This window comes from Ambystoma mexicanum, chromosome 4q, assembly GCF_040938575.1.
Source record: "Ambystoma mexicanum isolate Mex_15411 chromosome 4q, UKY_AmexF1_1, whole genome shotgun sequence".
NCBI classification, from domain to species: Eukaryota; Metazoa; Chordata; class Amphibia; order Caudata; family Ambystomatidae; genus Ambystoma; species Ambystoma mexicanum.
In genome coordinates this window covers 535,608,295-536,563,351 of record NC_090928.1, presented here as the reverse complement: position 1 = coordinate 536,563,351, position 955,057 = coordinate 535,608,295, and the positions used below count along the sequence as shown (strand labels likewise).

Sequence of the window (955,057 nt, the reverse complement as noted above, 5' to 3'; positions counted from 1 at the left end):
CTCACAGATATACTCTGACACTCCAGAGGCTTATGCTAAGACGACATCGGATCCGTGGCCTTATCCCAATAAAGATTATGTTCTAGAAAGACCAGCTAAGTCCCTCCAGGATGTCTTTGATTGGTGAAGTATCCAGAAACAGCTATTTGCTCTAAAGAGGCAATCCATGGATTTAAATTATGACTATGTCATCGAGTATTGACTAAACGTAAGACATTTAATCTTCAGATAACCCATGTCATCCTGCACCAGACATTCTCCAAATTTTGGAAAGCTACGTCCCCTGCACACTTTCCATAAGGCAGTAAGCCTAAAATATATAATGGCAGGTCTGTCTGGTTTAGGAAAGACTTTTTTAAAAACACATTCAGTGTTTCGACTTTAAAGTGACAGTGTTCTGTAATCCAATACATTCAAAAAATGACATACAATAATTCAGTTAGTTAAGGGGAAAAGATGTCTTCTCCTTTTTATTGTTTTCAGATTGGCCCAACGCGTTTCGAGATTCATATTCTCTTCATCAGGGGCATATATTTTCAAAACTTCTTTCACATTGATCTACAAGAAATTAATCAGACATTTATTCATGTTTTGAAGGTCAGAAAAGAATTAAATAACAAAGTTAAATCACTTTTTTATAACCAAAAATCAAAAAGAATTTATATAGAAGGGCATCCTATTGCAAGTTCCTCTATGAACCCGACTTTGCTAGGGTACAATTGTTAAAAAAAGGGTAACTTAATGCATGTTGTACATTGGTTACTTGTTAATATGTCACACTGCATGATGTATGACCAAGAACGAAAACTTAAGAGATTTCAACACATTAAAAACTTTTGATTTGATGGATATAATGTCTTGAGACACAACAATGCCTAAATTTGACATAGCGAAAAGGAGGGGAGAAAAGGAACTCACCCTTCTTCCAGTTCGATAGTGGAATGGGATTCAAAGTGAGGGCAGCGGTTTCTGGTGGTGGTGTGGGTAGGTAGCTCCGTTTTCCTATGGGAGAATAAGAGCATAAGTACCTGTAACGTGTGTAGGCTAAGAGGTAGCCCAATAGTGTAAAGGGAAACTTACTTGCAAAGAAATAACAGAAGATACAACAGTCCACGGCAGGGATGCGGTCAGGAAGCACTGCTCTCTGACCGCATCCGCCAATAGACTCCACAAGATGCACCCCTTCACCCCCATTCTTGTGTCCCACTACCATTGTCCCCCCACACTACTTCCGGGACTTCTTCCTGTCCAGAGGCGGCATTTCAGTGTGCCTTGCACTCCTACGTGTGTGGCGCACTGGGCTGGTGGGGACAGATGAAGCTGGTGTGGAGGTAGTAGGTGATTCTCTGGCAGGTTCCACACCTCCTGCAAGCCGTGGCCACTGCATATGAAGCAGCATTGAGGTCAGCACCTGTGTCACCGCCCCCAGGCAGTCCCTCATTAGCCGAGCCGATGCATTGACAGCGGCTGTGTTTGCTTCGATGGCCGCTGTGGTCCCTGCAATTGCTTTGGCAATACCCCACCTGGTTTCCTCCCCGTCCGCTATGTACTGGCGGAGTAGGTTTAACATGGCCTCCTGTTGGGCCTCCACCATCGACAATCTGGAGGGAGCTGGAGTGGTGGGTTGTGCAGTCACGTGGATGGCATTTTCGGGACTGGACTCCTCAGAGGTGGGTAGGTCACAGTCACGGGGGCAGGGATCAACTTCACTGCAGGTTTTGGGGCGAGGGGGTGGGCACGGGGCTCGGGGTAGCCCTGCATGTCACCTCAGTGTCTCCCTCAGGCTCCACACTGGCATCAAGTTCTTCCCCAGTGGAGGCGGGTGCTTCCAGGGACTCCCCTTGGACAGGTGTGGGTGTGGCCTGCTTGTCTCCAGCGCAGGTGGTGGTGGTGGTTGCCCTCTTCCCCCCGATTGGTGGCCATGATATTGCGTACCCTCAACCGGAGGTCATCCCACCGCTTCCTGCAGACCCTCACACTGCGCGGGGTGGGACCTACGGCTGATACCTTGCAGGCTACCTTCTGCCAGATTTGCCTTTTTTGTTGCTGCACCTCCCACTTCTTGTCGTGGGATTGTATTGTGTCTGCATGTGTAGCTAGAGTGTCCGCTAATATGGTGAGCTCTGCGTCGGAGTAACGCTGTTTACGCAGCCGGGGGTGGTCTTCCTGGTAGCCTTTGACATCCTCTATGGATTTCCACTGTGCTCTCCGAGTATCTACTGGTGGTTATGGAGGATGGGAATGTATTGTGTTTTTAAAGATGGCTGCCGACCCATTTCCCGTTCCTGTGCGATGATGTAATTTTTTGGTCTGTTTTTTTGCGAACATCGTATTACCATGCCGGTATTACCATGCCGGTATTTAGGGGTTGGTATGAGGTGGTACCACTATGGGCGGGTCCCGCAATGCCGGTGTAGGGGAGTTGGAGGCCCTTTAGTGGCATGGCGGTATTGCCACTACCGAAATGGGGGGACGCGCGTGCTCGGGCACTCGTAATCACCCGCTATTAGCGGGTTCATACGAACACGGACCCGCTCATCCCGGCATGCCGGTAATGAACCCGGTTTTACCGGGCAACTCGTAATGAGGCCCTGTGACTCACTTTGATACAGGTCACAGCTGCAGGAAAAGCAAACTGTAACTTCCTTTGGTGTCCCCATGCAAGGGATCACAAGAGGAAGTTACAGTCCTCAGCCACGACCCGGTTTATTTATTTATGCAATGTTTGTCAGTTAAATGGACCTGGATTATTTATGTATTTATGCAATGTTTGTCGGATACCTGTATCCAACAAACATTGCATAAATAAATAAACATACAGGTATCCGACAAACATTGCAAGAATAAATAAATACCCCTGTTAACATTGAAACTATTGCACACAATGCAGTCACCCAACTGCTTTCAGAGGGGAGCTGCAGGAGCTCTGCCGGGAGTGGTTCAAGTAAAAGAAATGGTGAACAGAAAAGAATGAGGTTGCAGGACAATCCCTCGGTTTAAACCAGGATTTCCCCACAGATTATGTTCTCTTTCACCATTAGCTAGAGTAATTGCTCTTCTTAATGATTCTTTCACAGTCTATTAAACTACTCCTCTTGCATGAGCTCAGATCACAGTGCATACTAACATTGCTATTCGTAGTTTAGGTTCCCAGATGGCTGGTACGGTTTGCTCACGTGTACATGTGCCGATCATCCTGTGTATACATGTACTGAGCAGGGTCGGACTGGGCCATAAAATTGTCTGAGGCACCAATGAGAAAGTGGTCCATAGTTGTAAATGGAAATTCATTCCTTTTCTGACCTTGTTTGAATAGTACCCAAGGTTTTTTTTTAATAAAATGGGATGCAAATGGTGTATTTTAAAGAATATTTACTCAGCAACACTGGTCAAAAGTATTATCCACATAGTGAAGTAACTCATCACCAGTATTGTGGAAGCGGTTTAAAGTGGAATTGATATATAGTTTTCAAAAGAAGCAGCATGAAAGAAATTGCTGTGTTTTAAACTATTATTTTGGACATTTACTTTGATCGGAGGTCACCTGCCAGCTTGGCCGCCCCTAAACCCTCAGGCACTGCTCCCCCAAACTCCACCCCCACCCCGGCCCTTGTGGGATCCCCCACCACATTTTTCCATTTCCACCACTGCCTATTGCCCATCTTTAACATCTATATATTATTTGCTTGAAGCACTATTATTTGGGGCATTCTCCAGCCTAGTGCATAGAACTATGTGGCTATCAACGAAGCTTCCTCCAATCTTAATGGGTTAATCCTGAAGCTGATAAGTTTGCGCCTTTTTACTGCATTGAATATGCATTTTTACAACAAGTTCCCAACCCCCGCAGCCCTCAGCATCGCTGGTGGGATCCCACAGTTACAAATGTCCATTTCCAGCAGTGATTATAACAATATGGAAAAACAAATATGTTGCACATTACATGCAAATGTTATACAGCACACTGTGAAGTCCCTCGTGGACCGCCTTATGCTCTGGGCATGCAACCGCTCTTCATTCACACAAGAATGGGCGGACCAGGGAGCTGGGGTGCAACACGTCTTTATTCTTACACATGAATACTGGAACTGCCTTTCCTTCCTCTCCTTACTCCTTCCCTTACTGCTGCCCCGTGGCCCCTCCCACATGACAAGAGACTGTGACGACACCACACCCCCCCAGTACTAAACATGAAGTCCTATGATCAGTTAATTTCCTCTATGAGCCTGTGAGGTTTCTTCCAGACTCTCTGAGGCCGTAACTCTGTCTTTTTGGGTAGACTTGGAGACATCCCGAATGGCATCTCATTGTCTGTATCTTCTCGGTCCCCTTCATGTGGCGTGTCCCAAATGTGGCTGGCATTTGGTGAAAAGGTTTCTGCCACAGGTATGATGCCCAGCATCCGCCTAAATTGGGATGAGTTCCTTGTTGTGGATTTGTGGTCTCCCTCTGCAGTGACAAGTGAACCTTGTGTCTTGACAATTGTGAGAGGTTCCTCATTGAAGGCGGCCATGTTCTTGCGCCCTTGTGGCTGCTTGACTATGGTGCAAGATCACTTTCCTTTGCCCGTTTTCTTGTGTCAGCGGTTCTTTTCATGTCTTCTTTCATGAGATCATCTCTTTTGCACATTTCGGGGTTGCCTTGGTATCTGTCTTCGTCTGGGATGAGATGTGGGAGTCTTGTTCTGATTTATCTTCCAAACATCACTTCTGAGGGTGCTTTTCCAGTGGTGCTGTGTGGGGTATTTCTATAGTCTCTCATTAGCTGGCATAGCAGTTTTTCTACAGGTTCCCCTGTGAGCCACGCTGAGTGGTGCGCCTGATGTTGCTCATAAATCTTTCTAATGTGCCATTGACTTGGGGCCATAGGGGTGTTATTTAGCGATGTCGAAATCCCATGTATTCTGCAAATGTTTTAAAATATTGCCCTGTGAATGGTGGTCCATTATCTGTCTTTACAATTTTGGGGACGCCATATGTGGCGAACATTCTGTCAAGAGCAGGAATGGCAGGTCTGGGTATCTCGAGTACTCGTTGACTGCCACCAATATGTGCTCCCCCCCTTCCAGTGGTCCAAAGTAGTCTACCGCTATTTCTTCCCACGTCCCCTCTGGAAGTGCAGTCATGCACTGTGGTTCTGGTGCGGTGTGGGGGTTTATGACTGTGCAGGTGGGGCAGTTCTTCAGTAGCTCCTCCACTGGTGAGTCGAGGTGTGGAAACCATAGCTTTTGTCTCAACATTCTTTTTGTGGACACTATGTCCCTGTGTCCTTCGTGTGCCAGTCAAGCACCTTTTGTCACAGGTTTCGTGGTATCACTAGTTTGGTGCCCTTTAGTAACAGTCCCTCGTCTGATTTCGCAAGTTCCTCCTTGACGACCAGGAAGCACGTGATGTCTTGCCTTACTTATTCACCGACGGTTTCATTGATTTGTTTTGCTTGCTTTCAGTGGCCTGTCTCAAGGCATCTTAATACTATCTGCAAACCTTGGTCAGCGTTGAATTCCCAAATTATTTGCTCCGTGTCGATGCCCTGGGGACTGTTGCCTTGAATGACGTATTGGATGTACTGGTCTGCAATGGAGAATTAAGGTTTGCATTCATTCCGTGGGTGTCGTGAGAGAAAGTCCGCTGAGTTTTGTTCTTTCCTGGCCTATGTATTATGTTGAACTTGTAGTCCTGTAGGCGCAGAGCCCACGTCGCTATTCTGGGTGGCATTTTGACTTGTGGGTTGCCGTAGATGAGGATTAGTGCTTGGTGGTCCGTGACAACGGTGAATGGCTTTCCGTAGAGAAATAAGTGGAAATGTTTGCAGGCCCAAACTACTGCTAGGCCTTCCTTTTCCGCTTGGGAGTGCGCCTGCTCGGTCTTTGATAAGATTCTGCTCGCATATGATACTATGTGTTTGTCATGTACTTCTTTTTCATCTAGTTGGGTAAGTATGGCCCGAGGCCTACGGGACTCACATCCACCATGAGTTCTCTGGTCTTTCTGGGATCAAAGTAGGCCATGTTTTTGGCGTCTGCGATTTGGTCTTTTATGGTCTGAAACGCTTCCTGACACCTGGTGGACCAAATCAATACAGTGTTGAGTTTGGTGAGGGTCCTGAGGGGCTCACTGACGGATGCGAAGTCCTTAATATAGCGCGTTCAATAGCTCGCTAATCCCAGGAATGACCTGAGGTCGGTCGTGGAGTTAGGTGGTTCTGCGCCTGTGAGTGCACCGACTTTCACTGGGTCCGGTGTCATGCCCCTCTCAGAGAAAATGTGGCCGAACAAACATAGTGTCCTTTTCTTCGGGATTGACATGCCGCCCTTAATTCACTAGAGCAAAAACAATAGTGTATTATACCAACAAAGGATACAGGTGGAATATTAACATAACAGGATACAATATGGATCCGAATTCTTTCTTCTTAACCTTCACTGAAGTATCCTCAAGGAAGACTCCTTTCCATTGATTACACCCACTGCCCGATGTATTAACTGTTACGTTCACCTGGATTCCACAGGGGCGTCGAACGAAGCTGGAATGCTGCGGTCTCCCAAATGTGACTCGTAGCGAAGTGATGGTCGACTGCACTTGCCCGCTCAGTTTCGTCTGCCTGGCCCGCAAGAATATTTTCCTAAAAGCAGTAAAGGGGATTAGCCACCCGTGGTAGAGAGGTTACACTAACACTATTTTCCCTGAAAACTTCCAGTATTCCCCTTCATAAAGTCTCACCTTATTGTTTGGAAGGATAAACTCTCCATCCTGCGTGGAGTGCAGGGGCGCGTAGAAGTTCAGTTACTTCACTGGTTCCCCGACTATTAGGGTGGTGTTAGGTGGTTTAGTTAGCCTTGTCCCTGGTTGTACTAGCTTTAGAAGTGAAACATGAAAGACTGGGTGAATTCGCATATTTGACAGTAACTCCAATTTGACGGCCACGGGATCAATAATGGCTTTAATAGTGTAAGGTCCCAAATACTTGGGGTTAAAGGTTCGAGTCCCCTTTAAAGGTATGTGTCTTGAAGCCAGCCAAACTTGGTCTCCTATCTGATATTTAGGAGCTTCGCTTCTATGTTGATCTGCGGTTTTATTGTATCTCTCTTTAGCCTGTTTCAAATGTTCAGTTGCCTTTTTTAAAAGCTTGTGTAATAGCGGCATGTAGATGGTTCTCGGCAGGCATTTCTAAGTGTTGGTGCGAATCGAGTTCAGAGGTTCGAGGATGTCGCCCATATATAGTATAAAATGGGCTTTGTCCTGTTCCTGAGTGCAATGAGTTGTTGTATGCATATTTGGATATCTACAAAATGTCTTTCCAATTGCCTTCGGTTTGGTGTAACATGCACCGTAGGTATTGCTCTAGTGTCTGATTGGTCCTCTCAGTTTGACCATCGGTTTGAGGATGGTGGCTGGTTGATAATCTAACGTCGATTTGGGCCAATTGACAGCATTTCCTCCAAAACTGAGAAATGAATTGACTTCCCCGGTCGGAACCCAATACGGAGGGGAATCCATGTATTCAGATGATATGTTCTAGAAATTCCTTGGCCAAGGTCGAGGCTGAAGGTAGACCCTTTAATGGAATGAAATGAGCCATTTTGGAAAAAAGATCCACTATAACTAGGATGGTGTTATACCCATTACATGGGGGAAGGTCAGTAATAAAGTTAAGGGATAAGGGATGCCAAGGCGTAGGCGGAATGTCCAAAGGTTGTAATAGGCTGCTGGTTTCCTTTTCTGAGTCTTATTTTGGGCGCAAATACCACAAGACAATACAAATGACTTAATGTCTTTCCGCCAAGTAGGCCACCAGAATTGTCTTTTGATCTTGGCCTCGGTTTTAGCGATCAAAGACTCATGGTAATTGGAGATAACATGTTCTTGTAGTTCTTTATTTGGTAGGTAAAGATGTCCTTGATAGTATGGTAGGTGATCGGTGACTGAATAATCTTTGCCTTTGTTCAACCAGCTTTGTAAGGCTGAAGGGTCGAAAAGCTGTTGAATCTTTTTATGGATGTCGTCCAGAGTCTGTAGAGTGGTTATACCAAGAATTTATCTCTCTGAAATTATGGGTACTGGTTCTGGATTTGAATATGCTTCTCCCATTCCAATACGAGGTAAGGCATCTGCTTTGCCATTTCGACAACCTGGTTGGTAAGTAATCACGAAATCATATTCCGCAAAGAATAAGGCCCATCTAAGTTGGCGTGACGATTGAGCCTTGGCTGTCTTTAAATATTGTAAGTTCATGTGATCCGTGATTGCTGTGATGGTGTGTCGAGCACCGAGAAGATAATGCCGCCAGGCTTTGAACGCCGACATGATGGCCAGTAGTTCCTTGTCGGCAACTGCACAGTTTAACTTTGGTGCTGAAAATTTCCGTGACCAGAACGCCACCAGGTGAAGTTGACCAGTTTCAGGATCCTTTTGGGAAAGGACAGCTCCCATGGCTAAGCTGGATGCATCAGTTTCAACCACATACGGAAGTTCTGGACATGGGTGCTTTAAAACAGGAGCTGAAGTAAATTTCTGTTTTAGGTCTTGGAAGGCCTTTTCAGCTTCTTCTGTCCACTGGAGGCGTTTATTTTTCCGCAAAAGAGCCGTGATGGGGTGTACAAGATGTGAAAAATCAGGAATGAATCTGTGGTAAAAGTTCACAAATCCAAGCATACTCTGTACCCCTTTAATTGAGGTAGGTGAGGGCCACTTGAGGATTCGTGAATCCATTCGAACTCCATTTGGGGTCAGGATAAATCCAAGGAATTCAACTTCCGAAGTATGAAAAACGCACTTTTCCAATTTCGCATACAATTTATGTGCCCAGGATAGAGTTGTGGTGGAAAGACTTGCAAAAATGGGCAGAAGCCGAAACCACGGCATGGCAAGTAGCGTGTAGCAATGGGGGGGAGGAGGAGAATGAGTCCCTGATGGCCTGGAAATCACTGATAGCCGGACTGTTTGGGTCATTAGACGACCCGACTGAGCCTGTGGAGGAGGTGACCGAACCACAGGGTGTGGAAACTGAAGGTTCAATGCAATAGACTCACAAGGGGGGTGGGGTAGTGGGAGTAGTGGTTAGGAAGTTTAAAAAAGTGTATTGAAACTGTTGGAACATGCACTGTTTGTTTGGTTTATTGTTTGTTTGTAAAATTTAATAAAAACCTTTAAAAAAAAATAATAATTTATGCTGGCGTAGTTTTTCTAGTACAGCACGAACGTGCTTCACATGATCTGATTCAGATGAAGAGTAAACTAAGATGTCGCCTATGTATACAACAACACAGACGTCTATGAGTTCGCGAAGGACATCGTTCATAAAATACTGGAAGGCTGCCGGTTCGTTGCAAAGCCCGAAAGGCATCACCTGGTATTCGAACAATCCGTATTTGGTACGGAAGGCAGTCTTCCATTCGTCGCCTTTGTTCACTTGTACCAGATGATACGCCCCTCGGAGGTCCAACTTAGTGTAGATACGAGCATCCTTTACTTGGTCCAGTAGTTCTGGGATCAGGGGCAACGGGTATCGGTTTTTTACCGTTATTTGGTTCAATGCGCGATAGTCAATACAAGTCCTAAGGTCACCTTCCTTTTTAGGGACGAAGAATAAAGACGATGCTGCCGGAGACTTGGACGGGCGAATGAAGCCATTAGCGAGGTATTGATCCAAATATTGCCGTAAATGAAGATTTCCGGGTTCAGTGAGGGCGTAGATTCTGCTGCATGGAATTTGGGTAGGAGGTCGATCTGGCAATCATATGATCTGTGGGGTGGTAACGTGTTTGCTTGTTCTTTCTGGAAAACATCCTGAAATTCCTGCTATTCCTGGGGTAACTGAGTTATCGGATTCGTGACCGTAGCCAGTCTTTTGATCAAAGTTCTTTCAGGGTAACAAGTGTGTGCACAATCTGAGAAGGTCACTCTCTTTTCTCACCAGTCAATACAAGGATTATGAGTTTCCAACCATGGCATTCCCAGAATTATTTGCAACTGTGGGGCCTTGATTAAGTCAAACACAATGCTCTCTCGATGCCCATCTTGACCCAACAGTGTCATCTCCATAGTTGAATGAGTTACTGGACCGGAAGCTATTTCGGTCCCATCGACGGTGATGATTACATCAGTTGTGGGTTTTTTGCAAAGAGGCAGGTTAATCCTTGTAGCCAATTCTTGATCCATGTAGTTTCCTATGGCTCCGCTATCTATGTATGCTCTCACTGCGTGCATACGAGATGGTTGCCTTTGATCTATAAGGACCATTGGTATAATTAGGTGCGAGGTCTGAGATTCCTTCTTCATGCTCGGCAAGTGGACCTCTACGCTTGTCGGGCGTGGTCGTTTCCCTGCTCTGATTCCATAGTGACTTTGTTGGCGACTCCTACCACCTTCTTAGGTGGTTTCACTTGGCAATCCTGTAAAAAATGCCCCGAGGTTCCACAATACAAACACAATTGTAACTGCCGCCTCTTGTCCCTTTCTTTTTGAGTCAAAGGTCCTTTAACCCCCCCCCCAATTTGCATGGGTTCCGATACATCATTTCTTTTGGGGGTGACGTTGTCCTTGGGTCTTACCAATACTCGATTCTCGAATCTAGCCCGATCAGCCTTCCGATTTTGAAGTCTGTGATCTAACTGGACAACCAGGTCTATGTATTCAGCACAATCTTGAGGTGGGTTCACTACTTGTGCCAAAACGTCTTTTAGTTCACCTCGTAGCCCACGATGAAATATCGTAATCCTCTTGACCTCTGGCCATCCGGTTTCTACCACCAAACTATTGAAGGTTGCGATGTAGGTCAGCAGATCCTGGTTACCCTGACGCAAGGACAAATGTTTGTTATCCAAAGCTTGGCCTTAGGAATGTCGGGCAAATAGTCTTTCCATGCTTAGTTGAAAACCCTGAAAATCCCGAAAAAGAGGGTCATCCTGGTTGACTAGTGGAATAGACCAATCGGCTGCACTGCCGCTGAGATACGATAGTACAAAGGCTACCTTTGCTTGTTCATTCGGAAAGGCTCCAGGTCTACATAGAAAATGCAGGCGGCACTGGTTCATAAACAAGGCAAACCTTTTGGGGTCCCCCGCAAAACGTTCTGGCGGTGCTAAAGAAATTGTCACTGGTAAAATTACTTGCACTGTATTACTTGATTGAGCTTGGGCAGAAGCTCCCCCGAGTCCAGGTAAAGGTGTGTGCCCAGCTTGAGCTTGAAGTCATTGCCTGGCGAGATCATCCGTACGTTCTTGTGCCACAATCAGTTCTCTCCTGAGAGTATTAGTCTCTTGACAGGCGGAATGCACTTCAGCCCTTAGTTCTCCCAGTAGTTGGACTAATTGGCCAGTCTCTGAGGTCTCCATAACGCTCGGGTGGAGATTTGTAGTAAGGCTTCGCATTCTGTTACGTTCACCTGGATTCCACAGGGACGTCGAACGAAGCTGGACTGCTGCGGTCTCCACCAGTGTGACTCGTTGCGAAGTGATGATCGACTGCACTTGCCCACTCAGTTTCGTCTGCCTGGCCCGCAAGAATATTTTCCTAAAAGCAGTAAAGGGGATTAGCCACCCGTGGTAGAGAGGTTACACTAACACTATTTTCCCTGAAAACTTCCAGTATTATCCTTCATAAAGTCTCACCTTATTGTTTGGAAGGATGAACTCTCCATCCTGCGTGGAGTGCAGGGGCGCGTAGAAGTTCAGTTACTTCACTGATCCGAAGGTATTTGGCAGAGTTCCAGACAACAATGACTCCGAGGTAAGTAGTGTGTAAACCGAATGTATAGTTCTTTTAGAGTTCAAGTGCATGTTAACTCACTCTTGCTCCTTTCATACCTTGTCCCTTGAAGCATGATCCAAGGAGTGAGTTTGCCTCGATGGATGAAGATAGCGCTTAGGTAAGAGTCAGTTTGTACCAAGCACTGTCTGACAAGTAATATTGTTCCAAATGTAATTAACCAATAGTTCTCTATCTTCTTTGCAGGTATCGGCGCCTTGCCGAAAATTTCTAACGTAGGATGGTGACCAACGCTGCCTTGAGCGGTAAAATTCCGAGTAAGTATCTTGCGGTAAGTAAAAGAATGTCTTTGGCGGAACCCCGCTCACCTTTTGTTTCGGGCGGCGATTCAACGGGTGCTGCACCGGGTCGTGGAGATGCTCCGAAGACAGGTGAGTATAGCGCGGCGCTGCAGCTGGCAATGCGACGCGGTTTATTTGAATGTCTTTTTCCTGTATCCACAGGTGCAGCTGCTCCAGGAAAAGATGATGACCAAATGGAAATCTCCTTGTTCTAACCTTCTCTTCTTCTTTCCTTTTCTCTAGGATCGGCGCCGGACACAAGACGGGTGTGGCTGTAGACTGGATGCTGGACTGCAGACAGGGTGAGCGTTACGCTTTTAAGATGCAGAATAACGTGAAGCGTGTGCTGCTCTTCGGGCGTGGTTTAAATAGCATCAAAAAAGTAGTTCCCAGGTAAGAGGTTCTAGTACCACATCCAAGCAGCAAAATAGTTCCTAAGGGAAAATAGTCCCTTCATGGCCTGTACATGAGTTCTTTGCAGGATGACCTGCACAGTTTAAAGTTTGCAATATGAGCCTGGGCCTATGGAGCCAGGACTGAACCCATATAGCCCCTAGGTGGGGTTTTGGGAATTCCTGTGTCTTCTTGGGTGCCTGTTCCCTGGACAGATGGACCTGTTCCGGATGTCTGGGGCCAGGCATTGTGACAATAACACGGCCAGAGCGAGGAATCAATTGAAAGGATGAATAACTACGCACACTCTCCAATCTGTATACAAGAAAATATGAGGTAAGTAATGACCTTCAGCTGACCTCACTTAATCCCACTATTTCCACACTAACCTTGTAGGAGTAGTTTGCTGAATTGACGAGGTGAACTGTGATGCTCCACATGAATCCAACCACAAACACAACGACAAGGAAGGGGGGAGTTAGTAGGGAAACGGAACGAGGGCCGAGCTAGTGTCGGGTAGGTCCACCCTGGATAGCGTTCTTTAGTTCTGTGCACAAAGCATAACACAGCATAATCCTGGCATCTCCAGAAGGGTGTATATAGAAGTTCTTCCTCTGGTTTGCAGTATGTTATTCACCCTTGATTAATATTGGAAAACAAATAATCCTGGCATCTCCAGAAGTGTTCAAACAGAAATTTCTTCCTCTATTGTGTAGTGCGTTATTCACCCTTGCCTGAAATGGAAAACAAATATAATTCCATCTGGGATGCAGTACTGATGGGGCTCAGCGACTGTATGTTTTTGGACAATAAATAACTGAACAATGTACTGTAAAATCAACTCCCGCAACTCGGAGAGTATCCTGGAATGTTATTTTGCATTTGGAAACACACATCAGCGGACAGGCGCAAAGAGGTTTCCAACACGCGGCAGCGGACAGGCGTTAAGAAGTTTACCTTACTTCTGATAAGGGCAGGACACCTCCGTGAGTGGTATTGAAGAAATCGGATGATGAAGCAGTAAGGCGGCAAACTACACGAGGTGCAGCAACTTGCTTCATTTCTCCAAATAGTGCCTCCAAGCACCGAAATGTATGCGTGGAGAAAGGTCCGGAACCCAAACCTTGTGAAACACTAAATACTCAGAAGAAGTCTGAGAACAGTAGAAGCCTAAGAAATCAGGGCTGAAGGACGCGGTCCAAGAAATGGCAGACCGCAAACAGGAAACAAAGTAGCAACAATCAGAGGCGCAGGGCGCTTAGAGGAAAGGATCTAAATACGTACCAAAAGCATGTGACAGATGTGCCCCAAACGCGATCATGTGACTTTAGGTGCTGGAATGCAATGCCGTTTAGCGGTGAGTTTGGAAAATAGACTCCACCTGTTATAGAACAGTCTTGCTGCCGTTCCAAAAGCATACAGATTCCTGCTACCATATGCAACAGGTGAGTGAGGCATGACAGTACCATCCCCCAAAGGCATCTCCACACCCCTCCTTGCATGCACCTGCGAAGCAACACAGTGCATTTATGTTAGCAAGCGGTTTTCATGTCCGGTCTTCAGGGCCGTAGCCCTTCCAGTCAATCAAATAATAAGGTTTGCCAGTATGTATCTTCATGTCCAATATGGCCTTTATCTCGTATTCATCAGAACCTCTGACTTTTACTGCTAAAGGTCTAACAGACAAACGAGTATTCGGATTACATGGTTTGATCAAGGAGACATGCAACACAGGATGTACTCTCCAACGAGCAGGCAATTCCAGACAGACAGCTGCAGGATTTATAAGTCTGGTAAAGGCAAAAGGACCGATAAACCGTGGAAGGCGTTTCTTTTTGCGTGGTATCTTCAGATTCTTAGCTGACAACCATACTTTCATCCCTACCTGATATACTGGTGCAGATGTTCTCTTGGCATCTGCGTTTTGTTTGGTATTCAGTTGGGCATGGTGCAGTTGTTGTCAGATTTGTGTATGCAATACTGACATGTCTCCCAACGTGTAGTTTGACACTGGATTGTCCATAGACAGGTCAGGATCCAATTGAATGGATCTAGGATGTTGGCCATACAAATCAAAAAACAGAGTAGTACCAATAGAAGAATGAAGAGAATTATTATACACAAACTCCGCTGATGGCAACATGGACAACCAGTTAGACTGATACTGCAAGCATAGACACCTTAAGTACTGCTCGTTAGTACTATTTGTTCTTTTCGTTTGGGGATGGAACGAGCTAGACATTCTGTCATCTATTAAGAGAGCAGAAGTAAGTGCCTTCCAGAAATGGGAGGAAAACTGAGATCCTCTGTCTGTAATGATGATAGTCGGTAGCCCAAAGAAACGAAAAACATGTCGCAGAAAAAGGTCTGCTAATACAGGAGCAGTGGGTAGACCCTTACAGGGTATGAATAGTGCAAGTTTGGTAAAATAATCCACCACCACCCATATTGTGTTAAAGCCTTGTTCTAACGGTAACTCAACCACAAATTCCATGGAAATCATATACCAAGGTTTATGTGGTACCGGTAGTTGTTGCATTAATCCCATGGGTTTACCGGGTTGATTTTTGCACTGGGCGCATACAGAACATGAGTTGACATAGTCGATCACGTCTCTGGACATGGAAGGCCACCAACACCATCGTCTTAATAGTTCTACAGTCTTCTTTTGACCTGGATGAGCCGCCATTATTGAATCGTGTCCCCAACGCATGGCTCTGGAGCAGGTGTCTTCAGTAGGTAGATACAAGACCCCTTGCATAAACGGCAGACCCTTCTGGATATCCAAGTTCAATGTATTTACATACTGAGGATGCTGAGATACCTACTCCTGTAGTTTGTGTTTTAATGAAGATTGAGCAGAACAACTGCAAAAGACATGCTTTCCCACAAAAGGATGTGGTTCTGATCTGGATTTGTCATTCCCGAGACGTGATAAGGCGTCCGCTTTGAGTACTTCACATGAAGGGCGGTAAGTAATCTGGAAGTCAGACTGAGTAAAGAACGCATGCCATTTGGCTTGGCGTGCGGTTAGACATTTCATCATTTTGAAGGCTTCTAGATTACGATGATCTGAATATACAGTCACAGGATGTTTGGCTCCTAATAGGTGGTGACGCCACTCCTGTAGGGCGTCTTTGATTGCTAGGAGTTCTCGTTCTGTGACTGTATAATTGCGTTCGTATGGATTAAGCTTACGGGGAAAAAAAAGCACACGGTGCTCCTCATTACTGTCTGGACAGATTTGAGAAGGAATGGCCCAAACTGCAACATTAGAAGCATCCACCTCTACGTAAAATGGTAGATTTACGTCCGGATGTTGTAACACAGGAGCGGTAGTAAAAGCCTCTTTTGGTGCATCGAATGATCTCTGTGCTTCCTTGTTGCAGCCAAAAGACAATTTGGAACTGGTGAGAGCTGTCAATGGAGCTACCGTCTGAGAGAAAGACTTAATAAAGCGACGGTAGAAATTGGTGAATCCTAAAAAGGATTGCAATGCTTTTGTGTTGTTGCGAATCGGCCAGTTCAGAATGGCCTTGACTTTGGAGCTACTCATACCTACTCCCGTAATCTTTGTAGCACTTGAGTGACATGAAGTATATGCTCCTGATATGAAGAGGAGTATATGAGTATATCGTCCAAATAAATGACAACAAACTGGTGCAGGATGTCTCGAAATATGTCATTCATAAAAAACTGAAAGGTCGCAGGGGCGTTACATAAGCCGAACGGCATAACAAGATACTCACAGAGTCCATATCGAGTCTTGAAGGCAGTCTTCCATTCATCACCTTCGCGAATGCGTACCAAAATTATATGCCCCTCGGAAATAAAATTTTGTATAAATGACTGATGAGCCCAATTGATCTAACAATACACTGATTAACGGTAAAGGGCACTGGTTTTTTACCGTTATATCATTGATGGCTCTGTAGTCAATACCAGGCCTAAGATCTCCCTCCTTTTTAGGGACAAAAAACAATGGAGAGGCCGCTGGGGACTGCGAAGGATGAATGAAACCCATCTTAAGCGCCTTATCAATGTATTCCTTGAGGACTGCATCTTCCTCTTGAGTTAAGGAATAAACCCTTCCTGTTGGTACTTTAGATCCAGGTAGCAGTTCTATTGGACAATCGTAGGGGCGATGAGGTGGTAGATGTTCAGCCATACCTTTGTCAAATACATCAGCAAAAGCATTGTATTCCTGTGGTACTTGGATGTCAGGTGAAGACACTATAGTAAGTGAATCCCTGACCACTTCTGATTCTTTGAAGCAGTTTTCATTGCAATATGATGAAGGATATTGTATTTGACCTGTTGTCCAATCAATTAAAGGATTGTGTAGGGTCAGCCAGAAAATACCCAGAATCAATTTGTACTGAGGTGCTGCAATAACATCAAAAACCACTTCCTCAGTATGTCTGTTGTATTGAACCACTGCAATCGGAATAGTTTCTTTAGTAACCAAACCAGATGCGAGAATAGAACCATTGACAGTATTGAATGTTTCTGGGACTTTCTTAGTCACCGTAGATATAGCAGCAGTTTGCAAGAATGAAAGATCAATGTAATTGTTTGTAGCCCCTGAATCAATCATCGCCTGAGTCTGAATGTTAGAACCGTGGAAGCGTAATTCCACTGAGATGGCGATGGGAGCAGAAGAAGTAGTTTTACTGGAGCCCAATTTGAAACTCGACACAGGGACTCATACTGATGCCGAGTCTTGGCGTTTCCCGGACGCCTATTTGGCTTTTTTGGGCAAGAAACCAAAAAATGGTCTGCAGACCTACAATACATGCAGAGATTGTTTTTGCTCCTGTTTTCCCTTTCTGCACTTGAAAGACGACCACGTATGGCCGCTATCTGCATGGGCTCGGGATCGCTGGGAGCCACCACTGGAGGCTCGGAACGTCCCATTGGTGGTAGAAATGGCTTCTTTTCTCTTTACGGGCTTTTCTGCAAGCATCTATTTGTAAAATAAGATCCAGGAGTTCTGTAAATCCTGCAGGTACCACTGGAACAGTAGAAAGGGCATCTTTAAGATCCTCAGACAGCCCTTTGTTAAAGACTGCAGCTTTCTTTTTCTCAGGCCAACTCGTTTCAGCTGTTAACTGATTGAATCTGCCCAAATAGGACAACAGGGGTTGGTTCCCTTGCTGAAGACTCAACAACTCCAAGTCATTGGCTTGTGTAGCATATCGCATGTCAAAAACCTTGCTCATAGCTTCTAATAAAGCATCACAGTCGTATAATAATGGACTTTTTCTTCTAACAGCGGATTGGCCCACGCCGCAGCTGTGCCACCCAAGTATGATAGAACAAATGCTGCTTTGGTAGTTAAGTCTGGGAATGAATTAGGCCGACACAAAAAATGTAAGCAGCACTTATTAACGAACGTACAATATGCTTTAGGTTCGCCAGTGAACCTCTCGGGAGGAGCCAGGGGAAACTGAGTAGGCATCAGCACTTGTACTGATTCCCGTGGAGGTAGTAACAACCCTGAACTAGAAGCGCTGGCTGCCAGGATATCACCTCCCTGATTTGGAGGAGAACCCATTGCGTCTTGTAGGACATCCATGCGATGACGCAATGCATCCTGGGCAGGTATCATCCTAGGCAGTTATCATTTCGTAGATCCGCTATCAACCGTGTTAGGGCTTCCAAGGGATCTACTACCTCCATTGCTATGGCTTCTGATTCTGACATGCCGCCCTTAATTCACTAGAGCTAAAACAATAGTGCATTATACCAACAAAGGATACAGGTGGAATATTAACATAAAAGGATACAATATGGATCTGAATTCTTTCTTCTTAACCTTCACTGAAGTATCCTCAAGGAAAAATCATTTCCATTGATTACACCCACTGCCCGATGTAATAAAACGGCCAGAGCGAGGAATCAATTGAAAGGATGAATAACTACGCACACTCTCCAATCTGTATACCAGAAAATATGAGGTAAGTAATAATAACCTTTAGCTGACCTCACTTAATCCCACTATTTCCACACTAACCATGCAGGAGTAGTTTGCTGAATTGGCGAGGTGAATTGTGATGCTCCAGATGAATCCAACCACAAACACAACGACAAGGAAGGGGGGAGTTAGTAGGGAAACTAATCCCGAACGGAACGAGGGCCGAGCTAGTGTCGGGTAGGTGCACTCTGGATAGCGTTCTTTAGTTCTGTGCACAAAGCATAACACAACATAATCCTGGCATCTCCAGAAGGGTGTATATGTCATGATCCACAGAACACTCCCCTTTTGGACCTCATGGTCCTTGTCACAACGGGGCTTGCACTCCTTGATACTCCCAACATGGCCGTCTATCGTGCAACATCTTCCTTGTCTTTACGTCATATGTAGCGTATTTACAAATATGCCGCGCACCCGCGGGCCCGCGCGTCTCATTGATACTGCAAGCAGTGACTAGACGTGTGCTCCGTAGTTCGCTACACTGTTATCCTTGTTCCTGAACCTCCTAATTCCATTCCCATTACCCTCTTCCTTCTTCCTTGTTTCCCGGACTCGTGTGCTGTGTACTCACCTTCTTCGTTCCTGGATCCCGGAGTGTCTGAATCCTGGAGCTCTGAATGCACGCTGGACCCAGAAGAGGATCGCGGGGGCTTATACAAGATCAGGTCTGTGCGTAAGAAGACACCGCCCAAGAAATCCTGCAATGATCGCTCCCAGGTTAGATAGGGGGAATTCCGTGACAGTATATAGAAGTTCTTTCTCTGGTTTGCAGTACATTATTCACCCTTGATTAATATTGGAAAACAAATAATCCTGACATCTCCAGAAGTGTTCAAACAGAAATGTCTTCCTCTATTTTGTAGTGCGTTATTCACCCTTGCTTCAAATGGAAAACACATATAATCCCATCTGGGATGCAGTACTAATAGGGCTCAGCGACTTTATGTTTTTGGACAAAAAATAGCTGAACAATGTACTGTAAATTCAACTCCCGCAACTCGGAGAGTATCCTGGAATGTTATTTTGCGTTTGGAAACACACGGCAGCGGACAGGCACAAAGAGGTTTCCAACACGCAGCAACGAACAGGTGTTAAGAAGTTTACCTTACTTCTGATAAGGGTAGAACACCTCCGTGAGTGATATTGAAGAAATTGGATGATGAAGTAGTAAGGCGGCAACCTCCGCGAGGTGCAGCAACCGGCTTCGTTTCTCCAAATAGTGCCTCCAAGCACCGAAATGTATGCATGGCGAAAGGTCCGGAACCCGAACCTTGTGAAACACGAAATACTCAGAAGAAGTCTGAGAACAGTAGAAGCCCAAGAAATCAGGGCAGAAGGACACAGTCCAAGAAATGGCAGACTGCTAACAGGAAACAAAGTAGCAACAATCAGAAGCGCGGGGCGCTTAGAAGAAAAGACCTAAACACGTGCCAAAAGCACGTGACTGATGTGTCCCAAACGCGATCATGTGACTTTAGGTGCTGTGCAATGCAATGCCGTTTAGCGGGGAGTTTGGAAAATAGACTCCACCTGTTATAGAACGGTCTTGCTGCCGTTCTAAAAGCATACGGATTCCTGCTACCATATGCAACAGGTGAGTGAGGCATGACAGGAACTCACATTTCTCTTTGTTCAGTGTGAGTTGGGCTTCCTCTAAGGCCATGCACACTCGCATGAGAGTGTCGTCATGCTGTTCTTCTGTCTGACCAAATACCAGTATGTCATCACTGTAATTTAGACAGTTTGGCACATGTTTGATTTACGTTGTGGATCTCTCCCTGGAAAATTTCTACCGCAGACGACACGCAAAAACTCAGTCGTTTGTATCTATGTAATCAAAGGTGAGTGACAAAAGTTGTTATATCTGGACCTTTTGCTGAGTTCTAGTTGGTGATAACCTTTGTTAAGGTCCAATTTTTAAAAGACTGTGGCCCCATTTAGAAAATGCACCATGTTGGTGATGCAGGGGACCTGGTGGCGTTCTCTCATGATGGCTTTGTTGGGTCTTCTCATGTCCACACATATGCGGATGTCGGATGAGTCTCTTTTGGGCACAGGCACTATGGGGGAAACCCACGTTGTGGGACCTTCTGCTGGTTCGATAATGTCTGCCTCCAGTAGCTTCATTAGTTGGTTTTCTACTTGCTTCTAGATATTGATCAGGATTCCCCTGTAAGGTTGAGCTACTAGTGGGATGCTGGTGTTGATGTGTAATTCAATTTGTTGATCCTTCAATTTTCCTAAACCTTTGAACAGCGCGGGAAAAACTTGCTCGGTGCTTTGCGGTGGGGTCCAGGTATTTGTGCACCATGAGTTGATATAATATGTGGACTAGTCCCATTTCAATGGCTGCTTGGTAGCTAAGAATGCATCCGCTGTCGGTGGCAGCTTCTAGGACGTGCATGGGAAATGTCTTTTGCATGATCTTTGTAACGGCATGAGGCCATGAAGAATCCTTTGCAGGCTAAAGGTGTCTTCGAGCCATAGGGGAATATGAGCGCTTGGGCTGGTTGTAAGCGAGGGGCATGAGGTATGCTCTTGTACACCTCCTCGCTGATCACGTTTACGGTGGCCCCAGTGTCTATTATAAATTCTGCCGCTGTTTGGTTGACCTGGATTATCAGTAGCGGGCTTTGTTCTTTTGCAACAGTGTTTCCTAGTGCATATAGGTAACCCTTTTTCCGTGGTTCCTCCTTGTGCTTCTCGCTTCTTCAGGCATTGTCCTCCGAGGACGTGCTTGATGCACTGTCGGACTGAGATTGTTCCACGAGGTACCTGATGTACTGTCGGGGTCTCCTACTCTGTCTGGATGCTGGGCTCTTGTTGTCCATCCATTTGTTTCTGTCTTGCCTTCTCTCTGGCTATGTGTCACAGTGTCGGTGACGTGCGGGGGTGTGGAAGTGCTGTGTTGTTCGACTTGGGGTCGATTGCCCTTGCTCTGGGGTTGGCCGTTCATTTCTTTCTGCTTCCTGCATTTTGCTGCGCAAAATGAGGCAGACCGCTTTGTAGTGATTCTCCCCTCCGCAGGCGGACCATGTTTGGCGCATGGTCGGGCATTGGCCCTGATGAGGGTATTCGTGACCACACCTGTAGCAAAATGGGTCGCTGTTGTTTCTCATGGTCCTTCTAGCTTGTTGATGTTTTCATGTTTTCTGTGTGTGATTTTTATGTCATCAAGCCCTTCTACCTGCGCTGTCAGTGCAGCGTCCGATCGAGCCAGGCGCAGTATTTCCTCTAAGTTTTGTGGTTTTTGTAGTAGCTGTTTCCTGAAGTCTGCACTTTCACACCCAGCTATGACCTGTGAGCGAAGCGCTTCTTCGTTGGAGTATTTGTTGAACTCACAGTGTTTCATTCTTAGTCTTAGCCTCATTGCAAAAGCGTCCATGGTCTCGCCTTTGTTTTGTTTTGTGGTGTGGAAGATATATCTTTCAGAGTCCACATTTGTGTGGGGCGTGAAATAGTCAGTGAGGGTTGTTTTTAGGATGGTGTAGGTTTCTATGTCGCTTTCCAGTATTTCATCCAGTATGTCTCGCACGTTTGAGCCCACAGTGTGGTTGAGCAGGCTGTGCTTCTGTTCATCTTCTATGCGTCTGACTGCCTTGAGGCACACTTCGAAATCCCTCAGCCACCTCTTCCACCGTGATCCTAGCGTGCAGGTGTCAGTCAGATCAAAATTTGAAAGAAGTTGGGACAGTATGCTGTCTGACATTTTCTTTGGAAATGTGCTTGCTGGTGTCACTGGAACAGTTAGTGAGTCCTCCTCTATCATGCTCTCTTGAAGTGCTGGGTGTGCTGGTTGAGTGTAACCTCCAAGCTGGGATCTACCTCTCAGGCCTTGAGGGCGACTTGTATTCGGCTTGGTTCTTGCTTAAGCTCTCTTCTCATGTGGCCCTGGTATGATTGGTATGCTCTTACTGTGACAGGGGGGGCCCTGCTGTTATTTCTGTACTCCTTGGTTACTGTGCAGGCCCAGGTGGGGGTGCTGTGTTGGGCGGGTGTTTTCCCGCTCTGTTCTTTCAAGTGATTTGTGGGCCCAGGAGGGGGCACCCTGCTGGCGCTGTTGAGCGGGCGATTTCTCGCTCTGTTTACTGGCTGTTTATGTGCCAGAAAGTCTGTGACTTTCTTTCTCCTTTGCCAGCGGGGAGCGTTTTGCTCCCACCCGCTGGTGTGCTCTGAACCGTGGGTGAGCGGGCGCCTTCCCGCTTTCACAGCCTCCGACGGCCGCCTCTACCTGCTGTGGGCGGGAGATGACCTCTCCCACCGCCCGGATGCTGGTAACGGGGAGCCTGCGCGCTCACTGTTAGGAAAGATTTCATAATTGTATGTAATTTTCCCTCCATGTGGCAACCCCCAAACTTTTTGCTGTTGTTTTACACCCTGATCTAGACTTTGCCAGAGAAGCGCAGCCTTCCGCCGCACTCCTCTGGCCTTTCGCTCAATTCTTATGGGGAAACTGACATGACCTTTGTCAGTACTGTCAGTCAGTACTGGGAGACTATGTTTCCCTTAGTCCTTTCCTCATGTTGCAGCTTTTGTGCAACATGAAACAAGAGTGCACTGTAATTTACTTTACCGTGCTCTTGGGTCTCTAGTCACTCCAAAGACCCTAGAAACTCTCGCTGGACTTATGAACTGTGCAAGTGTGTCACGGACAGGACTGGTGGCAGCTATCGTTTCTCTTGTGTTTTGAACCCTTTTTCGCCATGTTATCTGCGCTTACCACGTTTGGCACAAATAAGTGCCCTGGTCTTACGCTCACCTGGCTCCCACAGGGGCGTCGGTCGGACCCGGACAGCTGCGGTCTCCTCCCACGTGATGTGTAGTGCAGCGATGACTGACTGGATCTGTCCTCCTAATCTTGTCTGCTTAACCCGTAGAAATATTCTCCTGCAAGTGGAGAGATGGATTTAGCCACTTGTGGATTCAACTGATGGCACCTCCACAGTCCTCCCCAACTAATCACCTCCGAAATGCCCTCACAGCAATCTCACCTTATATTCTTGAAAGATGAGCTCTCCATCCTGCGTGGATTTGCAGGGGCGCGTCGATTCCAGTTACTTCACTGGTTTAAAGGCTCAGGAGAGTTCCGGAGAGTATTGACTCTGAGGTTCCTGGTGAGGACCAGTAAGTATTAAGTTCATAGAGTTCAATATGTCCGATGTGCACTCTTGTTCCCCCCTTCCTTTCTTGTCTTGCAGCTGGCTCGTGAAAAGATGCTCTTGTGGCAGCTGGTGTCGCTCAGGTGAGTGTCTGTATTACCCGGCGCTGTCCGGTAAATGTTGCACGAGGAAAACGTGCTGTTTTGTCTCTCTTTACAGATGCGGCACGTGAAAATATGGAGAGTCACAAAAGGATGCCTCCGGTGGTAAATCAGGTAAGTCTATGGTGGTAAGAATTATATTTGTTGGTTCCCTCGGCTCACCTTGTGGTTTTCTTTTGTCTCCTAGGTGCCGAAGTTCGGCGAAGAAATGATGGAGGCAGCGCCGACCCGAAGGATGCTGTGAAGACTGGTGAGTATGGCGCGGCGCTGCAGCTGGAGGTGCGGCGGGTGCAGAAATGATGTTCTTTCCAGGTCCGGAGACATGATGGATCCAGAATCAGGCGTGGAATAGAAATAAGTTCGTTTTCTAACCTTGTCCCTTTCTTTCCTCTTTGTTTTAGGAGCTCCGGATTTGAGGCGGGCGTGGCAGAAGACTGGATGCAGGCTGCAGGCACGGTGAGTGTTACGCTGCTGGATGCAGAATAACGCGAAGCATGTGTTGCTGGTCGGGTGTGGTTTAAATAGCCTCAAAAGTAGTCCCAGGTAAAAAGTCCCTAGAACCACACCCGAGTAAAAAATAGTCCCTGTAGAAAAATAGTCCCTTTCAGGCTTCATGTTGAATTGGAGTCATTTGCAGCATGGTCTGCCTTAGGCGCCAGGACTGATTCCTACTATGAGCCTGGCGCCTAAGGCACCAGGACTGAACCCAGATAGCCCCTAGCCGGGGCTGCTGAGGTTTCACTAAATGTCTAGATGCCTGCGTCCGGGGCTGATGGGCTTGGTCCGGATGCCTGGGGGTAGGCATCATGACACCTGGCTCCAAAATGGCCATGCCACAAGGTTCTTTGACCTGTCCTTTGGCCATCTTGCCCCTTCACATTCCCCAGGTCGGGCCGATCCGGGTTTAATCCTTATTTGGTCATGCACTTTCCTGCAAAACCCAACGCTTTTGCGGGCTTCTGCATGCCTTGTGTGTATGCCTCCAGGATGTGGGCTGGGATGTCTGTTCCCAATACACATCCTGGGTGCCAGAAAGTCTGGAGTGTCCTGAATGCCTGGGACCACTGTGGTCCGTGATAGGTCCACGTATGGTGTGAGTGAGAAGATCTCCCATTGGGTCCTCTCCGTTTTGGCGCGAAGGGAACTTTGGATAAGAGGAGGCTGAAAACACCACTACCATGTCGATCTCCTGAGTTCACACCGAACAAGTGATAAGGAGCCAAGTATCCTGCAACAAGAAGCTGATTCGAGGAACTGCTGGTGACCTGCTGAAGGTTTGGCCCCCTGAACTGCTGTAGTCCTGCGAGACTCCTCTGCATCTGATCGTCCTAGATGGTCTGCAAAGGCACTTCAACCCATTGGAATAGTGGGATCAACTATTCCCGGCACCTTCATCAAACCCTGCAAGTAAGCCTCTTCGGAAGTGTCCCTGGGCCAACCAGTGGGCTGACCAGCTTACGCAGGAAGCTTTGCTCTGTCACCGCCGCCCTTTCGGGGGAAGCCCTCGAAACTTGGTCTACTTCTTGCTCTGTGTCGAGACGTCCTGATCATTGCAGCTGAACCTGCCAGCAACGTGAACAGAACTGGAGAAGTCTGGGCTGCCTGTGTCTGGGACCGGTGAGTAGTCCATACCCCAACCGGTGGCCCCTGGAGCAGCACCCCTTTTCTTTTCTACCGCTGTTGCGAAATAGCGACTCTATCCAGCACTCTCGCCCTGGCTCTGCCCACAAGTGGAGGCCGTGCTTGAGTAGTGGGGACTTGTTCTACATCGCTTCATTCACCTTCCTGAGCTGCCCAAGACCCTTGAAGAGACCCTACTTTATCCATTGGCACCAGCGCGTGCAGGTACTTTTGAGCATAAGGCTCCTCTCTTCGTAGGGCTCGGACTTCCTCCTAGTTAGGTGTATTTCTGATGTTGAACTGGGTCTAATGATTACTTGCACTGCCTGTTTTCCTCCCCATCTAGCTGGTCTACATATTACGTGCTCCTAACTCCTTAGACCCCTCGGTCTTGTATATATATTGTATTGATTGTGATGTGTTGCTTTACTTTAGTATTATTGTGATTCTTTGTTATGGTCGATGTTTTAAAGGCCTTGTAATAAATGTGTCTATATTTTTATTGTAACACCTGTTTGGAGTAATTTGTAAGTGTCCTTGCTTTGTGTGCTCATTGAGGTCTTTCAGTCACCCTCACCCCTCTTGAGACTTAGTCTTGACCGCCGCCACCGCTACCCTGATTGGTCTGGCTTGTCCAGAGGTTACCCTGTTCCAAGAACCCTCCAGGTCCGAGTTCAGAAATCCATCTTAACATTCATTTACCCGTTGTCTGGTTCTGTTGAGCTGAGCAGGAGGTCAGTGCCTCCACCGCTCGAAGCGTATGATGCCCTGTGGGACCTCCTGCCCTCGCTGCTGTCTCCAGCGTGATGGTGTGCTGGGGCCTGCAACAAGGATGCGAGCGCGGACGCTCCAGCTAAGCAGAGCGGGCAGCGCGGGGTCCGCTTACCGCCTCGTCACCACTGTGAAGTCCCTCACGGACCGCCTTACGTTCTGGGCATGCAACCGCTCTCCATTCACACAAGAATGGGCGGACAACGGAGCTGGGGTGCAACACATCTTTATTCGTACACATCAATACTGGAACTGCCTTTCCTTCCTCTCCTTACTCCTCCCCTTCCTGCTGCCCCGTGGCCCTCCCCATGTGACAAGAGATTGTGACGACACCACACACACAGTCTGGCCACTGGCCAAAGGTTCTGATCTTGTTTCCAGGTGTTGTGAATCATGGTGGAATCCAACAGAGAGAACGTTAATTTAAAGAAGACAAACACCACCTTCCGCTTGGGCACAGTTCTTTCTTTTACCAGACTGACATCCTCCCGCCGTTACCCATGCGTGATGCATGCGTGTTTAACAGCCCTCTTTCCACCTGCTTCCCATTCATTCACTTGCATCAACTGTGGGAATGGCGTGAAAGGTGTTGGGGTGTCAGGGGGGCAAGGCTCTTATAAAAGGATTATTGTGACTACTTTTAATAAAAATATAAGCAGTTATTCCTGGGGGTGGGGGTCAGAAACAATATTTTTCTGAAGAAGGGCTCCGTTTTAATACCACTGACTTACACACTCAAAATCTGTGGCTTAGCTATAGAAGAAATCGCAGTTAATTTTAGAGGTTGTTTTTTCCAGTAGTCAAGCAGGAAAGCGAAGCATGCCTGGCAGGAAAGTTTGATCATTTAAACATATATACAAGTCCTAAAATAATGCCCAAATATAGACAGGTAAAAACCATTAAGGAAGACTCATCAGTCTGGTGCACATGGATGCCTTCCATCATTTTTGCAGCGCTGCAAGTTGACGTTTCTCTCCTCTCTGCTGCAAATGGCGGGCGAACGCGCCAGCGAAGGTGGCATGGTGGGCGCCGCCCCTTAGTGGGGGTTGCCCAGCCGACCACCTCCCCCCACTCCTCATACAGGTCAAGGGGGGCAGGGATGGGGAGGGAACACGAGAACCCGCCCCCGGAAGCGGACGAGAGCCCGCAAAACGTGGGGGGCGGGGCAGGAAGCCGAGGGAGGGACCGCCCCCTTAAAGGGATAGGTTACAAGTACCGGCACATTCTCCCTCGGTTTCCTGCCTCGCCTGTTCGTGGATTTCGGATTTCGTTTCCTGCCTCGCCTGTTCGTGGATTTCGTTTGTGATGTGATGTGCTGTGTGGAGACTGTTCCAGTTACTGAAGTGTTCCGGCGAAGGTGAGGTCGTGGTTCCAGGAGGAAGGGCATCAAGGGCAGGAAGAAATGCGCGGTCGGAGGTAAGTGTGGGGGAAGGGCAAAGAAAAAGGCTGTTCTTTGTGGGGTAGTGCCCAGATGGCCTTGTTTAGCTCCCACCTTCTCGCCGCTGACCTCGCCTGGGGTGGGTGTTCGGGAAGATCATGCTTGGAGGCCAATAAGTGACGGATGCGAGGTCACTCTCTACTCTCGAGCTGTGGCCCAGCCCTTTCCTTGTGTTCACCTCGCTATTCCGTGTCTGCCGGGGCTGTGGACCCCAGCCTGAATTTTGTGGCACGGCTTCCCTGGGCTCTCAGGGTTCCCCTGGCCAAAGCGTGGGAGGCCCGCTCAGTCCCGATTTTCCGTCGACCGTTCTCGGATTTGTGGTTCTAAACTTGGAATGGAGAAGCCAAATGTAGAAGTCCCAGTTTTCTGGGAGAGACTCGGGACTGGATGACGTCCTCGCGTGTGGAACGGGGAGGGTTCAGAGTTTCAGCTTTCCAGTCTGTTCTCTCGATGTGGAGTTGTGGGACCTGTAGTCCGGAATTCAAGACGGAAAGGTAATGTGTGTGGGGGCTCAGAGGGGCAGACTATTAGACAGGACTGGTTGGCGTACACGTCGTGCAGATGGGTCGCATATTGCTGTGTCTCTTTGTTTTGGTTTGCCTTTCTGTGCAGGGCTTTCGGACAGGAGCCACGGCAGTGCACTGTGCACACTTCCAACTTGAAACATTTGAATAGGCAAATTATTGGATGGTTCGATTTGGAATGGAAATTGGGTTGTCGAAATTGGGGGGAAAAAAAAAAGGCTATGGGGGATGCGGTCATGGTGGGAGCCTGCAAGGATTTGACACCGAGTGGTTGTCGTGCACCTGGGTGGTGCACTTTTTCCGGGTGCTGTTGGGATTGTGATGTGGATCCCTCCCCGCCTGGGACGGGAGGTTGTTCCCGGACCTTCCCCCACCTTGTACTTTCGCCACCTCAGAAGGAGTTTCGGGTCTGTCCGAAGAGCCGCGGTGGCGTCGCTGGCGGGTGGGGGGCTGCCATGTAGGCCCTCGAGGCGGGTTGAGAGGGAGGGTATTCTCTCTCGGACTGTGATTTCAGAGCTTGTGGGGGCGGCTGCAGGTGGACTCGCGCTGAATTGGGCGAGGGCGGGGAGAAGGTGTTTGTGTTGTCTCCCCTAGCGCCTGTGTGTGTGTGTAGAGGGTTTTGGTTGCTTGTGTGGGCTGGGGGGTTGGGCTTGCTTTCAAGGACACCTGTTGGGCTGTGTTTTGTGTAGCCTGGGGCGGCTAGGGGAGGCGTGGGGTTCTAACGTTACAAGGCGCCGGCTACAACAAGCTTTCTGGCGGGCGAACGCGGGAAGGGCAAGGAACAAGGCTGTTCTTTGTGGGGTAGCGCCCATATGGCCATGTTTAGCTCCCACCTTCTCGCCGCTTACCTCGCCTAGGAGTGGGGGTCGGAGTGCGGTAGAGGTGCGTTCTTGATAGTGGTAGGTAAATCATCAGAGGGAGAGGTGCGCGGGGGGTTTTCTGGGTATAGAGGTTTGGAATTGTATGGCTGGACGGGTGGGGAATTTGGTGGGCATGGCATTTTCTGATAGCGTCGGGTCGCGGTAACGGAGTTCAGGAGAGGGTACAATTGCGGGGAGAACACCGAAGCCCAGGGTCGCGGCGGGCAAAGGGTGCAGGGCGTAATGAGGTTGGAAAGGTTGGGCAATTTTGGGCAGCACAATGTGCCCCCTTTGTCCTCACATCTGCGCCGCCGGTCATCCTGGGGGCTCTGCCAGTGGGAGATTGGGAGGAGGCTCTGGTGTTACAGCAAGGGGGGCTGCGGTTCCTGTCGGTCAAGGAGTGTTCGGGTATTCGTGGGTGATGGGAGTACAACCAGAGGTTTGCCGGTATGCGGGGATCACCAGTTGGGGGATTGCCACCCCTCTGTAAGGATCTGCACCGCATGAATGAGTAAAGGGAAGGGGGGTTGGCAAGCAGCATGAATGGGCCGTTGAAGGTGCACCGGTGAAAACTCGGGGGCGGGCGTGTGGAATCGCAGCAAAAGAGGCCAAGCTTGAATCAGATACAGGGTATGGGGAAGGTAGCCATTGCAGGGCACCCCAATTAGTGGGGTGGGGAGTGCTGACCCAGTCCATTCTTAGCCTTGTGGGTAATGGCGGCCGCAAACAAGGGGCGAGGCGCAGGGGGGGAATGGTGTGCACGCAAGGATCTTTAGGGATGCATCAGAAAAGTGGCATCATCTGTAGCATACGGGGGGTTGAAGAAGCTAGTGCAGCTGGGTCATATGGGAAACGGTGTAGCAAACAGGGTCCTCCTAACTCGTGGCCACGCGCCCGTACATAAGGGTACAAGACTGTCATGCGGGTGCTAGCGCTATGACGCCGGAGGTGCGGTGAGAAGTGCAGGCAACACATGCTCTGTAAAGCACCTAGGTTTTAAGGCACTATACAACAACACATCGCATTATGGTTAACCGCGCTCCGAACAAAGAGCAGCGTTTCAGTTTTAGCAAGTACATTCTGCCCCGATCAATTAATCATTTAATGCTTTCGGCGTTCACTGCGGTATATATAGTTGTGCGTTGCTTGCAGCCCAACTCCGTGAGCATTCTTTCCTTCCTGCGGCAACTATGTTCTTCATGGCCAATAGCCAAATGTGAAATATTTCGGCAATTGAGTGTCTCAGTGGGTTTTATACACGCTGGTAAATGACAATTTCACAAGCCAGTGCTTTGTAATTACGTAAAGTTTCAAAACACTCAAGACCAACCCGGATTGAATCTGTTAAATCACACTGATTGGTATGCTGGTACTTATATACGTGCGTGATGATGGAGAGAATGTAGCCAGATTCATTCCGTTACACCCTGCTATAACATTTTGTTTAAAAAAAAAAAAAATGGTCAGGTTGGGTAAGGTGGCATACTTTCCAAGTCAGTTTATTAAATTGGATTAAGTTAGTTCATGGTAAGAACGGGGAATGAATGTGTGCAAGTGCAGAAATTACACAGTGGGTGTTAGGAAAGATTTCGTAATTGTAGGGAATTTTCCTTCCATGTGGCAACCCCTAAACTTTTTGCTATTGTTTTTAACCTTGTTCTTGACTTTGCCAGAGAAGTGCAGCCTTCTGCCGCACTCCTCTGGGCTTTCGCTCCTTTTCTTACGGGGAAACTGACATGCCCTTAAGACAGTCAGTACCGGGGAACGCTGTTTCCCGTAGTTTCTTTTATCGTGTTGCGGCTTTAGTGCAACATGACACAAGAGGGCACTGTAAGCTAAGTTACAGCTCTCTTGGGTCTCTAGCCTTCTACAGACCCTAGATACTCTTTTTGGATGGTATTTGATCGGTGCAAGTCATTCAGGGACTGGAATGCAGGCAGCGATCGTTTTGTTTATTTTGAGCTCCTTTTGGCGTTCTGAGCACGTTTTTCGCACTGAACCCAAAATGGTGGCCTGGCTCCCAAAATGGCCAGACCACGAGGCTCCTTTGTCCTGTCCACTGACCGTCTTGCTCCCTTCACCTTCCCCAGGTCGGGCGACCCGGGGCCTTCCTTATTTGGGCATGTACTTTCCCGCGAAACGTGGTTGCTTTCGCGGGCTTCTACATGTCGTTTGTGTGCCTCCAGGGTGTGGGCTGGGATGTCTGGTCCCAATACACATCCTGGGTGCCAGAGAGTCTGGGGTGGTGTGAATGCCTGGGACCACTGTGGTCCGTGATTGGTCCACGTATGGTATGTGTGTTGATGAGCGGATCTCCCATTGGCTCCCCTCCGTTTTGGCGCGAAGGGAACCGTGGATAAGAGGGAGCTGGAAACACCACTACCATGTCGATCTCCTGAGTTCTCACGAACGAAGGAATACAGGAGCCAAGTATCCTGCAACCAAGAGGCTGGACCGAGGAATCGCTGGTGACCCGCTGAAGGAATCCTCCTTTGCACTGCTGTCGTCCTGTGAAACCCTTTCCTCCTTGGATCGAACCAGAAGGCCTGTACTGGTGCTTCGACCTTTGGAATAGCAGGAACAGCTATTCCCGGCGACTTCATCATCTCCTGCCAAGTAAGCCTTCGGAAGTGTCTCTGGGCCATCCAGTTGACTGACCAGCTTACAAGGGAGTCCTGCTCTGCAACTGCCGCCAGGTTGTGTTGTATTTCGAGTCCTTGTCACTCTCCCACGCTTCGTACGCTTGGCGTCCCCAGGTCTGAAGGGAGGAGTGTACATTTGGCTTGAATACACACGGCCGCTCCGTTGTCCTGCTGCGGCAACAAAACTGTGCTGGGTTCGTCGATTGGGACGTCTTTTTGCTCTACACGACTACGAGGCGTTCCCTGCTCTTCTGAACCTGCCAGCTGCTGAAACTAACGTGGAGAAGCCTGGGTCTGCTTGCTTCGGGGACCGGTGAGTAGTTTAGCTAGGATCTGGTCGCCCTCCTGCAGTATCCCATTGCTTTTCCCTGCTGTGTAAAAACAGCACCCTTTTGGCCGTACTCGCGCTCTGCTTCTGCCCGCTGTGGAGGCTGCGCTTGAGTTGCGGAACCTGTTCTCCTTCTGCTGTGCACTAACCCGAACTGCCTGACTTCCTCCGAAGAGCTTCCCCTTTTGCCCGTTGGCACCGGCGTGGCAGGTACTTTGAGCACAAGGCTCCACTCTTCGCAGGGCTCGGACTTCCATCTAGTTAGGTGCCTCTGAAGGCGAACTGAGTCTAAAGCGTTATCGCACTGCCTGTTTTCCTTTCCTTTCAGGTGGACTACATATTTCGTGCTTTAAACGCTTGCGACTGTGTATTTGTATATATATTGTGTTGATATGGTATGTGTTGGTTTAATATTGTGATATTGTGATTTTCTCGCTACGGTCATTGTTTTAAAGGCCTTAAAATAAATGTGTATCTATTTTTGATATAACAACTGTTTGGAGTAGTTTGTAAGCGCTCTTGCTTTGTGTGCTCATTGCGGGCTTTCAGTCACCCTCACCCCTCTTGAGACCTAGTCTTGACCGCCGCGATCGCTACCTTGATTGGTCTGGCTTGTCCAGAGGTTACCCTGTTCCAAGTAATTAGGTTGGCCTTCTGAACTTCTGCGCCACCAGGACAGAGTTCAGAAATCCGTCTTAACAAATTGGTGTACAGCGGTGGGATACGACTGAAGGTATCCAGTGTTGCGCTCGAACTAAGGCATTTCAGGTTATTCCAAACAGTACACGTAGTGAATTGTTGTAATATAACTTTAAAAAGGCCATAGTCCTATCAAACAGCATGGAAACAAATACCTTGTTAACTTTAAATGCTTCCAAATCAGAAACGCTGAAAAAGATGTGTGCGGAGAGAGGTGTTTCCTCTCAAGGCACAAAATTGGAAATGATCCAGAGAATCGTGGCGTGGCAAGAAGCGCAGCTTGACGCTATAACTTCCGAGGACAGTGCAGAAGGTGGTGGGGCTGCTCTCACTGGCAGAACCGACGGTTCTGCCGCTGCACTGATCCATCGCGACCACGAGGACAGGGAGGATGTGATGTCTAATGTTTCCTCTGCCAGTGTTGATGGGGAGGCTATGCTTGAATTCAAGAAGCAAGAGCTGCGGTTTAGGCAGCAGGAGCTTGAATTCAGCATAGCCAAACTAAAAATCGAACAGGCAGAAAGACAGGGATCACCAGTTGGAACTGGCCAAGCTTCAGGTTGCAAATGGATCCAAGGGTCCTAGACATGGGTCTGGGGCTTCCTCTCATCCACGGTTTCCAAAAGATCTGCTCAGTGTGTATGAAGAAAGGAATGACATTATGGACTGGCTGAATGCGTTTGAGTATGCATGCGAGGTCCAGGAAGTTGACAATGCTGATAAGATTGCGTGGTTGCTCAGTAGACTGCCCCATTCTGGCTGCAGTGCCATTATGGAAATGTCGAAGGCTGAGCGGGCTGATTTCGCAATGTTAAAGCAAACTCTCATTTTAAAGTTTGGGAAGACTCCGGCCCAATATTTAAAGCGTTTTCGAGAGTATAAGAAAAAGGAAGGTGGTACTTGGGTATCTTATGTCGCTGAATCTTTGAAAAACTTAACTGGCTGGGTCGAAGGTTATAAGGTTTCTACCTTCGAAGGCATGATAAATCTTGTCATGCTGGAACACATTTTTGCTTCTTCTTCCCCGGAGCTTAAGCAGCATTTGGCCGATTCGAAGGAGATAGATCCTAAGAAGCTGGCCATTGCAGCAGACTTATGGGTGTCACATCGAGTGTCCCATAAGGACAAAACTCATCCTGGTAAGCAGGAGGAAGGGAAAAAGTCCAAAGATATGGAGGGTGGGGAATCTGCTAACTCTTCTTCCCATAAGGGCCACAAAAAGAAAAACAAGGGTAAGACACAAGAGAACTCACAGGGTAGTGGAGGTTCGCCTCCGAAACAGAACTCTGGTTACAATAAGCCTCCCTACGTAAACAGACCCACTGGGGCTTGTTTTTCTTGTGGAGCAACTGACCATGTGAAGGGGGATCCCCGTTGTAAGGTTAGACCTTTGGGGGTCCACTCCGCTAATCTGGCCTTCTCCTCCTACGAGGAAGAAGAGATTACAGGAGCATCCTTCTCCTCAGACTCATTTCCCAGCGGAATAGAGGCTGAGGTAGTTTTAGTGTCCCTGGGTTCCTGGGAGCCTAAAGTCGCAGAGGCTTATGCTAGGATTCCGGATAATACCAAGCACTACTTTAAAGACAGTGTGCTGATCAATGGAGTGGATACTCCAGCTCTTAGGGATAGTGGGTGCAGTCGCACTGTAGTGGATTCTACCTTGGTAGACTCAGAGGAAGTTGCCAGAGCTACTCTGATGCCCACTAAGTTGGCTGACGGCCCCCTCCGTATGTTTCCCGTGATCCCTGTAAATCTTACTTTAAATGGTACAGCAGTCAGGATTCCAGTGAGCATTCAGAGAAACGTCCCGGGAAAGGTCTTGTTGGGTAATGATCTCAGAGCTTTGGGGCTCGTAGGAGACACTGCCGAAAGACCCTACACACGGTCTCAAGCACGGGCAGCATTGGCCAAGTCCAATACGCCGCCCCAGCCGAAGGGGAAACCCAAGGCGAAAGGAGTCTACAAGTCAAGAAGAGGGAAAGAGAATATTCCCCCTAGCTCGCCTACCACTGCGGTGGAGGAAGTTGGTCAATCGCCCGGGCCTGACGAGGAGGTGGCGATGCCTGAAGTATTCGACCCCAACGATCATCCTGAACTAAAAGACTTGTTAGTTGAAGGAGGTCCTGATAGGGACGAATTCAGTAAAGGCCAACGTGAGTGCCCATCTCTGGAAGGCCTAAGGAGACAGGCCTGCTCCCAGCTTGAGGGTGAACCTCCTGGGAAGCATAGGATTTATTGGGAAGGTGGACTCCTGTATAGTGAGCCCACAGAGTCTACAGAAGGAGACCATAGGAGGTTGGTGGTTCCCCTTGCTGTTAGGCCCTTCCTCCTGCAGTTGGCGCATGAAGTTCCCCTTGCTGGTCACCTTGGTATGAAGAGGACCAAGCAAAGGTTATCCATGCACTTCTACTGGCCCAAGATGGGGGTGCAAGTAGAAAGTCACTGCAGGAGTTGTGCCTCCTGCCAGTTGTCTGGTAAGGTTGGCACGACAATCCAAGCTCCGTTGGTACCGCTCCCAGTTGTGGGGGTACCATTTGAAAGGGTAGGGATCGACATCGTTGGTCCCCTTGACCCGCAAACATCCTCGGGCAATAGGTTTATCCTGGTGCTGGTCGACCATGCAACCAGGTATCCTGAGGCCATCCCATTGAAGACTGTAACTGCCAAGTCAGTTGCAAAAGCTTTACTCGGCATATTTACTAGGGTTGGCTTCCCTAAAGAAGTTGTGTCAGATCGTGGCAGCAACTTTATGTCGAAGTATATGCAGGCTATGTGGAAAGAATGTGGGGTCACCTACAAGTTCTCTTCTGCATACCACCCCCAGACCAATGGTCTGGTGGAACGTTTCAACAGAACGTTAAAGAGCATGATTGGGGCTCTGGAGGAGCCCCAGAGAAGAAAATGGGATCTTCTTTTACCATGCCTACTGTTTGCCTACCGAGAGGTACCACAGGAGGGTGTTGGCTTCAGCCCCTTCGAACTTCTGTTCGGTCATCCCGTACGGGGACCCTTAGCCATCGTCAAAGAGGGATGGGAGATGCCCACTCCCCCTGTTACTACCAAAGTAGTTGACTATGTGCTAGGGCTCAGAAAACGGATGGTACTTCTGATGGGCTTGGCTAGTGATAAATTGAAGGCAGGGCAAGCGCTGGTGAAACATTGGTACGACCAGAAAGCTTCCCTCATCAACTTTACACCTGGTCAGCAAGTCCTGATCATGAATCCAATAAGGCCTCGAGCTTTACAGGACAAATGGTCAGGCCCTTACACAGTGGTGGAGCCCCTGGGTGAGGTGAACTATTTAGTGGACCTTGGAAGGCCTGGACAGGCTCCAAAAGTGTTCCACGTGAATAGGCTGAAGGCTTTCGTCCCAAGAGTCGAAATCGCAGCACTGCTACTGGCTTCAGATGTTGAGGAAGAGGAGTCAGAACCTCTCCCCGACCTGTTCCAAAGCGGTCCTTCAGATAGCTCCGTTGAGGGTGTCCGAGTGGCCCCTCACCTGACTTCTGATCAGCAGGCTGAGGTGAAAAGTTTGCTTAGGCAGTTTTCCCCCCTGTTTTCACAGTCCCCTGGTTTGACACCTTGGTGCAAACATAACATTGACACAGGAGACAGTGTACCTACCAAAAGTAGGGGATACAGGATGTCAGATAAAGTACGGTCTTATATTAAGACCGAGGTCAACAAGATGTTAGACCTTGGGGTGATTGAACCCTCTAGTAGTCCTTGGTCCAGTCCTGTGGTTTTGGTTCCAAAAGCAGGCACTTCTGAATTGAGGTTCTGCGTGGATTACAGGGCTCTGAATGCTGTCACCAAGACAGATGCACACCCCTTGCCTCGAACAGATGAGCTGGTGGATACTTTGGGTGCCTCCAAGTACCTCAGCACGTTTGACCTCACTGCTGGCTATTGGCAAATAGCTTTAGCAGAACATGCCAAGGAGAAGACAGCATTTTCTACTCCAGACGGCCTTTACCAATTCCGGGTAATGCCGTTCGGGTTGAAGAATGCACCTGCCACTTTCCAGAGGCTTGTGAATCATGTGTTGAATGGGTTGGACGAATTCTGTCTTGCATATCTAGACGATATAGCAGTTTTCAGTGCCACCTGGGAAGACCATGTGAAACACCTCAGGATTGTGCTCCAGGCTCTTCAGAAAGCCCACTTGACCATAAAGGCTAGTAAATGCCAGATTGGACAAGGCTCAGTGGTTTACCTTGGACATGAAGTAGGTGGAGGGAGGATACAGCCTCTACCCAGTAAAGTACAAGCAGTACAAGACTGGCCTACTCCCACTACGCAAACCCAAGTGAGAGCCTTTTTAGGACTCACGGGGTATTACCGCAATTTTGTGGCAGACTATGGCACCATAGCTGCTCCTCTGACTGCCCTCACAACTCCGAAGAAACCCAAGAAGGTAACTTGGACCGACGAGTGTGAGAAGGCCTTCAATGGCTTAAAAGACTCCTTGTGCCAGGCCCCTGTCCTAAGGGCCCCTGATTATCAAAGACCTTTTATCGTGCAGACGGATGCCTCTGACACTGGGATAGGAGCTGTACTATCACAAGTAGATGAGAAGGGTAAGGAACACCCTATCGGTTTTATTAGTCGCCAGCTTAAGGACAGAGAGCTCAGATGGTCCACGGTAGAGAAAGAATGTTTCTCTGTTGTGTGGGCCCTAAGGAAGCTGAGGCCCTACCTCTATGGGACCCACTTCACTGTGCAGACTGACCATAAGCCGTTAAAGTGGCTAATGAACATGAAGGGGGAGAATCCAAAGTTGCTTAGGTGGTCCATAAGTCTACAAGGCTTCGACTTCACTATTGAGCATAGGCCAGGTGTCCAACATAGCAATGCTGATGGGTTGTCCAGAATGTTTAACCGACCTGAACAAGAGACTCATCCAGGGGTGGATTAGTTCCCCCTGTCCATAGTCTGGGAGGGGCGAGTGTTAGGAAAGATTTCGTAATTGTAGGGAATTTTCCTTCCATGTGGCAACCCCTAAACTTTTTGCTATTGTTTTTAACCTTGTTCTTGACTTTGCCAGAGAAGTGCAGCCTTCTGCCGCACTCCTCTGGGCTTTCGCTCCTTTTCTTACGGGGAAACTGACATGCCCTTAAGACAGTCAGTACCGGGGAACGCTGTTTCCCGTAGTTTCTTTTATCGTGTTGCGGCTTTAGTGCAACATGACACAAGAGGGCACTGTAAGCTAAGTTACAGCTCTCTTGGGTCTCTAGCCTTCTACAGACCCTAGATACTCTTTTTGGATGGTATTTGATCGGTGCAAGTCATTCAGGGACTGGAATGGTGGCAGCGATCGTTTTGTTTATTTTGAGCTCCTTTTGGCGTTCTGAGCACGTTTTTCGCACTGAACCCAAAATGGTGGCCTGGCTCCCAAAATGGCCAGACCACGAGGCTCCTTTGTCCTGTCCACTGACCGTCTTGCTCCCTTCACCTTCCCCAGGTCGGGCGACCCGGGGCCTTCCTTATTTGGGCATGTACTTTCCCGCGAAACGTGGTTGCTTTCGCGGGCTTCTACATGTCGTTTGTGTGCCTCCAGGGTGTGGGCTGGGATGTCTGGTCCCAATACACATCCTGGGTGCCAGAGAGTCTGGGGTGGTGTGAATGCCTGGGACCACTGTGGTCCGTGATTGGTCCACGTATGGTATGTGTGTTGATGAGCGGATCTCCCATTGGCTCCCCTCCTTTTTGGCGCGAAGGGAACCGTGGATAAGAGGGAGCTGGAAACACCACTACCATGTCGATCTCCTGAGTTCTCACGAACGAAGGAATACAGGAGCCAAGTATCCTGCAACCAAGAGGCTGGACCGAGGAATCGCTGGTGACCCGCTGAAGGAATCCTCCTTTGCACTGCTATCGTCCTGTGAAACCCTTTCCTCCTTGGATCGAACCAGAAGGCCTGTACTGGTGCTTCGACCTTTGGAATAGCAGGAACAGCTATTCCCGGCGACTTCATCATCTCCTGCCAAGTAAGCCTTCGGAAGTGTCTCTGGGCCATCCAGTTGACTGACCAGCTTACAAGGGAGTCCTGCTCTGCAACTGCCGCCAGGTTGTGTTGTATTTCGAGTCCTTGTCACTCTCCCACGCTTCGTACGCTTGGCGTCCCCAGGTCTGAAGGGAGGAGTGTACATTTGGCTTGAATACACACGGCCGCTCCGTTGTCCTGCTGCGGCAACAAAACTGTGCTGGGTTCGTCGATTGGGACGTCTTTTTGCTCTACACGACTACGAGGCGTTCCCTGCTCTTCTGAACCTGCCAGCTGCTGAAACTAACGTGGAGAAGCCTGGGTCTGCTTGCTTCGGGGACCGGTGAGTAGTTTAGCTAGGATCTGGTCGCCCTCCTGCAGTATCCCATTGCTTTTCCCTGCTGTGTAAAAACAGCACCCTTTTGGCCGTACTCGCGCTCTGCTTCTGCCCGCTGTGGAGGCTGCGCTTGAGTTGCGGAACCTGTTCTCCTTCTGCTGTGCACTAACCCGAACTGCCTGACTTCCTCCGAAGAGCTTCCCCTTTTGCCGGTTGGCACCGGCGTGGCAGGTACTTTGAGCACAAGGCTCCACTCTTCGCAGGGCTCGGACTTCCATCTAGTTAGGTGCCTCTGAAGGCGAACTGAGTCTAAAGCGTTATCGCACTGCCTGTTTTCCTTTCCTTTCAGGTGGACTACATATTTCGTGCTTTAAACGCTTGCGACTGTGTATTTGTATATATATTGTGTTGATATGGTATGTGTTGGTTTAATATTGTGATATTGTGATTTTCTCGCTACGGTCATTGTTTTAAAGGCCTTAAAATAAATGTGTATCTATTTTTGATATAACAACTGTTTGGAGTAGTTTGTAAGCGCTCTTGCTTTGTGTGCTCATTGCGGGCTTTCAGTCACCCTCACCCCTCTTGAGACCTAGTCTTGACCGCCGCGATCGCTACCTTGATTGGTCTGGCTTGTCCAGAGGTTACCCTGTTCCAAGTAATTAGGTTGGCCTTCTGAACTTCTGCGCCACCAGGACAGAGTTCAGAAATCCGTCTTAACAGTGGGCACACATCCGAGATGCACCCCTTAACCAGTGTGGTAAGGCTGAGCATATAATTTAATCTTGTATTGCCTGGCATCTCGAAATTGCCTGTCCCTAACCCTTTCAAAAATTAGCAGCCCTGCTGAAAGATCTCCCTCTCATGGTATGACATTCAAAACAGCCTGACTCATGGTTTCACTAGTTATTGTGTTGCTTCCACTAAATTAATGAGCATTGATATATTCCACACCACAAGCACTTTAATCTCTTGATCTCTAATGACAACACTATTTGAAAACCATGTCCCAGTTACAATCTTAGACTGTCTGATACAGATACCTGCATGGTAGCTTCTAACCTACATCCACTATCCACGCTAGGGTATGTGTAGCTTTCTCCTTCCTACCAATCGGTCTCCACTATCCATGCTTAAACATGTCTGCATTCTGTGAGACAGCAAACATGAGTTCCCTGGCTAGTATGGGCTACATGTAGCGGTTACATACAGTCCTGCATTAATACTACAGGTCGCATACCTTCCCAGATTCCATTATAAAAGGTCTCCCGAATCTATGCTAGAACAGATGTAAGCTCTTCGAGACAGATAATGTATGCCTTCAAAGGGTACTTGTTTATCATCCTGATTGGTGCACGAGTGAAGAGGGTAAGGGGACTTAAAGGGGGTAAACATCATTGCCGGAAGCTAGACCGCACGGAGCACCTCACATTTGTCTGGAGCCCCCTCACCCCAGGCAGAGAGTGCTGGGGAGTGGGGTGCTCGGTCTGCTGCAGCAGGGGGCGAAGTGAGGTAGAATATTAAAGGGTACAGAACTGGGCACCACAAATTGGGGTTGCAAGGGTCAGGGCACAGATAAGGTGCGTCCGTATGGCACGCGCTGTTCGAATACACCAACAAATTAATTACTTATCACAAAGCAACGCTACCGCACGTGGAAGTGCGGTTCAATAGCTAATAAAACTACAAGTTAAGTATCATAAGGTACCGCTGCTGCAGGCACAAAGTGCAGATCCAGGAAATATGGCACGATGCCAGCTAAAGTCACCAGGGTATGGGTCGGGGGTCACTCCTTCGTGGTCAGGGCAGCTGCCAGAGCACGGATGGCGTTTTGGTACAGTAACTTGGGCCCCCAGGATTACACAGATCAGTTGGAGCACCAAGGGAGGTTTTGGCATGCTAGAGCAAAACGAATACTAAGAGTGGAGTGCCCTGTGCAGGCTGGGGGGAACTCTCCGCCGCCGGCAGCCAGCAGAGAGTCTTGGAGGTGTCACAGGTCAATCCCTTTAGCGAAGCACTGGCAGACCCATAGGGGAATGATCAGCCAACAAGATTAGATTTACGCGCCCCAGGAGTACTAGGCTCGGGGGAGGCCCTGGGAAAAAGGGGAGGGATGCAGGGGACTTGGGAGCCAATTCCAAGCGCAAAATTGCGGGGGGGGGGGGTAAACGAATAACAAACTCACAAACAAAACCATCAAGGGAAGTCGGTCGGGGGGAGCAAGAGGAGAATACGGGAAGCTCAGGTAACAGTGACAAAATAACAGCAAGGGGAAGTCTTCATGGAAGGAGGGGGGCATGAGGGGAGGGAGGTGGGGGATCCAAGATGGGGCGGCAAGGGAATAGAGGGAACAGGGGGAGGAAGCCAGCCCCAAGGAATAAGGGTGGGGGGCAAGGACCAAAAGCTGGGGGACAGGAGACGGGGTATGGAAGAATAGGGCTGGGAAGCCTGCCCCTGTGGGGAAATGGAGCTAGGATAGGGAGGGGCAGAAACGGCAATGAGGGGAGGTCTGGCGGGACCCGGAAAACGGGGTACCTGGTGAGTGGAGGAGCAAGCGAGGGAAGGAAGGAAGGAGAAGGGAGAGGGTACACGCTGGCAGGGGGGCACCGGGCCACACTCCACAGGGAGGCCTGGGGAGGAGAGGGAACTGGGAGGATTTAGGGGCTCGGCAAGACGGAAGGGAGACCTGGGGGGCGGCATAGATAGGATAGGGCTTCCGGTACAAGCGGCACTTGGAGGACGGAGGGGGGGACAGAGTAGAGTAGAAAGGACTCAAACTAGACGGGCATCGCAAAGCGATGACCATATAGGCAGGCAGAAAGTTGTGGGCCGGCACCGGAGGGCGGTGTCGGCCTTAAATGTACGGATGTGGGATGTGTAACGTTGGGGCACTTGTGGTGGTGCCGGTATAGGAACCTGAACACTAGCGAGGCACCGCGTGGCTGCCGGTTTTTACCTAGACCCAAAACCAGGAGACGGTGCAAGTGTCAGGGGAGGGGGGGGCAGGGGATTCCCAACAAAGACCTAGAGCAAAAGGGGGGGCCTGGGGCAAAAAATGTCGGTCATGGGAAATCTACAAACGGCCAGGGGTAGAGAGGGGTGAATAGCAAGGGCCGGGCTCAACCTGAGGCGTCCACCGGACGAGGACGGTAAGGGGGGGGGGGGGGGCAAGGGATACCTAGGTAGCCGCACACAGAGTAGAATACCTGTGGTGGTGAATTACGGATCGTCTGTAAGATAACTCCAAGACTTTATGCAAAATAAAGCTGCTGAGGCATTTCACTCTTCCAACTTTACAAGGTGTCTGTGTTGTTTCTTTTCAACATGTAATGTATGACATATGCCGGTTTGCGTGGGGGTGGGGGGGGAGAGGGGCCATGGGCCCAGGTCATGGAGGAGGGGGGAGGACGAGGCACTGGGGTGCCCACGCTAAGCAAATCCTGGCGCTGGTGCTATGTCGGGCCTGTGTCTGCCCGAGGGTAGGCTTCCCCGAGCCTGCCCTGCCTGGACTTGTGATCATGGACACGTTCCATCCAGTTCATAGATGTGGCAGGTAGGTGGCGACTTGAATACGTTTTCCTCTCTTTTCCCAGTCTGTTTTTCTCTCACAGAGAGCGCGCCGCCCGGCCGCCCGGGGCATCCACAGGTGGTTGGCTGAGTCGGCTTGTGTTAGTCTTTCTGGTCCCAAGATTTCCCCAGCGTGGCTGTCAGCAGTCTTCAGCCCTCCCCCTTTAGGGCACTGTGTGTTTTTCTTTCTTTTTTTGGAGAGGACTGTCTGAACTGTGCTCCCGGGGCAGGGGGTGGGGGGAGGCGAGAGGCGGCAGGCTTTCTCCCTTTCCTGTTTGAATTTGAGCACACAAGGTAGCAGCATCAGAGCTGAGCAGAGCAGAGGGAACCTGCCAGCAACTTCCCCGGAGCATGGCTCGTTCCTTGGCGCACGGCGCGCACTGGATTTTCATTTTGCGAGCGTGGCCTTTCTCTGTTTGGATTACAAACCCGCATTTTTAAGAAGCGATGTCCTTGTGTCCCTGACTGGATCCGCCGCATGGCACTGGCGACCAGCCCGGCCCCAAACACATGCAAAGTGTCAACAAACGCCAGGCTCCGCTTCCTGCCTGCCTGCCTGTGAGGAAAACAACCCAGCAGGAAATCAGCCGGGGCCCGGAAGATTGGAGAAGTTCAGGGGCCGGGGCAAGAGAGCCCGCGAAGAACCGAGGTTTTATTTTATTCACATTTTTTTTTGTATCTTTCGCGGGCGGAAATGTGTGCCGGGCTCTGAAGGAGTGGAAGGGAGCCTGCCGCCGGGATGCCCTTTCACAAGCGAGCGGTGGGGCCCGGCAGCCCCGGGCCGGAGGCGCCCGGAGTGGCAGTGGGCTCGCTGCGAGAGGTGAGCGCCCGCTCCCTGCTGCTGGTCCTGCGGCAGCTGGCTGAGCTGTCCCGCCAGGCGGGGAGCATCTTCGAGGAGCTCGAGGCGGAGGCGGGCGTGGTGTGCCGGCGGGGGGCCCGTCTGGAGGGTCGCCTGGGAGCCCTGCAGCACTGCATTCGCCGCCTGGACCACAGGAAGGTCCCCGTCCGTAAGTGCTCTGCCGATCGGCTGCCCGCCTCCTGGGCTACTCCTCTTGGAATGTATGTGAATACTATTGGTGGCGGCGTCCGATTGCCGATAGAGGAATGGGAGATGAGCAGTAGACCTAAATCGATAGAATAGTCGCCGTGGCAACGCTGCTGTGCTGCTAAGGAGAGTAGGACCACTGCAAAACTTTTACTTTAGGGAGAGTACATTAGATTATCAGGAAGCTGCTTTCCCTTGAGTAGAAGCAGGACGGTACTGGGATTTTTGGGTTGCAGTGTTAGTACATTTTGGCCTGTATTTTAATTGAGAATACTGGCACTTCATAGCATGCCTTTATCACGCTTAGTGTGGCTCTGTTGACACTTCACACTATATCGCCTGGTGACTGCCCCTGGGTGGTAGCGGTGCGCAGCATAGGTCAACACTAACATAACATATATATGCTGTTCTTTTGATAGTCCAGAAACTGGTTGAAATACCGTGTTAGCCAGAACAAAAACAACCAACTGGCTGTGGGAGGAGATCCATTTGGGCTTGAAAGCTAGGCTACCTCTCTAGATTCTGTTCTTCAAACAGAAAGCTGTATTTTCATTAGGGCAGACTTGGAACGGATTAGAAGCAATACAACCGTTTTAGTAGCTGGGCGCAGGTACTCAGCAGACTTCTGATCATGTATCAGGATGGTAAAAACAATTGTTCGGTGTTAGCACCCCGCAGCTGGACTGCTATACCAGTAATGCATAGTATCAGCACTTTCTCTGGCACTACATACGCTTAGCACGGTTGATTTACGCGAAATGTAGCTGCACCTTTCGAAAGATCTGATATATACATATAGTTAATGGGCCTATAATGGCACTTCTCGGTTGGCCTGCCCTACTTTGAATGCTACGCCTTTACGAGACAGTGCCATCTCTTCGCAGCCAGTCGCTACACTTCAGTTGGTCCGCAGCGGGACCTACTGGCAAGGCTTTTATACTTTCAATGGACATTGCTGATACTTTTCTGCAGGGCTGCCCTATCTTTTAATTAGGAGTACTGTAACTTTATAGCGACGCTGTCACATCTTCAGCTTTTTTAAAGGACACTATTGGCACGTGGCTGTCGTCAACTGTAGTGGAAACAATAGTTGCTTCTCATTAAGGCCACTATGGGGCAAGATCAAAGGTCTAAAGTACGGCAACTGTACATTTAATGGCACTTTCTCATTGGCATAAGCATATCTTTAATGGCATCACACCCATTTCTCAGCACCACGTCACCTGGTCCTTACTGGAACTTCTCAGCGAGCCCCCAGTGTCTACAACGTGTCAGTGCCTACCTGTCTCATCAACGCTACTGTAATTTTATTGTACAGTGCTGTAACTTCTCAAGGGGGTTGCTTTACTTTAGCAAAGGTATAGAAGTTGCACCACAGTATATAGGACAACAACCTTTTCTTAGTTTTACGTGTTTGTGTGTGTGTGTGGGGGGGTGGGGTAAGGGGGATGAGGGGGTGTTACTTACTGCATTTGTCAACAGGATTGCGGTGTGTTTAAAAGGACCTACTGACCCCGCTTACCTGAACGCAGACGACCGAATTCAATGCATAAACCGCCTGTACAAGTAATAGGAATGCCTTTTGTATGCTGAAGCTTAATAGATCAAAATTCCACAAATGCATGCACACTTCACTCTGGCTGCAGCTGTCATTTAGCATCAGGGTGCTTTTGAATTTGTGCCAATCCACTTTGTGTTGCATTACAATTCAACACAGCATCCAGAATTTAAGCAGCAAATAATTTGTATTCAAATGTAATTCTGTGCATTTGTTTAGTTATTTGCTGAAAAGTACCCACAGATAATAGGCCGCAGCTCATACCTTATCTTTACCCAAATCTTGAGCAATTCCTGTGGCAAAGGAGGCGATCCTGTCCTTCCAGTAAAAACACCACAGCAGTCCTACTCCCCCTGGATCAAGGGTTATTTAAATCAGGGAGGAAAACACATCTTCACTACATTTTTTTCCTATTGGCTAGACTTCTGTTCTACTTCAATGCTTTGCTTCATTTGTTGTTTACTTAAGTTATGCCAGTGTTTGGTAGGGTCATTACGCAATTTATTTTGTATTTCCATTTGCGGTTGATCCCTGTACAGACAGTTAAGACGAACAAGCTGACACATGCTATGGTTAATGTTATGTTATTGGGCATTTGTATAGCGCCTTTTGCCCATTGGTTTGATTTCACAGCGCTGTGGGTTGAATGCCTTCGGGGTCCGTAATGTAGTAAATAGTGCGTGTGTGTACTCGGTATGTGTGCAGCGCAGCCAGGGCAGATTAAGTGGTGTATAGCTGCATTCTAGTACTAGGTGTGGTAGTTGTGTGAGATTAGTAGAATGTGTGTAGTACCAATTGGACTTGGGTAGCTGCATTCTGGTGGCGGTGGAGTTTGTGAAAGGGATTATGTGTGCAGCTAGGCTGATATTTCATGGAGTATTGCAGCGTTCTAAAGACTGCTGAGGTGTTCATGGAGGTTTATAAGTATGTGTGCAGCTAGGCCAAATTAATCGAGGGGTATAGCTGCATTCTATTGTTTGTTGGTGCAGAGGAGAGAGTTAGCATATTGGTGTGTTTTAGTGTCTGTGTGGATAGGCCACAGACCCAGTTCCTAATGACCTTCCAGTGCCTGTTGAGGTGACAGTATCTCCCTTTGGGGATCAAGCTATTAGGCTATGGTCATCCCTGTGTCCTGTTGGGACTGCAATTGCTTATTGGAGTACAGCTGCATCCAGTTTAGTTCTATCAGTCCGACAACTTCATCTTAAAAATAATGGCTGGTGCTTGTGAGCCCGGTCCAGCATTAGCGTCTACGATCATCCTTGTGTCAAGCCGAGTCAGCGATTGTTGCTGGCACCTTCTCAGTGTGCAGTTGCATCCAGTTCTGTCACAACAGACGTACGAGTACATCCTAGATACGAAGACTGGTGTACTCGGTGTACCCGAAGATCCAGCCTCCGGCCAGGCCTTGTTGTTAGTGCTGTGTCTGACAGTCATTGCTCTTGGTCCGGTGTCAGGTTTGATTATTGATAGTCTTCACCGGCTTTCAGTTTATCATATTCTTCCTCTCTCTATTCAGCTTTGGTTTAAAGGTGACCACACATCGATGTCCCTTGCTGGTGCTTGCCTCGCCACTTATGTTGCTTTGATGAGTGATGGGACCCACCTGCAAATATTTAGAATTAGTATTATGAGTGGCTAGAAGTCCAAAATAAAAGTGATGACACAGATACTGGTAGAACTTTTCAAGACCCATTAAATCATGTATGAATAGGGAATAGTGATATATAAAATAGATTGGGTTAAATGGTTAATCCTGACTGGAAATATAGTTAAGATTCCATCTGATAAGGAAGATACAATCTAATTTTGAGAACGAAAACTGAGTACTAGGGTGCATTATCGAAAACGTGAAAAGAATATGTTTCTAAATTAGAGCAGCAGCATAGAGGAGCAGCATACATTTTGCAAAGCGAGCATAACTGCTAGATGTTTAAGTGCATACTTGCCCTGATGAAGGCCCGGAGGTAATTTGCAGCTGTAAATGTAGATGGTCGGCTGAAACGTTATTTCAACGATTTTATATGAAGGGGAGCTGGTTAAGTCATGGGGTGTGTCTAAATCCAGGGAGGATCCTATTACCTCTTTGGTTATTTCTGCAATTTATTTGAATGTGAAATTTAAAAAACTGATATGCAATTTTGTATTTATATACAAGAACCCACTGCTCCCCAGCAAAGCCTACTTGAAGGTGTAACGGTTAGTAATTATGATGCAGAATTCTTTTTCCTGCCTTTTATAATTATTTGTGCATTTGTACTGGTTGTAATAAAGATGGGTATATTTGTAAAGATGTTAGGTGTTCACACAAGGGGAGCTCAGATTAGGAAATTTAGTCAAATTCTTTATTGACCGAGTCTCAAAGCTGAACATTTGCCACATACAAAGTCTAGTTTATAACAAAAAGCGTTTTTTTTTCTCCTGATTGCCTGTTCTTTTGCATGACCCTGCAATTCTGATTTTTTTTTTTGGGGGGTTGAGCCTCATCCTTGTTACAAGCGCATGTTCAACAAACAATTTTTAATTTTTCCCCGACTGCACAAAATTCCATTCATTAAATTATTAGACTTTAAAATGTCATCTTTTTTTGTTGACTTTCTTTCCTGCTATTTTAACAAGAAACCCTAGCTGCTTCTTTGATTTAGGAAGCACCTGCAACCTACACTTCTTCGAAGTACTTTGTTTAATTTCACACCATTCTCTAAGTTTGGGTACATGCGGCAACACAATTCTGCAAGTGCAATATTCTGTTTTACTGTGTGAACTTAACTTTATGGGGGACATTTTACAATGGAAAGAAGTGTGTGGCAGAAAAGGACAAAAGTGGAATTGGCGCACTTGACAAGGGGGATTTAAGGTTTGGTTCATGGGCAGCAATAGGGGGCAATGTGTGAACACCCTGCCTTCAGTGTGCACATATATTAACTATGATACGGATTGGTTTGCTCCCAGAAATTGCGCACACAACCAATTTTAATTGCTTAGTTGCAGATGATTTCATGTGAATCAAACAGCCGACACGTGTTTCGAGCAAAGCTCTTCTTCCAAGGCTGAGGAGGCTTGGTACTAGAACTACTGATTAAGGTAGATAAGTATCCGACAATTATAAGTTGCGGCTCCGCTATATAGACTCATATGCGTATTCATTTGTGGCTGTCGGATGGAGCTCCATTCAAATGGAGCTCCATTTCATCAGTTCGGGTGGAAACGCCGGTCCTTATTGCTTTGGCTGACAGCCACAATTAAATACGCATATGCGTCTATATAGCGGAGCCGCAACTTATAATTGTCGGATACTTATCTACCTTAATCGGTAGTTCTAGTACCAAGCCTCCTCAGCCTTGGAAGAAGAGCTTTGCTCGAAACACGTGTCGGCTGTTGTATGATTCACATGAAATCATCAGCAACTAAGCAATTAAAATTGGTTGTGTGCGCAATTTCTGGGAGAAAACCAATCCGTATCGACATTTTACAACGGATTACTTTGCCACACAACTCGGACTCCTAAAAGGTGTGTACCCCTGTTCAGTCCAGAGTGGTTCCTTGCTTCTGGTCATCTTATTGACTTTTTGGGTTTGCTGCATTTGCCACCAAATTTCCCAAACCATTGCTACAATAAGAAGGAGTGGGGAGTGGCGTTGGGAACCAGAATACTTGTCATGGCAACTGGCAATGTTAGGGGAATTAAAAGGCTGGTTGTTACTTTTTTATGTTCGGCAGCCATCTGAACCAATGAGGGTTGGCTAAACGTTATGTGGTACAATCAAGAGTTGAATAAGTGGTCGATCTTCCGTGGATGTTACTGAGCACCAGGCTCACTGTTTTCCAAGCAGCCACTCTCCCATGCTAAACACGGTCTCTCTGGGAAACTTTCCATTTATTTGAAAAATGTACATCCTGCCCCATTAATTAATCCCTTTTAGGATACCCAAATTAGCAACAAGGTACTGGCGCAAGGATCTGTAGTACAGCCGTCCCTTTTCGTAATACTAACGTTATGTGGTGATGAGGAAATGGCAATTTCTTTATCCCCTTTTTATTAGCAATGTTTTAATTTCCCCACTGTATTCAATGTATTGCACAACTTCATTTTCCAAAGTATTGGGTGACTTTTATTTTTCCCAAATGTATTTTCCTCTGTGTCCCCTGCACTGTGTGGGTGGGAGGTTGTGGACCCAAGCCATGATGCTTCCAAAGAACCAGTTCTATCTGTTGCTCTGCTGCAGCCTGGAACCCCTTTCAACTCTTCCTCCCACTCAGCCTACCCTATAATCAATCTCCTCCTTGTCTTGGCATGAAGCCTCTCTGAACCCCGCAAAACCAGTTCCACTTATTGTGTACACTATGGGAGGGAGCTCTGGAAAGCCACCCCCCAACAATTAGTCTGCCCTTTAGCCCCAACTGTCCTGCACTGGATAATTTAATCTCCCCATACCCTACAATTGACATCCCCTCTTGGATCAAACTGCCAACCCCCCTGATCTGGTAATCACCCAGAATACCTGATAGTGTGTGTCCCAGTCTGCATCGCATCTTCCCAGGAAACAACCCTGGCAACACTTGCCTGAGTGAGATGCCAGCCCTGCAGTTGGCGGGAACAACAGCCTTATATAAGCCTGCAGAGAAAGGACTGGAGGCTCTCTCTTTTTTCCTTGGCTGCTGGTGGTGTGTTCTGACCGTAGGGTTGAGGGCAGAGAGGCCTCCTATCTAAGCTCCCCTTGCCCACAGTCTACCCTTCATTTTCTCCCTCTTCCCCAAACTGTTCTATGTATCCTCTCTGCCCTGCTTTTTTTTTCCTTTTTTTCTCTTTCTCTCTTTTTCTCTTTCTCTTTTCTCCCTCACCATCTCTTCCAGCCTCCCTTTCCAACCCTCCCCTTTCTCCCTTGGGTGTGCCTAGGTAGTCCAGTGTGTCTAATTTATCCTACTGGCAATGAGTTTCCTGTAATAAATATGTTCCTGGTTTCAACATAGACATTGGTGCCTTCATTGTGTTCCCACTTTTCAGTGCAGCCTGCCTATTATTGCCAGAGGGGTGACCCAGTGTGTATGCGAACGCAACACCCCTCCACCGGCTCTGTTGACTCCCTGGTCCAAAAGTGTGGCTCTGACTGGGGACCCCCATACGGTCTCACCCATTTTGGCCTGCTTCCCACTTCCACAGTGACATTCACGCACTGGTGCTTTTGTTTACCGCAACCATCAGAACGGACTCTTCAGTTTGCTTGGGTAAGTATGAAATGAAGCTTTCACGGCCATAGTCCAATCATTTCTTTATTTCTGTCCACGCTGGAGCCTCATCTCTCCCTTGCCCTACGAACCGTCCCATTCTTACAATCTCTGTTTGTCCGCGTGAGGGCTGAGGAGCGAATGGCATTCCCTTTGCTCTCTCCGGCCATGAGTTCATGTCCTACCCCTCCCGTTCAGGGCTGTGCCTGCTGCCCAGACCCCCCACGATGCCGGCACAGAGTCTTGCAATTGTCAAGTCCCAAAAAGGCATTCTAAGCTGTTCACAAGATATATATATATATATATATATATATTTTTTTTTTTTTTTATTTTTTTTATTTTTAAAGTACTTTTTTGTCACTTGGGATACCGCACAGCTCGACTTGCAAGGTTAAAGGTCCCACAGCACATATAGTTCCAGACTTTTTGCCTAAGTGCTCACGGTTCTGTTCGGCCTTGCCTTTTCATCCTGTACGATGAGGAGGATGGAGCAGAACCACTAGAATCATGAAGTAGTAGCAGTGTCCGGAGGTTGGCATATTTTAAAACGTGTGCAAGTATATTGTCGCACAGAGAAGAACGCAGCAGAGTCTTTTAAAACAAGAGAGTACATGAATGAGGAATCGTCCTTTTACCAAGTACTTGAATAGGTCCAAATGTTTATAATGATACTGGAAGGAGTGGTTTAAGGATTCCACACGCCCAGTAGGTTCTTCAAAATGTAGTGTACAATGCTGATGATGCACATCATACTTATTTCAGAAGGTTTCTTTGAGTCCTGTGCAGCATCATCAGTTTCCACCCACACCCATCTTTAATGAAGGAGAAAATGTTAGAAGGCTTTGCATGGTGAAATACTGAAATCACCAAAAAGGCCTTGGCACTGGGGGGAAAACCCATGGCAGTTAAAATGAAGGGACTGTTGCTTTTTAGTTCTAGTGGAAGGAGATAATTCACGCAATTCCCTGTATGTGTTGTTTTATACCTATTCCCATATTCTCTATGCACCGATATGGACTTATTTCCTATGTTCCATTCACTATTACACGTGGGAAGTAATTCAGTTGTTGACTCTGTCTGCTTGTGCAAGCCCAGTAGACATTTTCCAGCTCCATACTAGATGGCGGGGGGGGGGGGGGAAGGTGGTACAATGCATCAGCAGTGTGATCATCTCCTTCAATGGACCATAAACTCCTGATTCATCTAAGTCAAAATGTTGATTTTCTTTTTTACCCACCATCATAAACGCTCCTGTAGTGAACACTACCTCAGCCAACTTGAATTATGTAGGACGGAAATGGCAGTTGTGTACTTTGCAAAGGTCGGGTAGCAGCAAGTTGTGCGACAGTGCCCGAGACAGCACCCGTAACTGCTTTTAGAATGGTAGATCTGTACAGTTTTGTGACCGAGGGGTACTGAGTACATAGAATCATTTTAGGGTAATAGAGATTTAGTAGCGATCCCACGAGCGCTAGAAAAGAAAGCAGATTCAATGATTCGAACCTCCGATGGTGAATGGAGAAGAATGAAGAAAATATCACTCCTCGTTACCGGGGCGCAGCACACCTCTGTCTCGGTGTTCCTCCGACTCTCTGTTCCTCTCTCTCCCTGTCTGTCTGCCTCTCTCTGTCTCTTTCCATCTCTCTCTATATTCCTGTCTCGCTGTGTCCATCATGCTCTCCCTTTCTCTGCTCTCTCCGCCCGTGCTCCCTGTTCTCTCTGCCTTTTGTCTTTCTCTGCCTGTCTCTCTGTAGCTGTATCTCTCTGCTTCAATCTGTCTCTTTGTCCCTCTCTCTGCAGAGCGGACGAGTGCCGAGTGGGGACGAGTGCCTGGAGCGGATGAGTGCCTGGAGCGGATGAGTGCCTGGAGCGGATGAGTGCCTAGAGCAGATGTGTGCCTGGAGCGGACGAGTATATTGAGCGGATGACTGTGTACTGCAGATAAGTGTGTAGTCCGGATGAGCGCGTAGTGCGAACGGCTTTGAGCGCCTGAAACGGTCGTAAACGCGTAGAACAACCTGAGTACATGGAACGGGTGGCATACATGGAACCTTTTGGAGTGAGCGCGACTGCAACCACCTTGGATAAACCACCTTTCACATCTCCACGCTTACTCTCTTCCTTACACCACCACTCATCTAGAACACAGCGATACTATGACACCATTCGGTATAGCTGTTCTCATACCATCATTCTGCCTCACACTTCCCATCACCCTATCTAATCACTGCTGGTTATACACCTTCTGGCCTAGGCGTTCACCTCAGGCCTAACGCAGCCAGTATCGGCCTGGATAACCTGCCAGAACGAACACATACTATTGATCTCTCAACCACAACACCTACCGCTAAGAAGCAGCTATCACACGAATACCACACCAGCTGCACACATAACTGGTGCTCACACGTTCCTTTTGACTCCCTCTACTTCTCTCCACTGACTTGAACTTCGCTTCCCGAGGGCGTTCAACCTACCAGTGCCTTGAGACCATACCAATGGTACATAAGGCGCTATATAAATGCAAAATACCATAACTTAACATATACATATATCTGTCAATGCCTCTTGGACCCTGGCTCTTTTGTTCCCTGCAGACACCCTCTCAGGTCTCCCCTAGTTTTTACACCTTACTTGACCTCAGAGCCACCTACCTATACAGCATGACATTACATTGAGCATTTTGAAAGCCAAAATCAATAGAGATATTAAAGACTTCATACACCACTGTGAATGTGTTTTTACCATGTTTATTACTATTTGTGTGTGTCATCAAAAGCTAACCTGCTGATGCGTGTTTAAATTAATTACTGGATTTGTAAGGCTAAAGTATTAACTACATTCAATAATAAATCATGCCTATAAATGTAAAATGCAAAACAAAAACACAAACGCCAAATCTATTGGCTTTGACAATGCTTGTTTTGTTTATGTGAGCATCTCTGTCTTTTAGTCTTTGCTGTCCAAAGCGCTGCAGGGGCAATGTTTGCCCACATTCCGGGGACAGGGTGACTTTTTGAAGACATCAAAAGATCGAGCTACACTGTGTTAGGTATATGACAGGCTCTGAGTTGCAGAACACTTGGTCACAAAGCTATGGGTGGAGATGCAGGTGAAAGTAAAAACAACAAATAGCATAGTTAAAAATTAGTTGTGTAGGAGAATGAGCAGTAATGGGGAGACCAAGTAAAAGGGCGGAGGAATAATCCAGACAAGAGAATATCGTGGTGAGAATATGCTTTTTGGTAGCCTGAAACGGACTGATTTGCCAAATATTTTAGTTGTAACTGACACCTGCAAATGACAAGAAAAAGGCAATAAAGCCTCGGGAATAGCAGCAAGTTTGCACGTATAGAAAGAAAGAGGATGGTAAGAAAATCTGCTAAAGAGGGGACATGAATAGGGAGAGGGTGCAGTGAAGAATGCAATTTCTGATTTGGAGGAACGTAAAATGTAATGATTGTGACTGCATCCAACACTTACGAAAGACAATGTGAATATGGTCAGAGAGGGAAGGAAAAGTGCAGGTCATTATGAGTAATCCACATGAAAGGGTTAACTTAAACCACAGCAAGAAATAATATAAGAGAGAGGAATAGTATGGAGAGAAACAAGTAGAGAACCCAGTGCTGAACCATGTGGAACACCATAAGCTAGTGGGAGCGGGGAACAGGAACTGTCCCACCCGGCATGTAGAATAAGAGCTATCCCAGAAAGGTAGGAAGCCAGCCAAGAAAAGTGTAGCCAGGGGAGGTCAGAGGAGAGGAAAGCATTGAATGATCCGCGATGTCTAAGGCTGCATATAAATCCAAAAGAATAAGAAAAGATTAACGTTTGTGTTGTAATGAAGGAAAGTAGGACAATTAGTAGCATGGAGCGAGAAGAGCGGAAACCTGACTAAATGGTGAAAGAAAGAATTACCATTATGAATTCAGGAAGTGGAGGAAGCAAATGGTGTATGTCAGAAATGAAAGAAGAGGTGTCTGTTACTCAAGTCAGAATTCATGAATGAGCAACCAGGATGGTAAGGAGGAGTAATTGGCCAAACATCTCCAAAGGTCAGGGGCAAGTAATCCATAGACCGAACAGGAAAAGCAGAAATGGGAGGTAGAAGAAAAATGAGAAGTTGAGCTCAAGTGACGAGACATATGTATATATGAGATATTTCTATTTTTTTTTTTTTTTTTTTTTTAGTGAAAACCAGAGTTTTTTTTATTATTTGATTTAGTTGACAATTCAACTTTACAAATACATTAATAAAAATTAGTAAAATTTGTGAAACGTATGCTTCTCAATTGCATTCACAGTAAAACACAAGCAATATGTTATCCTTTATCTACATTATGCATCATATTAATTATGTAGATGCTTCCTTTAAAACAAAAAAAAAAATCAAAAAAGGGAGAGAACAAGTTTACAAACATGTGATACCTTTTAACAATTGATTTCATGTTGATTTTATACTTAACGCGCACAATCTGATTGCTAATTGCTATCAGGATTCACTACCTTGTTTCAGATTTGTGGGACATGAAACTTTTCTGCTCGTATGGAAAGGCAGCATCCTAAATGCAAATCATTGCAATTCTAACAGATATTTTGGCAGAGCCAAAAATGTCAGCCCAAATATCAGTATCGGAGCGATCGCAGTATTTTGAAGTCATACATTTGGCAAGTGTGGTACGCTGAGACACAAAAGCTTTACAATTCAGAATAATATGAGGTAAGGTTTCTATAACAGATATATCGTTGCAAAATCGACAATAGCTTAGTTCTTTAACAATGCTTCGTCTTATCAAACCTTCCTTAACCGGCCACAAATTCAGACGTAATCTTAAGATTTTTGTTCTCAAACTTGGGGATGGGCTTTTGACAAGATAATCAGCCATTGTACGTTATTGCTTATGTCGAAAAAGATCCCTATTGAAATCTTTAAGCCTCAGACATTTTTCTTGAGTCATTAGCCAATCCAGTTGGTAAATTTTGACCGTGGCACGATTCGGATTTGTTAACAGCAACTCAATTGAAATGTCTGCATCTGCAAGGGCATTTATAATGTGTGTTCTCCATTTCAAAGGGAATGAGTGATTAGAAGTTAACAAATAGCTTAGCTATTTTAGCTGAGTATCTCTTTTAGAGATACCCATAATACATTTTCTGAATAAGGTGCACATTTTCCAGGTCACTTGTACTTGAATTGATAAAAGACCAAGTTCATATCTTGATAACATGTTGGGTGTGCTTTTGGGCAGATTTAAAACCATTTTCCAAAATTTAGCTTCGAGTTGATTCCAAAATAGCTCAGATTTAGGTAACACAGATTCCAACCCATATGTGATAACTGGTACTACCTTTTGCTGGTAGAAAGACATTATGGGCACACACGTAAATTTGCCGAATTTGGCGTGAACAATTTTAGCCGGCGATGTCAACATCAATAGTTTGGTTGTTATTGCTATTTCGAGGGATTTTTCAGACGTTTAATTGTTAAAATTCATCCCCAGATATTTATAGTCTGAGACCACTTGTAGTTTGTGGTTGCATATTGTCCACTGAAATCTATTTTGGGAAGTTTATTTAGATCTACCCAAGATAACAATTTGTGTTTCATTTTGATTTACAATTAGCTCGTTTTCCGAAACATATTGGTCAAGTACGTCAAGCAATTTTAGTAGCCCAGTTGGAGTTTGGGAAATCAAAACAAGATCATCTGCATAGAGTAGCGATGCTAGACATTGTTTCCCTAACTTTGGAGGATCAGAATGAGCTGAGGCAAATGCGTCGGCTATGTCCAGTAGAAACAAGTTAAACATATGAGATTGTGTTACAGTGCAAAGTGAAAAGCATCCATAATGGGAAGAAAAAGCCCAAGAAGAATGAGTGATATATCTTTTGAAATACTTATAGATGATCTATGTGTTGGTACCAGTGAAGCAATATGGAGATCTATCCCATGGCGCAGTGATCATAGGGTCCAAACCAAAAGATGATTTTCTAACAAACCTCTCTGGTCCTCTCTCGTGCACTCCAACATCACAATCCTACCACTCTGACCCATGCTTTGCATCCCTAAATACTCTACGTACCATCCTCCCTCTAGATAGTACTTGCATAGAGACCCTTTCTCCCCGATAGGGCCTTTTTTTCAAACACTGCGGGTCCCAGAGAAACTGTACAGAATGTATACTGTCATTATGGAATGTTTAATTTGCATCTATGTATTCCTGTAGAGTAATTTGGGGTATTTGTACACTGCCTGCTGTAAGATTAGCCAGGTTACATGCAAGAGGCACCTATGTGGACTGACCAGAAAACACTATTCAGTGTTCAAAAAGTTGAAGAATTTCACATGCCCTTATTTTGTTATCTGGCCAGGAGTTAGCACGCAATGGTACGATTGATGTGTTCACTGTGGATTATCCCTGCAATCGATACTCTGTTATGACATATGACCTTTTTGATTTGTTGTATAAACATGTGATTCACACTTTGTAAATATGAACCCTCCTGATTGGGGGCATATGACATTCACGGCCACTCGGATGTTACATATGGATGTATAGACACATTATGAACGTAAGATGAGTTTTAAAATTGTGACAGATTCTAATTTTACCGCTATTTCGATGGTTTGCTAGCCTCGATTGAGGCATTTTACCCCTTTGCCAGACTAGTCACGTTTTCCACCAGCGACGGAGCAGTTCTCGTTGAGCCCACTGCCCCCCCGTTTAATCATCCTAATTACTATCTTTTAATTGTATGCAAGATGGGGGCGCCCAGCGTACCTCCCCTTTTGGGGAATTTCGCTTAGGGCCCTCACTTGCATTTTATGTACTCTAATTACTTTGGTTTAGGATATAAGTGGGTTATTGGTGACCCTCTCTTTAAATTGTTTTCAATTTTCCCGTGTTTGATGTGAGAAGGGGGCGCTCAGCGCACCACCCCTGGCGGGTGTTTTCCTTGTGGGCTCTCACTCGCACCACTTACACCTTTAATTAATCTGCCACAGTCCGTGGACTTGAAGATCTCTTTTCATATTTATCCGTAAATCACCCTCAGACTCGCTGCGTATATGTTTGCTTAAGCTTTGACAAGTAGCGTCTGCGGTTACCATGTTAACACCACGACGCACGTAATGCCCATAATAAGATAGCCGACCTCTCCTCGGCCCACGTGCGCATGCGCAGGGCTTCCTTGACAACAGGGAACGCCGCCCGCAGTCGAGCTTTGTTCGCTGCTGGTGGCTGACGCTGTCCATGTATCCCCGTCCTCCGGGTAAGGATCCTTAACTGTGAATACAGTTCTGATAGATTATCTCCCTTTGAGGCACTAACATAAATATGACTTTTTAGTCACGCTACCAATTGGCATGGTATTGACATTCGTATCCCTTTCTAGGGTCTCTCCAGCCGCTTTTTGCCGCGTCCCAGTCCTATGTACCTTCCAGTTCGGGACTGGGTGAGTGATTGGTTCTGGCATCTATTGTAAATTTGGCATTCCTGTTTTGAATACTTTTATGTAAGTTAAATATTGACATTTTCCACATCTTTTGTCTTCTGACTAGGCCAGAATTGTGACACTGCTTCCCTCTGTTTGAGGTTAGTACCATTTACCTCGCCCGGCTTTTCAGCCATTATTATTCAGCTCTTCTTCTTTACCACCCAAGTGGTCTTGTGATGCCAGCACATTTGCGCCTGAAATGATTTGAATACCTCTTGAATGAGGCCTTTAATAATTTACGTTTTTGTTATTTGAATTTATATTACTTTTTTGATAAAAAAGCTGTGCACTCTCATCTCCAATTCTCTTACTGTATAGAGACATTCATCCGTTTGAAGTTTGTACAGGTACCATACATTTCTAGACCTTAATGTATTCTAATACGTGGCAAACGGGGTGAATAATATATCATATAACTTTCAGGGAGTGTCAGTGGACCTATAATAACCATGATTAGGGATGCATCGGATGCTGTCTTAAATTTCAAGGAGGAATCCTGTTTAATTACATGCACAGTGATAAACGGGCACATAAAAGAGGGAAGATCATAATACCTCAATAGTTAAGTGGATCGAAGTACTGATAGGTAGGATCCGTGTCATGCGGGGGATCAACAATCACAGTCCCGGTTGGATCTGATGGATAGTGTTAGGGCACTACAACAAAAAAGTGACCAAAAACAATGTATGTTACAAACATGTGAAACTCATGTCAAGGTTCAAGGAGAGTCTGTGTTTAATTCAATGGTTAAATGCGAGCCTGATCAAAAGGCCCTCACTCACCCCTCCCTGTTCTGACCAATTACAGACCCATCTCAAACGACCAATTCAGAGCTAACCTAATATACCGAACAGCCTACTCTGTTATGCCATTACGCAGAAGCCAACTAACTATTCGACTGTGCCCAATCCAGCTTCAGACCCCTAAATGCAACTGAATTGTACCTATTCTCCAAAATTATACAGAGACTATTTGTTATTCCAAAAAAAGAAATTTTTAATAATAAAAATGTATTTTTGTGTATTAAAACTACTATTATTGACATTTTTCTGTATAAGAGACCCTGGGTATGTTCCTGCAGGAAATTAATGGTTTGAATGGATTGAGACTGGGGTAAAACAGAGGGCGAGAGGTGAATGGTCTGAGCCACAGAAATTACACACATCTTCCAGAGGTGTTCTTTCTTTGAGATTTCACCCTCTACATCTGTCATAATATTTGTCTACTCTGTTCCATGCAACCACTACTGCAGTAGCCCCCTAATCGTTATATTCCCTGACCTACCCTGGGCGTCCTCGCATTCTCCCTCCTTGCCCTGTGACACTGAAACTCTTTTCCTCTGCAAGTTAAAAACTCTACCACCCACACTTTTTTAATCTGCACTATAGCTCCACCCCCTTAACCTAGAAGTAGCACCCTCAACGTACTCTCAAATTACTCTCTTCCACCCCCTTCCTTTATTATCCGGCACGTAAGCACACTGTATATACCGCACTGTACATACGGTTATGTTAAAGGGTCGAAATACAAAGGATCGAATGGCATTTTTTCGAGTCAAAAGGACTGAAAAAAAGGGTTGAATGCATTTTGTGAGTGAATGCCTCCTAATCGCAAATGTTTTAGCATTCAACATTTCAACTCCTAAGCGGTAGATGCAGTGCTCCAGATAAGATTTTGAAGTTCCAACCTTTCTCGGGTGCTACTATGAGGTAAATAAATCCGTAATTCTGATGTTGTGCAGGCACCATTGTTCCATATAGTCGTAGATATTCCAGAACACCCCCCCATTCTTTCCTGAATGACCCAGTCGAGCCCTGTAGGTGGTGTGTGATCTTTTCCATTGTCATTTGCGACCAGACCTTATGCAACCATGTGAAAATGAATGGTGGGTCGTGCTTTTTCCAGTTTTGGGCGATAGTGGACCAAGCCGCTATGACCAGGCCCATGAAACTTCTCCATTGTGCCTTGCTGTATTTCTTGGACTGATGCCCCATCATCCCGCAAAGCCACACTTTCTCCCCCAGTTGATCCGCATCCGGGAACATCTTATTCATTTCTATTATCAGTTCCGACCAGAAGCCCTTGACCCCTTGACAGTCTCACCAGATATGCCTCCACGTGCCGGCTTCTGGGCAGCCCCTCCAGCAGCGATCGGATGTTCCCGGGTACATATTGTTAAGCATCTCCGGTGTTTAGTGCCATTGGGTGACTATTTTTGTCCACATTTCCCTGGTCTGCACTGCTCGTGTTAGTTTGGGACTGCCTGCCCACAGCTTCTGCCACTGCTGAATTGGGATTTCTTCCCCTAGTGTTCTTTCCCATCTTTTCATGTAAATCCATTTCATTTCTTCGTCCTGTGTATTGATAAAATTATAGAGTGTGGAGATCAGTTTCTTGGATCCTGAGTTGGACAGGATGTATTTTTCGAATGGGGTTAACTCCCTTGTGGCCGCCTGAGTAATCTCTGGTGTTGCCAGCCAATGTCTGAGCTGTTCGTACTTGTATCTATCCGCCTTTGTCAAGTTCCCTATGATTTTACAGTCTGCAAAAGATCTTACCTTCTTATTGAGGAACATTTCTCCTATTTTCCTACACCCTGCTTCTTCCCAATTCTCAAAGGCCCCGGGTTCTTGTCCTGGTGGAAATTGCGGGTTCCTGCAAATGGGCGTGAATGGTGATGTCGCCGTGGTCATGGTGCCCTTACGTGTATGTTCGTCCCATGCATTCAGTGTAGTTTTCATGATTTCACTAATGCTGAGATTCGGGTGTCTATGGTGTTTTTGCTTCCAGAGGATATCTTCCAGCGGTCTTGGGTTACCCAGATCGTCCCCCAGCCATTCTTTCAGTACCCATAATTGAGCTGCTTGGTAGTATTTCCTGAAGTGTGGCAATGACGATCCCCCCTCTTTAACATGTGTCGTGAGGACCGATCTTGCAACCCTTGGGGGTTTCTTATTCCAAATATATGATGAAATTGTCTTTGACAGCGTTTTGAAGAAAGAGTTTGGAAGTGAGATCGGGAGGGCGTGGAAGTGATACAGCAGCTTAGGTAGAATGTTCATTTTTATCGATTGGATTCTACCCCACCATGACATCCTTAGCGGGCACCATCGCTCCAAGTCCTTTTTCACTCTGGCCAGTAGTGAGGGGTAATTCCCTTTGTACAGTAGGTCCACCCTGTGCGTGAGTGTTATACCCAAGTACCTGATTACTTCTTTCGCAATTTTTAGGCCTAGTGATCCCGCCACCCTCTCCTGTGCCTCTTTATCCCCCGCTAATAATAGTATTTCGGATTTGTTCCTATTGATTTTTAGCCTTGATATCTCCCCAAATACCTCCAGTTCCTGCAGCGTATGTAATAATGACTTCCCGGGGTTCTCCAGGGCTAGTAGCATATCATCTGCATATGCTATGACCTTGTGCTGCCTGCCTGCCATCTCAACCCCTTTTATTTTGCCAGTTTCCCTAATCTTAATCGGCATCGGCTCCAGGAATATGGCATATAGGAGGGGAGATAATGTCCCCCTGGTAATCTCTACCCTGTCAGTGACTATCCCGTTGATCGCTACTCTTATTGATGGGGAGACATAGTTGGCTTTGACCATCTTTATATATTGCTCACCAAACCCCATTCGCTCTAATGTTTTGAAAAGCATGGACCATTCCACCCGGTCAAAAGCCTTTTCGGCGTCGAGTGAGAGTAGTATGGCTGGCGTGTGTGTGATGCCTACTTTTTCTATTAAGTGTGTCAGTCTTCTAATATTGTCATGGGTTTGCCTGCCAGGGATAAAGCCTGATTGATCTGGGCTTATTAAAGAGGACATTAGCGGAGACAGCCTGGCGGCTAAGATCTTTGTATACATTTTTGAGTCTAAGTTTATCAATGCTCTCGGGCGGTAGGAGCCAGGGAGGGGAGGGATCTTTGCCTGGTTTGTGGAATACTAAAACTTTGGCCTCATCCATGGAAGGGGTTACGTTTCCGCTTTCTTTGAAGGTGTTTAATAATTTTGTTAGGAATGGGGTAAGAATATCCGCATATTTTTTTATAGAAGGGGGCCGTGAAACCATCTGGACCTGGAGCCTTGTTATATGGGAGTCCTGCTATTGCCTTCTTCACCTCTTCCTCCGTGATTTGGGTTTTCAAAGCTATTTTCTGTTCTTCCGAAATCTTTGGGATGGGCAGAGATTGGAGGAATTTGTTTTGATCGCCCTCGTCTGGGTGCTCTGTCGCGTATACATTTTGATAGAATGATTTGAAAACCTCCCCTATGTCCTTAGTGCGTGTATGCGTCTCACTCTGTGTGTCTTTGATGTTTAGAATGGCTAATGATTTTGTTTAGCGGAGAGTTGTCTTGCTAAGAACCGATCTGCCTTATTAGCTTTAATAAAGTATCTCTGCTTGAGATAGAGGAGGGATGTCTCTGCTTTTTTATTGCGAAGCATTTCCAGTTGCCCCTGCGCGTGTCTCAGTGCTTTCCTAAGGCTTCTGGTAGGGTGTATCAATAGCTCCTCTCGTATATCGGTAAGTTTCTTTTCAAGTTCTCTTTCCCACCCGTGCCTTTGTTTGTCCTTGGTGACCTTCAGAGCTATCATGTGTCCCCGGGTAACTGCTTTGAACACTTCCCAAACCGTACCCAAAGGGACCTCCCCAGTGTCGTTTTGTTCTAAGTATTCTGCTATCTTGTCCCTGATTGCTTCTCCAGTCACCGGGTCTAACAGCAGATCATGTGGGAGTCTCCATCGCCACAGCCCCCCACTCTTCCCCGGGGTCTGTACGTCCAACCAGATTGGGGCATGGTCCGAGAGTGCAATTGGGCCTAATTCCATCCCCTGAACATTGCCCAGCACTCTCACCGACACCCAGAAATAATCTATTCGCGACATCGTATTGTGGACATGCGAATAGTATGTGTAGCCTTTGTTTAGACCCTTCAGTTCCCTCCATGCATCACATAGCGCCATCTGATCCATTTGTTGCTTTAGATGCTTTGAGGCGGCCACTTGGTTTTGTGGTCCCCATGCGCTCCTGCGGCTGCCATGCCATGTTAAAGTCAACCCCCAGTATTATCTCTCCCTTCGCGAACCCCTCCAACTTCCCCATCGTATCGCGCAAGAATCCATCTTGGCCCGTGTTTTGCGCGTATATTGATGCCAGGGTGAGCCTAGAGCCTTCTAGCAAAACATTGGCGAACATGACCCACCCCTCCCTGTCTGTCTGCTTATCTATTAGTGTTGCATCTCTTCCCTCCGTGTGGCTATTAGAACCCCCGCTCTTTTTCCAGTTGCGTTTGATTGTGCCACTACGGTGTACCCCCTGAGATAAACCTTACTTTTATCTTGTGCTCTTATGTGTTTCCTGGAGTAGCAGAATGTCCGCCTTCTCCCTCTTAAGCATATTCTCTATTTTCTTCCTCTTCACTGGGGAGTTCAGGCCCCTAACGTTTAATGTTAAAATTCTGATTTTCCCCATACCAAAGGACCCTGATTTGATGTCACAAGAGCCCGAGTGTTGTGATCCTCGCTGTCTTCCAGAGTAACCCTCCCTTCCTCTCCCCCCAACTTCACCCCCCCATTATAAACAACCCAACCAACTTTGATCCCGAGGAGGGCCCGGGTACCTATGGATGCTAGGGCGTTGCGCCTATCGCTCCCTGCCCTCTGTTGACTCGGGTTAAACTGTGCGGGGAGTCCTAAACCCAGCATATTCCTCTGATCTACTACCTGATACCCAGCCGGGCCGCTGGAAATTACTTTTTCCGAGTTCCTTCAAAGATTACCTCTCCAGATTCCATAGGCTGGGGACGCTGCCAGTCTTCACCTTGTATGGGTCCTCCCCTCCTCCACAGATGCCGGTTAGGAGTTCCCCTTACCAGATGGTTTCTTTTTCTGCCGAACCACCTCCCAACCTCTTGGCATTTTTTGCCGGTCCCCTATTGCTTTGATGCCCCTGTTTCCTTCCTCCTCTGTTTGTATGTCCATTATATGCAGCCCTTCTTCCCAAGTTGTCACTCTCCTTTGTTTCGCTTCCCACTCGAATAGTAGGCCGAACGGGAAAGTCCATTTGTACCTTATTTCTTTTGCGTTCAGCTCTTTTATCAGTGGTGCCATTTCTCTCCTTTTTGAAGTGCAGGTATTTTACTTCCTATTTTTTATATTGGGAGTAAAATGTTATCCTATTCCCAATGGGAGTATTTTATAAGAGAGTAGAAGTAGGTTTTAAATATAAAACCGAAATGTCTTTGTAATAAATATTTATTTGCACCTAGCTATTCATGCACATTAAAAGATAAATGTTCACCTCTTCGGATCAGGCAGTGACAATAGTAGTTTCTTACTGTGGCACTACTGGCTTCAAGAAACCTGTAGGTCTCTCCCTTACTAGTGCCTGGGGGTCTGTCATCCAGGTGGTCAGGACATGGCCATCGCTATTGGATCCAGTGCCTGGGGGTGGAGCAGCAAGGGTGGATCACCTGCATAGGGGGTACTCGGGAGTGGAAGTGGGACACTGATGGGTGAGAGACAGTATCCCCGTTCTTATGATAACTTTACCCCAACCTTCCACTTAGGATAGACAAACATTTTACCCCCTCTTTTCCGATGCGAACACTTTCACATATTGCAAAGGATGACGGACTAACACTCGAGCCATTTACCTGACATGTCCCAACACCAGGATCAGGCAATTGAACAGAACCGCACACACCTGATGGCCCTTTCCCTTTCCCACGGGGATAAAAGGTGGAGCACAAGAGTGCAAGACGAGCAAGGCAGATCGCACAACTTGAGAGCTAACGCAGCACGGCAGTTCAAGAGGAGGAGGAGAAAGGCGGCGCATACCGAGAGGGTGACCAGGAGAGAAGGGACCATGCCCTTTCCAAGAACGGCCTGTGAAACCTCTGCAGAAGGAATCATAGGACCGCAAACAGCCAGCGTGTGTTGCTGCAGATGTCAACAGTACACAAGACCCTCTTCCGCTGATAACCAAGCCGGGGAGAGACATTGGTCTCTCTGGTACCAACTTTGACTCCAAAGAGAGAGAAAGCCAAGCGGTTCATCGAGGGGAGAGTCGATTGGAAACCGAACTAAGTTGAATGAAATGTAGCAAACATCTAATTGAACTGTGAAAAGTTAAAAAGAACTATTGATACGAAAAGGGGGAAAACCAGCAACCGACGAGTTCGGCACCACGTGGGTGCTCACTCAGGAAACTCTGCACTATTACCCGATTGTTGAAACTACCATAATCGGAAGGCCTTGGGGAAAGGCGAGAAGGGGCTCAAAGTGGTCATACAGTAGTCTTGTAAAATCCTCTGTACAGTTGAAAGTCATTGACGGACAAATGATTGTGAAGCTAAGGGAAGTGAATCCAGCATCGTAAACGTTTAAAAAGAAAGACACAATTAACAGGAGTGAACCCGAACGAGGGATGCCAACAAAGTACAAGAGAGGAAGCCCTTTGAATACATACCATGCGAGAGTGACACCAGACAAAGAAAGGCTGATATTCGAGAGGAGGGGTCTGAACCCGGAAGAGGCAGAACCCAGGGGTGAAGAGATACCACCCACACAAAGCAGCGAGACGAACCTTAGAACTTTTTGTTTAATATTTTCCTTTGAACCTGTCAGGCCCTAGAAAGCAGGAATATATAGCTATCAGAGGTCCTGGTATCATTAAGAATCTTTCTAGGGATCTATGCCAGGAAGAGGGGGATCCAAGGGTGAAAAGCAGAGAAGAACTTTTTGTTTATAATTTCAAATACATCAAGCCCACGGCGGCAAGAGACTTTTTGTAGTAAAGAGACTTAACCACCGAAGGCCCTGATTGCTGAGAGCGGAACTATTAGCTCGTGCAGGGAAAGCTCGAGCGTATGCTGTGCTCCAAAGTCCTACCTTGTCCCGTGCTGAAAACGTGGGGAAAAGAGACCTCAAGTACTGCATCCTGACTTATCATTTTTAAACACTTCCTTCTTTCTTAAGAATATTATCCTACACTTTTTTGTATTTGGCGTAAGGATTGGCAATAGGTTTTTCTTAGAATAGGCCCTTTTATTTGATAAGGCTTACCTTACTATTATTTGATGGTCGAAGCTTGCTCCCATCTTAGATTTATGTTTAGATTAGGCATTTTTCCTACCTACCTTTGCAGTTTAATAAAAACCCTTGGTGATCACTTTGAAGACCCATTATAATTTTGTGGCACACCCATGTGCATATTTGCCTCCATTTTGAAAAGGGCTACTCGTAGTTCTTGGTCGTACCTGAACAGACTTGCCCCCTTGCAGTTATTAATTGCTACTAATATTGAGAAGTTAAAGTTACACATATATGTTGTGGAAAATGATAGCAAAATCGAAATAGCTTTATCAGAAATGTATTGGATATTTTTGTTTTACTTGAAGTTTTAAAATAGACTGGTACATTGCTAAAGTTGAATTGTGAACATTTAGTGCTTTCAAGGTCCACCAAGTATTCTGTCCTGTAAGATATATTTTGATTAAATATGGCTACTTTCATTAGGCTGGGCAGGCAACACTGATCTAATGCCCCCTAATTTTACAATCCTGCCTCACAATTCTGGGCAAGAAACAGGTGGTTTGCTGAAACTCGAATTTATTTAAATAATTGAATCAAAGGTGAAATCCCATTAAGGGTGGTCTTTGGCTTTATGCAGGGGGACAACCTAATGTAACACAATCACAGATAACTGATCTAAAACATTAAAAGTGTGTGTGTGTGTGTGTGTGTTAGTTATATATTACACGGCCCATGGTAGTGTAGTTATGGTTAAGTTGCTCATCTCATACAAAGAGCACTTTTTGGGCGGCTTGGTGAAGAGCGTGAAGTGCATCAGATTTTTGGAAATGCCCGCCATCGGATTCGTGGACATCTACCGGTGTCCGTGAACATCGCAGTAAAAACATATTAAAAAACACAACATTGCACTTGTCAAACTTATCAAATAATATCTGGGGAGGATGGGATGGGATATGGCTGCAAGAAGCAAAAAAAACAGGTGTTTTTTGCCACGAAAGTCAGCGAACAGTTCAGATGTTCGCGAACAGTCCTGAAAAGTTCGCGGACATCTCTGCATTACAGGGGTGGTGAAATGCAGTTCTTGAATGGCTTATAACTTTGGCACCACTTAATAGAACTGTGTCTGACCTGATTCCGAATGAGTTTACAAAGTTTGGTGGGATTCTGTCATGAGGGGATAAAATTAGAGGGGGGTCCCCAAAATAATGTAATGGCTTATAAATGAGGTGCCATTTGACGAATCTACTCTTAATTTAGCAAACTGATAATAGATCTAGATATAAATGTTTTTGCGAAGTATGGTGGGATTCTGTAAAGAGGGGGCAAAATTAGAGGCGTGTCCCAAAATATTGTGAAGGCTTATAAATGTGGTGCCATTTGACAAATCTACACAAAGGTTTGTAGAAAGATTATAGATCTAGATATAAATGTTTTCGTAAATTCTGAATGGATTTTGTCAAGTGGGGGCTAGGTTATATCACAATTGTATGTGCATACATTTGACACTTTTGAAAAAATAAAACATGGGTGGATTTCCAGCAAAAATGCGTAAGGAGCATTGGCAAGGACCCACAAGCATGGTTTTGGAAATGTGCCATTGTTTTATTTTTTGACAAGTGTCATAATGTAGCTACAAAAAATAGCGGTATACCTTTAGTGACTGAGGGGGTAGCCTGTGGCCATGGGCAGGGCCAGATTGTCTGGGTCATGGAATAAGGTCATGATCCGGACAATCTGGCTACCTGCCATGACCACAAGGGACAAAACATAGGATTAAAGTGGCCATGTCCACCTGGGACTGGCTTTGTGGCAAAGTTATTCGAAATTAGGATAGATTTCAAAGGGAAGAAAAATGTGCTCGTGGTAATATGGTCATTGGGTTCTCTTTTTGCCTTCTGCAGGCTGCCATGGCAAGAGAAGAGGGGCCCTGTATGGAACCCCCGCCTTCCCTTTCCATAGTGGCCATCTTGGAAAAGTATTTTCCTTACTACGCCGGTGTAAGAAGAAAGATTCTCTTTTTTAGTACCCCGGGTTCCCGATTTGGGAACCGAGGCTGTTAATGGCCTTCATCCCCCATTTCAGGGGCTGGAATGGGGGGGATAATGGTCCAGAGACCTCGTTAACCACCCTCGCTTCGCTTGGGCTGATAACTTGGGCTGCTGGGCCGGTATCCACTGTTCCAGTCCCTGGAACAGAGAATGAACGCCACAATATTCCCATTAGGATAACAGAAAAAAATGGAAATGTTAGAAAATCTTATTGAGTCTATGTACTTTACTGAGAAATATAAAGTAGATGGAGTCTATACGTTTTTTTTTTTTTTCTATTTTTTTAACTGTGAAAGGTGGTTTCTAAAGGAACATTTATTTTGTTTTTGGATGCATTTGTTTTTTGGCAGGAGAGCTTAGAACGAAAGGTGGGGAGGGAAATGTGGGCAGAGGCACCAAACACTAATATGGAGGGGCAGGTGGACAGGGGAAAATGTTGCGTGTGTGTTATTTCTAAGGTAGGGGGCAGTGTTTCTCATGTGCCTTGATTACAGCAGTGGTGGTGTCTCTTGGGGTGGAGGGATGGCATTAGCTGATTCTATTATAAGATATATAGAAGTTTTGCTAAAAGTATGTATTGTGTACTAGATTGTTAATGGATGAATAGGAATAGGTGTTGGAGCTGTGCAAGGGAAATTTTGAAGTTGAAAGTTCCTAGATCAGTAGAAAATGCAGTTCCAAACTGTCCGCGAAGCACAGACCTTATTGTGAAGTGCGTACGGGTTCTCGGACACATCATCATGCCGCGCGCCAGCATATGGTCATGTGGCACTCTCCGGAAGGTCTGCAATGAAGTCAGATGTTCGTAGACATTATGGTTAAATTGCGCTACTAAAAGCCTATGAAATTCAGTGAAGAAACGTTGTTAAAGGGACGTTCTGGTTCCAAGTAAAACCGAAAACCCCCTGAAATTCGCCAGTTATAGTAAGCTAAGCAACCATAACTCGCGCCACCACCATGCACTGCTAAGACTAACACTGAGGAAATCAAAGATGACATCACAAATGTCATTGATGACATCGATGATGACATCTCATGCCTGGCTCACTTTTTTTTCCTTTACTGATATATCTAGGCTAGGAACTAAAAAATCACTATACTATAGTACAAAGTACTATATTTGTAGACTTTTATGTTCTTACAGTAATTCACTTGGGGTCCACTCAAAGCATATGAAACATACAAAGGGGAAAACACAGACTTGGAAGACAGCAATGCTTTCTGTGTATGAAGATGATTAGTAAGGTTATCAACACTGTCTTATAGTACTCCTTTTTTTTTATTACTGTACTTTCCCTGGATATGCTCATATTTGTACACATTGCACTTACACTACTTTCTTAGGATCTAGTCACAATATGTGATAGTTATACATAGGGAAGTAGTAGCTTTGAAGCAGAGCAATCATTTCTGTGCATGGGGATAAACAGTTAGGTTATGAAGATTGTCGGGTAATACTGCTGTTTTTTGTTTACTTCACTCTCCCTGTATATGCTCCATTTGTATGTGTTGTTGTCTGTTTGTGTTTTGTGTGCAGTAATGCAATAATGTACTAAGTAGGTTTTATTAGGTACTTATTAAATGTTTGACAGTATGCAAGACTCTATTGATAATGATGATGATGTGTTATTTATATAGCGCCTTAATCCAAGGCGCTTTACAGCGCACATATTTACATACAATATCGCCCAAGCGTAATTGGTACTCATTTATCGACCTCGGAAGGATGAAAGTCTGAGTTGGCCTTACCGGGATTCGAACCTGCGACCTGCAGATCACGCTCAGATCGCAGCAGCGAGCGCTCAACCCGCTGAGCTATCTTACCGGCATAATAAGAAAGCATTTATAATTTTAGTATTTTACATGGCAAGATTATTAATATTGCATTTCCATGTCTGCTGCACACTATGCCTATGTTACTACATGTGTACATTAGTATATTGGAAAAAACGTCATAATACCATGCTATTTGGATTAATGCATTACTTAATGCACTACGTACCTCATGATATTTATTCCAATGATCCTTGACACTTTTTATTAACATTACAATAAGAATCCCTTGTACAGACATTTCCCGAAAGGTAAATGCACATGTGATGTCATCAATGACATTTGTGATGTCATCTTTGCCCTGGGTGTTAGTCTTAGCAGTGCACGGTGGTGGCGCGAGTTATGGTTGCTTAGCTTACCATAACTGGCGATTTTCGGGGTTTTTTCGGTTTTACTTGGAACCATAACGTCACTTTAACAAAGTTTTTTCATTATATATATATATATATATATATATATATATATATATATATATATATATATATATACCCACACACACACAACCCGCCTCCGAATTTGGTATCAACATTGAGGTCTGAATAGCTCAAACATTCTAATTGTAACTTAGCGGCCTACCTGCCATCGGTTTCAAAGGTGCCAAATAGAAATCAAGATGGCAGATGGATCATAACAAAACCAGGATTCTTGAAAACCGTTTTGCTTTCTCTAATATGATTTTAAACTGCACATAATGTTACATTTGCACATAATACATTGGACTATTGCTTTCCCCAATATTACCAACAAATGCTGTTATCATGCTGTTGCATGCCCCCATCTTTTCCCATGTAATGATTGTGTTGAGGTTGGCTATATATGTGTCATTTAAAATAAGCTCCTAATAATCACATCAAATGCCTGCAGGTTTCAGTTTAGGGAAGCAGAGTCGCCAATTTAGAACACACAACACTTCAGCTCACCAACCCCAACCTGAGAGAATTATTTTCAGATTGTATTGAACAGGTATAAATACTTCTCTTCTTTCAGATCACACGTGAATCTCACTGTGCAGTTTCAGAATGAGGGGCTGTTGGGATTTACATTTGCACTTTCTTTTTTTAAAGGATGAGAAATGACTCCTTTTTAAACATCCTCTCATCTGCCATTCCTTATGAAATAGCCATGACCTATGACCTTCACAGAATACATATTCCCAAACATACCTTCATTTTGCAAAGAAGGGACGTGGGGCATTGATTATAGGGGTTTATATGATTTCATTTCGGGAGATTTTATATTCACTTTTAGTTGATCTTTAATGGCAAGAAGCCAGGAGCGACTCTCTCGGATTGGAAATCTCCCAGTCAGCAGACCCCGCCCCCCCCCCCCCCCCGAGTATATTCCCCTCTATTTCAGAAAAGAAAGTTTGCCTTTAGGTTCAGTTGGTCCAGAATCCCTCATGAACAAGGCCCAATTCTCCAGATGGCATCTACATTCAGCACTCATCTAATGGACAGGTCTTCTTTCCTACTAATTTCCAAAATAAGAATGCTGAAACCTCTGTGCTCACACTATTTTTAAAGTGTCTGAAATTCCTATGTGTTTGTCATAATTATGTCACACTATGTGATTGGCCTGATAGTTTCATTGGCCTTCCTCATAGAAACTCCTATTATTCATTGAAGTCTTATAATTTCTATATTTTGGACATAAGCTAAGGAGGGGACCCCTTTCATTCCTATGCTACTGAATGCCATTTCGTTTTTCTTCCATAGTTCATGGCAGTAATATGCTTATTTAATGAAATAAGGATTTCTAGAATCTGTTTGCAGACACACACCTGGGTATGACACATAACTATATTGCTTTATAAAGTTATGCATTTTCTCGGTTTATCTGGATTAATGCATATTAAATTGAAGGGGAGCCATTGATCTTTGAAACACACCCATTCTCGATATTCTAAGTCTTATAGTTCCAGACATATGAGTAATATTCACTTTAGTATAAAAGGTCTATGGTGAATGACATGTTATTCAACCCCAGAGAAATACATGTCCTGTAATTCAACTTGTAGCCTCGTGCTCAGAACATGTAAACATCTCTCTGTGAGGCCTTTATTAAATAATTAATGATTGATCGACCATTTTTGACAAGCCCCATTGTCCTGTTAGTATTAGTCCCAGCAAATGGCGAGCAATGGCGAATTTTTTATGAGAGCAGGATCAAAAGGTGCCATCTAATGGATGCATTTGCTTTTAAAATTGTATAAACAGGCCATCTGGCCACTCTAGCTTTTAATCTTCTGTGAAGGCTACAGATTTCATATTCCTGGTATGTCAGTTCGTTTTTATAAGTATATCCCCTGGAAAACTCCCAAAGGTCGGGGGTGCCAACTTGCTCTGAATTGCATCCCTGGCCAACTTGAATTCAGTACAATATAGGGCTGATGAACACAAGCGTTACTAAAACCAATAGGACCATTGTCTTTTTCTTTTTCTATATATATATATATATATATATATATATATATATATATATTTCTACATTCAACATTATGGTACACAATTTTAAATGGAATGCACCTCAGGGTACAATCCGCTTATCAATGAGCTACGCTGCATTTAAGAGCAAATGGGTTCGTTGAGAAAATACACAGGTGACTATATTGGCTTTATGTATTGTTTGACATAAATATTTCTATGGTTTATGCTAGATTTATTTTCTTGTTGATTTGTATTGCACACTTAGGGCTTTCGCTTTTCCAGTGTGGCAGGCACAGTTCTCCATGTTTCCAGTGCTGTCTCTTAAGGATGCAAGTGACTGGTGAACGTGTTTATTTATTTAAAACAATGTATTCTTTTGGTGCCTCCAGTGTAACATTGATGCAGTCCACATGTCTTGCATTAGGTGCTATCCATTACAAAAGGCGGCACCATATCTCCTGCTTTGTCAGCTTTCTTCAAACAGTTGAATCATGGGTGTCACTCTTGAAAAAGCAGTGCAAGCTTTTAGGGCCTCTCACTTTGACTTCAGGCAGTCTTCATTTGCCTTTAATTCTCCCAACACTACTCTTCAGAGAAAGTAGGTCTATTGAAATTTCCTCAGGTATTGCAGAGGGATTGCAAATCCAATTGTAACAAGCAGTAGTAGCTTCCTTAAAATGATGCAAACATGTTCCTGGATCATGATTAAAATGTTACTCAGCCACTTGTAAAAGCTTTCGTTTGTCTTATTTTTTCCATCTTCTATACTTGCTCAAAAATCTCGAGTGATCCACTTCCTCATACCAGAACTGCAACTTTCCATACAGTTTTCATGGAGTTGTTTGTAATCCTCTGCCATACAAACGTGTTTAGCCAACCATGAAACTATTTTCTATAATTTGCTTAATTTAAAATGTTCGAATTCTGTTTTTCATTAACAAATTCGAATAATTTTGCTAAATGTTTTCCTTGAACATCCAGAGCACTTCAGTATGCAGTACAAGACAATGATGTTTAGCTCTTGTTTCTTCACAAAGAATAGTAAATAAGCCAGAATTATGACATTTTGATGTTACAATGTCTTAGATTCTGATGCATTGCCAAAGGAACTTTGTACTGAGTCACTCTTGCCAGAGGCGCTTTACACGCAATAGAACAATGGGACACATTGACAGTTTAATTTTGTATTTTGACACATGAGATGAAACCTTTGATACTGCCAGTGTGGAAACGGCTGAGTGTGACAGTCCTGTTTCTCAAATGTATTTTCTATCTTGCACTGCATATAACTGTATATTTGCTCCAGACTACATTTTCTGCTCTGTTTATGCTTTTTTTTATTTCTGTCAAGTGCTTGTATGTTCCCAACATTGCCTGATCACTGTTTTGTACATTAATAATTCCTATAGTTGCTTGTGTCTGGCACACTGGACATTGCCCTCCGTGCAGACTCCACTAAAACAAGTTTTCCCTCTCCCCAGCCTAGGCAACCAGCTTATAGCCAGTAAAAGAGGGATCACCTTCCTCCCAAAGGCCTGGCCAACTCCCCTTGTCGGTAAACCTGTTCAGCCCCCGCCCCACCCCCTTGAGCCAGATACTAGCTCCTAGGGCTGATTCTTTACACCCTGGAATTATCCTGCCCTCTGCAAGTCACCAAGCTAGCTCCCGACCTCTTGCACCCTCTCTGGGACTGTCTTCCATTCATTCCCCAGTCCAGCAATTAATCTCCCCTTTGGCTCAACTGCCATGGACTCTATAATTTCAACTCGCCTGATCTGGGAATCACACAGAATACCTGAACGTGTGTTGTGTCCAGCCCTGCATTCCACCCCCGCCCCCTAGAAACTAAACGCAACGTGTCCTGGTGACAGCCAAACACTTGACTGGATGAGAGGCCAGCCCTGGAATGGGTGTGAGCAACAGCCTTGTATATGCCTGTGGAGAAAGGGCTCTGGGGGCTCTTTGTCTGGTTGCTGGCGGGGTTGTGTTGATGGGGGAGGCAGCAGAGCTCAGGAGGCCCCTTCATCGGGCACCCTTGTCTTCCCTCCCTATCCTTCCCCTTTCTCCTCAACCTGCTCTACTTTTCCACCAGTAGGACTCCCTCTCTTGCCTCCCTTGTGTCTCACCTTGTCTCTGTGTGTGTGTGTCTCTCCCTGTGTGTGTCTGTGTGTCTCTCTCCCCATCTTTCTCTCTTTTCCCCCCTTACCATCTCTAGCAGCTCCCTCTCCAACCCCTCCCTTTCTCCCTTTCCCTCTGCATCCAAGAGTACTCCCCATGCCCCGAGTTCTATGCCAGTGGGTGGGCCTAGCTAGCCCAGTGTGTCTAATTTATCCTTCTGGCAGTGAGTTTACTCCTCTTCCTGCGATAAATCTGTTCTGGTTTCTACAAAGACTTTGGTGTCTTCATTGTGTTCCCACTTTTCAGTGCAGCCTGCCTGTGGGTGAGGGGGGGGGGTCCAGTTCGTCTGCGTACATAACACACCCTCAGCGGGTCTGTTGACTCCCTGTTCCAAAACCGTGGACCTGTAGGGGGTCTCCCTCATTTTGACCTGCCTCCCAATTCCACTTCCACACCAGTCATTTCACAAGCCCCAGAGTATGCACATTTGCAGTTTTTCCATGAAAATTCCTTGATTTTGAATGAATTAATTTCCACTGTGTAACATTTCTTTGTTAATTGGCTCCTCAGCTAAGTAATTCTTTACAAAAAAGAAAATGTACTTTTATGCATCCCCTCAACAAAATACCCAGTAGCTATTCGTTCGGGTTGGTTTGTGATGTCCATTGATTTTATTTGTTAGAGAAAAAAAACTCTAGGTTATTTTCAGGCCATGGGCAGCATGTCACAACTAGCACCACTTTGAGGCACATCAATGTGCCATGTCACACAGGAGGACTGTACTTTTTTCACTACCCAGTAATGCTACACATTGTTATTTAGTGTTCCTGTGAGTGGGGCCAGTCTATACCATTCCCCCATTACCAATTAGAGTTGCAGCCCTCAATTCCTCCGATCATTTCCTGTAGGATGTCAAGAGGGTTTGGTTCCAGGGCGTGTTACCTTTTCATGGCCCGTTGTTGAGCCTTGCCACCTCTGCATTTACCTGCATCAAACAAAAACTCTTGGCTCGGCTGAGATTCACAGCAGACGCCATTGCAGTCCCAAGCTTTAACAGCATGTTTCTTGACTCTTGGCTCGTATAAACTAGTGCACATCATAAATGGCCACCACATTTTGAGGGTCCGTGTTGAGCGCATCATGAGCCCATCAAGCGACCACTCGCTCACTATTCACTTGCACCTTTTTAATGAGGTGCATTGACCCGCCTAAAACACAGACTACCTTCTCATTATTATTATTTATTTTACTAATTTCTATTGCGCCGGTAACTCGCATGTCTAGGCTCACCCTATTTTCTCATCAGCTGTGAGATCGTACACATCGAATCCGAAATAACCACCTGACATTTTCCTGAACTACCCAGATGGCCCTCCTTCAACGCTACTTGCTGCCTCTTCCTTTCTTCAATGACCGGCATGTTTCAGCTCCATGCATGGTGCTGTCACAAAGGGGCAGCTGTTTGAGGCCTCGTGGTTTGAAAGGGGCCTTGCTGGCATACCTTTGTTTTGGTGGCCACGTATGGAGCGTCTGGAGCTGTTTGAACTCTCTCTGGGCTGCCTCCCCTTGTTTGTTGATTTCCTTCCATGTTTGCAGGCCCATAACCAAGGCCCTGAACATCAAACTGGACAAGTACCAGTATAACCAGGGAGCCTGCCTTTACACGAGTGGCCTCGTTTTCTAATTAAAACTACAGTAGCCAGTGCTCCAGATAAGATTTTGATGTGGGAGTATTTTACTCCCGATTTTTTTAAAGTTAGGAGTAAAATTATTTCTTGGGGAGTAAAAATGTAAGTCCAATTCCCAATGGGGGTATTTCATAAGCAAATAAAAATGTTTAACTGGGAAACGGAAATGTTCTTGGAATAATTCTTTCTTTGCACCTAGTTATGCATGCACAATAAAAGATGCATGTTTCCCCCACTTCCGATAGCGCAGTAATAATAGCAGTTTCTTCATGTGGTACTACGTGCACTGCTGGTCCAAACACATCCATGGAACTATGTGAATGGAATCGGGGGCATGAAGTGTAATCTGCCATTTTTTGTTAGGAGTGTTTTTACTCACTATTTACATTTTTGGGAATATTTGCTTATTTTTAAGCAGTAAAAGTGGCCGATAAACCCCTTATCGGTAGGGCTGACAGTAGCCCATCATCTCTTTCTGAAATCTGGAAGTATGTATTGTTTCATGGCAACTTCTTAAATCTTCATTCGCAGCGTGCGTCCGTCCTTGTTCTTAGCATCACATTTTATAGAATATCACAAATGCATTTCTAATGGTTTATACCACTGGTTTATACCACCTGTTTTACTGTATTGACTGTTCATGCTATGCATTCACTGGTGAGTTTTTTTTCTCTAAAAGTGAACCATGGTTGTTTCTACCATCATGTTTTTATAACCTTTTTATATACTGTCAGTTTCACTTATGAGCCCGGTTGCTTCACAGAAAAGTTAACCAAATGGTAGGCTACAACATTTGGTGGGTGGGAATATTCGCTGAGAGATGGGTCACCGATTGGCACACGCATGGATAGTTATTTTGTGCTTGCTTTAGAGTTTGACTAACCTCAGGCCATTTATGAAGCGCCTCGTATTACCAACATCTGGTCTTGCTTGTCAAAATTACTTAAAATAAATTGTCTCTTGAGGCGGGAGAGTGTTTGTTCAAGTGTTTGTTCGGGTTTCATAGGTGTTCCCCCGTAAATCCCATTTTCAGCCTGCAATGGAATTTACATTAACAGGCATTTGAGAAACCCTGACAAGGTGGCTTCGATTGATTTCCCAAAGTGCCTTGAAAGCAGTTAAGCTTGTTTCTGCAGCGATTTCCACGTTGTTTTCCTGAGTCGTCACTCGTTAGGTGTCCAGAGCGATCAGCATTCTAGTGTACGCTTTTTTTTTTCCATTTTAATCTCGCGCCGCCAAACGTCCGATTTTGCTATTGTGGCACCATATGGGACCCATTCTGTTTTGCCAATGTAGAACCCAGGGCCGTCCTTGGGGCAGGGCATGGTGGGCCGGGCGACCGCCTGGGGTGCCATGCCCCCCAGGGTGCCAATAACCCCCCCAGCCCCTGCCACGCCAGCTCGGGGGAGTCTTTCAAGGGCTCCCTTGAGCTGGCCTAGTGGAAGAAGGCGCAGCAGGTGCCCTTTTGTTATTAAATTTGACTGCGGAGTAGTGGCGCATTTAATAACAGAAGGATGCTGATGCTTTGTATCAGCACCCTATTCACATGTTCACCTCCTCGCTCTGACGAGCGAGTAAGGCAGTTTTCATTGGAATAGGGCGCTCATGCATAAGCATGAGCGCCCTATTCCAGCGATTCACTCCCTGCGAGGCGCCGGAGCGAGGAGGTATTAAAAAATGTGGCGCATCCTCTCCCCTGTCCTGTTGGCCAGGGGCACGTGGGGAGGTGGCAATTTGCACAGGGCACTGCTGCCGCTAAGGCTGGCCCTGGTAGAGCCCCTCAAAGCGTCCATCTCCTGCATATGGTGGACTGGACTAGAAGACCTCGAGATTTCCCCGTAGGACTCTGCACCCTCTGACTCTAGAAAAAGTACCTTGTTTTTCTGATCCTCTTATCCCCTCTCCCATCCACGCCGCCCCTTCCTTCCAACTCTCATCCTCTCCAACTTACATGTGAAGTAAAACATTTCTTACAAAGCTTCCAGTATGCTATTCCTCACTTTTATCTAATCTTAGATGTTCTTTTTTTTTGTTATGTTTAACTACTTTAAAATTTGTGTGTAGGTACAGATGTGCTTCAAAATTCCCCATTTAGACCCGTTTTTAGTTTGGGCTATTAGGTGGTGCTTTCTTCCTGCCCCTTCCCGCCCAAAACACCTCCTTATGGGAACTCTTTGAGCTCACTTTATTCGTGCTTTATCATCAAACCTGGCACTCTAAGTGCCTGCCAGAGTTTTTTCAAAGCGGTCTTCTTAAAGTTAAATGACCTAATTGGAGTTGTAAACGCGTAACTGGTGTAATAAAAATGTCTTAACCAGGTCTGCCTTCAGCCACACGATTTATAAGCACTATACGTGTCCTTCACTGAAGTCCTGTTAAAAACAAGCATTGGGAAAGCCAACAGTTTTGGCTTGGGTAGAAGTATTAGGCATTTGTCAGGCACTGCTATTAGATGCCCTGGTACTCGCACCTGCTACCATCAATAGCTAGTTAATACCACTATGGAAGTGCCTTTCCCATGCCTACACAAAAGTCCAAACTGTTGGCATTGCCAGTGCTTGTTTCAAGTTTGTCCTGGGTGTAGAGCTCCCCACCAGACCTTACATGGAAGTGTTGGTCTTGATCACTGCATTATCTTGCACCGTATTATATGGGATCCCGCATTTGATTCCCAGTCATCCCCTGCCCCCCAAACATGTGTGGGATCAGCCATTTGACACTGCGACCTGTTTTATTGAACCAGCTGTGGTTTTAGAGCTTTAATAATCCGTTCTGCTAGGCCTTGTGTGTATTTTGCACACTGTCATTAGTACATCTTTCATTGCGTGTATTCTTTTTTTAAACTTCCTGCACCCCACGCCCTTTAGACTGGTCGACACCTCCAGGAATCCACACCCCTTTCTTCTAATCAGCACCTGTACCTCCCACCCCTTCTGCCCACAACTACAGGAGACACCCTGGGAACCCATGCTACTTCAATCGACCCCCTCTTACGCTTTTCCCTCTACTCCCGATTCGGCTTCCCATCCAGTCCTAGCCCATTTTATCCCACTCTCTTCACCTTCTCAGCCTGTCCAAGCCCCTATCAGCCCAGCTGTCGCCACTGAATCTCTACATCCTTGCGCAAGGGATGCATGTGGAATGGACTTTTGTCACTCCATTTACGTGCTGCATCCTTTGTTTCCGCATTCATCACCAGGGATGATTCTGCTGTGACTGGTCCCTGATTGAGGGCTTGGCTTGGTTGTTGATGCTCCTTTAATCATGTGGGGATCAGAGAGATTTGTTTCTGGTTTTGCTCACCCATGAATTAATGTTGATGTGTTTGGGCCTTTCCTGGGTAGTTTGTGTCCCGCCTTACACATGGCAGGTATACCCCAGTTGAAGGCAATGGTTCACTAAGGGTTACGATGCAAATGTACTCATATTGATGTGGGTTTATGTCAGCATTGGGCCCTTTTATGTGTGCCTGCAAGGTTGGAATATGGGTGAATTTAGAAAGAGATAATTGTAGTAATTTGCCTCCAATTCCCATTGTGGTCAGATGGTGAGAAATGAGCCGCCCATGTTTTCGGACCACACTAAGCAACTAAACTACTAACCCACATCTGCTTCTGAAACCGTTTTTTGTTGCTTTTTAAAGCTTGTGGCAAAGTATAAATTGAATCATATTTTGACTACAGAAGAAGGATTTCACCCGAAATGTAGTTGTGTGCCACACACTCCTCTTCCATAGAGGTGAAAACAAAGTCTTCTAAGAAAGAAGAACTACCTTTCCCTCAACCATCCTACAAGAACATGTCAGGTGATTTGTTGGTTGGACAAGGCCTTTTGCAAGATGAGACCACTGGTACACAGGAACCTGATCATGGCAGGTGACTGCCCCTGCAAGTGCTTTCTGAGAACGTTCCTTGTTGGGAAGTGCATAACAAGCATACACCTTGCCCCTGGAGACCTTCGATGGGGTCCCACAACAACCGGAAGTCAAGAACCAGCTATGGGCACCGTTTGCCTACTGATCTATTTTCAAGCTGGCTGGACTTCTTCACGACACTTTCCGAGCTGCTAACCCAACCCATATGCTGCCTCTACTTCAGGTATTTTTGAAACAATTGATACTAAGAACCACATTGCATCGTTGGACCTCTTTGAGCCAACTCAACCAATTTGAGACACTGATTATACCATTGCTTGCCTTTTTATTCACCTGATTCGAGATGATCACTGGTACCAGACTGCACTTCTTCACTGGACTACCACGAGCCGACTTGATTGTCTTGATGCTGGCGATACATTAGTAACAAGTGACTGTATTCTCAACGCCAACTTGACCCATTGTAAGGCACTTGGATCTGTCTCAACACTGTATGGAACCAAGATCAAGCCTGAAGGGTACCCCACGTATTATCTTTTAAAGACCTTCTACATTGAACTTGACATTGCTGCTCCAAGTATTGCCTGTGAACTCATGTCTTCAGACTCATAGGATCCCCTTTCGTTCTAAAGTCTGCATATTTTGGGGCTTCTCTTACAGGGTGGGTTATAGTTTTCTTTAAATTGTGTGTTTGTATTTATAGTTTAAATTACTTTTTTTTTTATAGAACTTTGGATGTACATTTGATTTTGCTACCATGATACTTATGTTGTTTGGACTGCCTCTATGCAAGCTCAAAGCCCTCCTGAAGAGTATAGCCCCCCGCCCCCCGAGCCCATATAACCAAAAGAGACACATGAGGTACACCTGTCAGGCTGAGCCCCTTTTACCTTTAACGGTGGGATCATTGCTGGTTTAGTAGTATTGTGGGGCTCAGTAGGCGTTCTAGCCACTTCTCCTCCCTGTGCTTCTGCAGAGCAGTATTCATTTAGTTGCAATATGTGTTTCCTTCTTGCATTCAAAGTTTGGCATTACAAAACAATGAATGCACACAACCAAACTGCACAAATTTATCATATTCCCAGTTTGCAAATCCCTATGTACCACTAGTTTGCAAAATCCCAGTATAATCCCCTCGGGCATTCACAGGTTGCACAGTGCCAATGCAGGGTTCAACACCGAGGAGAGTTGGGACCAATTTAGCTCCTGCATGTGAAGAGCCTGGTTAGCTTGACACCAACAGCTATCGGGGGCGACCTTTGGGTCTTGTGAGGGATCGGTAACGTGAGGCTCACGACTTGATTTAGATTTCTCGAAACATTTTATTGTGTACAAATTTATAAAATAAACCCTAACTAAACCTACTCTACCAGGGGATTCCCTGCCTAGTCTAGAATCTATGGGAAAACCTCCTAGCATTCACAAAACGAACCCTCACACTATACAACATAAACATTCAAAAACTCATGAAACAACATAAATAAAAGGTTACGAAAACAACCAGTCCCTTGGATGACTTCCAGTGATGCTGGGCAGGTCCAGCTCCCCCTGGAATGTCCCAAACTCAATTTCTTCTAAGGAACAAAAAAGTCTTAGCCACAGTCTTGAAAGGTTCCAAAGAAATAAAATCCACTGGCAAAAGTCTCTTTTTTGCTTGGTGAAAGGATTCTGCTTTAACAGTTCCACAAAGAAAATAATAGTACCAATGGGGTTTCCTGGACGAATTCCTTTCCAGGAAAGTTAGATAAAGTTGAAGACAAATGTACCACTTCGACAACAACTTCTCTGCTTTTAACTTCTGCAGCGTCTTATTTACACAGTTTGCCAGGATGCTTTAAGGTTTGCTCTCTTCTCAGCAACTTCCTTCTTAATATTATAGTACTGTGGCAGCCGACTCCCTTGATCCACAGTTAGTTCCAAATTCTACTTCGTCCAGCTTTCATACTAAAGACAATAATATGGACGACCACAGCATTACTACTGTTACTACAACTGCTGAGACTATGCTAAAGTTCTGCTGCTGCTACTACAATGTCTGAAATTAAGTAGTTTTGCTGCTACAAATGCAACTTCAGAGATAGGCAACTTAACAAGACTTCTTCGACCTCTACAGGCTGCCAAGGGACTATTCTTTCTATACCATAAGAAATGGCAGCCTTGTTGCCTGTCTTGCAGTTACCATAAAATCTGCCATTTGCTTTTAGACCACTTCTTCCTTCATGTAGTCTTCACCTTGCAGATTTGAAAACAACTTCTGTTAACAAGTACCTAGCTCCCTTCCCCAGCTTCACACACACACCCTTCCTTCAATAGTTACCCCAAAGCTATTGTGCCACTCTTCTAGCTTTGGATGTTCTTGTCCATTCAATTTAGAGGAATCTTGGGTTTCAATATCTTTAACAACTTCAGAACATGGTGTATGGTTCTTGAAAGAGAATGTTTCACTTTTATGGAGTGTTTGCTCTATATGCTCGTGTAAAACTTGTTCGGACTTCGACTTCTTCTACAAGTGCTGCTTCAGTCTTTAATGTATTGCAAGATATATATTTTCTACTGTAAACAAAATAAGGCACATGTGATTTTGTTTCCCTCTCAAACTGCCACTTCAAGAGGAGACGCGTTCCCACCTTTCGGCCAGCACTCCGCCTCCAATGTATCGGGAAACATTCTCACGCACAGGCTTTGAAAACGTTGCTTGCAACACTTCAGGAAAGTCAGTTGTATTTCAGTTAGGCTGCCAGTAACGTTCTCTGCATTAACTGATGACATGTGACCGTTAGGCTACAAAGTAATACTGAGGTTAGGAAAAGAAAGACTTTCACTACACACAAGCGTTTTATATCAGCGTGTGTTGCTTTCCCCTTAACGGGAAGACGTCCCACTTCTGCGGTTCACTTTTACTCGCTTAGATGACAGCGCAAGGGTAATTAAAGCTGGTTACAGTTCCCGGCCAGGAAATTCTGCTGTTAAGGAGTATAAACTTTCTCTTTCCGACTCCTAACTACAATGAATGAGGGCTGCTGCTGCTTCCAGACTGTTTCTTCTCCTGCTATTTGTGCGGAAACTCTTGGGATCCAAACCCCTCTGCTGCACGGGTGTCTCTGATCTGGCCTCATCAAGGGAGAGACTCCTACTCTCCAGTTTACCTCAGCTTGCTTCTGCACAAAGGCCTTGGGAACAGCGGCAACTTCAGCTCTGCATTCACAGCAATGAGGCACACCTGTAAAGACTGCCTGTTGCTTATAATCCCTTCCAAGGCTGTCACATCTATACAGGCTATGTGAGCACAGGACCAACTCAATCTGCAGGCGAAATCTGCCTCCTCTCTACTCCGCGTCCCTGTTGTGGTCACAATTCCTTGTGAACTTCTGGCAACGTGCGCTGCTTCTTCTAATTCTGCTGACCTCCGAGCTCCTGCCCCAGCTTCTTTCTACTTCTCCTCCCTGCTGCATCCTTTTATGCCCATCAGGTGGGCTAATTGGTTTCAGGTACAGGCCCTTGAAACCAATTGCCTGACCTTGTTCAAAACCATTAGGCTTGCCTGCCTGACCTGGACTCTCCTGACTGCCTCTTCAGCCATCTTCTTCACAGTCCCAGAGGGATTTCCTAGACTTGTAGTTTATCTTGGGGAAAATTCGATTTTTCTAATTCTTTAACAAGGTTGTACAATGGATTTTCTTCCGAAGATATTATTAAGATTAGAATTATACGATTTAGCCCTTTTTGGAACAGAAGGGGCGGAAAATGTAACATTTTCTCAGTTCCTGTTGGAATACCTTGGATATTGTGGGAGACATGGGAGTGTAGGGATACAAAAGATTGGTTTCTGGGGTTCAACACGAAGTGGAGTCACTGCTTCAGGTGTTATCCTTTCATTCTTAATAGAGGATCGAGATATATAAAAATGGCAATAGGCCAATTCTTTCTCTATGTCTGTATCAACAGTATTACTTTCAAAGGAAAAACATCTATACCACATTTAAAGCATAATGGGTGACAAATAATAGACAAAGTAACATGTTTGTGTCTTTTATTATTATTATTTGGTATTTGTATTGTCTCAGTGCGCACATAAGGGAGAAGTGAAAACCGAGGGAGGATGGGAGGGTAAAAAAAAACAAAATCGGTCAGGTAGGTAAAAGATCCTAATCATTCGAGTTAAAAAGCGTGTGTTCAGTGCTTTCTTAAAGCTGATGAGACTGGGGATGTCACTGATGGAGGAGGGAAGGGAGTTCCCCAATGTGGGGGCGCAAACTTGAAAACTGGTGCCTCCGAAGTTTCTTAACTTGTGCATGAGTATGGTTAATTTACTGGTGCAGAGGATGGGCCGAACAGGGACCTTTTTCTATTCTATTAGTTAGATGCTCTGGTGCCTTATGTGGAAGCTAAATTTGCGGAAAGCCGAGTCCTCCGTGTTAGCCCCTGGTCACTGGTTAATGCCGGATACCCTGAAGCTGTTTTTAGCTCCTGCTTATCCAATCTTAATTTCAAACCTTGCCAATGTATTCCAAGTTTGACTCTTCAGAATATTTATCTAAAACTAGTATTTTCCCAGTTTGTGCAACCCAAGTATGTCGGCTTGACAACCCGAGTAAATTCACAGTTTGAACAATCTCAGCACATTCTTAATTTCGCCAGTACATTGCTAGTTGGCACCATCCCAGTTTATTTAAAGGTTGCCAATTCTAATATAATACAGGGCACACCTATAGTTAAATAAAGATAAAGTAGTAATGAAATCTAAGGTTTTTATAGGAATTTGAGGTGCAGGGGGAGATATCAACCTTCACATCTAGGTTGGAAATGAGAAGAGAAAAATGGTGGTTATTCCCAAAATTTGGGAACTCCTGTCCCCTGCACACTGTCTGTATCTGTAAAAACAGATCAATAGTTTATAGAAGTGGTGTGTGGTTGTGGAGTGCTAAGATAGGAACTCGCAACCAATCCATTCCAAAAGGTTTAGACATATTCTAAAACAAAATTTAGACCGTAAGCAAGTTCAAACATTTTGTAGTTAAGTCAAATGACCATTTCACAAACAATATTTTATCACAAGAATAAATTGCGCGTAGTGACCGCTGCATTGATTGCTGTCTTCAGAGTAAAGCAAGCATCAAAGCAAATTGGCTGAGTTTTTAGTCTTTTGTGCTTGAAAATCAGATGAATAATCGTGCCTGGGTAAGGTTGCGATAAGGATGGTAAATGAGCGAGATTTTTGATGTTGCAATCTTTAAGTCTGTGTCCATTTCTGCTCGATCAAAGCCTTCAACACCCTTATGGCACAGTCTGTGTGAGCACGATGCTATGCGAGTGCGGAGTGCGATTGCAGGCAGTGTTTGGAAAGGATCAAGTTGATATGAATTATATGCGCGATCCTCTTGCTTGGGTTGGCTCTCACAGTAACTTTGCTATCACTACCTTACAATCCATACCTTCTAGTGCTACTGAACAGGTCATCCAAGAAATCTTGTCACCAAGTACAGGCAGTACCCCTGCAAAATGTTGACTGCAGTACATGCCCCGCAGTCCTTTATTTGGGACTGGGGGGATTGAGGGGTCCAATAGGCTGAACCACCCACCCTGTAATGAGTTTCGCTTGCCTGAAGGATCCTAGAGCTCTGGCCGGTGGGAAAATATCCTAAACACTGCGCTTATTGGACACATGTATGTGAAAATTACTAAAATGCTTGGTCTACAGAGAATGGCAATAGATTATTTTTGCAGACCTGAAGTCTGATTATCCGAACCTTTTTCTCCATCAGCATGTGCAGTGCACAGAAAAGACACAAACCACCTGGTTTTGAATCTTAAATCAATGCATTTGGTACTTGGTACATTTACTTGCCACTACTGCACGGGAGGGAGGGAGGAACGAACAGGCCTATTGTCCACTGCGTTCACTTTTGTTGCAGCCAAACTTATGGCTCCACTTGGTTTCAGAATGTTCAGATATGCCCAATCTCCAAATATTCGTTTTGCATCCTTCTAAATTAACTGCGATTTCAGATAAAAATATGACATGCTCCACTCCCCAACTCCTCTAAAAGCAGCTCCCATTCCCCAGTCATCCCCCTGTCTGTATAGCCAGAGACAGTAGGACAGCCCTTCTGTTTGTGGAAGGGCCTGTTGGGTTTTAGCATCTGGCCCAGGGTGGCAGGAGGCAGTCCAGTGATTGGCTGTTGGCACCCTAGTGTTGTATTCCTTCTGTATCCTTCGCCCATGATCTTTTGTAAGGCAGCATTTGGCGGAGTGTAACCACTGCCTGCTGTGTTTAACAAACTGTTGAGTAGTGTTCGCAAAAAGGGTCTGAATTCATGTCCAGATTCAGTACTCTTTCAGAAGGCCATTCTATGCTATGTCGACTCCCGTGGTACTCATGGCCAGTGCTCCAGATAAGTTTTTGAGAGTAAATGTGATTTTTGAGAGGGTAAGAATGACCTTTCTCCTTTGCAAGAGAATAACATGTATGCGACAGCCAGCCGACGCATGCACAAACTGTATGGAAATCATTACCGTACGGCAGCTTTCTGCATTGTGACAGAATATACCTTTAATTATTTCTCTATGGTCTGGCCATTTGATCTCTCCTGTATATATTTAAATGTTGAAATCACAAAAACCTAGCCAATTACATAGTAAAGCAAACATGAATTGTATTGTGTGTTTTGAGGTTCGATGGCAGAATTGTCATTTGATGTTGAATGAGTGCTCATTTTCTGGAGCTATTACTACCTAATGGTATGCCAATCTTATGATACAACAGTGCAGAGAGGCAATGACTCCGTGCTAAATTCTACATCTAATCTAATGGTCAAATTGTTATTTATATAGCACTTTTGGCCAAGTGCTGTACATAGAACATATTTATCACCAAACCAAAGTCGGTACTCCTTTATCGACCTTGAAAGGATGAAAGGCTGTGTTGGACTCGCTGGGATGCGAGCCTGCAACCTACAGATCACGCACAGATTGCAGCAATGAGTGCTCAACCGGCTGAGCTATCTTCTTGGCTAACATCCTTCAGAGGTCGGTTAACTGAGTATCGACTGAGGTATAACAATCACAGTACCTAGATGTTGGACGAACCATTTATGAACCACTACATGAAGTTGAATACCGAACTGGATTATCACAGGGACAGGTTTTAAATGTAACTTTCATTTGTCTGTTTTTGAACAGTGCTTGCACTTCCTGGAGAGTCAGGTTTTGGATGTTTTAATTGTAGCCTTGAAGATTTGAGAGGAACAAACACCTGTAATTGGTGTAATGACAATCACTCACCCTTGAGCAAAGACTCTGGTGCCACTGACCATTTATAGTAATGTACCCCATTGACTGCAAGGTTGAATGCATGTAATCTAGACTGCATAGTCATCATTTTACACACTTATAATTACAATGTAAATTAAATTCTCCAGCATTGGATCTTTCATGGATTCACATGCTTAGAATATTCCCCGTCGTCAGGCTGGGAATCCCCGGTACATTATATAGACCCTTTCCCGTAGGAAAACTTTTTTGACGCTTATGCGTCCTATCCACCTCGTTTTGTATCATGCGTGCCCGCAATGTCAGGACGTCATGATATAAATACAGGACCCACCCCCGCGCTCCCTCAGATTTCAACCGTCTTTCAAAGTAGTGGGATCCTCGTGTTTACTACTAGTGAAAACTAGGTTGTTTTTTCTGTTTCGCTTCGGCGAAGTTCAAATTCTGGAGAATTATGTCTGGAAAAGCGTTATTTCGCCCGTGTGCAACATGTGGCCTCAAAAAAGTTTATGAAGGAGACGGCCACATGGACTGTATCTACTGTCTCCACCCGCACCACACGGCGGATACATGTGAGATATGCCAGGGTTTCTCCCAAAAAACCCTTAAGGACCGTAAAAGAAGGCTGGTCAACTGGCTTAATGACGGAGCGGGTGCCTACCCGGCTTCGGAAGTTGGCTCCACGGCCTCCAGGAGCAAGTCGGAGCCTCCATCAAAAAAGGTGCGGCCAGCGGAAATTCGCACTGAGGACAAGCATAAGGGGAAACATGCTGGATCTTCCTCACATAAAAAGCCCTCCTCCTCATCATCTAAGACGGAGAGGCTAGCGCTGTCAAAATCCTCCTCAGGGGACCGTCCCAGGTCTTCCATGAGTCGAGATGCTTCAGCCGGGAAATCGGCATCGAAATCGACGACGAAGTCTAAGGGCTCGACGACGACGACTTGCTTGTCGACCTCGGTGTCATTGACTATGCCTATTACCGTTCAGGCAGCAGCGGTTGGGATTCCTTCGTCGACGGAGACTCAGTCTATGGCTTGGCTGCCAGAGGTCTATGACCCGATCCCCCCCGGAGGTCTTACTGCAGCCAGACACGGCCTGCTCGGCGGAAGGAGAAGGTGACACGGTTCTGCAGCCATCGGATTTAGGCTTACGGCCTTCCACGTCGGCTACGACGACGAGTGCGAGCGGGGGTATGGTACCTATATCATCCACGTTACTGACCCCCCAGACGGTTTTGTCTCTGGATGTGCTTAATACTCTTCAGAAGCTCCTGCAACGGCTGGATACGCAGTTCCCTCAACCTGGGACGTCATCGTCACTTTTTTCTGTACCTTCCGTCGACGAGCAAACTTGTACGGCTCGCTCGACGACTAAACACCCATCGGCTCCCCAGGTGGTAAAAGATCGTCCTCCAGCTCAGGAGGAGGGTGAGTTGTCGGAGTCCGACTCTATACTGGGTGACTCGGGTTCAGACATCTCCCTGTCACCGTCGAGGGACCCAACATGGAATTCGGATGTAGAGTTAGAGTCTACGAGGAGTCAGACACAGCCATCTCCCCCGGATGATGTGGGAGCCTTCCATGCAATGATGGGAAAAGCTTGTTCCGAGTTCGGCTTGATTCCTGAGGAGCAGAAGAAAGACTGTTTCCTTTTTGACCACATGGGTCAAAGGAGAAAATCGGTATTTGCCATCCCAATCCTGGACCACGTGTGGCAAGAAGGTCTCAAGACGATGCGCCATCCGTTCTCGGAGCCAGCCATAAAAGGACGGATCGAGAAAAAGTTTAAAGCTCCGGAGTCCACTCCAAAATGTCTAACATCACAGCCTCTGTCTGACTCGGTGGTGTCGGCGGCAGCAGCTAGGAAGGCCAGGGTGCAGCAAAAATGTTCAACGCCACCGGAAAGCGAGGCTAGGAGGCAGGACGCCTTTGGAAAAAAGGTGCTCTCGGTCGGAGCGACGACAGTAAGAGCAGCCAATTCCTTAGCGATCGTGTCACGATATGAAAGAGAAATGTGGCACAAACTAGCCCCTATCCTAGAACACCTGCCAGACGAACACCGGAAAGCAGCTATGTTACTGGTGCGGGATGGTGAAGAGGCCTCGAACCACGCTATTAATATCGCAGTTGACCTAGCAGAGTCTGGCTTCAAACAAATCAACCATGGAGTAGTGCTTCTTCGACAAGCGTGGCTCAAATGTACTACTTTCCGTCCTGAAGTCCAGTACAAAGTCCTTGACATGCCATGCGAAGGGGAACACCTGTTTGGCGAAAAGGTTGATGAAGCGCTGAAAGGGATGAAAGAAGACACGGATACTGCTAGGTCCCTCGGCGCCCTTCAAACGGGTAGAAACTTTCGCTCTTTTCGCCCCTTCAGGGGTGCTTCTGGAAACTCCCGCTTTGGAGCCTCGAGGGACCGTGGATTTAACAGGCCCTCGTACTCTTCACAAGGGTTCAGACGAGCGTCCCAGTCGGCACGTAGAAGCAGGGACTATCAAGCCTCCAGGCGGCGAGGCTCGGGTCCGTCGTCAACGAAGAACAAGCAAACCAGCAACCAATGACGGCCTTTGGAACGTCCTGGGGGGTCGAGTCTCTCATCACTTCGACCGATGGAAATGCATCACCACAGATCGATGGGTTCTAGACACGATTCGCATGGGTCATGCGCTACAATTCAAAGACAAGCCTCCGCGTCTTCCTCCTTTATTCTCGACACAGCCCCACCTCCGAATCCTACGACAAGAGGCGGCGCTTATGTTGCGAAAAGGGGCGGTAGAGAGAGTTCCTGTGGCACAGGAAGGACAAGGAGTTTATTCCAGGTTCTTCGTCGTCAAGAAGCCAAACGGCAAATGGAGGCCCATTCTCGACCTGAGGGTACTCAACAAGTGGCTAAAGAGCCTAAAATTCAAAATGCTAAAGCTCCAAGAGGTTATCAGGTCGGTGCAACCCATGGATTATCTATCATCACTAGACCTTCAAGATGCTTATTTTCACATCCCAATACGCCCACGACACAGGAGATATTTAAGGTTCGTCGTCGGGAGAAAGCATTTTCAGTTCAAGGTCCTCCCGTTCGGGCTCAAGTCCTCCCCCAGGACGTTCACCAAGTGCTTGGCCCCTATAGCGGCCCATTTAAGAAAGGATGGTCACCATGTCTATCCATATCTAGACGACTGGCTGGTCAGAGGTTCGTCCAAGGAACAAACACGAGACAGTCTAAGGGCCACAATGTCCCTCTTACAGGAACTGGGCTTCGCAATAAACTTCAACAAGTCCTCCGTAGAGCCTTCGAGGACCTTGGTCTTTCTAGGAGCGGAGTTTCATACACACACAAGCCTGGTGAGACCATCCAGCGAAAGAATTCAGAAACTTCAAAGCAAGGCGTCGGAATGGAGAGGCGGTACCAAGGTTTCAGTGCGCAAGTACATGTCCCTGCTAGGGACCATGTCGTCCTGCATTCCGTTGATAAACAACTGCCGTCTGTTTATGAGACCTTGCCAGGAATTTCTAGCGGACCGTTGGGCGCAGAGCCGAGGTCGCTGGTCCGACAGACTGGTCGTCGACGAACAACTAGTTCAAGCACTCTGCTGGTGGAGAGTGTCTACTCATCTAACAAAAGGAATGCCTCTACTGGAACCAGAGTTCCAAAAGACGGTGGTGACGGATGCATCGCTAAGCGGATGGGGAGCTCATCTGGATACGTTACAGGTACAAGGCCAGTGGTCGTTGCAGGAGTCCTCCCTGCATATCAACCTGCTAGAACTGAGAGCAGTGCGATGGGCTCTGAAATCTTTTCTTCCTCAACTGAGGGACTCGGTGGTGCGTGTCATGACGGATAACACCACTACGATGTTCTACTTGAGGAAACAAGGAGGGACACGTTCCAGGTCCCTATCGACGGAGGCACAGAAAATCTGGCATTGGGCCCTGCAACACAACATGCAAATCTTAGCGTTCCACCTACCAGGCGTGAGAAACGTGGAAGCCGATGCCCTCAGCAGAGAAATGAACGAAGTTCACGAATGGGTGCTGAACGACCAACAACTACAACAAGTATTCAAGAAATGGGGACACCCTTCCATAGACTTGTTTGCGACGAAGAACAACAGGAAATGCCATCAGTACGCAAGCAGATGGCCTCAGCAGGGCTCACTGGGGGATGCGTTCTCCTTCCCATGGACGAACAAATTCCTATACGCATTCCCTCCATTTCCCCTTGTACGGAGGACGTTGCAATGGATCCTCAGGTACCCATGTCGGGTAATTCTGGTGGCCCCGTACTGGGCCAGACAGGTGTGGTTTTCAGACCTGCTACACTTAGCGGTGGCGGAACCGATGAGATTCCAGAAGACCCCCGACCTTCTGTCTCGACAGGAGGGTGTCGTTTGGCATCACGACCCGGACAGCCTCAAGTTGACGGCCTGGCTCCTGACTTCGCCGAATTTGGTCGGCTAATGATTCCGGAGGACTGTCGGCGTATCCTGCAAGCGGCAAGAGCACCTTCCACAAACGCCTCATACGCGTACAAATGGAGAAGTTTCTGTCAATGGTGTGAGGATCAACCAGGTTTGGCCCCGCAATCGATTAAGCCGGAACAGCTCCTTCCATACTTGCTGTTCTTAGCTCAAAAGGGCCTGTCGGTATCGTCAATAAAAGTACACCTAGCAGCCATTTCCAGGTTTACTCGTCAACGGCATTCGGCACCATTGTTCAGCGACCGCCTGATTAAGCACTTCCTTAAAGGCCTCTTTCGGAGTTTCCCTCCAGAGAAGAAATTTCCGCCGGAGTGGAGCCTCAATCTGGTCTTAACGTCTCTTATGAAGCCTCCTTTTGAGCCAATGTCATCATCGTCTCTAAAGTTTTTGTCGTGGAAATTGGCCTTCCTGGTGGCCATCACTTCAGCCCGACGTATTTCAGAAGTTCAAGCTCTAATGGTAGACCCACCATACTTACGATTTTTCAAGAACAAGGTAGTCCTAGCCACTAACCCGCAGTTCATACCAAAAGCTCCTTCGGTGTTCCATAAACACTCATCTATTGTGTTGCCTACGTTTTTTCCGGAGCCATGCTCGGGAGCGGAGCGCATGCTACACACATTGGATGTAAAAAGGGCTCTCAAGTTCTATCTTCATCGTACGCAACCGTTCAGAGAAACGAGACAGCTGTTCGTGGCCTATGGTTTGGGGGCTAAAGGAAAAGCCATTTCGAAGCAAGGACTGTCAAGATGGGTGTCATCTACCATTTCGTACTGCCATTCCAGGGCAGGGAAGCCTCTTCTACGACGGCCAAGAGCTCATTCAACTAGAGCAGCGGCATCGTCGACGGCACTGTTGGCCGGAGTCCCTCTGGGGGACATCTGCATGGCGGCTACCTGGGCGGCTACACACACCTTTACCCGCCATTACTGCCTGTCGCAGCAACATGCCGAAGATACCCGGATGGGACAGGCGGTGCTTCGACACCTATTCCAATAAGGTAAGCCCCAGCTGAGGGGTTGCATCCTATGGAATTTATGACTGTATGTGGTTCGTTTTCCTATGTTAATGATTACTGATGTATACATGATCATAGGGAACGGCCTTGGCGAAGAAAGTATATGGGTTTGCATGCATGCCTCCTCTTTGGGGGTGGTACTGCTATGTAATCTATTCTAAGCATGTGAATCCATGAAAGATCCAATGCTGGAGAAGGGAATAGTTTCTTACCTGTAACTCCATTTCTCCAGCATTGGTATCTTTCATGGATTCACATGCGCCCACCTGCCTCCCCTGAATATGCAAACCGGTTACCCCACTACTTTGGGGGCCGAAATCTGAGGGAGCGCGGGGGCGGGTCCTGTATTTATATCATGACGTCCTGACGTTGCGGGCACGCATGATACAAAACGAGGTGGATAGGACGCAAAAGCGTCGAAAAAGTTTTCCTACGGGAAAGGGTCTATATAATGTACCGGGGATTCCCAGCCCGACGACGGGGAATATTCTAAGCATGTGAATCCATGAAAGATACCAATGCTGGAGAAATGGAGTTACAGGTAAGAAACTATTCCCTTATCAGTGTAAAAATGATCTGCCTTCGCATGATTGTGCACACAGCACCAGAACTTGGAAAAATACAATTGTGCAATACTGGTTTGCTTTCACTGGGGGAAAAAAAGCATAATTTGTTACAAAATATTAATTCTCAATTGCAACTTAGTTTTCCATCTTTTAATTATACAATCCTAAAATTCTAGGAAATAATAAACAGTGCTTCTACAGCTGAATGGAAAGAAACCATTCCTTTTATCACAGTGTGCAGTTTCTTTTTTTGAAAGGCTGCAGAGAAATACATTCTGTTTCAGAGGTGGCTTGCATGTAGATAAAAAATAAAAAGAAGCCTCCTAGTTTCTATCAAGTAACCCGACCTTGGCACTGCCCTATACTCTAAACATGTGTGTAAATGTACCCTGAAAAATAATAAAGCTGTCGTATTGGCAAGATTTTCATGCGTAAAAAGGCCTAGTACCCACCTTATCTGGAGGCCTGCAGTGGTGGCACTCTATTTTTGCAAATATTTAGTGGAAGCATTACATCGACATGTTTCCAACCAAGTGTTTTATTGGCACACACTCCTGCTAAGGAGGCATCCTTTAAATTCAAAAGCAGCACCTGTTTTAAGCATTCGTTTTCCCTCGATGTTGGTTTGTGTATATTTCATTTTTGCTCGATAGCGCACAGCGTGTGTTGGAACTAATGCTGTGGGGAGGGGAGCAGGGCATTTGCTCAGGATACATCGGTGTGTCGTCGGCTGATCGATCCTCCGGCTCTCGTGCCCTGACTCTCATGGCCTGCTGAGGTCTGTTGAAGGAAGTGCATGCTGCTTATGCTCTGGACACTTGTCCTTTTCAGATGGTCTCTCTTGGATGGAGAGGCAGCTGTAACCAGAGGTTAAAGTGGGCGGGGAACTATAAGGTACGACGTTCCTCTACTTAAAAAATAAAAAAATTAAAAAAAAAGTAGACCCTACCGCGATGGCCTGATTTGACTAAGCGCTTTTCTATGGGTTTTACCCATTTAAAAAAGCTTTTGTAAGTCAGACCCTGAGCCTGCTGTGAGAGGTCAGAAATGAGAAGCAGACACAAAGTTGTAATGTTTTCAACATCAGACATCTTTTATTAAACAAAAAGGGTTGGATGAAAGAAAGCCTTTCTGCCTCTATCCTAAAGAGTTTCCCTACCTAGGTAACTAAAACTAAAGCTCAGTCTGTGTCTTGTCGTTAAAACATATAAACTGCCCTTGTGTCCAAAACATACTATGCCCTTACACTAAAATTGAACACTAAAAGTGCAAGGAAATGTATGTGACTTCTTTTTGGCAAAATCTTTTCTCAATTTAAGGCAAGTAGAAAAATCCAACAGAAATAGTATTTTCTAAGGAGTCATCCTTGGATCCGGAGGAAGATATCCCTTCCCCTGAATTATTTGAGTATGATGGAAAAAATGTCTCTTTAAACCAGTAGTTTCTTAAAGGTGGCAAAAATATTCTCTGGGGTACTTCTTTACCATATACTAAACAAATGTTTCTTTATACAACTTTAATGGACCTCCTGGTATACTCTTGTGCCAGGAAGCACTTTTCTGGGTCTTGCAGATCTCCTGGTGTACTCTCCTGACAGGTATCTTGCCTCCCAATGTTCACTGTCTGGTGTATTCCTTTCACCAGGATTATGTTCACCGTCTTTTAATTCAACACAGTTGTTACTTCACTGTATTTTCTACTTCATTGGCTTGCAGTACTACTTGTTCCATCTTTCCCCACACTGAAGTCTCATGTATGGGGACTTGTTCAAGTTCTGTCTTTGTATTTCTCTGGGTCGGTATTCAAATATCTTTACCTGTTCATACGAAAATATCTCTGGGGAGACTGACCACTATATTGAAGCGCTTCCGACCTGTGGCACGTTGCTGCGGTAAAGCGCCTGCTCTGGGATGTCCTCCCTTGCAGTGCAGACCTCCTTCCAGCTCTCTCAGCCTCTTGGCTTCCAGCATGACCACTGCTCCTCTGCACAACCACGCTCCCGGTAGCTCCGCTGTTGCTGCCGGCTCTTCGATGGTTCTCTCTCAGTGTCTGAAGGGGCTTTTCTGGCCTCGCGCCACACAGGTATGTAATGCTTGCGAGTGGTGGATTGGAAGTACTCGCTTCCGCCAGCACAATCCTTACCCGTACTGCTGTCTGCTTCGGTTCTGCTTCTTTCATCTCTGGCTTTGCTTCCTTCTTCTCTGGCTCTTCTGTTTTGAACGCGGTCACCATTTTTAAATGTCCCGCTCTCTCAGACCTATCCAAAACAACTAGTCTGCATGTTTAACTTTGTGTCTCCCTTGATCTGCATTGATTTCTTCTACCTTATCTCAGTACCTGAGGCTTACTGGGAGTTAGGATTTTCTGTGACCTCCAGTGTGATATTGTTCAGAACTTCTGTTTAGGTAATCATTAGAGACAGGAGATGTTATAGGTGCAACAAATGTGTCTTGACTGAAATGGCAGCATGCCATCAGAAATGTTAGGTATTGTAGAGCTTTCTTCAGAAGGGGGTGGAAATACAGCGTCCCTCCCATTGGCACCACCACCACCTCCTCACAGTAGTCTTCCCCTCTGACATGATCCTCCCTCATTGTACCACCCCATGGTCAGGATCAGGTTGCCGTTCCCTGGCCATGTGGGAGGAGATCATCACCGGGGCATCGGTGACACTGCTTACTGTGTTTTTTTTTTTTTTTGCTCCATGAGCCACCAGTTGAGCACAATCTGCGACTGCTGCTCTGGGGATCCTGCTGCTGCCTGACTACATCTTCCAACCAAAGCTGCCTAAAGTAAGCACACAAGTGACTAGGCAGGTGGTTTAATGGAGTTTAAAGCGTTAATATAAACAATGCCTTGTAGGAGGGTGCTGTAATGGTGCCATATTTTGATATTAGTGAAGATTTATTGTTATCTATCGTGGAGGAGCAATTCACGTGCACTCCCCTCAAAGTAAGCAACACAAGCTTGGTGGGCTGTGCGGAGGCCTGCAGGTTATATAGGCTGGTTCCTCGGAAGGGATGGGCAGAGGTCTTCTCTTTGGAGGACGATGAATCGGGTACCCCAAATGGCGCATTTTAGGTGCATGGAATTTAAACTTTCTGCGTGCGCTGTCTTATCTAAACAGTTGTGATTATGGTCGGATTTTTTTTGTTCTATTGGGCAATCCCAGGGCGCTATATAACTCCACTATATATATACCACCCGTAAATGCAGCCTTAATGCACTTTGGGGAGCATCTTGCAAGGGGCGGCCTTCTTTACATAAAACGGACATTGCTGCGGCTCTATGACAATACTGGGAGCACAGGGGAGCAGCTCCTCCCTGCTGCGACCACTAACGCTGTGCAAGTCAGCCTTGGATCCACACCCTCAACGCTGCAGAAACTGCTTATAAATGGAACAAGACGTTTGAAGACCTCGATACACGAAGTATTCAAAACAGAATAAAAGTACGCAAGCTGCACTTTGAAATATTAGTAAAATTAAAGAAACGGTCTACTGCACCTCGCCACCATTCCAATGGTGTTTGGGCGGTCTGTTGCCGAATCAGCCTTTCATCATTATGACGTTGGTTAATCGACTGACATTATATTTGGTAGTAATAACACCTATTGTTACAGTGCTTAGAAGTCCGAGAGATTTGGCATGATGTGCTGCACATAAAAAATGCGATATACTAGTCACTAATGTAGTTGGATATGGAAAATCCAAGTCATAGTAACATCAACACATACACTTTTTAAATTTTGCACATAATGAATTAATATTTTTATAATAATAATGATGCGGTCATAAAACAAGGTTAATATACATATTGGCTGGGGCACCCAATTTGCTTGTCCTAGATTGACGAATCCTATTCTCCAGGTGTACCTTCATCAATATAGCACAGTACAGCAATCCGAAACACACATGAGAAGACGGCTTCTGGTCTGGGGATATAAGAGACCAAGTCTATACAGACACTTCTCTTTCCCTCCACATCATTTACACTATGCCTCTTATACAGGAGCAGGCATGCACAAGCCCCTAAGTGGTAAGAATAATTGATGACGCACCGTTGCTGTGTAGGAATTCTGTAGGACTTAAGATCTCGCTTAACATGGCTCCGTAAATTAAGTGCCCTCCTGTATGTCTCGGTGCAACCTGTGGTCATTTTTGATAACTCATGGGGCCGACTCAGCCCTTCGTTCTGCAGAGGCTAATGAACTTAAACAACTTTGGAAAATGGATGCCTTCATAGTTTTCACCTAAAGTGTTAAGCACTCGCCTCAAACAACCATTCTTTTACAACCAACAGACATCGTTGTACAACCTGCAGCCGCCACCTCCAGTCCTGACAGGGACGGCTCAAGCTTTCATCCTCCCACAGTTTATAACTTGAGTCACATCATGCATTTGGATAATAATGTACATCACAGTTTTACATTTGCGAGCATTACCTGGCATAGGATGAGAGCATCGACGCTTCAGTGCCAAGAACCAGTTTTTCTAGTGACTCCTGAATAGAAAGGCAAATAACAGATTTGTATACAGGGCGTCATGTCGGAATCCTCCCGCTTCTAAGCACTCTAATAATAGGTGTTATTACCACATTTAATTGTGCTTAATTTATCGACTTTGGAAGAATGAAGGGCAGAGCCAGGCCTGTGACTGCGATTTTCACAGAGGTCTGTAAAGTGAGCGCTGAACCCGTTGAGCTAGTAGAACCTTTGCACCACTTGCCACACTACCTCCACGACATAACTACAAGTGACGAGCTCAGGCCCTGATGCCGGCCTAATAGTTGTGGATAATATTTACTATGTGTCCATACCTTTCTGAACCTACTTTTCAAATTTCTGTATGGTGGTGGGACACTGCCCATTTGCTAAGATGTGTAGAAACCAAATATATTCATGTATATGCGGCCCGTGATGGCTGGTGCGCTTTTATGGTCCAAAGTTTCTGAAGGTTGTCAGTGCTTCTACCCCTTTACTCATAGGTCGGTTTCATATTTCTTGAAAGCAGCCCTTGAATTGAGGGGCTAAATGATATGCAAAGGCCTTGTTTCTCAGGCTAGCAGGGTTGTACAAGGAGTGTGTCTTTACTGGAGAGGACGGATGCCCCCCGAGTGTTTCCATTAGATACTGTTAATGCTCTAAGGGCAAGATAGTTCTTCTAAGGTTGGAATCGGTTCTGATCACATTTGCTGTCATATTGACACTGTTCCGCCCCAGCCAAAAGAATATATGCTGCATTGTAATTGAATAAATTAAAAAAACCTTAGTTATTACTGAAAAATAGAATTTGGTTCTGCACCCAGTGCATGGGCCTTCAGCAATGTCAGTCTTGAGTGGCATATTGAACCTCTTACCCTTTTATCCCAGCAGCATGGGGGTGGTGGGGTTTCTCCCGACTCATCCATAAAGATTTGCCTCTCCGAAGTTTATTCTTGGAAAATAACCCAAGAGAGGAGTATTTCCTATAATGTTGCTGGCAAAGTAAAGAAGCTGTATTTAAATAGTTCATGCAGAGTACAAACCCAATGATCGATTTCATGGGCATATTGATCAAACGTTCACTCAGTCTAGTGGGTAAGTTCTTGCCCCTTATCCTATGTCAAATGCCGGCTTTAACACTATTAGAAACAGCCAGAACGCAGTAAATATTGGGGGGTCCAAGGTTACTGCCATCTGGGGAAAGAGGATTTTCCTGGACGATTATTTCCCCTTACAACCCATCTGCTCTCCACTATCCGTCCTCTGCACTGCTCTCCTTCTTCCCTCCCAGAACCTACCTTGCCAATTTTAGCTAGTACCACACCTGTAGGGAACTGAACTTTAGCTTGCGCCGCATCTAGATAGAAATGTGATTGTTAGCAGGTGCCACACTCGGAATTCTTAATTTTAGCTTGCGTCGCATCTAGATAGAAATGTGATTGTTAGCATGTACTGCACCTAGATAGAATCCCATAATTGCAAGGACAGCAATGCCACCTAACCAACCAACCAACTAACAATTTCATCCCTCTGCATACACCTCTCAAACTCTTACCAAACACAACCACAAACCTAAAATGCAGCAATCTGCACAAACTTCACAACATCGCAACAACAAAACAAACCACACATAGACTTGCACAACAGCACACGACGACTACCGACCGTAAAACACCCCAAGCCCAGCCAATGGACCCACCGGGCTGAGGCTGCCAACAGCACATCACTGCTCTCTTGCACTTTTCCAGCTTATTCCCACTAATCCACCCCCTCCTCTTTTTCAGAGCCGCCAGAGCGCCAGGGGACCACTCCGGTGGTGATAGTGCGCGGTACAAATATCCTTTAACATTAACATTCCCTAACCGCTTCCCAGTACATCACTTCCTACAGGCCTTCTAGGTTGCTTTTTCTATTTGGTGATTAGGGGCCCAATTCATAGATTCCAATAGAGAAGCAGCACAAGCGCCACGCGCAGAGAAGGAGCGTGCGCCAGACGTGGCGCAAACTAGCAATTGCGCGGCATGCGTAATCATGGATTTCCTGAGGCATCAATAGCCGTCGCGCACTGAACGGCAAGCAGCGCCCGTAACGCCCCAACTACGCCCCATGCCCAGGAAAAAGCCAGTGAGATGTCCAATACGGCGCAAGGCCCCGTGCCCTCCGTGGCCCAGCACACAGCCCCCCTCCATCGTAATCGCATGAAAAACCCGAGCGTACCCCGCTGGAACCAGCCAAATCGTTTGGAAAGGGCCACGCGTACGCCCGCAAATTCCGATTGTATTGTGTTTCCCTTGCCTTGCATTGTGACATGATGTTAAGCCATTCTTGAAAGTGGGGGTCCTATTTGCCCCCCATGTTTTAGCTATGAGTGATCTCTCCACCACTGAGGCCATTCCAATGAGGCGTTTCTCGCTCTGGGTACCGTCCTCTACCAGTGCCAAGAGCCATGTTTCTAGGGATTGCAACTTCTGCGTGCCACGCATCCTGGATACCGCCTCCATTATTTTTTTCCAGAGTGGCTGTATCGAGGGGCAGGACCACGCCATATGGTGTAAGTCTGCTGGGCCTTGATCACACCTCTTACAGTTCGGGGACCTGTCTGGGTAATACCTGTGAAGACGCTGCAGGGAGTAGTACATTTGGTGCAGAAAATGTTAAATGTGTCAAGCGAAACCTTATTATTTACAGAGATGGTTTTTGTTTGTGTACATATTATATCCGACTGAGCATCGGACAGTATCATCCCTAAATTGTCCTCCCATTTATCCCTGTAGGGGTTGGCCTGAGTGCTTCTATGTGATAGAACTATTTTGTATAACGAGGAGACCAATCTGCCTGTGGATGGGGGAGCAGTGAGATACGCCATTATAGGGGGAGACTGTGGTGGCATTTGGAAAATCTGGCCATTTGGATCGGATTACTTCCCGGAGTCAATAGTACAAGAGCATTGTTATAGAATGCCACTCTCCCCTTTCCTTTAGTTCCACCCAAGAGATAAACTTGCTGCCTGGTGCAATGTCTCCCAGAGTGTTCATATGTAGTTTAGTGAAATGTTGCCGGAAGATTTCCTCGTGGGTGAGCATTATGCCCCTAACGCGGTAGATAGCCATGAGGGGGGAATAGCACTGCGCCAGGCTGACCTGCTGTGCAAAGTGTTCCCATGCTCTAAGCGTGACCTTCAGTGGCTGCATCTCATTCCTAGCCTGCGTCTCTCGGGTGCCCCACATCAGTCCCCTCAAGTCGTTGAGTTGTAGTGTCTCCTTTTCTAAGAGGGTGTGTGTTAGGTTTCCCGTAGGGGTCCACCACCAAACTGCATATTGCCCTTGTACTACCCTGAAATACAGTGGGAGGCCCGGAATATCTAGACCTCCCTGTGAGCATGGGTGGCACATCATATCGATTGATATCCAGGGTTGTTTGCCAGCCAATATCAGCCTGTTCACCATGCTCCAGAGTCGAGCCCAGAATCCAGAGGGCGGCTATATCAGGACATTGTTAAATATATATAATAGTTTAGGTAGAACCACCATCTTCCGCAGCGAGATCCTGGCCGCCTGGGAGATGGGTAGGGGAATCCATCCATCTAGCTACTTTATGGTCCAGGCATTCCAATGCTTACATGTAATTGTCCTTATATAGTGTCTCTGGGGATGTGGACACCCGAATGCCAAGATATTGAATCCCCTGTGGGCGCCAAGCGAAGGCGCCCCCTATGTCTTGTTGGGACAGACAGGCAGTAAATGAAAGAACCTCCGATTTGGAACAATTGATCCATAGGCCTGAGAGATCTCCGAAATCGGTGATTTCCTGCACCATAGGGTACAGGTTCGTTTTTGGGCGTTTCACGTATATCAACATGTCATCCACGTATAAGGCGACTATGGAGTTATGGGGAATGTATTCTCACTACCCTGTGTGCATGGTACTCGTGTAGTGCACATGCCAAGGGTTTGATTGCCAGAGCGAATAATATAGGAGAAAAAGGGCAGCCCTGGCTGGTGCCACGTGTGGGGAAGATTGCAGCAGATTGCATCTGGTTGGTATATACCATGGCCTTAGGAGCCGTATATGGGAGGCGTGTCTATTGTAAGAAGGTGGTACCCAGACCCACTCGACAGAGTCGAACGCCTTTTCGGCATCCAAGGTAGCCACCGCGATCGGGACCTCCGGACTCCCATTTTGCATCAAAGTGAACAGTCTCTGTGGGTTATTTTGAGTAGAGCGGCCAGGTAGGAAGCCTGCCTTCTCTGCGAGGACCAGGCTAGGCCTGTGCGGAAGGAGCCTGTTTGCCAAGAGCTTGGAAAGTATTTTACTGTCAGTGTTTATCAGGGAGAGGGGCCTATATGAGTAGCACCTACTGGGGTCTTTTTTGGGTTTTAGTAACACTGTCACTGGGGCTGTCCTGATGGAGTCTGGGAGTGAGCCCGCGGAGTTGGCCGCCTCGAACATGTCACGCAGATCGGGGATGAGCAGGTCTGTATAGGCCTTAAACAGCTTTGCTGTGATACCATCGGTGCCGGCGACCTTAACATTAGGTAGAGAGCGGATAACCCTCAGGAACTCTTCGTCCGAGGGGGGGGGTTGTGCAGCAGGGCTCCATGCTCAGGCTCCAGCCATACCAATGCAATTCTATCCAGGTACTGAGTGATTGCAGCATGGCCTGTGGTGTTCTGGGTAGTGTATAGTTGTGCATAAAATTCCCAGAAGGTCTTTATTCTCCCATTATCCCTACTGGGGATCGTAAATGGAGCCATTACCGGGGAGTGGTCGGATAGGGTCTGAGGGAGAATCTGGGCTTTTTGAGCTGCATGGGCCAGTTGAGGGGATATTTGGATGTAATCAATTGTAGAAGAGCTGCCGTGGACCCCGGAGTAAAGGGTGTATTCCCGGCGGTGGGATGGAGGAGTCGCCAGGAGTCAACAAGACCGTGGTGTGTCGCGATGGACGTCCACCTCTGGGCAGTGGGTGTGAGGGCGATCTGGGAGGAAGAGGATCTGTCCATGTCGAGTGAGAGGGCCATATTGAAGTCTCTCGCCCACACCACCTCATAGTTCAGGAAGGTTCGCAGATGATCTGTGCAGTTTTGAAAGAAGTCCGGGCTGTCGAAGTTGCGCCATATATATATTGATGAAGAAAACGTGCCATCCCGCCACCTCCCCCACAACCGGGAGAAACCGACCCTCCCATCTGCAATCTGTTTGTGAAGTTTAAATTCATGGGAGCGATGTATGTATATTGCCACCCCGCGGGAGTGTGTAGTGTAAGATGATCGATATCTACGTATACCCCGAAGCTTGTATTTTTCCCCAGATGAGTCTCATGGAGGCATAAGACATTTACCTTGTGGTTTCTACCGCAATTCGTGAGTAGGCATGCTTTTTTTCCCCGTTTGTGAACCCATGTATATTACATGTCAACACTGTGATGTCCCCACCTGCCCGTTTCCCATCCTCTTGGATGCCCATCATGTTACGTCTGGGCTGAATTTTGCCACAAGGGGACCCAGCTCTGGTGCCCTTGGTGTCCGACTATGTGGACCATGCTTGGTTATTCTCGACCTTCCAAAGTTCTGTTTACCTTTTGAAAATTGCATTCCATCTACCCACCCTCCCATACCCCGTAACTGAACTGAATATAAACAACTTTGCGTCATCCCGCCCCCCTCCCACGCCAGAAACTCCAACCTACTTGCCATTCGGTCCCACCCCACCCCTCCCAGAACCCTTCTGCTCAACTTCCCCAAACACTATGCCACTGGGTGCGGGCGGTGCCAGCGGCTGATGCGTCTCCTTTTGTCAGGAGGCTCACTACCACATTTGTTACAAATTGCACAACATCCGGCAGTAAGCGTGCCATGGATCTAACAGTATGAGGACATTTCAGACGGCAATGGTCTGCTTTTTGGTATTGTGAGCAAAAACAAAATCACTGGGTGGATATTACGGGGGCCTGCGAGGGGAGGCCCCTGTGTCCGAGATGTCTGTGGCGAAACGCTCAGCTGCCTCTGGTGATGTGAAAAATGAGACCCCTACCATTGTGTACCACCCTGAGCTTGGCAGGGTACATCATTTGAAAACCGGACCTCCTCCTTTCTGAGGATGTTTGACATTTTGGAAGGTCTTTCTCTGATCTTGCACTTGTTGACTGAAGTCCGGGAATAAAAGTATAGTTGCTGATTCCCATTGTAGGTTATTTTTTTTTCCTTACCGCACGGAGTAGAATGTCCCCGTCTCTGTAATTGAAAATCTGTGCGATGATTGCCCTCTCAGGGGCTCCTGGGGGAGGCCTGGTCGCCAATGAGCGATGTGCCCGCTCCACCATGAACATACTCCTGACTGGGGGGTTGTCGAGGACCTTCTTGAGCAAGTTTTCCAAGAATTGCTCCATGTTGTCTATGGGCATGCTATCTGCCACTCCTGTAATCCTGATGTTCTTTCTAGATCTCCCCTCAAGATCATCATTTTTTGCCACAAATTTCTTAATAGCCTCTTGCAGGGTGGCCACTTCACGTTGGAGTACTGCGACTTTGTCCTCCCCGTCCCCGATCCTCTGTTCTGCCTCTGCCATTCTGCCACATAGATTATCAATTTGAATCGCGGAATCCTCGACTTTGCATGTCAGGGCGTCTATTTTGGCCCCTAGATTATCCGTGCTGCTCTTTAGTGCTAGCAGCGTCTGATTCAGGACTGAGACATCGAGGTGGGAAGGTCCAGGAGTTTCTCCTGGGGCGGTTGGGGAGGAGTTGGGGGAGGGGGGGCGGGGGTTATCCCGCTCTGTTCTGGCGAATTGTTCCATCTTCGATTGTTTATTAGGGTCTCCCATTCTGTAGTTGTTGGCACCAACGGCCTCCCTGACGCCCGGCTCCCTCTCGTCACCTCTTCTTAGGGTTGAATGCAGGTGGTAGCTGGATGTTTATCTCGGGCGCCCAGGTGTGGCCAGCTGAAACACGAGTGAGTCAGGGAGGTCCAGGCTGGGGGCGCCGGTCGAGGAGAGGGCACTCCGCACATAGGCTAAGGGCTCCAGAGAGGACTTTTATGAGAACCGGGGTTCCCTCCAGTAGGTACCCAGTTCAGTGCAGTACATAAGTGGTGCGGCCATGGGGCACCGGAAGGGCTGGGTGCTAGGGCCTCCGGGCTGAGTGGGGCCCCAGGAGTGGGCGCCAGGTTCGCACCACCAGGCAAGGGGTTCTCTTCAGAGCGCTGTGCCAAGTGCCTTGCATCTGGGACTCAGGTCTGGGTGCTGGTGGTATGTCGTGCTACAGTATTATGCAAACGGATCTGGTGGAGACTGGTATGGAGGTCGCCGCCGTGCCTGTACAGAGGATGATGTAGCTCGCTGTCACAGGATGTTGTCCAACCCGGGTTCGGGAGACGCCGGTCGGGGTGATGGGCGAGCCTGCGCCTCAGCAGGGCCGCACCACACCAGGCCTCCAATTTACATTCGTCTCCGGGCTTGTGATTATCCACAAGTGGTTGTGTCCAGTGCACCGCTGTTGAGCCAATTTAGTGCACGCTGTGCCGGATAGTTTTACAGGATCTCTGAGCCTCCGGAGCGCTCTCAGGCAGCGGCCATTGCTACAGCTGCGCAACAGCGCCTGTGTCATTGTCCTACTTGTGATTCCATGCCTTCCCTACACATGTCTCTGACGAGGCTCTTCACTCCCCATCACTTGATGTGGGGAGAGGGACTAAACTCGGGGTTTGAAAGCCAATAGACATCATTCAGAAAGGCACTAGGGATGTACGTGGGCTGGAGATCTGCTGGAGCTCCCTTAGCAAACGTCCCTGACCAGATTTCCTAGTACACTAAAGTAAATGAAGACATAATGTGTGACAATACTGCTCTTCCCCAGTATACCTGGTCTCTGGAGGATAGCTTGGGGGCAACGCGCTCTCCTTGGAAGCAAGACGACGCGGAGCAACACAGGTTCAATCCCCGGGTCCACGCTTAGAAAACTTTGGCTATTAAGCACGTTATAAATAACCAATTGAAATAAACAACCAATTAGTATAGATGCCACTATTGCCCATGTTTGGAATCACATCTTCAGTTGCAGACATTTAGAATTAAATGCATTTCTTTTCGAATACTAAAGGGAAGGAAAAGCATATAACATAATATGGAGAATATAGTGTTTGATTTTTACAACAAATTATATTAAAGTCTTCACATTTGAATGATCTAACAAAATGAATACAGGAGAATCACATATTTTGATCAAGAGGGACTGGAACCATTGACCTATTTTGATTTTTTCCTTCAAGATGTTTATTTAGTCTTTTTTTATTGCACATTAATTATATTTAACACACATTTTAAAATAGACTGTACTCACTTTAATTTCAGGAGTGAATATTGCTATGGGCATGTTAGGTGACCGCTGATTGATTTCTTATTCCACTTAAAGCACTGGACAGCTCTCTGCATCTGTGTGGAGCATGTGCACAAACTACCCAAGATGAGCACGGCCTCTAAGGAGAGCAGTTGATGGCTAGGGTGGGGTGCAGAACTCAAATGAAGTATAAAATGTCATTTCTCATGGACTGTTGAAGCGTGGGCTGTATTTAGACATTCACAGCTGAGCTCCTTCACAAGAAGAACCTTCATGATGCAGATTGTGTGGGGGTCAACATTGACACAGAGAAAAGTAGAACAGTTTGTGGTTCGGCATCAGAGAATATTTCGGATAGGCTACACAGAGAAATGGCACCACAGTCAAAGGTCATTTGTTCCAGATGTCATTGGTCTAGGACAGTTGAGAATAAATCAGACAGACATGGACCAAAAGGGAGTGTTGCCACAAGAGTGTACTTGGCAGAGGAGAATGCACTTATGAGGGAGAACTAGACAGATTGGATAGATGGTTTCAGGCATGTGCTTTTGGGAGCAAGGGATGTTACCAGCAACCAATTTACAGTTCAAAGTAGGCCATTTGAGTAATGGGGAGTGGAGTTCGACATTATCAGATAACATGCCATACCTTGGAGGGAACACATCGAAGAGATTTATGCTAAATGATCACCATATAGGAGATACCTTCTATGGAGGAGTGTTGTGTTTAATGGTGAAACTGAATGTGTTCTATGTAGAATTGGTTCTTTGTATTTTGAGGTCGCAAGGAGATCATGTTTTATCGAGAAGAGATTTATTGAAAGAAAAGGGGTTGGGAGAAATACATCTCTTTCCCTATGCTAAAGAGGCGTTTCCTGCCTGTGAACTAAAAACTAAGGCTCTGTCTGTGTCAGGAAGTTGATAACAAAAACTGTCCTTGTGTCCAAAACGTCCTAACCTGACCCTTGCACTACAAACAAAAATCAAAAGTGTGCAAGGAAATATCTGTAACTTGATGTTGGAAAAAAGTGTTCAAAACCAAAAGTATAGGAAGGATTCCAACGAAAATCCTTCAATCCAGATGTTGGTCCCTTTCCCCTGGATTTTTAGATAGGATGGCACAAATGTCTCTTCAGATAACAGTTCTTTTGGGTCTTCATTGGACTCACAAAGTTCTGTAACAGACTTTCTGTAGCGTTTCTAATCTTTCCAGATCACCTGGTATACTCCCCTTCCAGGAATCGTTACATTTTTGCTGCCCGGTATACTCGCCTGCCAGGACTTCGTATGCATTTCACAGTTCTTTAGTTATGCCACAATAGCATATACCATGTGGTGCTGGGTATATCTGTCTGTGGCAGCACTTGCTTATACTTCTCCCCCAGATTAGCATCTCGTACATCTGTACTTGATTGGGGTTTGCCTTTGTACTTTGCCTTGTCTGCATTCAAACAAACTTTTCTCTGTATCGGCAATCTTGTTGCAATCAAACACTTTTTGGCGTGCCTCTCGCCAGCTGCTTAGGGTAGACTCACCGGTTCCTTCTTGCGTATCCGATCCTGCTTGCGCTGCTTCAGGGTGATTTCTTCTGTGGAGTGTGGAGACATTCTTTCAGCATCCTGCGCGGCTCCGCAGTCATACATCAGCTTTCCTTCTCGGCCTGGATGGGAGAACTCTGCCTCTTCGAGGGGTCGCACCTCCAGGAGTTTCTGGGCAGTTAACAGCTTCTCCATGACCCCCCTAGCTCATACGCGGCATCTCTCCAACTGTCCTAGCGGTCCTCTCTGCTCCAGTAGCCCAGTATTTGTGCCCCACGTCCATGAGCCTCTGTACGTGGTTTAATGTCCTCTCCTGCACTGCTCATTCCCATCGTGTGGTTGGCATCTTTAAATGTCTTGTGCTCTGAAGGCTTGGAAAAATAACTAGCCTGCATTGTGTACTTTGTTAGTTTGCACAAAATCCCTTCTCCTCCTCCTTGTCTCAGATCCTGAATAGTTATGGGAGTTGAGTCCATGAGTGTCATTGGACCTTTAACTCTTATGTGGTCTTTCTCAGAGGTTTCAAATAAAGGCCCATAAGAAACAAAAATGACCATCACAACACATACCCAAACTAACACTTTCCTCGGTGAGGGGCTGTCCCTGCAGTGAATGGAGCAACAGCCTTATATAAGCCTGTGGAGAAAGGACTGCGGACTCACTCTTTTTTTCTTGGCTGCTGGTGGTGTGGTGTGTGGATGTGGGTTGGGGGCAGAGGCCCTTCTGGCAGGTACCCTTTCCCTGTCTGGCCTTCTCTCCTGGTTCCCTTCCTCCCCAACCCTGCTCTATTTTTTCACCAGTGGGTCTTCTCACCTCTCTGTCCCTTCTTCCCCTGCTTCTCTCTCTTGGCCTCAGCCTGTGCCCCCCCTGCTTGCCTCCCTGTGCCTCTCTGCTTTAATATCCCCCTGTTGGTCCCCTGTTCCCATCTCTGTGCCTCTCTGCGCCAGTCTCTTCTTTCCCCCCCTGACCATCTCTACCAGCCCTCCTTCTCCAACCCTTCCCTTTCACCCTTGGCGTCCCCTCACCCCCCCTTTGTATCCAAGGGTACTCCCCAGGTCACGGATTGCATGTCAGTGGTTGTGCCTAGCTAGTCCAGTGTATCTCATTTATCCTGCTGGCAATGAGTTTACTCCTCTTCCTGTAATAAATCTGTTCCTGGCTTCTACAAAGACTTTGGTGCTTTCATTGTGTTCCACTTTTCTGTGTAACCTGCCTGTTATTACCGGAGGGGGTACCCAGTCTGTCTGCGTACACAACACACCCCCAGCTGGTCTGTAGACTCCCTGGTCCAAAACTGTCTCTGACTGGGGTCTCCCACATGGTCTCCCCCATGTTGGCCTGCCTCCCACTTCCACAGACCAGTGTGATGCCCAGGGAGCATTTTTCGTTTTGTTTTTGTTTAGGTTGATTGGTGGAGGGAGATGTTCAGCGGCGAGTGTTGGTGTTTTGTGTTGAAGTCTGCCTTGTGGACGGTGGTAAGGAGAATAGCAAAGGGAATTGCTTTATAACCAGGCGTTGGCTGGTTGGTCTCCATTTGCTGTTTATGTCCCGAGGATTCGGATCTGGTGATAATGGTGAGGTGCCGGTTTGCAGGGCTCGGAGGTGCTTGTTAAGGTATGTGGCTCTGGGGGATTCTGGCAGGATTCTGGGGTGTTAAGTCTTGCTCCTTCGAGATGCTCCTGAGATAATGTCTGCAGGGCGAGAAGAGGTGCTGGCAGAAGACCGTGCCGATATGAGGCTAAATTTGGCGTAGGAGTGGGCTATGGCTGGGCAGAAGCGTACGTGAGGGGAGGAGGTCTGTGTTGCCAGTTATTTGAACACGTGCATCCATCAGGCTGGTGGGGACAGATGGACTCTGCTTGTTAGGGGAGCCCATCGGTTTAGGAGGGGGTGGGCTGGGAGACGCATCGGCATCAGCTTTTTGTTACACTACCGTGCAGTTGAAAAGGACCAATAATGAGTACCCGCTGCCTTAATTTCGCACAAATCTGTGCGCTGTGCGTTCAGGTTTCGGCGACTGATGAGAGAGAGCAGGACTGGGTGGAACAGAGAGGGGGTGGGCGGGAATGGAGCAGATTGACCAAATGCTTGCAACCGGATGTGCCGAGTCCTGAAATTGCATGTCCAGCATTCGCCGGCCTTCTACTCTTTCCCGACACCGGGTAGCACAGTAGCTCTCAATGGTGCATCCAAAAGATACGTCACCCCTTGGCTTTTTTTCCTTGGGAATGTGCTCGCTCTGCTCGCGTCTAGAAATCTGATGTGCTTATATGGGAAATGTGCATGTTTGTTAAGCTATTTATTTCAGAAAATGAATTGGGCGCTCATTGTGAAATCGTTTTCCACGACGTTTCGAACAAAAATCTCCGGCTCGCTCAAAAAAAAAAGTGAGCTCGGCTGTACAATTTGTGTAGCATATTAAACGAAACGTACGTGGCTGTCTTGGAGAAAGTGCATCGATTTAGTGAATGTAGAACAGGCCGAGATAGTTATTTTTCTAAACGTGTGTACTTGGTACTCTAATTGTACCCGTGCTAAAAAATCGGGAGAAATTACTCATTGAGCGGCTTCCCACTGAAGTGCTGTGGGGGGGAAGGGGCTGAGGGCGAGGGCGAGGACGGGGACGCGGGTGGAGTTTGCAGGCGGCCACTTTCATTTTGTAAACAAAATAACTGAGTTTGATTGAAAGTGGATGTGTGCCTGTGTGTAAGTATGTGTGAAGGGACCATAGTCTTCATTGAAGTCAAAATAAAGCTGAATTTAGAGATCACCGCCCCTCTCCTATCCTCAACATAACATAACCACTGTACGTTTACATCCAGTGGGTGGCCACTGCTAGCCAACTAATTCTATGGTAATCAATGGGATGCCACTCCTCCCCCACACCCCTGGAAAAACACCTAGAGAACACATACCTTGCTGCTTTGCCACTGCAGTACTAGAGTGTAAAACCCTTACAAACTGTTATCTGCAACACCTTTGCAACATGCAGTTGTGTCTTTCCTTTGGCACCTTGTAGAGTGATGGGAGTCCTCAGAAGTTGGGTTGAATACATCATGAGAAGCTCAAACCAGGAGGTGCTTCGAAATGGCAGAATTGCAATCTTAAAGGTGATGACACAGCTCAAGGGACAAATACGTTTACTACATGTGTCTATTGGAAACCTGCAGGTTACAGGTGTAGTAGGGTGCAGTTCATCTGTCGCACTTGGTGGGGGACCGGTGTAGGCACTCATCCCACCAACCCCCTGCTTAGCCGAGTTTCAGAATCACCCTGGGTGTGTAAGAAAAGCCCTTGGTCAGGAAAGGCAATAGGTATAATGATTCCCCGATCTCCCTTGGATCAAACTCCAGGTTAGTAGAAATATATACCACACAAGGGAAGGCAAACCAAGGAACGCTGGCGTGCAGTTTTTAAAGTTGTTGAATGGAATATATACATCGCTCTTAGATTCAACCCCATTACACTAGCAGTTTTCTATTTTTATATAAAAAAGGGGTGGGTGATGCATTTATTTTTTTTTATTGTAATTTGGGTAAAACAAGTAACCTTTAACAATTAAAATCCTAAACAAACATTTATCAGTACAAAAAGGAACATCCAGATAGCTTAAAATCTTCTACAATACAAACGTGTGTGATAAGAAAAAATAAATGGATATCCGCAAAAATCTACCTGTTTATCATCAAAACCACAAACTCCCCTCAAATTGCAAACGAGATGAAACATTTTCCTTGGCCAAGAAGACAGTCAATTACAGTTCATACCCCACTTCTGATGGATTCACAGCCCTCAGAAATCCTACCACTGCATTCATGTCAGAAGTTACATCCGCTCCCAAGCATCTACCCCACAGATATTTCAAATCAACTCGATCCAAACTATGGAACAAGTTTATAAAATATTTTGCTCGATTTGAATAGAAGCGTGGGACTGGCAATCACCAGATGCTTAGTTGTTTCCAACATATTCTCCATTTTACAGAATCTACAGTCTTCTTTTCGGTATCTATTTTATTATACCTAAGGAGGATTTCTTTTGTTGAGATTAAATTCCAACGAAATCTCCAAAAATCACTATTCACAGATAGGCTTGGGTAGATAGGGTGCCACGGTTCCCAGTTTCTTAAGTAGTCTTGCAAGGTGACACATTTCACACTTTGCAGCTGCTTTAAAAAACTAAAAAACGCCCTTTAACTATGTAAAAACAAAAGTCCTTATAAAGTGCATTATGTTACAAAAAAGATATAAAAAAATCCTTACTTGTGGGACAGTTGGGCCAGGGCTGTCTCGGGGTCCATTGTGCTGCACATGATCATCTCAGGTGCTCTTTTATGGGGCAGACTGGGCAGCAGCAGTTTGTAGGGGGCCCAAAGTTCTTTTAAGCCGGGCTGCGTATGCCAGGGGCAGCCCGGCATGAAAACAGCAGCTTTGGGGGGGGGGGGTCCCTTTAGGGTGCCCTGGCTGGGCTTTGTGTACCAGCGTTGGGTGAGGAGGCCACAGTCACTCCCTTTCACCCAGGCCACATCTGCCAACAGCTGCCCAGAGAGTTACACCGGACCCGGCAACAGTCATGCGGCGCTCCCCTCCTTCTCACCGGTAGTGCTGCTTACTCTGGCACCTGGGAGGCAGCAGTGATGTTAAGCGCTCCCCATCCCCACTGGGAGCGCCAAGCAGTGATCTCGGGCCTGCAAGGTTGAAGGCGGTGCGGCTCCTCTCCTGGCAAATTGGCACCCCCGATGAACGAAACTCGGCTGCTATGGTGTTTCAGTTAGCGGTGGCCCTTTTGGCAATGAGTCGCCGCTTCAAACCAGGCAGGATCAACCCTTTTTTTATGGCGAAGGGCAGAGTGCCATGCTTGACTCTCCTGTATGAGGGTCAGGGTTTCCACCGCTGCCTGTATGAGGGTCAGGGTTTCCACCGCTGCTTCCCAATGGTGCTCCGCTCATGCTGATGAGAGCGTTGCCTGTTTTTGTGTCAAGGGTCCCCCATGCAGTACATGCTCAGGGGGACACTTCTATTATTTTTTTCACTGGGGACCTTTTTTCCACACGGGGTTACACAGGTCTAACTCCTGCTGGATGGACTCTGTCCTTTACCCCTTCCAAAGCTTATCAAATGTGTACCAATGGGCCGGGGAACATCCTCTGCTATTTACAGCATAAAGAAGCTGCTAGGTTGGAGTATGCCAACAAGCACTACCGAAAGACAAGATTGTTTTTTAAATCGCCATTAATTTGTTAAAAGGACAAACACATACTCTTAAACGTTTTAAAAACATCTCACCACACCACATTAAATCTTCATTTGCCCATTTGTAACATATAACAGTTCAGTTTTACAGAATAAATCAACTTTATGGCAAATCATATTCGCCTGGCCATGAAACAACAATAAAATGGCTTCCTAAGAGTGTGAATGTAATACTGTAGGAAGGTGCAAGTTCTGCTGATTCGCACGGGCAAGCTTGGTATGGCAGAGTGTGTCGTCCGGAATAGCGTCCGGGCGGAAGTGAGGGGGCTTCTGGGGTGGAGTAGGGGAGGGCTGATGGATGCAGGCAGTCTGGAAATCTGAACAGCGCCACACTTCACACCAGCATTGTCTCTCCCTTCTGATCTGAGCTTTGGAGGGGCCTCTTTTGTCCCGCACATGCCCTGCAGACAAAAGGGTTGGAAGTGAAGACAGACGCCATCTGCAAAATATATTATGCCTTTCACTCCCACACTGCCTTCAATATTGTAATTTGGTAAGCCTAGCCGCAGCCTCCTTGAATTGCAAGGGCTGTGATGTGGTCTGGGATCTCTTTCTGGTAATGATGCGTTTGGTGTAATTCTGTCTACCCCACCACAACCACACGCATCCCTTCCCCCCCTTCGCTTCTTGGCTCTGCGCAGGCATGGTGGCCGAGGTGCAGGTCTACACTGTAATTTTACTCTAAAGATCTAGGCTTCAGTGAAACCATATGGCTAGCGCTGAAGGCAGAGAGACTGCTGAAAAGCAGTGTGCAACCTGGCCAGAATGTTCAATTGCACTAAATGTAACTTCTAGAACACTCGCCTAATTTAGCACAGCCATCATTTTTACCATTGAAGCGAATTACGTTTCAGAATGTTGGCAAAAATAAAAGAGAACCGGTCTAAGGCAGCGGTCTTTACATTTTTTGGTCTGGGCCCCCCTGAGTAAAATGTGGGCAGGCCGGGGCCCCCCAAAAATGCCAAATGGACAGTAAGTCCAAATGACTATGAACTATCACGCGCTGTCGCTCTCTGCTCCCAGTATAGTCCCTGGGCTCCCCACCTGCTCCCATCACAGTCTCTGCACTCTCTCATCCAACTCCCCACCCCACCACAGACCCTAGGCTCTCCCCATCCTACTCCCACCACGGTCCCACGGCTCTCCCATCCTGCTCCCACCACAGTCCCTGGGCTCCCCCCACCCTACTCCCAGCACAGTCCTAAGGCCAGCGGCGTTTGGTGAATTCAAGTGGAGGGGCATAAATATTTCCCTCGGATGTGCCATAGCGTAGTGAGGGAGCCTGAACCTATCAAGAGGGTGAGAGGTGTTCTTCTCCCAGGGGATTATTTAAAAATAATGGGTTAAAATACTGCATTTTAGAGCAGACTTTTTTTTATTTTTTATTAACCCTGTTTGCAACTCTCGCCTCCCATCCCTAAAGCTTATTAACAAGTCTTTCTAGAACAAGTGTTATCATGTGAAGTAGTAGAAGGAAAGAAGAAGCAACATGTGTACACATCTCTTTGTAGGTGACAGGTTGGATGATGCCTTATTTAGGCTCACTTGTTTTGGACCTGCAATGACAGTACTCTTTCAGTATCTGCACACTCACCATTGGACTGTCAAGCATCTACCATTAGACAAGTCTCTACCATTTCAATAACGAAAGGGTACCTTTACTGTAAGGCTAATACAAATGTGTTTCTTGTGTCAGGCACACTTGTGTAACTCTTGCAATGACAGACATAGTTCATTATTTCAGTGATGATGCCCTGTCCCGAGTGAGGTGCTTTTTTCACACCATACACACAGCCATCATCACTATTATTTATTGCATCTCTCATTTGATGGAGCTTGTTTTAGTAATATCGCACTGGTCACCTTGCAGTAGTTGTTTTATATATAAGTTGGACTTGTGTCAGTCCTACTGAGGAGTACCTTTCCATATTGCAATGGCGGTGTCCTGGGTGAGGTGTGTTTGCACCATTCTTGCACTGAAGGACGCATTTCAATATTTTAATACCGGTGGTTTGTCCTGCAGTGGAGTCACCTTTTAGTATTGCAGTGCTGGTGTTTATTCCTGTGCAATTTAGGCGTGCTTCAGTCCTTCAGAGGATGGTCGCTATTCAGCATTTTATTGTTAATTTCATGTTCTGGCTGAGGTATCTGTGGGCCACTTTTACCTATGCCCTCTCCTCTATTGAGGTGCACTTGTTTTAGTCTTGCATCCATTGTCACCTTTCAATTTTGCAATGCCGGTGTCCTGTGTTCGGTGAATTGAAGTCCTGTAGATGGTGTCGCCATCAAGCATTGCAGTGATGGTGTACTGTCGGGTACAAGGCACACTTGTTTCAGGCCCTCCAGTGGAGATGTCCTCCCCGGTGTGAGTTGAAATCATTTGTCTTCAGCAAAAGCCACTGTGTCTGAGCAGATTTCCCCTTTGAAATCTCTGTTTGAGAAATTAAAGTTGCACTTAATTGTGAGCAACAGTGCTTCATGATTTCTTTTTTTTGAAAACTCTTTTTATTGAATTTTACTACATGGTACAACAAAACCAAAACAATAACACCCTTCCCTCCCTCCCTCCCTCCCCCAAAGTGACGAGCATTCATTCAAAACCCACCTCTTCGTTCTTCGAACAGTTCCTCCACCCTATTGTAGCTCCAATAGCCTCAAGCGCTGCGGACACCACATCACCCTATAATCTTCCTTGAGGAAAGTCATAATCTCCCCCCAGTCCGCTGCAAATCCTTGCACTTTATTCTCCATGGCGTAAATTGCCCACTCCAAGGCCACTATGTCCCACACCTTTCTCAGCCAATCGTGTTCCATGGGGATCTCGGGGCTCTTCCATCTCTGGGCTACTACCAACAGTGCAGCCAGCGTCCGGATCACTTTCGCTTTCTCCCTACCTCCGATTCTCCCCCCCCCCCCCTGGAGTCCCACGTTTATCCCCTGGGCCAAAGGCCTGTTCCTGTGCCCTTTGCACATCTCCCCAGAACGATGCAATCCTGGGGCACTCCCACCAGATATGTTCTACCGTGCCCGTTAAACCACATCCCCTCCAACAACTGCTCGGCCTCGTAGGGAACATCTTGTGAAGAGGGGCCGGAGTGTAGTGCCACCCGAATAGAAGCTTATACCATGTTTCCTGGAGCTGAGACGCTCTAGCCAGTTTGGGTATCTTCCTCCATAAACTCTACCACTCAGCCCTACTGATTTCTTTCCCCAGCACCTTTTCCCATTTCTGCATGTAGGCCCATTGAGGGTCAGGACTCGAGGTATGCAAGATTTTATAAATATTGGAAATGAGGCCCTTCGATCCGTCATTGGTTAGTAGGAATCTTTCAAACTGTGTTGGTTCCCTAGTCGCCGCCTTTCTGACTCCCGGATGAAGTACCCAATGTCTTATCTGAGCATACCTCAGTCTTTCTCTTTCTTGGACAGCAAATATTTGTTTACATTCCTCAAATGTCAGGATTTCTCCCCCTTGAAACATATCACATAACTTCCTACATCCTCCCTCCTGCCACTTCTCAAATGCCCTTTTCTCCATACCCGGGGAGAAGTCCTCATTACCGAAAAGAGGAGTAAATGGAGATGGGTATGTAGTGATACCTTTAGCGCCCACCAAGTTGTCCCATATATCTGCCATTAATGTAGTTATGGTGCTTGCGTATAGATGTCAAGGCCTGTGTTCCTTAGGGAGCCAGAGCACCTCTGAGAGACTACGGTGGGCCACCGCCCTGCCCATCCTTACCCACAGCTTTTCGTGCTGGCTCTCCTCCTCCTTCAGCCACTCTCCTAACGATACGTAACTGAGTAGCCTCGTAATACCGCTGAAAGTTAGGTAAGGCCAGACCACCTTCACTCCTAGGGGCCATCAGTAGATTGCCACTTACTCTTGGTCTCTTCCCTTGCCACACAAAGTCTTTGGTCAGAGTCCCCAGCTCCCTAAAGATGAGGGAACAGGCTGCGGGATCGCTTGGAATAAATACAGCAGCCGTGGGAGTGTAACCATCTTTACCGCAGCGATCCACCCCAACCATGACACTCTGAGACCTCTCCATCCTTGGTAGTGCCTCTTGATTGCCTTAAGGAGCGGGGGAAAATTCGCTGAATACCACCCTCTTAGCGTTGCCGTAAGTATCAAATCTCTCCCGGGCTCCATAGCAGATGGGTACAGACCCTCAGCTCCTCGCGTTCCGTTCCCCTAAGCGTTAGGTTTAGAATTTCCGATTTGTTGGCGTTAACCTTAAGCCCCGAGGCCTCACCAAATTCGTCCAAAAGTGACAGGCTAACTTGGATCGATTCTTTTGGTGCCGTCAGCATCAAGAGCATGTCATCAGCAAAGGCTGCGACTTTCTGATGCTCCCCCCCCCCCAAACTGTATGCCCCTTATGTCCGGCCTTTCCCTAATCGCTTGCAACAGTGGTTTGAGGTAAATCACATAAAGGAAAGGATATAGTGGGCAACCTTGTTTGGTCCCCTGGTGTAGGTCAACCCTCCTGGTGGCCGTCCCATTTACCATTATTCTAATTGATGGAGTCCAGTAATTGGCCTGGACCGTTGTGAGGAATTCCCCCCTAATGCCAATTTTTTCCATTACCCGGAACAGAAAGGTCCACTCCACGCGGTCGAACGCTTTTTCCGCATCAAGAGCCACCAAGACCGCGGGAGTGGACGTTCTCTGGACCTTCTCTACTAGATGGGCCACCCGCCTGATATTGTCTGCAGTTTGCCGGCCTTTGATGAACCCTGCTTGGTCGGGGTGGATTAAGAAGGGGAGAATAACGTCCAATCTGTTAGCCAAAATCTTAGTATAAATCTTGGCATCCAAATTGATCAAAGCTATGGGGCGACAAGCTGATCTTTCTTCCAGGTCTTTGTGTGGTTTGAGAACGAGAGTTACTTTTGCTTCCTCCATTGAAGGGGCAATTCTACCGATCTGCCGAAACGAGTTGAATAGAGATGTCAGTTGTGTGGCTAACTGTGTGACAAACATCTTATAAAAGGCTGCGGTAAACTCGTCCGGGCCTGGGGCCTTATTCACACAGAGGGCTCTAATCACCTCCCGTACCTCTTCCTCCGTGATTTCGCGATTTAAGGCTTCCCTCATTTCACTATAAATTTCTCAAAAGTTCATTGATTGTAAAAACTTACCATGCGCCTCGCCTGGGGGGTGTTGGGATGCATAAAGGGACTCATAAAAACTTGCTATAGCCTTTTGCACCTCTTCCCGTTTTGTGATCCTTTCTCCACTACCTACCTTTAACGCCGTAATGGCATTGCGAGCCCTTTTTCCCCCTAAGCAGCCGTGCCAAAAGCATGTCGGCCTTATTTGCCTTCGCATAGTATTTTTGCCGCACAGCAAGGAGTGCGCTCTCCGCTTTCTTAGTGCGTAAAAGTTCTAACTGACCCAGTGCCTTCCTATATGCCCGGATGGCTACCCGGGAAGGCGACCCCCCGTTGCGATACTAGCCGCTTCCACCTCGGACTCCAATTGAGCCTCTAGAGCCTTCAGTTGTTTGACGCGATACGCAGCCACCGCGATTAGGTCCCCCTAATAGTAGCCTTGAATGCGTCCCATTGTACCCCCTCTCCCGTGTCTTCCTTTCTATTAATTGCGAAGAAGACCCTGATCCTCTCCTCAATGTCCCCCCGAACCTCCGGATCTCGCAATATCGCACCCGGATACTTCCAGCCCCATATTCCCCTCCCCCCTCTTACCCAGGTCCAAATCCACCAAAACAGTCTTATGGTCTGCTATACCAATCGGACCCGTTTGCACCTCCCAGATATCGCCCACTAATTTTACCGAGACCCATATATAATCTATTTGGGATTGTGACCCATGCACCCCAGATAGAATGGTGAACGCCTCCTCTTCTCCCTTTACTTCCCTCCACACATCCCTCTGCCCCAACCCGGCAATCTTTTCCTTCAAGTCAGCCAACATAACCGTCCCACCACCTCTTAAACTTTTGCCATTTCTGTCCCTCTCCGTGTTCCACGAGATATTTAGGTCTCCCATCAGGACAATCTGCCCCCAGGCCTGTTCTTGTATTACTTTAAGTACTTGCAGCAAAAACTGTTCTTGACCTGAGTTTGGGCCATATACCACCGCAATCGTATAAGGTGCATCCTGAAACGTCCCTCTGACTACCAAAAATCTCCCCTCCTTATCGCTTATTACTCCTTCCACTCTGAAATCAGCCGTGTTTCTAATGGCCAGTGCTACCCCTTTTGTTTTACTAGGACCCGAGGCGTGCAGAATTTGATCAAAGCCTCTCACCCTTAATCTACCTTGGTCCTTCGATAGCAGGTGTGTCTCCAGGAGCCCCATAATATCAGGTTTTTCCTTTCTCACAAAGAGCTCCAGCTTTTTCCTCTTTAGCTGGGAGTTCAGCCCCCGCACATTATGTGTTGACCACTTAAGGAGTTAATATGTAGAGCCAGGGCCTGTCTGTCCGCAGCAACTGCCCGTACCCCTTCCTCCTCTTGGAAAGCCTCGTCCCCCCCCTCACCGCCCCCGTGCTCCCCCTCTCTCCTCCCTCCCCAGAAGGATATACCCTTCCCGCTTGCTCACCACTCCCATCTCGGGCATCCCTGCCCTTTCCGTACTCAAAATGGTTGCTTCTCCTAACCCCTTAGCCACATTTTTCCTGTTTGAGGCTTCGCGCCACTTTAATTACCATCCTAAATCGGGGGCTAACGCGAGTCCCATTAGTTCCTTCACTTGGAGGTTCTTCTGCTGCTTCGTGCCATCTTTGCCTCCCTTTCTCCTCTTCTCTCCCACTGTCGTCCAGCTCCAGGATTTCAGTTCAGTGCGTCCCGCGGCGCCTCGTGCTTCTGGGCTTGGCCGAGGTTCCTCCAGCTCCATATGAAGGATATCGGCCCCTTCCTGCAAGGTCGTGAGGCGCCTCTGGGCTCCCTCCCATTCACAGAGTAGGCCAAACGGGAAAATCCACTTGTAACGTATGTCCTTTTCATTTAATACTTTTAAGAGTGGGCCCATCTGCTTCCTTTTGATTAGCGTACTACTCGCCAAGTCCTGAAATAAAACGATCTGCTGCTCTTTGAACAATATAGGCTCCCACTTCCGAGCCGCCCTCAGCACTGCTTCCTTCTGGGCGTATCTAGCAAAAGCTGCCAGAACATCCCTGGGTCTTGTCTTCTGGACTTTGATCATCCGTCCAGTTCTATGCACTCGGTCCAGCTCAATCCGCTCAGGATTCACTTCCCCCAGGATATCGGCAAAGATGCCCTGGAGCACTGCCTTTAGATCCCTATCCAGGACTGACTCTGGCAACGATTTCACTCTGATGTTGACCCTGCGGGATCTGTTTTCTAAATCCTCCATTTGAACTTCAAGATTCCTAGTGGCAACGTCCAGCCGTTCTATAGCTTTGCTATTAGCTGTAGTTTCGTCCTCTAACTCCTGAAGGCCTCTTTCCAGGGTGTCTGTCCTTCCCCCCAATTGCTGCGTCTCTTGTCTAATCTCCCCCAGGGCCTTGTTCAGGCCCGCTCTCATTAGCTGAAATTGGTCCTGGAAGGTCTTCGTCAAGTTCGCCTGCAGGGCATGCTACTCCCCCAGAAATTCCTGTCTAGACATTACAGTCTGCTCCTCCTCCATTCCCTGAACCGAAGGCTCCTCTCCCGACTGCTCACGAGCTGGACCGGGGCCCTCCCTTGGGGTGTGCGTTGGCCAGATTGCAGGGAGTGTGCCAACCGTGCCCCCCCGCGGCTTTGCTCCCTTTCCTCCTTTGCTCTTGGATTTGGTGGTCATGCTGCTCATGTTCCTATTGCTTATTCTTGCAGAACTGTTGGCCAGCTCCTGTCCGTCACCGTCCCCACTCCACCTAACGGGGCCAAGGAATTACAGGCAACAGGAGTCCAAGAACTATCCCCTCGCAGTTCTTTCTACTTCTTGAGGTCGCTGAATTTTGCCACACACTCTTGCCTCCCTTAGCCAGGGCTTCCTGGGATTCACCAGACCTTACTGTATCCCTCCAGATCTCAGCTCAGGGTCATTGGGGGAGGGCCCTCTCAAGGATCTCCGAGGGTTTCCCGCTCCCCTGCAGAGTCCTTGTCGAAACCTTCACTTCTCCGTGGAGCCGCTGCATGCCGCTCAGACCTGTCCCACAGACACCCTCCAGGCAGCGCTGTGCAATTCCCCGTAGTCTACTGACTCCTCGGTCGGCACTCACTCCCCCCTCCAAAAGTTGCAATGTACCCCGAAGCTCCTGCTTCCCCGATGGCTGAATAGCTGTGTGGGGGAAGCAACTCTCTCCCCTTCCTAGGGCTCCTTATCCCGCTCTCCAGGCCCTCCCTCTGGGCTCTCGCCGGCAATTTCTCCCCCTTCTTCAGTTTGTCCAACGCTGCCCCCACTCACTTGCAATACCGCTGCCGTGGGGGTAACGCCAGACGCTCGGCTCCCCAAGTGCGGCGTTCCGCAGATCCGGAGAGGTGGACGCCTCTCAGAGGCCCCTTCGCCGGTCTTCCCGCTCCCGCCTGCTTCTCGCAGTGCTCCGGTGCTCTGGAGTCTCACTAGCACTTCTTCGCTCTCCTTACACCCTGGGCGGCTGCAGCACCGCTCCTAAACGCCGCGGCGCTCCCCCGGGGCTCCTTCTCCCTCGTCCGACAGCGGACAGTCCCAGCGCTGCTCTCCGCTGCAGCAGCCCTTCCTGGCGTCCCTCTTCTTACTGTATGGGACTGGAGCGAGCCACGCAATCAGCCCCGCGGGGGACCAGCCGCAGCTTCCCACTTCCCCGCTTTGCTTCCTGAGCCCCGTGGGTGGGGGGGCCCGCAACTCGCTCAATGCCAATGCCTCGACGTTAGGAGCTTTCCGGCCCCCAGCGGCTTCGATCCTCGCTGCCGCTGCTCCTTCGCCTGCCAACTATCCGCTGGCTGAAATTGCGGCCCCTGGCGCTATACCCTGCGACGCCGGGCTTGAAACACTGCCCCGGTCACCATCCCGCTCTAGCTGGTTTCCCCCTCCTTCCGCACTCGCTGGGGGGCCTTGCTCACTCAGTTCTGGCTCCTGTTAAGGGGCGGTGGACACCTCTCAACAATAGGGACCGGAGACCGCCATCGGCACGACTACTCCGTGCCGGCGGCCATCTTGGAACCCGTGCTTCATGATTTCTAATGGAAAAAGCCCCACTAAATCTATCGTGCACATATGACACCTAGAGAGCAAGTGCCCCGTGCTATGAAATGAACGCTTGGCACCATATGGCTCCTTATAAAACGCCTATATAAAAGAACATTATCAAGCAGCTGCTGGCGACATCAAGGTACAATATAAAACTCACAAATATTTACACTGAATGAATAATTTAATAAATGTCTTGCTTTCCTTTACAATGCACTAACATGCAGTCTTTACAAACCGGAGCTTACATGATTAAACAAGTAGTGATAAAGCCCACAGTTTTGGTTTTTGCGTGGAAAGGAGATGGGCCTTTGCAGGCACTACCTTAACAGTGGTATCTGTCCTTAAGATGGTGCCAGCTGGCGAATCGTGTGACTACCTGAGCATATGCATCGCAGTGGTTGGAAAACAATCTAATGGCTTTAAAGGAGCCAACAGTGGCTTCACCAAAGCTTGTTTTTTTGCCATTTTCTGTGACAAAAAATGTATCGAAGCAGATTTCCATTTTTTTAAAAAATCTTTGAAAATAAGTGAGACCGAGAATTTAAAAAAATAAAAAAACACAGAAAACGGGAAGCTCTAAATATATTTGATCAAGCATATGAAGGTGTGTATCCTGTCGAAACACCTATCACAGGTGCAAAACCCTTAGCTTGGTCAACAATTGCCCTCTTTCATGGTGCTGCTTAAACCGTCTGCATCTTAAATATCACACTTAATGTCATAGTTTAACAGAATATGAAAGATCCAATGCCCAACGGTGTAGAGAGCAACAATACAATACTGTATGTTGTGGCCATTATACTATATACTAAATCTGGTCTTCCGCAAGCAATGAATATTGTGTGTAATGGTACAATTTACCTGCGTAATTTTCATTGATAGGAGGGAGCTCTCGTTCTAGAGAAGGCTAGAGACCGTAGTTTGACTACTATTGTTGCCTGTCTTCATTCCGATTGTGATTTTACCACTTGTGCTGGAAATCGAGTGGAGTAAGATACACAGATGTTTGTCACTGTAGGCAAAGTGACTTTTTGCTGCTCCCTGTTGCTGGAAATGGGACCACATTTGCCTTTTGTAGTGGTATGGTCTATTATTATTTTGCTGATGGTGCCCTAGACGGCCACCTAGTGTTGCAATCTCGTAGAACCTGTGGCGATTTTTTTTTTTTTTTTAAAAACCCACCTCGAAAAGATGTATTTGCTTTACTTTTGATCTATTGTCAAACCTCTACTTTCCTCCTAATGAGACAAATACATCACCGTCTCCCACAGTCTTATGTCCTTGTAGACTTGGACACCAGGTGAAGAGGCAGCGTCTAGCCTAGCTGCCCTTTCCCTGCACCTGTTAACCCTTTACCTCCCAGCCCCCTCAGGGGCCCAGACTGCCAGCAATATAATGATTCACAGCGGCAGTTAGGACATGAACTGCAATTGGCTTACTCGGCTATGTCCATGTCGAAAAACCATTAAAAAAAAGCAAGAGGATTGAAAAAGGAATCCAGTGGGTTCAGAAAGATTGCTGGCTGATGGTAGAGTGGGGATCAGACCTCGGAGTTCTGCAGGTGCTGTCTGTTTTTTTCCATCCTGCTATCCTAGATGTGTAGGTTGAATCAAGAAGTTAAGCTCAACATTTTCCCTGGCTTGGGCACCCAACCCTGGCTCCAACTATCCTTTGGGTCCAGAACCGTTGACCAAAGTGATGTGCTTGCCGGACACAACCTGCTTAACAAAGTTCCAAAGACTGTGTAAACTGTCACACGAGGGAGGCACAGAACAACCAGAGTTTCAAGTTCTTATACAGTGTTGTTAAGCTCACACATGGAGGCATGCCTCAAAGGTTGCCCTTGCCATTGGCCCGTGACTAGTTATAATTTTTCCTTCTGGTTGAGTAAGAAATGGCATGCTGTGTTTGTATATGGGGAATGGAGGGGGCAGGGGCGTTTTATGCCTGGCTAGTACCTTGCTACTTGAATGTTACCCTGGTCTCTAGGAATAACTAAACTGATGTACTCCTCTGGGTAATAATCGAAAAAATGATTGAGGCTCCTTACTACCCCATACCCCAAGCCTCCCTGCCAAGATCCTTTCTGCTGCAAGTCCACCAGCCTGGACACCAAGACTGTATGGACCTCAGGTATTGCTTAGGAGAATTCTTGTGGGACCTTGGATTTCAAACAAACAACAAAAGAGGGAGTTTTCAATCAAACCAGTGTCTGGATTGGTGAAACAATCTCTGTATTCCATCTTCTAAGAGGACATAGTGTCCCGAGTCCAAGAAGTCCATGCCCTACTAGACATTAGGATTAATTAGCGATCACTTCAGTGTAGTGTTTGCAGAAGGGAAACACAGCCCTTGGGAGTTGTAGGGCCCTGCCTGGAGCTCCTATTTACTGTTGGTGGGGCTTGGTTCTCTCAAATCTTGGCTGTAGTTTGGTATATGTGTCTTGGACGCTTGACCTCCCAAGATGATTGAGGCAACAAAGGCACTGATTGTTTGGCCCATGCCCTCCTGACTGGGTATCTCCTCCTCTCTTTAATTCTAGGCGAGGGAAGTCTTCTACTGGTTTAGTTTATGTGCCCACCATGTTAAGGTCAGGCCAGAGTGTCATGGCTGCCTTCTGACGTATTTCTCTGCCAGGGAAGTTTGTGGGAACCTGCCTCTCCAGTCTGATTGTGCGTTTTACCTGAATACTGCAGATCTGGTACACCTACCGGATCTTTGTCTTTGCTGTAGGTTTTGCTTAGTGGCATGTACGCGATCCATGTTGGGTTTTGTTCCTCACTCCTGCTCGCACATGGACTGGCACACCTTAAGTGGTGCATGTTTTGGTTTCTACTCAGCTGCCTGGGTGTGCCTTTGTCTGCTTTCTCGTCTACGGATTCTCTGCTGGTTATCCGAAGAAGAGTGATATCTGTGCTCTAGGTATCTCTGGCCTGCTTTGGCTGAACAGGGGAGGTCGTTGGATTCCCCACTTACAGTATCCCATGGGGTGCAACACAGAGCGGGTTGCTTCCCTTTGCTTCCACGGAACCCCAGAGTCTATTAGCTGGTGTGTGCACACTGACTTGGTCACCAACTAACTCCAAGGATTGATCCTATTATTCCCACACAAGAAACTGTTTTCCCCATCTCTCTCTCTCTCTCTCTCTCTCTCTCTACTCTCGTTCCATAACCAAGCGTTCCTGTATCTGAAATGGGTGTGTGCTGCTGCCCAAGGATCGGTCATCACAGGAGAGCACATACAGCAGGGAGTATTGAAGTGGATGTGGGTGGAGCAAGGCTCGCCCCACATTGTCTGCTGTGGTTTGGAGCCCATAGTCACAGTGGCATGTGCGAAGGTTGGATTGCAGCAGCAGGCTGGCGCATACTGCATGCTGTGTTAATGTCGGCTGCCAAAGCACACACCCCTACCCCCACACCCCGAACATTGCATCAGAAGATATTCCAAAGTGGTAGGCCTTGCGAGCTCAGTTGGCTACGGGCATTTGCTGGCAGGACATGTCGCCCATGAACTTAACTGTATCTTTATTGATTCTGAAATTTACTTAGCCTTGTGGTCGCTTCCGAACATATTGGCAAATAGCACCGGAGCCTAAAACCCGCATGCGTGCCAAGGCATGATAAGAGGTAGTTACTGGCATTCTGTTTGCTCGTGCTCTCTCTGGTGAGCGCCCGTTCCTGGTTTGGTTAGACTAAATACCTTGGGCGTGGTGCGTGTGTGCAGTTGCCTCGCAGACTCTCGGGTTGCAAAGAGGCTGGGCTTTTTGTGCAGACAATCGTTCTTTGTTGTGATGAGCCCGGAACGGGATGCTTGGAAGTCTTCAGCCTGCAACATTTTAGGTTCATTTTGTGTTGATTACGTAACGTTACCTTGAATTTTCACAACGCCAGCCGCCTTTCTTTGTCATTTCCCACCGTTTTTCCGAAATAAAAACTACACTGTATAAATAAAAAGAAACTTCTGAAGAGTGAAGTACAACCGAATAACAGAATCAACAAAAATAGCCGGCAAGATCTGCAAGGATGTGGACGTTCATGTAGTTTTTAACCCACCTTGGGACTAAGTAAATAGCCTTCCTAAAAAAAGGGACGTTATCTGCGATTTTCTTAGGGCGTTGCATCTCTTTGGAGTCTGCGCGCGCTTTATCAGTCTGGTATGTTTGGGTGCAAGGCCTGTGCCTCAGTTCTGTCTGTATCTGCAAAAGCTGCGAGCACTTAACTTAGACCTGGGAGAGACAGTGAATTCATGGGGGAAGGGCTGAGCCTGGGGGTCTGGCCTGGCTCTTGGGACCAAATAGGAGCCAAGCTGGGGAAATGGCCGTGTGAACTGGGGGAGGAGCCTACAGGCAAGAAAAGGGGCTATAGGGGTTGGGGTCAAGAAAAGGGACTAAAGGTTCAGCGGCAACAACGAGGGCTTAAGATGTTGGGGCAAAAAAAGGGGCTCAAGGGCGTTGGAGGCAAGTAAGGGGCTAGAGGGCAACCAAAAAGGCTAAAGGGACTGAGAGTAACAAAAAGGGCTACATGGGACTGGGTGTCAAAAAGGGCAAAACGGCACTGGGGCAGCTAAAGGGGTCGTGGTAACAAAAGGTGTTAAAGGTTACGGATACTGGGGGGCAACAAAACGAGCTAGCACTACCAGGAAGTGTTTCTGTCCTGCCCCAGCCAATCATTGTGGCTTGAGGCCGGAAAGAAAAAAAAAGGTCTCCTGGTGTAAACTTACAGGTGTGCGCCTGCCTGACTCCAGGACTACTGACTTCCTGTCCTGTCTCAGCCAATCAATGAGGTACCGGGGTGGGACTTGAAATCAGGTTGCTGGGACCGGAAGCCTGGCAGGCGATTGCCTGCAAGTGCTGTCGGCACAGTGGTCGAAGTGTACAAAGTAGTGGAGCTATGTTCCCTGCCGGTGTGCCCCGCTCTCCACAAACCATATCGCTGCGCCCCTCCCACACACAATCCAAACCCCCAAACAAACACATCTGTTATTTAAGGGACTGTTCTGTGCAGTGCACTGAAGTGCAAGCTTCAACTTCTTCCTACACTTTTATTTTAAAACGAAACCTTTCCAGAACGGTTTCTTCTTAAAATAAAAGTATAGGAACAGTGAAACTTAAAAATAAACACCTCTCCCGCCCACTTCGCCAGGAGAGTGTCTTTTTCATTTTGGTAGAGGAGAGGGCAGGCAGATGGTGGAGCTCATGGCCGGCCTGTGCTTTGCGCAGAACTGCCCAAGCCCCGCCAGGATCGCCCAGCTCTAACTTAAATACAGGCAAAGGGCCCATATAAGCGCTCTTTTACAAACAGATGTTTACATCCTTTACATGGGCAGAAAGAAGCAACCTAGCGTTGGCAGGTTAACAATATTGTTTCACAGGACACTTAAGCAGCAGAGGCGCATCGGAAGTAGTCTTAAGGGGGGGGGTGGGTGGGTATGTGTGTGTGTGTGATTCTGTATAGCATAACTTGCCTCCCTCTTCCACCTGTACCCACATTTTTGGTAATATTAGCAGCTAAAGGCATTTTAACACATACATAGCACAAAAAAATAAACTGTAGGACCACTAAGCATATAGATAGAGCACAGTGACCTGTTAGTTTTCACTCCCGGACCAGTCCCTTGATTATCGAGGCGTTGTGCAGCAAAAGACATGCAAACGTCCGAATTTGCATATTTATTGACATCATCAGAACTGACATCCCAGAAAGGGACGTACAAGGAGTGTTTTCGGTCTTTCACACTAAAGACATTGAGACCTGACATTAGAAGACATTCCCATGAGTAAGACAAGAGACTAATAACTTTGTTGTGTGCAGTATATGAGTGGTCAATATTATATATGTGAAGCCCCTCTTTTCTGGCCCTAACCCGTGCCATAGAGTGCTCCTTCTTTTCCTAGGTCAGACACCGTCCCCATGCGAACCACCAACCTTACCCCCATGCCAGGTGGATAAGGAAAATAAAATAGCTGCTAACAGCAGATGGGATACTTCGTGAGTTCTTACTTTATTAACCCGAAACATGCACCAAAGTCAATTTTATAGGGATCCCAACGGGGACCGCTCTTTATTAAAAAAAAAAAAAAATGTATTCCCTTATTAAACTTTTCTAGTCCTTTGTTCCTAATTCTCTTCCTAAAATCCCCCATGCGTGAGTTCCCTCTGAATGGGGATCTCCTTTGTCAGCCCACCCTTCCTTGGAGAGGTCTCGGGGAGAGCCCTAGAGACTGACTAGAGTGAGACTAACATGATAGACCCCCTTCCATGGGTGGTCCCACCTCCCTAAGCATCCTCGGGCAGTCCACCACTTCCTTCCTACCTCATGCCAGGGTACCTCCCCTCTACTCCCTTTCTTTTCAACTTTACACCTACTTAACATTTTTTACTTAACCGTTCCCCTGAATAATTACCCCCACTCTACCATCCTCCTGCTTAAAATTTCTAATGATTCAAAATGTATACACTACCCTACGTAACACTTTCTATACACTTAACACTTATATATATATACGAACAATGACATACATATAAAACATTGTTACAATGGGGGTGATTGCTGTAGTCAGTTACCCTCTTTCAGGAACTTCATTTGTCTTGCTGGGTGTGGTCTGGTCTCCCGAAGGACACTGTCATTTCCTCTGGGTGGCTCCATCCCACCCAAAACCACCATGCATGGCCTGCACCATTTAAATGTCCCTGAGTGGCACCATGCCCGTGTGGGGGTCCGCCCATCACCAACGCGACCAGCTGCTTTTTATAGCTTCAAGGCGGGCCTCATAGGCTGAGGGCCCACCGGCTTTCCCAACCATGGCCACTTCTGCCTCTTCTGGGTAGCCCTGTTGCCGTGGGGGCAGCCTACATCATCGCTGCACCCACACCGCCATAGGGAAGCTGCCATCTTCACTCCAGCGCGCACTGGCGGGCCCGCCCCCTCTCATTGCTGCATCTAGGGGACGGACTGCACAGTCTTCACCCACGCTGCAATGACTGAGCGTTCCAAGACTTTTTCTCTAAACCCGGGCGTTTGTTTTTCACCTGGGCCGCCCAGCGTCCCAGGGCCCAGGGCATTCTTTGGTAAGGGCAGACTTACTCCACACTTCACTTCTCCGTCCACCTGGCAGGTTCGGCCCGGGGGCCTTTTCTGCTGGGCCCACCTCGCTGGCCATGAGGTTAGCCGACACAGGGGCACAGTCGGGCTGGGTTGCCTGGTTCGGAACACCCCACTACATGGCCCATATAGGGGAGCTCTATCTTTGGCCCGGCCAACCCCGAGCATGCTGGCCTGGCCTTTTGATCTTAATGGGCTTGTTTGGTCTGGTCCCCGGGGCGCACTGTGGGCATCACTGCACATGGGTACCCAGGCTGAACCTGGCATGCAGCCTGAGCCCACGGTCAGGGAGCTGGGTCACCCCCTGATGTGGTCTGGTACAGAAAAGGTCTGTGCCCCAAGGGGGATAGCGATGGGGGGAGGCTGCTTAAGGCCACAGCCTCTCATGGGGTTATTTTCTATTTTCCTCCTTGCTGTTTTGTTTCTTCTCCCTTTCTATTACTTCTCCTTACTGCTCTTCAACTGACTGGAACTATATTTTCTATTCAAATCTCCTCTAGATTCTTTTGTCCCTTGCCCAGTCCATTCTTCGGCGGAGGAGTTTTGTCTTACTTTTTTTAGTCTCTTTTCAACATTCCATCCAGCCACATGATGGCTGGGTGGATTAGTCACACAGAGACAACGTTTTAATACACTATTTTATTAGCACCTGGTGTCTGTGTCTTTATTGCTAGGCTTTCCCTTAGGGCACAAGCATGCAGCAGCTTCTAGTCAGGCCCCATTTGGTTCACGGGCTGCACATGGACTACCTGTATAGTCTATTAAACCATGAGTGAGATTTTGTTTTTATAGCAAACAATGCAGACTGAACCACTTCCAGAGACTCATTTAAGACAAAGATTTAAGGATGTGCCCAGGATCACATATGGTGCCCATTCTGCAGTTTAAGCACTTGACCACATGTCTTCCCAGCTTTAGTTCATATCAATATTTGTTATTGAGTTTCATGAGCTTTTATAGCATGCATTGAAAAATACACAATTACATGTAAACTAACCTGAAAACCTATAATTAATTATAGAAACCTATGTATGGGAGTAACCTTTATTTTCCCCATTATAAATGAAATATTTCAGTATAATCATTTAAAGTATTGTGAGCCTAAACAAATCCTTTGGGTTTTAAACTATAGTAGTCATTATTTCACCAATTTCTTATCCCCACCAGTCGCATCTCTTAAGGGACAACAGCCTCCTTGGCCTGTGGTCAACTCACTGCTTTGACTGGGCTATCAACCTCTAATCACTCCTTTTGTAATGCTCTGCTGACGCAGAGCAAGGTGTGAAGAAGTGGTTTCACAGAATGCAGGGGGAAATATCAAGGTCCTAGGAATGTGACTGCTTTGATCCTGTGGACGGACAAGCACATTATGGGCTTTTCCCTGCCGTGGACATAGGTTGTGCAGGATGTAGGAAACTACCCAACAAATTGGGACAGTCCCACAAAAAAAGTACGGTTAGCCACTCTAAAAATAAAAAAAAACATAACTGAATCTGCTCCTGACCACACACTGCTGCTTCAATTCTGTGAATCTATGGTCCGGGTTTTCAACTTAATTAGTGCTAGACATCTGGCAGCACACAGGAGCAGGCAACTGATTGCCAACATGATGCAAAAAGCAAAATCGGAATACTTGGCAGCTCCTTCTTGACTTCAATGACCTTAAAGGCAAAATTTCATCCTAAAATAATGCTCTTTGCAGATTAGATATTGCCATACTGCCATTCTTGTGGTGCATCTTTGAAGAAAAGGATTCTCATCCTTTTGGGTTTTTGTTTACCTTAGTTTGAAGGCATCCTGAAGTAAGACGCAGACAACGGATTACATTTTCTGAATAAAATTGTTTATTTTTCTTAAAGGTCAGGCTGGAGTAAGGCCCAACTTGCCCTATACTAAGGTTGGATTTCCCTACCTAAAGAAAACTAAGAATAGTCTGTGTCAGTCAGCTCAACTTCAAAAGTCTGTCTGCGTCCAAAATCTATACTTGCCCTCCACTAAAGATATACAATGAGCAGGAATGTCAGCAACCAAAAGAAACAGCGTTCCAAATAAAGTTCCGAGCTTCTTCCAACTCCTGGCTTGCTTTCCAGCTTCCCCTTCCCTAAGTCCAAAACCGTCCCAAAAGGCCTCAGGGTTTCCCTTCACCAAGAGGTAAACACAGTTCTCAAAGTCTCTGTGTTCCCTTCCCCAAGAAGTCAGCTTTTCAGCTTCAAAACTGCAATCTCTTGACTCTCAAAAAACAGTTTCAGTTCAACTTTGTAATCATTCAGGCTTTCTCGTGCACTTTAGCAATCTGTTATTCAATATTGCTTCTTTATCATGGCCTTCCTTGACTGTCCAAGCAGGGGTGACTCGGTCTAGGCGCAGTTGTTGGACCACGCGGTCCACCCATTACAGGTCACGCAACCGATAACCCTTGGCACTTTGTGCTTTCTTGCCACTGCAGGTTTTCTCTGTCGATGGTTAACACTCGAATTCTCCTTGTCAGTCTCTTGGATTTGCCACAATATGTTTTCACACAAGTCACTCTGTGGTGTTTTACCCTTTTCCAACACTTTGCTTTTACATTATTCAAAAGTGAATGAGAGAGAGAAGATTCTACCTAGGAATCCTCCCATCCCCTGCACACTTTCAATTGTAAAAATCCACTACTGTAATTATTCATAAGTGCTCATCACTTGCTCTTCACTTGCTTTCCACTACTGCCGTGTTTTCATATGCCCATTATATTTTTTCTTCAGTTTGGTATTCCATAATACTTGTTGCACTCTTTAAAAGTATGAATGGAAGTGTGCATAACTCCCAGTTGCCTCCTTGTCCCAGTTTACAAGTTAAATTGTTGTGGGACATTTGGTGTATAAGACCGAGGGATAGAATGACAATAACCTACGAAGGCAGGGGGAGGGGAGCGTTAATTCTGACAAGGGAAAGGGGATAACATGTTTCACCCAGCGACATCCTCTCCCCAATGTCCCTCCACCCAGGTGATCCTCCCATGTATAGCCACCCCCAGGGTCGGGATCCAAGAGCGATGGCCTTCCCTGGCCACCTGAGAGGCGGATGCAGGGGGAGTAGAAGTGAGGATGCCCTCGGGTTCCTCACATTTCTGAAAAGTACAGTGGAGGGGGCAATTTCATAAATCTTGCAATGCATTCTGAGTAAGGTGACCAGGCATCCCGGTTTTGCTGGGACTGTCCCGATATGTTCCCAGACTTTCAAGAGTTTTTAAGTTTTTAATCCCCATCCCGGGATTTGAGAGACTGTTGGCTATCATCTGGTTCTTGACGGGAACTGAATACAAATCCCGAAATTCGACATGGCACCTCTCTGCTTGCTTTTCATGGCCTTATAGCCTCCCCCTTCCTCCATGATTTCCCTCCTCCAGTGAGAGTTCTGTGCTTGCAATACACACCGTACTTTGTGCCGGAACAGGCCACAACATAGAAATAGAACTACAGTTCATTGGAGCCATATTTGTGTTTTAGTGCAATTTGTCTTTATGTCCGCTGAAACTTTAGTCCTACTTGTATGTCGATAACCGGTCCCTTTTTTTTATATTGAAAATCTGGTCGCCCTACTTCTGTGAAACTCTTTCCAGGATTAGGGCCCCATAGAGATGACACAGAGCTGTGAGGCACATAGGAAAGCCCAGCAGAATGGTGTCTGGCATCCTCTGGCTTCAGCACATACTCCTCTTTAGTTTTGCCTCGGAGGTGGCGGCTGGTAACAGTACACCAGCTTGAGACGCAAAATATTGATGTAGTGTGTTTTTGGAGAAGAGGCATGGCATTGTGAAGGATCATGCTCGTCCTTATGTTGGTTCATTGAGGCTTATACTGAAGGTGCATAGTTTTGTCTCTGAGATGTGTATTAGTGCAGCAATTTGTTTTGTCTTGTGTATCACAGTTTACCACCACAATTAGCTGTGGCTCATAGATGCCGCATTATCGCTACAGTTGTTTTTGTCTCACATGTGATCATTTAGCACTAACAATTTGTTTTGACTCAAAAAACGTTTTGCTCATAATAAGAGTATATAACTTGCACTAGTAGATGGTGCTTTCCTGACAAAATTTGTTTCATCTCTCATGCCGAACAGGCAGGGGTGTTTCTAGGTCTGGAAAAGACCCGGGGCTACGCTGATGTCAGAGCTGTTAGGACTGGGGGCTAGCCAGCCTTTTGGCTGTAGCGCCTGAGATTCTATCCGGGGCTACAACCAAAAGACCAGGGGCTATAGCCTCCTTAGCCCCCCCCTAGCAACGCCTCTGCGAACAGGAATGGGGGGGGCGGCTTATACGTTGTGAGGAGCAGTAGAGCAGAGAATTCTAGAGGTAGAGAGTACACTGAGATGTTTTCAGTGCGGTAGTGGGGTTACGACCATGGATGGATTGATAGACGAGTAGCAGGAAATTAAAGAGAGCGTTTCTGTATGGTGGGCGATCCAGCCTCGGGATGGTAGGTGGAAGAGGATCTGGGTACATTGTTAAGGGTGCAGGTCAATAAGCGGTGGGACTTAGTTGAGATGAGCTCACGTTTTGTGAATCTAGTTACTCAACTTAAAAAACACAAAAAAAACCACAAACAACCGCTTAACACATGCTTTTCAGCTCCAGTGTGATGTTCAGCCAGTGGGCCTTGGGACCTTGGGATTGTGGGTAAATCCCTGCACTCTGGGAGGGAGGTGTAGTGTTCCCTTAGATTGGGCGGAAGCATGAAAAACAGATTCTCCCGTCAACTCAAGCCAGCAGTACCGGTCGGATGGGGCGGGGTGCACTGAGGACAGACATTCAGCTGGGCATACCATGGCCATGAGTTCTGTCAGGGGGCGGAAGTATCCGCGGAAATGGTGGGGGACCTGCAGCTTCTTCAGAAATAGTAAAGGATGAAAGCTGCGCAAAGTCTCACTTTATTGTTTATCGAGATAAAAATAAATGCGGTGATTCCCGGTAGGATCTGTTTTGTAGGGAACACCAGACATGGAGTCGTCTGTGAGACCAGGACTGGGCCAGAGTCAGTCACATTAGGTGGCAAACCGTCCGGTATTTTGCGTGATGCCAAAGTCACAAAATTTGCTTCGGCCAGGCCTGATCAAAGCCCTTCCAGCCCTGAGCCATACTTCCATGTGATAGCTGGAGCTCTGGGCAGCAGAGCGGCTCTCCTCTCCCCGGATCCATGATATGATATGATATAGCATTTATAATGCGCCTATACAGAAGTGTTTCAAGGTGCTTGAAACGGAGGGAAGACAGACAACGAGCCTACTAGGCCAGGTGACATTGAGATTAGGATGCAGCACCTTAAGTATTTGCATTACAATGGGAGCAATTAGGCACTTATGGGAGGAAGGGGGGCTATTAACAGGGACTTGGGCACTAAGGAATGTCAATGAAGGGGATGAGAAATGGGAAGGGTGCATAATGCAGCATCCTGTGTGAAATGACTTTAAAAAAAATGAGTTTATTGTGTTTGCATGCTACCATGCAGGATGGGGAAAATAAACCTAAATCCATACTCATTTTTTTAATGAAGCGGTTTCTATGATTTATGGTGTAAGGTTAGTTTATTATGAGCTTACTATGTTGTGTGCATTATTTTAAGGCATTTCTTTAAACAAGGCTTGATCAACTGAACCTGCAAAGATATGTTGTCAACTGATTAAATGACCTACATTCAGTTTTTACTCCCTAACCAACGTGTGTGATCCTGGGCAAACAATTTTATCTCGCTGCGTCTTATCTGGAGTCATGTAAGGGATTCAGTTCAAAGCTTCTGTTACTATATTATTATGTTATTATAAGATATTATTAAAAGCTGCTATTAAAAAAATCCTCTCACGATTTAATAACTGTAGAGTTGCTTCATATATAATGCTATTTAGGTATTTCACACCACAAACTTATTTGCCACTTAACATATTCTTGACAACTTATTCTAAAGCCACTTCCCATGGTGCCTCTAAGTATCAAAGACTGGCGATGCTACTTGCAGTGCCCTTTCTGTGTAACTTATATTGTTGTTAGCGTGCATGCACATTGGGATGTTTGCATATATTTTGGCGCACAGTGCCTGGGCAGCGCTCTAACAGATCAGTGTCTTGCATCTCTAGTGGCCCTACAGTTTTGTTAGTGCTTTGTGCTGTGATGTTTAAATGCCACCTGCTACTAATGTACCAAAAAAGTGGATGGGAGAGGAGGGGGACGCGAATGACACTGTATGGAACTGCGCGCACTGCAGGCTGCTTCTGTTGCACGACCACATCTAAAGTGTCCTGCAAAACCGTTTTGTAAAGTTGGCCAACCTACCTGTAACTTCCTCTGCCAAAGCCATGCCGGCCGTTGAAAGGGCCTAAAAGCATGCAGTTTCCGGTTCCACAGTTTTCACGCGCTATATGTTTGTAACCGTGTGTATGATTTTTCTGAGCTAGAAGTGAGCTAATGTGAAGCAACTGCAGCCATCAGGAGATGCCCCAGGGCCCAGTCGCAGCAGTGGTGATGGTCGGGGGAGCTCCTGACTTTGCCACTCGTCTTAAGTAATGCTGTGTGTTAAGATGTATTTATTACTGAGTGAAAGTAGAGGTGGGCGAACCAAGTGGGGCTCAGGCCAAGTAGCTGGCGTCAGCAAAATCCAAGTTTCAAGCCACTGGTCTTGAAAACCCAAGCAGAGCCATACCTAATCAATACAGAAAAGCAACATTCATACAAAATAAATCTTTCCCTGCTGCTGCTGAGGGGCACCTACACCACCATGCCACCACACCGTGAAAACGAGGCTGCCATGCTCAAGCACATACCAGTCCAATCCACCACAACAATCTGGAGACCATGCCTTGCATTATAAGACAATAACAGAGATGAAAGAAGAGAAGTGACCCTACACCTAGACAAAAGAACATATATAGCACAAACATGGCTGTGAAGGTGCAGCACATCCGTAGGCGCTCCATCAATAGAGTTACAAGAACCTAAAGTAAGTGCGTGGATTTAATTAAGAAATAGAATTCCTTATTCATGCACACCATCTCATCTTCCCTTTTTGTACAAAAGTGTATTCTTTTTTTTTAGTTCTTTTTTTTACTGTGCCTACATATTTGCACTTTAGTGCCAAATAGTATGGGATCAACGCTCGCACGCAGTGCTTAAAATCACTGTGTCCCAAACGCTAGAGAACACTCCTCCATTTTACATTTCAACTTAACACACGCTCTCAACTTCGTGATACAATAGTAGTATCCAGGCACATGCGATAAACCATACATGAAACAGGAGCAGTCTGGAGCCAGGTAGGTGCAGATTAGAACTGCTTCATTGATTACACGAGTGACAAGTTACAGGGCAAGTTAGAAAGATAGTGCAGGAGAGCTGTACAGAGGCATTTTTCCAGTTATGGCTCCCATCCTGTGTCCCAACTGTCCCACCTGCAATACCCGGGCCACTGGATTCCATATTCCATGATGCATCCCATCCATTTAAACCATCCTCCCAGCCACATACTACTGTATATTTCCCCGCACTGTTAGTTTGACCTTGTACTTTATGATGCAGTAACAAAAACAAGGACTTGGCTGGGCGCTTTATTCCTAGGACTGACAAGGAGGCTAGTGGGGTTCTGAATCCCTGTGTGGATGGAGGTGGATACAAGCTCTGTTACGTTCCCTAGTTACCTATATGTTGGAGCCATAACTTTGAGAGAAGGGTCATTCATGTTGCTTTGTGGCTTTCCTCCATTTCCTGCGGACAGCGAGCCTTCCTGATTACAACATTAAATGCTGATAGAACATTTTTATTTTTTTTAATTTTTATTTGGTTGGCTAATTAAATTAACCTTTCAAACAGAATTAATTTTATACAAAAACACATACGATAAAATTAGACAGATATATCAAATAAACAAATAAAGCATCCTACAGTGTCACATGTAATTAACATAATTCATTTTTCAAATTAAAAATTGAAAGTTAAAAATTGAAAGTTGAAGGTTGAAAATTAAGAATTGAAAGTTAAAAAGCACCACAATTAGTATAGATATGAACGCATTTTCAATATATTAAAAATACCCTATTCTGTTCCAATTCTTCCATTTATCAGACCAGTTGCTTACTTGGACATATTGGACATAGAAGCTTATTTAGGAATTGAATAGTGGCTATTCTTACTGTAATCTTTGGGGTCGCAAATAGCTCATTCCATAGTTCATCATTTGTACGTCTTATGCAGTGGTGCCTTGTTAATTTATCAATAATGTCTTTTCTCTGCATTTTTAAAGCCACGCATTCTATTAATGTTTCAAACTTTCTTTAGCTAGTCCATCATTCCAGAATCGACAAAATGAAGCATCTAGCTTAATAATGCCCCTCCTTACCAAAATTTGTTTGGTCGGCCATAAATTCAGGCGGAACCTCAATATTTGATTTCTGAGTTTATGAGAGGGACATTTTAGTAAATAATCAGCGGTTTGGCGGAATTTTTTATGCCCAAACAGAGCTCTATCAAAATCTTTTAATTTTAAACAGTCCTGTTGGGTTATATGCCAATCAAGTTGGTATAATTTAGTTTTGGCTTTAATAGGATTGGTTAATAAAATATCTAATGAGATATTTGCTTCCGTCAAATCAGACATGACAGCCGCTCTCCAACTGGATGGAAATAAATGTACCGAGCGTAGTAGATAATCTGCTAGAATCTTAAGTATACCATTACTCGCCATGCCCAGCACACATTTCCTAAATAAACAGCATCTCTTCCACGATGCATGTATATTTACTGATAGAATTCCTAACTCAAAGCGGAGCAGTGCTGTTGGACTAGAATTTGGAAGATTCAAAACTTTCTTCCAGAATTTTGCCTCAAGTTTATTCCAATAACAAGCCTCAACGGGCAACCAAGCCTCACACCCATACGTAATAATGGGAAGTACCTTTTGCTGGTAAAAGATAAGAATATGCTTACATGAAAACTTACCATATTTATGTTGCAAAATTCTCGCTTGAGATATTAATGTGGACAGTTTACCCTTTAGACTGTCTCTTTGAGGCATGTTTGTGGGAGAATTACTGAACAGAACACCCAGATATTTATATTCATTCACTACGTTCAACTTTTGTTTATTCAGAAACCAACAATACTGTTTCCTTAGTCTTGACTTATATCTCCCCAATTCCATCACTTGTGTTTTCTCCAGGTTTAGAATAAGATTATTCCTGGTGACATACTGATCCAATTTATCAAGCATGTTTTGTAGGCCACTCGGCGTTTGCGAGATGAGAACTAAATCGTCCGCATACAAAAGCCATGCAATAATCTGGTTCCCAAGTTTAGGAGCATCGTTCACTACATTACTGAATTCATTGCCTAAATCAAGTATAAACAGATTAAACAGTGTGGCGGCAAGAATACATCCTTGTTTCAGGCCTCGTTGAGTTAAAATCTCTTCAGATAGTAGCCCTTCTAGGTTCAATTTAACCTTCATTGAGGTATTAGAGTGGAGTAAATATATTAAATATACAAGCGAAGGTGGACACCCAAATTTTAACAATTTCTCAAATAGCAGGCTCCGATCGACGGAGTCAAACGCTACTCGAAAATCAACATAAGCTAAATAAATTGGTTGATTTCTTGTTGCATACAGCTCTTTAATTGCATTAAGAGTCGTTATGTTAATACTGGTGCCAAGGCCTGCCACAAATCCAGTTTGAAATGGATCTCGCCGATTCTCTTCTGACGCCCAGTTGTTGAGATCTCTCAAAATAATTCTACTAAAGATCTTACCCGGGGCGTCAAGAAGAGAGATCGGACGGTAACTCGCAGGGTTCGCTCGATCTCCCTTCTTATAAACTGGTACCGTTATGGCCTTACACCATAATGGAGGAATTACTTGTTTAATTTGCACAGCTTGAAAGACATCATACAGAATAGATGCCCATAATTCCGGATTCTGTTTTAGTACAAAATTTGACAGACCATCTGGCCCTGGGGCTCTTGATGAGCTGGCTTTATTTATATAAAATAAAACATCTTCTCGATCGAAATTAATCTGAAAGGATGGATTAATTAATTCCAATTTTGGTTGTGAGATTTTTATATTTGGAAGATCGTATATGTCAGAGAAATAAGTCACCCACTTCTTCTCCGACACACCGTTAAGTTGAACTATTAATTGAGTACCAACTACTCCATTATTTAACAACTTCCAAATTTGCGATGTGTTTTTAGTTTTAGCCACCTGTAACCACTTTTCAGCATCATGTTGGAACATTACTGCCTTATTGCCCCGGACCCAATTCCTATAGTTAGTCTTCAATTTGCGTAGCGCAGGCTCTCGATAATATACCGGTAAAAGGGCTATCTACCTTTTCTGTTTCCGGTAATGCGCTTTTCTCTCTCTGATGCCCTGATCAAATACATGAGTATGACACCTATTACCCTTTTTAATACCTGGAGACGAAACAGAGGCAAAAAGATGCATTTTATCATGATAATTAGGTGAGTCCATGCCTCTCAACAGGTAGTGATGGTCATTTGTTACGCTGGACGCAAGAGCGTGTAGTGCATCCCTTGACCATTGTAGCCTGTTCCGTTGGGGATTTATAACCAGACCATTCAGTTGACACTGACAGTATCGAGGTTCAATCTTAACCTGGATTAAAAACTCAGCCCTCAGCATCCAATGATCACTTGCTGTGGTTGGAATTACCTTAAACTCAGATATTTTCTCAAATAACCTTCTATCAACATACATATAATCAATTGTAGCATTTTGTGCCCCACAAGTCCAAGTATAAGATGGCGGATTGTCAGTGTCGACTGCTCCATTTAGCATTATTAAATCCCAGGTGTCAATAAACACCATCCATTGGGAGATCCGATCCATATTTCTTTTCTTAGTTGGTGCCAACAAATGTAAATTCAGGTCCCCAGCTAATATTACATGCACAATCTCTGTAGTGGTTATAGTATCTTCCATCAGTGCATTCAAATCATTAAAAAAAGTGGAAGTTAAAATTGCAATTGGGTTCCAATATACATTTATAACTAAGAATTTCAATGTATGGAACATTATTATTGAGCATTGCAAATAAGGATTTGGGTTAGGCCCATCTGAAATTGTACTAATCGTAGTCATTTTAGAGATAATTGTCAACCCTGACATAGGTCTACCTTTTTGTCCCTTGATAGCTGGGACCAAATGGACATAATGGTTGTCCCACGATAGTGGGACAGTTAGCCAAGTTTCTTGCATAATAACTAAATCGCACTCTTCAAGCAACCACTCACATTATTTAGCAGGTGTTTATGTCCCCTGGTGTTCCAGCTCATGACCACAAATTTCTGGGTTCGCGCAACAGATTCATCTATTCTTAGTTATGCTTTCCCACAACTACATCCCCTAACTGCATTTCCATCATCACTAGTCACCTGACTAGTAGATTTGAAACCAATCTCAGCCACCAGGGGCTCTTTTGTGGTTGGAATCAAATTAAAGCCCAGATCAAAAAGGTCAGATCTAGCAGACCAAACGATGTTATAAATGATGCGAGATCCTATCCACAAGCAGGACACCGTTGGATCATTGTCATCAGGAAACTCTACTTGTACTACGTCTCCAGAAGAGATGTCCTCTAAACTCGGAACATCCGAGAATATTTGCATTATGCTTCGTCTATTCATGGTGTACTTTGGGAAGGAGCCCCCACGACAGCTAAGAAACAAAGCAAATAACTGGGGGGGCATTTTGCTCTTAGATATTACCTTGGATCCAGGGCGACTCTGCTTACTAGATGTTTCTATATGCAGACAGCGTTTGGCCTCTTCAACTGGAGATTTAAACGAAACATTCTTAGGAGTGTTTCTTCCATTGAAGGATTTTACCAGATCAGATTGACTACTGCTCATTGCTTTCAGAGATGATTTAAGAGTTTTTTGTTCTGAAGTCAGAGCAACTAGACAGTCTTTAATTGTAATTAAAATATTACTTTGTAGATTGCCTTGGACATCAGATGTTAGATATGTTACTGGTAAATCATTTCGGGAGGATATTATTAGTTGATTATCAGAGGCCCTCCCAGTGTTTATCTTCCCATCAGCCTCTGATTCGGGCTTTTTTACTGCTGGGATAACGACCCGGGTCAGTGGATAAGTCAGAGATGGCTTAGGATGAAATTGAGTCATATACTCATCCACTGCTTTTCTAAGATCCTGGGTGTTAATTATTGAGTTGGATACTCCATCAACATTCACTTGCTTATTCTTCGGGGCCGTTGAAGCTGAATTCTGAGCCGTCATATTTATAGATTCGCTCTCAAGATCCTCCGCAATTTGCACCAACTCGTCTAGAGGAGCATGAGGGGGAACCACATAATGGGGGACCGTACCCTCACTCTTCAATCTTTGTCGCTCTTGTGATAGGTTCTGATATTTTTTTGAGATTGCATTAGAAGCTATCAATGAGCACTTATCTGATTTAGACAAGGATTTAAAAAATTGTTTTGTTTTCCCACTCGAGGATATTGTCCTAGACTTCTGATTTTTTGATTTCTTCACACTTTCCTTCAGTTGATGGCTCAAACTTTAAGAATTTTTAGCAAATATTGTGTATGCCCCTTTTAACTGTTGCTCATCTCTTATTTTTGAGGCATCTGCACTAGGGACCTCAGGTTCCTCTTCACTCAACACTAACTGATCAGACATAGGTGCCAATTTAGTCATCTTCACAGAACCTTCACCCCTCGCATCCTCAACAACCACTTTGGCTGTTCTTACATAAGCGCTTGGCTGTAACACCACAGGTACCTTCCCCACCTCTTCTGCTGTTATTTCTCTTATAACACCCTCAACGAAAGGCACCATAATCTTAGACTTTTGCATGTTTTTCTCGGCTATAATTGAACTCCGCTTCCTGTCCAATTGGTCATCAATGTTATTACATGATGACAACAACTCACCCAATTGTTTAGAAAAGAGTTCTACCTGATCGACATCATACTCTTGTTTCTGGGCCAAAGATAAACCAAAAGCCTTCTGTGATCTCGAGATAATTTCAACATTGTTTTGTATTGAGTTAATCTTTGAGTCTAAAACTTCAAATAATTTGGCAAGGGACATCAAAGCCATATTCATTGCTTCTAATGTTACAGGAGCTACTTTTCTTATCACAAAAGCCGGACTTACAGCTGAGCTGTCTCTATTTGGTCTCCTCGGGGTCGGCGGAATAAATGAGATGGAACTTTCCGATTCAGAAATGTCTCCAGCTTTAAATAAAACTGGGGACTTGGAGAGATCGGATTCGTCCTCTTTGGCCACAAAACAAGAGTCCGATGACTCCAACTCTATAATTGCATTATCTTCAGCAACATCAACATCTTGCTCCCGCTTAGACAGGGGTGCCAAACTAACAGCCCCTGAACGAGCATTCAACAACATCATTGAGTCTGACAGAGAAATAGTACAAGGCTGCTCTGCCACCTCATTACCACCATTTGTGGCCTGAGCCAGCCGAGGGCTCAAAACAAGTTGCTTGGCAGGCAAACCCTCTTGTTCGTTATGGAAGGGCTGCGCCTCTACATTTGATATACTTAGATTATTAAATTCAGTAATTCGAGCCACAGAACATGGAGAGCGTCCAACGTCAAACCCATAGTCTCTCAGGTCACCTACGACAGAATCAAGTCGTGATCTTTTCTTCTTTATTCGCCTATCCAAAGGCGCACTTTTAACAAAAGGACGCATCGTTTTTGGGGTAGGCGCTGGGCTATCTCTTGAGGTGGACTCCAATAAGGCACGCACTCGTTCTACGCATGGCATGCCAGATCTAAGAGTGAACATAGTTGGCACTTTCTTGCTTCACTATAGTGCCTCTCTTTGGACTCCACAATATTTATAGTACATTAAACTTTAAAATACGATATTGATATTTAATCACAAAATGCTTAAAACCTAGCTCTCCCACGATAACCGCGTCACCGCGGCGAAGCGGCAAAGCGGGACTTAACGGGATGTACACGGGTGCGCGCGCGCAGTGCGCGCGCCCCTGAGCTTATATAGCTCCACCCATCCCTTAGTGCAGTAGAGCCTAAACAAAGAAAAAATATATTAGAATCCGTTTCGTGGTTTCGTAGCTATTGTTCCTTCACACAGTCAATAGTTCTCCCTTTGTTTTCACCTGCTGGGGCTTGTAGTTACACCAATAGAAAAATCCACAGATCCGCAGGAGGAACGCTGGAAACAGAGTCCGCGGCAAAGCGGGACTTAACGGGACTTACACGGGTGCGATAGAACATTAACATTGGAGGTCACGTGCTTATTCTTGATCGCCACATTCATTTTTTTACTTTTGTGTTGGTTATTTGAATGTTTGCCACAACAAGCAAACAACTGCATGCCACCACCTGGGCTTTTTTTCTGTTAGTCATATTCATGTTCTGCTAAATAAAATGTAGTTCAAATTAAAACCTTCCCAACCTTCACAAACAGGCACTCTACATATATCAACCTTCAAGCAAAGCAGCCTCACCTTTCTAGTTCAGCCTCTCGAGATGTGTACGGACGAAGCAATCTCTTTACCCCTTGGAGTTTCTTCAAATACCAATGGGCTAACGTGGGGTTATTTGAATTTGGCCTATCCACAGCCATAAGCCTAAGCCACGGATGAAGTCTGTAAGACACATTCCTCACTGCGGATATTCACATATCCAAATATGACCACATGAAGTAGAAAGGCCCAACTTGTAACACCACACTCTTTGATAGAGGTGGGGGAGTGAAGGAGTTAATCACTATAGCTGAGCCAGGCAATCCAGTTTAGCTCTAGGAGCTAAACATCAGCAGAGCCGGAAAAAACGCCCACATCTGACATCCTCCCGCAACACAAGACTCGTGCCTTTCACTCTGCCTCCCCACGTCTAAACAGCCCATACCTGGCACCCTAATCTTGCAAGTTTAGTCAAAATGAGAGAGAGTGATTTCCCCAGGTTATCCGATACACACATTTTAGGTGAAGAAGGATATTGAGCCATATCTAAACTGAAGACACATCACCATGTATCTTCTCATCTCTATCACATACACATTTGTGGTTCCAAAGAGCTAAAATAATAGTGTTTTAGAGGTCATATGAAGAGTAGACAGATCAATTCGAATCCAACCTGAACAATGGATACATCTTCATACTGAGCACACACATTCTGATTGTAGCTTTGTTTTCCCTTTCCTGAGGGAAGACTGCCTGTACCAGAATGCAAAATGTGTCTAAAAATATCATTTGTGTTTTGCAAATGTACTTTCAAGACGCACAACAAAACTGCATGGCAGGGTCATCTGTTTGTAGTCATTGCTCGAAACAGCCCTGCAGCTTGTCCATGATCCAGGATATGAAGAAAATGTGAAGCTATACAAAAAAAGTAAACCTTTTTATGTGTGCCAGCAGCAGACGCCAAAGAACTAAACTAGACAGTAATATTTTGTAACTCAGTTTATTTGTCTTGGAAGAAGGTTAAGATTGGGGAGTTAAATTGAGTTTTTGAGTAGAGCTCCCAAGCACAAATCCACCCACTTTGTTCTTATCACCCTTCTTTCGCTTATTTTAGGATGTTTGTCGCAGACATGACAATTCACGCTCGTCACTGTGTGTGCTGCCTTAGATCTAAAGAGCTTCTCGTTTAAATGCTCTGTCATAACAAGGAAATGTGTAAAACAGTATTTGGGAGCTGGAGATTGAGGATCTCGGGGAGCAGGGCTCTGTATTGGGGAGGAGACCGAATGACAGAAGGGACGTCTCCATTGTTGTTCTCATCGGCCAGTGCCTTGAAACTCCAGTCGAGCCTGCCACTTGGCCTGAGCCGACCCAAGCCCTACCTAACATTCCCACTCGCAGATGAAACGGGCTACTATGATTAATGTATGCGACGCATTATTTTAAGCATTTTTTTAAATTGACATTTCAAGAATACAGTAACAACAACTGTCCCCAACCCCCCACCTCTCCCACCCGCACCTGCTGAGATACAGAAAATGGTTAGTTTTAATATTGGTGCCACAGCCTTATGTTTTCATAAATTGGTTAATCATACAATACCCATAATGCATAGTTTATTAGGGCAATATCGAACATTGAAGTCTTCATGTAAAAATGTCAGTACTTATTTCCAGTCTTCCGTAAACGCAGAAAGTTCCCCCTGCAGGGAATATGTCATCCACTCTAGCACCAAAAAGTTAAAGACGTTAGCAAACCATTCCGAAATGTGGGGCGGATCACATTTCTTCCAGTTCTGAGCTACCACTGAAAGTGCCGATAATTGTAAAATTGCATAAGATTTCTGGGTGGATTTCGAACATTGTTGGAAAACTTTGTCTATTGTAATCATCCAACATGATCGTAGAGAGCGAGGCATTTGAATAGCGAACATTTCACACACATGTTTGTTCACCTCACCACAATACATTGCCAGTTCCAGACAATTCAACCATATATGCATCCAGTTCCCCACCGACCACATCTCCTCCAACATTCATTAGATATAGTAGGCTTCATCTGATTTAAACGGGTTGGGGTGTAGTGCCATTGCACCATGAATGTATACCAAAGCTCTCTGATTTGAATCGCTCTGGAGAGTGTGGGTATTATTTTCCATAAAACTTCCCAATCCTGGTCAAATATCTCTTCCCCCAATGTTTCCAACCAGCGTTTTTTGTAGCTAAACTGCCCTTTTCGGGTCCTCTTCCCCCATTATTTTATATAAATTAGAAATGATAGCTTTGCTCCCTGGATTGGTTGACACATAGTTCTCAAATTCTGTTAATTACCTCACTGCGGCTGCTTTGATTGGAGGGGCTAGAATCCAGTGGAAATATTGGACCCTACATTTTTCATGTAACCCAAACTCTTGTTTACATTGAATTAATGTTTTAGGCTCTGCTCCCAGGAACATATCTCTCAGCTTTTTGCACCTGACCTTCCATTTCTTGAATGCTTTTGGTTCTAAGCCAGGATTGTGCTGGGGGTTAAAAAACATAGGAGTCAAAGGGGAGGGTAACTTTGTGAGTTCATATTTTTTTAACCACCACAGCCCATGTTTCTTCTACCAAATTCATGATTTTGCTTGTGTTTATATTGGCGGGGTGATCCTGCTTTGGTAACCATATTACACCACTGAGTCTATGTCCCCCAATGCTTGTTCCATTTGCACGCATCCTTTCACGGGTGCTCCCGTGGACTATTCTCTTATAACCCTAATTTGAGCAGCGCAATAGTATGTCAGAAAGTTGGGAAGGCCCATACCTCCTTTTGCTGTTGGGAGCATTAGCGTAGTTAAAGGTACCCGGGGGGGGGGGGGGGGTTTGGAGCATTAGCGTAGTTAAAGGTATCCGGGGGGGGGGTTTGGAGCATTAGCGTAGTTAAAGGTATCCGGGGGGGGGGGGTTTGGAGCATTAGCGTAGTTAAAGGTATCCGGGGGGGGGGGTTTGGAGCATTAGCGTAGTTAAAGGTATCGGGGGGGGGGGGGTTTGGAGCATTAGCGTAGTTAAAGGTATCCGGGGGGGGTTTGGAGCATTAGCGTAGTTAAAGGTATCCGGGGGGGGGGGTTTGGAGCATTAGCGTAGTTAAAGGTATCCGGGGGGGGTTTGGAGCATTAGCGTAGTTAAAGGTATCCGGGGGGGGGGGTTTGGAGCATTAGCGTAGTTAAAGGTATCCGGGTGGGGGGTTTGGAGCATTAGCGTAGTTAAAGGTATCCGGGGGGGGTTTGGAGCATTAGCGTAGTTAAAGGTATCCGGGGGGGGTTTGGAGCATTAGCGTAGTTAAAGGTATCCGGGGGGGGGGGGGTTTGGAGCATTAGCGTAGTTAAAGGTATCCGGGTGGGGGGTTTGGAGCATTAGCGTAGTTAAAGGTATCCGGGGGGGGTTTGGAGCATTAGCGTAGTTAAAGGTATCCGGGGGGTTTTGTTGTGCCACACAAAAGACGAAACAGCCCTATGTATTTTATGGAAGAACGAGAGGGGACCTTTTGATAGGTAATGCTTGAAAAAGATAGTGCCTTAGGGAGGGTTATCATTTTTACGGAATGAATTCTACCCAGCCAGGAAATCATCTGAAGGTCCCATTTTTCAAATTGATATTCAATTTCTTTCAATAGGTGGGGGGTAGTGGCCAGCATATCAACCTTGTAATGTCCGATAAATTTTTGCACTCAGTAAATTAATCTCCTCCTGCACCCATCCAAGTTGAGTGTGTGCTCGAAGTTGTAAGATTTCCAGAGCCAAAAGTGATACATTTAATATTTTTTATTTTCTTGCATTTATTTTTAGTCCTGCCACCCCCCCGCCCCGAATTTTTTAAAGGCACGTGCAGCTAGTTGTAATGTATTTGACTGTTCTGCTGCAGTAAGCAGCATGTCATCAGCATAAGCCATAATTTTGTGATTGGAGCCTCCAAACGGGGATGCCTTTTATCTCATCTGTTTGTCGAATTTTAGCTAAAAGGGGTTCCAGATGTAATGCATACAACATAGGCGAAAGCGGGCACCTTTGCTTAGTTCTTCGCTGAATGGAAATGAGAGAGGAAGCTGACCGTTTATAAAGAGTCTCGCAGAAGGATTTTTATAATTCGCCTTAACCCACATTATGTAGTTTGGACCGAATCCCAGTTTATCTAGTGTCAGAAAAAGAAACGACCACTACACTCGATCGAATGCTTTTCCCACGTCTATGGAAACAAGGACCGCTGGAATCTTTCTTGTCGACTTTCTCCAAAATGTGTCAGACTCTGCGTATGTCATCGTGCGTTTGCCTTGACTTAATAAAACCTGATTGGTCTGTATGTACTAGTAAGGGTAAAAGGTCAACTATCCGATTGGCTAATACTTTGGTGAAAATGTTGACATCTAAATTAATTAGTGCAATTGGGCGATAGGATCCACATATAGTTGGGTCTTTGCCAGGCTTGGGAAATATGATTATTTTTGACTCTTCCATAGTGGGGGAAATCTGTTCTGTGTGTAGAAAGGAGTTGTATAATTTGGTTAAGATAGGAGTTCGTATGCGACCGTATGTCTTATAGAACCTGGCCGGATACTCATCCGGCCCAGGTGATTTGTTTAGCACGAGTTCTTGAATAACCCTGGACACCTCATCCAGCGTGATAGGTACTTCAAGGGTCTGACTATCTGCTGACGGGAGCCGGGGCAGATTGACCAATTTTAAATATGGTATCGGGAGATGAGGATCTGAGGTATCCGATTTGTATAAATCAGTGTAAAATGATTGAAATTGTTTAAGGATATGATTGGTTTCTTAAGTCACTTCCCCCGAGGGTAGTTTAATTTGGCGTATAACCCTGAATGGGACTCTTTGCCGAAGCTTGGATGCCAGAAGGTGATCCATTTTATTGGCTTTTTTATTGGCTTTCACATAACATTTCTGTTTGAGAAATGGAAGGGATTTTTCGGCTTTCTTGGTTAGGTGAAGATTTAGTCTGCCTGCTGCAGCTCTGAAAGCTTTTTGCATCAGTGGCCCGTGTCCGTTTCCATTTCTTTCAAAATGTGGGACAATTCCTCCTCTAATTCTTCTTCCAATAATGTTTGTTGTATGCACCTATTCTCTTCTGCAGCTATGAAGAGACCCCTTAAGGTGGCTTTAAACGCATTCCAGGGGACATTCAGTGAGGTCTCCCCATCTAGGTTTAAGTCAAAGAATTCTCTAATTTGTCCAACTAATTGCTCCCTGATAACTTGGTCTTGCAGTAAGGTTGACGGGAATCTCCAGGACCAAATGTTTGGTTAATCTTTTTTCAGCTTTAGCGTTACTGTGATAGGGGGGTGATCAGATAGTAATTGTATGTGTCATGATTTGCGTAATAGTTCCCAATAGTGGAGTAGCGATCCAGGCGTAATCTATACGGGAAAATGATCTGTGTGCATGTGAATAAAAGGTGTATCCTTTTTTGTCATCTATGAGAGTGAGCCAGATATCTACTAGGGAAAGGTCTGTAAATATTTGCTGTAATCCATCGAAGGGGGGAGGCGGTGCCCAACGAGTTACCCCATTTCTGTCCCATGTTGGATCCCATACCAAATTGAAGTCACCTAGTATTAACAATTTGCGTTCCAAAAAAGAGGCCAAAAGGCTGATCATGTGTTTCAGGAAGCCATCTTGGCCTATGTTCGGGGCGTAAATTGAGGCCACTGTCAAATTGGCGGAACCCATCTTTAGATTTGCAAATACATATCTGCCTTCCGTATTTGTTTTTGTGCAAATGACTTGGATACCGCACCATTCCCTGATTGCGATTAGTGCACCTGCAGTTTTTCTCGCTGCACATGTTTCAGGGATTGACGTAGGTGAAGTTTCCCCTTGTCAACTCTGCGGATATGTGTTTCTTGGAGCGCCACCAAAGCCGGTTCATGCTGCCTCAAGACTGAGTCCATCTTCCTACTTTTCTGCGATGTATTAAGCCCCCTGACGTTCCATGACAAAAAGCTGAACTTTATTCTGTCCCGTACGCTATGGGATTGATAAAAGTTGGCACAATACTAACAGAATATTGAAACCTTCCAGTGCACTGCAGGTTTACTCCCCCTCCCCACTAATCTACCCCCCCCTTGTTGCTACAAACATGCTTACACAACAGTTATTCATAGTCGCCCCCTCACACCCAAAATGTTTCGTTGTGCAAATCGCAGTTCCTAACCGGTTCCGGGAAGAACTGTGATCCATCTTTAGTCCCTGCTTGTCAAAGATACTCCATATTAGTGTTCTCTGTCAGAGGAAGTTCACTGTTACACAGGATCGACTATAATGTTATGATGATGCCTTAGAGGTCGGGCCTCTTAGTCTGGATCACCAGTCTTCCTTTTGCTCATGTCTATGGTTCTTTCTTTGTCGAGTGCCACTTTGCCATTTCCCAGTCTTGGATTATTTGCTATACTTTGCCACTTGTAGTCTGGTGTCTACTGATGTGTCCCCCGTAGGGTCCTCTTCTATTTGTAAGAGCCATTCCTGACTCGCACGCAGTGATTCTTTGTTGTCTGCCTTTTAGGTTGAATGATAGTACCAAAGAAAATGTCCATCTATATTTTATGCCCCTAACTTGGATGGTGCGCATGATAACTTGCATGGCGCTGTATTTCTGGAGGGTTATCCTGGAGAGATCTTGATATAATTGAATCTCCGCCCCATTGTATGTGATCGTCGCAGTCGCCCTAGCCTCCTTAAGAATGTTATTTTTGCAGGTATAGGGCACATGCAGGAAGAACATCTCCGGGTCGGGCGCCAGGTTCCAGTCTTTTGGGACCAACCCTATGAACTCTGTCCAACGGAATTTCAATAGGTTCCTCACCGACGATAAGATTTGCAAATATACGGCCAATTAATTCTTTCAGTTCTGAATCTTGTATCATTTCCGGAAGGTTCCTCATCGGAATATTAGATTGTCGCGATCGGTTCTCGAGATGCTCATATTATAATGCAAGATTGTGTTTTGTCCTGGACAGCTCTTCCAATGCAACATCTGTCTGTTTACGATCTTCTCAAAAAACAAGCAGACTGCTATATTCATACTATATCTTTCTCTCGTTCTGTTTTCTCACACACACCCCCACACCCACACCCTATGAGGAAATGTCATATGGTTGGATGTACAAGCCTGAACTTTTTAAATGTGTATTCTATAACATGATTCTGGCTTTTCTCTCTCAGAAAGTGAACTCTGCTAATCAGACCTCACTTTCTGAAGGATGCATGCTGAAAAAATATACCACACATGTGTTCTCTTGCCTGGCCCCTATCTACTGACATACCATAAGCGTGCATGTAGTTGGGCACCCTTTCAAACACAGAATAACATGTCCATTCCTGACAGTCGATTTGAATCGAAATTAATTACAGCAGCAATGGGCTGGTTTTAAAAGTGGGCACACATAATTTAAATGACATAGAACTCTATATCCTCAAGGAGAACTCTGTATCCTCAAGGCCTGGTGACAGTTATTTAAAATAACTATAATGCTATACCTGGTTTGATATAGTGGCCCGTGAAGAAAGACTGATGTACATTGTCATAACCCTCTCATGTCATTTTTATTAACTTGTTTCCTGTGAGTCATACCGTTATTAGAGCGTTTGTATATTCTTTCACCGTCGTGGAAATGTATAGGCCCCATGCCTTCCTGTCTCCACTCCCAACTTCCTACAGACAAGGTCCTCTGGCAGAAGACAAAACTCTTGTATTAGCAGTTGAGATGAGTCCATTTCAAGACTTCTTTAAGGGGCCTACCTACCTTGGCAAAATTACTTTGTAAAAGGGTTATTAATTGAATCCTCTTTGGACACAAGAAGGAGGATTTCACTGGGACCTTATTGGGATATCCGTCTGCCCAAAGTCCCTTGACATTGGGGGTAAAGATTCCCAACGAAGGAGCAACACCTTTTGTGATGAAATGACTGCTCTGCAGGAGTATACAGAAGAATAGTGAATAAAACACCTTCTCAGACCCACACTACTACAAACCCACAGTGATCCGAATAATAAATGTGAAACCAGGCCCAGCCGACAAGTACCTTTCTTTGCCTTTTCTGGTAACGTGAGTCAAAGGCAGGTTATATCTTTCAGGAGTGATGTGAGGGAGAACACAGAAGCGGGCCAAACAATAGTAATTTGGTACCAAAATAATAAGAATGTCCAATCCAGGTTCTAAGAAAATAGGATACTTTTAAATTCAACTGGAGATACAAACACACTAATCAAAAACACTAACACCTATCCCTCTAAGAAAACATGCAGAATAATATGCAGATTATTTTACCGCATGGTGTGCTTTGGGTCTAAAGACTGGGTGCACAGATAATTTTAGCATCAACACATGTTCAATGCAGAATGCCTCTAAAAGGTAGGATTGGGGCCTTAAATGTCACTAGGGTCTTCAGGCCAGGGGGACATAACCACTTCAAATACCGTTTACACTTGTTCTTGGGTCTTAATGTTGAGACAGACTACTAGGTTTTTTTCTACCATTCAAATTCCAATCGGTTAAGCCAATGGCTTCCAGCAAGTTGAGTCAGCATCAAGAGGGATCGAGATGATTGCTTCTAGCTGGTCAAATTTGTGACGAGACTGACGACTCAGTGGTTTACACTGGGTCAAGTTGGCGCTGAGACAGATTTGACGATTGCTTTCAGTTGTTTGAGTCACTGTGAAGATGGATCGATTATTTGTTGAAGGCAGTGAGTGCTTTGGGTGCTTTCAGTTGCTCAAAAAGCTAGTCGAAGCACTTGAGCAGGCTCAAAAGCTTATCAAAGCGGGAAAACTATGCCCAGTGTTGGTTCCTGCCTTCTGGTTTGTGGGGGGACCCCGTCCAGAGTCTTCAGGGGAAAAGATTTCTTTTCAAATTATTTTGATTCAATTTTGAAAATGGAAAACACCTGAACCAATCAATACAAATGATCTCATAGGCCCCAACAGATCTTGAAACCTAACCAACCCTCCCGCAACAATACACATACATGAACATCCCACCATGGGCACTCTCCCACTTCTGCCTATAATCTTTCACCCGTCTTCCAAAATTATGAAGTTGCGATTGCTTCTCTCCGATTACTTGCTTCCTCCTGCCCCCACACAGAGAGGCCTCTTTTCGTCTCCCGTCATTCACATATTGTCCAGTTTTGTGTACCCCAATGTGCATTCCCCTAAGGGTGGCTTTAGGTCTGGGGAGACCAGTTTGTTCAATAATTGTCCCCATTCCACTTCAGCGCCTCCTTCCCCCTCAGGATCCTTTTTGTTTCTTAAAATATTCTACTTCTGCCAAGCCCCATCGCTGCACATCTTGAAGCCACTGCCTTATCGATGGGCCACTAGAGCACTTCCATGATATCGCAATTCGACGCTTATCTAAAACCAGCAAATCTTGTGCTATTCTATTGTTTTATGTCTTTTTTTCCTCCCGAAAGTAGTCCCCCCGCCCCCCATAAGCAACTGCAGGAGTACGCGTGTAATTACTACCCAATAAAGCGTTAAGGTGCCTCACCACCTTCTCCTCCCAGTAGCCAGTAATCACAGGGCATTCCCAAATCCTAAGCCAGAAACATGAGGAATCTGTATTACACCGTGGGCATTCATGTGATATTGAGGGGTTTATCATGCGCAATTTCGCTGGCATTATATATGCTCTGTGCAGGTTGTTAAATTGAATCAATTTAAACAATACATTTCGTGACACTTTCTGAACCTACTCCCATATCCGAAGTGACTTTTGCTCAGGGATCGAAAAACCCACATTTTTCCCTTTTGCCCTTAACCACCAATTCTTCCTGCAATCTAGTATTTTGTAATGCCATATAGAACCTGGAAATAATTTTCCTCCCATCCCCTAATGTCAGTAATGTTTGCACGACTGAGCATACTTCCGGCTCCTCTGGAATACAATCCCATAATCCTGCCAATCTCTGAACTGCCTTAGCATAGGTGAGAAAATTGCCTCTTGATACATTGTACATCAGCCTCCACTCCTCAAACGTCATAACCCCCCGCCCCCCACGAAGAGGTCCTCCTTCACCTTGCAATTTTGCTGCCCCTGAGTAACTAAACCTATGCTCCTCAAAGCTGCCGTAATCTTCATGTCAAATCCTATCAGCACATCTTCCCCATAAAGCTCTTTAACTTTAAGGTTCACCAGAAACATCCTCCAAATTTCCCACACTACCCGGAAGACATTGCTGTCAACTTTACCTCCTATGGGGGTTGTAAGGGTGCCTAAATAAGGCTCAGACACAATGGTGGCTTATTTTGGGGTACATACTTTTATTACCCAAAGAAAGGGTTGGAAAAAAGGCCTCTCTATCCCTAAAGCTAAAAGGACTACAGAAGAAATACTACTCCGATTTATACTCCCCAGATGCTATTATCACAGACGCCAATGTTTCTAACTTTTTTAGTGGTAGTAACAGAAGCTCCTACCCTACAACTGATTTTACGGACCTTGAAGGAGAATGTATAACTAATTAAATTAACCAAGCCATCAAAGGGCTGAGTAGAGGTAAAGCCCCAGGGCCAGACGGCCTATCTACAGAATTTTTCTGTCAATTCTCGTGTCCGCCTACCCGCAGACTTGAAACCTTATTTTCCTCTTTCATGTCCAAAGGATTTTCATCAGGTACTTTTTCTGAAGCCCTTCTTATTCTATTTACTAAACCAGGAAAAGATCTTGATGTCCCTAAAAAAATTATAGGCCCATCTCCCTTTTAATGTAGAAAGTTAAATCTTCGCCAAAATATTAGATAATAGAATAGAATCTCACCTTTCCAAATTGATCAAACCCGATCAAGTAGGATATGTTAAGGGCAGAAACATTTCAGCCAACGCCAGACTTTTACTGAACGCCTTGCACATTACTGCTAGAGATAAACTTAACAAACAGGGCTAAGCCACCATTGCGCTAGACGCCGAAAAGGCCTTTGATAGAGTAACCTGGGATTTTATGTTCCATGCCCTACAATGGCATGGGTGTGGCAAAGGATTCATCTCCCTAGTCAAGCTTCTTTACTCAAACCCAAAATCCTCCATATTCATCAATGGTAAAACCTCATCATTTTTCTCGTTACAAAGAGGTAGAAGACAGGGATGCACCTTTTCCCCTATTCTATATGTATTATCTCTTGAACCTCTCTTAGAACTCATTAGGCAAAACAAAAATATCCCTGGGATTTCTTTTGGTAATTGTGAAACTAAGGTCACTGCATATGCTGACGATATTCTTATCCTGTTAAGGGATCCTAAACAACACCTTCCACACTTGTTAGCCGTACTACAGGAATTCTCGGCAGTATCATTTTATAAACTCAACAGAGACAAATCCAAGTTACTACCCCTAAATTGCTTTTTTTAAAAACATGAATTAGACATTTTGGTTTCAAATGGTGTACCAACTCCTTTAAATATTTAGGTATACAGTTTGCTTCCATTATTAACCGTACTATTAAAATCAATGCAGACATTTTACTCAACAGGCTCTCCAAACTTACCTCCACCTGGCCCCCCCTTTTTCTTTCCTGTTGGGGACGTCTCAACACCATCAGGGTGATGCTTTCCCCCCATCATATTTTATATGCTACAAATGCTTCCCGTTCCACTTCCTACCACTTTCTTCAAATCCATCCACTCCATCCTACTCAATTTTCAGTGGGGCAAAGGTAAATCTAAAAGAATTGCAATTAACAAACTCAAAACCCCCGTTGAACGGGGAGGAGTCAACTTTCCTACTTAAGCAGACTAGCATCTGGTACACCCCGTTAGACTCCCATCCTGGTGTGAACTTGAAAAACAAATAGCCCATCCTCACAACATTGTTGACATTATTTTTCTCTTTCTTAATCAGATTTGACTTTCTACAACAAATTGGTCAATGCATGCCTGGACGGCCTTCAGGCTCATGATAATAATGTTATCTCCCGACACCCCGAAATTACAGCTAGTCTCCACCGCTTCTTATGTCGAAGCTAAGCTGCCAAACTTTATAAACTGTTGGAACCGGTAGAATCATCGGTTGTGCATTTCCTCCTCCACCACAAGGACTTCTGGGCTCTGTAGTCCTAGGGGGAAAAAAAAAAGAAAATATGGGCCGGAACTAGCCACTGCAGGTATGGGGCAAGCAAAAGTGGCACTTGCCTATTGCATCCAGGCACACGTAGAAGGGACAAAGACTGTGGCTGTACCAACTCTCTCCCTCTGCCACTGGGGCAGGCCTGGCTGTAGCAAACACCCTGGTAGGTCTCCTGCCCCAGTTTGAACGTCCTGTCACAAGTAGTATGTGAGTAGGAGTCCAGAAAACACTATTCGGCCCTGTAGTCTTGCAGAGCAGTAGTCCTTTCGTCTCTCTCGCTCTTTCTGTCTCATAAATTATCTGCAAATATCACAGTGCAAGTCTACATAATTTAAAACCATGCGATTTTTCAAATTGGTACTAGCGTGCAATGACGAATTCCATTTCAATAGTGGACAGATAATAAAAAAAGAATAGTTCCTTTGTAAATGCGGCAGATTTGCCAGAGGCATACTATATCATTGTATGTATGCCTCTTTGGCAGTATGGTTCCAATAGGAGGGAGATTTAACCTGAAGCGTGTTAACCATTGTGTACCTTCACGATAGGTTAACCATAAAAGATGACCTTCAGTCCAACTGGCAGATTTTATCATAAAATACTCTGCTTTGTGCAATTCTAGATTCTGCCTATTATCATTTGTACACGGTTTCGAAGTCCTAAAACGTGTAACTGTTCGAAGTACAAAACGAGGGAAAATGCTACCATTATCACAGTGCATTTCACAAAGTTCAGTTTTAAAGTAAGTCAACCCAGGTATTTTTGAGGAGGAGTCGGATGTATAAATATCAGTAACTTCCGTGGCTCTGACCCTGTCCAGGTGACCCCATGCACTTGGACAAAACGTTGCGGTGTAGGCTTTTGTTTATCATGCCAATGTGTTTTAGGGATCGTCATTGTGATATACCTCAATAGAAAACAAGCATTGGCAATGCCAACATTTAGTCTGTTTGTGTAGGCATTGGAAAGGCACTTGCCAGACACTTCAGTGGTGGTATTAACTGCCGATTGATGGTAGCAGGTGCAAAATGGTGCGAGTACCTGGGCATAAATTAGCGTTGTGTTGGCAAATGCCCAATACCTATATGCATGCCAAAACGGTGGGCTTTTCCAATGCTTGTTTTTAACAGGACTTCAGTGAAGGATATGCATAGTGCTTATAAATCAGGTGGGTGAAGGCAGACCTGGTGGCAGACCTGGTTAATACATTTTTATTACACGAACAGTAGGTTTACAGCTCCAATTAAGGTCTTAGCTCTCAAAAACACTGCTTTCAAAAACCACTTGCAGGCACTCTGAGTGCAAAGTCTGATGGTAAGACTTGATAAAGCTAGCTCATAGCTCCAAGGAGGATGTATTTTGAGAGGGGCAGTAAGGTGGTGGGAATGATCGTTCGGAGTAGGATGGCCATTGGCAGTCAATGGGTGGGTAAATAACCAACGCCACCTCCACGCGTTGTGTCCCTCTGCCTAGGACAGTGCCACCTAATAGCCCAAACTAAAAATTGGACTTCAGCACCCGATGGCAATAATTTTCCAAAAGACAAGGTGCGTAATGAATGGATTGAACTCTCCTGGTCTCTCTGGGCGCACGGCTCCCTTTCATGTTGCACTACTGACTGAGTTCTGTTTCTGCGCCTTTCTGTCTCGCCAGGCGCAGCCATGACGCAGTAGCTTTATCGCCTGCCTGTAGCATGAGCCGAGCGCCGTGTGGTTAATAATGCAGCAGTCTGCCAGGCGAGGCGTGTGCTTGCGTGTGAGGCCTTGCTCGAGCTTTTGCCTGCAGCGCCCATTCTACTTTTTGTAGGTGAGAATTTTTTTTTCAAGAATTATTTATTAATGTATTATGACTGTCTGCTTTTTGTGTTGGTGAGAACATCTCCCCATTGTTTTTATGGGACTCGACAAGCTTGGGAATTAAATGCAACATGCGACCTTTTAGTGCATCTGAGTGGGTTTCAGAGTGCGCATTGCACGGCGCAGAGCAGTGCCCTTAGCTACTATACTCGGGACTAAATAAGGATGGTCTGGAATGAAGCGTTAGGGACCCTAGTCTTGCATCGCTACTGGTCATGTAAGTGTTGACCTGTACAGACGGCATGCAACTAGGGATGCCTGTGTGAAGAAAACAGGCTCCAGCTTGCCGTGTCACGTCCCTCTCCCTGTCTCCAGAAAGTGCAAACGGCGTTCTTATTGTGTTTTCGACCTTTTGTCGAGAGTATGAAGGAGGACATGGGTTGCAGAACTGATTAAAGGGGGCATGTCTACGTCTCAATGATGGTTCATTAGTTTCCCCCTGGAGGTTAGTAGAACAATGAAACCATGTATCACTATGAAGAATTAGATGTGCTGATTTAAAAACTAAAAAGTCATTGTAAATAATGAGCGAATGCGATGGTCGGCAGATGAGATGATCGGCTTAGCATGTCCTTTATGTGGAACAGCTTGCATGAAGTATTGCAGCCAGTGCGCATGGTGACCGCTAATGTGACCCGGATGTATCAAGCTCTCCCTGCCCACCCTGTTGGACCTCTTTGCATTTAGAATCCATTACTTTGGGTATATTAAGCCTAAGAGAACTACGGCTGAATATTCCTGGAGCCAGGGTCGTGCAATGGAGGCAAGTCTGGATTGAGGTTGCCCGTCTTGTATAAAGTAGCATTTTGGACTGCTGGTCGTCCTTGAAAATGTACATAACAATTTACCTTTTTAAATACATGTGACAAATTGCGTTGTCCTCTCCAGGAGTACAGGGACAAGTAGTGGCTTACCAGCCTTCTCAGCTCCGCACTACTACTAAACCAGCAGTGATCCCAATGATAAAGGTGAAACCGGCCGTCCAGTAGCATAGGTATACTCTCGTTTGGCAGCACAGGCCGAGTGCAGGCTATAACTTCAGGTTGCGGGGGAGGGGGTTGAGCTGGTACTAGTAGCAACCCAAGCAGCGTTAGTTCAATGGTTACAAAAATACTGTCCAATCAAGGTTCTATTAAAAAAGGATCTCTTTAATAAAATAATAATTGCAAACAAACTAGCTAAAAACAGTCCCTACCCAACCCTGTAAAAGAAACTGAGAATGCAGCAATTTTATGTGAAAGGAAACTGGGTGAACATCAATATCAGTAGTTTAACAAGGGAATGTCACATCATCACATCCTGACATGGGACTAGCTCAAGAAAATTCAACCTCTTGCCTCTGCTCTTCAGAATTTTGACCCTGCATCTGGGTCTCCTGAACAACTCCATCCTCACATGCTTCAACTATGCAGACGCCATACAAATCATATACAAACTCGCAAGTGACACATTGCACACACCAGACCTCAGCACATGCCTTACACCCGAAAGCTCTTGCATTACCTCAAAAAGACTTCAGCTCAACTCAACCCAAAGAGATCTCATGATATGTGACGCCACCTAACCCCACGTTCACCTCCTAGGTGGACGCAATGGGAACCTGCCCACTTCAACTGTGGGGAACCTTGGAATTGCAATTGTCAGCACCCTTACACTAGAACCATAGGTTACAGCCATTGTAAGGAGCTGCTGCTTCCAACTCTGTATCATACGATGCATCATGCCCTACCTGACCTTCAGGCAAAGACGATGGCAGTTATCATACTGTTACTATCAAGACTTTATTACACCCGCATCCTTTTCTTCGGACTCTCAGAATATGGACTGTACCGACTACACAGAGTTCAAAACTCAGAAGCCAGTTTACTGAAAAGATTTGAATACATTACCTCAGCACTTAGCCCATTCTTCTGGCTCCCTATCAGAGGGAAGATTCACTTCAAAACCTTATGCATCGCTCACCGTACCTACCTTGGTAGAGGACCTGAATCAATCACAAAGAAATTCTCGCCCTACATACCATCAAAGACACTCTGAGCCAGCAACTGTGCTCTAGTAATGGTGCCAAACTTCAACTGGAAACTGCATGGAGGGTCAATCCTTCTACCTATTAAGGAAACTATGGTACTCTGCCTGAACATCTCAGCCTAGACAAAGACGACCTGACCATCAGAAAGCAGCATGCATCTGGCTAGTCAACTAACTCGAACACGAGGCCAGGACTACAAATACATGCACCCCACCACCAAACATTATTGGAAAACTGACTTGCATGGGCCGGAAGGTGCTTGTATTAAATTATAGAAAATAACACATACCCGCACACAACTCGCCAACAATGGCTACTGGAAAACTCATTTGGTACCATGCCACACAAATCCATAATAGTTTACCCTAATAGCGCCCAACATTTCCCCCGCCCCACAGCTTGTACTCCACGTTTTGTCGACTATCATCTAAAATCTACTACTACCATATTTCAATGCAAAAATCACCACATGTGGTCAGCACAGGCCTCTCCGTTACCACATGAACATTAATCAAGCAATGTCAGAGCTCTCCCATGTAGTCTGATAACCCCCCCCCCATCCCAACATTAACACCTAACCAGACCTAAAGTACTTTAGTCTAGCAAATCTTGGGCTCTGCCCTTCAGTACTGTGAGAAACCCATGGCAATACTCACATATAACCCCTTAGTGTCCTCTATTCAGGTGGCCAGGGGAGGGCCATTGCTCTTGGATCCCAACCCTGGGGGTGGACGAGCGAGGAAGGATCACCTGGGTTCGGGAATCCGGGGCTGTGATCATGGGGAGACTCAGTATCCAAGGGGACAATAGGCGAGGAGGAAGACGTCCCTGAAGCCTTAATGGGATTTGCAGGCCCCATTGTCCCTGGCCCAAGAGCGAGGCGGGAATACTGTATCGCAGCAAAAGCAGACCAGGAGATGGGTCAGAGGAAACGACAATATGACTTTAAACCCAACACCTATTTATCTCCTCACATTACAGACCCAGGGGGGGGCATCCAGATCAGTGCCTTTATGACAGGATGTCTGGGGTAGGCCGTGATCTATCCAAGAGGGGAATAACCACATTGTACAAAAACGAGGCTAGGGTATCCCCTTCTTTTCCCTGTCAATCACCTAATAATATTTCAATGGTTAGAAATGGTTTTCAATCCCAAACCATCTCCCCCTCTCCATTTCCAACAAACACTGAGACGAGGAAGATGTAACTAAGACCAATGAGGATTACCCATAGGAAAAGCAAGACAGGTCTTACTACTATATCGTACCACTAGGCTGTCCCACAAATAGTCAGGCAAGGTCAGGCACTTCATCCCAACTGTGCACACCTGACTCCACTTGACACTTCCCTACACTATAAAAGGTGGAGTTCTGCCAGAAGCGGTGAGCGAGCTGGGGATGCCGTCTGGACCAGAGAAGCCAAGGAGCAGAAGGCTGGAGAACAGTGTGCGGATATGCTGGCCTGGTGTCTGTGAGGGGCTGCAGCGTGGTGATAGAGCCGTATCTCTAAGGAGCTGAGGAGACCCATTTCCTGCTGGTGGCGTTCAGCGGAGTGCTCATTCCTTCGGGACCTGTGCAAAGGGCGCTGAAATAAGAGGAAAGTGAACTGTAAGTAATAAAAGAGAAACAAGGGTGCGAGTGACCCGAAGCAGGAAAGAGAATGCGAGTGACCCGACAGATTTGAAAAGAGAAAGTAAAAGTGGGAGGAAGTGAAAAGAGGGTGCGTGTGACCAAAAGTTGAAAACAAGAAAGTTCGAGCAGCATCAGAACATGACAAGAAGGAGCAAGAGTTCACAACCAAAGCAACAGAGTGTGCCAGGGTACGACAAAGGCAAGAGAAGGGTGAAAGAGGCACGACAAGATAAAAAAAGGGTGCAAGTGTGCACAATAGAAAAGGAGGCGTGCAGGAGGCATGATGAAGTGGAAAAGAACAGATTGAAAGATGCGCAGAAGAGAAAAGGGGCCAGAAAAAAGGTACAGAGCAAGGCGAGGGGTTGCAGGTCAGGGTGGTTGTGCTTGGAAGGAGCAAAGAGCCCAACATTCTCAAAGGTCTCTGATACTACCCTGTGTAAGAAATGTACAGTCAAAGGTATATCCTAAGAGAACTTTGTTTAAAGATGAAAGGGGCCGAATCTTTGGGGAAAGGAACTGTGAGAGGCCTAACAAGAGTTGTGCAAGAGACATTGTTGAACTGTGTAAAGAGAGGTCTACACTTGGGGAAGGGAACCCTGGGAGGCCTGACCAGAGCTGTGTATTCTTTTTGTTTTGAACTGGAAGAGTCCGGGCTTGGGGAAGGGAACCCCAAGAGACCACAGGATATTGTGAACTTAGTTGATCTGCTGCAAGAGCCCTGCGGGGAAGGTTCTAAGGGCTCCCCTCTAGAATTGAACTATCTTGCACTGGCAGAAAACTGTCTGAAACCAGCTGTGTTTTACATCTCCTTTTCTTTGAAGCACTATTTTTGACTTTTTAAAGACTTCCCAACACATTTTGTAAAGAGTGAGGGCAAGCATAGGTTTAGACACAGGCAGAATATTGTTTTGGACTTTCAGACATTGACGGCCTTTAGAAACATCAGTTAAAGGAACCACCCCTTTAGAGTTGGGGCCAGTTAGGCATTACACCAACCCAGGAACCTTAGTAAATAAAGGTTTTGAAACTAACATCTTTGAGTCTGTGTCTCTCATGATACCATGCCGGTCTCGCAGTACTCTTGTGTCTCTGCCAAATCCATAGAAGCAGAACAGTCTTTAGTACTTCCAACCTGCACCCATCAACATCCTAGGTTTTGCATCACCCTCCCCAGGCTAGAAAAATGCCAGATGGGTGCTATACAAGACTACAGTACATTACGTACCATCTTGAGTTTTTATCCACACTAACCATTTGGCTTCCTTGATAAAGGTTAAAGCCACCCAGTGCTTTGTTGCGTCACCCTTTCATTGGGTATGCTAGGGTTTCACTGTGCATTCGAGGATGTCTACCTGAAGATGTCTACCTGAAGCTGCCATTCTGACTGCCTCATCAACATTTACCCATGCGTAGAGCAGGTAGGAAATGTATGGCAAATGTGGACCCTTACTTCAGAATGTAGGGATTCGATATATACCGTATCAGAACCACTGTCTCATTTGGGATTTCACTTCCACAACAGGTATCACACAGCTGTGATACCAGTTGGTCATGAGCGCTATGTAAATGAAAAATCAAATCAAAGTTGGACAGTCTTCAACCTTCTGACATATCAGTCACCTATATGTATGTTTAAGTCCTCTTTTCTGACACCCTCTACAAGACTAACGACCAACTAAGGTACATTTTATCTTGCTCTGTAGCCGGCACACACTTGCTTCTTCCGTGACACTAGTGGTGATGCGCTTCTTGTTACACATAACACCTCAGCATAGTGGCGTCAATGTGTGCCGGATCTGATGGTTAATTTCCTTTTGGCTCCTACAGCCAGACTGAATTATTATTAGTATTATTAGGGTATTTATTGAGCGCGGGCGTAGCACCAGGAATCGATGGAGTACTTTACAATCATAGTGGGGAATAATAAGGTTAGGGAGCATAGAAACAACGGAGTAGGGATCTAACAGGGGGGCGGGCAATAGTCAGCATTGGATCTACAAGTTACCAGGGGAGGAAACAGTGGGGACCAGATTACCCAGTCTCAGGTAAGATGGGAAGTGGACAGTTTCTAGACCCATGTGTTTGGGAGAAGCCTTTGCTTGAAGAGGAGGGGTTTGAGCTCCTTCCTGAACTGTAGAAGCGAGGGGGAGAGTTGCATGTTGATGGGGAGGAGGTTCCAGAGTCTTGGGGCATAAACAAAGAAGATATATCTTCTGTTTTTCTTTTCTTCCTGCACCGGCAGAGTTCAAGTCTGCACATGTCTTTAATTCTGGTCGATCTTAGGCCTCCAGAGATACTGAATTTCTCAATGAGGTAGCTTGGGGACTTCAGGGTGACAGCCTTGTATATGATGCAACAGGATTTCAAAATGATATGGGCTTGCAGCGGGAGGTAGTGCAGTTTGATGAGTCGGTGTTCTGTGGTCAAATGTCCTTTGATGGGTCATGCTGCAGCATGCACGATACATCTCAGGGGTGCCAGGGCAGTTGCCGGAAGGCCTTCCAAAAGGCCACTGCCACCATCCAGGTGCGAGAGGACTAAGGCTTGGACAGCAGATCTGAAGTTTTTTTCGGAGATGAAGGACTTGATTTTTCACAAGAATGAAGGTTGGTACCAAGCCGTTTGTCTTCCTTGCTATGTGCTGCTTGAAAGATAGGTGTCTAACGACGACTGAATATGCAGTTAGCACAATAGCACCTGCTGTTAAAGTGGAATCCACCACCTCAGCGCCAGAACTTGCTAAATATCACCTGACAAATGTCACAGTAGTTTCACTCAGGAGTGAGATACACCTCTGGCCCCTTGCTGGGACTGAGTTCTGTCTGCTTCTGTCCCGACGGTCACCTCCAGATGGTTTGGGGAGAATCTCTTGCAGGATTGGAGGGGTGAAGCTGTGCGGCCAACTTCTTTAGGTGATGTGAGTGTGATAGGCTCACCCACTTCTGGGATCTTAAGGCTCCATTTCTGAACGTCAAACCCTCCATACCTATGAACATAGGCAACACCTAGCTTTAGGGCCAATACCATAGCCTTTTTCAAGCACACACACTGTGCAGCACGAAGTCCACTGCTCTGCGTTTTCATGTTAAGCTGTGGAAGCGGCCACCCCAGCAGGACAGTTGCATTCACACCCCTCACCTGGTGGCTGCACGGTGGACTTGTCAGAACTGTTTGCAGATCTACTACTAGGAGAAGCATCTCTAAATGGAGCACAACCTTCTTTGAATGTGGGGACAATGGGCAACTATCTCAGGGATCGGACATGGCTCTGTGCTGGAACGTTGCTAAAGCATAGTACTTTCCTCCACTGACCATGCCCCTTAAGGTGTGGCAGATGGAACATTCAGCCCTACAGATAAGCAGTCTACTTCTGCTACATAGTACCAGGCAAACATTACCAATATAAAGTAATCATAAAGTAATCGAACGAAAAAAATACTCGTCACACAGCAATGGACAGAAAGGATGTTGCCTTCTGCTTCCACCCACACAGCTCTGTAGACATGTTGGGTTCCATGACTCTATCAGAGAGGTGTTGCAGGAAATAGATATAATACTATTACTGCCTGATCTGAAGAACTGCAAGGTAAAATGCATCTCAGGTTGCATGACCTCCTAGGTACAAAGAAGTCTGGATCACAAAAAGATACATGTTTAGAGTTCAAATGTATTTTTATTCTCCTGAAAGATACGTCCATTTGGAATGGAAATTGTTTTTTTTCCTAATAATGTAATTGTACCCCCCCCCCTTCAAAAAATGTGTAAAATGCTCCCATTTCAAAATCTTATCTGGAGTCCTGGGAATGCTGCTCTTGGGGTCCCATACCACCTCAGCCTCATTAAACTCTACCATTACGAATGGTTTTCTTACGTCAGCTGAACCCTTCACTCCCCTTAAGCCATTCAGCTTGGCACCCCGTTATCTGTGGAGGGTCAGAAGGAGGACACAGATGCAGTAAAGGCGTGTACGTACTGTGAAGTTTATTTAAAGTAAAATTAGGCCTATCTCTCCCTATAACTATGGGGTGTTCTCTGCCTATCTTACTAAGGTGCTAGCCAGTCAGGATGAATGTCCAAAAACAAATCCGTCCACTGTCCAAATCTAAGCGATCTGACCCTACCACTATTATAACTAAGGCCAGGAGAATGAGTCCCTTCTCCTGGAGCTTGTGTTTGGCCACAAGTTTCTTCTCACTTCTTTCAGTAGACCATATGCAAATAGTTTCTTGTCATCCACTTTATCAAGTTTTGCAGTTCTTTTTAGGGGACTGGTAGTTCCCTGGTCCTTATTCTTCCTTGTCAGCGTACGTCTAGTTAGGTTCCTTTTCTCCCTATTGTTAGGTTCCAGAATCTCTGTTGAACTCTTCTCCACTCTTTTCTATGGTAGCTCAAGTTTCAATTACAATTCCCCCATTCCCAGGGTGCAGTTTCATATATGATTTTGGCCTTCCTGGCCTCACAGGTTTGTTCTCCCCATATGTCTCTTTTCTATCCTCCTTATCTTCGAGATATGGATGGGCCTCCCATATTCCCCCAAAGTGATAAATCTCCAATTCTATTTTTTTCCCACCCTATGGTTTTTGTGTTTCTTGTCATCTCATTCAAACAGTTCTGTTTCACTGGCTTATTTCCAATAGTTTTCCCATTAGTAGTGGGATGAGGTTTGCTTAAATTGAGTCCCGCTTGGCTTGTCGGTATTCCCATTCCCTGTTTTACCTTCTGAGTTCTGGGGCAACATTGGCAGTACCTGCAGGCCCTTGGATTCTCTTTCCTTCTCGTTGCCGCTTCCAGAGCGTCTGTCTCTTGTATTTGGGACGCCATGGGAATCGTGACTTGGACTGGGAGATGCTTCCTCCGCTGGAAGGTTGGGTTCCGTATAAAATTTTGGGGAAAAAAGCATGTTCTAATTGTTCAACTTTCAGCTGTCCCGAAATTTCATACAGCCAAATATTTCAAACAATTATTCCATACGATCCCATTATAGCAAAGAAGAGGAGCCGGGGTTGCATGTGGGGTGCGGGGGGGTTCCCAGAACCCTTGTTTGCTATACTGGGATCGGGGTTTGCAGGGTTGTCCCCCGATTTCTATGCAACAAAGTTTAGTTAACAAAATAAGAAAAAAAGGCCCCTCCGCCGCAGGGTCAAGTCCACATTAGTGGAAGGAACTAGTGCTGCAGGCAGACAGGGGAGGTGGTGGCACACAAAAAAGTTTGCTGGCGAAAGGTATGGGGGGGCTATTTATTGACAAAGAAAGGAGATATGTGAAAATGTCAACAGGGAAATGCTTTTAAATATATTTCGGTTTTTCCTCCCGCTGACTTTTCGCTTTCGACATTGTCACGTATATCCTGGATGGTCTCAGTGGTGTTGTACGGGCAGACTGCCCAACACTCTGACTCTCTGGTCACACCACCACTGCTCTTTCTCCTCTGCCTTGCTTGGCTTGCTTCCCCTCTCACACGCCGTTTGCTCAGCGTTTCTGGTTCAGTGCTATGTCACATGTTGGCTCTGCGTTCTGCCAGAGTTCCACCACTTCCTGCTCTGTTACGCACGGGGAGCTTTCCCTGTGTCTCTCGGGTTTTCGCTCTCTCTTGGCCCTCTCTCTGCTCTTGGCCGCCTCTTTCTCACTTGATCTTGCATCACTTTTCAGCTTCCTCGTCGCAGTCCATTGGAGACTTGAATTTAAAGGGATATCTTCCATTTCTTGTTGTTCATAATATAACTTCACGCTATCTTCGTGGGTTTGATAACATTTTGGTATTTTGTATAAGTTCATATAAGCCATCATTTGGAGGCCATCATGGAGTTCCTCACGGGAACGGGAGTCCTTGCCCCCAAAGGGGGAGCCTCTCACGGAGAGGTCCCGCTTGCCTTGACCCCTAGGAATGGTGTGGAGCAGGCTCACCTCTCTAGGCTCACAGGGGGCTCCCCCCTTGGAGAGAAGGGACAGATTCCCTCAATTTGTCACATACCTGTGCAATTGATGGTAAACTGGGCTATTCTTTTGTGAAAAGCTGTCACATGCACATCCAAAAAGGAAGGGCATGTGACCACAGTAGCCAAGATGCTCAACTAGATACCAGTACCCTAGAAATTGGCTCTTTTGCGTGGTCAGTCATCTGATCAAGGGGACTGACTTCAGGTGTTTCTGTCTGTGGTCAATGAAGCCTGATGGGGATATTCATGATGGGTCAGTCCCTATAGCTAACACAGTAGTTTATAAATTCATAGAGGATTCTGGGCCAGACTTAAACATGGTATTCTGCTTTTGCCAAAAAATCACTTTAGGAGATGGCCACTTTAGACATGGCTAGAGACCTTTTTAGTGGCAGTCACTTCCACTAGATGCAACAGTGAATTACAGGCCTTGTCAGCTTCTGAACCACAGTCTTGGTTTCTCAAAGACTAAGTGGGGCTAAGCTGTCATTTGTCGTTTTACTGTACTCTGATGCTCATATAAAGCAGGAAATAGGTTTATCAGTCCTCTGGCTCCCTGACTACCTTTAAGTCTTGGGATGTTGGTGGCGTACCCTAGCTTTTGTCCTGATGGAGAGAATGTATGTCAGCTGTAGGGGCGGAGATCCAGGCAGAGTGGCGATGAATACCTCTACAGCTAGATGGGTGGCTTCCTGAATGCAAGGGACCAGCCCTCTTAAGTACTAAGGGCATCTATGTTCATCCTGAATTCCCATAAGGAATCATTTTAGCCTCTGCCCACTCTAGCAGTTTTAAAGGGTGGCTTGGATCCAACCATAATGGACACTGATGCTTTGAAATCTCCCACAAGTGTGAAGGGAAGGTGAAGGGACTAGGAGTAAGAATACATTATTCTCCATAGTGACCACTGCACACCTTGTCCCCTTTACTTGTTGCGGCTCACCCTCTGTCGCTACTAAAACTTGGGTTTGCCTTTAGACCTTGTGTGAACTGCTGGAAAAGGAGTGGCAGGCAAAGCTGGAGGGGGCATGAGGGTGGGGCATGGCCACTGACTTTGCTTAATAATTTTCCGTATTTTTCCCGTCCTGTTAAGACCGAATGGCCCACAAATGTACAGCTGAATGTCATCCTCCTTGACCTTTCCTCTGCTTTTGACACGGTCAATCACACCATCCTCCCGCACTGTTCCACCCCCATGAACTAGCAGTACAGAAATCTTTACGACAAGCACTTGATTTGCTTGAGGCCCTCTTACTGTGGTTTCCTTTTCACTGTGAATATCTGGGCTCATGTAGCCCCTTTATTCCTTATCCCCTCTTAAGCATACTGCTCTCCTCCCCTGATTTTGTATTTCTCTTCACATGTAGACGCCCAAACAACCCCCTCCCTTTTTTTTAACACACGTGGCAAAGTATATGGCCAAAGCAACGCTGCGGTAAGCTGACCCAGGACACACAACATGAAATGTCAAAAATCCCATTAAATAACCTAGCATACATGCCAACATTTTGCCGCACATGGGAGGGAAAATTTCGTAATAGAAATTGGGAGAATTCGATTTTTCAATTGGATTAAATAAGGGATAGAAATATTTTAGGAGTGCGAAAGTAAAAAATAGCACATTTTTTGAAGAAAAAAATTAGCGTCTACCACCCAAATCAGGAGGGTTGCTGTGTGTTAACCACCCACCCAAATTGCTACAGAAAATAAGGGGAAGGCGCTAGAATTGCTTGTGTGCTGCCACTCTAGGACGACCAGACGTCCCGGTTTTTGGTGCTCTGTCCCCCTTTCTCCAGATTATGTTCCCATTCATTCTGGCAGCGGTAGATACAGTTTCTCATACCGAGTGAAGGCAGTTTCACCCCACACCACAAGGAGCAGTAGCCGTGGGTCCCCGGTATTACCAGTGTCGAACCTGCTTGCATTCCCAAAGAATATGAAAAAAGTTGACCTTCAATTTTGGCAAAACCAGGACGTCTGGCCTCCCTATTCATACCCATCTGCATGGTTGTACCGACCAGTATCCGTGTCGGTAGCCCTTGTTAAACACTTGCCAGGCATGGCCCTTTAATTCAGGCTCTATTCCGTTGGCTGGCACAGCTCAGGAGGCATGCCCTTATCGCAAAAATGGAGGCTTTGCAGGGTCTGTGTAATGCTCTCTTCGCCCAAAAGGTAGATGCAAAAATAGAGCTTGACATCATTGCGAATTCAAACCATGCTGCTAAACAAAGCCTGTTTCCATGCGGATTTATTTCGCTTTTGTTTTCCTCCGTCAGTGGTAATCCATTTTAAGCTTTTCACTTCCTCTTCTGGGCCTTTTGTGTACCTGAAAATGACATTTCCATTAATATAGCCCTACCTGCCTTGACAGTGCGCGTGCGATTCCTTGCTTGCAGATGTGTGTGGATTTGCGTTTTCTTGGAAGGAGTTGCTAGTAGGAAGGGAAAGTGGTGCAGGAGGTGTGGGGGACGGGGGGCACGGCCTTGTCTGTGGCTCTAATCCAGGCTCTGAGTGATTGTTTCTCCTGGGACAGCAGGCTTTGGTTGCAGCCTTGCAGGAGTGTGGCAAGCAAGGCCTCGCAGTTGAATGTTGAGGCTAGTACGACGGAGGGAGGGAGAGAGCACTTGGTAGCGTTTAGTAAACTGCAAGTACGAAAATAAACGATTGAAGAACGTTGATCATGGGAAGAGAGACTACCATAGGGAAATCAGAACCACAAGGGCTGGGGACAGAACCAGAGAGAAAATCGGGATCAGCAGGGAAAGTCGGGATCAGCAGGGAAAGTCGGGATCAGCAGGGAAAGTGAGAGGATGGGAGAAAAAGACAAGAACATTGGCCAAAGGCAGAGGACCAGAGAGAAGAGCAGGACTGCAGAAGAAGGTGAGCGTCCCAGAGGCAAAGGTGAGGGAATCCGAGAGGAAACTGCCACCAGGAAGAGGGGTAGCTGAGATGCAGGGGGTTGTAGGCCATAGCAGGGATAGAAGTAAAGCAGTGATAATCGGGAGCTAAAAGCAGCTTTCAGTATTAGGCCTCATGGAGTAAAGCTGAGGTACTTCTTGGGAATAAAAAGCTAGCACATAGAATGCTGAACTGAGCATTATATGTAACCTACTATGCCTTAAATGTCACCTAGGTATATTCGTTTGGCAACAGTTTCTCTCTTTGAGATGATAGCAATTTCGATCTCGTTAATAGGAAGAGTGATGGATGCAACCGAATCCACAGAACCACATGGGACTTCTGGCTGCAATGTATGGGCTAGAGTGAAATGGGCTGAGGTCAACGTGTACCCTACAGGACCATGGAGAATGCCATCATACTTGAAGAAAAGCGGGTTGCTTGGGAAACTAGACTCCAGTTCACCTGAAAATGTCAAAACAGGTGATCCACGATGGCCACGGACCATTGTAGTGTTCTATGTTGTATGGAGTTTTTAGAATGATGCTTGCATACACATTCACTGCTTTGAGAAGTAGCTCCCGGAGGCAACAGTTGTGGGTCCTAGCCTGGTACACGGTCATGAATTCAGAGTGCGTTCGGTGGATCATGGTGACCCGGGGATGTCTGGATCAGTGGAGATAATTGAATAATGAGCATTAAGCGTTGAAAAAATCACAATACTGGCACTTGCATTAACAAATGCCTTTTTAGGATCGTAGAGGGAAATTGCAGTACTGGAGAGGCGATTGTGGCATGGAGGGTGGGCATGTGTGAGCTGCAAGAGATCTAAAGGGCAATTGCCTCCCAAGGCAAACCATTTTAGGAACCAAATGAAATCAAATTCTTTGGCGCCACATTTTTCAAATTATCACACAGTCTAAGTGGCACTGTAAGAATACAAGCAAAATGTCCTAAATCCTTCAATTCACAGGAACTGCAGAAACGTTTTATTATTCTCTTGTTTGCCTTTCTTCCTGGTCTAACTGGGCGTAGATGTTAGCAACACGTACTACCAGCAAGGCCATAGCATTTCTGGCTAGCTGTCACTCTGCACACCCCTTATGCCATATAGTAAACCGCACAGTAGGGCCAAGGTGAAGACATTAAAATAATTGACTGCATCCCAGGTTTCCACCCCGAGCCATCGCCCCCTGTGCTAACCAGTGATTTCCCCTACCCGCCCCCTTCCTTTACCGGGGTGACCAGATGGGGCTGGCGACGAGGGACACAGGCAGGCTGCTGTTCCTCACTGCAGTTATCCTGTTGAAGTAAGAACAGAACACGTTTTAGTGTGTTCTGCGGAGTTGCTGGAATTAAGTGTGCTGTTCATTTTAAAGGGGAACAAATAAAACAATGAGTCGGTTGGCAAAGACTTTCACGCACATTTTGCTATCAAAGTTGGGAAGCAAATCAAGGCCCCCCGATGAGTCTTTGTAGCAATCTTTTCGAAATACAGTATGTTAGTTCGCCTGGTTTCAAGGTTGAGGGAATAATGGTCTCCTTTATTTCTTGCACTAATAAGAGGGCTAATACATCAATATACTTCTTAAATAAGTATTCTGGGCTTACATCCTCTCTTGGTGCCATATTACGGGATATTGTCTTTGCAACTTGCAGGTCCCGTACTGAAATCTTTGCTAAACATTCTTTACCAGCGCTTGCAAGTTGAGGTTGTAAAGTGTTCCCCAGATAATTCTCAATGTTGAAGTCCCCATCTTCGTTCTCGTTGTATAATTCCATAAAAAATATAAGAACAGAGTCTCAGTATTTGTGGCTATTGGGTGGCATGTAAGCACTGTCTATAAACCAACATTAATGTTGAGTGAAGATAATAGAGAGATGGAATGCAAGCATGCATACACAATAGCCATGCTAGTCCCAAGCACTAATTGCCCCTTCCCACCCAAAACACAGCCCCATTGGATCTCTTTAAACTAGCTCTGCTCTTTCTGAGCTCTCTTCTGAAAGGCAATGGCTTATTCACAGCTATAAACCAGCTTCTGATGTAATGAAAATGTCTTAACCAAGTATGTTTTCAGCCGCTTGATTTATAAGCAGTATGCGTAGTGCCCTGGCATCTGCTTCATGCACTGAATTCCTGTTAAAACCCATCTTTGCAAAGGCCACATGTATGGCTCTTGTATAGGTATTAGATAGGCATTTGCAAGCACTGTAATAATATGCCCATGAACTATCACCGATTGTCAGCTGTTGCCATCTTATGGAAAGGTAGTGACATTATGGAATTGCTTGGAAAATGATAGTCATGTGCCTACACAAAAGTCAAAACTGTTAATGCTTGTTTCACTTTTGCTGGGCCTGTGAACCTATGTGTTGTCCAGCATACAGACTATGATCATATGTCTAACTTTCATTTGGATGACAATTGGTTAAGCTATTTCCTTATCCTCTTCCATAAGGCTGTTAATTGCAATCTATAGCTGGCTGATATAGGTTTTGTTGTATTGTGTATTGGTTATAAAATAAACCTCAACATATATTACACATAAACATTTACACATACTTTATCACAATTAAAACAGCATAAAAAGGCTACACCAGTGCTCTATGTAAGATTTTGAGTTTTAAGCATTTTATTCCCTATTTTTTAACTGTGAGAGTAAATGCAATCAAAGGGAGTAAAAATGTGTTTTCTCATTCACATAAGAGTAAAAACTATTTGTCTTCCAGACGAAGTGTGCAAAAAGATAATAGTTTGGAAACATTTTCACACAATAGCGGTCCACAATGTGACAAGAAAAGCAGGTTTCACTCACAATTAATAGATAAAGCACAGAGTGCAGTAGCACAAGGACCCTCTCACCAGTGGTAAAGATGAGCACTAACACTGAGCTTCCCTTGCATGTAACAAATCTCATGACCAAATGCTGGCTGGGCAGTTGGCCTTGCACCCTTCGGGGGTTGGTAAATTGATTGAGGTAATATTAATCACATTGCTTAGAAGTTGAAGGAAGACTGTATGAACCAGTAAATACAGTTCAATACCTGTCTGGATTACCTTTACTGGGACATACCTTGCTTAGTTTTATTTTAGTTTCAAATGTAACCATGTTTGTCAGAAGAAATTGCATAGGTTGGGGGAGTCAGTGTTTGAATGTTTGCATTGCAGACTTGAAGTTCTGAAGGAGGCTGTGAAACCTGTGATTGGTGTAATGGCAATCACTCAAACTTGAGCAAGGGCCCTGCATTCGCTGACAGTTTACCACATTGGCTCCAGGTTAAGGTTTGTGGATGTTTAAACTAAACATTCCATACTCACGCATGCCTCAGATAAGGTTTTGAGGTGGGGGTATTTTACACACCTTTTATAATTAGAGTGTTCATTAACTTCTAAGAGTAAAAGTGATGTGCCTGCAAAAGAGTGCAAAATGTATGCGACGGGCAACCAAAACATGAATAAACTTGAAAGTGAATAGGACACACTAGAAAGAAAACAGCTGTGTAGGAAAGATGTTTGGCTTCAAACAATGCATTATATTTCTGGAAAGCCTTATTCTACACAATAATGTGTATGAGAACACCATATAGATGCAGCCTGATGATAAATACACACAATGCAGGAACTCAGAAAAAACACTTAGTGCAAAGCAAGCATGGAGTAATCACTAAAAAAAATAATTTCTTTGTTACAAAGGATATTTCCCAATTGGTATTACGTTTTCAATGTTATTACTGGCGGGACCCTAACATGCAAGCAAAATAAATATGCATGCATCTTTCTGTCTATGGGCATCTAGATAGAAAACACAGCAGAACTGTGTGGAAAAGGTCCTTGCCCACAGTTAAGGGAGCTTATGCCATGTTTTAAGACTGCTTCCCTACAGCGATTTCATCTAGGCAGATAACAATTAAGATGCTCTGGTTTCTGTCAGGTCACCTGCCCTCTGTCTCCAATAGTGCATACATAAATATACACAGAAAGATAAAATGGCCATATTTGCAAGATTTTAATGTGTAAAAAGGCATGGTACTACGCTTATCTGGAGGCCTGGGCTACACCATACATTATTGCAATTAATCGCGCTCAAGATCTTAAAACATTCATATTTCAAGTAAAATCAATTTAGATCAACTAGAAAGAAAAAAACTGCAGAAAAGAAAAGAAAAAGATGAAGCTTTCGACTCTTTACCACTCCAATACATTTAAATGTTGCAACAACTTTAAGACCCTGATGGTTAATGAAACTGATTTTCCTGAGAAACACCAATACCAAAAAAGGTGCAAATGTAGCAGGTACGTAGTGGTAAAATACTCCCCAAGGAAACAAGTACGAACATAGGCGAATATAGAACACATCGACAGCTGGTGATTCGAGGTTTCCCATGTAAACTATTCTTTACAGATTCTGCAAGCAGGACTAGAGTAAACCGTGGGATTCCTACTATGCAAAATATCACCCATTAGTATTAAGTAAATCGTACTCACAAAAATAATGATCTTAATGTTGTGTTTGGGAACTTTACTAGATAGTGAGGTAGAACACCTTGCTTTTTATGTTTACTGGCCAAATCGGTTCCATGTGATGTTAACAAAAAATGTTATAACGAAAACATTTTTACTATAACTTAAATACTGAAAAAATAGCTAATGTTTAAATTGTATTTAATTTGGGGAGGTCTGCCCCAAACCCTCTCTTCTGCAATGATTATAACCCCACAACAACCCACTCCCCACCCTTTTTAATCCCTTAACCCCCCATCCCCCATATATATACTTAATACAAAATTCAGTGATTTGGAGCATTTATGTTTTGTTAAAAATATTATTCGTTATTTTTTATTTGTTAACATCACTGGATATCGCCAGATGATGCTATAATTTGTACCTGGACACTTCACCAAATGTTTTAATCCAGTCCAGCTCCCAAAGCCGTTTATTAACTAGCTGAGGTGTTTCAACAGGGTAGGCCTGGGTACAACGCAATTCGTCTAGTAACTCGTTACACCTCAAAACCCAGACTGACACATATGCATCCTTTTCATTCATTAGTTTGCCCGATACTGCTTGGCTAAGCAGACAGTTTATGGGCCAACTGCAGCTCTTTTATCTGCTTCAATCCTGACATCATTTGTTTTGCTTGCTGAATGTGAGCAGCAGAGCCAGTTACTAAACCACAATTAAACCCACACTACACTAAACTCAAATGATCCTGCTGATTGTAGGCCTAACAAACGTTCCATACTTGCTGAAACTTATAGACAAGGTCGCCTGGACTCAATATGACACATTAGTTGAACAGAAGGGAATTTTGGCAAAGGGTCAATCGGGTTACAGGAAAAAGCACGGGACTGAAACTGCACTCGTGTAGGTGAAATCATGCATAGCCGACATTGCAGATAACGGTTGCTTGGCCATGCTGTTACTGCTTGACCTGTCTGCTGCCTTTGATCTGGTGAATCATGCGATGTTGGCGGATAGGCTGGCTACTGCAGGCAGTTGCTCAGGGCTAGCTGTGAATTGGTTCAAATCCTTTCTGGGACCAAGGAGAGCTGGTACTCCCAGCAGGTCCAACTCAGCTGTGGCGTCACGCAGGATTCCTGCCTGTCGCCATTGTTGTATAATATTTACTCTAAACCTCTGTTCGATCTCCTTGATGGTCTGGGTGTAAAATTTGCAAACCATGCGGGTGGCACCCAGATCATCCTGGAGTTATCTGGATCATATGATAAAGATCTAGCAAGAGTAATTCAGGTTTTTAGTGAAATTAAAATATGGATGGGGGAGAATTTCCTTCCTCTAAATGATAAAAAACAGATTTGGATTTTGGGTACAGATATTAAGTTCAAAAAACCATGATTCACAATACGAGGCTTTTCTGATTGGAGCAATATGATATAGGTTTTTGATCATGTAAATCATTGGGTGTCTTTTTTTTACTACAAATTAACTCTTAAAAAACATGTCTCCTAGTTGAGCTCCAGCTGTGCCTACATGACCCAGCTCCTCTGGCAAATACATCTGTATCTATCGGAAAAGAACAGCGTTAATCGCAACTGCTACAATCAATACAAGGTTGGATTATTGTAATGAGTTGTTGGTTGAGACAACACAAGCAAATGTAAAAAAGCTCCAGAGCATCCAGAATGGTGCGGTGAGGGCGGTATGTGGCCTGAAGCGCAGAGAACATATCACCCCGGCCTGCAGGGAGCTTCATTAGCTCCCTGTCCGTGAGAGAATTGTGTTTAAAGCATTGAGTCAGGTCTACAAATATCTGGCTGGTGATGCACCGACCTATCTTAGCTCACGGATTAAGAAGCTTTCACTCAGGTGCACTTTGCGAGATCGAATAAGGAGGATTTACTGATGCAGCCGCGCTTTCTGCTAAAAAGGATTGGAGGCTCCAGCTTTAATTCGTAGGCTCCTAATGTTTGGAATTCACTTCCCCAGTCACTCAGACAGCAGCTTCCCTCAGTTGCACAGTTCAAGAAGGCTCTGAAGGCCTACCTGTTCGATGGGGGAGGAGATTGCGAACTCTTGGGTAACCCCCTCCGCTATGTTCCAAGTGTTGTAATGTTCTGTGAGGCCTACAGGCGTGTTGGCGCAATACAAAAACCAATAGAATAGTAATAACATTAAGGGTATTCTAAATGATAGGAATTAGGGCAGAGTCTCTATTGGATCTATGTGATTTTTCTGCAGCGGAATAACCCGCAACGGAAATGTTTGCATGGGAAATGTACGCACTACAAAATGTTTTTGCATTTCCCATGCAAACATCCATTACAAAACCATACACACATACACCCCCACTCCCCACACCACCCACCCACAGCCCCAACATACCCCCAGCACCCCACTTACCTTTCATTCGCGCTGTGTCCCTGCGGCACCGGTTCCCTTTCACTTCCGTGATGGGGAACCGGCGCTGCAGGGTCCTTTACTAATTTTAATTTTAATTTTTTTTCGGGCAGCTGTAGGGGTGTCCCCTGCAACCCCCACTCACTATACTGTGTAGTATAGTGAGCGGGGTGTTGTGGGGAATACCCCTGGAGCCTTTTTTTGTTTTACATTTTCTTTTCAGACCAACCCCACCAATAGACCTAAACACATACACAAAGTTCAAACTTTTGGTAGCTGGAACTTTTCGTGTTGTGTGTTTTAGGTCTTTTGGTGAGGCCGTCATTTCGGGTTAGGTAATTTCGTCATAACCCGTCTCTATTATTGTTGAACTAATTTCAAATGTGTACCGTGTAAATGGTACGATGTCCTTTCATCGCTGGATGGTTTTTCGCTGCGTTTTTTACTGCACATTTTTTTGAAAAAAACCATCAAATGTTTTCGGAAATGGCTGGGTTTGGGGGCAGGGGGACCCTCCCATAAATAAGAATTTAAAAAAATGTGATGGGTTTTTTCGTAAACAAAATCACGGTAAAAAACCCCGTGAAAAAACATCACGCGATGAAATGACATGGAACCCGTATACTGTACATAATATTGGTCAAAAGCCCAGTAACATGAGAGAAGTGGAATTTTGGAATCCAATATATTAATTGCTATAGCAGTGTGGCCAGAATTGCTGGTTGGCAGAAAACCTGCGGTACAATTTGGTGCCAAATGAGGCTAAGATTTAGTCTCCGCTGGAGCACTGCGCATGGGGATGTGAGTAAAACATGTGCTTGAATAGTCGGATGGTCTCTTCTCCTACTATCCACTCTGAGTGTTGGGTGCATTTTACATCTTAAAGTTTTTACGTGGTTTTCGGTCTCCTTTGCTCGTCTCCGTGCAATTTGTGATTCATCCCCCGAGGTTGCAGAACAACAGTTTTTATCCAAAGAAATAATTAATTTTATTTGTAGTGCTCAGAATTCTTTCACGGTATGTAAATCGGTTCAGACCGCCTTTGAAATGCACCATGTGCTGCCCTGCACTTACAATGCATACACATACCATTAAAGAGGGCACAGTAGAGGGTACCATGGGAGCTACAGTAAGTTTGCACATTGACCAGACCACTATATCTACCTTTAGGGTTCTGCATCCAGACTGTCCGGGTGAGAATTGCCCTTCAGTCCAGTGCACCTCATAGCGGCCACTTTCTGCGCAGAGGATAGTGGTGTTAATATTAATCATCAGTGTGGTCGGTTGTGCCCCAAGTAAAAGACAATACCTACTGGAAACATGCAAATGTATTTACAGTAGCTTTTCCACCTTGCATAATATTCAGCAAAGTGCAACTCAGTTAACGTGTGTTTCTAAATCTGCTATAATTTGGGGCTTTAAAAAAATCTCTAGTAGTTTGTTTATTGATGTGGGTAAGGGTGAGGCCGCAGCACTCGGACATGCAGCAGTTTTTGTTGGGTGGGATGGTTTTCCCAGTAGCGGTGTCTCCTAGGCTCTTGTTCCCAGTTTGATCAGTGCAGGCCTAGGCCTCTCCGTGTACATTGCTCTTGGCATCCAGATCTGCAGTGGCTGTGCTAGACTGTTGTACTATCTGCCTTAGTCAGTGTGTCTGTGTGTCAGCCTCACAGTCGTGTGCTTGCCTCATGTCTGCAAGTTCCGTCATCATTCATACGCCCTATTGAGTTTCTGGCCACACCTGCATTGCTTTGCTATCCTTTAAAACTTAGCATGTTCTGGGGGGATGTATTTCATGTTTCTCTTGAAGATAAATGGGAGGTGACACTTGAGAAGCTGCAAAAGCTGTGACTTGTGGTGAAAGCTCCAAGCATTCTGGAGTGGCGGTTTTGGTGCACCTTCCTTCTCATCGTGCTGCAGGTTGTCACAGCCCTTCCAGTTAATGGGCGATGCCTCCTCAGCCCCACGGTTACCTTGCCACAAGCTGTTGCAGAAATGCATATTTCGCAGACTGGTGGGAAAACATCTGGGTTCAATGTGGAATTAAGCTAAATGGAAATGGGTAACACTTGTTTTGAGCCTTTTGGCTGCTCAAGAGTCTAATTAGCCCTCCTGCCCCCGGCTCCCCCACTACACCTATGTCTTTCCAAAGTGCCTGTGCTTAGTGCAGCTGCAAGCCTGTGCCCTTGTCCTAGCCAGCCAGACGAAACAAAAGGGATTTGTGTAAGGAGTGTTTCCCAGGAAAATAACAGGATATCGCCCTATAACACCAAATGCCTGTCCGTGGTTTACTGCGGATTGGCTTGCTGGCTAGCTCCATTTTCTCGACTTTATTTGCAAATTTCATAAATGCGTGATGCGATTTTCTATGGGATTTCTTAGCTGTTTTTTCTGGGATTTTTAGATTCACGTCTAAATAGAAGAATTGAATTGCAAAGTGGTCTGGCTGTCTATGCCATGGGATTCCATAATTGGCTCAATGTATGTTCCATGAAGATTCCATTATTTCTACAGCCCATGGAATTATAAAGGTGTCTGTTAGTATGGTTAATGGGATTCTCTTCGTGTGTGACTGCATACTGCGCGGCTTTGCGTGGCTGTATGTAGACTCCATGGCGCGTTGTAGCTCTAAGCCCATTCTGTCGGGTATTGTGGCTTGGTTGTGTATCCCGTACAGTTACATTGCTTTATGAAGAGCCAATGGAATTCCATAAGAAGGTGATTGGATGCACCCTGGTAACCAGTACCTGGTCTCTGCATGTTACTTGGTCGGTCTGGTTGTGCTGTCCACCGTAGTCTACAAATGTCTGATTGCATACCGCATTTGAATCCATAGCGGAGTGATGCACAATAGGTAGCATCCAGTAGCTGCCTGGTTGCTAGCTGCTTTGAATATGTAATCATCCCCACATACAATGGCATGGAGTACACTTCCTGCTAGCTGTGGCTGTATCGATGCTTACAAAATATCATTGCTCTGTAGCATCAGCAGGTGCTTGCGCGTGTCCTCCTATGGAAAAGAGTGTGCATCTCTTCCTGAAGGCAGTCACGCCACCGCAACCTGATCACAGGTGCAGTGCGGGGAGAAGGCGCGTGGCACCCCCAAGCAGCGGAGAAATCCCTCATCCCGCCACAATGCAAATGAGCCAGTGGGGAACATCTGGCAGCGTGTATAAGGTTACACCAAGGACTGCAGACGTCACATTCACGTCTATATTATGGTTTGGTGTGGTGTGAGGAAATCGGCATCCGTAGCCCTTTTTAGCCTCTTGATTGTGGGTTCCCCTGAGTGTTCCTCTCGCGTTCCGCAGAACAGCCGTTTACTTTTTAATATTTGATCCACACGGGACGTAGTCGGTTCTCATTTCTCTGAAATGCTTAAATTGTATGTAAAGCCTGGCCTGCATATTCACGGGCGGGACTCTCTTGCCATCTCGGGCATGACTCCCGGGGGCCTCGCTCGGAAGCGTCTGTGCGTCCTCCCTGTGGGAGAAGTGACCCCGGCTGCCGGGGGCAGCAGCTGAAAGCAAGCACGGGTCGCCATTGTTCGTGGGCACATTATGGCGACTTTTGAGGAGTGAGAGGTCACGGCAGTTGTCGACCTTCAAGATTGAGTCTGCAGTGAACCGAGGATAACTGGCGACGTGCAATCTGCATGGATTGTCCTAAATCCAGAGAGCCTGGACTGCGGCAGCGGCAGCAGAGTGAGCCCCATCTCTTAGCCAAGGCGCTGGCCAAAAAGTGAGCCCCAAATACCTGACTCATGTTAACTTGGGGAAACTACATGTTTTTACGCTTAAAAGTAAGTGGGATATCAATTGTTATTTTTGCAAAGCACCAAGACTCTACATATGGCCTTTTTTTTAGGCCCTCCTGATTTATGTCTAGCAAAAGGTACCGAGGCTCAGAAAGTGAGCGCCTTGGCCATAATTGCACCATTTTATTAGGCGAGTAATAAGGTTAAAGCCGAGAGTCAATGATGTAACACCCAAACCACCTGCCATGATTCACTGTTTCGGTCGACCTGTATGCTCTCTCGCCACTCCCCCTCTGCCGCTCCACTCCTCCCCTCTGCCGCGACACTTTTCCCCTCTGACGCGACACTATTCCCTCTGTCACTTCTCTCGCTCTCCCCTTCTTACGCCCTACGGGATCATCTGTAAAATGTACTGGATAAGGGTGTACCTCACATTGCGGTCAGAGCAAGGCGTGTGCATATTCAAGGGGCTGCCTGCAAGTTTTCATGCTACAATTACTGTACATGAATACCGAATGGAGCGTGCAGAAAGCAAGGACTTTAACATCATACATGGCCCTTACAGTGCGCAACTGAAGAGCCGTGTTTCTGCAAGCAGCAGTGGGTTAGTGTCTGACTATTGGGATACTTCTGCAACTAAAAAGGGGCTGAAAAAATATCTTGCTGGCATGTAGTTATCCCGTCACTCTCTTCGACCACTCCTGCCGACACACAACTACTAATATGTTCTAACAATCAAAAAAGCAAGCTCAGTCTTTACAACGTAACTGGGAGTGACCAGCGCCTACAATGAGTCCATATGGGAATTCAGGACACACATACCTGCCCTTAGCATTTAAGGGGTTAAGCGTAGTACAGTGAGGGAACCGCTAACAAAAGATAATGTCCTTTGCTTCATAGGCAGGATTATTGGAAGTAGCCCCTTGCCCCGGCAGAAAACAATGAGGTTTAGTGCAGCACTGGGCATTATCAGGGCATGGGGGCATCAGAAAGGAAAGCTTCTCTTGAGCAGAATAGATATAGAAATTGCAAGACACACCTTTTCCTTTGCTCGCTCTCTTTCCCCCACGTCCCCCACTGACTTCACTCACCTCAACCCCCTCTGTTGTAATGTCAGTGTTTGGAAACGTTTTTTCTTCCATGCAGCTTATCCACCTATAACCAAGACTTGGCCTCCTAAATGTCACTGTTTGAATGTCGTAGGGTGTCATTTTTCCTACCCAAGAGGCCCTGAGATTCTGAGGCAGGTGGTAGTTTCCAAGGAAATTTGGGGCTTTAATCCCAGTATTTCTTTTGAGTTAGAAAAGCCCAAAGTTTGAAAGATGACCCTTGTTCGCTCTGTGCATCAGGAGCTGTTTTAGGGATTCCAGTGTGGGAGTAGGGTCTGCAGGTAGGTGGGTTTATAAAGCCCAACAAACCTCCTCAAAGAGGCATCAAGGTGTTCTGATGAAGTACCCAGGATCTTACAGGCGTATTTATCTTGCGGATGACAGTCTTCAAATGTCGTCTGACCTCAAGATGATTCTCTAGAGCCCGTAGATGTAACAAAAGTCTGTTCCACAACCTTAGCGCCAATATGCTAAAGGAGTGACCTGCCCAGTGTTGCTATTTGTATTTCCGTATTACCAAAAGATTGGAAGATGCTGATCGAAGCTGTCTGCCTGGCATATTCTGTGAAAGGGGGCTGCAGTGAAATATAGTGCCTGCCTGTATGATAAAAAGCTCTGTGCACCATGCAGGTTTTTAATTCAATACGCTAGTCACACGCAACCAGTGTAAATCTTGATGGGTGGGGCACATAGGATCATGCTTATGTAGATAAAATTAGTCTGTCAGCCTCATTGTTAATTATTTGGAGTTTGGTGAGATTTTTCTTAGAAACACCAATATACATAGAATTACACTCGTCTAGGCAGCGAGATATAAACGCATTCATAAGTTGACTCTGTGCTGGAAATGTAAAATAGTTCAAGAACCTCCTTAATGTGTTTAGTTGAAAAAAGCAGCCGTTAGTGAGTTTATTTATTTGAATATCCATGACTAACAGTGGAGCCAGATACCTAGTTTCCGAACCAATTTTTGAAAGTGTAGTGCAAGGCCAAAGGGATGCTAGCCAAAAACTCTTACTCTCTACTAAACTAGAGGCGAAATGAGTTGGCTGAGTAACATGTTGGGGCTGGTTATTTGTACAAAATATGTTCGTTATTTGTGCATTGAGTTGTAGCTGGTTTGACAACATAGTTTCTCCATTCATTGTTTGAAACAATAGTTTGAAATATTATCACCTTTTCCAAGCCAAAGGATGATCTGTGGATCGTGTGTAATACATGAAAAATCGCATCCCGAAACCATCAAATGGATCTGCCAGATGTTTCCTGGGTACGTTATAAGAGTGTGCTCAGGGAAGACCACTGCAGTACTCCACAGATAATGGGCCTTTGATATGAATGAAAAGGAGGGAGAAGCATTGATTGGGTTAGATTAGTTAAGTAAGTTGTAAACCAATTCCACACCATGCCTCTTAAGCCCATCATCATCCACAGTGTTGAAGGATGAAAACGCGAATTCCACCTGAATCGATGCAGACTCTTAAGTCAGCTTGTTCATTGTGGAGCCAACCGTTAGATTCCACAAAAGCATGGAGCTGTGATGAAACCTCCACCTACATTTGTATTGCAACATAAGGAAGTTGAGAGAGAGGTCGATAATTTACTAGAAAGGACATTGAGGGTTTCTAATCAATGGTCTAACCACTACCCTTTTTAGAAGAGTAGATGCCACTCCTGACAACCAGGGGTAGACTGGGAGCCAAAAGAAGCCCTGGAAATCATTTTCAAAGTGGCCAAATATAACACATTTTCAGCAAGCACAATCCTTTTGCTATGAGAAAATTTGAAAATAAAAAAGGTTATCACACAAAAGAGGCACAGTGTGTAGAGACCTACCGGGAAATCTCCAGAGTTCCCTAAGGGCCAGTCCACCCCTGCTAACAACAATGATTGGTTGATATTACAGAGATCTACTGCAATACAGGAGCGCACAGACTTAAAAGGACTAGATGGACAAGGGTCCTGCAAGCACTCCAGATGGTCTTCCTTCGGCCATGAGTTTTAAAAGAGATGTCTCGGAGAATTCACCAAAAGAAACTAAGACGCTTGCTGCCCCAATGCAGCTAAGCTCAATTGTAAGCTTACAGTCAAGCTCTCCTAATGGGGATGCAGTTAAAAGTTGCACTCTCTTTATTTTCTCTTCAAAAAGAGTGCCACCTCATCATAAAAGGATTGAGCAGGCGTAAAACAAAGATTTAAAGCTTGCGGGGTACTGAGCTCATTCAAGATCTTAAACCGTTCCTTACTACTGCTGGTGCTATTCTGAGAATAGTTTTTTTTAGTTTAATCATTGATTTGTACCCAAGGACATGTCTCGAGGAGGGATCTCGGTTTTTCCTCTATTGGCATTTGTAAGGGTGGAGAAGGAGGAGGCTAGCACACGGGTGGCATGATGATTGCTGTAGACTTCAGGAAAATAAAGAGAAAACCTAAATTTCTCTATCTCTGAGGGGTTTCCCTTCCTCAACTAAAACACTAACTGGGTTGTCTGTGTAAATCAATACTCCACCGTCCTGTGTCAAAAACCCTGCTTTCTGTCCCTTACACTTAAACCTAACCTAGAGTTAAAGTAGACCTTCTTGGTCCAGAAGAATGACTCCCTTCTTCTGGACTGGAGACAAAAGTTAACTTCCAACTTTTGGGTTCTTCTTGGAGGAATGGCTCCCTTCCCCGGGTCAAAATTGTCTTCCAAAATAAAAGGCACAGTTCAAGCACTTTTACTCGGCAGACACACTGCCTGTTTAACACTTTGTGTCTGAAAGTCTTTATCTTTGGTTACCAGGGGAATTACTCAATTTTCCTGGTATCTCGAGTTTCCAGTTCCACACAGCCAGGGGGAATGACTCTCTTCACCTGGTCTTTCTTGGTCACTAGGAGAATGCCTCCCTTCTCCTGGTATCTTGGTTTCAGGGTTTAACAACGCCAGGTGGAATGCCTCCCTTCCCTTGGCCTTTCTTCCACTTGCTTTACCACAGTTGACAACACCAGCAGGATGGACTCACTTCCCCAGGCTTCTTGTATTCTTTAGTTTCACAGTTCACAACACCTTGGGGACTGGCTCTTTTCCCTTGTCTTCTCTTATACTTGGTTTCACAGTCCACAACACCAGGGGGAATGTCTCCCTTCCCCTGGCTTCTCTTATACTTTAGTTTTGGCAGACCTGGTTCACTATCTTGCCAGATACTGCCATGAAGATGATGATTTTGGATGAATCTTCTTTTGTGGGTGAAGGTCCCAGACCCGTGGGCATACAGTTTTCCCAGGGTTTCCCTCCTCAACCCTGCTCATTGTGTTTGGAGTCCTCCATGACTCCCACACACCCTCACCATCTGTCCTAGCAATCCTGGTAACTTTTGCGTTCTTGCTGGCTTCTTCCAGTAGGTCTGGGCTTCTCCGGCCTTCAGCTTCGCTCTTCCCTCGGTTTCTCTTGCTATCTGGTGGGCTATGGCAGCTCTGCGGCATATGGTTTCTATTGGCATCCGTGTCTGCACTTGCATGCACCATCCAGGCTCCTCACACGCCTGGACCTTTGGCTTGCCAGTTTTCCGTGTGGTCCTTCCTTGTCGGAGCAAATAGGGATTTCATGGCTCCCTTGTTCGCGTCCCGATCAGCGGTCTCTGCTCTGTTCTCCGCCAAACCACTTCCTCCAGGGAGGGCTGGACGCACAAGTCCTTCCTTCCTCTTTATTCCGAATGGGCACAGACAACAAGAATGCCCATTCAAGTTCTCTTTATGGCTCTTCATTGTTCTGCACCTCCTCCTCTTCTCAGTCCTTGTCAAGGGAGTCGTCCCTAGGTAGTCTCTACTCTTCCTCATCTCAGTGGCTCGTATGTCACTGACCACAGACAGGTATATAGGGTGGTTGGGTATATTTTTGGGGTCTACCACAAATGAAGGTTGAGGAGGGGTAATTGGGAGGGTGGCATACCGTGTTCTCCCTAGATTTGATTTGAGGGGCATTTATTAAGTGCTGCGTTCGCTTGAGGGCATTTTGGCGCTCCCAGCAGGAAAATAGGAAAGGGACTTAGAAAAGGAAAGCTTTCAAGGTCTTACGGAAAGCAAAATGGTTGACTGTAGCTTCAAGAGGGAGTGGGAGAGCGTTCAAAGGCCCACAGCAACCACAGATAAGGAGCAACCTCCGAAGCAGCTATATTTCACCCTAGGGATGGACAAAAGGCAAGCGGCGGAAGAACGCAGAGCCCGTCCAGGGACATAGGGACAGAATTTCACCTGTAGATATTCTGCCCCTTGTCCGTGGAAGGTACAGTGAACCAGGCACACACCTTTGAAGCCAAATACGCGTAGCCACTGGGAGCCAATGCAGCTTGAGCAGAATAGGAGAAATATGAGAGCAACCGGCCGGGTGTGGAGGTGGCCAGTCGTGCAGCATAATTTTGAAGGATCTGTAAGCACTGTATAACGTAGGCGGTTTGTGCAAGAAAGAGTGAGTTGCAATTATTGAATGAAGAAGAGACGAGAGGAGATGCCACCGGGGTGAGAAGCTTGAGCTGGAAATAGCCCGCTGACTGTGCTGATTTGGGGTTCCATAGAGCGTGGGGAAGAACGTTTCACTCCCAGGTCTTTGACTATAGGGATGTTCGAAGGAAAAGGGCCTAAAGTCAGTGGTCCAGAAAGAGGAAGCCAAGGGGGGGGCAACCATCAATACCTCAGTCTTTTCACTGTTCAACTTGAGCCAGTTGTTCTGCATCCATTCCCCTATGGCCTCTTAACAGACACGGAACCTGGCCACCTACTCGCAGATGGACCGGTCAAGACGGGCCAAGATCTGCGTGTCCTCTGCATAGGAATAGCAGAGGAAGGTATGGGAGAAGACCAGCTTGGTCAGGGGCTGAATGTAGGTGTTAAATAATAACAGGGAAACAGTAGATCCTTGAGGAACACCAGAGGTGAGGACCGCCACCCGAGAGAGGGAAGGAGGAAGAGGAAGGATTTGCAGACAGTCCGTGAGAAAGGAGGCGAACCAGGCCAGGATGGTATCCGAGAGGCAGGCCCCCGCTAGGCGATCCAGCAGGACCCCATGATCGATGGTGTCAACAGCGGCACATAGATCAAGCAGCAACAAAGAGCTGATGCTGCCCTTGCCACGGGTCCGGGCCAGATTGTCTGCAACAGAGACCAGGACACTCTCTGTGCCACGCCTCGGATGGAAACCAAACTGAGAAGAGTGAAAGAAGGGAGATTCTTCAAGAAAAGACAGACTAAAGATTCTAGAATCTTCATACAGATGGGAAGAAGGGAAATTAGCTTGGGTTAGAGGGTTCAGCAAGTTTTTTTCTTTCTTTAGCAAAGGAATACAGTAGCGTGCTTAAGAGGCAGGCGTCACCACTGTGGAGAGGTATTTGTTAATAGCTTTTGTCAAACGATGAAGGAGGTGAGGCGCAATGGCTTTCATGATGCTAAGTGGAATAGGGTCCAGAGGAGAGGAGGAATTTAATTTAGAAACTTCAGCAGAGACATCGAGGGTAGAAGGAGGTAAAAGCAGACCAAGAAGCTGTGGTAAGAGGTGCAATAGGGGGCACAGGAAGAGCAGGCGCAATAGGGAGCGTGGAATTAATATTAGACCTAATGGTATTCATTTTGTCCATGAAAAAGAGTGATGGGGACTCGCACAGGTCCTGGGAAGAAGGGGCGGGGGTACGGTATCATAGAGGAAAGACCACTGGCAACTTTAAATAGTTCTTTGGCATGTTTGATCGAGTTCTCAATAAGTGATGCATAATAGGATTGTTTTTCCCTGTTCCCAGAGGGGGTGACTTTCCCCATGAGATCCTCCTGCTGAATACTACTTCCAGGGATACTAACGGGTAGCAGTCTCCCCTCCCTGGCCTCATGGGGAGCGGTTCCACCTCTGGGAAAAGTGATGAAATCTAGGGATTCGTCACACATTCAATTGCCTGGAGATCTTTTTCGCTTCTCTAATTTTTTGATTAGACCAAGGATTCCTCGGCTTCTGGTGCAGTTTGTATTTGCGTCAAGATTCTCCTTCACTTTCCCTATCAAGCAAACTATAGAACACAAAAAGACAAGCGACTGAACAGACTAAGGCTACCTAGTTTTTGGAAAATCTCTCAAAACCTAGCTTTTAAGTAGACCCCCAACAGACAAATGAGTGGGACACCATCTAAAGAACGGAGCAAGCCACCGTAGGCTAGGACTCGGGACTCGCCAGATCCACTGAGATGAACCAGCATTGCCCTGCCACTCCCAAGGGATGGAGCACTCGTATTTGATCAATGTAATAGCCATCACAAATTTGGACACAAAGATCAATCAGTTCACCAATCTGGCAAATCAGGACGAAATCGAGACTAACCCATTTGAAATGAATCGCTGTCTTCTGCCATGTGCATGCATGTGCAAAACTTGAATCAAGAACTCTCTGGAGATCAGAGCCCAGTTGAGCCAGTCTGTGCAACCTTTGCTCCCCATCAGACACAGAAGACGGACACCTTGCCATAATCATCATAAAATGGAGCATAGAACAGTAAAAATGCGTCATCTTGATGGATACTAACACAAACATTACTGCTGCAGCCTAGTCTTCACATTCTAATAGTATCCCTAGGAGCCTCAAGCCATACCAAATGACTCCCCTTTCAATATACAGGCCATACAACAGAGGTATGCCTGCTACCCCACCCACTGGAACTTTAGGGGAGCAGCTCTGAGCTCCTTGAACGGACTGCTATATCTTTAGCTCTGTCACGTACTGGGCCTTGCCGGGGGCTCTCCCAGTGTCTCAGCATTGTCGCCCAATAGATCTTGAATTGTTTTCCTCTGGTAGAGCACATACCCATGTGTCAATGCCACAAACCACCATAGAACCATACCGTCAGTGGGGGGGGGGGGGGGCTCCAGTACTTTTTGTTTGCACTGATCAATGCCACATGTTTCCCACCCCTCTTCTTTTTTGTTTGGCAGAACCACATGCCACAAGGCCACCACACGTTTTAGAGATGCACTATACAAGACCACTTCACATTACCATGAAATTGGGTGTTCATAACACTTATAAGAGAACTTGCACGAGGGGGTATTCGCCATGAAGTGCTATATAAAAAAGTGGTATTATTATTACACTTGAGATGATGGAGTAGGGCTAAATGGACCATTGGTGTAGGTTATCTGTTTAAAGCACTGAGCGGGCATTTTAAGAAAGACTTGTAATTTCAGGGTGGAATTCTAATATGCAAGTTTGGCTAGTGTGCAATTCAGGCTGCTGTAGGTTGGACATGGACATTACACGATGAAGGGGCAGAGTGGGGGGTGACGGCAGACGGTTCATTTCTTTTGCTTAGTGTTTTGCATTACTTGATTTCTCCCTGCGCTTCTCGTTCTCACACTTGCACGATCTGAATGACACAAGGCCTAGTAAGATCGTTTGTTTTGTCCTCCCTCTGTCTTTTCTCCCTTGTCGCGCCTAGAAACACTTGTGTACAGGTGCTTTATAAATGACTTATCAGATCATAAACGGAATATGTGTGTTTTTCACTGAGCACATTTTACCATCATTTGTTGCTGTAGTCTAATACATCTGTACTTTTTAGGGCCTTTTTGCAAACATTGAACATAAGTTACCTTTTTAGGGTGTATATTAACGTGATGATTTAATAAATACAAACAGCTTCGTAAAATGCAGTTTTAATAGATCTGTTGACGCTTATTAATGTGCCCCTCCCGCCCACCCCCTAGTTTTATTTGTACTTCATAGCCCTTCAGAGTAGAATATTGATTGCTGGAGACGCCACTCTGGCGGGGGCTGCACCCGAGTTGGGGAGTCGGTGAAAAGCCGGGGTCTGCCACAGGTCTTGAGTTGGTCTAAAAAGGTTCTGGCGTCACCGGCCTGCTGCCAAAAACAATGTTTTGATGAAAGATGGTGCAATTACTTTGCACCAGAGCGATGACTGCACCCTTCCTTGTAACTTCATAAATCAGTGTAAATGGTGTGATAAGAGCACTAGTGAGTGGGAAGGTGAGCCTTATCAGTGTGTTGAGCTTTTTGCAGCCGAGATTGTGTAAACAGCAGTGTCTGCGTTGCTTTTCATTGAGGGCCGTGCCGCTTCCCCGCGGCCTAGCGCCTGGGCCCGGAGTCTCGCCTGGCATAGGATGCGCGCTGCCTGACGGGCCTCAGACAGACCGCGTGCTTCTTTCAGCACATGGCCAGGACTGGCTTCACATTGCTCGTTCAAGCCGTTTGTTTAGGTTTAATTTCAAGATCCCTTATTTCTGCCCAAGTGCACGGGAAAAGGTATGGCCTGGCCTGGTCACATGAAAACGTGGTAGATCCTGCTCTACTTTGCGCTTAGCCAAGGGACCTGTTATTTCCCCACGACTAGTGGTGGGAATGGAAAACGTTGTGGGGATCCCACAAGACAAGGGGGGGGTGGGGTAGAGTGCCCGAGGGGGCGTGGTCTACAGGGGGTAGGGCTTGTAGTGGACATCCTGCAATTGTGGAATACTTTAAAAAGACAAAACAAAAAGAAAAAAAAATCACCTATCACTTGTTCATGTAGCCTGCATTGTACATTACACACCAGTGCCAAAATCGCGGTAAAAGGCGATGCTGCCGTCACGGGCGCTTTTTTTCTTCTTTTTTTGTTTTTTTAAGTATTACAGCGTGGTTCATGGGCTTAGGCGGCTGACTCTCTGGCCAGATCCCGAGATCCGGCTCCATATCTGGTGCCGGATCTGCCGAGAGCCGGCCCAATGACCAGCACTGCCCACGACCCCTTTTGCTTCGATCGTGCGCTTCCGAATATGGCCTTTTCCGCTGTTCATCGATATGCTCTTTTTTTGTCTTTTTTTCCTTTTCTTCAACCTTTTCGGATCTTTGCCTTCTCTGTTCCCTGCACTCTCCTTGTGTTTCAAACCTTTCCAACTTGCCTATGGCCCACCACAATCCCACTTTCCTGTTCTCAGCCTGTCCAGCAGGGGAGCCTACTTTTGAGTTTCATGGGGGTGCCGGTGGCCAGCTTTTAGGGGTGTTTCATTGAAAGGATAACGACATTTAGGCACATTGATTTGCCCTCCGGTTGCCCGACCGCCCCCGTTAAAAAAAAAGTTAAGAAAACATTTAAAAAAAAAAATAATAATAATAAAGCCCCATTTCTCACCTCCGAGCCCCATGTCGCACCTTTTCTCGGCCCTTCAACCCCTTTTCTCGGCCGAGCCTCCACATACTGCTTTTTTGGCCCCAGCCCCAACACCGCTCTTTCCTCGATTCCCTAGCTCCACCCCCCACGCACCTATTTTCAGCTCCCAAACCCCCTCATATTTTTCTCAGCCCCTAGCTCCCACACCCCTTTGCTCCCTCAAGCCCCCTCATACCACGCTCATTTTCTGGCTCTCCCCTCACCCTAGCCCCTGACATAGACCCCTTCTGTTTCGCACATCCATTTCTCTTGATTGGCTCTCTTTTGGCCCCAAGAGCTGGGCCAGAACCTCTGGCTAGGTCTTACCCAAGAGTTCCTGGGCTTTATCATCTCTGCCAAAGTCCCTCTTGCACCTACTGACGCCTTCTTTCAGCACATCTTCGGGGGCAACTACTTCCTCCCTTAACCCTTTCCCCCACTCCCTCGCCCCTTGGACTTGACCCTTTCTGCAATCCTGGTCAAAGTGAAAGGCCTTTCTTAAGTATTGACTAAGCAAGCAAACTTGTTACAGATTTCCTAAGTTAACCATTAACTGAGCCCTGCCCTAGCATTTATAGGACACAACGTATTTTAATTACACAATGCTTGTATGCTGACTTGAAAATGTCAATGAAGTGCTTAAAGCTGCATTTCAGCTGTTTTTTTTTTTTTTTGGAAATGTCACGCAAGTAAAAATCTATTAAGACCATATCATTTTAAAATGTAATAAACATTTTGGTAACTGTCTAATCGATGCTAATAAATACACAGCCAGTGAACATTTTAGCTTACTCAGTGCTTTAAGAATACATGTAATGTTTTCCAATATTTATGCTGAAGCCTGTAGGAGCTGCTTGTAGGAGAGAGTTGCTTCCCAATGCCTGAGAACTGTTAAACATTTCCACCTGCTTGATAAGGGCTTGGGAAATGTTAAGCAAGCATTTATCTTGATCTAGATATGTTCTTCAGCACGCCTCACATGCCGCAGCACTTCATGGTTCTTTGCCTGACTTCCTGCCCGTACCTGCTTTCTAAGTGCCCCCTTTCGGTCCAGCCAGTGCATTCAGTACGACTACCCTCATTTGGTAATCTCTAAATGTCCTAGTGAGGGTAATCGCAATTCATTCTGTAGCCAGAGAGCCCACTGGGACCTTGACCTTTTGGCAGGATGAGATCATGGTTTTTGGACGAACTTGGGAGTGTTTGTGCCAATATTGAAAGCCTTTATCTGTGTTGTGTTTTTCTTGTTATTTATACATTTCCATTTGTGGACCAGTGCAAGTGGTGATGCGGACATCGTATTGACTGAAGTTAGATTTCTAATTATTTTTCATCGTCATTTTTTCAAGCGCATTCCTTTACAGTAAAGCTTTTAATGCACATGTGCATTTCACGCCATATTCTGTTCCTCTACATCAAGAGGACAGATGCCTGGTCCCACCACTGTAATCTCTGCCCTCGGAGTTCCCAGCCACTTTCATGTGAGAGTTCCACATCCTGCCTCCATACCTGGAGTGGACAAAAAGGCCCTCTGAGCAGTGGAGGGAACCGTCACTTCTTGGGAGGGGTGGGGCTTTGGGAAGGAGGGGACGGGGCTAAGGGTCGGGGCCCCAGCCAGGTTTCACAGCACAGTATCTGTAAATAGAACCCAATCCTGGCGATTTGCATAAACGCAAAGAGCATTATGGGAAGATCATAATGTCCAAAATGTTAAACTTGTAGTGATTCAGTGAGAAAACCTTTTAAGCGAATAATGGAGTCTTCTGTTTTGATTGGTCACAATATTCACCCTAATAAAGAGATGTTGGTACATAGCAGGGCATATATACCAGTTTGGACAGCTACAAAACTGTATGTGTGGCTTTGGCAGTTTCTGTATGCAGTCTCCAGTACTGGCTGACTGAAGCGCTCCTTGAAGCGCAGATTGTGCAGCGGAGCCACCTGCGCTTCAACAAGCAGACTGCTTTCAGGAGACCAGGCATTGCTTTGTGCTGAGTCTTCTGAAAGCGTTCTGCTCGATGAGGCACAGGATCTCGGAGAGTCGGAGAATCGTGCCTGGGAGCCTCTGGGTCTGGAGGACGGGTCGGTGCTCTGGCAGGACGTTTTTTGCCAGAGCGCCAGCACCGTCTTGTTACGGCCCCTTCCCTGCGTTTCCTCTGAGCCTAAAGCATCCATTTTCTTACATTTGGGGTATTGATAGTTTCACTTTTTCATGCTGATCTCCTGGCTGACATCAAGGGATGTATATCCAAAGTCTAGGACACCTTACTGAGAGGTGGCCAGTGCACACTTCTGCCGGTTGAAAGAGCAGGGCACCTGGAACCGAATTGTATGCCTCGATATCTGGAAAATGTATTGAGTGTGTTGCCCCAAAATCTGCTGGGTCTCTGTGTTTGCTTTTAATTGCCCCAGCCTGAGAGGCCGGATGAGCTTTCATCTGAACATTACATAGTTGCAGTGGCAGAGGACACCAGGGAGTACATATGCAGTGATCGATTTAGCTAAATCCCGTTTGGGTGATGTTAGTGCACTGCAGCACCTAACCCTCAAGCAGTGGATCAGTGAATCAGTCCACACCTCCAACAAGGGCTACTACTGCTTCAGTTCCATCCAACCTGCCACACAAGGCTCTTTACTCTGGGCCATGGCTATGGCACCTAGTTTAAACATTGTGGGTCTCAAAATGACGCAAAACAAACACACGCTGAAGCAAGGCATAAATTAGTATTCAAAAATTGATTAATAGAATTTGCTAGTTAAAATGTTCTTGCTTTGCAAACCAACTTATTTGATTAGCAATTATGTAGTCATATTTTAAATGTCACCAGAAGTTATTTGTACCCAAGACATACAATTAGCAACAATACAGCATTTTTGTGTACCGTTGAATTAAGAAACTAATGAGAGGAGTGTCTGTAAAATGTTAGCTGCATGAATAGACAAAAACATGTGATAAGAAGGCTGTGGGATTGTTTTCATTGCAGGCCCTGTGCAGCTTGGTGCAGTCAGCGTTGTACAGGGCAGTGTCCCGTATAATGTATGCTTGACCCATCATTTGCTGCATAAGAAGTTGTTCAAAATGTTTCATAAAACCAAAAAGTTCACTATCTTAAAGGAAATTCCTAGCCTGAGACTACGTACGTAGTATGGATTTGCGACTGGCAGGGTAATTGTCAACTTAAGGTGGACAAGATGGTTCTTGACTGTAAGTGAGATATACGCTTTTCAATATAGTGTTAATTTTGACTTTCAGGGAAGGGCAGGGCCACTAATGGTCCTGAAGCCCGAGTCAGGTAAGCACAAGTGCAGTATTCCAGCCCTGCACATCCATCCTCACTATTAACACTCAGAGGTACCATCTGGGGTGATACTTTTTTTGTTTGTTTTTTAAGGGAACCAAGCTTTGCGCAATTCATGCTTCCCTTAAAAAGAAATAACCCATATATACGGGATTGGAAATAAGTATTTTCAGGAACAGCATGTGAGCAAGGAGGTGGGCAGGGGGACGAGGTGTGGCGCTACAGTGGAAACTTGAGTCCAAGGACAGGGTGAAGACTGGCTAGCGGCGCAGAGGCCCGGCATAAAAGGCAGGCAGCTACTTGCAGATTCCGCTTGTGTTTGCACACTCCAGATTGGCCCACTCTCTTCGCCAGGTGCTAATGTACAATGCAATTGTGATCATAGAGCAAAGCGAGCTCTAGAGGCCAACTACATTTTATTATATTTCAGCAGGTCTGTAGATGTACAGACTGTAAGGAACTATCGATCACTACTTTGCGTAAACATCTAGTTAGTGTTGCATATTAGTTATGAAAGAGGAAATAATGTAAGAGACTATGTTGAGTGGATGGTATCGCAGGCAGAGAACTGGGCAAACTTGGTGAAATATTATGGTTTTGCAGCCACCTCATTTTCAGGGTAGCTGGTATAAACTATCAAGGTGATGAGGTAGAATAGCAATAACTTGGGGATCAGCTCCTGGGTTGAGCACCAGTTGCACAGATATATGAAACCAGCAGGTCTCAGTACTTGGTTTGCCATCAAAAGCATTGGGCCTTGTGATCATGTACATTTTCGTAAGTGTTCACTCCTCAATATAATGCACTTTCCCTATCAAAATGAAATCTAGCTTATACTATGAAATTTAGATACAATAACTTAAACTTCACTGAAAAACATTGCGACAATGCAGTGTTTTACAGTAGCAATACTGTCTAAGGTATGGCTTATTGTACGATTATTGGTTTGGAGATACAAAAATTACCAATAAACTACAGAAAAACAACTATCTGCACAAAGAAATTGCGCTAAAATGCAGTCATCTATAAAAACCAACAGTAGGCTTTGGACCATAACCCGACAGAGGACAGGGTACTCCTCTATATGATTAGAGCTTCTGAAAAAGGTCATCATATGATGGCATTTACAATTAGCTTCAATTTGGATGGCGCATTGACAAAGTTATACCAGTTGGCCAGAAACCGTGGAATATTACTATGCCCACAGCAAACTAGTGTGCAGTCCCTATCCTCATGTGAGCACCAGTGATCAATCTTGATTCTCCGTAGGACCTTAAAATCCATAGTTCTCATAACCCTTGGTCCAATCCTTGGTCCAAGCCAGGCCATAGCTTTGTTGCAGAGTGCTTCCTTCGGTTCAAACCCTACTGGAGGCATGACATTAGCAATAATGAAATGTCTTTGATCTAACACAGTTTCTCTTATAAACTTATCAGAGATGGGGGCATCTGTGTTCTCTTCAATCGTAGCCTCATTGAGGCTCTATGTTGAATTTTACTTTTATCACACTGACCACCCCTTGACGATGTCCATCTTTGGTCTTCTGCTGCTATGGAGAGGCAAGCTGTACAGGCTTGTTCTTGCCCTTCACCTACGACACTCGTGGCTGGAGAGAAGGAGTCGAGATGCTGCTGTTTTCCTCTTTATCCTTAAAGTATCACCATGTTCAAGGCATCCAACTTAGTCTAACCGGATTCATCATCCGATTCTAAGCGATGCCTAACCATGTTCACTAACTGGGATTGTGTGCCGATTCTCCATAATCCAGCCGAGAGGTTTGACAGTTTATATTAACCGAATTGACATGCAGCATCTATACATCATCTATTTTAGCTGGAAGCACATATTGTGCGGATTTATCTATTAAATCAAGCCAGATACCGAAGTCATGGAAGTTTGTGCATTTATAAAAATCCGCAATTATTCTATCTTTCTCTAGATTCCACATTAGTTCAATGTTATCAGAGTTGTCAAATTGCTCATTGTTAGACGTGCCCAATTCCAGACAGGAGTCTAAAGGGGATTTTGGGGGCATATCTGATTCTTTATCCCCATTGGCTTGTGGGGGGCATGGTCAGTGCCAGGTCCAGAAAATTAATGCTTCAAGACTGCATTTCCGTGTCCCTATAGCTTTGGGATTGTGGGGGTGTTTATTCTTCTTTGTCCCCATCCAACTGTAAAGGCATAATAGATGCATCGTCTGGAACTTGAATGCTTCCTTATTGCAAATCAGTATCCCTATAGCTGAGGGGTTGGAGATTTTTACAGAGTTGGCGCTGTACAAAAAGTTCACATATTACAAAAGATTTGAATTGCGTTTGTCATGTTTCTCTTTCAAAAAATCACGAGAACTTATATCTTGCATTGTGCCATTGTTCTTTAATGTTACCAAAGGGCCCGACACGTGTTTCGACCACTTGGGGGTCTTTATCAAGGCGGGTGGATTATTTTTATATACACTGATCTGGGGTAGCTGTAATGCTTGGCTACCTGGGGCACTGGGTAGTGCTTCTGTTAGCAGCGGATGGACAAGCAGAAGCTATTCAGAGCATCCGCTGCTAACAGAAGCACTACCCAGTGCCCCAGGTAGCCAAGCATTACAGCTACCCCAGATCAGTGTATATGAAAATAATCCACCCGTCTTGAAAAAGACCCCCAAGTGGTCGAAACACGTGTTGGCACCTTAGTAACATTAAAGAACAATGGCACAATGCAAGATACAAGTTCTCGAGATTTTTTTAAAGAGAAACATGACAAATGCAATTGAAGTCTTCTGTAATATGTGAACTTTGTGTACAGCACCAACTCTGTAAGAATCTCCAACCCCTCAGCAACGTTTCGTCAGGGGCTTCGTGCACTGCCCTACTGGGTTCTTACAACAGGCTGCAAGTATGCGTCATCCTCAAAGAAGTAATCCCCAGCGCGGTAGCCACACCTTCCCGGTGCTCACAACCCCCCTCTCGAGTGTCCCTACAGCTATGGTCTCCTTGTTTGGCCTGGCCCTTTGATATTATTTCATCATCATCATTGCAAAGGCCATTTATTTTTTTCCAAAGTCGCATTCTTCTACGGGCGCTCACGGCCAACACCAACGATTTTTAAGTCAGTCTCAGGCACCTCTAAACACTCGCCTTTATAATGGACCCTTAACAGTCTCCGTGCTGAGGTGGACTCAAAGAAGCCCCACTATGTATATGAGGCAAACACCCCACGACAAAATGACAGCCAGGGGGGAGGGGAAGGGGTGAAGGTGAGACAAATGGAGAAATGCTGTATTGGGGGCAGAGCAAACAATTGCTGCACGTTAGATTCAGTGGCTTAGCGCCATGCACCACAAACCCAACAACCGCTCACTTTAGGGCTGCATTCGCACCCAGGAGCACTCCCATTCGCGTCGGCAGCCTGCGCAATCCGGTCAGCCCTCCTCACACGGCCTAGTTGGTCGCTGCCCACTGGGTGCCTGCTGCATGCACCAAGTAATACCGAATCAGTGATTAACTCGCAGCTGGGGCCATACTCCGTACAGCAAGCCGCAGGAGTAAACACACGCTGGCTGCCCCAGAAAGGGCCGCTTCCGACGATGCTGCTTGCCTGCTAGCTCCACCGTCTACTTACGCTCGGACTCTACCACTGACGGCAGCGAGGGACCCAGTGTTTGCAGATGCCTAGCAGTGTCCACTGGGCCATGATGCGTAACTGAATACCCCAGGAAAGCAACACTATAAATCTAAGTAACGTGGACATGCTGATGCACTGATCGTGTTTGTCTACTGTGCCTAAGAAAATGTTTTGGTGCCGTGTTAATGTGCCTTTTAAGTGGCACCTGTCTCCATCGGAATCAAAGAATGCATGTGGCTTGGCGGCCTCAATGGGCACACCCTCTGATCATCCAGCTATGTACAGCAGAACTATGTTTAAACAATCATCACCTAACGCATAAACCACACGTTGAAAATGCAGGTTTAATGAGACAGTGTGTGTCATCTCGCCTTAATGTGTGAAGACTCTCATGCCTGGTTATATGGCGGTGTACGGCGTGTCCTTAACCTGTGACACAACCCCAAAGGTGTGGCAGGGAGACCGAATTCATGCTCTGGAGAGAACATTGCAGTCAAGTTTTTTTTTTTTTTAAAGTATCATTTAAAAAAAAAAAACAAGTTTCACCAGTGTCCAGTGTCAGTAACAGATCCATGCTCAGTGGTGCTACCCTTGTGACATTGATGGCAGGCTACTCCATAGAGTACTAAAAGTTGCTAAAAAACAACAACTTTAACACATTATACAATCACTCGGCACCAGCAAGTTCTGGTGAGGGATGCATTCTGATGGCTCAGGTTAGGGAGGAGCTAAGAGGCTGTCACTCCTCCATCAAGACCATCATCCTCCATGTAAGGCTACCCTTCACTGCAAACCTAAGCCTTCCTGCGCACCCTTTTTGATTACTCCTCAGGAGCGGGCGAAAAGCTCACGTGTGTGATTGCTGTTTGCTGACAATGCGCTCCTGTAGGTACTTCTCATCATGGTTTCCCGGTGCACCAGAAAGTGGATGCAAACAGAGTAGGGAATACGCGGGTGGCGCCACTCGCGTAACAGCGCTGCCTTCCTGTTCGAGCAGGTTCAGTGACCCAAGGTGCTGATTGGCCTCCTGGAGGTTTTGAGTGGCTGGATGGAACCTCCTCTCCGTCTCTTGTTGACTTTGAAATCGGAGGTGTTCTAATCTGCACACAGCATTAGTATTGTGTCAATTTATATTGAGTAGTTAACAGAGTATTTAGTGAATTTGAATACAGATTTGTATAGTTGATTTGCATTAGTAAAGTTTCAATCTTAGTAGAGTATATAAAAGCAATTGGATACCCTTGTAAGCAGTGTTCTTCCTACATTTCTTTTATTCCTTTTATTATCATCTGTACAATGTATTAGTTTAAAACATTAGGGCTTTTTTTTAATTATAAAAAAACGGTTTGATGTTGGTTTGTAAAATGCCATTTTCTTAACTTATTTTTTTGTTTTACATCTGCATTTGAGGCATGCCTGCCTTTTTAAATTATTCTCAGTCAAATCAGTAATTCTTAAAGGATTTGTCGAACTTGAATTTCTGATTCCTTTTAGCCATATTGCTTTTGGAGTCGATTTTGATTTTGAAGCTTGCCTTGGTAATGACATTTATAACAATGAGTTTTAGAGGTTTGGGAAATGTTACACCAAGTATAATATATATATATATATATATATATTTTAGCGGCAGGTCAGAAGAACACAAACACTGGTTTTCCATCTCACTGTTGTAGTTTATTAAAATGATAGATGAAAACACCCAACTTTCCTTCTACTAAGGATGTTCCTAACAAAGATAAAGTGCTGGCCAGTCGTCAGTGAGAGTCCCAGGCCAACTTATGTCCAAACTAACCTATCCTGATCCTACCACTATAAGAAGAACTAAGGCAGGGGAGAATGACTCCCTTCTCCTGTGAGCTGAGGCTGAGTTTTCACCAAGCTCACTTCAATAAAGTATTCTTAGATAGTTCTTAGTAACTACTTTTATCAAATCATACAGTTCAGTTACTGGTTTCTTCAAGGTCTCAAAATTCTCTTTCACTCGCTTATTATTTCTTTCCTTTCTGTTCTTTTCCTGTTTGGTCCTATTTGGGATTATCCCTGTCCTTCCACGGGACAATTCTGTTCCTTTAACTTTATTGAACATCCACTCTTTATCTTGACTGGAACAAGTTTGCAGATTCAAATAATGATTCTCTTGTCTTTTGTTCACTCTCAATAATACATCTCAACTGGGACAAGTATGAATGTTCCAGTGATGATTTGCACGCTCCTCAGATACTCTTCTCAGTTTATTGCGACTGGAAAGAGTATGTGCGTTCCAATAATGATTTTCACCTTCCTCGTATATTCTTGACACTTTGTCTCGACTGGGACAAGTATGCACATTGCAGTAGTTATCTTTGGTCTCCCATCCTCTCCCCATTACCTGTATTGTTCAGGGATAACATCACTGGGATTTCTGGCAGGCTGGTGCCCTCTTCCTCGGATGTCATGTTGTTGACTTCTCGTTCCTTCATTCCTCCTTCAATCGGCTGGCTCCGTGATGCCTTTATGGAAGTGGTATCAGCGTCATGATGGACTTCCAGGTCAACCGTGGTATGGTGACGCCACCACTTTTCCGTTCTCTCTCAGGACACCTTGCATTCCCTTCGGTCTCTCGTGTCTCACCCCTCCTCCAGTGCAACGTGTTAGAAGCTGCCTTCGGGCTTCTTTCAACAATCGGACGCTGTGCGTCCAAGTTTCTCTCAGCGTCTCTCTCCCAGCTGATTTGATACTCGCAGGTTCTCCTCTCACCAAGGTCTCTGCCGCCAAGATTTATGACGCTGCCATGAGACTTCCTCAGCGTAGTGTCAAAGTCATTCTTCTCTGTTTTATTTTTACTCTGTATTCTTCCAGAGGTTTTCTTCGTCTCAGTACCATATAAGTGCTTCTTCAAAGGTACAATCTGAGTGTTTTGTTGGCAATAACACTTTTTTAGTTTGTTCTTCATGTTTTCTTCGACTGGGTGTTCTTGAAGATGGGTTAGGGATATGTTGCTTAGGGAGTTTCTCATAAAAACATGAGTCCTCGTCCCCAGAAGGGCAGTCTCTCCCGGGAAGGTCCTGCTTGCCACTACCGCTAGGGAGGGTAATGCATAGAGGGCTCAGCTTCCTAGCCTCACAGGGAAAGGCTCCCCCTCTGAGGATAAGTGATGGAATACTGCTTCAGCATTTTAAAATAATATATTAGTCCATAAAAACGTAGTAACAATAAACTGAACACCCCCACCGCATCAAAAATGTCCCCTGAGTCAGAATACCCAGCTCATCGTAGTACGCTCAGCGTGCTTTTAAAACCTTCACATTTTTTTAATCAACATCTGCTTATTCTTTATTCACTTGCAACATCGGTCCTGTCTTACCGGTACTAAATCATCTAAGAAAGGGAGACTGCTTTTTAAGTTCTGCTCGACTTTGGATTTTGACAACGAGTGCTCTCACTTTTTCATTTGCAGTTACTGAAGTACTCACTGCAACCTTTAGGCTGTCACAAAGAGGCCTTCATTTCTTCTTAGAGTCCAAGTACCTTCGTCTAAAAGGGCTTTCAGTACCTGCCCCTGGCCTGACTGAAAGAGGTGGTCAGTGGGACATACTTTCAGAGGCTGAAATGAGAGGTGGTGATTGGGCACATCTGAAGTTCTGCATGCTTGTATAGATCAAGGATGCCTTTCACATCACACTCGTCAGGTTTTCCAATCTTCTCAAAAACCCATTGATAAATATAATTCCCCATGAAGACTGTGTACATACGGTAGCTTACAAGAATCTTGCAATAGAGAAGTCGGAAGATGTTAAGCATCGGGCTTGGGCAGAGTAAATTGGGGAAGGAAAAGGGGAGTTGTAGGAGGAGGGGATGTCATGGACATTAAGCAGCTGCGGTTGGGAGGTACTTGTGCAGTGTTGTTAGAGATTGGTTTGGGAAAATTGTGTTTTTATTTTTTGTCCCTAACCGCCATGGTGTGCATGGCATCAGGAGTGAGGCACATTAAGGCTTTAGAGATCTAAATGACCCCACTATTCCCAGATTCCAAAAGCTATACCATGTACTCACAGTTTGGCCAGCCAGTTTACCAAGTGACTATCCGTTTTATTTGCATCACACCAGTGGTCGAAGTGGGCGGGAGCGGTGCTCCTGTACTTTTTTCTATTGAGTTTTACTGTTACTATACTATTTATTTTAAAAAGAAACAGTTATGGAACGGTTTAGCTTGAAAATAAAAGTGTAGGAAGAAGTTGAAACGTGCACTTTAGTGCGCTGCACTGAACATTCCCTTAAACAGCAGGCGCATGTGTTTAGGGGTTTGTATTGTGAGTGGCTGTGGGGTTGATGGGGAGCGGGGACACGCAAGCAGGAAATATAGTTCCACTACTTATTTTCGTACACTGCATCACACTTTTATAAACATATGGCTAGCTGCCTAGTAGTCTGCCGAACTACTGGATAGAATCCTCGCACCACAAGTCCAGGCTGCATCCTCCTAGTACTGCCTCCAGCAGGAGAGCGTGCATGTGGGTACGTAGCACAACTCTTCACCACTGCAAATGATCCCTGGGCTACAATATAGAGATGTGTTTGATCGCACGTGGCTTTATCAAGCTAGCTCCTTTTATCTGCACCAGGGACCTTCCCTAGAGTTGTCAGAGCTTTGACTGAGTTGTTGTTGCTGTTGGGCCCTGTGAGTGTTTTCTGTTGTGTTCTTCAGTGCTTTGTTTGGCAAGGGTTTATTGGAGCAGATGTGCGATATCAGTGTTGGCTGAGACTGTGCCAATTACTGTAAAGTGGCAGACCTCCCAGCTTGTAAGATATCTAAAGATGTAACGTTGGCACACTACTTATTTACCCTGTGGGTGAAGCTTTTTTTTTCCGTGTAGGAGGGGTCCTCGGGCAAATCTGCATTTTCTCATGGGGAAAGGTAGTGGTTGAGGCAGGCACCGGTTGATATTGTGGCTCACACATTTAGTTCCAGAACATTCTCCCGCAGACGCAGGGTATTTTCTTGGGCAGGGCACTTTGTAACCTTCTGTCTCTATACCCCACTGTAAGTTGGGAGGTGGTGTTTACTGTATATGGTTTTGTATGATTCGATAGAATCGACGAAGCGCTTTCCCGCATATCCTTTAGTGTGCATGTGCATTTACACTGCATGTCTCTTTCGTGCAGAAGTCATTCACTTGTTATATGTGAATTGACAGTGAATAACACATATGGCCTAGTTCTGATCAATTCCATTAATTCCCTTCAGAATTGGGCTCCTGTTGCATCGGCAGGAATTGTGAACGGAGGCTCCTGCTATTTGCTCAGGACCTTGTCCTTCAAGCTAAGCTCATGTTATCACTGCCACCTCTTCCTCATCTTGGCGTTTTTGGGCCCTGAGGTGATGTTTTTTGGACTTTACAGTAGGGCTTACAATTTACACGTGCCATTGTCTAGTAGTTATTGATTTTTGGCGAGTAAGAAATGGTGTGTTGTGTGCATGTTGTAAGGGAGGCATGGTTTCACAAGTATGACTCTGACACAAGAGCTACAAGTTTCAAAACCTTTATTAAATTCTTGGGGTTTGGAACACTCCTACTTTGCCCAATAGCTACGATGGGAGAGGTCTCTACCATCAAATAATAAAGAAAACACAGTCCTAGTCAGTCTGTCAAATCAAAACGGCCTATGCTAAAAAAAAAATAAAAAAATAAAAAAAAAGAATGCCTGCCCCATCGCTTATACAGAAATTGTATAAAGGGGAACGTGTACGTGTGAAGAATTCGACCATCCGTACGGGGAGAGTGTGCTCAGCACGGCTTTTTGATTTTTTTAATAATGAGAATGAATGATGGGATATCAATCTCCGAGGACTGTGTGAGGCCATTCCGCACACAGTCCCTCTGCTTCCCGCACAAAATACATAGTCCCATTTACTCTGGGAAGATGCAGCCTACAGGTGCCGTCTTCCCCTGTCATATTCAGCTGGAATGTGACAGCACAGGGACATCAAAGCATCTCCAAAAGGGGGAAGGCACACCTTCTTCCAGCCATGAGCAGCCTAATTTAAATATCAAAGGCTCCATGGATCTGCATTCCTTTTGGCTACTGCGGCTGGTGGCAGTGCATACTAACGAGATAATTGAAGCAAGCCTAGAGGAGAGGCTTGGTTGCCGGAAGAGACAACAGGAAGGCTGGAGTAACACCCCTTTGGTATGCAATGTGTCAACTTGAAGCTAGTTCCCATTTCTCTGTATGAAAGGCAGTGAATGGCATGCCTGGGTCCAGCAGTTACCGCAGGTGTCCCTGCAGAGCAGACCCCTTTCAGAGGGACGAAGAATGTGATTTGGGAGGGACAGGAAGTCTGCTCCCAGCACATACTTCAAGGGAAGCCTGTGCTTTAACCAAGAGTCACAGAGGGCTCAGTTAACCAGAGAGTCCTTTTGATCTACAACAGACAGGAAGATGGGTGGGACTTATGTATATGTTGTCACCCTTGTCTGTCCTGTTGCAGAGCACCCTGGCCCCTCATGCATAGCAGAAGATTGTTGGTGGGGACCCAGGATTGGTTAATTAAGGTAGGCCTAGCCTGCACCAATTACTGGAGCCCATTGGGCTTTACAAGAGGGCTGAACCCCTCACTTCACTGATCATCTGATGACTTGAATAAGGACTCATTTGGACCTGGGCTGAAGGTACAGTCTACCTTACATTTTCCGCCAGTGAAGAAAGGCCAGGAGCTCCAAGAGGGGGAAGCAAGATCCCTTCCTAAACGTCTCTTCAGGGAACATAGGGCGATACCAGACTCAAAGGACCGGTCCAGCAGCTCCAGAACAGGTACCCAGCCAGCAAACAGCGTGCCCTGCTAGCTTCAGCCAGCAAGCCTCCTAGGTGGGAAGTGCCGGAGAGTTTCTGGACAAAGGACAAGGCCGTTGCCTGCAATCACTCTGCTGAGCTTTGGGCCGCCCACCTTGAAAAGACACAAGCCCTGCGAACAAGCTAGGAGGAGTGTCACACAAGCATCATCCAGCGTCCATCTTTTAAGGACATTTTCGAGACAGTCGAATCCTCGAACCGCATACGGCTGCACAACTGACTGTTCAGCAGCAGGTACATTGTGTTTCTACCCCCCTGGTCCTTCTCCGAAGGCCCCCTAGAGACAGTTACGACCCTTTGCCCCCTTGGTGCTGGAACCAAATAACCTTGAACTATAAGACTGATTACTTTACCAACTACCCTCCTATCAGTATCCGGAGTGCATCCCTTTCCTTCGTGAAACCGTCTGTCCTCTGTGTTCCCTTACAGGGTGGGTCGTATTTGTAGTGTGCTAGAACTGTCTTTTGTAGTAATAATAAAGTAGATATTCGTATACAACCTTGACTGGACAGTCCCTATTATCATTGGGTAATAACTGTAATAACTGTATTTTTGCTGTCTTGCAACTAACCACCGATCCACGACCTTGCGGCAATAAGCCTGCTGTGGCGTCCATGTTACCAGAATTGGACAAGGAGGTCTTATAATTCACTGTATGGAACACTTCTGGTGTACTCGAGGTGTGGGGTTGATTGATGGTTTAGAAACCGATATTCATCCCTGGACCACTGGTGTCCCGGAAGTTGATTCGTCACAGCATGCCAAGGAAAGTCAGTGTTCTAACAAAGGATCAAGGTGGCTGAGTCCGCTCCCCTTCCCACAATGGACAGCGCAGAGTAAGGCAGCTCCCGTAGACAGGATGACACACTCTGACTTAGGTTATAAAAAAAGGCAGTCCGAAACGTGGGTCGAGGTCTCCTTGGCCTTCCATCTTAAAGTCACATTCCATCAGTTCACCAAAAGTTCTTTCACAGTTCAATAAAAGTTCACATAGGTCTCCCTCAGTCTGACTCAAACCTCACAATCACAGCACTTGCAGGGGTTCCCTTCTCCAAGCTTCATTCACATTTGTTAGGGGTTCTCTTCCCCTAACTTATTTCACATTCCAGTTCTCCCTCAGTCGGGTTTGGACCTTTCACTGATGTCGAAGACTTTATAGTGTGCAACGTTTTTTCATAGACCTCCGCAGGACCATTTTGACTTTCACTTCAGCTCTCCCTTATGTTATTTGCCCCAGTGTCTCTTGGTCTCGGTAGTTCCAGAACACAATCAGAAAAGTTCAAAGACATTTTTCTCTTAAAGCATTCACCTTTTAACTTCCCCTTTTGACTGGATTAATCTTGAACATTGTGCATTTCAGAGTTTGTTCACTTTGTCACTTTATAATAAACATCAAATATTTTGCGGAGACTTTCGAGTGAGCGATTTCCTTTCGCCGGACCACTCTGCTACTCACTGGCTTCACAGTTATCAGTAAGTTTAAAGTTGACTGCTGGTTTGCTTTCTTTCACGACTCATCAGCACACGCTCAACCTTCATTTGTAAGATACAATGTTGCTGCTTCAATCTTTCCTTGACACATACCGACATTTCATGTATTTTGCGAACTCACCGGTTGTTTGCATTCCTTTCTTTTCTCTGCAGCTTTGATTCACGAGTCATGGTTGATACCACAGGCTTGGCCTCGCCTCCCCAACTCTGCCGTTCACCCGGGAGGGTCGCTGGCATCCTTGAAACACAACACATGCTTCTTTTTGTCTGGAATTTGGCTTTCTCTGCGTATCCTTCACGGTTTCCCAGAGGCAACAACCTCCTGCATGGATCTTTAGGGTTTTCCTACCCCTCGCTCTGGTCCCTCGATCGGTCATCCTGCTCCAGTGGATTCCCATTTCGCCCCGGAAGATCTGCTCCTTCTCGTGTTTCACCTTGTTCAGAGTGTGTCTCAATGTTCCATCTTTTATCCGTGTGGTGGGAGCTAATGTGTATTAGTTGTATGTAATTAAGGTCAAGTCCCTTACTTTGCCTGACCTTATTAACAGGATATGTCCAAGGAGATAGGCAAGTGTATCCTTTTTACTCCAGTCCTCCTCTTCATCGGTCCAGTGTTTGTGTAGAAGAGGGTCAGGGGGATTGGAACATTGGAGAATCCTATACAATAGGATGGGGTATGGGCACGGGATAGGGGGGATACTGCGTCTCACCATTGGTTACTCCACCCCACTCCCTGAAGATCCCTCACCCAGGTGATACTCCCTCACTGTTCAACACCCAGTGTCTGGATCCAAAGGCGATGGCCGTTCCCTGGCCACCTGAGACAGAGAGATCCCCGGGGACTGGCAAGTGAGACACCCTTTGGTTTCTCACAATGTGTAGAATTGAGATGGCAAGTGACAGTTTATGCCTTGCTAATAGCTTGCAGCTTGAAATGTTGCCCTCTGTTTCAAGTTTTGATGCTAGTTGTGCACTTTTTATGATGCCTAATACGAGTACGCCTTAAGCTTGGCTCTAATTACGAAAGGGAGGTCAGTATACAATTGGGGTCTGTTGTTTTGCCCATCAAGTACTCTGTCCCCCGCCACCCCCAAATGGCCATTTCTTGTACCATGGTTTCCATTAAACCCTGCAGTTAGCTAGATTGCTTTGGAAACAAAAGGGTGGCCCGGTACTGGCAAGGACTATGGGCAATGTAATAGCAATATAACAAATGGTGTCCTGCCAATGTTGGACACTATTTGTGTCGCCACAGAGGTTGCTGAGGCGACACGGTTGGTGTTGCTATTCCGCGCGTGCGTGGTGTGTCAACACTAACAATAGTGATGTTGCAACGCCGCAGAAGCGGCCAGGCCAATGAGAGCCAACCAATCCAAGGCCCAGATGAAGGCATTGACCTCATCAGCTGAAACATCTAATGGTCTAAGATAAACCACAAACACCCTTAGCATCCAGCTATGTTTAACACTAACAATAGTGACGTCGAACCAGGATTGGTCAGGATTTGCTTTTGATAACCTGGATAATGAATCATTGAGTGTTAAAAAATATCCATAGAAAATGTGTTCTCTGAATCACGACCCATGATTGGGGACAATATGGTACGGGCATTCCGAAAAATGAACGGTTGACTGTAAAAAAAAACGTTCACCAGAAATTCTTTTTGTTCCACAATTGCTATTTGTGTTTCATAATTAACTGCACTAATGTTTCTGTTTTTGGTATATATTATGCCTTGGCACAAATGTTAACTCACTCACGGTCTTATGTTCTGAAAATATAGCATTCCTAATTAATACTCAAGGCAATGCTGTATAGATATACAAAATAAGCACAAAAAAGGTAATAAAACCAGACCACTTGAACGGCCACAACAAGGATCAAAATTGTTTTGTACTCCTAAAAAACGTATCCTGCCATGTTCTTTCTGGAGCGGAGCGCCTACTAGCTTTTTTTAAATATTTGCAAGGATCTTGGGCTTGGTCACCCTGAGTTACCTGGGGGCAACCAGGCGTGGACTCCCTACTCACTGTGCTCAGAGAAGCACAGCTTCACCTCACTGATGAGGCCCAATAAGGCTGAAACACGTGCATGGGGTTGCTGTTGGTACTCTTGTTCAGAGAGGAATTGCCATAGCATTTCGGTGCTGGACTGCCCATGTGGGCGGGACAAAGACCGATGTGCAAATGGATATTTCCCATCTGTGAAAGGTACAGTGAGCAAAAAGCGTGTGCTGCAAACTCTCATCTCAGAACAGGTTATCATGCCATGTTCTTTCTGGAGAGGAGCGCCTGCTAGCTTTTTAAAAATTGTTTTTTACTCATTTAGCAAAAAAACGAATCACAGGTTCAAGAACCAAATTTGTAAACATGGCAATTTGACGCATGTAAAAATGTGACATTGGCAGGACACCATTTGTTATTTTGTTAGCTAGATTTCGCCCATGTTTGCTGTTTGTACCCTTAGGGCTGGGTCTAGTTCCAGGCCGGATAAGCAATGGCACTGCATTTCAAGGACAAATAACTGAGCGGTTTCCATTTCCATCCTATTCTAGGCAATACAGAGCAGATTAACCAGCTATACAATTAATCGCATGCCCTGAATTTTATATTGCTTGGAAATCGGATGTTCCCTTCTTCTTGGCCAGATACCTTTACTGGTCACCACAAGCTCTAGTAGGGCAGCTTTCACAGCAGGCTACAGTAGTGAGGTGTGTGCCATGATAACCCAGGACTACTACATGTGAGCTGCTTGAGATTCACCAATAATGGCACATGGGGGTGGCCAGGGTGTTCTTATTTAGTCAAAATACCATGGAGAAGTATTCTCGGTCTGCTATGGGTGCATTAATGTACCGTTGTACCAATGACCTGGATAGACTATCTGGAGTGGAACTAAAAAAGTGTTAGACGAGATTGACGGGTCAGTGAACTGTGACACCTTCTTTGTGAAAGGATCAGAAGTGATGGGTAATATTTGTGGTAGCATAGCCCTCTTTAAAGCCTGTAGGTGAAAAAAAAAACATCCACACCCTGGCTTTCGCATGGTTTAAGCCTACTCCGTAAAACACGGATAACCCAGTAACAGAAATGGAGAAAAAATCGTTCCCCCTCGAGAGCTGTTAAAGGTAAAACTGCTCTGGCAATTTTTGGAGCTAAAGCTGATTTTCTGCATACAAACATTTGTAGTGCATGTAATCAGTTAAGATAATTATTCTCTGTTAACTCTAACTTTTGTCACCCAACATGTCCTCCTATTCCCTCAGAGGCGTCTTTAGTACAGGCTAATGCTTTAAATGCATTTTTTTTAAAAGAAAAATTGCCGATATCCAGGAACAAATACGTACCAATCAAGTGTGGATTCTGGGAGATAGAAAGGATATTCACTCCGCCACTACCCTACCCTCCACCCCCGTATGGGGTAGTGAATAACACTGACCATGCATCTCAATTGGACTTTTTACTGGTTTCGGGGGAAGACTATTCAAGCTATGCTGGATGGGTTGAAACCTACGAATTACACCCTTATTTCCCCTACAAGCACGTGTGTCCCAGAAACTGGCAGTGGAGATTGCACATTACATGAGACAGTTTGTGAACAAATCCTTGTTCTCCCGGTCAGTACCGCCAGAGCTAAATAAATCCATGGTCACACCGCTCCTAAAGAAACCTAATCTGGATCCAGATGATTTTTATAACTGCCGGCCTCTAGCAGGACTTCTCTGGCCGGGTAAAATACCTGAGATTACAGTTTCAGGAGTACGTAGAAAAGGAGCGGCTCATAGATCCCATACAATCTGGCTTCTGCCCACTATTTGGTACAGAGACGGGTCTGCTGTTGATCTCTCAGCCGGTTTGGATATGGTGGACCACCTTATCTTGATTAATTGACTGAGTATGATCGGAAGAGTGTCAACTCAGGCTATTGATTGGTTTGAGTCATTTCTAGCAGGAAGGAAACAGGTTAAACTGGGGGGGGTGCCTGACCCTCTGTTACAGACCTGTGGAGTGCCGCAGGGATCCTCCCTTTCCCCCCTGTTGTTTAACTTCTACTTACATCCATTGTTGGACATTTTGTGAAAACATTGGGTGAACTTTGTCTTATGCTGATGATACACAAATCTGTCAACATAGGCAATATGGAAGAGTCCTTCCTTGGAGGGAGGGATTCTTCAGAGGAGGTTAGTGGCTGGATGTCACCTAATTGGCTTCAGCTTAATACCAAGAAAACTGAGGTGGCCTTGTTTGGCCCGAAACATTTCTTGGAAGCAGGTAATTGCCCTCAGACAGCCCACTTCTGGGAGCGGATCTTCCACTAGCCACCAAGATTAAGTATCTGGGCTGCATATGAGCAGGAAATTTGAGCAGCGAGGCTCAGGTGAGTGCCAAGGTGCAATCCGTTTTCTATGATCTTCGGCTTCTGTGTCAATCCCTACCTTATGTACCATCGGACAAGCAGGCTGCAGTGGTCTGAATATTAGTAAATGCCCAATTAGACTATTGCAATAGCCTGCTTGTGCGAATCGCAGGTAAGCAGACCCAACAACTGCAAAGAGCCCAGAATGCTGCAGTGAGATTGATGGTGGGGGTAAAAAGAAAAGTGTGGCCATATTTCAGGATTCCATCGTTATGACATTGATATAATTTATTTATATCACGCCTATACACAAGTGTTTCAAGGCGCAACAAGGCGAGGGAGGGTAACAAGACGGAACAAGGCAACAATCTTACTAGGCTCAGTGACATTGAGATCGCTCAAAACACGTTCCCTGCATTGGCTATCTGTGAGGGACAGAATTGACTTTAAAGTTCTCCGTCTTATTTTTAAATGCCTAAAGAATCTGGCTCCGGCCTATATGGCAGATAAAATCTACAGATACTGTCCAACTCGCTCGCTCAGGTCCGAGGATAGATTGCGAAGTATTCCATCATCATCTTGTGTGTCCAGGGGCGAAAAAAGTTTTGCGGTCTACGTAACAAGAATCTGGAACAGATTACCCATAGAGATTCGAGCAGTTAAATCACTGAGTCTCTTTCGAAAATTGTTAGTCATTTATTTAAATGAATTTCAATGTGCATTGGGGATGCATAGACCAATCACTGAATTTTATTTACTGTATATGGGCTAAAAACTGATGGTTATCTGTTGTCCGGTTATGACTTTTTTGATGAGCCATCTGCACCCAAATACGATTGAGTTCGTCAGGTAGGCACGTTACAAAGAAATCAAATCAAGCAAGTCTTCTTACCCAAAATGGCTGGTGTCTTTCTCCCTGTACGCTGCGACTAAGGAGCACGTCTTCCCATTGTTTACAGACTCATTTTGAAAACCACTCTCCGTCCAAAGTGGCGCTAGTTCCCCCAACCGCTAAAAATCTTTTGGCAATATCTGTGTTTAATTTCCAGTTCAAATCACTAGCAACGGAAACAAAACCACTATCTAGCGGGAACTGAACTCCAAGCACAATGTTACTGAGTGGTAAGAAATATTTTTAAGTAATGAACAATGATAAATGAGTCGAAAAAGCGAATACATCTTTAATTTCTTTTTTTTTTACAAAGCTAAAACTAGCACTTGCTCTTTATCCATTTAAGACCTTACCGATAATGTGAGTTTCGTTTCAATTATATATCCACATTATGGTATGGAATTTAACTAACGTAATTCTACATTATATACATGGTTTGTCACAATAAGCTGAGTTGAGAAAACCCACCTTACTTTGTGTGATCTTGAGTTCACAGTTAATGCATGTACAACCAACGAGAAATTACGAAGGTGCAAGAACAAAAGCTGCCCTCTTTTTTTTTTGTTTTTTCTTTGTTTTGTCTAATGACATCATTCTTTAACATGATGCCTGATAGCGTCACCTTGCTTTTAAATTGAAAATGTAACTTATTTCTTTAGGATATTCGAACTCCAGTGACTTGATGCTGCCTGTTTATGAACATTCCACTCCCCACTCACCTTTGCACTACGCATAATATGCTCAGAATTGATCGAAACTATTTGAGTAACGATGACCTCTTCATAATTCATCACATTTCTGCTCTTTTAGTTTAAGAAAAATGGTTTATTGACTTGGCCTACTTTATGAAATAATTGTGGCACATACTCACTGGACATATCTGTCAATAATGTTGACTTTAGGCAGTCTATTGTGTCCTAGTCTGCCTGTGTAGTGAATTGGTGTGTCTTCCATCTGTAGTAGAATACCTTAGAATGTGGTGAGTGCTGGAGTTTTGTGTGCTGGAGATTCTGAGGTTGTCAGTTGGTGAGAGACTGGACATGTAATGAGGGGGCTGGTGGATGTTTCTCTTATGTACATTACCTACCAAGCCTTAACCCATATATGTATCCTGCAGCTTAGTAAAGAGCTTACCCTCACCTGTGGCTCCTGGCTCATCATTCCTAGAAGGCTGCCTCTCAATATTGGCGACGAGGTGACTTAAGGACTCAAGGACCAGGTCTAAAGAGAAGGAAAAGAAAAGAAGGCTAAGAGCAGAGCAGAGGACAGCAGAAGGAACAGTGCTTGAACAATGAGAACATCTGGGGAACAACCACCGCCCCCAGCCACTTAAGGGGAGCTGACCCCTGGCAGAAGACGGGCTGTCAGACTGGGGGCAGCTCGGGGCGAGTACAAGGCTGCAGAGGGGTAGCAAGAAGGACCTGTAAGCTAATTTGGGCTGTGGTGGCTGATTTAAGTCTGGGAGAGAGAGACTTGCAAGTGGCAGCTGTGAGGGCCTGGGAGAGTCGAGGTGGCTTTGCAAGCCTGGGTGTGTTCTACACTGGCAGTGAGGTCAGCAAGAGTATGGGGACCCAGAGGAAGCTTCTGTCCTGATACCTGTTGTGGATCACTGGAGGCCTGTGGGGGTCATGTGACACATCGACACCTAGTGGTGCCTTCAGCAATTTAAGTGAGGCAACACATTGAATCAGAGGTGCAGTTCAAAGGATCTCACCGGAGCTCTTGGAGAAGAGAAGTATGGCGCTGCAGTGAGGACCAAGCGGTCCAGGGATCCCTGCTGTCAGAGATCTGTTACTCCCAGAACGTTTGAACCAGGAGGTTTGCCGTGCTCGATGTCTCACCTTGTTCTGGTGACATCACATAAGGGCCGTGTGGAGATGGTGATTCCCGGAACGTTCTGAGTTCGGAGGCTGCTTCGGAGGCAGAAGTTATTGGTTCTCTGCAAGCACTTCTCAGTGTTTAGAAAAAAAACCCTACAACGTGCTGCCCATGTTCTTGCATCAGTGAGGGATTTTGTTTCCCTTCCTGCAACAAGGTCTTCGGCAGCGTATATTGTAGTGGCTGTTTGCCGTGCAGGAGAGTGGAACAGCGGGGATGAGGTGCAACAAGGCCGAGCACTGTTGGTGTTGGGTTGTCAGGGGAAAGAAAGGAGTGGAATTGAAGGAAACATTTGTAGCTGCATTTCGTACGTTGGGTGACCATCCTTGAAATGCTGTAGTGCTGTGTTTCCATCAAGGTACTTTGGCATCCTGGCAATGTACTGTGGCAAACGTTGAGGACAAGGAAAGGTACCGTGACATGCTTTCTGCAGGCGTTGGTGGCAAATGAGAGACAGTTTCTTTGGCTTGCTTGAAGTGGGCCACCGTTGTTCCTTGTCATTGTGGCCATGTTTGTGACAGTATTATGCAGAATCATATGCAGTACCCTTTGGGAAGACCACACACAATTAAGACTACAAGTGACAGTACAAATTCACCTTTGGTACAAGCCTGTACTACATAGTTAAGTGGTAGCGATGGCAAAGCAGCCAGACTTATCTCAAGAGTAAAGTGAGCAGTATCAGAAGTTACACAAAGAGCAGCAATTTACTATGGTTCAAGCAAACACTCACTGAAGGTTTCTGAGTAAAAGAATATACATTGATTTACACATCATTTGTAAAACAATTCACCAAAGAAAAGCAGCAGAAAATCACAATTTTAATACACTAAACCACACCCAATAGATTCTGGACAAGTTAAGCTCAAAATGAAGTGTGAGCAAAGTGGCACTCCAGCAATTTAAAATAGAGGGAAAGGCAAGGTTATTCACAATTAAGCAGCACCAACAAGTAAGTAAGCAGGGCAATCTAGAAAAGGCTACTATGGTGAGGAAATCAAATCAAGAGGCTTGAGCCAAAGTCAATGGACCAGAGTCTTTGCAGAGGATCACACAGTTCAGAATAGTTTGCGGTTAAGTCTTTGCCAAGAGTTCGAAACAAAGTTGGTTGGAAGAAAAGTTACTTTAAAGAATAGAGAAGGACAAGCCCTCGGATTGGCAAAAGATTTCAAACCCTTTCACCACGGTTGGACGGAACGAACAACCGTGTTAGCACAGTACCTTTAGAGCAGAAGAATGCTGTAGCTAAGGCAGATGTTCCCGGCAGGTCCTGCAGGTTCACGGTTCCTGAAGCGACTGTCGGACTGACTGGAGGGTCCTGCATTGCCCAAGGAAGAATCCAGCAGGGGAGCAAAGCAACTAATAAAAGGTGCGCTCCTTAAAACCCAAGCAGGGTCCGATCCTCCTGGCTACCTGGTTCACTGTAGCTGTGCACAACAAATTCGACCAGAGGAGAGAGGCTTGGCTTGCAGTTTGGCGCGCTGGTTGGTTCCACCAGCTCAAGGGGAGAAGATTCCTTGCAGATCTTCCCTGTGGTCGAAGTTTGGAAATTCGGACCCGCAGCAGGGCTTCACCCGGAGGTTCAGTCGTGGTAGAGGTCCTCTTCTGTCGGCTTCTCTTCGGTTCTCTTGATTCAGTGGTGACTCTACCTTCATAGTCCCGGAGACCGGCTTTTTATGCAGTTTTCACCCATTCACACAGCTTGGCTGTCGATCACACAGCTGGGTGGCTGTCCTGGCAGGAAAGTCACCACAGCCAATCATACAGAGTGCGACATGAGTCTCCAAGGAGACCCTGTGAAGGGAGTTTCAAACCCCTCCCTCACATCCTGTCCCACTCAGACATTCAGGCGCCTAAGGAGGGCTTCTGTGCAGAAGCCCACCAAAGGACGGCGAACAAAGGATCCAAACCTGGTTTGGCGCGCAGAGTAAGACACGAGAAAGACCTTTACAAAAAGAAATGGTGAATAAACCCAGCCGGAACCGAAATAAAATAAAAGGGGTCCAGCGGGTTTAAGTTCGAGGCTAGTAACTTAGCCTAAAACAGTACCAAGGCTATTTAAATAAACCGCGTTAGGAAAAATATGGTAGATACCACTGCCACCAGCCAAATCTTAAAGGAAGGGGAACAAAATAATGTTCCATGAGAGACCGACAAAAAGAAATAACTGTTAACCCTTTACAGAACTCTATGTAAGATAGTTTGTACTGGGTCTGTGAATTTAAAAAGACTAATAAAGTCAATGGCAACTTTACATGTTCTGGGAGACCGTAGTCAGTCCCAGAAAATGGAGTTTGAAGTAGGAAGTCTGAAAAAGACAGCCCTGTGTCACTGCACATAGGGTGCTGTGTAACACACAGTAAAAAATGATGCCTATGGAGAAGGTGAAGCTCCACAGTCCATGAACACACACAATGTTAAACACAAACAGCAAAATACATGTAAGAGTGGGGAAAAAAGGCTCACACTCTTACCAGGTGAAAAAAATAAATCCTAGAAATCCAGCAAAGCTGCTGAGGGACTCAGTAGGTAAGGGAAATTAGCCATGCTGGAGAATTCTCCCTACCAGACAGGAGTTTGTCTAAACAGAACCTTTTTTTTTTAACATTTCTGATGGTGGCTTTAATTGTTTAGGGAAATGTTTTGCTCTGGCACCATTTGGCTGAAATATATTTTTGTTTTTGTTGGAATCGGCATATTTTCCTCATAAGCATATGTCATGCGAGGCCTGTTAATGGTGTTTGGTTTGTTCTGTATTAAAGCTTTGGTTTGCCTGTATGGAGTTGGCCAGGGTGTGATAGTGAGATTTGTCTGATGATAGTATGGTTTGGCTTTGGATGTGAGTTACAGCATATGTGACGTGGCCTCTATTTTCAAAGGTAGGATTAACCATTAGTGACAACAATGTTAATTATTAGTTGTGTTAAGTATTATTCATTTTTGCCTCCACAGGACCACCATCTCTTTGGACCTGGAAGCATAGGGCTTGGACTGGATAAGAGCAGAGGCCTCTCCCTTACCATTGCCTTTCTATGCTCTTATACCTTGATTTGTGTGATGAGATTATGTGTTGTGTCCTGTGTTTGTAAAACTCTGCCTGTGCTGTAGCAACCCACTTTTTGTGGCGGCCCACTCCTTTGTGTGTGTTGACCATTGAAGTGTGGGCCTGACCTCATGGTTCTGTGTTGGTGATGCAGTGTCCGCAAGTGTGCCTGACCTTGCCACGAGCTGCCCGGGATGTGGGACACCCGGCACTTCGGAGGGGGTCTAGGTCCTGTGCATGTTTATTCTATTTTGGGTGTTGGACACCTGGAGGTCTGACTGGGAGGATTACCTGTTTGTGAATTTGGTTATGCTGTTTGGGACACCCGGCACCTTTGGGGGGAGGGGGCAGTCTTTGGTCTCATTGGTGCTTGGTTATGGGTTTCTGTGCCTTGTGGTTTTGGAGGTTATGATGTTGATGTGTAGCTGTTTTGGTGACTCTTGTTAGGAGAAGTGACTGTTCTTGCAGTGCCCTGTAGCTGGTTGGTGGGGTGATGAGGAGAGAGTCGACGTCTGAGTTTTGGTTGGTTTGGTGTGAGAGATGGAGTTTAGGCTGGTTCCCTTGCTTAGTGTGTCCAGCTGCAGGGCCTGCATGCGTGGACTGGAATTGTTTTGGTTTGGGTGCATGTTCTTGTTGCACGTTTGAGGGGATGTTGGTTAGCAGGAGCGTGGCTCCTTGTCCGTATGGCGAAATGGAGTGCAAGGGTTTGGGAGCTTTACCCCTAGACCATATATATGGCGACATTATTGGTGGGGATAATATTACCTGATACCGTTTTCTTAGCATGTCCAGTGTTATGAATTGGGATCAGGCCCCTAGCGACCCTTAGCACTTTTATACCAAAAACGTTCTAGTAGTGCTTTGTAAATGATATACTACTAAACCTTAACACCGTTTAGGTGCAACTGCGTATCCACGCTTCGAAGTGCAAGGTTATGCTGTATTTTTGGTGTCACCCCTGCAATGTGTTATTTCATAAGTGGTGAAACTGAACATTATTTGATTACATGTGTTCTTAATAGGTAAAGTGGATGGACAGATGGTAAATTCCCCCAGCTTTGATAGTGGAAAGGACCACATTTTGTTTTCTTCTTCTAAAGAATTCTTCTTTGCAGAATAGTGCCTTAAGATTAAAAAAAAAGGTGTCCCTGTGCAAAGGATCAGCGAGCTTGCTGGATACCAGAAACCTAGTTCATTTCACAGTCTTGTAGAAAAAGAATATGTAATTTATTTATTAACCGCACCCCACTCATAATCTGCCTTGTCAACGGATCCACACTGTTGAGTCTGATGTTTTCAATGGTTGGCAAGGGAATATGTTTTGTGATAAAAGGTAAGGACTTGAGCAGTACCACGAATTCCCAAAAAGACTTCCACTCGCCTTCACGTTGTGCCACATGGTACCACAGCATCTTTCCGAATTATCTTCGCAGTGAAAGCCATCCTGAATCTGAGAACACAGATTGTCTCTGGTGCTTACTGGAAGCAGGGAACGCGGTACACTGAAAAGGGCTGGCAGGAAGAAGCGCGATAAATGACTACACCTCTCGTTTGGCCTCCAGGCGTGTCTCCTCACATAGGCTGGATTATACCCTGGAAAAGTTGTTTTATGTATTAACGTGGGGAATTCTTCAGCACTTTGCTTTTACAATAGTGTGTTTGCAATTTTGTCTGTTAATCTTTTGACTGGGAGAAAAGCATATGGAGTTCATGGCAAGCCTTTTTTTCTATCTGGCGTAATGGCAGAATTTGACATAAGCACTCCCTTTTGGGTAGGGGGATAACGCTGCGAACCTCTCTCGTAATGGGAGGGGGGCACACACGTCTTACCAAAGATTTTCTGATTTCATATAAAAGGTATAGCAAGCTTGTACAGCAGGGTGGTGTAATGGCAGTTTACATGGGAAACTAGATCTAAAACAGGCTACCACTTACATCCCTCTGCTTCACAAAATGTAAACAGGGCTGATAGGTGCCCCCTTAAATCTTTGTCAGGAAATTAAAAATACACAGTTAAAAATACTTTCAATCATGAGGTACTCCAATCCACCTTTCAGTATTTCAATGTATTTAATAACAATGCTGGCACAATCTTTAGCCATATCTTTTCGTTCAGCATACAGCAATAAGAGAGTAAGGGGGTGGTTACTCTTTTATTCTTATTTTAAGGGCCGTGGCTTTATACGGCTGGTGACTTTATGCAGAGAGGAATCCCTTACCTGCAATCTGTAATTGTTTGAGTGGGCTTTCTTGGAGTTTTGGCAGCAAAGTGACATTTTTCGTACCCAATTTCCTCCTCGGAGCACCATTGAAGCACTTGAGACACAACACTAGGGTAACGCTTCAGCTTCAAATGCCCTTATTACAGCAGAGTGCCTGCAGGGTTGGACTGAACTATAGGGCATTGCCCAAATTTCCAGCACACGATTCTAGGATGGGCCAGTCTTGTTAGAATGGACCACTTTTTAGGTCGTATTGGGCCAGTTTCATAAGTTACTAGACTGGTTTTAACCAAAGTTAATAAGCAAGTATGTTTTAAAATGTATTATTTGAAATATATTTTCCAAAAACATCCCCTTGGCTAGTACACAAGTCTGCTTTGGATATTAATTCATTGTAAGGTGTTATTGTGGGCAACCTTCTCCTTGGTGCCTGGCTGGATTGTAATGCCCCGGCCGGACCCTGAGCAATATACCTCATTCGCTTTTTGTGATCATGTGGGCTGAGGTAAGGCTATGCTCTTAAGGGGGGAGGGTGGAAATGCAATTCAGTAGCGACCCACACAGCAAAGCATAACACTGAATGTCCCATGATGGTTTTATACAAACTAATTTACTGTGATAAAACACACCATCTGTAAAATAGCTAAATAGAAAAACACAAAACCCTGCTCTGAGGAAGGAACAGAGAATAGGCAAAGATAGCATGATGCAACACTCTAATGAATCAAGGGCGTAAGGCAAGTAAAAAACATTTTCTTTCAAAGGTGGATGTTTCTTGGATGCTAAAAGGGATTCATGACCTAACCAGTGTTAGGGTAATTCCTGGTGGGTGGCAGAGCCGTACCCAGCTCTCGGAAGGCCCTAACTCCTTCCGCGTCCCAAAGAAGTAGGAAGCCCACACAAGAGCAATAGTTACTGCTGTTTTATTACATGAAAACAGACTGGGAGAGGTACATGGTGCGTAGGTTCCAAGCAACTTCTCATCGTAATCGGACTCGCAGGCCCCTTTTTGTATCTGAGTGACGTAACAATGTGCGTCATCTGTGAAAGCTCATCCCCAAACCTACTGCCACCCCGGGTAGGTTCCCCGAGTGGTAGGTTCAGTATAGGACAGTATAGTGAAAAGTTTTATTGGTAGAGTAGAGGTCAGGTGGTACGCATGGGTCGTCCCTAAAAATTGCTACTTCTAAAAGCTTACATGGAGTGAGTTAGTGATTGGTAGTGTTGTAATGTCGTCAGTGGTTAGCCCCCCGTGCCCTGATTGGTCCATCAGCGGGCCCCCAAGCCTGCGACCATCGTCATTCCCAGCTTGCGATGTACTTGGTGTTGGCAACAATATGTGACTATGTGTCAGTGAAAGACAGTGGACAGGTCCTGCTACTTGCCATTAGAGCGCTCCTTTCCCATCGCTGCCAGTGTCTGAGTTGTTACAACTTTGTTGCAAGCTGGGTCCCAGACGCGGGACCCCAGTGCTTCTTCAGTTCTCGGGGCTTGGCATCGTATCGGGTCGGCCTGGTCACGTGTTGAGAGACCATGGCTGAGGCAGAATTACGGGGATTTGATTTGTATTTCTGCTCTGGGGAGTCGCAGCAGTGGCAGGTGTAACCTTGGCTTGGAGAGCGCGGAATGTGGATTGCAACATCGCAACCTTGGCTGCGTAGCTCTAGTGAGGGGCTGTTCTGCATGCTCAGCACCTTGTAGCTCTGTATGAACTGCTCTGATGTCTGTCGACTCTGGTTTCTCGCCTACTTCGGCTTGGTTGCATGTTGTGGCATAAGGTCCATAAGGCAGGTGGTGTGGGGGTGCGGTGTGGTTCTTTGCACATCGGTCCAGTTATATGGTCTTGTCTCCAGGGTTAGTAGCATGAAGCCTCTGTAAGCATATACACAAACTCTTCTGGCATCTTGCGTTTCTGTTAAGCGATTGCTGGCCTATGTGAAAAATAACAATGTACGTCTGTGAGTGTACACGGTCCGCTATGCCATAGCACTGAGCGTGTTCTTCGTGTGGTTTGGTGTGTGTCTGATCCAGGTGCGTGGCAGCACATGTGTTTCTGTCTGTCTGCAGCTATTTCGTCAAGTCATCTCTAACGATGGCGGCTTAGGTTGTGAGACGTTTTAGTCAAGCTGATCCATGCAGTCGGTCTCAGCTCCGTCTTGGTTTCCACCTTGTGCTCTGGGTGGGATACGGCCACGTTTTGCAGGTGGGGCGTGGTCACGGTGTATGTTGACATCCGAGGCAGTGGACAGAGGTGCGAACTCATCCCGCTGAGGGTACTTTTCTCGTGATGTTGCCACTGGTAGAGTAGGTGCTGCAGATCAGGCTACTGATGCCACCGGGCACAAGTAAACACTATGCTTTTGGCATGGGGTTTATGAAAGCGGAATCTGATCAGCAGCTTACCCTTTCAGAGATTTGAATTACCTGCATAATTTTATAAAATTAATGTATCGCTCTATCGGGATGTGTGGTGCATTGTCCAATGGGTCATACCAGTGCTTGGCTAACTGGTCTTGTGCCACCAGGTAATAAAGTTCAAAGTCTGGCGCCGCGATAACCCCCATACTGTACGGTTCAACCAGTTTAGCTCATTTTATCCTTGGGGGCCCCCGGGACGATGTGGCCGCGGATTGGATGTCTAGCAAAAAAAACGCCCTGCCTGGCCAGATCGGAATATTTCCAAAGAGAGGAGTTTGGGGAGAACCACCATCTTCAGAACTGCAATCCGTCCATATAGGGAGATGGGGAGCGTAGCCCATATTTGCAGTTTAACAATAAAGTGATTGCAAGAGTTGGTCATGGTTGTCCGTGTATAAGGACTTTTCTGTCCCTGGACACAATTATACCCAGATAACGTATCTGTGCAGGAGACCATTTCAGGTCGTAAGTATTGGCTGGGCTTTCTGTAGCAGGTGTAAGAGGGAATATTTTGGATTTGGAGCTGTTGGTTTTATAGCCCGAGTATTCAGCGAACTTACGTATGTCTGTCATGATGGGACCTAGGCTCGTTACGGAAATACAGGAGCGTGTCACCAGCATATAGTGATATAGACTGGTTGGGCCTGTCATTCTAATTCCCCTATGCCCGTGATTCTCCCGCACAAATGCCGCCATTGGTTTGATTATCAAAGTGAACAATATGGAGGAAAACGGACAACCCTGTCTGGTACCCCTATCTAATAAGAACATTTTGGAGAGGGTTTGATTAGTAAGGACCTTGGCTCCGGGTTTGGTATATTGCAAGCGGACACATTTAAGAAAATAGGGCCCATCCCGAAGCTCTTAAGCACTGAAAACAAATATTCCCATGATATGGAGTCAAGACTGCCCGTGCTCCAGGATCAATCTGTGCCATAACCCCAAACAATCTTCGGAGATTCAAAGCGGTGGAGGCGTTGGAACAAAGCCACATTGGTCCGGGTGGACCAGTTGGGGCATGCTAGGGAGGAGCCTAGTGGCTAGGACCTTAGCCAATATTTTTGCGTCTGAATTGATTAGTGCAAGAGGTCTATACGAGGACATGTCATGGGGTGGACGCCTAGGCTTTAATAGCACTGTTATTACTGTCTCCCTCATAGACTCTGGTAGGATGTCTCGGTACATTGTTTTTTCCCATACTTTTAACAGGGAGCCAGTTCGGCATGATATTCCTTATATAGCTCCACATCAAGGCCATCTAAGCCCAGCGCTTTCACTGGTGTTAGGGATTTTATAGCTTCTATTATTTTAGAAAGTATGCCTAATAGCATCACTGTGTTAAAGTTGAACTTGGAAGGTATTCCCAACATCTTTTTTTTTTTTTTTTTTTAATTGTTTTAGCTGAAACATCATTGAGCGTGCCCTATTAGTGTCACTTGGTTAAAGTTGAATTTAGAAGGTATTCCCAACATCATTGAGTGTGCCCGAATAGCGTCACTGTGTTAAAGATGAATCTAGAAAGTATGCCCAATAGTATCATCTATGATGCAGATAGAGACAACACCTGTTCAACATGTGGATGGGATGGATGGAACGGATGGTACGGATGGAAAGGATAGCGTGTATGGAAAGGATGGAGAACGGATAGAACGGATAGAGTGGATGGAGAACGGATAGAGTGGATGGAGAACGGATAGAGTGGATGGAGAACGGATAGAGTGGCTGTGGAACAGATGGAACAGATGGGAGTGGATGCGGAACGGATGGAGTGGATGCGGAACGGATGGAGTGGATGCGGAACGGATGGAGTGGATGGAACGGATGGAGTGGAGGGAGCGCATGGAAAGGAGGGAGCGCATGGAAAGGAGGGAGCGCATGGAACGGATGGATACCACCATATCACACCACCACGCTTACTCTCTCCTATACACCACCTCTCAACTAGAACACAGCGATACTATGACACATTCGGTATAGCTGTTCTTGTACTAACACCCTCCACATACTCCTCATCATCCTAATTAAACACAGCTAGCTGAGCACACACCGCTAGCCTAAGCGTCTCCTCGGGCCTAACGCAGCCAGAAATCAGTCTGGGTATCAAGCGACCAGAATGAACACATATTCCTGGCTCCCAACCACCACACCTATCGCTAAGAAGCAGCTATCGTACAAGTGCTACACCAGGTGCACACATAGCCGGTGCACCCACGCACCTTATGACTCTCTCTCCCTCTCTCTACTGACTTGAACTGCGGTTTCCGAGGGCGTTCAACCTACCAGCACTTTGAGATCATACCAATGATACATAAGGCGCTATTAAATGCAAAGTAACATAACATAAATCAAAAAAGCTAGGGCTCCTACACCCTTGCCAAATGGCAATCCGTCAAAGGTACGCATTGTGAATTGGTAGTATAGTAATCAGAGGAATGTTTTCTCGGTTTGTGAAAATCCCCACCCTTGAAGAGCACACACTTGAACCTTCTGTGACTGATGCAGAATACTGGCTCCTATGTCATTATGCCCACCCTGTAAACTCGCTCCTAGTATGTCATTTCACCACAGTATCAGCAGCTGGCAAAGCAAAAAATCTCACTGCTCAAAATTGGAAGAAAGATACTTAACCATCTGCTCTCCACCAGCAGCTAGCAGGGGAAATTGCTCATTAAATACTGGACAGGCTACTACTAACCCCAATTTGAGAGGTTACATCACTGAGTCTCTGGCAAGATTTGCGTTGTGGTGACCGACCCTGCAGTATGTTGACTGCCTCGCCAAAAAAAGTTAGGATTAGCTTCACCGGGTCTCTTGCAGAGCGATGGTAACCTGGAGGCGGATGCCAATCCCTCTTCCTTGGAACAAGTGCCAGTGTCCACTGCATTATTGAACACACTTCAAAGAGAAACGGGACTATATGGGCAGGTATGCAGGGTCAAGAGGTCACTCCGTGCCTCATCAGAAGCAGACAAAGCGTGATCGTTTGAAATCTAAGGCGTAATGAAGCATGAAGAGCAGCTAATGAGTTCCCAAAAGCAGATCTTTTTCCCTCATGAGTACAGATTGTCGAAAACTGAACAATGATCGTTTGTTTTGGCTTCAAGGGCTGCCGATCACAGAAGCCCAGGTTAAATTATCATTGTAGGCGGATACGTCTCTAATCTGCCACTGCTTTTACATGTGACTGTTTCCCGGATAATGCTGGCGCATTATTTTAGACTCAAATGGTTGCTGTCTGCATGCGTTTCCACTTCATGGAAAGCGCGTTCCTGCTGGCTGCAGTCGAGGCCTGGTCCTGCATCCTACGATTTCTGCCGCACCGATCAAAGGGAGATTTGTTTGTCCAGATAAGGTTGTTTTTTGCAGCGGATTTCGTTTTAATCTGAAAGCCAAGATATAAGGCGTAGTTACATTGCACATAGCACCTGTGTCTACAACCGCCAACAGACGAAGGACTCGAAGCACTTAGCACTGAAAAGAAATAATACTTCTAGTAATCAATACCCAATCAAATAGCATGTAACGTATCGACTGGTGAAGGAGAAAGCGCCGAGTCGGCCCAGCAGCGTTTGAATCCATCTATGCACACAGATGTCAGGAGTTGACTTTTAAGTCACTGGGCTATTTTACCAGCTTAACTGTTTCTGCATTCTCTGCTAAAACTGTGATCAAATGCCCAATATTCTATGGCTGACTTGGTGAGATCAGGATGCCCTGCATGCAAGGCTCTGGCAGGGGAGTGAGTTCAGGGGCACCTGCATTCTGTTCGGGATTGGGCGACGGTGGCCCCAGTTGTTGAGCCTAGTATTCAATTCAGTATTTAATTCAGGTGCCCCAACATACAGCTCTGCCTTGGGAAAAGCATTCAACCCCCCCATCCCTTGACTTACAGGGTGGGAAAATAAAGCAAACCGCAGCGCCGATCTTCCTGTATACCAAGAACAGAGACTAACTTGTTAAGTGTACCATAGGCACCCATTTAAGAGTAGCAGTAAGACTGTTCCCCCTCTATTGTATTCTGGCCCAAGACCTCATGTGCAGGAAAGGTCAGCGCTGCTGCTCGCTTTATTTGATCACTCTCCCACCCACCATGGGGGTGTTGAATGTCTTTCCCAGGGTAGAGCGGTTATTGAAGATCTTAAAACCATTAGGAAGTTTAACAAAGTACAGAATAGAGACAATCTTTCCCGAAAAAACAAATACTCTGAATGAGCTCTGTGACCTCTCGGAATGTATAATAAAACCTTCTGACAAAGGACGTAACATCGTTATCATGAAAAAAGCTGATTACATTTGAGAGGCCAATAGACAATTTAATGATAAGAAATGTTATGAGAGACTTACCTCTAGCCCGATGAGGGAATAAGAAAATAAGGTATGGGCATTTCTGTCAAAATGGGAAACTAAAGGAATGCTTGAGGAGGATGACTGTAAATTTTCTTTTTTTTTTTATTTGTATATGGTTTTATTAAACCTTTACAAAAAAGTATACAAGATAATAGAATTTTTTTTACAATGCATAGAAATACTTCATACGCAATAAAAAGTACAACGGAGCGATAAAAATATCAGTCTTATAACAAACGTCATATAGAGTTAAGATAGATATAGAGTATTGGCAACTAATAACAAGAATGACCTGTGTATATGCATCATCAAACAATTCATCTGGAGTAATCCAATTGAAGGTTACATATAAAGCCAGACCGTGCCAATCCCTCACGCGTAATTTGGATTCATAGGCAACGTTGCAATACCAACTCAGTAGGTAAACCCAAATTCAAAACCTTCAATGCACCCAAGCAAGAATCTCTAAGGGTATTAAGTTGCGTACAAAACAAAGTAAGGTGTTTAGCCATCTCAGGAACTGACTAGGAGAATCTGCAAAGGCTGTCTTCCACCGTAGTTTGTTTCCGACGCAGTACAATGTCCAATGTTGGAAGAATATTCCAGCGTAGTCTTAAAAATATGGCGATGTTTTCAATTCGGAAAAATAGTAAATATTGGAGAGAGAGAGAGACCCTCTTTTCTTATATTCATGTGCTAGATTGCGCATAGATTTGTATGAGTCAAGGCAATCAATGGTAAGGCACCAATCATAGTCCTGCAATTTCTTTTTTGTTTTTATTGGGTTAGTTGTTAACTGTTCTAAATCAGAGCCAATGTTACATAGAATTGTCTCACATGAATTGCAGAAATTAGTTAGGAAACCAGAAAGTTCGATATTATTTCCTACAAGTTCGTATAAAGTATTAGATAGTGGGACCTTAAGTTTGGCATAAAGCATGAGCATCCTCCAATTAACCCGAGATTTTAAAGAGACATAGCCGAGTTTGTATCGAATTGCAGCCAAAAGGACCGCATTTGATAAGAGAAGAACCCGTCTCCAAATGGCGCCTTCGATCAAATCGAGTTTAGAGATGGTAGACCCCGTACATGGCTCCAAGCCATATTATGTCAGTTTAGGGGCTATTTTCCCTTCAAAGAAGAGGAGGGCTGGTTTAATAGAGAATCAGCCTTATTTACAGTTGATTTTAAGAATTTGGTTTTCCAATGCCTTAGCTTTATTCAAAAGCATATTTATCTGCCCTCTCGAGCCCCTACAGGCCCCAACATAATAGCTAAGATAGATAAATAGATAAAGCTATTGGAGGTAGTTACTCTTACCCCCCCCCAAATTCCAGAAATTGAATTCTTTCCTATAAACTCCTTTTACATAAGCAAGGATTTTAGTTTTGGCAGGGTTGATGGTCAAACCATTTATACTGGGCATAGTTGGCAAAGACATTCAAAAGGCGCTGAAGCCCCACCTTAGTTAAATCAAATAAGAGGAAGTCGTCCGCATAGGCCAACCATATAATCTTCGCTGAGCCGAGTCTTGGTGCTAGTAGACCCTCCTTAGCTAGATGTTCAGCTGCATCAGATACATACTGGTTGAACACCCATTGGTCTAAGACACACCCCTGTCTAACCCCACAGAATGTATGGACAACAGCTGACATATCTCCCTTTTGGTTTAGGCGTATTCTTACACCAGAGTTATTGTAAACCCCCTTCAAGAGACAAGGTAGACCCCAGAATGCAAGCTTGCGCCACTGCCTGTCTCGGTCGACACAGTCAAAGGCAGCCGAGAGGTTCACAGAGGCCATAAAGGTCGGGCCCCTGTCACATCTACAGGCTGCATCCTGAATGCACTTGACCTGACCACAATTCCATTAATATTTGTAGAATTAAATTTACGGAAGCCAGTTTGGAACAGACTCAAAGGGTGACAGGTTTACTCCTACGTCCCGTCCCCTTTCCTCCATACTTGTGGGACATCCCTACGTCCTGTGGGACAGGACCGGAGCACTTTGTAAAAAGCATCCAAACATTTTGCAAACATTTTTAGTCCTTCCTCTCTTTCTGCGCGGGGCCCGGCATGCAGCCGTATCCCTGCCCATCTCGGCTCCGCCCCGCCCCTCGCCCATCAGTCCTTTTCTCCGCTCGTTCGGGACTGGGCGCACTTGCATCCTCTGAAGATTTTCTTCCCTTTTTTATTCTCTGGCTCTCGCTAGCGATCGTGTACTAGTTTGTCTATGTCGTTCAAACTAGACTTTCCAGATTGTTCATCGTGTCACTGACTCTTCGCGAGGGCGGACCCCCATCCTCTTTGTCTCGAGAGTTTGGGTCCAGACCTCCGTTGGGACTCCTGTTTTTACTGTGGATCCCTTTCGGTCTGGGAACTTCAACGTCGGTTGGAGCGCTGGGAGGAGGTGTTTCGACGTACTCCTCCTTTGCATTTTCAAGCTTTTATCGACGAAAAGAAGAAACGCCCAGTAAGTTCTTTACTTTTCAGAGTACCCCGGCCGGGAGATAACGCTCCTCCCGGCTCAGGAAGAACCCGGAAAGTTAGCTGCTCTGTCACCAGGGATTGCCCCGAGGTGCCTTCTGGGCCTAATAATTGTACCAGAGTTTTCTCTGAGGGTCTCCGTAAGGGGCCTGTGGATACCGGAGTACACTCCGAGGCCCCTCCTGTGGGGGCTGCTTGTAGAGCCAGTTCTACGGAGTCGTGGGGTACCGGGGCTCGCTCTGAGGCCTCTTTATCGGCTTCCCTCAAAAGTACCAGGGTGCGCCGCAAGGCCTTGGTTGGGCCCGTGTTTGTAAGGCTGCTACCGGACCTGGGTCTGAGGTCCCTCGTACAGAGACTAAAGTTACCGACATTTCTGAGAGGCCTGGCAAGGCCTTATCGGTGAAAGTTGTTTCTCACTGTTCCCGCTCTTGTGGCGACACCAGAACTGTTGAGGGGGCAAAGAAGGAAAGTTCTTCCTTTACCGGCAGTGCCGAGGTCCTTCCTGAGAAGGCTAATTTGGCTATTGGTATGTCGCAGAAACATTCCAGGCCTCATAGTACTGGCTCGGCCAAGGTTCCTTACGTAAAGGCTAAAATTAAGACCCCTGACCCACCGACGGCGACGCCTGCCTCACTTCCACATGTGCTGCAGTTCCCCTCAGGTGATAGCAAAATGGCGGCCGTTCCTGCCACGACCACGGTGGCCATTTTGGGTGCTTCCCCTACAACTACGCCATCGGCCTGATGTGTAGGGCTTGGTTCTATGGGTGAACATAAAATTCCTTGTGCGCATCCGTTTCGCCCAGTCTACGACTGGAACACTTGGATGCCCCTTCTGCATAAAGTCTCGTTGCCTGTGGGGTCGTCTCCCTTGATTTTTGTGGACACTTCGGGGGAAGGGCCTGTGTGGCAACCCTCCCCTCTGCGTCCCTGGAATTATCCTCCTCATGAGAGGCCTCCTCCGGCAGCTCCAAAACCATCTCCGAAGGACGTTTTTTTTCAGCAAATTTTAGACGCTCATGCGTACCGAACCCATGATAGAGTATTTCAAGTGTCTTTTTAGGGAGATATGCCCGCTTGCACCTCCGGTTCCACCCGCTCCCATGGTGGCTCCGCCGCCGCTGCCCTTGCCTACGGTGCCTCCCCCAACCCTTCCGCCCTTGCCTCCATTGTCCCCCGTGGACAAGCCAGTGCCTGACACGGTTCAGCAGTATCCTGACCTGTCAGATGATGCGCAGGGCAATCAGGACAGCGAAGAACAGCCCCGCTCTATTCGAGCTTTACATGACCGGGTACTGGACATGATGTGCCTATTGGATATTCCAGTGCCCGAGGCACCCGCTTTGCAGGAGGGTGTGCTTTTGGGGGTGTTCTCCCCCCTGTCGCCTTCAGAGCATACCGGCCTGTTCTTGCAGAAGGACGTTTTGGCCGAGGTCCGTAGAGTCTGGGAAAAGCCACACTCTAGACTTTTCGTCAATAAGGTAATAGATGCGTGATACAGGCTACATTCTTCAGAAGAGGTGGCCTTCTTATCTTGTCCGCCCCCCTCCTCCACGGTGGTGGCTGCGGCCACTTTACAGTCCAGGCCTGCAGCATCCTCTTCTACGATGGCTACTCGGGTTCTGGGGAAGGAGGACAAGCTCCTGGACTCCCTTGGGAGGAAGATTTTCGCTAACTCGGCCTTGCAGCTCCGGCAGGCTAATGCAGAACTGGTGTTAGCAGGGGCGAATATGAAGATGTGGAAAGGTCTGTCGGAGTTCGAGGAATTCATTCCGGTTGAGAAGCTGGAAGATTTTAAGGCGGGTTTATCCGATGCCAGGGTCTTGGCCCAGCATCTGCTTGAGGCCGCGGCTTATCACGTCGACACTTCGGCTCGGGGCCTTATGCTGGGAGTTGATACCTCTCGACAGGCGTGGTTACATGCCACCAAGTTCTCAAAGGAGGTGCAGGACAAGGTGTTGGACCTGCCGTTTGACGGTAAGGAGCTTTTCCATTCCACAATGGATGTGGAGCTCACCAAAACGAAGGACAGCACCCAGACAGCTAAGTCCTTGTCCGTCCTGGTTAAAACTCCTTCTAGGACACAGAGACCGTTGTCACAAAGCCGGCCCTCCTCTGGTTTCAGGGGCTTTCTAGACCGGAAATCCCGCAGAGTGGTACCCCTTCGGGTAATTCCCGCAGGAGGCAGCAACGGACTCTGTTTTTCTCGCGCTCCTCAGCCTCCTCCTCAGATTCAGGTTGTAACACCACCGAAAAGCCTGCCAAATGAGGGTTCTCCGCGCTCGCATGAGACCCCGGTGGGAGGACGCATTGCGTCTCATTGGGAGGCGTGGCAGACCATCACCGAGTACAGGTGGGTCTTGTCAGTCGCTCGGGCGGGCTTCCGCTTACCCTTACCCCACCCTTCAACCCTCCTTTCCAGCAGTCGGGGTCGCCCTCCCTAAAAGCAGAGATTCAGAAACTCCTGGATCTCAGAGCTGTGGAACCCGATCCCCCTTGGGGAACGAGGGGAGGGCTTCTACTCCCGACTGTTTACGGTGCCCAAACCCAACCAGGCTGGCCTGTGCACCATCCTAGACCTTTCCCAGTTCAATCTTTTCCTACCCCAAGAGAAATTCAAGATGATCACGCCCGGCCAGATACGGCCCTCCTTGCAGATGGGCGATTGGCTCAGCGTGGTGGACCTTCAGGATGCGTACATGCATATTCTGATTTGAAATCCACACAGGAGATATCTCCGCTTCTCTGTGGGAGAGGAGCACTTCCAGTTTCAAGTGCTTCCTTTTGACCTAAGCTCGGCGCCGCGTGTCTTCACGAAGATGATGTCGGTGATCACGGCCCATCTTTGTATCCTACTTGGCAGAGTTGGGTGTTCACGTTCTGTCATGCAGAACTTATCTTTCAGCGGTTTCCGCTTACCTATCTACGGACCAATGCTCTTACTCTCTGTCTAACCCAGTGGTTAAGAGGCATTTTGCAGGCTTGTCGCATCTTTATCCTCCAATTCGTAGTCAGCACCCGGCGTGGGATCTAAATGTGGTCCTGACGGTGTTGTGCCATAAACCTTTTGAACCAATGGCCACGGTGGACCTGAAACACCTGTCGTGGAAGGTGTCCTTTTTGGTCGCCGTTACTTCAGCAAGGCGTGTGAGTGAGCTCCAGGCTTTGTCGGTGGAGCATCCCTTCTTGGTCTTTCACAAGGATAAGGTGGTCCTACGGACAAATCCTACTTTCCTGCTGAAGGTGGTCTCTGAGTTCCATCTGAACCAGTCAATCTCCCTGCCGGTCTTTTTTCCGAACCCCGCCTCAGAGGCAGAAAGGGTTCTGCATTGCCCCGATGTTAGAAGGGCTCTTAAGTTCTATCTGGACAGAACATCCGAGCTTAGGAGTTCAACTGTGTGTGACCTTTGGTAATCCACAAGGAAAGCAGGCATCTAAGGCGACTATCTCTCGATGGATCGCTGCCTGCGTTACAGAGTCTTACACCATTCACGGGCTAAAGCCTCCTACCCGATCTCTAAAACAGGCTGGCACAGTGGTGAGAGTTGTGCTCCAGGACACCACCAGAGAGCATTAAGGAGCACATACACAGGAAGACCAAGAAGGTAAGCATACTCTTCTCAAAAACACCGTGCAGGGGCGACTCCTTCCCAGGGAAGCATTCTGACGGGAGGGGTCAGTCAGACCCTTGCACCGGCAGGAGGACACAGAGGCTCTGGTAGCCACCGGCCTCACAGCCGAGGGGTCTAAGGGCCCTACTGGTTCCACTGCAGAGGGGCCTACGGCTCTGGTACCGGGACACGTCCTGAGGGGGCGCCTACATGCAGCGCAGACAGCAGTACTGGCCTCATGGCCGTGGGCCAATTGCCTACCAGGCCCATGCCTGAGGTGCAGGGTGGGTCAGCGCTGAGGCATGCAGGCTGTGCCCAAGCCCACGTCATCCACAGCACCTGCGGAAGGCACAGACAAAATGGTGGCACACACAGACAAGATGGCACCCGGGACAGAAGCCCGCCAACATGGTGATGCGCAAAGGCGAGAGCCTCCGGCCAGGGAAGATTAGAGTCCTATGACTCCGGTCATTTGTTCCACGTCCTACACAACATTCTCAGGTCAGCCAAGGTACCATGAGGGCATGTATTTGCAAGGAGGGAGCAGACAGCAGGCCTTTACGCCACCTCATCCAGTGCCGGTTCACACTTTGCCACGTGCGAGGATAGTTTTCTTGACAAATTCTTGACACTCATGAGGTCCCCACAGATGGGGAACATCCTCATGGGCATAATCCAGGAGATGCTACCTTCCACGCTGCCTCCTCAGCCGGTGCCTGCACAGCCTTTACCACCCCCCACTCCCGGTTGTCCGTGTCTCCGGTAATTCCAGTAGCGGCACCTACACCCCCAGTACCAGGACACGTCTTCCCCTGCAAGGGCATTCCATGAAAGGATTTCCAGGTTATCCAAATACCTGGGCATTCCTTAGCCACAGAGGGTGCCGTTGGAGTCGGTAGTGGCAGAAGTGCTCACTATCAAAGCAGAATCCAGACACGTTGCTCCTGTCAGTGCACCCCCAGCTACTGTCTTAAGCCTTTGTGGTGGCATCAATGAATGCCAAGCCCCAAGACCTCCACCATGAGCACTGCAACTTCAGCTTTGCTGGACAAGGAAGAGAAAATGCTCGAGGCCTACCGGAAGGAGGTTTACTCAAAAGCAGGACTTCACCTCAGGCAAGCCAATGCTGGTGCCATCCTGGCAACGGCTAACCAATGGCTGTGGAGAGAGATAGCAGACTTCTTGCTGAATATCCCGGCTGATAAACAAGCCTCCCTCCAGGCGGGACTTGCAGAAGGAAAACTTGTGGCACAGGACATCATGGAGTTCACAGTGGTGCACATAGATACTCTTAGCAGGGTTATCTGTGTGGCAACGGACATGAGAAGGACGGCATGGCTCAAGGCAACCAGATTCAATCCTGATGTCTAGGACAGGATCCTACACCTACCCTTCGAGGGTAGTGACTTGTTACACTCCTCCACTGACGAGGAACTCGATAAAAAGAAGAGCAGCTCACAGACAGTCAAGTCCCTGGCCATTCTCATCAAGCCATGGGCCAAGACCTTCTCAAAGGGCCGCTCTTGGTCAGATAGAGGCTGATCTTTTGGTGGTTTCCCGGGCTTCCAGGACCGCCGGTCCAGGCAACCGGACAGGTCACCAGCCACCACAGGCGAAAACACCAGAAGTCTTTGCACACGGGTTTCTTTCAGTCCCCCTCTCAATCATCTGCCTCAGACCCATAAAAGCAATGATGACTCTTCTCAGGTCCACAGCACCCCAGTTGGGGGCAGGCTGGCCCTGCACAGTCAAGCTTGGCGCTCACGGTTCGTGGACTCATGGGTGATTTCGGTGGTCTCCTCAGACTTCCGACTGCCCCTGCAAATACCCCCTTCTGTTCCCCCCCACCCTCCTCCCACAGATTGGGACTCCTTCACTCTTGGCAGATATTCGTTCCCTGGTGGAGAGAGAGGCGGTGGAGGGAAGTTACTCTCCCTCAACTGGGGCAGTGCTTTTACTCCTGCATCTTTGCCATTCAAAAGAAGAACCAGGCGGGCCTGCGAGTGGTTCTAGATCTTTCCTGCATTGATCTATACCTACCTCTGCAGAAGTTCAAAATGATGACGCCAGTGTTTATAGCGGAAATTCTGTGATGTGAAAGAGGGGACTGGACGTGCTCCCTGGATCTGAAAGATGCACGTTTGCATGTCCCTATAGTGCAGCACCATCGATCCTCCCTCATGTTTTAGTTCAGGGGGTTGCACTTTCAGTACAAGGTGCTACCGTTCGGCTTGAACTCGGCGCCAAGGGTATTCACAAGACTGATGAACACGGTGGCGGCCCTGCTCAGGTCGGAAGGCCTCCATGTGTATCCTTACCTCGATGACTGGTTGGTCAGAGGGGAGTCCTCGGAGCAGGTTAGGTACTCAACAACAAGACTCATGACTACACTCTACGAGCTGGGGTTCTCAATCAACTTCAAGAAGTCGCAGCTCCACCCTACACAAACTTTGGTGTTTCTGGGGCCGCTGTGGGACACTCAGAAGCAGAGGGTGTTCCCCATGGGGGAGGAGGTGATGGCCATCAAGGCTTCTGTCGCTCACTTCCTCATTAGAACAGTAAATATGGCCTGGTGGTAACAGCACCTGCTAGGAGTACTGGTGACATGCCTCCTAGCTATCTGTTACAGCAGGCTGCAAATTAGGAGGCTGCAGCTTCATTTCTCTGCATTCTGGGATCAGGAGTCAGGCCATCAGGGAGCGCCGGTCCCTATACCTGCACCCCTACAACAGGACCTCATGTGGTGGGGGCAGGATGCGATCCTCATGGTAGGCAGACCATTCAGACTGCCTCCGACAGATTATACTATGACTACGGACTCCTCACTCCAGGGGTTGGGTGCTATTCTAGGGGTTCATTCAGTACATGGTCTCTGGTCCAGGACCGAACAGCAAAACCACATCAATTGGCTCGAAATGATGGCCATTTGGCTCGTACTCGAGACATTCCTGCCCTTAATCGGGAGCAGTACGGTTTGCATTCGGACGTACAACTCTATCTGCATGTATTACATAAAAAAGCAGGGGGGCACCAGATCCTCCCTCCTATGCAGACTGCCCCTCAGCATCTGCGAGTGGGCGATCGAGCAGGACATCTAGATCTCAGCGGTCCATCTGCCCTGGAGAATCGAACCTTGAGGCAGACGGACTCCGTCAGCTGGGCTCTGACAATTACGAGTGGCAGCTGACTACGAGAGTGCTTAGAGATTTTCAGCAGGTAGGGTCACCCGATTCCAGACCTGTTTGCAACAGAGAAACCGCAATTATCAGCAGTTCACCTTCTGAGGGGAGTGGGGCGCGGCTCCCTCTGGGACGCACTCCAGATCCTCTGGTACGGGATGTGAGCGTACGCTTTTCCTCCTACCCCGCTCATCCACAAGGTTGTTTGCAAGATACGACAATCCCGGCGGCTGTGTCTCATCCTCATAGCGCCGCAGTGGCTGGGCAGGCCTTGGTTCTCAGACCTATTGCAGCTGTCAGCCCAACCACAAGTTGCTCTCCCGCTCGGGGAGGGCCTGCTCCTGGTGCAGCAGGTGGGGGCGTGGTGATTCACCCTTGCCCGGAGAGGCTAGCCCTAGCAGCCTGGTTCCTGAGCAGGTGACTCTGTAACATCTCCAGCTGTCACAAGACAACCTCGGAGCCAGGAATCTGGCTTCTCGAAAGCAGTACAAGTGCAAACGGACCAGGTTCTGCTTCTGGTCCAAGGAAAACAGAGGGGACCCGCTATCCTGCACTCTGGACCATGTGTTATTTTTTTTGGCATACTTGGCCAGATCAGAGGTCCAGGTTGACGCCTGGCGAATATAACCTAGCGGCCATTGGCGCATGCAGGAACTCTGACACCCGCCTGTCGGACGCTCGCACTCAGTCTGGGATCTTATCGTGGTTCTTAGCGCACTTACGCACAAACTATTCGAGCCCGTGGCCACAGTGGACATCAAATTGGTCATGCTCAAAACAGTGCTAATAGTGGGACTTAATTCAGCTCGCAGAGCTAGCGAGATTCAGGCTCTGGTGGCTTCCGAGCTCTACACTATCTTTCATCTGGACAAGGTTGTGCTCTGCACGCTCCCCAGATTCCTACCAAAAGCGGTCTCCTCTTTCTACATTAACGAAGAAATTGTGCTTCCCACTTTCTTTCCAAATCCCAAGGAAGATGCCGAAAAGGGTCTCCACTCTTTAGATGTCCGAAGGACTTTAAAATTCTATCTCGACAGGACCAAGGCCTTTTGCAAGACCAACATCTTATTTGTCACATTTGGAGCCACAAGGCCTGGACAAATAGCGTCTTGCACTTGAGCATGCATGTGTTACCACATCAGCAGTGGCGTGATTTGTGTGTGTGTGAAACTTCCCGCCATATTGCTTCCTTAACACGTCATCGCGCCTCCCAGAATGCTGCCCAGGCATACTGGCAGTAAGGCCAAGGAGTGAGACACAACACCTAATTATGTTGGATGACATTTGGTCGTCTACTAGCTAATAGAGATTTGTTCTGGTGCAGGACCGCAAGAGGATGGTGGTGGTGGGAGAATAAATGCTTATGGCGAGAGGCTCTGCTTGAGGTGGAATGCACCTGATTTAGCTAGAGACTCAACCTTCTGAGTCAACCCTCTTTTGGTTCGGGCAGGCCTTAGTGGCGTGAAGTGGGGAGGTGGGGCTTAGCTGGCTGGGGCACCACGTCTGGTTCGCTGTGCAATCCCTTGGTGTGGCAGAGATTGGAGGGGGATGGTACCTATCCTTTCACCTCTCCCCTTCTTTCTAACGGCTCCATGTATTTACCTCATAAGCAACACATATACTTATTTTCCTCGGCCTTGAGCAGTCTATTTAACTAAACGTTTTAAAAGACAAAGCCCATCTATTGGGATGACCAGGTCAACCATGCCTGCAATATATTTAGGATAGCCCAAGCACATCTCGAGCCCCTGACGCTCCCACCCTTTACATTCATATTTACAATACACCATATCTCCAAATATCACCTGCTCCCATACATTCTTATGCTCGGAAACAGATTTTACTGAAGCACATCGCTCTTCCTTTTTTTACACCTTCTTCTGGTGAATGCATCCTAAGCAGACAAAAGGTCCTACGGACCCTGTGCAGGCCTTAATTCACCTGAACTCTGACAAGGTTTACACACTGTAAGACTACTACGTTGTTGAGCTGGCGCAATATTAAAATAAAAAGTATCTAACATAGTTTTGCTGTGTTTTATCATCAGGATGGGGTCCTGACCCTTGAGTGGTGGTAGTACTTTAGATCGTTTTCTTGGCAGGCATTTGGATTCCTTGCAACTGTGTGCTTGGGAGCCTTCACCAACACCAAGAAGCCAACAATAGTCCAGGATTGAAAAATGAGCCCAGATCCTTCTGCCAATGTTTTACTCTTTTCCTCCACATCCTAATCTGCAGTCCCTTTTCAGACCTTGAAACCTTGGAGGACAGAAGAGAAATAAAACGTGTCCCTTCAACTTTGCTGCTCTTTATCAGTGTGGAGAAAAAAAGCGGATTGACACTCCCTCGTGGATGACTCTATCCCCCACTGCTCTCCATTTTACTGTCATAGGATCTGTGTCTTTCTCAACTTTATTGCTGCATGTCTCCAGTTTCCCCTCCTACCTCCAAGCTGAAGGACATCCCCACCCACACTGGCAGACTTCAAACCCACACTCAAGAGGTACCTGCTGTCTTTTGAAGTGGCAACCTGTACCTGCAGTGCCACCCCCAACCCTCCACCATAACTGACCACCCCCAGCTTTGCTTGTATGTTAATCTGTTAAATATTGTTCATGTTCTCTGTTGTTGGATTTGTGCGCGTCTGTGTGGTGTTACGACTCACTGTTTCAAGACCCTTCTATTTCAGTGTGACATCCAGCAGTGTTGCTGTTAGAAATACTTTGCTCACTCCCTACTAAATACACTTTTGCATCTCCCCTGTCACACAAAATCCATGGAACAATGCAAAGTCTGGTGAGCAGGACACGGTCACACAAATACTGAACTGAGCCTGAGAACGGGCAGCAGTGGGCTGAGTGTCATTTATTTTATTCATTTATTCATTTATAACGGGCCGGTAGCCCGCAGGGCATCAGAGCGCACACAGACACAATGACTGTAACACGAGGCAAAGGGAAAAGTTGGGTCAAAGATAGATTAGGTGGATTATTCAAGGAACGTTGTCTTTAAAATTTCCCTGAAACGTAGAAGGTTTACTTCCTACCTTGGGTTCTCGAGGAGGGAATTCCACAACTGGGCTGCACGGACTGGGAAGGATCTGCCCATGCCCCTAGAACGTTTGAAAGCGGGGCATGAGATCAAGGCAATGTCGGCTGAATGCAGTTGTCTACCTGGAGAGTAGCGAGTTATCACAGTTTTAAGGTAGGCGGGAACGTTGCATAGAGGCAGCGGTGAAAAATGGTGCACACATTGAAATTGATGTGGCTTCGGAGCATGTTCTTTCCAGGGCACCCTTTTAATGATTCGTACATTATCGTTTTGAATTAGCTGGCATCTTTTTATACTTATGCCAGAGTTCTGCATCATATTATTATTTTTTTGTCAGGCTACAGTGTTTACAGCACAAAATAAATAACCAGCAATGATGGCCGACTTTCATCCAAGCTGCATGTATTGGCGAGTAGCGGAACTGTAGAGGGGGGAGCCCACTCTGCAGCAAGTGTCTGCTGGTGGGTTTGTTTTGCTATTGGAAACCCTTGTAAAGAGCGGTGCAGGGAGCTTACCACCTTAGCGTGCACAGCTTTCTTTCTGGGCGTCTGATTTAATTCACCCATTGCAGACAGCAGTTTTGAGGGACTGCCAAAGTGGAGAGGGGTCGTGTTGCCTTGAAAATATTCAATTAAGCTGGGTTTCGATATGGAGGCCGAGTAGAATGGAATCTTCCAACTGGAAGAAAAATCAACCGGTCGATCAAACTCTAAAAGCATTCCTGAACTGCCTGTATTTTACCTCCTCGCTCTGCCCTTCCTAGCCCCCCTCTGTGCCCGTCTTTAGGCTTTCTGTGGACTTTTTCCTGGGAGAGGGCGATGAAACGCGCCCACAGCTGCTTCCGCCTCTTGATGCTTGAGCCGTTGTTTATTCTGCCAGCAGGAGGGAAATACTTCTTTGCACTTTGTGTTTTAAAGCCAACATCGTTTTCATGTTACGGAAAGTAAAAAAAAATACAAATAGAATATACGGCGGACAAGCATCCACTGAATTGTGCAGTAAAAAAGAAAAGTTCCCCGTGGCTACAAACCATAAAACCTGCAGGCCTTTCTCAAGCGTGTTCCCCACAGGCTCGGGTAACCAGAAGAAGGTGAGCGTGCGAACATTTTAGCTTCAAGATTTTAACCACATGCTCAAAATGATGTCCCAATGTATGGCTTTGTCCCTTTTAGTTTTGAGCCAAACTGCTGCTGGCTGTTCACCTGCCATTGTTGCGATGTAGCTGGTATGCTGGTGGTTCTCATCATTGATTTATGGCGGCGGGGAGTGGTGGGAAGAAGTGCAGTTGCAACACCAATCTAGGTTTTAAGTTGGCTGGGGTTCAGATCCAGTAAGGTGCAAAAATTGCTCTCGTGCCGGGGCCTGGCTGGGCCTCCTTGCCCAGTTCTATAAAATTCACCCTGTCACCCCGCCCAGTTATGTAGTTCTCGATTTGTCTCACTTTCTGCACGTCTTTCTCGTTGTCTCACTCCCCACTTAACCCCAGTCTAAGCATATTTTCACGCTCTTTCTCTCTGTGTAAGTCACTTGTATAAACTCAGAATAATGGTGTACCTTAAAGTAATTTGCTTTAAATTTGATTCTTTCGGCCTAATGCAGTCGCCTTTCAAAGATTCCCATCAATCAAAGACTGAATTTGGCACCAATATTGTGATGTATAAAAGTTGGCAGCCTTTGATGGAAAGGAGGGGTCAGAAAGAGAACGAATACAATATCAATATTATGATCTATGGCTAAACTAGGGTGCTTAAAGAGCAAAGTCACTGATAAACTCTCACAATGCCCATTGAAATCTTCTGAGGGACACTGAGTGACTGCATACATGAAATGATGAGCAGATAGGTGTCCTACTTAGCTTCAGACCTGATCATCTCAAGGAGGAGTTCTGCAACCTTTTAGATGTGCAACTTGGCTTCAAGCCTCATCATCTAAAAGGAGCTCTGCAGATTGTACTAAGGGCAGCATACCACGCCTACTCCTTGGTTGGAGAGGGGGCATTTTTCTTCTCTATGCCTATTGCAGAGAGGACGGCTCTTCTAACACTTGTGTGTTAGCGGTCCACCCCTGCAATTTTAATTGCTTGTACCATGAAACTCAAATGCATGGAAATTCAGGCGAACCCACGAACTTCGTAGTGCAGTCGTAAAGGTTGCCTGCCACATATGTGCATGACATGAGGCATTTCCATTGATTACTATGGAATCAGCCAACTTTTGGAAGTTGCAAAAAAAATTGACGGATTTCTTAGGAAGCTAATGCATATCTACCATCATCGGAATCCGATGCTAACCGATAGTTTTTGAAAGGTGGAGTAGATTGTGTGGTGGTAAAGGCCATGTAACTTTTGTTCTGGGTACTGAGAGAAACCGGACAGTATTCTCCCACCTACTCTCCTGGGATCTTCCATTCAGGTGGCCAGGGAAGGACCATCGCTTTTGGATCCTGCCCCTGGGGTTGGACAATGCGAGGGAGGATCACTTGAGTGCATGGTCATGGGGTATTGGTAAGAGAATGCCCAAGGGCGAGACATGGTATTCCCATTTTCATAATTGTACCCCAACCCACTCTCTCACATCCATAATGGGGTATTTTCAATCACACCCCATCTCCCCCTCCCCATTTCCAAGAAGTACTGAGACGAGGAAGAGACGATCAGGAGCAATGAGGATTGCCTATGGAAAAACCATTAGGAAACAGGGGAAAGACTACTACCGACTACCATTGAATTGTCCCAATAATAGTCTGGCAGAGTCAGGTACTCTACTATAATCATTCACACCTGACTCCAATGAGGACTATAAAACGTGTGGTTCTGCACAGGTGAAAGAGCGAGCTGTGGATGCTGACTGGACCAGAGGAGCCTAGGATCAGGGAGCTGCAGTAAGAGAAGCCTGGAGGATCCGGAGGAGAATGGCGTGCCAAGACGCTGGTCCGGTGTTCGTGAGGGGCTGCAGTGTGGCTAGGGAGCCGTGTCTTCAGGTAGCCAGAACGAGGCAGCCTGCATCCTGCTGGCAGTATTCAGGACTGTGCTTGTTCCCTTTGGATGTGTGCCGGTCCCAATGGTGTCTGATGGGTAGGTGGTGAGAGCCCGACCTCAACCCAATGCATTCAGGAAAGACCGCTCGCTAGCGCTACGCTACCCGGTGAGTTTCGAACAAGTGAGAGAGAAACTCAGGAGCGTGCGGTTGGCTGAAGCGGAAACGGAGAAAGACCAGATTTTGTAAAGCGGCATGGAGCGGAAAGTGAGAGTAAAAGCATAAAAGGGCAGAAAGTAAGTAAGAAGGGACAAGGAAAGTGGAAGGAAGAAGATAGCGCGTTAGTGGCAAAGATATAAAGTAGAGTCCAGAGTAAAGACATTTAAATGCACTAGCGGTGTAGAAATAAAGCGAAGTCCAGAGTAAAGATATTTAAAGAGATATACAAGTAAGAAAAGAGTGCGAACGACCCGAAAGGAGGAAACCAGTAAACAGAAGAGTGAAAGAAGTGTGCAAGAGGCACGGTAAAAGGAAAAGGACAAGTGCAAGTGTGCATGATAGAAAGAGGGAAGTGTGCAAAAGGCACAACACAGAGAAAGTAAAGCAAAAGAAGGTGCAAGTGTGCACGACAAAGTGAAAGAAAGACAGAGATACGAGGTGCTAGAAGCACCTGAAGATAAAAGGTTGAAAGGAAAACAAGTACAAGAAATAGAGAGGGGCTAAAGATCAAAGTGGTCGCGCTTAGGAGGAGCAAAGTGTTTGGCGTTTTCGAAAGTCTCTGAATCTACCCCATGAAAGGATTGTATGTGATAGAAACTGTATGTAAGGAAAAAGTACATCCTGACCAGCTGAACTTGTGTTTGAAACTAGAGGGGCCTAGACTTGGGGAAGGTAAACCTGAGAGGCCTAACAGGAACTGTCTTTTTGTTTGGAACTGGAAAAATTGAAGCTTGGGGAAGGGAACCCCAAGAGACCCAAAGACAGTGTAAACTCCATTGACTTACTGCAAGAGCCCTATGTGGAAGGTTCCAAAGGCAACCCTTTTGAGTTGAACTATTTTGAACTGGCAGAACTACACCTATTGGTAAGACTACCCGAAAACAGCTGTGGTTTACACACCCTTTTTTTTAACCACTGTTTTTTCTTTAAGAAGACTTCCTATCACATTTTGTCAAAGAGTGAGGGCAAGCATAGGTTTAGACACAGACGGATTTTGGTTTTTGGACTTTCAGACATCGACTGCTCTTAGAAACATCAGTTGAGGGAACAATCCATTTAGAGTTAGGGCCAGGTAGGCATTACACCAATCCCACTGTCACCTTTGAGTGAGTCTGTGTCTCTCTTGATACTATGCCTGTCCCCCAGTACCCACCCGAACCAGTTGAAACCGTACAAATCTCCTGGAGTGACAAATGAGGTAAAATAAAAGTGTACATCTTTTACACATGGTTTTTACCTTTCATTTACCGCTCTGGGAGATTAGAGAATGACCCCCAAAACCTGTCCCATTGTTAGGGAGGATTTAATTTCTTAGGACTCCCAATCTTTGCAGATAAGTCACAATGAGAATAAATGATTGCCCAGGATCACACACTTTGCTTCATTGATGAAAACAGCATTTGAGCCCAGTCAGAGAATTAAGCACTTGGTGGTGTCCAGTAAAAGGGTCGAATGAAAAGGACCATAATACAATTGGTTTGAGTCAAAAGGACCTAAAACAAAAAAAATCGAATGCTTTTTAAAAAAATGTATATATTTTTTTTTGGTTGGTGTAGATAAAATGTGTTGTTTTTGGCCAAAAAACATGGGTTTGGGGGTAAAAATGTACATTCGATTTTTATTTTTGTTTTAGGTCCTTTTGATTCGACCCTTTCACCTATAACCGCACTTGGTCACATATGTCATCTATTGTTAATATAGGTATTTGTTAAGGTTTGGGTTTGAAAAGATTAAATCATATTTTAATAGCAATGAATCTAAAAGTACACACATTGCATAAAACACTAAAGTGACATTATATACATTGTTTAAGAAACATGGTGAGCAAAAATAGGATTATAGTTTTATTTTACCCATGCTGACTAGAAGATCCAGTATAAACCTGCAAGTGTGCATGTTTTTAAAACTATTTTCACAGTCAAAGAAAACACAACTGAATGTCACTGTGGGGTAAAATATAGCCCCTGAATGTCAGAAATGAAGAGGCCATGCCAGGCCAGTAGTTAAGAGTGAATCTGGCTGGTGCTATCCATTGGAAAATGCAGGCCAGTCCAAAACACGTCTTTTTCCGATTTAAGGCCTAATTACATGGAAAGAAATGGGCCTAGTTTAATTCTACTAAAATAGACTAGTGCGCAAGTGGAGAAAGACATTTACTGTTCACAAATGAACTGATGTTTAAATAGAAAGGCCTACTTGGAGTATTAAGGGGACATCGGTTTACCATGGTAAATAATGGCCTATGCGTGGACAATAACAAAGGGATACTAAGACATTACACATATACAGATTCAAAAACTGCAGCGGTGCACATGGGGTGAAAAGAAATATTTGTGCATTTGGAAGCTTAAAAGGAGGAATAATGCATTTTTAATTCAGAAATAAAGTCGTATGGCAGACTGCTTTTATACAATAATAAGAGACTTGATTTCAGCACATTAAAAAGACATTTGTAAGAGGGGCCTGTTTCGTTTGGTGTAGATTGGAATGCTGCTCCCTTATGTAACTATGGCTTATCTGTGTGGATAGAGTTAACTTTTTTCTGTTTATACAGTATGTAAAGAAGAGATTATATTGCGGACAACAGGCCCTGGTGCGGCATTGAAAGTAACAGATACACAGTTGGTAAATGTAATATGCTAACCTTTCAGAATGGTACACTGAAACTTGTTCTCTATGAGCTGAAATCCCCCACCCAACTGTGAACTGGATAGTGTATCTGGATTCTGACCTCGCAGCCCATTGGTTTGATGCATACCAGGGATGCAGGGCTGGTCTCAAGTTAATGCTTAAATATACAGAGAAATCACAATTCTGGTGAATTGCTGATAACATGACCAACAGAAATTACCTTAAGGTCAGGTTTCACATAAAAAGGTTCTGCTCTCAACAAAGACCCTTTGAAAAACTGAACTCAAGACCTTTGGCTGGGCCCAACAGGGAAACGGGTCTGGCTGTCAAACTAAATGCTAAAATACACAACAAGTATATTGAAATTATAGTTGCTGATAACATATCCTGCAGAAGTGACCTTAGGGTCAGGCCTTCTCATAAACAGTGCTTTGAAGCCAAGGAGGGAAAAGGTTACGATGAACATGGATCAACCAGGTGGCTGGTCACATGCTTTAAGGGCAACGGGAACTGTTTGTGGCTGATCTGAATGTGAAACTAGGGGCCATGTCATGCCCTGCCATCGATTAAACATTGAAAATGGGTTTTTCCTAAATAAATAAAAGGAGCATCGTGTGTCCTGTCGGGCGCGCCGAAATAAAATTAGTATTGCCCGACTCACTGTAAAATATAGAACTCAAAAATATCTATATTCATGTGGTTATCTGAAAGATTAAGGGGGTTGTCACCTGATGAGATTTTTCAGAACACAAAATGTAAAAATCCCTGTCAATTTGAAATGAGGTATTTTTTCTCCTCCCTCAGCCTACATCATACACTCCTCTCAATTCCTGGTCTTATCATCAGGCAGGGGGGGTGTGTAGGGGGTAGTGAGCGAGCTAGCCAATCCTGATGGTGGGAATTATGACTGTGTTAGGGTGTCAATAGCCCTATAAGAGGGCAGGTGTGCATCAGAACAGGGCTTTTTGGCTTTTTTACTTCATTCCGGGAGATAGCCTGCTGCTGGACTCTTGCGAGAAACAACTAGTAGAGAGGCAAGGAGAGTTACCAAGGCCTGGAAACCTGAGAGCCCTATCTGAGAGAGGCCTATCCAGAGGGACATTGCTGTGGGAGAGGACTGGTGTGAGCTGCCTACTAAAAGAGGATCCTAAAAGTCTGTCTGGCTTCCTGAGCAACGAGCAGAGTGCTCCCAGGTAAGTAGATATCTCAAAGCCATCAATTGCGTGGGGAGCCACTTGCCTTTATTCCTTTCCATTAGCGGGTAAAAGGGGGGTTGGGTGAAACTGGGTAGGCCCTTCACACAATGTATTCTCATTCAGAGAAAATCAGCATCTCTGTTGAAAGCGAATTGTGCTGGCAACAGCCCGCCTTCATCCTTTTCATTAAATTGTGGGGGAAGGGGGAGAAACCGCATAGACCCATAGCACATTTGATTAAAGTAAATCAATGTATTCCCATATAGAAAATCACAGGATGAGTGTTGTTAGAATTCGAATCTAACAAAGCTGATGCCCAGAGCTGGTCTTATGGAGGGGGCGCGCCGGGTGACCACCCGGGGCGCCACGCCCCCCCAGGGCACCATTAGCCCCCACCACGCCAGCTCAGGGGAGTCTTTTAAGGGCTCCCCCAAGCTGGCATAATGGGAGAAGGCGCGGCAGCCGGGCTTTTGCTAGTAAATGGGCCCGCAGCAGCAGGTGAATTTAATGACAATAGGGTGCTGTCATCAGCACCCTATTGTCATTAAATGCACCCTTCCACCGCAGGTGCTAAAAATAAAAAAAGGTGCCATTAGCCCCCCACCACGCCAGCTTGGTGGAATCTTTCAATGGCTGCCCGAGCTGGCGTAGTGCGGAGAAGGCGCGGCAGGTGCATCATGGTTATTCAATGCGGCAGCGGAGCGCATCTAATAACAATAGGGTGCTGATGTAGGATAAAAAAAAGAGAGGGGGGAAAAAAGTGGCACATTCTAGCTCCGCCCCCCCCCTCTGCCCTGCCCCAGTTGACCAGGGGCGTGCAGAGGGTGAATGGGGGCACCAATTCGCCCAGGGCGCTGCTGCCCCTAAGGCCGGCCCTGCTGATGCCCAGTGTGTTAGAGCCGGTATAGACCATAAAGACTTGGTTGACTGTTTTCTGAAACCCTCGACTTCTGTACAGAAGGGGGGCGTCCTGTATCCCAAAAGAAGTAACCCATAAAACACTGCCTTTTACGTCAGTGTGGAGGGTGCAAAACGAAATTTCCCATTCATCCCCATTCATTTAAAAAAGAATTGCAAAGCACTGCAGCTCATTTGTATAGGTGTTTGCAATACGAAATTTCCCCTTTGTTCTAATTTTCTCTGACCAAAATTTTCAGCCATTGCTTCTCATTTCATGTGTTGAAAAACGATTTCCCAAGTTCCTTTTCTCAACTGTCCCTTTCGAATGAAAGCCTAAAAACGAATTTTGTCAAACCTTAAATATATATTCTTAGTATACACCAGCCTTGTTCCTAGTCCATTGGTGACACAGGGTATTTATTGGGGTTGGGTGCGAGACGGGTTGGAGGCCTCACCAAAGTGAACTAGAAATAAAAAGCGTTTTATTGTGCGCCACCTTGCTTGGGGGCGGGGGACAGGAACTCCCTGAGTTGAGTGTGACCATCTAATAAACTGCGACATCACTTACTAGAGTCTTTTGTTTTTACACCGAATCATGTTATGCTTTCCTCCCATTTATTATCGCCCCTATTCAGTTCCTAAAAGACTAGTGCTTACCCAGGCACCCCTTTGCCTAGTCAATCAACATAGAAGTACCCGTGTTGCGATGCTTTGTAGACACGAAGCGAAACTTCAGGGGAAGCCGCTATATTTTCTGGCTTTGATGTTTCACACGAGAAAGTGTGAAGACCGAATTGGGAGAAGGGAATATGGGACAGTGGCAACGTTGGTGAGTACTGGTACTCTCCTCAAACTTAAGTCCCAGCCCTCACTATGGCCAAAAACAAGTTGATGATAGAACCGGCCAGTTTAAAGCACTGGTTCTCATACCCTCGTTAGTGCTGATGCAGCTTAACGTATGCGATCAGGAGACTGATGCAGGCAAAAAGGCATATCCACTGCGTTGTCTCTCACCCTGCATCACCCTCACAGGCATAATGATTTGCCCTAATAGTGCTAACAAAGCATCATGGGATGCAAAATATATTTGTGTTGTTTGTGTGACTAGGCCAGTAGCATGTCAAGAGGGGTCGACATGCCACAAAGTAATCCAGAGCCAGTCATGGCTCTGAGGGAGAAAATGGCAGTTGGGAGGGTCCCAGCAACTACCCGCTTCCCCATGTGCCTGCTTTCTTTACAGCAAAAGCAGTAGACCTTTTTCCCGTCCCATGTCTCTCTCCAATAATGTTCATCAGTGTTTTTTCTGTTCCTTACAGAGCATCTGCAGCATAGAATCTGCTGAATGCAAGAGACCAATTGGCACCCCACCACTGTGCCAGACTATTCAAGGCTGAGATGCCTGTAAAGAAAAAGATCCCTCCAGGATGCAGCAAACCCAGGATCCCACGTCAGCCGCAAGAGGAGCCCAACCACGATGCAGCAACCCCAGTTGGATGCCTTCAGAGACTTAGGGTCAGCTCTAGACCACCCGGGACAAGGACAAGAGGCGGGGCATTGCCAGCCCAGAGACTTATCTGGAACGGCCACCGAAGCTGGCCCCCACATACAACCTTGGACTCTAGCTTGTTAGGGCCGTTATTGCAGTTCGGCAATGTGCTGAATAAGTAGACGTGTCTTAGCCCCCGCTTCCTGCTTTTCTCTCGCACATACCCCCTTGGAAAAATACAGGGAAGGATTGGACCTGGCCAGACGACCAATCACTACAGAGGAGGGAGAATATTAGGCGTGAAATGGAAGTGGGATTTGTGTGTTTGTGTAAGGTCAGATAAGGAGGAGGAGGAGGAAGAAACAACCAGGAGGAAGGAGGAGGTGGGGGAGTGCATAGGTTATTTGATCAAAAGGTGCGGTATTGGATTAGTGTGTGCAAGGGTAATGGAGTGCGAGTGCATGTGAAGCAAGTGAAGTTAATTTATTTAGTGTAAGGAGCCCTTGGGAAGCGATTGTGTGACTGAAAGGCGATTAGTGTTGTTGAAAGTGGTTGTACTGGTGGGACTATAGTAGTGTGGAAGTAATAGTGTGAGAGGAGGAGGAGTAGCAAGCAGAGGAGGGGAATGTAGTGGGTGGAGGTGGGGACTATTAGTGGGTGGAGGTGGGGACTATTAGTGGGTGGAGGTGGGAGTATTGGTGGACGAGGAGGGGAGTAGTAGTGGGCTGAGGAGGAGGAGGAGGAGGAGGAGGAGGAGGAGGAGGAGGAGGAGGAGGAGGAGGACGAGAATAGTAGTGGAAGGATTGGATTATTAGTGTGTAGGAGGACTAGTGAGTGGTGTGAGAGGAAAAGTTACATCAAAGGGGTAGAGGTGAGCAGCATGAGGAGTCCTAGTAGTAAGGAGGGATGAACCATCAGAGAGCCAGAGGCCTGGAGGGAAGAGTAAGAGATGGGGTAGGTAGAGGGGGTCGAAGAGAATTGGTAAATGTGTGGGCGTGAGTGAATTTAGCTGAATAAAACTGGGCCAAGTGCAAGGCACTATCCCTATTCCCCAGTAGAGCACCAAGAACTGGATAGTGTAGGGAGAGTTAGGAAGTCCTGGAGGGGAGTTAGTGAGCCTGCGTTTAGGGAATCCCCATTAGTCTAATACAGACCTTACGGACAGTAGGGCAGTAGGGGTTAATGTTTGGCTGCACTACCCAGGCTTATGGATGCCTGGGTTAGGGAGGAAATTCCATGGCGGAGGTGGGTATGGGGGGGGGAAGAGAGAGAGGGATAGAGACAGAGACACACGGGACCCTCAATGACCGTTTATAAAACCCCTTGAACCTTCCTCGACACTGAGTGTTTTCTGTGACAGTTGGGAAATACCAGACTCCCCCCCCCCCAATAATGACAAAGCTATACCTGTCTGGTGCGGCCTGCAAGCAAACTGGCTCTTAGAAGCTGACATCTTGTCCCTGCATTTACAGACATAGATCAGTAGGGACCTGTTATAGTTCTGATGGTGGGTCACCACATCATCACCCAAGCCTCATGGCTTATTATCAAAGGCAGTTGGCGCTTTGTAAACATCTTGGAGTTCAATGTATCCCAATGCCTCTGAGATAATGTCTTCTCTTGCAGAAAGCTCCCAGACTGCACCGCCTCAGTGCTTTTTTTTGAACAAGCAGTGTGAAGCCAGTCTGCTTGCTGGCCACCAAATCAATGAACGTCCTGCTCGCGTGACAAACTTCTCAATCCATTTAACAAGAACAGGGAGGCGGGCACAGCTTGAAATTAGCAGGGCCAGTAGCGTTAATGCAGGGGTTTTAAAGACAAATGGTAATATTGTTTTCTTTAACTCTACACCTTTGGTTAGAGACTGATGTGCTCCTGGATGGCTTGAGTAGTAGGCGATGATTTGATGCCATTAGCACTGGAGAGAGAAGGTTCCTTCGAGAGATTGAGGCTCTTAAGGCATCTGTCAGCATGGTACAATTCACAACTCGGCTAAGGAGTTTGCGCACAGTTCAGATGCAAATAGTAGGAAAGCCACAAACTTGCACCATCGGTTTGAATTGAAGCTTGGCTTCTGACATTTCAGGTGACACCCAGGAAGCGTTTTGGATGCCTTCTTGAAGGAGAAGCAACCTTAAGGGGCTATATACTTGCACCTCGGAGCTTAGAGTCGGATGTTTGACTCCTGGTAGTGAAACGTTAGCCGCTATTAGTCCCGGCATGCCTTAACCATGCAGGGCTAGCAGCCTATTAAAGCCAGTTATGCAATCTTGCTTCATTTATGACTCGCACTCAAATTCACATGCGCGCTATCGTTCCCTCTCACACGCGCCCCTCAACACGCTTCCCATCAGTCTTTTCTGCCCACCCCATGGACCGGGGCCAAAAGTCCGCCCCATCCACCCACCCCACCAGTCCGCCTTTGGTCTGAAGCAGAGGGTCGTAGTTTTAGGGTAGATTGGTGGATACCTGCAGACACCACCATACCGGTAACCTTGCATTTATGAATTATAATCGCAAATAGTTAATTTTGTTGCATTAGTCTGAGATTTACCCGTTTTAATCCAGTTTACTTTCATCTCATTTTGCTATTTTATGGCATTTTTTGCGGATTTTTCAAGTCTTGTATGGCATGTCCACGTGTGCGATTACAGTGAATCACAGCAATATTTAAGGACCCATGTTACCAGCTCTACTGAGCTTGTGTACCGTGTAAGGATCTGTCTTCTCCTGCATCCTAGTGGAATCTGGAGTGAGTGTTATGAGTGACATTGGAATGTTACTGGATGGAATGTTTGTGTATGACTGGTGTTCTCTGGAGGGGAGTTGAAGATGTAAGCCTGAGAGAGAGGATGCCGGTGCTTGCCTGTGTGAACTGGAATCTACTATCTGATTAATATGACTCTAGAAACTGGATGTTACACTTGGAAACATAATAAAGAAGTCACTCATCCATACCATGATGTCAGAGTCATGTTGCCCTGAACCCAGATTTCCACATTGGCGACGAGGATGCTGGCTGTGCTTGGGGGACATCACAGAAGAAGAGACAAGCACCGCCCCCCAAACCAAGGAAGACCCTCTCTCTCAGGTAAGGCGAGCGCTAAATGCAGTAGGCGCAGAAGGGCCTAGCGTCAAGGGCACAGGCGAAGGCAATAAGGAGCTGCGCCAGGGCCAGATTCCAGATGGCCTGTCAACAGTTGGACAGGTCAAGCACAGAGAAAGTCGAGAGACGTTGGCAGGGCTGAGGGCCCAGAAACAGTTTTAAGGGGTTTGGAAATCCAAGCTGCGGCATGGAGGGCTTGGAGCCCAGGGCAGTAGCAAGTGAAGAGCCCTGGGGTCTAAGTTACGCCTGGAAATATGGGAAGCCATGCTGCGCAGCTGGGGGCTTGGAGCCCAGGGCAGCAGTATTAGAAGAGGTTGGGAACCTAAGCTGCGCCTAGAAGTGACAGAGAAGTTGGATGAAGAAGCTAAAGAACTTGTGGCTCATGTGCAAGGCGCCTGGAGCAGAGGAGGGTCCTGATGGCCATTCCAGCGCTTGGAGGGGTGTGGAGCCTGTGACTGGGCTTATAAAGGGGCTCGGAGCCCATTTGCAGCAACACCATAATGAGTTGGAGCCCACAACAGTAGCGTCTTGTGGGGCTGGGAGCCTGTGCAAGTGGGTTTGCTACCTTCTGCTGGCATTGTGAATTCATGGTTCAGCTCCTGCAAGCTTTGACTGGACTTGAAGAGAGCTTGGAGTTTGTGATGTGCCTAGGAGGGGCATGGTGTCTCTTGCCGGATAGCAGAGGGGCAGTGTCTTTGCCTATGGTTTGGAGAACTGTGTGCTTATTGTTTTGGGAACTGCATTATACAAGAATCCCCAGAGGTACTTTTGACTTTAAAAGATGCTGCCACGAGGAACAGTAAAAGAAGAAAATTGAGTTTTGCTTTTGATGATTTTGGTTTAAGCAGTCAATTTTAGTTGTTGACTTATTTGTCATTGTCATGTGAGGCTTGTTGATTAATTGGTCATTTCTGTGTGAATGAATTGGAGTAAATGGAGTGAAGGTAGAGTGCATGTAGTAGCCGCTGTGCTGTTAATCGGTATTTAGCAAAATGATGATTCTAGGTCATTGGTGTGTATAACAAATTGTTTTTCACACAGATGGTCTCAAAAGTGAATTACAGTGTTGATTGACCAGGATGGTAGAGATACCTGGCTCAAGTTGATATGACACGTGTTTGCTGCACTAATAATTTTCTTTTCCAGGATGGACATTTTAGTTGAGAGTGGAAAACACTGATGTTTTAAATTCAAATGCTATGACTTGACTAATATTTTAATTTTTCAGGTGGATCGGTTTATACATGCTAGAGTTTTAAGAGTTTAAAGTAGTGTGTACAATGTTGTTATTAAGTGCAATGTTAGGAACTTTATATGTGAAGATTAGGTAATGAGTATAACGTGAGTGATTCTAGTGATATGTGATACACTAGTGGTATGTATGTAGTGTAGTACTCCCGGAGTTAGGTTTTTGTGTGAAGGGAACTTTCAACACGGGCAAATGAGGGGTAGTGGGGTCACTGAGTTTGTGAAGTAGTTACCCGAGTATTAGATATACTCAGCCTGGTTGGAAGTGGTGTGTATTTAGGCACACCTGGGTCTTGTGATTGTAGGGTGTAAGGGAGTTAAGTGTGTGTTCTATTGTGGGATGTTGGAGTTAGGATTGGTATGAGAGGTCTGGGTGCCTCTATGTGTGGAAAGTTTAGTTATGGTATTTCAGTAGTCAGAGGTGCCTCTTCTTCACTTAGCAGAAAGGGGAAGGGGCATTGTTTTAAAGTGTGTCCCACGGCTGTGAGGACGTTCATTGGTGTTGGGAAGTTGTTAGCAGAATGTCTTTGTTTGGTGAGATGATGCATGTGCATTAAACGTTTAGGTGTCTGTGTGTGTGCGGGTGTTTTCTGGTCGGTTTTTGATATCTCTTAGGAGGGGAGATATGTAAGGATCTGTCTTCTCCTGCATCCTAGTGGAATCTGGAGTGAGTGTTATGAGTGACATTGGAATGTTACTGGATGGAATGTTTGTGTATGACTGGTGTTCTCTGGAGGGGAGTTGAAGATGTAAGCCTGAGAGAGAGGATGCCGGTGCTTGCCTGTGTGAACTGGAATCTACTATCTGATTAATATGACTCTAGAAACTGGATGTTACACTTGGAAACATAATAAAGAAGTCACTCATCCATACCATGATGTCAGAGTCATTTTACCTGAACCCAGATTTCCACATACCGCTTTCTATTTTTTCCAAAATAGATGTTCCTATTTCGTTTCTTTTGTAATAAGGTTATGAAATAGATTACGGTTTCAAAAGGAATATAATATGAGAACCTCCCAGCCCATTTTGTCAGGAGGAAAGGTTTGCGTTTAATGGGGCTTTCTGTGCTCTCCTGGAGTGCAGGGCTGAGGCTTCGGCACTGTAAGTGGAATTTAATAAGCCTGAAAACGACTTAAAACCCCCGGGAGCAACAGCCAAACCCTTGATGTAATGCTTTGTACTTCAGGCACTGCTATACATTTCCACTAGAAAGGGGAGCATGCTTGTTTGCTCAGTGACACAGGTCCAGTTTTTGTGTGTCTCTGTCTAGCCCATCCATCTCTCTCTACCCACGTGACTTCACTTTACAGCAGATGAGAAGCATTTACAAGTCACTTGACTTTTTACAGTTGAATCGCCATTGGAACATAATGCACAGTTACCAGATATTCCTCTTTCACTCGCATTTCTTTCAGGCGCCCATAATCTCCCCTTTACTTCTCATTCTCGCAAAAGATGTTTTCCTTTGATTCCACCTCTTCCCTTTACTTCCTTTTTTTCACTCTCCCTCTCTTCGACTTCCTCTATTTGGTGACCTATTCCTCCCCTTTTTACTCCTCTTTCCATCTTCTCCTTTACCATCTATTCTTACTTTTGTCACTCTGTCAGGGCAGATTACTAACAGTTGGTCAGAGTTGACTGCTATGATAGTTCAGAATGCGTACGAGTGGCTCTGTGTTGTATCTAGTCGATCTTTGCTTCTTGGGGTACGCCGTCCTTTTTGTGGTCTGTTTTAGTTTCAAGACACCCATTGTGAATTCTCCTTTTTCAGATGTCTGTACTCCACCTGCCCGACCAACTTCTCCTTGCTAAAGTCTGATAAGCGGTTGAAGTGGGCAGGTTTTGGTGGTGGCCCTGGAACGTTGCACTTGGCTCTTGCATCAAATTCACCCACCATGCCAGTGTACGGCAGAGACGCACCCCTGACGTCTATGCCGTACACTCCACCATCTCCTAAGGCCTTTGCCTGAAAGTGGAACTGGAGAGACGCGTGGTGTGGGCACAAGGATGCTGCATAGAGCCTGCTTCCCTGGCCTTATTGCCAAAAGCAGAGGTCTGTGAAGAAGGTGCTACAGGGGCTTTACAAGGGCTCTTTTACCATGTTTTCCTACTCCTGTCCAACCATATGTAGGGAGTACCTCAGCTTTTTGGCAGTACTTGGCAATTATGTGAGCGCCAGTTCTTTTGATGGCCGGGAGGATAGTTCAGGGGCAACACGTTTGTCTTGGAAGCAAGACAACGCAGAGCAACACAGGTTCAAATCTTGGCCCCATGCTTAGAGACTTGTCTCCGGTATTAATGCTGGAAATGGAAAAACATTTACTGGGGGAACCATCTCATCCTTGGAGGTGCAGGCCGAGGAACTGGGCCGCACGCCAGGTCATGCAATACAGTATCTCTGTATAGACCCCAATCCTGTCGATTAATAATGTCCACAATTTAAAATTTTAAATACGTCTTATAGTTTCAGTAAGAAACACTTTTGAGCGAATAGTGGAAGTTGGGCTCTGCAGTTTTGATTGGCCGTACTGCTCACTTTAAGAAAAAAAATCTCTATACATTTCATTACATATATATCATTTTGGACATCTGCAATAAGTATGCGAGGCTTTGGCTGTTTCTGTATTCAGTTCCCTGTGCAATCTCTACTGAAAGTGTCTGCTTGTTGAAACCTGGGTTGCTCGTGCATGTGATAACTCGGCTTCAGGACAGATTTTGCTGGGAGTTTCCTGTTCTAAAGCTGAGTTATCACACGCACAAGCAACATGTGCTTCAACAAGAAGACTGCTTTCTGAAGACTTGGCACCGCTGCAGTCTCCTGAAAGCTGTTTGCTCTTTGAAGTGCGGGTTGCACATCCGTGGGACCACGCGGCGTCACAGCAAATCCGTCAGTGTCTGCGTAAGCCCCTGGTTTTTTGGGACAGGGCAGCGCTCCGGCAAGACAGGTCTTGCTGGAGTGCTTCTCTGTCTTGTTCCTGCCATTTCCTGCGCTGGTTATAGAAGATTAATTAATTCATGGCAATATTTGTCATTTTTCAGGGCCACACCCGGGCACATGATGGCAATATAAAAAAGCGTATGATGCGAGTATCTGGGGAATGCCCTACATAGCTATTTGATGGTAAGACCAGGTATATGATAGTAATACCTGCTAAATGATTGTTATACCTGGTATACAGTGGTAATAACAGAAATGTCGACGGTGAATATAAACTCTAGTCAAGAGAGAGTAAGGTGAACCAATTTATTGCAACAAAATCTATGAAATTCTGCGGGTATGGGACGTGATGACAATATACACTCTGAATCAACCCCTGTAGATATCATTCATAATGTCATTTTTGTTCACATTTTTGATCCCTGAAGTGATGTCATATATGTTCTTATAGGCACGACAATGGGGGCGATTGTGAGCGAAGATTGTGGTTATCCCCCATACATGTTGTCATACATTGGTTCATCTTAATCTTTTTCACTGAAATTCAAGTATTTTTTAATGCTATATGTTTTTCATTGCCCACTTGCCATGGTCTTTGGCTATCACCTGTGGTCATAGCCTTTGGCCTTGGCCACTGTCCACTCTGCAACAATTAGTATAACAGATTTTGAACCACTGGGCATGGCCTTTGGCTGTAAAACGGAAATATAATGGGGTTATAGAAGCAAGCAGAGTATCCTATATTGGTGGAGCTGTCAATATTCTGGGATTTAAAAACTGGGAAATGGCAAACTAGGAATACAGAGATTGTGGATAAGCGAGCATGCTGTGATTGCGCAGAATGGACCTTTATTGGGTTTATGTGACAGTAATCTGGGATTTTGCTAGAAATGAGTATACTGGATTTAACCAACTGGGAGAGTTTACTCTGTTTATCAAACTAGGAACAAATGAGAATGGTATGTTAGGTCTTCCAGTCATTTAACTGTTGAGCAGGCTGAAACGAGGAGGTCTGGACACAAAACCAGAGTTTGCTGTACTTCAAGTTCCAAGCTACACCTTACTGATGATGCTTAAACATGTCTGAGATTGCTTGTGGCATAGTATATGAAAACCTCACACCTATTGAACATCGCACATGTGAGGGGTGTTGTGACATCACTAGTGACCTGTAATAATGAAAGGCCAACACTATTGCACTGTAATCAGTATCACACTTTAGTTGTGCTGTCACAATGACTGCTGCTTGAGCCAGCACGGAGCAGAATTCCAGCTGCCACTACAGCATTTAATTAAAGGCATGACAAGCTTTACAAATATTTCTTGTAAAATAGCTTTTTGTGGCACTTTACAGACATTAATTGAAAAGGAACTGTTTATGGTAGTATGTTCATTTTGTGCACTGCTGAAGTTCAACACATGGAAACAAGAATCTGACTACACGTTATCTCATGTGGAAGCACAAAATGTTTTTAGATACATTTTGTTCAACTGTTTTTCTGAAACACGTTAGAATCTGTTTGAAATGGGAAAGAAAAACGAATATGGACCTTCTAAATGAATCACCATTATACAAATCACTTACATCAAAATGAGCAAGCACCAAGGTATTCAAGGGGAGGACTACTGTGTGGTCTTGTATTAGAATTACCCTCCGTAAAAGGGATATTACAAGTCAACTCTGTGTTCCGTCACCACCTCCGTGAGTTTGCCGTAAACTGGCAATGATTTCCTAAAACTAGTTACTTATTATGCAAAATGGCAATGAAGGAGGAAAAATTGGAAGTAGTAGATCACGTAGCTGGGATTTTCCATTTTTAGTTGTCCGAGGAAGGAGTGTGTACCTTGAGGGTCTGAAGAAGGAACGTGGGTTTTGTATTGCCCAGATGAAGAGAATGATGTCAACATATGGTGAATGTAAGTGTATTGCCAGTAATGAATTAATATAGAGCCAAAGTAACACCAGCTCTACTTATAATACTGGCATTTTTTCTTATAATCAGAGTCTGACAAAGCACAGAGGGCCTAATTTGGCGGATGGTATTGCGTCAACTGGACTGTGTTCCGGCTACAATTAATACACCAATATCTTGGGTTGTTATGCCTGGCTGTACAGTTGAAATGGAAGACACTGTCCTTTTTTTGAAAATTAGACTGCCCCCGAAAATTATTTATTTGCTCCGTCTGCTTTTCAAATTGGATTGAAGTCCTTATTGAATAATGTGGTGAGGTCTTTAGAGACATTACGTTCGAATACCCCCAAAAAAATGGGGTTTGGGAAACGGATTGGTGCCTTACATGAATGGCAAATGAGAAATATGTATTATTCCAAAATGTCCAATCACCGCATAAACCGCTGTTTGAATGTGTGCCTTACTTAAATTGATTACCATGTCCTAAATGGAGGGGAAAGTTCCAAAGATTTTGTTTTAACCCACTTGCTTCTAGTGAAGTTGTAGAGGCACGTAATGGGGGTGGCAGGAGGGGAAAGGATAGCAGATATTGTGAAGGGGAAGGCTTACTGGAGACTCTGGGGCATTTTGTAACTGCTTGTCCTCAAACATCTGTAAGGTATAACCATTTAAACAAGTTTTTAAGTAGTGTTTTAGATTGTATAATCGGGAACACTCCTGGCACCAAATCTTACATGGCAATTAGGTTGCTTTGTCCTTAGCAACACTTAGACGTATTGATGAAATGTTTGAATATATATGAATTCAAGGGATTATGGATGTTTTAATGAGTGATAATAATTAGATGCTGTGCTGCGTTTTTCGTACCTTTTTTTAATTGTTAATGTTTGAGGTTTCTTTTATAAACCATGAGCACATAATTGCCATTTCTTAAATTATTTTTTATTATGTGCTTGCTACCTGGTTAAAATATACACTGTAAGGGTGTGGAAGGAGAAGACTGCCACACAGGTGGATGGGTGTGGCTCACAAAGTAGGGGTAGTGTCTCCCTTCCCCTGCCCTTTTTTAGGCTTCTCTTGGCAGTTCAATATGGTTGGGGTAATGTCTCCCTTCCCCTGCATTTTCTCAGGCATTGCACAGCAGTCTATTGTAATTGTGGGAATGTCTCCCTTCCCCAGGCCTTCTCAGGCTTATCGCAAGCGTTGGCTATGGTTGGCTATAGTTGGAGGAATGTCCCCCTTCCCCAGGCTTACTGTGACAGTACAACAGGCAGCCTGGTTTACTGCCTTTCTCAAGTGTGGGTCCCAGACCCCTTTGTACTGGTCTCTTTCGTTTGGGTCCCAGACCCCTTCACACTGGTTTATAAGTGGGTTCCAGGCCCCTGCACACTGTTTTTTCATGTGTGGGGCCCAGACCCCTTCACAATGGTTTCTTATATGCGTGTCCCAGACCTCTTCACAATGGCTTCTCCTAAGTCCCAGAGATCCACAGATAGCCCCTGTACCTTCTCTCTCTCAGGGCTCCTGGTTGTTGGCCTCCTCCACGGGTCTCTGTGCATCATCCTATGACTCTCCTTTGCTCCTTCCTGCTTTTGCGCTGGGTCACGTGGCTGACACCCTTTTGTGGAGCCGCTCATTGTGTTCCTGCTTGACTGCGTCATGCAGCCCTCTCCTGTGCATGGGCCTTCTACCTGGTCCGCTTCCAGCAATTCGGTCTTTGGTGGAACAGTTAGGGACTCTGGAACTCTCCCTGTTATGTCCTGGACAGCAGCTACAGGCTCAGCTCTTCCTGGTGTGGGAAAGGACCTCTGCTTGCAGGGTCTCTGAGGAGGGATTGCCAGCAATGTTAGTCCATCTTCCATCTTTAAGCTACTTGAGGTTTGACCACTAGAATGTTCAATCCGGTTCTCTGAGAGGTTGCTCAGGGCTCTGCGCATTTTCCTTGTCACAGTTGGTAAACATGGGTATTTGGTATAGACAATCATGTTCTCCCTCGTCTCGGTACTACAAGTACTAAAGGCTTAACTCCAGTATATAGGAAGGCTGATGGGGGTAGAGGGAGGCAAGGAAGTAGGCATGAAAGAGGTGGATGAGTGGTGGGGATATCGTGTTAACCCATGATGACTTCCCTGTTTCCGAGAAGGGGAATCCCTCCCCATGAGATCCTCTTGGTGAGTACTGTGGAAGTGGTAGGCAGGCCAAAACGGGGAGGCCGTGTAGAGTGAGGATGCGTTGTGTTTGCAGACAGACTGGCTCCCAGCTCTGCTACACTGAAAAGTGGGAACACAATGAAGGCACCAAGGTCTTCATAGAAATTAGGATCAGATTTATTACAGGAAGAGGAGTAGGATACATTTGACATACTAGACTAGCTAGGCACAACCACTGACATGGAAAACGGGGCCTGGGGAGTACCCTTGGATGCAAAGGGGGGAAAGGACATCAGTGGAGAAAGGGAAGGGTTGGAGAAGGGGGCTGGTAGAGATGGTGAGGGGGAAAAGAGAGGGACAGGTGCAGAGATACAAGGGGGACAGAGAAGCAGAGAGGGACAGGGAGCACAGAGAGGCTAGCAGGGGAGGCAAGGCTGAGAGGCCAGGAGAGAGAAGCCGGGGAAGAAGAGACAGAGAGGCAAGGAGACCCACCGGTGGAGAACTAGAGCAGGGCTGGGGAGAAAGGGAACCAGGGGAGAAGGATAAGGCCAGAAAGGGGAAGAGTACCTGCCAGACTGGCCTCTGCAGCCTCAGCCCCCAACCCACTTCAGCAGCCAAGAAAAGGAGTTTGTCCCCAGTCCTTTCTCCACAGGCTTATATAAGGCTGTTGCTCCACCTACTGCAGGGACAGCCTTTCATCCAGGAAAGTGTTTGTTTGGGCAAGTGTTGCCAGGGTCGTTTCCAGGGGAGATGGGATGCAGAGTGGGGACACACACTTTCAAGTATTCTGTGTGATTCCCAAATCAGTGGAGTTGGCAGTTTGAGGCCAGAGGGGATGTTAATTGTAGGGTATGGGGAGATGACATTTTACAGTGCAGGGCAGTTGGGCCAAAAGGGAGGTTGCTTGTTGGACACAACAAGTGGAACTGATTTGCAGGGTTCAGAGAGGCTTCATGGCAAGACAAAAGGGAGGATGAATTATAGGGTGGGATGAGTGGGAGGAAGAGTTGAAAGAGGTTCCAGGCTGCAGCTGAGCAACAGATAGAACTGGTTCTTTGTTGACGGATCATGGCTTAGGTCCACAAACCGCCACCCACACAGTACAGGGGACACAGAGGAAAATGCATTTGGGATAAATAAGTCACCCAATACTTCAGAAAAATATGTTGTGCAATAAATACAATAAATACAGCGGGGAAATTAGAAGGCATGTACTACATTGGAAATAAAAGGGTACATAGAAATTGCCATTTCCACAGTACCACCCCCAGGGGGACGATCTGGTAGCGACCGCACCTCCATGGCCTCACGAGAAAGGACAACATCATATGATTCATCACAACACACTTAAGAGGATTATGTTCATTCATAAAAATGTAGTGTTATTGCCACTTTGAATATATCTCTAGCTCTTGGGTTTGATGTGGTGTTTTGTAGTTTTCCTGAATGAACTTTAATAATCAACATTGCTTCTCTTTTGTGTGAGCTCTGAGAAGCATCGGTTCTCCTTGCGCGTCTGCCTTAGAGCTGCACCACAGTGGAAAAGTCATGCAATCTTCAAAAGAAGGGCTTTTACTGACATGAAAGTAGACCTTCACTTTGAAAGACTGAGTTATTGGACAACCTAGGAGCTGACTGCTTTCTGTCTCAAGCATCAGCCTGTTACTTTTTAAAATCCCGCCACTTTTAGTGACTCGCCCAATGTGTGTATATAGTGTAACCTCTACGAACCACCTAGTCTTATTCAAATTACTTCTTGCTCCATTTGGATGACGAACCTTAAGATACCACTAGGCAAATTCCCTAATTCAGAACTAATTTTAGGCCTTGATCCGACGTTCATACTGCAAGCATCATTAGTGTATGTGACAGCGATATGGGATGAAGAAATGCCACACGATTGTGTGTTCAGATGCTTTGTATGTGTTAGGAAATTCCAAGTAAGTGGTGCTCATTACTTGACCAGCACTGAACATTATTTAGACACAATCTTTGTTACAAGCATTGCATACATGTGATGGATGAATTGTTAATCTGAAAAAAAAAGAAAAACTCTTTTCATATTTCAACATTAAAAAGTGACAAAGGTATCTGCATCAGAAACGTGTCTACATTTAATCAATTTCCTAACAAGGAATTCTATTTTAGAAATAGATGAGTGTGCAATCAAGTAAGCGGGCACGACTTACAAATGTTGTTCAAGCACTGCATGTCGGAGACCACACCACAGTTTTCTTCCTACAAGTAGCTAATTTTCGATTTTATTACGGCAAACTACAACGGTTGTAATTTGACGCAGTATAAACGAAAATGCATACTAGCATGCATAACAGGTTAAGAGTTCGATTTATAAATTATTTGAAAGGGGCTGTTTGCCTCGGAATTAACCACAAGTCTTTCATTTAACTATTTTTTTAACACCTAAATATGATTAATCTGTTTTGAAAGATGGTAATTGCATGTGCACGCGCAATGGATTCGGTGTTCGTGCATTATGGCAAAAGGGTAGCATAAAATACAAATAATTATTTGGGTGTTACTGGCACAGCACTCTTCTGGATTTACAAGAGCCTACCTCTCAAATGCCACTCGTTCACAGACAGCAGAATTGTTAAATACATGTTTTTGAATTGTCATTTCTTAAAAGTTAATGTTGCACATTGCCAAAGTTAAAATATTGGCCTAGATGCTGGTCCCTGATGTCCTGGTTTTCAATGTTCTGATTTTAGAAGCCACGCAGACGCCCAACAATGTGGTATAGAGATTTTAAATTCATTCGTTGTGAAATCTCTAATCAAATAAACCTCATAGAGAGTAAGTATAGTGCATCCTTGGCAATTTAAAGCGTGAAAACAGTAGAGGTTCCTTTGTGGAATTGGGCGTTTTGTCACTAGAGCCTGCTTCCACAGTGGGCGTCGCAGGTGGCAGGGCCAGTGAGGGACCCCAAACACCAATATTCTTTGAAAGGCATTAGGCAGCATTTATTATATATCTTACATCACCAAAAAATGTGACAAAGCCATACATGAATAATATCCTCAAACTGTTTCATCAATTACATCACCAATTACGTAATTACGTGCTAGAGCTTGGGGGAGGTGTCAACGGTCATCGCCCCTCACGCTCTGGGATAGGCCTGAGGGAAATATGAGACCCCCCCCAAACCGACCAGACCCGCTCTACCTTTGCACAGGCCGATGAGTACCGCTCTGAGCCTCTGGCATGACACCTCACTGTTCTGTGCCAAACCTAGGACCCCAATGTAAATCGGCAATAAATCTCCCTTCCAGTGACCCAAATGGTTGAGCCCATAGCTCAATTCAATGAAATGTATTTCAACCTACCGCAACACATGCTCGTAACCCTTGATCTAAGGGGGTGGGCGGGTGGGAAAATGAAAAGTGCCCCCTCTCTTTTTATACCCTCCCGGGACCTCTTGTCTCTATACTTCTGGCGCCGAGCGACGTCACCATGCCACCCAGCACCGGGGTGGTACCACCCCCCCTACATTTTTGGCCCACCACCACGCCTCCCAATCCGCTGGGCTGGCTAAACACCAGGGCTGCTATTGCGTGCCTCTCAGGAGCTAGGACTGCTGGCGCAAGGAAGGCCTTGACACTAAGCTTGGTGTCAGTGGAGACAGTGTGCACATGACATTGTTTTGCAGCCGATGTATCTGCGGTAGCATCTTGCTCACTTGACTCAGCTGAGTAGCAAACACTCCTTCGACGTGACAGACCAATTACATGAGCATTATTCGTTTAATGCCGGCTGTTTGGAAGCTTGTATTGCACTGGGCGTTGATGAGCTCGTGCAGATATAGACGGACGCGTTAGAGCCTGGGTTGGGCTTTTGCGTAGCCTGTCAGTCACATACCTAACTCGTTTCTCGTCTTTATTTTGTCGTGAGTGATGACAAGTAGGTATTGGGCACCAAGCGTAATGCTGGAAACGGCAAGACCGGTTATGTTTATTTTGAAAACGTTTTTTGCACACTAAATGGCAGGATATAAACGTACGGATCACCTAAACAGAATGTACCATGCTGAAGCCCACACTTGTGCAGAAAGTGTTTCTTGCAGGTAACTTGACATTGTTAATTGAAAACCCTTTAGCCAATGAACCTTCCGTTTTTTTGGGCCTAAAATGTGAACAATCGTTAATGTTTTTTGGCAGAAAATGTCAGTGTCAATGTTTTGTAAAAATGCTGTAAAATGGACAGAAAGTCAGTCCAGATGATGATTGGTTGCACTACCATAACAAGTTTGCCAACCACGGAGTTTATGTCAGAATGCAGAATTGCAATGGGACTGTTTTGAAATCCCCCACTGGTTCATCCGCAAATCATGTGCGCTCTTTGCCATCCATCGCTCTACAGCTGATCACTTCGGTGCACAGCTCCTTCTGGAGACGACGACCAGGACTCCGCCCCCAGACAGCAGATCCAGATGTCTTGACACCCCCTTTGAGGCAGGGAGTGTTTAGTTCTCAGTGCCCCTGTCCTGCACCTGTTGGCCATTTGCCCTTTCAATGCAAGCCCTTCAGTAAGTCACTCCAGTGCCTTTGTGACCATCTGCTCGTAGCGCTATGTAAGAACTCCAAATAGGAGTCATCTAGTCCGGTATTCTCGGAAATAATGGTCAGAAAAAGAGTCAAAACTCCCTTACACCGAAAATTGCACTTGGTTGGGAGATTAAGACGGCAGTTCTAGATGGCTATTGGGGTAGTTATCGATAGTTGAGTGTGGAAAAAGATGGGTGCAATAAAAAAGAAAGTGAACAATGGGAATGGGAATAATACACAAAAATCTCACAAATCGAATCATTCTGATGCAAACCGGGTGGAAAGATGGTGAAACCATGTTTGCAAGGTGTCTCCTTAATCAGTGCACAATCTTTCTTTGTTCTCGGAGCGTTTTCTAAAATAAAGGCGAGCTTGGTGAACATTCATTTAGAGCTCATTATCAAGGAATTAGCCATTTAACTAATCAAGTTAAATGCATTTGGAAATATACTTGGTGTTTTACGTTAATCTTGCCTTCCAATGAATAAGTTGGTTTGAATTCTTTTTGGAACGTTCCAGAGTACGAATAAAACATTTACTTGATTTTAATGACATTGTTGTTTTCAATTCTCCTTTTTTTTTAAAAAAAACAAAACGTTTTATTACGTTTTTAAGTTAATATGGGTTCAGAAAGAAAAACGAAGTGTGCACCTTATCATTTCCAGCAATCGCCACCTTCAGCTCCCCACGCTCTGCCCCCAATCCCGTTCTCTTCCTTAATGTCCGCACTCCCCTCTGTCCAGAGTCCACGTTCTCCCCTCTCCCCGCTCACTGTTACCCTACCCTTCCTTCCTCACTTCCAGTGTACACATGTTGTCATATTTTCGTATACAGCCTCTATTCGTGTACACCACCTGGTCCCACCTTTTCACCTCATCCATTCCTGACTTACATGCTGTGATCGTCAGGGGGTTTGGACTCATCCGCCTTTCCTCTGCCGCCCTTTTAGCCATGATGCACGCAGCATTTAGAAAGGTTATTTATCTGTCAGCCTCCTCCTCCTAGAGTCCCAGTTTACTGACCTGTCCCAGCCTTCTTCGACCTCCTGCTGCACCTCCCCCACTCCCTCCCCCACTCCATACCTCTGCAACTTCGGGCAGTGCCTTATTATGTGCATGATGGCCCCTCTCTGGGTCCTGCACTTTGGGCAGGCCTTGTCTTCCCCCGGCCATCTTTTTTAAACGCTGGTTAAAGTAATACACCCTATGCAGATAATTACAATGTACCAGCCTAGGGCGGGCTGCGATAGTGACTTCCCTTGGGTACTGTAAAGCTGCCCTCCAGTCTTCTTCGACTATCTTCCCCCAGATCCTTCACCCATCTCTCCCACAGGTAATTTAACTGCTCCATCGAGTGAGTGCTTAAAACCCTATAAAGGGTGGAAATCTGTTTCTCCTCAGTCTCCCAGTCAAGCACATTCAATTGAGAGGCTTGGGGGATTTCATTGGGTCTGAGCAGGTGTGACTGTAAGGCATGTTAAAGCTGCAAATATTGATAATGATCCTGCCTGTGCAATCCCCAGTTGTCCTTTTATTTCTTTGAATTATCTAATACCCCACCCCCCGAACGAGACCACATCCCCCACCGTCCTAATTCCCCACCATCTTGATCCCCCTATCCTTCCACTCCCTTCCCCAGTGCAGGTTTTGAATGCCTTCGATGTGTGTCTTTCCCAAAATTGTGGCAGCTAGTGGGAGCTTTGTCTCCCACCCCACATGTTTGTGGGATTGCTTCCAAGCTCCATCCACCACTTCTATGAGGGGGAGGTCCCCTTTTGGGCCGGTGGATCCATATGAGCCCCTTCCTTCCTCCCCCCCCCCCCATCAATTTTAGTTCTGTGTCCACCAGGGTATCCCTCCCCAGTATGTCCAACCATTTACTATGGCCAGCTTTGTCACCCAGTAGTAGAGTCTCAAATTAGGTAGCCCCAGTGAACTGGATAGTCCAGCCCCTTTGATGAGGAGCAATTGCCCTGGAGATGCAGACTTTACTCATACATCAATAATAGAGCCGACTCAGGAAGCTGACTAAAGGAAGACTGTTTTAATATAAATTTTCTAAAACAGGGAGCATAACTAACATCAACGCAATCGCTCGATCTTCTTACTCAATGCATTTAAGAAAAAAGCGGAACTTTTATAAGCAATATTCATCATCAATGACATCTAACCTACGTGTGTACTATTATAATCCTACATGGCAAACTACAAAAACGTATAAACCTGGGTGATTGGCTCTGAGTGAACATCTAAGTATATGATCCATACTTGTCTAAAAAAGTGTAACTATGTGATTGGTTACTTAACATCAGATGGGGCAACTAAGCCCTCCCCTAAAAATGACCACTATGAACGTCACTAAATACACAACGTCCCATTGGTCTACATACTATAGGACCCCTGCATATGCAGGTCCTCTACAATTGGTTGGCACTCTATCCTCCTTCAGTACTTTTCCACCTACGTTAGCAGCCTGACCATCCAGGTGCTGGTGGGGTCGCCTTAACTTTAGCTTCCCACCAATTAACATATCAATCTATCATCACCTCAGTGGTCTAATGTCAATTAGGCTTTTGAAGCTTGTCCTTGAGAGTGTTCTTAGCTCTGAGAAAATTAGGGAGTGAGAAGCACTGTCTGCCTCCGTGCGTAGGTGTGACCATCTTGTTCATCCAACTTCTTGCTCCCATGTGACTGGAGACCATGGAATCAAGCCTTTTCGTGCATTTAATATTATTTTCTAATTGTCCTCTGACTTCTTTTGTTTCGATCAAGCCTTCTGGAGAGGAGTTTGTTCTTTCACATGAATTGAATTCAATGTCAGTTCATTCCAGTTTGATAAGACCTTGGCTACTTTGCTCGTCCAGCCTTGCCTTCACTTGTAATTGAACTTACTTTTTGAATGTGACACACTAAAAGGAGGCCTTCTTTGCTGCTGTCCAACCTGGTATAATACGTTTAGTGGAAATATCCATAGTTCTCTTATTCCTATATATTTATACGTTGGCGCTTGCCGCAATCTATTCACTATAAGCTTAAAGCTAGCTTCACAATTACTTTACTGCATACGTTTCTTTTGCATCTGTACACATGTAAAATAACTTGATATCTTCATCTGTTTCTGTGGCATAAGCTTCTTTACCTTGATCCCAAGATGTCACTTACCCTTATTACTTTCTTGATGCCTTATAGAATATTTGCATTCTCTGGTCACTGCATCTCTTCTCTGTACGTCATTTTCAGCTCCATGTAACATATACTGGCAATGGTTAGTGATATTTACCATTCATCCTTGCCGCTTATTGGCTTTGCTTCTTCAGGGATTTCATTCAGATGGCTATCATTTCCTTGTATACAGATATGGTTTCTCAATGGGTACCTTGGCTCCCAGATTCTCTTAGGTACTGGCACTTTTACTGGTACTGGACTCAGTCCATACTCTGCTTTGTCGATTCAACTGTTCTGTTTATGTCGCATACTCTGGTTTCCAGCATACAGGTAAAAGGGGTGGGTCGGTTGAGGTGGGGGTACTTGGCTCCTCCTCTACACCAGGTCCCCTTCCCAAGTAGAATTTTATATAAGGTTTCCATTTTCGCCCTGGGTGTTTTCCATTCCCACTGGAATCCCCTCAATATCTTATTCTGTTGAATTCTCTCGTCTGCAGTCCAACCGGAGTATACTGAATGAGATCTAGAAATCTAGGCAAGGTCACCATCTTGCATAATGCTACCCTTCCCATGAGAGAGAGATTGGGAGAGTCATCCAGTGTTCGGTGTTCTGCTCAAATCTTTTAATTGCTGGGGTGAGATTCAGCACCACGAAACATGATTCCTCCTTCTGGACTTGTATCCCTAGATACCGAAATCCTCCCACCTTGGTTCTCAATGGTGAGTATCGCATTCGGATTTGCTCCCCCCATTCCACCTGTTCTTGGTTGGATTTGTCCCAGTTGATGGCCAACCCAGAATATGAGCCAAACTCCTTCAGGATGGCCATAAATCTTGGGACAGAGGGCTCTGGGTTAGTGACATAAAGCAGGATATCGCCTGCGTAAAGCAATATCCGCTCCTCCCTATCCCCCAGCCACACAAATTCTGACACCTCTGGATCCCCCTGATCCAGTCTGCCAAGGGTTCCAATGCTAGGACGAACAACATGGGTGAAGTGGACATCCCTGTCTGGTGTCGCGGCCCAGTGTGAACCTCTTGGAGATCCTTTCATTAACCCTCACCTGGGCTGTTAAGCCGTTTGTATAACATCTGGACCCATCCTACACAGCCCTCTCAAAACCCATCCCCTGTAGTACCGCAATAAGATGCGCCCATTCGATGGAATCAAATGCTTTTTGGCCATCGAGTGCAAGAATGTCCAGTGGAAATGCAACTTTTTTGCCCCTCCCAGAATCAGTTGGAGGCGTCTGATGTTCAGTCTGGTCGATCTATTTGGGATGAAACTGCATTGGTCCTCCTTCACAATGTCTGGTATAATATTATTCAGCCTATTGGCTAAGGTCTTGGCAAGGATCTTGTTTTCTATATTTGTTAGGGATATTGGTCTGTAGGACCGGCATTTCTCCCTTGGTTTCCCCTCTTTCGGTATAACTATGATTGTGGCATCCCTGAGATCTGCTGGGAGCATACCCCTCTGCCTGCTCTCCCTAAACATTTCCCACATTGGCCCCGCAACCTGCTCTTTCTTTCAATTCTTTTTTTGGTCTAGTGCAGGAGCTTCTGCGGTTGGAGTGCCACTTTCCTATCCACTTTGGAGACAAATTGACAAATACAGGTATTGACTAAAAGCAAAAGACAGTAACATTCAGTTTACAAACCTTGTCTAAACAATAAAAAAAAATCGAATTAGTGCCACTGTAGACTGCCTCAGACAAACACATTCTGGCTATCGCTCCAAAACTATACATTAACCCTATAGTAGCTCAGCAAACCACAAATACATCTGTATTGTCGCGTTCTCTCTTGTCTCGGGTGTATAATGATTACCCCTGCTTGCAACACAGGGAGCCTTGATTCTGTTAAAGACAGGGAAACGAGCATTATGCTTCAACTTCTTCATCTTCAGCAGTTTCAACAAATAAAACAGAAAACAAACCACATTTCCCTTCTTCTGATTCCCTTCTGTAGTCCATCTTACTTCCTGTCTCAGATCCTGCTAAACCACTTCCCGTCTTTGGCTCCACCTCTTCTTTGGATGCTCTGAACTGATCCTCAAACTTGTAACTGTAACCAAGTCACACGAAAAGTCAATAATGTCCTAGATAACTCCCCAGGCACGAACTTCTTCAACCAAAACAATTCCCAGACACCCAAAAAGGACACGCACAACTCTCATCCATCCTCCAAGGTCGTCAGCTGTTCTTCTGGTCATCTCCTGCGAACCCAGGACAAAATTAGAGAGGGAGAGTGCATTACCCTGTGTCATCAATAGGGTAAAAATACAGTTAGCACAATCTACTAATACAGCGCTTTGAAGCACTTCACTTGTATATAAGCGCTTTACAAATAAACAATTACAGTGCATGCTCCGGGTGGGAAAGTAATGCTTGCCTCTGAGTCTTTAATAGAATCAATACTCCCTGCCCTGTAGGCAGGGGTAATCTTCATTCTATGTCAAGACCTGAGGTGAGCATTATGCTTGTGCTTCTGCCCCAGACGAGAAAGGTTTAAAGTAGAAAGTCAAAGGAACTGTCACTAGATCAATCCGCTGCTCTCAAAATGTCTTCCAGCGCTTCGCCTGCTGTATACGCCTTGGAGCCATGCTCACCGAGTGTGCCCCGAACTGGGCTAGATTGACGCCCGCTAGCTGCATCCCCTCACAAACCCACCTGGCTATGGTAGCAGTCGCCAACGCCTGAAATGGTTTCCTGCGTGCTATCAAAAGCTGCAATACTCCTGTTGGACGGAGTTCCGCTGTTCTGATCTTGTACTCCCAGATACAGGCAGCTAGTTGTAGCTGCGGCTGTCCGGGCAGATACATATACGAGATAGAAACGGAGTTTGTTTTCAGCCTTTTCGCCAGCGTGAGAGTAACGCCCTCCGGTCCGTAGGGTTCCTATCTATCGCTAAAGCTCTGATGTCTGAAACTCACCTGCAAGATACTAGGCCGAGTAGAATCGCTAGTTTCCCCAACAGCTGTGTCATTGACAGGTACTTGTCCGCTGGCCAGCTCGCTAGAAATCGTAACATTACGTTCACGTCCTGCAGATATGCATATCTCGGGGTCGGCGGATCCTGAAACCTTACCCCCTTCATCAGCCTAGCCACTGCTGGGTGGTCTCCTAAGGGTGTTCTGGCCACTGTTGCATGTCCAGCTGATATTGCTGATCTGTAGACCCCTACCGTCCTGATGGCATTGCCCTCTTCCAGTAGGGATGCCAGAAAATCAGGACTGCTACTACAGGGGCAGAAATGAAAGGAATACCCCTCTGCTTGCACAAGATCTCCCACTTGCCCTATGCTGTGTTGTAGCTCCTATGAGTGGAAGGGGCCCACGAGTCTGAGATGAGCTGTGCAGCATGGCATGAGATTCCTGGCATTGCCAATCAGCTCCTGACAACTTGCAAACCACTAGGGGAAGCATGCCTTTCACTCTCAGAGGAGGAAATGCTCCAGTTTGGTCAGTGAGCAGGTGTACTCCTGACAGGAGAATCCACGGGAAACCCAAGGAAAGTTCCATCAGACCTGGAACCCATACTCGGGACTTCCATTAAGGCGCTACGATCACTATTGTTGCTCTCTCTGCAGACTTTTGCAGGGACCCTGCTAAGCATCACGAAAGGCGGGAACGCATAATGCACTCTCCCACCCCAGTCCTGTAGAAGCGCATCCGTCCCCGACATGCTCATGTCTGGTCTACAGCTGATGAATTTATTAATCTGCGCATTCATTCTGGTTGTAAACTGATCTGTGTGCATCCACTCCATAAATACTCCAACTCCAGGAAAACTCCCCTGTCGAGTTTCCAGTCGCCCGTGTCCATCAGCTAGCGCACGTTGCTGTCTGCCACTATGTTGATAGCCCTGGGGAGGTACTCTGCTGTCATTGAGATTCCCGACTGCAGGCTGTAATGCTAGTAATCTTTCGCTAACTCTGCTAGGAGCCTGGATCTTGTCCCCCATAGATGGTTTATGTAGCTGAATGCCGGTATGTTGTCCATCTTTAGTTGATTGCAGCAATTTGCTTTGTCTTTTTCGTAAAAGCTGTGATCGCTAATGACCCTGCTAATAGTTCTAGACAATTTATATGTAGCCGCAACTCTTCGGGTCCCATCTTCCACCCATCTCCAGAGCGCCGCATCGGGTTGTCCAGCTTGTTCTGCTGGCGTCTGACTCGATAAACAGCTCTGGCCTGTTTCCGAAGATGACACGCCTGTTCCACAAGTCCATGTTCTGTAGCCACCTTCCCAATTCTATGCTTGCTTCCTTAACTAAAGGAATTGTTTGATGGTACCTCAACCCTTGCTAGAGATGCTTTATTTTCTGTCTCTGGTGGGCTTTTTAGTGCAGAGGCCCTGGAAATATTGCTTGTATAGTGGATGCTAATAGCCCTACAACTCTTGCCAACGTGCGCAAGGACACAACCTCTTTGTCGGGGCAGGCTTTTATTTCCTTTTTGATATCCCATATCTTCCTGGCTGGAAGCTCTAGCGTCGCCTTTCTTGTGCCTACCACGAAACCTAAGAAATCTAGTCTCTTTGACAGGCACATATCTGGAATGCCTACTGAAAGGAGATCTTTCACCCATCCTTTCTGATACAGTAAGGTCTCTTTGCTGTCTGCCAGCAGGAAAATATCATTGAGGTATATGATTTTGTATGCCCTTCTCTTTGAGGGCGGCCGCTACCGGCCTCATGAGCTTCGTAAATGGCCACAATGCCAATCCGAGACCGAATGGCATTAGCTTGAATCGCCAGAATTGCTCTTCCCAGCAGAACGCTCCAAAGGGGCGGACCTCTACTGTTACCAGGACCGTGAGGTATGCATCCTTCAAATCTATTATGGCTAGCCAGTCGTCTTTCCTTAGAATGTCTCTCAGCTGGTGAATGCCCTCCATCTTGAAGTGCCTGTATACCGCCTAGCTGTTTAATTCCTTCAGATGTATCACTGGCTGGACTTCCTCTTTCCTGTGCACCAGGAACATATTGCTCACAAATTTGGGGAGATGCGCACATCGTTCGATCGCCCCTTTCCTGTGGAGCTATGTAAGCTTGTCGTGGAGGAGCTCTCTTTCTGTCTGCACCATAAATATAGGGCCCCGCCACTCTACTTGGAGGCGGGGCTGTATGAACTCTACATGTAGCCCTCAGGCTGTCTGACGGAGATGCATCACTGGACAGCACGTGCCAATTGTGCCAAAACTGAAAGTTCCTCCCCCCTACTTGTGCTATGCTATGGGTGCACCGCTCATCACCTGTGCTTGTTCTTTGTGTTCTTACTGCTCCTCTTCCTCTGCGACCCCTGGGGTATCGTCCTCTGCTGGGGAAGGAGGAGTCCTGTTGCCTTGACTCCCAGTAGTGGGCTCTGGCGCCCTGAGGTCTGTGAGCTGATAAGTGACTCGACGCCCAACCTCTATAGCGGCCAGTCCCGGCAAAAACCTCTGCTTGAAAGACTTTTCTTATGCAGGCCTGTGCTTTCTCTAGGAAGGTATAGGTTCCCACGAACCTCCCTATCTCCTTGACAAATGCCTCTCCGAACAGGAGCCCCTGTGCTGCTTCACCGGCCTCATATGTGGCTAGATCACTCAGCTTTGAGTCGATCCTTAGGAGAAGCCCTCTCCGTCGCTCTGAGGAGATGGCGCAATTAGCATTACCCCAAAAGCAAACTGCTCACTGGGCCCAGCTAGGTAGCGTATCTACGTTTCTCCAGCATGGGGTCTGGCATGGATTCACATGCTCATGAATATTCCCCGTAGTGAGGCTGGGAATCATGGGTAAAGAAAAAATCAGCTTCAGTTTCGTTTCTGAACTGTCTTTCTACTAGTAACCAATCACTGGTCTCTGGGTCATATTGCCCCCAGCCAATGACTGCCCTCTACCTTAGCCCCTCCTCTGGCAGCCATCTGCAGATTTTTACTGCACGTTCAAGTGTTGGGAGTCCTCGTGCTTTAGCTCTCGAGCTTTTACTGTGTTTTGCGTTTTTTCGAAGAGTTTACTCTTACATTTTCAGTCAATCGAGCCTCAAGCTCCACCAATTCTACTTCCGATCGACGGGGACCGGTTTTCGGAACTTTCTTCGACCCCTCAAGGGCATTTTTTAATCGAGTTTCCACTTCTCTGAGGATTCCAGAAGAACTTGAGGCCTACCCCGCGTGGTCCTGGCCCAGGACAAAGGAAGCGTGATGCCTGTTGGACCCAAGCTGTTCAGGAGCTGACCTGGATGTGGGCTACAGAATGTCTTTGAGGATGAGCACTCTCGGTGCCTCTCCTGTCTTCACGACGACAAATCGCACGTGGAGAAGGACTGTGCATTTTGTAAGAACATGTCCGAATGGACAATGAGGGATTGTCGTACTCGACTCGCCAACTGGCTGGAGGGGAAGAGCCCGGCGGCAGGTGAGAAGAGGAAGAAGCCTGAGCAGTCTTCTAAAACCTTTGAGGGCACTCTGGCGACGGGGGCCCAACAAAAGGCAAAGCACTGCGAGTCCGTGGCCACGGGGAGTGCCGAACGGTCAGGCTCCTCGGCTGCCAGGCAGGGCGCATTATCACCGACACCATCAACCACGAGCTAACGCTCTGGCTCGGGGAAGAGGAAATCTGAGAACCTGGGTAAGCTTCGGGTGAAGTCCCGCTCGATCCTGACGGAGACAGCGAGGGGGAGCGAGCCGGTGACCGACCCTCCAAGGTGAAGGCCTCAGGCGCGCCCAAAGTTGCGAAGGCCCAGATTCACCCAGCTAAGGCCTCGATCAAGGGAGTCGTGGCGGCCCTGGCAAAGCCTGCAGAGGCTACCCCAGTGGAGACGACCTCAGGGCCTAGAGTTTCCCTGCCACCGCGGAGGGAATCCTCTTTTCAACCTATCGATAAGACCCCTGTTAAACCCCAGGCAGAGAAAGAGCGGGGGCCGGTGGCCATTATGGACACAGATACCCCCTCTGAAGAGGAGCTGGCTGGTGTTGCAAAGATCCTGAACAATAATTTCGAGGAGGTCCGGTCCCACGGGAGGGATCCCGATGAGGCGGACGAAGAAAGTGGCGGCGGTGCTGACGAGGAACCGCGGGGCCATGGAGGGAACAGAGGATCCTACTCCCCAACCGTCACTCCCGTCGCAACCAGTGCCTATGCCACAAGACAACTCAGGAGCGATCTTGATGTCTATTCAGGCCTTGTGTACGGAGATAAGGACAAGGTTGCCCTTACCCCCGACGGACGATCCAGCGGAGCCTGGACTGTCGGGAAGCCCACCAAGCAAGCAGAGGAGAACTCATCCCCCTCATTCCCTCCAGCCTTTCCAGCCTTTCCAGCCTTTCCAGCCTTTCCAGCCTTCACCTCCTTCCCCTCCTCCGAGGGATGAGACGGGAACAGAGACGGCAACCACGGGGACCGATGACGACGGGGGTGACGACGGAATGGACCTTCCATCACCACCCGCTCGGGCCTCCCCTCCCGATGAAATTGGCTCCTTCCACGCCATGATCGCCAGGGCATCTGAGCTCTTCCAGCTCTGCCCGAAGAGCAGAAGAAGGAAGGTTTCTTCTACCAACGGCGGGATGCCAAGAGGAAGACTATCCCCTCAGTTCCATTACTGGACGACATCTGGGACGAGGGGCTGGTGCTCCTGAAGAACCCGTCCACAGCTCCTGCTAAGAGGGACCAATATGAGAAGTAGTACCGGGTCCCGGACTCAGCCCCTATGTGCCTTAGGGCACAGCCGTCCCCGGATTCAGTCATCTCCGCGGCAGGCAAGAAGAAGGCGGCGGGGTTGACGGCTTCTATTTCAACTTCCTCGCCGGACGGCGAGGGGTTGAAACTGGACGCCATGAGACGGCGGGTCATCTCATCTGTGGGGACGACTAATAAAGCGGTCAACGCCCTCACGATTGTGGCACGCCACGACAGGGAGCTATGGTTTAAGATCGCTCCCCTGCTGGACTTCCTCCCCAACGACAAGAGGGCTGAGGCCCTGGAAATCCTACAGGAAGGTGAGGTGGCTTCGGACCATACCATTACGGTGGCCACGGACATCGCTGACACCGGCTTTCGCCAGATGGGCAACGGCATTTGCCTTCGTCAGCACGTCTGGCTCAAGGCCACCGACTTTCGCCAGGACGTGCAGACCTGGGTTCTGGACATGCCCTTCGACGGGAACAACCTGTTCGGCAAGACAGTGGACAAGTTACTGCAGGCCATCAAGGCGGACACCGAGACGGCGTGGGCCTTGGGTGTTCTTCAACAGCGATGGCTGTCCTTTCAGAACTCCGGAGGCAAGCAAGGTGCCTCCAAAGTATTCAGCGGCGGTTCCTCGTCGTACCGCCAAGCGGCCCGCTCCTAGTCGCAGGAAGCCTACAGAGGACACGGCAAGACAGGAGGATCTCGTTGTCGTTGCCAAGGCGGCAAGACCGCAGCCAAGCAGGACTGAACCGGCCGTGGAGTCGGGCCCCCACCCAAGCACCCCGGTGTGGGGGGGCCGCCTGGTGAAATTCGTCAGCGTGTGGGAGTCCATCGCCTCCAACTGTTGGGTGTTAGATGCCCTGGCCCGCGGGCACACCCTGGAATTTCAGAGAAAGTGACCCCGTATACCACCCATGGCCAAGAAGGAAAACCACATCCCACAACTACTTCTGGAGGTACGAGCGATGCTAAGGAAGGGAGCCATAGAACCTGTTCCAAAAAAGGCTCCGGGGCTCCGGAGTGTACTCGCAGTACTTCCTCGTCCGGAAGAAGACCGGCGGTTGGCGACCCATCTTGGACCTTCGTCGTCTAAACAAGTACATCAAGTCTCTGAAATTCCGGAAGGTCACCCTCCAGTACGTGCTGGGACACCTGGAGGGAAGGGATTTCCTATCGTCGCTGGACTTGGAGGATGCCTACTTCCACATCCCCATTCTAAAGGGACATCGCAAATTCCTACGATTGCTTGTCCAGGGACGGCACTACCAGTTCAAAGCCCTTCCCTTCGGATTGAAGATGGTGCCCAGGGTATTCACCAAGTGCCTGGCACCAGTGGCGGCGCGGCTGTGCCTGAAGGGGATTCACGTCTACCCCTACCTGGACGACTGGCTCATTCAAGCAAAGTCAAGAGAACTCTCCGTCGATCACACAGCAAAGACCGTCCAATTGCTCACGGATCTGGGATTCTCGATCAACTTCGCGAAATCCTACTTGGTATCGTTGCAAGTCGCCCTGTTCCTGGGAGCCAGACTCGACACAGCGGCGCGATTGGCCTCCCCATCGGAGAAAAAGATGAAGGCCATCCTGGTCAGGGTGCAACGGCTGTCTAACATGGAGGTGGCCAGAGTGAGGTCCATCAAGTCCCTACTCGGCATGATGTCATCGTGCATCTACCTCGTGCGCTTATGCAGGCTGCGGTTGCGACCACTGCAGGAGTTCCTCGATGCCCGTTGGATGCAAGCAGCGGACAGTTTCGAGGACAGGATCGCACTCCACAAGACTTTCCACCGAGCGATCCGGTGGTGGGACACCCGCGCGCACCTAGCGGCGGGCATGGACTTCCAGACCCCGCGCATCAGGAAACGGTGACGACGGATGCCTCCTTGGAAGGATGGGGAGCGCACACCAGAGATCACCACGCAAGAAGCCTTTGGCTCCCGGAGGAGAGGTCTCTGCACATCAATGTCCTGGAGCTCCGAGCCGTGTTCTGGACCCTCTGGTCGTTCCTTCCATCCCTCAAGGGCAAGGTGATAAGGATCTTGACCGACAACACCACCATAATGTTTTACATCCGGAAGCAGGGGGGCACCAGATCCCCAGCCCTATCCAAGGAAGCGCAGGATCTGTGGCACTGGCCCGTCGCCTAAGGGATGTTTCTGGTACCCTTCCATCGGGCAGGAATAAAGAACACCATTGCCGACTCGCTCAGCAGGGTGCTGCGCTCATGCCACGAGTGGGAGCTGCGGCAGGATCAGGTGGATCTCCTGTTCCGACGATGGGGCAATCCCCAGATCGACCTATTTGCGACGACGATGAACGCCAAGTGCCGGAGGTTTGCCAGCAGGTTTCCCCAGCCGGGGAGCATGGGCGATGCCTTCTCATTCCCCTGGGACGGCCTATTCCTGTATGTGTTCCCGCTGTTGCCATTGCTGCTGCGACTCATCAGTCGACTCAGACGGTCCCGGTGCAGGATGATCCTCGTCGCACCGGTGTGGCCGAGGCAGATTTGGTTCCCGGACCATCTGGACATGTCAGCGTCCCCCCAGTCAAACTGCCGACGGACGCGGATCTTCTCGCCAGAGAAGGAGGCACCTTCCTCCACCCCGACCCGGGTCGCTGAACCTGCAGGCCTGGCTCCTGCAGCACTAGAGTTCGGAGGGTATGATATCCCGGTGGACTGCAAGGAGGTGCTTGCAAAGGCCAGGGCATCCTCGACTCTCAAGTGCTATGGACACAAATGGAAGAGGTTCCCTGTCTGGTGCCGTGCACAGAAGATTAACCTTCTGCGGATTATGGTCCCTCAAGTGCTGCCGTACTTGCTATCGCTGGCCAAGGCGGGGCTGGCACATGCCTCCATCAAGATCCATCTGGCGGCTATCTCCCGCTACGCCAGAACTCCGGGGCGCTCGTCGCTATGGTCCCATCTCCTGGTGAAGGAGTTCATGAAAGGACTGTTCCGATCGTTCCCGCCGGTGAAGGCTCTGGCCCCGGCGTGGGAGCTTAACGTGGTGCTGACCAGGCTCATGGGGCCGCCATTCGAGCCACTGAATGTGGCACCGTTGAAGTTCCTGTCGTGGAAGACAGCGTTTCTTGTGGCCATCACCTCCGAACGACGAGTGGGAGAGATCCAGGCCCTCTCCTGTAAACCTCCATACCTGACATTCCACGAGACGAGGGTGGAATGAGGACGCACCCCTCCTTCATGCCCAAGGTGCCCTCGTACTTCCATCTCAACGAGCCCTTGGTGTTACCTGTTTTCTTTCCGTCGCTGGGTGAGAGGACTTTGCACTCGCTGGATGTAGCTAGAGTGCTGAAGTTCTATGTGGACCACACAAAGAGCCTTCGGAAGACATCACAACTTTGTGAACTTTGGACCTGTGAACCAAGCGAAGGGCCTCTCGAAGGCTTCCATTTCCAGATGGCTCTCAGGCTGCATCATGCACTGTCATCGGCTGGCAAACAGACCGTTGCCCGGCCGTCCGAGAGCCCATTCGACCAGAGCGATCGCTGCTACCACAGCGTTCTTGTCTGGTGTACCCCTGCTGGACATCTGCAGGGCTGCTACGTGGAGGTCGACGCACACCTTCACGAGATTCTACTGCGTCGACCGGGATTCCACGGAGGAATCCAGGGTCGGCCAGGCAGTGCTGCGCAACCTGTTCGCCTGAAGGTGGGCCTGGTGGGCCTGAAGTTACTTACCTGTAACTGTTGTTCTCCAGCATGGGTCTGGCATGGATTCACATGTGAACCCTCCCTCTTACCCCTCTGCAGCTCTTCACTTGGTCCTACTGCCACTTGCGTGCTACCAAATCTGAAGATGGCAGCCAGAGGAGGGGCTTAGGTAGAGGGCAGTCATTGGCTGGGGGCAGTATGACCCAGAGACCAGTGATTGGTTACTAGTAGAAAGACAGTTCAGAAACAAAACTGAAACTGATTTTTTCTTTACCGAGGATTCCCAGCCTGACGACGGGGAACATTCATGAGCATGTCCTTACTTCCTCTCTGGTATCCCTTGCTCACTTGGCAAGGTCCATGTTCTTATCCAGCAAGCTGGTAAGATCTAATAGTTTCTCCTGGCAGTTCCTCCAGGATCTAGCCATGCCTTTCCACAGATCTTTCGTCATCTTTGTGACAAAGGTGATAATTTTAGGGTTGAGTCCAGGCACTTCGGCTACTCTGCCCGCTAGATCTGGACGAGAACACTGCGCCCTTATGCGTGCTCTGGTGTCTTTATCCAGCGCTTTCCTTACTCTCTATATTTTGCTACTCTAGGCGAGGGCTGCCAGTCTGAAGATTTACAGTTCCTGATGCCCTCCGGATCAAACATGTCCAACATCTCTGTGTCCGGGCTCTCTAGGTGTTTTTCTTTCCTGGCTCTCTTGCCGCCTCTGGGGTCCGGCTTTTCCACTCTCTGCTTCCTGTCCCCCTCTTGCGAGTATGTGGAAGCCTCTGGTGACGCATCGTCCAAGTACTCGTCTGTATCACCTATATTTTCTTTCCTGGGGTGGGGTTCAGGAGGTGTGGCACTGCTGTCCTTTAGAGGAAAGCTTCCTTGAGCTTACCAAAGGCGTCAGCCACCTCTGCGGCCTGTTGTTTGACCTCATACTGTGGATACAGGGGAGTTGAAGAGATTTCTCTTCCAGGTCTTGCTACTCTCCTGAAGGCTCACTTCGGCAGTGGCCTTTTGTGGACATGTCAATCATCTTCTGGGTGCTCTTACTACTTTGTTTCAGGAGAGACTCTAGGGAGGCTAGCCTCTCTTGAATAGGTCTGACCCCTTCTGCTGCTGCTTCAACCAATGAGTTCCCCAGCTCCTGCTTGAAGCTGTGTGCCACCGCTTGGTCCTCGTCACTCCATTCATAATCTGCCATGACTGGCAATTGTGGGCCTCTTGCAGTGTGCCACTGCCTGAACTATGCAGGCTGAATCGCATGTCTGCAGCTGCTCTATTGGTGTTCTCCCAGCGACTTATCTACACGCACCCCACAGTATGCAAACTGGTTCCACTGCACCCTAGTATGCTGCTGCTTTATTACCTTTGAGATCATGTAATCAACGTTCAAATCGGGGGTGCTCCCTGGCGTGCTTGCTGAGTTACTGGATGCCTCTACTGTAACCAGCTGGCTCGTCGAGTAGGCCTGTATGTTTTTATTGCCCAGCGCGCATAGCGTGAGTCTCTTTATGGAGCTCTGTGATGTGTTCACAGTAATCTTATTAGAGTTCCTACGCGAGCCCTCTGGGCACAATGTATGTCCACAAGGCCTTCTGGGGCCTTGGGCCAAAATACCTTCAACTCTCTCTTCCTAAATATCTTCCTTCTCAAGCTCTTCGCTCATCCGCCTCCAACTACCACAGGGTCAGCCGCTTCTCCAAGCAACGAGCTGGGGGTAGATCTCTCTCCGCAGCAGGGGCCTCCCTCTGGAGCAGCCTTCCTGCCTCCCTGAAACTTGAGAACCATCTCCGGTTCCGGAAGCACCACAAAACCTTCCTCTTTGCCTCCGCTTTCTCTCCCTCTCTCCCCTGCTAAAACCACTGAATCTGCAACTGGGCCACTCACCGATCTCGGTCCTTGGCCCAGCCACTCTTCCCTGCACTGCCTACCTACACTACGGGACTGTCTCTGTATCCTACAGCCCCTTCTCCCAGCACTTACCCTGCACTTGCCACCAGCTGGCCCCATTATTTATCTTGTATTCTACTAACCATGTACTGCACTTTCCTTGCACTTGCCACCAGCAGGCCCTATTATTTATCTTGTATTCTACTAACCATGTACTGCACTTGCCACCAGCTGGCCCTATTATTTATCTTGTATTCTACTAACCATGTACTGCACTTTGCCCTCTCCCCTTCCCCTTGCACTTTTCCCAGCCCCCTCTGCCCTTGCACTTGCGCGATCTGAATGATACCTGGCCTAGTAGGATCGTTGTCTGTCTCTCCTTGTTTTCCCTCCCCTGCCTCGTCGCGCCTTGAAACACTTGTGTGTAGGCATGATACAAATGCCATATTATATCATATGCCATGCGCAATGTGAAATCAAGAGCTGCACGGCAAACTCCGGGGCAGCCTCTTCACATCCGAGCTGGATCACTTATACGATGCGGCCGACTTCTCCGCGAGGGAGGGGGCTCTGCTCCCTGAAGCGGTAGCTGATTGTGCCGGTTCTGCGGAGCGGGTACCTGGGCATGACTGAAATAACGCACGGGACCCGCTCTTTTCTTACAACCGGCAGCAGATAGTGAGGCCCCACTGGTGGCAGGCTTGTGAAACCAAGCTGCACGCGTGCCACTGATAGCTCTAGGAGCTGAAAAATCATTTGCACACTTCACGGCCAACTCTACAACAGCACGCTTTATGCATTCATACGACTTTGCACGCTCACATTAACTTAAAAGGCATTACTAAAACCACATTATAACTCGCTAATCATTATAATCAGAAATATGCTCTGCAGTAAAAGAGAAAACATATCTTGCTGAAGAGTAGGAAAAGAAGAGGTGGAGTCAAAGACAGGAAGTGGCTTGATGGGATCTGAGACAGGAAGTCAGATGGACTACAGAAGGGAGGCAGAGAAGATGGGAAATGTAGTTTTAAAAGTAAAAAAAAAATGAAAGTTGATTGTTTTCTGTTTTATTAGAGTAGAGAAGTTGGAGCATAATGCTTGCCTCCGGTCTTGACATAGAATCACTCCTTTATTGATTTTTTTCAAATATATTAAACAGTACATGAGTAGAAAAAGGGAAGTCATACCGTAAAATAGGGCAACAGTGAGAAGGGGCAAGGGTTGTGGGATTGAAGGAAGGCATTCTTATCCTATTTGCAAGGCACACATTAAAGATATTAAGAAAACTTGACATCTTGCAGATTCATCAACAATGGGTGATATTGCTGTTTGCAAAGAACCCTGTGATACGCCTAATAAAATAACCAAGTAGGAAAGTGTTGAAGGAATTTATCTTATGGTTGGAGGCAACAACTAATGTATACATTGTAAATAGTTAAAAGAAAATTAACACACTGAAATGCTCTCAAATAGATAATGTGTGTGACGGTTAACATTTGGTGAGGGTGAAATAGCCTAAGCTTTTTTGATTTTATTAAATAAATAAAACAATGCAGGTAATTCTGTCACTGAATGGGGGGCTGTGCTAATCACCCACCCCCACATCAATAAAGCTCCATACAAAAAGAATACTGCGTTCATGTGCCCTTGCTGCACAAGTCTCTTGACAACTACAGCACCTTCTCTTCAGTGGCACAGAGCAGGTTCAGAGGTTCATTCCTCACAGCTTCTGTGGCCCAAACTCACTGCAAACCAATGCTGCGTTTGACTTCTGCAACTCTGATCCAAATTATAATAATTGTTGCCCCTATCCATCTGGTGGCAGAACAAACTCTAAAAATAAGCTATATGTGGTTATTTAGGGATTAGAGCACACAATTATTAAAGCTGCACCAATTTGATATCCCGCAAGTATCAACTCTGTGAGCCCAAACCAGCTATATGAGGGAAATGAGTATTCATGGCAACCCAGATGTGTGTTCTGCTCCCAGTGAGCCAATAGCCAGAATGCTTCCCTCCTTCGATCCCCTGGGAGGGAGATCATCTGGGAACCTTGCTTTCAAATGGGCACATGCATAACAAAGGTGAAACTCCTCCAGGGTGCTGCACACAAAAGGGTCTTTGAGGTTTCAAGTGTGGGAAGGCAAAGTTGGATTAGCCAAAGAGGGAGCTTGGCCTGCGGAAATGGTTCCACCCTCTTGTTTCTCTGTGGGGCTCACTGCTTTCTGCACCCTCCATTTCCTGTGCATGTTGCAAGAGGACAAGGGTCACTTTTCACAGCGACCAGGATTGGAACCCATACAGTATCCTGGTTTTGGCCAGTCTTGTGACCTTTTACCTTTAAGGAAGTGGTACCTCCCACTCATTCTTTGATTCTTTCCTAGACACCAAGTTGACATCTCTGGGACACTGTTGGGAGTGCAGTCCATTCCATGGAAGTGAAGACAGGTGCATACAAGGCAGAGGAGAGCTCTGTCCCATTACCATCCCCTGGGACCAGTGGGGGTAAGCTGCTGTGGACTAAGGCCTCAACTGCTGGCTGCACTGGATCCAGGCTTTGGCTCATTGGAACAGTGGCGGAGCCAGGGGGCGGCAGCCCAGTGCACCCTCAGCCTCAAGCTGGTGCCCTATTATCCACCCCCAACCCCTGGCACCAAAAGCTGTCTCTGCTACTTCACTGGAGGCGAAGGATACTGCCCTATAGGTGCCAGCCAAACCTCCTAGAGTGGGAGTACAAAGTCCTTAGATCAGGCCGTCCATCGACCCAGACGTTGGGGAGCAGCTCTGGGCCCCGATTCCTGCATTGACCACTTGTGAACTAAACTACACTGACCCAGACATCACCTGCCTGTTCCAAGCTTCTTCATGCCACATGCCATTGCTGTGTGGACTGCACTGCGTGCTGGACCCAGTCGTCCCGCTCACCAGCTCACAAAGCCAAAGCTGAATCACAGCCTCAGGAAACTCCTAGCAGCCAGGCTCAACGCTGTTGAGCTTCGAAAGACCAGAAAAAGGTACTGTGAGGAGAAACTATATTTATAGACCCTGGATTGCACTTGCCTTTATTTTGGACTCTTGGTACTATTGCTGTTTGGGTTGCTACTGTAATTATTTGGTAGTGAAGCCTGCCCTGTGCACACATTTCCAAAAAAGGAGGAGGTTTATATCGTGGCTGTGCCCATTTCAGTTTTATGATTTGGATCACTGCACGTTTTGTAGTAGTTTGGGACTAAGTAGGCGATTTAGCCATTACTTATCTCTGTACTTCTGTGGAGCAGTAGAGTAGTTTAGTCCCAAACAGTTAAAAAACCCAAACCCCATGTTTCTACTGGTGTCTGTAGAGTCCGTCGGGTGCTCTCCATGCCCTGGCCACAGCAATTAGAACTAGTATCCACCTCAAAGCTTGCATTCTTACAAAAAAAGACGATTTGTTTCGCATCGCTTTTTGTTGATGTTTTTCAATATTGACAAAATCTAATTAAGTTAGAGTAAACCATGTAAGGTTTTCATTTGGAGTTGTTCTGTAATCCACAGGATTGGGCAGGAAAGGACTGTGTGCAGTGCCTTTCTGTGCCCAATGAGACGACGCTAAGGAGCATCGGTGCCTGACATGCAACTCTTTGCCACAGAGCTTTCCAGACAAGTCCTACTTGCTTTCAAGTTAAGGCGTTGCTCCTACATATTCCAATAACAAGCGTAATTGTTAGTCTTTGCTACCTCGCCTGTTTGGCTAAACGTGGAGATGTTGCTCAGTGAACGTCATGGATTTGAATGTTTTATTCCACGTAACGTATGGTACGCAAAAATGCAAGGCTTTTAAGATTTTTTTTTTAATAAAACTGTACTAACGTATACGGTGTCTACAGTGTAGGGGTGAGGGCAACTGGCATTGTATATTCCTCAAAACCAGGTTTAGCTTCATGGAAAGTGCAGGGAGGTCTGTCTATAGGTAGTAACGCTGCCATGATATGTTGAGATCTCCGTTTCAGCCTGCCTAAGCAGCGCTGCATGCCGGAGCAGAAGGCCTCATGGCGCGCTGGTTGATAGATCCCATGGCCATCGGGCAGGACTCAGGATAAGAGTTTGGGGATGTAGTATTTTACTTTCTACTTGGAAGTTAGGCAGGTAAAAATATATCTGAATTTTAAAAGCCTAGGTATTTTCCTGATAGCACATCGCCTCTAATAACAATAAATTAATTGTATTTTGGTAAACTTCTAGGTTCTCCTCCTATCACAGAGTAAATGTGCTGCTGATGCTGTTGGTCTGGACACATAAACAGAGGCAGACACACTGCTTACCAATAGGGATGCGGTCAGGTTATAAGGTGAGAAAACCTTGCCTAAATAAATGGGTTTTTAGTGCCTTCCTGAAGCCACTGTGTCCCTAAAATCAGCAGAAATGGTCGATGCAGATAATTCCAGATTATTGGGGAAAACAGCTGAGCCCATCTACTTTTTTACAAAACAGGGGAACTTAACTTTTGACTGATACTGGAGGGATTTAACATGTTCTGCGTTAGCACATTTTCCCTTGACCATCGAGTCATAAGTCTAATTCCCGCTCAAAGCTTACAAAAGCTTGTATCCCATGTTGCCTACGGTATGCATGTTTTTGTACCATTTTGTCTACAGGTAAATAAAATCAGATAAATTAAATTAAAAACGAGGTAAATTCAGAAAGGCATTGGAGGAGGTGAAGATCCAAACATCACTCGAAGGACTCCTCCATATTCAGAGTCGAGCGTCCAAACCACTTCACAACAGGCGGAGTAATCATGGAGCCTGTAGAAGCATAGATGAGCACTCACATCCCCATAAGCCACCTGGTTTAGATAAAGCCTTGCACAATGTTGAAGAGGTGTGATTCGTTTCCCTCTAGGCAATGGGGAAAACATACATCAAGGAGTATGTGGTTACTTGCTGAAACAAAAGTATTGTTTTTACCCCTGCCCTATTCTTAGCCTTCAAAAATTCCCTTGGTGTCCTCACTTCTACACTGGACTCTGGCACATTCTCAGAATTGACATACCTAACCTCCTCCCTTCACAATCACCTCTGAAAATGTTCATTTACCCTCCAACCCTTACTCCAACCTCCCAAGGCACAATCCATCCCCTTCTCCCTTATCATTGCTTTTCATTTTAAATTCTCTTAACATTTGTGACACACAGCCCTCCTCTCTCCCTCCCAATCTGTCCTCCTGTCCAGCTCCTCCCGCAACATTGTATACTCTTGTCTACATCTCCCCTACCCCTCTTATTGAATTAGCACCCATCCTTCACGACACAGACCCATCTTACGCAACTATCAACTTTATTTGCTCCCTAAATGGTCAAAGTCATCTCTTGCCCTTGTCCCTCTCTCTGCTGGACTCTTCCCTTCCTCCTTCAAATCAGCAACTGTCTTAAGCTTATTGAAGAAACCCTCTGCTGACCCAAATGATCCAGCAAACTATTGCACAGCTCCTTCCCCCATTATTCAAAGATCGAGTGTGTGGTCTTCAACCGGATCACTAAGTACCTTGAGCACAATGGCCTTGGAGATCCATTTCAATCTGGCATCTGTAGTAAACACTCCACTGAGACTGCACTCATGCATGTCTCCAACTTTCTCACTGATGGGATGAATATCGGTTTCGAAACCATCAATCAGCCCCACACCTCTAGTCCCACACCTCTAGTACATCAAAGGGGATCTGAACAGATTGGAAACACAAGCAAATTATAAACCTCCTTGTCCTAGTTTGGTAATGTGGACGGAATGGCAAGCTTATCTCTGCAAGGTTGTGGATCGTTGGTTAGTTACAACACAGCGAAAATACAATTACCCAATGATTAAAGGGACTGTCCAGTCAAGGTTGTATAAAAATATCTACTTTAAAGACAGTTCTACCACACTACAAAGTACAACCTATCTTATAGAGGAGTGCAGTAGTCACAGTTTCAAGAAGGAAAGGGGACACACTCTGGATGCTGACAGGAGGGTAGTCGGTAAATTAATTAAACACAATAGTTCAAGGATACTTGGTTTCAGCACAAAGGGAGTACTGGGTCACAAAATGTCACTAGGGTCCTTCAGAGAAGGACCAGGAGGAAAGAATCACAATGTACCGTGTGCTTGTAGAAGATCTTGTTGCTCGACGGGGTCGAGCCTGTTTCAGGGCTCTTTGCAGTTTCTGTGAAAGAGTTCAAGACGGTAGACAACTGCGTGTATCAGACAGCAGGCAGTTGGGCAAGCAAGGCCGGACGGATGGCTGCAGACTGGCCTACACGGTGGCTCGGGGTCAGGAATCGTCTGAGTGCTGGTCGGTGGGTCTGAAGCACTGGTAGAGGTGTCTCGGACAACATTAGCGACTGCGGCGTGACAACAGTCAGCTGTGCAGTTGGTTGCAAAATGTCCTTTAAGGAGGACGCTGGTTGATGCTTGTCGATTCTCTCCTCCTAGCTTCTTCACTGGGCTTGTTATCCTTTAAGGTGGACAGCCCAAAGCTGAGGAGAGTGTTGCAGCCACCGGCTTTGTCCTTGGTTTGGTTCTGAGGGTCTCTGGCACTTCCCATCTTGGATGCTTGCTTGCAGAGCCTAGCAGGGCACTGTGCGTGCTGGCTGGGTACCGGTTCTGGAGCTGTTGGAGGATCCTCTGGATTCAGTATCTCCCTCTGTTCCCTGGGAGATGTTTTGGGGAGTGATAATGCTTCCCTTTTTGGAAATCCTGGCCTTCCTTCACTGGCCGAAGCTGTAAGGCAGAATGTACCTTCATCCAGTGTCCAAACAGGTTATTCTTGTTACTCCTTGCAAAGTATTCAGATGATCTGCCAAAAGGGGGGCACACCCCTCTTTTAAAGCCAAATGGGCCACAGTGATTGGTGAAGGCTAAGCCTACCTTAGTTAACCAATCCTGGGTCCCCACCAACAATCTTATGTTATGCGTGAGGGTGTGAGGTCATAACCAGAGTGCTTTGCAACAGGAAAGGTAAAGAGGTGAAAACATGTACTACAAGGCTCCACCCATCTTCCTGTCTGTTGTGGGAATCAAAGGGTCTCTCTGGTTAATTGAGCTCCCTGTGGTACCTGATTAAAGGCAGGTCTTTCTTGATGTTGTGGCTAGAACAGACTTTCTGTCTCCATCAAATCACATACTCCTGCCCTCTAATTGGGGTCCCTCTGTGGGGATGACTACTGTAAACGGCTGTCCCAGACATGACATTTCACTGCCCTTCATACTAAGAGGACGGTAGCTGGCTTCAGGTTGACACAGATGCATATCAAAGGTGTAGGGGTTGCCTGGCTTTTGTTAGACCTGTGGTCAGGCCTCTCATGGGCCTGCTTAAATAACTCTGATCGGTATGTGTCACCGCCACCAGCAGGGCAAACAAAGTATAGGGCGGATCCATGGAGCCTTTGTTATTTAATTAGGTTGGCCAGGGCAGGAGGAAGGATTTGGCCTCCCCCTGTTGAGATGCCTTGATGTACCAACTAAAATGTGACCGGGAGGACTGTGCCTGTAGGCTGTGTCCACCAAGAATACACAGATATGTGTGTATGTCGTGCACTGAGCATAGGAAATTGTGTGTAGATTAGCCCCATACATTTTCCAGAGATTTATCTACCATCATTCAATTTCATATAAAATTTCAAAAAAGCCCAGATGAGCGCACACCCACTTTGCAGATGGTCGAATTCCTCACACATTCCTTTCAAATCCCTTGTAACTGACAAACCTCTGAACCAACCCCTCTCCCTGTTGGCATACCCCAAGGATCAGTCATTTGACCTCTGCTCTTCTCCCTCTGTACCTGTGCTCTAGGAGGACTAATATTGTTCTTTGGCTTTCACTTCCCCTTTTTGCTGATGACACTCAAATATTTTTCTCTTTTGCCTCTTTCACCTCAGCCATTTTGGAATGGATTTCGAACTGTCTTACTGCAATTCGTCACTGAATGGCTCTCTTGTCTCATGCTGAACTCTTCAAAAAATGTAAGTCATCCTTCTCCTGGCTCCCAATGCCATCCCTACCCTCCGGTCTTCTATTTTCTTCCCACCTAACCTTCTTGCTCTCTCTCCCAAGGCTCGCAATCTTGGGGTCCACTTTGATAGCGACGTCCGACTGCAACAATTTGTCATTACCACTGCCTCTACTGTATTAGCCTCCTCAACATTCTGAAAATTCACCCTTTCTGTTACTAACCACTCTAAACTAATTTCCACCCTCATGCTCAGCAAACTTAACTACTACTCAAGCCTACTTCTGGCCTTCCTCTCTACTCCTTCCCTGCTTCTAGAGAAAGTCCTCAACCTTGCTATCCGCACTCTGTACAACCTACCCAGATCCTTCCCCATGTTTACCTGTCGACAGCCTGCTTATTGGCTCCCCATGCACAACAGCTCCCTTTTGAAGTTGCACCTCCTGGTCTGAAAGCGATCAATGGTCTTGCTCCTCAGTACCGTCTATGCACTCAACCTTCCTGTCCCGTGCCCCCATACCAACTCTAGCTTCCACTCTCTCCATCACAATCAATTCCAGCCCAACTGTGAATCTCTTCAAAATTCTGCTTAAACTTCACTTACTTGCTACAGAGGGTGATCCCTCTTCCCCCCCTAGCTACTTGACCCCACCACTCCCCCAGAGACGAACTATAAGGTAATTTAATTTTGTATATTCATATAGTACTCTTTAGTTTGAAACCCTTGCCCCCTTAGGTTAATGTTAGCTTCATAAGTCACAAGTTTTCTTCCATAAGGCAGAAGGGCGGGCCCCAGGCCAGGTCACATCTCTTCATGGAACCCAAGCATGATGAATTTGCATTAAAGCAAAGAGCATTTTTAAGAGCATACAAATGCCCACAATTTTAATTGTGAAACATGTATGTGATAGTGATTCATTAAAAAACACTTTTGAGTGAGTAATTGAAGTGAAACTCTGCTCTTTTTATTGGGCACAGTAATCGCCCTAACAAAAAAAGATTAGTAAATTGCAGGACATAAATACCAATTGGAGCAGAGTGTAAGGCTTTGGCTGTGTCTGCATTCATTATTCCGTGCCAAGTCCTCTGAAGCATGGGTTGCTCATGTGTTCGAGCTTGACTTGGGATCAGATATGGGAGTTTCCTGTGCTAGCCCCTGAGCCTCAGAACAAAGTAGAGTTCTAGCAAGACAAACTCTGCTCTGTCATGTGCTGGCCCATTTTCTAACTGGAGAGTCCCGTCAGGGTTTTGGAAGCAAGTCTTGACCTCTGGCTTGGCTTCCTTCATTGAAAAGTCCATGGCATGCTCAATGGAAGCCCTGTTGCCTGCGATGTTGGGAGACGGATACCGGGTTGCACTGTGGCCCTTAGCAGCCAAACACAGATGACTTGGTAAGGGATGGAATAGACTCTCTACCCTGGCTACTAATTTTTGAGGTGATAACTGTTCATGGGAGGGGCCACTTCAGAAACTGGGTGGGGCAAACTTGGATGCTCCACCCTCTGTTCTACCCCAAGGGTTGTCTGGCGTGGGGCCCCAAGTATCAAATGGCCCAGCATTACACATAATCGCACGTGCACATATACAATTGCACATTTACTCACACGCTGAAAAATCCCATTCACCATACACCTGCTCATTGACATGCACACCCAGCCCACCATACGTCATACACACACTCATTCACACATACATTACATACACAGATCACTCCGTGCACACATGCATAATGAGCTAACATGCAACCCCCCTTTAACAGCGCGCCGTTCTCACAGCTGGGAGGCGCCCTTGTGATGGATGCTTTAGCTGCAGGTCCTGCAGTGCTATTATTTGCATTCACAGGCCTGATGTGCAAAGATGAAATGTATACGCACATCTCTCCAACTCGCGTAAACCCGTATGGCGACTCCAGCTCGAGCTCATTAACACAGAGGAAGGGCCTTCCGCTGAAGTTTATTTTTCATGTAACAACCCTTCCACCCACAATACCCCGGATAACTTCGCCAAAGCATGAGATGGTGCAGCCCAACAAAGGGAGCCTTTGTGCGACCGTCAGCAGCGACACAGAGCGCCCTTGTGCCCGTGTAACCCAAGCGCTGGTAGTTGTGCTCACTGGAGCCCAGCGTGAATGGGGCCGCCTTGGGACAAAGGGCCGGAATGCTGGTGGCAGTGACCGGCCGAACCCGAGCTGCTACAACCGCGGGCAGCAGGGCAAGGCCTCCAAGGCCACGGCCGCTTGCTCAAGGGCAGTCGGAAGCCTTGTCCTCGAGCCCATTGTCAGGCGTCTCTCACACATGTGGGCTGTGCTTTCCTGCTGTAGCTCAACCGACCCCCACTCTCCTGTATAGAGTGAGCGTCATGTTTACTTTTTCCTCTCACTGGTTCATCCGTTTAGAAGAATGCTTGGAAACGAAAGGCTTGCCCACCTTGAAACATTGTGTGCCATTACTGTTATTCAGGGCAGGTACAAGCAGACACGGCGTCGGGGCCTTCCAAATGTTTAAATTGAAATGGGCCTCGGGGCTTTGATGGGCACCGAGCAGCTTCCCCCCTGTTGGCAGTCTTATTCCACAGAAACGTACTACCTTAATTCGGGCCATCAAATGTGCGTTACGCCCTCAGGCCGTCACCTCCCTCTTGCAGTCTCTGCGTGCGTTCTCAGCACCCCATTGACTTTTTATTCAGATTTCCAAAACATTTGCACCCTACTGTCGAAATGTCGATTGAAAAGCTATTGATTGCACTTTGTTTTTCAGTCCCTGGCTAGCTAGCTGGCTGGCTGCACTGTGGTAATCCGCAGCTATTCAAATCCTTGCTGCATTCTTTTGACTTTATTTTAATGTAAACATTCTAAGGACGCCCCTGTTTCACCAGGTTGTGAGGCAAGAGGGGGCACCTCAAGCATCATGCTGAAATGGGCTCCCAGCAGCCCTGGCACATCTCCAGCCGGCCCTTGGTGCACGGGTCCATGTTGCTGCTAGTCAGGTGCTATTTTATACTCCGCCACCTTCACCCATTGCAATGGTGCAGTTTTATAAAGTTTAGGAAGACTGGCACCACATGGAGTCGCCTGGTAGTGACGTCCTATGCGAGAATTACATTGAAGCAGGATCTGCACTTCTTGAAAGCGTTTAATCGTTTGCTAAATGGTCTGTTATACAGAAAAGGCCTCGTTGTAAGGATAGTGCATTCCTTTTCAGCTATGCCCTTATTAGCCCTTATGTTTTAACCTATTAAAGATTTTTTTTCTTTACAAAACATCTCGTTGCTTGTTATTTTGCTTTAAAAATAAAGATGCTTGATTTTTTTGGTTTGCAGATTGCTCAACAATGTTTCAAAAATCTAAAACAAAGTACTTAATTATTGAAGTCCTAATGTGGTGGCCTGCACAGTATGAAGCACAGGGTTTGTTCAGGTGTGTGTGTGTGGGGGGGGGGGTCAGGTGCCCGCTCTTTACTGGGAGTGGGCGCAGGGGGATGAAGGGGGTACTCATGAAATTCGTATGGCTTTTTAAGCAGGATGATAAGCAACCTGTAACCAAGCTTTGAATAACCATGCTGCTCATGCGCCCTCATACCCTTGGGTCTGGTGCGCAATACAAATGAATAAACAAAACTAAACTAAGTAAAACATTAGTTATGGATGGATGGACCATTCTGAACACATAATCCGTTCCATTGCTCTGGGCAAGCCTCCTAGCACGGTTTTTCCATCATGCCCTGCCATCCTGTCGCCGTTTGCCCTCTTCCTTTCCTCCATCTCTCGTAGTCTGGTTAACCCGTGTGGGGGCACCATATGCCACTCTCAGGACAACCCCCAGCAGCGTAACACTATGGCGCAGACGGCACAGCACAAAGGGTGATTGGCCGTTAAAGAAGGTAGAAGGCCATGTGCAGATCTAGCCTGGTCTCCCCAGTTCAGAACATGGGAAAATGTCACTTGGATTCCACTTGGAGAGAGGGGCACTGCAATGGGGGCAGGGCAAAGGGTGGAGTCATGGCAGGCAAGTTACAGTCTTGTAAAAGGTGAAAATAAAAGATAGGGCTGAAATAATACTCCGTTTTATAGAGGTTACTTGAATCATGCACACATTGGATATTGTAGCATCTGCTTGTTTTGTGTGCACTAGTGCGGGCAGTGGAATGCTATGATGTCAGCTGGAACCTTATGGGTCTTCTGGGTTCCAAGACTGACAGTTGGGACTCCAGGATGGGAGAACTGATCTGAGAGGATGCTTGTCACTTAGCTCCTGCCTCCTTTCACCGAACTAGCCCTGGAGCATAAATAATGCAACTTACTTTTATATACATGCGTCTCCAGCATCATCTCTACTTCCTGGTGACTCTTCGAGTATCCCCAATATTACAGATATGAAACCAACGTAACAATTTCTAAAAAGTTACATGTTGAGCATAAAGGGTATATGTCGTTTTATTTCCCCTTCCTGAAGTGGAGTTGACAGCAGTTAACAAAATCTGTTTCGCAACTATGCCATCAATACCGAAAGAAACGCAATTAAAGGAAGTGCATCATGCGATCAACCTGCTTGCATCCATTGCCCGCCCCCAAGATGCAAGTGATTTCAATCCGACACACACCCAAGTCAACGCCTAGCATGTAGTGCACAACTGAAATCCTTATTTATTTTTGTCTAAAAGTTCTTTATTCTGAACGATATACCACTCATATCACGCCCTTCTCCTGGAAACCCCCGCAGTCACACTGAACCAGGAATCAGACTGGTTTGCAACGGTAAATATTTATTTATGTATTTAAAGGTTAATCACAACATGTTTTAATGGGTGCACAACAATCACCATGGGGTTGATGTAACACTGAATGATCTCTTTAATACACGAGGAGTAAGTAGTGAGCAAAACAATTCAGCACAGAAAATAATACTTTTGTGTGGATTCAGATCAGATAGCACTGATTCCCCCTGCACACCCGACAACCCCCAAAAGGTAATGTAAAGAGATAGGAGGAGAGAGCAGGCATTCAGGAATGGCAGAATTCAAACAGAATATCAATCCCACTTTCCCCCAGCAAATACAAGAGAAAAACGGAATTGACTATCAAGCAGTCAGAATGGCTTTTCAGATTGTCTTTAGAATGGACTGGGCAAAAACCCCAAATATGGTCAAAATTGCTGAAATTGTTATACATTCTTATGGGAGCCGCTTTGGATAGTTGCACACAAACACAAGCAATGATTTAAACCAAAGAAAACATTTGAAATCTTAAAATTCAAGTTGGAAGCAATTAAAAGCTGTTTTTACACGTGTAAAAATTTCCCAAAATGAAAAATCGCGGCAAACTTTTCACTGCGCGATATTCGTGATAACGGGAGAATTGCATTGATTTGGTTTTAGTAGAGGTCGTTTTTTCGAGATAGGCGCAAGAATGGAAAACATGAATGCACTTTTAAAAATGACAAATGGGTTGCTTACACTAGAGACTATGAACAAAATGAATACCACACAGGAACAAAGTCACTTGATCAAGGTGACTGCCTGCTAAGGAAACTCGCCTTCTTCAGATGAGAGAAGGTTCAGCGCAAAGATAGTTTTAACAATACTAGTTCTGGAGGAAGATAGAATGGGTTAGAGAGAGGGTTCAGACAATGCAAAGATACTCCTAACAATACAGGTTCTGAATACAAGAGAGGATGGGTTTAAGATAGGGATAAGACTATGCAAAGTACATATGCTAGTGACACAATTCTTCCTATTTATACTCGCTGGATAGGTTTTTAACTGGGACTGTCGATTCGGGTCAGGGGATGGGATCTGGTTGAAAGACGTCTTGGCATATCGGACTGGGCAGGTTCAGCAAGACGCTCTGGTCACAGCACTGCACAGGGCTGGACAGGGTCAGCAAGGCACTCTGGTCACACCATGGCCCAGGACTGGATCGGATCTGCCCTTCTTGGTTCTGAGGAGATTTATTTTCAGCAGGCAAGCAGTAACCGCACAGCCCGGCTGTATTATGATGCTTCCCCTTAGGCTTGTGGGGTTCTGTTCTGGAATTTGAGGCCTAGCTGAGAATAGTTCCGCTATGCAATAAGCCTTTTAATGTGCCAAGTTTCTGGAGTCTGGAGCAAGGAAGATGTAGAGTTCAGCAGCAGGGTGCTCCGCCAGCATCAGGATAGTGAGTGAATCTGTCTGTCCTAATGTGTGGTGAGCTGTCTCTATTTCTGCTATGAAATGACACCATATAAGGGGGTGTGTGGGCCAGTTTAGGCTACGCTGGCCCCTTTAAAAGGTGATTGGGTCAGAGTCTACTCTCTGCCTTGATAGGAGGAGAGAAACAGAGTGTCATCTTTATGGTGCAAGTTTATGAGGCTGAGAATCCACCCATAGCCCCTGGAACACAACATCTACTTTTGGCAAAATACATATTTACACATGTGCAACCTCTATAAGAATCACATATACAGATTACATATTTTACATAGCAGCTCTTCCTCAAAACCCCGTAGCTGTGGGATCTTGCCACCGCTTTTCACAGAATTTCGCCCTTTTCACTAGGAACACAATGTCCAATTTTTAAGCCAATTTCTGCAAGTGTGCGTGTTTAACATGGGAGTAAGTGTATAAAGTTTCACAATTCTAGCGGAAATACATTTGGCGTAAAATCACATTTCTTGCCATTGCTGTCCAGAACAGATCACACAGTTCTGGTGCCTCTTCACTCGTGCAGCCCGAATTTAAATTAACAACTGTTATTTTTTATATTTTTCACAATTTTAAATAGAAAGTTATCATTCTTTTTAAAATATGTTCTTTGTCCATGTTAAGCAACAAATGGTTGTTTGGCTCCACCCCTTGGTCTCTCCCTGGAAGGACAGGAGCCATTCCCCATGTTTGTTCCTTGCAGAGGCCATTTACGACTGTATTCACACTTCGAATTTCCTGAGCTGGAGCTTGTCATTGTTCCTTTTGCCTCTGTAGACCAGGTTCTTTCCTACCCTGTAATTAACACTTTTCTGTGATTTCCTGCCTGGGGGAAAGACCTTCCTTCTGTGACAAAAAGCTGTTATTCAAGTTCTGCAGCTTCAGCCAGGTTTAATTTAATTGTTAAATTATGTGGCCTTTTCCGTAGCACAAAACAAACTTGTTATCAAATAACAGCTAGAATTCTCATTCAAGATTTTAAAGCATGGGATCAAAACAATTACAATATGGGTTACTATCAGTAACAGGCCTCTTAGATTGCAAACATTTGATTTTCAGTTTATACATGTTAAAGTTTAATCAGGCAGGCCACTGACAGCTGTCATCATAGCAGCCTTCTGCTGCACAGACATTTTTGACAGATCCACAGGCAGGCCACTTTTGCGGTGGAAATCTCTTTATGCTCTCAGCCTTTCAGGACATTGTAAGTTCACAATGATTTCTTAAACTAAGTGAATTGCAGCACCCAGCATGAATGTTGAATATTTGAATGTGTTCTGTACCGGCATTCTGAAGTTTCAGCAACAAAGAAAAGGGGATTTCAAGCAAGATTTGGAGTTTCATTTAGCAAAGCACTGCTTTTTCCTTCTGCACTCCACTTTCAATTGTTGTGGAGCCTAGTGACACATTCCAGTAGTGAGAGCTCTGTTCCACCACGTACAACATGCATGGCAGATTGGGCAGTCATCTTTTTGTGCATTGAAAACCACGATTTTCAGGGGTTTTGGCACGCACAAGGGTTTTGAAGCCATTTTGCTATTTCTGGCACCATCTTAACAGAGTGATGCAGCATGGCAGAGCAAAAGTGGGTCAATACATCCCACAAACAGCAGTCACCCCTCTGTTCTAATAGCTGATCTTTTGCACATTTTACGTTGCATGCCACATAATGCCTACTCACCATTACTCATGTGCTGTCAAAATAAACACAACTTGGCGCAGTGCTTGGAAGTTAAACTGGTGAGCGCCGGGGATGGCTGATCACTGTACGAGCAGAGTTGTGTCCCGTCTCGGGATTCTGGCTTTGCAGAATTCACGAATCCAGGGAGAGACTTTTTCCCGGATTCAGAACCTGAGGACATCCGCCCCAATCCCAGCACTGGGTTCCCCCAAAAGGGTCCGTCCAGTGCAACTGCTAGGTCATATCCATTCTGCACGAGACCACAAACAACCTCAGACATGTTTCTGCCTATTTTCGGTGTCTAGACACAGCAAGCTTGGGACCCACGTCTGGTCACACCTGGCCTTGGCAGGTCAAGCCTTTGAGGTGCAGGGTTATGGCCATACATTCTGGACTGGGTTATGCTGGGCAGATCAGCAGTTTCTTTAAGCACACGTGTAGAGAGGCAATGCAATATATCTTTACAGCTTTTGATGCAAATGGAGTCTTTTCACCAGGACCAAACTTTTTTCTTCTCTTGAGAAAATGGGTCTTTTGAGAATTTGGCAACCTTCAGCAGGTTTACTTAAAGACACAATTTAGTGTCTAGAAATTCACTTTTGGGTGCAAATATCCTGGATCCATTTTCTGGTCATGTCCACTGCTCATCACCTTTATGACGTTATGAACCTGTCCCTCTCCAGACTTTTCTATACATGTTAACGTAACAGGCTGGGTTGAACCAGTTCAGACAATCCCTTCTGCAGCAGTGCTTTGTGCGTCCGGTTAGATTTGGATCTGTTTTCTACCTGTCTTGCATGCTGGTGGAGTGGAGGAAAAGAAGGTGAAAGACAGCAGCCTTTGACCTCGACTGACTGACTGATGGAACATAGGCATGTCGAAAATGTGACCTGTTGTGCAAGGCCACAATTCTGTGTATCTGGTAATACAATAACGTGTACTTCTTACTATTGTACTCGAATAGTTGAACGAGGCCAGTATATGGGCCTGACGACACAATATTATGTAACACACAGACAAAAAAAGCTCACTTTTTCCATCAATAACTCCTTTTGAGTGCAAATCCGAACAGGCCCCAAGTTTTGTTTCCATCGGATCTGCGTATCTGCACTCCCAACCCAACCATGGAAGCAACATGCACACAACCCCCCCCCCCCCCCCCTTGTTTGATAAGAGATGCCTACTTTGAATATACAGGCCAACTCCAGGGAGTAGGGTAAATACATAGAACACAAACATGAAATCACACTGAATACCTGCTTCACACTTTTGCCCCGTTGTCTCACTTATTTCCAGACCTTCCTGACACCTAGCCACCCTATGCATGCCCTTGAATTCTACAGGGATTCATTTGATCTTCACCAACATGCTCTGATTTTATCCACATTCACATAAAGCTCCCAACCAGAGTACACATGAATACCTTTTTTCACTCCTGTTCCATCAATGTCCTGCTAATTTTCATTACACCCCACGTTCCTCTCTGTTGCCCAAATTCATCCTGTGTGCCCCCACCCTACATACATGCTCTGCAATTTTCACACTCCTTGTATGATCCACAGTTCCAAACAGTCCAAACCAGAAGGCTTTGCTGCTAAAGAAATCTGAACAAGGCAGTCATAACTTGCCCCCTTGTTACATTCAGAAATAGTAATATGCACTGGGTGTGATAAACCACTTAACTGATGATGATGATGATGAGACTGAAGATGAACCGGCATTGACCGCTGGAGGTCGTGCCACCAGCTACTGCTGAGTACCCAACTCTAGTTTCACGCTCTGCAATCACTGCTGTGGAACAGGAACAAAATCAGTGTCCCCCGCTGTTCATTCAAGTGGCAGTGCGTAATCACCGCAGTGGCCCAGGAGCCTGAATGTTCACCGCTGCTGCTTAGGCCCTCTGCTGTGGTCGAGATGAATGCCAGCTCAGCGTTCTAAAGTTGCAAAATCCTTGTGGCGGCTGATAGCATGGCATGCGTGCTTCCAGGTGCAAGCACCAGCTGAAGCACGCCGCTTGCTTATCAACGTTGAGCCACCCATGACCTTAGCCCTTAGGCAGCTGGGCAATGTAGTCCTCCGCCAGAGACTCAATTTCCCTAAACTCCAAACCACTCCAGCGCGGGTTACAGAGCCTCCTTTCCTTTTCATAACAGTTTCATTGGTGAATTGTCTGCTTGCTTTCTTAGTTTCCTCCTGTTAAGCTGTTGCCACCAATTCACAAACTCCATAAAACACTGTACGACTGCTGACCTGTGTCTTAAACTGTGTTGAAGAAATTGGCAGTTAAAAGCTGATAGATCCTGGGTATGGAGAACACCTCGATAGTGTTTTACAAAACACCTGGGGTGATTTTGAAATCTGAAGGTATGTTCTAGACTCCAGTATGACCTTCATTTTCCCTCAAAAATATAGCACAGACAGTAAATAATAATTAAAAATGACAAGATGGGGGAAGTAGGGCCTGGTTATCCGCTTTGTCCATTTGCAACCAAACACCCCTTTCCTCATTAAGTTTATGTATTAATTGTAGAGATTTTTTGTGAAGCTCAGATAGAGCAACTGTTTGCACCAATAACGGTAACCACCAGCAGGGTTTTTGATAGCAAGTTTTATCCTCCAGTTGATGGCCTAATGTATAACAATTAGATGCTGCAAGCGAACCTTCCCTTCACCCACTACATTCCTGGAACTTCCAGAGATGTGACAGGGCAGATGCTCCGTCAAGATAACTGCTGGAAACTGCCATGTATGGTTCTACTCTTTGTGTGCAGTCGTGGTGTAAAATGCTAAAAGGTTGCTCTGAAGCACCAGAGTGTGGACATCCAAAGGTGGTTACTGCCACTAGGAAGTGAAACTTGAATCTGGGGTCCAGAAACATGTTTCAACCTTTGAGGTCTTTCTCAAAGCAATTGTAGGGTTAGCGTTTTCCCAGATGGTTGAAAGGGAATCTCATATAGTCAGCAATGGTAAAGGATAGTACCTCCCGCCCTCGGTTGAGGGTCCGTGTAGTCTCTCGGCCTCGCGGTGATCTGATTCATCGCTTACTGTTACTAAAGTAATAGAAGTATATCACATGCTCTGTACCGCATGTAAATCTTGAACAAAGAATATGTTTGTCACAAGAGTGACAACCCATGTTTAAATTAATGGAGAAACAATAAAATCAGCAAGTGTTGCAAACACCTAACGTGAGTGGAAATTGACCCTCATTGGATACCAAGGAACCACTGTCCAGCGCCTAATTAAAAATTATTGGATCTCAGTCACCCAGAACAACATTTGCAAACACTGGGGCATCAGGAGCTTTGTCCCCCTGAGATCCCCCAACAGGCGGCAGGCAACGAAAAGAGGAATCAACGCATACACTAGCGCAAGACCCACAGTTCCAACTAGCTCTAAAAACCACTTCAACTTTCATACGTTAAGCATGTTGAGTGCACATTTGGTTTAACTGCAACAGGTTTAACATGAGCATGCATTAGGTGTAAAGTAAAAGTACACAGTTTCTGTAAAAGAAAGTGAAGGCCGTATCCCATGCTATAGCTTTCTCTTTGGTGCATTTAAGTGGATGTTGTAGTGAAATAAAGATCCTGGCAGAAATGGAGTCTCTTGTTGAAAGAAATCTTGCCCTGAAATTGCTTTGCTGTTTCCCTGTCTGCTTTTGAAGTGAGAACGTTCACAATGAAGACAGTACCAGTAGTTATTGACTGCACTGCGAACATTATAATTGGCAGAGAAGTCCATGTGCTATTAACTGTTAAACTTTTCACAGCAGCGCTTTTGAATAGGGCTAGAGCGCTCTTTGTACCAGTACTAAACGTGTCTGAGCTTAACAAATACAAGTCTTACATTAGAAACAAAACGTTAAGAGGGAACAAAAGTATCCAAGAACATTCTACAGTTGTCTAAAGCACACCCTGCATCAACGGCAAAGCAAAGTGCCAGCTTGACCAGGTTAAACAAGACTGCATGGGAATGTGTTCCCATTCTTGTTAAAGAACAGTGTTCAAGTCTAAAAAAAAAACAGTGGGGGACTCGTTAACGTGCCAAATGGGGAGTGACGTCAACATAAATTAGCATATCAGTGAAATATGCAAATTGGCTTTGGATAACCAAAAGCACACTGGGTGACTAGGCATTTGTCCTTCAGAAAACCAACACACAAAATATAACTCAAGAGAGGATATTTTTTTCTAATATTGTTGGAACATTATAAAAGATCTGAACTTTAAAACCTAAGAATCAAGGGCCATGTTTTCTCTGGTACGCACAGTTCACGTTTGTGACCTTGCACCATCAGTCGTTTTGGCTCCATCATCTGGTCCTCTGGTGTAGTGGGGAAGTGCCCAACTTGGGAACCAGGCGATCACTGTTCAAATCCCCACTGTGGTTCGAATGAGTAAATTCTTAAATTTCCCAAAATATAGTGCAAACCTTTTAAAATACCGAGGGGGGGGATTGCGTCAGCCTTCTGAAAAAAGTGTCCAGAGACCGTCCACCCGGGTGTACCCTTGACGTGTGCCCTGTTTAAGAACCAGCGCTAGTGCATAAAAGACAAGGCTATTTTTAAAAGTTGACTACTGTGAGGTTGGGTGATATGATCTCGCTTAAAATTGAGGAAAGTGGATGCTTTGGTGTGATTGCAGCAGGGCGCTATGAATGATCACCTTCTAAGCTGAAAAGTCTTTTTTCAGTAGTGATGAATGTGTGAACCATTAAGTAAAGTTGTCTGGGCATTTTGGTTCTGATGACCTTAATAGCATGATTTGCTGAAATGGACTGCTGACAGATGCGGGATGATCGCCCAGGGGCAACGACTTGGAAGCAAGGCAACACAGGTTAGAATCCTGGGCTCCTCACGCTTAGAAACTGGTCTCTGATATTAAGCATGTTTATAAAAGAACAATTTTAAATTATATTATAAATGATGCGGGTACAGCTGCCAGAGTTCAGCGTGCAGTAGGGACGAGTGGCTTTTGCCTAAGGCTTTGGCTGCCTCTTTGTTCACTGCTTGTCGAGCCGCAGGCTTCCTCCGGTCCCTACCCAGAGGCTGAATAAGCAGTTAGCCAGCCACCCTGCTCCCATGGCAGACCCGTGATGATGCTAACGCAACAAGAACGTTGTCTGCCGGCATTCAAGGCCGCCTCGGATGCACGGCTTTGTGCAAACGTCGGGGGCAGCGAAGTGATCAAGTGTTCCCTTCATTCCGGAGTGATAGGCTGAGAAGTGTGGGCCCCCCTTTGCTCCTGTCCCCCCAACATTCCCTGGTACCTGCTACTAGGCAAAAATAGCACAGACACTTTTGTATGTGGAAAATTATTGGCCGTAGGCTTGCTTTTATTTTCTACAGAAAATAACAACCACTCACTCATCATAACAAACCAAAATGACATAATTCGCTTTTGGGCACCTCGTGTCCAGGGTTTGTGGATGCCCAGCCTGGTCCTAGGCTGTTCTTCGTTACCCAGGGGCATCCGTTCCTGGACACGTGCCGCCTCCTACGACTTTCTTCTACCGTGTACCGAAGAAAGTACTCGGCGTTCTTGCTCCTTGTTCTTGCTTTTTTCTTTGCTTTGTTTTTGCCGGGTGGGCGGGTGGCAAAAACGTTTCCTTATCCTTCTTCGCCAGGTCTTTGGAGCCTACCCGAGTGAGGTGAGCTCCTTGGCCTGGTTGTGCTTACCTGCCTAGCGTTGGGGTCTCTTATACCCCCCTGCCTCTTTGTTGTGCCTTGGGGTGGCCGGATTTCCTGCTGCCCCCCTGCTGCTACCACCTCACACCTATCCTCCGCAAAGCGGTCGGGCCTTTAAGAAGGTCTTCAGGGACCATACCATCGCTTACGGCCTGAGAGCGTGGGCTATAAAGATATTGTTTAACTAAAATGTGAAAAGTTTCCGTGGAGTGGTTTCTGGGAACTGGCTACTTCCCAGCAACCACGTCCAAAGGTGATGAGGAAGGGGCGTGGCTTAATTAGCAGCTGGGCTGCATCTGCCCAGTGTGGCCCAGTGAAGACGGCAGACATCATGGGAGGTGGTGGGGGCATCTGCCTCCCACCCTAACAAGGTAATTGGCCAATGGGAGAGTGCCATGTCACTCTCCCGGGACATAACTTATTTTATGACATTTCTTACCATATTTGTTAGCATTTCTCACCTGTAAAATAACAGGATGCTTGCAAATGATTATTTTCAGAAGAATTTACAGTGGCGCATGTTGTTGCCTTTGGAGAGTTCAGTTTTGAGGAATGATGGTGATCACATGGCAGACTATACGAGTACCCAGCTTGTGTGTTGTGGCACTGATATGTGATGGAACCGGGAGGTATTGGGTGCGATTGTTAGTAGTGGGTGTGTAATGTGGGTGCTTGTGCGGGGAAATGGGAGGGTGTCATTACAGAAATGGTGGTGATATTCATTGTGTCCGGGAGGAGAGGGAACATTAATCTGGAGATCGGAGAGAGTTTGCTCACCATTCTTTAGTTATACAGGCCTGCTGTGAAGGTGCATATGGATGGCGGGAATATGTGTGAGCTAATAGGAGGGTTGGTGTTTCTTAGTATGTGTGCGTTATGTGATGCTGGTGTGCTCTGTATGGATGTAATCAGTGTTTCTGAGATCGTCTCTCAGAAGGAATCTTTTGGTATCCTGACCCATTGAGATAGAGCCTGGGGTGCCACGGACAGTCCTGTCCAGTGAGGTTGTGGTTCAGTGTGAATGGGCAGAGACGTGGAAGAATGCAAGGAGGAGCACGGGTGTGGAATTCCTTTAGCCACACTCCCAGGACAAGTAGACTTCATACACACATTGTCCACTAGGTAAGTAAACAGTAGGTAATATTTTTTTATTTTTTAAATACTCCATTTAAACTATTGTGTCCCTGGGAGCATCATGGCTACCAAATGTATGTTGGTGGCTCTTGCATGGTTCCAGCAACTGCGTTTCTTGCATTGTGGGGGGAAAATTCTATTGCCAGAGTAGGTGGGATTGTCAAAGGACTTCGCCTTTCAACATTGCAATCAGTCTCCTTAAACATTGGAATGCTGGTCCAACTACAGCTGCCCTTTCGCATGCATTGGACTGAAATCCAATTTTGGATGGCCACAGCATGAAAAAGCATATCTTTAGAGTAAGAAGTGATTTGTCTTCGGGACCCATAACTCCCACTACGGCCCTCTGGCTAAGTCTATGAACCTTAATTCTTTATTTTATTCAAATGAACACAGCAGGATCCACCCTCCGAACGCATCCTTGTGATCAGTGCAAAATACTTTAATTGGTGGCGTTTTTAATGCTGGGAGAAGTGGCTTTAGCTCAGAGAGCCAATGAGGAAGGATGAAAGTAGGTTTGGCTTAGCGTGACAAAACCCTAGTGAAGGTAGACTTGGCACAACTTGTTGGCAGTGAGTAGATTATTCAGGTGGCCTCATTAACTCAATTATAATATTTTGACTGTGCTGCTGTTGATTAGAGAATTCATGCACCACCCCAGTTTTTCAATTCACTGCGCATCATCTGAAGTGGTGGTCATGCTAAAACATATGATATGATAGGTTATTTAATACCCAGAGGTTTCTAAGCATGGAGCCAGGGATCGAACATGTGTTGCTCTGTGTCGGCGAGCACGTGACCCCTGAGCTATCCTCCTACGGAGTTCCACGTTCTCAGTTTTAACCCTACAGTTCAAACCTACCATCTGGACCTTGAAGCTCAATGCTCCTCTTCCTCATTCCTTCCACAATCAAAAGGTGAAGTGGGGATGCAGATGATTATCCCCCAACTGCAGGCGACTACATTCATGGATGTGCTAGAAAGGGTGACCCAGAAACTTCATTTTGTTATTTTGGTTAAAAAAAGACATTTTTTTTCTATTTTCCTCAGTATAGCTTCATCACTTGCTGGTGTGTCTAAGCCACAGGTACCTTTGTTTTGCCTTTGGTAGGTCCTACTTTTTTTTTTTTTTTAAATCTAAAGCCACACACTTCACTCAACCAAGTTTTAGTAGCAGCTGAACATGCTGTGTTGCACTGATTTCTTAGCATCTATCTGTCCGGTATATTTGACAGTAAATCTAGGCCACAGAGTGACAAGTAGATTTTGACTAACATCTTGTCCGTTTCATAAGTACATTTTGTAAACCCCCCACTCCCTCCTCCTGATGAGTGTGGTGACATTATGGAATTAGTATTTTGATGGTTCTTTCTGCCACCATCCTGCATCTTTGCTAGTAGTTAGTTTCCCAGGGGCAACGAACATTGTCTTAGATGCTTTCCTAAAATGTAGGTTGTTTTTGCCTGGCATAGGCTAGGAGCAGCAAGCTATTCTTACTGCTATAGCCAGGGTGCATGAGCGTTTGCTGTCAGTATACTTTTTTTCCGGAATGAGTCTGTTATGAGCTGTGCTCTTCTAGCTTTCCGTAGAAGAGACCCAAACTCTACTGGAAATTGCTGTGTGTGCATGACGGGAAAGAGGTTTCTGGTCTTTGTTGTTGCACTTGATCTGTTTTGGCATCCATACACCGCCCCCTCACATAGCCACGGTATCAGCAGGTTCCCAAATCATTGGCTTGTGCCCCCGTGGACTGTCGCTTTGGGGGTCTCCGAGGCCGGAAAGTATGATAGTCACTGGGAGGGCATGAAACTTTGTCATGTGGGATGTAAACTAACTCATGATGCCATGTTTATGGAGAGGCCCCATCGCTCCCCGCCCTCACTACAGAGCTACTTTTCAGTGAAAGAGAAAAGTCACCCCATGTGTCCTGACTGATGATCCTTTTCTCATTTCCAAATGTTGTTTATAGTTTGAGTGCAGATAAGTAGGGTGCAGGTTTTCCTGCAGTGCACATATAGTTGTAACATTATTTGTGTAAATGCCACATTCTGAGCTGAGTTCGTTTGTTTGACTCCTTTGTGACACACTTTTCAGGATCCAGTTCTTGTTACATAGTGGCTGGACCGGGCTACTTATTTTGGCAGGTTTTACAGGGAGGATACAGTACCTCAGAGTATGGATTCCAAACTCTCCCTGCCTCCACGGGGCGTGTTTGAGGAGCCCTGACTAGCAGAGTGATGAAACTTGACCTGTTTTAGTTGCATCCTGTACTTTTAACAGGATGCCTTTCCTGGACCCCATTTTTGGCCAAGTAAACTACTTGTGTTTCATTTCAATGCGATGGGCGGGGGAATGGTTGGGCATTCAAAAATCGACTCCCTCAATCCTTTGGACAACGCAGAGTCATTGCTTTGTGTTCACGATGGCTGTAAAGAAATTTTGTGTTACACAGAGATACACATGTAAAGTTGCAATCTCCCCTCAGTTCTCCACATACACAGAACACACAATTACTAACCAAGAGTCAATTATCATGGACTGATGGCTAATGGCAAGTACAAGTTTTGGGCCCTGGTTTACACAACATTTGCAGATATTAAAATCGTGGATGCAATATTTAGCGTCTTTCACTACCATTGCAACTATTCATCTTGTATACATTACTGACACCTTTTGGGCCTTTCCAGTCCAGGGCCTTGCTCCCTGAGAAGGAACAGATCAAAACCCACACTCATTTATAAGTGCCCGTAATTCCACCCAGCTTTGCTGCCTATACACCTGTCCAGGGAGTCAGTAGAAGAGTGTGCATATCCTGTGCCCTTGTGTGTTGACAGAACACGCACACTGTACAGAAAGGAAGGGCTCAAAGTCGGTGCTTAGTGTGCTACACTCTCTCTGCATTCAGGCCTCATAATGGACAGTTGCTTTCCTAGAGCAGTGTTTTTAGTTTGAATGTATTTTTTTACTTCTCCCTATTTGTTTTTCCCCTAGTGCTGGAAATGGAAATCATGAACTGGGATCCTACCAGCCAAGGGTGGTGGGTGGGGGTGCTGGAGGGGAGTTGGGTAAGTAATGTAGGGGGGGAGAACTCCCCCAATAATTAAACATTGACATTTCAGGAGATTAATTAATACATTATTAAAGAAAAGGGGGTTTCCTATAATGTTGCAAGCAAGTTAGAAAAGGTGCATATCTTTACAAAGCTGTACTTTAATATTCCTGCAGAGTACAATCCAACCTGGAATATTCACAGGTGTTCCAACCAGACCAAGCGCTTTCAGGTCATACCAATGATATATAGAGCGTTATTTACATGCCAAATAACATAACAAAACAGACGGTCCAGTAGTCATTTGGTCCTGATGACCGGAGTTGAATACCAGTCTCTTCAATAAAAGCATTAATGGGCACAAATGGATTTTCCGGATCTGAGTACCGGGGAGACATTTTTTGCTGGATCTCAGATTGGTGAATACAGTCTGTAATATTCTGTGTTAGGCGTGCCTCATCTCTGATACCTCTTAAAGGTACTCTCGCCTTTCTGCACAGTTTGTTCACGTTCCGGGGCTTTTGGAATATTATGCACCAAAACCTTCAAAAACCTTACTCATCTTTATTTCACCTAGTAGTTAGTCCCCCTCTGTCCTTTATTACCCCTTTTTCTGTTGTGGGGGTCCAATACGACACTTTTGAGACAATCCTATCCTTTCAGGGTGGGGGCTTTGTGCAGTATAACACATTTGTAACATTACAATTGAAGACGAAGACAGTAACCCAGACATAATTTACAGAATATCACATGTGGTTGGCAATATTTCATTTTCAAAAATTACTTTTGACCTTCATGTTTGCCATACGCATATGAAAGAAGGTTTAGTCCACACACGCCTTTGCCTGGCAGACGTGGCGCAGCAGCTGCTGGAGGACAAGGCGGCCTAACTGGGGGGTGCTGTAGATAGTTTGGGATTTCTGTTCAGATTGTTTAAACACATGACTAGAAGTGAATCTCACCATAAATATGTCTAATAACAGTAAATGGTGTATGTGTGCCGCGCGCGACTTTCAACACACTTTTTTTTTTTTAGACCATCGTCTCTAATGTTTCAAACCCGCAGGCTTGGCTTTCTGAATATATTCCAGGCATCTCTGCAGCAAGCCCTCCAGTTTGAGCCTGTGTCCCTGTAACCCTTGGAGGATGCGGTCCGCCCCACTTTGTTGAGTTTGCACTGTTTTGAGGTGTCCAGTATGTGAACAATGCCAGGTCACTTGGCCTGGGGATAGTGACTGTGTCCCGGAGGTGAACTTGCTTCAGCCTGTTCTACTGGTGCAAGGTTAAGCGGTGCCGTTCTCTTGCAAGGTTTGCGCACGCGCAGTGGAGACATGCACAGACGGCAGGACGTTTGTCTTATCTGCCAGTTTGACATTTCAAACAAGTCTACCTGTACGCTTCTTTGTTGCCAGCTAAAGTGTTTATTTGGGGATTTATGTAGACCTGAGCATGCTAATTTACCACATAGTTACTTCTAATCGGGCCACCTCGCCCAACACTGGTTTCCTTTCACAAATCAACGCTATAAAAGGTTTATATCCAGTTTGTTCCATTGATTTGAACCGAGAGTTATACTCGTAGAGTGCTTTTTGTTGTTTACCTGGGTTTGGCAAAGTCGTGTCCAGGTTGCAAGCGTTCTTGTGTTGCTGGAGTAACGGCTCCAATATGTGCTTCACAATCATTCGTGCATGTCGTCACACACACCTTCCCAATCACACGTGCTTGAAGATTAGAATGTCGGCTCAGGTGTGCACAGCTGCTGATTGTTCGAATTGACTGTTGGTTGCTTATTGCTTCCTGGGTTTCCCAGAAGGTCCTCTTAAGCATAGGTTTCATCCAACTGAATTCCAGACAGACACAACCGTATTTGGCCAGCGACCACTGAAACAGAGTTCGCAAAATGCCTCCAAACCTGCCCTCAGTGGGACAAGAGGGAAGAGCTTGCCAGAGAAGATGCTTTTTTGGTGTAAGGTGGCCACAAACTCTCTATTTCTTAAAATCTATACCCTACCAGTGAGAAACCTACAATACGAGGAACTGTCACGTTGGTTGATTACACGCTAGTTTCTTCAACAGCTAGACCGGTTCTTTAGTTCTCATGGGGAGAAAAGCTTTCGTGAGGTCTAATCCACCATGAAAACCACCCCAGTCAGCAGCCCTACCCGCAGCAGCTTATAGCTGACTCACCTGGTTTCAGCCGCCGAGATCATGTTTAGGCTTCCTCTGCCCTGCTGCAATCACGGGGTGAAAGAAGTCCACTCCTTGACTCCAGCCAAGCTGTTCGTATATATATAATGGGGTTTTAGAATGCACCAAATACTGGACTGTTTGAGTCCCAAAATGTTACTGTCTGGGGCTACGAAGACACGAAGGCCGTCGGTTCTTTAGCCACTTGCTGTCTGGCACCAACCCCAGTCATTATCACCGATTGCCAGAACAGGCTTATCCTGACCATGCATCTAGTACTATATTGCTATATGATACGTGATGTGCTGCTTAAGTAAATAGGCTCCCAACTATATATATATATTTTATATATGTATATAAAATCTCCTCTCTATATTAAAGGTAAAGGTCGGGTTTGATCCTGGCATTCAAGTTATTTTGCATTCATTTTCTTGGCATAGTCTGGCGCTAAACAAAGCATTGTGTCATATTTCTTTTTTTTTCTCACACTGTTTTGCCAAAAGCAACCTGTTTTAGTCCAAGAATCATAATTTCCCCTCTAAATGCCTGTCCGCATTCTGTCTTGTAACGTAACAGTGTCAGTCGCCGCCTCCTTTCTCTCTCTCTCTCCCTCCCTCCCTCCCTCCTTCTCCACCACTCTCTATGGGGGCTATCTCAGCTTTGTCTTGCTTGGCTGCTTATGAAGAGGGATCAGCTCTGCGACCTGGCGTGCCTGGCGTGGAGTCGCCTTCTGCTAGCCGGGCACAGGTCCACACCATGCCCCTCAGAGGACTGCACTTATGGAGCTCCCGGAGGAGGAAAGGCCCGTACTCTGGTACATGTCTTGCTTGTTCTGCTGTTAGTTGCGCTTGCGGAAGGTTGTTTTACTGCTCTGCGCTTGTTGATGTCATGAGCTCACGGATGGTTAGAAAGCCCACTCTCTCGGTGCATATCGGAGTCTACCAGTGTACGGGTTCAACTATTAAATGACTGGGTTCAGATCAAGTTGGGTGGGTTTCTAGTTGGTCAAGGCAATTTCTTGAGAAGACACGGACCCAGTGTTGTTGTATTGGTGCACGCCAGCAAGTATCGTATGTGCTCATTCCTTACCTCTACCCAAGCAGATGGAGGAGCTTTGTGTGATTAGTTTAAGGGAAGACACCAAAGCAGAACAAGTAGATCAGGAGACCTTTAAATTCCCAATATCCCTTTTCCAAGTGTTGTAGCGGCGGGCAAAGCCATGCATTCATCCAGCAATAATACTCTGAATACGGGGACATTGATCTTAGGGAGTTTGTTGTCCTTACTTGCTTATTTTTGGTCTCCCTGGGATCAAAGCCTTTTCTTTGTCTAGCTTAAGCGCTTTATCTTTTAATTGTGTGCTTGCGCCTCTCGGTGCCAGCTCACGGCGCTAAAGAGAAACGTGTTGCATAAGATGCTACCACATCCATCTACTTCTCTAAGCATATCTGGCACCGAAAAGTAACCTCCTTAGATTCACTTTTAAAAAAGTAAAACTTTCCAAGATTCACGGTGTGGAGAAACTTTATTTTGCTAATGCGGTTTTGTGATAGTGAGTAGTCTGATTGGTTGCGTTTTTCTTTGCTTGTGCTTCTTTAGGAATGTTACATCTCGGAGAAAGGCGATTTGGTTTTTCCAGAAAATGTAGTGAGTAGTCTGATTGGTTGCGTTTTTCTTTGCTTGTGCTTCTTTAGGAATGTTACATCTCGGAGAAAGGCGATTTGGTTTTTCCAGAAAATGTAGTGAGTAGTCTGATTGGTTGCGTTTTTCTTTGCTTGTGCTTCTTTAGGAATGTTACATCTCGGAGAAAGGCGATTTGGTTTTTCCAGAAAATGTAGTGAGTAGTCTGATTGGTTGCGTTTTTCTTTGCTTGTGCTTCTTTAGGAATGTTACATCTCGGAGAAAGGCGATTTGGTTTTTCCAGAAAATGTTAGTTGTGCGCCTGTGGATTGTCTGCACCTGTAATGGCTTGGCGAATGCTAGCCTGTATTTGTACATAGGATGTTTTTCGTGCTGTTCCGTGCCCCCAATTTGACACATGGTGCAGCTATAAAGCGCAGCAGATAGACGCTGAATTATGAAATTGTTCGCTACACATCTAGTTTTTACCAAAAAAAACATGCATGGTGGTCATTCTGTATCTCCCTGGAGTATCTACACCGCTGCCCTTGCACGTACTGGGGAATTATACCTTCCATGTGGCATTGTGCATGTAATTCAGTGAACACAGGTTAATGTATGTGCGGGCCCCTGGCTGCTGGCCCTCCAAGCGTTCAGTAGATCGTCTCTAACCCCAAAGTGTGTAGTTTACTCAACTCTGCTTCATGCAGAGTGCATAGGTGCCGCACTTTTGGTAATCTGTGCCGAGATTGGCCCCTAATAGCAGCTAAGAACTAAGTTTTACTTACAGCCTGGCCTGTTACCAATAAAGGTGCGCCTCTGAACTGAGTGACGAGGCTGGATTCCCTTGAACAAAAGTAGATGGTGATTTTAGTGTAAAGTGAATATAATGCAGTAGTTTGCTTTGCAAGTTGTGTGTGGACTGATGTGGTCCGTTCCACACCACTGCACCACCTCTGTTCGCTTGCTCATATGCTCTTTGGGCATTGCGCACTGAGCGAAAAAAACGTATGGATGCTCACACCTGTGGCATTGAGCACATGCCTGGTACCAGCCACAGGACCCCGTGCATGATTCAGGTTTGGATTGAGTTCAGTGGAATTAATCGCGCCTTCAAACGATGTATAGGCGCGTTATAAATGCCATATGATATATCATATATCAACGAGCTGCGAGCTCACAATGGTAAGTGAACTAATTGTATGCTGTAGGTCCACACCAAATGCTTCTGCAAAATGACAAGGCTGTCGCTATATGGGATCCGTATGGCACAGAGAGGCAACGGGCAAACATGGCTTCTTCATTTTTTTGTGTTACTTTTGTGCATTTCTCGTGGAGAGTCCTTGTACCAAATGAACTATATGAGTTGAATTGCTGAAGCAATCCTCCTACTCTGCATCTTAATGGCGTTGGTTTACCTAACACTACCGTTGCAATGTCTTTTGTGTCAGCAAGGGCAAGGAGCTTTTGCATTCTGTAGCAGAGTTCCTGGAGGAGTGGCCCATGGGAGACCCGAAGCTCTGGGGTGAAGTGCGGATTGGAGTGCCTCTAGAGACCCCAGAGGGTTGGGGTTTGTATCATTCCTTGAAGATGGGGGCAGTGCTGGGTTTAGTTATTGGCATGAGTTGTCTAATCTGATGGTTGGCGCTCGAGACCTGCCGATAGCTGGCTGCGTTTGATAGTGGGGCATGTATGCTAAATGCGAGCTCAGCATTCATCTGCTCTTTGAAACGAGGCTCCCTTTTCGGTTGTCCACTGCCTGTGCCTTGCTGTTCTGAGAATTTGCAAGAAACATATTTGCAGTCTGACCCGGCAGGGCACGGTCCCACTTTCAATGTGGGATATCCAAGCTTCACCCACGGCATTAACAAACCACAGACTATTTGTGAACCCTCCATGTAAGGGCAAAACGGCCAAACATAATTTTGAATCACAAAGAAAACATTTTGGTGACATTTTTACAATGCTGTGGTTTTTAGGATGTGCACCCAATGTCATTACTAGCCTGGAGGTTTTTATTTGTTTAAACATTATTTGATTTACATTAGTTTTCAACTTCCAACAAATTACCATTTTAATTGGAAACGCTTCAATGTAAGCCATGTTGTTCCCAAAGGCGGCTTTCAAGGCAGACGGCTGAATGGCTGAGGGGGTGTTAGTTACTGTGTGTACAGGGACTTCTCTTTTGTCTTTCTTTCATCTACGGAGTACTCTTTAAAAAAACAAAACTGAATATGTATATTCCTCAGAACGTCAAAATATGTTAAAAGCTAGGTACAGCCTCACCAAATACTAGCGTTCTGATAATTAAACTGCATTAAAAATTATAGTAATCTTGAAAAAATATTTGCAAAATAACGTGCTGGGTTTTATACTGGGCAAACCTAGCTGGGAAGCAATGGAGCACTGTACAGTAGTAAGGGACAGTAATACGGATGCTCTTAGGATAGACCTTAAGGGAACCCTTCAGGAGGTCATGGACAGAGGCGATGCATAGGATTCCAGGCAAATGTTTCAAGGTATTTGATTTGTATATTGTTCTGACACACTTAATTTTCCCCACGCCTCCCTTCCTCAGATTGTGAACCTTATTCATTGCACTGATGTGACTGAACAGCATCACTTGCCAAACAAGCTTTCCCATTGAGTATCAGTATAACAAATGACTGCTATTGTTCGTGGGGGTGGGGGGGCTTCTTTTCTCCGAGGTACTTTTTCTGTTTTCGTGCATTCTGAAGATTGCCCCTCACAGCTGCCCACCGCGATCTTTAGTCCACCACAGTTGCTAGCCACAAATCTCTGCATTGGCCACTACGTCATGAGGTTAGCATTGGCACACAAGATTCCTATTTTCCTTGCCTAAAGGGTGTCCTCTGAACCTTGTCTGCTTCTTATAGTGGTGTTCTCTTCCTTGATGTCCCTTTTTTTTGCCATCTTTATCTGGTTTGGAGCCCATGTGCATCCCTTTCGGGATGCTTCAAAACACTTATTTTTTCAACTTTGTGATGGACTTTTTCCTGTCGTTATAAACCATGTCCTGCTCATTTTAGGAAGTCCATTGATAATTATTTTCAAAGCAAAGTAGGGATGACGTTCTCTTGCAGATCTGCAAATTTGTTTGCTTATTAGGTGCAGAACATCTTGAGAATGTGTAGTCATTTGAAAAATGTTTCAAAACTCGCAGACTGACTGATATGATTGGACTGACCCTCACCCCCCATTCCCCGCTTCCCACAGTGTGGTGCAAGAGGTTTAGTGGACAGCACTGTGGTGTTTGAGTTTCTTCTTTGGAACAGGTTGAGTGCAGCCGTATGTTCTGCTGTTGGAAGGTCTCTGGTCCTCTAGTCTTGCTGCATTTAGTTCCAGTATGCCCATTTGAGCATGTTTGACTTTTCTGCCGCCAGTTGTATGAAGCGCTTGCTATATTGAATTCCTGGTGTGCTGCTGAAATCTCCATCTTCATCTCTTGCAATAAAGCCTCCTTGTCAGCGTTTAATTTGATTCTTCCAGAAGACCTCTGGCCAGGCCCAGTTTTTGGCCTCGTCCAAACATCAAAACTCTATTGTTTAGTACTAAATTCGAGAACCTCTAGTTTCTATATAATTCTTCTTTTCTTGTGTGTCCAGATCCTAGCCAAAATCTGTGCAGATAGGATGATTTTACTAATTAAAAAATGGTAACAAGTTTGATGGGAATACTGGGTGGTAAAGATCCACCACCTAAGTTAATAGGTCCTGTCGAAGTGGGCGTCACAATAGCTCTTCTTTAATGAAGGAAGGACTATGCAAAGCATGTGACCTGTATTTTTTCACAAAGAAAAAACCTCAAAGAAGGCCACCATGAGAATGGATGGATGCTTCATGTGGGACTCGTCTTCAGTTTCTTGGACGGCAGATGTGAGGATGGCAGCACCCTATTGAGAAAAGCAGGCAGAGTAGGCCTTAGATGGGTGTGCGTGTGGTGGGTGGGAGGCATTAGCAGTACAATGCAGGCAAAGGGGTGAGATTGGGAGAGCTGGGAGCAGCCAATAACTGCTCAGAATGCAGGCACCTGCCAGGTGAGCTCTGAGCCACCTGATTGGCTACATGGCAAACCAGCACGCTAATGAATCATATTTTAATGACTCATCTTCTAGCTTCAGCTTCATTTTTAGAAGTTCCAACCGTAAAGGTATCCATTGTCATTCCTTTGGTAATAAGGGCGAGGTTTACTCATGAAAGGCATGAGAAGTACAAAAAGCTCAAAACGAAAGCCCACTAAAAGATATTGCTTCCCAAACCAAGCTAGATCTAAATAGGCAGTTTTATGATCTAATTACCATAAAGGGACTACAGGGAAAAACACAATAAAAAGAGGACCCATGTGAAATGGCCTCCACTGTCCCAGAGAAGCTATCGTGATTACAGTTAGACGGGTCCTTATGAGTGAAGCAAGGCTAACCAGAAAAATTATTCTCAAATCATGAAAAATCAACCAGTCTCTGCAGTGGCGCAGATAGCTCACCAAAAGGGCAAGTGCACAGGCTGGGTTCCCTCAGGACAGCCCTGCAGCTTTTCCAGTCAGTATTTTCTTCCATGATGGAAAAGTTCACACCATCCTTAAGCCACCAGGTCATAGTCCAGTGAATGCTCCACTTCACAAGGCAGTGCCCATCACTGGCACTGTTCCACTGTTTAAGGGCTCCGCAGGTGGTAAATGAGTGGCATGCCATCCAAAAGTTGACCACTTCTGTAGTACCCCTTCTAGGCACTGACTTGGGCCTACTCAACCTAAATCTTCTAGGTGCTGAAGACTGGTCTTGAACCCCCTTTGGCTGAAGCTGTGGGATTTCAGTGCATAGTAGGCAAGTTCCTATACAGTACTTTATTATGCCACTGCCTGATAGATAAGTTGGTAGGGGTCATCCACTCCACCATCCTCCGTTCTTGTAAGCAGACTTGTCCAACCAGGAAGGCCATCTTTCCCAGAGCTAGCAGTCTTTGTTGGTTACTGCACGCAGGCTAAACATCCATACGAATCCAGTTGATAAGGCAACTTTAAATTCCAGAATCTTCCAGTGAGTTGTTCCACTAACACTTAAAATTATACTCTTTGTTTGAGGCTGTTAATATAATCAATTTCCATCCCATTCCTAGCTAACGCATCCATCCATCATTCAACATGGCTGGGGATTCATAAATTGAAATGATTCTCCCTCTGGGTCTGAGGAAGCCATCCCAACCATTCAGCAAGGCTGGGGGTCCATATCATGGATTCTGATTCTGTCCCGATAGAGCCAAATCCCCTTACTATTCTAAGCTCTATCTCTATTAGGTGGTCGCTTCTGTTCTCTTTGGCCTGGCAAAGCCTTGCCCGCGCAGTGCTGAGAATGTCACTCGTGGCCTTACTTCCAAAGCCTCCAATGGCAAGCTGTGTCGGGCGTAGCATATTGAAGGCTAGCTGAGCCCACCCCCACTAACCCTCAGTCTTCTATCTACAAGCCCTATGGAAGGATCTAGTAAGGCTACATGGTTGCATGCGCAAACTGTATGTTAGAATCACGGTAACGTAAGGGGACTCAAAATCTAAATAGATCTTTGTGACAAAGTGCAATCTGCTGCCGCCGGGAAAACCGCAAATTCATCAGTATAGTTTCAATGATGAAAGTGGGACCATAGCCTTTAAAGCACCTCCGGAGCAGCGGGAGTGGTCTTGCACCACAGGACCAAACGTGAGACAGAAACCATAAGATATTTTTCTGACCCCTTTCCCACAGGACTCCTTACAGCGGAAAATGAAACCATTTCCTTCCGAGCAGACACAGTGTGTAAAATAACGTGACCAGAGTCGGGATAGTCGTTCATCAGCATGTGGTCCGTTAGTCAGTGTCACTCGAAAGTTCGATGTTTCTAAGTGAAAGTTCTTCAATTTTTGTCAAGGCCAGGTCTCCACCGACAGCTTAACACTTCAGATTGTAAGTAGGGTCTAGTTATCGGGTATCCAGAATAAAATGCAAATAAATCCCAAAAAGTGTGTTGCAATGTTGCTCTTCATTTCTCTGGTTTCTTTCCTGTCTCTTGCTGACTATAAACAAAATCTCACTTTCTGGTATTCAGTTTCCTCGCCGTTATTCTTGAGTTGCTAGAGTATGGTGGGGGAGACCCGTGAGAAACCTAAGGTCCTTCTCACTCCTGCTCCTCATTGGTCCTCTGCACCAGTGCCAGGGAAAGGCCATCACTTTTTGATCCCGACCTGGGGGGTGGACAAGCAAAGGAGGATCACCTGGGTGGAGGGTCTGTGAGGACGGGGATTAGGATGCCTTTAGAAGAGACATCATATCCCCCTTTTTCTACGACTGATCAACCCAACCCTTCCCCTGCCTTTGTGGGGTATTTTGACTCAACTCCCCGGACTTCCTACTGGATGACTGTTAGAAGTACTGGGACGAACAAGAGGCAACTAGGAGCATTAAGGACTAGGTGCTTTTACCACTCTGCTACTGAGACGAGGAAGAGGCCTGCTGACAGTAGAGGTCAGGCATGTCACCTTGATGATGTTCAGGCACGGCTACTTGTACAACACCACCTGCAGCCTGTTAAGGGGCTGAAGGTGTATAAAAGGCCCAATCTAGTTGCAGGAAGAGGCGGAGCAGGAGACAGTTAACCAGGTGAAGCTGTGGCATTGAGGGAGCAGCTGGGCCAGAGAAAGCAGCAGGCAGCTGTGTGCATTCAGCACGTTAACGGTTCATGGGAGTACAGTCCGGATGCTGGGGTTCAGCGGGACCGAGCGAACAATCGAAGGGGAGAGCTGTGCCTGGAAGCTGCCCCTTTTCGTGGCATTCGCATGCTGGTTTTCCTGGAATCGGAAGGTGATCCAGGAGTGTCTGAGGGGCAGAAGGAGTCCTGAAGCCGAGGACCAAAGGCCGAGAAGTCTGCACTACGGAAACGCTGAATGAAGCAATCGGTGTATTTCTGTGCGAAAGGAAACCCGGTGTTCAAGTGTTTGAAGTTCCGTAGGGGATTACTATGTATCGGACTGGTCGCGTGCAGAAGTCACGTTGTCAAAGGTTTCTGAATGAAATCATCATTAATTTGTGAAGAAGTATACCTTGTATCAGAGTGGTTGCGTGCATGAGAAGGCACATTATTGAAAGCCTCTGAGTGCTGGACACGTTACAGAGGCAACTTTCACAAGCTTCTAACAAGGAAACTAAATGAATGACACCGTCTTTAATTGTAACAAAGGTCTTTGAATACTGGGCGCATTACAAAAGCACCATAAAGAGACTTGTAACACCAAGATGAAATAAATGAAAACTTTGCTAATTACTATGAACATCTGTGAGAGCTGGGCACATTGTTTAAAGCATTATAGAATGAAACATAACACCGGTGTGAACTGAATGACGATGAAATTCAGACATAGATGAATACCATTCCAAAATAAGTTTAACTATCGCAAAAGGTAATTTAATACAAGTGAACCAATAATACTTTGGGCTTCTGAGTTAATGGAACTTTGGAGATGAACTTTAATAAATGTTTGAACAAGAACTTTCAGCCAAATAATATTGTTATACCAAGACCAATCACAGCGAGACGGTGCAAGTTTGGCGTGGACCTATAAGAAAGCTAGAAAATATCTTTTTATATTGGAAGCAAATTTTGGGGAAGGGGACCCTGAGGTTTAATGTGCTTTTGCGGTTGGAACTGTGTTTTGGAACTTGGGGAAGGGAACCCCGAGTATTGGTTAACCTTATATATGAATTTAAGGCAATCCTGAGACATTTATTTGAACTATCTTGTACTTGGGTAAGGGGAGCTGAAGGAAAGCTTTGAGCAGGATAGAGCGCCAAACTTTGTTGTTTTGTTGGTTGCTGACATTCCTATACATTGTATAGATTAAATGCAAGGGCAAGTATAGGTTTTGAATACAGACAGATTCCGAAGTTGAACTTTTGGTCTTTGACTTTCCTTAGTTTTGGCTTGGTAGGGAAATCCCACCATAGGATAGGGCAAGGTAGGTGTTTTTCCAACCTGACTTTTAAGTTAATAAACTTGAATTGTTCATTCAGGATCAGTTGTCTGTGTCTTACTCCAAGATAACTTCACACACCTCACGTTGAGTGTGAAGTCTGAGGTGGAGTATGTTGGCTGGTTCTGTATTCCGCAATGCATTGCAGCGTGCGTTGCACCAATACCTTGCACCTTAGGAAAATAGGAGGCCACTGTAAGGTGTATGTGGGGCTCTTACTACGTCTCTCACCACCTTCCTACCTCGTGGTTCTGGTTCTATTGCCCACCAACCCCATCTCCCACTTTCCTTGCCACAATCTTGTACTTGGGGGACCTGCTCCCATTCACTTCTTTCTCCTCCCTTTCCTCGTACTTTGCCTGCACCGTGATGCTTCACCATTTGCCTTTCCTCCACAGAATACAGGCTCCCTCCTTTTAAACTTTGGGTTCACATGTCTCCATAAAACTGCCTGATCTCTTTCAGAGTCGCACCTTCTCTCCTCCTGCTGACGGTCACATGCTGTCCTCATTTTGCACTCCCCTAGTCTTCCTCTATTCACCACCTGATCCTCCTCCTCTCCTCCTTTCCATCTCACCCTCCTCTCTCCAGCTCCTGTTTTTTTTCTTCCATCCTCCCCTTGCTCTCTCCAACTCTGGTATTTCTCCTCTCTGGTCACCTTCCTCTTTGATCGCCCCCTCACAGTTTGAAACCTGTTACATGATCACCTCTTTATTTTTCACCAACTCCTCCTCATGTATAAGCAGTTTGGGGTTGAGATCAAAGATTGGCAGCTCTTTGTGCTTGCTTGGTCCCCTTCCTCCCTTAGCTTAACAGTGGGTGGTGGAGAGGTGTGTGTGCGGACACTTTTGCACGTTTGCGGTCTCAGTTCGGGTCCCATGTTACGAGCTGTTAAAAGCTTGTACCACAATTTTAGATTTGATTGTCACACCTGTGTGAGGAGAGCCCATGTCACAGGAGCTGCACCAAGCGCGACCACCCGCTTTCCTCTTGCCGTGCACGCAAACTGATAACCAAGGCCCTTCTCTGACGCACTCCAGTACTGCCTAGAGCAGGGGTCTCCAACCTTTACCTTAGCTAGAGCTACTTGTAGTGGAGGCCAACAGTGGAGAGCTACTACTGGGCGATATCGGGGTGGGGATATTTATAAACCTCGGAATTTTTACCAATATTTTTTTGGCTCGATTATTTCCCCTCTATAAACAGATGGAATAACATATGCCCTCACAAATATATTAAGAACTTCAAAAACCTCTTTGTTGCATTATTATTTATTAGTAGCTGTCTCAAAAAGACAGATATTTGTTGGGCTACCACACAAATATCCTGTTATTTTTTTTGCCCCTTCCTTTGCGTTTTATGCAGGCTTTCTACATGCTAGGCTCACTATTGTTTTCCAAATGTGCATTTCACACTTTCATAAAAAAAACAAAAGTAATTTCCAAATTGAAAAATGCTGCTTGCATTCACGAGTTTTCTTTGAAATGTTTTTTTTGTCAGACACCACACATACTCCATTATTTGCCAGTAAGATAGCTCGGCGGGTTGAGCGCTCGCTGCTGCTATCTGAGCGTGATCTGTAGGTCGCAGGTTTGAATCCCGGCAAGGCCAACTCAGCCTTTCATCCTTCTGAGGTCGATAAATGAGTACCAATTTCGGTTGGGTGATATTGCATGTAAATATGTGCTCTGTAAAGCGCTTTGCTTTAAGGCGCTATATAAATAACACATCATTATCATTATTTGTGTGCCCCTCTGTGTTTCAGCACAAGTTATATTTATAAAGATGTTATATGCTTGTCAAACTGGTTAATCACAAATAAATGCTTCTGTTATGCTGACAGCAGTTTTTAGGAAATTAAACTGTGGGTTCATGGGTGCCAACTTTTGATTTTCTCTACAGGGGGCGAAATATCCCCAGCTCAGCCCTGAATATAAGCAAGCAACCAGCCCAACCCATGCCCTGGCCAAACACATTTTATAGCACTTTTTTTTATAAGGCATTGCAAAAAGTCATGATTAACAACCTGCAGTTTTGAATATATTACATCTCAGCATCGGTTTGTCAACCTGCTGAGCCACCCTGGTAGGCTTTGTGTCATGGAAGTGATTTAAAGTGGAAATGTACAGTGTGGAATTTGGAAAGAAGCCACATGAAAGAAATTGCACAATTTCTTAAATATTATTTTGAACATTTCCAGGCGAGCAGCAGTGCTACTGTGATATTTTCAGGTCATACTCTTGGGCGACTTCAACCTGGGGCTCAATGACCCTAAGGACCCCCATGCCAAAACCCTCAAGAACGCCCTATCCACCCTGGGCTTTGTGCAATCTATTTCTGACTCCACCCACATCAAAGGGCGCACCCTCGACTGGATCAGTCAACATAGCTGCTCACTACTTGTCACGGAAAACACGCCCATCCCATGGTCTGACCACCATTACATCCAATTCAACCTTCGTACCAAAAAAGAGACCAACTCACCTCCCGCCCCGTGCCAAGCTACTCTCGCCAGGAGCTCCCGCCAGCTCACAGTCGAGAATTTAGCACCCTACCTCCGCAACCCGGCCTTGCAGGCCCCATTCTCCAACAACCCAGAAACCCTAGCCAACACATTCAAAGAAGTCATCACCCAAGCAGTTGACGCTGTTGCGCCACTGACCCTCAAAAAAGCCAAGAAAACCAAACACGCTAATTCATGGTTTTCCAAAGAACTCCTTGAACAACGTGCGCAGAAGAGGACTGCCCTCTCCACCTGGAAAGCTAACGCATCTGAAACCACCAAAAATGCGCTCAAAGCCATCTCTAAATCCTACAAAACCAACATCACCCTAGCTAAAGCTGCCTCCTTCAACGCTAGGATCTATGACGCCAAATCGGGATCACAGGAAATCTTTACCATATTCAGGGAACTGGAAAAACCATCCTCTCCTCCTCCCGCTCTCATCAAAGATGACAACTGGTGCAATAGCATTCGATCCGCAATGCTAGACAAGCTTAACACTCTTCAAACTAAAATTTGTGGCCACCAAAAAGCCCTTTCCCGCCTCATAGCTAACCTGCATAGCCAACCCACCATACCCTCCACCACTAATCCCTCTCCATCTTTTGACTTCAAAGATATTATTGAGCACAAGGTCATCGCCCTGCTCAAGTCCATCAAACCTTCCAACTGTAAGGGAGATGCTTGTCCAGCTAGTCTCATTACAGACTCAGCACCGATCCTAGCTCCATTCCTTACAGCATTCATTAATTCATCCTTCCAGTCTGGCCACGTTCCAACTGGACTTAAGGAGGCCTGCAAGTCCAAAAGTTCCTTGAATAAAACCGTCTCCTCGGCCTCCGGCAATCTGGCTTCCGCCCACGACACGGTACAGAAACAGCTCTCTTGGACTTAAAGAACCAAATGGACGATCTAAGAGACGCAGGGAAACCTGCTCTCCTTCTGCTCCTGGATCTATCCGCCGCCTTTGACCTGGTGGACCACAACACCTTGTGCCACCATCTAGCTACCCAAGCTAACTTTTCCCCCAAAGCTTGCGAATGGATTGCCTCCTTCCTCCAAGAAAGGGCCATGAAAGTCTTCTCTGACTCAGCCTTTGCCACCCCTAGCCACATCACCTGCGGCGTGCCTCAGGGCTCATGTATCGCACCCACGCTATACAACCTCTTCACAAGGCCCCTGTTCTGCATCCTTGACTCCCTGGGCATCTCGTATACAAACTATGCTGATGACACCCAGGTCCTCATCCCACTCACAGGCGATTACCTGGCGGATACTAAAACACTTACCACCATCTACTCCACTATCCAATCATGGATGGCAGATAACTGGCTATGCCTTAATAGTGAAAAAACCAAACTCCTCCTTATAGGAGCACCTTCCACGCTGGGAAACCTCGGTGAACAGTACGCTTCCTTCACTATTGACAACATTCCCATCAAGGTCTCCAATCACGTGAAGACACTCGGAGTCTACCTCGACTCCGACCTGTCAATGGATAGACAGGTCAATGCCATTGCCTCCTCCTCAGCCTATTACTCTAAAGTCCTCAACGCTGCCAGACCTTTCCTGTCACGCCAGAATTGCCTCACCATTGCTAGGGCAATAATTGGATCTAGGCTGGACTACTGTAATGCCCTACTCGTTGGGACCTCCAATAAGAACCTGGCCAAACTTCAGCTAGTTCAAAATAATGCACTGAGGGCGGCCACAGGTACCGCGAGAAAAGACCACATCTCCGATGGCAGAAGACAGGCACACTGGCTTCCGGTGAAAGAGAGGATTGTTTTCAAAATGCTCGCCCTCACCCACAAATGCCTCCATGAACTTGCTCCACCCTACTTGACCCAAAGAATCACCAAGCACTCTGCCACCAGACCATTAAGAATGTGCTATTCCAACACGACTGTCACGCCCAAATCACGCAAGGTGCGCGCCGGTGGTGCCAGCTTTCCCACACGGGCCGCCACCCACTGGAACGCACTGCCACCTCACATAAGAATGATTGAATCCCACCAAGCCTTCCGCAAAGCTGTTAAAACCAAGCTCTTTGTATGAAACGTACCTGACTGCATTCTGTTACTGTACTACGAATATCATGCCTCACCTGCAACTATGCTTGTAATTGTGTATCCATAAGACCTCTGGTCTCATGCATAACTGCTGAATTAAGAATCCAACGCTTACTTGTAAAAGCGCCTCGATGTCCATGGGCTGCAAGTGCGCTATACAAATGCGAATAAATAAAATAAAATAAATATTTTCATTGCGTGGTCACAATGATCCTGCCCCAGCCCCTCCAACATCTCTGGAAAACAAGAGCAGCGTGTTGTGGGGGTGCACAAGGCCAACTGTGGTACTACAGGCGGCCTGCAGAAGCAGAACGTGATACTGACATCTGTCAGTGGATTTACAAGCAGCTCCAAGTGGCACAGCAGCCAAGCTCTCCCCCTGTAATTGGGACGACCAGGGTTCGGATCCTGAACACGGAAAATGCACCATTAAATAATATAAGTTAGGAAAATGTTCATTTTTCGGTATTTTCAGCGCGGGCGACTGAAAAGGCTCAGGCGAGCTACTAGTCGCCCGCGATCGACTGTTTGGCTACCTCTGGCCTGGAGTGTGGCTCCCTGGGATCTGCTTCACCACTATTGATTTCTCGCCTTGCTGGTAATTTCCTGCCGTTTTGGGGAATGGAATGTTACAGGTGCGTGACACTAAATCAGGATTCATTCATAACTAGTCCCCTTAAAGGGACTGTTGGTTTTGATGTGCCTATCCTCTTCCATTCAGTTCATAGCATTCTGGGGGTAGCCAGGGAATCCTCCCCATACTGCCCCTGTTCCCAGCATCACACAGTTTGTGGCAGTACCCTGTCGCCTTGAGGACTCCACCCTTAAAGTCAGGAAGCGGACTTTGTCCCAAGGAACAGTATCACTTCAGGTCAATCACTTCAGGAGCCTGGAAGCATAGTCCCACATATAAAATAAAATCAGGCTTAGGAAGCACATTCTACAGGGGGTCTAAAAGCAGGAAAGGGCATTTTTACAGAAACGGATAACGAAGGCCAGTCTTGTGAGGCCTAACCGTTGTAGTGGAATCCCGCAAACGTCGTGTGGAAAATCACCAAAACCCCGGGAAACACAGAGGGCAGATGGAATCCCTCTCGCCCCTGCTTTCTGCCCCTCAGTGAAAACCTGATAGTTTTCTTATAACGCTTCAGACATGTGGGTTTAGGTTTTGCTTGTTAGGCTAAAATCAACCTGCTCATAGGTTAAGAAGTCACCAGCTTTGACGAGGTAGTTTGCCTAGGCAATCCCATTCCTTCTAGTCACGCTTAATTAGTGGTGTGAGGGCTTGTAGGTTTTCCTGTGCTAATGTTAGAAAATAATTTTAGGCCTCCAGATTCCCCAAGTACTACACATCTTCACATCTGCTAGACGTGTGAGCTACACTATTTGCATTCTTTTGAATCTTGGCTCAGATTTCACAAAATAAGTGATCCTCTTTCTGCATGTTTGCCTTGTGGCTGGCATGGTGTCAGGTTTTAAGTATTGTGGATACTCCTATTTGGTTTGTCACGTGTGAGGAACATGACCCAGATTCTAGAATAGCTTTTTTTAGCCTTGGGGTTTTGTGTTGGCACATGTGCTGCTGCGTGATGATGTCAGACGTGGCTACCGATGATGGATTTGTCGCTCTTTCGGTAGGGGGGGACTTGTGTTTTTCTTGGGGGCGTGCCTGCTGTGGAGATCTGCAGAGCTTCTGCCTGGAGTAAGCGACCTCTTCTGTGACCAGGAATTGCCTAACACTAGTTCCTCAGCGTAAGCCTAGCCTGATCAGGTTGCAGGACAGTCTTTATCGGCTATTGAATCGTTTGCCGAGCTGTGTGGTTGCGTACGGTGCGTTTGATATGCTTTGCTCACAATGAGAATGCAGGAAGAGAAATACTCTATACCTCTTACTCTTACAGGCACTGTGACCATATCCTCCTGTGGGTAGTTCAAGTTGTTTTCCTTGATCCAAAATTCCAGGGGTCTGCAGCCTGCGGATCTCCAGATCTTTTGGTCTGCGGCTCCTATGTTCGCCAACCATTGGCTGTTCTCGCTAGAGCTGATGATAGTTGTGGTCCAGAACATCTAGAGCACCCATGGTTGCAGACCCTGAACAGTATTCCTCTAATATGTTGTGTAGTACTAATAGGAGGATTACAAATGTCTTTTTTGTTCAACTTAAGAACTATTTCTAGGTCTGTTTTTTAAAATTATGTGAGTGCTTTAGTTGCAGTCATTAATTAAGTTGCCAAAACACGTTTTGTTTGTTTCCTTATCCGGTTTGCAGCTATATTGTCATGAACGACAACAACTTGTTACACATGATAGCATGTGCTTCTGGATAAATATTGTTGCTCTCAAGTCGATATCTTACTTCACATGTCTTGCGTGTTTCAGAGGTGCTGCGTGCTGTCCTCTGAGGCTGCGGTCGGCGTATGTTTCAGAAACTCATGACTCTGACTGTTCATTATCGCTTGCTCAAAATATTGTAATGAAGATCATTCTAGTCAATGCCGCTGGTGTTCCATGCATCAGGAGCTCCAACCAAGATCAGCATTTAGAAGGGCGCCACTGGTAGTCGTTACATTGGTCCCAGGGCGACTGCTCCTTTTTCCAGGCAAAGCTCAGACTAGTGAGTATTCCCATTGAACACGAGATCTCCAGGAATGTTGGCCCGGCGGGGAATGAGGACTTTCGTGTGGCCTGGGTTCAGATACTTCTGGACTTTTGCAGCTTAACCCTGGAGTCGTGATGCATCCAGGCCTTTCCTCGCCTCTTTGCTTCCCGTGAAGGCTGCCATCTCTATTTAGTCTTGGCCTTATTTTTTCCGCACAGGCTTAATGCAATCTCCAAAGGGCTTCCTTGCCTGGCGGAGGGAAACCAGCCTTGCTACCTTTCTGAACTGGCCATTTCACTTACCAGCCCCAGGTCTGCTTGTGGGGATTTGGAGCTCTGACTCCCTTCCAATGTCACGTAGACCTTGGTTGTGCTCAGTAATGTCGGCAAGCAGACACAAATACCACTTGCATGTTCTAGTAAAACTTCCAACTACAGTTTTATTAAAGATTACAAATACCAATATTAAAAACGCATATCCCTCCAAACCACTGAACAATTTTCATTAATATTTACAAATTGGAGGTGCCTTTTCGGTCTGGCTACCCCAAGCTTATACCCTAGTATTCACAACTTTTGGAGTGGCAGGTTTTCGGTCCAATAGCCACACCCAACCAATAATATGGGAATGGCTCCTTACCCTAGTCGGATCCAGGGGACGTGAACTTAAGATGCAGTATTAAACTGTACTCTTAAAAAGAGTGATCCACAGGGAACTCCACCATCGTGAGAAGAGAGCGACTGTTATACGCCCTACTCCCTGCAAAATAAGTAATCTCGCGAACCAACAGTTGTCAATGTGAATCTTTCTGTAGCTTTACTTCACAGATGTATCTCAAGAATGTGGCTTATGTAACATAGAGGCTCATGGGTGTCAGCTTCGGAATAAATCATAACCACTAGCATTGCTCCGGCTATCTTCTAAACCATTGTTTTTCATCCTGCTGTGCCATTACAGAAGGTGTAAAACAGTATGCAAATGAGGCTTAGTCCCACTCAAAATGGACTCTCCAGCCTGAACTTTTGGGTCACATTCCTGCTGTATGAGACCACAAGCAACCCCAAGCATGTTCCGGCATCAAAAGTGAGATGCAGCTTGGTACTTGATGCACAGCTAGCTCTGGACCTGTGTCATGGCATACGCGCCCAAATTGTGGTGATTTATTCTACACTGAAGAGAGATGAATGGTTTTGAATCAATATTAGTCATACTCTGGTAGTCTTCTGGACAACCCTGCAAACCAGCATTATTCGTTTTTGCTACTAGGTGGCGTTTAAGCACTACCTATAAGCCAAAACGACTGCATTTGAGTACAGCTAGGAGACAGATAGGCTATATGAGGAGGGATAAACAGTCTGTGGGTATTGTTTGGCTATTTACCTACTCATTGACTGCCCAAGGTATTTCTAATCCCTATGGCCATTCCCACCCAGTACATGCCCCTCTCTGCTGCAAAAAAACAAATTTTACTGGGATATCTCTAAGCTAGATCTATCAAGCTGTAAGTCAGACTTTAGCCTGCCAGTGTTATTTCCAAGTGCTCTGTGTGAGTTAATGGCTTAATTACAGCAGTAAATGCACTACTGGTATAATAAAAATATCTTATCCAAGTGTGCCTTCAGCAACTTGATTTATATCTGTTACTTGCACAGAGATCCTGTAGAAACATTAATCGACATAGGCAACAGTTTTGGCTTGTGCATAGGCACTTTTAATTTACCAAAATGCCTAGGCCATGGCTACACAAAAGTCAAAATAGTTGCCTTTGCAAGTGCTTGTTTAGCTTTCTGTGCCAATAAAAAAAAAAGTAACATCATATGAAAATCAGGCTTTGTTTGTCGAAAAGAGGCAGTTTAGCCCAAACTGCTAGGCCACAGGCCTTCTGCACGGAATCACAAGAGATGGAAGCTACCTGAGAAAATCCCCGTTTTTACATTTATTTTAAAATGTTCCCTTCTCCGTTTTTGCTGTCTATTCTGAGTCTTCCCGAGTAGGACGTGGTAGATTTCCCCAGGGAATCAAGCTGCACCTGACTGGTGATGCCCAACAAGGCTGAAGCATGCGTAGGTTTGCTTGTAGGCCTGGGCAGAACGGGCCTGGCCTAGCAGAGAGGACAGGACCGCTCCTATTGGTGGCAGGGCCACAACTTATTTGCATAGGAACAGATGCACTTCTATAGTGTCTCAGGCGAGATAACATAATTATGAAATGGAGGCTGACCAGAACAATGCCTGTGGTTATTTAATGCAGAGCTTTCCGTTCATCAGGTAGCTCCATTCGTGTGTAACTCGCCAACTAGGATAACCGGCCTAGGTGGACATACCCAGCCTCGCTGCTCAGGTAGGTGTGCATTACATTTTATTTCTGCCACGTTGAAATTCTCAGAGGTGCACGCCTCATCTCTCCAAACATGCACTAGAATCATTGCGGCCGCAGGTAATTGGGCATGCCAGCCTGAAAACCTATTTCATCAACCCGTTGCAGGCTCTTCACTGGCCACGGTTGCCATGTTTCCACCGTTAAGTAGCCTCTTCTTCAGGCGATGCCACATTTACTCCCATATATCAATCCAGACAAAAACGGCCTTGTCGTATGCAGTCTGGTCTGTGAACTATGATCTAGGTGCTCACCAGCTCCTTTCATGAACGAGTGGCTGATGACCCATGCAGTGCAGGCATCTGTCAGTGCCTGTAGATTGGCAACTAGAAGAGAGACATTGCCATCAGTGTTCTGCAATCTATCACTTCTCTACACATGCTGGTCTTAAAGGCCCTAAACGCAGGGGCAGCTTCTATCCTAAACAAATTGACGTCAAATCCCTGTAGTCCTACACCTGCACTGCCTCCCAGGCAACCCCTGCACTTGGGGTCTGTTTCTGTATCCCTACAGTCCCCACCAGCTCTTGACACTTGATGTCTGCACTTACCCCTGCACTTGCCACAAGCTGGCTGCACTTTTCACCTATTGTTTTTTTTCTCTTTTTTTAATGTATTTACTGTTTATTTATTTATTTATACAGCGCCTGTTGATCCTATGTATTGCACTGCCCCCTCTCCCCCCTCCGCTGCACTTGCGTGATCTCAATGTCACCTGGCCTAGTAAGATCATTGTCTGTCTTCCCTCTGTTCCCCTTCCCCTTCCCTTGTCTCGTCATGCCTTGAAACACTTATTTATTGGCGCGTTATAAATGCCATATCATATATATCCCAGCTACCGACTAACCAGCGGAATGAATGTTGCTGTCCTTATGCGTCTCGCTGGGTGCCACTGAAGAACTTTAAAATGTGGCAATCACCCCCTCGCCCCCAAACATACCAGCCGCAGAGTATAGGGCGTTGCTTACATGTGCTATCGTGGTGGACATTATTAACGCAAATGGGTGCCACGCGGGCTAATCGAGAACACCCCACTATGCGTTGCACTTGGCATGGATGCTGCAGGAAGTCATCTCAAGACTGCGTGCCTTGGGTAGCAGGTGGTTTGGCTGCGCACATGCCATCTGGGTGTTGGAGAAATGGCCTAAAGGATTGGACGCATTGAGAGAGTCTTGGCTCCATATTGGACTTTCCCGAAGGTTCTACCTCGGGTTAGCTCATCTGTTTAGGAGGAGAAAGATGGGAACATTAAAGACAAAGTGACATGGCTGCATGAACATTGCAGAGGTCGACCAGCCTGTTATGAATTGCAATAACGTGAGATTCATAAAGAGGGTCAAAAAGAGCCGGCCACAAAATGCTTACTGTACACTTTCAGAACTAAATTCTATTCTGACCACCCTCCACAGGGAGCCAATCACTGTGATGTGACTAAACCTGGGCTACCTGATTTTCAAAATAATGCTAAATAATAATAATAATTAATAATAAATCGAACGCACGTGTATAGTGAGGGTGCCATCTTCAGCAAACAGTGCCTACTTTTTAACTGCTCGTGGCAAAGTTCATCAGCGTTGCTCCAGGCCACCATTTTCTTCAGGGCTCCGGATAAGATTTTGAAGTGGGAAGTGTATTGCTCCCTATTTTTTTAAATTTGAGAATGAGAGTAAAAATGTGAATTTAATTCACATGGGGGTATTTTTAAGAGAGTAACAATATATTTTAACTCTAAAACCGATATCTTTTTGTAATCTATACCTCTTTCCACCTAGTAATTCATGTAAATTAAAATATGTTGTTTTACCTTAAAGGCCCCTGAGAACAGGCAGTAATAAGAGTAGAGCTCCTTCATGTGGCACTGCCATGCTGCTACCACTGATTTGAACGTGTCCGTGGAGCTCTGTGGGTGGACACGGGCATCATTTTATGGTGGGAAAGGGGTGTTTGCCCCCACCACACTCCACTTTAGTGGCACAGCATTTTGTCGCACTCATTTGGCAGGGGCCCCTTTAAGTTAGATGTCATGTCCACCCCATCCCCCCACCCCCAACATTTTCGGGCAAAGTTACTCCACTGAGTGCAAGTAGGGGGCGTGATTTGATGTGTTCGGGAACGTGTGCATGGGACTTTGTGGGTGATCTGATGTGTTCTTTTTCTCACATTTTTGTTGAGCATATCTTAACTCACAATTATACTTTATTTGGAGCATGTGCCTATTTTTTCACAGTGCTTACCTGTAGGGCTGAGTTTGGTAGCCTTTAGTCTCATGGGCACTGGGGTTTTGGACAGATCAGTCCCATCATTTTCTCCTTTACATGCCCCATGTGTGTTATTGGTTCCTGCCATAAACATATAATGCACTGATTGACTGTGCCCTCCGCTAGATCCATTTCACTCTCCCCCACTGGACCCCATCTCATGTCATATTTTTGGCTGAACATTGTTCTCATCGTATAAAGCGCCAGGGTCGAAAGCTCCCCTCCCCCGCCAGGTTGTAAATATTACGAGTTGTACAGTGGTTTGAGCGAACTTACATTTGAAAGGACTTGTTTATCATTGTTTAATTAAACTGGTTGAAAGGTTTCCCAAAGGAAAACTGTTTCATGTGTCTCCTTTCTGTCGTTACACTGCGCTACCGAGACTGACGGCGCCACTACCCAACTCTTCTGCCCACCCCAAGAAGAGTTGGGAATGGTTGCCCAGTGCCCAGAGGTTTCTAAGCGCGGACCCGGGGATCGAACCTGTGTTGCTCTGCATGGTCTTGCTTCCAAGGCGAGCGCGTTACGCCTAAACTATCCTCCCGAGACTGTAAGTAATAAGATGTTCACAGACCAATAACTCTCACAGTATAGGCCTTCAGTTCTCCTTGTTTACTTGCACTCAGTTACAGCTGTAGCTACAATTAAGTCTGCAATCATATCTGCATCATCAATCTCTCTCTCTCGCTATAAATATATATATATATATATATATATATATAAATATATATATATATATACATATATCAGAACATCGGTTCCTTATACAATTCCACACCGTTACACCAATCTGCACCAAATTTAGCATAGGTACCTGTTGAGACCGTCCGGACATTACCTGTTATATGACATGTAGACACCCCACAACCTTTCGCCAGATTTTTGCCCCATCACACATGAGACGGTTGCCTGAAATCAGCGAAAAAACCAACGTGGTTGTAGAAGGACCGGATCTGGATAAAACAAATTTTAAGCGTCTCGAAGCAAAAAACAAAACTCAAAGGTTGCTTTGGGATCTTGAAAACTATGTTTCAAAGTCCTAGGATGCACAGTTTTCGAGATATTTGCACCACAACGTATACATTTTAATTTTGTGTAATTTCTGTGCTTTTCTCTTTCCAGATGCCTCCCAAAAAACAAAAACCTATTGGACAAATGAATCTAAAATCAAAGAAAGTGAGGTTATTAAGGGCCTGTCTAAAGAACCCATGCAGAGTACTGGTAAAGTTGGCTAGTGACAAATATTAGCTTCCAGGTTAATATTGCCAGACAGTAGTTGTTTCCAGGGAAGGCGTGTATTATCTTCAAATCAAAGGCTTCGTTCAAATGCTACTTGCCAGCTCCTTGTCTCCAACTCCTCCTCTGCTTCCTCTTGCCTTCTGAGCCAAAGTCCACTCTCTCTCCTTTGCACGACCTTCACGTTCTCCTGGCCCTTTCACCCTTGTATGGTTACCATCCTACTCACTTGTACCTCCCATCAGATTCTCATGAGCTCTGCGTTCTATTTCCATGGCAGCAATCTTTTACATTTTTTCGATGTATTAAGTTACCACTCCTCGGGTGTGTGCCTCCCACAACCTGTGCAATCGTTCCTTTAACAGCATACCTGGAGGTAATGACTCGGGTCGCTTGTTAAAAGCCATTGTTGCTTGCGTACCTGCCCAACAACAAAAAACGACAAGAAAGGATTCCATAATGTCCCTTTAGTCGTTTGTCTGGTAGGGCCTACTGTGACATCATTTGCTATACCGGCCCCTTTAATGTTAAAATTGTGGTCTACCAAAGTTCTTGTTTGTTGATTAACTGCTCTGTGAACAATGCAAAGTGTTTTGAAATGTATCCTTTCCTCGACTGGTAGCCAGTGTAGGGATCTTAGTGCTGTGGGGTGTGTTCTCTCTTGCTGAGTTGTAGGGGTAGACTTGTTGCTGCGTTCTGGATCAGTTCGTTTTTTGGTGAGGTTGTCGGGCATCCCAGGGTAGGTAATGTTCGCATAGTCTAGTCTTGACATGACGAGAGACTTGATGGCAAGTGCTCTGTGTGGGAAGGTGAGAAAGGGTCATATCTGCTTGATAGTATGGAGGTGGAAGAAGTTTTTTACTAATGCATTGATTTGAGGTTCTAGTGCGTTGTCCATCAACATTTCATAATTTTTAACAATTTTGGATGCTTCCGGTCAGTAGGCCATGGTATATGTGGATTTATAGAAAGGTTGTTGGGCATGATTTTGGTTTTGTATGGGTTGAGTTTAAGGCTGTTGTTGCTCACCCATGCATTTAATTGTGAGAGGCAGTTGACAAAGATTTAGTCTATGTCCTTGCTGGTATTGATTTTGTATATCATCTGCATAGTTGTAGCATGCAAGTACATGTCCCTTGAGTTTCATGAGTGGGTCATTTAAATGTTGAAGAGTAGTGGTGAGAGTAATGAGCCTCGTGAAGCCCCACAGGTGAGTGTGTGTGATGCTGAGCTGAAGGGCGGTAGCCAGTTGGTTTCCATTCTTTCTGTGAGGAACTTCATCATCTGCTGTAGTGCAGTGTTGCTTATACTTGCTTTTCATATCCTTTTGATGAGGGCTGCATGGTTGACTGTGTCAAAAGCTGCTGAAGGTTTAGTACTTTCAGGGCTGATGTGATGTTGGGAGTCTGATTACATTTTGAGGTTCTCCCACTTGGAGAGTAGTGCTGATTCAGTTCCTCTCACAAGCCTGAAGCTAACTTGTGCCAGATCCAGTAGGTTTTTGGTTTCCACTTGTGTCTGGATTTGTACATACACGTAGGTTTCTAGCAGTTTGGCCAGGTATGGGATGCTTAATACAGGCAGGTAATTGGTGGGGTTGTTTGTGTTTCCTCAGGGATTTTGAGAAGGGCTTTAGTGTAAGCAGCTTCAGAAACTTCTGGTTAGGGTTCCTGTTAACAGCGAATGGTTCATGAGGTTGCAGAAGTATTCTGCAGGTGTCTTTTGTGTGAGGATGTTCTTGGAGATGTCTGGTGGGCAAGTGTGTACTGGTGATCCTGCTTTGTTGCTTTCCTTCGCTAGTTTAGTGAGATCTTCTGTCAAGATTGGTATGAAGCAGTTCAGTATTTTGGGTTACTATTGGGTTGGGTCATTGGTGATATTGTCGCTTATGTTCTTGGGTGTAGTGTTTGTAACTTGTTAGACTTTGGTTTTAAAGCGGGTTACAAGGTCAGAGATTCTGCAAGGGAGTGGGCACTGTATTGCTAGATATCTGCTTTGTCATTAATGGTGAAACACCTTTCTATGAACTGCTTGGTTTTCAGATGCATTCGGCATAGTGCAGTTTCTTTGCTATTGGAATTTCTGCTTTATGGGGAGGTCTCTGTTTTTGGTATGTGATTTTTGTCCTGTCGGTTGTAACGTTTCCTGCAATAAATTCTGGGTACGTACTTCCCGTTTTTTTTTAATCTCATGGGCCGGTTTCAAAAGAGGTAAGGGACTGTTTGAATAACAACGCAGTCTCTGATATGTCTGCTTTAACCCTCTAGTCCCTCCTTGATGGAAGAGGCAGTCTGTTATACATGGTGAAATTGATTGTTTTGTTTGATGTGTAGGTCAAGCAACAGTGTTTTTAGTGTTGCTGTCCTAGTGTTGATGAGGTTTACATATTTTTAAATGTACGAGTGTAAATTGTATTGTACAATGTGCATTGCTGGGTCGTAACCAAATACCAATTGCTTTCACTTTGGATATAATATATTAAACCGTTATTCTATATTTCTCTATGTGTATTGATGACTGCATTTTTCAGTCTTTCCGTAGTGCTTGTTCACGATTTCACGTGAGTAAGGGTGGGGAAGCCTATTTCCATGTCTGGTCTTGGTTGTAATGTTTCCTAAAAACTTGTTTGAGTTTCCTTTTTGTTTTCTTCAGGGTTCTGAGGTGGATAGTAAACCATCTGGCAGCTATTTTGTTTTGGGAGGGGGGTGGGGCAAAGCTCCTTTGTTGCTGCAGCATCCACGGCTTCTGTGATCAATTTACCTGAATACCTCCTTGTCCGATGCGAACTCCTTAGTGCAAGGCTGCAGGAGCCCAGGTTGGCGTTGCTGTGATGAAGCGGCGGTGTGTGCTCAGCCGAGTGGCTTTCGCTGGGTTATGATGGGGGGCCAGCGTGCAAACCTGCGCCTGCCCGAACCTTTCTCCTGAGTCACCTGCTTTGCGTGCGGGAGGGTAACACGGTAGCACCTTGCAGAGAGCCTCGTCCCTGCCGGCTATAGCTCGTATTTCAGAATGTTATGACAACCTGCAAATTATGAATCCGTCCACACGTAATGCAAACTCAGTATCGGGTTTAATATAAAGGTTGTAAAATGCTCTCACAGCGTATGTGGAAACTTGCAGCATTTTGGCTGTGGGGGAAGGTGTGGGCCTCTTTGGAAAATGTGCGGCGTAGGACCTTTATACTCGCACTGTGTGCGCTTTGTTTTAAATGCACTTTAGATTCACGTGTGAACGAAGGTTATCTTTAAAATACATCATCGTGCAGCAGGGTATTGCGGTATAAAGGGTATTAGTATACTTGATGGAAAAATATTTCACCTTTTCGATTTGACCGAATTTTTTTGATCGTTTTGTTGGTCAAATAAAATAAATATATGGGGAGGGGTAAGGGAATAGGTTAAGGTGGGAGGAGGGTTGCAAGGGTCCCCCCTGCATTTTCAACGCAACTCCCCCCCAAAAAAATAGGTCAAATTAGATAAGGTCAAGTGTTTTCGCCCAAGTAGACCTAAACCGGTACAAAGCAGGTGCTCTCTGTCCTGAGAGAATCTTGCCTCCCTTAGCCATTTGCTCCAACGTAAGCAGGCAAGGCTAGCACAAGGGTGCATAATGTTCAAAGCAAAGTCACCTGCTGGCACCCCCGCTACCTTACAGTGAGGCAGAAGAACCACACACATTTGAGGAAGAGCCTTTGGGATCAAAAGGGCATGTCTAGTATGTAGCTAAAGTGGGACAGTCACAAAACAACACATATATCACAGTGTAAATCTGCATTTATTTACAAAATATTCTCCAGGGAAACGCTATCGATGCATTCCATTAATGCCAGAGACATGCGGCCAGCATGACCCAGTTTGCTGCTGGTGGCAGAATGGGGTCATATGGAAAATCTTCTTGCAAGTGGCTGCCTTTGATGAGCCATTATCAGTGTGAATGTTGTAGGGAATCTTCGCATATGTAGCTCCTTACTAAGCCACACTCTCAGGCAAGGATTTGCCAATGTTTGAAACATGTTGTTTGCGTCTATGTGATAAGCCACCAGGGAGCGGGCCACACTCTTGATTCCTTCCCCTTGCATTCTGGTGCACAGGGCTCCTTTTCTCAGCGTCCTCCACACCTGTAGATGGAGAACTATGTACAGAGAAAGGTGGAATATGTTGAGACTGAATTTCCCAAGACACAACAGAACTATCCTTGTGGCAGTCCTTTCCCTACAAAGGGATGCTATCCGGACCCTACATGCCCGCCAAGCCAATTGGCTGCCTCAAAAAGGCCTTTGGGAAACTTTTGGGTCTGGGCCGCTGGCTACATACCAGATGCTTCCCAGCATAAGTTGCATCCTTCCTCATCAGTGTGATGGGACAGATTATAAGAACGAAAGGACTTCGGATTTCTCTGCATTAACTCCTCATTTATGGACAAGATGCAGCAACAGCATAACATAGCTTGTGCGTTTGTAGAGCGTACAGTCACCTGGGGGTCTCTTGGTGCCGAGTAGTAGATATTTGTTAACCAACTCAAATAATGCTCATTTAATCGACCTCTGAAGGATGGAGTGCGGAGTGGACTCCAGGGATTTGAACCATGAGATAAAAAACAAATCCCTGCAGTGTTTGCATTAGATCACTGAGCCACAGACCCGCTTCCATACAGCGCCCTTGCACCCTGGACACAAGCAGAACCTGATCTGGGCTCTTCACTTTCTTCTACTATGGTCCTGTAAATGATTTCTTCACTACCGTCATATTCCAGTAGAAGGCCCGCTCCATTTTAGGGACTGCCACTCTTGCATCATTCTACCAAAGGAGCTTTGGAGCTGAGGGACGGTGGGGTAGTGGGAAATGGTCACTTCAATGTAATTTCTCCCGTCTGCTTTATCTCTCTTTCCCTGAAAGCGCTGGGGATGACTCCTCATCCAGGCTTGGGATCTGCTTTGTGTACATTTCTCCCATCAGACCCTATAGAGCACAAATGAAACCCGAGTGTTAAGAGTTGTGACATCTCTTGTTGCCAATCAGTGAGTGGGTACATCCTATAGAAAATCTCACATCCGCTGACGAGGCTGGTTACTGCCGCTCTAAGGGGCGACAACATGAGCGATCCTCCTGCATGCTATATATATATTTGCCCTTTGGAGTTTGCTCTCATTTTAACCTTTTAAGTGTCCATTGCCACTGGGCCTATAGTGTCTGACCTAAAAACAAGTTTAGCCCTTTGGTGAAGAAATTGCAGGGTCTTGTCTGGCTTGTCTGCTCCTTGGCTAGCACATGCCTTTATCTGAAATGTTTAGTGCACAGTCCGTTCAAATGGCGCCTTAAGCCTTCATAGTGGTCTCAGATCCTTTGAGCAAACGCCATGTTGCTTCACCCCAAGTATAGCGTTTTTGCCTCATTCTCAACGTCTTGCAGTTGTAAGAGTTCTTTTTAAGGCAGGCTCATTTGCACAATGTAAATTCAATCTAGTTATGGCAGCACCAGTGATCTGAAGCGCACCCCACGAGTAGATGAGGATTGACACCTCTGACTGTTCAGCCATTGCATTGACATAGGGGTTACTGTGAGGAATTCGGCCACCCGCACAGTGGGTGTGTGCTCGGCTGGGCTTTTTCAAAACATTTTTAAATGAAATCAACCACCAGAAAATGTGTGGGGATAATCATCCGCACACATTCTCCTATGCTCACCGCACAACATACACATAGAACTGTGTACTCTGGGTGGACACAGCCTACAGGTGCTGTCCCCCCTGTCATATTTAGTTGGAATATGACAGGCGAGAGTACATCAAGGCATCTAACAAGGGGGAAGGGAAAACTTAACTAACAAAGGCTCCATGGATCCACCCTGCCTTTTGTTAGATGCTGGTGGCAGCTTCACATACTATTCAGAGTTAATTCAAACAGGCCCACAGGGGGCCTGGTCACAGGACTAACAAAGAACAGGGAAACCCCAACAATCTTTGATATGCACTGTTAACCTGAAGGCAGTTCCCACCCCTCAATATCAAGGGCAGTGACCTGATATGTCTGGGACAGCTGTTTACAGTAGTCATTCCTGCAGAGGACCCGATTCAGAAGGTACGAGTATGTGGTTTGACGGCGACCGAAAGTCTGGTCTCGCTGCAGCTTCAAGAGAGACCTGCTGCTTTGATCAGGAACCACAGGGAGCTCAATTAACCTGAGAGACCCTTTGATCTACAACAGACAGGAAGATGTGTGGGACTTAGTATTACATATTTTCACCCCTTTACCTTTTCTGTTACAAAGCACCCTGGTTATGTCCTCATGCATACAGGAGATTGTTGGTGGGGACCCAGGATTGGTACATTAAGGTAGACTTAGGCTACACCAATCACTGTGGCCCATTTGGCTTTAAAAGAGAGTTGAGCCCCTCTTTTGGGGAGATCATCTGAAGACTTTTCAAGGAGTAACAATAGGAACTCTGCATTGGACCATCGCTGAAGGTACAGTCTGCCTTATAGCTTCTGCCAGTGAAGGAAGGCCAGAATTTCCAAAGAGGGAAGCAGGATCCTGCCCCTAAAAATCTCCCAGGGAACAGAGGGAGATACTGAATCTAGAGGACCCTTCAGCAGTTTAGAACCAATACCCAGCCAGCACACAGCGTGCCCTCCTAGGCTCTGCAAGCAAGCTTCCTAGATGGAAAGTGCCAGAGAGTCTCTGAAACAAACCAAGGACAAGGCCGCTGCCTGCAACATTCTCCTCAGCTTTGGGCCGTTTGCCTTAAAGGACGAAACAAGCCCAGTGAAGAAGCTAGGGGGAGTGCATCGATGAGCATCAACCAGAGTCCCCCTTAAAGGACATTTTTGAGCCATTTGTCCCCCTTGACCGGCAACCAACTGCACAGCTGACTGTTATGCCATAGTCGCTCACACCGTCCGAGATGCCCTGCCCAGTGCTTCAGACCTGCCAACAAGCCCTGAGACGATTCCTGACCACGAGCGGCCATGTAGGCCAGCCTGCAGCTGTCCGTCCAGCCTCGCACGCCGAACTGCCTGCTGCCCGATACCCGCAGCTGTCTCATCTAGAACTCTGTGTGGCTTAAGCTGCAAAGCGCCCTGAAACCGATTCTACACTGTTGGGCACCAAGAACTTCTACAAGCACAGGGTACATTGTGGTTCTATCCCCCTGGTCCTTCTCTGATGGCCCCTAGTGACATTTTATGACCCATTGCTCCCTTTGTTTTGAAACCAAGTACCCTCCAACTATTGCGATTAATTACTTTACTGACTACCCTCCTGTCAGTATGCAGAGTGCATCCCTTTTCCTTCTATGAGACTGTCTGTTCTCTGCATTCCTTTACAGGGTGGGTTGTATTTAGAAGTGTGCTAGAACTGTCTGTTGGATAATAATAAAGTAGATACTTTACTCCTACGTCCTGTCCCCTTTCCTCCATACTGTATGGGAGTCCCTCTCTCGGAACGGGAAACAGAACCTTTTTCACCAGAAAAATGTGTCTTCCCCTTTAAGTTTAGATGCGTGCGGGGGCGCGGCCCCAGGAGCATGTGCTCCCCTGAGCCCGCCCACCAGCCCCACTCCCCAGCCCTCTTTTCTGCATTGACGGGAGCGTACCGATTTCAAAAGCGCTCCTGGGTGAGGCCTCAAGCCTTATAATTCCACACGCACTTCCCCAGGATATTATTTTCATTTTTTTTCACATAGTCAATTCTTCAGAGTCAAAAGTACTCTGTCCTCTGTTGCCACGCTCCTCCCCGGCGCATGTCGACAGCGGCGGGATTCAGCAGGTGTCCGACGTGCGAGGGTTCTTTTCCCCACGTCGAATCCACACGCGCTCTGCCTCGGGTGCCTTGGCCCAGACCATGGGTGGGACGGCTGCTTGGCGTGCGATGTGCTCACCCCGTGTTAGTTGAAGAACCGCTTGGCCAGATGAAGGGAGCTTTTCTCAAGATCACCACCGGAGAACCTCAAGGAGTACGTCTGGAAGAAGACCAGGCCGAAGGTAGGTGCCCTGTTCTCCTTTGCACCCCACAGAGAGACTTCTTCCCGAAGAAGCGTCCAAGTGGGAGGGGCCTTCCAGGTCCTAAGACCAGCAAGGGGACAGAGGTTCTAGGAGCTACGGACAACAGGCTGAGGGACCCTCCTGGTTGTGCTGCTGAGCAGCCGCAAGGCTCTAGTACCGGGGATCTCCCTGAGCGGCTCTGCTCTGATACCGGGCTCAATCCCGAGGGGGCACCTAAGCACAGTACCAGCACTACTAATGTCATGGCCGAGGGCACACCACCTTCCAGGCCCCTCCCTGATGTGCAGGGAAGGTCTGAGCCTCCGCAATCAAGCGTGCAGGTGGAGACTGGTCCTAGTACAATAGTCATCACGAAGCATGCACGTGGTGAAGTAAAGGATAAAATGGCCACCCGGCCAGACAAAATGGCGCCGCTTCCAGGGCCTTCCCATTCCAGCGCGCAGGCATCGGATTGCACATCAAGGTGTGAATGGTCAGCGCCAGTTACCTGGTACACCTCATACCCAACTGCATCCATGCAGGGGCGATACACAGACACTAGCTACATGAGGCAAGGGGCGGGGAGAGCACAGCAACCGGTATAGGTCCAAGAACCCACTCCCACACAAGTAAGCTCCTCACCAGTATGCAAGGACAGATTCTTCAAGAAGTTCCTCACCCTCATGAGGTCGCCTCAAACAGGCACCATACTCGGGGTCATCCAAGACATACTTCCTCCTGTGCCACTTCAACCTCCTGTCTTGGTCCAGACCCCGGTACTCGTGCAGGCCCAGGTTCCCGCACCACCCCAGGTGCATATCATCAGAGCGGCTCCGCCCTCGGCGCAGCCCCCTCCGCAACTAATGACACTGCCAGTCAGCACGCTACAGCTACCCACAGCACTCTCAAGCACTCAACCAGCAGCACCTGACCTGCAGGACCCAGCAGGGGGACACAGACGACGATGAGGACCAGGACACTTCCGTCTCAGCTAGAGCCTGCCATGAGAGGCTGGCTGGCGTCACTGAGAATCTGGGAATCCCACAGCTTGAGGTTGAACAACCAGAGGTGGGTGCATTGGCAGAGGCGCTGAATATCCGCTCAACCACAAGAACCCGCATCCCTTTGCAGAAGGATGCCAAAGCCTTGGCCAAGGAAGGCTGGGTAAAGCCACATTCGACACAACCTACGAATAAGCGCCTGAATGCCAAATATAGGCAGGCGGAGGGGGATGCTCTCGTGCTGTCAGTGCACCTTGAGCCTCATTCCTCAGTCATGGTGGCGGCCGCTATATATTCTAAGCCACAATCTTCCAGAACTGACCCAACATCAGCCCTCTTAGGAATGGAAGAAAAGCTCCTGGAGGCCTATGGGGAAAAAGATCCATTCCAATGCTACACTCCACTGGCAACAGGCCAATGCTGATGCCCTGCTTGCCACAGTGAACCAAAGACATTGGCGCTAGATAGCAGACTACCTTCCTGAGCTTCCGGCACACAGTGTGGCAAGATTCAAGGCAGGTCTGGCAGAGGCAAAGGTAGTGGCCAAGGATATCATGGAGTTGATAGTGGCACATATAGACATCGCAGGCGGGGCCATTTTTGTTGCCACCGACATGAGGAGGACAGCTTGGCTTAAGGCAACTACGTTTTTAAGCCTGACATGCAGGAATGCATTCTTGACCTGCCATTCGAGGGGGGAGGGGGAGTTGTTTAATTCAACTACAGATGAGGAGCTTGATAAAAAGAAAAACGGCTCCCAAACGGCTAATTCCCTGTCAATTTTAACTAAGTCTGTGCCCAAGACCTATAGCCAGAGTCACCCATGCTCTGACAGAGGTCATACTTTCGGTGTCTTCAGGAGTTTTCAGGAGCGCCGCTTAAGGCAGCCAGACAGGTTGCCCAGCCAGCACTGACGCAAGCAGCACAAATAGTTGCACAAGGGGTTCTTCCAGCCCCCCTCCCAGGCACCAGCCTCAGAAGGAAAGAAACAATAATGGTGCCATCCACATCCAGAGGCCTCCAGTGAGAGGGCTAGGCTTGCCCTTCACATTCATGCCTGGTGAGCAAGGTTTTTGGACCCATGCATTCTCTCTGTGGTTTCCTCGGGCTTCCGCCTGCCCATACTTCTAAATCCACTCCCGCCCCCCACCCCCTTTCTCCCACAGATTGGGATGGCAACTCTATTGGCAGAGATCCGCTCGCTCATGGCGAGTCAGGTGGTGTCATATATCGCCCATGGAAAGTATGGAGCCGATGGGCGATGTGGAAGAAGGACTAAAACTCAGTCACTGCAAGGTGCAGTCTAGTCTTTCTGTTGTTACACCTACAAGTACCTGGGGAATGAGAACACCTGTGCGTTGCAACTTTGGTGGTACCTACGTGAGTTTCACAACACTCGTTCTCTACCTCCCGCTGTTCCTCTGTGATCCCTTGCCTTCATTCCTTCCTTGTTTGTCAGCCCGTCTTTTTCTTTTACTGCTTCCCACAGTGTTCCTCCCATTCTAATTGCTTACCTGTGTGTTCTGCTTCCTCTGTTGTGCCGCTCTCGGCGCTGCCTTCATGCACGCATTCCTCCCTCGCCGTCTCACCTGCCATCAGACGCTCTAGGCAGGAAGCGCTACTTTGTTTCAGTACACCAGAGTTCTGTACTGCCTGTGCAGTTCCGCACTGGATCTCTATTCATTAATCCATTCCGAAGACTTACCAGTGCATGCTGGTTATTGTGGTTGCATACTCTGAACTCGAGCACCTCGGCGCTGGACATTGCGGCTCTGCTTCCCAGTGGTTTACATTCTGAAACTGAGTACGTTGGAACTATGTATTTCTACTCGTGTATTCTGGGTATTGGAGTCTGAATACCAGCGCACACCTACAACTGTCTATCTGGATAACTACAACCACCACTGCTTACTTCAGCTACAAGATCTTTCAGGGTTTTTCAGCAAAGCTTTTCCCTGGTTTGGAGTGGGCTCCCCCGCTGCCGGGCTCATAGCTTTATAGGCAAGGTGGCCTCTGGGGGAGCTCGCCCCTATTCAGTCAAACGAAAGAACAAGGCCATCAAGACCAAGACAACGACTGCCTGGAGGGAAAAGCTGGAAAGCTCGTCTGATTAATCAGTAAAGACACACACAGAATCATCAGGTGAGGAGTGGGCTAGTAGTAAGGAAAGTGTGAGTGAAAAACCTGCGGATTCTGAGAGACGGTGGATGAGGTTCCTACCTCACAGCGAGGCATTGCCTTCTATTCATGTTTCTTTGCCATACAGAAAAAGAACCAGGCTGGCCTGAGAGTTGTACTGGACCCGTCACCCTTGAACCTTTCCCTACCCCTTCAAATGTTGAAGATGGTTACGCCAGTACTGATAGCGGAGACACTGTGTGCGGGAGACTGGATGTGCTCCCTGGATCTGAAAGATGCTTACCTGTGCGTCCCAATTTGGGAGCCCCATTGTTCCTTCCTCCGGTTCAGGATCCATGGACTTTCATATCCAATACAAGGTTCTCCCATTTGGCCTCAATTTGGCCCGAAGGTCTTTACAAGGTTAATGAATGCTGTGGCAGTCCTTCTCAGAGCAGAATGCCACCACCTGTATCCATACCCCAAAGACTGGCTAGTACGAGCGGAGTCTCCTGAGGGAGTCCAGCGCACTGCGACCAGTCTCATGCACACACTATACGAGTTGGGGTTCTCCATCGACCTCAAGAAATCACAATTAGTTCCCACTTAGTCCCTAACATTCTTGGGCCTAATTTGGGATACAAGGGCGGAGAGGATCCTTCCCTCCCAGAACAAGATAAATGCAATCAGGTCTGCCACAGGGAATTTCCTCAGCAGGTTAGTGAGTTCGGCATGGTGGAATCAACACCTGGTTGGGATAATGGCGGCATGCCTCCCTGCGGTGCCTCACACAAGGCTCAAAATGAGGAGGCTGCAGCTACACTTCTCAGCCTCTTGGAATTGGGGGACAGGCTTCCAGGCAGCCCTTGTCAGCATACCACAGCACCTTCGCCAGGCTCTCTGGTGGTGTAAAACAGACGCCAACCTGTTGGTGGGCAGGTCTTTCCGGCGGCCTTTACCAGCGGTCACCATTACCACAGACCCGTCGCTGGAAGGATGGGGAGCTACTCTGGACAGTCAGTGTTCATGGACTTTGGTCGAAGCAGGAATAGCTAGAGCACATCAATTGGCTTGAGATGATGGCCATCTGGCTGGCCCTCAAAGCTTTCCTCCCTATTACCAGCACCAAATCAGTCTGCATTCAGACAGACCGCTCCACCTGCATGTATTACATCACCAAACGGGGGATCCAGGTCTTCTCCTCTGTGCAGGTTGTCCATTGACATATGGGAGTGGGCACTGTCGCACAACATTTATCTTTTGGCCGTCCACCTACCGGAGAGTCCAACCTGGAGGCAGACAGACTCAGCAGGGTGGGGGTTCGACATATACAAATGGCAGTTGAGTGAGCATGTCCTGAGGGAGATCTTCAACAGGTGGGCCCATCCTAAGGTGGACCTATTCACCACCTGGAGCAAAAGGAGATGTTACCAGTATGCTTCCTGGAAGGGGCAGAGACTCACTGGGGGGCGAGTTGCAGATTCAGTGGAACGACATGTGGGCATACACTTTTCCTTTGACCCCATTGATACACATGGTCATCTGCAAGGTCAGGGAGTCGCAGCAGCTTTGCCTCATCTTCATTGCGCCACGGTGGCCCGGCCAGACCTTGGTTCTCCGAGCTCCTCCTGCTGTTGTCCGCCTCCAATCCTCCTCCCAGTGGGATCAGCCCCACTCTTATCCCAGCAGAGTGGCACAGTGATACCTCCAGCACCAGAGAAGTTAGCCCTAGCAGCTTGGCTCCTGAGCATGTCACCTTAAGACATCTACAGTTGTCACAGGACAACTTGAACATCATTCAAAGGGCCAGAAGCAGCTCCATAAGGAGTCAATACAAAAGCAAATGGACCAGGTTCTGTCATTGGACCCAGGCAAATGAGATAGACCCTCTGGCATGCACAATAGAAAATGTGTTTTCTTTTTCAGCGCACTTAGCTCATTCAGGTGTCGGGTTGACAACTGACGTACTTATCTGGCGGCCATTGGGGCTTATAGAAACTCTGGATATAACTTCTCCTCCTCCAATGCTTTGGTCAAAAAACACCTAGCGGGCCTGACCAGATTGTATCCTCCAGTTAAGCGATCACACCCGGTCTGGGACCTCAAAATGGGGCTGGCCGCCCTGGCCCACAAGCCTTTTCAGCCCATGGCTTCAGTGGACATCAGGCTTGTCACCATTAAGACTGTGCTTCTGGTCGGCCTCACCTCAGCGCGCAGGAGTAGTGAGATCCAGGCCGTGGTGGCATCGGAGCCATATAACACATTCCATCAGGACAAGGTGGTGCTTAGGATGCACCCTTCATTCCTCTCAAAGGTTGTCATCCTTTGACCTTAACGAGGAGATAGTACTTCCAACCTTCTTCCCAAATCCGAAGGATGAGGCAGAGAAGGTGTTGCACTGTCTGGATATCAGACGTGCCCTGAGATTCTACCTAGATAGGACTAAGACCTTCCGTAACTCGGATGCCCTGTTTGTCACTTTTGGTGGGTCAAAACCTGGCGACCCCCCCCCAAGGCACCAATTGCAAGGTGGATGCTGATGGCCGTCAAAGAAGCTTATGAGGGGCAGCACACGACCTTCCCGGCAAACATGCATGCCCATGCGATCAGAGCCAAGGCCACGGCCGTGGCTTTCCAAAGGCACGCACCCTAGCAGACAATTAGCAAGGTGGCTACTTGGGCCTCTCCATCAGCCTTTTGCAAGCACTATTGCTTGGATGCCAGTGCCAGATAAGACACAGCATTTGGCCAGGCAGTTTTAAGAAACCTGATTTCCTAGTGGGGCAACTCTCCTCCCAAGGGCTTCAATCTGTTGTAATCGCCCATACAGTATGGAGGAAATGGCACGTTATGTATGAGTAATTATATGTTTCTCACTTTAGTAACTAACCTACTCCTAGTCCATAGCCCCCTTTTCTCCATACGTCCAACCATCCTCCTTAAAAAAACCTGTCTCTTTAGGTATTGTAGCATAGCCTATGCATGAAAGGGGACTGAGGAGTGGCGCCGGTGGGCAGAGTCAGAGTCAGGGGGAGACCATTTTTTTCTGGTGAAAAAGGTTCAGTTTCCTGCCTCTAGCGAGGGACGCCCATACAGTATGGAGGATAGGGGGCTATGGACTGGGAGTATGTTAGTCACTACAGTGATTAACTTATAATTTACACAACCTTGACTGGACAGTCCCTTTTATCATTGGGTAATAATTGTATTTTCGCTGTGTTGCAACTAACCAATGATCCACAACCTTACGGAGATAAGCCTGCCATTCCGTCCACGTTACCAAAATTGGACAAGGAGGTTTATAATTTGCGTGTGTTTCCAATCTGTTCGCATCCCTTCTGGTGTACTAGGGGTGTGGGGCTGACTGATGGTTTAGAAACCGATATTCATCCCTGGACCACTGGTGCCCCAGAAGTTGATTTGTCACCGTTACCTACAGGTCAGAGTTGAAAGCGAGGTGTATACTTTACTGTTATTACCATTATTGGAACTGCACCAAGAGATGGAGGTCAAATCAATACCATTCCAGCCTGGAACGTTGGCAAGTCAGAACCCGCCAGGCAGTGATCCAGTCCGAACATGAACTCCTGGCTCACTGTGGTCAAACGCAACTTCATGTCCCCGGGGAGAGGGGGGGTTGGGCCGTCCGTCTCTGCTTACTCACACAGCTCCCCACACCAACCGGCATGTGGTGGGGCAGGAGTGCTATCAAGTGACTGACGGCTTTATACTTCTGAAGCGTTCGAACACATACCATATAAAAACACGCGACTGTCGACGGCAAAATGAAAACCTTTGGAGAGAGAATGGACGTTGTCTATTTACTCCTCTTTCCCCACACATGAGTTTGTCTGACTGCCTTCTGTGTAAATACCATTAGCACCTGGGAGGTGCGTGCTGGTCGATTTGGTTGTGCTTTCAAATGTCCACTTGGCGCACCCACTACCACAGGAACACGTGCTTTAAAATTGAAAAGCGCATATAACTAAAGCCAGAAAAGTAAATCTAAAGAGGTTGGGGCTAGGCAACTTTTTTCTCCCCTAATACTCTAGGAGAGGATAATTTACTTCTCTAACGCTAACGCTCACCCTAATTTCTGCGGCACCCCGGTTCCGCGTGGCTTTTAAGTGAGGGGCGATATATTTGCACTCCTAGCACGTTGCATTTCAGAGCAAGGCCCCTATTTAGGACTGGCGAGACGTTAGTTGCAAGTTCAACATCTGCTTTTGCTGGATAGGCTGCAGGTAGTTGGGCTGCCCCTATTGGCTCCTGAGTGGGCCAGATTCAGGAATTGGATGCAGACCGCCAGCACAGCACGCAGACTTTTGATATATAATGTAATATTATGCAAGTGGTCTTGTATAGTGCCCTTTCATCACTATTGAGGATGAGCAGTGAGTTGGGGACCGTGGGCTGTGGCTAGCATGAGGCTAGCTGTCCACTTCCAGGTGAATGGGCTGGGGGTGCTGGTGTGTGGGACAAGGCATGGAGGAAGGGTGGTGGTAAAGGACAGTGCAGGAGGTGTGGGGGACTACTGACAACAAAACTTCATTTAGATCACTTACTTTTAAAATTACTTATGAAAATATTGTTGGATGTGTGTTAACTTAAATAGTAAACCAGTGTGCTACCCAGATATAAATCGATGCATCCAAATCCTGAATCTGAGTCAGCCTTGCCGAAAGAGGCTATGATGAATTGACTTCTGCCTTGCCGGAGTACACTGGTGAGAAGAGGCTAAAGCACCTACCCAGCCCTCAGACATCTACAAATCAAGAGCCAATACAATCATAATGGTAAAACTGTTGCAGTTAAGAGGTACACTTCCTTCGCCTTTTCTTTTCACCTGGGCCAAGGCAAGGCTACACTCTAAGAGTGTGTGAATGTGGTTTGGTAGCAACCCAAAGAGCGAAGGATAAGTCCAAAATAGAGGACTGTCTAATCAAGGTTCTATAAAAATAGAATTACTTTAATCAAACACACCATGTACAATAATAACTAATTAGAAAAACACTGCACAAAACCCATCATTGAGGAAAAACACAGAGTAAACAAAGATGGCAAAATCAGCCCTCTGAGTAATATATGATGGGTGTAAAGGCAAGTTATCTCCTTTCCAATAACATATCCTTTAGAAGAACATTATGGTTATTAATGTGTCCTAACCAGTCTCTAGGGCCCAACAATGGACCATTCGAGACAGTTTACAGTGAATAGTACCCTTATGTGCTTCATTGTGGTCCGGCAGTGTTCAATAAGATTTATTGGCGCTGTGCGAGCAGTTCGAAGATCGGGAGAGTGCAAAAGACAGCACTGGGGGGAGGGGGGTCTTGGTGGTTTGAATGTGTCAAACTGATCTTGAAAACTGCTGCAAGCAGTTCAAGGGCAAAAACACTAGGATCTCGGCTGTCAGGGTGCTTTGAGTTCCAATCCAGAAGCTCAGGGACAAGAGGAAACCTTTTCTTGTGCTCCAAACACAGGGAAGGCTGGCACACAACTGCAGGGCTCCTTCAAAATGTTGAGGTCCTGGGTACCGCTGTGCCTGGCAGAGAGGCAGCATATTCACCCCAGTGGTCCAGGGGGATGGTTAGGGGACTTTTATTATTATTGTTATTATTATGCTATTTATTGAGTGTGGACCTAGCTTCAAGAAGCAACGGAGCACTTTACAAAGGTATACACCAATACAGATACATAATGGACCGCTTTTCAGAGGTAACAGAACAGATATACAGCGGGGGGTAGGATACAGAGGGGCACAGAGGAGGGGTAACGCTGTACCAGGTGGTGGGGCGATGATGGGCGGGCCGCATCTACCGACTCAGGTGGTGAGAGGGGCAACATGATGGTCTAGGGGTTGAGGAGAGACTCCTTGAAGAGGTGGATCTTGAGTTCTTTTATGAATTGTAGGAGTGTTGGGGCGAGTCTCAAGCTGACCGGGAGGAGATTCCATAGTTTTGGGGCATAGGCAGAGAAGGCTTGTTTTGTGATCCTTTCTTTTGCAGAGGTGCATTTCAAGTCTGCACGTGTTCTGGCTTCTGGCCGTGCGGTGTCCGCCGGATATGCTGAGTTTCACCACAAGGTAGCTCGGTGACTTGAGGGCGACTACTTTATAGATTATGCAGGAAGACTTGAAGGTGATTTGTGCATGCAGTGGGAGCCAGTTAAGGTCGATGAGGGCCGGGGTGATGTGTTTGTATCTGCGTAGACCCTTGATGAGGCGTGCAGCCACGTGTAGGTCACTTCTCAGACACAAGGCTGGACGACAGGAGGCATTTGAGGAGTGCATTGCCCCCATCCAGGTGGGATAGGACCAGTGCTTTAACAGTGGATCTAAAGCTGTCTGGAGGGAGGAAGTGTTTGACGTTTCGCAGGAGGGGGAGCTGATACCAAGCTGTCTGAATTTTCCTAGCTATGTGTGTCTTGAAGGAGAGGTGTTTATCGATGTGGAACCCAAGGGACTTGGTGTAGGAGGTGAGCTTGTGTTTGAAGCCCTCAGAGTTCTTGGTTGGTAGCCAGGTTGATGCTTTTTACATTGTCACAACCTCCACATTTGAGCTATTTAGTATTTTTGTGAATAGTCAAATCTAGGTGTGCTTCTTAACTACTCACTACCCCTGGCTGGTAGGCCGCCTTGTGAGCTGTCTCATGCCTGTGCACTATCTATTCCTGTCCCACTCCCCCTCTACATCTCTATCTACTCTAGCTGCTATACTGTCAGCTATCCTCCCTCTCTCAGTAAGTCTGGAAGGAAAAAGTTCAGAAAAGATCTCCTTTCTTGTAATCCTGGATTGCCTATCGCTGACACCTATATCAGTGCCACGTCCAGACAAATTGTCACTGAAATCCTCTTTTCTGTCCCCTCTCCAGACCTACGGACTCTGCTTTGGATTTCCACGCTCTGCCTTTTCTCTTCCTCACCCATAAATGGCGGCACTGGATGGGAAGTTCTCTTGGCTGGCTTCTCATCCTCAAGGTGCATCATTAATGGCTATCACAATGGCACTATCGTGGCACAGGGTCCTCAACCCAATCGCCTCCTCTTTGACTGGCGCCTGCCATCTCTCATCAACTTCTTTCCTGCTACTCCACCTTCCTCTCTCTCAGCACCGCGTTCACCACCTCTGACGGGTGTACCACCCCCTGTGCCCCTCCTCGGAAATCCTTTAAGGCTGGTGACCAGCTTCACTTAGCCACATTTAATGCTCGCTCTGCTGTCAAACATTCTTTTGACAATTGCCTCCTCCTTTGAAGCCTTTGATCTCAATGTCTTTGCCCTTACTGAGCTGTGGTTCAATGCCAGCTCAGTAACTCCTTTTGACTCTTTTCTCCCTGATGGCTACAAGATCATCTCAAAGCCTCGTCTCAACCGCAGTGGCGGTGGTGTAGCCGTGATCTTCCCTGAGTCAGTCCCTAATTCCCCATACCCACCAAGCCCTACTCCTCCTTTGAAAGCCTGCTCTGCAAGCTTGGCATCTCTCCCACTTCCTCTTTGACCATTGCTACTATCTACAGGCCCTCAGGCCTAGCTTCTTTTTTCTTTCTGAATTGGCCAATTTCTCCTCCTCTCTCCTGACCTCCACCTCCAATCTCCTCCTTCTGGTGATTTCAACATCCACTTAGACTCTTCAATCAGTGCCTCCACTCTCTTCCGTGACCTCTGCACCTCTCTCTCCCTCCCCTCCACCCCTACCCACTCGTCTGGACACACTCCACCCCATTATCCTGGTCTGACCACACTCCTCTCCTGCCACCTGGGACCTCTCGGCCCTCTTACCGAACCTCCCCAAGCTCTGCCAACCCCGTTTGCGGACATCTGTTCAATGAAGTGAGTGTCAGTTGCTGGTTTTGCCTCCACCTTCACCCCATCCCCAACTTCTCATTCAACTACTGACTCTGCTCTCAACAATCTAGTTCTTGCTATCGCTTACACTCTTGATAGTCTTTCCCCTGTCGTGAGGATGCACCTGAAACCTGCCTCCAAGCGTTAAATGTGGTATTACGCTGATCTAGCAGCCCTGAAACAAAAGTGCAGAGCTACTGAATGGAAGTGGCAGACCTCGCGCTCATCCTCTGATAAACTGGTCTGTCACTTTCTCCAAAGGCAATATCGTCTCTCCATTTGCTCCAAGATGAGAGCTCACATTCAGGCCTGCATCTCTGGAGCTTCTATTAATATGGCTGAACTCTTCAAAATCTGCAAGGAACTAGCCAATCCATCTGCAGTCTCTACCTCGCCTCTTCCTTCCCAGGCCCTCTGCACTGCACTGGCCACCCACTTCACTGCTAAAACTCAGGACATCCTGAGTTCTCTCTCTTCCTCCTCGTCCCCTATCCATCTGCCACGCTTGGTCCTTCCTCCTCCCTCATCCACTCTCTACTCCTTTTCTCCTACTGCACCGGACAACGTCACTAGAGTTGTCCGCTCTATGAAGGCCTCTCCCAAACAGGTCTTCCCTGGTTCTTCCAGAACTATTAAGGACAATATTGGCTCCCTTTCTCCTATACTTGTGGACTTTTGCAGTTGCTCTCTTGCCACTGGGTCTTTCCCATCTTCCCTCAAGCACCCTCTTGTGCTCCCCCTCCTAAAAAAGCCTTCTACCGACCCCTCATGTCTGGGTAACTACCGCCTCATCTCTCTCACTCCCTTCCTTGGGAAACTTCTGGAGAAGTTTGTCTTCCCCCAACTGACCCAACATACTGAACTTGTTGGTTGCATGCACAATCTTCAATCTGGATTCCGAGCATCCAGAGGCACAGAACCTGCACACCCGTGAAGAATTGCTCGCATCTCTTGACTCCCAACACACCTCCTGTTCTCATTCTATTCAATCTCTCCTTTTGACATGGTTAACAACTGCTTCCTCATGAAATGGCTCCATGATACCCTCGGTATCACGGCGCGGGCACTGGCCTGGCTGACATCCTTCCTCACTGACTGTCCCTTCCAGGTTATCCTGGGTTCTTTCTAATCAAACACCTCCATCTCCACCTGTGGCGTTCCCCGAGGCTCTATCCTTTCGCCCTGGCTCTTTGACATCTATCTTGCTTCTCTTGCCCACCTTATCTTCACCTTTTCATCTCACTTCCAATGTTACGTAGATAACACCCAATGTCACAACCCTCAGCCCTGATCCCCACTGGCAAGCCCATTGGCCAGGTGGAATCAAGGCTCGGATCACTAATAAGGCCTGGCATCCACTTCTCAGGCCCTCTTGGGGCCAGTCCTGGCGCCTTTGTCGCCAGGCTCATCAGTAAGGAAAGACATCTGCTTGAGGAACTACTTTATTTAGGCTTTCAGCCAACATGGAGGCATCCACATAGCTTGATTCCTAGAACCAAGCTATGCAGTCTAGTGTTTTGGGTGTGGTGGCCTAGGGACTACTTTACCTGGACTACTTTACAGTGGCTATTTAAACCATACCCGAACAAGCAACACGCTTTGCGTTACTTTGCTTCTGGCAACGTGACGCTCACCGTGTCCAGCTTTCTCACGAGCCTGGTGAATTCCGAACAGAACATCGTTAGCAGCAGAATCTTACCTGCATTCATCATCCTTCACTGCTCGCAGCTCTGTTGGTGGAGTTCTCCGTCCGGATCGAAGGACCTGAGAAAAGGAGAAAGACATCATTAAAGGAGGTAGTGGAGACATTACAACCACAAAGCACTTAAAGACTTACCTGGTTGGTTGCTTTTCGGCCGGCATAGCTCCGGAACTCCATCTGCGCTGGGAACTCACTGCGACCTACGAAAAGAGAAAAGCACAGGTCAGTGAGGACAAGACATCTCTGCGCTACGCAAAGCACCTCCTTACCGCATCATAGCGCTATAGCGCGTCACCATCTCCTGGTGAGAACTAGCATATCCAGTCCTCCAAGCGGACACTCCGCACTCCTAGGGAGATAAAAACGAGACATTTAGAACAGAGAAAAGGCATGCAAGAGTAACAACGCCCTCAATCGCAATAAGACCTACCTGAAAGACACTACAAGGGCAGCAGTCAGTGAAGTAACTGGACCGCCCGCGCCCACAAAAGACAACGCGCCCCTGCCCAGAGAGCAGGACAGAGAGCCCACCGATTCCGAAAACCAGGTGAGAAGAGAACCTGGAGGGGCTGGAAACACAAGGGAGGTGGGGGAAAAACTTACCTTGGTCGCCCAGTCCTGATATAGTCTTCATTTCCAGGCGGAATCCCATCGACACCGAGACCACACCAGGGAATCATTGGGAAGGGCACCAACGACCAACTGGCTGGGTGGCATCCCCGTGGATACCAGGTGAGCGTAACACCCAACTCTTCTTCAAACTACCCTCTGCGTCTCTTCTGACCTCCTGTGTCATTCCCGACGATCTGTCCGCTATCCAGTCTTGGTGTACCTCCAAAGACCTCTGTCTCAATGCCAGCAAGACTGAGATCCTTCCTATTGGGACTTGTGCTCCCTCTTTTCTCCCCCCTCTGGCCACCCTCAATAGGCTCTCCCCCCCTCTCCTTCCTCTGAGACCAGAAACCTGGGAGTTAACTTTAACTCCTCTCTCTTTCATTCCACACATCTTGGACCTTGCCAAGAAGGCCCATTTCTAACTACACCTCCTTGTGGGCATCCTCCCTTTTATCACTCTCCCCCAGAAGCTCAATGTCTCCAGAGCTCTGGTACTCAACCCAATCGCCTTAATCTACCTTCTTCTACCCCCCTACACCCTCTCTCCAGCTAATCCAGAATAGGGCTGCCAGACTAATCCTTGACCTTAAACCCAGGGACTGTATCTCTCCAGCCCTAAAATCTCTCCACCGGCTCCCGGTTGCTGCAATGATCAAATTTAAATCCCTCTGCATCATCCATAAGGCTGTCTGGAGTCGGGGACCACTCGATCTACAACTTGCTCTCACCAAATACTCTCCTTCCATATCCCTCCGCTCCACCGGCTCCAACTCTTTGCTTGTCAGGCGCGTCTCTAAGCGGAGAGCATGTGGTTGTTCCCTTTCCTCAGCTGGCTCCCTCCTCTGGAACACTCTCCCCCTTTCTCTCTCGCTTGAGCCGGATATCCTCAAGTTCTGCAAACGCCTCAAGTCTCTCCTCTTCTCCTCCTCCTTCCCTCTCTCCCACTAGTAGCTGTGATTGGTGGCCTGGGCCCTTATGTGTCCTTCTGGGCCCTGGCCTTCTGTCTGGTCGCCCACACCATCCTCCCACCCCGCTGCACTTGCCTTTGGGCACCACTTGGCCTGTGCTGCCTCATAGGCCTGCACTTATTGCATGGGCTGGTGACCACTCTTCCATCTATTGGTCACAGCCTGGCACTTACCTGTTGCTTTTGCAACTGGCTCTTGCACTTACCTGTTGCTGTGCAACTGTCTCCCAGGCACTTCACCCATCTGTGGACTCCCTAGCACTTACCCCCTTCTCCTGTCCCATCTCTCTCTCTCTGCACTTGCACGATCCAAATTTCACAAGGCCTAGTAGGACTGCTTCTTCGTATTTTGCACTTTCCATTGCCTTCTGCTTAGTGTTCCCTTCCCTTTGCCTTGTGGGCGCTTTGAAACACAATTTTCTTGATGTATAAGGGCCTTACAAATGCCCAATAAATACAAATACAGGTCTGTATGTCTCGGTGTTCAGTGTTATTGGTGAGAGGAGGAATTTGATCTTGTAGGGGTTGAGCTTCAAGTATGTTGCCTCTGCCATGGAATACCTGCCTTTACCTCACAATTGGAGGACTCCTCTCCCAGTTAGGTCAAAACGAAATCTTTAAGGGTTGGAGTGTAAAAGGATGATTCAAAGAAGTGGTGTGAGACCCCTTCTTTTAAAGGTAAATGTCCACAGGTGGTCGGACTAAATCTAGCCTGCTTTAGGGGTATAATCCATGTTCTTGAAAGAAGTGGACTTTGCCCTTCTAACAGCACACCCAACATGCTTTGTGCTAGAGGAAGTGAAGAGAGAAACAAGATGGTGAACCCTCCCTCAACTTTACAGAGCTCTCCCTGTCTACACTAACCTGCTCCCTTCCCTTCTCAATATGATCAAAAACCTTTACATATCCAGCACCCTGGTGTGATGCCAACCTTTTGTGAATGGGTGTGCCATTTGATTCCTTTTCACCGTACCAGCTTCCTGTGGGGAGTGGCTGTCCCTGGGAAAGGGTGTCACCCGCCCTTACAAATGAACAAAGAGTGGCAATCCACTCGGGCTACATTCCTGCCAGTAATGCAAGGTTCCGCCTGTCTGGGGAGGATACACATAATTCTTCCATAGCTGAATTTGGTGTACAAGGCCGACACATGTGATATCAAATTGAATGTGGCTGCAATGATTAATAGCAGTGCCATGCACCATGCCCTGTCTCATGCATAGCTTAAATTTAGAATTTACCATGTTACCAGCATGGGCTCCTCATAATTATGATCTTTTGAAACGGGTGTGCATATCTAAAATGTCATCACTGTGCTGCAATTATTTTATCTGCCACTTCAGCTGTCAAGAGGGCATCTGTGACCTGAACCTGCTCTGTTCCGCCCTATGGCAGGCACAGCAATCAGGCTACTGATGCAGCAGTGCAGAGGTGTGCACTTTGCTTTTAGCATGGAGCTTATCAAAGGGAAATCTGATCAGCAGAGTACCCTTTCAGAGATGGAATTACTCTTCATTTTATCAAATAATAAAAATCAAAAAGCCAGAGCTTCCACACGCTTGCCAGGTGGCAATTCATCACAGAGACACTAGAGTAATCTGCCACAAAAAACGAGATATGGTTCCTTGTGTTCCCATGCAGAGGGAACATTGGGCTGGTTTGTTCCCTTTAAGGGCATGGCTAGGGCTGATTTGCATATGGTTGGTCCCTGTTTGATATCACATGCAAGCTAAAACGACTGAATGAACTGATTATTACCCTCTGTGTACGATTTATTCCATGCTTTCTGTTCATCGCTTCCTAGGGCACATAACACAGGTCCGTATGGAGGAGAATTTAGTTATATGGGCACTTGATATGCTGTATTCTTGGATCTCTGTGTAAGAAATCAATGTTCTTAATCCTGATAGTTATGACACACACTAAAGCCAAAATACAAAGAAAAATGACAACCTTCAGTCCATTTATGGCACCATTAAGCAGTGGATGTCAGACAACTGGATGTGTCTTAATAGCAACAAAAGCGAGCTATACTTATTCGGCTCAATCCAGATCAAAACTCTTCAGCAAACTATTATTCTACCTTCTCGATCGACAATAGTGTGATCCTGGTTCTTAGCAAAGTGAAAACCTTGGGTGTAACCCTGGAAGCATCACTAGGTGCTGATGCCCAAATCAACGACATTTTGATAAATTCACATCACCATTTAAAACTGCTGAGACAAATAAGACCTTTTCTCTCCGAAAAAAAATGGTCTCTGCATTGCTCAGGCCACCATTCTCCCCAGAAATGATTATTGTAATGCTTTGTTGGGGGCGCAAACAAGAGCAGTCGAGGAATATTTAACCCTCCACATATTTTCCGTGTATCCTTTCATTGTTTAAGTATCCTATTTTATTTCAACTTTATTATGTGCACTATTTAATCACGTTTATAGTTAAGGCGAAGACAAATTAGAATGCATAGGAGCCATAAACGCCTCTTTATATTTTCTGTATGAGCAGAATAAGCCCAGTAGGTGGAAACGTGATGAAAAGAACCAGACAAAGACCAAGGAGGATAGCAGCCGATAAGGGGAGGGGGCGGGGGATCACATTTCTTAAATAATTTATATAGGGTTTCTGTGTGGTGAGCTGCGAAAGGTCACATCGGGCAGTGGTGGAGCCAGAGGTAATCGCCCCGAGTCTTCTTTTCTCTGACCTCTGCCCTACTCATGTCACCCACAAAATGGGGATTTTTCAGCTGTTTAAAGGCCCTCGCTAGGGCTGCGCCCGATGCAAAAGAGCAGGCCAGGGCTTGCTTTTTCATTATGGGGCTCGTAAATGAACAGTGCTCATATACTCCGTCACAGTTTCTTGTAGAATTGGAGGGAAATTAATGCGAGTAAAAGTAATCAGTAGGGCCTGGGTGCGGAGAGCGTCTGGATGCAGAATTATTGTGAAGCGAGTAGGGCAAGCTTTATGCTAGTTGGGAGGGTCAAGTGTAGGAATTGACTGCACAGGCAGTCGTGCTGGGAGCTTTCGTGAAACGGATGGTTGTACGTGTGCCAGAGGGGCTGCAACCACCTGCTAGATGGCTCTATGCAGAAAACCTTACCTCGCACAACTATGACTTCAAACTCAAAATTCTGCCGCATATTATACTGGCGAACATTGTGTGCTATGCCCACAATCGTGTGCTTTTTTAAAGGTACAGAATACTATCTTTATTCGGACATATCTGTATTCTTTTCTGTTAGCTTGCAATTCTCTCCTCTTTTCAGATTCGCGGATTTTGGGCATGTAATCCTGTGAAATGTGCCCTCCCCTCCTCCCCCCCACCCCCTTCCCACACCTCCTGTCGTTCACACTCATTAGGCATCAGGGCCGGTAGATTTGCAGGAGCCCATTTTCATATGTTGGGAGGCCCTGTGGCTACAGCTGGGAGAACCCACCTGTATATATTGATAAAACATACATTTCATATTTTAAAAGGCAAAAAGGCAATGGACACTGGTACATGTTTTTAGCTGAAGGCAAGTTCACTTGGTGCAGGATTCTACCTCGGGAGCACGTATGTTATCTTAGAAACAATATATAACATAAAGGATGATGAGACTGAATTCAATGCAACACAGTTGAAGGTCTTTAGTTGGGGAGGGGGCATAATGGAGACTAGGTCTCCTAATGCAAGTTCCAATGGGTGAATTCCTTGGTTTTGTTGGTAAGGTTCCACCATGAACTTCATTAATCTCCAGCCGTTTTTGCTGCCCCACACCAAAAAGCAGAAAGTAGGGCAAAACATGTCTGTGATTACTGGACGCCATTTGGAGAGGCTTGTCTTTGGCCAGCAAATGCACGCTTGTAGTGACACAGCCTTTATAAGTTTGTGAACACCAATGCCTCCTTTGGGAATATGCACTTACCATGTTGCTCCACCTTGTGACTTCATTATCTGACAAAATCTTAGCTAAAGGAATGAGGTTAGGGGCTGAGTGGCTGCAGATTGTTTTGGGGGCAGATTTTTTGCCCTCTGCACAGCATAACAAAAAGGCAGCCAGCGAGGATGTTCAAACCCTTCATGACCACTTAAGAAAAGCTATAATGCTTTCATCGTCTAGGATCCAGGGGGTGGGCTTATTAGGGTTCTGCACATCACCAATATTGTGAAGTATTAACATGTATCTAGAGTGCTTCCAATCCATGAGTGTTTCTGTACGTAGACACTGCATTGAACAGTGCATAGTTTCTGTACTTTGGTGATTGGAGTATTTTACTGCCCATTTTTTGAAGTTGGGAGTAAAATGATATTTTAGGGAGTAAAAATGTAAGTGCAATTCCCAATGGAAGTATTTTAGAAGTGGCTAAAAATAGGATTTAACTGGAAAGCGAAAATGTTTTTGTAATTATTTCTTTGCACCTAGCTATTCATATACTTTAAAATATACATGTATACTTCTTTTGATCAGGAAGTAAGAAGTAATAATAGTATTTTTTTTCCAGTCGTGCTACGTGCACTACTGGGCCAATCATAGCCATGGAGCTGTGTGCGTGAGAGCAGGGTGACAAGGATTTATATGACCGTTTCCTATTTTTTGTTCAGAGTATTTTTACTCCCTATTTTAACTTTTTGGGAGGATTTGCCAATATTTAGGGAGTAAAAGGGGCTGATGCAATCCTTAGCTGTAGGGCTTCTTATAGGAGATATGTAGTATGTAAGCAATACCTCTCTGTGGCCTCCTTCCAAAGGATGAAGTGTGAGTTGGCCATTGGGTGCGAACTTCAGAGGAAAGCGCTTAACCCCAGAGCTCTCTTGTTCACACGATTGCCACAAAACCTTAACGATCCAAACGAGCGGTCCCCATAGCGGGGCCAACCCCTACTTTTGCCCCTCACCCCACATCCTAGACATAGATGCCATGATTACCTTCCCAGTCAAAATATCCACCACAATCTATATTTTTGGAAACACAAGATCACATTTATTGGAGTTGAGCAACAAATCAGGGGGCAGTCCCAGCCTCCTAAGCAGCGCAATGCTCTAAAGCACCTTTTGAATTTTGTGGGCTTGCAACGAGATCTATTGTTCTCAGGTGACACCTGCCACTTCCGGGTTTGCAAGGTAGCAGACTTCCGCCTCTTCCTCAGGTGTCACTTGTCACATCCGGTTTGCAACGTAGTGGACTTCCGCCTCTGGCTAGCAACTGCCAGCCAGTAAGAAACCTGGGACCACTGCATTCAGTTCACTAAGAGTCTCAACTGCCCGTAAGGGAGCCAGTGCCCACCGAATCCCAAACATGGCTGAAGTGTGGCCCTCTGGTCCGGCGAGCAGCCGAAAGTAAACTCCATCTTCAAAACTCCCCCCTGGCTGGGACCGCCCCGTAACTCCACCTGTGACAGAAAAAGAAAAATTGGCAACAAAACTGCACAATTTATGAACAGAAGGAATTTTAAAAACCGTGCAACTTCATCTGCGACCGCAAAGAAATGTTAGCACAAAATTACAAGATCTATGAACAGATGCAATTGTTAACACGTCACAAAATGAACTCAATTTCACAACCACCCCCTTTATCAGGTGGGACTTAACCGTAGAGTACTCCTCCAGGCCCAACCTGTTACCAGGTCTAATAGCTGCTGGGTGCATGAACCAAGGAAGAGGGTGGGAGGGACTTCGAGTGCGGTCTGCAAAAAAGTGAGTTGGGCACAGCAGCCCCCAGCCTTATGAGTGCTCCCTGAGTACGGGGCCAGATACGGCCGGTACCATGAATGCCCCTTCCGCCGCCCCCAGGAGAAGCGATGTATTGTACACGTACGGGGAGAGGAGGGCAGAGGGACGGTAAGCCCCCTGAGTGTTTCCATCCAGCTGTAGGGCGTCTCTGGTGTCTTGAGTGTTTGTCTGGCTGACTGGCTTGCTTTCTCCATTGTGCCACACCTCCTCCTTGTGTTCTCATGTGGTGCCATCATTCCGCGCGCTATCTTTTTGTCTGGGTTAATCATTGCATAGTCTGCAACGAGTCATTGCCCAGTTTGTCTAGCGTCGATGCTTGCTTCATTGATCTGTTTGTGGGGGACTTCCTTCTTCGGGAGTTGGCTAGTACTTTTTAGAGATGTGCTCAGAATTCAGGAATTTGTTTAATAGAGGACTCTTTATCGAGTGTATTATTCTTGGTGCAGTTGCCAGAGGAATCGTCCGGAGGTTATTTAGTGTGTGTGTGTGTTTTTTTGTTTTTGTTTAAATGTTGTGGCAAGAATAATATGCAAAGCAGGAGGCACACCGGAAGTTGAGGGGGGGGAGGGGAGTTGGTTTATCAGTGAAATGCTGTGTCAGTAATGCAGGTTGTTGCATAGATATAGGGGGCCTGTGGCAGTGATAGTGGCAGGTTGTGGTTGCAAACTGCGCGTGTAACCTACCATTAGCTGTATAAATGTTTGCAGTGGAAGCAAGTTTCAAAGTAAAACAAACATTGGCAAAGCCAACAGTTTTTGCTTTGGTAAAGGAACTTCTTCCGTCGTGCTGGCCTGATTCCAGGCAGACGCAGAGAGGAGTGCCATGCCCCGGTCCCCCAACCTTTGTCCGTGCACTGCCTGTTGCATGCTACGCCTCATATATATATATAGTGTAATATACTCGGCTCCCTCTGGTTGGTCTAATGTGTCACCAAGGAGTGAAAACGGAGGGTCTTGCAAGTGCCAGCTTTTAGCCAAAAATAGACAGACTCACTAGGTGAGGCTAAGGCACCAGCTGTGAAGCATAAGTGAGCGGCCTAGGAACATGTTCTGCCAGAATACACTATAACAGTGGTTTGGCGTCTGCTACATGGCAACAAAGCACCATTTGCGAGCCCAACTAACAGGGCATTAACACACCGTTGCAAACACTTGGCTGCAAAAACGTAAAATTGGATATGATTCACTTGACCGTCTGCAACAACAGGGCCGGCTGCAAGTGCCTTGATGGGGCAGGCAGCCAAGTTATGGAAGGAGCCTCAAACCGAGTGTAGTCCAAACCAAAGTCTACTCCGTTTTCAAGAAGGGTAGCAGCTGCGCGAGTGAGCATGCAGGAGCCATGGCGGGTTAGATTTGTGCAGGGTGTTCTGCATTCAGCCCGCTTCCCTCACGGTCCCTGTTGACCTGGCCTTCCTCCTCTGTCATCTTCGCTCTGGGTCTGCATCCACTGCACTTTAGTGCATGGTTCCTGACCAGCCATATAGGAACTCATTCCTTTTCGTGCTCGCTCATCTCCCTGGGAAGCTTCACCTTTCAGAGTGTTTTTTGTTTTTTAATCTTTATTTGCACAATCTGCTTCTCTGTAAAGCCTAGTCATGTTGCTTCGAGAGAATGGACTCTCGCACTGTTCTCATGCCGCCTTCCTGGTGGCTCAGTAGGTCGCTGATTGCCCTATCGCACCCATCCTCCGACCCATCTGTACATACGCCACGGTTCATTGGCACTTTCTCCATGGCGCCCTCTGCCTCCAACGATGCTCAGTGTGGCTCCTAGGAGCCCCCTGGCCCCAAACGCCTTCCTTCCAGATTTCTCATGGAGCTCTCAAGTTTCATAACTCCATTTGTAGCCCTTAATTGAAAATAGAGAAGACAGTAGTACAAGTCCCGGAATTCCAAGGAAAACTGGGTTGCTTTCTCATGCATGACATTGGTCACGTTGAGAGCTCGGTTTTCCACAACTTTCACGCACAGTCAGTTGTTCAGGCCTGTGTTGTGGTCTGCAGGGATCGAAATGAAGGTTAAATAAGGAGGAGCTAAAAGCAGCTCCTGCGTATCCAGCATTAACCAGTGACCAGGAGCTACCACTGGGGAACCAGGAGCTAGTACATAGCGTTCCACAAATCTAACTTCAATGTCATGTAGCTGTGTCCCAGTGCTTATTTATAGTGTCCCAAATGCATCGAGTGAAACTCCTGTAGATGTGCGTGTTTGGGATCAGTTGGCCTGGGGAGCCAGTGGTTGATGTCAAGCTAGCCAGACTCTTCCAAACTACAAGCAGGAGCTAAATATCTCCCCTCAATTTGGCACCCTGGGTCTATATTGGCCCCCTTTGTCTGCAAAGCCTTGGCTCCTTTTGGCCTCTCTTCCAGCCTCCATGGTGCACTCTGGCAGTATCCGCACGACTTGCCGCAACCGTTTCAGGGAATTTGGTGAAGGGACATTTGACCACATCACATTTTTTGCAACTTTTTTTAGGTGTGCAGGGTCAGGTGTTCGGTAAAAAGGGAATTTTATGCTTGGAGGGCAGTAGGAGGGATGAGTATTAAATGCAGCCAAAAGATAAAGTGGAATGGCCACCGCGGTGAGCCGCCCCAGATCCCATCGTGGCATTAGCCAAGACCGCTCTTAACAGGATGACATTGCATAAGGACGGCAGTCCTGCCTGGTTTAATGTTTCAAATAAGTGAGGCTACGCGAGAATATGTGTACCCCCTTTGTCAGATGCGCACCTTTTTTTAAAGAAACATGCATGTTTGCACTTGGATGTAGGAGCAGTCAAGCCAGCTGTAGCATGCCCAGCTCGTCTGCCTTCTCACGCAGTGTTACATTTTCCCATCGGTGCTAAAGTGCCGGCTTTTCATTATTTTCGCATATTATTATATTTTTTTCTTTAGGTGGGCTGCTGCTTGCAAGGTGGCACAGGGCTCCATAGGCTGCCCTGGGTTTCTATTCAGTGCCAGCTGATCGGTGATCACGTAAGACTGTTGTGTATTTGACGGCCTGTGTGTGCATAGGGGTGTATACACATCATTGCGGTGTTATGTTCAACCCTAAAGCGTGTGCTTGAGCCATTCCCACTGGGAGACAGTAGCACCTAAGGCCGCAGTAAAAGAAAAGTTTGCCGAATGTGCTGCGTCATTGCCATGCCTTTACAGTGGCTCTGGTGGCTTGCCCAATTCCTGTTGGTTTTGAATGTGTCTCTTGGCATCGAACTGACACTTAAGAAGCTCCTTAACCTACTTTTAGAAGTGCTGCGCCCTCTCCTTTGTTGTGTACAAAGCACCACCCTTTTTGCCTTCACCTGAGCGGATGTTTTTCCGGTACCTGCCAGTATTAATTAAGCATTATGTACCCTATTTCTGCCATCGGCCCATGTCGGGACATCTTACTCTATAATGTGGTGCTATAGGTGCCCGCTGAGGTATGCCGGTCCTACTAGCTTGCTGAATGCAGTGGCCTTTGCAGTCAGTTAAAAAACCCCGCCGTTAAATACCAAGCCAATCTTGCTGGACTAACCTTGCCCACTAGGCCAACACCCGCATTTGGGGCACAGTTGTGATTGTACGTGGTCTGTGGTGGTGGTGCGGTGCATAGATGACTCACTAGCACATGACCCCGAGATTTCCTGTGCTCGGTTTTCCTTCCTCAAATCATTGGTATCAGGAGGTTGAGTCAAAAGGATGTGTTCTTGCGCTGAGGTGGACCAAGACTACAACTCCCAGAATGCATTTCTTGTTAAATGAAAGGCAAAGACTGGAAAATAGTGTCCAGGTGACATGGAGTGATCTTGCCACCCCAGACGTGGAAAAAATCTGATGTTTCAGAAGCTTCGAATGCATTGGCTTTATAAAATTGCAAGCTATTACTGCTGAAAATCATTCTGCATTGTGGCCCAAGCTGGACATTGGCACTGTCTAAATAGTTAAACACAAAGGTGATTACGCAGGAAGCCTTTTGTTTGGTGGCATGGGGGAATGGTAGGGGGTACAGCGCCCCAGAGAATCCAGTGACGGCCTGTACTTCATTGCTATGCAAAGTCTTGCATAGGACCCATGTGACGAATCAATTTCCGGGCCACCAGTGGTCCAGGATGAATACCGGTTTCTAAACAATCAGTCAGCCCACACCTCTAGTACACCAGAAGGGATCCGGACAGTTTGGAAACGCAAGCAAATTATAAACCTCCTTGTCCAATTTTGGTAACGTGGATGGAATGGCAGGTCCTCAATGGGTTGTGGATCGTTGGTTAGTTGCAACACAGCAAGAATACAATTATTACCCAGTGATAAAAGGGACTGTCCAGTCAAGGCTGTATCACAAATATCTAATTTATTATTATCACAACAGACAGTTCTAGCAACACTACGAAATACAACCCACCTTGATAGGGAATGCAGAGGACAGACCGTTTCAAAGAAGGAAAAGAGATGCACTCTGGATACTGACAGGAGAGTAATTGTTATGGTTAATAACAACAACAGTTTAAGGTTTCTTAGCTTTAGCACAAAGGGAGCAATGGGCCTTAAAATGTCTCCATGGGCCTTCGGAGAAAGATCAGTGGGACAAAACCACAATGCACCGTGTACTTGTAGGTGTTCTTAGTGCTTGACAGGGTTGAGTCGGTTTCAGGCTGCTGTGCAGGCTTCTGTGACAGAGTTCAAGACGGGAGACTGCTGCGGGTATCAGGTGGCAAACAGTTCGGCGAGCGAAGCTGTATGGGCAACTGCATGCTGTCCTACATGGCGGCTCGGGGTCAGGAATCGTATTCTTAGTGCTGGTCGATGGTTCTGAAGCACTGGTCGAGTGTTATCGGATGGCTTTAATCGACTGCAGCCTAACAGAGTTGCAGTCGATTGCTGCTCAAGGGAGTTGACTGCCTCGAAAACGCCCTTTAAGGCGGATGTCGGTAGATGCTCGTGGATGCACTCCTATCTTCTTCACTGGGCTCACGTCAACCTTTAAGGCAGACGTCCCAAAGCTGAGGAGAGTGTTGCAGGCAGCTGCCTTGTCCTTGGTTTGGTTCAGAGACTATCTGGCACTTCGCGCCTAGGAAGCTTGCTGCAGAGCCTAGCAGGGCACACTGTGTGCTGGCTTGGTACCGGTTCTGGAGTTGCTGAAGGGTCCTCTTGGTTTGGTGTCTCCCTCTGTTCCCTGGGAGATGTTAAGGGGAGGGATCTTGCTTCCCTCTTGGAGGTCCTGGCCTTCCTTCACTGGTGGAAGATGTAAGGCAGACTGTACATTCAGCCAAGGTACAATGAGGAGTTATTCCTTCTGCCTCTGGTGAAGTCTTCAGATGATCTGCCAAAAGAGGGACTCAGCCCTCTTTTAAAGCCAAATGGACCACAGGGATTGGTGTTTGCTAGGCCTACTTTAGTGAACCAATCCTGGGTCCCCACCAACAATCTCCTGTATGCCTGAGGTTATAACAAGAGTGCTTTACATCATAAAAGGTAAAGGGTTGAAAATATGTAATACTAAGTCCCACCCTCCTTCTTGTCTGTTGTGGATTAAAGGGTTTCTCTGGTTAATGGAGGTCTCTGGTTCCTGATTAAAGCGGCAGGTCTCCCTTGAAGCTACTGCGAGACCAGACTTTCTGGCTCTGCCAAACCACATACTCGTACCTTCTGAAGGCCCCCCCCCCATGGATGACTACTGTAAACACGCAGTCCCAGACACAACCTTTCACTGCCAATTGGTACTGAGGACGGGAGCTGGCTTCAGGTTGACACAGTACATATGAAAGGGTTTGGGGGTTTCCTGTCTCCTTTGTTAGCCTCTGCAGCCAGCCCCCAAGTGGGCCTGTTTGAATTACTACATGGCTCAACAAAAGGACAAGGCGGATCCATGGAGGCTTGGCTAGTATTAGGGAGGCCATGGCAGATTTGGCCCCCCCCTTTCTGGAGATGCATCGTGTACTCAACCTGTCAGATTCCAACTAAATATGAGAGGAGGGGATGGCGCCTGTAGGCTTTGCCTACCCAGAGTACACATGTCTTTATGTATGTCGTGCGGTGAGCATAGGAAAATGTGTGCAGATTAGTTCCTCCTATTTTCCGGAGGTTGATCTACCATTATTGAATTTCATTTAAAATTTCAAAAAAGCCAAGGCGAGTACACACCCACCATGCTCTGGTCGAATTCTTAACAGAGGAGTTGGAGGTCAGTTCTGGCAATGGTGGTCAGTCTCAGTGGCAGACCGGGGATTACAGAAAAGTGCCGGTCGACTCCCCACCCCTACTGCCCCCCAGAAAAGTACAATACAAACAGGAGATTGGCTGTGCTCCCTATAACAATTAAGATGCCTTGCAACAAAATAAAGTTAAAGCTGATAAATGCCCAGAGAACATCCTTTCAAGCGATTGGAAACTGTTTTTTAAAGTTTCATGGTCGTGTTTCTAATCTCTACCTTGTTATTAGGTGTACCAAAAGTTGCTAGCTATTGAGCGGTGCCCCCTCATTCTCCATCATATCATTTTGTAAGGCCATATAGAAAAGTTAGCCCTAATCAATGTAGATTTAAATTTGGGAATATGTTTAAGATTTCTTTGTATACCTATTTCTGCACCCATTGTAAAATATCATATAATAATAATAAACTCTCTTTTGTTGATACTAACAAATAATGATTCACCCAAACAGAGAGTTTATGCTAATCGAGCAAGAGTTTATTTCAGCAGCGGCAGCTATTGAGTCAGTCCGGTGTAAAGATCCCCTCTGAGCTGAACTCTCGTCCAGTCTGTCCATTTACAAAGCATTTAAATACAAGTTGGAACACAGATTTCATTTCAGTAGCTATTCACTGTGCTATAATTAAACTGAAGCCAGGGTCTCACATTCCAAGCTGCAGCTGCTCCTAGCTATTTTGACATTATCCTGTACATGCTCTAAAACACCCAAGCCGAACAGCTGGGACATGGCAAGCACATGCTGTGTGTTTGCAGGCAGAAGCTATTTAAAACATGTTTGCAGTTAACGGTTTCACAAGAGAATGCATGTTAAATACTGGCAAAAACTTCAAATATAATGCTTATTGCTAACAATCTATCCTTTTTTTAACATAGTTCTCTATTAACTTAACCTTCCACATCTGTAACTAACATCTCCCGAAACACATCATTTGAGGTGGGTCTTTGAGTTGCTTGTGATCTGTGACATGAGGCTAATGCATGGCACAAGGCAGGCTCACAATTAGTACATAAACATATACAAAGAAACATAGCTAATAGAACAAAAATAACAGATATTAGTTTCCACCCAAATGTAGTTATTAAGTACCATAAAGATCCACCGATATCTAATGTACCAGTGGGGCAATGTGCCCGAGCTGTAATGCTCTTGAGATTATTAATGGCATACCACACTGAGACAGAAGAGTCGGGTATAAATGAACAATACCTTTCTTCAAAAATCGGAGAAACGCTCCTTTCTATGCCAAAAACATATCAAGGGCTGCCCTGTTCTGTAATGCTACAAGGCGTACAGCTTTTAACGCAATAGGGCATCTGATGATTCATTTATAGTGGCTTCTAGCAGTCGTGACAATCTGCGTACATCCTTGGAATTAACAGACGGGCCAAACCATGAAACGATTGCTTTAAGGATGTTTGACATCACCTGTGGTCCAGTATCATCCTGTACTACTTAACGCTTTTGCCGTGGGAGAGAAGATCAATGTCTATCTTTCACTGTCACAGCAGGCAGCACAACCCCCATATGACATCGGCCTGCCCAGTTAGCAGGTAACCAAGAATATGCATTAGTAGCGCAAACAAAACGGACTGATTCCCCTATATAGAGAGAGGGACTTGGAACACTTTAGCAGGCAGGTGCAATGTATAGTTACAATTCAAGGCAAATCCCATATCCCTTGTACCATCGCTGGAGATGCACATTCTGCCTAAAACGGTATTGTTTCTAATATGGAGAGTAGGCGCATGGGAAGGTAGTTGAGAGGGTTAATTGCTGTATGATGACACATTCATGAGAAAATACCATTGGTGCCATTCCGTTGGAAATAGGTCCATTAATCGGAAAACTCCATTAGGAATAGTGACACCCTCACAATCTTCTTTTTTTAAGAAGATTCTCATTAAGATACTGATATGGGATTTCTGGCATGTAATGTTTGCTGCCACCTATTTTTGCATATCTGCTAGCAAAAGGGGGTCCTTCCTGGCCACAGCTATATGCAGCGCATAACATGAGGTGGAGAATGGTAGTGGGAGCTGCTGTAATGGTAGGCCTTCACCAGCATAGGCTGGGTAATTTAGACAGATATAACAATTACTTCTGTTGATTATTTCATGTGTGTTATGTAGAAGTGAAACAAAAGTATTTTTCTCCATGTGATATTGTTGCACAGTGGATAAGGAAGGCACAGCAATAGTGGTATTGGAGACAGCTGGACACAATATATTCTACCAATAACCACCGCCCAATGACAGTGTGATAAAAATCAACATCACATAAATAAACGTTTTGGTTTTGTACCATTTTGTTTCCTCTTTGGATGAACTGTTATGGAGTTGTATAACGGCATTCTCTTGACATGGCATATTGCCAGCCACGTGATGGGTAAGGCAAAGGAACAGGCTGCAAGAATACTGCAATTTTATGGAGTGTCTCTTTTTTTCTTTTCTATCTCACCCCTTAGATAGTCCAAAAGATGGTGGGTTTGCCACCTGGCCGCTATTCTTGGGGAACAAAATTATTTTTTTTGCAGTTTGTAGTTCCGCTTACAGCTTCCTGGGTCTCAAGTTGTATCTTCATTCTTCAGTTGGTCCACTAATGTCCTCAGGCACACTGGTTTTATAATAATGGTCACTAGTCTCAGGCTTTTGGGTTTCCTTACTGGGCATGTAATATCCACAAGGGCAGGTATCAATGCACAGGGAGCACACTTCACCAAAATTCAGTCTCATGGTTGAATACTGTGGCCTGGCCCCTCCAGTGGTTTTGGCAATTTGTCAGTGACCTGTTTTCGAAGAACAGATCCTGTTTTAGTCAACTACTTACAGTAATCTATCAACAAAGGGTAAGGTACACTACTTAAACGCTTTGGATTTGGTACACCCCACACATTAGCTGGCCGGCACATGACTACTTCGTAAGTAGTTAATCCAACACCTGAATGTACAATATTTTTCATTGAGAACAATGTCAGCAGAAGTGCATCCACCCATCCTAGGGTGCTACTGGCGCAGGGTTTTGCCTGTTTTTTAAGGTGGAATTTATCCTCTTCACCAACCCAGTTGCTTGTGGATGGTATATGGTATGAAATGTCTGCCTGATTTTGAATGCCTTACATACCAAGTCCATAGTGGTATTAACAAAATGAACACTGTTATCAATACAAACTGTGTGTAGCAACCTAAATCGGGATAAATATTCCTTAATTAACACATTTGCAGGCAATTCAATAAAGTCCACTTGCAGGGCTTCAAATGGGAACTCTGGAGTTATAAAATGTCCCTTTGGGGCACTTTCCCCCTTACTAATATTGTGGACAGCACAAACCTGAAAGTTTCTACAATACGTAATTGCTGCTTGCCTTAATTTAGTGTTAGTCCATACTGTGGTCAGCAGACTAAACATACCATCTGCCCCTACATGAGATAGACCTTGGGCGTGAGACATTTATTCAGTAACTTATTCCGCGAATCCACCCAACACCCATCAATACATGTCCCATGCAGTTTCCAATCATGTAACTCTTGCTTATTGGCCTCAGCCTGTCTGTTTCGCACTGTCTCCAGGGTATTATCAAATACAATATTCTCTATCTGCATCATGTGTGTAATATACACAGGTGATACAGGGGACTGTGAAGTTGCCTTTGCAATTTGGTCAGCAAAAGCATTACCTCTCCCTATATCATTTACAATGGCCTTATGGGCGTTACATTTAATGACAGCGAATTTCTTTGGCAGAGTCAGTGCATACAATAAATTTGAAATCAAGGTACCATGCTGTATCTTTGGCCATGAAGTTAAAAAATCCTCTCTCTGCACATAAGCAGCCAAAGTTGTGAGCCACTCCAAATGCATACTGTCAGTAAAGATGTTCACTACAAGACCTGAGATTAACTCGCAAGCCCTAGTAAGGGCAATAATTTCAGCTGCCTGGGCAGAATGCTGAGAGATTTTACAAGCCTCAACAATGGTTTTCAATCTTTTAATGGCATATGCTGCTGTGGTAGTACCAATTGGTAATTTATAACACCACCCATCTACAATGTACGATCAGGTTTATCAATTGGAGTATCCATCAAGTCTACCCGTCCATTTGTCTCAGCATCCTTTATTAATATACAATCATGCATTACGTTTGATTTATCTGATGGGAGGGGTAGCAATGTGGCAGGATTTAAAGTGTTACATCATTGTATGACAATATTTGGGGCCAATAAGGTCCGCTCATAGCTTGTCAACCTGGCATTTGTCTGGTGCTGTGTTTTAATTCTATCCAATGAAATATCAATTGCATGTGGCACAGACAATGTAACTTGGTGTCCCAATATTATGGCATTGGCTTGTTTCATAGAAATGGCTGCAGCCGCAACAACCCTTAAACAGTTTGGAAGTGCTTTTGCCACTGGGTCCAATGTGGAAGAAACATATGCACATGGTCTGTTCCCCCCCCCCCCCTTGTTAGTATAGATGACGCACAGCTTTGCTTTTCATGCACAAACAACAAAAAGGTTTTAGTATAATCAGGGGTGCCCAATGCAGGTGAGTCACAAAGTGCAGATTTTAGAACATCAAAACTCTCTTGCTAAGCAGCAGACCATGGCAAGGGAACCATGGTGCTGCTCAGTGTTAGTTCTAACAGTGGGGTTGCTAAAAGTGAAACATTGGGAATCCATTGCCGACAAAATGAAATCATCCCCCAAATAACCTCTGACATCTTTCTGTGTGATAGGAACAGGTATTTTCATCATGACCTCTATGCACTATGGGTGTAATCTACGCTTCCCTTTTGACAACAAATGCCCTAAATAGGTGACCTGAGTTTTGAAAAACTACAATTTCTTTAAAGACACTATGTCCCAGTGGTGCTAAAAACTGAACTGTAACAACTGTACAGTGCAATCCATGCACTACTCTAGGGTATCTGCAGCTGTCAACTAATCATCAACATATTGGAGCAGTGTAGTATTTGTAGTTGGTGTGAACATGTCTAGCTGTGTTTTCAGTGCTTGGTTGTAAATACTTAAGCTTTCAGTGTAACTATGGGGGGGGCAGTCCCTACGGAAGGTGTAGGACCGCCCCTCCACATTGAAGGCAAATACTGTCTTCATGGATCGGAATGTTAAAGAAGGCATTTTAAAGGTATATTAGCGTGAAATACTGAGCTGAAGGTGGTATGGTAAACGAGGAAGTCATGTCTGGTACCACTGGACACTGTGGTTCTATAATTGTATTTATTGCTTGGAGATCCATTATTAGTCTCCATTGTGCTGGTACACAGGGCGTCCCATCAATTCGTTTTTGTACCACAAGAATTGGGCTGTTGCATGGATTACCCACAATTTATTTTAAAATCCCTTTAACTAAGAAATCCTGTATTACAGACTTTATTCCTTCCAGTCCCTCCTTGGGTATTTTATACTGCGGAATCCGCGGTAATATGGCACCGGGCTTGACTCTTATTTTCACTGGATCAACTACAATACAGCCTAGGTCATTAGATCCAGTAGCCCGTATTACAGGGTCAATTCCCTTAAGTTCCGGTGGCAGTTCATTAGTAACAGTGACACAACATTTTGAAAAAGACTCTGCATTACATGTTTGGTATACCCCATCAGGCGAACAATAAATGTTAGCATGCAAATGTTTTAACAAATCTATTCCCAACAAATTTAAAGCACATTTATCAGTGACAAGAAACTGTGCCATGCAAGATATAGGACCTATGCTAAAATGTACAGGGTCAGATATTGGACTTTGGACCGGATTATTAGAGAATCCCAATGATGTTTTTACTTTCCCAGAGAGGGGAATATGGGGCACTAATTTGTGGGAAATTGATGTATTAAACGCACATGTATCAAGGAGGAATGTTGCCTGCGTGCCTTGCACTGTAGCTTTTACAAATGGCCCTTTTGAATCTACAGGACTACTTATGTAGCCTCTTCCATCTCCAGAACAGCTCTGTGCTGTGTAATTCATGGTACTGTATTAATCCTCATAATAATACCTAGCTGAATATTGCTGACCTTGCCTAGGGTCAAAATAATTATGCTGCTGTTTATTATTCTCTTCTAATGTCCCAGTTTTTATTACTTTGCTGTTCCCAGCCTCAGTTCTTAAAAATGTTCCTCTTGTCATTCCTCGCCCATAAGAACGCCTGCGCCCTCTCCGGCGCAAAGGACACTCCTTATGCAGCGATCTTCTGCCTTACAAAAATGACACCCAGTGTCTATCATACATGCTCCCATATTTGTCAGAGCAATACCACTTCTTCCACCTCTATACATTATTTTTCCCCTTGGTATGCACATATTACCTCTGCCTCTTTCTGGAAAAGCCTGTTGCATTAGCGCCCTTGCTTTTAATTCCTTCATTTGTTTTGTCTTTCTCTCCTTTATCTTTAGCATGGTGATTTGCATAATATCTAGCCATAGTCAAAATCTGGGCAGCAATTTGAGTTGGCTAGGTAGACTCATAGGTTTGTATGTCATGTTTGAAATAAGGCAACTATGCTTCTACAAAATGGGAACAAACGGCTTTCTGTCCATCTGGCATAGCCATGTCCATTATGCTAAATGAAGTAAAAGCTTCTTCTTTTCCTGCAAAATATTTTCCCACTGACTCCCCTGCTTCCTGTCTGCAAGCAGTCAGTTTATCCCAATTCATTTGCTTGGGGGGAACCACTTGCTAGATACGTGTTATCAATAGTGCTGGGAGATCTATTATTTCTTTTGCCAATTCCCCAGTAGTCTGCCTCCTTCACCTCTTCCCACCTTGACACGATCTAAACTGTCCTGCATTCTGCATTGGCACCATAATCTGCTGGTAGAATGCATGAAAACAACTGATCTATATCTCCCAATGTGAGCGAACCTGTTTTAAGCACCTGGTCTGTCGCAGTGTGCCACTTTTCTGGATTGTGTCTAATATCTGGATAATCTTTAGTAAAGGACAGTCATTCCATACAGTACGAAGGGACAGGAACCTGGTGTCGGATTATCAGTGTCAAACCCAGGCACTTTTCTTATTGGGAACACTTGAGTTACCATAGCCTATGATGGGGCTTTTATAAGCCAAAATAAAAATGTTGACACTATTGCAGGACAGAACTTAGGCTATACTCCTTGACTGCTTGGTCTATTTCCTCATAATCATCTGGCAGGGGATATACTGCACCCCTCGCGTTTATCTTTTTATGAAATTCCCACATTTGTTTGCACAGCCTCTGTACTATTGCAAATATAAGAATATCTGGTTCGTGGAGCACATATACTTTAGCTTGCTGCACTCCTTCTACCCCATTTCTATCTATGCTCCTACTACATTTTTCACAGATTCCATGTCATGGGTTGTAATCCTGCGAGAATGAGGTGGCTCTATCTGTAAATCAGAAAGGTTTTTGCAATAAACTTTTCTCTGCACCTAGTTATTCATGCACATTAAATGATAGATTTTTACCTGTACAGATCAGGCAGTAATAATACCAGTTTCTTTCTCTGGCATTATGTGTACCACTGGTCCAAACACCCCAATTGAGCTAGCGGTGTGAGTGAAAGCAAAGGCACAAGCTCCTGGTCTCGGGAGGATAGCTCAGGGGCAAAACTGCTCACCTTGAAAGCAAGATGATGCGGAGCATCACAGGTTCGATCCCCGGGTCCGCGCTTAGAAATCTCTGGGTATTAAGCTCATTATAAATAACCTATCAATAACCCATCATGTGTCAGTTTCCTGTTTTTTGCAGGGAATATTTGTACTCCTTATTTTTATTTTTAGAGAGTATTTGATTGTTTTCGGGGAGTAAAAGTGACCGATACGCCCCTTATCTGTAGGGCTGTATACACCTTGTGTGGCGTGCCAAGGACATTAAAGCTCCTTACCTGAAAGCACAGGTTCAGCGTCTTCCTTTACCTCAACAGAACAGTTTACGACCCAATGCCAACAGTTTGGGGTTTTGTGTAGGCATGGGAAGGCACTTGCCAGGCACAGCGGTAGTGGTATTAACTGGTCATTAATGGTAGCAGGTGCAAAATGGTGCTAGTACCTGGGCTACTAGTAGCAGTGCCTGGCAAATGCGTCATACTTGTATGCAAGCCAAAACTGTTTGCTTTGCCAATGTTTGTTTTTAACAGGATTTCAGTGGAGGCAGGCAGAGTGTTTAGAAATAGAGTGGCTGAATGCCAGTAGCAGGTTTACAACTCCAGTTAGCACCCTGCAAGGGGGACGCCAGCCAATCAGGTGGCTTGGAACGCTGGCTGTACTGGTTGGAACAAGCATGCGTTCCGAGCTGCCTTGGCAGCCAGTGCTCCATTCCCTTCCCCGCTTCCTCACCCCTCATTCCCCCTCATCTCTTAGCACCCACATAGTTTCCATGCGTGTACTAAGAGCAAGTTTTTTTGTGTCATATTGTTAAGCACCATTGAAACACATAGGCCCCTCCATGCGAAAACCCATATCAAGAAATCCTCTTATCTGTTAACTGGCGAAAACTGCTGTGAGGGTCTAGGAGTAAGAGACGGACACAAGGGTGGCATGTAGATTGGCAAAGTCTTGTATTAATAGCAAAAATGGGGGGGAAGTGGGAGGAAACCCTTACTGAGCCTGTCTCTAAGAGGGGTTTTCCTGCCTCAACAAAACTGCATATTGAAAAAAAACGGTCTATTTCAGAATGTCCAGTTTGCCGCCCTGTGTCCAAATCATAACCTATTCCTCACAAGCTAACCTCAATATAATGTGCAAGGGTAAATGTCTTTTGGCTGCCGACGTACAACCTGACCTTGTAGCTCAAACATAAAAGTTGCAAAAGGTGTAGGGAAATAAAGCAAAAGTTCTACAAAACTCAAGGAGTTGACTACCTTTCCCCAGAGTCTTTGAAAACAAGTGAAAGTTCAACAAAACACAAGGGCTTGGTTCTTTTTCTCAGTACCCACTCTTTGGTCTACTCTCCTGCCAAGTAGGGTACAAAACCTTCTCATTCATCCACAGCCATGGTTTAATCTCCTGCCAAGGCCAGTGAATGCTGATTAAATATGCAAAGTTAATATTTCTCATTGTTCGGTGTTTATCTTTCCACCATGGGTCCCTGACCTCTGGAACTCCCCAACCTTGGGATCAGCCACCCTGGTACCTGTAGGGTCTTGGCCGTCCCCCTCTGGTTTCTTACTGCTCTCCCAGGGGCTTTGGAGACTTGCTGGGCTTTCTAGCATCCCCACTGACATTCTGCATGCTTCTTCTGCTGTTCATCATCTGTCTCACTGGACTCTAGCGGCTCTGGTTACTGGCAAGTGGCTTTCCTTCGCTCCGGTCTGGCTTCCCGTGCTGTGAGTTTTCTGCAAGTGTGGTTTTCTCCGGAACACATTATTCTTCTCCCTCTGGCAAGCCTCCTCATACCTGGAGCCTCTTGTGGTATGCGCCGACCAAGAACAAAGAAGCCATCCTGCAGTTCCCTCTTTGCCTTTGAATGACAGCTGGCCGATCGGGTCCTTGCAAAGGCTATAGTGCGTGCTGTCCTTGGTGTTGGAAATCCCCATTACTCGCAGCCTCTTCCTCGTCCCAGTAGTTATTACCGGTGATGTATTACAACAACCCAACCCAACAAGAGAGACACCAGGGAGTACAGTCTGGCCCCGGACTCACAATGCCCTATAACATCAACAACAGAACAGGATATGTGTTGCTGTGTGCTGAGGGAACACTTCTACTCAACTCTCATATCACTGTATAATATATTTATTGAATCATTTAAAATCGCTACAGCAATCTAAAACTGGTGATGGAAAATAATAATTCAACAAATCTCACCACATTAATTCCTTCAAACATTCCTATGCTCACATGAGATATAACATGTCATGTTTCAGTTTGTGGTGCTTTAAATGCTGAACATTTGTCAGGTGCTGGGAAGAAATGCTCAACTCGGTATATGAAGGAAAAACACTGTCATATGTTTCACAAGAGATTAACATTGTAATCCTGTTCCCAGCTGCAACACAAACAATACATGCAATTAATGCCAAAACTTCCAATTAATGTTTCCATATATGCGCCAACCCTTGTTCTGAGTACCTTATTAATAGAGGGCGATGAAGGAGCATACAAACAGTGCTCGACACAATGCGGTAAAATGAAACTGCATCTGCAAAACAAAGCAGAACCTAAGCTGCTTACTTCTGTGACTGTTAACAACACACCTCCACCAATGTGTCCAAACACACCTCACCGGTTTTGCCCAGTAGTAGTACCACTGACTGACTGACTGTCTGGGCCATCAGAATTCCCAGTCTTAATCTTAGTCCAAAGTCGTCATGCGTTTTAGTCAAGAAAAGACTCTGAACAATTGGAAGTGAACCACCTACTAGTTGGAACCCTAGTCCAAGCGGGTCTGCTACGCATCTTTGGCTCAGCACTCCACAAATGTAATCACTTACCCTGTATGCACGTGACGCCTTTTATTTAGCAGGTGAATCTCCACCAATAACTTAGACAATCTACGGCATTCGCAGCATAGGTCCCAAGTAGGCGTGGAGCTACAAACACAAATTCAAACAATTCCTCACTGGTACATATTGCATTACACACAATCCTATCTGGATCGTGCTAACCTCAGCTGATCCAAAACGCTCATGAAATGGGTACTTACCATAAATGCTGCGTTCGCTCTTGCAACTACGAATCCTGGCTGGTTTTCTCACTCATGCTGCAACTTTACGTGTACTATAACTGGCGCAGCAACAGGACCCTTTTACCCTTTCTCCACACAAACGCCAACGAATTCCCAAACATTAGTATAGCGGCCATCATGAACTGCTCTGTTTCTTAGAGGACGCCAGAGTAACTTGCTGCCTACAGGCCACCAAATACTACTTGCTCTACTCTGCTGGAGTTAACCAAAAAAGGGGGCATGAATATCTCAACCCCATATTCCATATTGTAAATGTGTAAAATTACTTACATCTTCATAACATTAGCGTGCTATTCGCTAGACTGAGCAGAGAGTTAATGTTAAGTATAAAAACTCCACTGCAATCAGCCCACCTATACTCCTTGTAAACTCGAAAGGGCAAGAATGAATTTACAATATTAAATTGTCAAAAATGTATTGGGATAGCTGCAGAGACTGGTGTACCTAGCCTATGCCCCCGACTATCATTAATTTAATATTGATTAAATACTGCGCATCAGTAATAATGCGCATTATTGCTGGTGCACACCTGTACTCCTTGTCAGGTCTGGTCTTGAAACCCTCTAGAGCTTACTGGGTTGAACTATGGTATCTGGACAAGGGGACTACTAGCCCTGGTACCTACAACTAGGATGACGACAGAGGGCACGCAATCAACGCCGATTAATGTCTCAGGTGATGCCATTCAACCTCCTCATTCAAACCCTTTGTGTTGCCGTCTGTGAGAAAGATCAGCTTCTGCTCGGCTTTAATCGGCTTATTCTCCCTCTCCTTCTTATGATCCCCAGTAATTCTCAGTAACACCGTCCACTGAAAATGTTCAAAGCTGTGATGCATTTCCATAAAATGTTTTACAAGCCGAGCCTTCTCCAGCTTGTTTTTTAACAACTTCTATACTCAATAATGCAGGTTTGGATCCTCCGAATCCTTTTGCCAATGTATTGCCGCTTACAGGGCATGCAAAATCCGGTACACCACACACTGAGTATTACAGTTGGTGAACTGCGATTGGGACCATAGTTTAATCAGTCCTAGATCTATCCCTGTGCACCTCGCTGTAAGTTTTACAGACACTGCAGGTACCACAAGGGTGGTTTCCTTTGATTGAGGATACGCCCCATAAATGGGGCAAATATTGATTATCAACTTTCTGCTTTCTCATTTTGTTCTTACTCACCATATCATGAATAGATGTGCTTCTCTTAGAAGCACAAATTGGCCTTGGTGTAACTGCTCCATCCTTATGAAAGTGTCTCCAAATCATATTAATGATGTTTTTAATCTGCCAACTTAAATCAGTGAAAGTAGTCACACACACCAATTGGGACTTGTTTTTTTTTGTCTGGGCTCCAACAGTCCTTCCCTGTTGTTATTATAGGCCCTTTTCATTGACCTCCGCACAAGACGTGTAGGGTACCCCTCTTAAGTAACTTCTCTGTCAACACATTTGCTTCATTATCAAAAGACTCTTTCGTGCTGCTATTTCTCTTCAATCTTAAAAACTGTCCAATGGTGAGGTTGTCACGAAGATGTTTCCTGGGATGGCTGGAATAATGGAGTAGCAAATTTCTATCCGTACTTTTATGGAATGGTTTCACCAGCAAATGACTATTGTCATGGTAAATAGTGATATCAAGGAAGTTCAGTTCCCTATTGCTGAAAACATGTGTACATTTTGCAAATCTCTTTTGTCTATTGCGCCAATGTATAAAATCTTCAGCCTCCGCAATGGACCCTTACACAACAATACACAGGGGGTTCGGGTAATGTGGAGAAGGATGGGTTGTGAGGGAAGGTTGGAGGTGGGTAAGAGGTATTGTGTTCAACCAAGCTGGGCACTACTCGTAATGGGGGTCCTCCCTCCCCATCCTCCTGCTGTGCACCATGCCCAGACAGAATAGAGGTTATCGGCCTCACCTCCCTGCCCTCTTGGAAAGGGGCTCCCCATCTAAAGCAGTGACTACACTTGGAGATTTGTCACACTGCCAACAAAAGAACAATGAGATCTTTTCTAGCACCCCCAACTCCACCCACCCACCACACACCCCCTCCACCAGCCAGGGTCAGTGACGTCACTAGAAATCAGTATTAGAGGGCAGACCAGGGGCACACATATAACAAGGGGGGGGTGACACATCAACAAAGGGTCAACAAGTCAAACTGGTTTAAATATACCTATATGCTACCAAGCTGGTTAAAAATGCGACATTACGCATGTTCAGAGTATATTTAAGACAATACGTTTTCCATCAAGTTAATATACATCCTAAAAAGTGTACTCGAGTTCAACAGTTGCAAAAATGCACTAGGCACTCAAGAGGGGACTGCATTCTTTAAACACAACCAGAAATCACTCCCAGCACAGCTTCAAATAATGTGTAGTTAGAGGTGGTACTTGGCAGAAGAGGCGCCCCTTCCAGCTGTGCATTAAATAATCACCATTAAAAAGAGTAATTTTAACAGAAGAGCTATCACTCCTACCTCCGTTTCAAATGATAGTCAAGGACAGTCTGTTTAACAGATAAAATATCACTTACAGGTGCAGAGTACTGGGGGAAAGGAGGCAAGTGCTCCCTTGGTTCTTTAGCAATGGTTTCAGGAATCTTAGGTAGCCCCTATATAACTGTTTACAGTTTTCAGTTTATGCTTGTACATCCCAATGGTGGCTGGTGAATTTAATTGGAGGGCCATAAATATTTCCCCCAAATTTGCCAGTGACCAAGTGAAGCGAGGGAGCCCGAACCAATCAAGAGCGATTGGGTGCTGGGGGGGCAGTGGAGGGTCTGTCCCTCCCCTAGAATTTTATTTAAATAATGGCTTAAAATGGTGCATTTCACAGCATTCTTTTTGAAAAATTGGGTAACAAGCCAAACTGTTTTTCATGCTGGCTGTGTCCATACATTTCCCTGCTGGCTGCACCAATACATGCCATTATTGCCATAAAAGAACATACTCATGTTTGCTTTGCACATAATGCCAGTAAGGACACTATAAGAAAACATGTTTACGCTTGTTCTGCCAATATATGGCTGTACACCATGTAAGAACACACTCCAGTTGGCTTTTCTATTAAAAATGCCATGTCACAGTAGGAAAACGTGTCCAAACTGGTTGCATCAAAATGCCAGGCTAGACACATAACACTGATCATGAATCCTTTATCAAAGATGCCCAATACAAAATGTCATTCCACAGTAAGAAATGGCTAGACTGCCTGCACCAAAATGCCAGTCTAGCTACATAAGAACACTCGTCATGCTTGCTTTATCGAAAATGGCCAATACAAAACTGCATACCACAGTAGGAAATTGATAGACTGGCTGTATTAAAATGCCGGTCTAACTAGATAATAACACTCATCATGCTTGCTTTATTATAGATGCCCAGTAAAAATTGCCATGCTTGCCCCTTAGCCCCCAAGCGACTCGCACACACACAATCAATGTGAGTCATGGTATTTCTTTCTAGGCATCTATCATAATGCCTGGTAGAAAAATGCTGTGCCTGGCCCTGGCCCCGCCAGCGCCTCGGATGCGCACAATGTGAATGTGTGCATGCAAGGCTCTGGGGTGCCCAGGGGTCAGGCATGGCATTTTTAACTAGGCATCTATCAGGACCCCTGTGACCCCCAGCACCTCGCACAGGGAGCTGATTTTGGCCAGTGGGGAGGGGGTTGTGCAACAATAGCATTTTATAAATGTTGTTGTTGTACAATCCCTCTCCCCCACACCTGCCAAAATCCTCTCCCTGACCCAGAACAAACACACTTGCACTTTCTCATTCACACGCAAACTCATCATCATACACTCACTCATTGCGCACAACACAAGCATATACGCGTGCATACACATTTAAATGAACATACCTTCTGCCCTGATCCTGAAGTTTTCTCCCAGCGCTCCAACCACCGCGTAGCACAAATACAAATCAGTAAGCAATGAATGCTTCCCACACATGTGCACAAGAGCCGGAGCGCAGATGACTGAGTGCCCCGCCCCGCCCCGCTCTGCTTGTATGTGGGGGTAGGCACGGGAGCGCCCCCTCGAACATACAAACATGCAGTTCCCCAGCCAGCATCTCCAATGGGCCACGCAAGGCTGGGGAAGCAAAACGCTCACTGCTTTGCATGGCCCGTAGGACATGCGCCTTTGGTAGGGTGACCAGATTTAAAAAGTAAAAAAACGGGACAGGGCAACTAACATAAATGTAGGACTAACTCTTGAAAGTGGCCATCAAGGCACTACACTTCAGTAGCGATTGCAGGAGAAGGGGGGGGGTTTAAGTGTTACTGTTGAAATAAACACATTTAATTAATCACAAACTAACACCATCAAGTTGTAAGATGCAGCATTTCTTCTGCCAGCTATGAAGACCTACTACAAAAAACTGGGACCACTGCAGTTTCCAATGGGAACATAATCTGGAGAAAGGGGGACAGAGCACCAAATACCGGGACAGTCCTGGCAAAACTGGGATGTCTGGTTACCCTAGCCTCTGGGGAACAGAGCTGTCAAATGGAAACCGTGCTTCCCTTTGACAGTTCAAGACAGCTGAGGAGTGCTCACTCAGCTGCAAAAAGCAGCCACGGGAACGCTCAGAATTTACACTGGGCTGGCTCTTCCGCTCGTCCATAATGGGTGAGGGTGCCGATGGGTCGGCACCAGCGCGCCCATTATGGATGAGCCATCACTGGTACATGCTCAATGAATCTATGCACAGTATCAGTGTAGGTGAAGAAGAAATACTGTTGACTCTGAAGTCATGTACATAAACTGCACTGTTGGTAATTCAGTGATTTTGAGCACATTAAGGGATCCATAGACACGCCCTACAGTATAAGGCTACCAGGGTAGCTCATCAGGTTGTGTGGCTGTTGCTGAGATGTTATATATTTAAAACTGTCTGTTCATTTTATGATTTTTTGCAGCACTTAATAAAAAATAAGAGCTATAAAATGTGTTTGACCAGGTGATGGGTTGGGGTACTCACTTGCTTATATTCAGGGCGGGGGTGCTGTGGTTTCTGCCCCTGTAGTGAAAATCCGAAGTTGACACCTATGAGCCCACAGTTTCGTTTTCCGTTAACTACAGTTTCGTTTCCCCTTAACTACTGTCAGCACAATAGAAGCATGTATTTGTGATTAAGCAGTTTGGCACGCATATAACCTCTTTAGCACTATATCCTGTGATAAAACCAAAAGGAAGGGGCACAGAAATCACAGGATACTTGTGTTATAGTCAAAAAGAAAACTAAACAGTTTAAAGAAAAGGAGTGGATATGAGTTTAAGAAGTATGTTTCAGTTTGGAAATGTGTTTTTTGTTTTTTTCTATGAAAGTGTAAGTTGCACATTTGGAACACAATAGTGTGTCCAGCATGTTGGAAGCCTGCTTTTATCAGTGAGGGCCCCCACCCCAGTGATATTCATGGCTCATTGAGTCCTGTGGTGCCCATTTCAGGCCAGAAGAAAGAACGCTGAGCAAATAGAGCCTGCCAATGCACAAATGACGCTGGGTGAAGGAGCATTTTTATAACTCCCAGAGCAGGAAATGGTCCAGAACAAGATGGAGCAGCTGCCCTGTCCCCAGACCCAGGGACAGGGATTTGCCCACCGTACTCGGGAATCTGCTCCGAAGCCGCGTTATTGCATGGACGTGCAACGAGCAAGCGGCTTTCAGAAGGCTCTACAGCGCTGCTGAGTCTGAGTCTTCTGAACGCGGTCTACTCGTGCGTGTGATGACTCGGGTCCAGAACAGGATATTCTCAGTGAGATATGTCCTGCAGCTGAGTTATCACATGCACGAGCAACCCATGTTTCAACAAGCAGACAGTGGACCCGGCACAGGAAACGGGATACAGAAATTGCCAAAGCCTCACATTCTTGTTGCAGCTGTTCAAACTGATATATATATATATATATGCCCTGCAAAGTACAGACATTTTTTTCTTATGGTGAGTGGTGTGACCAATCAAAACTGCAGAGCCCAACTCCCATTACTTGCTGAATCACTGTAAGACATTTTTCAAATTTAAATGTGGACATTCTTATGTTTGCATAATGCTTTTTGCTTTTGTGCAAATCGACAGGATTGGGTTCTAAGAAGAGTGACTATATTGAGCCACCTGGCCTTGTACCACGCCCCACGGTCCTGCCCCCTACTTTCCACACCCCCACCCCTCTAAGGGTGAGAGAGGTTCCCCCAGTAAATTGTTTTAATTTCCAGCGCTGATACTTGTGGAAAGAGCTCTTTTATAAAGAGGGGCAGGCCACCGATTAGGAGCGTGCAAATAGGGACGCCTATGGCAAGAGTACAAATAATCCTTTTTGACACTTAGACTCAGAGTTTAAGGGGTGGGTGTCAAGGGGTACCTTAGAGAAAGGATTGTGTTTACTCTTTATTCGAACCTACACGTTGCACAACAACGTGAGTTACTCTACTTGCAAAAAGATGGAGATACATTTGTGAAGTGATGTGTGGAGCTAGACTCATTTAAGAGTATTCCTTCTCATTTGTCAATAGACCCTTTAGAATAACAGACCGCCGCCCCCAGACCGCCCCCCCCCCCCACACACACACACACTCGCCGCATTCTTTGGAGCTCAGGGCAGGCACTGGGCCGTGTGTCATCGGTTATTGCCTTTGCTAGGCAGTACTTAGCAGACGCATGTTGGGCCTGACCTGTGATGATAACCCAGGGATGCCCCCAGGCTCCTACTTTAGGCCGCAGCCAGTGATGGGGCATGACTGGGGCTGTGAAAGTCTCGCAAATGGCAGGCCTCGCCCCGTGTGAAGCCTGGGGGGCTGTCAGTCGACTCCTGCACTAGAGAGGGCTTTTTTTTTTTTTTTTTTAAATGTTTTGTTTGACTTATCAAACTTTTCATTTTTTCCTTTTTCCTTATTCTTACCACTACATTTCATTCTACTTTTTGTTTTACAATTCTTTGTTGATTTTGTTCCAGAACTTGATTACTGTTATGATCAACCACTGGTTGTTTCCTTGGAGCAGCATTGCCCATCGGTCTTCTGTTGTCATATGTTGGTTTGAGATTTTAAAGAAGTCTCTAAATAAGTCACGTTTACTTTTTAGCTCTGGGCACACCATGATTAGATGGAATAATGTTTCTTGCTCCATCGGATCTTTGCAGTATCGACAGATTGACGAAATACTATGTGTTTGATCAATTAATGACAAGTATTCACGCGTAGGTAGGATGTTCAAGCGAAAGCGCAGAAACAAGTCACGAATTTTCTCACTAGGGAATTGGTTTAAATATGAAGGCATCTCGTTAATAGCTCTTACTTCCATGTCGGCATATAGGTGTCTTTTAAATTTTTTCTGATCTTCTATTGTTCTTATCCAGTCATTTTTCTGAATTTTTTGTTTAGCACATTGAGGTCTGTTTCTCAACATTTCCTCGGTAATTTCTTCTTGTTGCATTTTGTGTTTGATTTCGGTTGTCCACTTCGTTAAAGCTGTGACTTGGAATGCATGTTTTTTAGCTTTCAGGATTTCCAGTGTAGGGATTTTTTCCTCCGAGATAATTTTTCTATATAGGTCCATTTGTTTCCACATTACAATGGATTGAAAAGATTTAAGGGCAAGTTCATATCGAATTCTAGAGATTGGGAAGGATTGCCATTTCAATAGATGTTGATTTATCAAAGCTTCGCTCGCATAAGTCAGAATTGGAATGACTTTCTGTTTATAGAGTAGAGTTGTAGGTTTTACCGTATATGCACCATATTTGCAGTGAAAGAAACGACCTTGTCTTGACAACGATATTGCTTTTTCTTCGATATTTTCTTGCCATTCTTTTTCGTTCTTAGATGGGTTAATTATTACCCCTAAATATTTTATGGATTTGGTTGCCACGATGTTTTTTTGTTCCAGATAGAATTTTGGCGATCCTTGCTTCTTCGAGTTAACAGTTGTAAGTTTCATCATTCTGGTTTTGTCTATGTTAATTTGTAAATCATTTTCCTTCATGAAAGTTTGCGTTTTGTTCAGTGTTCTTTGTAAACCTTTCACCGTTTTGTCCATGATAATAATGTCATCAGCGTAAATTAGGGTTTGAACAGATTCGCTATTTATCTTCGGTGGGTTCGCCATGGTATGTTTAATTTTTTGTTCAAACTCGTGGGTGAAAAGATTGTAAAGGCAAGCAGCTAAGGGACAGCCCTGTTTAAGCCCATTCCATGTAAGAATTGGTGCTGTTGCCTTTCCGTCATTTGAAAGTCGGACTCTGATTGACGTATTCGAATATAGCTGTTGGATTGGATTCAGAATGGTCGATGGGCAGCCCCAGGCGGCCAATTTGGACCAGAGAAGTTGTCGGTTGACTGAGTCGAAGGCCATTTTTAAATCTATAAAGATTGCGTAAACCTGCTGTACTTTTGTGAACGCTTCGTATTTTATCATATTCATCAACAGAAGATTAACGTTCGTACTTATTTTTGTCACAAAACCAGTCTGTCTTTTTGCTTGTTTACCATGGTGTATAGCCCATATAGTTAATTTTTTTTCAAGGTAGCCTGCAAAAAGTTTACCCAACGGATCCAATAAGGCTATTGGTCTGTAATTGGCTGGGTTTTTTCTGTCTCCTGCCTTATAGATTGGTATCAACACGGCTACTGACCATGTACGAGGGATCTCTTTCGTCTTTTCTATCAGATGTAAGAGATGTGAGAAGAAATTGGCCCAGTGTTCTGGATTTGCTTTGAGGTTGCTGTTGGCCAGTCCATCTGGTCCAGGGGCCCTAGATGAATTCAGACTCCTCATAGTGTTGGTAATATCATCTATGTCCCATTTTAGGGTCCATGGATCCGTATCTTCTTGCAGCACTGATGTTGGTTCGAATATCGGTTTCTTATATAGGTTTTGGAAATGTTTAACCCATATATGTGATTCCACTTCTTGAATCAGAGTTTGGTTTTTCGATGTTTTATTCATTAGAGACCACAACTGCCGCGTGTTTTTTCCATTTAGCGCTTTCAAAAGTTCTTCAGCATCATGTTGTTTCATTGTCATTTTATATGATTTCATTATATTGGAGAATTTTTGTTTTTCCTTTTTTATATCAATTTGATGATCTCCTTTATTTTTCTTTATTTGTCGCAGTCGTTTGTAATGTTTCTTTTTTTCTAGAAAGATTTGTAGATTGAAATAATGAGTATGCGGCTGTTTGACTCTTTGTTGATTTCTAATTGTGGATTGTTGGTACTTCTCCAAGATCCAGCCATAATTTAATTTAACTTGGTCCTTCAGCGATGTGTCTTTAAATAGGGTAGGTAAATCTTGTATTTGGTGATCTTTGATTCGCAGCCAGTTCAACGCATTGTTTATTTCAAGATCAGGAAGATTCAAACATTGTTCGCTTGAAGGTTCAGCTGGCCAGGAGATAAAAATGTGACGATGATCACTATCTGGATTAGGAGAACTCGCAGTGGAAGTTGTGATTTTCCGAATACCTTCTGTTGCGAAGATATAATCAATTATTGTGTTGGAGTTCTCTCGTGACCAGGTCGGCAATGGGATGCCTTTATCGTTCGTGGGTTGGACGCTTAGGGAAATGTTGCGTAGCGTTGTTTCCTTAATCCATGTTCTCGCTCTAGATGACATTTCATTAAGTGCCAATTTGTTTCCTCCTTTGTCAAAAAGATGGAAGTTGAAATCTCCTGCCAAGATGATTTCGTTTGTACTGTTACTAATGTTCAATAGGTCGATTTCATGACATATAGAATCGATGAATTTATTATCGGACATAGCTGTAGGGTTCCAATATATGTTAAAGATTGATAAACATGTATATTTGGCAGGGTACGATGGGTTGGATTTCTGTAATGACGGAATGCTGATGGATAGGAGTTGTGCCCACGGGTGGATTATTTTACTTTCCATTATTCGCCAAGTAGGGTTAATTTTTATTAGTAAGAGCATTCCTGATGCTGGTCTCCCTTGTTGTGAAAGTATAGCTGGATTCATAAATGAACTATAGCCATGACACACTACTTCCTCTTTCAACCAGGTTTCTTGGAGGCAGATGATATCGACTTGTTCGAGTATAGATGTCTCATTTTCAAAAAGATGTCTATGTCCCCTTGTGTTCCAAGAGCATAAGGTTGTGTGAGGTTTCAATGAGTCTTTTCGTTGTTATAGATATGTTTTCTTTGTTTTCTGGTTCACGTCTATATTAGAGATGTTTCTTAATATTTCACGTGATATTTTATTTTGGTCGTGTGATCTTAGACTTAATTCATGGAATTTTTTTCCAGATTCTTGGATTTTATTTTGTCTGGTTCGATTCTTGGTTATATTTTTGCTAAAAATGTCTAATGTTCTTAATTTTTTTTCCGCCATCAAACGAGATACCATTATTTCTTCTGTTTGAAATCCCAGAGTCAATAGATGATGTTTGTTGTCAATGACACATTGCATTGTGTCATAGTTGGAAAAATCAACATGGGCTTCTTCCATATATTTCTTATTTGGAAATATAATTAACTCAATGTCTTCCGTTTTTATGTGAGACAATTGTGGGATTGCCTTGAACAGTCGTAGAGTGTTGGATCTGTTTAAGATGACGGGATCTTCAGTGCTCGAGTTCTTCGGATATATGGCTAGTCGGTATGCGCACGAGGTTTTTAGTGGATTTTTGAAAATTGGTGTAAGGAGTTTAGGGGTTACATGAATTGCAGTGTTATCATTGGTTTCAATGGGTCTTTCTGATTCATCAGCTGGCCATATTTCTTCAATGGAGACTGCTGAATATGCCAAAGAGATGTTAATTTGGTGCGCATTTTCGATGATCTCGGTCTGAGTGTAGTCGAAAAACGAGTCTTCATATTCGTCTATTACAATGTGGGATTCGTCTTGAGAGTTTATGGAAATGGAATTATAGGCGCTTACATCATCTTCTGTAGAGGTGTATGTCGGGATAGTTGGATTTGCAGCTTTGATTCGCGTTTCCTGATTGGTTGCCTCTTTAGGTATACCTTGTAGATCGACTGTTATCTGGTTGTCTTGTACCGGAAGATTTGGAGCTCTATCTCTTTTTCCGGAGTTCGAAGAAGTTTGTTGATTGATAGCATCTATAAGTATATCTAGTGGTTCTGGCATTGACCGATTGCCTTGTGATGTAAGATTTGTAGCTCTATTTACTTTTCCAGTGTTCAAAGTAGTTTGCGGAGAAGTAGGCTGGTTATTAACGAGAGATTTTCTGTTAATCTTTGTCTTTTCGTTAATCGTTTTCTGAGCATTTAGTACCTTTCGCAGGAATGCACGTGACCCATTTTTTGTGATTTTTTTGTGCTTTGGTTTATGCGATGTATCCTGCCCCACTAATCCTCTTTTTGAAAGGTCAAATATATCAAAAGGGGTGCACACGGGTGGTTCAGTGGTGTCTTCCCACGCAGAAATCATGGTTTGTGGAACTGGAACTGGATATGGTTGATGGTCGCATTGGGTTGTTTGATCTATTTTCCTCATATTTGGATTAGATTGATTTTCTGTCTGAGTTTGTTGAGTTGTACAATGTAAGGTCGTTGTTACTTGTGCAGATTTTTTTACTTTGTCATGCACCATTTTTTTGGTGATTGTTGAGAAAGTGTCCATTAAGTTTAGTTTATCAGCTCTATCAGCTCTCGCCACTTCCGCTAGTCTGTTTTGCCATGTTCTTGACGATTCAGCCTCGTATTTTAGTCTTTCTTGAATAGAGCTTATTAGAGATTCAAACTGTGTTTGCTTGGTCAGGAGCATTGCCAACAATGTCGCTTGGTCTTTGATGGAATCAACCATTGCTTCTTCGATTTTTAGAAATGGTATCATAGCTGTTGATAACACTGCTACCAAAGTATTTTGTAGATCTAGCATCGTCGTAGGTAGCCTTTGTTGGTATTCTGGAGAATTACTTATATTCCCGGGGTTCACACAGATGGAGGAATTCGTGTCATCCGGATTGCTTTTCGACGGTACCTTCACAGGCGAGGTGGTTCTTAACAAGCCTATTGGGGTAGATGACTCACTTTTTCCGATTTGTTTTGGCGTAGATAGACCGCCAAAAACCTCATTTTTTTTCCCTTGTGAATCCATAATTGTGTCAATTTCTGTAATGTCCAGTGATAGACGAGCAATTCGTGCCATGAGTGGGGTTGTGGGATCTTCATTTCTCGTAGCAGTCGGCAGATGTGTTGCTTGCCATTGCTGTTTGGCTGCCCTCGCGCGCTCCTGAAGAGGCGTTTGGTAGGAATCTTCGAGTCTCAGATTATGTTCTAGCATAGCTGGAAGTGTAAAAGACTTGGTAGCATCGTGTATAAGACATACGTAATCAAGATGAGATATGGAAGCTGTGACAGGACATCTGGTTTCTGTATCTAAGTTGTCATGATCAAGGGGATGTGTTACAAGGTCAGCATTGACCAAGCAAACCTGATCCTCAGTTTTCGCTTTGTTTATGTTATGTGTGTTTGGTGTTTTTAGATTAATCGGTATGGATCCATCGAGGTCTCGTTTGCTGTTCGTAGTTTGTGTAGGCGCTAACGATTCCTCTCGTTTGCCCTGGAGCCTTGTACGAGGTTTAGTGGGTTCCATATAGCCTTCCGACTCCTATAGCCGATCCAGCCGCAAACAGCACAAAACAGCCTCGCCCTTTTCTTCACCACGGGCTTCTCGCCACAAGGGTGATGGAGTGCTGGTAATGAAGGCACTTCCTGTGGGCGTGTCACACGGACGTCAGGTGACGCGTGTCACGTGATGCGGAAGCGATGGGGAAGCACACCGCTCGCTTCAACTGCTATCGGCTCCTGCCAATAGACTGACGCGAGTTGGAGCGGCGCTTCGCCTTTCCTTGTTTCCAAAGGTAAGATTGGGAATCAGATAGTCTCTCAGCCGCACAGCACAAAACAGCCTCGCCCTTTTCTCCACCACGGGCTTCTCGCCACAAGGGTGATGGAGTGCTGGTAATGAAGGCACTTCCTGTGGGCGTGTCACACGGACGTCAGGTGACGCGTGTCACGTGATGCGGAAGCGATGGGGAAGCACACCGCTCGCTTCAACTGCTATCGGCTCCTGCCAATAGACTGACGCGAGTTGGAGCGGCGCTTCGCCTTTCCTTGTTTCCAAAGGTAAGATTGGGAATCAGATAGTCTCTCAGCCGCACAGCACAAAACAGCCTCGCCCTTTTCTCCACCACGAGAGGGCTTTTAAGTATGCCGAAAATGCTGGTGAATTATTTCCTACGCTTTGTCGATTAATGTATAGTATTAATGTGTGTTGATTTGTATTGCTAATATATACACACGAGGTTGCCATGGTGTACACCACTTAGATTACAAATGCATTGAAAAGGTGCTAAAAAAAAAGTACACGTCTCCTGCGTGAGGGATACTTGTGTGCTCCGGGAAATATTCTCGGGCACAATCTGCTTGCTTATTATGCAGGGTAGCTTGAGGGTAACAGGGTAGCATGGGGGTAAGCCCCTCTCTGATAAGAGGCCATTGCAGGGCTTGCTAAATAGGATAAACATTGCTCAAATCCAAAACCTTGCAGCCCTTTTGTGGAGCGATGCTGGCAGAGGCTGAAATAGCCGGGAAGTAAAGGGTATTTGTATTTTTTTGTATTTTGTTTATTTGTAAAGCGCACCCTGCCCAGGGGCATCTGGGCGCATTTCTTTACATGTTTACAGGTTAAACTTTACAATTTAACCATCAAAAGTTGCAAGTATAAATGTACAGTACAGAGTATTAGCATAGGAGTGGGATAGCTACAAATATAAATTAGTACGTAGTCCAGCTATACAAGTCTGATCAGTGAGGCAATAAGATGAAGTGGTATTTACAAGCGGTCAAGGGATGTGGAGAGGTCTTGCTCCGTTAGCCAAGATTTGGCTCCATTCTTAAATGAAGAGAAACGGGTTTCAGTTCTGAGAGGATTTGGGAGTGTTTTCCAAAGTTTAGAAGCAAGAACTGGGAAGCTCGTCCCTCCTGCAGTTTGTAATTTGACTCTCGAGGATAAGTAACTCAGTCTTATCATCGTTTAAACATAAGCCATGAAGTGCCATCCAGGCTTGGATGACTGAATAGATCTCGTTAAGCACCTTTGTCAGTTGTGTAAACACTGGTGATTGGAATGAGTACCTGGGTGTCGTCCGTGTAGTTAGTATAGGTGATACCCAGATAATCGGGAATATTAAATAGAGGTTTGGTGAACACGTTGTATAACGTAGGGGATACACATGATCCCTGTGGGACTCCACAGGTGTTTGAGAGGGCTCAGAGGAGGCCGATGGCGAGAAGACACGCATTGTTCTGTTAGCAAGGAAAGATTTGATCCAAGCGGTGGCCTCGTCTGAAAAATGAACAGAGGTTTTTAGATGGTGGCAGAGTATTTGATGATCAACCAGGTCGAACGCTGCCGAGAGGTCTAGTAATGGTAGTAGAGCTAACTTGCCTTTGTCTTTAATATCCTGAATTTGTGTAGTTAGGTCAATTAGGGCGCTCTCAGTGCCATGTTTCGAACGGAAGCCCGATTGTCGGAGGCCAAAGAGTTGGTTAGATTCAAGGTATGCTTGAATTTGTAAATGGGCTGCTCGGTCTAAGATTTTCAGGAGGAAAGGCACTGTAGTAATCGGTCTGTAGTTTGATGGGTTGCTGGGGTCTTGGCTCGTTTTTTTTGATGAGTGGGATGACCCAAGTACGACGTCCCTCTACTTTTTGGGGAAATCCTCCATCGTAACACGATCCTGGACGCAGGGAAAGAAACCTTTTTTTTTTTTTGCTTTCATCCATTTGCCTTTCGATGTCCTTGATCTGTGGTTCACAACCGGGTGACTAATTTCGGTAGTTCATTAGATTTCCGTCCAGCGCATTTACGGACACATCTGCTAGGCTCAACCTTCGAAACATGATCTGTAATATTCACCTCCACATATGACTCAACTAAGACTCTGATCTCCATGCTCGTCCTCAAAAGGCTGGATTAGTGCTATGGCCTCCCTATGGGACCCCTCTACCCTTTTCTTTGCCCCTCCCCTTAACTTAAGGGGACTTGGCCTGGGTGTACCCTGAGGTGAATGCATATGCAGTGCAGAGAATGGACCGGAACAAGACAGAGCTGTTCTCCGGAAAGATGGAGCGCTGCTCTATCCCACAGACCCAGGGGCCAACAGATCACTCTCCCAGGTCCCTGCATAGTCTTCTTCTGAAAGCAGTATGTTGCTTTCAGGAGACTCAGCACTGCAGGCAGAAACTGCCAAAGCCTCTCATACAGTGTAGCAGTTGCCCAAACTACTATATATGTCCTGCAATTTACAAACATCACTTTATTAGATTGAATATTATGGCCAATCAAAACAGAAGAGTGCATTATTCACTTTATATGGTTTCTTACTGAAGCACTAAAAGACATGTTTAACATTTAAAATTGTGAACTTTATGATGTTCCCATAATGCTCTTTACTTTTATGCAAATGTCCAGGATCGGGTTCTATGAAAAAATACTGTGTGTGCAGCCTGGCCGGGGGCCATGCCCCATGTCCCCGCCCCTCCTTCCCACAGCTCTAAAGAGGTGACAGTCCCCCCCCCAATACATTTTTTCCATTTCCAGTACCGCGTTCATGATGCACATCTGGTCAATGTCTGTTGGTGTAGAGCACCAACTGCTGTGCTAACATATAATGAGAGCTAAAGTACGAGGTGAAGAAGGTTTGCAGTTTTCAGATTAGGTACCAAACATGTAACCGGAACATATCATCAAAGGTTGCAATGAAAGAACAGACACTAACAAGGGTGCATGGGAGGGGTAGCACGTGACATATTCCAGTCATAGAGAAATACCTCAATTAGAACAGAATAATCTGGGCAGTAACAACGCAGCCCCACACAGCAAGGTATTTATTGCAGGCCTAGCAATTCCAAACAAGGCAAAAGAAAGCATTCAAAGCCATAGCGAGGTACATTGTGATCACCCCACACTCCTGCCTCTCTCTGTCCGCTACGGTAAAGTCCTACTGTTAAACCATGTAAACTAGGATCAGTGGCGGGGGCTAATGAGCAGAGGAGGTTGACTGAGGACTCCACTTATTTCCCTTCGAGTTCGGGAGGCATTAATATTTTGGGTCAGAGAAAGAGTTGTCAGACTGACACCTTTCTTAGTATGCTGGTTGGCAGACTCAGAGCCATCACAAACCTGACTTAAATGTATTCACGTGCTGTGCCCAGCTGATGGGGCTTTTGCCAATTAGGCAAAACAGCGTTTATCAGGCGATAGGGCAGGTGCTAGAATTCCTGAAAACCTGCAGGGGGGTTTCATGGAAAGGTCAATGAGAGGAGGAGCTGAAACGATCAAATGCAGAGTGTAGGTTCCTGAGTGTCCTTTGAAGTAGGGCGCCGTACTCTCGATGCTTTGCCCTACATGTGGTAATGTGGCAGCGGGAGGGCAAAGCGAAGGATGGTGACAGTGAAAGGAGAGGGGTGGATGAGAGCGTGTCTGCTGTTGTGGTAAAACGTGCAATCTAAAAAAACTGCCCTCTCCTATTTGTGGACGCTCCCACCCTGGGTTGGCAGGGGTTTTTTCTAGAGCTTAAAAGGGCACAAGAATGGGCTCTGGCGCAAGTTGCAGGGGGAATCGTCTCTCTGCTTGGGGACCGGGGTTCGCCAGTTCTCGAATGAGAGATCTGGACCTGAGTTTCAGGAGCCCACATTTGTGGTTTTTAGTCACACATGCATTGAGTGAGTGGCGGCAAGGCAACACAAGTTGTGTCAAGTGTCCTTTTCACTTATAGATTGGGGTAAGTAGATTCATACATTCTGCCCTGTCTATATATTTGGTAAAGAGACTACTATTACGGTGAAGGCTTGTGCCCCTCAGTTGGTACCTCTTATAATCAAATTTGTCAATGCATCTTTTTGGAAGAACTTTGTTCCCAGTGACATAAAACAAACCTGGATTTCGCCATTAATAAAAATAAACTTCCCTTGACCCCGTCATACCAGGAACCTATCGACCCTTTACGAATGTGCCCTATATACTTAAAATCTTGGCTAAAGTGGCACATTTACAGATTGAGACCTTTCTATTTAAACATGATATCGTGGGGCCTAAACAATCTGGTTTTAGATGAGCTCTTAGCAGAGTCTATCTTACTCAAAATAAATATATTGCAGTTCATGGCGAAGGAAATACCGCCATGCTTATGCTCCTAGATCTCTCTGCCGCTTTCGACCCGGTGGATCACACCATCGTGGCAGAGAGACTACGGAATAAAGTGCATTTCTCCATTTCTGCCACCGAATGGGTGAAATCTTTCCCGGTAGATCGTAGAGCAAGGGTGTTCTCTGAAGATGCCCGGGCTGAGATGTTTGTCACCTCCAGGGTTCCACAGGGCTTGTGCGTGTCACCCACCCTTTTTGACATCTTTACGCCCCCGTTTGAGCAACTTGATAAACTGGTCATTTTATACGTCAATTATGCAGATGACACGCAATGCCTTGTTCCCCTATGGGGGACTATGTCTCGGACTCTGCTACTCTGAGCTCCACCTACAAGTACTTCCAAACCTGGATGCAAGCCAATAAGCTTGCCCTTAACAGCTAAGACAGAACTCATGATGCTGGGTACCGCCACGCAGTTGCAGAAGCTTAGCTCAGATTATCTTTCTTTTTAAATTGCAGATTGTAATATTCCTACACAGTCCAAGGTTAAAACTCTTGGGGTTATTTTTTGTCGAGAATTGTCCATGAAAGGACAGGTTAATAGCCTTGTGCCTAGTACTTGCTATCATCTTAAATGACTGGCCCAGTTACAGCCCTTCCTCTCATCTGCAAACCGTGCCACAGTCGCGAATATAGGAGCTAAATTGGATTATTGTTCCAGCCTTCTGCTTGGCATTTCCAAACATGACTGTACTCGTTTACAGGTGGTACACAAAAACGCTGTACGTATTGTTGCAGGCCTGCAAAGGAGAGAACATGTTACAGCAGCAAGGATAGCGCGCTACATTGGCTCCCTGTCCGTAGTAGAATTTCCTACGGCGTGATGTGCATCACACACAAATGCATTTTTAGGCAGGCTCCTAAGTACCTATCTAACCTCATCTCACGACTATCTGCTTGCAGAGTATTGAGATCTAACAATAACTGCCTTTTGGAGACTCCAAGAACTAGGCTTTCCTACGTGGAACAGTAGTTCTTCCCTTATGCTGCACCTCGGATCTGGAATGCCATTCTTCTGGACCTTAGATCTTGTCCTAGTTTCTCTCTCTTTAAGCACAGGCTAAAGATGATCCTATTTGACTGAACCTTCTGTCCCTCTACCCCTGATCTGCTTTGTTTCTGACTTCTTCTTGGATCTTTTTGTTTTTTGTTGTCCTGTCTTGTCTTGCTGCCCCTTTGACTCCAGGCTTTTGTCTTTCATTCGGTATAAATAAAATAATAAATAGATCTTCACACTCTCCTTTAATTTTCCAGGTGTAACACAGAGGGTTACTAAATATTGGAAAGTTGTGCATTAAATCAGTATTCGGGATCTAAAAGCACTAAACATTAATGAAGGTATCAATATATGGACTCTCTCTTTAAGCTCAGCAGTTTTGTGATATTTCCCTTAAAATACATTAAATTGGAAATTGTGTCAATCTTATGGTCTTGCCCCAAAAATGGTTGTTGCAGAATATTTTGAAATTGGAACCTGCTTCTCTTAAATTTATGGTGATAATTTGAGATTGAAGTGGGAAAGTGATGTCGATATAGCACACTTTGTGCGAAAACAGCAGAGAATACAGGAACTTCCAAGTTTGAGTGGTCAAATAATGTATGTTTCATATCTGGCAGTTTCTATATGAAATGCATTGTATGCCTGCTCAATTACATAATGCTTTCTACCACACCTGTCCAAAATGAGACCAATGTTAGGTATTTATTTTCGAATTGTGTAATCGAATTTTGTGTGTCAAGTTAAATTATCCCTTTGTATATATTCGTCTTTTCCCGTCTTCAAAGTTGGCAAACCCATTCATTATGCTTCTCGACCAATTTTTCATGGTACACAGCAAACGTATGTGGGAACCTGAAAAACTCGATTGCACCTACACTGAAGGAGGTTGATCATGAATTACATACATCTGCTCATTATGAACATAAAAATAAATGTATTTATTTATTATTTGCTTGTTAGGCGCTTATTCAGCAAATACATTCTGTTTCAAAGCGCCCACAGGGCAACAGGGAGGGGACATGGGAATGAGACACATTTAAAATAAATACAGATATTAAATACAGTGGAGGGCGAAAAAAAGGACTCACCTAATATGCCTTGTGAGTATTCAGAACGTGCAAGTGCAGGAGGGAAGGGGCAGTGAGGTTAGGTGATGGGGTGCCCGTGCTCATGGGTGAGCAACAGATGAAGTGGAAAGTATGGTAAGTGCGAGCCTCCAGGACGGAGGGAGTGCTGAGGCAAGTGCTGAGGATAGACGGAAGCTGGAGGCGATTCGGTGTGGGAGGTCAGGGCCCCAATGTTGCATAACTGCCCTGGACACCAATCAAGCAACTGTGAGATTAGCAGAGGAGAGAAGGGGGGAAGGAGGAGGTAAAAAGGAAGGTCTCAAGGAGCTTCCAGTATTTAAGTAAGTCCTGGTCAAGACACAGAGGGAGGGGGAGCCTGCTGAGGAAAGTGATCAACCTCCTGCCATCTGTTTAGCGAAACGCTATACACACAAGGTTGGTGTGACAAACCTCCGGGGCACCAGTGGTCCAGGGATGAATATCAGTTTCTAAACCATCAATCAACCCCACACCTCTAGTACACCAGAAGGCATCCGAACAGATTGGAATACAAGTGAATTATAAGACCCCCCTTTCCAATTCTGGTAACTTGGACAGAACAGCAGGCTTATCTCTGCAAGGTTGTGGATCGTTGGTTAGATGCAACACAGCAAAAATACAATTATTACCCAATGATAAAAGGGACTGTCCAGTCAAGGTTGTATAGATCTATCAACTTTGTTATTACTACAACAGACAGTTCTAGCACCCTACAAATACAACCCCCCTGTAAAGGAAGAGTATAGAGACTTTCACGGAGGAAAGGGATGCACTCTGGATACTGACATGAGGGTAGTTGGCAAAATAATCAGTCTTACTGTTCAAGGTTATTCGGTTCCGGCACCAAGGGGGCAAAGGGTTGCAACTGACTCTAGGGGCCTTGGGAGAAGGACCACAGGGGCAGAGCCACAATGTACTTGGTGCTGAAGACGTTCTTGGTGCTCGACAGCATTGAGGCGGTTCCAGGGCGCTTTGCAGCCCCTGAGACAGAGTTAGTGGCGGGAGACAGCTGCAGGTACCAGGCGTCAGGCAGTTCGGCAAGTGTGGCTGGATGGATGTCTGCAGGCAGACTAGTGCGGCGGCTCGGGGGGGGGGGGGGCAAGAATCTTTGTCTATGTGCTGGTTGGCAGATCTGGAATGCTGGTCGAGGCGGCTTGAATGGCTCTTGCGACTGCGGTCACCGGTGCAGCCGGATGTGGTTTAGAGGACTCGACCGTCTCGAAAAAATGTTCTTTAAAGATGGACGCTTGAGGATGCTTGTGTGGCACTATTCCTAGCTTCTTCGCAGGTCTCTTATCGTCCTTTCAAGGCGGACGGGCCAAAGCTCAGGAAAGTGATTGCAGGTAATGGCCCTGTCCTTAGTTCAGATACTCTCTGGCACTTTCCACCTAAGAATCTTGCTGGCAGAACCTAGCAGATCATGCTACGTGTTGACGGGGTACCGGTTCTGGAGCTGCTGGATGGGTCCTCTGAATCCAGTGTCTCCCTCTGTTCCCTGGGAGATGTTTAGGGGAGGCATCTAGCTTCTCTCTTGGAACCATCTGGCCTTCCTTCACTGGTGGAAGGTGGAAGGTGGAAGGTAGACTGTAGCTGCAGCCCAGGTCAAAATGAGTCCTTCTTACTCTTTAGTCGTCGGGTGATCTGTCAGGTGAGGGGTTTAGCCCTCTCTTAAAGCCAAATGGGCCCCAGTGATTGGTGCAGGCTAAGCCTACTTTAATGAACCAATCCTGGGTCCCCACCAACAATCTTCTTTTATGCAGGAGGTTAGGACCAGGATGCTCTGCTACAGGACAGACCATTCCCACCCATCTTCCGGTCTGTTGTAGATCGAAGTGTCTCTCTCTGGTTAACTGAGCCCTCTGTGAAGGGGCCCCTGAGGGACCCTCGAATGTGGAAACAAGGCAAAGTCACCACACACAAACAGATACGCCAAACACGAGGTTCCTTTCCCAAAATCTAGGGTTTTTTGCAATACAAAATAGTCCCAATTGGTCAAGTGGTCTCACGCCCTGCGACGTGTCTCTAAACAGACCTCCGGGGACGCAAGCAAGCAAACGACGTACATCAGTTACATATATACAAAAGGAGCACCTTACAATCAGCAATGACACAGTATGACACATTTGATACCGGCCCCCAATTAATTTCCCTTTGAATTAGAGGCGATGATTGACCAGTGTGACAAATATGACACCTTAGACCACCATATTTAGTAACAGGTTGCAATCTCTAGTTTTACAGATATTCTTTGTTTGCGAGAACACAGCGTTTCTGTTTCTCATAGGCAAGCTGTGCATAGGAGACTGGCGCATACCAGACCTCCCAATCTCTAAGTTTCGATTCTCGCTCTGGAGGTCAGCCCGCTCTCCGGGGCCTCACTGGGCTCAGAAAGGGGGGCCGTAAAGAAGAACATAATTCAACTCTTTAAATGCTAGTTTCGTACATTGCTATTCTTTCAAGAGACTCGCTGGCATTTATGTACTGATTAAATTCCTTGCTCCCTGTCTTCAAGGATATATGAGGGAGGGAATCGGGCATTTCTGTCTGGCTCTCCAGTGTAAAGTTTCAACATGTTTTTGTAGCCTTGGACCATTGAAGCGAAATAATATCTACAGCAATGCAGTTTTACATGAGGCAAAGAGGCAACGTTAAAGAGAACAGAGAGAAAACAAAATGGCGATTCTAGTCATCTTAAAATGGCCGCACTCTAGCTGGGCCAATAGCTACGTAATAACTAATGAGCATGTATTCTTAACACTTTAAATGAGGCGATTGGTCTTCGGCCAACCAATTATCCTACATCTCCTTCCACTCAAGGGGTGTCCAGTTTTCCTGGACTGAGAAACCCTCCTCTTGGCCGTATGCCGAACGCCTCATCCATACATTTCATCCTCCTCCGACCAAGTACCTAGATCAGATTCGGAATCTGATTCGAATGCTGACTCATATATGCTTGTTGTCTCCTCCTTATTATTATCAATGTCGATTGCCATGAACTCTTTGATCGTTCTAGATTCATCACCTGTGTGGGTGTCTGGCCTGATTATATTCTTGTGTGTTATCATCTGCATACATTTTTCACTGATTGCAGCGCACACTATGGGAAGACAGTGTATGCAACAACAGCATGTCACGAATATTCCCAAATTGCTTCTAAGATTGCAAACAGTTTCCATCCCCAGGACCGCAACACTCCCCAGAACCAGGAGCTTATGTTCAATTCCCAACCTCCTTCAGGGGGGTAGAGATCCGAGCTTAACACATGCAATTTTCTTATTGCCTCGAAAATCGTGGGGGAGGAATCACTTATGAATACGCAACACGCTGACCCCACGATTTTGCAAACACTGCCGCGATCAACTAAGATCATATCAAGGGCCATTCTATTTTGCAGTGACATTAATCTAATTCCCTTTTCCTCGAGAGTCCTATTATATAATATGTCAGTTGTTCAATTTATTGTTTCTTCTAATATTCTAGACAATCGTCTTCTGTTATAAGAGTTTATCGCCTGGCCCCAAAATGGTACAAATGATTTCGCTATGTCTTCTGCAATGAACCCATCCACATTATTCCGGCGAGGTCGTGACCTAGCCAGCTTGGCAATATCTGCTGTGTTTGAAAGGAACACCACAGGAAATAGGAATCCAAATAACAAGTACCTCCCCAGTTCCTTGGTAACCAGGGATAGGCTTTTTCTCCACATATAAAATAGACCGGATCTCCCACATAAATTGGTTCAACTTCTTTATCAAGGAATGCTATATTATTACATCTAGTGAATATCCCTACCTGAAAGGAGCCCTTCTTTCTTAAACAAAAAGGGACAGAACGTGGATTATAATTTACTGTATAGGAAGGGGGTTCCGCATCCTTATTCCCCTGTGGGTTCATGTGGAACGTGATCACAGAAGTTTTATAAGGTACAGACAATCTGTCCTGTGGCATTATTGCTGGTGTAATTAATCGTCTTTTATGGAATATGGAGCAACCCACCGGTTTTATAATCACTTCCTTCAAATTCATTCATATTTGTTTTATCTAGTTGACCAGTTTCACTTTTGTTCAATTTCCCATAATATAGGGCACTTAGAGAGGCATAGCATGCATAGGTTAATGGCAGGGGTTGTACATACCATCCTATTCCTTTGCCACCATGTTGCGGCAAATGGGCACAAACCCAACAATTATTTGTTCCTAGGATGGAATGTGTCATATTCATTATTAATAACAATGTATTGTTCCCATATCCTTCCCTATGTCTCTCTTCCATTAGGGACAATGTATATGAAATCACATGGACTGGGCTTTCTGTTGTCGAAATGTTCATAACTGGCAAAAGTACTTCAAGAGGGTGCATTTCCTCTAGGTACCATAACACTGTTATGGTCAACACTGGGGCTATTATACTCATTATGCACATTACTATAGTTAGACCCAGCATACAATTTGTTTTACCATGTCCTTTTTTCGTTTTCTTATGCACTACATTTAACTCTCCATCGGTATCGGTGCAGGAGGGGACATTCGCTGATTTCAACATTCTTCTCTCGTTCTTCTTCTTCCGCTGTGGTCGTTGTGAATATATATATATATATTTTTTTCTCCTGTTTTCTCCGGACATTGAAACAGTTCAATTAATGTCTACAGTCTTTTATGCCAGTTGCAATATGCCTTGATTACTTTTTCATTTGGCATAGCCTCCGTGCATTTTGCACATTGCTCTATAGTTTCAGAGCAACAACCTTTGTGCCACGTGTGCCCCGCTTGTTCGCTCGGGTTCCTGACACATGGACTTAACACCGAGGAGTTGAGTTTCGTGAGCTGTCTAACTTGCACAACTCTTACGCCACCCTCCTCTAGGCCTCCGGTTCCCACTTCATCCGAAAATAGGAAACAGAGGCAGGAAATTCACAAAGAGATGAAAATGTGATCACTCCTTCTTTCTGCTCCGCAGGTTGTACCGATTTGCTCCTGGTACCGGGTGATCAACAAAATAGTGTGGATGCACTTCCAGTTTCAAGCTCCGAGTCAGCCTGGGGCACAATGGCAGATGATGAGTGCCCAGGCGACAATGCAGGCTGTGGCACAACAGGAGATTGTGGGTGCCACAGATGTATGCGCTCGATGTTCGCAAGCAGTGATGCGCAATCTGCTGGATAACGTTGAGGCACTTTGTCCTTCCGCTCTTATGGCAATCTCATCAGGCTCTGTGCTTCGATCAGGCAGATTTCGTGGCACAGGACTGGCAATGGCATTTTTCGTTTCTGGAACCGTTGCTGTCTCTTTCTTGTCTTTGTCTCGATGAGTTGACGTGCCGAATGGCGATGGCACTTTTTTGGCGCCTTGCGTACATACACGCGTAGTGCTGTCTGCGTGGTTAAGAGAACTTCATAGGGCCCACGCCACCTAGCTTTAATGCATGTCCTGGGCCCATATCGCATCGGTAATGCCTCCTGCACCTACCATCGGTAATGCCTCCTGCACCTGCTGATGAATCAAGCATAGTTTTATTTTTTTTACTAACAAATTACAATAAATGCTGAGTACAAGGTCTTTAACCTTCGTCTTTCTCCTTGACTGAGGTGCGTGCCACACGTTCATTTGTTTCCCCACTTTTAACATTGGGCTTCTGGGGGAAGGTGAGAAAAGGTAGATTTCCTCTGAGACGGAAGAGCTGAAAGTGGGACTTTTTGGCATTGTCCTGAGTGTGTGGGAGGAAGGAGAGAGAAGAGTCGAAGATGACGCCAAGGTTTATGGCTTCAGAAGACAGAGCAGGGGGGAGAGCCCATGGAGGAAGGCCAGAGTGAATGGAAGAAGGCAGGAGCAGAGTCCCAAGGGGAAGAATCTCAGTGTTGCTGGCATTGAGGCAGAGATCATTGGAAAGTGCACCAGTCCTGGATGCCAGATAGGCAGTCAGGGATGAAGGAAGGTGCAAGAGGGTCAGCAGGAAGTTTGAAAAAGAGTTGTCTCTTCTGCATAACACTGGAAGTTGGGGGAGAAGGAGGAGATGAGGAGTGCCAGCTGAGAAAGGTAGATGTTAAAGAGCCAAGGAGAGAGGATTAAGCCCTCAGGGACACCGCAGGTGGAGAAGAAAGTAGGAGAGGAGAAGGTGCCCAAGCTGACTTAGGAAAAGCGGTCAGTTAGGAAGGAGGTCAGCCAGTCCAGTGCCCAATCCGAGATACCAAGGGTATTGCAGAGCCTTTGAATGATGATGGAGTGGTTGACTCTGTAAAAGGCAGAGGAGAGATCAAGTAGGATGAGGACAGCTGCGGAGTTGGAATCCAGGGATGTGTGCAGTTCTACACGGGTGTTCAGAAGAGCATTTTCCATGCCTCTGGATGCTCGGAATCCAGATTGATGGTCGTGGAGACCACCAACAAGTTCAGTGTGAGAGTTGAGTTGGGGCAAGGCCAACTTCTACAGCAGTTTCCCCAGTAAGAGGGTGATGGAAATAGTGTTAGTTGGCTTCACAATTAGGGTCGGCTGAAGGTTTTTTCAGGAAGCGACGCACAAAGGAGTGCTTGAAGGAGGAGGGGAAAGAACCATTGGTAAGCGTGGTTGCAGAGATCAGCGAGTGAGGGGGCAAGAGAGCCAATGCTGTCCTGGATTGTTCTGGATGAGCAAGGGGAAACGTGTTTAGGAGAGATCTTCATGGAGTGGACAACTCTGGTGACTTCAAGTGTGACAAGGGAGAAGGTGGAAAGAAAGTGAGAGGCCAGTGCGTCGCAGAGGGACTGGGAAGGAATAGGGTAGGAGGAGAATTCAGGAGTTGGCTAGTTCCTGGCAGATTTCAAAAACTTCATCTGTGTTGTTGGTCGTACCGGATACCAGTGCCTAAATGCGGGCCCTTTTCTTTACATGGATGGAGAGTCTGTATTGCCTTTGGAGCAGGCGGCAGGCCAGATTGTCAGAGGGTGAGCCTGAAGTTTGCCACTTCTGTTCCGTCGCTCTGCACTTTGTTTCAGGGCTGCAAGTTCGGAGTCGTACCAGATGTTATGTTTAGAGGCGTGTTTCATGCATATCCTCATGATGGGGGCAAGAATGTCTGTGGTGATGGACAAGTGGGAGTTGTTGAGAGCAGTGTCAGTGGTGGAGTCTGAGTTAAGACGGTGGGGGGGATAAAGGTGGAAGTGAAGGCGATAGCTGACCCTCGTTTCATCAGGTGGATGTTCGTGAACGAGGTTGGCAGGGCTTTTGTGGGTGCGGTCAGAGGGCCAAAGGGGTGCAGGTGGGAGGAGAGAAGAGTGGTCTAACCAAGAGAGAAGGGTGACCAGAGGAGATGAGAGAGGGAGGTCAGAGTGGATCACTGAGTCCAGAGTGTGTCCAGCAGAGTGTGTTGTACCAGAAGAGAGAATGGAGAGGGGTACAGAGGTGCAGAGAACAATGAGAATAGTGGATGCTGTGCCACTGGAGTCCATTTGGATGTTGGAATCGCCCAAGAGGAGCAGATTGGAGGAGGGTCAAAGTAAGGAGGAACAGAAATCACCCCATTCAGAGAGGAACAGGGTAGCGCCTGGCGGCCTGTAGATGGTAGCAATGGTCAGGGTGGAGGAGGGAGAGATGACCAACTTGCATACCAGGCTCTTAAAGGAAGAGTAGAGCTGGGTGGGTAAGATGGAAGAAGGAATCCATGCAGGGAAGATTAAGGTAACACCACCACCAGTATAGTGAGGTCACGTCTTGGAAAAGATCTTACAGCGGTCACGTAGGAGTGACTCAGCTGGCATTAAACAATGTCTCAGTAAAGAGCGAGAATGTCAAGCTCATTGCCTTCAAGAAGGAGGCAGATGTCAGCAGAGTGTTTGTTGGCTGAGCGGGTGTTAAGTCACCAGCTGGAGATAGTCTCTGCCTTTGAAAGTTTTCTGAGGTGGAGTCCAGGGGCATGGTACTCCAGTCAGGGGGCTGGCAGAGAGTGGTAGGGTGAGAGGGTGGAGAAGTTAATGAGGGACGGCAGGATCCAGTCTAGGAGAAGGAGGTTGGCTTTGAGGTCCCTGAACCAGGATAGTGCCAGTGTGGTAGATATTAACGATGCAGCATGATGAGAAGAAGCCCACCAAGAGGACTTCGCATTTGGTGCCACCATTATTGGGAGAGGATATAAAAGGAGAGCGAGAGAGAGAGAGATGAGAAGTCCATAGGTCTGGAGAGGGCACAGAGAAAAGGATATCGGTGAAGATCTTGCTGGAAGGTGCGCTAACATAGGTGTCTGCGATGGGAAGGCCAGGATTTGCGCCCAGAATGTCTTTTTTGTGCTTTTTTCATCCAGACTTTGTGAGATAGGGAGGATAGGTGATAGTGTAGCAGTTAAAGAAGATAGGAGAGATGGTGAGTGCCATCTCAGTGGCAGAGGATAGATGAGACAAGGCAACCTAGTAGTTAAAGGAGGGTACAAATGTAGAGCAATACATGGGGTTCAGGATTCAATAAAAAAAAGGATCACAATGCAGTGCACAAAAAAGGATGCAAGATGTAAACCACATCCACTGAGATATGATTTTGTTTAAAAATGGATCACAATGCAGTGCACAAAAACGATGCAAGATAAAAAACACACCCACCCAGATACGATTTTTAGAAAATGGCTCACAAATTAATGCTGAGCACAAAATTGGATGCAAGATGGAAAAGTAAGAAGCACAACATGAAATGAATGTGCCTTTGCAACACAGAGTGCAGTGAAGAAGTAAGATGGTCAGGGGGGCGGAAAGAATAGGATAGGCACAGATTATGGTTGAGGAGATATGTGGAGGAGGCAATAGAACAGTTCAGCTATCACTCACAATTGAGCTGCAAGGGGGTGCAGCGTTTCTGTGGTCCAAGTTCATACAAGAGCAAGATGTGAACAGGTGACTGCAGCATTGTTTTTAGAGGGGCACGAAGGTGCGGGCCCTCCTGAGCCCTTCCAGGCACAGACAGGGCCTTAGATAAAGGCCTTAGCTGAAGGGGCCGGCTTCCGCCTGCCGGCACAACAGATTGGCTAATTGCAGGGAGGCAGCCAATCGGGTCGTTTCAGCTGGCTGGACATAGGCGGCTCCTCGAACCCAGGAAGGGAAGGCCATCTTGCAAAGGAAAAAGATATGCCCTGCTGGCACAACAGATTGGCTAATTGCAGGGAGGCAGCCAATCAGGTCGTTTCAGCTGGCTGGACATAGGCGGCTCCTCAAACCCAGGAAGGGAAGGGCATCTTGCAAAGGAAAAAGATATGCCCAGAGTATAGCCTTGTGTTCGTGCTGGCGAATAAATGTAAATTTTTTTTTTTTATTATGCGGGTGAGACCCCCTGCTCCTCCCCCATACTACCCCCTACGTTATCCTATCCCCTTACCCCACACCCCTATCTATGTGTTTAAATTTACCTACTTAACCAATTCGAAGAAAAAAAAAGTTCAGCGATTTCTGAGTAGGTGATAGGATTAGGTGAAATCTACAGTATCGTTATACTTACAGTATGTGATAGTTACCCATTTACATGGTATTCAATTTATCATCCTTGTAAGAATGAAGGTCCAAGTCTTTCCTGTTGGGATGTGAACTTTGAAAAGTGCAGGCTGGCCCATCTCTGAGGGGGGGGGGGTGCTTAGCCTGTAAGTTATCAATCACTACATTGGATGAATTAAGCAGTGAAAATATGGGACTTTTGTTCGTCTTTTTTGCACATTCCCCCATATTGTTCTTATAGTTATAACCCTGACACAGGGAAGTGTAAAAATAGAATTGCAAATGACTGGCCATGTAAGCCATCACACTCAGTGTGCACCCAGCATCCATTTACAGATGGGACCAACCTCAAACCTTCACTTACATATTTATATTTCAATAGGCATTGTCCCCTAGCATTGATGCAAGGGTTGGGCAGAGGCCTGTCACTTCAATTTTCAAGTTGAGAGGGGTGCGCAGCCCTTGCGCTCACAAGCTGCCCTCCTGCATGCAACGCCCCTGCGTGAGCTAGCGTAATGCATTGGGCTGAATGTGAGGAGCATGTTTCTCCTTGCATTCTCTCCCATCCTATTCTTTGACTGGGACCCTCTCCAAAGTGAACCTGTTCCACTCTCTGTGGTTTGACAGAGGGTATGCAGTTTACAAGGGTTTTGGTCATGCCCATATGGGTGTATAGTAGGTGGCTGTTGTTTCTGTGATGTGGAGAAAGGGATACTTCCTTCAGCCGTGACGTCTGATCTAGGCAGGAGTCGAAATTGGAATTCATGGAGCAGGAGCTGGAAATAGCTCCTGGGTGACAGAATTTCCCGGTGACCAAGAGCAACATCTTTTGACCCAGGAGATATTAAGGTCCAGTCTCGTGGCGTGCCTGAAAGATGGCAGAGCTTCCTTTTTTCCCCAAACTGTGGCATGCACCCTAAATGCACATTCTTTGAACCCCTCTTTCTATTGCTGTGTTGCTCTGCCTTTTACATTACTGCTGACTGTTTCTGCAGAATCATTGGTCTCTCGCCATGTTGCTGTACATGTTTTCACTTTTTACATTCTCTTTAAATTGCTTTCCCTTTTATTTCTTTTACAATTCTTGTCTGTCAGATCTTCCTTCTTGCATCTCATTTAGTCATAGATATATGTGCGTCTATTTCACAACTCTGCCACCAAATCTGTTGCTGTCTCTTTACTGCCACAACATTTTCCTCTGTTGCTGCCTTTTTTGTGTGATACAGCCTTCCTCACTCTTTCCCTTTGCTGCACAGTGAGGGGTTTATACATGGTATGCAGCAAACCTCACTTCCAAATGAGATGCAAATATAACTTTGTGTCCAGTACATATTACCATTCGTGCTTTACATGCCTTCTGGAGGCTTTCTGTTTAACATTTTATGCAAATTCCCTGACGCATAATGTCAAATAGGTATATTTGTTTGGCATCAGTTGGCCTGGGTATCCAAAAGTAGCTCCTGGTAGCTGTTGGTGTCAAGCTAACCAGCCCCTGCGAGGCCCTGTCCAGGAGCTAAATAGCTTCCAGCGATTACAAACCCTGCCAGATTGGCGATGGTGTAGGACAGGAGTCTGCAACCTTTTTTCTTTGCAGATGTTTTGGACTACAAATCCTGATCGGCCTTAGCCAGAATAGTTAGTGCAGAGAGGTCATGAGCAGAGCAGGCGCCAGGCATAGGCAGTGTGCGCTGGCACAGGGCCCCGCTGTCGGAAGCTGTCAGAGGGGCCCCACAAGGCACCAGTGTCTGCCTCAACTGCTGCATAGCAGCTTCCATGTACGAAGCTCATGTGAGGCCACAGTGTCGCCTCCCAACCTCCTGTGACTCTCTAGAGAGACACCTGTTCCCAGTGGGCTATCAGATGCCGCAGGTCCTTTAAAGTCTGCTAATCACTTTCTTTTTTCAAGCAGCGCATTAAAGTGGGAACGATTTAGAAATTATGGCATACTTAAGAGACTGTTGTGTTAGAGGAGGTGTTTGCAATGTTTCTGTGTTAAGAAATGTAAATAGGCATTTTCATTGTGAAAGCACAAACAAAGCACCAGTTAGATGCCGAAATCTACGCTCTCCTCCAGGTCAATTACAATATATGAAGCAAAACAGTTTTAAATTAGCTGCATTATTTTCAGATGTTAATATTTAATGCACAAAAAGAGTTTTTGTTGGGTAGAATGTGATATTTTCATCATATGATATGTGAACCCTTCATTTGTCAAACATTGAAACACAATGGGGTAACCTTTTCACACATTACATGCTGTTATGCGTCTTGAAAATGCATCTTAAAAACCCAAAGGCCATTATTTTCTGTTATTTGTAGTCTCCCTGTCAAGAAGGGGGGATAATGCCACAATTGTACACTTTTTGCTTAACATATTTTGGTAATGAGTTATATATTTGAGTGGGTACTTTTCAAGACATCTTTATAAAGCAGAGTATTGTTGAAAGCCAGATGTGTGGTTGAAGAGGGGCAATGATAGAAGGGAAAGCAAGTCCTGAATATTTGCCCAGGATGTGGCAAGAGAGGTTGCAATCCTGGAGACGGGTGCAGTTATTTTTCCCCGATTGTGGCCATGTGCTGCTTTTCAGGGCACAAGTAAAGGATACATGTGAGTGGACAGCAGAACTTTTTTCAGAGGGCGGATACAACACCCTGCGGTGTTTTTGAGGTCGGCAAGCTTACTCAAGCATTTAGCTACCAGGATTTCACCCAGGTTGTCATGCTTCCAGTGCAGACACCCACAAGACTCATACATAAATTGATCATCAAAGCGCATGCTCGTATTGGGATTTTGTTTTCTAGGGAATATTTCATTACATATTGCCTGGTTAAAAAGGTGAGCACCTTTTATACTTGGCAAGCATATTTAATGACAAATGTCCTTTCTCAGGTTATTTTTCTGTTATTTATTGCAGTTTTTGAAAGGCCAATGCTCTTTTGTCCAGTGCACTTTCTTCTAAGGGAAAAGGTCGAGTGAATCAAATGTGTATCTTTACTTTAAGATATGTCCACTTACTGTGCGTATGTATATATGTATATTCTTGGGTGCCAGCTTTTGATTTTCGCTATGGGGGTACACGTTCCCACACTGAGTGAAGTGCGGGAGCCATACTCATCCCCATGTCAAAACACCACATTTTTCAGCACGTTTATTTATTTTGTTATTTTTACATTTGTAGAAAGCGCACAAAGCCCTGGGGCATCTAGGCGCTATTGCTGCAGGAATAGAAGAAGACATACGATTAACAGGAAGGTTTAAATGTATGTCCCAGCAACAGTCCCCGAACCTGCTCATTTGCCTTTGCAACTTTCTGCTATAGCCTCCCCTGCTATTGATCACCCGGCAAACAGTTTTGGCCTGCTCACGCCCTCCAATCAAGGCTGAGGGGGAGGAGGGGAGGGGAGGTGTGGCAGCACTTGATAAACCTAGTTATTGCTATTTTTTTACAGTCAAAATAATCCTCATCTGTAGCTTCTGAAATAAAATTGTATGCTCAGAAATGCACACAATGAAAACAATCATGAACATTATGCAAAAAAAGCAGTTGGTTTCAGAAAGCAAAACACAATCACCATATTTTTGCAATGACTTCCACAGAAAAGTGTTTTTAAACCAAAGTTTCAAAAGACCTTTGGCAAACAGTATTTCTATCAATTACATCTAGGAAGAGATGTGTTCAAGTAGCTGAATTGCAGACTGCTCTCAAATCCGGCCTTCGCCACTTGGACAAATTGAGTGCCCCCTGGCGAATCCATTTATCACACTGTCTTATCTGCCAAAATTATAAGTCTCTACAAGGTATTCGGCTGTCTTCTACTTAAAAAAAATGACATTGCCACAATGTATATGTACACATAGACAATTCATATACTGGGCGTTAGTGGAAATGTCTACTACTTTACACATGGCAACATAGTGCAACATCTTATGATATCTTTGCAAAGTAAAGACTCATTCTGTGAACTCACTAATATCACCATTTATGCAAATTAGGAGGCCCCACAAATCTTCTGCCGCCCAGGGCCTGGAAATCCTACAGCCGACTCTTGTCATGGGAGTTGTAGTCCAAAACAATGGGTGAGACACTGATTTTAGGCCTATGGTGTAGGGTGTGGCTTGTTTCTCTGCAGCTGTAACTGGTGCGTGGTGCTTCCCTTCCAAGTGGGCCACATTTTTATTAATGATGAGTTATTGATATCTTTGAGGTCTGTGTTATGTTTTTTGAAGAGTGGAATGTTTGGTAGTTTAAGGATCTGAAAAACGAAGTTACAAAAAGAAAACGCCTTTGTGGCAGGCTAGCCCTACGTCACGTGACGGCTAGCCCCACGTCACGTGACGGCTAGCCCCATTCAGTTCCGAAAAACAGTTGTTTCAAAAAAGCAGTAAAATACCTGACTTTCTGCAGAGCTCAATGCAGAATGCAGCTGCCGGCGAGGTTCTGTCTGGTTTCTGTTTTTCCATGGTGGGTTCATGCTCGGGACACGTTCAGCGGATGGACGCGTAAATCCTTCTCTCCGCTATGATTCAGCTGCTGGTGTGGAGGCGGGAGAGACTGGCGTGCCTCGTGTGGTGTTTGATGCAGGCCCTTTTGTGAGAGTAGAATGCATTGTGTACACGGGCAGTTGTCGTCATAGGGCTTGTTTGTATAGTATGTATAGAGAGCAACACATCACCTGCCCAGTTTAAGTATTGTTCCAATTGAAAACAAACCTTTACTAAAAATATTTTTTGACAGTCTGGTCAATACGTGTCATTATATAGCGAAGCAGATGCGTTTTGTTTCAATAAGTCATGCAAGAGGCCAGTATCGGTTCACACAGAGAACAGTGTACGGGAAAACGGTGTTTGCCCCGTTTATTAAAAACATAACCTAGTTAGCGATATATATGTACAAAAAAATGGCCCCCTTTCCTTCTGTTCAGGCAAGGTATGCTTTTTTGTCATAATGGCTGTCCCTACACCCGGTTGAGGAAACTACTGCTTTCCAGGCACGGCTTGTGTGAGGCATCGACCCACCCAGGTTGGAAGAGCCACCATGCCAGCCAAATTAAAACATGAAGTGCTCCCTCATCTGCTTGTTGCAGCTGAGGAAGCCCTCCTGAGCTGGCTTGAGCTGCCGAAGGGAAACGCGGCTTCCCTTTGGAAGTGCGTTACCCAGTGCACATGTCCAATGGGGCATGCAAGGCCAGTGGTGTTTGGCTTCCCCAGCCGTGCATGGTCAGTTACACGTGAGCCGGAGGGCCATGGCAGGATCTGGCGGAGCCGATTCTGGACAGGACTGTAGGTAAGGAAAAACATATGTGAATGTGTGCATGGCTGCATGTGTGATGAATGAGTGTATGTGTGGGTGCGCATATGGTGTGTGAGTGAATGTGTATAAATGTTTGAAAAATGCACCCTCTCCCCCGTACCACCAGTGACCTGCAGGACACAGCAACGCATGTGTGAATGGAGTGTTCAGAGTTCAGTTAAAGTGAATGGAGCGTACATTTACTGAGTGTGTTGTGCATTCCTTAAATATACTGTCACCCTAAACCCCACATTTATTCGTTTTCTGGATAACCATATAGGATGCATACAGTGTTGATAGGGCCCTGCACCTGGATGGCTGCGGCCAACAGAGCGTGCCCAAACGCTTGCGGCCAAATGTATAAAGCGCATGAACATTGCTTCGTACCGTCACAGACTAAGTTTGGAATGTACAGTCTGTACACCATGGTTATGGCTGTCAATTGGCTCTAAGTCATGCACGATGAAAGGCCCCATATTGTCGAGAGTGCAAAGTGCAAAATCGGGCGTGCCTTGAAGTGTCACCTTTGTTGAGGCTTTGGCACATATGCCTGTTGCAATGTTCCACCTCCATACCTATGCGGTGAGTACAGCGCTATTAACTGCACTCTGTGGATTACAAACCCTACAATGGTGGCATCTAAACGCTGTCATTAAATGTGTGCTGAAGGCCGGCCGTTGAAAGTCGCACACTGCTATGCACAGCTCGCAGTACTACTCTGAATATTAGTGCACAGGCAGCCCTGCGTTTGAGTGGTACAATGTCTGCCATTCAGTTCCTTTCAGATAGCACTTTAAATTCGACGTTTTAGGGCGCGGCCGAGTCCCGGCGTTCTCAATTAGTGTGTCCACAGTAGACTGTAATCAAGTCAAAATTGCATGACTGATTTTTAAAGTAATGTTTTTAATCAGAGTTTTAATTAGTTTGGAAACTCAAACACGTGGCTTGTAATGCCCAAACCTTGCCACGTGCTTTTTATTGTCGTTTGTTTTTGAAACTGCTCTCCTCTGTTAAGAGCGTGGAAACGCGTTAACTGTGCGATGCTGCCATCCCGTGGTGACTATGCGGCACAACTTGTGAACTAATCGCACCGTATAGATAAGGGGTTGCAGTCTTGATTTGGAAACTCAGGCGCAGATGTTTGCCTCTTTGACACCCTAGACGTGTTAACCACATATATTACAAGACATAATGTTATTTGAACCACCTTATGTTTCAACTATGAATACTCCTCTCCCTTATTAGAACCCTACAACATTTGACCAAACATTTAAGATGCACCAACCTTCATCTTGGATGTTCAGTTTTACTTAAAGCCCGAAGGTATATTTTTGTGCAACATTATTGGTATGGATGGTGTGGACACAAGGATGGCATTTTGAAAAGAGATAAAGTGCGCACGTGTCGTTAAACTGCTTTGTTTTGGCTTATCAGTGCTACTTTAGCAGCACCATTAGTTTTGGCTTCAAGGTGGTGCCTTAGCAGCCCCTTTTAGATTTGTGGATTTCATTTTGGCATGTGGCACTGTGCACTTTGTGTGATCAGGCTGTAGGCTGCAGGGAGGCACTGGGGTAGACTTCTGGGAGAAACAACCAGGGATTCTGCTCCCTGCCCCGCTCAGCTCAAATGCTGTCTGGTGCTCCAATGGGATTGGCCCTGATGGGCAAAAGCCCCAGCTGGCCACAGAACACGGCACCCACGCACGTTAGAGTGAGGTGTGAGATGGCACTCAGCTTACCAACCTACATAGTCAAGAAGTTGAAATGGATGTCTGGGGGTCGTTTTTTCTCAAGCAGCCATTTCTCTGGACCAAAAGTTCTTGCCTCTTATAGCCCTTGGCGCCAAGTTTATGGTAATGAGTGGAGTCTCCAGACTGCCCCCCCTTTCCTCAGCTTCTAATTTCAAGCTCTTTGTGGCACATGGGGTAAAATGTATCTATGAGAGACAGAGAGAGATGGACAGAACACATTGGCAATGTGAGAAAGTGAAAAGGGGCCTGTCTGCAAGAGGCCAGTGGTAGGAGCCTGGGTAGGATACCAGATTGTAAGGCCTTTCACATGTGCTATGACTTCCGGTGCTTTGTGACGACTCTCACACATTTTCACAAGCCTTTCTATGATCTGCTATATGTATTTTCAGGTTTGTTTGCCCATCATATTCTCAAACTCCTCCCACACTAACATACTCAAAGTCAACATTCCAGACACCATACACATGCCAAATAAGCCACCCACGAATGGAAATGAAACGCCCCTTGCAACAGATATCAATCATCAGTACACTACACCTATTCAGCCAACTTGCTTACCACACACTGGGCCAATGCATCCCAGCACGATGGGCATACAAGGCTCCCAGTCGGACACAAATGACACCTAGGAACGGACCCACACGCAGAGCTCAGGTTATTTCTAGTCTGCATGCAACAACACAACAGCAAATGCATCTTGCATTTCCCTCTCTTGCCCCACTAACCTCCCCCCACTCTTTAAGATACTGCAGAGAACTTGTAAGCCATGCAAAGGGCAGCACAGCAGTATACATCCTAATAACATACGTGGCACTCCAGCACATGGAATGTGACACACGACAGACATTCGCACTTAAAGACACTGAGAAGGTGGGCAAGGCAACGTTGCGGTGTTGCACTGTTCCTTCAGGCATGCGGTCAGTTTCCTTGGTCTCTGTCCCAGAGACCTGTGAGACAGCCTGTCTAGCAGGCAAAGTTCCCTTTATAAAGGCTGCATCAGTTCACTTTACCAGTGCTTGTGTTGTGTAGCACTACTTGTTGCATAGGCGCCTTACAAATATCCAATAAAATAAATAAATAAAATAGATGGAATTGCTCTCGTTTTAATTATCCTCATATCGCAAAAAAAATGTGACCGACCTTGGAGAATACATTGATAACTACGGTTTGCCAATGACCGTAAAAAAATGGCAATTTGAACAAACGGGGTGATGATGGAAAAAAGGGACTTGCTCAGAAGCCGGGATTACACGCCTGGTCTTCTGCCGCCGTATTTGTCAATGTATTTTACCACCAAATCTGTTTCCAGTCTGGGTCCAGAAAATGGTCAGATATTTTCCACATCCTTCTTCGCTGGTGGTGAAGAAGGGGTTCATAACGCCAAAAAGAAATATTACTGACGTGCTCGGCTGTAGAATGCGGGGTGGACATTATTTTAGGCCTCTGGGCCCCCCTGGCTCTTCCGTCTCTGCACCCTCACAGAATCCTGAACTTGGCTAAAGCATGATGAACGAGACAGATGCATGCTTCTTTTGATATGTAACAGGAATTTGGGGGGAAAACGTGAATAGGAGACAACAATGGGGCATTTGGTCTGGGCGCTCGAGCCCAATTGCTGTTAAATTATTCCGGCAGTAACCTAAATGCTTATGAAGAAGCGCAAGCCTCAACTAAATGCCCCGTCCTGCTGATGAAATCGCAGAGCACAGGACATCACCAGTCATGACTGAAATGTTCCCAGAAGAATGGTGGGCTCCCATGGGGTAGGATAAGCACACATTTGTACACACTTTGGCTTGACCCTTCTCAGCTTGGTTGTAAACATACTCGCCCCAAAACATATAGCAATCTTTCTTGGCTTCTTGCACTTTTTGCGCTTTTAGGTCTCCATTTCTCGACATATTCTCTCCAAAAAAATGTAGTCTTGATAACGTACCAGTATAAGCAAGGGAGTAGTCTGCTAGGACTAGAAGTAATCCAGCGCAAACCAGCAAACCGCCTGCACAGAGAAGACCGAATTCAACACAAATCAACAAGTTGCCTGAACAGAAATTAGATAATTCAACACAAACCAGCAAGTAGCCTGCACAGAGAAGATCCAATTCAACACAAACCAGCAGGTATCCTGCCAGAGAGGGGATAATTCGAAACAAACCAGCAAATAGTCTCCACAACAGAGAAGAGATCATTCAACACAAACAACCACGTAGCCTGAACAGAAATTAGATGATTCAACACAAACTAGCAAACACGCTGCACAGAGAAGGGATAATTTAACACAAACCCCAAGTAGCCTGCACAGAGAAGAGAGAATTCAACACAAACCAACAAGTAACCTGCACAGAGAAGAGATCATTCAACACAAACCAACAAGTAACCTGCACAGAGAAGAGAGAATTCAACACGAACGAACAAGTAACCTGCACAGAGAAGAGATCATTCAACACAAACCAACAAGTAACCTGCACAGAGAAGAGAGAATTCAACACGAACGAACAAGTAACCTGCACAGAGAAGAGATAATTCATCACAAACCAACAAGCAAGCTGCACAGAGAAGGGATAATTGAGCACAAACCAGCAAGTAGCCTGAACAGAAATTAGATAATTCAACACAAACCAGCAAACAAGCTGCACATGGAAGAGATAATTCAAGACAAACCAGCAGGCCGACTGCATAGTCGAGAACTAGTTTATATATTCATTTAGGTGTGCACTCCCCGCTAGCCAATGGCAAGTAGGAAATGGTGTGTTGTTTTCATGTGGAATACACAGTTTAATGCCAGGCCGCAAATTAATTTTGTTCCTGGCTAGTAGCTTGTAATTTTATATTTTTACAGCTACAAGTTGTCTTGGATACCCTTCTGAGTGTTTTATCCAATACAAACCATTAAGCAGTCCACCTAGACAAGATCCAGCCAATACAAACGGACAAGCTGCCCGGAGGAACTTTTTTGTTTTTGTCCCTGATCTATTTCCCACTTTGTTTACAGCCCATTTAACTGGCTCACCACGTGGTCTAATTGTTGTGCTACTGGGCAGGCACCACTCTGGGGAGTGCATGTGCTATCTCTAAATATGTTTTTGGAAGTCTTTTTCTGGTTAAAAAAATGGATACCCAGGATTTTCTAATAAATATGTGCAATCCAGTGCAAATCAGAACATTCCTCATTGGGGTGGAGGAAACTGATTCGCTCTGCCGTGCCCATTAGCTGGCTTGGGTTTCACAGGGGCACTCATCTTGGTATTTTTGTGTGCCTGTAGCCCAGACTCTAGGGTGCCCGGGAAAACCTAAATGTCTTTAGAAACTCATCCAGTGTCTTGGTGAAGAGTTTTAAAAAAATTGTATTTGGAGTTTTCAAAGGCAAAATTTAAATCCCAAATGTAAGGAGTATGTACTAATGTTTTGTTCATGATAGATAAGTTAATATAGCTTGCTAGGACATGAAGAAGCCACACTGCCTGATCAGCACCATCTCCGGAATGACACTTGCATAGAATGGGAAGTCCACTGCCATGCAAGCCCAAGGCTTAGGACCCCGGGGAAAGCTATGTTTAGGACCCCGGGGAAAGGTATGGGTACTGTAAGAAAACAGAGGGCTTTCTCACAACTACTCCCCATGGATCCTCTTCTCAGGTGGCCAGGGGAAAGGCCATCGCTTTTGATTCCTGACCCTGGGGGTGGAGAAGCAGGGGAGGATCAACTGGGGGGAGAGGACATCTTTTGGGGGAGACGCAGTACTGCCCCCCCCTTCCCATTCCATGATGAACCCGTAATCCCAAACGCATTTATGGGCTATTGTTACCCCTTTCCTTCTAGGCAGGATAACATCAGACGATATTATAAATCCAGAAGCCGTGGAAAGAGGGTGAAAAGGAGGAGGGTTAATGGTGAGACATGGTATCCCCATTCCCTTTTCAAAATGAACCTTCTATCCCAACAACCTTTATCGGTTATTGTCAGCCTTATAGTGTTAATTCAGCTAAATATCAGCCAAATATTAAAATGACGAGAAAGCAACGCTGTGAACAACTCGTTTTAATGCATCCCTCCCCCAACTCTACTCTGGGACTGAGACGAAGAAGAGGGCTATGGAGGAGTTCAGATGGAGCATATCCCTTTAACTATGATCAGGCAATTGGACCAAATGACCACCACCTGTGGTCATTTAGCAAGTCCAACGGATATATATAAAAAGGCGGGCTGTCCACAAGCAAGAGAGACATGTAGCAGGCTGGAGCGTGGAGCTGGAGAGTGGCAGACCGGAGAGACAGGAGCGGGTTAAGCGGGTGTGGGAAGCTGTGTCAGGCAAGGACAAGAGACACTAGGGCTAAAGCAGGAATAGAGAAGGTCGGAAGTCCTGCACTCCCTTTGTGTCGGCGCCAGCAGGAGCTGCACCGAAGTACTCCGGTCGCCGCGGAAAGCGAGCAGGGCTCTCTATGACCTGCGTGAGGGAAGAGCGGAGACTGTGGAAGCTGGAAAAGCAGAGTGGGAAAAGGAACTAAACCGGCGAGAGCTGCCACCTGAAGCCAGTGAGTGCAAACAGGGAACACTCGTACCGGGGTGCTCCAATTGCCTGAAGTAAGCTGTTCTTGAATATCAAACGAATTGGAAATTGTCATAAGCACTTTTGAATGCTGAAACAAGTGCCTATCAATCTCGAATGAACTGAAAGTGGTGTTAAGGCTGAAACAGTTGATTTTTGAATACTGAACAAACTGAAAATCATTATTGAAGGCCGTACAAAGATAAAGCAAGTAATGAATATGATTGAATAAGCATTTCTGAATGCCGCACAGACAAAGCAAGTAACGAGCATGGTTTAAATAGAATAAAAGCAACACGGTACAGGTTGCAAATACCACAGAGTGAATTGATTAAAATACAAGTGTTGGCAAAGCAAATCAAATCCCAAGAAGGGTTTGAGAAGAGAAACAAGTATTGACACAAGCAAATTGTTCAAGGAACTGCAGGTTGAGATGAGACCTGTATTGGCAAGCGCCAAAAAAATACAGAAAGTGTAATAAAGTGAATGGCGGCCAAGCTAGCTACGATAAACTTCTTGGAAGAAAATAATCCTGATGCAAGGAACAATCTTCACTGTTAAGAGGAAAGCGGTGTGCATTTGTTGAGAAAAAACAGATGAGAAAGTGTATCGATTGCGTGAACCGTAATGGGTGGAACTGTGAGGTCTGACAACTGTGCCCAGACTGCGTGGCCCTTTTTGGAAACAGTCGAGGAAAGCCACCATAATGAAGCTTGTGTTTTGCCACAGACATTTAAGTGTTCTTGAAGTCCAGAGACTGAGCTATTTTGGTGAACCAGTGAAAAGTACTCATGACAAGAGAGTTGAGGAGTGTGCCAAGGAATTATGTTGTTTTCAAAAGCTGGAAATCTGAACTTTTGTTGTGAACTTTCAACCTTCTGTTTGAACGCTACAAGAATTGAACTCTTGGGGAAGGGAACCCACGATACTTTGTGAACTGTATTGAATGTGGGGAAGGGAAGCTGATTATATACCAGGAGCTGAAAGAAGCTCAGAACTTTATTTGGAACACTATTTGTTTTGTTGCCGACATCCCTACATATGGCTTAGCTTTAGTTGTGAGGGTGTGTATAGGTTTTGGACGCAGACCGACTTTCAAGTTGAATTTATTGATTCAGACTTTCCTTAGTTTCTTTTAGGTAGGAAAATCCAACCTAAGCATAGGGCAAGTGAGGCCTTCAATCACCCTGACATTTAAGCTAATAAACCATTTTTATTTGAACTTTGAATCTGTTGTCTGTGTCGTGCTTCATGATGCGTTCACAGTACACACAAATACCTGATGAATAATGTCATATCATTCTTAACAAAAGGTATTGACACTTCCTCCCTCAGCCTATTTAGGTCTTAGTGTTTCCGCATGCACTGTGCGATGTTTGCCCTCTTTTTCAGTGCCTTTCATCATTGAGTAATCCAGTAGAGTGCCCCAGGCTTCGTTAAGTGTGGTCATCGGTTTGTGGGGCAGACATATCTTGCTTGGGTATGATGCTTATAAATGATCAGTATACATGCTGCTTTCACTTATACAAAATTTCCTGATGATGCATTTCTTGCCCAGTCAGATTCCCATTGTAAATTCTACCATCTGTCAGCTTTCTTATCGACTGTGGCCTCTGATTCAAAAAACACATTGCCCAGAAGACCAAGTGGCATGGTACCAACTTGCGCTCCTCTGCATAGTGTAACCTTTCATCCCTGTCCATTGTTTTCCAAGCCCTGTTCATGGTGACAACTCTCTACTTGCAGATAACATTTTGGCCCCAAGGTAAACCGTCCACCATGCTGCAGAATGCCTCATCACAGGACTGACAAAACTGGACCACATCACCACCATCCTCAATGAGCTGTGCTGGCTATTCCTCCAAGCATTCATCATGTTTGAGACAGATCATATCACCAACAAAGCAGTCAAAACCAAATTGCCACTCTACGTGGCTGAGCAACTCAACATCTCTGGGGGCTACGCGCCACCAGAAGCCACAACATTGCCAGACTTGGAACAAAGAACTGTACTAAGGAAAAAATGGGAAATTGTATTTTCCTGCTACATACTCTGTCCCTGGAACAAGATACCAATGCAGACAACTGCCCCCCATCCTACACTTCAGAAAGGACCTGAATACCCTGCTCTTCAAAGAACATTGCACCAATCGCCGATTGCTCAACGCAACTTTTATTCTCCCGCTCAGGACCTCATACCATCTGCTGCTCTCCATATCCACCCCAGCTCCTCTACTACCCCCGGACCCTTACTTGTAACCCCCTCTCTGTTCCCCCCATGTACAGCACTCTGTTCCTTCCGAGTTAGGGTTGCACATTATGAATAAAACACATACATCGTGTCCCATACCTCTTTCCAGTGTTAAACCAGATTCAGACTTGAGACTGACATTGTCACCCTTTCTGTTTGGATTCTTGGTTGCTGTCTGATGAGCCCAAAACCCAAGCATTATGTGGTGGATCAAACAAACACACAACAGGTCATATTTTTCGGAAACGTCGTCCTGGCTGGATCCGTAATGTGATAAAGTTCAAAAGGCCCTACAGGTTTCTCTTCAAATAAACAGAGTACTTCACTCTCTGAACTATCTAAGGAAAAGGATAAACTATGATGATTCGCGGTTTTCCAATCTATCAGAGCTACTGGTCTCCTTCTGGGATACTTCGTATATTCCCTTCCTTGGTAAAGCGGTATAATGCTATGTATGCTTCTTCAGGCCTCAGGATCTCCACTCTCCACTAGCCACAGGGTGATAATGTACTCTTGGTGAGTAAGTCATGGTGTGCTGTGTGCATTTGGAGATCTCAGGGGGCGAGTGACTTTGTATCCATGGCCAATAGCTTGCAACTTGAACATGCTACCTATGCTCTTCTTGATAGTCTTATGGTTCTAGCGCTTAGCATGTATCTAGACACACTAAGTCCAGGCTTCTTGACACCTCAACGCTTCTTGACAATTGGAAGACTCAGGGGTTTAGTACTTTGCTTACTGTCTTTAAACTCCCAGGGATATAGCACACAGCTCTTTAAGCACCAGGGGATATAGTGCTCTGCTTGCTGAGTAACAGCCTCAGGGAGTTAGTGCCCAGGCCATATGCACCTAGGGATATAGCGCCTTGAATACCCTGGCAGCCAGTCTGAGATAGTCAAACCCTCTGTTTGGGTTGCCTTTCCTGAGCACAGCTCAGTCTCGCGGGTCTCTCTCGTCTCCCATCTTCCCCTGGTTTGTGTGGGTTTCCCAGTATGCTCGGCCCTCTGAGCATCTCTGACTTCGCTACATTATGAGGTTTGCCCACTCTCTGACAGTTCAGCTCTCTCGGGTAAATCTGCCTGTCTAACTTGGAAAGTATAGCTCTGGTTTGGGTATCACCTGGTGACTCTACATTTACCACCAAGGCTTCAAATGGCCCTGCCTCTTGTCCACAGCTATGTCCAAGCAATGGCCAACACCAGCAGGAGTGTACTGGGTGCTGTCACTGCAGAGGTATTCCCTCATAGTCTTTGAACTGTGGTGGCGAAACTTGCCAATGGTTCTGATCTTACATGTATTATCACAGCTCTGGTTTGTTTCCTCCACATGAGGGTTATGTGCCGCTGCCAATGGCCTTGTATGCAGCTAGGGATCAAGAGCCAGGAAAAGTGGCAAGGACCTTTGCCGTGGCCATTAGATGCAGAGTCTGTACGCTGTTGCTCGGGCTACTTGGTGGTAGAATGAACTGGTAGGTAGCTCACGGCATTGGCACACAAGTGTCCTAGTTCTCTGACTTTCCTTCTCTGCAGAGTCCTCCTCCGATCTTGGGATGGGCTCCAGGAAGCTAACTGTATCCAAATTGTCTCTGAGCATCATCACCTGGATTCTTGAAACATGCATGTGTTGAGAACATTTTTCACACATTTTCCTATTTATGTCTTTTTGTTTTGTGTAGTGATGGTATGTTTTTTTTCCCTTTCTGCTTTGTGCTATTTTCTTTGTTAGTTTTTCAGAGCTAATTAATTGTGTTTCAATCAGTACACCGAAAGACCAGTTATGGAACTTGCCTTACTTGCCTCTGAAGATTTATAAAGGACACATAGTGGTGGCTTTTATGCAATTAGGTGCACTTGACGTTTTTACAGTCAAATTCTATTTCTTGTTGAAAGGAGAGCTATTTCGAAGCTGCTCAATGGTTTGGTAGGCTCGTAGTTTAAAAAAAAATGAAATCCTTATTAAAAAATCTCAATTACAGCTAAAGACTGGATTTTTTGGCGCTTTTTCTGCTTGTCGCTCGACCTCTGCTAGATGTGACGCTCAGTCCGTTCACATGATTAGCTAGGTCTTTAATCTGGGTTTAAAGTGTCTTGTGTGAGACAGCCATGGCATCAAGAGATGACACAGACAACAGTGATTAACTTCAATAGTTGAGTTTTCATTAAGTATCAGGATGGTGTAATGACTAACTTGCCCTATAACTATGGTGTGAATATTCCTACTTAAAGAAAACTAAGGGAATTCTGTGTGCGTAAGTCCAAATCAAAAGCTATGTGTCAAAACCTATGCTTTCCCTCACCTCTGGGAATAAACATGGTGTGGGTTTTTTGTGAGCCAACAAAAATAGTGTTCAAAAGTAAAATTCAGCTGTTCTCAGCTTAACTTTCTCCTTGGATTCCCTATCCCAAGTTCAACACAGTTCCAATAGTTGCTTGTCTCAACAATGTCCCGACTGGTCTTGAGCTTCCCTTCCCCAATCTCAATATAGTACAGTTCACATAAAAAGGAGATCTGGAGGTTCTCTTTCCCAAGTTAAATATAGCAAAGTTCAAACCAAAAAGGGGTCTTTGAGATTCCCTTCCCCAAGACAGTGTTTCTTAATTCTTTCAACCCTCAGGGTTTCCTTCCCCAATGTTTGGCTGTAGCACTTGTACTCATTTCATCCACTCAATGGTCAATACCAGAAAGCAGTAGGCCCACTTGCCCCACCTTCTAGCTTACTTTACCACGTGTTTCCCAGTTCTTCATGGCTCATTCTGAATGTCCTTTGTGTATCATCCTTTAGGGCTCTCTGGTCTGGGCACAGTTTGTCAGACCACACGGTCCACCCACAGGTCACGGGACCACTCAACTTCTCCTTCTTGGAGACTTTAACATCCACCTGGATGCTTCCTGTCCTTCCACTGGACTTTTTCTTGACCTCTGTGACTCTCTCTGTTCTCCCCTTTGGCCCGACTTGCTCTGCAGGGCACACTCTGGATGTTCTTATCTCTACATACCTTCCCCTTTGCATCCCTCTCACCACTGCTCTGTCCTGGAGTGATCACTTTCTCCTTTCCTCCCATCTCACCCTCTCTACCCCTCAGGCCAAGCCAACTCCAGCACTGCCATCTCCCTTCTCGGTTATCCGATCCATGAAGCATGTGTCAGTTGAGGCTTTTGCTGCCACTTTCTCACCGCCCTCCCTCCTTGGCAGACTCGCACCCTGACACATCCCTTTCCATGCTCCACTCTGCTATATCTGATACTCTCGATGTTCTTGCCCCTGTCATGAGGATTTGCTTGAAGCCCAAAGCCAAGTGCAACTCTCGGTACAACTCAGACCTCGTCACCCTTAAACGCAAGTGCATGGTGGCTGAGAGGAAATGGCGTACCTCCGGTACATCCTCTGACAAACTGGCCTGCCGCCTGCTCCAAAGGCAATACCGGCTCTCTATCCGCAACAAGAAGAGAGCCCACATCCAAGCCTGGCTCTCTGCGGCATCTAACAACTTGGACATACTCTTTAAAATCTGCAAGGAGCTGGCCAATCCTGCTGCAGTCTCTACCTCTCCTGTCCCCTCCCAGGCCCTCTGCATGGCCCTGGCTTCTCATTTCATCTATAAAACTCACGGCATCCTGTCCCCTCTCTCTTCCACTCCCCCTCCTCCCTCTACTCTTCCTCTGGCCCTTCTGCGGCCACCTCTCCTCCCCCTTCTCTGCCTTTCCCCTGTTCTCCTCAGACAGGGTTTCCAGACAAGTCCGATCTATGAAAGTCTCGTCAAAACAGGTTCACCCCTGTTCCTCCAAAACCATCAAGGATCACATTGACACCCTGGCTCCTGCTCTGGCTGATTTCTGCAACCACTCCTTTGCCACTGGAGTCTTCCCCTCCCCCTGAATCACTCCATTGTGCACCCTCTTCTTAAAAATCCCTCTGCCGACCCAGCTTACTATCGTCCAATCTCCATCATTCCTTTCCTGGGCAAACTCCTGGAAAAGCTACCCATCCCCCAGCTTAATCTTCACACTGAATCTGTTGGTTGTCTCCATGACCATCAGTCTGGCTTCAAAGCTGCCAGAAGCACGGAAACTGCTCTCCTGAACATCCGTGAAGACATGCTCTCCGACCTCGATTCTAACACCCCCTGTGTCCTCATCTTACTCGATCTCTCCTGCCTTTCACACGGTCAACCATGCCATCCTGCTCAACCGTCTCTGTGATAACCTGGGTATCACCGATCAGGCCCTGGCTTGGCTGACCTCCTTCCTCTCCGATCGACCCTCCCAGGTCCAACTTGGGTCCTTCCTCTCCTCTATCTCTACCTGTGGTGTTCCCCAGGGGTCTAACCTCTCTCCCTGCCTGTTCAACCAATACTTGGCACTTCTTGCCCACCGCATTTCTGCTCTCTGCCCCAACTTCCAGTGCTATGCGGATGACACGCAACTCATCTTCAGGCTCCCTTCCGCCACCTCTTCTACTTCTCATCTGTCTGTCCGCCATCCAATGATCTCTGCCTTAATGCCAGTAAGACCGAGATTCTCCTCATCGACACACACACTTTCCTTCTCTCCTCACATCTCTGACGTCTCTAAGAAGTCACACTACCAGCTGCAGCTCCTCAGAGGTATTCTCCCTTTCCTCTCCTTCCTCCAGAAGCTCACTGTCTCCAGAGCTCTGGTTCTCCCTAGGCCTGGGACTACTGCAACAGCCTCTTTCTAAATCTGACTGCCTCTACTCTCCGCCCTGTGCAACTCATCCAGAACAGGACTACGAGACTTGTCCTTGGCCTCAAGCCCAGGGATCGTATCTCTCCAGGACTGAAATCTCTGCACTGGCTCCCAGTGGCAGCGAGGATTAAGTTCAAAACCCTCTGCATTGTCCACAAGGCCTTCTGGGTCCTGGGACCTCAATACCTTCAACTCTCTCTTTCTAAACATCTTCCCTCTCGAGCTCTTCGCTCATCCACCTCCAACTCCCTCAGGGTCAGTCGCTTCTCCAAACAGTGGTAGATCTTTCTTCTGCTAGGGCCGCCCTTAGGAACAGCCTCTCTGCCTCTCTGAAACTTGAGGAGAACCATCTCGGTACCGGAAGCACCTCAAGACTTTCCTCTTGGCTTCTGCTTCCTCTCCTCCTCTCCCCTGCTGGTCTTCTGGCTGAAACTGCACTGGCTACCCTCTGATCTCGGGCCCAGGTCCCTGCACCGCCTTTGCACACCTGCACTGCCCTCCTGGCAACCCTTGCACGCAGGGACTGTATCTGTATCCCCTTAGCCCCTACTAGCACTTCGACACCTGATGTCTGCATTTTTATTTATAGTCCTTATTTATCTTACTGTTATCCTATGTACTGCACTGTCCCTCCCCTTTCCCCCTGCACTTTCCCCTTACCCCCACCCCTGCACTTGTGCGATCTCAATGCCACCTGGCCTAGTAGGATCGTTGTCTCTGTCCTCCCTCTGTTTCCCCTCCATTGCCTCATCACGCCTTGAAACACTTGTGTATAGGCGCGTTATAAATGCCATATCATATCACATCATATATCAAGTTCCCTTAGCCTTGTTTGACCCCTTCATAGGTTCTTCTGCCTTGGGCTTTTGACTTCTTACACGTGTATTCTCTTTAAGGTAACAGTCTTTTGCACCATTCTCTGCCTTGCCACAAACGCATGACTCTTTCACGTTAGAATGCTCAAGTGTTTGTTCAGTTTTCCATGTGCCTTAATTTTGCTCACAGTGCTGATATTCAATTAATTAGTTTAACTTTGAATGGTCGTTCGTTATTCAATATGTTGTGATCTTTTTCCAAATATCACTTTTCATTCAATTCGGTGTTCAATAAACACCATTGGCAGTTTCAATTCAGTTTGGTCAGACCCTTCAGCTGATAGCGATTTTGCGTTCCCGCAAAATGCCGCGAAAAACTGCTGTTTTTGCAACAGCACCCACAAAAATCGGTGTTTTGCCCAAAAAAATAAGAAAAAAAAATACTCTAGGCCAGTTTCTCAACTCTTTTTTTTTGGGCTCAAGAAATGAAATGCCCAAGCACATCTCATCACTTAAGGGGAAAAAAAATAACAGTAAAAGAGCACTCTGATCCACAAAGGACATCCGAATGGACACTTCTTGTATGCGCCCATTCAGATGTCCTTTTTCACCCCTTTGTGCAACTCGGGGGGTGTTTCTGCGCATTTAAAAGCGCACCCCAAATTGATAAGCAAGATGCGCTTTTAAATGTGCAGAAATTGTAGGCCGCCCTATGCGTCCACTTTAAATACGTGCACGAGGGGTACCACTGCTTTACAGGGTCTTTACTGACCCACCTGAATCATGCAATACTTTAAAAAATAAATAAAACTGCTGCTGTCTCACTTGCATTTCTGTTCCCCAAATGGGATAGAAAAGTGTTTTTTTTTTTTTTGGGTTGTATTTTACAGTGGCAAGACCCTTAAGGGCCAGTCACGGTGAAATTCACAGGTAGGCCGTAGACCATTGTCTGGAGAGCGCTTCCAACACAAACGTATTCAAGGCGTCTGGCCAGCGCATCATTTGCGCTACAGTTCAGCCCTGTGGAAATGCGCAGGTCACCTTTGAGAATTAAGATGGCCTGCTCATTTCCAAAAATGGGTTATCTAAAAACAGCACATCCTCTACTCTATTTTGAGATGCCCCATTTTTTTTAGGCCAAAATCTACAGTTTTCTTCAAAAATTGAAAAATTGCCACAATATGTGAGAGAAAGGAGTGAGCGGGTGAGTGATGGGTGAGCAGTGGCGTGGTATGCAAGAAAGCAAAAGGGAGATCAGTGGGAGAGTAGTGGGTCAGAGGGGGAAGCGGTGGGTAAGAGCAGAGCGGATGCAGTGGGCCAGATATCAGAGAGAGAGAGGAGGTACAGAAAGTGAAAGGAACGTGGGCTCGGGGGGTAGTAGTGGGCCAAAAGCAGAGAGGGGTTGGCCGGAAAGGGGCCGTAAACTGCAGATTGGGAGAAAGGATGCGGGAAGAGTGATAGAATGGGAGAAAGGATGAAAGATGCAGAAGTAGTTCGCAAGAATGAAAGACTGTATACTGCGGGAGGAATTGGGGAGCGTACAGTGCGAGTATGATTTGGAGTTTGGCAGGGACTAGAGAGCACAAATTGTGACTTGGCAGTGTGACAGAGCATGCGAGTATGTGTATGACTGAGCGTGAGGTTCAAAAATACAAGTTGTGATGGGGAATTGGTGAGACGTGTGAGGTGTGTTGTGTGAGAGGTGTGTGGGTGTTTGCGGGATTGGGGAACATAGAAGGTGAATATTTTCAGCATTACAACTGGTAATGATTAATAATGTTAATAATATTAAATAGGCATGCACATTAAACCAAAAAACCTAGCCACAACAAACACTGTTCTGCCAAGCCAGAGACATCTAGGACTCTTCCTATTTGATACAAAAGCTACATATATTGACAGCCTGGCTCTTGTAGCCTTGCACACGGCCTCTTTCCTCCAATGTACCTATCTTGCACACTCCAGTCAATAAAAATTGTGCTGCAAAAATGCTGCCATAAATAACTGTGCCTTACAATTTGCCATTTCATGCCGCTAAATTTGCCATTTCATGCCGCAAAATCCTGGAGGGTCTGTTTGGTATTGTGATTTTACTTAAATAGTAATGGTTGTAGGTCATAGTACCGAATAAAAAAGATCGAATGACAAAAGGGTCGAGTCAATTCGACCGAAAAAAAGGATCAACATTTTTTGTTTATTTTTTTATTTTTTGAGGGGTTCCCCCCCTTGAACCCTTGTTTTTGGTGTAAAAACACACTTTTAAAGCTAAACTAGAGCAACAAAAAAATACATTTTAAAAATGTTTTCGATCCTTTGGTTTTCGGTCGAATGCACTCTCACCTTTTGCATTCGATCCTTTTGTTTGAGACTTTAACTGGACACCAGTAGTAATTTCCATTCAGTTCGGTAGTCACTATAGTTCACATTTACTTGGACTGTTACTTTCCTGCTCCCGCTCACCACCTCTGCAGCGGGGAAGCAAACTGCTACGTTTGTCAGGCACGTCTGACTTTCCTTCCTGGCTTCAGGCCTCACAAAAGATGCGGACTGCGTCTCTCCCTGTTCCCGGCGGGTTCTGCAGTTCCAGCTGCCTCCGGGTGTCGGCACGGATGGTCTCTCTCTCTTTCTCTCTCTTTCTCTCTCTTTCTCTCTCTTTCTCTCTCTTTCTCTCTCTTTCTCTCTCTTTCTCTCTTTCATTAGTCTGGCAGCCCCAGCTTACTCGCCTTCCAATTTGAGGGCTTCCCGGTCCTGCACCCACCAGCTGTAAGCCCTCCGGGATTGATGCCGGCATTCAGACTTCTGAGTCTCCTTCCAACACGTGGATTCTCCTCTGACTGCATGCTTGGGCCTCCTCCTTTTAAATACCTGAGCCCTATTAAGGGTCCTCAGGTGTAAGTTGTGGGTTTGTCCTGCCTGGCAATAATTAACCCAATCAATGGGACATGACACCTTCAGTATGGGAAGTCTTCATACGTCTCTTCCTCGTCCCAGTACTAGAGTGGTGTTTGTAGTAGGAAGTGTGCATTACTCCTAGTTGCTGCTTCCTCTTCTCAGTACTTGGTGAGTACTTACTGGGAAAATGACGGCATGAATGGAAGTAGTCCATGAAGGCTGAGGGAAGGGAGGGTATGTCAGTGTTGGGGAACGGGGGATATCATGTCTCGCTGTCCAGCCCCCTATCACCAATCTCGAAGGACCCTCCACCCAGATGATCCTCCTGCGCTTGTCCGCCCCCAGGGTCAGGATACAAAAGTGATGGCCCTTCCCTGGCCACCTGAGCCGAGGATTCCGGGGAGTAGTTGTGAGGGGACCTTCAGGTTTATCACACTTAACCAACTGCTGGCAGAAGGTTCTGCTTCTTGCCTTGAGCGAGGCAGTCCAAGGGAGTGGCTCTCTTTAAGGATTTTCTGAAAGGATCTCATCTGGTCGTCTTTATGTTCCTGAGTGAAGCATTATTGCCTGAGCATCTGCGCAGTTGCAGCGTCTGGGCCACCTCACAACATAATGGGTCTATTACAATGTGCTGGTTGGCCTTTCTTGCGTGTGCCCCAAAACCCGTCTGAGACCTTAAGCCATTTCTGAACACGCCTTTTAGCTTGGCGATGAGGTGGTATGAAGAGTGTGTTTGGGAAGCTAAAATAGTTTGGTGATGAAAAGCATAGCTTTCAACCTTTTGAGTCGCTAGGGCGGGTGCAAACACAGAATTTTCTTTTGGCATCTGAGCCCATTTAAGTCTATTGATGAGTGAAATGATGCCAGGTTGGGTAACACTCGCCAAAAGTGTGTTATTTGAGAGGTAAGTGAAAAGTATGGTCTGGTACAGTTGTGCAAAACTGCTTGGCTGGTGTTTGTGTATGAGCCAAAATGATTGGAGAACCAAGAATTGGTGTGCCCCGGCCACCCCACGTTTTAGATTTTTTTTTTTTTTTCTGTATTCCATAGGCTTAGGGTGATTTGATCGAAAACATTTGTCGAAGGAGAATTTGATTACGTTTTTTTTCCCCGACAGGTTCATTTTGCTGCAAATATATGTGGTGGGAAATACCCCCTACAGCAGCCCCTCGCCCCCTTAACCTACCTACATTATTTCCCCAAACCCACGCCCCACATATATACGTGGCAAAATTCGTCCAAAAAACTGCAACGAATTCCCCTTTGACCAAATAAGCTGTGCAGTAATCTCACGATCCCATTCCGTATTGTAGCCTTCTGTCTGCAGAAATTGATGCTGGTAAACTGTAGGAAGTGAGCCCATGGCGAGGAAGCAGTTGAGTCTCTGAGTCTGGTTGGAGGTGAATTGGTGTATTCTTCACCAAAACAAGCATTGCTTGTCAGGTTCCAGAATCCCTGTTTGCAGCCTTCCCAGAGATGGTAAGGGGCGTTTTGGCATGGATTGTGTGTCTAACCATCTGATACTTACTGGTCCGTTCTCAGGAGGCTAAAAATCATGTGGTGTGTGCGACTTTTGAAGCTGCCGCTGCCCTGCGGTGCCTGGTGAGTGCAATAACACATTGCATGAGGTTCCAGAGCTCTAAAACTGCCACCCAGGATTCATACCCAAAGCCCAACAAGAACTTCACGATCCGGTTCAGAAGAAAATAATGACATTCTACTGAATAAGTTATAGGGTCATAAACTCCTTCAGCTACGATTTGCATGGTGCTTGTACAGTGTAAGGTGGCCAATGCGTGGTTACCCGTTTCCCCTTGTGGGATACGAGGGGTCGCCCATCAGGCTATCTGATCCAAGAAGACATGCTGTTCCTCAAGATGACATTTAAATGGACTTGGTCGCCCTATAATATCTATCATAGTAGACCATTTCCCGCTGGGCCACTGCCTTTGTATTACCAAGTCATGTTGTCCATGTTAAATAAGACATTGCAACACATCACATTTTGAAAGAAGCGTGGTAAAAGCTGTCCGTTTTCTCTTCTCTGTAGGCATGGGATAGGCATTTGCCAGGCGCTGCCTTGATTGTCTTATCTGGCCATAATATGTCAACAACTAGGAAATAATGTAGAGTACCTGGGCATATGGTATTAGTGACAGATAAATGCCTAATACCTGTATACAAGCCTAAGTGGTTGGCATTGCCAATCCTTGTTTTTAACAGGGCTTTGTCGAAAGGAACAGATGTGAAGATGCATAATTGATTATAAATCTAGTGGCTTAAGGCATGCTCACTCGAGACATTTTCATTGCGGCAGCATCTCATTTACAGCCGGAATTAATCTATGAAGTATTAGAAGACTGCTTAGAAATAACACAGGTAGGCCTTAAGCAACACAACGTTTAATGTTACTGTGTTTTGGGCAGGTAGTGAGAGAATGCCCACATGTGTCGGGCAGCGAGTGGGTGGGTAAATTACCAAACACCCACAATCTGTGTCATTTCTAACATCCCATCTCCCTACTATCTGAACTCCAATGAAAATACTTTAGCTTATAGGTGGTGCCAAACTGGCACTTAATAGCCAAAACTTAAGACTCAAGACTAGGAAATGATGCATTCAAGTGATAACCAGAAAACGATAGACCACCCTTTCAATACAAGGTTGTTGTTGGCCACTTGGAGGAGCTTTCTACTCAAAACGCATCTTTGGTCAACAGCAGGGACCTCTATTTGAACTTGACTACAGCCCACTAACTTCAACTATGCCATGTTTTTGGCCTCTCTGGTGGCAGCATTTTCACAAAAACACAATGGCCTGCGGCAGCAGCAATTCACATTGATCCAACCCTCTTGTGCCACCGTTAACATGTAGCGTCACCCACTCCAGAGTTGTTCTGCCATAAGTGAAGGCTTTGAGCCCCAATCCTGGAAGCCAAAACCCCAGAAGTATTGCTGAGATCAAGTCCAATTTGTGAAACCTAAATGACCCAAGAATTCAACACCTAGAGTGCAGTAGTTTGCTCTGTGTCAGAACTGAAGGATGGTGCACGAGGTCAAACGTGTGGCTCGCTGGGAGATGCACCGACCACAAGACCTCAAGGGATTACTGTGCGCTTCTAACATGCCAAGGTGTTGATATAGTTACAGAAAAAGTCAATGCAAGGAGACCTGTATACTTCAGCACAACAAACTCAATTGTAGATATTTACAGGTTAAATAGAATGGTACGTTTTAAGGTTTGGTGCATCCAAAAGCCTTCTGCGGTGGTATCCTTTGCATGGTCTTGCGAGCAACATTTCCTGCATCTGTGCTCGTCTCGCTGATGCGATATCGGTGCCCCGCATCTGCCAACAGAGTTCTGTATCTCACACAAGCAGTTACATCGGGGTGCAAGGAGAGCATTGTTTTGAGGGGCGTGATGCAGAGGGAATTGTTTGAGGCGTGGAGTTTGTTTGCTTCCAGGCTGGCGGCTGCACATGCACACCACCACGCGCTGCGAGTCGTGGAGACGACTGCTTGTGCGTGAGAGGAGCAGTGTGCTTTGACGGTGTTTTCGGTAGGGGTTGCGCAAATCACTGAGAACGCGAAGGGTGTCGAAGTGTGATGGCTGGCAGTGAGAAGCACATTGAACCGTGGGCCCTCTAGACAGTTTGGGGATGTTGGCGGTAGCTGCCCTCAGGCCAAGGTCTGCGGCTGCCCTCACTCAGTGAGTCGATTTTTGTCCACTTGCATGCCTTGTCACCTATTTTATGTAAGTGAGTCTAAATGGTTTATAGGTTAAAGTTCATGACTGTAAATAAACTACTTACCAGCGGTTTGCCCACAAAAAGACAGAGATGAATGTCCATATTGGAAATCTCGGTTTAGTGCAAAGTGCATTTATTCGACAAGAGGCCTCGACCAAGCACATGATGATTTCAAATGTTATCTACATTTCCCCACATGGCTGTGAAAGCTCTCACACGTGCGATTGGCGTCATCTGTCTTTCATTTTGCAAAAACTGTGCGTTCACAGAATCATAACGAAACTGTGTTTATATGTCCTAGTTCTCACATGCAAGACTAAAGTATGTATGTCTTGTGAGATTGTTGATTCACGTTTGCACAGCTGTGATGTTTGCAAAGCCAAAAAATGCAAGGTTTTGTATTAATAAAACATGAAGCGTTCTTAAATAAAAATAATTCAGCTGCCCTCTGACCTCCAGAAATAATAACTTGTAAAATCATGGTTTATAATTCATGAAGTACATGCTGCGACTGACAACTTTGTCACTGATTCCCTGGAAGGAAGCCTCTTACGTGGCAAGGGGAATGCAGAAGCTACCTGTCTCTGACCCTGGGGGTGGCTATCTGCAGGAGGACAAAGTGAGAGAGGACAAGCATCAGGGAGACAAAAAAAGACAGAACCAAGAAACTCCTCAGTTATACATTTTAATGACAAACATGAGCCTTTTCAACATTCTTACATGACCTACTGCAAATTTGATACTGATTTCCTAAATATTCACAGCACAAAACCTCAGTTATTCCCCACCACCTTAATACTGAGACGAAGAAAGTGATGAAGTAATGAGGGTGACTAGGCACAGTAAACCTACGCCTTGTTCTTGACATTGTAATTCATTCAGAAAAACTGGGACTTTTAAAACCCACACAGGTGAGGCAAATTAGCGAGTGGATAGGCGGATGACTTGTGCTGAGACCGTGAAGGAGATCGAAGACGCAGAAGTTGCACAGCAAATTGCATCGGCCAATCAACACGGTGCACCGATGAGTCAGAACGGTAGAAGTTCACCGCTTTCAGAAATGCAAGCAGCCGGAGCTGCCGAAAGGCAGAAGATGACAAAGCTGGAAGAGAACCACTTTCCGACCACATTTCCAACCCAAAAGCACAGGCGCAGAGATGCCGTAGAGACACTAGGAATGCTGCAAACGCCGTCCACGACCGGTAAGCCCAGGAAGAATGATCGGTATACCGGGACGCATCTAAACAAATGCTGTGTGCCGCATACCATGCTGGAAAGTATTAATGGAATACATATTGTAAAAGGAACGCATATTGTGAATATAACTTGCCCAAGTAATGGCAGAAGCAGTATTTCTAAAGTGACCAATATAAACAACAATCCTAAGTAAAGGCATAGACATTATTACTGAAACGAACATTGTGAATGGAACAAGCCTAAGTGAAGGCAGAGATATTATTATGGAAAGTAAGATTGGTAATGGAACAAGCCAAAGCAAAGGCAATACACTCTCTGCAAATACAGACAATGTTAACAGTGAAAGAGAGAAAGGTATGTTGATCCAATAGTGGAGAATTGTTATAAATTGAATGACAGCAAAACTACGAAAGGAGTTAGTAAGGGTTGTGTACCGAATATTGGAAAGCTGTTATACAAAGAGTATCCTGGCAGTATAGTAAACCAGGCAATATGTCAATCTGACACTCACACTCATACACAATATCCTGGCAGGTGAGCAAACCTGGAATAAGAAAGACAAAAGATACATGGGAAGACCCTTTTTTTAGGAAACAAGTAATACCCTGGCTGGAGATTATAGCAGGATAGGAACCAGTAATCATATCCTGGCAGGAGAGAATACCAGCAAGGGGAAAAAGGATTCATAAAGCTCATGGGTCCGAACCCGCCATTTATTGTGAAAGTGTGTAGTAGGAGAAAGCTTATACCCCAAAAGAATTCAAGAGAAACAGTGAGAAACAATTATCAAGTATGCTGGAAGAAATGTAGGGGAAGGGACCCCCCTTTTTATCTGATGGAACTTTGGTTTTCTCTTCATTTTTGTGCACCATGGAACTTTGTGTTTTGGACTTGGAGAACCAGCATACTTGTATAGCATAAAGAAGCTCCCATTTCACCTTGTGTTTAGAGTGTAAGGATCAGTTTACAAATGTGGACACAGGACTGAAGATTTTTTTTTTTAATTTAACATCCTGACACAGACGTTCCTTAGTTTTGTTGAGGTTGGGATAGGTAGGATTTTCCCAACCCCTCTTATTATTTTGACAGTAAATGTTTGTAAACAAAACTCAAAATGCACTGTGTCCGAGTCTTACTGCTGATCCCTTACAATACCATTGAACAATTAACTTAACAGAATACATTTTAAGTCAGTTGGAGTCCCCACTATACAGGTGCATTTGAAGGGTAATTTAGATTTTCATCCATTTTGAAAATATGAGCAGTATTGTTTTCTCTACATGCAGTTGCTAATGTCAGTCCCATGAAGCAGGTAGCCAGGTGGATATGATGGTTAATAGTTGCCATGGGAGGAAACCTAGAGTAGACCATGACATCACCATATTGGACATGTTTAATGTCTTTTCTTGGAAACCAATGTTAAGCTATGGGATAACATTCAACCGACATGTTGCCTTCTGGTAAAACAGATCCATTATTGATAGATTGGAAAAATAGGTGTCGTTTAAATACGACTGACTTCACCCTGTAGAGCAAGCTCCAGCAAGGAGTAGGCACAAAGAGCTCTCTGTGCTTCCTGCTGAGCAGATGATCGCGTGCAGGGCAAAGTTGATGCACGGAGCTGGATGGGTCTCCTGACTGGCATAAATAGCATCATACCCTGTTTGCTTGAGCCGGAACTCCGCCACAGAGGTGGTCAAAATGCTCAACTTGGGCTGTGGCAGGTGCTGTACCTGATGAAGGGGTCTGGAGAGAGTGGTGTGCCTGTGCTTAGTATTCTGTGCACCTCACAGGAATACTGCTGGACAGCCATCTTGCCCTGGTCCTACCCCCAAACATTTCTGAACCAATTCATACTCGCCAATGTGTCAATAATTAACATCAGATGTTACCAATAACTTCCCTACAGTGTTATCACTAAAACAATAAGCATTTACACTTGCAATATATAGTGTCCCTTTATAACCATAGGAAAAACCAGAAGGAACGCTCTCACTCTTTTATTTAGCATCTGTGTATATTTATTCTCTTGTAGCGATAATATATTAGCATTACAAATAAAATAGTCAAACAATAAGCAGTTACTAATATTAGCAATAATGTAGTTGAATATTGTCCTAGCATCCTACTGGTTTCCTATTCACTACTAGGAATTGTGTCCCAGGTGGGCATTTTGACTACCTCTGTGGTCGAGGTTGGGTGCTGGCATGGAGGCCACACAGTACAAACAGGAACACAATGGAACATGTGGTATAAATTCAATGTGCTCAATACTAAGGAACTCCTTGTTCTCCAGCATGGGGTCTGGCATGGATTCACATGCTCATGAATATTCCCCGTCGTCAGGCTGGGAATCCTCGGTAAAGAAAAAAAACAGTATCAGTTTTGTTTCTGATCTGTCTTTCTTAGTAGTAACCAATCACTGGTCTCTGGGTCATACTGCCCCCAGCCAATGACTGCCCTCTCCCTAAGCCCCGCCCCTGGCAGCCATCCTCAGATTTTTACCGCACGCTCAAGTGTTGGGAGTCCTCGTGCTATAGCTCTCGAGCTTTTACTGCGTTTTGCGCTTTTTCAAAGAGATTTATCTCATTTTTCAGTTTAATTGAGCCTCAGCTCCACAGTTTCTACTTCCGATCAACGGGGACCCGTTTCGGATTTATCTACGCCCCTCAAGGGTGAAGTTTTCATCGAGTTACGCTTCTTGGAGGATTCCAGAGGTTTCTGAGGCCTACCTCGTGGACGAGAAGAACATGGCCCAGGAGAAGGGACGCTCGACTCCTGGCAAGCTGTTCATGATCTGCCCTGTATGCAACCTACAAAATGAGTTCAAGGAGGACGAGCATTCGAAATGCCTTTACTGCCTCCACGAGGACAAAACGCACGTGGAGAAGGACTGTGCGTTTTGCGGATCGGACGGATCGGACGATGAGGGATCGCCGGACCCGTCTCTCCAACTGGTTGGAAGGCAAGAGCCCAGCAGGTGAGAAGAAGAAGAAGTCCGAGCGGTCTTCTAAGTCCTGTGAGGGTGCCCCGGCGACGGGGACCCAACAGAATGCAAAGCACAGTGAGTCCGCGGGCACCGGGAGCGCCGAACGGTCGGGCTCCTCGGCTACCAGGCAGGGCGCACCTTCACCAACGCCATCAACCGCAAGCCAACGTTCTGGCTCGGGGAAGAGAAAATCCAAGAACCCGGCTAAGCTTCTGGAGAGGCCCCGGTCGATCTCGGAGGAAGCGGCCGAGGGGGAGCGAGGCGGTGACCCTCCCCCTAACGTGAAGGCCTCAAGTGTGCCCAAGGTAGTGAAGGCCTTGATTCAGCCGGCTAAGGCCTCTATCGAGGGAGTCACAGCAGAGCCTGTGGAGGCTATCCCAGTGGAGGCGACCTCGGGGCCCTTAGTTTCCCTGCCTCCGCAGAGGGAATCCTCTTTTAAGCCCATCGAGAAGACCCCCCATGAAGACCCCGATGGAAAAAGAGGGGGGGGGGGGCGGTGGGCGTTACGGAAACGGACACAACCTCCGAGGAGGAACTGACTGAGAATTTGGAAGAGGCCCAGCCCCACGGGAGGAATCCCGAGGAGGGGGACGACGAGAGCGAGGGAGGCAACGACGATGAGGTTCCTGTGGAGGAACAACCGTCGCTCCTGGCACACCCATCGCAACCCGAGCCTCAGGACAACTCGGTGGCCATTTTGACGGCAATCCAAGCCTTATGCAAGGAGATAAGGACGAGACTGCCCCTACCCCCGACGGACGACCCAGCTGTACCGGGTCCGTCGGGAAGCCCTCCGAACAAGAAGGGAATTCATCCAGTGCCCCTTTAGCCCTCATGGCCTTCTCAGCCTTTGTCGCCCTCCCCGATCCCGAGGGACGACACGGGAACGGACATGGCCACGACGGGGACGGATGACGACGCCGGCGACGACGGGACTGGCCTCCTGTCTCCGATTCCTCGGGCGTCCCCGCCCGACGAGATTGGCTCCTTCCACGCCATGATTGCCAGGACATCCAAGCTTTTTCAACGCTGCCCTAAGGAGAAGAAGGAAGGCTTCCTCTACCAACGGCGTGAGGCCAAAAGGTAATCGGTCCTCGTGGTGCCATTGCTGGATAACATCTGGGACGAGGGACTTGCCCTCCTCTAGAACCCGTCCATGACACCTGCCAAGAGGGACTGGTACGAGAAGTAGTACCGGGTCCCTGACGCCGCCCCGTTGTGCCTTAGGGTGCAGCCGACCCCGGATTCAGTCGTCTCAGCGGCGGCCAAGAAGAAAGGGGGGGGCATCGGCTTCATCCTCAACTTCCCCACCGGACGGCAAGGGAAAGAAGCTGGACGCCGTGGGACGATGAGTCATCTCGTTGGCGGCGATGACGATTAAGGCAGCCAACGCCCTAGCGATTGTGGCCCGCTACGACAGGGAATTGTGGTACATTGCCGACAATGGTTTCCGCCAGTTGGGCAACAGCGTTTGCCTTTGACGGCGGGGGTGGCTCAAGGCGACGGATTTCCGCCAGGACGTGCAAACCAAGGTTTTGGACATGCCCTTCGACGGGAACAATCTGTTTGGAAAGACTGTGGATGAGTCGCTGCAGGCCATCAAGACCGACACGGAGATGGCTCGGGCCTTGGGAGTTCTGCAGCAACGGCGGCCGCCCTTTCGGAACTCCGGAGGCTAGCAAGGTGCCTCCAAAGGATTCAGCGGAGGCTCCTCGACCTACCGTCAGGCGGCCCGCTCCTCGTCGCAAGAAGCCTGCAGGAGACGAGGCAAGTCCGGTGGATCTCGCCGTCGTCGCCAGGGAGGCCAGGGCGGCAAGGCTGCTTCCAAGCAAGACTGAACCGGCCGTCGCGACGGGCCCCCACAGAAGCACCCCGGTGGGAGGCCGGCTGACAAGGTTCGTCAGCGTGTGGAAGTCCATCTCCACCGACAGTTGGGTGCTGGATGCCCTGGCCCACGGGCACACTCTGGAATTTCTAAAGAAGTGCCCCCGAATTCCTCCCGTGGCCAGGAAGGAAAACCACGTCCCTCAACTACTGTTAGAGGTAAGGGCGATGCTCAAGAAAGGAGCCATCGAGCCCGTCCCAAAGAGGCTCCGGGGCTCCAGACTATACTCAAGATACTTCCTCATCAGAAAGAAGACAGGAGGTTGGCATCCCAACCTGGACTTGCGTCGGCTAAACAAATGCATCAAGGCACAGAAGTTCTGGATGGTCACCCTCCAGCACGTGCTGGGCCAGCTGGAGGAAGGCGACTTCCTATCGTCGTTGGATTTGGAGGATGCGTACTTTCACATCCCCATCCTAAAAGGACACCGAAGGTTTCTCAGGTTCGTAGTCCAAGGGCGGCACTCCCAGTTCAAGGCCCTCCCATTTGGATTGAAGTCGGCGCCCAAGGTGTTCACCAAGCGCCTAGCACAAGTGGCGGCGCGGCTGCACCTGCATGGGATCCACGTCTACCCCTACCTGGACGACTGGCTCATCCGAGCAGGGACAAGGGAACTCGCTGTAGAACACACAGCAAAGTTCCGTCGCAGGTCGCACTGTTTCTGGGAGCCAAGCTCGATACAGTAGCGCAGTTGGCCTCGCCGTCGGAGGAAAGAACGCAGGTCATCCTGGGCAAGGTACAGCGTCTGCTGGCCACAGACGTGGCCAGAGTGAGGTCCATCAAGTCCCTTCTCGGGATGATGTCCTCTTGCATCTATCTGGCGCGCCTGTGCAGGCTTCGGATGCGTCCTCTGCAGGAGTTCCTCGACGCCCGTTGGACGCAAGCGACGGACAGCTTCGAGGACAAGAACTCGCTCAACGAAGCATTACGCCATGCCATTCGATGGTGGGGCACCCACGCGCATCTCCCCGCGGGCACAGACTTTCAGACTCCAGTAGACCAGGTGACGGTGATGACGGATGCCTCCCTGGAGGGGTGGGGAGCGCACACCGGAGATCTTCACGTGAGAGGCCTGTGACTCCCAGAGGAGAGGCCGCTCCACATCAACATAATGGAGCTCCGAGCAGTGTTCTGGGCCCTCAAGTCATTCCTCCCGTCCCTCAAGGGCAAAGGTGGAGAGGATCTTCACCGACAACACCACCACGATGTTCTACATCCGGAAGCAGGGAGGAACCAGATCCCCAGCCCTGTCCAAGGAAGCCCAGGATCTGTGGCACTGAGCCGTTGCCCAGGGGATGTTTCTGGTGCCTTTTCATCTAGCAGGGATTAAAAACACCATTGTCGACTCACTCAGCAGGGAGCTGCGCTCGTGCCACGAGTGGGAACTACGCCAGGATCAAGTGGATCATCTCTTCCATCGATGGGGCAAACCCCAAATCGACCTGTTCGCGACGGCAACGAACTCCAATTGCCAGAGGTTCGCCAGCAGGTTCCCCCAGCCGAGGAGCATGGGCGATGCTTTCTCGTTCCCCTGGGACGGCCTGTTTCTATATGCGTTCCCGCCGTTGCCGTTGCTGCTCAGGATCATCAACCAACTCAAGAGGTCCCGGTGCAGGATGATCCTCATCGGACCAAGGTGGCCCAGACAGATATGGTTCCCGGACCTTCTGGACTTGTCAGCGTCCCCACCAGTCAAACTGTCAGCGGACGCAGATCTCCTCTCCAGAGAAGGAGGCGCCATTCTTCATCACGACCCGGAGTCGCTGAACTTGCAGGCCTGGCACCTGCAGGACTAGAGTTTGGAGGGTACGATATCCCGGCTGACTGCAGAGAGGTTCTTGCAAAGGCCAGGGCGTCCAACTATCAAGCGCTACGGACACAAGTGGAAGATGTTCTCTGTCTGGTGCCGTGCACAGAAGATTAACCCTCTACGGATTTCAGCCCCTCAAGTGCTACCGTACTTACTGTCGCTGGCCAAAGCTGGACTAGCTCATGCTTCCATCAAGATACATCTGGCAGCGATTTCCCGATACACCAGAATTGCAGGACGGTCGTCCCTGTGGTCTCATCGCCTGGTGAAGGAGTTTATGAAAGGACTGTTCAGATCGTTCCCGCCGGTGAAGGCCCAGGCGTGGGAGCTCAACGTGGTGCTGACCAGGCTCTTGGTCCCGCCATTCGAGCCTTTGCATTCGGCTCCGTTGAAGCTTCTGTCGTGGAAGACAGCGTACCTTAGGCCATCACCTCTGCACGACACTTGGGAAAGATTCAGGCCCTTTCCTGCAAGCCTCCATACTTTACTTTCCACGAGACGAGGGTGGTGCTGAGAACGCACCCCTCCTTCATGCCCAAGGTGCCGTCTGACTTGCATCTCAACGAGCCCTTGGCGTTACCAGTCTTCTTCCCGTCGCCTTCGTCGCTGGCCGAGAGGACTTTGCTCTCGCTGGATGTAGCTAGAGCGCTGAAGTTCTACGTGGACCGAACGAAGTGTTTTCGGAAGACATCACAGCTGTTTCTGAACTTTGGACCTGTGAACCGAGCCAGGCAGTGCTGCGCGACCTGTTCGCTTAAGGTAAGCCTGGTGAGGAGGTAAGAGATGCTTAATGTTGAGTTTTATGTAATGCTTAATGTTGAGCTTTGCCACCTCCCGTGGTTGTGCATGTGTGTACTGCTATGTATTCTTATATTCATGAGCATATGAATCCATGCCAGACCCCATGCTGGAGAAGAAACAAGTACTTACCTGTAACTGTTGTTCTCCAGCATGGGTCTGGCATGGATTCACATGCAAACCCTCCCTCCTACCCCTCTGCGGCTCTTCACTTGGTCATACTGCCACTTAGCGTGCTACCAAATCTGAGGATGGCTGCCAGGGGCGGGGCTTAGGGAGAGGGCAGTCATTGGCTGGGGGCAGTATGACCCAGAGACCAGTGATTGGTTACTACTAAGAAAGACAGATCAGAAACGAAACTGATATTGATTTTTTTTCTTTACTGAGGATTCCCAGCCTGACGATGGGGAATATTCATGAGCATGTGAATCCATGCCAGACCCGTGCTGGAGAAGAACAGTTACAGGTAAGTAACTTGTTCCTTGGACACCAGGAGTCGCACTCTGTACTGTCACTACAATTTGTTGCAAAAATACATTACTGACATTCATCTATATGCCAACAAGGGCTCATCGATACACAAACATGGGCATGAAAACAGCAATCAAATAAGTTATATACACAAAACATCACTCTCCTGACTCAGTACAAACCCACAACAATCATCTTCCACATCTCACAAATCAAGGAACAAAACAAATGAATTGTATTCGCTGAATGAAGAATATTAGAGCATCTAAAATCCCAGCCACTTGTGTGACTCTAATGTACATTGATACAGCTTATGTAGCGACACTCAACATGCTCACTGAGCCCTTAAAAACAATGTGAAATAACACAAGGCACAGCAACATATGAATCAGTGTAGGACATGGTGTTTTTATTGCACTGCAAGCCCGCTGCCGCTCTGCCACTAGGCTCTGAAGGCGGTGCCCAGCTTGTCCTGAAGTTCCACAGTCCAGCCTCGCTCTTTTAGGTTGCTTTTCATTGTGACAAGGCCACTCCTCTCTTTGTACCCTAGTTCGAGCTGTCTTCAGATGCCTTGATTTAGGAGGCACAGCCACAAGGTAGTGTCTATTTGCTTCACTGGCCTTTGCTTGCAACCCTGCAGATGTCTGTCCAAGTTTCCATGTCAGCCTGCTGCTCTTGCTTGCCCACTGTCCTCCTTTGCCTCAAATACCAATGTCTCTCCATGTGATAAACACGTTAGCTGTGGATGCACAGTCGACCGTGTTTACTTTCATTACAAATGCATTACAGAGGCATGTGCCTCTGGTCAAATTGCACTTTGCTGGAGCTCCGTTCATGGCCCACTCTTTGAGTAACAGGCTAACAGCCCCAGGGGTACATATTTCCCTGGCTGGAAATCCTTGCTTAGGAATGGAAGTCACAGGACTAACAGTGCCACTTGCTTTTGTTCCAAACCTCTTGTGTGTTTGAGTTCATGGGGTGTGAGGAATTCGACCATCTGCAGGGTGGGTGTATGCTTGCCTGTTTTTTTAAACATTTTATATGAAATTGATTGATAGATCAGCCTCCAGAAAATGTGTGGGGCTAATCTGCACGCATTTTCCTATGCTCATCGAACGACATACACATAGACCCATGTACTCTGGGTGGACACAGCCTACATGTGCCGTCCCCCCTGTCATATTTAGTTGGGGATATGATAACCAAGAGTACACCATGTCGTCTTAGAAGAGGGAGGGCAAAACCTTCCCTCTGCCATGGCCAGTCTATTTAACTATCAGTCTCCATGGATCTACCCTGTCCTTTTGTTGAGACCTGCAGAATGGTGGCAATGATTAACAGAATTAGCATACTAATAAAGTATACAAACCGGCCCACATGGGGCTTGGCTGCAGGGGTTAAAAAAGGAGATGGGGAAACCACAACAACCTTTGACATGCCTCTGTGTCAACCTGAAGCCAGCTCCCACCTCTCAGTATCAAGGACAGTGAACTGTCATGTCTGGGACAGCTGTTTATAGTAGTCATCCCGCAGGGGGAACCTATTCCGAAGGTACGAGTATGTGGATTGTTGGTGCCAGGAAGTCTGTTCCAGTCGCAGCTTCAAGGGAGACCTGCTGCTTTAATCGGGAACCACAGAGAGCTCCATTAACTTGAGACCCTTTGATCCACAACAGACAGGAAGATGGATGGGACTTGGTCTTACATGTTTTCACCCCTTTACCTTTTCTGTTGGCTGCAAAGCACTCTGGTTATGATCTCATGCTTGTAGGAGACTGTTTGTGGGGGACCCAGGATTGGTTCATTAAGGTAGGCTACACCAATCACTGTGGCCCATTCGGCTTTAAAAGAGGGCTGAGCCCCTCTTTTGTTGAAGATCTGAAGTCTTTGCAAGGAGCAACAAGAAGAACTCTTCATTGGACCCTGGCAAAAGGCACAGTCTGCCTTACATCTTATGTCAGTGAGGGAATGCCAGGACATCCAAGAGGGAAGCAGGATCCCTCCCATAAACATCTCCCAGGGAACAGAGGGAGTTAATGGATGCAGAAGACCTTCCAGCTGCTCCAAAACTGTTACCCAGTCAGCACACGGCTTGCCCTGCTAGGCTCTGCAGCAAGCTTCCTATGTGGGAAGTGCCAGAGAATCTTTGAACCAAGCCAAAGACAAGACAGCTGCCTGCAACACATCAGGTTTGTGCCGTCAGCCTTAAAGGACGACATGAGCCAGTGAAGAAGCTAGGAGGAATGCATCGACAAGTATTTACCGACGTCTGCCTTAAAGAAAATTTTCGATACAGTCACGCGCTCGAACTGCAACCGACCACACTGCTCACTGTTATGTCGCAGTCGCTAACGCAGTCCGAGACGTCTCGATCGGTGCTTCAGAACATCCGACCGCACTGAAACGAAGATTCCTGGCCAGATCCGCTGTGTAGGCCAGCCTGCAGCCGTCCTTGCAGCTTTGCTTGCCAAACTGCCTGCTGCCTGATACCCACAGCTGTCTCCCATCTTGAACTCTGTTACAGAAGCAGCAAAGCGCCCTGAAACCGACTCGACACTGTCGACCACTACGAACATATACAAGCACAAGGTACATTGTGGTGGGTCTGTCCCCCTGGTCCTTTTCTGAAGGCCCCTGGACATTTTACAACCCATTGCTCCCTTTGTGTTGAAACCAAGTAACCTTGAACTATTGCGATGAATTACTATACCGACTACCCTCCTGTCAGTATCCAGAGTGCATCCCTTTTCCTTCTTTGAAACTGTCTGTCTTCTGTATTCCTTTACGGGGGATGAGGGGGTTGCATTTTGTAGTGTGCTAGAACTGTCTGTTGTGATAGTATAAAAGTAGATATTTGTATCCAACCTTGACTGGGACTGTCCCTTTTATCATTGGGTAGTAATTGTATTTTTGCTTTGTTGCAACTAACCAACAATCCACAACCTTTCGGCGATAAGCCTGCTGTTCCGTCCATGTTACCAAAGTTGGACAAGGGGTTTATAATTGACTTGTGTTTCCAATCTGTTCGGATCCCTTCTGGTGTGCTAGAGGTGTGGGGTGATTGATGGTTTAGAAACCTATAGTCATCCCTGGACCACTGGTGCCCCGGAAGTTGATTCCTCACATGGGTGTCAGCATCTTACATCATTATGTCATCACTAGATTGCATGACACGCCTGTGGTTGTAATGCAAACAGCTGTAGGGTGCAGTGACTTTTGCAAACCTGTAAACGTCGGTAGGACCCGAGGCAATACTTGCGGCTACGGCAAGAACATTAGTGGCACCCTATGAATGGGATTTGAGATGCATGTGGTTAATTTGATGCCTGATTGCTTCACCAAGTGCAGCCTTCTTTTTATCCCACCTGTGGGAGGTCTGATCAGATACCACCCTTCCAAATCAAGTCTGCACCTGTGAAGGCAACATTTTAGAAGCAAGACTTCCTAAATAACAGATACCGGCACCCAAGTGTTGTTCAGAGCAAAGCCTACTTGGGACATGCTGTGTCGTGCATTAAATGGTTTGTATTTGCCAGGCCATCATGAAAAGACAACAGTTATCCTGACCAGACAACAAGATGCACAGCTAGAAAGCATAATGAACAGATAAGCGATAAGCGAGGGTGCACAGTTACATTTCTTTGCACCTGCATCTGTTTATCGCATTATGAGGTCACCGACGCACAAAACCCCGCCTGCCCAGAGCATTGTGACAAGTGTCTCAAGATGGCAGGTGTTGCACGCGCATGATGAACCTCAAGAAGTTTGTCTTGGAAGTCAAAAATAGCTCCTGGTCTCGGATGGTGAGGCTACAGCTAAATAAATAGCTCCCATCAATTTTGATCCATGCCACATTCTATAGGCATGACTGCTACACATTTGGGTCCTGCATGCACTTCACCCTCGGGGACCCAGAGACTGCAAGTGCCACCCCCTTCACAAAAAGTCTGTGCGCTTCCATCCAGAGCGAAGGGCTGCAGGCTTTTCCCCTCTGGATCACGGCCCATCTCTCAGGGCATCCCAGTCTACATGTTCCAAAACTAAAGAATATTTTTGTTTTATTTTACACTTTATTAAGAGTGCATAATTGGTTCTGTCCATCTGTGTTTATGCAGTATTTGATGGGTTTTGTGTGGGGTGGGGGCTGAGCTAGGCTCAACTCTGACAGAGTCCAAACATTGCTCATGAGCTGGGGCCCTTATGGGATTTATTTCCAGAGCTAATTTCTCAGGCCACTCAAAATCCAGTGAAAGTTCCGTTACAATACTTGCCCTTGCCCAGTAGATGTCACTATCACCTCATGTTTCAGAGCCAGTTTCATACATATGGCTTTAGATGACTTGTTTTGCAATAAATACTCTAAGGAAATATAGAAAATACATATTTTGATTTTTATATATGCCTATCTTATTATATTGAAGTCTTGCCATTAGAATGGTTGGATGAAGTAAAATACACAAGATTTAAATATATTGATGTGCTCAGATAGCACAGCAAGCACGCTTTGCCATCTGTGCAGAGCCTGCCAACACAGGTTCGAATCTCGGCAAGGCCAAACTCAGCCTTTCATCCTTTTGAGGTCGATAAATGAGCACCACACACCTAGGGTAATAAGCAGCGCTCAAACACCTGACGGTTTGTAGCGCTATATAAATGCGAATTATTATTATTATTACTGTATTTTTATTTTTTCCTTCTTTGGCGGTTGCTCTTTTCCCCCTACTTGGACTCCTTGCTTCTCACTTTACCCCTCTTCGCACACTCTTTAATTCTGCTGTTCGTCCCCTCTTTTCTCTCCCTCCCTGTTCTGCTGCGGTCTCTCTTTCATCCTACTTGCTTTTGTTTCTTGCAGACTATTCCATTCCCTCTGCTTCGTTTACAAATGCATCCGTGGTCTTGCTCCACTTTCTGTCCTCTCCGATTTCCCCCTGGAAACCCTTTTCACCCCCAAACGCTATACCTCCTGTACTTACCTAAACGTCAATGGGCATTGGGCCCAATCCTATTTGGGCAATGTTTCCCTCCTGCCCCTGGAGCTCTGGAATTCGCTGCCCCTATGCACGCCATCTTCTAAATCTCGCCACACATTCCGTTCCTCGCGCCAGTCTCATCTCCCCACTTTCCTTTCTGGCTCAATTGCATCCTGCACTCGTTTTTTCAGTATCACTGCATATTTATTGACTTTTTTTTTTACTTAATCATACATTCATCCCTTTGACGAAAGCGCTACATAAATCTCAATAAAATAAAATATGAATATTCTATTTACCCCGCGATCCCGCGATTTCCCCTTTTCTTGCCAGGCATGAAAGCATGCTCGAGTCTGTTGGGCCACTAGTCACATGGGCCGCACGTGTTTTAAAGGTTCTTTGGATAGTTGGGATTTTGAAGTCGCACCAGGCAGTTCTTGGTCCCTCTCCCGAAAGATTGTGCTGTGACTCCTTAGGGCCCCGCCTCTATTTCTTATCTGATTTAAAGCCCTTCCGTACTCTGACCTGACACTATAATCGCAAATCACTCACTGGTACTTCCAACCTGCACTCAGGCCTTCGCGTCTGCCTTCCCGCTATCCGACTAACACCCTACACCCACTTTTTTTCTTGCAGAGCCCTGCACGGCGATGCCAGCTCTTTTGGCAGAAAGACACTTTAAAATACCACTTCCGCTTACCTTACAGGAAATACTGCATGGCCTTGGCCCCTCTCTCTGCTCTTTCCCTTTTCCCCCCTCCCGGTGGAAAGGGGTTACCTAGGTGGAGTTGGTTCGGAATTCATATTAACAGTTAAACCTGCAGCTGAAACATTTCATTGAAATGTTATTTATATGTATTCATAGCATGTGGGGTTTTATATAGCGCACTGCTGCCATCAACATGGCCTCCAGGCACTCTGGCAGATCTGAAAGTGAAGGGGCTGGCTGAGGTGAGTGTGGCCAAAGGGGAAAATGCAAGACCGTTTTTTACTTTTGTTTTGAGTAGCATATTACGTTCCTTACTACTCTTAAATGACAAACACCATACGAGTCCTCTTCGCACATATTACCTTTAATGTTACAGTACAAGCCTCATGCTGCACATGTACACTTTCAGAAGAAAAAGAAACCTATTGGTTTTTCTGAAATCGTGTTTTTTATTGGATCCTGTATGCGCTCCCAATTTTCGAAGAAACAACTTCAAAGCAAAGTGATTTTCCTAAGGTAACACAGTCGTGGTCAAGTGGCGTAGCTAGGACCTTTGCGGGGCAAACAGGCCCATGTACCGTGCGTTACTTCACGCCAATCTTTCCTGCTGTGACTGCACGGTGGCTATATGAAATAGCACGTCTTTAAAATCATTTGCAAATAATCGCCTTGGCCCCATTCGTGGTAGTCATTTATAGGTTTAAATGATAAATACAGGGTTTTCTGGAATGTGATGTATACGCCCCGGCCTCCCAGTGCGTAGCCGCAGCTGCCGTCAAGATGTCTTGCCCTGACAGTGGGAGCGTCCCGCGAGATATCCTTTTATTGGAAGTACTTGAAGGCGTCTCCCATTTTGGACGGCAGTGCAGCACCACCAGAAGCCCAGGGCGTCGCCCCTTGAATGCTTGTTGCACGAGGCCGCTCCCCGCACTATCCGAGGCCCCTACTCTGTAGGCAGGTGGAGAGCATATGTCTGCCTGCTCCACTGCAATGCCTGTGCCACCCGGGCTGAAATTATAGGGTTTGCGGAATATGGTTGGATGAAAGCACATCCTTGTTGAGAAGCACGCGTAGGAGCTGTAACACAGAACTTGAACATTTTTGCCTTTAATGTTGTTGTACGCTACATTTCCCTCCCGGCGTGGCTAGGGGAATGTTGATGATAGGCCAGTGCTTTATGTGGGATTATAAACCGAGGACGGAGGGCTCTCGTTAGGGTGTGTGGCCGAAGTACGGGTGTACTTGGGCCACGCCCACTATTGGAGCCCCCCCTCGCCTAAAGGTGAGGGTGGAAGGCTGCTTAAAGAAGTAGAGCTGGGGCGCACTGGCATTACCGCTGATGAGCCCAGCCCCTCCTTTTAAACAAAAGGGGCTGGGCGCAAAAAAGGTGTGACACCAGTATGGCCCAGCTCACACGCAACAGGCAGCCCTTTCATTCAAGGAGGCATGTGGTGCAAAGGTACCACTGGCTCCTTGAATGAAAGGGCTGCCTGCTGCTGAAGACTATTTACTTTTTAACAAATGGAGTGCTGGGTTGTCCAGCCCTTCTCCTGTTTCGCAGTACATGGACGTTGTTGTGGGGGCGTGGGACCTCCTGGGCCCCCGCTGGCATTCACACGTGTGCAGGCATACGCAGACCAAGGACACATGGGACGCATGTTGCTTGCTCAGGTCCCCGGCGGCAACTGCTGGCCGGGACCATCTTTATTAAACAGGTGCATGCGCGAGCCTCGTTATGGGCCGCGCATGCGTACAAAGCGTATTCACTACGCAACATCCCTCCTTTTTCCCCCAAACAATAAACAGTAACACTAGCACCCAACAATAATAACTTCAAACTTCACGACCTGTTCTCAGCTTGTTACAAGGCAGGGTCCATGATAAAGTCCCGGAACCTCTGTGGCGGCTTTGGCCCTGCCCGGCTCGGGTACCTCCTGGACTCCTCTCGCGGTGTCTTTGGTGTCCCTGGAGCTTCGGCCGGCCCCTCGTCCCTTGGTGGTGATCCTTCCAAGGGTCCTGGTCTGGGCGCCTCGGGCATCGCTGGAGGAGGCACCGCCTCAATCTGCTTGAAGTACGACACATTCCGCGTGATGGTGCCCCTGGCATTGGCTGCGGTGACCATTAACACCTTGACATGGGTCACGCCCAGTGGCTGGGCTTCATGCGGGAGAGATAATTTCCCCTCCGGCCTCTGATTCCGGACCAACACTGTGTCCCCCACTGCAATCGATTCTCCGGCAAGTTCCGGCGGGCGCTCTCCTGCTCATTTTGGGTAGCCCTCTCCACGTGTACTCTGTGGTTGTCAATTACACCAGGACTGCGTCCTTCCACTTCGGGTAGCAATCCTCTGGGGGACCGCTTGAAGAGGGCCTCAGCTGGCGCAACCCCGGTGGACTGATGGGGTGTCGTGCGGTACTCGCATAGAAATTCGAAAAGGTTGCGGTGGAGCTCCTCTCCACCATTCATTGAGATTCTGAAGACCTTATTGAGTGTCTGCATAAAACGCTCCACCTCCCCATATTCCCTGGGCCAGAGTGGGGTGACCTTCCAGTGCTTGATCCCCCCTCTCACAGTACTGGGCGAATTTCTGCCCCTGGAATGGCGAGCCGTTGTCCGAACAAATCTCGATGGGGAACCCGTGGGTGGCGAACATCTTCTCCAGGGCCAGAATGGTGTGATCGCTGCCCGTGGATTCCACCAGCTCCACCTCGGGGTACCGGGACCACTGGCCGACAACTGCAAGAAAGTACATTCCTCTGCCCGTGGACCCAAAGTCGGCGTGCTTTCTCCGGGTCAGGCGAGATGCCTCCTGCATGGAACACAAACCCGAAGAACTCTATACGGTCCTTCAAAAACTCACATTTCATCCTGTGCAGGGTTAGCCCCAGGCTTTTGAGTCTCTCCAAGGCCCGCTCCAGACGCTTCAGGTGCTCCGCCTCCGGCTGTGCGAACACCAGAATGTCATCTGACATATTGATCACCCCTTTCAGTCCCGCAAGGGCCCCCCGTATGGCGTTCTGGAAGACTTCCACCGCCGACGAGACACCGAAGCTAAGCCTTTTAAACTGGTACAGCCCCTCGTGAGTTGTGAAGGTGGTGATATATCTCGACTCCGGGTGAAGTTCCAGTTGATGGTAGCCAGACCGTAGGTCCAGCTTAGAGAAGACTTTCGCTCCCTGCAGCTCGCCGACGATGTCATCCAGCGTGTGCGTGAGGTGACGCTCCCTTTTGATGGCAATGTTAGGCAGTCTCATGTCCACACAAATGCGGACGGCTCCTGGCTGTTTGGGCTTGGGGGCAGCGACAATTGGGGAGACCCACGGGGTTGGGCCCTCAACCCTCTCAATAATGTCCAAGTCAATGAGCGACTGAAGTTCCTTCTCCACCTGTGCCCTCAGGTGTAAGGGTATTCTACGGTGTTTGAGGGTAGTCGGCCTCACAGAACCATCAATGTGAAGCTTGATGGGGTTACCCTTTAGTTTCCCGACCCCCTGAAAGATGCTGTCAAAACGCTGCAGAAGGCGGTCAATATCTGTATGATATACAGCCAGTGTAAAATGTACAATGTCAAGGGCCTCTGAAGCAGCACAACTCCAGAGGGAGTGCGGGCTCATGCTCGTCACAAAGAACCTCACCTTGATCTTGTTCGGCCCATGTGACACCAGCGCCACAAACACTCTTTGAATTGGTAGCAGCGTGTCTCCATTGTAAGAATATATCCGGGCCTTTGACTCTGTCAGCTTGGGAGGACCAGGGAGAGCTTCATAGTGTTCTGCCGCTAGCACGCAGACTGACACGCCAGTGTCCATTAAAACGGGAGTAGGCACCTCACCAATGTTTACTGTGCATGTTGGTTGCCTGTTCCCTCTGGGACCGGCAGCAGTGCTGGAAATGAAGAAGAAGATTTCCTCCTCCTCCTTCTTCTTCCTCCTCAGCTATGTCCAAATCCTGCATGCTTTGCTCAACCGACGACACGCCCCTCAATCTTCGGGCATTACTCCCGCCTACTCTCGCTGGCCCCCTCGACGCCGTCACTGGGGTGGAGGCCCTGCACACCCTTGCATAGTGTCCTGGCGTGCCACACCGGCCACAAAGGCGATGCCTTTTTTTTTCTAATCGGAAGTGCTGACACATACAGACCGCTCGTGTAACTGTGCAGGCCGCAGACGAGATACCGGAAGTGTGCGTTCGGCTGCACACAGCGCATACTATAAATGCATCAGGCCCACTAACGGGTGGCACTGAGGGGCCCGGGCATTGCCATAGTATGAACACACAGAGGCACGAGGTCACATGCACAGTCCTATAACCTGCAGTCTAGCCGCAGGGGTATGGAGGAACAAAACCAATAGCAGTGACCTATGTTTTATTGCACGTGACACTGGTATGTTTAGTGTTTGGCCGGATTACAACGCCACACCCTGAAAAGTGAAAATAACAGGGTCCGTAGTTTGGATGAAACAGGATTTAAAGGAAAATAAAGATTGTTTTGGCAAAGCAGCTTTGAAAGTATCCCAATGTCTATAAATGAAAGTTCGGGGCAAGGTGAGAGTGTTGGCTGTACAAGGGTGGTCCGGGGCTGCACGTGTGCACCTGCTGGCCTTTGGTTCCTGAGTGTTTCTCCAGTTTATCATTAGGCCATGTGCTGAAAGAGATCAGTAAGGCTTAGATCAGTAGGGCTTTTCTTCCATCATTGCCCCCCAGTAAGTAGTTCCTAAGTAGGTCATACCTGGTGTCAAGTTGATTTGATTGCCGCCGTAGGATGTGAATCACCATTAGGTACTGTAATTGAGTAGTGAGGTACTGACTGCTTCGGGGGTGCGGACCCTTGTCTGCTCTGGGGGGAGTGGGCCCCTTCCTACCTTGGGGGAGCAAGCGCCCTTCTGCTTCAGGGTAGCACGTCCCCTTATCTGCCTCAGGGGAGCGTGTCCCTGCCTGCCTCGGTGGTGGGGGGAGCAGGCCCCTGTCTGCCTGGGGGGGGCAGACTCCTGTCTGCCTGGGGGGGGCGGGAGCAGGCCCCTGTCTGCCTCGGCAAACTGTTCCCCATCTTCTTTATGTAACCCTGTCCATAACTGCCTTGCATAGTGGGTCCCTGTCTGCATTGTAGAGCAGGACCGCGTCTGCCTTGTGAAGTTTAAGGGTCTTACCAGAAGTCATGAGATTGGCACTGGGTAAAGATCTGGGGAGTGGTGGTTGCTTCCATTGATTCAGGGTTTGCTACACAAATGATGGGTCTTAATGACCAGCAAATCCTGAGGCCTTCGACATCCTAATTGGAAGGTAGGGTGTAAGGAAGCAAGTTCTTGGGATCTTGGAGAGTGTTTGTTAGATGTTCTGTGTTAGATAGGATAACACTAGTCCCCTCTAAATTCCATTGTTCTTAAGAACAGACTACCCTGCGACACCATGGATTCTAGACAAAATGTGTTGGCAAATGTGTTTTTAAAAAATTGTACTTTTTTAGTCTTGGGTGGCAAAGGGTGTCGGAGAACAATTTGCATGCCTACAGTATTGAGGCTGAAGTTAATAATGGCACTGCTCTGTTGTCATTCCTTCCCAATTGCATCTACATGGTGCAGACACCAATGCACTTTTTAGATGCCTCCAGCATTGGAAGCATGATGCAAAATGGTGTAATCTTAATTGCCTGCTTAGCTTGGATTAGATCTGCATCCTTTATCTAAGGCTGGCTATGAACCACACGTCCTGGCTGAAAGAGGTCTAGGAAGCAGACACCCGCCTTCTGCTTGACGTCAAGTGAAGTTTACAAAGGAACATACTACCTCTCTCTTGATTTCCGAACAGTGGTTGATAGCAATGTATACACTTTAGCTTATTTGAACTATTATTTAGTAGACCATGTAACGTGCCCCGGTGGGTGCCTCAGGGTTCTATATTTACATTGGTTTTGGCTGCGCCAACATATGCAGTGTTCTGTGGTAAGTCAGACAGTTCAACGTGGAGTTTTATAAAAAATAAAGAAAATGCCTTTCCTAAACGCTACTTCTACGATGCGTTTCCATTTTTAAAAAAATAGATATTTAAAAACATGCACTCGTCAGGACGTTTACAAAGAAAACTGTCCTCTCTGAAAATCTAGTCGAACTGAAAATCTGCCCTGCCACTATGGAAGGAAAAGACAATATATGTTTAACTTGGGATTGGGTTACTCTCCCTTAGGTAAATTAGTGGTGGCTGGCTTTTTGACCCTCCCCAAAGAGTACTCAGTCTTTCTGAGGCTTGCTGCTGGTGTAGTAGTCCCAACAATGATATTTCTACTTTCAGCCTTATATCTGCTACAGGTTGCTTCTCTCACCCCCTCCTTAGGTATTTGTATTCTCATCCCGGAGTGCGCTGCAGGCCTGCTCTGCCCTGTTTCTCGCTTCTCTCACTCCCTCTTGGGGTATTTGGATTCTCAGCGCAGTGTCGTCTATGGGCCTACTCAGCCCTGTTTTGATTTTCACACCCATCATTGGAGAATTTGGATTATCATCCCGGCGTGGGCTACGGTGTGGCCTCACAGCACTCCACCCCTGCCTCATGCAGTGCCCCATACCTTCTGTCCACCAGTGGTCCTCGTTCGTGGAGATGGTCTCTGTGGCCAGCGCGGATCTGCTCTATTGAGCCTGCTCTCGCCTGCGTGGTCGGCTTTCTCGTGTCCCTTCTTCGTCTTCCAGGACTCCGGTGTCGGGAGGCGGTACGCAGGTGCGTTTCTTCCAGTTTGGTTTTAATTCCTTCCTCAGTGGCCCCAAGCTGAGGCTTCCCACCTTTGTCAAAGTGGCAGTGTTCCGCAAGCTGCCCTGGGTCTCCACCCACCACACTGATTGCATGGCCTACCAATCTTTGGTTTTGCTCCTCCTGCGAGAGCACCTCTCCTTATGTATTTTAATTGGTTGTCCCTGGTAGCAAGCTAAGCTTGCTTCTGACAGACCAAAAAAGTGGATGTTCTAAATGTGCCCTCCATCTGTCATCAAACAGGGGAGCTACCTCTGGAAAACAAGACGATAATGTAGAACTTCCTCAAGAGATGCAAAGTGCAACTTTGTTCCAGTAGCTAGCACATGCATGCACTAAACATCTTCTAGGAATTTCCTAAGGCACATTTTATACACATTTTGAAAGAAAGTGTTGTATAGGTATGTTTGCATGGCACCAGTTGGCCTGGGGAGTCCAAAGTAGCTCCTGGTAGCTGTTGCAGCGAATCTAACCAGGTCCTTCTAAGCCCACAAAGGGAGCTTAATAGCGGCTAACATTTTCGCTTCATGCAAGGGAGCTCTATGAATGCTCAGAATTTCACGTTGCCCAGGGTGAGGGTCATGTTGGTGGGTGATGCCAACCTATGGACGTCTTGCGTGCGAATTTGCAGAGCTTGTTGTAGACCTTTGATTGGCCCAGTAGTGGAGGTTTGGGTGGAGGCTACGGGATGACCTACCAGCTGAATAAGTTATTCATTTGAACTGTTTAACTTGTTTGAGCGAATAGGACAAATCGTGTTAAATAGTTATGCAATGAGTTATTGAACTCGTTGGCCTGGGTGACTTAAAACACCTTTGCTCGACAGAGCGAAGTGAATTGTAGAGAAGTTACCAGCTCCAGCAGCAAACAATCCAGCACAGACTTTGTCGTCTGGTTTCCAGATATCACTTTACTTTTGAATAATTAAGCGCGCGGGTGCCCTGCCTCTGTGCTAGTGACAGACTCATAAATACATTGATTGCTTAACAAAGCACCCAGAGTGCTTTGCCCCACCCACTCGGTGCACCCCCCTACCCACTTTCCTGACATTGGCTCTGCAGTGTACGGCACCCGCCCCGACCCCGCACCACCCTCCCTACCCCCGCGCCCCCCCCCCCTCCCCCGCCGACATTAGTTCTGCAGTGTACTGTCCCCCTGACATTGCTAAATTAGTTGCAGGGTGTACTGCCCCCGCCCATTGGTTCCGCAGTGTTCTCTATAAGGGGTCAGGCCACATTAATGAGCAGCAGATATTGATCCCGGCGTTAAGCCCGCGCAGTGATGCATAGTTGCATTGCACAGAAGTGCCGTCACCAGAAATTAGCATATCAAGTTGCCCGCCGCTGAGAAAAGTGGGGGGACTCCGTCTACCCTCGTGTACTCTCGAATAGTGCCGCTAGACAGTTAAAGGTGGGCTCTGGTGCAGGGGTCGGCGACGTTACTGTACCAAGTCCCTTTTTTCCGCCGCCCCGCGTTGCTAGAGAGCTCTCGCGGGGCTCCCTGGCCCTCGGGGCTCGGTTGTCCTGGGCTGCGCGCTCTCTGCGTGTTTACCTACGCCCGGGCTGTAGCATTACCTCACTGCGAGGCCGCCCTTTATTCCCCAGCCTATTGCATTATTTACAGGGGGTGACAGTTGGCGCACTCTTTGTACCGTGCTGCAAGGGCCAAAGGTCACCGCAGCCCGCCTGGCGGATCCGCTGTGTAATCTGAACGCAGGCTGAGCTCATGGCTTCCTCGTCGTGGGCCATTTAAACCTTATCGCCTTGTTATTACTCCACCTGACAGCCGCAGCTTCCCTGCAGAGCTTTTTTTTGTCTCCCACGGGGCGCGTTTTTGTTTTCTCGAAAAAGTTGTTGTGGAACAGGTTGTGTTCTATGCGCACCTGTTTGTATGATCAAATACACACTGCGTCACCCACGCACAGGGTTTCCTGCATTTGCCAGCGGTGTGAGTGCCGGAGTTTGTGCCAGAGCTGGCAGCCCCGGTCTGTAGGTGGGGCCTGCAGGTTCCGGCTCTGCACCTTGGGCAGAGCAGTGCTGGAAGCAGCGAGATGTCGATCAGATCGCCCGACAGTCTCTCGCCCGGATAGCCGGCAGCCCCTGCCTTTGTTCGGGGGCTCGTCCTGGTGAAGATTGGAGGCTGCACTGTACCAATGAACCAGGATGGTAGAACTGGCATGACCTCCCCCTTCCCACTGATCCTCTGTGCTAAGAAGCATCGCACAGGAGGCACCACGCAGAGAGGGCGCAGGTGGCGTTGCCAGCAAATCCACAGCTCTTCTTGCAGATGGGGACGGCGCGCGTGCCTGCCACTTAGCTCTCGCCGCAGGATTGGCTGGGGACATACTAATTTGCTTTGAGAAGGAAGGGCTGTGATGGACAGCTCGGTGTGTGCACAGTCCCCACATGGCAGGAGGAGGCATGGGGTGCTTTTTCGGAGAAAGGCGGAATATTGCTAGCCGGGTGGAAGAGGTGCAGAGGAGGTGGTACTCTTGGGACTTGGCACCCCTGTTGGCAAGCTGCAAGCTGAAGTGAGGGGGGGGCGTCTTTTCCTCTTTTATGCCCCTACTCGATCTTGCCTCCCGGTTATTAATGCTGTGTACTGGCTTTTAGATGGAATCTTGGCCAGTCTCTCTGGTGGGGCCTTTTGTTGGTTTGGCGGAGACCCCTGGACAGCATGTGCTTTTGTTGGTTTTTCATCTTAATAGTGGCGCAGGGAGTATGACCGGCTTGTGTCGGATTTGGCCGTCTCCTGCGTGGCGATTTTGGTGTGCAGATTTGAAAGGGAGCGTTGAGGAGCAAATCCAGCAACTATGAAAAAAGAGTGCTCCTCTGGCTCCTCAAAGCTTAAGAAAAGCGCTGGATCCCTTTCACGGGCAGTCAGCTGGATAAACTTCTCATCCTTGACGAGGCAAACCAAAAGGCTGTTTCGCAGCGATGGGGAACTCTCCTCCAAGTGTGGGCCGGAAGAGGACGATGACGAGGGTTGGACCTACAAGCCTCACTGCCAAAAAGGTGAAAACATTTATTTTGTCTTGGGCCGGGGGAGGGGTGTGAATGATTTTTTTCATTGTCTGTTAATTAAAATATTCTTTCTCTGTGCCAGCAAAGGATACATTCCTCGCCATACGTTACATCTGTTGGTTCATTAGACGCTTGCAGCCTCATTCTGTGGTGGGGGCGGGGCATATAACTGCTAGTCCCTCTCGTTACACATCTGATTAGCTTCACGGGCACCGCAAGAACCATCCCTAGTGATGAAGGCCTGAATTCATTAACGTACCATCAATGTGTCCGAAAGCAGTGACTCTGCTTTGATCGAAGCATCTTAACAATTCTCTGCTCTCTGTAGTGCGCTTACAAGCTCCATAAGCATGAACAAAGGCCTGCTCCAAGACTATGGAAAACGTTGCCAGGTCCAAGTGTTTCATTTGTCTTCAGCAAAACAAGAGACTAACTGAAGACTCTGATTTGTGTTAGGGTAAAATAGCTGAATAGCTGACACACTGTAGAGTTCTACATGGAATCGGTAGGTCACCGGTTGAGGACCCGCCAGGGTCCGTCCAACTTTCCTCTTTCATAGTTTGATTAAAAAATGAGTACCTCTAATTTGGGCAATTCTAACACCCGTTGATTATAGATCTTTGAAAAAGCAAAACTCCAGTAACAAGTTCTTTATAAAAATAGATGGTGATGGTATTGGCGGTGTGTAGGCGTCTCTTGTGCCGGCCGGGCCTATTATCTGCTAGGTGCAAGGTGTTTTGATTTCTAGCTGGCGAAAGTTCAGCTTTGGGAGGCATGTGGGTTCTGCTGCTGACTGCTTGCACAAAAGGAGGCGGGGACCCTTTGTGCCATGAGCTGATCCCTGGAGTAGAGTAAGCAGGATATTGCAAGGTGGTGCAGACCTCAGAGATTTGCCCTAACAATGCCTTTTCTCGGGAGAGCTTGATTAGTTCAAATTACAAATACTGTGAGAGCTTTTGACTTAGCGCTGCAGGCTACTGTAAACAAAAAACATATTTTGAACTTGTGACGGTGACACACAGACCATGCTGCAAGCGTTTCCACGGATACAGCGCGAGTGCCAGCCATTGAGCTAGAGGGCTTGGGGGAGGGTTGCTGGCAGGAAAGAAAAGCGGTGTGCATGGTTTACAGTTGGGCATGCCAAAAATAGGCGACAGGTAAGTCACGAGTGGCAGGGGAGCAGTGTGTGGGTTCTGTTGCAAAGGAGCTCGGGGGAGGGCGTGGGGCGGCTGTTGAACCCTGTGTAGAAGAATGCAGGTGACTGGGGAGGGGCACGCAGTTTTAAAAAGAAAAGAAATGGTTGTCTAGGAAGGGACCTTTGAAGTGGCCATCTAGAAATGTACTGCTAGTTGTGCGCAGACTGGATGTGATGCGCAAGTGACTAGGAGGAGCAGTGGTTGGAGCAGTTAGGCGGTGACCGCCCGGGTAATAGTGCAGGTTTGGTATGGACTGTGGCGTGGACATGCATTGGAGGTTAGAAGCGCGAAGGGGGATTTTCATGGGTGTCTGTTAGGCCATTCAGGTGATGGGGAGGTTGTGCTGTCTGTTAGCTATGGCTGGGAGGAGGATTTGTGTTTTTAGTCTTTGAAGACTTAGCAGGAGGGTTGATATTTCACTTGGAATTAAATGTCTTGTCACAATGCACTTTAAAAAAAAAAAAGCCATTTTTTGTTCAGGGCCTGGCGAGATTTCTGAATGTACATGGAAGAGTGGAGGAGAGGGGTTGGAGTCTGGCGCTGGACTGAAAGGTTAATGGGTCTGCGGGAGCCTAGCGGTGCAGAGCTTGGGCCGCACTTGTGTACAGTTGGAGAGAGGGCAGTTTGACCCATTTACGACTGTGTTGTAATAGTAAACATTCCAACCATACAGCAATTTGTACGCAGGCGGAGCTATTGTGTGTAGCTTACAGTGTGAGACGAGTAGCGTTTAGGCTGTTGGGTAAAATTCGCCTTGGGTCTATAGGGAGGCGCTGCACATTGCCACTTTTTGCCAGAGCACAGCTCCGTCTTGTTGCGGCCCAATTCCTCCCCTGAATTTTACCTACAACTCTTTGGCATAGTTCTTTTCCCCTGCCTTTCAAAGTGAACTTCGGTCATTTTTAATTCCAGTTTTTCAAATTTGTCCCGATTTTACCCTTAAAATGCACTTGCGCCCTTAAAGACCTGGTTCAAACCTGTAAAACCTGGGCACAGGAACGTTATTGCATATTCTTATCTGCAGCTACTGTCGAGGTTTTCCTAAAGCCCACAACCCAGCTGCCAAAACTATTTAATCCTGGTCAGGTTGCCCTTTGTGGGCGAGGGATTATACCCCTGATGTACGCCAGCAGACCATGGATGCCAGCTTGACATAGTGGGGGCCATCCAAAGACTCCCTGCCCTCCTTTGCCGGGGGCAATCTCTTCAAAGTGTAACCACACTGCCCCCAACATCGTATACCAGAGATTGGAAGCGTGCAGGGGGCTAGTACTCAAGCGGAACATCCAGGGCCATGGGTGGCCCCAAGAAGGGACCCGGCTCCCTCCTGATTCCCCCCCTTAATGGGCTATTCAAGCTCCAGGTTCCTGAATGTTGGCTCCGCTGATGTACTTGCAGAGGGGATTCAGGGGAATCTGGCAGACCGTGTACACGGGTCACTTTGAGGAGAGTAGGTCTGAAGAGCCCACGTGGCGGAGGGAAGGATCCAGAACATGTGCATCCAGGCTGCTCTGCAAGTCAGCCTCTCAGGGAAGCGCAGCTACAATGTCCCACTTGGTGGGGTACGACGGAGGAGCCCCACCTATAGCCTACTACCCTCTCCAGCCGTCTCCAAGTGTGTCCTAATGGGCTTGCGAGAGGGAACATTGTCAGGTGGGTCCCCTTCCAGGACCCCCACACATTTCATCTGCACCACAGACTGTGATAAATAAGGGTGGGCAGCAGGGAAAGCTGTCTCGTGGTACTGCTGCTGGCTGGAGAACAGCCTGCTGTGGCCCCGTGTTTCCTACTATTCTGGGGGGGTCGGCTCCATTGTGCCCAGTGTCTCCAATGAAGACACTTTGGAGCTTGGAATAACCCTCCCTTCAGCTGCACAATTTGGCAGGATTGAAACGTGGGCCATGTTCAGACCAGGGTTCGAAATTGCTGCAAGCCATTTAGCCCATGCCTCTAGCTTAGGGGAGCCTGGTTAGCTTGAAACCAACTACTACCAGGAGCTACTCTTGGCTCCCCAGGCTAACTGGTGCTGTTTATACATGCATATGTCACATTAGCTTTGAGGACGTGAGAATGTTACTAAAGAAGAATTAGGATACATATAGTACACATTTAAACATAATGGATTGTACATAACATGAAGTGTGCCTTTCCTGCAGAAGTTAGGTTTGCGATGCACGGTATACTCGCCTTTGTTTCCCAAGTGGTAGCTCCTGCCTACTGGCTGAAGCCGGACACCCAGGAGATGGTTTTTTGCTCCTGGTAACTGAAGCCAAGGTGGGTGGCAGGACTAACGCGACAACGGGGCATCACCCACCCACTTTTTTCGAAGAGCAGAAGCTGCCCTCACTCCTGATGTTTTTGAGGCTGTCAGCTAAATTAAATGGTGCACGCCAAAGTCCTTTGATGCTGGGATTCGAACCACAGTTACCAAGCCAGACACTGCAGCATTAGTCCACATAAATGCTACAGGTTAGGTAAAATGTGTTATATCAAGGTTTAGCTGGGGATATTGTGGTCCAGTTGCTGGTGGTCATGGTTAAAACTAATACACACTATTAGAAAATATCCAGTCTCTGGTTTTCATTTGCTGATGATTTCCTGAAAGGCAAGTACACTTTCTACTATTAGGCATGGCCAGTTGAATGAAATGGGTGTATGGGCATTTAAATATTTCATATTTAGGAAATGTTTGTTTCCGGTGACATCACTTCCTGGTGCAGCTGTGAATTAGTCATCCCACTTTTCTTTTTCGGACTTGATGATTGTACCTGTCCACATGGCGTATGTGTTCGACTGGGGTTTTCTTCCACTTTCCCTTGTGGGTACTATCGTAAACCCTACACACGGCTGTAAAGTATGGGCTGGTTCTGGCTAGGTGTGCAGAGAGATCGAAATGCGTGCCAGTTTCTTCTCTGTGAGGAGTGCACGGATGCTCGGCTCGGCAGAATCTCTGGCTGATGTCCAGGGACATCATTTCACCAAAACGTCAGGGGTAGCGGAAGTGACATCACATGACCCTTGACCTCTGATGACACCACAGGAAGTGATGTCATTTGACCCAACCCCGAAGTGACATCACGGGAAGCAAAGGAACACAACCTTTCGCTCCTTGATAAAACAGGAAGGGAAATCACATAGCATTGCTCCTACATAACCAACGAAAAATATGGTTACAATATCACTAGAATTCTTTCATACAAGAATGGATTACCATATGTATCGTAAACATCAGTGTGTATAGGCCCATATTAACAAATTACTGTGAATGCAAGAAGATATCCAAGGCCAAATGATAATGATGTGTTATTATAAAGCACTTGCACATAGGCGCTTTATATAGAACCAATATACATATAATATGACCCAACCAGTGTTGGTACTCATTTATCAACCTCAGAAGGATGGAAGGCTGAGTTGGGGTGTTTAAGAACAGACTAAATCAGGGACTCGCCCCCTGAAGTGTGCCTGAAATAAATAAAACTTTAATGAGTCTAGCAATTATTGTATAGAATTCCAGAAAGACAAATGTGTTATTCCTATTCATTCGTATTTAGGGTCACTACTCAAATCTTACACTAGTGTGACCCCATGTTTTGTTTTTTTAGAGGCCTGAACAAGAAAGTCAGTCACTCCAGAAACAAAGAGCCACATGGCACTGGCCGCAGCCATCCCAGGAGCTTAAGTTTAAGAAACAAAAAACAAAACATATTATTTTTTTTTTTTTTAGGGGTAGCAAGTGTGACCACAGGGGTAGCAAGGGAGACCGCGACCCCTGGTGATCCACAAATGACGTCCCTGCTGATGTCTGCACTGAGAGTCTGAAGGCCACTGGTTTAGGATCAGTTGAGAATGTGCCGAGGCTCAGGTGCTTTGCATGGCACAACGCACAATGAAGTGGCAGGTGCGCCTGCAGAGGGGGCTGGCACATGCCCAACACGAGGCGGGTGCCAAGGGAACGCAGAATTTGCTATGCAAAGTGTGTTCATTATTCATTCTCCCCACCTCCCAATCCTTTTCCAGTTGCGTCTTGAAGTGTCAAAAGGTAATTGTAGTACAATCACTGAGAGGGAAAGAAGGGCCTGTGAAGAGTTTAATTCAGAAATGTCTGCTTTGTTTGAGTTAAACGGAACGGCGCACAGGCATGTCCTCTCCTCCGCCACCTCCATGTCTTTGGCTAAGCGGGTAGGCAAGGGGAAAGAACAGGGTGCATTGGAGCACCCTCTTGCACCCCTCAGCTACCCCCTTCGGCGGACCATTGCCATGTTTCTCCTCTAAACCCTGCTTCTGGCTCCTCCGGCTGTCCCTTTGGGTTCACCGCCACGGGAGCGCATGGATTCCTGCAGTGAAGTAGCTGTCCGTCCCCGAACGCTGCTCCAAGCGACGCAATTAGACCGTAATTGACTACAATAAATAGGGGCTCCAATTGAAGGCCACACGAGGGATCGCTCGAGCCAGGAGTTTGGTATTGGGTTTCCGGTTGTCACTGCTGCTGCTGAAGGACACGTGCGCAGCCGGAAGAGAGCAGACTCGTTTAGTTGATTAATTGGTCCTCAAAATTGCGTAGGTTGGTGTAATAGTAACGAAACCTGCAGAAGAGTTGCAGAAGGCCCACCGTTCCGGCTCGTGGGCCTGTTAGCTATGTAGAAATGAGAAGCGCCTGTTTTGATGAGTTATTGTGCGTTTTCCCAGTGGCACTTGAATGAATAATTCTGAGCCTGTGGGCCCATGCTGGGGGCCCGCCTGCAGTCATTGTATCCCACTGAATCGGCTGTTAAGGGCGAAGGAGCGGAGTACATGCCAGCTTGCCCCAGCGCTTCCTTCTCCACAGTGTTTGCTTTTCCGTTATTTAGCATTCAATTGCCTGCCAGCTGACTGAGCAAATATTTTCCAAGGGAATTAAATGAAGCTCTGGTTTCCTGGCAGAGGCGGGAGTTAATAATTTGAGGACTAGACTCGGTTCTGATTTTGCTCCTCCGGCGCGATGGGGGTATGTGTGTTGGAAGAGCAGCTTAGTAGCACACCGGGGATTGACACTGATCAGGAGTCCAGGACTGCCCACCCGGTTCTTGGGCAAGGACCAATGACCGCTCAGATTCAGGGTGAGTTTCACCTGCAGTTGGCAAAGAAAGACTCAACCAAGTTGTGTTTGTCTGCTTACTCCCTGTCTGCCTCTGTGCCTTGGGTTGTCATGGACGACCTGGATGTTTGCTTTATGCTCTTTAGCTCATAAAATCACTATCTCAGTATAGGCTGCCCTTTGGTTCTACAAATAAGAACATTCATAAAAAATAATGGTGTCATGGTGTGTGGAAAATCCAGGGAATTCGTCCCTTCTCCCTAAGGGGGAGCGTTCCCTTTTGTGACTAGGGAGGTGAGCCTGCTAAGCCCCACGAAACCTAGTGAAAAGGCAAGTGGGATCCCACAGGGTTCTCGGGAGGATAGCTCAGGGGCAACACGCTCGTCGGGGAAGCAAGATGACGCAGAACATCACAGATTCGATCCCCGAGTCCGTGCTTATAAACTTCTGGGTATTAAGCGCGTTATAAATAACCCATTAAAATTACACAAGGGTCCCCTTAACCCCTCTTAGATGGCAGGCAACCCCAACATAGGGAAATGTCCTCTTCCCTTATCACAAATAACAGTTTTGTTGGTTATATGGGAACAGAATGGTTCACTCAAGGCTCGAAACTGAGATGGGATAAGCAGGAGCCAAAAGCAGCTCCTTGGTATCCAGCATTACCCAGTGACCAGGAGCCACCACTGGGGAACTAGGAGCTAGTACATAGTGTTCTGCAAATCTAATTTCCTCATAAAATTGAAAAATCACATTTTATCTATTATTTGAGCCTTATGCTTTAAATGTTGTATAGCTGTTTCCCAAATGCAGTGTGTTAAATTCACATAGGTGTGCTTGTTCAGCATCATTTGGCCTGGGGATTCAAAAGTAGCTCGAGAAGCTGTTGGTATCAACCTAACCAGGCTCTTCTATGCCACAAGTAGGAGCTAAATAACTCCCTGCTCCCCTCAATCTCGAACCCTGCGCAGCAAAGGCAGGGAGGCCTCCTTCTTGGAGGTGTGTCCAGGAGATGCAGACCGCCACCTGGCATGGCGTTGACCAGCGTGGAGAGGCTCACGGAACGCTGAGATGCCAACGAGCGAGAATGCTGGGAGCACATGGAGGGGCTTGAGTTGGGAGACCGGCAGTGTGCTAGGATCTGAAGGCCACCGAAACGCAAAAGGCCAGAGAGAGCCGTCCCAAAGCTTATCCCGGCAGAGAGGAGGCAAGCTGCTGAGAAGCAGACGACAACCCAAAGCTTCAATTATGCCTAAGGAGGACCACAACAGAGAGCAAGATACGGGGTGGCTATGGGAAATGTGAGAGGGGAAGGTCAAGCAAATCCCAGGGGGTGAGCCAGAAATCATACCCCAAAGACGATGAGGGCTACCATACACCAAGCTGGGGTGCTACGAGAAATACCCCAGAGCGGGGTGAGAACGAGCCTTAATCAGGGAGGTGCAAGAGGAAGTATAGCCAAAGGCAGGTCACGAGAAACCATACCCCAATGCGGGGTCCCTGAGAACATACCCTAGACTGGGGTGAGAAAAGTCACACACCGAGGTGGGGCGAGAGAGACCCTAGAACCAGGTGGGCTACAAGAAACTAAGCCCATGGCGGGGAGACAGAAATTATAAGCTAGGGAGGGGTGAGAGCGATGATACCCCAGAGTGGGGTACGAGGGAGCAAGCAACACGACTTGATGAAAGGAACGCAATCCCAAGATGGAAGGCAAGAAACCCAATTCTAAAACGGGCTGAGAAACCTGAAGACCCAGAAGAGGGTGACAGTCACTGGAGTGACTGGAACAATACCTCTGGAGGAGGAAACCAGGTAAAGTACCTGGTATGGACTAGCTAATCACAGAACCACGCAGGCTGGGTCATCAACCAGAGACTGAGGAAAAACATCTGGCAAGTATCAGTCGGGAAGAAACTAATCAGAAACGAAAACACTAAGAAACAACCCAAAGAGGGGCGAAAGACGAGAGAAGCTTGTAGAATAGACTGAACATTTGAAAAGGGACAAGAGCCAATACCACTCATGACTAGGAAAGATCACGAGTGGGTCAGAGGTCAGTCACCAGTCCCGGGGTGGAAAGAAACCTTATTTTCTTAGGAATTTCTTGTGTTAAAAGTGGTAGGGACACAATCCACCCTTGAATAGGTTTTCCGGATGTCGGTCTGTATTTTCTTTGTAGCACATCCCGACAAGCACCCTTCAGGCTTCTTTTCTTTAAGATGCTGCTCCACATACACCAGGAACAGAGTAGGATTTGGAAACTGTAATGATAATGACTCCTTAAGAAAATAGCAAACTGTCTGTCGCCTGATTCTGACTTAACACAGATGCTAAAAACTTAGCTGAATGCTGCCAGTAGAGTTCTGATCCTTTCATAGTAACGTACCATCCGATCACGAAAAGAATGCTGGGCATTGTAATTGCTTGGTGGCTGGGTCCTGGTGTGTGTGCATTATTCATGCATCTTTGAAATAGACTTGGGCGTGGTGCCTAACCCTATGCACACCACTGCAATATCCCTGTTCAGTTCCTGATGCACAGGAGAGAGGCTACTCTGACATAGTTAAACGCTCCACTGTTCAAAAGTTGTAGGATTATGGTTGTATGGCTGTTCATTCAGTGGGCTGCTTTCCACTGTAGGGATCCCGTGAAAGGCACTACATTTGTCAACCCATTGGAATTTGAAAGCTTTTCTGCTTACTAAAATCCACCAAATACCACTTTTTGAATGTGATGTCATGCCCACTAAATATTTTTTTCAAAAATGTCTGTACACGGTGCATACCAGTGTGTACGGAAAGCAAACCACAAGAACAGTTTAACACCAAAGGATGCAATAGGCCAACTAAAGTGAAGCCATGTTTGTCTCCTGACCGCCACTGCAACTGTATTGCAGTGGCAGCAGAGCAGGTTCAAATGATTTCACATGTGCATTCCTGAGGTTAGCTTGCTGCAGCCCAAAGTCCAGAGCAGGTGGTTGGGGAATAGCCTTTGTTGTCAAAGGCACCCCTTTCCAAAAGTCATAACCGTGTGTCTTAAGGGCCTGGCAGCACAGTAAACTTTACGCATAAGCCCAGGATGGTTTGACAGGGTGGCTCCCAAGATAATACAATTATACTGCCTCAAGCAATTTGATGTCCCATAATTGTCAATCTAATGACCAGTGACTCGTACATGGCAGGGCTTTGTGGATGCAGTTTGCCTGGCCTGTGTCCCACCCAGGCACCATCAGACTGGGGCCATGAAACTTTCCCTTTTGATGCTCCTGAGAATGGGTGTCACCTTCATTACAGTACAGTAAAAACCCCCCCATGGGTTGTACTACAAACATGCTTTTTGGAGACATGCCTGCTAGCATTCAATAAGGAGTCCTCATCAGGGTGCTGATAACTCGAGTCCTTTTGCAGTAGCTGGACAGCGGAAGAGTCAGAGTTAGGAGTAGCATGGGACAGAGGTACAGCCCACTTGGTTCTTGCTGGGGCTTATCAAACTTCCTGTGACCTCCCTGCAGACAAAGCACTCTGGGTATGGGATCACAATTCAAAGGACATTTAGCACAGCAGCCCTGATTGGATCCCTTTCCGAAGGATATAAGGAAACCAACAAGCTGTGGCATGTTTCCTTTATAAAGGGTTGTGGGGGTGGGGGGCTGATCCTTCCCCTGTGGATCCATCTTTGGACTACTGAAGGATTCACATGGAACCTGGTTGGGACTACAGTCAAATCCTCTGCCAAAGAGTTGAATTCCAGAGACTTCAAAACAAGAGGCAAGCCCTTGTCCCCAAAAATCCCAGGGGCATATTTGTGGTGCGGCTGTTATGTGGACCAAGGCCTTCACCTGCTGCCTGAATACTGGTATCGGGGTCCTGCTCACTGGCAGTAGCAGTTGCTGCATGTGCTCTCTGGTAACCTTCCTTGAGTGGAAATGCAGACTAAGGACTACCCTTGCATTTGGAGTCACTGCACAGCAACCAAGAAGTCAAACAACCGCTCTACGCACTTATTCCTGCATCAAACCACTTTTGAGCTACACTGTCTTAGAAATCACCTGCCTCCAAAAGCTGCTTTGTGCCGTGTGCTGTCCCCGATTTTAAACCCAATACCAAATCACCATCTCAGAAAGTGCCTTTAAGCCCAACTTGATGCTCTTGAGCAGCTAGAACAATACTAAAGGTTATTTGCAGTGATCCTACTGCACTGACCCCCCCCTTTGAGAGCACTAGTGAATTCTAAAATCCCACTCTCTACCCTTTCCCCCCGAAACATGTTCTTCATTCAGATAGTGCTGCTGAACTGATTGCCTCTCTGCAAGGTCCAGAGTGCCTTTAAACTACACAAGTCTGCATTCTGTGTTCTCTACAACGGGGTTGTGTTATCGTGTTTTAGTTTTGTTCATTTTTAGTTTATTTAAAGGTCCTATTGTTATGGCATTTTGATTGGCCATTATTTTATTTTGGATTAGTTGTCCAAATCGTGTTTGGATGACTGCAGTAACCAGCTCACCTTTTGACGATTATAGCCTGGCGTTAGCCTCTGCTATCCTAAACTCCAAAGGCGGAATGCCATTCATGTTGTGCCTTATTCATCGTTATGATTGCGTTCATTGTTGCTTTAGTGTTAGCGTGGGGCGGAGTAGACGCTTTAGCCACTACTCATCCCTGTACTTCTGTAGAGCAGCAGTCATTTCGTCACAGCTGTTTTTGTAGCTGTGTGATGGCTCTGGTTGCAGTCTTCACCTTAATCTGGAATATTTTCTTTTTCTCCTGATCTGTGTTGAGTGTCACGAAAGCACCACTGCCGACAAATCATTAGCAAGTCTGTTTGTGTCTCTTCAGTCATGTTCTCCACACATTCTCACCCAAAAAGGTGGGTGTGGTTATGCATGGGCCCATTAGACACTTTAAACCCAAATAAAGCAGGGTGCTGCTGGTGTAAGGTTCCCTTTCCAAACCTGCACTGGTGCCACCCTGACCCATCCATATGCACACCTCTCACAGCTGGGACACGACTCCTAATGTGCACTTTTAGTTAAAACTGAGGGTGGCAGATATATAACTGCAAAGAGTAGCAGAGGCTAATAGATGAGATTAATAATTAACAGGACGCAAAATCTTCTACTTTTTTTTCTCCAAATCCTTCCACAAATGGCGCAGAGCTTTCCAGGGTATTCTTACAACACCACACTTTTTGCCTTTGCCAAGAATGGTACTCACGGTTCTTCGGGTTAGCTGGAGGCTTGTAGAAGAACCGTGAGATAAAAACAGGAAGTCCAGAGATAAAAACTATGCTCTGTGCAACCAGGGGGCCACCCCCTGGGAAACCCTTGTGGGGAAGAAAACCCAGATGCAGATGAAGGTAGGTATCCAACTGTAAGGTATATGAATGTCCTCTGGAGCAAGGATGAATGTAAGCAGGAGGATCCTTGAAGCTTCGTTCCGAACGATGAGGAGACAGGAACTGGAAACTCCAAGGTAAGAACTAAATAATTCCAACCGCAAGGGACTGAAGAAAGGATGAAGAAGGAGGCGAGACTCCGGTAAGAAGGGTGAGAAGGGAAGCGGAAGAATAATCCCGAAGAGTGGGAAACAGCTAGGACAGAGAGAAAAGAACTGAAGATAAAGAAGCCGAGGTTTGGCGACAGCGGCAGGGAGCCGTGGGGAAGAGAGACTCTGAGAGCGGTAAGTGCAGCAGGGAGCCGAAGAGCAGAGAGGAGCCGAGAGCTGCGGAGGCGGCTAGAAGCCAGAGGGTGGAAAGGAGCCGAGGGCAGCAAGGGCGGCTTGAAGCCGGGAGGTGAAAAGGAGCCGAGGGCGGCGAAGGCGGCTAGAAGCCGGGAGGTAGAAAGGAACCGAGGCGGCGAAGGCGGCTGAAAGCCGTCGGGAAGAAATAATGCCGAAAGCGGCGAGAGTGGGAAAGGCAGCAGCTACGAAACGCTACGCAGAAAGAACAAGGTAGATTGCAAGTGCAAGCAAGGAAACCTTGTAACTTTCAAAGGGCTAAGGAGCAATGCTAACGAAGGGTTAGAGTAGCAACGCAGTGAACCGTTGTGTATTGGAGCATAAGTAGGAGTGGATTCAGCCTGCATTCCGTATTGGATGGAACACTAGACCTGCACTGCTAGTTAGTGGAAACGTTGTCTAGTAGGCGCCATCTTGGATTCCAGTGAGTGTGTTGGGGGTGGTGAATCTTTCAGTGTTTCCAAAGACTTGTAGGAGTTCTTCTAACAGTTATGGTGTGGCGATGTCTTAGAATGCATTGGCAAGCCAAACACAGCCTTGTATTTTGGAGTGAACCTGTTGTGCCGTAGAAACAGGAAACCCATGAGATTTCTTTCTAACTTGGTCCCCTTCCTGCTGACATCCTGCAACATTCGTGGACTGGGGGAGCAGGGAAAATAAAAGGCAACGGGGAAAGAATTACTGTCCAAGCAGCTCTGCCTTTGAAGATCACTGCCCCTATGAATTTCTTTTTTTTTTTAAATGGCTTTATACATTTTAACATAAAACACAACTCATTTATTGGAACAAAATACATTAAGCAATTCAAAAGTCAGCATGCTAGCATCCATTACAATAATGTATCCTAACAAGCTATAAATACATCTCAATAGTATATATAACACAGCTATAATTAAACACCAAAAAACATTCTGAAATAAAAAATGTCATAATGCGACACATGTAAAAAACACACCCAATCAAGCCTCTACCAAGTTCCACTTGTCCCAAAAGTCCTCCCGAGTTTGCTTCAGGAGCATAAACTTCTCATAACTGGATAAAACATGTTAGTCGGCCAACCAGTTCTCCACCCTCTGCTTTTTCCTAGTCTTCCATTCTGTCAAGATTTCCTTAACCACCGTCACCAAGGTTTTGTTGATCCAACATTCAAATGTCAGGGCAATCATACATCATCTATTGTTTGATAGCAAAAAAAATGGTTTAATCGAAGGTGGTGTCCTTTCTAATCCCTTGGAAGAATAACTAGTTCCGCTACACCAGAAGAAGCCCAACCTTTCAATTCCTGTTCTAGACTGCAGGCCAACCTCCAACTTTTCATGTCTTGCAGGGATCATCAAAAGCTCTCCTCTACTTGTGAAATAGTGAAACGCGTCATCCTTCCAACCCCGCTATAATCGGCAGAGAGAATTGTCGTCTGGGTCCAGTACGGATTAACCTCCCTTTGCAGCAGTTTCTTGCAGAGGTCTGGGACGATGCCACTTCTTCTGGCTTCACTGTCTTCTCTATAGCAGCCTTGCTCTTCCAGAAAGCACACTGCTATTCAAGTGTCATCGTCCACCCTGGTGCATTACCCGTGTGTACACATTCTTGAATCTTCTGCCCTCCAGTGGCAGGATGCTAGCTAAGTGCTTGTCCTTTCATGCTCATCCATATTTCTAAGCTATGACATAAAACGTGATGATCCATGTATCAAAGGCAACCGAGAAATTTATTTTCCAAAAATGTGTGATCTCTTTAAATAGCACTTGAGAAGGCCTCATCTTCGACCTCACTAATTTACTATGGAGTGTGATGTCACCAAGCAGAAAGGTTTGTACACTCTTTTGGAGTTTTGTTCTCTCACCTGATACATTGGTCGAGCCATTGCTACGGGAGGCAGAAGAATGGACAATGGTGTGACCGAAGCAGCCAGGCCAGGGGGACTGAGCACGAGTCTACGCGTCAGCCTGTACGACACTGTAGCTCCCGCCGATGAAAAGGTGGAGGTGGGAGTGGAAAAACAATCACCTCTAGAGAATTAGACAGATTAATGCTTAATGCCATGGTTGGCGGGTGTGTTTTTGGATGCTTGGCACTTGAAAGCCAACCAACATAATACAAATGGTGGTGAATACGTTTTACAAAAGGGAGAAAAAAACATTTGCTTCATCATTGATCTCTTAATGTCTTCCATTGTCTGGACATTTCTCTCAAGTCGAAATCTGTTGATTTAATGTTTCATACCCGTCGTGTTTTGCTCTGTGGCTCTGAACTGGAGGCGAACTTCCATGGATGGCTGCTAGGTGCTGCTGTCACATGTGTGGCTGATTAGCTGAAACGGCATGTTCTAATCTCACAAAATATTTAGAAAAGACTAACAATGGCAGCACGTGTCAGTTCACATCCCTCTGTCGCGGGCTCACACGACCTCCTTCTCTTTTCAGATCTTCCCCCAAAGAATGTTCAATTGAAATATGGGTGACTCAATCAAGCCAGCAGCACAACATGAAATATCCACTCCCAGAAACTCCTCCTTTATGGGCTTTGTGGGCCAAACTCATATTCTTAATCTGCCCCCCCCCCCCACCCCACCCGTTTTACTTTTGACCCTACTTTGCCACATATCTCTAATTACAAAGTGGGGCTCTTGTAAACTTCCTGTTGCAACGCTCTGGATGCGTTGGGTTGCTCCGAAAACAGCTCCTTCCTCCTCTAATGCCTATTGCCTAACAAGAGATAGTGCAGGCAAATGAAACCCTTGAATGGAGGATGCGTGGGCAAGCGGGCACGCACATTTTATTTGCTCTCGGGGCGCCATCAAAAGGTGAAGAGCAAGGGCTCCTTGAATTGGTTTTTGCACCCCACATCCCTGTCCCCCTCAGTAATCCCTGCTGCAAGCCTATGATAAATGTACGTTGTTGTGACAGACTTTGATTCAAGTCCTAGAGTGTTTTTGCCCCTAACAGTTGACAATAGAAGTTGGTGCCAGGAATCGGCTCTAGACGAGAGTCATGAGTTTCCCAACAGGTTACTCTACTAACCTGGCATAGCATTGACACTTGACACGTGGTTAAATGGCGGCACTACCTACAGCAGGGATCGGCAACCTTTGGCCCTTCATGTGTTTTGGACTACAACTCCCATTAACCCTATCCAGCAATGAATGGTGGGGATCCTGGGAGTTGTAGTCTAGAACATTTAGAGAGCTGCAGGTTGCGGACCCCCGACATACAGAGTCGAAACTAAGCGTTTGCTTTTGGCTGAGAAATGAACAACCCCCCCCCTCCCAAATTACGAACATACCATGTTCCCAGTTACCTTTGATAGGCAACCATGAAGGCTTAGCCTGATTTCCATGAGTGGCGCCTAGTTTCCTTGAGGAAGCAGAGTACAGCATAACTAGCCAAGCTAAAGTGGCCTTGGTATGTGCTAGGAGACCGCACCATTGTAGAATATGGCCAGGCTTCATTTTAACACACAGGTAGGCATCGAAACTAGGAATAGATAAGCAGGAGCTAAAAGCCGCTCCTCGGTATCCAGAATTAATCATTGACCAAGAGCTACCACTGTGGAACCAGGATCTAGTTAGTACACAGTGTTCCCGAAATGTAACCTCCACATAAAATGCAAACCTATCATTTTGTCAATTATTTCGGACTCCTTATGCTTTAAATGTCACATGGATGTGCCCTAATGTTTATGTATAGATTGCCCAAAACACGCAAGTTCATTTCACACAGCTGTGCTTGTTGGGCATTAATTGCTCTGGGGAGCCAAAAGGTAGCTCCTGCTGTTAGTTTTAGGCTAACCAGGATCCTCTAGGCTACAAGCAGGAGCTAAATAGCTCCCAGCTCCCCTCAATTTCGAACCCTGCACAGGTCAGCATGTTAATGCTGAACAGAATGTAGCCTGCTTTCTTGCCCCATCGACCAGCAACCCAGTTCAGTGGTATCTGGAAGGGAGCTAGGCATAGTTTTCTGTGTGCTTCCTCTCGGCTCACCGAATCTCCCATCTGCTTTTCTGGGGTCTTGCTTCTAGGACGGCGAGGGCTGAGGTTGTGGTAGCCTATTTATGTGTGTGGTCTGTGGTGGAGCTAGTTTGGCAGGTTGCTGTTATTCCCAGCTTAGTTTGAAGCAGATAAACTTAAAACGGTTGAGTAGTTGAGTATCTTATATGCGGCACATTGTCCGCATGTGCACAATTGTTGGGCGCCCAGCCCTATAGACCCTGTTGGTGTGTGTCCATACACCACAGGCCCTTAGCCCCCAAAATTACCCTGGCGTGCATCCTATACCTTTTATCATTCGTGCAAAGTACCCAGGCAAGGGGAAAAACAGCTGCTGTCGTGAAACTGGAGGGCACTGAAATATGAGCAAAAATGTAAACGCTCAAAACAACGAAGGCACAGTGGGAAGACGAAAGGGCAGGCTCGTGTTGTCAGTGGCCCAGCTCTTAAGACTAGGGGGGGGGGGCATTTCTGGTGTCACCGCAGGGAAGTGTGATGCTGGAGTATCATTGGTTCGGGCATGGGAGGACTGGCAGCATTTGGCCTGGGGAGGGGGCAAGTTTACTTTTCTGGCCCATAGTGAAATTGTCCAAGGGCACAGTGCAGCAACCCCAACTTCCAGAGCAAGTACACTCAATACCTACCTCTCCCCCCTCCCACACATTCTCAAGTGTAAATAATGGGAATTATTGACTTTCATTTTATGCAGTATCATTTTCGGTTCTTTGTGGTTTCTTAGAAACCCGGACCCCTGGAAATTCTCCCACTTACCAAGCAGTAACATTATTTCACCAGGATAATATAGTTTGTGAAATGGATTTGAATTGTTTTTTGCCTTTTAGTGATAGCGCAGAAATGTATGAGAGGTCCCTCCCCTCTGTATCTGAGTGAAATGCTAGAGATGAAAGTTAATACATGCAACCTCAGATCTAATGATACCAACCATTAGAAAATGCCAGCATGCAGATTGTCTCAGGTGAAGAAAAGAGCCGTCTTTGTAGCAGCCCCCATGGTATGGAATACTATCCCACAAGACATGAGGGAGGAAAAATCTACAGCTGAATTCAGAAAGAGACTCAAGATTTACCTGTTTAGATAACAAGGTTGGAATTACCCTCTTCAGTCTCTGATCTCTGGTTATTTGCTTGTCCTTTTGTTGTCCTTTTGGGTTGTCTATGTAATGTACCTGTTAAGCCTCCGGGTCAGTGGTGCGCAATATAAATATTAAAATGAAATGAGCACAGTTTTCATTGTCTTGCATTTTGTAATTTGACTGCAGGCTACATCTCATCCCATACACACAAATTTGTTGTTTTAGAACGATGTAATGAGGTGGAGAAGCTAGAGAATTTGTTGGTAAAGCAGAGCCATTGCTGAACATTGGGGGTCTGGCTTTGCTGTCAAAGCCAAACAAGAGCTGGCATGGCAAAATACCCTTACTTGGCTTCCTGCCTCACCAGCCCTCAACACAAAATCCATACCTTCCCACTGTGTAGCCACAGCCAACGCAAGACCCCCACTTGTCATTCTGCCTCCTCACCAGTATGCTTGACATAAATTGTTAACATTATAATTATTTATAGAGTATAAACCCATATGAGTGGGGCTTTCTCTACAGATAGTTAAGGAAATAAGGCACAGTGATGAAAAGTGATATGCTTAGGCTCACATAATGTATGAAGTGTGGAAGGTGGGGATTTGAGTCCTGTCTTCCTGCTTCAACTTCCAAGGGCAGACTTGATCTTCTCATGTTCCATCCTCAATATTTGAAACATAAAATGCTTTCTGCAAAGTGGTTATTCAAGGGCTAAACTAGGTTTTCAAAGCACCAATGTATCTAAAAGGGGGAAGCCTATCAATTGCCTGTATCCTGAAGCAAATACATCAGAGAAACAGACTAAGATTATAATTATAATAAAAATTTACTTTTAATTATAATCTAAGTCTATACAATTGTTTGTACCTTCAAAGCACAAAATCACATGATGAATCAACCTGATAAAATATAAGTGAAATAGTAATTCAAACATATGTTCATAAAGCAAGTATGCATCAAGCCAGTCAGTCCCACAATCGGGTCCTGTGGAATCCATCTTAGACATAGATCTCAACAACAGTCAACCTGCTGACCTATCATTCCAGATGTGTACCTCCAGCTCATTCACCCTAGTTTCCTTACCCAACATCCTCTGGTGTTCTTCCCTTGCGCCACATTCTCAATGCCCCCTGTTTTCTCCATCCTATAACTATTAACTCAGTCCCCTTCACTTGCACACGCATCCTTCTCTTGCCCACATTGGTCAGTCACCAAATCCTTGCCACTCCCACCTTTTAATTACCCATCACACCAAGCCTATTCCTTGCCCCTCACCAGCCTAGTTTACAGTTAAACAGTAGACCACCCTGATTTGCCAGTCAGCCTCTGCCAGACATGACAAGAAGTCGTAGTCTGGTTCTTGCTGGTAATTATGACTATGGAGTCTGCACTTGGACAATGCAGAGCGAGGGGACATGCGTTTCTTTTGTGCTGGCAAGTTGCATTTGCTTGGAAAGTCGGCTGCATATTCCAACTCATACGCCCTGGACCTGGTGATGGAGAGATTCTATGTGATTTCGATTTTTGTATGTCACCTAACAATAAGACAGATTATTTTCTCCCGATTTTATGGGGCCTACAAAAAATGAAAAGAAAAACACATTTCTTAGCACCCCACCCTCGCCGCCCAAACCCTCACCCTCGCAGCCCAAACCCTCACCCCTAACCCTCCACTTGATTTCCCCCCCAACACCTCAACCCCCTCCAATCCCCACCAGTGGGATGAACTCATAAAAGGGGGGGTTCACCCACCAAAGCCCCCTCTCTCCCCCCGCCACACCCTCCCCACCCAACCAAGACTCCCCAATCTAAAATCGTACACAAACACCCATCACATACACACATACAGACACGCACATATACTTACCCGTTCTCGCTTGACGCTGCTTCTGGGTCCCGGCGTGCCTGTTAGCTCATGCGTGCACTCATGTGCGGCAAGGGCGTGGCAGTTTGATTTAGAAAGACCGCTCCGTGCGGTCACAAAGCAGTCTTTCTAAATCGATTTTTGAAAAACGAGCTCCTCACTTAGGACCGATGGAGAGGCAGCAAGAGTGGTCTATTATATTTCTGCGTTTTCAAATAAGGTGGAGAATGTATAGTGTATTTGTGACATTGTAAAGTATAGGTGGAAGGATGTATCTGTGTTCATTTGACTTTGTATTTATATATCTGAATTTGGTGTTGATGTGCATGGGTCTCTTTTGTTGGTCACATAAAAGAAGTGTGCTCTGTGCAAGACAATGGAAAACGATGACCGACTTGGCTGGCGGAGGGGTCCATCAGAGTTTGGTACTAACATTAAAATTGTCAGTATTTGGCAAACACTGTTTACCATCTGCCCAATTCAGGGTTTGATCAAACACCATTGGTGGTATTCCATGGGAATACCGGCAGTAGTCTTTTACGTGGACATTTTGCAGAAACTCCGCCCATTTTCATTCCACCTTGGAGGGAAACAATCCAAAGTGGCCCCAATTGTTTAATATCTTTCTTTTTACTGTCGAGAACGGAAACATGGTGCATCTCTTAAATTGAGTGAAACAAGGTTTTATAATGGGGCATGTGGAACGGATAAAAAGGTGGCCATCTTTGATTGCCTCCTCTCACCACTTTACTGATATGATGCATAACAGGGCCAGAATTAACCCTTTTGTACAAATGTAACAGTAGTGATATGACCAACTATAGTACATAATTAATTTCTCCCTTCACATTGATGCTGACATTATTTTTAAAAACCCCTTTTACATCACCGCCCTCGAAGGTGGTATTTTTGAAATAGCACTGGAGGTAGTCCAGAAATACCTCATCTGCTTGTGGTAATCATCGAGTAGGGCAGATTTTCAGAAATACTACCAGCTGAGCTGGCAACTTTCTTCAGCGGTATTAACAAGACTGCCCAATTCTAAACTGTGTCCAAAAGTAATTGCCAAAGACATTTCTATAACCACTATCTAAGTAACATTCCTGGGTGCTATTCAGGGTGCTAATAAACTCTTTTGTACTGTAAGGGTTGTACTTCCCCCATAAGTGTTGCAGAGCTCATTACCCCTGCCTCCCTTTCTCATGCCCAGACTGCGTACCTGATCCATGGTCCATGGACCTCTCTCCAGGGAGGGTCGGTGATCCCGCGGAGGCGGACTCCTTCACATCTGACTCCTTCCTTGCGCTCTCCGGAGGCAACCTTCTTGGTGGCTTGCCGGTGTCTTTCTCTAGCGACGCCCTTCTCGTGGACTCTCCGGTGTCTTTCTCTGGCTTTCTCTGGCAGCAGCCCTCTTGTGGGCTTGCCTGTGTATTTATCTGGCTTTCCCCATGGGCAGACTTCTTGTGGGCTACCCAGTGTTTCTTTCTGTTCCTCTGTCTGTGTCTCTCAGGAGAGTGGAAAACTTTGTTTGGTTGTTGTTCTTGGGCTCAGTGAAGTTCTGCTGGCGTCTCATCTACCATGTCCACTCAGTGGCCCTGGCTCCAGGCAGCACTGGTTCCACACCATAGGGGCATCTGCTTTGCGGTAGCTGTGGCAGATTGGAGCCTCTGTGCCCTGATGCATCCCCAGGGTCACTGCATCTGCTTCACTTGAGGCCGACATGCTATGGGCTTGTTTTAGGGTTGAAAAGCCGTAATTTGATGTCCCCAGTAGTCTAGATGGGTCGGTTATCCCATTCGCCGATCGCTGCTTTTGGTCACTTTGCCCGACGCTGCCCGAGTTCTGTCTGAGACCATGTGCGGGGCATGCCCCACTCGAATGTATGCATGCGTGCACACCGTATTTATCATGAAACCAGATTTGGGTAAACTGCATTCCCCTCTGCTTTTACTCTCCATGGTCACCAACTCTGCTGTACACATCCTGCGAGAACAGGACGAAAGAAAACCTCATGCTACTGCATGTCAGAAAAAATAACAATCTGAGCGACCTCGACGTGTGAGGGATCATAGGTACAGGGGACGTCACACTAGGGATAGTATTACTGGCACGCCCTGTCGACGTCCATTTTCGAGTTTCGAAAACAACTGTAATACTCCGCAGCTTCCACTAGATGTCGGACTATGCACAGCATGTGAATCTAAGCAGATACAAGCGTCAGAAATACGATTACGGCAAGTAATGGCTCATATTTATATATATATATATAAATATATATATATATATATATGCTGGATGGGGCTCTCGCCCTCTGGGTAGTTGCAAGAGACTGGGGCCTAAAGCCTCCGCAACCACATGGGTTGCAAATGGCAGATTGTGTTTTTTTCTCCAAACAAAGGAGTGTTCCATCCTTCTGTTATTATTAACATTGGTGTTTTTTTTTTATTTCGGCGAGCACCAGATTCCCCAAGCTTCCTAAGCGTGCTTTGCAGGTGTCCCTGGACTGTTATTTTTTTTTTCAGTTCATTTTTTTCCTCAACCCTTTGGCATTGAGTGCAGTTTAACTTTTTGAACGCCCCCCCTCTGAGGGTAAATTTAGTCAGCGTGCGCAGTAGATAATTCACGTGGTGAACATGTTTGCCCTTTCATTGTTTATCCTGTATGCATTTTATGTGCTTGCTGCTTGCTGTCCCTGAATCTTCAACATGTGCTCTTGGCAGTTGTGGCTCAGTCTCAGAATAGCTCCCACTTGGGACTGCGCTTGTGATGGTGACTTAGCAGCAAGGCTGTTTACTGTACGATGCTCATAGCCGATGGCGTCTAAGAAGCACACAAGCCACATCACTGAGGCTCTGGATTTGCAGAGGTTTGGCACCAAGGACTGCACTAACTTGTGCCTGTCAGATGGTCTTTAGCCCCCCTTTAAGACTAATGCCATACTCTGGCTGACCAGCACTTGTTGTGCACGAGAGGTTGTCATCTATTAATTGCCCACTTCTCCAGCATAGGGACTTGCACGGATTCACATGCTCATGAATATTCTCTGTCGTCAGGCTGAGAATTCTCAGTAAAAACAAAAGCACCACCCTTGGTAGTCATCTTCAGATTTTTCCACATGTTTCTAGTGTTGGGTGTCCTTGTGCTTCGCTCCTTGAAAATTGTTCGTTTTTTGATGGTTTTTTAAAAATAAAATTTCTTTATCGTCAAGTGGCGACTACCAGAAACAGGGACCTGTTGTCAGCGAAGATCTTCAATTCACCCTCGGCTCTTCAGCCCGTGCCACCACAGGCCCAGGCTTGGGCCTACACCTCGCCACTTCGTCCATGGCAGATTCTACAAAGAACAACATCTTCAGGTCCTGTGAAAGCTGCAACCTGAAGAATAGCTTCATCGAGGATTGGCACTTCAAGTGCATTTACTGTCTTCATCCCCACCACAACGCGAATGGATGCTCAGTTTGTCAATCCTGTTTGTCGAAGACTCGGAAGGGCCACCACCACCAGAGGCTGGTGACATGGATCGAGGAATGTAAGGCCTCCGACGCAGACTCTAGGCATAGTCATGACTCTTCCAGGGCCGGCAGGTCCACTGAGCATACTCCCTCTGGTAGGAAGAGGTAGAGGTCCTTTGAGGATGCATCCCTGGCGAAGATCCAAAAAAAGGCATCATCACACGCTTGAACAACTTTCTCCACGTGTCGGCACCCAGTTTGGAGAAGGGTCGGTGACTTTCACCGACCCCGTTGACGGTTAGCCTACTGGCTGGAGGGGTACCTCCATCTGCAAGGAAATCGCTGGTCTCATCATTCAAGCACAAGTTGTCGTCGAAGACGAGCAAGTAATTTAAGGACCCGCCTCTGGCTCCACAGTCGACGCCCTAGTCCACACGAGCCACGGTGATGACAACTTGACCCATCCAGACTGTCCCCCGTTGACGACCCTGTGTGCAAAGTCTACAAAGTCAAGTCTTCCTTTGACGGCTGCTACCCGAAGGGCTTGTCAACAACCGTTACCTTTACCTATTCGATGATCACCACACCCTGGGTATCTCTGCCTCCTAGACCTCAGTCAGAGGTTCCAATAACGATTTCATTAATGACTGCACCTGTTTCTGCTCTGCCTGGTCCAGTTGTCGCCTCCTTTCCAAAGGGCTCTGATCTGGGGAGAGACTTTCCTCTGGAATTCCTGCCCAGGCCCACAAAGGCTGTCCCATTATTTACTCTGGCTCCTTTGGGATCCTTCCCAACTATCTACACCAGTTCTAACAAGGGACTGCCAGAAGATTTTTTTCGGATCATGAAGGGGCTATGGGGTACTCGACTCCATTCTACCCATACCTCATAAGGGGTCACTGACCCATGTCGTTTAGCCCTCCATGGGGTTCAGGCCTAGTTCCTGCTCCAGCTGTACCCGATGCAACTGCTTCTGCTCCAAGAGACATGTCATTGCATATTCTAACCACCCTGTACACTGTGGTGACAGAACTTCAACCGAGACTGCCCACTGTGTGTGCCCCAGCTCTGGTCATGAGGCCCCCTCGGCATCAACCGACACCACGTCACAAGGCCCTTGTTGCCCCTAAGCCTTTCGCCAGTGGCTCAGCCTACCGTGTTGGAGGAACCAGTTCAAACTGACACTGGAATGGACACACAGACACCACCGGTCCTCATGCGGATGAATTTGACCACTTTCCCGCAGATGGGGAACCTCCAGACTTTGATGAGTCCGCATGGGTCTCTCCCCCTGGATGAAATTCTCTTTCCACTCCCTTTCTACCCAATCATTTCGAAAGCTACCAAACTCTTCAACCTGGTGCCCGAAGAGAAGAAAAAGGAGGGTTTTCCCTTTTTAGCGAAGACTAACGTATCGGTCCCTTTTTTTGGATGACACATGGGATGATGGCTTAGCAGTCATGTAGGCTCCTAATACCACATCTGCTCAGCGTGACTGGTGGGAGAAGAATTACTGGGTTCCAGTCTGGCCCCCCTCTGTGCCTCAGGTCTCAACCATCTCCAGACTCACTGGTATCAGCCGCCACCAGAAAGAGGTCCTCCAACCCCTCTTCGTCGTCCATGGTGCCTCCAGAACCGGAGGTGTGAGAAACCGAAGGGTGTCTCACCCGCTAGTCCTCAGGGACTTGTCATCCAGGTGGCCAGGACACGGCCATCTCTTTTTGATCCAGTTCCTGGAAGTGGACCAGTGCTGAAGGTTCACCTGGATGAGGGGTCTTCGAGGAGTGGGGGTGAGATAGTCGATGGTGAGGTTCGGTATTCCCCGCCTTTTTTGTTCATCGACCCTATCCTATTTTGTCGAATTATCCGAAGTCCCAAACCCCACGCCCCCCACTTTTTTACACACACTGGGACGAGGAATAGGGTCACTGAGAGTAACCAGACTATCTCTCTCAAATCATACTGGACATGTCCTATTAATCGGGTCAGGCACTTTACACTAAGTGCATACAACCAGATTCCAGTTAGCTCTCTTCACATGAATAAAAGACAACACCTAAAGACACACTCCGAGCAAGGCGGAACAGAAGTACGAGCAGAACTTCAGGGTCGAAGGCACACCTACTGGAGCAGAGCAACGGACCAAGGGACGATAGCAGCGGGCCAAAAACCCCAAGGGTTACCTGCTGGAGGTTGTTGCCTCCGACAGACAGCAAAAGACACATGGAGTAGGCCAGATCCCACAAGTGAAGACTGCATTGTATTCCAAGGACGCCAGTGTGTCTGCCGGATGAAGGGCAGAGTTGGGGAGGGGAGGCCAAGCCTGTGGTACTAACATTGACTTGTGAATTGGAAATAACAAAACAAGAAAGAAGCACACACAGCCGGTGAGTTGGCAAGTAATCTGAATAACTGGTGTGTGTTAAAGCGAATGAAGTAACATTATATCACAAGTAAAGGCTGCACGCATGAGGATGAGATGCGAGGAAAGGCAGACCTGTGAATGAACTTTGAAGTAAAAGGCAGCTGTGAGATCAGCGATACTAAGATACAGAGTGGTCCAGAGAAATGAAGTAGCCCAACGGAAAGTCTCTGTGAAAGCTACATAGTTTGGAATTAAAAAGCGAAAGTTAATTAAGTGTGAACTTTGAGTCGAAGTGGTCCTGCGGTGGTCTGTAAAGAGAGCCACACACATTTGAAAGCCTTCAACATCCAGCAAAGGGGTCAGAGCCCCATTGAGGGAGACCCAAAGTATAATAAGCTTGGGGAAGGGAGCCCCCCGGCAAGATTGTGTTGAACTGTGATGTGAGAGGTCTGAGCCCGACAGAGGGGGGCCTACATGATCTGTGTGCTGTAAGGTCTGAGCCTGACAGAGAGGGACCTTTGTGAACTTTACATTGGAATATGATTTTGAGAATCAAGAAAGAGACTTTGACATGGAAGGCCAGGCGAGCCTCAGTACATGGTTTGGAACGGCTTACAGTGAAACCGAGCCAGATTGTGTCATCCTGCCTACAAGGACAGCCTTACTATGTGAGATTCAACGTGAGGAGGAGAGCTGGTTAAACTATCTTTTATTCTTTTGAACACTGATTTTTCCTTTGCAAACATTTCTCCTTTTTCCACTTTTTGTACAAGAGATAGGGCAGGCATTTGTTTTTTGTTAGTATAGGACATTTTGATTTGACGAACTTCACTAGGACTGTTTTGTTTATCGTTTGATGGTTGAGACTACTCCCATCTTAGTTATAGGGCAAATTAGGAGTTTTTCCGACCCCAACATTTTCAATCAAAGTTTTACAAACTGTATCTATTGAGGGAATTCATGTCTATCATTACCCGGACGATTGGCTCATTCAGTCCCGCTCAGACGTTCTGGCAACCCAGCACACAGTGGAGACCATTCAACTTCTGACGTTGCTAGGTTTTGTGGGCAACCATCCAAAGTCCTGCGCAGTGTCATCTCCGAACGCTCTGTTCCTGGGTGCCTGACTCAACACAGTCTCATGTCTGTTGACTCTCTCAGCAGAGAGGTTGAAGGCCACCCTTGGAAAGGTCCAACAGCAGTCAGCAGCGGCCGTTGCAACAGTCGGGTCAATCAAGTCCCTGCTGAGTATGTCTTCCTGCATCTATCCGGTCCCCTTTTGCAGGCTTCGGATGAGACCCCATCAAGAATTTCTCGATGCCAGGTGGCAGCGAGTCACAGACAAATGGACAGATAAGATTGCTCTCAATCAGGCATTCCGTCAAACACTGCAATGGTGGTCAGTCCGTCCACACTTCACTCAGGGAGCTCCCTTCCAGATCTCTCTGTACCAGACTACAGTCACAGCCAATGGGAATTACCCAAATTGACCGAGCACAATTGACCAAATGACCTAATTGGTTGATTTGTAATGGTCCTAATTTACCTTTTGCACAATGTTCCTTTTTTTAAATACATATATTGGGTTGGTTTTGAATTTTGAATTATACAAGGGGTTTGGGTGGGGGGGTTGTGTTTTTTTTTTTTTTTGGATTGGGTGGGGGGGTTGCAGGGGTTTCCCCCGCATATATGTACTAATTGACCTTTTAAAATTCGGTCAATTATGATTCGGTCAATTCGTATACAACCGATCAATGCCTCTCTGGAAGGTTGGGGAGCCCAATCAGGACATTCGCACTCCAGAGGCCTCTGGCTATTGGAAGAAAAGGAGTTGTGCATAAACTTCCTGGAACTGTGTTCAGTTTTTTGGGCCCTCAAGTATTTCCAGCCTCATGTCCAGGGAAAGGTGGTGCATGTCTTCACGGACGACGCCACCACAATGTTTTGCATCAGTTAACAGGGTAGGATGCACTCCTCTGCTCTCTCCCTGGAAACTCAGCCTCTATGGGACTGGGCCGTTCTTCAGCGCATGCTTACGTCCCCTTTCACCTGGCAGGCGTCCAGAACACCATCGTAGACTCTCTCAGAACTGAGCTGCAGTCCCCCGAATGGGATCTCCATCTCCATGCTTTGAAGCTTAGTTTACTGTATCTAAATCTCCTAGTGTCAAACTATATTTCATTTTGTTGGGGAAGATGCATCATATTGACTAGTGAACACTTTTGAAAATGTACAAGCGTAGTTCTGCAGCTTGATGGTTGCACAAATCTGTGCAACTGGTGCTCAACCCATGAGCTGATCCCATACTGTTTTTCATTCTATCGTATCGCCCTTTTGCTTTATACCAGCTTCCCGAAAAGCAAGATGGTCGTAAACTACAATATTCCCCATAGTTTGCCCAGTTCTCTGCCTGCTACGCCACTCACTCTGCTTAGTGTTTTACTTTCTTTACTCTTACATAAGGAATACATAAAGTTAACTAGATGTTTATGCAAAGTAGTGATCAATAGTTCCATCCAGTCTGTACATTGAACGATCTACTGCCCTACCATATGCTGCAGTTAGCCTCCCGAGCTTCCTTTACTATATAATTAGGATTACATTATATATTTGCACCTGCAGGAGAGAGCAGGCCACATGGTTTTCAGAAACTTTTTATCACGTCTATCTAGTTGTCTGTTCATGCAGCTAACCTTTTATGTTTTTACAGAAACTCATTCAGGGCTCGCAAAGTCTTTTCTACTACTTGAATAGCCGAGTAGATTTTATGATTAGCGAGTACCATTTGCGGGCGATGTTTAAAACTTTTATATAACATTGCCCTTGTTTGCAATAAAAGTCAAATCAAAGTTTCACTGTGTATAGCTGGCCTCTGGGTTGCAGCAGTGTGCCAAACATAAAGTGGGTTTGTGGTGACATGCCCCATTTTATAGAAAGTGCGTTTTAAATTTGTCATCCATTGCCGTGGGTCGAGTGCGTGTCTCTTGGGTTGAGTAGGTAAACTAAGATAGTAGACCTGCAGATCTAGCACAATTTTAAAGGATTTGTAAGTCATGACTCCTTTCACTAATATCTTACTTAAGCTGTACACAAGACTGCTGTATTGTTGCTAATTTTATGTCTTGGTTACAAATAATTTCTGGTGACAATAAAAATATTAGTAAAACATTGCTAATCAAATGGGTTTGTTTGCTAACTAAGAACATTTTAATTGGCAAACTCTGCTAATTAATTTTTGGAAACTAATGTATGCTTTGTATTCAATATGCCTTTCTATGTTTCAATATTTAAAGTTCCATTCACTTTAGAAGACAGCGCATACAGATTTCACTTAGATATAAAGTATCACTGAATTTAGTAGGCAGCATCTAATGGTTTTACTCGAATTTGAAGTTCTGTTTTACTTCTGAATTTTGTATGTAATAGTTCTGCCCTTTTATGAGGTTTTCACTGAGTTTGGTATTCAAGAAAACATAGATTGTACTCAATTTGGTGTTTAATAGGCACGTGTTGCACTTGTTAAGATGTTCATACAACCAGCAGTATAATACTTACTTCACTTCAAAATGAAAGATCTATCCTTCGGAGACTTTCGAAAATGTGATTTCTCCCACAAAGTATTCGTAGTTGTTAATATTGTACAATAGATTTAATCGGAGACCTTCACAAACGTGTTACCTCAAACACGCGCCCACTCCGATACAACGTATTCTTTGAACAATCAAGTTTAAATGCTTGCACACCGGGTTTCTCGAAGTCTAGAAACTCACTGGTCGCATTCAAAGGCTTCACAGCAGCATGGAGCGTATGGCCTTCTGCTACTCACTTCAGGGGTCCCATTCCTGCCTCTTTGACACCCCTTTAATGACGACCCAACACAGGGAAACCAGCATCTTGAACACATAGAAAAGGGACAGCATCTCTCTCCCTTCTTAACTTTCGGCTTGCTCCACTGAGCTCCAGCTCCCACGCCACACTTGCACCAGCTTTCCTGCTGCTGCTTCTGTCGTTCCTCCACATACAGGTTTCCCCACTACATCTCATGCTGTAGGGGTGGTCTCCTTTTATTCACCTGCAGCCCCTTGACAGGCTGCAGGTGTGAATGTCCAATCAGCCGTGCCTGAACACAATCAACGGGACATGCCTGAACTTTACAGCTCTCAGCAAGCATCTTCCTCGTCCCAGTACCAGAGTGGCATAAGAGTATGGTCTTCATTGTTCTTAGTTCCTCTTCTTCGTCCCAGTACTGTCAAGTATCAATTGCGGAGAAATTAGGGGAACTGGCTTATAACAGCCCATAAATATGGGGGACGGGTTGGGTTGGTCGCTAATATGGAAAGAAGGATACCATGTCTCGCCCGAGGGCACCCCACTTCCAGTCCCCAAAGACTCCCCACCCAGGTGATCCACCCTCGCTTCTCCACCCCCAGGGTGAAGATCCAAGAGCAATGGCTTTTCCCTAGCTACATGCTTAGGGGATCCAAGGTGTTTAGCAGTGAGAATACCCTTGGGTTTCTCACAGTGGTTCCGGCTATCCAACTGCCTCCACTTCCCAACCTCCTTTCCAGAGATGAAGCTTCAATCCCGCACCATGACCCAGCATCACTGAACCTCGCAGCCTGACTTTGGACACTATTCCCTGAATTTGGAATGCAAGACGATCCTGGTGAAGGCCAGGGCTTCCTCTACGTTGACTTGCTACAGGCACAAATGGAAGCGTTTTACGATGTGGTGCCGGGTGCAGAAGAATGTGCTGCTGCGTGTGACTGCCCTGCAGCTCCTCCTGTACCTGCCCTCACTATCCAAGGCTGGCCTTGCCCATGCGTCTATCAAGGTCCACCTGGCTGTCATATCCCGTTACACGGGGTCCAGGAAAGCTGTCCCTGTGGTCACATCGGCTCGTTAAGTAGTTCCTCAAGGGTCTCTTCAGAACATTCCCACCGGTAAAGCTCCTGCACCAGCGTCGGAACTGAACATAGTACTGTCTAAACTGATGGGGCCTTGTTTGAACCAATGCATCATGCCCCTTTACTGTTTCTATCATGGAAAACCGCCTTCCTGGTGGTGATCACCTCGGCCAGGCGGGTAGGGGAGATACCTTCTGTGTTTGTCTTTCTGCGCCACTAAGGTGGTTCTCCGAAAACATCCTTCCTTCATGCCGAAGGTCCTGTCAGACTTTCCTCTCAATGAGCCTTTGGTTCTGCCAGTTTTCTTTGCAAATCCTTCTTCGTCTGCTGGAAGGGTGTTACATTGTCTGGATGTTGCGCATGCCCTGAAGTCTTACATGGCACGCACAAAGGACATTTCTGAGACTTCTCAACTTTTCATCAATTTTGGACCTGTGGGAAACTGGCAGGCCCTGTATAAGGCTTCCATCTCCAGGTGGCTCTCTGGCTGTATCAATCATTGCAACAGACCATTTCCAGGCCAGCCAAGAGCTCACTCCACCAGAGCCATTGCAGCGATAACTGTGTTTTTCTCTGGCATTCCCCCGCTCGACATTGGCAGGGCTGCTATGTGGAGGTATACCCACACCTTCACAAGATTCTACTGTGTCGACAGGGATTCCAGGCAGGAGTCCTGTGTCAGCCAAGCAGTGCTACACAACCTGATTATTTGAGGTGAGTCTGTTCCAGGGGCAAGTATATTGCTTCTGTGAGCCATGCCATCACCCGTGGTTGTGTATATGCACTGCTGTGTAATCATATTCATGAGCATGTGAATCCATGCAAGACCCCATGCTGGAGAAAGTGCAAGTTACTTACCTGTAACTCTTCTTCTCCAGCATAGGTCTTGCATGGATTCACATGCGAACCCTCCTTCCATCCCCTCTCTAGCTCTTTTTGATTCATACTGCCACTTTCCTTGCGCTACCAAATCTGAAGATGGCCACCAGGGGTGGAGTTTAGGAGGACTGGGCATATTCATAAGCATGTGAATCCATGCAAGACCCATGCTGGAGAAGAAGTTACAGGTAAGTAACTTGTACCATGTTCTTCATTACCCACCCGCACCCTCTGAGCTGTGGACTGTCAGGTGGGGGGTGCCATTGCCTAATGGCACAGTCTCTCGTGCTCTTTGTATAGATGCCCAGGGAAAGAAGTCTGTGTCTTCAGTTTGGCACAAGGGTCTCGGTGGCCAGGATCATCCTCCATAGCCTTGGTGTCTAGGTCCGGTGGGCTGGAAGCCTATAGTCCAGTCACCCATAACAAAAAATGGCAATATTTAAATTGCTTCTTTTTAAAATATGATATGGTGTTTATTCTATATGTTGTTAGATGTAGCCTAATAAGTGTTTCCATCATAAACCTAAGGCCGCTGATGTCAACTTTAGGCACCTTACAGTCTATGTGTTTAGAGTTACAGACCCCGCAAGTAGTTGGTGGCCTTATTCAATGCTTTCAGGTTACCTGGTGTGCCTGGGGAACACACCTGGTTTTCCTACTGCCCTGCCACATTGCAGATTTGCTGATCAGTGAGGCATGCATTAAAACACAGTGATGGTTGGGAGGCCGAACACTGCTGTGGGGCTCATAGGAAACTTCACAGGGTGGGGGGGGGGGGTTACAGAAATTCATGTATACTGCAATAGGTTTTTTTTATGAGATTGGGGCACAGTACATCCGAAAGCTGGGGAACCAGACGTTTTGCATAATTACACTACCAAAATGCCCACACCCTCCAGACAGAGAAGAAAACACATATATCCAGCATTCATTTGTGTTTTACACGCCTGCCAAATTCCCAAGCAAACACGAAATGCAACATCCTCTTTTATTGGCAGCAATGAAATACCCAGGATCCATGCCATGTTAGCTTGAGGTGTATGATTGCACACAGCACAGGTGCTCTGGGCACACTTGGCACGCTTGCTCTGGGCGAGGCCTTGGACTCGCATGGCTGCAGACCTCTCGCCTCACCATGCTCGAGAGCACTGTTCTGTGCTGATGGGGGTTTTTCTGGTCCCTAAAAAAAAAGTGTGGTTCGCTCTGAGATCCAAGCATCACATTTGCCTCTACTGTACCTATGATCATTTCACTGCTGAAGAGTTTCTATTCCTTCCTTTTGGAAATGTATGAGTTGTATACAAGACCCATGATGCCGTGTCGATAGCAATACTTTAAGGCTCATCAGTCGCGGGATTTCTTTTTTACTGCCTGTTGCATTCCTTTACTTCATTCCAAATGCCTCTCTGGAAGTGGACCGAGACTACGGCTCCCAGGATGCATTGTTCAAATGATCCCAGTGCTGGGAATAAGGCATTTTGCCCCAAAAAAAGGGTGTAATGTTCATAACATTTTATACTGCCCCAAATCACCACTGTAGTGCATAGGCTAGTCCGTGGAGTGGAGTACTGTGCCCCCATAAGAGGTGTAAAAAATACCTTTGACTGCAGACGGATTGAAACACTATGCTAGGGGATAAGAGGATGGGGAAGTGAGCAATGGATGATTCTAAGGCAGTGAGGGAGGAATGCATGAACAATGCTTTGTGGTGGCTTGGGTGGTGCATGCCACTTTCGGGACGAGGCGGATGTGTCCTAACGTGTTGATAATTGGGTTCTGTTTCCAAGGCAGATTGGGAGGATTGGAAGTTAGTCCTCAATGTAGTGTCGGGTGCTCGGGCAATCCTGGAAGTATTGTGGCTGGTTTGCGCTGGCATCTCTAGATTCTCCCCCTCCCCCCAAGTCAAACTCCAGAATGCAAATTCTCTGCCTTTCAAGACGAAGTCAAGTTGGCGTAGCCAAGAATAGACTCTGTGTAAAGCTGAATGTTTTTGGCAACAGAAAGTAAGGGAATGGGGTCATCAAACTAGTATGGTAAAATTAAAAAGGCCTGGTACCTTCATGTCTAAAAAGTTACAATTAAGAGTTTGTTCTGCTTCGTATCATGCTAAATTTGTATTTTGGTTTACTGTGAGGTGGCATGATGCCTTATTTGAGAATAGGCTATCGGTGTATAGTAATGGATAGCGATCTAAAGTAAAATAACACGGCCCGAGCTCCCTATGAATGGTGGAAAGCCTTAGGCTAAATGAAGTTCTATTACAAGGCCTTGACTGTTACCATCAGGCTTTGACATGCTTCGATGCTTGCTCAGCGCCTTATGCCACAGTAATGCCACCTAACGGGACTGAGGCGCAGGTAATAATACATCTTCCAGGTTGAAAGCCCACAATGTTCACTCCAGTGTTCCCAAAGATCAGCACTGAGGTTACCCTCAGCTACCCAGCCAGCCAAAGTGGAGACAAAGGGCGTGAATCAGAGGCGATTGTGATCCAGAATAGACTCGCAGGCAAGCGAAGTGGCGACCTGGGCATCTTGTACACTCAGAAATCCTTTCCGTTTCAACATTCTGGTGGGGTTGTATGTCAGAAATGTGAATTTGCTATGTTTTTAACTCCCTGAAAGTTCTATTAAAATATCGTTTCCACGTTGTAGTGGCACACGGTATTCGTAAAGTCGCTGCTGGGTGGGAACTGGTTGTGCCACCCGTTCCTATTTATGCATTTGTTATTTTTATTCTGTTTTTGTGTGAAGATAGTGTGAAAGTGGTTGACTCATTTGGGGTTTGATTGTGGATGTATGCCTGGGGATTTGGTTGTGTGTTAGTGGGTTCAGTGTTTGTGGCGTGCAGAACCAATTGGCTACGCCTTTCAAATTTGTTTGTACCAATATTAAACTTTTTCCTTGATAATGGGTTTGTGTATGCCCGTGACTGCTGTTTTGTTCTGTGCTGAATTTATGTACATGTTTGTTCTATGGTGTGATTTCTGCTGGGTGGGACTCGTTTTTTGTGTTATTTCTTGATTCCCATTGAGTCCATGCCCTGAATAGATTAGTGGGTGTACCTCATTTTTTGTGATAATGAAAGTGCTTAAACATCCGACATTAATGCAAAACGACATGACGAAATATCACATAATAGAACCTGACATAACATGACCTACCCAGCTAGTATAACAGAAACCAGCATCCTGTCCCAAACAAAATAAAGGGCTAAATATTTAAAAACGGAAACACTCGTAAAAAGAACTGAAATGTCAAGTTATATTACAAGATGGCAATTAACTACAGGAAGAATTAACTACACAAGGGGCGGAGGAGGGTTTGATTTACATGCGATAAGGGAGGCAGTGGACGTCCAAACAAGGGTATATGTGTGGGGTGCAGTTACCCACTGACAAGCAGAAAGAAGTTGTAAATGAAAAGCTTATCTTCAAGCTAACCCACATTTAGATTTGGGGACAAAATACTTTGAGCCTAGCAGACAAACATTACACCACATGTCCCTGTAGCATAACAGGACGCAGTGTAGCATACCATACCTGAGAGCACAGCATTCCAAAGTAGGGCGGGCGCCGTGCATCCATAGAGAAAAACATGCAATAGCCTAACACATGATAACCTAACCCAGCATTGCAAAGGTAGCATGTCCCCACGCGCTCACTGCTTCCAGACCCGGCTGGCACGATTGTAATGCCACCTGCAGCGCCTGGGCACCAATTCCGTTGGTGACGGTGCGTTATAGAAGTACCTTTAACATAACATAACTTATATTGCTGTATGAAGTAAGCCACTGGCGGAAGTGAAGTTTAACCGTATTCATATAAATAAAGCAACCTAGTTTTTTTTGTTAGCCCGCTCGAGGATATGACTGCTTCCGTGTGGATGGGGTGCGCGAGCGAGGATATAAATGTTGAGGCGTCAGAATACAATTATCACTCTGTGCTCCCAACCTTTGTGTGATATCGCCTCCTGCTTCAGTCTGGAGAGATTGGAATGCAATTATCGCTCCCCCTTCGCCCCCCACACCCTCTCCGGTTATCGTGTGGAACGGTAATCCCCCGCACCCTCCACCCCCCTCTATTCTCTCTTATTGTTTGGAAGGTTGGGGGTGGGGTAATAATTCATGCGTTATTACACAGGATGAATCCATTTACGGGGAGTCGGGGCCCAGCCTGGCTCTCCTTTGCATTGGCTACCCCCTCGCCCCTCCCCGCCCCTCCCCGCCCGTGTTTCGTTTGAAGCTCGTGGCTCCTTTGAAGCTTTGTGTACTTGCTGGATACCGGCCCTGTTCGCTTTCCTGTGTTGGTTTGCAGATTTCAGTGGCTCCTGTGGCGCAGTGGCAGTAGATTTGCCTGTCGGGGATTGCTTGGCAACCCTCCTGTTTTCTTTGAGACCTTCTGCAATGGCTTCTGGAGTTGTATTGCATTCGGTTATTTATTTATTATTTATTATGCAGGTGCTGCCTCTGCCACTTCTCACCAGCGTAGTTACCCGAGTCAAAGGCTCTCTGAGTAGGGTGACCACATTCAAAAAATAAAAAGCCGGGACAGGGAAACCGACATAAAAGTAGGACTAGCTCCCGAAAGTGGCTGTCAAGGCACTACACTTAGATCGCGTTGGAGGAGAAGGGGGTTTAAGTGTTAGTGTACAAATAAACACATAATAATTATCATTTCTTCTGTGCGAAATTGTGCCTTCCTGCCTGCCAGCTATAAAGACCTACCAAAAACCGGGACCACTGCAGTTTCCAATGGAAACATAATATTAACCTATGGGGACCGACCTCCAAATTCCGGCACAGTCTAGCTGGTGGCCGCCTTTGTTCGTCTAGTATGCTGCATGGAAGAGAGTTTTGAGTAAACGTCTCCGCATTCAACTGCTAAGTGGAACTGAACAAAGGCAAAAAGCATGTTTTCTAGCGTTATTCCTGAAATTCCTCGGCTCTGATTGTAGTAGAGTCTAAAGTGAAGTGTCCCCATTAAAGCCCGTAGCAATATGATATCGCTTTTCTGTGCTGCCCTGAACTGCAACGTCAATTGTATATTTTGTTCACAACCTTTTGTAACCACTGTAACTATGTATTATGCCTCTGACATTCTTCTAAGATATGCGCCTGGTTGCCCTTGGGCCTGGTCTGCGCTATATAAATAAATACAAATACAATGCAGCACCTGCAGTCTGTTGTCAGTATTCATCATGATGTCAGTGTAAATCCAGGGGTTTAGGAGAATATGGAAAGCTGCCAGAGGGGAAGGGCAAGGCTGGGGAACTGGGCATGCTGATGGGGAGAAAGATTTGTGAATGAGAGTCCTGCGACAGTTGCCATCCTACAAGACTGCTAGAAAATCCTGGCACAATCCGTAGGAGGTCGCCTGACAAAACGTAGTGTTAGAGACATGGCGAGTAAGTGAAGTCGTGGAGCAGCAGCTGACCTATTTTATAAGGGAGTGCGGCCGCGTGTTTCCTGGATGTTGGAGGACAAGGAGACAGCAAGTGGGAATCCACCCAAGAGGCAGAGTGTGTTTGGGATTTTTCTTTACAGGGAAAATTCCAATATCGATTGTTGGATTGTTTAAAAGGTGCACACCTTTTATACTTTGCTGGCAACGTTATAGGAACATCTTCTGTCTTGGTTTATTTTTCGGGTGACAGTACATTTTTTGAAAGGCCAATGCTCATTTGTCCTTTGCGCTTCTTTTTATTAAAAAAAGGATCAACTAGATTACATTTGCAGATTTAACTTTAAGAGGTGTTCTCTTCCTGTATATCAGTGAGCCAGCCCTTCGCCCCCCAATATGTGTTTTTTAATGCCTTGAGCACTGTTGATTTCATTAACACATGAAGACCTTTGAAACTGCTTACTCTCGCTGCCTCATAACCGTTCTGATAAATAGGGTCTGGTTCGATCACACTAAACTTTGCCCTGTCCACCCCGGGCCTAATTCGTGCCCCGACATCATTGAAACCTGTGGTCACAGCAGTAGACATTCTGTAGTTATGTAGCTTAAAATAATAGTCATTGCTTGGAGATTCATTCAAAATAATCCTCCTTTCTTTGTATTGTTTATTGGGTGTCTCTTATAGGGTATCCTTTCCTATCTATAGATATGATTCCCTAAAGATGGTTCTGTAATGGGGGCTGGGCAAGCTGACACTCAGACCCAGCCCCTCCTCATCTAAATTTCTCCAGGAATAAGAAGCAAAAGAGCCTTGTACCCCATTTTAGTGGCTGGTGTTGCAGCCATTTTATACTTGCATCCAAAAACTTAAGCTGTCCGAATGAGTATGTATGGTTCATGGTTACAAGCATTTTTATGTTGGGGTGAGTGTTGTGAACAGTGATTTGAGCACCAAGCCATGTTTCTGTTATGTATTTGGAGTTTCACACATACAGCCCCTTTATTACAGACTTGTTTATCAAATATAGAGATCTCTGCTCACTGTTATGACGGTTATGTCTAAAATGAGCTGCAATTTACAGCAAAGCAGACAGGAACACTCATTGGTGCTATTTGTCCCCTTTCCCACTCATATATAGATATTTTGAAAGAGTACAATCGGAGTGTGCCAGACTATCCATCTTGGAAATTACCTTCTATAAGAAAATAATCCATTTGGTTATTCTAGTATTGCCCCATGCGAAATACAATTGAGGGGGTACAAACAGACCTCCTGCAATACAGAGCCGGTGATCAGTGGGCCCTTAATCCCTGGGAGGCTAGTCACACCGCAATGTGCCAGTACAGACAGTTTGAAACTGCATTCAGGCAAGGCCTTTCCTAAGACCAGGTGACAGAAGAGCCATTTAATTGGGCAGTAACAGCTGTGTTTTCACATTAGATTTCTTCTGTAAAGTACTTAAATTACAATGTAATGAAACCAGCTTCATTTGTATAGCAATGATTTATTGATATTGGGGGGGAGATTTTGTCGCGTGACACAGAGGTGTAGTTTGGTAGTGACGTGTGCCAGTTGGGAAGTGGGGGCGCTTTCTAGTGTTTCCCCCTGGGCACTAAGTAGGCTAGAAACTGCCCTGAGCGCATGGCATGATATTGCAGCATATAGAATGCCCAAAACACGATGGCAACCCTTTAAAATCTCTGTATTTTACGCTAACGAAATGATTTTGAAATGTCCGACAGTATTAAGATTTAATAGTTGACCAAGTGATTATGAAATGCCGTCTAAGAATGTAACACTGAAACGTATTGAGCTTTGCAAGTGGTAAATGCTGGCCAGTTCTGACCGCAGTGCCTTCCCTCGGTGCTTCCCAGGGATATTAATTGCGTCTTGGAAGCGCCGAGCCCGGGCTGGAATAATTCCCGTTATGTGCCCGGGTCGCTTCTAGAGGCTGCACTCTTGGGGGAGGGGCTGCTGCTGCTGCTCCGGCGTTTCATTAGCCGCACCTGCCCACCGCCCCCCCGGGATATTAAGAGCTTCCCTGTGTGTTGCCGTCCAGCATTACCCCCCCCCACCCCCCCTACCCCCCCGCCCGGCAGCTGGTATTTCATCCCCACTCACGAAATTAATAAGAAAAAAAGGTCAATGATGTGCGCAAAACAACATGCCTAGATGCAAACGATGCGCACTCTAGGAAAGCAAACCCAACGTTAGGTTGTAATGTGACATGTTTTAGCAGTTTCTTTGGTGTCGTGCCGGTTGCACGGAGGCCCCCTGGGTAGTGCTGTGCTTGGTGCTCGTTTGCAGAGCGCAGCGCCCTCTCCCTTTAAGGCAAGCCCACCCCACCCCCCCTCTCGAAGTCCGTTTTTAGAATGTGCTATACTTGTACTTCAAAGTGACCATTTTACCCACTAAAAGCATGTTAGCCCAAAACGCGGGAAACCAGTCGCCCTCTAAAGGTCCTGGCAAGATCACCGCAGGCAGGGGTATATGTTGGCCGCGTTTTCAAGTGCTACAGGCCCCGCTTTAGAAAACTCCACCATATAGGAGAACACTTGAGCCAAAGCCAAACCAAGTGCAGATATCTTTTTTTCATTCGTCCTGTGTCTGTAGGATACAGTCTGGAGGAAATTCCCGAGAATCTACTCGAAATCCTGTTACAGGCTTTCGAAAAGCTGACCATGTTTTGTAATTTCCTGCCTGCCTGCCAGAGGGTGCAGCTCGGTTTAGTGCTGCAAGGTGTATTGCAACCAGTGCCGGCCCCAGGTCTGCCAGCGCCATGTGCGAGATTATTCGGTGCACCCCCCCGCCCCCACACGCGGACTTCCCTGAAACGAGGTCCTTGGAAGAAACCCCACTGACATTTCAGCCCAAGTTACATGTGCATGTCAACCCTTGATTGCACAAGTCCCTTAAACAACCCTGCTTCCTATTAAACAGTGCAAAGGTGGTAGATGGACTATCTATCGAAAACCCTCGGCAAGGAGTCCTGGATCCGTCACTAATCGAGCCAAACCACCAAAAATGCAGAACAGCAGGGGGCTCCGTTCTGTTGTTCGGCTGATACTTGTCGTCACCACAGTGTGATTCTTTAATAGGCGACGGGCCAGACCTAAACTTAAGTTTACATGACCCTCCAGCTCAGTGTCATGTAAGCTGCAGGCAAGGCGCCCTTTATTTGCTGCGTTGAGGGGTCGGGGGAGCGTCCTTGTGCATCCGCACCCCTTGAGCGTACCTTTAGCCAGCACAGACTTCAACATGACTTGCTACCTTTGAGGAATTCGACCATCCGCATGGTGGGTGTGCGCTTGCCTGGGCTTTTTTGAAATGTTTAATTAAATGGAATGATGGAAAACCAACCTCCAGAAAATGCGAAGGGCTAATCCACACACAATTTCTTATACTCGCAGCACGAAAAACGCTTAGACCTGTGTACTCTGGGTGGACACAGCCTACAGGCACAGTCTCCCCAGTCATATTTTGTTGGGATAGGACAGCCAGGGGTACACAATGCATCTCCAGAAGGGGAGGACCAAATCTTTCCCATGCCATGGCCAGCCTGATTGATTAACAAAGGCTCCATGGATCCACACTGTTCTTTTGGTTTGGCCCGGCAACTGGTGGCAGTGATTTGCATACCAATCCGAGGGTAATTCAACAGGCCCACATGAGTCCTGGCTGCAGAGGTTAACAAAGGATACCGGAAACCCTGAAGCCAGCTCCCGCCCTCAGTATCGATGACCGTGAACTGTCATGCCTGGGACTGCATGTTTACAATAGTCCACCACGCAGGGGGACCCCATTCATAAGGTACGAGAATGTGGTTGGCAGGAGCCAGAGTCTAGTCTCGCTGCACCTTCGAGGGTGATCTGCTGCTTTAATCCTGAACCACAGAGAGATCCATTAACCAGAGTCTCTTTCATACACAACAGACAGGAATGTGGGTGGGACTTGGTATCGCATGCATTCATACGTCCCATCCCCTTTCCTCCATCCTTGTGTGCGTCCCCCAACATGGGGACAGTACCGGAAACTTTGGCAGCAAAACATTGAGCTTCCCCTTTAAAGTTAGTACACTGTGCAGGGGCGTGACCTCGGGCACGGGAACGCACCGCTGAGGGCCCGCCCCCCCGGCGCCTCACCTCAGTCCCTTTTTCTGCACGGACGGTGTCGGACCTGACAGCCAGCACAGAGACTTTTTTAATTTTCTGCTCGCTCCCACTTAATTATTTTTCAATCTTCTTTAACCTCCCTTCAGTGAATTGACTCCCCCGGCGCATGTCGGCTGCAGTCGATGTGCCTCATGCGACCACTCGTTCCCGGCCTCGGATCCCCATGCACTCTGTTTTGAGTGCCTGGGGCCTGATCACTGCTGGGAAGCATGTTCGGCCTGCAGCGCTCTCGGTCACAGGGCATTGAAGAATCGGTTGTCGCGTTGGAGGGAGATCTTCCACACTGCTCCCCTGCCGCACCTTAAGGACTTTGTCTCCAGGATCTCGCATCAAGACAAGGTAGGCCCTCTGTTCAGCACCGCTCCTCAGCACAGCGACTACCGGCACAGGTGCTGAGGGCGCCCAGCCACCCGGAACTCGCACTGAGGTCGTGAGTAAGGGCATTACGACTACAGGCCAGCTGACCGAGAGCTAAATGCCTACAAGAGTGTGATCTCTGAGGTAGACGCTTCGGGTGCAAGGCCCAAGCTGCATCCTCCCATGTCCGAGGCCTCCTGTGGCTCAGGGTCTTTGTGTCCTCCCATCGATGGCATGGCGCAAGGCTTCAAAATGGCGGAGAGGCACGTGGGGGAGCCTGCCAGGCCAGTCTCCATTTTGGATTAGACTCAGAGCCCGCCCCTGCTCTCGCCTATGGAATGGGCTTTGAAGGAAGATCCCAGTCCCCTTCCCCATGGAAGCAGCAGCATACTGTTTTGGTACAGGCATCTAGTCTCCTCAGGGGTATATCTATCCACCGCAGCCTTACGGCTATGCACCCCAGGTGCCTTGGCGTTTTGACCAGGAGCGGAGACTCAGTGCCTCAGAGGGTCGGGCCCCTAGGTGGCTAGCAAGGACCTCTTCTTCAAGCGCTTCCTTCTCCTCATGCGTTTCCCTCAGATGATGGGGCTCTTGAAGGATATAGTAAAGGAGGTGATCCCGCAGGTGGTGCCTCCCCAGCCTCTTCCTTTGGGTCTTCCACCGGTTCCTCCAGCCCTACCTGTTCCGGTCCTGCCCCCGATCCAGGCACTACCAGTTATTTTGAGCCCTCCACCTCCTCCTGTACCACCAATGCCTCTCACTGAACAGCCGTTGTATCTGTCTTCGTCTCTGGATTTAAGGGGGACCCCGCAGGCACCTGTGTCCGAGGGCTGTGCTCCCCTTGCTCTGTAAAAAAGGGGGGGACGACAACGGCAATGACGACGATGCCCAGGACGATGAACTCTCGACATCCGTTAAGGCCTTTCATTACTGCCTCCAGGACATGGCAGAGTTCTTGAGGGCTCCTCTGCCCGAAGAAGCCCCCTAGTAGTCAGGAGTTCTAGCAGAGGTTATGGGCAAACGCACCACGATTTGGTCTGGCATCCCTCTCCAGAAGGATGTCTTGTAGGTGGTGAGAAAGGCCTGGGAGAAGCCCAGGGCCAACGCCCAGATGAACAAGAAGTTGGACAGCAGGTTCACACTGATGGATGGGGAGCCAATCCTCATGACCTCCCACCCACAGCCCCATTCTTCATTGGTAGCTGCAGCCTCACTCTTTTCTAAACCATCGTCTTTGTCATCTTCCTCCACGGGAGCCATCTCCAGTTGTCTTTCAAAGGCGGACAAGGTCCTTGTGTCTTTGGGAAAATGCTATTGTGGCATCTCAGGATGGCATCTGCGGAAAGCCAACGCTAACGCCCTCTTGGCTCTGGCTAATCAGATGCTGTGGCGGGAGCTCTGGGAGTTTCTGCCAGACCACCTTTTGGAGAGGCAAGACTCCTTCAATGACGGTCTGGCGGACACCCGGACCGTTGCACAGGACCTCATGGAGTCATCGGTCTCCCACATCGATGCAGCCAGCAGAGGGCTGTGCCTGGGTTTTGAGATGAGAAGGACGACGTGGATACATTCCACTAAGTTTTCATTTGACTTGTAAGAGTGGATCCTAGGTCTGCCCTTTAAGGGTGTGGACCTATTTCATTCATCAACCGATGACGAGTTAACAAAGAAGAAAACCTCCACTCAAACGGCCAAGTCCTTGGCCATCCTGACCAAGCCAGGGCAGAAGGCCTTTCCGCAGTCACAGGGCAGGACTGAATTCAAACCCTGTGCTTTCACCGGCTTCAAGGGGTTCCAAGACTGCAGTATGCAGAGGCCTGACAGGTCACCCACCAACAACAGGAGGAAGCAGCAGAGGATGTTGCATGTTTTTTTTTTCGCTCAACCTCCTCGGCCCCCGCCTCGGTCACCATGAAACAGTGACGTAAAAGTCAGGGAACACAGCTCTCCAGTGGGGGGCGGACTTGCTCTTTTCCAGGACAGGTGGAAGCGTCTTTTCTAGAACCCGTGGATCCTATCCATAGTCTCCATGGGCTTCAGTTTTCCTCTGCCATCCTCTCCTCCTCTTTGTCAAATAAGGTCCCTGGCTCTTTTACGGGAGGTCCTTTCGCTCTTCGAGATACAGGCGGCAGAACCAGTTCCTCAATCAGACAGGGGGTCCTGCTTCTATTCTAGGGTTTTTGCGGTAACCAAGAACAACCAGGCTTGCCTGAGGGTTCTCCTCGACCTGTCATTTATCAGTCTGTCTTTACCGCTGGAACCCTTCATGAAGATTATTCCCTCGCACATAGCAGAGTCTCTGTGCGCAGGGGACTGGATGTGTTCCCTAGACCTCCAGGATGTGTACCTACATGTCCTCATCCTCCAGTCGCATCAGAAGCTTCTGTGGTTCATGATTGTCGTACCACTTCCAGTACAAGGTGCTGGCTTTCGGCCTGAACTCGATCCCTCGTGTCCTCACAAAGCTGATGAACGCAGTGGCAGGTCTGGTCCGATTGGAGGAGCATCACCTATACCCTTATCTGGACTACTGGCTGGTGAGGATAGGTTCCCCTAAGGGGGTGATACACTCCTGCCAGAGATTGGTGGATATCCTTCCTCAGCTGGGGTTCTCCCTCAACCAGAGGTAGTCACAGTTCTGCCCCTCCCAGGATCTGGTCTTCTAGGGGTGCTTTGGAACACAGTCATTCAGTGGGTGTTCCCCACGCCCGAGAGCCTCCTCTCTCTTCTCAAGGCGATAGGGCACTTTCTGGCGAACTCGACCACCTCAGAATGGTGAGTCCAGCACCTTCTGGGGCTTATGGCCTCCTGCATGCTCACTGTTCTGCACGCCCGCCTCAAGATGAGGCGCCTCAAGCTCCACCTGGCTGCTAATTCGGATCAGGAGACTGGGTCCCAGTTGGACAGGATCCCAATAGCCCCGCTCCTCCTGCCCGATCTTCGCTGGTGGTTGATGCATGGCAATGCTTCTGTGGGAGCCCCCTTCACCTGACCGGAGTCTACCCTGGCTTTTTCGGCACACGTGGCTCATTCGGGAGTTAAGGTGGATACTTGCTGCATTTATTTGGCGGCCATCGGGGCTTACAAGAATTCCTGGAGCATGGGTTTTCGGCAGCCAACCCAGAGGTTAGGCCCACCGAAAGGGGTTGTCTGGGCTTTTTCCTCAGTGCATAGGCTGCACTCTGGTCTGGGACCTCAATGTGGTTCTGGCAGCTTTACAGCGCAAAACCCTTCGAGCCGATGGTCTCTGTGGACATCCGGCTGGTAACACTATAGACTGCTCTACTGGTAGCTCTCACCTCTGTCAGTGAGCTGCAGGCGTTGTCTTTGTGTGAGCCCTTCACCACGTTTCACGACGACCGGGTCATCTTGCGCATTCACCCAACTTGTTTCCCAAGGTGGTCTCTCTATTTCATCGGAATCAAGAGATCTGCCTGCCGGTGTTCTTCCCGAACCTGCAGTCAGAGGCAGAAAGGGCCCTACATTCATAGCACCTCAAGAGGGTCCTTAAGTTTTACCTCTCTCAGATGAAATCCTTCAGGAAGTTGGAAGCATTGTATGTCACTTTTGGGGGCTCCTCCCCCAGGCTTTCATCGCCCTTTGGATGGTTCAGGCCATTTCGTAGGCATGCACAGCCATGGGCAAAACAATTCTTGAGGGGATTCATGTGCATGCGGTCAGAGCGAAGGCCTCAGCTGTCGTGTTTCAGAGACATTCATCTTGGGATGTCATCAGCAAGGCGGCTACTTGGGCCACTCCGTCGGCCTTCTGTAAGCGCTATTCCCTGTATACCAGCTCTAGGCGTGATGCAGCGTTTGGTCAGGCGGTTCTGAAGAAATGTTTTGCTTTGTCCTAGATATGAGGCAGGTTGTCAGTTCCACCCTATGGTCTTGTTCTGTGGAATTGCACACAAGGATGTAGGAAAGGGGATGGGATGTATGAGTTAAGATACTCAACGTAGTGACTAGAGTCCTCATAGTCCACTTTTCTCCATACAACCCACCCACCTTCCCCTACTCGTATGCCAGGTTCTAATGTGTAATAAGTTTAGCTAGGTATCTAACCGTCCGATGTGCCCTGCCTACCGCGCCTCAACTTAGTCCCCACGCCCGGGGCTGCGCACTGTTCTAAATTTAAAGGGGAAGCTTGTGTATAGAAAAAGCACTTGTTTATAGGTGCACTATAAATGCCATATCATATCATATTAAGCTCCATTTATCCCTGCCAAAGTTTCCGGTATCGTCCCCATGTTAGGGGATGGCCACAAGGATGGAGGAAAGGGGACTATGGACTACGAGTACTCTAGTCCCTACGGTTAGTAACTTTAATTTTTCACCCCTTTACCTTTCTTATTGCAAAGCACTCTGGTGATGACCTCACGCATACAGGAGATTGTTGGTGGGGACTAGGGGTGTCACGGTATTAGTTTTATGACGGTACAATAACCTTCTTGCCAAATGACGGTATATCATGGTTATCGCGGTATAGCAGGTGGAGCTAACTAATCTTAACAAATATTTTCTAAAAGGTCATAAATTGTCAGAATTATCATCATAAACAAAACCATGCACCCAGGACCAGAATTGGGCTTTTCAACATACTTTCCACTGAAATGCCACCCCTTGCTTGCACCAAACACACACGCACGTGTGGAGAGGAGGGGGGGGGAGCCCTGCTGCGACTGGCAAAGCAAACTGAATAGCTTTTCTTAAGTGGTCATTTAGGCTTTTAGCTCCCCCACTGGCTACTGGTGAAGATGAACATGTTGCCATATTGATCATCTGCATGCCACAGATCAATGGAGTCTGATGGTAGTATACACTTGTGCGCATACACACACACACGCACTCTCTCTTTACGTTACAGCCTTTAGTTTACTTCTGGGCCAAAAGGTGTTCAGTAATCACGGATGTCACCCTTTGGTATGGCAGCAGGGAATACCCACAGAGATGATTAAATTTCGCAGTGTGACTTATTATATGTAAATTCAATGATAGAACCAGGGAAATCCGCCATTGTCATATGTTTAGAAAACATTATCCATTATAAATATATAAACCCCAAAGCCGCCAACCCAAAGTCCCGGGAGGATGGCTCAGCGGCAACGTGCGTGCCTTGGAAGCAAGACGACACGAAGCAACACAGGTTCGATCCCTGGGTCCGCGCTTAGAAACCTGTGGGTGTTTAAGCGCGTTATAAATACGCAACTAAGACAAAAACAATTACGCAACTAAATAAACAAAACCAATTTCTTTAACAGCGCCTCGATGCCCTGGGGCTGTGTGAGCGCTTTAAAAAAAAAATGTAAATAAAAAAAAAAAGTAAACCCCTTTCCTTCTTGGCACTGTATTTATTCTTCCTATTGCTAACATGTTGATTTTGTGTCAGGCACGTATGGTTTATGGAATGGCATTAAAAACTGCTCAAACTGAAACTACTTGGCAGACGGCACATCCAACAGTGCAAGACCAAGACTGCGCAGAACTTGCTTACTGCAGCCTTTCCAAATCAGATTGAAAAGCACACTTAACGGTTTGAACGGTATACCGGTATAAACAATGTGACGGTTATTATTGTTCAATGAAGTGGTTCACGGTATCTTTAACGGTATACCGTAATACCGTTACATCCCTAGTGGGGACCCCAGGATTTGTTCATTAAGGTAGGCTTAGCCTACACCAAACCCTGTGGCTCATTTGACTTTAGAAGAGGGCCAATCCCCACTTTTGGTAGATCATCTGAAGACTTTGCAAGGAGTAGCAAGAGGAGCTCATCATTGGACCCTGGCTGAAGGTACAGTCTGACTTAGATCTTCCGCCAGAGAAGGAAGGCGAGGACCTCCAAAGACGGAAGCAAGATCCCTCCCCTAAAAATCTCCCAGGGAACAGAGGGAGATACCAAATCCATGGACCCTCCAGCAGCTCCAGAACCGGTACCTTGCCCTGCAAGGCTCTGCAGCAAGCATCCTAGATGGGAAGTGCCAGACAGTCTTTGAACTCGAAACCAAGGACAAGGCAGCTGCCTGCAACACCCACCTCAGCTTTGGGCTGTCTGCCTTAAAGGATGACACAAGCACAGTGAAGAAGCTAAGAGTGCATCGACAAGCGTCTACCGCCATCCGCCTTAAATTTTCTCAGCCAGTCGAGCCCCTCACACTGCAACCGACTGCACCGCTGAATATTGTTAGCGCTGCAGCCGCTAAAGACGTCTGAGACGCCTCGATCAGTGCTTCCGAACCGCCGACCAGCAATGAGACAATTCTTGATCCCGAGCCGCTGTGTAGGCCAGCCTGCAGCCATCCGTCCAGCCTTGCTCGCTGAACTGTCTGCCGCCTGATACCCTCAGCTATCTCCCGTCTTGTACTCTGTCACAGAAGCTGCAAAGCACCCTGAAACAGACTCAACACTGTCGAGCACCAAGAACATCTACAGCACAAGGTACATTGTGGTTCTGTCCCCCTGGGCCACCTTCGAAGGCGCCTAGTGACATTTTACAACCCATTGCTCCCTTTGTGTTGAAACCAAGTATCCTTGAACTATTGTGATTAATTACTATACCAACTACCCTCCGGTCAGTATCCAGAGTGCATCCCTTTTTCCTCTTTCAAACAGTCTGTTCTCTGCATTCCCACACTGGGTGGGTTGTGTTTCGTAGTATGCTAGAACTGTCTCTTGTGATAATAATAAATTAAATATTTGTATACATCTTTGAATGGACAGTCCCTTTTATCATTGGGTAACTGTATTTTCGCTGTATTGCAACTAACCAATGATTAACGAACTTGCAGAGATAAGCCTGCCGTTCCGACCATGTTACCAAAATTGGACAAGATGGTTTATAATTTGCTTGTGTTTCCAATCTGTTCGGATCCCTACTGGTGTACTAGAGGTGTGGGGCTGATTCATGGCTTAGAAACTGGTGCCCCGGAAGTTGATTTGTCAGTCACCTCACTTCTTGCTTGATGTGGGTGTGGATTGGTCCTTGGTAGGGCTGTTGCATGGAACTTTGCTGCCATAGGCAAAAAGTAATTTTGTCACTCCATCACCAAACCCCATATGCTGTAGACTTCCGGTCCTACCCTTAAATGTGCCCAAGCCCCCTACACATATGCGACATGCCCACCACATTCACAAGCTCTCCTTGCATCCTCCCACTTTTTTTTTAAACAAAAACCTTTAGTTCTGGCACGGCATTTGGCAAAGAACATGCATGTTATTTCAAACATTCGGGAGAAATGCATTCTTATCCAATTACAACTTGTATACTACACAGTTTTATCATGTTGCACACAATTCAGCATTGATTGTCTTGATTCCCCTCTTCGTCCGAACTGACCATTGGGGCGTGGAGGTATGCTCACAATGGGGCCCATATGTCCTTGGGTCTAGAATGGGCTTGTATGCCCTGTACATACGTCTCCTCGTTTTCCTGCGTGAGAGGCAAGCTTCTGAGCCAGGCTTGGACCGTAGGGGGTGATCTAGACTTCCAATTCAGGAGTATTTGTCTCTTGGCTACTGCTCCCGCTACAGCAAATAGTCTGCGGACCTTAACTGAGGCCTTTCCAATGTCCCCTAGCAAGTATTTTAGCGGGGTCGCTGGGATTTGGGTATCCAGTATGTCGCTCATCTTCTCTGCCACATCTTCCCAAAACGGACGAATCCGTGGACAATAACAGTATATTTGTATCGCGTCTGCCTCATTTGTTCCGCATTTGGGACATGCTGATTGCTTGGAGGAGTCAAATTTGGCCATCTTCTTCGGTGTAATACGCAACTGATTTAGGATTTTGAACTGGATGAGGTGGAAATTGGCGTTCAGCAAGATGTTTTTCGAGTATCTACAGTAGTGCACCCATTGTTGCTCATTGATTTCCAAGTTGAGATCTTCTTCCCATTTGGATCGCATCGTGTTGGCTGAGGGGGTGTGCGCTTGTACTTTCTTGTATATTTTGGAGACGCTGCTCTTGCACCCTTCTGGTGTTAGTATGCCCATTAGGAACTTATGTACCGGAGGTTCCTTGGGGAACGATGGCCAAATTGCTCTGCAGGCCGCCTTTAGGCAATGGTACTGTAGTGTCGGAGTCAGGCCTTTGTCTATTCTGTCCTGTAGTTCGGCTGTCGTTATGAAGCATCCCTCAGGAAAAAGGTCGCCCAATCTGGCTCCGCGTTCCGGGTCCCAACGGTTCTTCAGGGTACGGTCCAAAGTTGGTTTGAGATCTGGGTTTGCCCACGGCGGGGCGTGCGGCCAGTATGGTGTGTCGCATTGGACTCTCTTCAGGATCTGCATCCATACTCGAACTGTGGACGTCACTGGGTCCGCCCCTACCCTCTCCTCCTTTACCTTGGTAAACCGCATCCCTCGCAGTTCCTTCGGGCCGCTGTGAACTCTTCAGCGTGTATATGTGCATACTGTTCTGTGTCTTGGGACCAATATCTGACAAACTGGGCTTGGGCCGCATAACAATATAACAGGTAGTCAGGCGCGGCCAGGCCTCCTGTATCCTAGTGTTTGCACATCTTGGTCCAGCTGATCCTGGGTGTACTTCCTCCCCACACAAAGTGTGCGCTATATCTCTGTAAAGTCTCGAAGAATCTGCGACCCGGCCAAATAGGAATGCCACTGAAGAAATATAACAATTTGGGGACGATCACCATTTTTAGTAAGGATATCCGGCCATACATGGATAGTGGTAGTTTTGCCCAGAGTTTAAGCTTAGTTTCCAGTTGTGTTAGGAATGGGGCATAGTTGTTGGAATACAATGTTTTCTTGGCCGTTGCCATAATAATCCCCAGGTACCTGGCCATGGTAGGTGACCAGCGGAACTGGACGGTTGCTTCTGACTGTGAGGCAGCTTTGGTTAGGGGTATTATTTCGGATTTGAGTTGGTTACTTATATCCGGAATATTTTGTAAATTCTGCAATGTCTTGCATGGTTGGAGGTCAAAGGATCGACTACAAAGGATTGAATGGTCAAAGGATCGACACAAAAGGACCGAAACCAAAAGGATTGAAATGTATTTATTTTTTTTACATTTTTTAATTTTTTTTTGGGGCGGTCCCCCCCTCCAACCCCTGTTTTTGTGGTAAAAACCACTTTTTTCCCTAAACGAAAACCCCCAAAAATATATAATTTAAAAAAAATCCTTTGTCTTTCGATCCTTTGACTGTCGATCCTTTAACTGGACACTGTCTTGCATTATTGGGGGGAGATGTATATCTGGATCTCTGATGTACAACATAGTGTCGTCAGCGTAGAGTGAGATGAATTGGGGTCTGCACATGATGCATATTCCCCTCCATGCATGTTTGGTCCGTAAGAATGCTGCCATTCCCTCTATGGTAAGAGCAAATATCAATGGGGAGAGGGGCATCCTTGCCTCATACCTCTGTGTAGTCCAAAGCTATCAGAGATGGTCGCGTTTGTCCTGACTCTGGCTGCGGGGCTACAACATAGTGTCCGTCTGCTCCTGATGAATCCCGGGCCGAATCTCATCTTTTGGAGGATGGCATACATTAACCTCCAGGAGATGGAGTCGAACGCCTTTTCGACGTCAAGCGTTACTGCAATAGTTTTCTTCTCAGGGTACATTTCGGATGAGATTGCTCAGTTTATTCATGTATGGGTTCAGTTTATTGGTGATGGCTTTTGGCTATGATTTTCGCATCTACATTGATGAGAGAGAGAGAGGCAGGTATGAGGAGGGGTCATGAGGCGGTTTGTGCGGCTTCAGTAAGACAGAGATTATGGCCTTGCATAAAGATGGTGGTAAAGTTCCTTTCTCCAGGGATTACTCCCATACTCTCAGAAGTCGAGGGGCCAGCTCGGTGACAAATGCTTTGTATAGATCTGTCGTAATGCCGTCTGTTCCTGGTGCTTTGCCCATCTTTAAGTCTTTAATTGCTTGGGTAATGTCCTTTTCTGACAGCGGGGTGTCTAGTATTACCCTGTTCTCATCTGTGAGCCTTGGGAGTGTGTATAAGTCTAAGTGTTGCTGCAACTTTTCGGGTGTCGTCTGGTCCCTATTATTATATAACTCGGAGTAATATTGCAGGAACACTTTTTTCATCCCTGTCTGAGTCTTGTGAGTTATTCCCTGTGCATCTACGATGCTGGTGATTTGGCCTAATTCTGACCTGACAAGTTTGGCCAGGAGTCTCCATGATTTATTTCCCTCTCCATAATTCTTGACTATCATGGGATGTACCATGTAGTAGACTTCCTGGTCTGCCAACGTGTTAAATGTTTCAGTGGCTTCTTGTAGATGGGCAAGGGTGTCTTGATCAGGCGATCTGGCATACGTTTCTTCTGTCTCTTTTATACGGGCTTCGATCGGGGTTAAATTTGAGCGGATCTCTTGCAGTCTACCATGCACCATGGCAATCAGCTGCCCCCTTAACCGTACCTTAAAGGTTTCCCAAATGGTGGTGGACGATGAAACAGAGCCTTTGTTGCTTTCAAAGAAGTCAGTTAGCTCTATGCGAAGTGACTCCACCAGCGCCTCATCACTTAGGAGTTGGGGCGGCATCCTCGATACTCAGGGTGGGTACGAGGTAAGGAGCCTAGTTGAATGTCTAGTATGACCGGGGAGTGCTATGAGAGGGTGCGTGGTAGTATGTAACACTCCCGAGTCTCCTGAATGCATTCTGTGGAGCATAACCATTAATCTATCCGGGAGCTCGACCCATGGACGTATGAATGAAATGTAAACTCCTTTCAGCGCGGGTGCAGTTACATCCACGTGTCGGCCAACGGTAACAGCCGCTTGGTATGTTTGATGGTTGAAGCCGCCTTCGTCTCTTTTCTACCACTTGTGGCTGTTCTATCCATCTCAGGGTCTAAAATGGTATTGAAGTCCCCGCCCCAAATTACCCTCACCTCACCTAAAGGCAATATCACAGAGAGTATCTGGTGGTAAAACTCTGGGGTATCGACGTTGGGGCTATACGTGTTGAGAAGTATTATATCCTGTCCTCGAAGCGTTCCCCATATAATCACGTATCTGCCCTCTGGATCACATTTGGTTTTGGTTCTAGCAAAGCTTGTTCTCCGGTGTATAATTATCGCCACCCCTCTGGATTGTGAGGAATAGTCAGTGGTCATCACTTGTTGACCACAACTGCGGCTTAGGGATGTTACTACCTTTTCTGTTGCATGGGTCTCTTGCAAAAGCAGGATGTCAATATGGTGTCTTGTGGCATAACCTATTACTTTTCTAGCTTTGATTGGGTTAGACAGGCCTCTTATATTCCAGGATAGCAACCTAGTGCTTATTATCTTATCTTGCGTTGCCATTCTTCCCACTCTGGGAAGCGTGTGGGACGTCTGCTGCGTTCGAATACAAGTTTCTCAGGGTTCGCTGTGCCAGGTTTTATATTTAACATAACATTGTCCAACTTGTCCCCCTCAACATGGAGGAGCTTCCCCGTCCCTCTCCCTCCCCCCTCAACCCCCCAATCGGGCAGTGTATCCCACATAACTACTTGCAGTACTGCAGCAATGGAGGCTTCGTCGCCGGGTCCGGTGCCACAGCCTTCAGGAGTGTTGTCTCTCCCATTGTGTGGCTCCTCCTGTATGGTATTTGTGAAGAGCAATCCAGGGAGTTGGTTCTGCAGCTTGTTGGAAGGCGTTCAGCGGTTCTTGGCCGTGTTGGGGGCTTTCGATTCCACATAATTTAAGGCGTTTTAAGGCATAGTTTTGGTGTTTTGAAAAAGTAGGATTTGCCCGCAAGTTGGATGCGAAGTTTAGCCGGGTAAATCATAGCATAGATTATCTCCCTTTCTCTCAATACCTTCTTGACACCATTGAAGGTGCGTCTGGCTGATTGTACCGCGGTCGAGAAGTCCGGGTATATATGCACAGGATTAGAGTCCTACATCAGCAGGCCTTTTTCTCGTGCTAGTTTTAGGATCCGGTCCCTGTCTCTATAGTTTAGCAAGCGTGCAATGATGGTTCTGGGCGGGGCTCCTGGCTTCAGGGGAGGGGACAGTATCCTGTGGGCTCTTTCCAACAGAAATTGAATTGAGAACTGATTATCCGGGAACAATGTGCGGAGCAGCTCCTCCATGAAATGTTCCATGGGTATGTTGAGTCCCGATTCAGCTATCCCGACCACGCGTGACCGCGATTCTAAGTCAATCACCTTTTGCCTGCAGGGTATTGATGTCTTTGTGGATGTTTGCTATGTCTTTGTTGTGCGAGGCGGTCACATCTTCTAGGGTACCTTCGCCTCTGAGACTCTGGCGTTAACCTGTCGTATATCCGACCGTATGGAGGCTATGTTCTCCCCGATAACATCCAATTTGTTGTTCACTGCAAACCCTTTCTCCATCGCCGCCATGTATGGGGCCATGTTTTGCTCGGGTAGTTCCATCGGAGGGTTCTCTTGGGGTGAAGAGTCGGTTCCTGTGAAAGGGTAGATGTAAAAGTATCCATGTTACCTCTTTTTTAGTTTTTGGATCCCCCGCCCATCCTGGGGGTTCTCCGTTTGGATGTCTCGTAGTGTCTTTAGAACCAATATATGCTTGCACTGCCTGCCCGCAGTCCTGGTGCCGGCCTGGTCAACGGTGGCTGTATGATGTGTGTACTACCCCTTGTTTTCAGTTGTGGGCAGGGGGTCACCAGCTTTTATCCGTATTGAAGCACTTGAAGCTTACATAGTCCACCACATGTAGTGCTTCTGTATAATAGGGTGGATAGCTGGTGCGTGGTCCCCAATTCCGTGTGCGGGGTCCCAGGAGCAGAATGTAGGGGTGTCGTATATTTATTTGAATATCTCCTTCTTGCCTAGTGTATCAGCAATAGTGTCCACCTTTCACAGCAGCAGTTCGGGACCCGAGGCTCAAGTCTATTGGTGTCTGTGGGGCAGTGTAGTGGCCCAATACCACCCTGCAGGGCAATCTATGGGTTAATGTTTTAGCGGTAGCCTGCTCAGGTAAGGATCGTGTGTCCCCCGGGACCCCGCTTCGGCGCGTACCTTCTAGAAGGGGTTGGTGCTTCACACTGGAGGGCTGCAGTCATGAAAGCAGAGGAAGCTGTGGGCATATGCCGTAGCGGCTGCTCGATCTCTCGGGATATGTCCCTCCAGAGCCCCACGTTGGCGCGTACCTTTTAAGGGGGACGTTGTGCCCCATTATAGGGCCGTAGCTGTGGAGCCGCTTGTCGTGCGACCCTGTGAGGAGCCCCACTGCTTTAGCTTTGCCGGGGAGCAGGCCTGCACGGGCGCTCCCTTCGTCCCGCCACTGTGCCTTTTCAGTGCCCGCTCCAACCCGGGTCGGGGTCCGGCTGTTTCAGGAGTGGATCTGTAACTGCTCTGCCGGCACCCGCTCCGGTGTCCTGTTCCAAACAGCCTCAGAGAAGCCTATTTGCTTATTACGGATGGTGCTCCCCCTCCGTATTATGGCCCAGATGGTGCGCGGAGCTGCGCAGGCCGCACCAGCTCCGACGCCGGTCGCCGCCCGTACCGGGCAGATTTCTGCAGAATGGGGCCACTTCAGCCCCCGAGGGTCAGCCAAATTGTGCCCCCAGGTCTCCGCTCTAGGGATCTGGGGAGAACTCCACTCTCGGGAGAGATTAACTGCAGGATTTCACTTTCAGGAGCTTGTAGGCTGCGGAGCACTCAGACTAGGCGGCCATTTCCGTCGGCGTGCAACAGCGCCCCGCATCCTCACACTTTTAAACTTATTTTAATAGCATTATAACATTAGAACAAACACACACCAAGCTTTGTTCACAAAACAAAAACACAGCACCAAACCTAGCCAAGCAAAGCGCGAACTGTGTTAGTACAAGCTTCCATCACACACATGCACAACAGGGGGGAGAGCAAGCATCCCTAAAAAAAAATCTGTACAGCACGGACAGGGCAAGTGTAAGTTTCCTCGCAAAAAGTACAGCATTGGCAGGGCCAGGACAGGCTTCTTCGTGCAGGTACAGCATAAGCTGGGTTACTGCGGGGTCACTGCGAAGTTACTGTAGCGCAACAATTCACTGCATCCTTAAAGTTAGTGTGGCCGACGTTTTCATAAACAAGCCTCCCAAACAAACGATTGCAGGTACAGCATGTTCAGGATGTTGCAAGCTTCCTTCAAAAATAGGTACATGACCAGCATGGGCAGGGCCCAAGCAAGTTTCCCCGGCAGATGCAATGGCCACAACATGGACTAGGCCAGTGAACGTTTTCTTTGCAAAGAACACATACAGAATTGATGCTGGCTCCGTTTCCACATCTGTCAAGCACCTGACTTTCACGTGCACCTCTAGCTCCTGTAGCTCTTGCATGTGACCATGCAGCTTCTAGGGTGAGGGGTGTGCACGCGTGTTGTAGTGCAGACACGTCACTTCCTGAACTCTTTGAGCAATCCTTCTCTGACCTTCCTTCTTACGGGGTCAGCCCTGGCAAGCATTGCTTAAAAAGTGGTGATAAATATCTGCTTTTCGTGCTAATGAAAGACTTAAAAACCTAACCCTCATACCCCCTCCACCCCACCACCTGCCTGCTCCCCTCTGAGGGTTGTATACTCTTGCAGGCCTATGGATTGCATTCAGAATTCCTAGGTCCAAGAACTGGCTGGGCCTATCACATGCTTGATGTGATTGACCTGGCCCCGACCATGTTGTTTCTTTCAAAATGTCATCCTACCATAGCTATGCGTTTTCCCTTTCCGGTCAGACCCTGTGGCTCTGCATCCTAAAATTAGGTGCCAAAAGGAAGTAAGACTGCTTGCACTACATTATGGAATGGGAACGAGACAACTGCACCTGTGAGAACTTTGGTTTGCAGGAAGGCAATCCATATTCCCGGGAGGATAGCTCAGCGGCAATGTGCTCGCCTTGGAAGCAAGATGACATGGAGCACGCAGGTCCAATCCTCCGGTCCGCGCTTAGAAACCTCTGGGTTTTAAGTGCGTTATAAATAACTATCCTACCATATTTGAGGCAGGGTATCCTAAAGTCACTTCATTTCTGAGCAGATGAAACCTTTTGTTTAAAATAATAATAATAATGCCAGCACAATTAATATTTGTTTGTTTCTGGGTGCCCCCTACTTAGTTTGCCTAGTCCCTAGTGCTTGCAAACTACCTTGGGCCTGATTCAGAGAAGGTTTTCCTATGGGATTGCACCACAAACCTACAGCACAACAAACCGCACAAACTTCACTACATTGCAACAACAAAACAAAAACACACGCATAGACTTGCACAACAGTACACAACGACTACTGGCTGCAAACACCCCAGGCCCAGCCAACGGACCCACCGGGCCGAGGCAGCCAACAGCACATCACTGCTCTCGCACTTTTCCAGCTTCCTCCCACTAACTCACCCTCCCTTCCTTTTTTCAGAGCGTCAATGGGACCACTCCGCTGGTGATAGTGCGCGGTACAAATGTCCTTTAACATTAACATTATAAAACCCTTCTGTGAATCGGGCCCCTTATCTTTGAGGGTGCAGGGGGTGGGCGTTCGGGCTAGGCTGCTTCCCACAGCAAGAGAAGACCGTTTCTTCCTTTTGCAGAAGAGTAACGTGTTGCCAGAGAAGCGACAGCACGCAGACCCCTTAAGCTGGACGTCTGTATTTGTCTTCAGGTAACCTTGTCTGTACACCTCCAGGTCAGACAGAAGGTAACATGAGGAAGCAAAATGCTGACCACTGAAACCTTTGTGCAGTTCTTACCATTTAGAACCGGGAGCGGCCCCTTTCGTTGCTAGTCTGCCAGTGAACAACCACAAACTCGGCCTGCAGGGACTGCGACAAACCTTCCCCATCCAGGAGCCCAGCGCCTTATTTTGTTGTGGGTACTTGCACTCCATTGTCAATATCGTGCCCATGTCTCGAGTCCTAAAAAAAAAAAAAAAGTGGGGGACTTTGACACACACAGGGGAAGTGACGTCACAGTCACTGAACCAATCGCACAACGAAATGAGCAAATTCCAATCAAATTATCTTTCACAATTAAGAAAGTGCATCAACCAAATAAGCATTTGCCAAGAGCACAGATTGTATTATTACATTCCCACTAGTAAAGGGTCCCTGTGTTGGGAGGATGTCAAGAGACAGCATTTTAAGAGTTACTGCTGTGCTATTTGTGTGACCCTCTAACTAAGTGTCGCTTTCCCATTAGCACGACCCGGGTTCGGTTCCGGCTGTGCACCGCACACGCCAAAAGCATATATTCTTTTTCAATTCCTTGCACACACATGGAGGACTGTGTCTGCCCTTTCAAAAAAGTGTGCAGGCGCCGTCCTCCCGCGAGGTGCCTGGACTTGAGCCCTGTCTTCTATGGAAACTGTAGGGTCGGTGAGGTGGATGCCCCATAGGATCTGGTAAAAGACCTTTTGAGGCTCCCATACCCCCGTCCAATGCCCAGGCACTGTTGCAATTTCCGTGAGGGTGGCCCCGCAGCTATCCCACAAAAGGGCCAAGAGACACTTCGGTGTGTGATGTATCCGTCATCTTGGCAAATATTATTTTGAGTTTGTTTTCCGCGGGGAGACATTTTTTAGCTCCCGACTGAAGGCAGTAGGAATACTGTGCTCATAGAATAGCGTTTGTTTTTCAGGGTATTCAGTGCATCACAACAGTGCGGATAATGGCAATTTCCTCCAGGGGCCTTGGATTTCCTTGTCGTGGTGCGTTTTATTTTTCATCTAAAGGAAGAACGCTCCAGTTCCTAAAGTCAGAAACCTGGGGAAGCAGGGGGTTGGCCGAGCACTACCCTACTACACCCCTCCCCGCCCCCACAGCTCCTCTGGGAAAGGTCCGAGTGCATGCGTCATCTCCGTGTGCAGCAGCCGTGATTCATGCACTCTCTCGGTGATGGGACCGACGCATGTAATGCACACGAGTTAGTCATCTTATGCTGTCATTGTTCCATGGCAGACAGAGGGGAAGCGGAATCCAATCCCCAGGGCGCAGCCTCGGTTCACACTACTGCTTTGTCCAGCAGTGTGCTGGGGTCTTTGTGTCAAGCCTGTAGTCATAACATACAACTAACAGCCCACCCCTAACACACTTGCCCTACAGCCAAAGGGCCTATAACCAACATTACCAGCTACAATGTGAATAAACTCTATGTACTGCCAGTCTTGGGCGCCAAATTTTGATTTTAAATGCGGGGGCAGATGTTCTTCCACCCTGAATATGAGCAAGCGAAGCAAGGGAGCTCGACCCCTGCCCCGGTCGAAAAGGTGCACCTTAAAGTACATTTTTCAAAAGCAATTTGTGAGGAATTAAACCATCCTCACGGTGGGTGTGCGCTTCCTGTGCTTTAAAAAAAAGTTGGTAAAAAGTGACAGCAACACCCGATGTTCCGTGGCCAACAGGAATCTTTTTCCACTTGCAAAGTGATGAATATGTGCGCAGGCCCAAATAGCAGCAAGGCTTTCTCGTTCGTATTGAGAGAAAGGGGTTTTCATACTAGACACACCACGGCTGGCACTCGCAATGAGAATATGATGTCTGGAAGAGGCTTTACCCACTTCGTATTGAGCTTGTATTGCCCCAAAATGACGGGAATGGCGTCGACTGATATATCTGTGTGCCGCAGAAGGATGACGTTTACCATCTGGCACGTCAATGAGAGGGCGGAGTTGATGAAGTTCTCAAATAATTGTTGGCTTGCTGATGTTCACTCGAATATTAGGTCTTCCTTCAGAAAATGGCTCAGTGAGTGTGGGATAGTTGGGAATTTATCGGGCACAGTAACCTGTTAAGCCCAATATCCACAAGCTGACATGGAGGTGGTAAGTTGTGGATCCTTAGAACCTTCTGGGAGTTGGGGAGGAGGTCATGTTTTGATATGAGAAATTGTGCTCATAGAAATGGAGGGGACGTCTATGGACTCCAAAGTTTTCATAGTTTAGCGTGAGGCCGGCTTGCATTAGTGTGCGATAAACAGAAACCATTTCACAATCATGTTAGCTTGTGTTTGACCAAATGCAAGTATGCCATCATAAGTGAAAGCATTTTTAAAATACATCAGGACAAAGCTTATTTCTTAAAATATCTATCTGACTGATTTCAGCGTCTGGTATCAGAATAAACCTTTCTGTGCAGAGAAGGTTGTCATCGATCCGGATTCTGGATACAATGCAAGCTGGTGAAATCCCTAGATCAAATCGAGTTTGGAGAATTTTTGTAGCATTATTCAGGCGTAATATTATGTCCTTAAATGTTTGGCCCAGGAATGCGCTCCCTCTGTGTGATGCATATGTCTGTGCATAATCAAATGTATCCTCCTTCCTTGGGAAACTTCTACTAGTGGTGACACCCCGAAGCTAGGTCCCGAGGCTGCTTCAGTGTCATCGGCTGTAAGGAGACTGTCAACAGAGCAGGCCTTAGGGAAGGGCCAGCAGGGTGGCCGCCTGGGGTGCTGTAACACAGGGAGTTCCGTCCCTCCACACTCAAGGTGTGACGCAACAAATTGTTCCACTGATTATTTTATTCAGCCCTACTTCAGACACACATCATGCCTCTTGGATCCCCCACACCCCATGAGCTAACAATGAGCCAAGAACCAGGCCGGTGTACAGGAAATATATTAGTATTTATTTAAATTAAAAGTGGTAGAAATGTGCCCAAAAAATGGCAAACACCACTTTATCCTTGGCACAATACACTAAACTTCTCTCGACATAAATCACAAAAATGAGTTGAAAAGAAAACATCACATTTCTTTACCTTTTTCAAATTCCACTTCAAGAAAACATAACGCTTGTCAGTGAACACAAGAAGTGCTGCGCAATATTGATTTTCCTGCGGGCTTAGGCTAGCAGTAGGATTTCAAGATTGGTACAAGTACATATGGCAATTATGATTTCACCCACACTTTTCGTTTAAAATAAACACACTGATTTAGCGGTATGTTTTTCAGACCCCCCATACTTTGGTCTGTGTTGGGGAAGTTGGTCAGAATAATTGGAATGATTTGGGGAATTTGGGATTTCAGACCCACTCCACTAAAAGGCCTGCATTGGGGAAGCTGGATAAAAAGATTGGACTGATTTAAGAACAAAGACACCCCTCTTCCTTAAAGAAGTCTGGGTCAACAGGACAAAAAGGATTACCCAATTAAAGTATAGGCTATAGTTTTCAGCACACTCTGGGAAGCGAGCTTAGTTAATTTCGAATATCAACCTGTAGTGTTCCACCAAATGGGGAATTAATTAAATTAATCTTTTTCGTTATATAGGCTAAGGATCTAAACAGTTTTGCCCCCCTCCTCCGCCCACCATAAAGGGAAAGGATTTGAGGCCAGCAGATTCCCCCACCTTTTGGTGTCCAAGGGTTCGGTTCTACTTGCATATAAAGCCTCTGTTTAAAGTACAGGACAGCCAGCTGCATGCCAGGACCCTCTGGAAAGATAGGGCAGGGGTCTGGTCACTCCACTGTCAAGGATGGCCTCCTGCTCTCCACCATAGGACCCAGTCAGTATTTAATCCTTCCTAGCAATAGACAGCTCCACCCAGATTCTCTCTTCTGGTGTATTCATGCAGCTGTCAGATTGTAAGTAGCAGCAGCACCCTTTTGATGGTACATTTCAGCAGCTCCGTCTTCCTCCTAGTGCAGTCCTCCTTATATAGCAGCAATGACCCCACCAATTTTACCTTCTTGGGGAAGTACCCCGCCAGAGTTCTGCCAAATAGAATTGGACAGTTACCCTTCTCTCTCCTCCCCACTACAGCCCTTCTCTATGGATTTGTTTAAGAGTCTGGAGCAGACATATGGCAGCTTAGTTTACAAGCCCCATTTGTTCTCATGTCCAATTTTGGGCAAAAACTGGTTAGGTGGCGAAACTTCATAATTTTACTAATAACTACCATAATATACATATTTTCTGATTCAACTAATCATGGGGAATTAAATAAGACGACAGCCAGGCCCGCACCATGTTGCACAGCCATGTGACAATTGTCTGCCCTTTCCCTAAAAAGAATAACAGTTATGAGTATGTCATTTATTATCCATATTCATAATTTTACCCTCCACCCGTTCAACAAATCTCACATTGGAACATTTTCAGATCAGTCAGAAACACATCTTAGATGTCCATTACAGTTCACTAAGTCGCAGGTGCATTAATTTTATATCTCCAAACTTGCTTCGAAACAACTTAAAAAATTGTACATAATACATAAATGAAGACAATCTGCCTTATGGTTTCTGGGAAAAGGCCTACATGATAATAGTCCTTTTAAATTAATAGTACATCTTCATGTGGGACAATTGGTCATTCTCCTGCCTTGCCTTCAGGCCATATGGTCTCACTGGGCTTGTCTGTAACCAGTGTTTTTTCTTTATCAGTCTCATGGAAGTGGGTTACCTGTTGGAAGTTGGAGTTTCAGGCTCCCTTAATTGAATTGTCTTCACAGCTCCCCTCTTCACACCTACTGTCTACATTATGGTCATGCATCAGCCAGGCGAAATGGTCCTGCAGAGACAGCCAGTCTAAAGAACACTTGGCTTTCCACACCTTCCAGAGCAAGCCACATTTTATTGCAGTTGTAAACACTAGTATGTCAGCCTTCCAGTGTTGATGTTCCTTGTGACATGTGTCCAGCACCCAACAAAAGGGTTTGCCTCTGGCCTACAGAACATTTCCCATGAAAAACAAAGTGGCTTTTCAAATGTCACTGGTATTATAGATTTTTTTTTTGTCAAAACGCACCATATCTTTTTCCCTGACATTTTTCCTGTTAGCAGTGGTACCATTTTCACATTTAAACTGCAAATACACATGCTTAGCTGTTTTTGGGGTCAGTGTTTAAAAATCTTGCTTTTCAGGTGAAAGGGACCTTTGATTCCTTATTCTTGTGTGGATTAAACTGCTGATTTCCTTTGGTAGTAACAGGTAGGCCTTTTCCACATGGCTCTTCAATTTTACTAGAACAACACACATGTAAAGCCATTTTTGTGTAAGTTTTTAAAAATCCTGTTTTTCAGGTGAAATGGACCTTCAGTTTGGGGCCTTTGAATGCAGCCCAGCACGACCTGCCATTAGATCCCTGCCACGCCAGTTCAGCTCGGCCAGCTCAGGGGTGTCTTTCAAGGTCTCCTGGAGCAGGCGTGGTGGGAGAAGGCGCGGCAGGCGCCCAATTGAAATTAAATGCTCTCCACTATCGGGAGTGGAGTGCATTTAATAATAACAGGGCACCTGCTGTGCCTATTTAAACATTTGGTGCTACTCCCACCCCCTGCCACATGACTAGGGGCGTGCAGTGGGAGGGGAGCCACATGTTTGATTAGCTGCATGGGGCGCAGCGGCTTCTAAGGTCGGCCCTGGCTGTCAAGTTCATCCAAAACACATGTATACAGCTGTAAACCTACTCACTGTGAGGGTGTTGAGGCACAACTTTGATGGTCTCATCAATGCATGGGTTCACAAGTGCTCCTTGTAGCTTAGACACCTCCGTAAATGGTTTGGGAAAGGGGGACTTGATACTTTTTGGATAGCCACATGTTTGGCCTTGGCGCTTCAGACTTCTCCGCTCTTGCGGACAACACTGTGTCTTCAGAGATGTGCTCATTAAAAATAATTGACGCCCAGGGCCGTTTTGAAATTAAGTAGGCATTGTCCTGTTGTAGCGTTTTTGAGCATGTGAATGATGGTCATGACCCATTTGCGTTGGTAAAAATGAGCAGTGGAATTGGCCTATGCACAGTAAAGGACCAGTAGCATCTCATTGTGTGCTGTCAAGAGATGTAAAGTGAACGTGGTTGCTATAGGTTGGAAGCCAAGTGCACTCATAATGTTCTCAGTGGCACCAGTGCCAATGATGGAGTATGTGATCCTATGGCCAGTGTCACTTGTGGGCTGCTTTTGTCATCAAGCGTGTCATCCATGAGGTTTACTTATTCCTTGGTCGGTGGTGTAGTAGTATTGTTTCATCGTGAGTAGACAAGTTCTCTTTCGTCAGATGTTATGTTGATTTATACCATGCACTGCTACCACCTAGGGACGGTCTCCAGGCACTCACGTGGTTCTGCAAGAAAAGAGGGCGGGATGTGTTAGTGAGGATAGGGTGGTGGAATAGGTTCAGAACCAGGAGAAACTGGCATCTGTGTGTTGTCTTGCGTGCAAGTTGGTTGTGCAGCCGGCTTGTGGTAACCGTAAAGGTAGAGCTCAGTGCCTCGGTTGTATACTAGTGTTTATGTTGGGTGTGTGAATCATGTGCGATTAGTGTGGAAGTATGATCGTGCGCACTGGTTTGCTGTATCCATAAGGGGGAGTCTGTTGTCGTGGTGTTGCATGCATGTGGGAGTTGTGTTGGTGTGTGTGTGTTCAATGTGTTAGTGTGTGGTTTGGCTGTGCAGTGTGTGTTCTTGGTGAGGAGGTGTATACCAAGGCGATCGATGTTGAGGAAAAGGTTTTCCTTCTCCGCATACAGTCTGGACGTGGTTTGCTTTTCCATACTGGCTGCAGCCATGGCCAACTGCCCAACATGGACCTTTTGTTTTCCAAAAGCAAACTCCCATCTGTAGCATGAGCGTGGTAGTGAACCTTCAGGGGTGGTGGCCCTGGTAGGGGTGGTATTTGTGCGCTGTGGCAGTTGACTAGCATGGCTGTTATACTATCTTGTTGATTTATGGCATCAATGGTCGCTGCTTGAACATATACATGCTCTTCAATGCGACCCACTTCAATGATTTCATTGAAGGGCATGGGATTCTACAGACCTCAGTGGTGCACATTCATATTGCCTCCTCATTGGAAAATTTTGCAAATTGACAATATGGGACTTTCTTCCACACTTTCGTGGTCAAGTTGTTTTCATTGGTTGAATGCATAACTCTACTGCACACGGTTTGGTGGAAGTTCTTATTGAGGGCTTCATTGGATGTAGCATAGGATAGTTTGTCAGCTGCAGGAAGAGTCCTGATGTTCAAATATCTCTCAACCAGATAAGTGGAACTGTCTGCAAGGTCAGCGGTTTTATCATCACATACCACCTTGATGACATCTGTAAAGTTGTCAACCCATTCAGCCCTACCGGGGCCACGATCTTGCTGGGTTTGCAAGATAAAAGGAAGGAGGTTTCCTCAGAAAGGGCACGCAAGAAGCAAATGCCGTCCATAGGGCTTCTTCATTGTCACTCATGTTGCTGTGGGAATGGGCGAAACGCAAGGCATTCATAATTTGTAGGCCATTTCTGTAGGTATAGAGCTACAGCACGTGACGGCGAACTAGCAGGAGGAGCAGATGTGGTGAAGGCGAGGTAGTGGATGGAAGTGTTGGCTGGGCCCAAAGCATGTAAGGAAAGGCAGCCGGAGTATTGGATTGGGTAATGTGTCTGCCTTGTCGCCAGTTGCTTTCTACCCTCGGACCAGCAGGACATTGGGACGTGTTGGACAGAACTATATTTATATAATTCTTTCCATTGAGTACAAGCGTTCGCTCACTTTATCTTTTCCCAGAAAGTACCTCCTCCCTGCTCTGCCCTCCCCATTCCCAAGCCACTCCGCGTCCTCACACCCGTGAAGTAGGTCACGGGAGAGATTCTATTCCGTCCCGCCAAGGATAGAACAGTAGGAATGTCAGAGTTTTTAGGCACATGGTTGAAAGGTAGGAGGGACACTGTTGAAGGTGTGGAATTATTGAGCGCTTGCTCCATGCAGTAACTCCCTGTACATCGCTCTGTGTGACTGAGGAGGCAGGAGCTGACTTTTGAGTTGTTGCACTCTGTGATGTTTGACGGTTTTTCGATTAGGGGAAAAGATTGCTCCTCTTCCTGGGTTTTGAATGACTTTGTGGGTGTCACTTTTGATGCAGTGCCTAGGCAACTATATATTTGCATCTTGGAAACCCGCACGTTCGTGTACGATGAAGGAAAATCAACATCTGCACTCCATTTGAGTGTCTCTCTACCGGGGCTACTGGGGCATTTTGTGGTGATGCAGTGTGCTACCAAACAGCTGGCCTTGTTCCTGCTTGGAGATGCACAGACACCTGTCTGCCAGCAAGTGGCGTCTAAAGGTGTAGCCAGTTCACATGACAGTATTTAAAGCATCTGCACTTGCCCAAAGTAACTATGAGAAGATAACCCTCAAACAGCACTCCAGCCGTGCAAATGTAAGTTTCGAAAGTACAATCACAGAGCCCAAAGGCCCCGTTATTTATCCTCAAGCTGCTTTACATTCTGGTATTTCTATGCTTCCACTGAAGATGGGAATGCAAAAAAAAAGAATTTCTCTTTTGGTTTCACACATAAAGCCTTGTACAAGTACACAAATCACCGAAAAACACTTGTACTTTTTTCTGTAAGTCTGCCTAGGAATGTGCATAAGAGCATTCATGAAGACCAAACAAAACATCCTTCTACCAAATACAGTGGTGCAGATGCGCAGTGTGGTAGAGTGCTCTGTTTTCTGAGTTAGTGGATTGTGGCATCACATAATGTGGAATTTGTCATTGGATAATGGTTGACACTCCCTCCCCTTTAAGACAATTGAGGAGCAACGTTCGTGTGGCAGCTGGCAGCACGGGTATGCTCGGCTCCCGTCACGCAGGTGCTGAAGCTGCTCCAGAATCTATGTAAACCATGATCGAGAGATCCCTGAGTCAGTCATTCGGTCAGCCAGCAGCTTAAGGGACAAGAGAATTGGGTAGTCCAACATGGCGGACATGTTTCTCAAAGCTGCAGTCCAGATCCATCCAGGCACATAGAACTACGATTTCCAAGATTCCCATACAAAACCACCACACCTGATCCCCGTTCCACCAGAAGGGGAGCAAAACCCTATAAAACTTCAAGTGCTCAGTTAGTTGGTGGTGGTAGGAGGGAAACGTCCTTCAGTGCTGGCTGCAGAGAGGCAGAAAAGAAGCTGCAAAGGAGCAGGATGCAGGAGACCGGAGCAGAGCCCCTCTGGGGAGATCAGGAGGGAGATGGCTTGAGGAGAGACCTACAAGGCTGCGGTTCGGTGGAGGCAGGAGGACCTAGGAGGCTGGGTAAAGCAAGGTCCAGAAAGCGACAGAACTAGGGCAGAGTGTAGAACAATTGTGATTATGAGGAAAATGCACAAAGGGGTGAAGAAGTTGGAGTTGAAGAGACTATTGTAAGAGGTATTGCTCCAGATTTAGTAAAACTGATGACTACATGTTTGGAACATAAAGTTGTGTTTCGTGGCTTATTAATGTCCCCTTTATGCAATGAAACCTTTCATGATCACCTGAGTATCAAAGACTCACTACTTCCTATGGTATCATCGACTGTGGTGTCACCGTCAAGTCAACACATCTGCAGATCAGGAGGCCCATCTGTCGTTTGCTGCACATGGTCCTGCACATCCTAGAAATGAACCTGACCTGATCAGTGAAAGCAATCGGTGGGCGACTTTATCTACGCCACATGGTCCATGCAGAGAGGAGTGGCCTGTCCAGCAGGCAACATCTGTGGGAAAGTCGGAGCAGGTGAGCCCCAGCAGTGCTGCTTCTATGGCTTCTGAGGCCCTGTGCAGTGAAAGACATGCAAACCCACCCTCCATACCCCCCGGTTTGCATTTCATTTTTAAAACGGCCCATAAAATATCGAGGGCAGGATGTATGGGGTTTTTAAAACGCAAGCCTAGCTCGGAAGCAATAGAGCACTGTACCGACGGGAAACACTCACAGGTTACCAAGTAGGGTGCAGGTGTAGCATAGGAGCTGGGGTTGCTAGGGGGAGCAGGGGAGGGAGGGCAAACTCCAGAATGGGAGAAATGTTTGAGTGGCACGATCAGTGATTTGTGAGATGTTCTTTGAAAAGTAGGGTCTTTGTGTCCTTCTTGAAGTGTAGGCATGGTATACACGCATTTCGCCGAATGAAATGTCATCGTGGGACATTTCATCGCCGGAATTCTCATCGCCGGAAACCCTTTTTTAAAAAAAATATTTTTTGGGGGGTGTTTTGTGCAGGTTGGGGTATGATTATTAAAGTAGGGTGGGGCTCTGGGTGGGGGGGGGAACCCCCCCCCCCCAGAAATAAAAAAATAAAAAAATACAGGGTTTCTGGCGATGAGATTTCGGCGATGAAATGTCCCACAATGACATTTCATTCGGCGAAATCACGTAGAACCGTAGGCATGAGGGGGCTAGGCTTATCTGCTTTGATAACTTAGTCCAGAGACATGATGCATAGCAGGGAAAAGCTGGCTTCCTATTGTTTCCTCTTGCAGTTCCTTGTGTCTTGCCTGGCGATGTTGTGGCTTCTAGTGGTGCCCTGGCCTCTGGAGATGGTGAGAGTCTTGGCCAATTAGAGGGGTATTTTGGTTGCGACTGTTTTGTAGGTGATAAGGGCAGTTTTGAACATGCATGCTTGAAGGGGTAGCCAGTACAACTCCTTGAGGGTGGAGGTGATGTGTTCCATTTTCCTAGTCATGTGATGAGGTGTGTTGCAGCATAATGGATGACTTTTAGGGGGGGCAAGGTGGGTTTGGGTACTCCTGCTAGTAGGGCATTGCCACCTTCGAGGTGGGAGATGACCTGGGTTTGGAGAACTGTTCTGAAACTTGGGGCATGTATGAAAGGCTTGACTGTGTGGAGGAGCACAAGCTGGTACCTTGCTGCTTGGGTCCTCTTGGTGATGTATTTATTGAATGAAAGGTCACAGTCAATGAAGGAGGTGAGCTATTTGTCACTGTGTAAGAGTAGAGCCTTGCATCCATCGAGCTTCATGTCATTCATCAAATAATGGACTTGTGGCTGCTTGGTGGGTTTTCCTATGAAAATTAATTCAGTCTTTGCAGGGTTGTGCTTCTGGTTGGTGCTTTACAACCAGGTTTGGATGAAGGACAGATGGTGCTCAAGATGGAGGTCGTTTTTGTTGAGCAGTGTGTAATTTGCATATTGGTGTGCCTTGCTGTTGATTTAGCCAGGCGTTCTCCTAAAGGTTCCATGTCGCTGTGCAAGATGGAAAGGTCCAGTAAAAGAGCCTGCTTAGCAGTAAGGCAAGGGACATTTGGAACCATACAGTGGGGGGTGACTAAAGTATAATAGGGTACACTGGGACTTCTAGAGGCTTCGGCAGCAACGGCACAGGAACTAGAACTGTTTTTCCTGGGACCTAAAGTAGCATTTGTAGTCCGGTTGCAATTGATGTTGAAACTTTATTACATGCCTCCTCAAGGAGGCGGGGGGTGGTGTGTGTACGCGCGTTTCAGCATGGTGTGTAGATTACTCTTCTCTCTTTTGGAAGTAAAATGTGTGTATTTCTGTGACTGTTTAATGACAGTGTAGTGCGCATCACTGTGACCTGGATGCCAGCCAGTCAGTGTCTTAGACTGACTTGGGCCTAGCATTCTGCCTTAGGTTTGTCTCCTCTCCTGGCCACACGGATGGGAGAAAGGCAGGGGTCGAAGTGTACAAAATAATTGCTGCCCGGCTCCCCTCGCTCCTGCTCCCCACCGTCCCCTTACCTATGCTCCAGGTCTCCCTCACAATACAAACACCATACATTGGCCCTACTTGTTCTCCGCTCCCCGCCACTGTGCTTTACAACTGTACTACAAAGAGTGAAAGGTGTAAAGACAGATTATGCATCTGAAACGACCACCATTACTTTCAGTCATTGCCCCCACATCATGCAGCTTCAAACATGCTTCACGTTCTAATGACCCACCGACCGACCATTCACACCTTAAATTGTACATGCCAAAAACGAAAGCCACGCCTCCCACCCAAACATTACCTACACACTCACGTTAATGGGTTGCTCAAAGGCAGAAGACCAGTGCTGATCACTGCCGGAGCACGGCTATGGCAGGGCATAGGAATGGGCTTTGTGTTCCCAGCAGGCACCTGAAATAAACAGCCCCTAGATAGCTCAACGGGATGTGACCTTACAGCAGATCAGCAGAGCCAAGTAAGGGGGCAGCAAAAAACCAACCTAGAACCGCTTCTCGGCTGACGAAAAGTAAGGGAACGTCTCACTCTTAAGTCTTTCGTTCCCGTCCACTTCCACCTCCTTAGAAAGGAGGCTGAGCCAAGACGAGTGGTATTGATAACCCAAAAATGATCAACACACATTCGTTTCTGGGAAAAGACACACTAGTAAACATGTATCTGAACCCTTTTCATCACCAAATATTTGACCTTTTCAATATGTCTGAGGAACAGGGTCTAACATAACATTGTACAGTTTGACAAACTATTGCGGATTTTCAGAGCGCCGTTAGATTTGAATTTGAACGCACCATCGAAGTTCGCACAGCAATACAACCACTTGTGACTGTGTAGAAAGTGCATGTCCACGGAAACATCTCAGTTTACAATTTCTAAGAGCCATTTTTTGAAAGAACATGCATTCCGGGAAGATTGTTCGACGTAAGGGGTGCCAAGAGCTACTTTTAAAATCGGTAAAAAAACGACAGGCATGTAATTCGCTTGGCGACAGTTTAAGAAGAGCCACTAGATCTCGGATGTCCACTTGCGGTTTGAAGATTCATGGCATATCTGCTTTTCTGCTTTCATTTTATGACCGCGTTTTCACTTGTCAATAGCACGTGTCCTAAATGCTTTTGTGATTAAGAAATCGTGTGTGTGTGTTGGGTGCACGGCAATACTGTAGGTTTCCACGTCATTTTCCATTACTGGCATCAACCCCTTGGCGAGCATGGAAGGGTAGCGATATAGCAAGTGAGTTACATTGAGTGCTTACTGTGAGCTGCATCGTCTCTGGCCCCTGTGATTGAAAGCCCCCGGAGACTGACGTCCTTCATAGATTTGCAAATTGCTCTTACCATGGTGTGTCCACAAGCCCCAGAAACGACGAGGTGGGCTAAAGGGTGCTGTCATGGCACTCTGGCAGGGAAAGATTGGTGCCTTAACATTGGGGTTCTTGCTCTTCTCGTGCTTGGCAGTGTGCTTGTTCTGTTGAAGGCCTTTTGCTGGGCCTAAGTGGGGATCTTCACACGAGTGGTTGCTTCAAGTTCTCTACAGAAATTGCTCCACCTTGGCTGCAAGGTTTTGAATCAATCCTAACCACGGGCACAGCTCTGGTCAACCCTCCAGACCATCGTTTTTCAGCCTGCCAAGCCATTACAGAAGGGGAAAAACCATATGCAAATCAGGCTTGGTCCTACCCCAAAAAGGGCAGTCCAGCCCGAACTGCTAGGTCACATCCCTTCTGCACGAGACCACAAGCATCCCCAACCTTGTTGGGCGTCATCAGTGAGGAGTAGCTTGGGTCTCAAGGCCTGGCAGACTCGGGACCCACGGCTGGGTATTCCCATCCCACTCCTGGTGACTTACGCAGCTTCTGTAGCAGCCTTTAGTCAATACCTAGAAGGGAACAATGCTTTAGGGCTCCCTATCCAGGAGTTTTAATTGTAAGCAGATTAGTCAGAATCTGGCCTACGCCTGGGTCAACTCTAGCAAAGAAGGACCCACTACGCCAAAGCACCGTTCCCTTCTAGGTATTGACTAAGGCTGCGCTTGCTTCACATACTGTGGGGCCTAGATTTGTGTGTGCAGAGGTTTGAGAATTCCTAGGAACAGTGCCTAACGATGAGTCGTGTCATCCTTTTGGCCCTCTCGTGGTATCTTTCCGCCAACCCCTCCTCCCCCGCACACATGCTATTTTTCCATGCAGCTGCTTCCAGGATATCCCATTTTATGTTATTAGTCCAAATGTTTCTCTCTGGGGTGAGGACTCTGCAGCGGCTTCCTTGACGTTCACTCGGAGCCAGTTTGCCACAGGCCAGGCACACCTACAGAGTCCAGCCGCAGAACGCTGCTATAATTCTTCATGTTTTTAGTCATTTGAGACTGATTCAGCCTAAGATTAGGGCTTTCAGACAACAATTGGAGGTCATGCTAATATTTGCATTGGAGTTTTGTGGCAAGCCTGTCCATCAAACATAGACTTGGGGTCATCATTACCGACATTGGTTTACAATCTGGGAGACCTGTACTATTTACTTGGCTGGCTCGGGCTGCTATCACCTTTTCTGTTTGAAAGAAGCATGAGTTATGTTAGTTTATCAAACACCAAAACCAACACGTGTGCTGAGTGCACACCAGTGCTGTGCGACTAAGCGAGTCACTGCCCTTGCTCCTGTGTTTCTACTGCTGCTTCTCTGCAATGTTTCATACTAATAGAATGGTGAGCGGTTACAATTCTGATTAGCTGCCTTCCTCATGTTTCCTCATATTTCACAATATAACTGCAAACAAACAGAAATAATAAAATAAGTACCCACACACATTTTTGTTTTTTTCTTCCACCTCGTTAACCTCCACCCCCTTTCTCTTATCATAAACAATTTCTGGGCAAACCATGTATTTAAAACCAGAATACAAAACGAGCATGGGTGTGACAAATCAACTTCCGGGGCACCAGTGGCCCAGGGATGAATATCGGTTTCTAAGCCATCAATCATCCCCACACCTCTAGTACACCAGAAGGGGTCCGAAAAGATTGGAAACGCAAGCAAATTATAAACCTCCTTGTCCAATTTTGGTAACGCAGACCGAATGGCAGGCTTATCTCTGCAAGGTCATGGATTGTTGGTTAGTTGCAACATAGCGAAAATACAGTTATTACCCAATCAAAAAAGGGACTGTCCGTCAAGGTTGTATACAAATATCTACTTTATTATTACCACAACAGACCGTTCTAGCACAATGCAAAATACATCTCACCCTGTAAAGGAATGCAGAGGACAGACCGTTTCAAGAAGGAAAGGAGGTGCACTCTGGATACTGATAGAAGGGTAGTTGGTAAAATAATGAATCGCAATAATTAAAGGATACTTGGTTTCAGCACAAAGGGAGCATAAAATGCCACTAGTGGCCTTTGCAGAAGGACCACGGGGACAGAACCACAATGTACCTTGTGCTTGTAGAAGTTCTTGGTGGTCAACAGGGTCGAGTCGGTTTCAGGGCGCTTTGCAGCTTCTGCAACAGAGTTTAAGACGGGAGACAGCTGCGGGTATCAGGGGGCAGGCAGTTCGGCGAGCGAGGCTGGACGAATGGCTGCAGGCTGGCCTACACGGTTTCTCAGGAATCGTCTCAGTGCACTGGTTGGCGGGTCTGAAGCACTGGCCGAGCCGTCTCAGATGGCGTGAGCGCCTGCAGTGTAACAGTTAGCGGTGCAATCGGTTTCAACTCGAGGGGCTCGATAGGCTCAAAAATGTCATTGAAAGCATGTGAGGAATTCGACCATCCTCACTGGAAGAGTGCGCTCATCTGGGCTTTTTTGTTTGTTTAAAAGAATGAATGATGGGAGATCCACCTCTGAAAATATGTGAGGCCATTCCTGCACATATTTTCCACACTCGCTGCACAGCAGAAAAATAGTCATGTGCTCTGGGAGGACACACCTTACTAGCGTCGCCCTCCCCTGTCTTGTGTAGCTGACACCTGACAGCCGTGGGTACATCAAAAGCCTTTGGCCGTGGGCAGCCTGATTAGAATTTCATGGCCCTGTGGATTTGCATCTTCATTGTCAAACCTTGCTGGTGGCAGCGAATACTGAAGAATGTTAATTAGCAGGCCTCAGGGAAGGCCTGGGTGCAGGAAGTGACAATGTAGAACAGATGCCAACATCTCTTTGAAATGCAATGTGTCTACTTGGTACTAACACCCCTCCTTGGTATGAAAGGAAATGAATGACCTGTCTGGAACCACTCCTTTCAGAGCAGGGAAGTATGTGAATTGTAGGAGACAAAAGTCTGACTGCAACCCCCTATTTCAAAGAAGACCCATGCTGTGATCAAGCGCTGCATAGGGCGGGCCCAGTTAATTAGGGAGACACTTTGATGTACAGCAGACAGGAAAATGGGTAGGACTTAGAAGTATATGTTGTCATCCTTCCCCCGTCTGTTGCCAAGCACTCTGATTCTGACCTGACACATCACTGAAGATTGTTGGTGGAGACCCAGGATTGGCTCACTTAAGTTAGGCTTGGCCTACACCAATCCCTGGGCCCCGTTTGGCCCCTCAATGATGAGATCATCTGAAGACTTTGCAAGGAGTAACGAGAAGGACTCATTTGGACCCGGGCTGAAGGTACAGTCTGCATTACATCTTGCACCAGTGAAGGAAGGCCAGGAGTTCCAAGAGGGACGCAAGATACCTCCCCTAAACATCTCCCAGGGAACAGAGGGAGATACCGGACTCAGAGGACCCGTCCAGCAGCTCCAGAACCAGTACCCAGCCAGCACACAGTGTGCCCTGCTAGGTTCTGAGAGCAACCTTCCTAGGTTTTCGTAGGTTGATTTACCATCATTCCATTTCCTAAAAAAAATATTTAAAAAAAGACCTGGCGAGCGCACACTCCCTGTGCGAATAGTCAAATCCCTCACACTCCCTCTTCCAGACCGCTCCACCCACTTGCCTCACAGTACCATCAGGTCTCATAGCCTCTTTGCCCCACAGCACCACAATGCCTGCTTCCTCACAGCACCATAGTGATTGGCAACTTCTCTGTCCCACAACACTGCAGAGCCTCATCCTCTTTGCTTCACAGCCCTGCAGCACTACTAAGACACGTAGCCTTCCTCTCCTACATACAGCACCTCAGTGTTTCACCACACTACCTTCCACGTAGCACCTCTGGTTCACTGCCTACTCCCCCAAATGTACCTCACCCACTACCTCTCCCATAGCTCCAGGGGCTCACCACAGAGGTCCAATTGATCCCATGTCTGCTGGATCCCTACTCATCCTACATTCACCAGTTAGAGGGAGCTTTTCTGCCGGAGGGCTACTTAAGGTCTCCAAAGAATAAGTGAGTTTCACCCAAATGCTACGGTGTGAAGGGGGCCTTAACATATGGTATGTATATAAATAAACGACCATATCATATATCATATCCCATGCAGGTCACCACATGGACTGAGGCCCTCCTCCAGGGATTGGAATATGGTCTGTTGACACCTTCAAGCTCCCATCAAAAGCATGTGGGGGAAACGGGATAAAAGGGAGCAGGAACAGGAAAGGTGATCAGGAGACATGTTGTGGACTGGTGAAAGGCCTCTCCAGTCTCTGTGGTGTAAACTGCGATGCGGCATTACAGAAATTGGTTTACCACTATCCTGGATCATGTGTTCATTTAGCCCCAGCCAAGAACTAAACCGCATCTTGATTTCCTTTTGGCCACACGTGGCCCTTTTTAGGATGGACAGGTCTCAAGACAAAGGTAGGACTGCAATTTGACAGAGGCTAACAGGACTACTGTTCAGTGGTGGGAAAAGGGATGTGGGGTGGTTGGGAGCGCTTCAGATATTCCCTGCATTCAAACTAGTATTTATTGGACTGTAAGCCTGTTAAGTGTTTTTGTGTCGATTGCTATTCCAGGACCTGCTATGTAACATTTCACATAGCAAGTGGCTCTGGCACAATCCGTTAAAGCAAATGGCAATTCATCTTTTATAACACGTTTAATACTGCGGACCAGTCTCAAAACACAGTACCAGGATTCAAACCTTTGTTGCTGTACGTTGTATTGCCCCTGAGCTATTCTCCCAGCCCTATAACCTGGCAGATTAGGAGTTCGAGCCCCCCCCCCTGCGGTAGCAGAGACATGTATTTAATAATAATGTAAAATGACCAAACTATAGCGTTTTTTGGAATATAATGGTTATTTTTAGTAGTTGTTAAACGAGCATTGTGCAGGAGATTTGAAGATGTAAACTCTCCCTGCAGTTGCAGCTCGGTTCCTGCCAATGATCACCCTCCCTTCCTCAAAACTGGGATAGGTTTTTTGCATAAAAATAAAAAAAATCTTATGGGGGCACAAGGCCCAATTACGGGACAGTCTCTGTAAAACCAGGACGTCTGGCTACCCTAATCGCTCCTTTCAACATCCAAGGTCTTGCCGACCCCTAGGGTTACTGCATCCTTGCATGCAGTGCTTTAAGCGGGTCAGGGTCCGGCAGTCTCCAAAAAGTGGGGCTGAGCCAGGGCCCTGCTGGGGCACCCCAGTCCCACCACATCACAGCGGGACACCTTATCCCGCCACAGCAGCGACAGGAGGTGCGCCCGCCATTGAGTCAGGCAAGCTGACAGAAGATCCTGTCTTCTGTCAGTGGCTCTGTCCTTATGGTTCCCCTCCCCAGGTCCCTGAGGCGTCGTTCACCCTCGGCGAAACTGGCGACTGCGTGACATATTTTGAGATTTATAAAAGATGGCTTGAAAAGTATAGTCTAAAACATAGACATATTTTGAATCAAAGTTCCTATGTAAACACTTTGAGCAAATGAGGCTCAAAGTGTTTACATGGGAGCATCCATTTTGAGATTTTTGGCAGCCTCCTCAGCTGTGCCCTGGCGGCACTAAACAAGCAGCAAAAGCCCCCTACTGGGAGCTTTTGCTTACTGCAGCCAGAGCAGAGCTGAGCAGGCTGCCTTCCCTCCCAAAGCCCAGGAAAGCACAGAAAATGTAAAATGAAGGCAAAAAGCCAAGGCGCGTCAATTAAAAATACAATGTTGTTGTATTTGTGATTGCTGTGGTTGGAAAACCACAGAAATCATAAATACAACATTGTTATTCTGACTGCGGCAGCTTTCGCATGGAGTCTCCTGGGCTCCCCCAACCCTGAGGGAGTCCAGGAGACTCCAAGCGAAAGCTGCCGCATTAAGAATAACAACGTTGTTGGATTTGTAAATACTGCAGTATTTACAAATGCAACAATGTTGTATTTCTCACTGCAGCAGCTTTTGCCTGGAGTCTCCTAGACTCCCTCATGGTTGGGGGAGCCCAGGAGACTCCACGCGAAAGCTGCCGCAGTGAGAAGCACTGCAGCATTTCAAAACACCCGTGTTGTTTCTGCCTGCAGCGACTTTCACTTTGGGGCTCACGGGCTCCAAAGTGAAAGCTGCTACAGGCAGGAACACTGCGGCATGGAAACACAACCGTGTTGTGTTTCTGCCTGCCTTGGCTTTCACTTTGGGTCAGAGACCCAAAGTGATAGCCACGGCAGGCAGAAACACAACGCGGTTGTGTTTCAAAAACGCTGCGGTTTTTCTTTCTAAGTTTCTCGGGCTCCTCTGGCTCGAAGGAGCACGAGAAACTTAAAAAGAAACCTGCAGCGTTTTTAAATACAACAACGTTGTATTTATGTTTGCCGGTAGCTTCAGCGTGGAGCCCTGGGGGTTCCAAGCTGAAGCTACCGCCAACATAAATACGTTTTAAAAGCTGCAGTTTTATTTCTAAGTTTTCCGGGCTCTTCCAGCACTTACCGAGATGCAGCTTTCCTGCCAGCAGTCTCTGGTCCCCGTCCTCCAGCACCAATGAAGCAATAGCCACCCAGTGGTAGCTTTTGTTTACTATAGATGGCTGGCTTTTGCTACATTAGTGCCGCAAGGGCAAGCACAGGCGGCATCCATTTCACAAAATGGATGCCCCGTAGTGCTTCCCATTTTAAAGTTTGAGCTTCATTTGCTCAATACTTTAAATAGGGACTTTTAGAAAAAATATGTTTTAGATTTTTTTTTATCATTGCCCATCTTTCTTGCCAATAATATTTCTGAGCGCACTATTCCTTTAACCTCGGAATATGTTTTATATCTGTTTAAAAAAGAAGACTTGAAAAGTGCACAAACCATAGTAAGGCACGCAAACAAATATATAAATGTAAGCATTTATATATTTGTGTGCACCTTACTATTGTTTGTGTACTGTGCAAGCCATCTTTTATAAGCATAGAAATATGCAACATATATTACTTTATTTATAAAAGATGGCTTGCAAAGTACACAAACCATAGGAAGGTACGCATACAAGTATATAAATGCTTACACACATTTATAGATGTAATTGTGTACCTTACTATGTTTTGTGTACTTTTCAGGGCACGCCGCCAAATCACCCCCTCCCGCCCACCTACCCCTCCATTTCTTAACCCGCTTAATGCTCTGCTTGCATGGTACCCGCCAGACTGAGCCAGCTGAATCACTCTCGTGGAATCGGCGCGCGCAGTGGAATGCATCTCCCGCCCCTCAGACTATTCAGGGCCCTTCACCGGGCGCTATTGTGCTTCTCACTGGGGGTCTGCTGCGTGCATTCCTGTCGGCGCTCGTGGTTTCTGGGTCATGGCTCACAGAGCAGGTCGGCGAGACTGGGGTTGCCTTATACCTCCCGTGTTTGCCCGTCCAGTGCGCTGGCACAGACTGGCGGAGAGGGAGAGCTCTACAAGACTGGGGCCCGGGCGCAGCTCTGCCCGAGTGTTGTGAACTTTCCGTAGGCAAATTAGCAAAGATGAAGAAATGAAACACAATTTGTAAGCGGTGCATGCCTGGCAGAACAAACGAGTACAGTATTTCTTACTTAACCGTTTACAGAGTGAGGAGGCAAGCAATGCCCTGCTTACAAAGTTGCCCACTCCCACATAGGCGTCAAGTGCCATGTTGCTAACCCTGTTTTGGCTTGTGCCTGCTGTTGGTGGCTGTTGAGTCCACAACGCCTCTTAACCGGGGTGTAAATTCCAGATCAGCACGGCTAGGTGCATTCTACTGGATCCATTTGTAGCATACAGGGTTTTTGGTACTCGAATGACTAACCCTCGTGAAAAAAACAAGGGGAAATGACTGGTTCAGTAAAATTACCATCAGAAAGTAATCAGCACTGTTAGACCCCGCAGACAATTTCAGAACGCAGATGGAGTTCTCCACCGCCGAGAGCAATTACCAATGGTCAGCTGGGATTTCCGCCTGGGAATTCGTCTAAATTGGTGGCACGCGCGTTGTCGTCGAGTGTGCCTCATGTCTGCGAACCCCCTTGTTAGATGATGCATGGAAAGGCCTCGGGCAGCTTCCGTTCCTAATTATTATGACCGCACTGCAGGGGGCGCGCTGGGAGCTGCCCTTTCTTCAGTGGTGGCATAACTGGCATTACAAGCGCAGAGTCTTCGCTGTCAGTCAGGGCCAGACGTGGGGCGTGCACCACAGCCCACAGGGCTAGCAGGGGTGGACTGGGAACCAAAAGGGGCCCTGGAAATAATTTTCAAAGTGGCCCCATGTTACACATTTTGAGCAAGCCCAACCCTTTTCCTATGATAACATTTGAAGATTAAATACTGAAGAGGCACACAGTGAAGAGGCCCACCAGGAAATCTTCAGAGTTCCCTGTATGCCAGTCCAGCCCTGATTGACAGGGGGACATGAGATCCACTGTGATTTAGCCAAGCTGCGTGCATAGACAAATGAAATCAAAAGCACTCCTTGATTTAACCTTTGACTTACTCTTGGTTCCACACTGCCAGCGGATTAGCTGTGCACAAATCATCAAACGTGACTGCAATTCATCCAAAAGAAAAAAAGAGAATAATTTCGAAGCAGTGTCTGTAATCTATTATACATTACTTATCTAAGTACCTCTTAGAGATTTCGATGAGAAAGTGAGTTACAAAGGAAAAAGTAGTCTAAAGTATTGTTACTTCTAACCTGCGGGGGAGGATGTGAATGTGGGGGCAGGTGGGCAGAAGCTTTTCATTGCTTGTATCGGTCTGGGGGACATAAGCCGGTTTGAGGTTGTGTGGCCTGCATGGCTTCATGCAGAGGTTTAGCATTGTCAATAAATGTTGCTTTTGGTTGGGCGCTATTGGAGCAAGGAATCAGTTGTCTCTGAGTGAGTAAGTGAGTGAGTGACTGGTGTTGAGGCCCAGGTAGATATGCTGCAGACCCCCTTCCCTGTCTGTGTCACCAGCGGCCAGGCCCTGAACATGTGTACAGCTGCAGGGCCAAGTAGGCAGCTGCATGTATGTACATCTTGTGATCACGGCCGGTGCGCTCAGTTCATGTACAGGAATATGGCTATTTAGGGGGCAATGCGTCTTATGTCTAGACATGAAATTAATTTTATATTATCATGGGGACGCTCTGTATATGTCTTGTAACGCTTTATTAAACATGCAATATAAAGAAGGAAAGCACGCACACAAACACACCCACCCATCCAAGACATAGGCGAAACGCTGCTACAAGCCTGGTCATTGTGATGTGGTGATATGAAAGAGATTTTACACCGGTCATGGGCTGCGACCTAAAAGTGCAGCAGAGTTCCATGCTCTAACACGCGATTGGCATATAATTACGAATGAAAATGGCGGAAACATCTGTGAGCAATGGAGACTGGGCAGAAACATACATAATACACGTGTTTTTGCACGTGATACACGTGTTCTCTATTTATGACATTTAACAGGTAACATATTGATAATGTTCGCATTGAACCGGAATGAATATTGACATTGTCGTACACACACGTCGGCATGGCCGGCGTGTACATTATACCTAGTGGCCCATTACGCAGAAGTATTATACGTCAACTCAACTGCATTGGCACCAAGGCACTGCATCCTATCACGATGCGATGGCCATGGCACCTTCTAAATTCATCAGCTAATGGCGAGCTCACGCCTATACACATTTCTGTGCATCTCCGTGCATGTATAGCATCTCGTGAGGTGGAAGGAACGTGTGCTTCTAGCTTATAAGCGCATTTGTTTTGGAAAGCTGTACCCTCGGTACATTCTTTAAGGAGACTGACTTTGTACATTTATGCAATACAGTATTTAAAGGGATATCATAGCGTCTGCTTTCAGCACCATTCCGTAGGCTTTTTCAGTGCATTCAGACATCAGAATATATGAAGCCAACATTGCAAATTCATTGAATATTTTGTACCACCATTCGAAATATGCTTCATTATGAGTAGCTGCCAAATTTAAAAGCCAATTATTTGGGGAATAAATAAAAGCATCTGCTTCTGCTTACCTTAGAGTTGACATCCAGCCGAAGGCCTCACGCACTTAGCTGCTGCCCGGCTGCTGCCTGCAGCCTGCCCTGCACCTGACCTGCGCAACGTTGTGTGCAGGGCACGTGCGTTCCCCGAGGCCCAGGTCCTCAGGCGCAAGCCCAGCTGCCCATGCCCAGGCCTGCTTGGAAGAAAAAAAAAGTGCAGCGCCTGCCTTGGTCGGTGGTGGCAGCCAGCAGGCAGCCAATTCAAAGAAAACCACCCAGGCGGAATCACGGGACATGTCATGTGTATCCTTCCGCCAAAAGAGGCCCTATGCGGCCAGGGGCCCACCGGGGGATGTCCCGGTGTCCCGGTGGGCCAGTCCAGGCCTGAGGGCTAGGGGGCAAATCCGCACGCTTCATAGGCTGTTGCCACTTCTCGGCCAAGCACATTACATTTGCGCTGAGTGACCTATATTGGGCTCTGCAGGGTGCTTTGAGCACCATCAGGGGCGTTGCTAGGGGGGGGCTAAGGGGGCTATAGCCCCTGATCTTTTGGTTGTAGCCCCGGATAGAATCTCATGAGCTACAGCCAAAAGGCTAGCTAGCCCCCAGTCCCGACAGTTCCGACACCAGACCTAGCAACTCCCCTGGGCACCATGCAAATGTCTGACGCCATAGACACTTATATAAAGGAGAAAGCAATGCAAGCACAATATCGCAACACCTTGCGTCATATCCCACCTTTCTTCCTCCAGATGCTACCACAAAGCATTCTTCCCTGCCGCATCCCCCCTCCGTGTGTTTGTAACCTCCGGACTTCCCATCCTCGTATCCTCCCCTGGTTTGCTCGTTTAGCTGCAGCACCAGCAGACTAACGCCTGGGTATCCCTGGCCGGGCCTCGTCACAATATGCTACTCCAGAGACACGCCCAGGCCGCCTTGAACTACGTTTGTGGTGATTTGGCACGGTTTAAAAGCAGAGTGACTTAATGTATCTCCTATCGTGTGCATACATTTCTTACACGGAGGTCAAGCGTTGTGCACTGGTTGTTCAACAGAGGCTTTGGCAGGGCTCGAACTACACGTGACAAGCCTGTTTGAGATGGGAGTTTTTGTTTTCGTTTTTTATGAAACTTCGTTTTTTCCCCCTCTGGCTTTCTGGGGGCTGGGAGATGTTATGAAAACGTGTAAAGCGCAACGTTCGCCCAAAGGTATCTTAGCGCTTATCGGCAACCGGGAGGAGAAGGCTACCAAAAAAGAAACAAAGTAAAACCAGTAGGTCTTCAAAGACCACCTGGATGACATGTGGCTCTTCATACAGCAGAGTGTTAAAGGAAGGGAATTCCAGAGTTTAGCAGCAGCTATAGAGAATGCTTGGCCACCAATGCAAGCAAATTTAGAGCGATGGATCGGACCAAAGCACGAGCAGGGACATGGGGATGAAAATTTGCCTGCAAATAATCGGTGCCTGTGCCATGAAAAGTGCTATAAACCAGGCAAAGAGATGTAAAGTAAATGCGCTTAACCACAGGGATCCAATGCAGGCGGAGAAGTATCAGAGCAGTGTGGGAGCATCGAGGAGCTGACGTTGCCGCTCTGGCTGCATAATTCTGTTGGACCTGAAGTCCTCGAATGAGAGAGGCACATAGTGCCAGGAAAAAAAGCATTACAGTAGTCTAGAGAGGCGACCACCGTGGCCTGAAAATGGGCAGGTATAAAAGGAAGAACCGTATGTAGAATTTTAAGCTGAAAGTGGCCTTTCGGGCATGCAGCACTAGTCTGTTTTTCAGCTAGAAGAGTGGCAGACTGTGACAAATCAACTTCCGGTGCACCAGTGTTCCAGGGATGAATATCTGTTTCTAAACCACCAATCAGCCCCACACCTCTAGTACACCAGAAGGGATCCCGACAGATTGGAAACACAATTAAATTATAAACCTACTTGTCCAATTTTGGTAACGTGGACGGAACAGCTGGCTCATCTCCGAAAGGTTGTGGATCGTTAATTAGTTGCAACACAGAAAAAATACAATTATTACCCAATGATAAAAGGGACTGTCCAGTTAAGGTTTTATACATATATCTACTCTATTATTATTACGACAGACAGTTCTAGCACACTACAAAATACATCCCACCCTGTAAAGGAACACAGAGGACAGTTTCCCGAAGGAAAGGGATGCACTCTGGATACTGACAGGAGGTTAGTCGGTTAAGCAATCAGTCTTAACTGTTCAAGGTTATATGATCTCGGTACCAAGGGAGCAAGGGGTCGTAAATGTCACTGTGGGCCTTCGGAGAAGGACCAGGGGGACAGAACCACAATTTACCTGGTGCTTGAGATGATCTTGATGCTCGACAGTGTCAAGTCGGTTCTAGGATGCTTTGCAGCTATTGCGACAGAGTTCAAGATGGGAGACAGCTGCGGGTGTTAGGCGAAAGGGCAGTTCGGCAAGCGAGCCTACATGGCGCCTTAGGGTCAAGAATCGTTTTCTCTGCTGGTTGGCGGACCTGGAACCCTGGTTGAGGTGTCACGGATGGCTTTAGTGACTGCAGCTTGACAACAGTCAGTGGTGCGGCTGGTCGCGGTACGAGGGCTTGGCTGCCTCTCAAATTTCCTTAAAAGATGGACGCTGTTCGATGCTTGTTGTGGCATTCCTCCCAGCTTCTTCGATGGGCACGTGTCGTCCTTTAAGGCGGACGGCGCAAAGCTGAGGAGAGTGTTTGCAGGCAACACACTTGTCCTTTGTTCAGGGACTCTCTGGCACTTCCCACCTAGGAAGCTTGCTGGCAGAACCTAGCAGGGCATGCTGTGTGCTGGCTGGGTACCAGTTCTTGAGCTGCTGGACGGGTCCACTGAGTCCGGTATCTCCCTCTGTTCCCTGGGTGATGTAGAGGGGAGGGGGGATCTTGCTTCCCTCTTGTATATCTAGGCCTTCCTTCACTGGCAGAAGCTGTAATGCAGACTGTACCTTCAGCCAGGGTCCAAATGAGTCCTTATTCTAGCTCCTTTCGAAGTCTGATAATTTCCCAAAAGAGGATCAACACTATTTTAAAGCCAAATAGACGCCAGTGATTGGGGCAGGCTAAGCCTTCTTTAATGAACCAATCCTGGGTCCCCACCAACAATCTTCTGTTATGTGTGCGGTCATAACCAGAGTGCTTTGAAACAGGAAAGGTAAGGTATGACAACTTGTTCTACTAAGTCCCACCCATCTTCCTGTTTGTTGTGGATCAAAGTGTCTCTGGTTAATTGAGCTCTCTGTGATTCCTGATCAAAGCGCAGGTCTCCCTTGAAGATTGTGGCGAAAACAGACATCGCCATCAAATCACATACTTTTTCCCTCTGAAAGAGGGTTTTCTGCAGGGGTTGTCTTCTGTAAACAGTTGTTTCAGACATGACATTCACCTCCCTTCAAACAGAGGGGTGGGAGCAAGCTTCAATTTGACACATTGCATATTAAAGAGGTGTTAGTTTTGTGCCCCTTGCGTTAGTTCTGTGACCAGGCCTCTTCTCAGACCTGCTTTTGTTTAACTCTCATCAGTATGCATTTCCACCACACAGAACTTTGCAATAGAACCGGGTGGATCCATGGAGCCTTTCATATTTAATTAGGCTGGCCATGGCAGTAGGAAGGTGTTGCCTACGCCCTTCCTGAGATGCTTTGATGTACCAGTGGCCGTCACATTCCAGCTAAATGTGACAGGGTGGACTGCGCCTGTAGGCTGTGTCCCCCGCCAGAGTACACTTGACTATGTGTGTGTGTTATGTGGTGAGCATAGGACAATGTGTGCAGATTAGCCCCAAACATTTTCTGAGGTTGATCTCACAGCATTTCATATCTTACCAAATTTCAAAAAAATCCCAGGCCAGCGCACACTCCCCGTGCGGATGGTCAAATTCCTCACACAGACTATCAACCTCAAGATCCTTCACAACCGGTACAGGAATGGGAAGGGGACCAAAAGAGGGAGGCCAAATGAGGGGAGTCCAAAGGGCTGCAGCAAAGGGAGTGCCCACCACTAGCACCGCGATCTAGTCATCATTCAGCTTTTGCCAGTTATTACACATCCACTCCCCGCATGGCCACCAGACAGATTTGAAATCTAGACGCAAGTTCAGCCGACGACAGATCCAGGCGCACAATTAATTTGGTATTGTCGGCATAAGAATAGCAAAGGAACCTGTGGAAGAGGATGAACTTGGTCAGAGGCTGAATGTAGATGTTAAACAAGATAGGAGAGATTGCGGATACTTAGGGAACAGATAAGAGTGGTAGGGACAGAAAGAAAATGAAGGAGAGAAAGAGACTGAGTTTGGTCAGATAGAAAAGATCTAAACCAGAATAGGCCAGCACCAGTGAGGCGCCCGAGCAGGACAGAATGATCGATGCAATCAAAGGCGGCATGATGACGAGTAAAATCAGAGCACCAACGCTACCCTGATCATGCAGCCATGCAATATCGTCCACCACTGAGACCAGCACTCCCTCAGTGCCGTGGCCAGGTTGGAAACCGGACTGGGAATGGTCAAAGATGGAACAGCTCTCGAGAAATGTAATAACATGAGGAACCACTGGGGATTCCAAGAGCTTCATCAGAAAAAGGAGTAAAGAAAATGGGTGGAAATTAGCCGGAACCGAGGGATTCATGGAAGGTTTTCCCTCCTTCCACATTATTCAAAGGTCCTTGAGCGGATGGTCTTCAATTGGATCACAAATTGCTTTTCTACCGCAGCCTGGCCAGCCCTGATGAGCTTTTTTTGCCCAAATACACACACACATCCTAATTGTACTCCATGAACTCCAACATTCTGGACTTCGGTCCTTCTGAGGGCGTTACCACTAACAGTGAATTGAAACTATAATAATGGTAAAATAGCGCTATACAAATGACAAGTGGAGATCCACGTCAATCTGAGTTCCATAATAAATACTCCACCATGACTGCAATTATGCATGTCTCCATCTTTCTCTCTGATGCTCACTACGTCAGCCCCTCTTCTATACTCATCCTTTTGGACCTCTCTGCTACGCTCAGCACTGTCAACCGCTCCTCCTCACTCTCCAGGACCTTGGGTTTCACAAATCGGGATGCATCCTACTTGGAATTTTGCTCCTTTAAAATCTCCTGCAACTCGCTAACTTCTGACCCCACCCCTCTTCTGTCAGCATCCCCCAAGGAGTAATCCATGGGCCTTGTTATTCACTCTGTGCTAGTAACACGTTTTTCCTACTTTAACTTTCACCATCACCTCTTTGCTGACTGCTTTCAAATCTATTTCTCATTTCGCTCCTTCACCCCAACCGTCTTGCAACAGATGGATTACACACTTTCTCTCTGCAATCTGTCACTGGATGGCGCCCTGCTGCCTTGTGCTATTTTCAAAAACTGAAGTCAATCTTCCTTCCGGTTTCCAATGCCCCACCTGTGTCCTTCTGGTCTGACTTTGCTCTCTCACCTAGAGCTTGCAACACGAGAGTCCTCTTTGATAGTAACCTCTGACTGCAATTGTTTTATCACTAAACCACGTCTTTCCAAAGAGAGATCTCCCCCACCACTCTCTCCACTGCTCTTTTTTTCTATATTTGTACAGTGCAGTACTCCTCTTTAGTTTCATGCATTTGACCTTCCCTCGGCTATTGTCTTCTTTGTAAGTCACCTGTTTTATATATTGTTTTATATAAATATATTCAATAGGCAACTTGGTGCAGTGTGTGTATATATTCAGTGAAAACAACTTTAGTTGAGAGCGAGTTAAGGTGAACTGATTTATCGCAAGAAAACATGAAATGCAGCGTGTGTGGGAAGTGATGTGCACCTTAACTCTGCATCTCCCTCCACCCCCAAATAGATGTCCCCCGTGATGTCATTTTCAATCCCTTCTGTAATATCATGTATGTGTTCTTGGGTTTTCCAACATGGGGGATGCTGAGTTAAAGTGATCATCGCTTCCTACAACCACCCACTGAATTCCAAAGGTTTTGTTGCGATTAATAAGATCTCCTTAACTCGCTCTTAAATGAAGTTTTTTTGTGTGAATTTTGTGGGCTTTGTTATATACAGTTTCCTTAGAAGCCATGGCCATGTTGTATCAATGATTTTAAAAGAGGCAAGGCCACTGGCCCTGGCCTTAATCGGTAGTCTTTGGCCCCATCCTTCTGGCCGAGGTCCATACCTCCCTCCCTAGTGCCTAACCAGATCCCACTAGCCATAGCCTAAGTTCATGGCCAGTCGCAGTAGGCTCTTCTGCCCTTCAGCCTTTGCCAGTGACCCACTAGCCATGGTATTTGGCCATGCCAACTGTCCATGTTGCTCCAAATAATTAACAACCCAGAGGGGCTTTGTCGGTGGCCTCTGGTTCCACTGGCCATGGCCTTCAGCCACTATACACATGGCACCCATTATTAAATAAGACCCATATCCTCTGCCTAGTAGTTCTAATCCCACCTCTGTGCAGTTTTAAGATTAACTCGCTTTGACTCACACTCCGACCATCCTTGCCGGCTACAGGGCACCCTAAAGTCACTCCTCGCTCTTCCTAAGTCTGACTATCAAATCCACTCTCACAGCTAATGCCCTAGCTGAATACGTCACTGCAAATGAAAGACTCTCCTGACCTTCCTCACACTCCCTCCTCCTACATTTTACACTATGTCTACTCTACCATCATCCTCTTTCCTATATCTCACACTTTAGTTATACTAATACTGACCAAGTCCTGATAAAGGCTAACCCCTCTTGTGCACCATCAGACCCTCTTGCTCCTCATCTAGTCAAGACTATTGCCCCTTTAGTGGCCTCTCACATCGTTTAACTCCTCAACTTGTCCTTTGACTCTGCTTGCTTTCCCTCTGTTTTGAAAACAGCTACAGTTATCCCTCTCTTAAAAATGCAAGGGGCTGAACCAAACCTACCAGTTAACTTTCCCCGTCTCTTCTTCCACACTACTACTACCGTCTTACCAATTTCGTAGACATCCACAACCTTGGAGTCCTCCTACAAGCAGGTTTCCACTCCTGTCACTCCACGGAAACGGCTCTCATGAATGTGTCCAACTTAATCGCCTCTGCTAAGCCCTTCAACCGATCTGCTATCCTAATTATCCTTCATCTGTCTGCTGCCTTTGACACTGTCGATCAATTTGATCTCCTTAATACTTTTTCTTCTTGGGATTCATGATCGAGCCCTTGCCTGGTTTGAATCCTACTTCGCCAATTCTCCGTCTCCTGCAGCAATAACAGCTCTCAACTCACTACTCTAACTGTTGGTGTTCCACAGTGCTCTGTCTTGAGCCTGCTTCTCTTTAAACTCTCCACCCCTGTTCTCAGGGCACTAATCTCCTCCTTTGGGTTCTCTTAGCAACACATTGCGGATGACACCCAAATCTTCTTCTCTTTTCTTCAACTCTCCTCTGATCTCTCTATCAACATTTCCAACTGTCTCTCTGCCATTAAATATTGGATGGCTTTGCACTCTCTGATGGTAAACTACCAAAAATAGAGGGGCTCTTCTTCCCTGCCAAAAAGCTCTCTCTCATCTCTGCTCTGCCTATCCAGTTCCCACCTGACACTATCCCATACTCTTCAGCTAGCAACCTCAGCGTTATCTAGGACCTTTCTCACACCTTCTCTACTTTCATTTCCAAAACTGGAAGAGCAGTTGGCATCAACTTACTAAATATTAGTAAAATCAGGCACCTCCTTCCTTTCAACACTGCCAAGCATCTCTTAACCACTGGGGTCTTCTCTAAACTGGACTCAGCATCCTCTTTGGTCTCCCCAACTATGCTTTCTGTCCTCTCGACAAGATCATTAACTTCGCCACCAGGGCTTTCAACACCCTCACTTCATACCTACTTCCTAGTACTGTCACCAGGCTGGATGGCTGATGATGCAAAACAGGGACAGATTTAAATGTCTTCTCCTGGTTCACAAATCTATCCACTGTAGGGCACCACTGTATCTATCCTTCTCTATCCAACTCTACACGCCTTCTCATAATCTCTGCTCTGCCTCCTTGAATACCCTTGTGGCTCCTCGCCCTCCCTGTGCTTCTCGCTTCCGCTCTTTCTCTCTTCTTGCTCCACTTGCATGGAATTCTCTTCCCCCAGACATCCAAGAAACAGTCAACATGGATTTGTTCAAAACCAAACCAAACTAAGAGCCTACCTCGTTGCCTCCAAGTTACTCTCTTAACCTACCACTCATCTGCCTGCTAAATATGTTCCCTCCCCTCTAACCTGCCTCTGTCCCTTCCTCTTCCTCTAGCAATTCACCCAACATGGTCACATCCTGAGCACAGCTGACCGTACCACCTACCTGCACTTAAACATGTCCAATGTTGGTTGTCCTTAATCTTTGTAAGCCTACTTATGTATTGCCCCCGGTGACTGTTTAATTTACTCCCCTCCACCAACTGGTCAGACTATCCCTCAAACTCGCCCAATTGTAAGATGCTCACTTCTTCCCGTCAAATCTGAGTTCTTATCTATTGTACATTCTTTTGTGCTCAAAAGAGCAGTGTTCCTCCCATATATAGATAAATATCGCTAACTCCCAGTGGTCCATGGGCTATTGACATTCTGCCCTTTTCCCCTCTTAATTCCTGCAATAATGTATTGTGCTAAAAAAAAGTTCCTTTATCCCCGTCCTCTATTCCCTTTGATATATACTCTGGTTTCTCCTCAAACCGAATAAATCTTTCGCCTTTTATTCCCTTTGATATCATTCTCCATAATCATTCAGACTGTAATACAGAGTATGCCCATTCCCACTTTTCCGATTCATGTTGTAATGGGAAAATGTTCTAAAATTAAAAGGTATTCTATGTCCTCCCTGATACTTTAAATGTGCCCTCTCCTCTTTTCTTGGTCCCTCAACTCCTTTCCCATGACCCCAACACTCTTCAGATTGAGTGGCATTTTTCTTTTTCGAGCGTCGCATGTGACATTACCGCAGGAATCTCACGAGATTCCTGCGGAATTCACCTGATAAGCAAAAACTCAGTCACCCAAAATGCTCCGCTACACATATGCTGATCTTTCTCCCTCCCCACCTGTACCCTGATATTAGTACAACCGTTCTCCATCTCCAAATATCATTTGAGCAATTTTCATTTTCAGCTTCCTCCAGTATTCCTGAAGAAATTGCTTGCATTGAGCCAAAAAAAAACAAATGATGGATTTTCACTTCTGAAAGTTTTTTTTTTGGAACAACGGACACCCCCTTCTCCATTGAGTACTTTAAAATCTACTGGATGGATTTACTCCAAATCCAAAAAAAGATACATCTGCAGCGCTTTTGTCCCAACTTGTTTCTTATTTGGTACAAATCCGTCCATCTTTTGTTGTGCTATGGTTGTCCCATCAAAGCACTTTCTCGCTAAAGGAAAATAAATGGAACTTGGCTGAAAAGAGCATTTTTTTTTCTTACTACTTTGCCCCCTTTTTAACAAGTGTTCCACACATTTTTCAAATTGGGAGGGCCTGGGTACACACTTTGGCAGCGGGTGAGGGGGGAGATAGGGGGAGAAACTGCATCCACATCTGTCCCCTGAGTCAAAAGTTATTACCAATTGAATTTTGGATAAAGTCTATGAAAACAGGTTTCACCTTAACCATAGGGCAGCAATCACCAGCCGTGTATAAAATAGAAGTATTGAAAATGCAATCCAATATTTACCTCTGCGCAATTTACATGCCCTGGCGGACTCCCTCTATTTTGACTCAATCTTAAATGTTTTAAGGTGCTTGCTTAAGCACTCTCAAAGCTTTCCCTTTGAAGGAGGCAGGGAAGAGGCCGGTGGGGAGAGGGAGGCTAAATTACTCTGATAGATAATGGCAGGTGACTAAGTCTTAGTGCCTGCAATCAACAGGTCGTATTACCCAGCACAGTAGTCAACTTGTCTTTTCAACCTCAGAGTTGAAAAGTTTAAAAAGCTATGCCTGAGTGAACATTATCCTGTGGCCTGCAGGTTGTACACAGATTTATTAAGAAGTTTGTTAACTGGTTATGCTGCGACTTGATAGTTGGACTCGCTTTACTTAAAATGGTGCCTGCATTTCGACCAAGGACTGCATGTTGGTGCTGCATGCCAGTAAATTGCTAGTAGCAGAGGCAGCATGTCAAGGTAAATATCAATATATACAGACCCGACTGTGCCCATGAATTATCAACCAATAACCACGCTCCTATTCCTGCTGAAGATTATAGATAAAATAGCATACTCACAAATCCAAACCCATTTCGAACAAAACCAGCTCCTGGGAGCCAGACAATCTGGATTCGGGCCCAACCATAGTACGGAAACAGCACTCATTGATTTGAAAACTCAGATGGACACCATCAGAGACTCGGGGAAGCTATGTATGCTACTGCTGCTAGATTTATCTGCAGCTTTTGACCTTGTAGATCATGATAATGCACCACCCTAGCTAATGCTTTTAGTTTTTCTAAAAACGCTACCCTTTGGGTGAAATCCTTTCTAGCCGAACGCACGTCTAGAGTCTCCATTGGAAAAGATGCTGCTGATCCCATATCATTCCCCATTAGGGTACCCCAAGGATCATGTCTGTCACCAACTCTATATAATGCATATACGAAGCTTCTCTTCTCAGCATTAGACGATATGGGTGTCATCTACACCAACTTTGCAGATGACACCCAGATCCTTATACCAATCTCAGGTAACTACGACCAGGACTCATTGACCATTAACAAAATCTATGCTATTATCCAAAATGGGATGCTTTTGAACAGCCTCTGCCTTACTGATGAGAAGACAGAGATTCTCATTGTGGGATCCCAAACTAAAATAGGTACCCTCCAGTCAGATTACTCCCCAATCAACATCGATGGCACGTGGATTCCAGTATTTAAACAAGTAAAAACCCTAGGAGTGTACCTAGATGCCAATCTCACCATGGCTAAGCACATATCTGCACTCTTGTCATCCACATCTTACACATCTAAATGAATTGCCTTAAGCCGCCAGTTCCTCACGCCCACAAACTGTATTACATTGGCTAGGGCTCTGATTCTATCGTAGTTGGACTCTTGTAATGCTCTACTACTAGGGACGTCCAACACAAACCTAAGTAAATTACAACTAATGCAGAACAAAGCACTGCGGGTAGACCTAGGAATAAAAAAATCGGACCATATCTCCAATATTAGGAGGGAGACCCACTGGCTACCCATTAAGGCCAGAATCATCTTTAAAACATTGTGAGTCACCCGCAAATCCTTCGCAAAAAAAGCCCCCAGCTACATGAACAACGCCATTAAGAAAAAACATCCAGCAGAACACTCAGATTTAACAATAACTCACTCCTCGCGGTTCCTCGCTACAAAAGTATTAGAGCAGGAGGCAATATCTTTAAAGTTTTGGCCCCCAAACACTGGAACTCCCTCCTACTAAACATCAAAAATGAGGAATCCTTCCCTGGATTCAAAACGTCTTTAAAAACCTGGTGATTTAACCAATTTGAGCAAACGCCTACAAAAACCAACCTTAGTCGGCCTCCTTGGGTCTAGTCAGTCCCCCTAGGTCTAGAAAGACGCACAACTATTGAGGCCTGAGCCGAATCTTGTAAATACTTATGTTTCCTGTATTGTTTTATCCTATGTATGTTAAAAGTCTATGCTATGTCTATTTTGTAACCCTGTCTATTTACAAGTATGTAAGGCAATATTTCCAAATCAATACTAAAGATGTCTGTAACTACGCCGTGACACCACAGGGTTTGGGCGTGTAGCAATGCAATAAATATAGATGTGCGGGTTAATGCGCACACTGCAGAGAACTCCCTATGACCCTCAACATCTAAGGTCCAAATCTTAGGAAGCCCGACATAGCCTTTCCTCCTTTGTAGTTTGATCAAAATGAGCAGCAAGTATGTTGGGTGTTAGTAATTTCGGCACAAACATTGTAAAGCATTGTGTAGCACTCGGGCTATATGTTTGATCGTTGTGTGCAGTTATTCTCGTGTGGGTGCTTCCGGCAAGCCAGCGTAGGGTATACATGTAGCGCCTGGAGTTATCTGCCTTTGCAGCCTGGAAATTAGCTATGTTTGATGTCCTATACTCGGCTATTAACACAGAGCTCTCAAACTGGAGCTCTTTAGCTCCGCGGGGTGCGGGAAACTTAAAATGGGGTGGGTAGGTAGCTGGAGCACAGAGGTTACGGTACTTTGTTGTCCCTCACCATGGTTACAAGAGCATGGCTGGATTAATAAGAGTACTGGGCGCGGCTAGCAGAACGGCTTCTAGGCGCTTCATGGATGGAGCGCGTATATTGAGAGTTAGCTATCTGAAGCCCTAGTTACTTCCCCCGGGTACAGTCAGGGGTCCCCGGCGTGTGTCCTGAAAAGCGCGTGGCTAGTTTATCATAACAAACAGTTATGTTGGATTAGGGGCGATGGCCGCCTGATGAGTTTAAGCCGCCCCCATAGCCGCAGCAAACTGCTGACAAATCAAATGAAACAATGGAGCCTGGCGTGTGCCGGGGCTGCCCGGGGAAGCACGGGGCTTTGTTCAATGTTTTTGGGGGGGAGGGGAGGCGAGAGCTGGTCCAGGGGAGTGTAGCAGCGAGCGGCGGGCAGCGCTGCTGGAGCGGGGCATGGGCTAGCCGCTTCCTGCCAAGTGCTGGCCCAGTGCCACCCTCCCCCGATCGCGGGGAACAGCTGTAGCCTGCACAGTGAAGGGGCGGCCCCTCCAGCACTCTCGCGTTCGCCGCCGTGGCGGGATGTTCTGTCTGAGAGGTAAGTCCCCCCATTTTTCACTTTTTGCCGTTCAGCATCCCCTCTGTGCCCGGGGTGACCTCGCCAGCTCCTTCCGAGGTGCGCGCGATGTGTTGGCGTGACACCGCTATGCGGGGATGGCGAACAGCACAGCAGCCCGGCTAAGGGAATCTTTTCAAGGCGCTTTGGGCGTCCAGATGTTTAGGAAGGAGTGTTTTTTGAGGTGAGCGCAGGGGTTTTGAGGCGTTGCTGATGTGTACACGGCATCCCTGAGCTGGGCAGTGCCTGCTTTTGTGTTTTCTGCTTCGTGCCCAGTTACCGGAGGTAGAAGGCGGCCAGGCACCCGCTGTTTGATTCCTGGGTACGAGAAACGACTGGGAGCTTATTCCAGCCCCCGCATTGCCGCGGATTTGTGGAGGAATAAACGGTTTATTATTGCTGTTTAGGTCTGCAGGGTGGGTGCAAACAGATGTTTTGGTCGGTGCTATGGACCGGTATAGGACCGAACTGAGTACCCAGGAGGACCCCCACTCAAATGCGATGTAGTGGAGAGGTATGAGTTACTTTATCGTTTTGGGCATGCCCCCCAAATGACCGGTGCATGGCTAGAAGAGACGAACATGGCACGCTGGTAAAGTCCGGGTCACTGTCGCGTAACAGACGAGCGGGGCTAAAAAGGGGCAGGACTCTTCTAAAAGAGCTGACGCCCTGAAGACAAGATGCGGCTCTCAAGCAACGCCGGGACACCCTTACACAGCCCCGTGCTCGACGCAAAGTGGCAGGCATCTGAACAAAAGGGTGGGGCTCAGTGAACCGGCCTGCTCGCCTCAATGGCCAGGGCTTTCTGAACGAGCATTGGCAAAGCCAGTCATTGTCATATGCCACCTATTGGCAACACACCCAGGCACTGCCCTCCTTTGCGTCACGGGACCGGTGGTTTATCCTATAGCAGCGCTTGCCACAAAAAGCCCAAGTAGCCCATCGTTGGCAGCTTTTTTCATCGCAGAGCCAGGTGTTAATACCCTCCGCAGGGAGTGCCATCAGAGGGCCGGCTGCCCAACTCACTGGCCAGCTATTGTGAAGCTGGGGTAACATCATCGACTTAGCGCAAGTAAGGCTGGATGCATTCCACAGCATCACGTGCTCTTTGCATGCAGGCGTGAAATGTTCGAAATGCACTGCTTAGTGCACTTACTCTCACCCCGCTGCTATGCACACGACGACTGTTGCAGTTTGGTGGCTGTGTCTCCAGTTGGGGCCTAATTAAAAACGGCAGGACTTGCTTGAGAAGGCACAAAGTATGTCTCCGCTCAGAACGGTAGGCTTTCCTTTGGAAGGGCAGAGCACCCAGACTGTGCCTGTTGGTGTGTCTTGTGCCAGCAGCGAGGGAGTGAGCTCCGTGCTAGCATTACTGACTGTTCTACTGCATAACCTGTGTAGCCAAAATGTTAGTGACTGTCCCCCCCATGCTTTCCTCAGAAACCACCAAACAACATTGTGTAAGGGTTGGCAATAAAATGCCGTGGTTTTTATTACACATTACGTAATAATAATAAACACTCCTAATAATACATAACGTAGACTTTTGGGCACAGGGTCCAGGGTTGTGCCCCCTGGCCGTGCCGTCTTCCTCTTCCCACGACGACATGGGCCCTGTTCGTTGCCCTGTATATCTTCTCTTCTTTCTCTTCCCTTTTTTCTTGCGAAAGAAAAAAAGTATTCTACGTACACAGACTAGTTGTTTGGTGCTCCGTGCGGAGTCCCAAACAGGATTGTACTCTTCTGCTGCTTGTGCAACTCCTTATATTGTGGCTGACTAGCCTTAGGCTACGTCTGCTTGTGTGGGGGCTCTGACAAGCCCCCGGCCGGCTGATGCCGACAGCACTTTGCACTTTGGGGTGCTCTTTTGTACCCTACCTGGGGGTTTCCTGCCTCCTGCTTTGGGTGCTTGTCACCGTCTCTTGTTCTGTATTGGGCCATTGTTTCTCCCATCCTCCCTGGCACCGTGTGTCTGTGGGAAGGGCTGGGGAGAGGTGTTGCCCTTCCCCTGAGTTACAGGTCTGCTCCTCTCCTCATTTGTTCTTTTTTGCCCCACAGGTTACTGGTCCCCGTTTTCTTAGCTGCAGGGTTCCCCCTTCGCAGCGCTGTCTATACCAGCTTCCAGCTCCCCTTCATGAATGCCATTTAAGGGTTAGTGATCCTGTACAGAAGTGAAATGACTACATGTCAGACCTCCGGCAAGCATGTTTTCAGGTCTGCTTATTTTACACAAATATTGATTTTTTTTTCTTCTAGAATTTCAATTCTTTCCCACAAACACAATAACAATAGACCAGTCTGCGTCAAACAACGAATACTCAAAGGTAAACCTATTGCACAGCTTCTTTTGCAGGGTATGTTAAACTCTTTGAAACCTAGCACGAAAACCCAAATAAGATTTTTTAAAGTTCACATCAACTAGGATTCTGGTAGTTTTAGTCTTCGATTTATGATGGAAAAATAAACGCACTATCGTGCTCCTTCACAGAGCATGTTTATGTAAGGATGTTTTAAAACGATTCCATGTTAGTTAATCATGTGCTTTGTGTATATTCCTTCATTTGGGTAATAGTTTTTACAGCACATTAAGGGTTGCTTGGGAAACTGCTATGCAAGCCACCACTTACAAGTGGCTCAGGTGGCAGTTTCTGGGCCAGTGTTGCTCTTTCAGAGGCTTTCTGCTCAGCATGCATAGGTAAGCAGGAAGTCTCAAATTGAGCCTAGTGTACTTTCAAAAACACAAAACTGGATATTATTTGCATTCTTGAAAGTCAACCATTGAAAAATAGACAAGTGTGCCTTGCTGTATGGAAAGACCTGGGAAAGAATGTGCCCAAGTGCCGGAATTACAAACTGGACACAAATCACACTATTATCTTGGGCAACTCACGCATAATCTCGCGGTGCTTAACCTGTCAACATTGCCCGTTCCAAAATGGTCAGCCCCTAAGTGTAATTTAGTTTTCAGGGTATGCACATCAAAAAGCCTCCTTGATTGCTTATGTGGCTTTAGTGTGGCATGCTATGTAAGTGCCAGCATGTGGAAGACGCTTAGTAGCTATGTCTGTTTAATTGAAATGCTTATTCAACTCAAAGAATCCCACCAGCCAGGTCCTTTGCAATGGTAGCATGCTACCCCCACTTGCAGATGCATTTGAATGAAACAGCCTATCACCTCGGTACACTTGGGGGGTCAGAAAAACCTGACAAAGCGACATCGAAGATTAACTCTGTCCAAGTTTAAGGTATACAAAAAAGCACCACGTCTGTGGACACATGCCGCAGGCGCGGTGCCCCATCCATGCACTCTAGGCTACGTCAAATTTGGTCGAGCTGCTCACATAGCCTTTCGCACTGAAACCCCTGACGTGCCTCAACACCTCTGCCATTATTATACAGCAACAACCTATGACAAATTCGGTCTAGCTGGGCACACACCGAGGCTCGTGCACTAGCACTCTGTCTTGACCACTGACGGCACCTGCCCACGTACCTGACCCTGTGGGTTGCTTACTGGGGCATAGCCAGTCCCCCTAAATCCTAATCCTGGCAGAATGCACACACGCATTTTAAAGTTTACTCTTAGAACGTTTCCCATACCTGGACTTTGGCCCTGAGGTCGTGCCAACCCCAAAGCACATTGAGGCCATAGAAATGGCAAAATGGCGCTATATAAATGACCGGATCTGCGCGATCGGACTGTGGCTGGTTTTGCCGCGATGGAAAGGTTTGCATGGGAAATGTACGCACCACAAAAGGTTCGTACATTTTCCATGCGAAATACATGTCCCCCGCAACCCCCGCTCACTATACTGTAAAGTGTAGTGAGCGGGGTGTTTTGGGGGACACACCCAAAGCCTTTGTTTTTTATTTTTTTTACCTACCTTAAATGCATACCACCAAAAGTTCGAAATTTTGGTGTTCAAACCTTTGGTGGTATGCATTTTCGGACTTTTGATGCTTGCGGACCTTTTTACTCGGTAAAAACGTACACTACCTAAATGACCACTGCAATACAATATAGACAATCCACATATTGCATACTGCAACGTAATTTGTTCATTGACTCACTCAAGGCTATTTGAAAACAATTACCCTTTTCTAATCGCAGTCTATGCTCGAGTACGTGTCCCTTCCTTGTTACTTGGGATGCATATTGTCTATCAATGCTGTGCTATGTGTACCTTTCTCGTTGCTTTCAATCGCTCTCCTGTAACCATACATTAGCACGTGTACATTCTGTCACAGCAGCTGCTAAGCTTTGTCTTGGATCTGTATATCAATTTAGGCATAGCGTGTTCATACAGATCCAAGATGCTGGGCAGGAATTGGGGCTATATAATGGGGGAAACCACTGTCCATACAGGGAGGATCTGTGTGCCCCGCAAACCACGCCCTGTGAGCAGGGATTTAAGTGGGTTAAGAAATCGAGGGGGGGTGGCCCTCATTTGTGGGCGTGGTTTATGTGCTGTGCGTGGCCTAAAAAGTACACAAACCCTAGTGAGGTACACAAACAAATATATAAATGCATGTAAGCATTTATATATTTGTATGCATACCTTATTATGGTTTGTACTATGCCAGCCATCTTTTATAAAAATCTGTTTATAAAAGATGAATTGCAAAGTACACAAACCATAGTAAGGTACGCACATAAACATATAAATGCTTACATTTTCATATTTGTTTGCGTGCCTTATTATGTTTTGTGTACTTTAAGATGGCTTGAATAGTACACAAGCCATAGTAAGGTACGCACACAAATAAATAAGATTTATATATTTGTGTGCGTACCTTATGGTTTGCATAAATGGCGTGAATTGAGTACTTTTCAAGTCATCTTTTATAAACATCGAAATATTTTATGTAATCCCTAGGTTCGCCGAGGGTTAATGACGCCTCAGTGAGCTGGGGAAACAAAGGGACAGTAACTTCCTCTGGTGACCCCTCACCAGAGGAATTTACAGTGACTGACAGAAGTGCCAGCCACCTACAGCAACGCTGTGGCCGGCTGCCACTTCAGTCAGCTTGCCTCACTTGAGGGTGGGCACATATCCCGTCGCGGTTGTGGCCGCGGCGGGATAATGCGCCCCGCCAAAATTGTGGTGGCACCGTGGGGCCCCGGCAGGGCCCAGCTCAGCCCCACTTTTTGGAGACTGCCCGGACCTTGCCGCAGCTGGCCCCGGCCCACTTAAAGCACTGCCTGTGAGTCAGAGCAGAGTTCGGAATCCATGACCATTCAACCCTTGCTTGGCATTTCTGCTGAGACTGGGAACTGGGGCCGCTTTTGTGCCAATTATGGCAGTGCTTTGTGGCAACATTTTATGAAAAGGACAAACGCTCCCTGGGCTTGTGGTAGTGTTCCCAGCCACGTTTAAAGTAACACAACGAGACAGCGTATCCCATGATTGTTAAAGCAGCGGGGTAAGAACAGCAAGCCAAAAGGAAGGACCCCAACACATGGCCCTGTCCAAGCAAAACCAATCCCAACACAGCCAGGGTCCCTAGATTGTGAAATTAGGTTTACCATTCTCTAAACCGCTTAAATTGTGTTCTCCTTGTCTAGAACCGCACTGTGCAACTTCCCCACTCGAGACTGCCCACCCCCTCGCCCCCAACCATCAAAAATGTAGTTGTCTGCAAGGCCTCCGATTGGAAGCTGACGTAGAGGGCAGGCTACGGGTTGATGCCGTATCTGACTCTTCTGCTCAGGGTACACTAGCAGGAGTACCCACCTGGTGGGATATGTTGGTAGGCAGGTGAGGTCCAAAAACAAACCCTGCCCAGCGCAGTTCTTGCCCCCATGGGTGAGAGTTGCTTGACGGCCTAGCAGCAGCTGCTGCTTGGCTTCTGCTCCTGCCCGGGTTTTTGCAGCAGCTGTGGGAATGGGGGCGACCGGCTGTCTGCTATCGCGGGAATGTTTCAGATCTCACGTGTGAGATGCGGAGCACGTGCTTGTCAGAGTGTGGCTTTTTTGTGCTTTTTGTGTTGTCCTTTGTGCCTCAGGCGCGCGAGCGGGCGCGCGTGCACCGCTCTGTTGTCTTGCGTGTGCTGGACACGCAGGGCCATGCTTCGAATTCCTCTCTTGGCACAGGCTCGGTGTTCAAAATGAAAAGCAGATTTCGCGCAAGTGTTTTTTGGAAGCACTGCATTCCTCATCGAAGTGACTACGGGCCAAAACCAATGTGTCCTGAAGTTTTTCTCCTCGAGCCCAACCCTGCAGTGATGGCTGGAGAGGGAGCAGGCGAGGCTTCTCGGCCGGCCTTGAAGAGCACATCTCACCGGACCCCGGATTCCTGGCATATTCTGCACCGCAGGGGAAGTAGCCGAGAATAGACGGAGAAATCCAGCCCATTCAGAGGTATTCAAAGCAGAGACTTACAGGCAGAAGAACATGCACGTTTTCTCAGTGAAGGCACGTGGTCTCCACAATGGCGCCACTTTTGGTGAGGTACACTGAGGCGCTTTGTGAATTGCAGAGGTTGGTTTTTATATGGGTGCTTCTTAATTGCTAATGTGCTTGGGTTCCTGGTAAATTCTCCACTTGAACGCTTTCTTCTGAGAAAGACTCTTAAAAGCATATCAGAGTGACCACGCCCTATCACTGTACCACTGTCACGAGAAGTTGACTGGTGAATGACGCTATCTTAATCAGGGCTTTAAGTGGGATAGAGCGCTGGCAATCTCAGATAAATGTTTCCGGGACGGGTTGGTGCCGGGTCTCCCTAAAATCCCCTGGCAATCCAAGACGATGAGGCCGCTAGAGGCCATGGCCCTTTTTTCTAAAACCTGAAGCTCTCGCTTATACGCAAGAGCTTCAGGTTATAGGAGAAAAGGTTTCGGCTTCTAGTGACCTCGCCTTTTCATCCTTCATGGTGGCACAGGCCCCCACCAGGCATCACTGTGTCTCTTAGTTAAAGGGTTGCCTGGCGGGAGGTCAGCACCAGCATTAAGGAAGAAAAGATGGGGTGCTGACCCCCCACCAGGGATCCCTTTAGTTAAAAGCTGCAGGGATCATCACCCTCTCACCACAGGCGAGAGGGTGATGATCGCTGAAAAGGGATGCATGTCTGGTGTCAGTGGCAATTATTTGTAGCTAGTTGGGGCAACAGCCCTTTACATAACCCCCCTCAACCCCCCCCACTCGATTTTGCATACTACTTAAAGCACTGATCCTCATCATTGGCTTATATTGCCCTTGTCTTGTGTAAATTGGCACACCAAATTTAAGGGGGAAATGTAAAGCCCTCAATAGTTTACCCAAGTACCTCAAGAAGTGCCCACACGCTGTGTATAGAGAGAGATTAAGCATGAGGATGCATGTACTCCCCACAATGGAGATATTTGGCGCAGGAGCTAAACTGAATAAGGACCTGTGTGCTTGTAGATATTGTGGTTCTATCCGGCAGTTTGAAACTTTGCAACGTTTGGTGATGGATTGCCCAGGGTTGACAGAAGTAAGATCACGTTTATTGAGGGCATGTTTAAGTCATTACAAAGTTAGATCTAGCGAAGAATGGTGGTTGGTGCTTTGCAGTGGGCACTCAACAAACCTAACATTTGCAGTCATAACAGTTGCTAAACAGTTGCACTTGTGATCTTAAAAAGGGTATCATGTATGCGGTGCATTCCGGTTATGCAGGGTTTTTAGAGTGTTTCAGCAGATATACTTGTACATTTTATATCATTGGAAAATTGCAATGAGTTTCATGGCATTTTAATATTTTTCTTTTTTTTCCCTCGCCTTCATTTTTTTTTCTTTTATTTTTCCTTGTCTTTTTAATTGGATTTTTAAACAATGTATTTTAAACTTTAAGAACTATTGCAAATCAATTATGTATTGTTTGGATCTAGGCGAAAGATTTGATCATTCGATCCAAATAAATAAATAAAAAGAGTTATTAGGTCAGCTAAGCCTGGTCCAGAAAGCGGGGGCTCCATAGTATAAAGTAGTCAAGGGGAACGCTGCGGATGCTGGCCAGGTCCATTTGTGAGTTTGGTCGCATGCAGCCTTGTACAGCCCTTGCCTTCTTTCTAGTGCTTTACTCTTCTAGAGGCGCTGTTCTCGCACTCTGGTAAACATGCATTTACATAAATATATATATATATGTATACATATTCCAGTCATTGTTATTCCAGAAAAGCCACAGCGGGGGAATCCTGCCAGTTCTGCACAGATGTTGAGCAACCTTGACCGCTTTCCTGTCGACATTTCACCAGGAGCTAACATTTCACTTGGAAACCTAAAGCACGAAACAAATAAATACTATCCTTTTTGTGCCAGGGAGGATACTTGGGGTTTATTTAGTAAAACGAGCCGGAGCAGCTGCTGGAAGTTGTAAATACAGGGAGCCTTTAATGCAGAACAGCATAAAAGCCACATTTCTTTTATTATAGCTATAAATACCCAAGCAGGGCCGGGCGGAGTGATTTCAGGGCCTTGTTTATGTACAATGCTGCACATCTTGACTGTAATCAGAGCCTAGGCTTTCCCTGTTTTAGGGGCACCCACGCAGGCTGGCTCTGCCTGCTTGCAAAGTCGAACACCCCACGATCCCTAGTTTGGTGGAGCTAAGCCTGTTCTATTGTTTCTTAAATTCATCTAAAAATAACTGCCTTTGCTCTACCTTCAAATTAGTAGCCCAGTTCAAGGGCCACTTGAACTAATGAGACAGACGCCTCTTGAGCTGCAAGTGACAGCCCCGCTGTCCTTCCGCTTGGCACCAGGCTCTCATTCCTTCCAGTAGGCGCAATGGACTGACCATAACCTCAGTTCATAGTTCTATGGGTGCCTCTCACCAGCCCCCATCCATCAATCCCAGCTCCTCCTACTAGAGGATACAAGTAGGAAACTACATTCCTACAAAAAAGATATAGAGCAGCGAAAGATCAGAACATTTAGGCGCGATACCCTGGACTATTCAAGAGAGAGTCTGTTCCTGGCAGGAAAATTATCAACAAAATAGACGAGAGCAAACAGACTAGAAAATACGACCAACGGCAATAATGGCCAACGGACAAGTGACACCTCTAGTAGTGGGGGTGAGCTGATACCCATAACATTACTAAGAATACCAGATACTACCATTCCTAGCAACTCGACTTTAACCCTCCAGGTAATGAGAGCTGAGCTGGATACAACACAAGCCGCCACCACATCAACAAACAATCGTCCTTTTTTAGACGTAGGAAGCCCAGACGAGGACACAAGAAAGAGACGAATCAACAGGAAAGAAAACTGCAATTTATTATTAATATCTAGAATCAAGCTCAGACAAATCAACACCTAGACGTACTCAGTTCAGGGTTATCTTTTGTCCCTACTAATAATTCGACACTATTTGAGGAACGTCCTAATCTAATGAGAAAGATGCGACTTAAAGTATTTTTTGATTCACAACCACCGATGGCTGAAAGGTCCATGACCTTTGACTACTTGGAAATGAAACCAGAGTACTTTCAATTCCTCAGTTAATAATCCGGCTTCAGAATTATTTGAGACAAAAATGATCAAAGATTTAAAATCGATAAAATTCTTCAGCCAAAATACAAATAACATCAGGGAACACCAAATAAAAATATTGATACAATTGGCTGAAGACACAAGCATTACGATAAAACAAGTGAATAAAGGTGGTGCCTTCATAATTATGCACACCTCCTTCTACACCTCAAGCCACTTATAGTTACTGAAGGATGAAAATACCTACGTGTCTCGACCAAGATCCCACAAATGATAGGTACAATTATTACCTCCACCCTAGAGAAGGATCACACAGAAGAATGGATTTCTGACAGAACCAGATAATATCTTGATAATACATTTCCCATTCTCCCAGTTTTCTATGGCCTACCTAAGGTGCACAAAAAAACGTGTCTAATACTCCCCTACGACCCATTGTAGCTGCGACACAGCATCTTTGACAGATTGGCAAAATACATTGACAAACCACTCCGACCTATTGTCCAAAAAAAATCCACATATTTAAGACACCACACATTTCCTCAATACTTTGGAAAACCTGCCTGACCTGCCACAAGACGTGATCCTATTCACAGTAGACGTACAGTCTCTACACATCCATCCGGCACGCCGATGGACTAGAGGCACTAGAATGGACTCTACTCCAAGAAGACCATTTACAAGCAGACAAAACCTTCACCATAGAACTGACAAAGATTATACTATATAATAATTATTTCCGGTTCTGAAAAGATGAATACCTACTAATCTCTGGCACTTCAATGGGCTCAGCTATGGCCCCAGTCTATGCTGATTTGTTATGCGTGTATTAGAACGCAAACAAGTACTGGAACACACACTGTGGAAGTGTGAGGCAGGCCAAAATAGTGGTGGGAGACCCTTAGTCAGGGCCACAGTTTTGGACCAGGGAGTCAACAGACCCAGTGGGAGTGCGTTGTGTATGCAGACAGACTGCCCCCGCCCCCACAGCCCCTGGCAATAACAGGCACGCTACACTGAAACGTGGGAACACAATGAAGGCACCAAAGTCTTTGTAGAAACAGATTTATTACAGGAAGAGGAGTAAACACATTCCCAGTAGGATACATTGGACACATTGGATTAGTTAGGCACACCCACTGGCATGGAAACCAGGGCCTGGTGAGAACCCTTGGATGAAAGGGGGGTTGTAAAGACTGGAGGGGGGTCTGTACTTATGCTCTCTATATGGTAGAGGAGAGGCACAGAAGACCTGAACCAAGATTCTCTATTACGATAGCAATGGACAAGCAATCAAGGACTAGCTTCTCAGGAGGTGATGCAGGCTGGTTCTTAAGTACAGTGTAGTCCTCAAGCCCCCACAAAGGAATGTCCACACACCGTATTAGTTAAAACAGTCTTTATATGATTAAGGTTCAAGGTTATATACACAATCAAAATAACTCACTTTGTGCTCAGTTAATCTACAATGGCAAATATAAACAGTTCTAAGTGGTACCACAATTATTATCAGATCTCATTAAAGTGCATCAACTGTACTCTGGTCAAATGTCACACAAATCAATTAATAAAGGTAACCAACAATAGACATAGAAGGGAAAGCAGTTGGTTAGAACAATTGGCAGAATACTGGCCCCTACCACTAGACACAGTTCTGTGTGGAGATTCCCCCCCCCCACCTGGGCAACCTGTAAAATAAAGATATACTACAAGCCTAGTCCATATATTGTTCAATGTGTCTTATTTACTTCTACAAGGTTTCTACCACACAATGTACCTGGAATAGCAGAGTTTGACGACGAGTCGTCGACAGACCCTTCTAGAGCGGCTCCCTTTAACGCAGGAGCCACGGATCATCGAGATCCCTCGAAGAAAGTGAACTCGGCGTTGAGGTGGCAGCTTCGGTCCCAGCGAAGACGTCCTGCAAGGAAGAGGTATGCGGGGTACCTCGATGTTGATAGTTCAGGACCGCAAAGAGTTTGTGAAGAACTGTGGCCCAGCCCAGCAAGGGCGTCGAGTCGTCCGGCGTCTCTACGGTCGTTGGATGGTGGGAAACCCATCGGCGGATGCTCCTTGGCGGGTCGACGGCCTGGCCTTCTCCAGTGGGATAAGGGGGGCCGCAGTGCAGACCAGCGCGTCCGTGAATCAAAATTCTTAGGCAAAGGAGCGTTGCGGCTCCGGTCGTCAATGGCACAGCGTCAAGCGGTCCCCCGCTTCTGGGCAACATGGCTTTGACGGGCCTCCAACGGCTATAGCAAACCTGCGTCTCCGGTCGGCAGCCCATCGAGGGTCTGACTTCCAAGGAGCTTCGGCGAAGGTTAGCGGTGCTTGATGGTCCCTCGGAGCATGGGAAGAGGGCGCCTAGCCAGGTCCTCTCTTGGATCAGTCTCGGCGGCTTTCGGATTTCGGTGAAGGGAGACCGCACTCAACCTCCTTCTTCAGGCTCCGCTCCGAGATTCAGCTTCAGTTTCAATGTCGGTTTCAACTCCAGCTTCTAAACAATTTCTAGCAGTGAGAGGCCCAGATATATTAGTTGATCTCCCATTAATTCTGCTGGGTCACACTCAGGCAACCAATCACTCAGAAGGGCAGTTAGTCAGCCAATCAGGCATAGAGTGCATTCAGGCCATTCTCCTCCCTCTCAGACACTCACAACAAGGAATGTGTATTGGGACAAGTACCCAGCCATTCAACACTACACACTGCATTCATACCAGTTTCGGGCAGGGCTGTCTCAGTCATTGTATTGCATACTAGAAACCAGACATACACAACAAGAAGTGCGTATTGGTCACACACTTCATTCAACCAGGTCCCACCCACAGGGTGTACCCTCAACATACAGTCACTGGGAAGGCTCCAGCCATTCTGGCCTGGACTTCACAACACCATGTATGGGACTTCCACCCAACAGCCAGTTAGGGGGAAAGGACAGAGTCAGGGCTTCCCGGGACTTTGGGAAAACAAGGTAATGGGCAATAGAAAGCAATAGGCCACAGGAGCCATCTTGTTTCCTATCAGGAATCGACTGATTTCAATGCCACGGCCTGGGTATCCCAAAATGGAGGATACTCGGAGCACCTGTCAAATTCAGCATGGTCCTGCCACTAGCCCTTACCCTGCTCTGTGGGCCACACACAGGTGCCCAAAAACATACACTAGGGGCACAGGGTTGTACCCCCACCCATGGGTGCCATAAGGGTATCCCATGTGTCTGTACACCAAACCAAAAACAGGAAGAGCTGCACTGCCAGGAGTCCCACATGGACTCCTGGGCAGAAAACAATACAGAACATAAATGAAAAAGGACTACAGGACAAGGACAGGGAGGCCCTGTCCCTCCAATGCATTTCCAGCATCACAGGGGGCGATACAGGACCCAAAGTGAGAAAGAGACGGTTGGAGGGGGAGTTGTAGGAGGGGGCCGGTAGAGATCGTGAGGGTTAAAAAGCGAGGCCTGACCCTGTCTGTCCTAGTTAGTGAGACAAGATGGAGACGGCGCATAGGAATCCATGGTACATTGGTTCCTATGGGCAATCTTCATTGCTCTGCTCCTCTTCTTCGCCTCAGTGGTTTTGAAAGAAGGCAATGGGGAGGAAGTATGGGAGTTGCAGTTTTTCCTAATGATGGAGGGAAACCTCTGTTAGTGTTTGTCAAGGTGAATGGGGTAGATGTGTGGTTGTAGGTGAATGGGCTTTAGATGATAATGTCTCATAGTGACTGTGGGGATGTCGGATAGGGATATATTTCTTCTTCTACGCCTCCCTTTAATGTTAGTACCTGTTGGAATGGGGGAGGGGGTAGCGTGACAGGATTCATAACCTATAAAGGTGGAGGAAGTGTTGGGTAAGGGTTTATCAGAAAGGGGGGGAATACTGCGTCTCTCCTGAGGGAATTCCTCCAACTGTCCCCAAGGACCCCTTGCCCAGGTGATCCTCCTGCACTGGTCCACCCCCAGGATCTGGCTCCAAAGGCGATTGCCGTGCCCTGACCACTTGAACAAAGAATCACTGGGGTCCATAAGTGAGAAAGTCCTCGGGTTTCTCACAGTATCCAGAGTGCATCACTTTTCCTGCTTTGAACTGTCTGTCCCCTGCATTTCTTTACAGGGTGGGTTGTATTTCGTAGTGTTACTAGAACTATATGTTGCAATATAAATAAAGTATATATTTTGATACCTGGACAGTCCCTTTTATGGTTAATAATTGTATTTACGCTGTGTTGCAACTAACCAACGATCCACGACCTTTCGGAGATGAGTCTGCCATTCTGTCCATGTTACCAAAATTAGACGAGAAGGTTTATAATTTGCTTGTTTTCCAATCTGTTCGGATCCTTTCTGGTGTATTAGGTATGTGGCGCTGATTGATGGTTTAGAAATCGATATTCACCCCTGGACCACTGGTTCCTCCGGAGGTTGATTCGTCAGTCTCTCCACATGTTTTGTGACAGCTCTTAGTCTGCCCCTCACATTCTGTCTCCTCCCTGTTCTCTGTCTCGATCTTATTCAATCCTAGTCTAGCTCTCCCTTGCATGGGGTGTCTGTCTCTCTCACATAATCGGTCGTAGTCTCCCTCCTCGTCTAAGTAAGTCTCTGCCTCCTTGTCTGTTCCCTCCTATTCTGTCTGTCCCCTTTCTACTCTGTTTTTCCCGTCCATCATATAAATGCCATCCATCCTGTCTCTCTCTGCCTCCTATCATGTCTCTCACTCCTTTAACAACTGTAATATGTGCTCTTCTGAAGGATGAGACTTAGTCAGGTGACCCGGGCAGCTATCCATTCTTTTCAGTCTGTCGTGTCCGCTTCCTTTCTCTTGCAACCTTTTTTTTGTTTTTACAAAACCTGCTCTTATCCTATACAGACCCAATTCTGTGTGTCTCCCTCCTGTTCTCTTGCATCCGCCCTTTCCACTCTTTCTGCCTTTTCTCCTCTCACTCCAATTCTTCCTTTCTTACTCCGGTTAGCTGCCATTCCTGCTTCTCCCTCATTTTCTTCCCCAGCCGCCTCCTCATTCTGTGTCATTCTCCCTCCCTCGTAGCCTCTCACCTTCTGTTGTACTTCATCCTGTCCCTGCTTCTTCTGTTCTGGAGGGGCAGAGACCCATGGCATGAAACGGGGGCACAGGGCCTTCCTTCTCATCCATGCCGACAAAGAAAATAAAAACAGAATAATAGTCCTTCTATGCTGTGTTTATTATTTAAACGGCTATTCATTGTTATTCAAGCCATGTGACCCGCCTTGCCCGGGTAGTGCACCTCGCCCCAATAGAGGGGCGCCTCCCACAGTTTGAAGAACACTGGCTAGACGGAGGAGATATGCTATAGGTGCTAGAATACAAAGGATCTTTCGAATATGATGGGAGTAGAATATTGATTTTGTTTAGAATTGAATTGATTTTGTGTAGATCATTGGCTCCTAAGGAAGGATCTAAGATCTGAAATGAGTCGAGTGCCATTGTTTTACCATATAACTGTGGATATATCTTATGAATCGCATGCTTGTTAATTACCTTGGTGCAACACTTCCAAATATATGTCATTCGTTACTGGAAGATTGGGCACATGTTGCAACATGCATACCCGGGAATGGGTTTATCCGAGCCATGCAACAATGTGTTCTCTGCTCTTTTCAAGTGCTTGAGCAAGGCTTTAAGTGGCTCTGGTTTCAGCCCTGTTGGGGTCCATAAATGTCTCTTCAACAGGGCCCTGCTGGGGCTCCCTGACCTCCTTTCCCCGGCAGGTATCACTTTCACCCCTCGTTTAGAATCACATCGGTTTGCTACATTTGGGCTTAGATTGTTTTGTTTTACGGAAGCGGGATTATATAATGTAGGGAATGTATTGTTTTTTATTTCAACAAATTAGATCACATTTTATCCATTTATAATGACTGGAATACTATTAATGCATACATTATCTCTGGTCCTTGACTTCTTATACTATTCTATGGGTTTCTTTTTCTTTACACCAACAGACCAAGGTCTGGAAATGCATCAACTCCGAGACGAGGTTAGGCACCTAAGACCCAAGACGGCTGTGAACAGCATAGTACAAATGCAATTCAACAAAACTGCATACAAATCATGGACTCACTTTGAAAAATACTCATGGACCGGAAATTGCATTGACTTACTTTGATTTTGTTTTTATATTTGAATAATTTTGGTCTATTTTTGGACAGCTGATTAAATGTATTATATTTAACACAACTATTTCAATTGGCGTTATCCATTTCATAACAGATGCGAACACTGGAGCTCGCCTGTGAAGCCACTCCTTTACTTGGATGGGTGCACATCTTTTGAAGGTTCCTTGGCTACCTCTCCTAAATGCTGGTTCATGATTAGCTAGGTCCTATCCCCCTAAATGCTGGTTCATGATTAGCTAGGTCCTATCCTCCTAAATGCTGGTTCATGATTAGCTAGGTCCTATCCTCCTAAATGCTGGTTCATGATTAGCTAGGCCCTATCCTCCTAAATGCTGGTTCATGATTAGCTAGGCCCTATCCTCCTAAATGCTGGTTCATGATTAGCTAGGTCCTATCCTCCTAAATGCTGGTTCATGATTAGCTAGGTCCTATCCTCCTAAATGCTGGTTCATGATTAGCTAGGTCCTATCCTCCTAAATGCTGGTTCATGATTAGCTAGGTCCTATCCTCCTAAATGCTGGTTCATGATTAGCTAGGTCCTATCCTCCTAAATGCTGGTTCATGATTAGCTAGGTCCTATCCTCCTAAATGCTGGTTCATGATTAGCTAGGTCCTATCCTCAATCTTTGATCCCTCTTAAAGCACTGGGCCTCGGGGGTGGTGAAGAGTTGTCCCATTAGAAAGTATTGAAGATCTTTGAAGCGAATCATAACTAGGCGTTGCTGTTAAAGATACGGACGCTAACCCTCATCGCCTAGGTGTTCATGTCCCTCCTAGAAGCACAGGCCCACCAGTAGAGGGCCATTTCCATGCACCACAGCTGTGACTGCAAGCCACAGGCGTCCACAGAGTGGACTGCACATCCTACATGGAAATGACTTGTTTCTCTTGATCTGAAATGATCCACATTTTAGAACCTTCCTGTTTAAACTGGAAGAAAAGAAGCAGGTTTTATCTTTCTCTCGGCAAAAATGCAAACCGCTTAAATCGTAAGAGACAGTGCAGCAGCTCGCGGGACTTGGCAGGCCTGTGCTGGGTCATTTGAGGACGCACGCTACCTTGAAACAATGCAGCTGCGAGAACAACTTGGCCAGGAGTTCCAGAACAAAACTGGCACTGATCTTCCACGTGTGCTGTGTAGATTTCCACATGTGTCGTGGAAATGTGGAAGCATGCAGCAAGCTTTCCATTCGGCCCGGTTACGTTGTGGTAAGATGACGTCAGGTGCTACGTAGATCTTTTTTTGATTGATCTCTTACTTTCTTTAGAAGGGCCTTGTTAAGGTTGTTCTCTTCTGGGTCTATGGCTCAGTGGACTAATGCATTCACTATAAGGATCTGTGATTGACTTCCTGGTCACAGGGTCCCACTCGGCTCTTTGTCCTTCCGAGGTCGATAAAGAGGACCACTGAGCTCGGTGACGAGCATTTGTTGTTCATTGCCCGGGGGTCCACCTGTGGACGGGATCTGTACAGATGCACGTCCTGCAGAGAGTCCCAGACACATTCAAGTTGTTCCCTTTAGAGCCCCCCCGCCAGCCCCCATGCTGCAATCGCAGCAGTTTTTGCAATGACTGTGTGGCTACAGTTCTTCATAGTTGCGTTACCATTGATGTGGGTTATTGATCAGGGGCTTTCGTAATATTTTCAAATACATGCTCGTCATTATTGACTTTTCAAGGGTGCCCCTTTCAGCCAGACCATCAGCATGTGATGCAGCAGGGCCCACGCAGTGTGAATATGATTGATAACATGGGGAGTTTTTAAGGGTCTCCTGAGCACCGCTGCATATATACAAAGGATGCGCACCTCTGCATTGAACAATACCTTATGTCTCTGTGTATAACAGCCTTTTGAGGGAACGTCCACCCGCAGCTGCAAATGGAGAGGGCAAAAAAGGTTTTTCATGTGGGTTGCAGGGACTTGGGGCAGGGCACACATCTGTGAACATGTGTGTATACATGAGCTGTACTCTGAGGGCAAAATAAACTCCCTTCTTCAGGACGTGTATACACCCCATTAAGACGATGAAAGCTCCAACTACGCTTCTTCAGTCATAATCGCAGGAAATGTACCAAAGTGAGCGGTCATTAAAAACCCCTTCTTTTTCTCTTGTAATAGCCGCAGCATGCACAGGCAGCCGGGCACCGGTGCTGTAAAACTGGCACAGTGTCAAAGTTCCATAATATATGCTGCAAGTTCGCCAACCCTATTGTCAAGAAGTTGCTCTCGCTTGAAGTACTGGATGCCTCCAGACACTGAAAGTTTAGTTTAGTTTGGTTATTTGTAGAGCGCAGCTGAACCCTGGGGTAACTGGGCGCTGGAACTTAGGATAAACAGTGGTTACAGAACGTTAAACATCCAAGTCAAAGGCATAAGATGCAATACAGGGAATGTTTCATAGGACCTGGTTACAGGGTGGTCCAGGAAAGTGGTATAAAATCTTATTGCCGGACCTGGATACAGAATTGGTTTGCCGCTTTAATCGGATACATATAATACAGATAACATAGTGAGAGACAAAATAGCTTAAAGAAAAGATTGTGGGCCAAGTGCGGATAGCTAAGTGCGATCCGAACCCTCGTTCTCCCAATTGCGGGCAGAGAGCTTAGCTGCTTTGCCACTTGGAGCTGCTTGTAAATCCATTGACCGATGTCAGTATCACGTTCTGCTTCTGCAGGCCGTCTGTAGTACCACAGTTGGCCTTGTGCGCCCACATGACACTGTCTTGCTTAAGCAAGCTGCTCTTGTTTGCCAGAGATGTTGGAGGGGCTGGGGGCTGGATCAGGATCGTTGCGACCGCGCAATGAAAATATTACAGTAGCACTGCCACTCGCCTGGAAATGTTCAAAATAATATTTAAAAATTGTGCAATTTCCTTCATGTGGCTTCTTTCCAAACTCCACACTGTACATTTTCTCTTTAAATCACTTCCATGACACAGGTACACACCCACTTTTAGTACATTAAGCGATCCAAAGACACGCTGTACAGTAGAAGCCTACCAGGGTAGCTCAACAGCTTTACAGACCGATGCTGAGATGTTATATATTCACAACTGCAGGTTGTTAATCGTATGACTTTTTGCAATGCCTTATAAAAAAAAGTGCTATAAAATGTGTTTGGCCAGGGTATGGGTTGGGCTGGTTGCTTGCTTATATTCAGGGCAGAGGTGGGGATATTTCTGCCCCTGCAGTGAAAATCAAAAGTTGGCATCCATGAACCCACAGTTTAATTTCCTAAAAACTGCTGTCAGCATAACAGAAGCATTTATTTGTGATTAACCAGTTTGACAAGCATATAACTTCTTTATAAATATAACTTGTGCTAAAACACAGAGGTGCACACAAATAACAGAGTATGTGTAGTGTCTGACAAAATAAATGTTCAAAGAAAACTCGTGAACGCAAGCAGCATTTTTCAATTTGGAAATTACTTTTGTTTTTTTATGGAAGTGTGAAATGCACATTTGGGAAACTATAATAGTGTCCCTAGCATGTAGAAAGCCTGCATAAAACGCAAAGGAAGAGGCACAGAAATTAGTGTCCCTAGCATGTAGAAAGCCTGCATAAAACGCAAAGGAAGAGGCACAAAAATTACAGGATATGTGTGTGGTAGTCCAACAAATATCTGTCTTTTTGAGACAACTACTAATAAATAAAAATGCATCAAAGAGGTTTTTGAAGTTCTTAATATAATCGTGAAGGCATATGCTATTCCATCTGTTTATAGAAGGGGAAATAATCGGGCCAAAAAAATATTGGTAAAAATTCTGAGGTTTATAAATATCCCCACCCCGGTATCGCCCACTAGTAGCTCTCCACTGTTGGCGTCCACTACAAGTAGCTCTAGCTAACGTAAAGGTTGGAGACCCCTGTCCTAACACACAAAAGAATACACAGCTGAAAAAGAGGACTTTTAATCCGGGGAAGAGGAAGAGCTTCTAAGGCCATGGTGAAATACTTGGAAGGATGACAATTTTAAGAGAATATACTAAGAAAATGGCGAAGGATTCTAGGTCCGGGGGAGGAGGTGCGCTTGTGCCATGCTAAATGTCCAGAGGCCCTAGGCTTAGCGCCCAGACTGAAAACACAGGGCATGCACCACATACCAGCACACTGTGATACTGTAAAGTAATTGTACCAATTAAGTCGATTTCTTTCATAGCCTTCACAGTGTTAGCTAGTCCATATACGTCCTAGCACCTTATTGCACAACATTTACAGATCTCTATAGTAAATGCTACACAACACCCAAGTAACATATAAAGGAAGCTTTTTTTCGGACAGGAAAGATAACTGATAAAATAACACTGAGAGTGAATGAGTGAGGCCTTTGTTGTGCCTGGGAAGCAAGGGGGCTCATCCTCCCCACGGATAGGGGTTGTTACTGTAGTGGGAGAGTGCCAGCCACTGAGCCACCCTCCTGGCACAGCATCTGTCAATGCCCTCCTCTGTCTACACCGCTCAGGGAGGTCTGGACACTTCCGGAGAGCAGTGCCACCCACAGGAACGTATGAAGGGGACCGTGAGGTCCCCATCCATGTGGCTCGGACTCGAGGGTCACTGCATGTCTACAAAGACTTCCACATCGAGGAAACTGGCCCAGGCAGACCCCCTCCGGAAGACAAGCAGAGAGCCGAGCACACCTGTACATTTGGGGCAGTGAAGAAGTGGCATCAGGCCTGGGAGGGGCGTGTTGGCCCACCTTGCAGGAACGCCTGCAACTCTTGGTGAGGCACTTGGGTGGACATTGTTAATGCTTCTCTAGGCGCCACCTGACCCCCTCTGCTGACAGGAACACCCTTCACTGTGTTGTTTTTTTGGTTGTCATTAGCTGTCTGGCTAATGTTCTAGCTCTATGTTAACTCATTGTAAAACACTCCTGCAATTGGCATGGCCTGACAGCCTTGTGGTAAACCTGAAATCCGTCATAACGCTATGATTTCCCAGGCGGCGCTGCGAAGCTCGGCTTAGGGTGGGAAGTCTTAGTAAACTGGCCAAGTACCTCCATCTCTCCGCCTCTGCGGTCGTGTAGACACATGTAATCGTATCAAAGACTTAACTGCCTCGCGCGCCGTTTCTCAGACAGCCCCTCGACTGTCTCTTACTCCGGGTTGTCTCTATGGATGGCTGCTACGGGTGTCCCCCTGGCCCTCTCTATACGGCGCCTGCCGCTACCGCAGTGATAAGCAAACCTTGTTATGCTGGGTTCACGGCTTTCAGTAAAGCATCCTTTCCCCATCCCTCAGTATGAGAGCTGCTATTATTCCCTAAGAGTAGTGCCCTCCCCGCCGCCCCCTACCCCGGACTTCCCTGGGGCCCCACAGTTACAGCATCCTCTAACTTGTCCTCCTGTCTCTCCGGCAGCCTCTCGGGGGTGCTGCAGGGCTCATATGTCTGACCCTCTTGCCAGATGCGTTAGAGAGGGGCCGGTGCTTGAGCCTCCTACGTGTGCGTGTCCCCGGTTACCCACCCTCATATGAATGTGATTATATTTTGGCTCAGTAGCCCTACCTCTGTGGGCAGAGGACGCCTGCATTCTTTTGCGCCCTGCACTTGGCAGCGCGCATGCGCTTGACTCGTGCCCGCGCTTCTTGCGCTGTTGTGAGCGTGCGCACTACAGTCTCTCATGCTACCGCTGGGAGTCGGGCAGTGCATCCAGCCCTTCTGACTCCGTTAAACCATTGACTGAATCACCGGCGTGCTTCCTGGTTGCGTGCGTTAATGTCATTTATCCGAGTGTTTTTTTTAGTGGCAATTTCGAAAACTTGAATGTGTTTTAAAACCGTTTCTATTGACGAAATGGTGCTTGCTAATGGAATTGTATTTTTCCAACGCACTCACAAATCTCGCCTGGTCCCTAGGCAACCAACACCATACCCCAGTGGCATTCCATAGACGTCATCATTCTATTGACGGCGTCGGTGAAGACGGACCACACCAGGCCTCCCTGACCAACTGCCATTACTGTCCAACACTGGCAAGCTTTGCCGAGGGAGCGTCCTCAGGTTGCTCCCGACCTGGACTCACTGCTGTATCGCGCCTCGCATTTGTCTTAGTTGATGGCAGCAATAGACAGCAGAAACCACCTGGGGAACAGCCACCATGCTTCCAATAAACATCGCCATGAACCACACAGCGCCGTTTGGTGACCGCCCAGTAGTAAGTCATTTCACTGCAAACGAAGAATATTTTTATAAGGCGTATGCGTTCTCCTTAAGCGTTATGTTCATGACACGCGTGCTCCATGTCCATCAGTTGATTTAATGACAATTTTAATTTCGCACTGGAGCGCAAAGTCTCTATTTGTCATAAGGGGATCTCTGGGGTATTCTTGGTTGTTGGGGACCTCCCTCCCAGAGTCCAGTGGCACTTATTGATTCTTTAAACACTTAAGCTGGGCAGGATGGTTTTTAACGCTCGGGGGAGCGGTGGATCATACATAGCTGCTCAGCTGCCACCCCCTCCCACAGCTCTCCTTACTGTCCTTCACTGTCGCTCCAGCTTCACTTTGTTCTGTCCTTTAGGTTTCATTTTTCTGCACTTCCAGTTTCCTTGTCGCCAATTGTTGTAAAGCCTCTCTGTAGTCTCTCAGCTCAACACTCGTACACAGACCTGTTGTGGAGTCTTAGATTGGTCCAGGTAGAGCTTTATTATACAGTAAGTACATAATCCAGTAACTCTTGGGTATATAGAGTCACATATGGAACAGGACAGGAACATGGATGGGTAATAACAGTAGACAGTAGTAGACCCAACAGCCATCCTACCATACCCAGCTCAGGTCTCAACTGACACTCCTAGAACATTCACTCACAGATCCACACAACATTCCACTGAGCTGCTCATTCATACATCAACATTCTAATTGCAAGCACTCCAGGCCAGTGACAAGACTTACAATACACCACCGTTAGTGCCCGCCATGCCACCTGAGGGCCCTGTTAGGCAGCCCGTTTTAGGTATGAACAGCAAACCACTACTTAGTGTGCTTCCTGGTTGCGTGCATTAATGTAATTTATCCAAGTGTTTTTTTGAGTGGCAATTTCCAAAACTATAATGTGTAGTAAAACGTTTCTATTGACAAAATGGTGCTTGCTAATGGAATTGTATTTTCAAGTTTTCTGTAATCTAACTTTACAAAACCGATGAGCAATCTGGTTTCCAGGGAATTCTATAAAAATGAGCATTCATGAACATGTCTGTGTTTGAAACATGAGCTTTGAGTCGTAGTCTATCTTCACTTGTTCTGCTTTTGTGGAGAGTATAGCACCGCAAAGTGTGCAATATGGAGTCTTGGCCTGCCGTACGAACACCCAGTGGACACCCAAGCCATGGTAGGCAAGGTTTCTGGCAGCATGGGTTGGATGCGAGGTGCCCTTGTGAGCAGGCGCGGCTAAACTTGTGCGGGGGCCCATTTCAGCATGATGGCTGGGGGGCTCGGAGCGTAAAACTGTCTGAAGCTCCCATGGGGTGAATGCATTATAATTAAGGCTTCGGGTTTTAAGGTATTTATTTATTTTTCAGCCATTTTTGTCTGTATTTATCCATATTTATTTTTGGGCCTTTTTTCTGTATTTATCCACATTTATTTTTTGTCATATAAAAAGACTACCAGGAGTACCCGTGTTGCTTTGTAGTCAATATTGCTAGTCTTTCCTGTAGGAGCTAGTGTGAACAAATTGTCTTTGTTTACATATCTGGAGCAGGCCACATAAAGCTGACCATGTGAAAAGCACGGTTCCAGCCACTTTGAGTTCGAGCGCTGAGATTTTGCAGCAACATTATTGGTGTCCCGATCTACAGCCGGCGCAGCAGCAACCTCAACATAAGTGCCGTACGTGTAGAGCTGAAGCGCCTAAGATTCATACTGTTGAGATGGCATACATCCATTAACTTCCATGGGAAATGAAGTTTCTGTAAATATCATGAGCTCTCTTATGATGTGGCAGACACTAATGAAGAGACTTGCACCGTTTCCTGTCACCCGCATCACTACAACAGCACTGTATTGTGTCATCCACATGACTTCAAAAGTGAGTGCTGCTAATGTCAGCTAGAAGTCTGATAGTGTGGAAAGCTTAGGAACGACAAAAAAAGCTTTAAAGAAATTATTGGGGAAAATTTATATTGTTTACTTTGTACATTGTTTACACCATGGAACCTACCCACATGCCAAATTTCAGGTTTGTAACATGTTGGAAAGAACGCTGAACATTTCGAACAGACATCCACACATAGCCACACATTTCTTTTTATATATGTATAGAGAGAGATAATTTGCAACCAGTATTTTTCTGCATTTATTCCCACATTTTTTTTTAATTAAAACACACATGCAGCCATATAGGAATAAAATGCTAGCTGCATTTTTTCCATAACAAACGGTTACTCCTGTGACTGCTGCTGCCTTAGGATATATGCTTTCATCCATTTGAAGAACTTTAATGCTATTTTTATACATTTTTTACACTCTCCGTGCTGCCAATCTGCAATGCGATTGGCCTGCGATGTATGAGTGACATCATAGAGAACCACGCAGAAAGACCTGTTTTTCCATTTTTTCCCATTTTTTTTAAATACAGAGAGAAAGCATATTGATTTCCGTCTGTATTTATGTGCAACAATCAGTAAAAACAGAAAACTTGAAGCCTTAATTAGAATGGAGACCAAAAGAAACGGTTGGTGGGGGGGGGGGGGCTTAGACATTTTTGGAGACTCTGGGGCACAGGCCACATAAAGCCTTGTGGGACACCCACGACACAGTGTATGGTCTGTGGGCAGGGGCGCCGAGTACATGGGTGCTCCGGGGACCTCACCCCCCATCGGAAAGTCTATTTTAATGAGTCCCCATGCTTCTAATGGCTGCCGCACCAAATGTCTACACCCCTGTCTGTGCGATAGAAGCCTTGTTTAGTGTGGTAAGATCTGACTTGTGCAAAAGTTGTGGAAAAGAGGAGTAAAGCCATTCCCGTAGCTTGGCCCGAGCGAGATGTTACTCAGCGCTGGGCAGGGGCGCAACAAAACCTACATTTTGGGGGGAGGGGCCAACTGGTGATGGGAGGGGCCACTTTCTGAATTGGGCATGGCACACTTAGAGGCTCCACCCCCTCTGTTCAACCCCAAGGGTTATCTGGCATGGGGCTCAAATATCAAATGGTGCAAAAAACAGGTCCTGGGAATCCCTCTGCCGGAATTTAGTCCTGGTTACGAGAACTTTACCCAGAGTCTTTAGCTCACTATCTTTCAAAGAGGAGAAATATCCAAAGCATATCAGTCTTTATCCTGCCCTGGGGCAGTCCAGCACCGAAATGCTAAGCAATTCTCCTCTGAACAAAAGTACCAACAGCAACCCCAGACACGTGTTTCGGTCTGGTTGGAGCCAAATGGCAGCAGCACAGAATTGCACATAGGAGCACACGCAATTACACATTCATTCACTTATACATGCCATTCACCTTACACTCATTTACATGCGCACAAGCCCCCATACATCATGCAGTCGTTCACAAACACCCTCACTCATTCAAACATACGTTACATACACACATGTAGAGCTGCGGGAGCCAGGGATTTCATGTATAGTGACGAGCCAGGGCTGAGCCTGGGAGTCAGGCCTGGCTCTAGGAGCCCACCACGAGCCGAGCCCATGATTTCTCTCTCTCCCGCAGACAAATTAAAAAAAATAAACGAGCTCCTGGTGCCTTGTTGAACCTGAGCTGCCATAAGAGCCAGATTTTTTTTCTTCATATCTGGGCATTTCTTTATATTTTGCCCGCACAGCCTGATGGCGGCTCGGGTGCCAACAAGGCACCACGCCGTGTTTCGTTCCTTTTCCTATCTGGATTTTTTTTTCTCCATTTTGGCAATGCAGCATGGTCAAAATGGCAAAAAATGCCGAAATATGGAAAAAAAGCTAATTTGACTCTAATGGCGGCTTGGGTGCAAACAAGGCACCAGGGCAGCGTTTTTTTTCTTTCTCATATTTGGACATTTCTTTCCATTTTGGCGGCACGGCGCAGTCGAAATGGAAACACATGCACAAATATGAAGAAAAAAAATGCAGCCCTGGTACCCTTTTGGGACCGGAGCCTGGACCAGGCCCAGATTTTGTTTTTCTTCATATTTGGGCATTTCTTACCATTTTGCTGGTGCAGCACCGGAAAAATGCAAATAAATGCCCAAAAAAGGAAGATAGGGCAGAGAGTGGGACCTACCCTAATGCGTTGCTGCTGGCCTGCTGCATGCCTGTCTGCTGCTCTTTTTTTCATCGCCCATCGTGTGGCTACTGGGCAGCCATGGTGGGGCCCGTAGCAGGCCCGTGTGTCCAGGAGTACCAGCCTGAAACGAGGGTGCCTGGGCCTCGTCGGGCTCGCCCATCTCTACAAACATGCATACATTATAAGATAAAACACAACACCCTTTAACACTGCTAGTTTCAGAAAAGGCTTCCTTTACATCTCTGCCTTACAAAAAGCAAGTGTGCACATCAGCCCTTTCCCCTCAGATGTGAAAGAACATATATATATAAGTATGTTGGCTCGCACCCATTGGGGGTGGGGTGGCCTGATGTGTGCAATTTTTTTTTGTTAGCCAGAGAGGTGAGGGAAGCCTTTCTTGAAACTAGCAGCTTTAAAGTTTTGCTGTGTTTGTGCAGACATTTATTTGCACGAACACAGTAACACTTTAATGCCACCGGTTTCAGAAAAGGTTTCTTTCCTCCTTATGACTAACAAAAAACTATTTCACGCAACACCATTGAGCTAATCGGGCTTCAGCCCCTCCCCTCAGCTCACAGTTCGGTGGGGGGTGGGGCTGAAGCCCGATTAGCTCAATGGCGTTGCGTGCCTGCCGCTGGGTCCGGCTCACCACGAGCCTACTCAGTGGATTTCTGAAACAAGCTCGCCTCACTCCCGGGCTGGGACCACAAGCGGGTACCGAAAAGCCTCAGTTTCATGTACACCGCAGTGGCAACTAAAGTCTAGTGAACGAAGACCACCGACTGTTTATACTCTGTCGGCGATAATGTCTCATGAATGCATGATGAGTCCAAGTCCCCCTACCGACTGAGGCCTCTGAAAGATAGTTTGGGCAATCAGCCGTTTTAGGGTCGCTCCTGTTTCCCCTAATCCTGTGGCTCTCCAGATGTTTTGGACTAAAACTCCCATGATCACTCACCATAGACTATGCTGGCTCTGGCTAATGGGATTTGAAGTCTAAATCATATGGCAAGCCAAAGGTTGCATACCCCTGTCTAATCGAATCCAGTTTGCAAAATGTATTTTGGTGAAGCGTTGAAATGTTTCGTTCCTGTTGAAATGCACCATCTAGTGGGCAGAATTCAGGGGAATGAACAGAAACTGCTAATAAACTGGCTGAAGGCACACTTTTTTTAGACCGTGTATTATACCAGGAGCTGGTTCTACTCAAAAAGTACAGAGCTAGACTTGGAGATCCCAGGACAGTTTGTTTTGGCTTGGCCGGGACATGTAGTGAGTAAGCACAGACCCGGCTGAAGATGGTTGAGGGCCCATTTCAACATGATGATTGGGCACAACCCCCCCTCTCCTGCCCCCCCTTTGCTGTGACAAATCAACTTCCGGGGCACTAGTGGTCCAGGGATGAATATCGGTTTCTAAACCATAAATCAGCCCCACACCTCTAGTACACCAGAAGGCATCCGAACAATGCAAGCAAATTATAAATCTCCTTGTCCAATTTTGGTAATATGGACGGAACGGCAGGCTCGTCTCTACAAGGTTGTGGATCGTTGGTTAGTTGCAACACAGCAAAAATTCAATTATTACCCCAATGATAAAAGGGGCTATCCAGTCAAGGTTGTATACACATCTACTTTATTATCATAACCGACAGTTCTAGCACATTACGAAATACAACCCACCCTATAAAGGAATGCAGAGGACAGTTTCAAAGAAGGAAAAGGGATGCACTCTGGATACTGACAGGAGGGTAGTCAGTATAGTAAATAATTGCAACAGTTTGTGGATACTTTGTTTCAACACAAAAGGAGCAATGGGTCTTAAAATATCTGTAGGGGCTTTCGGAGAAGGGCCAGGGGGACAGAACCACAATGTACCTTGTGCTTGTAGGTGTTACAGGATCGAGTTGGTTTCAGAGCGCTTTGCAGGTTCTACAACAGAGTTCAAGACGAGAGACAGCAGCAGGTATCAGGGGGCAAACAGTTTGGCGACTGAGGCTGGACGAATGGAAGGGGGCTGGCCTACACGGCGGCTCAGGGTCAGGAATCATTGTCTCAGTGCTGGTTGGTGGTTCTGAAGCACTGTTTGAGGCGTCTCAGATGGCTTTTAGAGCCTGCGGCGTAACAGTCAGCGTTGTAGTCATTTGTAGCTCCAGGGAATCGACTGGCTTGAATATTACCTTTAAGGTGGACGTCTTTCGATGCTCTTCGAGGCACTTCTCCCAGCTTCTTCACTGGGCGCGCGTCGTACTTTAAGGCAGACGGCGCAAAGCTGGGGAGTGTGTTGCAGGCAGCTGCCTTGTCCTTGATTTTGGGTTCAGAGACATCCTGGCACTTCCCACCTAGGAAGCTTGCTGCAGAGCATAGCAGGGCACACGGTGTGCCGGCTGGGTACCAGTTCTGGTGCGGCTGGAGGCTCCCTGGGAGAAGTTTAAGGGAGGAATCTTGCTTCCCTCTTGGTGGTCATGGTCTTCCTTCACTGGCGGAAGATGTAAGGCAGACTGTACCTTCAGCCGGGGTCCAATGATGAGTTCTTTCTTCTGCTTCTGGTGACGCCTTCAGATGATCTACCAAAAGAGGGGCTCAGCCCTCATTTAAAGCCAAATGCACCACAGGGATTGGTGTAGGCTAAGCCTATCTTGATGAACCAATCCTGGGTCTCCACAACAATCTCCTGTATGCATGAGGTCATAACCAGAGTGCTTTGCAACACAAAAGGTAAAGTGGTGAAAACATGTAATACTAAGTCCCACCCATCTTTCTATTTGTCCTGGATCAAAGGGTCCCTCTGTGATTCCTGAGTAAAGCAGCGGTTCTCCCTTGAAGCTGCAGCGAGACCAGACTTCCATGCTCAGTCACACCACACGCTGGTACTTTCTGAATGGGATCCCCTTCTGGGGATGACTACTGTGAACAGGCAGTCCGAGACGTGACATTTCATTGCCAATTGATACTGATGGTGGGAGCTGGCATCAGGTTGACGAAGTGAATATGAAAGGGTGTTGGGGTTTCCTGTCTCCTTTGTTAGCCTCTGCAGCAAGGCCCCACATGGGCCTGTGAGAATTAAACTCTGATTAGTATGTGAATGCTGCCACCAGCTACATGGCTCAACAAAAGGACATGGTGGATCCATGGAGCGATTGTTCATTAATTAGGCTGCCCATGGCGGGGGGGAGGTTTCGCCCTCCCCCTTCTGGAGATGCATCATTTACTCCACCTGTCAGATCCTAACTAAATATGATGGGGCAGGGGGACTGTGCCTGTAGGCTGCATCCATCCAGAGTACACAGGTCTATGCGTATGTCGTGAGGTGAGAATAGGAAAATGTGTGTGGATTAGCAGCACACATTTTCCAGAGGTTGATCTTCCATCGTTAAATTTCATTTAAAATTTCAAAAAGGCCCATGCAAGCCCACACCCACTGTGCGGATGGTTGAATTCCTCCCACTTGCTTATAGTGAAAAGCAGTCTGAGGCACCCTTGGGGACAATACATTATAATGGATATAAGGATAGGTTTAATAGCTGCCACTTATCACGAGACGGCGAGCCAGTAGGGGGTTGAAACACTGAATGCCCACTGAATAGATATTAATTGTTCCTTGCAAGCAAGTGGCTGACGTGGAAGAACCAGTGTTGAAAGACAATGAGGTGATAACACTTCTGTTTTCCCCAGTGACAGTGACGGCTGGATGGGCTCTAGCAAATGCAGCTTGTAAGGCAAGCGCTACAAAGCACACACTGTAAGCCCCAGAATTTAAGTAATATATAAAGAAATACAATGTTGTGTTATTAGACTGTTGATTGGAAATATGGCATTAGTTGTTGGGGTGCCCCCCCCCCCACTCTCCCTCCCGAGGCTTGAGGCCCCTTTCATTTGAAACGGTCAAAAGGCCCCAACGCCGTCCCTGGGTTAGCATAGCCATGGGGAGTCAATGTGTGAGTAAAGAATCAAAGATTACCACAGGCTGTAGTCCCTCTTCTCATCTCTCCCATTACTTCACTTCCCACAGCAATCGTTTTGGCTTGTAGCCAGCCCTTTTAAGGTCACCTAATAAACCATTCTAAAAACGAGACTGGTTAGACCACTTGGCCAGGCATGACGCAACTTGAGAGGTCTGCACTTCATAGTGTCGATCTGATGTGTCTTAGGCCGGATGGAAGGCAGGTAAGACACGGGACCCAAGTAGGTACAAATCGAAAACTTCTTATACAGGTAGAGAAATTAGTTGTGAGAAACAGGCAGGTACATCTTTCTTGTCAGGGTTTCCATGCTGCAGTCCCCAACCGACATCTCTGGATTCCTCAGGTGCCTGCATGTTCTACATTCCATCAGCTCATGCACACACACTCTCACTAGATATGATCCAAGTCACAACACACCTCCGTTTGTAAAAGGAAACAGATATGCTACACACTAACACCACACCAACTGTACAGGAAATAAAACATCTTGAGAAAGAAAAACTCCTCCGACATACCACCAAATGAAGAGACATGGTGGTACAGGCTCATCAATGGCGACAGAACCAGTTGGCAAATTGAGACGGCAAAAATTCTTGAGCACATTGTGAACAATTTGTTTCAGCAGAAAGCGTTTCCACAGAATGCAACAGACTCATGAATAAGGGACAAATGCTGAAAACTATTTACGCCATTTACAACTTAGTTCAATGTCTGCATCTTTCTTTTTTTTTGTAAAAATCTCTTGTTGATTAAACAAATAAATAAAAAAAAAGAAAACTCCTTTTGCCACGACCTGCTACGATGAGGTATCAGGCCTGCCACACCTGAGAACACTGTCCACAAAAGGACAAATACATCCACAAAAGGAGAAATACGTCCACACTAGGACACAACCAACATCTAACATCCGCAAACCGTCTAAATAAAACCTTTACTCCGTCTGCCTGGGTCTGCACCCCGAGCCATAGGATTTCCACTCCTACCCTCACTCCGGGAATAGACTCCAACTCTGAGGCAACCACTCTGGTGTTCAAACATCCTGTCAAGTTGCCCACAATAAACAACCAAGCCAATCAACACACCCCCTAACACCACCACCATGCTGACACACAACACATCCTGACCTCTAACAACACTAAGCCAATCCAGCAATAAGTTAAACACCTCCACCATGATGATATTCCACTGCATCTACCACCACATCCTCCTCTACTAAAAGAAACCAAGGAAAGAGGCAGGACATAGAACACATATACACAATGCAACCACATAGAAACGGTGTGCGTTTTTATCACGCAAACCCAGGTTGGCCCTTCCTTAAGCCCGCATGTGCAAACACAGGTCTAATGCAACCACCAAAGACTCTTCTAGGATTGTGTGCTGCAGATAAACGAGTTGGCCACGAGATGGCAGTGTTTCGCACAAATGCAGAACTAGGAACCGGGTACCAGGTAAAGCGAAAGAAACGCATTTGGTTTGCTTACTGGTTTATTTATTGTGCTGCCAATTTCCGCGGACTTGGCAAACGCGGCCGAAGCCACCGCAGTGGCAAGGTTTGACGAATTCCTCAATATATTAATAAGCAGGGAGCGGACTCGAGCCTGTGCTCACCCCGGAGATCCTCCCCATCGATGCGGGGTCTGCTGTCTGGTGCTGGTGCCGTCGCGCGCCAATGCAGGTGCACACCTCACTAGTGTGCATCGTGGTAGTCACCGCGTCTCTCAAATCAAGTAAATCATTGCCTTGCCTGGTGCAGTGTTTTTTCGTTGTCCTTGCAGCAGCTCTCATCTTTTTGCGTTTGCAGTGGTTTGTACATCCGTGTCCCGGACCCATGTATGAGAGGGAGAACTCGCGCAGCCAGCCCGTAAGTTGCGATGGTATTGCTTTTTGCGGGGTCTTTGCCTTTCTTTACATTGTTTTCTTGGGGACAGTAGACACAACAGTGAATGTTTGGGTCACGAAAAGGGCAGATGTGCAAGTTTTCATCTCCAAGCGAAAATCCCACCTAGCACCTAGAAGTAGGATGCTCGATATCATGAAGTACTTGCTTCCCAAATTCAAAAAAAGACCAATTACTACACAGGACCCTTTTCCTAACCCTCACATCGCCATTCAGTCTATTTTGATAACGCCTGCATCGAATAGGAGGAGGAGACTCATCACATGCGTGCGTGCGTGCATCAAGGACGAGAGGCACGAGATGGCAAGTTGTCCCTGGTCAGGCGTGTGATGCCCAGTCAGTCCTGTCATTTAGGTGCAAGCAATCACATGAAGTTCTGGCACTTGAGGTCCCACGTTTATATTTGCAATATAATTGGACGAGTTCAGTACAAGAATGCAGAAACCAAAAAGCTATGTCAGGGGGGCAACATGTGAACCTTGCTCCGAATAACTGTGAACGTGGCCAAACACAAGCACCGCTTTCACTATGATATTTATGGTATTACCCAAATTGACCTTTTACAATTGACCTTTGAAGAATCGATCTAATTATAGGGGTCCTATTTGACCTACTGCACAATTTTAGTTATTTTATATATGTATTGGGTTGGTTTTGGATTATAAATAATATAAGGGGATTGGGTGGGGGGCCAGAGGGGGTTTTGTATTGGGTGGGGGGCCGCAGGGGGTTTCCCCTGCATATATGTTCTAATTGACCTTCTAAATCAATTCTCCCGAGGTCAATTGTGAAAAGGTCAATTAGTATACAACTGGTATACAACTGGTATTTATTACCCATTCTCCCGAGTTCTGCGATGCTCAGGATCAATATGACTTAGGACCAGAGACCGTTGACGCTTTGCCCAGTAAACGTGTACAATTTTGGAGCCCATTGACAAGCTGCCCCCTCCTCATCACCACATAGACTTCTACACCCTAAACCTCCCTGTGACGTGTTTGGGAAGGTGGCATCTTTCCTGTGAAGTCACTTAATCTGGAGTCACTCCCGGCAGGGCAAAGGTTGGACCACCACACTTGATTGTCACCACAAAATCTAGAAGTGGGCATCCATGGCTGGAAACAAAGAAAATTGAAGGGGGGGGGAGGTGGGTGACCAGCCTCTCGTTGACTTTCGCCACCATCTACAGGACCCCTTGTCTCCCTCTTCCTCTCAGAGTGGTCTGACCTCACCTCTTCTCTTCTTGCCTCCACCTGCAAGCTTCTCCTCAGAGACTTCGATATTCACCTTGTCTCTCCGGATTTGGCCCATGGACTCTTCTGCAGCCTCTGTGACTTTCTTTTCCTCGTCATTCATCCCTCCGGTCCGACCCACTCAGCCGGACACACCTTGGGTGCTCTCATCTGAGCAGACCTCTCCATCTCCAACCCTCTCACTACACCTATCTCCTGGTCTGAATGCTTCCCTGTCCTCTCATCTGGGTCTCTTGGGTCCTCCAGCTAAGCCTCTGCCGGCTCTGCCTTTTCCTTCTCTGTCATTCGAACAATAAAGCGAGTGTCAGTCGCTGCTTTTGCCACCACTTTCATTCCCCCTCCTGCCACCACTTCCATTCCCCCTCCTGCCATGGACTTGCACAGTGACTCTGCCCTTGATAATCTTCACCAACACCCTGGACAACCTTGCCCCTGTCATGAGGATCCGCATGAAGCCTGCCTCCAAGTGCAACCCCTGGTCATGACTCTGACTTAGTCTCTCTGAAAGGCAAGTGCAGAATTGCTGAGCAGAAGGGACAGTCATCACGCACATCCTCTGACAGACTGGCCTGCCGCGTGCTCCAAAGGCAATACAGACTTTCCATCCACTTGAAGAAGAGGGCCAATATCCAAGCCTGCATCTCTGGGGCCATTAACAACACATGCAAACTGTTTAGAATCGGCAACCAACTCGCCAATACTACTGCAGTCTCAATTTCTCTCCTGCCATCCCTGACCCTCTGTACTTCACTTGCCTCCCACTTCTTAACCAAAACTCAGGACATCCTGTCTTCTCTCCTCTACTCCCTCCCCAGCTCTCAGGCCTCCCTTGGCCCTCCTCTACCCTCCTACTCTCCTTTCTAGCCCATAGCACCGGATGAGGCCTCTAGATAAGTTCTCTCTATGCAAGTCTCCTCCAAACAGGGGCTCCCCTGCCCCTCCAGAACTATCAAGGATAACATTGCCTCCCTTGTGTTGTATACCTCCTTTATACAATTAAAATTAGCATGTCGCCGTTAAATGACAGGAGACGGCCTGCATGTCTGAACTCCTTTATTCCTATTTCCTAACTGCCCCTCGATCTCCCTTCCCCGTTCTTTCCTCCCAGTTCCATTCCATTCCTCCCTCGAGTTCTCCCTCGGCCACATTCCACATTCTACTCAGCCACAAGACCCCCACCCCCTTGCTTATCATATAAGTTCACCCTCTCCATCTGTCCGGCAAGATCACATCTACATCTGCTCTATAAGACGTAAGGGTTTTCGAATAATTCTTTGAGGGCGACCAGTGGTACCTCAAGCTTCTTCGCCATGCAAACAAGGTGGGGAATATCCAGAATCTTTAAGTGACATGAGGCCAACAGGTTCTTCATTTCCCCTTTCCTCATGTGGTTCTCCATCTGAATCATCCTCGAACATCTTATGAAAGAACAAAACACCCCTGGTTACTTCACCATCATCCCTCATGGCCGTAACCATGGGTCCTTTGACAGCAGTGACTATTAGTGGCTCTGGCTCGTGACTGGAGTCCATCTTCCTTCACTTCTTCTGGCGGACCAGTACAGTCTCACCTATTGGTATCTGATGTTCTTCAGCTCTCCTCTTGCGAGTTGTCCAATCTTTGTCTTTCTTTCTTTTCTCACTTTCCCCTTCCCCAACTTCTTCACCTTTTACAAGTGTATAATCCTCACGCTGTGGAAGGCGGATTCTGAGCTGACATTGTATCACCAATTCAATGTGAGCGTGCCCAGTCATCTGAGGAGTGTTTCGATAACCTCCTAGCATTTGTGGACTGGCCTGCGGCCTTTCTGAAACCCTCAGCCGACTTCTTCTAATCAGTAGCCCTTGATCTATTGTGACCACTTTGCTTTGTGTTCCTGCTAGTCTTTGCAAATCCCTCCTGTCCATCTCTCCATTCTCAAAATGTTCAGTGGCCAGACATTGCCACCTATTAGTATCATTGAGCTGAATGGCCGCTTGGACGGTGGGGTCATCCTTACTCCTTCCTGCAAACAGATCATTAGTAAGTTCACTCTTGATTGTATCAAATGCTCTATGCAAGGCTTCATTCTACTTAAATATTGAGCCCCCCTTGAGAAATTGCCTGAGTGGATTAGTCAGCCCTGCATTCGGGTGGTTTTCTTCAACTGGAGAATTTTCATACATATTTTCCACAGACATTCCTCTACTCTGTCCCTGATCCTCTCTTCTGTATGATTGCAACTTGCCACTATGTTTGAGTCTTATGTTCGGTCGCTTCAATTTGTAAGTTTCCCACTGCTCTGATAAGTCCTGGCTGTGTCTGATGTATTTTTGCATAATTATTAGGACTAGGCTGTATGTTCTCTTTCCCGGTATTGCCTTGCATTTGGAAATCTCAATATGCCGTGTCTCGTGTTTGGTATTAACTGTACGTTGGGTCTGTACGTTGGTAATAATGGGTTCCTCTCTCTACACATGATCCGGAAGTGGTTTCCTTGACCACATTACATACACATTTGACCAAGGGCTGGACATTGACCTTTGTGTGGAAATTCAAATCCACATCTATAACACTGCCTTTCCGGTCGACTTCTGTCATTACCATTCCAGGCCTCGTGGCGGGGTGGCAGGTTTGTGTATCGCCACTGTCCTTGTATGTTGGGCCCGATGTTAGCTATGGTATCTAGCTCTTTGTTGTTTCCCCTATTGGCTGCTTGCATCTCAACTCTTTCATATATTCTTGCCAATTCCTGGACATCATTTAATGGTAGAGTTATTCTTAGGAGATGTTTCCAAAAATGCGATGATGTGCATCCTTCAATTATTCTTAGCCTAATGCCTCATCATCACTAAAGTTTGCAAATTCACAGTATGTTGCCTCTTTTGTAATAGTAACACAAATTGGGCAAGTGTTTCATATGGCCCCTGTGTGCACTGGTTAAATGTGTAACGTTCGTAATCCCGATTGGGAGGGACCACCAATCGTCTGCTAATGGCAGAGATCAATAGTTGATACGTGGTTCTTTCCTGAGTTGGAATGGTTGTAATAACACTCAACCTCTTTCCCTACCAAATTTATAAATATGTCTATTTGGTTTGGGGCATTCTGGATCCCCGCTGCCCTCAAAAATTCCTCAAACTCGTCCTTTCATTCTTGCCACCATTGCCCTTGATTTACGTGTGGTTCAAGCATGAACAGGTTGCGGCGATGTAAATAACTCGCTGGGATTGTAACATGCTGGGCTGGTCTTGCATCTACACTTGCATTATTCAGAAACATGGTCACTTATGACGTCTCACTTTATTGTGGTTGCTTCACTCCCCTTCCTTATGTTTATTTCTCTTATTTTATTATACTTATTATTGTTGTTTCTTGATGTCCACCTTTGGATGTTATCCCAGGCTGCTAATTTAGCTTATTATTGTTTTTTCTTTTTCTTTTTTTTTTCTTTTTTTATGATTGTCACTTTTGGATATTATCTTAGGCTGGACACCTTTAGGTTTATAATATTTTGATACCTTGTGCTTTCATTTGCGTGTCTTTGTGTACCTTTATTAACACCATTTACTTGACTGCAACTTTGCAGCATAAAGTTGTTGCCTTCTTCAATTGTTCTGTTCAATTCAGTTGAATTTGCGCTGCAGCAAATTCTATACGAAACTGCCCGTTTCTTCAATAACCAGTGCTCCAGATGAGATTTGGCAGTGGTAGTATTTTACTCCTTATTTTTTTAAAGTTGGGAGTAAAATGATTTTTAGGGAGTATAAATGTAAGTCGAAATCCCAATGAGAGTATTTTATAAGCGAGTAAATATATGTTTAAACTTGTAAACTGAAATGTTTAATGAATAATTATTTCTTTAGACCTTGTTATTCATGCACTTTAAAAGATACATGCTCACTTCTTCCGGTCAGGCATGTATAATAGTAGTTTCTTCCTGTGGTACTACCTGCACTACTGGTCCAAACATATCCATGGACATTTGTGGGTGACAGCAGGGGCACTTGGTTCTCTGTGTCTATTTCCTATTTTTTGTTGGCAGTATTTGTACTCCCTATTTTTATCTTTGGTGTGTATTTTACTATTTTTATGGAGTAAAGTGGCCAATACACCCCTTATCTGTAGGGCTGTCAATAACGTTACAGTAAAAGGAGAGCTTCACTAGTGCGGTGTTGCCATGACAGTGCTCATTTTTTCAATACTTGAAATTTAAACAAAGATGGCGGTGCATATTTTTACATCCTTAGGTCCTTTTCTCTAGCGTCATGCAACGTGACGCATCTGTCACGTCCTATTCTACCGCTAGTTCGGAGCTCTATTATTGGAGAAGACATATGGTTACTCACGCTCTTGTGCTGGTGAGCAGCGTGCCTTTCATACGTTTCAAAAAATTCATATCTTCATGTTACGTATAATCACTTATAGTTATCCGTTGTGGCTTGTTACTTTAATACTTTATATTAATTCAACTTTCGTCCTTATCTTTAGCCAACTGAATTAATTTGTCTGTCTGGCAAGGGCGGGTTTGTATAGCGCTGCGCTCCTTACCGCTTTAGTTGTTCCCGTTGTATTACTTCTGCTTCTTAGCCACTGTGTGCCGGCCCTTCCGGAATGCTCATTGGCCGCTCACCTCCTTCGGTGGCTCCTGACCTCGCATCACAACCCCCTCCTCGGATGGTTCTGTTTCTCACCACTCGTCTTCCTCACCTCCAGTATTTTCTGTCATCCCCACAGGCTCCTTACGGGCTACTTTCTTTTGGCCACCTCCATAGGCCACTACTATCTCACTGGTCCTCTTTTTCTGGTTAGCAGCGTGGGTCGGTCGTTACCTCGTTGCCAGCTGTTGTATACCTCCTTTATACAATAATAATTAACATGTCACCGTTAAATGATGACAGGAGACTGTCTGCATGCCTGTACTCCTTTATTCCTATTTCCTAACTGCTCCTTGTTCTCCTTTCCCTGTTCTTTCCATTCAGTTCCATTCCATTCCTCCCTCGGCCACATTCCACATTCTACTCAGCCACAACACCTTGCACCAGCCTTGGCTGATTTCTGTAATCACTTCTTTGCCACTGGCTTCTTACCACTACCCCACAAACACTCCCTTGTGCATCTCTTCCCAAAAAGCCCTCTGCCGACTCCTCCTGCTTGGCTAACTACTGCCCCATCTCCATTACTCTCTTCCTGGGCAAATTCCTGGAGAAGCTGGTCATCTCCCAACTGATCCAACACACTGAATCTATTGGTTGTCTCCATGACCACCATTCTGGCTTTAGAGCTGCCAGAGGCACGGAACCGCTACTACCTGTGAAGACTTGCTCTCAAATCTCGATTTCCAACTCTCCTTCCGTTCTTATCCTTCTGGATCTTTCCTCTGCCTTCGACACGGTCAATCATGCCACCCTGAAAAATTGGCTCTGTGACACCCTTGTCATCGCAGGTCTGTCATTGACCTCATTCCACTCCAACTGACCTTCCCAGGTCCAAGTTGGCCCTTTTCTTTCCCCTATCACACGCTCCACCTGCGGCGTCCCTCAAGGCTCTATCCTATTGCTGTGACTCAACATCTATCTTCCCCCTTTGGCCCACCTGATCTCCTTCTCTCCTCGCTTCCAGTGTTATGTAGACGACACACAGCTCTCCTTCAACCTTGCCTCTATTGCCTCCTCTTGCTCCTCTCTCATCCCTAACTGACTGCTATTCAGGCATGTTTTGCTGACAACAATCTCTGCCTTAATGTCAGTAAGACTGAGATCCTTCTCATTGGGACCCCTGCTCCCTCCTGCCCTCTATTATGGGCCCCCTCGCCTCACTCTCTTGTGAGGCAAAAAACCTTGGTGTCATCTTTGACTGCTCTCTCTACTACTTTCCTCACATCGCAGACCTTGCCAAGAAGGCCCACTATCAGCTTCACCTCTTCAGAAGCATTCTCCCTTTCCTCACCTTCCCCCAGAAGCACATTGTCTCCAGAGCTCTGGTCCTCTCTAGTCTGGACTACTGCAACAGCCTCTTCCTCAAATCTGCCTCTTTCCTCCCTACGCCCTCTTCAACTAATCCAGAATAGGACTGCAAGACTTATCCTTGGCCCCGAGCCCAGGCACTGCATCTCTCCAGCCTTCAAATCTCCCCACTGGCTCTCAGTGGCTGCAAGCATCAAATTCAAGACCCTCTGCATCACCCACAAGGCTTTCAGGGGCCTGGGGCCCTGCTACATCCAACTCTCTCTCCCTAAATACCTCCTTGCTAGAGCCCTTCAGTCTTCTAGCACCAACTCTCTGCATATCAGATGCTTGTCTAAGCAGACAGTGGGTGGTAGATTGCTCTCTGACACAGGAGCCTCCTGCTGGAATGATCTCTCTGTCCCTCTCAGGCTTCAGCTGGATCTACTTAAGTTCTGGAAGTTCCCCAAGACTCTCCTTTTCTTCTTCCTTCCCTCTTCGCCTCCCCCGCTAACACCCCCATCTGCGTCAGTGACTGGCTGCCTGGTTCCCTCTAAGTTCTACAGGGCACCAGCCCCACCCAGTCCACCCCTCTCCGCCCATTTAGCATGTGGACCCTCACCCCTGCTCCCCTTGCAACCTGGCACTTGCCCTCCTGGCCTCCCCTTAGCACTTACCTAGCCCCTGTGGCCCTCACTCCCCCCTCCTCCACCACCCCCTTTCACTTACACCCTCTCTCTTCTCTCCATCCTGCACTTCTCTTCCCACAGTATCTCTTTGAATTTCATGCAGACCGGCACTTACCCCTCCCCTGCCCTCCCACATCCCCTTGCACCTCTTGTTATTGCTTTTGCAGGATCCGAATGTCACAAGGCCTAGTAGGACCGTTATTGTTATCTTTCTCCCTTGTTCCCCCTCTCCCATTTTTGGTCTTGTGGTGCCTTGAAACACCATGTGTTGTATAGGTGCCTTACAAATATCGAATAAAAAAAACAAACCAGTGCCATGGGATCAGGGGGTGGCGACAGCCACTGGCTTGGGTGGGGTTCAAGCTCTTTCACTTTGAGGAGGTTGCATAAGACAGCACTATGCCGTGACTCTCAGCCCAGGGGTGCAATTGGAAAAGGGGTGCTACGGCAAGAGCCTCTCAAATTTCTCATTTGGCAGAGACAAGTATTTTTGTTTAAATAGTCATTATTGTGGTAGCAGCAGCAAATGTACAGTGGAAGAGGACAAATGACCCAAGTGAAATCGATACCCTCTATGATAAAGACTTAGCTGCTGGGCTCAGCTTTTAGATGGCCCATGTATACAATGATTAGCATCTCCTTGTGAAACTAAATATTGTCTGAATTGGGGTGAAATACGCATCCAATGGGCCAATGGATTGGCTCCTGAGCCTCTTGGGATCAGAAGAAGGCGGAATCGACAGCCAAATGGATCCACGGCCCCACTCATGACCAGCTTTCAAACTTTTACCTAGCACCGCCGAAATATTGAGGCTGGCTCTGCCTCATGCATGGAAGATTGGCTAATGGACATGGATGCCCATTAGGATTTATGGCACAATCCCCGCCCCCCCAACATCCCCTATCCCACCCACCCCTTGCCCCAACCTCCAAAATGATCTTCTCGGTCCTGAATTACCTCCACGTGCCACTTCCTTGTCCCAGTGATTACGTATAAGACACCTTGCCTCATAGGTACGTTCTGGGACGAGGAAGAGTGGGACTAGGAGTAATGAAGATTACAGGTTACTAAGCCAGGCTTTACCTGCATGTCCCTCTACCTCATCCCAGTACTTGTGTATGAGTCCAAGTGCCTCATATAAAAGTACTGGGACGAGGCAGGATATGGCTAGGAGTAATGAAGATTGCCAATAAGTAATTAAGGCATTAAAAGTAATCAGTGGCGCAACACCATTGAGCTAACTGAGCTTCACCCCCCCCCCCTTCCCTTCCGAAATTTTGGGCTATATTAACTTGACCTGGCTGACCTACAGAGCCATTGCCGGACATAACAGGATACAGATGTTAAATGGCATCTGAATGCTTCATTGAATTCTGTAGGCAATTGAATCGTGAGGTGGGTTTAGTACTTGCATACCAGGTGAGTGATTCGAAGGGCAGAGAGCAGACAGAAGACTGCTCATTCCGACAGCAGTCGATAAGTGAGTGCTTTCTGACTTAAAGCAGAGAGTTAACTGCTTGTAACATTGAAGCTGCACTAGAATAGTGTTCTTAGAAAGCATAAAGAAGTTAGATGCCCCCACACAGATAAATGTGCCCCTCCCCCACCACCTGTGAATGTTGCACCTCTCCCAACATTTGAAGGATTAGCCCCCCCGAAATGTAGGTTTTGTTGCGCCGCTGAACACAAGCACACACACCATTCACCATACACACACACAGCCAACCATAAATGTAAGTGTCCACACTTTCACCATACAGGCACACCCAAGCAGCCACCCATCGCCATGCACTCTCATTCATGCACATTACATTATATACATATATACACACACGCTTGCATGCACACACATTTAAAAAAAATACATTTTTTTATGTTGTATCCGTTGCTCCAGAGAACGTGGCCATCAGCTCCCTGCAGCAGCCAGGAACACTTGTTCCTATCATCTGCAGAGGATCTTGCAGCCTCCGTGTCATGTGCTGGAGGGGAGCCCTATCACTTCAAAAATGAATGGTTTCTTTTTGAAGTCACTCTGACTTCATAAAGAAATTATTTCTGTTAAAGGACTGAACTGTAACGGAAATCATTTCTTTATGAAAGCAGAGTGACTTAAAAAGAAACTATCTTTTAAGACATAGGGCTCCCCCTACCCCATGAGATGGAGGCCTCCAGCCTGGAGGCTTCCATGTCATGGGATGGGGGCAGCCCTCAAGCTCAAAAATGAAATCTTTTCTCTTTGAAGTCACTCTACCTTCATAAAGAACATATTTCTGTTATGTTCAGTCCTTTAACAGAAATAATTTCTTTATGAAGGCAAAGTTACTTCAAAAAGAAAAAATGTGATTTTTTTTTTTTTTTTTATATGTATTTTTGGAGCAATCATTTAGTACCATCCAGATACTCCTCCTTGCAAAGTGGATAGAATCAGTGCCTAACCCGTTTGTGCAGTACCCTTTGAATACAAATAATAAAGTCGACCATTTGCAAAGGGCCTCAACCCGAGTTGGACGATAGCCCTTAAATGCGGCGCTAACGTTATCACCGCTGCATTTAAGGGCTGGCCCTATCACGAGTTGGCCGCCAAAATGTGCTGTTTTACGTCCAGCTTTTTTCTGGAGGTGAAAATCCCATTTTAGCGCCCTGTTTTTGGCGAAATTACCGCTGGCCGTATTAGCGCGTTTTATTTGGGCCAACAATTCCCCATTGGGCCCAATGGACCCAAAGGGGAATGGGGATTTGCTGTTAACGCACAACCCGCGATCCGGCTGTAATACATTCAGACCGGTTGGTGCTAACGCTATTACAGTTGGGTGGTATTACCGCCAGGATACCGCCCAACTCCTGATGAGGCCCAAAGTCATGACACACAGCTTTCGTGCACTGCAATAGGTACTGAACAAAAACTATTGGCTTGTGAGCCAAGTGAATGAATTAGGTGCTTGGTGCTGCTTCAATATTAGGCCACAGGTTCGAGTCCTGGCAGGGTTGACGTAGTCTTTCACCCTTCCATGGTGACAGATTGAGAAATCATTACATCGAGTATTTTTAAAATAGGTTATGCACAATGCTACGAAATTGCAGAACGTGTGGTAGCTAGAATTACATAAGTAACGTATCGTTATTATTATGGGTAACTGCTATGGGAAACCTCTATTCAAATGTTGCCTCTGCTCCCCGGCTGCTTGCTAGACTACGGCCAGTGGGGCAGCCACTCCAGGCATGGCTATCTACTCGAGGTGTGTCATATCTGCTTGAGAAGGGGGGGGGCGGTGTCAGGTTAAGTTTCAGTGGAGGAATGCTGTTGGGGTGGGGGGTGTTATTGGTCTACAGCCTCCTAATATAAAACGTACTACAATGTGCTGGCAGCTGGCTGCACACACCCCTCCTTATATCGGCACCCCAGTATCAGACCCAGGGGCCATGCTTGTGTGTTCACCAGGATAACACGGGGGATTTGGACAGGCGTGAGTGGCGCTCATTCTAGTGTAGCTGCTGCTTATCTGACTGGCCGGGCTCGAGAGGCCCTTGAAACAATGGTAAGTGGCGGCAATCCACCGCTACTAGCGTTCAATGAGGCCTTTTCACTTGAGCGGAAAGATTAGCAACGCTCACGTTTCGCGAGCGGGGGAGGGGGGGGAAGGTGGCGAGGGGTCAGCAGGTACCAACCACAGGTGCTTGCCCACTGGGTTCGCCACCCGCACTGCAATGACGCTTCATTGGCGCTTCTCGTGTGCTTACAAGTGTTCATAAGCCGCGTGCTGTTGTCATCTGCATGGCCGGAGTTGTTTTTGAGTCTCAGATGTTTGTGATTTGTATAGCGCTGCTTGCAAGGTCATTCCCTTCAAAGCGCCTAAGGCAATGCAAATGTTTGTGTACAGAGCTGTCATTGGGCCGGATCTTCCCGGATGCTGGAGCCGGTAAAACAATGTCTTCCGGAATCCGTCTCTCCAATCCAGTGAAATCCACGTGCACTCTATATTTATTTTAAAATTCTGAAGTGTGTTCAATTTAAACTATGCTACGGGGCTGGGATTTGAACGTGGTCGCTAGGTTCAGAGGTGGGACACTCCCCCACAGACCACTTGAGGGTCTCCTCAGGAGTCCTGTGAAATCCCTCGTCAGTATTGCACTTTACAGGAAATATTGATGTGCATTTTTGGGGTTTAAAAGGGGTGCACATTTCATGCTTTGCTAACATTATACGGAACTGGGTTATTCTCCAGGTGCACATGATTAATCTTCGGAGGGGCTGAGAGGGAAATGTTTATGGGGAGTAGGTAAAATACCCACCCCTACAGTGGGTGTGATCCCCCTATTAAAAATCAATTTCCACCACTGCATATATAGATACATTGAGGATAAGAGGGGTCAACAGCAGCCCTCTCAGGAGGAAACTAGGGGGGTAATTCTGGGTTTCTTCACTTGGCATTCGTATTTAGGGATCATTTGAAACTTTGTTGTGTTTTTTTGCTCGCTGCATTTCAAGTCTGGTCTTGTTCCGAAGACCAGGATGATATGAGATTCACAGTTGGCGCTTTTTTCCCCCTCAGGGTGACTGTTGCGAGTTTCAGGGAGGTGGAGGACTTTGGAGTTGGGGACTTTTGCCAGACCTTGTTGGGGGGTCTTGTGGAGGGGGGGGCTGTATGAGTAACTGGTTGTCGTTAGGTAACCGTTTTGGAGATCAGCTAGTGCGATGCGGTCCTGTGTATCGATGCCGCGCAGAGTATTAGTCTTGTTCGTTGTTTTGTACCAGTCGCATTTTGGGGCGGGGGGGTGGGGTTTTGCGCAGGCCCAGATGAAGGGAGTTACCGACTAACCACGTCCTCGCGGCTTAGGAGTGCACTAGTTAGGATGCCTGGCGCGCAGTTACTAGAGGGCGGGAATGGAGCTGTGGGTGCGCGTTTTTGGTGAATGTGTTACTTTGTTCTTTGAAAGGGAGGTTCGACTCGAAAACTGTGCCCGGGTTTGTATCTGTTTGATGTGGTGGGTCTGGGACTCGGAGGCTGGTCTGCATTTTGCAGCTTCTTCTGCCATGGCAACAGGATGGATTTGCCTTCCCATTTCCGATGCAGGGGTAGAGACCGCGACTCTTGATTCCCTTTGCCCCCAGGCTGCATTGTGGACCGTCAGGTGATGATGCTCTCTGCTTTCCAGCTTTCTCTCTGTCGTACTTCCCTTCCTACCGCCAGCCTGGGTTCACAGACCAAGCATTTGATCTGTGTTCGGACTCGCAGCGCTGTGTTTTTGTGGTGGCGGTAGTCATGAAATGGGTAAGCTATGCAATCTGGGCGTGTGGTTGAAGGAACTTGCATTTTGGGATATAGACAGGCTTCTACTGCCCTATTGAGCAGTAGGCCCAGGCTGAAGTGCAAGCCCAATGTGCTTGTCTGGGCTCGTTTGTTTGGTCAAACGAGGGCAGAGTTTTGGCCAAAGCGGTCCTATTTGATGAGTTAGCTCACTGTGTAGCAAGTAGTTTTGAACAGTGCCACTGTCCAAATTTTCTTGAGAAAAAAAAGCTGCAACACACTTTACCCTAAAACTCCCTAGTGGGTGCTACTCAAAGAGTCTGTCGCAAAAGGAATTGGCATTTACGACTGTGGGCCACTTTTTCTTTGTCGCAGAGCCAGTTTTATGCCCCAGCCCAACACTGCATATAGAGCAGGGCACCAGTTGAGGACGACGTGGATGGACGCTGTATGCCCACTTTTTTGAGAGGATGGTGACCGACCCTCCTGTGTGTTTAACACATTTTTAAAAAAGCAGTTCTGCAGTGTGGAATCAAGCCCAAGCCCCTGGCCTTTGCCACAAGACTCCACGTATCGTTTCGGATGGAGCAGTACAATGTCCAAATAGACCTCCTGCTATGCAGGACATGGTTTGTTACGGAATTTTCAATGTAAAAGGCGCATACATTTTATACTTAGCCAACAATATACTGGGAACATCTGCGTGCTTGGCAAATGCTTAATTTGTCGTGTGTACTTTCTACAATTGTGAAAGACAACTTCAAAGAAATGTGCGTATTTCACTATAGGATATGTTCACTTCCTGTTATATCACTTCCCAATGAGTCAGTAGGAGTCAACCCACATTGCTTTAGGACTGGTGCATTTTATAAAGGGAGTGGTATAGGAAGTAGAAGAAAGTGGGCTGCTGCTGTCCATGTAGAGCTGACTGGCTACCTCTCACCTCTTGTATGTTGCCCTGTCTGAGAATCTGCATGACCAGAGCGACTCCCTGTCTAGAGACGGGCTCCAACAGATTCCAAGAAAAGGGCTCAGGCACTTGCGTGTTTCCATACTGGAGGAATGGATGAGGGCGGCAGGACACTCTGGCCTGGAGGGACCAGAACAACGCGCACAAGGCTGCCATTTTCTAGCGCAGACAGTCTCCTAGAAACCCCTGGTTCAAGGAGAAGAGAGGGCGGAATGAAAATTCAGGGCTAGTGTTAGAAACTATTCTTTCACAGTGTTGGGAAAGATTTCTCTTTACTGCACCTTGCCTTCCATTTTTATGGTCCCCCAAACTTTTTGCTTTCACTTTTGATCCTGACCTGTACTTTTTACAGTGCAGTGAAGTCTTGAGCTTCATTTGCTCATCTGTTATGGGGAAACTGAGATGTTCTTCAGGCTTTCATTACTGGGAAAGTCTAGTTACTTAGTTATTAATTTCGTAACTTGTTATCACCTCTGGTAACTTTTTATCATTGCTCATGGCATCTTACAATTCAGTACAATGGGGTACACTTTTTGTTTTGCCCTAGACCAACACTCAAAGGATTTTTGGTTACTCGAAGTGTGGAAAATGGACACGCTGGTGGCTGCAATGTTTTTACCACTTTTTGGTGCTTTTCGTTTTGGCCTTACCGCGTTTGGCTACTAACTGTGGTTAGTGTTCCAACATGGCCGTGCCACATGGTTTTTCACCTGTCCTTTGGCCATCTTGCTCTTTAGCCTTCTTCCTTACCTGTGAGGCCAGGAAAATCCTTATATGGACTTCCACTGCCTGGGAAAGCAGAAGCTTTTGACGGGCTACTGGAGGGCTGTGTGTGTTTGCTGGCAGAATGTGGGCTGCGACTGTCTGGTCTCAATCCACAAAATGGTTTCAGTACGTCTGAGTGGTATGAATGAGTGTTCCTGCCATTGGTCCTGATTAGACCACTGCTCAGGTGTGTGTGGCTAGCCCTGCTATTGGCTAGTGGGAGTTTCGGCTCTTACCTGTCTTTTAGGATAAGAAGAGGACCCCTGCACCCATTCTTCAGACATCCTTAAGGAGCCAAGACCCCTGTCCAGCTGTCAGACCTGTGAAGAGACCAGAGACCCGACTGAATGAGGCCTTGCGACCAACTTCTGCTGTTTTCGTGGTGGAAGCCTGTTTTGCTGGTTATCTTCAGCAGTCCTGCGAGGGAGCTGCAACCCTTGGAGTGGAGGGAACATCCATTCCTGGCGTCTGCTCGGCACCCTGCAAAGAAGAGCTCTCAGAAGTGTCCCAGGACCATCCTGTGGCTCACCAGCTCGTGCTGCCGCCATTCTGAGTTGTGAGCTGGAACTTGGGGGACCCTCAGCTTGTACAACACGACTTACCTCAGTGAAGCGTTGGAGTCCTAACCTCAAGGGTACCTGAGATAGGAGGGAAAGTCTGACTGCGACAAGTGAGGCCCTTTTGCGTCGCCGTGCTGCGGTGACCATCGTCGGAAACAGCTTACCTGCTTAGAGTTCAGTCCTGAGAGGGGTTCTGCATTGTGCTTTTCTGCATCCATCATCCGAGAGTCCTTGCACCAGCGCAAGACACCGACGGCAAGACACCTACCAGAGATCAGCTCAGACCTGCAACCCCTGCAAATCCAGGACTGAGGCGGACGGCGGGAAAAGCCACCCCTGGCCTTCTTCCATTGACCTGCAAAGTCCTGGGAAAAATCGGAGTATGGGGGGTAAGTTACAGTGGTTCGTACCTGCCTCTAAACTCACTTTAAAAGTTTCCTAACATTTACAAACCTTTTACTATACTTTGGTTTTACAATAGCTTGATGGCACAAGCATTTCGAAAGTTGAGGACACTTCTATTAGTTGGAATACATTGTCCTCTAACGCCTTGGAACTGTTCACTGGACCCCCGAGATCTACCTTCATTTTTTCCTGCATCACAAACTGTGTCTGAACTTTCCTGAACTGTTGGGCATAAGGCCCCAGACAACTTGGGGAAGGACTTTTAAAGTTCAGGTTAACTCTCTGTGGACCTGTAGTACATAACCTGATCTGCACTTTCTTTTACAGGGGTTGGATTTGTGTTATGCCCTGCTTCATTGACTGTATATATGTAATTATTATTAGTGTTGTGTGACATTTCTACCTGTTAGTAGTCATTTTTCATAGTGTTTGGCCATAAATAATTAACTGAATTTGTATACATACTGTCTAAGTGTAATGTGTGATTCGCATTGAGTGCACTCATTGTGGACACTTACATGCTCACCACCTCTTGAGACTTAGCCTAGACCCTCGTCGCTGCTACCTTGAACTGATTTGGCTACAGCTCCCCAGAGTTGTCACAGTATAGGTTGGCCTTCTACACATCTGTCCCCCCCGTTATGGGGGACAAGCAAAATACATGCAAAGTGCCAGGTACACACATGGGATTGCAGAAAACGGCTGAAACTGGAGACCAGGTAGGGCCTGTCTTGCTGCTAGGTGGCCAAAAAAACAGCACACTGGCAAACCTGGTACCGGTAGTAGGAACTCCTCCAAGAAACCCTAGTAGCTAAATCAGGGGCTGCCAGTCACTGGGCGGCCCGCTTTTGTAGGAGGCAATTGTTGGGTGAAGAATGTGAAGCAGTAGAGGGGGCATGGTGCCTGACAGTAATCGAAAGGGCTTCGGGGATGCAACAGGGTAATAGTACATGCGTGAGTCGCCATCTCCCTTGATGCCTTTGATTGTTAGTTAGTTCTTGCCAGGGGTTGGTGCCAAGAATCCAACAACCTGTACGCTTGAAAGAAAAATGCAGTGGGCGCAAGTGAAGTACCGCTGTGAGGCAAAGAATGGTTCTATTCTATAATTACGCATTTTGAAGACCGAACACAAGAGTCCAATTTATTTTGGCCGATTCTGTGTGGTCTTAAAAATGCTGAATGATCACATTCAAACCCCTCACCCCAAAACCACTCAAGAAGGTGATATGCCACACCCCGACCCTCCTTCACCTCACCCGCCGCCAGTGCTTTTAGTGGCACTGAAAAAGAGCCAGGGCTTATCAGGGTGACGTGGCCTAACGGCAGGGGGCCGCCTGCCGGCTCATTAGGTCACGCCCCTTTGACGAGCCTCAGCTTAATGGGCTACAGGCACCCCTGTCCGACAGCCTTTTGCAGAGATCATCATCCTCTTCCCCCTTGGGGGAGAGGGTGCTGATCTCTGCCTTTATTTAAGAATGGCTTGCCTGGCAGTGGACAGCCCCTCACCTTTTCAGCCTTAATGGTGGCGCTGCCCCTCGCCAGGCATCATGCCTTGGAAGGGACAGCAGCACCAACAAGACAGAAAAGGTTATGCTGCAGGAAGCCAAGGCCTTTTTTCCTAAAACCTGAAGCTCCCGCGAATTAGCAGTAGCTTCAGGCTTTAGAACAAAGAGGCCTCTGCTTCCAGCGGCCTCCCCTTTTCTTCGATAATGGTGGCCCCGGCCCACGGGCATCTCTTGATTGAAGAAATGCCTTGCAGGTGCTGGCGCCACCATTATGGATTTTTTTTTTCTGAAGCCTGAAGCTCTCGCACATGAGTGAGAGCTTCAGGCTTTAGAATAAAAGCCTTGTCCGCTAGTGGTCGGGGCTGCCACTGGACATTAGTGAGCCCCGGCAGGGCCGTACCTCAAAGATATTTCTGAGCCTGCCAAGTCTCGGCCCCGTCACATTAAAGCCCTACCCGCCGCCTCGGTTTCCAACCCAAACCATTTACCCTCACCACATACACACTCAGACACGCAGTCTCATACCTGTCTCCTCCCTTCCCCACCACAATCATTCCCCCTCCACCCACATACAGACAGACATACACAAAACGTACCTGAGCCGTCCCGAGTTCCCTCTTGCGCGCACTGGTGCATAGCACAGCAGAGTCCCTGGCAGGCCCTGTGCGCACTCATGGGTGTCGCAGAGAGCAACCATTGTGGCGAGTAAGGTAAATGAATTTGTGAGGCGCTCTGGTTTTGAGCTTGGGAGGTGGGTAAAGGGTGTTGCCTCTGATCGATTGAATAATCACATTTATGCGCTCTTAATAAATCGATGATGAATGCAGGCGAAAAATAAAAATCGCCTATTTCACTTAGTACCCACATTATAGCCAGCGTATGCATCACAGATGTAGCAACAATGAAGACATGTGTATATAAACAACTTGCTGCTATTCATAGAGTTATAACATGCTACTAAGTGGTTTGCTTTGTTTCCGCCTGTCCTGGCCCCACACAAAGACACGGTCCTCTGTGCCAATCTTCCTCTGTTCACCAACTGCATGAATATTCCCCCATTAGCAGTGCCTCAGCCTCCCCAGGTCCCCTATTGCAGATTCCTGAGCTTCCTCGTTTATTCAGACTGCACATGACAAGCCAAACCTGCATCAATGCTGCCAGCCCCCCTCCAGGCTGCTCCCCGAGTTATGACTATAGATCTTCAGACGTCCCCATCAGCAGGGCCTGTACACCGCCAGCCCCCCTCCCCACCCCAGCACTGCCAGGGTTCCCCATTAGTGGTGCCTATACACATCTCACTTCCAAACTACATCCCTCCCCTTTCCAATCAGTACTGCAGGCACACCCCAGAGTCCTACTGTACATTCCATCTCCACATCAGTGTTGCCGGCACACACACATTGTACATTTCCAGCACAGCGCCATAGACATCCACCCCAATTGTGTACCTACCCGGGAAGACGCCAAAGACATTCGCTCTCGCTACCCCAACATCACTGCTGCCCTCTAGTGAGCCCCAGTCCACCCCTACACTCAGGGTCTGCAACCTGCGGCTCTCCAAATGCTTTGGACTAAAACTCCCATAATCCCCATCATTGACTATGCTGGCTAGGTTTCATGGGAGTTTTAGTCCAAAACATCTGGAGGGACAAAGGATGCAGACCCCTGCCTTGCTCCAAGGAACTATTGAAACCTGCAAACCTAAAGAACCTTTCTAAGTACTAGCCATTCCTGGCGTAACAAAAGATGTTCTAGCATATCTTAAAGGTCAATATCGGTAGGTAATTCATAGGGTCACTTCTTTCCCCCTTCTTAAATATCGCAATTACCACTGATCACTTCCAAGAAGAGGGCCGAGGACCCTTTGACTTATTAATGGTCATTAAAAAGGCTAAACGTACAGGTAACTGTGATGCATTCGACCATCCGCACGGTGGGTGTGCACTCAACTGGGCTTTTTTGAACTTTAAAAGAAATGTAATGATAGATTAACCTTGAGAAAATGTGTGGGGCTAACCCGCACACATTGTCCTATGCTCACTGCGCAACATACACATAGACCCGTGTACTCTGGGTGGACACAGCTCACAGGCACCATTCCCCTGTCATATTTAGTTGGGATATGACAGCCAAGAGTACGTCCCGGCATCTCAGAAGGGGGAGGGCAAAACCTTCCCCCTGCCATGGGCAGCCTTATTAACAAAGGCTCCATGGATCCCCCTGTCCTTTTGTTAGCTCTGCTGGTGGCAGCTTCACATACTAATCAGAGTTAATTCAAACAGGCCCATGTGGGGCCTAGCTCCAGGACTAACAAAGGAGACCGGAAACCCCCCATCAACCTATGGATAAGCATCTGTGTCAACCGGAAGCTAGCTCCAGCGTCTTAGTATCACGGGCAGTGAACTGTCATGTCTGGGACAGCTGTTTACAGTAGTCATCCCTGCAGGAAAATCCCATTGAGAAGTTACGTGGATTGACGGAGACAGAAAGTCTGGTCCCGCTGCAGCTTCAAGGTTAGACCTGCCGCTTTAATCAGGAACCACAGAGCGCCATTAACGAGAGAGACCCTTTGATCCACAACAGACAGGAAGATGGGTATGATATTACATTTATAACGCGCCTGTACACAAGTGTTTCTAGGCGCAACAAGACAAGGAGGGGGAAACAAAGGCAGGACAAACAACAATCTTACTAGGTCTTGTGTCATTCAGATCGTGCAAGTGAGGGGAAAAGGGAGGGGAGAAGTGCCCGGGGGGGGCAAGGGAGAAGTGCAGGTAAATCAATAAGTGCAGCCAGAGGTTGTCTCATAAGTGCAGAGGGAAGGGACTGTAGGGTTGCAGATACAGACCCTTAAGTGCTGGGGGAGCTCGAAGGCAGTGTGAGGGCAACTGGACATGCAGGAGCCTGGGTCCGAGTTCAGAGGGTAGCCAACGAAAAAAGGAAGGTCTTGAGCAGAACCACCTCCGGTTCCAGAAGTAACTCAAGTTTCAGAGAGGCAGGGAGTTTGTTCCTGAGGGAGGCCCGAGCCGAGGAGAGGGGTCTGCTCCCCCAGCCCACTCTCTGCTTGAAGAAGTGTCTGACCCTCAGAGTTGGAGTTGGATGAGCAGAGAGCTCGAGAAGGTATGTTTAGGAAGAGAAAGTTGGAGATAGTGCTGTCGCAGACCCCAGAAAGCCTTGTGGACGATGCAGAAGGTCTTGAACTTGATCCTTCCAGCCACAGGGAGCCAGTGAAGAGATTTCAGAGCTGGGGAGATAAGATCCCTGGGCTTGAGGCCAAGGACAAGTCTATTCTGGATAATTTGTAAAGGTCGCAGAGTAGAGGCTGGAAGATTTAGAAAGAAGGTGGTGACAGTGAGCTTCTGGGGAAAGTGAGAAAGGGACGAATACCTCTGAGGAGATGCAGCTGATGGTTTGACTTTTTAGAGATGTTTGAGATGTGAGGAGAGAAGGAGAGGGTGGAGTCGAAGATGACACCAATGTTCTTGCACTCAAAGGAAGCAGCTGGAAGAGGGCTCAGAGAGAGAGAGTGAGAGACAGACAGACAGACAGACAGACAGACAGACAGACAGACAATGTGGAGGATCTCCGTCTTACTGGCATTAAGGAAGAGGTAATTGGCAGCACACCATTCTTAAATTGTAGCCAGACAGTTGGGTATAAGGGAAGGAGCTGAGGGGAGCCTGAAAGAGCTGGGTATCATCCACATAACACTGAAAATTGGAGCAGAAAGTAGCGATGCGGTGGGAAAGAGGTGCCAGGTATTGGTTGAAAAGCCAGGGAGAAAGCTTAGACAATTATTGCCCACTGATAATCGGTAAAGTAATCGCAATAGTTCCAGGATACTTGGTTTCAACACTAAGGTGGGACTTAGTATTACATGTTTTCACCCCTTTACCTTCTCTGTTGCAAAGCACTCTGGTTATGACCTCATGCATACAGGAGATTGTTGGTGAGGGCCCAGGATTGGTTAATTAAGGTAGGCTTAGCTTACACCAATCACTGTGGCCCATTTGGCTTTAAAATAGGGCTCAGCCCCTCTTTTGGGCAGATCATCTGAAGACTTCAAAAGGAGTAGCAAGAAGAACTCAGCATTGGACCCTGGCTGAAGGTACTGTCTGCCTTACATCTTCCGCCAGTGAAGGAAGGCCACGACCTCCAAGAGGGAAGCAAGATCCCTCCCCTAAACATCTCCCAGGGAACAGGGGGAGATGGTAAGTCCAGAAGACCCTCCAGCACCTCCAGAACCGGTACCCAGCCAGCACACAGCATGTCATGCTAGGCTCTGCAGCAAGCTTCCTAGGTAGGAAGTGCCAGAGAGTCTCCGAACCAAACCAAGAACAAGGCAGCTGCCCTCAACACTCTCCTCAGCTTAAGGTTGGGAAAAAGCTTGGTGAAGTGCATCGACAAGCATCTACAGACATCTGCCTTAAAGGACATTTTCGAGCCAGTGGAGCCCCTCAAGCTGCAACTGAATGCACCGCAAACTGTTGTTACGCCGCAGTTGCTAACACCGTCCGAGACGCCTTGACCAGTGCTTCAGACCCACCGACTAGCACTGAGACGATTCCTGACCCTCAGCTGCCATGCAAGCCAGCCTGAAGCAGTCCATCCAGCCTCATCCGACGAACTGCCTGATTCCCGCAGCTGTCTCTCATCTTGAACTATGCCACAGAAGCTGCAAAGCGCCCTGAAACTTATGCTGTCGAGCACCAAGAACTTCTTCAAGCACAAGGTACAAAAAAGGTAGCAGGCGCCCCTCTAGAAAGAATATGGCATGATAACCTATTCTGTGGTTTTTAAGTTACCTGGGTGCAACCAGACGTGGACTCCCTGCTCAATGTGCTCAGAGAGGCACACCTCCACCTCGCTGATGATGCCCAACAAGGTTGAAACACTTGTATGGGGTTACTGTTGGTACTCTTGTTCAGAAGGGAATTGCCATAGCATTTCGGTGCTGGACTGCCCATGTGGGTGGGACAAAGACTGATATATTTCCCATCTGTGAAAAGTACTGTGAGCAAAAAGCAGATGGCTGCAAACTCTGAAAGTGGTTAATACCCACTGAACAGGTTATCGTGCCGTGTTCGTTCTAGAGAGGGGCCCCTGCTACCTTTTTTTGTCCAAGCACAAGGTACATTGTGGTTCTGTCCCCCTGGTCCTTCTCCGAAGGCCCCTAGTGACATTTTACAACCTATTTCCCTTTGTGTTGAAACCAAATATCCTTGAACTATTGTGATTTTATTAATTTTATTTTATTATTTTTTTATTATTTATTTGTTACAGTTGGTAAACCAACTTTTCAAATATTCCATGTTAATTTTCAATAAAATCACAATCCAGTACATACACTTTACAATACCATATATACAGTGCAACCAATATTTATCCATTCACCAATTGTCACATGAGGCACAAGTATGAATACTACCATCTCGGCTTACATTTCATGTACTAATCCATATTCCTAATTATCACATTCAGGTATCAGGGAATATTATATTTAAAAATTGCACAATTGCAACCTGTACAGTTATTCTCGTGTTAGAAAACAGGAGATTCCATATTTCATCATGATCTACATGGCTCTGAACACTCAGTTTTTTCTCAAAACATTTTACTCTTATGTCATTCAATGCAATACATTCAATTACAAGATGTTGTAAGGTTTCTCTTTGATCCCTAATTAGACAAAATCTGCAATAGTTCTGTTCCTTTGGAATTAGTTCCCTTCTAAACAAGATGTCTTTTGTCTCATACTGATTCAATCTAAATCTTAGGAATTTCTGTCGACATACATGTGATGGAAATTTCAACAGATAGTCGGATATAACTCTGTATCTTTTGGTACCAAATGCCTCAGGGTTAAAGTCCTTGAGTTTTAAACATAGTGGCATATTTCCAATCCAATTGAATTGATATATTTAAATTTTTGCACAATCGGGGTTGGTCAAAAGAAGTTCATTTGAAATAGAGGCATCGGAAGTGGCATCCAAGATGTGATTTCGCCACTTTCTTGACATGCCATTTTTCGATGCAAACAAATTTTGAGCTAAAACATTCAGGAAGGTAGGTTTTTTTAATCCTTCCAGCAATTTTCGCAAAAGGGCACAGTGTTTCCATAACAATTGAGAATATGAGGATACCAATCCCAATTCAAATCGCAAGATCGCCAACGGTGTGCCAGGCGAAAGTGATAGGGCTGCTTTCCAATATCTTGCTTCTAAACTGTCCCAAAACCTTCGATCCTGTGGCACCAGTGCCTCAACTCCATACAAAAGAATCGGTATTACCTTAGATTTGTAAAACGACACAATATGTTTCAATGAAAACTTCCCGAATGTTCTCAAAAAAATCTTTGATTGTGAGATCAAGGCACTCAACTTTGATTTAATTTCACATGACATGGTACTTAATGTTTTCTTGTGTTCGATGTACACTCCAAGGTACTTATATTTTAAGACCACGGCAAGTTCACATTTTTGAAGAAACCATCTTAGATGTATTAATTTACTGATTAATATTGTGTAATAACTGTATTTTCGCTGTGTTGCAACTTAACAAAGTCCCACAACCTCCAAGAGATAAGACTGCCGTTCCATTCACGTTACCATAATTGGACAAGGAGATTTATAATTTGCTTGTATTTCCAATCTGTTGGGATCCTTTCTGGTGCACTAGAGGTGTGGGGCTGATTGATGGTTTCGAAAACGATATTCATCCCTGAACCACTGATGCATCGGAAGTTGATTCGTCCATGACATTGGTTGCAGGCAATCTAGTTGGAGCCTTGCTCACAATTTAGTCACCCAACGATAAAAGTACTGTTGCAGGCAAAGTTTAGACACTGCTAGGTATTGTTAAATAATCATCGATCTTGATATAGACTGTGAAAGGCATGACCAAGGATGTCCTGCGTGCCCTCTGTTAAGAAAGGGGACTTCCCCACAGCACTAAGGTTAATAAACCTGAGCTGCTGACCAGCCTTCAAGCTTGGGTAGAAGCGAGGGATGTTGGGGAGAAGACCCCAGGGGATGGGTTAGATCCTGTGTACCTGAATGAAGAAGACCTTCCGGGAGGGGTAGTTGAAGAGGAGGAAGACAGCATGAGCAGTGTTTCTCGCAAACCATCCCGCAGCTGGTAAGCCTGTTTCTCAACACTCTATAGAGTGTCAGTGAGTTAGTGCGGCAGCCTCCAGGTCCCAGGCCTCAGCAAAGTGTCTAAGTGGCCCTGTAATTGTTGCAGCTGTTAATGAGGTAGCGGCTAGAAAGCTTGTGCTAGAGGAACAGAAACAGTTGGACATGGTCACCATAGAGCTGTGCAAACTGGAACTTGAAGAGATGGAGACCAACAGATCCACCTCTAGTGGCTTAAACCAGGGTGCCCGTGATAAGCCCCGGCGCCACATACCCAAACACTTGGTGCAGGCTTACAAAATGGGGAGGGACTGGTTTGAAGCACTCAAGCTTGTTTTTCAGCTACAGGAGGTGGATGAGGTACTGTGGGGTGCAGCCCTGATGAGTCGCTTACTGAAACAAGGGACTGATGCAATTCTTTAGTTAACTCCTCAGGAAAGGCCCGTTTATGAGAGCATGAAGGTGGCCCTCCTCAGGAAGTTCTGTAAAACGCCAGGACAGTATTTCAAGAGCTGCAGAGAACTCTGAATGAAATGTGGACAGACATTTGAAGTCAATTTGTCACAGTAACTGTCTTGTTTTGAATTTGAAAATCATATTTGTAGCAGATGGAATGAGGTATGCGCGGTATAAGAACAGTATTTAAGTTCCATCGGTTAAACGGGCTTCTATGATGTGTCTTTGTAGACGTGTAATTGTCAACCTTGTTCCATTGCAGAGTCCCTGTGATGGCATAAGATTATAATTCTAATTGTTAATTTATAACACGCTTAATACCGAGTGGTTTCTATGCACGGGATTGGAATTCAAACCTGTGTTGCGCTGCTTTGTCTTTCTTCCAAGACAAACACGTTGCTCCTGAGCTATCCTTCCTCCCCAGGATTGCGTAGTAGCATAATTACAGCACCTACTTTGAGTTTTAGCTCGTGAGGAGGCATTTGTCCTACTGCGTTTTGCTCTTTAGAGACAAACTTTGAGCCGGCAATTAACCTTGTCCTTTTGCATAGACTTTTAAAGCTCAACAGTTAAGTGGTTGCCTGTTCATTGACACTGGAACCGCTGTGCCCTGTGTGAAGAGAAGTGGCAGTGGGAAGAAGTAACTTGAAGGTGACCGCGTAGAACCGTGCTCATTCTGTTTCTTAAAATGATAGGTGTTGTTGAATTGGAAGGGCATACAGAGGTGCACTTTGCCATTTTGACAGCAGAGAGCAACCTAACGTTTATAAATTGCATCAGCTGAGTAAGGAAACATACCTATCTGTTTCACCCCTTCTAAGATGCCAGCACACTGTCGTGGTGATATCCCGGGGGTCGGTAGGGCCGTCCACGGACCTTCGGGGGTAGGGAGCCCCCAACTCCTCCCGCAGTCCCCAATGAGTATGAGACGCAAGCAAGAGCAAGGCGTTACTGCTGTTTATTAAAAAACAGCAGGGACAGGTTCTGGGATCATAGGTCATCTGGGAACACATCTCACAAGAGTGGGCTCGCAGGCCCTTTTTCATCATGTGTGACACCTCATTGTGCGTCACCTGGGAAATTACCCCCAAAACCTAACGCCACCTCGGGTTGGCTCCCCGAGTAATAGGGTTAGAATAGGAACATATAGGTGAGTTAGTGGTTGGTGGAGAAGAGGTCAGGTGGTATGCTTGGGTCGTCCCTAGAAATGGTCACACCAAAAATGATACATGAGAAAGGTTAGTGATTGGCTAGGTTATGATGCCGTCAGTAGTTAGCCCCCCGTGCCCTGATTGGTTCATCAGCAATCCCCCAAGCCTGGGACCATCGTCGTTCCCAGCTCGCAGTGTACCTGATGTTAGAAACAATGTGTGACTATGTGTCAGTGGAGGACAATGGACAGGTCTGCCATTTGCTGCAGGAGTGCCCCTTTCTCACCGATGCCAGTGTCCAGTTTGTCACTTCATTGTTGCAGTCTGTGTCCCAAACGTGAGACCCCAGAGCTTCTGTGTTACTTGGCACCGCCTCAGGTCGGCTTGGTCACGTGTGGTGAGACCATGGCTGGAGCAGAATTATGAGCATTTGATTTGTATTTCGGCTCTGAGAGGCAGTTAGCCACAGCAGGCGTAACCTTGGTTCCAAGCGCACGGCGTGTAATTTGTAATGTCGTGGCCTTGGCTGTGGGGCTCTCGTCAAGGTTCGTTCTGCATGATCAGCACCTTGCATCTCTGTCCGAGTGGCTCTGGGCCTGCGGCTTCTGAGTTGCTGCCTACTTTGGTGCTGAGGCCTACTGTGGCCTGATCCATGACAGGCAGCAAATGGTTCACATTACAGGGGTCGCGGTTAGCGGCAGGGGTCCTTATACATGAGTGCCTTAGGTTGTCGTAGTAGTTATAGTGGCAATGAAGCATTTGCAAGCATGTACACGATCCCTTCTTGCGTTTCTGCGGTGCAGTGGTTTAGCCTATGTGAAAAATAACAACGATGCGTGTATACGGTCCATTACGTCATGGTAGTGAGTATGTTCTTCGTGTGAGATTTGTGTGGGTCTGACCAGACGTGCATGGTGGCACATGTGCTACTGTCCGTCGGCTATGTTGTCATGGCATCTCTAACGATGGTGGCTTTGAGTGCTGCTGTGTTAGTAGAGTTGATCCATATGGTCTATGACAGCTTCGCCAGAGGTCCCAGCATGTGGCTTGACTGACGGGCAGTTTCCCTGGCCCTGTGGGGCATGGCCACGGTAGATGTAGACGTCTGGGGCATCTGTGAGCGGGTCGAATTCCTCTCGCAATGGGTGCTTGGGCCGTGATGATCTAGGCCATGGTCTGGCAGAGAATCGGGGAAGGGAGCAACTCATTTTCCCTCTTCAGTCCCCCCTCTGGTCGACTTGTCGACCACAAAGTTATACACTCTCTTGTCTCCTCTTACTCGCCATACCTTCGTTATTCCTGCCAAGGGTCCGTATTGGTCCACATGATCTTCAAAAGACCAATACATGTAAACCCATCCACCACCGGGTTTGCAGTAAACCCATTTCCCAACGTAGCTCTTCGGGTTTCTTGGGTTTTCAACTTTGATTGACGGTGGGTACAAGTCTGCTTCTATTATTTGTTGGCGCAGTCGCTCACGTTCCTTGATGATAATGTCTGCATTCTTGTCGTCCTCAGCTGGCATTAAGACATGCATACCTATAATTTCTTCAGCAGTGTGTTTAGATCTTGTCTTCCATACCTTCATCCCCATTATAGCGGGTATTCCTAAAATCACACATCCTGCTATTACTTTGAGGCCGTCTGATAACCAAGATGGCATCCAGGGCCAGAGGTATGAAAACCAGCTACCATCCTTCTTCACTCCTTTTGCTTCATCTTCCATTATGGCGTGCATCTTGGCAAGCTGTGATACTGCCTGTACCATTGCCTTCATCATTAGCAGGGATAAATGTGCAACATGAACTTCAAATTCTTGCGCAAACGCCTCCTTCCATTGCTGTCAGGAGGTCCAATACATATCTATTTTGTAGGGCTACCATTCGTATTGCTCTTAATTATTCTTTTATCGTGTTGAATCTGTTCACAGTGGAGTTGATTGTCAGTATGAGCTCTGAAAGGAAGCGCCCCCAATTCAGCACGATCCTCCCCGCAATGAGAGACAATAAGGGACTCTCCCGTAGTGGGAATAAGACCAAGACAGAGTGCGGGTGAGCGTAAGTGGGAGTTTATCCAAGGATAAGGCATGCAAAGAACTCTGCAACCTACGAGAGCGCTCTGTCTGACAATAGCAAAGACAGGCGTATTTCTAATACAGAAAACGTCATCAACACCTAAACACTATAGGGGGCACAAGTTAATTGGGATTGGGTATCGTCGACTAACTATAGGTGTTGCTGCAGCATGGTTGGTCTTGGCAAGACGACGTCACTGGTCAGCCTCGTGGGTTGGGTTGGGCCTGGCAGGCCGGCTTGAGGTCATCCGTGCGGTGTTGGTGCGCTGGGGCAGCCTGTGACAATGATGAATACCTTTCCTGTCTTAGTTGCCCTAGGCCATGCACACTGCAGTTATTCAGAAAATGACATTTACGTTCACTAATAAATTGTTCCGTAGCTTATCTTATAAAATAAACGCAACACATGAGGAATGCACCTCGTGAGAGGTCTGGTGGTTGTTGGTTGGGGTGAGATTTACCTGAGTCTTATTGACCGGTATTTTAGGTCACGGGACGGGGCTCTGGGACCTGGGCCGAGTGATACATGTCTGTCTGCTGCGTTAGAAGTTATTATATAGATGGGTCTCTGTGTCTTGTCCCAATGATGGGGGTCGTCCTTACACGGGGTCAGGATTCTTGGGGGGGTTCGTGGGGATTTATGAGAGGGTGCTGGTAGATCAGTGGGTTCATCCGTGGGTTTATTACCGTGCTGTAAATAACACAGGTGGCGGGCTGTGGCCTTGGTTGCGGCGTCGGGGCCTCTGACTCTCTGAAGTAACGCCAGCTTGGTTGGGGGAGGTGAGGGAGCGCAGCACAAGTCTTAGCTTTTTTATCTGGCAGGCTTGGTGGGGTGGGAGAGGGAATGACCTTGCATATACTCACAAAGGTATTTTCCTCGTGCGTTGCTGATCAGTGAATGCAGAAGTTTTATACTGTTCTGCCTCATTTTAACGTTATTCAGACACACATATATATATATATATATTTCATTTTCGTTACACATTTCTTTAATACAGTCGGTTCCAGTACCTTTTCATTACCTAACATTATGTTCACTACATTGTGTGCGTATTGTATGTACATTAGACGTTATACGAGGGATATCTAGGTTATGGCCTACAGAGATTGATGCCCGCCGCTTTGGGTGATTCAAAACATATATGAGTTCAAGTTTCTACATACTATTGAAAAACACTTTTACAAATAGAGGTTACACGTTTGGTCAACATCTTTCTCCGTGGTTATAGCAGCATTAGTCCAGACCTGGAGGGATATCATATAACGTTACATTTTTATGGTTCGTTCACATTTTAAACAGAGGTAGTTCATTAACACCAATACTTGAACTATTTTCTACCTTCTTCAGATAGTGATGCTTCAGCTTTTTTCCCCGTTGCCCCGGCCTTGCGGTCTGGGTCATACGGGGTGCAATATCACATTGTTACTAATATAATGTTGCCGTGTTGGCATCTCGGGTTTAGCTCATCTCCGACTTTCTCATGGGAACGCGCTCGCAGCGGATCTGCCAGGGCTGCTGAGGCGGCAGAGATGCATGAAAGGCCCTCCAAAGGTGGGGGCCTCGTTACAGTGTGCTGAACTCACACCATGTTTGCTGTGCACGATGGCGTCTAGGCCTAACTTAAGTTTCGGTAAATGCAAAGACAGGGTGCGTGTGGGCAATGTCGTCGGCGGGTGAACCCCCCTCCACCTGGGCCCGGGTGGCATGAGGGTGCTCCCACCGAGCCATGGTCCTCACCTGGGGAGGGAGCTGTAGGTGAGGAGGGCCTCGTGGCCATTCCTCCCCTACATTTCCCCCCTTTCGTTACTTAAAGTAACGAATTTCTTTAGCTCTTCTAATCTTCTACATTCTTGTTCTTCTAACACTGCACCATCCCATGCAGGGGTTCCTTTTATAGGCATCCATGCTCTGCACACCCCCCTTAAGCTCTCACCTCTCCTAGCATACTCGTCTGGTGTACATGTCAAATATATACAGTCGCCGGTCTCTTCCAGATCTACCCAGACCTCCTCATACCATTCCAGTTCTACGTCTCGTGGTTCTTTAATCGTGGTGTGCCATAGCTTATCTACTATGTACTTGTCACGGCACATAGGCACTAACTGGTACCTGGGGGTGTTGTCTGTTCCTGTCTGCACGTGTACTTCTTGTGTTGCTTTAATTGTACCACCGGAGTTGCCCATTGTCACCATCATCATTGCACCGTTAGGGACTGCATTAGCACAACATCGGAGGCCCACCTGGCACAGGCAGAACATCACAAGGATGATCACCACTATTGGTATCAGGAACTTCATTGTCACTCCAAGCCATGAGGGAACCCAGGAGAAGATATTGTCGAACCACGAGCTATCCTCAGCTCCACCTTCCATTTTCATCTTCTCGCCCAGGTTATGTACTGCTTCAATAACGTGGGACAGGGACCCATTTTCTGCGTCTTCAGAAGGTACGAACGTGCAGCATGCACTTCCTATTTTTCGGCAAACACCTCCATCGATAGCTGTTAACAGGTCTAGAACATACCTGTTCTGCATGGTCATTAGTCGCAGAGCTCGTAGTTCCACCTTTATTATGTTGAACCCTTCTTCAGTGTCATTGGCCAACTGGATCAGTTCCCACCGTGTGATCTGGAGCCATTTTGCATTTGCTCTTGCTTGGACACTGGACACTAGTGAAGCAAAGAATGTTTCCACGGAGCTGAACAGGCGATACTTGTCTGGGATCTGTGCCAATAAATCAGATGATGCTTGTGATATGTAGTTCGAGGCTCGCTTGTTTCTTGAGAGCTCTTCTTCCTTCCCCCCGGAGGACAGGACATAAAGGTGCGCTTGTGTAGTTGGAGAAGCTGCATTCTGGTTCAAGCCTCCTTTCATCATGTTACTTCTGTCAATATGGCTTTCTGGAATCACCATTAGTGTCGAGTGCAAGGTGGCCATTGAGCAGCTACCACTCCATGATTGGGGAAGGTGCAGGTACGCCTGGTTTCCGCATACCCAGTAGGTGTCCATTAATGCTGCTGTCCCTTTTTTCATATCCGGGATGGTGAGAGTTTTGTTACAGTTCGTGTTCGTTCCCATTGCCATTTTTCCTTCTCCCTTGAAACATAGTTCGTTTTGTATTTCACTTTGTAGCTTGAAGGGTTTCTCCATCGCTGTTACCCATGTTAGTTTAGGGATGTGTTCTTTCCATATTGGCAAGCACGTTCTTTCCATCCACCGCAACTTGTCCGGTTGGACACCTTTCAGCGCTTCTGCCTTGCACAGCACTTCTTCGTCTTTCCATTTGCTTTCGGAAAACAGTGTCCCTTGTATTGCAAAGAAAGGTTCTTTAAGGCAGATCACTCCAGACGCTTGCGAATAGCACGTTTTGTTGTTCTGTACCATTCTGAAAGAGACATCGTGTGCTTGGAAAGTGTTCTTTATTCTACACAGCGTGAGATGAAGGAGACATTGGGCATCCACAATGGGCAATTCTCGTGGCAACAATACTTTAGGTGTGCCTGATGCATGGGGGATAAGTGAGCAGACATAACAGCTCTCATTGGTTGTTTGTTTAGCTGTTGTGCTCATATCTGCATACCATTTATTTGCTTGGTGAGGGTGTCGTGGGTCTTCCATTTTGTCTAACCCTAGCCCATAATACTCATCATACCCTTTTCCACCAGTCTCTCTTCTCCGCCTACTTTTCTCCCTTCTTCTGTACCTTCTCGTTATAGGAGGTGAAGAACCAGGCCCCCCTTCCTCCCTCCCACCCCCCTTTTCTAATTCTTCATATAGGGACGTGTGTTCTGTCATCATAATCACTTTTCCATCCTCATTAATAAACAAGAGATCGTTGTTTGAAATTGGGGCGGGAGGGATCGTGTGGTTGTTGTATGTTCCAGGTTGGGACATTGTGTCATTATCTACATTTTTGGTTCTCCATTGTGAGAGGACAGCAGTGGGTGGTGTAGTATAGTATCCCCACACAAAGTGTGATCCATCCCAGATCAAGAAATCACCTTCTTTGATACCTACAGTCGGAATTGTTTTCGTTCCAGGAGCAAGGGTGGTGTTGTTCCCCCCTCCCCCCTCGTTCATCTCGGTAGAGATGAACGCTATAATCCAGTGTAACACCAGACAAAACATTGAGATGAAGAACACGATAGCACACATTGATAAACCACATTCAAATGAATATGTTAATCTAGCCACTAACATTTCTCTAAATCTAACATATCTATTAGTTGCAGGCTGCCCATTCGATGCCATGATAAATCCTGTTTGAGACACAAAAGTTCATTAAATACAAACATGTAAGCATTTCCACATTGTAACGTTTCGGTGATAAAATATAGGGTTGGGTGAGGAAGGGGGTTTGTTGACAGACAAGGTAGCTTTCAGTCAATATTATTTGTAACTTACTATATATATATATAAATAATAAAAAAAAAACATGACATTTCTAAAAACAACAATAATAAAAAACATCTTAAATAGTACAGGAAGGGAAAAAAAAGAACCCCACGCAAAACTTTCAAAAATTGTAAAAAGAAAATTTACATATACATGTGTACATGTTTTAGTCCAGGACATTTGTTGCGCGCTAATTGTGTTCACTGTTCATCTCATGAAGCACACGAAATTCAAATCATTCATTCCGCACAACTTTATCGTCCGCTGTTGCCTGTGCCTCATCCTGCACCTCACTCTCCGCAGCGCTGTAAGCTTTACGTACATCTGTCAAATGCACCCAATATCGCAGGCCCTTAACCTTTACTGCTGTAGGCGTGCAAAACACTACCTCATAGGGGCCATGGAAGCGTGGTGCGTTCCACCTCCGCACAAAACTTCTAACATATATAAGGTCCCCAGGCATTAGCTGTAGTGGTTTTTCAGGCAAACCGTTTGGTTCAGTCGCGTTCCGCTCCTCTTTTGTCGAGGGGGGGGCTAGTTGCTTTGAAATTACGCGCGCTGCCCGTGTCAATTTTCGCAGGTATTCTGTGAACTCCTCCCCCAATATTGCTGCGCTTCTGTGTGCATCAGAACGCTCACGGAGAGGCGAATGCGCTGTGTGCATTCTTCTTCCCGTGACGATCTCGTGCGGGGACAAATGGTGATCCTTACTTGGCTGGTTTCGTAGCTCAAACAAGGCCAAAGGCAGGCAGTACATCCAAGTCTTTTTAAGGGAAAAACAAAGTTTTGATAATCTGCTTTTTAACAGGCCGTTTATCTTTTCTACGACGCCATTACTTTGAGGATGATAAATCGAACATAATTTGTGCTTTATTCCCAATAATGTAGTCACTTCTTTAAAGAGTTCATTAACAAAATGCGTCCCGTTATCTGAGCGAATAACGTCGCAAATTCCCCAGCGCGGAAACACTTCCCGCACTAGGAACTTCGCGGCGCCCTTCGCGTCAGGGCGGGCACAAGGGCCTGCCTCCACCCACCTCGAAAATGGACATACAACCACAATCATGTATCGAGCCCCGTTACACCTTTCTCCCATGTCTACATAATCAATGTGGAGCTCTCTGAATGGGCCACTTGGTTTTGGTATCGTACCCCTTAGTGTACGCAATGTCATACCTGAGTTGTAAATTTGACATGTCGTGCATTCTAGAGCTAACCTTGTGACGTGTTCCTGGAGGCAAGGTGTAAACCAATCTTCTTGTATCTCTGCCATTATGTGTTTCTTTGTGTTGTGTGCAGGAAAGTGTAGTTGTTGAAATGCTATTTCTAACAGCGTGATTGGCATTACCACTTTTCCTGAACTCTCTTGTCGCCACAATAAATCAGTCGGTGATTTGCTGCATCCTCTCTTAGTCCACAGCAATTTTTCCTCTGCACTAGCTCCCTCTTGCAGCTCTATTATCTCCTGTGTGGACATCATGTTGTATCCTGTGGGGACTTCTTGGCTTGCTGTGTGGTGCAACATGTACTCTCCTATTTCACCTTTTTGTAGATATGAAGCTGCTTTGGCAGCGGCGTCTGCTGCCGCGTTCCCCAAAGATACAAAATCTGTATTGGTGGTATGAGCTTGACATTTTACGATGGCCACTGCCGTGGGGTCTTGCAGGGCCTCAATCAGTTCTTTCAATAATTCTGCATGCTGGACTGGCGTTCCGTCTGCTCGTCGGAACCCTCTCCGCCCCCACCGGGCCAACCCGCCGTGAACTGTTGTTGTCATGTATGCTGAGTCTGTATATATGGTCACTGCGCACCCCTTGGCGGCATGCAATGCTTCTATTAGCGCTATTAGTTCTGCTGCTTGCGCTGAATAGTGTGATGGGAGGCGGTGTTGTACTAGTATCTCATATTCATCTTCCTCTAATCGTACCACTGCCATACCCACATGCTTTTCTCCTGTCTCCATGTCTATTGATGCTGACCTGTCCACAAAATACACCTCACCCTCGGTCAGGGCATTTTCAAAAATCACTTGATCCTTACTTTTGTCACCTGTGTACGTGGCGCAGTTGTGGTTTTGCATGTCCTCTATGGTGCATGCCTCTGTGATGAATGTGGCTGGGTTCACTGTTTTACATCTTACTATATGGATGTTAGCGCTGGACAGTATTATCTCATATGCTGTGGCGCGTTGTGTTGTCAATGTGCTCTTTGTTCGCTCTAATATTGCAAAAAGTGAGTGTTCCACGAACAGTGTCACCGGGCAGCCCATTACTATCGTGGCACTTTTTTCAATTGCGAACGCGGCTGCAGCTAGGGATTGCTCGCACGCGAAATGACCTTGCATTACTGCGTCTAGGGTGCCGCTATAGTAAGCGAGTGGTTTGTGCCCTAAAGATGTTTTCTGTGTCAGTACTGCTGTCATCAATGTTCCTTTGCAGTGTGAAAATAAGAAGAATTCGCGCCCATAATCTGGGTTTGCTAGTACTGGAGCGCTTGATATCAGCTCTTTTAGTGAGTTAAATGCTGTGTTCATCACCTCTGTCCATTCTATGTGTTTGTGTTCTTGTTGTGCTTCTTTCAGTGCCTGTAGCAAGGGCCTTGTGTACGCCGCATAGTCCAATATCCATGCTCGGCAATAGTTACACATACCCAGAAATTTCTGCATCTCTTTTACTGTTTTGGGCTCCCCAATTGTTCTAATCGCCTGTGCCCTGTCTGGTATAATTCGCTTGCCATCCTTTGATATCAACTGACCCAAGTATAGGACCTCCGTCAGACAGTATTGTAACTTCCCCTTGTCCACCTTGTACCCCTTATTTGCCAATAATGTTAAGAGTGTTATCGAGTCCTGTCTGCATTCTTCCTCAGCCTGTGCACAAACCAATAAATCATCAACGTACTGAATCACTGTGCTTTCTACAGACAAATTCCCCAGATCTTCATGTAGTACCCTGTTAAATATGCTTGGGCTCTCGCAATATCCTTGTGGTAGTCTGCAGTGTTCGAACCTCCTTCCTCCCAATGTAAATGCTGTCAAGTACCTGCTCTCTTCTGCCAAGGGAATCGAAAAGAATGCATTTTTTAAGTCAATTACTGTGAAGTGTGATGCTATTTTTGGAATGTTGCACAGTATTGTCGCCGGGTTCGGGACTAAAGGGAACTCCTTCATTACCACATCGTTCAATGGGCGTAAATCTTGTATCATCCTCCATGAACCCCCCTTCGCTTTTTTGATTGGGTAAATGCATGTGTTGCATGGGGAGTTTGAGGGCACTATTATACCCTGTGCTAGCAGTGCTTCTATTGTCTCTCTGATCCCTTCTTCTGCTTCTCGCGACAGTGGATATTGTTTCACCCGGGGTAGTATTGCTCCTTGTTTTACTTTTATCACCACAGGCTGAACTTCATGTAGCAACCCTACATCGTGGGGGCCATTAGTCCATAAGTTAGCGGGTACTGAACTCATGTCTTCATCAAAAAATGTATGCGGTGCTCCTACTACCGCCATTAGTTCAACTTTAGTTTGTCTGGCTGTAACTACGATGTCGCAGGGCATTGCCAGTTCCATCACTACTTCACCATCTCCCTCAGTGTCAGAAAATAGCTCCTCGTCCGAGAGCTCTCTCAGGGGGATATTTGCATTTGTACACAATACTGTCCGCCACTCACACCCTTCCATGTCAATACCAATCACGCATATTCTGTTTGCTGATACATGTATTGCATGCAAATCCAATGATAGTACTTCCCCAAGAGCAGTGTCAGGGCTTGCTATGGGACGAAAAAGGAATTCTGCTGGTATTCTCCACTCCACCCTTTTTAGTTCTGGTACTATGAGAGCCAATGTTCTCATGCCTTCAACAAACATCTCCTCATTTCTTGGTACCCCTCTGATCTCTTTTATTGTTGTGTGGCTGTGTATTACTGCTAATATACGGAGGGGGCATATGCCTGGCGTTGAACATACGATGCCGCTCCCTGTGAATGATATGGTCATGTTTAGTTTGCTCAAGAGATCTCTCCCCAGTAAGTTGATGGGAGAGTTTTCATAGTACAGCAAGGGTGCTTTCACTGTTTTACCCCCCACTGTCACATCCAATACCTCTGTGTAAGGAACTTCAATTACAGCCCCAGAGAACCCCTGCGTCTCTAACGTTCTATTAGATAACGGGAACCGGCCCTCTCTAATGCATGATTTCTCCGCTCCCGAATCCACCATGAATATGAATTGCTTGTCTCCTATCTGCGCTCCTATCAATGGTTCCTCTGATGCATTGTGGGTCGTAGACAGTACTGGACACGCAAGTGCTCTCTGTGGGCTGTCCTATGCGGGGTGTCTCATTGCCCCCCCTTGATCGAAAATATTCCCCGAAACTACTGACACTCCACTGTAAGGTGCGGGGGCTGGTGCCCCATTAGCTCCTGTGGCGAAAGTATTACCAGGCGTGTAGTGCACATTGTCATTATTCTGTGGGCTGGTTTGTGTTCGGTATTGATGTCCGTGTAGTTGTGCGTTACTCCTTTGTACTACATTGTCTGGTTGCTGGTATTGTCCCATGGGGAGGCCGTAGGGGCTTCCTGGATGGGGGTGTCCGTACTGTTCTATCTCTTGGAAACCGTTGTTTTGTCTGCTCCTACATTCCCTTGAGTAATGCCCCCATCTCCCACAATTCCAACAGCTCCCCTGTGGACCTCTGGGACCCTGCCACCCATTTCCTCCCATTCCTCCATACCCTTGTCCTCCTCTTCGCCCCCTGTACCCACCTCTTCCTCCTCTTGGGGCCCACTCTTGCCACGTTGGACCTCCGTTCTGCTCCTGCTCTGTCCACTGTCGTTGCCCTTGTCCTGCCCAATTCGCTGCTATTCTTCCTTGTATTGCTATTTGCCCCTCCTCTCCTTCCTCTCCCTCCCGTATGAGTGGGAGTCCCGCTACCGCTGCTGCGACCTTCACCAATTTTGATTGCACCAACTTCGCCTCGTCCGCCAACCTTTTCTGTGCTACTTCCCTCTCTCTTTCTTTGATCCTTTTACAATGGTGTACTATTATGCTTTGGATCTCCGGCCAGCCTTTTGCCTCAACACCTGCTATTTTATCTAGTGCCTTTTGCACTTCCTTTGGGAGCCCTCTTTTAATGATGAAGTAAAATAGAGACGTGGATTGGTGCCAGGGCGTACCCGTTTCCGCTCTCCACATCTCCTGCACCCGGAGAATGTAATCCATAGCGTCCTCCCCATCATTCATGGTACATTGCATTACTGACTGCAGATCAGGGGTATCTGGGAAAGTTTCCCGCAGTGCGTCCCACACCCTTGCTCGCACGGTGTTAAAAGAAGCCCCATCATGGCGATCACACTCCAAAGTTACAGCTGGAAAACCCGCTTTAGCCCACACTCTGTCTGCCTGATCCCCTACTGAGGACACTAGTAGGCTTTTCACATCGCCTACTGCCAGCGGTATACCCGCGGTATGTTTTTCAAATGCATATATCCACTTGCTTGCCCCTCCTGACAGCTGTGGTAGTAATTTCATTAAGTTAGCCTTGTCCATCTGAGCCCACGGTATATAGTTCGGCCTCCCACCTCCCCTGTGGAGTAATGGTAGTTGTAATTTCCCTTTTGCCGTTGCAGCTTCCTTTTCCTTGGTCACTGCTGACTCTAATGACGCCATCTTCCCCACCCTATTTCTTAGTCGTCCTATCCATTCATCCTCTATAGTCCCCAGTGAACATGCCCCATCTAGCTCCTCGCCTTCTCCTCCTACTGCCATGCTCAATCTATCACTCTCATCCCCCCCTCCTCTGACATCACATAACAAATCCTCTCTGATCCCTCTCTCTCTCGAGACATCACCAATGCTTCCTTCTGCTGTCCCTACTTCTATTATCCTGGTCGGTTCTTCCTCAATTCTGAACAGTATTTCCCCCTTTTTCCATCCTTCCTCAATTTGTCTACTTTCGCTCGACGCTCTAGACGTGCGTCCAGATTGTGTGGGGGCGCACGCTGTGCGTTCACATATGTCTTTTATTCTTGAGAGCTCATCTCGTGCCACTGTAAGCCTCGACTCTAAGTCACTCGTTAACTTCTCTATGTCCACTCTCTGTGTGCCTCCCTGGGTGTGCTCTCTAGTGTTTTCGTATGGTGGGGGTGCAGTTGGTCTTTGTGGCGTGCTGGTTGAAGGGGGAGGCACATAAATCGGGTCGCTATATCCTGTTGCAGGGGCTGGTTTAGGTAATATTGGGTACAACATAACCACTTCCGCAGGCTGTTCTGTACTTAACTGTTCCTTTTCCTCTCGCGGGATCATTAGTGGATTGTCTGTGGTGGAGGGTAAATCAATATTTGGAGCTGGAGCTTTGGGTGGGGGTACTTCCTCAAACAATCTCCAAAGATCTAATATCTCCTTCCTGTTCTGCCATTTTTTTCCCTTATACTTAAGGCGAATACATGTACATACCATATCAAGAACGCTTTTGTCAAAAGACCCTCCTTCTGGCCAAATCTGGGGCAACCCCTCCCCTTTCAATTCTGTTAACCATTGATCATGATATTTATTTATGCGCTCAGCATATCCCGGCAAGCTCTTGCAAATGTGTGACAAGGGAGTTTCAGCCCCCATCCTTTAAATCGCTAGCGCTACCTTGTTCGCTTTCGTTACCTTTTATTAGCTGTAAATATGCGTATGTATTCCTTTATGGCACAGACAAGAGCGGACCTCTTTAAAATTATCACCCACCGTTATTCACTGCACAAATCTCTTCTCACTCACCATATCTCATCTCCTTCCCATTCCCAGGCACTCTTATGTGATCTCACTTGTAATTGATCAAGTACTGGTTATGGCCACACTCTCTGACACCACCTCGCGGCCACCCGTTCGTCTCTCACACTCGTACGGTGCGCGCACCCTTCACAATGCTTTCCACTCACACTCTTTGTCTTTCTCCTCCCTTTCCTCCCTAGCCAGCTGTCCCTGTTTCCCTACTAAGGTTACTGTGTTCACGTCTGTACGTACCACTACTGAGTCCCCACTTTTTAAGATGTTCTAACTACTTCATACCCTTCTCATTTTCACCCCCTACCCCGTGGAAATGGAAAAAAAGAAATAGAGAGAGAGAGAGCACAATCACTAAAAAATATTCCCGGTGTCTCCTTTTGCTAGACACCAATAACTTATTTCTCACTTCTTCATATATTCCCAGTACTAATTTAGATAGTACTATGCGGCGCCGCCTTCCACCCCCTCTCGGAGCTAGGTTTCCGTCACTTCTACCACGTCACTTATTTCTTACTCCTAATGGCCATATGCAAAAGAAAGAATAAAGAAAATTTCAAGACCCGTCTGTAGTAGACCCCCGATATTCTTCTCCTCTACCTGTCCCCGTTCTGTTATTCCCAATTCCCTTTCTTTTCCCCTTGACGATCACTCGCACTCGGTACTCACGTGCCCGTCTTGAACCGATACTCTCCGAAACTGGGTCCGTCCAGGCGGCGTCACCGGTAACTCAACGGTCAGCCCCTGGCTCCGGCGAGCGGCACTCAAAGGGGATTTTTTTCCAATCGGGATCCCGTACCCTTTCTCATTGAGTGCGCACTTCTTATTGTGCCGGTCGCCGTTGGCGGGCGGCCTCCCGGAGACGGCTCACCGTGCGTATCCCTTCTCGACCGGAGATTCTCGTGCCACAAGGGGGTCGTTTAAGAAGGAGTTAGGAAAAATAGTTTGGAGATATCACGCTATCGGGGTCACCACTGAAAGGAAGCGCCCCCAATTCAGCACGATCCTCCCCGCAATGAGAGACAATAAGGGACTCTCCCGTAGTGGGAATAAGACCAAGACAGAGTGCGGGTGAGCGTAAGTGGGAGTTTATCCAAGGATAAGGCATGCAAAGAACTCTGCAACCTACGAGAGCGCTCTGTCTGACAATAGCAAAGACAGGCGTATTTCTAATACAGAAAACGTCATCAACACCTAAACACTATAGGGGGCACAAGTTAATTGGGATTGGGTATCGTCGACTAACTATAGGTGTTGCTGCAGCATGGTTGGTCTTGGCAAGACGACGTCACTGGTCAGCCTCGTGGGTTGGGTTGGGCCTGGCAGGCCGGCTTGAGGTCATCCGTGCGGTGTTGGTGCGCTGGGGCAGCCTGTGACAATGATGAATACCTTTCCTGTCTTAGTTGCCCTAGGCCATGCACACTGCAGTTATTCAGAAAATGACATTTACGTTCACTAATAAATTGTTCCGTAGCTTATCTTATAAAATAAACGCAACACATGAGGAATGCACCTCGTGAGAGGTCTGGTGGTTGTTGGTTGGGGTGAGATTTACCTGAGTCTTATTGACCGGTATTTTAGGTCACGGGACGGGGCTCTGGGACCTGGGCCGAGTGATACATGTCTGTCTGCTGCGTTAGAAGTTATTATATAGATGGGTCTCTGTGTCTTGTCCCAATGATGGGGGTCGTCCTTACACGGGGTCAGGATTCTTGGGGGGGTTCGTGGGGATTTATGAGAGGGTGCTGGTAGATCAGTGGGTTCATCCGTGGGTTTATTACCGTGCTGTAAATAACACAGGTGGCGGGCTGTGGCCTTGGTTGCGGCGTCGGGGCCTCTGACTCTCTGAAGTAACGCCAGCTTGGTTGGGGGAGGTGAGGGAGCGCAGCACAAGTCTTAGCTTTTTTATCTGGCAGGCTTGGTGGGGTGGGAGAGGGAATGACCTTGCATATACTCACAAAGGTATTTTCCTCGTGCGTTGCTGATCAGTGAATGCAGAAGTTTTATACTGTTCTGCCTCATTTTAACGTTATTCAGACACACATATATATATATATATATTTCATTTTCGTTACACATTTCTTTAATACAGTCGGTTCCAGTACCTTTTCATTACCTAACATTATGTTCACTACATTGTGTGCGTATTGTATGTACATTAGACGTTATACGAGGGATATCTAGGTTATGGCCTACAGAGATTGATGCCCGCCGCTTTGGGTGATTCAAAACATATATGAGTTCAAGTTTCTACATACTATTGAAAAACACTTTTACAAATAGAGGTTACACGTTTGGTCAACATCTTTCTCCGTGGTTATAGCAGCATTAGTCCAGACCTGGAGGGATATCATATAACGTTACATTTTTATGGTTCGTTCACATTTTAAACAGAGGTAGTTCATTAACACCAATACTTGAACTATTTTCTACCTTCTTCAGATAGTGATGCTTCAGCTTTTTTCCCCGTTGCCCCGGCCTTGCGGTCTGGGTCATACGGGGTGCAATATCACATTGTTACTAATATAATGTTGCCGTGTTGGCATCTCGGGTTTAGCTCATCTCCGACTTTCTCATGGGAACGCGCTCGCAGCGGATCTGCCAGGGCTGCTGAGGCGGCAGAGATGCATGAAAGGCCCTCCAAAGGTGGGGGCCTCGTTACAGTGTGCTGAACTCACACCATGTTTGCTGTGCACGATGGCGTCTAGGCCTAACTTAAGTTTCGGTAAATGCAAAGACAGGGTGCGTGTGGGCAATGTCGTCGGCGGGTGAACCCCCCTCCACCTGGGCCCGGGTGGCATGAGGGTGCTCCCACCGAGCCATGGTCCTCACCTGGGGAGGGAGCTGTAGGTGAGGAGGGCCTCGTGGCCATTCCTCCCCTACAGCTCCCACCTAGTTATTTGTAACCACTTGGCATGAGCGTATGCTTGTACCCCTTGATGTATGATGGAGGAGAAGAACATTGCTGCTCTGCTGAATAATCTATGTGCTGGTGGGATGTCACTCAGGGCTGTCTCCAATTTTCCCCATAGGTAGTTTCCTGTCAGTGGTTCTCCTTGCCTCTTCACTCTGGAAAGGCGTACTGTCATTCTCTTGTTTCCCTCCTACCATCCTCGGTGATCTTTTCCTTTTTATTTCCTTCATCCATTTTCGGGAAATTTTCTAAGTTAACGTGCTTCTGTGGTACCACTAGTGATGGTACGTTGATGTGTACCATAGTACATACTCCATCCCACATTGGCGGCAGGCTGTTGTATGCTCTTGCACCACAGGCCCATTAGTGATCCATTAGTACAGCTGTTCCTGCACCCCCCTCAGGAAGCTTCACTATTCTCTTGCAACCTTCATTTGTTCCAACGTCTATTTCTCCATCATGCTGGTAACACACTGTGTCGTTGTTGTCAGTGGGAGTATTATTATTGGCTCCTCTTCTTTATCTAGCCACTTTACCAATGCAGCACTCTTCGTCCATTCTTTATAGCACTTCTCATTTTCTTCTTGTACCTTCATCACAGGTGACTTGGCCAATGTCAGCATCTTGCTTCCTACAACTCCGTCCACCCATCCATCCTTTGTGAACACTTTTCCATATATCAGTATCAGTGGTCTTTCCCAGCATCCTGGTTCGCCGGCAACCTCTTTTGCATACCACTCGCATGGCAGGTAATCCAGCGTCACCTCTTGTGTTTCCCTTTTTTCTGGTCCCTCTGCTATCTACTTGAGTCCTTTAGTCTGTTGCCAGGAATCATCATACATGGGAAGTGTTTTGATGAAGTTGTTTTCGTATGGGTATGTTGATCTTGATTTCCACCGGAGTGTCACCCTTTTCCCTTGGAACCTTCCTCCTTGTTTGGAATAATGCTAAGTGTAGCGAGCGTTCAGCAGTTGTTGCAGGCACTTCTGTGGCAACAAATGTTCTGGAAGCGCTCATGGCGTAGGGAATCAATGAACACACATAGCCGTTGTCCCTTGTCATATCCTTATCAATTTTCGACATGTTTATACCACATGTTGTTAGAGACGTGTGCAGATTCTGTGAGATATGTGTCAACCCCATTTACATCACTTGATATGCTATGTTTGTTCCTTTTAATGTTATGTACCGTGCTAGTTGTACCACCTGACACAGTGCTTCTTGCGAGCGTTTGGGGGGATATATTAGTAGTGGAAACTGCAGCCACATAGAAAGCGTAGTATGCCTGCCAGACAGTGGCAGCAATCGGGCCAGTGGTGAGAAATATTGTCATCATTTTTGTTACAATTGCTAATACCGCTGGCATTTCAACTCTTACCTTTGCTGCGGTCCTGCAGCTACTTTAGATGATATAGGTGCCCGCCTGAAAATTTCTGAAAATATGCATTATTTGTTAGTATTGTTTAGTTTAGCCCTGCGTATTAGATAATCGTTCAATGCCCAGACAAAAAGCTCTTCCCACGCTTTTCTTACCGTCCTATCTCGTAGAGCTGGTAATGCTTTGTGGAGGTGTGGAAACGATTGAGTAATTATCATAAGAAATGTATTATAATATATACAAATTCTTCTTCTTTTCAGGTATTTTGGTCTTTTTATAACATATACAAACTGGTGTGATAGTACTTCTGGGGTATTGTCATCTGCAGGCAGCATTTACCCCAGGGCAATGACTGTTTCTATTTTATATATATACATTTGCTTTTATTACAACTACAATAATACGCAGTTCCTGCATGTGCGAGACAAAAAAGAAGAGAGCATGCACATGTTTATGCAGTGTGGTGTACATAACAGATACTTGTGTCAGGGAGTGTTAACTTAATACTAAGTGGATTTGTTTTGCTGGGTCCTTGTAATCATGGGGTGGCCTATAGAGTGTTGATCGTTGGTGTTATTTGGGGCGTCTGGGTCTTGGGCTGCTGCTATCTCTGGTGTCGTTGCTGAAGCGTTGGCCCTTTTGCTGAGGAGAGGGGGGGCTGTGTTTTGTAGGGCTTGATGTCGTGTAAGTGGTTCCACGCTTCTCTGCCCCTGAGCTTCACTGCTCTGGGGGCTACTTTTTCAATTATATAAGGCCCTGTAAAACGTGGACGGCCCCACGTTCGCCAAAAGTTTTTGAGTAATACTTGATCTCCTTCTTTCACTGTCCACTGTGTCATCTGTTCGTGTTCCTCGTTGGTGGCTTCTCCTTGTTGATCATTCTTCGACCCGCCCTGTGTCAGTTTAAGCTGTTGAGAGATAAAAGCGGCACTAGTAACCAGAGAAGAGACATATTCATGCATTTCATTATCAGAAACCGTACTGGTCGCGTGGCAGTAAGTTATGGCCCTTGATGGTGGTGTGAGTGGGAGATGCATTTGGCGTCCAGTTACCACCTCGTGGGGAGTGAGGTGGTGGTCTGACCCTGGTCTATTCCTCAATTCAAACAAGGCCAAAGGAACGCAGTACAGCCAATTCTTCTTGGTTGTTTGCTTAATTTTTGCTATTTCTTCTCTTAGGAGGCTGTTGAGGCGTTTTGCATACGCCATTAGCTTGAAGATGGTACGCACATGCAAACTTATGCCTAATCCCTAGGAGAGTGGTTATATGTTGGAATAGCTTGTTAGCGAAATGGGGGCCATTGTCTGACATTAGCACTTTGCAGACCCCCCACCTTTGGAAAACCTCCCTCACCAGGAACTTTGCTGCTCTGAACGCATCAGCGTGGGAGCATGGACCGGCCTCAATCCACCGTGAAAATGGGCACATCCCTACAATCGGGTATCTGTATCCTTGAAATACATTGATCATGTCAACGTAGTCAATATGGAGGTGCAGGAGGGGTCCTTCAGGCTGGGGTATTGTACCTTTGATCACTTGCAGCGTGTGACCGGCTGTGAATTGCTGGCAGGTAAGGCAGTTACTGATGAAATTAGTGACATGTGAGTTTAACTCAGGACACAACCAGTCTTCCTTTATTCGTGCTGCAATTACCTCTTTTCCTGTGTGTGTGGGATGGTACAATTGTGTCAGAGCTATTTTTAACAGTGCTAGGGTCATCACTACTTTCCCTGTGTTATTCTGGCACCATAGTGCATCTGTGGGAGACCTGGTACACCCTCTTTTTACCCACAGTTCTTTTTCTGCCATTGGTGCTGCTGCCTGTAGCTCCATGACCTGTGCCTCTGGGATGTGTGTATACCCATCTTTCATCAGCATTTGTCTTACCCCACCCCCCTTTTCTTTTTCTTTTTCTGGGAGTGTCCAAATTTCACCAAAGTATGCGGCATGTTTAGCATGTGCATCAGCTGCCTCGTTACCTCTGGATATGGGGTTGTCACCATTTGTGTGGGCCTGACACTTCACAAGCGCTACCTCTTCTGGATAATGAATTACTTCGATTAGCTTGGCCAGTAGGAGAGCATGTTGTACTGGAGTACCATCAGCCCTCCTAAATCCTCTCCTTTCCCATTTTATTAATCCTGAGTGTACTGTTGAAGTGACATTTGCACTATCTGAGTATATAGTTACTCTTTTGTCATTTCCTTCTTCTAAGGCCAAGATAAGTGCTACCAATTCTGCTGCTTGGGCTGAGTAGTGCTGTGGTAATTTTACACATTTGACTGGAATGACGGTCCAGTCTTCTCTGAGCCGTACTACCGCTGCTCCTGTTCGTCTTATTCCATCACTTTGGTCAATAGTTGATGACGCATCAATGTACATAACCTCACCCCCCTCCAATACATTTTCCTCCACTTTCCTTGCTCCCGAGTAGTTTTCAATAGTTTCCGGGTACTCATGTGAGTATTCTCCATTTACTGCTTCCTCTGCTATAAATCGCGGTGGGTTTACATTAGTGCATCTCACCACTGTGAGTTCTGGCCTGGATAAAATAATCTCATATCCTGATGCTCTTTGTGTTGTCAGTGTTGATTTTGGTTTTGTCAATATTGCAAAGAGGGCATGTTCTACATACAAAATAGTTTGGCATCGCATGGTAATGGAAGATGAGTTTTCCATTGTGAATGCTGCGGCCGCTAGGCTTGGTTCGCACAGGAAATGTCCCATCATTACAGGCTCTAGATGGCCACTGTAAAAGGCCACTGGCTTTTGTCCCATGCTAGTCTTTTGGGTCAGTACTGCTTTCATTACTGCTAAGTCACAATGTGAAAATATGTAGAATTCTTTTTGATAGTTGGGGGTAGCTAATACTGGTGCAGTTGAAATAGCATTGTTCAATTCGTTGAACGCTTCTGACATTTCTCGTGTCCATTCCAATTTCCTTTGCCCCCTCTGTGCCTCTCTGAGTGCCTCACGCAGTGGTCCTATGTATGAGCTGTAATCAAAGACCCACAACCTGCAGTAGTTGCATAGGCCCAGGAACTGCTGCAGTTCTCTCACGCTTTGTGGCTGTGGTGTGCTCTGTATTGCTAGTGCCCTTTGTGGCGCAATATTCCTTCCTTTTTGTGAAATAATCTGTCCAATATAGAGTACTTGCTCTTGGCAGTACTGCAGCTTCTCCTCGTCTACCTTGTATCCTTTCTCAGCCAGTACTGTGAGCATTTTAACTGAGTCTCTTCTACACTTTACCTCAGTAGTGCTGCATATTATAATATCATCTACATATTGCAACACCGTGCTTTCCATCTCTATATTGCCCAAATCCATTTGTATTACTCTGTTAAAGATCGATGGTGACTCACAGTACCCCTGTGGCAACCTAGTGTGTTTCCACTTTGTGTTGCGGTATGTGAAACTTGTTAGATCTTGTGAATCAGGGTGCAATGGGATGGAGAAGAAGGCGTTCTTGAGGTCGATCACGGTGAACCCTGACACCTCTGCTGGAATTCCGCTTAGTATCGTTGCTGGGTTAGCTGCAACAGGGTACTCGGCTTCCACAATGTGGTTAAGGGGTCTTAAATCTTGGATGAAACACCATGATCCCCCTTTTGCCTTACGCACTGGATATACTGCTGTGTTACATGGTGTCTCTGATGGTACTAGTATTCCTCTCTGCTAGGGCGGATATTGTCTCATGTATCCCCTCATCAGCTTCTTTCGATAGTGGGTAATGTTTTACTCTGGGTAGCATTGCCCCTTTCTTCAGCTTTATTTTCACTCCTCCAATGCTCTTGATGCAACCCACGTCATAGGGACTAGTTGTTCTTAAGGATGCGGGTACTGCTGCTAAGTCTGCCTCATAAAACGGTACCTTGGTAGGGCAGGGCACCTCCAGTGCCATTGCCATTTTTTGAGCTACGTCTTTGTGTGTTACCTTCAGCCAAATGTAAACACTCATGTCGAACACCATTTCCCCATCTCCTTTGTCATCAGAGAACAGTTCCTCATGTGATACCTGTGTAAGCCTGCATCCTTCAGCTAGTGCTATCACTGCTCTTCATGCCTTTCCTTCCCCATCCTGGACATGTACTGCAATGCAGTCTGGTTTTGCAACAATACTCTCCACGTCCACTGATATTACTTCCCCCTTCCTTTTCGTCAGTGGGTGTCTCTGGCCTGAAGAGGTATGTTGCAGGTCTCCTCCATATCTTGCCCTCTATACCCGGTAGCCACGCTATGGCCATGTCTGTCCCGTATTGGAAGAGGTCCCCGTCCACTGGCTCTGCCCTGATCACCTTCTTTCCACAATATGCCTGTAGTATGTGTCGGGCCGTGAGCATGTTTATGCCTGGTGTGGGGCACATTATTCCCTTGTCAGTACAAGAGATAGTCATGTTCAATCTGCTCATGATGTCTCTTCCAAGAATGTTTAAGGGCGACTGTTTTGAATACAACAGTGGTAGACATATGTCGTGCTCCCTAACAGATAAGGAGATGTTATCAGTAAAAGGAACCAGCCCTTTAGCCGCAGAGAATACTTGAGTGTGCCTGGCATCGCCTGACAAGTTAAACTTCCCTTCCCTTATGCAAGACCTAGTTGCACCTGTGTCTACTAGAAAGGAAAATGTTTTGTCACCTATCACCACCTGTATGCGTGGTTCCTCCGCAGGGTTAGGTGTTACCGACAGGATGGGACACAGCACGGACGTCTCTGCGCTGTCTTATTGGGGGTACAGTGATTGTCCGTTGCCTGTGTATGGGTTGTGGCCCAATATTGTCACCCTCCCCAAATGTGTTTGCTGCATTGGTTCCTCTGCGTGTTGTGTGTTACCGCCCTGTATCTGTGTTAGTTGTTACACCGTCTGGATGTGTTGTTGTGCCATTGTCATTTGTTGTTGTGCTTGCTGCTGTGCTGGTTGAATTTGTGGTGGCACTGGGTGTTGTTGTATTTGACCTTGTACCATCTGTTGTGGTGGCTGTTGGTAGTACTGTTGTCCCCCATTGTATCCTTGTTGTCCCTGCTTCCCCCATCCAGCTTGTGCCTTTCTTGCCCTGCATGTACGTGATACGTGCCCTGCCACTCCGCACGTCCAGCATGTTGGAGGCTCTTGCGCTTGCCATGGGTATCCCCCAGTGCTGTCTGAGTACCCATGATGTCCATAGGTGTTGTACCCTCATAACCCTCCCCCTTGTTGTTGTGCTGGTGGCCTGAATCCCTGCCCTCTTGCTATCCCCCTCTTCCTCTATAGCTCCTTATCTGACCGTTTCCCATTTGAGTGTATCCACCCCCCACCTGAGGACCATAGGAGTGTTGTGCTGTATATGGTGGTAGCGGTGGCATTTGTTGTGTAGTTACCTGTGCTTGTTGTATTTGTTGTGCTACTGTGTGCTTTTGCTTCGCATCTGGTTATTGAACTGCTTGTGTGGGGCCTGTTATTAGTGCACCTTCCATTGCATATTTGGATAATTTCTTTTGTACCAATTTCGCCTCTTCTGCTTTCCTATCCTCTTCCTTTTGCTTCATCTTCTCTTGCCACAACCTACAATTGTGCACTATTGTTAGCTGAATTTCTGGCCATGCCTTTGCTTCCATTCCCACTAATTTCTTTAATTGTCTCTGTACTGGCTCAGGGAGGCCTTGTATCAGTATATGGTAAAAAATTGCTAGTTTTTTGTCCCTTGGTTCCCGCATTTCCAAGCGCCACTTCTCTTGAATTTCTTGGATGTAATTGACAGGGTCCTCATTTTCACGCATCTTACGTGACGTTATTGCTCCTATGTCTGACGTGTCTGGGTATTGTACTCTTAGTGCTTGCCATAATGCATGTCTGCAGTTTGCGTCATGTGATGAGTCATTAATGGTCACCCCTGGGAATCCCGCCTTTTTCCAGATGTCATCTGCTGCGTCACCCAGTATAGAAATGAAAAGCCCCTTTACATCGCCCACTGCTAACTTTAGCCCAGCAGTTTTTCTCCGCTTCGTATATCCATTTCCCAGCCCCTCTGCTCAATGATGGCAACCTACATTTAATGTTCTCCTTGTCTGCGTGCTTCCATGGGACATACTGCGGTCTTGCTCCCCCTCTCTCTAGCAGTGGCATTTGTGTGTATTCTCTCACTTCCCCTGGCGTGCATCTGCGGGTAGATATATGTGCGTATTCACTATACTCTTCCATGTCAGAAAGTTCCTCTACAAAGTCAGCAATATGTTGTGTAAGCCTACTCTCTCCTCCTGCCCCATGCCGCTTCCTCTTACCTACCTTGTCTTTGTTATGCTGTGTTGTCACTTCCTCCATCGTCCTGGGAGGTCCTTAAGCCTATTAACATACAGTGTATGTTGTGCTGGCGGTGTGAGTGGTCGCTGTGCCCTTCCTCCTTGTTGTCTCTTGTTCACTCTTTCTCCTTCTCCCCCTTCCTGTGTCCTGCATTCCCATGACAAACCACAGTCTCTGCGTGTTATGTATAGTTTACTCGACCCTTCTCCGCTCCCCTCGCTCTGACCCTCTCAGGACCCTTCTTCCTCACTGCAAAACCCATCTGAGAAAGCCAACCGTGTAGGCATGTTTTCCCCTCCCACTGTTACTGTGTCTAAATCTATATCGGCATACTCACCTTCCTTCCCCGTTCCTCCCTGTGTTTGTGCCATTGGCGCTACTTCTGTGTTATTCACAGGCATCTTATTCCTGTGTGTCTTATTTGACCCTCCCAGTCCCTTGTTCCCTTGCCTACTCCCCTCACCTTTTACCTCTGCTCTTGCCCTCTTAAGTTCGTTCATTATTGCATCACTTACCTGCTTGACTGCCTGGAAGTCCCTGTCCTTTTCATACCATACCCTGCCCTCCTTTTCCAATAGGCTCTCTAATATCCTCCCTTCCTCATACTTACGTGCGCTCTCTTCTATAATCTTCCGTTTCCATAGCGTAATTTCCCTGTCGTTCTCTTCTCGTTCTTCTTCTTTCCTCCCAAGTTCCCGCTGCTCCATGCATGCTACCCTTTATGCAATTCCTCTTAAGCTGTCCTCCTCCTCCTCCTCCTTCTTCTTTTCTGCCTCCTGCTTGCTTACCTCCGCTCTACCACTCTTACCTCCTGACCTTTTCCCCTGTTTCTCTCCTGTTCCAATTGCCTGATCAGTATACTCCGCGCCTCCCTCAGTTCTGCCAGCTTTCCCTCCAGCATCACCTCCTCTGCCTTTGTCAACCTCCCCTCTTCTATTGTACCTACCTCGCATCTTCTGTGTGCTCCTTCGTCGTCCTCCTTTTCCACCCTTTTAATTACCTCTTCCTCCTCTTCTGTTGGTTTTCCCCGTAGTTTCAGCAACACTTGGGCAGCTATCTATTTGTCTGGTCCTCCATTAGCAAAGTCTACATGCGTCTTTTGTGCGCTTCCCGCGTTCACTTGTGCATGCGCGGCTACGGCGCGCCCCACACCCCTCCCTTTTTGGTAGCTGTCTGTTGGTGCGTACGGCGGCAGGCTGAACGTAGGGTTTGAATACCCTTCCGCAGCTGACGACTGTGTCTGCGCCGTCTCTCTAAGTTCTGTTACTGGGTACAGCCCTTCCGTTTCCTTCTTTACCTCCTTAGTTATAGGCATCTCACCTTCCTCTTCATGTTTAACCTGTGCTACTGGGTATGACCCCTCCGATTCTTCCTCACTTTCCTCTGTGCCGTGAGCTTCCAGAGGCACGCTACACCCTCCCTCTTCTTTCATCTTCTCCTCCTCTAACCCCTCCATTGTCAACATCCCGTTACACCAGGTATGAACCCCTGGAACAGCTTCCACAGATCGAGTACTTCAAGATGGTTCGCTAATATCAGGTTATGCCAATCCGGAGCCGGAGAACTCTGGACGTGTAGCGATAGAATTCCCCCTGCCAATGTCTTCCTTTGTATTCCAAAAGGAAAACTACAAAGGTAGCAATTAGCCGAAAGACCGGATCGCTGCAGCAGCCAATGAGCAGGAGCCGAAAGGTGGTTCCTTGGAAAACCAGAGGACGACAGATGAAGACCCCCTGAATGGAACTCGGAAGACAGGATTCGGATGCAACTTCACAAGAGTAAGAACAAGGTACAATAAACCCAGGGACCAGATCTAACTAGGAAAGAACATGACAGTACACCAAAGGACATTAAATGAATGGGTTTGGACACTTAACAACAGCTTTCCGATGTGTAGTTAATAAGAAGCTCTGCACTACCCAGCCTACCCTATACCCGACGGCACAAGGACGCCTAAAGGGTACAGCAGACAGTCTCTAGTCCGTACCTGTCCCGCCGGAACAAGGACGCCTCACAAGCTAAAGCACCAAGTGGAAGTCTCTAGTCCGGACGCTAGTTACTGGGTAATGCAGGCTCTCTCCAGGTACTAGGTCATAAAGCTTGACAAGTTGCTGGATGTTCCGGTTGCAGTGTAGAAATGAAGTCCGGGTCAGTGATGTGCGGGCACAGAGGTAACCAATTCAAGAGGCGGGGCAAGTCCTTTTGGGATTCGGAATCGGCAAAGCGCGAGCAGCGAAGTACAAATTCAGCAGGCAGTTGCAGGTAAGGTGGCGTTCCGAGTCGGTAATGTGTAAGCAGCGAAGTAACCAATTCAGCAGGCAGTTGCAGGTGAGGTAACGTTCCGCATAGGCAATGTGTGAGCAGCGAAGTTTCAAATCAGCAGGCAGTGGCAGGTAAGGTAGTGTTCCGAGTCGGCAATGTTGCAGAAGGGTTCAATGGAGGATCGAGGATACAGGGTGGTTCAGGAATGGACGAGGACTAGGTAGGGCAGAATAGGGTAACGGGAGCAAGAGGGGAAAACAAGAACAAGATTTGGAGCAAACCAGCTAGCGCTAAATTGAAACAATCAGAAGTGGTGAGTGCGATCACCCGGAAGTGTTTTAACGGGTGGCCGTACGAGCGCCCGACTCCTCCCCCGTAAAGCGCAATAGCGTTTTGTGGAGCGGCAGCCATAATCGCCATGGTAACGTGGTCGCTGAAGTTTTGCGGTGATATTGGTGTTGAGGAAGCTTTATGACCTTATGTGTAGGATACTTGGAAGAAGGCAAAGTTTGTATGGGAGCCTTTCTCAGGGTATTCCTGACAGCTAACTTCTTCCATTTATATGTGTTGTCTAAGTAGGCTAGAAGAGATTGTTGAGTGTACATCTCAAAGCTGCCCTTGGGCGGCCATGGTATCGGTATCTTGTTATCTGTTCCTTGTGTCCACTCAATACTATACTTTACTAGTATATCTCAGTGTGGAGGTAGTGTAGCACATATGTGTTGGAGTGGGGTTGTTAGTGGGTTCCGGTACCCTGTCCCTATTCCATTGTATACAGACATTCTGAAAACCCCTTACTTTTCAGTACCACCGTTACCTCGCCCCATAAGTTGGGGTCTTCCAATTCTCCGCTGCAAAGAAAACAATGGTGCTACAATACTTTTGCACTGGACGTCACCGCCCTCTTTTCTTGCGCTACAATTTTGCCTGTCTTATGTTCCTTTCCTTAGTGTTAGGGTCCCCTTTGACCCGTGGTGCGCGAAGCCCCCTGTGACTTTGCGTCCCGCGTTGCGCACTTTTGAAGCCGCCCTGCCTTCCTCGCACCGCCGCCACCCGGCGTGCCTTCAGTCTCTTCCTCTGCTCCCCTCTCGTTTCGTTCCCCCACCAGCAGTTCCTCTACTTTCCTGTTTTCCCTTCCGTCGTTTCTGTTCCACTACCTCCCGTATCCGCCCCTGGATCGAAGTAGGCCGGCGCTCTCCGTGCGCATCTGCCTCTCCCTTCCACCCCACCTTAGACTGCAATTCAGAGTTGCGCAATCCTATGCAACTCTATGGGTGACATCACCAGGCCTAGGACAGTTGGATACAGGTACGTACAAATACACACGAAAAGAGTATGCGCGCTCTTTTACAATGTCATTCCCTACAATCCCCATAGCTGTCTTCCCACCACGCCTGGAGTGGAGTATACATCAACCACTTCGTTATTATAGTAAACTGCACCCGCTGCGTCACCTCAATACTATACTTTACTAGTATATCTCTGTGTGGAGGTAGTGTAGCACATATGTGTTGGAGTGGGGTTGTTAGTGGGTTCCGGTACCCTGTCTCTATTCCATTGTATACAGACATTCTGAAAACCCCTTACTTTTCAGTACCACCGTTACCTCGCCCCATAAGTTGGGGTCTTCCAATTCTCTGCTGCAAAGAAAACAATGGTGCTACAATACTTTTGCACTGGACGTCACCGCCCTCTTTTCTTGCGCTACAATTTTGCCTGTCTTATGTTCCTTTCCTTCGTGTTAGGGTCCCCTTTGACCCGTGGTGCGCGAAGCCCCCTGTGACTTTGCGTCTCGCGTTGCGCACTTTTGAAGCCGCCCCGCCTTCCTCGCACCGCCGCCACCCGGCGTGCCTTCAGTCTCTACCTCTGCTCCCCTCTCGTTTTGTTCCCCCACCAGCAGTTCCTCTACTTTCGTGTTTTCCCTTCCGTCGTTTCTGTTCCACTACCTCCCGTATCCGCCCCTGGATCGAGGTAGGCCGGCGTTCTCCGTGCGCATCTGCCTCTCCCTTCCACCCCATCTTCGACCGCAATTCAGAACGCTCCGCGCAATCCTATGCAACTCTATGGGTGACATCACCAGGCCTAGGACAGTTGGATACGGGTACGTACAAATACACACGAAAACAGTATGCGCGCTCTTTTACAATGTCATTCCCTACAATCCCCATAGCTGTCTTCCCACCACGCCTGGAGTGGAGTATACATCAACCACTTCGTTATTATAGTAAACTGCACCCGCTGCGTCACCTCGCACCGGGGAACTTAACCAGCCCACTATCTTCTGCACCGAGAAACAATCAAGTTACCTCAGCCAGGAAAACATCATCTATTCATCGAGCTAAAAACACTCAAACAATAGGAATTCTCATCTACTCATCGATCAAAAACGTCAACTCGTAGGAATGCCACACACCCTTGTTTACAGGTGCCCACGATCAAAACCAATCGGCGCGATTCACTGGTCGCATGTGGGTGCCTGAAGCCCCACCCTTTGTACTCTACAATATTATACGAGGCGGCCCACGTGCCTGCCCCACAATACTTTCCACGTCAACCGCCACTCAATTGTCAAATCTTTCTTAACACCCTTTAGATCCACCCGCCACCCCGTTAAAATTCCTCCCGTCACCCGCACAATTTTGCATTGCTGGTTGCGCGTGTCATACTCGCATCGGCTTTCGCCTGCCGGTACCGCTCGGTTGCGGTGTACCCCTCCCAATCTGCTCGTCCCCTCCCTTCGTCAGGATCACATCTGGACACTCGCCAACCGCGGGCGGGATACTTCTCAAGTCGGCTCCCGACGGCCACTCTCTGGATTGCGCTGTCCGGTCTTCTCGCAGTTCTGCGATGGTCCTGTAGTCCTCCAAAGCGGGCAACAGCGGAGGGGGCTGCTGTGCCGGGCCACCTAGGCGCAGGCGGCGTCTTCCTCTTGCCTCACCCTCAGTGCCAGGTCTCAACAGAGAAATCTCAGCAGTGCCTCCAACTTGTCGGGGTGATATCCCGGGGGTCGGCAGGCCCCTACTCCTCCCGCAGTCCCCAAAGAGTTTGAGACACACGCAAGAGCAAGGCGTTACTGCTGTTTATTAGAAAACGGCAGGGACAGGTTCTGGGATCATAGGTCATCCGGGAACACATCTTACAAGAGTGAGCTCACAGGCCCTTTTTCATCATGTGTGACGCCTCATTGTCAAAATACCCCCAAAACCTAACGCCACCTCGGGTTGGCTCCCGAGTAATAGAGTTAGTATAGGAACATATAGGTGAGTTAGTGGTTGGTGGAGAAGAGGTCAGGTGGTGCGCTTGGGTCGTCCCTACAAATGGTTACACCAAAAATGATACATGAGAAAGGTTAGTGATTGGCTAGGTTATGATGTCAGTAGTTAGCCCCCCGTGCCCTGATTGGTTCATCCGCGAGCCCCCAAGCCTGGGACTATCGTCGTTCCCAGCTCGCAGTGTACATGATGTTAGAAACAATGTGTGACTATGTGTCAGTGGAGGACAATGGACAGGTCTGCCATTTGCTGCAGGAGCACCCCTTTCTCACTGCTCCCAGTATCCAGTTTGTCACTTCATTGTTGCAGTCTGTGTCCCAAGCGTGAGACCCCAGATATTTCCTGGTCCGTGGTACTTGGCACCGCCTCAGGTCGGCTTGGTCATGTGTGGTGAGACCATGGCTGGAGCAGAATTATGAGCATTTGATTTGTATTTCGGCTCTGAGAGGCAGTTAGCCGCAGCAGGTGTAACCTTGGTTCCAAGAGCGCAGCGTGTAATTTGTAACGTCATGGCCTTGGCTGTGGGGCTCTCGTCAGGGTTCGTTCTGCATGATCAGCACCTTGCACCTCCGTCCGAGTGGCTCTGGGCCTGCGGCCTACTCTGGTGCTGAGGCCTACTGTGGCCTGATCCATGACAGGCAGCATATGGTTCACATTACAGGGGTCGCGGTGAGCGGCAGGGGTCCTTATACATGAGTGCCTTAGGTTGTCGTAGTAGTTATAGTGGCAATTAAGCATTTGCAAGCATGTACACGAGCTCGTCTTGCGTTTCTGCGGTGCGGTGGTTTAGCGGTGGTTTAGCCTATGTGAAAAATAACAACGATGCATCGATGTGTGTATATGGTCCATTACGTCATGGTAGTGAGTATGATCTTAGTGTGAGATTTGTGTGGGTCTGACCAGACGTGCATTGTGGGACATGTGTTACCGTCCGTCGGCTATGTTGTCATGGCATCTCCAACGATGGTGGCTTTGAGTGCTGCTATGTTAGTCGAGTTGATCCATATGGTCTATGTCAGCTTTGCCAGAGGTCCCAGCATGTGGCTTGACTGACGGGCAGTTTCCCTGGCCGTGTGGGGCATGGCCACGGTAGATGTAGACGTCTGGGACATCTGTGAGCAGGTTGAATTCCTCTCGCAGTGGGTGCTTGGGCCGTGATGATCTAGGCCATGGTCTGGCAGAGAATCAGGGGAAGGGAGCATCCCATTCTCCCTCTTCAGCGCGCTTCCCTAAATATTCCACCCACAACTGTGCCACCCTGGAATAGGCCAGAAGCCACTGAAGCCTTGCAACCCTGATATAATTGCAACTCTCTAGTGGGCCACAATGGACCCCTCCCCATGAGACCCCTGAACCAACGACACCCCATTAGCCAATAGATATAGCTGATGCACCCTTCCTAAGAAACCAGCACCCACCCACTCTGCATGGACTGATATAAGCTAAGGATGTTGTCCTCATGAAATTTGGTAAGGCCACTTCTTGTGCCTTTGTGTGAAAGGCAGCACTATATGTGGCCTGTGACCTTTTGATGATCATAGTTTATCCTCATTTTAATTGAACGGCTTTGTGTGTTTATAGGGACATATGATTAGTCGCAGAGCGCTATCAGCGTGCAAGTATTTCAGCCAATAAGCTACTGATTTCAAACTGAGATTTGGCCACTCCTACCAGCAACATTTCTGGTCTTCTGCTGTGCACCCAATCACCCCTGCCACTCAATGACTTACTAAACTCTACAGTACACCACTGACCTCACCCACAGGTTCTGACCCATCCCAAGACCAGTTCACATACGCCCTCATCTGTGGCCTCATCTGCCTCCCACTCCCCCGCCCCCTGCCTCCCACTCCCCCGTCCCCTGCCTCCCACTCCCCCATCCCCTTGCCTCCTGCATCCCCTGTCCCGCCTGCTTCCCTTGTCCCCTTGCCTCCCGCTTCCCCGCCCCCTGCCTCCCGCGCCCCCCGCTTCCCTGCCCCCTGCCTTCCGCTTCCCTGCCCCCTGCCTTCCGCTCCCCCGTCCCCTGCCTCCCGCTCCCCCGTCCCCTGCCTCCCGCTCCCCCGTCCCCTGCCTCCCACTCCCCGTCCCCTGCCTCCCACTCCCCCGTCCCCCCGCTTCCCTTGTCCCCCCGTCCCCTGTCCCCCCGCTTCCCTTGTCCCCTTGCCTCCCGCTTCCCCCGCCATCTTGCCTCCCGCTTCCCTGCCGCCTGCCTCCCGCTTCCCCTGTCCCCTTGCCTCCTGCGTCCCCTGTCCCCCCCGCTTCCCTTGTCCCCCCATCCCCTTGCCTCCTGCGTCCCCGGTCCCCCTGCTTCCCTTGTCCCCTTGCCTCCCGCTTCCCCCGCCCCCTTGCCTCCCGCTTCCCTGCCGCCTGCCTCCCGCTTTCCCCGTCCCCTTGCCTCCTGCTTCCCCTGTCCCCCCCGCTTCCCTTGTCCCCTTGCCTCCCGCTTCCCCTGCCTCCCGCTCCCCCGCCCCCTGCCTCCCGCTCCCCCGCCCCCTGCCTCCCGCTCCCCCGCCTTCCACTCCCCTGTCCCCTGCCTTCCACTCCCCTGTCCCCACTCCCCCGTACCCTTGCCTTGCACTCCCCCGTCCCCTCTCCCCCCGTGCCTCCCGCTTCCCTCGTCCCCTGGCCTCCCGCTTCCCCCGTCCCCTGGCCTCCCGCTTCCCCCGTCCCCTGGCCTCCCGCTTTCCCCATCCCCAGCTTACCTCGCCCCCCAACTCCCGCTCCCTAGTCCCGTGCCTCCCGCATCCCCTCCCCCCTAGTCTTCCCCTCCCTCGTCCCCAGTCTTCCCCTCCCTCACCGCTTTGCACTCCCCAAACATATTTAGTCTCCACCCTCCTTACACCCTTAGCCTCCCCGTCCCTACACCCTTAGCCTCATCATCTAAATCCCCTCGTATCCCTTCCAGCCTGTCTGGTCGCTCAGAATGTGAGGGGTTATGACTACTTTCAAGCTCAAGCGCCGTTCGTTATACATCGGAGTGCACCCTCCATACAGGATGTGATCTCGGCCTTCACTACATCATATATACTGTTCATGTATGTATATATCAAATGCAGTCTATGATAAGTCAGTGAATTGCCGTTTGTTTTGTGCGTCAACATCATTGGACGCCTTCTGCCCCACTGCCCCCCGCACAGTGGTGTGAGTACGTGTGTGTAAAGGCAGGATTTTGAGTGTACGTTCAGGTGGGCATGTGGCCAGTTTGACTCCTGGGAGGCCTGGGGCCCCCACACGTCATGTCCTGCTTTCTGATCCCGCTGTGGTTCCCCTTCTACATCCGGATTCTTCTGCTTATTTATTTGATAAAACCAGGACAGGAAGTGAACGTCAGGTGCAGATTGCTGATTTCACCACCACTCGCGCAAACGCCCCAACCTGATTTTGGTAATTGGTGTGCAGTTCAAGCAAGTAAACGTAGGCGAGGGGCCCTTGCTGCACACCTTCCGCCTAGGAGGTTGGCCAAGGTGCGCCGGGCTAAATCGACGGATAATCCCGGATTAGGACGAGAACGCGGGGGGAAGTGACGTCACGGGTAAAATAAAGCTGCTCAGAACACAGAGGCTGTGTCGCACCCGCGGCAGCGCTGGGAGCCACGCACCGAGGACCACAGATGAGGGCCCCAAGGTTAGGGGCGTGAAGCTCCGTCCATGGGACCCAGCCCCCCTGCTGATGTGGATTTTGCACTGTAGACGCCACACACTGTTTTTGTTTTGCTCAATGCGGATGGGTCATTGGCCAACTTGTTGGCGTCCATGTATGGACCCCAGAAAGCTGGAAGGCTGAGGCGGCCCCAGCAGAATTGGAACTGGAGACCTTGTGGATTTCACATAGCAGACTTCCTGAGCAGACGAATAACTCTATTCTTGGGACTTGGCACAGTGATAACGCACAGGCTTCTGCAGCGGGCCTGTTAACCCCCCTGAGCAAATTTATCAAGACTGGTGTGGGCAGATTTAAGAAAACGAGTTCCAGTCTGTCATCTAATCCACAACCCATATTGTTCATTTACAAGGATTGTAATTTGTGATCTGAAGGCAACACACAACTTTGAGGCGGGTGCATCAACCCACTGAGCGACCTTACTACGTACGCACAGATCTTGAACTCTGATTTGTTTCGCTAGAATTGGAACACGTGACGTTACTCAGAGGTGTCTGCAGCCGGTGCAGCAGCCCCTGCAGCCATTTAACCAATTGGAAACACTGAGCTAGAGGTTGCACAGGTATCCACAGCAGGCGCATTATCCTGTGGAGCTCTTATTTTTTTTTATTTTTTTTTTAATTTAAACTACCCCTTGAAACCTGTGTGGCTGCAATATTTCCACACATCTCGGCCCTAAGCGTTGTATTCTCTACTCCCGCGCCTGCCACTTCTGCCCAGCCCGGGAAGCGCCCCACCGAGTGGGAGGATGGACAGGCCCCTCCTCCCGCAGCAGACCAGCCCCTGAGGGCTGCGAGGGGGTCTTCGTCTCGGTCACAATGATCGCATACGTCCAGTGCCTGCGGGCTGAGCCGGGGGTGGGCTGCCTGCATGCGGCCCAGTGGCAGGCCTACTGCCACGATGAAGAGGAGCTCCTTCCGCTGCGGCCCCCCAGGATGGGGAACACGCACCCCCGGACCCGCGGCGCGAGGCGGCACTGCACGGACGAGCGAAGCTTTTGGGCAGGTGAGGGCGCACTAGTGACTGGCGCTGCGAAATGGGACTTCGAGGTGCTGTAGGCGGAAAAGTAAAGAAGGGGTGGCCTTGGTTGCCTCTGTGTTATTCATGTCTGCTAGGAGTGGGTGCCCCGTCCTGTGTTTCTGTACATTCTACTGCTCGTACATTTTTTCTTCTGCAATAATGCAAAGGGGGGAAAAGAAAAAAAAAAAGAACCGAATTAGTGCCTGCCAGGCCTGTCAAGGGACCACTCCTCATCTCTAATAAAGTGGGCCAGTGTAGCCTGGAAGAGCGGCGTGCTTGCGAGTTTTTTTGTTGTTGTTTAAATTAAATGCATTCTGGGGTTCGAAGTTTTTGCTTAAACGTAGACCTTTAGACTAATAGTACAATAGTGCAATGGCTTGCAAAAAGAAAGCCATAGGCCAGGAACTGTGTATCCCCGGCGGGTCGTATAGCAACCAGCGTTCAGGGGCTGTGCGGACCGGCCGCATAGCACTCCCCGCTCTACCGAGTGCCTTGCTGGGGGGCAGCAAGGCGTAGGTCTCGCGCAGGCTGGCTTTTGCCTATTGGGCTCTCGGGGTAAATGTGCGCATTTGTCGCCCCCCACCCATGTGTGTAAAGGCATAGACCTTTCCCCCTGAAGCGCCCCCCCAACCTCTCAGTTCTGCTCGAGAAACAAGCCCATTGAATGAGCTACGTTTGGTCCATGGGGGGTGGAACCCCTGTGCAGAATGAGACCTCTGACAATTGGTGGAAGCCAGGACGTCACAACCACACAACCTGCAACTATACATAACAAGCATTGGCAATGCCAACAGTTTGGGCTTTTGTGTAGGCAACGGCGAAGGCATTTATGCTGCAAAATGGTGCCAGTATCTGTGAATGCCATAGCAGTGCCTGGCAAGTGCCTAATACTTATACACAATCCAAAACTATTGGCTTTGCCAATGCTAGTTTTTAAAAAGACTTAAGTGAAGGGCATGCATAGTGCTTTTTACTAGAGTAACTGAAGGCAGGCCTGGTTAAGACGTTCTCTTTTATTACACCAGTAGCGTGTTTACAGCTCCAAGTCATTAGCGCTCAGAAGACTCCTTTTAAAAAAACACTGACGGGCACTTTGTGCACATAGTTTGATGAGCAGGCTTGAAAAAGCTACCTCAAAGCGCTTCCAGGAGGATGTGTTTTTCCAGGCCGGGTCAGGGAAGTGGGTGGTAATGGCCATGGGGATTAGCCTGGCCATAGGCATAGACCAAACACCTATAAGCTTTCTTTCCTTCCTCCCATGCCAATTCTCCCTAGGTGAACTAGCTGGAATAGTGCCTGTACACGCGCGCTTTGCAAAACACAGGGGTGCTACTGGTGGCTCGGGGCTGGAGTGCTACCTCGATGGTGCTGCCTCTGTGGGATGTGGGGGCGCCGCTTAGAGGTGCTTGTATGCGCGGGGGGGGGGGGTTGTTTTCTTGAAGTGCCTTGTTTTGCTGGAAATGCTGGTTTGGCCGGTTCCCCTTGTTTTACCAGATTGGTGGAGTTTCCTGGGAGATCTCGAGGCCTGGCTGTGTTCGTCCCCCCCCCCCCCGCCCATCAACACACAATAAATAACATTCGCACGCGCAGAAACAATAGGTAGGTAAAGGCACTGCGGCAGGGATTAGAATACGCCACAACCATTTCGTCATTATTTACCTTCGTAGGTCTAAATGTGCGGGAAAGCCCCCTCAGGACTGCCTAAACAAAAGGGACACCTCAGAACGTATCTCAATTCTCTGGAGTGACCCCCCATTCCTTCCTGCCTCTAGCCCCCCCCCCAACCAACCACACACACAGGGCCTATCTCAGTTTCATTTTTTGTTATTTAATGGGCTTGCTTTTCTCAACGGGGCTTTAAGTGGGCAGTCTCCAGAAAGGGCTCCCCACCCCGACTAGCCCCAGCGATGCCGACACCTCTGGCAGCCGTGTAACTGAAACACTGCAGTTACACGGACTGCACGCAGGTGTCAGTACTGACATCTGCAGACAGCCAGTGTAACCGTGGCTTTGGCTACATGGTTGCCAGATGACTCTGAACTCCGAAACAGGACGAGGGCTGGAGGTCCCAGTCCCTCCTTTTGTATCTAAGAGTCATGCAGCATGAAGCCCTTTAAACCCAGCTTCATTATGCGTGATGACTCTCAAAAGGAGAGACTAGGCCCTCCAGCCCTCTCCTGTTTCGGGGGACAGAGTCATCACGCAGCAGGGAGCCCTTTCATTCAAGGAGCCCATGGTTTTTATCCATGCAGCACCTTTAATGAAAGGGCTGCCTGCGGGGGCACACTGGTGTGTCACCTTTTTGGTGCACCCAGTCCCAGGTATAATGCCAGTGCACTCCTCTATCCCCATTGGCGAGAGGGTCTTGGGGGGGGGGGGGGGGCTCTCGTTAGTGGGCGTGGCCTAAGTACACACCTACGTAGGCCACACACCCTAACGAGCGCACCCCTCGATTTAGCATCCCACTGGGTCCTCCTGTGACCCATTCACAGCTTTCCGACCGCCCTCTATTCTGCTCAACAGGCACATGTGGCAGAACGAGAGTTCCCAGGCGCCACGTAATCTCGCGGGGTGACCCCTCAGTTCCGGCAGCACAGCGCACCCTACACTGGTCGGTTGATAAATAATAGCCCGCCAAATCTGGAGGAGTTGCTGTCTGTCACCAGGTGTCTCAACTCGTACCACCACCGCTAAGCGCTCTCCGAAACACTCGGAGTTATGACCGTTCTAGAGGTCCATGTAGGCGCATCGCTCGCGACATATTTACTTTTGCTGGACGCCCCGGTTCTGCCGGAGATGCACGCTGTTTGGATGCCAGTGATCGGATGGGCATTCTGGCTTTTCCGGAGGTTGTTGTTTTGTGGCAGGACGTCCTTGTTTGCCGGATGTGCTTGTTTGTGGGAACCTCTCGTTCACAGGGGCAGGCGGATTCCAGTATCTGACGAGCACGTGCTCCTCTCCCAGTGGCCAGTGCTGCTGGGGACTGACCGTAGGGGTCGGCTCTTGATGCTCGGCACCCCTGACTCCGTGGCCGCATGCGGCCTGCCGGTGGCACATTCAGGACGCGAGGCGCGCTCAGGTGTGGCTTGTGGAAAAGGAGTTCACGCACACGTTTATTCAACTGAACGGGCTTCACTTTATCAGCCACAGAGTAATGCATCCGTGTTTCCATTCCAATATTTTACTTCTGTTCTACAGGGTGTGCTCTGCAGCAACCGCATGTGCCTCTGAGCTGTAATCTTACCAGTGCAAGACCTGCTGCAGTCATGCGGCAGCATTGTATTCTAAGCCCTCTCGACCCCCATAGTTGCACTTTCTGCCTGTGGCACACCAGCCACTTCTGTTCAGCTGCGCTCCAATCAGGCCAGGCTTCTGCAATGGCAGTGCCAGGGCCCATTCACCCCCCCTCACTCTGCAATTGGGATTAGGGGCTATACAGGGAGTACAGTGGGGCTTGGCGTGCCCCTCCCCGGTCTTTCTTTTCCTTTAGGGTGGAAGAGCTCTGAGGCACCCCGGCGGTGCTTGAACAATAGCAGAAAGCTGAAAGGATGGCGTTCAGCATTTGAAAAGCAGGCTGCTGACGCTCTCCCAGTGTGGGGGTTGGGGGCGGCAAGCCGAGGGAGAGGGAAGGCTGGGTTGAATGCTGCTCTCGGGCCTTTGTCGGCGGTATTAGAAGAGCAGCACAAGACCTCGGGCATCATGTGCTGTAGGGAGGGAGCCATGTCCTAGCACTTACGTGTATCACAGAACTAGGTGGCCAATGTTTAATCCCGGCGTCCCCATTTGACCGCATTGTGTGATCCTGGCTACATCTAGCCATTCTTCCGTGACTTCCTCGCATTCCCTGCAGAGACAGAGCGCTTAGCTGCCAGTCTCAGCCGCTATAAAACCCTGCCGCGACGAAGCTAACAGGTTTCACTTCTGCATTATATGTTGACGTTTTTAAACTGCATCAAAATCACCATCCTAGTGGTCTGGGAGGATTCTCTGGAAGCCTGTGGTGGAAGAGGAAACGGGACAGGGATACAAGAGGAGAGAAAAGAGGGGACGAGATAACGGCATCAGGGAATGAAGAGCGGGCCATGGATGATGAGTGGGTGCTTTTTGATCCAGTCAACATGGATCCACATTTAAAGGTACCTGTAGGCGCAGGCAGCATTTACTTTACTCGCACTCTCTGCATTGTTTTGACATCATAGTTCAGAGCACTTGCCGGTTGGGTGCGGGAGAGCATGGGCTGGGTGCTGAGTAAGGCGGTAGGCCTAGGCGAAGAGTGAACACACGAGCGAGACACATGCCTATTTTGGATTAAAGCCCCCGGGGTTGGCGCTGCAGCACTCCCCCGTCGCACCCTAGCCCACAAAACCGCCCCACCAGCCCCCCACTGGGGAACAACTGGCATCCGCATGCCCCTTCTCCCTTTGCCGCCCCTCGGTCAGGCCAACCTGGCGACCCCGTAATTGCAGGGTTTCACCTTTGCTCGACAGAGGAGAGGGGTGCAGCAGCCCTGCCGGGCAGAGGAGAAGGGTGTAACACCCTGACCCTCCTCATGCTCATTACCCAGCTCCCCTAGGAATATGGCAAGGCCATGGAGTCTGGTAGCACCAGGGGATGGGAAGGATGCAGCACAGTAGGACAGGCATGTGACTGGCTCTTCCCAGCTCTGGTTGCCTTTCAGAGGTCCTACAGCATTGGAACATCTCCTGTTTTCACTGTAGGCATCTCTGCATGGAATATATTGCGTGGTGGCTGTGGTGTCCAGTGACCTTGTTTCTAATCCTGGCTCCCCACTTCGGTTTACCCCGCTAGCCCCGGCCCACTTAAAGCCCTTTCTTCCAGCGAGAAATAGAAGTGTGTAAAGCCAGAGCCCTCCCTTGTGCGGCCACTGCAGCCTCTAGAATGCTTGTGCCCTAAGAAATGGATGTTGCCGACTGGTCGCCATTCTTTTATCGTAGGCTGGCTGAGCTATATGGAAAGGCCAAGAGGACTGGAGCACTCCCAGGCACGTGATCACCAGGCGTTTATAACCGACTCTGCGCCACCGCTACCAGCCTATGCTGTGTTTTCTCCAGAGGCCTGCCTTCCTGGGAGGAGAAGATGTGGTGTAAAGACTAAGTTGCTGACGCTGCTCTCAGAGGACACCCGCGTGAATTCTGACTCTCCTCTGTATCCACACATTGGACCTCTGGACACATTATTTTGCTTTCCATGACCCGAGTTCAGTTGTATGGCAACATGCTGACTACATAGAAAATGGCACCGTGCCAGGGCATGGATAAATACTACAAATAACAGCATTGCCTTTTCACGTTCCGCCGCAGCGTTCCTTGGCGTGTGCTCATCAGCTATGTTCTTAATGTTGGATTCGTATTTGAACCCCTGTCCTGCTTGCACCCTGAAAGGGATAGCCGACACATCATGCATTGTATGTTACAGGGAAAGCTTGCAATTGGGGGGTTGCTGGCATTGGATGCATTACACTCTTTGCCTGGCTGACACTTCATGCATGGCACGGCTGGCGTTCTGCCCTGGAAGCGCAGGGTTGCTGGGAGTTTCTAATGTTTACACGCCGATGGGTCGCTTCGGAAACCCTGCTCGCAGAATTGACCTTTATGCAGCGTCGTTTCATGTGTATGAGCAAAATGACACCAGTTTACTGGGGAAATAGACAAACATAATAAAGAGGAAATGTAAAGCGCGTAGCTGTTGTTTAGCAACGTGAAAGCACTTCACATGGGAAGGAATACGAAACACCAGCACCCACCTGTTGTGTGCGCGCGCGGTGATATTGCGTGTCTTTGCGTCCTTCTGTCTTGTTTTAGATTTTCTTTGGATGGGTGGTGCATTGTTAACAAAACTGAAAACATCAAATTAATCCATTCATGCCGCACAATAATCCCATGTTTATTTGCACGTGGGAATGCATAAGTATGGATTGCGGACATCATTGATAAAGATGTTCAAGAAGTTCCTGGAGCGAGATGACGTGCGTGTCCTAACGTAGCCAACCAGAAAGCTTCAGCACCAAGCGCTACCCGCGTGCTTTCTGGAAGGTAAGGCCCAGCGTTCCTGAATGAATGCCGTACGCGATATATCGGCCGCACATCTCTCTGTGGGCCACAGTAGCCCTCATAGGCTTTGGGTCAGTGCACGCGGGTGACTGCGTGTGCTAAGGCTTTAACGTTTCTGGGAGCCTCCTTCTCTTTGCTGATGTTTATGACTGTGTCGTTTTCTCTCCTACAATTAGCGGTTAAGATTTATGATGCCTACTTTCTCAAAATGACTTTGATGACGAGATAACATTTAACCAAACGTCTAATATAATGCTTTTAGCAAAGAGGCCAAGGGTTAATGGGTATAGGAGGAGACCAGGGAGAACAAAGGGAATTGGACTTCCTTACCTGGCATGCTTTGGTGCTAAGTAGTCCAGGCATTACTTTTAAACACACTGGGAGGAATCAAGAGTAAACGTGAGGCACTGGCATTTTCGGTGTTTATCAAAGACTTATTATCGAAAGGAAAAAAAGAGAGATTGTGTAAATCCTACCTATACCTGACTCTAATATGGGGTTCCCTGCCTCAACAAAACTATGGAATGTCTGTGTCAGGATGTCTAAATCAAAGAGTTCTCTCTCCCTTGTCCGAAATCCTAAACTGACCCTGGCACACTAAACTCAGTACAACGTGAAGTGGGGAATGTCTTTTGGCTGAACACCTGCAGCCACTTGCCAAAGATCCAAACACAAGTTCTAAAGTGAAAAGGAAATACAATGAAGTTCCACCAGAAAGGAGTCTTCCCTTCCCCAAGACTTCTCTGGCTTTTCAATGTCACTTTAATATGCTCCACAATCTCAAAGGGGGATGATTTTTCACCTGGGTTTCCTCCAGTTACACAGTTCAGCAATTCCAGCTCTATGCTCTTTCTCTCGAGCCCTGTTAAATTACACAATTTCACAATCTGAAGGGGTATGAATCTTCCATTAAAGGTTTTCACCGTTCCACAATTCAGGGAGGGGATCTCTGCCGCTGGGCCTTCTCAGGTACTCCACAATTCACATCAAGTTCAACAATTCACATACTCCGGTAGTGTATCTCTGCTCCCCGTTTTCTCAGCACTTCCATGGGGGGGGGAAGAGGGGGTCTCTGCCCTGTTTCTCCAATTCCTGGTGTACTCTCCTGCCAGGGCTTTTTTTTTTGTCTTTTCACTTGCATGCAAGTCCCAGACTCACTGAGCGCCTGTTTACTCCCCTGCCCTGTTCCAACTAGAGACACATTTCCAGCACACTGAGCCCTTATGTGCTTGCGCGCCCCCTCTCACAGTGGACTGCCACTATTATAACATGGCTGCAGTCTGGACACCAGCACACACTCACCTCTTTACACATCCACTGGGTCCCCTTTGACTGCCTTTGGGATACTGTCGGCTCTCGTGCCACCGTGTGCACTTAGACTCCCACTATAGAGGAACTGGGCCTCGACTGCACATACGTGACCCCCCCCGGTCCCCTCTGTTCACTCTTCGGTAGCGGTGAGGGTTGCCTAGGTTACACCCCAACTAACGCTAGTTCGCATGTGCCGTATACAGTGAGACTAATCACCTGAGCATGCGCACTCGCATAGACTGACACAGCACTACGCGCTGCTGTTCGAGCCACACCGCCTCTACAGCTCCTGCCTCTGTGCGATCATTGCACGCACCAGCCCGCGGACCCGGGTAAGCCTGGTCCCTCTCTGCCTTGCCCCTCCTTGATTCTGGAGCCTTCCAGCACGATTGGGCACACTAACCCACTACGCGGCTCCTCGTAATTATCCCTTAACCCTCTCCCCACAGATCCACGTCCACCATTCTTTGCCAGACGGACCCATCACACTCAAATTGACCAGAACAAACTACTGGGACCGCTGCGCTTGCCCCTGTGGATTCCTAATTCCTAGATATTATCAGGTATGATGACTTGTCCTCTCCACTCTGCACATATGTAAGACACGCTCTCTTACATCAGTCGACATGGGACACTAAGCTTCCATTTTTCTCTCTTCCTTTCTCCATGCAGTTACTTGCCTTCAGGCACCAGCACCCCGAGCTCTGCCCCAGTAATCCACACGATCCAAAATGGCAGCTCAGGTACATTTCTTCCCTTACCCTTGGCACTCCATTATCCGTATTGCAGCAAAACACTCTGCAGCCAAAAAATGTTTTTGAAAATGTCTTTCATAGTGCCACTTCTCCCTGTCTTTCCACTTCCAGTACTTCTCTTGCCATGTGTGGGAATAGAAGCCACGCCTCCTAGGCGGATGCTGACAGGCTCCTCAGCCTCTCCCTTACCAGCCGACGTGCCACACTTTACCTCGTTCAGGTCAGTAACTGGCACTCACAAGCAAACAGAAAGTGTATGCTCTATACACTCTCTAAACATTTGGGTTTTTATTTAATTTTTAACATGCTAGTAGTGGAGCCACTTGGCCCCATCCTGGGAGAGCCCAACACTAATTGAGTTTCCTCACTTTGTTCCTCTGTCCAGAGAGACCCGGTCTAGGCCCATGAAGAAGGCTTCCTTGCCGAAACATCACGGGACATTCAAGCTTAAGGGTATGTCACCCCCGTCCCGCATCATCACCTGATCTACATCCAGACGTAGACCAACGACTAGGTCACTCTCAAAAACCCAGTGTACCTCAAAACTCAAGAAGGATGCACTAATGATGACTCTTTGAATCAGATTTCTACAGTCTGAACATCACTGTCAGTACATCACCTATAGGTTGCCCTATGAAATATTTTAAGTACTCAAATGCACTGTACATAGGGGTCAACCTCCACAGATTTCACTGTTGTATAACTGTGTAGCACGCGTGTGTTCATATTGAAAATGTCCATGTTTATTCATTAGGTTTTTGAATATACCTGTGCCCTTTTTCCTTTCTTTTTTTGTATAATATGTTTGTGAATGATATGCATACGGTATTGTTTTCCTAAAAATACAAAGCGAAATTGAGTCTGCACCTTTCTTAGATACTGGCTAAATAATAAAAAAGCCTTAAACTTACTCAACATGTGTTTTTCGCTCCCATCCCTCTTTATGCAAGTGAGCCAAACCTTAAAGCTATATATATACTTGGCATGAAAATTGTTGAAATCTTCACAGGAATTTTGTTAGCAAAGAAACTGATATGTATGTGGTAGGGCGCCACCTCTTTGTTTCCATACTCTCCTGCCAGGGCTTTTTGAGTCCTCTCAATATTCAAGTGCAAATCCCAGGTTCACACTCTTCATTAGCATTCACTCGTTTCTGGATCCAGGTAGTTACATTTTTCATATGTGAGACCACCGACCCTTCTCCAAATGTCTTCAATGTCCCAGCTCTTTTGTGTGGGTTTTTACTCTTTACATATGGCACGCAGCATCTGTCAGAAGTGCCCCGGCATCCCGGCAGCGTGTCTCGTCGGCTTCTTGGTTCTGCTCGGGATGGAAGCGCGGCAAACATTCTTCCGCCTGATTTCCTTGGGTCGTCGTCCTCACCAGTCATTTTAAATGAAGCAAGTCAATTTCACCAATACTTGGAGCATGTCAAGCTCTCTGCTACTAAACATTCTAGGGGTCACCAGATCACACCAACTTTGGGCAAATGATAAACTGCTCATACCACAATAAGTGTGGTGTTAAGGTTACCCCAACCACACCGGTCAGTCTTAAGGGATGGCCAGACCACCCGAAGCTTGGCATTAAGGAATTGTCAGGCCTATGGTGTTCGTAAATGGTAAAACCGCATCAATGTGGGCGTTAAGGTCCACTAAGACACATGTGCCGATGCTCTTGGTGTTTGCGATCTGTACCGAGGTTGCGGCTACATTGAAACAAAAACACATCAGAGGGTAACCACAAAATACCAAAGCTGGGATAAAATGCTAACTAAAATACACCAAAGGTGGTGTTACAGTGCCTCCATACCCTGGCATTTTGCGGTTAGGGTGTGACAGGCTAGTTTATTGAAATGTGCACACCTAAGTAAAGTGGTCTGCTGCCAGTCCTGTGCCTTGCTATCAACACTTTGATATCCTCTGGTGGAAGAAGTACTGTAACCCACCAGTAGACTGCAGAGCATCCGGGGTCCATGGACCCCATCGACCTCCACCGCTATGAGAAGGCAAGCGCTGCCTCCTCAGTTTGCAGCTGAGCACGCTTGACATATGCAACATGGATCTCAAAGAAGTGAGGTGCTCTGCGCACGTCCTGCCCCCAGGCATGACCTACGGCAGAATTCCACTGGGCACATCTGTTGGCACACCCTAGATATAAGGGCTAAAGATGGGGGGGGGGGCTTGTGGTGCAGTCTCCCATGGCCTAATGTGGTTTCTTGCAGTGCATTTATGCCCCGAAAAATACTAACAATGCATGTCCCCATGGAACAGATGCGGAGCAGAGTTTAAAAAACGAAGGAATCTTGAATGTTTTTGTCCACAAAAACTGTGCACAAAAACATTTAAGATTTATTAGCTTTTGAAATCCTGCGCATCTGTGCCATGTAGACCTGCATGGGTACAAAATGGTTAATACACATATACCAGACATGAATAAAAGTGCTTCTGCCCAATCACGCCCCTATCAATTACTTGGTAGGCGCAAGGTTATTTTTTCACCTGTCAATTTTAACCTCTGAAAAATACTGCAGCTTGCAGATGGTTGAACATGGTGGTGAGGATTTCCGGTCGCTGGGCTTTTGGGCTGTCCCAAAAAACGTATTGCAATGTCATGGGGAAATCGACTAGAGAATATAAAAACCTCATCATTTTTATGGAGTTCCACTTTATCAAAAATGCCAGTTACAGGGCCTTTCATTGACTGAATCCAGTGCCTTCATGCTAAGCTAGAAATGTATGGTTAGCATGCTTCATTAGTGCAAATGCGATTTGTTGGTTGCATTGTTGGGTTTAATCTCCTGTGCAGCTGGTTTGTGATTCATATCATAGCCTGTTGCAGGAGTCTGAAGATGGAGTAGCTTCCTCCTGCTCTGCTGCATAATCTTCTGGAGTCAAAGAACTTGTTCAGATCTCAAGAAATTGAATTAGCAAAATCTATTGGGAGCCTGAAAGCTGTAATCTGTTTAGGGAGCGCTTCAGTTCGCTTTTTTTGTTTAACGCTGTGTGGGCTTGCTAGAGTTATTTCCCTCGTCCATGTTTTGTAGCCCTTACTATAGTAAACGATTGGGCACAAATCAGACTGGTGTCCAACGGGTTAATGGAGAGGCCGTTCCCCCAGGGCTGCCTTCCGCAGTCTGCGCTTCGTCTACCTGGACGAAGCCTGGCAGCAGTCATTGAAGCCTCTCAGCCTGGCATGCTCTCTACACTGTGGCTTGTTGCTTGCCGGTCGCTCATTATCCTGGAGCTGAATTGTTCTTGTGTGGGCAGTCTTTGAACCCGGTGTTACACCCATTCTTTAGCCCTTTTCTGTGTGTTAACACAAACTCTACCCAACAAGTGGGAATTATTGGTTGTTTTTGGTCTGATTTTGTAGTTTTTGTTCATTGTGTTAGTACTTTCCAGAAGAGGAGCACACTGTGTCCGGTTCGTTGGGGGTAGTGGTGTAATGTTTGGGGGTCTTTCTCTCACTACCCCAACTTTCTTTTCACTTGCAGTTGTGTTCTTGTAGTGTACTATTGCTAAATAGTCTGTGTTGCTGATTGGAATTGTTGGTATTTTTTGATTTCTCCTTTTGTTGGAATTGATGTTATGTGAATGGCTTTCGCACCATGCTCGTATGCCATTGCACAGTGTCCGGGCGCTCTGGTGGATCGGAAAGAGAGGGGTGCGGGCTAGGTTGCTGAGGGGAGAGGGAACATGCATGATAGCTTTGCTGTTGCGTTGATGTGTGCATACCTCGGTTCTTTTGAGGGGTGTAGAATTCTGATGTTTGAAGACTAACGGGAGCAGTGTTCAGTTGCTGTGTTTGGTTTGCTAATTTGGGATGCGTATTGTGTGTTGGAACGTTTTGCATATTATTGTGGGGAACAGTCAATGGGGACTTTGGGTACTGGTGCATCTCTGGGAGTTAAATTGTAGAGTGTATTGTGGCACCCGTGAATGGGCTGATGTGCCTAACAGCTGAGAGCGTACCGCAGTTGGTCCAAAATCACAGTGGGAGAAGACCTTCAGTAGCAGGCAGTGGGGTACCAAGTGAAAAATGGAGTGAAATCGCTCAAGGGGAACGGCAGGTTGGTGGACTTTTAGATTCTGAAATGTTCCCAGTGCGTCTGAAGGGTGCAGGATGCAGGGGGGCGGAGGGGGGGGGGTCTGGGTAACTTCACATGCTGTGTGTTGGGTTCCATACCTTTTTATTATCCTATTCCTGGCCACTTCTGTTATGGGGGTGACTGGGACTGCTAAGTACAGCATTTTACAAGTTGGCTAATTCACAAACTCTCCTGTACCTTTAGAGTAGCATAAACGTTATCGCCAAAGAAGGATGGACCGAGCCATCAATGGACAACGGGTACTGCTGCAATACAACATTGCTACAGGGTTCTCTCTCGTTTCGTGCAGGTTGTGTCGGCGTGATGGGTTCACCCTAAATTAATCCAGGGAGACTCTGTGAACATGAGCTCCCCAGAGTCCAGCATGTGGGCCAATTCGCGCCTATGCCCTCCTAGCCAGTAATCCATGCACGGCACACGCCGCCTAAGGGAGTGCTACTGACTGTTTCTTTCCACAAGAATTCAGCTGGTGCCGATGCCTAATGGACCCTACTACCTGTGTGGACAGGAGGATGTTTGACAAAATCTGCCACAAAGGCGGACGGACATACCCGCCATGGAAACCGAAGAGGAAAGAGGCTGTGCTGAATCCTTCTCGTGGTGCAGCGTAGGCAGTAGTGCCCAGGGGGCATGGCACTAGGATAACACAGCCAATGGTAAAGGGATGCAGGTTACACACGAGAACTCTGAAGCATTGGATTCTTGTCAGTAGGCGGATGAACTTTGTATGCAGGAGCCGGAAAGAGGCTGTTTTTCAGAGAAGGGCAGAGACCGGACGGAGGGGTTTCTTTGGGTGATGGCTGTGTCACAAGTCGCAATGTTTGCAAGTGGTCGCTATGTTTGCATGGTTCGGCACAGCACGGGATGTGGACGATGGGCTGAGAGCACGAGCTGCCCAGTGCTTGGGCTCATTGATTAACTACTCCCAGGAGCTAAAGCCACTGCTGGTACCACGCATTTTTTCAGTGATTTATTTTCTTTGTTACATCAAATATGACTGCCAGTGGCACATGGTATCTCCCCCCTTCTTGTCTGTTATAGAGGATACAGTTTGTAATTCTTGGTTCTGCGTGTGCGTGCTGTTGCCATGGCCCTCTCTGAGGGTTTCCAACATACCCAGCACGTTTTTTTTCTGGATTGTATAAAGCGTTGGTTTGCAGGTACCACCGAGATGAGCGCCTAGCGCACGTTCCGTGCTACCATCCCAGTGGATCGCGTTGGAAGGTGCACATCCTCTAACATTTTGTATTAGAAAAGTCCACCTATTGATACAACAGTGCAGTGTATAAGCAAGGCACAGCACCAGAGGGTTTGACAAATTCTCATTAAACAAAATAAGAAAGGACTCGCGTTCTTTACATCCTGTAAAAGCACTTGCTCATAAGTCCCGTCCCCTTTCCTTCATCCTTGTCGGTGTCCCTCAACATGGGGATGGTTCCGGAAACCTTTGGCAGTGAAAAATTAAGCTTCCCCCTTTAAATTTAGTCCAGCGTGCAGGGGCGTGGGAACTCCACCCAAAACCCTGGCACCTCAACTCAGTCCCTTTTTCTGTACGGATGGTGTTGGACCTGGCAGCTAGGCACTGAGACTCTTTAACTTTCCGCTTACTCCACATTATTGTTTTTATTTTCAATCTTCACCTCCCTTCCGTGCCTCACCTCCCCCCTCACCTCTCCCGGCGCATGTTGGCTGTAGGAGGATTCACAAGATGTGCATCCTGCGAATGCTCGTTCCCTGCCTCAAATCCCCAGGTACTCAACTGACCACTGGGACGCATGTGCAGCTTGCACCGCTCTCGCTCACTGGGCATTGAAGAATCGTCTGTCACGCTGGAGGGAGATCTTTCACGCTTCTCGTCCAGGTCATCTTAAAGAGTTTGTCCCCATGACCCCACGTCAAGACGAGGTAGTCCCTTTGTTTAGTATGGCTCCTCAACGCTGAAACTCCTGCCGGAGGTTTCCACAGTGAAGGGTATCTTTGATTCTGGTTCTGGCAGACCCAAGGCTGCTAAGGCTACTGGCTCCCAAGCCGAGGGGCTCAGGAGCTCTACTGGGCAGTTCACGGAGGGGCAATCAAGGTTGTCCTCCTAGTCAGCCCTATGGGGCAAGGGATTGTTGTGTTCTTCCTCCAAGAGTCAGTCCTCAGCACGATCCAACAAATCTACCATTTCTGTTGCTGAGGGCGCACAGCCTACCAGAGCCACCTCCGAGGGCGTGTGTCGGGGCGATTTGACTACCGGCCAACAGGCCGAGTGCTCAAGGCCTAAAAGAGCTATCTCTGAGGTTGCTGCTTATGTTTCAGATTCGAGGGCCAAGGAGTGTCCTCCGATGTGTGAGCCAGCACGTGGCACAGGGCCTTCACGCCCTCCCGCCCATGACGTGGCACAAAGCCCAAAGATGGCGGATAAGCATGCGGCGCAGCCTGCTAGACCGGTGGCCATCTTGGATTGGGATCGGGGCCTACCTGATCCCTCCACATTGAGTGGGCCATGCAAGAAGGTTCCAGTTCCCTTCTCTCGGGAAGCGGCGTCTGACTTTGATATATGTGGTTAGTCTCTGCAGGGATGCATCTACGCATCACAGCCTTATGGCTACACTCCACAGGCACCTCAACGCTTCAATAAGGAACGGAGACCCAGCGTGGCTGAGGGCCGGCCCCCTCGGGACCCGGTGGCTTGCGAGGGCCGCTTCCTCCTCATGCGCTCCCCGTAGATGACCGGACTCGGTATAGAAGTGATCCCAAAGGTCGTGCCTCCACCTCTGGGCCCTCCGCCAGTTCCTCCAGTGCTGCCGTTGCCTGTTCCTCCTCCAGTCCAGGCCCTACCGGTTCTTCAAACCCCTCTACCTCCTACTGTACCACCAATGCCTCCCCCGCAGCAGCCATTGGATCCACAGCGATCTTCAGGTCTGGATCAAGAAAGAACCCCTCCGGGAGCAGTCGATGGCGATTGAGGACACCCTGGACGACCAACCCTCAGCATTTGTAAAAGCCTTTCATGACCGCCTTCAGAGCCTTGCAGAGTTCTTGGGGATTCCCCAGCTAGAGGAGGGCCCCCATGAGTGCTAGCAGAGGGTTTTGGCCAGGTGTACCTCAAGCCGCTCAGAAATTCTGCTAGAGAAGAATTTCCTGCCCGAGTGAGATAGGTCTGGGGATAGAAGCTCAGGGCCAACGCCCAGATGAACAAGAAATTGGACAACATGTTCAGGCTTGTGGATGGAGGGGGAGAGGGCAGTCCTCCTGGCCGCCAACCCCCAGCCTCACTGTATTCTAAACCATTGTCTTCATCATCGTCCTCTGCTGGAGCCATCTCCAGCTGTCTGGCCAAGGAGGGCAAGGTCCATGAGTCTTTTGGCAAATTGTTGTACTCATCTGAGGGCTGCATTTGCAGCAAGCTAATGCTGAGGCCCTCCTAGCCACGGCGAAGGAAAAGCTGTGGCAAGAGCTTGCAGAGTTTCTTCCTGATCTCCCTCTGGAAAAGGCAGGCTTCCTTTAAGGCCGGCCTGACAGACGCCCATGTGGTTGCACAGGACCTCAAGAAGTCTTCGGTCTCCCACATAGACACAGCCAGATGAGGGTGGTGCCTGGGGGTCGAGATGAGATGGACGGCATGGATGCATGCCACTAAATTCTCATCAGATGTACAAGAGCAGATCCTGGATCTTCCCTTTGAGACCTCAGACCTTTTTCATTCATCCACTGATGACTAGTTGCCAATGAAAAAGACCTCTACACAGACCGCCAAGCCCTTGGCCATCCTGACTAAGCCAGGGTAGAAGTCCTTCCCTCGGTCTCAGAGCAGGACTGACTTCAAACCCTGTGATTTCACCGGCTTCAAGGGGTTTCGAGACAGTGGTGCGCGGAGGCCTGACAAGTCGCCCAGTGACCACAGAAGGACGCTGCAGAGGTTTTTGCATGGTTTTTTCCACTTCCCCCCTCCTCCGCTCCAGCCTCTGATGCAAGAAGCAGTGATTTAATGGTCAGGAAACACAGCTCGCCTGTAGGGGACCAGCTGGCTCTCTTCCAGGACGGTTGGAACCGTTATTTTGAGAGTCCTTGGATCCTTTCTGTAGTCTCCACAAGCTTCAGTCTTCCTCTTCCTTTTCTTCTATCATCCTCTCCTCCTCTACGTCGGATAGGGTCCCTGGCCCTTTTATGGAAGATCCTTGCACTTTTGGAGAAGCAGGCAGTGGAACCGGTTCCTCAGTCCGACATGGGCTCCAGCTTTTAGTCCAGGATTTTTTGCAGTATCCAAGAACAACCAGGCTGGCCTGACGGTAGTCCTGGACCTGTCATTTTTTAACCTGCCTTTACCGCTCAAACGCTTGAAGATGATTACTCTGATGCACATAGCAGAGTCTCTGTACGCAGGGGACTGGATATGTTCCCTAGACCTCAGGGATGCTTACCTTCATGTCCCCATCTACCAGCCACAGTACACTGTGCTGCCTTTTCACCTCAATGTGGCTCTTCTGGTGTTCACAAAGCTGATGAATGCAGTGGCTGGTCTCCTCCGCCTGGAGGGCCACCACCAATACCTTTAACTGGACGACTGGCTAGTCAGGGCCAGCTCGCCCAAGGGGGCAGTTGGGCTTTTCCTTCAACCGGCGAAGTCCTGGTTGACTCCCACCCAGGATCTGGTTTTTCCTTGGAGTGCGCTGGTACACAGCAGTGTGCAGCAGGGGGTGCCAACGCCTAAAAGGCTCCTTTCCCTCTGCAAGGCAATAGGGCACTGTCTGGCCAGCTCGACCACCTCAGCATGGTGTTCCAGCACCTTCTGGAGCTGATGGCATCTTGCATGCTCACGGTTCAGCACGCTCGCCTCAAGATGAGACTCCTCCAGCTCCACAAGGTGACCAGTTGGGACCAGGAGACGGGGGGTGGGGGGGTCTCCATCGGACAGGATCCCAATACCCCTGCTTCTTCTCCTGGACCTTCACTGGTGGTTGATGGACCGCAATGTGGCAGTGGGAGCCCCCTTTACCTGGCCGTAGCCAACTCTGGTGGTGTTGACGGATTCCTCGATTTGGGATGGGGGGGGTGCTCTGTGAAGGGCTACTCTTCATGACGCATTGGTCCAGGGCAGAGAACCTCCTGCATTTCAATCTGCTCGAACTCAGAGTAGTGGGCCTGGCGCTCCAGACTTTTCTGCCTCATCAGAGACTCAGCGGTTCTGGTCAGAACCCACAATTCCACAACAATGTTTCACCTGAACAAGCAGGGTGGCACCCTTTCCCCCCCTCCTCTGCATATAGGCGATGGCTATCTTGGAATGGGCCCTTACGGAAGGGATTTGGATTTCTGCCGTCCACCTCCTGGGGGACAGCAATTTGGAAGCGGACCAACTCCGCCGCTTGGGGTTAAACACCCATGAGTGGGAGTTAATCAACTCCTTGTTACCCCTGGTCCAGAGATGGAGGTTTCCCGATCTGGACTTATTTGCAGCTCCTCTGAATTCTAAGTGCCTCCGGTTTGTCTCTTGAACAGGCCCGGGGTCAGGGGGCTCTTGCGCACTCATCCTAATTTGTTCAAGGTGGTTACTCCATTCCATTTGAATCAGGAAATCTGGCTGTTGGTGTTCTTCCTGAACCTGCAGTCGGATGCCGAAAGGACTTTGCATTCCTTGGACCTGAAGAGGGTCCTCAAGTTCTACCTCTCTCGGACAAGATCTTTCAGGAAGTCTGAGGCATTGTTCATCACATTTAGAGGCATGTCACCCGGCACCCAGGCTTCCAAAGCTTCTATTGCCCTTTGGATGGTCCCAGGCCCAGGCCATTTTGGAGGTGTATACACCCATGGGCAAACCGGTTACTGAGGGGATTCATGCCCATGCGGTCAGAGCTAAGGCCACGGCCGTCACCTTTCAGAGACATGCTTCCTAGGATGTCATCAGCAGGGCGGCTAATGGGCTCCTCCGCCGGCGTTCTGTAAGCACTATTCCCTGGATACCAGCTCCAGGTGAGATGCAGAATTCGGTCAGGCGATTCTGAAGAACCTGTTTGCTTTGTCCTAGATATGAGGCAGGTTGTCGCAGCTCCACCCTATGGTCTTGTTAGGTGGAATCGCCCACAAGGATGGAGGAAAGGGGACAGGACATATGAGTAATTAAAGTTACTCACTGTAGTGACTAGGCCCCTTTCCTCCATACATCCCACACACCTTCCCCCGCTTGTATGCCAGGGGCTAAAATATTCAGTATAGCCAGGTATTATAGCATCCGATGTGTTAAAAAGGGGACTGAGGTGAGGCGCCGGAGGGCGGGCCTTGGGGGACGTTCCCACGCCCAGGGCCGCGCGCTGGATTAAATTTGAATGGGAAGCGCCATTTTTAGCTGCCAAAGGTTCCGGTACTGTCCCCCATAAGGATTGAGGAAATGGAACTAAGGACTACGAGTACTCTACTCAATACAGTGAGTAACTTTAATTTTCATCTCTTCAACATACGTTCAAGCCAGAATAGTTTAACAGTGGGAGAAAGCCACTTTGCTGGTGGTCTGTTAGTGGTCTCACTCTAGCTCCAAGTGCCCACAACCACACACAACCACCATCACATGTCAGCAGCCACTGACAAGCTTATGCCACAATCTGTGCTAGGAATGGATGCATTTGCAGGGTTGTAGGTTCTAATGTTCTGGTTTGGATCATCTCTTTTGCATAGCTTTCCCCCATAGAAATAAAAAACGAATCCTGCCTTCACACTGTTATGTTAAAAGCTGGCCGTGTAGTGTAAATGCAGGTTCGAGCGTGTCTCAAAAAAGCAGAAGTGCATTGCTGTACTGCCAGAAGACACTGGCATGAGCAGAGGACCTCAGACTCCTGAGAGTGTGAGCACACTTAACATCACTGAGCCCCTTGTTCATATGCGAGGTGTCGCTCCCTCGCAGCCCCCATCCAGTCATCAGCATCATGCAAGGGCCGTTTCCTAGGAGACCAGATATCGCCCTTCACAAGCAGACATTAATGCAATAACGCAGACATATATTTATGACCATTTAGCGTTGCTTGTACAGCTAATTGGATTACTGACGTCTGAGCCCCAACGAGAGCCGCCACTCCATCAGAAGGGCCGCGTGCTCCATCTTAATTTGTCTCCTACCCATCGGACACGTGGCGCAGCTGCCTGCAGCCGTCGAAGCGGATCACTGCGCCGGCTCATTCGCCGCATATTAATTACTGAGCTAACCCCCACCATATGGGCAATGTTCATTGCAGTCAATTTCACAATGAGAATAAAAAGTGTGTAGATTCGACATCATATTTATGAAAGCATATTCCTCTAAGCAGCAAGTCTGGTTCATGGGCCCCATACATATGCAGACTGGTGGCCCTACGTACACGCCATCTTTTTTACTGCAACCCTTTCTACTGTCTGCAAGGAGCGCTGCCGGCTATTCTGGACTTCTGGGCCCCGCAATCCTTCATAATGTCAGCTTTAAGAGTGTCAAAAGAAAGGCATTAACTACTATTCCTCCTGGCAAATGTTAATATTCCGTTGATGTAAGGATCCTGCTAAGGTGGTCCATGTCGGCACATCCCAGACAACCATAGACCCATTGGTGCGAAGTCTCGGTTCCTCTTAATTTGCCCTGGCTGGATATTGGCATGGCTCGTACAATGTTCGCAAGGCAGTGTCCTTTCCTGACCGGTGCCCATTTAATAGCAGCTTTGTGTTTATCACTTGGCAGGTATAGGATAGGCTATGCTTATAAAAAATCGGTGGTACTTTGAGGCATATTGGAGAGCTTTCACGCTGTCGCATATGGGTTGCAAGGTAGCGAGTGACCTTGCTTGCTCATCCTGTGTGCCTCTTTGGAACTTTTGCACAGTCGCCCTCACTCATATGCTCTGTGCCGCTTGCTCATGCTGTGTCCATAACTTCATGTACCTGACGTGCATACACTGTCTGAAAAGGGTAGCGGGTGTCAGTCACCAAACTTGCCAGCGACTGCTGAATTTTAATTGTGGTTTTGTACATCAGTAGCCACTTAAAAGTAGTCTGAGCCCACTAAATTCACTTCACATAGTCCACTAAGCAGGCTCATAGAAAGCAGTGACTTTCTCTCACTGTCAGCATGATCATGGCTGAAATGCATCAAAATAGAAGAAAGACTCCTTTATAGCAAAGCCAAGCCATCAGGTTCATTCCACCCTGCACCCTGCTTGTTCACACACCAACAGTGCTGCTGGAAAATTGGGCCTGTATCCTTTGAGGAAATGGACCATCCGTGCAGTGGGCGTGTGCTCGTGCTCGCCTGGGCTTTTTTGAAATTTTAAATGAAATTGATGGTAAATTCCAGAATATGTGTGGGGCTAATCCGCACACATTTTCCTATGCTCACTGCGCAGCATACACATAGACCTGTGTACTCTGGGTGGACTCAGCCTACAGGTGCCATCCGCCCTGTAATATTTAGTTGGGAAATGACAGTCCAGAGTACATGAAGGGATCTCGGAAGAGGGAGGGCAAAACCTTCTTCCTGCCATGGCTACCCAACTAACAAACTCCATGGATCCGCCCTTTCCCTTTGTCATACTAATTCCGCTTCGCATACTAATCAAAGTTTAATTCAAACAGGCTGACATAGGGCCTGGCTGCAGAGGCTAAACAAAGGAGACAGGAAACCCCTATGCACAGTGTCAACCTGAAGCCAGCTCCCCTCCTAAAGTATCAATGACGTTGAGCTATCATTTTTGTTTGTTTGTTTATTTATAGGGCGCCAGAAAACGCTTGGGTAGCTGGGCACACAGAATAACAAGAATGCTTAGAACTTGGTTGCAGGTTGCATATTACAGGTTGTTGGTAACATAAATTGTATACAGTAATTACATTATGTACATTCTATACATGTCTGGGCCTAGGTGTTTATAGTAGATCTCCCCCGCAGTGGTACCCCATTCAGAATGTAGGAGAATGTGGTTTACAGGAGACAGTCTGTTCTCGCCGCAGCTTCAAGGGAGACCTGCTGCTTTAATCAGGAACCACAGAAACCACAGAGAGATTAATTAACCAGAGAGACCCTTTGATCCACAACAGACATGAAGATGGGTGGGGCTTAGTATTACATGTTTTACCTTTTCTGTTGCAAAGCACTCTTGTTATGACCTCATGCATACAGGAGATTGTTGGTGGGGACCCAGGATTGGTTCATTAAGGTAGGCTTAGCCTACCCAATCACTGTGGCCCATTTGGCTTTAAAAGAGGGCTCAGCCCCTCTTTTGGGCAGATCATCTGATGACTTTGCAAAGAGTAACAAGAGGACTAATTTGGACCCTGGCTGAAGGTATAGTCTGCCTTACAGTTTCCGCCTGTGAAGGAAGGCCAGGATTTCTAAAGGGGGAAGAAATATCCCTCCCGTAAACATCTCACAGGGAGGAAGATACTGAATCCAAGGGACCCTCCAGCAGCTCCAGACCAGTACCCAGCCAGCACACAGCATGCTCTACTAGGCTCTGCAAGCAAGCTTTTTAGGTGAAAGGTGCCAGAGAGTCTCTGAACCAAACACAGGACAAGGCCGGTGCATGTAACACTCTCCTCAGCTTTGGGCCATCCCCCTTACAGGACGACACAAGCCCAGTGAATAAGCTAGGAGGAGTGCATCAACCAGCATCCGCCTGAAAGAACATTTTCGAACCAGTCGAGCCCCTCGAGCTGCAACCGACTAAACCACTGACTGTTGTCACACCACAGTCGTCAACATCGTCGAAGAGGTCTCGACCAGTGCTTCAGACCCGCCAACCAGCACTGAGGCAACAATTCCCAACCTTGGGCCACTGTGTAGGCCAGCCGGCAGCCGACCGTCCAGCCCGCTTGCGGAAACTGCCTGCCGCCTTATATCCGCAGCTGTCTCCCCTCTTGAACTCTGTCACAGAAGCTGCAAAGTGCCCTGAAACCGACTCGACACTGAGCACCAAGAACTTCTACAAGCACAAGGTACATTGTGGTTCTGTCCCCCTGGTGTTCTCCGAAGGCCTCTGGTGAGATTTTATGACCCATTGCTCCCTTTGTGCTGAAACCAAGTATCCTTGAACTATTGCATTTAATGGCATTTTCGCTGTGTTGCAACTAACCAATGATCCATGACCTTGCAGAAATAATCCTTCCGTTCACGTTGCCAAAATTGGACAAGGAGGTTTATAATTTGCTTCTGTCTCCAATATGTTTGGATGCCTTCTGGCGTATTAGAAGTGTGGGACTGATTGATGGTTTAGAAACCGATAGTCATCCCTGGACCACTGGTGCCCCGGAAGTTGATTTCACAGATCCCGACTTCAGTTAATGTATGCACTAATCTAAAGTCTATTCACTCAAATGTAATCACTAAATCTGCATTCTCAGCAAACACATTTATTTACTAGATCATTTATGCATATCTACATCTTTTTGTACAAGTAAACCTAAATATAGATAAGGCTTGTTCACATATAGCTACAAAAGAAGACCTAACGTGACATAATTTGATACTGGTAAATTACATATAGTTATGCACTCATTTATAACAATGTTAAATCTGTTAACATTTATACATCTTTTACACATACAAACATACAAAATCATTCAACGTATTTCTTTCTCTGTCAGTTATGAGGAATTCCTCAGGAATACACAATTACAAAACAACTGAGTAATGACAAGCCACATGTTATATGTCCCTTTCTTCAATATCTCTAAAAAATAAATAACATTGACATAAAAAAAAAAAAATTGGGACTATTTGAGTGGGGGGACTCTGGCGAACATTAGGAAGTGATGTCTCAGGACGTCAACGTGAAACATGCAAATTTCATCCAAGGTCTTTCACTATTGAAAAAAAACACACATGACAAAAAAGCATTTACCAATGGAACAGATTGTCATATTACCTTGCTGCTTAAGTATAAAATGGATGCACCTTTAAATCTGAGAACCTGCAACAAAACCTGTCCATATAGACGGATGTCAATATGAGACATTTTCCAGCTTTACTTCCAACGATTACCAGGGTCTTGAGGTCAAGTGTCTTGTTTAAGAAGCACGAGGCCAGGGTTCGATTCCGGTCCAGGGTTCAAAACCCATCCGTCACATATTATTCTTGATTTTATTATTTTCTTAATATCTTAAACACACAGGGGGTATGGCGCCCACCCTCTCACAAATGTGGGAGGACGCCGCCCACCTTTGTGGTCCCTCGACTTGAGCCCTGCATAAAACACGTCACTTCCCTGCATAAAACAGGTTGACGACTATGAATACAACCCTAACACAATGTGAAAAGTGAAATCACATGGACTCCCAATTTGTTCAGAATCCCCAATCCATGCAAAATTCTTACATGTGGCTGCTTCTACCTGTAACTCGCCACTAAAATCAATTACTGCATGCATAGCATCTCATGGTGATGTACTGTAAAGCATTTTAAAACATGCGTGGTTGGTATACCACTGTCTCGCCAGAACTAGTCTCTTTTCTTCTTTCTAAAACTGCCACAAACAGCCTACAACTAACGTATCTGCATACAAGAAATCATATATCTGCATACACCAAGACTGATATATAGGGCGTTCTGGGACTCCACAGCAGTGACCCATATACAAATGCTTTCAGTCGATCTTCTATCGGCTCAACTCAGACATTTGGCAAGATTTTCAGGGAAAGGTATAATATTCTAGGGATAAGTAGTTTACTGCGCAGGAGATTTGGTTGAATCCTAATCCAGCTAATTTCTTTATACAAATTTAGCTGCAAATGTATGTGCGGGGTGGGTAGTGTGAGAAACCTGGTGTGTCTCACCTGCTAGTACCTGGGGATCTGTCATCCAGGTGGCCAGGACACAGCCATCACTTTTGGATCCAGTTCCTGGGGGTGGACCAGTGCGGGAGGATCGCCTGGATGGGGAGTCTTCGGGGGCAGAAGTGGGACACCGGGGGCGGAAGTGGGACACAGGATGGTGAGACACGGTATCCCCTTTCCTATAAAACCTTTACCCCATCCTACCAGTTAGGATACTTAGTGATTCAACCCCCCTCCCGCTTCCCCCCCTTTTCCGACACAAACACTCGCTCACAGACAACTCACTGTAAGGGAAAACGAACTAACACCCGAGCTGTGTACCTGACATGTCCCAACACAATGGTCAGGCAATTACTGATCATTACACACACCTGACTTCCATCACACTTCCCCACATGGATAAAAGGCAGAGCATGAGAGCACACTCTGAGCGAGGCAAAGCAGATGAGGAAGCAGCAGTTCCAAGATGGCAGTTTCATACAAGGTGAAAGATGGCGAAATCGAAAAGGAATACAAAGGATGGGCCCTTGACCTTTTCACTGAAAGACTGTAACTTTTAGGAGTTTGAGAATAGAAAACGTAAAACCTGGAATCAAAGCTGAAGACTCCTGCATTGTGTGTCAGAGGTACCTGGGGCGCTTCTGAGCCGATAGTCAATGCAGGGGGAAGCAGTTGCTGCCGTGGTACTTCCCATGGCTCCTACAACAAAGAAAAGCAAGTGAAGGCAACACAGCCAGTGCGTTGGGAGACTGATACCAACCCGGGCTGTCTGTAATCCAAGGTTGCAAGCAGCAACATTGTATGAAGGAATTTGAAGAGGACAGTGCATGAAGCGTATGTGACAAGTGATGCAAACATAATTAATGCACTAAATAAGTGACTGAACTTTGAAACTAAGATAAATGCTGTAAACAGAGTGGTCCAGCACCACGTGTGTGCTAATTCGAAAGTCTGTTAGGTATCCAAACCCAAAGAGGACAAGTGCAAAGAGAAGGAATTGTAAAATCAAAGTGGTCCTGCAACTGGTCGAGCTAAACCCTGTGCACATTCGAAAGTCTTCGATACTTGATTGAAATTGGTTCGAGCCCGGCTGAGGGAGACTAATTGTGTTTAAATGGGGATCTAAGCCCAGCTGAGGGGAATCCGGGGTGAACCGTGAGTCACCCGAAAGAATATCCTGCGAACATTGTGCCAAAGAGATCTGAGCCTGACAGAGGGGGATCTGGGAGAATAGTGATTTGCCTAAAGTGAATACTTGTAGAAATCCAAACAAGAAAATAACTATCGTTTTTTGTTTTGTTTCATCAGGCCCTCTGTATGAAGAGACTTTGAGGAATAGACACTTGCATACAGAAGGTCCCGATGTTATGATTGAACTGTATCCTCATGCTAAAGAAGCCAGAGACTGTGCTACACTCGAGTGAGCTGCCTTGTCCAGTGCTAAAAACCATGGGGAAGGGAGGCCAATGGCCTGAACATCCTGACATATCATTTTGAACACTTCTTTCTTTTTGTAATATTATCCCCCACACCTTTTGTATTTAGAGGTAATGATTGGCAATAGGTTTTTTAGTATAGGCCCCTTTTTTTTTTTATAAGTCACCACTAGGACTGTTCTTTTTTGATGGTCATAGCTTGCTACCATCTGTACATTTTGGTTTAGATAGGTGTTTATCAGACCCTTGTTGAAGTTCAATAAACACCCCTCAACTGTGGTCGCTTGTCTGTCTTACTGTCGATACCATTCCTTCCTTACAGTAGGGGTAATAATTAAGGTGGAGGGGGTAAAGGGAGAGGCTCTGGGGGTCGCCCCCGAATATATGTGCCTCCAAATGGCTTAAAAGAAGAAAGAAAGGAGGGGTCTTTGAGTTGTGATGTGGTTTTGGTTTTTGGATGTGTTTGTCTGTTACGATACTGTCTATTTGTTATGAATTTCTGTGTTCAACTTTTATTCTCTGTTGGTATGTGTTGTTTGATATTTGTTTAGCGGCACCACTTTCTTATGATCTATATGCATTTTTATAATTGAATTATAGTTGTTGAAAAAAGCATTAAATGAAGTTGCTTATTCAATGTGTGTATGAGGAATTATCAATAAGTACTCTGAAAAACCTAAGAGTACCCTCACACCCACTCCCCTTGGATCCTCTTCTCAGGTGGCCAGGGAAAGGCCATCACTTTGGATCCTGACTCTGGCGGGGGGAGAAGCAAGGAGGGTCATTGGGAAGGGGATATCCACAGGCGAGACATGGTATCCCCCTTTCTCTTATGAAAATCAGCCTAACCCTCCCTTGGCATTTATGGGCTATTGTGACACACTTGGATGAAATTGTAATGTCTGAACTTAGAAAGTGTGCCTAATAGCGTCACTGTATCGAATCCTGCATCTTGACTGTGTCACTATTTGAATTTAGAAAGTGTTCCCAACAACATTGAGTGTGCCTAATAACGTCCCGTGTTAAAGTTTGAACTTAGAGTTCGCCCAAGATCATTGTGTGCCCAAATTGTGTCACTGTGGTAAGCTACACATCTAGATAGTGTGCCCTAATTGTTTCTCATCTAGATAGTGTGCTACCTAATACCTGTATCGCCTATATATGCCATGTACCAGTATCCCCTTAGCTATCTGTATCCCATATATACCACTATCCAACCTGTCGCTATATATATATATATATATATATATGTCACTATGTTCGTCCTCCATGTCCTGCTCACTGATATCCACTATATCTCACCACTTTGCTTACTCTCTGCTATACACCATCACTCAACTAGAACACAGCTATACCATGATGATTCGGACTAGCTGTTCTCATACGAACACGACCCCACAAACATCTCATCACCCTAATAAAACACAGCTAGCTGAGCACATTCCGGCTAGCTTAGGCGTTCCTCACGCCTAACGCAGCCAGAACCCAGTCTAGGTGTCCACCCACCAGACTGAACACATCCAACTGATTTCATCAGCACCACACATATTGCTAGAAAGCAGCTATCATCCAACAACCACACCAACTGCACACATATCCGGTGCACTCACGCACAACACCACACTCTTTCTCTCTACTGACTTGAACTACGGTTCGCGAGGGCTTTTAATCTACCAGCGCATTGAGATAATACCAATGATGCATAAGGCGCTATATAAATGCCAAGTAACATAACATATCCTCACACTTTCCATGATGTAAAACACTATGGTACTAGGATGAGGCATGTAAAGTATTGTATAGACCACTCGTGTCTCTTTAACTACGGTCAGGCACTTGGACCAAATGATCCACACCTGCTGTCATTTAGTAGTTGTCATGAGTTTAAGGAGAGAGACCGTAGAAGCGGGAGGGACCGGAGAAACCTGCTGGCGGGAAGCAGGAGCTGTGGCATGCTGCGGTAACGGGGCCGGCGTGCAATCTGGAGGCTGGAGTGCTTGGCGAGGCAGAGCTGAGAGAGGGAACAGACGGCAAGACGGCAGGTAAGAGCAGAGGGGACTGCGAGGGGACCAGAAGCAAAGCTACCGCTTCGGAGGGTCTGGCCGCTCACCTTCCCAGAGAATGCTGTTCTGCCCGCGGTGAGGAGGCCAGGAAGTGCATGCAGTGTAAAAGGTGGGAGAGGCAGCTGGATCTCCCCAGCGAATGAGCAGCCGATGCTGCATTAAGCAAATGTCGTGGAATATTGAAAAGACCGGTGAGCCTGCCAGACACCCGTGGGAAAAAGTTGGTCTAGGAGGGGCAGAACGCAATAAGAGTCTATACATGCAACCTGTTGAATACCGAACAAACTGAAAACACTACTGAATACATCACGGAATGAAAGCAAGATGAAAGATTGTTTGAACAAGTATTTCTGAATGCCGCAGAGAGATAAACTAAATTAGGAAAACGTTTTGAATGGCTAAAAGAAACGTGGTGCAGATGGCGAATACCACGCAGCAAGTTGAATGAAATACAAGCGTTGGCAAAGCAAGTAGAGACCCAAGAAGGGTATGAGAAGAGAAATAAATATCCACAGTATAACCAAGTGAATGTTGAACAAGTTAATCACAGAGGAGGACAGAAAGGGGATATTTCTGCTGCTAAAAGTACTCTTTCACTATTGAGGGAAAACAGTGGACAATGGTTCAGAGAGGTGATGAAAAGGGGTATCGGTCGCATGACCTGCAATGGGTGGACCGTGTGGTCCAGCAACTGCGCCTAGACCGAGAGCCCTACATGGAAAGCAATTGAAAGAAGGAATCAAGGGTGTAAGCCTTGCATTGACGAACCAGCGAAAGTACCTGTGACGAGGGTTGGGGCGGACCCCAATCGTGAACTGAAACTGCCTTGAACTTGGGGAAGGGAACCTTGAGAGTTTTGTGAACCTGTGTGAACTTGAAAGTGTGGAGCTGAAAGTAAGCTGGGAGCTGGAAGAAGCTCAAATTTGTTTTGAACGCTATTTTATTGCTGACATCCCTACACATTGTTTATTTATTTTTATTTATTGTTTACATTTGTGGAGTGCCTAACCCCAGTGGTATCAGGGCGCTGTTGATGAAACCAATTAGACACATAGCTTATAGGCATGGGATGTGGGGCAATTAGCTCTCCCCGCAGGTAAACTCTTTTCGGTAGATGAGCCACGTTTTCAGGGCCTTGCAAAAGGGGCAATAGGATTCCTCTGCCCTTAGGGGCAGTGGATTCCAGGTGTTCGCACCCACTGCAGGGCAGCTACAGCTGCCTGCCCTGAAAAGGGATCAGTCGGTGGGCGTGGAAGGATCTCACCGGTTTGGTGGAGTTGGACCACACCCTTTTCTGAGACCGGTATTTCGGGGCAGCATTGGCAAGGCATTTATGCGTGATGGAGTGTTTTAAAGATGATTTCTTTCTCGGATAGGGAGCCAGTGTGCTTACTTTCTGGCTGCTGAGATGCACGCAGGGCATTATTTTGAATTGCCTGCAGTCTGTTAAGGTTCTGTTTTAGATCTTCCTGCAAAGAGGATGCTGCAGCAGTCCAGTCTCGCTCCTTTGATTGCTCTGGCGATGGTGAGGCAGCTGGATGGTGTACAGAATTGTCTGGCTGCATTGATGAGTTAGGTTGTATATGCAGCAGAGGGTATGCAGTGATTATATCGAATAGCAAACTAATGAAATTTTAATGAATGAAAAAACAACGAAACCAAAATTAAAAGGGGGGGCTTTTGGGCGGGACCCCATTTTGGTTTTAGTTGTTTTTTTGTCATTAGAATTTCATTAGTTTATTTATTTGATGAAATCACATGTAACCCAGCAGTGGAGGCAGTAGCATTTACTTGTCTCGTGAAGTAGTGGGAGGGATCCAAATAGACCCCTGGGGTTTTTACAGATGCTGAGACGTGGATGTGAGTGCCATCTATGGTGAAGGCTAAGAATTGGGCATTGAGTTTTTTGAGGTTGGCGGGTGACCCCACCGATAGCATTTCCGTTTTGATGTCGTTTAGGCATATTTGGTTCGAGGCCATACAGGCTTGGTTTGTAGCGTATGTTTTGTTGATAGTGAGGGCGTCTATGTCATAAATGCCTGACAGAGGAATGACGATTTGGGTGTCCTCGGCATAGTTGGTGTAGGCTAAGACGATGTCGTCCAGGAGGTTGAAGAGGGGTTTGGTGAAGATATTGTAGAGGGAGGGGCAGACGCAGGATCCTTGTGGAACTCCACATGGAAAGGGGATGGGTGGGGTGCTGGCAATGTCCGAAAAGTCTCTCAGCGATCTTCCTTCCAAGGAGGTGACCCAGATTGTGGCCTCAGGGGAGAACTTAGTTGTGAGGGCAAGTATAGGTTTTGGACACGGACATATTTTAAGTTGAACTCTTTGACCCAGAGGGTCTTTAGGTAGGGAAACCCCACCTTAGTTTAGGGCAAGTTAGGCCTTCATCCATCCTGACATTAAATGAATACAGCGAGTTTGTTTGAGCTTTAAATATGTTGTCTGTGTCTTGCTTCATGATGCCATCACAGTACCCATTAGCAGGGTTGCTCAATTCATGATCCATGAGGCTTCGGTACAGTCTATTAAATAAGCTGCTTAGAGCTATAAATAATTCCTGGCCGGAACACCCCATTCTTGAGTTCTAGTTGTCCTCCAGTTGCCGCCAGAGATGGAGGCTGCCCTCCTGTGATGACTTCTTAGTCAACTTCAGACAGGCCAGAATATAAATAATATCCCAAGCAGTTCATTTGCTTGAAGGAGATGATTGAATCACACTTTTGTGCTGGCATGTCTGAAACTAAATGAGACTGGATTTTGAAGGGATTGGCAGTGAGATGACATTGGTTTCACACAGCTCACTGCTAAACAAAATCATCATGTTACCAATATATATATCTTCATTAATCTTTTATAACGTGCTTCAAACCGGAGACCAGTCTCTAAGCGCACACACAACCTCACAGGTGTTTGTTGCTACAGCCAATTATAAGTGGCTCTCTGGCTTTTGCCTATGGACCCCTGCGCACTTCCTCCTAAATATAATTCTTGGAGACGCAGCTGCTTGTAAGTGCTGCAATCTTTTACAGACAAGGGAAGGGGGCTTTTTGAGGTAGTGATCTGCTTCCTGAAGAAGGATGTGATTCTGGGGATGTCCGATATTTGTCAGGTAATGCCATTGACCTCCCATTTGTCACCCTGGCAGCAACAGACCAACCCTCAAAAAGTGTTCATCCCCATTCAAGTGTGTGTGTGAACCATTTGATTGGTTTGGGGAGGGAGCGTGCATTTAAGGCGCGTGACTCACGATGAAACGTCTAACAAATCGTGTATTTACTTAACATGTTATTCTGTTTCACGTTTTTGCTTTCCCTGGGGGATGGGGAGGGGCATTTTAGGCAATTCTTTAGGCCAGCGTCACATTCGTGCATGTCTGCTGTGAATATAATCTAGAATAATAATACCCAGCAGGTGGCGATATACTGCTAGAGGAAATCTGTCTGCAAGTAAGAATGTGGAAAGAGCCTGAACTGTGAATTGAAATATTCTGCTCGGCCAACGGGGAGGACTGGACCGAGCACCTAAACGCGGGCACAGCACCTCCCCAAGCGGATGGCCTTGTGTGTGTTGAGAAACGACGCATCCATCTGCTTACTCTGTCCAGTGCGCGTCTTTCTTCAGGAATAGTCTAAACTCTAGGTCCTTGAGTGCAGGCCCACAGGAGTAAAATGGCACCCTGCGTTGGAAAGTATCGGCAGAAGCCACCCTAAGCAGGTGAACACAGTTCTTATCCCCTTCTGAATCCAGCACTGCACCTCCAATGGCGCACGCGCAGTTAGTAACTTGCCATTCAGTCCCAGCTCCAAAGCTTGTGGCATGAAATGTTAAAGCGGGCCTGCCTGTTATCTGCCAGAGCTGCGCCTCCGGACGCCTGATGATGTTGACATGTGTGACTGTGTGTGCCTGTACAGACGGTAATGCGGGCTATTTATAGAATAAAGTACACCACAGACAAACCTGTCGCTTAGTATCTTAAATAACCAGTGTTTTTACACAATTCAGTTGTTCGTATTCCCGTATATGGATAAGATGCTGGCTCAGCCCTGCTGGCGTTCGAGTAGCAGGCCCTCGGCCAGTTGGGTTATGTCGTCTGCTTAAACTAATCTGTGGTGGCCCGAGACATTCCTAGAGAAAGAAGGCTTAGCCCTGAAGAGACGGCCACTGTCTTGCACAGAATGGCGGCCTCCCCTGCTAGGCGCATTCGCATTCTGGGACTCAGCTGGGGGACTTGGCAACAGGGCCTGCGCTGAGAACCCGCTTGGGGTCCTCCGCTCCAGGAGACTACTGCTGGAATTAAATACCAAATCCCTTCTTAGAAATATTAAAACGCGTGCTCGGTCCTTGGCTGTCTGCCCGAAAAACTGTAAACGGGGCTTGTGCCCCGCCATTCGTGGTTGTATGGTGATTGTCCTCGCGGGGATCCCAGCAGTCGGTTTCCCAAATCGTATCTCGAGCCCACATGCCGGTCACTGGCCCATCTCGTTGAAGATAACATGTGGGCGCTTCATCTATCATGACCCTGTTCTCTGCGGTCCAGACTGGCTTGGGAAAGCAGTAGCTCTGGAGCTCTCGCTGGGGCGGGGCTCGGTACGTTGTGAGTGGGCGTTTATTTAGCCACATAGGTTGGGTACTCTACTCAGAATGGATTATTTTCTATCACCGCCAGGTGGCCCTCTTGTCACAGGACGATACCTCGTCGGTTTTGATCTCGTGACAAGACTTTGTGTCGTGTTTACGGTTGTGGTCCAAACACAAAACCCCCAATTGAGCATGGTTGCTGCCTTCTAACACATAAGCCACCAGTAAGTAAGTACCCTGCCTGTGCATGTAAGCCCTGTGTGCTGGCTTCCATTCTTTTATCAGTCGGGTAAAAACGCTTTCAACCGTTAGTTAAACAGGAAACTCTTCTCCATGATGCAGCCATGCTTTTGTTGCTGTCCTGACGGTGTTGCATAGCACGTGCGTGGTGGTACAGTGCTCGACAGTGAGTACTTACTCACAGGTACAAGAGCTTGGCTGTACACCCAGGTTTCTGGCCCTGTACTGTCAACATCCCCCCAGCCCCCAAATCTCCCTAATATGCAGTGTCTTGGTACTAGTACTGAGACCTCTTGAAGTATGACTGTTGGTTGTACAGGTTTGGTCAATGAGAACCTTTATGGTTTGGCAAGTGTATTGAAGGCCTGAGATGAGATGAAAACTCTAAAAAGCTTTGTGGTGGTGAGTAGGTTGGCAATGTTATTATGTAGGGTGGAGGGCTAGGTTGTACTGGACACCATCTGAGGCTACTTCAAAGGTATATCTGCAAACCACCTTTAGCACCATCCAAGATACCATCTCTATCAATCGTCGCAGTTCTTTGGGCATAGAGAGTATTTCCCAGGACTGGCTCCACTCTTTACTATTGGAGAGAAAGCAGGATGTTTCACGGTCCCCTTTCACATCTATGTCCCAACCCGCATGTATGGTTGTTCCCTAGGACTCGTCCCTCTCTCGCCTTCTCGTTAATTTGTCTCTGCTTCCATTGGCCAAACCTATACAATACAATATCAAACTGGACCATGTCACTGCAAAATGACAACTTGGCATCACAGCGGAACCCGAGTGGAAACTGAATGGGGACAGTACCGAAGTTGTTAGTTGGTGATGACTAACAGATTTGGGTGCCTCCATTCTGGCCCACCTCCATGGGCATATGTCCTCAACTTCAGTACTGTAAAACAAAAGTGTTAAAGTGCGTCAGTTGCTTTCTCTCACCCTCGGTGCTGCAAATGAAGCAACTGCCAGTTTTCCTGTTTTTACCAGCTTCTGGTCTTCAGAAAATGTTACCTTTCTTAAGCTATTCTTCAAGGCACTCTTTGATCGCTAATAATGTCCAATCAGATTGTATTACAGCAATGGAGTTTATCCTGGACTGGCTGTTGACAGTATAAAACCACTGCAACACATTCACAATGTTGCTGTACTGCTTCCTACTCACAATCGCCCATCTCACATCTCCCCAACCCTTTCGTCCTTTCACTGGCTGCCCATTAAGAAGCGTGCACAGCTCAAGAGGATGCGTGTATGGGGCATGGTTGAGGATTTTCGAGTGAGCCCCAGCGGAGTGCGAGGTGGTCTTGCTCGGCGTGTGGTGGTAGGCCAGGATGCTCTGTTTGTTGGTTTATTTTATTTGTATAGCGCTCCAGACCCAGGGGTATATGGGCGCTCAAGAATATGGTTACAGGCATAGGAAAATACATTGCGACAATTGTGCAGCAGTTATACAATTTACAAAATTACAGTTAACACAGATAGCAAACAGTGTGCTATGTCGTTATATATTTAAATAATAGGTACACAGAGATGCAGGGGATGTAGAAGCTAATATAAATAAATGCAGGTTGGTGGTAGGTGAGTGCTGGTAAGTATGGTGAGGTGTCCCGAAGGACCTGAGGTGGCGGAAGTTATTTATTTAGTAGCCAGGTGATGACCTGAGTTCTGAAGGGTTGAAAGGTGGGGATGGATTTGATGTCCAGTGGCAGTGTATTCCAGAGTTGGGCGGCTAGAACCGAGAAACTGGTTCCGCCGGCTCTTTTTAGGGTATATTTATGCACCACCAGGCATAGTGTGTTGGTGGATCTGGTGATTCTGGTAGCAGGTTTCAAGGTGAATTTATTGGTTAGATAAGGCGGCGCAAGGTAAGTTAGGGCTTTGTAGGTGAGGCAGATAGTTTTTAGATCGATTTTATTTTTTTTGTTTTTTTATTTATTTTATTATTTATTTTTTGTTAGATGGAGAGCCATTTACATGATTTTTTGATAGCAGAGATATGTACACTCCTAGGAATATTAAGAGCAGCTCGGAGTGCGTGGTTTTGAAGGACCTGCAATTTGGTGATTACTAATTTGTTTGCGCCTGCATATAAGCTGTTGCAGTAGTCCAGTTTAGACTGTATAAGTGCTCTAGCTAATGTGAGGCAACTGTTGGAGGATAGCAGAGGTCTACAGGCCCTGATCAGTTTCCCTGTGTAAGCAGTGGCTGAGGCGGTCATGTTGATTTGTTTGGAGAGGTTAGTGTTGGTATCTAGATATAAACCAAGGGTTTTTACACTTTTTGCGATGGGAATAGTGTTTCCATCAATAGTGAAGCTAGTATAGCTAGGGCTGAGCTTCAGGATGGTGTTGGGGGATCCGACAAGGAGCAGTTCAGTCTTTTCATCAATGAGGCAGAGGCCATGTGTGGCCATCCATGCCTGAATGATGGAGAAGACTTTGTTGATCCGGCTGACGTCCGAGATGTAGTTACCGGATAGAGTTAGGAGTATCTGGGTGTCATCTGCATAGTTGGTGTAGGTGACACCCAGATGGTCCAGCTTGTCGAATAGAGACTTTGTAAATATGTTATATAAAGTTGGCGAAATACAAGAGCCTTGTGGGACACCACAGGTGATGGGAATTGGGTCGGCCGCTGCTAGCAGTGAGAAGACACGCATGGTCCTGTTAGCAAGGAAGGATTGGATCCATGTGACCGCAGTGTGGGAGAAATGTGCTGCCGATGACAGGTGGTTGCATAGGATTTTATGGTCAACCAAGTCAAAGGTGGCGGAAAGGTCCAGGAGAAGAAGGATGGCAGCCCTACCTTTATCTTTGAGTTCGTCGATCTGACTTTTGAGACCAACAAGGGCCGTTTCTGTTCCATGTTGAGGGCGAAAGCCAGACTGACTAATTCCTAATAGTTGGTTTGTCTCTGGATAATCTTGAATTTGTACGTAGGCCACTCTATCAAGGATTTTTAGTAAGAACGGGACGGTGGTGATAGGTCTATAATTGGTAGGTATAGACAGGTCGAGTTTTTTTTTTTTAAATTGTTTTTTTTTTTTTAACAGTGGTAGAACCCATGATTGTTTCAAATTACCTGGGACTGAGTTGCTGGTGAATGACAGGTTTAGGTAATGAAAAGGGATAGATCCCTAGCTGCGTCTTTTATAATCTGAGCGGGGCAGCTGTCCCCCTTACAATATGAAGGTTTCAATGAGGCTATCATTTTTTGTACTTCAGGTATAGTTACCTTTTTGAATGTGAAGCCTGAACTGACCGCAGTGGGCGATGGTAAGGTACGACTAGGAGTTGAGCCATGGGTGAGTTGTTGTCGTTTGTTTTCAATTTTGGTTTGGAGTCCTGAGATTTTGTTGGCGAGGGCATTCTGGATACCTGTGCACCAGAGTTTATCCTTAGTGCCATGTATCTGTAGGGGGATTAGGGTTTTCTAATTCCTTTAAGATGTTAAATAGTTATCTCGTGCTAGAGCCTGCCTGAGTTATCCTGGAGTTGTAGGATTCTTTTTTGGCACATATAATCTCATTTCTGTAGATGGTGGTAATATTAGTGAGATTAGTTCTATTTTCTAATGAGGGAGCTGTTTTCCACAGTGTTTCAAGTTTGCTTTTTTGTTGTCTGGGTAGTTTGAGCTCCGGGGTGTGCCAAGAGTTAAGGTGAGCTTTCGGCTTCCCTTTGCGCATTTTCAGTGGGGCAATGATGTCGATAGCTTTAGACATGGAATCGTAGGTATTAACCAACAGGTTCAAGTCAGCTGTGGCTGGTAGCGTGCTTAGAGTGGGGACTACCAAGGGTATTAGTGCTTCAGCTGTAATGTACTCTTGTTCCTAGTTGGGCAGGCTGGTGCAATAAGAGATTTGTTGGGCACTGGGTTGTTGATGTTGATATCTATCGAAAGGAGGTGGTTATCCGTCCAGACAAGATGCAGGGGGTCCTTAAGGGTAATATTGCAGTTAAGAGCAGCTACCCAGTCGAGAGTCCTACCTTTCAGGTGAGTGGGTTGGGAGCAGAGTTGTGGGAGGCCATGCTCCGCTAGTGCAGTAGCCAGGGAAGTGGCTGAGGTGTCATGAGGGTCATTAAACCCAAGATTGAAGTCCCCAAGGATGATAATTTGAGCTGAGGGTTTAGAGCTTTCGGCTACTAGGGATGTGATATCTTCTTCAAATGAGCCAGGCGGACCTGGCGGCCTATATATTAAATGCATCGTAATTGTGCTCTTAGGGGATGTTTGCAGTTTGACTGTGAGATGCTCACATGAATTTAGCGGAGAAGAGGTGGCAAGTCTAATGTCAAGCGAGGATTTAAAGATGATAGCTACACCACCTCCTCGAGCGTTGGGTCTATCGGCTCTGAGGATGGCATAATTATCAGGGATAGCTAAGGTGAGAGATGGTCCTGCCGCGTTATGCAGCCAGGTTTCAGTCACAGCAAGGAAGTCCAGGTTGTTGGTCAGGATGATGTCGGCAGTCTCTACGGTGTGGGCGACTAGGGATCTAACGTTTAGAAGTGCTCCTTTTAGCAGGAGTAAGTTAGAGTAGAAACTACATCCTGGTTGTTAGTCTTGTTGGGCGGAAGGTTACTATTGTTATGTAAGATTCTGGCGCCAAGTCTAATGTTGCGCTCGGTCAAGTCGAGAATGGTGGTCTGTGTGTCTGTAAGGACAATGGTTCTAATAGGTTTGTAGCGTAGAGTAGGGTGTGATGACCTCGTGCTTGGGCGGTCCCGCTTAGGACTATCAGTGTTCCTTTGGGCTGGGGAGTCAGCTGAACTGACTCCTCAGTCAGTTCAGGGAGTCAGCTGAGTCAGCTGAACTGGCGCTACCATGGGTGTGACGGGCGTAATGGGAACCTAGTGGGAAGGCTGGTGTGGTGGGTAAGAAGGGTGTTGGGCAGGTGATGGGGTGATGCCTTGGACAGGCAGGTCTAGCTAGACCGTTTTTATAGGCAATGTAACTGTTACCGCTGCAAGGTACATAGTTTTGCATGGCACAGAATGGGAACATGATAAAGGTGAGCCAGAATTGCATGGTGGTAGCCGTGAGTCAGAGGCACAGTGCATGGATTGGCAGTATGGCATCAGTTATCAGGTTATCAAGTTCACAAGCCGTCAGTTCATTCAGTTTGGGTGATAGAGGCAGGGCTGGGTGTTGCAGTGTCATGGTAGAGGCAGCAATAACAATGCAATTGGCAGTGTAGGTTGGGCTGTAGTAGTATGAGGTACTGTGAAGGTGCTGGGTGCTGTAGGCTAGACACTTAATTAGGCTTAAACATGTGCAACTGAAATTGTATTTCAATTGAGTGGCCAAGTTCAGTTATAATAGTGGTCTAGCAGGTAGGCTTTTTCAGTTATGCAGGTGGCATGCATGGTTCGGCAGAATCAAAGTGGCTAAAACATTGCAAAAACAAACTAAAATCGACTGTGCTAGTATGGTGCATCAGAGGGCTAGATCGATTTTGCTGATAGGGTGCACAGATAGGCAGATTCAAAATGGCTAAGAACATTGCATAAGCACGTTAAGTTAGCAGATAGGTAATAGTTCTGGATGCACAAGTAAGGCGTGCCTAGGTTCAGGATTGTGCAAGATGGGTAGGCAGACCACAGTTCAATATTTATGGTCAGTGGCACACTTAGGATCGAGGTTACAATGAGGCTGTGCGCAAGGGTGAAGTGCACGCACACGCTATGGGTGGGTTAAGGTATGCCTGGGTGCCGATATCGACACACGGAATGGGATCGGAGGTGTCTATTCGAGCCGATACTAATTGGACAGTAAAAGATTATTGCATAGCATATATTTTTGGTATAAGGCAGTGATGTGATGAACATACACAAGAGTACATTTGAGGTAATTGCTTAGCCTTCGTTCAGCTGTGCAGAGGTAACTGATGTCTCGCGGCTGGTCTATCACAGACCCAGCAGGTGGGCTGTGCCTCAGGTCTGGGTAGGTTACCTCGGGTTGATTCTTATGAGAGGTGGTGGGGAGGGTACAGGGTGTTGTCGCAGACAGTGGCTGGCCAGCAGTCGTAACGTTGGCCTGGTAACATGGTGGGCGTTACTTGCAGGGTTCGTGCGAGACAAGGTTTCGTATAGTGAACTGCGGGTAGTTTGGGGAAGATAGAAGTGTATCTTAGACAGTACCTTAGAGACGCCTTGGCAGCGAACCGTGCAGACAGCAGATTTCGGCAGTGACAGGCAAGGACAGGCGATGTGCCTTAGTTCCCGTGCCTTTGTTCCGGGGCTCTTCTTTGCCTTCCGGCGACCTGTGATAGGCATAATAGCTGGCCAAATGGCCAATCAGCGTGTGGGGCGGGCTGAGGAGGGTTGCTGGGGCTTCGGTCGAGTGCCTCAGAAGGCGGCAGCCATCTTGTAGCGAGTTGGACCCTCTTGGTTCGCAATGGTGGCAATTAAGAGTAAGAATGGTCCTTCTGCAAACTGCAACGACATCTGCAGTTATGGATGATGCAATCCGACCTTAGCTCTGCACACAGTAATATCAGTGAGCATACAGATGCATACGAGGCTTCATAGATGGCCGTGGGGAGGACGTCTAAATGACCTGGACACCCTTAGCCTTACTACAAATCAAGGCAGGGTTGAGGCTGGTGCTGCTCCTGCAGCGCAAGGTGAGCTCCGGCTCCTTTGGACGCCTTGTGCTGTTGCTTAGCCTATGGAACCTGGAGCATGTGTACTGTGCCTGGCGTGGCGGCTGCCAGGCCTCAGTCCATGCCCTCATTAGAGCATCTTCATGTGGGAGACAGTTTCCTGACAATAGGCTCACAAATCTCTTATCCTCTCTGCCCCACCTGTGACTCTCTCCGCTTCTTTGATCTCAGCTAAATAAATCACTTCTTAAGCGCATTTTGGGTGCACGTAAATTAAGCAAGCTGACCCTCTGAGTGAGTGACTGACATTCTGTGACACTTAAAATGCCCAATAAGTGGGGAATCCGTTTTTTCTATAACAGATTGCGCCAAGAAGACTCGTACTCTTTCAGAGGCGTACACGCCTTATAATGAGCTCTCTGAGGACTCACCTGTGTATTTGGGTACTGCAGTAAACCCGAGCACTGCAGTGCAACAAATCCTGAAGAACTAAGTGCACCTCAGGCATTTTTCTAAAGAGTGAAACTTAAATGGGTTTTTAATGTACAAAGAGATTAAGGGATCAATAAATGTAAACAGGGTTATCACTTTCAGATATACAATGCAAATACAAGGATTTCAGAAAACTATTACAGAGGCCTTAAGCAACCATTTTCCCCATGGTGTGGGTGTTTGTGCTTCCAAATTGTGATGCGTGGTGAAAAAGTGCCCTAATGAGATGTGCGGGTTTCTCCAGTGATTACTCTAATAAACAAGGACATGCAGTGTACTTGGTGAATTGTGGGTCTGCAAACCGCATGCAAGTTGGTTGTTTTGATATCAGCAGGTCATGGATAACGTTTATGCATTTTCAAGAGGATCCTCAAATCGGCACGGTGAGCATGTAGGTTGTGTACTCCAAGGGTTTAAGTTGGCTGGGGCAATTCCCTGAAAGTTTGTAAAAACTACTACTGAGCCAGGGCGCTGCGGGACCCCTCCATAAATACTTCCTGCGATTTCTCGTGTGCGAACGATAGACTAAGGAGACACTCTGTAAGTGAGAGGGCTTTCTCAATTAGGGAAATTAGATGTCTTCTGCTCAATCGCAGGAACCCAAGCTGCTGTCCAAACTAGTATATATGGCTTGCAGACATTTTAATGTTATGGCAAGTGTTGTGACAAGTGATAAGAGCAGGGAGCTCATTGTGATGTACATACTCAGTAGGGTTTTCTGCTTGATTCACCATGTGAGAAACCTGAGGGTATTCTCCCTAGTAGACCTCAGGAGTCCCTTATTCAGGAGGCCAGGGAAGGGCTGTTGCTCTCAGATCGCAACCCTGGGGGTGGACGAGCGAGGGAGCATCGCCTGGGTGGGGAGCCCAGAGTTATATTTGGGAAAATGCACCAGGTGAAACGTGGTATTGTACCGGGGAAGAAGGAGAGGAAGACGAGATCCCCAAAACCTTTGTAGGTTGTGCTACATCTGCCTCCCTTTATATAGTGTAATCTTTCTTACCCAGACACCATGTAAGCCCCGTATACAACCAATCCCCTAAGATCTCAAACTCTGTTACACCTAGAAATTATCTCTCTCAGAATTCTTGTTTCCCTTTGTTGTACCCAAATACTCCCAGTCATTCGTTTTTCGTCCCTCTGATTATTTCCCCACTCCCAACCTGCTCAGACAAAACACTACTGTTCTCACAATCCGCCTTATTTATTTCAAGATAACATTCCTGTTCATTCCTGCTTATGTCACAACCTTTACCAATCTCACCCTTCTGGATTTACCAAACCCCCTATGATGACCAATATAATTTCTCATAACAAAACTCCCATTTTTGACACAAACAATTTCTTACCCCATTGAAGACAGCAGACTAACTCTAGAGCTGTTTACCTAACATATTCCGACACAAGAGTCAGGCAGAGTCGGGCAATTAACAGGAATCATGAACACCTGTTGGCCCTTTCTCTTCCCCACAGGAATGGTGACGCAAGAAAGCACTGGACGAGCAAGGCAGACCGCACAACATAACAGCTAACTCAGCACGGTAGTGCAAGAGGAGGAGAAGGACTGCGCAGACCGAGAGGGTGACAAGGAGAGAGTCGACTTTGCCCTTTCCGACCAAGGCCTGTGAAGCCTCTGCAGAGAGAATAATGCGAACAGTAGCCAACGTGTGTTGCAGCAGATGTCTACGGTACACAAGACCCACCTCTGCTGATGACCAACACTGGGAGAGACACTGGTCTCTGTGGTACCCACCTTGACTCCGGAGAGGAAGAAAGCCAAATGTTTCATCACAGCCGGTGAGTCAAGGGGAGAGCCGATAAGAAGCCGAACTGTGTTAAACGAAAAGTATCAAACGGCTAATTTGAACTTGGAAAGGTTTAAAGAGACTATTGATGAAAGAGGGGGAAGGCCACAGCAACAGAGGCGTCCGACACCATGTGGGTGCTCACGCAGGAAACTCTGGGCGAATATCCAACCGTAACCAGAAGGCCTTGGGAAGAGGCAAAGACAGATCAACATGGTCACACAGGGGTCTTACAAAATCCTCTCTTCCGTCGGAAGTCTTTGACTGGCAGATTATGAAAGAAAGGGAAATTAATCCTGCTTGATGAAATAAGCGCATGAACAGTGTTATAAAGGTTGACAGGAGTGAACCCGAAGGTGGGAGTCAACGTCAAAAATGGGTCCGAGCCCGAAGGAGGGAGATCCAGTGGTGGAAAGTCACCACCCAAAGTTCATTGAGAAAATAACTGTTTAATTGATTTTGTTGAATACGACTTACGGAAGCGGGGGGCCCAATGATTTCCACTCTGAACAATTATCCTCTCTGTCTCCAGATTCATATCCATTTACCAGGCACCAGACCATCGCCTCTTGTGGGCCCCCACATACTTAGATGTGCCCATATGGCACAATGTAGCTCACCACAAATACTCCTTAATAAAAACAAATAGTCTGAAAGGTGCTGTAAAGTTAACATGCTGCAAATTAGAATCGCTGCCTATCCCTGTGTAAATCATAATCGCTGCCTATCGCTGTGTTACACATGTGCCGTCCCATCATATGTAAGAGTATTCCCTAAGAGACCATGCCAATAAGGTACCATGTGCGCATTGTGCAATATTGTCATAACCTCTAGGCGTGCTGGGTAGGGATTTGTTGCATTAAGTGGAATGCAATCTTCACTTTCCATCGAAATGACAATGTCCTCCTCCCGCCTAGTGCTACTCTCACTTTCCTGCTCCTTTGAAGGCAAGAATATACCACTCATCAAGCTCCTTTCTTACACCATTACCAGGTTGCTCCGATGAGTAGGCAGCTTAATCGCATCTTTGCCAACAAGCGATTAAAATATGAATGGCCAAACAAGATCTTGGCTGCTTCCTGCTGCATTGACTCTTTCTCAGTTGAAATCCAAGATTGAACACTTGTGTGTAGTATGTGTTATGTCACTTGTGTAGTGCCTAGTGCCATTGGTTTGGCTTCGAAGCACTGTGGACTTGAACACCCTTTGGAAGACCGCAGTCGGAGATGCAAGAGGTGAAGAAAGGATTTCTAAAATGAGTGTGCATTTTATGCCAGCATGAAGGTGGGTAGGGAGTGGCAAGGTCCCTAGCAGCAGCCCATAGTCATCAGGTGTGAGATTGGGAGCTGTGACAAATTGTCTGGGGAATGGGAGTCTATTGGACGAGTGATGTGTTTGTTGGGTTTGTGCAATCGAGTAGTGAATAGAGGTATTCAGATAAGTGGGGCGTGCTCGTGCAGGATACAATGACGTTTCGTAGTGGAAACCGTTCAATGGCATTGAAGCTAGCAATGCTGATGGTGCTTGAGCTCCTGATCTCAACAAGAAAGGATATGTTAGTTCTTAATCTCTGGCCCATTATCATGATCGCCATTGCCAGGCTCTGCTGATCCATGCTGTTCGGCTGTGTACCAGTCATTAGCTTGCATATGTAACTGCATGCATTGTTGCGGATCTTCAGCCCAAGGATCTATTTGTGCCCTGTGAGGAGTTTATCTTCTGGAAAATAGGGTTTCATAGAATTAGTAGGTCGGTGTGTGACTTATTCCCGGCGGCAATGGAGACTGTTTTGATTGGACTCTAGCTGGTGGGAAGCTGGGAATGTCCAGAGCTACGCTGGTAGTGCTGTCCACCAGTCCAAAAGAGGAGTGAAGCACTTGCTGTGAGGATGCATGCTAAAAATGCAGCCACCGAATGTAACCCTAGAAGACCCTTTTCCTTCTGAGGTTGATGCATTGAGCACCATTAAATTGGGTAATGGCGACGCCTGTTTACGTGCTACCCTCAGAAGCAAACTGTCTCATGTAGCACCCGCAACCACAGTTTGCTGGCATTAGTTCTGCAGTACTTAAGAAATGTGTCTTCCATGACTTTTGCCTAAGTTCGGTCATGTTGGGTGCCGGTGAAGAGCCCCGCCCGCTACACCCTCTCCCCCACCACCCCCGCCCCCCCCCCTCACGCGTGAAAAGCAGCGTGTGGACTCCATGATCTGATAGGGAGGCGGTTTAGCATCCACGCAGATCTGCACCGGGGCCCACTTCTTACCTGGATTCCTGGGCTGCGTGGCAGGGCCCGCTTGCAGCAGCGCGTGAAATGCCAGAGATTTCACAAAATGCACAGATAACATGTTCCACCTGTGAAAACAGTTTCATGGAATGCCAACGATTGTTGCTATTTGCTCAGCAATGTCAACTAACATTTTTCCGTTTCCTGCAAGCGGGTATTAAAACTTTTTGGGACTCAGTGCAATGATGGAAAAAGTTGAGCAATGCGACCATGTGCTTATTATTTTTTTTTTACCATGAGTCAAACTCCTTGTGCACATTTCTGGCGCTTTTCCTCTGCTCAGTGATCAGTTCACACCCCCTGCACATAGTTGGAGTGGTTTCATTGATTACAGGGCTGACTGTTCAGAGGCACGGATTGCGTCATTGATTTTCATTTTGTAGGTTGGTTGAGTTGCGCCCTCTGGGATTCCGATTATAAAGCTGCTTCCTTTATTTTTCAAACTAATTTGCCTGGAACCCCAGCCTTCTTGCCCTGCTCCCATTAAACCCTTTATTAACCGTTCACTGCCTCTCTGGGGCGGGCACAGCTTCCAGGTTTTAAGAAACCCACTCGCCACTCACTAGGCATGGCACACATTTGCCAATAGGCATGGCTAGGAGACCTGCCAATAAAACGCCTGTGATCCAGATAAATGTTCATGCTTTAGCCAACTTGCATGCTGCCACCATGATATCAGATAAATGCATTCTTTTCGGAGCTATGAATGGGAAGCGTCTGTTTACTAGGCATCGAGTTAAGCAACTCGTCGTTATACCTGCGATGTCATCCGTTTTCAGTTTCTTAAATTTTTGTCACCGAATGAATAATCGGTTAATGTATACGGTCTTTTGCATACTGGCCGTTTCATAATGTGAAGCGTTCATGGCCTATAGAACAGACCAGGTCTGCAAGCCGAGGTCCATTGGCTAGAAAAGAACTTGGAACCCATTCCTGCATTTCAAGTGTTTCAGTGATGTTCGCATGGCTTAGGCTGGGGGCAGGGGCATCGTAATGGCTAAAGATTTGTTGCCCCTTGTTGTTGCCATTTTGGGCTATCCAGCTGGTAACCTTTTGGTGCACCTTGCAGGGGGCTTCAACCCTGTCACTGATATCGTTTTTTCTAGGTCAAGTGGAGAGAACCCCTCAACCAACACAAAATGTTCATGGTCTTTGATAAAAAAACGACCTTTGTCCACAAGAACGTCAAGAAACTGACCAATGTTTGCTGGTACAGGAATCAATTCAGACAGACACTGGTGGACATTACAAAGTTTGAACAAGAGAAAACTATGTTCCACATGTATGTTATGATAAGTCATGTATAACGTAAACGTGCCTGTAAACAAGTGTTTCTAGGCGCGACAAGACACGGGAGGGAAGACCGAGGGAGGACAAAACCAACGATCTTACTAGGTTTTGTCATTCAGATTGTGCAGATGTAGGAGTTGAAACATGGAGGAACTCTTGCAGATGATAACACCTGGCTGAGGGCCTGCAGCCAATTCATTTGCTTGGATCACTGGTGTAAGCTACAGGTACATGCCATTGCTCTTAATGACCCGGTTAGCTGTTTGACCTCTTGCCACTGCCCACTGCCTGCCACACCCTATGTCTGCTCTCCACCTCCAGCCTCCACTTGTCCCCCAACCCTTCCGCTTGCCTCTTTGCCTGTCCTCCACAGCACAAGGTCCTACAGGCTTTATTTGAGCTCACCACCCTTCTCTGCCTCCTCGCTCAGGAGAGGTGGCCGGTGTGCTTATAGCTATTATGCATGTTCGGCAGGCTGCCCCAGATGGCATCAGCCTGCTGCCCTCCTTATTTGCTCTGGCTGCTCTCTAGTTTATTGATCTGGGTGGTAGACTATTGATATTAAGCACCCCCCACCATGACACTTATAGCTTAAGAAAAGCATGTGCCGGTTGGAGGATGGATGGGGCTATTTGTTAAGACAGATAACTAAGGTGCGTACTACCAAGATGAAGCTTATAAAGAAGGCAAAAAAAGTGACCAGTCAGATCTGTTCAGAGTTCGGAAGGTAGGTAATCCCAAGTGCAATGGATACCACCTCAGAATGATGGAGCCAGAGTCTTGATTGTGTCGGGTAGCATCGTATTGCTGGATGTCCTTCAGCCTCCAGATCTGCATAGCTTCAGTTCTTAGATGCAGGACCTTTGAGGCATGCCAATTAAACCAGGATAGGGGCTTTCAGAGAGAATCTGTAGAGAGAAAAGAGGGTGACGTGGTGACATTGTCTGGCACTGGGAGTAAGACCCTGCATTGAAGGAGGCTTGGAGCAAGGCGTGTAGACTGATAAACTGGGCATTGTCTGGATTTTATTCTTGACGGGATGCCTTGATAAAGTTGAGTACAGGGATGAATTGTTGAGTTTCCTGAGCAAATGAGGCACCCATTGAAATGATTTTGCTACAGTTCCCAACCAGCCACGGCTAGAAAGTGGAGTTTGTTCGAGAGTCTCTCGTTCCGCAGTTTTTAATGAAATGTAAAGTCATGAGATTACGACTCGGATTAGATCGAGGGTAAAATCATTCCTGTTTTATTTCACCAAAATATTTGACGAGTTGGTTAAGAAATTAAGAGAAAACCCAACAACTAATATTTCTAACAATTCCCTATTGTAATAGGAATGTAGCATTGGTTATGCCCCAGCAACACAATAAACTAAACCATGCAGTGCTCAAACAATTGTTTACAGAAACGTTCCATAGAAAACGAGTGGATGCAGAGAAAGACCAGGGTTTTTTGTTGCAATCGAATGGACCAGGCTTCAACTGAGGGGAGGCCAGACAAGCGTTGAGAGCAAGTAGGCCATATGCCTCAATGACTGGTCCTGTACACGTTGCATCAGTAACTCTTTGCCAGGCTTCCCAGTGGAAAAACTGACAGCGGATTGGGGAGGGGCTGTTGGTTACACCTGGAGCCTATAGACCCCCTCTATGAATGCACCTGAGGGCGGCCACCTGAGGTAGAGTGGCTAAGCCTCAGGAATCGGAGGACCAGGGTAGCTGTTTATCTCAATCCTAACCTGCGACCTTTGCTTGCTCACAGACCTTGAAATCCTTATGTATGTATGCGAATTTCCTGCTGGAAGTTACCGGAGAAAAAAAGTTGGACACAGTGAGGAATGGATAATCCCATTTTACGGTACTACCTCCTCGTCCACTGGCCCGACCAGAGTGCCTAAAAGCAGGCTCACCTCCTCTACATGACTCCGACTTTGCACATCCGTTGCAGAGTTGCCTGCACCCGTTGGATCTTCTTTCTTGGGTCGTCGTCTGCATGGCCAACAGCATAACGCCAGTCCCGCCTCCGCTGCCGACCTGTTCCCAGGAGCAGATGCCACAGGCACTCCTTGGTGCCCGTCTGGCTCCTGGCATTCAGAAAGCGCTGGCCATTTCGTGCAGCTTCTATCCACCTCTCTCGGTTTTCGTCCAGGAGGATCCAAACGTGTGTGACAACAATCCATCCCAGAGCCCCTCTTTATTCCCCATAGCCTGCAAATAGCATTAGAAAACAAGTGACCATGTGTCTGGGTGACGCCCTCTGTGTTCTTCACTTTCAGGTAGAACGTGACGAAATGGAAAATACGGGTTCTGATAAGTGCACTGCCATTAGTCCAGCCCAGTGCCAGACAGCAGGGAGCCGGAGGCCAGGGGAATGGGACATTGGGTGTTAAAAAGCACAAAGGCTCATTCATGGAGAACTTGCCCAAGAAGAGTCCCTGCCCTGGGAAGGAAACCCGGCCTTGTGCAGAATGGAGCTGCTCACATGCTGCAGCATCTGACCTGCTACCACAGTGCGGGTGCTTCTTGTATCCGCTATAAGTGAGGTTCTGTTGGGGGCCTCGTGCATCCTATGACTTTAAAAGAAAAACGTGTATTCGTTTCATTGTAGTCCTCCACTTATGTGCCAGAGGTCGCTTAAGTGCGCGCATATCGTACACCCAAACATTGGAGCGACTCCCCTGTCCCTCTCCTAAACCCACTGCTGCCTGGACCCACAGGTTCTATTGTGATACACCACCTGACATGATTATGGTTTATTTCTCTTCGTTTCCTTTATTTGGTTTGTTTTTGTAACGCACAACATGCATGCAAAATCTTTCGTGGAAGGAATAGGCAGCAGCAAAACCCAATTTTCAGGGATTCCATCATTAAAGATGACCTGTCTGGCATCTCAGGGGACCAGGAGATATTTTGCAAGAACTGTGACCCTCTGCCCTTTTTTTTTCGGGCATTCAATCTTTTTCTTAAAATTGCACGATTGAAAGCGTGGGTGTCAGGGGCGTTCAGCACTCACGGCGAGGGGAGGGGATCAGGAGCACTTTGTCATCGTTGGTACACAGGTGAGTGCTCTTGCAGACAGCTTGGGGCCATGATGGAGCCTTTGAAGTTGAGGAAAAACCTGTTCTGTTTTTATCTATGGACTGCATTCCCGTGCCCCGAGTTGGAATTCCTTTGCCAACTCCCACTTCCATCTACTCGCTGTTTGTTTGGAGCCTTTGGGGAGAAGCCCTCCACAGTGGTGCTGCGTGTTAGCTATGTTGGCCTGTGAATAAGGCATGATCTGCGTACTGGTGTGCATCACAAAATGGCAAATGTAACACCTGTATTGGTCAAGCTATCATGGGCCCAGTTTTGAACACTCACATAAATGGCATGGATGTAGACGGGGCACACAACCATTGCGGTTTCCGGACAAGCATCACGTTCTTACCAGTTACTTGTGGGTGAGGACCCATGTGCACTAGGCAGGTGTATTTGTCTTACTGCGTTCCCCTTCTTGTCATTCCATTATAATATTATAAAGGGCACCTACCTGCCCCGGGCACCCTCCCAGGAGTCGGCAGCCCTGTCCTTGATTCCTTGACAGGCCCGCTGTCCCACCGTGCTATTTAGGGCTTAGAGAGCACCTCCATTTGGAATATCCCTGGCTTGTAAAACATGATGCCAGGCCCGGAAGCTACAGAGCTTCTGAATTGTCACACTGACAGCCACATCTTTTAAAATCCATACATATATTTGCTGTGACATTTCAAAGGACACATAACCTTTAAGCGGCGGCTGTTAATTAAATCCTACAGCGCCCAGGCTCCGTCCATGCCAGCGTTATGCCAGTCTCTTGGCTTGCTCATATGCACATCAATTGCACAAGGGTATGGGAATTACACAGGTCAACAAGCGCCCGCCGTGAAGAACTACCACAGAGACTCCTGGCCATGACAAAGGCAAACGTTCGACTAACAAGATGGAGACATTCATGAAGGCCTCTCTGCTGTCATGGAGGCAAAAGATGCTGGACGTGTGCATGTTTTTGAGTCTTGTTGTCCATCTTGGCTGTGTGACGTGAGAACAGTGGCTATCCCTGTATTTTTGTTAATGGTCTAACTTCTTCAAATCCTCAGTTTAATTTCTGAGAAGGCCCCTAGAATGAGCTCCATCAACTGTTGTCTCCTATGTTCTTGTCAGGACCCCAGTGGGACTGTTGAAGCTACACCATCTGGGATGTGGAACCCTCTTGTATCCCGATTCCAAATGAAAAATGTAGACGTTTAGGACTGTGAACTGTAAAAACCAGATTAATAGGATTAATTTGTTTATATGAATAATGGGGCACTGACGTGGCCTGAACAGCCCCTTGGCCACTAAAAATTCTGCCCGCCTCATGATGTTCTACTAACGCTAGAGAGGAAGGAATCATGTTAGGCTTGTTAATTAATGCTGGTGAAGGTTTGATCAATCTCCTTAAACAATCAAACTAGCACTAGCATATGGAATTGAATATTTGCGGCAAATTGAACCCTCAATCAAGCAGTGTAACTCTTGCAGACGGATTGCCCCCTATCCTTTTATGTTTGCAGTTCTGTTCTGTGTATCAAGGTTTTGAATTACTTTCCATATACATGAAGTATGGAGTGGCATGGATGATTTCCACTTGGCTCTCTTGACTGTATTTATGCGTGCCTTTTAAGATCTGTTCATTGCATTGTAAGGTATGTTTTCAAATAGTATATAGGTTTGACAACATTATATATGAAGATGACTTTGATATTTCCTGGAATTGTTACAACAGAACAAAAACGTAAACTTTTTCCATCAATTTTTTTTAACTACTATTCGGTGTGCTTGTAGAAAACCCTGCTCTGCATACACAGCGTCAAAGGGCTTTGCTTTATTTGAGCACCACCTGTGCAGACCGATTTTGTAAACTATTTGTACAGAGGGTGTGTAAATCAGCACAGTACACCACTTCCCTTAACTTTCTTCCCATGAGCCACAAACACATAGGCGCCACATTAGAGTAATACACAAGCTACCCCACCCAAAAAAAATACACATCATGGGCCTGTGGCAAAGGCCAAGTGGCTGCTTTGACCTTCCACACTTCCCCCTTCGGGTACCTGCACTAGGCGACGGGCTAGCTGGTTGCTACTTGGTCTGGGGCCCTTCCTCGCCGCCTCTGCCCCCTCCCTGTGAGCCACACGATGGGCCCACTAGGCATGGCCTATTGTCATGCCCAATGGCTACTTTAAAGGGGGTGCAGGTCCTTTGGACCTGCTTCAGAAACCCAAAGCCACCGGAGGTGCCACCATGCCTAGGGGCAGTTTGCCTGCACCCTCAAGCCACCTTTTGTGGGTTCTTGTCCTGTAATTTGTCCCTAGCCAGCCATCCCTTTCAATTGGGCATGTTCTTTGGCCATTCTCTGGGCTCTCCCAAGCCACCTAAAGTGGACAATAGCCATGGCCTAAGACCCTGTTACTAGGCTCCCTCCAAGGTGGCCTCTGGCTGTGGCCTACAGCCCACTTTTCCCCTTACGTAGCCATTGCTAGTGTGCCCAGAGAATGGCCTACCATTCCCTCAAGTTCCCCAAGTAGCCTGTGGACACTCTGCCCCACGAAATGTACACTTAAAATGGCTAGTGGCTACTATGCCAGAGGCCCCACCAAGCCACATAAACTGGCCAATGGGCCTGGCTGCCGGCCTCTTTACCTACTTTACCTATTGATGTCCTGCGGGCCACCACTCTGGTCTGTCAGTCGTGTCCTGGAAAGACCTGGATGTAAACAGACCTGCTTGGTGGCCTGGTGCCAATCTGGCCTCTTTCAGCTAAATAGTTTTTTTCTTCAGTATTTCGGGGGATCTGATGTTCCCCAGGGAGGGCCTCTCTAGGGACTCAATGACCCCAAGAGGGCTACCGTATGACCCTTATTATTATGGTTCCAGCCCTGGCCAGAACTGCATGATTTGGGACCCTTCCTTTAAAACTTTTCCGTCCCTTGACAAATCTGTGTGCGTTTCCCCCAAAAATTGAGTGAGGTCTATATTTTTTTGTACGTTTTGTGAAGATTTCATGCTTCCAAAAGCAAAACGTGCCCTTCCCCTCAGGGCCCAACTTAACTTTGAGCACAGTTGCTATTGATGAAACTGCGCGTTCACCGTGTAGGTGGTGGCTTGGCACGATGCCCTCTGAATTAGTGGTAAGTCAAGGGTGGCTGGACCGTCGGATGATCTTCATCTGAAATGGCAAAGGCTTCCGCAGTCTGGAAGCAAGAGCAAAGACGGCCTGCGTGTCCAATTTGTGGAAGAAGGGGATATAGTGAATGTTTCCGGGTGCTTCTATTTGGGGAGCATAGATGATATTTTGAGATGACGATGGCAGTCTATTCGCGAATTGCACAGCAGCTGATGCACCAAGATTTACATTTAATTCGCTAATCAACTTGTACCCCATGAAAAGAGAAAGGAAGGTTATATGTTTCCATCGCCAGGTCATAAACAAGTTATTTGCCTAAATTACTGAGTTCTGGTCCCCCCATGACGAACAACTAGATTATGCGACGCCACATTCATGGCAGCGTTTCCTGCTCAATGATCATGGCAGAGGGGGGTGGGTGGCTTTTTTCCAACACCCCTCCCCCAATCTGATTGTAGATCCTTCTTCCCTGGGCCTTGCAGGGGATGAGCTCCTGCTCAGCCCCCCTCTTACCGGTTTCATAAATGAGCCAAGAGCAGGCTTTGCCTGGTCATAGGAGGGTGATGTTGAAGAGCTGGCGGCGCGGGGGATCGGGGCTGAAAGGAGCCTTTGTGAGGCTGGCGATAAGCTGGAGTCCGCCGAGTGCCTGTCACTCCTGGGCCTCTTTGTGGAGTCTGTGGCTTTTGTTGGAAATGTCGTGAGAGTGTCACCTCTCAGGTACATGGGCTTAATGGGAGTACGGGGTAGGAATGCCGCTGATCATGAGGCAGTGTCGGGAGCAATGGGTGTGCAGGTGAAAAGTGGCGCACCTGTGCCGGAATGGGGCGGTGAACCTGGGACACTCATCAAGACCAGGTGCTTATCATTAGAGTCTGTCCCAATAATCTTCTTTTGAAGGGAGCAGTGGCGTTCCTTTCAAAATTCAAGTGGCAGTGGCCAAGGACCCTGTGAAGGGGGCGGGGTAGCAGACCCTATGAAGGGTTTGTGTTTGAGGGCCTATTAAGTTGCACCATGGTCAGCCCAAGCGATAGCCTCTATGCCGCCCTCGGCAGCTGCTGGAGAAGATGAGACCTTCCTCGGACGGTATGGCTGCAAAGTACAGTGAACATGCAAGCACATTGCTCTCCATCTGATGCAAAGCAGTACTGACCGCCAACACCTTTCAGAAGGTGCCGCGGGCAGGGTGCTTGGCCTGCATTGGCTGGTCTCTGCTGGCATAAGTGCCACACTCTTTGCTGGGTACCGTTCACCCTGCTTTGCAAGCATGCCTGGTTCTCCGCTTGAGCCTGCATTAGGTGACGCACTCTAGGCCATAGGGGGAGTTGACATAAAGGAGCATAGAACTCGAGACGGCTCAGTCAGATGCCTTGTGCAGGCCCAATGAAGAAGAGCCGTTCATCGTCTTGGGGCTCTTGAAATGTGTCGGAAAGCCGGGTCGAACTGGGGCATACAATTGGCTTGCGGATCAATGCATAAAATGGTCCATAGTGGCAAATGACAACTCATTCCTTTTCTGATGGACTATTTGAGAAGTACCGGAGAAGAAATTATTTGATAAAATGTGCCACAAATTCTGCATTGTAAAGCATATTTGTCCAGTAAAACTGTTCAAAACGTCTACCTGCACAGTCAGACTGGCCTATTTGGGCCCAAAACTGGGCCAATTTTAGCCAAAAAAACAGGCTCAGACTACCATGCTGGGCCTGCACTTTGGGCAATGCCTTATTGCCCTGTAGACCAGTCCGAGCCTGTCTGAGAGGCCGCGAAAGCCCTGTTCTGTAAGGCGTAACCATATAATATACTGGAGGTTACGAGGCAACCCGTAGCATGCAAGGAGCAAGACAAAAACCAAGACAAACACCCTGAGCCAGAGGCATAGCCAGGATTTACTAACAAGTGGGGCTTGAAGCTGATCTAGTAGGGCCCACCGCAGTGACAGTAACATCTGTAAATGCCCACACAGCGCTGCTAAGTGGGCATTTCCAGATTTTGGGTGGGCTTTGCACACTCGGGCTCTACCCTCTCTACTCTGCCCTGAGCTGTGGCACATATGTGTAATTTTTTTTTTACTCTTCAGGGATAACTCTTGAGTAGACACAGAGCACCTCGGAAACGGCTTCCAGCAATAAATTGCAAGCCTTTGTTTCCAAAAGCCCGGGTGGCTGCTCCGCACTTTTGAAGAGAGAGTCATCACTTGTTTGCTCCACAGGAGCTGGAATTCCGCCATTACTGCAAAGAGCGCCTGTCGGGTGCACAGAGGCCTGGCAAAGTCCGGTCACCTCACCAATCAGAGAGTAATTACTTGCATCCTATCAACCACTTCCGGAACCCAGCCAAGGTCAGGGCCCCAGTCATGCCTCTCCAGTGAAGAGATGATTTTGGTCACTGGGCAGAGAATAGACCTGTATTTGGAATCTTTACCACCCCTCTGTAGTGGGATTGTCCCTCTTGTTTTGGGGTACTGTATGGACTGTGAAGCGCCATGTTTTCTGATTTTGCAAGGAGGATCAGCAGGACGGGACTGGAAGATGGGAAAAGTAACACAGAAACGGTGGTGTGAAAAGTTAGTAATAGGCATATGATCTTAGTTTTGAAACTGATATACAAGCTTGCTAATGACTCTTGGGCCTGGTGCTCACAAAGAACCTGCCCTCCCAAGTGCGTTTGTTGGCTCTGTGCCGCAGCCGGTTGGTGCTTCTGAAGCTTTAACCCAATCCTGGTACCGATTATCTCTGGCTTTGTGCTGCCTCGCGGAGGCATTTACCACCTTCCTGCATTGTGCTGCAGAACCCATGGCAACCTCAAGTAGCATGGTTTCTTGCCTGTGTCTCGGTTCCAGGGCGACTGCCTGGTCTGCTTTGTGGCTGTGAAGAGGGACTCTGCACCGGGAAGATTACCTTCTGCTGGAGCACAGCGATCTTGCGTAAAACGAGGTGTCTTAATGGGGGTATCTAAAATTGTGGTTTTGCGTGATTCCTGACGCACCTTTTTCTTATGTGGCAATGCAGGCCTGCAAAGATGTATTGCAATGTGTTTCAGTCTGCATCTTAAAATTGCCTTTCAACTCTGCGTTTCTTGGGTATCTGAGCATCGCTGGCCCTGCTAATGTGTGGCTCGAAGTTGAACAGAAGGTGGAAACAGGCAGATAGGGTGATGGATGTTCATAAGTGAGGATATCTCTGGGTGGACTCGCCGATTCTTGTTGGTGTTCCTGGTTTCTACTGCGGCCAGCCGGTGACAGTCTTTCTCTACTTCTTTCTCGCGACCGCTTTCTCTCGGCTTTCTTGTCTCTCGTGGCTTCTGCTGGGCTTGTCTGCTTCGTTCCAGGCTCCAGTGAGTTAGATGATGACTCAACACCTGTGAATGCCCAGGAGTCCATTGTTGGCTCCTAGCATTCCTGCAGCGTGTCCTCTTCTCGTGGCAGCTTCTTTCTTCTTGGCTCTCGTGCCGGTCGTCTCCACCGCACTGGTTGCAGCCCTTCAGTCTCTCGGCTTGCACTGAGAGGTGTAGCTCTCTCCCGCCAGCAGCACACCTCCACTCTGTTTCTGTTCTTTAAATTTCCCTGCCACAGGTGCGTACGCCCAACAACTAGAGAGCTGCGTGTGCCCTTCGCGCTGCATTACTCGGTTTCTCTTCCTCGTCCCAGTATTATTTTGTTTGAGAAAGTGGCAAAGGAAGTCGTTTCTTGACAATTTGCAAGATAAACCTCAGTACGTATTCTGAATGGTTTCCAAGGGCAAGTCAGTCCTGGAAGATTTGTATGTGGAATCTGAGATGGTGTTTTCATAATTTTCACAAGGCAGATCAGAGTTTGAAGGTTGGCCTATGGGTCTTGGGAAAAGGTTTTTAATACCCTTCATAGGTGTATGCCAATATGCTATGAGGGTATCGGGTATGGGAGGGTTGTCCTCAAGGGAAAATGGAGGATACCGTCTCACCCGATGAGGGTTTCCTCCCCCCCATTTGATCCTTCCTCATATAGCTGGCCCCTTGGTCAGGATCAGGAAGCGGCTGCCGTCCGCTGGCCGCATGGGGAGAGATTAATGCTGGGAAAGGAGTGATGACACCAGTATTCACCATGGTTATGAGCTTTCATGTGTGCAAAAAATGATCTCTCTGATCCTTATTTTTGTCCATCCTTCACAACTGGTTTAGATGGTTTGCTCAGTTTAGAAATACTTCGTGTATTATTAATCAGGGTGCAAAACATGAACTAGCCATTGGCTATTGATATTTGACTCTTGGCGAGTAAGAAATGGTATGCTGTGAGTATATATAAAATTAGGGTGTAGAGACATTTTGTGTGACTGGCTACTAACTTGAAATTTTGACCCCTGATTAATTTTCAATAATTTGCCATGTTTTGATTAAACAAGGCTCAATAAAGTGAAATAACCAATCTCCTGCATATATTTTTGTGCGCTTGTTGAAACCTATCAAAAAAGTAATGGAATCTGTGACCTTGGCAATTTGAAAACTCCACCAATCAATGCTTACACGGGAATCATACCTGCTTATGATATGGCATTTTTAACGAGCCTATACACAAGTGTTTCAAGGCGTAACAAGGCAAGGGAGGGGGAACAGAAGGGAGACACAGACAACGATTTTACTAGGCCAGGTGACTTTGAGATTGCGCAAATGCAGGGAAGGGGGGGAGGGAAAAGTGCAGGGGGGCGGGGGGAGTCCTCTCCCATAAAGAGAGAGAACCTTGTGATCGTTTCTTAACAATATCACAGCTGCTACAAAAACATGGCACGGCTGGGCATCCCTCTAAATATCCAACTGAAATGATTGTTCACCCACGCTGCTATATCATTGATATATGTAGTTCTGCTGAAAAGGGGTGGAAATAATTTTATCATGCAAATCCTAGTGATCATTTATCTACATTGAATCCCTATTTTGAGGCAAAGGTAATACAAATGCCAGTCTACCTTCAATTAAGAGCATATCGTACACAGCGTCTGACCTAAACCACAATCGTCTGCCGACACTTTTAAGACACTCCAGCCACAACTAAATAGACATTTTTAATTTGCGATCCACTCATTCCACATGTCGCCATACTGAGTAGTTTCGGTCACCTTTAATGTATTTCGTTGACCTGAACGTTATCCAAAACTGGGTGGTTTAAAAAGAAATCCTCTCATTTTACCAGTGGGTGCCTTATCTCAGCAAACCACTAAAACGAAATCATGATTTTCTCTCCACAGCAACGGACAGCAGGATAAATTATGTTTCTGCTATGCAAATTTCAAGGGTCAACTCACCTGAACTAGATTTGGCAACTAATTTTTGCAACAAGCATTATTTTTAGTGTCACAGGCTAACCAAAAGATTATCCCACGTATGGTCACTTCATAAATGTACTCTCTGCAATGTTCTCTGAGGAAAAAAAGCAAATGTCAGTCAAAGCAAAAATCAAATTTCGCAAGAAAGGGCAAAGTGTTCAACTAATCTAGTTCCATACATTGCCCTCTGCCCCTGATGCTTATATAACTACCAGGAGAACACCATGGACCATATACCAACAAGAATCATGGACAAGCTTGAATCCATTTTCTTTTACATGCCCTACATCACCAAAGACTGGAGCAACACACCTCACCAAGCAGAACTAACCAAAACCAAACAACCCTGCCATCAATCTAATCGGACAACTCGACGAAAAGATTGACCACTTAAGAACAACCCCTCCCAACAAGGACAATCGGGAGAGAACCACCAGCAACGGAAAATCAACCTATACTGCACTGACTCCGACACACAAAAGAACAAACCCACAAGGGAACATACACAAACTACACTGCAGCCTGCTCAACAGAAATCCATGACCTCCTAAGCGAGGGAGGCACAGACATGCTCTTTCTCACAGAAACTTGTTTATCAGACAATTACAAATCCACTGCACACTAAGCCATACCGGACAACTTCAGTTTGATACACACCAACAGACAAAACCAAAGAGGAGGCAGAATTGCAGTGATACACAAAGCACATCCGAGCCACACCACTCCCTCAACCGACATTGAAGACTGAATCCCTCCTCATCAAGATCAAACTCAACAGTGTTCCTCCTGATCTACAGACCAATGTCCTACAACCCAAACTTGGGAACGAAACTTGCAGACTCCATCTCCACACTATCAATCTACCATGACAACTTAGTCCTACTGGGAGACTTCAACATCTGGTTTGAAAAAGAAAACGAAACTTCAGCAAACTCATGCTGCACACTTCTGGAAACACTCCACTTAAAGCAAATACTAAATGGATCTACCCACGACACCAGAAACACCTTGAATGCAACAATGGTATGGAGCAACCACTACCTGATTCCAGGGGTGTTGCTAGCTCTGGAAAGGATCGGGGGCTTAGGCTAATGTCTGGCCTGTCGGGACTCTGGGCTAGCTAGTCTTTTGGTTGTATCCCCTGAGCTTCAATCCGGGGCTACAACCAAATGACCTGGGGCTATAGCCCCCTTAGCCACCCCCTAGCAACGCCTCTGCCTGATACCATTCTACATCAAACTCCAAACCTGCATTCTGGGCAGAAAGGAAATACTGCATGCCACCAAGTAAGGGACCTGGAAGAGGTTAGACCTGGAGTCCTTACCAGATCTGTTAGAATCAAACCAACCTAACACCACAGAGCCAATTGAAACAACCCCAGGCTTGGTGGAAAACATAACCCACATCTGGATTACTGAGGTCCTAAACCGCCTGGCACCAGTAAAAGCTCTCAAAGCAACACCAAAAAAAAAAACATGCAGCACAATGGTTCACAGAAGAGCTGAAAAAACTAAAAAAAAAGAAAATGCAAAATCGAAAGAATATGGAGAGAACACTACAACCGACAGGACAAAATAAAATGCCTAAAACAACTCTACTCAAAACAACAACAAAAAATACTACACTACAAGAATTAAATCAGCAACCAACCCACAAAAAACCTCTTCAGAACCATCGGAGATAAAAAAAAACTTCATCCTGCAACAAAGTCGCCATCCCAACACGAGTGTTGACAGTATCACCAACCACTTAAGATCAAAAATAGAAACAATCCAACAGACCAACACAAACCACGCTAATACAACCATAACCAATGAAGCAGAGTGTGGGATTTCTGCCATCCGCACGGCGGGTGTGCACTCGCCTGGGCTTTATATTTTTTTTAAGCAATGGAATGATGGGAGATCACTCTCGGAAAATGTGTGGGGCTAATCCACACACCCTTTCCTATGCTCGCTGAACAACAAACACATAGTCAAGTGTAATCTGCAGGGACGCAGCTTACAGGCACAGTCCTCCTGTCATGTTCAGCTGGAATGTGACAGCAACGGGTACATCAAAGCATCTCCGGAAGGGGGAAGGCAACACCTTCCTCCTGCCATGGCCAGCCTAATTAAAATATCAAAGGCTCCATAGAGCCTCCCCGTTCATTGTCAAAGTTCTGCTGGTGGCAGCGCATATTGATGAGTTAATTGAAACAGTCCTGCAAAGAGGCCTGATCGCAGAACTGACAAAAGAGAACAGGAAACCACCACCTCTTTGATATGCAATGTGTCAACTGAAGCTAGCTCTCACCCCTCTGTATGAAGGGCAGTGAATGGCATGTCTGGGACAACTGTTTACAGTAGGCAGCCCCTGCAAGGGGACCCCCTTTCAGAGGGAAGAAGTATGTGATTTGATGGCGATGTCTGTTCTCGCCACAAACTTCAAGGGAGACCTGCGCTCTGATCAGGAGCCACAGAGAGCTCAATTAACCAGAGGGACATTTTGATCCCACAACAGACAGGAAAAAGGGTGGAACTTTTTAGTACATGTGGTCACCCCTTACCTTTCCTGTTGCAAAAGCACTCTGCTTATGACCTCACGACTAGCAGCAGTTTGTTGGTGGGGACCCAGGATTGGTTCATTAAGGTAGGCTTAGCCTGCACCAATCACTGAGGCCCATTTGGCTTTAAATGAGGACTCGGCCCCTCTTTTAGCAGATCAGCCGACGACTTTGAAAGGAGTAAGGAGGACTCATTTAGACCCTCGCTGAAGGTACACCCTGCCCTACAGCTTCTGCCAAAGAAGAAAGGCCAGGATTTCCAAGAGGGAAGCAAGATCCCTCCCCTAAACATCTCCCATGGAACAGAGGAAGATACCGAACTCTGAGGACCCATCTAGCAGCTCCATAACCGGTACCCAGCCAGCACATACCGTGCCCTGTTAGGTTCTTCCAGAAATCTTCCTAGCTGGGAAGTGCCAGAGAGAGACTGACCAAAGGACAAGGCTGTTGCCTACAACCACTCTCCTCTGCTTTGGGTTGTTCGCCTTCAAGAACGACACGAGCCCTGCGAAGAAGCTGGGAGGAGAGCCACAACATGCATCAACCAGCGTCCATCTTTTAAGGACATTTTCGAGGCAGTCGAGCCCTCGAACCGTGACCGTCTGCACCGCTCACTGTTATGCTGCAGTCACTAAAGCCATCCGATGTCTCAAACAGTATTCCAGATCGGCCAACCAGCACAGAGACAACAATTCTTGGCCCCCAGCTGCCGTATCTGCCAACCTGCAGCCGTCCGTCCAGCCTTGCTGGCCGTACTGCCTGCCGCCTGATACCTACAGCGGTCTCCCATCTTGAACTCTGTCACAGGAGCTGCAAAGCATCCTGGAACCTACTTGACGCTTTCAAGCATCCAGATGATCTCAAGCACCAGGTACATTGTGGTTCTGTCCCGCTGGTCCATCTCCGAAGGCCCCAGTAAGATTTACAACCCCTTGCTCCCTTGGCGCCGAAACCAAATAACCATGAACAGTTAAGACTGATTTACAGACTACCCTCCTGTCAGTATCCAGAGTGCATCCCATTCCTTTGTGAAACTGTCTGCCCTCTGTGTTCCTTTACAGGGTGGGCTGTATTTTGTAGTGTGCTAGAACTGTCTTTTGTAATAATAATACTACAGTAGATATTTGTATACAACCTTGACTGTGAACAGTCCCTTTTATCATTGGGTAATAATTGTATTTTCATTGTGTTGCTACTAACCAACGATCCACGACCTTGTGGAGATAAGCCTGCCGTTCTGTCCACGTTACCAAAATTGGACAAGGAGGTTTATAATTTACTTTTGTGTTTCCAAATCTGTTCGGATCCCTTCTGGTGTACTAGAGGTGTGGGGATGATTGATGGTTTAGAAACTGATATTCATCCCTCGACCACTAATGCCCCAGAAGTTGGTTTGTGTCAGAGACAACGGGCGAAACACTAACTACAACAAGACTCGCTTGTTTCAAAACCAATTATCGAACAAATATTCCACACTTATCAAGTACACCAACCTCGCAGGATCTCCACGTGACCCTTGCCCCCTGTACATCTTCAAAGAAACCCTCAACCACAAAACCCCAGCGATACACTTCCAGTGCCTAATGAACCTGTCACTAGAATCAGGAATTCTCCTACCCTCCTTCAAATCAGCATACATGAAACCACTGATAAAAAGGGAATCGGATTGCAAAAGATGCAAGTAACTACAGACTCATATCCAACTTGCCCTACCCAGAGAAGATCTTGTAGAACCATGTATACAATATCTTACTTAAATGCGTTGAAACAAACAGAATACTCGACCACTCGCAAGTTGGCTTCAGACAATGAGAGGAACAGAATCGGCACGCCTATTGATATGGGACGACCTGAAAATAAATGCAGACAAAGGCACCCAATCTGCCCTCATACTACTGGACATAGCTGCGGCTTTCGACATAATTAGCCATGGAACACTAAGAAAAAGACTGATGGATTGTGGCATAAAAGAATATGCCCTAAGGTGGCTTACCTCCTTCCTCACAAATCGAACCGTAAGAACATACCACCTTTCAACAGAGACACCAAAAACATCTCCTGCAGAGTTCCACAATGATCCAGCCTCTCCAACCTACTTGTTAACATCTACATGTCCCCCTGATGAAAATCATTCGAACCAACGGACTGACCTCTTAAAACTATGTAGACGACACAACTGATTTTGAAGATGATCACGACCCTGGTGCCAAACAGCCTCAACAACTCTCTCACAGGCATCTACAATTGGATGACAAAGAACAACCTAAAATTGAACCTGATCAAAACTGAAATAATGGTCCCCCAGAAAACAACGCATCCAACCCACAACTGGACTGGCCGACACGAATGGGAACACAACCTGAGACTTCCAGTGTGGTAAATAACCTAGGAATACTCCTGGACAACAGACTATCCCTGCAACCGTAAGTCAACACAATCACTAAAGTGCTTCTATCTCCTGAGACTCTTCAGGGTGCTGCTCCCATACCTCTCCTTCCCATACAGAACCCTTACAATCATATCCCTGATACTAAGAATTATTGACTACGCAAACAGCCTCTACCTAGGAATGCTGGAAAGACTCACCAAAAACCTCCAAAGGGTCCAAAACACAGCAGCCAGGATCCTCCTGAGATTAAACAGAAGAGCCCAGTCACTCCAGCTCTGAGAAGCCTTCACTGGTTACCAGTACAAAACACATCACATGCAAAGCCTGCTGCATCGCCCATAAATACCCATACAGACAAGGAGCCAAATTCCTCCAGGCCAAGATCAGCCGCTACCAGCCAAGAAGGGACCTAAGATCAAGGGACAACCTACAAATGGAGACAAAACAATACAAAAAGAGGAAATTTGGACAAACTGCATTCTCATGCTTAATTGCTAACCTACTTAACAACATGCCCAAAGAAATTCGAACCACAGACCACCTCACCTTCAGGAAATGACTGAAAACCTGGTTATTCAACAGACAATGCCAAGAGCAAAGGGACAACTGCAGCTAAACATCGAGGAGCGAAAGAAACACACTAAGGGAAGTAGTCAAAGTTAACAAGCAGTGAAGTTAAGAAGGACCAGAATTTCCTACCGTCTCCCCTCCCCAGTAATGTGCCACAGCTAGAGAGATCGGCAAAGAGTAGACCGCACCAACATCTGAGAGACTCGGAGAAAGACACCCACCCGCTAACTCATACACTCAGGAAAGCACAGCCAGGTAACGCATTAAATCAAATGATCAGACCTGACCATGTCTCACCTACACAATTTGGTTAGCCCAGGCGCGCACCACTTGCTCACATTTACTGCAATACCAACGTTCTTCCATTTAGCAGCCAACCACACAAGACCAAAGTGCAACAGCTCTGACTAACCCTGCAGAGTATTTAGGAACACACTAGGTACAACCAACACTCTGCCCTTCGAAAAACTGTGAGGGAAGTTAGCCTCCATAGTGGAGAGGAGGCAGGGCTGGTCGATGGACCGCAGCCAAGAACGTTGGAAGGTACCATTGAGTGGCAACCAAAGACACACTTCAGAGGCACTGTCAAAATGAACCAATGTACTATCCAATTCCCCCCTTTGCTGCTCCTCCAACATAACCAACCCCATTATACACAACTAGGGGCTAGCCACACTACACGTGGACACATCCTGCATTAATCTAAGTCTTGCATTCAACTAACTCTCTGAGACTCTGGAAACAATCTTAGTCGGAACATACCAATGCACTCAATCCATAAATCCATCAAAACTACACAATGCACACCAACGCAGCTCAATCAAACACCAAACAGACATGCACGACACTGGACTCCCCTTATGGATGAAACTAACCAGTGCGCACAACCGTATCCACAGCATCATACGACCCACACACCCAATGTAAAACACTAGCACACATAAGAGGCACTGAGTCCTACTCTTAAGGTTACAAGCGGGGCCTCTCAACCAATTCCCACACGCAAGACAATGCACACAGACGCCAGTTTCTCCTGGTTCTGAACCCTGCCAATCATCCTATCCTCACTAACACACCCCACCCGCTTCTCTTGCAGAGCTACGTGTGCGCCTGGAGTCTGACGTTGTTGGTAGTGGTGCACAGTATAGATCAACTTAACATAATAAGTCTAATTCTATATCTGAAACCCATGCAAAAGACTTCTGCCCCTCGCTGTCCTTCAATAGTGCTCTCAGCCCCTTGCTACCTATATAACTAATCATATATCAGAAACGCCATATCCATCCAGTGCCCACAGCTACATATATAACCAATCCTATTTTGTAACCACCAATCCCATACAGTGCCCTCAGTCCCTCATTGCCTTTATAAATAATCCTATATCAGAAACTCCCAGTGTATACAGTGACCTCAACCCTTCATTGCCTTTATAATGAATCCTATATCAGAACCCCCTGGTCCATACGGGTCCTAATCCCCTGTGCTGCCTATATAACTAATATTATTTCAGAACCTTCAGCTCCAGACAGTGCCCTCAGCTGTGTCTATAACTAATGCTAATCAGAAACACCATCTCCGTATGAGTGGTCCCCAGGTGCTCTGGCGGATCTGAAAAGGGCAGAAGTGGGGTTAGTGGGATGTAGCATGAATAGGAAAGTGACAGGTTTGATGTCCCGTTGGCATCTTCAGTTCGGTTTGCATTGTTCATTGAGCTTGGGTGCGGTTTTCGGGTCGGTGTAACTTCCCAGTGTGCTGTTGTGCCGAGTTGTGGTGTTGCAGTGTGGTGAAATCCGTGCGGATTGCTGTGCAGGGAAGTGGTTGTGTGAGTTTTCTGTCTGAGGAGTGTATGCGGAAAGTTGAGGTTTTAGGGTTAGATTAGTGGATTTTTCTTACCCCTTTAGTTTTGCGTTTTGCATTTTTGTGCTCAACATCTGATTATCCTGTGTGTTTGGTATTGTATTGTCTGCCCGGTGGCAGGCATGTTAAGAAGTGGCGGTTTCTAGACCGGTCACAACCTCCCACTCTATACTGTGGCACTGCTGCTTGTTAAATTGAAGCCATCAGACCATACCATGCCTGCCTGTGCATTCCCAATTCCCTATAAGACCCCCCACCCTGTCTCCCCACCTGTATATCACTAAAACCGCTTTCAGAAACGGCGGGATTAAAACAAATGTCTAGGAGTGCTCAGTGGCAGTAATTTATGACCACTTGGTTCATAGCAGTGAAAAATCAATATAGAACATGACCCTGCCCATCACACCGAGAACACCACAGACCCGCGCATGCTCGAGGACAAACTCTTGCCTTGCTTCCATGTGCGTACTTGGCCATTTCTCTCCCTTTTTATTAGCACGCTGTTTTAGTGTGCTCTCCTGAGCTGGGAGGTTCACCGAGATGTAGCCTTGTGCCGGCGTGCACTTGCTTTGCTCATGGCCTCTTTATTGAAGTTCTTAAAAGTGACACTAGTTGGAGAAAAAAAACTCCCTTATATTGCTTAAATTGCCCACATCCCGGTTTCACCATTTAACCAAAGTGTGTGATGCTGGGCTGATTATTTATTCACACTGTATCTTATTTCCCGCTCTGCACGTGATTCACTGCATAGCTTATGTTAATATATCCTGCTTTATACAGAAAAAGCCTAATCGCTATAGCGTTGCTCTATATATTATATTGAGGTATTTTGCACCACAAAAGTATTTGCCACTTGGCTTACTTGTGGCAACTTATTCTAAGTCCCTTCCATGGTGCTTCCAAGTATCAAAGACTGATGATGCTCCTTGCAACGTCCTTTTCTGTGAAGTCACTTCTGTTGGTGCAATCCATCCATATGCATGTTAGGAGGTCTGCATGTATTCTGCCCCTCGGAGCCTGGGCAGAGCTGTAATAGATGAGTCTTGCGCATCTGCAATGGGCCTGCATTTTTTGTTAAAATGCCATCTGCCACTAATGTTACCAAAAAACTTGATTTGGGGGCTGGTCATGAATGAGAGCATATGGAATCGCGGGTCCTGCATTTGGGAAGGTAAGTAGCAGGACTTGTTTTTTTTTCGTGGCTCTCCCACTCCTATAATGCTGGATACTCGCCTGCCGACACTGCCCCTCCCCACATTGAAGCCAGGTGTCCTTGTGTGCATGGCAGAGCCGCGCCCCGCTCAGGCTCCGCGCACACACTCTGCACCCCACGTGCTGGTTTAGAGAATGACACGAGGGTCCCCTCTCACACAGAGACACTTAGCAGGTTGCTGTGAGGGGATATTGGCTCCCAGCCTCCCGCCGGCAGCAGCGTCCCCTGTGTAGAGCGAGCCTTGCACTGCCTCCCATGACACGAAGGTCAGGTACCGCCCTCCCCTTGCCCCTCTGCTCTCTCCATTAACAATGCAAGTCTCTTTATTTGTGAAGGGGCGTGGACTAATGCGCTACATCCTATACAAACACGCCGAGGGACCCCCGCTGGGAAGTGCTTCACACGTGTTAAGCGCCCAACCTGCGGAATCTTAAGCAAGCGGGCGGTGCCCATCAACATGCACCCCACCGGCACCTTCTCGCTACAGGAGGGGGGGGGGGGGGCGATAAAACATGGTCACGCCTGTGGTGTGCTTACTAACGTAACATGCGTAGCTAGTGCTCCTCCGAGTATTGATCTTGTACACAACCGCATGCTGCAAGGTACCTCTCTCTCTCTCTCTCTCTCTCTCTCTCTCTCTCTCTCTCTCTCTCTCTCTCTCTCTCTCTCTCTCTCTCTCTCTCTCTCTCTCTCTCTCTCTCTCTCTCTCTCTCTCTCTCTCTCTCTCTCTCTCTCTCTCTCTCTCTCTTTTTCTCTCTTCTCTTCTCTCTTCTCTCTTCTCTCTTCTCTCTTCTCTCTTCTCTCTTCTCTCTTCTCTCTTCTCTCTTCTCTCTTCTCTCTTCCTCTTCCCTCTTCCCTCTTCCCTCTTCCCTCTTCCCTCTTCCCTCTTCCCTCTTCCCTCTTCCCTCTTCCCTCTTCCCTCTTCCCTCTTCCCTCTTCCCTCTTCCCTCTTCCCTCTTCCCTCTTCCCTCTTCCCTCTTCCCTCTTCCCTCTTCCCTCTTCCCTCTTCCCTCTTCCCTCTTCCCTCTTCCCTCTTCCCTCTTCCCTCTTCCCTCTTCCCTCTTCCCTCTTCCCTCTTCCCTCTTCCCTCTTCCCTCTCCCCTCTCCCCTCTCCCCTCTCCCCTCTCCCCTCTCCCCTCTCCCCTCTCCCCTCTCCCCTCTCCCCTCTCCCCTCTCCCCTCTCCCCTCTCCCCTCTCCCCTCTCCCCTCTCCCCTCTCCCCTCTCCCCTCTCCCCTCTCCCCTCTCCCCTCTCCCCTCTCCCCTCTCCCCTCTCCCCTCTCCCCTCTCCCCTCTCCCCTCTCCCCTCTCCCCTCTCCCCTCTCCCCTCTCCCCTCTCCCCTCTCCCCTCTCCCCTCTCCCCTCTCCCCTCTCCCCTCTCCCCTCTTCCCTCTTCCCTCTTCCCTCTCCCCTCTCTCCGACTTTGTGACCCGTGCAGTAAGCAAATAGCGGGGCGGTTTTATACAATAGAACCATGCTTTAATGGCATGGTCCAGAGCTGTGACAAGTTGCCCGTGTATTATCGTATGTTATTAGATCGGGCGCGATGGTCTGACGTCATTACTGGGTGGCTGCTCCTTGTGTTCACTTAACCACGCGCCCCCCCCCCCCCCGTGTCTCCCAGCTGAGTGCTGCCACCATAGCGCTCTCGATGACAACTTGGCGCTATCGTAGGTCTGAGCTCAAGCATAAAGTCTGTCCGGCTCCGATGCGTGGGTGGCGGCGTCAGCCGCCTCTCCTGGTTTCCCGCTCCCTTATAAAAGCATCTGTCTAACTACCCAGTGCAAAGCAGGCAGGCCGGACACAACGTTTTATACGCCCGGTTACTTACAACTTAGGTCAGGACAACTATTTGCATAGTTTGTGTATGCGAGGTATTTACTGGCCATCGTTGTTTCACGTACGAAGGGTATCAACAGGTCAGATGCGAGTAGCCCTCATCAGTCTTCACGTGTCATGTGCCTGGAGATCGATCCTAGTGTAAAGAAAGTCCAGCCCCACCTGAGCTACTCCCGCATGACCCAGGGCACCGTGTGACCTGCGGCCTCCATTCACCAAACGTTTATTATATTTTATTTTAAGAGCAATGGGTTAAGGATACATTTGTAAATCTCATGCTAACATGCATTCAGCCATCTCCGCGCCCCTAGTCTTGGTGCATTTCTGCAAATCTGGCATGGCGGATGGGGTGCTTCCACGTGTTTCTGCTCATGCACCATTCACCAACATGATACCCTGCATCAATTGGAAAATATTCTCAAAAAACGTTTGTACAGATGGAATGAAAACAATGCAAGAAATTGTTAATGAATTCATTTATTGTATGCAATGTATACCTGATATTACCTTACTATATAAATGCCTGTCCAAAAATATTGTTTAAGATTGTTTTCTTACTGAGAAACATCATTTACCTTGATCCTAAAATAGTGAAATAAGACATATACTTTTTGGAATATTGACTGAAAATGTGTTTCGTTAATCCTAGTTGTGCAAGGGATGGGAGTGTCCATGAATTGGACACTTTGTTTTCTATACATGTCATTGACTTGTGATACCAGAGTCAGTTATTTCTCCCCTGCACCCTTAACTTTACAGACATTTTTATGAGCTACTCCATAGCTCAATATCCCTGAAACATTATAACACAAGTTCCTAACTTTGGTGTGCCTAACCACTTTCCAATGTTGCATTTCAATTGGAAACAGGCTCAGCAAAGTGCACACTGTGCGGAAGGGTTAGGTGGGACCCATCTGTGCATATGTTGCAGCTTTGCATGTGAGTGGAATTAGCCATTTCTGTCCGAAGTAGAGACCGAATTCTGTTTGTCTCGTGCTTTCATCACTCAAAATCCAAGCCACGATAATCCACTTGTTCTCCACACTTGCATAATCTCTCCCACCGCCTGTCTCACATCCGCCAGAGCGCCCGGAGGCGTGCAAGTCTGCAAATCTCAATAACATACGTGCTTCTCAAGAATGGTGCATTATGTCTGATCTTCAATTCCTTGGGATGGAGCCCAGCGTGGTTTGCAATGGCCTTTCTGGGAAGGTCGTCTTTCCTATAGCAGAGCCTCGGGCTCATAAGTGAGAACTGCTGCCTGTTAAGGCACCGGGTGCATTAGGATGCGTTAGAACGGGGTTCCTATGATATGATGGGTTATTTATAACACCCAGAGGTTTCTAAGCGCGGACCCGGGGATCGAACCATATACCCATACCAAAAAGAGAACACATCACACAAGCCAGAAAGGCAGCTCACTGGCTCCCAGTCAAAGACAGGATCTCCTTCAAAATTCTCACAACCACTCATAAATGCCTCAACCTCACAGCTCCTTCTTACCTATCTGACACAATAGGTAAATATCAATCCACAAGACCAAGAAGAGCTCAATACACAAACCAACTAGCAATACCTCGCATCAACAGAACCAAAGCAGGAGGCATAGGCTTCCCCTTCCTGGCACCTAAGCTCTGGAATTCCCTACCTACGGACCTCAGAGCTGATGCTTCTCTCTTCTCCTTCCGAAAAAAGCTCAAAACTACCCTTTTCAACTAACCCCATTCTCACGTGTCTTTATGCTGATCTTGCATGTCTGTAAAAAAAAAAAGTATATCTCGTCCAATGTAACCGCACGGACATGAATTGTATGCAACCAAGTATAAGCAACACTGTAACTAGCGCCACGATGCCCTCGGTCTGATGTGCGCTTAACAAATGCGAATAAATAAATAAATAAATAAATAAATAAATTGCTCTGTGTCGTCTTGCTTCCAATGCGAGCGCGTTGCCACTGAGCTATCCCCCTGCGATAGCCTGCATTTTAAGAATTTAAAGGAAGAATATGCAAATGGGGACACTAGTGGCAATGAAGGGTTGACAGTGCTGGCTGAAGTAGCATGTTGGCGAGCAATGGTCTGCCAGGCTGCTCGGACAATGGTGCCCCTGGCCATGCACCTGCAGGGGGAGAGCCATTGGTCCTAGAAGGAAATGGGTCGTCCGTGCCCCGCGAGTTCTGACCGAAGGCCATGGGTGCAGAGGTGCAGTCCTCGCGAAGCGTCCCGCTGCCTGCCATCCTAGACACCTCTCCGTGCATCGACAGGTGGCACCACCCACCTGCAGTATCGCCGCTCGCCCGCCTGGGGGTTCCGCGTGTGAAATGTCCCCTCTTGCGATCCCTGCAGAGTGAGTGAGTGAGGGGCTCGTGGGTGGTGGCACGGGAAGGGTTGGCGTGTCTGTGCCAGGCGGGCTGCGTGTGACCGTGGCCTCCTTTGCCTGGAGCTGGCTCTGCTGGTCTTCGGGGGCGGGACTGCGTGTGCCTGTAGGTTGCGGGCCGTGGGAGGAGCTGCACCAGGGCTCGGGCGGGGCTGAGGGGCCGAGCTCCGAGCGCAGCCAGCGGCAGCAACAGCCGCCTGTGTGCAGGTGGTCAAAGGGCAGCTGCGCGGACCTTCTGGGCACTGCACCCCCGGCCCTGCATGGAAGCCCCCCGGCCCGGACATGGTGGTGTTTATGAACACCAAGTTGAAGTCCTTCATCAAGCTCTTCAAGAGGAAGGGTAAGTGCCGCCCAGGTCACTCACTTCTGGAGAGGGTGGCTCACACTCCATATGAACTCTCCCGATTTCATCCATACGCATAGCCCCTGATTTTCTCACTCACCGTGGAGGATGCTGGTGCCCTCTGGCACCTGTTCCAGGCTGCGTGCACTTGCTGCACACTGCCGAGCGAGGGGGGCCTGGCCGAACAAGGTCCCCAACTTCACGGAACGTCTCCGTGACATTACACGAAGTGTAGCGCGCAGCAAGCGCCTAGTGTTTCCGTGCTCTGCTTCGCAAGGATGCTAAAACGCGGGGATCGATAGATAGAAGGCAATTGTTCAAATGTGTGTGAGTTGTGCAGTCGCTCATTGTGTCATGATAATTACAGTGAGCCGTGTACCATTGCTACACAGACTGCATCGGTGATGGGCAATGAAATGACGGCTATTCTGTGTGAGGTAGCGCCCGCGCGGCTGCGGGTTGTGCCCGGCTCTCGTGTTGTTGTGCCCCGCTCCTGCCTGCGGGTTGTGCCCGCACTCTGGCGTCTGTGCCTGGCTGCCACTCGCAGCTCCGTACAAGACCAGTATCTGCAGAGGAGGAGTGGGGGGGAGGGGTTTCTCGGGGGGGGGGGGGCTCCCCCCTTTGTGTTCCCACGCGGGGCTTTCATTCTGTCACTGAATAACCCCAGGGGTCTCTGCCGGCCCCTAACGCATCCAGCAGCCTCCGACCCTTGGCATGTGAGAGTGCAGGCAATGGGGGAGGGGCGCAGAGGCTTTGAGACCCCACGTTCTCTCTCGCACATGCTCTCGCCGTGCCCGTGTCCATACCGAGAGCACATTGGACACGTTTCTGCACATCATTGCAACGCAACAATGCAGCACACCGTTGCAAATATAGCTGTGCAGTATTTTTTTGCACAACATATAGCAAGCACAACGTTTAATTCAGCCCCACCATAGAAAGATTGAAACCTATGATTTATTTTCAAGCAGACAACTGCTGACTGTAGACTTTTTTGTATTGTTGTTGTAGGAAATGAATAGCTTTGACCTTTTGTCATCCAGTAGATCCTCGTGTTTTTCACACCAGACCCGTGTGTGTCAGGAGACGCACGTTGTATAGTGTGGCCCCTGGAATTGCTCAGTTCAGTAATGCCTTGTTGACCTGTTACCAACTCTTCTCGTTTCCAGGCACTGCTTTCTGCGTCTTTCTTGCTCTCCTTGTATGCCCCCTCTCTGTGTGACATACATACACACACTTTGTCTCTCTCATCCCCTGACCCCACTCTTTATCCCCCTCTGCCCCGGGTCACCTGGCCGCCTCGGGGCATCTTTCGGGTTAGTGGAGTGGGACGGATCCCTCCTTCTACTGTCTAGGACGTCCAGGAGCGCCCCCCTCCCCCCCCACGCGCTACCGGCATGGGACCGCTTGGAGGGACCAGGCTCTTCAAAAGAAACCCAACCCACATCGTTGGCCGTCAGCTTCCTATCCCTTTATTTCGCTTCTCTTTGAAGCAGTGTTTCCTTTCCTTTGTTTCCGGGGCACCTGCCCAATTCCCTTGAACTCCACGTGTGTCAATAGCAGGTGAGTCTGCAGGCCGGGCGGATCAGCTGGTGCCCAATGTGTCATGGTTCCCGGGAACCGTCTGTGTTCTAAACCGACCTTTGCCCCCCGGAAGTACATGCCATGAACAAACACCTGAAAGGTTCAGATACACGGTGAGCCGGGCATTCACAAAAGGTGCTGGGCATTCACAAAAGGTGCTGGGCGAGTCGCCCTCTGCTCTGAGCCCTAGGTAGGGTGACCAGATTTTCAAAACAAAAAAACCCGGACGGCCAACAACATAAGAGGGACTACCCCATCACAGCCCACCAATTACCGCCCCTCCCCCAACACGCCCCCACAACCACCCGCCAACCATATTTCCAGCACTTCTCCTTTCTATAAACTGTATATAATCTCATTTGTGCAGTTTTGTCTGTAAATCGTGGCATGTTAATTCAAAACGAGCGTTAGCTCTATCTAATTGATATTACATGGCCTGCTGTACAATAATTCCCAAGCCAGTCTCCGTGGCACAGTCCGTAGGTGTTCTGACTTGTACCTGAGAGGTTGGGGGTTTGAGCCAAACCTCCAAGTTAAAAATTCTGATAGTGTTGTGAAAAATAATTACGGTTTTAATGACCGTAGCCCCCAAACATGCAAACCCCGGACAGGGTTTCAAAAATGAAAAAACTTCCGGGACCCGGGACGGAGGGTGATTTCCCCGGACTGTCCCGGGAAAATGCGGACGTCTGGTCACCCTAGCCCCGGGTAGCTTCCGGTATAGTGGTGGTGCTTGCATGCGAGGGCGCCCCTGACCCGTTCAAGGTCCGTTTCCCACTGTGGTCTTATTCCCAGGAGCTCCTGCATCCAGAGAGATTCACACATGGTTCTCGTGCATGGGTGCCCCTTTCCACTGTCCCTCCTTCCAGGCCTTTTCCTCCACCCTTGCCTCCTACCATGTTCATCTTCTCTGCCCACATTGCGTGTGTTGGCATCATCCTCTTGCCCCTCTGCTCAGAATGCCACACAAAAGAATGACACACCAACACCCCAAGCATGCTATCTCACCAGCCTCAGTTGTTGAGCCCCCAGTTACTACTGGGGTGGGCGCCCGGCTTGCCCGCTCGTCACGTGCCTCCATGTGTGGATGCCCTGCCGGCCTACTTGAATGTTTTTTTTTTTTTTTTTATCAAAGCAAGAAAAAAGAATTGGCTTTGACGCTTGCACTTGTACTAAAGGCACTCCCAGCATACATAATGCAGATGTACTTTTTTGCCCCAAATGTCTCCACAATGCCCTCCATCTTCCTTTCTTGCCCAATCAGAGCCCTGATTACTGTCTGTGGCTACCTTAATAGATTGTGCTCCCTCCTTAAACATGATGATTGGTTATCCCCCCACTGGGTGAGTGTAACGGTGTGCTGCGCGGCTCACATGCATATCTGATATGCCACCCACAGCCCATCATTGAAACCTTGCATCTCCCTTTGTGGAAGCCTCTTATGTTGGCAGATACAAGCCAGGTTTTGGGCTTTTCCCTGCTGCAACCAAGAGCTCCAGCTGCAAACCTGGGATTGATAATATGTCTCGGGCAAATTTTAGTTTGAGGAATTAATTTTGACACTTCTAAAATGTGATGGGAAGACTTACAGCTTCGAGCATTCTTGCAGGACATCACAAATGTATCATTATGTGAAAAGATTTTCTGTTGCCCACTGACTACCATAGCCTGCAGCTCCATGTTCACTGCTGTGTAGATCCTACATCTTCAGTGGCTTCCGGACAGAGGTTTTTTGCTCAAACCTCATCCCAGCTGCCCGGCATCAGTCAGACTGCTTTGCTAAAAGTGTAGATGTGCTTCTGTGCTGCCTTATGAAATGTACAGTGGGCCCGAAAGCACTCGCCGCTGGGAAGGTACGTCATTGGGCACTGTTAAGATGAATTTCTAAACTCCGAACTGGTGGGAAGAAGTTTAGGAGGCCACCCTCGTTTCACTGAAACGGGGGAACCTTCTGGACAAGCTAGACCAGTCTAGGTAGTTTTGCAAGTGGTCAAGTCTAAGTCTCAGGAGGCGTGAGAGTGATCGGAAGCCTACAATGAGCACACATAGCAATAAACCACAAATTACTCTTAGACGAGTGTATAGGAAAAATATCTATACATTTATTGTCGGCCGGACCAATAGACAAAAGTAAACTTTAGTTATATCAAAACAGTTATCACACAAAATCCTTAGACTAAATAACGCATATACATTACGTTTCCTAATGGGACACAGAAGTAAAACACATCCACAACCTGTAAAGAGAGGGCACAGTTAACACAATAGGAGAATTAGACAATTCTTCAGTCGTTCCCTAACTTTCGAGTCCAGCCCTAAGAAGTGGGGAGCCTTTTGCTCCACAGTACAGTTGTGCGTAAAAATGCACGATCTCACAGGGAGAACAAAAAAAACAGGTCATCTTGGTAGGGCTGCAGAAAGTCAGGAAGGGCTTGAGGCAATAAAGAATTGGTTCCCAATATTCGAGTAGGATCAGCACTTGGTGGCAGAGCAGTTTTCAAAAGGTGAGAATAGCTGGGGAGCGCAGGCTAACCCAACCAAGATCGAATACCCGTTAAGGGATATTTGTGTGTAAAAGTGATCGGTTGTGCCAGGGGGCCACCGGTAAGTGATGAAAATACTCACCGACCCTCGGCACAGTCCGGACCAAACTTTGCCAGTTCAGTCAAGGTCGCTAGTAGGTTCGAGTCCTGCAGGATAGAACGGTTGTCCGTGACTGTACAGTTGCCTTTTCTCAGCTTCCGAAAGAGGTATGAAGACAATTCCGGTGCAGCATGCTTCAGGGCACAGGAGAACAGAACAGCAAGGCGCCTGCAGCGACCGTCACCAACAGGTAGTGACGCAGGAATCACAGATGTGTGCAGCATTACACACTACTAATTTGGGACCCAGAGGAGCTAGGTCTGCAGAATTTGGCGGGAGAGAGCACGGGGCCACAAGCAAGTGATGTCCCAAGTTGCAACTCGATACAGCGGCGATTCTGCGGGATACCCTGAGGTAGAGCTCGACAGTTCACTGGATGTCCCAGGAATACTTCCTGAGGGGCTCGTTCGTTGGATAAGCAGGATGATACGATATGAAAGTTTATTTATAAGGCGCCTCTACACAATGTGTTTCAAAGCGCTTCAATGCGCTTAGAGTAGTTGTTCCCGCTACTCCAAAGGGGCAAAGCGCCTTGGCAGGCCTTCTTGATCGATGAAGAAAACGGGTCTGATGAGACAGCAGAGGGTGAAGGGTGCCAAACCTTCCAAAGCATTGCCAGTGGTTCCACAAGTCAGTTTCTTTGTTGCAGGATACTTGGCTCCTTCTGTAGTTCAGGGAGAACTCGGTTGATCAACCTGGAATGGATGCAGAGCCCCCTCTCTTATCCAAGATCAGCTTTGCGTCAAAATCGAGGGCTTCCAATCAAAGATCTGCTCTCATGCAGGCATCCCAGTCATGGACCAAACACGGTCTACTGTGGTCCCAGTCCTTCAGGCACTTCAGACAACCTGGCATCACTCATGTGGATTGGGATCAGACAGTCCCAACCCGCTTCCTGGGCACACACACACACACGTGACATGCAGAAGCCAGCGAAAGAGATCAGTTTTGGCAGGAGGCTGCATGCCCAAATTAGGAAAACCTGGGTTATTCGACCTGGATGAAGGCAAGGGACAAAATGGCCATGGGACAGAACAAAATACTTTGTGGCTCAACTATTTTCGGATCTGGCCACAGTCAGGGTCGGACTGGGACAAGAAATAGGCCCGGTCACCCAAAGAAAGTGGCCCACCCCTCGCCTCAAAAAAGTGGTCCACTCCTCTCCTCATGACCCTTGACCTCTGATGACATCACCAGAAGTGAGTCATTTGACCCCACCCCAAAGTGACATCACGGGAAGCAATGAAACACGACCTTTCACCCTTGACAAAACAGAAATGCATCAAATTCCTAAGTACACTAAATTACTGTGAATCCAAGCAGACGTCCAAGGCCAAATGATAATGTTATTGTATAGGACCTACGCTTAAACTCTTTTTTATAGAACAAATATTCATACAATATCACCCAACCTGTGTTGGTACTCATTTATCGACCTAAGAAGGATGAAAGGCTTTTTGGAAGAAAAAAAAATGAAAAAAAAACATTATTTTTTTTTCAAATTTATTTTTTCCAAACCGGCCCGCACACCCCAGGGATGATTTCAGCCCAGCCACGGGCCGAAAGGCAGAGGGGCCAATCAGACCATTGCCACAGTCTTGAACCAAATGCGGTAAACGTGATGTGATTCCGTAAAAAGAAGTAAAACACTTTTTTTTTTTAAAGTAACTGATGCCACCAGTTTGTACCAGACACACTCATACAATCACCCAAAAAATCCTTCGAGGTTGTCTAGGGCCATAAAACAAAAAGGACCCCAGCGCACAGTTTGGAATGTATGTTGTGCACTGTTAAAATGTTACCAATAAATGGCAACATAATCAAAGACTAAGGGAAACGTAGTTTCCCCATACTGACCATCTGAAGGATGTGTCAGTTTCCCCATAACAAGTGAGCAAAAGCTCAGGGGAGCGCAGCTGAAGGCTGGGCTCCATTGGAAAAAGTCAGGATAGGATAGCCAAACAAAAGCAAAACGTTTGGGTGGTGGTGGGGAGGGGGCACAAATGGAGGGAAAATTACACATTGATGAAATCTACAGGCACTAGGTTTGCAATGTTGTTTTTTGAATTGACTGTGGAAGCATTTCATGCGGGAAGGTACATTCAACCCTAAACACCACACCAGAGCTGGCACCACGTTAAAGACTGTATTTTTCCAGCACTGCTCTGTGGTCTGTTTTTAATTGTTAAACCCCACCCCGGTTCGGCCTGTTTGGCTCTATATGAATGGGTGGAACCCAAAGAGAATTGAAGGTCGAGAGGTGCATTTGTCTTGCGTCCAAGAACCATGCTGGCTGTTTTTGCCGTGACAATGTTCTTGTTGTGTTATGGAGCTCCTCTAGTTTTGCAGAGGTAATGCTTGGCTTTGCTTTGGAGCTGCTCTGGTGTCGCTTTGGCCCCATTGTGATTTTGCCAAAGGTCTGCTTGGATTTTTTTGCCTTTGCACTGTCCTGGTTTTGCCATGGGGCTCTCATGGTTTTGCACTGGCGCTGTTCTTGTTTTGCCATTGGGTTTTCCAGTTTTTGGCTTGGTGCTATGGGTTTTTCATTGGGTTATGAGATAAAGCAGGATCCTCACACATCAAGTATGTTCCAGGGCAGTTACTTTAATCAGCTTCAGTAAGTTACATTAAGATGTCATAGTAAGAGAACCACTGGCTCCTGACACCCAGGCAGAAGCCCTTATACTGACAGTCTGGAACCTTTACTCCAAGCATTCCCTCACTCGCACCATAACATTCTCTCTGACACACCAAACACGCTCTCTTACATCACCAAGCACCTGCATTCATACCAAGCACAATACAACAGGTTACTTTGTTTTTGCCTTTGAGCTGTTACTCAGTTGTTACTCAGTTTTCTGTTTGGATTATGGCACTCCTATTAAAAAAAAAAAAAAATTGCTACAGAAACTTTGGAAATTCGGCACCTCTTTTACCTGAATTTTCCTCTGACTCAAGATTCTGGGCGGGGACTCTGACATTATGACATTTTCTTAGACATATCCTGGACAGCTTACTTCTGTAGTTCGGTGTATTTAACACTCATGACAGAAGATTGTTTTCTTGGGCAGCAGGGACATTGCACACTCCTCTAAATAAGCCCATGGTTGGCCTAACCTTTATAAGCCGGCCCACATCACCTGGAGCGACCTTTCGCAGTCACCCAAAGGGTCTTCTACTGAGCGATGCTCCTGGAGACCAGTAGGTGTGTGGCATGTGTTACAAACTAGCGTACCACCAAATATCCAACAGAACCACCCGCAGCACCGACAAAACCGGTCCTAGTAGACCCTCACACATCTCCAAATACACCCTCACATTGCCATCAGTTGACCTTCTCACCCTGTTCCCACATTCCTTTCAACCCACCCTCCTTTTGCTTTCTCAGTGGGAGGTAGTCATTTTAGAAGTTCGTAACACAGCACGCTTCTCCATTCACCCCCACCATTTCCTGTCCGTGCTTTGAAGCAGTAATAGCAATTTTCCTGGTTACTGAGTTGCTCGTGACTTTACCAAGGATCGATCATGCTTTGCACCTATGAGTAGTGCCTTAATACTGCTAGATACAATGTAAGCCTCCGGACCTGCTCATAGCAAAGCATGCATGTTCTCATTCTTCTCTGGTTTCTAATTCACTTCCACACTCTGGGTTCTGCCTCCAGAAACACCCCCTGCGCCCCCAGTGCTTTGCCCGTGTGATGAGCATCGTTAGGCCTCCCTTTTGTAATCACATCCTGTATGATCAGCCTCGAGTGTTGGCCAGTGGCACTTGGCTAGGATGGTGGGGCGGAGCTAGGTAGGGTAGAGAGGACTTGAACACTCAGTCCCTGCGTGGTGTGGAAATGAAACCTGGCCTGCCTGCTCTTCGAGGTGTCCCGTTTTCTGGGGTATAGTGGCAAATGGTATAGGTAGGTCGATGTTCTGTGGTACCTACAATGCACGGTGGGTAGACGCGATAAGTTCACCTGCCTTTTCTGATCAAAACTAAAAATGTTTCTTTTATTATTCAGACCAAAATGATTTTGAGAGTCCAACCGACGCCCGGAGGATGGTCCAACCAGCCCTTGGGTGCCAGCGCCTTGAGTTGTTATGGAAGTTCATGCACTGAAGGAGAAGCCTGCCCACCCATCCCTTTATAATATGCGTCCCATGAGACGCCTGGCCCAGAACGGACAGGCAGAAGCACACGTTCCAGAATGCAAAGGAAACTGGGTTGCATGCCCGTCTTCCCAATGCCAGGGGTCATTTTGATTAGTTTGCTCTGCATTTTTAAGGGGTCGTGCACAGTAGTGTGTTACTGCACAAAGGCTTTGCGATAATCTATTCAATTGCTTTTTTAAATTTCTCACGAAGTTCATAGTGTACAGGCCCAATGTCCATCCCAATGTCTTCCCCATCCTTGTATTCCATCTTGTAGCAGTGTTCGGACATTGCACTGTATCTAGAATGAATGCCATCAGCTGCCAGCTGTACAGTGTGGAAAAGTTGGCCAGCGTGAGCTTCCGTATGAACCGGCAGCCCAACTAGTGCAGGCCCCTAAGGACGCGAGCGCCACTTTTGCAAGGCTGCTCCGTCCATCTGCACATCTGCACTGCAAGTACACACGGTCCCCACGCTGCGACAAGGCCGGGGCTCCCGGCATGCAGTGGATTGTTTTCAGGGCTCCCCCCGCCCCAACCCTCCCCCCCCCCCCCTACCCCGTCAACTGTCCCCGGATTCCCATGCTAGGGCGAGCTGTTGCCACAGTGAATGGTTGCCATGGGCATCCGCGGGTGTCTTGGAGGGGGAGGGGCAGTAGGATTGAAGCGCAGGTTTCACAAACCCAGACATGCGGCTAATTGTACTCTGGGCTTCATTCATGCCTCGCCAGGCTGACTGCTCTGCTGCCCCTGTACATCTCCAAAGGTGGCAAAGGGGGCAACTTCCGCCCCTTCCTGCGATTCGCAGGCAGAAGTTTCTAAGGACTTTCAGCGATACCCTCTGTTGTCCCCTTCTGCACTGTATTCACACCGATGAGAGCGATGAAAGCACGCTTTTTAGTACTTTAAAAGGCAAACTCCTCTGGCAGGGAAGGTAAAGGGAAGATGAGATTTGCAGGAAGGATGGACAGCCGGCATCTGCCGCCTGCCCTGATGCGTGAGAGGGCGTGGGAGGCCTGGCCCTTTCTGCTGGCCACGGTGAAGCGCTGCTATTGTGGTGCGTTTGGCGATGTGGATGATTCAAGCCAAATTAAACTCCCACTTTCATTTAGAGCCCCACCCAGATTGAAGGCCCATTGTCCCCGGAGTGAAGCATGTGGTCTTCGTACTTGTATTCTAGGAGTGTGATCTTAGTATGAGAACAAAGCACGGCTTGGCGACTCTGTGGTGCTGCAGCAGGCTGAGAGGGACAGGCTTGGCACACTGTACATGCTGTATACATGCATCCACATGGGCTGCAGTCTGCCATGCTGTCTGGAATGCCATTTCATTCAGCTAGTTGTGTCTTCCAGCACTGTTGTCTTGGGTAGAACAAGCATGGGTGTGCTGTTGTGTTAGCCGCCATTGTATGACCTCCAAGCACTGGCGCGGTTTGGGTTTCTGAGGCCATGTGGACTCCATGGCAGTGAAACCATAAAGAGATATAAAATGTTATATATACATATATATCCTTTAAAGTAGGAGCTGCGAGAGCGATACTTTTAGTTAACATTGCAGGCAGTATTCATAAGCTAAACCGCGTGATGCCAACCTCGCTGCCATGTAAAAGGAGAGTAGACGTTTGGATGGCAGCAGCTGGTGCTGGTTGCAGTTGTGAGTAAGTGAGCCTGCATAGGCATGCCTTTATGGATGTGTATTGCCACTCTTGCCCCCGTTTATGGCTTTGTTCAAGCCACTTTGCCTTGCGCTGATCCCGTAGGCGTGGGATTATGCATGTGATTTTATTTGTTTGCAATGAGGTGGTGCATAATGTTCCATTTCTTATGCGTTTATAAAGGTGCACACTTGAGCACTGTGCCTTGTTCTTGCATGAATGTGTACAGAACTAGGTTTGCTGGTCTGGTGCCACCTTGATGAGCATATGTGGAGATGAGATAATCTGTCATCACTGTGCAGTTAGGTATACACATGTATCATTATGCTTCCATATTTATGCAAAGCAAAAATCTTGCCTGCAATTTTCTATTCTACCAGTTGGCTGCAAAGGTGTAGTGTGGGTGTTTTGATATTGTAGTTTTGGTGGTGAAGTGATGTCGTTTTTAATACTGTAGTAATTGTTTTGTTATTGAGATGAGAGTTTTTTTGTTTTATAAATATGCACTAGTTTGGCTACTGGAATCTTGTGCTTATATTGTGTTGCTGTCATTCTGATACTCAAGTGTTGAGGTTGTTTTGGTAGGTTTTGCAGTGCTGTCGTTTTTGGTTATTTGGGTAGTGGAATCTGGCAGTTTTATGTTGTGCTGCTGTTTTGATTCAAACGAGAGTTTTGTATTAAGTGGTAGGGGAGTATTGTGTTGCAGGTTTTTTTTTTATAGGTGTTGTGCTGCTGATCTTATGTTTTTGTATCTTTTTGTTAGCTGTGCATCTAACACATGTCTTATGCTTGCATCCACGTCCTATTGCTTTTTAAATCTATATTTTGCCTGTCAATGGACATAGTTGTTGTTTGTTTTATTCAGTGTTAAGTTTGCTTGTGTCCTGATATTGTCGCCTCCATTTTGTAGCATTATGCACATGTATATTTCCTAATGTTAGAAATGTAAACTTTGTTCTTTTTAATTTGTAGCTGTTTCCAATCTAGACGAGGAAAGTAAATGGACGGTCCACTACACGGCCCCGTGGCACCACCAAGAGAATGTCTTCCTTCCCGCCTCGAGGCCGCCGTGCGTGGAGGATCTGCACCAACAGGCCAAAGTCAACCTCAAGTCCGTGCTGCGAGGTAAGAGGTGCAGCGGCGTAGCACATGCAGTTTGAGTCTGCCCACATGCCTTCTCAGGAGGGGCCCTGGAACTTCGGGAAGTTGAATTGGAATATCAAGAAGCTGTGTTTATCACAGTGCAGAAACCGAGCATTGTGAAAGCTATTTATTAATTTTTTCATTTATAGCAGCACAAAAAACCCACAGGTATCAGGGCACTAGTTACAGTAAGTTTGTGTTAAGTCTTCAAAGTGCAAGCCCACACATGCATTACAATGTACGGGTAGTTCTTAGGAGTAGTCTAGCAGAGCCACGTCTCATGGTTAAAGGCATAAAATAAGCAGTGTCGCATAGCAATTTGTTATGCAATTCTGTCGGTTTGCTAATTAAATTGACACTTGCGTAGCAAAGTTAGCTATTTTGTTACCCAGCTCAATGAAAGCACTGCTCACCCTGAATTCCTCTCTGGCTCTCAAGGCTCTTTCCACCCTCTTCTCTGTTCACAGCAAGTTCAAAGGGGATAATTGAGAGAGTGCAATAGTAATAATCTACTTCACCCTTAAGTGCCAAAGGCCTGTGTGGGAGTGCTAGGCAAGATTCTTTTTCAAAGAATTGAAAACAGAAGTAATCTGGATGATACTTTTATTTGCCAACTATATCCTCTTCGGCAAAGACCAGTATGTGTAACCTTATTAAAAACAGCAATGCAATTCCATTCCAACAATTTAAGTTGTTGCATAATGCATAACTACAGTATTGCTTCTGTAAAACACTGCATTGTCTCGACGATTTACAGTAAAGTTTAGGTCTGTGTATCAAAATCTCAGTGTCCACTAGATTTATTTTTTGTTGGGGAAGATTGTATCACATTGACGAGTGAACACTTTTGAAAATGTACATGATCCCATGGCTAACTGCTTTTAATGGCACATCTTGTTCTATGACCTGCTGGTTGCATTTATCTGTGCAACTGGTGCTCAGCCCATGAGAGGCTTTATACCAGTTATCCTGAAAGTGAGATGGCAGAAAACTACAATATTCCACCTAGTTTGACCAATTCCCTGCCTGCTATGCCATCTACTCAGTTTAGTCTCTTACTTTCTTTCCTCGAACATAATTAATAGACAAGGCTTACTAGATGTTTATGCAAAAGAATGATCAATAGTTCCATCCAGACTGTATATGGACACATCTACTGCAATACAACACGCTGAAGTTAACTTCCAGAGCTCACTTTGTTCTATGATTGCATTGTATATTGGCACCTGTCTTTTTTTTTATCATATCCATCTATTTATTTCTTGCACCTAACCTTTTACAGGCACTCAGCCAGAGCTCGCAAAGTTCACTCGTACACGTCAAATGTTTCACTGCGCTTAGCTGACAGTGTGTCAAACATAAAGTGGGTTTGTGGTGACATGCACCACTTTACAGAAAGCGCATGTACATTGTAACTAAATTACTTAACCTGCAGGTCTACTAGTGGAATTGTAAAGAATTTGCAAGCCCTGATTTGTCTCACTAATACCTTACTTCAGCGGTACACATAAATGCTGTATTGATGCTCATTTTATGTTTTAGATGCAAATAACTTCTGGTGACATTAATATTAGTACAACATTGCTAATCAAATGGGTGCGTTTGCTAATTAAGAACATTTTAATTAGCAAACTCTGCTAATCAATTTCTGAAAACTAATTTATGCCTTGTGGTTTGGGTTCTACATTAGGCATGTAGAACATGAATGTCAGGTTAGGGTAAATGCATAGTTTAGAAAAGTGTGAGAAACCTGAAGGTGTCTGTGACTAGTGCCCAGGGATCTGTCATCAGGGTGGCCAGGACACGGTCATCTCTATTGGATCGAGTTCCTAGGGGTGGACCAGTGCAGGAGGATTACCTGCATGGGGGGTCCTCGGGGAGTGGAAGTGGGACAGCAACGGGTGAGACACAGTACCCCCTTCCGCAACACCTTGTCCCCATCCTACCTTGTAGGATATTGAGAAGCTCTACCCCACCCTCATTTCCGACATGAACACTTTCTTACACCATGAAAGACAACGGACTAACACCAGAGTTGTTTACCAGACATGTCCCAACACAAAGCTCAGGCAATTGACAATAATCACACACACCTGGCAGCCATCTACCTTCCCCACAGGTATAAAAGGTGGAGCACGAGAGCACACTTCAAGCAAGCCAAACTGCATGACGAGGCAGCTATTCCAGGACAGCAGTTCAAGATGAGGAGAAAGGTGGCGAGGATCGAAAGGACAAGGAGAGAAGAGCCCATGCCCTTTTTTGTCAAGACCTGTGAAACCTCCCTGAAAGGAATAATAAGACTGGAAATAACAGCCATCGAGAGGTGTCACAGATGTCAACGGTGCAAAGTGCCCTCCTACACTGATGACCACACCAGGGAGAGACGCTTGCTACCCTGGTACCATCCTTGACTCCAGAGACAAGAAATACCAAGCGGTTCATCACAGCTGGTGAGTCGGAGGGAGAGCCGATAACAAACCTAACACTGTTGAGCGAAGTTTGCAACTGACAACCTAAAATTGAATAAAAAAACAAAGCATTTGTGTTATGGAACTGTTAAGCAACCAAGGTTGAGACCAGCTGCAGAGTGGTCCGGCGCCTCAGGGGTGCTCATTCGAACGACTTTGCCCGGTCCCCGTTTGTTAAAACTACAGATCCCAGGAGGCCCTAGGAGAGCCGACGAAAGAGGTCAAAGTAGTCCTACTACGGTCGAGTAAAACCCTTTGTACAATTGAAAGTCTTTGACCCATAACCAAGACGAAAACTGAGGGAAACAAATCTTGCATTGTGTACAGCAAAGTGAAAGATGTAACTGGCAAATGTGAACCTGGCTGAGGGATGCCTGCAACGCGGGATGAAGTGCGATAACCCTGTGAACATTGTCTTATGACAAGAGTGAACCCGGCTGAGGGATGTCCACAGTGAAAGATTGCTGAAAAGAACTGTTTTGTTATTTTGAACGCAAAAGGCATAGTGAACCCGACTGAGGGAGGCTAACATTCGACAAGGGTCCGAGCCCGGAAGAGGGGGATCCCGGGTGAAGAATCATCACCCAATGTGAACTTTTGTTTTGTTATTTTGAACACATCAGGCCCTCAGAGGCAAGAGACTTTGTAGAAAAGAGACTTAACCTCCAAAGGTCCTGATATCGCTGAAAGGAACTATAGCCTTGTGCTGAAGAGGCCCAGGAGTGCGTTTTGCTTAGAAGTCCCACCTTGTCTCGTGCTAAAACATGGGGAAGGGAGACCTCGCTATACCACACTGACTTATTTTTTGTGAACACTTCTTTCTTTTCTTGTGACAACTATCCCACACCTCTTTTGGTAACTTAGCGGTAAGGAATTGGCAATAGGTTTATTTCAGTGTAGGCCCAAGGCGCCACTAGGACTGCCTTATTATTATTTGATGCTGTTTATTACACCGTCACACTCCACTCAGGGAGTTACTTTCCCCCCAATCAAGGTGGTGCCCAACAAATCACTGTGATTTTGATTCAGGTTCTATTTGCTAAGGCCTCCAACCCGTCTTGAACCCAACCCCAACAAATACTCGGTGCCCCAATGTACTAGGAACCAGGTTGGTGTGTAGTAAGAATATATATGTATTAATTTAATTAAGCCAAATTTGACAAACAGACAAACATCAGCCACCAATGCCGTGGCAACACAAGAACAAAACTGACTTCCGTAATGGCACAAACACTGAGATATGCAGTCACAATTTCATGCAGCTTTCTTTTCAAATCGCACACTGATACAGAAAAAGAACAATTCAAGATACACACAGATTGATGATTTGGTTATAATACTTTTCTCCCAGAAACCCCCACCCTCAGACTTGGCTTCCTCTGAATTGAAGGCCAGTGGCAGAGATTGGGAACACAATGGGAACATCGTTTTGGGGTTCCGATAAAAATGCACTCTTTGGAAAAAGGATTCAAGGGGGGAAATCTTTACTTATTACCACAGATGCAATATGTGGGAAAGAAAAGCAATGGAAAAAGGTGTTGGCCACACCTAAAAAAAAAAAAACAGGTCAGGCTTTGTGGTTAGGGTTTTGGCGTGGTTCAAAGGCGGTTACTGTCACCTTTTAATAAAAGTCTGTAATGGCCATTGTGGCATATACGCTGCCCTTTTTATGCAGTAATGTTTTTTTCTATTAACTAAACTCCAGCATCACCTTTTTATTCTCTTTAAGTTTCATTTCGCCTTAAGCATGTGATCATCCAGAGGCTAGCTCATGTTTATCTTCTCCCATCCCTTCTTGGACTTGTAATGGCCCTGACTGCAACTCTAATGTACATTTCATGGGAGTGGTGACCGCAAGGTCACTTCTGCTGAACAAACAGGCATGGCTTTATCTACCAGACCTCCCTCTCCAGGACCAGCAGAGGAAAGGTCTTAAGAGGTTAAGTTTCATTTTCAGGAGAAATGATCAGCTGCATGTACAATTCTGCAAGAAATGGCTTTTAAACTCCCCCATAGTGCACACAGGCCTTCTTTCCATGTGTCATTTACTTCTTTAATCTCACAGTTGGAAAAGACATGAGTATCACTTCTGGATTGTCCACATGTATAGGACAGTTATATGAGAAAACCATGTTCAAACTTTGAAAGTCTAGTAGGCACTTCTGTCTGCATAATGTTATTTGGATGAGGAAAAAGGAAGTTCTTTTATTTCTTATAATTATAATTAGCTTGGTCTCACTTGATTACTCGAGCACAATCTGGTATTACATTGAAGATAATCTACACACTGCTATCTTTCTCTTTAAGTAAAAAGTGTAGCTTTCCATGGATTTAGTAAAACAGCATTGTCAGCCACATGTCTTTCTTTTCCTTGCTGAAAGGCATTGCACCCATCTACGCATTTTTGAGATTTAAGCCCACTTTCTTTCCTTTGAGATTTAGGCCTGTTTTTGGTTCAGTGGGCCTCATGTCTGACATCACCATTTCTGTGCTGGCTTTGGACTTCGAGAGGACTCCATAAACCACTCTGGCCTCTTATTTTTGGCCTCCAGGGGCTAGGTTTTACCCATCTTAGATTTAGGTTTAGATTAGGTGTTTCTCACCCATTTCTGCAGTTTAGCACCCTTGAACTGTGATCACTTGTGTCGGTCTTTACTTTTGCCATCTTGAGTTCCTTTCAAAAGCCAGGCCTCATGGTGCGGGGGGCTACATTAAATACACAACATGAGCATGTGGGTAACAGTGGATAGCAGCACGAAAGATAACAGCACATCGTAGGTGAAACACAGGCAATAGTGGTGGTTGGCAAGGCGGTACAGCATTACGGCACTGAGAGAGCATACAAGGTGCAGGCATACATGGGACAGCAGGTGCAAAGGACTTGAAGGGGTCCCTAGAGGAAACAGTAGGAAGCACATGTGTGCAGTACAGTGAACATTGTAGCAGCAAAAGTCAAGTGCATATGGTTAGGGCGGTGGTTTGCGGCGTATCTGGAAATGTCCACCATAGTGTCTGCTAGTTATGACCAAGGTTCGAGGTATGGCGAGGGCTGAGCGGAGCCTAAGGAAGATGAGGGGGGGGTACAGAAAGGCTGGTAGTTGACTTGGCGGAGCGAGGTCGATGGGGAAAGAGTGAGAGGAGGGAAACTGGGAGGATGATGGCATACTGCAAAAAGGATCAATATACCTTGGGTGTTTAGCAGAAGGCAAAGTGTGAGAGAGTGAAGGCTGCACGCCCCACGCATTTCCACTGCCGGACAAGGCCAGACAAGGGCTTTTAAATAGGGGATTTGGATGGGGGGTCGGCAAGCCTGCTGCCTTTGGAGGAACTTCTTTGAGTGATTGGTGTTGTACAATCAGCGGCAGCCCAAGTTCCATAGAGCATCCAGGCAGCTCGAGTGTTGTGGGCTGCCGGGATGCGGTCTCTGTAGAGGGGAGATGAGCAGCCATCTTGACAAGGAGCCACAGGCTGCGTTGTTGTAATCGACTTGAGAGCATCAGCCTCCTCCCACACTCGGCGAGTTGCAGGAGGGGGCCTGATGCATGGCTAGGGGCAGAATAAGAGATGGGTCTTTCCAGAGAGATTTTCCAGAGAGGACCAAAGGGTACAGGATTGATGCATGTTTAGCGGCTCAAAAGTAAAGGCTCTGAACTTCTTCTCAGAAAGAGATACTTGTTTGCAACTGGTTTACAACAAATATGTCAGTCGCAAAATCAAGATCAAGTTTATTAAGGACCCTGCTTTTGCGCTGCAATTACTTCACCCCATCGCGCAAAGACCGAGCTGAAGGTTCAGAGTCCGGAGCTACAGCTATCAAAGAGACAGGTAGAATAGTTTGGCATTGCTGTGTTTACCCGCCGTAAGCACCATGCTTGTTTGCAAGGGAGGTTCAGCAGCTGTGTGTTTGACAGATGGAGCAGGTTTTTTTTTCTTTTCACATTTTTGGGTTTGTGGAGCCCATGTTTGGGTTCTTGGGCAAAGCTATTATGCTGGGTAGACCAGAGTGCAGATACAGGATTGGCCTGAGTGCCTACTGGTGTTTGCTTGTAGAGGACATGAGCATCAGCAAAGTGAACACTACTCTGCATGGAGCAGATGTTCGGGTGTTCCTGTAAAATGGCTAAAGAAACCCCTTCACATGTCCGCAGAAGACGCATTGCTTCCATTTCACGCAAGTGTAATTAATATTCATTTTTCAGGCTAGCAGTGGAAGGATAATAATTTCAAGTGCAGCCTGAAAAATAGTACCTGATAATCCTTGTTATTCAACCCGACTGGTAATGCGTGAAATAGAGATGCGCTTGTCCTTGTGTTTGATTTATGTTGAGCATAAAATGCAACAGTGCTCTGCTATATATTTTTGCTGTTCGTGTCCATAGCCTGCAAGTTAGCTCGGTGAGTTAAGCTCAGACCAGGCATCCGGATTCAGGCTTCAGGACATGGGTTACAAATCTGAAGGAGCTGTCTGGCAACCAGGTTTGTCGTGTAAACTGTCTTTAATGTGTTCAACCCGTTAGCAGAGACTATGTATGTGCCAAGAGGTATGACTTGGAATGATTGTCAAATTCCTAACTCTGGAAAGGATAATGGACAAAGCCATTCTTTGTGTTTATGCATGTGTGCCATCCTCTTGCTCGGTTTTAGCACAATGTTTCCAGGGACACTCTGCAGCAATTCCTCGTTTCTGTCTTGTCTCTGGGTAGATCCATGCAATTGAGGTCAGGTCCATATCCGATAATCCCCGACGGCCGGGGCTTATAGAGTCTTCGCTGTAATCTTGGGTTTCGTTAGCACTTAGTGCAGACCGCAGGGTCTCTGCCTCCCCCGCCAGGTTGGAGGGATGTCAATCCTCATTAGGAGACATGTGACTTTGAAAGGACGTTGGGGTCGGGAAAGGGGGGTCACAATTTGAGACTTGAGGAGGGGATGGTCTACCATGTCTCTAGAAGCAGAGTTGGTTAATGACGGAGAAGAAACATGCTTGGGACAGTAGTAATATTAGAAAGGAAGGAACAGCAAAGCCTGTGTGGTGTTTAGAACAGGCTGAGAAGCAGACTGACAGGCTGGGCTTGGTGTTTTATTGATTATGTACTGTTGTTTTTATATCCTCCAGCTGTGCACAACTACCAATTCTGCCGGAGTGCAGTTGTCTAAAATGTAATGGATTAAAAACGGAAGGTTTACCTTCTGGTCCTTTAGAGACTTGGATGGTGGTGGTTATAATGTATGAGGCCTGCTTTCCTCAGCCCCTGCTTGTGGCTGCAGAGCAAAGCAACTGCCTTGAGGTTTGTCCTGGTGCCAATGTCGCCTATGAGCCTGAATTAGCCTTTCCATGCAGGCTCCCCCTCTTAGACAGCTCTATTGCATAAGAGGATCGACTAGTGATCTCCCTGGCGAAATTCATCAACCCTGTGGCCGGCGGTTCGAACCTTCCATAGCAGGGATGTGTCCTTGAAACAGGTATTCAAGCTCGCCACTCTGTTTCCAAAATATCAATCAGATGACCTTGGCTGCGGGCCAGCAATGGTGTTCAGGGCCTGGCGCTTGTTTTCATCCACCCTAAATCTTTATTTCCATGTAAACAGATACACTCCCAGTACATGGCTCATTCTGCCCAAATCAATTTCCTTGCCCTGCCCAGATAACAAGCCATTTACCAGTGCTGACGCTGGGCCCTATATTTCCGTGGTGACGCGGCGGGACACGCCCCATCTACTGAAGTTGTATTCCTTTCATAAGCACTGCCTTTCAGAAGAAGTGGAAAATGGCTCTCTTTATTGAAATCTTAGTGCTGTTTTTCCTCTTTTCAAGAGACTTCTCCTGTTTCTCTTTTCAATCTCCATTTCGATTGTTCCACCTTGTGGTTTACAGTGGGTACAGGGTTGGAAAATGGTTCTTCCAGATATCATCCGTGGTTTAGAAGGGTTATCTCGAGCACTTCCATCGCGTATTTCTTCGCCTTTGAATGCCCTAAATGGATTGGGGACACGAAACAGTGACTGAAGTTGCACCTCATTCATAAGGTAATAATAATAATAATAATAATAATAATTAGGCTTTTATATAGCGCTACAAACCCTCAGGTATCCGAGCGCTGCTTATTATTACCCACGGTGTGTGGTGCTCATTTATCGACCTCGGAAGGATGAAAGGCTGAGTTTGGCCCCGCCGGGATTCGAACCTGCGTTAACAGGCTCTGCACGGGTGTCAAAGCGAGCGCTCTACTCGCTGTGCCACTTGACCGGTAAAATGGCGCCAAAAGGTTGGTGGCTGTTCTCTGCAGAGGATGACTTGTCTAGTGCAGAGGGAGCATGGGCCAGTATTTTCAACAACATTTCCCCTTTTTTTTGGTAAGAATGCTATTTATTGCAAAATACAATTGCAGCAAAGTTTCATATTTTTGTCTACAAAAAAGAATGCAGCATTTCAGATACTTGTGAGGCTGGAAGGCATTAAGCACGCTGCACCCCCACTCCTGTTAGAGGCAGGAGGGGCCCAGTGTCCCTGCTCTCTCCTGCACGCCCTTGGCACCTGCACTGCCCACCACCCCAGGCTCACTGTGAAAACCAACATGGCCATAGAAGTGCGTTTGGCAGCGGAACAGTCTGAGGCAGGGCGAGAACAGCAGCACATTCTCAGTCTCTGCCTAAAAGTAGTTGGAGGTGGGCATAACATTAATACTCTGCACCTGCAGTGTCTCCTTGCCTCTTCAGGTTACTGTCTGCCCAATCTCATGCACCTGGTCCAGTTGTAACAGGAACGGAACAGGAGAGCACAGGCTTGATGCCTTCCAGTGTCTCTGCCAACACAGCACTGCCAAACGTCCCACTCCTGCCGTCAGTGGCAGCAAGACCGAAAAGGCAGGTGGCATCGTGTCTACTGCAGCGAATCGCACAGAATGGTCCCTCCCCCTTTGATCAATAATACTTCTACTTGTCACCTAAAGGTACTTTTGGATGCAAGAATGCCCTTTATTGCAATGTTCTCATTGTTTCAGAAAGGGGGACTTTTGGTAGCCGAGGTGGGCGGTGTGATCGTTTTGTGCCTGCTGTAATCTTGGAGGCAGACACTTCTTTTATGAATTTGCACACAGGGAGCTGATCACAGAGGCTTACAAGTCATGGTTTTGCTGCATCCACGTCTTTTGTTACAGAACAGTCATATACGTTCCTATGCACTCGGGAAAGACATTCTGGTGGCAAAATAAGTCGCTATGGTACAATTTGGACTTCTTCATCCCAGTATTCCCATTTAGCAATATTCGAGCAATTTTGGACAAGGTCGTCCTTTCATTAGGATGCAAATATACCAAGCTTTAAAACGGTAAAACAAAGTAAGAGTGGAAAGGAAAAAAGGTTGACCAAGAAATGAAAGCCGCATCATTGCCAATGTGGCCTATGAGCCTGAATTACCCTTTACATAAAGGCTTCCTGTCTTATACAGCTCTATTCAAAATATGCCCACCTGCAGCCTGTTGACTATTTAGATGGATATAAAAGGAACACACGTGCTTGGCAAAAGGAACAAGTTGGAGAATGAGCTGGAGGGGGGATCACAGCAGGAACTGGGCCAAGGAGAACAGGATGCCGAAACGCTGAGGGGCTGTCATATGAAGCCGAAGGAAGCCTGGCGAGGGAGCCGTATCTCCAGGGAGGCTGCAGAAGGAAGCCAAAGGGTGTGCTTATCCCATGGTTCATTCTGTCCAGTCCATGCTCGTTCCCCCTGGGTAAGAATAAGAGCCCAGGACGGCCTGGGGGGCAGGTGGGGAAGCCCTGACCTCAGATGAGAGGACCATCAAGGAAGGAAAGCTGAAGGAAACTCCTTTGCAGGTAAAGACTGTATACACTGTATCAGAGTAACCGTGAGTGAAAGCACATGTTATTGAAAATCTCCGGTAGCCAGTTTAACAAATGAGCAATGCGAAAGGATACCGCTAACAGGAGGACAATGGTGAAAGCATTCTGGAAGGAAACAGTATCACAGAGTGGTCACGTAAAAGAATATACACATTTCAAAGTCTCTGTGAAAGTAAAGGGAAGTGCCGCAACGGCAGAGGAGCTGTGCACGGCTGAAAACTGAGCAAAATAGAAATCCTCACAGAAGCTCCTCTTTGTAAGGGGAGCTGGAAGAAAATTGAAGTGAAGAGCAAAAACGGGAAATACAAATACTAAAAGTGACATTGCGAGTGAACCAAATGTATTGAGAAGCATTGGGGTGGCCCCCAGGCAGGGGGCGTATCCAGGAGGGCCGAAGAGACCCCAACCTAATAAACTGTAAGTACAGTTAGGCACCTGGTTGCACGACCTGCGACCTGTAATGGGTGGACCGTACAGTCTGCAAACTGCGCCACGACCAGGGGAGGCTTAAGTATAAGGAGGGCTTGGTTTTGCATGGGGAAGGCAGGCCCGCAAGCACTAAGTGAAGTGAAGTGATATTTTGGGAAGGAACTGTTGTGAAATACTTTTTTGTTTGAAAATAAAGTAACTTGGAACATTGACACTTTGAAGAATAACCAGGAGGGTCTCGGCTCAGGACCGGGGGAGGCTGAGAGACCCTGTGAAGAAGTGAATCCAGATAAGGAAAGGCACTGTGAATTTTTGCCAAGTGAATTCTAAGAATTTGTAGAACTTACTTACCCTGAGTGTCTTGAATGGGGAAGGGAGCTGTGGAAAAGATCCATGTTCACATTGACTTTGGTTTGAACACTGTTAAGTTGGCCAAATACCACACACTCTATTACTTTGTAGAAGTGAGGGCAAGCATAGGTTTTGACACACAGTAGTTCACTTTTGACTGACAAGACTTAGACTTCCCTTAGTTTTCTTTTCATTAGTGAGCATTCCCACCCTAGAGTTAGGGCATGATTTTTCCACCCTGACCCCCAAAAAGAAAGGTTTTCGAAATCTATTTGTGTCATCTCTTGATGCAATGCCTGTCTCACAGTGGGTAAATAACCAAACAACTACAAGTTGTGTTGCACTCCTCAAATCCCATCTTTCTCCCATCTCCAATGCTATAAATAGGTTTGACTTATGGATGGCATTTAAGTACTACTTAATGGAGAAAACCTAAAATGATCTGAGCCTGGTACAGTGCAGAAAATGTGCGTTGTGTACCATAATCTTCCATTTGCCCCATTGACCATAAAAAGTCCTATCTACCCCTGCTAATGAATGATTGCCTAACTGAAAACTTAATTGTCCACATCAGTCGAACTCATTAATTACCACTGTGCTGGCTCTCGTCTATTAACCTCTCATTCTTTTACATATCTAATAAGCTATCAATCTGAGGAATTGCAGCATCCGCTCCCACACCATTCCCAGAGCAATTCTAGTAATTTTATTCCTGAGCAGTCAAACATCCCGTCAAACGTCCCAAGTCGTTGTATTCCTTGTATTACTACTTTTATAATACAACCTGTTCAACATGCACATTGATCACCTCTGCTTTACTGCCTTGCTGATCCACTAGAAGAAACAAATTGTTTTTGCGCCATTAACTTCATGTATTCTTCAGACAAGGTCATTAAAATGACTAATTTTTATGCATTATAATTAGAGCACACATAGTCTGCCCATTAACGGTACCATAAGTAGATCTAGAGACTGCTGCATCCTACATCCCTGTCGAATGATGCACAGGTGGTTCTGACCATCCTGTTTCATTTCTGCCATAAGCTTTCATGGCTGTCCAAGGGATCGACAGGCGACTAACTTGATCCCGACACTCGGGGATTGGGGGGGCCTGCAGTTGGATGTGAGCAGGGCTTGGAGGTAATACCCTTGTGCACCATGCGCAGGAGGATACCTATGGAACCATCTTCTTTGCCAATTATGGGGCTTGCTGACTCCTGGGCATGCGCTTCCATGAGCAGTGGATTCCACGTCCGTTCCATAAACATCAGGTCATAGCATGGTTCTCGAAGGATTAGTGTTTGCCTACAAACGAGGATAGGTATGGGTTGGGGATCATGGGAGATCCCCAATGTTACACCTCTGGGACTTACATCACCGAAGGGGTAGCGGTCCCCATAGGCATCCCTGTTGCCAAGTCTCTTGCCTGTGACTTTGTCACACTACTCTTATCCTAATAGAAAATTAAGTGGGGCTTGCCTGAAGGGGAACGGATTCAGATATCCCGGAACTGATGGTAACTGAAATACAAAGAACAGAACCTTTGAAAACAAGTGACTGTACGCACAATAAGGAATCAATGTGTGTTTTGAGTTATATGAATTGTTTCAAAATCCGTATGCTTGCCTCATGCTCTAGTGGGTTCATGGACCCTCTATATACTGTCCAGTGGGCCTAGTGGCCATGGCAGTGTTGTGGGTGCTGGAACAAGTATGCATTCAGGGCTGGAGAGCCGGGATTGACTCTCAACCATGCAATGTTGGATGTTTTGGGTCTTGGGCCTAAAATAGAACATCATTTGTGACGTTGGCTGATTAGGAGCTTGACCAGACAAGGGCACTGATCTGATTTGGACCTTGATCTGGAACAGGTTATTTTGGTGAACATTGATCAGGATTGGCCAGATAGTAGGACACTGCATACTAAATTGGCTTCAAGCTTCTGACTTGTGTTTCACATGGAAATTAAAATCAAACAAAACAATAGATTTTTAACTAAGGACTCCTTTGCCTATTAATTTCTCCGTATGTTGGACATTTATTTAAATGTACATTACTGGTACTGGATTGACTACAGAAAAAGACGTATGCAGCATTATCACCCTGGTGGGGGGAGCCAGCCAATCCGGTGAGTGGGAAGTCTGGCTTGAACTGCTGGTGAAAGCCTGCGTTCCATCCCACCTGACAGCCTGTAGCCCCCCCCTGCCGCCATGTTCCCCCCCCCCCCCACCCGCCGTCCTGTTATTTCTATTTTCATCCCTTACCACCGCCCACTTAACTTATTTCTGTGGCAGTGGCACTTCCTGCTGCCGCTCCTTCCTCTCTGCTCCTGCAGGCCACCATGGCAGCCATCTTGGATAAGTATTTTCCTTTTTTTTTTTAGCACCCGGTTTACCGCTTTGGCAACCTCGGGTGCTAATGGCCTTAAGCCCCTGTTCCAAGGGCTGGAACAGGGGATAATGGCCTGGAGCCCTCGTTATCCGCCTTTGCTTCGCTCAGGCTTATAACTTGGGCTGCCAGGCCATTAACCCCGTTCCAGCCCTTGGAACAGGGGCTAAAGGCCACAATATGTACACAGTCACCGCACATGGACCTTCTGATCATATATGAACACTGTTGATGTGCACGTTGGATGTTCACGAGGGTTGGTGACTAATTCCTACCAAAGGGGTCTGGTCTTCCTGCTGCCCGAAAAGGTTTATCCTTGGATCCCTCAGTTTCTCCAGCATGGCGTCTTACATGGATTCACATGATCCTGAATATTCCCTGTCGTCATGCTGGGAATCCTTGGAAAAATTAAAGCAGTTTTGCTTTAAAGCTAAAAATTGCTTGTCGCTTCTACAGCCTATTGCTGCCACTTTGGGTCATTCGTCGTCCTAAGCTCCACCCATGGTGGGCATCTTCTGATTTTTACCACACATTTTCATGTTTGGCTCCTCAAAATATCGATAACTTTTTGCCTATTTTTGTGATAAATCTTCAATTCATCCTTTCAATCACTGTTGTGACTGGCGGGTACCCGTTGCTGGATGGGGATCCGTTTCATTGTCAGTTCCCCACACTGTGTGAGGCCTTCTCTACAAACACGGTTACATGCGATTTAAACAAATATAAAAATAACAAATCAAATAATAACGAAGAAAAAAAACAAATCGATTATTTTTTTAATTGGGGGGCTGCATCCCCACACTCCCCCTTTCCCCACGTTTGCAACCCCACCCTGACCCCCACACCTTTTAACCCTTTACCCCCATATATGTGCATATTTTAGAAATGTTTTTGTTATCTTTGAAACCGTTTTTCTTTTTGCATTTAAATCACTGCACACCTACACGCACCACGGGGGATGCCACAAGAAAAAGCCTCTTCAGGGCCTGCTCGAAATGCGGGCTGAGAAACTTCTTCATTGAAAATCACTATCCCAAATAAATCTGCTGCTTGCGTCCAGACCATGACACAGATGGATGTTACATCTGTAAGGCCTTCTTTTCTTCAAAGACGCAGAAAGACTGCCATAGAAGGTTAGTGGCATGGATTCAAGAGGGGAGGGACTCTGACTCGTCCTCCGTGTGCAGTCTTGCCTCTTCTAGGGTTAGTAGACCTAAAGAACGTGCTCCCTCTGGCAAAAGATCGAGATCCTTTGAGGACACTTTCCGTGGGAAGATGCCAAAAAAGGCGGCGTCTCACGCTCCGACTTCTTCAACAAGCACTGTGGCTGCGGAAACCCCATTAGATAAACAATGGTTGTCGTCACCCTCCCCATCGACGGGTAGTAGTTGCTAAGCACAAGGCTTCATCATTGCGGACCTTGTCGAGGGACCTGTCAGCGGCTTTGCCATCGAAAACCTCTTCGTCATCACAGGACCTGTCTAGAGTCCCGTCAGTGACTGCACCGTTGACTACCTCCTCCACCGGGGCGTTACCCCGGCGACGACTTTGTCCACGAAGGCTGGTTTTCCATCGATAACTTGAGTTTGCCAATGACTTTGTCCACGAAGACAATGGGCTTGTCCACCACAGTCACACTGCCATGACGACTACTGCCACTCCCAGAGTGGCAATGCTGCCTTGGCAGCCTGCACCGGCCCCTTCAGACCAGCACCAGAGACCACTGTGCTTGCCTCATTTCCTAGCGGCGCTAGTTTGGAGTTGAGAGAGTGATCTATGTATATATGCCTCTGGCTCTTGCATTGCTCCCAAACCCACCAAGTGTCATGAACCGTCGTCTGCCTCCCTTCTGGACCTCCTGGACCCTGACCCATAGGGGATTGAATGCAGTGATCCTTCCAACATGGCCGCTCGAAACGGAACGCTCCTGGTCAGTCTCTGCATTCCGCGCTGCACGCTTTACAAAAGAGACACGCCCCCGCAGCTCTGCGCGTCTCAACGCTACCACTTGTTGTAGTCGGACGTGTGTAGCCGGAGTTTGTTCAGGGTTCCCTTTTGAATCCTTGTTTCCAGTTCCTTGAAACCCCGTCCTTCCTCCCATTCCTCTACCTACCTTCCTGGAATTCTTCCGCGCTCGGGCCACGGCATTCCGTGCCTCCGAGCGTAACTTCTTTGCATCCTGGTATCCATCCTGGAGTTCTGAACGCTCCCGGAAACAGAATAGCAAACCTCACGCTGGACTCCGAGGACCAGCGTTCGGGTTTGTACAAATCCCGGACCGTGAAATAGAAGACATCCCAGAAGGTCGCAAGCAAACAACAAAAACAGGTGAGAAGGGGAGAGACTTGTGACACCAAGTTTCTTCACACTGGCTCCATTATACCCACCCAGGGTGTCATCCCTAGTCCCAGTGATCCAGTCTTCCAGTGCCTCTGAAAAGAACCTACTAGAGGGATTCTACTCTGACCAAGATGATGTTCAGGATGCTCCTGATGCCATTCTGCCAGTGCCTTGACAATGGGCTCAGCCATCTCGGCTGACTAGCTCATGGCTGTATAACCCAGTGCGGGCTCCTGGAGCACCTAGAGATGTGTCAATGGACATTTTAACTACTCTCCACACATTGGTGTCGGAAATCCAGCAGCATCTTCCGAATGTACCCATACCTGTCCCAGCAGGTAGTCCTCCAAGTCCATCCCGGGCCCGACTGACACCATCTCATCCATCACCGGCTGCCCCTCAGCAATTGCCAGTTGCAACAACTCCTGTGGTGGAAGAGGCAGCTTAGACAGACACCAATAACAATATGGTCACGACCCAAGGCACACAGGGGACGGATGAGTTTGACGACTATGTTCCCGCTGATGGGAAACCTCCTGACGTCGAGATGCCCTCCAGGGACTCTCTGCCTGATAAGCTCTGTTTGTTTCATACCATGATCGCTCATGCTGCAAAGCTATTCACTCATTCATGAAGAAAAGAAGGAAGGCTTCCTTTTCCAACGGCAAGAGTCCTCCAGGAAGACTATTGTTTTGGTTCCTCTTCTCGATGACCATTGGGAAGATGGCCTGTTGGTCATGAAGACCTCCAGCACGGCCCCTGCAAAAAGGGACCGCTTAGAGAAAAAGTACTGAGTCTCTGACACTGCCCCCAAGGCCTTCAGATCCCAACCATCACCAGACTCTGTGGTCTCTGCTGCAGCTAGAAAGAGGTGCTCTAACCCATCTTCCTCTTCTATGTTTCCTCCCAATCAAGAGGGGTAGGAAGCTAGATGTGACTGGGAAGCACATCATCACAACTGCAGCGTCTGTCACGTTGGCCATTCTTTTGCGATATGGTATACGTTGAGCCCCATTCTTGACTTCCTCCTTGACAAGAATGCTGAAGCCGTCGATTTTTTTCAAGGGAGAGGTAGCCTCCGACAATGCGATAACCAACGCCCTGTACATCGCATATTCAGGCGTTTGGCAAATGGTCAGTGGAGTGGCCCTCCACCGCCAAGGTTGGCTCAAGGTCACTAACTTTCACCAGGCTGTGCAGATGAAGGTGGTGGACATGCTTGTTCGATGGGAATAACCTTATCGGGAAGGCGGTCGACAACACCCTACAGTGCATAAAGACAGACACTGAAATGGCATGTTTGTTGGACACTCTCCAAAAGAGGAGACCTTCCTCTAAAGGGAAGGTCTCGAGCTCCTCAAAAGTGTTCCTCGCCTCATCATCACCGCTCAACCCCTTCACCCACCAAGGAAGTATATAGGGGACGTTCCCAAGCCTACAGAGGAGGAAACCAGCATTGTCGTGCTCCAGCCTCCAGAACGCAGATGCCAAAGCAAGTCTCGCTCGACCTAGGGTCCGCACCCTCACTACAGCACCCCCAGCGGGAGGCCGGTTATCGTAGTTTGTTGACCAGTGGTGCAACATCTCCACAGACAAATGGGTGCACAATATTATCCAACAGGGGGTCACACCCTGGAATTTCAGGACAAATGCACTCATTCCTCAAGAGCAGCATGTAGTTCAGCTACTAAAGGAGGTTCAAACCGTGTCAAACAAAGGGGCAATAGAACCAGTCCCTCTGCCTCGGGGCCACTAGAGTGTACACTAGATACTTTCTGGTCCGACAGAGGTCCGGAGAGTGGAGACCCATTCTGGACTTACGGCACCTAAACAAATTCTCAAATCCCAAAAATTCAAGATGGTCACGTTGCAGCATGTGCTCGGTCAACTGGAAGAAGGAGCTTTCCTGGCAACCCTCGACTTGGAGGATGCTTACTTCCATATCCACATTCATCGCAAGCACCAGATGTTCCTGTGTTTTGTCATTCACGGAAGACATTACCAGTTCAAAGCTCTACCATTCGGCCTAAAACTGGCCTCAATGCTATTCACCAAATACTTGGCTCCGGTGGCAGCACACTTGCGTTGCAAGGGAATTTACATCTATCGCTACCTAGACGATTGGCTGATCGAATCCTGTTCTCACGCACTGGCAATTCAGCTCACAGCAGAGGCCATCTAGGCCCTTTCTTCTCTGGGATTTTTGATAAAGTACCAGAAATCCTGCATAGTAGCATCTCGGAATGCACTATTCTTGGGGTCCTGCCTCAACACACTATCATGTCTAGCGTCTCCTTTAAAGGCCGGGTAATAACCATCCTGGGAACGGTCCAACGACTATCGGCAGCTCACGTTGCACCAGTCCGATCAATCCAGTCCCTGCTGGGATGATGTCCTCGTGCATCAATCTGGTGCCCTTTTGCAGACTAGTGATGAGACCCCTTCCAGAGTTTCAGGATGCCAAATGGAAACAGATCACAGGCTCTTAGAACGATAAGATCAACCTCAATCCGGCCTTTCTTTAAGCCCTGCATTGGTGGTCCATTGCCCTCATCTCTTGCAAGGTGATCCCTTTTAGACCCCTGCTCATCAGGTGACAGTCACTACCAACGCCTGTTAAGAAGGTTGGGGTACCCACATAGGCCAGCTGCACGCCAGGGGCCTCTGGCTTCTGGAGGAGGAGGAGGAGGAGTTGCATATCAGCGTCTTAGAAATGCAGGCAGTCTTCTGAGCCTGAAGTGCTTCATGTCTCAGCTCCAGGGGAGGATGGTCCGGGTCTTCACAGACAACACAACCACTGTTTTACATCAGGAAATAGGGTGTGACTTCTCTCTCGGCAGGTGCAGAATCTGTGGCACTGGGCCATCGCTCCGCAGATGTTCCTTGTTCTGTTTCACCTGGCAGGTGTTCACAACACTATAGCTGACTCGCTCAGCAGGGAGCTACGGTGCTGCCATGAGTGGGAGCTACAGAAGACCCAAGTATCTCTTCTCATCTGCAAGTGGGGTCACCCTCAAATAGACCTTTTTGCCACAGCATCCCACTCGAAATGCCAAACATTTGCCAGCAAGTGTCTTCAGAACAAGAGTCTAGGGCCTGCTCCTATACGCATTTCTGCCAATCCCCCTGCTGCTACTTGTGATCAATACACTCAGACAATTCCGCTGCAGGATGATGCTCATTGCACCGGCGTGGCACAGGCAGATCTGGTATCCAGTCCCTTCACTATCTGCAAGTGGCTCCAGCTGTCAAACTACCTCCTCTTCAGGAAAGAGGGTCAACCCTACTGCACGGCCCGAGTTGCTGAACATAGCTGCTTGAATTCGGGTACTTCTCGATACCTCTGGATTGCAAGGACATCCTAGCAAGATCCAGAGTTCCACCAACATTTTCTTGCTATAAGCACAAGTGGAAACACTTTACAGTGTGGTACCATTCACAAGGGATTTCTCCACTGCTAGTCACAGCCCTGCATCTTCTACCTTATCTGCTTCTGCTTGCTAAGTCTGTGCTAGCCCATGCGTCTATTAAGGTACATCTGGCCGCCATATCCAGTATACTCGGGCGCCTGGCAAGCTCTCTGTGGTCTCACAGACTTGTGAAGGAATTCCTCAAGGGCCTCTTCAGGACGTTCCCTCCATTGAAGGCTCCAGTCCCAGCATGGGAGCTCAATGTTGTCTTGTTTAAACTGATGGCATCAACCATCTTTAAATTTTCTATCTTGGAAAACAACCTTCTTAGTGGCGATCTCCTCGGCCAGGCGTGTCAGGGAATTCCAAGCTCTATCATGTAAACCTCTATATCCATCAATCCATCTTTCCAGGGGGGTTTTCTAGACTTATGCATAAAGTGCCATCAGACTTTCACTTGAAGGAACGTTTGGTCTTACTGATTTTCTTCGCTAACCCATCTTCACTGTCAGAGAGGGCGTTGCATTCACTGGATAGTTTGCCTGCCTTAAAGTACTATGTGGCATGAACCAAATTGTTTTGAAAGACTTCTCAGCTGGTCGTTGCTTTCGGATCTATGGGACTTGGGAAGGCCCTGTCTAAGGCTTCCATCTCCATGTTGCTCTATGGCTGTATTACGCATTGCCATCATCTGGCCAAAAGATGCTACCAGGCCGGCCGAAAGCCCATTTCACCAGAGCCATCGCAACGACTACAGTGTCCCTCACTGGCGTTTCCCTGCTCGACATCTGCAGGGCTGCTACGTGGAGATCTAGCACACCTTCACAAGATTCTACTTTGTGAACGGGGATTATGATAATGATAATGTGTTCCATGGAGGAGTCCCAGGTCGGTCAAGCAGTGCTTCACAACCTGTTTGCACGAGGTGAGTCTGTTCCAGGGATAAGTGTATTGATTGTGTTGAGCCTTGCCACCTCCCGTGGTTGTTTATATGTACTGCTGTCTAATCCTATTCATGAACATCTGAATCCATGTAAGACCCCATGCTGGAGAAGGAACAAGTTACTTACCTGTAACTCCTGTTCTCTAGCGAGGCGTTTCGCATGTGAACCCTCGCTCCTTCCCCTCTCTGGCTCTTCTTGGTTCTTACTGCACCTTTGTGTGACCAAATCTAAAGGTGGCCACCAGGGGTGGAGCTTAGGAGGACGAATGTCATTGGCAGGGGCAGTATGACCCAAAGTGACAGCAATAGGCTATAGAAGCGAGGAACAGTTTTTAGCTTTAAAGCGAAATTGTTTTAATATCACAGAGGATTCCCAGCCTGACAAGGGGGAATATTCATGAGCACGTGAATCCATGTAAGACCCATGCTGGAGAACAGGAGTTGCATATAAGTAACTTGTTCCTTTTGTCTTAAATTGCAGCTGAGTAATCGCGCTATCCCAACTCAGCACACAGCTTCTTCCATGCTTCCCTTCTGGAAAGTAGTCTGGCTATACTGCCTTCCCTGGAGCATGCCAGGAATACATGCCCCACTCTGGCACCAGGCAGCAGCCAAAGCTCTCATACAATGACTTTCCTAAGAGAAGAAGAACGCCGCCCGAGGTTAGACGCTAAACAATCGCAGTTAACCATACTTTAACAGGATAGAAGCGCTTTGGGTAAAATTACTGTTTGTTTCACAGCTGTCTGCTGTCTAACCTGTCAGCCACTGTTTTTAACAAGGATGCATTTGGATATGTCTCGTGTCTGGAATCGGTAGAAGGGTGTAATTCCAGCAAACATCACTGTGTAGAAAATTGAGATCAATGCCCTCCTTCGTTGAGGTCTCCCTTCGCATTTGGTGATAAATTGATCTATGGTTTCCTATTTCGCTTGGATATTCCAAGGATCCATACAGGGTTAAAGTTTCATTGTTTTGTCACCTAATGGCCTTTCCTCTGCTCCATGTAATTGGAGAATAGACCACCTCCTTTACATCAGATTATGACATTCCCTTCATCCGCTTTCTCAATACAGGGCTAGGGGACGCTGGCACTTTTTCAAGCATGTTATAATAAAACTGTGTTCAAGAACTGACACAATGCACCCCACAAGCCTAACTTATTTTAAAATCACAACATAAACACACATTTCACACCTACAAAGTTTCAAAAAATATATACACAATGCTTGAATAAATAACCTACTATTTACTCAACTACAGATAATCAAAAATCCTAAAATTCACTGCAACATCAATTGCTTACATTTATATAGGAATTTATTAATACCAAGTATAGGAGCATAGAGTAAAATCCATTGATTGACTGTCCGTTCTCATATAATTACGCTTCAGTGGATCACATTTTCTCTAAGGAGTTACGGATGCCAGCGTTATTGACCCCTGGGCCTGAAGGGAGTGAGGGATTATTTAAGGAAAGGAGGTTTTCCCCACATTGACTAATTTATCTGGGGGAGATTGCATTACTCTCCTCTCAGATCTGGGAAGAACTCTGTATTGATAGACTACAGCTAAGTGCCCCGTGTTTTACCATAGCATGTGAAGAATGGATTCTAGTTGCCCATGATTAGAGATGTGGACTTTTGCTCCAAATGGAACTGCTCCTTCTGACCCAGCACTTAGAACCATATGAGCAGAGCACTGTGACCACCCGCTCGATGCAATAGTATCCAAACAAAATATAGGTCTGTTGGTGCTGAAAACATGCTACACTGCAAATGGAAACTAAATTCAGTACACTTCTGAAATCCAAGGAAAGGAATGCGGGTCTTTGGTTGACGCACCCTCTTTGCACCATCAGATCAGTTTGTTTATATTTGTGTACTCCACTAGACTGCAGAAGACTGCATTTCCCTGTAAAGGTTCAAATTATTCTAAATGATCCTGACATAGGTACAATAATTAAAAAAGGCCCAAAAGATGGTAAAGAACCACAAATCTCTGTGGAATACCGAAAACTGTAATATGCCCATTGTTCTGTGAGCTTAGCTCTTCCTTCCTGGACCCTTTTTTTTTGCTAAATTGTGCCGGTTTTTAGTTTGCTTTGGAAATGTTGGCCTAGAAACCTGTCTAGCAGCTTCTGTGCAATTCAGTTCTCCCCTTCTGCGCCAGAGCCTGCATGCCCTGCAATGTTTATGCATATGAGCAGCAGCGCCTGTTCTTTTGCCGTCCTCGTCAGCCTGCATTTTAGCAACAACTCTGGGGTGGAATTTCCTGAGTAGCCTGCTATGTTGATTAGATGAGGCTTTTTGCTAGCTCCAAAATCAGAAGCTGAGTGATCAGAAATCGACCCAGTCTAATATTCTCGTATGCCACTCAAGCACGCCCCCTGATTATTCCTTGTTATCAACTGTAATTCATTAACGCTTCTAAGAGGGGAGACATGTAGCCCACCATTTTGTTAAACAATATGTTTGAGTACAGAGCACATTGTTGCCTTGCATGCACCATGTACTGCATGCACCATATACTGATCTCCTGCTCCAAACTCCTCCTGCAATCACAAATATCTGCACATTTAGCCAGACACACTACCCCCCAACCCCACTCATAGTTTCTCTCTGCAGACTACTGTGAAGACATCATGAAGTAGACAGACAACAGATTTTACTTTGTACTCAAACGTTTTACTTCACTTAAAAGGCAGGATGGAGTAAGGCCTAACTTGCCCTAAGGTGGTATTTCCCTAACCAAACAAAACTAAGGATCGTCTGTGTCGGAATTTCCAAATCAAATAACAGTCTGTGTGCAAATCCTATACTTGCCCTCACAACTAACTATATACAATGTGTAAGGATGTCTGGAGCAAAATCATAGTGTTCAAAAGAATGTTCTGAACTTCTTCCCGCTCTCAGCTTATCAACTTCCGCTTCCCCTTCCCCAAGTTCAAGACATTTTAAAGCTATCAGGGTTCCCTTCCTCAAGAGTTCAAATCTTCCAGCTTTTCAAAACAATACAATTCCTTGGGACAGTTCCGAGCTCTCTTGTCATCAGTAATTTACACTGGTTTACAAAAATAAGTCTGTTTCTTGACTTCAAAATAACATAAGCAGCTGTTGCAAACAAAAGCTTCTTTATGCATGCTTTCATTGGCTTTTCCATGCAGGGCACTCAGTTTAGGTCCACCCATTACAGGTCCAGCAACAGATAACCCTTCTTAACTGCTTTCATCAACAATTGTCCACTGCTTTCCTTTGTCAGTGAAGCTTCTCTCATCAGTGTCGCACTCTTCCAACACTTTACCGTGGCTTGGTTGTCCACTGTGTACTTTGCTACACCTTCGGTATTCTTCTGGCTCTTGCCAATAAAGGTATTCCCTTAACTTGCAGTTGCTCGAACTCTTATAGCTTTGCCCAATACGTGGTTTCTGCTCTCATACCCTTCTTGGTATTCCCTTGGATTTCCAATACTTGTGTCCCAAACAACTCATTCCGTGGTATCTGATACTTGCACCACTTTACTTCCATTCTATGCCCAAGTGCTGATAACTTGCTTTTGCTCTGTGCAGCATTCAAAAGTGCTTATAATGTTTTCCCATTCGTTCGGTATTAAAAAGTATCTGTTTGAGCCTTCAAAGAGGGCGTGCAGGGTTTCCAGACCCTCTCTCTGCAAGCCTCTGTCACGGCATCCCTCTTTCCTGCTGGACACGGCTCCTGGTTCCCTTGTCGCCGGCCCCTCTTTCTCCAGCCAGCTTCTCCTTAGCCCGGTTCATAAAGTTCAATTACCTGACCATCGTGAAACTCAGCTGGACATGCCAGGCTGTTTCGTTGGTACAACTCCATAGCCCTCTTCTTCGTCCAAGTACCAGAGTGGTGTTCAGGGCTATCTGAATTAAAGGAAGTGTGCATAACTCTGTGTTGATTCTTCCTCGTCTTGGTATTTGGCTGATCTGGATTTACTATATAAGGCTGACATGTGTTTACATCACCCAAATGAGGATGTATCTTCCTAGTTGGTCTCTTTCTCATCCAAGTGTTAAGGTGGTATTTTTGGGGGACATTCTGAGGGGGGATAAAAGGGGATGGGCTGACAGTAGCAGGCATGAGAGATAGAAAGTTCATTCTGAAATAGGAATGGGGGATACCATGTCTCACCTAAGGACGTCCTCTCCCCATGCCTCAAGTTCCCTCCACCCAGGTGATCCTCCCTCGCATATCCACCCCCAGGGTCAGAATCCAAAAGTGATGGGCTTTCCCAGGCCACCTGTGAGGAGGGTCCTGGGGAAAAAGTGAGGTTGCCCTCCAGTTCCTCACACTACTGATAACATTCCTGGACAGCCTTGTGACTGTCTTTAGACTCATAATGTCAGAGTAATAGTGACATGAAATGTGTGCTGTGTTTCAGACTCCTGTCCACCAGGATACACTGCTGAATGCTCATTCAGTGTTATGAATGCAAAGGCCAAAAACTCACTGTTATTCCATGACTCCTTTCCATGACTGCAGTCTCCAGGGCTTTGTTGGGCTACCGACCAGTAAGCCAGTGCCTATTATTGGACATGTCTGCAAAGGTAGAGTGCTGCTGGCAAAACCTAGCACCACTTGAGCCATTTGCTGCTCCCCGTACCATTGTGGTGCCCTCCCCAACCACTGTTCACTAAACATTATTGTAGCAAGAGGTTTGGGCATTGGTGCATTGGTGGATGGGGCTACTATACTGCCATTACTGAATACTCCACTCCATTGCCCGCTTGTTACCCGCTTCTTAGTGGTCATTCCTTCACTTTGTAGCTACTCCAGAAGGTACCATCGTAAATCTCAAACCCTAACAGGAATTCCCTCTTCATTGTCTTTTGAAATCTGTACAGCACTGCAACTCAGTAGATACCCCTTCACCGAGCACTCGCTCGAGTAACATTTAATCACTGATGTTTATTGGTCAGCTGATCATTGCACAACTTTACGAATAGGCCGGGCCCTTCCCCAATTTTTCAAGTTCTGCTGTCACTGTTAGGACAGGGTGTGTCGTGCAGGTCATTTTATTACTGGTAGATAGAGACATAGAGAATGATGACTAAATTTATGGTTTATGAGAGTAAATGATTGCACACCGTGGTTTGGTTTTATGATTACTGCTATGGCTACTGCTGTGAAGTAGTTTGTTGATATTACTGCGGCTGCACACCCGTCCCGTCCTTTCTGGTGGTTGAAGAGATCTTGGTAAACGGCTGCATAAGGGTATATGAAAGGTATCCAGTTATAATATCGAAAAAAAAGTCCAGTGCAAAAAATGTCGAGAAAAAATGTAAAAAAAAATAAATTCTGAATATTTTTATTTGTATGGTTTTGTTTGGGTTTAGGTAGTAAAAATAAACTGAGGTTTGGGGGGAACCCTCCATTAAAAAAAATAAATTAAAAAAAACATTTGAAATGTTCTTTTTTCTACATTAATTTTTTCGACATTTTTGCAGTCAACATTTTCACTATAAACCTATATGAAACCAGGAGACCGTTTCATATCCATGCTTTCTTACTTGACCACGTTATGTGATTTTGGTTAGATCATGTATCTCCTGGTACCACAGTTTACTGTTCTATCAATGTTGGAAGGTTTTTGATTTTTGAAACCGTCTTTTTAAGCATGGAATAAACTATTGGACATTACGTGGCTATAACGACAGGCAATGACTCAATTTTTAAGCACTTGTACTATGAAAATCTTTTTTGGGGTAGGCCATGCCTGAGTCAAAGTTGTAATTCCTGGAGCAGGAGCTGGAAGTAGCTCCTGGGTGTCATGATTTTCCTCTGACCAGGATCCAGGAGCTATTAACATCTAAATTGTGGCATGAACTCAAAAACGCACGCGTTGATCTCCTGATTACATTGCTGTTCCTCAAACTTGCACACTAAGGCTCAATGTTTCTGTTGAATCTTTGGTCCCTGGCGATGTCGCTTTACATGTCTTCACTTTTGACATTCTCTTTAACTTGTTTTCCCTTTTATTTCTTTTTCTGGCAGTTCATAAATTTTGCTGCAATCTCTGATTTAGTATTTACCTAAATTTTCCAACGCATCATAGATCTGGCATTACATCTGTTACTGCATTAATCTCTGCTACTCTCCGCTTTCGTAGTGGCTTGGCAGGTGAAGAATAACGGTGGTGTAAAGGGGGGGGGGTCCAGAGCAATGCCAAAGGTTAAGATGAATTCTAAACCTTCCAGCCATCACCTCTTTGTTTTGCTTTTTTACCCCGAGTGGGGTGGTGTACCCAGATCTGGGTGCTGTTTCTGCTGGGCCTGGAGACCGAAGTTACTCCTCACTGATGATGCCGAAACATGTCTGGGGATGCTTTTGGCCTCTGGCAGAAGGGATGTGACATAGTAGTTTGGGCTGCACTGCCACTTTGGGGGTGGGGCAAGCCTGATGATTTGCACATGGTTTTTCCCCCTGATCTAAGGGCTTGGCGGGTGAAGAACGATGGTCTGAAGTGTTGCCCGGAGCAATGTCTGAGATTAAGATTAATTCTAAACCTTCCAGCCATCCCCTCTTTTGTTTTGCTACTGTCTCTTTACTGCCACATTTCTATCTCTGCTGACACCTCTTTTTCTGTGGTGTGACCTTGATCACTCTTTCTCTCTGCTGCAGAATGAGGAACAAATACCTGGCAGGCAACAAATCTAACTTCCAAATGAGAAGCAACTATAACTTTGTGCCCAGTGTTTATGACCTTTCGTTCTTGACCTGTCTAATAGAGGTTTAATAACGTAGCGTTTTATGCAAACTTCCAAACACCCAAAGGTAATGTCAGATTGGTATATTTGTGTCACACCATTTGGCTTGGGGAGCTAAAGGTAGCTCCTTGTAGCTGTTGGTGTCAAGCTAACCAGGCTCCTCTAGCCCCTATCCAGGTGCTAGATAGGTCCCAGCTATTTCAAACCCTGTCATGTGCCACCGAGATGGCGAAATGGGCAACCACATATATTTGACTACTGAAAAGTAGGTAAAGGATTTAAAAAGTTGTAACCTACCTGGGAAGCAAGGAGTGTTGTTCATTGGGGGGTGCACCCAGGGAGCAACAAGTAGGGAGTGGGGGTAGCAGAGGACCCAGAGGATAGGTTGGGTGTTCAGAGAGGGTGAGGCTCTCCAGAGAGGAAGTAGGAGGGTTAAGTGGGGTGATCAGCTATTAGCAAGATGTTCATTGAAGAGTGGAGTCTTCAGATCCTTCTTGAAGTGTGGGGTGGAGGGGGCCAGTCCTACCTGCATTGATTACTTGTTCCCGAGAAAGGGCATGTAGCAGGAAAAGGCTGTCTGCCTGCTTTTTCCCCTCTATCAGTTTTGTTTCACTGTGTCTGTGCCTGGTTTCTGCTGGTGAGATGGTCACCAGGGATGGCAAGGTTCTTGGCCACATAGTGGCATTTTCGTTGTGGCTACTTTGTAGGTGTTGCAGAATGTCCTGAACATGATGCTTGCTTGAAGGAGCAGCCAGTGCATCTCCTTGTGGATGGGGGCAGAGGCGTTGCTAGGGGGGGGTTCAGGGGGCTATAGCCCCTGGTCGTTTGGTTGTAACCCCGGATAGAATCTCAGGCGCTACAGCCAAAAAGCTAGCTAGCCCCCAGTCCCGACAACTCCGACATCACCGTAGCCCCAGGTCTTTTCCAGATTTTCTTAGCCCTCTGATCAGGCGTGCTGCAGCGTGCTGGACAGACTTCAGTGGGGACACACTGACATCTGGGAATCCTGCGAGTAGGGTATAGCCACTGTCCAGATGGGAGATGACCAGGATTTAGACAGCTATTATGAAACTGGGGGCCTAGATGACAGACATTAATTTGCAAATGTGCACAAGCTGGTATTCTGCTGCTTTTGGTCTTGTTAGCGATATGTGTTTTTAATGAGCGCTCACAGTCAATGGTAAAGCGGAGAGCTTTTGCACTGGGTGATAGTTGAGGTGTGAATCTGTTGAGCTTCATGTCAGCCAGTTGTGGACATCTGGAAGGTAGGACTGTCCCTCATAGGTTCACCTTAAATCTCGTTTATTCGCCTTGAACATGACCTAGAACTCAATCCACTGTCTCTGCGAACGGCAATGTTAGCAATGGAGGCTAAAGCATGCACAATGTGTTCCCGAAATCAAACAGAATTCCTGATGAGTAATTTAGATTAGGAGGCATATTTGCTGTGCTAAAGTCCATTCACATGTATGAGAAATCAAAGTAAACCTAACAAACGAGAAATGTGGAATGCAACCATCCCAATGGAGCGAGCTCTTCATAGCAACAGCAAGGCAGCCAGCTGGAGTTGCAGGGCCTCTATAGCCTTTGTGCATTATAGGAGTACTCAATTCACTCTACTGGATAATGCCTTCATCCATTATTCACTAGTGCGGTGATGCATAGACACCAAGCTCACACTTTAAAAACTCTTTGTTGTCTGATGGTGCTTGGAGCACAAGTTTCAGCAGATGCGCATAGGCCTATTTAGTTCCCATTTCCTTACCAGAAGGTGGCTAACTTAAATATGCTTTTGTGCCAGATTGGATTGTGTATGGTGATATCGCTAACGTTTGAGGGGATTGGGTCCTCCGACGTATTCCATATCTATGACAGGTAATGTCCACAGCTGTGCTGCTTCGGAAAATCTTTGGCGTCTGCGTCGATGCGCCGTCCCCGAGGACCTCCTCTGACGGCCGACCTCACCCGATGTGATAAGTAGGACGCACGACGCCCATAGCCTCAGTTCTGTTTTTTCCACGAACGTGTTCGCTTTGTGAATCTAGATACGCCTCGACTCGTTGGAGTTGCTGTTTTCTTTCTCGGTTCGTTGAACCTGTTCGGTTGGTGTGAAGACCTGTTTGTGGCGATGTCCTTCTCATCTTCGACCCCGCGTCCGGGCTTCTAGAACTGCGGGACTGTGGGTCCAAGATGTCGGTCACGGACTCGCACGGCGCTTGCCTCAGGTGCCTCGGGGAGGCCCACGATATGGACGACTGTGTCGACTGCCAGTCGCTCACTGCGAAGGCCTTGCGAAAACGCAAGAGGAAACTGTCGGTAGGTCGGGTGTCTAAGCCCCGGAAGTCGAGGTCTGCGGGGCTTTCGACCGATAACTCGAGGGGTGACTCTCCACGTCGTCATCGGAAGTCCGGTGGGTCTTCTTCCAGGAGTCGGTCTCGCCACTCCTCCGCCTCTTTTAGGCATTCCAGGAAGCGCCGGCATAGGTCCCCTCCCCCATCCTCTTCCGAGGACTCTGCCCGTCGGCGGGTCGCTTATCCGTCCATGCAAGCGACACCGGAGGAATGGGCTTCCTTCGGGAAGCAAATGCTAGCGATTCTGGAATCACAGGGCACCGGTCTGTCTGCGTCTCCGAGTGGGGTCGGTCGGCACCGGTCGAGAGACACCGCCCGTACGCCTTCGGGCTCGGGTGGTTGGCACGGCTCGCGGGAGAGGTCCCGCTCGGACAAGGGTAGCCGTTCTTCCAGGTCCCGGTCCTCGACGCGCTCGAGACCGCGTGATCCTGTGCCGTCTTCGAAGAAGACGTCGACGCCTGTGGCGCCGAGGTCGTCAACGATTTCTCTCGAGGTTCTGTCTTCGAGGGGGTCGTCGACGCCGTCGGCGCCCAGGTTGTTGAGAGACACGCTGAGCTCCGGCTTCGAGGACTGTGTCAACGCCGCAGATGTTGGAGGCATTGCAGCTGACGTCGACGCCGACTCGCTCGACGCCCTCGACGCCTTTCGAGGCGGTGGTGTCGGAGGGGCCCCGTGGCACGGGGTTTGCCCCTAAAAAGGCTATGGCTAAGGTCCGGCACTGCTTTGGTCCGCAGAGGTCTTCCTCTCCCCACCTGGAGTACATTTCAGAGGGTGATGAAGGCTCTGATGGCGGCCTGGTTCCGGTTCCGGGTGACCTTATCTCGGGCTATAGTCAGTTTGATGACCTGAGGCAGTCACTGCATGATGCCAGTGGTCTGGACACCTCTCCGGAGGTGGAGTTTTGTCGGCCGGAGCCTGGCACTTATGCCAATTCGTCATATCGGCGCCTTATGTCTCGGGTTATCGAGTAATTGGGTTGGTCAGCTCCCCCAGGGGTGTTCGTTCAGGATGATCTTACGGACATCCTTGATCTTGGTCCACCCACTGACCCGGTTTTGCCTTTTCATATGGCTTTGCAGAGAAGGGTGGCGGCGGTTTGGACTGCTCCGGAGAGTCTCCCGGCAGTGGGCAAGTCTTTGTCGCGAAAATACCGTCCAGCCAGTAGCGACCCCTGCTACTTGTCTAGGCACCCCACCCCGGAGAGTTTGGTGGTGCAGGCGCTACGGCCCCAGCAAAACAGGCGTCGTATCCTACCATCCCTCTGGATAGGGACGACAAACGTTTTGACGGCTGGGCGAAGAAAGTGTTTTCTTCTGGGGGTATGGCGCTTCAGGCGGCCAACTCCATATGTGCCTTGTCTCGTTTCACACACACACACACTCTGTGGAACTGTGTTGCATTAGCGGCTGATCATATTCCCGAAGGGGACGAACGGGATGGGTTCCTTGCTATGGTTCAGGATGGCAAGGATGCCATGTGTGAGGCCGTTCAGTCGGGTTTGGACTTGGCGGATTGTGTCAGCAGGTCCATGGCGGCGAGCACCGTAATGCGCAGGTTTGCGTGGTTGAGGAAGTCTGGGTTCGCTCCTGTTGTGCAGTCCTGGCTCCTCAACATGCCCTTTGACGGTGAACACCTTTTTGGCAGCAAGGCTGACGAGAGCCTTGAGAGGTTGCAGACCTCCAAAGCTGCAGCGAAGTCGTTGGGCGCTGCAGTTCGCCAACCTACGCCTTTTCGTCCTAGGGGACAGCAATGGAGGGGAGGTTCCTTTCGCTATTACTCGTCCTTCAGTAAAGCGAGAGGTGCTAGCAGTCAAAGAGGCCATCGTAAGAGTACCAGAGGTGGAAACAAATGTACTCGAGGTGCCAAGACCGCTCGGGCAGTTGCCTCTTTGTCCTCAGGCAACGCCGCAGCCGCTACCACTCAGTCATGAGGCCAGGTCCCATGGTTCGCCGGTTTGGGGAAGGCTGGCGCAGCATCTTGTAGAGTGGCAAGCCATTACTTCGGATGTGTGGGTTCTGGAGATCATAACCCACGGCTACTGTCTTCCTTTTCGGCAGAGGCCTCACGACAATCCACCAGGGAACCTCTCTTTGAAGAGTCCGGATCCGCTCCTTGCGCAGGAAATTCAAGCCCTGCTGGAGAAAGGCACCATAGAACTGGTGCCTGTAGCGGAGAGGAACAAGGGATGGTATTCCCCTTATTTTTTGATTTCAAAGAAAGACGGGGGATTGAGACCCATCATGGACTTGCGCGGTTAGAGCAAACTCCTCAGGAAGGACAAGTTCAAGGTGGTGACTCTTTCTCAAGTCCTCCAGGCCCTTCAACTTCAGGACTGGTTGGTGTCTTTCGACCTCAAGGATGCTTACTTCCATGTGCCGATCCATCCCAAGCACAAGAAGTACCTGAGGTTTGCGGTTGGCGACTTGCACTTTCAGTTTCGGGTCCTGCCGTTCGGATTGACCTCCGCCCCGAGGGTTTTCACCAAGCTCATGGTGGTGGTGGCAGCGCATCTCAGGAAAGGGGGGGATTCACGTCTACCCCTACCTGGACGATTGGTTGATCTCCCTAGCAAGTCCTGGATCATCTGTCCGTCACCTGCCACTCCCTTCACAGGCTGGCTTCTCCCTCAATTTAAAGAAGTCCCATTTGACACCAACACAGCGGCTCCAGAACATCGGAGCAGTGCTCGACACGTCCCTGGGGCAGTGTTTTCCTCCTCAGGTGAGGGCTCTTCACATTCAGCAGATGGTGCACAAGTTTCAGTTTGTCCAGACTCTCCCAGCGTCCGAGTTCTTGAGACTGCTCGGCCTCATGGCATCCTGCATTCTTCTGGTACCAGAGGCTCGTCTGCGGATGAGATCTTTGCAGTGGGCACTCAAGCTCCAGTGGTCTCAGTCCTCCGGCAGGCTGTCGGACCCTGTTCAGGTGCCGCCCTCGGTAGCCCGGGACCTTCTGTGGTGGGCCGTCGAGGGCAATCTGATGAAGGGTGCCCCATTTTGGCTGCCCTGGCCGGAGGTGACGATCGTGACGGACGCATCCCTCAAGGGATGGGGAGCTCATGCCAACGAGCTAACAGTCAGCAGTCGTTGGTCTCCGTCGGAGTCCAGAATCCATATCAATCTGTTGGAGCTGAGGGCCGTCAGGCTTGCCCTGAAGCCTTTTATGCCGACTGTGCGCGGGAACAGTGTCCCGATTCTGACGGACAACACGGTGGCCATGCACTACCTCAACAAAAAGGGCGGGGATAGGATCACTTCCGCTGTGCAGGGAGATGATGCAGCTCGAGTTCTGGGCCATCCAGCAGGAAGTTTCGATCTCGGCAGTTCATCTGGCTGGAGACGACAACGAGACGGCGGACGCTCTGAGCAGGCAGAGCACGATCTCTCACGAGTGGGAGCTGGCTCGGGAGATTCTCCTTGAGATCTTCGCCCTTTGGGGGACCCCTCAAGTGGATCTCTTCGTCTCCAGTGTCAACCGGAAGTGCGAAAGGTTTTGCTCGCGGGAATTTCCTCCAAAAGGAGCCTTAGGAGACACATTTGTGGTGGAGTGGTCATTCCCACTGCTGTACGCGTTTCCTCCAGTCCCTGTCAGCCCGCAAGTGTTGCAGAGGTTACGGAGGTTCGATTCCCGGATGATCCTCATTGCTCCGGCGTGGGCCCGGAGGACGTGGTACGCGGACCTTCTAGACTTCTCCATCTGCCCTCCACGTCGTCTTCCCTACCGAGACGATCTGCTCTCACGGGAGGGGGGTCAGGTTCTCCATCCAGAGGTCAGATCTCTCAATCTTCACGCTTGGCTTCTGAAAGGTTGAGGTATAAGGATTGGGACCTCCCTGAAGACGTGATGGAGGTGTTGCTCTCGGCCAGGCGGCTTGCAACAAAGTGTCTGTACCGTTGGAGAAAGTTCTGCGACTGGTGCAGAGTTCAGAATGTGGATCCTTTTGAATGCGACATTCCCATGGTTTCGTCCTTTTTGATTTCTTTGGCCCACAGGGGCTTGCAAGTGGGGACCATTAAAGGTTACCTGGCGGCACTGTCCATATTTAAGCGCTCGTCTGAAGAGTGTTCATATTTTAAGATTCCTTTAATTTCGCAGTTTTTGAAAGGGCTCACTAATGTGTTCCCTCCGTCACCTTTTTTGGTGCCAGGTTGGGATTTAAACCTTGTTCTTAAGTTTCTTATGGGTGCTCCGTTTGAGCCTTTACATTCTTGACCTTTGAGGCTGTTAACGCTGAAAACTGTGTTTTTAGTTGCGGTTACTTCCGCTCGCAGAGTGAGTGAGTTACAGGCACTTTCAGTTAAGCCACCCTTCACTGTGTTTCATAAGGACAGGGTTGTCCTTAGAGTTCGTCCTTCTTTTCTTCCGAAGGTGGTTTCGGAATTTCATTTGAGCCAGATGGTTGTTCTTCCGGCGTTCTATCCTCCTCCACATCCTGGTAAGGAAGAGGAGAGGCTCCATAGGCTTGATCCTAGAAGAGCGTTGAGCTTTTATATCTCGCGCATGTCCCGGGTCAGAGTGGACGATCAACTTTTCATTGGTTACGCTGGAAAGCGTTTGGGACAAGCTGTGACGAAACAGACTTTGTCTCGTTGGATTATTTTAGCTATCTCCGAGTGTTACCGCTTGGCGGGTAAGGACCCTCCGGCTGGCTTGCGGTCCCATTCTACCAGAGGAGTGGCTGCGTCTACTGCCCTGCAGAGGGGAGTTCCTATTAGTCACATCTGTGATGCAGCCACCTTTTGTACGTCACTATTCCCTCGATTCCATCAGAAGGCAAGATCTGGCCTTTGGCAAGGCAGTTCTCTATTCCGCAATTTGATTGGGCATGCTAAATTTGTATTCTAAATTCTTTCCCACCTCCTTGCTTGGTACTGCTTTGGGAGTCTGTCATAGATATGGAATACGTCGGAGGACCCAATCCCCTCGAAGAACAAGTTACTTTCTTACCTGGTAACGTTCTTTCAATGGGATGGTCCGACGACGTATTCCATATCGCTCCCTCCCTGCCTTCCCCGCTGCAGAATTTCCTTTGTGATTGCAGCTTGCGTTCCGCAAGGCATTGTGTGTCTGACTGGCAGAAAACTGGTGGCACACGTTCTGGGAAAAAACTATAACTGAGGCTATGGGCGTTGTGCGTCCTACTTATCACATCGGGTGACGTCGGCCGTCGGAGGAGGTCCTCGGGGACGGCGCATCGACGCAGGACGCAGACGCCAAAGATTTTCCGAAGCAGCACAGCTGTGGACATTACCTGTCATAGATATGGAATACGACGTCGGACCATCCCATCGAAAGAACGTTACCAGGTAAGAAAGTAACTTGTTCTTCTGGCGCAATTGTGTCCAATTTTTGTAAAGCACTTTAGAAGGCACTGCTTTACATTTGGTGGTTGCTTCGTACATGTAATGTGGATTCTGTTGCATGTGAGTCAGTGCCATGTTGGGTTGGATGTGCTCGGAGATTCCGCTGCCCAAGAGGTTTTCCCAACGCCTTGCGGCTGCGTAGCTGGCCCTGCCGCGCCTCCTTCCCCCTGCCCTGCAAAGGGCCTATCCAGACAGCGGGAGATGTTAGAATTCGGAGCCATGGTCCAGAAGCTCCTAGTTTGAGTGCCAACTCTGAGGTGACACAGACGTGTCTCACCAATGCTGAAGTGAGCCGCGCCAGGAATCTGGATATTTTTGCTGTCTGTTATTTAAAACTCTAAGGTTACCATTGGGGGCGTGGGAGGGGGGGCGTGAAACCAGTCCCTGCAAGCTCAGGGTCACAGAGTGCGATATAAATGTGAACCGCCCAGAGGTGATGAGAAGTCTGAGATTGACATAAAGAGCGAACCCACCATAGCAGGTTCAGAGTTTCCCACAATCAGAAAATGGGTTTACATTTCTAACATTGATCCTCACAGGAACCCAATTCTTCTCCAGCACCGGTAAATCTGTAGGGCATCCCTCTCAAACCTCAACGCTCCACAATCTGGGCACCAGACTAGTCTGCCTGGTGGGGGCAATCCTTGGCAACAACACGTGTATGTAGAATTATTTCATTAGCATTAATGAACTGATGAGCATTTACATTGCTTTACACAGGGGTTTTGTCATTGTACTGGCAAAGCGACGTAACTGAGCTTGCACACCACCAGGTAACCTTGTGATGTGCAGATCTCGACGGAATAAACCTATTTCTTCACGGTAGGCACCACACTTCGTTTGTTTCCTGGCAAAGGGTTCACCTTGGCTTGTGTGCGCGCAACACCTGCAGCCTGCGGTTGTCCAGGTGTTTTAGTCCCTTATCTATGTTGGCTAGGGATGATGGGAGTTGTAGCACAAACAAAGGCGGAGTCCTATGATCTTGATGGAGCCACTCCGTCACTCAGGTTTCTTTTATCTAGTATTTAATTTATTTTATTTATTGCATTTATTAATACGCCCAAACCCATGGCTGTCGCGGCGTAGTTGGACATCTTGGTCTACTTGGAAACAATTCCAATCAAACACTAAGATAAGCAGAGTTTCAGTATGTCCAATTTAAAGACACTCTAGTCACCTTTTGCAAAGCTTTCATCAAAGCTGAACGAGAGTGGTACCTGGAGAGAAAAGCAAAATGGCACCCAGCGTGACCCCAAGCATTCCCTCTCTGCAAAATTGGTATCATAAGATGAAAGCCTTCTTGTGCAGAGGTTCTCTTTTCTTCCTGTCCTGGGGATTTACCTGGAGGCTAGTTGTGTCCCGATTTTGCATGCATCTAAATGAACTTTGTGTCCCGACTTTGCATGCATCTAAGTGCCTTCTGACGCCCACGCGTTTTTGTTTTTTCCTCCCCAAGGGGCGTTGGGGGGAGAGGGGGCGTTTTTTTTGCATGGTGGGTATGCAGATGAAACGCTGGCGGTACAAATATTTTATGGAGAAAAAAAGTGTTGTAGTGGCAAGGCTCTGCTTCTGAACGCACGGTTCCTGTGTTTTTTCAGCATGCTTTACTGGATGCAAAACTAGTAAGCAAGTGCTATTTTCACCCGCCCCTGCGCCCTCACAAAGGATTAAGGGTCGACGTTATAGACAGTGATTTGCATATCATTCCCTTTTGACTTTCTGCACTTTCCTGTTGAGTGGCGTGAGGCGGCGAGGTACCCAGCGCCTCGAAGCTATTATGTAGACCTCTAGTTATCAAGGATAACGGAGCGTGCACGCCCCTGCCCCCGTTGGTTTACGGCAGCATTCAGAAGCTATTATGTAAAACTGAATCGTAATTCTAATGTGTTGCCAGGTGACAGCGCACGAGGGCTGTCACCCTGCCTGTGGAACTATTTCCTTGGGGAAATGGCGCAAAAGTGCCCACCTCCCCAATCAGGTAATGTTACTACTTGCAACCTCCATTAGGAGACACGGGGAACATTTGAAGCGTTTGTTTGCATGAAGGTTCGCCCAGGTTTCTTGTTAGTGCTCCAGTGTAGACAATGAAGTTATTTTTTTGACGTTTGCTGGTGGGGGGATGAGTGGTTAATATGCATGGTGCTTATCAGGGGCGTTGCTAGGGGGGGGCTAAGGGGGCTATAGCCCCTGATCTTTTGGTTGTAGCCCCGGATAGAATCTCAGGAGCTACAGCCAAAAGACTAGCTAGCCCCCAGTCCCAACAGTTCCGACATCAGCGTAGCCCCGGGTCTTTTCCAGACCTAGCAACTCCCCTGGTGCTTATAATACACTAGCATGCTACCTCCCGGCCAGTGGCATGACCAAACATTTCCCCCCGCCCCTTGTGAGACACGCTGAAGGCCCAACCCCAGCCCGCATGCTCCTCAAAGCACGGGCCACGCAACATCAGCTTGGAGCATCACGCATGCGCAGTGCCCATGATCATGCCGCTGCAGGGGCACGCGCGCACTGCACTAGGGCAAAGATATGAATGAGCATGTTTTTAAGTCCCAGTTTAAATCTTTCACCTAGTGTAGAAACAAGGGGGCAGTGCCTGATCCCTGGCAACCAAATGCACCAGCCATTGGCAGCTGGTGAATTTTTTTATTGGAGGGCATAAATATTTGCCACAATTATGCAAAAGCAGTGAGGGAGTCTGAAACAAATAAAAGTGGTTGGGAGGGGGGATGTTGAGGGTTTCCCCCCACACACCCCGAGGAAATGTTTTGAATGATGGGTTAGCTAGTGCATTATACAGCAGACTTTCGTTGAAAACTTGGGTCAAAAGTCTGACCGTTTGCAGTCGGTTTTGGTGGGTAACTCATGGAAATATCCAATAGATGTGAACAGGAGTATTTCCCCAACGCATTTTCATGTCTTTTCCCCGCATTCTATGCCTGAGTAAAAAACATTTTGAAGCTGACTGTACCATACATATCCATGCTGACTGCACCAATATATACCAATAATCCCATATAAGAACATACTCATGTTTCCTTTATGCATAAAATCAGTAATGGTACTATAAGAAAACATGTCCAAGCTGGCTCTGCCAGAAGCCCCAAGTAAGGATATTCTCCTGTTGGCTTTGCCATTAAAATTGGCATGACAAAATAAGAAAACACGTCCAAACTGGCTCCAATATTTTCCAGGCTAGACACGTGATTACACTTCTCGTGCTTGCTTTATAATAGATGCCCAGAACAAAATGTCACGCCACAGTAAGCATGGCTAGACTAACTACAACAAAATGCCTGTCTAGCCACTAATAACACTCATGAAGTTGTTTTTTTCCCCAGAAATGCTAGTAAAATGGGTCATGTCACTTTAGGGAAATGGCAACACTGCTCCAGTGTCCCCTAGTCCCCCAGCGAGAGAGAGAGAGGCACACGCACGCACGCACACACACTCTCTCGCATTCACTCGGAGCACACCCAGCACATTCGCACTGCATTCTCCACACAGGCACCCACCCAAAAGTTGCACACATACACTGCATATTCAGTCAGATGCACACACAACATTCACATGCTTATGCGCATATATACATACATGTGCATCCGATATGTGCACACACATAAACTGTCTTTCTTACCTGTTTCCCAAGGTAGCTTCAGTCCACGTGACTCAATGCTCCGTCACATCAGGCCTCTGGCTCCCACGCTCCATGCACACAGGAACTACGAAGCAGGGAGAGTTCCTGGTTCCTGCCTGCCGTGCCCAGGGGAGCCAGATCAACACACTCCCCCTTTCTTTCAAAGCACTTTACAATTGCAAATTAAATGGTAAAGTATTAAAGAATAAATTGAACAATAATTAAAAAAAGGATTGCCAAATATAAAGAAGAGCCGGATCACAAGTGAATTACCGATCATAGGATAAGAACACAAAATCTAGCTCCAGTGGACAATAAATGATCTTTTAGGCACTTCCTAAAGTGATATGAGGTAAATGAAGAGCGAATCCCAAAGGGAAGTACATTCCACATTGTTGGAACTAACAATTGGTAAGAACGCAATCTAGAAGCAGCACAGGGGGGCTGTTGAGAAGAAAGTGAGAAGTAGCCCCACAATGTCTGTAAGCAGGCTCTACTCTGTTACCTGTGTGATTAAAGGCGGCTGCTGCGACTGGCCTCATATACTATTGGGCAACCGTTATTGGAATGTGGCTGTCCCAGCATGCATTGTAGTTGGTTGTGGCTGCGTCCAGCCCGTGGCATTGTGAAGGAGCGAAGAGGGGCTTTCTTACATTGCCATCTCTTGCAAGAGACCTTTTGAGTTAAAAGCTGACCATAACAGGAAGGCTGCTTCCTTGAAATTTGATTTTAATTGAAACTGCTGATAATGGCAAGTGACCTAAAACTCATTTTTCATTAAGTGCGCATCCAGGAGATGAGCATTGAGTGGTTTGGTCAGCACTTTTATGCCCATTGTGGCTTTTCAGCTGACTGACACAATTATTTGCCCTCAGACCTGCTGAACAAAAGGCCAGGCAGAATGAGGCGAGCTGTGTGGGAAAAAAAAGTCACCCTGACTTTAGCTGAGCTGGACACGGTAGAGGTGAACCTCGTTTTTCAGCCATGCAAACCCAGCTGTCAGTTTGTCACTACCTCCCCCCACCTCCCCCTCACCTAGTCAAAGAAGGCCGTATGCACAAAAGCTGCCCCTGCAGAGCAGCTTCTTTGCACAAGGACAGCTGTTGGTCCTTGGATACAGTTCTGGTGAAAACGACACGTCCATCTTGAATCGTATCTGCTCCAGTGTATGTCCTACCATGACAATGCACTTCAAGTAATTGCGAAAGCGCAGAGTACAGGGAAGATTGAATCGCGGTAAAATCGACACCTAGGTTCCTCGCGTGCACTTTTAAAAGTAAATGCTTTTAGTTTAGTTCATGCTCCGAACGTATCGGCCAAAGTGCTAATGTTTCACACTATCGTGTGTGTTGTTTTCCTACTTGTCTATAAAATAACGACCTATTCTTTTGTTTGTGCTATTTATAAATCGGCCCAGCACGTCGCTGTTACAAGCCGAGACAGTAACAGAAATCAGGCTCTCGTTGTCTGCTTACTCGTGGAAGAATAGTCCTTGTGTGGTAGTCCTGCCTGGCCATTTTCGAATCCTGTAGCCAAGCTGAATATTTAGTTACGAGTGCGTGTCCTGCCTGAAGTATTGTAGAGGTAGATCGGTAATGGTTTTAAAACATTTCTCATGCGTTTATATAGTTTATAAGTGCATTGAATTGTGTTTTTGATTTTCCCAGCATAAAAATCAACATCTTGTTTACAAAGTATTTCTCCTCGACGAATGACTAAAGATGAATTAGCGGAGAAATATTTGTGGATAATTAGTGGCTGGGAAACCCATATAGTGCACTCTGTGGTGGTAGCCTTCTCAACGGCTCCAGAAGAGGCTGAAATTATTCGGGGCAGAAGAACGTCCCTCTAAATTGTGGGTAGCACATGTAGATGGCTATTGTCGTCACTCCATGGCAGAAGAACTTCCCTCTAAATTGTGGGTAGCACATGTAGATGGCTATTGTCGTCACTCCATGGCAGAAGAACTTCCCTCTAAATTGTGGGTAGCACATGTAGATGGCTATTGTCGTCACTCCATGGCAGAAGAACTTCCCTCTAAATTGTGGGTAGCACATGTAGATGGCTATTGTCGTCACTCCATGGCAGAAGAACGTCCCTCTAAATTGTGGGTAGCACATGTAGATTGCTATTGTCGTCACTCCATGGCCCAGGTGCAGCAGGAAGAACCTGAATCTCCTTTTTCAGGGAGCCTACAATTTTTGAGCAAATGCGAAAGCAAGAACTTAAACTCTTGTCAAGCCCGGGCATGATGGCCGTGCAGCATGCCTAATGTGATTGCTTGCAATCATATACCTAGTTTCCTTGCCTCAGGCCATGCCACCCCTGCACTTACTGAATCTGGGATCTCTCATATTCCTGAGCCAAGTACAGAAGGAGACAAATATATGCCAAATATTACCTTGTTTTGTGTATTTTGTTTGTGTTAATGCGCCAAATTGTGGGGATGCCTTTTCAAAGCGCAACATGTTACTTGCGAGATGAGATTGGTCGTGCATAATGCAATTCCTGGTGCACTCTCTTCACCTTTTTGTAATTGTGAACAGGTTTTTTTTTTTTAAAGCGCACTTCATGCTTTCCAAGAGATTAAAATGCCCCTTTTTGTACACCACTAGGTGGAGCTTTTTTGGCACACAGGATTCTTATTGACTCTTCACACACAAGTCCATTTGAGCTCCAAGAATGGGGGAGGGGAGGGTGTTTGTTTGGGTCCAGCCCCAGTTTTACTTAATGAATTATGAGAAATGATGTGGCCTCACCAGGCAAAGCCAACTCAATTGCCCATTTCTCTCGCCCATTTCCTCCTTCAAAAAAGCCACTTGGCAAGGAGGCGCTACTTACACTTTGCCATAATTCCTTCTCAGGGCAAAACACTCAGTGATCTAATAATTACTGCAATTGCCTGGTGTGGGATATGATTATAAACTGGCCATTGATATGGAGGAAGTCCTGTAAACTCTTGCAAAGCCCTTGAAAGCAAGAGTTTCTGCTAGCGCAGCAACCATCCATTTAGTGTTTTTAGTGTGCACGTTCTGGATGAATCCACTTGCCAGGGTTAGTGCACATGATCCCCTCCCCCGCCCCCTAGAGACTGAGCCTTATGGGACTTCCTATGGGCTTCGTGTTCGCCTCCTGCATCTCATTGGCCATCACTGATCAATATGTAAGTTGGATCTGTTTGGATACTGTGCGGCAGGGAGTAACATACTAATTTGAGCAGGATCTAGAATTGGATGAAAGCTATATATATTTTTCCCTTCGTATGAGCCATTCCATTATGCTTTAAATGTCTTGCAGATGTTTCATCTAATGATCACTTACACACAGAGTTCACGTCACATGGAATGGTTGTATGGTAAGATTTGGCTTAAGGAGTTGAACATAACTCCTGCTAGCTGTTGGGGCCTAGAAAAACAGGCTCTTCTAGGCTCCAAGCAGGAGTGATTGAGCTTGCAGCAATTTCGAACCCTGTGCTTGTGGCGTCCTCCGTGTTAACTGAATTTTAGGGCTCATCCAGTGTGATTGGCTGGAGCACAAGCTGTTCACTTACCGGTCTCTCCAGGAATTTAGTATAAGTCAACAGGAGGGGCTTGCAAGGTGCAATATAAATTAATGAAAACGATGCCAAAACCCAATAAGAAATGTTGCTTGGGAAGTCCTCAATCGAGAAATCCCGGGGTGGGCATTGCCAATTCACGTACCCACATGTATTCATTAAGTTGCTATGACCAGTGCTGATGCTGAGACTCAAACCTGGGTCTTCAACTTCCCAGGCTAGAAACGTATCTGCTTGACGACAGACACATGTGAGCAAAATTAGCATGAAACGTCTCATACTGTGATTTTGCTCTGCAACGACTACTTCAATAAATAGTATTGGATTTATAAGTTGACTCTTTTATACTCTGCCAGTATCATTATAGGAAAATCTCCTCTCAGAGGTTATTTTTTGGGAGTTGATGTTTTTTTTTTCCTGAAAGGCAAAGAGTATTTGGTTTGTCCCTTATGCTTTGAGATTAGGAATGGTTAATTGTATGAACTTTGGGTGCTTTACTTTAAGATATGTTCACTTTCATTGCATATGTTAAGGAGTCATGGCCACTTTCTTTTAGGACTGCCACCCTATTAACATAGATGCTATCTAAAAGTGGTCTCACCCCCCCCCCCCCCCCTTTGGGTGTGTGTATATATGTCCTGTTCTGGGGTCAGGTGAGTAAGTCCTGTGTCCACCAAGCTCTGAGGACCCCCCTCCCAAGCCAAACTGTTCTCTTCTGGTATCCACGCACCCCCCCCCCCCCCGAGCCGCCCAAAAGGTGGTAAAGTTGATTGTTTTGTATGAAATGAAACAATAGGAATAAGGCATTAGAACCGGGTAATATTCAGGTGAACCTCTTTCAACATATTGAGGTTTTATGAGCCCCCGTTTGATGTTTGCAAATAGGGTCTTGAAAATAGGGGGGTTCCATCTTCATGAAACACCTCATAGAGTCCCCATTCATGAGAAGTTGTCCCATCTTGCTCTTTAATAGTTCTTGGGAAATAGTTGGTACATTTCTCAAGTTGAGTTGGAAGAGGGAACATTTTGAAGGGGACCCATGGAGTTTTAGTGTCGGCCTGAGCACCACCAATCAGTCCTTTCAGTTCTATTTGACCCTCACTACGTGTTGTCCTCAAGAGGACTACTCTCTGTCTTTGTTTTTTGGGCATCACTAAGGAAAGAAGGAATGGGTGAAATATATGCAGATGTCTGGTTGCCCCCTCAATGAGGGTCATACAAATAATCTAATATGGTCCGAAAGGAGAATTAACTGCACAATTTTTTGTGGGTGAGGGGTGCATTCTGGCAACCCCCAGGTATATTTTTGAATGACATGAAGGAATATTTAATTGCACAAGACCTGGACGTGTCTCGTGTGGGTGGCCCTCTTGATGTTTGCAGATGGCGTGGTTTTTAATCCACACACTGAATTTTCTTCAACGACTGGTTGCCTTCTGGTGAGTCTGCGGCCAGAAGGGCCACGTAATTAGTGAAGGGAAACCCAGACAAACTCCATTAGAAGAGTAAAACGACTTAGGGCACATTAGCTATTAAGGATGGGTATTTAATTAAGGAATTGATCTTTTATAAATGCGCAAAATTCCTGGAGACCAGTCTCTAAGTGCAGGACTGGGATTCCAACCGTGTTTTGCTTTGCGTTGTCTTGCTTCCAAGACGAACCCGTTGCCTGCTGACCTATCCTGCCAGGCCATTTGGATGTGGTAGTGTACTTTGTCTACTTGGGGGGGGTCCGTTTCACACATAATTTGAGGCAGTCTGCAGGTAGAGTGAAGTGATAGTAAACGGTGTCAATCTGCAAGGGAGAGTGTTCAGATTCTTAGGAATGGTGTAGGGGGGATTCCCTGGTGCAGGTACCTGACATTTACCAACACAAGACAGGGTGCCTGTTGATTTATAGGGCACACGTTTGGGGTTATTCTGCCACCCCCAGTTACTATTGCTGAACATTGTTTCCTACTTTCCCCTTCATTACAGGGCTCTGTCTAATGGCCGATTGCATTGTTACCGGTTTGCTTACTGGAGCAGGGTGCAGAGGCAGGGATGTGCCAAGCCACCTTAGAGGGTCTGAGAATGGGTGGTTACATGGATATTCTATGCTTAAGAGGGGTTCGAAAAAAAGAATGGTGTGCCTTGGGTCTCGTGCCACTATGAGAGATGTCTGTCTAGGTCTTGCTGAGGGTGGTTTGGGACCATTTCTGATGTTCATAGCAGGAAAATTATGTAACCAAACAATGATGTTTAGGTGCGTGGTGCACACATCTCGGTGGGCAAGGGAAGAGCGCATGCTGTGGTAGCCCATGGGAGAATAGTGAACTATATATGCAGCTTAGGCCACGTAGCATCCCTTTGTGGTATCTGAGAATTTGGCATAAGGGGCACGAGTTAGGAATTAGTGACTGTGTCAATAGGGCAATTGAGACACTGGTTCATTTCTTTTTGCTCTGCCACAATTATAAGTGGCGGCGCATGCAAAGGCTACTACCGCTTTTTAGAAGGGATGGTATTACATTCTGTAATGCGCCTCTACGTCATGTGAGAACGTTGTTGAAATAATGCTGTGCACAGGTTACCGGCATAGAACCAGAGAAAACGGATGCATGCTCGCAGAACAGAGAAGCGATGGAGTATGAGTCCATTTCACTAGGAATTTTGGAAAAAAAAGAAAACGAATTGTAGGTGTGATGATGGCTTGAAGGAATCTAGCAATTATGTATGGCCTGAGTATGGCTGCTTTAGGAATTGATATAATGTGATTGTTTGATCTTCCTTTTACAATGATCTATTTTATTGTTTCCACTGGAGTGTTAATGCTTCTATTGTAATGTCTACTGCTATGCAATACATTGAATTCAATTATGATTTGAGTAAAATAAAAGTTCTAATCTAGACACTGGGTGGCGGGGGCTCAGGGGATGGTCCAGGCTACGATTTTATAATTAACTTAATGGTTTTTAAAGGTTGGGGAGGGTGTGGGTTGCTCGTCAATGGGAAAAGGGGGATACCATAATAATAACAATAATTATAATAATAAGCCATTTATACAGCGCTACGAACCCTCAGGTATCTGAGCGCTGCTTATTATTACCCACGGTGTGCGGTGCTCATTTATCGAGCTCGGAAGGATGAAAGGAGAGTTTGGCCTTGCCGGGATTCTGCACGGATGTCAAAGCAAGTGCTCTACTCGTCTCGCCCAAGGGCACTCCTCTCCCAGTTCCCAAGGACCCTCCACAGAGGTGATCCTCACTTGTCCACCTCAGAGCCAGGATCCAAAAGCGATGGCCTTTCCTTGGCCACCTGCGTAGCGGGGTGAAAGGAGGACTAGGAGTGATAATGCCCCCAGGTTTCTCACAGTATCAACTTAACATGCTTAACTTTATTGGGCAAAGGCTAGGCACTTAGTATGACTTTTTGGAAACATTAAGAGATTCAGGTTATACAAAATTGATATAACTCAATTTAGAAAATAATCATTGTGCAAGTACTGGTTTACTTTACTTTATAAGAAAATCGTGGGAAATCTTTTGTAATTGGTCTCCCTGTAATTCCCTTGTTGCCCATTATCCTCGCTTGTTGGCTTATCAGAGAAATGCAAGTGGAACAGCTCCCCCCTTCTGTGGATACTGGACTCTTCCCTTGTAGGCACTCTCACTTATCCTCTTCTAATTTTTTTTTTTCTCTTCACTCGCCACCCCCGAATATTTTCTGGCTTCATTATGTTAGCCCATGGTAGAAGTGCTGTTCCAAAATAGCTGCCAATTGTACTAATTTAGGTGCCATCATTTTTCTTTATTTTCTATTAAAGCTGTAAGATTACTGCAAAAATAGAATGGGTGGAAAAGAGAATACTGTGCCATGGTAGCACAGTCCAGATGAACATATCAAGGCAAGGACCGCTTTTCAGACACCAATATTTCAGATTGTCGATGTTATTCTTCATCTTCACTTCAGCGGTACTTCTTTACAGGATTTGTATGACCGAGATGTCAGAGTAAGGAAGTGATGACAGCGTAGCAGAGATATATTAACATGCCTCGGGGTGTTTCACATCTCGTTAACACTTGCATCTGACATGATTGGTGGAGGGCTCCACCCTTCCCGTGAACTCTGCCAACTAAAGTACTCCAGACAGTCATCCATCCTTATGTTTCTGTCATGATCTCCCTGCACTACCTCCGTGAAGCAGCGAGTTTTTCTCCCTGCTGTATTTCACTAACTACCCTGATTGCCTGCGGCGAGAGAGGACCAGTGCAGGTATGTAGAGCCTCAAGCAAAGCGTCAGTGAGTCTTTTGGGGGTGTTGCTGCTTACTAAAGCAGTTTTCATGAAGACTGTGATTCGTGGGAGAACCTGAGAGTGCATCTCTTCATATGGTACCTGGGTAGACGAACTGTGCTGGTGCTGTACAGTTACCCAGGGTGTATTTGTGTAAGGAACCTCTGAAGAGCACACGTCCCACATTACCATGCAGCAGAGCTTTAGTCTCCCTGGAGCTCATTGTTGAACACCCTCCATCTGCAGACTGCTGCTTGCTGGCTCTGTGTAGGCCCTTTGGGCTCAGCTCATGTGTCCAGCTCGCCAGTAGTGCTAGGAAAGTCTTTCGAGTAGATGCATTAATTTGTTTATTCTTGGGGAGCTTTGCGGGTGCCCTGTGTACCTTTCCTTTGGTGATTGTAGTTCTGCCTTCCAGCCCCAGCAATGAGGCCTAAATACTCCTTTAGAACTTCGACCACAGTTGGTATTGCCATGTAGAGGCCACAAATCCAAAGATCGGAAGGACCCGAGGAAGGTTTTTGGTCTTTGGTGCACTAAAGGGAATGGTTCAGGTTTTTCTCAAATGCGTCTGTCTTGAGGTCCACAGGCAATTCGTGTTCTGGATTCCTACAGGGAGTTTGCTTGTGGTATGCAGGCTTCCTGGCTGCTTAGGCTGGCTCCCGCTGGAAGATTGCATTGTGGGCCATAAACTGCAGAATGGGTGTTCTTGCTGCATTGGGGATGGATGTAACTCGCACAGCAAGGGTTCAGGGATGCCGTTCTCAGGATTAGGACATTTTTCTCCATCTGCTTTATAGGAAGTGTGGATGGTAACTTGAAATTATACAGGAAGAAAACATTGCCCTGGGTATCCTAGATAGAACCAACCCCTTCACGACTGTGATGGAGACTTATTCTTGAAGATGGTCCATAAGTCAAGAAGCGTGCATTGCACGGTCTAACAGACTAAAGCACTGAGTGGTGAAGTTGTGACTTTGTCTCTGGCACGCAGTAGTAGCCTTTGCAGACCATCATCCAAAATGTAGCTAAAGTGTTCAAGTGATAGTGGTGGGTAAGACATCTTTCCAATAGTGGGGTGGGTGAGAGCTGGCTGGACTCTGAGGAGGATGCTGCCATTTTCACTGTTGGTGCAGGTTCCATTGCATCATTGAGGTATGGTAGTTGTCATTGAGCACCCCCCAGACATCCAAACCTGGTGTGGGATAAGCAGAACAGTAGGACAATAGGCGAAGGGCACCCCCCGGGTGGAGACACGTCTCCCTACCTCGAATGGATATTAGGGTTCAGATGGGGGCAGCTGCAGCTTCCCGTGTGGAATTAGTGGGGTACTCCTAGATCCCAGTGAGGCGAGGTGGAGCGAGATATGGATGTGCCTAGATGAATGGCAGCCTGGGGCATTTTTTCTCCTAAGCAAGGAATCCAAACATCCTGCGCAAAGTTGTTGGTCAATTTGTTGTAAAAAAGAGCCAATGTCAACCATCCAGTCCAATCCAAAGTGATTGGGTGTTCATTTTTATTACATGACAAGTATGGGATTGTTTGCTGGGACACCAATCCTGCAAGGTACAAAACAAGTTTACGAGTATTTAGTGACTTTGCCATTTTGTAAGGAATCCTAAACATTGTGAAGTCTGGCGTTCTAAAATTATGAACTGCCTCTGCTATGCGACTCCTGCTACCATTTTAGGAGACACGCAGCAGATGCACGTCACCATTGGATTTTGTGAATATCACTGAGCCATTTTACAACACATTTACCCATAGTGTCACGCAGGATGTTTGCGTTCCTTTGATATAGATCAGGTTTCCTCTTGTACAGAGCTGGTTTCCACATGCAGACCTACCTGTAATTGCTTAGATACGCACTTGATGAGGCAACAGTCTGCTCCTTTTTGCATTTTTTAATGTAGCCGGAGTGCGCCATGGGTCGGTGAGTAATTTTAACCCTTAACGGTGGCCCCTGGCGCATCCATCAATTTTTATGCTTGAGTGGCCCCTCTCCTTTCCACAGATAGCCTGCATTATCGTACTATTATACACCTGAGTGGGCGTGATTTGTAAGTGTCCTTTACTCTGTGTGCTCATTTAGGTCTTTCAGTCACCCTCACCACTCCTGAGACCTAGTCCTGACTGTCGCCAATAATACCTTGATTGGTCTGGCTTGTCCAGAAAGTTACCCTGTTCTAAGAAACTAGGCTGGCCTTCTGAACATCTGCCCACCAGTTCAGAGTTCAAAAATCCATCTTACTAGTGAGGAAGGGCGCTTAATAGGATGACTGCTAGAGAATGTTTTCTGCTGGTTTACCCTGTGATAAATAACTGTGCGCCTTGCAGCGCTCTTGTTATAACCTATTCCTCACTCTCAATAGGGCCAAGACCTGCAACAGGCTGTGCTCTTCCAACATGTCTTTACGAGTGTCAGAGTTTACATTGGAGTTTATATAGGAAGAATAGTGTCTTGGGGCTTCTTAGAGGGATGACTTCTATAACAATGTGTTTCAATCGCAATTTACTTTAGTAGAGACTGGCGAGTGTGCCCAGCTAGAGCACTTGTCCCATAGAAATAATGAAAATCCGTTAGGAATCAACCAGCCTGCCTTGTCCAGGTATAAAGAATTTGAATGCGGCCTCCGTGACCACCATATCAAAGACGACCTGAGTGATGCAGACAGCATGGCCAATGCCTTCCTTTTATTGTATAGTCATCAGGACTACATCATTCATATTGTTGCTTCTTCTTTGCTTCATTGTAAAAACTCTCCCAACCCATGATGGCAACAGCAAGACTGGAGCTCTTATTTCTGTCACGAGTAAAGAGGTAAGTGGGTCAGCCATCTAATAGGCCTACCTTTACGTAACCCACAGTGCTCTGTTGCACACTCTTGGCAGAAATTGTTGCTTTTCGTTTTGGGCTTTCGAAGCATTAGCGTCAGATACTACATGTTTAATGTGTGATGTAATTGCCCCTTCTCTGTAAATTGCAATTCTTTGGAGACCTCACAATGCTGGTCACTCCTGAAGGCAGAGCATTCATTAAACGCTTGCATCTACCTGTAGTAGCATTGCCTGTTTGCTGGCACTTGTCTATGTTTCTGAGTGCTGTGTCCAAGCATCCAGGCCCGCTATAGAGCGCTCACCTCTTCCTGGCAACCTCAAATGTTTCTGCAGAGCCATCATTTGCATTTGTGTTCTGCAGATGAATACAGCCAAAAGCCTTGTCGCATTCACTGGGGAGAAAAATGGGACATTACTTAAATAAGTAGCCTCACAGGGTCGCTGATGAGCAGCCAAACGAGATGGCCACCTGAATGTGAGGCTCCGTCCCGACCAACAATCCTGGATACATAAATCCGTTGCTGAGCACACAACAAGATATTTGGGGGAAGATTTTTGAACATGAAATGCCAGGGCACCTGATTTCCAACGTAGAAGCCCCCTGATGCAGGGATTCTAAAGTTCTAGCCCTCTGAAGAAGTGCCGGGAACCACGGCGACTGCAAAGCCGCTTGCGGCCTGTGGAGGGGTGGGGGGGTTGACTCCCGCCTAGACCAGCGAGACGGAGCCAGAGGAAGCCGTGCATTGGGGGACATCGATCCAGTGTGCAGATACGATAACACCACACAGTTGAACAACAGTGTATCAGTTGTTGAGGTGCCCATAAGTTCATCTGGCGGCCCTGCACCTAACGTGTGTGCCCTTGCGGGAGCCTGGCCCGCGGAACAGCAGAGACAAAACCGAGGTGCTGAGAGATACCAATGCGGCGAGCTACGAAACATCAGCAGAGCTGCACAGGATTTGTACCAGTAGATGTTGTGTGCTGCAGTGACCCGGTCCCCCTGAGGGGGAGGGCAAGCATTAAACAGAGCTGGTACCGGTACATCTGCCACCGCTAGATTGGAACCGCGAGGAAGGGGCACCCTTATCACCTACACGCTGATCCCGGCTGCCGCGTGACACTAAAGGGCAGGAACTTGTATACGGCATGGCTGCGAACTCAATTGCTAAAGCGGGCACCTGTGAGTGACTGCATTGCCCATACACAACAGGATAGTGTAACCCGCTCCCCCGTGGTAAGGTAGATGAAGGCACGTGCGACCCTGCTCCACTAAGGGGAACAATATTACGCAACTCTGCATGAGCAGCGGGTATGCCCACAGTACCGTTAACTCCAGTAGCGGGGAGAATAAACAATAAGACAGTTGCATTTAGGGAGGCAAGAAAATGACATTTAACAGAACGCTGAGGTGCCTGTGCACCCAATGCCTCGCCCTTGACGCAATACTCCCAGAAAGCCTACCCGAAACACTGGGAGTGGGTTAGTCGTGTATAACTTGGGAGCTAGAACAAAGTGCCACAAATACGCAGATTACCCTACGGTAAACTCTGGCATACACACGGTAACAGAGAGAGGGCTGGGGATAAGAAAATAACAAGACCAGTTGGAGTGACACAGCTGAATGGTTGACAACTGATTCCTACTGAGAATGCCCCGGGCTAGAAACAAAGTCTAATACTAACCACTGCAGCATAAAAGAAAATACTGCAACTAGCACACATGGTTGAGCTGAGTACTTGGCAGGCTCTAGTCAGGACTGCAGCCAAAACGTAGACCCACACTGCATGAAACCATGTGGAGACCTCGAGCTAACTGATAAACGCCTGCAAGTGGTGGCAGTCGCAAACTAAACCAGATAATCCAAAATACCTGTGGCAAAGGTAGAACCAGGTTAAAATACTAACAATTGCCACTGATACTGTGCCGGCGCAACGTGGAGCATCCTGACAAAGCACCTTCCAGAAAACTAAGAGACACAAGCAGAGAAGTCCATACGTACTTCACTCCGTACGGTCCTGCCGGGAGTCACGGCCGGGGCAACTGGGCCAGTAGAGATACCATAGATCAACTGAGGTACTACACAGCTGATAGTTTGGCACAATTGACAACATGACGAAAGGTGCAAAGAAGGGCCTTATGGACACATTCACCGGCCCTCGCCCTGCAACCCCTGAAACACCTAATCCTTCTAATACAAATCAGAACGAAAAGGAAGAAAACAGCTCTCGTGAAGACCAATTCCTCCAAATGATGCAGATCAGATTCATGTCAATTAACGTCAAGCTGGATGATATTGTCACCACTATGGGAAACGCCGATCAGTACAGCAGAAGACATAGTGGCACAACATGACCGTGATTTGGCATCCATCCAAACAGAACTCAATAGGTTGAAGAATAAGTGTGACGACCTAAAGTCTAGGTCTAGACGCAACAATATCTGGGTGGTGGGAGTACCTGAGGTGGTGTGCAGGGGCCCAATGGAGCCATTTGTAGAGAACCTACTTAAAAATCTGTTTGATCCTTCTAAACTATCCTCTCAATCCTTAGTGGAAACAGCTCATTGTATGCTTGCCCCTCCCCCATGCACAATAATTGCAATTTTTTTTACCTATAGATACAGGGATGCAATCCTCAGACTATCAAGAGAAATGGGAATTTTGCGTTTCGAATCCAGTAAGATACATATTTACCCGGACTTTGCTGCTGGAGTGCAAGCACAAAGGAAGACATACGATACAATGAAACATCTCCTGTGAGCAAAAAAGGTCCTGTACTCTCTAACCTTCCCAGCTAAACTAAGCATTCAACATGGGGGCAGGGTCCACTTTTTCAAAAACCCAGCGGACGCCCTATCCTATGTGGAAACCTTGATACCTACTCCCTCTCCGCACCAGAACCGAGAACCTAACGGACCATTGAGAGATGAGGCAGTACACGGCGACAAAAATTACTGAAATAACCCAGCATGATGTCCAAGTGTGAAGGCAAAGATTGATAAAACTGGTTGGGGCACGTTGAGCCGAGAAAGGCGGGCACAGCAATCAACATAGCGCCACAGTATATTTCCAAATGTTTAGGAAGAATACATCAAGTTGGGGGTCATGGTGATGGTGGTGGGTGGGGGAAGGGGATGCAACCATGTTTAAAGTTATTGAGGGACTGTGCAAACGGAGCCGCCAAAGTCTCAAAAGTTGTGCGTAAAACAGTTGAAATGAAAAATGGCATGTGGGCGATGGGACTGATCAAGTATGAAACATGGTAAACACAAAGTCGTAATGACAGAAATGAAAGGTACAACAAATTTGTATGGCTGAATACCTGAAACTAATATCATGGAATGTACGTGGTCTAAATAACCCGATAAAAGTAAGAAAGATCTGGTCATATTTGGAACGACATTTTCCCAATGTAATAATTCTGCAAGAGACACACGCACTGGAGGCAATACACAGACACATAGCTCAGAGATGGGGGGGGTAGATTTTATACTAACTACTCATCACAGGCTAGAGGGGTAATTGTATCAATCCATAAACTCAATTTTAAGGCTGGACCCACCCACATAGACCCTGATGGTAGGTATGTTTATAGTTACAGGGACCATTTATGATGAGGCTAGTAAACACATATGGCCCGAACATTGATGACCCCATGTTCTATACGAATGTGGCGGCATTGATAGGGCTTGCCTCTGAGACCCCCGTGTTGTGGGGAGGCAACGTTAATACAATTCTAGACTCCACCAAAGACAGGTCTAGTACCAGACATCGCTGTGACACGAAGGCAGCCCTAACCATACGCCAAATCATGGCACAATACTCACTGCTTGATATATGGAGAGTTGAGCATCCAGACACCTTAGAGTACAGGTACTATTCTACCGTGCATGATGCGCTGTCTAGAGCCAACTACTGGCTGATCCACGGACAAATGGCTAGATAAGTGTTGTAGATCAAGCATACTGCCACGCACCTGGTCGGACCACTTGCCAGTGGTGCTCCTGTTGAGGTTAACATCAGAGGGCCGGCCCCGGACCCTCTGGAGAATGGCTAAGTCTGTGCTAGCAGACACATCACTGACAATGAGAATAGATATTGAAGAGTTATTTGAGAATAATGAAGTCAGTAGCGGAATATTCCAATATATGGGAGAAATCTAAAGTATGGTTCCGTGGTAAAATGATGGCCTCTACAACAGGCATTCTAAAGACAAGAAGGGAATTGGGGGAGACAGAAGAAACTCTGAAAAGATTAGAAAATTAATATGGAGAAACACCAGGTAGGGCATTACTGGGATTGATTAAGAGTAGCCTGCTTAAATGTTGCCATCTGGCAGACCATTAAACATGATTTATAGCCTGGAATGTCCAGGCCAGGAGGTATGGGGAGGGAGAGAGACCAGGACGACTGCTAGCAAGCATAATTAAGGGAGAAAGAGATGCACATCACATCTCGGGCATCACTAAACAAGATGGGGGTATTGCCATGAATTCAGGGGAAATAAATAAAATATTTAGGGAGTATTATCAAAACGTATATGCCAATTCGGATACGGTATCCGGGGATGAGGTTGATGGGTACCTAGCAGCAACTAGTTTGCCCATGATTGACGGCGAGGCAAGATACAAGCTAAATAGCCTGGTAGTGCTGTAAGAAATAGCATATGCTATAGCTTCTCTCGCAAGTGGCAATGCTCCAGGCCCAGACGGCATTGGGATTGAATTGTATAAAACATAAAAGTGCTGCTCAGGGTATGAGAGGCGGCCTGTAATATTGAAAGACCTCCGCTCTCACTTACAGAGGCTGTGATCACAGTACTCTTGAAGCCTGGTAGACCTCTAAACGAAATGTCCTCATTCCGTCCACTCGTGTTGATTAAAATAGGTACAAAAATATTTGCCAAAGTTCTGGCAAACAGACTGCTTCCATATATAATAAGAATAATATGTCCGAATTAGTACATCTGGACCAATCGAGCTTCATTCCAGGAAGATCAACGGCACCAATTGTACTAGACGCAGAGAAAGCCTTCGATTCAGTGTCATAGAACTTTCGGTTTAGAGTGCTAAGGCACGTGGGCCTGGAGGAGGGATTCAATATATTTGTGAGGCTACTATATAACAACCCTAAAGCCAAGATACATACTAATCGAAACTATTCAGACTTGATCGGGCTTGCTAGAGGTACACTTCAAGGATGTCACTTCTCCCCCTTGCTGATCGTACTAACCATAGAACTATTTGTGAATAGGATCAGAGAGTTTCATGTGCATAGAGGAATACATATATGGGGTCCCCTTCAAGTAATATCACTCTACACAGATGATGCTCTCCTATATCTCAGAAACCCTGAAGAAAATATTAAGCCTGTTTTTGGCCGAAATAAACTAATTTAAACGACACTCTGGATACAAGGTCAACATAATGAAATCAGAAATGTTCCCACTCACAGATAGCACTAGAAAACCACCAAATCTACACAGGTTGAGATGGGCTGAGAGCACGGTTAAATACTTATGGGCGATCATACGAAAACAACCATGAAGAATACATAAATACATTAGAACATAAATTAAATCTGTGGTCTAAGGACACCATCTCATTTTACGGCAGAGTTGCAATCCTGAAAATGGTGATAGTACCCAAGCTGTTATACTTTTTAAATACTATCTCGATATGGCCATGACGCAGATTCTTCAGCGTACTACATAAAATAGCTGTGGGGTTCATGTGAGGAGTAGGTACAGTTCGCATGAAATGGGAGGCCCGAACAGAACCATATTGCAGAGCCCAGACTTTGAGCTGTTCTATCTCGCAGCCCAAGCACATTATGCGTGATACTGGTCCAGACAGTATACGAAAGCTGCACACAAGGCACGAGAGACATATAGTGCTTCCCCGCATGATATTAGGACAGCTCTGCTGAGTCACCACCATGCAGACTCATGCCCATTTGATCCGTTACTAACTACAATAGACGCATGAAGACGAATAAATGAGAGGTCAGAAACATGCACCCATACTGTAGTAATCTTCCCTTATGGAACTTCCCTGAACTCGCTCCCACACTGGATGCAGACATCCAGGAGACGGGGGATCCCGACAAAATAATGGAACTCAGCGACCTCTACCCGATGGCAGATTTGTAACGATTGCCGAATTTGGAATGAAAATGGGAAATAACCCGGTACGCCTATTGCAATATTACCGAATGAGGGTGGCAGTTAAAAAGAAATGGCCAACATTCCCACTTGAACCCGAAAGTAATGAGTGTATAGAAATTGTGGCACGTGGTGACAGCAGAAAGGGACTACTACCTAGAATATATGCCGAAGTACAGGCTGGAACTGCTCAACACAGCATGGTGAAAGACAAATGGGAACCGGGCACGGGTAATGTAATTGACGATGTTAAGCAGCAGAAAATATAGTTCCATGTGTTAAAATCGCAGCAAAAATTGCTGTGGTTACAAAATATCGCAGCAAGAATGCATTGGTTTTGCCGTCGCAATCCATGTAAAGTATGCAAGGGACACCCCTGCAACCCATGCTCCCCTTAAATGGTATAACGGGGTTCACCTTTCCTGGATCAAACCACAGCATTTTTGCCACAATATTTTTGTATAGGCGACATTTTTGCCGCAATTTTATCACTGCATACCGAAAATACAATTTAAATTGCTGAACAGACTCCAGTATACACCTAAGACGACTTCACGTTTCAACCCAGATAATGTTCAAAAGTGCCCGAAATGTGGTCACGGAGGGGGAAGACACAATTCATATGTTCTGGAGCTGCCCCCCTATTAATGACTTCTGGTCAGAGGTAGCGAGGACACTGAATGCAATAACGGATATACCCCCGACACTCCTCCCTCTGAAATATCTCCTCAGAGATATAGAGAAAGCTAAAATAACGATCCGTAGTCCATTCAACATAGGATGTATAATTGCCAAGAAATGCATTTTACTTAAATGGAAAGTAAAAGAATCACCAACGATACACCAATGGTTTAAGGAATTTACATTTGTGAATGAGAATGAGGATGGGTGTGGGAATACTGTGGTGGCCTCGAGCAGACCCAAGGATGAACTACAAAACCGAAAAGGGCAATGTTCTGAAAATAACGGAAAGTATATGTACTATAATATGCTACATTACCATGTAATAAGCGAACATGCTGACACACCGGCTGAGAGTCTGTAAATGTCATTGTGACTGTACATCAAAGCAATGTTATGAACGAAAGGATGAGTGCACTGCCAAAGTATTAAAGTTTTTTTTAAAAAAGAAGTAGCCTCACACAAGTTAACGAGTTTCAAAATTAGTTTTGGAGCACTCCCTGAACCTTTAAGCTCTCTTTTCTTGGGATAGAAAAGAGCAGCTGGCAGTCTGTTCCATGCTTTGAACTTGAAGTCAAATGCGCGTTTGAATGGAGCTCAGGAGCGCTGAGAGAGAGGGGGCTGTGAGGGTGGGATTTTCCCCATTGTGCTCCTCTGGGAGGAACACTTGCAGAATCGCTTCATGAAAACACAGGATGAAAGGCAGTATAGGATAGTTCTGTTCAGTCAACATACCTAGAGTGGTGACGTGGTTGTGAATGGGAACATCAAAGCTGCCCGGGTCTGATTCATTTGGTTCCGTCTCCCTGTGTGCAGGCGTTTCTTGTTGCTGTAATCCTTCCAGTTGTTTGAAGCTACAATGCAGCATGGTGCCCCTGTTTGCCTGGCGCCCTCTGGCACCCCGCCTCAAACTCTTGCAGTCTATAGCATCTTAATTCCACCTTCCTCACGCGATCCCTCCTCCTTTGAAGTGGTACTGTTTTCAAACTCCAGCAGTTAAGTGGGCAGATTGGCACAGGATCTTCTGGAAGACCAAGTGAACACCTGTAAGCCTTGAGGGTGGCATGTCTGCCAGACTGCGGCGGTGCCCTCAGTGAGCCTTGGAATCAGCACCTCCTATGGGCGGGAGGATCCTCTGCTGCTTTCATTCTGTGCTGTTGCCACACAGTGTGCGCGCATCAGCGGAGGCCGCAGGGTTACTTCGTGTTATGCTGATTGTAGTAAAAACCAACCCATCCCTCAGGGTTTGCAGGCAGACCGCCGTGGCTCCTCCTTGCGGCAGAATGGATGCATTTAAAACCAGAGCTCTGACCTTCATGCGATTGTCGAGGCTGGAGTGTCCCACTCACACACACACACTCTTCATTCCTAAGGCTAGCAGGCAGATTGCCGGGTTTTAGGGAGTGTGTTCTTGATGGCACTGTAGCCCAGCGCTCCATCTGCCTCCAGCAGGAAGACTCCATGTGGCTGAGGCCTGTGGCTGAGAGTAGGCTGCCCGGGGAGCCGCCCCAATGCATCTCCTTGTCTTGGAGAGGATGACTTTGATCGAGCTTGGGAGCATTCAGAATGTATGGACGGCACAAGACACACAGCACTGTCCATCCTGCTCCATAATTTATTAGCCAGAATATGGCGCTCTTGCTGAAATAACTAGCTCATCTGCTCTCAGCCTTGCCTACCAAGAGGCGTGTGACAGTATGAGCAAGCTAGCATTTCAGAGGGCCAGTGCAAAACAGCCCTGGGTGGGCAGGGGCATGGTGGCGCAGAGGCGAGTTGCAAAACTAGGGCCTCACGATTGGTGTGCGGGAGACATAATAGTGGGAGGGCCTCCCTCCTCTCTGATATGCATCATCTCTTGTTACCGATATTTCATCTTAAGGCTTTCTTGTTTCGACCCCTACAGAAAGCGGCACATATTGTCCAGGAGGTCGGCTTTCTGCCACGTAGACCTGCATGATGCGTCTTCCTGCGAAGAGGTGAGTAGGACCTCGAGCAGAGCTGCTGTGGCAAGCCGCACGATAAGTGGCCCAACCGAGACAGGATGGTGTCTAGAGGCTAAGGCACCAATTATCCGGTAAAGTAAACGGAGCTTGCGCGTGGAGCTTAGACAGAGGAAAAAGTGGGCACCAGGGTCTTGTATAACCAAAAAATAGCTGGCCTTGGCTGAATGCTTGATGAAAATGCTGCCTTGGCTGTTTTTCCTGTTATGTGGGGATCATCTGTTAGCCACATTTAGTCCCCCCATTACCTAGTATTCTGATTGCCACTGCGTTCAAACCATGATAGAGGCCAGGTTCTCAAAGGAATTAACCTGTTTCTGTGCATAAACGTGCTGAGGTTCTAAAGCCACAGACAGACTAGAGTCTAAGGTCAATGTGAATATCGCTAGTCCACTAGCATGCAGCAAGTCACAGTACCAGGCCTGTAACGAGTCAGGCAAGAAGAGTAGAGGCTAGGTGGTGAGATATGGATGATTTATTCGGGATGATGAGGAAGTGCATTCCTGTTAAGAGAACCCAACTTGCCCAAAAGGGAAATGGATACCCACTCTAAAATGTTCATGTACCCATGTGGATGGCTTCTAATAGTTCAAGTAACCAAGCTGCGAATGATCAAAGGTCCAGTGCAAGGACAAAGGAGTGACTCCTTTCAAAGGGCCGTTCAGATTCCCCCTTTGAGGAGGAACCACCCACCATACCATTTCCTTAGACAAGCATTCAAACAGAGTATTGAAACACTCACACTTTGCGCTTAGCCTCTATTAGAAGATTAGTATTGTGTCTGCAGTGATTACTTGTTATACAATAGTACTGTTCTAAGGGAAGTCCTTGAAAAAAAGTATCCTTGATTATCGAATGTCGATTTGTGAGTTTATTCACTCATAGTATATTATGTATTGAAACAGCCAAACGTGTTTCGACTGTCTTTTTCAAGGCTAGTATGTATTCAACAGTACACATTCCTCAAATTGAAACTGATCCGGAACCAACAAGGTTTGAATACGGCTGACCAACACAACGAAGAGTCACTTATGCAGAATTAAGAAAGCAAATCCAAGCCCACTTTTTGGGGTACCAACAATTGAACACCTTGCCTTGGAAAAGACTGAGAGTCGAAACAGTTGTTGGCTGTTTCAATACATAATATACTAGTGGAGTGAAGTGGAGGTTGTGAAGCAAATGATAAGAGCAGGAGTATGAAGTGAGAGGGATATCTCTGATTTTCGAGGCGGGAATGGTGAAATGGGGCTGATTCCCACGCTGGATATTACAAAGGATGAGTTGATAAGCTCCTCATGGCCATCACTACAGAGACCGGATCGGCTCCTTTTCAGAGGGGGAAGGGAACAACCAAGGACACAGGGCAGGAACTAGGTTCTATATAAAACATACATGAGCCAGACCAACTCATTGTAAATAACAGGGTCCGTAAAAGTGCAATGCCAGAAGTGTCGGAAACCTAAATATAGGAACTAATAACGGCCAGAGAATCCTTGTCATTGTAGGACAAGGGGAAATCCTCTGTGGCCGGACCTTACTGAGCCCTGAAAAATAAAACGTTGGTGTGGTTGACTATAATGCTGTGTCAAGGGATGGTTTCAGAAAGGATCTGGCATTCTTGGTACAAATTCACATGCAGGAAAGATCATCCACAACAAAGTGTGTTGTAGAAGGTGCAAACCATGTTCCAAGGCCTTGATGCACAACGATTCTGACATTAAAATAGCTCTGGACTTTAAGTTTTAAGTGCATTGACAAAACCCAAGGAATAAAGTTGGCAGAATCCACCTATGTCCAAGGTCTCACCCCTGGTACAGGTCACCCAGTGGTCCGTAGCTCATCACCACCTAGGGATTTACAGTGACAGCGTTGCTCGTGGAAGCCAACCCCAGAAAAGAGTTGGGAAGAGCCATGCATCTGCCGTAGGTAACTCGCCTCCCAAGGAATTCAAAACTTGGAAACGAGGAAGTGATGAGGGCATATATAAAACAAAACTGTTCCGGCCCTCACGAAACAAATGAACCCTGAGACTAAGGAGTGTAATCGGTTCTCCGCCAATCCCCAAGCTGCTGACATTGGGACATGCCTGTGCTGATTAGTCATTCATTTGTTGTCTGATTTTAGAAAATGTTTGTGTTCCGTTTCTCCCAACAATATAGAATGTCTTCTTTTTGAGAAACTGTAGTTCGAAAAAGGCTCACAGAAACCAAAGTGTACATTGAAAGCTAAAATCTGACGGGGATCGTATTGTCTACCAGGTGCCTGTGGACCTGCATTATGTTTGCTTAGACCCCTGCCGCTTCCCACCAGTAAAGCAGCAGAGAAGCTTCAACCCTCAACCACTTTCGTGCTACTAGAAACTTTGCACCCTCGCCTGTCCCATCCATTGGTGCTCGGTTGGTGGGTGCGATGGTCTGACTGGTCGCCTTAATCAGCGTCTCTACCATGGGTTTTAGTTCCACTCGTTGTGTTTAATGCCTTTAGTGGTTGAGGTTAGTGTGGCATTGAGGGAAGGAGGTGGCAGGTCAAATGTCACAATGATGTGGTCTTTTTTTTTTTTGCGTTGTATTTGAAAAGTAGTGCTCGTTCTTGCAGTGTATGGAAGCGCATCCGCCCATTGGCGGTCTGGCAAGGAAGGCTGTAGGCCGCTTTGTTTTTTAATTTTTTTTATTATTGACAGCCATTGTTCTGAAAGAAACTGAAACTCTTGAGGACATGAGCAGTACACAATAATAATATAACCCCTGTTTGTGCTGGGATATGGCAACGCTAGGGATTAATGGAGGAAGGGAGTGGACATCTCCCAATGGCCGTGGCACGGCTATGGCTTCTGATTTGATTCTGGAGTTGAAAGCCTTCGGTTAAGGGCAGTGGGCATCTAGAACACCCGCCACTGAAAGGAATGGGTTTGTGATGTCATTCACGTGCCAGCTTGTGTGCTCAGCAAGGGTCAAATCCATGTTTCCAAAGCATCCATCCGCACCATCTACATTGAAGTCCAGTAAATCCAAGTGGGAGGTGTTGGCGTCACCTGGGGTAGTCCTGAAGTCCTGTTGTGCTGGATCCTTCAGAGGACACAGTTGTAGACTCCTGATTTAAGTGTTTTTAAAAATGCCTGAATTCTACCAATTTGGAGGTTTCCTACTTTGCAACAAATACTAAACCATTAATGACATACATACTCACACGTGCTCTGTGTGCCCATGTAACACAAATTGAAGCTGAACGCTATACATGCCCATTCATGCATTTGTAGCCTCGCCTCAGGGAGGTTGACAGAGCATCATTTTGAGGCTAGAGTATTTTGCACACTGCTTTTGGAATTGGGTGTAAAAGTATATTTGTAATTTTAAAACGGTTGTGTTCGTGGTTCTCCATAGGTTCTCTGACTGCAGTATTTATTGTAAATGGAACCCATATATGTCCCTCTTTTCCCACTTAAGAGCATGAGGCACACGCGCAGAGCGCCCCCTTGTGGCGCAGGGAATGGGTGCTACTCGTTTGCAGTGCAGATGACCTCCAGGGCGGCCTAGGCTAGCGAGGCGCTTGGTGGCCACGCAAATCCTAGATTAAAAAGGTTTTCTTTTATTTACTATGCCATGAGTGTTGCCAATGTATGTTGTTATGCCCTCTGTTCTAGTGCTGCATTTACAAAGGTGCGAAACCAGCGTTGAACTTGCAAAGTGAGTGCATGTCTGCAGCTGTGCTTGTGATGTTATGTGAGCCCACGCACACTGCTTGCACAGGGGACCCCCACAGCCTGCTCATTGAATCCTCTCCCCCTCTTCCTCCACAGAGTGCGACAAGCTGCGGCGGGACGGCTATCGCAGCTCGCAGTACTACTCGCAGGGACCCACCTTCTGCAGCTCTTCCAGCGCCGGCTACGCCAGCCACCCCGAAGATGAGGACGAGCAGGACCGCAAGGTAAGAGCGCGCTGCATCGCCCGGCGGCCATGGTAGGTGCCACCGACTGGCCCTTACACTGGCGCCGGAGAGCATCTCCTCCCCGCAAAGCCGGCTGAGGAAGAGCAGAGTGAGGGTCCTGCCTTCAGCACTCTTCTCTCCAGAAAGCGAGACGATTCCAAGATCCTCACGAACATCCATTTGCCCCCCCTGGGGTAGAACCGCCAAAGATTTAAACGCGGTTGGGTTTTGAGACTCGTTAGCACTATGCAAATGCTCCTCATTGTAAGTCGGGACATGTACCTTTTTCTCGTGCATATTCATTGTGGAGATCCTGAAAGGCAGACTAGATGTTGCTGGTCAATGGGATGAGCAGATCGCTGCTTCTATAATTGTGAGAAGGATGGTTACATGAGGCAGTGTGACGCAAAAGGGGTGCGCAGGTGTTGCTCTGAATGTCACCCGCCTCCCTCTAGATGCGCTGCCCCGGGAGTGTAGTGAAGGTGGCGCTAGGTTGCTATGCCACCGTGCTCTGCCTTGCCAGTTCTGCTGCGGCTGTTTCCGAGTGCTGGTGCAGACAGTTGCCTGCTATTATAGAGAGAAGGCCCCTTTAGTCATATCTGCCATTTTGGGCTACAGAAGTGGAAAGGAGCATCCAATCACAGTATAGATGCTTCACGCCTTATCTGCATTATGGTGCAGACATTTCTTGGTGGTGCTTGTGTGTAGGCTACGGGTCATTGGCCTGACTCCGTGGCTTTGTGACTTAACATAAGTGAGTATGTCCCTGTGCAATAGAGTAGCTTCTTCTGCACACTCTAGCACTCGCCCAGTAGCTTCTGCGTCTGGTGTCTTGGGCAGTGTGCCTCCACATTACACAAGCTTGCAAGGGCTGGTACAATGAGGGAACACGTGCGACTAATGGAGTAAACCAGCGAAGATCACTCCCTGGGACAACCCCCAAAGGCTTGTAGGCATGCCATCAACACAGCCTCTGTCTGTGGTGACACCGTGCATGTTTCATGCCTGGCACAGCCGCACTAGGGCTTTCAGAGCAATCCAGGCCATCAATCGATGTTTTGTGACTGAATACAAACTATTACTTCCTGGGTGTTACACCCCTATCCGCACTGGGGAAGCACCCAGCGCCTCTAGGGTGGTGCGCTGCGAAGACCTGCACACAGCATGGATGGAAGGAACGAACGAACCAGTATACCAAGGGTGCGAAGCTGTTTTTATGAAATGTTAAAGCAGGTAATGCCAGAAGGTGTGCTTTGCGTTCCCTCCTCCCTTCACCACGTTAATAGTGTGTGTTTAAACCGAGCACGTTGTGGTTTGAATAGGATTTCTGTCGAGCTGCGGGTTGTGAGGTTACTCCCCCCAGAACCTTGCCCTGCTGCTGTGCGTGGCTGAAGTCGTGGTAATCAGACAGACAGATTGATGGGAGTAATTACCCAGGGATTTATCAGTGCCGCTTTAAGTCCAGCAGGATTTTCCCATTAACGCAATTGCAGTTGGTTTGCGTATGCATAGTGAGCTATCCTCCTGATTCCCCCCCCCCCCTGGCCCCACACAGGTCCCCCGACAACAATGAGGCGCTGTGTGCACGCAGTGGCGCATTGCAACAGTGATCGGAGCTACTAATCCAGGGTTCACTCGGGCCTCCTGAGTGGCTGCGGGAGCTCCAATGAGCAGCCAGCACACAGCGCGTGCCCCGCTGTACCGTTGGCTATCATTGGCCACCTCAAGTGCCCGCTGACCTGCGGCAAATGGCAGCAGGTCCCCACAAGAAGGACTAATAGCTGAATATTAAAGTTTACCGACAAGCGTGGGACTTTCCTGGCATTGTGCACGAGCTACACAAAACTTATTTAGCCTTTCCTGGCGTTGTCTTTAGAGTACGGTTGGTTGGGATGAATTACGTGCACTTATGCGATTCAGATTTCACAATAAACAGCCTCCCGCTTTTGGAAGAGTAACACAAAAATATGGGAACTGTGTCCAGTGCAGTGGATGTTAGTAAAGGCATATTCTTCCCGAGCCCTCCTTCTGGCCGTTGATAGAGGCACGCATCCTCACAGACGAGAAGCAGCGGCAGCTGTCAGTTTTAGGCTGTGCTAAAGTGGCACTGATTTCAGATTGTAGCGTGTTCCTGAACTTGCTCAAGCCTTTGCGACACAATAGAGAGTGTTCCTCCTCTGTGCTCTTGGCCTGAGCAGGCCGGCTGACGAGGCTGTGGCAGGTGGGAGGGGGGGGGGCGTGTGAGGTGTACATTGTTGCCCAAAATAATGTGTCTGCACTGAGAGGGCAATTCTCCAACACGAGCCATCGGCAGCAGAATGCCACCCGACACAAAGTCCTCCTTATTTTTCTCCAAGGTGCAGTGAGTCGCCCCTTCTGGTGGGGTCCATGGGCCACCCTACTCTTGACTGATGGTGTGTTCACGTTAACCCTTCCAGGAGGTTCCTGTGCCTCTCCTACCTCAACTGTATTGCATTTCCTACTCACCTCTTCCACCGTTATATTATATCAATCCTGTTGATTTGGTTCTTAAACCCCGTACTGGTTCCCTTTTCTTTTAAACGCATATGTTCACGCTAACCTGGCTGTTTTGCTTTTGACTGGGGCAGTACTTGCCCCTCCTTGACCTTTTGACTCTAAGCTGTGGGCATGCTGGTCACCTTGAGAGCACAGAGTCTTCATTTCTCATGCAGTACGGGGTGGGCCGGGAAGCAATCTGCTATCCCAGTGATCCCCAACGTGTAGCTCGGTAGCAACATGTTGCTCGAGGCACCCTAAATTGCTGCTCGCCAGTTGCTCAGGGCCATTGTGTGGAGGCCTAGAAGGAGGTGCTGAGGGGATGAGACCTCAGTAGCATTATAGCCAGGACAGAGTTGTGGACTGAACTGTGCAAGAATGTTGGCCAATGAGCCTGCTGTGGTTCCAGTGGGCTTACTTTTGTAGACGCAAGATTTGAGTTTGTTGCCACCATGCAAATTATTTTTCAGTAAATGTTATGACTTACTAAAGCAGTGTCATTGTTAAAACCCTGTCATCTTCAGATACTGTGCCCAGCTGACAAGTGTATTAATGAGCAAAATAATTGAACCATGTTTGTGTCCTGGAGGAAATGGTCCTATTATGTTCCTTTTGTATGGCTAGCAGGACCATAATGGACAAATAAGTGGCACGCATACCCAACTTTCCTTTATTAATAATTTGCATGCACTGCTTTTTGTACAAGCCAGGTTTCCGTTTGATGCCAAAATGGGCATCGTTTGATACTCTCTCAATCTGGCACTTGGAGAATAGGCAGATAAAGCAAATGCATTTTGCATTTTTCATTATTAAGTTGCCCTATGTTCAAATCCTTTTAAGTTACTGTTAATACATTTAAATTAACTAGCCAATTAATTCATCCAAATGCCTAGCGAACGCCACCGCACCCCGCTATGAAGTGGTTGTCAAATGCTCAATGTTTTGACCAATGTTTGTGTAAAATCCTTTTTGGGCAGAGACGAGAGGCTCCAAATCCTTCAGACGATTATCATTTTTATTCCTAACCTCTTTTTCAACAAAGTAATAGGCCCTAGGGGCTTTAAAATTCACTGTTTACCATTAGATGCAAAAAAAGGAATTCTTGGGAGGTAACCTCCAAAGCATAAGTGAAGTGATCTTTAAAGCCTACATTTAATGACCAGTATTACTTCAATCAATATTTAATTTTATTTCTTCATTACATTAGCAACATTTAAATACATGTATCATATTTCATAAAATTCCTATAGAACAATCCCAAAATAAAAAAGCAGCTTTAGCATATTCAAACAAGCTATATATAAAAACCTGGTCAACGACAAATTGACTCCCATTTTGCAGGCACACAGTGTTTCTTCCTGCACTCCGTCATTAATTGAGGTGTGGGTACATTTATTTAAACATAACAATAGCAACAGCCTCCTGCATTCTGGGGATCTTATTGCACACATTACTTCTTGCTCTCTTACATGTGTATGTAAGTCTGCATAAAAAGCTAACCAACGCAGCGTATGGATATTTTAGACATCTGCCTCTCTCCCCATCGGACAAGCTCTTGCTTTAAGAAATAGTTTTCATCAACGTAATGTGCCACATGTAGTTGTATCCCACCCCCTATACAAATGGACAGTGCCTTACAACCCCCTCTAATCCCCACCACAATAGTTTTTGTCAGTTTTTTTTTTTATGGGAGGCCTCAATTATTTGCATTTAATAAATATGTAAACAGTTTTAACAGGCCTGACACCTTTAAACTAACACCTCAAATTCAGGTCATAAGGTGCTACCAGGTGTCCCTTGAGGTCGACCTGGTATTTGGCACACTCATTTATTTTACTCCTGGGCATTAGTTTGAACCACCCCAGATTTTGCTGCCATAAAATATCATGGAGCAGTCCTGTGCCTTATATACCTTCAGGCACTTGTCCAATCTGAATGCCCCAAACTTGAAATACAAATTTAAATAGCCCTTTAATCCTTAATGATGCCCTTTCAGCGGTCTCCTTGAAATTGACACAAGCACTGCTATTTGAGAAGAGTAGGTGCATATAAAAACGAGAATACCTCTTCATCTCTACGTTCATTTTAAAAACCAGCTACACAGCTTCACCCTTTTCCAGAACACCATCATTTCTGTTTTTATTATATTTAATTTAGTTCCCAAAATAGTAATTTGTGTATAGCATACCCTGTTGGGTTGGAGACCTGCCGGCTCTATAAGTCCAAAATAGCAGTGTCATCAGCATAAAGAAGAATGCTATAAAATGTCCCCTTCAGAGAGGGGGAATTAACTTTCCTAAAACAAGTACTAGAGTCAGTCTTAAAGGAATACATTGGGGCCAACTGACATCCCTGCTTTTCACATTTATTGGTGGGAAAAACATGTGTAATTCCCCTTTCTTGCATATTGGACAGACACAGAGATGTCTGCGTATCAAATTTGGATAAGATTTAATAAACCATTAAGGACCCCAGTAAAATGTAAATTACAGCACAATATGATTCTATCAATCAAATCAAATGCTTTCTCCAAATCTGGAAAAAGCCACAAATAATCTTCCTCCCTTAACCTTACCGTATTTCTCCATGATGGTGCTCAGAGTGAAGCGGTGGTCCACGTACTTAAGCCCTCCCCTAAAGCTCACTTGGGAGGCCTTCAAGATATTGTTACCTTGAGCCCAAATCTCCAGTCTGAGTAACAAACATTTGGAGAATATCTCACTGTCAATTTTCATAGACTATAACCATGGGGCGGGGGCTGGTACACTTGTCCAAGGAGATGGCATAATGTCTATCTCGACAATCGCATTAAACATAAATCAATTTGATGTCCTTCGATACAAGCTTCCATTATTTCTCAATGCATATTTTTTTGTATTTCTTTTGAAACTATAAATCTGACCAGCCGTGTACACACCACTCATATCATGGTTCAATTTTCTTTTCGAGATTCTGTATCGAACCATGGGGCATTCCTTTCTATAACCTGGACCTCCTGATCTTTGAAACACTACTTAACAATATTTCGGTCCCGGATAGTTTTAACCAAAGCCTCAAACAAATTGACACTTTCGTGTGTGGCCTCTGTGATCTGTTTGTATTTTGTATTTATTAAGTTTATATAGCGCTTTACTCCAAAACGCTGCACATTTTAACAGGATACATATAACAATTAACATAATAACAGTAACAGTAGAAGCAATTTACAATTATGAATCAGACCAACAAAACAGTAAGTAAACCAATTAGACAGAAGGGAAGAGGGAGAGTAGTGAAGTAGAACTGGGAGGAAGAGGGAGGGATAGGTAGAAGGAGTAGGAGGATGGAAGGGGTAAACAGGTGAGAATGGGGTGGGGAGGAGTGGAGGGAGATGATCATGGTGAAAGAGGGGGAAGGGTGGGGGAGGTAAAGCGAGAGGGGGAGGGGGTTTCCTGTGGGGAATGGAGAAGGAGAGATTTAAGGGATGTGTGGAATGAGGGAAAGGTAGGAATAGAGTGGATTGAGAGAGGTAAGGAGTTCCAGTGCAGGGGGGCTAGGAGTTGGAAGGAGCGGAGACGGGAGGTGGCACAAGGGGAAGGAGGAACAGTGAGAAGGAAGTGGTCAGCTGAGCGAAGAGAGTGAGAGGGAGTATAGAAAGAGAAAAGGGAAGAGAGATAAGGGTGAGCGAGACCTTGGAGAGATTTGAAGACTAAGCAGAGAAAATGAAATTTAAGTTGGGAGTGAAAGGGAAGCCAGCCAAGGGAGGAAAGGGAAGCAGAGATGAAGTCACGAGAGGAGAGGAGACCGGGGGTACGGATGGCAGAATTTTAGGGGGGCAAGATGAGAAGTAGGTAGACCAAAGAGTAAGGAGGAGCAGTAGAAGAGGCGAGAGAAGATAAGGGAGGAGATTAAAAGTTTAGTAGCATGGAAAGTAAGAGAGGGGCAGACTTTGCGAATATAAAGAGGTGGTAGTGACAGGCCCGAGAGGAGAGAGAGCTATATTTAACAGTTTTGAGACAATATCTTAATTTCTTGTGAATTAGTCATTCTTTCCAATGCCTCCTTGTTGAGTGTAGGCATCACCAGCCATCCCCTCTGGCTGTTGGACATAATTATTTAGGTGCCTACACCCCTGACCATTAGAAAATTGACAGATATGCAAACTTTCATAACATTCCTGAAGAGAAAACAGTCCATAATAAAGCAATCAATGACTGAGCAACAGTAATACTGGCCTTGTATGCTTTGGAGTGCACCATTTGCCACTGAAGATCCCAGAAAATCACAGGGCAAAATCCCAATGTACACATGAACATCAGTGCTCCATGTGTGACCAATTTTACTGTCCAAACATTTTCAGTACATTTCTTACAAATATTTTGCTTGAGAACCTGAAGCCCCTTGAAATTTTTATTTAGTCTTATTATATTTTTGAACAACTTAACTCGTCGAATCTGTCTAAAAATGTCAATGGCCTCAACATTTCCTGTAAACAACCACTTAATGTCAAAATAGGTTAAAGGCCTTGTAAATTTATTTTACTAAAATTGCACGTGATGTAGATAACTTAAGGACTGCAAATTAAAATGTTCCATTAGCAGTTTTTAGTTCATTACATTTCTAATTTGTATTAAAATAATTTTTCCGCCAACTGAGCACCGATGTGCTCTGTCGAAAAATTGATGTTGCTCACCATTTCATTTTGCCCATTTCACACAAAAGGTTGGGCACCCCTGCACGGCTATCCCAATGCTGCTTCACGCTTAGAAGGCCAGCCTCTGGTCACTTATTACAGAAACGATGTGCCTGTGCAAGGGCACATATTCTGGTTATAACTGTAGGGCAAAATCTGCCCCAGTGCCAAACGGATATTCTTTGAAATTCTTTTTTGCATCCGAGCAATCTTTGCACTATTGCTAATAAGACATGGTATTAGAAATAGGGCAAACATTTTGCATTAGAGCAATGTTTGCCCTAGTGCTAAAAGTGTGCAACATTCCACTTGCACTGGTATACATTTTTTATAATGCATGCCCAGGTGCTTCAACCACAGTGGCAAAAAGTGAATTTACTTATTAAGACTGGCCATGGGCATCCTGATTAGAATTTCAAGGGCCCATGGATTTGTATCTCCATTGTCAATCCTTGCTGGTGGTGGCAAATACAGAAGAATGTTAATTTGCAGGCCGCAGGGAGGCCTGGGTGCAGGAAGTGACAATGTAGAACAGATGCCAACATCTCTTTGTAATGCAATGTGTCAACTTGGTACTAACACCCCTCCTTGGTATGAAAGGGCGGTGAATGTCCTGTCTGGAACCACTCCTTTCCGAGCGGGGAAGAATGCCAATTGTAGGAGACGAAAGTCTGCCTGCAACCCCCTACTTCAAAGGAGGCCCATGTTGTGATCAAGCGCCGCATAGGGCTCGGTTAATTAGGGAGACACTTTGATGTACAGCAGACAGGAAGGTGGGTGGGACTTAGAAGTATACGTTGTCATCCTTCCCCAGTCTGTTGCCAAGAGCCCTGGTTCTGACCTGAAGCATCACTGAAGATTGTTGGTGGAGACCCTTGATTAGCTTGGCCTACACCAATCCCTGGTCCCCGTTTGGCTTTAAAAGAGGGCCGAGCCCCTCGGTGATCAGATCATCTGAAGACTTTGAAAGGAGTAAGAAGGACTCATTTGGAGCCGAGCTAAAGGTACAATCTACCTTACATCTTCCGCCAGTGAAGGAAGTCCAGGAGTTCCAAGAGTTAACCAAGATCCCTCCACTAAAAATCTCCCAGGGAACAGAGGGAGATACAGAGGACCCATCCAGCAGCTCCAGAACCGGTACCCAGCCAGCACACTGCGTGCCCTGCTAGGTTCCAACGGCAAGCTTCCTGGGTGGGAAGTGCCAGAGAGTCTCTGGACAAAGGACAAGGCCGCTGCCTACTATCACCCTCCTGAGATTTGGGCTGTCCGCCTTGAAAGGATACAAGCCCTGCGAGGAAGCCAAGAGGAGTGCCCACAAGCATCATCCAGCATCCATCTTTATAAGGACAATTTCGAGACAGTCCTCGAACTGCATCTGGCTGCAACACTGACTGTAGTCATGCCACAGTCACCAGAGACGTCTTGACCAGCCTTCCAGATTCGCCAACCAGCACAGACCAAAGATTCTTGGTCCGAACCGCCACGCCGGACAGCCTGAAGACATCCGTCCAGCCCTTCTTGCCTGCCGCCTGGTACCCGCAGCTGTCTCCCTTCTCTAACTCTGTCTCACAGGCTGCAAAGCGCTCTGCAACTGCCTCAACGCTGTCACCAAGAATTTCTTCAGCACCGGGTACATTGTGGTTCTGCCCATCCCCTCAATCCCCCCTGGGTCCTTCTCTGAAGGCCCCTAGACAGTTCTGGCCCTTTGCCCCTTTGGTGTTCATAACAAATAACCTTGAACAGTTAGACTGATTGTTTTACCAACTACCCTCCTGTTACTATCCAGAGTGCATCCCTTTCCTTTGTGAAACTGTCTGGCCTCTATCTTCCTTTGCAGTGTCACTTGTAATTGTAGTGTGCTAGAATGGTCTGTTGTAGTAATGATAAAGTCGATAGTTGTATACAACCTTGACTGGACAGTCCCTTTTATCATTGGGTAATAATTGTATTTTCACTGTGTTGCAACTAACAAACGATCCACGACCTAGTGGAGATAAGCCTGCTCTTCCACTCATTGTATCAAAATTGTACAATGAGTCTTATAATTCACTTGTATTCCAATCTGTTCGGATCGCTTCTGGTGAGGTGTGGGGTTGATTTGATGGGTAAGAACCGATATTCATCCCTGGACCTCTGGTGCCCCGGAATTTGATTTGTTGCAGTTGGGAATGGCTCCGGTGCGTGGGGCAAAGCCAGACTCCCAGTAGCTCCCAACAGCTCCAAATAGCTTCTCAATTGTGTGGCAAATTATATACGGTCTGCATTATTAGCTGGGATCTGAAAGTAATAACTGATTTGGTGAATGTTTGGTAAATTGTTATGGGCTTGTTGAAAGAGGAGGTCGGCGGCATAAAGTAAGAGGCCCTTAAACCTGCACCCTGGCATGCAGTGTGCAGCGGACCATTAGTATACTAATATCTTAGTTTCCTAATATAGCTGTGTAGTGGTACAGAGCAATCCTGCTGGGCCAGTGCTGCTGAACAGTGCCCCTTAATGTATAGTTGCACACAGGGCATGCAGTGTGCATCAGGCATGCAGTATGCACTAAAATGGTGGGGTGTGTGTGTGTGTGTGTGTGTGTGTGTGTGTGTCAGTGCCTCAGAGTGGGCAGACTCGCCACTGTTTCGCCTGTACTTTGTTGCATGCTCTGCGGTGTCTTCCTGCTGTGCTCACTCTTTCTTTCTCTCTTCTTCCCACTCGTCTCTCTCCCTCCCTGCAGTCTACTCTGGTAGGCTGCCTCGCTCGGTCTTGCATTAGTGTCTGCTGTTACTTGGTTCCGTGGAGCCTGCAGGTACCCAGCCCAGGAATGGGCCCATCCCGCTGTCACGCTTGCAGCTTGATGTCATTCTAGCATTAGCACACCTGCCGTCCCGCACCCATTGCAGTTGCTTCTTGGCCTAATGCTGAACATTGACGCATATTTGCTATGTATGGTGACACGTACTAGTCTATGTTCATGTAGCTCTGTCTAGCATTTTCGTCTAGACGTTACTCCTGCTTGCGTGACCTATTAACGTAACCTACACGTGTGCTATGGTAAAACCCCTTCCCTAATGTGGCTGCCCCTTTCCTGAACATATAGATTTATTGTTCAAGTGTCCCAGGTTGCCTCGCAGAACTGCCTTTTGAAGCACCCACGTCACTGCCTTTAGGCTCTAACCCTCTCCCTGCTCTATTTCCTTCACACACTAGCACCAAAAGGTAGGCTTTGTCATCGAAATTGCAACACCCACGGCATGTTTTTGCGCCTTGGATCTGCTGTGAAATCCTTCTTTAGGACCGCAGGGGCACGGTGGGGATACGATGTGACCTTTGTTTTCTGTGAAAGGACATAGTGCACCAAGCATGAGTGATGGTGTCCAGTCCTAGCTCCTCAAACAAGGGGATAGTGACCCTAGTACACCCCTTTCCTGCTCACAGACCTACACCCCTTGAGCTCTCGCTGCCCACTAAAAGCGCCATTGATTTGTCAGCGTGCGCCTCCACCTGGAATCCCCGGTGTCTTTAAAGGGCGACATGGATACATTCAACCTGGGCACCACTCCAGACGTGTTGGGCATTCCAGACAATGCGGTGCACCTCTGTACTAGGGGGCAAGCGTTTGAAGGCCTGCTGGATAGGGGTGACCGTTCAGTGCCTTCAAGCTGGCGGGGGTCCTCCATTCCTGGGCGTTAGGAAATAGGTCATACAGTACGTGACAGCTGTCCTTCTCAGCCTGGCAAAATGTGAGAGGAGACCCCACATAGACCAGAAGAGACAAGTGCGGGGGCATGAGGAAGCTTCGGGCTCCACAGGCACCACGAGGGACCCCGCATTTTAGTATATGGCTAACCATTTACGGGAGCCTATTAAAGTCTGGACCATTACACCAAAAACCATGCATGCCCTGAATCACTCGCTTGAGAAAGCACTATGCAGCGCAAAACGTGCTGGCAAAAACACATTTATTGTTTATTTCACTTACATTCATGACTTAAAATGCACTCGTTACATAAAACATTGAATACTGTGATTTTATTAATGAATGCGCATACCCTATGCGCTTAATATGCTGGTTTTGGATTTAGGCGTGTGATGCTTTTTAGCGTAGAAAATCAATAGGCACGAAGAGGTGAGGAATTACCTTGAGGAATTTAAGGGTGAGATGTTGGGGTGATCTCCTAACCTTGAGTATGTAAGGATGAGGCCTGAGGGCTCCAAAGTGGTATTTTTGCACTCGCATATGGTGGTGAAGGGGAAGGGAGCCTGGAGTAGCAGGGAGGCAGCATGGCCACATGCCCCATGCAGCTTACTCGCTAAAAGCAGTGAAGCAATGCGAGAGAAAGGGTAGAGATTACGAAGAGGACGTTGATGGGTGGAGGAGTGGGTGACACTGGAAGAGACTGGCCCTGCCACTCAGCCCTCAGAAGCCACACCTAAGCATCCAAAGGGTACGCTATGTGTCTGACTTCTGTGAGTGCTAATAACATGTGGCGGCTGCAGGGTGCAGAACACAGCTAACTACGCGCCCTGGTAAATGGATTGGAGGGTCTCCTCACTTATAAACCTCTTTCCTGCTCTTCATCTGGGCTGCTGTGCCTGGGCACATACCACCAAGGCCATGTGCATTGCAGAAAAGGTTGCAATTACTGAACTGTTGCTGCCTCGCTCTAAATTGCTTCTTTGATCGAGGACACTAGTGAAGGTGTGTGGCTGTCTAAAATGGGTACTCTTGTCACAAGTGGAAGCAGAAACTATGCCCTTTCCCTCCTCCTGCAGGAGGAGATGGCTCCAGCACTCAAAAGGAGCTCGTAGTGGGTTACGTCTGGCTCAGGCAACAGTGATGAAATAAATGGCATTGGTCATGACTGGTTCTCGTGGAGGGTGGGCCGTATGTTTCTCAGATCCTCTATAGACCCACCATACCCTCTCACGGTGTACAGTGTCACTGGTAAAAGAGCTCATATGGTGTGTGCAGTAGCTGCAGAAATGTTTGGGCACTCTTAAGTCTCGCATGTTGCAATTCCATCACAGTTGACTTTGCGCTCCAAGAAAGAGGGCTCATGTCCAAACCCGTATCTGTGGGGCCACCAATAACACGGCTGAGCTCTTCAAAATCTGCAAGGACTTTGCCAATCCTACTGAAGTGTCCTCCTCTCATCCTTCCTTCCAGGCCCTCTACACTGCACTGGCCTCCCACTTCTCCACCAAAACTCTGAACATCCTGTCCTCTCTGACATTGAATCCCCCCCCCTCTCTTGCCTCCCTTGTTCCCCTACTCCCTCCCCATACTGTCCTCTTTTCCCATTACACCGGATGAGGTCTCCAGAGTAGTCCGCTCTATGAAAGTCTCCTTCAAACAGGTGTTCCCCTGCTCTTCCAGAACTATCAAGGACAACATCTCCTCTCTCGCCCCTTCCTTGGCTGACCACTGTAACCACCCGTTTGCCACTGGCACTTTCCCACAACCCCTTAAGCACTCCTAAAAAGCTGTCTACAGACCCTTCATGCCCGGCTAACCATCGTCCTATCTCATCACCCCTTTCTTGGGCAAACTCGTGGACAAGTTGGTCATCGCCCAACTGACCCACCACACTGAATCAGCTGGCTGCCTCCACGACCACCAGTCTGTTTTCAGAGCATCCAGAGGCACAGGAAATGCTCTCCTGAACACCCATGAAGTCCTGCTCTCAAACTTGGACTCAAATGCTCACTCTGTTCTGATCCTTATCAACCTTTCTTCTGTCATTAAATCGTCTCTGTGATACCCTTGGCATCACGAACTGGGCACTAGCGTGACTGACTGCTTTCCACTCAAACCGACCCTCCCAAGTGCAACTCGGCCCTTTGCTATCCCACTCCTTACTCTCAACCTGTGGCGTCCCTCAGGGCTCTATCCTATCGCCATGGCTCTTCAACATCTACCTTGCCCCTCTGGCCCACTTGATCTCCACCTTCTCTCCTCACTTCCAGTGCTATGCTGATGACACACAGCTCTCCTTTAAGCTTTCATCCTCTACCTCTTCTCTTTCCTCTCTCATACCTGACTGCTATTCAAGTGTGATGCTCTGCTATTGATCTCTGCCTTAATGCCAGTAAGACGGATCCTTCTCATCGGGACCCCTGCTCCCTGCCCCGTCTCCCCCACACTCTAGACTCCCTCCTTACGTCTCCTTCCCTCATCCTCTTGTGAGGCAAAAAACCTTGGGGGTCCTCTTTGACTCCTCTCTATCCTTCTCTGTGCATATCACAGGCCTTGTGAAGAAGTCCAACTTTCAGCTTCACCTCCTCTGATGCATTCTCCCTTTCCTCACCTTCCCCCAGAAGCTTAATGTCCCCAGACCTCTGGTTCTCTCTAGGCTGGATTACTGCGCCCCCTTCATCTAATCCAGAATACACTGCAAGACTTATCCTTGGCCTCAAGCACAGGGACCGCATCTCTCCAGCCCTAAAATCTATCCACTGGCTCCCGGTGACTGCAACAATCAGATTCAAGACCCTTTACATCATCTGCAAGGCCTGAGACCTCTCTATATCCAGCTTTCTCTCCCTAAATAATTCCATGCTAGAGTTCCTGGACTAGCCTGAATCTGGTCCACCCCGTCCACTGCACTTGTTTTCCCTCTCCCACAAATGTCTAATAAAATTAAAAAAATAAAAATCCTCCTCCCGAGGACAGTGAAATGGGCATGCCTGAACATAGGCTTCAGTCATACCTGTTGGTTTATTTATTTTGCAGTGCTGGGAACCTGCCAGAGTGGGGCAGGGCATGGTATGGAATACAGTAGGTTGAATGAGCCCTATGGCCCCTGACACCACTACAGGCAGGATTTATGGACATTTTCACTGGAAATGAAAGAGGTGATTGTTTGTATTAGTCCTACTTCTTGATTCCCGTTTGAATGGGTACGAGTGTCGGCTGTCGCAATGCATGCTACCTTTCCAAGGGTTATCCCCTACTGCCTTTCCATGCATCACAATTTTGATTTCCTATGCCCGCAAAGATCTGTGTATTTGTTTTGCACACTTGATGAGCTGCCATGAGTCCTGTGTGACTGGGGCAAATCTTTGAAGGCACTTTACGCAGGGTTTTTGTGGTGGCAATTTATCAGTGGGAATTGCCTTCTTTCTATGCAAATGCTTGATCCACTTCCTGTCCAATGGATTGACATCTTTTAATTGGCTCATGATCTCTGCTTCCTTCACCGGATTCTTTTCGAGCTCCATTATTTTGCATCGAAAGGTCTTTTCTGGGTGTTTATACCCCTGCAGAGGATTGGCATTGCCCACTGACTCTAATGGTCAGCTTGGTGCCAGAGTGTGAGTTTTGTGTGTGCCTTAAGGGCCACTGCCAAGCCTCCGGAGCTAAGGCGGGTATTGACCCACGCAAACCCAGCAGCTCTTGCAGAATCAGCCGCGGAACGTGGGAGACCTTTGTGGAAAAGAGCACCATACGCGATGCCTTCACATTTTCCCAGAATCTATTTAGCTGTCTTTTTCCTTTACATGTTAAAAAGTGCCCCTCCCATGTGTCAAGATAAAAACAATTCTATCAGCCTGGTGCAAAGTTGCAGTGAAAATTGTTTCTGCACTTCAGAGTACTTGGAAATTGTGCTGCAGGGATGTAAGCTAGTGAGGCACCCTCTCTGCTCGAGTAGCGATGTTGTATTTGGTGAAATGTGGAGCCTGGGGGTGGGGGGGAAGACAGCCATTTGTCATAGTTTGTTACAACAGGCATTCTTATATGTTGCTAGCTTGGTTTCTTAGCATAAATATGACAATTTCTGTTGTTGTCGAAGGGTATTGCGTGATTCAATGCATTATTAAACAGCTGTCCTTGTAAATAATATCAGTCTACACATGTTTCGTGCTATAGAAGGGCTCTTCTTCAGGGAAAAGTACTCAGTTAACAATGGTTACTCAAAAATACCTGCATGGTGTGGCCATTGTCGCGTGATGCCGACAAGGCTGTATCAGGCTGTCAGGAGGGGTTTATGACACCTGCAAAGTGACTGTTGGTTGTGAAAGGGGGGGTGGGGAGTGGGGGCAAAAGAAACACAAATACTGAAGCGCTTTGATTGAATCCAGCTCAGGCGCTCGTAAAGTGCTTAGTGTTTCTCCTCATGTGTTTGAAGATCTCTGCCTGGCCACAATATGCCAAGCTACACTTGCTCCTTTTGTTAACAGAATTATCATCAGTTGCCTGCTTGTCTGGGCAATTAACGTAAAAAAGGGGGAGGGGTTTACTACGCGCCCGGCCAGGCTGTGGAAGTCCTTGCTGGCCCTCTTCCGGCAGCTGCGCCCGGCCTACCGTGCGCTTCCAGGATGACACTTATTGATTCTGACCATATTAAATCAGCCGAAACCAAAGTAGGTTACTGGGGCTTATTGTCACCAGCTTCGAGACACAAAGGCATCGCTGGCCTGTCCTTCAGAGCTTTCAGAAATGGGAAGGAAAAGCCTTTCTCCTTTGGCGCTGTCTGGGGGTAGCTCCTCAGCAGATTAACGCTGGACCCGCTTCATGTTTGATCTGAGGGGAGAGGGCTTTGTTAGTTCGTTCTGCTATACAGTGCTTGTTACTGTAGATAATGAATGTCTGCTTATGCTCAGCTTTTGGACTGAGGAAGCGCGCCCCTTGTCTGGGTATTTACATATTAGTGGGGAGTCCAAGTATTGTCTTAACCACTTGCTGTAGAATCAGGAGACCAGAGGTCTCATCTTGGTTTCTGAGCAAATTGTTTCATCCTGGGTATACCGCTCATCTCCCGCGCTCCTCAACCATTTCTCTCTTCTAAACATTGAATGTGCTTGGGAAAATGCGCACACCTGCTATTAAGAGCCTTATGCAAACTGGGTATTAATACGATCAAAGGCATAGGCACATTAGTCTTTTTACTTTGTTAGGTGACCATTGTAGGAAAAACTAGAGTGAAACGCGTACTAGGCCCACTGGGAGGGGAGCACTGAGACGATAACCGTGGTATCTGAGTGAGGCTTGATGAGGAAACAGCCATGACCTCCCCTCCGCCCCCTAAATTCTCAAACTTGGCCTGAAGAGCTAGGGGCATTTTACCCAGATGGCTGATACAGGTGAGGGCATGAACAGAAATAGGCTGATGTCCTGCAGCAAGTGGTAGGACTGAGTGAACAGGACTGAGACCCACTGACACCTTAAGGGTTCTGAAAAGCCCTCTCAGATGGCGGGTTCAGGCTAAGGGAGGCACGGGGTGCCCCGAGAGCTCAGTGTGTTGGGGCAGATGGAAGACCTTACCTGGAGACCCCACCTCACTTGTACAGCTTAGGCAATGGCTCATCTAGCAGCCTCTTACTTGTATGCAGCAGGATGACCATCCACATTATAGTGATTTAGTGCTCTCTAAAAAAGCACACTTTTCTTAAATGTGACTAAAATGCACATAATATAGCGTTTTACCCACCTGTAACTTATAATTAGGCTGATCATCAAATCTGGGTACATTTCTGATATCCAGTGTCCATCATACAAGTTGCTCCAAGCCACACACCTCACTTATATCGAGAACAATAATGACATTGTAAATGGAATGCGGGATGTTCAGCAGCCACCAATAACTGTTTTAAGTAAGCAGCCATGATACAAAATGTACAACTGTGGAATGCAACGTTTCCTGTTTCTTGCTGCAAAATGTGGAAACCAATGCCATTATATTCTGTGGGGGGGGGGGTCTGATAGGCGCTAGTCTGTTGCAGTTGTACACACCTAGGTGAATCTAATTTTTAGTATTATAGGGTTAGCAAAGAAGGCCGCGTTCATTTGCCAAGACAAATTGCAAAGTGGTTTGGATGCTGTTTGGCACTTAGAAACATTTATATGCCTGGGGGATGAGGTGCTCTCTCCATTTAAGCCACACGTAGCATACTGCCATGAGGAACGGTTTTTATTTCTGGAAAGTCTAAGGCAATGGTCTCCAAAATGTGGGGCTGGCCCCCCTGCGGGGGGTCTAAAGGGTGTACGGGGTGTGGGAGTGGGTGGGCTCTGTAAAACAGCAGTACGGTGACTGCTTTGAATCGAAAATACAGCCAAATATGGTATCTGGGGGGCCAGCAACAATATTTTTACTCAAGGGGAGCTCGGCATAGAAAGGTTTGAATACCACTAGTTTGACGCAATATAATGTCCGCCGCCATCTTGGTCTCGATGTGGCGGCAGCTTTGCAGATGTTGCTGCAGTGAGCTTGAATTGAAGGGTCTTCTGTAGCTTGCATTGAGTCTGATGGCCCCGGGTGCCTCCTCTATAGTAGTTCAAGCTGCCTATGAGGGGCACCGTATAACTTGTCCCAGTTACCCTTGCAGGACAGCGCCTCTGGGTATAATAGGAATGAGTTACTGGAGGTGAACGTTTCAAGGCATGTCAGCGACTGCCACGTTTGCTAACTTTGGAGTTTGACATGTACGGGATCTGTGATCTTGTGCCTTAAACTGCTGCGATGCAGGTTGCGGTTCAAAAAATAGGAGACCGCTGTGAGTGTGATGAAATGACCTCTGCTCTGCAGCAGTAGAGGAACGAGTAGTGGATACAACTCCTACTCACCCCAAGACTACTACTAAATGAGCAGTGAACCCAATCAAAAAGGGGAGCAGGCACCGACCAACAGGCTTACCTCTTTCACCTCTGCTGGTAATGTGGGTAGTATACTCTTCAGGAAGGATGTGAGCTAGCAGAGAAGCAATTCAAAGGACAGTAGTGCTGTGAAAGCCAAATAAAAGAATGTTCAAACAAGGTTTGGACATTTACTTTAATAAAACAAAAAATGCAAACACATTAATCACAAACACTATAACCCACCCCTGTAAGAGAAAATCGAAAATGCACAGACTATCTGGGTCTGAAGACAGGGAATGCACAGGCAAGAATTTCAGTCGTTAAGCCAAGTTCACTGAAGGTGTCTTATCTAAAAATGCAGAGAGTGGGATTTTACTAGTCACTGGGGCCCTTTTAAGGTGGACCAAGGGGACAGAACAACTTCTTGTGGCTCAAATCTGTTGATCAAGCCAGGCTCCTAGGTACTTTGCAATGGGTCGAGTTGGTGTCAAGACATTTTGAGTTGGTTGTTCCCAATGGATTATGGGTGTTGAGACATTGAGTCAGCTCGAGATGGTCCAGTGATGTGGTGCAGTACTGTAGGAGTGATTGGCTCAAATCTGGCGAAGAACAGACAGGTCATTAGTTGGGTTGGTGTCTAGAATCAGTCAAGTCTATTCAAAGAGATAGAACTATGTGATGTGGTTCTTCAGTGGTGATCGGCTCAAACAGGGAAAGTGCAGGCAGACGATGCGACAAGGCAGTGGCTTAACAGCGGATTGAAATGCAGTGAGTGTCAAAGGCCGCTCCAGGTGTTTGCAGTGGCTTGAAAAGCATCTTGAGGTGGTCAAGCTGGCTCACAAATAGATGGAAGTGGGCAAACATTGCCCAGAGCTGGTTCTTGACTTTTGGTTGCTGGTAGACCCTGTCCAGCATCTGCAGCGGCAAGTTGGATCCATTGTTCTGCAGTTCGCAGCCAGAAGGTTTCCAGAGAGCACTTGCAGGGTCTGTCACCTCCAGTGAGCAGGCCCCTGGGTGTCTGTGGTCCCAGCTTGCAGGAGCCTTTGTCCAGTCAGCCGGTCGCCCCAAATGCTCCTCTGGGATGGTTAAGGAAAAGGCTTGCCATTTTCATGGACATCTTTGCCTTCACCTCTACGCAAGAGGACTTTGGGGCAGATTGTACCCCCAACAAAGTTCCAAGTGTAATCCTTCAGTAGTCCAAATATGATTCAACTAAAGGGTGGTCTTGCCCCATTAAATAGTCAATCTGCTTCTGTGGGTTTCTTGCCTTCTAGCCTTTTCTAGGTGCTGTGCTGTGAATATTCTCCCTGGTGATGATATACCCTGAGTGATTTGCAGGACGTTGGGATGTGTGCACAAGATGGTTGGGAGCTTTAGGAAATCCCTCGATGATGGAACCCCTCTCTTGATGGAAAGTCCTCCCATGGGCTACTCTCCTGTACCCCCAGTTGTCTGCCCACATCAGAGTCTCTTGTTAATCACCACTCTGGTGGGAGCCCTCCATTATCCTTACAGGACTTAACTTTGAAGCAGTGGTTCCCAGCTAACACTGTGGGGGTAGATACAATGTCTTCTGGAGGTGACGAGAATTCCCAGTGGTTTTGTATCCAACCCAGTTCCCAGAATCTGATAGAGATTAAGGCCCTGTTAGTGAATCAGTGTACTCAAGCTGACAACAATGTGGCAAAAATGGGGGTTTGCCCATTATAATGGTAGCTTCCCAGAAGCCACCATGTCAAAACTAGACATGACTTATATTTAGATGTTCTTGCACCCGACTGTGGGGGCCACACACTTACACAGATTTAGTTTAGAATCAGGATTATCTTTAGTTTAACTGTAACCATTACTACTGGACTTATGAATCCATCAGATGGAGGCAGGAATGCACATGTCCCTTTGTAGCTGCTATGTTGCCCAACTACAAGGCAGCTGCTGAGAATTGTCAGTAGGCAAGCCCCAAAAAGGTTACAAATTTGCTCAATACTTTTTAGCATGGCAAGTTATGGAAGAGGGATCTGAGTAGCCGATCTCACTTCCAGAGATACCCGCATCATTTTATGTTCTATATCAAAAAAGCTCAGGTTATTGCTTCCTCTCATTCAGTCACATTGAGACCTGAAGTTCAAAACACATAGAAATAGACACCCCCCACTCATCCCTTCCACACCTCCCACCCCCCCAACAGGCTACTGTGAGTACTACAATTGTAGTACAATTGTAGAGACAATGCAAAAAACAGGCGGAAAATGTCAAAGGACACTTCTGGGTCTATTTCTGTGACGCATTGTGATGGGATTGATTCATCCTCACATCACTGTTATCAAAGGGGGAGAACGCGCTGCCTGAAGGACCCGAGTTCATTGATTGCAATGCTGCACCACCGCCAGCAATGTTCCACTCACCATCTATAACACATGCCTGCTCTCTCACACACGCATACCATAAACGCACATATAGGAGAAGTATGAAGCATCAAGTCAACTTAATTACAACAGGGTCTTCCACAGTGAACTGTCTATTCAGTAAAGGCCCACCATTGTATGTGGCTAACCTTCAGCGCCGACTGAGTGACAGAGTTTGGAACAGTGGCCTGGAGACGCCATGGACAGCACTCAGCACCGATTACTCAACTATCAGCCCAATACTTAATCATTAGGCCACTGGAGTGTAAGTCAAAGATGTACAATTTAATTAAGGGACAACGGCAACTGATGAACATAAAAATCTTTATCGCCACCACATCTGTTTCGATTTTTAACGTTAACACATGCCGAATATGCGAAAGTTAAATCACATCCTCCTGTTTAAATGCCAATATGCGCCGGGGGAAGCTTCCTTGCTATAATAAGCGCTGTGAAATCTGCAGGAACAGCCCCCCTTCCCTTTGGATTCCACTTTCATGTGGTTGTCCCCTTGCCTCAGGATGATCCAACTGTGTAACATCAAAGTCTTGAACCCATTCCTAGAAGTCACGATCCCTCCAGGGGCACCCTATTCTAATAGCAAGAGTTCAAACGGTGATGGGCAACAGTAAGTTCAAACCTATCATTTATAAGTCCATCAGCCTCAGGGCGAATCCTAAAATATAACAAAACTGGTTTTCAAGTACAGCCAACAACATGTGTTGATAAACCTAACCTTTGGAAGCCCATTCCTATTCTGTAAACCAAGTATACAGCACATGTGTTCCCGGTCGTGCCTTTTGTAGAATCTCTGGTCAACTCCAATTCGTTAGGCCTCCCCATAGCCTCTTCGTTCTAACACATCAACCTTCTCAGGGGGCAGAAATTCAAGTTGCAAACTACTAGCCAGCCATATAAAAGTCACTTGCCCCCTCAATTCTATAAATACATACAGCACACCATGCCAAAAGTCAAATATCACTGGCCAATGGCTAGTGGCGAGTGCACATTTTGTGCCCTACTCTTAGATCTGTGTACGATCTTTGATTCCGTCAGGCTTGACTCAGGTCTCACCAGAGCCTTAGGTTCTCTCAACCCTTTCTCAGGTCCCCCCTTGACTTTGCATTCATTCGAACTTCTCTCAGGTCCCCCCCATTCAGGGTCCTTTTCAGACCGATTATATTTTTTACCCTCCCGCCAGGGATGGTGGTTCTTAGGTTCCTCAAGTAGGTGCCTACGCCTCAGGCCAGATCCTCTGGTATCAAGTTCTGCGGCTAGGAACTCACCCTAGTTTTTGTTTTCAACACAGTTCCGGCTGTTAAGGTTAACCCTCTAGAGTTTCCTTACCAGAGTGACTCTTGCACAGCAGTTAGCAAATGTACTACCTCTTCCCAGGAAGTGTTCACCCCATGTATCCAGTCGAGGAGGGGCGGATTAAAGCATGTCTTCTTGTTCCCAGTTTTCTCCTCTTCTCCTTGCACTGGCATGTTCCACCTTCCCATATAGGATTGGACTGGCGGGGCATTCCCTAAACTGGCCAAGGATTGGTTCTTCCATTGAATGTCTTGTTTTACCTGCCCTGAATGGTTTGCCTCTAATGATGTCGCTTTTGATTGTTGGGCTTTCCCTCTATAATTGCCATTCAGTGTTGGTAGGGTTTAATTGATGTTGAAATTACTTAAGTCAGCCCGAGCCTTTAAATGGAAACCAGGCACTCTGTCCCATTTAGTTTCTGCAAACCTGAGCGGGCGCACTTCTGCAGTCTTCAGCAAACTCATAGTGTGCAGAGTTTGATGTTTCAAGCCACTGCAAATGTTCTGTTTTTGCTTGAAAGGTAGTTTTTGAATGGATGCACCATTGCACTTCGGCAGATCGCCCTTTCTTTGGGGGTGCAAGTCTATTACACTATCACACAGGGTTTAGCTTCTCAGTGTCGGTTGTCTACACCGTGGGTGTCTAAAGTTATGGTATTATTTATGGAGTATTTTCAATTGAAATATTCTCTAATAGAGGTGACTGTCCCAAGCGATGCTCTAAAAACTCCTTTTTTAGAGAAAGATGTTACTTTATGATTTAAAGAACTACTGCATCTCTAAGGGGAAGGCAAGCCCAACGAATCGCACGCGTTGTCCCGCTGGGAGACACATTTGGTAGCAGCCGGACCAAGCCAGTCCCCAGTTGCACTGGCCATCTCCACCAGAAGGATGCAGCGTTTCTTCTACTCAACCCAAATCCTAGACACAACCTAAAAGCGTTTACCTAGATTTAATTTTCAGGCGACCACAAACTGCTATTGTGCCAGATAGATTAGTGTCGTCCTTGAACCATTGTTGGGCACCGCTTTGTTGTACGCATTGTTTTCAAAAGCCTAGATCACAAAAATTAACACATTGGTTTTTGAGAAGCGTTGGTTAGTTCTTATGCTACATGTACACAATAACTGAAATTTGCATGGAAATCCAATCCATCCATTGCTCCTCTAGAACTGGAATTGGTATTACAAACTTGCTGAACCATTGATTTCTTGCTCCCCTCATCCCGCTACCTTAGTTAGTCACTGTCACGGGGCCCACCTGATGTGAACTTCACAGTGCTTCACGGTGCCATAGCTGTCTTTGCAGCCCACCGTGCATAATCCTCACTATCTTTGACAAATGGCACCACACACCCTTCTAAAGCTGCTTTAGTAACGCTTATAATTTAAAATCCTACCCATGATCTTTCAGATCTCGGGACATTCTGCCCAAAATCCCCCCTTTTTTTTTTACAGACTTCTGAAAAATAAATGTACTGCCCACCCCACCCCCTGATCCCATCCCATGCGCTGATCCTGCAGAATCTCTCTAGTGTTTGACATCACTGGTCGTTCCAAATTAATATGTGCTCCGAGAGACCTGATAGGATTGTAGGGTTAATTTCTGGAATGGATCCAAATATTTCCCCACAAAGTTGACCTCTGATAGTAGTTCTGGGCCAGCATCGTTCAGAGGCTCTTCCACGTAGTGGTGATGGATCGTGGAGCTCCACCACGCCCTCCCATGCCTCTTAGTAGGACCCCACCCTATACATCAATTACAGGCAGCTCTTTTTCAGGCTTCTAATGAGTGATGGCCTGATATTGGTTAGCAAATAAGGGGCAGCCGAATGTGTGAGCACCGTCACCTTTTTCTCAAGGATCACAGAAATCACTTCCAGAGCCAACCTTCGACTCCACCGTTAGCTCTCTATAACGTATCGGGGAAAAAAAACAATGTGGTATGGTTTAGATCAAATTGCTTACTCCAAAAACAAAAAGATGTTGCTACTCTGCTTGTTTGTGACCACTGTGCAAACCCCTGTATTTTCCCATCTTCAATACTGCAACTTTGTGGTAGATGTGCATCCAGGAGACTGTCCCTCGCATCCGTCATGCCAATATTGGGCCCAGATCACCTCTCTCTAACAATGAATGTGTCATTCTGCCACAATGTCGCAGTGGAACGCCACAACCATGCTGCTGGCATTATCTAGACGCACAGTCTATTCTTGACTTGACCACCAGCCTTTGCCCTCTCAGAATAACTATTTTGGAGTTTGTTCTATTGAAGAAATTAAACGTATTATCTAGCAACAAAAAACGGTCATGCTTCAAGGCCCCACTTAAGTAAATCTTGAGCTAATCACACAGCCACACACTACTATTAGTAATACCGCTGACTACAGGCCTCTCCCTTCTGTAAGGAAGGCATGGTATCAACAGTAAGACTGACACAAGTGACCACAGTTCAAGGGTGTTTATTGAACTTCAAAAAGGGTTTGAAAAACGCCTATCCCAAATCTACAGAGTGGAGCAAACTACGACCATCAAATAATGTCTTGTCAAAATAAAAGGGCCTATACTAATAAACATATTGCCAATCCTTACCTCTAAATACAAATAGTGTGGGAAACAGTGTTACGAAAAATAAAGAAGTGTTCACAAAATGATATGTCGGGATGTTCTGGCGGTTGGCCTCTCCCCCCCCCCCCCATGTTTTCACCATGGGACAAGACGGTACACTCGAGCTTTAGCACAGTCTCTGGCTTTTCGAGGGGATTGGGTCCTCCGACGTATTCCATATCTATGACAGTAATCACCACAGCTGTGCTGCTTCGGAAACTTTTTCGGCGTCTGCGTCCTGCGTCGATGACGTCGATGCGCCGCCGTCGAGGACCTCCTCCGACGTCCGACGTCATCCGATGTGATAAGTAGGACGCACGACGCCAGTAGCCTCAGTTCCGTTTTTTCCGCGAACGTGTTGCTTCGTGTTTCTCGGTTCTAGCCTCGACTCTTTGGAGTTCTGTTCTTTCTGGTTCTTCGAGCCTGTTCGTTTGTGAATATTCCTTCGCAGCGATGTCTTCCACTTCGTCTTCAACCCCGCGTCCGGGCTTCAAGAAGTGCGGGGTGTGTGGGTCCAAGATGTCGGTGACTGACTCGCACGACGCCTGCCTCTGGTGCCTCGGGGAGGCCCACGACACGGATGACTGTGTCGACTGCCTGTCGCTCACTTCCAAGGCCTTACGCGAACGTAAGAAGAAATTGTCGGTAGGTCGGGTGTCCAAGCCCCGGAAGTCGAAGTCGGCGGGGCTTTCGACGGATGATTCGAGGGGTGACTCTCCGCGTCATCGTCGGAGGTCTCGTCGGTCTTCTTCTAGGAGTCGGTCTCGCCACTCCTCTGCCTCTTCGAGGCGTTCTCGGAAGCGCCGTCCCCGGTCGCCTTCCAGGTCCTCTTCCGAGGACTCTGCCCGGCACGTCGGTTATCCCACCAGCCGTGCGACGCCGGAGGAATGGGCTTCCTTCGGGAAGAAAATGTTGGCGATTCTTGAGTCGCAGGGTACTCAACCGTCCGCGCCCCCGAGTGGGGTCGGCCGTGTGAGGTCGAGAGACGCCGCTCGCAAGAGTGGTCGGCACGAGTCACGGGAGAGGTCCCGTTCGGACAAGGAGGCTCGTTCTCGCCGTACCCGTTCCAGGTCCCGGTCCTCGACGCGATCGAGACCGTGTGCACCTGTGATGTCTTCGAGGAAGACATCGACGTCTGAGGCGTCGAGGGCGTCGACAGGCTTTCTCGAAGCTCCGGCTCCGAGGAAGTCGTCGAAGCCGTCGACGTTCAGGTCGTCGAGGGACACGCTCGGGGCTCCGGCTTCGAGGGCTGTGTCGACGCCGCCGATATTGGAGGCGCTGCATCTGACGTCGACGCCGATTTCCTCGACGCCGATCCTCTCGGCGCCGTTGCCGGTTTTCTCGACGGCGGCGCCGATTCGCTCGACGCCATCGACGCCTTTCGTGTCGGAGGTGCCCCGTGTCTCGGGTGTACCCCCTAGGAAGGCTCTGGCTAAGAGCAGGCACTCTCAGGTGCCTTTCCACCACTTGGATTATATTTCGGAGGCGGATGAGGATTCGGTTGGCCTGGTTCCTGGTCAGGTGCCGGATGACATTGTCTCGGGCCATAGTCAATTTGACGAATTGAGGCAGTCGCTGCATGATGCTAGTGGTCTGGACACCTCTCCGGAGGTGGAATTTGGTCGGCCTGAGCCTGGCTCCCATGCCGATTCCTCATACCGGCGCCTTATGGCTAGGGTGTCTGAGTATCTGGGATGGTCTGCTCCCCCAGGGGAGTTTGTGCAGGATGATCTGACGGACATCCTTGATGTTGGTCCCCCATCTGACCCGGTTCTGCCATTCCATATGGCTTTACAGCGTAGGGTGGCGGCGGCTTGGACTGCTCCGGAGAGTCTCCCGGCAGTGGGCAGATCCTTGTCGCGGAAATACCGTCCAGCCAGTGGCGACCCCTGCTACTTGACCAGGCACCCCACTCCGGAAAGTTTGGTGGTGCAGGCGGCCACGGCCCCGGCAAAGCAGGCGTCGTACCCTACCATCCCTCCTGATAGGGACGACAAACGTTTTGATGGCTGGGCGAAGAAGGTGTTTTCTTCTGGTGGTATGGCGCTTCAGGCGGCCAACTCCATTTGTGCCTTGTCACGTTTCACGCACACTCTGTGGAACTGTGTTGGTTAGCGGCTGAACATATTCCCGAAGGGGACGAACGGGATGGTTTCCTTGCTTTGGTCCAGGATGGTAAGGATGCCATGTGTGAGTCCGTTCAGTCGGGTTTGGACTTAGCTGAATGCGTCAGTAGGTCCATGGCGGCGAGCACCGTGATACGCAGGTTTGCGTGGTTGCGGAAGTCGGGGTTTGCTCCTGATGTGCAGTCCCGGCTCCTCAACATGCCCTTTGATGGTGAACATCTTTTTGGCAGCAAGGCTGACGAGAGCCTTGAGAGGTTGCAGACCTCAAAAGCTGCAGCGAAGTCGTTGGGCGCTGCAGTTCGCCAACCTCCGCCTTTTCGTCCTAGGGGACAGCAGTGGAGGGGTGGCTCCTTTCGCTATTACTCGTCCTTTGGTAGAGCGAGAGGAGCTGGCAGTCAAAGGGGCCAACGCAGGGGTACCAGAGGTGGACGACAGGGTACCCGTGGTGCCAAGGCCGCTCGGGCAGTTGCCTCTTTGCCCTCAGGTAACGCCGCAGCCGCTCCTACTCAGTCATGAGGCCTTGTCCCATGGTTCGCCGGTTGGGGGAAGGCTGGCGCAGCATCTTGTAGAGTGGCGTGCCATTACTTCGGATGTGTGGGTTCTGGAGATCATAACCCACGGCTACTGTCTTCCCTTTCGGCACAGGCCTCGCGACAATCCACCGGGGAACCTCTCTTTGAAGTGTCCGGATCCGCTCCTTGCGCAGGAAATTCAAGCCCTGCTGGAGAAAGGCGCCATAGAACTGGTGCCTGTAGCGGAGAGGAACAAGGGATGGTATTCCCCTTATTTTTTGATTTCCAAGAAAGACGGGGGATTGAGACCCATCATGGACTTGCGCGGTTTGAACAAACTCCTCAGGAAGGACAAGTTCAAGATGGTTACTCTCTCTCAAGTCCTCCAGGCCCTTCAGCTTCAGGACTGGTTGGTGTCACTCGACCTCAAGGATGCTTACTTCCATGTGCCGATCCATCCCAAGCACAAGAAGTACCTGAGGTTCGCGGTTGGCGACTCGCACTTTCAGTTTCGGGTCCTGCCGTTCGGTTTGACCTCCGCCCCGAGGGTTTTCACCAAGCTCATGGTGGTGGTGGCAGCGCATCTCAGGCAAGGGGGGATTCACGTCTACCCCTACCTGGACGATTGGTTGATCAGGGGGAGCTCTCCCGAGCAGGTCCTGGATCATCTGTCCGTCGCCTGCCACTCCCTTCACAGGCTGGGCTTCTCCCTCAATTTAAAGAAGTCCCATTTGACGCCAACGCAGAGGCTCCAGTACATCGGAGCAGTGCTCGACACTTCCCTGGGGCAGTGTTTTCCTCCCCAGGTGAGGGCTCTTCACATTCAGCAGATGGTGCGCAAGTTTCAGCATGCCCAGACGCTCCCAGCGTTCGAGTTCTTGAGGTTGCTCGGCCTCATGGCATCCTGCATTCTTCTGGTGCCAGAGGCTCGCCTGCGAATGAGATCTTTGCAGTGGGCACTCAAGATGCAATGGTCGCAGTCCTCCGGCAGGATGTCGGACCCGATTCAGGTGCCGCCCTCGGTCGCCCGGGACCTTCTGTGGTGGGCCGTCGAAGGCAACTTGATGAAGGGGGCTCCGTTTTGGCTTCCCTGGCCGGAGGTGACGATCGTGTCGGATGCATCCCTCACGGGATGGGGAGCTCATGCCAACGGGCTGACGGTCAGCGGTCGTTGGTCTCCGTCGGAGTCCAGACTCCATATCAATCTGTTGGAGCTGAGGGCCGTCAGGCTAGCCCTGAGGGCTTTTCTGCCGACTGTGCGAGGGAAGAATGTCCTGATCCTGACGGACAACACAGTGGCCATGCACTACCTCAACAAAAAGGGGGGGGCAGGGTCACTTCCTCTGTGCAGGGAGGCGATGCAGCTCGAGTTCTGGGCCATCCAGCAGGAAGTTTCGATCTCGGCAGTTCATCTGGCCGGAGTCGAGAACGTGACGGCGGACGCTCTGAGCAGGCAGTGCACGATCTCTCACGAGTGGGAGTTGGCTCAGGAGATTCTCCTGGAGATCTTCGCCCTTTGGGGGACCCCTCAAGTGGATCTCTTTGCCTCCAGTGTCAACCGGAAGTGCGAAAGGTTTTGCTCGCGGGAATTTCCTCCAAAAGGAGCCTTAGGAGACGCGTTCGTGGTGGAGTGGTCGTTCCCGCTGCTGTACGCGTTTCCTCCGGTCCCCGTCATCCCGCAAGTGCTGCGGAGGTTACGGAAGTTCGGTTCCCGGATGATCCTCATTGCTCCGGCGTGGGCTCGGAGGACGTGGTACCCGGACCTTCTCGACTTGTCCATCTGCCCTCCACGTCGTCTTCCCTACCGAGACGATCTGCTCTCACGGGAGGGGGGTCAGGTTCTCCATCCAGAGGTCGGATCCCTCAACCTTCACGCTTGGCTTCTGAAAGGTTGAGGTATAAGGATTGGGACCTCCCTGAAGACGTGATGGAGGTGTTGCTTTCGGCCCGAAGGCCCGCAACTAAGTCTCTGTACCGTTGCCGTTGGCGTAAGTTCTGCGACTGGTGCAGAGTTCAGTATGTGGATCCTTTTGCATGTGACATCCCCATGGTTCTGTCCTTTTTGCTTTCTTTGGCCCACAGGGGCTTGCAAGTGGGTACCGTTAAGGGTTACCTGGCGGCGCTGTCCATCTTTAAGCGCTCATCTGAAGAATGTTCTTACTTTAAAATCCCTTTAATTTCACAGTTTCTGAAAGGGCTCACTAATGTGTTCCCTCCGTCGCCTTTCCTGGTGCCCGGTTGGGATTTGAACCTTGTTCTTAGGTTTCTTATGGGTGCTCCGTTTGAGCCGTTACATTCTTGCCCTTTGAGGCTGTTGACTTTGAAAACTGTGTTTTTAGTTGCGGTTACTTCCGCTCGCAGAGTGAGTGAGTTACAGGCACTTTCTGTTAAGCCACCCTTCACTGTATTTCACAAGGACAGGGTTGTCCTTCGAGTTCGTCCTTCTTTTCTTCCGAAGGTAGTGACGGAATTTCATTTGGCCCAGAAGATTGTTCTTCCGGCATTCTATCCTCCTCCGCATCCTGGTAAGGAAGAGGAGAGGCTCCATAGGCTTGATCCTAGGAGAGCTTTGAGCTTTTATGTTTCTCGCATGTCCCGGGTCAGAGTGGACGATCAACTCTTTATTGGTTACGCTGGTAAGCGCTTGGGGCAAGCTGTGACGAAACAGACTTTGTCCCGCTGGATTATTTTGGCCATCTCGGAGTGTTACCGCTTGGCGGGCAAGGACCCTCCGGCTGGCTTGCGGGCCCATTCTACCAGGGGCTTGGCTGCATCTACTGCCCTGCAGAGGGGTGTTCCTATTCGCAACATCTGTGATGCTGCCACCTGGGCTTCAGTGCATACATTTGTGCGGCATTATTCCCTCGATTCCATCAGAGGGCAGGATCTGGCCTTTGGCAAGGCGGTCCTTTGCTCTGCTATTTGATTGGCTATTCTAAATTTTGTTTCTAAATTCTTTCCCTCCTCCTTGATTTGGTACTGCTTTGGGAGTCTGTCATAGATATGGAATACGTCGGAGGACCCAATCCCCTCGAAGAACAAGTTACTTTCTTACCTGGTAACGTTCTTTCGATGGGATGGTCCGACGACGTATTCCATATCGCTCCCGCCCTGCCTTCCCCGCTGCAGAATTTCTGTTGCGTTTGCAGCTTACGTTCCGCAAGGCTTTGTGTCGGACTGGCAGTTGACTATTGTCACACGTTCTGGGGGAAAAAACTACAACTGAGGCTACTGGCGTCGTGCGTCCTACTTATCACATCGGATGACGTCGGACGTCGGACGTCGGAGGAGGTCCTCGACGGCGGCGCATCGACGTCATCGACGCAGGACGCAGACGCCGAAAAAGTTTCCGAAGCAGCACAGCTGTGGTGATTACTGTCATAGATATGGAATACGTCGTCGGACCATCCCATCGAAAGAACGTTACCAGGTAAGAAAGTAACTTGTTCATCTAGCACGAGGATACAGTTCAATCATTAGCATCAGGGCCTTCTGTGCTCAAGTCTCTCTGCCTTACAAAGTCTCTTCTTTCAAAGGGCCTGATGCGACAAACAAACAATACGTTATTTTCTTCTTAGGATTTCACAAGTACTGAATTTCTCAGGTGATTCACTATTAGCCTCCGATCCCCCTCAGTCGGGCTTGGATCCTCTTAACACAATGCTCGTAGGATATTCACGCTTCACCTTGAACCCCCCTCTGCCGGGCTCAGACCCACTTTAACACAATGGCCAATTAGTCTCCCTCCACCTTGCTCGGACCAGTTTCAATTTTACTTTTTAACACAAACTTGTTTTAACCAAAAGCTCTCAGCTGATCTCCCTCCGCTGCACTCGGCCCAACTTCATCTACTCTGTCATCAACGTTATTTACGCTGTTGACATCAAAGACTTTATATTGTGCACAGGGTTTTACTTGACCCATTTCAGGACCACTTTGATTCACAATTCTTTGGCACTCTTTCAGTTAGATACCTTGCAGAGACTTTTCTCATCTGTTGTTCAATTTTACTTGCATTGATTATCACATATGTTTCATAAAATGTTCGCTTCAGCGTTGACTATATAAGGTTGCTGTTTGCAACCTTGACTGTAACACAGATCAGTCTGGTATCAGTCTCCCCAATTCACGGGCTGTGCTTATCTCACTGGTGCCACTTTGTTGTAGGAGCCAAGGACAATACCACAGCGGCAAGCGATTCTGTCCGCCTTGATTATCGACGCGGGAGAGGCCTGGGTAATGCAGGATCGTTCAGCCTTGTTTTTCAAATAAAATACATATCCACTTGCGACTTTCCATTTTTCAATTTTTATATTCTCTTGAGTGCCAAATAAATTTCCTTCACACTACATGTCTTTTTCAAAGTATAAATATATTTATTCCATATATTTCTCATAATTGTGTTCCATTCATTGATTTTTTTCTGTTCCATTTACAAGTTTTATTCTCTCAAGTTTTATTCTCTCTACACGCGTTTCACCTTTGTTACTATCACAAAGGATCTTCAGGAGAGATTCAATTGCTATTTTCAATTCTGTAGATTTAACTTTGCCACAATTCAATCATTTATTTTTAGGCGCTGCCTTTGACTTCACTTCTATTTCCTTTTGGTGTATTAACCCTTGATTTTTGAAGTGATCCGCTTGTCACTTCCAATCTCCTACACTGGCACGCTCGTTCAGCCTTGTTTCCTGGTCTTACGTTTTCTATTCTCGAAGGTTCATAAAAGTAGCGGTTCCTCGTCGAAAAGGTCAAGGGCACTTCCCTCCTTGCGATCCCCTTCTGTTTTGCCATCTTTCGCCTTGTATTAAACTGCCATCTTGGAACTGCTGCTTCCTCATGTGATTTGCCTCGCTCAGAGTGTGCTCTCGTGCTCCGCCTGTTATCCATGTGGGGAAGTGTAATGAAAGTCAGGTGTGTGTAATGGTCGGTAATGGCCTGACTCCCGCTGACCATTGTATTGGGACATGTCAGGTATACCGCTCGGGTGTTAGTCCGTTTTCTCTCACAGTATGCTGTCCGTGAGAAAGTGTTTGTGTTGGGAAAGGGGGGCAGGGGGTTGAGTTCCTAAGTATCCTACTTGGTAGGGTGTTACAAGGAAGGGTATACCGTGTCTCGCCATCTGGTGTCCCATTCCCTGAAGACTCCTCACCCAGGTGGTCCTCCCACAATGGTCCACCCGCAGGAACTGGATCCAAAAGCGATGGGCGTGTTCTGGCCACCTGTATGACAGATCCCCGGGGACTAGCGGGTGAGGCACCTTTTTTTTCTCACACTTCCCATACAGACTTTACCCTCGAATATTGCTGAGGTTCTGATCTTTGACCTATACTTGGCTGGATCAACATGCACCTAACCTGCCCCACTTCTGCTTGAACTCCGTTTGTTTTATGTGTACCCTCTCTCCGGCACATCTGCACCCCTTACCCGTTCTTCCGCAGGCTATGGCCTCGATACCCTGGCCTGGGGCGCAGTATGCAAAAATCCAGAGCCTCTGTGCTTTGAGACCACTGTGGTGCTGATTTGGCGCAGCATAAAAGATGGTACCTGGTATTTCAGAAGGACTGTACCTGTGTGGTGGGATGTACTCCAACCGCCCATTCCGGCTGCTCAATGCCTGCAGCCCTTTCAGAGAATGTGTCAAACCTGAATCTTCAAATAAGCTTCCTGATGAAAACCCTCCAGACTGCCATCAGGGGCTACAACACCCTGCTCTCATCATCTGTAGCGGCTGCTACTTCATGACATGTACGGCGGTAGCCAATAAGGTCCTGACATTTCATAACATTCTGCTGTCCCCGGGACCCTCTTAGCAAGCACGGGGCAAGCATTTCTATACTGTCATTGTTTGTCTACAAAAACTCAGATGCTTCCACCGTAGATTACTTAACAACCCAAAGCATGCAGCTTGAGCACCCACCCTCCAGTGGTTCGAGACACGGTTACTAACTTAGTGGGTAAATGCGTGGATGCCCGGGGAGACTGTATTCACCCGACTGAATGTGCATCAATCTGCGATCTGGAATTAGGTGTGGACCACGAATAAGCGAAAGGACCAATACAGAATTAACTCGTTTTGCCATTGTGCCCTATGTAATGTTAAATGTCTTCGAAAGTTTCTTTCCAGTCCCTCTTAAAACTGTATCTGCTACACGAAAAATAAAGGTGCTGGCTTGAAGCCACGTGGTAGGGCTACTAATGTGTGTAGTAGCTTCAGGTTGTGCAGGGAATGGAATATGGGTAATTCGGGTCTGAATTGAAAGAATTTCTGGGTCAAGCCCCCAAAATACCTGCTAGTGAGTCAGTGACATTATTGCTACATTTACCCGCTGCATTTTCATCCCTAATGTTCAGAGTTAGAATGTATGATGTATAGCTTTCTAAAACCTTGTTGATCTGGTTTTAGGTTCTGGCTCGCTCTACTTCATCTCTTGCCTACTGTCAAATGCACAGTGCGTTTCGGTACCTTTACAGAGCTCCCAGCTTTCCCCTTGCCATGCGCGAGAAGGCCATGCAGTCCTATTTTATTTTCTAGGAATTCTGGAAAGAAATACTCCTAAATTTAAAAATGGAGATGATAAACTGCAAGTCCCAGAATTGAGAGTAAAAAATCAGAACTGTGTAGCCTTCTCAGACATGTCAAGAGGAAACCCGAGAGCTCTGCCTTTAAGCAAATGTTGTTGGCTGATTTTTCTTTGCTGTAGCAGTCCCCAACCAGTAAGCATAGTGACGAGAGAGCGTCACACAGAATGCTCGGGCTCAGGGCGGATTGAGTGACTAACATCCTGTGACGTAAATATGTGCAGGGAAGTCCTCTGCCTCCAGAGCGGCGCAGCCATCAGATGGCTGCCAAAGGCTGTGGCTGTCCTGTCGTGACTATATAGGACTCGTGGTTCGCTGTGTGGAGTGAATAAGTAGGCAGGCCAGTGTGCATTATGTGCTCAGAACGTTTGCATGCTTGGGAAACAGTCACAGATGTCACATATAAAAATGTGTGTTCATTCTTATGTTCTCAAAATGCTCTTTGATTTTATGCAAAGCAGCAAGCATGTTATGTTGGTTCTATTTGTCCTCCGCCCCTTCTCAATGGTGATTTCAGAGCTTGCTGAAAATGCATGGAGGCTCAGTGGTGGCCTACTTCAAAATGATGTGGGTAGGCACCTAGCCCACCCCCTGCCTTTTCTCTGGTGCATAGATTATAGTGGTGATGTCCCGAATGCAAACTGGAATGGATCATTTCCCTGGGTTTATCATCAAGGGTCCTTGAACTTCATCATTCCTCAAACATATTCCCTTCCCCACAAAGAGCTCTGTGCTTGGCCGGCAAAAGCACATTTAGAGCGACGCAGCTTTTAATTTGAGAAGACCAGTGGCTCCCTAGGGAATTTGTGCAGATCATCAGCCCTTCCTTGCTGCTTCCTACTGTAGCAACATCCAAAAGGAATGCAGGCGGGGGTAATGGCTGTGCATGATCATGGGACCATCAGCCAGCAGGGGGGGCTCAAACCTTAAATGAGCACTTAAGAAAAGCTGTGAAGCACACCGGGCCTCGGTCATTTATTGACAGATTGAAGGTGATTTAGTCACTGATTTAATTGCCTATTTACCGACTGAAGAAGTGATTTACAGACAGCAAATTATTTAGAAACGAAACCAGAGGGCTCTTTAGTTACGGTATACGGACGCCTCTGACAATGCTGAGTGACTCCAAATATATGCGTTAAGAGCACCAGGAACCATGGGTTGCTGCGCCCTCCATCTTTATCGGTGCACTAGCAGCCAGTTGGTGGAAACTTGTAAAAAGGACCGTGTTCGTGGTGCCTGTTGTGTGTATCCAGAGAGAATTGTTCTAGTTTCCACTAATTCGGCGCGTGTGCAATTTCTTATGCTGGGATTTACCCCATTGTCTTTTGCTGCGTTTGAAAAATGTAGTTCCACAAGGTTTGTGATTTTCATTTTTTCCAATCCTTTATTGTCGCAAATTCATCAATAGATGATATAACAGGTGGTGCCGACACGTGTTTCGACCTAACAGGTCTTTTTCTAGGCTACCGTTCATAATTTTTAATAACATATTGATAATTGTTTTTGACTGCAAAATGTATGAACCAATCTGCAAATCATTATGAATCTGTATATATATATATATCACGATCACTGGGAATTAAATCACCCACACATAATATGTCCAAACACAAATGTCACATGATATACACCCAATCACGAATGGTGAATGCCCGATCTTGGGACCACCGAATCCATTGTTCGCAGCAAAGTTCTGAGCTCGCCTGCAGAGTTTATGGACGGATGAACATGCCTAGACCTGGCTGCTTGCACCCCGAAATCCCAGCCCTCTATAGAAGCTTGTTCTGAAACCTGGGCGGGGAGTTGTGGGCTGCCAAACGAACAGGAAGTGGAGGTTTGCTGCTGCAGTGTGTGCCTGGGGGACTACAGTGGAGAACGTGTGCTGCTAAATATACTGGGTCTGGAGGACTATGCAATGTAACGGGCAGTCACTGCCTTGAGTGGTGACCATGCCCCCCCTAAGTGAGTCTTGCCCTGTGTCTTCTGCATGGGTTGAAGTCCATGCACTGTCCAGGGCCAGTGGCCCCACGGATAAAGCCTTGCACGCTTACGCTTCACGCGCCCGAACTCTGCAGCACCTATAACCCAGGAAGTGGGCTCCACACCATCTCTGTGCTTTCCTTCCCTTCGATTATTTTTAGTCTAGCTGCTTTTTGTTACTAGTTGAAGTGCTCACCACCCTCCCACGTGCCATCTGTCTGCTTTTTTTCAGGGTGCTGGGACTGAGCTTGACTGACATGTTCTCCTCGTGCTTTCTGTTTCTCTCTCCCTTAGAGCTCAGTTTCTTCCACTGACGAGGAAAAGCTTCTTGGGATCAAGCGCCCGAAGACTCCAGTGCCTGATGAATTCTCCGATATCCACACCCAGACCAACTGGACCAAGTCTCTGCCCCTGCCAACCCCAGAGGAGAAAATGCGCCAGCAGGCCCAGGCGGTCCCCACTGACGTTGTGCCCATCAATGTGACCGGTATGTGGTTGTACCAAAAACAAAAAAGGCAGTGTGGCTGCTGGAGGGGTCAGAACTACAGTCTGAGCAGGTGGAGCTCCAGTGGGCTGTGGTCAGGGGGAGGGCATGTGATTACTCGTTTGGAAGCTTCCAAAAGCCTGCCGCCTAAAAGCACCCGCCATTGCTATAGTCGTTAGTAGTTATTGCAACTGCTAGAAAACTGGCGTTTTCTTGGATCTGTCCTTGCATCATCTATTGTAATCTCATTCCACGTGCTTGCTTTGTTGGTACAGCAGATGAAGGGCTTGGTACTAACCTGCAAGGCTATATCTGTGGCAGTGCCCCTAAACAAGGCGACCTTTGCAAGGCGTTCAGTCACTGGGTGCAGTGGGCATGTACAAGTATTTCAGCAGGAAAAAAACAGAAGCAGTAAAAAAAGAGTGCGTTGGTGTCTTTCGCGGTAGGCAGAAAGCAAAGGTCCCACGTAACAACTCTATAATGAATTCCCAGCCATGCCCACTTGTGTAAGCACAGACGTGGGGCGTTCGGGCAGCACTCATCCGCTTTCCATTAATCCCGGCAGCTCATCTGTTGGTCACATATTCCCTTTCATATCAGGAATGTAATCCTACCATTGTCGGGTCCGTGCTTGGCAGGTGCATGTCACTAGACTCTTATTATGGGTATTCTGAGGGCCTTCACAGTTCCCAAAGCGACTTGGTGTGACGGCACTCGGTGGACGGCGCATGGCTTACTGTGGTGTTTCATTTGTGACTAATGCAATGGCTGTTTCATTTACATTCATGACGACTAATGACAGTTTGTATCACACATGTGTCAACCATATTCCACTTCTGTATGTAAGTCACCTTGCCTTCATGAGACACCGGCAGCAATATACGGCCCCACTTGCATGCAGGTGGATACTTTGTGTACACGTCGGTCACGCATGCAGGACTGCACACTTGCAGCCTCCATGCTTGTTCATTTAAGCAGCTGCCACACAGCTCCTCTGGTCCCCTTGTGCGAGGCAGCAAAGTGTTTTCTCGCTGGTCCCCTAATGTTGAGCGCCTGTGGGTTTTCTTGGGCCCACCTTTTGTTAAGTAGCTTTCTCTGGTCCCTGGGTTCTGTTCTGTGCAAAAGAGCATCCCCTTAATGACATTGATCGAAATGCAAAAAAGAAAGATGTGGGCGTGTTCCTGAATGCCTGGCCACTCCTGGATTCCAGGGGCAGTGGCCCTTTCCATTGCTCCAGACCAGTCAAGGGCAGTGTTCACTTGTCTTGCTGCTCAGAGCCCCACACAAAGTGGTGGCACAGAATGTCCTTTTGCCTTGTTTTGTGGTATCCTTTCCCTCCGGTGATGTATAGTTTTAATGCTCCAGGCTCTTAAATCTACTGCCTCCAGTGCTCTTGGAAAAAAGGTATCAAAAGCGAGAAGGGCAGTCCCCGCATCCTGTCTTCCAGCATGTTCTGCTTCCCTTTCCACTGGACAGTCGCACCTCATTTTGTCCTGTCCTGCTGAGAAAGAAAGTCCTCACACCTGTGCATGCTTCTCTCGTTTCACGGGACCCAGGGGCATTGCCAGATTCCCCTATTCAGAGCGCTTATTCTGCTTACAGGTTCCAGCCCCTGGAGAAGACCACAGCCTATTGCTGGGGCCTACAGAGGAAACTCGGCCAGTCCATCCCACTCGCAGGCCTTTCTCCATCCTGCCTGCCCAAGTGTTCACTGCGGAACCAGAGATGCTTAACTGGTGCGTTAGGAAATGCATAATATGCGCACTCCTGGGTAGTATCTGTCCTGCCCCGTTAACAGATGATGAAATACTAATATCCAGTTCTGGACCCGAGAGGAGAGGGATCACTTCAGAAGAGGGAGCTCAGCATGTTCTCCTTGCCTTGGGTGGCAGGGAGTGTGGAGAAGAGGTAGCTAAGCTCTCTAATTAGGATTGTTTCATAGTTCCATCCAAACCACTCCTCTTGCAGGAGGCTTCAACGATCTGTCAAATACTTATTCACACCTGGGGAAGGGTGCTCAGCCAATCAGGTGGCTGGAACAGCATGTGAGACTACACATTCTCTGTGGCAGCTGTTCCGCCACCCAAGGCCCTGCCAGAGTGCTGCCATTTTTTTTTCTTTCTTTTTTGAAAGTGGGGAGGAAACGGGGACCATCTCCCTGTTGCCTCCCCAGCCCCTCCCTCTCTTGTTACTTACCTGCTGTACCGGAGCTTTGTGCTCTGGTGCCGGCGCTCCTTCTGCTCCTGGCCTCCAAAGAAATGGAAAAGGGACTTGGTTCCTTTTCCCCCATGGCGGTGGTCATCTTTTTTTTTTTTTACCCTGCAGAGATGATCTCTCCGAAGCAAAACAAAAACAAACCATTTGCACCCTGGTTAAACCAAGACCTACCCCACAAACATTGCTTCCACAGCAGCTATACTAGCGCATATTAGAGTTATGGGTGTGGCAATCATGTTTATCGTAACCAAAACGACCACCAGTGAGAAGTTCTCAATTTCGTACAGCGTACTTTGAGGGGGTTGCTGGACCAAAACCGTTTCACCATGCTCTCTTGCAAAGTATGGTCAGTGCCGATAGCCTCCGAGATCCTGGATACGGAGCAACATTGACATCTCATCCTCTAGAGTGGATGTCCACCTCTTAGGATATTTTGTCTTTAATTGCGAGGGATGGCCAACGGCAACATTACAGTGGATCCGGAGGCTACTCTTTCTTGTGGCATTTTGCAGCTCTCTTGCTGCAGTCATTGGTGCAAATGACACCTGTACAACTAGACCTTTTTTCAGGCGATGCCAGATAACCAATTCTTAAGGAGTTATTTTTTGCCAGAGCTTAGAACTGTCCCCGCAGCTACTGCTTGACATATACTCAGTGAGATGACAACTCGTGAACTAGAACCATGTATATCTTTCCCACTGACCCCTGTTCTTCCCATGGGTACCGCGCTCCCTGGATAAATGTAATCCACTATTGCATTGGGATCAGGGCTTAACCGGCCCTTTACCCTTTGGCGCTGGAAAGCCAGAACCTCGGGTGTATCACCGCAGGGTAGCCTGGCCTGCACTTTCATGACTGGGAGGGTGTCCTGTGTTTTGGCCGGATTGATAGTCTCTCGCACTAGAGAGTGGTCGTTCCATGAATCCTAAATCCCACAAAGAGCACTTCCTGTAGGGGGAACCATTATTCCACTCTAAAAAGGCGACCCAGTGTTTCACCTTAATTCCACTTGAATCATCAGCACAGCAAGTAGAACCCAATGGTAGCATTTAAATAGCACATGGTGACCATCCACTTCTACTAGCCCCCTGCATTCCAGCTATTCTCCTCCGTGGCACGCCCTCTCAATATTGTGACGCATATGGGTCCGGGTTGTGGTTAGTTGAAAAAGGTCAAAGGTGCACTAGAGCTTTCATGATTGTAACATTTATCCTGTTGGTTCATGCAGCTACATCTCTATATCTGTGTTTTCCAATCACGACAGTAGACGCATAGCAATGGCCACAGTCCCTTGAGACGCACTACTGGGCTATGATATGGGTAAAATATTGGTAGGTGCTTACCACTTGCATGCCACTCTGAGCTCTTTGTAGTCCTTCAGGCCACCGTTCATTGGAATGAGGTGAATGTGGAGCAGCACTATGGTGTGGGCATGCACCAGCCTTGGCATGCAGGAAGAGCCGCAAGTAAAGAAAATGCAAAATGTTCAATGGCCAAAAGCCTGGAAGTTTTCCGCTTTCTCCTGACCCCCTGTCAGGCTTGCAGGTTGCTTATGCTGTTTTGTAATTTACAGCACACCGTCACCACAAGGCTTGTCTTACTGCACCCCACCCTTGTCTACAAAATACTGGTGATGCAATCTGATTGCTAGTGCACCCATACCTTGGCTCTGGTAGTCCTATTTTACAGCTCTTGCGGCAGCGGCAGCCCTCTCGATCGATGTAACCGCCCGTGCAGCGAAGTAGACCCTAGAGGTATTGCACACTCTGATGTTTTCATTCTTTGGCATGGAAGGCTGGGAGACCTGGTGCAGCTCTACTTGAAGGGATGCAAGACACCCCGAAGAGAGAGTGCACTGAGAGGTGCCCATAGGATTGTATAGAGGCCAGGAGGGCAAGCCGGTCATTTGATAGGGAGCTTTTCAAAATGGGGAACTGGTATTGGAGGCAATCAAGCAGCAGCAGGAGTGCTGATCTGCTGACCCGTCTGACGGCTTCACGTCAGTGTGGCGAACCAGTGCACAGGGTGGAATATTGGGTGCACAGGGAGATGCCTATCTACTTTTGGGGGAGCTTATTGCAGCTGAATTTATCTGTAGTGATATTCCACCTGAAATGTGGGGGGGTGACGTTTTGGGGCCCAGCCTTGAATTCGAGTGGCGGGCCCAGCCTTGAATTCGAGTGGAGGTAGATTACAAACGATGCAGATGAGAGCTTCCATGATGATGTAAAGGGGGGCAGTGGCCATTTTCTGAAGAGAGATGCAAGATCTTTTCAAGGCTCTGCAGGCTCAATAGAAGAGGAAAGATGAGGCAGAGACATGTAAATGCTGCATAGGGTTGAAGGAAGACTAGTCAGGAGTGGACAGGGTTGGCTTGGAGACAATATAAGGGCATTTTAGTTCACAGAAAGGGTGGTAAATGCATGAAGTGCAGGGGTTGGGCTGAGTTGTTGAAGTCGTGGCCAGACCAATAACTGCATTCAAAGATTAATATCTAGCATAAGAGCAAAGGCTGAGCTCCACACCAGCAGGGGTCTTGCACTACTGCTGGAAGGTGGGATACGGGGAATCGGTTGTCCTTATTTGCTCTCGTTATCTAGCTGAGTATTTTTTTCATGTTCGGACCATTTGACCAGCTTGCTTGGAAGGCAACATGGCAGAGAGTGCCCCAACCGATTGCACTTGATGCACCCACTTATTGCATGCCCGTTCCTCCAATGAAAATACATGCCCTCTTTTATAATGGGCCACCACTTCCAGGTACCCCCTTTATGTATCGGGGCAAAGGCGTCTGTTTTGTGAAGAATCCGTTTTCAGTTTAGACCTCGTCTGCCAGGCCCCCCGAAGAGATGCCGTCTGAGAGACACTGTCTTCTGAGGCAGTCTGCAAGCTTGCCACCGGGCTTTTTCTAGGAAGATGGGAAGAATGAGCAAGCATTTGCAAGGTGAGACATGCACTTCCCAGGGTGAGTTGGTGCATTGTCAATGAGCTGCTCACATAGGCTGACAAAATGCAGAATAGTACTGCCATCATGCAGAAAAGAATACAGTCTGCCAATAGACAGGCACAAACAAAATATACTACTTTGAAGTAGTAGATCCAGGTTCATATGGTTCAAGTCTCATTTTGAATTATTTAATGATCGACTGACATGCGCTTCACGAGAGAAGACGTGCTTCTTCCATGTCTCCGTATAAACTCATGACCAGTAATGCCTTGACTGCAATGTGAGCGATCGGGAAGCAGTGAAATTAGCTGCCTCTCTAATCCAAGTGGGGAATCGTGATCAGCAGTTAACAGTGCCTCAGTCACTATGGCTTTCACAACGAGGCACTTGCCGGCCCCTTAATGATGGGCCATCAAGCATGTTTCGTACGATGAGACCGTCTTCTTCAAGGTCCCTAAAGTGCAATTTTAAATTGGTGACAAGTAATGTCTTAATAACTAAGTGAGGTATCGAGAAACAGTGGAAGTAGCTTAATATCCTATCCAAGTAGAGAATGGTGATGGGCAGCTTCCATCATGGTGAACGCCATAGAAACTATTGATCATGGTTCGACACTTGCATGGGCGATGCAGCCACTTTCACTGTTTCCCAATTCCTTGCAAAGCAGTTACATTACTTATAATCAACTTATGAATGTACAGTGTCCCTCATTAAACCAATAATTCACTATCAAGCTTAAAACCATCTTAACTTGAAGCTACTGTTTCAAAGATTTCTTATTTTAACTAGGCTCGTCTATGCAGAAAACTGGTTAAACAAGCCCATGGGCGGTGTTTCAGTCGGAGAGTTGAGGGGTTTTATGAACGATTATTGCAGCTTTTATTTTTCTGCTTGGCTTAGGTGGGAAGGGTCGTTGGTAGACCGAAGATATCCTTAATTGTTTCCTTCGAAGGTGTTGTGTGGGGACCTTCCTAGTTCATGCAACCTATTGCTGCCTGTCATAAGAAGCTGTAAACTTAGGGCTGCCTGACCCAGCAAGTAGCATGCAAGGTGCAGTGCGTCACATCCGCCGCTGGTCGCTTCCTGCGCTTGACTTCTGTGGCTCAACACAGGTCTCCTTTTGCCACGATGCCACTATATTTTGGTCAATTGATGTGTGTCATGCTGAGAGGCAGAGATGATACACTGTTAAATACTCAGGTAAGGGGCAGGCAAGTAAGCCTTATTTGCCCTCGCACACCCGCCTCTGCATTTTCTACAAACAGAAATTCTGCCCCCCCCACCCCCTGCCCACATTCCCACCAAGCCTTGCAGCGACGGTGTGCTGTATTCATGTCCGTTATCCCACTGTTGGATTGAACTAACCTCATTCATTAATGCCTGTTTGTTGTCTCTCCATTGGTCCGGAGGTAGATGGTGCATGGTGGTAGCCTGCTGGGAAGTAACGTTGCTTTGCTTGTTCCACTACTCTACACTAGGGGAGAATTTCGACCGCCAGGCGAGCATTCGGCGGTCTCTTGTTTACACAGACACTGTGGTGAGACGGCCGAAGAAAGTCAAAAGGAGAAAGACCATTACAGGCGTCCCCGACAACATACAAAAGGAGCTAGGTATGGCTGAGCACCTCTGTACGCCATCACTAACTCGCCTTTACTCGCCACTGCTTAGCGCAAACATGCACGTCCTTGTGTTCCTGTACAGACCGGCAGCCCATGGGCCTAACATAAGTGTGCAGAGCAAAGTCCCCCAAAACCTCCTTGACTCCACACAAAAGATCATGTGTCTCATTAACTATGTTGGGGAAAAATCCTTTCTGAACGCAAGAATCCGATGATTGCTCTTTTGGTTTTTGTATCATTTCAGAGATGCAATTAATGCTGCTTTCTGCAAGAGGGGTAGGTCAGCGGAAGAGGGAGGCCCCACAACATACTTTTATGATGAAATCTGGGGACATGCAGAGGTGCAGCCTCCCTAATGCTAGATTTTAAGAGCACGTAGAAAGCTTTCATTGTAATTGTAAATTGTAATGGGTTATTTGTAACGCACCTAATCCCCTCGGTTTTCTACGGACCGGGGATCGAACCTGTGTTGCTCTGCATCGTCTTGCTTCCAAGATGAGCGTGTTGCCCCTGAGCTATCCTCCCGAGACAGTATAGTATATTAGTAATCTGATTTGTGCAAGCTATGGAAATCTGTCAGTGGGAGAAAAACTCAGTTGAAACTGCCCAATCAGTAGCCAGACAGAGCCTTTGGCGTTGACCTACTTATAATTGAAATCAGCTGCTTGGAGCCTCCATGAGCGTTGCAGATGAATTTCAGCGGTGGAGGTATGACGGCGGGGATTAGAGTCCGTATTGGCGCAGAGAGCATTTTAGCAGGAATTAGAGGGTTGGGAGACTGGGTTGGGACCTTGTAAAATTCTTCCAATTCTTCCAATAGGGCCTTAACAATTGAATCTGCTCGGTTGAGTCTGTGAGATCGATCTCACTGCCACTGATTCAAAAGAAGAGACACAGGGAATGGCTTAGATCGTCTCGAACGTAAAGCAGAAACACATACAAAGTCCCGCTCCAAAACTGGGTCAAGTCAAAACCTAGGCCCAGGAACAACACACACTCGGTGCCCTGACGCCAGCTAGAGGACTTTTTAAAGAAGTGATATCTGCTTCAGAGAAAAACTCATTCAAGACCCGAAGCATTCTCGGGGTGTCCAGTATATGTTACAAGGTGCCCAGGATTTTAAAAAGTGTATACAAGTGAGAAACTACTCAAATAGATTGTTTTTTTGCGCATTTCATAATGCGCGTAAACATAAGCACCTGCTTCAGAGCGTGGAGTGGTTATGGGGTGCATGGGAGTAAGGGTCAAGCAAGCTGGAATTTGGGTGGGTGCAAGTAGGCACATCAAGGAGATGTATGCAACATGTGCCGGTAGAGTAGGTACCAGAGAGCCAAAGAATCCAGAAACAAAAGGAAACCAGATGTACTTCATTTTTGACGAGCATCAGGTGTGGATCTTCTGAGGTCATTCCAGAGAATCTGGCCTTAAGAGGGGGGTCTTTGGCCTCCTGGCCCTTGCTTGGTGTATGTTGGCTCAGAGACGGGGGAGGGCATTTGCAAGTATTAAGAGTGAGAAGTGTGCACACGTTGGCAAAATCTCCCGCTCTTGCATGCATTGGGAGCTGCAGTGTTTGGAAACATCTCCTTCTGTTTTTTGGTTTTTTCCTCCATATTCTTTTTGTTTTCCACCATTTCACAATACTAAATGTTCACCCTTTTTTGTCTTGTGCACCTCGTCACTGTCACACACAGTGCTTTAGTTTTTTCATCCCATATATTTCTTCTGAACAAGTGGGAACAATTATCAATTTGTTGATTCCATGCAGATTATCAACCTGTTAGTACTAAACTTTAGAAAAAAATGAAACCCCCTAGTGCAGCAACATGCACCGTGCACGTCCATTGTCCCAAGGCGTTGAGTTGACAGTAAAACCTACTCCGTCTGGCTGGCCATAAGTCTATTTCACATGCCACTTTATATTTGCTTCAATGTTTTTATTTGGCTCTTATGCCATGGGCATCTGAGCAGTCTTAAGGGAGGGGGGGTGATACATCATCTGAGTAGAAAGGAGGCTGGCGGGCACCTCATTGGTTCCCCATAGAAAAGAAGTAGGTTTTGTCACCTGGGGCATGGGGGCAGATGAAAGCCAGTGGTGGTACGCAGATGCAACGCGGCATAGCAAGCCAGGGCATTCCAGATCTACTGGGCTCTCCCAGCTCCTATGGGTGACAGGAGAAGGTTCCGCCATTTTTTGCTCCTATGAAAATCTAGTGAGAGATAGGCCATGTTAAGTAGCATCCGTTATGTTTATATTTGCAGTAATAAGATCTTTTTTTTGTGTGTGCTGCTCTTCCAATAATTGCTTTTTTGTTTTTACACACAGCAGCAGGTGTCGGACATAATGAGTTTAGAGGACACTCCTTGTATATTCCAGATCACTATGCAACACTGGGGAAACTAGAAATTTGCCGCTCATCTTCTCAAAGATTTGGAACTCGGGACACTAGCTGCCAGACAGACGAAGTGAAGGTTGTACCGCCCTCCGTGAGAAGGATACGAGCACATAAAGGGCAAGGCATTGCTGCACTAATGTCACAGATGTCAAATTCATCTGGGAACATGTCCACCGTGAGCGACTCTGCTGGTGTCCTGTTTGCGCCACGTCTAAATGGGGACATGCATTTCCATAGCCTCCCTAGGCCCGGAGCACGTGTATCCCTGCATTCCCTGGAACAGAAGCCAGGCTCGGCGTACCACATAGAGGACTCTGCCCACCCCTTGCCATATCAAATAGGTAAACTGAAGGTGGACGATAGCGTGGTTAATCTGAGAAACAGTCCGAGGAACGGGACGCTGCCACGGCCCAAGTCCCAGGAAGTGAAAAGCCGAGATAATGAAATGGCTAACCCGGCCTGCATGGTTTCTCCACATGCGGCCTACTCCATGAGCATCATACCAAACGCCACCTTATCTTCTACTTCTGAGGTCATCGTTCTTCATAACTCCAAGAGCATGGGGCAGTTGGATAGCAAGCTTAACACGTCATCTCCTTATACCCGGGTACCTCTTGGGAAGCCTCCCGGTGCTGACCGTACAATAGGGGCAAAAGAGGATCATCATTCTTCAAGCGGCAATTGGAGCGAGACCAGTTCAACCCAACACTCGCATACTTCTGACACTGTACCTTGCAATTTGTTGCTGAAGCCATCTTTGTGCGATTCCGCAGTCTCCTTGAACGCAGCAGGGAGCACCATCAACGGGTCTCAAAGCTTGACCTACGGCAGTAGAGCCAATGCAAGTTTCCCGGTGAACTCCTTGGACAGTGATGAGAGAAGTGAATCCAGCTATTCAGAAGGCAGATGTTTAAAGATCAGCCTTAGCAACACAGAGAGCTGGGCATATGAACCCCAAGTTAATGGTGATACTCCCGCAATGAAAATGTCCACCGGCACCCCGGGCTACTCCACACCTTTGAGCAACATGAGTACGAGCAGCTATGAAGGGGCTTCAGTCCGAGCGGATTCCAGTTCATTATGTTCACTGGACCCTGATGGCTACTACACTACCATGCACATCGACTCCGGCCTGAGATCTGGAAGACAGTACAGAAGCAATGGCTTTGAGAATTCAAGGCACAGTTCTGTCAAAGTTTCAGATGGGAAAGATGAAAAGCAAAACAATGATGACAAATCGAGCTACAGTGACAAATCACTCACACGCAGCATTTCTTTGAAAAAAGCAAAGAAGCCGCCCCTTCCGCCTTCCAGAACAGACTCTCTGAGGAGAGCTCCCAAGAAAAATGGGCAGTCCAAAGGGCAAGTACTGAACGAAACTTTAATTGCCACTCTCCAACAGTCCCTGCAGTTGAACCCCAAGTACAAAAATAGCAGCTCTCCATCTCAGAGTCCGTGCAGCGATTACGAAGACCCCTGGATCGTGCGTTCCCGCAGCCAGAGCACGGTCAGTGCTAGCAGCAGTGGACTCTCGGCCACCACTCCCAACATGTACTCCATCTGTCCCATCACACCATCCCAAAGCGAGACCAGTAGCGTCAAGTCAGAGTACGCTGACCCCTGGGGTTATTATATTGACCATACTGGGAATCAGGGTGAGCAGAGCAAGTCTTCTGCCTCATGCACAATAAATACCTCCGTCTCCCTCAATGACTGCGGCATCAGCCACTTCACCTATGGACCCAGAGTTTCTCTACAGCAAGTGCCCAGTGTACCGGCCAAACCAAAGAATGCCTCGCCAGAGAAGCCCCACCGAGTTACCTCGCCCTCCAGTGGCTACTCCAGCCAGTCCAATACGCCCACAGCCCTGACACCTGTACCTGTGTTCCTAAAAACCCTGTCCCCGGGAAATGGAAAGATGAAGCTAAAACCTAAAGTGCCTGAAAGAAAGTCTTCTTTGGTCTCATCTATTTCCATCTCCTCATCTTCTACCTCCCTTTCCTCAAATACGTCTGACTCCCATCAGCCAGACGGGAAGAATTCCACTTGTGCCATGAACTTTACTTCTCCATCAACGGCACACACACCCGATCCTCCGCCATTGCCGTTACCACACATGGATGCTGTAGATATGTTTCCACCGCCATCCTCTCCCAATTTCCCACCGCCACCTCCAGAGGCTGCTGGGTTTCTTCACCCCTCTGTAATGATGTTGAATAACCTGGCAACTCCAAACACTGCGTTCTCGCCTCTGCCTCACACTCCACCTTTAATGCCACCCCCTGCGCCACCCTTGGATCCAAAATTCATTAAGGATGGCATGAAACAGCAGCCATATCATTTTAGAAAAGCTCTCCCAGAAGATTCTGGTGACGGGTCGCCGAAGCAGTCCACTGGAACGCAGGCGACCACTCAGCCGGCTGCACCACTGGTTACAACTCAGGCTCTGCAGAGGGTGCAATTGAGATCAATTAAGAAAAGTTCAAAGTCCGAGCTTGACCACTTGGATGAGTTGACTTCTGTGCCAGGATTCCATGAAAAGACCTCTTGGAAAACCTTTACATCTGAAGAGCCCAGCGTCGTTATGGGTCAGGAAGATTCCACAACCCAAAAGCCAGGTGTCCTAGTGTTGCAAACCATGGATCCTCCAAGCTTGCATACAAGTCATCACAGCAAGGCAACCAATCTTGAAAGCACCGCCCTGGGCGCATTGCCGGACCGAGTTCTTGAAGCTGCCTTTTCAGAAATGCGTGTAAGCGACTCTCAAGCTGCAATTCAATATGGAGAGTCTCAAAATGGCGCTGAGCTGACGCCACACACGCAGCACGTGCGCTCAATGAGCCCCGATCCATCCCCCAGCAAGAAGCCGCCCCCTATCTCCAAGAAACCCAAGCTGTTTCTCATCGTTCCACCTCCGCAGCTAGTTTTGGCAGCAGCAGTCCATGAGAATGTGCGAAACATGCCCGGCACCGACACACCAGACTCGGCTGTCACACGTTGGGAGGAGGCGGAATTGGGCTCTGAGGAGGCAGAATCGGGAAGCTTGCTCCCCGCTGCGGAAGCTGCCCGACCGGAGCCGTCGGGAATGGGAGAAGCCAAGGTGCCGACGATCGAACCCGGAGCCCCAGCAGACCATCTAACTCCACATCCGGACAGGGACGAGGAGCAGACCTTCTCGGATGACGGCAGCACTTCAGACAGCAACGCGAGTGCAGATGGGCGCGCATCGCAGGACGACTACCATGGTAAATATGCAGCGCTACTCTTAAGACCAATACATAACTCGACTGCAATTTCTTGAGCAAAAGCCGGCGTCACTTATTTATTTAATATGCACTCCTGATGTGTTGGCATTCTGCTTGATTCCGTGCATTGTTGGAAGAGAGTGTGTGTGTGTGTGCATGAGTACACGCTGCTCGTTAACTTCACTGAGAGATGTTCCTTTTCCTCCTGTGCCGCAGAGGTGTTTGGGCCGGATGACAGTTCGCCATCGCATTCAAGCAGCAGGGTCAGGGAAGTTGGCGACGATGTGGTGACCCCAAACAGACCTAGGACCACAGAGGACCTGTTTGCAGCTATACACAGGTACTACCTACGGATCCATACCCTAATAAAACATTAGGGCTGTTTTTAATTGGGTGCTATGCCTCTGTCAAATGCATGCACTGGGTGGGCGCAAGATGGGACTGAGAGGGAAAAGGCGAGGGGGTGCATAGCTGCAACGCACATTCGTTCCACTACTTGTATATTTTTTTCCTTCTGGACATCTATCAACTGAACTGCTCTTGCAAGTATTCTGCTGGATTCCAAAAGCGTTTAGATCTGATTTAGTTTGTGTCTGTTGGATTCACTTTGCATTTTTATTTAACCATTTGCATTCCCCCGATTTTTGTGCTGGTAATTTATAGAATCAATATCCAAAATAGCATATGCTGGCAGTCGATCCAGTAAAAACAGTTTTGTGGCTGTTTGAGGTCTGAATTTACACAAGAGACCATGTCTTTTCTAATCATGGAAATGCTTGCTTTAATCTCGTTAGAAATGCACTCTGTGAGCCCTCGTGGTAACTCGGCAGCCGAGGAGCTGCTCTGTTTGCCTAAAACACTGAACAGGGGATGGAAAGAGACGTGGTCCAGTTTGAATTGCGTTCACTAGCCACGCTGTGCAGCTGAAGATACACAACAGTAACCACACAGATGCCATGCACGAACAGTTCATTGTATTTGCCGTGTGAAGCAATGAGGAGAGGCACCCCGGATCTGCAGTGTATATTTGTATGTGGAACACATATGTTTTTAACGGGCACAGGTTTTCGAAATCCCTAACAAATGTAAGATTTTTTTATAATGTCCCAGAGATTTCTGTGCTGATGAAATGCTCTACTTTGCGCTTCCAGGCGCAGAGATCGCCCACACAGGACCAGGAAGGAAGGGCCAGTGGCTGGGTGTGATAGGCTAGAAGCACGCCGGGTTAAGTGAGAGCAGTTTTCTGCTGTTCGATTTGTTAATTTTAGCCTTGGAAATGTACGTTTACATTATAGTTACGCAAATTCTCAGGTCTCCCCTCAGAATTCATATTTATTTGCATATAACATAGTAAAACTATTTCCGTGCATGGGATTTTCACAGATGTTCCTGCTGGTTTGGAGTGCCACTTGGCGGGTGTGGTGTGTGCAGTGCTTTAAACGGGATAAGAAATCGAGGAGTGTGGGCGCTAATGCGTTGTGATTCAATATTTGGGGATGGGGGACTAAAAAGGTCTTGCGAAGCCTCAAAGCCAAGTAACTAGCAAAGCTTTAAATGAGGAGTGGCCTATGTAATTCAAGGAGTGACCTAACGGAGCCGATGAATTTACATATGTGCAATGAAAGGGCAAACATTCTGGTTTATGTATTTAGATATGGTTAATGTGTGTAAACATTTTGACTAAAATAAATATATTCATATATGAAACAGAGCATCAAATCAAAAGGGGTCAGTACACCATACAATACCAGTTGTTCTCCAGCATGGGGCCTGGCATGGATTCACATGCTCATGAATATTCCCCGTCATCAGGCTGGGAATCCTCGGTAAAGGAAAAATCAGTATCGGTTTCGATTCTGATCTGTCTTTCTTAGTAGTAACCAATCACTGGTCTCTGGGTCATACTGTCCCCAGCCAATGACTGCCCTCTCCTTAAGCCCCGTCCCTGGCAGCCATCCTCAGATTTTTACCGCACGTTCAAGTGTTGGGAGTCCTCATGCTATAGCTCTCGAGCTTTTACTGCGTTTTGCGCTTTTTCAAAGAGATTTATCTAATTTTTTGGTTTAATCGAGCCTCAAGCTCCACCGTTTATACTTCCGATCAACGGAGACCCGTTTCAGATTTATCTACACCCCTCGAGGGTGAAGTTTTCATCGAGTTACGCTTCTTGGAGGATTCTGCGGCCTACCTCGCGAACGAGAAGAACATGGCCCAGGAGAAGGGAAGCTCGACTCCCGGCAAACTGTTTAGGATCTGCCCTGGATGCAACCTACAAAATGTGTTCAAGGAGGACGAGCATTCGAAATGCCTTTACTGCATCCACAAGGACAAAACGCACGTGGAGAAGGACTGTGCGTTTTGCATGAACATGTCGGATCGGACTATGAGGGATCGTCGGACCCGTCTCTCCAACTGGCTGGAAGGCAAGAGCTCGGCAGGTGAGAAGAAGTAGACCGAGCGGTTTTCTAAGTCCTGTGAGGGCGGCCCAAGAGAAGGCAAAGCACCGCGAGTCGGCAGGCACCGGGAGCACCAAACGGTCAGACTTCTCGGCTGCCAGGCAGGGCGCACCTTCACCGACGCCATCAACCACGAGCCAACGCTCTGGCTCGGGGAAGAGAAAATCAGAGAACCCGGCTAAGCTTCTGGAGAGGCCCCGGTCGATCTCGAAGGAACTGGCTGAGGGGGAGCGAGGCAGTGACCCTCCCCCTAAGGTGAAGGCCTCAAGCGCGCCCAAGGTGGTGAAGGCCTTGATTCACCCAGCTAAGGCCTCTATCGAGGGAGTCGCTGCGGCCCTGGCGAAGACTGTGGAGGCTATCCCAGTGGAAGCGACCTCAGGGCCCAGAGTTTCCCTGCCCCTGTGGAGGGAGTCTTCTTTTAAGCCCATCGAGAAGACCCCAGCGGAAAAAGAGGGGGTGGGAGGCGGTGGCCGTTACGGACACAACCTCTGAGGAGGAACTGACTGAGAATTTGGAAGAGGCCCGGTCCTACGGGAGGAATCCTGAGGAGGGGGACGAGAAGAGGGAGGGTGGCAATGACAACGAGGTTCCCGTGGAGGAACAACCGTCGCTCCCGGCACGCCTGTCCCAACCCGAGCCTCAGGACAACTCGGCGGCCATTTTGACGGCAATCCAAGCCTTATGCACGGAGATAAGGACGAGACTGCCCCTACCCCCGACGGATGACCCAGCTGTACCGGGTCCGTTGGGAAGCCCTCCAAACAAGAGGAGGAGAATTCATCCAGTGCCCCTTTAGCCCGCACGGCCTTCTCAGCCTTTGTCGCCTTCCACGATCCCGAGGGATGACACGGGAACAGACACGGCCACGACGGGGACGGATGATGACGATGGCGGTGACGATGGCACTGGCCTCCCTTCTCCGATTCCTCGGGCGTCCCCGCCCAACGAGATTGGCTCCTTCCACGCCATGATTGCCAGGGCATCTGAGCTTTTTCAGCTCTGCCCTGAAGAGAAGGAGGAAGGCTTCCTCTACCAACGGCGCGAGGCCAAGAGGAATATGGTCCTAGCGGTGCCGTTGCTGGATGACATGTGGGACGAGGGACTTGCCCTCCTCAAGAACTCGTCCACGACACCTGCCAAGAGGGACTGGAAGGAGAAGTAGTACCAGGTCCCCAACGCCGCCCCGTTGTGCCTTGGGGCACAGCCCACCCCGGATTCGGATCGTCCCGGATTCGGATCATTCCGGTGGGATGCCGGCTGGCGAAGTTCGTCAGCGTGTGGGAGTCCATCTCCACCGACCGTTGGGTGCTGGATGCCCTGGCCCACAGGCACACTCTGGAATTTCTAAAGAAGTGCCCCCGAATTCCTCCAGTGGCCAAGAAGGAAAACCACGTCCCTTAACTACTGTTAGAGGTAAGGGCGATGCTCAAGAAAGGAGACATCAAGCTCGTCCCAAAGAGGCTCCGGGGCTCTGGAGTATACTCAAGATACTTCCTTGTCAGGAAGAAGACAGTAGGTTGGCGTCCCATCCTGGACTTGCGTCGGCTAAACAAATACATCAAGGCACAGAAGTTCTGGATGGTCACCCTCCAGCACGTGCTGGGCCAGCTGGAGGAAGGCGACTTCCTATCGTCGTTGGATTTGGAGGATGCGCCCTTTCACATCCCCATCCTAAAAGGACACCGAAAGTTTCTCAGGTTCGTAGTCCAAGGGCGGCACTACCAGTTCAAGGCCTCCCGTTCAGATTGAAGTCAGCACCCAGGGTGCTCACTAAGTGCCTGGCACCAGTGGTAGCGCGGCTGCGCCTGCAGGGGATCCACATCTACCCCTACCTGGACGACTGGCTCATCCGAGCAGGGACAAGGGAACTTGCCATCGAACATACAGCAAAGACCATCCGGCTGCTCACGGACCTGGGATTCTCCACCAACTTCCCCAAATCCCGCCTGGTTCCGTCGCAGGTCGTGCTGTTTCTGGGAGCCACGCTCGATGCAGTGGCGCGATTGGCCTCGCCGTCGGAGGAAAGAACACAGGCCATCCTGGGCAAGGTACAGCATCTGCTGGCCACGGATGCGGCCAGAGTGGGGTCCATTAAGTCCCTTCTTGGGATGATGTCCTCTTGCATCTATCTGGTGCACCTGTGCAGGCTTCGGATGTGCCCTCTGCAGGAGTTCCTCGACTCCTGTTGGATGCAAGCGACGGGCAGCTTCGAGGGCAAGATCTCGCTCAACAAAGTATTCCGCCAAGCAATGCGATGGTGGGGCAAACGCGCGCATCTCGCGGCGGGCACAGCCTTCCAGACCCCAGCATACCAGGTGATGGTGACGACGGATGCCTCCCTGGAGGGGTGGGGAGCGCACACCGGAGATCTTCACGCAAGAGGCCTGTGGCTCCCGGAGGAGAGGCCGCTCCACATCAACATACTGGAGCTCCTGGCAGTGTTCTGAGCCCTCAAGTCATTCCTCCCGTCCCTCAAGGGCAAAGTGGGGAGGATCTTTGGCGACAACACCACCACGATGTTCTACATCCGGAAGCAGGGAGGAACCAGATCCCCAGACCTGTCCAAGGAAGCCCAGGATCTGTGGCACTGGGCCATTGCCCAGGGGATGTTTCTGGTACCTTCATCTAGCAGGGATAAAAAAACTCCATCACCGACTCACTCAGCAGGGTGCTGCGCTCATGCCACGAGTGGGAACTACGCCAGGATCAAGTGGATCAACTCTTCCGGTGATGGGGAAAGCCCCAAATCGACCTGTTTGCGTCGGCGACGAACTCCAAGTGCCAGAGGTTCGCCAGCAGGTTCCCCCAGCCGAGGAGCATGGGCGATGCTTTCTTGTTCCCCTGGGATGGCCTGTTCCTGTGCCTGTTCCCTACGTTGCCTTTGCTGCTCAGGCTCATCAACCAACTCAAGAGGTCCCGGTGCAGGATGATCCTTGTCGCACCGAGGTGGCCGAGATAGATATGGTTCCCGGACCTTCTGGACTTGTCAGCGTCCCCACCAGTCAAACTGTCGACGGACGCAGATCTTCTCTCCAGAGAAGGAGGCGCCATTCTTCATCACGACTCGGAGTCGCTGTACTTGCAGACCTGGCTCCTGCAGCACTAGAGTTTGGAGGGTACGATATCCCGGCTGACTGCAGAGAGGTTCTTGTAAAGGCCAGGGCGTCCTCAACTCTCAAGTGCTACGGACACAAGTGGAAGAGGTTCTCTGTCTGGTGCCGTGCACAGAAGATTAACCCTTTACGGATTACAGCCCCTCAAGTGCTACCATACTTGCTGTCGCTGGCCAAAGCTGGTGTAGCTCATGCTTCCATCAAGATACATCTGGCAGCGATTTCCCGATACACCAGAACTGCAGGACGCTCCCTGTGGTCTCATCGCCTGGTGAAGGAGTTTATGAAAGGACTGTTTCGATCGTTCCCGCCGGTGAGGGCTCCAGCCCCGGCGTGGGAGCTCAACGTGGTGCTGACCAGGCTCATGGGCCCACCATTCGAGCCCTTGTATTCGGCTCCGTTGAAGTTCCTGTCGTGGAAGAGAGTTTTCCTTGTGGCCATCACCTCTGCACGACGCGTGGGAGAGATTCAGGCCCTATCCTGCAAGCCTCCATACTTGACTTTCCACGAGACAAGGGTAGTACTGAGGACGCACACCTCCTTCATGCCCAAGGTGCCATCGGATTTCCATCTCAACGAGCCCTTGGTGTTACCAGTCTTTTTCCCGTCGCCTTCGTCGCCGGCCGAGAGGACTTTGCACTCGCTGGATGTAGCTAGAGCACTGAAGTTGTACGTGGACCGAACAAAGAGTTTTCGGAAGACATCACAGCTGTTTGTGAACTTTGGACCTGTGAACCAAGGGAAGGCTCTCTCGAAGGCTTCCATTTCCAGATGGCTCTCTGGCGGCATCATGCACTGTCATCGGTTGGCAAACCGACCGTTGCCCGGCTTCCAAGAGCCCATTCGACCAGAGCGATTGCTGCTACCACGGCGTTCTTGTCTGTTGTGCCCCTGCTGGACATCTGCAGGGCTGCTACGTGGAGGTCGACGCACACCTTCACGAGATTCTACTGCGTCGACCGGGATTCAAGGGAGGAGTACAGAGTCGGCCAGGCAGTGCTGTGCAACCTGTTCGCTTAAGGTGAGCCTGGTGAGGAGGTAAGAGATGCTTAATGTTGACTTTATGTAATGCTTAATTTTGAGCCTTGCCACCTCCCGTGGTTGTGCATGTGTGTACTGCTATGTATTCTTATATTCATGGCCATGTGAATCCATGCCAGACCCCATGCTGGAGAAGGAACAAGTTACTTAGCTGTAATTGTTGTTCTCCAGCATGGGTCTGGCATGGATTCACATGCAAACCCTCCCTCCTTCCCCTCTGCGGCTCTTCACTTGGTCATGCTGCCACTTTACGTGCTACCAAATCTGAGGATGGTTGCCAGGGGCGGGGCTTAGGGAGAGGGCAGTCATTGGCCCTGGACAGTATGACCCAGAGACCAGTGATTGGTTACTACTAAGAAAGACAGATGAGAAACAAAACTGATTTTTTCTTTACTGAGGATTCCCAGCCTGACGACGGGGAATATTCATGAGCATGTGTATCCATGCCAGACCCATGCTGGAGAACAACAGTTACAGGTAAGTAACTTGTTCCTTCTTAAAGAAATCCTTTATTCGTCCATACTAATTAAAGGCATTCTAATTATAATACTTTAATACAGTGTATGGCACAAATCAAACCATGTAGTCTCCTATAATTTCCCTTTCCTATTTGAAAAGTACCTAATGTCATATTTCTGTAACTGATGTTGTGATTCTAAACATTACGGAAGGTGACATTTACTGGCAAAGAGCAATATTGCTACTCATATTTGTGTAAAAAAAAAAAAAATTGGTGAGGGAGGTCAGCTTGGAGAGCCCTGTCTCAAGGGCAATATTTGGAGACTGCCAGGGCTGAGCCCGGGCTAGCCCCGGCCCACTTCAAGCCCCGAGTGTGTGTATACAGCACACTGTACACAGGATAGTGACTAGAATGTTGACTTGAAGGTGAGCAGAATCTTAAGGGACTTTTTTTTACCCTTTGGGAAGAGCCCAATGCCTTCTGCAGCACAGGACCTTTATGAGAGTTTCTGGTCATTTGCCACACGGTGCAGTGTTAGGCACGGGAAATTGGGCCGCCGCAAACCCCGTTTTATCTTGCCCAAAGTTGCATCATGTAGTGAAAGCACCTAGTTGCGCCCAGTGGAGTTTGATAGTGGCGGAGGCCATGACGCGACAGCGATGCCTATGGACTCCACCTCAAACCAGGAAAGTGCGGATACGTGAAACATACCTTCCACTGGTTTTCATTCGAAGCCTTTTTACATTTTATGGGAAGGAGTCTGTTCGGTACAATCAAGCTTTGATAAGCATGCACATCTTTTAGAATTCTGTACGACAGATTTGTGTGTAAGGTATTAACTTGTTTTAAAGATTAATGCCCAATAAAAAAAAATAAGCATGCAAATAGATTTAGAATTCCTCCCTAATTGTACCATCAACATGTGTGCTAAGTATGCCACCAAAAGCATATCCTTGGGCAGCCTTCATTGCTTACTGTGTCGAATTGAGACCCTTCCCTGTTGCTTTTTCTTTTTATCAATAGTTTCCTCCTTCTTACCTCTGTCCTCGGCCCATTGATGTCATACCAACTAATGTGCCTGTCTACGTCCTTTCTTGGGCCGATTTAATTATAGGTGATCTTTCGAGCAGAGACTTAACATAAATAGTTCATGCTAAGCCTACCATCAAGGGATGAATAACATACATTACGGTCGAGTACTGATTTGGAACAACATACTGTTAATTCTAGGGAAATGGCGCTTTGAGGAATTGCAGTACACCCCGTTTCGGCGCCGCCGGATTAGTGCAGGCCGATTCGGCGCGGCCAGTTCGGCGACGGGATGTTTTGGCGCTGGGATGTTTTGGCGCGCTGCACACCAGTGCACATCGCCTGCTGTTTAGGGAAACGTGCAGTGCAGTGCACTGAAAGTGCGAGTTCCAACTTCATCCCACACTATTTTAAAATTAAACTGTTCTAGAGCGGTTTCATTTTAAAAGACAGGCATAGGAACCCAGAATTTTGCATTAAAAGCAAATGCCCAGTGCGAGCACTGAGCACAAAGAGTAATCTACTATGTGCGCACTGTCCTTGCACAGGGCAGATTAGATCTGCCGGGCCCACGAGGGTGGGGCTGGTCTGCTCGGAGCAGGCTGCTCCGAGCAGCACAGCCCCCACCTTCGCGGGCCCGGCTGTGTAGTCTGCGTGGCTGTAGTGCCTGCATGAAGAACTCGTAGTGACAGTGCCGGAGCAGGACATTTATGTGCGGCCAGCTCGGCGCGGGCTGCCACGCCGAACCGGCTCCTGCGCCAAACTGGCCGCGCCAAATCGTCCCGCGCTGATCCGGCCGCGCCGAAATGTCCTGCTCCGGAGGAATTGGCAGCATCGTTTCCATGATGTGAAGCTGGCGCCACCGTGTGGTGTAAACCTAACTTTGAACAATTTAAGTCCCCATGCTTACACATTTATGCTACACAAATCTCTTTTGCGCAATATTAGAGTTACATATAAAAGCAATTATGTACAGTATATTTCGCACTGGACACATTCATGTTCATCAAAATATTTTAAATTACTTATTTTATTATGGTAGAAGTTATTCAAGCGTTTATGATTTTAATTTTGCTTTTGATTCTTGGTTTTGTGCCAACATAGTAGCAGGTGCTTGGTGTGTTTTTCAGCCAGTATGTCCATTCAACTTTACTTGAGAACTTTGATATTCAAAATAATTTATGTAAATATAATGTACATATACATCATAAAATCAATAGATGATCATACTTACAGTTTAGAAATTAGAAAAGGGGAGGAGTGAAGATGCAGGGGAAAGAGAAATATATTGGTTAGATTAATTTTGTAATGCGGTTTTCTATGCTGCATTTGATCGATTGTTATATTTAATGTAAATATTTTCTTACCTATATGAATTTACATAAATGTTTGGGGACAGTTTTGGGTTTGTGACCAATTTACTATATCTATTTATTCCAAACGCTTGGGTGTGTTTCTGTGCCACGCTGTAGCAGTTTATCAGTGTTAGGTTACCCTCTGCTGTCCAAATGGCAAACTGCACTTATATGTGCCATGCCACTTCGACAGCAGCTATCATTTTAACAAACAGAAGGAGCACGGTCCTGTGCGGTCGCCTTCACCTTCCACTATCGCCAACATTCGGAATAATTTCAAGTTACTTCTTTCCAACTTCACTTCGCCCAGTGCAATGTGGTTCCTGTGTCAATGAACAGTTAATTGCCGACTCAACGTTTAAGTCTCTGAAGAGCAAAATACTGTAGGACGAATGCCTCCTCACAAGCTAAAACTGAATGTAGATGTTGTAATTATGCGCTGTAATTAATTATGCTAGTATGAAATCTTTTGCCATCAGAGGGTCTCTGCAATGGACACTCTGCCATGGAACAAGGCTGAAAATTAGGCGTTTACAAAGACACATCATAGAGACCCGTGTAACCGATGGATTAAACTTAGATAATGTTCTTATACAGCACATACCTCTCATTCCATCTGATACAAATGTGCCTATTAAATTCAAAAGAAGACATTTTCCTATATGTTTAGCCTTTTCAATGACCATTAATGAGTCACAGGGGCAGACTTTTGACAGAATATGCCTATACCTTCTGAAATCTGTATTCAGTCACAGGCAACGATATATTGCTCTCTCAAAGTTTGATCATTCGGCTCATTAACTGTTGTATCTGAGAATAACGAGATTGCAAATTGTGTTTACAATGAAAAATAGGAGCAAATAAATGTGATGGTATTTAATAACCTTTAAGATATTCTAGAACGATAGGTTATGCCGGGTACAGCTAGTGTAAGTATAATTGTTTTAATAAAAGCAATAGCAATAAGATATTTATTAATTTGCATGTATCAATTCGATAATCTGCTTGAAAGAGTAAATAAGATTAAATTATTCTTGTGATAAATGGTTTCTCTTTTGTTGTTATAAAGTTGGCTTAATTTATATCAATGGATTATTTGTATTTTGTATCAACAATGAGGGTGTTCCTTGGTAAAACAAAGCAGAGAATAAATGAACATCAATCTTTTAAATTAGTCATGTAGGAGAAATTAATTAGATTGTGGACTTTTCAGTCGTGTTCCAGTTCCATTTAATAATAATGCAGCTTTCCTTTTTGTGATTTGCGCATTAGCTAAAACAGCGGTGTTCCGCTTGCTGAAATGCGCCATCACGTATGATTTATAGCATTGATGACATCATGACGAGCAGTGTCGTCCTTCCGTAATTTGTCATGTTTTTGTAGACTTACATGTTACATGAAAGTGCATCAGCGTTAATGCTGTGAAAATTAAACTATAAAGTGGCACTTGTAATCATTATGTGCATATTTCTTGCCATATACAGTGCACATCGTTTACATACAAAAAGAGGTCAGGGCGCCCCTCTGCAAGAAAGAACAAGGCACGATAACCTGTTCTGTGGGAGTGTACCCACTCAGAGTCCGCAGCCACATGTTTTAGCTCACTGTACTTTTCACAAAGGAGGAATATCCATTTGCATATCAGTCTTTGTCCCTCCCACTTGAGCAGTCCAGCAACAAAATGCTATGGCAATCCTCCTTTAAACAAGAGTACCCTCCTTTGAACAGCAACCCCAGACACGTGTTTCAGCCTAGCTTTGCCTCTGAGTGTAAACCTTGATAATGTCTGCTGACATAAGCATAAATGAAATACTTCTATTACTTATGGGTTGCCAATCCTGTCTTTTGCTGGGATTTAAATATGCATCTGATTAATCATAATTTTATCTGTTAGTATCTGTTCATAATTGGCCATTGTTAGATCCTGTTATGAGATAATGCATTTTTATTTATGAAAAAAATCCACAATTTCGTAGTTGTATATGAATACTAATCATATGGGGGAATATAAAATATTTACCTTGAATACCCAAACTCTTATTGCACATTTCATTTGCTGCTGAACATGTCTGTTGTCTATACGTAGCTGAGCCAGACCGTACCCCAGTGACTGATGGTGCATTGTGGCTAGCCTAGGGCCTGGTCTCCGTCCTGGTTGCCAAGAAGAGTGCTTTCTTTAAGAGTAGTGTTCTGTGTGGATGCCCATTTATATGGGATGTGAAACCTTGGTGGGACAGATGTGCCTTTTTGAACCGTGGGACAGTCCTCTGCAAAGAGTCTGTTTGTGCTTGATGGATGGTTATTGTAAATGCTTACATTCTTGGCTTGAGATCCTACTGTGAAATAAATTTTATGCATACAGTCCTCAAACCTCCTGGCACTGACTGGAAATACTGGACGATAACACCTACAGTATACAAATGTAAAGCACGGTAAAATGCCACCAGTCCGTTGTCGGTAAAAAGATTTTAACTGGACGGTGAGAGCTGTAGGAAAAACATTCAAATATCTTTAAAGTGTATGAAGGGAAGTAAGGTAGCAAGGGAAGTAGCAAATTAGAAAAAGTGAACTGCAAAAGATCCTCTGCTTGTCTAGTAGCCCTGATTTTTAGACTCCAATTCAATGAGAATATACCAAATTCCCTCATTGCATGTCAGAGATCGCTCCAATAACACCTTCAGTTTTGGTCAGTGTACTCTTATGGCCTGCCCTCTCTCAACCCCTTACCCAGGCATCCCTTATTGTAGGTTTTCCAGTTAGCGATGCATAAAGCCCGTTATTGCTGGCTGTATGTTGGGCCTTAAAGGAAAAACATCTCTATCTGGCTCCCTCTGAGGTTCTTTTAGGGGTGCCCTGACCTTACAGTCCCCAGGTTTCTGCTTTCCCTGATCTCACTACTCCTCCGGCTTGCCCTCTACTCACTCGTCCCGCTCCTCTATCCTCTAATCTTTCAATGGCACTCTTTAATTCCTCACCTCTCTCCTACACACAATCCCTGAACTACGGCTCTGTGCCCTATTCATACATTATTATCTCTGCCCATCTCCCAACCACTGTTAAGGCATCACGAAGTAAGACACAGACAGCAGACTTGCAGTTCAAATAAAAGATATTTATTAACTTAAATGTCAGGATGGTTGAAGGCCTAACTTGCCATATGCTAAGGTGGGATTTCCCTACCAGAAAAAAACTAAGGAAAGAGTTCAACTTAAAAGTCTGCCTGTGTCCAAACCTATCCTTGCCCTCACAACTAAAGATAACAAATGTGTAGGGATGTCAAAATAAATAGTGTTCAACTCCAAAGTTCTGAATTTCTGCCAGCTCAAAGCTTACTTTCAGGTCCCGTTCCCCGAGCATAAGAAAGTTCCATGAAAAAGTCTCAAAGTTTACCTTTCTCCAGTTTAAGACGATATAGTTCATAATCACTACTGCGGGTTCCCTTCCCCAAATTTCAAGTAACAAAGTTCAAAATAAAAGGGGTTTTGAGATTCCGTTCTCAAGACAAGTGCGGTTCATCTGCAGTGGTTTCACTAGGCTGCTTCACATTGTCATTATGTTTCACCATTCGGGGCTCACTGTTTTAGGTGCAGTTGTTAGACTGCACAGTCCACCCATCACAGGCTGTGCAACCAGGATCCCTGGACTCCTCAACCCACACAGGTTACTTGGCCCTTGCTCCTATGCACCAGGTCACTTTCACTTAGTTCCTTTTGTCGGCCTCTTGGCTTTGTGTAGGCTTGCACTCCCTTGGCTCTTCTTTGTAGGCCTAGTGGCTCTGCCACCATGTGTCACACACCTCTTGCCAATCCGTGGCCTTGCCAACTGCAGTAACTCATCAAAGATCACTGTCGGACTCCCTTGAGCCTTTGATGTACTTGATTTCAGGGTTTAAGTTAAATCGTGGTGCAACATACATTTAATATTGTTTAATTTCAGGTCAGTGTCCTATGTGCACTTACGTTGCTTAATTGTATGTTCTCATTCAGTTCGGTATTTAATGTGCACTTATTTGCTTCAAAGTTAAGTTTCCATTTAGTTTGGCATTCAGTTTGGCATTCAGTATGCATTTATTGACTTGTATGCACGGACCGTTCTTCACTTGCGCTCCCAGATGAGCGCTCCAGTGCTTACATGCACTCCCAACACTCACCGGCCTTTTGTACGTCTTCCTGGGCAGTTCCTGCTCGCCTGCTGTGTGTTTATCTCTAAGTGCCGGCTCCAATGCTTCTTCCTCGACCTGGGCAGCGTCCTCTCTGCCCCAGGCTTTTACTCAGCAGCTCCTGTTTCTCGTACTGGAGATGGAGGATCCCAGAACTGGGAAAAACACACAGGCCACTCGTTTCGGGCCCCGCAAGCCCTCTGGGATAATTGCTGGCTCCCTGGCTGTGTCTCCGGTCCCACCACGTTTGCCTCCGCATAAGGGTCTCCTGCTGCTCCTTCACACACAGTTCTCCCTGTTGCTCTCTTCCCTGCTGGGTTGGTCTCCTTTTAGGCACCTGCTGCCCCTTGACAGGCTGCAGGTGTGGATGTTTAGCCTTTCCTGACCACAATCAAAGGGACATGCCTGACCGTCACAGCTCCCAGTACCAGAGTGGTGAAAGAGTGTAGTCTTAATTTCTCTTAGTTGCCTCTTATTCGCCCCAGTACTAGAGTGGTGAGAGTGTGTGGTGTTCATTACTCCATCTCCTCTTCCTCGTCTCAGTACTGTCAAGTGTCATGTGGAAAAATGATGAGAGCTGGCTTACAATAGCCCATAAAGGTTGTTGAAGGGTTAGGTTGGTTGTGTGAGAAACCTGAAGGTGCCTCGCTTGCTAGTCACTGGGGATCTGTCATACAGGTGGCCAGGACACTGCCTTTACTATTGGATCCAGCTCCTGCGGGTGGACCAGCGCGGTAGGATTACCTGTATGGGGGTCTTTGGGGAGTGGAAGTGGAACACCGAAGGGTGAGACGCGGTATTCCCTTCCTTATGACACCTTTTCCCCATCATACCCATAGGATATTTAAAACCTCTACCCCCCTCTTTTTCCTACACACACACACTTTCTCACACCGCGAAAGACAATGGACTAACACCAGAGCCATTTACCTGACATGTCCCAGCACAAGGGTCAGGCAGAGTCAGACAATTGCCGATAACTACACACACCTGACTGCCCTTTCGCTCTCACAGGGATAAAAGGCAGAGCACGAACGTATGAGAGAGCAGCTTTTTCGGGATGGCAGTTCAAATGGAGGAGAAAGGCAGTGGAAACTGAAAGGACAATAAGGAGGAACTCGGCCTTGCCCTTTTCAACCCAGACCCGCAAAGCCTTTGATAAAAGAAACTTAAGACTGGGAATCTCAGCTGACGATTGATGTGACCGATGTCAATGGTACACTGGGCCCTCCCGCACTGATAGCCAGGGCGGGAAAAAGAGCTTGATGCTGTGGTACCGTCCTCGACTCCAGCGGAAGAAAAGCCAACGAGTACAGCATAGCCGGTGAGTTGAAGAAACTGATAGTGGACCCGACTTGTGTTAAGCTCAATGTTGCAGTGGCAACATTTAAGTAAAGAAAAGAAGATAATAGATAAAGGTCTTTTGTGAACAAACGCGGTATCAAAGTTAGAGTGGTCCGATGCCACGTGGGCGCTCATTCGAAAGACTCAAACAAATACGCCGCTCTTGAACCAGGAGAATATGTGGAATTGAGAAAACTGCAAGAAACAAGAGGACCTAATGGAGTCCGTTGTGAAATGTCAAAGTGGTTTTACAAGGGTTAAGCCAAAACAAACAATCGAAAGTCTTTGACACGTTGTGAAATTAACTGTTAAACTGGGGAAAATGTGTGTTAATTGGCAAGTGTTCTGGAAGGCAGGTGAAGGAAGGTCTGAGCGCGGACGAGGGGGACCTAAGTGAAGGGGAGAAGGTAACCCAGAGGATTGTTTAAAAAGACATTGAGACTCCTGAATATTGTAAAATGATGATGAATTAAAAAGCTAAGTGACCCTGACTGAGGGATGTCCACAGTGAGTTGTTGGTCTGAGCCTGATTGAGGGAGGCGGACGTGAAAGGGTTCGGAGCTTGGCTGAGGGGGATCCTTGGGTGAAGAGTAATCACCCGACGTGAAGATTAATATAAGGAACTTTTGTTTGTGACTCATCAGGCCCTCTGAAGCAAGAGACTTTGCATAAAAGAGACATGGGCACAGAAGGCCCTTATTGGAGGAAAAAGGTAACTGTAAACTCGGGCCGGATGAAGCCCCAGAAGTGTGCTGTGCTTAAGAGTCCCACCTTGTCCCGTGCTTCAAATGTGGGGAAGGGGGACCCCGGCTATAAAATCCTGACTTATCCCTTTGAAAACACGTCTTTCCCACACTATTTTGTATTTAGAGGTAAGGACTACTGGCAATAGGTTTTTCTTTGTATATGCCCTTTTTATATGACTAGACTCCACTAGGACTGTATTATTATTTGATGGTCGTAGCTTGCTCCCGTCTTAGATTTAGGGTTTGATTAGGTGTTTATTTCACACATTTTTACAGTTTAATAAACACCCTTGAAGTGTGATACTCGTGTCCGTCTTGCTTTGAGACCATGCCTTCCGTACAGTTGTCAATAGGAAAAGGGGGGATACCATGTCCCAGCTATCCCACACTATCCCTTTCCTTTTCCTCCTCCTCCTCCTGGTACTTCTGGACTGTTGATTTCTCCTGTACTTTTCTTGGTCAGTGGGCACATGAGGAACAATATCCCATAACTGCCTCTGGAACAGGGGTTTCTTCCTGAAAGGAAAATGTGGAATACCGTGTCTCGCCTGCGAGGATTACATTCCCAATTCTCAGTGACCCCTCAACCCATGTGATCCTCCCTCGCTTCTACGCACCCAGGGTCAGGATCCAAAAGTAATGGACTTTCCCTGGCCACCTGCGCAGAGAATCCAAGGGGAGTAGATGTGAGAAAGCCCTCCGGTTTCTCACACCACCCACTTCTGGCTTCACTCTGCCCTCACCTTTACTCCCACTACCACCTTGCACTCTCCACACCCTCCTACAATTCTCTCTCCAATTCTCCCTACACATTTCACTTTCTCACATGCCTTTTACACCACCTCTCCACTTTACGCTCATTTGGTACCACTCTTCTCACAGCAAATACCTCACCTGCCCTCTACATCAACTCTTTAGCGCTCTACTCCACCGTCCGTAGTCTGCCTGGGAAGGGGGGGTGGTGGGGTTTGATCAGTCCATACCCACGCCTCCCTTTTATACTATTCTCTTCTTAGTTTCCCCAGTCCCCTTCTCTCCCCGACCCCTTTCCATTGGTTTCTGCACTCCCCTTACTCCGTAGGTCAATATGTGGCTAGTTTCACCCAGAGGCTGGGTTACATGGGTGCAAAGCTTTAAGAACACCGCTTAGCCCCACTCCTTTCTAGTGTCTAATTGGATGGTAAAAGCAAGGAGCTCAGACTGCTCGTTTCCCTTGGGTTTTATTTTCCTTTGCTGGTCAGTTGCTTCTAATTTGGTTTGCTTTGTAGTGCCTTCTCACTCTTTTTGTTGTGGCCCCAACAATCGCCTGGGGTTGGTGGATGGGTTCTGGTTTCCCTCTGTTTGGCAAGAAAAATCCTAATCCATTTTATTCCTCTTTTTTAGTCCATTTCCCTGGTGCCTGAGAGTTTGCCCTTAAAAAGACAAGAGAATTGTGGGCAGAAACAATACTGGGAGCCATTGTCTGGTTATGGTACCCATGAGGCACGTGATGGAGGGTGGAGGGATGTTTCACCCTCCCTGCCTCTGGGATGGAGCTGGTTCCGGGTTTGTCCTGGGTAGGCCACCGCCCCAAGTCTGGCGGGGTCTCTGTTCCCCTCCTGTCTGGGTCCAGTCCTGGAACCTGTCACGCTGCAACTCTGTCAAGATAACAAAGAACCTGTGTGTTCTGGTTGGATCTAATGACTTTTACGTATACCCCCCTCATTACAGAAGGAAAATGGAAGAGCAACTAGTTAATGAGCGCTGCTGTTAGTCCTGTGGGAGCCTCCAGGGGGGTATGCACCTTGGAGCTTATCTAAAGACAAGGCTGGCTCTGGTGCTTGTATCCTATGAAGGAGCACCACGAGAAGAGCTCCACCTCTTTCCTATCCCTCTTTCCTCACTAACCTACCCCAACCACCTTCTTACGAGCACCTGCAGACCATGCAAATGGCAATGGTACACGGTATAAATCAACATAACATAACGTAAAGAAAAAGGAAGGGAAACCAGTTATAACAGTATAGAGGTGCAGTGAATTGTCTTCTAAGTGCACATATTTACCATTTGTCCCAATCGTGCATGACCTTGGTCTGTTCCTTGGTGATAGACCCGCATAATCAACAATCTTGTTCATCTATCCTGCTCCCGATGGATGTCGGGCTGATGCCTGTTATTACTTTGCATGCACGACCGTGTAACCTATATTCACCGCTATTGATCCCACCAAGAATGCTTCTCTTTCGTGGTGCGAAGTGTTGAACATAGTCCCAGTATACACGCGCGAGCAAATCTCTGGTAGAAAAAAATTGCCTCTTTAAGGTGGATTCCAATCCAAAGATGGTGCACTTCATGCCATGAACTGCAATTGTCAATGACAACTTCCCTCTATGCTTTGGGGAAAATCATGTGCCCGTTTGATATCAGCCAAGCAGTACGTTTCCCACCTTTCCTTTCAAGCCTGGCATCCGAGGTGGAAAGGAATTGCATCCCCTCATGAAGGAAGGACTTTAAAAGTCTTTATCGCTCAAACTAAACTACCCGGGGCCTCTGAAAGACTGTGACATATGGCAGGCCTTCTACATGGAAATGGGCTTTCAGGGCCTGCTTGACATCCCGGATAATCGCTTCTATCCTAAATGAAAATAATGAAAATGAAACATCCCTGCGTGTATTCATGCAGATTCTGTGGCATTTGGCGGGTCGGTTCCCGTAGATGTGCTACTTGTCTTGGGGCACTGGTCTTAAAGCCTTTATTTTCCATGTAGCTTTTTGAAACGGGTGGGAGGTTACAGTTAACCAACTGTGGGTAGGGGTATGCCAAGGCATCACCAGCACCCTGTTGGGTCTTCAGTTGGGTGGTGGAGTTGGAATGTCTCGAGGGGTTCCCATTGAAGTAAACAGATGACATTTGATTTGTAGGAGGATGAAAATGAGTAATAGGGAGAGTGACGCATGAGAGTTGAGATGTATGCTTATGTGGCAGGAGGGTTGAGGGCGGGGGGGGGGGGAGGCTGAAGTCTGCCCAGGACACCTTCTCCCAGATTGCTTCATTGCAGGAGCGTGGAGGCCAGCAAAGCTACCAAATATATAAGATCTAAAGACTGGTCACTGACTCTGCCACTTTATACAGTGCGGAGGTGGCACAACAAATGGCCCACCTGTCTATTTAGTTTTGGATTATTTGCACGACTTCGATTTATACCGCTTTACTTGCCTTCCCTGGCTCTCTGCCTATTCTCTCTAGATCAGTAATTTTCCAACCTTTTCATACCATGCCCCCCTTTAGTAAAAATATTTATTCTGGATCCCACCTCACCTAGCGGTTGGCCCCCTTGGGTGCCCCAAAGGATGACCAAGGAGGACCAGGATCTTTAAAAAAGGATTAAGCTGACTGCTTTGAATAGAAAATATAAGCAGTAGAAAATCAGCTTTTGTTTTATATCAAAAACGGTGATCTTAATCCTTTTTTAAAGGAACCTCCAACACCCCCCTGCTCTCCCCAGACATCCTTTAGGCCCCCCAGTATGAGGACCACTGCTCTAGATTCTTCACCCTCCCTCCCTTAATCTTTTTCCATCATCCCGTCTCCCTTCTCCCTCTTACCTGTTTGTTTTAATTCCATCCTCAACTCTCCCTTTTGTGTTCTTTAATTCCTTTTGCACTATTTTCTCCTTCATTTCTCATCCTGTCTCCTTTCTCCCCCCCACATTATCTCCCTCGCTTTCTCTCGTTTCATCCCTTGTTTTATCTCTTCTCTCTCTTCATTGCATTTTTCTTTTCCTATCCTCCTTTTGGTCTGCTCTCTCTTCTCGTATCCTTCTGTGTATATTCACTCGTATTCCCCGTCTCTAAAGCTCTCTGGTGTCTCCCATGACATGTGTGAGTAATTCACCCAGCCCAGATGTTTTCTTTGTATTAACACTACAGGTCCCAGAATGCCAAGAAGAAAACCAAGACTGGTTGGTCAAGTCACACGCCATGGACAATCATAATTGCCCTACTTCTCTCTTCCCTATACTGCCCTCCCTCTTTCTTGTCTCTTGTTTAGCTCACACTCCTGTGCTCTACCCTTGTGCTCTCTCCTTCTCATTAAGTGTCTTCTCTTACATTCTCTCCCCTATGTCCTGTTTGTATCGCTCTGTCTCTTACTATCTATCTCTCTCTCTCTCTATACATATATCTATATATTTCTGAGGCTTGTGGAATCTGCTTAGATCACATGCTGTGCATAGGCCGACATCTAGTGGAAGCTGCGGAGTATTAGTTTGTTTTTCGAAACTCGAAAATGGGCATCGACACAGGGCGTGCCAGTAATACTATCCCTAGTGTGACGTCCACTGTACCCAAGATCCCTCACGCGTCTAAGATCCTCAGATTGTTTTTTACCGCCATACTGGTCGGAAGCATTTTGCGGAGTCCCCTGGCCTTAGCCATACTTTTGCTAAAATATTAATCTATTGACATCCTCCCCCACCCCAACTTCGAACTTCGACACTCGACGCCGGCTGGAGAAGAAATCGACCGTCGGCTGCTGCACGACGGATTTGGGCCTCGGAAGGCCTCTGGCCTCGGCCCGGGCCTTGGAAGGCCTCTGCCCTGCAAGTAGGGAGAGTGGGGGGTTGTATATACTCTACACTTTTGGTATATAGGTACACCTTATACATTTGCTACATTTAACAGCCCGCTGCTTCAAGGTGCGTATGGAGGGTACCCCTTTTCAATTCTGCCCCAAGTGCAATCGCAAATACCCTTGGGTCGACAGGCACGCCACGTGCAATCTCTGCTTGCCGAGGGACCACCCCGAAGCGAACTGCAGAGCATGTAGTAGGTTTAAACCTAAGACACTTAAGGACCGTTCAACGAAGCGTTGGGGCCACCACGCCAGGCATGCGGCCATGGCAGCGGAGGGCGCCTTCAGCAACTCCATACTTTCGGACGGCGAGGGCATTACGGCGTCGAAAGACAGCCGAGCGCAAGACCCCGACCTCGGAAGGTCGTCCGGCAGGGCGGCTATGGGGAAGACCCCCGGCGACACAAGCGCTTCACACACTACACACACTAAACACACGAAGTCCAACCGAGACTCGACGATGTCGAGTTCTCGGAAAGAGGCACAAACAGAACGGTCCAATTCGGTGTTCTCTGGGCGCTCTCGATCAAGATCGCCGCATGACTCCAGGAACTCATCCACTCTTGCCAAGAGTGCCTCGCTCCCTAGGCTAACAGAAGTTCGATCGTCGGAAGATGAAGACGACTTCCACCCCCAGGCCGCGCTCCAGGAGTCGGAGCCCGCAGTTAAAATCAGCAAGGCCCCACGCTCGAAGGACAGGGACCCCACCCCGATCCTCGACGCCAGGCGTCAAACCTCCGGAGCCACTAAAGGACAGGGAAAACATTTTTCCACTCACGGGGAGGGGGAAAACAGCAGAAGAAGCAACCTTTGCACTCTTCCACACCTGTAAAACACACCACTCCCCCTAAACAGACAAACAAAACCAGGTCTGCTGATATGTCTAAAACCAGCAAATCTACTCAAGATAAATCCCATAGACTTGCTGAGAGAGTCCTTCCCAGTTCCAAAAAATGGTCGAGTGAAGACATAGATGGGGTCATGTCAAGGATGTCGTCTTTGGCTGATTTTTATTATAAAAATCCAGAACGGGTTGGCCGCCAGGGGGCGCACGGATGCAGAACCCCTCCGTGTGAGCTCCGCTTCCCTAACCCCCAAAAGTGCGTTGAGCCCCCACTTTTGGCCCCCCCACCCGAGCAACGACGACGGACGGAGCCCCCTGTACCTGGCCCCCGACTTCCGGGCGAAACTCCGACGAGAATCGGAGCGATTTTCCCCTCGAAATCGCCCCAACTTGAGCCGCCCCCCTCGGGCCTCCTACGCAGCACCTTCCCGGAGCACTGAACCCGCGGGAGTCCGTGAACGGCCTGTTCGGCCTCCCGCTCTCCAACGCACCACCCCCGTCGGCCGCCCCCCCCCCCCGGATCACAGTACTCTCGCGGCCCCGCGGACCGGCTACAACCAAGTCGGGTGAGTGTTTCCCGCCCGCATTACGCGCGGGCTTCCCAAGAACCCCGAGAGGCGCTCCCGCCCCCGAGCACAGAGACTCCCAGCAACGCCACCCTACCTGCGTAGACACGGCGCTCCCCCCCCCCCCCTGGAACCACAACAAGTCATCTCCTACCCACGCCCTGGAGTTACAACAGGTGCCGACCAGGGAGACCAGGAGCCCCTTCCTCCATCGACATCGCGGAGGCGGACCCCCGAGGGTCTCCAGGGCACCCCGAGGACACGAAATTTTTTGCCTCCCCCCACCCAGTAGGGAATTACTCCCCCCACGCTACAGAGCTTGGCCCACACATTGAGGGCCCGGCGCGGAACCCCCTCAGCAGCCAGGCAGCATTTCGAATAGAGCCCTTCCCCCACAAGCCTGATCCGGGCCTCCTCTAGCCCCGAACTGTCCACGCCGGACCCCCACGAGCTCACTACAGTCCGGACAAGCCCCAAAGGCTACACTAGGACAGTGTAGTGGAACCTGAGCGGCAGAGGATACCAGACTGGAGACCGCCACCAGGGACACACAGAGCGAACGGAGGGTAGTGCCCCTGACCCCAGGGCGTGTGCCTCCTCTCGTCGCCCGCTCCAGTTCACCGGAGCCACCATCCTGTATCCCACATCCCACGCCGGCAAGCAACCAAAGCCACGGTGCTGAGGGAAAGGCCCCCAGCGTAGGGGCGTGTGCCTCCTCGCACCCACACATCGCATGAGCATCCGCAGCAAACTCGCCAGATTCGCATACATCCCCCCATACCCGGACCCCGATACCAACGGAACAATGTCAACCGAGCCCCCTGAGGCGGGTGCGGCAGCCACCAAGGGGGACATAGCCGCCCTCCTAAGCGAGATCAGAAGCATGGGCGCGAACCTAGGAGGCAAGATCGACAGAATGACCCAGAGGGTCGATAACATAGAACAGAGGCTTGAAGGAGTTGAAAACAACCAGGTCTCGATCGATGTAATGGAAGTCCAACTGAACTTCAGAATGAGCAACATAGAGAAGAGAGAAGAGGACATCCGGCTAAAAATTGACGATTTAGAAAATAGGGAGCGCCGTAACAACCTCCGCTTTTTTGGGATCCCGGAGCGCGAGGGTGAAACAGAATCAGACCTTAAACACACCATACACGATATCATCAGGATATTAGTCGCAGATGAGAATGTGGACGAACTCGTAATTGAGCGAATACACAGAGCCGGCGGCCCAACAGGGGGCCCAAGATCCGTCCTAGCCAAGTTCCACAGGTACCAGGATAGAACAAGGATTCTCACGAAGGCTCGATCGGCAGACTCCCTCACCCTTAGCGGAGCCCAGATATCCATCTTCCAAGACCTCTCATCGCTCACGTTGACCCTACGGCGTCTCTGCAGCCCCCTCACGAAGTGGCTCACGGACCGAGGCACAAGGTACAGGTGGGGATACCCCTTCTCCCTCAATTTTGAGCACGAGAGCAAGCGGATAACGCTCCGATCCGAAGACGACATCCGGAACTGCATCGCGGAGCTCGTGGGCCCGGACCCACGGGAGGAATCACATGGCGACTCGGCACGGGACGGAGCGAAGAGGAGACCCCAGGGCCCGAAGCGGAATAAAGTCAAGGGAGCAAGAAAATATAGACGTCCTAATGACTCCCCGGATGTAAATGGATGAAGCGGCACCCACCCGTCACTTGCCCTGAGGGACCTCGTTCGAGATCCATGGGCCAGGGACTTGGTACCTAGCGGTGGGACGTCGTCACAGACCCGCCGGACACCCCACATTGTGCGTTCTCCACTGATGTTACAGCTGAGGACCGACCGGCGGATGACGTCCCTTGAACCTATACGTATCGTTGCATTTCTTTTTTCTATTTTTTACCTGTAATCAGTTCTTGTTGCTTGTTTTTTTTGTGATTGATGTTCAGCAATCAAGTTGGGGGGGAGGGGGCTCAAAACCATAATACGCTACGATGTGAGGGGGGGTTGCGTGGCTATAACCCTCACGGGCGGTCCGCTGAAAGACCGGCTGCGTACATCTGGTCCAACGCGGGCGCCATCACCTTTAAGGCTCAGTTTCACATGGGTTTGAAAGATGCAGGACTCAGATTGAAACCGGGAACACTGGGTACGATGACCAATACCCAAAGGGAAGGGGAGGTGGGTGGGACGATCGCAAATGCAATGCCTCATGAGGCACAATACACTTATCGGTGTACTTCCACTGTGGCAACTAATCCTCGAAGACGACGCGACACACATGACGAACACTCTAAGTGCAGCAATGTCAACGAAACGTAACATAGCAGGTGACAGGCACGGCACCCTTAAAATCGGCACTCTAAATGTCAAAGGCCTCAACTCCCCCACTAAGAGATCTCTAGTATCCCGAGAATTCAAGAGGGCAGGCTTTGATATCCTCTTTCTACAAGAGACTCGATATTCCAGAGGCGAAGAACGGAGAGTTTTACACCCCAAACTAGGCTCCGAACACTGGGGTTCTGGCCCCTTGAAAAAGGCAGGAGTGGGCATCCTGATCAACAAGACTCTACAATTTGAGTTATTGAGATCTTGGTCCGACGTGAGCGGTAGAACTATTGTCCTTGTAGGCAATATACAAGGCACCACCGTCACGCTCGCATCCATTTATGCACCAAACGCAGGCCAATCTCGGTTTCTTCACCAAGCGATTCCCAAGGTTATGACTGAGGCGCAAGGCGAAGTAATCCTGGGTGGAGATCTCAATACGTGGATGGACCCTGAACTCGACAGGCAAGCCGGCGACCCCTCCGCAAGCACTCCAGTTACCAGCGCACGCTCGAGGGTGGCAGAACTGATGGATGTATATAACTTAACAGATGCCTGGAGACATCAGAACCCGTCACGCACAGGCTACACCTTCTATTCGACGCCACACGCCACGTACTCCAGGATAGACTATATATACCCAACGCCTGCACTCACAACGGCAATGACGGAAACCAGTATATCACCGGTCACCTGGTCGGACCACGACATGGTGACGGTCACATTGGATCAAATGGCCCTTCCTCAGAGATCGACCAAATGGCGCTGCAATGAGTCGCTCTTTAGAGACTCGGTCTTCCGTGAGCAACTTGAACAGGACATCACCCACTACTTTGAAGAAAACAACACAGGTGACGTCTCCACGAACACAGTCTGGGAGGTGGGCAAAGCCACCTGGAGAGGGGTGCTCATTAGGGAGGGTGCGGCCAAAAAGAGAGAACGACAACTCAGAGAGAGTAGGCTACGGACCGAAATCACTCAACTGGACCAATTGGCGCAAACCGCGACTACGGACAGGCTACACAAGATAGAACAGGCCAACGCCAAAAGGGAGGAACTGCGCCAGCTTGAAACAGGGGCCATTGAGCACCGACTCCAATGCCTAAAGCAGAGGCACTATGAACACGGCAATAAGGCGGGGGCACTACTCGCTGCTAGACTCCGAGGCCAGCGTCGCGAGAGGTGGGTGCCCACTATACAAGAAGAAGAACCACTCCGAGTCCGTTGCCCCCCCAATATCCCTGAAGCCTTCGCCACTTTCTACGAGAAGCTCTACACCTCGCAAGAAGCCCCCGGCTTGGAAGCAATCACGGATTACCTGTCGGCGGTCTCCATGCCTTCTCTTCCGGCAGATATTTCGCAGGCATTGGACTCCCCCATTACAGCAGAAGAAGTAGAAAACGCCATTAAAAGACTCCCGACAGGGAAGGCCCCCGGGAATGACGGCTACACGGCAGGTTTTTATAAGACCTTTCAAAGAGCTCTCCTCCCCTTTATGGTTGAACTCTTCAATAACATTCTTCTCTCCGGAGTGGCCCCCGCGTCCTTCTCAGAGGCGCTGATAGCAGTAATCCCCAAAGAAGGAAAGGACCCGAAATACTGTGCCTCATACCGTCCGATATCACTGCTGAACACCGATGCCAAAATATACACAAGAATCCTCACAGCCCGCCTAGAGACGCATATGCCCTCGATAATTCATAACGATCAGGTTGGCTTTATTCTGGGTCGACAGGGCGCTGACTCCACACGCAAGACCCTCCACCTTATACATGAATCTAGGACATCTCCAGATATGCCAGCATTGATGTCAATTGACGCGGAAAAGGCGTTCGACAGGGTCGAATGGCATTTCCTAGAAGCCACGCTGAAGCACATAGGCCTCGGCCCTGTCCTCCGCCGAGCGATTAAAGCTGTCTACTCGACCCCGAAAGCCTCAGTAATGGTGAACTCCCAATTTTCGCGCTGGTTCCCACTAACCAGGGGAACGAGACAAGGATGCCCCCTGTCGGCGATACTCTTCACACTGTCCCTAGAACCACTCGCCAGAGCTCTCCGGGCGGACTCCACCGTGGAAGGAATCCGAGTGAACGGTAGGGAATACAAGTTGGCTCTGTACGCAGATGACATCCTGCTGCACGTACTCAACCCCCTGTCGACAGTCCCGCGGGCGATCCACCTCATTGAGGAATACGGAACACTCTCCGGCTTCAAAATCAATAGAACTAAGTCCATCCTCTTCCCGCTCCACGTACCCTCCCCTGAACAACAAAGGGAGCTGGCACACCTCGGCCTAACCATACAGGAATCCACATTACGCTATCTGGGGATTAATATAACAAGAGATCTTTCACAGCTCTACGAGGCGAACTTCCCTCAGCTCCTAGCTGCCCTAAAGGCTGATTTACTGAAATGGAAGCCACTCACAATCTCCTGGATGGGACGCTTGAATGCAATCAAGATGGTGACCCTCCCACGCTTTCTGTATCCATTTCAGGTCCTTCCCGTCATGATCCCAGAACACTTCTTTAGACAGGTCAAGAAAGCTATACTCGATTTCCTCTGGGATGGAAGAAAACCACGAATAGCATATGACATCCTGATACTACCGAAGGAGCTGGGAGGAGTAGGTCTTCCAGATATGGAAATATATTATCAGGCAACACAATTGAGGATTCTGGTCCCACACTTACGAGACAGGAAGGACCTCCAGTGGGTCCAGCTCGACAATGACTTCGTTCGCAACGTGACCCTCGCAGAATGGCTATGGGTTCCAAGATCGAAGCTTGTAAAACCACTGCGCGAACACCCGATATTGGGCACCATGTGGAACATTTGGAAGAAGGGAAAGGGTATGACAGGAGTTACTACATGGCCCTCACCACTGAGCCACCTCTGGTCACCAGGCATCAGGGAGAGGATCCCCGAACACGCCAGGTATCAAACCTGGTTTGATGCAGGTCTAGAAAGAGTCGGTCAGCTGTGGAGGAAGGAGAAATTTATATCAATCTCGGAACTGGAAGATGCCCTCCAAATCCACCCGATCCCGATCTTCCTGTACCTACGGCTAAAAGGGGTGCTGTCAAGAGAGGAATGGAAAGCCGCCACGCGCAGAGAATTAACGCCCTTTGAAATGATCCTCGACACGACCAGCGCGACCAAAGGGCTGATATCCCGGATGTACAAAGCTCTGATCACCAAGGACCACTCCCCGATCCTCCGCCTCAAAGGCAAATGGGAAAAAGATTTCGGCAGAGAATTTGGCCAGCAGGCCTGGGACCAGATATGCAGTACGCCCGCCAGAGTGTCTATTGCTACCCAATACAAATTGCACGCTGTAAAGCTACTCCACCGTTGGCAGTACGATCCGCATAGACTCTCAAAGATGTTCCCAACCTCCAGCCCCAGATGCTGGCGCCATTGCGGAGCGGACGCCAACTACTGGCACATGTGGTGGGGGTGCCCCAAAGTGCGCATTTATTGGCAGGAGGTCCTCGGGTGGATTAAGCGCCTAGATGGCATAGACAGAGAATCCTCTCCCCTTCTGATGTTGTTCGGTCTTGAGGAGGACGAAGACGAGCTGGTGCACGTGAGAGGACTGGTATCCCCCCTCCTATTAGCGGCCAGGGCAGCCCTAGTTACAAAATGGAAATCCCCACGGCTACCGGACGAAAAAGACTGGCTGAAAGTCGCCACCAATATCTACACTATGGAGAAAATAACGACAGCCCTGCACGACAAGGCGGCGCAACACGAAGAAGCGTGGAGTGACTTCGCAAGCCATTACATGTCAAGACCGGACGCCCACCCAACATCTAGTCAGTAAAAGCATTCACCAACTGCCTTTCATGATGCATGAAAATTGAGATCCTTATCACTTAAACGCCTGTGCCTGTCACACACCTGATCACATTGCTAATGATTCACGATCCACAACGACAATGACTTCCGGATGTGGTCACGTCGCAAGTCTCTTCGGACTAAAGAAATCATCTTGCCACTGAAGTGTTATGAGCAATAAAAGGGGAGGGGGGGAGGGAGGGAGGGAGGGAAGGGGAGCTATATGGTTCACTCGTCGGGAGTGGACCCATGCTTGACTGTACTGTCATTATAGTTACGTTATTTGAATCTGAGTTGGGAAAAGGGGCAGAAGTGATATATGGTTCCTATGTATGTTCGACTGTGCTTCTAGCTCATGATTCACTCTTGCTGTTTAAAACCAATAAAATTGAATTTGAAAAAAAAAAAAATCCAGAACATTTTCTCTCGTATGATCCACAAGGGGCGACACCCTCAGGCTCTAATGATCCTATCCCCCCCGAGTAAAAAGCCCCGGTTTGAAACACTGATGAGGTCAGACCCCTTCGAGGTACAACCATACTCAAGACCATACTCACTGTATCAAGGAGAGGCTTCCTTTGGTGAGGACCAAGAATTTGGCATGGTAGAAGAGCAAACCGGGACGGGCTACTACGGGGATGAGGAGGACCAGGAAGAGGAAGAGGAAGACCCGGAAACATACAGAGTAGATTCCCTGGTAGAGAACGAAGCCCCGGTTACCGACTCACCGGTCGATAACCAACCCCTCCTAAACGAGGTTCTCGCACGCGCAGCAGAACATTTCCATATTGACACCCACGGTGTCCAGGAAGAGAGGGACTTTGCAGAAGAGTTAGTGGGAGAAAGGAGGCCTGTTGCCCAGCCCATCCCTATCCTTAAGTCCATTCAGCGGAGAATAGACCCGTCCCTGGTGAACCCGAACCTCACCAGAGCAGTCAATCCCAGGGTTGAAAAACTTTTCAGGGCGGCCCAGTCTGACCCCCTCTATATAAGAGGATATCTGAAGCCAGACTCCCTAGTTGTCACTAACACTCGTAAGAGGGCTGGAACACCCTTGTCATCGTCCGAAGCTCCTCCCGACAAGGAGAGCAAAAAACTATACGGTTTCGGCAGGAAAGTAGCCTCAAAGTCCGCCTATCAAGCAAGGATTGCAAACTCCACCACCCTGTTGGCCAGCTACAACTGCCATCAGTGGGAAGAAGTCGCGGCACTCGTAGCCTCGGCTCCTGAACCTTTAAAGGGCCAGTTAGCTCTGATTTCCGCACAGGGTAGAGCCGTGTCTGGTTGCATTTTGAAAGCAACCTTCGACGCCACGGACAACGCAGGCAGATTGATAGCAGAAGGCACTGTTATCGAAAGACATGCGTGGTTACGGCAGTCTGGTTTTAAGGCAGAAACCCAGGCATCATTGTTGGACACACCGCTGGAAACCAATCTGTTTGGTAAGGCGGTCGAAAACGCACTGAAGAATGCCAAGGACTAATACGAAACACTCAAGTCCCTTGGCCAGTTAACCAATAAACCCCCTACCCAGAGAGGGAATAGTAATTTTCGTCGCCCACGCGGCCAAAATTCCCAGAGAGGATCTAACTATTCCCAGGGGCAGGGTACACAGTGGAACAACCAGCAGTCTACCTAGGGTTACGGCAGGGGTAATAGGAGAGGTTGTGGTAAAGGAAGAGGCAGCCCCAGCAAGGGAGGTGGCACGCCTCCACCAAAGCAGTGACGCTCAGTTCAGGGTCCCTTCTCACGCAACCCCAGTAGGGGGGACGCATTTCCAAATTCACCCAGGCTTGGGAAGGGATCACATCAGACAGATGGGTGCTGTCAACAGTATCCACAGGATATTGTATAGAACTACTGCAGCGTCCCCTGAACCATCCTCCACGACAAAGAGTACACTCTTTAGAACATCAGAAGATTTTCCTCGAGGAGATCACCATTCTGCTAGAAAAGGACGCGATAGAACTCGTCCCGGGACACCAGGTAAACAAGGGTATTTATTCAACTTACTTCCTTGTGCCAAAGAAAGATTTGACAATGCGCCCAGTATTGGACTTACGGCCTGCCAACAAGTATGTCAAGCCCCAAAAGATTCGTATGACCACGCTACAAGAGGTAATGCCCCTCCCAAAAAAGGGGATTACATGACAACCTTGGATATGAAAGATGCTTATTTTCATATTTCCATGTTCCCAGCGCACAGAAAGTACTTGCGCGTCAAGGTGGACAGTCGACACTACCAGTTCAAGGTACTGCCCTTCGGGATAGCTTCGGCACCAAGGGTATTCACCAAGGTACTGGCGGTGGCGGCTGCACACCTACGCAGGGAGGTAATCCCGGTGTACCCTTATCTGGACGACTTGCTCATAACGGGGGGAAACCCCAGGAATTTGCAGGACAAACATTCAAAGGACTATCGACCTCCTCCACGAGTTAGGCTTCTCAATCAACGAGAAAAAGTCAAGCCTGGTGCCAAGCACCTCCAAACAGTTCCTAGGAGCAATCCTAGATACTCAAGAGGGGTTGACCTTTCCTTCAGAAGAAATGATTCGGAATATACTACTGCAAATTCCGCATTATCAGTCCGGTCAATAAATAACGGTACGCAAAGCAATGCGTTTACTGGGCATGATGGCGTCATGTATTTACCTGGTCCCCCAAGCGCGCCTCCGCATGCGTCCCATGCAGGAATGGTTGGCGAAACAGTGGTCTCAGGCAAGTGGTCAGTGGGACGATCTAGTGGTCGTTTCGCCAACACTGGTACAAAGCCTTCACTGGTGGACAAGAGAGAATCTCGCACAGGGGAAACCCTTTTACGATCCCGAAGTACAGGCAGTAGTCAATAGAGATGCATGTCTGACGGGGTGGGGAGCTCACCATCTCTACCACACAGCTCAGGGTCTCTGGTCTCACTCAGTGGCCAAGAACCACATCAACCTGCTAGAGCTTCTGGCAGTATTCAGAGCACTTCAGGTGTTCGAGCACCACCTACTAAACCTGTCGGTGCAAATCTGGACGGACAGCACAACAGCCATGTTCTACCTGAACAAGCAAGCAGGGACTCGCTCGCCAAATCTGTCCAAGCTTGCCCAGAAAATCTGGAAATGGGCACTCAGACAGAACATCTTCCTGTCATCACAACATGTTCCAGGGGAGCTCAATTCCCTAGCGGATGCTCTGAGCAGAGACTCCCTCCCAGAGGAACACGAATGGGTTCTACACAGAGAGGTCGTAGAAGATATCTTCTCTCAGTGGGGTTTCCCCACTATAGACTTATTCGCCACAAGCGAAAACAGACAATGCCCAGGATTTGCATCCAGGTTCCCCCAACCAGACTCCCAGGGGAACGCCCTGTGGATGAACTGGTCAGGGATGTTTGCGTATGCTTTTCCACCAACTCCTCATCAGGAAAGTGGTGAACAAGATGAACAGAGAGTCGATGACGCTCGTCCTAGTTGCTCCCATGTGGGCAAGACAACCGTGGTTCCCACACCTACGCAGGATGGCGGTGTGCGAGCCCATCAAACTTCCAGCCTGGTACAACCTACTGTCCCAGCACCAAGGTCAAACAGTGCATCAGCAACCCAACTCAATGAACCTGGCAGCATGGCTCCTGAGGTCATAGAGTTTGGACATCTCAATTTGCCACAGAGGTGTATGGACATCCTAAAGGAATCTAGGAAACCAAACACAAGGCACTGTTACTTTGACAAGTGGAAGAGGTTTGTTATCTGGTGCCAGAGTAGACCAATCAACCCGGTTGATTGCACTCTTTCCACTATTGTTACATACATGCTCCACCTGCTAGATGCAGGATTGGTTTTTAACTCACTGAAAGTACACCTGGCAGCCCTGTCGGCTTACACCACTTCCCATAGCAAGGTTTTGTGGTGGAAAGTACCAGTAGTTGAAGCCTTCATGGAAGGAGTAAAGAGACTTCACCCTCCTATTTCAAACCCACCACCAGGGTGGGACCTTAATGTGGTGCTAGCCAAGCTCATGGGCCCCCCTTTCGAACCCATGCATAAAAGCAGTCTCAAACACCTGACTTATAAAACGGCCTTCTTAGTAGCTATTACTTCTATAAGAAGGGTCAGTGAAATTTAGGCTCTGTCAGTGCAGGATCCCTTCTTTACTGTCCATAAAGACAAACTGGTTTTACGCACACACCCTAGGTTCTCACCTAAATTTATATAAAAATTCCAACTAAACCAGTCCATCGAGCTTCCGGCTTTCTTCCAGGACCCGCAAAGCTCGGCTGAGGTGAAACTACACACACTAGATGTGCGTAGGGCGGTCCTCTACTATGTAAATAAAACCAGACCGCTAAGAAAAACAGATCAACAGTTTGTCTCCGTAGCTACAGGCAGAGAGGGGGATCGCGTCTCTAAAGGTGCCATCTCGAAGTGGATTATTAACTGTATCCAGCTGTGTTACTCACTCACTGAAAGAACTCTGCCTTTCACACCAAGAGCCCACTCTACTAGAGGCATTGGGGCCACTCTGGCTTCCATTGCAAATGTACCCCTTGACACCATTTGCAAAGCAGCTACTTGGAGCTCTATTCACACTTTTACTCAGCATTACTGCATTGACACCCATTCCAAGGCAGATACACAAGTGGGACAAGCGGTTCTAAGACACTTATTTGCTCATGACCCTTCTCACATCCCACCTCCTTCTTCAGGTACTGCTCGCTAATCTATGCACAGCATGTGATCTAAGCAGATTCCACAAGCCTCAGAAGGGATACATTACTCACCGTAATCGTATTTCTGATGCTTGTATCTGCTTAGATTCACATGCGACCCACCCTTCCTCCCCTCTGAGAGAAGGCGCATGATTGCTTGTAGTCTTACCTTTCTGTCTATCTGCTTGGATTATCTGTACTCGCGCTACTCCTCATGCTACCTCATGTCAGGAAAAATACAATCTGAGGATCCTAGAAGCGTGAGGGATCTTGGGTACAGTGGACGTCACACTAGGGATAGTATTACTGGCACGCCCTGTGTCGACGCCCATTTTCGAGTTTCGAAAAACAAACTGTAATACTCTGCAGCTTCCACTAGATGTCGGCCTATGCACAGCATGTGAATCTAAGCAGATACAAGCATCAGAAATACGATTACGGTGAGTAATGTATCCCATATCGCTCTCTCTCGCTCTCTCTCGCTCTCTCTCTCTCTCGCCCTCTTCTGGGCACTGATGGACATCAAGCAGGGTGAGTAGCACTCTTCACATCCAAAGAGTAAAAGGATCCGTACACCAAAGTAATAGTAAAATTCCCGTCTTTGTTGGTGCTTTACAAAATGGCACAAAAGTTAAAAGTCCATCAATATGTGGCACTCCCAAAGTGCATAATAAAAGTGCGGTTTGGGAACGTTAATACGTTTCGCGGCTCTACTCGCCGCTTGATCACAACAACGGGTCCCCACACAACCAGTGAGTTATAAACATGGTGTAGAGCAGTTTCACCGAAATGGAAGAAGGACTCCATTGGTAGGTACACTCTCCATGCGGCAAAACAGTGGTGGCCAGCTTTGCCTGGAAAAGCCACACAAATGGTAAGTGGGAATGGAAGTGGCAATGCCGTCTAATCTGACTGAGACAGTCCCTACCGTTGATATTTATTCGTGAACTGTCTGGTTTTGCCTTGTGTATATGTTACACGATTTATCCACCATGCCCCGCCGCAATTAGTGAGCATACCCCGATGGAGTCCTTCAATGCCGAATATGCGCTTGAATGCATGACAATTGCACAAGACAAACAGATATCCATTGTTTTCACAAATGAATCACAACTCTTTGGCATAGTGCACAAGTCGTGGGATGGAATTAGTGATTTTGTTAAAACGGCTATGCTTGTCCGTGAATTAGGCTTCTGTCTCGTGATTAATTCAGGTTTTTCTAAAACTTCTGCACATAGCAAGGGAGAGCAGACCACAGCACAATGCTGTTATTCCAGCTTCCTATTAGGTCCCTGGCATAAAGTGCATTATGCGCACTGGCGACAGTGATCGGCATTGTGTGGTAAGGGCAGCATGATACTTAAGTATGATCATGACTGGAGATCCTACGTGCCCAATACAATGACTGCACAACTGAAATATATATTTTGTATTTCATGTGAACATACATTTTCTATTGTCATGCCTAAAAACCAACACACAATTTACTGCTGGATATACAATCATACAATAAAGTGCATTGATCACTGTAAAGTGCATAGTGCAGTTATGGTTAAATTGCTAAACCCATAGGAAGAGCACTTTTTGGGTGGCTTATAACGTTGCTCCCCCTGGACGAATCCTCACCAAACTTTGCAAAAAAAAAAGTGTTTGGTCCACTCTGAATCTTTTTGCTAAGTTTGGTGAGGTTTGGTCAAGGGGGCAGGGGGAGTTATAGGGAGGTCCCAAAATTTCTTTTTTTCCCATACACATAATGGGAAAAAATTTCTGCCGCGCCTACAGCCCAAACCGCTGGACGGATTTTCACCAAATTTGGGGCAGGAGCAGCGGCTTGGTCCTGAAAGCGTTTTTGTTAACGACCAAAACGTAAGGCAAAAAAAATAGTGATATCTATGTCCGCTCTGCGGACTCACTTCCCTATTCGGTCTGCGGACTGGCCTCTGATTGGCCAGAAAATTTGCTGACTTTGGCGTGGTCTGCGGACATCGGGATGCGGCCGCTGATTGGGTGGTGAGAAAATGTGAAATGCGTGAGTTTTCCTGAAACACCTGCCATCTTGGATTTGCAGACTTTTTTGGGGTCCGCGGACAGCGCAGTGTACACATTAAAAAAAACCAGCATTGCACTTGTCAAACTCAACAATCAATCTCTGGGGATGTGGGGGGGATGAGGATTGGATTGGATATGGCCATAAGCCAAAAAAACGGGTTGTCCCCCCCCCCCCACCCCCCAGAAAGTCCACAAACACTCCAGATGTCCTGGGGCAGTCCTGTGGTGTTCTCTGAGGGGGGGGGGGTCCCAAAATATTGTAAAGGCATATAAATGTGGTGTCATTTGACAAATCTGCACAACATTTGGCAAAATGATTTTGGACATAGATACAAATGGTTTTCTAAGGTTTGGTGGGATTTTCTCAAGAGGGGGCAAAATTAGAGGGGGGTCTCAACATTTTTAGGTGGCTTATAACTGTGTTGCTATTTGACGAATGTGGACAAAGGTTATGAGAGAGATTATAGACCCAACCTTCAATGTTTGTGTAAAGACTGAATGGATTTTGTCAAGTGGGGGCTAAGTTATATGCCTATTGCATGTATACACATTTTGACACTTAAAAAAAATAAAACATGGGCAGATTTCGAGCAAACTCGTGAGGAGCATTGGCAAGGACATTAAAGCATGGTTTTGCAATTGTTCCCATGTTTTATTTTTTCACAAGTGTAATAATGTAGGTACAAAAAATAGTAGTATACCTTTGGTGACTGAGGTATAGCCTGTGGCCGTGGGCTGTAGCCAGATTGTCTGGGTCATGGCATAAGGTCATGACGCGGACAACCTGGCCTCTATCCATGACTGCTAGGGATGAAAAATGGTGTTAAAGTGGCTAGGTCTACCTGGGACTGGCTATGTGGTAAAGATATTCGAAGGTAGGATAGGTTTGAAAGGGAAACAAATGCTTGTGGTAATATGTTCATAGGGGTTTGCAGGCTCCCATGGAAAGGGAGGAGGGGCTGTGTTCGGAGCCCCGCCTTCTCTTTCCATGTTGGCTGTCTTGGAAAAGGATTTTAGAACTAGAGAAGGACTGGGTTTTTATTCAAGAGAGGTCTAGGACGGTGCCCAAAAAAACGTATTATCAAAAACAGAAGGGTCCTAGCTCCTCTCGTCACCGCTCCCTTAGGGATACAAATTCGACTATTTGAAAACCTTGCTGCTACACCCCCTCAGTTGCAACTAATTACACTTACAGCTGTGGTTGAAAAATATTGCATATTATTATACTTTATTACAAAATTTCATGTCATAAAAATCCATTTAATTTTCTTTTCTTAAAAATAGCATACCGACCACAATAATCACAATGTATTCGAGCAGGAACAATCAATGACTGAATGCAAAACTAATGAAGAATAAATGGAGACAAGAGAAGTACTCATAGAATTCCATGTGTGCGTGAAAAAACTACCGCCACCAAAATAGAAAAGCGACAAAAAAGCAGAAAAAACAATTATGATTACAAATACTGCTCTATTGTGGTGGTTGTTACACGACTAAAACAACAACATCCAATTGCATGATAAACAACACAAATGACATAAAAAAATATAAAGAGCATTAGCATCCTGGATTAGCCCACATTACGGATGTCTAATTCGGATCTCTTTAGTAACTGATAATTTCCTATTACTAGTCCTGGATCCAAATCGACTCTCAATGCCTTATTATAACTGCGACATCTTTCTCACAGAAAAAAAAAACAGACATGTTTCATTCCCATTCTCCTTCGAGAGAGTTGTTACCGGGAAATTCTTCAGGGGTGATGTATTATGAACAATTGGCATTACGATCATTTGAAGATTTTTCAAAATGTGACCATGTAACTTGGTCCAAGTAAGGGGGGGGGCAGTATTTTGAGGGAAGTTTTATCGTTGTATAACGCCAACCTACACAGCAAAAAGGGAGAGAAACAAAGACAACCGAATAAATCAATTGTGAATCAAACCACTGATTATAGTAGTCGACCTCCAGGTCTATAAATACCTTGAAGGGTTAACTCGCAGTCAACTGGTAAATAGTTGCAGGAGTAACAAAAACGTGTTCGTGTGCAGGAGTAAAATACCCTGAAAGAAAGTGGGAAGGCAAAGCCTCATTAATGATAGAGCAGTAACAACAGGGTGTTATCTGCTACAATTTTGAAGTTTATGAAGCAAGATGAAAATATTCTGTGGAAGATTATTACCGTGACCAAAACACCCTAAATCAAATTCTTTTAACTAAACTGGGTTATTTGTTAACATCGCGTGCCTATTTAGGAAACGCTCTGTAAACCAAATGAGCGCTTGCAAGTTCCATTAATTGATAGCAGGCGCATGCTATCAACTCCTATTCGTATTACTTATTCCATTAAACATGTATGGTATTTCTAGCAAACTGGTTCTACAGTGCTAAAATAGCTAAAGTGATATGGTCTTGTTAGCAGTGTGAAACTCAACTGACCTTAGACTAGGAACATTTGGTCTCGGGTATCTGTAGTGGGTGGGACGCGTTTTGTCACCATGACGGTCTAGTGGAAATAGAAGGTTGCAAGACCACCCCCGCACAGTTTACTTGTTTCGGTGTTCACCTATATCAGAGGAAACACGGAAGGGAGAAAGGGAGGAAAAAGAAAAAGAGAAAAGTTCACTCCGACCGTCAATGGGGAAAATGCCTGCCGGCCAGTGGCAACGTTAAGAGAGAACAACGGTAATGTACGGCGAACCACCATTTTGTTTTGGTGCGTGCAGAACTCACCTAAAGTCGCTTGAACTTTGCTTAGGTTCTAGCTGCGTTTTCCTGTCCGCAGTGACCCCTTGTACTAGTTTTTGGTCACCATTAGGCATTACAACGCTGCTGCGTGAAAAGGTAGCTAAATGCTGCAAAAGCGCGGAAAACGCAAACGGTGCGGTCCTAGAAATCGAAAACGGCAAAGACAACAGTATCTACAAGCAACAATCAGCGGGCCATCTTGTAACGGAACATGGGTTTCACTCAAAGTGTCAACCGCACTGCAGATTTTAGATGGGAACCCTTCACTACTATGTGACTCCAGAACTGCTGGATTATTTAAACAATGCGATCCACATCACAAAGTCCGTGTATGATCGATCCTTGTGCAGGCTAAACAAACTGTGTAGTTGTTAAGTGACGTGACTTCTGCTGCAAAAGTTCATATAATATAATATATTGGTCTCGCCTGTCACAATCTAGAATGGATAATACTCGTGACTAACTTGTGTTTTGGGCATATCGCTATACACTGCTGTAACATATAGTTATAGGGGGAACATCTGTCTAACCATAGCAATAAGAGATGTCTCTTGTATAAATGCCAAGTTTGGCCCTAGGGCTTCATGAATATCATTCACAGTTTGTTCCATTCGACCTGCTCATTGAGCCCTCTCTCGACTGAATTGCAGAGAAAAATGAAACGTTGTTCTTTTTCAAAAAGTCTTTTCTTATTTGATGTTGTATTGTTGCCCTTACCTACTTGTAACGGGACACTCCATGTCAAAGATTCAGGTGCATGGTCCATGGCCAAAAAGTGACCGACAAGTGGGGCTGCGACATTCCTATTCCTAATACAGCTTTTATGTTCTGTAATTCTTACTTTTATTTTCCTTTCCGTCATGCCAATATATGTTTTTTGGCAAGGGCACCAGATCACATATACTACCATCTGTGAATTACAATTAGTGAATTGTCTTTGCTGCCAAGGCTTTTTCAGCCCCAGATCTACTTGCGTTTTACGCTTGGTGTTCAGGCAACAACTACAGTGTCCACAGGGTACATGTCCGGGTTTTGGTAACCCCCAGGACTCAGTCATCTGCGGCAGGTGTATTGATATGTCATTCCTAGTAACCATATCTTTAATATTTTGGCCTCTTTTGAAGCAGCAAGGTTTTCAAATAGTCGAATTTGTATCCCTAAGGGAGCGGTGACGAGAGGAGCTAGGACCCTTCTGTTTTTGGAAAATGATTTTCCTTCCTTCTTAGTTTAGTTTGTTTATTTATAAAGCACGTCCGAACCCTCAGGTAGCTGGGCGCATAATCATGTGCATAGCAGAGTTACATATCGTTACACGAGCATCATAATACAGCAGACAGAGCATACATTAGTCCAGATTCTGAATGTTTACATACAAGAGTAGAATATAACGAGGAGAGTATGTACAGAGAATATACACAAAAAAGTTACAGTGGCTAATGTGGACCGGGTTACAGGGTGGTCCTGAATAGGCTGTAGATAGAGTAAACAATAATACAGGTAGAGAACGGCGGCTGGCCGGTCTTGTCGGTGAGAATCTAGATGTTTAGGCTAGTAGCCATAATTTTACCATGGCTCTGAATGGCCAGAATGCGGCTTCCGATCTAATTGTAGTGGGGAGGGTGTTTCCAACATTGTGCTGCGAGCACTGGAAAACTGGAGACTCCTGCTGTTTTTAGGTTAGAATTAGGGATCTTTAGTTGGTGCAGGTAAGGTGTTCTGGTGGGTCTAATGGGGCAGTGTCTAGAGAATTTGTCAGAGAGGTAGCGTGGGGCAGTACGTGATAGGCACTTGTGGGTGATGACCAGTGTTCTTAGTTTAATTCTGTCACGGATCGGGAGCCAGTGGACTTCTTTTCTAGCCGTGGATATGTGTGCCTTGCGCGGGAGGTTGAGGGCACATCTTAGTGCATTATCTTGCAAGATCTGGAGTCTATTCAAGTTTTTAGTGGTAGTGCCTAAGTAGAGTGTGTTGCAATAGTCTAATTTAGACAATATCAGCGCTCTAGATAGGGTGAGGCAGCTAGAGGTGGAGAGAAAAGGCCTACAGGCATTGATCAATTTGTTAGTGTAAGAGGTAGCTGAGATGGTAGAGTTTATTTGTTTCTTTAGTGATAAGGTAGAGTTGAGGTAGACGCCTAATGTTTTAACCTCTTTGGAAACGTTTATGATGTTGCCATCAATGGTAAAGGATTGGTACCTTTGGTCCAGTTTATTGAGGCGAGCCTGGAAGCCTACGATGAGCAATTATGTTTTATCGTCGTTAAGGCAAAAACTGTGTGTGGCCATCCAGGCTTGGATTTCTAAATAGATATCATTAAGCTTTGCAGCATCTTCATCATAGCTACCAGTGAGCGTGATGAGGACCTGGGTGTCGTCTGCATAATTAGTGTAGCTGACACCCAGATCGTCAAGACGGTTAAATAGGAGCTTCATGAAGATGTTGTAAAGTGTGGGAGAAATGCAAGAGCCTTGCGGTACTCCACATGTGATTGGGATAGGGTCCGCAGCCGCAGTGGGGGCAAAGACTCTAGTCGACCTGTCAGACAGAAATGACTGGATCCACTTAGTGGCATTCTGGGAGAATGCAGCAGCCGAGGAGAGGTGTTGTGTGAGGATCTGGTGGTCAACCAGATCAAAGGCAGCAGAAAGATCCAACAAGAGCAAGATGGCCAGTTTGCCCTTGTCTTTGGCGTCATCCATTTGGATTTTTAGATCCAAGAGGGCAGTTTCAGTCCCGTGCCTTTGTCTGAAGCCGGATTGTCGCAGGCCTAGGAGGTTGTTGTCTTCCAAATGTTGTTGGATTTGGAGATAGGTTACCCTGTCCAAGATTTTGAGAAGAAATAGGACTGAGGTGATGGGCCTGTAATTTGTGGGGATGTTGGGATCTAGATTGGGTTTTTTGAGCAGGGTAAGACCAACGCTTCTTTAAGGTTGTTGGGGACCACTGAGTTTTTGAAGGAGGAGTTGATCAGAGAGGTGATGAGGGGCTAACTCATTAGCACCATCTTTGATCACAGATGCTGGGCAAATGTCACCTTTGCAGTTGGATGGTTTGAGGCTGGCGATTATCTTGATTACTTCCTCTTCTGAGACTGGTGAGAAGTGGAAAGATGGGCGGCTAGGGGTAGTGTGGTTAATTTTGCTGCTAGGGTTCTGCTTGGCGGCAAGGATAGCTTTTTTTGCTTCTATCTTGGATTGTAGGAGGGCAATTTTGTTAGCGAGGGCGAGCTGGATATTGTTACACCAGGCCTAGTCTTTGATGCAGTCCTCTGTAGGAGGCAATGGTGATTCAAGTTCTCTTAGTATAGAGAAGAGTTCTTTGGTGCCCGATTTGGCATTTTGTATTCTCAAGTTATAGGTCTCTTTCTTAGCATTTAAGATGGTGGATTTGTAGGTGGAGGCAGCTGCGGCAAATTTGTCTTTGGTAGAGAGAGAAGGGTCTTTTCTCCATCTAGTTTCTGCAGTTCTTTTAATATTATGGAGTGCTTTTAATTCTGCTGAGAACCATTTGTTGGAGTGGGCAATAGGTTTGGCTTTTCGTTGTTTGAGAGGAGCTATCTGGTCGAGGGCTAGTTCTAAAGTATTGTTATATATGTCTACTATGGCTGCTGGGTTGTTTTTTCGCGTGGGTAGATTGGCTCTACTGGTAGGCGCGAGGAGAGGTTTGAGGTTCTCTATAGTGATGTTGCAGTTATTTCTGGAGATTATTTGAGGTAACTTTGTGGGTCGTGTGGTAGATGGTAAGGAGAAGGTAATAAGATGGTCAGTCCAAGCACAGGGAGTGATGTCAGTGAGAGGTTGCAATTGGCATCTGCAAGCCAATCCAAGGATCTTCCTTTTGTATGTGTAGGTTGATTAATGTGTTGGGTGAAGCCTAGATGAGTAGTCGTGTCATTAAGGGAAGTGGCTTGGTTGTCATTGGGGTCATTAAGTCCCAAGTTAAAATCTCCCAGAATGATGATTTGGGATTTCGGTTTCAAATTGGTAGTGAGTAGGAGGGAGATATCCTCCTCAAAGGTGGAGAGGGGTCCTGGGTGTCTGTATATAATATGGAGCCGGATGGTTTGTGTCTCAGATAATGGGAGTTTGACGGATAAAAGTTCGGCTGAAGGTAGGGTTGTGCTGATTACTTCTCTGATGTTTAGGGTGGATTTCGCAATAATTGCTAAAGCCCTCCTTATTTATTTAGAACGCACCAATGCCGGCAGACATCAGGCTGTGTGGTTACAGTATTTGTTGAGGAAGATGAGGTGGAGAAAGACAGTTTACTACTTGCTGAGAAAGGAACAACCTTTCTGAGAGCATTGCGGTCATTGGATTTGGTGTGGCGGCGCATGGAGGTGGTCCCGTAGGAGTACTGTCCAGGTAGTCTGCGACTGAGTGCACTCAGTGCATTTCACTTTGATAGCTTTAGCCTTTGGTACACTCCCAACAGTAGCAAAGAACTGGCACACCCATGATTCAATCTTAGCGCTAGAAGTAGGCACTTCCTCATCTTCTTGGTCCTTTTCATTGTCTTTGAAAGTACTGTGCTTTTTTTGTTGTGAAGGTCTCCAGCTGGTGGTGGCTCTTGGGGAGGAGGGATGCCAATAGCTTATGCCATTTTTAAGATAAATAGCAGTTTTGATAAAATACTTTCAAGTATGTACTGTGTACTAGATTGGTAATGGATAATGAGTACGAAAAGGTGTAGGTGTACAAGGGAAATTTTGAAGTTGAAAGTTCATAGATCAGTAGAAAATGCAGTTCCAAACTGTCCACGAAGGACGGAGCTTATCGTGAAGTGTGGACGGGTTCTCGGACACGTCATCATGCTGCGCACCAGCGTATGGTCATGTGGCACTGTCCGGTAGGTCCGCAATGAAGTCAGAGGTTCGTAGACTTCTACGGGTGCAAAACTAGTTGAAATAGTTCCAAAAAGTGTATAGAAAGAAAATAGCATACACTTCCATCCCTTGCCCTTTGAATTCACTTGCCTCCCCTTTGGGTTTTTCTTTCTTACCCTTGGGCAATGGCTCCAGCATGCTTCGGTTGCTGCCTCCTCCAAAGATATGAATGTACATAGGATCCCCGGCTCAGTGTGAAAGGAAATTCAGCCCAAGTGGCTGTAAAATGGTGCTTAAACGCCATTGGATGTATGCACGCCGGGGACGGAGAGGTGGCCTCCTTGCACCAGCAGGGCGTGCTCCACAGTTTAGAGACAACTGTCCTGGCTCTCTTCCATTACCCTATTAAGTGGGTTATTGCTCTCACATTTCCCCTTGCCATGAGTGAGAAGGTCATAAAGTCCTGTTTTTTCCTTAAATGTAGGAAAACTACAAGTCTCAGAATTCAAAAGGGAATCTAAAGGGGGTGGGATGGCCTTCTGACACATGGGAAATGAAGGCTTGAGAGATCTGTCTATTGCAGTGTTTGCCTACAGATTGGGACTGAGGGGTAGACGCCTACATTTGTGCACACGCATCCATTGCTTCTGTGCTTTGCATGAAATGCTTTGTTTCAGAAGTTGGAGTGCAGGTATGCCAACAGCCTGCAGAAAAGAGTACATTGGGCTAATAGTGCAAGAGTTCCTATTGAGGTCTGATAGCTTGTACTTTCCCTGCATTGAACAGTGCTTCAGGCTTCACAGTTCTCCAACTCCAGGAGCAACCTTTACAAACTTCCTGAGCTAGGGGTTTAATCATTGACTTTTTCTAGACCTTTATGCAGGCTGTGTCATTCGTCTTTTACAGATATACACCATTCCCTTCTGTTGCTCAATTTGGCCTCACGATTCTCGGCAACAGGCATGCAGATCTGTGTGTGATGATTTTTGTTCCGTCTTTTACTTTCCTTACAAAATTCTCTGCACAACTTCTATAGCCGGATGAAGGCATCAGATAACGCTCCCTGTGGAGATTCCTGCACTCCTATTTTGACGCTTTCTCCTGTTGCCAAAACCCTTCTTCACTCCATCTCGTTACTGGACATGCTTGTCCACAAACTGGCTGGTGAAATTGAGAGGTGTTGAATTATGAAGCTTATGAATCAATTTATATTCTGTGAAAAACCTGAGCTGTATTCTCTTTAGACTTTCTGCGCAGGTGGCCAGGGAAATGCCATCGCTCTTATATCCTGCCCCTGGGGGTGGAGAAGCGAGGGAGGATCACCTAGGTAGAGGGTCCTTGGCGATTGGGAGTTAGACATACTCAGGTGAGACACAGTATTTTCCATGTACCTTCCAAAAGGAACCCTCTGTTCTCAAGACAGTAATGGGATATTGTTATCAGTGTTCCATTAATTAAGGAAATATCTGTCCACAGGTACCAGAAAAAGGGGGGAAAGGGTTAAATATGAGTTTAGAGAAACATGCCCTTTTCCCCATTGATGACAAACTTAACCCTCATCCAACCTTTATGGGCTATTCTAAGCCCGCCCCCAACCCATTTTTCCACACAAGACCTTTGATAATACTGGGACGAGGAAGAGATGACTAGGAATTATGCACACCAACATGCACCACTTTGGTACTGAGACGAGGAAGAGGGCCATTGCAAAGATCAGGCATGTCTTGCTAACAAGTCTAACTATAGTCAGGCAATTAATGGAAAGGTCTCACACCTGCAACCCATTTACACAACTCGGGTGTATAAAAGGGGCGTGTGCAGGAAGGAGGAGAGAGCGGCGAGACGCTGATGGAAACTGTGGTGAGCCGTGTGGCAGCCGTAGAAGCACACCGAGGACCGAAGCAGCCGAGGGTCTGGGCGAGTGTGAAGTGGCAGCAGGAGCTCTGTGGGGCAGAGGCGAGGCAAAAGGAGACCAAATGAGCGCTTGTCCTTCCTTCCATTTAAAAGACTGCTCTTTCTCCCGTGGCGCTGCGAGGGTGTCTGAGGAGCAGAGAAAGATCCCCTGGAAGGAAGATGCCATAAGCCTGTGTTATATAGAAGAGGACGTCAAAGTGGGCCGGTGAGTTTTTCAGAGCGAGAAATCCGGTGTTACTGTAACTGTGAGTCTCATGAAGTGAACTGCTGTTGGCAATGAGGCCTGAGACTGGTACAATGTGGCAGAGTGGCCGTGTGCCTTGTTAAAGGAACAATCAAATTTTCGAAAGTCTCTGAACATTATGAATTCTTCCTTTTTGCACAAATTGGGTTTTTTGAAGTGGTCACGAACCTTAAAGGAATGTTTTTGAATGTCTTCAACAAAGTAATTTAAGTACTGAAAAGTAATGCACATTGAATACTGAACTAAAGAGGAAAGTTAACCTTGAAGGGAACCAGCAAAAACCCTGAATAGTGCATGAAACTGAATATAATACGTGTTTCACAACAAAAGAAATCAGAAGTGAATGCATATTGAATACCGAACAAAAAGGTAAAATGAAGCAAAACCTAATTGTTTGTTTTTTAAACGCTGAATACATGTTGCACAACTAGCGAACTCAAATCTTGAAGTTGAATATAATGAAACAGTGTAAGACTGCCTTAAATTCTGAACAGCAATTGAATAACACTAAATTATTGTTGCAGAAGGAAAAAAGGCTAAACAATGAACCTTAAGGCGTGAATAAAGTGTGACAAGAATACCATTCGAAAAGGGGTGTGTGACACTTGGTAGTAGAGTCACGAGGTGGCTAAGAAGAAAACAGAAGAGCCCAAAGAGCACCCCCTAAATCCCGAAAGAAATAAAGGGAAGCAAGTGAATGTAATTTGTGCACAGGAGAAAGTAACAAGGAACCTGTGTGAGATATTGAAGTTTTAGGTAAGGGAAACCTGAGACTTGTCAAGTTCACGTGTTGTCTTGGGATTGGAGTCTCAAGACCCCCCTTTGTTTGGATTGTGGTATTTGAAGGAAACCCCAGGAGTGACTCTGAACTATATTGTTTTGAACCAAAGAAAGATAACCTTCAAGACTTTGTGGAACTTCCTCATGCTAGGTGAAGGGGAGCTGAGAGGAAACTGTGAGCTGGAAAAAGCTCAAAACTTTAAGTTGAACACTGTTTATTTTGACTTTGACATCCCCACACATTTGTTTGTTCTACTGGTGAGGGCAAGAATAGGTTTTGGACACAGGCAGACTATTGAGTTGAACTTGACTCAGACTTTCCTTAGTTTCAGTCAGGGCAAGTTAGGCCTTCAACAATCCTGACATTTAAGTTAATAAATATCTTGTGTTTAAACTTTGTCTGTCTTGCTTCATGATGCCTTCACAATTCCTACCACTAGGTGGCAGCAACCCCACTGCTTATTTGGTGGGGGAAGCCAAGGCGTATTACAGAATCATAATGATAACTTTATTCTGGTAATTATGCACAGAAAACCGGCCCATGGTGCAATAGTGCCTCCAGGACAGGCTTTCCTAAACCACGCATCATCGAGTAAGAATTTGTAGAATAGTTGACTGCTCTGCATTTGGCTTATTGTCATAAGAGCTAGAGACGTTTTCCAACTTAAAAGCAGGCGTGCTGCCTGAATATTAGCTGGTTTTGTTACACAACTGCCTGTGCTTTCGGTGGGGGTGAAGATTAGTAGCAAGGAACTGCTGCATCCTCATGAAAGCCCAGCTTGGTGCTATTGCGCCAGGATTGGATTGTATTGGAGCCATTCAGGGTGACTGGAATTAACTGATGCTAAATAATTCCGTTTTAGAAACGGAACGAACCTGCCCTACAGAATAAAGACAAAGCAGCTTTATCAAAAGCCTGACTGTCTAATGGCAGGCATCCTAGCCCTAACCATGGGGCCTACTGGTGCTCACATGCTGGAGAGCCCCCTTATTTTCCCTACTCACTGCCACTGCGCCTTAATCCTTGGTTCCACGGTTTGCAAAGAGGCCTCCCTTGCCACTGTTCTCGCCTCAGTCTTGTTTATTTTTTTGTTGTGTCTCTAGTGAGATTTAGGTCGTTCTTCCTCTTAGTCAATCCTGCCATCTCATGCCCACCTCCCTCTTCTTCACCTCTGAGTCTTCATTAGTTCTGCACAGTGTAAAGAGTCCTGCTCTGATCGCCCTACATCTCTTTTCCCCCTTTGCCTTCTTGGTCTTCGTCACCACATCAGGAGCAAGCCGTAGTTCCCTGCAGCCCCCCGAGGCGCAGTGGGTACACACTATTCAGATGTCTCGCTGCGTGGCAGGAATCTTAAGCAAGCCCTGATACATTATGTAGGGTGCCTAATCATCACAGGCCCGCACATTCCCACTAGGCCTATCTGGCAGAATCTTCATTCGACCCCAGTGCCTAAACTATGGGCTGCCTTGCAATGGCTGCCAGGCGGGTTCTCTTACACTGAGCTAGTTTGCACTACCATCCTTGCCATCTGATTGCCCTTGTACATATGTACCTTTCCTTCCCCTCCCCATCTTTCAGTTGTCTCCTTGGTGGCTCCTCCAAGCCCCCTTCCTGTTTCTCTCTGCACCAACACACAGGGATAAAGACAGGGCATTGGTCAGGTTCCAGCAGCATCTACTGTGCTTGCTAAGAGCCCCCCGGCACTGGGCTTTGCTCCTGCAACCTGCACTGGCCCCTAATAAGGGACAGGCCTGGGCCACCATGAGAGACGTTGCTGCTGTTCTTCCCATCTTGAACGCTGTCCGTACTGCTGGCAGAAGCTAACATTGAAGATCGCCATACTACTCCGTGTCTGCCCTTTTGCATCCTTGGTCTGCGAGCCCTTCTTGGGCCACACTGAATCCTGAGGCCACAGTGACAAGAGAGAAAAATGGCTAGCACAAGATGGAGATCCTAGTAAAATGGCTAGCACAAGATGAGATCCTAGTAAAATGGCTGGCACAAGATGAGATCCTAGTAAAATGGCTGGCACACGATGAGATCCTAGTAAAATGGCTGGCACAAGATGGAGATCCTAGTAAAATGGCTAGCACAAGATGAGATCCTAGTAAAATGGCTGGCACAAGATGAGATCCTAGTAAAATGACTGGCACGAGATGAGATCCTAGTAAAATGGCTGGCACAAGATGAGATCCTAGTAAAATGGCTGGCACAAGATGAGATCCTAGTAAAATGGCTGGCACAAGATGGAGATCCTAGTAAAATGGCTACCACAAGGTGAGATCCTAGTAAAATGGCTGGCACAAGATGGAGATCCTAGTAAAATGGCTAGCACAAGATGAGATCCTAGTAAAATGGCTACCACAAGATGAGATCCTAGTAAAATGGCTACCACAAGATGGAGATCCTAGTAAAATGGCTAGCACAAGATGGAGATCCTAGTAAAATGGCTAGCACTAGATGAGATCCTAGTAAAATGGCTGGCACAAGATGAGATCCTAGTAAAATGGCTACCACAAGGTGAGATCCTAGTAAAATGGCTAGCACAAGATGGAGATCCTAGTAAAATGGCTAGCACAAGATGAGATCCTAGTAAAATGGCTACCACAAGATGAGATCCTAGTAAAATGGCTACCACAAGATGGAGATCCTAGTAAAATGGCTAGCACAAGATGTCCTCATATGCAAGTGACCTTCTTGAATCCGGTATGCCGCCGTAGCTTTATTTGAAAAGTGTAGTAAAACTCTGCTGTTTTTCACACTAAGTTGGAGGTCTTTTCAGTGACGGAAACCTTTTCAGAGGAGTTTTCTCACTCACCCCTTTCCTCCATTTCCCTTGAACGATGCTTTAGGACTTTGTCTCAAAGGTAAATTGTGATCAAGATGGCCAACTTCACCCTATGTACTATAGGGAGGCATGTGTTGGAGGGTCACTATCCCGGTAACCTGTGCTTTCCCTGAATGTGCAATTTCTGAATAGTCTGCCCACTCCACCCCACCCCTCCAGTTCTGAAAGTAAACCCGTTTAGAATATTTTTGAAATGTGGTATTGTGCATCCCACGCCCTCTCCAGCAGAAGAACTGCGTCATGCTGCAAAGTGGTGCCATGAGCCCCATGTCCCCCTTTCTGCTAGGGGCTTTTCCACTTGGTTGAGCTCTCTGGACGTGTTGCTCCGGTACCATTGTCGGAGGGCTTGCACCTTTTTTGCTCACATCTTTAAAAGAGATTTTATTTTTTCACAGATTATTTGATGAATGTTTGCCACCGATTTGTCTCGACGCATTCTTGGCTGCCTGGCTTCAAAAGGAGCAGATTGACGCACACATTTCTCTCGCTGCTTAGAACCGATGATCTGCTGTTCTTTTATAAAGATGACATTTTGCGGCATCAATCTGGCCTTCACATGTTGTGTATAATCCTGCCATCTACTGGTTCGATTCGGAAACTGCAATCTATGCTTTTGCCATTTCCTTTCTCTAGAAATATGAAAGTGCTCTATTTGGAGGCCTGGTAAGAGGCTCTAGGTTTCTGATTGGTTAAATCTCAGGAAGACTAATATTGTAGCGGGATAAAACTCTTTTCGTTGGGCAGACATGGCTGCATAACTGGTTCAACTTTTTCTGGATAAAAAGCGGAGATCCTAAGTGCATAGAGACGGAAGGCTTTGCAGTGTCTTTGGACATCCTTCATTTCACCTTGGGTCAAGCAGGTCTTTTTTGACCTGGCTGTGTATGCTTGAGTTTGCTTAGTGGGACTGGCTTGGCTCAAGGTTCAGGCTTATTTGTGAAAGCCCAGAAAATGACAATGGATCATTTTAAGATACTGATTTGTTCGTTCCTCAACCAGTGTTAACAGATTTAAATGCAAGAGTATCCGCTGCTTACAGCTAGCGGGTGCCTCATAATATAACCACAATATCACATTTTTATATAGTTCATCCACGATTCTTCCTGACTATGCATTAATAGTTGAGTCCAACTCAATAGTATGCCACAATGGTTGAATAGGCCCTGTGCGGTTTGAACCTGTGACAGCTGGTCGCGCACATTTGTCAGAGGAAAGCCCTTATCTCACTGAGCTATCTTACCAGTAGTCCATCCTCTCGAGAAGTCAATAGGCTGTGCCCCAACATTCCCTCTGTCAATCTTACTCTGTCCCATTTTCATTGGCGACTAAATCAAAAAGGTGGCGCGGGGATTCATTGATGCATAAGGGTGTGAGGTGAGAGCTGGCATTGTAGGTCTCTCCTCTAGGGCCGCCAGCTGCTGGCATGGCTGGCCGAGAGCCATTGTTTTCAGTGATGGTGTGGGTACAAACTCACATTTCTCCATTGGGAGGATGTTGTTTAGAATATTTGTGACGGTACCTGCCGTGTGCCTCCCACCTCTGTGTCCTTGGTATGGCGAGGGCTGCTTCTTTTCACTGAAAGGTCATCCTCTCTTTTCCCCCACAACAGTCTTCAGCCTCAGGGTATTTAGTATCAACACTCACTGCAGGGAGAGGTTTTAAAGTGTGCTTGCCTCGAGGGGAGTAGAACTCCACCTACTTCTTAGCAAGAAAGAAGAGGAGAATGTGCAGAGTGGAAGGTAATTCAAGTGCAAGGCCTTGCCATTTGAAATGGAAAGTTTAGAGTAACATTACAACAGCCGAGGTGTCCATAGAAAACACTGCAGCTGACGGGATGCCAAGTTTATATCACCAGCTGAGATTACTACGCAACCCGAAGTCCAGGGCCCCTGTTGTGCAGCAAGTGCTCATTCACAATGGCGTGTGTAACATTACAAATGACAGCACATATATTGTCACAATGTACATCCTCAAAGACATCACTGGCGATTTCACCCATAACATGAACCAAGACATCGTCATGATATCTATGATTTCACCCACATTGTTTCTGACTAAATTTGCCAGTAGCTGCACTGCAGCCTGTTCGGGACACAGGACTTAATGTTGTGTAGCTCCCTTAACTAGCAAATTAATGGGATTTTGTTGAATTAAGAGTAACGTTGGCGTCAGTGTAACACTTGTTTTTTATTTAATATTCCTATAAATACGTCAATATTGACTCACTCTTATTTTCACGTTGACTCAGGCAAAACTCATTCCCTGATTTGCGTTTTTCTGTCATTTCAAATGTAGAGATTATTCAGTAATTTAAGGTGTGAGCAGCACCATTCTCAAGACGCATTCCATTACTCTGTATCATTCTCTGCTCTGTGAACTGAAGCATTACCAGGCATTGGTACCCCGGCACGTCGCACTGGGGTACTAATTGCAATTTGATTCTAGTCAAGAAACACTGCTGCAACGTTAAACGACTCGAGAAAAAAAAAATGGCTGCCGGGAATTGGGAGAAGAGACTATACGTTAGTCGCTTTCATACTTTCCATGGTGGCCATTCAGCCGACTGGAGTAAGCAAACAAGATGGCCGCCATGGAAAAGGAGAAGGGACTACATGTAGTCCCTTTTCCCTTGCCATGGTGGCCAGTCACGGAAGGAACCCCGGCCGAGGGCCAATGAGCTTGCTTGTAACAATCTCATTGACCCTCGCCAGGTACTAATAGTATATAAAGTATCCAGACAAGATATGTGCACCTAATAAATACTATCAAGCCAGTCGTTTGGGCTTTTGTATAGACATTGCATAGGTATTTGCCAGGCATTAATCACTGGCCACATATTGCCACTCTATGCCCAAGTAGTTCCAACGTTGGTCAGTTATTTCCATTACATGCGTAGGTAGTCGCATCATAGGACCGGTATTACTATCATATGCAATGTATTAACCATAAACAACCCAAGTACTCACGCCAAAGCCAGGTATTGCCATGAGAAATTCAGGTACTCCCATGTTCGCCAGTTATTGTCTTCAAAAGTCCGGGTACTACCACCATTTCCGGGTATTGTCCTCAAAAGCCCAGCTATTCACACAGCATACACAAGAATTGCCATCAAATTTCCAGGTCCTCTCATTGCCAGTGATTAACAGCCACTAGCCACATCTTTCTTCTCATCTGCATACCTACCTTCCATTTTACCCTCCATCCATCAAACAGAGGTGCTCCCAGCAGTGGTGTGGTCACTCCTGAAGCGCTCCGCAACCCACTTGTCACTCTAATCTCTCCTATCTCGCACCACATTCCATTCCCACACCTAATAACGCTCATGGGGAGAATATTGTTGGTACGCACCCCCCTCCACACTACCCAATCTTGCAGAACCAAGTGGCAAGTGGCCCGCCAAAATACCAGTAGTTGGACTATACAAGACCCAGATACTTTACAGTACATCACATTCCAAAGTACTTGCGCCACTACCAGGTGTAGTAAATGCCAAGGTACACCCCCACACTCATAGCTAGAGGATGCCATGAAATGCTCAAACTCACCCATACTCCTGTATTACTGTTACATGCCCGGGTGTATACCCCTTACCTCCTCATATGGGGCCAGGTCCAGCATGATGATGATGATGATGGTGGTTGATGAGAGGAGACGACAGCATCACCAGGGACACAGAGCATCTAGGGAGGTCACCCAGGCAGGAGCAAGAGGCTTGACTGCCATAGGGGAGCCAGCCATGATAAATTGGCTCTGCGATACCCTTTGTATCACGGACCTGGCTATGGACTTCTTGACCTCCTTCCTCTTGGACTGACCTTCGCAGGTTCAACTGGGCCCATTTGTCTTCACCATCTCACTCTCCACCTGTGGAGTCCCTCAGGGCTCTATCCTCTCGCACTGGCTTTTCAACATCTACCTTGCTCCTCTAGCCCACTTATTTTCATTGTATTTATTTATTGTTTGCTTGTTAGACGCTTATACAATAAGAACATACTGTTTCAAAGCGCCCACTGGCCAGGGAGGGTGGGAAATACAATTACAACACAATGTTACGAGCAGCGGGGGAACATGGGGAGGGACAAACCTACTATGCCTTGTGACTACTCAGCACATGCAAGTGCAGAAGCACGAGGGGATAAGTGTTGGGGAGTCCGAGCTCGAGGGTGAGACATGGACAAAGTGCTAGGAATGCCTGGATACCATACTACCTCAAATTTAGCTTGTACTAGATACTATGCATAAGTGTAATCAATTGATTTTGTTTTAGTTTCGGCTGAAGTATAACCATTCCTTCATGATTTTGTACAATGTTGAACTGTTATTTTTGTCAATTATGCAATTTGTCAAATTAATCTGTCATGTTGAGATGCTAATTTCCTTTGTTCTTGTAAAAAAAAAAAATTGTATTAGATTTAGATCTGGCAATGGATGTCTTAATTTTGTGTCTAACGTATTGTTGATCGAAGAGTTATACTTTGGAAAAAAAATCTTTTTATCTGAATTGAATTGTAACGTTTTGTAAATTTGAAAGGTTGATTTTATCAACTAGCCAAATAAAAACATAAAAAAAAGATTGAGTGCTACACAGCCTGGGCCATGGGTGGTAAGTGTGAGTCTCCAGAGCAGAGGGTGTGCAGATGCAAAGTGCTGTGGAAGACAGCTGGGGAGAATGGTGTGGGAGGTCAAGGTAACTGTGAGATTAGCAGAGGAGACGAGGAGGAAACAAGTAAAGTGTTAAGGAGCTTTCAGAATTTGAGAAGAACCTGCTCAAGGTGCAGGGAGAGGGGGAGGCTCTTCCAAACGAGGGAGCCTGCGGGGGAAGCGAGCAACCCCCCACCCTTGCCCTCTGTTTAGCAAAGCGCTTTACACACAAGAAGTTGGTGCCAGAGGAGCGAAGTGGTCTAGAGGGAGAGTATTCAGTGAGATAAAGTTGAAGATTCCGTGGTCCCCTGGCCCAGACAGCCTTGTGGATGATGCAGAGGGATTTGAATTTAATACGTGCGGCAAACGGGAGCCAGTGAAGACTTTTTAGTGCAGGAGAGATGCGGCCCTTGGGCTTGAGTCCAGGGATAAGTCTTGCTGCCCTATTCTGGATAAGCTGAAGCGGTCGAACAGTTGAAGAAGGCAGAATCAGGAGGGGACTGTTGAGCGAACTAGGGATTGAATCACATTGAGCCTCTGAGGGAAAGTGAGAAAAGGTAGAATTCCTTTGAAAGGGAATAGCTGATAGTTGGACTTCTTGGCAATGTCCAGAGTGTGAGGGAGAAAGGAGAGAGAGAGGAGTCGAAGAGGACTCAAGGTTTCTGGCTTCAGTTGATGGTGCAGGGGTGGGAACCAGAGCAGGAGGGCCAGAGTGAGAGGAAGGAAGGAGCAGGGGTCCCAATGGGAAGGATCTCAGTTATACAGGCGTTGAGGCAGAGAACATTGGGGGTGCACCAGGACTGGATGGCAGATGGGCAGTCATGGTGATGGAGGGTCTCCACCTTCTCCCCTAACTTCATGTTATGCGAATGACGTGCAGCTCTCCTTCAAGCTTCCCTCCTCAGCCTCCTCTTCCTCTCATTCTTGATTGCCTGTCTGCTATTCAGGCATGGTGCTCTGCTAACAATCCCTACCTTAATGCCAGTAAAACAGAGATCCTTATTATTGGGACCCCTGCTCCCTCTTTTCCCTCCCACACTCTGGCCACCCTCCATGGGCCACCTCCCCTCACCCTCCTGTGAGGCTAAAAACCTTGGTGTCATCTTCGACTCCCCTCACATCAGATCTTGCCAAGAAAGCCACTTTCAGCTGCACCTCCTCTGATGCATTCTCCCTTTCCTCACCTTCCCCCTGAAACTCAACGTCTCCAGATCTCTGGTCTTCTCCAGGCTGAACTACTGTAACAGCCTCTTCTGTAATCTGTCTGACTCTTCTCTTTGCCCCCTTAGCTAATCCAGTGGAGGCACACCGGCTGCGAGACTTACCTTGCCCTCAAGCCCAGGGACAGCATCTCTCCAGCCCTAAAATCTCTCTTCTGGCTCCCGGTTGTTGCGAGCATCAAGTTTAAGACCTCCTGCATCATCCACAAGGCTTTCTGAGCCCCGGGTTCCCTCTACATCCAACTCTCTCTCCCTAAATACCTCCCTGCTAGAGACCTTCGGCCATCTAGCTGCAACTTTCTGCAGTCCTTTGTTTTTCCAAGCAGAGAGTTGGGGGGGGGGACAGAAGTCTCTCCTCTGCAGAAGCTTCCCTCTCCCTCTTCGAATTTAGCAGGATCACCTTAAGTGTCAGAAGCTTTTCAAGACCTTCGTTTTGTCTTCTTCCTTCCCTCTCACCCTCCCCTGCTAATGTCCCTCTCTTTTTTTCTTGACTAGCTGCCTGGTTCCTTCAGAGTCTTCAGGGCACCAGCCCCCCCCATTCCAGTCTACCCCTGCACTTCGTCTCCCTGGATCTCCCACCCCCTCACCCTTCAACCTGCACTTGGCCTTCCGGTCCTCTCTCCCTGCACTTGCCTGGCTGGGCCTGCACTGTTGTAGCCCTTTCAGCCCCTTACTTCGCACCTAGCTCGTGGACCTTCCTCACCTGCACTCTCTTCTGCTTTCCCCTGGTACGGTCCACCTGGCCTCACCTGGCACTCTTTTTTTTAAAATTATTTATTTATTCTTCCTCCCCCCTCCCCCCTTCTTACTGCACTGCACATTCCGAATGCCACAAGGCATAGTAGGAACGTTTATTTATTTTTTTACTCCTTTCCCCCCACCCTCTTGTACTGTTGCACCTCGAAACACTTGTGTATAGGTGCATTATAAATACCCAATCAATCATTCATGGGACTCGGGTTCCCCCCTGTGCACCCCTATCCTCACCCCGCCTCCACAGTAGCCCTGTAGAGTAGAGGGCCAGCCAGGAAGCGCAGCATGCCAGCGCTGCCCAAGGACCACTAGCTTCCATGGCCTTGTTGCCTTTATGACAGCGAGGCTGGGAATGCAGCTGGGTAGTAGGAGTAACGCAGGGGCCTTGGACAGCAGTAAGGACATTATGCCCGTCTCCTGCTGCCAGGGAGGGACATGGCATCTGCACTTTCCCCATGCCCCGCTGTGGGCCTGCCCGATCCACCTCGGCCGGGCAAAGCAATCGGGCCAAAGAGCATCCACTTCCAGAATTCTGTGCTGTGTGTATCATTTTCAACACCTTAAAGTTCTAACAGAAGGACAAAATGAGGCCGCCATGGATAGCACAGGACTGTACTAGAAGTTGTGGAATGCACACCAGTTCCTGCATGCCACTTTAGCCTTGCATCTTTTTAAGTGTGTTTTTTTAGTAACTGATGGATTTGTATTCTAATTGAAAACCTTCCAATTAGAGATAGACCACTCATTTGCAACATTCCCTTTACACTACTGCACCCTCACACTATACAGCCAGGACCCCCGACCCCTGTTCTCTACTTCCTTCGTGTTGCCTCAGCCTTCATAGATTTTCAGAGCTTAACAGGATCACATTTTGGAAGGCGCCAAGTTTTCTTGAGAGACAAGAAGCTGTGTGCGTGTAGACCCCATCTTTAAAATGACCAGTTGCGTGTCCAAATGGGTGTGTGGTTTCCCCAAAAGAGCTGTCGTCTGTAGACGTTACAGGTTTCCTTTTTGCTTCTGCCATGCCCGCTTGTGGGCCCCTGCATTTCGGTTTCCAGAGTGCACTGGCTACGTGAAATAGTCTCACCCTGGGTAAGAAATAAGGGGATACTTGGTATTGATGTGGTTTCCCTTGTCCATACCAGAGGAAACTTTATTTGATGCAAGTGACACGTCATTATTCAAAATGCTTTTTTCCCTATTTTTCCAAACCAGCACGGTTTGTTGAGTCATATGTAGCAGATTACAGAAGCCAGGGTGTGATGGTGCAGGGCCGTGAGGACGCGCAGCTGGGAGAAGGCTAGATAGTGCACTTTATAATTGGCCTCTACATCCTTTTATGATTTTAGGTCAAGTGCAGAATCCAGGGTTAGAACCCTGGTCTCCTGGTTCCAAGGTCAGTTTCTTAGCTGCTACATCACATGTTCTAGTAGCCTGCCTAGAGACAATCAGTGGTGTTGCAGGACACGGGACATGGATCCTACGGTCCTTAAATGCATTTCAACCCACTTCCTGCCCCTCCCTGCCCAAAACACATCCTCCTGGGATCTCTTTGAGCTCGTTTTATCAAGCTTTATTATCAAGCACTGTGCTTGAAGTGCCTACCAGTGTTTTTTCAAAGTTGTCTTCGAGTTAATGACTTAATTGGAGCTATAATTAATACTGTACTGCTGTAATGAAAAGTGTCTTACACGGTCTGCCTCCAGCCAGACGATTTATAAGCACTATACATGTTCTTCACTTCCTGTTAAAACGGGCATTGGCAAAGGTAACCGTTTTGGTTTATGTACAATTATTAGGAATTTGCCAGGCACTGCTATTATATGTCCAGTCACTCCTACCATTTTGCAGCTTCTACTACGAATAGTTGGTTAATACCATCATGTCAGTGCCTGACAAATGCTTTTCCTATGCCTACACAAAAGCAAACACTGTTGGAATTGCCAATGCGTGTTTTCAATATATTGGTGATAAGGTGGTTGCCTTTCGCAAAGTGCAAGGAAACAGGAGTCGCACAGGAATAATGTTTTGCCAGAAAAATAACTTTCTGGTGCACATAACTGCTTTAACTCGTTGCAGGATGCTTTTCTTGCCCATCGTTATTGTTTTCTGCTAACTCCTTTATTGTACCAAAATGAGTCAACCAAACTGATGTTTTTTTTCATTGTCTTCTCACTTGTGCCACAGATCCAAAAGGAAGGTTCTCGGACGCAAGGATTCTGACGATGAACTCTCCAGAAACCATTCTCCATCTCCTCCGGTCACACCTACGGGCGCTGGGCCAAGTCTGACCTTCAAGCAGACTGGATCCATCCAAAGAAGTCTCCGGAAGACCGCCACCAGCAGCGACAACTTCAAAGCGTTGCTCTTGAAAAAAGGGAGCAGGACAGAGTACAGCTCGCGCATGTCTGCTGCCGAAATGCTGAAGAACACCGACCCAAGGTTTCAACGGTCCCGGTCGGAAAGCTCGCCAGAGCTCTTCGAAAGCCCCATGTTGGGCTCCTCAGGCAACAACAAGAGGGCTCAGGAGGAATGGGCCAAAAGTGAGGGCCTAATGCCAAGGAGCATGTCCCTTTCCTGCACCCGGTACAGCCGATCCCGCACGCCACCATCCGCTGCAAGCAGCAAGTATAACGCACGCAACCGTATCCAGAGCAGCCCCATGACTGTAATTTGCGAGGGGGAGGGAGAGTCCTCTGATGCCGTGGACAGCGGTGCACTACGGAACTTGCAGAACAGAAACCAGTTGCTTTGGGGGTTGCGCCGCACAGACACGGGTAGCAACGAATCTTTTGACGCGGAGGAGGTTGATGTGGTTGCCCCCGTTATCAGAGACCTCATGCCAGCAATAATGAGCGGGAACGCTGCAGAGACATGTTCTAGCCCTTCAGCAGAAGACAGTTAAAAAGGCAACTGGTGTGTTTTTTGGTTTTGCTTACTGGTGGGGGCATAGGAGTGCAGAATAGGCTAAAGGAACGCATAGGTAATGTCCAGACTGCACGGTTCACGGCACTTCGCAGTTCCAGTGATTTTAGCTGCGCGAGTTGCATGCAGAGGCATTGCTAGCGCTGCCCCGACGAGTTAGGCAGGAGACATGCTTTAAATGGTGTGTGAAACTTAACAAATGCTACTAAAGCTGGCAGGACAGCTTTCTTGCAGGTACTGGGAGGTCTGGTTGTGGACTTCTGAGCATGCAGAAGAACTGGAAAGCTGAAAATTGAGTAAGAATCCACCCGGAAGCTGTAGCTAAAGCTTTGACGGTGCAGAGGGTGGTTGGTCTGTGGGTACATCTATGAAGCTTCGAGAGATCTTCTAACACAGCTTGCTGAAGCTAGCAGTGGGGTGTAAAGATCTAGGGCTGCAAGCTTGCGCGAGTTGCGGCTTCGTGATCTTGCTTTTGGCAGAAGGAACGCAACATTGGCACATGGTCTGTTCTGGTACTATTTGTAAGGCGTTTGTATGGATTTCTAAGGTCAGGGCAAGAATGAGGGAGGGGTAACCCTATGGCACTTTTTGCGGCTGCCGTGCAGCACAACACAACACAGCGCTTGAGCCTGTGTCTGAAGAAGGCTTGGGCTTAAGAGCTTATGCTTCTCCAAATGAATTGGCCTTCCCCAGACGAATTCCAATAATGTACTGCAAATCTGTAAGTGGAATGCAGCGGACACTTGTAACGGGGCGAGGGTGGGAAGGAAGGAGCACTACGCTGCCTGAGGTTTTAATTTCTATTTTCTAAAGTTTTTATGAACGTTTTAAAATCCAAGATCTTGCACTACAGAGCTAATTGCACAGACTTGTGCTCCCAGAGAGGTAATTTGGCCAGAGGTTTGTTTCTGATGAGCAACGGAAATAGGGATGGCAATGCTTTCTTACTTGAAATGTCAGTAGCTGCAAACGTTTGGTTACCAAAGATGAATGCTTGGTTATTTCCTTTCAATTTGCCTGTGGCATTTCCTTAAAAGAACTTAACATGGCTATCAGGAGGTTGCTTTGCTTTTGTATATTTTTTACACTCATTGAATACAAGTGTTTAAAGAATTTTCAGCTAATGCAAAGTCACCTGTGCACTTTGGATGAGATCTGTTTGCGCTTGGGCGATCTGAACTTCTTTTTACAGAAACTTGTTTAATTCAATGGTTTGTGCATTTTTATACTGTTTGTAAATAATTGGACCCCACAATTTCCATTTTTGACCCCCTTTTTTAGAATTTGTGAAAAAAGGTTTCGACCACTTTGGTAAAGAACTTTGTAGATTATTTATTTTAGTGAAAGATGCTTGCGTCTGGCACTCCCCAATCCCTTCCTTGATAGTACTGTACACATTCAGGGGCCTTCACTGAACCCCTTCTCCTACGGAAGGGGTGTTTACAATGCTGTGACTGGGTGCTTTAATTAAAGCAAGGCTGCCATTTGCCATGTGGTCTCTCGTTTCTGTTGTATTATAGCACACGTGTTTGTACCACGTTCATGCCACCAGCAGTAAGTATCTGTGTTTCAGACATATGGACACTGCGACCATCATCCATGAGTTTCGATTTTGGCTTTCACTACAAGGTAGTGTATTTTTGATTGACCTTCTTACCAAAGCAACTTTTTAAGATACAGCGCTGGATCACAGAGCGTGGCGTTACCTTGGAAATCCACCAAAGAGAACAGGTAGATGTAATGGTGAAAGATGAGGAATTACTATGGGCCTAATGTCTTACGCTATATCCGTGTGGGATGTTTCATCCTTACAAATTACACATCGAAAAAAAGCAGGACCTTGATGGCAGCACCTGTTCCTCACTGCACCAATGCAGTGCAGACTTGCCCAACACACTGTGAGGATGCACTGGTGGGCACTGCATCAACAAATGACATGTGATGCAACATTGGGCCATCACGGCTGTCTTGCCGAGAAATGGTCCTTACACTTAGGCCAGTTCGAGGTGTACAAGAAGTAGTAGTGGAACTAGGTTCCCTGCTGGCCCGCCCCTGCTTCCCACAAACCCAATCACTGCGCCCCCTTGCATGCACAATACAACCCCCCAAACAAATGCGCCTGCTGTTTAAGGGAATGTTCAGTGCAGTGCACTTCTTCCAACACTTTTATTTTAAAACAAAGCCATTCTGGAACAGTTTCTTTCTAAAATCAAAGTATAGAAACAGTAAAACATAATTTTAAAAAGTAGAGGAGCACCGCTCCTGCCCACTTCGAGCACTGACTTAGGCACTATCATATCAGAACACTTGCTGGTGAGAGGAAAGCATTTTCTTCCTGGAAGAGATGTATTTGGAGAAGGCTCTGATGTGAACGTTGATTTTCTGCTCAATTGGGAGAGGTAATTGTTTTCCACAGCCATAAACACAAGAAATGTGCAGTAGTTGGATTGCTTCATAATGTTATTAATTTGAAATCTTCTGTTTATTCACACATTATCTGCGGAGCTCTCCAGTCCCCCAGTTCATGTGTGAGAAAGCGATCAGTTCAATATTTCCTTGGAATTCTGAAACTTGTAGTTTTGCCTTTCCAGTTTAAAATTTAGAGCTACAAATCTCAGAATTCCAAGGGAAATTGGACCGGATGGCTTTGTTGTGCATGGAACTGGGAAACTTGACAGCACTCTACTGACATGTCTTTATTTCTGTGCTTGAACATCCGTATGCATTTGGATCTACTGCATTACATCAGATCTGCTCATTTACCAGTAGCAACCAGAACAGAGGTAAACAAACAAACAAAAACGATACAAAGAGTTGCAGATAAAATTCAAAAGGAAATGGGAACGGGGCCTTGCTCTCCATTTAATGTCAATGCAGTAGACACCAATGCATACATATGTTAGTGCACAGATGTAAATACATAGGGCCCACAAAGTTATTTGTCTCAATCAAACTGGGTTACCCAATTAAGTATGTTGGCACAAGTCCTCCATGTATTTATATATGTGTATCCATTCTTAAATGTTTTATGTGCTTCCTGTTGGAGTTAATCAAGATTGATTCACTTTAAGGTCAGAGTTTCGAAAAAAAGCCTTCATTCATACTTAAATCAAATGATGTAAACAACTTGTTAGATCCCCCAACCCAAACAGAAAAAATATTTTTTCTGGGGCCCACTCGCAAGCTATCAATCCTTATACATTCTATTTACTCCTACTTCCCTTCCCCTTTCTGCCATGTCCTTTGGGACATTCCGTCCTACGAGACGGGACCAGAACACTTTTTGAAGCATCCAAAAATATTTTGTGTTCTTCTTCATTTTTACATGGGACCACCGCAAGTGGCTGTAGCCCTGCCTTCCTGAGCCCCATCCAGCGCATCAGCCTTCAGTCCTTTTCTCCGCATGGTTGGGGTCCGACGCACTTGCATTGTAGGGATTTTTGTTTCTCGCATCTTGTCCTTCACACTTCCTGCTCCGGTTCCGCGGACATTCATCTCATTCTATGCCCGAGCATCAGGGTTTCGTGTCCTGTTCTTCTTGCGAGCGTCGCTTCCCGAGGCCGATCCTCATTCCTTTCGTCTGGAGTATTTAGGGCCGGAACATCAGTGGGATTCATGTCTCTACTGCGACTCACTATCCATTCGGGCACTTCAGTGCAGGCTCCTCAGGTGGGAGGACGTGTTCCAGCAGTTACCTACGGCTCACCTGGAGCAGTTCGACAAGAGGAATTGTCTAGTAAGTTCCTTACTGTTTAGGGCACCCCGGCCGGGTGGGTTATAGGTCAAATGTTCTAAAACAAAAGGCTTGAATGCCTTGTTTTCGACAATAAAAGGACCGAAAAAAAGTATCACATTTATTTTTTATGGGGGTTTTCCCCCCGATCCCCCTGTTTTCCATTTATAAAACAGTTTTTTTATACATGCTAAACAAAAAAAAAAGATATAAATAAATGTTAAAAAAATGTGATCCTTTTTTTCGGTCCTTTTACTGTCGATCAAAAGGTCATTCGATCCTTTTTGATTCGAACATTTGACCGGACACCGGCTGGGTGACTCCTTCCTGGGGTCGTCCGTTGCCAGGAGGGGCCTTAACAGCTCTAGGCTTACCAGGGCTCGCCCTGAGGTATCCCGAAAGGGATCTCACATGGAAACCAGAGTAGCCTCCGAGGTTCCCCTTCAAGGGGCTAAAGGTACCGGGGTCACCCCTTAGGTTCCCCATTCCAGAGCAATTTCTACTGGGGTAACTCCTGACGCTGCACAGTTAGGTGCTAAACGTACCAAGATTCTTCTAGATGTTCCCTGTAAAGGGGCTAAAAGTACTGGGCTCGCTCCTGTGGATCCCCAAACAGGGGCTAAAAAGAAAACCAGCAAAACTGAGGGCCCCTCTACTGGGGGTCTTGGCACTGGGCGTCAGCTCAGGGGGCAAAAAGGCAGGCAAAAGTCCTAAGTCTTCCAGTACCTGCTCTGCTGAGGTTCCCTGACAAAGGGCTGAAATTGACTCCAAAGCTCCTATAATTCCTGTGGTGACAATGGCCTCACATAGGCCTGTGACACAGATCTCCACAAGGAGTAACAAAATGGCGACCCAACCTATGTGGTCGGACAGGGCCATTTTGTTAGGTCCCTCCAAATCAATGACTGTCGGGGGGACCTGGGATGGGGCTGAGCTGCCCTTTTCATTGCCCAGCATGGATAGCAGAAATCCTTTTAGGCCAGCAATGGACTAGCACTCGAGATTTCCTCTGCCACAAACAGTTGCGCTTCCCCAAACGTCCGCTTCTCTGCATTATGTCGATCCAGCCAGGGGCAGACCATCATGGCAGGCTACCTCAATGGAGTCGTGGGGATACGGTCCGTTGGATTGCCCATTACCCACTCCTCAGCTTAGGCCTTCCCCACAGGATGCGTTCTTTGTCAAATTCCAGGCCAGCATGCACTCAGACCCGATAAAGGTGCATTAGAGGGATCTCTTCAAGGATATGTGCCCTAAGCCTCTCGAGCCTCAGTCCACTCCTCCACTGCCACAGCAGACATCGGAATTGCCTCCTCCACTTGCAGCAGGGCTTCCTCTCCAGTGCCTCCATTGCCTCCACTTTCTCTGGTGCTGCCAACTTCTTTTGTGCAGCCACCTGAGCTAAAGGGGCCTGATACACTGCGTCATTCGGAACAGCCTTCAGTTTCCCCAAAATGGACGAGGGGCAGATGGACAAAGATAATGAGGGCCCACCTCATTCTATCAGAGAGTTTCATGACAGTATGTTGTATTTGATGGCGTTGCTTGAAATTCCAACTCCGGATCCCGCAGCCCTGCATGATGGAGCTCTCTCGGGGGCCTTGACCTTAAAGTCACAAGAGCGCTTAAGTCTGTTTCCTCAATAAGACGTGCTTGCAGAAGCCTGCAAAAGTTGGGAGCAACCCTATACAAGACGTCACACTAAAGAAAATTGACTCTCGTTATTCGGTCCAGTCATCAGAAGACATTGCTCTAGCTTCCTGCCCTCTTCCTTCCTCTACGGTAGTGATGGCAGCTACGCTTCAATCTAAGCCTTCTTCCTCCTCCTCACAGGTATTGTCTAAAGAAAACAAGATCCTCACTGGTATCGGGTGAAAATGTGTTTGCCAATGCAGAGCTTCATCTGCATCAGGCAAACAGAGGTCATACTTGCGGCAGCCAACCTCAAGTTATGGTAGGAACTGTTGGAATTCCAAGACTGTAGTCCTCAAGACAAGCTGGAGGACTTTGAGGAAGGATCTGCTCAAGGCTGCATCCCATCATGTGGACACTTCAGCCCGGGCCTTATGATCGGGGTTGATGTTTCTCGCGAAGCGTGGCTCCACACTACCAAGTTTTCAAGAGAGGTTCAAGAAAAGGTGCTTGACCTTCCCTTGGAGGGAAAAGAGCTTTTCCATTCCTCCACTGACCAGGAATTGAACAAATCACAAGCGAGTACAGTGACAGCCAAGTCTTTGTCTGTTTCAAAAAAACCTGCTCCGTCTATAATGTCCTATACTCAGAAATCAGACTCCCAACGAAGATCCATTTCGGGTTTCATAGGGTTTCCGGACCGAAAAGTGTGCCAGGCAGATCGTTCCTTCAGTGGGCCTCGGCGCAAACAGAGACAAGGCGGTCAGTTGTTCTCCCGGTCTTCAGCCTCCTCTTCGGCTGCAGGTGCCCCTGCCTCCAATAAACCTACAAAATTGTTTTTCATCAGCCCCACAAGTTTCCAGTGGGAGGAAGAATTTCGTCTCAACTGGAGGTGTGGAGAGACCATAACAGACAACCAGTGGGTTTTGTCCAACGCCTGGGCGGGCTTTCAGCTACCCCTTCCAGATACCCCACCTTCTCACCCCCCTTTACATCAGACAGGGTCTCCTTTCAGGGCTGAGGTGTAGAAGCTCTTGGACCTCAAGGCATTGAAGCGTGTCCTCCTCGGAACAAGGGGAGGGAGTTTATTCCTGTCTATTCATATGCCCAAACCCAACCAGGCTGGCCTGCGCACAATCCCAGACCGCTCCAACTTGAACATTTCTCTTCCCCAAGAGAAATTCAAGATGATCGCCCTATCAGATAAGGTCTGCTCTTTCGAAGGGCTATTGGCTCAGAGTGTTGGATCTCCCGGATGCTTACATGCATATCCTGATATACACTCAACACTGCAAATTCCTTTGCTTCTCGGTAGGGATGGAACATTTCCAATATTGAGTCCTCCCCTTTGGTCTCCATTCAGCACCACAAGTCTTTACGAAAATGATGGTGGTCATTGCAGCGTTCCTCAGGCTCAAGCGAATCTGCATCTATCTATATTTGGACTGCTGCTTCAGAGTCACTGTCTGCAGACTGCAGCAAGCAATCTTCAGTCCCTTCTCCATTTTCTCAGGACCCGATTGTCTTAGGCTTTCGCTGGGATACCATCAAAGCCAAGATCTTTCTAACATAGGACCGGATTGCAGACTTGTCAGTCACTTGCCGACTGTTTCTCAGCTCATCCCACAGGTCAGCCTGGTGGTTTCAATGACTTCTGGGCCTCATAGCCTCATGTGTTCTGGCTCTTCCTTTGGCAAGGCTAAAGATGAGGCGCACACAGCTAGCACTACGGAGCAATTGGTCTCAAGCTTCAGACCCAGACTCCCAAATGATAGCAATCCCATCATTTATGCTGGCAGATCTCAATGGTATTCACCTCTTGTCAACCTCTCAGTTGGAGCCTCCTTGCAGGTGCATTCACCGCAAGGCACAATAACGACAGACTCCTCCCATCTGGGTTTGGGGGGGCTACGTTAAATCATCTGGAGGTTTTCGACCTATGGATACCTCAGGACAGGATGTCTCGTATCAATTACCTTGAGCTCTTGGGAGTGTTTCTGGCGTTAAAAGCTTTTCGGCCTTCCATTGACAGCAAGGTAGTGAGAATACACACATACAATTTGGTGGCTATGTCCTATGTGAACAAACGGAAGCACCAGAGCTCCTGCACTTGCGCACTTGTGAATCAACCCATACAGATTTGGGAATGGGCAGTGCAGAACAATATCTGGCTACGCTAGTGCACATTGCAGGGTTGAACAATATTGCAGCGGATTCCCTCAACTGTCAGTCTATAGCAAACCACGAGTGGGAGATCAACGGGAATGTTCTTATCCATCTTTTCTCTCAATGGGGCACTCAGACAGTGGACCTATTTGTGACGTCGGCCAACAAAAAACCTCTGTGCTACACCTCCAGGGATGGACTTGGTGCATCTTCCTTGGGGGATGCACTCGAGATTCCGTGGGACAACATGCTAGCATATGCCTTCCCTCCTCTACCATTGATTCATCGATCTCTCTGGAAACTCTGAAGTGCCAACAATTACACTCTACTACTCATAGCTCCTTGGTGGCCAGCCAGGTTCCGGTTCTCGGAACTTCAGCACCTGTTGAAACGCTACTCGATCAGGTTGCCGCATATCCCGATCTTCTGCACCAGAGCAATCAACAAGTGTGGCATCCCTCCCCACAATCCTTCAGCTTAGCATCATGGTTCCTGAGTTCAAATCATTAGCGTTGTTTAGTCTCTCAGTAGCAGATATGTGTATAATTCAGGAAGCATGCAAACCTTCAACAAGAGCCCAGTACAATAGCAAATGGCTTTGATTCTGTCACTGGTGCCTTTCCAAACAGCTTGACCCTCGTCAGGCTTCTGTTGACTGTGTCCTGTCGTTTATTTCATATATAGAGACCACAGGCATCCACATGTTGTCATGCAGAACCTATTCATCTGTCAGTGGGGCCTACCTTAGCACACATAATTGCTCTTTCACTCTGACAAATCTGGTCATAAAGAGACATTTCACTGGGCTTCTTCATTGATTTCCCTCTGGTCAAGCCTCCTCATCCTAAATGGGATCTCATCTCAATCTGGTCCTCATCGCTCTCTGTCACAAACCCTTTGAGCGATTAGCCACTGTAGAACTCAAGTTCTTCACCTGGAAAGTGGCCTTCTTGATGGCGGTTACATCGGCCAGAAGAATAAGTGAGCTGCAAGCCATCTCTACTAACCATCCTTTCTTGGTTTTTCATAATGACAAGGTTATGCTCCACACCCTTCCTTGGATTGTTTGAGTTCCATATCAACCAATCCTTTTCCTTACCGGTCTTCGTTCCAAACCCGATTCAGATGCAGAAAGAGTCCTCCATAACTTGGACATTAGGAGGCCACTGAAGTTTTACCTACAAAGAACAAGCGACTTCAGTGGATCTTAACTTTTTGTTACCTTTTGGAATCCGAAAGGAACCCCTGCCTCCAAGGCTTCCATCTTGCATTGGGTTGCTTTGTGTATCTCGGAAGCTTATACAGTACAAGGCCTGCAAGCTCCAAAAGGCATCCACACACAGCTAGTGCGAGGGAAAGCAGCGGCTGTCGCTTTTCAAAAATATGTGCCATGGGAGACTATTGCCAAAGCAGCTACATGGTCCTCACCTTCGGCTTTCTGTAAGCACTATTGCCTTGATCTCAGTTCCCGGGCTGATGCCCAGTTTTGTCAGGCAATACACAAAAACCCTTTTCTGTAATCCACCCGTTTCATGGTCAATGCTTGGGAATCCCCCAAAAGTATGGAGGAAAGGGAGGGAACGGGACGTAGGGCGCTGCACTGGGTACGGCTCAGGAAGGCGGGGCTACAGCCACGTGCGGTGGCCCCATGTAAAATTAAAAGAAGTAAAACACATTTTTTGATGCTACAAAAAGTGCTCCGGTCCTATCCCGTAGGACCGAATGTCCCAAAAGTATGGAGGAAAGGCCTCTATGGGTTTAGGAGTAAGATAGTCACTACGGTGAGTAACGTTGTTCAAACCAGTCACTATAATCCCTTTTTAAAGAGTGTCATGCCCTGCCCCTTAACATCCTTTGGGTCCCCCTAGCGGTGGGGTGGGGTTTTTGGTGGGCACAGTTTGAAGACCACTTAGCTTAAAGTGAAGTTGGCAAGGTTTTGGTTCCCATCAGTCAATCTGGTTATCTGTGTTGTCTTAAGTGTTATGTTGGCTAGTTACATGTCTCTCTTACACAAGAATTAATTTATGCAAAGGTGGTTTCATAGGTCTCCAGATTGTAGTATTGTCTTGTTGATCTTCCCATTTTCCCAGTAACATTAATGCTATATATGTGATGTTTCAGGGGGATAGCCAGATAATTTTTGAGATGCTGGGATAGCTTTGACACATGTTTAGCTCCTGTGGAGCTTGCTCAAGATCTCCTCGTTGGTGTTCTGAGAAACCAAAGGGTGTTTCGCTGACCAAGCCCTTGGGATCTGTCATCCAGGTGGCCGGGGCACGGCCATCGCTATCTGATCTAGACGCCGGGAGTGTACGAGTGCGGGAGGATCACCTGGATGAGGGGTCCCTGAGAAGTGGGGCACCCAGAGGAGAGATGCGGAATCCCCATTTCCATTTCCCTGTCGACCCTCTGGGTTGCATGTATTACCTAGGAACTCTATCCCCCTGATCCCTCTTTCCTATATACACATACACTGCCTGTACGGACAAAGTACTTGGAAAGAAGACAGACTCACACACCCAGTCCATTTGACATGTCCCAATGTTAGGGTCAGGCAATTAATCCCGATGACCCACACCTGAATCATATTACCTTTCCCCACTGGGATAAAAGGCAGAGCAAGAGAGCTAACTTGGAGCAAGGCGAGAAGGGCAAGGAAGCGAGCAAGACCAGCAGAACGGAAGGGCAGGAAATCCCAGGAATGCGACATGACCGTGGAAGCAGAGAAGACGAGACCAGGAGGTGAATGAAAGGCTGTGGCCCTGCCAGTTGCGGGGTGAAGGTTGCTACAGAATCCCAAAGGGGCAACTTCCTGCTACTGCAGAATGTCACAGCGGCACCTCCATCATGTGCGGTGCGAGGACTTGAAAGGAGGAGAGCCGTGCTGGGTCAAAGGCCTGGACTAGATGAAAAAGCTTCATAAACTGTATCAGCTGCTGCGTGAAATAGGAGACCGGCTTGTGTTGATAAATGAAAAGGACATTAACATTTGAAGTGCTTGTTGGGTTGTCGAGACACCGCAAGCGAAAGCACATTGTAGCAAGAATGAAGAATGCCGAGATTGTGCGTTTGAGAGAAGCCGCAAAAGAAATCTGAAGCACTAGAGAGTGTAACAGAGAGAGGAGGCGAATAGTCAAAGTGGTCATACGAGGGTAAAGTCAAGGGTACAAGCCCCCATCATACAGTCAAAAGTCTTTGACAAAAGGTGAAACGCAGTATAAACCTAATCAAAGGAATTATTAGCCCTTTGATGCTAAGAACTGCAGATAACAAAAGGCCTCGGGAGAGCAGGCCGGTATAAACCTTTGAACTGTATCCAGTATTGTGGGTTGTGCGTAGGACGGCAGCCGCGAGAAAGAGAAGCCTGATCGTTGAAAGTAAACGCACTTGCTACAATTTAACAAAGTGACCCGGCGAGACGAGATCACCTATCAAAAGTCTCAGTATTGAACTGACAAGTACTTTGAAGTGAAAGTGTGAAATATTGCAAAGTAACAAGTGTGATGCTAGTGGTTTGAAGGCTAGCGCCCGATCGAGGGAAGCAGGAACTGCCTAAAGAAGAATGTCTGAGCCCAGAAGAGGGGGACCTGAGTGAATCAGTGAAAGTAAACCAACTATTTGTTTAAAAAGACATCAAGAGATCCTGATTGTTATAAGCTAGTTGAACTGGTAAAGTTAACTGAACTGGGATTTGAAGGCTACATTGAACCCGAACGATGGATGCCAAGTAAAAGACATTGGTTCAAGGGATGTTGCCTTTTCTGAAGAAACTGCTTTGTGATGCCTGTAGACTCAAGGGGTGCTCACAGTCATGCCACTTTTTCCCGTGATGTAACGTGGGTAAGGCAGTGCACTAGTTCAGCAGTACTGAACTACCGAAACTCTTTTGGACATTTCAGTTTGCACTATTCTCTTTTGTTATAAATTTCATTGCCCCACACCCTTTTGTTTTATAGAGTAAGGATTTGGCAATAGCTTTATTAGTATAGGCCATTTTGTTTTGAGACGACACCACTAGGACAATGTTTTCTTTACTTTGTCGTAGCTTGCTCCCATCTTAGATTTAGGTTGAGATCAGGTGTTTTTCTCACCCATATGCTGTTCAATAAACACCCTTGGGTTGTACTCCTTGTGTCTGTCATACTTCTGATAACCATGCCTTCCTTACAGTGCGTATTGTATTATATCTGTTTATTCCTCTGTGTAAAGATCGAGACCACCTCTGTGCGGTATTGAATTTATCTTGGGTATATTATTCCTCTATGGGTTGCCTGGTCCCTTGGTGTCTCCCTGGCGGATTCTTTGATCTGCATGCCAGGGTTCCATTGTCCTGGTAAGCAGAGGTGACTCAAGTGCACCCTCAGAGATGATCATTTTTGGCTGTGGGATGTGAGAAGGGAGTCCAGCTGCATGCATATTACAGTTTCTCCCACTTATCGGGGGCAAGAGAGGTGGATATCTTGCTGCATAAGATTGTTTTAAGCCTTGCGCACATAATATAGACGTGGAATGAAGACCTGTGTTGTCATGAAGGTTGATGAGGAAGCACATCATTCTTGGGCGTTTGGCTCTGCTCTCCTAGACGGTTTTCCAGTTAATGACCATTCATGATCACCTTGTTCTGTGAGCAGCCATTGCAGTCTGCTGGGCATGAGAGAGATGGGCGTTTATGTATGCTTGTGGGTTAAGTTAAAGGATTTGTCTTCAGTCATGGTTCTGCTATATAGAGTAAAAGGGCAATTTCGTTGGCATTACATGACCTGTAACTGCCATATCTTTCAGGGGTGTCAGATATAGAGTGAGCATTCCTGTGGCCAAGCTGCATCTGCTAGCCATGGAGTAGATGCATCTTTTAGACAAAAGCCTGGAAAGGTGTGGCTCCTCTGGTTAAATGTTTTGTTCTGCAATGCTACATGGGTTTTGCATAGCGTCTCATGATACAATAGGCAGCTTCAGGGCACTTTGAAATAGTGAACAAGAAGATTGGACCGCTGACAAAAATAATGAGAAGAAATATGAAGACTCCCTCTCAAGATAACATTTTATTCATTCACTTTCTGAAGGTTTTGCTTATCTAGTGAACACCAGCTTATTTCTATCTCTGGTTTCATTGGATATTGGAGTTAGTCCAATCAAGTGATGGTAGTCTTTTGACATAGTTTGCAGTTTGGATACTGAAAATAAAATAAAAATTCTGCCTCAAGGGTCATGCAATGAAGTCTTTGCATGGTTGGCTGAAGCAGACTATGGGCAGTCTATAGTGAGCATGTGGCTATTTTTATCACCTTTTAGATGCTAAATTACATGTGCCATCCAAGGTTCACTGTTTTGATTTTAAAAAAAAATGACCACTAAATAATTGACCTTGTGTATAGGTCTTGTGAAGCCTACGAAAGCCTATGTCCATCACCTTAGTTTGAGCCCATTTACGGGATAGACCAAGTGTCATCCATTTGTGGACACGTATGTCAATGGTAAGGGTGTTCTGTATAGCTATGCAATACAGAAGTGTAAAGTGTATCATACTTACTCTTACGTCCCGTCCCCTTTCCTCTATACTGCATGGGCGTCCCTTCCAAGGGTCAGGAGACGGAACCTTTTTCACCAGAAAAAACCTTCCCCTTTAAATTTAGAGGCGCACAGGGGTGTGGCCCTAGGAGCATGCGCTGCCCTGACCCCACCCTCCGGTGCCACACCTAGTTCCTGTTTCCGCATTGACAGGAACTGGCCGAATTCAGCAGTGCTCCTGGGTTTGGCTTTGGCCATGTAATTCCACGCACGGATACTTCTTTTCTTCTCTCTTTTTTGTCTTTTTATCATTCAGGTACTCGGTCCTCGGGCATCACACTCCTCCCCGGCGCATGTCGACTTCTACAGGTGTCCATCCTGCGACAGGCTCTTTCTAACTAAAGACCCCCACGCCCTCTGCCTACGTTGCCTTGGCACAGACCACGGCTGGCAAGCTTGTACTGTGTGCAACACGCTCTCCTCGAGGTCTCTGAAGAACAGACTAGGCAGGTGGAGGGAGCACTTCCAGAGATCGCCTCCAAAGGACCTTGTCTTTCATTGATCCAAGGTAGCTCTTTTCCAGCGTACCCTACAAGAGAGACTCCTTCCCAAGGACTCGGCCGCGTGGGAGGGACCGCTCAGGTCCTTATACCGGCACGAGTAGTGAGGCTACACCAGCTACCGGCTGAAATGCTGAGGGGTCAGTAGATCCTCCCGGTGACAGTGCTGAGGGACCGGAAGGTACTTTTACTGGGTCTTGTCCGAAGGGGCGCCTATACGAAGTTCTACCGGCAGATCCGCCGAGGACGAAACACTTACCAGGCCTCGGCCTGAGGAACAGGGTAGGCCCCATGATCCACACTCATGAGTCCTGGACGGGGCGGGGCTCAGTGAGCCGAGCAACACAACGCAGGAACGTGGAAGGCAACTTGACAAAATGGCCACTGTGCCAGACATTCCGGACATCTTCCCGATACCGCACCAAGGCAGGGAGCAGGTGGAGGAACGGTTGTCTAAGTGGGACTGGTGTCAACCAGGTATGTGGCCCACAGCCTACCCTTCATTTGTGCAGGGCAGGTTCCTGCTGCGTCCGTATGGACAGGGCATGTAACTGCTCCAGCAGCCGCCCGCTACTCCGTCAATATCGCCTACCACTCCGGCATGCAAGGACAGATATTTTTGAAAGGTTCCACGGCCTCATGCAATCGCCTCGGATGGGGGAAATCCTCAGGACGCCATCAGGGATGTGCTCCCGCCAATGGCCCTGGCACTGCAGGCCCCAGTACCAGCACTCCTGGCCCCAGTGCAGCCTCAGCTGCCCGCTCCGGCCCTCCAACCGATTGTACAGGTGGTTCCGTACCAGCCTCCGCTGCAGTCTCTGGCACCAGTATCCACTCCCCATCCTTCGACCCCCAGCACCCCTCCACCTTTGCCGGACTAACTGGACCCTCAGGTGGACACGGATGAGGAGGAGGACCCTGACACACCGTTGTCAGCAGGGCTGGCAGAGTACTTGGGCCTTCCTCAACCCGAGGTTGAGCAACCAGCAGAGGGGGGGGGGGTCCTTGCAGAAGTCATCACGCTGCGTCCCACAGCAAGAACGGGGATCCCGATGCAGAAGGACGTGGTCGCCTTGGCCAAAAAGGGCTGGCTCAAGCCCCACTCGGCCCAGCTGGTAAATCGACGCCTGGACGCCAAGTACAGGCATATTGGAGGGGGATACTATCTTGCTATCGGCCCACCCTCAGCCACACTCTTGGGTGATCGCTGCAGCATCACTATACTCCAAGCAGCAGTCATCCTCGGCCTCTTCCTCCGCGGCGCTGTTAGGCAAGGAGGAGAAGATGTTGGAGGTGTACGGGAAGAAGCTGTATTCCAACGCATCCCTGCATCTTCGTCAAGCTAACTCGGATGCCATGCTGGCAGCCGTTAACCAGAAGCTTTGGCGGGAAATTGCGGATTTCCTCCCAGAGCTTCCGGCGCAGAGCCAATCACGATTTAAGGCGGGACTGGCAGAGGCCAAGATGGTGGCTCAAGACATCATGGAGTCCACCGTGGCCGACATCGACACCTCTGGCTGGGCCATCTGCATTGCCACGGACATGAGAAGAACAGCCTGTGCGACTAAATTCAACCCAGATGTCCAGGAACGCATATTAGACCTTCCGTTCGAAGGGTTGACCTCTTCCACTCCACCACGGATGAGGAGCTGGACAAAAGGCTCACAAACGGCCAAGTCTTTATCCATCCTTACAAAGACCACGCCCAAAACGTACACCCAGTCACAGCAGCGCGCGGACAAGGGGCGTATATACAGAGGGTTCTGCGGCTTCCAAGAGCAGAGGTCCAAGCAGCCTGACCGTTCGCGGACTCAACATCGGTGCAAGCTACAAGAAGGCCTTTTCCAGTCGCCCTCCTTCACAACAGCCTTAGAGGGGAAAGAAGGCATGACACGCCCCTCCGGGTCCTCATGTCTCCAGTGGGGGGGGTAGGCTTGCTCTCCATGCACATTTTTGGTGCCAGAATTTCGTGGACCCTTGGATCCTTTCTGTAGTGTCCACAGGATACCGCCTCCCTCTTCCCCTCGACTTCCACAGGTTGGGACAGCAAGGCTTTTGGCGGAGATCCGGTCGCTCGCCGAGAGCCAGGCAGTGGAGGAAGTCCCAGCCTCCCAGCAAGACTTGGGCTTTTACTCCAGGATTTTCGCCATTCAGAAAAAAAAAACAGGCGGGCCTGAGAGTTGTGCTGGACCTTCCCACCCTCAACCTCTCCCTACCTCTACAAAAATTCAAGATGGTTACGCCAGCTTTGATTGCGGAGACATTGTGCAAGGGAGACTGGATGTGCTCCCTGGATCTGAAGGACGCATTCTTGCACGTCCTGATCTGGCAGCCTCATTGTTCTTTTCTACGATTCAGGATCATGGGCTACCATTTCCAATACAAGGTGCTTCCTTTCAGCCTCAACATGGCCCCAGGGTCTTTACCAGGCTAATGAATACTGTGGCGGCCGTCCTCAGGTCACAGGGACACCACATCTACCCGTGCCTCGACGACTGGCTCGTCAGAGTGACATCTCCAGAAGCGGTGCACCACACTTCCCACGCTCTCATGAACATGCTGCACGAGCTGGGTTTTTCACTCAACCTCAAGAAATCGCAGCTGCAGCCTACGCAGAGACTAGACTGACCTTCTTGTGCCTCATATGAGACACATGTTCCAAGAAATTTTTTCCTTCCGAGGACAAGATCACGGCCATCAAGAGGGCCATGGCGCACTTCCTCAGCAGAGGAGTGACCTTTGCCTGGTGGTACCAACACCTACTGGGTCTCATGGCAGCAGTCCTTTTGGCCGTCCCCCACACGAGACTCAGGATGAGGAGGATACTGCTGTACTTTACGGCATCTTGGAACCAGGAGCAAAGTTCCTCCGTCCCTTCACTTGGACCTCACATGGTGGTCCAGGGACTGCAACCTGCGGATGGGCAAGCATTTCTGGCAACCTATCCCACAGGTCACCATCACCACGGATTCGTCTCTCGAGAGGTCGGGGCGACCCTTGACAACCACTGCGTCCATGGCACATGGACACGGCAGGAGTACCACATCAATTGGCTGGAACTGAAGGCCTTCTGGCTGGTGCTCAGAGCCTTCCTTCCGGTTATTGAGGGCAAGGTCGTCCTCATTCAGACAGACAACTCGACGAGCATGTTTTATGTCAACAAACAGGAACGTACCAGATCTCCCCCACCCCCCCCCCACCCCCACTGTGCAGACTGGTGGTAAGCATTTGGGAGTGGGCCCTGGAGAACATCTACCTCTGGCTGTCCACCTGCCGGGGGAATCCAACCTGGAGGCAGACAGGCTCAGCAGACTTGGAGCGGACAACTACGAGTGGCAGTTGAACATCCTAGTACTGCAGGAGATCTTTTATGAATGGAGACATTCCCAGGTGGACCTCTTTGCTTCCTGGGACAACAGGAAGTGCCAACTGTTCGCCTCCTGGCAGGGTCAGGGCCAGGGCTCCCTGGGCTATGCATTCCAGATTCGGTGGGACGGAATGACAACATAGTCCTTCCCGCCCACACCGCTGATACACAGAGTGATATGCGAGATCAAGGAATCTCACCCCCTCAGTATCATTCTAATAGCACTGTGGTGGCCAGCCAGGCCATGGTTCTCGGAGCTGCTCAGCCTCTCAAAGAGGCCTCCCATTCGCGTTCCGACAGGCCCAGCACATCTTCTGGGGCTGCAGGGTCATCCACCCCGCTCCACAGAAACTAGCCCTCACAGCGTGGTTCCTGAACAGGTCACGCTAGGTCACCTCTGCCTTTCCCAGGCTAATCTAGAGATCATTCAGGGCGCCAGGAGCAAGGCTACCAGGGCCCAGTATAAGAGCAAGTGGACCAGGTTCTGCAACTGGGCAGACTCGAAGGGTATCAACCCCCTGGCTTTTACCCTGGACAACGTGCTCTCCTTCTCGGCGCACCACGCCCATTCAGGCGTGCAGGTTAACACTTGCCGCTCCTACTAGGCAGCCATCGGGGCTTACAGAAACTTGGAGGAGGAGACCTTTTCCTTTTCCAACCCGATTGTCAAGAAACATCTGATAGGACTCTCCAGGCTCTACCCGCCCATCAAGAGGCTGCACCCCGTATGGGACCTCAAAATAGTTTTGGGTGCCCGGGCGCACAAACCATTCGAAACCAATGGCATCCGCGGACATCAGGCTGGTCACCATTAAGACAGCCTTTTTAGTTGGCCTCACCTCGGCTTGCAGAATCAGCAAATTCCTGGCTCTGGTCACCTCAGAGCCACTACTTTTCACAGGGATAAGGTAGTCCTGCGGACACACCCAGCATTCCTACGTAAAGTGCCTTCCGCATTCCAACTGAACTGAGAAGTAGTACTGCCTATGTTTTTTGCTGAGCCCAAAGACGAAGCACAGAGTTCTGCACTGCCTGGATGTCAGGCATGTCCTGAAATTCTACTTAGACAGGACCAAAGGCTTCCGCAAGTCATGCGCACTTTTTGTCACCTTTGGCGGATCAAGACCAGGTTATCAGGCCTCCATAGCCCGTTGGATGGTCTCGGCCATCAAGCTTACGATGGACAGCATAAGCCATTGCCAGACAACATGCACGCCCACACGGTCACCGCCAAGGCAACAGCAACCACTTTCCAGCGGCATGTCCCCTGGCATGTTATAAGCAGGGTGGCCACATGGGCCACCCCTTCGGCTTTCTGCAAGCATTACTGTTTGGACGCCGGGTTTAAATCAGACGCGGCCTTCGGACAGGCGGTTCTTAGAAACCTATTTGCTTAAGGAGGGTCTCCTCTCCACCCTGGGGCTACATTCAGTTGTAATTGATCATGCAGTATGGAGGAAAGGGATGGGACGCAACAGTAATTATAAGTTACTCACCATAGTGACTAACATGCTCTTAGTTCCCTTTCCTTCATACGTCCCACCATTCCCCCACTAATAAAACTGGTGTCATTAGGCAATGTTAATATATTGTCGACGCGTCTATGGGGACTGAGGTGTGGCGCCAGAGGGCGGGGTCAGGGCAGCGCATGCTCCCAGGGCCGCACCCCAGCGCGCCTCTAAAGGGGAAGAAGGTTTTTTCTGGAAGGGACGCCCATGCAGAATGGAGGAAAGGGGACTCGTTAGTCACTACAGTGAGTGACTTATAACCCGCTTATCAGCTTTATAATGAGTAGTCTTCTTCTAGTGCCTGCCAATGAATGTCATTTCACATAGTGCCAAACATATAATAGCTTGCAGCATAAATGTTTAGCAGCTTCAGTGCATAGCGCTATGGATTCTTGTTTGAATTGATGTGTAAGAAAATAGTTAAATCCTGTGATGAAAGTATTGGTCTCAATTATTTAATCATATTATGTCAGCATTGAAAATTTAAACATGTTTCAATCGAGGCATAAGGCAACCTAATGTTTTTCATCATTCAATTATTATGTCATCCAATGCAGCATTACTACAATATGACAATAAAAGTAAACAAAAGGTGACATGGCATATCAGTCACTACAAATCAAAAAATAATTAAAGAAACAAAAACCTATGAGCTGTGATAAACCTGAAGGTGTCTCACTTACTAGTCCCCGGCCATCTGTCATCCAGGTGGCCAGGACATGGCCATCGCTATTGGATACAGTTTGTGGGGTGGACCAGTGCAGGAGGATCAGCTGGATGGGGGTCCTTGAGGAGTGGAAGTGGGACACAGACGGGTGAGACACGGTATCCCCCTTCTTATAACACCTTATGCCCACCCTATCAAGTAGGATACTCAGAAACTCTACCCCCTAACCGACTTTTCTGACACAAACACGTTTGTACACCACAAAAGACAACAGACTAACCCCAGAGCCGTTTACCTTACCTGTCCTAACACAAGGGTTAGGCAGAGTCCGACAATTAATAACCACACACACCTTTCCCTTTCCCCACAGGGCTAAAAGGTGGAGCTCAAGAGCACACTACAAAAAAGGCAGCCCGCACGATGAGAGGGCTATTCCAGGACCGCAGTTCAAGTGGAGAAAAGCATAGAGAACCGAAGGGGTGACTAGGAGAGAAGCGGCCTTGCCCTTTTCAACCCAGACCCACAAATCCTCAGTAGAAGGAATTGTAAGACCACGAACAATAGCTGACGTGTGCTGTAGCAGATATCAAAGGTGCACAGAGCCCTCCTCTGCTGATAACCTAGGCAGGGAGAGACGCTTGCTACTGCAGTACTGTCCTTGACTCCAGAGACAAGAAAAGCCAAGCGGTTCTACACAGCCGTGAGTTGAAGGGAGAACCGATAAGAAACCAAACTGTGTTGAGCGATAGTCGCAAATGGCAAAATAAGGGAAATCGAAGAACTGTTAGCACTGCAGGGGAAAACGAGCTGCAGAGGGGTCCGGCACCCCATGGGTGCTCACTCGAAAGACTGGTGCTGATCCCCCTTATTGTTCAAACTACCGATACCAGAAGGCCTTAGGAGAGCCGCAAGGAAAAGGTCAAAATGGTCATACAGGGGTCGAGTAAAACCATCTGTACAGTAGAAAGTCTTTTACCGGCAAGTAAATGGAAAGCTAAGGGGAAAATCCTGTACCGTGCTAAAGTAGAAGGAACTGTGTGACTGGTAAACATGAACCCGGCGGAGTGATGTCTGCAGAACGGGGTGAAGCATGATGCCCCAATGAATGTTGTGTTGACAAGAGTGAACCCGACAGAGAGATGTCCACAGTGGATTGTTTAAATGGACTTGAGATTTTTGAATGCAACAGGTGAAATCTTTTGAATACAAGCAGTAGAGAACCTGACAGAGGGAGGCTAACATTCGAGAAGGGTCTGAGCCCAGAAGAGGTGGATCCAGGGGTGAAAAGCCATCACCCAACGGCTTGTGAAAGCAACCGGTAATATATTTTGAATGCAAGTCGTAGTGAACCAGACGGAAGTAGGATAACATTCGCAAAGGGTCTGAGCACGGAAGAGGGGCACCCAGGGGTAAAAGCCATCCCCCAATGTAACGCAATAGAGGAAATATTTCGAACAAAAGCCATAGTGAACCCGACAGTGGGAGGCTGCCCTTCGAGAGGGGACTGAGCACGGAGGAGGGGCACCCAGGGGTGAAAGCCCTCACCCAATGTACATACGGTAGAGGAACCTTTGTTTTTGTTATTTTGAACACATCAGGTCAAGGCAAGAGACTTTTTTGCAGAAAAGAGACTTAACCACCGAAGATCCTGATACCTGAAAACAGAACAGTAGCCTCGTGCTGGGAAACCCGAGAGTGTACTGTGCTCAGGAGTCCCGCCTTGTCCCGTGCTCAAAACGTGGGGAAGGGGGACCCCCGGCTAAAACATCCTGACTTATCATTGTGAACACTTCTTTCTTGTGAACCCTATCCCACACTCTTTTTTTTGTATTTAGTTGTAAGGATTGGCAATCGTTTAAAACATTTTTTTGTATTAATCTAGGCCCCTTTCATTTGTCCCAACACCACTAGGATTGCCTTATTTTCATTTGATTGTCGACGCTTGCTCCCATCTTAGATTTAGGTTTAGATTAGGCGTTTTTCCAACCTGCATAAAGTTTAATAAACACCCTTGAACTGTGATTACTTGTGTCCGTCTTTACTGTTGCCACCATGAGTTCCTTACACAGCCTATAACAAGTAAACATGTAACCTCGCCTATACACTGCACAGGAAATGTTAAGGTACGGAAGCATATCTGCACAGTGTTGTGTGGGCCTTTAGACGATTAGTTCAATAGGGAAGTGTGTGGGTTTTCTTAGGTGTTTTGTAAAGCCCTTTTGTCACTATTTTAAACCACTTATTTGCATTGTGGACGGTGTGAGGGTGAACGTCTGGCCTCATTTTGGCCGGCCGCCTGCCTGCACTCACTGATCGGCCAATGGTTATTTCATCTCGAGTTAGAAGGCTGGTCTACTAATGGACCCAATCTCTCCAGAGAGGGTGGGATGGAAGCTGAGGGTTCATTCCTTCACCATTTTAAATTAAAAGCACTTAAACATAGGACAGATTGTTGGTCCAACTAAAAAGAGGCAGCGTGGACCCGCTCTTAACCGTACCCTGCTTTTCCATGAGCCTCACACCTGCTGGGTCAGGAGAAGGAGAGTTGTGCTGTGCTCTGGAAATGCCCAGTACACGGGAGAGTAAATGTCTCCCTCTTCCTAGCTTACTCCATCTCTGCTGTCTTGAATTTCTGTCGTTGCTCTTGCTCTTTCATTTCGTGCTCACCTCCTCTAACAGCGGCCAGTCTCCTGTTATTCACGTTGTGTTGCTCCCTTTCTCTCCCCTCTATAGCTTCTCACTACCTTTGTTGCTCCTGTAACCGCCTGGTTCCTTTCTGCCCTACTCCCCTTCAGCGAATGCTTCATTTGTATGGCACTGGCAGCTCTTTCCCATCTGCCGGTCCATAAGCAGGTGATAAGGACCGGTCACCCAGGCCCTTGAATGTACAGAGCCTGATTACTGCACATCAGTGTAGGGAGACGCGCCCCTGCTGTTTGCTTTTGGGGTACTGAGTGCAGATGCAGCACAAGCAACCTGGAGGGCTTTTCTTTAATTTAATCAAAGGTGTAGAGCATGCATTGTTTTACGATTCTAATGAAACCTTGTTTTACAAATACTGTACTACAGCATGGACGTTTTTACTTGTGTGCAACCATACATCCTAAGGTTTTGAAATGTTCTTTTCCCACTACGTCTTTGAGTATATCTCACTCCATGCAGTGAAATAATTTGCATTTTGTCAATTCTCTGGACTGGCCTCAAACTTACTGGACTGCTGAGAGATCAGACACACTTGCAAGGGTATCATCCATTGGCATCCTGCCTTTGGGAGTCGAAACTTTGCCACAGCATATGAGACGGAGAGAGGGAACAAAGGGACCATGAACGGAAAGGACCAAAGAAAGGCAATTAAAAAAAATAAAAGCTCTGTAAAGAAAGACTGCATCCCACAAAAGTTGCTCTTCCCAGGTAACTGTAATGAGCACCAATGATGGATGTTTTTTTTCTTGGCGAACTAGACAACCTGTGAATCCAGTGATTGCCCTACTGCTTGGCTTCCCTCTTCTCTCTGAAGTGCAGTAGCTTGTGGGTGCAGTATTTATGCCTCAAGTTGTAGCTGCAAAGCAGCCAACCCTAGGTTCAGGCATAGTGTACCCAGCTCCTAGCCTGGAGAGCTGCCAGACCCCACATTCCTCGCCCAGCGCCTCTGCATTCCAATATTCATGCTCTAATTTTGTCAAGAGGTTCCTGCCGAGAACATGGAGATCGTGCAAGGAGAGAGCCCTTGGCATTGCGGCCGAGGGCTAAAGGGTGGGATTGCCAGCACTACCTATTGGACCTTTTTGAGGAATGCTCAACCCATGAGACCGTAATAAGGACTGTGGGGTTCGGAAGAAGGAGTAAAACACGTTTTGGACATGTTAACTCTCTTTTAATGAAATGATAAAGAAAAGGCCCATCTATCCCCAGTGCTAAGGTTTTTCCTTGCCTGACTAAAAAAACTCAGGGTGCTCGTTTGTCGTCAGGAAGTCCAAAATAAATGCCGTCCATCCAAACCCAACTCTGTCTGACCCTACCACTTATATGAATAATAAGGTCGGCCAAAAGAATCATCTCCTGGTCATTTCCCTATATGCCTTCTTTATTTATTTCTTTGTTTCTTCTGTCTTTTTCTCAGGGATTTTATCGTGTTTCCTTTAATGCTCGTGATACCAGTGTCTCTGATGTAATGGCCTATTCCTTGTGCTGCTCTTCTCTGAGACTCGGCGTTTCCTTCAGGAGCTCTTGTAGCTCCTCCCAACTCTTCAGGGGTTTTATATTTTCTCTGGTTTGTTTAGAATGTGTCTCCTTGATATTTTGGAGAAAAGGAGACGTGGGCTAGATAGCCTTTGTGTGTGGGCCGCACACCCTTAATTCCCAGTGAGGGTTATTTAGATTCTTAAAGTTCATTAAATAAATCAATAAAGCCTTTAATGCTGTTTTTAGATCATAAAGTTTTAATCTTCGAACTTGGTTACTTTCACCTAATTTCTAATTTGCACCAACGCTATTTGAAGCAAACGTGATTGATTGGCCAATGCATTTCGGATAGTTATCCTTCGTCGGGGCCTTGTCTAATTCCTGTTTTCCACTGTACATATTATGCAACATGGTCACAATTAGTATTTTCATTGGTCAACATTTTAACATTATAACATATTGCTAGGTTACCCGCAAGGGAGAAACGCACAGCATAAAAAGATACATATAAGAAAATACAAAGAAAATACAACAATTAATCTCTTTTCATTGTCTTCTATTAACGATTCTTATTGTTAGTCCTGTCACCACTGCACAGTGCGGTTCATGCTATTATAGTGATGGCAGATCTTATATCTGATAGCCATGCTGAATGCCTGTCTCCACCTGCACCGGCAGAATGGTGCCGTGATTGCACAGTGCGGTTCATGCTATTATAGTGATGGCAGATCTTATATCTGATAGCCATGCTGAATGCCTGTCTCCACCTGCACCGGCAGAATGGTGCCGTGATGCAGTTGAAGGTTTTAGAAATTGTGTGAAGTGTGCTTTGTAATACTTGGGCTGAAGTACTTAGTGGGCTGCTTTACTAGGGGACCATATTTTGTTTGCAAGTACGACTTGAATCAGTTTTTCTCTGCATGTACTTGCGCTCAACGGACACTACATATCCCAGCTACCTTTGTAGTTCTAAAGCCGTATTTATTTAGTCCGCAGGCGCGAACGGCCCGGTTAGTTCTGGTTTGTTGCCGGTGCGCGGAGGGGCGCTACCTGGTGAGTTCGTTTACACGTATCTGCAACATTTCATTTATGTTTCAGTTATGTCTGCCCACTCCTCCTGTACATGCTCAGACCTTATCTCGTCTATTCAGTGAAATAGACGGAGAAGGCTGGCGATCAGGTGCAGTGAGGCTCTCACTGATGACCGTCGGCTTTAGGAGCGAGCCTGTGTCAACCCTTCTCCGGCTCTTTTATTGTTCAGTCACCAGCAGTGGATACCTGTGTCCTGCTGGGGGAGCTGCGTATGGGACTATTAAATACTCTGTCCCTACGTCAGCATGACTCAGAGGGCATGGATCTGTTGCTGGTTGCCAAACTAGATATTTTGGCACTTACTGAATCATGGTTGGACCTTATGGTACCATCAGAAGCTCTGACAGCTGCTCCACCTGGTTTTGTTCTGCTTACAGCAGACCGATCCTGTGGGAGAGGGGAGGGGAGTTGCCATGCTCTTAAATACATCTTTACAGCATCACACCATGACACATGAATACCCCACGGAATGTGAAAGTTTGGTGGTGACATTAAAATTCACGGACAATACTTCCATTACCTTAGTTCTTCTTTATAGACCCGCAAGATCTCTCCCCTTATTCGAAGAACAGTGTGTTAATTTATTAAACTCAATTACTAAACTGAATGCACTGGTACTGGTTATGGGAGACTTTAACTACTGGTTCGATGTTCCATCGGATACCACTATTGAGTCCCTCATAAACGCCACTGACGCCATGGTTTATGCTCAAATGGTGGATTGTACTACCCACAATGCCGGTCTCATTCTAGACTGGCTGTTGGTTCATCATCTCACATTGCAGAATCATTGTCGCCCTGTATTTGTCAGATCATTTTCTACTCACATTTGACCTTAGCCTCCTGACTCCCCCTGCTAGAGTAGATTTGAATCCCAGAGCCTAGGTTTGCATGCGCAACATGAAAAAGTTGACTCTTGACTCTTGAAAATTTCTCTCCAATCTTAGTTCAAAATATGGGTGCTTTGGACGATGTCAATGGTGCTAGCGATCTTGCCATTCATATAACCAAAGCCTTGGCAGACACTACTGATCAATTAGCACTCCTCAAGAAGCGTCTTTTAAAAACAGAAAACACTCATAATTGGTTCAACAACATCTTAGTCATTAGGACGGAAAAGCATGTTGCAGAACGCCACTGGCGCAAAGACCGTTCCAGCGCATCGATGACCAAATACAAATCCCTGACAAAAAATACAAGAAGGCGTTGATTAAAACTAAATCTGAGATCTATAACCGCCGGATCCAGAATGCCAAATCTAGTTCCAAGGAATTGTTCTCAATCCTACGGGAGTTTAAAAGCAAACCCTCTTCCCGAGTGGGGCCCATCAAGGATAAGGAATGGGGCCAGTCAATCCATAATATTTTTGCCAACAAGGTGGGGTCTCATGAGACTAACATTCAACGGATTAAGGAGAGCCGCCAAGTGAGGCTACTCCCCATGTTTTTGACTTTACCCCTTGCTCTGAAACATTTATTAAACAGACCATTGCTGAAATGAAATCCATGTCTTGTCAAACCGATATTTGTCCATCCACCATGTTTATAGAGTGCAAAGATATCCTCGCTCCCTGGGTAACCAAGTTTGTCAACTGCTCCTTCGCAGAGGGTAGTGTTCCCTTATTTGTGAAGGAGGTTTGGGGGATCCCTCTGCTTAAGAAGAAATCCTGAGACCCACTCATTTTGGACAATTATCCTATTACCAATGTACCCTTCCTGCTGAAAATTGTGGATGAGGTGGCACACTCACAATTTCAAATGTTCTTTGAGGGTAATGATATCCTTTTGCCTTGTCAATCCGGTTTCCGGAAAGGGCATGGTACTGACACCACCATGCTTGACCAATAGACAAACCTTTTATTGAACATGGACCAAGGACAATTATCCATCCTGATGCTGTTTGATCCAGCGTCAGCTTTTGACCTTGTGGACCATGGTTTACTCAAAGGCAGATTAAGGTCCTTGGTCGGGTGTTCCCCTAAAGCAGCTGGCTGGATTGCTACCTTTCTGGGCCCCAGAAACTCCAGGGTAAACATAGGCGAAGTTTGCTCAGACCCCTCTCCTGTCACCTGTGGGGTCCCCTAGGGATCTTGTATCTCGCCTACTCTGTTCAATGTTTATTTGATCCCTTTTCTGCTCCTGTTAATCAGCCTTGATGTTTACGTGGCCAATTATGCTGACGTTACATAGGTGACTGTTAAATTGTCAGCTTCTTATAATGAGTATGCAGAAAAACTTAATGCCATTTATAAAGCCATCCATTCCTGGATGGCAGCAAATTATTTAGCCTTAAATGCCAAAAAAACAACTTGACATCAAGTTTGAGGTCCCTGCCAGTAGATTATGGTCTTTTCTTTCTCCTGGGTACATTAATCCCAGTGGTAGAGAGGGTAAAAACCCTCGGCATAGTCTTGGACGCTGTCCATTTTGTATCGGGTCGCATTGATTCGGTCTGCGTGTGGGTTGATCACAAAGCTTCTCTGGAACATCTGCCCTTTTCCTGCGCATGAGAACTTAGCCATGCTGGCTTCTGTTCTCATTAATACACGCTTGGATTACTGTAACAGCTTGCTCAGTGGTTGTGCTCACTCTTCTATAGCAGCCTTACAGGTCTCCCAGAATGGGACAGTGAGGGCAGTTTCAGGGCGCAGCCTTAACTGGTTACCTGTCATGCTCCTAAAGTTCTGATCCTCACACATACATGTGTGACGAATACAGCACCCCGGTACCTAGGAGCCCGCCTTAAACTCCATACTACTTCCCGTCCACTTGGGCCCCAGTACCGCTTGAGGCTAGTTACACCCAGATTCAAACGGTTAAAGGCTGGTGGACGCAGCTTCAGTGTACAAGGTCCTGATCTCTGGAATTTGCTTCCGCTTGAGCTTAGAATTGTGGACACCACAGTTAACTTTAAAAAGGAGCTGAAGACATTCCTGTACAACCTTCCGCCCGACTAGGGTTAAGGACCTTGGGGTGTTTTCTTCGTTCCTATTTGAGTTCTGTTTTGGATTCCCCCCCCCCCTCTCACATCACTCTATTGATATCTGTTTTGGCTGTTTGTCTGTGTTTTTCATGTGCGCGCCCTGGGGTCTACGTGTGTGTGTGGCGTGATGATATAAGAATTTTTAATAAATAAATGATGTTCACTTGACAGTCTAAATGCAGAACACATGGGACACTGTCTCGGAGTGCTCTACCCACTCTTTAACTTTGAGTTCTGGTAATCTTCTCCGCCTTTCCTAGGGTTCTCTTTTCCACTTTCTTTGTTTCCCAACCAGCCCCTTTCGTTACTTTCTTTGATTACTTTGCATCTCCAGTTATGCTGGTTTATTAGGGAAACGTTGCCTTCCTTGCTTTCATACGTTCCACTTCTTACATCTGGTTGCCCCAGCGGCCTCCCAACCTTTCCGTTTACCCCTTTACCTGTGTTTCTCCAGGGTGAGCTCGCGGGGCTCAGCATTTGCTCTGGTAATTGGTTTGGCTTTCTGCCGCCTTTGTCTCTGGCTCCGCTTGTGTATCGTTCTCGGCATCTCAGTGAGAGGTTGCGTTTCACAGATGCTGGGAGTGGTCAGTGTTAGGGAGAATTCTCTTTAGGCTGAATTTCCTAACCTAGTGAGTACCTCAGCAGCTTTGCTGGATTTCTGGAGTTTGTTTTTTCTCCTGCCAAGAGTGAGACTCTTTTTCTCCCACTCTTGGACATGATTTATGGTGTTCCTTTGACTGCTAATGTGTTTTATGGGCTATGGGGTCCTTTACTCCATAGGGTCTCATGTGTTTTTACTATGTGTGTTACACAGCACCCTCCATGCAGTGACACAGGGGTGTCATAGTGACACCCCACCATAGACTCCATACGCTGGCACTGACTACTGTCTCTCAGGGCATGTAAAGTCACCATTGGCTTTACTAGTCCCAAATTATTAACAGAAACCGGTACAAACCATCATATTGTGGACGTACTGGTCGGGGCAATTCTATTGCCCCGGGGTCTGTTCGTCGAGGGGGCACGTCTCCGTCCCCCCCTAATCGAGTTTTGGCTGGTGGCAGTGGATACTACTTTTTATATTCGACCGGACCGCGAATATATCCCTATGGGATTTTCCCATTGTTTGAGGCTACCAACTTTAATTATTTAATTCTCATAGCCTCGAACATACCGCTGGTTTATTTATTTAATATTAATTTGCCGGTTGGTATTTTTTGCCAGGACTCGATTCTAAAATGGCGTTTGTGTTCTCTTCTGTGACTCCAACCCGAGTCGAGCCCTTTGTTCCACTTTTGGCGGGCTTCTCCACAGAAGCCTCCAAAAGTGGTGCCACTCTGTCTGGGTACCACGGGGGATGTGGGAAGGGGTTTAGGCACCTTGGACTGAGTTACCTTGGTAACTCAAGTCGCACTCTTTTGTGATTGGCCCAAGTGGTGAGCCGGCCGGCTCACCACTTAGCATGTTTGATTGACAGCTAGGCTGAGTGAATGGGGGTGTGCTGCATAAAAGCAGGGCTTTGGGGACTGGAACTTCAGAAGTCGCCACAGGACCTGAGAATCCGACGAGGGAGAAGCTGAGCCGACCTACCACGACGACACCACCGGTGAAGCCCTGCGGAACCGACTCACCACTTCCCGACGACAGAGAAGATCTCCCGGCTGGAGAGGTTTCTTCCCCTGACTGGTGGGCACAACCAGTTTACCTTCTTTTTCTCGCATCCCAGGACGTCTTGTGGTCTAATTGCCCGTGCCAAGCACCCCGGCAACCGGATAGCCACTTACCACTGGACCGCGAATAAAAGGACCGCTCCTTTTACCCGAGAACTCCGTGGCTGGTTTCTTCCATGGCAGTGCAATGGACTCCTGTCCTCCTCCCCGACGAGAGCCTCTCTTCCCCCGGACGAAGCACCGACTTGCATCCGCTGCCAGGAACTGCCCCCGCTGGAGTATTCTCGCCACTTTAAGGTACCGTGTCCGCCAGGCCTCCTTTTCTAAAGATTGCTACAAGGTAATAATAATCCCTTAACCTTCTGGACTGGGCTGGCCGCCTTGACCATCTAACTGGTCCCTTTCTTTGGTCCAACTCTTTCTGAACCTTTGCAAGACTCTTGTGCACTTCAACCGTGTGACCTTGGACACATTTCGTTCTGATCCTCTTAAAGTGGATCCAGCCTTCTGAACTCTTACTTCACGCTTTTACTTTGACTTCCTCTCTTGTTGTGTTCTTGTGAAAGTGTTGGGATCTGTTTCAAATTATACTCTGCTTTTCTCTCCCTTTTTAAAACGAATTATTAGAGTGCCATCTGCGTTAAGTGCTCATCGCTGTCTGAAAATAAGTGGTGCTTTACTTAAGACTTGTCTAATATTCTTTTAAGAGAGTGTATATCTTTTAGTGACCGTGTTTTTGAACTGCTTAACATTAGTGCCTGTGTGTTTTTACTAGATTTGGTTTTAAATAAATAATATCTCTTTTACACCAAGCTCTGGCCAGTGTTTACTTGTTCTACTGTGTCCTCTTGTGAATACTCTGTATACTGCCTAACTCTTCTTGAGGGAAGTCTGACTGCTCAGCCACAGCTACCAAGTGAATCCGTGTGGTACAGACTGCTACCAAGTGGGTTTACTGCCAAACACCTGTAGTCCTAAATCTTTTGCAGTGGTCCCAGAGGGAACTGCACAGGTTTCTGCCTAACAGTCAGTGCTCCCTGTGGTAATGGTCTCGCTATTGTTCACCGGGCTCCTGGCCCACCATAGTAGGACTGTGGTCATGCCACCACATCGGACAGGTTTTCTCTCCCTGCTTTTGCAGTGTTTTCCCCCTTGTCTTCGTTGCTGGTTCTCTGTCATCTCAGACTGGCTTCCTGAAGCTTTCCAACTGCTGTGGGCTCTGCGGCTTCCTCCAGTTCCGCCTCTCCAGAGCGTGCTTACATCAGGGAGCTTCCCATGCACACCGCTCTCCCTCCCGTCTTGAGATCCACTTGTTTCAGTTAAATACAAATCTTTCCTTAAAGACTCTTTCCCTTTGTTTGATCCAACTGTGTCTGAAGCAACCTAGAAGGATGACACAGTATCCTTCAAAGAAGGCAGTCACATATATGCAGATATGATGGGTGGCATAGGGTGTTTCCTGTGGGAACAGGAGTCCTTGTGTCTAAGAGGGGAGTCACTACCAGTGAGGTCCCACTTGCCCAGACCCAAACCCCTGCACAGAAACTAGAACTGGGATTTGAAGCACCGCACAATGTACGTCATTGGAAGAGATATGTGATGCAGCCAGCTAAAACTGAGGGGGTACGATAAGATATTGCCACTAACCAACCTCATTCCTCTTCATAAACCTCTCAAACCCTGAACTAAACACAGCCATGCCTCTACAGCACAACAAACCACACACGCTTCACTACACTGCAACAATGAAACAAATCGCACATGACTGCTACCGATCGAAAATTCGCACCTACGCTTATCAAATGGTATAAACCAAACTGAAGCTGCTAATAGCACATCAGTTCTCTTGCTCTTTTGTACCGCTCAGTCCTACTAACTTACCCCCCACATCTTACCCTTTTGCTTTCCAGAGCCACCAGAGAGCGAAGGGACCATGCAGGTGGTGATAGTATGCGGCATAAAAAACCTTTAACATAACCCCTAGAGGAAGGTCTTGTGAAGCAGGCTCACCTTCCTTGCCTCAAAGGGGGTGTTTCCCCCCCTTGGGAAGAAGGAACGAATACTTTCAATTCAACACAGGACATACATGCCAACGTTCGGTAAGAGGCAGAAAAGCATGCAAATCTGCAGGACAACTTTGTGGTTTGGTCCCCTGAACTTGGTTATAAATGTCTGCATTATTTCCAACAAACAGCTTATGTAGAACTATTAAAGAAGACATAATATCAATATTAAAAGAAGGTATAGCCAATTGGCTTTGCAGCAATTCAAGTGGATACATCCTTATTGTGGGGGCCTTAAACCATCAATATACCTCTGCTAAGAGAAAAGGGAGGGTAAACAGTAAAAGTGAAATGATAAATAATAAGCATGAAATATGGGCAATGGAGACCAGAAATGAAGAAATTGTTGACCTAGAGGACGATTGGTTAGCTCTTTTTGCATCACTGGATGTCTTACAGTTGATAATGCTCACATTGACTGTAGTAAGGCCTTTGATTCTGTAAACTGACAGAAACTGTGGATTAAGATGGAGTGGGGCCTACATCCGGGGATTCTTTATTTTATTAGACTGATTTATTCATATACTACAGTCCTGCTCTGACTCCATTTATAAAGGCTTCTTAGCGCATATACAAAAACAAGCTTCAGATTGAAACAGGTCTGTACGATGTCCCAAGTACTCTTTAATATATACACGGCTGATCTAGAGGAAGCAATATCAGGATGTAACGGCTTCCCACCCCGCAGTGAACCTCATCCCATAGTATGGCAATCCTATGCAGAGGACATGGCTTCTTTGATAGAACACCCATCGGGCTAAAACGCAGTATCAGGGCCTTGGAGGAACATGCTGATAATGGGAATAAAACACAAGTTATCTCTATCAAATCCTCTAATGGGGGAAACAATAACAAAAGTCTTTTGATTGGAAGATCAAGGGCAAATGGATAGAGGAAGTCAAGACATACGTGTACTTGGGGATACCAATTACAGACGACATACATGTAAAATCCCTTTCATGGGACATTATGGGGAAAGTAGAAAGAAAATTCAATGTGATAAAAAAAGTCTCTCAGAAATGTGGTCATTCCCTGGAAGGACTATTAAAGGTAGTTTCCTAAATAACGAAGTCTGTTGGCAAACACAATTGGTGAGCATCCTTTGGCCCACTAGACAGGCCTTTCCAGGTGCACTCCCATAGAGGCCATACAAAGTGAATTAGGCCTGATGTCTCTAATAACATGAAAAAAAGTGATTACAGCAATATTTATGTTAAAAAGATCCCAGAAAAGCACAATATGGCATCCATGTATTCAAATTTATCGGGAATGTGGGATAATACATTTTCTCAAAAGATCCTAGACCCATGTATGACCGAGATTTATGATTTTCTGAATAAGATTAATTTTGTGATCATATATCCCTTTCACTTAGGTATTGCAGAAAAACAAAAGGCGCCATATGGGGAGAGAAAGGAACATGCACAAACTAAGTAAAACGTTTTTTTTCCAGAATTATACCATGCAGAGTTTCCCGGTTGATCTGCAAGTATCTTACCTGACTAAGACTAGTAACGCTAAAGTCGGGGATTCATTCTGCAATTGCGATTAGAACAGCCTATCCTTCGTATAGGTGCCTGGAAACAAGTTCCACGATCAGAACGTTGTTGTACAATTTGTCATCTTGATATAGAAATGGCCCGACGCCTATTAGCGAGCTGCCAGAATGTGAAGATCATCTATGTTAGAGGTTATATAGATAACGTAAATCTAATGGAAGATCAGGCATGGCCCTATATTTATTGAGCAAATAACCAGGTTTGAAATTTCAGAGTGTTTTTATATCTGGCAAACTGTTTTAGGAATTATCAAGGACCTTTCAAGTGTTATGATACTTTTTATGGAAATAGAATCTATATATTTGTGTGATAAATTCAGAAGAACTGTATTTTATTTCCTTTTCTTTTTATTGAACTGATTATTGAATGTATTGTATGAAATGTGTTGTATTTATTATTGTGTTGTAATGTTTAGTATTTAACTACGAACACGTTAATAAAAAAAGAACTATTAAAGACTCCCAAGCATAGCTCTCAAGTTTGCCCATTCCAAGTTTGAGCATGTTATCCAGTCCTGGTTTTATTCTTTGCATTCTTATAGTATGTTTTTTCCCATTTTAAATTCCAACCTCCAAGAATACAAAGCAAAAGAGTAAGTCTGGGTGACTTGGTCATGCATGGCCTGGGGTAACTTGAAAGCACAGTAGAAGATTGGCTTGAAGGCTTTAAGTTAATAATTCTAGCCTATCAGTGAATATATTTAATTGTGGTGATGTTCATTAGCCATAAAAAAAAAATGAAGAAAGGTTTGGTGAAAAACAGATTCCTGCAATAGCTGTTGGTTTTATGGATGCTTCGGATTCGCCCCAAAACATCCTGTATGTATCCAGAAGAAGTAAAGTATTCTTAAGAGAAGGACTCTTGTCCCCCTCGGCAAGCTTGGACACAGTTCCGAAAATCAGACAATATGGGGACAGTAGCGGAACCTTTGGCAGCAAACAATTGAGCTTCCCCTTTAAGTTTAGTATAGCCTGCAAGGAAGGGCGAGGCCTCGGTTGTGGGAACCCCCCGCCAAAGCTCCGTCCTCCAGCACCTCACCCCAGTCCTTTTTTCCGCACGCACGGTGTCAGACCTGGCAGCCAGCACAGAGACTTTCTTAGCTTTCCGTTTGATCCCTGTTGGTTGGTTCAATTCCTTTTGGTGCCTTGCCTTGCCTTCCCCAGCGCATGTCAAACACAGGCGGTTTCACAAGATGTGCCTCATGCGACCGCTCGTTCCTGGCCTCAGACCCGGGGTTCCTTGGAATCAGGTTCTGGTAGGCCCGAGGCCTCTAAGGCTACCAGCTTCAAAGCTGAGGGGCCCAGGTGCTCTTCCGGGTGCTCCAGGGACAGACCTGAGGCCGTCCAGGCTACCAGCTCCCAAGCTGAGGAGCACAGGGGCCCTACCGGGCTGTCCTCGGAGGGGCGATCAAGTTCATCCACTTCTACCCCAGAAGGTAAGGGAACATTGAGTGTCACCTCCAAGAGTCTGTCCTCAGCTAGATCCAGCATGGGTACCGGCAGAGGTACTGATGGCTTCCAGCCTACCGGAGCTTGCCCCGATGTCTTGAGTCAGGGCGTTACGACTACCGGCTGTCCAGCTGAGGGCTCAATGCCTACGACAGTGATCTGAGGTCGACACCTCTGCTTCCGCTGCAAGACCCAAGCTGTATCCTCTCTCATCTGAGGCCACTCTTAGCACAGGGCCTTCGCGCCCTCCTGCCCAGGGCATGGCGCAAGGCGTCAAAATGGCAGAGCAGCATGTGGCGGAGCCTGCCGGGCAGGCATCCATCTTGGATACAGCTCAGGGCCCGTCAGTGCTTTCGCCAATCGAATGGGCTTTGCAGGATGAGTCCAGGTCCCTTCCCTCTGGAAGCGGTAGCAGATCCTACAGTGCAGGCTTTTGGTCCCTTCAGGGATACATCCACCTATTACACCCATACGGCTACACGCACCAGGCACCTCAGCACTTTGACCAGGAACGGAGGCCCAGCACCTTGGAGGGTCAGGCCCGTAGGGACCCGGCGGCCTGTGAAGACCGTTTCTTGGAGCACTTCCTCTTCATGCGCTCTCCTCAGAAGATGGGGCTCCTGAAGGACATTGTGAAGGGGGTCATTCACCAGGTGGCACAGCCCTGCTCCCTCCTGGGTACTTCTCCCGTTCCTCCTGCGCTCTCGTTCCTGGTACCGGTCCCTCCACCTGCTCAGGCCCTACCCGTTGTTCTAACCCCTCAACCTCCTCCTGTTGCCTCCCCCTCAACAGCCGTTGGACCTGTCTGCAGCTCTGGACTTGGGGGTGGGGGGGAAACCCTGCTGGCACCTGTGTCCCAGGGCCCACATTCCCCTCGGTCTGTGAAAAGGGGGGGGGTGATGATGACGATGACACCCAGGATGATGAGCCCTCCGCATCCTTTATGGCATTGCATGACCGCTTTCAGAGCCTGGCAAAGTTCTTTGGGGTCGCTCAGGAGTCGGGCGTGCTAGCAGAGTTCTTGGCGAAATGCACCATGATCCGGTCTGGCATCCCCCTCAAGATGGATGTCCTGCAAGTGGCGTGTAAGGTCTCAGAGAAGCACAGGGCCAACGTCCAGATGAACAGGAAGTTGGACAGCAGGCTGAGGCTGATGGATGGGGAGCCAATCCTCCTTGTCTCCACCCACAGCCCCATTCCTCTGTGGTGGCTGCGGCCTCGTATTCTAAACCATCGACTTCGTCATCTTCCTCCACGGGAGCCACCTCCAGCTACCTCTCCAAGGAGGACAAAGTCCTTGAGTTCTTGGGGAAAGTGCTGTTACTCCATCTCAAGACTGCATCTGCAGCAGGCCAACGCAGACACCCTCTTGGCTGCAATTAACTAGAAGCTGTGGCGGGAGCTTAGGGAATTTCTGCCCGACCTCCCTTCAGACTAGCAAGCCTCCTTCAAGGCAGGTCTGGCAGATGCCAGGACCATTGCGCAGGACCTCATGGAGTCTCCGGTCTGCCACAGCGACACGGCCAGCAGAGGGCAGTGCCTTGTGGGGGAGATGAGAAGGACGGCGTGAATGCACGCCATGAAGTTTTCATCTGATGTGCAGGAGCGGATCCTGGACCTGCCCTTTGAGGGCGTGGACCTTTTTCATCCGTCGCCCGATGAGAGCTGACAATGAAGAAAACCTCCACTCAAACTGCCAAGTACTTGGCTATCCTGACACAACCAGGTCAGAAATCCTTCCCTCAATCCCAGGGCAGGATTGAGTTCAAGCCCCGTGCTTTCTCTTGCTTCAAGGGATTCCGGTACTGCGGTACACAGAGGCCTGACAGGTCGCCCAACAACAGGAGGAAGCAGCAGAGGACGTTGCACAGATTGTTCCACTCCCCAGTGACGCCAAGGGAACACAGCTTGCCTGTGGGGGGGGTGCTCTGTTCCAGGACACCGGGAAGCATCTTTTTAGAATCCTGTGGATCCTATCCGTAGTATCCAAGAGCTTCAGTCTTCCTCTTCCTTTGCCTCCACCATCTTCTGCTCCTTTTTGTCTGATCGGGTCCCACTCTCTTTTATGGCAGATCCTTTCGCTCTTGGAGATGCAAGCGATAGAACCGGTTCCTCGTGTACACAGGGGCTTAAGTTACTTCTAGGATTTTTGCGGTACCCAAGAACAACCAGGCTGGCCTGAGGGTAGTCCTGGACCTGTCATTTCTAAATCTGTCTTTACCGCTGGAACGCTTCAAGATGATTACTCCTGTGCACATAGCCGAGTCTCTATGTGCAGGGTACTGGATGTGTTCCCTGGACCTCAAGGATGCGTACCTGCATGTTCCCATCTACCAACCGCATCAAAAGTTTCTGTGGTTCATGATTATGTCGTACCACTTATAGTACAAGGAGCTGCCTTTCAGCCTAAACTCGGCTCCTTGTGTCTTCATGAAGTTGATGAATGGGGTGGCGAGTCCTCTCCGCTTGGAGAGCCATCACCTGTACCCTTATTTGGACAACTGGCTGGTGAGGGCGGGGTCACTGGAAGGTGTGGTACACTCCTGCCAGAGATTGGCGGAGGCGGATTTCCTTCAACAGCTGGGGTTCTCCCTCAACTGGTGGAAGTCAGTTGTGCCCGTCTCAGGAACTGGTCTTCCTAGGGGTCTGTTGGAACACTATTGTTAAGCAGGTTTTTCCTAAACCCGAGTGGCTTCTTTCCCTCCTGCAGGACAGTGGGGGCACTTTCTCACAAACACGACCACCTTGGCATAGTTGTTCCAGCACATTCTGGGCCTTATGGCCTCTGCCTAGAGGCCAATTGGGGATCAGGAGACACGGTCTCAGTCGGACACAATCCCAATATCACTGCTCCTACTGCCCGATCTTCGCTGGTGACTGCTGGATGGCAATGTTTCAGTGGGTGCCCCCTTCACCCATCCAGAGCCTTCCCTGGTGGTGATGGAGGACTCCTCTCTTTTGGGCTGGGGGGCTACGCGATTCATGGAGTATGGTCCAGGATGGAAGCCCTCCTGTATATCAATCTGCTCGAGCTCAGGACGTTGGACCTGGCCCCCCAAGGTGTTTTTACCCCTCATCCGGGACAAGTCGGTTCTGGTCAGGATGGACAATTCTACAACATTGTTTTACCTGAACAAGCAGGGTGGAACGCATTCTTTCTCCCCCCCCTTCGCTGCATGGAGGCAGTATCAATCTGGGAATGGGCCCTGATGGACGGAGTTTGGATTTCGGCAGTCCACCTCCCGGGAGACAGGAATGCAGAAGCGGACCAGCTGAGCTGTCTGGGGTTCAACACCTATGAGTGGGAGTTGCACACCAACTCCTTGTGGCCCCCTGTTCCAGCGTTGGGGGTTTGCAGACCTGGACTTGTTTGCTTCCCCTCTGAATTCCAAGTGCCCTCAGTTTTCTTAATGGGCAGGACGGGGTTGGGGTCTCTGGGAGATACCTTCCAGATCTGTTGGCACAGCCGCAGGTGTTATGCGTTCTCACCCACCCATCAGCTATAATTGACGCTCTGCAAGTTTTGGGCTTTGGTGTGTTGCAGCCTCATCCTGATTGCCCCCACTGGCCTTTGAGACCCTGGTTTTCAGATCTGCTGCAGTTGTGCTCCGAGGGTCCCATCTGTTAGGATGGATTTCTAAACTCTGACCTGGTGGGCAGAAGTTTAGGAGGCCATCCTAGTTTAGTGGAACAGGGGAACCTTCTGGACAAACCAGACCAATTTACAGTAGCTTGGCAGGCGGTCAAGACTAAGGGCCTCATTACACGGAAGGCGGTAAGGGTTAACGGTCACCGGTAATGGTACCGGTGACCGTTAACCCTTACCGCCTTACTACGAGGTCCCTTTGCGGGTTGGTACTTTAACGCCTGCTTTTTAGCAGGCATTAAAAACCAACCCGCAAAGGGACCAGGGTGCTAATTACGGTACCGCAATTTGCGGTACCGTAATTAGCACCTTCCCCATTCCCATTATGCCCTATGGGGCAAAAATGGGAATGGGGAAGGGCAATGGGGGAAGGGTGAATTACCGGCCCGTCACCTAGGAATAGGGCGTTAATTCCCCTTTCCTCCAAGGCGGTGCCGGTATTTTACCGGCATGGACCAAGGTGCTAATAGCACCTTGCTCCACCGCCTACCGTGTAATGAGCCCCTAAGTCTCAGGAGGGGTGAGAGTGATCGAAAGCCCACAATGAACACACGCACAATAAAACTCCACAGTTTACTCTTAGACAGATGTATATCAAAAATAAATGTATTATAGGCCTTATGACTAAACGCAAATAAACCACAATAATAATAAAATGGTTACCACACACGCTTTTCACTATGTAACATATATACAAAATGCGTTTAGCCTGATACTGATGAAAGGGGAGGAAATCACCACAACCTGCAACAGCCGGGGTAAGCTCAACACAGATATCTCATTGGGCAGTTCTTCGAAGTCAATCCCTATCTTATGCAGTCGAGCCCTAATAAGTGAGGAGCCTTATGCTCAAAGTACAACAGTATGTTAAAAACGAGCGGTAGTGGGTAAAGCGGAAAGCGGGTTCTCTTTAGGTACTGTAGCTGTTCAGGAAGGCAGTTGAGGGGATGAAGAATAAAGCCCTATTCCTTGAGCCGGGTCTTCCCTTGCAGATAGAGCGACTTTCGGAGTTTGGGAATAGCTGGGGAGTGCAAAAATGTTGACTGCGATTACGACGCGGCGCTGTGATCAAACCGATCAATTTTGCCCCAGCCCGCAATCCCTAAAACCATAGCCCCATAAGGCCCCCAACACTTACCACTCCTGTGTGCACGGCTGGCATCCTTGTACCCTGTGGCATCAGCTCCTCCCACTTACGTGGGGCGGTGCTGATGCCGCAAGGTCCTTTTTTCTTTTCTTTTTTTTAAATCTTATCCCTGCTTACTGTAATGGTAAGCGGGGGACACCCCCACAACACCCAACCACCCGTAATTGAGCCCAAGGAGAGCAGGGGACACCCCTGTGCTTGGGCACAGTAATGGGGGTCGGGATATTTGTACGGTGCCCCAGCGCTATTGTAGTAATGTCGCCGCATGGTGGTGACATTACGGTACAATTCCTATTTCTCCTGTAAACCAATCACTGTCCTCTGGGACATACTGCCCCCATCCAATGACAGTCCTCTCCCCTAGCTCCACCCCTGGTGGCCATCTTCAGATTTTTACTGCAATCTTCGAACTAATTTCTTGTTTTGTGAAAAAATAGAATTTTGACCAATTTTGATTGATCATCATCGGCGAGGGACAGAGATCGGCAGCGGAGATCCGCTACCAGCGAAGATCTTCATCCACCGTCGGATCGTCATCAAAGTTTTGGGAAGACCAGGCCATGGGCCTACTTTGCGCTTTCCAGCCATGACTGAAGAGAAGAAGGAAAGTCAAAGTCTCTTCAAACCTTGGGCGGAAGATTGGTATCACAAATGCTTATATTGCCTGCATCCGGACAACGATGAGGAGGGATGCGAGGTGTGCTGTGGTCTTGGAGAAAACCAAAAAAGACTGCCACAGCAGACTCAGCGTGGCTCAAGTTGAGCAAGGCCACTGACTCAAGTCTCATCTAGGATGGGCCTTCCGAAGAGCGAACTCCCTCCGGGAGGAGGTTGAGATCCTTTGAGGACGCCCCGCTTGTGGGGGGGTCCAAGAGAAGGGCAGGCACTGCGATGCTAGCACCGCTGGGTTCCGTGCTGATTCGGGTCCAGAGTTGGGCAGAAATTGATCACCGTCGGCCTCCATGGTGATCCTACCAAAGGCAGGGGCCTCTTCGAAGAGAAAGTCCCTTACTCTGTTCAAACGCTGTGTGTTGCGGATAAGATGCCAAGGGAGAAGTCCGTAGAGGACTCGTCGAAGCTGGCTAGGACATCACAGCATGCTGGGTCAACTGGGTCAACGACGGCACCGTCGATGAAAGCAGCCACAAGCACATTGTCGACCAAGTCAACAACCTCCACGGTGATGGTGTTGAAGGAGAGTGGGTCTGCAAAGGAGGCGTTGACTGCTACACAGGTGTCCTTACCCCTGTTAGAAACCTGAAGGTGTCTCACTTGCCCCTAGGGATCTTTCATCCCTGTGGCCAGGACCGGGCCATCGCTACTGGATCCAGTTCCTGGGGGTGGACTAGTACGGGAGGATCACTTGGATGAGGGGTCTTCTGGGAGTGGAGGTGGGATGCAGATGGGTGACATGCAGTATCCCCCCTCTTAGAACACCTTTTCACCAGCCTACCACGTAGGATACTCAGACACTCTGCCCCCCTTTTTCCGACACAAACACTTTCTTACACCACGAAAGACAACAGACTAACACTAGAGCCATTTAACTGACATGTCCCAACACATGGGTCAGGCAATTGACCAGAACCACACACACCTGACGCCCCTTGCTGTTCCCAACAGGGATAAAAGGTGGAGCACGAGAGCACACTAAAAGCAAGGCAAACCGCACAATGAGACAGCTATCCCAGGGCGGCAGTTCAAGAGGAGGAGAAAAGTGGCGTGAACCGAAGGGGCAACATGGAGAGAAGCGACCTTGCCCTTTTCGACCCAGAACCACAAAGCCTCCATGAAAGGAATCATAAGACAGCGAAAAATAGCCAGCGTGTGTTGCAGCAGATGTCAATGGTACACAGAGCCCTCCTACACTGATAATCGGGGCCAGGAGGGACTCTTGCTAGCATGCTACTGTCCTTGACTCCAGAGACCAGAAAGGCCAAGCGGTTCATCACAGCCGGTGAGTCGAAGGGAGTACCGATAAGAAACTGAACTGTGTTGAATGAAAGTTGTGAATGGGAAAGTAAGGGGAAAACCAGCTGCAGAGGGGTCCGGCACCACGTGGGTGCTCAGTCGATATACTCTGGGTGATTCCCCTATTGTTGAAACTACCAATACCAGAAGGCCGTAGGAGAGCCGCAAGGAAAAGGTCAAAGTGGTCGTACAGGGGTCTAGCAAAAACCCCTGTACAGTCGCAAGTCTTTGACCGGCACGTAATTGGAAATCTAAGGGAGACGAATCCTGCACCGTGAGAAAGAGGAAGGAACTGTGTGTTTAGCAAGAGTGAACCCGATGGAAAGATGCTGACAGAACGGGGCAAAGCATGATGACCCAATGAACATTGTGTTGCCGAGTGAACCCGACGCTGGAATGTCTGCAGTGGATTGTTTAAAAAGACATTAAGACTTGTGAATAAAAGCTGTAGTTTACCCGACAGAGGGATGCTGCTATTCGAGAGTAAAAGCCATAGTGAACCTGATGGAGGGAGGCTAACATTCAAGAATGGTCTGAGCCCGGAAGAGGGAGATCCAAAGGTGAAAAGCCCTCACCCAACGACTTGTGAATACCACAGGCAAAATCTTTTGAATAACCTTCGAGAAGGGTCTGTGGGATATATTTTGGGGTTATACCTAACTTTGTGGTATTTTATTATGACGGTAAAGAGTGGTATTTTATGGCAGTAGTATCTCTTGTGGTAATTTGTTGGTATATTTCCTTTTACAGTCGTGAAACTAACTTAAGAGTACTACCTAGCAATTGTTTTTACCAAGGAAACCCCATAACAGTGTACTGGACTTGATACACTGTGGGGCAACTTATACCTTCTCTCTTCGCAGCATTTTATGTACAATGCTGCCGTATTCAATTGTGGCTGGGTTTCAAAATCATAGACAAACAAATTGAAATACCGCACATTCATACACTTTCTAGCTAGACAGGTCACAGCAGTTATTTCCCTTGGGGAAACTTCGTCCCGCATCTGCTTTTTATGTAGGTTAAATGAAATGACCGACTGCCTCAAAAATGCACCATAACCCAAGTGACTTAAGAATGTTTTGTTTTATCGTAACAGATAAACTTACAATTTACACATGGCAACAGTTATGCATATAACAGACTTTTCAGTGCAAGTGTATAACAATGAGCAATGGCACATTTCAAAAATAGAATGAGTTGTGACCAGTCTTACCAATCTGACCTTGAAAGCGAAGAACTTGACAAGAATCATACTTTGAGAACAAAAATGCAAAGGCCAGTCATGTACATTCAAAATTGCATGCACTTTTAACATTGCAAAAAACAAGGGGGGGCCTGGGAGTCCCTCTGCCGGACATTAGTCCCGGTTACGAGAGACTTACCCAGAGTCTTTAGCTCACTATCTTTCACAAAGGAGAAATATTTAAAACATATCAGTTTTTGTCCTGCCTTAGGGCAGTCCAGCAAAGACCTGCTAAGCAATTCTCCTCTGAAAAAGAGTACCAACAGCAACCCCAGACACGTGTTTCGGTCTGGTTGGACCACATCAGTATGGAGCTGTGCCTCTCTAAGAATAGTGAGCAAGGGGTTTACGTCTGGATTCCCCTACTAACTGGCAGGCGAAGAATGATGGTCTGGAGGGTTGCCCAGAGCAATGCCAGAGGTTAGGATTCATTCTAAACCTTCCAGCCATCACCTCTTTTGTTTTGCTATTGTCACCCCGAGTGGGATGGGTATGCCCAAACGTGGGTCCCGTGCCTGCTGGGCCTAGAGACCCAAGCTACTCCTCACTGATGCCCAACAAGGCTGAAACATGTCTGGTTATGCTTGTGGTCTTGTGCCGAAGGGATATGACCTAGCAGTTCGGGCTGAACTACCCCTTTTGGGGGTGGGATCAAGCCTGGTTTGCATATGGTCTTTCCCCTTTTGTAATGGTTTGGCAGACGAAGAACGGTGGTCTGGAGGGTTGCCCCGAGCAATGCCAGAGGTTAGGATTCATTCTAAACCTTCCAGCCATCGCCTCTTTTTTTTGCTATTGCACTTTTAACATTGACACGCCAAAAATGAAATGACCTATTTCCCTGACAAACTGACTGACGCGCAATCCAACCCCCTCACTTTATACATATATTTACCCAGAAGTTGGCAATATTATTGGCTCAGCAGGACATGGGAATCCCCCGCAGTCTGCTCGCCTGGACTGCCTTGGGGTCGCGTAGATAAGCACATCTAACAGTCCTCAGCACTTTGACTCCACACTCTCCTTCCCTCCTCACATCTCAGATGTCTCTAAGAAGTCAAAATGCCAGGCGCACATCCTCAGAGGTATTCTTCCTTTCCTCTCCTCTCCCCAGCAGCTTACTGTCTCCAGAGCTATGGTTCTCTCTAGGCTGGACTACTGCAACAGCCTCTTTCTAAATCTGCCTGCCTCTACTCTCTACCCTCTGCAACTCATCCAAAACAGGACTGCGAGACTTGTCCTTGGCCTCAAGCCCAGGGATTGTATCTCTGCACTACCTCCCAGTGGCGGCGAGGATTAAGTTCAAAACCCTCTGCATTGTCCATAAGGCCTTCTGGGGCCTGGGCCCTCAATACCTACAATGCTCTGTTCCTAAATATCTTCCTTCTCGAGCTCTTCGCTCATCCGCCTCCAACTCCCTCGGGGTCAGTCGCTTCTCCAAGCAACGAGTTGGTGGTAGATCTTTATTCTGCTTGGGCCTCCCTCTGGAACAGCCTCCCTGCCTCTCTGAAACTTGAGGAGAACCATCTCTGGTTCCGGAAGCACCTCAAGACCATCCTCTTTGCTTCTGCTTTCTCTCTTCTGCTCCCCTGCTGATCTCCTGGCTGAAACTGAATCTGAATTGGTTTACCTGGCTACCCTCTGATCTCGGGCCCAGGTCTTCTCCCCACTAGTCTAGTTGCACACCTCCACTGCCCCCCTGCCAACCCTTGGACTCAGGGACTGTTTCAGTATCCCTACAGCCCCCTACCAGCACTTGACACCCGATGTCTGCGCTTACCCCTGCACTTGCCACCAGCTGGCTGCACTTCTTATTTATTGTCTTTATTGTTTTTTATTTATTTATCTTATTTATTTTTTATAGTCATCTTATGTACTGCACTGCCCCCCTCCTTGCCCCCGCACTTCTCCCCTTCCCCGCCTCCCCTGCACTTGCGTGATCTCAATGTCAACGGGCCTAGTAAGATCGCTCTGTCTGTCCTCCCTCTGTTCCCCCTCCCTTGCCTTGTTGCGCCTTGAAACACTTGTGTATGGGTGCGTTATAAATGCCATATCATATCACTGGAGTCTGTCTGCCTGCCAGCTGGTTTTAGCCCAGTATTCGAGGATGTCTGAACCAGCTACACCCACTCAAACACTTTTTATGACCTCTTCCTGCCAGTCAAAGGAGATCCTTACCCTTGACGATCATACCACTGAAACCCACATGATTTTGTCAGAGCAAAAAGATGCATCTCTACTTGAATTTCCTGCTCGCACAATGGCTGCCTTATCAGAACGGAATTACATGTTTGTTTCACCAAGTTCAGTCTGCACAGAACTCCATTTTACAAAAACATGCATTTTCCAAAACTTTCCAGCAGACACATTTCCACATAGGCTAATTTGCACTAAATGTTGTTAAGGGACAGGTTACCTGTTTTTGGGAATGGATTAGTATGTTACTGTATATTAGTTATTAGGTTGAATGCAATTCAGTCAATTGAAATATCATCCTGAAATAATACAATTTTAAGCATGTGCTTTGCATTTCTGCACTCTGTGCATTTTCCATCCTGCGTGCGCCTGCATTTCTTAATTTTTGTCTGAGCCCACTACATGTGCATTCTAAACTAATAAGCCCCTGTAATTCAAAGCCCCAACTATTCAGAGCTCCCAGCACTCCTCCTACACTCCTTTTTTTTTTTTTTTTTTTTTTTACTGCTGGGATACCACCCGAAATCACTGCAGGAAAAACAAAAATAACAATTCTGAAACGCACGTGGTGCTCCCAATTGAATGTTCTCCCTCCCCATTGTTACCAAAACCAAGATCAACATTTTCATCTTAATAGCGAGAACAATCAACAAGATGAAAATAATTACCATCGGGACTGCCAAAATCACCAAACCCCTTTCTACCCAGTTCCCCCAATTGAATCTGTCGGCGTCTGTCAGGCCTAAACTGCTCAGTCATAATGTCCTTATTTAGATTCATTCTAATTGTATGTACGCTTTTATGTTTCAGTATGATATGATAGGTTATTTATAATGTGCTTAATACCCAGAGGACCCGGGGATCAAACCCTTATAACTCTGTGACGTCTTGCTTCCAAGGCGGGCATGTTGCCCCTGAGCGAACCTCCCGAGCCCAGTAAGAATTCAATATCTGGATCAATGGGAAATGCATTTTTCTGAAAAAAATCAATGTCCTCCACCTTCCCCTCCCACAAATCGCCATCAGCATGAAACAGAGTCAGTCCACCCACTGACACCACTGGATCTTTAGGGATAGATATGTAGAACACACTATGCTGCAACTGTTTCACAATAAAAGATCGATGATTAAGGTGCGTAATCGTGTAATTTGTCATTGAGGTACTCCCTAACCACCTATCCTTAATCAATTTAGCATGGGCTGACTCTTCAACATCTGTATTGCTTATAATCACCTCACATCCCTTACACACCCCATGGTCTGACCTCAGTCCACAAATAGCCTCTGCTGCATCAGGTATAAATGGCTTGCCTGGACATATATAATTTTGCTCCTTGAACTTTATACGGGTATCTATCTAACTTCAGGATTAGATGAACATCAGGTTCCCATGTTTGAAATGCTATCATTTCTGGAGTTATAATTTTTAAATATTTATTATCTTGCCAAAACCCTACAGTATGCACCAACTTAGTTTGAACTCTGGGGCCATAAATGTGATGCATAGTAGGAAACATATTTCCATTCTCTCTATATTAATGTATAATGGCATTGCACTTCCCATTTCAAATGCAATTCTTTCTGGGATCTTCTCCACCTCCCTTTGTGTGATCCGTGCCATTATTTGACGGATGATATCAGATGACACAAAGTACAGAGGTATATGGCATTGAATCAACTGAGATACCGCATTTTGAACTTTGCGTAAATATTTTGTCATCCTTTCAATTGGAGTTGCCACATTTAATATATCCTGTAGCAGTTTATCATGTTTAACAATGACCTTGGTACTATGATATACTATTTTGGCTTGTTCATTGAGCACCAGAATGGTCTCATTCACATAACGGATTGGTTCTTTCTGTCCACCCCTGATCCCATGCAACGTTGGTTGCAGTTCTTTTAAATCATGGCTTAACTCATGTGCTTTACTACTTAAGGTTCCTACAGATACAGCATTAGCTGTAGATATTGTAGTGCCCACCACAGCGCCGATTGTCATCCTCATTGATGCCACTAATGGACCAGCCATCCTTTTTTTTTTATACCAGATGAACTCTCAAAAGCTTTTTTCCAACTGTAACATTATTTCCTTGGTTGCCCTGTGAGCTTCTTCTTTACGGGGTTGCACCCATTCCATTACTTGCTCTGATTTTATTTCTGATTCATTACAGAACTTTTCAATGAAATAGAGTTTTTGTAAATGCCTCCTGTAGTAAAATAGTTCATAATAGGAATAGTAAAACAGTTTGCAATTTAAGTAGACCCTGTCAATAAAAATTTGTGGTGAGAAGAAAATCACATAGGAAGCTGTTGTTGGCGGAACCCCTACATTCCAGGACCCCATGGGATCTCCTCCAGGGTCATCATCTCCATAACTTTTCGGATACTCATCTTTGTATTTTATTTGCCATCTTCACCCCCTTCTTTGGTCCAGGGTGCTTTCCAGGGGACTCCAATCCAGTGGTATCCCCTCCAGGGATCCGGCGCTGACGAGGAAAGCGATTATTATTCTAAATTAACAAGAAAAGACACATTAAGTACCAAGTCCAATAAACCTTTCATTTCCTTTTCCACTGGAGCATCTGAAATCAAAGTTGATTATGTACACAAATACACATTATAGAAATGACATGCCATGCAACCAAGACATTATTTCCAATAAATATACAACAGGCACACAGCATTTTCAGATAAGAGTACCTTTGCACTTTTGTTCGCTAGCACTATTTACACCGAATCATTTGCTATGGCAACTCTCTATTTTTTTTTTTGTTTTTTACTCTGTTAGTTTCAACTTGCTCACACCTCTTCACTTCATGTTTCGGGTGAGAAGGCTTGATTTGATCACTGTGTACAAACTGTTCCACTGTCAATTCACCCTCCTTTTTTAGCAATTCTTTAGACCACAGGTGAAACCTTATCTGTAATTTTATATGGCCCTTGCCACTTTGCAAGAAATGTAGAGTTTTTGTGTTTTCCCTTCCCAAATAAAAATGTATACTCCTGGTCTCCTATTTCATATTCCTTCACAGATGCCTTCCTATCATAATGTTTTTGCACCATCAGCAGCCTTTTCCAAATTCCGCTGCACAAATGCAAACGCATGTTGTAAGTGCTTCCTCAATTCTTCCACATATTCATGAATCATGGAACCATTTACAAGGACTTGTTCACTTGTTTTGTAAATTAAGTGTTGTGGCAAAACCATTTTTCTTCCTGTCAATATTGTTCTAGTTGATTTGTCGGGAGTAGACCTGTTAGCCATTAGTACCAATGGTAGCCGCAAAGCCGAACTAGAACCTCCTTCAGCTACACTTTTTTTTTAACATGTCAACTATTGATCTGTTACACCATTCTACTCCCCCTGAAGCGGAGGGACAGTAAGAAATGTGTAGCTTTCTTTTCACACCCAAAATTTGCCACATTTTTATCATTAATGCGCTAGTAAAATGACTTCCTCGGTCTGATTCTATCCTTTGAGGTAAACCAAATCTTGAAAAAATATGATTTACAAGTAAAGTGGCGGCCGTTTGTGCATCTAAATCGGGGGCTGGAATGCACTCCACCCATTTGGACATTAGACAAGTCACGGTTAGCATGTACCCGTTTCCCCTTGCTGATCTTTTTACAGGCCCAACATAGTCGATTTGTAAATCAGACCATGGGAGCGTCAAACCTCTTTTCATTAATGGTGCTATATGAGTAGGTAACACAGGCTGAAACTGTGCACATACTAAACACCCTCTGGTGTATAGTTCATCTTGGCACATGTGTGGCCAATAAACAATCTTTTAAAAATTCCAACGTTTTTTGTGAACCTCTGTGTCCTGTGGTTATGGCGTCATGGGCATGATGTAACACCGATCCTCGAAATGACAAAGGTACTACCCATTGTATTTTACGGTCACAGATGCTCTAATCATCAGTCCATCTTGTAATCTAATTCTTTGTTTTTTAATAACACCCACAATTCCTCTTTCCCTTTGCAGTCCTCTTCAGTCAGAGGGTTTTGTTCTGCATCTAATTCATGGTTCTAAAATAGGCTTAGAATAAGATCTTCCTTTTGCGCTTTGATCAGGTCCTGATCTGGAGTATCAAAATTTTGTTGTACTGTGGGCTCAACTGGTTTGGGATTTTTGGAGCGTGTTAACGCATCTACCTCTATTTCACATAGCGGGTGTTCAATAGGAAATAATTCCCCTATTAAAGCTCCAATTTTGGCTAACTGATCTGCCTTGTCATTCCCCTCTTTGTCCTCACCTGGCATTTTCAATTGTCCACATATTTTCCTCCAATGTATTACCAAATCATTTTCTGACACAAGTTTGTCTATGGCTTTAATTATCTTGCCATGTTTAAGTGTTTTTCTTTCTATAGGTGAGCATGCCCTTCACTTTCCAGCCGGGTAAATATTCCACAAAGCTATTTCGCGGATAATCAGAATCAGTTACTAGAGCTATTTCTTTGAATTTATTTTCTTCTGTTATAGAGATTGCCTTGTAAATAGTGGCCAATTCTGCCACTGGACTAATTCCAAGACCTATCCTCATGCTTACCCTTGGAATGTTGTCACATCTATACCATATGTTTCCTATTCCTGCTACAAGCTCTTTTTCTGTATTCTTTTCTACATGATATGTGCATCCATCTACATACACAGTTGGTAGATCCCTGCATATTTCTTCATTTAATGCTTTGTGTGGGGATTGCTCAAATTCATTCAAACTTGATTCTAGTTCTGTGTTCTCAGGTGTACACAAGGCTGCGCGATCATGCCAGTCCGCTATCCCTTGAGCAACTGTGCTCTTTTTATTTTGTCCATAATTCACTTTTATAGGAAATCCCTGAAACGCTAATGTCCGGGAAGTAATTCTTGATTGTGCCAAATTCCCTGATTTCTCTTTGCAGAAATTGCAGAGGTTGGTGATTTGTTTCAATAATTACACTCTGCCCTTGAATTATGGGGCGGAAATGTTGCAATGCCCAGACAGTGGTCCGAAGTGCTTTTTCACATTCACTAAATTTGGTCTCTACTTGTAACAATGCTTTGCTGGCATATGCAATAGTTTTGTTATTCACATCATGCTTTTGATACAACACAGCTGACATGCATTGATCAGTGAATCCTATTTCCACAAAAATAATCCTGGTTCTTTATTGGGTTTGCCAAACCTGGCATCTTCATTAGACACTCTTTTAACCTGGTCACTGCCTCACTTTGTTTTTTCCCATTTCCAGAGTGCACCCTGCTTCAGTAGTCATGTTAAAGCTGTGTAAATTCTGCATAATTCTTAATGAATTTCCTGTTGTAACTGGTCATCCCTAGCAAACTTTTTAATCCTTTCAGATTAGTGGGATCTTTCAGTTTATGTATCGCCTTCACTTTCTTCTTTTGTGGGTTTAACCCATTCTCAGTTACTTCATGACCTAGGAAGTTTACCCTTTTTTTACACCTTTGTGCTTTCTGTAATGATACTTTTGCCCCTGCCTTCTGTAGCTGGCTAAGCACATGTCTGATCTAATTGAAGTGTCTTTTCAGATTTTCATTTTTAATTAGCACATCATCCACATAAACTATTGTCCCCCTTTCAGCTGGATATTCCTGCGTTGCTCAGGAATATCCCAAACTCACTCCCACTATTGACGTACCCAAAAGTTGTCCGGGATCACACACATTGTGATTTGTCAAAATAAATGCAAAAACATTTAGAATATCTTCAATCAGTGGCACACACCAGTATCCAGCTGTATGGTCTAATGTGGTGAACACTTTTGATCCGTGAACCTGTGCAAGACCCTGATCAATAAATGGAAGGGGCCACCTTAAAACATGTACCTTTTTGTTTAATTCTCGTAGATCTGCGCATGAACGCCATTGGCCATTCGGTTTTAACACCTCCAATATAAGGGTATTTGATGTGCTATGAATAGGCCTAATGATTCCTCTTGATTCTTAATTTTTGATTATTTCAGCAAGTGATTCCAAACATGGCAAGGGTAATCTATATTGTCGCACAAATACTGTCTCCCTGCCATGTCCTTCTGGTAATGTGGCAACATGCAAATCTGTTAACCCACAATCGTATGCATATTTCGCAAAAAATTGTTTGAATTCCATAATAATTTTTCTCAATTGGTCTTTCTCTTCTTCATTAGTGCAAGCATCTGCAGCTTGAATTTGCTCCTCTACCATTTTAGAGCATTCTGGGAAATCCTACAAAAGTGTAACCTCTGTACTTTCCTCTAACAGCATGTCTGTATCTCTTTGGAGAGTCGACACACTTAAATATTTAGGAATATTGACCTCCATTTCAATATGCTGTTTTTTACTTTCAGATTCCCCTAATTCGAATAGAATGCAATCATCTTGATGACGGCACACTATTTCACTCGATTCATAAGTATACACAGACTGAACTTTAAAGATTCTTTTAGGCTTAAAATCCAAGAATTCTGGCAACTTGCACTGTGCAGTCACATAGCTTTCAGGGATGTTCCCAATCACTGCATTACTGAATTCTGCAGTTCAGTAAGATTTCTGTACTTCCATTCCCGTTGCTGAATTTTCTTCCAAATTAATGTCTTGGCACCCTTTATTGTCCACCAGGATTTGAATGGGTCCATCCCCATTCTCTATCACTGGTGTATATTTGCATTCTAATCCTTGCTGCCTCATGGATTCATTTAGACATACAAATGCATCAGAATCTTTTATCTGTTGTCCTTTTCTGTACTTTAATGCTATTGTAACTTGTCTGGTGAATGCACGAATGGTAACATCCTTTTTCACCTGCAGTTCAACTGCATATGGTGCCATCGGTGCGCAACGGTAAGCTTGCCTTTTGTCTTCAAATTCAGGCACGGCCCCACCTAACCTGGACCAAACCTTTTGATTTAGAAAGTCAAATATCATACACATCCTGTGCATGTCGTCATTTCCCAAATAAAATGTGTTTTGTGTCCCGCTCATGATTCACACATTGTGATGAATACTCTTGGGACAAATTATAATCTTTAACATGCATCTTCCTATAGTTTTTTGCCCCGACTAGAATCATCTAGGCCAAAAATGTGTTGATTCTTTATTCTGAACTTTGGGATCTCCTCCCTGTCAATTAATTGCTGGAAAACCTTTTCATTAATGAAACTTCTTTCATGTTCAATTGCTAACGTGGCTCCTATCATTTCAGGATGCCCATTCACGTGGATAGGAATCCATGGCTGCACATCTTCCATGTGTATTTCTGAAAGGGTTGAAATGTGCTTTTCTTTATTTATCTCTGGCGTGACATTTGGCTTACATTTTTCTTAATTTAGATAAAAACGCAAAGTGCTCTCATCTATTTCTGTTTGGCATTTTTTGTGACGCTAAGCGCACAGCCGCTCTGAAGATATACTTCCACTGCACTTTCTGATTTAGCAACGGTATGGCATTCTTTTACACTGTTGTTTTGTGTCATTATTTTCTTAGGCCTCAATGGTTTTTTGGCTAGGGAGCACAATACCCCATTTACCCCATCAATGAGGGGCAAACATTCTCTTGAGGCAATTCGTCCCTATGAGAAAGGGTATTTCATTGATGGATTTGATTAACACTTCCTGTCTCATCCGATGCGTCCCTATCTTTGTCAACCTCAGTGACACCTTCGATAGGTATTTCTTCCCCAGTGAAAATTTGCCTCACCTTTGTGATTTTGTGGGGATCTCCCTTCATTGATTCGCTTCACTAGTTCTTTTGATATTATCGTCGCCTGGGCACCCATATCAATCATTGCAAATGCATTACAGTTTTCTTCAATAGTGATAGGAGCATAGAACCTGTCTTCAAAAACTTCTAGCATACACAAAGTGTGAGTTTTTTCTGATTTCAGAACTCACTTCCCTTAGCTCTTTCTTACTCTTTGGTAGACAAATGGGCATATGAAATGAGATCTTTCCCTCCTTTTTGCCCACTTCATTTTAAATGTCTTTGTCTATTCTCCTGGCCTCAGAACCCATTTGGAGTGTAGCCACTGACTGCCCCTCTGACTTGGGACTACCAGTGTTCACACTACAACTTTTTGACCAAACATTTTCACAAGTGTCACATGGCAGCCTGCCAACTTCTGGCACACTTGTGTTTTGCATGGTGCCTGTCATTTCTGTCCACTGGAATATCCGTGGTTCAAAATAATCCTCAGGTGACTGACCTGCACCCTCCTTTTGAGCTACTGTTTTTCTCTGTATGGAGCTCAACAGTATTCTGACTATCAAGTGAGGATATTCTAACTGTTGATCCTAACTCCTCTTCTTGTGTTTTCTCTTCATATTGGATGCTCTCTTTAAATCTGCTTCTCTGTTCTTTCTTTTTTCCTGATTCATGTTCTTCATTTTCAGACAACTCAATAGTCTGGTTCCAACTCTAAATTGAACCACACTCCTTTTTTGAGTCTGTGAATTTGCTCTGTTTCACTTTCTTTCGTTTGTTTTCTTATTTTTGAATCTTTAGGCAATTCAGAACCGTTATTCAAAGGTGATTATGGGTTTCTGTGTTTTCATACGTGCAGGGGCTATTAAATAGTCACGTATTGTCAGAACGCGCAAGATCACTCCTATGGCATTCTGCACCTTCACTTAGTTCATACTTTGTCTTTCATTTGTTGGGAATTGTCCTCTATGCTGATTTCCATTTTCAATGAACCTATCCACATTCCTTGGTCTTTCTTGGTGGCCATACACCATTGTACTAGGGTCAAACCTACTCTGAGCCCCCAGGGTCTGGTATGGCCCATTATACATTTGATTTTGATTGTTATTTAGACCTGAAATATCGGTGCAAAATCCCACTCTGCGGGAATTGCCCAAATATCTAGTGCTAATGTAAGACTCTGCTGGCATCAACGGATTGGGATCAACGGATTGGAACATACGAGTTTGAGGTGGTGTCCTCTGTGGAGGCATATCCCTTTGGTTAGGTGTCATGTTGTTTCTTGCATGGATTTGGCCTGATTCAAGCAGCATTTTTACAGATTTTACCTCCATTATTGCTGGCGTGGGTTCTTTAGATTTTGGTTTTGTCTCCTTATTCTTAGGCCCTTCCTCTCTCTGACCATATATCACTTCATATAGTTTGGACCCCTGTTCTGTTATCCATTCTAGTGGATTTTCCCTGTCAAATTCACGAATTAACTGGAATACAATTTCTTTTTGGAGTCCATAAAAGTATGCAGTCTTAAACTCTACAGTAGGGTTCAAGGCCACATCAAAGCGTGAAAACTTTTTAAATTTTGGAGGTACTGACGAGGGGACATATCTGGCTTGGCAGTCATAGTATAAGCTGCCTTTTTGTCCTCCTGTATCGGCTGATAAGGTGCAAACTGATGTCTAACCTCTTTCTCAAAGTCCGCCCATAATGCATTTTCCTGTTCATTGAGACCCCGAATGACACTAGCAGCTGCTGAATCAAGCGTTAGGTGAAAGTACTGTCTGTATTGTTCCCTAGGTATCTGGAGGGCTTTAAATATATTGTGAACTGTTTCTAAATGATCTTCCATGCAACAATCGCCTCCCTTTTTGAATGGTTTAATCAAAGTTTTGATAGACTTCATGATCTTGATAGGACTACATGGTGCATTCTGGTGTGCGTCATTTTGACGCTCATTTCTGTTCTCTTGTGGGCAGGAATGATTATAATTATTTGGTGCTGATTCATACCCCACCATTGGGCTATAACCAGGCCTGGCCACAGGAACAGCTGTTGGTTCATTGTTCCCTTGGACAGAGCTATGATTAATTTCAATTCCACTGAATGTAGCGCCTTGTCGCCTTTCCTGAGATTTTAGATAAAATATTTGCAGTTCTAAATTTTTGCACTGTCCATGAAGTCGTTCTGCCTCATGACAGCGATCAGAATTTTCATCCCTTCTCTTATTAATTACTGCTTGTAATTCATTTATTTGTGTCTGACACTGGTCAAGCGCCTTATCCTTCTTGTCATTCTCTTCCATTAATTTGAATATCTCCTGTTCCACAGCGCAGAATTCTTTGTTTTTTTCCATGTTATGTTCTCTAAGGATTTGTATTTCCTTAATTGTCTTGTCTTATTACATCTAAAATCCCTTTTAAATTCTTGCTCACTCTCATTAAATTGTTTCTCTTTCTGATCCAATTGAGTAGCTATATTGCTGCATTTAGATTGCAATTCTGTGTCTAGCCCCCCCCCCCTTCTGTTCTAGTTCTGCTTTTAGCTGTTGCATCTGGTCACCTGCATTATCCAAGCTGCACCGTAACTTACTAATCACTTCAGTGTCATTTCCCTGCATTTTGAATGATCTGTGCAACGAAAACCATAACTTTGCACATAATCTGATAATGCAACTTTTCTCCTCCTTGCGGTCTGATGCTCTGAACCGCCTCATGATACCTGCACAATACTCCCTTCCTCAAAGATATTTTCAACTGCCTCTTTGTTCATTTCTGTACTTATCCTGTCCTTCCATATTGCCGCATTTTCTGAAGACCAAACTGCATGGGCAAAAAGCTTTCCCTCAAGGTAGTTTGTCAGTTCAGAAAACCCAGCTTCGATTTGGGACATGGTGAGACTATTGTGAGAGTCAAATGAGCACACAGTACTGGACCACTTCACAGCGCTAATTCAATTTATGAGTGCATGGAATGGCTATGCTTAAAATGCAATGCCACTCACAGTAACTGCTTTAAAGTTTCCCAATGGCCAACGCACCCCATATGTGGGATATATTTTGGGGTTATACCTAATTTTATGGTATTTTATTATGGCGGTAAAGAGTGGTATTTTATGATGGTAGTATCTCTTGTGCTAATTCCTTGGTATATTTCCTTTTACTGTGGTGTGACTAACTTCAGAGTATTACCTAACTATTGTTTTTACCATGGCCACTCCATAACAAGGTACTGGACTTATACCTTCTCTCCTCGCAGCATTTTATGTACAACGCTGCAGTATGCCTTTGTGGCTGAGTTTCAAAATCATAGACAAACAAATTGAAATACTGCACATTCATAAACTTTCTAGCTAGACAGTTCACAGCAGTTATTTCCCTTGGGGATTCTTCTAGTCACGCACCTGCTTTTTATGTAGGTCAAATGAAATGACCGACTGCCTCACAAATGCACCAGAACCCAAGTGACTTTATAATGTTTTGTTTTATCATGACAGATAAACTTACAATTTACACAAGGCAACAGTTATGCATATAACAGACTTTTCAGTCCAAGTGTATTACAATGAGCAATGGCACATTACAAAAATAAAATGAGTTGTGACCAGTCTTACCAATACGACCTTGAAAGCGAGGAACTTGGCAAGAATCATACTTTGAGAACACAAAGAACAAAACTGCAAAGGCATTCATGTACATTCGTAATTGCATGCCCTTTTAACATGCACAACTCCAAAAATGAAATGACCTATTTCCCTGAATAACTCACCTGCAGGCAATTCAACCTCCTCACTTTATATATATATTTACCCAGAAGTTGGCGATATTCCTGGCTCAGCTGTACATGGGAATCCCCCTCAGTCTGCTCGCCGGGACTGCCCTGGGGTTGTGTAGATAAGCACTAGCGTAGATAAGCACATCAAACGGTCTTCAGCACTGCAGACTGTCTATCTGCCTGCCAGCTCGTCTCAGCCCAGCATTCGAGGATGTCTGAACCAGCTACACACTCTCAAACCATTTTTATGACCGCTTCCTGCCAGTCAAAGGATATCCTCCCCCTTGCTAATCATCCCACTGAAACCCATGTGATTTTATTTTTGGAGAGCAAAAAGATGCATATCTTCTTGAATTTCCTGCTCGCACAATGGCCGTTTTAGCAGAACAGAATTTCATGTTTGTTTCACCAACTTCAGTCTGCACAGAACTCCATTTTACAAAAACATAATGCATTTTGATATCTCATGATAGCATGAGAATTGTCGGATGCAGTGTCGGAAGCGGCCTCTGGAGAAACGAGACTAGCGTGTGACGAGTGTGAGGTGCGGCTTGACACGGGACGTAACTAGCACGCGCCGGTAGGTCCTTTCCTCTAGCTCGGGACCCGGAAGAGCGGAAGAGCGCGAGGCGAGCCGAGCGATCGGAAGCAGGCCCCGCGTGTGTAAGGGCCAAGGTGCTGGCTGGCGTCAACAGGATCCCGGTTCCCCCCCCCCCCCCTGGTGTGGCACGGTGGCACAGTGGTGCACTGGGAAGGTGAGACAGCAGCGCACGGAAAGCAGTGCCCCCCCCCCCCAGTAGTCATCACATCTGTGCGGTGACAGCCTCCGTGTGCACCAGAGAAGCCAGAGTATCCGGAGGGGTCGGGACGGAGGCTCCACGGCGGCGCCTCGTCTGAGGAGAAGTAAGTGGAGGGGCTAAGGGAGCCACAGGTTCTGGCTGTGCCCTTGGGTCTAGCCAAGGCTGGACCGGGATTAATCCCTGTGTGTTAAGTGTCCAGGGTGTGTGCTCACTTTCTATCTTAGTGTGGCACTGGTTACCCTGTTCTACTCACTGACTTACAGTCACACGGTGGGTATAACGGAGGAGGCGAAGGGTTGCTAAAGGAGCCCTGAAACCCTTAAACCCCACCTTGGATAGTAAGGCGGCTCCAGGGTAGTGATGCAGCGGGGGAAGAGAGCCCTGCATTCTATATACAATCTGAGGACCAAGAAGCCACAAGCTCCGAAAGAGCAAAAGGAGCCTAACAGAAAGGGGAATAAACGTAGGAATAACGCCAAACACGATCTCCCCGTATTACAAGGTGCCATTACAAAGTTTTTTCCGGTGAACCCTCCTCCCGAGATTAACTCCACCATAATTGACGAAGGGCCAGCACAAGTGCCCAGGGACTATCAATCTGTCAATTCGTCCAACTATGAGGACATCGACAATAATTCCCTTCTGGACCTATGTCTCTCAATAAAGAGAGGACTGCAACCTTATACCCCCCAACCCACTGTAAATGGCCTACCGATCCAGAATGACAACAATCTAAATGATGTAGTGGAGGAGCATAGTGCGGCAGGATACCGCGAGCGTCTCTCTGCATCTCCAAATCTGGTAATGGTTTCGATGGAGGACGAGCCAGAACACGAGATAAATGGGGGCACGGGATCAGTAGCCAGCTCTGGCTCCACCCAATTGGCAGAGTTACAAACATCAGTCGGAGCTTTACAATTTGCTTTAAAAATACTGCTACAGATGACAGGGCGTATTTTGGCAAATACCAATGCCATTTCATTAGCATTGGATACGAAGAACATACTGCAAGAGGAGATGGAAGAAAATCTATCAGATGTCCTCCTAATTGCCAAAGAGATGGAAGATAAGGCAGCAGAGAGGGAGGAGAGCGGGGCTCAAGAGGCACGGGAGTCGTACACCTCGATTGTAGAGGCTCCTATTGAGGAAGAAGACCTTGAGTTGAATCTCAGCCCTCGGGGCCCCGGCACACGGAAGCAGAGGAGACGGGCGAGGAAGGCTCTTAAAAATATGCCTTTAAAAACAGGCCCCCCACTGCCCTCTATTGGAAGTGGCCCAGTTATCGAAACTCGATCAAAAAAAGCCCGGAAAAGGATGAAGAGAGCTGCAGCCCGGGTGGCAGGAAAAAAAGGCCCCCTAATAGGATGGCTGACGCCTAAAGAAAAGGATACCGAGGTGGACCTGGACTCCAGTAAGGGGGAGGTTTTGGAATCTGAGTGTGAATTAAGCCTGCTTATCCCGGCAGAGCCTGTACATGATGGACACTCATTGAGTGAACTGGCGGAGCCGTCGCCATCAGAGAAAACGAAGGATGCTCATGAAAATTATACTAACCGTATCTGTGTTATAAAGAACCTATATGCCAGGGATAACCACTCCTGGCTGGCACGCTCAGAGCTACTGACCAGGCTCTACCATATCCCGCAACTTCGTGTGCTAAAATCAGATGACTTTCTGTTTCTTGAGCCACTATCGGGGCCCAACCCGAATGTATCAGCGCTACACTGCGTGTTCTTGAACACAGCGCAATTACTGAGAGACCATAAAGAAGAGCTGAGAGCTGTAGACATCGCCATTGATGTGGATTTGCAAGAAATGGACCCCTCAATAATTACCGAGGGTCCAGAGTTTACACCGAACCTGGAAATGGAAAACAAGCCAGTTTTAGGGGAGAATCCCCTACTGTGTGAAGTGCAACAGGCAATCAAATCCCTACTGGAGTCCCTTCCCCAGCTGATACAGAAGCGTTGAAGTTTAACATTACTATCCTGGAATTGCAGAGGCTTCTCACATCTTCTGAGAGAGGAGGGCTCTGCTGATCTATTATTCCAGCAGAACTGTATTTGCCTACAAGAGACATGGGCACTGGACCCTCTTTATATGGATGGCTATGTTGTTCACCAGGCTCCGGCACGACGCGGCACTTTAGGACGACCATTTGGCGGCCTGATTACGGGGGTTGTTAACTCTCTGTGGTCGCGCAAAATTCAATGTGGAGCTGAGGACCAACTACTGGCAGTGGAAGTTGCTTACCCTATAGACCTGGGAAGCACTAAGTTTCTTCTTGTGAATCTTTACAACCCCCCTGGAGCAATTGTAAGAGACTCTCTCCAAGAGGCCCTACAGAATTTATTATCTTCCTGGTCACTGGGACCCAGTAATACTGCAGTGGTGGTAGTCGGAGATTTTAATTGTCATATGACCGACGAAACTTCTATATCGCCCAACCCGCGCCTCAGTACCAGTTGTACGATGACACACAATAAGAGAGAGAAGGAAGGACTGGGGTGGATGCAATTGTTTAAATCTTGGGATATGGCAATGATCAACGGCCGCACCCTGGGAGATAGGCCGGGGAAGTATACCTGGTCTAATGGATCGTCTCGGAGCACATTGGATTATATATTCATGTGCCCCCTGATGCAGACTAGAGTGGAGGACTTGTGGGTAAAGACCAACAGCTGGAGTGACCATGCGGCAGTAATATGCTCAATCCTGACCTTAATTCCTGACACTCCGAAGTTGAACATAGGAAATATTTCAACTAATTGTGCAGGAACTAGAATAGTTTGGTCAGAGAAGAATGTTAGAGCTGCCGCAGAGGCTCTTAAGCGGGTCACAGAAGAGGGTGGGAATGACTTCCTGGCCAAGACTGCTAATGAAATAGAAGAGTGGATACTGGGATTCTCAGGTTCCCACGCAGCTATTAAAAAGGGATATCTCGTGAAAGAAGGATCCGCTCCTCGTCGATATAACGGGCAAATCCGGGACGCCAAGAGAGGACTCAGAAAAGGGATACGTAGCCTAAAATGCCTGAATCTCACAGGAGCGTTATATCTTGAAAAATTAAGATCGATTAAAAGCTGTTATAGAGCAGAGGTGAAGAATATCAAGAGATCTGAGAAGAACATTTGTCACCAGCGTCTTGTTAAAACCATCTGCTCTAAAAATTCGCGTAGCATTTGGGCACTCTTAAATGAGAATAGAACCAAGGGCAAAGGCAGCATAGTCAATCCTATCAATGAGAAAATCTGGGAACTATTCCTCCTGAAGCGCAATATGGAAGAAGATGGATCTACAAGCTGTCCCATGGGGAAGCCCCCTATTCTACAACCTTTTGATGTTTCCCCGGGAGCCATACTGAACAAAATTGATACCCTTAAGTCATCAAGAGCCCCTGGCCCCAATGGGCTTGCTAATGTGGTGATAAAAAGCAACCCGCCCTACTGGGCAGAATTGCTTTCCATATTGTTCAATAAGGTCTTTGCATCGGGAGAAATTCCTCGTACCTGGCAAACTGCTATTTTGATCCCGATATTTAAAAAGGGTAATCGCACTGATCCAAATAATTATAGACTTCTATCTATGTTGGATGTCACTGGGAAACTCTTTGCCTCACTTCTGCTTAGTGAAATGCAAAAATGGGTGAATGACAAGCAAATACTCAGTACATTCCAGTGCGGTTTTAGACGAGACTTTTCAACAACGCACAACCTCCTTGTAATGGATGTTCTGCGTACGAGGGCACTTAGCAGGGATCAGCCCCCTCTGTATGCACTATTTATTGACTTTAAGGCGGCATTTGACTCGATCCCAAGAGCAAGGCTGTGGAACAAGCTTGAAGCTTTGGGGTGTCCCTCTGGCTTGCTGTATTACCTCAGACTGTTGCACTGCGATACCTCAGTACGCCTACGTTTAAATCAGGAGGGCCAATCGACTCAAAATGTACCACAAAATAGAGGGGTTAAGCAGGGCTGTGTCACAGCGCCCCTCATTTATAACCTGTATGTTCACGACATACCGGCGACTCTAGCGGAGGTTAATAACTGTCCTCCTAAAATAGGGGACATGTTATGCGAGGTCCTGGCGTATGCAGACGACCTAGTAGTCCTTGATAATACCATCGGCGGCCTCAGGCGTTCTGCCCATGCCCTCTGGGAATATGCAAAGATTAATGGCTTGACTATTAACCTAGAGAAAACTAATGTCCTGCGATTCACTAGGAAAAGGGTGACCCGTGTGAACTTAACAGTATTTAAACACACAATTTTGTATGTTCCGTCCTATCGCTATTTAGGAGTGGAAATAGAGCCCTTAGGTGATTATGCACTATGTAAACAGGGCCGTATCAGCAGGGCCCTCCAAGTGATCTCACTTATTGCATCTTTCACTAACAAACAAGGTGGCTTTACTCTGTGGGGAACACGTCACCTCTACATACAAGTGTTTGCACCAATGGTCATCTATGGACTAGAATCTCTGCTGACGATGAACCTGGCTTGGCTCCAAGTGCTAGAGGGAAAGTTTTGGCGACGCATTTTGGGGCTCCCCCCGGGGGTACCGATGGCCTTGATAAGATTAGAACTGGGCCTGCCCTCATTGAAGGCCATGGTATTAAAAAGAAGAACTGGGTTCTATCTGAAAATGACAAGTGGAACGGCCAATCCCCTCTTAGCAGTCTTACACCAGGAATTCAGTAAAAAACATACTTCCTCCCTTCTGTATAAAGACATGGGAAAATTCCTGGACGATATAGGTTGGAAACATAAAGGGATTACGGTGACCAAGGAAATGCTAAATGCCCTGGGGAAAAAGGTGGACCTATGGGACTGGCTGGAGAACTTCGCCCACCTGGACACTCTGAAATCTTACCGTTGTGTGAACTACAGAACATTCAAGTTCATGAAACCGCAAGACTACCTTTTACTCTGTCCCACTAGAAGACTCCGCCGATTTATTATCCTGTTCCGACTAGGTCAACTACCTACCCTGGCGATTACAGGAGCCAGGGAAAACATTCCTACTGCAGAGCGAATTTGCCGCTTGTGCAAATCTCCCTTGTGTCCTGAAACAGCCAGACATGTTCTAACTCAATGCACGGCACTTAAGAACTCTATTGTCAAGTTTCTGGCTGAATTCGTGCATGATCTTAGCACCATATCTAAATTTTCATTCTGGCTATATTGTATTAATACTTCCAACATGCACCTATTTATAGCCCTCTATAACGTCTGGCAACAGATAGAACGTGGATTAGGAAATTTAGCTCATTCTATTACTAATTATCATAAAGTGGCATAGGCACTTTTGGCAACTGGTGAAAGCAGTTGAAAACATCAGTAAAGAAGGAATTTAGTCTCTTCGAGCTTCTTTTGAATTTAGATTGTGTATTCTGTATTAGACCCCATTTTAGTGATTAAGGCTCGAGGACCTGACGATTTTATTTTATCAGATGTATTTTATGTATGATTCTAGGAGTTTAACTTTTTTTGACTTTTGATATATGTGTAAAGTTTGAATTTATTTTCTTACTATATCACATTAAAGTATTATTATAATGCATTTTCTAAAACTTTCCAGGAGACTAATTGCAACATAGGCTTATTTGCACTAAATGCTGTTAAGAGACAGGTTACCTGTTACTGGGATTGGATTAGTATGTTAATATATATTAGTCATTACGTTTAATGCAATTCAGTCAATTGAAATATCCTGAAATAATACAATTTTAAGCATGTGCTTTTCAAAGCCCCCAGCACTCCTCCTATAGGTCTGAGCCCAGAAGAGGGAGATCCAAGGGTGAGAAGCCATCACCCAACGACTCGTGAATACATCAGCTGAAATCCTATGAATAAAAGCCATAGTGAACCTGACAGAGGGAGTCTGACATTCGAGAGGCTCTGAGCCTGGAAGAGGGGGACCAGAGGTGACAGCCACCGACCAACGTAATTAACTAGATGAAATCTTGTGAATAAAAGCCGTAATGAACCAAACAGAGGGAGGCTGCTATTCGAGAGGGATCTGAGCCCGGAAGAGGAGTATCCAGGGGTGAAATGCCATCACCCACCGTACCTACAGAAAGAAACTTTGTTTTATTATTTTGAATCCATCAGATCCTCAGAGGCAAGAGACTTTTTGTAGAAAAGAGACTTAAACCACCGAAGAATCGGATACCTGAGAACAGAACTGTAGTCTTGTGCTGGGAAAGCTCGAGAGTGTGTTATGCTCAGGAGTTCCGCCTTGTCCCGTGCTCAAAACGTGGGGAAGGTAGAAACCCAGCGCTATAAAATCCTGACTTATCATTTAGGAACACTTCTTTCTCCAGCATTGTATCTTTCATGGATTTGCATGCTGTAAATATTCCCTGTCGTCAGGCTGGGAATCGCCGGTTACTTTGAGTTAGTAATTTTCCTATGGAAAAACTTGACACCTTGAATCCCATCAGTGTTGTGGGTGCTTTTTGTCCCCACCAATGGTTCATCGAGTGTATAACTCTGCCCAGCAGCTTCCCCTCAGATTTTAACCGTCTTCCGAGCTGTTGGGATTCCTCGTGTTTCTCCCCAGAGAGAAAATTACATTTCTTAGAAAATTATCTTTTCTTTAAATTCCATCATCTGGGCCAAGCGACGTCTACATACACACTGTTCCAGTTCCAACCATGAAATCTTCAGGACCTAAGAAGTCCTTATTTGGGCTGTGCGACACTTGCAGCCTAAAAAATGTGTGTGAGGGGGAAAGACACACGGAATGTCTTTACTGCTTCTACCCAAACCATTCTGCTGATGGCTGTGACATCTGCCAGGGTTTCTCGCAAAAAACCCTTAAGGACAGGAACCATTGCGTAATTTGCTGGCTCAATGAATTAGCCTATCCGGCGTCCGAGGTTGGCTCGTCACGGAGTGGGAGAGCAACCTCTCCCTCTGACAAGAGGTCACTGTCAAGGCAGAGGACCAGATCTGAGGAGCCGGTGGCGAAAAAAAACAAGACAAGTGAGGCAAAATCGTCCCAGAGCACGATAAGGCCAAACACTCTTTCCCTGTCAAGAAACCACCAGCTAGTTGTGAAGGGTCCCATACCGGGTCTAAACACTCTTCCAAGGGGCCATTGATGAAAGCACCATCGGAGAAACTAAGGGAGAAAGGCTCACGGCCATCCTCAAAATCCGCGTCTGACCCATCCAGGAGATCTTCTCCATCGAGGGACAAGCACAGAACCAAATTGGCTACGAAAACCTCCTCTGCGTCGTCATTGAAAAAGAAACACTACTTGTCATCGGAATCTCGAATATCCTCCTCCGGCCATGAGTCGTCATCAAGACACCCGTCGATGGCCAAATCGTTGTCAAAGTCCTCTCCGATGACAGCACCACCGACGACGGCATCAACGACAACTTCATTAGGGTCTACGGGTCGTCTTAAGGCTTTTCTGCAGATGATTTCTTTTTGGTCATCGACAAGGAATTACCGACACAAGGCAATATATTGTCCCCTAAGGGTATTTTGAAAACCCCAACTGGGGCCATGATGGAACAATGACAGTATGTAGATGTATCTGTAACTATAGAACTGTATGCTTTGTGTTCTTCATGTATTCGAGTGCGTGTTTATATCCTGAAGTGCAGATGGTACATGTGCTTCATGTCTAATGCTGCTAAGTCGTGGTGTGTCTATTGATGTCAGCAACATGGCTTCTTGGCGCTTTTAATAAATACTGTCAATTGAGGTGTCTTTAGTTGCAGCCTGGGGCTCCTCGTCCACTCTGGGGTAGATTTGTACCGCACCTGGCATATAGGGCTGGCTGAGGGGGTACCTCTCAACATACTTGTCAATCAGTGAAGCACTGGGAATTGGTCCGAAATAGTATGGGCGATCGCGGTGTCTCCTGGCCTTCTTCCGTGTCATGTATATTATAAGAGGGGGAGGAAGGGGTAAACTTCCCCATCCCTCTTCAGTATACAGTAATCAATTCATCATTTGGCAATAGGAACGCCCCCTCTGATCTTATCCAATAATTTACCTAATTAAAAAATGTCTTTCTTAAAATTTGACAAAGCAAAAATGTACCTAAAAATAGAAGTGTTCCCACCAGTCATCCACATTCAGCGACAGGGAGCTGGAAATCGATTCCCAAGGTGTCTAGTTCTTCTAGTTCTCAAAGTGGGACAAAGAAGGAGTAAGTGCTGCAAAGACTCTACCTTCTCCTAACAGAATCTACACCCTGTAATAATTGTGCCTGGTTCTTGAAAAGTGAACTTTTTTTGTATGTAGAATATTTAACCTAAATCTCAGAAATACATTTCAATGATCAGGGCTTGGAAATCTTATCAAATACTTTGGTACGATATTCAAAAACCGGAAAGTTACTCCTTGCAAGACAGCCAAGATGACAATTCTGCACCTTTCTTTCAGCCTCTCTCCAATCGAAACACCATAGTTTCTGTTTGACCTTTTCCGGTTGATTCTTAAGAGACCATTCAGTTGATTTGATACTATCTAGCACTTTTTTGCATCTTTGAGACCATAACTGGAGTAAATCCTGCCTTCCATTTAAAGATTTTAAATTGAGTCGGGCTGTCTTTCATAATGGTTTTTGTAACGGAGACGGGGAGTTCCACACAACCCTTAAATACATAGATGAAAGGCCCAATTCCCATCTTATAGCTGCTATAGGTAAACAATTTGGGATGCCCAGGATCTTTTTCCAAAATAGTTCTCCCAACGCATCCTATATCTCCCACGCTGTAGTTGGCGACGACTCTGCCAAGGATGTTAAGACCGGGATAATGTTTTGGTTATTTAACTTGATAGGAAGCAGTGAGAATTTCCCATATTTCCTATGCAGTATTTGCCCTTGCACCCTCAAGCTCTTAGTTTTATGCTTCAATGCTAGTGTTCCAGGGCCATCATCAACATTTGAGTTGACACACATTCATAAATATTTGGTTACTCCCACCACACTAACCAACTCTTCCCCCAGGCACCAGCGATAGTTTCTTTTTTCTTCCCCTCAAACAGCGAAATACTAGGATTTCTGTTTTTTCTAAGTTAATTTTCAATCCATTTCGTTCTATGTAAGCCCATAGGCTTTCAAGACTGTGCTGTAGTCCTATTGGTGTCTGAACCAAAACTACTAGATAGTCTGCGTAGATCAACCAAGAGGACTACCATTTAACTTTGGAGGGCAAGCTGATTGCAAGTAGGGCCCGTTTCAATTCTGAAATAAAAAGACTAAGGGCCTCATTACAACTTTGGAGGTAGCCTCCAAAGTCGTGTCCGGGTCCCATCTGGTGGAGTGGGGACTTACCGGGACATTCCGCCCTAGGCGGACCCGGTAAGTCCCCATTCCAAAAGCCATTCCCCATTCCCATTTGAGCCCCCATAGGGCTCAATGGGAATGGGGAAGGCGCAAATAACGGGCCCTTTATTTGCTCCCTGGTCACTTAACAGGACCCGCAAGGGGTCCCTTGCGGTTCCCGCTAAGGGACCTCGGAATTGGGCAGTAAGGGATTACCGGCACCGGTCTCCTTACCGGTGCCCGGTATCCCTTACCGCCCAACTTGTAATGAGGCCCTAAATAGGGCCGGGGCCAAAGAGCAGCCCTGTTTCAGTGCCTTATGTGTCACAATTTTAGTTGATAGTAGCCCCGTACTATTTAGTCTAACTTGAATTTTTGTCCCCTCATAAAGTGCCACAATTTGCACGAGTAACTCTTACGGGCACTGCCAGTCACTCGTCTTTCTCCATAGACGATCTCGGTCAACACTGTCGAAGGCCTGTTGTAGGTCTATGAAAGCTAGGAACAATGGCCCCTTACTTCTTGTGCTTCTTATTTTCAGCACATTAAGTAAAAGTAAGTTTCAATGCACCCCATGCCCTTGACAAATCGAGTCTGTCGACAAGTTTCCTGATTTCAACACCCAGCCGTTCAATCGCTTCAGCAGCAGAGATGCAAACAATTTCCCTAACACATAAAGTAGGGCGATTGGAGTTATTTTTTTGGGTCCAATCGCTCCCTCTTCTTGAATATAGGGACTAGGACTGCACATTTCCATGAGTGGGCAGAATCTCAGCAACCCTCATGATGTGTGAGAATAGAATATAGCAAAAATCCGCCCACTACTCCTGAGCAGATTTTAAAGTAACATTTGTTAGACCCTCTGGCTTAGGGCACGGGAACTACTTACGTTTTTAATTAGGGTCAGAATTTAATCTGTCAACCAGTATTTTCCAGGTGTTTAGCCTCTCTAAGTTCACCCTATTCTCTTGCACTTTAGATACAGAGAATAAAGAATCATAATGCCGGACCCGGGCCTCTTCAGAAATAGGGTTGCACTGTAGTGCATCTTGCGGGCTACCTAAGCTGTTTAGGATTTCCCAAAGGTTCCTTGAATTGTTTCCAAGTAATGCTTTCAGTATCAATTCACCATCATTCTGCATCAGGATGCGCTTATGTGAAGCAACCCATTTACAATATTGTTGCTTTCACTTCCTATATCTTTCCCTTCTTATCAATTTGGGTAGGTCTCACGTTTGTTTTAGGTCCCTCCGAAGCCCCTTTCTTTGTTAGACAATTTCTTGATCATACCTGTGGATTCAAAAGAAATGTGACTTGGCACCACCTGTCCTTACTTCTATGAAGTCTTTCAGGATGGGTCTATAGTTAACCTCTAGAATATAAAAATTAATGAGCCTAGAAAGGGTTTTGTTCAATTTAGGGACATCTTTTGACATGACCTGTAGCCTGTTTCTCCCAGATGCAACCACTACTCTTTCAAGAATCTCATGCAATATGTTGGCAGACACAAAGTAGTAGTCCGGGGTTGCCTTCTGGAGGCTGCAATGCCATGTAACGGCCCCTAGAATATCACCCGGGATGTTTTGATTCAACATATGTAGATCTCTTTCCTCCATGATCTGCATTCAGAAAATTGTCCTAGACTTAGAGTTGCAGTTACCTCACCAATCTGCAGTGTCCTTGTCCTTATATTTTAAACAGTTTATATTCAGGTCACTGCAAATTATAATCAAGATTTTATAGATGACATTTCACCTGCCGATCAGGTTAGTCACCTGATCGGCCAGATGGACTGTCTCCTTATCAACTGGATTCCAATAATTGCACTAGCCAATTATCCATATCGGTTACATTGTTTCCTACTGCAATTAATAGGGATTGGATATACAGATTAGTGTTATATTCTTCTTTCACTCTCATTACCCATGCATTTCTTATTGTCATTAGACCAGTCTTTGGACGTCCTTTCCCTCCTTTTTTGGCAGGGTTCAGATATACTGAATAAGCATCTACCAATTTGTTTTCTCTCAACCCCGTCTCTTGCATGCACAAAATATCAATCCTATCTATATCCCAGTCCGAGTTTTTAAATAAGTGGGTGAAGCCTCTTGTATTCGATAATGAAACTAAGACCTTCTAATTTATTTTGTTTTCTTGGAGTTACTTTTCTTTCCTGGTTATTAAGGCCTTTGCCAGGCAGTCTCATGATTCCTCCTCGTTTGAAGCCTGCCCCTGCCTTTGGGCTTCCCAAAACGGTCTTCTTGGACCACTTGTATTAAAAGATATTTTTAGAGGGTTTGATTCTGAGGTAGTTTCAAGCAGTCCTCGTTGTGCAGTAGAGAGTCTAATTTACACTCTGGGTCCTTTCTCATTGTCCATTTCCGCAAGCGCACTGGGCCTCGTTCCCCCTCCCCGTTCTCATCAGTCTTTTTCGTCTTCTCTCCTGGTTCTCGGGTTATCCCTTTTACTTTCTCGTATTCCAAAGCCTCGGGATCTTAAGTCTGACAAGGCCTATAATAATTGATTGCACACAATGTTTGAAGGGATGTGTATATAGACACAATCCAGCTTTTCCCCATCATAATATTCGACTACTGTTATGTCAACTGAGTGGATAGTGTTTAGTTTCGGGACGTGATGAAATAACCAAAGAATGTTATTTCGTTTTAATATTAAACCATCCTATGTAATTAAAATTTGTTCCAATATCAACAGGTTGGAACAATGTGTGAACTCTGCTTTCTTTTTTTTGTGTGATTGTTTGAACTTGGCTGACTAAAACCTTGGTTGCTATGATCGGTTCCTCTGCCAAGTGCGATTTTACCCCTTGGGAGCCTAAACTCGTCCTCTTGTGCTCCCCGGGTCTGTGCCTCGGTCATAGTTTTGGGCCCAGTTGGTTTCCTTTTATCATTTAGGTAACCCTCATTAATATTGGCTCTCTTCTCAGCCAATGTTACAAATGAGGAACATTTACTGTAGTCAAAGCCAACTCTTAGAATTTCTTGCTTTGCCGGCTGATGAGTGAGCCGAGAGGAGACAACCCGCGACCTGGAAGCAATCTCATTACTTGATTCTGACTCCCTGACCACATCATCATAAATTGATACTTCCAACAAATCCTGATCAATGCCATCAGAGTCCTGATCAATGCCATCAGAGTAATTAATTATCCTCCACGTCGTCCTCCCTCGTTTTGTGGGTAGGCATTTGGTTGTTTTTGTTTAGTTTAGATTTTTTGGAGATTCTGGGACTTCAATACTTACATTTCTCCTTAAATTCCTTGAGTCATTTGACTTGGCTTTCGTACTTGTCTGCATGTTTTTCAACTTTTTCCTTTGCGGTGGCTGAGCAGGCTTTTGCAGGGGTTTACGCTTTTTCATGGCTCCAAAAATTGAAAAGTTCTTCTCTTTTAGGGCTGAAGCCACAACCTGGGAGTTGGATGCTGAAGTTTGCGGGGTTGAATCTTCCCCTTGCACCCGCTCCACCTCAGTTATCTCTATTGGGTAGTTGTCAACCAAGACTGGCTGAGCCGGACTCAAAACCTTTACTCTTTTGTTTTGCACCTCCCTTCTAATCATGCTCCTTTCAATAGCTTCTTGG

General features: G+C 47.0%; 2 protein-coding genes across 10 annotated transcripts; one reads left to right on the top strand and one right to left on the bottom strand.

Moving 5' to 3' along the window:
- Nucleotides 1–42,519: 42,519 nt before the first annotated feature.
- On the top strand, nucleotides 42,520–887,055 carry NHSL1 (NHS like 1). 9 transcript variants are annotated; one of them, XM_069608085.1, is made up of 8 exons: nucleotides 42,520–43,455; nucleotides 718,002–718,154; nucleotides 779,738–779,865; nucleotides 815,437–815,629; nucleotides 822,269–822,400; nucleotides 824,736–828,047; nucleotides 828,264–828,387; nucleotides 884,829–887,055. In XM_069608085.1, the coding sequence occupies exons 1-8, from the start codon at nucleotides 43,188–43,190 to the stop codon at nucleotides 885,544–885,546; spliced, it is 5,028 nt and encodes a 1,675-aa protein (XP_069464186.1). In that variant the 5' UTR covers nucleotides 42,520–43,187; the 3' UTR covers nucleotides 885,547–887,055. The 9 variants fall into 9 exon arrangements, with proteins under 9 accessions (XP_069464186.1, XP_069464185.1, XP_069464189.1 ...); XM_069608084.1 differs by having other exon boundaries at nucleotides 824,733–828,047; XM_069608086.1 differs by lacking the exon at nucleotides 42,520–43,455 and adding an exon at nucleotides 452,915–453,889 and having other exon boundaries at nucleotides 824,733–828,047.
- Nucleotides 607,304–676,179, bottom strand: LOC138467824 (uncharacterized). The gene is made up of 2 exons (XM_069608093.1): nucleotides 676,066–676,179; nucleotides 607,304–609,906 (listed from the first exon to the last, which is right to left on the bottom strand). The coding sequence occupies exon 2, from the start codon at nucleotides 609,896–609,898 to the stop codon at nucleotides 607,433–607,435; it is 2,466 nt and encodes an 821-aa protein (XP_069464194.1). The 5' UTR covers nucleotides 609,899–609,906; nucleotides 676,066–676,179; the 3' UTR covers nucleotides 607,304–607,432.
- Nucleotides 887,056–955,057: the final 68,002 nt, after the last annotated feature.

Bases quoted from the DNA above. Each gene is read 5' to 3' on its own strand.
- NHSL1 (XM_069608084.1), top strand. From the start codon at position 43,188: ATGCCCTTTCACAAGCGAGCGGTGGGGCCCGGCAGCCCCGGGCCGGAG. The intron at 43,456-718,001 runs GTAAGTGCTCTG...TTTAATTTGTAG, and splicing joins CCACAGGAAGGTCCCCGTCC to CTGTTTCCAATCTAGACGAG. The intron at 779,866-815,436 runs GTAAGAGCGCGC...TCTCTCCCTTAG, and splicing joins AGGACGAGCAGGACCGCAAG to AGCTCAGTTTCTTCCACTGA.
- LOC138467824 (XM_069608093.1), bottom strand. From the start codon at position 609,898: ATGGCATCGAATGGGCAGCCTGCAACTAATAGATATGTTAGATTTAGA.